At 41.2% G+C, this 1153433-nt stretch overlaps 5 protein-coding genes and 3 long non-coding RNA genes across 30 annotated transcripts; 6 read left to right on the forward strand and 2 right to left on the reverse strand.

The window, feature by feature from the left end:
- Positions 1 to 41529: 41529 nt before the first annotated feature.
- Positions 41530 to 81471, forward strand: LOC134349047 (uncharacterized). 3 transcript variants are annotated; one of them, XR_010018569.1, is made up of 5 exons: positions 41530 to 41641; positions 41936 to 41972; positions 52835 to 52948; positions 53622 to 53738; positions 81003 to 81471. It is a non-coding gene; the product is annotated as an uncharacterized LOC134349047 (long non-coding RNA). The 3 variants fall into 3 exon arrangements; XR_010018571.1 differs by lacking the exon at positions 81003 to 81471 and adding an exon at positions 57573 to 57789; XR_010018570.1 differs by lacking the exon at positions 81003 to 81471 and adding an exon at positions 53877 to 54304.
- Positions 81472 to 119886: 38415 nt separating this feature from the next.
- kl (klotho) lies at positions 119887 to 230757 on the forward strand. Its single transcript, XM_063054309.1, has 5 exons — positions 119887 to 121537; positions 178048 to 178564; positions 184790 to 185058; positions 222300 to 223440; positions 228656 to 230757. The coding sequence occupies exons 1-5, from the start codon at positions 120818 to 120820 to the stop codon at positions 228979 to 228981; spliced, it is 2973 nt and encodes a 990-aa protein (XP_062910379.1). The 5' UTR covers positions 119887 to 120817; the 3' UTR covers positions 228982 to 230757.
- Positions 230758 to 232223: 1466 nt separating this feature from the next.
- On the reverse strand, positions 232224 to 690714 carry stard13b (StAR related lipid transfer domain containing 13b). Of its 11 annotated transcripts, XM_063054298.1 has the most exons (19): positions 690591 to 690714; positions 652242 to 653149; positions 551747 to 551845; positions 547613 to 547756; positions 477876 to 477909; positions 305611 to 305682; positions 283957 to 284038; positions 268721 to 268784; positions 262342 to 263714; positions 258255 to 258317; positions 256113 to 256292; positions 254042 to 254201; positions 249966 to 250164; positions 248069 to 248279; positions 246177 to 246291; positions 244676 to 244897; positions 241594 to 241811; positions 238888 to 239064; positions 232224 to 233870 (listed from the first exon to the last, which is right to left on the reverse strand). In XM_063054298.1, the coding sequence occupies exons 2-19, from the start codon at positions 652965 to 652967 to the stop codon at positions 233753 to 233755; spliced, it is 4257 nt and encodes a 1418-aa protein (XP_062910368.1). In that variant the 5' UTR covers positions 652968 to 653149; positions 690591 to 690714; the 3' UTR covers positions 232224 to 233752. The 11 variants fall into 11 exon arrangements, with proteins under 11 accessions (XP_062910368.1, XP_062910367.1, XP_062910370.1 ...); XM_063054297.1 differs by lacking the exon at positions 690591 to 690714 and having other exon boundaries at positions 652242 to 653273; XM_063054302.1 differs by lacking the exons at positions 652242 to 653149; positions 690591 to 690714 and adding an exon at positions 565999 to 566287 and having other exon boundaries at positions 232227 to 233870.
- On the forward strand, positions 597847 to 604443 carry LOC134349665 (uncharacterized). Its single transcript, XR_010018746.1, has 3 exons — positions 597847 to 598188; positions 600325 to 600502; positions 604116 to 604443. It is a non-coding gene; the product is annotated as an uncharacterized LOC134349665 (long non-coding RNA).
- LOC134349664 (uncharacterized) lies at positions 620515 to 689714 on the forward strand. The gene is made up of 4 exons (XR_010018745.1): positions 620515 to 621774; positions 630875 to 630962; positions 665608 to 665686; positions 686127 to 689714. It is a non-coding gene; the product is annotated as an uncharacterized LOC134349664 (long non-coding RNA).
- A 24668-nt stretch (positions 690715 to 715382) lies between the features above and the next one.
- LOC134349663 (uncharacterized) lies at positions 715383 to 744589 on the forward strand. 8 transcript variants are annotated; one of them, XM_063054311.1, is made up of 5 exons: positions 715427 to 715511; positions 717293 to 717442; positions 723084 to 723232; positions 725852 to 726011; positions 742845 to 744589. In XM_063054311.1, the coding sequence occupies exons 3-5, from the start codon at positions 723221 to 723223 to the stop codon at positions 743348 to 743350; spliced, it is 678 nt and encodes a 225-aa protein (XP_062910381.1). In that variant the 5' UTR covers positions 715427 to 715511; positions 717293 to 717442; positions 723084 to 723220; the 3' UTR covers positions 743351 to 744589. The 8 variants fall into 8 exon arrangements, 5 of the variants coding, with proteins under 5 accessions (XP_062910382.1, XP_062910381.1, XP_062910380.1 ...); XR_010018742.1 differs by lacking the exons at positions 717293 to 717442; positions 742845 to 744589 and adding an exon at positions 727371 to 729261 and having other exon boundaries at positions 715417 to 715511; XM_063054312.1 differs by lacking the exon at positions 717293 to 717442 and having other exon boundaries at positions 715417 to 715511.
- Positions 744590 to 942728: 198139 nt separating this feature from the next.
- rfc3 (replication factor C (activator 1) 3) lies at positions 942729 to 976019 on the forward strand. Its single transcript, XM_063054320.1, has 9 exons — positions 942729 to 942879; positions 948085 to 948222; positions 956905 to 956972; positions 958664 to 958761; positions 959606 to 959787; positions 965103 to 965239; positions 965640 to 965738; positions 968273 to 968342; positions 971346 to 976019. The coding sequence occupies exons 1-9, from the start codon at positions 942793 to 942795 to the stop codon at positions 971535 to 971537; spliced, it is 1071 nt and encodes a 356-aa protein (XP_062910390.1). The 5' UTR covers positions 942729 to 942792; the 3' UTR covers positions 971538 to 976019.
- An 8002-nt stretch (positions 976020 to 984021) lies between these two features.
- trmt9b (tRNA methyltransferase 9B) lies at positions 984022 to 1037448 on the reverse strand. 4 transcript variants are annotated; one of them, XM_063054316.1, is made up of 5 exons: positions 1037363 to 1037439; positions 1020452 to 1020551; positions 996065 to 996272; positions 994524 to 994697; positions 984022 to 987461 (listed from the first exon to the last, which is right to left on the reverse strand). In XM_063054316.1, the coding sequence occupies exons 3-5, from the start codon at positions 996216 to 996218 to the stop codon at positions 986437 to 986439; spliced, it is 1353 nt and encodes a 450-aa protein (XP_062910386.1). In that variant the 5' UTR covers positions 996219 to 996272; positions 1020452 to 1020551; positions 1037363 to 1037439; the 3' UTR covers positions 984022 to 986436. The 4 variants fall into 4 exon arrangements, with proteins under 4 accessions (XP_062910386.1, XP_062910387.1, XP_062910388.1 ...); XM_063054317.1 differs by lacking the exon at positions 1020452 to 1020551; XM_063054318.1 differs by lacking the exons at positions 1020452 to 1020551; positions 1037363 to 1037439 and adding an exon at positions 1017680 to 1017774.
- Positions 1037449 to 1153433: the final 115985 nt, after the last annotated feature.

Here is a 1153433-nt window from a genome sequence, read left to right on the forward strand (position 1 = left end):
ATTACACAGCAGCGTCAGAAGATTGGCTTATTATAAACAGGGAAAACTACATAATGAAGAAAAAAATTAGATATTGCAAATATTAAAACAAGACCAAAATTATACTTTTTAAATAGCTACAGCATTATATATTCCGCGAAATATCATTTTGTGGAATAAACGCACCAGTTACTTCATTTAAATCTGAATATTTTTGTTATGTTTCTTTACAGACTGTGTTGATATTAGAGATTTCATTGTCAGAGAGGTACAAGAGAAACCACTAAAGTGCATTCAATCTTTATATTGTTAATTAATTATTCAGATAGTCCTTATATTGAAAACTGTGATTTGAGAATAAATTCTTTTTAAAGTGATCGATTGGAATACTAAATAAGCTGATGACCCAAGTGATCAATTTTAAAGATTGAATTAAATTGTCATCTTTCTGGTACAATTGTCTACAACAATTCAGTTTGAAAACCTTTTAAGTTGGGGCATTAGAAATTCTATCCTATATTTAAAAAGAACATAGTCTGTTCTGATTCAGTGAAGCATTCACCTTCCAGCTCATCCAGAGGGCAAAGTGATAGCTACAGCCCTTGCAATTGCGGCATAAAGGAGTTCTGGTAAACTGAAGACAATGGATTTGAAGGGGAAATTGCTTCAATGGTTGCAATCAAACCTCACAAACAGGAAGGTGGCTGTGGTTTTGGAAATGAGTCACCCCACTCACAGAACATTGCTGCAGTATTTCCTTAAGTCATGGGATGATCAGTGGCAAGTAGCATCAGCACCAGGTAATGACGATCTCTGACAAAATAATAACACAAAAAGTAGGAGCAGGAGTAGGCCATCAGACCATTCAGGCCTACTTCACACCATTTAATGAGATCATGGCTAATTTGGGAATGGTCTCAGATCCACCACCCACCTTTTCCCCATGACTCTTGTCTTAAATGTATGTAATGAGGTATCTTCTACTGCTTCTCTGGGCAGAGAATTCCACAAATTCATTACACCCTGGGAAAAGGAGGTCCCTAAATTGCAGAGGGAGGTACAGAGGCCCAGGTTCTATAATTTCACATTCAGGATTGTGGGAATGATGGTATTAAATGATGAGCTATAGTCGATGAACAGCATCCTGACGTAGGTGTTTGTGTTGTCTTGATGGTCTAAAGCCGTGTGGAGAGTCATTGAGATTGTGTCTGCCGTTGACCTGTTGTGGCGATAGACAAATTCCTCATAGATTAATCGTCTCATCTCCAGAATCAACCTGGAGAAACTCCTCTGCACCACTTCCAATGTCAGAATGTCTTTTCTCAATTAGGAATGCCAGAACCACACACAGTACTCAGAGTACCCTGTACAGTACTGACGGGGATACTTCAGTTACATTATACCTTCTCTACCAATGAAGACCAACATTCCGATTCCGAATCGTATGCACATTCAGATGGATTTATCGCAAGGATGTGGAAACATACACAAATGTACTAACAACCAAAGGACCTGAAGATGTGCTGGGGGCAACCTGCAACTGCCAACATAGCATACCCAACAACCCAGAACACAGCACAACAAGCAACAAAACAAGTACCTTTCCTCCCAACTACAGACATTAACAATATCTGCAGATTCTCTTGTGCTTATGGCCTAAAGTTATTCGCCTTTTGCCTACATCTTTTTGTAAACAGCGGCGTGACTTTCACTGTCTTCCAATCTAACAGGACCTGGCCAGAGTCCAGAAAATGTTGGTAAATGATCACAAACGCATCCACTATAACCTCCACCCTGGGAAGTACCCCATCACCTTTAGGCCCAGTAGTTTGTTCATCACTATTTCTTCAGTGATAGTGACGGTGTTCTGGTCCTAACCTCCAGTTGTATCCATTACATCTCTCTATGTCATATTCCTAGTCATCATCTTAGATATGCCCTTTGTCCCTTTGTAACAAGTAGTCTAGTCAAATCTCTTTCCTCAGCTTCACCTGCTTCTACCTAACTAGTTCTGAGTGATTTTACCTTTAATTAAAATTTTAACTTGATTTGAACTTGGAGTACAAATTTCTTGGGAAGTGTTGCGCTATGGTAATTTTAATGACATGTTTCCTAAATCCAGTGCAGCATCATTAATATGTACAAAGTATATCGATCAGCTATCTTTTGTTTTCAGAATTGTACCCTCTTAATGGCAACATCCAGTGGACTGTTGATTAGACTACACATAAGCAGCCATTGACTGAAGTCACAGCAGCTTAACCTTCAGCCTAACATATTGGAGGGAGATTGAAAATCTGGCTGAGTGGTTCCACAACAACAACCTCTCACTCAACGTCGGTAAGACCGAGGAACGGATTATTGACTTCAGGAGGAAACTGGAGGTACATGAGCCCGTCTTCATCAGGGGATCAGAGGTGGAGAGGGCCAGCAAATCGACTTGGGTTACCCAGAGGAATCAGCAGTAGCAAAACACTGCATTCACAATGGCCATAGGATTGACTTCGACGACAAAAAACTACTGTGCTGTGCCAATGGCTTTTGGGACCGCCTGGTAAAGGAAACCATTGAAATAAAATCAGAGGAAAAGAATTTTAACAAAGACGGAGGTCTCACACTAAGTCAGAACTGGAATTCAATTGCAAACAAGGTGGTGGAGCAGAAACCTGATTGGATGAGGACTAACCAATCAGGAGGGACAGACTATGGGTGTATAAATACCACCTGACTAGACATGCCCAGACATCATCCCTGATGAAGGTGGCAGAGTTTGTCATCGAAACATTGGTTATAATTGATACCTGTACCTGGCTGGAAGTCTGACAAATGTTTATTCGTCATATACCCCAGGAAACCACTAGATCCTTTTTTAAAATTTCACTCACCCCATCACTGTACTGTTTCCTCAACCTATGGACTCAATTTCAAAGACACTTCATCTTATGTTCTTGATATCTTTTGGTTTTTTTTTCTTTTGTATTTGTTCAGTTTGTTGTCTTTTACACGTTTGCTATTTGTCCATCCTGTTGGGTACGGTCTTTCATTGATTCTATTATGTTTCTTGGATTTATTATGGTGGCAAGAAAACCATTCTCAGGGAATGTTGGACTTCTTAGCCAACAGACCTCAGATAGTCAGGATACACGACCACTCCTCCCTCCCCATCATCTTCAATGCAAGTGCCCCCCACTCCAGGGATGTGTGCTGAGCGCATTGCTGTACACTCTGGGTCAAATTTATTTTGATTTTGAATTTTTGCACATAAATACTCATGTTATTTTATGGTTGTATAGTAGTAAGCATTGAAACATGTTGCGTCACTGCTTGGTACCAAAACTGCACTGCGACGGACAAGAACGCTTTACAGCGGGTAGTCAAAACTGCCCAACGCGTCACGGGCACCAGCCTACCCACCTTCAAGGGCATAGATACAGAAAGGTGCCGGAAAAAGGCCAGCAGAATCATGGAAGATTGCGCCTACCCTGCTCATAGTCTGTTTGTTCCAATCTCATCAGGGAGGAGGCTACGCAGCATCCATGCCAGGACATTCAGACTCAGAAACAGTTACTTACCCCAAGCAGTAAGGCTGGTTTAATACCTCTGCCCACTAACTTCCCCCCCCCCGTCCACACCCTCCCACCACCACCAGTGTATCATTTTCTGTCAAAGTCACTTTACATACAGACACTCCTGTACCTGGCGTCACTTTATGTACAGATAATCAATTTGGATATATAAGCTATCTTATGTATTATATTTATTGTACTTCTTTAGTATTGTGTTCTATATCTTAGTGTGCTTTTTATATGCTGCATCAGATCTGGAGTAACAGTTACTTCCTTCTCCTTTACACTTCTGTGTTGGAAATGACATTAAACAGTCCTGAACCTTGACTCTTCAAACAGAACTCCTAGAGGGAGACCATGAAGTGCCAGGGAGAGCATGCAATCTCCACTTAGACATAAGACCATAAGACATAGGAGCAGAACTAGGCCATCCGACCTATCGAGTCTGCTCCGTCTTTCAATCATGGCTGGTTCTTTTTCCTTCTCCTCCTCAACCCCAGTTCCCGACCTTCTCCCCGTAACCTTTGATGCCATGTCCAATCAAGAACTTATCAATCTCTGCCTTAAATACACCCAATGACCTGGCCCACACAGCTGCATGTGGCAACAATTCCCACAAATTCATCACCCTTTGGCTAAAGAAATTTCTCCGCATCTCTGTTTTGAAAGGGTGCCCCTCTATCCTGAGGCTGTGCCCTCTTGTCCTAGACTCTCCCACCATGGGAAACATCCTTTCCACATCTATTCTGTCTAGGCCTTTCAACATTCAAAAGGTTTCAATGAGATCCCCCTCCTCCTTCTGAATTCCAGCGAGTACCAACCCAGAGCCATCAAACGTTCCTCATATGATAAACCTTTAATTACTGGAATCATCCTTGTGAATTTCCTCTGGATCTTCTCCAATGCCAGCACATCTTTTCTAAGATGAGGGGCCCAAAACTGTCCACAATACTCAAGGTGAGGCCTCACCGGTGCCTTATAAAGCCTCAGCATCACATCCTTGCTCTTGTATTCTAGACCTCTTGAAATGAATACTAATATGGCATTTGCCTTCCTCACCACTGACTCAACCTGCAAGTTAACCTTTAGGATGTTCTGCACAAGGACTCCCAAGTCCCTCTGCATCTCAGATTTTTGGATTTTCTCCCCGTTTAAAAAATAGTCCGCACATTTATTTCTACTACCAAAGTGCATGACCATGCATTTTCCAATATTGTATTTCATTTGCCACTTTCTTGCCCATTCTTCTAATCTGTCTAAGTCCTTCTGCATTCCACCTGTTTCCTCAACACTACCTGCCCCTCCACTAATCTTCATATCTGCAAACTTGGCAACAAAGCCATTTATTCTATCATCTAAGTCATTTATATACAGCATAAAAAGAAGTGGTCCCAAAACTGACTCCTGCAGAACATCACTAGTCACTGGCAGCTAGCCAGAAAAGGATCCTTTTATTCCCACTCGCTGCCTCCTACCAATCAGACAATGCTCTAGCCATGTTGGTAACTTTCCCATAATACCATGGGCTCTTAACTTGGTAAGCAGCCTCATGTATGGCACCTTGTCAAAGGCCTTCTGAAAGTCCAAATATACAACATCCACTGCATTCCCTTTATATATCCTACTTCTAATTTCCTCAAAGAATTCCAACAGACTCGTCAGGCAGGATTTTCCCTGAAGGAAACCATGCTGACTTTGTACTATCTTGTCCTGTGTCACCTCATCCTTAATAATTGACTCTAACATCTTCCCAACCACTGAGGTCAGGCTAACTGGTCTATAATTTCCGTTCTGCTGCCTTCCTCCTTTCTTAAAGAGTGGAGTGATATATGCAATTTTCCAGTCCTCTGGCATCATGCCAGAGTCCAATGATTTTTGAAAGATCATTTCTAATGCCACCATAATCTCTAATGCTACGTCTTTCAGAACCCTAGGGTGCAGTTCATCGGGCCCGGGCGATTTGCGTACTGTTAGAGCTTTCTGAGCACCTTCTCCCTTGTAGTAGTAACTGCACCCCCCTCTCTTCCCTCACACCCTACAACATCAGGCATACTGCTAGTGTCTTCCACAGTGAAGACTGATGCAAGATACTCATTTAGTTCATCAGCCATCTCCTTGTCCTCCGTTATTATTTCTCCTGCCTCATTTTCTAGTGGTCCTATATCCATTCTCATTTTTCTTTTATTTTTAACATACTTGAAAAAACTTTTACTATCCACTTTGATATTATTCACTAGCTTGCTTTCATATTTCATCATTTCCCTTCTATTGATTTTTCACTTGCTTTCTGTAGGTTTTTAAAAACTTCTCAATCCTCTATCTTCCCACTAATTTTTGCTTTGTTGTATGCCCTTTCTTTTGCTTTTACAATAATTTTGACAACCCTTGTCAGCCGCGGTTGTACTATTTTACCATTTGAGTATTTCTTCATTTCTGGAATACATATGTCCTGCACCATCCTCATTTTTCACAGAAATGCATGCCATTGCTGCTCTGCTGACATTATTGTCAGCAGCTCCTTCCAGTTTACTTTGGCCAACCTCTCTCATAGCACTGTAATTTCTCTTACTCCACTGAAATACTGCCACATCAGACTTTACTTTCTCCCTATCAAATTTCAAGCTGAGCTCAATCATATTGTGATCACTGGTTCCTAAGGGTTCTTTTACCTTAAGCTCCCTAATCACCTCTGGTTCATTACATAACACCCAATCCAGTATAGTTGATCCCCCATTTGGCTCAATGACAAACTGCTCTAAAAAGCCATTTCTTAGCCATTCAACAAACTCACTCCCTTGAGATCCATTACCAACCTGATTTTCCCAATCGACCTGCATGTTAAAATCTCCCATGGCTACCATAACATTGCCCTTTTGACACACCTTTTCTATTTCCTGTTGTAATCTGTGGTCCACATCCCAGCCACCGGTGGGAGGCCTGTATATAACTGCCATCAGGGTCCTTTTACCCTTGCAGTTCCTTAACTCAACCCACAAGGATTCAACAGCTTCTGATCCTATGTCACATATTTTCTACCGATTTGATGCCATTCTTTACCAGTAGAGCCACACCCCCCCTCCTCTTCCGGTCCCTTCGATATAACATGTACCCTTGGACATTCAGCTCCCAACTACAACCATCCTTCAGCCACGATTTAGTGATGGCCATCACTGGAAGCTGGGTCACTGAAGCCGTGATCTGCACTATATCTAGTGCCTTCCCGTAACCTGGCATAGCTGAACACATGCCCATCAGCAAGAACTACCTCCACCATGTACGAAAAGAGAAGGCACAAGGATAAATTGTAAATCTGAAGAGAGTGTGGGATGAGTGGAAGGTGGAATACTGCAAGGAAGGTTAAGATAACTCTCTGATAATTTCAGTGACCCAGCTGTGAGCAGAATAGTTATGACATGAAGGTGCTCCAACCTACTTAGTACTCAGTGTCCTTGTTTAAACACCACCTTGTCTCGCATGACAAAGTGAAGCATGAGTGCTACACATGCAGACTAGCCAGACTGGTTGAATTGTCGGTAGTGAATGTAGATGATGAGATATCAGTGAAAAACATACAGAGCTTCTAAGTGTGACAATGTGGTACAGCATCTGCTTTATAGATATGGGATGTGAGTGGTAGTTGAGTGATACGGGTGCGATAACTCAAGCAATATTTGAGGATAATATTTGATAGCATAGGAAATTTGCAGATTTAGTCACTGGCCCTGTCGAGTAAATACTCACTGACTGTTGTAGTGCCCAGCCATCTATAGTTAGTACAGTACTGCCTTGCTGCTGAAATCATTTAGGATATTGGCATGTTGTCAATATTGCAATCAGTAAATGGGGGTTTGCTTATTGTCATCCCATGCCTGTTAATGGGAGTATTGAATTCACACCCTCTCACCCCTTCCACTCCACTTTACTCAGTGGAAAATGTAAAATCCTGAATGTCAAACTGGAGGGTAAGATTCAAACACTTGCAAATATTTACCCAGAAATTCTGCTCCACTAGTAGTACCAAGTTATGCAGCCTTTATGAGCAGTCGTACTGTATAAATTACATTCTAACTTCCACATTTTCTGCATAGATACACACCTTGCTGTGCATCACTCCATATATCTCCATGTTTTATAGAAATGAGTTCATCCCACAGTCCTTAACATTTGGATCGTTAATCCTGAATCGTTCATTAAAATCAGTGAACTGAACTATAGTAGGTTACAGCTCCTCTTATGTATGCTACCATGTGTAAGAGGCCAAACATTTTGTATAATAATTGTGTTCTTGCAGTGTAAGCTTAGACATCTGAAAATCAAACCATAATTTAAAATTAACTGAGCATATTATTTTACATTTTGTGAAGGATTAGAGTGGCATGGTAAAGTGATATGCAATTCATCCTGACCACTCATCTGTTTTAATGATGCTAATTAAGCAAAATTAATAATTACAAAAAGAATCAATGAGCCCAAAATCTGGAGAAAACTAGTCTTTATTTCAGATTCACAGATTCTGATCAATATTTCAATAGCAAACGTCTCCTTGAAATTTGCAAGTAGGAAAAGATAGTGGGAAACAAATACTTTTATTAGATCACTTTCTAACAAAAAACTTTGGTGGCTTTAATGCCCCAAGTAATTCAACCTGGTGGTGTAGGTCAAAAAATGATATGAAGATAGAGCAAGTTTTTTCGTTGTAACAATACAATTTGATTTGAATCAAAATAGGTTGTCTAATGAAGCTTTCTTTCCTTAACAAGTAATGAGAGCAGTGTTGGTGGACATAAGATCATAAAGTGCCTAAAATGCATCACTGTTGTAGCGAAGGAAATGCTTATACCTCAGGCAGATATCCTTTTGGGAAACCAGGGTGACCTCAGGGCTTGAATTGTAAATACAGCACAAAGAGGGCAGAAATCTCACTTTGTAAGATTTTCAGTTCCTATTCACTTTGTGAGAAACACTTCACTTTTAGGAACTTCTGGAATTAAAAGAATTTGCACTAAGAATTCTGCTTCAATAAAAGTGCAGAAGTTCAAGGCATGTGTTCAAAACTGTTCTGCACACTTGAGTTGTGATAAATTAATCTGCGACTGAACAATTCTCAGATTCTCGGACTGAACATCCAAACAATTCCAGTTGTTTCTGTTTTACTTTTCAGATTTCCAACATCTATGGTGTATGTTTCCTCTGTAGAGCTCCTGCATCAGTATGTAGCCGATGTCAAAATATGTGAAATAAACAATGGGGATTTTCAAAGTGTTCCAGCGTAAATAAAACCACCAACATTTTTTGAAAACTACTTTAACAAACTTTACAAATTGGGGACACAAGAGACAACAGATGCTGAAATTTGAAACGAAAAATAAACTGTTGGATAAAAGCAATGGTTTGACCAGTATCTGTGGAGGTGAAGAGATGGTGGATGATTTATGTTGAGACCCTGCATCAGGAATAAGATTGTAGAATGAAGATAACCAGTGTAAGGATGTAAGGGGGAGTGGTGAGGCAGGGTCTGATAGGTGTTGGGTGGAACTAGGTGAGGTGGGGGACAAGAGGTAGATGTAGCTGGGGGGAAGGAGAGGAGAAAATAGGGAGGGGCTGAAAGGGTGATGTGCGACGAGATAAGGGAGAGATGATGAACAGATAGAACTAGTTGGTGTAGGCAAGTGGAAAGAGAGGATAAGGGAGAAGAAACCCAGGCAGATAGGAGTGTGAGTGATGGGGGGGGGGTACTGAATATATAGAAAAGTGGTGGGGAGGAGTGCAAAATGGTGGAGGTGAACAAAAGGTGAGATCATCTTAGTAGACCAGAAGAGTGGTAAAGGAACAGGGGGAGTGTAGGTTACCCGAAGTTTTTAAATTCTGATCTACTTATGGAGAATATGAAGTGTTATTTGCTTAGTTTGTGTTTGGCTTTTCTGTGGCAGTGGAGAAGGTCAAGTAACTTTACAAATCATTTTACTTTTGGACCGTATACACGATTAGAACAAATTTCAGTGAATTTCATGTTCCAAAGAAAATATATTGGGAATTTGGAAATTTATGTACCATTACTCATTCAATCTGTTCAATTGACAAAATGTTGGTCTTGGCAACATCCATATATTTTCATTTGTACAGCTCATTTAGCATGGCAAAAATGTTCCAAAGTGCTTCACAAGGGCAAAAAAAATCAACAGTAGCCATAAGGGCAGACTACTGAAGCTTGGCCAAAGAAGTAGCCTTACAGGAGAGTTTTAAAAGATGAAAGAGAGTTAGAGAGGCAGAGGGATTTGAAAGAAGAGTTCCAGAGCTTAGCATTAGGCTGCTGAGGATGTCACTAGTGAAGTGATAACATTCAGATGAGGCACAGTAATCCAAAATTGGAGGAGTCTAGATACATCTGAGGTTGAAGAAGATTTAACTATGGGTGTAAAATGAAACCTTAAAGTCAAGGTTTGGTTTAACTGAGAGCAGAGACAGTTCAGCAAGCTCAGTGATGATGGATTAAAAGGTTTCCTTAGATATTAAAAATATCAAAAATGTTATTAATTTATGTGTAAATTATTTTTTATGTTGTAACCCTATTTTCTAGTACAAAATGTTCACCCAAGCACACTATCCAACAGTCCATCCAAAACGATTGCAAAAAGATGTTTAAAGTAACTTGAGAGACAATATTTTCTTCAATGGTGTTATTTAGCCACATTTCATCGTGAGCGTGTGTGTGTGTCACTGATTCATTGTCTATCCCGAACTGCCTTTGAGAAGATGGTCATGAGTCACTCTCCTTAGTTACTGCAGTCCTTCTAGTAAAGGTCCTCCCACCGTGCAGTCGAAAAATTTCCAGGATTTATACCCTGTGACAATGAAGAAACTGTGATATCTCCAACTCAGGAAGGTGAAACTGCATGTAGTGGGATTCCCATGAGTGTGCTGCCTTTGTTCATCCAGCTGTAGAGAGGCCATAGGGTTGGGAGGTGCTGAAAGTGTTTACTATTATATTTGGTTAATGCTGTAAATGGGGAAATTCACATCCTGTCTTCACTCCCACAGAAACCGTCAGTTGTGAGTGAGGCTTCGGGATTGTCAGGCTCTGGGTTCTTCGACGTCTAATTCCACAAAAAGTAAGTTTTTAAAGGAATTCCATGGAGCAAGGAGGCTCAGACTGTTCTTTCACTGTTGCAACCAATGCACCCTCCACCACTGTCTTAGCTCCTCCTCAAACTCCCCAGTAAACCAAGTGAGCTGACACTTATCACCAAAAACATGAACCCTCTGTGCAGGTTTAATGAGCACTGAGAATTTGTGCAAATGTTAAATGAGCTCTATTATGGTGCAAGTCTTAGGCCTCCCTGTAACAACCTACAAACCTACCAGTGACTTGAATTTATCCCAGTCCTGCTGCACCAAAACAGTTCAAAAGTGTACTGGTAAGATAAGACAGACTCTTGACCTCCCAGTCTCCCTCATTATCCCAAGTGCAGAGTAGGCAGACAATAAGGTGCAATCGTTACAGACTTGGACTTCAGTGTTTGCCTGCACTGCACTTTCTCTGAAACTGTAACACTTTATTCTGCATTCTGTTATTGTTTCCCCTTGTACTAACTCAGTATGCACTAGTATATTGAAATGATCTGTATAGATGACATGCAAAACAAAGTTTTTCACCCTGCCTCAGTATGTTATAACAATAACATTATTGTTGTGAATCAGTATATAGGAGGGAAGACGAAAATCTGGCAGAGTGATGCCAGAACAGAAACCTCTCACTCAATGCCAGCAAAAAAGGAGATGATTATTGACTTCAGGAGGAGAAAATCAGAGGTCCATGAGCCAGTCCTCATCAGGGGATCAGAGGTGGAGAGGGTCAGCAACTTTTAATTCCTCAGTGTTATCATTTCAGAGAAACTATCTTGGCTCCAGCAAGTAAGTGCCATTATGAAGAAAGCACAACAGTACCTTTACTTCCTTAGAATAGATAGATAGATAGATATACTTTATTAATCCCGAGGGAAATTTGGTTTCGTTACAGCTGCACCAACCAAGAATAGAGCGTAAATATAGCAATACAAAACCCACAAACAACAAAATGCAAACTATACCAGATGGAAAATAAGTCCAGGACCAGTCTATTGGCTCAGGGTGTCTGACCCTCCACGGGAGGAGCTGCAAGTTTGATGGCCACAGGCAGGAACGACCTCCCGTGCCGCCAAGTGTTGTATCACGGTGGAATGTGGCCGAAGTCCAACAGTAAAAAGTTTAATATCCGGTCTACAAACACATTCCTCGATCGTAATATGGCCCAGATTGCACCATCTGTTGTTAACCAGATCAGTAAGCACCCAACTCCTTTACGCTTACCGCTCTCAGTGCACTTCCGGTCAGCCGGAACGGTATTACCCACCGAACTTCTCTTCTCCATAAGTCTCTGTTGTCTCAACCCAGTCCTCTTTCCTCGACTTTGTGATCCCCCTCTGCACCCTCTGTGTGTTTTCCTCCGGATTTCAGCAGGGGTGTCCGTCGCTCTGCTCGCTAAACCGGCTGGCATTAGCTGGTCCCTGGAATACACAATGCGACCTTGCTTCTGTCCCACGTGTCGGGATGTAACCATTTCCTGCGCTAAAAAAAACCCAAATAAAATTCTCTCTACCAGCATGTTAGAGAGGGTGCAGCTTCGACGTGTTACTGTGAGAAAAAAAATACAAAAAATGACATAAGTTATTTTCCAAGAAGTTTCCCAAGATACAGCATGTCATCTAAAACTTCGACAAACTTTGATAAATGAATGGTGGGGAGAATGGTGACTCGTTGTATCACAGCCTGGTATGGAAACACCAATGCCCTCATACAGAAAATCCTACAAAAAGTAGTGGATACAGCCCAGTCTATCACAGGTAAAGCCCTCCCCACCATTGAGCACATCTACAGGGAGCACTGTCACAGGAAAACAGTATTCAACATTCAGGACTCTAATGATCCAGGCCATGCTCTCTTCTCACTGCTGCTATCAGGAAGGACGTACAGGAGCTTCAGGACCCACACTACCGGGTCAAGAACTGTTATTATTCCTCAAACATTAGGCTCTTGAACCAGTGGCGATAACTTCACTCGCCCCATCACTGTACTGTTCCCACTGAACTGGACTCACTTTCAAAGTCTCTTCATTTCATGTTCTCCATATTTATTGCTTATTAATTTATTATTATTAATATTTCACTTTTTCTCTCTCATGTTGTATTTACGCAGTTTGTTGTTTTTTTGCACACTGCTTGTTGTCCGTTCTGTTGGCTACAGTCTTTCATTGATTCCATTGCATTTCTTGTATTTACTGTAATTGCCCGCTAGAAAATGAATCTCAGGGTTTGTATATAGTGACATATCTGGACTTTGATATTAGTTTTTTTTTAACTTTTTAAACCAATTTACAAGTTGATTGACCAATTTACCAAATCTCCACTTGATAGTTTTCAGATCAGGTCCTGGGGAATTTAAAAAGTTCCAAGATATCCATATGAACTTTATTGTTAATCTTTGCTTAGCTATACAGCATACATATGCAATCTACCAGTAGAAACAAACTACATACTTCAGAGCACAAGAGATTCTGCAGAAACGAAATCCAGTGTAACACTTTGGAGGAACTCAGCATGTCAGGCAGCATCAATGGAGAGGAATAAACAGTTGATGTTTTGGGAAGAGACTGTTCCTGATGAATAGATGCAGACTGACCTGCTGAGTTCCTCCACATTTTGTGTGTTTTCCATACTTAAGAATTTTTTTATTATTTATATGTCCGTATATGCTTTCATGTTTATGAGTGAAATGTTGAATCTTTCTTTACTTTTATGCATGGATTTTTATTATTATAGGTATATAAATGCAGAATCCTCATTTTGATTTATAGAACATTACAGATACTTTGACACATCTAAATATTTACATCATGTCACAGTGTATTTTACAGAATTGAGTTGCTATGGGAAATCACTGAGGATATGCCCTGATGACCTGTAGGCCTCTGGTTCAGAAAGGATGACAGTCAGCTGGTCAGAATGTGGGAGATACCACATGGCACTACGAAATTTACCAAGCCTGAGTGAGCTGAGCGCAACGTTCAGTGCGTGTTTTGATTGTATTTTCTCTGCTTTAAACTTCAAGCTCTTTGATCTCTATGATTATTGTATTTCTAGCAGTAATTCTCAGAAATGTCCTTGTTGTTTTATCTTCCATAACTCTGTCCTTTGGAAGGCATCCAAAGGTCAACTAGTTGTTTATGTGTTCTCCATATACAGCATATTTCCTACCAAAAATATAATTCAGTCTTTTAATGTTTGGATCTGAATGACACGGCAGAGAGTCTAATATATTGACTGATAATGAAAGATGGAGCAGAGGTTTAGCTGACAGTCCAGCCTACAGGGAAAATATACTGTGATCCTGTAAGTTGCATAAGGAGAGAAATCTGAGTTGGAACATCTTATCATTAGAATAATTATAGTGAGTCTATGTACTGTTTGCATTGTTTTTATTTAGATTTAGAAGGTAAGTTTCTTTTGAATACATAGCACATTGATGATAGTGATGGCCTGATCTGACAGATTGGCAAAGTGCAGAGGGTTCAATTATGTAGCATTAGACAATCAAGAAGAGTATATCTCATCATACACACTACAGCAGGCAAACTTATGTCCATATGGAGGCAGTACATCTCTTCTCACGGAATAGATCAATCTGCAATGCAGCAGGTGAGCCAGGCTAGTAACAACACAGGTGCCAGATGTCCCACACTCAGAATACATTTACTCTACAAGCTGTGCTCTGAGTAATATGAATCTGTACCATCCTGCTGGCATTCAACCTAATGCACCAAATTGGCTCTATAATGTGATGCCTGCTATTCACCTTTCATCTTTCTCTCATGTTCACTGCATCTTTAATTTTCCCAATTCATGCTGATGACTTCAATTATTTTCCTTTCTCCTTTAAGCTTCTCAACTCACCACATGGGATTAATTTATGATATTATCTTCCTACTCCTGGAACATGTAAAATTGTCTGGAACATAAACACTGGCATTGCCACAGGAGATCTGAAACCTATCTCCACTTGTCCTAAACACTGCAGACAACTCTGTGTGAACTTGTTGGAAAAGTTTTGCAAACCAGGAGACATTATAAGGCCATAAGACCATAAGACCATAAGTCGGCCATTCGGCCCATCGAGTCTGCTCCGCCATTTTATCATGAGCTGATCCATTCTTCCATTTAGTCCCACTCCCCCGCCTTCTCACCAAAACCTTTGATGCCCTGGCTACTCAGATACCTATCAATCTCTGCCTTAAATACACCCAATGACTTGGCCTCCACTGCTGCCTGTGACAACAAATTCCATAGATTCACCACCCTCTGACTAAAAAAATTTCTTCGCATTTCTGATCTGAATGGGCGCCCTTCAATCCTTAAGTCATGCCCTCTTGTACTAGACTCTCCCATCATGGGAAACAACTTTGCCACATCTACCCTGTCCATGTCTTTCAACATTCGAAATGTTTCTATGAGGTCTCCCCTCATTCTTCTAAACTCCAAGGAATACAGTCCAAGAGCGGACAAACATTCCTCATACGTTAACCCTCTCATTCCCGGAATCATTCTAGTGCATCTTCTCTGTACCCTCTCCAACGTTAGCACATCCTTTCTTAAATAAGGAGACCAAAACTGCCCACGGTACTCCAAGTGAGGTCTCACTTGTAGAGCCTAGTACGATGATGATGCTAGTACTCAAATCTTCTCATCTATAATTCTGTTAGCAGCTCAGGTTAGCTACAAGAATAAAACAATCCTTTCCAAATATCATTTGAACATGCTATACCAGAAAGAACCATGAATTATTTTATTCAATATGCCTCCAACTCCAACGTCTTGAGACTTATTACAATATTACCACTTCTATAAATCTTAACAATGTCCTAAAATCAGATTTGTTAAAGATTTTTGATTGCCTATTTCACAGAACAAGGATTGGAAATATTGGTCAGTTTGGTGTTTATCAAGAATTTATCAATCTTTTGTGGAAAATGGAGCAGAAAATATTTACTAAGTTTCTATTTGATTCATTTTTCAATCCTTACTGGATTTTAAAGGAGAAATTACTTTTCAAAGTTGTTATTAGATTACAAAAATATTCTTTGGGTTGAATTAAAAAATACAGCTGCTAGAGAACTAAAATAAAATGCAAAATACTAGAACTACATAACATCTGTCAGAATTTTTGAAGAGGAAAACCAAGTTATGACATTCTGGCTGTATTCAATAGTGGCAAACAGATTTTCATGGAATCTGCAGCCTAGAATCAAACAATCTGGTCTTATTTACCAGTGTTTATACTGTAGAAAAGCCTCTATAACCTGCTTCCTCTAACACTGTTAGACAGGGGCATCCTGGGAAATAATGGCAATGCTGAATAATCCAAGAATCCTTTAAGGTCTTGGATCCTTAGCACAATTTTATTCGCAGTGTTATTGAAATCTGGAAGGAATCTTTATACAAATACGAGAAGCAATGGCAATGGATGATTTGTTGCACTAAGACAATCTTTATGGCTGCTGTGGGAATGGTTGCTGGATTGATGTACTCAATGAATCTGCTACCATTGGGATGTTCAAGATGTACCCGGACAGATGTAGTCTGAATTGTCAAGTAATAAATCAGATGAAACCGAACATATGAGATGATGCCATAGCAACCTTACATTGTTAACAATTGATGCAACTAACAACTCATGCAGGTAAACTGCATAATAAATACGCAATTTAAAAGTACAAACTGATGCATTCTTGTTGAGTTGTTTATCAAAGCGGCACATTACTTTATGGGCAATCAAATTATTGTCAGCAGTGGGCTCTCTTTGTAATCACTCCTGAAGTTTTGATTTAATTCTGGATACTCAATTAAACATGTTGCACTGACAATAGAAAGGTACATATAAATTCTAATTATGCCTGCAATTTGACTGTGATTGATGAGCCTTTGCGAATTAGCAACAACATCCTGGAGATAACAGAAAGGCGATTTTCAAGAATATACAATGTAGTTTGATATGTGATGATATTAAAAGATATGCTGCTTGCCACCAGTTTACCAATGACAATAAGGACCCCAGTGAGCCTCAAATGCACCTGATCTGTGTGCAGGCCTAGACCAATTTGATTGGTGCACCACTGTAGGTTTACGCAATTACATTTCTCCCAATTATGTTGCCCTACAGCACCATTTAAAAACTTTAGATAGCTGGTTTGAACAAGAATGATTAATGAATTAAGAGAAATCAAGAAGGCATGTGAGACTGGGAAGAGGGAGGAGGACTGTTTCAATTCTGTACTTTCAAAGCAGAACACACTAAAAAGAATAAAGTTCCATGACAAACAAACAAACATGCAGGTCTGAAAATTTAGTACTGCTTTTGAAATGCTTTACAGTATGTCAGGTATGTTATTAAAATGCAATTCTTATAGATTGTAGATAGGATGATATGTTTGGGGTCAGAAACCTAATCAGATGTACACCCAGTGACACACTTGCTCACCTGCTCATTAGAAGCCCAAGAGGTCCAGCTGTTGTTCAGACCATACATCAGATTGTGTAAAAAATGTGACCTAATTGACTTTGACCATGAAATTATTGTTGGCGCCAGTTGGGGTGGCTTGAGAACCTCAGAAACGGCTGATCTCCTGGGATTTACATGCCCAACAAACTACAGAGAATGTGCAAGAAACAAACAAAAAAAAAAATCCAGTGAGCGGCAGTTCTGTGGGTGAAAATGACTTGTTTGTGAAAGAAGTCAGAGGAGAATGGCTAGACTGGTTCAAGCTGACAGGAAGGCAACAATAACTCAAGTAACCTCACGTTACAGCAGAGGTGTGCAGATGGGCATGTCTGAACACACAGTAGGTTGATCCTTGACGTGGATGGGCTACAGAAGACCAAGAACATACACTCAGTGGCCACTTTATTAGGTACCTAATAAAGTGGCCAGTGTGTGTACTATTCAACAATAACTTGATTCTATGTAGCATCTTCATAATGGAGAAAATGTCCCAAGATGTTCAAAGAATTCAGGCATTCATGGCACAAAATGTAAGAAGGTAGTTTGCATGTATTTGTTGGGCCTGTATCCATGCTGATTTGCTCTACGACTCTATGATTCTAAATGATGACAAGATGTCACTCTAGTATTGGAGCAATTTGTAAGGTACCGGAAAGATACATCCCAAAGATGAAGGGATATTCTGACAGGAGGATGAGACAACTGTGGCTGACAAGGGAAGTCAAAGACAACATAAAAACAAAAGAGAGGGCATATAATACAGGAAAAAATAGAGAGAAAGTAGAGGATTGGGATGCTTTTAAAAACCAAAAGGAGGAATCTAAAAAAGCCAGTAAGAAAGAAAAAAATGAAATATGAGGTAAGCGAGCTAATAATATAAACGAGGATATCAAAAGTTTTTTTCAGATATATAAAGAGTAAAAGGGAGGCAAAAGTGGATATTGGATCACTGGAAAATGATGCTCGAGAAGTAGCAATGGGGGACAAAGAAATGGCAGACGAACTTAATAAGTATTTTGTGTTAGTCTTCACTGCGGAAGACACTAACAGTATGCCATAAATTTGAGTGTTTGTCAGGGGGCAGAAATGAGTATAGTTGCTATTTCTAAGGAGAAGGTGCTTGGGAAGCTGAAAGATATGAAGGTAGATAAGTCACCTGGACCAGATGGACTGTGTATCCAGGGTTTGAAAGAGGTAACGGAAGAGATTGTGGAGGCATTAGTAATGATCTTTCAAGAATCACTACATTTCTGTAATAGTTCTGGAGGATTGGAAAATTGCAGATGTCACTCCACTCTTTAAGAAGGGAGGGAGGCAACAGAAAGGAAATTATAGGCCAGTTAGCCTGACTTCGGTGGTTGGGAAGATGTTGGAGCCCATTATTAACGGGAAGATGTTGGTGTCCAAGTACTTGGAGGTGAGTGATAAAGTAGGCCAAAGTCAGCATGGTTTCCTTAAGGGGAAATCTTGCCTGACAAATCTGTTGGAAATCTTTGAGGAAATAACAGGTAGGATAGATAAAACAGAGTTAGTGGATGCTGTTTACTTCAGTAGGCCTTCGAGAAGGTGCCGCACATGAGGATACTAGTATTGACAGAAGATTGGATGACTGGCAGGAGGTAAAGAATGGGAATAAAGGGGGTCTATTCTGGTTGGCTGCTGATGACTAGCGGTGTTCTGCAGGGGTTGGTATTGGGACAGCTACTTTTCACAATATATGTCAATGATTTGGATGATGGAATTGATGGTTTTGTGGCCAAGTTTGCAGATGATACAAAGATAAGTGTAGGGGCAGTTAGTATTGAGAAAGCAGGGAAAATTGGTCAGATTGGGCGAATAGGCAAAGAAGTGACAGATGGAATATAGTGTAGGGAATTGTATAGTCAGGCACTATGGTAGAAGGAATAAAAGCATAGACTATGTTCTAAACAGAGAGAAAATTCAAAATCCACTGGTTTAAAGGGACAGGAGTCCTTGTGTAGGATTCTCTAAAGGTTAACTTGCTGGTTGGTAAGGAAGGCAAATGCAATGTTAGCATTAATTTCGAGAGGACTAGAACATAACAGCAAGGATGTGATGCTGAGGCTTTATAAGGCATTGGTCAGACCACACATGGAATATTGTCAGCAGTTGGGGGCCTCTTATCTAAGAAATGATGAGTTGACTTTGGAGAGATTCTGGAGGGGGTTGACAAGGATGATTCAGAATAGAGGGACGTCCATTTAGAATAGAGATGAGGAAGTATTTCTTTAGCTGTGAATCTGTGGAATTCATTGCCAAGATGGCCGTGGTGTATATTTAAAGTGGAGGGTGATAGGTTCTTAACTAGTCAGGGCAGAGTTGAGAGCGATAATAAATCAACCATGATGGAATGATGGAGCAGACTCGATGAGCTGAGTGGCCTAATTCTGCTCCGATGTCTTTATGGTCTTATAGTATAATATGACAAGCTAATGTTTAATATGGGTAAATTTAATTAACGATCTGTTACTGACATATCATGTTTTACAACTTCCAAACTAAATTTAAATAGCTTAAAACATTCATCCTTTCCTTAACCTGCTGTTTCCTTTTCTATGTGAGCGTACTTTAGTTACACAGTTTGAGTGCCCTTTATCCAAAGTTCCAGAATCCGAAATCTGAATTTTTCTGATATCACAAATGGAAAATTCCGCTTGGCTCTGGGAAGGTTCCCAAGTGATGCATATGGCCCTGAGACCACAGACAGTTCTGAAAAGTGACCTCACATATGTATTGGACAGAAGTTAATGAAAAATAGAAAAACACTGCATAAAGCAAAAATGAAGATCTCGACCGTGTATTGAAGGAGTAGGTTCATCAACATCAGAATGAACCTATGCGGCTTAATGGTATGCTGATCATGAAACAAGCAAAGATCTATTATGATGAACTGAAAATTGAAGATAATTGTTTCATGCACAAAATTATAAAAAACATCATATAAAACTATCCACTCCCATTATAGTTGTTGCGGAATGGGAGGCTGTTTATAATTGACGGTGGACATGAGGTCAGTCGTAGCGCTGGAACCTGGTTATAGACTCGGTCGAGGGCGGTCGTTCAACTCCGACAGTCTGTGGTGGACCCAGCTCCATCATGTTAGCCTGTTCACTCTGTGAGCTTCATACCAACTGTACACAATCTGTATATGTGACGTAAATCAAATTTGGGTTTAAATGCAAATATTCAAAATCTCTAAAACCAAAACCCTTCCCGTCCCAAGCATTTCAGATAAGAGATGCTCAACCTGTAATAGCAAAGGCTTAATGGTAATGAGTTCAACTTGATGTTTTCAGGAAAGGGAAAGATCTTTCTTTAACTCTATAAGATATGAACAATATGGAAGTAGACACTGTATCTGAAGGACAGAAGAGCATAAGACCGTAAGATGTAGGAGCAGAATTAGGTCATATGGCTCATTGAGTCTGTCCGCCATTTCATCATAGTTGATCCAATTTTCCTCTCAGCCCCAATCTCCTGCCTTCTCACCCACCCCCGGATCCCTTCATGCCCTGAGCAATCAAGAGTCTATCAATCTCTGCCTTAAATATACATATAGTCTTGTTTTCTGCAGCTGCCTGTGACAAAGAAATCCACAGATTCACCACTCTCTGGCGAAAGATATTCTGCCTCATCTCCATTCTAAAAGGACGCCCCTCTGTTTTGGGACTGTCTCCTCCGGTCCTAGACCCTCCCACGATAGGAATCATCCTTTCTACATCCACTTTATCAAGGCCTTTCACCATTTGGTAGGTTTCAATAAGGTCTCCCCTCATTCTTTGGAATACCAGTGAATACAGGCCCAGAGCCATCAAATGCTCTTCATATGACAAGCCATTCAATCCTGGAATAATTTTCGTAAACCTCCTTTGAACCCTCTCCAGTTTCAGCACATATTTTCTAAGATAAGGGGAAAAATCTGTTCAAAATTCTCCGTGAGGCCTCATCAGTGCTTTATAAAGTTTCATCATTACATCCTTGCTTTTATATTCTGGTCCTCTTGAAATGAATGCTAACATTGCATTTGCCTTCCTCACCACTGATTCAACCTGCAAATTAACTCTTAGGGAATCCTGCATGAGAACTCCCAACTCCCTTTATGCTTCAGTTTTTTGTACTTTCTCTCCATTTAGAAAATATTCAACCGTTTCATTTCTTCTACCAAGTGCATGACAATATATTTCCCAACATTGTATTCCATCTGCCATTTCTTTGCCCATTCTCCTAATCTCTCTATGTCCTTTTGTAGCCTTTCTACTTCCTTAAAGCTACCTGCCCCTCCACCTATCTTCATATCATCTGCAAACTTTGCAACAAAGTCATCAATTCCATCATCCAAATCACTGACATATAATGTAAAAAGAATTGGTCCCAACACAGACTCCTGTGGAACACCAGTAGTCACTGGCTGCCAGTCAGAAAAGGCTCCATTTATTCCTACTGTTTCCCTTCTGCCAATCAGCCACTGCTTTATCCGTGCTAGAATATTCCCTGTAATACCATGGGCTCATAGCTGGTTAAGGAGCTTCAGGTGTGGAACCTTGTCAAATGCCTTCTGAAAATCCAAGTACATAACATCAACTGATTCTCCTTTGTCCCTCCTGCTTGTTACACCTTCAAAGAATTCCAACAGATTTGTCAGGCAAGATTTTCATGCTGACTATGGCCTGTTTTATCATGTGCCTCCAAATATCCGGAGACCTCACCCTTAATAATCAACTCCAACTTCTTCCCAACCACTGAGGTCAGATTAACTAGCCTAGAATTTCCTTTATTCTGCCTCTCTCCCTTCTTGAAGAGTGGAGTGACATTTGCAATTTTCTAGTCTTCTAAAACCATTCCAGAATCTAGTGATTTGTGAAAGATCATTACTAATGCTTTTCACAAATCTCTTCTGACACCTTTTTCAGAACTCTGGGGTGTACACCATCTGGTCCAGATGACTTATCTATCTTCAGACCTTTCCGTTTCCCAAGAATTTCTCTCTAACCCTAAGCTAAGATTCAATCAGAATGCTTTTCGGCAGAAGTGCACAACAGTAATGCAAATACTTGCTCTCCGTAGGATCATCGAGGAAGTCAGAAAGAACAACCTACCAGCCGTGCTTATTTACATCGATTTTTGCAAAGCATTTGACTCCATTCACCGAGGTAAAATGCTGAAGATCCTGAAATCTTACGGAGTAAGACCGTAAAGAATGATACCATTAAGAAAGTCTTTGACTATAAGTACCTTGGGTCAAGAATGATGAGTTTGGAGAAGGACATAAAGATTCGGAAGGCGCTGGCGTGGAGTGCTATGAACGACATGAAGGAAATCTGGAAGTCGAACCTGACCAGAGGGCTTAAAAAGAGGATCTTCATAGCAGTCATAGAGTCCATTCTCACGTATGGATGCGAGACGTGGACACTCACCAAGACAATGCGAAAGTCTCTAGATGGTTGCTATACATGAATGCTCTGGATGGCTCTTGACGTGAGTTGGCAACAGCACATGACGAACGTCGAGCGCTATAACGGCCTACCGATGTTCACCACTAAAATCAAGGTGAGAAGACTGCAAATAGCGGGACACTGTCTATGCCACCCCGAGCTACCTGCCAGCCTAGTCATCATATGGGACCCCAAACATGGGAAGATGAACCCTGGGCTATGGTCAACACGCTCCTAGAAGACAGCAGCACGGCTAATGTAGATGAACTGAACACACTGATGAGGGAGAGGGAGAAGTGGAGAGTCCATCATCGTGACCGACGCCGGCCCCCTAGGCCTGAGTCGACGTAGTAGTAGTTCTTTCTAGTTATGGCAACTTCACACACTTCATGCCCCCGACACCTGAAACTTCCACCATCCTGCTAATGTCTTCCACAGTGAAGATTGATGCAAAATACTTGTTCAGTTCATCAGCTATTTCATTGTCCCCCATTACTACCTCTCCAGCATTATTTTCCAGCAGTCTGATATCCACTCTTGACTCTCTTTTACACTTTATGGATCTGAAGAAACTTTTGGTATCCTCTTTGCTATTATTGGCTAGCTTACTTTTGTATTCCATCCTTACCTTCTTAATAACTTTTCTAGTTCCCTTCTGTTGGTTTTTAAAAGCTTCCCAATCCTCTAACTTCCCACTAATTTTTGCTCTATTATATGCCCTCTCTTTGGCTTTTACATTGGGTTTGACCTCTTGTTAGCCATGGTTGTGTCATCTTTTTTTAGAATACTTTTTCCTCTTTGGGATGTATATATCCTGTGTCTTCTGAATTGCTTCCAGAAATTCCAGCCATTGCTGCTCTGCCATCATCCCTGCCAGTGTTCTTTTCCAATCAATTTTGGCCAACTCTCTCCCATGGCTCTGTAATTCCATTTACTCCACTGTAATACTGATATATCTGACTTCATTTTCTCCTCAGATTTTAGGGTGAATTCGATCATATTGTGATCACTTTCCCCTAAAGGGTCTTTTACATTAACGTCTCTAATTCTGGTTCATTGCACCACCCCTAATCCAGAATAGTTAATCCTCTAGTGGGCTCAACAACTAGCAGCTCTACTGAGCCACCTGGTAGGCACTCTAGAAATTCCCCCTCCTGGAATCCAGCGCCAACCTGATTTTCCCAGTTTACCTTCATATTGAAGTCGTCCATGACTATTGTAACATTGCCCTTTTGGCATACATTTTCTACCTGCCATTGTAATTTGTAGGCCACATCTTTACTTCTGTTTAGGGGTGTATGTACAACTCTCATCAGGGTCTTTTTACCCTTGCAATTCCTTAGCTCTATCCACAATGATTCAACACTTTCCACCCTATGTCACCTCTTTCTATACAACGTATATTCTTGGACATTAAGCTCCCAGCTATAATCTTTCAGCCATGATTCAGTGATGCTGACAACATCATACCTGCCAATCTGTAAACTGTGCTGCAAGTTCATCTCCTTATTCCGTATACTGTGTGAATTCAGGTTCAGCTCCTTCAGTTCTGTATTCACCCTTTTTGATCGTGCCCCCCTTTTAAGTTGCAACTCTTCCTGTTGACTGCAATTTTGCGCTGTCAACTGCAATTTTGCCCTGTCAACAGCCTCCCTTCGCTACACATTGCCTCTGTTTGGAAACCAGCTACCTCAAGGTCATACTGTTTCCACAATTAATACTGTTGAGCGCTCTCCCACTCTTACTCTACCGTCTTGTTTGACATAGTTCTCAAAACTGTTCTCTCTTATGATCTTGTGTTTATCTGCCTTCTTGCTGTATGCTTCTATAATACTTGCCTCTATTATTCCATGTGAAAGGAAGTCCCACATTCTAACTACTCCCTGGACAAACAACATTTTCATGTATTCCAATTCAGCATTCTAACTATTTTATATTGATTACCCCTTGTTCTAGTAACACCTGTAATGAACACACTTACTCTAACTTAAGCTATCTGGAGCGGCACAGTAGCATAGTGGTTAGCACAGTGCTTTATGGTACAGCCAACCTGGGTTCAATTCCTGTTACTGCCTGTAAAAAGTTTTACGTTCTCCCTGTGACCGCATGGGTTTCCTCCAGGTGCTCTGGTTTCCTCCCACAGTCCAAAGACATACCAGTTGGCAAGTTAATTGGTCATTGTAAATTGTCCTGTGATTAGGCTAGGGTTAGATCAGGAGATTACTGGGCAGCGTGGCTTGAAGGCCTGGGAGGGCCTGTTCTGTGCTGTATCTCAATAAATAAACAAATAGAAAAAAATAAACAGATCATTACCAGTCTGCTCAACCCTTCTTGAGAGCTGCAAAGTCTCACATAACGGGCGAACTTTTTAAAACTTGTCTAATCCTCTATAGCAGCCTTTGAAGTGGCTGCTGGAGATATCACAGGTTCAGGAGTTGTATTTTGAGTCAAAAATGGGTGACGCTTTTCTCAAATGTTACTGGTGTGAATTGGATCATTAGGTGTTCAACCAGGACATTGAACTAGGGTAGTCAAATACAATCCAAATTACACCTGTGAGCCAGGGATGTTTCACTTTGCTCTACCTGTCTGTCTCTTCCTTCAGTTAGTCCTGACGAAGGGTCTCGGCCTGAAACGTCGACTGCACCTCTTCCTACGGATGCTGCCTGGCCTGCTGCGTTCACCAGCAACTTTGATGTGTGTTGTCTACCTGTCTGTGCTTGGCCGCTCAACCAGAAATCCTTTGAATGGCTTAGTCCTCAGAGTCCATATCATTTTCACTTCTGAATCCCTGATAAAAATCACAGCTTTGGAACTTCTTCTTTAACCCTTTACCTTTCCATCTATCACCTCCCAGCACTTCAACCCCCTCCCTCACCCATCTACCTTCTTGTTTTGCTTATCACCTGCCAGCATGTACTACTTTCCCTCCCCCCTCCTTATTCTGGATTCTTCCCCCTTCCTTTCCAATCCCGATGAAGGGTCCCAGTTTGAAACACTGACTGTTTAATCTGCTCCATCATTGCTGCCTGACCTGCTGAGTTCCTTCAGCATTTTGTGTGGCTTGCTCAAGATTTCCAGCATCTGCAGAATCTCTTGTGTGTATAGTTTTGAAGCTTCTCCTTCTGCTGGCTTCCATAGTATTTTGGGAAACAAGATGCCCTGGGAACCACGTTCATTGTAAGCCAATCCTGTTATACAGGACAGAAGGGCAGAGTGATTATCTTCCTCTCTAATTTGGAACTTCGTTGTTGTTGTAAAGTCATGGTCAACATCCAACACTGAATCAGACCCTTTGGCCAGCCAACCTGTACATACACCCAGAGGCCATTTTATTAGGCAAACCCTTACACCTGCTTGTTAATGTAAATATTTATTCAGCCAATCATATGGAGGCAATTCAATACATAAAAGCATGCAGACATGGTCAAGAGGTTCTGTTGTTGTCCATACCGTACATTGGAATGGTGAAGAAATGACTTTGGTTGTGGTGAAGAAATAAGTGACTTTGGCTGTGGAATGATCTTTGGTGCCATACAGGGTGATTTGAGTATCTCAGAAACTGCTGATCTCCTGGGATTTTTATGTACAACATACTCTGGAGTTTACAAAGAATAGTGCCAAAAACAAAAAAAAATCCAGCGAGTGGCTGTTCTGTGGGTGAAAGCACCTTGTTAATGAGAGAGGTCGGAGATGAATGGCCAGAGTGGTTCAAGCTGACAGGAAGGGGACAGCAACTTAAATAACCACATCTTACAACAGTGGTGTGCAGAAGGGCACCTCTGAATGCACAACACATTGATCCTTGAAGTGGATGGGCTACAGCAGCAGAAGACCACAAACATACACTCACTGGCCACTTTATTAGATACTTCCTGTACCTAATAAAGTGGCCAGTAAATGTACATATTCTAATTCCATTTACCAAATGCTTCTTAAATGTCCTGAGAGTACTTGCTTCCACCTCATTCTCAGGTAGTTAATTTCAGACTGCAGCATTCATTTGGTGATAAAATTTTTCTTTGTATCCACTTAAAAACTCTTAATCCTTGCCTTAAATGTTTTTATTTACTTATTTAGAGAGACTGCATGGAACAGGCACTTCCAGTCCTTTGAGCCATGCCACTAGCAATCCACCGAATTGTCCCTAGCCTAATCACGGCACAACTTACAATGAACGACCAGTTGACCTACAAACCCAGCTGTCCTTCCACTCTGGAAAGACTGGAGCACCCAGAGTAAACCCATGGAGGACATACAAATTCATTACTGAGGACACCCGGACTGATCTCTGAACTCCAACGTCCTGAGCATCGTGCTAACCTCTAGTCTCGGACACCCCTGACAGTGGAGCTTTTTAAAACTATCTACCCTAATTATGCTTCTCATAATTTTGTACACTTCTATATGATGCTCCCACAACCTCCTCCACTGCAAGGAAAACATCCTATCCAGTCTTTCACCATTACTGAATCATTCCATCCCAGGGAACACCGTCGTGAATCTCATCTGCTCCTGCACCGTTTCAATCATATTCTATCCTGTGGGATGGCAATCAGTACTGTGCACAATGTTCCAGCCATGGCTTAACCAACGTTTTATGAAGTTGAGCAAGGATCTTGCTACTGCTCTTCTGTATATGCTGGCTAATAAATGTAAGCATCCCCTTTGGATATATTCTTCAAGATTGCTTTGTTCTTTGATATTCCTTAGGGCCCTATGATTCATGACCCATCTTTACTTGACCTCCCAAATGTATCACCTCACAAATATGAGGATTAAATTTAATTTGCCATTGTCCTGCCCAGTTTACCAGCCAAACTATATCCTCTGTAGTCTAAAACTAGTCTCATCACCGTGAGCAACTAATGCAATGTGTGTTCTCTTGTAACAGGGAAATAAAGAGCTAAAAAGAATACGATTAGTTTTATTTGTCACATGTACATTGAAACAAACAGTGAAATGTGTCATTTTGTATCAAATCAAATTAGAAGGTTTGTACTGGGCAGCCTGCGAGTGTCACCATGCTTCCGGCACCAATATAACATGCCCACAACTCACTAACCCCAACAATACATGTTTGAAAGGAAGAAGGAAACTAGAGTACCTGCAGGAACCATCAGTCACAGGGAGAATGTACAAATTCCGTCCAGGTAGTGGCGTAAATCAAACCCCAGTCCTATGCCTCCCCCCACCCACTGAGCTATTAGTGGTTAATAAGAAGGCTGGAGGCAATATCTGGTCCTTAAACAAAATAAGGAGAAGAGATGGTGGGAGAATATTTTGATGAGAGTCCCTCGAATGTGAATTGCAGGAGTGTTGGCAAGAGGTGCAGGTTGTGCACTTGAGAACAAGTGAGTGGAGCCAGCTGTTTGTGAAGGCAACAAGCAAAAAAAGGAATATGTACAAGAGATGATTTTGCAGCCAGAAGAAATGGAGGTGATGGTGCACAGAATGGTTGTTTGTTGACTAGAGTAGAATAGATGTGATGGAGTGAGTGAGGGGAGTGTGAGAATTGCTGTATCCTGCAGCATTCAGCCAAGGTCCTCGGAGAGAACATTTTGATGCCAACCTTTTCTACTGCTTTGACTCAGTGGTTTCTGCTGATGTTGTGTGTGTCATCTTGCTACTTTGTGATACTGGTTGCTTCCCTCCTGGGCTGTAGCGTGTACTTTTAGAGAGGTACCAGAAACCATAAAGTATTTTTTCTTCTCTTTGCAGCAGAATTAGGGAGGTCAAAGGTGCATCTCCAATTCAGAGACACATCCGTACCATGGATGGGCTCAGGATTCCCACCTGGATTTGTACAACGTTAACAGAGATTTGATAGGCAGATGTCCCAGCCAGATCCCCAGTCCCACTATAATGAGATCTGATTAATGTTTTCAAGGAAGACATTGTTGCTCTTTGCACAGATGTAGCCTGTTCCCATTTTTAAAATTTTATTTCATATTTCCAATATCTGCAGTATTCTACTAAAGAAGCGCAGTTGTTAAAATTCACTGTATTTCAGGCCCATGAGTCTATTAACATTTGAAACTTCACACTCCCTCAGCTAACTACCCATCTTGCACCATTCTTGTGCTATGTTGAGTTTAACTTGCATCATTTGTAGAAATGCCCTTCTTTTGTCCAGATATACAAGGGATAAGGCCTGCCTTCTAACACCATTGTATGGTTTCTATATGTTGGACTTTAGCAATCCCTTTGACAAAATTCCACTTGGTCTGCTGGTCTGGAAACCTAGAAACATAGAAAACCTACAGCACAATGCTGTGCTGAACATGTACTTAGTTTAGAAATTACCTAGGGTTACCTATAGCCCTCTATTTTTCTAAGCTCCATGCATCTGTCCAGGGGTCTCTTAAAAAACCCTATCGTATCCGCCACCACCACTGTCACCGGCAGCCCATTCCACGCACTCATCACTCTCTGCACAAAAAACTTACCCCTGACATCTCCTTTGTACCTACTTCCAAGCTTCTTAAAACTGTGCCCTCTTGTGTTAGCCATTAGGTTCCAATAATTCCAGGGAGAGCTTGTTAGGGAGATTCAAAATTGGCTTAGAGGTAGGAAGTAGAGGGTGGCGTTTGAAAGTTGTTTCTTGAAGGGGAGACTAGTGACATACGGTATACCACAGGAGTTGGTGTTGAAGCCCTTGTTATTCTTATAAATGATTTGGATACAAATGCACAAGGCTTGATTAATAAATTTGCAGATGACACAAAATTAAGAAGTGTTGTTGACAGCGAAGAAAATTATTGTAGATTACAGGGGGGATCTTGATCAGTTAAGGAAGTGGGCCAAGGAGTAACAAATCGAGTTCAATGCAGCTAGGTGTGAGGTGATGCATTTTGGAAAGTCAAAACACTGCAGGACTTATTCTATGAGTGGTAAGGCACCGGGGAGTGTAATGGAACAGAAGAACCTAGGATTACAAGTATATAGCTCTTTGAAAGTGGCGTCACAGATAGACAGGTGGTGAAAATGGGCTATTAATACACTGGCCTTCAGGAGACCGAGTATACAGTAGGAGTTGGGATGTTACGTTGCAGATGTTGGTGAGGCTGCACTTGATGTACTGTGTACAGTTCTGGTCACCCTGTTATAGGAAAGATGTAATTAAACTGGAAAGAGTGTAGAAAAGTTCTACAAAGTATTTGCCAGGACTAGAAGGCCTGAATTATAGGGAGAGGCTAGACATGCTAGGTCAAGATTTAAGCTGGCAGGGGGAGAATTTGAAAGGAACCCAGGGGGCAACTTTTTCATGCAGAGGGCAATAGAGATATGAAATAAGTTGCCAGAGTTGTCAGTGGAATTATTTAAGAAGCCCTTGGATACAAGAAGCTCTTTTGAATTTGGCGGATGCACATGAAAAAATATTAATTGGAGGAGACTTTAATTTTTGCTTAGACCCAGTCTTAGATAGATCAACCAAGGCTGTTATAAAATCGAAGGTAGTAAATTTAACTTTATCATTGATGAAAGATTTAAATTTGATTGATATATGGAGAAGAATCAATCCTAAAGAAAGAGACTATTCGTTCTATTCCCATAGACATAAAACTTACTCAAGGATAGATTTTTTTCTATTATCAATGCATATTCAACACAGAGTGAAAAATATGGAATATAAAGCAAGAATATTATCAGATCATTCTCCTTTATTAATGACAATAATAATGGCTGATAAGGAAGAAGTGGCTTATAGATGGAGATTTAATTCAACATTATTAAAACGTCAAGATTTTTGTGATTTTATGAAAAAGCAGATTCAATTTTTTTTGGATACAAATTTTCATTCAGTGGATGATAAATTTATATTATGGGATGCGATGAAAGCATATCTTAGGGGCCAGATAATAAGTTATACGTCTAAAATTAAGAAAATATATATGGCAGAACTAGATCAATTGGAAAAAGAGATTACAAAAATAGAAAAAGAATCTCAAAGATATATGTCAGAAGAAAAACGAAGGCAACTTGTCAATAAGAAGTTACAATATAATACGCTTCAGACATATAGAATGGAAAAAGCAATTATAAGAACTAAACAAAGGTATTATGAGTTAGGTGAGAGAGCACATAAAATTCTTGCCTGGCAGTTGAAAACAGAACAAGCTTCCAAAACAATAAATGCAATTAGAACAAGGGCAAATAAAATATCTTATAAACCTCTTGAAGTAAATGAAACCTTTAAAAATTTCTATTCTGAATTATATCAATCAGAATCTCAAAATGATGTTAATGAGATAGAAAGGTTTTTATCACAAATATCTCTTCCAAAATTGAATTTGGAAGAACAGAAGGGATTAGATATGCCTTTTACATTAAAAGAAGTTGAAGAAGCTTTAGGATCACTCCAAAGTAATAAATCTCCAGGAGAAGATGGTTTTCCACCTGAATTTTATAAAAAATTTAAAGATTTATTATTTCCTCTCTTTATGGAACTAATACATCAAGCAGAAAAAATACATAAACTTCCAGAATCTTTTTCAACAGCGATTGTAATAGTATTGCCAAAAAAAGACAGAGATCCTATGAAACCAACATCATACAGGCCTATTTCTTTATTGAATACGGATTATAAAATAATAGCAAAAATTTTATCGAATAGATTATCTAAATATTTACCAAAATTAATACATATGGATCAAACAGGATTTATTAAAAATAGACAATTGGCAGATAATGTAACCCGGCTACTCAGTATAATTCATTTGGCACAAAAAAGGGACGAGAAGAGTATAGTAGTAGCCTTGGATGCAGAAAAAGCACTTGATAGATTAGAATGGGATTTTTTATTTAAAGTATTAGAAAAAAATGGGTTAGGAGCATCTTTTATAAATTGGATTAAAACTTTAAATTCTAACCCTAAGGCTAAAGTAGTGACAAACTCTCAAATTTCAACATCATTCCAGTTAAAAAGGTCAACTAGACAAGGTTGTCCATTATCACCTGCTTTATTTGTACTGGCGATAGAGCCATTAGCAGAACTAATCAGAATTGATCCAGATATTATGGGTTTTAGAGTTAATCAGGAGGAATATAAAATTAATCTTTTTGCCGATGATGTTTTGATCTACTTAACAAACCCACAACATTCGTTACATAAATTATCTTCTAGATTGGATGAATATGGGAAGGTATCAGGTTACAAAATAAATTGGGATAAAAGTGAAATTTTACCTCTTACTAAAGGAGACTATAGTCAATGTCGATTAGTAACCCAATTTAGATGGCCGGTAAATGGTATAAAGTATTTAGGTATAAGACTTGATAATGATGTAAGGAATTTATATAAATTTAATTATTTACCACTATTGAAAAAAATTCAAGAAGATCTTGACAAATGGATGATACTACCAATAACATTAGTAGGTAGAGTCAATGTTGTAAAAAGGAATATATTTCCTAGATTGCAGTATTTGTTTCAAACATTACCAATACAATTGCCACAGAAATTTTTTCAAGAGTTAAATAACTGTGTGAGAAAATTTCTTTGGAAAGGTAAAATGTCAAGAATATCATTGGAAAAATTGACATGTAAATTTGGGTTAGGAGGGTTACAACTTCCAAACTTTAAAAGCTATTATAAAGCAAATCAACTTAGATTTATTGCATCTTTCTTCGATGATCGAAAACCAGCATGGATTAAAATAGAATTAGATAAGATAGGAGAAAATAGACCTGAAGATTTTATATATAACTGGGAATCTAAATAGATACGGGAAAAGAAAGAATCTCCTATATTAACACATTTGATTGATCTATGGAATAAGATAAATGTTGATAATGAAACACAGAAATCTCTATTAGCAAGGAGACCTTTGTTCCAAAACAGACTTATTCCTTTTACAATGGACAATCAACTTTTATATAATTGGTACCAAAAAGGGATTAAATTTATAGGAGATTGTTTTGAACGAGGTATATTGATGTCATTTGAACAATTAAAGGATAAATATAAAATATCAAATAATACTTTCTTTTGTTACCTTCAATTAAGGGCTTACTTAAAAGGTAAGCTGGGTCAAACAATGTTTTTGCCAAAACCTAATGAAATTGAAATTTTAATTCAAAAAGGGAAAATTAAAAAATTTATTTCTTGTATGTATAATTTGATTCAAGAACAGACAATTAAACAAGGAACCCATAAGTCAAAGCAAAAATGGGAAACAGATCTGAATGTTAATATTGATGAAACAAATTGGTCAAGACTCTGTCTTGACAGTATGACAAATACAATAAATGTTCAACTTAGATTAGTACAATATAATTTTTTACACCAATTATATATTACACCACAAAAAATAAATAGATTAAATTCAAATCTATCAGATAAATGCTTTTGGTGTAATCAAGAAATTGGTACTTTTTTACATTCTACTTGGTCTTGTTTTAAAATTCAACCCTTTTGGATAAATTTAAGAGTCTTATTGGAACAAATTACTGGAACTCAACTTCCACATAACCCTGTATTATTTCTATTAGGTGATATTGAAGGGATTAAGCTGAAACTTAAATTGAATAAATATCAGAAAGAATTTATAAAAATTGCATTGGCGGTAGCTAAGAAGACTAGAGCAGTTACTTGGAAATCTGATTCGTATTTAAGTATGGATCGTTGGAATAATGAAATGGCTAGTTCTATTCCACTCGAAAAAATTACTTATAATTTAAGAGATAAATATGTAACATTTTTGAATATTTGGCGCCCTTATTTACAAAAGATAGGATGGCATATTTAAGTGCTCCGATAAAGATCTTGGTCCCTTGGGGGAAAGTAACGAATAATTATACCAAATTTATTTTGAATCCCATAGAGCATGTGGAAACCTTCCAATATCCAGGCGGCTCTTTTTTTTTCTTTTCTTTCTTTTTAGGTAGGACTATATATGGGGGGGGAGGGTTAAGGGGAGGGGGGAGGGTAGATTTTATCTTTTCATGTATTCTTTTTGAAAACTCAATAAAAATTATATTACAAAGAAAAAGAAGCCCTTGGAGAGGTACAATAGGAAACGGGGCTACAGATATGGGCTGAATGCTAGAAATTAGGACCAGCTGAGTAGGTGCCATGGTCAGTATGGAGTTGTCGGCCCAAATTCATACTGTATTGCTCTATGACTCAATGATTCTATAATTGCATGAACCCAGTAGATTGTATGTAGTCAACACCAACTTGCATTCAAACAAAAAGGGCAGAAAACAGTAAATCTTGGTGAATGATTGTTTTTTCAGACTGGAGATTGGTAGGCAGTTCTGTTCCCCAAGTGTTAGTACTAGGAAAACTTTGATTTTGATATTTATAAAAGAAACTGCATACTGGAGTACAAACTAAAATCCTATGCAATTATTGTGGTACCAAAACATAGATGTGTGACAGACAGTGATGATAATTTCAATCAATTGTAATTGAGCAAAGGTAGCCCAGCAAATAAGGGTGAGTGGAATTTAATTGCAATGTGTGAGATGATGTACGTCAGCAGAGGGGATGGAGAAAAATCAATATATCAGACCTTGGGCTTTGTTAATAGAACAACTGAGTAGAAAAACAGGAAAGTTATATTTATAAAGGTCCAATTGGACAACTGTTAGAGTATCGTATCTGGATCTGACCACTACATTTAAAGAAAAGGTGAAAGTCCTTAAGAGGGTCCAAATAGACTGACTAGAATGATTCTAGGGATGAGGGATTCTGGCTAGATGGTCTAGGCTGGAAAAGCTGGGATTTGCAAGGAAATCTGGAAAATAAGATACACTTGGACAGTGTAGATAAAAGCTGTTGCAATGAGGTGATGGTCCTTAAGATGCAGAATTAAGACTTTGGCCGGGCGACATAGAGTTTACGTAGAGGTCTTTACTATGCAGTGAATGGTAGTGACCTGGAACTCACTGCCTATAGGGTGGAAAAAGCAGAGATGATCAATAAATTCAGACAAAATTAGACCTTAAATTCACAGGGTTATAAGATCGAAAGAATGAATGCATCTGATGAGATAGATCTACAGAGTGCCATCATTGAATTGATGGGGCAAATTGCCTCATTCTGTATCATAATGGCTCAATTATCTGGGCAGTGGGTGTGACAGCTTTGTTTAAAAGGGCTTGGGCAGATTATGTGTCACAAACATATGGATTACTTTGTAAATACTTATCAGTCAACTTAAATGAAGCACCGTTTCAGGCTGACAAATAGATGAATTCAAATGACGCTCTCAAGGCACGATCTGTAAGTGTGCATGTTATCATACCATAATAAAATAAAACTCACCCTTTGTTCCATTCATGTTGATTACCAATGACGTCTAATCCCCAGCAGATAACCAAAAGAAAGACAGCTGAGGAGTGAAAGGAGCATTCAGTGTGTGGGGGCAGTAGATGCAATAGGCCTTTGGAAATTGGAAATTAATTTTCTATTTTTCATTTCAGCCTCAGTTATCAGCACTTCATGTAGCTATCAAAACTTAAATTTTCCAGAATATTACTCAAATATAGTATTTATGCCTTTTGATATTATATTGCTCAAGCTCTGACTGGCTATATATTCATTAAAGGTTAGTTCATTTTTTAAAACTGCTTTTGAAAATACTTAACAGGATAGTGGAATATTACTAAGCTGAAAGGTAAAATTTTAAGTGCATAGCACTTAGGTGAATTTATAGCCTCTCGTTACAGAAGCAATGAAACACAGACATGTAACATACTAGCTCTGCTGCAAGCCCAGTTCAATTCCCCTGCATTAACTTCAAATAGTCAAGCTGAGCAATGTTACGCAATTTTATCTTTTTATTGGTAACAATCAAATCAAATATTTGCTTTTCTTATGAAATAATAAGGTTGGAAAAACATTAAATGGGAATAAATTGCTTTGTTCGTATTTTTATTCCAGATGCCATAGTTTAGTGTAAAATTAAGTGTCAATAGCATTTTATGCAGATGATCTCATTAATTTTTTTGATGTATCGTCATTGTGAGGAACTGAGCTTGTTTCAAGTGATTGATACTGAAAAAGGTTAGCACAAAATGGTGTGATAGAAAAGACTCCTCCCTCATCATGATTCACATTAATCGCTCCTTGTTAAACGATCTATTGTGGTCTTAATCTCTTTTGACAATGATTCTGCATCAGAAGTTATCCTAATTTCCCTCTCATACGTATACTCAGACAAAAAGTTGATGTGACACATTAGTACTGACAGGGACTTCTGTTTGATGGTTTCCTGTATTCCATGCGCTTAATTCACTTGGTGCAAGAATTTGATGAAGTTATGGAACATGGTGAAATGTAAAGCAGTAGACATTAGAATAAAAATATTACAACTAGAAAATCTATTTACTTACCTGTCTATCTACCTAGCTATTCACTTATTGAGATATTGCGTGGAATGGTTCCTTCCGGTGATTTGAGCCACTCTGTTCAGCAAGGTCTGATTTAACCCTAGCCTAATTATGCGTCAATTTACAATGACCAACTAACCTACCAACCGGTATGTCCTTGGTCTGTGGGAAGGAACTGAAGCACTCTGAGGCAGTCCACGTGTTCAGGGAGAGAATGTCCAAACTCCTTATGGCCAGTGGCACGAAATGAACCCGGGTCGCTTGTGGTGATCGTGCTACCCCAAATTTTTCAACCAAAGGGGATACTTCACATTTTTCTGCATTCTTGCTCGCTCACTTAACCATCTATATTCTTGAAGAATACAATTGGCTTGAGTCAAAGTTAGATATAAAGTGGATTCCGATTAATTGGGACACATTGGGACCAGTATATTTTGGTTGGAGGAATAACACCTTATATTCTGTCTGGGTAGCCTCCAACCTGATGGCATGAATATTGATTTCTCAAATTTTTCAGTAATGCCCACCTCTTCCCCCCGACTTCTTGCTCATTTCCCATCCCCTTTTCCATCTCTCCTTATCTCCTTGCCCGGCCATCACCTCCCTCTGGTGCTCCTCCCCCCTCTTCTTTCTCCCATGGCCTTCTGTCCTCTTCTATCAGACTCCCCCTTCTCCAGCCCTGTATCTTTTACACCAATCAACTTCCCAGCTCTTTACTTCATCCCTTCAGGTTTTACCTATCACTCTCTCCTCCTCCACTTTTTAAATCTACTTCTCAGCTTCTTTTCTCCAGTCCTGCCAAAGGGTCTCAGCCCGAAACAGCGACTGTCCTCTTTTCCAAGAATGCTGCCTGGCCTGTTGAGTTCCTCCAGCATTTTGCATGTTATTAATTTCAAACTTTCTGCATAATCACTCAAAGAGTTGAACTGCACGTGCATGTAACGAGAGCTGTATAACTCATCTCCTTCTACCTTAGGCCAAGAACTTATCAATCACCCCTGCTGTGGACCACTTTCTGGAGGTCCAAGACGCCGACTTCTACAAAGAAGGGATCTGTACGCTCCACGACCGCTGGACTGTGTGTGTAAACGTAGGAAAAATAAATGTGCTAGGTTTTCTAAAACTGACTCCTTCTACCGTAGGCCACAAGCTTATCTATCACCCCTTGTACTATAACAGTGCAGCATCATGGTAACTATTCCTGAACCCTGGTTTTTTTTACTTCACATGTAATCAGTAATTTTATTTTAAATTCCCCCAACTATCAAGGTGGAAGATCTAACTACTGGTGCAAACCTGGTAAAAGGGGTATTTGTTCTTCTGAGTTTGACCATGTCAATGAAATTTGATGGCTGTGAGGAGGAAAGAAAAAATTAAGTTCCATTTTAACAATTATTTGTATTTGTATTAATGTTTGCAAATATTTAAGATTTTTCATTATTTTTGCTGGTATTATTTCTTTGAGACGTTATATTTTTAAATTTATTTATTGACATACAGCTCAGAGTAGGCTCTTCACGTCGCACCGCCCAGTAATCCCCTGATTTAATCCTGGCCTAGTCACGGGACAATTTCATAATTGCCTAATTAACCTACCAGCCTGTAGGTCTTTAGAATGTGGGAGGAAACTGGAGCACCCGGAGGAAACCATGCAGTCACAGGGAGAATGTACAAATTCTTTACAGGCAGCTATGGGAATTGAAGCCGGGTCGCTGGTACTGTAAAGCATAGCGTTAACCACTTCACTACCATGCCGCTCTGATTTATAATTAAAAGTATTCTATTTTCAATAGTTCTATAAAGTTTTTGACTATCAAAAGCATCAAAACTGAAAAACTTTGTTCTTGGCTGGCAGGTTTATACTCTAGGTAAGTGTGCAACGTTGATGTAGTTCAGCGGTGATCTGGGCCATATGATATACAGACAGCAAGCGAAGTAATAATGCACAAATTCAGTCCTTTTTTCAAGAGTGAAATTAGAAATGAATGCAACTCTTTAGGGTTGCACTCTTTCCGAAGTGCTTCAATACTGGCTCATCAAGGAAGCAAAAGTAGGTAGTCATCAGGTTATAGTGGCAATTGTATAGGATGAGAGGGCTTCTAGGACAATCAGTAAAATCTTAACTGGGCCTGTATCCCATTCCTTGTGAAACCAGAACTCCAGTCAGTTCCTATCTCAAATGGTCATCAAATCATATTTATGTCACTATGTCCTGATTGCTATATTGAAGAAGATCAAGTACCTTAATTAGACAAGTGTATTGGTCATCTGGTGGTAAACTCCTCCAAAATGGTGTTACCTGCACTATCTGAACTGATGGGGCAATAAGTTCTCACTTTCCTTCCAAGCCAGGTGAGGTGAATCAAAACTGACACCAATGACGTTCAATCAATCAAATATCCTGAATTGCAGATCTCGCTTTCTGGGAAAAGCAAGGGGTGGTTGTTGTGAGCATCGACAATTCCTTTCTCTGGCAAACAACACAGCAACCACCTCGTTACCATATTCGAGGGTGGTAATTTGATTGTTGTCAGCAACATTTTCTGTGCTAATCTGCATTGAGTGAAACAAGGGAAACTGAACTAGCTGGCAGTCATTAACAGTAGTGTTCCTGATGGATTGCAATCGCCAGCCACACTGTTCTTCAGATCTTCAGCCAAAATTATTGTGGTTTTGGTTGGCTGGAATTACAGAGGATGTGTAATATCTTCTAGAGCACAGGTAGTGGGGAATCCTCACTGGAGCCCACATTTTCCTGTTATGCAACAATTATTATAAAATGGATACCTTAAAAGCTATGCTGAGAATATGCTTCAAATACAGTGTTGGAGAGCATCATAAAGCACTGAGATCACACATGAAATTTGAAGGCTGGTGCTTTAAATGATTCTGCACACAAGGATATAACACAGCAATGCTATTTATATGGAAACATTAAGAGGGAATTCTTGTCTTGAAGATCAGAACATCGCATCATCTTCTAAACCATTTCTACTAAATTATTAAACTCCACTTTATTTTCTGAAGTTACTTCCTCATATCTTTACATTGCCCAGGAATTTGTTAGGGATTACCACTACCTGTCTTCTCTGCAATAATCTGTGTGACCAATTCTATCTAAGTTTCATCCAGTCGCACACATTTATTAGGCAGTGAAAGAACTAAATCCAAAATGGCAAAATCAAAACATTTACTGTGATGTGTTTTATTAATGTCTGCCAGTAAAAGAAATCTGTAGGAAAGCTTTCAATATTTTCTCTTATTATAAAAGAGGCACTAATAATTGACTTACTTATTCTTATCAAAGTACTAAGCAGAGGAAAATATGAGGGGTAAAATAATTTCAGCCTGTTTTGGGTCTGAAATGCGTGACAAACATGGAGTGTGCTCTCCAGTCCTGACGACTGAATTTGAATTAGGGTTAGTGTTATTCAAGTGAACTGCTTGTGAGCTTCAAGCCTCCACCAGCAGCTCCACTTGCTTTACCAGTAGATGGCTGTATATGATTCACTGGGATGGTAGTGGGTGGGCAGAACAGGGTGGAAGTAGTGTTGTCCAGGTTGGGCTGAGGGATCCAAAAAAGTGGTCAACTGAAGAGGATGCTAAATGATCAGGAGAAGCAACCTTGCGTCTCTGTTACCTTCATACGAATAGTTTTAAATTGTTTTAAAATGTATTTGTTGTACACTAACCTTGAGATAACAGCTGAGGAAGTTTGTGTAGATTGAGTCAATGCTCATTTTGCCCTGTGCAGTAAGCTGGACAGTAAGGTTCCTGAAATAAGTGTGTGTATCATTTGGATAGTGATCTATCACCTTGCTGGGTTGGTCTCAAGGGCAGCTGAAAAATCACTTAACCAACTTTATGTCAAATGTCTCTTAGCCATTCTTAGGAAGTTGTCCTTTTCATATTCAAAGATTGCTGGCAGACAACCAGTGCAAAAAGCTCCAATTTCTGCTATATTTCTGGACTGTGTTCGTTGCCAGATTTTACAGACTGAACCAACTTGAGTCATGATTAATTCTTAAAACTTAATTCCTTCAGTCATCAAAAGGTTGTGACAAGAGATGAGAACTTACCTGGTGCAGTAAGCAAAAGGAGTAGAAGACAAAATCTCAGTATCAACAATTATGTTCGGTGGCTGGGGTTTTAGTCCTGTCTGATGTGACGAATTCTTGTCAAATCTCAGCAATTTTACCTCAGGGGACAGAATGCACTCTACCTTCATTAGTTTTGTCAAGGAGATGAATGATGAAACTATATTAACCACACACGTAAAAATGATTTAAATCTTCCTTCTGTGGCAGGGACAAAATCAAATGGCAAGAGATCCAATAATGGAAGCAATGCAGTGTTGTAAGGTTGCATTTGATAAAGGTAGCTCAGCATTTGTCTGTCAGGGCAATAAAAATATTGTTTGAGGGAATTTTGTTCACTAAGTTGTCCGTAGTTCCACACTAGTCAAATAAATTAAGATATTTGATACTAAAATGAACTTGTTTGTAGGTAGTTTGCTGAGTCTGGAGGTTAGGTCGCAAACGTTTCATCACCTGTTGAGGTGACACCATCAGTGAGCAATTGAGTGTTATTTCTGCAGAAATCACTAAGCTATCTGGTTGGCTGGGACCCAGCAAAGACTAGTGGCCAGTGCATCAGCCAAACGATCAGAACAATAAGTCAGACCAATATAAACATGAGCATGCCACAGAAACAACACTCAATTGCGCACTGATGATGTCACCTCGACTGGTGATGAAACGTTTGCGACCTAACTTCCAGGCTTGGTGAACAACCCTACAAACAGGTTTATTTTAATGTCAAATATCTTAATTTACTTGCTAAGTTGCTTAACACCTCATTTAGTCCCAATAACTACAATGGTACTGAATCTGGTAGAATTCAGGACTTGTCACAAATGTGATGCTTTTTCCATCGCTTGTGCTTCTCATCGGTACCACCTGAATCAAATTGCTGCCAGATCTTACAGGGCTGCAGTGAATTCTCTTCACTAATATAAAACTAATTGTGATCATTGTGATGACTGGCTTGTTCTCTTGTTCCTGTGCAGCTGAGGACTTCCTAGCTGATGGTCTGCACTATGCATTCGACAATGTTACTCCGAAAGGAACATCAGAATTAAGGAAATGATGTGTACCATTCATTTTTTGCTTAACAAACAAAAAAAGCAAGTTGGGAAATGGAAATGCTCACTGCAGTATTCTTAAGATTTATTTTTCAATCAGAAGTACACTCCTCGGGGATTAGGGCACAACAGGTAACTTCTGCTGACTGTTCAAACAGTTACTGTCTTTGGAGATTTAAACATATGCTATGCAAGTGGTCTGTGTTCCTCAATTGGATTCTGAATGCCACAGTTAGAAGTGCCAGTGAAAAGTATTATTGCATTTATCTTCTAGATTTCCAACAATGTTAAGAATCCAGATGGAGCAGCTGTGAGCATCAATCAGACTGAAATGTGCAGTTATTTCTCAAGTTGCCATTACATTGCTGTGGAGGATTCACTCCCTGGATTGGATTTCGAATTTTCATTGAGCTATAAATAACAGCCGCACACTCTTCCATTTGCCAACAAATTTCCTCTGTACAGACCCTAATAACATTATTTCATAACTGTTTCATATAATCTTTAGTGTCTGATCGCTTTCTTCAAGATTTGTACACTTGATTTCACTGATGTACTAGCTACTAGTCAAGGTAAGAATTTTTATCTGACAGGCACATTTCCCAAGTCAACAAAGAAAATTTTAGAATATAATTTTGGATTGCCTAAGATAAAGCCACCAGCAGCAATATTAGTACCATTTTCATAATGCATGTATAACCTGACTTGTCATTATTTCTTCAAATAATGTCTGGAAGCTAGCAAAAACTGACCGGCTGTGTTAGTTGCTCAAAAGTTGGCCCAAACCCACAAAGAACTGATAAAGTAGTAGGGCTCAAGTAGGTGTCTGTATGCTTTCCTCATGACTGTGTATGTTGTTCCTCCAGGTGCTCCAGTTTCCTCCCATGTTCCCAAGACATACAGGTTAGTTGGTTAATTGGTCATTATAAGTTCTCTTGTGATTAAGCTAGGGTTAATTAAGTGGGCAGCTCATTGGTGTATCTTTAAATAGCTAAATAAATAGATATATCAGTCATCATTCTCATCGCACTCACTGTGATTGCCAACAAAAACTTTCAGCATTAGTCCAAATAGAAAATGCAGAGTTCTGGAATGTTCCATTTTCAAACATTCCAGGTAGGCTCACACCACTGAGAACATTTAGGTGAGCTTTCATCCCAGAAAATGGGGGACAGGAATTACGATTGATTGCCATAACTGGGTGAGTCCAGAACCAGAGGCCACAGTTTAAGAATAAGGGGTAGGCCATTTAGAACGGAGTTGAGGAAAAGCTTTTTCACCCGGAGAGTGGTGGATATGTGGAATGCTCTGCCCCAGAAGGCAGTGGAGGCCAAGTCTCTGGATGCTTTCAAGAAAGAGATGGATAGAGCTCTTAAAGATACTGGAATCAAAGGTTATGGGGATAAGGCAGGAACTGAATACTGATTGTGGATGATCAGCCATGATCACAGTGAATGGCGGTGCTGGCTTGAAGGGCCAAATGGCCTACTCCTGCACCTATTGTCTATTGTCTATTGTCTAACTGGAAAAAGGTGACAACAGCCATTGTTCTGACTGCTATCAACTGGCTTGTAAAAACTGGCTACTCCAGAATATAAGGTGTTGCTCCTCCACCCTGAGAGTGGCCTTATAGTGGCAAAAGTGAGGGCCATGGATGGACATGTCAGAACAGGACTGAGGGTAGGAATTAAAATGGTTGGCCGCAGGAAATTCTGCTTTTGGCAGATAAAGTGGAGGTGTAGCTTGCAGGGATATGTGCCAGGAGGGAGATTAATGGGGAGGGTCGAATAAACAAGGGAATTACGATCCCTGCAGAAAGAGGAGGTAAAGATGCGTTTGGTGGTAGGATCCTGCTGAAGATGGCAGCAGTTGCGGAGAATGATGAGTTGGATGCAGAGGCTCATAGGGAGGTAGGTGAGGACAGGAGGAACTCTGTCCCTGTTATGGCAGAAGGAAGATGGGGAGAGTGCTGATGTCCTGGAAGGGAAAGCATCAACCTAGGAACAGATGTAGTGTAGACAAAGGAACTGAGAAAAGGGGACATTTTTACACGGGACAGGGTGGGAGAAGGTATAGCTAAGATAGCTGTGGTAATCAGTATATTCATAAAGGATGTCGGTAGATAGTTTGTCTTCAAATATAGAGGCAGGGAGTTTAAGAAAGCAGAGAGAGGTGTCAGAATTGGACCAAGTGAATTTAAGGACAGGGTGGAAGTTAGAGATAAATTGAGTTTGGAGAAGTGGGATGAGCCGAAGGAGACTGTTGAGTGTGAAGACCAGTACTGCCGGATGGTGGAGGGGAACTGGTTGAGTCTGTTGTCCAGAAAGAAGCGGAGAGCTTTAAGGACTTCATGATGGGGGATAGTGTATAGGGACAGGATATGCATGGTGAAAATGAGGCGGTCAGAGCCAGGGAATTGAAAATAGTTGTGAGATTGAGGGCATGTGAAGTGTCGCAGTTGTAGGTGGGGAGGGATTGAATTATGGGGGATAGAATGGAGTCCACTTAGGCAGACAAGAGTTCAGTGGGGAGAGACAGTGGACCTGCCTAGATAGTCAGGTTTGTGGATCTTGGATAGGAGACAAACTGTGTGGGATTAGGGAACTATGAGTTTGGTAGCATTGGATGGGAATTCTCCAGAGTTGAAGAGGTTAGTGATGGTGTCAGAGACAATTTTCTGATGGTGCTGAGTGGGGTCCTTTTCAAGGGGTAAGTAAGAGGAGGTGTCTGAGAGTTACCACATGGCCACAGCAAGGTAGAGGTGAGCACACCACATTACAATGGCACCCCTTTTGTCTGTGGGTTTAATGGTGACTTTTTTCCAGAGGACTTAGCTCCTGATGGACATAAGGCAAGAATGAGGAAATTCTTGAGACCTCTATCTCATCACATGAGACAGAGTTTGTGAAGACCCTGTTTAGGATGAGCCTTCCATTCTCTTTTCCATCCACTGCTGTTCATTTTGTTACTGTTTTATTGCTTCCTTGTCAATTCAGATATAAATTTCTTTCATTTAATCCATTCTATTTGGTTCTCTTCTTCCACCTCTCCAATGCATATAGTACCCTTGTCTGCCCCTACTTTCCAGAGTTCAAATTTGTACTCAGTTCTTGATCTCTACTTTATTCTGGTACTCTGCCTCCCATCTCTCTCTCACTTTGTGCGCATATTTTCCCCCATCTTTACATCATCTGCTGTTCTGACTTTTTAAAAGATTGGCATTATTTTCACATGTACATCAAAATATCGAAACCTACAGTGAAATGTGTTGTTTTGCATTATTGACCAACACAGTCCGAGATGTGTTGGGGGCAGCCCACAAGCATCACCGTGCTTCTGGCACCAACATAACATGCCCACAACTGAGTAACTCTTTCTGCCGCCTTTCCTGAAAGAAGAGCCCTTGACTTTGGCCCCATCCCCTCTTTATTTTCTTTCATCTGTCACTGTCCATTTTCTCTTCTCTTCCCATTAATTTCCCCTTTCCTATGATTTGCTTCCTTTGTCATCCACTCTCTTTCTGTTCTTCATCAGATTATGTTCTTAGCAGTAAAATGAATATGAAAAGATTAAGTGAGTAGAACTTACATTTAAATAAAGTTCTAACATAGCCAATGAAAGGGCAGTTATATTTGAACATATTTTTTGCTAATTTTGAAACTTTATAACAAAACTGTTGAATCCTGTTTGTGCTGGGCACTGTCAGCTGGGATAGTGCATCACAACTATCAGCTGTAACTAATGTATAGTGGAAAACAGCGTAGGATTATTTACTAAATGTTAGCTCTTATCCTTGTGCCAAGGTTCTTCCAATTTTCCTGGAGCAATTAAATATTAATACTGCGCAATAATCAGTGCTGTTATCTTGGAGTCTCTCCAGACTCATAGAATGTGATACCTCAAAACACTAATATAAAAATAAGCCTGATTTGTAAGGTAAAGAGATAGGTTAATTGAATTAACATGCAGCAGTGTTGAGATAATGAAAAATTGACCTCATAGTGAGATCACAACACTAAAGTTCATGAGTTCCTGACTCCAGTGAGATAAAAGTTGACGGATTCGGTTATGGCAAAGCAATGGCTGTGAACATTGGCCTGGTTTCTGCATGAATTTGCAAATACATTTAAGCTGCCGAGAAGCTCCTGCTCAGTCTCCTTTTCCTTCCTGATGTAACATTTTTGTAAAATTGTTATTTGGTCTTTTTCCCAAAAAAAGAATATCAGGTCAATGTATAACTTGTAATATCATCAAAATTACAGAAAAAAAATGTTCAAAGAATTTATGAATACAATTGTATTTTTTCTTATTAATGTGATGTATCAAATTGATTCAATCATGTTAGATTTTGTACATATATGTATGAAATGGTTCAAAATTCAATAAGCTATTTTATGGATCTTGCCTCTGTCTTTGTTACACTAGCAAACTGTAATGAGAATTGAATATGTTTTCATCTACTTGAAAGCTGCTAGCTTCAGCTAAAAGGCTGAATGTTTCCTTGCAATTAATTTAATGTTCTGCTCTGAGGAAATCAAGCACAGGCATCTGCTGTGGAGAGAAAATTAAAATTAAATCTAGATGTGGAGGGCAGAAGTACTTACTTGCAAAGGAAACAAAATGAATTCTGCTGAGGAAGTTATTTAATCCAGGTGCTTCATGCAGTCTTTGACTGATGTATACTTGCACTGAGTTTTATAATCCAACCCCTTGCTTTCATCTAGCCAATAAGTCATGGGAAATTTGACTTTATCTGTTTTGAATCTCATAATGCATTTTTAATGAATCTTGTAGAGTTTTTAATATCGTGTTTAACGAATCTTGTAGAGTTTTTCGAGGAGGTTACCAAGAAAGTAGATGAAGGAAAGGCTGTGGATGTTGTCTACATGGACTTCAGTAAGGCCTTTGACAAGGTCTCACATGGGAGGTTAGTTCAGAAGGTTCAGACACTAGGTATCCACGGAGAGGTTGTAAACTGGATTTGAAATTGGCTGTGTGGTAGAAGACAGAGAGTGGTAGTGGATGATTGCTTCTCAGACTGGAAGCCTGTGACTAGTGGTGTGCCTCAGGGATCTGTGCAGGGACCATTGTTGTTTGTTGTCTATATCAATGATCTAGATGATAATGTGGTAAATTGGATCAGCAAATTTGCTGATGACACTAAGATTAGAGGCGTTGTGGACAGTGAGGGAGGCTTTCAAAGCTTGCAGAGGGATCTGGAGCAACTGGAAAAATGGGCCAGAAAATGGCAGATGGAATTTAATGCAGACAAGTGTGAGGTGTTGCATTTTGGAAGGACAAATCAAGGTAGGACATACACAGTAAATGGTAAGGCACTAAGGAGTGCGGAGGAACAAAGGGATGTGGGAGTTCAGATACATAATTCTGTGAATACGCTGTAAAAGTGGTGTCACAGGTAGACAGGGTTGTAAAGAAGGCTTTTGGCATCCTGGCATTCATAAATGAAATTATTGAGTATAGGAGTTGGGATGTTATGGTGAGGTTGTATAAGACATTGGTGAGGCCAAATTTGGAGTATTGTGTGCAGTTCTGGTCACCTAACTATAGGAAGGATATCAGTAAGATTGAAAGAGTGCAGAGAAGATTTACTAAGATGTTGCTGGATCTTCAGGAGTTGAGTTACAAAGAAAGATTGAACAGGTTAGGACTTTATTCCTTGGAGCGTAGAAGAATGAGGGGGGATTTGATTGAAGTTTACAAAATTATGAGGGGTATAGACAGAGTAAATGGAGTAGGCTCTTTCCACTTAGATTAGGAGAGATAAATACGAGAGGACATGGCTTTAGGGTGAAAGAGGAAGGGTGTAGGGGGAACATTAGGCGGAACTTCTTCACTCAGAGAGTGGTGGGAGTGTGGAATGATCTGCCATCTGATGTGGTAAATGTGGGCTCACTCAAGTTTTAAGAATAAATTGGATAGGTACGTGGATGGGAGAGGTCTGGAGGGTTATGGACTGGGTGCAGGTCAATGGGACTAGCGGAATAAAGTTTTGGCACAGACTAGAAGGGCTGAATGGCCTGTTTTCTGTGCTGTAGTGTTCTATGGTTCTTTAATCATTGTTGAAAGTACTAATTCTGTTTTAGGTAAGCAACACTTTGTTTATTTCATGGGGGCAAGAGTCTGCAGGTGTATATTAAAATATAAGAACTAGGAGCAGCAGTCAGGCCATTTGGCATCTTGATCCTGCTCTGACATTCAGTAAGATTATGGCTAATACACATCCATGTCACTTTTCTGCTCTAGACCTATTTTCTCAATTCATTTTGTAACCAGTCGCAAGTGTGGATCATGTATTTGCATCTTTCACCTGACATTTCAGCCTTGCATTCAGACAGGATTCTGTCATAGCATTCAGTCAAATTCCCGTGGATGGTAGCTTCACTCTTCAGCCAGCATATGCACCAAGTGTCTGAACTATCATTCTTGCACTGACCAGGATTAGTACTACAACAACACATTATCACCATTAGAGTAAAATTAGCTTATCTCACAAGCAACTCTTGTGATATTTTAGGGATTGTACTGTGACATCTAAGGTAGCCAGGAAGTTTAGTGTACTGTATATGGTGATTTATACTATCTGTGGATAATCAGAACTTTTTGTTCAAAATTCAAAGTAAATTTAACATCAAATTACATATATGTCACCATATACAAACCTGAGAGTTATTTTCTTGCACAGTGAATGCAAGAAACACAATAGAATCAATAAAAGACTGCACCCAACAGGACAGGCAATCAGTGTGCAAAAGACAATAAACTCTGCAAATGCAAAAGATAAAAAAGAAATAATAATAATAAATAGATAAGCAATAAGTATCAAGAACATGCGATGAAGAGTCTTTGAATGTGAGTCCATAAGTTGTGGGAACAGTTCAGTGATAGAGCAAGTAAAGTTGAGTGAGGTTATCCTCTCTGGTTGAGAGGGAATAACTGTTCCTGAACCTGGTGGTCTGGGATCTGGGGCTCCTGTACCACCTTCTTGTTCAGTTTGTTTTCACTACCAAAGGAAACATGGCAGAAACATCCTTTACTAATGGCAAACTACACTCAACTAACAGCAGAGGCTCTCCATAACAATGCATTAGAGCTACATTGTAAAGTGCATGAAATACATTCACTTCATGATGTTGGTAGTGGCAGGACACTTATCGATAGAACCAAAAGCAGAGGTTGCTGGAAGCACCTAATGGGTATATTGTGCCAGAGAGAAGAGAAACTGAACTGAAGTGTGTGTTCAAGCACTCTTCTACAAAAAGGGGAAATTAGAAAGCTAATTTGCATAAAATGGTCAGGGGTGGGGGGAATGACAGGGCAATAGGGTGCAGTCCAAAGATGTTCAACTAACGATTACTCTAAAACCAGCAGCTGAAACAAACCAGTACTGGGACAAATATTGGCTCCAACAGCTTCACCTTCTCCCATGAGGAATTTGTTCCATTCCTAACCTAATTTCTCTGTCTCTGTCACCTGTTCTAATGCTGAGGCTTTCCACATTATTCCTGTAAGAGGTCTTCCTTTATCCTTAACTGTGGTTTCAGCTCAGCCCACCTATCTTCTCTTGCTCCTCTCCTCCCAGCCAGAACGATTGGGATCTCTTTATCCTCATTTTCCGTTCCACTAGCCTCAAAGGATTATCCACACATTTCCCCATCACTTCCTGTTTCAATTTTCCCAAAGGGACCTTTCCCTCTTTACTGGTCCACTCTTCAATTACTGGTACGCACTCTCCTTCTCAAAGCATTCTTTCACAAAACTGTGTGAGATGCAGCACCCATTCATTTACCTCTTTCCTGTTCCGCTACCATAGCTCAGGAATTCAGATGTTTTGACATCACCATATCCACACTGAGTGTGACATGATGAGCAGGACACCCATTCATCTATCTATCCTATCCATTCATCTAGAGGTGCAATGGAGATGATCTTCACCTCGCAATAAGTTCAAGAAAATTCCAGAATGTGACAACAGCTACTATACAAGGCTTTCCTGGATTACATCAAAGCCTTTGACTGCATTATCCTGGAGAACACTGTCCTCAATTTCATCTGTCTAAATTTGTCCCCATTTTGCACATGCTCCATGGCACAATAGAGCCAACCTTGGTGCAGACAGTTGTCAAACAAAGCATTACCCCAAAACCTCTCTCAGTCATGTTTGTGACAATATTGTACCTCATCTTCAAGAAATTCTAGAGCAGAGCTAACCAACAGAAATAGTGAGAAACTATTCAAACAGTAGGGACTACATCAAAGTCACCCAATCCTCAGACTCCCAAAGCAGACACTCCATTTCTACCCACCAATACAGTTCATCGGGCACCTCCTGCTCCATTTGTGGAAGATTTGATAATTCCCATCCCACTGGAGAGTTCCGACCCAAAATATTGACTGTCCATTTCCCTCCACCGATACTACTTGACCCACGGAGTTCCTCCAGCAGCTTGTTGTTTAGTTAATGAATCCCACACTGGCCTCATCAGCCAATTTGAATGTGCACAGCTGGAATGGAAGCAAGTCATCCTTGATCAGATGGGAATGCCTTCGAAGAAGAAGAAGATGGAGTCGATCAGCATTTTATTTGGTCTGGCAGATTATTCACTTCATTAATACACATCGTTACTCTGCCAGTTGTGATGTAGTGAACTGTTTTATTTCCAAGTACAATAGCTTCTTTATCACTGAATAAAACTTGACAGTATCAGCTTAATTATGTGCTTTGTTAAATTTCCTATGCAAATTTCTCATCACTGTATTGTATCATAAAGATCCAAATACGTACCACATTTGAGTTGAACAGCAAAAGGATGGGCTGAGTTTCATTTTATTAGGGATGGTAAAGGATTCTTTTGCTTTATTTACTGCCAGGATTTAATCCAGAAAAGATATGAGAATTTTTTTTCATATCCATTACACAGATGTTGTTCACAGCTAGAAGATGGTCACTTAACCCATTAGATTCATGTTGGCTCCTAGTAGAGCAATTCCATCAGTCCCATTCCCTTTCCTTTCAACCCTGTAGACCTTGCCAAAAGATCCTAACTTCTTATCTCAGAGGGTGGGGCAAGTATAGAGTGAGCTGCCAGCAAAAGTGGTAGATGCGGGTTCAAATGGAACATTTGAGAAAAGTTTGAATAGGTACGTGGATGAGAGGGGTTTGGAGGGATTTGGTGAAGGTGAAGGTAGGTGGGACCAGTTGGAAGGTCGCATCATCATGGTCTGGATGGGTCAAAGGGCTTGTTGTTGTGCTGTAGTACCCTATGAGTCTATGACTCAAAGGGTATCTTTGGGATGTGGCAGGAAACTGGAGCACCCAACAGACACTCACATGCTCACAGGAAGATCCTGCAAACTCCACAGGGAGAGCACCCAAGCTCAGGATTAAATCTGAGTCCCTGGAGTACTGAGTTACTAGTACTAACTGCTGCTGCACTGTGCTCCACACAGTGGTGTCGAACAGAAGGAAGAAAAAGAAAATGACTGATGAGAAGGCAGCAACTTCTTGAAATATGTTTTCTTTAATCCATGGTTCTTCTTGGGCTTTTTGACTTGATTTGATTTACTTCAAATATTCATCAATATATGTTTGAATTCACCAGATACAGGAAAACTATAACCTCAGACAATATCATTCCACAATGTTGATGCATGCTATGGAATTAGCTGTGGTAATAGTCAATACTGACATCTACCTAACAACATGAAAATTTGCCCAGGAATGTCTGTTCAGAGAAAAGCAGGACTAATTCAAACCAGGCAGTGACTGTCTATCAGTCTACTCTCAATCACTAGCAAAGATATAGATGCTGCCACTGACAACGATATCCAGTGTGCCTTGCTCACCAGTAGCCTGCTTGCCAGTGCTGAATCTGGGTTCACTGGAAACACAAAATTCCAGAGGCAAGGTGAGAATTATTGCAGTTTTGAACTGACTGTGGCATGAAGGAGCCCTGGTGAAATTAAAATCATGAGTAATTAAAGGGAAATGTTTTTATAGGAGTTAAGCCAAGGAAAAGCCTGGCGCTAGCCAGGAGTCAGAGAACATTTTGGGAGAGCAATGTTATGTATTTTACTGAAACGTGGCTGCACGAGGACATACCCGACCAAAACCTTTCCATGGAGGGCTTCCAGACCGTTCGGACTGACTGGAAGTGCACTGAGAGCGGTAAGCGTAAAAGAGGGGGCTTGCTGTTTTGGTTAACAATGGATGGTGCAATCCTGGTCATATTACGATCGAGGAACGTGTTTGTAGCCCGGATATTGAACTTTTTGCTGTTGCACTCTGGCCATATTCCACCAAGATGCAACACTGGGCGTCACGGGAGGTTGTTCCTGCCTGTGGCCATCGAACTTTGCAGCTCCTCCTGTGGAGGGTTGGACACCCTGAGCCAATAGGCTGGTCCTGGACTTATTTCCATCTGGCATAGTTTGCATATTGTTATTTGATTGTTTGTGGTTTTTGTATTGCTATATTTATGCTCTATTCTTGGTTGGTGCAGCTGTAATGAAACCCAATTTCTCTCGGGATCAATAAAGTATGTCTATGTCTAAAAAGGAAGAGGGTTATGATCAATGAAAACTGTTATCTCAGTTAGTGGTATTCTAGACTTAACTGTCTCAGCATCTTCATTGTCATAATGTGAGAAATGGGATTCTATGGCTTCATTTGCAGTTTTACGTTTAATGTTAATATGAAGCAAGATCTAGACAGCAGTCAGAGATGAGCCAATATGGTAAGTGACATCCCTGTCTGAAAGCTACTCGCGAGAGAGAGTAAAACCACAACGCTTGGCATTCAGTGACATTACCAACCCCAGGCTCACTATTATCCAAAAAGTTAACACAGCCAGCCTCATAAACACCATGAGCAACAGATCACACCTGATGCTTGATATTCTGCAGTAACCCATCTCATTTTTTCGGAGCTTCACCACCATCAAGACACAGGTCAGCACTCCAGTGCAATACAGTGATCTCCACTTACATGGGTGAGTGCAACTCCAACTTACTGAAAGGACTCAACTCCATCCAGGACAAAGTAATCTTATCCAGCATCCTAATTATTAACCTACTCAACTATTAGCTCATGATATTAGTAGAACAAGAGATGAGGTCCTCAGAATGAATGTGAGGAGTTAGGTAAGAAATTAAAATGCAGAACCTCAAGGATAGTGATCTCAGAATTACACCCAGTGCCATGTGTTCATGAATGCTGGAAGAGAAAGGTAGGCCAGATGAATTCATAGTTCTACAGATAGTGCAGGGGGCAGGGTTCCAGGTTCTTGGATCATTGGGAGCTTTTCTGCATTAGAGGTGACCTGTAAAGGAGGGAGTGGTTGCACTTGAATCAGAGGGGGACTAATATCTTAGTGGGAAATTTGCTTTACCATCAGGGAGCATGAAAACTAGATTGGCAGGTGCATGGGACTCGAGAGAGCAAAAACAGTGAGAAAACAGGCACATGTGTAAGCTTAGCAATTAAGATAACCATGTTTACAGTAAAAGGACAGATAGGACCACTGCTTTAAATTGCATCTATTTAAATATAATTTAACAGGTAATGTGGATGAACCAAGGGCACGAATTACCCCTAGGGACTGTGATATTGTGGCCGTAACAGAAATGTGGCTGAGCCAAAAGCTCAACATTCTGGCAAACCGAAGATTTATGACAAAGATTCAATGGTTCCATTTAATATCAGAGAATGTATACAATATACAACCTGAAATTCTTACTCTTCACAGACATCCACAAAACAGAAAAAAATACCCCAAAGAATGAATGACAGAAACATCAGAACCCAAAGCCCTTCCCACTCCCACATACAAGCAACAGCAAGATCATCACAAAAGGATCAGGTAAGAATGGAGGGGGTATTGCCTTTGTGATGAGGAAGGACATCTGCAATGCTTAGGGAGGGTTTCTTGAGGGACCATCTAACCAGGTCATTTGGGTAGAACTCACAAAATAAGAAGGGGATGGCCATATTGGTAAGGCTATATGATAGGCCCCCAGTAGACAGAGGGAATTTGAAGAACAGATGTGTGGAGAAAGTGCATGCAGTTTTGAGAATAGTAGGGTACATCTTGTGGGAGATTTCAATTTTCCCACCATCGACTTGGCCACCTACACTGCAAAGGGCTTGGATGGGGCAGAATTGTGCAGAATGACCAAGGCAGGTTCTTTTCCACTGTATAGAGGAACCTACTCGGGAAGGAGGAAGAATGGTAAAATAGAATGTAGAACTGTACAGGACAGTATACATCCTTCAGCCCATGATGTTGTACTGACATTTTAACCTACTTCAAGATCAATCTAATGCTTTCCTCCAACATAGCCCTCCATTTTTCTTTCATCCATCTGCCTACCTGAGTGTCTCTTAAATAGCCCTAATGTACCTAACGTTGGCCAGATCAAAGATGGTGATGAATCAACATATAGGAGCAAGATTAAAAATCTGGCTGAGTGCTGCCATAACCACAACCTCTCACTTATTGTCGGCAAGTCCAAGGAGCTGATTATTAATTACAGGAGGAGGAAACCGAGGTCCATGAGCCAGTCCTCATCGCAGGAGCAGAGGTGGAGAGGGTCAGCAATGTTAAATTCCTCAGAGTTATCACTTCAGAGGACCTGTCCTGGGTCCAGCAGGTAAGTGTCATTACAAAAAAAGCGCGGTAACACTTCCACTTTTCCTTAGAAGTTTGTGAAGATTTGGCATGTCATCTAAAACTTTGACAAACTTCTATAGATGTGTGGTTGAGAGCATAATGATGGGTTGTATTACAGCCTGTTATGGAAACACCGAACAGAGAAGTCTACAAAAAGTAGTGGATATGGCCCAGTCCATCACAGGTAAAGTCCTCCCCACTACAGAGCACATCTACACAGAGTACTGATCCAGGAAAGCAGCATTCATCATTTAGGACTCCCACCACCCAGTTCATGCTCTCTTCTCACTGTTGCCATAAGGAAGGTGGTACAGGAGCCTCAGGAGCCTCAGGACCCACATCACCAAGTTCAGGAACGGTTATTACCCCTCAACCAGCATGCTCTTAAACCAGAGGTGATAACTTCACTCAACTTCACTCACCCCAACACCAAAATGAGTCCCACAATCTATTGACTCACTTTCAAGGACTCTTCATCTCATGTTCTTGATTGTCATTGCTATTTTTTGTCTATATGTATTTATTTATTTATTATGTTTCTTTGTATTTACTGTGAGTGCCTGCAAGATAATTAATTGCCGGGTTGTTTATGGTGACATGTATGTACTTTGATAATAAATTTACTTTAAACTTTTGAACTTTGAGATCTTCAGGGCCACCAATGTGCAGAGCCACAGGAGATGGGTTAGATTTTTAATGTTTGATTCCCTTTGGTTGTTTATTAAGGAGAATATCATGGATACCAAGGTAGAGAGATCTTGGATCATATGCATTGGCTTGAGTGCATTAAGGTAGGCAAATCCCCAGGGCTTGACCTAATGAACTGACCCTGAAACTTATGGGAGACCAGGGAAGAAATCATAAAAGTCAGAAGTCCTTTAGCGATATTTGCTTCACTACTCATAAAGTTTCTGAAGGACAGTGGGTGGTTAATGTTGTTCCATTGTTTAAGAGGGCAGCAAGGACAGGCCAGTGAGACTGACATCAGTTGCAGGGAACTTACTGGAGAGTATTATGAGGAACAAGATCTACTATCGCAAGGATAATCAAAGCCTGATCAGGGATAGTCAGTGTGGTTTGCAAGGGGGAGATCATATCTGACAAATGTTTAGGAGTGTTTCAAAGAGGTAAGTAAAGGGATAGATGAAGACAGGGCAGTGAATGTTACTTGTATTAACCTTAGTAAGGCCTTTGGCAGGCTGAACTGGAAGGTCAGATCACAAGGGATTCCAGGGATGCTTGCTGATGATACTAAATTAGGGCTCTTGTAGATAGTGAAGCAGGTTACAATGAACTGCAAAGAGATTCTGATCAATTATGGTGATGGGCTGAGGAATGCAAATGGATTTCAACTTGGGTAAGTATGAAGTGATGCACTTTGGGTAGAACCAATACAGTGAATGACAGGGCACTAACGAGTGTTTTGGAACTGAGGAACCTGGAGGTGCAAATACATGGCTCGCTGAACGTGGTCAAGCAATTAAACAAGGTGCTGAAGAAGGTGTTTAGCTTGCTGGTGTTCATCAGTCAATTCAGGAGTAGGGACATTACGTTGCAGTTATTTAAGTCATTGTTGAGACCATACTTGGAATACTGTGTACAGTTTTGAGCACTCTATTAGAGGAAAGACAGTATCAAGCTGGAGAGGGTGCTAAAGAGATTTATGTTATAGGGATAGGTTGACCATGCAGGATCTTTATTCCCTGAAGCACAGAGGTAACTTCATAGAAGTTAATAAAATCATGAGGGGTATGTATAAGGTGGAAGGTGGTAGTCTTATCCCCAGGGTTAGGGAGTCCAAAACTAGAGGGTACAGACATAAGATAAGAGGGAAAAGATTTAAAAGAGACCTGAGAGGTAACTTCTTTACACAGAGAATAGTGAGATACTGGAACGAGATGCCAGAAGAAGTGGTTGAGGTGGTTTTGGTGGCAACATTTAAGGATGGGAACATGGAGGGGAGGGCTTTGGAGAGTTATGGGAAAATCCAGACAACTGGGAGTAGAAGGAAAGATGCTGTGATTGCCCTGGACAAATTGGCCAAAGAGCCTGTTTCCATGTTATATTGTTCTGTGATTCTGTAACTCTGTGACCATCAGTAAAATACACTGTTAACAACTTGCCAAGGCTTTCTCGACAGCACCGGCTGCACTAGCAGAGCAGCAAGCTTTCCCACTTCACTCATGCCTCTTATCATCTTGTACACCTCTATCAAGTTGTTCCTCAGCATCCTTTGCTCCAAAGGGAAAAGTCCTGGCTGGCTCAACTTCTTATAAGACATGATCGCAATCCCAGACAGCATCCTGGTAAATCTCCACTGTGCCCTCCCAAAAGCTTTCACATCCTTCCTATTATGAGGTGACCAAAACTGAACACCTTACTCCAAGTCTGGTGTAACCAGAGTTTTATAGAGCTGCAACATTACTTTGAGGCTCTTGAACTCAATCCTCCAACTAATGAAGGCCAACACACTATATGCCTTCTTAACCACCCACTCAACTTGGGATCTGTGGAGTTCAGAATCAGAATCAGGTTTAATATCACTGGCATTTGTCCTAAAATGTGTTGTTTTACAGAAGCAGTACATTGCAATACATAATAATAAAAAACTATAAATTACAATAACTATATATATACAAACGTTTGTATAAAATTAAATTAAGCAGGTAGTGCAAAAAGAGAGCAAAGAAAAAATAATGAGGTAGTGTTCATGGGTTCATCGTCCATTCTGAAAACTGATGATGGAGGGGAAGAAGCTGTCCCTGAAGTATTGAGCAGGCCTTTCTTGTGTGCAGATACTGCTGCTGCCCAGGTTGGGACCCAGCTGGGCTTGAACTCAGGACCATGTGCCTTGAGGTCCAGTGTTGATGCCATTACACCACCGGCCAGCCTGAGTGATAGGAGTCCTTAATGATAGGTGCTGCCTACTAGAGACATCACCTTTTGGAAATGTGCTCGATGCTCGGGAGGCTAGTGTCTATGATGGAGTTTACAACTTTCTGCAGCTTTTTCCAATCCTGCACAGTGGCTCCTCCATACCAGACAGTGATGCAACCAGTTAAAATACCCCCCACAGTATAGAAATTTGTGAGAGTCTTTGGTGACATACCGGGTCTCCTCAAACTCCTCATGAAATATAGCCACTCTGGTGCCTACTTTGTAATTGCATCAATATGTTGGGCCCGGGATAGACCTTCAGAGAAGTTGACGGCCAGGAACTTGAAACTGCTGATCCCTCGATGGCTGGCACGTGTTCCCTTGACTTCTCCTTCCTGAAGTCCACAATCAGTTCCGTGGTCTTACTGACGCTGAGTTCAAGGTCATACCTTACAAGCTTGATTGACTTTTTCAAGGAGGTGATAAAACAAACTGATGAAGTTGATCACGCTGTTCCTGATACAATCTTCACTATCAACACCATTTATTTTAGTGTCATTGCATTTATTCCATTCATAAAATGCTTCCAATTTACAGAATACTAATATTAGAGCAGAACGAAACTATTGCGTAAAGAGAAGCTAAGGTTGGTGGCATTTGAACGGCAGTATGTCAAACATAAATATATATTTTTAATGAATGAGTTAAAAATAACTTAGGCTGACTCAGATGGCCAAAGAGGAAAATTCATGGTGGAATTTTTTTTAAAATTGTAACAAGCAGAGAGACAAACTCTGTCACCTAGTCAGTAAAAGCAGAGTGTCCTTATCCAGAGAGCACTGACACTACTTATCACAAGCCATCAGCACATAGTGTACTTTCTGTGACCTTGTACGTTTTGTGCTCAGTGTGGAATATAATTTGATTTGTTTTTCAGGTGAAACTCTGGCTGTGCTATGGCATTATTTTCACAGTGAGCAATACGCTCTTGTGGTGCTTGGGTGGAAAATGACACACAACTACGTCATGTTAATAATTGTCACATTTACAAATATCCTTTACTTCCGCCTGCTGTACTTTTTAACTCTGGTAACAAATGATCTCTGATTGCTTAGTGAATTTATCCAATAAGTTCCTGGAACATGCACTTTAAAAGATTCGGGCTCTATCATAATTTAAACCATTAACTAACATCTAACAGAGAATGTGGAGATGCTGTAGTTGGTCCCAGTTTTGGACCCTTCACAAAGCATCTTCTCTTTATCTACCCCTTTAAAACCACTTCGTAATTTTAAAAGTTCTGTCAAGGTTATGCTGAGTTCTCCTCAATGACATTGCTTTGTCAAACGTTATTAGGAAAGGAAGATTGTGAAGGAAGTTCTAAATTGGTCTAAGTTGGGTTCTATAGCAACTGTTCATTGGGTAATGCTTAAGAGGCCAAAACAGATTTTCATTGTGTGCACATAGATCCAATGGGAAATGTTTTGAAAGCTACATTTGTAAAAAGCTGTTTATAGTGAAGATGAAACATCCACTAGACAAATAATTAAAAAGATCATAAGCATTTTCATTCATGCTTTGAGCTAAAAATCCACATTGTTTAGTCTCAGGAATACCCCACAAAATGAAAAGAGAAGTCAAAATACATATTTGACATTGTGGTAGTGATAGGGGACTCGATAGTTAGAGGTGCAGATAGGAGGTTCTGTGGTCGTGACAGAAAATCCAGGATGGTTTGTTGCCTCCCGGGTGCCAGGGTCAAGGATGTCCCTGATCGCTTGCATGACATTCTGAAGTGGGAAGGTGATCAGCCAGATGTCGTGGTGCACATCGGTACCAATGACATAGCAAGGAAGAGTGAGGAGGTCCTGGAGAGTGAGTATAGAGAGCTTGGTGGGAAGTTGAAAAGCAGGACCTCAAGGGTGGTAATCTCAGGATTGCTACCTGTGCTACGTGCCAGTGAGGGTAAGAATAGGATGCTCTGGAGGATGAACAAATGGCTGAGGAACTGGTGTAGCAGGCAGGGTTTCAGATTCCAGGATCATTGGGACCTCTTCTGGGGCAGGTGGGACCTGTACAAGAGAGACGGGTTACACTTGAACTACAAGGGGACCAATATCCTTTCAGGGAGGTTTGTTAGTGCTATTGGAGAGGCTTTAAACTAGATTTGCAGGGGGATGGGAACCAGAGAGCCAGAGCTGACAGTGGGGGTGGGGTGAAAATAAATGATGTTAAAAGTTCAAGCAAAGCCGCAAATAGAAAGGTCATGAGTGGTGGTAAAAATCTTCTGAGGTGTATATATTTCAATGCTAGTAGTATTGCAGGGAAGGCGGATGAGTTGAGGGTGTGGATTGACACGTGAAATTATGACGTTATAGCAATTAGTGAAACTTGGCTACAGGAGGGGCAGGGCTGGCAGCTTAATATTCCAGGGTTCCGATGTTTCAGATGTGATAGAGGCAGAGGAATGAAAAGTGGGTGGGGGGGGGTAGCATTGCTTGTCAGGGAAAATGTTACAGCAGTGCTCAGGCAGGACAGATTAGAGGGCTTGTCTACTGAGTCCTTATGGGTGGAGCTGAGAAACAAGAAAGGTATGGCCACATTAGTGGGGTTATATTATAGACCACCCAATAGTCAGCGAGAATTGGAGGAGCAAATCTGCAGAGAGATAGCAGGCAACTGCAGGAAACATAAAGTTGTGATGGTAGGGGATTTTAATTTTCCACATATTGATTGGGACTCCCATACTGTTAGGGGTCTAGATGGGTTAAAGTTTGTAAAATGTGTTCAGGAAAGTTTTCTAAAACAATATATAGAGATACCAACTAGAGGGGATGCAATATTAGATCTTCTATTAGGAAACGAGTTAGGACGAGTGACGGAAGTGTGTGTAGGGGAGCACTTTGGTTCCGGTGAGCATAACACCATTAGTTTCAACTTGATCATGGATAAAGATAGATCTGGCCCTAGGGTTGAGGTTCTAAACTCGAAGAAGGCCAAATTTGAAGAAATGAAAAAGGATCTAAAAAGTGTAGATTGGGACAGGTTGTTCTCTGGTAAGGATGTGATCGGTAAGTGGGAAGCCTTCAAAGGAGAAATTTTGAGAGTGCAGAGCTTGTATGTTCCTGTCAGGATTAAAGGCAAAGTGAATAGGAATAAGGAACCTTGGTTCTCAAGGGATATTGCAACTCTGATAAAGAAGAAGAGAGAGTTGTATGACATGTATAGGAAACAGGGAGCAAATAAGGTACTGAGGAGTATAAAAAGTGCAAGAAAATACTTAAGAAAGTAATCAGGAGGGCTAAAAGAAGACATGAGGTTGCCTTGGCAGTCAAAGTGAGGGATAATCCAAAGAGCTTTTACAGGTTTCTTAAGAATAAAAAGATTGTCAGCGATAAAATTGGTCCTCTTGAAGATCAGAGTGGTCAGAGCCAAAAGAAATGGGGGAGATCTTAAATGGGTTTTTTGCGTCTGTATTTACTAAGGAAACTGGCATGAAGTCTATGAAATTAAGGGAAACAAATAGTGAGATCATGGAAACTGTACAGATTGAAAAGGAGGAAGTGTTTGCTATCTTGAGGCAAATTAAAGTGGATAAATCCTCAGGACCTGACAGGGTATTCCCTTGGTCCTTGAAGGAGACTAGTGTTGAAATTGCAGGGGCCCTGGCAGATATATTTAAAATGTTGGTGTCTATGGGTGAGGTGCCAGAGGATTGGAGAATGGCTCATGTTGTTCCGTTGTTTAAAAAAGGATCGAAAAGTAATCTGGGAAATTATAGGCCGGTAAGTTTGACGTCGGTAGTGGGTAAGTTATTGCAGGGAGTACTAAAAGACAGAATCTACAAGCACTTGGATAGACAGGGACTCATTAGGGAGAGTCAACATGGCTTTGTGTGTGGTAGGTCACGTTTGACCAATCTATTGGAGTTTTTCGAGGAGGTTACCAGGAAAGTGGATGAAGGGAAGGCAGTGGATGTTGTCTACGTGGACTTCAGTAAGGCCTTTGACAAGGTCCAGCATGAGAGGTTAGTTAGGAAAATTCAATCACTAGGTATACACGGAGAGGTGGTAAATTGGATTAGACATTGGCTCAATGGAAGAAGCTAAAGAGTGGTAGTAGAGAGAGCTTTTGGTACATTGGCCTTTATTAATCAAAGTATTGAGTATAAGAGCTAGAATGCTATGATGAGGTTGTATAAGGCATTGGTGAGGCTGAATCTGGAGTATTGTGTTCAGTTTTGGTCACCAAATTACAGGAAGGGTATTAATAAGGTTGAAAGAGTGCAGAGAAGGTTTACAAGGATGTTGCCGGGACTTGACAAACTCAGTTACAGAGAAAGGTTGAATAGGTTAGGACTTTATTCCCTGGAACGTAGAAGAATGAGGGGAGATTTGATAGAGGTATATAAAATTATGATGGGTATAGATAGAGTGAATGCAAGCAGGCTTTTTCCACTGAGGCAAGGGGAGAAAAAAACCAGAGGACATGGGTTAAGGGTGAAGGGGGAAAAGTTTAAAGAGAACATTAGGGGGGGCTTCTTCACACAGAGAGTGGTGGGAGTGTGGAATGAGCTGCCAGACGAGGTGGTAAACGCGGGTTCTTTTTTAACATTTAAGAATAAATTGGACAGATACATGGATGGGAGGTGTATGGAGGGATATAGTCCGTGTGCATGTCAGTGGGACTAGGCAGAAAATGGTTCAGCACAGCCAAGAAGAGCCAAAAGGCCTGTTTCTGTGCTGTAGTTTTTCTATGGTTTCTATGGATTCTAATATACAGTTGAAATTGAAGAGTGCAGTGTCAGTGTTTTCCTAGGCAAACTGCACACGTTTTATCGTGATAGCGACCATTTCTGGAGAAAGTCCCACCCATTGGGAAATTGGATGATCACTTGTGCACAATTCACCACAGCGCAGCTGACCTTTTCCAATAGGAAACCCATATAGAATATCAGTAAAGATACGACAATGCAGAATATTCGTGTGTGTGTGTGTATAAATATATATATTTATCTATCTATCTAGATAGCATCCGTCAAGTGGCCCCTGACACCCGCTAGCTGACACTGTGGCTTTGAGGCCTAGTCCTCACATATACAAGCACTTATACAATATTAATAAAAACACAACCAGACAAATATATGTGTATATAATGTATACCTCTCAGTCCATTTTAAATGTTTAGTCGCACTACTGTGCTACATGGGCCCCCGGTAGCACGCAATGGCTCAGGTGCTTCTCCTCTGGTGGCTGTAAAGCAACTGACCCCGCAGCTTGAGGCCCAAGTCCGTCGAGTGCTGCTAAAAAACCTGCAGTTGGCCACAACAGATCTTGTCCTCTGCTGAGAGAAACTCTGGAAGGGCAGCTCCGACTCCATTGGGAATACATGGCGCCACACCGCCCCTGGTAAAGTGCAATGGCTTCATCCCCTCCCTCCAAGCGACTGCAAACAGGTGTCACCGTGGCTTCAGGCCTAGTCCTCGCTACGACTGTGGACTAGGCCCCCTCCATCCGCCCCCGATTGCATCCAATATATCCGTGAATCGAATCTGCAGCGTACCAGATTAACCATGTCTAAAGGGGTCTTGTAATCACAAGAAAAGTGACCATGACAAGCCACTTGCCTCCATTGTAAGTAATGGAGTAAGCCAACAGTAAGCCTCCATTGACCCAGGCAGCAGCATGTTGTGCAGCTCCTTCAATATCTCCGCCAGCGAGCAACTCCCTGATGGTGTAGACCTGTAGTACTTTGAGTTCTTAACATGTAGCAGGATCTAGTGATCATTAGATGTACATTTAAGTAGAACGGTAGCACCTTTTGTCGACCCCAAAGAAGCCACTGCGATCTGTCACACCGCCATCTTGCTATCTCGCATTTTAATACAGCAGTCAACATATAAACCATCTTAATAATGCTTTTGAAAGTAATTATTCCCAATTCCATAATTCATTGGGATCCTGCAAATGAGCATTAAGTGTCAAACCCAGAACCCACACTCAGTGGCCACTTTGTTAGGTACCTCCTGTGCCTAATACAGCCTATCCACTTCAAGGCTCAGTGTGTTATGCTTTCAGAGATGCTCTTCTGCACATCACTCTTGCAATGCTTGGTTACTTGAGTCACTGTCACCTTCCTGTCAGCTTGAACCAGTCTGACTGTTCTCCGTGTTTTTGCCCACAAAACTTCTGCTCACTGGATGTTTTTTTGTTTATCACACCATTCTCTGTAAACTGTAGAGTCTTGCAGTGCAAATCCCAGGAGATCAGCTGCTTCTGAGATACTCAAACCACCCCGACTGGAACCAACAAACACTCCCCAGTCAAAGTCACTTATACACACATTTCTTCCCCATTCTGATGTTTGGTCTGAACAACAAATGAACTGCTTGACCATGTCTGACTGCTCTTATGAATTGAGTTGTTGCCACATGATTGGCTGATTAGATATTTGTGTTAATAAACAGGTGAACAGGTATAGCTAATAAAGTGGCTACTGAGTGTATTTAATGTCCTAAGTAAGGACAAATCTAGAAATCCCATGTCTCGGAATGTGCTCTGAAGTAACAGTGTGGTGGCTGGCACCAGTGTTTTACACCCACTACCGACCTGCCACTTCATCACAACTTAGACCAAAGATTCATACATGATAGACGGATCTTGGACATGTAAACCCAGACCATGACCCCCAAAACTTGCATTGCAAGCCATCTAGTGTTAATGCAAACACTGACAACCTCTGGTTTTGTTTACATTAAATCTGTGGACCGGCCAGAACAAATTTGGAAGGTGTGTTATCTTTGCATCAAGTCCAAACAAAATGTCAATGTAAGAACGTCATTTTAGAGATAGAGGACTTTGAAGTAATTTTGGTTTTGACAATAGTATAAAACAGGCAAAAACAAATCAACAGCTCTTTTCTCTTCATAGATAATGTATGCAGGGAAAAGTAATTGTGATTGAAAGATATAAAAATCTCCTGTTTACACTGTTTTGGTTTTGTGCTCAACCTTGACAGATCAAGGCCACAAAATAACAGGCATATAGCTGATCTACAAGAGTTCTCCACAAATGCAATTATCATGGTAAGGTATGAAAGTCAATTTGTAACCTTAATACTCAAATATCAAAAAATATATTGATAAACATGGCCAGTCTTTCATTGGCAAAAATCTAAAATGGGACCACCTGAATTTGTAGGCAATTAAACCATTCTGTTGTCAAGGATTCATTTGCAAATGTACTTGATAAGAATCTTGGCAACAGGCAGGACTCCATTCCTCAGACATCATTCATTTCATAAACGATAACAAACAGCAGCTGGGAACCTTGGAAAAACAGACATCGTTCTTGGACTGAACTACATGCACAGACCCTTATTTCAGAAGAAGGCAAACATAACCTTTATAGTTTAAATTGCTGAGTCTTTCATATGTATCTAAGGTGCAATCAGTGGACTGTAGTTAACATATCATTGTTAAAAACTAAGGTAATAAACGACTTCTTATTTTGAACTTCAATGTGTTTTCATTTCCTGATCTGCTTCATTTCGCATGGATGTGCGATTAAATTTCCAGATGAATCAGCCTTGAAGACTTTGACACCTGACACCCATGTTTAGTTAAACCTCCAGTTTAATTGGACTGAGTATCAAATGATTCTGCTTTAGGCTTAGTACCATCAACTCCTATTTGTACATAAGAAGGCATCTGGGGAATTATAAGATCTTTGCATCTAAGCAGCCTTAATCAATAAGATATTTGATTTAAGGCTGCTTAGACACAAAAATAAAATCAGTTTATAATATTAATAACACAATAATATAATACTAATAATTTCACAATAAAAGCTTCCATTTAAATGTGAAAATTTATGTTAAAATGCAAGTTCTCACCAATACCTCTATTCTTCATGACAAATCCAGAAAAGAAGTAATTTGCTCTATGAAAGCTCCATCACATCATCTGGATGTGAACTTTTACAAACAATAGATTATTTACAAAATGTAGTCAATAAATAGAGTAGTCATCATCTGCAGAGAAAGAAGACAAGTAAATGAAAGATAAGACCTTGGAAATTAATTTAGATAATCCCCAATAATAGACTCACAAAGCATGTTGTGTTATTGAGCTCAGTTTGCTAACTGAAATGTAAACAGTACTGCAGCCTTTTATTGATTTTTTTCTGCTCTATCCTGGTGCAGCATTGCAAATGTCTAGGACTAATCGAAGTTCAGCAGTGCCTCTTTCAAAGGATGGTGTTGGTGTTGGTGGATGTTGTGGTTGCTGAAATAATTGGGAATATTATGCTGTGCAATTGTCAGCAATGATTGACTATGAGGAAAAGCAATTACCAAGGTTTTCAGATAATGCACAGCAGATCTTAGATTAGATCTCAAGAAATATTTCTTCCCTCAGGAAGACAGGAACACCTCTGGACATCTACTCTTGCAACAGTGCTAATTGATTGGTACAGAGGTCAAAACCAGTTCCGAGAACACGATTGTGTTTCCTAACCTCATATGAGTGACCAAGACCAAGAGGTTTGAATGCATCTCTAAATGCCATATCCTGCTGACTGCACCATTTACTTCAGACACGACTTTCAGTTGCTGAACTTGTATCTGTCCTTTAGATGCACCAAATCAGAGGCTGAAAGCATTATCATGATTTTGAAAGATGACCATATATGCCACCTGTTCAGAATGCAAATACGTTGTCTATGCTATTTTTAAAAGCTCACAATTGTACTTCAAATTTGCTGAATTCTCAATAATTCCTGGGACATGATGTCATCTCTGCAATTACATCCCTATCCATGCACATTTATGCATAAGATGCACGGGGCAAATTATATTTCAGTCAAATATTCCAACAAATTCTTCCTTTCACTTGGCCTTCTCATGCTCCAAATAATCTTCCAGCTAGGTGGGGAAATGGACAACAAACTGACAATGCTTCTATGTCTGATTTATCTGGTAGTTTGAAGGCTGTATATAGAGAATTTCTCCACCTGACTACATGGAAGAGCATTAGAGAGTTAAGTGAAATTCTGCCTAGACATTAACAGCAAATCAATCTCGAGAATTGACTTCAAATTTGATGTGATGTTAATTTCCCTACAAAGGAACTAGATCTCAAGAAGAATGGTGCAAAGTACTAATGGGAAAGCAAATGCAGCCATATTGCATAGGTTACCAATTCGCAATTGACTACCTAGCTTTCACCAATTTACACGCCCACTGGACTTACTCCAGGTAACAATCTGTGTTCAGAGTTGTCTCAGATACAGCAACATTAAGCAGAGAGAAATGGATAACTCTTCTGACATTCACATTTCCCAAGTCAATACAGTTTTATACAGAAAAAAGTACTCACATGCACGCTTTATTTTGCTTAGGTTTTGTTCTCACAGGCAAAGTCGAACATTGAGGAAAAGTACAACATAAAGGCAGTAAATAATGTCATAAAACTGTGAAAATATTAGACAAATACAAAGAGAGAGGTTTGGATGAGACAGTCGGCTGGAGTTCATGCTCTTCCTACATTTGCACTTTGTAAAACATAACCTGTGTTTCAACCCAGGAGACTGTTTCTAAAGTACAAGTCAATGCTTGGAATTCTGAGCTGTTCATGGCAGGAACATGGAATGTCAGTGCACAATCTTCAACCATAATTGAATTTTCTGATATTCATGGCAAATTCACCATATTCCCTCATAACTCTGAAGGTTCTGAATTAGGTTAGATATGAGGACACTCAGTCCTCGTTTATTGTCATTTAGAAATGCATGCCTTAAAAAATGATACAACGTTCCTCCAGAATGATATCACAAGAAAACACAGGACAAACCAAGACTAAAACTGACAAAACCACATAATTATAACATATAGTTACAACAGTGCAAAGCAATACCGTAGTTTGATAAAGAGCAGACCATGGGTACAGTAAAAAAAAGTCTCTAAGTCCCGATAGACTCATCATCTCACGCAGGCAGCAGAAGGGAGGAACTCTCCCTGCCATGAACCTCCAAGCACCGCCAACTCACTGATGCAGCACCATTGGAAGCACCCGACTGCAGTGGACTCTGAGTCCGTCCGAAAACTTCGAGCCTCCGACCAGCCCCTCCGACGCAGCCTCTTCGAGCACCATCCTCTGCCGAGCGCTTCGATCCCGCCCCAGCTGCCGAGCAACAAGCAAAGCCGATAACTCGGGGCCTTCTCCTCCGGAGACTCTGGACCACACAGTAATAGCAGCAGCGAAGCAGGCATTTCAGAAGTTTCACCAGATGTTCCTCTGTGCTCTCACGTCTGTCTCCATCAAATCAGGATTGTGCACAGTACCCTACTTGACAAATAACAGACATCACCATTGGAGAGGCAGCTGTGCGCTGAGTCACACCGCCATCTTCCCTTCCCTGATTCTGATTGTTAGTTCAAAAAATCTACCCGGTGACCTCCACTAAAATAATTGATCAATGAAATGTTTGAAGTCTCTTTCATACTGATGCATTCAGTGATATCAGATATTAATCATTGGAAACCATTTTCTTTTTGTGATGATTCAGATTCAGATGTAGATTTAGGTTCATTTATGCATCACGTGTCCATTGAAACATATCGTAAAATTAATAACCAACATACCCAAGGATATTCTGGGAGCAGCCTACAAGTGTCGCCATAAATTCCATTCAGATCTAGGTTTAGGTTCATTTATGCATCACGTGTCCATTGAAACATATCGTAAAATTAATAACCAATATACCCAAGGATATTCTGGGAGCAGCCTACAAGTGTCGCCATAAATTCCATTGTAAACAAAACATGCCTGTAATGTTCAACACAATAACAATACACACAATGCAGAGCAGCGGAAACATCAGCAGCAACAGAATAAAGCAAGGCTCCTTCCTATCCTACCACCCACATCGGCCTCCGACCCCAAGATAGGCTTTCTCCGGATCTCCAGTCCTTGGTCCTGGACTGTCAAACTTGCAGATACCTATCCTCTAACACTTGCAGATTCAATCTTCAAGCCTTTATCTCAGGATTTGCTGACTTCAGTTGTTGACCTTTCAGGTTCCTGCCTCTGGAATTGGGTCTTCATCTATGCCCTTAGGACTTCGCTGCCCTCTGGGTATTGATCAGCTATCCAAACTCATTGATCACGGGTTTGACCTTCGGGCCTCGACCGACCCAGCCTCTGGGATTATTGACCTTTGACGTGTGGCACCTCAGGCCTGGACTTCCAGACTCACATTCATCACCAATCCTAGCCATTAACATCACAGGCAGTTAACCCACCCAATGAAATAATCTAAAATAAGTAAATGGTTGTGATTGCATAATAATGAACCTGGTCAGGTGACAGATCTCTCAGTAGCTGAACATTTTGGAGATAGGGACCACAACTCCCTGATTTTATCATAGCCTCAAACAGGGATAGGAGCAGATGGTATGGAAAATTATTTAATTAGGGGATGATGTTATTAGGCAGGAACTTGGGAGAATAAATTGGGAATAGATGTACTTATGGAAATGCATAACAGAAAGTGGAGATTGTTTAGGGAGCTCTTGTATGTGGTTCTGGAGAGGTTTGTCCCATTGAAGCAGGAAAAGGATGGTAGGATGAGGGAACCATGGCTGTCAAGAGATGTGGAACATCTAGCCAAGAGAAAGAAGGAAGCATATTGAAAGTTTAGAAGGTAAGGATCAGGCAAGACTCTCAAGGGTTATATGGTAGCCAGGAAGGAACTTAAGAAGAACTAGAAGGGGAAATGAGAAGGGCTTGGTGAGTAGGAATCCCCAAGGCAGCCTATACGAACATGAAGAACAGGAGGATAACTAGAGTGAGGATATGACTGATCATGAATAAAAGAGAAAAGATGTGCCTGGAGGTCCTTAATGAATACTTTCTTTCAGTATTACCAGTGAGAGGGAACGTGATGAATGTGAGGAGAGTGTAAAACAGACAAATATGCTGGAACATGAAAGAGGATGTGATACAATTTTTGAAACACATTAGGATAGATAAGTCCCCAGGGGCTGGATGGGATATACCCCAGGTTATTATGGGAAGCAAGGAAAGAGATTGCTGTGCCTTAGGCAATGATCTTCGTGTTCTCTTTGTGCTGTACTCTTCAATGCTCTAATTTAATGATGTGTCTGAGGACTTAGTTAGAACTTGTACTCCTACCCACAGGTAAAATAAGTGATAATAGCAAGAGAGGTCAATGTAGAAATTTAATGCAAGTCTTTTCATTTGATGAATAATTTATGGCCAAAAGTGCTGGGAGGAGAATATTATTAAAATGGATGTAGTGGAAGAGCTGAAAGGAACGAACCGAAAGATTTAAAAAGACCTAGAGAACAACACAACATCTACAATACCAATTTACACTTATAAACGACTTTTAATATAGTGACGTGTTGAAGGTCAGCTCACAGGACATTTGCCAGAGTTATGGAGCCATAAGAAAAAATGAAGGATGAGGTAGACTATAAGAAGTAACTTCAAGGGGGAAAGAGCAGTAGCGATGTGAAAATGGGCAGGGAAGAAATTTTGAGTTTAGTGTCTTCTTACAGGATAAAGTTTGTTCCTATTCATGATGGTTTGCAACAATTTCAGATTTGAAATCCACGCCTCCCCCAACTTCTATTTAAGTTTCTCTACTTCTTTGTAGCATCCAATTTTCCATGTTATACATAAACTTTTCAATGACTTAGTTCTTACAAGCCTCTATATCTTCACTCTTTTGGCTCTAAAACTTGGTTTTGTTGTCACTGGTGGCCTTGTTTTCAACAGTTTAGGCTCATTCTCTAGATTTCCCATCCTCAATTCCTCCCACACAAAACCTGCTTCTGTATTTTTAAACGTTCTTGAAATCTGTTCTCCTATTATTTCTTTTAAAATTTTCATTCAATTTTGCTTATGTCTCTGTCTGTATTAGAAACATCATTTAAATGCAAGTTACCCTTAACATATGTTTGGAGCAATATTAATTTCCCACCACATCAACACTTCACTCACTGTCCAGCCACCTTGCTCCCCATTTCCACTTTATAATTCCAAATGGAAAGTTAAGCACCTTCACTTCAGGGATTTATCTTCTTTTTGAAAATTTAGGGCCACAGTTCCTACATACCAGGAAAATTCCAGTGAATCAGAAAGGAGATGATGGCACAAATTTGGAACTTTAGAAGTTATGAATTATAGATGCAGAAGAGGTTTTGTAGTAAGCTATATAATTTTCAAGTTTGGAGATCATTAGGAAAATACAGAGAAGAATAGAATTATTTATTCAACAACACAAAATTCTTTATTTCTAGAAAATTAAAGTCCATTAAGTACAGTCCCAGTGATATTAAATTCCACTAATATAGAAAGAGGTACCTTTTCCAAGAAAATTCCAGACAGTCTTTTCAGCTGAAAATTCTGTAAGAAGATTTAGGTCTTTGAATAAATTTTGTGAGAGAAATTAGAATACATACAAGACGTTCATGATTTCTATACTTATATACTTCTCACAATTTTTATTCAGTAGCCGCAATTTTATTAGCATTTTTGTACTGATGTTAGTCCGTTGATTAATAAATTTCATAAGTTCAAAATATTATCAAAGTATATACAATCTTGAGAGTTATTTCCTTTCAGGCAGCCGAAAAAAAAGAAGCCCAACAGAATCCATTAAAAAAAAGACTGACAACACCCAATGTGTAGAAAAAAAAACAAATTGTGCAAACAACAGAAGTAAGTAAACAACTGAATTTCATGAAAGAGAGTCCACAGCTGTAAAGCTGGTCATCCAGCAGCTGATCCAGTCGCTCCTTTAGTTGCAGGCCACAACATCAGTTCAGCGCAGAGACAAGTAAACCTTGCAGGCAGTGAGCAGTAAACACAAAATACTCTGCAGATGCTGGGGTCAAAGCAACACTCACAACACGCTGGAGGAACTCAGCAGGTTGGGCAGCATCCGTGGAAATGATGAGTTAATATTTCGGGCCGGAAACCTTCATCAGGACTGAAGAGGGAAGGGGCAGAGGCCCTATAAAGAAGGTGGGGGCAGGGTGGGAAGGAGAAGGCTGGTAGGTTCCAGGTGAAAAACCAGTAAGGGGAAAGATAAAGGGGTGGGGGAGGGGAGGCAGGGAGGTGATAGGCAGGGAAGGTGAAGAAGGAATAGGGGAAAACACAATTGGTAGTAGAAGGAGGCGGAACCATGAGGGAGGTGAACCTGAGCTGGAATTCCTGCGGTAGCAGATGGCGGCAGAGACACGTTCCCAGGAAGGAGACATGGCTGTGGTTGCGGGTCTGGGTCAGGATCTGGTCGAAGAGTCGGGGAGAGGCGGAGATCACAGAGGGGGAGCAGTCAGAGAGAGTCTCACTGAACTCCCGTCGAAGGGAAGATTTAAACTTCAGGGTAGGCATACCTCCCTCATGGTTCCGCCTCCTTCTACTACCCATTGTGTTTTCCTCTATTCCTTCTTCACCTTACCTGCCTCCCCTCCCCCACCCCTTTATCTTTCCCCTTACTGGTTTTTCACCTGGAACCTACCAGCCTTCTCCTTCCCACCCTCCCCCCCACCTTCTTTATAGGGCCTCTGCCCCTTCCCTCTACAGTCCTGTCAAAGGGTTCCGGCCCGAAACATCGACTCGTCGTTTCCATGGATGCTGCCCGACCTGCTGAGTTCCTCCAGTGTGTTGTGAGTGTTGCTTTGACCCCAGCATCTGCAGAGTATTTTGTGTTTACGATTCGCTACTCCGCTGCGAAGTCTCTTCGAGGTATGCTTACCCTGAAGAAATTTAAATCTTCCCTTCGACAGGAGTTCAGTGAGACCCTCTCTCACTGTTTCCCCTCTGTGATCTTCGCCTCTCTCCAAATCTTCGACCAGATCCTGACCCAGACCCGCTACCACAGCCACGTCTCCTTCCTGGGAACGTGTCTCCGCCGCCATCTGTTACCGCAGGGATTCCAGCTACGGTTCGCCTCCCTCATGGTTTCGCCTCTTCTACTACCCATTGTGTTTTCCCGTATTTCTTCTTCACCTTCCTGCCTCTCCCCCCACCCCTTTATCTTTCCCCTTACTGTCACAGTATGTGAACAAGCCGACGAGGGGGAATGCCATACCAGATCTAGTACTAGGTAATGAACTGGGTCAGATCACAGATCTGTCAGTGGATGAGCATCTGGGGGACAGTGACCACCGCTCCCTGGCCTTCAGCATTATCATGGAAAAGGATAGAATCAGAGAGGACAGGAAAATTTTTAATTGGGGAAGGGCAAATTATGAGGCTATAAGGCTAGAACTTGCGGGTGTGAATTGGTATGATGTTTTTGCAGGGAAATATACTATGGACATGTGGTCAATGTTTAGAGATCTGTTGAAGGATGTTAGGGATAAATTTGTCCTAGTGAGGAAGATAAAGAATGGTAGGGTGAAGGAACCATGGGTGACAGGTGAGGTGGAAAATCTAGTCAGGTGGAAGAAGGCAGCATACACGACGTTTAGGAAGCAAGGATCAGATGGGTCTATTGAGGAAAATAGGGAAGCAAGAAAGGAGCTTAAGAAGGGGCTGAGAAGAGCAAGAAGGGGGCATGAGAAGGCCTTGGTGAGTAGGGTAAAGGAAAACCCCAAGGCATTCTTCAATTATGTGAAGAAAAAAAGGATGACAGGAGTGAAGGTAGGACCGATTAGAGATAAAGGTGGGAAGATGTGCCTGGAGACTGTGGAAGTGAGCGAGGTCCTCAATGAATACTTCTCTTCGGTATTCACCAATGAGAGGGAACTTGTTGATGGTGAGGACAATAGGAGTGAGGTTGATGTTCTGGAGCATGTTGATATTAAGGGAGAGGAGGTGTTGGAGTTGTTAAAATACATTAGGACGGTAAGTCCCCAGGGCCTAACGGAATATTCCCCAGGCTGCTCCACGAGGTGAGGGGAGAGATTGCTGAGCCTCTGGCTAGGATCTTTATGTCCTCGTTGTCCACGGGAATGGTACCGGAGGATTGGAGGGAGGCGAATGTTGTCCCCTTGTTCAAAAAAGCTAGTAGGGATAGTCCTGGTAATTATAGACCAGTGAGCCTTACATCTGTGGTGGGAAAGCTGTTGGAAAAGATTCTTAGAGATAGGACCTATAGGCATTTAGAGAATCATGGTCTAATCAGGGACAGTCAGCATGACTTTGTGAAGGGCAGGTCATGTCTAACAAGCCTGATAGAGTTCTTTGAGGAGGTGACCAGGCATATAGATGAGGGTAGTGCAGTGGATGTGATCTATATGGATTTTAGTAAGGCATTTGACAAGGTTCCACACGGTAGGCTTATTCAGAAAGTCAGAAGGCATGGGATCCAGGGAAGTTTGGCCAGGTGGATTCAGAGTTGGCTTGCCTGCAGAAGGCAGAGGGTGGTGGTGGAAAGAGTACATTCAGATTGGAGGATTGTGACTAGTGGTGTCCCACAAGGATCTGTTCTGGGACCTCTACTTTTCGTGATTTTTATTAACGACCTGGATGTGGGGGTAGAAGGCTGGGTTGGCAAGTTTGCAGATGACACAAAGGTTGGTAGTGTTGCAGATAGTGTAGGGGATTGTCGAAGATTGCAGAGAAACATTGATAGGATGCAGAAGTGGGCTGAGAAGTGGCAGATGGAGTTCAACCCGGAGAAGTGTGAGGTGGTACACTTTGGAAGGACAAACTCCAAGGCAGAGTACGAAGTAAATGGCAGGATACTTGGTAGTGTGGAGGAGCAGAGGGATCTGGGGGTACATGTCCACAGATCCCTGAAAGTTGCCTCCCAGGTGGATAGGGTGGTTAAGAAAGCTTGTGGTATGTTAGCTTTCATAAGTCGAGGGATAGAGTTTAAGAGTAATGATGCAGCTCTATAAAACTCTGGTTAGGCTACACTTGGTGTACTGTGTCCAGTTCTGGTCGCCTCACTATAGGAAGGATGTGGAAGCATTGGAAAGGGTACAGAGGAGATTTACCAGGATGCTGCCTGGTTTAGAAAGTATGCATTATGATCAGAGATTAAGGGAGCTAGGGCTTTACTCTCTGGAGAGAAGGAGGATGAGAGGAGACATGATAGAGGTGTACAAGATAATAATAAGAATAGATAGAGTGGATAGCCAGCGCCTCTTCCCCAGGGCACCACTGCTCAATACAAGAGGACATGGCTTTAAGGTAAGGGGTGGGAAGTTCAAGGGGGATATTAGAGGAAGGTTTTTTACTCAGAGAGTGGTTGGTTCGTGGAATGCACTGCCTGAGTCAGTGGTGGAGGCAGATACACTAATGAAGTTTAAGAGACTACTAGACTGTTATATGCAGTAATTTTAGCTGGGGGCTTATATGGGAGGCAGGGTTTGAGGGTTGGCACAACATTGTGGGCCGAAAGGCCTGTACTGTGCTGTACTATTGTATTACTGGTTTTTCACCTGGTACCTACCAGCCTTCTCCTTCCCACCCTCCCCCCATCTTCTTTGTCGGGCCTCTGCCCCTTCCCTCTACAGTCCTGATGAAGGGTTCTGGCCCGAAATGTCGAATCATCGTTTCCACGGATGCTGCCCGACCTGCTGATTTCCTCCAGCGTGTTGTGAGACAGTGAGCAGAACTAGCCCATCCCTTGCCACGCGCCGCGACACCTGGACCTCTTCGATCTGGCCCAGCACTTAAATCATCTAAACTTGTGTTGTTCCGTGCTCTTGGACTGGGGCTCGTCCACTTCGCTATGCCCTTGTACCCTGGCCCCACCCCCTCAATTCTGATCTTTCCATTGCGGCCTGGCACTTAAATCGATCAAATATGGGTTGTTCCTTGCTCTCGCACCTGGGCCCTACTGCTTCGATATGGTCCTGGGCCCAGACCCTGCTGTGTTGACTTTGCTCACCTTGCCAAGGTTCTGCCACATTGAATCGCCTCCAAGTCTACTCCAGCAATAGCCAAACACCGGCTCGTTTCCTGCTCTTGGGACTGGGCCTCGCCACTTCAATTCGGCCCGTACATGCCACACTGCAACCATCCTGCACCTTCGAGACTTCAGTTCACACTGCAAAAATGCCAGGTCATGCAGGTGGTTTAAAAACTCAGCTCCAATAGGGAAATGACAGGCTATTGATTGCAGTGATCAATATAGAGCTTGATGCACACTGGACGATACAGACAGCTACAATAACAGTTGGTAATTCAAAGTCAAAGTAAATTTATTATTAAAGTACATACATGTCACGATGTACTGTCTGAGTTTCAGTTCCTAGTAGGTTTGTGAGCTGCTCACAAAACGTCGCTGTATGTTGGCAGCACCATCTTAAAAAGTTCTCAACAAAACAGAGAGAAGTGTCCTCTTGTCTGACATGTATGAAAATATTAGAACACAAGACCACAAGAAAATAGGAGTAGGAGTAGGTCATTGTGTCCTCAGGTTTGTTCTGTCATTCAGTACGATCATGAGTGATCCATCCCAGCCCTCATCTCCATCTCTGTGCCAGAGTGTCATGGACCTCAACCTCCTGATCCTTCAAACATTTATCTACCTTCACTTCAAATTCTTCAAGTGATTTATCGTCTACAACTTCATGGGGTAAAAAAATCTCCAAAGATTAGGGGCTATTTCTTACTCTAAGAAATCTCTTTGCCTTTCACAGTGTATATCAAAAATTCAGTCCTTGACTTTACACAGATTAATAAACTAGTGCCAGCATTAATTAATTACTAATCACTGGCCTGAGGCATCTCAGTTTATCAACTGTCTTTAAGAACACAAAGATCAGATTCTTCTTTGGAATAAGCATTTTAATTTTGAAGACTTGGGAGACTGCCAAGCAACATCAGTGGGAGGAAAGGTATCGTCTATTGTTGGAAAACTATCCTGACGCAGGGTTTGAACCCAAAATGCTGATAACTCCCTTCCTCCCACAGATGCTACTTGATCTGCTAAATTCTTTGGCAGATTGTTTGTTGTAACATCTTAATTTTGTTTGCTTGCTTAGTGCAATTGTTCAGCAAATTCAATGTATTAACTAGTTGTATTCCACAGGATGGATTTGGGCCAAATTAAAACCACAACCTGTCATCACTTAGCTGTAGAGATGCAGTTGTAGAGAGGCCCAGCAAGTCCCTGGGAGATTTCTGACCTTGGCAATGAGCAAGCCTTATCAGGAGTACTGCTGTGGTCCCATCTCTGAACTACCTTGTCTACATGTGTGTATACATGTAGTGGAGTGTGTATTGACTTGCTGAATCACAGCATGGCATGAAAACACTAATACCCTTGAACAGAAAATCCTACAGTAAAGTAGTGGAAACTCCCCACCACTGAACACATCTGCACAAAACTTTATCACCGGAAAGCATCCATCATTAGGGACCCCTGCCTCCCAGGCCATGCTCTCCTCTCACTACTGCCATCAGGAAGAAGATACAAGAGCTTCAGGACTCACATCACCAGGGCTCAGGAACAATTACTACCCCTCAAACATTAGGCTCTTGAACCAGAGGGGATAACTTCACTCTGCTTCACCTACCCCATCACTGAACTGTTCTCACAACCTATGGACTCACTTTCAAGGACTCTTCATCTCATGCTCTTGATATTTATTGCTTATTTATTTATTATTATTATTTCTTTCTTTTTGTATTTGCCCAGCTTGTTGTTTTTTGCTCTCTAGTTGAACGCCCCAGTTGGGTGGTCTTTCATTGATTCTGTTGTGGCTATTATTCTATTCCGGATTTATTGAGTATGCCTGCAAGAAAATGAATCTCAGGGTTGTATATGGTGACATAATATGTACTTTGATAATAAACTTACTTTGAACTCTGATCAACAAAAATAGTTAACACATCTTAAATCACCATGAAATAATAAATAACCTATATAATAAAGGAAGTATGAAATAAATACAGACTTGTTCCTCATAATGTCCAGGCTCGGAATCCGAATGCATATGAATGTAGACTGCGATTGTGTACCAGACAGTGGCAGAATATCACTCAGCACATCCCAGACACATAACAGCTCCACATAAGTCTGCCACTTCTATGTTGAGGACTACCAGGCATATCTGGCACTATTTAGCCCTTCGTAATTTTATTGCTTAAGGGAAACATCAGCATAAAAGCGGAAAATCAAGTCCCTAATACTGCAGAAGTTAGAGGTTGGGATTGGTGGTGTCCATTTTTTGGATCCTGTGAGTACCTTTAGAGACCTTAAATGGTATCTGTGGAAAGTGCAAACATTTGTGAGATGTATTGATGACACACCAGTAAAGCCAGAGAAATACACACCATGATATCAGTCAGTGTGCGACACTGAGTTATTGCAAAGTGTGCATCTTGGAGCTTGATATATCCACTGAAGTTCTTCTTGAACAAATGTGTTTGAACATGCATTCAAAACTAGGAAAGATTCTCAGACTAGTATTTCTTAACCAATTATAAATCACTTACAGGTAATTAGAGGTTGATCTACTCTGTCGGCTGTTACAATTCCATAAACATTTGGTGCTAACTGTAGTTATTTCAATTTGGGAGTTCTGAAAAAATACATTTACAGACCAAGACTTCCACAGAAAACAGTTGCATCCACTCAGGTAAATTATCAGATATTCCCTTGAAATACAATGTGAGTGGCAGAGAGGAAAAGTAGGAAAAGTTTGTTGAAGAAAACACGAGATATCTTAACTTTAACTGCTTGCTTAACACTTTTATCTAGTATTTCACAGAAAGAACTTGGGCCAAATTTGAGCTGTATTTGGCTTCCTGCCCAGACTAAGCTGGAGGCTGAGCAAGGGGTCAAGGGACAATTTCCTCAATGTACATCAGAAAGAGACAACATATGAGATGTTGGCTCACAATAAGAGCATCCTCACTGAAATCTGCCACCTGCTTTAAGCATGAGCACCGCTTCAAGGCAGAAGATTGACATCAGTAGCAGGGCTGCCAAGCTGACTCCAACAATGAATGCTCATGTGTCTGGCTCCTTCTAAGTTGCAGTTGCAGATAATTGCAGCATTTCACAGCTTCCCATCTGCTGCTGTGCAAAGAGGTACATGAGTGAGAGAACAGCAGACAGAGCGAGCATGCAACTTTGCTGAAACTTGAAATGGTGCAGAATGTTATTGACTGCACCAATATTGTGAGCACCTTGCATTGCCTTCTCTCAGTACTGAAACAAAAAGAGATTCCACTCTCTCAGTGTCTGATTAGTGTATGACTGGAGGAAGTTATTCATGCAGTTTGATGCCAACTTACTTAGTTACTGCTGGTATTAGGGCAGCAATGAAAATCCTCCATCTCTGGCGGTGTTCAAGGCTTCCCTGTGTCAGTAGCTTCCTCTCGGTTTTCACTACAGTCTGTCACGCAAGTCCTGGAATACTGTTGCACTCAGGTTTAGGAGGGTTCTTCATTGCTGTTTCTGTAACAATTTTGTTTTACCGGTCAGGGTTGTTAGCCCTGAGTTGAAACCCCAAACCTGGAAGACCAGTGGACCACTCAGTCTGGCCTCTACCCTTTGACCTGTTTGGCATGGGTGACCCTACCAACAGCCAAAGCATAAAGCCCTGACTCCAGTCAACTGATCGCTCCAGGTTATTGGGGCACGCAAACCTTTAAGCCCAGCAACAAGATTGTGGTCCTCTTGGAGGAGGTTGTGCAAACCGATGATATAGTTATGCATCAATTCTCTGTGTCTGTTACATTTGAACCAATATGGCATAAGAAAATCTATTGGAAGAGAGGGGTCTCTGCTTAGGGTTGTTGTGTAGGTTGCAAGCATGGTGAAAGCCATGCCAAAACACAAAATCCTAAGGTACCTGGCATATTGAGACTTCGGGTTGGAGATCTTCTTAGCTTTTGTATTTGGTTGAAGGTTAAGTTTCCTACAATCCTGGGCTTATTTGCAAGGAGAATGTAGGATTCATAGACACCTCCACAGAAAGTGCCAGGATGGGCTGTATGTTAATTGTGAACAGAAATCTCATGGACAACATTTGGGCATCACAGACTTTATCTGAGTTCATTAGGCAAAGCCACGAGGCATTATTGAAGTAATCACTTCTTGTATGGTCAATGTTTACCTATAAATATTCAGAAATTATTTTTGAAATCTACAATACTTTCTATTAGCTACAGAATATTTAGCAAAAAGATAGGTGATATTGACAAATATATTAGATCTTATTTTCCAAATGGAGCATTTATTAAAGACATCTTTCTTTCAACACGATTCTGAATTTCAGACCTTGGGCTCATTGCTCATGTCGTTGCTCATATATAAAATTTATGTCTGACATATACGCAGTGGCCATTTTATTAGGTGCCTCTTATACCTAATAAAGTGGCCACTGAGTGTATGTTCATGCTTTTCTGCTACTGTAGCCCATCCACTTCAGGGTTCGATATATTACGCGTTCGGAGATGCTCTTCTGCACGCCACTGTTGTAACGTGTGGTTATTTGAGTTACCGTCACCTTCCTGTCAGCTTGAACCATTCTGGCCATTCCCCTCTGACCTCTCTTGTTAAGAAAGTGTTTTCACCAACGAAACTATTGCTTACTAGATTTTTTTTTTGTTTTTCTCGCCATTCTCTGTAACCTCTAGAGAACGTTGTGAGTGAAAACCCCAGGAGATCAACAGCTTCTGAGATACTCAAATCATCCCGTCTGGTACCAACAATCATTCCATGGTCAAAATCAGACCACATACTTTCTCCGTTCTGATGTTTGATCTGAACAACTGAACTGCTTACTATCTTTCAATCTTTTTATTAATTTCATAGAATGAAAACATAACATAGCAATAATACAAATAGTAGGAGGTAGATTGTTACAGTTCAAATAAATAATTGAAAGACCAAATAGTGTAAATTGACAAAACTCCCAATCGTGTAGAATAAGAATGAATAATACAAAGCAAAAAAAAACATGAAAAAGAAAAAAAACCCTATCCCAAAAAAAAACTAAACTAAACAGAATTAGTCAACTAAACTAAACTAAGGACTTGGGCAGTACTAACAACTTAAAAATGGGAAAATGGGAAAGAAGAAAACCTTAGTGTCGACAACTCCGCTCCTCTCAACTAGCAGTACGGAGAGATAAAACAAGTTTGGAAATGGTCAACTTACATCAAATGAAAATGCTGAATAGATGGCCTCCAAGTTTTTTCAAATTTATTGGAAGGGTCATAAACCGCACTTCTAGCTGCTTACTATCTAATGAGTTGCTGCTACGTGGTTGGCTGATTAGATGTTTGATTAAAGAGTAGATGTACCAGATAAAGGGGTATATATTCAATTGCCAGAAAGACTAGTAAATATCCTTAACATATATGTCTAAACACAAACACATCTTCAGTAATGTGATTTCTTTGTAAGACATAAGAAATAGAAGCTGAAGTAAACCCCCAAAACACTTACCAATCTCTCATTTCCTGCCTTCCACAATCACACTTAGGAAGAATGGAGAATTATTCAAGTTTGTCATCATGGGAACTATTTATTGACTTATTTAGAGATACAGTGCGGGTGAGGCCCTTCCGGCCCAATGCACCGCATGGGCAAGCAACCCACCTATTTAACACTTCCCTAGTCACAGGACAATTTACAATGACCAATAAACCTTCTTACCGGTATGCCTTTGGACTGTGGGAGGAGACTGAAGCACCTGGAGGAAGCCAGTGTGGTTCATGGGAAAGATGCACAAATTCTTACAGGCGGCACTGCAGTTGAACTCTGAACTCCGAACTTTGGAGCTCCCTGACCTGTAATATTGTCAGGCTAACTGCTGCATACCATGGTGCCCAGTATAGGCTATAATATTAATACTTGTACCAAGCCAAAAGCAAACCAATCTATTGCAATTGTAGCAGTAATTAAAGCAAAAAATGAACTGTTAGACTATATGATAATTAATTATTGATCTTGAACTAGGTAATTAATACTGAATAATATACTTTGTTTTCTTGCTAAGATTTATATGCAGAAATTTTGGCAGCCAAAGGTTATCATGTACATATCCTCAGAAGAATGTGGTAAAGGAGCGTCAGCAGTATTTATTAATCAATGCAGTTTTATTTTCAATGTAATAGTCTGTATGATGTGAAATCATCACCAACAATCTATCAGGTTGCGAAGGATAAGATTCTACAAGATATTGATTATTACCTTTGAGATTGGGTTAGTTCTGAAGAATAAAATCTACAAACAATAAAATATATAGAGACTGCTAGAGAAGAGAGATTTTGATCCGACTGAGAAAGCAACACTAGATTTTGTTTTAAGTGAACAAGTTTAATCATTTCCTTTAGGTAGAGATTTTACCATGGCGGGAGGATGAGATAGCAGTGTGCCGGCCGCCAGTGAAAAATGATATTGTATCCGTTATATAGGTGCCGTGGACAATTCTGATTTGATGGAGACAGACGTGAAAGCACAGAGGAACATCTGGAGAAATCTCTGAAATGTCAGTTTGCTGCCGTTGTTACTGCGCGATCGTGAAATCTTCCGGAGGGAAGCCCCCAAAATCCCTGGCTTTGCCTGCTGCTGGCGACCGAGATGGAGGTTGAATCGTTTGGATAGAGATGGTGCTCTGTACTCGGTGTCGGAGGGCTGATTGGAGGCTCAAAGTTTTCGGATGACTCAGAGTCAGACTGTGGTCGGGCATGGCAGGGAGAGTTTTCTTCCTTCTCCCGTCTGCGTGAGATGTAGGACATTTGAGAGACTTTGAACTTTTTACTGTGCCATGGACTGTTCTTCATCAAGTTAGGATATTGTTGCACTGTTGTAACTATATGTTATAATTATGTGGTTTTGTTAGTTTTTTCAGTCTTGGTTTGTCCTGTGTTTTGTGATATCACACCGGAGGAAATATTGTATCATTTCTTAATGTCTGCATTACTAAATGACAATAAAAGAGGACTGCGTGTCTTCATAATCTAATTTGGTCATAGACCATAAATCTTTGTGAGCAATTCTTGACTTTATGTCAGATATACTGACAATAGATGTTCAGGAAAGCAAAGATGGGTCATTCCCTCTTCTTGATATTATCCTAATTGAATGCAATTATTGAAAACAAAATGCTATTGCAGATGTGTTATTAAGATAACTATATGTGAATTCTGATTATATGAAAGTGAAGCCATGATCATAATAATGTTCTGGTTCAATCAGTGGAGTAGCTAAGATGAAGCTAGAGGTTAATTTTGTAAAATAAGGGGAAAAGGGAAACTTCACATGAATAGACTTAAGTTTGTCCAGGTAAAGCTATGAAATTAATCTATAAAGGATTGCATTAGTTGCTGATGGAACAAAGTTGATTTAATTGGGGAGGAATACTTGGTATAACAAGCTAAAATGTTTAATCAATTCCTATTTTGCAAAAATTTTATTTTGGTGTCTTCAAGCAAGGGTTCCCAACCATTTTTATGCCATGGACCCCTATCATTAACTGAGGGGTCCATGAAATCCAAATTGGGAACCACTTTTATAGTCATCGAACATTTCAGTATAGAAACAGGCCCTTCGGCCATCTAGTCCATGCTGAACTACTAATCTGCCTACTCACATTGACCTACACATGGGCCATTGCCCTATATACCCCTCACATCGATTTACCATTCCAAATTTCTCATAAATGTTGAAATCAAACCTGCAGCCACCACTTCTGTTGGTAGCTCAATCCACAGCTCTGAGTGAAGAAGTTCTCTTTCATGTTCCTCTTAAACATTTCCTCTTTCACCCTTAACCCATGACCTCTAGTTCTCATCTCACTCAACTTCAGTGGGAAAGTTCTGCTTGCATTTACCCTGTCTATACCCCTCAAAATTTTGTATAAATCAAATCTCTCCTCATTCTCCTATGCTCTAGGAAATAAAGTCCTAACTTATTCAAACTTTTCCTATCATTCAGGTCCTCAAGTGACGGCTACATCCTTGTAAATTTTCTCTGCACAATTTCAGTTTAATTTACATCTTTCCTGTAGGTAGGTGACCAAAGCTGCACCAGTGCTCCAAATTAGGCCTCACCAATGACTTACACAACTTCATCATAACATCCTAACTCCTGTACTCAATACATTGATTTATGAAGGCCAATGTACCAAAAGCCCTCTTAATGACCCTATCGACCTATGACACAATGTTCAAGGAATTATGGATCTACATCCCCAGATCCCTCTGTTCTACAGCACTCCCCAGCCTACCACTGACTGTGTAAGACCTATCCTGGCTTGCAATCCCAAAGTGCAACACCTCACACTTGACTGCATTAAATTCCATCTGCCATTTCTGCTGCCCATTTTTCCAGCTGGTCCAGATCCTGCTACAAGCTTTGATAGTGTTCTTCGCTGTCCACTACACCTGCATTCTTGGTGTCATTCACACATCTGCCGATCTAATTTACCACATCATCATCCAGTTCGTTGATATAGATGACAAACAACAACGGACCCAGCACTGATCCCTGCAACACACAACTAGTCAGAGAGAGAACCACCTACTACCACTCCCCGGCTGCTTCTGCAAAGCAAATGTCTAATCCAGTTTACTACCAATGAATGCCAAGAGACTGAACCTTCTTGACTAACCTCCCAAACGGGAACTTGTCAAAGACCTTGCTAGCATCCATGTAGACAACATCCACTGCCTTGCCTTCATCAGCTTTCCCAGTAATTTCCTTGAAAAAAATCTATAGGATTGGTAGACTTGACCGGTCATGCACAAAGTCTTTCTTAAACAATAGAACAATATTAGCTATCCTCCGACACCTCACCCGTGGTTAAGGATGTTTTAAATATCTCTGCTACAGCCTCTGCAATTTCTGTACTAGCCTCCCACAGGGTCCGAGGGAACACCTTGACAGGCGCTGGGGATTTATCCACTCTAATTTTTCTCAAGACAGGAAGCGTCTCCTCCTCCTCCTTCTCCTCCTCCCCTGTAATCTGAATATAGTCCATGGCCTAACTGCTGCTTTGCCCAACTTCTATAGACTCTGTGTCCATCCCTCGAGTAATTACAAATACAAAAAATCTATTGAAGATTTCTCTCATCTCTTTTGGCTTTATGCATCTATGAACACTCTGACTTCCCAGAGGACCAATTTTGTCCCTTGCTATCTTTTCTTCTTAATATACTATAGAAGCCCTTGGGATTCTGCTTCACCTTGTCTGCTAGAACAATCTCATGTCTTCTTTTAGCCTTCCTGCTTTCTTTCTCTAGTGTTTCCTTGCATTTCTTATACTCCAGGATGACCCTATTTGCTCCATTCTGTTTATACCTGCTATGCTCCGCCTCTTTTCCTTTACCAGGGCCTCAATATCTCTTGAAAACGAGGGTTCCCTAAACCTGTTATCCTTGCTTTTTATTCTGACAGGAATATAAAACCTCTTTACTTTCAAAATTTCACTTTTAAAGGCCTCCTATTTGCTAAGAACACCTTTGCCAGAAAACAACCTGTCTCACTCTACACTTTCAATATCCTTTCTGATACCATGAAGATTGGTCTATCTCCAATTTATAGTCTCAACCCGAAGACCAGGCTGTCACAGTCCCGTCCGTTGACTCCTCATTTCAGTTAACTTCCTTTGCCCCGTGTTCTACGGGGCTTCTTGATTAGGGCACCTGATCCTCATTTGAGCCAGCAACATAAAAACTCTGGCTTACATCTACTCATTGCTGGACCATCACCTCAGCCAGGGCGGCAATGCACGTTTCGGGCCGCCGAGAATATGGACTCTAAGTTGCTTCGGTGCCTGGGATTGCTTTGGGAATTCTGTCTCTTCGTGTTCAGCTAAGTGATTGCTGGCCGTTTGCCACTTCATGTGCTACCCCGTGTCAAGATACAAATTGTCTGTCATTGTTTGGTTATGTCGTCCCGTGTCCAGCTGAGGATTGCAGGTCATTTGCCACTACTCTGAGCCAAGATACGAATTGTATGTCTTTGTTTGGTTTTGTCGTCCCGTGTCCAAGTCCGAGTCCAGGCTCTGTGTTCAATTCAAATCCAAATCCAGGCTCCGAGTCCAAGTCAAGTCCAAGTCCATGCTCCATGTCCAAGTCAAATCCAAGTCCAAGCTCCGAGTCTGAGTCCAGGCTCCATGTCCAAGTCAAATCTGAGTCCAGGCTCCGCGTCCAAGTCCAGGCTCCGTGGCCAAGTCCAAGTCCAGGTTCCTCCGGTTTGTTGTCCAACGTCTACATCCATGTAAGCATCTAATCCTCTCTCTCAGGCTTCCCTGGCAACTATTAATAAACACACTTCTGTTAATGCTACCTACGTGTCAGTGTCCTGCACTTGAGTCCGCTCCCTATGCCTCATTGTAACACAGACATATCCTTTTCCATAATTACCTTGAAACTAATGGCTTTGTAAAACCATAAGACATTGGAGCAGAATTAGGCCATTCAGTCCATCAAGTCTGCTCTGCAATTCCATCATGGCTGATCCTGGATCCCATTCAACCCCATACACCTGTCTTCTCACCATAACTTTTGATGTCCTGACCAATCAGGAAACTATCAATTTTTGTTTTAAGTATACCCACGCTCTTGGCCTCTACAGCTGTCTGTGGCAGGGCATTCCACATATTCACTACTTCTTGGCTAAAAAAAAAATTCTCCTCACCTCTGTTCTAAATGTTTGCCCCTCAGTTTGAAGTCTGTGCCCTCTAGTTCTGGATACCCCTACCATAGGAAGCATCCTCTCCAAATTATCGAATCCTTTCAACATTCAGGTGGTTTCAATGAAATCCCCACGCATTTTTCTAACTTCCAGTGAGTATAGCTCCAAAGCTGCCAACTGCTCCTCATATGTTAACCCCTTCATTCCTGGAATCATCCTCATGAAGCTCCTCTGGACTCTCTCCAATGACAACACCTCCTTTCTGAGATATGGGGCTCAAAACTATTGGCAATACTCCAAGTACAGCCTGACTAGAGTCTAATAAAGCCTCAGCATTATTTCCTTGCTTTTCTATTCTATTCCCCTTGAAATAAATGCCAACATTGTATTTGCCTTCTTTACCACAGACTTAACTTATAAATTTACCTCTGGGAGTCTTGCGTGAGGACTCCTAAGACCCTTTGCACCTCTGATGTTTGAATCACTAGATGAAAAGTGTTCCCCTACACAAACTTCTGTCACCTGCCCTGCCTCATTCCCTAATAGGAGATCTAGTGTTGCACTCTCTCTAGTTGAGACTTCTATGAACTGATTAAGGAAACTTTCCTGAACACATTTGACAAACTCTACCTCATCCAGTCCTTTCACAGTATGGGAGTCCCAGTCAATATGTGGAAAGTTAGAACCATCTATTGTCACAATCTTATGTTTCTTGCAACAGTCTGTGACCCTGTGATCACTTGACAAATTTGCTCCTCTAAATCCCATAGGCAGTTAGGAGGTTTATATTATAATCCCATTACTATAGTCATCCCTTTCTTATTCATCAGTTCCATCCACATAGCCTTAGCAAATGAGTTCTCCAGTCTGTCCTGCCTGAGTACTGGTGTGGCATTTTTCCTGACTTGCAATGCCACCCCTCCCCTTTAATCCCTCCCGTTCTACCACATCAAAGGCAATGGAACCCAGGAACATTGTGCTGCCAGTCCTGCCTCTCCTGCAATGCAGTCTCACTAGTAACTACAATGCCATAATTCCATGTGATGATCCATACCCTAAACTCATTCACCTTTCCTGTAACACGACTTGTGTTGAAATATACCAACTCAGAACATTGGTCCCACTGTGCTCAGTATTTTGATTCCTCCCTTTGATGAGAAAATCTAGTTCAGGAGAGCTTCATGTTGAATATTCATGTATTGTAAACAGTGTGGCTATTCTTGAATGTATTGCCTATTGGCCTGGACGATATAAGGATCCTTAAGAGAGAGAAGACAAATGTACTACTACCTGCCAGGTTTGCAAAGACAGGCCAGCATGGACAACCCGAGGAACTTCAAAATGACAAGTGAGATCCTTCCAAAAGTCTATATTGATTATTTCAGTAACCTCTTTTTTGCTCACAAGTAGTCACTTGAAATGGATCAAAACAAAATATGTTGGGACAAAAAATAAACTGCTAGACTAATTCTGTGGGTCACATAGCATATGCAGGGACAAAGAGAAGTTCCACAGATGTTGCTTGATCTGCTGTGTTCTTCCAGTAGATTTTTTTTTGCTCAATTCTTGCTGTCTTTGTATCTTCAAAACATGTTGGATCCTGTTCTATTTCAAAACATAATACCAAAGAACTAAGATCTAGTTTTCTATATAACAGCTCAGCAGAACTGGTCTTGGATAATGGTCCACAGTTTTTTTCATCTCCTTTCCAGCACTTGATGAAACAAAATGGAATAAAGTTCATAACGGCAGGAGGAGAGAGAGCAGCGCGCCGCACGTGCGCAGTCCTCCGGTGAAAAATGATATCATATCCGTTTCTGATTTGATGGAGACGGACATGAAAGCACAGAGGAACATCTGGAGAAATTGCTGAAATTTCTGAAACGCTCATTCGCTGCTGTCGTTACTGCACGGTCGGGAGTCTTCCAGAGGGAAGGCCTCAAAATCCCTGGCTTTGCCTGCTGTTGGCAACCAAGATTGAGGTCGAATCGTTTGGACAGAGATGGCGCTCAGTACTCAGTGTCCGAGAGCTGATTCGGAGGCTTGAAGTTTTCGGATGACTGAGGGACGGATTGTGGTCGGGCATGGCAGGGAGAGTTTTTCTTCTTTCTCCCGTCTGCATGAGATGTGGGACATTTGAGAGACTTTGAACTTTTACTGTGCTCATGGACTTCTTCATCAAGTTATGGTATGGTTGCACTGTTGTAACTATATGTTATAATTATGTGGTTTTGTCAGTTTTTTCAGTCTTGGTCTGTCCTGTGTTTTGTGATATCACACTGGAGGAAATATTGTATCATTTCTTAATGCATGCAATACTAAATGACAATAAAAGAGGACTGCGTGTCTTCATAATCTATATATACAGTATAACCATATCATCCAATATCAAATGGTATGATTTTGAGATCAGCAAAAGCTATCAAAATAATGTTGAAGACACAAATTACAGGGTGGTCAAGTGTAACAAAGGGATAGTGGTTAGTAATTTTTTGATAAAACACAGAATGATGCCACATTCCAAGACAGTTACACTCTTGCCGAACTAATATGAAGATTCAGAGCAATACTGAGCTTAGTTCATCTGAAACTCAGAGGAATGGTAGAAGAGAGACAATTAAAACAGAAACCAAATCATAACTCAATTTATTTGGAGAAACAATTTAACAACATAAGTACTGTGGGCAGTTTTGGTCTCCTTATTTAAGAAAGGATGTGCTGACGTTGGAGAGGGTACAGAGAAGATTCACTAGAAAGATTCCGGGAATGAGAGGGTTGACATATGAGGAATGTTTGTCCGCTCTTGGACTGTATTCCTTGGAGTTTAGAAGAATGAGGGGAGACTTCATAGAAACATTTTGAATGTTAAAAGACATGGACAGAGTGGATGTGGCAAAGTTGTTTCCCATGATGGGGGAGTCTAGTATGAGAGGGCATGACTTAAGGATTGAAGGACGCCCTTTCAGAACAAAAATGCAAAGAAATTTTTTTAGTCAGAGGGTGGTGAATCTATGGGATTTGTTGCCACAGGCAGCAGTGGAGGCCAAGTCATTGGGTGTATTTAAGGCAGAGATTGATAGGTATCTGAGTAGCCAGGGCATCAAAGGTTATGGTAAGAAGGTGGGGGAGTGGGACTAAATAGGAGAATGGATCAGTTCATGATAAAATGGCCGAGCAGACTCTTTGGGCCGAATGGCCTACTTCTGCTCCTTTGTCTTATGGTCTTATGATAGAGTGTGTGTTAACACCAGCTGTCAAATCTGGCCTTTGGAAATGGGATGCTGGAGTGATATTCAAAGTATGCAATGTAAGGAGATATCTCGCAGAAGTAAAACATGAAATCAGATATGTGCACGTTTGTTTGTTATGTGTACCGTGTCATATGACATAGGTGATAATGGTCTTTCTATGACCATGATTGACCTTGGCAAATTTTTCTACAGAAGTGGTTTGCCATTGCCTTCTTCTGGGAAGTGTACATGTAAATGATTTAATTTTTGCATGAACCTTACAAGAGAATGATGAGAGGGCACAGTTTTAAGGTGCTAGGAAGTAGATACAGGGAAGGTGTCAGGGGTAAGTTTTTTACACAGAGTGTGGTGAGTGAGTGGAATGGGCTGCTGGTGATAATGGTGGAGGCAGATACGATAGGGTGTTTTAAGAGACTCCTGGATAGGCACATGGAGCTCAGAAAAATAGAGGGCTATGGGTAACCCTAGGTAATTTCTAAAGTAAGGACATGTTTGGCACAGCATTGTGGGCCGAGGGGTCTGTATTGTGCTGTAGATTTTCTATGTTTCTATGATTATGAATAAGCAGAAGAAAAGACTCGAGATTCTACTGAACTAAGTCCAGTGACATTTTCCAAAAGTTAAAAAGACCATAAGACATAGAAGCAGAATTAGTTTATTCATCCCATCACGTCTGCTCCACAATTCTATCACAGCTGATTTATTTTCCCTCTCAACCCCATTTTCCTGCCTTCTCCGCATAACTTTTGGTGCCTTTACAAATCAAGAACCTATCAACCTCTGCCTTAAATATACACAATGACTTGTTCTCCACAGCTGTCTGTGGCAATGAATTCCACAGATTCACTACTCCCAGCTAAATACATTCCTCTTCATCTCTGTTCTAATGGGACATCCTTCTATCCTATGGCTGTGCCCTCTAGTCCTAGTCTCCTCCACTATAGGAAACAACCACTATAAGAATTGGAAACAATGCCAACAAAACAAATCCATTTGAGAAGATCTTAGAGATTCAGAAGTTTTAAATAATCTGAGTCACTCTGTTGCTCTGAAAAAGAGGGAAATAAGGAAGACTATGTAAATCTATGACATGTACTGTATGCCTGATAAATATGCATGTGCTCAGTGTAAGTGCAGAATTAAATAATTCACTTTGACATGTTCTAATAGCTCCTTAGGTCATTTTGTGTTTCTCTATCTCCTCTGCATTGACTGAAGTAAAACAAACCACATATTAATGGCTGTCTATCTATTCCAAATGAGAATACTTTTCTGCTGGTTATCAAGGTACATTCCTGTAATTGTAATCTTGCGTTTGCCCAGGGTGAGTATGATGTTCTCCTATGTCTATTGGTGGGTCCTCAGGAGGCTATAGGGGCTGATCTGGGATCTTCCTATTCTGGTGTGGTGTGGTTGAGAGTAAATGGTCTTATGGTTCTTCAGTCTCTCCATTCACAGCTGCTGCTTGTTCTCTGCAGTAGAGTGGAGGTCAGTAGCCCAGGGTAGCCGGCTATTAATAACTGTGATAACATGCAGCCTGTACCATAGGCACACCCATGAAAAGTGAAGAAAGAAGTTCAAATATGGTTAATACTCGCATCAGGATATCAAATTTTACTGACTCACCAGCAGGGATTATTAGGACTGGCAAGTTTGTAACTCAGACCTACCGGGATATACATTGGAAATGCAGCATGATTTGCATTTATCCATTGATTAAGGAAAAAAAAACAGATGGAGTGGAATGAGCTGCTGATTTGCTTTCATTCAGATTTGCAGCAGAGAACTGGCCCAGCATGCCAATGTTGTATTAAAGCCTGCAGAGCAAGGAGAAGAAATGTAATATATTAGAAAGACGCTGAGGTAAATGATCACGGTGGAGGCAAAGTAGACATATGACACACAGTACCAGATTTTATTCAGACAAGAAGGTTATACCTGTCCTGTAACTATTATCGCAACTGACAAACTTAGAATGCCGTCACCCTTAAAATCTGGAAAAATGGGTTTAACATTTCAGAATGTAGAAGCATGGGAGATATCAATAAAACATTCTGGAAGTACATAGTTGGTTGTCTCTAAAGAAAAGAAGGCTACCAATGATGTTTCAAATGTGCACTTGACTGTGAGATGTTGCAACATGAAGCAGCTGTGTACCTGGTTTGCATGTAATGTAGACACAGGAGACTGCAAATGCTGGAGCAGAAAAAAACACTGGAAGAACTCAGTCCTGATGCAGCATCTCAGTCTAAAACATAGACTATCCCTTTACCTCCATCGATCCTGTTCCAACACTGAATTCCTCCAACAGCTCGTTTTTTGCCTTACAAAGCTGATGTAATAGTTAAGTTGCCTATAGTTAACATAGAACATAGAATAGTACGGCACAGTACAGGCCTTTCGGCCCACAATGTTGTGCCAACTCTCAAACCCTGCCTCCCATATAAGCCCCCACCTTAAATTCCTCCATATACCTGTCTAGTAGTCTCTTAAACTTCACTTGTGTATCTGCCTCCACCACTGACTCAGGCTGGGCATTCCATGCACCAACCACTCTCTGAGTAGAAAACCTTCCTCTAATATCCCCCTTGAACTTCTCACCCCTTACCTTAAAGCCATGTCCTCTTGTATTGAGCAGTGGTGCCCTGGGGAAGAGGTGCTGGCTGTCCACTCTATCTATTCCTCTTATTATCTTGTACACCTCTATCATGTCTCCTCTCATCCTCCTTTTCTCCAAAGAGTAAAGCCCTAGCTCCCTTAATCTCTGATCATAATGCGTACTTTCTAAACCAGGCAGCATCCTGGTAAATCTCTTCTGTACCATTTCCAATGCTTCCACATCCTTACTATAGTGAGGTGACCAGAACTGGACACAGTACTCCAAGTGTGGCCTAACCAGAATTTTATAGAGCTGCATCATTACATCGTAACTCTTAAACTCTATCCCTCGATTTATGAAAGCTAACACCCCATAAACTTTCTTAACTACCCTATCCACCTGTGAGGCAACTTTCAGGGATCTGTGGACATGTACCCCGAGATCCCTCTGATCCTCCACACTACCAAGTATCCTGCCATTTACTTTGTACTCTGCCTTGGAGTTTGTCCTTCCAAAGTGTACCACCTCACACTTCTCCAGGCTGAACTCCATCTGCCACTTCTCAGCCCACTTCTGCATCCTATCAATGTCTCTCTGCAATCTTCGACAATCCTCTATACCATCTACAACACCACCAACCTTTGTGTCATCTGCAAACTTGCCAACCCAGCCTTCTACCCCCACATCCAGGTCGTTAATAAAAATCACGAAAAGTAGAGGTCCCAGAACAGGTCCTTGTGGGACACCACTAGTCACAATCCTCCAATCTGAATGTACTCCCTCCACCACCACCCTCTGCCTTCTGCAGGCAAGCCAATTCTGAATCCACCTGGCCAACTTCTCTGGTTCCCATGCCTTCTAACTTTCTGAATAAGCCTACTGTGTGGAACCTTGTCAAATGCCTTACTAAAATCCATATAGATCACATCCACTGCACTACCTTCATCTATATGCCTGGTCACCTCCTCAAAGAACTCTATCAGGCTTGTTAGACACGATCTGCCCTTCACAAAGCAATGCTGACTGTCCCTGATCAGACCATGATTCTCTAAATGCCTGTAGATCCTATCTCTAAGAATCTTTTCCAACAGCTTTCCCACCACAGACATAAGGCTCACTGGTCTATAATTACCTGGACTATCCTTACTACCTTTTTTGAACAAGGGGACAACATTCGCCTCCCTCCAGTCCTCCGGTACCATTCCCATGGACAACGAGGACATAAAGATCCTAGCCAGAGGCTCAGCAATCTCTTCTCTCACCTCGTGGAGCAGCCTGGGGAATATTCCATCAGGCTCCGGGGACTTATCTGTCCTAATGTATTTTAACAACTCCAACACCTCCTCTCCCTTAATATCAACATTCTCCAGAACATCAACCTTACTCATATTGTCCTCACCATTATCAAGTTCCCTCCCATTGGTGAATACCGAAGAGAAGTATTCATTGAGGACCTCGCTCACTCCCACAGCCTCCAGGCACATCTTCCTACCTTTATCTCTAATTGGTCTTACCTTCACTCCTGTCATCCTTTTTTTCTTCACATAATTGAAGAATGCCTTGGGGTTTTCCTTTACCCTACTCGCCAAGACCTTCTCATGCCCCCTTCTTGCTCTTCTCAGCCCCTTCTTAAGCTCCTTTCTTGCTTCCCTATATTCCTCAATAGACCCAGCTGATCCTTGCTTCTTAAACCTCATGTATGCTGCCTTCTTCCACCTGACTAGATATTTCACCTCACTTGTCACCCATGGTTCCTTCACCCTACCATTCTTTATCTTCCTCACCGGGACATATTTATCCCTAACATCCCGCAAAAGATCTCTAAACATCGACCACATGTCCATAGTACATTTCCCTGCAAAAACATCATCCCAATTCACACTTGCAAGTTCTAGCCTTATAGCCTCATAATTTGCCTTTCCCCAATTAAAAATTTTCCTGTCCTCTCTGATTCTATCCTTTTCCATGATAATGCTAAAGGCCAGGGAGCGGTGGTCACTATCCCCCAGATGCTCACCCACTGAGAGATCTGTGACCTGACCTGGTTCATTACCTAGTACTCGATCTAGTATGGCATTCCCCCTGGTCGGCCTGTCCACATACTGTGACAAGAATCCGTCCTGGACACACTTAACAAACTCTGCCCCATCTAAACCCTTGGAACTCATCAGGTGCCAATCAATATTAGGGAAGTTAAAGTCACCCTTGATAACAACCCTGTTATTTTTGCACCTTTCCAAAATCTGCCTCCCAATCTGCTCCTCTGTATCTCTGCTGCTACCAGGGGGCCTATAGAATACTCCCAATAGAGTAACTGCTCCCTTCCTGTTCCTGACTTCCACCCATATTGACTCAAAAGAGGATCCTGCTACATTACCCACCCTTTCTGTAGCTGTAATAGTATCTGATTTGTTAATTCCCATATAGCAAATGAACTGTGTGAGCAAGTTCAGGATCATAACACACAAATGGCTAATTGTGTTAGAAGTGAAATCTGTGAGTCATATTATACTGCATACTAGTTTGTCCTTCGGCTTGTGGTAGTGAAAGTTACAAAAACATAATAATTCAAAGTAGTTAATTTGTCATGAGGCCCTCAAAGCTTATCTAACCATTTCAGTCACTGCTGTTGATCTATTAGTGTTAGAAATATCACTTTCACCTATAAAGATATCCATACTTGTATAACAAGCAAAGTTCATGGATTCACGAAGACAAGAAAATCTGCAGATGCTGGAAATCCAAAGCAACACACACACAATGCTGGAGGAACTCAGCAGGCCAGGCAGCATCTATGGAAAAAACATAAATAGTCAATGTTTTGGACTGAGCCCCTTCATCAGGACTGGAAGGGAGTGTTAGAATGCCATACCCCATGGATAGTTTTTTTTAAATTACACCTTTCAGAATGCTTTTATTTGCCTTGAATTACCGAAGCTACAAAAGATTAAAGTGATGATGCAGCATTGTTCCAGGACCTCAGGAACTCTCTGCTCAGCATCTCCCTGGTAAAAAAATTATGGTGAAAGAAACACAGCAAACTAGAGAAAGAAAATAGTAAAACAGAGATTAAAGTCATATGGTGTTAAGTATAAAAAGATAAATAAAGTGAACAAGAAAGGAAGGAAAAGAAAGGGAAAAACACAGAAAGGAAGATAATAATTTTCTTCAGAATAGCACATTCCTGACTTGCCAAATAGGTGCTATAAATGCTTTGGGAATCAGGAGACTAGCCATCCAGTGTCTGACATACTGTGATAAACACAGTATCTATGTTAATTGTGATGCTGACATGTTAGGATTCAAACAATTACAAAGTTAACATAGGATGCTCTTGGGTCCTATAGCTTTCTCTGTATCTTAAACACTCAGTCGTTTCTTGAAATCACATGGAGTCAACTGGTGAAGACTTTTTTTGTGATGATGGAGCCCTTGAGAGAAGGTCAATATGAATCTTTCTCTTGTAACTTTTGGCTGGAATCTGTAGTTAATGCCTGTCTCCTCTGGAATCTGCCACTGATGTTTGCAAAGTCTCCTATTCGTATTACTTGTTTAATTGTTTAACATTGTTCACAAATAGACTTTTAAAAATTCATTGAAGGGTTATGGGCTTGGTAGGCTGAGACAATATTTAATTGCCCCTGAGCAGATGGTAATGAGCTGCCTTCTTGCATATAGGAGGACAAGGGAAATCTGTTCCATTGCCTTGGATTATGATATCAATTATCTGTCCATAAACTGCTGCTCCACTACTTACAAAAAAATAGAAGGTTGTAACCCTGTAATATTGGTCCTTGAGCAACATTGTACGAATATATCACCAAATGAATGACAGTGAAGATCTATGAACTGTGCTAATGTACTTGATCCATGAAGGTCAAAAATGCTTCATTCTTCATGATCAGGAGCAGCAGAGCTGATTTGAAAGGTATGTAAAAATTTGTATGTTAATATAAAGTTCACTTTCTGCAATGAGAAGGACAAACAGCTTGTAGGTCACACCACTGCCTAACTGGTTCATGGTAGGTTTGGAGAACATTGCTCACACTGAAGGAGAACCAAGGTTCATTGCAGCCATGCATAATGTAGATCTACAGCCAGAGGCAATTGTGGAAGGTTAGCTGTTAAGATGAAAGACCAAGAGCCAATCAATGGTCTGCTTTGCTCGAGAAGGTGACATGCATTTTGAGCTGCTGAGGCTGTATGCTTTCGTTGAATTGAGTGTATACCGCAAAATTTCTGATTCTAGCCACTGAGTCAGAAGATTTTCAAGTAGCATTCCTGAGCCTTGAATTCAAACAACATGACCAATAATTCAGCTTGTTTTTGATGGTTGTTGCACCACTAGAAGTTATAATAAAAATTCTATTGTACCATGTCATATTACTGCACAGTATATGGTATACAGTGGATTCTAGTTAACTGGGGCATCGGTTAATCGGGGCAGCCGCTTATTTGAGGGAGCTCTTAAAGAACAAAAACTCATTGAGAAAATTGCTGGGATTCTCTTTGTTTCGGACACTGTGCAGCTTACTTGGGTCAGGAGACTGTTGCCGAACAGGTTCTAACTAGTTGTGCGCACTTGTGTGGCCGTTAGACCCTACTCTGTGCTTCGAGCAAAGAGTTCTTAAATAACATCATTTGTGCGTTTGTGTTCAAACAGCAGTGATTTTTGTCATTAATAGTTGAGGAGAAATAAGCAGTAGGAGAATTCAGAACTGTATTGCTCGCTGGGGTTTCAAGCATTCAGGCTTGGAGATGTCAGGAACGGCTGGGAGTGAAAATGAAATAATTTCACTACTTCAACAAATCAGGAACTATGAAGAATTTGACGGTATCAACAATTATCCTGAATGTTGCTATGAAAATGAACGTTTAGTAGATGCAATCATTGATAACATCGAAGGCAGTCCATTATCTCTTCTAGGTGTCTGCGCTGATTTTGTTCATTGCATATACTGGATTATACCTCCGTCGATTATTATTAGGAATTAATACATACTTTTATAGTATTGTATTACTATTGGTAGTGTTCTAATTTGTTCTGTATTTCATTTAAATATATAATTTGTTATTCAGTTTGTCTTTTTTATACCTTTTTAATTACTTCCATGAAACTTTGGCTAATTGGGGTAGCTGCTTAATTGGACCAAAATATACTGGCCCCAATTAACTGAAATCCACTGTATTTCAGTATGTCTTGTGACTTACCTTCTTGTATGCATAATGATGGAATCCCTGAAGAAAACGCTTTTTAGCACCCAAAGGGTGTGAGCTCTGAAATATAGCTTGATCCATTGAGTCATTTTAGGCCTCATCACAAGTCTAGGACCCACTGTTGTAGAACTGGGCCTCAGAAACAGATATTGGTTGACTGTGCACCACTGATTTAATGTTCTTTGCCAGGCAAATGGTAGTCATTTTACAAATACGATATTTCATTGAGGTTTTGCCTCATCTCTTGGATTGAATTAAAAGATCCCAGTGTTAGAAAATAATAATAGAGGACACATACTCCATTATCCTACTAATGATTACTGGATAATTTCACATTGGTATTTCAATGACGTGTAAAAAATGCCTGCTGCATTTCATATGGTTCATTGACTATGAAGCAGAACATCCTGAGGTGGTAAAAGATGCATTCCGTATTTTATTTTCAAAATTAATGGCTATCAAGTAGCTGGGCTTTGAGGAAACCTTCAAGAATCTGAAATAAATTTCCTGGGGACAATATCAATCAAATATTTGAGATATTAATGGGAATTGATAAATTAATTCAAAATTCTGGAGTTTCAGATAGTGACTCTAGATGTAAGAAAAAGGATTGTAGTGACTATTATGAAAAAAGGTACTCAGGGCAGCAATTGGAGAACAAAGTGCAAAACTATCTAAAAGGAAGAAGGACAGGTCTTTAAAGTAGACAATATAGGGAAAAATGCTCATGATTTCCTGAAGTGCCTTAAAAACAGAGCCAATAATCAGAAGAAAGGGTGAATGTGAATTAAGCTATTAAGTTGAATGAATATGAACAGAATAGAAGTAGGCAATAAATTAAACCAGAGTTCTGGAGGTGGCTTCTGTGCATAGTATAAAATGTTCTATGTTAGTAAAGAGAAAATTAGAGAGAATATGTCTCAATGTTGGTTTTTTATTCTTGCTGAATGCTGCTGAAGAGATGAGTATTGTGAGGTAGTCGACATTGGACTGTCTGAAATACTTTCATATTTGTCATTCAAGTTGGACAATGGCATTTTATACGTCTGTGTTTATACAAACAAATGTAATACTTACAAAGCTATCCCACCCTCTCATCTTGGCCTCCCTGTAATGTTAGCCCCAGCATACCGACTGCTGCAGAAAGAGGAGAAAGCAGTCAAGAGGACCATCGCTGTACGGCCTAATGAGGCAATCGCTATGCTTCAGGACTGTTTTGGATGGACCAACTGACAGTTGTTCAAGGAGGTTCCACAAATGGAGAAGACACAGACCTCAAGGAATATGCCTCATCTGTCACCGATTCCATCTGTAAGGGTGTAGGTGATGTTGGTACCTCAAGAACAGTCATCTCACAGTCCAACAGGAATCCCTGACTGAATGTTGAGGTGTGTTCCCTACTAAAAGCCCAGAATTCTGCCTTTAAGTCTGGTGACATAACAGTGCTCTCCGCAGCCAGGAGAAGCCTCCTCTTGGGCATCAGGAGGGCAAAGGCTGGCTACGCTCAAAAAATTCAGAAATACTTGTCTGATAAATGATCGCTGGCATATATTGGCTTGGCATCAAGAGCATTATGCGAGGACAAGCAGCATTGACGGTACCGGTGATGCCTCCATCCCTCATGCTCTAAACAACTTCTATGCGGCGCTTCGAGGCATGCAACACAAAGCCAGCCACGGAAGGTACCCCCTCCCAGGTGAGCAGCCACTCTCTGTAACAGCAGCAGACGTGAGAAGGATTCTGCAGAGAGTCAACCTGGGTAAGGTGGCTAGGTCAGACAACATCTTAGGCCAGGTACTCAGGGAGTGTGCACACCAGCTCACTGATGTCTTCACGGATATCGTCAGCATATCACTCATCCAGGCTGCAATCTCCACATGCTTCAAATCAACTACCATCATCTCTGTACCAAAGAACTCTACACGTTAAGATCCAAATGACTACCACCTGGTGGCACTGATGCCAATCATCATGAAGTGCTTTGAAGGGCTGATAATGGCATACATCAAAAACTCCATTCCTGTCGTATTGGACACTCACCAATATGCTTACCAACATATGTTCTCTGACAGATGCCACAGCAACAGTTATGCACCTGGCCCAGTACACCTAGAAAACAAGGACACTTACGTCAGAATGTTGTTTCTGCATTTCTGTTTGGCATTCCACACTACTGTCCCATAGACCTTGGTGAACAAGCTCCTACTCCTCTGTCTAAATATATAATTGTTCAACGGTATGTTGGACTTCCTAACCAACAGATCTCAGATACTGAAGATGCACAACCCCTCCTCCCTCCCCATCACCCTCAACACGAGTGCACCCCAGGGCTGTGTGCAGAGCCCATTACTGTGCATTCTGCTCACATGTGACTGCACAGCCAAACACCCGAGAAATCATATTGTCAAGTCACCGATGACATGGCAGTGACGGGGCTCGTCACCAACTACAATAAGACAGCCTACAGAGAGGAGGTGAAAGAGCTTGAGGCCAGATGCCATGCAAACAAACTTGGCCTCAATATCAACAAGACAAATGAGATGGTTATCAACTTCAGGACAACCTGCACCACCCACACCCCTCTTTACATCGGCAGCACAGCAGTGGAAACTGCACGCGGTTTCAGACTCCTGGGAGTGCACATCTCACACAGCCTCTCATGGTCTCAGAACACATTCCACTCAATCATGAAAGTTCACCAAGGCCCCTACTTCCTGGTGGACAAGAAGGCTCTACAAAGGGTAGTCAAAATTGCCCAACACATCGCTGGCACCAGTCTACCTGCCATCAAGGACATATGTACAGAAAGATGCTGGAAAGGGCCAGTAACATCATGAAGGATCCTGCCTTCCCTTCTCATGGATTGTTTGTCCCACTACCATCAAGAAGGAGGCTATGTGGTATCCATGCCAGGACCACTCGATTCAAAAGCAGTTACTTTCCCCAAGCAGTAAGGCTGATCAGCACCTCCACTCACTAACCCACCTCACCACACCCCCAATCACTCTACTTTATCATTTCCTTTCAATCACCTTATGTACATATGCTCCTGTGCCTAGAATCACTTTATGAACATACAATCAATCTATGTATATAAGCTATCTTAAGCATTTATAGTTATTGTATTTTTATATTATTGTGTTCTTATTGAGGTTTCTTTTTGTGCACCATTGGATCTGGAGTAACAATTATTTTGTCCTCCTTTACACTCGTGTACTGGAATGACATTAAACAATCTTGAAGAGAATTTGTTGCATTTTGGACGCAATATATTTGGTCCCTAGTTTGGTTCCTTGAGCAATTCTTATCTGTCATTGCAGTGGAATGGTTCTCTGATTGACAGGTGCCTCTATAAAACTAGAAACAGTAAATTTTGGCAGAGAGTGGAATAGTACAGATGTTATGATTGAATGGCTATAACTACTAGAAATGAAGAAATATAATTGTTTTTGATTGAATGCACTAGTTTTTCTGAAAGCTTAGGACCACTTGTAAGATGCAGTTTGTTAGGAGAGATCATTGCATAAAGAAGAAATCCATTCATATTGTAGAGAGTTGCATCTCCACATCCTACACCACACAACTTCCTGCTTCCAACTTCTACTCATCTCCATGACAGCCTTTATGTTAATGTACTGTGCTGCCATGGAGATAGAACTTGAAGGATCTGACCTCACTTCCCAGTGGTCAATGCAGGAACGATGCAGCAGAGCTGCATTTTAATCAGTAAAAGTAAATGAAGGTGAAACCCACCCTCATGATATTCCTACCGTGGGATATTCACCAAGTTAGCAATTTATTTTACTGTGTTAAGGTTAAATGGAATATCTATTTACTATGCTAACATGGATGAAATTCAATTTCTGGACATTTAATTCTAATGAGATCATGCTAATTTATATCAATCTCAGGTTCTGATCTCAACTAATTTATAGTCAGCAACCAATTAAAGCTAAATTACTGTGATGCAACTAACCTAGCTTTGTAATCATTCTTACTTAAATACATGGTCATTTGACTCAATCAACTATTTGCATTAGTAATGTGAATGCTTAAATGTTCCTAACCATTGTAAAGAAGTGATCCACAATCTCAATAGTCTACTGGAAATAAAAAGTGAAAGAAGAAACTAGTAGTCGGCTTTCTGAGTTACCTTAAATAATTAATAATAAGATATTAAGTTATTCATACTTAACTGGGTGTGGATCCTAATGGGTAGCTATTAATGAAAATGCTCATAAAACTCAAATATCTTATGAAGAAAGATTGAGAAAGGTAGGACTTTTCTCTTCAGAGTGAAGGAGAGTGAGAGGTGAATTGAAAGATGACAGTGCAGAGGTGTTGTGTAAGATGACAAAAGGCGTAGATAGAGTCGACAACCAATGCCTTTATCCTAGGGTGGTGATGGCTAATATGTGAGGATGTAAATATGTGAGGAAGTATAGAGGGATGTCAGGTACAGATTTTTTATACATAAAGTGGATGGAATACACTGCCAGGGGTGGTGATACAGACAGATACATTAAGGATATTTAAGAGACTCTCAGAGAAGCTCATGGATGAAAGAAAAGATGGAGGGCTATGTAGAAATGAAGGTTTAGATTGATCCAAATCCTCGGCTTTGCCTATTGCCTATTGCCTGTTGCCAGCGCTGGGGTCGAAGCGCTCGGCAGAGATGGTGCTCGGTGCTCAGTGTCGGAGAGCTGGTCGGAGGCTTGAAGTTTTTGGACTGACTCGGAGTTGGACTGTGGTTGGATGCTTCCAGGATGCTGCATCGGCAAGTTTGCGGCGCTGGAAGCTCATGACAGGAAGAATTTTCTTCCTTCAACCGTCTGCATGAGCTGGCGGACTTTCAAGAGACTTTTTTTTACCATGCCCATGGTCTGTTCTTTTATCAAATTACGGTATTGCTTGCACTGTTGTAACTATATGTTATAATTATGTGGTTTTTGTCAGGTTTTTTTAGTCTTGGTTTGTCTTGTGTTTCTGTGATATCATTCTGGAGGAACAAGTTGTATCATTTCTTAATGCATGCATTACTAAATGACAATAAAAGAGGACTGTGTGTCCTCCTAATCTAATCTTAGATTAGGTTAAAAGGTTGGTAGAGCATCGCGGGCGAATAGGTCTGTACTGTCTATATTGTTCCATGTTATATGTTCTATTCAAGTCAAAGCTTTGTTATCTCATGACATAGACAGGCTGATAAACATAGATGATGCCTCTTTGTGAAGCTTTGTTAGGCATTTTAGCTAATGCACATTTTGATGCAGTAATCCCAATATTATTGTAATATCTGGAAAAACTATAAGTGTTGGGACTATCATTTACAATCTTCTCTGGTCATGTCTTTTGTCTTGCCCAATGAAATATCATATGCATACACAGAGCACAGTGAAGTAGAAATAGATGGATGAGTGCCTGAGTTTCACAAAGCAATGGTATCGAGAACAGAGAAAGAAGAGGAATGCAACAAATAAATTTTTCAAAAGCTCAAAAAAGTTATGGGGAGCATGTAAAGAAAAAAAAATGCAACCGCACTAAATGCCATTGGTGCCTTTGACTGGGCAGCATATAAATCAGAATAAAGACTAATCAAATAATTAGTCTTACAATATGCTAATTGTTTTGACCAATTGCAATTATCATTGGAAGTAAAAAAAAAATAAAATCCTTATGTGGGGTTTTCAGCACAAACTGGGATTAGTTGAGAATTCGAATTTCAGAAGAACAAACTGCATGACTCATAGTTATGATTCATCTTATAATTCTGCTTTGCTGATCTTCATCAGCAGATACAATAGAACTTTTATACATTTAGTTATAAACACAATTAAAAACTTGCGTGATTCCAATGTATTCCGTGACTAATTAAATTCCCAAAACTCTCTCAACAAAAGTCATAGAAACATCTAATAACAATATATTAGTATAATACATTGGATTTTGAAAGCATCCCAAGGGGTTTTGGGAAATGTTTAAAGGAACTGATGCAGAACCAGCCATGAAAAATTAGAAAGATTACCTGGTTGATTACAATAAAAAGCTAATCAGGAAATGTAAAAGTTTGGTGAAGGGAACTTTAACTAAAGGATAATACATTCAGTGGCTAGGTTATTAGGTACACCCGTATACTTGCTTTACAATGTAAATATCAAACAGCCAATCACTTGGATAAAAGCATGTAGATGTGGTCAAGAGGTTCAGTTGTTCAGACCAAACATCAGAATGGAGAAGAAATATGATCAACGTGACTTTGACTGTAAAATGATTTTTGGTGCCAGACAAGGTGGTTTGAGTATCTCAGAAATTGCTAGTCTCATGGATTTTCATGCAGAACTATCGCTAGAGTTTATGGAGAGTAGTGCAAAAACACCAAAAAACACCCAGTGAATGGCAGTTCAATGCCTAGTTAATGAGAGAGGTCAGAGGAAAATGGCCAGACTGGTTCAAGCTGACAGGAAGGTAATAGTAACTCAAATAACCACATGTTACAACAGTGGTGTGCAGAAGAATGTCTCGATGCACAACATCAAACCTTGAACTGGATGGGCTACAGCAGCGGAAGACCGTGAACATACACTCACTGGACACTCTTAGTCACAGGAGGTAACTAATAAAGTGGCCACTGAGTATATATTGGTTTTGAAGGTGATGAGCCCTCTTCCTGATTCAGGTATTAGCCCTCAAGTGTAGACACTAATTTAATATTCAGCAAGGTTAATGTATCTCTGATGGCACTAAAACATTTGCACTGGGTAGCTGCTTGTCTGCCTACAGAAGGCAAGACCATAAACAGAAGCAGGAAAAAGCAGTCCGTTCTTTAAACCCTGTTCCATCCTGCATTAAGATCAGGTCTGATTTTCTGTCTCAGTGCCATTATGCCAGCACTATCCCAATAAACCCTGATACCCTTAATATCCAGAAATCTAATGATGCATTTGGAATGACTACATTGACTGGGCCTCCACAGCCCTCTCAGATATTTAATTCCAAAAGTTCACTACCCTCTGAGTGAAGACAATCTCTTCTCATCATGGTCCTAAACCGCCCACCCTTTATTCTGAAACTCTGCCTTTCAGTCCTGCACTCCTCAACAAGGGGAAACAACTTCCCTGTATCAATTCTGTCAAGTCTTAAAAAAACTTTGTTGTTTCGATGAGCTCTCCACTCATTACTTTAAACTCTTAGGATTACATTTTCAGTCTCCTCAATCTCTCCTTGAATGGCAAATGATCATCTTTGAAAATGCCTTGTAAATCAAAGGGCGGAGCTTAGGTTGATGGCACCTAACGGCAATTCCTTTGCTTGCATTTTCGGAAACAGCTCTATTTCTATCTTTAATATCTCTTTTTTTTTCTTTTTCAGGGTTCTTTTGGAGACCCTGACCTGAAGTTACACACTGACTTTCTTTCTTTGTGGGAATGAGATCCGCTATCAGGGCCTCACAACTGGCCGCTTTTTGATATGCTAAGGACATGGCCTGGAAAACTAGCGCGCCTTCAGGGTGCCAGAATTTCGTGGCTCTGGAGGCAAGTGGAATTGAGGTCGGTGCCGCCGCCTGATGTGTCATGGGAGTATGCAGAAGATCGAAAGCAGCGAGCTGACTGCTGGCTGTGTGCCCAGAGACCTGAGTTCTTTGGGCACAGAGCTCGGAAAAATCAATGCAACAGACTTTTAACACCATAAATTGGCGAGTTGTTTTGTTATGTCTCCCCTCGCGCTGTGAAATGGGGTCACCTCTTTTTCCCTTATTAGGGAGAGAGAGAGCCTGTGGTATGTCAATTTACCAGGAGAATGAGTAGTCTTTGAGGTACTGCAAGTCTGTGTCTTTATTGATGCTTTGCTGCACACTCGAGTGCTCGGTGGGGGGTGCAGATGCTTTTTTGATGGTGGGGGAGGGGTGTTCTCGCTTTTCTGCTTATGCGTTGGGGGGGAGCTGGGAGAGGCTTTGGGGTTCTAACTTTTAACTGTCATTCATTCTTTGGGATACTCCTCTGTTTTTGTGGATGGTGCAAAGAAAAATAATTTCAGGATGTATATTGTATACGTTACTCTGACATTAAATGTACCTATTGAATTCTTTACTGGATTCCCTCAATGGTAAGTACAGTATATCCTTTCTTTGGTAAGGAGATCAAAACTGTAGAGACTCCAAGTATCCCAAAGACCCTATACAAGTGCAACAACATTTTGTTATGGTTGTATTCAAATCACCTTGAAATAATGGCTAACAGATCACTCCGTTTCTTAATTGTTTTCTGGATTTCAGTGACTCGTGTAAAAGCACACCAAGGTACAAATTTCCATTGTGAAACCAAGAAGAACAGGCCCTCAACAACCATCACCTTGTGACTTACATCATACCAGCAATCGTTAAAGACTGTGGTCAAGGAGCTGGTTGGAGATATGTAGATGAAAACCGGCAGATAAAACCCAATGGGACTGAAATTGCTGAGAGTAGGTGATCAGCAGAGAGAGCCTTTCCGATAACTTGGAGGGAAATAATGTTATATGAAGTTGAATATGCCGCCATGATAATTTTGTTTGTCTACCCATGCAGTCTGACCAGCTAAGCATTTCCAGCATTTTCTGATTTTATTTTAGGTTTCCAGTATGTGTAGTTTTTTCCGTTCTTAATAAAATGAATTAATTGGTCAAGAATGGGAAAACCATCATTCCAATGCCCCCCCACCATGTACACACATATTACTCCTTGTGGTCTTCTTGTGTTTTACTCCTTGTGGTCTTCTTACTTAAAGTAGGAATACATCTCCCAGTGAGGTTAGAGCCAGACTCTAATTTCCATTGTAACATTTTGGACTCCTTTCTGGTAGAGCTAAAGGATTGAAGTGCTCTGCTATATTACTACTCCCTCCTTCAGGTAAGTCAAAAAGGTCAGAGAATTACCTAGAGTTTCTCATGTCCAAAACTGCAACCGGTTCCAAAGCTGACAGAAAGGGTGGTTTGAAAATTGGCTAAAAAAATGGACTTTCCGGCAAGGACTCAAGGTAACAGCCCAGGGGTTCCAATATAATGAGCTAAAAGAAGTGATGGCTGCTTTTAAGACTAAATGTTGGAGAATCAATCAAAGGATCAAAAGAGGCAGTTGCTATGTGAGCATGAAAGCTGAAATTGTTCTTGCATTTTTAAGAGTTTTTAAGAGGAACTCTTTTAATGGACAGGATAAGAATGCCAAGGAGAGAATTCATAAAATGACATTTTAGGCAGGGGGGGAAGTTTAGTCACTGCTGAACGCAGCAGGCCAGGCAGTATCTCGAGGAAGAGGTGAGTTGACGTTTCAGGCCGAGACCCTTCGAATTGATTCTTGTATTGGCCTCTCATGTGCTGAAGGAGGGTGTTGGTGGGGGTTATTATCCTCTCATGTGCTGTAGGAGGGTGTTGGTGGTGGGAGTTATGAGCCTCTCATGTGCTGTAGGAGAGTGGTGGGGGAATCACCAGCAATGAGCAAGTGAAAGGGGATAGGTTACAGAGAATGTAAGCTGGAGAATGGATTGATGGGAGCTGGCATTGACGTGCTTGCCTGAATGGTCTCTTTCTATGCAACATGAGAATACCTTTGAGACCTCTGTTGGTCAGGGTCAACCATGGATGTTGCACCCTGGCTATCTGGATATGCAATCCAGGCAAGTACAATATGGAGAGCAGGTTGTTGCCCATGTAGCAAGCTCCCCTTCTCTACGCAACTGACAAACCCAAAGGAACGGCAGAGACCAATACAGTTTGGCACCAGCAGCGTCGCAGGAGTTGCCAGTCAGAATTGAATTCAACATAGGTCGACCTTAGGGATTCCAGCTCCAGATTTTTCCTGCGGGGTTTATTCCCAAAGCCTTCCCTGTGATTGGGTATAGCTGGAAGGCAGCGGAGGTTTGAGATCAGAGTTTTCCTTCTCCTCGAGGAGTTGTCAACCACGGCTGATGAGCTCCATCTGCCTGAAGCGACTGGTTTTAAGGTGCCAGTAAGCTGCCTTTGCACCTTCTCCAATTAATAAGACCATAAGACCATTAGACAAAGGAGCAGAAGTAGGCCATTTGGCCCATCGAGTCTGCTCCGCTATTTTATCATGAGCTGATCCATTTTATCCTATTTAGTCCCACTCCCCCGCCTTCTCACCATAACCTTTGATGCCCTGGCTACTCAGATACCTATCAATCTCTGCCTTAAATACGCCCAATGACTTGGCCTCCACTGCTGCCCGTGGCAACAAATTCCATAGAATAGAAGTGGTTCAGCCATCTGAAGGCCAGAAACTGGACTTGGTTGTCAGAGATTATTTGAGGTACATGCCAAAGGGAGCATTTAATAAGAAGTGGGAGTTTCTGCCTTTAGACACGGTGAATACGTTCTAGATACAACAAAAGTGAGAAGGCATTTTCCAATTGTCTAACGTGTCTTCATGTGAAAAAATTATGATTTTCCGAGAGTGAATAAAACTTTTCATCTTTTCAGCTCTCTTTATAAGAACTGACCTTGTTCCATTCACATTCGTTCCACAATTTCCTTCCTTCTATCATATTCTTCGATGTTCAACCACATGGGCACACTGGCAAAGTCAAGATCCCTTCCTTCCATATCCATTCTTTTAAAACAAGCTCTCCTTTATCATTCTCTTCGCTTAAGCTCCATTTGTTCTACTACTTCCTTCAAACACTCTCCTCACTTCATATTCAACACTCTGATTACATCGAAAATCAAAAAAATTAAAGATGTTGGAATAGAAATTAGCTGAGTTAATGTAACACGTATAATGTTGTGTCAGAACTGGCCACTTCTGACAATATCCTTTACATGCCTAGAGATTTTGGCTATTTTGGCTATGCCTCCTCTAATCCTATTCCATTTTTCCCAATTTTTCTAGCTCCATGGTATCTACTCTGATAGTGAACTTCCTACTCCAGAGCTTAGACCATAGGACCATAGGGCATAGGAGCAGAATCAAGCCATTCAGCCCATTGAGTATGCTCCATTAATTCATCATGGTTGATCCCGGATCCCATTCAACCCGATACACCTGCCCCCTTAGCATATCCCTTGATGCCCTGACCAATCAGGAACCTATCAACTTCTGCTTTAAATGTACCTACAGACTTGGCCTCCACTGCAGTCTCGGCAGAGCATTCCACAGATTCACTACTCTTTGGCTAAAAGCATTCCTCCTTACTCCCATTCTAAAAGGCCAGGTCTGTGGCATTCAACTCTGGTGACCCAGGTCTGTACCAAAAAACCAGGTATGATTTGCGGAGGGCTATTTCAAGGGCAAAGAGACAATTTCGAATGAGGTTGGAGGCAACATCGGATGTACAACAACTCTGGCAGGGTTTGCAAGACATTACTTCCTACAAAGCGAAACCCAGTAGCATGAATGGCAGTGATACTTGACTATCAGATGAAGTCAATGACTTCTATGCCGCTTTGAAAGGGAGAATATAACTACAGCTGTGAAGATCCCTGCTGCATCTGGTGACCCTGTGATCTCTGTCTCAGAGGCTGATGTTAGGCTACCTTTAAAGAGGGTGAACCCTCGCAAGGTGGAAGGTCCTGATGGAGTACCTGGTAAGACTCTGAAAACTTGAGCCAAACAACTGGTGGCAGTATTCAAGGACATTTTCAACTTCCTATTGCTACGGGTGGAAGTTCCCACTTGCTTCCAAAAGGCAACAATTATATCAGTGCCTAAGAAGAATAATGTGAGCTGCCTTAATGACTATTACCCGGTAGCACTCACATCTACAGTGATGAAATGTTTTGAGAGGTTGGTCATGACTAGACTGAACTCCTGCCTCAGCAAGGACCTGGACCCATTGTAACTTGCCTATTGCCGCAATAGGTCAATGGCAGAGGCAATTTCAATAGTTCTTCACATGGCCTTAGCTCACCTGGACAATACAAAAGCCTACTGTATGTCAGGATGCTGTTCATCGACTATAGCGCAGCATTGAACACCATCATTCCCACAATCCTGATTAAGAAGTTAAAGAACCTGGGCCTCTGTTCCTCCCTCTGGAACTGGATCCTCGACTTACAAACTGGAAGACCACAATCTGTATGGATTGGAGATAATATCTCCTCCTTGCTGATGATCAACACTGGCACACCTCAGGGGTGTGTGCTTAGCCCACTGCTTAACTCTCTCTATACCCATGACTGTGTGGCCAGTCACAGCCCAAGCACCATCTATAAATTTGCTGATGATACAACCATTGTTGGTAGAATCTCAGGTGGTGACGAGAGTGCATACAGGAGTGAGATATGCCAACTAGTGGGGTGGTGCCACAGCAACAACCTGGCACTCAACGTCAGTAAAATGAAGAACTGATTGTGGACTTCAGGAAGGGTAAGATGAAGGAACACATACCAATCCTCATAGAGGGATCAGAAGTAGAGAGAGTGAGCAGTTTCAAGTTCCTGGGTGTCAAGATCTCTGGTCCCAACATATTGATGCAGTTATAAAGAAGGCAAGACGGCGACTATACTTTATTTGGAGTTTGAAGAGATTTGTTATGTCAACAAATACACTCAAAAACTTCTATAGATGTATCTTGGAGAGCATTCTGACAGGCTGCATCACTGTCTGGTATGGAGGGACTACTGCACAGGACCGAAAGAAGCTGCAGAAGGTTGTAAATCTAGTCAGCTCCATCTTGGGTACTAGCCTACAAAGTACCCAGGATATCTTCAAGGAGTGGTGTCTCAGAAAGGCAGCATCCATTATTAAGTACCTTCAGTACTCAAGGCATGCTGTTTTCTTACTGTTACCATCGTGTAGGAGGTACAGAAGCCTGAAGGCACACACTCAGCAATTCAGAAACAGCTTCTTCCTCTCTGCCATTCGAATCCTAAATGGACATTGAACCCATGAACACTATCTCCCTTTTTTAATATATATTATTTCTGTTTTTTGCACGATTTTTAATCTATTCAATATACACATACTGTAATTGATTTACTTATTATTATTGTTTTATTTATTTTTCTTCTTCTATATTATGTATTGTATTGAACTACTGCTGCTAAGTGAACAAATTTCACAACACATGCTGGTGATAATAAATCTGATTCTGATTCAGATTCGAAAAGGTTGCCTCTCAATTTTGAGGCTGTGCCCTCTAGTTATGAATACCCCCACCAGAGGAAACATCCTCTCCACATCCACCTTATCTAGCTCTTTCAACATTTAGTAGGTTTCAAAGAGATCCCCACACATTCTTTTAAATTCCATTGAGTCCAGGCCCAAAGCTGCCAAATGCGCTTCATATGTTAACCCCTTCATTCCCAGAATCATCCTCGTGATCCTCCTCTGCACTCTCTCCAATGACAATATATTTCTGAGCTAAGGGGCCAAAACCTGTTGTCAATACTCCGAGTGTATCCTGATTAGTGTCTTATAGAGCTTCAGCATAGTCTCCTTGTTTTTATATTCTTTTCCCCTTGAACTGAATGCCAACATTGCATTTACCTTCTTTACCACAGACTCAACCTGCAAATTAACCTTCCAAGTGTCTTGAATGAGGACTTCTAAGTTTCTCTGCACCTCTGATGTTTGAATTTTTTCCCCATTTAAGTAATAGTCTGCACTTTTATTCCTTTTACCAAAATGCATTATCATACATTCCCAACACTATACCATCTGCCACTTTTTTGCCCATTCTTCCAACTTGTCTAAGTCCTGCTGCAATCACATTGTTTTGTCAGCACTACCTACCTTCCACCTATCTTTGTATCATCTGCAAACTTTGTCACAAAGCCATCAATTCCACTATCTAAATCATTAACAAACACTGTGAAAAGTAGTGGTCCCGATACTGACCCCTGCGGAACACCACTGGTCACTAGCAGCCAACCAGCAAAGGACCCCTTTAATCCCACTTGCTGCCTCCTGCCTTTCAGCTATTCCACTATCCATGCCAGTATCTTTCCTCTAACTCCATGGGATTTTATCTTGTTAAGCAGCCTCATATGAAGCACCTTATCATATGCCTTCTGAAAATCTAAGAAAATGACATCCACTGCCTCTCCTTTGTCCACCCTGCTTGTTACTTTCCCAAAAAATTCTAACAGATTGTCAAGCATGATTCCCCTTCACAGAAACCATGCTGACTGTGACTTACTTTGTCATTAGTCTCCAAGTATCTGAAACTTCGTCCTTAACAACGGACTCCAACACTTTCCCAATCACTGAGGTTAGGCTAACTGGCCTATAATTTCCTCTCTTTGATCTTCCTAAACAGTGGAGTGACATTTGCAATTTTCCAGTCCTCTGGGACCATGCCAGAATCAAGTGATTCTTGAAAGATCATGACCATTGTCTCTTCAGCAACCTCTTCAGGACTCTGGGATGTACTACACCTGGTCCAGGTTACTTATCCACCTTAAGACCCTTCAGTTTGTCCAGTACTTTTTCCTTTGCAATAGCAATGGCACTCACTCTCCCTCTCTGACACTCACAGATCTCTGGCATACAGATAATGAATTCCGCAGTAAAGATTGAAGCAAAGTACTTATTAAATTCATCTGCCATTTCCTTGTCCCCCAGTACTACCTCACCAGCATTATTTTCCAGTGGTCCAATATCAACTCTTACCTCCCTTTTATTCTTTATATAACTGGAAAAACTTTCAGTATCTAGCTTTATATTATTAGTTCATCATATTTCATCTTTTCCCTTCTTATGACATTTTCAGTTGCCTTTTGTTGGATTTTAAAAGCTTCTCAATCATTCAACTTCCCACTCACTTTTGCTCCCTTATACGACCTTTCCTTAGCTTTTATGCAGTCCTTTATCCCCTTGTCAGCCATGGTTGCCTAGCCCTGCCGTTTGAGAACAACTTCTTCTGTAGGATGTATCTATCCTGTGCCTTGTGAACTATTTCCAGAAACTTCAACCACCTCTGCTCTGCTGTCACCCCCACCAGTATCCTCCTCCAATCGAACTGGGCAAGCTCCTCTTTCATGCCTCTCTCAGCTCTACATACTGGTTCCAAACCCCCTGCCATATTGGTTTCTTAACTATGGCGTTCCTTCACTCTGCTTAGGATGGTGAATGGGGAGCCAGTCAAGCAGGCTGCTTCATACAAGAAGATGTCATCAGAAATTTTGATAAGAAAGGGCCAATAAGTTAAATGCAAGAGATTCTGCAGATGCTGCAAATCTTGAGCAACACAAGAGTGCCCAATGCTTGTAGCTCTCAATCAAATACGATACAAAATTTTGGAGATTAGTGGCCCTGGCAAAGCCATAAGCATGTGAAAAGCAAGGCTGGAGGCTTATCCGAAGAGAGTCTGCATATTAATTTTGTACCTTTATTTATCACACAAAAACAGTAAGCAAGCGTCCAATTTCTACACCAAACACACGTAGGCAGCCCAGACCAGAAGTTGCTGGGGGCAGACATCTTTTTCCATTGCAGTTGTGATGTTGGTTTTCTCAAGATTCAAAGATGTGTGGTCATCATGTGCAAACTTTTGTGATCCTGATTCATTGATTGTGTACCACTGAGGAGATGTTCCTGTTCAGATTCTTCTGGATCATCATCTTTCTTTAAATGCTGTGGTGCAGTATAGAATTGGGGGACAAACATTTGCCATCTTCTGCATTGATTGTGACAGAAGAGGATGATATACTACTAGTTCTGCAAACAGAGGCATGCAAGGTCTACTGTTTGCAGTGGTGCTCTAATGATGGTGTGGCAGGGTGATGTACCTGTTCCAGACAGAATAGATGTACAATGGATCAACAAACAATCTGCTGGAGGAACACAGCAGGTTGAGCAGCATTTGTTGAAAGGAATTGTTAAAGCTTCTGAACCAATGCAAGCTTTTGACCTGAAACATCCTTTCCATCTTCAGCCAATCCTCAGTGCACTTTCCTAACCGATCAAGATCCCCTGTAATCTACGATAACCTTCTTTACGATCAACAATATCTCCTAGTTTCCTGCCAACTGCAGACTTACTCATCAGGCACTGTGCTTTCACATCCAAATCATTTATATAAATAATGACTAACAAGGGTCCCGACACTGACCCCTACGGCACATCACTGCTCACTGCTTCCATTTTGAGAAACAATATGCAACTAGCTTCCTAACTGTGCTGCTCAACCAGTTGAGTTCCTCCTGCAGATTGTTAGTTGTTCCATATTGTGGACTTTGTGACAAATCTTGACAAATCTTTTAGAATATTTTGAAGAAGTAATCAAAAAGGCAAAGGAGGGTAGGGCAGTGGATGTTGTCTGTTTGGACTGTAGCAAGGCCATTAACAAGATCCCACACAATAGACTGAGCTGGAAGGTTAGGTTCCAATAAACTCAGGGAGAGCTAGTTAGGTAGATTCAAAATTGACTCGGAGGTCCTGATGAAGGGTCTCAACCCAAAACGTTGGCTGTTTACTCTTCTCCATAGATGCTGCCTGGCCTGCTGAGTTCCTCCAGCATTTTGTCTGTGTTGTTTGGATTTGCAAAACCTGCAAATTTTCTCGTCTTTGATCAGTAACATAGAAACATAGAAAACCTGCAGTAAGTCTGCAGGTAACATGGAATTAGCAGATGTTGTTTATTGTAGATTACGGTGATTGGGCCAGTTAGGGAAGAGGGCTGAGGAATGGCAAATAGATTTCAATACAAGTGTGAGGTGATGCATTCTGGAAATTCAGACCAGCATACGACCTACACTAAGGAATGGTAGGGCACTAGGGATTATAACAAAACAGAGGAACCTCGCAGTACAAGCGCATAGTTCATTGAAAGTGGCATCCCAGGTAAATGGGATGCCGAAAGAGGAATTTGGCCTCCATCATTCAGAGCGCAGAGTATAGGAATAGGGGCATTATGATGCAGTTATGTAAGCTGCTGGTGAGGCTACACTTGGAGTACTGTGTATAGTTTTGGAAAAGATGTAGTTAAACTGGAAAAACTACAGAGGAGATTAATGAGGATGTCGCCAGGTCTAGAGGGCCTGGGTTATAGGGATAGGTTGGCTAGGCTAGGTCCTTACACATTGTAATGTAGGAGAAAGAGGGACACCCTTACAGAAATATTTAAAATTATGAGAGAGATAGGTGAATGGTAACAGTCTTTACCCCAGGGTAGGGGAGTCTAATACTAGGAGGCATAGATTTGGAGTGAGTGGGGAGAGGTTTAAAATGGAGAAGGTGGTGAGTACATGAAGCGAGCTGCCAGAGGAAGTGGTTGATACAGGTGCCCTTGGATAGGTACAAGGAGGACTGGGGCTTAGAGAGATATGGGCAGAAAGCAGAAATTGGGAATAACTAGGTGGGCATCACATTTGGCATTGACCTTTTTGTGCTGAAGAGCCATGCTGTGTTGCCCCGTGACTCTACGAGTTTCTGTGGGTATTGCTGGCAATGTCATTATGCATTGTTCATCCCTAATTGCAAACCAGAGTCGGCCACATAAAGTCATGTGAGCCAAACAAGCAAGAAAGGCAAATTTACTTCCCTGAAGGACACCAGTGAACAAGATTTTGTTTTACAATTTTGCTGTGGTTTCATTTTTTTTGTTTTAATGCATTAATTTAAAAAAATCCGGTTTTTTTTTTAACTTGCATTGAAATTCCTTAGCTACAATGACAGGATTTGTACTCGCTTCTCTGAATCAATGTTCCGGGTCTTTGGCCATCAGCCAGGTAACCTAGGTGCTATGGTGATGGTTTACAATAAAGCCAGTGTATGGAATGGCCCCTGTTCCAGCCAATTACAATGGTGTTTACGGACGAAAGGCAACATACCTCATGCGTCATAAATCTGAAAATAGAAACAGAAAATGCTAAAACGCTAAGCAGTTCAGGTAGCTTGGGTGGAAAGAGAACGTCATGAGCTTTCTTCAGAATGGGAGCACTTTAGAAAACAGCCATTATTTAAGTTGCAGAGAATGTGGCTGCTGGGAAGGGGTGTTAGGAGAAAAATGGTAATGCCTGTGTTGGGGTGGTGACCAAGAAGAAAATGGATGGCAGGTATCTGTCTCCACAGATGCTACTGACTTCAGTAATTTTAACATTTTCTATTTTGTTTCTAGAAGAAGGCTATAAAAGTCCACAACGTCAACCTGGTGAGTAGCCTCCAAAACAAAACAAATTAATACACTTGACAGATCTGCTCCTCTCTAAGTTTTATTTTCAATCCAAATAAAATAGAAACAATAATAGCCATTGTAAAAGACAGCTGGGGGAAATAAAATGTTAATTAGTGAAGGAAGATATACAGAAACAAAAATCTCTCTTCAGTACCTAGCTTTCATAGCTACTCACAAATCTGTGTTAGATATTACTTCACACTTACTAAGAGACCTACAAAATTGTGTAAATTATAGCAGAGATATGAGAGATACTCTGCAGTTCAGGCAATGTCTACATAGAACATAGAAGAACATAGTAGTCTCTTAAATTTCACTAGTGTAGCTGCCTCTACCACTGACTCAGGCAGTGCATTCCACGCACCAACCACTCTCTGAGTAAAAAAACCTTCCTCTAATATCCCCCTTGAACTTCCCACCCCTTACCTTAAAACCATGTCCTCTTGTATTGAGCAGTGGTGCCCTGGGGAAGAGGCACTGGCTATCCACTCTATCTATTCCTCTTAATATCTTGTACACCTCTATCATGTCTCCTCTCATCCTCCTTCTCTCCTCTCATCCTCCTTCTCTCCGGAGAGTAAAGCCCTAGCTCCCTTAATCTCTGATCTTAATCCATACTCTCTAAATCAGGCAGCATCCTGGTAAATCTCCTCTGTACCCTTTCCAATGCTTCCACATCCTTCCTATAGTAAAGCGACCAGAACTGGACACAGTACTCCAAGTGTGGCCTAACCAGAGTTTTATAGAACTGCATCATTACATCGCGACTCTTAAACTCTGTCCCTCGATTTATGAAAGCTAACACCCCATAAGCTTTCTTAACTACCCTATCCACCTGTGAGGTAACTTTCAGTGATCTGTGGACATATACCCCCAGATCCCTCTGATCCTCCATACTACCAAGTATCCTGCCATTTACTTTGTACTCTGCCTTGGAGTTTGTCCTTCCAAAGTGTACCACCTCATACTTCTCCAGGTTGAACTCCATCTGCCACTTCTCAGCCCACTTCTGCATCCTATCAATGTCTCTCTGCAATCTTCGACAATCCTCTACACTATCTACAACACCACCAACCTTTGTGTCATCTGCAAACTTGTCAACCCAGCCTTCTACCCCCACATCCAGGCCATTAATAAAAATCACGAAGAGTAGAGGTCCCAGAACAGATCCTTGTGGGACACCACTAGTCACAACCCTCCAGTCTTAATGTATTCCCTCCACCACCACCCTCTGCCTTCTGCAGGCAAGCCAATTCTGAATCCACCTGGCCAAACTTCCCTGGATCCCATGCCTTCTGACTTTCTGAATAAGCCTACCGTGTGGAACCTTGTCGAATGCCGTACTAAAATCCATATAGATCACATCCACTGCACTACCCTCATCTATATGCCTGGTAACCTCCTCAAAGAACTCTATCAGGCTTGTTAGACACGATCTGCCCTTCACAAAGCCATGCTGACTGTCCCTGATCAGACCATGATTCTCTAAATGCCCATAGATCCTATCTCTAAGAATCTTTTCCAACAGCTTTCCCACCACAGACGTAAGGCTCACTGGTCTATAATTACCCGAACTATCCATACTACCTTTTTTGAACAAGGGGACAACATTCGCCTCCCTCCAATCCTCCGGTACCATTCCTGTGGACAATGAGGACATAAAGATCCTAGCCAGAGGCTCAGCAATCTCTTCTCTCGCCTCGTGGAGCGGCCTGGGGAATATTCCGTCAGGCCCCGGGGACTTATCCGTCCTAATGTATTTTAACAACTCCAACACCTCCTCTCCCTTAATATCTACATGCTCCAGAACATCAACCTCACTCATGTTGTCCTCATCGTCATCAAGTTCCCTCTCATTGGTGAATACTGAAGAAAAGTATTCATTGAGGACCTCACTCACTTCCACAGCCTCCAGGCACATCTTCCCACCTTTACCTCTGATCGGTCCTACCTTCACTCCTGTCATCCTTTTGTTCTTCACATAATTGAAGAATGCCTTGGGGTTTTCCTTTACCCTACTCGCCAAGGCCTTCTCATGCCCCCTTCTTGCTCTTCTCAGCCCCTTCTTAAGCTCCTTTCTTGCTTCCCTATATTCCTCAATAGACCCATCTGATCCTTGCTTCCTAAACGTCATGTATGCTGCCTTCTTCCACCTGACTAGATTTTCCACCTCACTTGTCACCCATGGTTCCTTCACCCTACCATTCTTTATCTTCCTCACCGGGACAAATTTATCCCTAACATCCTGCAAGAGATCCCTAAACATCGACCACATTTCCCTGCAAAAACATCATCCCAATTCACACCCACAAGTTCTAGCCTTAGAGCCTCATAATTTGTCCTTCCCCAATTAAATATTTTCCTGTCCTCTCTGATTCTATCCTTTTCCATGATAATGCTAAAGGCCAGGGAGCAGTGGTCACTGTCCCTCAGATGCTCACCCACTGAGAGATCTGTGACCTGATCTGGTTCGTTACCTACTACTAGATCTAGTATGGCATTCCCCCAGTCGGCCTGTCAACCTACTGTGACAGGAATCCATCCTGGACACACTTAACAAACTCTGCCCCATCTAAACCCTTGGAACTAATCAGGTGCCAATCAATATTAGGGAAGTTAAAGTCACCCATGATAACAATCCTGTTATTTTTGCACCTTTCCAAAGTCTGCCTCCCAATCTGCTCCTCGGTATCTCTGCTGCTACCAGGGGGCCTATAGAATACTCCCAATAGAATAACTGCTCCCTTCCTGTTCCTGACTTCCACCCATACTGACTCAAAAGAGGATCCTGCTACATTACCCACCCTTTCTGCAGCTGTAATAGTATCTCTGACCAGTAATGCCACCCCTCCTCCCCTTCCCCCCCCCCCTATCCCTTTTAAAGCACTGAAATCCAGGAATATTGAGAATCCATTCCTGCCCTGGTGCCAGCCAAGTCTCTGTAATGGCCACTACATCATAATTCCATGTATGTATCCAAGCTGTCAGTTCATCACCTTTGTTCCTGATGCTTCATGCATTGAAGTACACACACTTTAGCCCTTCTATCTTCCTACCTTTACACCCTTTATTCTGCTTCTCTTTCCTCAAAGCCTCTCTATATGTTAGTTCTGGCTTTACTCCATGCACTTCTTTCACTGCTCTATCACTCCAGGTCCCATCCCCCTTGCAAATTAGTTTAAACCTTCCCGAACCATGCTAGCAAACCTACCTGCAAGGATATTGCTCCCCCTCGAGTTCAGGTGCAACCCATCCAATCTGTACAGGTCCCACCTTCCCCAGAAGAGATCCCAATGATCCAAAAATCTAAAACCCTGCCCCCTGCACCAACTCCTCAGCCATGCATTCAACTGCCATCTCCTCCAATTCTTACCATCGCTGTCACGTAGCACTGGCAGCAATCCTGAGAAAGCCACCCTTGAGTTCCTGTTCTTCAGCCTTCTGCCTAGTTCTGGAAACTCACACTTCAGGACCTCATTCCTCTTCCTGCCTATGTCGTTGGTACCAACATGTATCACGACTTCTGGTTGCTTTGCCTCTCGTACCAGGATGCCATGCACCCGGTCAGAGACATCCTGGACCTTGGCACCTGGGAGGCAGCAAACCATACGGCTGTCCTTCTCACGTCCACAAAATCTCCTGTCTGCTCCCCTGACCATAGAGTCTCCAATGACGACAGCTCTCCTCTTCTCCGTCCCACCCTTCTGCACCACAGGGTCAGACTCAGTACCAGAGGCCCTGCCACCGTGGCTCACACCTGGTCGGTCATCCCCGCCAACAGTATCCAGGACAGTATACTTTTTATTTAGGGGAACGGCTACAGGGGTGCTCTGCACTACCTGTCTACTCACCTTCGCTTTCCCCCCTCTGACTGTCACCCAACGACCTGCTTCCGACAGCCTACGTGTGACTACCTCCCTGTAGCTCTCATCTATGACTGCCTCATTCTCCCTTATGAGTCGAAGGTCATCCAGCTGCTGCTCCAGATTCCTTACACGGTCTTCCAGATCGCCCAGTCGTATGCTCTTCTGGCAGATGTGACTCTGTGGGAGAGGGGCGTTTCCCCAAGACTGCCACATCATTACCATCTCAGGAGGCATTGTAAAGACTAACTGGGAACAAGCTCGTCCTCCGCCTCTTCTTGTCAAAGCCTCAAAGCTCCACTCCTTCACTAGCCCACTCACTCACTGGCCTAGGAAGGGAAAGCATGATTAACATTTCAGGTTGAAGATCTGTCAGACAGATGCTGCCACACCTATTGAGTGCCCCCAGCATTTTCTCTTTTTATTTCAGATTCTTAGCAACTGCAGCATTTTACTTTTCTACTACTAACTTTCATGATGGTGGGAACTGGTGGGACTTCCAAAATAAAACAACTATGAATGTTAATTGCCTCATAGTTTCTCAATTTTCATATACTCGTAGCTTCTGCCTATTTTCGACAACTTAGCTGAGACTTGAAAGAATAATTGGTCCAATATTTCCAAAACAGTTAATTAGTCACCTCGTCCAATACAAAAAAGAGATCAAATGATCAGCATAACACTCCTTCACCTTTCACCTCTGGGACTTGTTTAACTTCAGGGATTGGGTCAAAGTTCGAAGGACAGAAATCTTATTTGCCATATAGGTTCAGATGATCCCAAGTAGCAGTTTGCGCGACGCTAATACAGCTCGGGGCGTTGGAGTTTAATGCTGGCGCTTTTCTATAAGGAGACGGTCCGTCCTCCCCATGGCATGCGTGGGTTTCCCCCGGTGCTGTAAATTGCAGGCGATTAGTACCATTTGTGAACCTTAAAGTTTAAATCTAGGGTTTTAATTAGTAGCTCTGAACGTTGGTGTACATTAAAATGAGGATCAGCAGGTAACAAAAGTAGAACAAAAAGAAACAGAATACTGAACAAACCCAGTTGGTCAAGGAGCATCTGTGGATGGAAAAGGTGTATCCCATATTTCCAGTGTGTTCCTCCCACACACTCACTGATCCACCTCGTTTCCTTCTCCCCCTGTTCACCTTTCACATCCCATACTTTCCCATCACCTGCTTTCATCTATCCATCAAGCCCTGCCCCCATCTGGTTTCACCTATAACCTACCAAACTCCACGCTGCCCCCTGCCACCATTCGTCCTGCTATTTCGTGCATTCCCCAACCCGCTCCGCCCCTGAGCTGGATCTGAGCTGGAAATGTCAACTTTTGCCTCTACAGTTGCTGCCTGACCTTCTGAGTTCTCCAAACTTGTGTTTTTTTAAAAATATGTGACAACTGACCAAAAGTTTTCAACTCGTTCTCCACACTTGTTGTGTTACCAGCACCTTCGGGTTTTATTTCCATGATGAACAGTTGTAGGGACAGTGGGACGCGCACTTCTATAGGTGTTGGGCATGACATTTGTATATCTTTCTTCTCAGTATTTTTTAAATTAAGGCTCATCTTTTCACTGACTGGACTTCTTCTGATCGTCCTGGTGGTAAACTGGGAAGAAAGAGTTTAATCTGAAGCTTGTAGATGATGAAAATGTTTAAATATCAGTCAGATATTTGTCAGTTCAACTTAAACTGATTATTAAAAAGCAACCGCGAAATTCGGGGCCAAGTGGCGCGCACTCTTGTAACCGAGTCTTTGCTGCGATGCGCGGCCCCTTCTCAAGTTACGGAGCTCAAAGGGCGATAAGTGATCGCACGGGAGGATGGAGCGGGGTCATTGGGCGGCGGGAAGCTGCAGAGTAAATCGTCGCTCGGGGGTGTGTGAGGGTGGGGGGAGGTGCGAACTCGTTCACTCTAATACTGTACTCAGGAGACACACGCTTTCTCCAACTTCCGGACGATTGCTTTGATCCGTCGCGGAATATTTGAATGTAAGGGCTGAGCAGCTCCCGGTTCAGCAGCCTGACGAGAGACAGTCACTTCAGGTTCAAAGCTGCAGCAAAACTTGCTCTCTTAACGATTCTCCGTTACTTTCTTCCAAAATGCCATGCCGTGGACAGTTCCAGTGACGCACGGAGGGAAGAAGATGACACTGTTCTGTGGCACCTCCTTCGCTTTCACACAATAAGAAATAATGATTGTACAATTTCTGATTGAGCATGAGGACAGAACGGGACAGAACATGTTCACCCGCGGCTGCTTCTCCTGAATTAGCAGAATTCTTCGGGCCATCCAATGACCGCGTATCACTTGGCTGCACTCTCTTTCTCCCTCCCTCGTTGTGTGCCTCAGGCTGTTGGTTAAGAGCACTCAGTGGGTAATTATTAATAGATGTCCCTGGATAGAAAGTGCCCGTGTTTTGATGAGCCTTATGATAAACCTATGCGTATGTGATGTGGGCATGTTGTGTGTGTCACTTCCCAGCCAGATCCCCTTCACTTCAACCACAGCAGGAGCCCAAGCCATGCCTGTCACGCACCGGCCAGCAGCATGAAGCCACCAACGTTTGCTCTTCTCCTCCTTTGCCCATGGTTGCTGACTGTGAGCGGGGACCCTGGGGCGGGAGCGGGAACTTGGGCCAGGTTTGCCAGCCTGCCCTATCCTGAGGACAAACTCTTCCTGCACGACACTTTCCCCGAGGGCTTCATTTGGTCGGTGGGGACATCAGCATACCAGACAGAAGGTGGCTGGCGACAGGATGGAAAAGGTCAGTCGGTCTGGGATACCTTCACTCGCAAGCAACTCCGTGGCAATGGAGATGAGGCCAGTGACAGTTACAATAATATAGAGGGGGATGTGTCAGCCATTCAGGCTTTGGGTGTCACACACTACCGATTCTCCATTGCCTGGTCCAGGATCTTTCCAGATGGTCTGGTGTCACATCACAATGAAGCTGGGCTGAGCTACTACATCCATCTGATCCAAAGACTCCGGGACATTGGTGTTGAGCCCATAGTGACTCTGTATCATTGGGATCTGCCCCAGGCTCTCCAGGATATGTACGGAGGTTGGATCAACGAAACCTTGGTGGATCGCTTTAGTGAATATGCGGAGTTCTGTTTCAAAGTTTTAGGAGACCGAGTGAAGTACTGGATCACCATAGACAATCCTTACGCTCTGGCTTGGCACGGGTACGGGACGGGGAAGCTCGCCCCTGGTATTCTGGGAGGTCCCAGTGCACCATACAGAGTGGCACATAATCTGATTAAGGTAAGATCCTCTTTTACAGTGAATGATGCCTACGGATCTGTATTATATTTAGCTCTGAGAACTTTTGACGGAGGGTATCAAATGAACGCGCATAGGATGCAATCTGCAGAAAGGTTGACCGTAAGAAAATAAACTTTTATCGGAGCTGAATCCATCTGTTAAGTGGATAGCTAAGGAAGCAGCGCATGTACCTCGGAACTGCATTTTGCTTTCACATACATATATATAGTTTGAATGTAAAACTTAAGGGACTTGACTTGACAGCGGAGCTCCATTCAGCTAAACTCTGGAAAAGAGATAAAGCACTATGAAGGAATTGACATGATCTATTTGATCGAGTTTAGCTTTTAAGAGATCTGTACGGGGATACTGTGTCTCTTGTTTCATAAAGTATATCAAAACGATGGTATGCGATGGTGGGTAGTCATTATTCGTATTGCTTCCCGTCATAAAAGTTGTGCAAAAGTTTCGCCTAAAGTAAGTACTGGACAAATTGAAAGAGCAATGCAATGATATTACATGGATGAGTGAACTGACAGAAGGGTGCATGCTCAATACACAACTATTTAACGGTCAGAAATATGTTAATTAAAATGCAATATTTTATCGGATTCAATAGATCATAATTGGAAAAACGAATATGTATTCCATCGCAAGGTAAAAGATAGAAGGATAGAAATATATTACAAAACCAACATTTAAATGTAAATGATGACCTAGAGAACAATATCATCCAGTAGAATGACTTTCACATGGATGCACGGATGGGCCAATGGAAATACAGTATATTATACACATCAGTGAACTTCTATGGGATTGTAGAAAATTTCAAGAAGAAAATAATACAACACGTTTGATTTAAACTATATAGATTCACTTCAATATTAATTATACGAATATGCGACTTATTAGGTGAGCTGAAGAGCAGTTTATTCACAAACTTGTGCCTTGCGTTACATCCATGAACGTGTATTGTTTATCCTTTCGGGAATCAAAGCTATCCCTCCAACATGTACTTAGTGTTTTTCAAGGGATTAATTACAGAATACGGAAATATATTTTAAGAATCTCTAACGCTGAACATTATGAAAGTACAATTCAGCGTTTTCATTTCTGTATGAGATCTTAGATGAGGCCAATTAACTCAGCATAGAAGGAAATTCAACCCTTGGGATTTTCCCTTCTTCATTGTTTGGCAATATAGTGGGAAACTCTGAACCACTGGTGAGCCTGGGTTGTGTAAAAAGGCTATGAATTTGTAGAAATGTATTTCTTAGCTGAATCGGGACTGCCTGAGAACAGCAGAAGATTTTATTAATATTTTACTTGGATGCTTATTATACTCAGACTTTAGATACTAATACATTAATCCAAATCACAAGTAAAAGTAGGGAATTACAAAAGGGAAAAAAAATTGATGACCAAACTGTTCCAAAGGCAGGTTAGAGTTAAAAATAAGTCTCAGATGACTCTTTAGTTAATTTTACACTAGTAATATGTATTTTATTAATTAGGCTTGTTTAGTTAAGATTCATTTTATTTTATGAAAGTATACGTTCTGCCAGAAAAATATCAACAGAGTCATGGATACTGATGTGATCAATCTATTTTCCATGAGTATATTACATGGTATGCTCTTACCTGAGGCAACTGCATATTTAGTTTATGATCCAAATTCAGTGGATCCTGTTTTATTGGACAACCAGTTAATCGGGTCGTCCGCTTATTTGGGACAACGCTTAAAGAACAAAAAGAAATTGAGAAAATAGCCAGGATTCTCGTCATTTATTTGGGATACTATGGTGCTTAACTGGGACAGGAGAGTGTCACCGAATAGGGTCAATCACATGTGCTTGTGTGGCCATTAGACATTACACTGTGCTTGGAGTGAACAGTTTTCAAATTGCAACAGTTGGGTGTGTTTCTCTTCAAAAAGCAGTGATTTTTGTCATTGATATTTGGCAAGAAGTAAGACAATTCAGAACTGTTTTGCTCACTGCAGTCTCAAGCATTCAGGCTGGAATTGCCAGAAACGGCTGGGAGTGAAAATGGAACTATTTCACTACTTCAACAAGTTAGGAACTATGAAAAAATTGAAGGTATCGACAATCATCTTGAATATTACCTATTTATTTATTTGTTTATCTATTTATTGACATACAGTGTAGAATAAACCCATCTGGCCCTTCGAGCCACATTGCCCAGCAATTCCCTGACTTAATCACAGGACAATTTACAATGGCCAATTAATCTACCAACTGGTACACTTTTGAACTGTGGGAGGAAACCGGAGCACCTGGAGGAAACCCACATGGTCACAGGGAGAAGGTACATACTCCTTACAGCCAGTAGCAGGAATTGAACCCAAGTTACCTGCACTGTAAAGCGTTGTGCTAACCACTGTTACCGTACCACCCCTCCGGACACTCAGCTCTCACCTGTGGCTCCAAGTAGCTGTTCGCATGCGACAGTGGCCACACCATGGTATACAGCTTCAACAGGCAGGCTAACCCAAGTGAGGGTAGCTGGCAGGTCTCATACCCCAGTGAGATACAGACATGCCTGTCCTAGCCTGTGATGTCAGCTCCAGTGGACTGGGCAGATGAGATCTATAGTGAGATCCAATGGCCAGGAAGGCAGTTCTACAAAGCTCTTGGAGAATGAAGGGCAAGACAAGGACAGAACAAGTCACGGTCATCCACTGCAATCAAGGAAGACCCCTATTGTGATGTCTATTTGTACCACTAGACCTGGACTTCTGAGGTGGAGAGTGTAACTGCCCCAGTGCAACAACTTTACCACTTTAAAAACTCTCCTGCACAGGTTTCCTCTCATCGTCAGATACGACAGATAACCACCTTGGTACTGGTAGAGTTCTAATTTGTTCTGAATTTAATTTAAATACATAATTTGTTACTCAGTTAAATGGTAGTTTGTTTTTTTTTAAATACAATTTTAACTATTTCCATGAAACATTGGCTAATTAGGGCAGCTGTTTAATTGGGCCAAAATATATGGCCCTGATGTGCCCCAAATCAGGCTGAGGAGGCCAATCTCTGGATGCTTTCAAGAAAGAGATGGATAGAGCTCTTAAAGATAGCGGAATCAAAGGTTATGAGGATAAGGCAGGAACTGGATACTGATTGTGGATGATCAGCCATGATCATAGTGAATGGCGTTGCTGGCTCGAAGGGCCGAATGGCCTACTCCTGCACCTATTGTCTATTGTCTATTAAATAACCAGAATCCACTGTATACAAAAATTGAACGGATGATTTTTCACCCTGTCTTTAAGCCAAGAATCATATGGTTATTTATACCAACATACAGTCTTCTCAAATAAATAAATAAACCTAATTATCAGTCACTAGCACCTCTAGCACTGCAGCACGGCATAGGCATACAATATCAAACCACTTGGTGGCCTAGAACTTAGGATAATTAGAAAATATTAATGTTCCCTCTTTAAATTGAGGAAATTCACAACAATTTTTACAGTGCATACTTGCATGGTTAGATTTCAAGGTTGCTTCCACAGTCTGTAGGCTTTAACTTCTGTGTTATTCTCACTGCTAAGAAATGACACTAAAAATAGTTAGCACTGTTGGTTGAGCTTTTAACTGCAGAATGAGCATTAATCACTTGTAAGTGATGTTGCTGGCCATGACAAATTAATTTTCCATGTAAGAAGCCTAACTCCCACAAAATAATTTTTTTACAAAATTAGGTATCACAGTAGCGCAGTTAGTAGTGCTGCTCCCTCACATCTCCAATGTCCTGGGGTCAACCCCGACTTCTATGCTGTTTAGAGTTTGCATGTTCTCCTTGTGACCCAGTGGGTTCCTTCAGGAGCTCTGGTTTCCTCCCATGTCCCAAATATATACTGGTCGACCAGATTAAATGGCCACAGTGTATGAGTGAATGCAAAGAAGGGGAAAATAAAAGAATTGAGATTACTCTAAATGGATACTTGGTGTTGGCATGCACCCGGTGGGCAGAAGGACCTTGATCAGGCTGTGAGACTGCAAACAATAAAAACTAACTGAACGTTAGAGCCATGTTTAACATTCATTTTAAATATTTCAACCTCTTTCTTAATCCTCATTAACTTATTTCACAAAATTATATAAAAAAGAGAGCATTTTACATTCTGACGTATCTTTCCAAATCATTGACTTGACTGACTGTTAAGCTGGTTGAAGTCATTACTGTTTCTCTATCCAATCACTCCCCTATAAGATGCTTGGCAAGGAGAAGTCCACACCATAACACTGTAGCTTTATGAACAATTTTCCTTGCCACTAATGCAGAGTGCTGTTCCTTTAGTAAGAATAAAATCTTGCTCCATAGGGGTTGTTTTTATAAAGTCCAGTTTATTGATTCTCTCATTCAATGAGCAAGAGATACTAATTCGGGTAAAGGTCGCAGACCACTGGAGGTGTGCAGAGGGAGTCAGGATCCTCCAAGAATATTGAGCAGTTTAGATTTATCTCTCTGCTCAGTCTGGAAGGGAAGATACTTTTCTGTATTGCCGTCACCTGTCTGAGTTTCTCCCCAAAAATGACTAGCTTGATATGTCTGTACTGAAAAGAGGGATTCCCAGGGTCCCTGGGACTCATGGGCATGGTTTCCCAGCTGCTGAGGGAAATGCATGAAGGCAAGGGAGACCTAGTCGTACTATGACTAGACCTTGCCAATGCTGGTGGAGATCGCGCTGAACCAACATCATGTTCTGAGGAAGATAAAAGACCTCATGTTGGACTACTGTCCTCAGGAAACACAATATCAGGCTGTCAGAGGCTTGAGAAGCATATTATAATGCATGTACAATCTTGGTGATCCTCTTCTGTCTGACAATGATCATGCTGGTTAAGGCAGCTGAAGTGGAGTGTAGAGGCCCTCTGACTAAGAGCGGCGTACGGCAGACCTCAATCAGAGCCTTCATGGATAATCTTATGGTGACAACTATATCAGTCCCAAGCAGTAGATGGATCCTTCAGGGGCTAGAGAGGCCCATCTCATGGGCAAGGATGAGCTTTAAGTCAGAGAAATCCGGTTTTCTGGTGTTAAAGAAAGGCAGACTCACTGACAAGTTCCATTTCTCCCTGAATGCTATTGCTATCTGCTATCCCATCCATCTCCGAGAAACTAGTCTAGAGCCTGGGGAACGTCCCTGGCTGCAGCCTAAGAGATGTGGCTGACATCTGGAAGACCACCAAGGGGTTAGAAGTCTGGCTCAGCAATCTGGACAAGTGAGGCCTACCTATCAAGTTCAAGGTCTGGATCTACCAAAAAGGTATCCTTCCCACAAATTCTCTGGCCCATGCTGATATGGGAGGTACCCATGTCAACAGCTGAACCTCTTGAAAGAAAGATAAATGGCTACCTTTCAAGATGGCTGGGCCTCACACGTAGCCTAAGCAGCATTGCTCTGCACATGGAGGAAAAAACTGCAGCTTCCGTTCAGCAGCCATAGTGAAGAGTTTATGGTTTCTTGTACAAGAGAATTGCTGTCGTATATAGGTTCCAGTGAGCCCAAAGTCTCATCAGCAGGCACTGAGGTCCAGGCAGGCAGGAAATGAAAGGCCAAGGTCACCGTGGAGATGGCTGACTCATATACAGGGCCTATCAGCAGTGTCAACAGAGCTCTACAAAGAGGTGTTTTCGCAGGTCGGCAGCAATTATTTAAAAGAGAGCTTCACGGGCGTTTGTCCATTGTACGGGGCCTATCAGCAGCATCAACAGAGCTCTGTGAACTAAATAAAAGTATAGAAGGGATAAGTGGAGTGGCCATTGTCGGGAGTCGGCCAGTGGTGAGAATAGAAGCTTTGGCTCAAGAGAGGCTTTGCTCGGAGGAGGCGTTGGCTCTGTGTAAAGCGTCCGTTAAGGTTTCCTTTCTGTTTTATTTTTTCTCTTTCTGTACCATTTAAATGTCTGTGGTGTGCTCTTCGTGCCGGATGTTGGTGAACTGGGAGACCCAGAGTCTCCCGGGGAACTACATCCGCGTGAAGTTCATCTGGCTACAGCTCCTTGAAGACCGTGTTAGGGATCTGGAGCAGCAACTGGATGATCTTTGGCTTGTGTGGGAGAGTGAGGAGATAAGTGATCAAAGTTGCAGGGAAATAGTCACCCTGAAGTTGCAGGAGGCGAGTAGCTGGGTGACCGTCAGGAGAAATGGAAATAGGCAGTTAGAGCAGAGCACTCCTGTGACAATTCCCTCAAAAACAAGAATACCACTTTGGATACTTTTGTGGGGGATGAACTTCTGGGAAAATGCCACGGGAACCAGGATACAGGCACTGAGTATGTGGTGCAGAAGGGAAAGAGAGAGAAGAAGGGAGTGATTCTGATAGGGGACAATAGTGAGGGGAACAGACAGAAGATTCTGTGGACGTGAATGGGACACTCGGATGGTGTGTTGCCTCACAAGTGCCAGAGTCAGGGACGTCTCAGATCGCGTCCAGAACATTTTGGAGAGGGAAGGAGAGCAGCCAGATGTCTTGGTACATATTGGTACCAATGACATAGGAAGGAAAAACTATAAGGTCCCTGAAAAGAGAATTTAGAGAGCTAGGTAGAAAGCTGAGAAGCGGGACCTCCAGGTAGTAATTTCTGGATTGCTGCCTGTGCCACTCGCCAGTGAGGCCAGGATGATCTGGCAGATAACTGCGTGGCTGAGAAGCTGGTGCGGTGTTTCAGGTCTTGGATCATTGGGAAGTCTTCTGGGGGAGGTATGACCTATTCAAAAGTGACAGGTTGCACCTGAACCTGAGGGGATCAATATTCTCGCGGGCAGGTTTGTTAGAACTGTTGGGGAGGACTAATGCTAATTTGGCAGTGGGGTAGGAACAGAAGTGAAGGGACTCAGGATAGGACGGATGGTAAAAAAGTAAAGATAGCGTGCAGTCAGACTGTCAGGGAGGGCAGGCAGGTGATGGGACTTAGATGCAGCCAAAAAGCTGAGTATCAAAACATTAGGGAGGCAGAATCAAAAAGGATAGCAAATACAGCCCTCAAGGTGTTGTATCTAAATGTGCGTAGTATAAGAAATAAATGATCTTGTTGCACTATTACAGATTGCCAGGTATGATATTGCAGCCATCATAGAATCGTGGCTGAAGGCTGGTTGTAATTGGGAGCTGAATGTCCAAGATTGCACGTTATATTGGAGGGAAAGGAAGGTAGGCAGAGGGGATGGTGTGGCTCTACTGGTAAAGAATGGCATGAAATCAGTAGAAAGATGTGACATAGGGTTGGAAGATTTTGAATCCTTGTGGGTTGAGTTAAGAAACTGCAAGGGTAAAAGGATGTTGATGGCAGTTATATACAGGCCTCTCAACAGTGACTAGGGGGTGGACCACAGATTACAACAGGAAATAGAAAAGGCATATCAAAGGGCAATGTTATGGTAGTCATGGGAGGTTTCAACATGCAGGTCGATTGGGAAAATCAGGTTGGAAATGGATCTCAAGAGAGTGAGTTTGTTGAATGCCTAAGAGGTAGCTTTTTAGAGCAGTTTGCCGTTGAGCCTACCAGGGGATCAGCTGGATTGGGTGTTATGTAATAAATGAGAAGTAATTAGGGAGCTTAAGGTAAAAGAACCCTTTGGAACCAGTGATCACAATATGATTGAGTTCAACTTGAAATTTGATAGGGAGAAAGTAAAGTCTGACATAGCAGTATTTCAGGGGAGTAAAGGAGATTACAGTGGTATGAGAGAGGAGTTGGCCAAAGTAAAATGGAAGGAGATGCTGGCAGGGATGACAGCAGAGCAACAATGGTGTGAGTTTCTGGAAAAAGTGAGGAAGGTGCAGGACATGTGTGTTCCAAAAATGAAGAAGTACTCAAATGGCAAGATAGTACAACTGTGGCTGACAAGGGAAGTCAAAGCTAATGTAAAAGCAAATGAGAGGGCATACAACAAAGCAAAAATTGGTGGAAAGACAGGGGATTGGGAATCTTGTAAAACCCTACAGGGAGCAAATAAAAGAATCATTAGAAGGGAAAAGATGAAATATGAAGGCAAGCTAGCAAACAATATCAAAGTGGATAGTAAAAGCTTTTTCAAGTATGTAAAAAATAAAAGAGAGATGAGAATGGACAAAGGACTGCAAGAAAATGAGGCCAGAGAAATAGTAACGGGTCCAAGGAGACAGCAGATGAACTAAGTGAGTATCTTGCATCAGTCTTCACTGTGGAAGACACTAGCAGTGTGCCAGAGATTGAAGAGTGTGAGGGAAGAGAGGGGGGTGCAGTTACTACTACAAGGGAGAAGGTGCTCAAAACGCTCTAACAGTACGCAAATCGCCCGGGCCCGATGAACTGCACCCTAGAGTTCTGAAAGAGGTAGCATTCGAGATTATGGTGGCATTAGAAATGATCTTTCAAAAATCATTGGACTCTGGCATGACGCCAGAGGACTGGAAAATTGCTTATGTCACTCCACTCTTTAAGAAAGGAGGAAGGCAACAGAAAGGAAATTATAGACCAGTTAGCCTGACCTCAGTGGTTGGGAAGATGTTAGTGTCAATTGTTAAGGACGAGGTGATGGAGTACTTGGTGACACAGGACAAGATAGTACAAAGCCAGCATGGTTTCCTTCAGTGAAAATCCTGCCTGATGAGCCTGCTGGAACTCTTTGAGAAGATTACAAGCAGGATAGATAAAGGGGATGTAGTAGATGTTGTATATTTGGACTTTCAGAAGGCCTTTGACAAGGTGCTACACATGGGGCTGCTTACCAAATTAAGAGCCCGAGGTATTACAGGAAAGTTACTAACATGGTTAGAGCATTAGCTGATTGGTAGAAGGCAGCAAGTGGGAATGAAAGGATCCTTTTCTGGTTGGCTGTCAGTGACTAGTGGTGTTCTGCAGGGGTCGGTGTTGGGACCACTTCTTTTTATGCTGTATATAAATGATTTAAATGATATAAATGGAATAGATAGATGGCTTTGTTGCCAAGTTTGCAGATGATACGAGGATTGGTAGAAGGGCAGGTGGTGTTCAGGAAACAGGTAAAGTGCATGGTCATTTACTTTGGTAGTAGAAATAAATGTGCGGACTATTTTCTAAACGGGGAGAAAATACAAAAATCTGAGATGCAAATGGACTTGGGAGTCCTTGTGCAGAACACCCTAAAGGCTGACCTGCAGGTTGAGTCAGTGATGAGGAAGGCAAATGTCATGTTAGCATTCATTTCAAGAGGTCTAGAATACAAGACCGAGCATGTGATGCTGAGGCCTTATAAGGCACTGGTGAGGCCTCACCTTGAGTATTGTGAACAGTTTTGGGCCTCTCATCTTAGAAAAGATGTACTGGCATTGGAGAGGGTCCAGAGGAGGTTCACAAGGATGATTCCAGGAATGAAAGGGTTATCATATGAGGAACGTTTGATGGAGGAAGAGGTGTGATAGCTGTTGAGGAACTGTGTACCACTAGGATGGTAGGAGTGGGGCAGCAGGGAGCTTGGACAAGATGGGTTGGTGCACTGAGGTGGAAGATCTGCTGGTTCAACATCTGACAGGCAGAAGCCCAGTGCATCAAGTTCATGATCCTGGTTGTGTATGATGTCCTGCCTGTCCAGTGAACCTTTGTGCTTGGGGCAAAATCAAAGCACTATCATGACCTCTCTGTACTGGCAGAGAGACCCTGGAACACATCCTCAGCTGATGCCCAAAAGCCCTGGGAGAAGGAAGCTACTGTTGGTGCCACAACCAGGGGCTGAAGGCTGTGGCAGAAAATTCTCCTCAGCCATTAACAAAAGCAAGCACCTCCACCAACTGAGAAAGCCCATAGCCTTTGTCAAAGCTGGAGACCAGCCACAGCCTTAGCCCAGACCACCAGCAGGCTTGCTTGCCACGGTGTCTGACTGGCATCTGAAAGTCAATCTTGGCAAGCAATTAAAGTTCCCTGACTTCATCGTATCATCATCACTGAGGCCTGACATGGTCATTCTGACAGAAACCTCAAAGCAGGTGGTCAGGGTTCAATTGACATTGCTTTGGGAAGACCAGATTGAGGAGGCATTTGAGTATAAGAAGGTCAGATGCCAGGAGCTGGAGGAGCAGTGCCGGAGACAGGTGGCGGGACGATGTGGGCCTGCAGAGGTGGGGTTTTGCTGGCTGCTCACTCTGCAGAACCTATTCTCTCCTTGGCATTATGGTGGCTGCAAAGAGAAGAGCCATCAGAACCGTCACAGAGGCTACTGAGCGAACCTCCAGATGGCTATGGATCAAGAGGTGTGACCCGTGAACCAAGTCAGGGCATGATCAACCCACAGGTGAGGGTGTCTGATGTTGAAAGACCTGAAGCACCTGTTGACTCCAGGTTACATCACCAATAATGTGTCCCAGTGCATCCTAGGATGTATCTCAGTATCGGCTTAGTGTTAATTTAATGTTGGTTACAATTTCCTTTTTCTGTGTACTCAGTCTAAAAAATAGTGTTTTCTGTTCAACAACTATTGATCGCTTTACATCTGACCATAACTAAATTCTTTCACAGAGAATTTTAGATTGGATTTGTCCATAAAATGTAGCAATTACCTGTAAATGATCTACAGTAATGATGCCTTTTACCCTGATTTGAATTTGTAATAGGGTAAAACATTTGTCTAAACTCCGTGCATTGTTACAAATTTCCCTAATTGATGCTCTGTACCAGTGATGTACAATATTTACACTGTGCAGCTAGATTAACAGTCAGATTTAATTTCAAGGTTACTCACTCAAATGTGGAAGTCCTCAGTTTCTGTAAGGTTTTCATAACTGACATTCCAACTACAGTTTGATACCGGTCTTCTCGTGGACACCAGAGCTGGAGCACCCTTTCTCCCAATAGCTAAACTAGACACTGAATCCACGTTAGGTTAGACTTGCCACAGATGCAGAAACTCCAGCCATTCAGTAGAAAAAATCTATAAGCTTTAAATAAGTTCCTTTGAATTAATTGATAAAATTCTTAACTTAAAAGTATTTAGAACACAGAGTATAGAACATAGATTAGTACAGCACAGGAACAGGCCAATTAAGCTAATTAAATTAATATTCAAAGGCCCAACTAAACTAATCCTTTCTGCCTATGGCCTACTAAATGTCTGTATCCTACCATTTCCTGCACATTCAAGAGCTTCTTGAACACCCCTATAAAATATGTCACCTTCATCCCCCAGAGAATGCATTCAAATCAAGCACTCACCACTCCGTGTGAAATATTTACCTCATAATTCTCCTTTGAACATAACTCCTTCTCACCTTAAATGCATAATCTTATAAACCTCCATCAGGTCTTCCCTCAACCTTCACTGTTCTAGAGAAAATAACACAAGATATATCACATACCCTCTAATCCAGGTAGCATCCTGGTATACCTCTTCTACACCCTCTCCAAAACCTCAACACCCTTCCTATAATGGGATAGCCGGAGTACAATACTCCAATGTTATGAATGTAATACTCCAAATGCTGCCTAATTAACATCTTATAAAGCTGGAAAAACTTTAATTCTTTAAACATTTAAACACTTAATTATTTTAGAAGTATCTTCTAGTGTTCGTATTTTAATTTTGTCAAATACTTTCAAAGCAATGGTCTTGTCTTTTTATATAGTTTTAAGAGGAAGGCAAATGCTTGATAGTTAGAATATTTTTCAGTGTTAATGTTGGTCAGATGCATAATTGTTGCAAGCTCTTTGTTAGCTTTCAAGGTGAGGCAGGCAAAAAACAAACTACTGGAGATTCCTGCATCTGTCTGTGGTCTCTTGTGTCTTCATGGTGAGCAAGCATAGGGGCAGGGCTGAGCCTGCTGTAAAACCACCTCACTACCACTTACAGCAGGGCATCACCGGTCAGGAACTAACTCTGACTCCAGGAAAACACAAGTGTGAATGTGTCAGGCACAAATGCTTCATTGCACACTGAGTTAGACTCAACAGGAACACCTCCTGGACCAGATATGGCCTGTAGGGCCAGTATGTTGTATACTGCTGGTACAATATAAAGTCTGCACCATGTACTGGGCAACACATTGTAAGGTTTTCATCAGTCCCAATCACAACTCATCACACTTAAATTTTGTGTTTTAAAAACATTTTGCTTATTAAGCCTAAAAAAAACTTCTGAAAATAATTATAAGTTTGCCAGTCAATTCTCTGTAAGGTTTCTGGATTTATTGTTCTGCTTTAACAGAGTACATTACTCAAAATGTTCTATGTGCTGTTTCTCAGTGTTTTTAGATTGCTACTCAAGACGAAGTAGGTGGTGGTAAATTGAACAGAGTGGCTTGGAGCAATCTTGCATTAATTGCAAACATAGATAATCTTGGAACAATAAACGACGATTATTTTATTGCCTCTGCTTACTTCACTCAGCTTTGGCTCAGTACCTTGCATCTCTGAGTCTGAAGGTTACCTCAGAGGACTGCTGTTATCTCTGATTAAGGAAGTTATAAATTGGAAACCTTTCCTATGGTTCAATGTTGTTATTGCATCTACACTGATATTTCAGTAGCAGTACTAAAGGGGTTTTGTCCTGGCAGAATTACTGCCATTTGGAGATCAGTTAAAATGATATTAAAAAGGAGCACAAGATGTTTGAAAAGAGTTCAACAACAACATGCATTTATATTGTGCCTTCTAGGAGTGTCATTGATCACCATTTGGTACCAAGTCCCTGCGTAAGAGAGACAAAGAGAATTAAAGAGGATATTCCTCAGCCATTTATTCATTTACAGTATGTGACATCTCTGCCATGGCCAATGGCCAATGCTTGTTGACCATTCCATTTTCCACCTGCGAAAGGGGGGCTGTATTCCTCAACTGCTGTGGTCCATGTGCTGAAAATACACTCAGTACCCACTTTATTAGATACACCTGTACACCTGCTTGTTAATGCAAATATCTAATCAGCCAATCGGGTGGCAGAAACTAAACGCATAAAAGCCTGCCGATATGGTCATGTGATTCAGTTGTTGTTCAGATCAAACATCAGAATGGAAAAGAATTGTGATCTAAGTGACTTTGGCTGTGGAATGATTGTTGGTGCCAGATGGGGTGATTTGAATATAGAAACATAGAAAATAGGTGCAGGAGTAGGCCATTCGGCCCTTCGAGCCTGCACCGCCATTTATTATGATCATGGCTGATCATCCAACTCAGAACCCAGCCTTCCCTCCATACCCCCTGACCCCTGTAGCCACAAGGGCCATATCTAACTTCCTTTTAAACATAGCTAATGAACTGGCCTCAACAGTTTGCTGTGGCAGAGAATTCCACAGATTCACCACTCTCTGTGTGAAGAAGTTTTTCCTAACCTCGGTCCTAAAAGGCTTCCCCTCTATCCTCAAACTGTGACCCCTCGTTCTAGACCTCCCCAACATCGGGAACAATCTTCCTGCATCTAGCCTGTCCAATCCCTTTAGGATCTTATACGTTTCAATCAGATCCCCCCTCAATCTTCTAAATTCCAACGAGTACAAGCCCAGTTCATCCAGTCTTTCTTCATATGAAAGACCTGCCATCCCAGGAATCAATCTGGTGAACCTTCTTTGTACTCCCTCTATGGCAAAGATGTCTTTCCTCAGATTAGGGGACCAAAACTGCACACAATACTCCAGGTGTGGTCTCACCAAGGCCTTGTACAACTGCAGTAGTACCTCCCTGCTCCTGTACTCGAATCCTCTCGCTATAAATGCCAGCATACCGTTCGCCTTTTTCACCGCCTGCTGTACCTGCATGCCCACTTTCAATGACTGGTGTATAATGACACCCAGGTCTCGTTGCACCTCCCCTTTTCCTAATCGGCCACCATTCAGATAATAATCTGTTTTCCTATTTTTGCCACCAAAGTGGATAACTTCACATTTATCCACATTAAATTGCATCTGCCATGAGTTTGCCCACTCACCCAACCTATCCAAGTCACCCTGCATCCTCTTAGCATCCTCCTCACTGCTAACACTGCCACCCAGCTTCGTGTCATCCGCAAACTTGGAGATGCTGCATTTAATTCCCTCATCCAAGTCATTAATATATATTGTAAACAACTGGGGTCCCAGCACTGAGCCTTGCGGTACCCCACTAGTCACCGCCTGCCATTCTGAAAAGGTCCCGTTTATTCCCACTCTTTGCTTCCTGTCTGCTAACCAATTCTCCACCCACACCAATACCTTACCCCCAATACCGTGTGCTTTAAGTTTGCACACTAATCTCCTATGTGGGACCTTGTCAAAAGCCTTTTGAAAATCCAAATATACCACATCCACTGGTTCTCCCCTATCCACTCTACTAGTTACATCCTCAAAAAATTCTATGAGATTCGTCAGACATGATTTTCCTTTCACAAATCCATGCTGACTTTGTCCGATCATTTCACCGCTTTCCAAATGTGCTGTTATCACATCCTTGATAACTGACTCCAGCAGTTTCCCCACCACCGACGTTAGGCTAACCGGCCTATAATTCCCCGGTTTCTCTCTCCCTCCTTTTTTAAAAAGTGGGGTTACATTAGCCACCCTCCAATCCTCAGGAACTAGTCCAGAATCTAACGAGTTTTGAAAAATTATCACTAATGCATCCACTATTTCTTGGGCCACTTCCTTAAGCACTCTGGGATGCAGACCATCTGGCCCTGGGGATTTATCTGCCTTCAATCCCTTCAATTTACCTAACACCACTTCCCTACTAACATGTATTTCGCTCAGTTCCTCCATCTCACTGGACCCTCTGTCCCTTACTATTTCTGGAAGATTATTTATGTCCTCCTTAGTGAAGACAGAACCAAAGTAATTATTCAATTGGTCTGCCATGTCCTTGCTCCCCATAATCAATTCACCTGTTTCTGTTTGCAGGGGACCTACATTTGTCTTTATCAGTCTTTTCCTTTTTACATATCTATAAAAGCTTTTACAGTCCGTTTTTATGTTCTCTGCCAGTTTTCTCTCATAATCTTTTTTCCCCTTCCTAATTAAGCCCTTTGTCCTCCTCTGCTGAACTCTGAATTTCTCCCAGTCCTCAGGTGAGCCACTTTCTCTGGCTAATTTGTATGCTACTTCTTTGGAATTGATACTATCCCTAATTTCTCTTGTCAGCCACGGGTGCACTACCTTCCTTGATTTATTCTTTTGCCAAACTGGGATGAACAATTGTTGTAGTTCATCCATGCAACCTTTAAATGCCTGCCATTGCATATCCACCGTCAATCCTTGAAGTGTCATTTGCCAGTCTATCTCAGAAACTGCTTACCTCCTGGGATTTTCACACACAACAGTGTCTAGAGCAAAAAAAAACAACAATGTGGCAGTTTTGTGGGAAAAGATGCCTTGCTAATGAGGGATATCAGTGGAGAATGGCCAACTGGTTCAAGCTGACTGGAAAGCAACAGTATCTCAAATAACCATGCATTACAACAGTGGTGTGCAGAAGAGCATCTCTGAATACACAGTGTGTCGAACCATGAAGTGGATGGGCTACAGCATCAGAAGACCATGAACATATCCTCAGTGGCCACTTTATTAAGTACAGGAGCCCGCTGAGTGCTTTTTCCAATGCTGTTTAGCAGAGAGTCCCGATATGTGGATACAGCAGTGAGGAAGGAACAGTGATATGATTCAACATCAGGACTTGGAGGATGTTGACAGGAGTTGGATATGAAGAAGGTAACTTCAAATAAATCTTGGTAAATTGCTTCAGATACCATACACTGCAGCCATGGAACACTAATAGTGAAGGGCATATTTTAGATAGAAATTGGGATGCCAAGAAAGCTAGGTAGTGCTTTTGGAGCTGCAGGCTTATCCCAGAAAATGGTGAGTATTTCATTATATAACTGATTTATATTTTATGGATGGTTAAAATCTTGGAAGCCCAAGGTAGTAGCATGGGAGGAGAACAGATATGTCAAGATGTGTGAGTCAGACTGGAGGTAACAGACCTGTGGGCAAGGATTTCAGCAGCAAGTAAACTGATATGGGGCCACTGAGATGGAAGTAGTAGCTTTAATAATGGTGCATTTTGTGATCAAAATCTCATCTTACAGTCAATACAACATCATGGCTTGAGTAGCCTAATTCAGCTTCAGACAGTCTTTAAGTTTAAGGATGAAATGAGTGGCTAGTAAATGGTTTGTGGTAGGAAGAAAGATAATGGCTTTGGTTTTCCCAATAAACAGAAGTTGCCTTCAATTAATCCAGTACTGTGTGTTTAAAAAAAGCAATAAGGAGAAAAATTAAGAAAGGTGTTGGTGAGATAGTTAGATGCCCTTAGTGTACATGTGAAAACTAATGTTTTATTTTTATCTGCAGTCACTAAGAAATGCAGGGATAAGGAAGAAGATAAAGGCCAAGACTGAGCAGAGTCCTATCTAGTATTCACTTCAACATGACAGACATATTTACAAGTTACTTATCTCATTGCTGTTCATCAGACTTGCTGTATAAAAAATTCTCTGAAAATTTAAAAGGTTCAATGGTAGCTTCCTGTGGCATATAAAGCTATAGGTATGAGGCCCATTGATGAGATTTAACAAGGCTGAAACTCCGTTGGAATATTTAAAGGTCACCAGACAGTTGGAAAGGCTTTCTATGAGGCGAGATACAAAATCAACCCTAATTGCCCCTTTCATGGACAAGAAGATTCTTGTAGCATAATTTTGGAGAAGCATTTACAGCAAGTAATATTTAGAAAAAGGAAGAAGGAAACACAAATAGATAGAATGCAGAGATATACTGTATATAGAATAGTTAGCATTTTACAAAATAATTCCAGTTATTTAGTATATAATAATTCTTCCAGCTACAAATAAATTTTACTACACACTTTGACTTAAAAACTTTTATCATGTCAGTTGAATTATAATTACTAGTTTATGATAAAATATTCATCAATATTGTTAAGATTTATAAATATTCACACAGAACTGTTTTGTTTTCATAGTCCATATAACATTTATAATGGGTTGAGAAATATTTAAATTGTTAAAAGCTAAAATACAGGGTTCCAAATTGCAAGGTAGCTGCTATTTGAAATGTATAATACTAAAGCTAACACTGCAAATCTAAATGAAAGTACAGGAACACACAAAGCCGTGGAAAACAAAGAGGAAAATAAAATGCAAAATACTCTGGATGATGGAAATCAGAAAAACTCAGCAGATCAGTTAGTATCTGTGGAGAGAGCAACAGAATTCATGTTTGTTCCTAACAACAAAACCTTGGAGTAAAAATTGATCTATTTTGCCACCATCCATCCTGAGGTCCAGATTAGCCCAAACTGCTGTGGTGTTGTTGTGTTCCTAGAAAGCAAGGCTGCATTGTAATTTTCTATAATGCAAAACTGCATCACCTCTGCATGTGTCAAGAAACATGACCTGAAAAAAGTGTTTGATTTGTTTCACATAAGTTCTGTGAGAATGAATTTCATTCCATATCTCAAATTTTGGTTTAATTTTACAACACAGCAGCCACAACACAGGGCTCTGCATATATATGTTTTGAGAAAGACAATTTAAACTGGTTAAGAGTTGTGAAAGTGAAATTTCTTCCATTTGTACAGCTTTCTGGATAACAAGTTATCCACAAACTAATCAGAAACCCTGGTTTTATATTTGCTTTGTGTTTGTTGAGCCAGTTTTTTTTTGAGTCATCTACTTTGTAAAATGTTTGCAGATTGTAGGATTGCATATTGTTTGCCAAACTCCATCTATCGTGCATGAGAGAGCTGACAACTGTATGTGTAATATTGCAAATCAGTTGAGCCAGTGATTATTTTGCTTCATCTACTTCATAAAACATTTGTATCTTATCGGGCAGTAAATTGTTTGTCAGACTCCATCTGTAACACACACAGAGAGCTAAAGATTGTATTTGTTAATACTGTAATATTAGTTAAAACAAAATATGAGCAGAGCTTAAATCATTCTTGAAAATCTATTGGGAGTAGCAAGGGCACAGAGAAGGACCAAAACCTGATTGGAAAGTACACAAGAACATGAGAAATAGGAGCAGGAGTAGGCCATTTGGCCCATCGAGCCTGCTCTGCCATTCAATAAGATCATGACTGATCTGGCCATGGACCAGACATCCCACCTCTCCCGGAAGTTCTGGGAGTCTCCCGCATATTAATAGTGGCTCCCTGATGCCCGCAAATTATATACAATGTCCCGGAAATTGAATTTTTTGAGAGCGAGCGTAAGAGAACGCGCGAGAAAGAGTGAGAGAGTGAGCCCAAGAGCAAGAAAGCAAGCGCGAGACGGCGAGCACGAGTGAGAGCGACCACGAGCGAGAGAGCATGCGCGACAGAGAGAGAGAGAGAGAGCAAGAGTGAGAGAGTTCCAAAAAAAGTCAGAGTGGCAGAGTGTTCCAAAAAAAGAAAATATAAAATGTGCGTCACCCCAGACTACACTAAAGTGTACCCCTGCCTAATAGGGGTCAAAATAATGACAGTGTTGCTCGCTGCACTGTTTGCAACAGTGACTTTTCTATTGCCCATGGTGGGTTAAGACTGTAAAGGACATGTTGAGGTGAGTTTAACAGGTGTCATTCGTTCATTAGCATAGCTAATGTTATTTAAACTAGCTGGTCAGCTGCTAAGGAGCTACTCTATTGCAGACATCCCACCTCTCCCGGAAGTTCCGGGAGTCCCCGCAAATGGATGGTGCTACCTCCCTGAAATGAGTTTTTGCAGGGTGGGATGTCTGCATGGACTCATCTCCACCTACCTGCCTTTTCCCCATAACCCTTATTTCCCCTACTATGCAAAAATCTGTCCATCCTAAATATATTTACTGAGGTAGCCTCCACTGCTTCATTGGGCAGAGAATTCCACAGATTCACCACTCCCTGGGATAAGCAGTTTCTCCTCATCTCCGTCCCTAATCTACTCCCCCAAATCTTGAGGCTATGTTCCCTAGTTCTAGTCTCAGCTACCAGTGGAAACGACTTTCCTGCCTCTGTCTTATCTATCCCTTTCATTTTTTTATGTGTTCCTATAAGATCTCCTTTCATTCTTCTGAATGTCAGTGAGTACAGTCCCAGGCAACTCAACCTGCTCTGCACTGCCTCCAAAACCAGTATATCCTTCCTCAAGTAAAGGGGATCAGAACTGCACACAGTAATCCAGGTGCGGCCTCACCAGTACCCTGAACATTTGCAGCATAACTTCCCTGCTCTTAAATTTAATCCCTTTAGCAATGAAGGCCAATATTCCATTTGCCTTCTTGATAGCCTGCTGCACCTGCAAACCAACCTTTTGTGATTCATGTACAAGCACTCCCAAGTCCATCTGCACGTGGCAATTTTTTACCATTTAAATAATAATCTGCTATTTCTCTTTTCCTTCCAATGTGGATGACCTCGCATTTACCAACATTGTACTCCATCTGCCAGACCTTTGCCCACTCACTTAACCTATCTATATCTCTTTGCAGACTCCCCATATCTTCTGTACAATTTGCTTTTCCACTCAATTTAGTATCATCAGCAAATCAGCATAATAAAAAAAATTAAAAATCTTGTGAAACCAGTGACTAAATTTGAATATTTAGGTACAGAAACTAGTATAAGAATGGGATCTAATGAAGTTGTTCTGATACCCTTATTATTATCATCATTATTATTATTACAACTTATTTCTCCTCAGCTCAAGCTGGTAAAACCTGAGATACGGGCATAGCCAAGTACACTTATTTCTCAATTGCTGGGAACTTTCACACTATTCTAGTGATGTTTAGTATTGTGGCTTTCTGAAGATTTTTATAAATATTGCTGTGCAGGCCCAGTCATTTAGGTGCAGTGAATTCGGGATGATACCAGTTATAGATATAGGCCCCCCTGTTCATGTACACTCTGTTCATGTTCCATAGTCTTTCAATTTCCTCTTTTAATTCAACAGATTTCTGGTGTTCTTCACTTATTGATTTCTGTAAGTTATGTGTGTTTGGAATGGCTATATCTATTAAGTAAGTTGTTCTTGCTTGTTTATCCTGTATTATTATATCCAGAGTTATTATGGATTGTCCTTTCTGTAATAACGGATGGATCATAATATAATTTGTAGAGCTCTGACTCTAAAACTGTTAGGCTTGTATTTATAGTAGGTATGGTTTCTTTTATGAGTTTGTATTTTAAAGCAAAATTTTGGTGAATGTTTGCTACTTGATTGTGCCTGTGTAACTAATCAGATTGAGTTAACTGCTGCAGTATCCTGTAAAGTGTTTGATTGTTTTTGTTTTTTCTTGGCATTTTCTACATTTATCATCTTGAATTTGTTGGGATTTTATTACGCATTTTTGATAATATTTTGTGTTACCATCCAGTCCTGTGTTGCAACAAGGAATCCCCCTGTTTCTGGGAAGATGTCTCCAGTTCTGAGCCAGATGTTTGATGCTTCCTTGGCGACATCTAGTCTGCTCAAATCGTGGGGATATCTTCCATGGAGGGTCACGTTCATCCATTGGTTAACTTTTTCTTCTGTAGTGATGATTTCTTCATTTTCTGGGTTGTGCATTCATTGAAGTTTGGTGGTCTGTACTTCTTATCAGAATTGCATATGCTCACATGGAATGCTGAATCCTATTTTTGTTGATGAAAATATATCCTTAGAAGTTTTATATGACTTTAGTGTAAATTTTTAAAGTCTGTTATTCCTCTTCATCCTTCTGGTCAGGTAGAGTTAATGAAAGTACATTTGAGTGTACATAGTATTTTCTAAAATTTGTCATTTCAGTTTTTTTTTGTAAATTTTCCAGATCGGTTTCAGACCAAGATATCATGCCAAAAGAATATGTTAACATGCAAATAGCGAAAATGTTTTTTCCTTCGTTATATTTTTAAAGTTGAGCTCTGTTTTGCAGATTTTCTTAAACCTTGAAGTAAATTCCCTTTTATCACACTATGATCTATTTTCTTTGATTGTTGATATCCAAGATGTACATTCATCCATCGGTTGTATTGTAACCTGCTGCTCTGTTTTATATTCAACTAGCTCTATTGCGCCTTTCTTTATGTTTAATGTTCTGCATTTATCCAGTCCAAATGTCATGTTTATACCCATAGAAAATAATTCTACTATTTTAATTAATTGCTTTAACTTTACTGATGGAGGAGCATATAATTTCGAAGAGTTCATGGGTAGAACTATTATTATTACTACTATCCAATTAGGACTGCATGCCTTTTTGAATTTAGGGAGGGAAATCTGACATGATTTAGAGATGGTCAAGTTATCCTCAGCTGGAGATTCACTGATGAGTACAAAGGTCAATGAAAGTGAAGTGGCCTCCTCACAAACCATTAACACTTAACAGTTCTTAAATGTCATTGCACATTTTATTGACAATAAATCTTTTCATTATGATTTGTTTCAATACTTTCTTCTAATAAGAGGGATACTGATGATGGAAACTGGTTACCAGCATCACAGCTGCTTATAATATTGTTTTCTTTCTGCTGCCCTTTCTTTTCTGCCTTCTCCATGATGGTGGTAAGGGCTGGTTACTCACTAAAGTAACATTTCCAGCATGAAGCACATCACCAGAAATTTGAACCGTCAGATTTGGAGGTAGTGAAGCCCATGGCCTGCTTTGAGGGTTCTTCTAAATTCTTGATTTGATTATTTATTTTAGCAACTATCTTGTAAGTGGAAACATTTGTGGAGAATGCCCACTTTATCAAAAACTTCCATGATTTTAGAGGGGTCATTTTGGTCATAGGAATGCTGTTCATTTCTTGTAATGATTTCCCAGAGTAGGATTTGATACCAAGCACTGAATCTCTTGCCTAGCCCTTGAGAAAATGGTGGTAAACTGCTCTCTTGAGCCCTTCAGTTCCTCTGGTAAATGCTATTAAGCGGAAAGTAACACACAAGATAAATTCCTTTGTTACCATTTGAGTAGAGCGCTCCAGGATTTAGATCCGGTGATGATATAGAACAGTAGGGTGGTAGAATGACTAAATAAGAATGGTACATGGCTGAAAGGGGGCTAGCATCCAAATACTAACCTTCGTGCTGGTAGAGGTTGTTAACTTGGGAGAGCACTTTGATGAGCAATATCAGTGCATTTTATTGACAGCACACACTGCAAGCATTGTGCACTAGTGGTGGAGGGAGTGAACCTTTGATGGGAAGCCAATCAAATAGTCCTAGAGAGAACTGAGCTTTTTTGAGTATTGATGCTTGGAGAGAATTCTATTAAACTGTTGTGTTGATATTTGTAGAGTATTCTATTAAACTGCTATAAATTCTGTCAAACATTGAGTGACAGGAGGAGAAGCCAATTTTGCATTATTTTCTGCAGCACTGTAATAGTGGCTGTATGCATTGATTCAGGTGTGCTCTGGCCAAGTTCAGCAGAAATTATGGAAATATCATCATTTTTGAATCCTTTCCCTCTGACAATACATGCTACTCCTTGCTTTTTAAATAAATTTACTATAAAATAACCAAAAGCATACTCAAAGAGCTACTATACCATAAACACTCTGGGTTTAGTGGGTTTCTCCGTTACAAACTTAATACCAGTAGCTGAGTCTGGTGACTTAAATTGACTGGCAACCAATATTAACTGGCTTTCCTTAAAAAGGGCACTCTCAGGGTTATTTGTTTACCACCTTTTCAGAAAACTCTACAGAATGAGGGTGTAACCTTAAAACTAAATTTACTAGATTTAGCTGATAAATTTGAAATAAAATAAACCTTTCCCATTTATTCAGCAAAGTTCATACTCTGAAAATCTTGTACTTAGAGAAATGCTGAGCTCAAAGTATAGGAATAAACAGACCTTTTTGAGATTGGCAGACTACAGAAAGTGGGATTTCATTAGTTGGGCTCCAAATGTTCAAAAAACACGAGAAAGTCTGCGGATGCTGGAAATCCGAAACAGCACACACAAGATGCTGGAGGAACTCAGCAGGTCAGACAGCATCCATGGAAATGAATAGATAGTTGCTGTTTCAGGCCAAGACCCTTCGTCAAGACTGAGAAGAAAGGGGGAAGATGCCAGAATAAAAAGATGGGGGAGGGGAATGCCAAAGGGACCAAATAAAACATTTCTAAGTTCGCTGATGAGATGAACCTGAGTGGGAATATGAGCTTTGCTGAGCATGTAGAATGGCTTTTGCGGTTATGGACGGATTATTATTATGGTGGGTACAGTGTGGCAATTGAAGTACAACAGTACAATGTGAAGAATAGGAGGTTTACACTTTGGTAGGAAAAATAGAAAGGTTGATATTGTTTAATTGGTGACTTACTGGGAGATGTCCAGGTTGTCCATGTGCACAAGGCATTGAGAGCTAATACTCAGGTGCACAGACAGTAAGGAAGCAAACGATTTGTTGGCCTTTATTGCAGTAGGATTGAATACAAAAGTTACAGTTATAAGGGCAGGGGTTTCCCAGCCTGGTGTTCATGGACCCCTTGCTTCATGGTTTTGGTCCATGGCATAAACAAGAGTTTGGGAAGCGCTGATTTAGAGCTTTGGTGGACTACCACTGGAATATTGTGTGCAGTTTGGCCTCCTTATCTAAAAATTGGAGACAGTACCTGCTAGGGAAGTGTTGTGGCAAAGATTCACCAGACAAGTTCCCAGGACGTTATTGAGGAGAGATTGAGTAAGCTAAGGTTCCATGCTATGAAGTCTAGGAAACTGAAAAAGCTCCTCTTTTAAACACGTAACACTCGCTTTGCCTAGTGGCATGATCTCAGGGGTGGTAACCACCCTGCCCAGCCAAACTTTAGAACTCCCCTTTGGGTGGATGCTGTGTGAAGTGTCCCCTGTGTTAAATCAGTACCCCGAAATAACAAACAGTACACAATATGCAGTTAAACAAGTAAGATTTTATCTCTTACTTGGACTATGAGACTAGTAGAGAACAAACTATAAAATAAAAGGCGCCAAGAATTTATTTAATCAGTTCGTGCACAATTCGTTGGAGCTTACGGTTTTCCTTCACTGATTCCTCTTCGATTGTCATCAACCCTTGGCTCCCGCCAGAGCCCGGAGGGTCGGGCAGCCCACCGACTCCTCAAGTCGTGTCTCCTCTCTTCATTCCCCTCGCGCCTTCTGCCCAAAGCCCGTGAAAACCAACAGCTTTCACGCAAACAAGAAAGAATAACATCTCGCCCATTGGTTAGCAACTGAATTCCAAAGTCCCGTTATCTCTGCCTATAACCCAAACATGCTGCTACAGAGAACCCATTACCTCAGCAGTTAATATTACAGAGAATTCATTTTATTAGCCTTAGCAGTTAACAAAAAAGAGAAACCCTTACAAACCAGGAGGAGGAGGAGAAGGAGAAGATGGCGGCATGACGGCAGCGCGCGCAGCCTCTCCGGTGAATGATATCTGTAATCTGTCAAGTAGGGGACCGTGCACAATTCTGATTTGATGGAGACGGATGTGAGAGTACGGAGGAGCATCTGGAAAACTTTTGAAATGCCTGCTTCGCTGCCACTGCTACTGTGTGGTAACTGGAATCTCCGGAGTAGAAGGCCCCGAATCCTCGGCTTTGCTTGTTTCAGCGGCTGGGGCTAGGTTGAAGGCGCTCGGCAGAGGATGGCACTCGGGAGACTGTATCGGAGGGCTGGTCGGAGGCTCGAAGTTTTCTGACGGACGGATTCAGAGTCGGCTGTGGTCAGCTGCTTCCAAGGCATCGGCAAGTTGATGGTGCCAGGAAGTTTATGGCAGGGAGTTTCTCCCTTTTGCCGCCTGCCTTCGAGGACTTGGGAGTCGATCGACTCAGGGACTTTGAGACTTTTTTTTACTGTGCCCACAGTTTGTTCTTCATCAAATTATGGTATTGCTTTGCACTCCTGTAACTATATGTTATAATTATGTGGTTCTGTCAGTGTTAGTCTTGGGTCTGTCCTGTTTTCTGTGACATCACTCCGTAGAGACATCGTATCATTTCTTAATGCAGCGGTCCCCAACCACTGGGCTGCGGACCAGTACTGGGCCGCAAAGCATGTGCTACTGGGCCACGAGGAAACGATAGGATTTGGTGATAAGAAACGATATGAGTCAGCTGCACCTTTCCTCATTCCCTATCACGCCCTGTTGAGCTTGAACACACGCGAGGTCATTACGCATGCGTCATCTATGTCAGCATGGGAAGGAGATCAACTCCTCAAACTTGCAAATGACGGCGGGCTGAAAAATATGTTTGACATAACATCTCTGCCAGCATTCTGGATCAAAGACAAGACTAAATATCCTGAGATAGCCACAAAAGCACTGAAAACGTTGCTTCCATTTCCAACATATCTCTGCAATGAATGCAACGAAAACTAAATCACGGAATAGACTGGACATAAGGAACCCCCTTCGAGTATCGCTGTCTCCCATCACCCCTCGATAGAACCGTCTTGTTGCAGGGAAACAAGCCCAGGGCTCCCACTGATACAGTGATATTGGTGTGTTGCAATGATTTTATATGTTCATATGGGGAAAATATGTGCTGTGTGTTTAATATCCAAACGTTACTTAAAATGTTATGATGCTGTTGACTTATAAGTGACTTATACAACCATATAACAATTACAGCACGGAAACAGGCCATCTCGGCCTTTCTAGTCGGTGCCGAATGCTTACTCTCAGCTAGTCCCACCGACCTGCACTCAGCCCATAACCCTCCATTCCTTTCCTGTCCATATATCTATCCAATTTTTCTTTAAATGATAATATCGAACCTGCCTCTACCACTTCTACTGGAAGTTCGTTCAATACTTACTTCAAGCTCCCCTGTCCTCCCCTGATAATTGACGTATCACTATATTCATGCGAGGAAAGTATGCGCTGTGTGTTTAATATTAAATTCATTAGATAGACCCTTTTAAAGATGAAATTGAGTGTATTAGCCACTTATCACCTACATTCCGGTCATGATTAACACCCCCCCCGAACAGAATCGCCAAAAACAATCTGTAGAAAAAAAATCGGCATGTGCATGCATGCGCACACAGGTGCCCATGCAAGGCTTCATGGTCATGGTAGTCTTTCTCGGGGTAAACACAACGTATTTGACTGCTACTCTTGTCCGTTGGCAACCCTACCCCCCCCCCCACCCCCGGTCGGCCGGTCCGCAAGAATATTGTCAATATTAAACCGGTCCGCAGTGCAAAAAAGTTTGGGGACCCCTGTATTAATGCATGTATGCCTTTCTAAATGACAATAAAAGAGGACTGAGTGTTCTCATAATCTAACATAAAGAATTCTTAGAAAGCTTGCCAAAGTGAATATAGGACTGTGGAGTATGGAACTAAAGGTCACAAAATCAAAATAAGGGTAGACCATATAAGAATGAAATAAGGAAAATGTTATTCTCTCAGAAGGTGGTTAGTCTTTGGAATTGACCATCCTAGAGGCAGTGGAATCTCAGTCAAAGATTGAAAGATTTCTAGATATCAGAGGAATCACATGATTTGAGAGTGGGACAGGAAATGATGTTTGGGGTGGGGGACCAATCATGATCATGTTGAAAGACGGAAAATGTTGTGGGGCTGAATGCCCTATTCCTGTTTCTATTTTGTATGTTCTATGTATTTGGTTTGCTTTTGTTACTATCTTACTGATCAACATCGCAATTGTTTGTGATTTATGTCTTTGGAATCATGGATTCCTTTGTTAAAACTTAAAAACAAACCTGCATTTTCTTATAAAATGTAAAATATTTTTTCATAGGAAGGAATTAACCAGCACATAAATTTAGGGATTTTCCCATCTATTTAACAGCATGGTTAGGTTTCTTCAGTCCAGGCAACATCCCTGGATCTGAAGTTACTTCTTAGATTATTGAATTTCATTCTGTAGTCTGTACTGTTGATTTCACATTTTGTTTAAATCTTTGGTTGGGAGATTGAAAAACAGCAACTCAAGTCTTATGTGCTTGGCAGAGTTTCATGCAAGTCTGTTATCATTCTTCATTAATGCTCAGGTATATATAAAAAGGTGCACCATTCTTTTTCCTGTGGACTTTGGGAACAGCAGTAGAGGCACAGGGGCTATTGTGATTATTTATGATGCTGTAGGGGTTGGACCCCATTCCACAATGATAAATTCCTTATAAACTGCACATCATCAAATCATCAGGTGTCTGTGCAGGACATTGTGTACTATTTAGCTGTGTCATGATCACTTCACCCGTGACTATTTGGCAGAAGCTACACGAATTAACCAATTAAAATCGAGCAAGCGTGCTTTATTCTGCCTGTTTCCCTCTGACCATAATTTGTTCATGGGCTTTTTGGTTTGTGGGCTAAGCCACCTACCCAAAGCTATAATTATCTTTTTTCAAATAAAGCTTTCATGGTATCACCTCTTTGACTTTCCTGTGAGAAGCCTGTTGGAGCAGCAGTGGTGATTCAGTGATGTCTTTTATAAGCCTAATTACAATAAAATGTTATTTATTTTCCTTGTTTATGTATGGTATTGGTTAGAACGAATGCTCTTTTTGTTCCTCCTCTGTAATTTTTATCTCATGTGCACAATTATTAATACAATTACACATCATTTGGGTGACAACTTGTTTAGTAGCAATAGTATAAATGATCTTTTTAAGATGTTTATTTATTTACAGGCTTTTTATTTTCCCTCACCTGTTCCACTTGACAGGGGTTTGCAGTAGTTAAAATAAAAGCATTTTGTGCTGCCTGACAGATCAAGATTTAACTTCTCTTGATTGAATTGTACTGATGTCACCTTCAGGGATGTTGCTACAAAGGTTCATTGATTCCTGATGGGGAATTAGATATTTAGTCAGCGCATACTGACTTAATCATAGTGACGCTAGAACTGACGTCATGATTGTATCACTCTCAACAAGGCATCACAATTTTTGAAGTGTTATAAATCCAACCTGATTTAATTTACAGTCAGCCAATGCAAAAACAACTTCCATTTTTAACATAGTACATGCCCAAGGTGCTTCAGAATAATATTATTGAAAGAAAAATGACACCAGTCACATAAGATGATAACAAATGTAGGTAGCCAAATCAAAGGAGCCTCCTCGAGGAGGGAAACAGATAGAGAGGTTTACAAAGTGTATTCCAAAACCTGCAATACTCATCAGATCATAACTTTGATCTGTTATTAAGATTTTAACCGTTTTATTTCTAATTGTATGTTTCCATTCCTTGTCAATTAATTTTTATTATAATTAACTAAATCAGTTTTAGCCTATATAAAAGGTCAAGCTTTCAATGTTCAGTTTGATCTTAAAAATAGACACTGCAAACAAATTAACTAAACACAAAATAATCTGCAGATGCTGTTGTCAAAGGAACACTCACAATCCACTGGAGGAACACAGCAGGTCAGTCAGCATCGGTTGAAAAGATTAGTCGACGTTTCAGGCCGAAACCCTTCGTCAGGACTGAAGGAAGAACTTTGGGGAGGGTTTGAAGAATGCTGGTAGTTTTAAAAAACAGTAATTTGAAAGACAAAGGGGTGGGGGAGGGGAAGCAGGGAGGTGATTGACAGGAGAACAATGCGCGGTAGTAGAAGGAGATGGAACTATGAGGGAGATGATGTGAAATAGGGATAAAGGAAGGGAGGGGGAGGGAATTACTGGAAGTTGAAGAATTCTATGTTCATACCAAGGGGCTGGAGACTACCTAGACGGTATATGAGGTGTTGCTCCTCCAACCTGAGTTTAGCCTCATCGTGGCAGTAGAGGAGGCCATGTATGGACATGTGGGAATGGGAAGCAGAGTTGAAGTGGGTGGGTACCAGGAGATCCTGTCTGTTGTGGCGGACGGAGTGGAGGTGCTCGACGAAGCGGTCCCCCAATCTGCGTTGGGTTTCACCGATGTAGAGGAGGCCGCACCGGGAGCACCGGATGCAATAGATGACCCCAACAGATTCGCAAGTGAAGTGTTGCCTCACCTGGAAGGACTGTTTGGGGCCCTGAATGGTGGCAAGAGAGGAGGTGTAGGGACAGGTGTAGCACTTGCGCTTACAGGGATAAGTGCTGGGTGGGAGATCCGTGGAGATGGACGTGCGGATACGTGAGTCGCGGAGGGACCAATTCTAAGTCTTGGTCCAATTCTAGCACTAAGAGGGATATGGGCTTCAGACACATTGTACATCACCAGCTGTAAGTATGCAAATCACTCAGCATCCTAATTTACCTGTAAAATGATGGGAATAAGTGCTGGGTTTGCCAGTGGTGCTCAACTCAAAATTTAAATTAAAACTAGTACAAGAAAACAATATTTTAATTACAATTAATGTGTTCCTTTGCAATGCTTCTACCCAGTCCTGAACAATGCTACACACATAAAAGTTGCTGGTGATTGCAGCAGGCCAGGCAGCATCTCTAGGAAGAGGTACAGTCGATGTTTCAGGCTGAGACCCTTCGTCAGGACTAACTGAAAGAAGAGCTAGTAAGAGATTTGAAAGTGGGAGGGGGAGGGGGAGATCCAAAATGATAGGAGAAGACAGGAGGGGGAGGGATGGAGCCAAGAGCTGGACAGTTGATTGGCAAAAGGGATACGAGAGGATCATGGGACAGGAGACCCAGGGAGAAAGAAAAGGGGGAAGGGGGGATAAAACCCAGAGGATGGGCGAGGGGTATAGTGAGAGGGACAGAGGGAGAAAAAGGAGAGAGAGAAAAAGAATGTGAGTATATAAATAAATAATGGATGGGGTACAAGGGGGAGGTGGGGCATTAGCGGAAGTTTGAGAAGTCAATGTTCATGCCATCAGGTTGGAGCACTTGTTCCACACACAAGGATAAGTGCCAGGAGGGAGATCGGTGGGGAGGGATGGGGGGGGGACGAATGGACAAGGGAGTCGCGTAGGGAGGGATCCCTATGGAAAGCAGGGGGGAGGGAGGGAAAGATGTGCTTAGTGGTGGGATCCCATTGGAGGTGGCGGAAGTTACGGAGAATAATATGTTGGACCCGGAGGCTGGTGGGGTGGTAGGTGAGGACCAGGGGAACCCTATTCCTAGTGGGGTGGTGGGAGAATGGAGTGAGAGCAGATGTGCGTGAAATGGGAGAGATGCATTTGAGAGCAGAGTTGATGGTGGAGGAAGGGAAGCCCCTTTCTTTAAAAAAGGAGGACATCTCCCTCGTCCTGGAATGAAAAGCCTCATCCTGAGAGCAGATGAACAATGCCTCCTGGTTCCATTGACTTGAGTCATAGTGACTTGATGTCACATCTTACGTCAGTCCACTGTGCCCTTTCAGAACTGATTAAATTCATGTTCAAGATTAAGAATGTAGGTTCATTTGAACAAAAGTTGAATACATACAACTGAGGGGAATCTCATCCAAATGTCTATTTATGAATTAAGTTATTTACAAGGGGTGATTGTTAAGTTCGTGGCCTACGGTAGAAGGAGTCCGTTTTAGAAAACCTAGCACATTTATTTTTGAACATAGTCCCCTCCTACAGTTACACACTTAGTCCAGCGGTCGTGGAGCATGTGGATCTTGGACCTCCAGAAAGTGACAACGTCAGGGGTGATTGATAGATTTGTGGCCTAAGGCAGAAGGAGATGAGTTATACAGCTCTCTTTACATGCACGTGCAGTTCAACTCTTTGAGTGATTATGCAGAAAGTTTGAAGTTAATAACTCATCGGTTAATAACTCATCTCCTTCTGCCTCAGGCCACAAACTTATCAATCACCCATCTGTGGACACTTTCTGGAGGTCCAAGATCCGTATGCTCCACGACTGCTGGACTAAGTGTGTAAACGTCAGAGGTGATTATGTTGAAAAATAAATGTGCTAGGTTTTCTAAAATTGACTCCTTCTACCTTAGGCCATGAACATATCAATCACCCCTCGTGTTATGAATGTAAATAGTACTAGCAACACAAGGAAGATTGCTAATAGTAATAGAAGAGGTAACATTGCAGAATAGGAAGAGAAGCTAATGTTGGCATTGTATTGGTAGGGTAGAAATACACAGAGGAATATAAACAAAATTGGATATTGGAGGAAACAAGATGGACTAGGATATCACAGCTGACAATATCTACAACTGCATTTCTGATCTTTCTATGAAAGAAGTCTCTTCCCACCACCACCCCCAAGCTAGCACACCTCCTACACCCTTCCTCTTACATACTTACTGTTTATTACACCACTGGTGTTTGTAGCAGCAATGAAGCTCCTCCATCTCCGGCAGTGTTCAGAACTCCCTTCATCATGTCAGTAGCTTCTTCTTGGTTTTCACTACTGTCAGTCGTACAAGTCTCAGGTGAGGGCTCAGGAATACTGTCGCACTCAGATGTAGAAGAATTCTTCATTGCTGTTTCTGTAACAGATTTGTTTTTATCATTCAGTGTTGTTAGTCCTGAGGTGAAACTCCAAACCTGGAGGGCCAGTGGACCACTCTTAGTCTGGCCTCTACCCTTTGACCTGTTTGGCATGGATGACCCTAACAAGAGCCAAAGCACAAGGCCCTGACTCCAGCCAACAAAGCTCTCTGGGTCATTGAGGCATGCAAACCTCCAAACCATGACGAGGTTGTGGTCCTCACTCCCCTCCTTGGTTTGGTTTATTTTCCTGTTATAAATAAATAAATGAACAAATATTCAGAGAATCATGGAAAACTTGCACACATAATTCCATCTTTATATTACAGTGGTGCGTGGTTCATAAAATATGTTCTTAATTTCTTTAGCTTTTAATTTATTAATGGTTTGGAAGAGAAATCAGAATGAAAGAATGAAACTTTGAATTTGTCAGTGTTTGCTTATTTTCATTTTGAAATTTGGTCTGTGGTGTTGTTAGAGATTGAATGACTTTCTATTCCATGGATCTGAACATGAACAGCATGAATGTTTGAAAAGAATAATCTTGGAGATGAAAATTCTTCAGAAGTTTGTTTTATTTTTTAAATAAAGAGAAGAACGTTTGAAGCTCATCATACTTTTGGCATAATGGCTAGTGTTCTACATTGTAGTTGCCTGGCTAAAATTTTCCATCCATTAAATAGAAAATGTGAGCACAGAAGTGGAAAATTCTGCTTGATGTTTAAATAAGAGATGGATGTTGCTCAGAATGTGTTCATTGAGTGCCCATGTTCTCAATTACTCCTAAAATATCTATCCCTGGTCGCTGTAAATACCTTGTGTAGATTGAAGGCCTGTGTGAAGTTTTTTGGAGCAGTCCCAAGATTAAGAATTACAGAAGCTCTGTAAATTCTGTCTTGCAGATTTTGGGATTTTGAGGCCTCTGGCCGCAGCTCTTCAACTGTCAGCAGACTGTCCCTTTTTTCTCCAGTTAAAGGTGCAGTGGATGTCTTCTCCCACAGTGAGGAGAATATCAGATATGAACAACATATAAAGCTGGTTTAAAAATTAAGGAAACCAAGCAGTAGTAAGCTGATAAAAAGTATAAGTGCAGTAAATCTACAAACAAACTAATTCCAAGTGGCAAAACAGAAATATCTTAGTATTACTGCACATTAGTGTATTTAGCTAAGTGTCAGGGCTGAGCAAAGGAGTATGTTTATTTATAGTGTGTTTATGGGCAGGAAGTATTATTGTATTGCCACCTATTTCCTCGTAAAGATCTGTTTGTTCTGGAAGCAGCCAATCATAAAATGTTTCAAATTATGTTTAATTAATTTTTTGTCATTGAATAGATATGAGTCAATAATGCTCTTTATTTTATGTAATCATAATAGAACTACCTTTCTACAGAAGGAAATGACGCAATAAGTTAAATATAAATAAACAATATTTCTATAATTTAATGAGACACAGAACATTAATGCTTTGGTCATGTGCTGTGATGCTGAAATTACTCAGGATATTTAGCTCAGGTGGATGAAGCTTTGTAAACAGCTTGATTATAGACTGAAGTAATATTGCATTTATAGTAAAGCGACTGTCTGCAGTGATTTAGCAATGTTGTGAAAAGTGCATGTACATTAATGTGGGCTAATATTTACATTGGCTAAATGTTAAAATTATCATCTGCGTCAGGAGATTGCGGCCTCGGTTTCTAAAACGGTCAGGAGTGACACCACATGAAATGCATTTGTCAAAGCTTGAATGTCTTTAATTTAATAAGCAGTTAAATAAGTAACTGTCAGAAATCATCAGGAGTTTTGTTGCTGATAAACTTACAACTTAATCCTCTTTTATTTACCAAGAGCTTAACCATAAATCAAAATAAAGTAGTTGAAAATAAATTGAAGACTTGCAGAAAAGGGAGACTGGAAAAAATGCAGATATTAACAAAGCTGATGAATGTACACTTGTGGAAATACATGGCAGCTGAAGAATCAGTAAGGACATGCTGAGTAAGACACCTCAAGGATCTGTGTTAGGATCCCAATGGTTTCAAGTTTACATTAGGCATCTTGACACCATTCGCATTTGCTTTAATTTTGTGCTGTTGTTTTCTGCCATTTGCTGGACCCTATTGACGACTCGGTAGTCTTAGCAAAACCACTTAGCTTCCAGTGGAAGGACTGCTCCGGAGGTGAGGAAGAGAAAAGCCAAGCTTGGTTAGATTAGCAAATGACATCAAACTAAAAGGTGCAATAGAATTTCAAGAGACTACTTAAAATTACAAAAAATGTTAGGTGAATGGAACATGAGAGATAGAGGTTAATATATATTCAGTTTATAATAGCTTGAATATAAGATTGAGAAACGAGGAGTCGAGTCTGTTGGAGGGCTGAGGGAAATCTCAAGGAACATTGTTGCATTCCAACACTGTACATTAACAAAATTAGTAGATGTGAATTGACATAAAATAAACTGACAGGAATTGTTACCTGTGTTCCCTCCCTCGTAGGCAGCCTTTTGGGGTTGGTGATGACTTGTTTCTAGTTGGGTGTGTGGATTCAGAGGCGGCTGATGAGGGCAATGTGGATTGAAAGGCTCTTCTGCAACTGGGCAAGAGGTGCCTGACAATGTGGGTAGTTTTGGAGGTGCTGCACCGCTTTTGCCATACATACAAGTTTCTGAGTTCTCAATGAATGGACGTGGCCTTTTCAGTGTATCCTGCATACTCCTTCATTCTGAGTGGTGACAGGTCGAGGATTTCTGTACGTCTGAGGGTTTTACACCGTTCCGAAAGGCCTTTGAGAAAATGTTTGAATTGTTTCCTCTGACAATTACTACCTCCAAGGTAGTAATTTCTGGATTGCTACCAGTGCCACGTGCCAGTGAGGATAGTAACGGGATTACTTAGCAGGTAAATGCGTGGCTGAGAAGCTGGTGCAGGAGGCAGGGCTTCAGGTTTTTGGATGATTGGGATCTCTTCTGGAGGAGATGTGACCTGTACAAAGGTACACACCTGAACCTGAGAGGGACCAATATTCTCGTGGGCAGGTTTGTAGAAGCTGCTGGGGAGGGTTTAAACTAATTTTGAGGGGGATGTGAACCGGAGTGAAGGGACTCAGGATAGGACAGATGGTAAAAAAGCAAAGATAATGTGCACAGACAGTCTGTCAAGAAGGGTAGCCAGCAGGGCGAGTGTCAGTGCATTAGGGATGCAGAATCAAAAAGGGTAGCAAATACAGTACTCAAAGTGTTATATCTCAGTGCATGAAGTATAGGAAATAAGGTGGATGATCTTGTTGCACTTTTACAGATTGTCGGGTTTGATGTAGTGGCCATCACTGAATCATGGCTGAAGAATGGTTGTAGTTGGGAGCTGAATGTCCAAGGTTACACGTTGTATCGAAGAGATAGGAAGGTAGGCAGAGGGGGTGGCGTGGCTCTGCTGGTAAAGAATGGTGTCAAATTTTTAGAAAGATGTGACATAGGATTGGAAGATGTTGAATCGTTGTGGGTTAAGTTAAGAAACTGAAAAGGTAAAGGACTCTGGCAGCTATATATAAGCCTTCAAACAGTAGCTGGGATGTGGACTACAGATTACAACAGGAAATAGAAAAAGTGCTTCAAAAGGGCCATGTTATGGTAGTCATGGGAGATGGTAACATTCAGGTAGATTGAGAAAATCAGGTTGATAATGGATCTCAAGAGAGTGAATTTGTTGATTGCCTATGAGATGGCCTTTTAGAGCAGTTTGTCATTGAGCCTACTGGGGAATCAGCTATACTGGATTGGATGTTTTGTAATGAACCGGAGATGAATAGGGAGCTTAAGGATGCAGTGATCACAATATGATTGAGTTCAATGAAATTTGATAGGGAGATAGTAAAGTCTGATGTAGTAGTATTTCAGTGGAGCAAAGGAAATTATAGTAGTATGAGAGAGGAGTTAGCCAAAGTAAATTGGAAGGAGCTGCTGGCAAGGTTGACAGCAGAACAGCAATGGCGTGAGTTTCTGGGATCACTAGAAAATGAGGCCTGAGAAATAATAACAGGGGACATGGAGATGGCAGATGAACTAAAAGAGTATTTTGCATCAGTCTCCACTGTGGAAAACAAACAGTGTGCCAGGTGTTGAAGGGTGTGAGGGAAGAGAAGTGAACATAGTTACTATTACAAGAGAGAAGGTGCACAAAAAAGCTGACCTAAGGGTACATAAGTCACCTGAACCAGATGAACTGCACCCTAGGGTTCTGAAAAAGGTGGTGGTAGAGATTGTGGAGGCATTAGTAACGATCTTTCAAGAATCATTGGACTCTGGCATGGTGCCAGAGGACTGGAAAATTGCAAATGTCACTCTACACTTTAAGAAAGGAGGGAAACAGCAGAAATGAAATTATAGACTAGTTAACCTAACCTCTGTGGTTGGGAAGATGTTTGAGTCAGCTGATAAGGATGAGGTGATGGAGTACTTGGTGACACAGGACAAGATAGGACAAAGTCAATACGGTTTTTTTAAGCGAAAATCTTGCCTGAAGAACCTATTGAATTCTTTGAGGAGATTACAAGTATATACAAGGTTATAAAGGAGATGCAGTGGATGTTATCTATTTGGATTTTCAGAAGGCCTTTAACAAAGTACCACACCTGAGGCTGCTTACCAAACCAAGAGCCCATGGTATTATTGGCAAGGTTAGAGCATTGGCTGATTGGTAGGAGGCAGCAAGTGGGAATGAAAGGATCCTTGTCTGGTTGGCTGCCAGTGACTAGTTGTGTTCCACAGGGGTCAGTGTTGGGACTACTTCTTTTTATGCTGTATATCAATGATTTAGATAATGGAATAGACAGCTTTGTTGCCAAGTTTGCAGATTAATACAAAGATTGGTGGAGGGGCAGGTAGTGTTGAGGAAACAATAGGCTGCAGAAGGAATTAGACAAATTAGAAGAATGGACAAGAAAGTGGCAATGAAATACAATGTTGGAAAGTGTATGGTCATGCACTTTGGGAGAAGAAATAAATATGCAAACTATTTTCTAAATCCAAATATCTGAGGACTTGGGAGTCCTTGTTGTCAGGGTGTTGGAGTAGGGATCCAGTCACAGACCCAGTACTGTGCACAGTGATATTAATTGAGTAACAAATCTCAAAGTGCAAACAAAGTCATCGTTAAAGTTCAGGCAGAGATCAAAACATCCAGAGAAATCCAAAAACCAGAATCAGGAAACAGGCAGAATCAATATTCAGATGGACAGAGTACAATCCTGAGGTGTAAGCAACATCAGCGTCAAAGTTCAGGCAGAGATTAAAACATCCAGAGAAATCCAAAAATCAGAATCAGGAAACAGCCAGAGTCAATATTCAGATGGACAGGGTACGGGTACGGGTACAGATACAAATGCAAATACTAGAAAGGCTCAGGAAAATTCACTGGCACAATCTGGCAACAAACAGATGAACACACAGGACTAAAATACACTGAGCAATAAACAGAGACGTAGATGATAGGTGGAGCACAATGAGACAGAAGTGGCAGCAAAACAGGTAATAATGAGAAACAGGTGAGAGGCAGAGAACTCAGTAATACAGGGGCCTGAGTAGAGCAGGAGTGGGGACAGGAACACATGGGGCATGAAAACAAATCCACAGACTGACAACTAGGGGGAAAACACACAAAAAGACAAGGTTCAACTGGAGGTACTGACATTTGTGTAGAACACCCTAAAGGTTAACTTGTAGGTAGAGTCGGTGGTGAGGAAGGCAAGTGCAATATTAGCATTCATTTCAAGAGGTCTAGATTAAAAGAGCAGGAAGCAAGGATGTGATGCTGAGGCTTTAAAAGGAACTGGTGAGGCCTCACCTTGAGAATTGTGAACAGTTCTGGGGTCTTCATCTAAGAGAAGATGTGCTGGCATTGGAGAGGTTTCAGAGGAGGTTCACAAGGATGATTCTGGGTATGAAAGGGTTATCATACGAGGAACATTTGTTAGCTCTGGGTCTGTACTCACTGGAATTTAAAAGGATGAGGGGGATCTCATTGAAACCTTTCAAATGTTGAAACGCCTAGACAGAGCAGATGTGGAAAGGATGTTTCCCATGGTGGGGCACCCAGGACAAAAGGACACAGCCTCAGAATATAGGGGAGTCTATTTAAAACAGAGATGCAGAGAAATATCTTTAGCCAGAAGGTGTTGAATTTGTTACCACAGGCAGCTGTGGAGGCCAGATCGTTGGGTGTATTTAAGGCGGAGATTGATAAGTTCCTGATTGGACACAGCATCAAAGGTTATGGGGAGAAGACCAGGGTGTGGGGCTGATGTGGGGAAAAAAAGAATTAAATGGTGGAGCAGACTTGATGGGCCAAATAGCATAGTTCTACTTCTATGTCTTATGGTCCTGGAGTCTTCAACAACTAAATATTAATCTCCTAAAAGCTGTTGTAAGACAGTCAGGGAAAAGATATTAGGGACACTCTGATTTTTTATGATTACTTTCTTTAATAACTTTGCTTCATGGAGTTTGAAGGACAGTACAATTGAACATCTGATATACGCTCTGTCTCAGAAACCCAGGAGTCTCATTTCAATGCCATCTTCTGTCAGTGTGGAGTTTGAGTGTTCTCCCTCTGATCCCATGTGCTTCCTGTGGTACCTGGTCTCCTCCCACGTCCCAAAGACATAAGACCACAGGACACAGCGTAGAATTAGGCCATTTGGCCCATTGAGTTGTCTCCTCCATCATGGGTAACTTATTATTCCTCACAACCTGTTCTCCTGCTTTCTTCCCGCTGAGGGGAGAATTGATTAAAGATTCTTAAATTCTGAGAAGCACAGATAGGAGCCAGAATCTTTTCCCCAGGATAGCAATGTTCAGTACCAGAGAACATACTTTTAATGATGGAAGGGGGAAGTTTAAAGGTGCAGAAGGAGCAAGTTTTTTTTAGCAGAAACCATAAGACATTGGAATGGATTTAGGCCGTTCAGTCCGTAAGACATTGGAGCAGAATCAGGCCATTTGGCCCATTGAGTCTGCTTTGCCATTCCATCATGGCTGATTTATTATCCCTCTCAACCCATTCTCCTGCCTTCTCACCATAACTTTTGATGCCCTGAATAATCGAGAACCTATCACCCTCCATTTTAAATATACACAATGGCTTGACCTCCGCAACCATCCATGGCAATGAATTTCACAGATTCACTGCTCTCTGGGTAGAGACCTTCCTCTTCATCTCTGTTCTAAATGGACGTCCCTCTATTGTGAGTCTGTAACCTCTGGTCCTAGACTCACCCACTGTAGGAAACACCCTCTCCACATCCACTCTATCTAGAGCTTACATTATTCATTAGTTTTCAATGACACCGCCCCACCATTTTTCTAAACTCCAGTGAGTACAGTCCCTGAGCTATCAACCATTTCTCATTTAGTCAGCCTTTCTTTCCTGGAATCATTCTTGTCAACCTCCTCTGGAGCCTCTCCAATGCCAGCACATCTTTTCTTAGATAAGGGGCCTATAACTGCTCATAATATTCCAAGTGCGGTCTGACTAATGCCTTATAAAGTATCAGTATTACATCTTTGCTCTTATATTCTAGTCCTCTTGAAATTAATGCTAATATTTATTTGCCTTCCTTAACATCAACTCAACCTGCAAGTTAACCTTTAAGGATTCCTGCTCAAGGACTCCCAAGTCCCTTTGCACTTCTGATTTTTGAATTTTCTCCCTGTTTAGAAACTAGTCTATGCCTTTATTCCTTCCACCAAGGTACATGACCACGTACTTTCCTACACTATAATCCATCTGCCACTTCTTTGCCCATTCTTCTAATCTAAGTTCTTCTGTAGACTTCCTTCTTCCTCAACGCTACCTACCTTTGTATTGTCTGCAAACATGGCCACAAAGCCATCAATTCCATCATCCAAATCATTGACATAAAATGTGAAAAGAAGCAGTCCCAACCGACCCCTGAGGAACAGCACTAGTAACTGGCAACCAACCAGAAAAGGCTCCCTTTTTCCCTACTCTGTGCCTCCAACCAGTCAGCATAGCTTCTATCCATGATAGTATCTTTTCTGAAATACCATGGGCTTTTATCTTGTTAAGCATCCTCATGTGTGGCACCTCATCATAGGTTTCAGAAAATCTAAGTCAACACGATCCACAGACTCTCCTTTGTCTATCCTACCTGTTATTTCCACAAAGAATTCCAACAGGTTTATCAAGCAAGATTTCCTTTTAAGGAAACCATGCTGACTTTGGCCTCTAAGTACCCCAAAACCTCATCCTTAATAATGCATTCCAATGACTTCCTTACCACTGAAGTCATGCTAACTGGTTTTTAATTTTCTTTCTTCCTGCCTCCCTCCCTTCCAGTCCTCCAGGTTCATTCCAGAATCTAGAGATTCTTGAATGATAATTACTAATGCCTCCACAATATTTCAGCTACTTCTTTCAGAACCCTGGGGTGTAGTCCATCTGGTTCAGGTGACTTATGTACCTTCAGACCTTTCAACCTCTCATGCACCCCTGAATTTTTGCCATGCCACTAGTGACTTCCACAGTGAAGATCAACACAAAATACTTATTAAGTTTGTCTGCCCTTTGCCCCCATTACTACCTCTCCAGCTTCATTTTCAAGTGGTCCAATATCTTCTCTCACCTCTCTTTTACTCTTTATATATCTGAAAAAACTTTTTGTATCCTCCTGATTTCTTTGGCTAGCTTACCTTCGTATTTCTTCTTTTCTCTCCTTATGGCTTTTTAAGTTACTTTCTGTTGGCTTTCCAATCCTCTAACTTCCCACTCATTTTTGCTATATTATATGCTCTCTCTTTTGCTTTTATGCTGCCTTTGACTTCCCTTGTCAGCTACAGACGCCTCATCCTCCCTTTAGAATACTTCTTCATCTTTGGGATGTATCTATCTGGCACCTTGCGAACTGTCTGCAGAAACTGCAGTCAATGCTGCTCTGCCATCATCCCTGCTAATGTCCCCTTTTAATCAACTTTGGCCAGCTCCTCTCTCATGCCTCTGTAATTTCCTTTACTCCACTGTGATACTGATACATCCAACTTTATCATCTCCCTCTCAAACTGCAGGGTAAAATGTATTATGATCACTGCCTCCCAAAGGTTCCTTTCTCTCAAGTCCACTAATCAAATCTGGTTCATTATACAACACCCAATCCAGAATTGCCTTTCCCCTTGTGGGCTCAAGTACAAGCTGCTCTAAAAAGCCATCTCGTAGGCATATTACAAATACCCTCTCTTGGGATCCAGCACCAAACTGTCTTTCCCAATCTACTTACATGTTGAAATTCCCTATCAGTATCATAACATTGTCCTTTTTCATACCCTTTCTATCTCCCATTGTAATTTATATACCACATATTGGCTACTGTTTGGAGGCCTGTATTTAATTCCCATCAGGATCTGTTTATTCTTGCAGTACCTTAACTCTGTCTACAATGATTCAACATCATTTGATCCTATATCACCTCTTTCTAAGGAGAAGATTTCATTTTTTTTTACCAATAGAGCCACTCCACCCTCTCTTCCTACCTGCCTGTTCTTCAGATACAATTTGCATCCTTGGACGTTGAGCTTCCAACTATGATCTTCTTTCAGCCACATCTCAGTGATGCCCACAACATCCTACCTGCCAATCTCTAACTGTGCTACAAAATCACCTACCTTATTCCGTATACTGTGTGCATTCAAATATAACATCTTCAGTCCTGTTTTCATCATGCTTTTTGATTTTCCCTGCATGTTCCACTTCAACTCATCCCACCGACTGCAATTGTACCCTATCCTACCTCCCTGTCTCAATACACACTGCATCTACTTGTATATCAACTGCCCCATCTTCCACCCTATCACTGCAGTTCCCTTACCCCGGCTAAATTAGTTTAATTCCTCCCTATCTGGGTTAGTAGATTAATTGGCCACTTTAAATTGCCCCTTGCAAGTGAGTGAGTGGTAGAATTCAGTGGGAGTTGATAAGAATATTATTAAAATTAAATGAGATTAGTGTAAATGTTGCTTAATAGTCAGTGATGAGGGAAAGGCTTGTTTCTGTGTGTATAGCTCTATTACTTTTTGATTGACATGATGTGAATCATCTCATCAAGTGAAAGTCAAAGTAAATTCATTATTGAAGCACGTCTATGTCATCTTATACTATCCTGAGATTAATTTCACTGAGATTCATCAAGGTTTTAATAAAAAATCTTTGTGTGGCAGGGGCCCCAAAACTATGGAAATGAGCAAATTTCAAACAGAAAATACAGACCTTTCAAATATGTTGCTGTATGGTATTGATTTATTGACAAATAAGGCATAAAATAAGAAAAACTTCAAGTGTTAAAATTGCGTAATTTGAAAATTAGGCTAGAATCACTTAAAGCATTCCATGGGAAGTAAGTCCTTCAATAAACAGGGATGGTAACCTCAAAGTCAATTTGCTACGGCTCTGCTGAAATGGGTTTGTAAACTAAAATACTTAGTGATCTCAGCAGTGAAGCATTAAGACTTAATGCATTACTAACTTCTGATTAACCAGAGTGTCACATTGCTAACAGCCAGTGTTAATCAGAATGAACAATGTCAAATATCCAGGTAAAAATAAAAAAAATTAAAATTCACACTAAATGCTGGAGTAGTTTGTATGCAGAATAAGAGCTGCAGTTCCCAGTCTGCAATGCGGGGGGTTCACCCGGAACCAGAAGTGACGTTGGTGAGCTGGCCACACACGATCCTTTGGAGCTACAGCCATTACTGTAATTAAATATGTGTTTAGAAGAGTATTTAGTGTAGTTTTTCCCAGCCATTTTTAGCCTAAACTGCCCCACCAAAGCACTTTTATACTTGCCAATGCCCCCTTAATCAGAATGTACTTTCCGACACCCCCATAGTGTAAAAACATGTCTACCATGTGCTAACATGAGAGAATTGATTCTGCTTTAAATTTTTATTTGTCTTTCTTTAAACCTAGCTTACACAGTAAGAGCGTTCTGGCTCCTCTCCAAAGACCAGGAAACTTTGTATGACAGTGAAGCAACATACCACAAAAGCTGACATTTTTGAAAAGCATTTTTGCTTCATCACTTCGAATTCTGATAATTTCTTCTTGCAAGCTCTCTTCCTGTTCTTCCACCTTGCAAAGAAATGGGTTAATTACCGAGTCTGGAATTTACAGATTGTTCAAATCCTTGAATTGACACTGAAAGTCCTTCTTCAGTAATCGCAGGTATAAGCAGTACTCTTGCAGATCACTGTCTGTGAAGGAGAGTGCCATACTTTCCATGCAGGGAAACTGTGAGATCATTCTTCTCCCAAAGTTTTGCTTATGTATTTCTAATTTTCTGATAAAAGCAGACCCTGCACTGTTTGCATGTATTAAATTGAAATTGTCACCCTGCAGTTTCATATTTAGAACATTTATTTAGTCATACAGATCGGCTAGGTATGCCACATCTCCAAGAAGATGTTCAATCTTGTTTCCCAAGACCTTGTTGACTTTGAGCAAAAATTCAACTACAGTGTCAAAAAGATCAAAGAAATGTTTTAAGCAGGAGCCTTTTGACAGCCAGTGCACCTCAGTGTGAAGAAGCAAGCGTTCAAACTCTTCATCATTATCTAGGCATAACTGGGAAAATATTCTGCTTTTTAATGGATGAGCTTTAATTTTGTTGATAGCAGATATTACAAGAGTCATGCTTGATAAAAGTCACTGGCTGAGGTTTTTGGCTGTGAGATGTTGATGATGAATTACACAATGGATTGAAAACAGACTTGAAATTTCTTTTTTCATAAGTGCCGCTAAACCAGCATGGGGACCTATCATCTATAGTGCTCTATCTGTTGCACAAGAAATCATGTTCCAAATCAGAATACTTCTATCTTCAATATACATTTTGAGCTTGTTGTAGATTGATTCTCTGTTAATACTTGTTTTAATTTATTACAAAAGAGAATCTCTGCATAAACTTTCCCATTTTTGATAAATCGTACAAATGCCATTAGCAATGCTTTGTTGTCTCACACAGTTGACTCATCCAGTTGTATCCCAAATTCTGCTTTTTGTAGCTCTGTGCATAGCTGTTACTCAATGTCTTCACTCATTTCATCAATATGATGAGCTACAGAGATATTACTCTTAAAATACCGGTATCCATTTCTGATACAGCAGGCATTATTAATCTTTTACCAGTTGTATGAGATTTTCCACATTTTGCTATCATTTTGGAAATGTTATCAGAAGCAATGAAACCAATATCAAGGTTATTTTAGCTTTCTTGGCAAATGACTCGAATGTGCACCACTTTTCGAGGTGAGGCAAAGATGAAGACAAACAACAGCGAAAATTATGCTGACAAGGATTCAGATTGGAATCTGAATGTTAGTTGGGATAGAGCTGGTTTTCAGCAAGCTACCTTTATACTATTCCAGTTAGTGCGAATGATCAATCACATAAGGTCTCATAATCCCCAAAGATGGTTCTTGACCGCACATATGAAGCCGAGGTTGCTTTGAACACTGAAGAGGAATCCTCGGGGTAGGTGGGCAGTTTCACTAATTGGCTCTATTTCACCGTTTAGTTCCAGCCAGCGCTGTATCATTGCACAACCTGTTTTCCGTAGATCTGTAAGATAAGTTGAGAGGGTGTACTTGACTTACCAACTGTTAAATTGCATGAACTCGTTCGATGCCGCAAGTCAAGGGGAACTGCAGGGCATCCTGGTTGCAAATTTATGCATCCCCAATAATATCTGTTTGGTTGGTAAGGTCGGATGAGATTGCCAAGTTTCAGACGCATTGTGACAACAAGTGCTCACCTGCTGCTTCCTGTGTTCCACTGACTTGCCCTTTTTTTTGGAGGTACCTGCTTTACTAACAGTCGGTCAGGTCTCGTGCCTCAGGTTAGGGTGCTGCTTACCAACCCCCACACAAAAATCTTGAATGTCCCCCAATGCCTCCTTAGATCACATAACCAGCCCTGTTGGGGGTCACTTATTGAGTGCTTACCCGGTGTATATGACAAATAAACTCTTCTTGGGCTTCCAGCCAGGTCCAGGTATCCATTATAATTGACATTTGAATGACAAACTGTCATCTTCATTGGGGATGATGCCTGGGCATGTCTAGTTTGGTGGTATTTTTGCCCTCATGGTCCATCCCTCCTCATTGGTTAGTCCTCATCCGAACGGGTTTCAACTCTCCCACCTTATTTACAATTGAATTCCAGTTCTTACTTAGAGTGAGACATTCATCTTTGTTAAAATTCTTTTCCACTATTTTTATTTCAATGTTTTCTGTTACCAGGCAGTCTGAAAAGGCATTGGTGCAGCATAGTAGTCTTGTGCCATCGAAGTCAATCCTATGGCCGTTGTTAATGCTATGTTCTGCCACCGCCAATTTCTCTAGGTAACCCAAATGGATGCTCCTGGTAAAGGAATCCATTGAAATAAAACGAGAGGAGAAGAACTTTAACAAAGACGAAGGTCTTGCTCTAATTAAGAACTGGAATTCGATTGTAAACAAGGTGGGGGAGTGGAAACCTGATTGGATGAGGACTAACCAATCAGGAAGGACTGGCTATGAGGGTATAAATACCACCTGAGTAGACAGACCCAGGCCTCATCCCTGATGAAAATGGCAGAGTTTGTCATCGAAATGTCAATTATAATCGATACTTGTAACCGGCTGGAAGCCCGAGAAGAGTTTGTTTGAAATACACATTAGTTTTCCCCATGCTAAGTTTGCCTTTTATCAAGAACAAACATAACATGGTGCCAGAAATCAGTGTGAGTCTAAGCACAGAGAATAATGAATACCGCGAACAACTAAAAAGAGGTGCAGGTTCCAACAGGGAAAAAAAAGACCACGCGAGTACAGTATTGAAAGTGCTAGCAGCAAGTGAGGTCGGCCAAAGAGGTGAGAGAACAAAAGAACTTAAGAAATAGAAGCAGGAGTAGGCCATCCGGCCTATCGAGCCTGCCCCACCATTCAATAAGATCATGGCTGATATGTCTGTAAAATCAGCTTCATCTACCTGCCTTTTCCTCATAACCCTTAATTCCCTTACTATGTAAAAACCTATCTAGCTGTTTCTTAAATATATTTAGTGAGGAAACCTCAACTGCTTCCCTGGGCAGAGAATACCACAGATTCACCACTCTCTGGGAAAAACAGTTTCTCTTCATCTCTGTCCTAAATCTTCTCCCCTGAATCTTGAGGCAACGTCCCCTAGTTCTAGTCTCACCTACGAATGGAAACAACTTTCCTACTTTTATCTATCCCTTTCAAAATTTTGTATGTTTCTATAAGATCCCCTCTCATTCTTCTGAACTTGAGAGAGTATAGTCCTAGGCGACTCAATCTTTCCTCATAGGTTAACCCCTTCATCCCTGGAATCAACCTGGTGAACCTCCTCTGCACATCCTCCAAAGTCAGTATATCCTTCCTCAAGTATGGAGACCAGAACTGCACACAGTACCCCAGGTGTGGCCTCACCAGTACCCTGTATAGTTGCAGCATGACCTCCCTGTTCTTGAATTCAATCCCTCTAGCAATGAAGGCCAACATTCCGTTTGCCTTCTTAATAACCTGTTGTACCTGCAGGCCAACTTTTTGCAATTCATGAACAAGCACTCCCAAGTCCCTCTGCACAACAGCATGCTGCAATCTTTCACCATTTAAATAATAATCTGCTCTTCTATTATTCCTTCCAAAGTGGATGATCTCGCATTTACCAACATTGTATTCCATCTGCCAGACTTTGTCCCACTCACTTAACCTATCTATATCCCTCTGCAGACTCTCCACATCCTCTATACAATTTGCTTTTCCACTCAGTTTATTGTCATCAGCTAATTTTGCTACGCTACACTCAGTCCCCTCTTCCAAATCATCAATGTAAATGGTAAACAGCTGCGGGCCCAGCACCGACCCCTGCGGCACCCCACTCACCGCTAATTGCCAACCGGAGAAACACCCATTTCTACCAACTCTCTGCCTTCTATCGGTTAACCAATCCACTATCCATGCCAATACACTTCCTCCAACTCCATGCATCCATATCTTATTTATAAGTCTCTTGTGCAGCACCTTATTGAACGCCTTCTGGAAATCCAAGTATACAACATCCACCTGTTCCCCTCTATCCACTGAGCTCATTATGTCCTCAAAGAACTCTGGTAAGTTTGTCAAACAGGACCTGCCCTTTCTGAATCCATGCTGCATCTGTCTAATGGAACCACTCCTTTCTAAATGTTTCGCTATTTCTTCCTTAATGACAGCTTCAAGCATTTTCCTGACTACAGATGTTAAGCTAACTGGCTTACAGTTGCCCATCTTTTGCCTGCATCCTTTTTTAAAAGGTAGCATGACATTTGCTGTCTTCCAATCTGCTGGGACCTGCACATAGTCTAGAGAGTTTTGATAAATGATTACCAATGCGTCTACTATAACCTCCGCCAATTCCTTCAGCACTCTGGGATGCATCCCACCTGGACCAGGGGACTTATCTACCTTCAGGCCCTCTAGTTTGCTCATCACTATCTCTTTAGTGACTGTGATTTTATTGAGGTCCTCACCTCCCATTTCGTCCATAACATCCTTCTTTGGTATACTAGACATGTCCTCCACTGTGAAGACCGACACAAAATAGTCATTCAATGCCTCAGCCATTTCCTTATCACCCAAAATCAATTTCCCCTTCTTGTCTTCAAAGGGGCCTACGTTGACTTTAGCCACCCTCTTCCGCTTCATATGTTTATCAAAACTTTTGCTATCTGTTTTTATATTTTGTGCTAATTTACTTTCATACTCTATCTTCCCTTTCCTTATTTCTTGAGCACACTATGTCCAGAAGTTCTCCAAGAGATTAAGGTGAGGGAAGCCGTAAATTCCGGTGATGTATAACCTGAGTCCTCCTGTACTACTGCAGTCTACGGGCAATCTAACTGATAACTGAAATCACTTCAAACAGTGATTCACTACATACTTATGAGCATGTAGAACCGGAGATGTGGGTGAAAATTTGAAAGCGTCTATCTTTCTACATGTAATTGATGAAGAAGCTTTCAAATTGAGGAGCATTTTGTCCCAAGTAAAAACATCACGTTTGAAAGATAGAAGTTCTTTTCCTGTGACCAGAAACAAAGTGTTAGCTTTGATCAATACTTAGCTAAGCTTCACACACTGAGTAAATCCTGTGAGTTTGGGGATTTGACGGACTCACTAGTTAGAGACAGAATAGTTTTGCAGAATCCCAGATAATGGACAGAGAAAGATTGCTCCATGATAAAGCTTTGACATTGGAAAAGGCTGGAAGTATGTGTAGGGCAGGGGAGACCACATGACCTCAAGCTAAGGAGCTGCACAGGGCAGGAATAACTGTTTTCACAGCATGCACTAAGGAATAGTGCACAAAGCATTTCCCAAAAGCAACAGCAAAGCAAAGAGGAAGGCTGAAACAGTAAATGTGGAGGTAGTCACATTCCAAAGACATTTCCTGCTTATGGAAAACCCGACAAAATTGTGGGAAGAAGAATCATTTTGCAAAGCGCTGCAAAGCTGGGGCTACCAAGAGAAAGGTACACATGGCTGCTGAGGAAATGGAGGAAGCCTTAGTAAAAATGAATGGATTGTTCCAGTGACTGTGAATGAGACAATAATTCCATTCAAGCTTGACAGTTGAGCCCAGGTAAATCTGCTATCTATGGATGATTACAAGACTCTCAAAGTGGAGAGCTAGATTTATCCAGTGACGTTAAAAGTGACAGGCTATATTGGAGAGATTGTACCTGTAAAAGGGGGCTCTTACACACAAGGGCAGCACCTACAGGCACAGCCACTGATTGTTGTAAATTGAGTACAGGTGTCCCCCACTTTTCGAACGTTCGCTTTACAAAACCTCACTGTTACGAAAGACATACATTAGTACCCTGTTTTCACTTTCAGAAGGTGTTTTCACTGTTACGGAAAAAAAATCAGTGCGCGATAAAAGGCAGCCGCTATCTCTCGGATTCCGTACGGCATTGTTTAAACACGAACCTCTGAGCAGCCGTTTGCAAGATGAGTTCTAAGGTATCGGAAAAGCCTAAAAGAGCTCGTAAGGGTGTTACACTTAACTTAAAACTAGGCATAATCAAGCATTTTGATCGTGGTGAACAAAGTAAGGACAAAGTGAGTTTGGCTTGTGGAAGCTGACGAACATGATGTTGAAGAGATTTTGGCATCCCATGACCAAGAACTGACAGATGAAGAGCTGATGCAATTGGAAGAAAAAAGGATAACAATCAAAACCGAATGAGTAATGATAAAGTACGACTTTAATTTTGAAAGTCAATTTAGGAGATACTTGCAGGATGATTTGAGTGCTTACAAACAACTGTGTGATAGAAAAATGCGCGAGGCTCAGCAGTCAAGCAAGCCTTCCACATCAGCCACAGCAGACGATGAACCTCGACCTTCGACATCAAGGCGGGCAGTCATAGGAGAAGATGAGCTGCCTGCCCTAATGGAGACAGACGACAAGATGACGCCCCAGTGTCCCACCACCCCAACACCCAGGACGCAAACAGATACCGACTCGCGGAGAATGCAACGGTAGCTGGGAGGCACACAGCACATCTTTAAGAAAAAAGCCGAAATAAACATGCTAATTAATTAGGTGCCACTGACACGTAATTGTCGGCCCAGATCAGAGACGACGCAATCGGAAATCGGCATTGATCTGGGCTGACAATTATGTGTTGGGCGGCACCTAATTAATTAGCTTGTTTATTTCAGCTTTTTCCTTAAGGATGTGCTGTGTACCTCCTGGCTACTGCTGGACGCCTGCATGCTTCACGACAATGTATTGCTCGGCGGCCCGGAGGGTGGGGGCCACTGCACCACCCAACCTGCGACGACTCAGTCTAACACACCATCATCAGTGTGCTCAGCAAGCTGTCTTCCCGATTCCCGTAAGTGATACTACACTGTACATACATTATTTCTGCTTTATATAGGCTGCGTATTTTTACGTGTTATTTGGTATGATTTGGCAGCGTCATAGCTTAAAGGTTACTGGAGAGAGTGTTTTTGCCAACAGCGCTTGCGTGAGATTTTCTGCCGATGGCGCTTGTGTGAGATTTTTGCTACGGAGAACAGTTCAGTAATGATTGTGGAGAAGTATTTCTACTTCATATAGGCTGTGTATTTATCATATCATTCCTGCTTTTACTATATGTTACTGTTATTTTAGGTTTTATTTGTTATTTGGCATGATTTGGTAGGTTATTTTTGGGTCTACGAACGCTCACAAAATTTTCCCAAATAAATAAATGGTAATTGCTTCTTCGCTTTACGACATTTTGGCTTACGAACCGTTTCATAGGAACGCTCTACCTTCGGATGGCGGGGGAAACTTGTACAGCCAATATTAGGTCTCAATTCATGTGAAAAGCTCAACCTGGTGAAAAGAGTTTTCCTAGTGGCTTCACAGGCCAAAGATGACCACAATTCACTCATGGAAGAGTAAGCAGATGTCTTCCAGGGACTTGGATGCTTATGTGATGTAACTCGAGAAAGACATGATAGCATCCATGAGAATTCCAGAGAATTATGCAAAAGAAGCACAATAACTCCACCTTCCACAGACATCCATACCAGTTACACCAGCATAACAGTCAGGATGCCATTATGGAACAGAGTGATGAAGAACATGATAAAAAAGTCATCAGTCTTGCTTCCACATCATGCAGCTTTGGTTCCATATCTGTCTCTCACCAATTTCCCATTGAAGACTGGAAATCAAAAATATCTCCACGATCCTCTCGGAAGTTGAAGATGAAAAATAAAAAGGAAGATGGTGAGACTACGCAATCCCAAGATCATAACAACAGCACAAGTTCAACATAAACCGACAGGAGGAGTTGCTATGTACGATACACAGCCAACAGAAGGAGCTCTGTGAATTGAGGCCAGATCAGTTAGAACTTGTACAAAGACTCACTGATCACATCGATGTAGTCCAGGGCTCCATTATGAGGCACATGGAGTGAATTATGGTCACACAGCAAGAACAAGAACAGAGATGAACAGATAGGATCTTGGCAGAAGGATGTGAAAAAAATGAACATGTTGATCAGAGACTGAACACAGCAGATGAAAGCAACACACCCTTGGAGACAAACAGATGACCAAAAAGGATAATCAAACCACCTTGGAGACTGATTGAGTGTCGATTAGTGAATAAGGAACTGTATTTGCTCATTACAATTGAAGTTAATGTAAACATCTTTATTGGAAAGCATAATTGTTTCTTGCAGGTTTATGAGGACAGAGTATTGTGTTTGTTTTTTCTTTAATGGAGAAAGATGTGTTATTATGTGCGTACATAATAAAGAACTGCAGTGTCCAGTTGCAGGTGGTTCACCCAGAAACGGAAGTGATGTTGGTGAGCTGGTCACGCATGATCATGTGGAGCTAGAGCCATTACTGTAAATAAATATGTGTTAGTTTTACCCATGCAACACGCATCAAAGTTGCTGGTGAACGCAGCAGGCCAGGCAGCATCTCTAGGAAGAGGTACAGTCGACGTTTCGGGCCAAGACCCTTCATCAGGACTAACTGAAAGAAGAGCTGGTAAAAGATTTGAAAGTGGGAGGGGGAGGGGGAGATCCAAAATGATAGGAGAAGACAGGAGGGGGAAGGATGCAGCCAAGAGCTGGACAGGTGATTGGCAAAAGGGATATGAGAGGATCATGGGACAGGAGGTCCAGGGAGAAAGACAAGGGGGGGGAACCAGAGGATGGGCAAGGGGTATAATGAGAGGGACAGAGGGAGAAAAAGGAGAGAGAGAGAGAAAGAATGTGTGTATATAAATAAATAACGGATGGGTTACGAGGGGGAGGTGGGGCATTAGCAGAAGTTAGAGAAGTCAATGTTCATGCCATCAGGTTGGAGGCTACCCAGACGGAATATAAGGTGTTGTTCCTCCAACCTGAGTGTGGTTTCGTCTTTACAGTAGAGGAGGCTGTGGATAGACATATCAGAATGGGAATGGGACGTGGAATTAAAATATGTGGCCACTGGGAGATCCTGCTTTCTCTGGCGGACAGAGCATAGGTGTTCAGTGAAATGATCTTCCAGTCTGCGTCGGGTCTCACCAATATATAGAAGGCCACATCGGGAACAACGGACGCAGTATATCACCCCAGCCGACTCACAGATGAAGTGTCGCCTCACCTGGAAAGACTGTCTGGGTCCCTGAATGGTAGTAAGGGAGGAAGTGTAAGGGCATGTGTAGCACTTGTTCCGCTTACAAGGATAAGTGCCAGGAGGGAGATCGGTGGGGAGGGATGGGGGCGACAGATGGACGAGGGAGTCGCGTAGGGAGCGATCCCTGCGGAAAGCGGGGGGGGGAGGGAAAAATGTGCTTAGTGGTGGGATCCCTTTGGAGGTGGCGGAAGTTACGGAGAATAATATGTTGGACCTGGAGGCTGGTGGGGTGGTAGGTGAGGACAAGGGGAACCCTATTCCTAGTGGGGTAGCAGGAGGATGGAGTGAGAGCGGATGTGCGTGAAATGGGGGAGATGTATTTGAGAGCAGAGTTGATGGTGGAGGAAGGGAAGCCCCTTTCTTTAAAAAAGGAGGACATCTCCCTCATCCTGGAATGAAAAGCCTCATCCTGAGAGCAGATGCAGCGGAGACAGAGGAATTGTGAGAAGGGGATGGCATTTTTGCAAGAGACAGGGTGAGAAGAGGAATAGTCCACATAGCTGTGAGAGTCAGTAGGCTTATAGTAGACATCACTCCATCCTCCTGCCACTCCACTAGGAATAGGGTTCCCCTTGTCCTCACCTACCACCCCACCAGCCTCCGGGTCCAACATATTATTCTCTGTAACTTCCGCCACCTCCAACTGGATCCCACCACTAAGCACATCTTTCCCTCCCCCCCCCCCGCTCTCTGCTTTCCGCAGGGATCGCTCCCTACGCGACTCCCTTGTCCATTCGTCGCCCCCATCCCTCCCCACCGATCTCTCCTGGCACTTATCCTTGTAAGCGGAACAAGTGCTACACATGCCCTTACACTTCCTCCCTCACCACCGACACTTCGCCTGTGAGTCGGCTGGGGTGATATACTGTGTCTGTTGCTCCCGATATGGCCTTCTATATATTGGCAAAACCTGACGCAGACTGGGAGATTGTTTCGCTGAACACCTACGCTCTGTCCGCCAGAGAATGCAGGATCTCCCAGTGCCCACGCATTTTAATTCTACGTCCCATTCCCATTCTGACATGTCTATCCACGGCCTCCTCTACTGTAAAGACGAAGCCACACTCAGGTTGGAGGAACAACACCTTATATTCCGTCTGGATAGCCTCCAACCTGATGGCATGAACATTGACTTCGCAAACTTCCACTAATGCCCCACCTCCTCCTCGTACCCCATCCGTTATTTATTTATATATACACATTATTTTTCTCTCTCTCCTTTTTCTTCCTCTGTCCCTCTCACTATACCCCTTGCCCATCCTCTGGGTTTTATCCCCCCTTCCCCCTTTTCTTTCTTCCTGGGCCTCCTGTCCCATGATCTTCTCATATCCCTTTTGCCAATCAACTGTCCATTTCTTGGCTCCATCCCTCCCCCTCCTGTCTTCTCCTATCATTTTGGATTTCCCCCTCCCCCTCCCACTTTCAAATCTCTTACTATCTCTTCTTTCAGTTAGTCCTGATGAAGGGTCTCGGCCCGAAACGTCGACTGTACCTCTTCCTATAGATGCTGCCTGGCCTGCTGTGTTCACCAGCAACTTTGATGTGTGTTGCTTGAATTTCCAGCATCTGCAGAATTCCTCGTGTTTAGTTTTACCCATGCTAAGTTTGTCTTTTATCAACACAAACATAACAGGCAGGTTGCAGAGTGTCTATGGAGAGGAATGGAGAGTCAACATTTCAGAAAAGAATGAAGGGTCTCGGCCTTAAGTGTTGACTCTTTGATCCTCTCCATAGGTGCAGCCTGATCTGTTGTCTTACTGTGTATTACTCTGGATTTCCAGCATCTGCAGAGTGTCTTATGTTTAAGACCTTAAAGCTACAGGGTAGAAAATGAATTAAGATTTTAGCACAGGAATATTGTAAGGGTTGTCCACTCTATGTCTGCCCTGTTATCCTCTTCAAGTAGCTGTGCTATGATGGAATGGTGGAGCAGACCTGATGGGCTGAATAGCCTAATTCTGCTCCTATGTCTTTTGGTCTTATGGTCAAAATGCTGGAGGAATTCAGCAGGTCGGGCAGCATCTATGGAGAGGAATAAGAAGTCTATGTTGGGTCCTGATAGAAGGTCGTGTAGCTCACCTGGCTTGCCACTCACGTTAGTCTAGGGGAATCAGCTTTTGGCCCCGCCAAACAGGGTATGCAAGTTTGGGTGGATGCTGTGTAATGTACCCCTGTACAAACCTGCAATGCAAAATATCAGACAGTACACAATATGCAATTAAATGACTACACCTTATAACTCTTACTTTAGCTATGTGGTTAGTAGAGAAACAAAATATCAAAGTAAAAGGCGCCACTTTTATTAAATAGTTCGTGCATAAAATCGTTGGAGCTCACGCCTCAGGTATTCCTCCATAAACGACCTCTGTCGAACTGTCGCCGACCCCCGGACCCTCGGATTCCAGTATACGCCGCCTGGTGATCACCCAGCGCTCTCGGCACTTGTTCTTTCTCTTCACTCTTCTCGACCGAAAACCCATGAAAAACCCCAGCTCCCAGACATACAAGAAAGAATAACATTCCTCCCATTGGCTAGCCACCCGTTATCTATGGTTATAACCCAAACATTGCTGCTACTGAAAAACAATTACCTCAGCAGTTAACACTACAGAGAAGCCATTACATTAGCCTTAGCAGTTAGCCTTACTGAGGGACCCTACAGTGGCATGCCAGAACACCAACTGCTCTCCTCTCCATAGATGCTGCCTGATCTGCTGAGTTGCTCTAGCGTTTTGTGTGTGTGTATTTAACCAGAGATTTAGAGTGAGAATCCGGCCCAGTACTGAAAGACTGCTACTCTATCAGAGATGCTGTCTTTCATTGAAAATGTTAAACTGAGGCTTTATCTACTATCTCGCATAGATATAAAATACCCAATGGCTTTAATTTCAATTTGCAACTGGGATCTGTTCTGGTTTTCTGTCCACTGTTCATGCATTCACGAACATCATGAAGTCAGATTGCTGACAATCACCAAGTTTTTGATTGTGGAAGTTTGCTTTTACAAATCTTATGTTGCTTTCCCTTCATGATAACAGAGAAGAAAGAGTATTTAATTGGCTCAAAAGTGCTTTTGGACATCCAGAGATTGTGAAAGGGACTAAACAAATGTATCTGATTAATAGTCAGTGTGGACACAGTGCACAGAAGTGCCTGTTTTGATGTTGTATCTCTACAGCTCTTCTAATGATCTTCATGTTCTATCAGCTGGGTCGAAGTCAAAATGTTGCTTTAAAGATGTACTAAGATAATCATCAGAAATGTATCTCCAGTAACTACATTATAATAAGCCCCTTCATTTATATCATACCTTTAATGTAATGAATAAAATCCTCCTGGGAGGGGGGAGAAGATGGCGGCACGACGGCAGCGCGCACGGCCACTTTGGTGATGATATCTGTTATCTGTCAAGTCGGGGATCGTGCACAATTCTGATTTGATGGAGACAGACGTGAGAACATGGAGGAACTTCTGGAAAACTTCTGAAATGCCCGCTTCGCTGCAGCTGCTACTGTGCGGTAACCGGAATCTCCAGAGTTGAAGGCCCCGAAATCCTCGGTTTTGCATGTTTCAGTGGCCGGGGAGAGGTCGAAGATGCTCGGCAGAGGATGGCGCTCGGGAGGCTGTATCGGAGAGGCTGGTCAGAAGCTCAAAGTTTTCGGACGGATGGACTTAGTGTCGGTTGTGGTCGGCTGCTTCCAAGGTATCGGCAAGTTGACGGTGCCTGGAGGTTTATGGCAGGGAGTTTCTCCCTTTTGCCGCCTGCTATTGGGGACTCGGGTGTCGATTGATTCGGGACTTTGAGACTTTGGTCTGTCCTGTTTTCTGTGATATCACTCTGGGGAAACATTGTATCATTTCTTAATGCATGTATGCATTTCTAAATGACAATAAAAGAGGACTGAGTGTTCTTATAATCTAAATTTAGATTATGAGGACACTCAGTCCTCGTTTATTGTCATTTAGAAATGCATGCATTAAAAAATGATACAATGTTCCTCCAGTATGATATCACACAAACACAAGACAGACCAAGACTAAAACTGACAAAAACCACATAATTATAACATATAGTTACAACAGTGCAAAGTAATACTGCAATTTGATAAGAGCAGACCACGGGCACAGTAAAAAAAAGTCTCAAAGTCCCGATAGCCCCAATATCTCACGCAGATGGTAGAAGGGAGAAACTCTCCCTGCCATGAGCTTCCAGCGCCGCAAACTTGCCGATGCAGCATCCTAGAAACACCAGACCACAGTTCGACTCCGAGTCCGTCCGAAAACTTCGAACCTCTGACCAGCCCTCCGACACTGAGCACTGAGCACCATCTCTGCCAAGCACTTCGACTCCGGCCCTGGCCGCCAAGCAACAGGCAAAGCCAAGGACTCGGGGCCTTCCCCTCCGGAGATTCTGGATCACACAGTATCAGCGGCAGCGAAACAGGCATTTCAGAAGTTTCACCAGATGTTCCTCCGTGCTCTCACATCTGCCTCCATCAAACCAGAATTGTGCACGGCAACCTACTTGACAAATAACAGATAGTCAATTTATAATTTCAATTTACTTGATGTTAAATACTGATCTATTCATGTGAAACTATTAACACCTTTGTTCCAATATTGAACAATCTGTATTTTCTGGAAGGTAACAAAATCTTTCAGTAAAAATTACTGGAGGGCATCAAGGGCTCTATATTTTACAGATATTAGATTTTAATTTTGATAAAAATTTACTGCTGGTGTTTATTAATGTATTTTGGCACCATCGATTGCAAGATGTATTCTTAATGAACTGCAAAAGAAGATTAAATGCCAGTAAGTTATATAAAATTGCAACATTACTTGGCAACCAATGTAGGCCAGTGTGAAAGTAACTTGTTTCTGAGCAACAGTAGTTTGGAACAGAGTTTGGCTTTAATGTGCAATGATATCAAGTAAATATCTCTATATCTATAAATGAATTGAATGTTATCTTATGTTTAATGTGTCTATTTTCAGGCACACTCCAGGACCTGGCATATCTACAATGACCACTTTCGCCAGTCTCAACAGGGCTATGTGTCAATCGCTTTGGCTTCCCACTGGGTTGGGCCAATAAATGGAGACATTAATCCAGAAACCGTGCAGCTATGCCAGTGCTCCATCAACTCTGTACTAGGGTGGTTCGCCAAGCCAATATTTGTAGATGGCGATTATCCAGCATGTATGAAAGATAAGCTTAAATCTCTACTGCCAGTTTTTGATGATGAAGAGAAAATGAAAATAACAAAAACGGCCGACTTCTTCGCTCTCTCATTTGGACCATTAAGTTTTCGACTTTTGGACACAAAACTACTATTTAACCAATCGAAAAAATATTTTCTGAGACAACTTCTCTCTTGGATTCAAACAGAGTACAACAATTCAAAAATACTAATTGTGGAGAATGGTTGGGATGACAGCAACAGCAACACAAGGACGGCAGATGTGTATAATATGTACCCATTAAAGAACTTCCTTATGGAAGTGCTGAAAGGTAATCTTTTTCTATTTTCTTTTTCCTAATGAAAATTTTTGAGACCATAAGACCATATGATATAGGAGCAGAATTAGGCCACTTGCCCTATCAAGTCTGCTTCACCATTTCATTATGGCTGATCCATTTTTCCTTTCAGCCCCAATGTCCTGCCTTCTTGCCATGTCCCTCTGTGCCCTGACCAATCAAGAATCTATCAACCTCTGCCTTAAAGATACATGCAACACACATCAAAGTTGCTGGTGAACGCAGCAGGCCAGGCAGCATCTCTAGGAAGAGGTACAGTCGACGTTTCGGGCCGGGACCCTTCGTCAGGATTAACTGAAAGAAGAGCTAGTAAGAGATTTGAAAGTGGGAGGGTCAGCCCTCCCCCTCCCACTTGGCCTCCACAGCTGCCTGTGGCAAGGAATTCCACAGATTCACCACTCTCTGGCTGAAGAAATACCTCCTCATTTCTGCTCTAAAAGGACACCTCATTCTTCTGAATTCTAGTGAATACAGGCCCAAAGCTATCAAACACTCTTCATATGACAATTTTGTAGAATTTACCTGAAAGTTAGAAATCTGCATAGAGACTTCTGATAAAGTCAATTTCCATGGATATTTAGCCTAAAAGTATCCTCAAATGGTTCATGTAGAAACAAATTCAAAAACGCAGATGTATAAAGAGTGAACTCCAGGAGAAATCTTAGATATTCAAGCTAAGCAGGAACAGCATCATCAGAAAAAAAAATAATATTTTTTGGAAGGATGATCAAGAATTTAATGCTGGACTGAAATAAAGGATATGCTGACACAGTTTATGGGAATAATTCAAAATTCTTTCTCGTTACACTGCACCATCTGAGCTTCTGTTACCTTTAACTAGTCACCTCTGGTAAATTCTGTGAGGCTGTAAAACAGATAATTATGTGTTGTATTTGAAAGAATCTCTTTAGAGAAAAAGGATAAGCCCAAAAGAAGCCAATGAAATAGAAGCAGGGTAAGGCTAACTCCCAGAATGCTCTTGGTTGAACCACCTCAGGCCTCAGCTTCTCAACTGTGCCAGATTCCCATAACCCTCAGTTTCCCAGTCTTTTAAAACCACCTATCTCCACATGAACAACCTCCCTGGGGCAGAGGATTCCAGAAGTTCGCCACTGTCTGCTAAAATAAATTACTGTGCATCTGGGTATTATATGATCAGCCCCAATCATTATGTTGACTTCTTCAGCCACACATTATTTTGTTTTGCATAGAAATAGGGATATTAAAAGATTTCAAGAATGATCAGGAAGATTGCGTTAGATAATTGACATTCGTGGAGGAGAAAACATTGTTGTGAGCTAATTAGGCCAAAAGGCCTGTTCCAATGAGGTACCATTCCTTGATCTAGTTCTTGCCCCATTCCCCTACCCTTACGATGATCTGCTTGCTTCTGGCAACTTTGCTTGGCTGAAAATGGTGGGATGACTCTTCAAGTGAGTCTCTAATCATATCCCATGTACAGTACCTTTAGCACTAGCCAGCAGGATGGTATGACATGAGATAAAGGCTCAGTCGTTAACTTGATGTTCAGTGTAAAATCATCCAGGTTAATTTTCATTGACCTCGGTGACGCCAGTTTCACATGCAGTATGATGAAAGATGACTCCAGAATAGTACATAGTTTTGTCTATTAATATTTCTCAGAAGTTCATCACAGACCTGTTTAAATAGCCCTTTTTGTGTTACTGTCTTGGTGACTAGACACATGTTAGAGAAAGGAGCAAGTAGAACCTAATTATCTGAGTACATTTAGTAATAGACTAATCATTATATTAAAAAAAAATCAAAGCCTCAAATAAGATTCCCTTGATCTTTGACAAGTGATGGCCAATTTGCATACAGTGAGTAATAAGAGTCGCCATGTTATTTTGTATAGTAAAGTTGATTCATGTATATAAGGTGGCCCAGAACTTCCTTTGTAATGTAATATTTAATGTTTATCCATGAGGTTAACTGGGAAAAGAAACTAATTTTTAAAAACTGCACATGCTGTAAATCTGAAATAAAAACAGAAATTGTTGAAAAAAGTTCAGCTGGTGAGACAGCATATGTGGTAGGAGAAATGTTCAACATTTCAGGTCCAGAATGCTTCATCAGGTTAACCCAAATTTTGATTCAACATCTCAGTTCACACCTCTAACAGTGAAGTACCTCCGCAATGCCTCATTTACTTTGTACCTTTGACTGATCCATCCTGAACCTAATGTAGGTGGGGAATGGGGAATCCCAATTAGAACTGGGATTTTACATGATAAAACATTTCTATTTATGTCAATCTTTATGCCAACTTCAGTTTCTCTGGCTCCCCCTATTGGACAGTAGGATGTTACTTCAACACAAAGATTAAAATTGCTTTCGTAGTGTTTCAGTTGTGTTGGACAGGCATGTATGCCTTCGTTATGTAAATGGCTTTGTTCCTGGTACTTTGATAAATTTCCACCTTGATGACAGTGGTTGGAGATTCCCTTCTTAGTGTAATTTGCATTGATGATTTAATAAGCTACAGCTGAATTTTCCCGAGGTTTAGATACACGGAGCAGAGAAATGATACCTTTGTTAGATTCAAAGTCACTGTGTCCACATACCACCTCAGAGAGCCAGACTGAAATGTAGAATTATTCAGAATTTGTAACACAAAAATTAGCCATTAGGCTATAACACTACTTATCAGATACCTCCTATAATTAATGATTTAGCAGCCTGATTATCTTTTTCATATACCTATCCAGCATCAACTTAAATACAGTCACTCCCTGCCTCAGATAGTTGGCAACATTTCAGGTCGAGACCACTCATCAGGACCAATGAAGGGTCTCAGCCTGAAATGTCGACTGTTTACTCTTTTCCATATATGCTATCTGACCTGCTGAGTTCATCCTGCATTTTGTGTGTGTAACTCAGTAATTCATCCTGATTATGAACATTCTATTCTTAATTATTAATCAGAATGAAGTTAAAAAGCCCAGCTGACCCCAGATCCAAAGAAAATTTTAACCTTAAACAGTTATTGCATGAACATGTACCAATGATGATAGTTATTACTATTTACAATTTGTGTTATACATTTCTATTGAGGAACACAAACATTACTTTTCTGGTTTTGTTTTCAGCCAGCCTTCTCTCTGTCTGTACACAGTTAGGCTATGGAGTAACTAGATCTGGAACATTCTATTCACATTGCACCCTGTAATGATGCCAGATGCTGCCCAAACTCCATTATGCAAAGACTTGAGTCTTCCAGCTGATAACTCTTTCTGCACCTGCAGTAGCTGTGCCATGAGAAGCATCTTGGATTTCCCATTGCAGAGAGGATCTGCATTCATTGTGACTGAAGAGCCAGCCATGCCTTTATACACCAGAATTAAAACTTAAATTCCAACCACTAGAGTGAAAGGAAGTGTGGTACATCTATTCTGCCCGTTTCCTACTGATAACTCTTTTGATTTTTATTCTACGTCCACCAAGGTTCCATCACCAGATATATTTTCGCTTTCTCTCTCCTTCTGGCATTTTGAAGGGACTCCTTGTCTGCTCTTTTGCTTTCACCAGCCACTCCTTTACTTACAGTGCTTATCTCAGTACCTGTCCTCTCTCTTCTCCCTTTCCCACGCGAAGCACCAGATCCCTTGCACTTCTTCCAATCTAGTGTACTATATCTGGTGTTTGTAATGTGGTCTCTACATCAAAGACACCATATACAGATTGGGTGATTGCTGTGTAGAGCACCGGGGTGACCCTGAGCTTCCTGCTACCTGCCTCTGCACTTCATCACCCCACTCCCACTCTTAATGATTTCTCTGCGGCCACCCATGCTGTCACAATGAGACCTAACACAAGTTTGGGGGCTATCTCCTCATTTCATGTCTAGCTAGTTTACAGGCTTCTGAACTCAATATTAAATTCCATAACTCGCTTTCTCTGTCTGTTGCAGAATGAGCCTCTTATCCATCTATAACATTACACTGCCCATAAACATACCCTGAGCTACTGGGCGGTTTCTGCATTTCTGAATCCTGCGGCTCTTACAATCCTTTGTCCATATTTGCCTGATTTAATAGCTTTTATGAATAATTGACTATGTTCTCCCTCCCTAATTGCCCCTTTTAATCCATTGACTATTCAAGATTCAAGATACAAGATTGTTTAATGTCATTTCCAGTACAAAATTGTGAGGGAGAATGAAATAATTGTTACTTTGGATCCAATGCCTCACAAAGAGCGCAATAAGAACACAATAATAAAAAAACACAATAAATATAAATATGTAAAATAGCTTATACACGTAGATTGTATGTAAATGAAGTAATGCTAGGTACACGGGTTTCTGTACATAAGGTGACTACAGGAAATGATAAAGTAGTGGTGGTGGGGTGGGTTAGCGGCTGGAGCTGTTAATTAGCCTGACTGCTTGGGGAACATTACTGTTTTTGAGTCTGGTGGTCCTAGTGTGGGTACTATGTAATCTCCTCCCTGATGGGAGTGGGACAAACAGTCCGTGAGCAGGGTTGGTGGGATCCTTCAGGATATTGCTATATCATGATATTATTTTGTTGAAGGTTTACCATTCTCTTTGCCCTACCCACCCCTTTCAACCATTCTCCCTGGAGCTTGATGCTATCTTGTTTCTCTCCTTCCCAATTTCAACAAAGGTGTCCTCAGCCTGAGTCCTTAACCCAGTTTCTCCTCCCACAGTTGCTGCTTGACCTGTCAAGTGCTTCCAGCATTTTACACTTTTATTACAGATTTCCAGTAAGTGGATTACTTTCAGTTACTATATAGTTGCCAGTTATAGCTGACTTCTAAATAACTGGCAACTACAAATGTCAGGTAATTTGTTTACCTTTGTCCAAAATTGTAAAGGATACTGCAAGTTAAACTTAAAATCGCATTAGTAAATTAAACTCTAAGTGCAAAATTAAATGAAATATCAGGTTTGCTCTCTCACCAATGTCCACAATGGATTAATTCTCCAGTTTTTCACTCTGTTCTAGCTGCAGTCTGTGTGGTACACTCCCAATATTAATGTATAATTATTGTTTCTAGATTTTGCAATTTTAAACTTGTATGTTTTGCCATCTTTGAGAATTTGTTCTCAATTAGGTATCTGTGGATGAAAGATTAAAGGAAGTTTTAAATTACTATTTTCTATCCAAACATTTTCTGCAGGGCTTACATAAATTCAGAATTCTGTATAATAGTCTCTTGAATATAGTACAATATTATCCTCTCTTGAAGTGCTACAGGAACTTTACTGAAAGGCGGTGTTGAAAAATGTTACTTGATGAACATTCTTTCATCAACAAGAGTATAAGCTGTAGGCTCTATAATTATGTCACAAAATAATGAGCTTTTTGCCTTGATAAACATCTATTCTTGATGTTTGAATGCTGACCTGCCAATTCACCATACTGGAAGTCATTTAGGTCTATGTTACCTTGGAATAGTTATCATTTGTGATGAAATTGTTATGATTTTCAAATTTAGCCTCTTTCATTTTCACAATATTAAGTACAGTTGTATATGTTGATTGAAAACCTATCATGAACTAGGAAATAATAACTTCTACTTAGAATTAAGAAATTATGGAACCTGCTTTACATTCTTACACCATCAAATTAAAATCACACCTCAAACTTTAGGCTTTGGTCTTTCAGCTAAAAGAATGTGAAACCCAACTATAACTGTACTTATGCTACCCAGTTCCTCATGGAGTACAATTTTGCTTATATTCACCAGCATCCCTTTTAAAAGCATCAAATATTGTGTTTATAGTGCATCTCTAGTTAATCAGCACATCAAGTTACTATATTTTAAGATAAGATAATTGGCAGGTCATCTACTACACTCCTAAAAGGTGAAATTCAATAGCTAAAACTTTAAGGGATGCAGATTCAGTTGACACTTTTTAACACCCGCTCATAAGCTATTTATTTAACTTTGCTTTTAACTACCATATTTTTGCCTTTTATTTTCATGTTCATTTTTATTTTTATTGTATTTTCATTTTTTTACTTTTATCCTATTGCAAAGTACTTTAAACTTCTGTATAAAAAGTGCTCTATAAACAAAGTTATTAATTTTGTAAAAAAAAATTAGTCAACTAAATTAGTCCCGGATGATGAATGTTTCTTGTAAGACAGATGCATTATACCCTTATAGAGTTTCAACATTAACATTTTGTTCCTTGTAATTTTACAGCAATTAAATATGATGGAGTTGATGTTATTGGATACACTGCATGGTCACTGGTAGATGGCTTTGAATGGGATGTTGGTTACAATTCCCGACGAGGATTATTTTACATTGACTTTCAAAGCCAGAAAAAGGAGAGAATACCAAAATCATCTGCTCTTTTCTATCGTCAAGTGATAGAAGACAAAGGATTCCCACCAGTGCCAGAAAACAAACCTATCACAGGAACCTTTCCCCGTAATTTTGTATGGGGTATTTCAGAAGATGTCATACAGGTATTTTATTTAAATTAAGGTCCTTATTTGATTAACAAGATAAATGAGTTGTAGTAATTAACAGTGATTATTACCTCAAAATCAGTTTCATCCATTTGCACTCAGTGTTTTTCTATTATTTATAAATTGTATCTTGCATTGTGATATTTACTGTGGCACTACAAAAGTCACGGCATTGTTTGATTCATCCTCTGTAAATTATATCACAACTCCTTTCTAGCCACAGATATCAGCTTACAAGTGTTACCTTACGTAGTGTTAATAATTCTGTTCAAGCATTCCATTGGATATCACACAAAACAAGTGAGAAATATTCTGAGTTGTGTGTTTTTATTTACTGGATGGTCCATTGTTCACAAAGAATTAGGACAAGTGGAAGTAAGTTACCATACATCCTATAAGGATTTGTGAGAGGACACATTCATTGTCCTATGTTAACATAGTCGGGGTGAATCTGTGAAATTTATTGCCACAGATGGCCGTGGAGGCCAAGTCATTAAGTATATTTAAAGCTAAGGTTGATAGGTTCTTGATTAGTCAGGGCACCATAGATTACAGGGAGAAGGCTGGAGAATGGGATTGAGAGAGATAATAAATCAGCCATGATGGAATGGTGGATCAGACTTAATGGGCTGGATGGCTTAATTCAGCTTTTATGTCTTATGCTCTTATGGTTAAGGGGGCTATAATATTCCACTGGAGTTTGGAGAATCAGACTCAAACCACTGTAGGATGCACTAAATGTCTTCCTGAAATGTACCCTTCTTTGCTACTCCAGTTCCTCTTGTCCTCCCAGGAAATGCTCTCTGCTGGATTGTGGAGATTTTGTAATCATAGTCTGTGCAATGAACTACCGTGATCAACATTTCAACACGAGAATGAAAATAATTCCCTGTATGAAGTAAGATCAATTTCAATGTGACCTAAATGGAATGCCTTTTAAGACACAGGAGAATGTTCAGTATTAAATTTGTCCCATATATAACTGCAAATTAAATGGTAACTGAACAAGCACACAGAATGGAAGCATTATCTTGTCTCCTTTTCAAGAGACTCCTTCATGTCCTCCATGTTTAATGTATCTTTCAGTTTCTTTATCATAGCCAAAACTGGCATGTAGTTGTACAGCTTATTTCAGGACACATTATTATACAACATGAATTTCATAGGAACAGAGTTGTTCATTTAGCTCCTCAACCCTGTTGAAGCAGATTAAGTAGTTCATACCTAATTTGACCACAAACTCTGTATCTTAACCCCCATCTATCCACTTCAGATTTTTGACCTTTAATATTTGTAGTATCAGTTTCAACATCAAAAGCTTTAATATTATCTCAATAACAGATTGCTAGAGAAAACCCCAAGGTTCCAGAGATTATGTACTAAGTATTATGTAATAATGTACTTCTCTGATACCGATACTCAGATCATTTTTTATCTTCCTTTCTAACATGTTGCCAATGATGTTGGACTAAGATCTTCCAGTAAATATGTATTGAAACTGAAATCCAAATGCAAGATTTCAGATTGGAGACTTTTTATTGTCATTGCTCAGTACACAAGTGTAAAGGAGAACAAGATGATTGTTACTCTGGATCCGATGCAGCATGTTCTATAAGTAATCCTATAAAACATAATGTACAAATAACTGCTGAGTGTGGCCGTATATACAAAAGATTTGTTTATACGTGGACTGACTGTACATGAGTGATGCTAGATCCTTGAGTATCTGAACACAAGGTGACTCTGGCAGGAAATGGTATAGTGACTGTTGGCAAGAGGAACTCTTCTAGGTAGCAGCAGGGCGTATGGCAACACAGTGGGACAGTGTCTATGTTAGTGTTGGTATGAGACGTGGAGTGTAAGGATAAAATGGCAGTGCATGGGAGGATGAAGGGTACTGAGGGGCTGTGGAGAGGAAGTAGTAGTGCAGATGTAGTGGTAGTGAGGGTGGTGGGCTGTGTTAATGAGTGCAGGTGTTGATCAGCCTGATGGCTTCGGGGGAAGTTCAAGAATTCAGGTATACGGTAAAATAAACACCTTTGGTCCCAAGTCCAATGAATACAGTAGAATCAGGTTCATTATCACTGATATATGTCATGAAATTTGATAATTTTGTGGCAACAGTACAGTGCAGGACATAAAAATTACTATAAGTTACAATTAGGAAATTGTGCAAAAGATAATGTTCATGGGTTCATGGACCATTCAGAAATCTGATGGCAGAGGAGAAGAAGCTGTTGTTAAAATATTGAGTGTGGGTTTTCATGTTCTTGTACCTCCTCCATGATGGTAATAATGAGATGAGGGCATTTTGTAGATGACGAAGATCCTTATTGATGGAGGCCACCTTCTTGAGGCACTGCCTATTGAAGACGCCCTCAATTGTGAGGAAGATGATGGAGCTACAACCCTCTGCAGCCTATTTGGATCCTGTGCATTGGAGCCTCCGTATCAGGTGGTGATGCAACCACTCAGAATGCTCGCCCTGGTACATCTGTAGCCGTTTGCTGGAGTATTTGGTGACATTCCAAATATCCTCAAACTTCTAATGAAGTAGAGCTACTGGCATTTCATTGTGACGTGAACAGACTTGAAGTAACCAGTGGATGCCATATATTAGAGAATCCAATTGAATAACTTCCCAAACATTCATGAAAGTGCACTTCCCAAAAATAAATAATCAAGACAAGCTTAACGATTTTATGTAAAGCAATATTATATAAACTGGAGATAAGTTAAAGGACTCAGTGCTATTCTGCCAGTGGCAATCAACCCGTTTGATGTTGGGGAATCTGACACAGTAGAATTGTTGCTCGAAGAAGTCCCTATCATACATAACAACTTGTCACATGGGAGGAAACCAGAACACCTGGAGGAAACCTACGCAGTCACAGGAAGAACTTGCAAATTCCTTCCGTGCCGCGGTCTGTAAGGAGTTTGTACGTTCTCCCTGCACAAATAGAAAAAAAAAGATAATAATAAATAAATAATATTGTGACAAATAAAACTAACCTTTCTCTTTTCTGATTGGCTGGCTGTATTTAGTTGGTTTCTGCAGGACTCAGCGTTAGGATGGTAACAGTTTGGAGCACAGACGATATTACAGCACAGGAATAACCCCTTCAGCCCATGATCTTGAGCTGAACTAATTAACCTAATGAGGCCTAATTAGATCAATCCATTTGCAACCTTTATTAATGACTCAGGTGAAGAGGGTAAGTGCAGCCAAACACGCTGATTATAGGCACTCGAGCATCGATGCATGTTGAATATAAAAACAAAATGCTGAGAAGATTCAGTAAGTCAGCTAGCATCTGTGGAGGGAAATGAACAGTTGCCGAGGGTCCGCAATAGACGCTGCCTGATCTGGTTCAGAACAAGAGATCATTCATTTAAAATAGAATGAAGAGGAATTTCCTCCTCTACTGCAATAGGAATATTGCAAACCAAATTCAAGTCACAGACAGATCATAGTGAAATCAATGCTCATTGAAGATTGTCAGTGGAGTGAGATTGAATTCAAGATCAGATCAGCCATGATTTGAATGAATAGCAGGGCAGGCTGAGGAGTTGTTTGACCCAAACCTGCATGTGTTTTTATATGTTCTATATTTTTAATGGAAGAAAGAATTGAGAAGGGAAGAACTAAAGATTATTAGATCAATGGATATTAAAACATATTTGGCCGTCAATTTGAAAAGGAGGACGATAAATGATTTGGCAGCCTCCTGTAACTTTTTCAGGGGTTGTAGGAAAGGGTCAGTCGAAGTCGAGTGGGCTCCTTCTTTCCTGTAATTACTACCACCATTCTTTGAATTTTCTGTGGTGAATGATTGGTGATGCTGGAGTCAAACTGAATTTATGGTGACATCTGCAATGACAAGTTTGCAAGCATTGAGCCTACTGTGCTTTATTTGGCTCAGGTCAAACTTAAATAGGTTTTTTGGAGATGTCAGGTCAAGCAGAGATCGATAGCCTCAGCTGTGAGCTGTCGTCTTCACGGAGATCTGAAAGGCAAGGAACTAGAGAAAAGACAGTGTCATAAAAAACTGGTGTCATGGGGGACCTGATTCTTACTGCATACAATGCACATTCCTTTGCAACAAGTATTTGTTATATTTTTGATAATTTCTGTTAGTTGCAGGTAAGATTGTGAAGCATCATACCCATTGACTCTCAGTGAGTTACTGTGTTATACTAAGTACTAATAATGTTCAAGAAGTCAGACCTTCTTTGTAAGATAGAAACATTGGAATGATATAGAAGGCTAGGAACAGAGTGGGAGTGATGCAGAGAATGAAGGTAAATAGAAGTTCAAGATTAAGCTTACTGAATGAACTGAGATGTTCTATTGAAGCTCAACAAACAGCGCTTCTTTCCAACTTTGTAAATATTGTAAATAGTGTACATACTGTAAATATTGTATATACTTATGTCAATAGGCCATGTGGCTAGATGATATTTAAATGATCTGTTTATTATCTGAGAATGTATACAGTATACAACCTGAAATGCTTAATCTTCACCGGCATCCACGAAAACAGAACCCCAAAAGAATGAATGACAAAAAACATTAGAAACCCAAAGCCCCTCTCCCCCTCCTCTGCGCAAGCAGCAGTAAACATCAATATATCAACCTCCCCCTTCCCCCACCACCAATGACCCTCTAATTTTTAGTAGTCAATGTGCGCAAAAATCTTATGTTGTGCAATTTTTTTTTTCCTGTGACTAAAGTATGTGCGCACTGAATGCACACATGGCACAGTTTATGTAGGTTTACAAAATATTTGACATAAAACTGCACAGAATAACAACAAAATAACATACATATTTCAGTCACACAGTTATTTTTTCTCTCTCCTACCTTTGGCATTTACCCATTCTTTGTGAACACTATCTAGACTAATAGAATTTCCATCCAATTGATAGTTTTTGATTCTCATTAACATATCGAAATGAAATTCACCTAACAGTGGTCTCCAACCTCCGGGCCGCGGACTGATACATTGCCGCGAAGAACCCGACATTTACATGCCAGGTGGCATCTAATTAATTAGCTTGTTTATTTCGGCTTTTTTCTTAAAGATGTGCTGGGTGCGTTCCGACTACCGCTGCACCACTGCATTCTTTGCGGCAATGTATTGGTTTCTCAGCTTGTTGTTGAGTTGATTCATTAGGCTAAAACCTTGCTCACAATCCACACTAGACACAAGAAAGGTTCCCCCAATGTCCATCAACTGTGCAAGGTCGCAAAACTGTTCATTTTGAAGTACAAATGCCACCATTTGAGCAAAGTTTGAAATTGGTTTGGATTTATTTTTTTCTTGCATAGAAAATTTGAAATCATTAAACTAACTATTACAATATTTTCAGCTAAAAAATCGTGATATTTCAGACATAAGGCATTAACTTGTTCATCGCCAAATGTGAAGTCACAATCTGCAATTGTGGAGAAATCAAAAACTGACCGTTCTTGTACCTCAACTTTGATCTCCTCTGGGTTTGGTCGTTTTCGCTCTCGCTCATCTGCATTCAACCGTAACATGCGTAGCACTCCTGTAACGGGTAATGACAGGTTCTGTTGCCTGAGCTTTTGTACACCATCCAAATGCAATTTACTTGCCAAATGATGCTTCAAAAAGTCAGGTTTCCAAATATCATCCCATCCTTTCCACTAGCAAATCCTCCAGCAACTTTCGCACCACGGCAATACAAACAGATAACTCCAGTTTCCGAATCATACATAAATATTTCTCGTAGCTGAACATTCATGACCTCATGAGCTTTCGGTGTAACAATTTCTACTACTTTGTGCCATTCAGCTTTAAACAAATTTGCAGTTCTTTTGCGCTTCACGCCCTTCACTTCTTTTGAATCCGACATAGTGAATCAATATTTTTTCCAATAAAAACTTAGTAAGCTATCTACAGAATTTGAAACAGATCTTTGTAAACTTTATGATATGAACAAACATGGCTGCCGCCGTGATGCAGCTGTACAAACAGGAACAGGAAAGGTGAGGTGATGTAAATTAGTGACGTGCATAGTGGTATTTGAAAAACTGACCGACTTGTTAACAGAAACAGCTAAAAGATTATTTTCAATAAATATAATTATTAATTACTACATTATTTTAGGTAACTAACCTTTTGTGCACACATTAATTTCCTTTGTGCGCTGGTTGAAAAATATGTGTGCGCGTGCACACGCACAGAGCTTAGAGGGAACTATGCCCACCACCTATTTCAGCGAGAAAGCATCAGCACCCACCACTCACCAACCAATAGCAAAGCACCCAAAGAGAGACCATGATCTGCTGTCAACAAAAACTATTGTTTACCCGACAGTTCGACATGCTACAGGCTCTCTCTCTCACCAACAAGAGACAGAGGGATGTCACCCATTTCACCGCAAAAGGAGAGATTAACAGTTGCTGTTAAGGGATCAGTCTACCGTTTCATTTTTTTTTTACAAATTATATTGTTATGTCTTTCCTGATGTGGTTGTTTATCTCTACTAGATCTCGCAACGTATAAGTTCATAGCTGTTATTGATTCCTAATTATCGCTTTGTTAAGCAATTGGCCTTCAACATAAGCGTGGCCATTATATAGTTGTTTGTGCATTTCATTTAGTAGTTAGAAAGACTTGTTAGAAGTCGAAGGAATTTCAATCAGTATTTCATCTGCCTTTCGTTAGAACACCGAGAATTACTATCTTTTTACACCAGTATATTGTAATACATTGATGAATATTAAAACCACCTTCGACTACAGCTAGGCCGGATAGGAGTTATCTACCTGTCTAGCTTGAGAAACGGGGAAAACTATTGAGTGAGGGCAGAATAGTAAAAAGACGCTCTCAATGGTGATTCCATCTGCAAAGATTCTGCAAGCTCCCACACAGCAGAAAGTTAAAGTGTCAGCAACGGAGAAAAGAAGGCTTGAAACCAGGTCAGTGTGTTCGATAAGTTCATCTAAATTATCTAGACATTCTAATGGATTGGCAGCAAGCATGGGGGCGCTGGAAACCCGTGCCACGACCAAAGCAGCTCTAGCCAAGGCATCATTTGCAGAAAGAGAAATTGCTGTTAAAGTGAGACAGGCTGAATTAAATGTGGATAAAATCCACCTGGAAGCCACGATATAGGCACTGAAGCATGAAAAGGCTTTAACCAAGGCCAAGGTCTTTGAGCCAGGCATTGAGGAGCTCGCTGACAATGACGATGTTAGATCAAACTCACCACATCATTCAGCCGAGAGGACTACAAGGTATGTTTGAGACCAGTCTGCTTCTTCCTATGCCCACCCACAAGCAGATCTGAAAACTAAGGCCACTGAAACAGGGGGCTCCTCTTCCACGGGCCAACTCGATACCTTTTACCCAAGTGGGACAGACATAGTCATAGTCATAGACATAGTCATACTTTATTGATCCCAGGGGGAAATTGGTTTTCGTTACAGTTGCACCATAAATAGTAAATAGTAATAGAACCATAAATAGTTAAATAGTAATATGTAAATTATGCCAGTAAATTATGAAATAAGTACAGGACCAGCCTATTGGCTCAGGGTGTCTGACCCTCCAAGGGAGGAGTTGTAAAGTTTGATGGCCACAGGCAGGAATGACCTCCTATGACGCTCTGTGCTGCATCTTGGAGGAATGAACTCCTGTGCCCACCCAGTACATTATGTAGTGGATGGGAGACATTGACCAAGATGGCATGCAACTTAGACAGCATCCTCTTTTCAGACACCGCCGTGAGAGAGTCCAGTTCCATCCCCACAACATCACTGGCCTTTCGAATAAATTTGTTGATTCTGTTGGCGTCTGCCACCCTTAGCCTGCTGCCCCAGCACACAACAGCAAACATGATAGCACTGGCCACCACAGACTCGTAGAACATCCTCAGCATCGTCCGGCAGATGTTACAGGACCTCAGTCTCCTCAGGAAATAGAGACGGCTCTGACCCTTCTTGTAGACAGCCTCAGTGTTCTTTGACCAGTCCAGTTTATTGTCAATACATATCCCCAGGTATTTGTAATCCTCCACCATGTCCACACTGACCCCCTGGATGAAAACAGGGGTCACCGGTACCTTAGCTCTCCTCAGGTCTACCACCAGCTCCTTAGTCTTTTTCACATTAAGCTGCAGATAATTCTGCTCACACCACGTGACAAAGTTTCCTACAGTAGCCCTGTACTCAGCCTCATCTCCCTTGCTGATGCATCCAACTATGGCAGAGTCATCAGAAAACTTCTGAAGATGACAAGACTCTGTGCAGTAGTTGAACAGAGACCATCTCCATCACGTGCTTAAAGCTCCAACGTACCATGGCGTAACACAGATGGTGACACTGCTCAGCCTCCTGGTAAGGTGCACCACACCCCAATGAGCCCCAGCCTAACCACGATGTGTCAGATCTTGCAAGGTTCCTAGCCTGCTGTGACCTGCTAATGGCTGGACTCACCAAATTCAATGATAAGCTAGGAAATTACAGGGCTTGGAAGTCCACATTCTCCAATGCCATTGAAGACCTCAAGCTCAAGCCTAGTGAAGAACTCGACCTGCTGGTGAAGTGCTTTGGACCAAGGTCTGCCAAGTATGCAAGCAGATTAAGGTCAGTTCACATCAAACACCCCAGTGCCGCTCTCACTTTAGTCTGGCAGAGACTGGAAGAGTGCTATGGACTCACAGAGGCAATGGAGGCTAGCAGGGAGCCCTAATATCTGCGAGAGCTAAGAGACCTACTATTGGAGTTGGAGGCAGCCAAAGCTGAAAGCTACTTATGTGGTTTATTTTAACCTTGGCTCTATATGAGGAATCCATCCTATCTTGGAGAAACTTCCCTTTAGTCTGCAGGAGAAATGGATGTTAGAGGAGACAAGACACAACTGGAAAAGGGAGTCAGCTTCCCACCCTCCTTCTTTTCTAGTTTCATCCAGACTGAAACAAAAATGAGGAACTGTCCTAGCTTCATTGTGAGCCTCTCTAGCTCGGCACCATTTAAATCAGAGAAACCTGTTAGAGAACCTGTCATGGTGCATAAAAGTGAGGTGGACAATGCTGTCCAAAAGGGTGATTCTAAAATTTCTGAAGATTCTAACAAACAGTGCCCTCGACATTGGAAACCACACCCTCTCCAGAAGTGTAGAGGCTTCAAAGAGAAACCTCTACAGGAGCGAAGAGCCTTCCTTAAAGAGCACTCCATATGCTTCTGCTGCTGTTCATCAACCAGACACCGGGTGAGGGACTGTAATACTGTCATCCAGCACTCAGAATGCAAACACATTGCAGCCCTTCATGTTGGCCCACCTCCCTGGTCTGTGAAGAACAACACCACTATCTCTATACAGCATGGCAGGGAGGGAGGTGAATCCCCCTCCTCTCTGGTTGCCACCCTGTACTGAGGTCTGTGGGGGAAAACTCCACCAGTAAGTCATGTTCAAAGGTCTGCCTTGTCAATGTTTACGCCAAGGCCACCATGAGAAGAGGATGAGGATGTACGTTGTCTTGGATGAGCAGAGCAGTAAGTCCCTAGCTAAATCATCTTTTTTCAATGTCTTCAACATAACCAATGGCTTCTCATCTTATACACTTAAGACATGTGCAAGTATGTCACAGATGGTTGGGCAAAGAGCAGGAGGCTTTATTGTTGAACCTGTTGATGGAAAGACTCGTTTAGCTCTTCCCGTGCTCATTGAGTGCAATGAACTTCCGGCCACAGGAAGGAAATCCCTACTCCAGAACAGTGACTCAACACACTCACCTCAAGTCCCTATCCAGCAGGACGCCATCACTCGACCCAAAGGCAGAGACCCTGCTATGAAGAGACATCATGCAAGGTATTCGAGCAATGTAATGGTCCTCCAAATGCTGAGTTCCTCCAGCATTCTGGGTGTGTTACTCCAAATGCTTCCTTTGCGCAGAGGTTGCCACATGAGTGGGTCATAGTCAGATATGTCTGACTAGGGAGTGCAGATAAACCCTCACCTGTGAACATCTTCAGAAATAGCATTCTACGAAACAGGCGCTCCAGCCTCATGACCACCTGCCATAGCAGCATCTACATCAAGGACAGCTTCAGCCAGTTCTGCCACCCTCCCGTTTCTCCCACCCTGATCTCGCAACAAAGAAGTTTGACAGTAAACATGGGTGAATCTGTCTTTGTCCATACAAAGGATGACTACAAACCAGCTTCTTCAATCGATGGCCTTACTTTCCTGAGGATGATGGATAACGGGTTCCATCAAGACAGCTCAAACAACTGGGTGACACTGCTACCCTTATGTAGCCCCCGACAAAGCCTCCCAAACAACGGTCAGCAAACAAGCAGCCACTTTCTTTCACTCACACTCATTCTCAAGAAATCTCCCAAAATTACTTAGGAAGAAAATAAACAGTAGAAATGGAAAAATTGGCTGTTGAAAATGATTGAAATGTGAATTCTGGTTACCAATCTGTAAGCATATGTTGGGTTTGTACAAATTCTAGACTTGTCTTGGATTTTCTGTTGTATATTTGATTCTATCTAATTGGCTTATTTTGAAGTTTGGGTGGTGATTCCTCTTGAAGGACAGAATCTTACTCCTGTATTTCGAATCCAGTTGATGGTCTTATTATTCTTTAGTATTTGACTGTGCTATTCAATTGATCAGGAGCATTGAGTCTAATATGGTTAATGTTTGTTTTGTGAAAGGCGTGAGTTCTGTTTGTGGTACCTTTTACAGATATCAGGCAGACAGTGCTATGTTGTTTCCTGATGTGGTTTATTTAACTCTACTAGATCTCACAGCATGTAAGTTCACAGCAATTGTTTATTACTTATTATCGCATTGTTAAACAATTGGCCTTTGACATTAGCGTGGCCATTATATAATCATTTAGTAGTTAGGAACACTTGATAGAAGTCGAAGGTAGATTTAAATATTGATTGAAATTCCTATCTTTAGGAAACTGAGAATTACTATCTTTTTACACCAGCATATTGTAATGCATTGGTGAGTTATAAAACCACCTTCAACTACAGCTAGGCCAGGGCTGGAGTTATCTATCTGTCTATCTTGAGAAACAGGGAAAACTATTGAGGAGGGCAGAATAAACATCACATCTAGGCAGTTCCTTGCTGTTTAACACCCTTCATCAAATCTCCAGTGTTCTTCCACTGTCATTGAAATTGAGACTTACCAGAATTCCAGTAGATTCTAATATCCGTCTTAGGAGACATTACTGCCACCTTTCACTGAGTAAAGAAACCAAAAAAATAGTCAAAATAAATTGTGAATGAGAGTGGCAGAGTCGTTATCTGGACTGTTGACCTTTATCATTTCATCATTTCCTGATAGGAGGTCATTGCCCTGCGATGTTAACTCTGTTTCTCTCTTCTGATCTGAGTGAGCATCTACTTTACAGCTTTAAGACAGGTTTCAATAATTTCTGATCATGATTCTGTGACAACATGGACATAAGACTAAGAAGCAAGGTGTGGGGTCAGAGGAGGTGTGATTACCAGTGGCAGAATCCAGAGGCCCTTCCTTTCCCTTTTTTTGCCCCATCACTTTTGTAGTTTAATCTCTCCACTACATTCTTCTGTCATAAATCTTTGCCATTGTAAAGTGGGTAGATGGTAGCTCTCGGACACCACTTTATATGTACCCCTGGATCATGACCACACTAACAAACATCAGGCCACCATCTCTCACGCTGTCACAGGTCTCATTACCTCAGCAGATCTCCCATCATCCACATCCTCTTGACCGTCTTCAACCTGATCGTGCTCCAGCCTCACACTTCCCACTTTTGTCTCTCACAGGTTCTGACTAGCTACAAACCACCCAACTGTACCTCTCCCCTTTCTGGTTTTGTCTGCCTGTCATCTTTTCCTGAATGTCCCATTATCATCCACTTTACTCATCAGATTTCAGCACTGGCTACATTTATGTTCCCACATAATAATCTTCACAGCTAACTCCTCTTCACCCTCCCCTCCCACTACTTTGCTCCATCTGTTCTCTTTCCCTCTTTTTTTCCTTGTCTATTTTTACCTATGAGCCAGCTGTCACAGTCTCTCAAATCCACCCTGACCTCTCCCCCATTTATCTCTGTCTATTTGTCCCTCCAGATTCCAACAACTGCAGTCTCTTGTTTTTTCAATTCTGTTCATTACTCCTTTCTTAACATCTTAGTATTTGGAGTTTGAATTGCATCCAATCAGTGAACAGGAGTGTGAGAAGAAGAGGCGACTTCACACAGGTCTGAGACTGAAGATTAAAAAAGCAGCCCTTCGTGGCAGTTTTCAGAGTTTGAACTGTGCCCAAGCAGTCAATGGGATTCGTTAGCAAAAGCAAATAAAAATAAGGCAGGAGCAAGCGGAGCGGCCATTGTGAGAGTGCGCCAGTTTTAGAACGGGGAGTCTTTGGCTTTGGTTCACCAGGCTTGGTGAGTTCAGCCTTGGGCAAGGTAAGTATCTGGAAAGTTTCTCCTCCTCCTCCTTTATTCTTCATCCTTCATCCGTTAGGGCACAATTAATGCAGTGAAAATGGCTCCAGGGGCTGTGTTGTGTTCTTTGTGTTAGATAATGGAATACTGGGAGACCTCCAACCTCCCCAATAACCACATCTGCACCAAGTGCACGGAGCTGCAGCTCCTCAGAGAACATGTTAAGTAACTGGAGCTGAAGTTTGATGGCCTTCGACTCACATGGGAGACTGAGAAAGTGAGGGAGGTGGTCACCCCTAGGTTGCAGCTGGCAGGTGAATGGATGACTGTCAGGAGAAGAAAGGAACATGGGCAGCCAGTACATCATAGTACCCATGTGGCCATTCCCCTCAAAAATAAGTAGACCATTTTGGATATGGTTGAGGGGGACAACCTACTGGGGTGGGGGGAGCTGGAGCAACTGGGTCTCTGGCACTGAGTCTGGCTCTATTGGCACAGAAGAGAAGAGGGGTGAAGAGGACTGCAGTAGTGATAGGAGATTCCATAGTCAGAGGAATAGAGATGAGATTCTGTGGATGCGATAGAGACAACTGAATGGTATGTTGCCTCTCAGGTGCCAGGATCAGAGATGTCTTGGATCGGGTCCACGTCATAGTAAAGGGGGAGGGTGAACAAACAGCAGTCTTAGTACGTATTGACATCAATGACATTGATAGGAAAGGTGAGGAGGTCCTGAAGAGAAGTTTTTAGGTAAAAAGCTAAAAAGCAGATCCTCTAGGGTAGTAATCTCCAAATTGCTGCCTGTGCCATGCACCAGTGAAGGTCAGATTAGGAGCATTTTGCAGATAAATGTGTGGCTGAGAACTGGTGCAGGGAGCAGGGGTTTATATTTCTGGATCATTGGGATCTCTCCTGGGGAAGGTACAACCTGTACAAAAGGGATAGGTTACACCTAAACCCGAGGGGGACCAATATTATTGCAGGCGGGTTTGCTAGAGCTGATCAGGAGGGTTTAAACTAATTGGCAGGGGTATGGGAATTGGAGAGATGGGGCTGAGAACGGGGTAGTTGGTTTACAAATGGAGACAGTGTGTAGTGAGACTGCTAGCATTGACAGGCTGATGGTAGGGCAAAATTGCAGTCAATGGGATAATTTGCAATGTAAAAGAGGTCGAATTAAAAAAGGATGATCAATACAGGACTGAACATGTTATATTTGATTGCACGCAGTATAACAGAATAATGTAGGTGAATTTATAGCACAGTTGCAGATTGGCATGTATGCTGTTGTGGGCATCATTGAATTGTGGCTGAAAGAAGGTTACTCTGGGAGCTTAACATCCAAAGATACACACTGTATAGTTGGGCTGGTAGGCAGAGGGGGTGGGGTGGCTCTATTGGTAAAAAGTGAAATCAAAAACTTAGTAAGAGGTTACATAGGTTCAAATGCTGGAGAATCCTTGTGGGTAGAGCTAAGAAACTGCAAGGATAAAAAGACCCTGATGGGAGTTATACACAGACCTCTGAATGGTAGCAAAGATGTGAGCTACATGTTACCATGAGATATAGAAAATGCATGACGAAAGGACAGTGTTACAACCATCACGGGTGATTTCAATATGGCAGTAGATTGGGAAAATTTGGTTGGTGCTGGATTCCAAGAGGGGGATTTTGTAGAATGCCTACAAGGTGGTTTTTTGGAGCACTAGGGGATCAGCTACTCTGGATTTGGCGTTGTGCAATGGGATTGATTAGACGCTTAAGGTAAAGGAACCTTTAGGGGCCAATGATCATAATATGATAGAATTCACCCTGAAGTTGGAGATGTAAACAAAAGAAGAAATATTCTAAAGGCAGGACGATGCAACCATGGCTGACAAGGGAAGTTAAAACCAACATAAAAGCCAAAGTGAGGGCATATGATAGAGCAAATATTAATGGAAAATTAGAAGGATTGGGAAGCTTTTAAAAAACAATAGAAGGCAACTAAAAAAGTCATAAAGAGGGAAAAGATGGAATACAAAGGTAAGCTAGCCAATAATATTAACGAAAATACCAAAAGTTTCTTCAGATATATAAAGGCTAAATGAGAGGCAAGAGTAGATATTGGACTGCTAGAAAATGAAGCTGGAGAGATAGTAGTAGGGGACAAGGAAATGGTTAATGAACTGAATAAGTATTTTGCATCTGTATTCACTATGGAAGACAATAACAGTGTGCTGGAAGTTCAAGAGTATCAGGGTGCAGAAATGAGTGAAGTTGACATTACTACGAAGAAGGTGCCTGGGAAGCTGAAAGATCTGAAGGTAAATAAATCTCTGGACCAGATCGTCTACACCCTAGGGTTCTGAAAATGGTGGCTGAAGAGATGGTGGAGGCATTAGTAATGATCTTTCAAGAATCAGTAGATTTGGGCATGGTTCCAGAGGGCTGGAAAATTGCAAATGCTACTCCACTCTTGAAGATGGGAGAGAGGCAGAAGAAAGGAAATTATAGGCCAAGTTAGTCTGACTTCAGTAGTTGAGAAGGTGTTGGAGCTGATTGTTAAGGATGTCGTTTTAGGGTACTTGGAAATGTATGATAAAATAGGTTGAAGTCATCATGATTTCCTTAAGAGAAAATCTTGCCTGATAAATCTGTTGGAAATCTTTGAAGAAATAACAAGCAGGATGGACAAAGGAGAATCAGTGCATGCTGTGTACTTGGGTTTTCAGAAGGCCTTTGACAAGGTACCACACATGATCTGCAGGAGGCAAAGCGTAGGAATAAAGGGAGCCTTTCCTGGTTGGCTGCTGGTGACTAATAGTGTTCCGCAGGTATCTGTGTTGGGACTGCTTTTTACGCTATATGTCAATGATTTTGATGATGGAATTGATGGCTTTGTGGCCAAGTTTGTGGATGATACGAAGGTAGGTGGAGAGGCAGGTAGTTTGAAGAAGCGGAGAGGCTGCAAAATGACTTAGACAGATTAGGAGGATGGGCAAGGAAGTGGCAGATGGGATATAGTGTCAGGAAGTGTATGGTCATATACTTTGGTAGAAGAAATAAAAGCGTAGAGACAATTTTCTAAATGGAGAGAAAGCCCAAAAATCCGGGGTGCAAAGGGATTTGGGAGTCCTCGTGCAGAATTCCCTAAAGGTTCATTTGCAGGTTGAGTCAGTGATGAGGAAGGCAAGTGCAATCTTAGCATTTATTTCGAGAGGATTAATATGTAAAAACAAGGATGTAATGTTAAGGCTTTATAAGGCACTGGTGAGGCCTCATTTGATTGTGAGCAAGTTTAAGCCCCTTATCAAAGAAAGGACATTCTGACATTGAAGAGGGTTCAAAGAAGGTTCATGAAAATTATTTCGGGATTGAAAGGCTTACTATATGAGGAGTATTTGATGGCTTTGGGCCCGTACTCACTGGTATTCTAAAGAATGAAGGAGTTATCCCTTTGAAACATATCAAATCTTTTAAGGCCTCGATAGAGTGGATGTGGAGAGGATGTTTCCTTGGGTGGGAGAGTCTAAGACCAGAGGACGCACCCTCAGAATAGAGGGACGTCCATTTAGAATGAAGACGAGGAGGTATTTCTTTAGCCAGAGAGTGGTGAATCTGTAGAACTCGTTGCCGCAGGCAGCTGTGGAGGACAAATCATTGGGTACATTTAAAGCAGAGATTGATAGATTCTTTACTAGATAGAGCAAGAGGGGTTATGTGGAGAAGGCTGGATCTGAGATGGTCATGGATTAGCCATGATAAAACGGTGGAGCAGACTCAATGGGCCAAATGGCCTAATTTTGCTCCTATATCTTATGGTCTTAAACACCTTCAATGCTGCCTTGTACAGCATTAGTTCTGTTTATCTCTGCATAGATGCTACATGATCTGCAAATCTGCAGAATATCTCCTGTATTTTCCATTTTATTTCTGATTTCCAGCACATGGCATTTAGTGCCTTGAATTATTGTGTTACTGTTCCTGATGAGAGCTGTCATTATTACAATTAATTTTCCCGGTTTCAATAAGTTGGCATTACTGGTAAAATCAAAGTTTAGATCTCCATCCCCTTTCTAATCCCTTCTGAGGGTCTTTGATTCTTCCTTCTCATAGATTCCGCTTTTTCATCTACTCTGTTTCCTTTGAGCAAGGCACTTATGGGTACTGGCAAATGCTGAGGGTTAACCTTGCTGGGGGTTAACTGGCATCCTATCCAGGGGGGAGTCTTGTACTCTCAGTCGCTTCACACCACAGAAACCAGCATAAGCACTGGCCTGATGAGCCGCAAGGCTCTGGACAGACTTTAACTTTAACTGTTTCCTTTGGGTTTCTTTTTTATTCATCCTTGGGTTCTCCCTCCCTCGAGTTCCCCTTCTTTCTCCTCCCTTACGTTCCTGCTCTTTCTTCTCTCACCCTTTCTCCACCGCCCCACCCCCCACCAACTTCCCCTGTCATTGGGTTCAACACTTCTACCTCCTCTTGTGGACTTTAGTTCCTGGAATGTCAATTAACAGCTACTGGCTGAATCCCACCAAAATATGCGGAAACACAAGGATTCAGATTTTTTTTGACAGTCCAACGGTATTTGTGGATCAAATGTCATAAGGTCAGAATATCACATGGTCAAGCCTGTAGCCATAACAACCAAGTTATAACACATGCTAAATTGTGGAAATGCAGAAGATTCCCAAGGTAACAAATGGTAGACTCATGTCAAGCAGCATCTGTGGAAGTAAATGACTGATGTTTGGAAAAGTACACTGCAGACGTACTAAAGACCTGAATCCACCCTTGTGAAGAGCACCCTGCGCTGCTGTTCAGCTCCCCCCAGTGGCCATATTCATTAACATGCCAGCAATTCACCATAACTTAATTATGAAGAGCAGATATTCTTGGTTAGTGATCCAAGTCAAAATCGAGTTAGTTGTGATATGCACAAATACATGTATGCACAGGAAAAGTGAAAAATTTACATACAGCAGTATCACAGGCACATAGCATCGGATAAGCAGCATTCACAATTAAAATATAAATTACGCTCAACTTTTACAAGAAAGAATACAATTAGGAAAAAAAAGGAACATTTTAGTACAAAGTGATCAAAATAGTTGCAGGGTTGCTGAATTATTGTGATTAGGGTTCTGCCAGTTGAGGAATGAAATGGTTGAAGGAAATTAGCTGTTTTTGAAATTGGTAATGTGGGATTTATGGCCACTGTACATCTTGCCTGATGGTGGCTGCAGGAGGGTGGTACAGCTCAGCTGGTGAGAGTCTTTGATGGTGGACGTTGCCTTCCTGATACAGCACTTCATACAAATACTACCAATGGTGGGAAGGGATGGACGGTGATGGATTGGGCTGAGTCCACAGCTTCTTGCATTCCTGCGTATTTGAATTGCTGTACCAGACCATGATGATTTCAACAAGACATCCATCGAAATTTGTTTGAGTGATCAGTGACAAGCCAAGCCAACTTAGCTTCTGAAGAAAATAAGGGGATGCTGGCATGCCTTCCCTGTGACTGTATCTCATGCTGGGCTGAGGGCAGGCCAGCAGATATGCTAACACCTAGAATTTAAGCTACTGGCGTTCTCCACCACCAATTCCCCCATTGTAGATTGTTGCATGTATAACTTCCTTCCCCTTCCTGAAGTCAACAATCAGCTCTTTAGCTTTACTAATGTTGAGCGAGAGGTTGTTGTTGTGGCTCCAGGCAACCAGGTGTCCTATCTCTCTCAGGTAAGCTGGCTCATGACCACCAGTAATTCATTAAGCAACAATAGTGTCACTGGCGAATTTATATATGTCTTTGAAGCTATACTTAGCCACACAGATATGTGTCTAGTGAGTAGCACAGTGCACTCAACATGCAGCTTTGACCTGTCCTGTGTTGATGGTTGGTGAGAAGAAGTAGTTGTTATCAATCCTCATTGACTAGAGTCAAAGAGTTGTAGAGCAATACAGCATGGATGCATGGTCTTTCGGCCAACAAGTTCATGAAAGCCATGGTGCCGTGGTGCCATCTCATCCCAATTTTTTGCATTGGGCTCATATCCCTCTGAGCCCTGTCCATGCTTGTACCTATCCTAGTGTTTCTTAAATAATTCTCCAGTACCTGCTTCAACCACTTCCTCTGGCAGCTCATTCCACATGACCATCACCATCTATATGAAGAAGTTGCCTCTCAGGTTCTCTTAAATTTTTTTCTCTCACCTTAAATTTTGGACTCCCGTACCTTCAGGAAAAAAAAACTGTTACCTTATACCTTATCTATGCTCCTCATGATTTTATATACCTTGAAAATGTCATCCCTCCTTCTTCTACGCGCCGGAGAATAAAGACCTAGCCTGATTAACCTCTCCCTATAACTCAGGCCCTCTAGACCTGGAACTTACCTTGTAAATCTTTTCTGCACTCTTTACAATTTAGCTGTACTCAGAACACGCTGAAGGAACTCAGCAGGTCGGGCAGCATCCGTGGAAACGATCAGTCGACATTTCAGGCCGGAACCCTTCATCAGGACTGTAGGGGGAAGGGGCAGAGGCCCTATAAAGAAGGTGGGGTGAGGGTGGGAAGGAGAAGGCTGGTAGGTTCCAGGTGGAAAACCAGTAAGGGGAAAGATAAAGGGGTGGGGGGGGGGAAGCAGGGAGGTGATAGGCAGGAAAGGTGAAGAAAGAATAGTGGGAAACACAATGGGTAGTAGAAGGAGGCGGAACCATGAGGGAGGTGGTAGGCAGCTGGGGGAGGGGGCAGAGTGACATAAGGATAGGGGAAGGGAGGGGGAGGGAATTACCGGAAGTTGGAGAATTCTATGTTCATACCAAGGGGCTGGAGACTACCTAGACGGTATATGAGGTGTTGCTCCTCCAACCTGAGTTTAGTCTCATCATGGCAGTAGAGTTTAGTCTCATCATGGCATGTATGGACATATCTGAGTGGGAGTGGGAAGCAGAGTTGAAGTGGGTGGCTACCGGGAGATCCTGTCTGTTTTGGCGGACGGAGTGGAGGTGCTCGTTGAAGCGGTCCCCAAATCTGCGTCGGGTTTCACCGATGTAGAGGAGGCCGCACCAGGAGCACCGGATGCAATAGATGACCGCAACAGACTCACAAGTGAAGTGTTGCCTCACTTGGAAGGACTGTTTGGGGCCATGAATGGTGTCAAGAGAGGAGTTGTAGGGACAGCTGTAGCACTTGCACTTACAGGGATAAGCGCCAGGTGGGAGATCCGTGGGGAGGGATGTGTGGACCAGGGAGTCGCGGAGGGACCGATCCCTGCGGAAGGCGGAGAGGGGTGGAGAGGGAAAGATGTGCTTAGTGGTGGGGTCCTGTTGAAGGTGGCGGAAGTTGCGGAGGATAATGTGCTGGATCCGGAGGCTAGTGGGGTGGTAGGTGAGGACAAGGTGAGGACAATTTAGCTGTGTCTTTCCAACAACAGGGTGACCAAAACAGTGCACATTATTCCAGGTGCGCTCTCACCAATGACTTATACAATAGCAACATAATTTTCCAACTCCTATACTCAGTATGGATGATGAAATGCCAACATACTTAAATGCCTTTTTCCCCACCCTGTCTACCTGTGAGCAACACACGCAAAGTGCTGGTGGAACACAGCAGGCCAGGCAGCATCTATAGGAAGAGGTACAGTCGACGTTTTGGGCCAAGACCCTTTGTCAGGACTAACTGAAAGAAGAGATAGGGTAGAAGATCATGGAAGAAAGTGAAGGGAGGGGAGATGATCAGGTAAGGAGATAAGGTGAGAGAGGGAAATGGGAATGGTGAAGGAGTGGAGAGGCTACCCAGCCGGAATTTAAGGTGTTGCTACTCCAAGTTGAGTGTGGTCTCATTATCGCAGTAGAGGAGGCCATGGACGGATGTGTCGGAATAGGAATGGGAAATGTAATTGAAGTGGGTGGCCACTGGGAGATCCTGCTTTTTCTGGTGGACAGAGAGTAGGGCTTGGCAAAGTGGTCTTCCAATCTACGTCAGGTCTCACCGATATGCAGGAGGCCACACTGGGAGCACCGGATACAGTAGATCGCCCCAACAGACTCACAGGTGAAGTGTCACCTCACCTGGAAGGACTGTTTGGGGCCCTGAATGGTAGTGAGGGAAGAGGTGTAGGGGCAGGTCTGGCACTTGTTCCACTTGCAAGGATAAATGCCAGGATGGAGCTCAGTGGGGAGGGATGAATGGGCAAGGAAGTTGCATAGGAAGGGATCCCTGCAGAAAGTGGAAAGTTGGGGGAGGGAAAGACATGCTTGGTGGTGGAATCCCACTGGCAATGTCAGAAGTTACAGAGAATTATGTGGTAGACGCAGAGGCTAGCTGGGTGATAGGTGAGGACAAGAGGAACCCTATTCCTGGTGGGGTGGTGGGAGGATGCGGGTGAGAGCAGCGTTCATGATGGAGTAAAGAAATCCCCTTTCTTTGAAGAAGGAGGACATCTCCTTAGCTCTAGAATGTAAAGCCACATCCTGAGAGTAGATGCAGCACAGACGGAGGAACTGAGAGAAGGGGATGGCATTTTTACAAGTGACAGCATGGGAGGAGGTATAGTCCAAGTAGCTGTGGAAGTCACTGGGTTTATAAAAGGTATCAGTAGTAGGCTATCTCCAGAGATCGAGAAACATAGAAACATAGAAACATAGAAAATAGGTGCAGGAGTAGGCCATTCGGCCCTTCGAGCCTGCACCGCCATTTATTATGATCATGGCTGATCATCCAACTCAGAACCCCGCCCCAGCCTTCCTTCCATACCCCCTGACCCCCGTAGCCACAAGGGCCATATCTAACTCCCTCTTAAATATAGCCAATGAACTGGCCTCAACAGTTTGCTGTGGCAGAGAATTCCACAGATTCACCACTCTCTGTGGGAAGAAGTTTTTCCTAATCTCGGTCCTAAAAGGCTTCCCCTCTATCCTCAAACTGTGACCCCTCGTTCTGGACTTCCCCAACATCGGGAACAATCTTCCTGCATCTAGCCTGTCCAATCCCTTTAGGACCTTATACGTTTCAATCAGATCCCCCCTCAATCTTCTAAATTCCAATGAGTACAAGCCCAATTCATCCAGTCTTTCTTCATATGAAAGTCCCGCCATCCCAGGAATCAATCTGGTGAACCTTCTTTGTACTCCCTCTATGGCAAAGATGTCTTTCCTCAGATTAGGGGACCAAAACTGCACACAATACTCCAGGTGTGGTCTCACCAAGGCCTTGTACAACTGCAGTAGTACATCCCTGCTCCTGTACTCGAATCCTCTCGCTATAAATGCCAGCATACCATTCGCCTTTTTCACCGCCTACTGTACCTGCATGCCCACTTTCAATGACTGGTGTATAATGACACCCAGGTCTCGTTGCACCTCCCCTTTTCCTAATCGGCCACCATTCAGATAATAATCTGTTTTCCTATTTTTGCCACCAAAGTGGATAACTTCACATTTATCCACATTAAATTGCATCTGCCATGAATTTGCCCACTCACCCAACCTATCCAAGTCACCCTGCATCCTCTTGGCATCCTCCTCACTGCTAACACTGCCACCCAGCTTCGTGTCATCCGCAAACTTGGAGATGCTGCATTTAATTCCCTCATCCAAGTCATTAATATATATTGTAAACAACTGGGGTCCCAGCACTGAGCCTTGCGGTACCCCACTAGTCACCGCCTGCCATTCTGAAAAGGTCCCGTTTATTCTTTGCTTCCTGTCTGCTAACCAATTCTCCACCCACACCAATACCTTACCCCCAATACCGTGTGCTTTAAGTTTGCACACTAATCTCCTGTGTGGGACCTTGTCAAAAGCCTTTTGAAAATCCAAATATACCACATCCACTGGTTCTCCCCTATCCACTCTACTAGTTACATCCTCAAAAAATTCTATGAGATTCGTCAGACATGATTTTCCTTTCACAAATCCATGCTGACTTTGTCCGATCATTTCACCGCTTTCCAAATGTGCTGTTATCACATCCTTGATAACTGACTCCAGCAGTTTCCCCACCACCGACGTTAGGCTAACCGGTCTATAATTCCCCGGTTTCTCTCTCCCTCCTTTTTTAAAAAGTGGGGTTACATTAGCCACCCTCCAATCCTCAGGAACTAGTCCAGAATCTAACGAGTTTTGAAAAATTATCACTAATGCATCCACTATTTCTTGGGCTACTTCTTTAAGCACTCTAGGATGCAGACCATCTGGCCCTGGGGATTTATCTGCCTTCAATCCCTTCAATTTACCTAACACCACTTCCCTACTAACATGTATTTCGCTCAGTTCCTCCATCCCACTGGACCCTCTGTCCCTTACTATTTCTGGAAGATTATTTATGTCCTCCTTAGTGAAGACAGAACCAAAGTAACTATTCAATTGGTCTTCCATGTCCTTGCTCCCCATAATCAATTCACCTGTTTCTGTCTGCAGGGGACCTACATTTGTCTTTACCAGTCTTTTCCTTTTTACATATCTATAAAAGCTTTTACAGTCCGTTTTTATGTTCCCTGCCGGTTTTCTCTCATAATCTTTTTTCCCCTTCCTAATTAAGCCCTTTGTCCTCCTCTGCTGAACTCTGAATTTCTCCCAGTCCTCAGGTGAGCCGCTTTCTCTGGCTAATTTGTATGCTTCTTCTTTGGAATTGATACTATCCCTAATTTCTCTTGTCAGCCACGGGTGCACTACCTTCCTTGATTTATTCTTTTGCCAAACTGGGATGAACAATTGTTGTAGTTCACCCATGCAACCTTTAAATGCTTGCCATTGCATATCCACCGTCAATCCTTTAAGTGTCATTTGCCAGTCTATCTTAGCTAATTCACGTCTCATACCTTCAAAGTTACCCCTCTTTAAGTTCAGAACCTTTGTTTCTGAATTAACTATCTCACTCTCCATCTTAATGAAGAATTCCACCATATTATGGTCACTCTTACCCAAGGGGCCTCTCACGACAAGATCGCTAATTAACCCTTCCTCATTGCTCAAAACCCAGTCCAGAATAGCCTGCTCTCTAGTTGGTTCCTCGACATGTTGGTTCAAAAAACCATCCCGTATACATTCCAAGAAATCCTCTTCCTCAGCACCTTTACCAATTTGGTTCACCCAGTCTACATGTAGATTGAAGTCACCCATTATAACTGCTGTTCCTTTATTGCACACATTTCTAATTTCCTGTTTAATACCATCTCCGACCTCACTACTACTGTTAGGTGGCCTGTACACAACTCCCACCAGCGTCTTCTGCCCCTTGGTGTTACGCAGCTCTACCCATATCGATTCCACATCTTCCCGGCTTATGTCCTTCCTTTCTATTGCGTTAATCTCTTCTTTAACCAGCAACGCCACCCCACCTCCCCTTCCTTCATGTCTATCCCTCCTGAATATTGAATATCCCTGAACGTTGTGCTCCCATCCCTGGTCACCCTGGAGCCATGTCTCTGTGATCCCAACTATATCATAATCATTAATAACAATCTACACTTTCAATTCATCCACCTTATTACGAATGCTCCTTGCATTGACACATAAAGCCTTCAGGCGCTCTTTTACAACTCTCTTAGCCCTTATACAATTATGTTGAAAAGTGGCCCTTTTTAATGCTTGCCCTGGATTTGTCGGCCTGCCACTTTTACTTTTCTCCTTAGTACTTTTTGCTTCTACCCTCACTTTACACGCCTCTGTCTCTCTGCACTGGTTCCCATCCCTCTGTTGTGAACTAACCTCCTCACGCCTAGTCTCTTTAATTTGATTCCCACCCCCCAACCATTCTAGTTTACAGTCACCTCAGTAGCCCCCGCTAATCTCCCTGCCAGGATATTGGTCCCCCTAGGATTCAAGTGTAACCCGTCCTTTTTGTACAGGTCACGCCTGCGCCAAAAGAGGTCCCAATGATCCAAAAACTTGAATCCCTGCCCCCTGCTCCAATCCCTCAGCCACGCATTTATCCTCCACCTCATCGCATTCCTACTCTCACTGTCGGAAAGGGAAGGGAGGTGTAGGAAATGGACTAGGTAAATTTGAGGGCAGGGCGGAAATTGGAGGCAAAGTTGATAAAGTTGACGAGCTCAGCATGGGTGCAGGAAGCAGTACCAACACAGTTGGGGATGTAGCGTAGGAGAAATTGAGGAGTGTAGGCTTGGAACATTAATGATTCCCACAGCTACCTGGACTTTGCTGAGCACCTTCACACCATCTGCCAGAAAAAGCTGGATCTCCCAGTGGTCACCCATTTCAATTATATTTCCCGTTCCCATTCCGACATGTCAGTTCATAGCCTCCTCTACTGTCGTGATGAGGCCACACTCAGGTTGGAGTAACAACACCTTATATTCCATCTGGGTAGCCCCCAACCTAATGGCATGAACTTCGATTTCTTGAACACTTTTCCGATGATGCTGCCTAGCCGGTTGCATTCCACCAGCATTTTGTGTGTGTTACCGAGGACCACTGGGGTTTGCCAGTGAGGAAGTCAAGTGTCCAGTTGCAGAAGGAAGTACATAGGCCCAGGTCTTGAAACTGATGATGCATTTGGATGGGCTGACTGAGCTACAGTCAGATGGCAGTCTGATGTCTGAAATTCCTATTGTCCAGTTGGCCCAGAGCAGAATGAAGAGACAGAGAAACCGCATCTGCCATTGACCTGCTGTGGCAGTAAGCAAATTGAAGTGGATCCGGATCATCACTGAGGCAGCAACACACAACTACAGTCCTTCCTGTGTCTCTATCACTTAGGCAGGAGGTGATTTGCACCGTAACCAACCTTTTGAAGCCCTACTTTAGTGCTACCAGACAGTAGTAATTGAGACTGGTCACCAGGCTCTTATTGGGCACTTTTTGAAGCAGTTGGGAATCTCTGACTACAGAAGCAAAGGGCTATGTGTCATCTGTAACTTTTTAAAATCTAGGTAGCACCAAAAGCTTAAAGATGATATTCCCTGCAGTGTTTGGCAAAACAACATACATAAATAATTGTCAATGCTTAACATTATTTAAATTTTGACAATTAAAAAAAATCTTCAGTCTAAAAGTAGTTAAAATTTCTATTCATTTTGTATTTTCACCTGGCATTTTGCTTTGCTTAACTTCTTGCATCAGCTTAAGAGAGAAGGATATTTTTCCAATGTGATTTGGCATGAAATTTCCAGGGTACTAATGAGAAGTTATTTAATAATTATGGGACTATCACTGAGTAGACTCCTGGTCCTAATACTTTGAGGTCAGGCATCACAGGGCAGACGGTATGGACATACTCCAAATCTGAAGATCCCATTACAGTCTGCCTGGTATGGAGACGTTAATGGTTTTGATGATGGTGGGAAATGAGGCAAGGGGTATAGATCTCTGCCAACTTAAATCCCACCATCATTAGTCATAGCTGACCTACCTCTGAGTGATGCATGTAAAAGAGGAACAGTATACCGTATTTTCTAAACCGCCTCCTAGACACCGCCTTAAAAGCAAATGTGGATTTAAAGGGATAAGCCAACACTTTAACATATGCCATTGAAATCCTTTTGGTATTGCATTTTACTCCAGTGTTTGATTGTCACACCTTCCATCAAAGTGTTTGCTGATTAGCTGTAATTTTCTGTCACTTTTTTGTCACAGTGTTTTTATTGAGGAATTACTTGTATCTTCTTGGAAGAAGTAGAAGACATAATAAGGAAGATGTGGGTTGTCAAGACCTCATTTCAGATGTAAGGCATTCACTCGCCCTTGCCTTCATAGGCAGGACTCCTCAGATCTGTATTTAACTGAGGAGCTGTGATCTTGCCTTTCGAAGGAAGCTATCCCATCGTGTCCTGTGCTTCTTCGTCAATACTGCTCTGCCCGTGGCTGCTCAGATTCCTTCAACCATATGAGAATTATCACACTGGACTAATAATACATGTCTTAAAATCATAGCATGGTGAATCCTGAGCACCTGAAGTGCCTCAACATAACAGGAACTGAATCAAGCACAGAAACAGGCCCTTTGGCCCATCGAAACCATGACAGCCATCATCTACCCTTTTACAGTAATCCCATATCGATTCAATTTTTAAAAAATGTTTCCTCATTCTGATCATTTCTGCCTGACCATGTCACTCACCTACACACCAGGGGCATTTTACATTGACCAACTAAACAACTGACCTACAAATCTTTGTGATGTTGGAGGAAACTGGAGCACCTGGGAAAAATCGCTGCAGTCACAGGGAGAACATGCAAACTTCACACTGACAGCACCCAAGGTCAGGGTTGAATCTGAGTCTCTGGCACTGTGAGGCAACGGTTCTACAAGTTCATTGCATGGCATGTACAACCTCGCTTCAGTATGATACACCTTTAAGATATTGCACAGTTGTTCAAGGCTCCTTCACCTTGTCTCTTAAAAACAACGTATCATTTACTGGGATTTATCAAATATCATTTATCAAAGGATCATTTACTGGGATCCAGCTAGACGACGGTCTGTGGATATGTCTTTCAGTAGGTTTACTTTTCACTTCTGCATACAGATGTCACCCAAGAGTCTAACAAAAATAAAATAAGGAGGCTCCTTGCTGTGATATGAACAAGAAGATCTAGTGGGACCAGAGCAATGATGGATCTGCACCAATTGCCTCACTTATGGACAGGTATTGATGAGTTCTCCAGAAGTTTATCTGGTCTTTCAGCTCCCAAAGTGTAAAAAGAGTTACAAAGAAATACTGCAAGTTCTGGTGTATATAAGAAAGACTGGCAGGGATCCTGAAAAGTGGATCAGTAACAAAAAGGCCAAATTTCAAAGCCAATAGATTGGGAGGAATCCACATTGTAGCAATTAAAGAAAGTTGCATCGGCTAGCTTGAAGGTATTAAGCTCTTGGATTTTCACAGAGGAACTTCATTCTGCCATGTGCCAGCTGGTTTCAAGTTTTCTCATTTAGCTGTCATTGGTTTAATAAGTGAAGCAAATCTATTTCCAGACAAGAGAAGCTCAACACTGAACTTGTACAGGACTTGTGTGAAACAGTATAATTATTTTTTATCCTCGTATGGACTCCTTCTGCAGAAAATGAGCCAACATCAGAGAGCAAAGTCTTGATTTTCTTGTAACTCTACCTTGTACAAAGGAAGTGCCTTTCAAGGCCAATAGGCCCTCAATCTCAGCCTATCTGTACTTTTAGATTGGTGCTGTACAAAGTATGTTCAGACTGTCTGAAGATTTTGATTGGCTCATTTGATATTCTTCACAACTTGAATCTTCAATATCTCTAGCTGAAGGAAACATTTGATAGCTTCCCCTTTTTAACGAAGACCAAGATGTAGTTCTTGGTTTCAGCACTTGTGTCAACACAATATTTTCTAACAATTAGGTTCTGCACCAAACTGGTAAAATTATTTCTCGGTTTGATTCACAGTATGTGTAAATGCTTCAATCACAAACCTGTCAGACTGCAACATACTGCATTCACCAACATGAGCGTTGCTAGTCGGTCAACTTCCACCAATTTTGTTGAAACCGTAGTGGCATAGAGAAAAGTTTTAAGCCAAAATGATGGTCAGATAAATAGAACATCAAAGAATTAACATTTTCATTGCAATATAAGGGAAACAGAGTTTTACAATAGATCACTTAATTGTAACTTTTTCTTTATTTTTCAATTAAAGTGGCCAATTACCATTCACTTGTCATTTCATGGTGCCTGGACAAGAAGCAGTGGAAGCCCTATTTTGTTTGGCTGGTCCTTTTCCTTTACTGACTTCGTCTTCTATTTTATGTCTCCTACCAGGAAGGAAGTCCAGTCCACACGAAAACCACTTCTTTGTAAAGAATATATCAGGTAGATCTGCCACCATTTATTAATGAAGGAACTCCTCTTGGCCTACTAGATTCCCATTGCTGAATGCTTTCTTCAAACACTTTGGCTTTAATTTTCCTTCCAGTAATTGTTAAACTTATAATTCATTTTATTTCATTCAGTCCAAAACATTTCTTTCTCTTTCATTAAATTCATTAATGGGATGAGGGCCTTGCTGGAAAGGTTGATGTTTAATGCCTTTCCTGAGTGCCCTGAGAATATGGACAGTGGAGGCAGCCTCGCAGTGGTACAGTCTATGTGGTATTCTTTGCAGTGGTTTGATACAGCTGGGTGTTTGATAGGCCACATCAGAGAAGAATTAAGTCAACCAGTTTGGTGTGGGATTGGAGTCCCAAGTAGTTCAGACCAGGTAAGGATGGAAGGTTTCTTCCCTCAATTATATTAAAAGGCTGAGTGGGTTTATTGTCACATTTACTAATGCCAGATTTTTTTAAACTTCAGAAATAAAATCAAAAATTGCTGGAAACGTTCAGCAGTTATGGAGTAAAAGCTTAAAACGTTAGCCATGTTTCTTTCTCCACAAATGTTGCCCAACCTGGCAAGTATCTCCAGCACTTTTTGATATTTTTTTTGTACCAGAACTTGCAATTTTTACTTTTGTTTTTCTAACTTCAGGTTTGTTGAACCATTCAAATTTTCAAAGCACTTTTGTGAGCTTTGATTCCATGGTCTCTGGACTATTAGTCCAGTAACCCCATCACTACACTAATAAGTCAAAGACTTAATTGCTTTCATTGTGATGATTATAGGAGCATTTTTGCTTCATGCACTCCTTGCCTCTCTTGGGTCTGTACAGATTTCCAGAAACCATCTGCTCCCATTATCAATAGGCCAGTATTAGGAAATTCTACTGCTTTCTTATATTTCCCAGAAGCTTTAATTATGATGACAAATAATGCAAATTTACTTTTTTCTCCTGATTATGGAAGTTTAAAGAGGAATCTGATCAAGACGTTGAAATAATTTAATTGAATAACTGGATATTCTTTTTGTGGGGGAAATCAAGAAATAAAGGGCCATCAGCTTAAAATTATCTTGCAACATTCAAGAGATAACTTATTCATATACAGAAGAAACCTAGCACTTCCTTCCTTTAAAAGGTGATCACTATTGCAACAAACAGAACCTTTGCAATAGGGAAAGAGACATTTCTATAAAACAGGATAATAGTGACATGTGGAAGATTAATGGAGTGAAGAAGGTCAGCCTCAATCCAATGAAGTGGCAAAATAGGCTTGAGTGTCAGAATCACTTATTCTTTTCATAATGTTCTATACTGTGGACATAAAGCATATTTAATAAATGAGAAATAAAGTCGTGAATATTCTGGGGGAGAAAAAACTCAGGCCTGCATTACTCATATTATAAGGAGGTCATGTTCAATGACGAAGTATTACCACTACTGTTCGAGATGTTTACTTTACTGGCACTCATTGATTGTTTATTTCTGTGAAAGATCCACTATATAAAGCCATTGATTTAAAACTTGTAGCAGGGTGAAACAAAACAGAGTGCTGGAATTGTTGAGAAAGTTAAGCAGCGTCACTCAGAGGAAAAACCGTTGCCTTTTTAAAAAATAATTGTTACCTTGGCAACTTGCTTCTGCAACTTCCTCCCTTCGTTCTCTGCGCTCTCTGCCTCTTTGCAACGTCACTTTTTCAGTTCTGACGAGGGATCCTTGATTACAAATATCACCTCTGCCTCTGCCCACTGGTATTGCCTGATGTGTCGTCCATTTCCAGTGATCCCTGCACTTCGTTTCAGATTTCCACCATATGCATTCCACTTTGCTCCAAATTCCTGTGATAGTAGTTACGTTAACAGGAGAAGAATCTTAAACCAAGATAAAAGTTAGGGCTCATTTATGTGATATGCCATCAACAACAGGAATTCTGCAGATGCTGGAAATTCAAGCAACACACATCAGAGTTACTGGTGAACGCAGCGGGCCAGGCAGCATCTCTAGGAAGAGGTACAGTCGACATTTCAGGCCAAGACCCTTCGTCAGGACTAACTGAAGGAAGAGTGAGTAAGGGATTTGAAAGTTGGAGGGGGAGGGGGAGATCCAAAATGATAGGAGATAACAGGAGGGGGAGGGATGGAGCCAAGAGCTGGACAGGTGATTGGCAAAGGGGATATGAGAGGATCATGGGACAGGAGGCCCGGGGAGAAAGACAATTCTCGCAATTCCTCTGTCTCCGCCGCATCTGCTCTCAGGATGAGGCTTTTCATTCCAGGACAAGGGAGATGTCCTCCTTTTTTAAAGAAGGGGGCTTCCCTTCCTCCACCATCAACTCTGCTCTCAAACGCATCTCCCCCACTTCACGCACATCTGCTCTCACTCCATCCTCCCGCCACCCCACTAGGAATAGGGTTCCCCTGGTCCTCACCTACCACCCCACCAGCCTCCGGGTCCAACATATTATTCTCTGTAACTTCCGCCACCTCCAACGGGATCCCACCACTAAGCACATCTTTCCCTCTCCCCCCCCCCCGCTTTCCGCAGGGATCGCTCCTTACGCGACTCCCTTGTCCATTCATTCCCCCCCCCATCCCTCCCCACTGATCTCCCTCCTGGCACTTATCCTTGTAAGCGGAACAAGTGCTACACATGCCCTTACACTTCCTCCCTTACCACCATTCAGGGTCCCAAACAGTCCTTCCAGGTGAGGCAACACTTCACCTGTGAGTCGGCTGGGGTGATGTACTGCGTCCGGTGCTCCCGATGTGGCCTTCTATATATTGGCGAGACCTGATGCAGACTGGGAGACTGCTTTGCTGAACACCTACACTCTGTCCACCAGAGAAACCAGGATCTCCCAGTGGCCACACATTTTAATTCCACATCCCATTCCAATTCTGACATGTCTATCCACGGCCTCTTCTACTGTAAAGATGAAGAGGCCACACTCAGGTTGGAGGAACAACACCTTATATTCCGTCTGGGTAGCCTCCAACCTGATGGCATGAACATTGACTTCTCTAACTTCCGCTAATGCCCCACCTCCCCCTCGTACCCCATCTGTTATTTATTTTTATACACACATTCTTTCTCCCACTCTCCTTTTTCTCCCTCTGTCCCTCTGACTATACCCCTTGCCCATCCTCTGGGTTCTTCCCCCCCCCTTGTCTTTCTCCCCGGGCCTCCTGTCCCATGATCCTCTCATATCCCCTTTTGCCAATCACCTGTCCAGCTCTTGGCTCCATCCCTCCCCCTCCTGTCTTCTCCTGTCATTTTGGATATCCTCCTCCCCCTCCCACTTTCAAATCTCTTACTAACTTCCTTCAGTTAGTCCTGATGAAGAGTCTCGGCCTGAAATGTCGACTGTACCTCTTCCTAGAGATGCTGCCTGGCCTGCTGCGTTCACCAGCAACTTTGATGTGGTATGCCATGTTCGTATTTGTTAATTGAATTGATCTTGAATAACAGTTGAGTGTCAATCTGACTCAATTTGTGGACCCCTTGCCTTAAGATCAAAAGCCCTACTATCAGAGAAGTAGAGTTAATAGATACAAGGGAAAGATAGATACCTGTAATCTGGTTTGAATTGGCTTGTAATGCTGTTTGGTGTTGAGCTTATGTTGCATTGTTTCTGGTGCTGCACTTTGTGCTAACTGTTAGACCACTGTTCTGAGTGCCTGTGTCAGGTGATATGGGAAACATTTCTTGGTTTTCTTTCTCCTTTCATATAATAACAATTATATCCAAAATATCTAATCGTTCATGTAAAGCTATTTTTAACATTCCCTTTAGAGCATACTTTGTGAAGAATTGAAAATGACAGGGTTGAAACTATCTTGTTTATTGCAGCTCTGGAGAAACCATTTCATAGCTTCTTACTCTTTATCATCTGTCTATTTAAGACTCCTTGCACAAACATCTACTCCAGTATTTACCATAATTTGGGCTCAATATCAATTTGTGAATGCATTGGTGTCGGAACTGGCAGGCTGGGTGTTTAAATTCATTGAACTGACAGTGTATTTGGAAGTCACCTTCAATTCAATGAGTTAAGCATTTAACCATACACACAGGGAAGTGTGCAAGCCATGCCCTGTGGGAGAAGCAAATTGCCATTTGAACTATGTTACTCCCTCAATTGGAGGGATAATACGAGGACTTTGAAAGTCTAACTGGGGTCATAAAGCTTTTTGCAACTTTCCAGTAAAACATGTCTGGTTCACAATGCCAAGGTTTAGGCCTCCTGAGTGACATTGTGAAGTACACAGCTAACCTTAAAAAGCTGAGAGGCAAAAGTGATAACTTTGCAGCTGAGATCCAAACCTTGGTGATGATGGTGCATGAACTGCACTCTCTGCTTCCCAACGATCACACTGAGTATAAGGGCTGCCCAAAATGGAAAAAAAGATCACAAGGAGCAATTGCAGGTGCACCAGAGTCAGAAGGAGGCTCATTGCATACCTGCAGCTACAATGGGAGCTGGGGTGAGCCACCGGAAATATACAGCTGGCAGATGGACATATCAACTCAACCAGGTGCTACCACAGAGAATAAACTTCCATGTTGTAATTAAGTATCAGAGCCTCAGAAGGTTGATAGTTTCATCTTCTAGTATAATGTTTGCTGTGAAGTCCTTATCATATCCAGTTTATTGATGGATGCCAACTGCTCTCATATTTCCCTTGGCATCTTCCATGCCTCAACAGAGACAATTGCAGCATCCCTTGGCCGTGAGCCCACATATGAGTAAAGCAGGTTATCAATGACTTGTTTTCCAGGGCTGGAGATCGAATGAGTCCAATTAAGCATCTGCTCTGGCTTACAACTCCAGGTGTGGGCAGTCACCATGTGTCACCTACAACCTTCTCATCCAAGCTACTCTGACACCATCTGTAATCCTCAAGTTTTCCACTATTTTTTGTTGTATTATATGCCCTTTCTTTTGCTTTTATGCTGTCCTTGATTTCCCTGGTCGATCATGGTTGCCTCATCCTTCCTTTAGAATACATCTTCTTCTTTGGGATGAATCTATCCTGCGCCTTCCAAATTGTTCACAGAAATTCCAGCCAATGCTGTTCTGCCATCATCTCTGTGAGGTCCACTCTCATGTCTCTGTAATTGCTTTACTATTTGAATTGATGGCTTTGTGGCCAAGTTTGTGAATAATACAAAGATAGGTGGAGAGGCAGGTAATGTTGAAGGAACAGGGAGTCTGCAGAAAGACGTGTTGGTTGAGTCAGCAGTAAGGAAGGTAAATGCAATGTTAATGTTCATTTCGAGAGGACTGGAACATAAAAGCAAGGATGTAATGCTAAGGCTTCAGCTTATACTTGGGGTATAGTGAGCAGTTTTGAGCACCTTATCTAAGAACAGATGTGCTGGCACTGGAGAGGGTCCAAAGAAGGTTCATGAGAATGATCTCCAGGATGAAAGGATCAATATATGAAGAGTGTTTAAGGTTCTGAGCCTGCATTCACTGGATTTGAGAAGGATATGGGAGGAACTTATTAAAACCTAATGAATATTGAAAGGACATGGAAAGGATGTTTCCAGCAACATTCACTAAATGCTGGAGGAACTCAACAAGTCAGGCAGCATCTATGGAAGGGAATAAACAGTTGACATTCTTTTAGCTGAGACCCTTCATTTGTCCGAAGTCTTGGCTAGCCCAACATCTCTGTATAACTCAGGCTTTTGAGTCCTGGCAGCATTCTTATAAAACCTCTCTGCTCTCTTTCCAAATTAATGATGTCTTTCCTATAACTGTACTCAAGTAAAACTGTACTCTGTACTCCAACTGTAACATAAAATATCAACTCCTATACTCAGTCCCCTGACTGATGAAAGCCAATGTGCCAAATGCTTTCTTTGTCACCTTGTCTACTTGTGCTGCTCTTGTTAGTGAACCATGTACTTGGTACTCAGGTCATTCTGTTCCACAACACTCCCCAGGGTCCACAGAATAAACAGCAGCCACAATGTAGGATATAATTACAATGGAAAATAGAAAAGGCATTTAATAAAGGCAACATTATGATAGTCATGGAGGATTTCAATATGCAGATAGATTGGGAAAGTCACATTGGTTCTGGATCCTAAGAGAGGGAATTTGTAGAATGCTTATGAGATTTTTGTTTTAGAACAGCTTGTGGTTGAACCCACTAGTGGAAAGGCAGTTATGGACTGGGTGTTCTGTAAAGAACCGCATTTGATTAGGGAGCTTAAGGTAAAGGAACCTTTAGGAAGCAGTGATCATACTTTGATAGAATTCACCCTGCAGTGTGAGATGGAAAACATAAAGTTAGATGTATCAGTATTACAGTGGAGTAGAAGGAATTACAGAGACATGAGAGAGGAACTGGCCAAAGTTGATTGGAAGGGGACACTATCAAGGATGACGGCAGAACGGCAATGGCTGGAGTTTCTGATAGCAATTCAAAAGGTTCAGAATAGACACATCCCAAAGATGAAGATGTATTTTAAGGCAAGGATGAGGCAACCTCAGCTGACAAGGGAAGTCAAAGATAGCATAAAAGTGACAGTGAGGGCATGTAATATAGCAAATGTTAGCGAGAAGTTAAAGGATTGGGAAGTTTTTTAAACAGAAGGTAACTAAAAAAACCATAAGGAGAGAAAAGACAAAATATAAAGGTAAGCTAGCTGATAATATAAGAGGGGATACCGAAACCATTTTCAGATATATAAAGAGCAAGAGAGAGGTGAGAGTGGATATTAGACCTCTGGAAAATGATAAAAGAGGGGTAGTAATGGGGAAGAAAGAAATGGCAGATGAACTCAATAAATATTTTGTGTCAATCTTCACTGAAGAAGACACCAACAGTATGTCAGAAATTTGAGAGTGTCAGGGGGCAGAAGTGTAGATGCTACTACAAGGAGTAGATGCTTGGGAAACTGAAAGGTCTGAAGATACAGTAGATATGTGACCTGGACCTGATTACTCAGTGTGTCAAAGGTTACAAGGAGAAGACAGGAGAAGAGAGTTGAGAGGGGTAATAATTCAGCCATGATGAAATGGCAGGGCAGACTTGATGGGCTGAGTGGCCTAATTCTGCTCCTATGTCTTATAGTCTTATGGTCTACCTTGGTTTGACTTCCCAAATTGCAACACTTTTCACTTATCCAAATTGGAAACCATTTGCCAGTCTTTGGTCCACTTACCTAGTAGGTCAAGATCCTTCTGTTATTTCTGATAACTTTTTCACTGTCTATGATGCTGCCTTTCTTAGTATCATCTGCAGATTTACTAACCACACCTTGTATATTCATATCCAAATCATTTATATAAATAATGAACAAAAGATGTCCCAGCACCAAACCCCTTGGCATACCATTAGACACCAGCCTTCACTCATAGAAACAATCTTTGACCTCTGTGCTTTATACTATCAAGTCAATTATGAATCCAATTTATGATCTCCCTATGGATCAAATGCAATCTAACCTTACAGATTAGCCTGCCCATTTGGGACCTTGTCAAAAGCTTTGCTAAATTCCATATAGGCAACGTCCACATGGCAAACACTTCTTAATAACTTTGGGTAACTTGTGTTCTTATGAGAACAGTCACTCGGAAGGGCGATTGGGTATCTGAGCAACATGCAATACACTGGAATGGTATTGCATGTTGCTCTGATACCTATGATTTTCTGATCATTCATTTTTATGGCAGAAAATTTGAGAAGTGTCCTCACACTTTGCTTGTACATGTTAACTGTGGGAGAAAGCTGTGGATATAGCTTCTTCTGTTAAGTTTTATCCATTGGAGAAATGTTCACTATTTTTTACCATTTACTGGTAACAAATATCTAGGGCAGATTTCATAAAATAGTTGTGTTTATGTAGCACTTTTGAGACCTTCAGGACATCCATAGACCTTCAAAGTCAGTGAATTGTTCTTTGTAGATAACTATTGCAGCTAGCTAGTTTTCAACAAGGTAGAATAAATAGGCTAAATAAATGATTGATCTGTTTTGGTGAGCATCTAACATCATCCATCACATCAGCAGAAATCCCCCACCTTCGATTATTATCATGGGATCATTTGCATTCCTCTGTTATTGTGTTTATTGTTCCATCCCACACTCAAGGATCACCATTCGGCATTGGACGGTCAGTGAGGGCTGTGTGGCCCTTAGTTCAACACTTTTGACAATATAAAGCATCTTCACTGCTGCACTGTCTACCAGAATCTTTGCTCAAGTCAGAACTCTAGAATGAACTTATGTCCAAGTGATTCTGAAGTAAATGCTGTGACTGGGTGTCAGTCTTGCACTTGGTTGAAAAAAAAATCATTTTGAGTTTAGTTCATGTTTCAACCAAGAAACTAATAAGAGTTTACATGATTCATAAGATTTGTAAACAAGACTGACTTAAGCTGATAACATTAAACAATTTATTCAGAAGCAAATGATCTCCTGAACTCTTTTAAACACCTTTGCTGATATTTTGGAATCAAAAGATATGTTTGCCCCCTTGACTTTTTCAGAGAAGGGGAAAGATATCTTTTGATGCCAAAATCCAACTTTGCACTATTCAATTTCTCTCCGGAAACAAATTTTCACTAATTCCGTTGTCCTGGCTAATCAGCAGTCTGCAATGAAAACAGATTTGCCTTGTAATGATTTTCAGGGTAGTGAATCTGTTCCCTGTTGAAAGGAAGGTACATATAACAGTAATTAATGACGAGTTGAAAGTAAGTTGGTACTGGCTGGTATGGTGCTAATTTGCTCAGTACTAATGGGCTATAACTGTAACATTATTGATATGACTCTGATGGTAAGTTGTATATTTTCATTGCTGAACTAATGGCATTTACAATCAGAGCTGAAGTCAGAGTAAGAAAACATTTTGTCACCGTTAGCTGATATAAAAGTCTCCTTCCACCTTACTGTTATTCTTTTAAATAATGATGAAGAAATATAGTTGTGACCAGTGACAAAATTACATTCTGCTTCCACATTGCTACACTCATTTCTTTGTCTTAAATTCTTAGGTTGAAACAACTCCTACAACTCCCCAGTTTGTTGATCGCAATATTTACCAATGGGATGTAAACGGTACGGGAAAGCTGGTGAGAATTAAAGGAATAATTGGCCAGTCTCGCACAGCTCAGTGTACTGACTACACCACCATCAGGCAAGAGATCCAATTATTGCAAAATACACACGCCACTCACTTCCAATTCTCCCTCAACTGGACACTGCTCCTTCCTAGTGGTGACTCGACGCAAGTCATCAGAGCAAACCTTCGCTATTACAAATGCTATGTCAGTGAGCTTCTGCGGGCAAATGTTACTCCAGTCATTGTGTTGTACCATCCCACCCTCGAGCATCAGACTCTCCCTTCAGTATTAAAGGCCAATGGAGGCTGGATGAATCCGGCAACTGTTAAGGCTTTTGTGGAATATGCCAGATTTTGTTTTAGGCAGCTGGGAGATAAGGTGAAATTCTGGATAACTATGTGTGAGCCAAATGGCATAAAGCACCTGGAAGGATATAAAACAAACTTCTCTATTATAGGCCACAACTTAATCAAAGCTCATGCTCTAGTCTGGCATCTCTACAACAAAGAGTTTCGCAAAGCACAAAATGGACAGGTCTCTGTTTCTCTTCATGCTGATTGGGTTGACCCTGCTGATCCTTTCTCCAGAGACGACATAGAAGCAGCTGCCAGGACTTTAGAGTTTGACATCGGCTGGTTTGCAGAACCCATTTTTGGTAATGGTGATTACCCTTTCATCATGCGTGACTGGCAGAGTCAAAGACAAAACATTGCATGGCGTAATTCTTATCTGCCCCACTTCACCAGTGAAGAGAAAGAACTGATACGAGGCTCCATTGATTTTGTGGCACTGAATCACTACACAACTCACATGGTGCATCTGGAAGGAAGCACTGAAGTTCTGGATGACACCGAGCTCAAAGTGCAATACTTGAAGGACACTACATGGCTGTCTTCACCAGACGGAAGAGCAGTTGTACCGTGGGGTTTACGTAAATTATTAAGATGGATAAAGTCAAAATATGGCAATATTCCCATCTATATCACATCCAATGGAATTGATGATGACTCACCCTCCAAGGACAAATTACGAGTTTACTACATTCAGAGTTACATTAATGAAGCTTTGAAAGGTAAGTCATTTTTAATCTGCCAGAGTGGAAAATGATTAAATTAAATGCCATCTTTATCCTTGTCCATGATAGAACTTTTATCTTACCACAGAACATAAGAAATAAAAGTAGGGTTACACCATTTGGACTTTAAACACAAGACATTCTGCAGAGGCTGGAACACCAAAGCAACGTACACAAAATACTGGGTGAACTCAGCAGTTCAGGCAACATCCATCAAAATGAACGAACAGTCAATGTTTCAGGCCAAGACCCTTTATTAGGACAACAAACAGATAACTTAAACTTTAAAGCTTGCACTGTCATCACAAGGCAATGGCTGATTGTCAAACTTAATTCCATTTTAAAGCCCAACAACATTACACTTTGACTCTTTAAAGCCAAAGTCTATTAATTTCTTTTTGAGTGGTTTCGGTAATTGATGCTCCTAACCCTTCAGTTTGGAGAATTCCTAAAGGTCCACCTTCCCCCACATGAAGAATGTTCAGTATGAAAAGGCCTACCCTTTATTCTGAGACTCTGACTCTTGCTTCAAAGCTCCTCAGCCTGGGGAAACATACACCCTGCATCTATCCTGTTGTGAAGACTTCTGAAAACTCCAATAAATTCAGATCTCATTCTTCTAAACTGTAGGGAGTACAGGCCTGGTGTTCTCAATCTCTCTTCATACAATGTGCCAGTCAGTTCTGGAAACAGTCTAAAGAATCTTCGCTGCCCACCTTCTATCGCATGTGTATCAATTTTTAGGTACAGTATCACCAAGGCCTTATTAACACTGCAATAAATTTTCTTACTGTTATAATAAAACCCCTTTATAATAAACACTAAAATATTTGTCTTTCTAAGGACACCCGTTCATTTGAACATAAATATTATCCTAACCCTCACTGTTTATAAGAAACCTTTGTTTTTTTGGTTTGTGTTTCAAAGTACAAAATATCTATGTTAACTTGCAAACACCATATTCTTGCCCACTCATTCAGTTTGTCTACATTTCCTTGAAGTCACTTTGTTTCTTCTTCTCCTCTTGCAAACACATCCAGTTTTATATCATCAGCAAACTTATAAAAATACTGTTTGGTCCTCTCTGCTAAATAATTGATTTGGATCCTGAAAAGCTGGGCCTAAGGGTTAACTGTGGTGTCCCATTAGGCACAATCTACATCTCTGAGAAGAATCCGTTTGCACCCATTTTATGCTTCCTGTCCAATAGTAGATTCTCAATTGATAGCAATACACTAACCATACATTCTGAATTTGTTTTCCGCGTGAGATCTTAAAAAAAGCCTCCTGATAATCCAAATTTATCACAACCACTGGTTTACCCATTGTTAATCTACTAGTCACATTCTCAAAGAAATCCAATAGCTTAAACATAACTTTTCCTTGAAGAAGGATCTAGTGCTTATTTTTCCTTCATAAACTCTATTGAATCCTATTAATCTTTTCAAGATTTCTTCTGTCTTTCATTGTAGATTGCACATTTACCACACTACTGATGTTAGACTGACAGGTCTGGAGTTCCCTGTTTCTTTTCTCCTTGTTTTTTTTTAAATGTTAATGACACATTTGTCCGAATCCAGATCACAGGAACAATACATAACCTATAGAATCTTGTAAAATGATAACCAGGGCTTTTACTGTATCTATGGCAACCATTTTCAAAACTCTGAGGTATCAATCAACCGGTCCATGGGACTTATAGTCATTTTTTGTCTGACCAACATCTCTAGTAATATTTAACAGTATTCATTTCCCTCAGCTCTTCATTTTTGCTTGATCCTTGATTTTCTGGTAATTCCTTCTATAAAGATAGATACAAAATAATTTCTCTGCATTTCTTTATCCTCATTATAAATTACCCCATTTCTATCAGTCTGATCTTATGTTTCTTATAAGTTTATGCTCATATTCTCTCTTATCTTCATTTATCAATTTCTTATTCATTCAAAGTTCAGTTATAAAATGCTCCTGATCCTCGGGTCTACTACTATTTGTCAACTTTATAAAACTTTTCCTTGGATCTTTATATCATCTTTAAGTTATCCTCTCAGCCACAATTGTGCCTTAAGTAAATATCTTTTTCCTGCAAATTGTGTATTGTTTCTTTAAATACCAGTGATTGCCTACCATTCTTTAGTTTCCCAATCTACAACATCATCACCGTCATCATCAGGTGCCATGCCCAGTTTGACCTTTGACTGCCATGGCCCACACACTCCTGTTTCGGGTCAAGTGGATCAACTCATTGGTATCCATTTCCAGTTCTCTGGCTGCTGTCTCCATCATCATTTGTCTTTGTCTTCTTCTTGCTTTCTTCCGTTCACTCTTTCCCATAATTACCGTGCATTCTAACTCCTCTTTCCTAATCACATGTCCAATGAAGTTACGTTGCCTTTTCATGATCTCATACATTATATCTCTTTTTGTGTTTCCTCCGTTCTTGACATCTTCATTAGATATTTGTTTCATCCATGATATTCTTTGCATCCTCCTCAAAAACCACATCTCTGATGCTTCAATTCATTTCCTCATGTTACTAGATATTGGCCAACATTCTGAGCCATATAACATAACTGGATAAACGTAACATTGCAGTACTCTGAGGCGGGTTGTCATGCCTAGTTTAGTGTTGGTCAGTATACCCTTCATTCTCGTAAAGCTGTAATTTGCCATCGCTATTCTTCTTCTGATGTCCATGTCGCACCTGCCATCTAATGTCACCCAACTACCTAAGTAGCAAAAGTTCTGTACTTGTTTTATGTCTTCCCTGTTTATTCTCAGCCTGCAGATAGGATTCTCCTTCTTTTTGGATATCACCATACATTCTGTCTTTTTGCAATTGATAGATAGACTCATTTTTGCACTTTCTTCAACTACTATATCAACTAAGTTTTGTAGCTTTTCCTCCGTACTTGCAACTAACACAGTGTCATCGGCATATCTGAAATTATTGATGTTTTCACTGCCAACTTTGATTCCCAAGATGTGTTTTATTTTTTGTAACATTGTGTCACTGTACACATTAAATAAATCAGGGGACAAAACACACCCTTGTCTAATGCCTCTCTTGATTTTCGTAAACTGACTCATTTCTCCATCTATTCTTACAGCGGCAGTTTGTTCCCAGTACAGATATCTGATTAGGCGGAGGTCTTTTGAATCTAGAGCTAGAGTTTTCTGTAATATTTCAAATAATTTATTGTGCTTCACTTTATCAAATCCTTTTGAGTAGTGGATAAAACAAAGAAATCTTTTTGCACTTGAATAGCTCATTCTGATAGTATCCTTAACATCAATATTGCGTTTCTTGTACCTTTGTCTTTCACAAAACCACATTGTTCTTTACCTATTTCAGCTTGTATCTTACTTTTAGCTCTTGTCATCAAAATTCTTATAAGTATCTTGGTGATATGACTCATTAAACCTATGGTCCTATGTAATTCACATTCTATTGCTCCAGGTTTCTTAGGAAGAGTGATAAATACTGATTTTTTCATCTCTTCTGGTATTATTCCAGTCTCATAAATGTCATTGATTAAATCAGTAAGTTTTTCAATTCCATAATCTTCAAGAGTGATAATTTGTTCCATTACTAATTCATCAGGACCTGCTGCATTTCCTTTCTTCATCTTATTTATTGCATTATGAACTTCATATTTTAAAATATTTGGACCTTCAATGTTTTTCTTAATTTCAGTTTTTTTGCCTCAATTGTCTTCAAACAATTCCTGAATATACTCAGTCCATCCATTCATAATCTCATCTTTTTCCACATTGATGGTACCGTCCTTTGCTTTCAAACATCCACCTGAAGAACAGAGGAGCTTGTTAAACAGTGATATTCTTGATTTGTTGATGTAACCTTTTTGGATCAGTAATAGGGATTCTTTCTATTTGCTCACATTCCTGGTTTAACCAGTCTTCTTTGACCTTTTAACATAAGCTTTTAACTTTTTTTTTATCTAAGGACTTATATTCTATAGGATTTGCTTTCTTCCTTCTCCTTTCTTCCATTAGATTCAATCTACAACAGCCAAGTCATAACCCTCAACGTTTATCGACCCAAATTTCAGATTAAACTGTACCTTCTTCAAGCTCAATGTAAAAGATCTACCATTTGTATGTGAAAATGAGCAGAATATACTTCTGGTATCCAACTTTTGCATTTTTTAACCAACTTCATGTCTGTCGTATCAATGACTGCAGGTCAATAGATTTTAGAGGACTTGAGGTGGGAGGATTGAAGTAAATGGGACTTAAGATGGGAGGATTGAAGTAAAATTTTGGCTTTGGTGTAGCTGAATTTGTTACCCATTATCCTCTCTGTCCAGTTAACGTTGACAGGTATGACAAGCTACTGTTTATTTTGTGCCCCTCACCAAAGTTGAAAAATTTCCCTCAAATGCTCTGTAGATCTAATGAGGAACATGTATCAAGTCAAAACAATTGTCTGGTTTGTTTTTTTCAGTCTGTTCCAGAACAATTGACTGGCTAGCTTTAGTGTGTAGCTTGGCACGTTCCTGACTTCCATTTGTCTGCAAAGCAGCCTGGAGGTCAGGAATGGGTTCAAGATGTGATGCTAGCTCCATTGCTCAATTCTGCATTGCACCCTTGGTTGGTTCTAGGCTGTACGGAGGGGGTGGATGTGCTTTTTATTGTATTTCTTAAGTTTAAACCAGGGTTGACAGGTACAATGAGTACAACCAAATTTATCTGGTGGATCATTGATTGAGATAGTAGGTGCATGTAAGAAATTAATTATTTTTAATTTATTTTACTCAATCGTATTGTTTTAATGATATGTATTTAAGTAATTTTAAACTTGCTTTAATTTTTACACTGTTCAAGTTATTGCAAAAACTTTTAAATGCTTAAATCTATTTCCTTTTTTCCTAACTACTGTATCAAAGATATTTTGTAAGTTTAAAAAAAACGTTGTTGGCTTAAGCTCTCCAAATGTCTTCAGTGTGGTCCAGAGCTTCCACTGACAGACTGTTACACTTTGTAGGACAGCATGGTAAGGAGCAGAGTTTGTTCCACAAGGCCACAATGGGGAGTGTGGCCATTGGAATAGTTATAGGTAGAGAAAATGAGATGGGGTCTGTGTCAAGCTTGATTCATATCAATGGCTATTAATACAAATACTCATATTCCATGTATTGTTATCGATCTCATTGGGTTAATTTTGTCTTTCGTTTAATTCCTTATGCAGCATTAAAACTGGATGGAGTAAATGTCCGTGGATATTTTGCTTGGGCTTTAAAAGATATTGACAAACCAGACTATGGCCTCTACAACTCCAATCAAGCAGCGAAACTCTCCGTTGAATACTACCGGCGAATTGTTGATAATGGTGGATTTCCTGCGTCAAAACCACCCAATACTAAATGCTATCAAGGCTTATATTCTTCAGAGGAATGTAATCCTTTCCAATTAAGGAAACAGTTACTAATATTCACATTCTGCACTTTAAGTGTTTTTACAGCAACTATGTTTTTGATTATTTATTATTCAAAAAGATGCAGAAAATATAAGTAATCAGATTTATATACAGAAATGTGGAGAAATGAGTCACTTATGTGGTAAGGAGAGTGATATTTAAAGTAATTCTCTGCTTAGTGAGCAGTTTGGCATTAATTTTGGATTGTAACTTTGATTTTCTAAAAAATATTCTCCTCTCCCAATTTGAAACGAGCGAGTGAAGGTTTTAGCCACAATATGACGGAGCCTATCCAATGAGCATCTACTAGACTGTGGACAAACATCACAGTTGAGGCTACTTCACAAAATAATTTCCCTAAACACAAACCACCAATTTTGAGGTAATGTCAGAATATAAACAGATGAAACTAACATATTTGACATGTCCAATTCTTGTTTTCAGTGAAGCTAATAAAGATCTTAGATGTAATGCTATTGTTGATTCAATGTCATTTGTGTTGTACCATAACATAAAATTAAAATTACTCCACTAACTGTACACAGTAGTTAGTACATGAAATCTTCTAACTCAGTCAGGACTGACTGTGGCTCCAAGTCTTCATATTAACTACCAGGTTAACATCAGTGAACTCAGGACCTGCTGAAGACAAAATGTGCATATCTCATATTCTGCAAGGCTTAGTACTGTAATAGGCAACAAATTAATGAGCAACTGATCACTCACCCATGCCCATTCCATTTGAATAATTTCTTACAATTATGAACTTAGCTTGAAACTACTTTAAGCACAGCAGAAGACCCAAAAGAGTGACAAAGAAAACCTTTCATGTTTGGAGCTCCTAACAGAGCAAATAGTGAGAGATATGCAGAGTCAACAGTCAAGAACCTTCCCAATTTCCAGTCAGCCTTTCCACATATTATAGCACAAGTTTCCTTCGTTTGTTCCAAAAAAAAAATGAAAGCAAGAAATTTTGGGACGTCCCATCAGAAAGTGGTGGAGCATGAGTGATGCTGCCACTATTCCTTCCACTTCCCTTCCTCCAAAAGCCCCAAATTGTGGAGAATGACTCCTAATTATACTTAGAATAGACAACACAATTGAGAGTATTTTTCAGTTCCCCTTTAATTTGGATAACCATGAGTATACTAGAAATCACTGATCCAAAGATGGTTGGATGTACATTTCATTTCAGTTTTTAATGCTTGGCTCTATTTATTAAACTCTCAAATATTTACAAAAAACTTTTTTCTCATGTTCTCAAAGTTTTATTTGTTTATAATTACATAGACAGTTATTTACAGATTTAGATCCAGAGCCAAAACTTGATTCCAAACCTAATGCCAAGATGCTGACTATTTTTACAAATGCAATAATCATTGCATTTTCACAATCCACTTCAGACTGGATAGAGAAAAATATTTTATGGTACTTAGGCAAATTGGCATTGATTTATCATTGAAGTGAAACAAAAAGCAGCCATTTGCAAACCAAATGGTATTTATCCTTCATCGTCCTTTTTCTTTTGACTTCTGCCAAGTACAAACGTTTGTATGTGTCTTGGAAAAGTGATACACAGTAAGAAGAAAGAGGAAGACCCCAGAAAAAGGCAGCTCTTTAAAAAAAAGTCTGGAAACCAGATGAAGGTTAAAAGGTTCTTAGACAGCAGGGTATTATTTAAAAATAAGTAATGAATGAATTTAAAGTTTATTTTTAGATGTGCATATTTGTGTCGCTGCTCAAGCAGTTGTTCACTGTGATAATGATTGTGTTGTTTGTACATAAAGGATGCAGATAATTTTGCTTTGTTAAGAGTTGCATGTGACACAATGACCGAGTGGTGCCCATAATTAAAAAGTGCAGTGGCTCATACTGCAAGTTCTTTCTTGGCTTAGTTCTTTGAAATCATTATTAAGTTACTGATTAGCATGACTTGTGACATTGGGATGCCACAAGCATCCACCTTAGCCGTGGGCATTGCAGGAGCCATTTTAAAACTTGATGGCCTAAATTAAAAACGATTTCCTGGCAGACTTCAGCCTCACAGGCAGTAGTATTACAAAATCAGGGATTTGTCATTACCAACATCCATTCTCGCCCACATCAGACAAACATCTCCAATGGCTTACAGTGTATCACATTACATACAGCTGATGCTGAAAAATGAGTCACAACTAAAGTGCCACTGGGTGTGGAAAGTGTGCCCATTCTGCTTGTTGATTAATACCACACTTGCAATGATTTAGATGAACAGTACAAGTAAACTAAAGTAGCTTAATTCTTGTAACAACAAGCAATGCTTAAGGTACCGCACATCAATCCATTAACAACAGGAGACTATTGCAGTTTTCCTCAATGAGCCAAATAGTTTCATTATAGCCTTCTGCTTGCTCATCATGCTTTACAACATTTTTAAGATTTTTGAAGCAACCATTACATTCATAGTTCAGTTTCAATGGTGTTTGTGGCTGGGAATTTAGTATTGCAACCATGTGTAGAGAAAAATTACTGGACATTGGGAACTTAGTCAAGTTTGATTTGGAGCCTTTTGAAGGGTTACTTAATCACTTTAAAAATTTGAGACTAGAATTTATGAATATTGAATGACTAACTTACTAATGATAGCAACTAATTAAAATGGGAGAATGGGTTCTGTAAATGTACATATTCAAATGGAAAGCTGGAAATTTGTTGTCCTGATTTAGTTTATGATTTGAGCCCCACGTTTGTGCACTAAATGGGGCAAGTGTTGGCTAGTGCTTCAGTGGATTTCTGAGAAAAAGTAAAGATAGTCTGTGTCATTGTCTGCTGGTTGAAATATTAAACTGTGGCCAGTTCTGCCAGCTCGTCACTCCAAGGTTCTATGTGATGAGTAACATCAGAATTGTCTGTGTTCTGACCAATATTTATTCCTCAACCAGCACTGCTAAGACTAGCAATTCCCTGTTATTTATGGTGCCTTCCTATGTGTAAACTGGCTGTGATATTTCCTATATTACAATGATGACCACACTTCAAGAGAACTTTAGAGTGGATTGAAAAGCCCCGAGATTGTTAAATGTCACACAAATTCCCCTCTATATTGCACCACTCATCACCTTACATCTCCTTCCACATGATTGACTTCTTTCTCCTCACTTCTGCCGTGATCCAGTTACCTACCTCATTCTTAATCTCCCATTCACTCTTTTTTTCCAGGTGCTTCCACCCCATTTTATACAGCTGAAGGTGCATTTATAATTATAATGAAAATAGCACAGGACAAGTCACAATTTTGCTGTAGGGCATCTGAAGAAATTACCATAAGGCATTTCAAAGCTAGAAGTACTTTGCGCAAAGCAGCTACTTACGATGTAATCTTTATTAGTGCATTTCATAATATGACAAAAGGAAAAATAAATTTTGTACAAGAAATAATGAAAACATTAACCACATATTTCTTTAAACTGCATCAGAATTTCTGACTCTAAATATTAGGTAATCATATTTACAATCAACAAAAGTCCAGCAAATGAGGTAAAAATATGAGGTATAAATAGCTACATCTTTAAATAAAATTCCTCGTCATTCTGAATCCCAATCAGTGATATAATACTATGCTGAAAATATGGTCCAAGTACAAATGGAAGTACAATCACTTGACACATGCACATATAAAGTGACTACATTCATGAAGGATATATTGCAATTGAGTACATGACACTTACGTGGCAACTTTTTTCACAATTGTTTAAGAGTAACCGCACCTTAAACATTGCATAGGAAATAGTGAAAATTATAATGTGCTTTAAAACATGCCGAGTATAACAGCAGAGTAAAATCACTATGATATTCTCCTCAGAAAAGTTCTTAAGCTTCCAGCACAGATTCTTGTTTTAGCTAATCCAGAGTGAACAATAAATTATTGAACTGCATAATTAGTTTTTAAATATATATTTGCATGTTGGCAGGAGGGAGGGACTTGGTGAAACATTCTACTCTATCTGTACATGCACGTTATTTTCAGCTCTGTTGGTATTTGGAACAACTTTCATTACAGGTAGTCAAGCTGCAGCTTTGTCAAAGCAAATCTGACCTTAACAAAGGTCACTATGAAAATTGCTTCACTGTGCAAACATCTGACATACACAGCAAATTCTGTGGCAAGATATTGGGATCCAAGTGACAGGAATATAAGCTCATTAGCCTGCATCATGACTGATTGTTTAAGGCTGAAAATCTGAATACAGTTTTATATATATTTATGCTTATTCTTCATAGATATCTTTATTATCTACATATTTATATATTTATATATACACACATATTTATACAAATCTAAATGCTTCTCAGAAGCATTTATTCCTCAAGCTGTGCAATGAACAGATTAAAACATTGTATAGCTTAATGGATGTGATTGTTTTAGAAGCCCCACTGTAATTTCCTGGACCATAAACTTGGAGTCCACTGAGCATACATGGATAAATTAAAATTTTTTTTAAAATGTTAAAACTATAACTTTCCAAACAGCTCCAGAGGCATGACTTTATAAAACTGATTGAGCAATGGGTCCATGAGTTTGGAAAGATTGAATCACATCACAAAGAGGCAGATTTCAATGTTAGAAAAGCTTGCCATGGACGCTGCAGGTGAACATCACTGTGCATCTGTAACCCAGAGGAATACCATGGCAACCATACAGCACAGTGAGAGCTCTGCTGGAGAATTACTTGATACAGGATAATTTTACAAATCTATTTACCAGCGAGCAGGCCATTAGTGTGAAGCACTTTATTGCTCCTTTATCCATTCTCATCTCTGTGGTTCCTGTAAAATGACATCCATTTTCCTTTGACAAATGCACCTTTTTCGATTCAAGGCATCTCCGTTTCAGATTTTGGTTTCTGGTCCCTCTGCATTTATAGGTTGAAATGAGTTTCTAATTCTTGCAACATCTGCAGCACAAAGATATCCAAAGGCTTTGTTGTACCATTCTGGAGTCCGACCTCTTTTAAAAAAAAACACATGGATATCAGTGAGATGGATTTCTGTAAACCAAGACAAACACGCATTAACATAGCATAAAACACACAGTCATTTTGTGCTGTTATTTTGTGAAATTACGACAGCCATGAGGATAGTTTACAAAATTCTATTTCCTGTCAATATACAATTTCTTTCGCACAGGATTAACCAAAAAGATTAACTATTGTAACGTTTGACTTTGGCTTATTAAAACCAGAAGAATATTTGTGCTTTTCTAAAATGTCCCTGAAGAGAATACAGTGGTACAGAGAAAATTATAGAAATATAAAGTATAGATTTCTCTATACATAGAAAAAAGATTTAAAGTTCACAGTTAATTCTGATGCAGTGTATGACCAGAGCTGCTGATCTACCAGACGCTGATTCATTATCTGTCTATATCCATTGGTTTCAGTCTGTGGTTCACTCAGGCAGTAACGCTGTGTTCAGGAGATGGCTGATGGTTACAAAGTAGTAATTCAATCCTGCGCTGTGATAACATCATTAACCAGAGGGGTGAAGGCTGTGCAGTTTATGACAATTTGCAGAATTGCACAACTGAAATGATGCCTTGAAACTTGTAGATTAACAGATTTTTCCTTGTGGTGCTTTGGGAGTTTCCTCTTGTTTACAAACTATGGGAGCTCAGTCTGAACTCCTCCAGCATCTTCTGTGCAGCTGCTCTGGATTTCCAGCATTTGCACAATCTCCTGTGTTATTAGTCTAAGACATATATGATGCTAAAAAGCTGATAATGTGAAAATGAAGTAGGATCTAAACACTACAATTATCAAGTTACATAATGCAAGATTTTTCTCTTTTGCTTTTTAAAAAAAAAAATACAGTTATTCATTTAAGGCAAGCGTGCTATATAAACATGTGCCAAGGTTACCATTTATTACCCTTCATTGGATTTGAGCTGTGGTTTAATAGACAACGGAAATAAGTAAAAGAAACATGACAACTGTGCAAAGTGATGGAACAGCGAAAGGCAGATTGAAAAGCAAGGTGCAACATAATAGTCAGAACTAGCAGCTAGTTAGATTGCTTTGCTGTTTTTCCATCAGCAAGGTGACAGGAAGTTATTTATCATAAGTCCAAAAGTAAAATAACAGCAATTGAAAAATATGAAATAATGCATTTTGAGTCATTGAGAACACAGAAACAGGCCACTAAGTACACACTGACCAACCACCACCTATTCACACTCATCCTATATTAATGCCGGTTTTTATTCTCCTCACATTCTCATCCACTTTCCTCGGATTCTATAATTCACCTCTATCCTTGGGATAATTTGTGGTGACAGAAACCAGAATGTCTGGAGGAAATCCACAATGTTATGAGGAAGAATGTGCAAATTCCACATAAACAACATCTGTTGAGTTCTCTTGTGCAGTGGGACAGCATCATATTAGTTATGACACCATTTCTTTCAACCTTGATACACGAGTTATCACCGAAGATATTGTCTCCTCTGTTTTTGGGTGGCTGGACTACTTTGTCCTGAACATGCTTGTCCTCTGCCACTTTAATTCCTGGTCAAAATTCACTCAGACATCCATCCCTTATTCGCAACTTAAAACATTTGATTTCTAACCTTTCCTACTTCTGATGAAAGTAACTGTTTCTCACTCATCGGATGCTGCCTGATCTATATTTCCAGCATTTTTAATAATTACATCCAAGTTCAAACACGGACTTTACTGGACTAATAGCCAGAGTTCTTGGACGATGATGCAGCGGCAGGTGTATACCAGTAATTGTCTCAATGAATGCAGGGAATTTCAATCCAATTAAATATGAAAAAATAAAAAAGCCTCAGTAACAACTGTAAGAGTACAAGAATGTTTCTAGCAATCTACTGGATTACTAATAGCTTCAGGAATGAAAATCTATTGCCCATACACTGTCTGGCTAGACTCATCATTATGGTTGACTCTGAAATGCCCTCTCAGTTCAGAGGCAATTATGGTCAGTAACTAGTCTGTGGGTTTGTCAGTGATGTCCACATCCTATTAGCAAACATGACAGTGACAGCGTCTATATCCACTACCTAAAATTATAGTGGAGGTAGAAGCCCTCACCATATTCAAAAAGTACAAGCACTTTTCATCTACAAAGCTACAAATAGTTAAGGAAGTGAAATTAATTAGAATAGCTCCTTTTGTCGAGTATAAATTGCAGCTGAAGGGCCATACAATAGGGACCCTTAAATGATTAAAGGAAGTATGGTTGCATCACGGCCTCGAATGGAAAAGCCAAAGCCCTTGGATGGAAAAACCTATTAAAAAGTAGTGGATACAGCCCAGTCTATCACAGGTAAAGCCCTCCCCACCATTGAGCACATCTACTGGGAGTCTTGTCGCAGGAAAACATCATCCATCATTAAGGTCTGCCACCACCCAGGCCTTGCTTTCTGCTCACTGCTACTACCAGGAGGGTGGTTCGGGAGCCTCTGGAACCACATCACCAGGTTCAGGAATAGTTAATACCCCTCACCCTTCAGGCTCTTGAACCAGTGGGGTTAACTTCACTTGCCCCAACACTGAACTGTTCCTACAACCTATGGACTCACTTTCAAGGACTTCTCATCTCATATTCTCTATATTTATTACTCATTTTTACTTTTTTCTCTTTTTCTATTTGCACAGTTCGTCACCCTTTGTACATTGATTATTTGTCCATCCTGTTGGGGGCATTCTTTCATTGATGTTATTATGTTTCCTGTATTTACTGTGAATGCCCACAAGGAAGTGAGTCTCAGTGTTGTGTAGGATGCTAGGGTGACGTGTCTATACTTTGACAATAAAATTACTTTGATTAGCAAGCTGAACATAAAGAACAATGGTGGTGTTGCAGAAAATTAGGAGGGCAGCTTCAGAATGATATTGATCAGCTGATACGTTAGGCAAAACAGTGGCAGAATTGATCCTCATAAGCTGGTGGTGAGGCATCTTGGGGATCTAACAAGGGTAGTACACATACCATAAAAGGTGGCACCTTAGGGAATATTGAGGAACACAGGGACTTTGGAGTATAAGTCCGAAGATTCCTGCAGATGGCAGCACAGGTAGGTAGGGTGGTGGACGTGGAATGTTTTGAGTACAAGTGTCAAGAAGCCATGTTGTAGCTAAATAACACTTTTGAGAGGCCTCAGCTGGAGTAGTGTGTGTAGTTCAAGTCTCCACACATTAGGAAAGATGTAACTGCTCTGGAGAGGGTGTGCAGAAGAGATTCTGCTTGGAATAGAAGTCTCAATGAAAAGCAGAGACTGGATCAGTTGATTTTCTTCCCCTCTCAGAGCAGGGGAAGCAAACAGGGCACCTGATAGAGGTATAATATTTAAGAGACGCATAGATAGGGTATACAACACAAAACCCCTCTCTATGTCAGAGATGTTCAAGACTACAGGGCAGAGATTTACGGTGAGGGGTAAGAAGTTTAGAGTGGGTCTGAAGATCTTTCTCCCCACCCAGCAGGTAGCTATATTCAAGAACACACTGCCTGAGGTGGTGGTGAAGGCAGACTGTCTCACAACATTAAAATATCTGGATAAGCATTTGAATTGCTGAAGCACAGTAGACTGTGGGCTAAATGGGATTCCTATAAATAGGTACTTGATGGTCATAGAGTCATAGAGCATTACAGCACAGAACTGGCCCTTCGACCATCAAGTCTATGCCAAGCCTTAATTCTGCCTAGTCCCATCAACCTGCACCCTGACTATATCCCTCCATATTGCTCCCATCCATGTACTTACCCAAATTTCTCTTAAATATTAAATTAAAACTGGATCCACCAGTTCTGCTGGCAGTTCGTTCCACACCTCTCACCACCCCACCACCCTCTGAGGGAAGAAGCTCCACCACAGGTTTCCCTTAAACATTTCACCTTTCAACCTTAACCCATGACCTCTAGTTTTAGTCTCACCTAACTCAGTGGAAAAAGCCTGCTTGCATTTACCCTATCTATACTCCTCGAATTTGTAAAACTCTATCAAAGCTCCTCCTCATTCTCCTTAACTCCAGGGAGTAAAGTCCTAACCGATTCAACCTTTCCTGTAACTCAGGTTCTCAAGCCCTGGAAACACGCTTTCAAATATTTTTCTGTCCTCTTAATTTTATTGGTCTCTTTCCTGTAGGTAGGTGACAAGTACTGCACACAATACTCCAAGTTAAGCCTCACCTACATCGTATACAGCTTCAACATAACATTCCAACTCCTGAAATCAATACTCAAGGCCAACGTACCAAAAGTCCTCTTTACAACCCATTCTACTTGTGATGCCACTTTTAAGGAATCATGGATCTGTATTCCCAGATCCCTCTGTTCTACCGCACCGCTCAATGCCTACTGATCACTGTGTAAATCCTACCCTGGTTTGTCCTCCCAAAGTGCAACACTTGTCTGCAATAAATTCTATCTGCCATTTTAAGGCATTTTTTCCAGCTGGTTCAGATCTCACTCCAAGCTTTGATAGCCTTCCACACTGACCACTACACCCTGAATCTTGGGGTCATCTGCAAATTTGCTGATCCAATTTACCACATTATCATCCAGATCATCGATCTAGATGACAAACTACAACGAACACAGCACCAATTGCTGCGGCACTTCACTAGCCATGGGCCTCCAGTCAGAGAATCAACCATCTGCAACCACTCTGGCTTCTCCCACAAAGCCAATGTTTAATTTACTACTTCATTCCTGTATGCAAAGCAAATGAACCTTCTTGACCAGCCTCCCGTGTGGGACCTTGTCAAATGAACACGGTGGGCCAAAAGGCCTGTTTATCTGGTGTGTTACTTAACAAACTCCTTTGCCGTTAGCATCTGAAACTATAATCAAGTCTTAACTTTTTCTGGAAAGAAACTGATAGGTTTTCAGGTCTAAAGGTCTTCCTGACATTTTTTCTGCCCATTTGTTGATATAGCAAAAGTAAATGTTTAAAACACAGATAAACAAAAAAGTTACCAGGAATACAAGATTTCATTTACCTTAGGTCAATTCTGCTGATTTGTGTCATTCTGGATTTCCCAGAGCCACATGGCTCGATCAGACACTGGCTATCCATGACCAAAGCACGGACTCCACCCACCAAAGTTGCCTCATCGTGTTCAATGGAGATAGCCACCAGTGCACATGTTCCTTTAGGTAAATCCATTCTCCAGGTTCTGAAAGAACCAGAGTAAAACAGGCAAAGGTTAATGTCAGTGGAAAGACAGGCCTAGGCGTTATGGTCTTGGCAACCACTGTAAAGGCAGCAAGCCAAACACTTATCAATTTCCACAGCTTGGATTTTCCCTCCGATTTTAACTAAATTATCCAAAGGACACAACAAAATCACAGATTAACTTTATAGTAAAGTATTAACCAAGTATTTTTAAAGTAAGCTATACAATTATTGGAATTATGGGCATTTCTATAAGTAACTATTTTTAAATGTTAATGTTAATATTCCTTATATGGTGGATTAACTGAGTGAATTACAATCCATATAGATAAAGTTAGTATTATTTAGGAACAGAACGCTAACTAAGCAGTAATAATGAGTTAATGAGCCATTTGAAAACAAACTTTATGCAAAAAACTAAACATTTCAGGAAATTTTTTTAGCAAGACCTGTGTAAAAAAAAATGTCAAGTTCAAGTCAGTTGAAGTCATCTTCTTTTAATTCCATAAACAACCTAGCTTGTGGAGAAATGCTGAACCACTAGCTGCAACTTTACAATTTCCACCTTAATCTACTGATGTGGAAGCCAAAGGATTGTGAGAGATTTTCCCCACTGATGTGGAAAACAAAAGTTTGTGAGAGTTTAATGGTGTGATAGTCATTAATGCAGTCATTACCAGCGGGGAAAATCCAAATCAGTATATTCCTAGCATAGTGTCAATTACGCAAAGACCTTCATTGCAATGATTAAATCCCATGATGGTCATAGAGAAACAAATCCTGTCCATTAAATTGAAAATAAATCTTATGCAATTTAAGGGCACCATCATATATAGTTAAGCTTAGTTTCAATAAATGCTCAGATGTGCAAAGTTAGTTAAAGTGTAAGATTTGGCTTGTAGCCTAGTTAAAATTATGACAGTGCTCTTAAATAATGTTTTATGCCTCAGTATTTTAGTGTTATGAACAACTCTTGTTGACTGCTGATGGCTTCTTACCGATGTGTGTGAAATTGACTTCAACCAAAGCTAATTAGTAATGGCGCACTTATTGTTTTTCCACAAGCAGTGTGCATCATTGGATTATTTGCATTTTTGTCACCAACTCAAACATTTTGCAACAAAACTTAGCTGAATCCAGTATCATTTTCCTAAAATTCTTGTCCCTTAACGCTGTCAAAAAGTAGATGGAAGTAGACATTCCATCACTTTAAGACACACATATTTTTATAGCTGAAGGCAGAAAATACAGTTGATTTGATCTACAACTGTGGCATTTTAATTATTGAAACTTTTAAAAAAAACATTTGGCTCCAGAGCCTGCTGTTGTCATGACACTTCTCCGGTGAAGATGTGAGTTGTTTTTTCTCCATTACTGGCTGAAGTTTGAAGTTGGAAGGCAGTGGAAATTTTAGTGATCCGTGTCTTTACTACTACTGCCATCCATACATGCATAAGCGAACACCAATATTGGAAATTGCTGCCCATTCCTCCACAGAATGCACCCACAAAGAATGCATTTGCACACTCAACAAAAAATATATAATTTTGGATGGCTCAAATGTTCACCCAAACATCTTTCTTTGTCTTCATTCAGTAAAGCCATTCAAATGCACAAGCTTGTTGAATGAAGAGTAACTGTGCTTGCTGCCATTCTGAGACATAATTACTGCTAAATAACCTTCTGGCCTTGAAAAAGTGAAGTGCCATTCCTCAGAATGACATCTGAAAAAATCTACATTTTTAAAACCAAATGGTAATTTTCATTGTTAAATTCACAAATGTTACTGTTAACAGTGTAATCTACGTCTAAGCCCTAATCTTCACTTCAGTTTTAGAAATCCCTTAAAAAGTGTTCTTTACTTCCTGTTTTTCAACTAATGTGAATGTTTCCATCTAATCAGCTGCTCAATAACCTCAGAGTTGCTTACTGGCATCACAGCTGTGGGATGTCACACAGGTAGAGCCAAGCAGCCAAGTCGCATTGACATAGGAAGCCTTTCCAAAGAATCTTTGTGGACAGCATTGGCCCCTTGCTCCAAAATGTCAGTAAATGCTTCAAATAAATCTACGCACACTTAATCATACCGACACACCCGTTAAAGAAATCCTTTCCAGGACCACTGAATCTTTTGGGTTATAACTTGGTGTATTGGAAAAATTCAACAACTAAATACTGCATCAATGTACATCTATAGAATGTATATCTACTTAAAGTAACTCTCCAAAGGAAAGCAAAGTACAGCTCCTAGAAATGTACTTCAGTTATTCATGGGGAGTCTCAACAGACACAAGTCAAAACTTTTGGAAGCCAAAACATTAGTTGACATCAAATATCAGTAATAGTTGTGGAATAGATAATAATGAGAATGCCACCGAAAAATGTCACATCAGTTCATAAATATTTGGAGTGAGGATAGATTGAGGAACCCAGTCTGAGGTACTTAAAACAATGGTGATAGATAAGTGATAAATAACCCATCTTCTGGAACCAACTTCTAGCATATGGTGCACTTAAATTAAAATATCACCTCAGAATGACAAAGTCCCTGCTAGGATGAGGAGCCATGCTGTTCAAGACATATTGGAAGACTTCTGTCTGCTTATCTAGAGCTTCTATGATTTTCCACTGGAGAAGATCATCATCCCACAGGTGTCGTTCTCGTAGTACCCGATTTAGCACTACAGCAGGTGGAGCCTCCACTTCAATGGACACCTTCCACAGGCGGAGTGGGTGACCATCACCAACCTACATCAAAAGGAAGAGCATCAAGCTTTACTATGATGCATACTGGGGCAGGGAAGAAACAACCTATTCCAATATATAATCTGAGTTGTCTTCTACTATTTTAGTTGTTAATACCCTCGATTCCAAGTCAGAGAACTTGTGCCAAGAAACACACCAGACTCTTTGGCTCAAAATTCAGGCCAACTCTTGGTTGTGCATTAAAGTAGTGATGCCCTATCTGGGCTAAGCATTGAATTGTCTCAAGAAAATCCGAACAATCTATGGCACTGTTCGGAGAAAAGCTGATGAGCTATCTAGAGTCAGAGCCAATATTTGGCTTCATCTGATATCTTAACTAACGTTTCTAAAGAAATAGCTTGATTAGAGATTTTCCACTTCCTTACAACTGTCTCTACAACGAACATTTAAATCCTTTGTATCTCAATATTACACAAATTCTAAAACAGTTTAGGCCTGACAGCAGAAATGCAAACGTTGTTGGAAATAAAAACATCAGTTAAGTTCTGCAAAGTGAAAGGGTCATAATACTTCCAGTGGTACTGGAGTCACTTGCAAAAGACTACAAATGATAATTGACCTGCATTTTCTGTTTCTCCTTTTCATAAAAACTGTTGTATTAATCAGCTTTTTACTATCATGAGGAAGCTTTTGCAACCAAATTTGTCAACTGTTATTTCGACATGTATACCACAAAGTAACAGCCTACTCATCATGTCACGTAAATGCATACTTCACCTTGGAGACACTAAATAGCAGCAGCACTGCATGCAAAATGAAAAAGTGTCTACACCTAAAATATTCTTCCTATCCTCTACTAAAATACTGATTTGTTGTGGATTTCCAGCACGTTCTGTAGGCCTTTATGAATTCAAAGGATATACTTAAGTGCTTGCTTATTTAGCATCTCCCTACTTTATAAGTTATTTTGTACCCATCTTCTTACCTTTCCTTTACCAATGATTGCCCATGACTAATGAAATTATATGTAAGCTAATCTCGTGGTTTTTTTCCCCAAACAGACTATTAGAAAATCCATGAGGTGCAAATTTATTTCAGTACTGTCTCCTTCTCACAGAGTTGGTTTCCCTTCTCCTCCATCATCAGTCCTCCTTGCAGAACATAGAACAGTACAGGAACAGGTGCTTCAGTTCACAATGTCTGTATCTTTCTATTACCTCTAAATGCCTCTTAAACCAACTACTATCTATGTAAGAAAACAAGCCTTGCACATCTCCTTTAAACTATTGCCTTGTTACGTTAATGCTGTGTACCCTAGCATTTGACACTTCCACCCTGGGAAAAGGTTAACCTGTCTATGCCCCTCTTAATTGTATATACTTCTATCAGTTTTCTCCAGTCTCCAACATTCTAGGCTAAACAACCTAAGTTTGTCTAATCTTTCCTTATAGCTAATACTCTAAACCAGGTTCACCAGAAAGCTGCCATTTCCACACCCTCTTCAAAGACCCCACATCTTTCCCGTAATGCAGTGGCCAGAATTACACATAACACTCTCAATGTAGCCTAACCAAAGTTTGATAAAGCTGCAATATGACTTACACACTTATATATTCAGGATCTTGACCAATGAAGGCAAGTATGCCATATGTCCTCTATATCACCTTATTTACTGGTGTTGCCACTTTTAGGGAGCCATGCACTTACACCCCAAAATCCCTCTGCACATCAATTCTCCTCAGGGTCCTACCAGTTACGTTTCTTTTACATCTGACCTTCCAATGTGGAATATTACACTGTTCTCCACATTAAATTCTACATGCCATTTCTCTGCCCTTATTTCCAACTGGTCTATATTCTTTGACAACCTTTCTCACTACCACAAATCTGTACATTTTATGTCATTTGCAAGCTCACTAATTAGCCACCCATATTTTATATCCAAATCATTGATATACAGTATACTAAAAATAACAGAAGCCCCAATTAAGCTTGTCAGATATGACCTCATCCACATAAAGCTATGCTGCCTATTCTAAATGAGTCTCTGCTTTTCCAGAAGCAGATAAAACCTTTCCCTAAGAATCCTCTTCAATAATTTCTGTGCCACCGATGTAAGGCTCACCAGCCTATAATTTCCTCATTTCTCTCTACTGTACCTCTTAAACAGAGGAACAGCAAAGGCTATTCTCCAATTGCCTGGGATTTCACCTGCGGCTAAAGAGGACACAAAGATATCTGTCAAGGCTCCAGCAATCATGTCCCTTCCTTCTCTCAATAACCCATGATTCTGTATACCTCTATCCAGTCACTTCTCATCCTCCTTCGATCTAAAGAGCTCACTCAACCTATCCTCATAGGACATGCTCTTTAATCCAGGCAGCATCCTGGTAAATCTCCTCTGCACCCTCTCTGATGCTTCTACATCCTTCCCATAATGAGATAACCACACTGCCCACAACATTCCAAGTGTGCTCTAACTAGGGTTTTATAGAGCTGCAACATTTCTTCATGGCTCTTGAACTTAATCCCCCGATTAATGAAGGTGAACACATCATAGATCTTCTTAACTACCCTGCCAATTTGCACGGAAACTTTGAGATATCTGTGGACGTGAACCCCAAGATCTCTCTGTTCCACTCCAAGAATCATGCCATTAACCCTGTATTCGACCTTCAAAAGTGATTCACTTCTATTGATAACAGTATTTTCACATTTCTAATTTTTTGAACTAATATAAAATATCACTTTTATCGGCAGTGAAAAAAAACAGATAGAAAAGATATAAATGAATATTTCAGTAACATGGTCCAAACTGAATTATACAAATCATTAAATGATATCTAAAAGCCTTTATTCAATAGCAAAAATACTTCAGTTCACTTGAAGTTTATGTACAAATATACCTTTTTATAAGCAAGTTCAATGTTATCAGGGCATGGACATGAAACCCAGCCCTTAAACTTCTCCCTGGCTTCTTTCTGAAGGTTCTGCATGAGATTCTCCAGGTACGTCTGATAGTTTGCTCCCTCATCTTCTAATTGCTTCCCAAGCTCCTCAAGTGTCAAAGGATGGGCGTCAGCTTCAATGTAGGAGTTTCGAGATTGTGTCATCATATCTTGAGGAATCTAATCCAAAAAAGATAGATAACTGGATAAAAATGATTTTCACCCACAGTAGATTCACTGTCAAAGGTTGTATAAATGAGATCAGCTCTCATTATTCTTAAACCAGAGGGTAAGGACATCCTTGTGATCACATCATCTTGCAATAGTTGCTTATTGAATCCAAGAAATAACATTCAATTATTTGTCTACTGGAAAATTGATTTATTGTTGTCACATGTACTGAAGTATAGTAAAAAAATTCTTGCATATCACACAGATCAATTCATTGCCAGTTTAGTACAATAACATTTAAAACAACAGCACTTTGCAGAATAGTGTAACGGCCACAGAGAAAGTGCAGCATAGGCAGACAATAAGGTGCAAGTTCATTAACAAGAGAAAATCTGCAGATGTTGGAAATCCAAGCAACACACAAAATGTTGGAGGATTTCAGCAGGTCAGGCAGCATCTGTGGAAATAATCTATAGTTGACGTTTCGGGAGGACACAGCCCTTAGACTTCAAAAAGTTCAGAACAAGATAGGTTGTGAGGTCAAGAGCACATCTTATCATAATAGGGAACAATTCAATAATCTTATAACAGAGGGATAGAAGCCGTCCCTGAGTCTGGTTTGTGCTTTCAGGCTTTTGTATCTTCTACCTGATAGAAGGGGAAAGAATGTCTGGGGTGGATGGGATGCTGGTTGCTTTACTGAGGCAGTACCACTGCAGAGCCCATGGAGGAGAGGATGGTTTGCAGGGTGTGTTGAACTGTATCCACAACTCTCTTCAGTTTCCCACCATCACAGGCAGAGTTGTTGCCTTACCAAGCTGAGATGCATCCTAATAGGATGCTTTTTATGGTGCATCAATTAAAATTGGTAAGGATCAATGGGGATACACGAATTTTTTCTAGCCTCCTGAGGAAGGAGAGGCCCTGATGAGCTTTGTGATAATGATACCCTAAGCCCCTCTGCTCTCTTTCAGATTACAAAAAAATCTACATTTCTATTTATTTCTAAAAATTCCTCTAATTCTATACACTATAATCTTTTCTAGCTTTCTTACTTACAAGATCTTGCCAATAGGCACTTAAAATCCATTGCATTGTCACCGGCTCAGAGAGCTCAAGCCCACTGGCTGAGATAAACCAATTAAAGTATTATGAATACTTGCGCTATGTTATACTTCATCACTTTTGTGTGAATCATGGTCATGCAATGATACAATTATCAAAATATATTCCCTAAACTGTCACACATCTAATAGTCCTCATTTTAGGTACACTAACTCTGACTCACCTGGAAAATTTTGTTGCAGTCTGTGATCATCTGTGCCAACCCCTGAGTCGCTGCCAAATTTTCATTCAAATCTTTCTGATCAGGTTTTCCTGTTGCATACTTACGATGCATTACCCTATTGCAATTAAAGAGAAAAAATTGCTAACAATCAATGATATACTGAAAAGATGAGACACAAAGAACACTTAAAATATTGTTTCCCATTATGAGGTTTCTGCTTTTCATTTGATAAGTAACCCAGACAGCCCCTACTAAGACATGCTCATTAGCTAATTGTGGAGAATGTGTTAGGTCTTCAATTTTGTTCAAGGCATGAAGATGACAATGCTATTTTATATCCCAGGCCATAAAATAAATTATCAAGATCCCAACTCAAGGCTATTAGCTCCATTAGATTATGTTAATTTACTCTGATAAGCATTTTCCTCTAACCTGCTTATTTGGATTGTCAAAGGAATAAAAAAAATGGGCAAAGCTTCCCAAGAAAATTAGTTTGGCATGAAATGTAGCTCTAATCTCCAAATGTTAATTGCATGAATTTCCAGAACATTTCCTTATAACAGCTTGATGCATGCCTCCATAGAAATTTGTAGTTTTACATTTGATATTTCCATATACATAGATATTGAACATGCAATCATTTTAATCAATGCAGAACATCAAGAAATAAAGCAACAGCTGTTTCAGGCTTTGTTTTTAATTAATTTTCTTTCATGTATTAATAACTTCTGGAAATTAAGAGATCCACAGTATACATTAATGATTCAATTGCTCAAGCCAATCATTTTACTAATGTTCACGATTTTAAACAGAAAATGAGTTGAGAGTTTGGATTTGGAGCTCTCAATTCATAAGTAGGGGGATACTGAGAAATAATAGGAGCTTCAGGCAATTCATTTCTGAAAAACGAATACTTTGCCACAGGTAACCATTAAGATTGAAATGATCATGCTTTTTGAAGAAAAATTATTGAAAATTTTAAAAACATGGAGAAATAACATTACAGAGAACACAGTTGTATAATTAGCTTGGTTTACTTTTAGCAGAATTATAGCCACAGATACATTACCTGTGCATTGTGCATCACAGATCCTAATTAGTTCAGGTTTTTTGTTTTCTTGTTTAAAAAGCAAGCACGTATACATGTAGCATAATCAAAATTGAGTCAGCACAGGGCACGGTACAAGCTTGTTTAAATTAAATAATTAACCACATGGCCTCAAAGTTCTTACAATCTCCAGCACATCACAGATGGGCACAAAGGCCTTTCCTTTACTAGCACTGTCAATACAGAGAGGTTCCTATCACAAGTCACGGAAGTACAAACATAGGTATTGAAGATTAATATACAATTGGTGGAGATCTATGAATGCGGGAAATAGGCAAAAGTTCAGAGAACATTGGGGGTGAGTGCAACTACTCTAGGTTTACCTGCCAGAAAATCTGTGTGTTAGATTTTGCTGCCAAACAATGCTGAAACAAGCTTCAGTTGTTGGCCTGCTTCTATGTGCATGACTCATACTGCTTGCAAGCAATGCGTGCGTAATGAATTATGTACAAGTGGCACCAAAACATCATTGCATCTTATTTTACATTATTGCACGGTGCCTGGTGACCTCCACGTCAAACTCATCATGCATATGAAAAACACAGGCCAGGGTTAGAGACCCTGTGATCCCTGAACAAAAGGACCTGGTCAGATTTTTGATCATTTCTATCTTAATAGCTACCTGTGGTAATTGCTCTGTGTAGTTCACAAAAAATATTGCACTGCATGAAAAAATACCCAGACCCTCTTTCAAATGCTGTATTTACCACAGCACACCAGAGGGGTCAGAATACCTAAATTCGATTTTGCTTGTTATATCTAATCTAGGATGCAAGAGACCTACCTTGGTGAGGAGGATCCTTTCTTAATCAAGTTCAGGTGGAAGAGGGAAGGTGCAAGGCAGACAGCAAGGTTCATGGCAGTCATTTGATTTTCTGTTACGGAAGTCACGTCACTAAGGAAACAAAGTAGTGTTTGCAGGACCTCACGATTTTCATCTGACATCAGCATGCTGGCTGCCTGCACTGCCTGCAAACGTTGCTCTTTGGGTACATCTGTAAATCAGAGGCCAAAAGTCATTGATAGAGAACACTTAAAATATGAAATTACCATCTACTTTACAGCACACTTATAAAAGCACAGAGATTAATGGATTGCCTCAATCTTGCTAAATCCGGAGTTAACCTTTTCATGAAACGATTACATTAAATTGATGGACAGGTTTTGTAGGCAGTGTTTGATTAGTTACAAATCCCCTGCTACCTCTACAATGGCTGCAGGTCTGTTATCTCCCTGATATTACACATGATAGTACATTCTTCACTTTTGGAGATCAGGATGAAGTGGGTACAGAGAGCTTTGTTGACTGGCATTCAGTGGCTGGAAGCAGAGATGGTGATGTAAAATTTCACCACACTGTTCCAGAGAAGTGACCACTTGACCAACTCTCAGTAAAAATTAGCACACTTCAGAGTCTGGGTAAAACGTATTCAAAAGGAATCAATAAGTTGCAATTTAATAAACACATCCTGATCTCCAAAAGGGTGAAAACTGTAATTCTGACAATTATTATTCCCATCACTTGTGCACTCACGATGGTTAACTTTGATTCTTGACTAGTTTATCATTTCACTGTCTGAATTCCTATTTCTGTGCAGGGCAATGGAGAGAGTTGGCTGGAAGGAAGAGTACATCAAAATGATTGCTAGGTCAACACCCCATCCCTTCACTTCTCCCTTCTTCTCTGAATTTTCTGCTTATATATTTTCTACTATTTCATCTCATCATCCCTGGTGAGAGCACATTTATCTAACCATCATTTTCTTTTCTTGGTTTCCAAGTATCCCCTTATTTTTTGCTTCACTGACACTAATAGCTAGTGATTACCGGCACTGTCTGTAGTCTTAACCATTAGGTGAAGATGAGGACCTTAGATAAGCACACCTCATCTTTTTTTCTCTTACAGCACAAAAAGAGGCCATTAGGCCCTTCAAGAGCCCCATTTTCTCACTTATACTGTCATTTATACTCATACTCTGTTGCTTATCCAACAACTCTCCCTTAATATTTTCCTGCCCCCAACCCTATCCTCTGCGAAAATTACAAAAGCCAGTTAATCTTTTAACACAATAGAAAGCACCCATGGAAAACCTATACAGTCACGGGGAGAACATGCATGCAGTCGGGATGAACCAGGCTACTGGTTCTATGCAGAAGGATCAGCAACTGCTCATATACAAGGAGTAGGCTATATGAATAGCGTTAGGTGGAGAGATAAGATGGATTCTCATGTGGAATATAAACACATGAATCAAACATGGCAAGTGACCTGTAAATGTCCAGTACATTCAGTGTAATTTCCATCAATTCTCAGATTGAAGTTAAAATCATCAACATTTAACATGTACAATGGGTACATCTCAACCCAGTCATTTGGAAGAAATCTTTAAGAAAGTCACTTTCATTTTTTTTTAATATTAGAATAGAAATAAAAACAGATTAATTCCAAATCCATTTGATTTAGTCTTTGTGAAAAGTTTTCAAATCAGCTAACACGTTCTATGCACAATTGGATGGTTTATTTATTTATCATTGTTAATTATTCTATTCCTCAACAAATACATTGGACTCATTACAAAAGATTAAACAATATTTAAGCTCCAGCCATTAGACGAAGGCGATAAATACTGTATTGATTATCTATCACAATCACAATGCATGATGGTTAATGGGGTGCTTACATTGATAGATATGAAGAAAGGTTTCTCCTAGCTTGCTGGTCAGGAGAGGATCAGGAAGATCCCGAAAGAACTGCTTCAGCATATCCGCTACATCATATGGGCACTGATCTTCATAACTAACATTATCTGGAGAAGCTTCATTCATCTGTCGAAGTGCCTGAATTCGAGATTTGGCTCCAGACTTCCTAAAGAGACCCACCTAGAAGGACATGAACACATGAGATTGCAGGTAATGAAAAATCCCTGCTGATCTTCTGTGAAACATTAAACTAATACAAAGTCATGTAATTAATTATGAAATCCATGTAGAAACTCCACATTCTCCATCTAATGGATCTGTTCTCTGGAAATTCAAACATACCTTCAAGTTAGAAAAATGTAACACGTTTGTGTAAATTGACAAGTTTGAAACAGCAACAATGGAATTATGTTAATACAAATAAATAAATTCTGATATGACAAAATACATAAATATTGCCAGTCTTCAAAATGAAAAATCCTCTTCATTTTAATGAAAGAACACTTTTCCTTCGGTGACCAACTACGTAGCCTCCCCCTGCTGAATGGAAGAAGGATAAAGTCTTCATTATGGGTGTGGACCAACATTGCTTTGAGCAATCCAGCTCGCCAACTAAAGCAAACTTTGGTTATTCAGTCATTTTAACGACTTGGGACGTGAAGAAGGCCAGCATTTGACACCCATCTGTAATTGTCCCTGAGAAAGTGGCAGTGAGCCAACTTCTTGAACTGTCACAGTCCTTCCAGTAAGGATGTTTCATGTTTCATTGGTGTTGTTGGATACAAATTCCAGGAATTAGATCCAATAATGATATGGTCACTGATGCCAAGAAAGTGCATGACATGGAAGGCAACCTGCAGTGGTGTTGTTCCCTTCAGCCTGTTGTCCTTGTCCACCTTGGCAAAGGTTATAGGTTTTGGAGGAGCAATCAGGAAGCTCAGAGACCTGGGCCTTGACTGTGCCTTGTGCAGCTGCATCCTGGACTTTGTCAGATCGCCAGCAGGTGGTAAGAGTGGGCTCCCTCACCTCCATCCCTCTGACTCTCAACATAGGAGACCCTCAGGACTGTGCTAAATCCCCTCCTTTACTCCCGATATACCCATGATTGTGTCGCCACCCACAGCTCTAATCTGCTAATTAAATTTGCTGACGACACTACATTGATTGGCCTACTCTCAAACAATAACGAGGTGGCCTACAGGGAAAATGTCATCTCTCTGACACAGCGGTGTCAAGAAAACAACCTCTCCATCAATGTTGCAAAAACAAAGGAGCTGGTTGTGGATTACAGGAGGAATGGAGATGGGATAACCCCTATTGACATCAATGGATCTGGGGTTGAGAGTAAACAGCTTCGAGTTCCTCGGCATCCACATCACTGAGGACCTCACATGGTCTGTACACACCAGCTGTGTGGCTTTCACCTCAGTTGGTTGAGAAAGTTTAGTATGGGCCTCCAAATCCTAAGAACTTTCTACGGGGGTACAATTGACAGCATCACTGCCTGGTATGGAAACTGTACCTCCCGCAATTGTAGGACCCGAGTCACCCCAACCACAATCTATTCCAGCTGCTAACATCTGGGAAACAGTACTGCAGCATAAAAGCCAGGACCAACAGGCTCTGGGACAGCTTCTTTCACCAGGCCAACAGACTGATTAACTCATGCTGATTTGAGTATAGTTCTATGTTACACTGACTGTTCTATTTACTATAAATTACTATGATTGCACATTTAGACGGAGACAAAACGTAATTGTTTTTACTCTTCATGTATGTGAAGGATGTATGAAATAAAGTCAATTCAATTTAGCTTAAGTGAGTAACTGCAGCATATATTGTACATGGTGCTTTTTGTACACCAGTGGTAGAATAATGAGAGTTCAGGATAGTGAACTGAGTGCCAGTTAAGCAGCTTGCTTTCTCTTGGATGGTGATGAAACTTCTTGGCATTTATTGGAGCAGCATTCTTCCAGGTGACTGAAGAACACTCCTACCTTGTGCCTTGAAAATACAAAAATGCCCTGAAGCGTCAGCTGGTGAGTCAGTCACTGCTATATACCCCGCCAACTCTTTCAGTCACAGATTATATGTGGCTGGTCCAGTTGAGTTTCTGGTCAGTGTTGAACCCCAAAATGTTGATGGTGATGGACATGGCTATGATAATGCTCCCGAGCATCAGGCCGGGCTGTCGGGCCAAATGATGCACTGGTGTCAGGGACAGTACTTAAGCCTTAACTCCAGAGTGCAGCTCTTTAGATAACATTTAAACCAAGGCAGATATGAATCTGCCATCGAGTGCAACCTAAAAAGTGTATAAGATGATGGGAGGTATTGATAGTCAGAGGCTTTTTCCCCAGGGCTAAAATGGCTAACACAAGAGGGCACAGTTTTAAGGTGCTTGGAAGTAGGTACAGAGGAGATGTCAGGGGTAATTTTTTTTTTACGCAGCAAGTGGTGAGTGCATGGAATGGGCTGCCGGCAACAGTGGGGGAGGCGGATACGATAGGGTCTCTTAAGAGACTCATGGATAGGTACATGGAGCTTAGAAAAACAAAAAGGGCAATGGGTAACTCTATGTAATTTCTAAAGTAAGTATATCTTCAGCACAGCATTGTGGGCTGAAGGGCCTGTATTGTGCTGTAGGTTTTCTATGCTTCTATGTTATAAACGGGGCATTGTTGAAAAGGTAACTGGTAAAGTAAGTGTCACTTGACAACAATATTGCCAATACCTTCCATCAGTAGCGTTACCAGTCTTCATAAAATATTGAATACTTCATCTGAAAATGACCATGAATATGAGACTTCCACAATGCACAATGTTCAAAGCAAACTGAATTTTTAAAAGTATCAGAATATTAAGTAGAGAAAAGAGTTATACAGCACTCAAATTATACAGAAAAAGATATACAGTCATCCATCTACACTAACATTTGCCCATATTAGGACAGTGATGAGAACAGCACACAATAGATCAGGTGTTGTCCAACCAATCCCACCTCTTATATTCTGTGCCCTAACCTATGAATGCAAACATGCCACACACCTTCTTCATCACTGTGTGAACACTTTCAGGAAACTACAAAGATGAACCCCAAAGTCAATCTGTTCTTCAACATTCCTTAGAATCCTTCCATTTATTATCTACATCCTACCACTATTTGATTTCCAAAATACATCAGCTCACACTTATCAAGTTTAGATTCTATCTTCTAAAGCTTCACTCAACTTTGCATCTGAATCATATTCTGTTGTAGCTTTAGGCAATCTTCCTCACTATCTACATAACCACCAATTTTCATGTCATCTGAAAATCAGCTGATCATCTCTCCTACAGTCACATTTATCTTTTTAATACATATCACAAACAATCTTGGTTGTAGCATCAATCCTTGCAACAGACTACTGGTTGCATATTTCCAATGAGAGAAACAACCTCTGCCTCCATCACCAAGCCAGTTTTGAATCCAATTAGCCAGCCAGCCTTTGGTCACATGTATCTTAATCCTCTGCACTAGCCCACCAAGCAGCACTTTATGAAAGTCAAGAAAGATACTGTGCTGCCTACATCAATCTTCTTAGCTAACTTTAAGTTCTTGTATCATGCATAAGTGGGCCACTGGGTCTGATTTATCTGACAATATTGGCTTTACAAAACATCCTCTGAGTCATCTAAAGAGAATATTACATTTAATGTTCAACATATTTAGCACAGATACTTCTAAAGGATATGTCTAAAAACTCAAATCTTTTGATCCTTAAACATTTTCTAATTACTCATTGCTAAATGCTCTTTTAGATAAACTAACATTCACATTTATGCATGCAAGTTTCACTGTTATTTTAATTCCAAACTGGAGGAAAAATTCAAGCTATCTTTGCAATTAGTAAAATATGTGAAAATTTATATTTGCATAAAAATCAACTCCTTTAAAGTCGGACAAGTTATAAATTACAATGTACAAACCAGTGAAATGTGACGATTAATTAAAATCACCCTTGTCATTGATAAAAGGACTATGATCTAATCTGTTTCATTGTACTAAGTCACATACCTGATCTAGACATTGGCTCCTGAGATAGCGCATAGCTTGCTGAATGCTCTGAGGCAGAGGTTGTCCTGTTCTCTGTACATGAACTATCAAAGGCACACCAAAGACGTTCTTGTCCTTGTAGTCCGGCACTTTCACCCTCTTCATAAATTTTGGCACAGACCTGCAAGAAATCATTGCATATTACTCGACAAGGAGAATGTGGCTGCCCTAAGTACTAACACAACATCTTTTACAGTGCAAGGTTCACACAAAAAAGACAATGTACAACTTTGAAGTTGTTTTTAAAACCAACGTCAAACTAAGCCATTTCCATTAAGTATAATGAACGCACAATTTCATTTTGTTTAACACATTTCCTAGCCAATTGTGGTTGTCAAGGATACCTAAAATACTTTGTAAGTGCTTAATTCAGAAGTGCACTGTGTGTAAAATTCCATTGCTAATTCAGCACCAGATTGTTATTACCAATCACAAAACATTTATCAGACTGCACATTCATGGAAACAAAAATGTTATTAAAAAATTCCAAAATAAAAAGAGTAACAAAACAGTTGATTGATAAATATGTGCCAGTCCATTATTGTGCTGGCACAAATCCATAGCATAAATGGTTGCTCACATAAAAACAGGAACAGGACTTCAGCCCTTCAGCCTGGTTGTTCCATTCAATTACATCATGCCTGATCTGCATCTTAATTGCATTTACGCTCCTTCCTTCTGTAACTTTAATTCCCTCACCTATATAAAAACCTCTAATTCCCAGTTTGCTGAGGAGGGAGTTGCAGATTTTCACAATGTGTGAAGAAATGCTTACTTCCTGACACTACATCTGAACTGCCTAGCTCTATGCCCTCACTGCTGTACATACATAAATACTCTATAACTCTTGAAATCTAGCAGTTACGTTCGATAGTCATTAACAAGTTGGGTCACTGTTACCTTAAAAAGCCTTGGCACATGGTTAATGTGGCAACAGTATGTTTAAAAAGCATGTTGGAAATCTTAGAAACATTGTGTGCACAATGGTTAGTTCAATTTAGGGAATCCACTGCAACACTAAGTATGTTCCAAGTCCAGGGTAAAGTAAAGGTATAGTTAGAATTCAACACAATCACCATCATTAGATTCCCCATGCCCTAATAAGCATAAAAGTTTCTTTATTGTTCTTAAGTGATTTTTTCCAAAATAAAAAGGGACACTTATTGATTGCTGCAATGATATCAACTTTGTTGTATGTGCCAGATGGTCAATATAGTGTTGAAATGCCATTTAATATCTCTTCAGTAATTACTACAATTTTGCATTAGAAATTAGACAGATGAATAGCTAATGCTTTTTAACTGGAATACACTCCAAATATCAAAGCTAGACCCAGATGCACATCAATCTATTCTTTCTGATACTGTCAGGTTTTGCACACACAAAGCAGACTTTCTGAAAATAGTGTCAGCAGGAAGAGAAAGTAATTGCTGCATGTTTCGTAGTTTCTGTGCATCACTTGCACAGAAGATTAAAATACAATTTCCCAAAGCAGCTGTATGGCACATGATGCTACTGATCACAACTAACAATCAGTTTTCAAATATAGATGATATTTGCCCAGGTTCCACTCCACAACCGAATCTTAAACACAACCCTCTTATTTCTAAGATCAGAGTTACTATCCCAGGTTTGACTAATAAATAGTTTCCAATTAGTTTAACTTTTATTACTGCTTTCTTTTCCTTTCATTTTATGAAGATCTTTCTGTAGGATAGGTGTACTGTGAAATTAATTTTGATTGCTTTAATTCCCTTCATTCAGGTACAAATATCCACCACCAAACTAGGCACTCAGACAAATGCAGACTAATCTCAGGAGCACACCCCTGTACTCCCCTGTGCACAATGTGGCACAGAATTTAGACCTTAGACCATACTACATTGAGGAGAGGCCAAGGCTGCAGCTAAAAACTTACTTCAGACAACGGATGAAAATCAAAAAACTGCAGATGCTTAAAGTCTGAATAAAATTTAATTTTTCTCTCCCCCCCAACCCCCTAGCCAAAATCACTTCCTCTGCTGTTTCTTACCAGGTCCAGCCATGTTTGTTAGACATGGAATATTTCTCCATTATGGCAGTGAGGCGAAGGAGAGAGAACTTCTGCAGTAGATTGAGCTGAGCTGCCGACTGGTTGCTGATCTGCAGTGAAGCTAAGCTGAAGCTAAGTCGATGTGAGATCTGAAAACTGTGCCATCGCAACTTTTGACGCCTGTGAAAAATATTAAACCAGACAATGTGTGAGATTTAGAAACTGGATTGAATTGAAAAGTCTAATTATTAACTATAAAAGCAGCAGCTTAGGAATGATTAAAGAAATATTACTTTGGCATGGCATCTGGAGTAGAACTCTTAATGTGGCATTGAAACATCTGGTTCTGCTAAGATAAACAAGTGGTAACACGTTCTGCAACATTGGAATGTCAATTACTTACAAGAAAAAATCTGCAGATGCTGGAAATCCAAGTAAAACATATACACACACACACAAACAAACAAAAAATGCTGGAGAAACTCAGCAGGCCAGGCAGCATCTATGGAAAAGAGTAAACAGCCGCCGTTTTGGGCCAAGACCCTTTAGCACGACTGGAAAAAAAAAGATGAGGAGTAGAGTTAAAAGGTGAGGGGGCAGGGGAGGGGAGGGAGAAGCACAAGGTGATAGGTGAAACCAGGAGGGATGAAGTAAATAACTAGGAGGTTGATTGGTGAATAGATACAGGGCTGGAGAAGGGCAAATCTAATAGGAGAGGACTGAAGGCCGTGGAGGAAAGAAAAGGGTGGAGCAGCACCAGAGGGAGGCGATGGGCAGGCAACGAGATAAGGTGACAGAGGGAAAAGGCCATGGAGAGACATATTAGAATGGGAATGGGAAGTGGAATTAAAATGGGTGACCACTGGAAGACCCCGCTTTTTTTAACGGACAGAGTGTAGTTGAACCAGCACATAATTCTCCAGAACTTCTGCCATCTCCAACAGGATCCCACCACCAGGCACTTCTTTCCCTCCCATCCACTTTCTGCTTTAGGCAGGGATTGCTCCCTAGGCAACTCCTTTGTCCATGCTTCCCTCCCCACTGATCTCCCTCCTGGCACATCTTTGCAAGCAGAATAAGTGCTACACCTGCCCCTACACCTCCTCCCTCACTACCATTCAGGGCCCCAAACAGTCCTTACAGGTGAGGTGACCCTTCACCTGAGAGTCTGTTGGGGGTCACCTACTGTATACGATGCTCCCAGTATGGCCTCCTGTATATCAGTCAGACCTGACGTAGATTGGGAGACTGCTTTGCTAAGCAACTACGCTCTGTCCGCCCGAAGAAGCGGGTTCTCCCAGTGGCAGCCCATTTTAATTCCATTTTAATGCCCTCCTCTACTGCCATGATGAGGCCACACTCAGGTTAGAGAACCAACACCTTGTATTTTGTCTGGGTATCGTCTAAACTGATGGCATGAACATTGTTTCTCGAGCTTCTGGTAATGGCCCCCTCCCCTCCCCTTGCATGCCCATCACCTCCCTCTGGTGCTTCTCCCGCCTTTTCTTTCCTCCATGGCCCTCTGTCCTCTCCTAATAAATGCCCCCTTCTCCAGCCCTATATCCCTTTCACCAATCAACTTCCCAGCTCCTTTCTTCAACCCTCCCCCTCCCGGTTTCATCCATCACCTTGTGTTTCTCCCTCTCCTCTCCACACCCCCCCCCCAACCTTTTAACTCTACTCCTCATCTTTTTTTCTCCAGTCCTGCTTAAGGGTGTTGGCCTGAAACATCAACTGTACTCTTTTCCATAGATGCTGCCTGGCCTGTTGAATTCTTCCAGCATTTTCTGAATGCCTATTACTTTTCTCTTTCTGTGTGTTCTTGGCCCTGATACAGTCCAACATTACTTCCAAAGTAATCAGGTACACTGACACAGAAATGAGGTGTTCACCTTGAATTCTGTCCCATAGCTTGAATTGGAAAGAAGAATAGATCTGCAACAACAGCCAAGCTGAGGGTGCAAGTTTAACAATGTCCAAAATTTAGACGACAACACTCTCCAATAAATCAATAAAAGAAATATGGTGATTTACTCCATTGTGAGGAATAAGCTGGTAAATCAGGAGCATGTATTAGTTTTTTACAAATTATTTCCCTTCAAATACAAAATATAGCATCTGCAGATAAATGTCTGCAGGTACCTTTCATTCACGCTGGTTGTGGATTTCTCCTCGACAGAAATTCTGCACTCTCCAAATATCAACCTGGCAAGAGAATAGTTTGTCAAAGTTAACACAAAGAAACTCAGCAAATCAGGCAGCATCTACCAAGGGGAATAAACAGTCAACGTTTTGGGTTGAAATTGTCATATACTCTTCACTAAGACTTATTTTTCACTTGTTCACTCTTTAGGCCAATCCTGAAGAAGGATCTCTGCCCAAAATGCTGACTGTTTATTTCCCTCCACAGATGCTGCCTGACTTGCTGACCTCCAACATTCTGTGCGTGTTGGTCAAGATTTCCAACATTAGCTGAATCTCTGTACATATTTGTCAACGCTTCTAGTCAAGGTTTCAGTTACCTACAAATTCTACTCCTTTCAATTTAACAGTTTCATTTCTGAACATATGTCGTGTTCCTCAGAAGTATAATAAAGGAACATAAAAATTGTGGAATACTAAACTTTAATTACCTGGGTATCTTAAGCAAACTAGTATGGAATTTTATTACTAATTTGATTTATTTTATTGAAATAAGTTTCATTGAATGTGAAGAGAATTGGATTTATTTTTGCCTACTTATATGTAAATCATTCATAAATAGAGTCTACTCCTGTTTAGAAGTGATTGTATCTACTTCCTGTTGAAATTCTACCTTTCAGCAAATTAGAAACTGGGCCAGATATTTTCTAGTATGATACACCCACCAGTTCACTTCTTCCTATTTTGTGCACGTGACAAAGTCATGAATAATTCACAAAGAAATCAGGAGTTCATAATGCTGAAAGTAGTGAACTATGCACGAATTAAAGTAACCATCCCTGGGGACATCATTTTACACACAAGAAAAGCATCCTCTGTCATTTCCATTTAAAAAAATGCTAGTTTGCTTCCCTGAACTGGTAACTTTACCCCACAGTATCTTTAATCTGTAGACTTGACACAGCAGCTACTAAGTTTGCAGGGACTTAGAACAATCTCTGATCACAGGACACTATTAGACCATCGTGGTCTATTTAATGGTGGATAGTTCTCTCTCAGGAAAATGATGCCATTTCAACCAACCAGAACCACCATTTTTAGATACCATGAGCCCCATTCTCCCCAGAGAGAGAGATCGTTTTAAGTGTGTTGACCCACTTTTCATGGATTAATGAGCAAATACTGCAACAGCTGCCCTATCTAGAAAGCAATTTTAATGTTTCTTAAAGGGGAGAAAGCGAAGTTAACAATTTCCCAAAGTAATAACGTTTCAACATTGCAATTTTTTAATGACTTGATTATGACATTAGCACCAAACCAGGAGCACCATCTACAACTACAATCCAATTTCTGAGCACTCGCGTTTTGTTATGCCAATTGCAGTGGATTTTGGTTAATTGGGACACATTAGGACCAGTACATTTTGACCCAATTAGCCAAAGTTTCATGGAAATAGTTAAAAAGATATTTTTTTAAAAAAGACAAACTTTTATTTCTGTTACTTGTCAAGTAGGGTGCCGTGCACAATCCTGATTTGATGGAGACGGACGTGAGAGTACTGAGGAACATCTGGTGAAACTTCGGAAATGCCTGCTCCACTGTCGCTGCTACTGTGTGGTCCAGAATCTCCAGAGGGGAAGGCCCCAAGTCCTCGGCTTTGCTTGTTGCTCGGCGGCCGGGGCGGGGTCGAAGCGCTCGGCAGGGGATGGTGCTCGGAGAGGCTGTGTCGGAGGGGCTGGTCGGAGGCTCTAAGTTTTCGGACGGACTCAGAGTCCAATGCTGCTGCATCAGCAAGTTTGTGGCGCTTGGAGGTTTATGGCAGGGAGAGTTTCTCCCTTCTAACGCCTGCATGAGATGATGAGGCTTTCGGGACCTTGAGACTTTTTTTTACTGTGCTCATGGTCTGCTCTTTATCAAATTATCATATTGCTTTGCACTGTTGTAACTATATGTTATAATTATGTGGTTTTGTCAGTTTTAGTCTTGGTTTGTCCTGTGTTTTCTTGTGGTATCATTCTGGAGGAACGTATCATTTTTTAATGCATGCAATTCTAAATGACAATAAACGAGGACTGAGTGTCCTCATAATCTAATCTAAACTGGGTAACAATTATGTACTTAAATGAAATACAGAACAAATTAGAACATTTTGACAAACTTTTATAGATGTATGGTGGAGAGTATATCGACTGGCTGCATCACACCCTGGTGTGGAAATACTAATGCCCTTGCATGGAAAATATTACAAAGAGTAGTGGATATGGCCCAATTCATCACAGGTGAAGACGTTGAGCATATCTACATGAAATGTTGATGCAGGAAAGCAGCATCCATCATCAGGAACCCCACCACACAGGACAAACACTCTTCTCGCTGCTGCCATCAGGAAGGTGATACAGAGGCTTCAGGATTCACCACCAGGTTCAGGAACAGCTATTACCACTCAACCATCAGGCTCTGAACCAGAGGGGATAAATTCACTCAACTTCACTTGCGCCATCATTGAACGGTTTCCACAACTTATGGACTCACTTTCAAGGACTCTTCATCTCACGTTCTCGATATTTATTGTTTATTTATTTATTATTATTATTATTTCTAGTTTTTCTGTGTTTGCAGTTTGTCGTCTTTTGCACACTGGTTGTCTGCCTCTTCATTACTATTATTACGATTATTGGACTTACTGAGCATGCCCGCAAGAAAATTAATCTCGGGGTTGTATATGGCAATACATTTACTTTGAACTACTACAGTACTATAAGGCTGCATTAGTTCACAATACTTATCCACAGAGGAATTCATCCAGTGTATACTGATATGTTCTTTTGTTTGATTGTACAAAGTACATAAATTTGCAAAATCAATGCAGACACCTAGTGCAGATAATCGACAGTTTTTATAAAACGCTTTCAACATTTGCACCCTCCAAATCTTCATTTTCATTGTAACATTGAAGATCATTGTCGATACCTTCAAATTCTGTATAGTTCCTAACTTGTTGAAGTAGTAAAAGAGTTTCATTTCCAATCTTAGCAGTTTCTGGCATCTCCAAGCCTGAACGCTTGAAAAGCAGTGAGCAACACAGTTCAGAATTGTCTTGCTGCTTATTTCTCACCAAATGTCTGTGACAAAAACACATGCAACTGATGCTCTAAGCATGGTTTCTAACGGCCACACATGCTTACGACTGACGCTAGTTAGAAATTGTTTGCCAACTATAACCTGCCCCAATTAAGCAGCATAGAGGCCCAAATAAACAAAGGGAATCCCAGCTACTGTCTCAATTAATTTTTATTCTTCAAGAGATGTCCAAAATAAGTGGTGCCTTGATTAACTGAAGGCCTAAGTAACCAGAATCAACTGTATAGACACCTTCAAGATACTACGAAATAAAACTATAACGCAATTAAACTCATTAAGTGCAACATAACTTTTACACCCCACACAATTTAATTCCCTATTGAAGTTTACTGTTTGAGGAAACACCAGCAATCCTGACTCCACGGATCTCTTCTCCCACTGAACTTGGTTCAAATGAAACCTAGTACTTTACCTCTTTGAGGGACTGAATTTGATTCTAATGTCACAAATGAAGCACTGTGGAGGTGAAGCGATCAATTATTACCTTCATTGATGTTTTAATAAAATGCTTAACTAAACCCATATGATTCTACCATCATTCTTGCAGGTCAAAATTATCCAAATGAAAATAGTGGTTCAGTCTTTTAAACTCCAATTCCCAAGAGACATACTCCAGCCCTCAGTCCCGATAAAGAAAGTCCATCAATACTAACTCAAATAGACGGAGAATCATTAGCTGCTTCACATTATACTCCCTGATCCACCCAGCAGTCTGAATCATTTTGATGAGCTGCAAGTGAAGTGCAACATGGTCCCAGTAACCATTTTGAAGCAGGGATTAAGTGAATATTTCAGGGAACAAAACAATGGAGACAGCCCCACTCTCGTTTCAGCCAGAGCTGCTTTCCTGTGGATGCCATGTCTAAAAAATCAATAAACTAACTGACACATACACTACACTGGGACTTATTTTCCATTTGTTCACTTTTTAGGCCAGTTTGGTTACCTGGTGGGTCTGGTTAAAGATGCACCTACTCCAGAATCTCTGCGATCTCTCATTCCCACTGCTTCAGACTCGTTGAGGGAATGCCCATCACGTTCAAGGTCACTGGGAGTAATCTGACCATCCGACATAGAGTGTCTTTCAAAGTCGTGCATCAAGTGATTGCATGGGTTGAACTGTCGCTCGCAGACCGAGAGTTCATCATCCTGTATTTCAGGCAAAACATTTCTTGACCAATGGTCCACAATCTGCTGTAGTCCATTCACATGCTGTAAAATATCATCCAAGTGGGGGAAAATATCTTCCTTTTCCAAATCCATTAAATCACCAGTACTGGCATATAAATGGGACCCAGGCACATTGTCATAAATACTGATTCTGCTTCCCCGAGGGTAACAATTCTTGGATTTGCTACACTTCTGTTTTCCTAGAGAGATGCTCCCAGTCCTCCAATTTACAGGACTGCATTTGTCAGAAGGAGAAAGGCTTTCAATGGAAAGCGCCTTTGGAAAGGTTCCTGGTTTGTGATCCTTTGGAATGTGAACAACAAGGTTTTCTTGGGAACAAAATTCATTCCTACGATTTTGGTCAGCCACTTGCTTCATTGTTGTCCCTGAGAGGATGTCGACATCCTCGAGGTACATGCCACTCCGCTTGCTGGCAAAGCGTCTCTTCCTTGATTTTAAGCATGGTGTACTTACTGTACTACCACTGTTTTCTGAGTGGCTATCACTACTAGACTGAGTAGATGAAGAAAATCCACTCTTGGTTGAATCCTTCGCTAGACTATTAAGATTTTCATTGACTATATCCACACAATGCATTGTCCTCAGTGACTCTGGCTCTTGTTGTAGTACCGGCGAACTAATAACCAAAGCACCAGATCGCATAGAACCCTTTAACTTATGAGAAGCTCTTGGTCTTAATGTTTCCATACGCTTAAAGAGATTCCTTGCCTTCACCCTTGCATTCTTCTCAGCTTTCACACTAAAGCTGCAGTTCGTGAGGTCTTTCGCGGTCTGTGGGAAAGAGATAGAGTCTGGCATTACTGTGGTTTCAACAGAGTTCCGTACAGAACTTTCCGGGTGTTCTACAGTTGCACTGTTTGTTTCGACAGTTCTACCAGCCAAGCTCCTGTTGTCACTTCCCCCACTACTTTCACTGTGAATGGAGGATACCTCTGGTTCACTAAGATCTGTAAGCACGCTCTCACTGCTAGTTGTATTTTTTAGTTTCATGCTTCCTGTAGATATCCGGCCATCTTGCCTAGGAAACAGTACATCGACATCACCTAGTCTTGACCATCTCTTGCTACTTCTCTGAAAGGTCCATTTGTCACTGATTGCACACAAGTCTTCTTCATCGGAGTCTTCACTCTGAAATATTAATGCAAATTATCAATTATGTTTTTCCATCAATTAAATGAATAAGATTTTGCAAGATAAGCATGTTCTCTGAGGTTTGTTCAGTTGTTGTGCATACAGGAAACCAAGATTAAAAAAGGTCTTATGAAACAAAAGAATGAACAAACTAATAACTATTAAAGACAGAATTTTTTTAACGTCCTTGCAACGTACTGCTGCCGCAAAACAAGTCGGTGATAGTAAACCTGATTCTGATTCAACTTGCATAAAGAAGCAGTATAAAGATTACATTACTCGACCTCATCAATAATGGCTCTCTCCTTTACAACAGATTTGACAGGCAAGATTTCCCCGTAAGGAAACCATGCTGACTTTCCTTATCGTATGACTCGAAGTACCCTGAAACCTCATCCTTTCCCAACCATTGAAGTCAGGCTAACTGGGCTATAATTTCCTTTCTTCTGCCTCTCTCCTTTCTTAAAGAGTGAAGAAATATTGCAATTTACCAGTCCCGCAGAACCATTCCAGAATCTGGTGATTCTTGAAAGATCGTTACTAAAGCCTCCACAATCTCTTCAGCCACCTTTTTCAGAAGTCTGGGGTGTGCTCCACCTGATCCAGGATGACTTATTTACATTCAAGATCTTCTAGCTTCTCAAGCACCTTCTCCTTAGTAATAACAATAACACTCACTTCTGCCCCCTGACACTCCCAGATTTTTGGTATTCTGCTCAGTGAAGACTGATGTGATATAATTATAGAGTTTGACACCATTTCTTTGGCCCCATTACTACATTTCCAGCATGATTTTCCAGCGTTCCAATAACCACTCTCACCTCTCTTTTATTCTTTATACATCTGAAAAAACTTCTGGCATCCTCTTGATATCTTTGATTAGCTTAACTTCATATTTCATCTTCTCTCTCCTTACAGTTTCTTTAGTTGCCTTCTGTTGGTTTTTAAAAGCTTCTCACTAAATTTTGCTCTATTATACGCCCTCCCTTTTGCTATTATGCCAGCTTTGACTTCCTTTACCTCATCTTCCCTTTAGAATGCTTCTTCATCTTTGGGACGTATCTATGCCATGTCTTCCAAATTGTCCTTAGAAACTCCTGCCACTGCTCTTCTGCCATCATCCTTGCCAGTGACCCTTTGCAATCAACTTTGGCCAGCTCCTCTCTCACACCTCATATATTACCCCACTGTAATACTGATATATCTGACTTTATCTCCTCCCTCTCAAACTGCAGGATGAATTCTATCATACTATGATCATTGCCTCCTAAGGGCTCCTTTACCTTAAGCTCCCTAATCAAATCTGATTCATTACACAACACTGAATCCATATTTACATTTCCTCCAGTGGGCTCAACCTCAAGCTGCTCTAAAAAGCCATCTTGCAGGCATTCTAGTTCCCTCTCTTGGGATCCAGAAACAATGTGATTTTCCCAATCAACTTGCTTATTGAAATCCTTGTGATTTTTGTAACGTTGCTCTTATTACAAGCCTTTCCTATTTCCTATTAAAATTTATATCCCACATCCTGGCTACTGTTGGAGGCATCAGTGATTTTTTACTCTTGCAGTTTCTTAACTTTAACAAGGATTCTGTACCTTCCAGTCCTATGTCCCCTTTTTCTAAGGAGCAGATTTCATTTTTTTACCAACAGAGCCACCCTACCTCCTCTACCTACATGCCCATCCTTTCAATAAAAGGTGCTCCTTGGGTGTTAAGCTCCCAACTATGATCTTCTTTCAGCCACATCTCAATGATACCCATAACGTCATACCTGCCAATCGCCATCTGTGCTATGAGATCATCTACCTTATTCCCTATACTATGTGCATTCTAATTTAACACCTTCATCACCCTTTTCGATTTTTTCCCCATTACACTTCACTTCATCTCACTGACTGCAATTTTGCCCTACCATCTGTCTGCCCATCCTTACAGTCTCATTGCATACTGCATCAACTTGTATATCAACTGCCTTATCATCAGTCCTATCACTCCAGTTCCCATCCTTCTGCCAACATAGTTTAAACCCTCCCCAATAGTTCCAGCAAACCTGTCCGCAAGGATATTGGTCCCCCTCGGGTTCACATATGACCTGCACAAAAAGGACGGGTTACGCCTCTCCCAGAAGAGATCCCAATAATCCAGAAATCTGAAACCCTGCCCCCTGCACAATGCCCTCAGCCACTCATTCATTTGTACCATCATCCCATTCCTACCCTGAATAGTATTGTTACTGGGAGTAATCCAGAGATTACTACCTTGGAGGTCTTGTTCTTCAGCCTTTTCCCTAACTCCCTAAACTCACTGCACTGGACCACTTCACCCTTTCTACCTATATCATTGGCGCCAATGTGCACTATGACCTCTGACTGCTCACCCTCCCTCTTGAGAATCTTCTGCAGCTGCTCGGAGACGTCCTGGACCCTAGTACCTGGGAGGCAACTATGAAGTTTTTCATCCCCTGAATGGTCCAGATCCAGTTACTGACCTTGTCCATCAGGGCTGAAAGTGGGTGTACTTCCTGCAAAAGTAGTCATCAGGGAGACTGTTAGGTATTCTGAAATCCCATATCTCATAGGAGGAACATTCCAGGCCTGAACTACCATTCTGCCCACACTTGTCAAACATAAGTACTAACCTGCGCCTGTTCTCACCCAAGTCTGTTGAGTCAAAGCCTGACCATTCTAACACTCTCTACTCATACAATGGCCAGTCTGCTCAAACCCTGCTTCATTTTATTGGCCTTCACTAATTAATCCTAATTGCTATTAACTCAAGCAATTTCCCGCTCCGCAGACAAGTTTCAACAAGACCCATTCGCCTTTTAAAACTGGCGCGCAAACTCCACAAGGAACTGTCTCCAACTCACTGCACGATCTCCCACTCCAAAGAGGATTATTTGGGATGCATTAGTATCCATCTTCAGATTTTATATTAATGTCTTCAGTTTTGTTTCCTTTTGAAATATAACTTTACTTCCTGGCAATACCATCACAATAGATCTATTTATGCCTCATCACTGGGAAGGTGCTACTGATTAGTTATTGGCAGAAGCAGACACCAGAGAGTATCAGCAACTACAAACATGATGCTCCTAGAACAGAATCACACTGTACTCTACAGGCCTTTTGGCTGACTACACGTTTTGACCTTTTAATCTACTCCACTTTCCTCCTGCGGAGCCCCCAATTTTTCTTTCATCCAATTGCCTACCTAAGAGTCTCTTAAATGCCTCTAACATAACTGCGTCTATGTCAACCCCTGTTCCATACACTCACCAAAAAACTACCTCTGACATTCCCTATACTTTCCTCCAATCACCTTAAAATTATGTCCTCTCATATTAGTCTTTGCCAGCCTATGAAATGGTTATGGCTGCCCACTCTACCTATGCCTCTTATCATGTTATACAGCTCAAGTCACCTTTCATCCTCCTTTGCTCCATCCTCATAAGACATGCACTCTAACCCAGGCAGCATCTGCTAAATCTCCTTTGAACTCTCAATGAAGCTTCCACATCCTTCCTACTCCTTTTCCCTCTCCTGGCTCCTGCAACTTAGAAGCAAATACCTCCCTGTAGCTCCTATCTATGAACTCCTTATTCTCCCAAATAATCTTTAGGCCACTCAACTCCAGCTCCCTAACATGGTCTATCAGAAGCTGCACCCAGATGCATTTCTCACAGATGTAGTGATCAGGGAGGCTGGAAACCTCCCAGATCTCCCACATCTTGCCAGAGGAGCACATCACTTTCCTGGATCCATTTTCACTATTCTAGCTGGGATCTAATAAAAATAAAAAAAGAAACTTGACAAAACCCTCAACCTAGCCCCCGCCTCTCTCACTGAAGTCACAGTTCTCCACTCTAACTCTGTCCACTCACACCATGGCTGTTCTGCTTAAATCCAACTTCTTTTTATTGTCCCTTGCCAAGTGCCTAATAGCCCAACCAATCTCAAGCTCTTCAGAAAAATGTCCTTACCTTCTTCTTGGGAAAGCCTATATCTATTTTCATAGAAGTGCACTTGTTAAATCTGACTTAGAATATTATGATAACGTGTTGCTCAGGCAAGTAAATAAAGATAACAGCAACTTGTCTGAAGAAATCCAATTGTGTAACAAACTTCAGGGGAACTTTCAGTAAGGCCTGAAAGTATATTCCTATCATTTATTCTGTGGTTCCTTATCCCATTAGCCACCTTTCACAGCTGTCAATAACATCGCTGTCAATTGTAGTATTTTAATTAAATCATATTAAATATCCTGACTATTCTGATCAGTCCAAGCATCTTTTTGCCTTTATTCTGTCCTATTCACAACATCCTCGAACATTCTGGTTCTGTTTTGAAAAAAATACTTCACAGACTTTTCTTTTACCAATGATGTAGGTGAAAGCACATTTCCACCTGGCAAACCGTGGCTCCCACAGACATCTCCTTCTACCATTAAAGTTCTACCTCTACGTCTCACATTCCAAAGCTTGCAATGAATATAGAGCCTAGCTTCACAAACTACCGTGTGGCTACGTTACTGCATTGATGATGAAGCATCTGACCTCTCAGTTGTTCATTTCCTTTGTTTGCCACATGACCACAGGATTTATTACAGGGTTTATTAGAGGAGGAGCACGCCAATTTTACATCCAGTCTGATGATGGGCACTGATAAAGTTAGGCAGGATGAAAAAGTGGTGTTGGATCTGACCCCACCCAATCCCCTGCTAACTTGAATTAAAGGATCATATTTATAATGCTGAACAGCAACTCTAAAAACAGTAGAATATGTCTTACAGACTCTTAAGAAATATAAAGTTTATATTGAAAATTACAAAGCTGCTTACCAATTACTGCAAAATTGTTGTGACCTTATTCATAAGCACCATAAGCTATTTCTAACACCATAGTACATGAATAGCTTATTTTAAGATTATTCTTTACAAAACCAAACGTTGCCTGAAGCTACGCATGCCAATAGGAAATTAAATAAGAAACATGTCCTTACTTTTTTCTTGGGAAGGCTTATATCTATTTTCATGGAAGTGCACTTGTTCAATGTATTCAGTCGCCTGGAAATCAACCAAAATTCAGTATATTAAAATTCCATGTTCACTGCAATTATCTTCACTCACTACGTCTAAAGCTGGGACTGAAAGGAAAACATCAAGGCAAATAATTGCTATATTAACTGCAAGACATACTGCTTCATTTCCAAAAAAACAGTGAATTACTAAGGAAAGATTTCAGCTCTACTGTACCATTTTATGCTGTAGATGGATTGAGCACAGATAACAGGACTGTGTACGTCAGTCAGTGGAGACGCTGATAAGGCATCCTACTTACCATTCTGTTCAGGTACTCTACGCACCAACACTGTGTGGGTGTGGATTGCTCTAGCCTATACTTTAGCAAATATTGATCAGCTGATACCTTCACTTCAACTGCAGCTGTTAATGTCAATTGTTCTTCCTACCAATTGCCTTTCAGAGTCTGTGGTTGCCATGTTCCTACCAAGGTCAGTCCAGTCGATTAACTGAGTGTTAACTAAGTGGCAATCGTCTTTACTGAGTGTGTGATGAACATCAGAAATAATGAACTGATGAGCACCTCCTTTCTAAGCTACTCAGACAGACCAATGTCATCATAAACACTTTTAGCGCCCTATAAAATGCTAATCCATAAAATCAGTATAAACTGGTTACTGGAACGGAATAAACATTATGATTATGTGTAAAACACGTCTCCTGAGAACCCAACACAAAGCCGTTCAGATGTGTTTAATAAAATTATTAGTCTGAGGTAATTCTCCCAAATATGATGTTTTGAGTCAATATCAGAATAAAAATAAAGCTTTATATGAAAGGATGGATAAAAAGACAGATGCTTTCTCTTTGTTATAGATGCCATTGTGACTGCTGTAATAATCCTCCTTGAAGTGCAGTTTGGCGGTGTGTTTGTGTGCCGTGAAATATTACAAATACAAAGAGCAGTGAGGACACACACACTAATGAAGGGGGAGCTCGCCTGCTGTGAGAACCAGTCCTCTGTGTAAGGAATCACTAAGTTCAGGGGGTGGGGTGGAGTGGCAGTGTGGCTATGGTTTTGCAGCAATCGATTTAAAATCAGAGCAAGAGAGAAATTTAAACCTGGCTTATTAAAAAAAATCACAAACATGAGAAACTCTGCTGATGCTGAAAATCCAAAGCAACACACAAGGAATGCTGGAGGAACTCAGCAGGTCAGGCAGCATCCAAACGGTCATTGCTTGAGCTGCGACCCTTCTTCAGGACTGGAAAGGAAGGAGGAAGGTGCTAGAATAAAAAGGTGGGATGTGGGAAAGGAGGGTAGCTAGAAGGTGATAGGTGATTCAAAGATTAAAAGTACATTTATTATCAAAGTACTGTATGTATGCAGTAAACAACCTGGAAATTAGTCTTCCCCATAGACACCAAGGAACCAACCTGCTCAAAGAAAAAACAAACCTCTTCACCCCACTCCCATGCTCAAAAAAACACGCAATCAGTAACAAAAAGAAAACGAGCGAAAACACAGAATACAAAACACAAAATCAACAGGCATGTTTCAGTACAGTTCTGCTCAGTGTTCCTTATCTGCAGGAGGGCAGGAAACATTCCTCCAGCAGATGTGCTTTTAATATAAGAGGGAAAAATCAGTATGTTACAGAAACATTTAATTGAAGATGGCAGTAGAAAAGTTATCAAGCCTCCTTCATCTGGACTGACATTCAGTCTTCATCTTAAATAAGTAATCTTTGTTGATGGGCTTTACTCTGGAATACAAGTTTGTTCAAATCTGGGGTAGAAATTGTTTTTCTATGTTCTGACCTGCCTTTCCCTTCCTGGGAAACCACTTTGTAAGGACATTAGAATTGATGACAAATATTAAGGCACAAGAGTAACTGTAGGTATTAATAATTCACATACCATTCATTCAGTGAAGACTACTGTATTCAGCAATGGAGTCACAGAGCTTTATAGCACAGAAACTCTTATTCTGCCATGGACCATAACTCTCTGATATATCTCCCATCCATGTACAGTGTATATCCAAAGTTCTCTTAAATGTTGCAATCGAACCCACATCCACCACTTCCACTGGCAGCTCATTCCACACTTGCACCACCCTGAGTGAAGAACATCCTCAAACACAAGGAAATCTACAGATGCTGGAAATTCTGATGAAGGGTCTTGGCCTGAAACGTAGCAGTACTTCTTCCTATAGATGCTGCCTGGCCTGCTGCGTTCACCAGCATTTTGTGTGTGTTGAAGAACATACTCCTCAGGTTTCCCTTCAATATCTCACCTTTCATCCTTAACTCTTAACTCTTCTCCCTCCTGCCACCTAGCAAAAGGTACCGAAGCATTCGGGCTCTCACGACCAGACTGTGTAACAGTTTCTTCCCCCAAGCCATTAGACTCCTCAATTCCCAGAGTCTAGTTTGACACCAACCTACACACGCACACGCACACACACACACACACTTAACTGACCACTCCACTCCCTTTGCGATTTTTTGCTCATTTCTTTCTCAATTCCTGCTAAAACACGGTTTACATTTACATTATTTATTATTATATTGTAACTTGTCCTTTACTGTGCCTATTATCTTGTTTATTAATTATTGTAATGTCTTGTACTGTTTTGTGCACTTTATGTAGTCCCGTGTAGGCCTGAAGTCTAACGTAGTTTTGTGCTGTTTCACGTAGTCTAGTGTAGTTTTGTGTTGGTTCAGGTAGTCTAGTGTAGTTTTGTTGTTTCATGTAGCACCATGATCCTGGAGGATTGTTGTTTCATTTTTACTGTGTACTGTACCAGCAGTTATGGTTGAAGTGACAATAAAAGCGACTTGACAACTTAATCTACAATCTCTAGTTATAGTCTCGCCCATCTTCAGTGGAAAAAGCCTGTTTGCATTTACTCTATCTACATCCCTCATAATTTAGCGATGCAATATGATTTATTTTGGTGCTACAGTGTTATAAACCTCGAAAGTCCTGACCAGGAATACCAATGAAGTTGCCCTGATTGAGACTATTGGTTCAGCACATTGGTACACTACATGCACCGTGGGGCCTCAGCTGGTGGTGGGCTGTGTGCACTTGCTGCTCTAACACATGCACTGACACAGCCACAATCTGGTCCCTGAAGCTGGCTCCCAATCACAGAGACCCTGTGGTGCAAAGGGCTTTCCTGCTAAAAATGAAGCACCATTCCCTAGAGTTGTTTTGAGAAGTGGCCAAGTCATGGCCTGTAAACCCATGGGTATCAAAACTGACAAGACCTTGAAATTAAATTTACATCCCAAATACTTAAAGGCATTCCAAGCCCATTTAATTTTTATTATGCAAAAATCCATCAATAATAATTAAAACTGGAAACAATTAAAACAAGTAAATATAACTTAAGTTAATTGAATTAGAATTAGACCATAGGACCACAAGATAAAAAATCAGAATTCGGCCATTTGGGCTATCACGTTGGATCTGCCATTCATTGATAATTTATTTTTCTCAATCCCATTCTCTCAGCTTCTCCCTGAAACTCCTAATCATTTTACCAATCAAGAACCTATCAGTCCCTGCCTTAAATACACCCAACGACTTGGCTTCCACAGCTTTCCATGGCAAATTCAACACCTTTTGGCTTCCTCTTGCTAAGAGCCCGATTTATAGAGAGTAGTTGGCCAAATTACATCTTTATTCCTTAAGTAATGTATGAGAATGTGGGGTGGCTTTACAGAAACGTTAAGAAGATGATGAGAGCCATTGATAAGACAGATGGTAACGATCTTTTCCCTTGGGTAAGGGAGACAAAAACTAGAGGGCACAGAATTAGGGTGAGAGAAGCGAGATTTAGAGGGGCTCTGAACAGCAATTGTTTTTAATGCAGAGGTATATAGAATGAGCTGCCAGAAGGTTCATATGGTTGAGGCAGGTATAGCAATATTGTTTAAAAAGCACTTAGATAGTTACGTGCAGGGATGGGGGCTGAAGGGATAGGAGTTAAATGCAGGAAGTTGGAACTTGCTTGGCACTATGGACATGGAGGCATTCGGCCAAAAGGCTTGTATCCATGCTGTATTGATCTATGACTCATCTCAATTCTAAAGCCCTATCTCTTTATTCTGAATTTCTACTTTCAGTTCCTACACATGGAAATACCTTCTTCAAGTCCAGTCTATTCAGGCTTTTTAAGTATTTGACGGGTTTCAAAAAGGTTATCCTGCATCCTTCTGAACTGCATTTTGTACAGACCTAAAGCCATCATACAATGCCTTCCATTCCCAGGATCATTCTTGTGAACTTTCTCTAGATCAGGGGTTCCCAACTTGGGGCTTTCTGGCATAAAACCGGTTGAGAACCCCTGCTCTGGATTCTCTCCAGCCCCAGCACGTTATCCCTGAGATACTGGGCCTAAAATTGCACATAATACTCCAAATGCAGTCTGACTATTGCCTTCTAAAGTCTCAACAGTATATTCTTTTAGTTTCCCAGTAACCTCTAATTACCAGATACTTCTGACTCTCACCAGTGCCGTTCCTCTCCATGGCATCAGCACCCAGACTTCCCACAAAAGCGGGAAAGCTGTGGGATATTGTTGTTCTGTTGCTGAACTCCAACATCAGCATGTGGTCAGAATAACAGAGGCAAAGAATCTGAGAGTGACCCTCAAAAGGAGAACCAATCTGACCCTCTCCACACGAAGTTCATGTACCCCTCACCCTGAAGGTGTGTACACTGCCCAGGTGGAGTTGTTCTGTGGCCTGGGTGACAAAGGATGTGCCAGATGAACTTTTCTTTAATAATTTCCCACTTTACAGCAATGCTGAATTATGCTCTGTGATGCATTGTCCATTGCCTTTGTCAGCAAAAAAAAAATCCTCACTCAGATCACTTTTGTAGAGAAAGACTGTAAAGCACACCGCAAACAACAATGGATATTAACGTATTGTAACGTGATGGGTATTTAGTCTGTGCTAACTCCCATCAGAATAACCCCAATTCCCTGCAACTCATTCTCTTACATGGTCACCAACTTCACTTTTTTGATTTCTTCTGTCATCTATCGGGGCAATTTACAACAGCAATTAACCTACCAGTGAGGCTTTGGGATGTGGGACCAAACTGCACACAGACAGCACCTGAAGTCAGTGAAGCTGTGAGTCAGCAGCGCTAACTCCCGTCCTATTGTGCCACCTCAGTCTAGTCCAGGAGTTCCCATCCGGGGGTCCACATAACCCTTGGTTAGTGGTAGGGTAGTCAGAATTTAACAATTTCATCCATCCTGTCAAGATATGGAACCTATCACTTCGGGATATCAGTGGGTTGGCCACTCTCTAGCCCTTTGTGACTGCATGACCAACAAAGTTGGTGATCGGAAAAGTGAAAGTTTCAACCAATGCAGATACACTGGCAAAACCAGCATCACTGACTACCCGATGGCAAACAAGTTCAGCCATGAGCAATCAGAAGCCCGTTCCTGGCTGCTTGCACTCTACTGGGTTATATACATGCACTGGGTGATATACAGACCCTGTTACAGACCCTATTAGAAAAAGCAAGTAGGTTCCTCCTGCAATCCATCTCTACGGGCAGATTAGAATCAGGTGTGGCTCAGTAAACACTCAGAGGTAGAGTGCTGCAAATTCAAGCCCTACCCCAGTAACTTGAGGCTGTATTTTGGACCGACACTCCTGTGGGACACTCTACCGGATGCTGTCTTTCAGATCAGATCTTGAACTTTTAATCTCTGATGCTACAAATACTTTTTCAGGTAGGCACAAAGTACTTGCAGTTTCACAGATTAAATATAGGAGTTCTTCATTTTGTTGTGTCTAATATTTTACCCTGCAATTATAAAAAAAGGTGACCTGATCATTTATCTCATCTGTGGAATCTTCCTGATTACAAATAAACTGCTGTGTTTATTGGCATTACAACACAGTGATTAAGTTCTCAATAAAGTTGCTGAAGATATCCCAACATACTGGAAGACATAATTTCAATGCTAATCTAGTTTTCTTTAAAATGAAAGAATGTCACATCAGTGCTTGTCATGGAAAGTTTAGTAACATCAGGGAAATTTTAGAAGAAACCAGAGATTTAACTGTGGATAACTTTGACAGGAACAGGCAGTGCTCCGCCTGAAACGTTTCTGGGGTCTAGCTAATTGCAGAGATAAATGATCACATCGCTGACGACAGTGTGTGCCTTCTTAGACATGCTGCTTCAGTGTAGTTTATACAGGATGTCCTCTTTCTCAAGACACTTCGTGTACTTCTCTCTGTATACTCTTGCAACCACTGCAGGTCTTTGGCTGGTTTCCTTCTCAATGTTGTGAGATTAACTCATTTAGCACTACACCTCAGAAACTTCATGTTCTTGTCTCTCCGAAAGTATTTTATAGTTGAAATCAATAACACATCCTGAATGCAGTCTCACAGGCTAAATATACTAATCACAAAACATATCTACTGGATGTACGTGTCATTTTCATTTGCCCTTGTGAAGGCTAGTTAACACTTCTGGGACCTGTGTGAACAGGCAGTGAACTGTGTATCTTCCCAAACAATCGAAATAAGGAACTGTTAACTGAATTGTATACAGAATCTGCACTATGAAATGCCAGCAAGATTTGATTCAACATTAACGACCAACCTGCTGGAGGAACTTGGCAGGTCAAGCAATATCTGCAGGAGGACAGGAAAGAACAGTCAATGCTTTGTGTCTTGCGCATTTCAATGATTTCTCCACCCCCCCCGCCCCACAGATACTGCTCGATCCACTTGAGTTCCTTCGGCAAATTGTATGATACTCCAAATTCCAGTATCTGCAGTTCTGTTTCTCTAATTCAGAGGCTCTCAACTTGTGGTCCACAGACTCCTCAGTTAATGGTAGGGGTTCATGGCATAAACCGGTTGGGAACCCCTGCTCTAATTCAGTGTAAGGAGAGAGAGTAAGTGAAAAGTTGGTTTAAGAGAAATAGAAGGGAAAATTAGAGACATGCATGATTAAAATCTCCAATAATTTGGAAGAATGAGATTCCACACTGCTTAAAGTTTTAGTGGTAGAGAGGCTGGCAGTCAAGAAATGAGTCTATTCACCATTCCAGCTTTGGGATGGACAAAGATAGATGGCTCATTTTCCTATGAGTTTTGTGTGTACATAGCTGGAAACCCTGCTGCTTAATGTCATTCCATATATTTTAATGACAAGATAACATTCCTGTGCAACCTGTGGGAAAATTAGGCATCCTTGTCAACAAATTCCTAATTTTTGCACTTCAACCATGTGCCTATGGTCACTAGACATTCCTTTCTATTTACAGATAAATAATAGTGAACACCTTCAGTCTCACAGAGACTCACAATATCCAGCTTATTCCATACAATTCCTCATCAACACTGTTAATAACCAGCACTGCTGATAAACAAACATTGGTGCTGTGGCACAATTGGTTTAATATTCTAGGCTAGTAAAGAAAAGCAGTACTGTAAGTAGCTCCTGTTTGTTGAGCTTTAAACCTGTAACCTGAATATTGACAATTCACTGCATATTTCACTATGTAACTTTGGATCACAGTGATCACAAACTAAGAACTACAAATTTCTGACTGTTAACTTGCACCACTACTGCCAAATTGAAAGAGGATATTTTTAAGAATCAGGATAAGATAGACAACTGTTCAAAGATGCTGACAGTTACTAAATAAATATTAATACACTTAACAAAAATGCTCTATATTTCAAGCATTTTCTGTTTTATATCAATATTATTATACTGGGTATAAAATATTGAAAGTAATCCTGAAAATAGACAACAAAAATATTTTGCACAAATTTGATTTTAATGGGTACTGTCTGGCTTTGTGGAAAGTACCGATTGTTTAAGCAATAAACTGTAATGCCTCAATGAAATATCAAGTCCAGGCTGACTAAAATAGTAAGCACAGTTCTTACACTGTACCAGAAGTGCATATTCAGGTCAAACCACATGAGTAAAATCAGGCTACCAAGGCTCTTAGCTCAATTCATCACTGGTGAATGTAGGATTGCTGTTAACAATGCTGGCGACGTAGTCCAGTCATCAAACCACCATGGTCTTACTGGGATCATCACCATTCAGAACTGCACAAATTAAGCCATTTCTGGATATATCAAGTTGAGGAGATATAATACCCAAGGAAAGCAGCTGTGTAGCAGAGCAGCCAGAAAGATTAACAAGGAACAATTAAATACTTTGCTACTGAAATCAAGCAAGTTCTTAAATGTTTACATGGCTCTTTTCTCTACCACTTTGAAGACTCCTTGCTGGCATAAGAATCAAATTTCAAAACCCTTTTTAAGAATCAGGTGGGCAAATTATGTTTCTGTCAATATCTTGCCAGATGCATCATTAGCCAGATGTACAGGATTGAAAACATTAGTTTCAGAAAATGAGAGACAATAACATCACTATAAAATCAACATGTCATCAAAGACCTAGGTGAACAATGAAAAGAACAACGTGTTCTGATAACCAATGTGAAAGACTGAAAAAAAACAGAGCAAGGACAAGGATTGCATATTGAAGGACAAATTTGATACATAAAACATGGAGAGAAGGAAGGAAAGATTGAGAGTAACAAAAATAGAGAATGGAGAAAGAGGTTTAATTTAAAAAAAAATAACTTGGTGACTGAAACCCCAGATGGAATTATTTACTTTCTAGGTGGGAGAAGAGACTGACTGGCAATTATTTAAGATATTGAATTTATTAATTATTAGATAGCTTTTGTAGCAAGTGTAATAAGCAATTAAGGTACAAATTCAACATTTTCATGAAAATTTTAGGAGTCAAAGATCAAGGTGTCATGTCCTGATGAAGAATCTTGCCACGAAATGGCGACTGTTTACTCTTTTCCATAGAAGCTGCCTGGCCTGCTGTGTTCCTCCAGCATTTTGTGTGTGCTGCCATTTTAATAAAGTCAGTGGAGCAGCAGGGTAAGCAGGCCTATAACACAGAGCTTCTTCATTCACAGGCTTCCTTATCCTCACCATCCTCATCATCCTCATGGTTGATCTGTGCCACAAGAGTGTCATTCAATTTTTGGATGCTGCTTTTTTTTTTAAACTCCAAAAAGGGTACAGAATAAGCTGAACAGGATATTGCATAGATTAGAGGGCATGCGATAGGAGAGGTTATACAAACGTGGCTTGCATTCTTTTAATAGAAGTTCATAAAATGATGAGAGGCATAGATAAGATTGATAGTCAGAATCTTCATTCAAGGGTAGAAATGTCAAAAACTAATGGATATGTATTTAAGATGAGAAAGGGAAAGCTTAGAGGAGATGCACAGGACAAGATTTCAAAAAAATTACAAGGTGATAGTTGCTTAGTATGGACTGCCCAGAGTAATGTTGGATGCAGATACAACAGATATAATAGTGGCCAAAGGACCTAGGGTAATGGATGAACTGAAGGAAATTTATACTAGGCAGGAAATGGTGTTGGATAGACTGTTGGGTCTGAAGGCTGTTAAGTCCCCAGAACCTGATGGTCTGCATCCCAGGGTACTTAAGGGGGCGGCTTTAGAAATCGTGGACACATTGGTGTCATTTTCCAATGTTCTATAGATTCAGGATCAGTTCCTGTGGATTGGAGGGTGGCTAATGTTGTCCCTCTCTTCAAGGGAGGAAGAGAGAAAACAAGGAATTATAGACTGGTTAGCCTGACGTCGGTGGTGGGAAAGATGCTGGAGTCAATTATAAAAGATGAAATTATGACACATCTGAATAGCAGTAACAGGATCGGTCCGAGTCAGCATGGATTTACGAAAGGGAAATCGTGCTGACTAATCTTCTGGAATTTTTTGAGGATGTAACTATGAAAATGGACAAGGGAGAGCCAGTGGATGTAGTGTACCTGGACTTTCAGAAAACCTTTGATAAAGTCCCACATAGGAGATTAGTGGGCAAAATTAGGGCACATGGTATTGGGGGCAGAGTACTGACATGGATTGAAAATTGGCTGGCTGACAGAAAACGAAGAGTAGCGATTAATGGGTCCCTTTCAGAATGGCAAGTGGTGACCAGTGGGGTACCGCAGGGTTCAGTGCTGGAACCGCAGCTGTTTACAATATATATTAATGATTTAGATGAGGGAATTAAAAGTAACATTAGCAAATTTGCCGATGACACAAAGCTGGGTGGCAGTGTGAAATGTGAGGAGGATGTTATGAGAATGCAGGGTGACTTGGACAGGCTGGGTGAGTGGGCAGATGCATGGCAGATGCAGTTTAATGTGGATAAATGTGAGGTTATCCACTTTGGTGGTAAGAACAGGAAGGCAGATTATTATCTAAATGGAGTCAAGTTAGGAAAAGGGGAAGTACAATGAGATCTAGGTGTTCTTGTACATCAGTCACTGAAAGCAAGCATGCAAGTACAGCAGGCAGTGAAGAAAGCTAATGGCATGCTGGCCTTCATAACAAGGGGAATTGAGTATAGGAGCAAAAAGGTCCTTCTGCAGCTGTGCAGGGCCCCGATGAGACCACACCTGGAGTACTGTGTGCAAGTTTGGTCTCCAAATTTGAGGAAGGACATTCTTGCTATTGAGGGAGTGCAGCGTAGGTTCACAAGGTTAATTCCCAGGATGGCGGGACTGTCATATGTTGAAAGATTGGAGTGACTGGGCTTGTATACTCTGGAATTTAGAAGGCTGAGAGGGGATCTTATTGAAACATATAAGATTATTAAGGGATTGGACACGCTGGAGGCAGGAAGCATGTTCCCGCTGATGGGTGAGTCCAGAACCCAAGGCCACAGTTTAAGAATAAGGGGTAGGCCATTTAGAACGGAGTTGAGGAAAAACTTTCACCCAGAGAGTGGTGGATATATGGAATGCTCTGCCCCAGAAGGCTGTGGAGGCCAAGTCTCTGGATGCTTTCAAGAAAGAGATGGATAGAGCTCTTAAAGATAGCGGAATCAAAGGTTATGGGGATAAGGCAGGAACTGGATACTGATTGTGGATGATCAGCCATGATCACAGTGAATGGCGGTGCTGGCTCGAAGGGCTGAATGGCCTACTCCTGCACTTATTGTCTATTGTCTATAATAGTGTTGTTTAAGAGGTTTTTAGATAAGAATATGTAGTGAATGGAACAATATGAATCACGTGTGTGCAGAAGAGATTTAGGTTAATTTAGTGTCATATTCAGCACAGATACTGTGGACTGAAGGGCCTGATCCCGAGTTCCAAGTTCAATGAATATAATTTACATTGTGTATTTTGCCCTTTTAAGATGTTCCAAAGAACTGCATTGCTCATGACTACTAATTGTGTTTTTGTTCTAACAGTCATAAATATAAAATCAAAATTCACAACCAAGTCAATAGAATTTACCAGTGCTGAAGAACAGAAGCAACTTCTTCTTTCAATGAGAGGAAAGCAAACTTTAACACCAAAGGACATGCAAAGTTCAAGCATCCAAGAAAACAAATATGAAATGTTTTTCCTGATTTAATGTAGAAAAGGCAGCAGCCAATTTGCACTAAAGTCTTGATTATGGCTCAATTCTTTATAAAAATTAATTCAGAGGAAGATATTGGCCATGATACATGGAAAAACATCCTAGTATTCTTCAAAATACAGCTTACTCCGGATTCTACATTGTGTTCTCACATCATCTTCCAGCAGTTGGATTGCTGAACTGTTAACATGATCTACCCATTTCCTTCACAACGGACACGCAATCACATGGCCAAGTGATTGAAGCGATTAAGCTGAAAATTACTTCCACAGGATGTTATCTATCTGTTCAGAGGGCGGGAAAAAACTGACACAATACAGCCATCAACTCCTGACTCTTTAATAGAACTAATTTTCATTTTTGTCCCTGTGCTTTTGGCAAAATAACCTTACAAGTTGTATTTTCCACTTCACTTCAAGTACAATATGATGCAGTTTAATGCCCACATTATACTTCAAACACACTGGAGCTCCCCTATTATCCTCAGAGCACCAATCATCCTTGTACCTTCTCCCTTTCACAGAGCAGCTCATAATTTCACACCATCCACATCCAAGACTTGCTCATTCACTAGCAAATCATCCCTAAATAAGACTTTCAGCTGACTAATGCCTCCAATTTCAAATGATTGTCCTGTGTCAAAATTCCTTTTCCCATCTCTGTAAAATCATTCATCTCAACAACCCTCTGTTACAAAATACAATTGCTTCAGCATCAGTTTCTTCCTTCTCTTTAGCCATGTTGCCAGTTGCTTTGAGATCCATTGCCTGATACTCAACTCACATATGCTACCTCCTCCTTTAAGCTCCTCTAAAACTCAAGTCTTTGATCAAGCAGTTCGCCAATCTCTTAGTGCATGCACTTGACTTGCCATCCATATTATAAAAATAATAAGACCATAAGATGTAGGAGTAGAATAAGGCCATTTGGCCCATCTAGTCTGCTCTGCCATTTCATCTTGGCTGATCCAATTTTATTCTGAGCCCCAGTCTCCTGCCTTCCCATATCTTTTCATGCCCTGACCAATCAAGCAACCTCTGCCTTAAATATACATAAAGACTTGGCCTCTATAGTGGCCTGTGGCAAACAATACCATAGATTCACCACTCTCTGGCTAAAGAAATTCTTCATCTCCATTCTATTGTGAGTCTGTGTCCTCTGGTCTTAGACTCTTCCACCATAGGAAACATCCTCTCCGCATCAACTCTATCAGGACCTTTCACCATTCCACAGGAATGAGGGGTGATCTCATTGAAACCTATGAATTCCAGCGAATACAGGCCTAGAGCCATCAAATATTCTTCATACCACAAGCCATTCAAATTTGCAATCATTTTCATGAACCTCCTTTGAACCCTCTCTAGTTTCAGCACATCCTTTCAAAGACAAGAGGCCCAAAACTGCTCACAATACTCCAAGTGACACTTCACCAGTGCTTTATAAAGTCTCATCCTTGCTTTTATATTCTCATCCTCTTGAAATGAATGCTGCCATTTCATTTTTCTTCCATACCACAGACTTAACTTGCAAATTAGCCTTTAGGGAATCCTGCATAAGGACACCTAAATCCCCTTGTATGTCACTTTTTTGTATTTTCTCTTCATTTCGAAAATAGTCAACCCTTTCATTTCTTCTACCAAAATGCAAGACCATACATTTCCCGACCCTGCATTCCATCTGCCATTTCTTTGCCCACTCTCCTAATCTGTCTAAATCCTCCTGTACTTCCTCTACTTCCTCAAAATCCCATGAAGGCTTTTATTTTATTTTACATTGTTGGTGCTCTCTTAATTCTTGTTAATGACATCAACTTTACATTGTTCGATTTAATAGCATGATGGTTTTCTCACTACACTGTCAAATTTCTGCCGCAGTCCTTAAAAGGAAAACCAAATTATCTAAGCTCTCAAATTCCTGTATCAGCAACAAATTTAGATATTTACAGCAATGCTTGGCAAACTAGCATTTTTAATCAGCAAATGTTGATTCACTTTAGACCTACAGACTGACAAAACAAATTTCTCTTGCTAATTATCGGAGCTCATTCATGAGTGCAAAGTGTAATGACGGAATTAGGTATTTATAACTCTGGCTGGAAAGCATGCTCTAGCGTGAAACAGTAAAAAAAATGTCTGCATATTACTCAAGGGCATAGTAGTTGTGGTCAAAGAGGAGGAAGATCATCTTGCTTGATTATATTGGTGATGGTCAGTTAAATTGCAATAATATTAGTTTTGGTTGTGTTGCAACAGCCAATTTTTGTACACTCAAATCAATAAAAACACATGGACAATGAATTGTGTCCCTGTCAAGTTATAGCTATTGATCTCCTCCTCATCTGACAATAAGCCTCGCTTGAGTTTCTGGGCTTCTTTGAAAAGCAAAATCTGTAACAAAGATAAAAGGCTAGAGTGGTAGTTCAATTCACATTAATTTGGATTTTCAGATTAATACTTTAAGTATACAGTGTCCCCTTTTGTCTCTTGGGATTTGCTGTACATGAATTAGAGAAGCCAGAATGGGTAGAGTCTTAGCATCAATAATCACCTCGAAACATTTCTTCTAGTCACAAGATGGTGCTGATAAAGCTGAATGTATTATGCATCCTAGTTGTCATGTCAACAGCAGCTGTTAAAGCAATTACCCTAGATTCAATGTTTGAAATCAAGTGCAGGAACATAGTGATTTGAGAGTTAATTATTATCTTATATTTCTCTGGGATAGAAAGTTCAGTATCTGCAACATAAAGGGTGGGGGGGGGGGGAATGTCAGAGCCTGACCTATGTGAGCCAGAGTGACTCATACCACCATGACAAATAAAGATCTAATACAAGTCTTCTCACAGAGGGCATGAATGATGTTAATTACAGTGCCCTTATCTTTTCTGAGAATAATTACCAATCTGCCCTTCAGGGTTTTTTTTATATAATTACAGAAATTGATTGAACCATTTGGTGCATATGGACTTGTGCTCAAAATGTAATCTGTCGAGCCTAGCAAACAGTCAAATCTTTGTTATCTGAGTTCTTAATGTAGACACAAAAACACGGCTGGGGGAAAAAAATCAGACTTCCATCCATTTGCATTGCTGCTCGCTGCACTTGTGCATCAACTAATTATACTCCCTTAAAAGAAAAACACAGCATATTAATAACGAGCAACACACAAAAATGCTGGAGGAACTCAGCAAACCAAGCAGCATCTATGGAGAAGAGTCTAAATGACATTTCAGGCTGAGACCCTTCATCAGGACTGGAGAAAAAAAAGATGAGGAGTTAGAAGGTGGGGGAGGGGAGGAAGAAACACAAGGTGATAGGTGAAACCGGAAGGTGTGATGTAAAGAGCTGGAAAGTTGGTTACAGGGCTGAAAAAGGGGGAATTTAATAGAGGACAGAAGAAACAAAAGGTGGAGGAGCACCAGAGGGAGGTGATGGCAGGCATAAGAAGATAAGGTGATGGAGAGAAGGAAGAGGGAATGGGAAATGGTGGAGGAGTGGGCAATAACCAGAAGTTCAAGAAATTAAGAAATAGTACATCCACACTATGATTTTGTGGAAAGAGATTTCAGTCCGACTAGCTTTCCAGAAAATTATGTGTATTGGCATAACAACATCTGAAATAATGAGCACATAATTGGTATTTGATTCAAATTGAAGCACTCTCATCTTAGTTATATTGAATAAATGGACATCCGTTTTTTATTCCTTACCTACAAAGCGGTTCTATGAAATCTTTGTCAAGAAAATCATGATCTTTCTTCACAGAAGCAATGTCAATTGGAAACTGGGAATCTACAATAAACCAGAAAATTGATTATTTTTCTGAGCTGTATTGCGAGAATTATACTTTTAAAAAATAGTATCTTGGCTGTTAAATTGCATGATTTTTACATAAAGCTAACAAAATATCAGAAGTACTCAGCAGGTTCAACATGGTTTGACGAGACTGAGGAAAGATTAGGGGATAAGACTCGCATGACAGAACTGGTATGGAATAGGTGAGGCGAACGGCTGTCTTCTTTGCTGTAATCACTGTGATTCTGTGAAGAGGAGCATTTGCAGCTAAGCAATAACCTGCTCTTTTTACAATATGATAACCTGCTGTTTATTTCCAGTGTTCTCAGTTTATTTTTCAGACCTCCATTAACACAGTTTGATGTTTATGCAGAATTTAGCTTACATGGCACTTAAAGGCGCTTGAATATAATTTTCCAGTGTGTTATTGGAAGACAAGGGAATACACAAGTGTAACTTAGTGCATAACTTGATTTGTGAATGTAAGTAGCTCCTACCCAAGGAAAAATTCTAGCATGTGGTCATGGAGTACTACAACACAGAAACAGTCCGTTGCCACATCTAGTCCATGCCAAACTATTATTATGCCTAGTCCCATCAGACTGCATCTGGACCAGAGGCCACCATAAACTGTCCTTATTATATAAAATAATTTTTGCAACTGTTTGCAAGTAAATTTTAGTTTATTTAATCAATGTTCTTTAATCATCGTGTGACCCCCAGATCTGGTACTCAGAGACAAAAGCTCTCCTCCTACATTTAAATTAACATAACATCTGTATTGACAGCAGTAGTTTCCTTTGTCACACTTCTCAACAGTATTGGTAATGATCTCTACACCATCACAGTATTAAGATAATTAGTGAAACAATGAACTCAAGATAATATAGAAAAGAATATAGTGTCAGCCAGCTGGTAGTGTAGTGGCATCCGCACCGGACTGTCAGGCAAGTGGTTCCAGATTTGAATCTGGCCAGCTCCTTGGACACTTCTCACCTGTGCTGGGTTGAGCACTGAGCCTCAGAAAAAAGAAATCAGACAAAAATGCTAAAGGAATGGCAAGTTTGCCACCCGATGTGCCACAAGGTACAGAAAGGAAAAACAGATGTGGTGTCAGAAGATTTATAATATGCAAATAGTCTACATTTGCTTAAGATAAGAATGCACTGTGCTTGGGTTAATGTCATTTTAAACCTTTAGGGTGGATCTGCAGAAGGCAAGTTGACTTGTACGATTTCAATGTTAGCAAATCAAAAGAACAATGTACAGTGGTGATTTTATGTATTGCACTGTACTTCTACTGCAAAAGCAAACAAATTTCATGAGATATGTGAGTGATGATTACCCTGATTCTGATATGATGCTCCTTCCACTATGCTTCACAGTTGGGAATGAGGATTTGGTGTTGGTGTTCAGTGCCCTTTTTCCTCCAAACATAGCAGTATGCACTTCTGACAAAAAGTTCAACTTTTGTCTCATCTGTCCACAGAACATTACCCCAGAAGCACTGTAGAACATCCAGGTGGTCTTTTGCAAACTTGAGATGTGCAGCAATGTTTTTTTTTGGGAGAGCAGTCAGAGTAGCGACAGTACTGAGTTTCCTCCATTTGTAGACAATTTCTCTTGCTGTTGACTGATGAACACTCAGGTCTTTAGAAATGCTTTTGTAGCCTTTTCCACCTTTATGCTTCTCTACAATTCTTCTTCTAACACCTTCTGGAAGTTGTTTAGATTGGCATGGTGCATATAAATAGATCTTTCTTGAGAAGAGCAGGCTCTGTTAGTAACCTGACTTTGTGTCTTTTTTTTAATAGGACAGGGCACCTCTACAACCCACACCTCCAATCTCATCTCATTGATTCGAACATTTGACTTCAAATAACTTTTGTAAAAGGCATTACCCCAGAGGTTCACATACTTTTTCCAACAAATACATGTAATATTGGATTATATCTCTCAATAAATAAATCAAGTATAACTTTTTGTATTATTTATTTAATTGGGTTCTCTTTATCTAGTTTTAGGACTTGCATGAAGATCTGATCACATTTTAGGTCATATTTATGCAGAAATAGAGAAAATTCTACAGGGTCCACAAACTTTCTAGAACCACTGTAAATCTCAAGAAGAGACAGCAAGTTCACTGATTTCAATGGGACTGCAGAGCTATGAGAAAGAAAGGGAAAACAGTTTCATTGTTTTAATTCTTTGTTTCATTTAATGCTTTTAATTAATGTTAAACATTTTGGTCATTTTTTAAATTTTAAAATGCTAAAAATTATTTAACAAGTTTCAGAGTTGTTTCATGCTATAATTTTTAAATATTTCTCATATCTCACAGGCATTCATTTGGGTCAGTAATCAAATTCAGAGGAACTGTGGAAGGTGAGGGAATAAACACAGGCATCTGGGGTCGAATGGTGAAGGAGGAGATGGAAACATTGGAGGAGTAGGTTTGCTCTGCAGTTCAAAGGATAGACAGCATGTCAAAGGACATAAACTGGCAAAATACACACAAAAGGCTGGAGGAATGCAGCAGGCCAGGCAATAAAACAATAAACAATCAACTTTATGGCCGAGACCCTTCTTCAGGACTTATAGTGAAGGGTCTCTGTTGACTGTTTACCATTTCCCATAGATGTTGCTGGCCTGCTGAGCTCCTGCAGCATTTATGTGTATTACTTTGATTTCCAGCGTCTGCAGATTTTCTCTTGTTTGTGACACAAATTGGGACCCAATGCCCATTGATAGTCACTCCCAACACAATGTGGCTTAATTGAATCATCAACATTACAATAGGAGCACTGAATGGAGTGCAACTTCTCCCTTTGATCGTCTGATACTGAAAATACATCAGACATGAAAATAAAATTCATGCTGTTAAGTAATAATCAAAACTACAGACGAGGGAAATCTGAAACAAAACCTGAAAATGCAGGAATCATTCCGCAGATCACTTCCGGAAATTTGTTTTATTTCATGTTGAAGAGATGCAAATCATCTGGGAATTGTGGTTTTACTCAATCCAAAGTTTATTTCAGGAATACACAATCAAATATGTGATCTAATTTCCAGGCCTCTTAATTTTTTTTGGCACAAGCAGCTGCTGGTACCCAAGTATTGATAAAAAAATAATTTCAGAACTTAGTCAATGTAAGAGAGTTTGGAATATTTGACCCCTTTTAATTGTTTGGGCAGCTTTAAAAAAAACTAAAAGTGATTGTATTCAAGAGGAAAAACAAAATGTCATTGGATTGCATCTTTTAAAGATATATACATCAACATTATGATCAGAGATTAAGGGAGCTAGGGCTTTACTCTTTGGAGAGAAGGAGGATGAGAGGAGACAAGATAGAGGTGTACAAGATATTAAGAGGAATAGATAGTGTGGATAGCCAGCACCTCTTCCCCAGGGCACCACTGCTCAATACAAGAAGACATGGCTTTAAGGTAAGGGGTGGGAAGTTCAAGGGGGATATTAGAGGAAGGTTTTTTACTCAGAGAGTGGTTGGTGCATGGAATGCACTGCCTGAGTCAGTGGTGGAGGCAGATACACTCATGAAGTTTAAGAGACTACTAGACAGGTATATGGAGGAATTTAAGGTGGGGGTGGGTTATATGGGAGGCAGGGTTTGAGGGTCGGCACAACATTGTGGGCCGAAGGGCCTGTATGTGCTGTACTATTCTATGTTCTATTAAGTATGATTAAACTATTTATTGTGGATGTAATTTAGATGGTTGAATTGATAGTTCATTAATAGACAAAGATCTACTAGAGGGACTCTGACACACCTATAACTTTCATTCAGAGCTTGTCACTGAGTTGCCTCCTGCCACCAGTCTTGTTGCCCCCAAAATATTTTGTCAGATCATAAATCAGATTTACAGTACAATGGGACCCGATTCTGTAAATCCTAGTGCAAATCACAGGACTCTCCAAGTGGTTAAGAGCAGAACAGGGTAAGATACAGTGATAGAAGTGATGATAATGTGAGACAAATGGAGATGCAATAAGAAAATTAAAATGTAATCACCACATCATGTTGCAAAGGGTTAAAGAAATCATTAGCCACATGTGCAATTTCTGATGTCAGCCAATGCTCTCATTTTCTCTCCTCCGGTACATACTATGATGAGGGAGGTACAGTGTCTCTACGATCCAAAGATGTTCTGATGGTGGGGATGGTCTTTATCCCTGGTATTGATTCAGCTTTTTCCTACTCCACCTGACCAGCTTTTTCTGGAATTCTTTTCCGTGCAATTATAAATGATGCTTTTAATTTTCCTACCACTCTTTCTCTTGCCTTTTCCTCCTTCCAACCCAGTTATCCATGACATATCTCTGAGAACGGGCACACCTTGAAATGTTAACTCTGTCCACCTGGCCTGCTGAAAATCCCTGCACTTTTGCTCTGGTTTTAGATTCTCAGCATCTGCAGTATTTTGCCTCACGTATGAGAGCACTTCCAGGAATTTGTTTTAACTAGCTGACTGAAGCCTAATGGGTTGGAATTAATAATTTATAAACCACAGCAGCAAGGACCAGAAACAGAGATGCATTATATACTTTTAAGCATCTGATTGATTTTTTGAATCAAAATGGAAAACAGAGCTACTAGAGAATATAGTCTCTTTCAAGTAAGAAAATCTGATACGTTCTTGAAGTGTAGTCACTCAAAATCTTACAGGATTTTGAAAATCCACTAAACACTCTAGAATTACACTGATGGACATTTAGTCTTCTTGAGGCCTCCTACTCAATTTTGAAATTTTAATCGCATCTTCAAAACAATTCAAAGGGAAATACAAAATTCAAAATTCAAAGGGAAACTGTGCAAATAAAATCGATTACTGGAGTCAGAATGATACAGCACAGAAATAGGCCCATTGGCCCAACTGGTCCATGCTGATCACAGCTTGCTCACACTGGTCCCATTGATTTTTATTTTTATTTAGAAATACAGTGCAGAAATGGTCCTTCCAACCCTCTGAGCTGCAGTGCCAGCAACCTCGGTTTAACCCTAGCCTAATCACGGGACAATTTGCAATAAACAATTAACCGGTACGTCGTTGGACTGTGGATAGATTCCAGGGAGAGGATGTACAAACCCCTTACAGGGTTTGTTGGTTCTGAACTCCGAATTGTGCTGCCCCGAGCTGCAATACCATTGCACTAGACATTCTACTACCATGGTGTCCCCATTTGGATGATAACCCTCCAAGCACCTTCCCTTCACGTACCTATCCAAATACATCTTAAAATGTTGCAATTGTACCCACCTCACCTACTTCCTCTAGCCGCTCATTCCTTCTGTGTAAAGAAGTTACATCTCGGGTTTCTTTTAAATCTCTCTCCTTTTATCTTATATCTGTGTCCTCTAGTTTTGGACTCCTCAACCCTGGGGAAAAGATTATGACCTTCCACCTTATACATACCCCTCATAATTTGATATGAGCTCACTCCCTCATACTGCAATGCTCCAGGGAACAAGATCTCTTTGCAGTTCATTGTAATCTGCTTCACTATCAACAAGACTCCCTAATTTAGTATCATCAGCAAACTAGCTAATCATGCCATGTGTATTCACGTCCAAATTATTTACATAAATAATGAATTACAGAAGTCTCCTCACTGAACCCTGGTGAACCCCACTAGTCACAGGCCTCCAGTCAGAAAACTGACCTTCAGCTCTCACCCTCTGCTTCCCATCAAGACAATTCTGAATCCATCTTGCTAGTTCTCCTTGAAACTCACTCGAGCTAACCTGGTCAGCCTGCCATGCAGGACCTTGTCAAAGGCCTTACTTAAATCCATAACGTGCACTGTTGTCTTCATCTATCCCCTTAGTTACCTCTTCAAAAAACTCAGAAAGACTTGTTAGTGTTACTTCTCACATACAAAACCATGCTGGTTATTCCTGATCAAGCTTTGAGACATAGGGATGTTACTGGATGGAATTACTTGCCCCTCAGAATTCCCTGCAATTGAAGTTAGCGTTACTGGCAGGCCCTTGCTACCCCTTTGAACAATGGAACAACGTTAGTCACTCTAGTCTTCTGGAACTTCACCAGTGGCAAACAAAAAAGCAAATATCTCTACAAGGGCCCCCATAATTTATTGGTCAGACCTTTGGGATTTGCCCACCTTAACGTGCTTCAAGGCTGAAAGTACCTCGATGTGATGATCCAAGTACTCTCTACTTATTACCCTCACTTATATTCCATCCCGTCCATGATATTCTCCTTAGCAAACACAAAGGAGAAATAGTCATTAAAAATTTCAACCATCACTTGCAGCTCTGCAATTAGGTGGTCCTGATAGTGGTCCTGCTGTTGTTCCTTTCTGCGTTTTGTGGCACAACAGGCAGTACCCTTGCCATTTCTTTAGCATTTTTGTCTGTTTTTACGAGGCTGAATTGCTGGTTCAACATACAACCCGGCATGGATGGAAAGCGTGCAAGGAGCCAGCCAAATTCAAATACGGATCCACTTGCCTTGAAGTCCGATGAAGATGCTACTATTCCACTGGCCACCTTTAGGAGGATTTAGTCTCTACCTAATCACCATTTACCTGTTAGTACAACAAAGAACCTCTTGGGATTATCTTCAGCCTTGCCTGCCAAATCCATCTCACACCCTCATTCTGTCCAACTGATTGCTCTCTTAAGACTGGATATAAAGCATTTTATAGTCAAAGAATTCATTCATATGCAGCTGCCTAAACACAATGTATGCTTCCTTCTTTTTTTCCCCTTACAAAATCCTCGATATCTCTCGTCTGCCAGAGTACCCTGAACTTGGTATGTCTACTTCACGCTAACCGGAGCATGCTGCCTTGGGCCCTTTTAAATGCTTCCCACTTGACAACAATTCCTTTGCCTTTAAGTAGGTCAATTCTAACTAGGTCCTCCCTAAAGTCCTCAAAGTTGGCCCTGCTCCAGTTCAGGACTTCAACCTCTGGACCTGTTCTATCTTTTTCCATAACTATTTTAAAATTAATAGAATAGTGGTCACTGGACCCAAAGTATTCCCCAACTGCCACTTCACCCACTTGGCCCACCTGATTCCCTAGGAGAAGATCCAGTATTGCTCCCTCCTGAGTGGATTCTTATATGTAGTGCTTGAGGTAACTGTCTTGGATGCACCATTCCATCCTCTCCGGGCTCTTTGCACTCTGGGTGGTCCAGTCAATACTGGGAAAATTAAAATGTCCCAATAGCATTTTCCAACTATTCACACTACAGGCAATTTGTTGACACATTTACTTCTTAAATTCCTGCTGACTATTGGCGAGGTGGGGGGGGGGTGCTGTTAATAAGGCGACCTTCCTCTTACTTCCAATTTCTACCTAAATGGCCTTGTGTACTGTATCCTCAATAATATCCTCTCCAAGCACTGCAATATCCTCCCTCATCAAGAGGGCAACACCTCATCTAGTTTTGACAGATCCTCTGATTTGCCTAAAGCATCAGTATCCCAGAAAATTCAGCTGCCAGTTCTACCCTGCTCTTGCCATGATTCTGCTATGGACACAATATTCCAATTTCTTAATCAACTCGCTGTTGATTATCTATTGTTATTGTCCATACCAATGTCATTTGTACCAATTTTTAGAGCGACCTCTGGTGTTCACCCTTTCCTTTGAAGCTGGGAGGCCTGGTGTCTCTTCTGTGGCAACAGAATCTCCTGGCTGTCCCCTCACTACCAAATCTACTATCCCTGTTATCTGTACTGTACCCTTTCCCTGAGACTCACAGCCAGTTACATTGCCAGAGACCCGACTGCTGATGCCAGCCCGAGAGAACATACCTTTCAATAGTCTCCAAAGAGATATACCTGTTAGTGGGGGGGGGGGGCAATGCTCACAAGAGTACCCTGCACTGAATGCCTACTCCTCTTACTTCTCCTGGTTGTCATCCATCTGCCTGAAGCCCGTACCTTGGGTTTGACCACCTCAGTAAAAGTCTCATCTGTGAAGCTCTCAGCTTACCAGATGATCTTTAGTTCCTCCAGTTCCTCGACCTGATCGGTCAGGAGCTGCAGCGAGAGATACAGTACAGAGATAGATGCTTTGGCCTATCAAGTATGCACTGGCCATCAACCAGTTATTTCCACTCATCCTACATTTATCACACGTTTAAAATACTCTCTATATTGTGTAAACAGGAGGAAACCAGAACAAGCAAAGGAAACCCACACAATCACAGGGTGACTGTGAAAACTCCACACAGATAGCACCGGAGGTCAGGACTGAATCTGGGTTGGTAGCACTGAGAAGCATTACCTGTTAGGTGCACCATGGTACCAGCCTTACTCCTGAAATGACTTTCTTGCTGGATGATGCTTACACAAAAAAAACATTTATTTAGTGGCATCTGTTCTTATGATAATTATTTGAAACAAATAGGATTTGTTTGACAAAGCTTGCTTTCCTCACCCACTCAACATTGACAGAAGGTTCCTGTTGCCAGAGTCTATTCCATTATCTTACATGCATTATTGTCCATTTGAACCAGTCCTGAAAGCTCATGAATATGGATACAACTACAGGAACAGGATTCTTTGGAATGTCTCCATCCAATAGTGCAATTTAGGCTCATGATAAATTTCTTGGATGAAGTACCGGTTGACTGCTGCGTCTGTGAATCCAAAATGTCACCAAAGGACAAGAACGAAAGCAAGGACTAATCTGGCAATTTGCTGGAAAAATATTACAGATGGGGGTGTGGACCAGACCCATTCTCTCTTGATCATAGACCGTCTGGCAAAAACTCTACCATTTGATATACTGAGGAGAAGCAATTATGACATGGTTCAGAGATCAGGACAAAAGTAACTGTGTGGAAAATAACATTATTATTCATGACACTGGACCACAAAGATTTGGTTCCCTGAATACTTTTGGATGTATCTTAAGAATTTTGGGCTGCTGATCATGAACATCACCATGAATTTCCATATTATGAATTTCTCTATTATGCATTGTATTTTTTAAAATAACTAGTATTTGTTATTTCATTATTCAAGTCAAATTAAAATGTTGGCTACAATACAAGCTGAGAAGTTTTCTATCTTGTCTAGGCAAGCTTGGGAATGCTTAGGTAGGGCAGATGCTGCATGGCAGTGCAGGTCTTAGAAAGGCTATAAAAGTGTCATGCACACACCGTTCTATGCACTGTGTTTACATGTACAGTCGGCCCTCCCTATCCGTGAGGGATTGGTTCCGGGACCCCTCGCGGGTACCAAAAAACGCAGATGCTCAAGTCCCTTATTCAACCTGTCTCAATGCGGTGGACCTTAGGACCCAGCGGAACCCCGGACCTTATTTAACCTGTCTCAGTGCGGTGGGCATTAGGACCCGGCGGCGGAGCTCTGAATCCGCAGTGTTTCTGTTCACGAAAATAATCACGATCATGACTGAAAATAAAGTGGAAATAATAAACAATCGGAAAGAGGTGAAAAGCCATTGGTCATTGGAAAAGTGTTAGGCTACAGACGGTCAATGATCAGAACAATTTTAAAGGATAAAGTGAGAAAGGCCCTGCCCAATTAAAGCTACAATTATTACGCAGCAACGCAGTGGTTTAATTATTGGGTTTTGGGGTTTTGGGTTTTTGATCCTCCACATCAACCCGGCACAGATGGAGAGCGCGCTCGGGAGCGGTCTGTCACTGGATCGCACTTCAGTTCCCGAGCCCGGCGCTGAAATATACGTTTCTTAAGTAGTTTATATGCGTAGAAAGGTAAAATATATACTGTATACTAAGACAAATGTTTGACTAACTGACGATAAATAATACCGGATGTACCTGTTCCGATTTGCTTAGTAAGAGAACTTCAGTTTTTTTTCGATCCTGATCCATGATAACCTACATACATCCTCCCGTATACTTTAAATCATCTCTAGATTACTTATAATACTTAATACAATGTAAATGCTATGTAAAATAGTTGTTATACTGCATTGTTTAGGGAATAATGCCAAGAAAAAAAGTCAGTACATGTTCGAACAAGTGCTGGAAGAGCATTTCCGGGTTTTCTTGATTTGCGGTTGGTTGAATTCGTGCGTGCGGAACTCGCGGATAAGGAGGGCCGACTATATACCAGTTTGAGATCATGTTGATATGCATGCCCTATGCACATAGCATATTGTGTGTACTCATTATAATAAGGTTAATTGCATTTTCAGGAGTATTTGTGACAGCAAAATGTCTTGCCAATGTAGCATCAGCTGCAATACTTCCTGTTACATTTGTGGCGAGTATACACTTAAATCTCACAGATGCAGCATTATTCCTCTTATTAAGAAATCCCATAAGCTCTACTATAGATGTAAAATTAGCAACCATGGCAAAGCCTGGGCTCCTCACAATTGCTGTGCAACATGCGCTGTTGATCTTAGAGCCTGGCTCAGACATACTCGGAAGTCAATGTCATTTGCTGTCCCAATGATATGGCAAGAGCAGAAGGATCATGTGACAAACTGCTACTTCTGTCTGACCAGTATGTCTGGTTTCTCTGCTGAAGACAAGAAATCCATTGACTATCCCAATCTCCCTTCAGCTATGAGATTTGTGCCACATGATGATAGTCCTCCAGTACGAAAGTCACCAGAGAGATGGTGTCTACAGGAGGCAGACAAATATACCATGATGCATGAGTCAGGAATGGAAAATGACACACTTACTTATACAGATTTTGAACTCTTTTATGCCGAGTGAGCCTCATCTGATAACTTAATCTTATTTAAATGACCTGGTTAGAGACTTAGGTTTGTCAAAGGCAAAAGTAGAATTACAGGGTTCAAACTTCAAAAGATGGAATCTGCTGTCACCAGGCACAAAAATTTCCATCAAGGATTGGTATTTGAGATAGATGTTTCCCGGAATAACTGATGCCAGGATTAAGGAAGGGATTTTGTTGGTCCACAAAATCAAGCAGGTCATTAATGACAGACAAATTGAAGAACTTCTACTGGGACCATACCATGAAGTCCAACATGTCATTAAAGATTCATTTTCTGCACTCCCATTTAGACTTCTTCCTTGCAAATCTTGGCATTGTCAGCAATAAGCACGGTGAAGGGTTTCACCAGGACATTGCAGTCGTAGAGAAAGGGCAACTGGAATCCAATGCTGGCTACATATTGTTGGACATACAAGTGAGAAGCCTCAGACACTAAGTACAAACAGAAATCATCAACAGAACATTTTTAGCTTACTTGAACTATTGCAAAGCGTCAGCACCATTATGTAATTAAATACAGAGTCATAGAGAAGTACAGCACAGAAGCAGGCCTTTCGGCTCATTTAGTCCCTGCCGAAATCATTTAAACTGCCTGCTCCCATCGATCTGCACTGGGACCATAGCCCTACATGATCCTACCATCCATGTACCTATCCAAACCACTCTTAAACGTTGAAATCCAGCTCACATGTACCACTTGCATTGGCAGCTCATTCCACACTCTCATGACCTTTCCCTTCATGTTCCCGTTACACTTCTCACCTTTCGCTCTTAACTCATGACCTCTGGTTGTAGTCCCACCCAACCTCAGTGGAAAAAGCCTGCTTGCATTAACCCTAGTTATACCCCTGATTTTGTATACCTCTATGAATTATCCTCTCAATCTTGCCTTCTTTTAGCCCTCCAGATTTCTTATCCTCCATATGCACCTCATTTGCTCCCACCTGCCTATGTCTACTATGTACCTTCTTTTTCTCTTACCCAGGTCCTCAATACCTCTTGAAAACCCAAGGTTCACTGCACTTGCTCTCTTTACCTTTTATTCTGACAGGCACATACAAGCTTTGTACTCTCAAAATTTCACTTTTGAAGGCCTCCCACTTACCAAGCACACCTTTGCCAGAAAACAGCATGTCCCAACCCTCACTTAACAGATCATTTCTGATACCATTAAAGTTGGCCTTACTCCAATTTAGAATCTCAACCTGCAGACCAGGCCTCTCTTTTTGCATATCTACTTTGAACATAATGGCATTGTGGTCACTAGATGCAAAGATCCCCTACACAAACTTCTGTCACCTGCCCTGTCTTGTTTCCAAATTGCAGGTCCAATGTTGCGAGTTCTCTCATTGGGACTTCTACATATCGATGAAGGAAACTTCCTTAAACTCATCTGACAATCTCATCTAGTTCTTTTATGGTATAGGATTCCCCAGTACAATAATTTCCTAGTTTCTGCAAATTCCTATCTGATACAGGTAGCCTGAAATTATATTTTTGTTCAGCTCCAAGTGATCCATCATTAACAAAAAAAAACATTTCTGAGGAAGTAACATTAGAAAAATTTGCTGTACAAGAATTGCTGGCAATATCTGAAAAGGAAGAAAACGGTGTTACAGGTCCTGGAAACAGTTCAGTGTTTTTTTGGTGTTGAAACACAGTTGGGAATAAGTTTGAGAAACTCACTGAACAGTGTTGACAGTTTTCCTGTGTAACATCACAATGAAACTGACATTGATGGTTTCAGCAAAACATCCCTGTCAGGGTGTTGCATTTTCTTGTAGCTGTCAGCGATCAACACTGGTGCACCTCAGGGGTGTGTGCTTTACCCACTGCTCTAATCTACTCTCTCTATATTCATGACTGTGTGGCTAGGCATAGCTCAAACACCATCTATAAATTTGCTGATGATACAACCATTGTTGGTAGAAACTCAGATGGTGACCAGAGGGTGCACAGGAGCAAGGAATACCAATCAGTGGAGTGGTGTCACTGCAACAACCTGGCACTCAACGTCAGTAAGATGAAAGGGCTGATTGTGGACTGCAGGAAGGGTAAGACGAAGGAGCACATACCAATCCTCATAGAGGGATCAGAAGTGGAGAGAGTGAGCAGTTTCAAGTTCCTGGGTGTCAAGATGTCTGATGACCCAACATGTTGATGCAGTTATAAAGAAGGCAAGACAGCGGCTATACTTCATTAGGAGTTTGAAGAGATTTGGTATGTCAACAAATACACTCAAAAACATCTATAGATGTACCGTGGAGAGTATTCTGACAGGCTGCATCACTGTCTGGTATGGGGGGCGGGGGGGGGGGGGGAAGAGTGCTACTGCGCAGGACCGAAAGAAGCTGCAAAGGGTTGTAAATTTAGTTGGCTCCATCTTGGGCACTAGTCTACAAAGTACCCAGGTCATCTTCAGGGAGCGGTGTCTCAGAAAGGCAGCGTCCATTATTAAGGACCTCCAGCACCCAGGATATGCCCTTTTCTCACTGTTACCATCAGATAGGAGGTACAGAAGCCTGAAGGCGCACACTCAGCGATTCAGGAACAGCTTCTTTCCCTCTGCCATCCGATTCCTAAATGGACATTGAACCAGTGAACACTACCTCACTTTTTAAAATACATACTATTTCTGTTTTTGCATGATTTTTAATCTATTCAACATATGTATACTGTAATTGATTTACTTATTATTTAATTTTTTTCCCTCCTTCTATATTATGCATTGCATTGAACTGCTGCTGCTAAGTTAACAAGTTTCATAGCACATGCCAGTGATAATAAACCTGATTCTGGTCAACCCAGCAGTTGTGACCTTGGCAGCCAGCTCTTACAACTGTCAAAGAAACATCTTTCTAGCTGCAGAGAACTATTGCTACTAAATGAAAGGATGATGCATTATTGGAAGTGTATTGGAAAACTGTAGCTAAGAGATAACAGGGACCAGGACAGGCTAGTGTGTAGGACATGCTTTCTGCAGGAACTTTTCAAAATGCAAGGGAGACAAGGACACTCTCTCAGATTACAAACAGGCATTCCTGGGAGGTGGTTTCTGGAGAGGTACTAGAACGTACTTCGATCCTATGACTTTGTAGAAGGCTGAATGGCAATGCACAAACTCACTCTGCCTGCGCCTTTTAGTCCAAGAAGTGGGTAAGGCCTCCTCTGCCTGCGTATGGAAACCAATGTAGCAGAGAATTACAGTGATGACACATACAACCTCTTACACCCGAGGGTGGAAGATGTCCCATATTTCAGTGGTGTCAAAGGATGTAGTTTCAGTGATGGCTCTTTATGTAGCATGGTTTCAGGATAAATACTTAGCAGAATGGGACTATTATGAAAATAGAGAATTGAAAATCTTGCAGAAATGAAATATTGCATTTTGCAATTCTGTTAATATCATTTGGGAAAGATTTGCTGCTAGACAGAATATCCCTCTAAAATATTGAGAAGATGAATTTCCCAGTGGGTGTTAAGGTACCCAGAAATAGGTTGAAAATCTCTCCAAGGTTTAAGCCAATTATCAACTGTAAAACCACATGCATTTTAGAACCATGTGACTTAATTAATTGCCCATAGTTTCTGAAATGCATAAAAGCACAGATAATCTCAGTAACTACAACAAAAATTGTACTGTGATAATTTTCTTTAGGGGAGGAATTATAGATGTTGCCTGACCTGCCACATACTCAACATTTTCAGCTTTTATTATAAACCTTCAGAGAGCCATGGTACACCATGCCTGGAAAACAACTGTACCAAGCATGATTCAAAAGAATTTTGAATTGGTTCTATGATAAAATACCAGATGGATTGCAGAAATGTTTATTTACCTGATGTAATGAGATGTGAGAAAATTAAACAGGGATTTTAAAGGAAAACAGTCTTCTGTAGACTTTTACTATTAACCTCACAAGTCTGAGATTCAGGTGGAATGGCAGTTTAGTTTTATTAAATAGAGGCTACTGGAACAAAAACAAGTTTAGTTTAATTCTATAACGTTGACAAACTTCTATAGGTATGCTGTGGAGAGTATATTGACAAGCTGCATGTGGAGAGTATACTGACAAGCTGCATCACAGCCTGGTGTGGAAACACCAATGAAACAATGGAAAATCCTATATAAATGATGGATACAGCCCAACCCATCATGGGTGAAGCCTTCCCCACCATTAGGCACATCTACACGGAGGGCTGTTGCAAGAAAGCAGCAACCATCTTTAAGGACGTCCATCACCCGAGTCATGCTCTCTTCTCACTGCTGCCATCAGGAAGAAGGTACAAGAGCCTCAGGACCTGGACCATCAGGTTCAGGAACAGTTATTACCCCTCAAACATCAGGCTCTTTAACTGGTGGGAATAACTTCACTTGCCCCATCACTGAACTGTTCGCACAACCTATGGCCTCACTTTCAATGACTGATCTCATTTTTTCAATATTTGATTTTTTTTCTTTTGCATTGCAGTTTATTGTCTTTTGCACATTGATTGTTTGCCTGCCCTGTTGGGTGTGGCTTTCACTGATTCTGTTATGTTTCTTGGATTTACTGAGTACACCCATAAGACAACAAATGTCAGGGTTGTATATATTGTTGGTGACATATATTTGCTTTGATTACAAATTTACTTTGAACTTTGGAATCTATTTCTCAACTGGAGGAAAGAAAGCAATTAAAGGAGTCAGCACAGCAACATTTTTCATTTTAAAATGCCAGTGAATAACCAAGACCAAGCAAAAATAAACTGAAGGGAAATAAGGAAATATCTTCATAGGGGAAATAAAGAAAGTCTTTCCATTAATCTACTTCACATGTCATAAGAATGGCCTGTGGGGGCAGGGTATAACATCTTAAAATGTTATCCCTAGAGTAACAGATTTCCTATTTGATGTTGAGATTCAGTTTGTGCTGTGACTTCTTAAAAAAACAAAATCAGATTGGCCTGCTTTACGAAAGGACATCCATTTAAGGCCAGTGGACAGAGTAGTGGGTGCCTGGAGTACACTGCTATATGTGGTGGTAGAGGGTGACAGACAGGCACATAGACGTAAGAAAAGTGCTGGGTTATGGGCTGTGTAGGACAGAAGGGTTAGATCGATTGTGGAGTAGGTTTATGCAAGTCAGCACAACATTGTGGGCCAAAGCGCCTCTACTGTTCGATGTTATTACTAAAACATTTGAAAGCTACAGCAAGTCTTCCAGCAGATTTAATATAAAAAACACACAGGCTATTCTTAAAAAAAAGACAAAGTTTAATGTCTTAAAGAAACTACACGACAGCAATGATAGACTTTATTACGCAATTTGAATGTCATTAAGTGTGGGATAAATATTGGCTAGGTGTTAACGTCCCTGCTCCTCTTTAGACTAGAGGCAAAGCGCTCTTAATACCCACTGGAAAGCAGACTTTAATGATTTAATGGCTTCCTTAAAAAGTTTCACCACTCAAGGTTGAGAACTCCCTCAAAATTGTCCTGGAGTCTCACTTTAGATGTCCATACCAAAATTCTCTAGAGTAGGACTTGAACCCATAACCTTCTAACTCAAAAGGCAATAGTTCCACCAACTGAATCACATGTGTCATACTAGCTGAACAGCTGTTTTTCAGTTTCTGATTATCAGTACTGGCAACTTTCTTCAGAGTAATAATACAACATAGAAGGAAGCCCTTCAGATCAACTTATCCTCACTGTCCAAGTTACCGATCGAAGCTAGTCCCATTTGCCAGTGTTTGGTTCATATCCCTCTGAATCTTGCTCATCCATGTACCTGGCCAACTTTGCAACTGTCCCCTCCAGCAGCCCTCCCCATACACCCAGCACCCTTTGTGTGGCAAATCTGTGCCTCACAGGTCCCTTCCAAATCTGTCCTCTTTCTTTACTCATGTAACCATATCAACATTATATTTTTTTAATATCCATAGTGAAAAGAATAGAATTACTTCTAATTGCACTACTGCCATCTCAGAAAAACCCAAATCTTTCTTGATGAATGGATTATTTTTTAAAACTAAATCTGAAATAATAACAGAAAACACTGAAAATATTCAGGAGATCAAACAACAGTTGACAAGAAATAAAACAATAGTCTCAATAGTTCAAGGAGTAAGATGACTGATCCAACATAAGCTGATGGTATTGGCACTGATGAAATTCCAGTATTTTCTGTTTTCATTTCTCTACTAGTATTCAACATAAACAATTGACATTAATAACATCATCAGTTAACTGGAATGAAAGAACTCTATATTAAAAGTATTGCAAATAACCATAATCACCATATTTAAGCATGATATTAAGAACTCAAATTACAGGGCACAGATCAATGGCATGCACTTCTTACAGAACGTAAATCTAACAGCTTTATATAATTAGTATGCAAGATCCCTTATAATCCAGTATGGAAGTTAGTCAAGAGAGACACTAAATAAGTTTCTTTAGTCTGATGGATTTATTTTCAAGAGGTCTTAGTTTAACAGGTAACATACAGAAATATATAAAAGTGGCAGTAGCTAATGGAATTGCTGTGCCACAATTTCAATAACCTGGGTTCAATCCTGACCTTTGGTGTCCTTTGTGTGGAGTGTACACATTCACTCCATGACCCCACGGATTCCCCCCCGATGCACCTTTTTCCTCCAAGATCCCAAAGATCTGTGGGTTGATAGGTTACTTGGCCACTATAGATGTGATAGAATCCGAAGGGAGTTGGAACATGTGCATAAAATGGGATTTGTGTCAGATTAGCACAATGGTTGCCTAATGGTTGGTGTGCATGATGTGGATTCAGTGAAACAAAAGGCCCATTTCCTTGTGCTGTATCTTTCAATGACAATCCTGTTGCCTGGATCCCTGGGCCTGGCTCTTACCTCAAAAACTAGTGAGCCATCATACTTGTGCTGACAGCTCTGTGAAAGCTACATTCATTAAATAAAACACAAACAGAAAATGCTGGAAATTATCTGCAGGGCAGATAGCAGCTACGGAGAAACAGAGCTGCTTCCGATTGACTTGAACTTTTAAATCTGTTTTTCTCTCCACAGATGCTACCTGATCTACTGAGTACTTCTGGAATTTTCGGCCTCATTTCATATTTAAAGTAGCTGCAGTCCTTTGCTTTTGGACATATCTATTGGCAACTCTGGAAATCAATAGTGCTCAACAGGCTGAAGTTAATATGCTTACACTAAAATGTCTAGTTTGATCCCCTTTCCTCCTGCATTTTAGGTGGAAAAGGCCATAGAAGCTTCTCAATACAGATTCAACTTAAAATTGCAGGCAGGTTGTAATGATATTGTGGCGACCCACTTTCTAGCACACACGAACCGGCGTGCACCGGCAGAGAGGCCGGCCCCAAAAAGGGCGCCAGGCCATCTTCATCAGCAGGGGGAAAATCCCGCGCGCGGAAAGGGTCTGCGATTATGCATTCCCCACAGCGGTCCCGCTCAAGGAGGACGGGAACGGGAAGGCTTTAAAAGCAGGCCGCGAAGTTTGAATAAATCTCTTTTATTGCAACTCCAACTCACCGACTCCGTGTGGTTATTCTAGCGCTGTGTGTAGCACACTGCTACAATATCAGTAAAACTAGTCATGTAAATACAAAAAAGGACATCAGTGGCTGCACCAGTCCACAGAATAAAACTACAGACAGCACAATTCTATGGCTCCGGGACATATAAGCAACTTGAAGGGAAAAATAGGTAACCCGAGGAGTCTAACCTCCTCACTCTTCAACTGGATTTCCGTTACAAATACGACAGTACGCATGTAATTTAATACAACTTCTTGCCAGAGCCATACAAGATATTGCTAGACTGAAGAATAGATTTCCATTGTTAAGTTTGTCAGAAGTGATTTTGTGGATTTGGAAGATATGCAGTTTAAATTGCATTGTGGTTAGCACAAACAGCTTGTTCCTGTGCTGTACTGTTCCATGTCCAATGTTCAAAGTAACAACTGACTTTTCTGTCCGTCCATTGTAGTAATACAGGTTGCTCAACAGTGAGCAAGTGTTAAATCTTGTGCTGGCAACCAGAGCAATTCATCATCAAATCCCAACTAAATTTTGTTCCTTGTCCTCCTTCCAAACCCTCTTTCTCCCTTGAATAAAGTAAATTTATTCAGAATTTTAATGTCACCAACAATCTATAATTGTGGTCCCATTTTTCACATGTACTAGATATCGGATGAGAACTGACTTTAAAGTGCAAAAATGAATGGGGAATACAAAACCAAGTCAATAGTGATTCAACAGTGGCAGATCTTTAGATAACGCTTAGACAGGTGTATAACGTAAAAAACCAAACATGTCAAAAACTACATCTTTTCTTGCAACACACGCAAAATGCATGAGGAACTCAATAAGGAAGGTACCATCTGTGGAAAAGAGCAAACAACCGACATTTTGGACCAAGACCCTTCAATAACTGGATAAAAAGATGGGATGTCAGTAAGGTGGGGGGAGGGGAGGAAGAAATACAAGGTAGTAGATGATAGGGGAAACCATGGGGGTGGGTAAAGAGCTGGGAAGTCGATTGGTGAAAGAGATAAAGGGCTGGAGAAGGGGAATCTGATAGGAGAGGATAGAAGGCCATGGAATAAAAGGGAAGGGAGAAGGAGCACCAGAGGGAGGTGATGGGCAGGTAAGGAGATAAGTTGAGAGGGAAATGGGAGTGGGGAATGGTGAAGGGAGGGGGGCATTACCGGAAGTTCAGGAAATCGATGTTTATGCCATCAGGTTGGAGGCTGCCCAGAAGGAATACAAAGTGTTGCTCCTCCAACCTGAATGTGGTCTCATCATGGCAGTAGAAGAGGCCATGGACTGACATGTTGGAATGGGAATGGGAAGCAGAATTAAAATGGGTGGCCTCCAGAAGATCCTGCTTTTTCTGGTGGAAGAAGCATAGGTGCTCAGCGAAGCAGTCTCTCAATCTACGTCAGGTCTCACCGATATTCAGGAGGCCACACCAGAGCACCAGATACAGTAGATAACCCCAAGAGACTCACAGCTGAAGTGTCACCTCACCTGGAAGGACTGCTTGGGGCCCTGAATGGTAGTGAGGGAGGTGTGGGGGCAGATGTAGCACTTGTTCCGTTTGCAAGGATAAATGGGCAGACTATTTTCTAAATGGGGAGAAAATCCAGGAATCCAAGATGCAGAGGGACTTGGGAGTCCTTGTGCAGAACACCCTAAAGGTTAACTTGCAGGTTGACAGTGGTGAGGAAGGCAAATGCCATGTTAGCATTCATTTCAAGAGGTCTAGAATACAAGAGCAAGGATGTGATGTTGGGGCTTTATAAAGCACCGGTGAGGCCTCGCCTTGAGTATTGTGAACAATTTTGGGCCCCTCATCTTAGAAAAGATGTGCTGGCACAGGAGAGGGTCCAGAGGACGTTCACAAGGATGATTCCAGGGATGAAAAGGGTTATCATACAAGGAACGTTTGATGGCTCTGGGTCTGTACTCGCTGGTATTCAAAAGGATGAGGGGGGATCTCATTGAAACCTTTTGAATGCTGAAAGGCCTAGACAGAATAGATGTGGAAAGGAGGTTTCCCATGGTGGGAGAGTCTAGGACCAGAGGGCACAGCCTCAGGAAATAGGCTCTTTCAAAACAGAGATACAAAAAAATTTCTTTAGCCTAAGGGTGGCGAATTTGTGGAATTTGTTGCCACATGCAGCTGTGGAGGCTAAGTTGTTGGGTGTATTTAAGGCAGAGTTTGATAGGTTCTTGATTGGACATGGCATCAAAGGTTACTGGAAGAAGGCCAGGAACTGGGATTGAGGAGGAAATAAAAACAAAAACAAAAAAAAAAGGATCAGCCATGATTGAATGGCGGTGCAGACTCGATGCACCAGATGGCCTGATTCTGCTTCTATGTCTTATGGTCTTATAAGCTCCAGGAGGGAGATCAGTAAGGTGGGTAAATGGACAAGGGAGTTGTGTAGGGAGTGATTCCAATGAAAAGCAGAAAATGGGGGTTTGGGTGGAGGAAAAGATGTGCATGGCGGTGGGATCCTGTTGAAAATGGTGGAAGTTATGGAGAATTATGTGCTGGATGCGGAGGTTGGTGGGGTGGTAGGTGAGGGCAAGAGGAACCCCGTCCCTGGTGGGGCTGTGGTCGGATGGGGTGAGGGCAGACGTGGGCGAAATGCAAGAGATGCAGATGAGGGCAGCCTTAATGGTGGAGGAAGAGAAGCCCCTTTCTTTGAAGGAGAATATCTCCTTAGTTCTGGAACGAAAAGCCTCATTCTGAGAGCAGATGTACTGGAGATGAAGGAATTGAAAGAAGAGATGGCATCTCCATTTCTTGTGTAAATTGCAGGTCCTCAGCTCATTTCCACAATTTAAGCAGGAATGAAGGCTGATGATTCTTTTTACATTTGCACTTTCTTACATCTGTAGTGGAAGTGACCAGGAGAAGGACTTGATAACTCAAAATTCTGTGGCCTACCATGTGAACTCAGATTGGTTGAGATTAACAATATAACCTAGATCTCCTTTTCCCTTTCTACTCCATTGTATATCACCGTTTATTTCTTTCTTTATATGACTAGGAAGCCAATAATCTATTTGTAAAAAAAATCTTACCTTTTTCAGATATATTATTCTACTAGAATGATTAGATATGTAGATAAATTGGAGAATTTATTGTCAATAAAACATTCCATATTCAATTTACTGAGGAAATCATAAATTTGTGTAGGCTTGTTGCATGCATTAAGGTCTCTTCTTCTTGCTAGTATTTTTTTTTAGCCAATTTCAAATATATCGCATAGGGGGAAGAAGTATGTTGAATATAACAAAATCCAAACATACCTTCATACAATTGTGCATACTGAGGGAACCCAGCAGCTCGCAACCAGTCACATGCTTCTTTGGCTTCAATCTCTGAAGAGAGGAAAGAAAGGCACATTAAAAACTATTCAACATTCAGCCATGAGCACTACGCTGAATTGTAGCTTCCCTCATTGAGCTCCTCTGGCAGCTGAACAAGGGCGGCTTACAATGAATAAAATCCCTTTAGCTGGTTAGGTACACAACGTCAATGAAATACAGTGACAGAAACTCTTCAATGGTTTGGCTTAGAACACTGGCACACAAGTGTACAGATAAATTTATGAAAAGATGAACAGGAGATGAAGGACAGAAGTGTACTTTCTTCGCCAATTTCCCTTTTCTTGGTTTTAACTTCGTAAGTATTTCATGAACTCAGATGAACTCTGCAATGTAGTGCAGCATTGTGGAAACAGATGGTTATAGCACTGTTCTCTAGAGTAAAGGCTCAAGGTATTTCTAAGAGGTGCATCAACTGAACCCATTCCTTTCAGTGGCTTCTAGTGCACGTAATTAAGGCAACACCATAAGGATCAATTAGAGCTAATGCAGTGAGCATGGTTTCAACTGCTGACTAATTTCTCCTGAGGGAAATATTGACAATTTGTCTAGTGTCGTATCATCCGCTGTTATAAATGAACTAAATGACTGCACTTTAAAGTTAAGTTATTGCTATCTCAGCTTTATGATGTATTTCTTAGCTTTTGGAAAGACATAGGCCCTATCATTACTGCACGAAAAATATTGGCGTTTAAGTGGTATTTTGGTTTGACCTAGTGCTGCTTGTGAAAAGAACAGAGAAAATCACTTGCAAGCTTTAAATAACTTGAATTATTATGTTCAGTTTTGGTTGCCTCATTGGAAGGATGTGGAAGCTTTAAAGAGGGGGCAAGGAGACTTACCATGATATTGCCTCGATTAGAGAGCATGCTGTACGAGAGAAGGTTGAGCTAGCTAGGACGTCTGGCTTTGGAGCAAAGGAGGATGAGAGTTGACGTGATAGAGGTGTACAAGATGATAAGAGGCAAAGATTGAGTGGACAGCCAGCAACTTGTTCCCAGGGTAGAGATGGCTCATACAAGAGGGCATAAATTTAAGGTGATTGGAGAGCAGTATGGTGGTGGTGGTGGGGGGGGGGGGGGGAATGGAGGATGTCAGAGGCACAGTGGAACTCTTTTTTACCTCCAGAGTGGTGGGTGCATTGAACATGCTGCCAGGGGTGGTAGTAGAGGTAGATATATTAAGGAAGTTTAAGAGACCCTTAAGTAAGCACATGGATGAAAGAAATAGAGTACGGCTATGTGGGAGTGAAGGATTAGGTTGATCTTGCAGTAGGTTAAAAGGTTGGCACAACACGGTGGGCTAAAGGGCTTGTACTATGTTATAGTTATTTTTTGGTTTAACACAACACTGAAACTGACATTATTATCATGGAAGGCTCACATTATTTTTTCCTATACAAAGTACATGTTCCTTTGTATACAAAGTACATGTTCTTTAAGAGCTTGTCCCAATTCTTTCAATCTCCTTGATAGCACTCCCCAAATCCCTCCCATCATTGCAGTTTCATTCAGTCTGAGAGTTGGTTCTTTAAATAGCCTGGGTGTAGAGTCAGTAAAACCTGGCTGTGCTGTTAATAAATAAGGTTTATTTGTCTCATCAGCATGATCAAAAACCACACTGATGACTAACAGTTTTAAATCACTGTTGATACAAGTTTTGGGAAAGTTTTGCGCTGCAAGGAAAGGCACTAGGAAAATGAAAAATCCCTCTGAAAGATAGAGACAAACTTGACAGACACCCCGAAATGGATGCAAAATTGGTCTATTCCAGACAAAACATTTTTTAAAAAAAAACAACCACAGCACCATGTGAATAACTTCTTAATGTTTTTTTGCAACTCAGCTCCTTATCAAGCCAGTTCTGGCCTCCAAATCTCCACTCAATCTACATTACTACATTCTTTTAATTCTGTTTACTGGACATTGCAGGAGAGTTACGGGAGTCCCCATGAGTACCCTGACCTCTGGTTAACACGAGTGAGGTAAGGATCTTTGTCATGCGTATTCCCAGCAGTTTACTTGAGTAATTACAATATATTGGCCTGCCTTACACGTACTCACACCACTGTTCTATCTTGACGCCTGCTATAGAAGCTTCATTGCAGACAACAAATGATCATCAGTTCTGTCACAATTAATAAATACAATGCACAAGGCAGATGCACAATTGTATCGAATAAGTTCTGCAGAATCAAAAGTTGGCAAATATCTGCACTGACTATCAATGGCAGAGTCAAAGCTAAGAGGATGTGGCTACCACTTGCCTAAATATGCTTTCAGAAGGTTAGATAGACACAAGTCGGTAAATAAAAAACACAAATAGACTTTCCATTGAACTGGCAAGAGATTGGATCTTGCCTCTCATTAGTGCACTGAATGTTGGTTGTGGATTATGCTGATGGCCAGTCTGATTACATGTAAAAAGAAGTCTTGAATTGGCCATAAAAAGTACTAGGAATAGTGTTACAGTGATTTACTCCCAAAGTTGAGTTATAATAAGTCCTGGAAAATTCCTGACAACACCACATCCAATTTAGTGCAGCTAGAACTATTTTTCTCCTCAGCAATCAGAGAAGGGCATCAGCCCTTAAAGACACACTCTCAATAGCTGCCTGACAGCAGGAACATACATGAAGGATGCCAAGAAGGAAAACGGACTGCAGAGCAGAGGAGGAGAGCTGTAGATTTACTAAGTTGGATACTGAAGTCCGATCGTACAAGATGCACATCAGGAGAGACATTCAGTGTGCCAGGAACTTCCTAGATCCACCAATGGAGAAATATGGCAGGAGGTGGCCGACTTTACAGGGTGATATCATTCAACCATACATGAATATAGCCAAATGAAACAGCATTCCTCTGGGGCCAAGATGTAAAACACATTACCAATAGCACACTGCACAAAGCACGAATAGCACATATGGTTACAGCTGCAGATAAACATAGTCACAAAGAAAAAAAAATATATAATATAGCCCAGGTTCTTGAGTGGCATGACTGTGTGTTAAGCTGTCCTGGTCCAGCTTGTTTTTCCACTGAGCAAACACTGGAGAGCAGCACCACTGGGAGAGGCCAGCTCACAACTTAGTATGGATTCTAGTGTGCCCATAGAGGCTCCTGCTCTCTTTCACACCACCTCCAGCATCTCCTCACCTGGGTGACTGTAACACGTGACCCCGCAGTAAGGGCCTAGTCCTCACCACTACCGAGCCAATGCAGCTCCCCTACCGAGGGGCTCGCCAATGAACCAGTGAAACGGACTTGTAGTGTTCTATGTTACCAATGTCCAACACAATCTTGCAATACAATAAAAACGTCCAAGACAATCACATGCACCGTTTCAGTACAACAGTATGCAACAAACTCAGCCATCACCATAACAATGGTACACAACGAGTTCCGTACCATCGCTATCAAGCAACTCACTGTTGGGGTAAGTCCTGCATTACTTGATGTTCTTAGCCTTCAGTGTCTTGTGAACATTAAAAATAGAACATAAAGGATGAACAAATACACCTTTGATTGGACCTGGAGAGGCCACTGGGTCTGAGCATGCCATCATCTAACTGGAAGTAAGATGAAGCAACGGAAATACTGCTCTTTCTTTCTCATTCTCTCTGTAGTAGATGGCTAGAATAGACACTTTCTGGATGAAGAATTCCTATCTACTGAACAATGCTAGAAGAATTTTTAATTAATTTAAACTGTACGTCAAGGTGACTTCTAGATCAACAGACTTTGCTTTTCTAAACGCACACACGATGACATAATGATTCTCACAGTCATATCTATAGATCCTCATCCGTGCACCCTTGTCCATCTAAAATTGATATTATAACATAACCTCCACTCCTTTCCCTCTATGCTGTCCCTCAAGCAAAGGTCGAACAATTTAATGGTCAACAATGAAGAGATTATTCAATGCCTTTCACCTCCTCTACAGCTATTCAGGAGGGTATGCCATCTAACCCATGCAATGGAGACCATTTTGCACTCATGGATAGAAGAGTCACTGAGCCCCCAATTACCCCAGGAAGCAGAGAGATAGGTGCCTGGAACATGCTGCAGGGGAGGTGGTAGAAGTATTTAGCAATGTTTTAACAGGTATTTAGAGACACGCGAATAGGCAGAGAAAAGAGGGATATCACCATGTGCAAGTAGATGGGATTAATTATAAGGTATTATTGTCAGTGCAGACATAGTAGGCTGAAGGGCTCGAACCTCTATTGTACGAATCTTTGATCTAACTTGTGCAATACATAATCTGCCCACTGTGCTCAAAGCAATGATTCATTACTGTTATTACAGACATTCCACCCTGCAAAAACTCATTTCAGGGAGGTAGCACCATCAATTTGCGGGAGACTCCCGGAACTTCTGGGAGAGGTGGGATGTCTGCAATAGAGTAGCTCCTTAGCAGCTGGCCAGCTAGTTTAAATAACGTTAGCTATGCTAATGAACAAATGACACCTGTTAAACTCACCTCAACATGTCTTGTACAGTCTTAACCCACCATGGGCAATAGAAGAGTCACTGTTACAAACAGCACAGCGAGCAACACTGTCATTATTTTTGACCCCTATTAGGCAGGGATACACCTTAGTATAGTCTGGCATGACGTACGTTTTATATTTTCTTTTTTTGGAACACTCTGCCATGGCGCGCTCATTCTCATTCATTCTCCCTCTCTCTAAAAAATTGATTTCCGGGATATTGTATATAATTTGTGGGCATCAGGGAGCCACTATTAATATGCGGGAGACTCCCGGAACTTCCAGGAGAGGTGGGATGTCTGTTATTACAATCTCTCTATTGAATCATCAACACACCACTTGTTAGCATGTGAAAGAAAGGTTTTTTAAAAAGTCCTAGATGCTGAAAATCTGAAATAAAAAGAGAAAATGGTGAACAATCTCTGCAGGATAGGGAGCACTTGTGGAAAGAAAATAGAAAAATTTCAGTTCCAACGCTGTCAGAACTAGGAAAGAGAAAAATACAACTTAGTTTTCAGGAGGACAGAAGAATTGAGAAGAAAAAGGACAAAAAGATCTCTGACGAGGTCAATACAAACCATTTAATGGTTACAGTTGCCAGCAGAAACTTTTGATTTATATATATGCTGATTTGCATAAGGGATGGCTACTAGTGACCTGCGCTACACTTCAGTTACCCAATCGCTGTACACAACTGATTAGGCAAGATATCCTGGATGTTGCATTAAAAACCCTTAACATGTTTTTTTTTTAAAAAGACAAAACTGCACTGACGACAGATGATTGAATTAATCCTTGCTCCAAATACCTGACCTGTCACAATGCTGCATTTCTTGACTGTATCCTTGCTTAAAGAATTAATACCTCTTCATAAAAGGCAGCTTTCCTGTGAGGATCCATTATCTCCATTAAAATTAGTATGTAGAGCACCCTGATGCAGAGGACATGATATTTCTTTCCATGCTGCACCACTGTATGAAAAGTCCCATCCTCAAGACAGACCACATAGCAAATCCCTGCCAAACTCTCCTTGTGGAAAGTTTCCTGGCTGCTTTTGGTGTGCAGGTCCTTTGACTCACCGTATTTCTATTGAGTACATCTAGTTATCCCTCTCCCCTGCAGCGATAGTATGTAACACATACAAAGCCATGAGCTGTTTCTGTCTAAACAAAAAGCTGCAAATCTGAAAGAAAATGCTGGAAAAGAATCAGCAGATCAGGCAGTATCTCTGAGCAAAGAGTGAATGGAGTCAAGGTTTGTAGTTTCAATTCTTCTGTGCCTTTAAAGGTCTGACATGTTTCGCTAATTATCATGTAGCACTGAGTCTTAAGGTTTCTCTGGGTTCGTGTGGGAATTACACAAGTCTCATTTTGTTCTTGGGTTTAAACTACCCTAATTCTGGTTCACACTAGCTTTTGACTAATTTCAGAATTCTGTTTTCCAGGAGAGACTATTTGGCATTGATGCTAAATAAAACAAAATGTTACATTACTTGAAATAAAATGGAGCATTCCCATTTCTGGTCGAGAGTAAAGGAGACCATAGTTCTAACAGTTGAGCTTGAGTTCAAAACTCTGATTCTGTGCTCTTCTAAATTTGATGGGTGGCATGACCTCTCCCATCTGAACTGACTTTTCTTATCAAAGCTTGCTTTCTAAAGCACCAGGTGCACACAGTGATTTAGACACTGATCTCATCAATGGTGTCTATCTTCACACAATTTAATTAATCTTATTTATATCCTAAGGGTAAAGAAAACCGTCAAGTACCACCTTGTTGAAAGATTTCCAGTAGCTGGTAACATGGCAGACACTGAGAGTTATTTCTAGATTTTAATTGGTCTGAAATATTAATTAGATCAACAGTGACTTTTAACAATACTCATCTCATGGCTACTTGAAAGGATTGCTCAGTAAGCAATTCTGCACAGCATACTTTAACCTAAAGCATATCAAAACACCTTTGATTATCTTTTTCAGCAAACACCTCAGTATTCTATGAAGTAGATTTCACTAAGTTAACTGGAAGGCAAACTTTGCACTTGCTGTTTTTGTATAAAATCATATTTCAAAAGCCATTTAGCTTGAATATATTAACTGATGCAAACCAAATACACAACAAGAGAATTCTACAGCTGTTTCTGAATTGGTGAAGGAATTTTTTCTGCAGTTTCAGATAGAATGTATACGAGTAACTTCATTGTTAGTGAGCTATAAAATAATGATTTTATTTAATAAAACTCAGCTAGTATCCTCATAATAATAATGCAACATAAGGAATAATAATTTCCTGCCTTTCTGACAGCAATTGGAGCTTTTGCATGCAGTATATAAATTTATTGATCACTCAATTTTTCTAGGAGTATGTCATATTACTCTGCATTTCTTCACCATAAGATACACTAATTAGGTAGCTTTAGGATTTTTTGCAAGCTGCTCAAAACCCATCCAAATTTTACAAAATATGCTTATACAGATGATTTATGCTTGTTACAGTACTTAGCTACCAAAATATTCATTCAAAGGGTAAAACATACTCATACAAAAGGTATTGCTGCTGGTGATGAGCTCACCTTGCCATACAATTAGATATTATGAAGTTCTTCCAGGAATGGTCTATCAGTGGTATTCTCCCCCCAGGATGTGACTACTGTAGCCACATCCGATCACATTTTTTCCAATGGGAGATTTGTTGGGTCTCCTTTCTTCCTGACAGAGAAGAACCCCTTCTTGGACTCCATCTTGATTACCAGGACTTTGTTGCCTCTTTGACTGATCTTTCTCCCTATTCCTAAGCAGTGTTTCTCCTTCATGGTAGCCATAAACATTGTTGCTGGCTTGTTGCCATGGGAATATGCCTAAAATGAGTTGTGCCCTTCTATAACTGCTTCAGCTTGGGCGAGGTCTTGTCAGGAACTGTGTGGGTCCCATTTCCATGGGTCAGTAAATCAATTTTTGGCGACTTCATATTTGTCAAGCACATCAAAAATGTGCAAAATCCATTTTCTGAGCACTCCAATACAGTCAATGTGATCTCTGACATCACGCACACTTAACTGCATGCAGCACTGGAGATGCTGCATCTTCAGAAGAAGCCTATTCACAGTCTTGCCATCATAATGACGGAATAATTTTATAAGCATTTTGACTAGTGGAAAATTATCAAAACTAGAATTACACTGAAATATGAAAAAATATCACGAATATCTCGCATGGGAGATAAAGACTGAAAGATGGTATTGTCCTGAAATTATATTGCTCCACTACAAAACTCTCAACCTGGTAAGCCATCTTTCCTCATGTGTGCCTGGGAAGTCGGACAGGGATAAGAAAGGCTGTATCTACATCCAGTATTCAAGGAATAAGGCCCATCAGAACTTTTTGACTCAAAGATGCAAGGAGTATACATTTTTTTAGTTTACCACTCAATTTGTGATCGAAGAAGTCAGAGTTAGCTGATAATCTTACCAAAGGTGAATAATTGTTACACAATGTAACAGATTAAAAGCAAGTCCATAAACCAACCTAAGTCAGGAACACATGTTACTACAAATGATAGAATCATTAAATTATGTCAAAAGATAAAGAGGGTAGATTTTAGATTTACAGAAATTTAAAATCATAATAAACAGATTCATAATACTAAAACACAAATGATTGTAATATGCTCGTTAAGTAAGTGAGTTGTTCTCAAAATCATCTGAAGTTTCAAACTGATAGACATGCATTCACACTCACGGAGGAATTTGCCACAGAGTTTAACTGTTGGTTGTGGAGGCAGACACATCCTCTGGGTTAAATGTACAGGTAGGGCCCCACATAATCACACAATTGTTCAATGAGAACTTCACAGAGATGGGCTGTTGCTATTTGTGTTAATACTGAAGAACAAAAATAACTAAAAGACAGACTAAATTTATTCTGAATAAACTGGTTCTGTTCCAAAGCCTGTGCACTGCATTTATGAATGCTGGATTCCATTCTATGAATGAAGAATGCATCAGGTACAGTATTTAGACAGGTTGCTGCCCCGACTACTCTGCATTTTGCCTTCAATATGTCAGCACTTCTGCAGTAATACTTTAGGATGGTATGAGGGTGCGTTCCAGGCCTCCCACCTTGTTGTCCTCAACGTGTGTCTGCTGGCCTGCTTTTACACAGCGGTGCCTGAAGAAACTAGCATTACCCCAAGTAGAGGCAGATACACGTTGTGGTGCTAGTATAGAATGAATAGGGAATACAGACAATTGAAAATATAGCGTTATTACTTATGATATTTATTAACAGCACAAACTTTCCTGGTATCCAGTCTCACAATTCTAAAATGCCATACTGAAGTACTTCGTGAACATTTGCCCCAGCGCTTTTTAAAATTCACAACAATAGTCATTTGGAAATTGTGTTGTGCCACTGAACCATAACTTCAGATGTTGTCTATGCCATCTGGTGTCTGATCTCCTTTACTGTGGTCTCAGTTTTAAGAGGAAGTGGCAAAAAAATTTCTGGATTTCAGACATTACTTTATAAAACTCCAGTGATGGATAGTCTCCTTGAAGTGATGATTAATACAGTGCACCATCCGTCTGGTATTTAAACAGCTCCTGAAGTCCATTAATCATGATTCCCAGTAGAAGTTAACCTCAGCACACACATCTTAAGGGATTTTAGGAGCTGATAAAAGCCACAAGGTATGAATACTCCTACAGTTGAAATTGCTCAGCTCGGAGGCTTAGATAGTGACATTTTAATTAAATTCAGATTTATTCACTTCTTAAAAATAAGCAAGTTTTTGCAATAAGAATTAATTTGGATAAGCAAAGTTTATTAGCTCACATTGCGCATCCCATCAGGCTCATATTTGGAGTGGAAGGGATTAATAGCAGTTCAGTTGTGGGTTTATCTTACAGAAGGAGGAAGAGAGGGAGAGGGAGAAAGAAACAGACAGAGAGACGTGCCAGTTGTCAGTACTCAGAAGCTCAAATGGGTTTGCAGTAATTGGAGTCTGGCAAGGTGGTCTAAAAGAAACAATTGCCATGGCTGATCAAATATAGAGCATTAGTGTTCTCTCTGGATGTGCAATGAATGGAAATACTGGCTGCAAGAAGCTTTTCATCTTGTTGATTCTTTACCTTTTAAGTCACTGTAGAGCGGGAGGTATGCCAGATAACATCTCACCTCCCTGCAAGAGTAAAACTGTAGCATCTGGCACGTGGCTCACAAAGAGAATAAAAAAATACACAATGGCACAGACATCTGTTTCTATACTTTTGCATTCCTGAATTTACTCTTATTTTTCTAAACACTGAATGGCTGCTAAGAGCCAGTAGGAAGAGTGCCAAATAGAAGTTAAAAGATGGCAAAAACAGAGAAGCTTAAAAAATAAAGGTGTCACATTTGCTTACTCACAAATTCACAGAGTTAAGAAATCATAGCAAAATCAAAATGATAATTTTGAGAATATAATTTACAGTGTTATCTACCTTCCCATCTTTTCCCTCTCGCAGTCATTCATATGCAGAATATATACATCATAGCTCGAGTCGGTCATTTATCAATTACAGAGAATGTGCCAAGAGTTTGAATGCCACATTTACAGGGCTAACTGAAAAAGCTGTGCTTTCTGTAACTGTATCTAAAAGCTACAGACTTGGCAGGAGAATTTACCATCTTTCTTCGGCATTAAACAAGTTTCTCTCAAAAACAGACCTTTGTTAAAACAATAAAACGCTTGTTGCAATTAGAAAAGTACAATTACTTACTTGGAAGAATCATTATGGAGCGGAATCCTTAGGCATTCAATAATACCAGATAAACTTCATAATTTGGCTATATATTTCCGTGCTTATCTAACCTAGAAATCATTAAAAAGACAGCGTTGGTCCTATCTAGTCATCTGTCAGTGCTATCTGAAATCTAGTCAGATGCAGACAATTTGGATAAAGGTGCTCTTTTAAGAAAGGAAGCCTCGTAACCCATTGAGCAGTAAATTCTCTAAAAAGCAGGAAAACACAGCTTTTCACTACATCCTTATCCAAGCAGATTTAAAGCACTTACATACCAAGAAATCCAACCACTCAGTTAAACTGGCCTAATCCTTGGAATCAGTTTGAATGGGGTGGGGCTTCACAGACATTACTCTTACATGTCAGTACAATGAAAAATGCTGAAGGCAGGGTAGCGCTTATCTAATTATTGCTAACTTTGTGCTGTCACAGCCACTTGGCTGGTTTTGCATAAGGTGACTATTGCTGCTTCGTGTTTATGAAAGGCAAGTTGGTTAGTCACAGAATAAAAAGACTGACAGAATTGTCAACATCAGGCCTTCTGACTAGTCCTTGTACTGCTTCCTTTTGCATTTCATATTAATTATTGAATGAGGAATAAGTTTAAAAACCTTTTTTTAAAAAGAAGTTTTACAAATAGACTCACTATGTAAAATGAGCGTCATAAAAGTTATAAACAAGTTTGTGTTTCTCAACTCTCTGAATCTTATGACATCAAGCAACACAGTAAAAACTATTTTAGTTAGAGGGAAAAAAAGGGCTTGACTCAACTCAACTCAATTCATAATACTCAAAATTCTGACTTAAAAACCATTGAATGGTCCAAATAGTACCAGATAAACAAATCATGAATTCTAATAAACTTTGATAAGTGAGTAGCATTAAAGTGCAATATTGCAGTTTACATAAAACAGTTTACTATAAAACAGGACACTAGCAGTACATTTAAATGGCACCCTAGTTGCACCCATCCAGTTACATTAACAAACAACTGAAACAATTTCTCAAAGGTGTCAGTATAACTTCAACAACAGAACCATGTGAGCACACGGCATTCAAATTTTAAATTTTTAGTTCAGATTAATTTTAAGAGTAGATATTTTTTTTAAAAATTCTTTATTTAATACTCCAACAGACCAGAAGGTCACCTTTGATGCTAGACTTGCCTATGGAACTGCATGTTATTTATTTAGGCAAGACAGAAGTCTATCTGGAGAAGAGATTCCATTTCATTTCCACTACAGTTGCTGACTCATTCTTGACTTTTAACTTAGCACAGCCTTGGAGGGAAGCTGCAGATAACATTCAAACTAGCAGAGAAAGAAAGAGCAGCTGCTGACTAATTAAGGGGCTGTGTACAGCCAGGTGATTTTCCACTTTAGCCTCTTGTCACATATCGGTGTAGCAACTGCAATTCAATTTGACCAACAGAGACACGTAGCGCTTTCACAGGAAAATTGCATATAAAAGTTTAACCTATCAAACAACTTTAAAAAAAGTAACTCTGTACCTCGAAGCCTTAAAGTTGATTGAAGTATGACAAAACAATTCTAAAGGACACAAGGGATTCTGTACATGCTGGAAAACCTGAGCAACACACACTGAAAATGCTGGAGGAACTCAGCTGAATTCCAAAGGAATGCTTGATTAGTTGTTATTTCACTTGGTGTCAGAAGAAAACTTAAGAACATTAAAGGATGAAGTGGCTATGATGTTCTCCTGAGGGAAGGGTAGGCGCTAATCTACAAAGTGAATGTCCATGTCTGTAAGGCAGGATGACAGGTGTGGTGATGAGGATTCCCTGGTGGGGTGGAGTAGAAAGAACACTACTGTGCAGATTGGTAGATGTAGCGGATTATTGGGAGATATATCCACATGTACCTGGCTGATTTTGCAATGAAGTATTTCTTCCCTTTTCATGTCTTAAATTAGCTTCTAAGAGGGGTACATGAACGTTTTTAGGAAAGGAAACCAGACTGGTCAGGTAATAAATGGTGCCCACACTCAGCCAATAACCAGGCAATGATTGCTCAACACTTTGCTAATAACTGGGCAGTAATCAGCACAGAGTTTGTCAGTGAAAAGGCAACAATCAGTTTTTGTTTAAGAATGAAGTAGAATGGTCTTTGGGCAAAATATTTTTATTGCACAATTAAGCTTTCTTTATTTAATGAGACTTGGTACTATGATTTTATACAAAATACTGGAGTAATATTTTGAGTGAAAAACAGGAGATCAATTTCCCATTCACCTGGGTATGTTAATGCCAATTTGATACAGTTTTAATTGTTTGAAAGTTGTTGCTGGATTAAGAGCTGTCAGCAAGCAGGTTTCAAAACCCTGTTGATAAGCAATATACATGTAATGTCATTATAGTGTAAAATGATACATTTTTGGTCAGATGAATGAGGAGAGAATGTAAAACAAAAGATACATTCTGAAGGGCCTGCAGAAGTAGAGAGCAGAGGATGAATCTTTTTAAAGATTTTAGAAATCGTTACAAGTAGCTGGACATTTTAAAAATCAGATTAAATGCCTGTGATTTGTGAATGAAGCGCAAAAACAAGGGTATTATAACTATAAAGCAATGGTTTGGCCACAATTGGTGTATTGTAGCTATTTACATTAGAAATATGTGAACACCTAATGAACATCTATAGCAACGATTTCTAGACGTGTCAGTAATGACAGGTTTAAATTGCATAGCTAGACCAGAAAAACTGGGATTATATGGAGTCCTCTAGTCCTTACCTGCCACCCCATCAGCCTCCAGGTTCAATTCAGGGACAAAACAGAAAGCCAACTGTTAACCTAGTTGAACCTGCTGGGGTTGTCTATTGTGTCCGATGCTCCCAATGCAACCTCTCCTATATTGGGGAGACCCGTAGCAAATTGGGAGACCACTTCATCGAGGACCTCCACACAATCTGCCACAACTGGGTCTTTCCGGTGGCCAAACATTTTAATTCTGATTCCCATTTCCATTCCCATTCCAACGTGTCAATCAATGGCCTCCCCTGTCTCAGGGTAGAAGAGCAAAACCTTATGTTCTGTCTAGGTGCCCTCCAATGATGGCATGAACATCAATCTCTCCTTCTGGTGAACAAACTGCCCCCCCCCCGCCATTCCTCCCCACTTCCTCTATTCCCCATTCTGACGTTCCACTTCTCACTTGCTCCTCCTTCCCTTTCTCCTATTGTTCACTTTCCTCTCCTATCAGATTCTTGCTTCTCCAGCCCTTAACCTTTCCCATCCACCTGTCTCCCCTGATCACCTTCTTGCTGCCCTCTTTTTCCCTCTCACCTTCAACCTTCCTTTCCAGTTCTGATGAAGGGTCTGCCCGAAAAGTCAACTGTTTACTTTCCCCCACCCCGTATATGCTGCCTGATCTGCTGAGTTCCTCCAGCATTTTGTATGTGTAACTGGGGTTATTCCCTTTGACAGTAGGGAAAGTGGAAAGGAAATTTGACAGACATGTTTGTTATCAGGACTGTAAATCAAGAGGAACTGTTCCCAATGGTGAAAGAGTTAACAACCAAAAAAAGTACTGATTTAGGATGAATGGAACTGAAGAAAATACACAGAAAATCTCTTCAGCAAGTAGTCATAATCTGTGATTTACCACTTGAAAGGCTGCAAACATTGGAAGCTCTCAAAAACAACTGTTAAGTATTAGTAAATGAAACTTCACATCCATGGGGGAAAAGCCAATGGAAATAACAGGGTTTCCTCCCGCAAAAGGTCAGTACAGCTGTATCATCCCCTCGTCCTGGAACAATTCAATGGCTTTATGTAACAAAGCAGATAGTTAAATGAATCTTCACAGTGCACAGCATCACAATAGGGCCCAAACCTATTTGCAGCTTTTTCTTGTTTTTGATTTCCATGTCTTAAGATCATTGAAAACTTTGCTTAATAATTCCATGGATTTATAAACTCAACTTTAAAAATTGTTAAGTAGCTTGATTAGTTGAGTCTTAAGTGTAATTTGACCTGCAATTTTAGTGAATGGCATGATAGTGTAGCAGCTAGTATAACACTATTATAGTGCCCACGGGTTCAATCGTGCCACTGTCTATAAGGAGTTTGTATGTTCTTCCCAGTGCGCGTTTTCTCTGGGTGTTCCAGTTTCTTCCCACATTCCAAAGATGTATAGGTTAGTACGTTAATTGTTCACATGGGTGGCATAGGCTCATTGGGCCTGTTAATGTGTTGCATCTCTAAAATTTAAAAACAATCATCCTGGACTAGTATTTGTCAGATGAAGTAGATATTAATATGCTCAAAACAATTGGCCCTTCTGTTGTTAAATCTTCTATTGGCAAAAGTAAGATTGCACAGAAGAAACTGACATTGCACCAAAAATTTTAGAAAAGGGTCTATTCCAGATATCCCACCTCTCCCGGAAGTTCCAGGAGTCTCCCGCATATGAATAGTGGCTCCCTGATGCCCGCAAATTATATACAATTTCACGGAAATCAATTTTTTTGAGAGCGAGCGAGAGAACGCAAGAGAGAGCGCGAGACTGACCACGAGAGAGAGCGTGCGCGCGAGAGAGCGAGAGCAAGTGAGCGCGACCGAGAAAGCAAGCGAGAACACGCGAGTGAGAGAGAAAGTGAGAGCACGCGAACGACCATGAGAGAGAGCGAGAGGGAGAGGGAGAGGGAGAGGGAGAGGGCGCGCGCGCGCCATGGCAGAGTGTTCCAAAAAAAAATATAAAACGTACGTCACCCCAGACTACACTAAAGTGTATCCCTGCCTAATAGGGGTCAAAATAATGAGTGTTGCTCACTGCATTGTTTGCAACAGTGACTTTTCTATTGCCCATGGTGGGTTAAGACTGTAAAAGACATGTTGAGGTGAGTTTAACAGGTGTCATTCATTCATTAGCATAGCTAACGTTATTTAAACTAGCTGGCTGGCTGCTAAGGAGCTACTCTGTTGCAGACATCCCATTTCTCCCGGGAGTGTCCCACAAATTGATGGCGCTACCTCCCTGAAATGAGTTTTTGCAGGGTGGGATGTCTGCTATTCATCCTCGCAGAAATTTTTAAAATGAACATGCTGATTTCTTAAAATGGAGAATAGACACGTGAAAGGTCATTTGTAGTTCATTGCACTGAATCAGGCATGTCTCAAACTCCTAACCAACTTCAGCACAGCACTTACATCAAGGCGGAGGTTTAAAATTGACGCATCTGTATTCTCTGCAGTGAATCTCAGCTCAAAGGAATGCAAGTATGAGAAAGATGCGACTAATACCCTAAGCTTTTGTGCATAAATTTGCTGCCATGGCAGCCTTAATAACAATAACACTGACTACAATGCGAAAGTATTTTCTTGTAAGTGCTTAGAGAGGGTTCTCACAGGCATAACAAGGTTGCAAAGGAAAATAATATGAAGTACTTACAGCACAGAAAGGGTCAATTCTGGTCAGTAAACCCATGTGGAATTTCACTATCAAAATGAATTTACTTCTACCCTTGTCTAAGTGGCTGTATCAAATAATTTATCCTTCTCATCTTTACCCTTGCTTATCCTTCTATTGTTTGAATGCTTGTTGACTACTGCAAACGGTAGCAAGTTCCACACTCTCAATGAACTCTATTCAAAGCAGTATCTCACAGGAACTACATCTACTTCATTAAACCCTTTCTTAGAGTTTTACAGACTGGAACCAGGGCCCTAGGCCCAACATTGCCAATGCTGAACAGTAGGCACTCATTAGTATTAATCCCAACTTCCAGCACTTGGCTCATAGCCTTCTACATCTAGGGGATTCACATACTTGTCTAGACACCACTTCCACCACACACTCGGGCTGTGCAATCTTAAAGATCCCTGTCCAGTCACTTTTCTTTTTTCTTCAGAATGAATGTTTGCCTATTTAATTTTGTCGAATGGATGTAAAGGCTCAGTTCAACTATCATTCTAATTTACTTATTTAAAAACACTGAGCATCACAATGTCCCTTTTATAAACTGGAGACTCAAAGAGTTCATAGTAATCCAAGGAGGTTAAACAAGATTCCTGTTAGTTAAGACAACTTCCTTGCTTTTCAGATTCATTCCTTTCCCAAAAATATTGATGCCAAAAATTGCATTGACAGATCTGTCTTTCTGGGCGTGTTGAATCACAAATGATTGATCTGTTGATTAAGAAGTGCATTTCAGTGTATAGGTACTGTATATTCAGTAGCATTAAACACAAATCACCAAATTTCAGTGTCATGTATTGTACACCAGAACAGGGTGAGTGGTAGGGCACTGAGGACTGTGGTAGATGTTCAAATTCAAGCTCACTGTCATTCAACCATATGCATATATATTGCCAAATGAAACAATAATCCTATGGATCAAGATATGCAACATAGTACATACAACTTACATAACACAAAGTAATGTGACCACTAACATGTTAATAATAAAATATATTCCAGAAGATTGACATTTTGTGCAAGGTGCATTTACAATACAAATTAAGAAGTAACTAGTGTAACAGTAATGGCACTTCATATGTGATGAGACCTGGGTGGTGGCACCCGGAATAACAGAGATCTGGGAATATTCATTCCTTGAAAGTGGCATCACAGCTAGATAGGGTTGTAAAGAAAGCTTTTGGCACATTGGCCTTCATAAATCAGTGTATTGAGTACAGGAAATGGGATGTTATATTGAAGTTATATAAAACATTGGCAAGCCCATTTTTTTTTAAAGAATTGTGTGGAAATTTGGTCACCTACCAATGGAAAAGATGTAAACAAGGTTGAAAGAGTGCAGAGAAAATTTACATGGATGTTAATAGAACTTGAGGACTGAGTCATAGGGAAAAGTTAAATAGATTATGACTTTATTCCCTAAAGCACAGAAGATTGAGAAGAGATTGGATAGAGGTATACAAAATTATGAGTGGTATAGATAGGGTAAATGTAAGCAGGCTTTTTGCAGTGATGTCGGGTGAGACTAGAACTAGAGGTCATGGGTTAAAGGTGAAAGGTGAAATGTTTAAGGGGATCATGAGGAGCAACTTCATCACATACAGGGTGGTGCAAGTGTGGAATGAGCTGCTGGTGAATGTGGGTTGGATTTCAAAAGCTCAAAGTAAATTTTATTATCAAAATACATATCTGTCACTATATATAACCACGAGAAACACACATCAAAGTTGCTGGTGAACGCAGCAGGCCAGGCAGCATCTCTAGGAAGAGGTACAGTTGACGTTTCGGGCCGAGACCCTTTGTCAGGACTTTAGGCCCGTTTTTTTGACATATAACTACAAGATTCATTTTCCTATGGGCATACTCAATAAATCTATAGAATAATAACCACAACAGAATCAATGGAAGACCTCCCAACTAGGGTGTTCAACCAGAGTGTAGAAGATAACAAACTGTGCAAATACAAAAAGCAGAAATAATAGTAATAATAATAATAATAATAATAATAAATAAGTCGGCAATAAATATCAAGAACATGAGATGAAGAGTCCTTGAAAGTCAGCCTATTATTTGTGGAACATTTCAGTAATGGGGCAAGTGAAGTTCTCCCCTCTGGTTCAAGAGCCTGATTCCTGAACCTGATGGTGTGAGTCCTGAGGACTTTTTTTTAAATCTTCTTCCTGATGTCAGCAGCAAGAAGAGAGCATGTCCTGGGTGGTGGGAGCCCCTAATGATGGATACTGCTTTCCTGCAACAGTTTCATATATGGTGGGGAGGGCTTTACCTATAATGGACTGGGCCATATTCACTACTTTTTGGAGGATTTTCCGTTCAAAGGCGTTCGTGCTTCCATACCAGATTGTAATGCAGTCAGTCAATATACTCTCCACTACACATCTACAGAATTTGACGAAGTTTTAGACGTCATGCTGAATTTCTGCAAACTCCTAAGGAAGTAGATGTGCTGCCATGCTTTCTTCATAACTGCATTTACGTGCTGGGCCCAGGACAGGTCCTCCAAAACAATATCACCTAGGAAATTATAGTTGCTGACCCTCTCCACCTCTGATCTTCCAATGAGGACTGGCTCATGGACCTTTAATTTCCTTTTCCTGAAATCCATAATCAACTCCTTGATTTTGCTGACATTGAGTAAGAGGTGTTATGACACCACTCAGCCGGATTTCCAATCTTCCTCCTCTAGGCTGATTTATCACCACCTTTGATTTGGCCTACAACATTGGTGTCATCAGCAAACTTGAATATGCTATTGGAACTATGTTTAGCCACAATCACAAGTATAAAATGTGCAGAGGAGGGGATTTCAACATTGGAGCAAAATTTGGGTAAGTATATCAATGGGAATGGTATGGAGGTTGCAGTCTGGGTGTAGGTCGATGGGACTAGGCAAATTAATAGTTTGGTATGGACAAGATGAGCCACAGAGCCTATTTCTATGCTGTAGTGCTCTATGACTTCTATAAGCAGCTCCAGAGAGAGTCAACCAATACTTCTGCTCTTCTGTGAATTTCCTGTCTTCCTAAGTGCAGTAAATCTGTATAACAGTGGATGAAGTACAAAACACAATGGCTGCATCAAAGAACTTCCAAATAGGACTTCAACTGAAGTATAAAGCTTCAGCATTTATTTAAAATGTGCCTATAGTAGACCCAGGCCTGAAACTTTCTTGAACAGGAAAATTTTGCAACTTATGCTAGTGTCAAATCAATTACTGATAGAAGATGAATCTTCAAATTGAGGAAAAATAGATCTCATCTTAATTGCGCAAACATGAGGAAATCTGCAGATGCTGGAATTTCAAGCAACACACATAAAATTTGCAGGCCAGGCAGCATCTCTAGGAAGAGGTGGCCACACATTTTAATTCCACGTCCCATTCCCATTCTGATATGTATATCCACGGCCTCCTCTACTGTCAAGATGAAGCCACACTCAGGTTGGAGGAACAACACCCTATATTCCTTCTGGGTAGCCTCCAACCTGATGGCATGAACACTGACCTCAAACTTCCGCTAATGCCCCACCTCCCCCTCATACCCCATCTGTTATTTATTTATATACACACATTCTTTTTCTCTCTCTCCTTTTTCTCCCTCTGTCCCCCTCACTATACCCCTTGCCCATCCTCTGGGTTTTCCCCCTTCCCCCTTTTCTTTCTCCCTAGGCCTCCTGTCCCATGATCCTCTCATATCCCTTTTGCCAATCAACTGTCCAGCTCTTGGCTCCATCCCTCCCCCTCCTGTCTTCTCCTATCATTTTGGCTCTCCCCCTCTCCCTCTCAAATCTCTTACTAACTCTTCCTTCAGTTAGTCCTGATGAAGGGTCTCGGCCCAAAACGTCGACTGTACCTCTTCCTAGAGATGCTGCCTGGCCTCCTGCATTCACCAGCAACTTTTATGTGTGTTGCTCATCTTAACGGGGCTACTTCTCATCTAGAGTCTAGTCCATGTCTGTATTTCTGGCCTATACCCTTGCAAAATTAGTTACATCTATACCTTGGACTTAGCACTGAAAGGAACATTTTGATCATCGCTCCATTCTTCATAGTTGTTTACGTCAGTTAAATATTGTAAATGATCTTGATGCTATAGGCAAAGAAAAAAGTAGTCTAAAAGATTAAAAAATAGGGTAACCTCGTGACCACCCGAAAGTGAAAGAACTTTTACACGTTTGCAGTCCTTATAGGTGGAAAATGTGAAACTAACTTCAAATAGCTGCCAAGACAAAGATCCGTTCCTGACCAAACTGGATCTTTGTTACCTTATTTATTTTGGCAAGAAATTGTAACTGTTCCAAGCAGCTAACTAAGTTGGAATTTTCCAACTGAATTAACTGTAACTCCTCTATGCTTAACAGAACAGTAACATCAACTCATGCAGTAATCTCTTGTTAGATCCATTGAATCACTAGTGTGTCATTAGGATTATTTCACTGAAATCAATGACAAATTGTTTTTTCTTGCTATGATTAAATGACACCATTTGCTAATCTGTGAATTAATGTTAGATCTGAATAAAGCTGACTTACAATGTTCAATTCTAGCATTGAATAATAAAAGACCAATCAGTGCTGCCATTATGACAATTTACAATTAACATTAATGATATAAACTTGGCATTATAAAGAGAATTTCTAATTTACCAAACAATACCAAATTGAGGAACGGGGATGACGTTTAAAGGATGAAGAGTGTTCAATTCTAAGCAGAAATACATCAGATTACAGGATGATATTGAATTAACTCAAGGTATAGAATAAAATCAAAAACAAGATTTCATTCCGATATCTGTTGAAGCAGCAGATCTGTGGAGCTAATGGAGTTGCTGTTTCACAACTCCAGTAGCCTGGGCTCAATTGTGATCTCTGGTGCTGTCTGCGTGGAGTTTGCACGTTTTCCCTTTAGCCTCATTTCTACTGACTGCTCTGGTTTCCTCAATCATCATAAAGAACAGGAATGTGAGATGAATGAAATAGGATTAGAGTAAGTGTTTTATGGTCATTGGGGACTTATTACATGCCTTAACATTGGAATGGGAACATTTATATTTTCCAGCAGCATTTTCAAAACCCCAATTATCATGCTCTCAACAGCAAGGTGCAGTGTGACAATTTGTCTTGTACATATTCATCACTTAACCCTCTCCCCTCTGCTTATCAAATGGTTCTCAGTGTCCAGAAACATTCCAAAATTATGTCTTACAGCTGACAAAATATATCCCTTTGCCACTCAGCATCTAACTACACATTGCAAATGTGCAACTCAACAAATATTGAATAGTGCTAGGTTAATGTATACTTTCAACATCATAACAATTCCATCATCTGGTTGTTCCTCGTGATGTCGATAAGCCTAGAATGCTGTACAAGTGTTAGAACCCACCAGTATTAATAACATTGACTCCTTTTAGTCATGGATTGCTGCAATTTGTTCTTTAGCTTTCTAGAGTCTGCAGGTGACAATAAACCCCATTAACATTTCAACATGACAGTACATGACCTCTTCTTCTGCCATGAGGAGGCCACTCTCAGGTTGGAGGAACAAAACCTCATATTCTATGTAGCCTCCAAAGTGATTGGTATAAACATCAATTTCTCTGGTAATTATTTTTTCTTTCTCCCCTCCCCCCTCTCTCTTTTTCTATTTCCCACTCTGGCCTCTTACCACTTCTCCTCACCTGCCTATCACCTCCCCCTTGTGCATCACCTCCTTCCCTTTCTCCCATGATCCACTCTGCTCTCAGATGTCTTCTTTTCCAGCACGTTATCTTTTCCACCCATCACCTCTCTGCTTCTTACTTCATCCCCTCCCCCACCCCCAACCCACCTGGCTTCACACATCACCGTCTAGCTTGTCACAAGATCACAAGACAAAGGAGCAGAAGTAGGTCATTCGGCCCATCGAGTCTGCTCTGCCACTCTATCATGAGCTAAACTATTCTCCCATCTAATTCCAATTTCCAGCTTTTTCCCCATATCCCTTGATACCCTGACTAATTACATACCTATTAATCTCCTCCTTAAACACCCTCAATGATCGGGCCTCCACAGCTGTATGTGGCAACGAATTCCACAAATCCACGACCCTCTGGCTAAAAAAATTTCTCCTCATCTCTGTTTTAAATGGGTACCCTTTAATTCTAAGACTATGGCCTCATGTCCTGGACTCACCCACCAAGGGAAACAGCCTTTCCACATTTACTCTGTCCAACCCTTTCAACATCCAAAATGTTTCTATGAGATCCCCTCTCATTCTTCTATACTGAGAATATGTATACAGTCCAAGAGCCGACAAACGCTCCTCATATGTTAGCCCCTGCATTCCAGGAATCATCCTCGTAAATCTTCTCTGAACTCTCTCCAACATCAGTACATCCCTTCTCAGATAGGGGGCTGCAAAACCGCACACAGTATTCCAAATGAGGTCTCACCAGTGCCCCATAGAGCCTCATCGACACCTCCTTACTTTTATACACTATTCCTCTTGAAATGAATGCCAACATAGCATTCGCTTTCCTTATTGCCGATCCAACCTGGTGGTTAACCTTTAGGGTATCCTGCACGAGGACCCCCAAGTCCAGACATCCCACCTCTCCCAGAAGTTCCGGGAGTCTCCCGCATATTGATAGTAGCTCCCTGACGCCCGGAAATTATGTACAATATCCCAGAAATAGATTTGTTTGAGAGGGAGAGGGAGAGTGAGCACCCTGATTGCTCTCTCTTCGTGCTAAGAGTGGTTCCCAACCACTGGGCCGCGAGGAAACGATACGAGTCAGCTGCACCTTTCCTCATTCCCTGTCACGCCGCTGTTAAATTTTAACGCATGCAAGGTCATCAGTGACCCGAGATGTGCAAAGGAATGGGTCCGTGACCCATTTGTGAATGTCCCCGGTGAATCATCCATGTCAGCGCGGGAAGGAGATCAACTTCTCGAGCTTGCAAATGACGGTGGGCTGAAAAGTATGTTTGACATAACATCTCTGCCGGCATTCTGGATCAAAGACAAGGCTGAATATCCAGAGATAGCCACAGAAGCACTGAAAACGTTGCTTCCATTTCCAACATATCTCTGTGAAGTGGAGTTTTCTGCAATGAATGTAACGAAACCTAAATTGCAGAATAGACTGGACATAAAGAACCCCCTTCGAGTATCGCTGTCTCCCATCACCCCTCGATAGGACTGTGTTGTTGCAGGAAAACAGGCCCAGGGCTCCCACTGATTCAGCGATATTGGTGTGCTGCAATGATTTTATATATTCATACGAGGAAAATATGCGCTGTGTTTAATATCCAACCGTTACTTAAAATGTTACAATGCGATTGACTTATCACCTATATTCCGGTTGTGATTAACACCCCCACCCCCAGTTGGCAAGAATATTGTCAATATTAAACCGGTCTGCGGTGCAAAAACGATTGCGGACTCCTGCTAAGTAGACCTATCAGTTTTCTCTGTGGGCAGGCTTTAGAGACGACTTCAAAAATAATGACAGTGTTGCTCACTGCACTGTTTGCAACAGTGACTTTTCTATTGCCCATGGTGTGTTAAAATGTAAAAGACATGTGGAGGCGAATTTAACAGGTGTCATTCGTTCATTAGCATAGCTAACGTTATTTATACTAGCTGGCTGGCTGCTAAGGAGCTATGCTATTGATGTCCTAAGTGATGAGGCCAAACTCCCCGTAGATTTGCTTAAAGTTGTAATAGAATAAACATGATAATATAAGTACAAATTTTATTGTCACATATTCTGCATATACCCAACTTGGTTTACAGATTAGACAAACATCACTAAACAAAGTATTACATACACCCTTGGAGGTCGACCGTGAGGGGGGGTGTGGGGATATGGGGTTGTGGGGGGCGGGGGTGCTACCTCCCTGAAATGGTGGTGCTACCTCCCTGAAATGAGTTTTTGCAGGGTGGGATGTCTGCAAGTCCCTTTGCACTTCTGATTTTTGAATTTTCTCCCCATCCAAATAATAATCTGCCTGATTATTTCTTCTTCCAAAATGTACAACTGTACATTTTTCAACATTGTATCTCATCTGCCACCTCCCCTTCCTCCCCATTTCTTCTTCTGGCTTCTTCCACTTTCCTTTCCAGTCCTGACAAAGGACCCAGAATGGCACCTGTTTACTCATTTCCATAGATGCCGCCTGATCTGCTGAATTCCGCCAGTATTTTGTTGCTCTGGATTTCCAACATCTGCAGGATCTCATGTTAATGACGTGATCCTTACAGAATGTTTCCAAATATTCCAAGTAAACACTAAGTATCTTCTGTGTTTCAAAGCACTCATTTTTACCATCTGGTCTTAAGTTCCCTTTGTGCTTTTATTATCTAATTTAGCTTTCAATAAATACCTCCTTTATTACTGCACTTTTGCAGATTTGAAAACATATCAAGTCTTACTTTCTTCGATTAGGACTAATGCACAACTGAACCTTGTCAGCATATTGTGGGTTCTTCTGGAGTGGTCCAGAGGTTCAAGCATCAACCTTCACTCATTTACTCACTCAGACAGTGAGTGGCAAGTAAACACAACCCCTTTTCTCTTGCAGTCAGATCTGAACTGAGGCTGTAGGCAGTGCGAAACAATATTATAATAGCCAAGCATACCACTTAATTTCTTAAATCCAGCCTTAATATGGCATTTTTCTCAAAAACTAATAAACATACAAAACAGTTTTGGTTTCTGATTATCATCAGTAACTCTAGGGATATGCACATACAAGGATACTGACTGCCAGGAAGCATCTGACTTGACTTTATTTGGTGTAATGAACTATTCATATTCATTGCACAGAAACAGCTGGTGAATAATTTTCAATCTGTTCCCAAAATATAAATTTGAAAAAATGTTTTGGTTTTATTTTATAGTTTGAAGTTTGAAAATATCTTGAAGTGGGTTTTCTAGGACTCTCACATTTAAATATTCAGAAATAATAAAATAACACTTAAAAGGACAAGAATTCACTTCAACTCCCATCAACTTTTCCAAAGGCTTGACTATTAGAGTCCAAAAGTATTAATTTTAGCTTTAATCTTCTGATCTCTTTTTCAAATCACATCTCCCTGTTAAAATAAATATCAGCAATTTAATTTGATGTAACAACCATGCTGAGGAGATACAATTTAGGACTGATGATTAAAACAATGCACCAGGTCTAAGCAATCACAATTAACCTTGCGTGACTTAGGTAACTGGGGTGTAGGAAAGCTGTCCTTATAGTGTGAAGGAATTTCAAGAAAGCCCTGCCTGTTACAAAGTATTATGGCTTTAGTTCAAAAGTTTCCTTGGCTACTTCCTGGAACTGAATCGCAAGCATAACTGAACAATAAACAGGAAACAATGGTATTGTCTCTTGCCACTGATAAAGCTTGTACTAAAATTTAAATGAGAACTCCATCAGGTTTTAAGTACGTAACTGTGGAAAACATTTTTGATAAAGGACAGCTTTACTGTTAATTTTTTTAGGGCAGTGGTTCCCAAAGTGGTCAATATCACCTCCTGCGGAAGATGGGAATTTCAAAGGGGGTGGGTGGCAAAGGGGGGCAGTTTAGGGATTACAGGCTTAATTTAAGAAGTGAATTACTTATAATAAGCATTTGATCCTCAGTGCCTCAAAGTTGATTACAATGATCACAATCACCTCATCTCTTGTGAACCCACTGTTCTTTTAGACATTGCTTGGAGTGCATTATAGTTGCTGAAAAGCAATACAACACTTCTGGATATCAAAGATTCAAAGTACATTTGTCATCAAAGAATGTACAAATTACACACCTTTTGATTTGTTTGCTTACAGGCAGCCAACAAAGCAAGAAACCCAAAGAACCCAATTAAAAAAAAGACTGACCATAACTACTGTGAAGAGAAAAAGGAACACGCACACGCATGAAGCAAACAACAGCATTCCGAACCAGATGGAGTCCTTGGTTCTGCTCCCTAGAACAGCCAGAGTAGGCCCAAACCTCAATCTCAGTTCATCATATTAGCAGGGCAAAAATGCTGCAAAACTTGCAGAGATGACAGCCTCCGGATCGGTTCCCAGCCTCATCATCGCAGAGAGGAATGAACATCACAGGAGAGCGAGCAAAAACTGCCCGACCTTTGGGCTTTCCAGTCTATCTGAGCCGGCATTTAAATTGTCTAAGTACTGTACCAGGTAGTGCCTCATTCTAGGACCTGATCCTGGAGCAGTGACATGTTTGGGCTGCACAGCCTGTAACTCTTCTCGATCTCACCAAACTGGCTTGGTGCTTGCAGCGATCCAAACTTGCACCCAGGTTAGGTGGAAAGGCATTGAAATTCTCCTACCTTGACTTCTCTCCAGATCATTCACTCCAACAGTGACACGAACTCCATTTGCACCCCTTCTTGAACACGTTGAGTTTCAGCTTTGCAATGCACCCGCACAACCCCATCTTGAATCAGCTTTGTCTCAGCTTGCTTCTTCATTGTTTGCAGTGATAGTTTACCACAATTTACTTCAGAAAAGGTGTTATCAATAGTGTTTTCAGTCGAATTTCTTGCTTTTCGAACTACCAGTGAACTGTTGCACGTGTTCGATAGCACCATCTTAAAACAGAAGTTTGGCATATTATGAGCAATCTGGACTAAAGAAAGAGTGTTATTTCTGGATCTGGCCTATGCATTACTACTGTTCACTACTGTAGTATCATGTTAGCTAGTACAATTCCCATACTACAATCGTACAGTGACGCAATTCCTGTGAATTAGGGCATGGCATTCAATAAGGTAAAGATCAGAATCTGCCTTTTTGCATGGTAGTGACTGCATTTCATAGTCATACTTTACTGATCCCGGGAGAAATTGGTTTTCGTTACAGTTGCACCATAAATAATAAATAGTAATAAAACCAAAAATAGTTAAATCATAATATGTAAATTATGCCAGGAAATAAGTCCAGGACCAGCCTATTGGCTCAGGGTGTCTGACCCTCCAAGGGAGGAGTTGTAAAGTTTGATGGCCACAGGCAGGAATGACTTCCTATGACGCTCTGTGCTGCATCTCGGTGGAATGAGTCTCTGGCTGTTTGTACTCCTGTGCCCACCCAGTACAATATGTAGTGGATGGGAGACATTGACCAAGATGGCATGCAACTTCGACAGCATCCTCTTTTCAGACACCACCATCAGAGAGTCCAGTTCTATCCCCACATCATCACTGGCCTTACAAATGAGTTTGTTGATTCTGTTGGTGTCTGCTACCCTCAGCCTGCTGCCCCAGCACACAACAGCAAACATGATAGCACTGGCCACCACAGACTCGTAGAACATCCTCAGCATCGTCCAGCAGATGTTAAAGGACCTCAGTCTCCTCAGGAAGTAGAGACGGCTCTGACCCTTCTTGTAGACAGCCTCAGTGTTCTTTGACCAGTCCAGTTTATTGTCAATTCGTATCCCCAGGGATTTGTAATCCTCCACCATGTCCACACTGACCCCCTGGATGGAAATAGGGGTCACCGGTACCTTAGCTCTCCTCAGGTCCACCACCAGCTCCTTAGTCTTTTTCACATTAAGCTGCAGATAATTCTGCTCACACCATGTGACAAAGTTTCCTACCGTAGCCCTGTACTCAGCCTCATCTCCCTTGCTGATGCATCCAACTATGGCAGAGTCATCAGAAAACTTCTGAAGATGACAAGACTCTGTGCAGTAGTTGAAGTCCAAGGTGTAAATGGACTGCTTAGATATCTCTAGCCTACTTAGATATCATTGCCCCACTTTATGTACCTTCAGGCAGAGTCAGGTTTTGCCTGAACTATGGTGACATTATAACCTTCCCCTTTATTGATGGCAGCCCTTGAAGTTGGACTTAAATGATCGACCTTGGTCATTAATCCATAATAAATGCAGCAGAAGCCCACCAAATGAGAAAGGAACATAGGCAATATACTGTGGGCTATCTGAGTATGGATTTATACCAGCACCAAGCAACCAACAGCAGTCAATGTGTCTGTTGTGTGAAAAAAAAATTTCAAATGAGGCAATGAAACGGTCCAGGCTTCTTGAACATTTGAAAGAGAATACACTCTGATAAAGCAAACAAGAATTTGGCTTATTTTCATTTACTTTGTGAAAACTTTCAGAAATGGAAACCTTTCAAAGCATGCTTGCCAGAACTTAACAAAACAGTGATGGATTGCATTCTTCATACAACATTTCATTGCTAAATCTGGAAAGCCCCAGACAATTGGAGAAGAACTGGTTATGCCAGCAGCAAGGGAGATTCTGAACATGGTTTTGCATAAATCACTAGACCAAATAATTATCGCGATTCAGCTCGGCAACAACTCTGTTCAAAGTCAATTAGATGAAATGTCTGAGAATGTGGAAGACACATTGTACTACATACTTAGGATAACAGTATTTGTTCTGCAGTTGGATGAGTCAACTTTGCCAAGGAACAAATCTTTGCTTCTTGTTTATGTTTGTTCATAAAAGATGAAAGCACCAGCTGGGGTACCATCAATGACAGGATGCCACCGTGGGGTTATAATTTCTTGAAAAAGCTGTACCTCACACATTTGCCATTCACACACAACAGCTTGCCACAAAAACCCTCAGTAACTGGCTGCACAAAAATCATTAAATACTGTATTAGAGCAGTAAATAAAATCAGGTTCCATGCTCTCCGTTCTCAACTATTTCAAGAGCTTTGTGTTGAGAATGATGAACAATCTGAAAATTTGCTGTTGCACACAGAAGTCAGATGGCTCTCAAAATGAAACTGCCTGAGATGCTTTATGTACCTTTTGAAACTGTGATAAAATTCTTTGTAGATTCAAATGCTCCATTCAATAATCAACTCAAGCAAAGTCATGCCTAATATTCTTATTTGTCAGAATCATTTGCAAAATTTAATGAAATCTTCAATTGCAAGGAACTCAATCATCTCCATGGCTGTGCAAATAACCCTATGCAAGTGCAACATTGGCCATTGCGACCTTTTCCGATTTCCAAGCCTCTTTGAACTGGAAGAGAAAGAAAGAATACCAGATGATGATCTTCAAGTATGCTGTAGCCACTTGGGTGAGCTGCATAAAGACATCAGAGAGATTTCAGGATCTTCTCTGGATCCCAATTCCAGACTGGGTAAGAAATCCATTCCTGAACACTCGGAATAAGGAATTAACAGGAAGGATGGAAGATGGACTGATCTTGCTACAAAATGGCTTTGAACTGAAGTCAAAGTTTAAAAAAAATCATATCAAGAGAAAGTTAAAGATGTTACTTATTGCCTTTCTAACATCATATTTAGTGGAGGGTGGTTTCAGTGCAGTCACAACTTTTTTCCAAAGCAATGAAACAGGCTGCAAATTACTGGATGTGGGAACCTGAGACTCCTTCTGATGCTGAAAAGCTGATATCACTGAACTTTCTCTATGGTCCAGGAACACTATTTCATCCACTTACTTTGTAATTTATAGTAATTTTATCTCTGCACTGTACTGCTGTTGCACAACAAATTTCATGTCATAACTGAGTAGTAATAAACCTGATTCTAATTTGCTTTAAAAATTTTTAACTGAATTTTGTTAAGTGAAAACAATACAAAATATCCTAACTCACCTGTTTTTGATTGATAGCTTTTCCTTTAATTTAACTTCTCAGCATTTTAAGACATATGGGTAAAAGCCCAGATGTAGAATTGTGGCATCTGAAAATTATGCCTACCAACCAATCACAGTAAGCCACATCAGAATGAGTATATAAGGAAGAGGCACGTTGGAGATGGCCCTCCCCAACAACCAACTACAAATTATGGCTTGTGAGCATCTGTCACTTCATTGCACTGAAATGTGCATACACTCCCTCTAAAACATGGTAAACTTATATTCTGACAAAGTACAACACGCAGGGGTAGACTTTGTTGCTAGTGGTGAACAGATGGTATTGCCTGTTTACTGAAGCCAAACTTGCCCTTAAATTTTCAAAGGGATTTGGCACTGCATGTTAACATTTCCAGAAACTCAGCCTCCTCTTTCATGGACATTAGCCTCCCAAGCATCGAGGACACGTTCAAAAGGTGACGCCTCAAAAAGGCAGCATCAATCATTAAGGACCCCCCTCACGCAGGACCCGTCCCCCCTCCCATTGCTATCATCAGGGTGGTGGTATAGGAGCCTGAAGACACACTCAACATTTTAGGAACAGCTTCATCCCTTCCATCATCAGATTTCTGAAAGGAAAATGAACCAATTCATGAACACTACTTCACAATCTTTGTCCTCTTTTTCATGCTACTTATTTAATTTATATAATTGTAAAATTGTCAATTTTTTGTATTGTACTGTACTGCTGCTATAAAACAAATTTTACAATATATGTCAGTGGTATTAAACCTGATTCTGAAATTTAAAAAAGAAAGAGGGACAGCATCCTAGGCGCATGGGGAAGTTGCAGTCAGTCTCAAGAAATGGAATTTACTTTTTTGTCTGTGTGATGTGGAGGTTGTAGTGAGGTCTGGAGTCAATGATGCTGGAAAAAAACAAAGCTACAGTATGAATCATCAAATATTATGTTTATAAATGGAAATGCAATTTATAGGCACTGTTGATGGCTCTTTCCATCATTTTGCTGATCATTGAGTGTGATATTTTCCTGCATTTTTTGGTCAGAGAACACCTGAGCAAGTTTCCAAATTGTAGGGTAGTGTAGCTGCACTGGGAGAAGTTGATCAGAAATCACATTGTTCCGCAGCATGTCTACAGTTCTATTACGAAGATGAGGTCAATGCTCTTAGTTATTTTTCACCATCAAATTTGATGAAATTTGGTTTTATTGATTGGCTTTAGGAGGAGGCTGTGATGGAGCATTCTATTGGCATTTTTGGCTGAAGACAATACGAATTGATACCCACTTGTTGGCATTCAGGATAATCTTTCTCCCTGGTGCTGATTGGGAACAGCAAAATCACTCTGGAACTCAAGTAAAGTCAAGTAAAATTTGCCATGACTGGTGACCACCTGAAGAGGTGAAAAGCAAAAAGCTTTCCAACTAATGGAAGAAAACCACTTTTAAGGCATGGATGTTAGCTACGCCTTCAGAAGCCGGAAAGCTGCAGTGAATTCCAAAACTCAAATGTCTGCAAACTTGGAAACCTAATTGACTAATTAATAGATGTCATCTTGCACAATATCATTTGGAGCCTGTTCTTCTCTTGTCTACAGTGCACTGCAAACATTTTCTGACACACATCACCACAATTAGATGATTAGAATTAGCAGCACATCCAAGTCTGGTTGCTTTTGCTTTGGAAAAGACTGAAAATAATTGCATTCCTTGCCCATCCTTGTAGTTGAGGTATTCGAATCAGCAAAACAAAATATATTTAACATAATCTCAGCGAAGGGTGACGAGTAAAAGTGTAATACACATACAGAAACATTCCCCCAAAAAATAACATTGCATATTTGCTATATAGAAACTAATTTCTATCAAATGAATAATAAATAGAAACCACAGCTCAGCTGAAAGCCTTTATTTGTTGATTTGATTATTTCAGTTGTTCATGCATCAACTTCATGCATGATTCCAATTTTAAACATAAAATAGAAATTACAAGCTGTCTTCAGGTTATAAACACCTGACCTAGGGACACCCACACATACAACTGAGCTCCCATAACTGAATTCAAAAGTCCAACATACAAAATATACTTGTTCCAATGAATAACCTCCTCTCTCTTCCAACTTTCAGTAATAATTTTTTCTTATCAGTGTTGTGTTTTTGGTATCATTTATTACATCACTGCGGAAATACGGTTATTCAATCTTGAGGACAAAATCGAATCATAGACATCTGTAATAACAACTCGTTTATTACTTGGGAACAGCCTGTTCTGTGAAACTGATAGTACAACAGGGACAACTAATTCCTTCAAATTCACTTGTTACACATTATGCGCTTCTCATCAAGTTTAATGCCACTTAAGTAACTATGTAAAAGCTGAGGGCATTCATACTTTAACTGCACCTTCATACAAATACTGAATTATAACCCATAAATAGAGTAGTTTTTATAACGTTTGTCCCAGTGAATGAAAATAATTCAGAGTTGAAAAGCATTCAGTAACAAGACTTTCCTTTCGTACATTATAAACTCCACTAAAGATTTTCTCAGCAGGGAATCAAAAGAGTTTCTGCATATTTTTCTTAAATATTAATGACTTCAGGCAGAATAAATGCATGGGTTACAGCAGAATTCCTTTCCATTGCCATGGGATTTGGTTATGCTCATGTAATTCCCATAACTCAATCTTTTATTTGCTGTTACCATGAAGTTGTACTCTGATGTGCCTGAAAGCTTAAAGTGCTAAGATACTTCAAAAGAATATCCTAGCAACCAAATGCTAGAGATGAGAAGGGCGAGGACACTGTTACGAAACTGGGTTACTTTTGGTTTCTATTATTTGAGGTGAGTACTGTAAAATTCTTTACATGTTTTCTAAAGAGGGGCTGAGTCAGAAGAGAAAGAGGGTCTATGTAAGGGGATGGATTGTGGATTGTGCCATTAAGTGGAGGTATGAGGGTTGGCTGCGAAAGATTGTGAATGATGGGGGCTGTTTGCAGTAAGTAATCATCAAATGACTGGGAAGGTTGGCAGTCAGGGATGGGGCTAGCAGGTTGGGATGAAAGGTCTGTAGGTGTGAATGAATAGGTCCCCAAGTGTAGTAGAGTAAATTACTTGCTTAGAGGGGCCAATTATCGGCATCTCAAGGCTATGCTAGCAACCAATGAGGGAGACTCCTTTTAAATCATCAAGAAGTAGATATTACAGGTATGTTACAAACACATGTTGGCCTGTGGACCACTCATACATGAATGAAGGTCTACAGGATGTCATCTGTCAATGTACAACACATCAATGGATGTAATTGCACATATGGGATCTACTGAGATACAGTGAGGATTCTGGTATGAAAATAAAATCTGCATAGTAAACTTGCAATGTTTTGTTTATGCTTGACTTTGGATACAGTAGATAAATAAGAAAGCTGTGGTACTATGTGGTATATATCCCTTTACATGCATCAAGCAGCGGCAAAAATAAAAGCAAGAATGCATCGTAAATTTACTGACCTTCAATTATCTTTAGGCACAGCTTTTAATTATGTAAACACATTAAAAACTTCAATTCTCTATCTTGCCTCAACTTTGACCTGTTTGGCTATGAGCCCCTGCACTGTTAAAACAAGACCTAAACATAAGCTTGAGAAACAACACGTCTTCTGTCGGGTACATTGTAGCCTTTTGAACTCAATACTGAATTCTCTAACTTTAGGAAGCAATTTATTTATGTCTGTATCAAAACTAGTCTTTTCCGCCTTTTGAGTCAGATTTTTCTTTCTATTAGTTTAGATTATTGTGTGAGGCATGTCCCTTTATTAACACCACATAACTTGGACAAAAGCTTACCTCACACATTTCAATTCCACATCCCATTCCCATTCTGACATGTCTATCCACGGCCTCCTCTACTGTGAAGACGAAGCCACACTCAGGTTGGAGGAACAACACCTTATATTCCTTCTGGGTAGCCTCCAATCTGATGGCATGAACATTGACTTCTCTAACTTCCGCTAACGCCCCACCTCCCCCTCGTACCCCATCCGTTATTTATTTATATACACACATTCTTTCTCTCTCTCTCTCTCTCCTTTTTCTCCCCCTGTCCCTCTCACTATACCCCTTGCCCACCCTCTGGGTTTCCCCCCCTCCCCCTTTTCCTTCTCCCTGGGCCTCCTGTCCCATGATCTTCTCATATCCCTTTTGCCAATCACCTGTCCAGCTCTTGGCTCCATCTCTCCCCCTCCTGTCTTCTCCTATCATTTTGGATCTCCTCCTCCCCCTCCCGCTTTCAAATCTCTTACTAGATCTTCCTTCAGTTAGTCCTGACGAAGGGTCTCGGCCTGAAACGTCGACTGTACCTCTTCCTAGAGATGCTGCCTGGCCACCAGCAACTTTGATGTGTGTTGCTTGAATTTCCAGCATCTGCAGAATTCCTCATGTTTACTCCCACAAAATTATTTGTTCTCACCCAAAAATGTTCACTTGCTTTATCCATATTCCCCCACATTCTCTGCTATTGAAAATTAACTTTTCTCCCAGCTCTGATGAAATCTGAAACATTAGCAGTCTTTCTTTCCACAGTTACTGCCTGATCTGCTGCACCCTTCTAGCATTTTCTGCTTCTATGTCATATTTGCACAGAGTCAGCAGTTTTTTGGATATCTAATTAAATAGCTTGTTTAGAATAGATAAATTGACAAAGTTTTACATGGTTACATGATCAGGAATATATCAACACTGACCCAAAGTGCAACTAAAGGCATGGATAAAGGGGTTAAGATTGAGGGAATGCTGAGAGGACAGCAAGGGACAAAGGTCAAAAGGAGAGAACTGCAGTGTACAGGCAGCTAAAAGTATGTAATATGCACAAAATGGAGAACTCAGCAGGGCATTCAGCATGTGTGGAGAGGAATAAATAGTTGACATTTTGGGCTGAGACCCTTCATCAGGACTGAAAATACGTTCACCAATGTTGGCACAAAAGGGAATGGAAGGGATCTCAATGGACAGAGTTGGACAGACATAATCTTCAGATCTTGGGGCAGAAACTTTCAGTAACCCATTTGTTCATGAATATACAGTATTTGTAAAATCTAAGCAAGAATTTTTAATTTGACATTTTGGTTAGGTGGCCAGGACCTTGTGTTAGCAGTGAGCTGATAGTTGTTGTTTAAACTCCCCACAGAAGAATGAAGGGAACACTCAGGTGCTGTTTGCGCTAGATGAACATTCTAGAAAGGTGCAATAATAACAGGGTTGTTGTGGTGGGAGATTTTAATTTCCCAAATATTGATTGGCATCTCCCTAGAGCAAGAGGTTTAGATGGGGTGGAGTTTGTTAGGTGCATTCAGGAATGTTTCCTGACACAGTATCTAGATAAGTCTGCAAGAGGAGAGGCTGTACTTGATCTGGTATTGGGAAATGAACCTGGTCAGGTGTCAGGTCTCTCAGTGGGAGAGCATTTTGGAGATAGTGATCACAATTCTACTTCCTTTACAATAGCATTGGAGAGGGATAGGAACAGACGTTAGGAAAGCGTTTAATTGGAGTAAGGGGAAATATGAAGCTATCAGGTAGGAACTTGGAAGCATAAATTGGGAACAGATGTTGTCAGGGAAATGTACAGCAGAAATGTGGCAAATGTTCAGGGGATATTTGCGTGGTGTTCTGCATAGGTATGTTCTAATAAGACAGGGAAAGGATGGTAGGGTATAGGAACTGTGGTGTACAAAGGCTGTAATAAATCTAGTCAAGAAGAAAAGAAGAGCTTATGAAAGGTTCAAAAAGCTGGGTAATGATAGAGAGCTAGAAGATTATAAGGCTAGCAGGAAGGAGCTGAAGAAAGAAATTAGGAGAGCTAGAAGGAGCCATGAGAAGGCCTTGGTAGATAGGATTAAGGAAGACCCTAAGATATTCTATAAGTATGTGAAGAGCAAGAGGATAAGGCATGAGAGAATAGCAACAATCAAGTGTGACAGTGGAAAAGTGTGTATGGAACCGGAGGAAACAGCAGAGGTACTTAATGAATACTTTGCTTCAGTATTCACCACGGTAAAGGAGCTTGGTGATTGTAGGGTTGACTTACAGCGGATTGAAAAGCTTGAGCATACAGACGTTAAGAAATAGGATGTGCTGGAACATTTGGAAATCATGAAGTTGGATAAGTCTCTGGGACCGGATGAGATGTACCCCAGGCTACTGTGGGAGGTGAGGGAGAAGATTGCTGAGCCTCTGGCAATGATCTTGGCATCATCAATGGGGACGGAAGAGATTCCAGAGGATTGGAGGGTTGCAGATGTTGCTCCATTATTCAAGAAAGGGAGTAGAGATAGTCCAGGAAATTATAGACCAGTGAGTCTTACCTCAGTCGTTGGTAAGTTGATGGAAAAGATCCTGAGAGGCAGGATTTATGAACATTTGGAGAGGCATAACATGATTAGGAATAGTCAGTATGGCTTTGTCAAAGGCAGGTCATGCCTTATGAGCCTGCTTGAGTTTTTTTGAGGATGTGACGAAACACGTTGATGAAGGTAGAGCAGTTGATGTAGTGTAGATGGATTTCAGCAAGGCATTTGATAAGGTACCCCATGCAAGGCTTATTGAGAAAGTAAGGAGGCATGGGATCCAAGTGGACTTTGCTTTGTGGATCCAGAATTGGCTTGCCCACAGAAGGCAAAGCATGGTTGTAGACGGCTCATATTCTGCATGGAGGTCGGTGACCAGTGGTATGCCTCAGGGATCAGTTCTGGGACCCCCTCTCTTTGTGATTTTTATAAGTGACCTGGATGAGGAAGTGGAGGGATGGGTTGGTAAATTTGCTGATGACACAAAGGTTGGGGGTGTTCTGGATAGTGTGGAGGGCTGCCAGAAGTTACAGTGGGACACTGATAGGATGCAAAACTGGGCTAAGAAGTGACAGATGGAGTTCAATCCAGAGAAGTGAGGTGGTTAATTTTGGAAGGTCAAATATGATGGCAGAATATAGTATTAATGGTAAGACTCTTGGCAGTGTGAAGGATCAGAAGGATCTTGGGGTCTGACTCCATAGGATACGCAAAACTGCTATGCAGGTTAACTCTGTGGTTAAGAAGGCCTTCATCAACAGTGGGATTGAGTTTAAGAGCTGAGAGGTAATGTTACACCTATACTGGACCCCACTTGGAGTACTCTGCTCAGTTCTGGTCACCTCGCTACAGAAAGGATGTGGAAACTATAGAAAGGGTGCAGAGGAGATTTACAAGGATGTTGCCTGGTTTGGGGAGCATGCCTTATGAGAATAGGTTGTGTGAATTCGGCCTTTTTCCTTGGAGCGACGGAGGATGAGAGGTGACCTGATAGAAGTGTATAAGATGATGAGAATCGTGTGGATAGTCAGAGGCTTTTTCCCAGGGCTGAAATGGCTAACACGAGAGGGCACAGTTTTCAGGTGCTTGGAAGAAGCTACAAAGGAGATGTCAGGGGCAAGTTTGTTTGTGTTTTTTTTTTAAACACGCAGAGAGTGGTGAGTGCCTGTAATAGGGTGCTGGCGATGGTGGTGGAGGCGGGTACGATGAGGTCTTTTAAGAGGCTCCTGGATAGGTACGTGGAGAAAAAGGCAGCTATGGGTAATTTCTATCGTAAGTACATGTTTGGCACGGCACTGTGGGCCGAAGGGCCTGTACTGTACTGTAGGCTCCCTATGTACTGTACTGTAGGCTCCCTATGTTTCTAACATTGCTCATCTTCACAGTTGAAGATCATCTGGCATCATCTGCTATTAGATGAGCTAATACCCTCTAGTGCAGCACTATGGCACAGAAAACGCCGCTTCACAGCTCATATGAACACGATTTAATTCTAACCTCTGGTGTTGTCTGTGTAGAGTTGTGCACCATCTTCCTGTGACCAACTGGTTTTTCCCCTAGATGTTCTGGTTGCCTCCTACATTCCAAACACATTCAGGTCAGTTAGGTTAATTTGCCACCATGTTTGTACATGTGTGGAAGAATCTGGAGGAGTTGGAAATGTGGGGAGAATAAGTTACAGGGAAAGATCAGTGGGACTGGGATCGCGTGCCAACATTGACTGGATAGGTAAATTCCTATATGCTGTAAAGAAATATGGAAAGGTATTTAGTCCATGATAGCCTTTTTGACAGAGGATCTTCAACAGAATGAAATAGTTATTTCTAGGATTTCCCACTTCAGAGGCCTTTAACTGCATCTCAGCATTGATAATATATGCAAGGTTTTCAATGCTGATTTGGGGAAATGTGTTAAGTCACAGTGTAATGGGGTTTTTGTGGGAGAGAAGCAATCTTCTCATCGACTCCTTGTAAATGTTTCAGGCTGGTCTAAAATGCCAGTGTTGTCGACCACTCACTGGATATCTGTGCCCAAGTAATTTGCTACATGTATATTCGAGATTGTTACTTGAACCTATCTCCGAAGTCAATAAATGTTAGCAAACATGGCTTAAATTTTATAATTTGCTTTGAGAAGGATGTTACAAACTAGATAAACAGTTGAAAACCCCAGACAACTATGTATAACTATTTTGACTTAATTTCATCTTAATTCCTTATTTCATTTCCTGTGGTTAGACCCAAGATGATTCATCTCTCTCTCGGGGAGGTAGACTCAGTGATGTGGAAATTGCTCTGTTCCAGTTGTGTATACAGCAAACTGAATGTTTAATGAGTCTGGATATTTTTGGGAAACTGTCTAAAGGACATTCTCTTTGAAAGGCTGCTTTCCCAGTCCATATTTGGCCTCTTAACAAGGAAACAGGCCATTAATATCAATGTAATACACATCTTCTAGACTTATCACCTTACATTCTTGAGACTGGCAATTCCTACAATTGCCCTAATGAAGATGTGCTAATCAAAATATAATCCTTTGTTTTATGATTAACCACTGTTTATGAAAACACGCTGAATTCAGGTCTTCAGAAAAGTTGTATTTGGTTTCTAATTAATTCAGAAACCAAACCTGGGCTATGTCTGTAGGAGTAACCTAGTGTTGTAAACTTGTAAGCACACAAAAAAAAGTAATAGCTTTTTCCTGTGAATCAGTTTAATCAAGTTAAGGTAGCTTAATAGATTCTGGCAGGTAAATAAACCAATTACCATAGGTGGTTTTTTTTTAAAAATGCATAAGGCAAAGTCAAATAATCATTTATAGAAATAACAACTGAAGTCAAAGTTTAAAATGCAGTCAAAATTTTTATTGTGACCCCAGGTCAAAATAGATTGAAATAGTGATGTACCATGCCACAAGAGCAGTTGAATGCAGCCAGGTATCCCCCAGTATTTTCTTAGCCATTTCATGGCAAAATGCATATCGGAGAAAAGCCTTCGTAGCTGGAGAAATGAACCCTCTCAAGGTTATGCAAGTTGCTCCTATAGACTAACAAGAACAGCAATTGCCCGCATATACAGTACTTTATCAGGTAAACCGTGTGAAAGTTTTTTTTAAATTTTGGTACAGAATAACAACTACAAGACTCATCACTTAAAATCTGCATGAATCCTAGACTTGTAAATTAATAACTTGGGGAAGTTACTGCATAACATTACTACTTCTGTACATCAGGTATTTTTTACTCCTCAAATTCAGTTATTTTGTAGCGATTATTATTGTAACCTTGACCAGACGCACTGTGCCAGCGGCAGAAACCCTCACTGGTAGTAGTTGTTGACTAGATCACAAGAAAGTGAGTATTAAGCAACTCCGTAGTTGTCCAGTTTTCCAAAGGATGATTTTTAAATGAAAAACTGAAAGCCCCTGGCGAGTAATCCTGTCAAATTTCTTTGCTTTTCAGCAATCTTTCAGAATGCATGACACAACATGCAATAAAAGTTGAATGCAGAGATTTTCTGGGCCTGGGACACCCCAAAAGAACGTCTTGCAAGAGCTGCTTCCAGGAAATTGTGTTTTTTTAAAAATGCTCCTACATGCAATTTCCTTATTAGTCTCATATCTTTTGATTTTTGATATGTTGCCATCAATTCCTTCCCCTATTTTCTTGGTACACAAGTTTAGAAAATTCCCTCAAGAGAACGAATATGAGGAGGACTGAGATGTTGGCAGGCTTCCTTCCCATTTCCAAACAGTAGTTTTGAAGGAGTAAATTGTCTGGATTGCTTAGATTAGTGTAGCACATCCCCCTCCACCCCCAAATTGACAGCATTTTCCTTTAGTCAATCTCTCCTTGAGCAACACCTCAATGCAAGGCATCAGAATAAATGCACATAGCTTCTTGTATCCCAGAACAAACAGTCCAATTTTTGCTATTGCCATTGTGTCCTCTTTTCCTCTACAGTTAATGGCTTACTGAGATCCAGATTACCATAGGAAAATTCAGAGTAGCTTGGCCTACTTTCTCCAATGGCTTTATTAGTAAAAAATGAAAGAAAATCCTTAGAAAGAGGCTACATGTTACAATCCTATGTCAAATCCTTGTGGGTGGAGTTAAAATTTGCAAGGGTAAAAAGATCCTGATGGGAGTTATGTACAGGCCTCCTAATGGTAGTCAGGATGTGGGCTCCAAATTACAATTGGAGATAGAAAAGACAAGTAAAAGTGGCAATGTTGTGATAATCATGGGGGATTTTAATACGCAAGTAGTTTGGGAAAATCAGGTTGGTGCTGGATCTCATGACAGGGAATTTGTAGAATGGCTATGAGATGGCTTTTCACAGCAACGTGGTTGAGTCTATTAGGGGAATGGCAATTCTGCATTGGGTGTTATGTAATGACCCAGATTTGATTAGACAGCTTGAGGTAAAGGAAATCTTAGAAGGCAGTAATCATAATATGATAGAAATCAGCCTGCATTTTGAGAAGCTAAAATTGGACGTATCAATATTACAGTGGAGTAAAGGGAATTAAGAGGCATGATGGAGGAGCTGGCCAAGGTTGTTTGGAAGGGGACACTAGTAAGGATGACAGCAGAACAGCAATGTCTGGAGTTTCTGTTAGCAATTCGGAAGGCACAGGATAGATACATCCAAAAAATTAAGTAGTATAGTAAAGGGAAGTGGAAGTAACCGTGGCTGACAAGGGAAGTCAAAGACAGCATAAAGGCAAAAGAGAGGGCATAAAATATAGGAAAAATTAGTGGGAAGGTAGAGAATTGAAAATCTCTAAAACAAAAACAGAAGACAACTGAAAAGCCATGAAGAGAGAAAAGATGAAATATGAAGCTAAACTGGCCAAAACTATCAAAGAGGATACCAATTTTTTTTTAGATATATAAAGAGCAAAAGAGAGGCAAGAGTTGGTATCGAAGCAATGATTAATGATGCTGAAGAAGTAGAAATGGGGAACAGAGAAATGGTGGATGAACTTAAGTAGTTGGCGTCAGTCTTCACTGAGGATGACACTAGCCGAATGCCAGAATGTCAGGGGGCAGAAGTGAGTGTTGCTGCTATTACTAAAGACAAGATGCTGGGGAAGCTGAAAATTCTGAAGGTAGACAAGTCACTGTGCCAGATATAATACACATCAGAATAGGGGGGCATCCATTTATAACAGATGAGGAGCAATTTCTTTAACCAGACTGTGGTGAATCTGAAATTCATTGCCACAGACTGTTGTGCATGCCAAGTAATTGAACATATTTGAGGTGGAGGCTGATCGGTTCTTGATTAGTCAGGACATCAAAAGGTTATGGGGAGAAAGCAGGAGAATGGGGTTGAGAGGGATATAAATCAGCCATAAAGGCAGGGCAGAGCAGACTTGATGGGCTGAATGCCCTAATTTACTTCTGTCTCTTATGGCCTAACTTTTGCAAGACCAGCCCAATTTTAAGAAAAAAAAACTACTGGCCCATTAAATTAACTGAACCAAATATTGGATTTTCATTTTCTTACAGTACAAAGACTAAAGTACTTACTCAGATACATTGAAGTGCAACTTTTATTTAGTGAAACATTTACCCATGTTCTCAAAGACAACAAAAGTTAATTAGTCCAAAACACCCAAGGTCAGACGAGGGGATTTACCAGGATGGAGGCACTCCAAGGTAATCCAGTAACTGACCCAGACAGGTCACAGTAGTTCTGAGCAATGCTGATGCTTAACCAAATAACCTAGTTATTTTGTGATTGCTGAAGGTTTTACTTCCTCTACACAAGATAAAATGCATCACAATTTTAACTGGCTGAGCTTCACCATCCATTTGAAGTTGTTTAAAACCTGTAAACCTGCTCTCTCATATTTGGTACATGTTGGATTTGTTTCCAGCACGTAAGACAATGAACACCATCAGATAAAACTGCAAAGATCAATAAACACACACAAAATAACTCAGGAGGTCAGGCAGCATCTATGGAAAGAAGTAACAAGTCAACATTTCAGGCCAAGACCCTTCATCAGGACTGTACAGGAAGGGGGAAGAAGCCAGAATATGGTGGTGAACTGGGGGTGGGGGAGGGAAGGAGGGAAAGGAATACAATTTAGAAGCTGATAGGTGAACACTTTTGAGAAGGAAGGCATGTTAGTGGGGGCTGGGGGTAAATGAGAAGCTGGAAGGTTATGGGTGTAAAAGGTAAAGAGATAAAGGAAGAGGTATCTGATAGGAGAGGAGAGAGGCCAACAGAGAAAGGGAAGAGGAGGGCACCAGAGGGAGGTGATCAGCAGGTGAGAAGAGAATGGTTAAGAGGAGATTCAGAATGGGGAATAGAAAAAGAAATAGTTGAGGTGGGGAGAGAAATTACCACAACTTAGAGAAATCAATGTTCATGCTATCAGGTTGGAGGTCACCCAAACGAATTCTGAGGTCTTGCTCCTCCAACCTGAAAATGGCCACATTGTGACAATAAAGGAGACCATGGACTGACATGTCAGAATGGGAATGAGGATTAGAATTAAAATGGTGGGCCTCCAAGAAATCTTGCCCTTCACAGACAGAGCAAAGGTGCTTGAGAAAGCAGTTTCCCAATCTGTATCAGGTCTCACTGATGTAAAGGAGGCTGCATCAGGTGCACCAGATACATTAGATGACCTAAAAAACTCACAGGTGAAGTGCTGCCTTACCGGGAAGTATTGTTTGGGGCCCTGAATGGTGATGAGGGAGGAGGTGAATGGTTAGGTGTAGCACCCCTTCCATTTTAAGGGACAAATACCAGGAGGGACATCAGTGAGGACAAGAAAATCATGAAGAGAGTGATTCCTGTGGAAAGTAGAGAGTTGGGAGGGGAGGTGGTAAAGATGTGTTTAGTGATAGAATCGCATTGAAGATGGAAGCTGCAGAGAATGATGTGCTAGATACTAACGCTCATGGGTAGTAGGTAATTAACATGACCAATTGTAACACACACAAAATGCTGGAGGAACTCAGCAGGCCAGGCAGCATCATTGGAAAAGAGTAACAGTCAATGAGACCCTTCTTCAGGACCTGGAAAACATTGAATGTTTACTCTTTTCCAGAGACGCTACCTGGCCTGCTGAGTTCCGACAGCATTTTGCTTGTTGCTTCGGATCTCCAGCATCTGCAGATTTTCTTGTATTCTTAACTTGATCGATTAGCTTCTTCAGCATTAACCAACAGCGACATATAAAAAACAACACCTGGCCTTTACCAAGATACAGTGAAACAAAACTTGCTCCACAAACATCACAGCGATTTCCCTAGCCAGTGATAAATGTCAAACGTGTTGAGGCAGTTTTCTCCCCAAATGTCCTCTGCTATGGTGTCTTTTCCCAATGACAACAGAATTCCAGATCTGCAATTGCCTGTTATGGCTCCAAATATGGACCAGCTATCCTTTCTGAATTAAGATCTACTTCCACAACCGCTAGCGTTGCTATAAAAAAAAACAGCAGTGGGTGTTAAACAACGTCATCCAGTGCCTTTGACTGCCAGGGTGAGGAGAACAAAATTCTAATTGCCACCAACGCAGCCCACCCATAAAGTAATAACAGATAACCTGACTCAAGAAGTTTTCCTCCTTCCACAAACCATGCAGGGATTGGACCCCACTCATTTAATAGATACTTCGATAGTCTTTTTTGATATCCCACAGCAGAGTAGTTAATTACTGATAAGGGTTCATTCTTCTGCATTCAAAGCTGCACAGAAAGCTTGAGAATCACCACTTATAAAATCAGTCACATTGAAAATTTATATATTTGTTATAAAAACAACTGTGCTAAGTACAAGAAACAGAATTTCAATACTAGAATTTTACATCACACGAACAAACTCGGGACCTGATGAGGATTAGCAGCCAAATATTATATAATGAGTGCTGGGGCGGAGGAAGCTATAAATTTCTGTACCACCTAGGCCAAACAAAGCTTTTGAAAATATTTACTCACACTTCTCCCACCTTTTGGCATGATGTAGTTTTTAATTAGTGTCTTCGAGATTGAACACAGTTTAATCATTTACCAAATTAAATATTTAGGATTGGACATGATCCACAATACTGAAGTTCCTACTTGCCTTCACCGTTTGTCTTCTGCCTGAGAAAACGTAGGAAGTCAAGAAACACAGTGAGATTTATTCCACCACTATTTTAACCCATGCTATTCTGTACTCACTGGATGGAAGGGTGAAAATCAGGCTAATTACAATTACAGACTTTGAAAAATTACAAATATACACTAACATGCCAGTTTTCAGCCAATTTTTGATATAAAGCAATTATGAACACTGGCATATTATAGAGAGAACTACAATCTGCATGCTCCAAAGACTGAAAGGGTCAACTGAGATGAAAGGGGTATGTACTTTCATTGATAATTCAGCCCATATGTCTGTGCAACTCTTTGAGAAAGCCATCCAATTAGTCCCAAAAGCCAAAAAGAGCAGATGCTGCATCTATTCAAATGCATATAATTGTGAAAGCTGTGGCCCAAGATAGCACATCAGCAAATTGCAAATTAATGAGACACAGCAAACAGTGAACTCTATAAAGCAACCAGGGCAACTTAGATGGATGATAGGCCAGCAAGCTCTACAGATGCCCAAAGGTGAGTGGCAAAGCTACCGCAGTCACGTAAACTAATTGATCAATATACAGTACATTACCCACTTTAGTAAGTAAACTGGTTTTTAAATTCCGCAATAACTGTAATAATGTGCTTCTAAACAAAAACACTTTTCAAAAAATAAACTTAAAACAAAGACAACATAACAAATGAAAACATTTTCATAATAATACTTTTGTGAAGATATAATTATTCTCTTTCATTTGATTGGAGAGACTCCATTTTCCAATTTTAACCCACATAACTGTTGTTGCTTTGTACTTAAAATCTACCAGAGGATCCCCGTTTGGCAAATTTCTGATCCTGGCAGAAACCAGGCACATTGTTGTTCCTAGGAAACATTTTGTTCTTTTCACAACTGGCTTACTCTATTGCACTTCACATACTGGTCCACTGAGGGAGGCCAGTTACCTTCACTTGTGAAAATGGCAAAGACCTTCTTTTGAAAACCCATCTATGCTGACATGAATGGATTGTTGATGTGCACGCAAATAGTTCATTTGTACAGGCAGAATCTATGAGTGAAAATTTTAAGTGTTTGAGTAAAAATTTAAATGAAGTCACAAAAGATGTACAGCAGACACAATCTCAATGACTCTTCACACAGCCTTAGACCACCTGGACAATACAAACACCAAGGTCAGGACGCTGTTCATTGACTATAGCGCAGCATTTAACACCATCATTCCTACAATGCTGATTGACAAGTTACAGAACCTGGGCCTCTGTACCTCCCTCTGAAATTGGATCCTTGACTTCCTAACCGAAGACCACAGTCTGTGCGGATTGATGTTAACATCTCTTCCTTGCCGACGATCAACACTGGCGCACCTCAGGGGTGTGTGCTTAGCTCACTGCTCTGCTCTCTCTATACCTATGACTGTGTGGCTAGGTATAGCTCAAATACCATCTATAAATTTGCTGATGATAGAATTCTACCATTGTTGGTAGAATCTCAGTTGGAGACAAGAGGGAGTACAGGAGCAAGAGAGAGATATACCAGCTGGTGGAGTGGTGCCACAGCAACAACTTTGCACTCAGTGTCAGTAAGACCAAGAGCTGATTGTGGACTTCAGGAAGGGCAAGAGAGAAAACATGAACCAATCCTCAGAGGGATTAGAAGTGGAGAGAGTGAGCAATTTTAAGTTCCTGTGTGTCAAGATCTCTGAGGATCTAACCTAGTCCCAACATACTGATGCAGTTATAAAGAAGGCAAGATCATGGCTATAATACATTAGGAGTTTGAAGAGTTTTGGTTTGTCACCTACAACATTCAAAAACTTCTACCGATATACCATGGAGAGCATTCTGGCAGGCTGCATCACTGTCTGGAATGGGGGTCTACTGCACAGAACTGAAAGCAGCTACAGGAAGTCGAAAATTAGTCAGCTACATCTTGGGTACTAGTTCCATGGTACCAAAGATGTCTTCAAGGAATAGTGCCTCAGAAAGGCAACGCCCATTATTAAGGACCCCTATCACCCAGGGCATGCCCTTTTCTGATTGTTACTCTCAGGAAGGAGGTACACACTCAGCAATTCAGGAACAGCTTCATCCCCTCTGCTATACAATTGCTAAATGGACATTGACCCATAAAATATATTATTTCTGTTTTTGCACTATTTTAAACTATTCCATATACATATATACACTCAACTGTAATTGATTTACTTTGTTTTCTTTCTATATTATCATGTATTGCACTGAACTGCTGCTAAGTTAACAAATTTCACAACACATGCCAGTGATAATAAACCTGATTCTGAAATTCTCAGAACTGATTCTACATTATGGACTTTATTGCCATTTTGTTTTGTTTTCCCACCTTCATCTATTTTTTCCCCCAAGTTATTGATGAACACAAGGTTCTCAAGGTTGTTATAGCCAGGGTGGTAATGGGGATAAGCTCCCATTACCTTTTAAATGCTTCTAATGGTGTGTGCCTCAAATAGCTTCAAACAATCAAGTTCAGTTCCCGGTTCTTCACATGTGGCTTAGCTACTAAGCCTGACAGAACCGTCCCTACTAACACGAGAAGGGGCAGAGGTGGGTTACTGGCACCTTGAAACCAGTCGCTTCAGGCAGATGAGGCTCATTAGCTGTGGTTGCAGCTCAGCTTATGAGAAAGAAACTCTGACCTCAAACTTCAAGTGCCTTGCAACTATCCCTCTCATGGGAAAGGCTTCAGCAGTAAACCCCAAGGGAACTGGAATCCCAAAAGGCATTCCACGTTGAGTTTGAGTCAGAATCAGAATCAGGTTTATTATCACCAACATGTGACGTGAAATTTGTTAACTTAGCAGCAGCAGTTCAATGCAATAATCTAGCAGAGAGAAAATAAATAAAAAAATTAAATAAAGTAAATTACATATATTGAATAGATTTTTAAAAGTGCAAAAACAGAAATAATGTATATTAAAAAAAAGTGAAGTAATGTCCAAAGATTCAATGTCCATTTAAGAATCAGATGGCAGAGGGGAAGAAGCTGTTCCTGAATCGCTGAGTGTGTGCCTTCAGGCTTCTGTATCTCCTACCTGATGGTAACAGTAAGAAAAGGGCATGCCCTGGGTGCTGGAGGTCCTTAATAATGGACGCTGCCTTTCTGAGACACCGCTCCCTGAAGATGTCCAGGGTACTTTGTAGGCTAGTACCCAAGATGGAGTTGACAAGATTTACAACCTTCTGCAGCTCCTTTCAGTCCTGCGCAGTAGCCCCTCCATACCAGACCCTGATGCAGCCTATCAGAATGCTCTCCATGGTACAACTATAGAAGTTTTGGATATGCCAAATCTCTTCAAACTCCTAATAAAGTATAGCCGCTGTTTGCCTTCTTTATAACTACATTGATATGTTGGGTCCAGGTTAGATCCTCAGAGATCTTGACACCCAGGAACTTGAAGCTGCTTAGTCTCTCCACTTCTGATCCCTCTCTGCTCACTCTCTCCACTTCTGATCCCTCTATGAGGATTGGTATGTGTTCCTTCGTCTTAACCTTCCTGAAGTCCACAATCAGCTCTCTCATCTTACTGATATTGAGTGCCAGGTTGTTGCTGTGGCACCACTCCACTAGTTGGCATATCTCATTCCTGCACACCCTCTTGCACACCACCTGAGATTCTACCAACAATGGTTCAACATTGACTGGTAACTCTTACAATGCTGCTGGTGCCAAATGTATCAGTCTCTGCCATTCTTTTGGGTTCATCAGATGCATGCAAGTTTGCTACATGGGCAACAGCTTGCTCTCTGTGTTGTACTGCCCTGGCCTGCACATCTAGAGTGCTAGATTGCCTCATCCATGGCCTACCCTGATCAGCTGAGGCCTCAGATGAACTAAACAGTGTCACAGATTTTTTCCTGCACACTAATTAAACCTTTGAAATACAAAGAACTGCACAGGTTGGTGAATGAAAATAAAAGTTAAATTGCTTGAGATACTCAGCAGGGCAGGGAGCAACTATGAAAAAAAAAAGTAGATTTAGCATTTTTGGGTGAAAGTCTTCATATTGAAATATTAATAGTCAAACTTTCACTTTTTACAGTAGTATATATTCAAAGTAATTTCCATGGGTGTATTTGTGCTGAGGAATCCTAAATTCAACATCATTTTCATTGGAGGCTAAATGGCTAAGGAATGGCCTAAACTTTCTGTTCCACCATCACAGTGATTGCCAATATAGTAACAATCTAATGACATTTACATAATGTTTTCGCAGTCTCAGTGAAGAATGTTCCAGTCTCTTGGCAAGTTGCAGAAACTTTTCTGAAGTATGGAGCCTACAATGTATTAATAAAAATATTTAAATTAAAAAATTAACACATTGAATTCATCTTCTAAGCTTTTTTAAACAGTCAAGCCAAACTTGAAGTCTTAACCAAGGAGGAATCAAGAGGTCAGCAGTTGATAGTGTGTGAACTATTGGGTTTTTACAGATTTGTAATTCCTGTTGCATTTTTTTCTGGTTGCTTGGGAATAGCTCTAATGAAATTCTTTTTAGTGTTTCTGTGGAATATTGTACCTTGCTGGAACATCAGAAGCAAGGCAGTAATGCTAAAACAAAGTTTAGTTGGAATGCTTCAACTTACTCTTAATATTTAAGACAGCATACAAAAATAGTCTGGAAAACTAAGCAGCTTCCAATCTAATTTCATTCTGATAAGCCCTTTTCATTAATGAAGTTGGTCCTACAAGGCCACTCCATTTATTGAGATTGTGGGCTATCTGCTACCTCCACTTCATTTTCCAGTACTATGCTAATACTCACTGAATCCCTTAATATCCAAAAACTAATCTCTGCATTGTTTGAATTCAATGACCAAGTCACCAAAGCCCACTGGGATGGAGAATTCATATACATCCGCACCCTTTGAATAAAGAAATTCTTTTCTCACTTTTGAGCTCTGTAATAATTTTATGTTTCAATGAGATTACACCACCACTACTATTACATTATCATGTCCTGTCAGTCACCTTGTGTATAGATCACTCCTGTACCTAGCATCCCTTTATGGACATACAGTCAATGTACAGTATATAAACTATCTTGTATATTTTACTATTTTTTAAAATTATTGCATTTTGCTCATGCTGCATCGGATCTGGAGTAACAATTATTTCATTCTCCTTTACACTCGTGTACTGGAAATGACATTAAACAATCTTGAAATTAATGCTTTCTATGTTTATGATTTATTTCTGTTTTGCATTCCTATAGTCTTGATATCAGACATTCATAAATGGTATCTGGTTTCCAAGTCAACACCTGTTTTCCAGGACCTAATGTTCCTGTTGTTCCGCCTGTGGAATTGATGCCAAGAGTTTAACCACAGGAAGTCTCTCAAGTGAGTTTGCTGCTGTCCTCAGCCAACCTCTGCTTGCACTTTCCAAGAGGAATACACATTTTCCTAATTTTTTCTCTTTTGGGAATCTGAAGCTCAATTGGTACTCCAGCTGAGAGGGAGCTAAATCATTTCCAATTAGGTCTTTGCTACAGCATCATCTGTCCGGGGGCAATAGTGCCCTTTTAATTTTATTTAGAGATACAGCACAGTGACAGGCCCTTGCTGTCAAATGAGCCCATACCATACAATTACAGCTATGTGATCTACCAACTCGTACATCTTTGGAATGTGGGAGGAAACCGGAACACCCGGAAGGAACTCATGGGGAGAACATACAAACTCGTTCCAGACAGAGACAGGAATTGAACTTGGTCATTGGCACAGTCACAAATTTACACTAACTACTATGCCACCATATTTTATGAAATGTTATGATGGTGGTTGGAAAAAAAAATCAAAATTCTAGTTCAATAATATAATGTTTGTAGTTTCCCTTCACTAAATGTATAAATATAATAATGTTTGTTCAAGAATGGTTCTTTTCAGAATGCCACATTCTTCATTGAAAAGGGATTCAAGAGGCTGAAGGTGCTAGAATTTGGAGCAAAAAGAAAACTGCTGGAGGAATTTAGTGGATCAGTAGGCATCCTATAAATGAAAATAGTTAACTGCTGCCTGACCTGCAGAGTTCCTCCAGCAGTTTTGTTTTTGCACTAAAAAGGGGCCTCCTGACCTATCAGTCCTTTCAGCATAATCAGGGCTTCAACATTAGCTAGCAACCTCAAGTGAGGGTCTTTATCAGTAATATTTAAATCATATTGTAAATCTATTGTTTGATTAAGCATTCTTTATTTACATAATTCATTACAGGCTATAAATGAAAGTATGTGAATGTCCTACGTTATTACGCCACCACATCATGTGTGTGCTTCACTAAAGTAAGACGAAGTAGAATCATTTACTTCAGGCTCGCATGATTTTCTTTCGATTAAATTTTTGGAGTTACAAAACATTAAGCAATGCCTTCCAGAAATACTCTATTAATAGCGGGCTAGGAATTAGCCAGCGCATTTCATTGTTCAGCTCTTAATGAAATTCAGCCGGTCTTGACAAGTTTCAAGTACCATCAAGAAATCCCTTCTGGCTCTGTTGTTGAACTGAAAACTTAAGGTAGTTCAGTTACTTAATTATACAGACTATTCACTTTCCAAAACAGATGTTAGGCTAACTGGTCTATAATCTCTTGTTTTCCCCCTTTCACTTTTCTGAATGGCAGTTTTGTGCACAATTTTCCAGCCTAAAGGAATGGTTCCTAAATCAAGGAAAATTTTGATGCATCACATTGTTATCAACTATTTTCATTAAAGCTTGGAATGGAAACCTTCAAATTGAGATATTTCATTACTTCCCTGCTCTACTACCAGTGTTAATTAGTTTCTATACTCAAGGTGACTGACAGGACATGATAAAGTACTAGTAGTGGTGGTGGTGGTGGTGGTGTTTGGGGGGGTGGGGAAAGAGGTGTGGAGGGGTGGATTACTCGGTGAAGGTTGATCAGCCTTATTGCTTGTGGAAAGTACTGTAACTGTTTGAGTGTAATGGTCCTAAGCTTGGCGCTACATAACCTCCTCCCTGATGGGAGAGGGACAAACAGTCCATAAGTATGGTAGGTGGGATCGTCCATGATATTACTGGGCCTTTTCCAGCACCCTTCTGTATACATCTCCTCAATGGTGACTAGCCTGGTGCCGGTGATGCTTTGGGCAGTTATGACAACCCATTCCAGAGCTTTCCTGTCCACTGCAGTGCAGTTTCCTTACCGTACAATGATACAGTATGTTAGGATGCACTCTGTATATCTGTACACATAGTCCAGCTATTGCACCATTATCCCAGAGTGTTTTGGAGTCTAGCTCCTTAGAAGTATTTAAAGTGGACTGGGGGATTGAGGTCTAGGGAATCCAGTATAGTGGAAGAGTAGAGGCTTGTGGTAGTTCAGCCTTGGCCATAAGGAATGGCAGAGAGACTATAATGGTCGGGTGGCTCGTGTTTTCATGTTACTTCTCCCAGTGCACAGCTTGCATTGGACACTACACAATATTCAGCATGCTGTAGTCGTCAGTAACTGAATGAAGAATTAAGACTCATTTTGAGAATGCAGTACAGAAAGCTTACTTTGAGATCACTGTGTTATCCCTGTTCCCCCAATCATCTTTTAAATCTTTCTCCAGCAGCAATGACCTGGAACAGGTTTATCCTCTATTCTTTTCCCTTCCACAGTAAACAACTCCTGATCCACAGTCTCACCAAATTCTTGATTTATAAATCCTGTCCCTTGGAGTGAGGTTGAGGCACGTTTGAGATGGAGCTGGGCCCGGAGTGTGGGAGTGGAGAAAAGCTGGAGCATAGGAGAGGCAGTTTCAGGGCCTGTCCACTTAAACTGAGAGCGAGGTCTGATCAATCTAAGCACTAGGCTGGTTTGGAAGGTTTGGGTACAAGCCAAAACGTGATGACAGGGTCCAGGCCTGGAGTGTCATGATGCAAAAGGAATTCCTTGAGCAAGGAATGACCTGATGTTGAGATGATTTGAATGCCGGGCCAGAGAGATTGAAAACGCAGGGTATTGGGACCAGTGGCGAGGGTCAGGCCAGTACTGCTCACTGCTCTGTGACACTTACCCTGCTCTTTACTGCACTGAAGCAAAAGCTGTAGGCCTGCTCCAGTAGCTCTAGGCTTCGTGTCTAAGGGCTCACTTTCGTTGTATGCCATTTGCTTACTTTTACTGTTTACACAATTCGTTCGTTCTCTCTCTCTCCTCCCCTCCCCCCCTCCCTCCTCTCCCCCCCCCACCCACATTGGGTGTTTGTCAGTCTTGTTTTTAAAATGGGTTCTTTTGGGTTTCTTGTTTTTAAAATGGGTTCTTTTGGGTTTCTTGTTTCATGGCTGCTTGTAAGGAGAAAAATCTCAAGGTTGTATAATGTATACATATTTTGAAGAGTAATGTACTTTGAACCTTTTAGGCTTCTTCTTCTTTTTCTTCTAAGCCGAACACTATCCAGCACCTTTCTGCTTTCAAATTGCCAAGAATTTACAGCAAGTCAACAGGAGGCTGATGAGCAAGAGACAAGAGATGACCAGAGGAACAGGTGCTTTTATTCCAGAGACCTCTGATAAACACTTTAGTGAATCAGGGAACAAAAACACTGCTGGGCATGAACACTTGTAGGTCTGCCTCAAAGCACGTGTGGGTGAGACCTGTTACAGCCTTGTATGTGTGGAGTTTGGAGCCCTTTTTCTGAGCACATGTGGCAAAACTAGCTGAGAGCATGTTTAATCAGATTAGTGTACAATGCCACACTTAGCTCTGTAAAGTTACAACTGTTCACACTCATATGCACTAATATGGTATTCTTATGCAGTTAAATATTGCAAAAAACTTCAGGCATTTCTCAAACAGAATTTGGCACTGATCTCCAAAAAAAAAAAGAGAGAAAGAGATATTACAACTGATTACAAAAGCTATGTCAAAGTAGGTCATAAAGGAGGAAAGATGTTAAGAAACAGAATCGTTTAGGGAAGGAATTCCAAACTGTGGGGTTGAGGAGCTAGCGTACTACAAAGTGTAGAGAAAATTGCAGATCAATAGAAGCCAGAAATGGATGAGCATAAAAACCTCAAGAGAACTGGAGGAGGCTACAAATAAAGGCAGAGGCATAAAGTAAACATTTGACATGTCTTGGACAGAGCATGTTTCTACAGACTCTTCTTCCTTCCAATAGTTGGTTTGGAAAGACAAATTAGAACAATATGAAACAAATCTGTGTTTCAGTAGATAAAACATCTGGCACACAGCATAATCCAGTCTTTCCAACAACACGTTCAAACTCTCCCCTAGCAGTAACAAAATTCAGATGTTAATATCACAAAATGATACTTTAATAAAACGACGCATAGAAATAGTATCTACAGTGAGCAGAAATAATTTAAGGAATAGACAGCCATGGTACTTCAATGCGACTTCTACGAATACATTGTAATATAGGGCACACTATCATATTAAATATAGCACCACTCTGCTTTAAAAATAATAATCAATAAATATACCCATGAACATAGGTTCTCTTTAGATATTACTGACTTTCATCCTTATGTTTCTGCTCTTTGACCAATAATTACACAGCTCTGGGATAATATGTTTGCAAATATTTTCAGTTGTTAGGAAAGCATTTCATGATTTATTAAGCGTGCTATTCTTTTAAAAAAAAGCTGCAGGTAACAAGCATGAATGCAGCCTCACAACAAGCTGGTTACAATAGAAGAATAAATATATGGACAGTAGCACCAAAGGTGAAAAGGGAAGAATGGAGAATCTAATTAAAACAAAGCATCCTGATGGCCAATGAACTAAATAAATTGAGAAACTTAAGTTCTAATTCCGTTATACAATATCATGTAGGTTGCAGATCTGCTCCACTTCTGTTCCTATTACAATGTTGCAGAAAGGCAATAACTAGTGAGCCTAAATAGAGAATGTAAAGGATAATCATCAAACAAAAACATCTTGATTTGTGGTTAGCAAACTTTGTTTTTGCATTAAGCAGTTATGCAATTAATAGTTCTTCCAGTGCAATGAAAATCAGACAAGACACCAACAGATGGAGACACTAATACAGCTTTCATCTGCCAAGAGAAATACATACACCAGTAACACCATGTGACCATGTGAGGGAACAATTTCTGAAGGAATACCATATATACATACTATTCCAAAATCATACTTCTGTATTTTACTGGGATAGCCATTGCAATAGTTATGCTTGCATTCCTTTCATTATATTGTATTGTATTTAATATTTCTGTAATATTTGAGTACATTGTTTGATTAAGCATTCTTTGTTTACATTATTCATTATGGGTTACATGTAACTATTAAGTGAATAGCATACGTCATTTTGCCATCAGATCATATGTTAGCACCTTACTAAAAGTAAAGGATAAGAAAAACTACACAGAAAAGTTTTCTGGGCTCCTGTGAATTTTTTCAATTAGTTTCTGGAGTTAGAAAACATAACAGTGGCAGCGATAAAGTTTTAAATTGAACCTAAGACAGCAACCTATCTGTTGAAGCACAGCATGCTTTTCTTCAGAAGGGGAGTAAGAGAGATTTTACGAGTTTTTTTTAACACCCAGAAAACAGATGAAATTAACAAGCCACAGGTTTGTAAGCGGTGAGCAGCAGTGATAATAATGAATAAAAATCAGAAATGGCTGGCAACATCAGAAAGGTAGACGTGCTCAATTGCACAACAGATAATTGGATGATGTATACTGAACAAATTGAGCAGTATTCTGAAGCAAATGAAACAGCCAACGAAAAGTGAATGCTTATATTGTTGAATGCAATGAATGGAAGAGCATACAGTTTGCTTAGAAGTTTAACTGCTCCACCCAAACCAGCCGAAATGAGTTTTGCTGATATCAAAGTAATGCAGGAACATATAGAACCCAAACCATTGTTGACTGCAGAACACTTCAGGTTTCATAAGTGGAATCAAAAGGAAGGAGAGTCCATTTCAGCCTATGTGGCTGAATGGAAGAAATTACCTGAGACCACTTGAGGTTAAACATTAAGGTATTGACAAATATATGATGTATTACAAGATAGTAAAGCAAGGAAAAAATTATTGCAAGTAAAAGATTATTTGGAATGTGGCTCTACATAATTTGCATTAAGTGTACAGTGAAATTTTCAAAAGAAAATAGGCTCCTTGTTGCAATGCAGGATACAAAATGTGAATCCAGTTGCAAAAATTTTGTTCATGTTTGAAGCAAAAATTACCCAGTCTCTGGAGAAACCCTGCCAGATGCTACAGAGTATGATGTTGATAAGAGGCTTTAGATGTGGTCATATCTTCATCCACTTTGATGGAGTTGGTACAATAGCCAAAGGAAAATAATTCATGATCTCAAGTACATTTATTTAATTAACCTATCTTGACTTCTTTCCTGCCCCAACACAAATAACAAAATACATTTCCCTCTCTGTCTAGTTTGTTCCACTGTGTTTTGCAACCTGAGTAGATTACTTAAGAATTCAGTACCAATTGGCAGAAACTTGCACTTAATGTGAATGAGAACAGTACAAGTTTGAACGGAGCCAAGTACTCTCTTCAATCATACAGCTTAGTTCTTAGATAATGGCCAATTTGATGCCACAATACACAATTAGCAAAATGCAGTTGCTTGGCTACACTGTACTTGTTGAAAGCAACTTAGCATCCCAATGAAATTATATACTCTCTCAAATTAGAGAATCCACAGAGAAAGAAAATCTTCATTATATGGTCCTTTAACACAATACAACACAGCCACCCAAAATCAGTATGAAACTCAAAAGTAATAAAAGCAAACTGGCTTTATTGGAGAAATGGCTCCTGAAGAAGATCAAACATTAATACTTCTTAACTTAATTTGATTAATCATTGTATCATGTAGAGTGCAGGTGTGAAATCACAAACCAGAAATTTTAATGTTGAACCTATTCTACTGGTATTGACAAAATTAATTCTCATCCATTCTTTAGATCTGAATTTTTTCCCCCCAGAAGCACAAATTCCAGGTTTATGCGGCATAAAATATTGATTGATTTGTAAGCCCTGGAAGATTCCACATTTTTAAAGGTTGCTTAATGTTCAACTCACATTAAACAGCTCAAAAAGTGTGGCTTCAGCATTTGGCACTCACAGTCACACTGCACAGAAGCAGATCTTTCAGTCCACCCCATCTCTAGCCTGAGCAGCAAATACTTATTAATCCTACTTACTGGCATTTGTCTCATAGCCTTCTGTGGCTTGCCAATTCAGATGCCTGTCTAGATGCTTCTCAAAGTTTTGATGGTACTTGCATCTACCAGCATCTCAGACAATAAGCTCCAGACTGAAAAAAACTCTCCCTGCTGAATAAACCTCTTTAGATCCCTGCTAAAACTTAAATATGTGCTCTCTGGATTTAGGCATCTCTGCATGGGATACCTACCTACACGATCTATGCCTCTTGTAATTTTGTATACCCCATCGGTCAACCTATCATTCACAGGTCCCATCCCCAGATTCTTCGGGTCAAAGGAAAACAAGCCCATCCAACGGGTCTCAAAGCTCTCTGCTTCTTTTTGGATTCCAGACCTAACCAGTTCTCCTCTACCACCACTCTGCTCCAACTAGCGGAATTAGTCCTTACTCTTAATAATTTCTCCTTGAGCTCCCCCCACTTCCTCCAAACTAAAGGTGTAGCCATGGGAACCCATACGGGTCCTAGCTATGACGGGTCCTAGCTATGCCTACCTTTTTGTTGGCTTTGTGGAACAATCTATGTTCCAAACCTATTCTGATATCTGTCCCCCACTTCCCCTTCGCTACATCGATGACTGCATTGGCGCTGCTTCCTGCGCGCATGCTGAGCTCGTTGACTTCATTAACTTTGCCTCCAACTTTCACCCTGCCCTCAAGTTTACCTGGTCCATTTCTGACACCTCCCTCCCCTTTCTAGATCTTTCTGTCTCTATCTCTGGAGACAGCTTATCTACTGATGTCTACTATAAGCCTACTGACTCTCAGAGCTATCTGGACTATTCATCTTCTCACCCAGTCTCTTGCAAAAATGCCATCCCCTTCTCGCAATTCCTCCGTCTCTGCTGCATCTGCTCTCAGGATGAGGCTTTTCATTCCAGGACGAAGATGTCGTCCTCCATTTTTAAAGAAAGGGGCTTCCCTTCCTCCACCATCAACTCTGCTCTCAAACACATCTCCCCCATTTCACGCACATCTGCTCTCACTCCATCCTCACAGCACCCCACTAGGAATAGGGTTCCCCTGGTCCTCACCTACCACCTCACCAACCTCCGGGTCCAACATATAATTCTCCGAAACTTCCGCCACCTCCAACGGGATCCCACCACTAAGCACATCTTTCCATCCCCCCACCTCTCCGCTTTCCACAGCGATCGCTCCCTATGCGACTCCCTTGTCCATTAGTCCCCCCAATCCCTCCCCACCAATCTCCCTTCTGGCACTTATCCTTGTAAGCGGAACAAGTGCTACACATGCCCTTACACTTCCTCCCTCACCACCATTCAGGGCCCCAGACAGTCCTTCCTGGTGAGGTGACACTTCACCTGTGAGTCGGCTGGAGCGATATACTGTGTCCAGTGCTCCCGATGTGGCCTTCTATATATTGGCGAGACCCGATGCAGACTGGGAGATCGTTTCGCTGAACACCTATGCTCTGTCCACCAGAGAAAGCAGGATCTCCCAGTGGCCACACATTTTAATTCCACGTCCCATTCTCATTCTGATATGTCTATCCACGGCCTCCTCTACTGTCAAGCTGAAGCCACGCTCAGGTTGGAGGAACAACACCTTATATTCCATCTGGGTAGCCTCCTACCTGATGGCATGAACATTGATTCTCAAACTTCCGCTAATGCCCCACCTCCCCCTTGTACCCCATCCGCTATTTATTTATATGCACACATTCTTTTTTTTCTCTCTCTCCTTTTTCTCCCTCTGTCCCCCTCACTATATCCCTTGCCCATCCTCTGGGCTTTCACCCCCACTCCCCCTTTTCCTTCTCCCTGGGCCTTCTGTCCCATGATCCTCTCATATCCCTTTTGCCAATCAACTGTCCAGCTCTTGGCTCCATCCCTCCCCCTCCTTGTCTTCTCCTATCAGTTCAGACCTCCCCCTCCCCCTCTCAAATCTCTTACTAACTCTTCTTTCAGTTAGTCCTGACGAAGGGTCTCGGCCCGAAACGTCGACTGTACCTCTTCCTAGAGATGCTGCCTGGCCTGCTGTGTTCACCAGCAACTTTTATGTGTGTTGCTTGAATTTCCAGCATCTGCAGATTTCCTCGTGTTTGCGTGTTCAGCTAAGTTTCTCATTTTGTCACTGCAGAATTACATCCATTAATTCCATGAGTGCCCTTTGAAAAGTTCACTTCCCTTTGCAAAGCTCCACGAGAAGTGTGGCATTGGAATGCAGCATCCCTAGAATGGAAGCTGGTCTTGTAAAGATGTCCATGACTGGAAGCACTCAGATGAATATCACAAATGCCATGATTTGAGCCGGAAAAGGGATAAATGCAGTTTACTTCAGGTTGTACACAAGATTCTGCAGACGATGGAAATCAAGAGCAACACACAGAAAATGCCGGACGAACTTAACAAGTCAGGCAGAGTCTATGGAGGGAAATAAATAGTTGACTTTCGGGCAGAGCTCCTTCATCAGGACTGGAAAAGAAGGGAGGATTGGATTAAATTCTGATTGAGGCAACAACACACAAAATGCTGGACAACACACAGAGTTGTTTCTACAACTCCAGGATTCTCTCTGCCACCTGCATCCAGCACTCTGCACGTTGCTTGGGCTTCCAGCATTCGCAGATTTTCTCATCTTAATTCAGATTGAATTTATTTTCAATCATCAGATTGAAAAAGGGCAATGGAGTATAATCAACATTTCTCGACAACAGAACCTTACTCCACAACAAAAGTATTCTATAAAGCCTGTCTGAATTCCACATGTTTGAGTGAAGTAACAAGCTTGTCACCCTGGCAAAATAAAAAGTGACTGCTAATACGTAACATGTACCTTTCGGGAATAAGCAATATCTAGTTGATGTTTACCTCTGTATTGACAAATTGTCAATCTGTTAACACAAAAATCTACTATTCTTGGGATTACTATTAAAACACCTTCTACAAAATGCTTTAGCCTATTGAACATTCCATCTTAATCTAAACCAGTTGGAATCTCTACAATGAACTAGAAGCGCATGCAATGATTGTGTTAAATTGCCTTTCTAACATAATGAAGATTTCTCTGCTTTGTCTGCCGGAGAAAGCAGGATCTCCCAGTGGACACACATTTTAATTCCATGTCCCATTTCCATTCTGATATGTCTATCCACGGCCTCCTGTACAGTAAAGATGAAGCCACACTCAGGTTGGAGGAACAAGACCTTATATTCCATCTGGGTAGCATCCAACCTGATGGCATGAACATTGACTTCTCTAACTTCCGCTAATGCCCCACCTCCCCCTCGTACCCCATCTGTTATTTATTTATATACACACATTCTTTTTCTCTCTCTCCTTTTTCTCCCTCTGTCCCTCTCACTATTCCCCTTGCCCATCCTCTGGGCTCCCCTTCCCCCTTTCTTTCTCCCTCAGCCTCCTGTCCCATGATCCTCTCATATCCCTTTTGCCAATCACCTGTCCAGCTCTTGGCTCCATCCCTCCCCCTCCTGTCTTCTCCTATCATTTTGGATCTCCCCCTCCCCCTCCCACTTTCAAATCTCTTACTAGCTCTTCTTTCAGTTAGTCCTGACGAAGGGTCTCGGCCCGAAACGTCAACTGTACCTCTTCCTAGAGATGCTGCCTGGCCTGCTGCATTCACCAGCAACTTTGATGTGTATTGGTTGTAATGAAGATTAGCATTCATTTTGAGAGGACTAGAATACAAAAGCAAGGATGTAATGCTGAGGCTTTATAAAATATTGGTCAGACTGCACTTGAAGTATTGTGAGCGGTTTTGGACCCCTTATCTAAGAAAAAAAAATGTCCTGGCATTGAGAGAGCCCAGAGGAGTTTTATGAGAATGATTTTGAGAATGAAAGGGTTAATGTATGAGGAGCTTGGGCCTGTACTCACTGGAGATTAGAAGGGGGAATCTCATTGAAACCTAGCAAATACTGAAAGTCCTAGACAGAGCAGTTGTGGAGAGGATGTTTTCTATGGAGGTGGGGGGGAACCCAAGGCTAGAGGGCACAATCAAGGGATAGAGGGGCACCTATTTAGAACAGAGATATGGAGGTGGAGATGATGAATCAAAAAAACCATTTCTTTATTCAGTGGGTATTTTTTTCAAAAAACAAAATAACCTGTTACAAAAATAAACTCAAAATAGGTCAGATGTGACATCTGGATACTACTGCTTTATTGCCTGTTTTCTCAGTCAGGATGAGATTTTACAAACCATTGCTGACACTCCTGCCCCCCCATCCCATTATACTTCAGCTCTTTACCACTAAAATTATTCCTTCAGTGCTGTAGAGTACAGCAGCTCATTAATACTTGTTTTAGTCACATGATATCATTGCATTCCTTTGCAAAAAGTAGCATAAAAACATTTACAGGAGAATGCAAATTGCTTTAAAAACAAGAAGCTAATGCATCCGTGAATTTTTTTTACTGGAATCTGTAGCTTAAGTTTGGGCAAAGTCAAGTTTTACCTACAGGTTAGACACTAGATTACATGAAATTAAAAAAAATGGGATATAGTAAGAGGATAGACACAGGAGAATGTGGCCACCATGTTGTTCAAAGGTGCCATTTTCTAATTGCAACTCCTCTCTTATTTTCCCATGTTTCCAGTTGTGATTTGTCTCGAGAATAAAATAAGTTGTGTTCAGTGCTCCATGGTGTTAGGGCAGCACGGTAGTGTAGCGGTTAGCGCAATGCTTAATAGCGTCAGTGATTAGGGTTTAATTCCAACCACCGTAAAGAGTTAGTACATTCTCCCCATGACCATGTGGGTTTCCTCTGGTGCACTACCTTCCTCCCAAATTCCAAAGGCATACAGGTTAGGGTTAGTTGTGGGCATGCTATGTTGCCAAGAAGCATGGCGACACTTGTGGGCTGCCCCAGAGCATCCTCATACTGTGTTGTTCGTTGACGCAAATAACAAATTTCATTGTATGCTTTGATGTACATATGACAAATGGAGGCTCTCTCACCCCCACATTCTAACCTTTTGAAAACTAGGATAACCATTGAGAGTGCCCTGACTAGCTGCATTCAGAGTCTGGTACGAGAATTGCAGAGCATCTGACCACAAGACCCTACAAAGGATTGTGAGGACTTTGAGAGATCATCAGGTTCTCTCTTTCGTCCAAAGATATTTATCAGGAGCATTGCATACGCAGTGCACTTAGCATTGTCAATGATCCCTCCCACCCATCCAACAATCTCTTTGACCCCTACCATCAGACAGGAGGTACCATAGCATTAGAACAAGGACTGTTAGGATGGAAAATATCTTCTTCTCCCAGGCTACGAGACTGCTAAACACCCTGCACCACCCAGGTCTCATCACATATGAAGTGCCAGTCGCATTATATTGTTTACTTTTTTTTAAAGCTTGTGTTGTAACTGCACCTCATTACTTGCTATTTATGGTAATCGTTTATGTGTTTTGTGTAAGTTATACTGTACTGTGTTTCACATCTTGGTCTGGAGCAAAATTGTTTCGTTTGGCTGGATACATTTTCATAATATGGTTGAATGACTATAAACTTGAAATAAAGCTAATCTTTAGATTGTTATTTTTGAATCTTTAAAATCTAAAGCTGGCAGTGTGCTTTGGGTCATTAAACTAGGAAGGAAGTTAGTCTTTCAGCAGGACAATGGCCTAAAGCACACTGCCAGAGCAATGATGGAGTGGCTTCATATGAAGAAAATTGAGGTCCTTGAGTGGCCCAGAGTCCTGACCTTAACCTGATCTAACATCTTTGGCAAGATCTCAAGATTGCTGTCCACGGCCGCTCCCAAACTAACTTGGCACAACTTGAGCAATTTTGCAAGAGGAATGGGCAAATCTTGCTCCATCACATTGTGCAAAGCTTAGAGAGACTTATACTAAAAGACTACTGGCTGTAATAGCAGTGAGAGCTGGTTCATCCAAGTACTGATCAAAAGGGGGAATGAATACTTCTGAACTGCTGACATTTCAATTTTCATATTTTTAGTTTTTCATGCTTTACAATTTCCCCCTTTTCAGCGTGTGATTCACAAGTAAAAGTTCTCAGTTAAATTGATCAGAATCCCTGGTTTCAATACTCACTTAATAACAAAAGTTTGGGGACTGAATTTATTTTTTTTTTAAAAAAGGCGCTGTAAATGCCCCTAATCTATCTTCCTCTACCACCACCCCTGGCAGGGCATTCCATATACCTACTATTGTGTAAAGAATTTACCTCTGACATTTTCCCTGTACCTTCCTCCAACTACCTTAAAATTATACCTCCATGTATTAGCCATTACTGCCCTGGCAAAAAAGTCTCTGGCTATGCACTCTACTTATGCCTCTTATCTTCTACATCACCTCTCACCCTCCCTTGCTCCAGCAAAAAGCCCTAGCATGCACAACTTATCTTTGTAAGACATACCTTCTCATCTAGGCAGCATCCTGGCAAATCTAAAATCAGGGAGTTACAACAAAATAGTCATGTTAAACCCAGCACCATATCCGAGCACTTTGACTCCCCCCCGCCCCCACTACCAATTCTTTTCACTTATTTTCTCATTCAGTTCTGCAAAATGCCTTCAAAAAATTAAAAGTTAAATAACAGTCAATGATAGTTGCAGAACAGGAAAATTGAATATGGATCCAGACTTCTAGTTTTTTTTTGCACAAGTCAAATATGACCCCAACCAAATGTTAAACGTTCCTGTGGTAAAATGGGTTTAAAAACTTCACCCACAGTATGACTGAAATTTGATGCTTGTGACAAGAGATTCATTCAGAGTGGTCCCCACAGACTCAGCTTCCTTCCTTAGTTTCCATAAAACTTCTCCCATCCTGTGAATTAATTCATTTACACTTCCATCTAAACAAATGCAAATCAAATTTATGTTATAAACTTTTATCACAACAAGTCAATCCATGTAATTAACATCTACTTATTTTAGATTCAGAAGTGGTTCAGTTGCCGTGCGTGTCTGCATGAGCCCATAGGATACGCTGGTTTCATGCAACACGTCATAGTACAGGGAGTCAAACCAGTGTCAGTGCTCCCAACCCTTGATCTGATTAAATCTGAAAGTCAGTTTTTGAGGAATGATGGATTCAAACAAAGAATCCTTGTTTAGATATGTCTTTTTGTACCACAAATCTATTCATAATGGTATCACTATGTCTTTCAAGCCTGGAATTCAGGATTAATTTAACAGAATGCAAGCTTACTCAGTTAACCAATAGACATCACATCCTTCAACATTACTGGATAATCTTGAATACAAACAGAACAAAAGCTGAAGGATAGGGTAGAAATTACAGACTTGATTCAGAAATATCACAGGAAATTACCAAGGAAAAGCATTAAAAAGCCTGTGAATAGCACATTCATTTTTGAACATAGGCGGCAGTGTTTTCAAGCAACTGCCCAAAGCAGCTGCTCAGTTTATGCTGGGCCTGTTAGTTCATCACTGGAACTCTTTTCCCAATGAAGTCGATAAAGTGAGCTGTTCAAACAGCTGGGGGCAGGGCTGTGTGTGTTAGCAAATCTGGCTCACACATGTAACTTCAAAAGCAGGCGATAGGAACTGCACCATAACTCAGAGGTGAATAACTACATTCAGACATTCCACCATTCAAGAGGTAATTACTTTCACGTGACAATTTCAATGCCCCCAACAGATCAATATATCACCTGTCTCTCTTGCAATGAATTATCAACACTCAATGAGGAAAAATCACATTCTGGTTAGAAAAATATATAGTAGTAAATGGTAATCTCATAGTGTAGTCAAATGTAAATTGATTTAAAATCCATCAAGCTTATTTTTTATGTCCTTCTCAGCACAGAGATACTGATTTTCCTTGGTGGCATAATCGCCAAGGGGAAAGTGCAGTAGAGTATCTTCTGCAATCATGCACAAGATCCAAGGCAACAAGCCCTGCCTGATTTTCCTAGTTGTAAGAAAATTTATACATTTTTGGCAGTAGCATTTCTGGCCATGTCTCACAACTTGTCAATGATTAAAATATTTTGAAAAGGCCAGACAGCACTGTGAGTGGCCTATTCAGCCCTTCAACCTTGTTTTATGATTCCACCAGATCATTCACAGCATTGGCAATCCTGTAGCCAATGACTATCTGAGAAACCTCATGCACTATTAGCATTTAAGTTGAGCGCTCACTTTATTCTGTCTGCTGTGGGCATTTAAGCATTTACCACGTCTTGGATTGTGTTAGCCATGCTGGGCACCAGCTAACAGTTACTGAGGCAACAACCTGGGGAAACATGGGGTGTAACCTCACTACTCTGGTACAATCCAGCATGGACAAAAAGTATTACAGGTATAAAAGCAAAACTAGTAGGTTCCTTCAATTTAGGTTTATGATCATAGTGTGTTGAATCCAAAAAAGGAGAAACAAAATTTTAAAAAAAACCACAGTGAATCGGTGCTCTAGTCAAAAAAGATAAAAAAGGAGGGAGCACGACCAATTTTGCAGAGCAATTCTCCGCATCACAAAGATGCTTTGTCTCCCTTTATCTCTATAGTCTCTTTCATCTACACCCATTCACTCAGATCTCCAGCCCTCATCTTCTGTACATCTACCCTTCTGTTAACCCAGGTGTTCCCAACCTTTTTTTAATGGTATGGACCAATGCCATTGGTGTAAGCAAGGGGCCTGTGAACCTCAGGCTGGGAACCCATGTTAACCCAACATTGATAGCCAAGTACTCGGTCATCTAGGTTCCATACTTGAAATTCTCTAAATCTACATGCGTTTCCTCTTGGCTGAAAATAAATCATCAAAATAATTCGAATGCATTCACAGTAGAAACAAAGAAACACAATATAATCAATGAAAAAAAATCACACACTAGAGGTTGACGAACAACCAATGTGCAAACAACAATCCATGCAAATACAACAAAAAAGAAAACTTAATAAATAAGCAAAAACATCAAGAATTTGATTTGAGTCCTTGAAAGTGAGGCAATAAGTTGTGGACTCAGTTCAGCATTGGGATGAGTGAAGTGATTCCCCTTGGTTTGAAAGTTTGAGAGTTGAGGGTTAATAACTGATTAAAACAACCTGGGGCTCCCATACTTCCTTCTTGATGGCAGCAGTGAGAAGAGAAGATGGTGAGAGTCCGCGGTGATAGCTGCTGCTTTGCTGTGACAGCACTCTGTGTAGATGTGCTCAATGGTTGGGAGGGCTGTACCCCTAATGGACTAGGCTGTACCCACTAGTTTTTGTAGGCTTTTCCATTCAAGGGTATTGGTGTTTCCATACCGGGCCACAATGAAACCAGTCAGTATGCTCTCAAATATACTTCTAAAGATGTGTGGTGAAGTTTTCGATGAGATTCTGAATCTTTGCAACATCTAAGTAGAGGCGCTCTTGTACCTTCTTTCTAACGGTACTTGTATGCAGGACAATACCCCTGAAAAGATAACACCAAGGAATTAAGTTGATGACCCCCTCCAACTCTCATCCCCTGATCAGGAGTGGCTGATGGACCTCCAATTGCCTCCTGTTATAGGGATAATCAGCTCTTTAGTTATCCTGACATTGAATGAGGCTGTTGTGGTACCACTTAGCCAGATTTTCAATCTCCCTCCTAAATGCTGATTTGTCACCACCTTTGATTCTTTGGGGTTGGCACAGTAGCCTAGTGGTTAGCACAACGCTTTACAGTACCAGCAACCCGAGTTCAATTGCCATTGCTGTCTGTAAGGAGTTTGTACATTCTCCCTGTGACAGTGTGGGTTTCCTCGGTGCTTTCATTTCCTTCCACAGTCCAAAGACATACCAGTTAGGAGATTAATGGTCATTGTAAGTTGTCCCATGATTAGGCTAAGGTTAAACTAGGAGTTGCTGGGCGGCACGGCTTGAAGGGCCCCAAAGAGCCTATTCCTTGCTGCATCTCAGTAAATATATTCAGCTAATGACAGTGGTGTCATCAACAAACTAAAATATGCCAATGGAACTGTACTTGGCCTCACAGTCATCAGTGTAATACGAGTAGAACAGTGGGCTAAGCACACAGCCTTGTAGTGTATTTGTGGTCATGGTGATTGTGGAGGAGATGTTATTGCCAATCCAAGTGAGGAAATCGAGGATGCAGTTGTATAAGAGGTATTGAGGCCCAAGCCTTTGCTCTTTAAAACATAAAACTATTAAAACCCTCTTTATATCACTTCTATCAGTTCAGGTTTTTAGCTTGGCATAATTTTTCCTCAATTTATATCGATGAAGTATCTGGAGACATATTGAGGTCAATATGCTTGAGTTATTCCAGCTGTTGCACAACAACCTCTTTATTGTTTAAATTTAGGAAGTCCCCCAGGATTGACATCAACTTGCTTCTACTCCATTTCTGTGAAATCTGAAGTAGCTGTCGAGGCCGTCGTGTAACTCAGCCACGGTTGGAGCAAGGAGCATTGAGCGGAGCAGGTGAGTGAACCTCTGTGCACACCCATGGAAAAGATCACAAGACAAAGGAGCAGAAGTAGGCCATTCGGCCCATCGAGTCTGCTCCGCAGCTCCCGCATGAGCTAAATTATTCACCCATCTAGTTCCAATTCCGGCTTTTTCCCCATATCCCTTGATACCTTGACCAATTAGATACCTGTTAATCTCCTCCTTAAATACCCTCAATGATCGGGCCTCCACAGCCATATGTGGCAATGAATTCCACAAATCCACGACCCTCTGGCTAAAAAAATTTCTCCTCAGCTCTGTTTTAACTGGGTACCCTTTAATTCTAAGACTATGGCCTCTTGTCCTGGACTCACCCACCAAGGGAAACAACCTTTCCACATCTACTCTGTCCAACCCTTTCAACATTCGAAATGTTTCAATGAGATCCCCTCTCATTCTTCTATACTCTAATGAATACAGTCCACGAGCTGACAAACACTCCTCATATGTTAGCCCCTGCATTCCAGGAATCTTCCTCGTAAATCTTCTCTGAACTCTCTCCAACATCAGTACATCCTTTCTAAGATAGGGGGCCCAAAATTGCACACAGTATTCCAAATGAGGTCTCACTAATGCCTCATAGAGCCTCATCAACACCTCTTTACTCTTATACACTATTCCTCTTGAAATGAATGCCAACATAGCATTCGCTTTCCTTACCGCCGATCCAACTTGGTGGTTAACCTTTAGGGTATCCTGCACGAGGACCCCCAAGTCCCTTTGCACTTCCGATTTTTGAATTTTCTCCCCATATAAATAATAATCTGCCCGATTATTTCTTCTTCCGAAATGTACAACCGTACATTTGTCAACGTTGTATCTCATCTGCCATTTCTTTGCCCACTCTTCTAAACTGACTAAGTCTCTCTGCAACCTTTCCGTTTCTTCAACATTTCCTGCTCCTCCACCTATCTTGGTGTCATTTGCAAACTTAGCCACAAAACCATTTAATCCATAATCCAAATCATTGATAGACATCGTAAAAAGAAGCGGCCCCAACACCGACCCCTGCGGAACACCACTAGTAACCAGCAACCAATCAGAATAGGATCCCTTTATTCCCACCCTTTGCTTTCTGCCTAGCGGCCAATGCTTCACCCATTTCTATATCTTTCCTATAATTCCATGGGCTCTCATCTTATTAAGCAGCCTCATATGTGGCACCTTATCGAAGGCCTTTTGAAAATCCAAATACACAACATCCACAGCCTCTCCCTTGTCAATCTTATTCGAGATTACCTCAAAAAATTCCAATAGGTTGGTGAGGCAGGATCTTTCCCTCATGAAACCATGCTGGCTTCAGCCCATCTTGTCATGCACCTCGAGGTATTTCATAACCTTGTCCTTGAGGATTGACTCCAATATCTTCCCAACTACCAATGTCAGACTAATAGGTCTGTAATTTTCTTTTTGCTGCCTCCTTCCTTTCTTAAATAGCGGAATTACATTTGCGACCTTCCAGTCCTCCGGAAGATCATTGATTCCTGGAAGATCACTTCCAATGCTTCCACAATCTCCAAAGCCACCTCCTTCAGAACCCTTGGGTGCACCTCATCCGGACCAGGAGACTTATCTATTCTTAGTCCACTTAGCTTCCCAAGCACTTTCTCTCTAGTAATCTTGACTGTACCTAATTCTATTCCCTGATACCTCTGGATATCAGGTATATTGCTCATGTCTTCCACTGTGAAGACTGATGCAAAATACTCATTCAGTTCCTCCGCCATCTCTGTTATCCATTATAATTTCTCCAGCATCATTTTCAATTGGTCCCGTATCTATCCTTGTCACTCTTTTACTCTTCATATATTTAAAAAAAACTTAGTATCCTTTATGTTATTTGCCAACTTCCTTTCATAATTCATCTTTTCTTTCCTAATGACTTTCTTAGTTTCCTTCTGTAAGTTTTTAAAAGTCTTCCAGTCCTCATTTTTCCCACTAATTTTTGCTTCCTTGTACGCCACTTCTTTTGCTTTTATTTTTGCCTTAACCTCTCTCGTTAGCCACATTTGTGCCATTTTTCCATTCATGATTTTCTTTTTTCTTGGAATATATTTTTCCTGCATTTTCCTTATTTCTTGTAGGAATTTCATCCAATTCTGCTCTGCCGTCCCTCCATTCAGCTTACTTTTCCATCGACTTGGGCCAGTTCTTCTCTCGTACCACTGTAATTTCCCCTGTTGCACTGAAATATCGATACACCTGATACCAGTTTCTCCTTTTCAAAATTGAAACTGAACTCAATCGTATTATGATCACTACTTCCAAGGGGTTCCTTTACCTCCAGCTCCCTAATCGCCTCAGGTTCGTTACACAGCACCCAATCCAAAACAGCCGGTCCCCTGGTGGGCTTCTGGACAAGCTGCTCCAAAAAGTCATCCTGTAGGCATTCTAAAATGAGGTGTTCGCCGTCCTCTTGCATACTTGTTCTCCATTTTGCTCCGACACAGGCTGAAGGTAAACCAGAGAATACTACACTTATCACAGACTTTAGAGAATGTTCCAGAAGTCTTTTACCATCCTCCTGAAAGTCTTTGCTGTGATAAAGCTTCGATTAGTAGGTTTGCTGAGTAGCTTTGAGAGTCTGCTGTTTATTAATGGAACAATGTGGGCTGCTTATTATAAGCATCCAACTTTAAAAAGGCCTGATGCTGGAGATATGGCACTGGGAGAACTCTTTCATTGGTTAGCATTTCATTGCCAATGGACTTGGAGAATTTTGTGGAAACTGTGAGGATTATACCTAACAAGTGCTTTGGAGAAATCTGCTGTAGGCTGTTCATATTCATGAGACACATAGGAGGATTGGGATTACTGCCAACCAGTAGAGCATGGGTTGTCTGCCAGGTTTGAGATCTCAGAAGTTCAGGTACTCTTTTCCTAAATCAGTGAAAGACTGTACTGGCAGAATGGGGGCAGTGATAAATTTCATCGTCATCTGTTTTCACTGCGACATAGCTCCGAGGATACAGAGAATCATCATACTTTGAAAGGTCTTGTTATTATTGGCGGGGCAGTGCTGTGGAGAAGGCACCAGATTAGCAGAGAATCTGTAATACGAATACCTAGCGCCAGGCCCATTCTCTTGCATGATGACTTGGAACTTGGTACTGTATCCGAATGTGCATATACACAAGCATTGCCTGCATTTGACAGCACAATAATTGATGTCAGAATGACCTTGGTTCTGAAGTGAAGACAAAGATGAAACAGTCTCATTTGTCCTATAGGTTAGCTTCTCTCATCACGAGCTTCTTGAAGGGAAATAATACTGCAGCAAGGAAAATTGAGAAGTGAATAATCTAATCCACAGATGATTAGAATAATGGTATAACCTTATTTGAGAATACTTATGTCTGATTTTATATTTATGAAGCATGTTAAGATACATTTCCATACTAAAGTTACAATACACATACAAATTGTTGTATCAAGATTGAAGAACAGTCAATTCCTTTAATATTCTTGTGTGCACACAAAATTAATCATGCCAGAGTTTTTGGATTCCTCTAAAGTAGTTTTTGCTGGGTCCAGCTTCCAATGTGAAACTGAACACATTCAGCTCCAATTTTCACCACAGCAGCAACTGTACTCTGAAGAGCCACTAGAATCTTTCCTGAGGGCAATATGAATAATTAAAGCTATACAGAGTACTCTTCTGTACTGTGTTAGAGGTACAGCATTAATGTGTGTTTCTGTCTCATTATCTGGGAGAGCTTGTTACTGATGCTAAAGGCAGGAACCATTACATTGTATTATTTGATGCTTTACTATAGTCATTGCAGAATGCACTCCACATTTTTTTTTAATTTAACAAAAAGCAAATCAGGATGTTAGACTGTTAACAGTCTGAAGACAGTGGTGAATGTACTAAAAGGATTGGACACAAAAATCAGATGTCAGGAGGTCATGTTGGTGCTGCATAAAACACTGGTAAGGCCATCACTAGGGTATGAGTGGAGTTCTGGTTAGCATAGATGGTATTATACTGCACAGGAGTATATTGCCAGGACTGGATATTTCCAGTAAGATGGCGACACATGCAAACTCAGCAGACTCTCCGGAGCCAAAGCTGTTTTTGTCTGTTTTAAACATTGTTTTTATGATTGCAGGACAATGCTGGACATTAAGACTTCAAATACTGCATGTCTGCCCCATCAGCGAGTTGCTCATCGATGGAGGAGCTGGACTTGGTGCAGACCATGTTACTGCCTGTTACAGGAAGGTATCAGAGTCAGTGTGCAAAGGTGGTGTGCAGTCTAACTGAGTGATTGTCTTGGATGGTTCTCTTGTGATCGCAATACCCTGTTGGACATTGATAATGTAGAATGATGCAAGTCCATTTCCCTTGTTTATCAGAAAGACAGATGGTGGGGAGGCTGCGTGGCCTTTGTCGTAGCGAGTACAGGAGTTGAGAGGCTGGATGCCATGTAAGATGGTTCCATGCTGGAATAGGGGCTGGATCCGCCTGTTGGTGCTGCCCTCCAGTGTTCGATTGGTGGAACGATAAGCTGAATAGCATGCGTGCATGTGCACAATCGCCTGTGGACTGCTGAGAACAGTTTGTTTTTGCCATTAACATCCATGTACCATAGATTTACAGGACATGACACTCAGGAACTAGGACTATAATATATTTTTAGGGTGACTATCTTTTATTGCTATTTTATATGTGCTATATTTGCCTTGTGCTGTGTATGACTGTTGATACTGTACTTTGTACCTTGGCCCCGGAGGAATGTTGTTTTCTTTGGCTGTACTTATGGGTTTTCATGTATGACTGAGTGATATTTAAACATGAACTTGTAGTGTAGTAGGAAGACCATCTAGACTAGGCTTGTTTTATTTGGAATGAAAGAAATCAAGGGGAAATTTTACTGAGGTATATAACTTATGATAGTATTTACCCCAAGGACCCATTTTTTTTAAATAAGTGGCTAAAGAGCACAGATTTAAGTTCATTGGCAGGACAAGAGGGGAGTTGCAAATAATTTCTGCATTCTGGGGGTATGGAACCAACAGACTCCGATTGTATATGTAGCTCCCCCACAACCCTGCCTCCACCACCTGCAGTCTATTGACTTGATCCCAAACCCCAAGTGGGCCAATGTCCATTGATTTTCCGTACCCACACCTTAATCCCCAGATTACTTAACAGGTATTACTGGTCAGCATTTGTGGAACAGCTGGTTTGACAGTGAAGCTAATCACCATCGAATACCTTCTGTGCTAACCAGAACTGCACTCAGTACCCTTGTGATGGCCTTACCAGTGTTTTATACTAATACTCAACTGTTAGTAAAATAATTGTTGTACTCCTCATCATTCACTTAGAAAGGGACAAAAAGATATACAAGATTACTTGTTGCTTTGGAATGGTAGGCTTTCTTTCAAACTGACCAAATAATAGTATTTATGATGTGCTATACTCACACAAATTAGCAGGCTAACAGAAAAACTGAAATCTTACCAAATCCAATATCTGATTCATCTCATACAATCAAAATGAAAAATTGTTAAAAACTGACACTAAAGTCATTCCTTCCTATATTAAAAGTACACAAAATGTACCAAGTTCAACACAATATTTCATCATAGCTTGTTCTTTTATTAAACAACACAGCATAAAGCACTATTGCAGTAGTAAATCAAACTAGCATTTTCTTCTGTTTTTGATCTCTGGTGATGGCCCAATGGAATGCTGTACTGCACCCACACACAGGTCTTGTCTCAACTAGTTGAGACAAGGTGAAAAAGCAAATTATTTTGCTGTGTGTCATGTGAAAAATACAGCACAATTCAACAAGCTCAACTTTACTTACCAGTTGTTTCAAAACTAAGGCAATAGCAATTTCAGCAATTCTCACCCATCTAGAGACACACGTTCTTTTTAAAAAATTTGAGTAGTAGTTAAGACTAACTTGGATATTTCTATCTAATTTGAGAGTTACATTTCTGAACACAAATACTAATAGGTCATTTCTAAAAATGTCAATCTAAATAAAATTACATCTTTATTTTGGCCTAACCAAAGAGTTAAATTACAAAAATGTAACTGCTACTATTACAGTTGTGAAATCACACAAAAATGTTGGAACAGAGCATGATTCCTCCTATGACTCATTGACATGGGAAGCAACAAATATGCTGAAGGCAATTCACTCAGCACTAGAGTCAGGAATCTAAACCTAAATTGGTTCCACAGTCTCATAACAGACCATGGTTGTGGAGAGAGTGGATCTAGGCCAAGAGCATTCCTGTTATCCAAGGCAGGTTTTCCATTTATACCATTTAAAAAGTTCTAATGCTGGAGGGTCATTGGATTTTTAGAATGCCACTAATGTCCCAATTATCAGGCACAAATGAATGAATGGTTTGAAATATTGTTAAATATACTACTTGAAGCTAATGAATCTAAGGAAACTTAAAATGAAATGCTGCTAAATACTCAATAAATTATTCTTCAAAATTGAAAAATCAAACAAACTGAAAATAATGAAGTTCTGATATTAATTAAAAAAATAGAAAATGCTGGAAACACACAAGTCAGGCAGGTTCTGGGAAAAAGAGCAAAAGGACTTAATGTTTCAGGTCAAAGATCTTTCATTGGAACACTTCACTTTATGCTTCAGTTAGTTTGCATTAACAGGTCCAATGACCTTGGAAGTTTGAATGAAGATTGAATGCATTTGCCTAGGATTCATTTACGTGCTCTAAAAAATTGCAAATTAGTTCCAAAGCCCATAGAAATTGTACTGTCATTGTTTTAAGTACTGAGTTACAAACTTACTGCCAGGAACCGCAGAGAATCAGCAAAGACATGATTGTCATGACATGTTGTGTGCATGGAAGGTTGAAAGCCTTAAAGACCATTTCTCTATGACAACCACAGGCCAACTGCATGAAAGCCTACTAAAGTTGTGAAGAAAAAAGGCAGGGAGAGGATAATGCAATTTACAATCTATGTGTCTATTCTTTTCCCTCACCACTGTCCTGATGAAGTTTGGTGGTAGTACTGGTCCAACAACAGTGCCAGAGGACCAGAGAGGTGATTACAAAAACAGCACGTAGGATTATCTTGATATATTCAGAATCTCTTGATTAATGAAGATTTATTAATGTGTGACAAAGGCATCAAATAATGCATGTAAATAATAAGACAATACCAAATATAGGTTTTCACAATACAAATACTGTATGACAGTAACCACTTTCGGATTAATGCAACACATTGACAATCTCTTGAAGGAAGACACGAGGTGAAATTTTTTCACTCAGATGGTTATGCATCTCTAGAATGCTAATCAAAGTGCAATAGAATCGGATTATTGCCACACACACCAAGATGCAGTGAAAAACTTGGCTTGTATACTGTTAATTACAAAGTGTATTGAGGTAGTACAAGGCAAAACAATAACAGAATGCAGAATGAAGAGCAACAGCTGCAGAGAAAGTGCAGAGGAAGTCAACACTGATATAGATTTTGAGGTCAAGAGTTTATCTTATGGTACTATGGAATCATTTAATAGTCTGATAACAGTGGGATAGAAGCTGTCCTTGAGCCTGGTGGTGCATGCTTTTCTATCTTCTGCCTGATGAGAGAAAAGAGAAGAGACAATGTCTGGGATGGGTGAGGTCTTGATTATGCTAAACTCTGCTTTCACAGAATGCCATGCCAGGGATGGCGGTGGAGGCTCTTAGAAAGGCAAATGAATATGCAGAAAATGGAGGTATAGGGACCATGAGCGGGTTGAAGGGATTAAATGACGTTACTTAATTAGTTCAGCATAAAGTAAGCCAGAGGGTGTATTCCTATGCTATACTGTTCTATGTTCCTATCTTCCTGGGGTAATCTTTCACTGCCTGGTTTATCAAGAAGCCACTTGTCTTGAAAATATTCACTTTGCTTCTCTCAGACCACCTCAACCCATTGCAAATTGCCTACATCCTCCTAGCACGACACACACCTCTGGAGTATCTGGACAGTCAAGATAATTGTGCGAGGCTATTGTTTTAATCGACTACAGCTCCGACTTCAATACTACAATTCCAAACAAACATCACCAAACTATGAGACCTAGGACTCAAAAATCTCACTCTGCATATGGATCCTTGACTTCCTGACCAATAAACTGCAATCAGTAAGGAAAGCCATAAACACCAGTGCAATGATAATGCTTAACAATGGTGCTCCATAGGTTACATTCTCAGCACCCCTACGCTACTCCCTGTACACTGAGAGGCCAGATTCTGTTCTAGCTTCATCCATGTTTGCAGATGATTCCATCATAGTAACCTAAATAACAATGAGTCACAGTATTGCAAGAAGCTGGAGCTTAGTAACATGGTGTCATGGCAACAACTTTTCCCTGAATGTCAGCAAAACAAAAGAGCTGTCATTGACTAGGAAGGGGAGCAGTGCACATGCTCCGGTCTTCATCAACAATGCTGAGATGGAGAGAGCTGAGAGCTACAAGTTCCTAAAAGTGACCATCACCAACAGCCTGTCCTGGTCCAAGCACAAAGATGCCATGGCCAAGAAAAATCACCGATGTTCCTTCTTCCTCAGAAGGCTAAAGAAATTTAGAATGACCCCCATCAACCCGAGCCAATTCTTATCAATGCACCTATCCAGATGTATCATGGCTTGCTATGGTAGCTGCTTTGCCCATGACCACAAGAAATTGCAGAGAGTTGTGGACATGGTTCCCCTCCTTGGACTGTATTTTTTGCTGCTTCTGTAAAGCAGCCAGCAAGGGTTTTGTGGGAATGGGGTAAATATGCTGGCTGGCAAGAAGTAGATGTCGCAAGCAGTTTGTCCTGGGAAAGGGAATTCCAAGTTCCCCCACAGAACTCTATTATAAACTCTGCCAGTGGGTAGATGTTACTTAAAGTGAACTACATGTTTGATTGGCTGTTAACTCTGTAATGAACTGAAAACAAATATTTGGATTGATTTCATTGGTGATCTCTTTTGTATGTTTACTTATTCCATTGCTAACCCTGCTACCTTGCACTGTATGTACAGACATTTTCGCAATTGATTTTTCAGGGTCACACAACCAAATTTTATTGTCCATTCTAAACTGCTCTTGAAAAAGTGACAGTGAACTATCTTCCTGAGTTCACACAAGGAAACAGGAGCCAGAATAAGCTCACTGGTTTCTTAAAACCTGCCTCTCCATTCATTATGATCATTGCCTTTCTACCCCAGGCCTCAACTCTTCCTGTGTCAGGTTGCCATAGCCCTTAATCCTGGAATCTTCCAAAAATTTATCTACCCGAAATCAGAAGCAGGCCATTCTGTCTGTTGTGTCTGCTATGCCATTCAAAAAGATCATGACAATCCATTGACCTTTTATATCGTGACTCCTGTAATGTCTAAAATCCCACCAACTTCCGCTGAGAATACTCAATGACTGGAATTTTCTACCGAGGGAAATGTTGGTTCAAAGATATCCTTCCCTGTCAGTGAAGAAACATATGTACACTTTGAAAATGAGAATAAGACTTAAACTTGTGAGAATTCATGCAGCATCAGGTGATACTGTGATACCTGTCCCAGAGGCTGACGCCAGCACATCTTTCAAGAGGGTGAACCCCCTCACAAGATGTCAGACCTCAATGGTGTACCTGGTAGGGCACTGAAAACCTGTGCCAACCAAATGGCTGGAGTGTTCAAGGTCATGTTCAATCTCTCGCTGCTGCAGCTGGAGGTTCCCACCAGCTTTAAAAAAAAGCAACTTGCAGTGACCTAGAAGAGCAGATGAGGTGCCTCAATGATGATCACCCAGTGGCACTCACAGCCACTATGCTTTGAGAGGTTGGTCATGCCTGGAATTAATTCCTGCCTCAGAAAAGACCTGGACTTGCTGCAATTTGCCTATCACCTCAGTAGGTCTATAGCAGATGCAATCTCACTGGCTCTCCACTTAGCCTTGAGCTACCCGGATGACAGCAATACCCATGTCTGACTGTTTGTTAATTACAGTTCAGTGTTTATCACCATCATCCTCTCAGTACTAACAGGCCCAGGTTTTGAAGCTTCTGCATCTCCCTCTGCTGCTGAATCCTCAACTTCACCAGGAGGCCACAGTCAGTGCAGATTGGAAGTAACATTTCCTTCTGAATGACAATCAACAATAGTGCACCTCAAGAATGCATGCTTAACCCACTGCTCTACTCTCTCTACACACACACAGCTCAAATGTCATCTATAAATTCAATGATGGCACATCTGTTGTTGGTAGAATCTCAGATGGTGATGAAATGAGATAGATTGGCTAGTTGAGTGGTATCATAGAAAAACCTTGCATTCAACATCAGTAAGGCCAAGGAACTGATTGTGGATTTCAGGAAGGGGAAGTCAAGGAGCAACCAGTGCTTATTAAGAGGTCAGCAGTGGAAAGGGTGAACAGATTCAAGTTCCTGAAGATCTATCCTGGGCCCAACATATTGATGCAATTACACCAGTGGCTACAGTTCATTAGGAGTTTCAGGAGATTTGGTATGTCACCCCAGAATCTAGCAAATTTCTACAGATGGACTGTGGAGAGCATTTTAACTGGTTGCATCACCATCTGGTATGAAGGGGCCAACATACAGGATCAGAAAAAAGCTGCAGAAACTTGTAAACTCAGCTGGCTCCATCATGGACACCAGCCTCCCCACCATCCAGGACACTTTTATCGGCAATGCCTTCAAGAAGGCATCATCCATCATTAAGGACCTAGGATATGGCCACTTCTCATTACTACCAGCAGGGAGGCTGTACAGGAGCCTGAAGACAGACACTCAATGTATCAGAAACTGCTTCTTCTCCTCTGCCATCAGATTTCTGAACAGGCCATTAACCCACGAACGTTACCTCACCATCTGCACTAATTTTAATATACAGTTATCATTGAAACTTATACTATATCTTACATATTGCAATGTATTGCTGCCGTAAAACAACCAGTTTCATGACAACGTTAGAGATAATAAACCCGGTTCAGATTCCCAATCCTGCTGCTATTTATAGGAAATTTTAGGCTTCAGTCCTTAGTGACATAAACTGAATTTAAAAAACTTAACCTGACTAATAAATACACTCATTTTCTCTTCTACCTCTTCCTGCTTTACACTTCTTTCTATTTCATCTGCCTGTTTCTTGCTCTCTCTACTTTGCTCCTATCTTGTTCTTCCATTCCATTTTAGCATTGGTGACAAAAAACTTGCACATTTACTGGTGTAGGTGGCAGTGTGTTAGTTGAGACAGCTGCTTTCTTAAATTTAACAGCAATTCATGAACATAATTAAAATGCCATTCAGCTTCTTGGGACAATTTGACCACTAGTATTGCCTCTGTAAAGCTAGAACTGCAGGTTGGAGTTGTCTTTCCAATGGGCTTGGAATTTTTCCGGACTAACCACCTACTTCCTGGACACGAAGGCTTTGGGGGAATTTTAACGAGTTCAATCCTACATGGAATATACGTACACAATTCTTGCTACTATATTACAGTGAGAAGAATCTGACCTTGCGGATTGTACAGCTGAGATAAAATTGATACTAATGATTAGAAGCTTAAACTACAAAGTGACCCTAAGGCAGCTGATTACATTTGCATCAGGGGAGAAAAGAACGAGGGCATGCAAAGTTCCCAAGATTCTGTAACATTGTAATAGAATGGCTATGACCATGTTGTTCCAATGTAATCACAATAAAATAAACATTTTTGGAGTCCAGAGGCTCTTTCTGATCCAATAATCCCTCGATTCAGATTCCCAATTGTAGTCTTATATAAGATTTCCTATTACAACAAAGTCTTACTGACATCTCAGTGACCACTTTATTAGGTACACCAGCTTGTTGATGCAAATATCTAATCAACCACAACTCAATACATTAAAGCATGCAGACATGGACAAGAGGTTCAGCTGTTGTTCAAATCAAATGTCAGAATGGGGAAGAAATATGATCCAACTAACATTCACTGTGGAATGATTGTTGGTGCCAGACAGGGTGGTTTCAATATCTAGAAACTGCTGATCTCCTAGGATATTCATGCACACCAGTCTCTAGAATTTCAAAGTTCAAAGTAAGTTTATGATCAAAGTACATATGTATCACCATATACAATCCTGAGATTCATCTTCTCGTGTGCGTACTCAACAAAAATATAAAATAGCTATAACAGAATCAATGGAAGACTGCTTGACTAGGGTGTGCAACCAGACTGCAAATTGTGTAAACAAAATTTTGAAAAAACAAGAACATGAAGAGTCCTTGAAGGTGTGTCCATTGGTTGTAGGAATGTTTCAATAATGAGTCAGGTTGAGAGCCGTTATCCTCTTTGGTTCAAGAGCCTGATGGTTGAGGGGTACTAACTGTTCCTGAATCTGGTGGTGCAAGTCCTGAGGCTCTTATACCTTCTTCCTGATGGCAGCAGTGAGAAGAGAACATGTCCTGGGTGGTGGGGGTCCCTGATGATGGATGCTGCTTTCCTGCGATAATGCTCCAAAAAGATGTGCTCAATGGTTGGGAGGGTTTTACGCGTGATGGATGAGGCTGTATCCACTCCTTTTTATAGGACTTTTCATTCAAGGGCATTGGTATTTCCATACCAGGCTATGATGCAGCTCATCAATACTGTATACTCCCCACTACACATTGATAGAAGTTTGTCAAAGCTTTAAATATCATGCCAAATCTTTCTTCAAAGGTTCAAAGGTCCAACTTAATGTCAGAGAAATGTACACAATATACATCCTGAAATGCTCTTTCTTGGCAAACATCCACGAAAACAGAGAAGTGCCCCAAAGAATGAACGCTAGATAAACGTAAGGAAGTCCACCCCAGCTCCCATCCCTCCCGCGTGGAAGCGGCAGTGAGCAACAATCCCCTCCCCCCAACAGCAACAAAAAGCACGCATTGGCACCATCACCACACACTCAAGCGTGAGCAAAGCAATAGCAAAGATTCAGACTTCGCGTTACACCCAGCATTCGACATACCGCAGATTCTCTTTCTCTCTAATAAGGGAGAAAAAGGTGTCTCCATTTTCCCAGCAAGCAGGGAGACATAACAAACAACTCGCTGGTTTAAGATGTTAAAAAGTCCGTTACGTCACTTTTTTTTCGAGCTCTGTGCCCGAAGATCGCAAAGATCCCGGGTCTTCAGGCCCACAGCAGATATCCTGACTCCTCTGATGACACACGGGTCTCCTGTTGTGACACCGACCCTCCATCCGCCTACCTCCAGAGCCTAGAGATCTTGGGCTTCTGAATTCAAGCCGGACTCTTAGGCCAAACAACAGCCAGTCCTGAAACCCTGAGAAGGGGTCCCATTCCCGCAAAGAACCGAAACTAATGTGTAACTCCAGGTCAGGGTCTTCAAAAGAACCCTGAAAGGGAAAGATAAAGATATAAAGATGGAAATAGAGCTGTTTCTGAAGATGCAAGCAAGGGAGTCGCCATTTAGCGCTCTCTCAACCTCGCTCTGCCTCCTCCTCACGTGCTGGGTCGAGGAGAGTCATCCAAAATAATAACACCTAGGAACTTAAAGCTGCTAACCCTCTCTACCCGTGATCCGAGGACTGGCTCAAGGATCTCTGGTTTCCTTCTTCTGAAGTCTATAATCAGATCCTCGGTCACGCTGACATTCAGTGAGAGGTTGTGATTATGACACCTCTCAGCCAGCTTTTCAATCTCCCTCCTATATGCTGATTCATCGTCATCTTTGATTCAGCCTATGACAGTGGTGTCATCAGCCAACTCGAATATGGTATTGGTGCTATGCTTAGCCACACAGTTGTAAGCATAAAGTGAGAAGGACAGGAGACTAAGCAAACAGCCTTGTGAATTTACAGAAAGGTGCAAAAAACAAAAAAAAATCCAGTGAGTGGCAGTTCTGTGGCCGAAAACTCCTTTTTAAATGAGAAAAATCAGAGGAGAATGACTATTCCAATTCCAGCTGACAGGAAGGTGACAGCAACTCAAATAACCACGTGTTACAACAATGTGCAAAAAAAAACCCATCTCTGAATGCACAACATGTTGAGCTTTCAAGTGGATGGGCTTCAACAGCAGTAAACCATGAACGTACACTCAGTGGCCACTTTATTAGGTACAGGAGGTAGCTCTTAACGGTGAACAACAAAATATTGTCTCAATTTTTACACAAGTTCAAGAAATTAAAAGGGAATGAAAATAAATTCAAAGTCTTTTAGTTCATAATTTTTCTATATTCTTTCTTACTATCATCCTGCTTTATTTGTTATATTCAGATGAACATTCATTGATTGATTTGGCTGGCCTTGGGGAGTGGTACTATTTGTCTGTCCTGTTACTGACACACTCAAGGACACACACTGAAAATACAAACACTTCCCCTAGCATTCTATAGCACACCTACCAGTATTCTAATCAACAACCCCAATCAAGCTTATTCCCAATAACCAATTTTCCAAACTGTCAGAATAATTTCAATTTATATTTTTACAGCTTGTATCAATGAGTGAAGAATAAGAAAACTCATGACATCTTGTTTTTAACCGTTACAGATTTACCTAAATTCATGTGATAACTTGTAATATTGCAAAAAAAAACATTGTTTTTCCAGATTCAAGTTATTGAATGAACAGGTGTTTGTTTCCATAAGCAATTGGAAACAATGTCCAGGATATTTTAAGAATTATTCCTTGAAGAATTTGGGAATAAACTCTACCACAACAATACTTGCCATGATGGTGCATCATAATCTGTAAATGGCCTGAAACAACTACAAATAACTCGAGCTGTAAATGACATTCTGTGCAATGCACAGAAATAATTTAAGTCACAAGCATTAGCCTTCAGAACTAGATATCATAGCACACTGTAAATGGCATTTGGCAGATATTAACCCAACTGTAAACAACAGACACCACCCTTACCAAATCAGGAATATCATGAGCACTAAATGCCATTCCCGTATCAAAATCACAATGGCCAACAGGTCATGTGCGAGAATACATGTTACATTGCCAGTAAATGAAAGTGGAAGATTTGCTAACTTATTTCAAGTTAAAGCAAAATAGTTTCAAATGGATTCCAAAAGAAATATTGCTGCACTATGACATCGCTTCACAGAGCACTAAATTTTGCACACCTTTACAGAGTAATCAGATTACATTCTCATCTGTGAGTTTTAAAGTTAACTTGGAAAACAAAAGCTAGGACACTGGCCTCATTGGTGTTGCTGTAACCCTTATAACTGCTCATGAATCCTGGTCCTTTTGAATCCTTTTTCATTTAGGAGTGGTACTGGGCCTTCTTTTCCTGCATACTGAAAATTGAGAAGCAGTGCTCACATGACTGGCTTGGATCACAGTGCACCATCTGGAAATGTACTTAATAACTGGAAAGGCCTGATTTTATGCCTTTTGCTACAGCAATAAAGCCGAAGCATATCTGCTTTTCTTTCACAGTAGCCAGTACCGATTTTTTTCCTCTAATGAACTGGCATTCTAGCATATTTCATTGGAAATGAGTAGTAAAACAATATATTGGCAATTTTGCATTGGTTCACTTGACTACTGAAGATTAATCTATGTTTTTTTTACTGAAAGTGCACATATGATTCATTGTACTTTGCTTAAATTGATTTAATACTTTAATTTTTAATAATCTACTATAGAGATCTTATGTTTCAAGTATAATGGGAAAAGGCAAATACAGACGATTCTGCACTTGATTTTAGGCACTGAGAATCATAACTAAAATCTTTGTAAAATGAAAAGCCACAAGGCGTTTCGTGAGTAATGACAGTCTTCGAATTGTTAGCATACAGAAAAACAGCTGGCCCATTGAATCTGTCTTCCTCTTCATCTTAGGAAGATCTGCAAAAATGAAGAGGAATTACTTCACCATAGCCTTGTAGGTTCTAAGGTGGTCAATGAGGCCACTATAAGAACCACAGACTCTTACACAAATACAGCAGGTGATGGCTGACGGGGAAAGTAGGTGGATAGTTTTTGTGGTGGCCTCTATATATTCCCATAAGTGATTTTGATCTTCCCTATTGCATCTTCATGCTCTTTCTCCAAATTGAAGAGTCAGAGGCTGGATTTCTCCTCATCAATGACATACCTAAAAATTACTCTCCATGACAGAGCTCAGAACAGAGCAGCTGTTTCCATCTGTGCCCATCTTTAGCAAACTCATCCCACATTATCCTTTTTCCATAACTATTTTTCTTCAAGTGTATACAAGATATAATTTTCGTACTCTTTTTCTCTTCTGCCTAACACTTTAAATATGTGCCCTGGTCCTTGAACCATCCACTAATAGGAGAATACAGAGAACTAGTCATCGAAACTAGACAATCTATCAAATCTCTGTTGGTCCTTCTTTGTTCTGTCCCAGATGAACAGCAGCTGCTCCCAGTAAAATAGTTGCAAAAGAACCAGAGTCAACATTAAAATAATTATGCTTTGAGTTGTAATGAAAAGTAATACACTGCTTGGAAAAAATTGAACAAGGCACTTCAATAGTTCATTTCGAAAAGAAATTGGGTAAAATCTTGAAGGAGAAATATTCTATGCGTAAGAAATATACTGCATAGAAGATTCTGTATTCTTGAACACGATGTTCCTTCCCAGTCATAAATCTGTCTCAACAGTTAGGAAGAATGGATACATGGGGCAGATTAATTTTCCTTTAATTAATTAAAATAGTTGAAGGCCATACACAATGCTCCTACAAATTTGTTGAAAAATGCCAAATAAAAATAAACACCCCCATCATTACAGTGAAGAAAGAAAGACATGCAACTTTCAGAACAAAATAAGCTCTTTGTATTGTTTAGAGACTGACTAATCTCTTGAAAGAACTAAATCAGATAAATAGGACACGTTTTCCAGGTTCATAGTAAGGACATGTTTCAGATCTGAGATTGAGGAAGTATTTCAAAACATTCTTAGATATACCAGCACAAGGCAAATGCAAACCATTTGTTCTTCATTTGGTGGAACAAGTTTCATAGGCATACAGCACCTGGAATTGTTATTAACCCACTCATTACCTTGACTGTTTATAGAAATCCACACCTCAAGTTAATTTCTATTCAAAGTGAATAGGCCCTGAGGGTAAATCTCTAAGAATGTCTGTCTCCACTGAGAAGCAAGACACCCTTGATTCTTAGGGACCGTCTCAAGATCCCAATGGCAACAGCAGCAGAAAAACCTTGGATGTGCATATGACGTCTCCCTATTACTAAATCTGTACTGACTAATTCTGCATATACAATCAGTAAATTTCACTAATTACAAAAAGAACAAGAAACCCTACATGCTTACCAGCAAATTTAAAAAGTAATATTGGAATTGAAAGGCAAACATGGTTTAAAGACAGAACTGTTTTATAACAGTTAATCAAGACCGCCGTCCTTGGGTAATAAAAAGAGGCCAATTAAAATAAAACAGGCAGTTCTCAGATAGCTGTTACCACGTAAATGTACTTAATGAGATCAGACAGACAAGGCAACTTTTGTTTTAACTGGCCCTGAGCTTGAGTAGGGAAAGTGCAGCTAAGATTCTGATGGCAAAAAAGGAATTGAGGATCGGGGAGAAGATGAAAGCGTTTGGAATGGTCTGGAGCTTGTACTTCTGCTCCAAAACAAGTGCTGTTCCTGTTCCTGTCAAGATCAAATACAGCTCTAATAAATTGAGAGAGAATGATGTTGTGATACAGTATTTTAGATGAAGGTGAACATATCAACAAGCTCTTTGGCAGCCTTAATCCTAGATATAAGCTCGAATAATGATCAAACTTTCAAACTGATATACTCTTTGTAAATAACCTTGCTAATCAATAACTTTCCTCTTCTCTGGAGAGTGCAATTCCATCAAAATATTAGTTATTTTAAATAGCACTAAGCTTTTCGAAGAAACTAGTAGGAAAATGATTTTAATGAATATTTTGTATTCATTACAAGATTCAAAACAATTTGCTCTAACACACCCAGCTAAGAAATGATACTGCCTTTCATTTAAATAGTATTTTATTAAATGATTACTTTTGATAAAAAAGTAATGCTCTGCATAGATCACACAGCAGTAGATAATGCATCTGAATCTCTCCCAGGATAGGTACCAAATGAAAATATTCTTCAACTGCATAAAATGTTCCAAGAAAGTGATAAGGTCTTTTGAATAGATTGTTCCTTAATTGACACAAGTTGGCAAAATATTCACAGCCTGTGGCAAACAAAGTTTTGTCTTAAAAGTATAGAGCATGTAAAGTATAATGGACAAAATCCAGTGTACAATTACACAGATGAGGCTAGTTGAAATGATTACTAAGCAGTGAAATCTTGTAATCTAAATAAGGATGATTAAAGCTATTGGTATGAGACCGGCAGTAAAAGATTAAACTCTGTTGCTAAGCAATGCAAGCTAAAAGGTACACAGCTGATGATTCACAACTAGTTAATGTTCTATTTTAAAAGAACAACTTCCATTATTGAGAGATTCGGGTAATTTAAGCATTTTAATTAAAAGGAGCAGCCCCCTAATGAACTGTTTCAGCAAACTATTTTTGGTTGAACATGAAAAAAAACCACAGCTGTGCATTATTTCTGTAACAATGATGTTATGTTCAAGGCATAGATACCGTTTTTTTGTCAGAAGATTCCGATTGTTGATTTGTCAATGCCATGAAATGGAAATTACTAAATTTCCCATGTGAAAACAGATCAAAATACTAAATTTATTTTCATGAACATTTAACTATATTAGGGGAACACAGACAAGAAAAATAAGGCCATCTTTTGACAAGTAAACTTCCGTTTATTTATACCCATCATATTGTTAATACATTAATGCTTTCACTATTGAAATCATTTATGACTGGATCTTCACCATGCCATGGATATATTTCATTGCTTATAATTCACATTTGTTACAGCAAAAGACAATCTCCTCACTGAATTATATAAGCAGTATAGATGCATGTCAGGAAAAGGGAAGCAGCAAAGGTGGAAGACAATATTTCTGCCCTAGGCTTCAAACTAATTAAGATTAGTAAGATAAAACTTTTTCCAAATTAGTAAAATAAAGCAACACTAAATGCTACTGTGTTTAAACAAAATTCTCTTGAACAATGTTCACTAACTTTAGTTTTCTCTCACAGTAAATAGGATTCATCAGCATAAATATTTTCCAAGTACTGAAAGACATACCTTGCTGAATTATAGTCAGCAGTTGCTGCCTTGCAATAATCCTGCTCATCCTGTACGGGGATCGTCGTTGTGATCGATCCAGTCTCAGGTACATATCCTGGCCCTGAGGTGACAGAGAACTCAGATAGGCACAGCCTGAGTTTGGTGACAAAGGTACCTCCATGAGCATAACGTCAACAAAATTTGAGCACAAGCTGTCTTCACCTCGTGAGGGACAGGCTAACAGACCAAGCTGCTGGTGAGGCGAGGCAGTTAACACTGCTGAACTGTGAAAAGTTAAGCAGACTTCAGGAAAGGGGAGTAGCTGCTGTCAGAACTCCAGCTCACATGTCACATGACCAGGAAGAACCAGTGAACTCAGTGAATGAGAAAGCACCATTTGACAAATTAAAATCACTGTCCATGTGTTTGTGATCTTATACAATTGTGGAAATAAATAAAACAACCAATCACATAAGCTGAATAAGTACTTTGAAACAGTGTGAAGGAATTCGAAAAGACTTGAACAGAGTTAGACCACTCTGGGAAAAACTTTTATACTGAAAATAATGTTTCAGCAAGCATGACACAGTGATACTAAATGGAGGAATTTGCTTCAATCTGAAGGAGAAACATCACCACATTCATCTATTATACATTTATCATTTGTTAGGTTTCTCAATGTCCACTGGGATCAATCCATTTTGTTGATTCTTTAAAATATCTGCATACTTCTACAGCCCTGTGTTTTTTGAAGGAGTATTATTTTCAAATAAAGCTTTATTTGATACTGTCACAACATGATCACAGTGAAGGGTATAAACAAACAGAGTATCATAATTGGTGTTATTTACATATAATTAAAACTGGAATAATTTGGTGAGCATGCCAACTGATGAATATTGCATGTTGGAATTCATTTCATAATGACATTGTTTTAGCAAACTTTCTGCCTAACCATGGAGCCTCACCCCTCACCTGCCAGAGGCTGTGTGAGTGTACTTAATTAATCACAATTGGCCTGGTGCTGGAGGGTAGTGCTCTGATAGGCAGCAACATGCCTGCAAAAGAATTTAGGCAGGCACATTTTATTTTCCCTCTTTGATAATTCCACAATCAACTATTTTGATAAAAACAAGGTCTAAGAGTGACTGGCTGCAGGGAAAAAACAATTGATATTTTACATGGAGAAAACATGATAGAGCTCCAACTGTAGGAGAAATAATTTAAGCAAATTTCATAACTTGGTTTTCAACTTTCTTCCCTCTTTAATTAGATTAGTGGGACAGATGAGATATTAGTGCATGAACTATCTTTGAGGCACAGAACTTTGAGAGCAAAATGGAGACACAACAGAGACTGCAAATGCTGGAAATCTGGAGCAACACATAAAATGATGGAGGAATTCAACAGATCAGGCAGCATCTATAAAGGGGAATGGACAGTTGATATTTACGGTTGAAACACTTGAACACTGGGAGGTCCTGAGGAAGAGTTTCAAGCCTAAATGTTGACTGTCCATTTCTCTCCATAGGTACTGCTTAACCTGCTGAGTTCTACCAGCATTTTGTGTGTTGCTCCAACTTATAGAGCAATGCCCATTCTTCCAAAGGCCCGAACTGAAAGAATACCTAAAATTATATTCTGTTGCTACATTAAAAAAAATACTGTAATGTCAGGGATTCTGTCTTTCAGATAAAATGTTAAACTGGGGCCACGTCTCTCACTCAGACGATGAAGAAAACCTCATGGAACTACCTGAAGAATAGCTTCAGAAATGTCCTCAGTGCCATTTTTATGTCTACTACTCAACTGGCATCGTTACAATACGTTGGGAGTGAATGTTAAGCTTGGTATCCAGTATGACACCAAAGAAGCTCGGCCCCAGTTGTACTGCCTCCCACACATTGATGAATGCAGAGATGCCTGAAACAACTTGTTGTCAATGCTCATACTCACATTCAGCACTCGTTACTTTGCCCATTGAAAGCATGCTGTATGGAAATTAACAATTGTATTTACACAGTAAGGTATTTTGAAATATTCTGTGATTGTGAAAGGCACAGGGTAAATGTTTGCCTTTCTTTTATCTACAAAATGGATATTGAATCTCCACACACAAACATCCCCGTATCTTATGACTTGCTTCTAACTTTAAAATAAAACATTTCTGAAGGATTCTGTGTCGTCTTTGAATGTCTTCCTGTATGCATTTCTGTAGAACATTAAACAGGGAATAAAAAGAATTAATGGAGATGTTTTAATATTAGTATTTTTCTTCTTATAATAACCTTGATATGCATGGAACAGCATAATTTATACTAATCATTCAGATGCTTTATTCTAACTAATGGTGCCTGGTTTTACAGCATATGATATTCAACATCAGCCTGACTGCAAAAATAAAATCCTCTGGACTTGTTGCTCGTAAGTTTGTATGTTTGCATTTACTGATACAACAGAAAGAAGGGCCACGTCGAAGGCAGCAGCTCAAATGTTAAGTGTAGGATTGGTAGTAGATAAAATAAGCCATGTTTACACTGTCACATAACCAACACTCTTGAGTTCTGTATTACTAATCTGTCAATTGGACCAATATGTGTTGTTCATCTGGGCAATCAACATCATGGGCTGAAGGGCCTATACTTTACTGTACCATTCAATGCTCTATGTTCATTTCCACAGACGGCTGAGGAGGCCATGTTATTGAGAGTATTTAAAGTGGAGGTTGATAGTTTCTTGATTAGTAAGGGCATCAAAGACTGTAGAATGGGGTTGAGATGGAAAATACGATTGAATGGGCCAAATGGCCTAATTCTGTCCTATATCTTATGCTCTTATAAGGTTAGATGCATGCCTGTGTCAGGATAGCCTGAATACAAATGTAGCTGAGAAAGTTTGTTGTAGTTTTCCTTCCTGTCTTTGCCATTCATGATAATTCTCCCAATAACTATGCAAGGTAAAAGGTGAGCAGGAGCACAAGGTAAAGTGGTTTCTCATTTCAGCATCATTTGAATGTGAGGGAAAGTGTATGTGGCTGAAGTGGCTCCCAATTGATTTATCACAGTATTTGTAAACAAAACCTCATCAGGCAGTCAGCTACCATTACAGTATGCTGCAACACAAGTGATAAACACAACAGATAACTGCAATCTAATCTCCTTTCAGAGAACAGGACAGGATCAGGCTAGAGGACTGGATTACACTCTGTAAATTTTACTTTCCACTGGAGTCAGTACGGCCAGTAGCCAGGGTAAAGGTTTGTGTTTCACTTTGAATGGTTTAGTCCAAAATTGCCCCATGACCACAAGATATAGGGGCAGAATTAGGCCATTTGGCCCATCAAGCCTGCTCTTTCATTTCATCATGATTGATTCATTTCCCTCTCAGTCCTAATCTCCTGCCTTCTTCTCTGAAGCACCTTCAATAACTCCAAAAGGCTGAAGTTGGGTAAAATACTGAAAGGCTTTTATTCGCTGTACAATACGACCTCCATGGTGAGTGTCTGCCCCCGGACTGAGGGGGAGGGGCAAGGCAAAACACCTTTATACAGGAATCTGTGGGAGGAGCCACAGGGGCAGTCAGCAGAGGGGCATGTCCAGACAGTTAACCCAGTTACAACATATACAGGGTTTACCACATTCTCGTATCCCTTTATGTCCTGAATCTGTCAACCTCTGCCTTAAATATAGCAATGACTTGGTCTCCACAGCTGCCTGTGGTAACGAATTCCACAGATTCACCACAAATTCTTCCACATCTCTGTTCTAAATGGACATCCCTCAATTCTGAGGCTGTGTTCCCTGGTGTTAGGACTCCTCCTCCTTCGGAAACATCCTCTCCACATCCACTCTATCAAGGCTTTTCAACATTCAATACGTTTCAATGAGAACCCACTCATTCTTCTGAATTCCAGTGAGTACAGACCCAGAGCCATCAAATGCTCCTCATATGATAAATATTTCAATCCCAGAATTATTTTTGTGAACCTCCTTTCAACCCTCTCCAGTGTCAGCACATCCTTTCTTTGATAAGGGGCCCAAAACTGCTCACAATACTCCAAGTGTGACTTCATCATTGCCTTATAGAGCGTCAGCATTACATCTTTGCCTTTATATTCTAGTCCTCTCAAAATGAATCGTTTCCTTAAGGGAAAATCTTGCTTTACAAATCTATGGGAATTCTTTCCTCACCACCAACTCAATCTGTAAATTAACCTTAAGGGACTCCTGTACAAGGATTCCCAAGTTTCTTTGCACCTCACATTTTTGTATTTTCTCTCCATTTAGAAAATAGTCTACACTTTTAGTTCTTCTACCAAAGTGCATAACCATCCACTTCCTGACACTGTATTCCTTCAGCACATCATTGCCATTTCTCCTAATCTGTCTACGTTGTTCTGTATCCTCTCTGCTTCAACTACCTGCCCCTCCAACTACCTTTGTATTGTTTGCAAACTTGGCCACAAAGCAATCAATTCCATCATCCAAATCATTGACATATAACTTAAAAAGAAGTGGTCCCGATACAGACCCCTTTGGAATCACTAGTTACCGGTAGCCAACCAGGAAAGGCTCCCTTTATTTCCAGTCTTTGCCTCTTGCCAATCAGCCAATGATCTATCCATGCTAGCATCTTTCCTGTCATGCCAAGAGCTCTTAACTTGTTAAGCAGCCTCATGTATGACACCTTGTCAAATACTTTCTGAAAATTCATGTACACAATATCCACCAATTCTCCTTTGTCCATCCTGCTGGTTATTTTTTTAAAGAATTGCCATTGATTTGTTAGGCGAAGATTCTCCCTTAAGGAAACCATGCTGACTTCAGCCTATTTCATCATGTGCCTCCAAGTACCCCGGAACCATATCCTTAACAATCGACTCCAACATCTTCCCAACCACTGAGGTCAGAATAACTGACCATAATTTCACTTCATCTGCCTCTCTCCCCTCTTGATGAGTGGTGTGACATTTGCAATTTCCCATTCCTCTGGTACCATGCTGGAATCTATTGACTCTTGAAAGATCATTACTAATGCCTTCACAATCTCTTCAGGCACCTCATTCAGAAACCTGGCATGTAGACCATCCAGTCCAGGTGTTTTGTCTACCTTCAGACCTTTCAGTTTCCTAAGCAGCTTCTCCTTCGTAATGGCAGCTTCACTTACTTCTGCCCCGTGACACTCTTGAACTTACGGCATACTGCTAGTGTCTTCCACAGTGAAGACTGATTCAAAATACTTCAGATCACCCGCCATTTCCTTTCCCCCATTACTACCCTTCCAGCATCATTTTCCAGCAGTCCGATCTCTACTCTTACTGTACACTGCCTCTGCTTGTAAACCAACTACACCATCCTCAGCCCTATTACTCCAGTTCCCATCCCTCTGCCAAATTAGTTTAAACCCCTCCAAACAGCTCTAGCAAACCTACCTGCAAGGATATTCCTCCCCCTCAGGTTCAGGTGTAACCCATCCCTTTTGTACAGGTTATACCTTCCCCAGAAGAGATCCCAATGATTCAGAAATGTGAACCCCAGCCCCCTGCACTAGTTCCTCAGCCACATATTCATCTGCCTAATCATCTTGCTCTTACACTAACTGGCACATGGCACAGTCACTAATCTGGAGAGTACTACCTTGGAGGTCCTGTTTTTCAGCTTTCTACATAGCTCCCTAAAATCTCTCTTTAGGACCTTGCTGAAAGCACTCCATTTTTCATTCATCCATGTGCCTGTCTACGGCTACGTCCACACTACGCCGGATAATTTTGAAAATGCCAGTTTCGAGTAAAAACGACAGGCATACACACGAAGTGTTTTTCACAATATCTCTGTCCACACTAACACGGATATTTGGGCGAACCTCCTCTGCTGGGCACTTGCAGGACACACAGAAAACAAGTGAAGAGGAAACAGTATACTTAGTGCGCGTTTGTCCAGTTACAGAGTAGAAAAACTTAAAAGGAATTGCTCTTGGCTCTCACGCAGGAGGACTTAAAACTAAAAAAAACAAATACTGGAGCGTATGGAGGCAACCGACAGGGAGTTCACGGACAGTATGACCCGGCTGACGACAAACATTGAAAAACTGACTAACTCTGTTGCATTAATAAAGCATCTTGTTAAATGTATAAAACATGTCTGCATCAGTGTTATCTTGTATTTCCATACAATGTTACATTAGGCTGTTACACATCTATTGTCAGAGAAGTACTTGCATAAGCAGGTAAATCACTTTCATACAAGCAAGGACAGAAAACAGGGCAAAGTGAGTATACTTATTTATTCAGTAAGCTGTGGGTCAAAGTATTTGGTGAGTACATTTCTAACTCTTCTGGCTTCAGTCTCATTGCCGTCTGTTCTGAAATTGTTAGGTTCTGCGAGGCGCAGAATCAGATATCGCTGTGATGATTGTACACTGTAGTATCAATTGTTTGGCAACAATAAAGTAGTAATAATAATAAGACGAAGTAAACAATGAAATGCCGGGCTGCCACCATCTGTTCCGGGACGTCATGGCAGCGGTTTTATAAAGCTCCGGTTACCCTGTACACACTGCAATGGATATTAGGCGTTTTCAGATGTATTCACTCTGGAGACCGTTTCTGAAAATCTCCGTTTTCGGGGGAAGAAAACGCCGTTTTAGTGTGGACAGAGAGTCCAAACGAAGAGAAAAAGCTTCGTTTTCAAAATTATCCAGTGTAGTGTGGACGTAGGCTAAATTATCCGGCGTAGTAGACTACATCCACACTACGCCGGATAATTTTGAAAACAAAGCTTCTTCTCTTCGTTTTGACTCCCAAACTAAAATGGCGTTTTCATCCTCCGAAAACGGAGATTTTCAGAAACGGTCTCCAGAGTGAATACATCTGAAAACGCCTAATATCCGTTGCAGTGTGTACAGGGTAACCGGAGCTTTTTAAAACCGCTGTCATGACGTCCCGGAACAGATGGTGGCAGCCCGGCATTTCATTGTTTACTTCTTCTTATTATTATTACTACTTTATTGTTGCCAAACAATTGATACTACAGCGTACAATCATCACAGCAATATCTGATTCTATGCTTCGCAGATCCTAACAATTTCAGAACAGAGAGCAACGAGACTGAAGCCAGAAGAGTTAGAAATGTACTCACCAAATACTTTGACCCATAGCTTACTGAATAAATAGGTATACTCACTTTGCCCTGTTTTCTGTCCTTGCTTGTATGAAAGTGGTTTACCTATTTATGCAACACACATCAAAGTTGCTGATGAACGCAGCAGGCCAGGCAGCATCACTAGGAGGAGGTACAGTCGATGTTTTGGGCCGAGACCCTTCGTCAGGACTAACTGAAAGAAGAGGAAGGGTCTCGGCCCGAAACGTCGACTGTACCTCTTCAGCATCTGCAGAATTCCTCGTGTTTACCTATTTATGCAAGTACTTCTCTGACAATAGATGTGTAACAGCCTAATGTAACATTGTATGGAAATACAACATAACACTGATGCAGACATGTTTTATACATTTAACAAGGTACTTCAGTACTTGTTTTTTTCTGTTTTAAGTCCTCCTGTGCGACAGCCAAGAGCAATTCTGTTTAAGTTTTTCTACTCTGTAACTGAACAAACGCACACTAAGTATACCGTTTCCTCTTCGCTTGTTTTCTGTGGTCCTGCGAGTGCCCAGTAGAGGAGATTAGCCCAAATATCCGTGTTGGTGTGGACAGAGATATTTTGAAAAATGCTTAGTGTGTACGCCTGTCGTTTTTACTCGAAACCGGCGTTTTCAAAATTATCCGTCGTAGTGTAGATGTAGCCGTAGCATAAGACTCTCTTAAATGTCCCTAATTCATTCTCTGGGTAAAAATAAACCTACCTCTGACATCCCTTCTATAGTTTCCTCCAATCACCTTAAAAGTTTGTCCTCCCATATTAGCCAATGGACACTCTGGGATAACTGTTCTGGCCGACCACTTTATTTATGCCTTTTATCATCTCATATACCCCTGTAAAGTCTCATCCTGCTTCACCCCAAAAAGAAAAGCCCTATCTTGCACAATCCATGGAACATTCTAGTAAATCTTCACATTCTCTCTAGAGCTTACACATTCTTCCTATTATGAGGAGACCAGAACATAACACAATACTCCGTGTAGTCTAATCTGTGTTTTACAGAGATGTAAAATTACCTCACAGCACTTGAATTCAATCCCCTGATTAACAGAGGATAACACACCATATGGATTCTTAAACACTCTATCAATTTATGGGGCAGATTTAAGGGATCTATGGTCTTGGACCCCAAGATCCCACAATTCCTTCACACTGCTCAGAATACTGCCATTAATTTTGTACTCTGTTATCAAATTCGACCATCAAAAGTATATCACTTCACACTTTTCCAGCTTGAATTCCATCTGTCAGTTGTCAGACGTGCTCTCCATCCTGTCAGTGTCCCATTGTAACCTACAACAACCTTCTGTGCTATCCACAACACCACCAACCTTCGTGTCATCTGCAAACTTACCGAGCACCCTTACACTTCCTCATATAAGTCATTCATAAAAATCACTACCAGCAGGGGTCCGAGAACAGACTGCTGCAGAACATCGCTAGTCATGGACCTCCAGGCGTAATACACTACTACCACACTGCACTCTGTGGGCAAGCCAATTCTGAATCTATGTAGTCAGGTTTCATTGGATACCATGCCCCCTGACTTTCTGAATGAGACTACGTGGCGAATACCTTACTAAAATCCCAAAACACCACATTCATCACTCTACCTTCAACAATTTGTTTTGTAACTTCCTTGAAAAACTTACCTCAGCTAACTTTGTACTAGCTGAATGCACTGATCTGCATGAATAATCTACAAGACAAGTACTTCACTGTACTCTAGTAAATGCTTACTAACTGTATGCGCATACTTCACCTGCATATCATTGGTGTCAAAAACTAGTGTTTGGGACTTGCAAGACGTAGTTTCTTAAAACTTAGATGTTTTAATAATCAAAAAGAAAACGAATAAAGAAAGTTGAGTTGATGCTGATAGCCTGATTAAAGTTGCTCCTATCGACCAAGTCCGAGAAACAAGTGCCTGGAATTGTCAAAACAGAACTGAGCTCACAGTCTAGGTTTAGCTAGGATGGCAACAATGATCTTCTGTCAAAAGAAGCCAGTAAACATGCACCATAAGTCTGGCACACCCTAAAGCCACAAACATACACAAATTCCAAAACTCCAGAATCTTCCAGACTACCACAGGGAAGATCTGTAACATTATCATGTCACGGTCCTGATCGGTTATTCCCTGGGTCCCTATAAATTTACTTTGTGTCACAATCAGGACCGTTGACTCCTTGTTTTCCTTAATTCGTTGTTTCCCCGTGTTTCTTGGGCTCTATAATTAAAGGCACTTGAGTCTCAGCTGAACAAGCAGAATTTAGTGTCGGGCTTACAGCTGCCTGGCGCTAGATCGTCATCGGAGGTCACCGAAGCAAGTGCGAGCAGGTCATCCTGCCGGAACGAGCCAAGTTACATCGCCGGAGCTACTCAAGTCTTCTCCCTGAAGCGAGCGCCAGTAAGTCGCCTCTCTTCACTGGAGCCAGCCTGTTAAATTACCTTGCCTGATCGAGCCGCTAAGCTACCTCGCTGGAGCGGGTCCATCAAGTTAACCCGCTGGAGTGAGACTAGAGCTGCTGTCTGTAGTTCCTGGGCCGCGTCAAGGGCTTGTCACTACTTGGAGCCATTTCGTGTCAAGGTATGAACTGTCTATCGTTGTGTGGTACTGTCTCTTTGTGTCCTCGTCTCCGCTGAGTAGGTCCAGCCATTTTGCCGCTACTCTGAGTTAGGAATTGTCTCCTCGTGTCTTTGTCTCAGCTGGGTAGGTCTGGCTGTTTGCTGCTACTCTGAGTTGGGGAATCCTGTCTCTCAGTGTTCTGCATCCTGTGTCTAAAAGAAGAGTCCCAGTTCTATGTCCTGTGTCCAAGGAGGAGTCCCGGCCCAGTGTTCTGTGTCCTGTGTCTGAGAAGAGCCCCAGTTCTATGTCCTGTACCCAAGGAGGAGCCCCGGCCCAGTGTTCTGCGTTCTGTGTCTAAAAGAAGAGTCCCAGTTCTATGTCCTGTACCCAAGGAGGAGCCCCGGCTCAGTGTTCCATGTCCTGTGTCTAAGAGAAGTCCAGGCTCTGATGTTCCGAGTTGCAAGTCCAGGTGCCGAGTTCCATGTTCCGCGTTCCTAGTCCAGGTCCCGAGTTCCATGTTCCGAGTTCCAAGTCCAACTCTAGCCATGCTTATTCCCGCTTCTGCTTTGCTCACTCCTTGATCTCCCTCTGAACAATCCTTGCTTCCCTGCTTTCCTAGTCACGATTAATAAACTCTATTCTTGTTAACACTACAAAACGTGTTTGTGTCCTGCTTTTGGGTCCACCTGTGCTCCGCATTTGTGACATATCTAGTCCACAATGGCTCAAGTAGATCATTATTGCTTAGTTCGCCAGAAAGAATAATGTAACCACCATCTGCAGGGAACAGTAGAATGAAAGACCAAAGTTCTGAGGCCTTTTAGGATGAATTATCCAAGAATTTAAAGATTTCACTATTGCCTCTGTAATCTGCGGAGTATTAAATGATCAAAGTCCCCACTTTCCATCACTGGACTCCACATGGACTTTTCAAAGCTTTTATACTACAATCCAATTTTTGTTCAGAAACAAAATTCAGCTCACCTCTTGTAAAAACGCTGTCATAGTTTTCTGGGGATCGGGCCTCAGCAATATAGTACCAGAGGCTTCATCCCGATTGAGAGCTCAGTGTACCTTTTTTTTTTGTTTTATTCTTTTTTTAGGCATCACTGACAAGGCTACTATTTATTGAGAAATGCCCTTGAGGAAGTGAAAATTAGCTGAACCTCTGCAATCTTTACAGTGCTATTGATGAGGGAGTTTCAGGGTTTCTAGCAATGATGGAAGACCAGCAATATATGAAGATATTGTGACCTGGAGGGAAATCCATACACAATGATGCTCCCATACCTCTTTTTCTTTTGTCTTTCTTGGTGACTGAGGTCATAGTTTAGGAGTTATTATTGGAAGAGCATGATCAAGTAAAATCTAGTGTATGGTACACACTGCAACCGCAGTAGACCTGCGTTGATGGGAACAAATGTTTTGGATGGTTGATGAGTAGCCAGACATATAGGTGCTTTGTCCTGGATGGCATTAAGGTTCTCGAGTTTTGTTGGAGTTGCACTCATCCAGGCAAAAGGAGAGTATTCCATCATATTACAGATTTGTGTCCTGTAGATATTAGAAAAGTTTTGGGGTGTTATGAGATGAGCCACTCACTTCAGGATACCTAGCAACTGACCTGTTCATGTAGGCACAGTATTGATACCACTGGTCTAGTTGAATTTCTGGTCTCTGGATGTTGATGAGGGTAAAGCCATTAATTATCAAGAGTAGGTAGTTAGATTCTTATTGGAAATGGTCATTGCCTGGACCTGAACTACTAACTCTATTCCACTTTCCATAGATGTTCGCTGACCTGCAGAGTGCTCCCAGTATTTTCTGTTTTTATGCTGTGGATGACCAATCTTAATCTCCTCCTAATACACGCAAAGTGCTGGGGAAGTTTTGAACTTCTTCAGGACAGGCATTCCTAGAAGAGACTTTGCAGTGTAGTAGTCGAATCACAAACGAAAGAAAGTCTGCAGATGCTGGAAATCAAAGTATTACACCCAAAATCTAGGGATGCTTATTCTGATAAATTCAAATCTTCCCCAGCATTTACTTTGATTTCCAGCACCTCCAGACTTGCTCTTGTTTGTGACTTAACCTTCTTATAATTTATCTAATCTTCCTTCATAATTCAACATTTTAAAATCTACGTACCATTCTAGTAAATTGCAAGGGAAACATACCCTTCCTAAAGATTTGTTCCTTTTACTTCAACAGACACTAAGGATAATTTCATATGAATAACCCCATAGGTTACCTTGATAAACACCATTTAGCATGTTGAGAGAAGACCCTGCTGAACAATCTAGAAGTGGCCTGGAATTATGAGCACTAACTAGGAGCTTAGTACTAACTGTTGTGTGCTTGTGACAAGATGCAGACAGTGTTGGATATTGCCAAGGATTGTCCTCTCATTAAATTCAGTGCTGGTCGGAAACACTAACCTCAACAATGGCGAAATTTGATTTCCAACAAAACCCAACAATTTTTATTCTGCTCCATGAGCTTTAAGATCTGTAAATCTTATGTTTTCTCTAATTCACAATATGTTTATAATAAAAGCTTACACATCTAACACCTATTACACTAGTATGATTTTCTTCTATTTCTAACACTAGCAACCCTTCTCAACGTAGAGTGGTTTCTGCCAATTTTAAAATGATTTTCTGCAATGGTTTCTGGGATTAGATTTAAGTATTAAAGCTCTGTGAAGTCAGAATTCTTCTTGGTACAGTCACGTCCATCCTAAGCAATTACGTTAGCATGACCTGTGTCCATTGCCCAAATCAACAACACTTCATAAATTCCCCTTGTGTGTTTAGGAAGCACCCAGTATATTGGAGATCTGCTCCATTCTTGAATGAGATGAGAATCAGGGCACTTTTTAGTGCTCAAGTGAGATGTACACCCAACCCTCCTGCCCTCCCTTCCCCTTATCTTTCAGAGTTGTGTTTTTCTATACTTTTATTATTAAGTTTGCGACTGTAGAGAAAGAGAAGTATGCACTGAATCCATGGTAAAGGAAACATTCCCTGAGTACTCAGACTGAGAAAGCAGCCAAACACAAGTCAGACCAGACAGGGAAATAGTTTAAATACTTAGAACAAGGTCTTTGTCCATTTCATCTCTACAGTTTAGACACAGAGTGTGCATCTGTATATGCACAGTAAAATGTAGTAAAATCAGGCAATTTGGTCATTTTGAAGATACCATTTAAGAATTTTCACCGAAGAAAGCAAAGCCAAACTGCTACAGATGCTGCAAATGTGAAAGAAAGAATATTACAAAAATATACATTAGGTTTGAAAGCATCCATAGATGCCAAAATAGAGTTCCTTTCAGATTGAGACCTTTTATCAGAAAGGTTTGATGAAATATTTTGACTTGAAATCTTTCTCTTTCCACATGAGCAATATGACCTGGCTAATGTTCCTAGAATTTTCTCAAATTATTCCTTTGGAAGAAACCCACTCAATGACTTTTTCAAGAAAATTAACTACTGATACATCTTGCAATCACTTCTGCAGCAGTAAGATAAACCACTTTTCATATTAATTGTCCCAATCACCTTTAGAATAGATATTGATATGTTTTTATTATATAAAGACCAGTGGTCTTTAAAGAGACTGTCTGGCACTTTAATGGCCAACATTTCAATGAGCACATTCTCCTAGCCACAACCAGCTGCTTGAAAGTGAACATGTTCATGGTGTTTTCAAACACTACCAAAAAAAGGTAAACTCTCCTCTTAAGGGGATGCTCAAAATTTTGTGCAGCTGTGAAAAGGACCTCCAAAACTCATTGGGAGGCTTTCTTGGATGTTTTGTTAAGACTTTACTGACACCTGAGAGATATTTGTTCTGGGAATTCCCTAAGGCATTCCCATTTAAAAAGTACTGTGCTACTTAATCTTATGCTGCACTATTTCTGAGCAATCAGAGGAGTATTTGCAAGAGCAATGGAAGGAGGATACGAAGCGACAGAAAAGACAGACCAAAAAGACTGATATTGCATTATCTCCTTGAGGAACAGTATGTTTCCTTGCACTAACTCCTTCAGTGTCATAACTAAGAAACTGTGTATCATTTTCCTTGTACTCTCTGGCTTTCTGCAATTTGTTAGAGATTTCCATTGAGTTGTAATAAAAGTTCACCAAAATTGGAAATAATCTACAGTTGAATGCCGACGGTGCATGTTTCTGATTTTGCATTTCTTTGCAGTACAGAGAATGGTTAATCGGCAATTAAATCAAAGCTGAATGCTAAATCCAGATTTTCAACTAGGCCTGCCTTGTTAGTACTCAATCTCTTGCGCAGCATTTCCAATCTTTGGTCAAAATAACTCCTATTGTTGCAAAACACAAAACGACTGATCCAACAACAATCTGCAATTGTATGTCACACTGGATAGAGCAAAATTCTCAAATTACTTCACAGGCCAGTCATCAGACAAAAAATTAATAACGAGCCACATTAAATTTTGTAAAAGCAAGTGACCAAAAGCTTGATCAAAGAGATAAGTTTAGGTGCCATCTCAAAAGAGAAAGAGATAAAGACAGAGAAGAGTAGTAAGAAGAAATACCAGAGGACAGAGCAGTAACTATTGGTGACACCGGTGAAATAATCTCTATCAGATCTGCACAAGAGGCAGAAACAGAATCCACCAACAGAGAGAGTGATGGGCACCAAACATCTTCTTTTCTTGTATTCTTTAAACCAGCTGGATTGATCTTCAGCTGTCACAGTGGCCTGACAGCTGGACTATCAGGCCACTGTGACAGCTGAGGATCAATGGTAAAATAGTGAACCATTCAGCGCCTCAACAGTTTTGCAATATTCAATAATACTATATTTCAATTCCATTTAGCCACCTGTGTTCTATATCTTTTAATACCCTAATCAAACAAATATCTGCATCAGTCCTGATACTTTCAAATGACCCAGCATTAATAATTGTTAAGAAACCAGCCAAACAAAGAATGCTTCTTTATTTCCTCCCTATTTTCTAAACTTATATCCCTGCCATCGGAAATCTTTTGAAGATCCCCACCTCAGCCATATAAACTCAGGCACTATAAACCTGTTTTTGTTTCATTAACCAATCCTTAGAAACCTTTCAGCTAGACACATTGTGAAAGAGGATTGAATATTAATTCATTTTATGGTGACAATGACTGGACTGTAATTAACCTTATCTGTCAAGTCAGAAGATTTGGGGAACGTAGATATTTCAATCCAATCAGCCATTGAGTGCCTATTTTTTCCTTTTGCTTGAGCAAATAAACCTTTGGTAAGGATTTGAAAAGTTCATCACTGTGGAAACCAGTGACAAAAACCGTGTCAATGTCTCTGATTAGATCAATCTTTAGCAGTTCCATTAGGAGCTTATATCTTATGCAATTATTCACTTTTATTTGGGCTTTTCAGTTTGTTGTTTAAGAGGTGAAATGGTACTGTTAATGAAACAGGAGAATATTTGGTCTGATGTCCCCCTACTGGCCTTGGAAAACATTGCAACAAAATCTTGCATTCAAGCACAAAGTCCTCAACATCGCCAAACATTTTAATTCTGATTATATTCAGGGCCCCAAACAGTCCTTCCAGGTGAGGCAGCATTTCACCTGCAAATCTGTTGGGGCTGTCTACTGTGTCCAGTATTCATGATGCAGCCTTCTCTACATTGGAAAGACCTGTTGTAAATTTGGGGACCACTTCATCAAGCATCTCTGCACCATTGGCCCACAAGCGGGACTTCCATGTGACTAAATATCTTAATTCCGATTCCCGTTTTGACATGTCGATCTCTGGCCTCCTCTTGTGCTAAGATGGGGCTACCCTCAGGTGGAGGAGCAACACCTTATATTCTGTCTGGTTACCCTCCAACCTGATGGCATGAATATTGATTTCTCTTTCTGGTAAACAAATTCTCCCCCACTCCTCTCCTCTATTCCCCTCTCTGACCTTTCACTTCTCACATGCCTATTACTTCCACCAGGGTCCCCTCCTCCTTCCCTTTCTCCTATGGTCCACTCTCCTCTCCTATCAGCTTCTTTCTTCTCCAGCCCTTGATTTTCCCCACCCATCTGGTTTCACCTACGACCTTCCAGTTAGCCTCTTTCCCCTCCTTTTTATTCAGGCATCTTTCCCTTTCCTTCTCAGCTCTGAAGAAGGGTCTCGGCCTGAAACATCGACTATCTATTCTTTTCTAAAGACGCTGCCTGACCTACTGAGTTCCTGCAGATTTTAGTGTGTGTTGCTTAAGAAGCCCTCAAGACCACTTTCACAGAGTATTTAATATACTGTACACTCAGTGGCGGTTTCATTAGGTACAGGAGTGATATAATCTTTTGCTGCTGTAGCTCATGCACTTCAAGGTTCTAAGTGTTATATGTTCAAAGATGCTCTTCTGCACACCACTAACAACAGATGCATGGTTGTTTGAGTTACTGTCGCCTTCCTGTCAGCTCGAACCAGTCTGGCCATTTTCCTCTGACCTCTCTCATTCACAAGGCATATTTGTCTACAGAACTGCCACTCAATGGATTAGTTTTGCTTTTGCACCATTCTTGGAAACTCTAGACACAGTTGTGCATGAAAATCTCAGGATATTAGCAGTTACTGAGGTACTCCAACTACCCTTTCTGGCACCACCAATCAATCCACAGTCAAAATCACTTGGATCACATTTCTTCTCCATTCTGATATTTGGTCTGAACAACAACTGAACCTCTTGACCATGTCTTCATACATTTATGCATTGAGTTGCTGCCAAATGATTGACTGATTAGTTATTTGGATTGATAAGCAGTGTATAGGTGTATCTAATAAAATGGCCACTGTGTATATTTCCCGACCAAATTTTTATTGGATTCTGAAAGTTGGGATTGATTAACATGACTCCAACTTCTTCACTTACACTAGCCATATCACAAACCATGGGAATACAACACCAGCGGCTTGCGGACCTTATCTGAACTTCTTAATCTACACCCTTTTCCCTCAATGCAATTTTTCTCTGACATAATATAAAGAAAGGCAATAGAATAGAAAATGAGTTTATTACAGTCCTTGCTTCAAATACTTCCCATTCCTCAGGCAGTTGTGAGGTAATGACACATCAGAGTAATTTTAATTGAGAGAACTCATTCAAAATTACCTTTCAAAGTTCAAAGTAAAATTTATTATCAGAGTACATTCATGTCACCACATACAACTCTGAGATTCTTTTTCTGAGAGCATACTTAGCAAATCTATAGAACAGAAACTGTAAACAGGATCAATGGACAACAACTGATAACAAGATATAGAGTTCTTAAAGTGAGACCATAGGTTGTGGGAACACCAGAAGTAGAATGAGTGTAGTTATCCCCTTTTTGTTCAAGAACCTGATGGTTGAGTGGTAGTAACTGTTCTTGAACCTGGTGTTGAGAGTCCTGAGGCACTTGTACATTTGACCTGATGGCAGCAGCGAGAAAAGAGCACGGCCTGGATGGTGAGGATCTTTGATGATGGATGTTGCTATTCTGCAGCAATGTTTCATGTAGATGTGCTCAATGGTTAGGGGTTTAACCTGTGATGTCCTAGGCCAGATCCAGTACCTTTTACAGGATTTTCCACTCAAAGGCATTGGTGTTCCCATACCAGGTTTAATGCAGCCAGTCAGCACTTTTCATCATACTTCTATAGAAGTTTGCTAAGGTTTTTGATGACATGCCAAACCTCCGCATTCTCCTGAGGAAGTAGAGGCGCTGTCGTGCTTTCTTTGCAATTATATTTATATGATGGGTCTAGGACAGGACCTCTGAGATAGTGACACCCAGGAATTTAAAATTACTGACCCTCTCCACCTCTGATCCTTTGATGAGTACTGGCTCATGGACTTCTGGTTTCCCCTCTCCTGAAGTCTACAATCAGTTCCTTTGAGTGAAAGGTTGTTGTTATTGCACCACTCAGCTAAATCTTTAACCTCCCTCTTGTATGCTGATTCATCACCACCTTTGATACAGCCCACGTTAGTGGTGTGATCAGCAAACTTGTACATGATGTTGGAGCTGTGCTTAGCCACACAGCCATACGTGTAAAGTGAGTAGAACCGGGGATAAGCACCCTGCTTCCATTGCAGAGGAACAATGAAAATCAGCTAGCATCCCTTGTTGCACCTTATGGTAACCTACTTTTTTCGCATTAATCTGAGAGGTATGCTGTGAATAATAGTTACTGATAAGGAATTCGTGGTTTATTATATTAAAAGTCTGACACCTAACAACAATAAACTGAAGTAATTAAACTGTTATAGTACTGAAAGGTCAGCAGGATATAAGGAAGTATAAATATTCTGAGTACAATAGTTACAACTAGAATCTGTTGTGCAACTTTTGGGGTACAAGGCATTTCAGTGATCTTTACAGAAGCTATATAGTAAATATAGTACAGGAAGTTGGTTTCAATTAACATTACAAAAGAGATGAAGGAAGTTAAAGAGGAAATTGTAAATTTTGGGAGCTTAGCAACCAAAGGCACGGAGGCCATATTGTGTCAGTCATAGCGAATAGTAAAAGGCCCTTCAGCCAATTGTGTCAGTGCCAACCATTACTCCTAATTTACTAATTGCATATGCCTGCATTAATTTCATAGCCCTTTGTGCCTTGCTCATTCAATTACCTGTCCAGATGACTCTTAAATGTTGTTACTGTCTGTGCCTCCACCACCACCTCTAGCAATTCTTTCCAGATGCCAACTACTACTTTTGTGAAAGATTTACCTTTCGGATCTTCTTTAAATCATATCCCTCTCACCTTAAACCTCTAGTTTTAGACACATCTGCCATGGCAATTAGATGCTAGTTGTCTACCGTATCTATGCTTCTCATAATTTTATATCACTCTCTCATGTCACCTCTTAACCTCTTTTGTTCCAGGAAAAACAGGCCCATCCCAGCCAATCTCTCCTTAAAACTCAAGTCTTTCAATCTAGGCCATTTTTTGTGTACCCTTTCTAACTTATTCACAGCTCATCAGTAGCATGCTGACCAGAACTACACTCTATACTCCAAATGCAGCTTAGCCAAAGTTTTCTACAAATGTAACATAAAATGTAAACATGTTACTAGAACTAGAGGACATAGATTCAAGATTCGGGGGAGTAGATTTAGGACGGAGATGAGGAGGAACTGCTTTTCCCAGAGAGTGGTGAATCTGTGAAATTTTCTGCCCAATTAAGCAGTGGAGGCTACCTCAGCAAATATATTTAAGACAAGGTTGGATAGATTTTTGCACAGTAGGGGATAAAGTGTTATGGGGAAAAGGCAGGTAGGTGGAGATGAATCTATGGCCAGATCAGCCGTGATCTTATTGAATGGCGGAGCAGGCTCGATGGGCCAGATGGCCTACTCCTGCTCCTATTTCTTATGTTCTTATGTGAGGGCTTTACATAACACTTGTACTGAATGCCTCAGCCAATAAAGTCAAGTATGCCACACACTATCTTCACCACCCTATCTACCCGTGTGCTATTTTCTGGAAGCCATGTACTTGTACCCCAAAGTCTCTGTTCAACAACACTCCATGTACTCTGCCATTCACTGTCCTGGTTAAAATTCCCAAACTGCATCACTTTGCATTTGAATCAGGAAGGGATGCCTGTGATTTACTTGATTAGGACCAAGGGAGCATGATGCTGGTCCCATGATAAGAAAAACACAGAGAGGGCAGAGGAGGAGGCAGTCAATTGCCTCTCTTCTGTGTTTTAATAATTTTATGAATCGACTGCATAAGTCAGAAACCAGAGAAAGACAGGCTGAAATTGTTATCATGATAGCGATACTACAGAACGAAGGTTGTCCCAACATGAGTCAACAACCTGCAGTGCACAGTTAATTTGCATATTGTATATTTAAGGATCAAGCTCCAAATCAATACAACTCATGCACAAAGCAGATGAGAGAATAGGGAGTAAACTTAATATCCACAAAGCAAAGCTCCTCTGCTGTCCTGCTTCCCATTATACAACACCATCATCTGACATTAATGATCCATGATGAGTTGTCAAAACATGGACACTTCTTAAGAGACACCCTTCAAAGAAGGCAGACATCAATGTCAAAATTCACCATCACTGTAGTTACTTATTACTATGACACAGAAGGAAGTCATTTGATTCACTGAGTTCCTGCTGGTTACCAACAGAGCAATCCCATTAGTCTAATTTTCTCTCTCCTTATTTCCTTGTATCTTGCAGCTTATTCTCTCTCACATGTCCATCAACTTCCCCTTGATTCTTTACTCATTTACCTATATGAGGGAGTAATTCACAGTGGCCAATTAACCTAGCTGTAATTCTCTGTGACGGGGAAGAAACCAGTGCATTCACGGAAGAACATGCAAACTCCTTGTGGACTGCATCCGTTAGGACTGTGCCTGACTCCCTGGAGCTGCAGAGCCACTGAAAGTACCTTTGAAGATCAAGACCTCAAAACCAGCAAAAAAATAGCTTACAGTAAACTGGTTACCGCCCTGTTGCGCTCTTCTTGTGTTAAATGCAGGAAGAAATATGTAACTTCACAACCAGTGCATCCACTGTCCCAGCTGCCCCCTAAATCAGCCAGCTGAAGACCTACAGAGGTAGATCTTGAGGGTGGGTCTGAACAAGAAGATACATCAGCAGTGGCCCTGCCCTGTCCCTACCTGGAGTTTGCCTTGTACTTGCTTAACGTTCTTAATCTGCAGTGGGTAAACATTAGACTGAGCTATATCTTGAAACATTGTAGATTTTCAGTCTATTACAGTAGTTCAAAGTCAAAGTCAAAGTCAAGATTATTGTCATATGTACAAGTATATGTATGCACAGGTGCAGTGAGGCACTTTCCAACAGCATAACAGCATCATATAAGCTGCATTCACAAGAAAAACATAACCTAAGCATAAAACAAAACAAAGTCCATTTTAGTGCAAAGTGATCAAAGCAGTTACGGTGTTGATAAGCTACAGTAATTAGGGTTGTATTGGTTAGTTCATGGACCGAATGGTGATAGGGAAGTAGCTGTTTTCGAGAGTAACCCACACAAAATGCTGGAGGAAATCAGCAGAGTCAACATTTCGGGCAAAGGCCCTGCATCAGGACTGGAAAGTCAGCATTTATAGCTCATTCCTACTCTTTAGGACGAAGGGTCTCGGCCTGAAACGTCGACTGTACCTCTTCCTAGAGATGCTGCCTGGCCTGCTGTGTTCACCAGCAACTTTGATGTGTGTTGCTTGAATTTCCAGCATCTGCAGGATTCCTGTTGTTTGCATCAAATCAGTTAAGATTGGCACAAATAGGTTTCAAATCTGTGGGGGTTGGCTTCATGGTCAACATTATAGATTCATATAGTCACAGAGTACCACAGCACTGAAACAGGCCTTTCGGCCCATTCAGTCCATGCCGGCCTGCCTTTCTGCCCAATTCCATCTACCCGCACCCAAAGATATCCCTCGAAACTGCCCCCAATCCATGCACCTTTCCACATTTCTCTTAAATATTGAAATCGAAACTGCACCCACCACTTCTAATAGCAGATCGTTCCACACTTATAAGACCATAAGATCATAAGATACAGGAGCAGAATTAGGCTATTTGGCCCATCGAGTCTGCTCCACTCAATAGCTGATCCATTTTCCCTCTGACACCCAATCTCCTGCCTTCTCCTCGTATCCCTTCATCCCCTGACTATTCAAGAATTTATCAACCTCTGCCTTTGATATACCCAATGATTTGGCCTCCATAGCTGCCTGTGGCAATGAATTCCACAGATTCACCACATTCTGGCTAAAGAAATTCCTCCTCATCTCTTTCTAAAAGGATGCCCCTCTATTCTGAAGTTGTGTTCTCTGGTCTTAGACTCTACCCCCTTAGGAAACATCCTCTCCACATCCACTCTTTTGAAGCCTTTCACCATTTGATTGGTTTCAATGAGGTTACCTCTCATTCTTCTGAATCCCAGTGATTACAGGCCCAGAGCTATCAAATGCTTTTCATATGACAAGTCTTTCAATCCCAGAATCAGTTTCATGAACTTCCTTTGAACTGTCTCCAATGTTAGCACATCCATTCTTAGCTAAGGGGTGCAAAACTGCTCACAGTACTCCAAATGAGGCCTCACCATTGCTTTATAAAGCATCAACATTACATCCTTGCTTTTATATTCTAGTCCTCTTGAAATAAGTGCTAACTTCGCATTTGCCTTCCTCAGCACTGACTCAACCTACAAATTAACCTTTCGGGAATCCTGCACAAGGACTCTCAATTCTATTTGCACCTCAGATTTTTGAATTTTTTCTCCATTTAGAAATTATTTTCTACCCTTTTATTTCTTCAACTTAAGTGCATGACTATACCCTTCCCGACACTTTATTCCATCTGCCACTTCTTTGTCCATTCTCCTATTCTGTCCAAGTCCTTCTGTAACCCCTCTACTTCCTCAAAAATACCTGCCCCTCCACCTACCTTCGTATCATCTGCAAATTTTGTCACAAAGCTATCAATTCGGTCATCTAAGTCATTGACATGTAACATAAACAGAAGCAGCACCAACAGAGACCCCAATGGAACACCATTAGTCACTGGCAGCCAACTAGAAAAGGCTCGCTTTATTCCCACTCTTTGCCTTCTGCCAATCGGACACTGTATTATCCATGCTAGAATCTTTTCTGTAATACCATAGGCTCTTAACTTGTTAAGCAGCCTCATGTGTGGCACCTTGTCAAAGGCCTTCTGAAAATCCAGGTACACAACATCCACTAATTCTCTTTTACTCTTGAGGAAACCATGCTGACTATGGCCTATTTTATCATATGCCTCCAAGTACCCTAATACCACATCCTTAACATTCACCTCTTTCTAATAATTTGATTTCATTTTTTGCCAACAGAGCCCCCCTAACCCACCTGCTCTGCCTACCTGCCTGTCCTTTCAATACAATGTGTATCCTTGGACGTTAAGCTCCCAGCTATGATTCACTGATGCCCACAACCATAGAAACCATAGAAACTACAGCACACAAACAGGCCTTTTGGCCCTTCTTGGCTGTGTCGAACCATTTTCTGCCTAGTCCCACTGACCTGCACACGGACCATATCCCTCCATACACCTCCCATCCATGTATCTGTCCAATTTATTCTTAAATGTTAAAAAAGAACCCGCATTTACCACCTTGTCTGGCAGCTCATTCCATACTCCCACCACTCTCTGTGTGAAGAAGCCCCCCACCTAATGTTCCCTTTAAACTTTTTCCCCCTCACCCTTAACCCATGTCCTCTGGTTTTTTTCTCCCCTTGCCTCAGTGGAAAAAGCCTGCTTGCATTCACTCTATCTATACCCATCATAATTCTATATACCTCTATCAAATCTCCCCTCATTCTTCTACGCTCCAGGGAATAAAGTCCTAACCTATTCAACCTTTCTCTGTAACTGAGTTTCTCAAGTCCCGGCAACATCCTTGTAAACCTTCTCTGCACTCTTTCAACCTTATTTATATCCTTCCTGTAATTTGGTGACCAAAACTGAACACAATACTCCAGATTCGGCCTCACCAATGCCTTATACAACCTCATCATAACATTCCAGCTCTTATACTCAATACTTTGATTAATAAAGGCCAATGTACCAAAAGCTCTCTTTACAACCCTATCTACCCGTGATGCTACTTTTAGGGAATTTTGTATCTGTATACCCAGATCCCTCTGTTCCACTGCACTCCTCAGTGCCTTACCATTAACCCTGTATGTTCTACCTTGGTTTGTCCTTCCAACGTGCAATACCTCTCACTTGTCTGTATTAAACTCCATCTGCCATTTTTCAGCCCATTTTTCCAGCTGGTCCAAGTCCCTCTGCAGGCTCTGAAAACCTTCCTCACTGTCTACTACACCTAAAATCTTTGTATCATCAGCAAATTTGCTGATCCAATTTACCACATTATCATCCAGATCATTGATATAGATGACAAATAACAATGGACCCAGCACTGATCCCTGTGGCACACCACTAGTCACAGGCCCCCACTCGGAGAAGCAATTCTCTACTACCACTCTTTGGCTTCTTCCATCGAGCCAATGTCTAATCCAATTTACCACCTCTCCATGTATACCTAGCGACTGAATTTTCCTAACTAACCTCCCAAGCGGGACTTTGTCAAAGGCCTTACTGTAGTCCGTGTAGACAATATCCACTGCCTTCCCATCATCCACTTTCCTGGTAACCTCCTCGAAAAACTCCAATAGGTTGGTCAAACATGACCTACGACACACAAAGCCATGTTGACTCTCCCTAATAAGTCCCTGTCTATGCAAATGCTTGTAGATTCTGTCTCTTAGTACTCCCTCCAATAACTTACCTACTATCGACATTAAACTTACTGGCCTATAATTTCCCGGATTACTTTTCGATCATTTTTTAAACAACGGAACAACATGAGCCACTCTCCAATCCTCCGGCACCTCACCTGTAGACAGCAACATTTTAAATATTTCTGCCAGAGCCCCTGCAATTTCAACACCAGTCTCCTTCAAGGTCCGAGTGAACACCCTGTCAGGTCCCGGGGATTTATCCACTTTAATTTTCCTCAAGACAGCAAGGACCTCCTCCTTTTCGATCTGTACAGGTTCCATGATCTCACTACTTGTTTCCCTTAATTCCATAGACTTCATGCCAATTTCCTTAGTAAATACAGACGCAAAAAACCTAATTAAGATCTCCTCCATTTCCTTTGGTTCCACTCTGATCTTCAAGAGGACCAATTTTATCCCTTACAATTACTTCTGCACTCTCAAAACTTCTCCTTTGAGGGCTTCCCACCTACCGATCACATCCTTGCCAGAGAACAACCTGTCTCAATCCACGCTTTTTAGATCCTTTCTTATTTCTTCAAATTTGGCCTTCTTCCAGTTAAGAACCTCAGCCCTAGGACCAGATCTATCCTTGTCCATGATCAAGTTGAAACTAATGGTGTTATGATCACTGGAACCAAAGTGCTCCCCATACACAGACTTCCATCACCTGTCCTAACTCGTTTCTTAACAGGAGATCCAATATTGCATCCCCTCTAGTTGGTCCCTCTATATATTGATTTAGAAAACTTTCCTGAACACATTTTACAAACTCTAAACCATCTAGACCCCTAACAGTATGGGAGTCCCAATCAATATATGGAAAATTAAAATCCCTTACCACCACGATTTTATGTTTCCTGCAGTTGCTTGCTATCTCTCTGCAGATTTGCTCTTCCAATTCTCGTTGACTATTGGGTGGTCTGTAATACAATCCCACTAATGTGGCCATACCTTTCCTGTTTCTCAGCTCCACCCATAAGGACTCAGTAGACAAGCCCTCTAACCTGTCCTGCCTGAGCACTGCTGTAATATTTTCCCTAACAAGCAATGCTACTCCCCCACCTTTCATTCCTCTGCCTCGATCACATCTGAAACATCGGAACCCTGGAATATTAAGCTGCCAGTCCTGCCCCTCCTGTAGCCAAGTTTCACTAAGTGCTATAACGTCATAATTCCACGTGTCAATCCACGCCCTCAACACATCCGCCTTCCCCGCAATACTCCTAGCATTGAAATATATACACCTCAGAAGATTTTTACCACCACTCACAACCTTTCTATTAGCGGATTTGCTTGAACTTTTAACATCATTTATTTTCACCCCAGCCACACTGTCAGCTCTGGCACTCTGGTTCCCATCCCCCTGCAAATCTAGTTTAAAGCCTCCCCAATAGCACTAACAAACCTCCCTGAAAGGATATTGGTCCCCCTGTAGTTCAAGTGTAACCCGTCTCTCTTGTACAGGTCCCACCTGCCCCAGAAGAGGTCCCAATTATCCTGAAATCTGAAAACCTGCCCCCTACACCAGTTCCTCAGCCACTTGTTCATCCCCCAGAGCATTCTGTTCCTACCCTCACTGGCACGTAGCACAGGTAGCAATCCTGAGATTACCACCCTCGAGGTCCTGCTTTTCAACTTCCTACCAAGCTCCCTATACTCACTCTCCAGGACCTCCTCACTCTTCCTTGCTATATCATTTGTACCGATGTGCACCACGACATCTGGCTGATCACCCTCCCACTTCAGAATGTCATGCAATCGATCAGAGACATTCTTGACCCTGGCACCCGGGAGGCAACAAACCATCCTGGATTCTCTGTCACGACCACAGAACCTCCTATCTGTACCTCTAACTATCGAGTCCCCTATCACTATCACTCTCCTCTTTTTCCACCCTCCCTTCTGCACTGTCATACATGCCAATCTATAATTGTGCTACAAGTTCATCTACCTTATTCCGTATACTGCACACATTCAAATATAAGACCTTCAGTCCTGTATTCACCCTTTTTGATTTTGTCTGCCTTTTACATTGCAACTCATCCTGTTGACTGCGATGTTGCCCTATCATCAGCCTCTCCTGGCTAGCAGTCTCACTACACACTGACTCTGTTTGTAAACCAACAACTACTCACGCTCAGCACTGTCTCTCCAGTTCCCGTCCCCCTGATTATTTAGTTTCAACCCTCCTGAATAACTCAGTTATATAATAATACTTATACAATTTATCAATTCACATTTATTTACCTGGATGAGTGAAACCCCATTAATAAGGATAAGGAAAGAATATTTTTTTGTCTTTTTGTCATAAATACATCAAAACATAGAATGTAATGCATTGTTCGCATCAAATCAATCAGGGTGGATTATGTTGGGCAGCTCACAGGTGTCACCACACTTCCAGCACCACCATAGCATGCTACTAACTCGCACTGTACATGTTTAGAACTTAGAGGAAACCAGAATACCTGGAGGAAACCCATGCAGTCACAGGGATAACATACAAATGCCTTTAAGGCTTTGGCAGGAACTGAACCTCGATCAGATATTGCTGGCACTGTAAAGTGAAGAACTATGCTACCATCAAATATCAAAACACTTGACATGTTCTGGGTCAAAGCAGCCCTGTGTACTGGAATCCTTATTCACCACTCCACATGCTACCTCCTTCTACCAGACATGCAACAACGCTGTAGTACTTATCATCTAATAACTTCTTGTCCCCAAGTCACAAAGCTTCTTCAATCACACTGGCCAAACTCACAATTTCTAATGCTGGAAACCCAGGGGCAGTAAACACATACAAATTCATCCTTGCATCACACACCATCCCAATTTGGAATGAAACCTACACTTCTCCCTCCATTGATTTTGCCACCATCCACCTAGATATAAAAGTCAAATAATTATGCTTTATTTTATGCTTTTTAAAAAATCTGATACTTCTGTCAATCTGCATGGCATCATTAGGGAGCTAAGTATATGAATTCAGAAAATCTCTTCTTCAAAATATGTTTTCTTTTTACTTTGCTCCATATCATTTTACTTTTTACATACAAAATGGATTGTACTTGATATCTCAATGCTCATAATACCAACCTAAAAAAGCCATTCCAAAGTCTCTTCAAACCTCTTCACAATTTGCTAACCCTCTACTTTTCTGTCTCTAGCTCTGTTCAAAATTTCACTTAAAGCACATAGCTCAAAATAGTCAGTTAAAATCGAAATGAGCTTAGAAATAACTTCTCAAATTTACCATACTGACTCTTCTCAATTCCACCAAGATGCTTTACCTGAAGTTTTTGACAACAAAATTCAGCTTCATATTCTGTTTGTGACATTTGCCAAACTGTTTCTAATAAGAAGTCATATTGTGGACATACACATCTCTGCTAAGGATTGTACAGGATACCTTACTGGTGATGGCATTAACATTAACCATCAAAATATCTACTTGGTTGCAGTACAAATATATAAACACACTCAAAAAAACCATTCGAAATTAAAAATAAAAGTGATATTACCTAGAAATCCACTTATCAGTCATATGCTTTCCCTTTGAGTCTTTTATCAGGGTATGCCTGCCCAGATGATCTCTAGCAGTATCACCCAGTGACTGCCAGTGGAAGTCGCTTGACTTTCAGTGGAGAAGGCTAGAGATAACTGGAGGATAACTTGGAGCAGGACTGGTTAAAGAAGGGTCAACTTCAGATAGTATCACTTTGGCAGCACAATCATCAAGGAAGGTCTACATAAGATGGCAATGGCAGCATCATCTTCCTGAGAGATGACACCAGGTTCAGGATCACTCAAGGCAGTGCCATACTAATTCTTTATCCCCCTGCCTAGGCTGCAGTCTTCTTGCTTTGCTGCCTCATATCCTTTCCCAGACTAACTTCCATATGGTACACTTCTATATGGTAACTTCTATATGGTAACTTCTATATGGAGTCAGTATCTGAGCTGAATGACAGAGCATTAATCTTCTTCTTTATTATATTTCTACTGTCTCCTAATTAAGCATCACTTCAATTTTCAAATAGATACCCTTGTTTTAAAGCACCTCCATTTCCTCCTTCCTCCTTATTCATTTCTCCCACTCCACAACCCTCCAGAACACTTTTGCTGCTGCATGCTCTGGATCATCCCAATTTAAATGGTCCATAACCTGCAACTATGGCTTCAGCAGCCAAAGCATTAAGAACTTTGTCCTTTAACTGCTATCCCTTGCTAATTTTTTCCCCCTTAATATGCTCTCTAAAACCTCTTGGCCTCTTTTGGCAAAGATATGACCTGTTTTTAACATAAGTGGCTTGGTATCAAATTCTGAAAATCAAGGAAACTTAAGATGTTGGAAATCTAAAATAAAAACAGAAAATTCTGGAAACATTCAGCGGGTCAGGTCGACGTGAAATGTTGACACTAGACATCTTACCACACCTTTTCATTGTTTGCAAAGACAGTAAGTAGATTATGCTTTTAATCATCTGTTGAAGACCTAGGTGTAGAGCCACAAACAAATCGATCACCTCACAAACTGCAGAGTTCGTTTCTGATTGCCAACAGAGAGATTACCTCTCTGCTTTTTTCCATCTCCTCCAACAAGATCATTCCTGCAAATTTAAGAATTTGAGTCAAAGAATTAAACAACAGAGAAACATGGAATTTGGCACATTGTGTTTTGCTGGCCATTAAGCTCCTATCCTACTTTTAAGCACTTGCCCTTAGTCCTGTATGTTATGTCATTTCAAAAAGCCTTCAAAAAACTTCTAATGCTTTGATAGAATCTATCTGTATCATCCTCTCAGTGCATTCTTGATCTCAACAATGTCTGAGTGAAAATTTCTTTATTAAGTCCCCTCTAAGTGCATTCCACTCACCTCAGAACAATGCTCTCTGGTTACAGACACCTCTGCTCACCACCTACCATAACTAGGCCCCTCATAGTTTTGTATTCTTCAGTCATGTCACACCACACTATAGGAGATTTACTTGAATATTGTCTGGGATGGACAGGCTGGGTTATCCTTCTTTGGAACAGGGAAGGTTGAAGGGTGTCATAAGATGATAAAACCATAAAGCACAGGAGCAGAATGAGGCCATTCAGCCCTTTTAGTCTGCTCTGCCATTCCATTATGGTTGATCCCAGATCCCACTCGACCCCATACACCTGCCTTTTCGCCACAACCTTTGATGCCCTGACCAATCAGGAAACGATCAATTTTCACTTTAAATATACCCACGGTCTTGGCCTCCACCTTATCTAATCCTTTTAATATTCTGTAGGTTTCAATGAGATCCCTCACCACCCCGCCCCCCTGCATCCTTCTAAATTCCAGTGAGTGCAGGCCCAAAGCTGTCAAACACTCCTTATATGTTAACCCCTTCATTCCTGGAATCATCCTTGTGAATGTCCTCTGGACTCTCTCCAATGACAATGTAACATGGTCATCAGACCAAAGAGTCATTCAGCATGGAAAAAAGGCCCTAACTCTCTTGTCCCTTATTCAATGCAATGCCCTCTAGTTTTATATTTGTCTGCTAAGGATAATTCCTAGTGCCCACCCTTTCTATGGCCCTTATAATTTTGTATATCTCTCTCAGTCCCTCAGAGCCTTCATTTCTCCAAGCTAACAAGAAGTGCACACAGTACTCCAGCTATGATACAACTATTAACTTATATAATTGTACCATAACCTCCAAGCTTCTATATACTATGCCCCAACTACTGAAGATAAGTATCTTGTACACCTTCTTAAACACATAGCTATCTATGCTGCCATCTTCACGGATCCTTAGATTTTGTAGAAAAAGGTCTTTAGTTTCCTCAAATTTTCTGAGTCTTAGTAGCCTAATTAGTCTTCATTTTTCTGGATTTAATTCCACTTGCCTTTTCCCTTCCCATCTCACCAATAGATCAATATTGTTCCATAGCTGAACACACCTGTCACAATGTTTCTTTCTCTGAGTGTTATACTTCAACACCAAGGTCAGACTGTACACAACAGCTGTCCTCCCTGCTGCAGTCATAACGTACTATTTTTCTGAGAAATTAATGCTGCCATTAATTAACCAAAGTTATCTTGAAGAAACTTAAACTATTCATGGCATTGGCGCTTGCTGAGAATTGCAACTAATGGTTTGCATTGGCTGCATGTAGCAATTATGTAAATGCACAGGTAATACAAAATTTGAGGAGTAACGAACAGTCTGGTGGAGGAACTCAGTGGGTTGAGCTGCACCTGTTGGAGGAATGGAACTGCAACATTTCAGGTCAAAACCCGACATGAGGACTCAGAATAAAGTCTGTGTGCTGCTCATGTTGGCAGCAATAAGTGTGGGATGGCTGCATATACACAAACCCATACTTGCTTTCTGGGGCTTTTGTTTCTTATCTTTCTTGAATCTTACTTTGTATCCATGCCTGCACATTTCCTATTATATTGGAGCAGACTTGATGGGCTGAATGGCCTAACTTGTCCCTATGTTTTATGGTCTTCTATGGCATGCATGAAATTTCCTGGCAAAACTTTTACGATGGCATACCTTATCAAAGATCTGCTGATGACCAAAAGAAACTTTACCACTGCATTCCCTATAACTTTCCACTTCTTGAAAAGCATTTATTCAATTATTTAATATGTAGCCTTCCTTTAATTAATCCACTATTTACTTAAGAACCTACTACTGTGACACAGAAGGAAGACACTTGACCCAAAAGATCCATGCCAGTAACCATTAGAGCCAATCCCATCAATCTAATTCTTTCTCTCTATTACCCTTCTTCTGTGAGAATAAATTCCATCACATCTCAGTTTTAAATGGCAGCCCCATTATTTTGTAGCTATGTCAGTTCATTCACTAGTAGAAGGATCCCAACATCAATCCAGTCTTTCCTGCCTCAGGACTTTTCAAGTTTCAATAACATCACTTCTCATTCTTCTGAACTCCAAAGGGCACCAACCAATTGTTTTAAACCACTCATGGTAAGGTAACCCTCTCATCCCAGGAAATAGCTTAATGAATCTTTTCTGGTTTGTCTACAATGCTAGTACATAATTTTTTAAAGAGACTAAAACTATACTCAGTATGTGTGGCCTCACAAACACCCTGTACAATTGTAACAGTACTCTATTTTTAACCTCTAAACTTCCAATAAAGGCCAATATGCTAATTCCTTGCTGCACCTGCATGCTAACTTTCTATGTTTCATGCAGAGGAACACTTAGATCCCCATGTATACCACTCATTTCCATCTCTCTATATTTAGATATGTATCTGCCTTTTGATTTCTCCTACTGGAGACGATAACCTCACACTTCCTTACATTAAATTCCAACTGACAAACTTCTGCCCACTCACTCAACCAATCTACATCCTGTTACAGAATCCAAACATCCTCACTGCAGCATGCCATTTCATCTCAGCAAACTTGGTTACCCAGTCCCCTCTTCCAAATTATTTCTTCCTTATTTTTAAAATGTAGAATTCTTCAAATGTGTCATAGCTATACTTTAGATGCTATTTGAAATAAGCCATTCTGATCCCTGTTGCTTTTTCTGCTGATGAAATGGCTTAAAACAAACCTGTTAGCTATTTAAAAGATTTGCATCATAATTGTGGCCCTTAATCGTTCCCTTAAGATGTGCACACAGTATTGGAAGAAAGACAAAACATGGCAATTTTTAAAAAATAAATTTTACACAAGTAGTTCCAATTTCTTTATACACAGATACAGACACACATACACATACACACCACATGCAAAAGGAAACCATATTGTTTTGCTCTTTGCAGTGCAGGCCTGGGTTTCCAGTTGTAACGTGCTCCAAAGTACAGTAATTAAATCTGAATGATCACAGTAATAGTGTTGTTTTAAACCTAGGTCACTAATCATAACAGTATTCAATGACCAACATTACCTTGCAATTCTGAAATGTCTCTGATTCAACACTCTCATCTTTGTGTACAAATCCCAGTGTGTCCTTGTTCCTCCAGTCCTCTGTAACTTCCTTCAGGTCCCTGCATTTCTCCAATTCTGGCCAATAGATTATCAGTGACTTTCTTTGCTTCACAATTACTAGCTCTGCCCTTAATTGTCTAGGATCAAAACTCTCTACATCTCATCTCCCTCTACTCCTTTCGAATGCTTTCAAAAATCTATCAATTTGATCAACCATTTATCCAAGTATCCCCTCATGTTGCTCATTGGCTGCAAATGATCCTTTGATAATTTACAGCATTAATATTGATATACAAGTGTCAATTATTTTGTTACTTCATTTCTAACACTGGTAGAGTTCTACACATTCAGTGTGTAAGCATAACTGTGTACACTAATGCTGTAATACCACTGGAGTGTAGTATTATTTTACTTCCTTGTTTATTGCAACCAGTTAATTCAGGGATCACATCACCTTGGTCTCTGTGGCTCAGATGTTTCAGTAAGGAATTGAGAAACCTTGGTATCTTACAAAAAAAAATAACTAATACAGTTGGTTCTTTTTGCAAATAGAAGAAGAAGGTTAAAAGTTGTAATCTATCTATAAATAATTAAGCCAGAGAAGTGTAAAAACTGCAGTCTTTCATTGATTCTATTATGGTTATTAGATTGTATGCCCGCAAGAAAATGAATCATATATACAATGTGATAATAAATTTATTTTGAACTTTGAACTTTAAATAAATAAATAGTCAGGTGCCTTTTTCATATTAGCTGAATGCGGGCCTCTTTGACCAGGGCTTTCTTCTTAAGTATAAAAGAGCAAATTGCAGTTACTGGTCCGATCACTTTTTGGTTGTACAACGTGACGACATTTTATAGTTACATGACAAGACACTACCGGCAAGCAGCCAAGTAAGGCACTGAAACCCTCGAAAACACAATTTTCCTCGGCTTAGTTGACAGCTGGCTGCTAAAATCTTTGCATTTACATTGGATGTCATCCTCGCGTTTGCTCTGCACACAGCAACAGTGGACGGATAATGAAAGAAGCATCTGGCCTCAACCTGCAGTATGCAGAGGCAGTTCCAAGAGGAGACAACAGCTGAGTCACCATCACATTCATTAACTTCGCTAATTGTTTCACGCTGTGCTAAAGTCTGAATGGATCTGTTAGGGAGCAAAATCTTCCAAGTTTGCGATCGAACAAAAATACTCTTAGTAAACACGGTAACACATTGCGTCCCAATGCCCGCGAATATCGACTGACAGCGGGAAACCGGTTTACCAAAGAATTGCGTCTCGAACAACCATTCAAGTAGAAATCCATCGTTAAGAAAGGAAATAGTGGGTCAGCATCTCCCCATTTACCCCCTCTCCCCCCCCCCACTAGCCGGGCATTTTACGTTCCATTCCTAGCATCTTATTTTCTATATCAGCAAAACTTGCTGCATATAAGAATCGATTGAATTCTGGTTTCTGGGAAACAGGAGCCCCGTATCCTCTCCAGGTGGGCTCCCGCTCAAACCCGCTGAGGTGATAGGAGATCGGCCCATCCGCAGCCCGGACCCACCTGCAGGCGGATATGAGTTTACCTCGCTGCAGGGCATTAATAATAATTATAATCTCCTCCCCCCTCCCTGTAAAGTTTACGGGAGCGAGTGCACCGTCCAGCTCCGGGAACTGACCTGCTAGTCTTCGCTCCCTGACATTTTTCCACAATAAATCCCAAGCTTTGGCGGTGGAATCCTTCAGATGCTCGCTAAAAGACCTCCTCAGCGGGTGCCTTGCAGATTTCCGATGGGCCATGTCTTAATCAAAGATTTAACGCCCTTGCTACCAAGATGACAGCAACTCCATGAGATTTCCTGCGCTCCTTCTAAACTTTGCAACTCTTCGGCTCCTTAATTCACTGTCCGCCAGTGAGACGACAGACCCTCTGACAGCTGCCTGCGGTCCGTACACTTACACAGCTGCCAGTGACTCCAGGCATGACTTGGCGCTGCTGGGGCAATATGCTGCGCTGCCTGCCTGCCTTTCGGACGGCAAGGAGAGCCGGCCAGTGAGCCCCCAGCTGGACTCCGCGCTCCTTCTTCCCAGGCAGCACCGTGCCAGATGTGCTGACTTTCCCACTGACGCGAGCGATTACAGTCGCCGCTGGGAGAGGGCTGTGTCCTCTGCTGCAGCGCTCGCATGTCCCAGCAACAGATACACTCACTGACTCTGCATCTGCGGCTCAGCTCAACTCCATCTCCACAAACTTGCACTTCCTTCCAGTATTTTAATCTTGTCCTACAAAGCCCAAATCACGATTACTTACAATATAACAGATCAATGATTTAAAATTAATCTAGCAAAATATTTTTCAAGACGTAAAACCATCTTCTGTATCTGATGAAAAACAAAGGCATGATTGTTATTATTTCCCGCAGGATCTTAACTGATTTTATCTTTACCTGATAATAGATCCGATTTTAAATACATCGTAAGAAATTATGGAATAATTTGAAAATGACTTGGAGCTCATTTTTACATTAGCTGCATTTGTTGATCAATCAGCAATTTTCTTCTAAATAATGCAATTAGTAAATCAAATCTCTTATAAGACCAACACTATTTTGCTACTTAACTAAAAACGAGATACCTTATAAATGAAAAAGGAACATTTCAAAATTCACAATATGGCCACATTGTTGTTCAGTTTTTGGGGCTGGATGTTCTAACTTTGTGAAGATTTGAGTAATTATTTCCAAAAGAAGATATATCCCACAAAATGAAAATACCGCAGATACTGAAAGCATGCAATAAAAACTGAAAGTGCTGGAAATACTCAGCAGGTCTCACAGCCTCTGTGCAAAAATACATTCACCTCTGAAATGCAAAAGAGTAAATATTTCAGGTCAATGATCTTTGCCTCAGTGACTTTACAGGCCATTGATCTGTCTGATCTGTTGAGTCTGACCAGCATTTTCTCTTTTTTTTATTACAAAGGTAGATACCACTCCTTTTCAAGGTAGTGAAATGGTCAATAATCAAGTTCCAAGTCAACTAGACTTCACTTTTAAATAGAAACATAGCTGTGAGATCTTCCTTCAGTTATTCTTGCTCAAATAAGTACCAGTCTTAACAGGCAAGAGAAAATAAATCAAATTGGAAATCTCTAAACTTCGCACAATTCAGTTTTGCAGTTACATGTTGAAAAAAACTAATCGAAGAAATCACATGGAAATAGTAGCAATACACGTGACGCAGGAAAGTAGAAATTGGGAACTGACATACAACTTGAGGGAACTGTGCTGAAATTCCGGATTTATTCCTTCTGTTACTTTGCTGGGATTGAATCTTTGCCAGCATGATCAGTTACATTGCGGGCTGCTGCTTATCTCCACTTTGTACTTATCACAGCAGCAGAGTGCAGCAAGTGCAAATTCATTTAATCTTTCTCAGGGATTGTTTACCTTTCTCACCATAATAATTTTCATTTGGCACAGTGCAATGAAAATCCTATGTAAATTAGACTCAAAAGCCTTTTACAATGTCACAGGACTGCTCAATGCAATGTTAGATGTGCAAAGAAATAACAGGGATTCAGGCCTGCAGGAAAGGAGCAGGGAGAAAAAAAATGTTTGCAGCATTTATAGATCCATAAAAATCATCTAGATACACCTAGATACAAACAGCTGCAATATTATAAAAATCAACAACATTTGTAAGATATGTTATTACACCTACATAGAAAACAAGTCTCTAGTACTCAGTCTCTCCTCAAAGAACTTTAAAGATGAAAAAGCAAGATAAGAGGAAATAGTAAAAAAATTAGTTTGGTTAACATAAGAATATAAGTAACAGGAGCAGAGGTCAGTCAATCCTGTTCTGGTATTCAATTCCCACTATTACGTAATAACATTTCCCTTAATTCCTCTGGTGCACAGATGTTTATCAATGCCCACCATAAATATATGTGATCGCTGATATATATTGGTTGCAGAATTTCAAAGAAAGAAGTAATATCTCCTCTACCTTTAAATAGCTACTCCCTTAACTTGAGATTATGCCTCTCAATTTTAGACTCTCCAGCTAGAGACAAGGGACTCTTAGCTTTTATGTGAAAAGCCGTTTCAAAATCTCATATACTGTATTTTAATGTGATGACCTTTTATTTTTCTAAATTTCAACTTATACTAACTTATCTCTCCTCTATGGCCAAAATAGTTCTAGCTTATTTACACTACACTATCTTCAAGACACATATAGAAACTGAAGCTATTATACAGTACCCCAGGTGTGGTTTCATCAAAACCCCATGCAGATACAATTGCACTTTGTTATCCTTGCACCAAAGGCCAATATATGCCATTTAATTTTTAAGTAAGCACTTCTCCTACCTGCCTAATAACTGTGTTTCACACATATCACAACCTATATATTTTTAAAAATGTATTACTTTTCTGCTCTTAAATACATTTTTTTTCAATGTTCTTCCCATTAAGGTAAATAATCCTACATTTTCCACATTTTACATTTATTTCCCACTCCCATAAACTGTCCCCATTTCCTTCCAAATTCTTTGAAATCTCCTTGTAGATTAAGGGACTCCTGGATAGGTACATGGAGCTTAGAAAAATAGAGGGCTATGGGTAACCCTAGGTAATTTCTAAAGTACGTACATGCTCGGCACAGCATTGTGGGTCAAAGGGCCTATATTGTGCTGTAGGTTTTCTATGTTTTATTTTCTCACCAGTTTAGTATCATTAAAATATGGATACATCATACCTTTGTCATTAAACATATTGCTTGTCTGTAGCACCAAACAGTGGTTGTCTTACACTGAGTTCTGCTTCCACAATTCAGTCTGCTGAATTCAATGGATAAATTACATAGGCAGAATGCAAAGTGTTAATTTTACTATAAGGTGGGTTAAATGCTGCCAACTAGGAAGAATTTCCAGGTTCCCTTTTCACTTGATCTTTTAAAAATATTTTAAACACCTGAAACCCCAGTACTCAAAAAATTGTGAATGCTGGAAATATAAAATAAAAATGGAAAAACTGTAAATACTCAGCAGGTCAGGCAGCATTTTTGGAAAAAGAAATCGAGTTAAAATTTTAGGCCTGAAATATTGACACTATTTGTCTTTCCATAGATACTGACTATTTCCAGTGTATCCTATTTTTATTTTGAAAGCCCAAGCTCTGGGCATTCTGGTACCATAATATCAGTTTTCCCAAAATTAATCCATTTATTCCCACACTTTGTTTTCTGCCCTTTAAACGATTCTTCAGCTATTCAAAGGTATTAAACTCAGTCCAAAAGAGTCTCAACGATGCTGATTTTATGAATGGAGAAGTCAGTTGGTGAAGTTTTATGATGTTTCTCAGAATATGGATCCTAAATAACCAAAGGCAGGCTGAAGGAAGTACAGCTACTGAAGGAGCCAGAGCTGGAAGGTTTCAGAGATCTGTGAGAGATAGGGGATGGGAATTGATTGACAGAAGGACCACGGAGGGACAAAACCTTGTCGAGATGAAACACATGACAAACAGATCTTTCTTGAACAGATTGGAAGTTAAATTACGTCAGTACAAACAGACATACCTATGTATCTTCAACAGATACTACTGCCATGATGGCAATTTTTATGATGTAGTTTCCTTGGCTTCAGAAATAGCTGACCTAATAAATACTATTTAAATATATAGAACAGGACTCTTTATAAATCTTGACTAACTACTTATTGTGTATCATTCTCAAATCTGTTTTCTATTGAGGTCTAGACTTTATTTGATTCAATACTGTAGCGAAAAGCAAAAATAATTTTCTCTAACCACTTGTGTATTCAAGAAACACATTGACAAGCAGAAGAAAAAGAGAAAATTGGGGATTTGACTACATTCTTCATGGTGCCCCAAGGTTCAGAGATCAGGGTTACAGCTTTCAGCAATACTCATTGGGGACAACACAGACTTGAGAAGCAAGATTTTGTGTTTTCCCCCTAATATTTGCTTAATAAACCACAGAAAATTCTTTCTGCCCCTGCTACATAACAGACAATCATCACATTGAAAAAGGTCAAAAGTCAAACCAAGTCCCTGTCAAGGGACTATAACCATACTGAGAATTAGTATGAGTAATTAATCATACACATGCTGGCTATAGAACAACCCAATAATTGATCAATTATTATTTTTGCCAAACCCATTGGAAATGCCAGTTCTTAGATCCTGTGATCATTGGCCAGTATCATCCACATGGTTGAAATGCTGTCAGAACTTCTCAATTAAATAAACCCAAAGTAAATACATCTATTATTGTCCACAAATAGCATGTGGTAGGGAAATGCTTGACCTTATAATCTAGCAGATATAGTGGCCATTCTCCCAATGAAATTATTCTGTGATTATCTGGGAGTAAAATTTCAAGACATTTCCTGGCATCTCTGGCTGTCCTGTCATTCCTTTGATTGCTACATTTCCTGTAAATCTTTAACAAGGCTTATATCCTGACTGCCCCCACTTCTCCCAATGGGACCAAACAGATCTTTGCTCTTTTAAATTAGTTTGACCTGATTATCTAATTCCATTTTAAATTCATTTAATTTCCATACAATTGGGAAATATGTCAATGTTTTAAATTTATTTTTCCATTTACTTCCATCTACTCTGCTTCATCTCAGTGGATGGATGATCTGCGTAGAACTCTCCCTGGCAATCATGTACCAATGGGACTTCATGACTAGGTAGCTGAATATGTGATTTAAATGTGTAATCTTAGGAACCTTGGCCTTCAGCAGCAATGTACTGTTTCACTCTTCAGCCAAAATCATTGGTAGTATTTTTACTTTGGAGTAAACAAGTTGTAAACTCAACATCCCCTCTGGTTTATTGATCAAAGTTCTCATCCTAGTTGTTCAGTACAGTATTGTGGATGTGCAGCACTGTCAGGATTAATCTTTTGAATTTGTGTTATAATCAGGTTCTTCCTACCTGTTCATAACTACAGTATTTATGGAACCTTTATAATTCTATCTCACTCTCTACCATTCTGATGCACACTCTATCAATGCTCTTTTCCACCTCTGCTTCCTTTAGAGATTCATTCGAGCAATAATTTATTACTGGTAATATTATTCTGGGGCATGTAAAGTGCATGCGTGAAGATTGGGTGCACCATCCATGAGTAAAACACAGAGGAACAGATTCAATGATACCTTCAACATGGTTTACAAAATTATTTCCTGACAAAGAAACCTGCTAAAATACAGGTTTTATAGTGAATTAATCCCAATTATACACAAAAGTATATAAATTAAAGGGAATCAAAATAAAATTTAATAAGACTTAAAGAATAAGATGCAGCTAAAGCAGTCTCCATAAAGAATGCAATCTCCTTACTAGATAAACAAGAAACACAATCCTAAACATAAAATTCAGACGTAACATAACACTGCACACAGAGCTTGCCAGAGGTATCCATCCATAAGATTGTTTCTTGGTTCCATTTTCCGATGACAGTGTTTGTCTAAAGTAGCATTTAATTTGCAATGAATGTCCTCTACAGGGGCAGAAAATTGTTTAGATTCCACCTCTGACCACCCATCTCATCACTATTATATTCTGTGTGGTCTGCAGCCGTATCTTGCTTGGCATTTTAATGCTAATTGTCCAGTCTTTATCTAATAAAAGGACATATTTTAGGTCTTACTTGTGCTTAGAACTAACAAAACACAGTCTTACAGATTTTACTTCAAGGAAGAGAACCATATTTGTAAAATATCTCAGTGGAATTGTTCAATGTTCATTGCTTTAAAAAAAATCCCTCTCTTAGGAACGTACAATATGTACTTTTGTGAATTTTACTGGGATGCTCTAAAATATTAAAAGTGTTTTACTTTCAAGATTCAAAAAACTTTGGAATGTAATGCAATTTTAATTTGGAATGTTTAAATATTACAGCAGGTACTGTATGGGTAACAATACACTAAGAGGTGGCAGTGTTTTATAAGATGCCTGAAAATACCTGAATCAGGTTTATTATCACATGACATACAGGATGTCATGAAATTTGTTGCTTTGTGGCAGTAGAAGGCCATATAAAATGAGGATCGTTGCAGTAATTTAAGATAGATAGATATTTTATTTATCCCAAAGGAAATTACAGTGTCACAGTAGCATTACAAGTGCACAGATTATGCAAACATACAGATATTAGAAGAGAAGTAAGAAAGAATTAAAAAAAAGTTACCTCAAACAGTCTAACAGGAGGGGGTCATCGGTTCCCTGGCTGTAAGTTGACTCATTACAGAGACTAATGGCCGAGGGTAAGAATGACCTTGTATGGTGCTCTTTGGAGCAGCCCTGTTGTCTTAGTTTATTACTAAAAGTGCTCCTGTATTCAGCCAAGGTGGCATGCAGAGGGTGAGAAACTTTATCCAGAAAGAGTTAAAGAGTTTTTAAGAGATAAAATCCAAAGAACTCTATTAATGCTTTATGAATAAGTCGAACTGATGTGTAAGTTAGTCATCATGGTCAACACATAATGAAGGTAAAGCACAATAGGCTGCATTCCTAAGTAGCACATAAAACTGTCACTCTTGCAATCAATTAAATATAGATTCAGAAATAAATATTATAACCTAGGATCTATTATTTTGCCTGCTTCACTGACAAAGAATTTTCTGCTTGATTACGCTTCAGAATAATTCTCCTGTTCCTTGACATTTTGCATTATTTTGGGAAAGGGAGTCAAGAAATAGTTGGAAACATCCTTGCTCTCAGCTAACTTTGAAAAGGCACATTTCATTCAGACATTTGGTAATGCTTGGATAGGGTTTGCTGTATATACTGTGTAATATCAGTATGTAACTATTAGCAGCTAGCGGTTATTGAGCCCTTATCATTAAGGCCAATAGCAAAAAACTTCGATAATTATTGTTCTTGTAAAACACTTCAAGGCCGACCAAAATACATTCTAAGAAGAATATTTATGTATTAGAAAGAAATTGCTTCCTTGCAAAGACCCAAAATAGACTTTTGTTTCACATTCTGAATCTTACACTCAATACAATATATTGTTATTTCTAATATTTCTAATTGGAGTTCATGTTTTATATTGACAGCACTTTCCGCATATCTATGAATTATACAAGAACTTTTCTTGCACAATTCAGTTATTTGTAGGAAAGACCTCTGCTGCAATAAGCAAAATATAAAATGCAAACAGTCCTGCTTTTGCCGATTTATATACAATAAATCTAGTAGAATGAAAATAATAACATGCCAATGTTCGTCCATGTGGTTTTCTGGTGGACACTGGATGCGTTCCAAATGTGGTGCATAATAAATTAATGAAATATTTGGCTACTTCAATTATTCAGCACTATGTTTTGAGTGCAGAATGGAATATTAGACATGATGCAGCATTTGGAAGGCAGATTCACAGAAATCCTTGGAGTTCCAATGTTCTCTAAACATTTAAAGACCAATTCTAGCCAATTAAGCCTAGGCTGGTTTACTCATTATCTAACAGAGAAATACATTGCCTGTTTTATATCACAATCAATATCAATTAGTTATTTGAAAACAAGATAAATAAGACAATTTATAAATCCAACTGAATTAAAGGAAGTTAATAATTGTTGGCTTATTGTGCCCTTTCTAGTCAGAGTCCATTCTCAACTTCAGAATGTGTCACATTCTGTAAATCAATACTTTTACCCCTCTGCTTCAGGTGAATTGATACAGGAAAACAGCAGTGTGCTCAGAAGTTAGGTAAATATATCTTGTAATTGTTCTAATAATGGATGTGTTTTAGCTTTAACTACACAATTTCTGAGTTGCCAAGCCAATTTGATAATCACAAGTCAAATAGTAGAAAAGAGCAAGCTGGAGTAAGAATGTTAAGAGGATGGAAAATGTTTAGACATAGCAAGGAACACCCTAGGAAAATGCATTTAAATCATTTTTAAAAAAGTTTTGTTTGATATTGTTCCTGTGAAGTGCCTTGCGATATTTTTGCATGTCAAGGTTACTGCTATTAGTTTTGGGCTGCCGGATTATGAGGTAAAAGTATATTCTTTTCCTGTCAGGCTCAGGTACATTTTTAAAGCACATTTCCAACATAGGATTGCATTTAGCATTACAATGGCATTGAAACTGTCAATGTTTGCTGTCATTACTTTGTGAAGCTGTCAGCAACTTCCAAATCTTATACATCTGCAGCAAAGTGTGGAAATTCAGTAGTTGCTGTAGATTTTTATTTGCTTTTTAGCAAGATGTGGTGTTTTTCAGTTTCCTCCAGACACAAGTAGATTGAGAGGATGTTTGAAAGTTAAAATTCTCTTAAAATGCTATGTGTTATTGCATGTGTTTTAAAATATTTTATTTCTAATGGGGTAAAATTCCTCAGGTCTTCTTCATTTTTATTTTGTAAAGGGCTTCCTGAAAATTTCAGCAGCTACAATGTAGAACAAATCATAGTAGGAAATAACAATAGGAAGAACATCAAACATCAGTCACATAGACCCAGTATTCAAAAATCCCCTCCTGAAAAACTTTTGTATCTTTACTTTGATCCCTCCTCACTTTTAGACTCTCCTTATAAAACACCAAAGATGAAGCATAAATATTAATATACACTGTATCTTTGTATTCCACTGACTTACTGCCCATGGATCTGCAGACTCATGATGCTGGCCATTATTACTTGGAGTGTTGGTAAACATCACAAGTCCCTCCAGTTCTATGAGTCCTGCTTGCCTTGAAAGGGATTACTTTTGATGTTTTGCGCCGGCAAGTAATAAAATATTGCCAGAGCTGAGGTCAGGGAAGGGAACATCATGCTCAGGAAGGTGGGTAGATTAATGATTGAAACTGGAGTTCAGAGAGCTTACTTGTGTCAAGCTGCAGCATACAATATCAGCTGAAACCTACATTGAAGAAGTAATATCCTTGGAGGAATATCCAGCACTACAGCCTTAGAGTAATCGTCACTGATGCTAGTGGTAGCCACATTTTACTGTTACCTGTGAGAAGCCCTTGCTCGTACTGCAAATAGCAAGATGTTAATGTACTCCAAAGAAGTTAAATTCATTAAAGACTTACTGAAGAAAAAAGAGAGCAACACGGTGTAATAAAAAATGGAAAGCAGTTCTTCCTCCTTTTTCGTAAGAATTCTTACGGAAATGTTAAGAAATTTCACCCAGTACTTATCACCTGCGTCCTCATTTGATTTGAATATTTATTCAGTTAATTTCCTTGTCACCTGCAATTATTTCTTTATATATTCTCTTTTTTTTCTGAAGGGGGAGAATATGATTTTTGCCTCAGAGTAAGTGTAACAATACTTTGTGCACTTAGGAGAATTATGAGCATCTTTTGTTTTCTTTTGTGTATATCAGACTATATATTCACTACAAATGTATACGAGTGATACTTTAATAATTTGTTCTAAACAAGTTAACAATCTAGTTAAATCAGTATATTATTGGAAATCAAAGCACGTGAGAGGTTGACAATAATTCTGAGAACAATTTCTGTAGAACTGTAATTTGAAATTTAAAAACGCAAACACGAGGAAATCTGCAGATGCTGGAATTTCAAGCAACACACATAAAAGTTGCTGGTGAACGCAGCAAGCCAGGCAGCATCTCCAGGAAGAGGTACAGTCGACGTTTCGGGCCAAGACCCATAAATTTGGATTTCAATGATGTGATATTATAGTATTCAAAACTGAAATGCAGGAGGATGCTCTTTAAATTGGTGCAAGTATATTTACCCACCACTTTTCTCCACACCATTCCTCTATGCCTCAATGACTACCAACCAGTAGCACTCACATCTACGGTGTTGAAATGCTTTGAGAGGTTGGTCATGGCGAGAATCAACACCTGTCTCGGGAGAACCTGCAACCACTGCAGTCTGCCTACTGCCACAATAGGTCTACGGCAGACGTGATCTCAATGGCTCTCCACGCAGCCTTGGATCACCTTTGTCAGGATGCTGTTTGTTGACTTTTGCTCAGCATTTAACACCATCACTCCTACAGTCCTGATCGAACCTCTGCAACTGGATCCTCAACTTCCTAAGCAGAAGACCACAATCTGTGCGGATTGGAAAGAACATCGTCACCTTGCTGACAACTAACGCTGCCACTCCACAGGGATGTATGCTTAGCCTACTGCTCCACTCTCTCTGCACCCATGACTGTGTGGCCAGGTATGCTTATACATCATGTATAAATCTGCTGATGATACAACCATTGTAGGCAGAATTTCAGATGGTGATAAAAGGGCGTACAGGAGTGAAATATACCAGTTAGTTGAGTGTGTCACTGCAACAACCTTGCACTCAATGTCAGCAAGACCAAAGAGCTGATTGTAGGCTTCAGGAACGTTAAGATCAATCACAAACAAGAGAAAATCTGCAGATGCTCCAAATCCAAGAAACACACAGAAAATGCTGGAGGAACTCAGCAGGCCGGGCAGCATCTATGGAAAAGAGTACAGTTGACATTTTGAGCTGAGGCCCTTCATCAGGACTGAAAAGATGAGGAGTCGGAGTAAGAAAGTGGGGGGAGGGGAGGAAGAACCACAAGGTGATAGGTGAAACCAGAAGTGGGAAGGAAAGGGGTGAAGTAAAGAGCTGGGAAGTTGATTGGTGAAAGAAATAAAGTGCTGGAGAATTGGGAATCTGATAGGAATCTGAAGGCCATGGAAGAAAGAAAAGGGGGAGGAGCACCAGAAAGAGGTGATAGGCAGGTAAGGAGATAAGGTGAGAGAGGAAAATGGGTATGGGGAATGCTAAGGGGTGGGTGGCATAATGGAAGTTTGAGAAATCGATGTTTATGCCATCAGTTTGGAGGCTACTCAGATGGGATATAAGGTGTTGCTCCTCCAACCTGAGTATGGCTTCTTTGCGACAGTAGAGGAGGCTGTGGATTGACATGTGGGAATGGGAGTGGGAAGTGGAATTAAAATTCGTGGCCACTGGGAGATCCTGGTTTTTCTGGGGTAGGTGCTCGGCGAAGTGGTATCCCAATCTGTGTCAGGTCTCACCGACACTGGGAGACCACGCTGGCAGCACTGTATACAGTAGGTGACCCTAACAGACTCACAAGTGAAATGCTGCTTCACCTAGAAGGACTGTTTGGGGCCCTGAATGGTAGTGAAGGAGAAGGTATAGGGACAGGTGTACACTTGTTCTGCTTGCAAGGAAACAAACCAATCCTCATGGAGGGATCAGAAGTAGAGAAAGTGAGCAATTTGAAGTTCCTGGGTGTCAGTATCTCTGAGGGCCTAACCCGGTTGCAACATACTGATGCAGCTATAAAGAAGGCAAGACAGTGGCTATATTTCATTTGGAGTTTGAGGAGGTTGGTTTGTCAACTAAAAGATTTGAAAACTTCTACAAATGAACCATGGAGAGCATTCTGACTGGCTGCATTACTGTCTGGTATGAGGGGGCTACTGCACAAGATCGAAATAAGTTGTAGAAACTTGTAAAATTAGTCAGCTCTATCACGTGTACCAGCCTCTGAGTATCCAAGACATCTTCAAAGAGTGGCGCTTTAGGAAGGTGGCGTCCTTCATTCAGCATTCCCACCGCCCAGGACATACTCTCTTCACACTGTTACCGTTGGGAAGGCTCACACTCAGTGATTCAGGAACAGGTTTTCCCCTTCTGCTATCCGATTTCTAAATGAGCATTGAACCAATGGACACGACCTCACTACTCTTTTATTTCTGTTATTTTGCATTACTTATTTTAACTTAATGATTTAATAGACATATATACTTAACACAGTTTTTTTGTTTTCTCTATTTTTATTTATCATGTATTTGATTGTACTGCTGCAGTAAAGTTAGCAAATTTCACAACATATTTGGTGATATTAAATCTGATTCTGATTCTGATTTCTGACATAGGGATGGAGACAGTACTCGGTAAGTTACCACGGAGTCTGATGTATACTAGTATCCTTGTGGGAACATCAGTACATCATCCTTCCCCACTAAATCACAAGCTGAAACAAGTCCCTTCCCTAAACAATCTGTAAAAAATGTTTTCAGAGTTACCAGTTGCTGTCTCCTGTATCCTAGCATTTCTAATTGCGAATTCCTTTTTCGCCCTTTTAAAGCTCATCTCCATGGCCGAAGCAATAGAAAGATAGAGCAGAAATATTTCTAATAGAATTTTAAATACATAATTCCTCACATAGTATTTTGAGAAGGTCTTTGAAATATGAGTGCAGAAAGAGAAGTTACTGGCAGGGAATGCTGTACTACTGGGAACAGCAATACTATATGCTTTGAAAGTGCAATCCATTTCCCTGCAGAGGGTAAAATCATTGTTAGTCAGTGGAAACCAATGACCTCTTTAAAGTGATGTTAAGGACTATTCAGCTAATCATAGATTTGAGAATTCTAATATATTTTACATCCTATTTTTAGATTGCATTACAAAACCTAATTACCTGAGAGGAATCCTTAACCACACTGAATAAGTGAACAAATATCAGGTAATCTACAAACTAAAATGAAACTCACCCATTCATGCAATACTAAAAAGTGGTTCTGCAATTTTTGGAGCAAATCAGGATTAATTCAAACCAAGCAATCAATATGGGTAGTTGCCAAGTTATCATAGAAAAGTTGTAACTTCAGTGAATACTAAAAAAGTTGATTGGAGAGAATTAATAGCTGAATAGAATGGAGATAACAATGGACTGTTCAATGTCAATATTAAATTTCATCATAACCATTTTCTTTAGTCTTTAAATTCAGATCATGGAGCTATGTTTCTATATGCTAGAATAGTTTTACACAAATGACGAAAGACCATAAGTCGTAGGAACAGAATTAGACCATTTGGTCCGTCAAGTCTGCTTTGCTATTCCATCATGGCTGATCTCTCTCAACCCCATTATTCTACCTTCTCCCCATAACCTTTGACAACCTTACTAATCAACAAATCTATCAACCTCTGCTTTAAATATACCAAATGACTTGACCTCCACAGCCATCTGTAGTAATGAATTCTATAGACTCACCACCCTCTGGCTAAAGAAATTCCTCCCTCATCTCTGTTCTAAAGGGATGTCCTTCTATTCTAAGGCTGTGTCCTCCGGTCCTAGACTTCCCCACTATAGCAAACATCCTCCTTATATCCACACTACATAGGCTTTTCAAAATTCAATAGGTTTCGATAAGATCTCCCTCATTCTTTTAAAATCCAGCTAGCACAGGCCCAGGACCATTAAATACTCGTCATACATTAACCCTTTCATTCCCAGGATCATTCTCGTGAACCTCCTCTGGACCTTCTCCAATGCCAGCACATCCTTTCTTAGATAAGGTCCCCAAAACTGCTCTCCAATACTCCAAGTGTGGTCTAATCAATGCCTTATAAAACCTCAGCATTACATCCTTGCTTTTATATTCTCATCCTCTCGAAATGAATGATAGCATTGCATTCCCTTCCTTACTACCATCTCAACCTGCAAGATAACATAGGGAATCCTGTATGAGGAATCCTAAATCCCTCTCCACCTCTAATTTCTGAATTTTCTCCCCGTTTAGAACCTAATCTACACCCTTGTTCCTTCCACCAAAGTGAATGACCGTACACTTCCCTATAGTGTATTCCATCTGGAACTTCTTTGCCCATTCTCCTAATCTGTCCAAGTCCTTCTGCAGACTCCCTGCTTTTTCAACAGCACCTGCCTCTCCACCTATTTTTGTATTGTCCACAAATGTGGCCATCATTCTGTAATCTAGATCATTGACACAGAAAATTGTGAAAATCTGAGGATCAGAATCAAAATTATATCATTGGTATGTCATGAAATTTGCAGCAGCAGTACACTGCAATACTTAAGAATAAAAAAGCTATAAATTACAATAAGAAATATTTTTTAAAAATTAAATTAGGTAAGTAGTGCAAAAAGAGAGAAAAACGTTATTGAGGTAGTGTACGTAGGTTCACTTTCCATTCAGAAATCTGATGGTGGTGAGGAAGAAGCTACTCCTAATGCAGTGAGTGTATATCTTCAAGCTCTTGTACTTCCTCCTTGATGGTAACAATGAGAAACGGGCATGATGGTGTTGAACGTTGAGCTGAAAACAACAAACAGCAGCTTGACATAGGTATTGCTATTATCCAGGTAATCCAAGGCCAAGTGGAGGGTCAGTGAGACTACATCTGCTGTAGTCCTATTGTGGGAATAGGCAAATTGCAATGGATCCAGGTCCATGTGTCGGCAAGAGTTGATTATGGCCATGACCAACCTCTCAAAGCACTTTATCACAAAAGATGTGAGTGCAACACCATGTAATTTTATACTGATTTGGCCATTTCGCATTAATCTCTTACAATCGTTTAAAATGGATATGAGACATCTGATAAATGTACATGAAGCAATCAATAGTTCTTCTGGGCTTCCTCAGCTAAATTCAATACTATTCAGCTAATCAGATGTGGCCTTGATCTATTTAGGATTCACCAATGCTTAATACAGCTTGCACAGCTCCCAAGGACAAATATATCTCCCAGTTCCAGCCTGTAATGTTTTGTAAAGTCTCTTATTTTGTGTTCCAAGATACTAAATTTAAAAATCATTAAAGTGCAAGTGGTATCCAAACTCCCAAGGAACTGAGTCTGTTTCCCACCATTCCTACACTGAAACATATTATATGGCACCAATGTGACAAGTGTTCTGAAATTCAAGTATTTCAAGTTGGTAAACTTTCTGTGAAGCTAAGATGGATGCTGTTGATCATCTAAGTACTAAAACTAAAACCTAAGAGCCATTTACAGGTGTATTGTTTAAGCACATAGTCACGTAATTGTCCAGTTAAACATAGAAATCCCACACAAAACCCTTGCTATAAGAAAGGGGTTCCCAACCTTTTTATGCCACAGAGCCTTACCATTAACTGAGGGGGTCCATGGACCCCTTGTTGGGAACTTTTGCTTTAAGTTAACTATCAGTTCCAGGAAATCCTGCATAAATTATTGATAATCTGATGTTCAGCAGATGATTTCACTACAAGGCCATGGATCAACTTGTGAGAAAGTGAAAATGACTTACCATGTGGAACTTGGGTAATTATCAGATGGCACATTGTTTGTGGATCTGCATAACATTCGTACACTCAGTTCAGCCTAATAGCACAGGCTGTTAAGATAAAGATCTAGCATGGAGATCCCTGGTATCGTATACATGATTGATTGTCTATCGTATCTGGCAATTGTTTACACAATGTACCGCTGAAGTGGTAAATCTATATTCTGGTGAGCAGATATAAACATAAAGCAAGTAAAATGTGCTGCCGCACTGCAAAACAATATACATTGTGCTTCTAACTTTTATGTAAAACTTTAAGAAATGATGGAGATCACATTATGACCATGTATATTCTATATAGGCTTTCAGGTGAATGTGGCTAAACCTTGACATGCATTAGCTTTGATGGAATGAAACAGTTAGGTTATGATGTGCGTTTGATTAACATTACTGGATTGAGAAGTACAATATCATCCTCAAAGCCATAGAAACTAAATTTTGGCCAGGTTTAATTTGTTACTTTGAATTAGAAGAGTTGGGTAAAAAAGAGAGAAATTAAGCCTAATTAACAACATTTACCTCTAGTGACAAGTAACCTAGTGAAGAGCACAGAACAGAAAAAAAATAAGTTCCAGAAAATCTAAATGTTCTTCACTGGTTGGAAAACAATCAACAGTAAGAGACCTGGATGATTTTCCACTTCAGTCAGAGCATGACAAGCTGAGATCAGTCGTAGCCCAAACTGGATATGGATATTTACGGCTCACCTTCTAACTCAGAAATCAAGTACATGAATTTCCTTTTAAAATCTTTGCAGTTTCACCTCCTGTATATTTGAACTCCTAAATTATTATATGATGAAAATGTTTCATTTGGTCCCCTAAGCCATGACTTACAGATTCTAGTTGTGGCATGGAGTCTCAGTCTGCATGTTTTTCATGCTTTAATTTGCTTTAATAAGTTGTATGCAGTACTCAGATTTCTTTTTGCAGAGTTCAAGATTGTTATCTTGTTTTTTCCTTAACTGACTTAACCTTTTGTAGCCTCAATTAGTTGCCATCTTAGAGCTTGACATTTGATGGTCAGACCAACAAGCTTGCCTTTGTTGTACTTGATGGGCCAACAAAGCAATGACTTCATAATTAGCTTTACCATTAACTCAGGGGTTTGAAGAAGTTTAGCTGGCACTGTCCCTTTGACCTAAGCCTTTTTCACTTATAGCTGAGTTGGATAAGTACATGTAGAACAATAAGAGGACAAGTACCTGTAGTCTAAGCAGTGCATTCTTCACAGTTTCAAACAATATGTCCATTGCACAATTTGGGCCTTACTAAACATTTGATATTATAAAACAATCGTATGAAATGTCCACAAATTAAGTCAGGAATGAGTCCAGAAAGGTGGACAATAACAATAAATATTGTTCCAAATGTAGCAATGTTTCTAAAGAGAGTGGTGTTTAAATCAAACTCAGTACAGTTTAAATAACCCAGCACTTTACTCAGTAGCTCAGTCTAATACCTGTTGTTAGCAAAAGTCATTGCAACTTGCTTTTGAGTGTATTGAAGCAGTGGAATTGAATTTGGGAATTAAAGTAGAACAAAGAGCTACTACTTTGCCATCTTTAATGTGATTGAAGGCAACATAGTAGTTACATATGTTTCATATTATTGTAATTTAGGAACAATGCCTATCATCTCTCATGTTTGGATAGATGATTATATTGAGATTTGAATTGTCCCTTTAACGTTTCTCCAAATGTGATTGCGTAGAATATTTTACTCCTTCCTTCAAGAAAAATCCCGAATCCCTTAATATGTTTGATACATTGGCAATATGGCTGGGATGTTTTTGAAAGGGGTTCTACCACCAAATTGTCTATTTCAGTCAATTGGCACCTTTGGTCTATGAAACAAATAGCATCGGATGGCTATTTCTACTAGAAGCTGCACTGAACCGGACAGTGAATGGTGTGCTGAAATAATGGTCCATGGACTTTGTTTACATTATCCAGATGTATCCAGATGTGCATTTAAAGTTATTTGTCAGTGGGTTTTGTCCAGGCTGCAGAATCCTAACATGACAGGCCTGGCACCTGGCCCATTCATCAACTTGGCTTGAAACTACTAATTTGAATATGAATCTGAAATATCAGTCCTATCCACACCGAAGACATGTATTTGACACACAAAATGCTAGAAGAACTCAGCAGATCAGATAGCATCTATGGAAAGGAATAAAAGTCCATGTTTTGGCCCAAGACCCTTCATCAGGACTGATTTCCAGCAGCTGTTGAATCTCTTATGTTTATGAATTTGTTACAGTTTCAATACAGCTTTCCACTGCTCATTTTTATATTAGTAATCCTCAGATTTAGTCTTTTGTCTGTATGGATATTTCAAAATACACTGGGCCTTCTATGAAAATCTGAAAAATACTTATCCAAGACAAAATACATTCATGTAAAATCAAACAGGGGTGGGACATGAACACATAAATGGCAGGACACCAAGGAATGTTGATGAACAAAGACATCTTTATGTTCAAATCCATAGTTTCCTGAAAGTAGAAGCCTGAGGTGTTAAGGTGGTGAAGAAGGTCTATGACATACTTGTCTTCAAAGGTCAGGTCATGGAATGTATAAGTTGGGAGGTTATAATGCAACCTTACAAAACGCTGGTTAGACTGCACCTTAATTATTGTACACAGCTCTTGTTAAACGAAGGATGTTGTTATGTTGAAGTGAATGCAAAGGAGGTTCGCCAGGATGTTGCCTGGATTGGGAGACTTTAGAAATGTAGAGTTTTAGGAACAGATTCTAGACCACTGCCATCAGATTTTAGAATGAAAATGAACTCATGAACACTACAACGCTACTTCTCTTTTGCACTATTTATTTTTTCTATTGTATCTTATAACAATGCACTGCGACCACAACAATAAATTTCATGATTAATGTTAGTGATGACAAACCTGATTCTGACTCTGAGAAAGAGTTGATAGGATCTTTTAGGTGCATCAAAAACAAGATAGTATTTTTTAAGGTGAGAGGAAGGTGTATTAAAGTAGATATGAGGGGAAAGGTTATTTTACACAGAGTGGTTAATATCTGGAATGTGCTGCCAAGGAAAGTGGTACAATCACCATCTTTGAGTCATTTAGATAAACAGTTGAATGAACAAGGCATAGAAGGATATGGATCTATTGCAGGCAAATGATTAGTGTAGATGGGCATAAAGGTCAGCATGAGCATGATGTGCTGAAAGACCCATTTCTATACCAGACATTCCTATCATGCTATCAAACTAAGGAATATTTCTGTATTCCACACAATTTGTAAACTGCTGTGCATTCTATATCCAGGATAATCCTTTCCCATGTTTGTCCGACATAACCTCATACTTAAGAATTTGGCCATGCAGACCTGTAGCCATTGGCATATTGTATATCAAGATCCAACTTCTGGGATTTTCAATGATGTATGATAGGTAATTGGATGCAATTTATGGTACTGCAGAGGGAGGCCTTCATGACCTGCCATTACTTTTGCAGGCCAGGTCTGAGCAGGTTTCAGGTCATTAAGTCTAAAAGAGGAAGCTAATAATAATTATATGCCTACTCAGCTCTCTTCTGGACTCTTCACACTATCAGCTCACGTCACCTGACCCACCACCCCATCCAGTGCCCACTCATCCTTCATATCTCCATGATCTACCTCTGAGCTTGACCATCCACCCAGGCAGGATCCCTGCCAGATGAACCTCATTCTAACTGCAGTTCTCCATCTCTCCCCAACAACCGATCCTCAGGCTACCGCACCATTGTTTTAAACCTCTGCTGATCTCCCAATAAGCCCCTATCAATCTCCTCCAGCTGGACCTCCACACAATTCTAGGGCCTCATTTCTACAAGACTCTCAGCCTTCTACCAACAAGCTTCAGACCCAGCCTGTTGTGTATTTAATATTTCAGTGATATATGACTAATATTATAAATGTATTATTTGATTAAGCATTATTGTTCCTTTAAATAATTCATTACAGGCTATATGTAAAAATAAGTGAATTGTATATGTCATAATACTACTATGTGATACGTATGCATCTTGCATACATGAACTACAACTTACATGTCTTGGGCTCCCATCTGTTTCTCAAATTAGATTTATGTTTTAGAGTTACAAAACACAACAGTAGTGATGAGCTATTTTTAAAATGAACCTGAGATGACTACCTACTAGTTGAAGCACAGCAAGACGTTTGAGTTTTTAAAAAAAGTGTAGTGAGAAACGGTAGAGTAAAAAAAGAGAAGCACATTTATTTTTCTTCAGAGCAGCATGTCTTCTTTGAAAAAGGAAAGCCAAGTTATAAAAAAGGCAGAAAGTAGAAGAATTCACATGTTCATAAATAGTAAGTAGTGGGTGATCATAATCATAAAAAAGAGCAGAAACGGCTAGCTACATCAAATAGATTGCCACGTTTGATTACACAACAGATAACTGAATTTTGTATACTGAATGGATTGAGCAGTATTTTGAAGCAAATTAAATAGCCAATGAAAGGTCAGTATCAGTCTTGCTGAGTGCTTTGAATTTAAAGGCATACAGTCTGCTTAAATGTTTAACTGCTCCAACCGAACCGGCCGAATGAGCTTTACATATTTTGTGAAAAAAAAAGCAGGAACATTTAGAACCAAAACCATTGTTTGTTGCAGAACAATTTAGGTGAAATAAGTGAAGGGAACATCATCAGTTTGGTAATGGCTTAATGATTCACTGAGAGATTGTTTAGTTTGTGGCATTATACAAGAAAACCTTTTAAACAGCTTCTAACTGAAGCACAACTTACATTTAAAAGAGCACTTGAAATTGCTGTACCAATGGAAACAACAGAGACATAGTTGATTGCAGTCAGGAATGAAAGTGAGCATGAAAATAATTGCAATGTCTAAATAGAAGCGTGCCTAGACAAACAAATTGTGTTACCATTTAGCAGGGGCTCACATAGACCAGACAAATGAAAGTTTAAAGGTGAAACCTGTAGAAAATGTAACAAAATAGGACACATACAAAGAGCATGTCAGGCAGATGAACATAAGTGGATTGCACAAGGAAGAGAAAAAGCTGAACAGTCAAGTTGCAGTTTCAAAAAGAGCACTAATCTGCATGTTGTTGATGAAAAATCTGATAATGGTGAGAGTGACACAGGACTGAGTAGCTTTGAGATTTACATTGTGAAGACAATAGAAAAGCAATATGTCTTACACCAGAAGTGAAGGCAAATTAATTAAAATGGAATTGGACACTGGCCTGGCTGTTTCAGTCATTCCACAGAATGAGTTTGAAAGGTATTTCAAAGGTACTGAACTGAAGCTTACAAATATCCAAATAAGAACTTGTACTGAAGAAAAGATAACCCTGTGGGAATGACATTTGTAACAGTGAAATACAACAAACAACAAGCCACATTGGGTTTGTTAGTAGTGAAAACAGGAGGGCCAGCATTGTGGGGTAGTAATTGGCTGAGACAACTGCAACTTGATTGGAGATGAATCCACTATTTGCATGTCACATCCCCTTTGAAAGAATCAATTGAAAGCGAATTAAGAAAGGTATTGGATGATGCCACAACTGTCTCCATGTTGTACAGCATGAACCGTTGCCCAACAGAGAGCAAACAGGTGCTGGTACCAAACTCTGTGCCTCTGGTTGAAAAGCATATTAGACACAGGAAGAACCATACTGCTCAAAGGAATCTTGAAAGTGACAAAAGCAGTGGTTCGACTACAGCAGTTTTTGTAGGCAGCAGTTCCGAGAAAGCTTCTGATATGTTAATCAGGCAGTTACTTATGAAATGTGGCTTGGCTTTAACTGAAAGGAAGTTCGAGGAGCTTCAGGAAAGTTGCAAGCACTCGGTTTTTGTGAGTAAAAATAATCAGAATCTACTCTGCTTGCATTAAGGTTATTGCAAGAACTTCAAGTGAGAGCCAAAAAGCTGGTTATAAAAGTAGTTGTAAAGACCAAAGCCCAGCTAGATGAATGGAAGTTCACAAAGAATAGGGTTAATGGAGATACACAAACAGAGGATTTGTCAGATCAATTTGTATATGAGGTAACCAAATGGAGAGATCAGATCATAAGGGGTTATGATCTAATTAATAAGAGAATACTCCAGTGAACTGAATGTACCTTCCCAAGATCAAGATGCATATCCTACAAAGAAGAAAAAGAAAGACAAGAAATTCAGGAGAGAAGAGATAGAGTGAAAGAATATGAGTGAAAAAGAGAAAGGTGAGAAAGATAGACGAATGTGGAAAAAAAGAAAGAAAAAGAGTAGGATAAGAGAGAGAAGTCGGGACCGGTAGAGAAGCAAGGATCAAAGGAGATCCGGAGAGAACGGCTGAGAAAAAGAGAAGAAAGGTGTCCAGTGTTGTCAGAACCACTTCCTGCAGTCCCAGAGTCATCTCCTACTATCACCCCTGATAAGGTCCCAGAATCTGAAATTGCTTCACAGCTACAAGTCTCACCTGCCAAGAAGAGTGATCCCCCTTGTCAGGAAAGACAATACCACACAAGAGTAAGAAATCCTTCACTGTGATTAAATCATTAGGCCTGAATGGGCCATTTAAAAATTTATGCTGTGGATGTCCATACATAGTAGTTGTACTACATAATATACTGTGTATATAGTTAAGATGCATTCTATATTGAATTGGAGTTTATAGCTAAGCGAGAGGAGTGTTGTGTATTTAATATTTCAGTAGAATTTGAGTAATATTATAAATATATTGTTTGACTGAACATTCTTTTTTGTTTAAATAATTCATTACGGGTTATAATAAGTGAATTGCATATGCATACCTCACTTAAAGTAAATACGAACTAAGACTCACGTCTCTTGGGCTCCCATCTTTTTCTTACAATTAGATTTATGTTTTAGAGTTACAAAACAAAATACAGCCTATCATAATTTCCTATGAGTATTCCCAAACAGTAAAATGGATGATGGAAAAAGTTTGGTCGTGCCTCATGCACCAATGAATACTACTGAAGTGGGCCCATCATCAAACTGTTTATTGGCTTGCTCTGCAGGGGACCATTAATGTGAACAAATAAGAATTACTTGACTATTTGGCAAATGTTCCTGAAATGTGAAAGAATTTACTTTTTCTACCATTTTAGCAGAAATAGTGATTTTCTATAAAATAGTAGAGTGAAGAACTTTAGGGCAAATATTTACACATTTACATCCTGAGGCATAATCCCAGATTCAATGGATAAAAGTAAAATTTAGAGACAAAGCTGTTACAAAGTGATTGTCACAATATCAACTCACCAGTAATTGGTAACCAAAGATCCAAAACATCAAGGGAAGTAATTTCACACTACAGGAAATCATTCAGATCTATTAGAGTCAAGCGTTGGTCAGTTAAAGAATGTTAATACTCTTCTACCCATACTGAAAAGAGAGTTTTTTTTCATTTCTGCAACAAAAAGCAAGCAAACCTAATTACACTTGTAAGAACTCAGCCTTTATTGCATTTTACAAACTATTCACCATGAAATCCTCAGAATCAGGATATCTTGGCATCTTGGACCCAGACATTATGTACTCAAACTTCAAAAGAACAAGTCAAAGTAGTAATGCAATTTGATTGAAGTATTAAGCATAATATTGCCAGAAGAAACATAGTTTCTACAGTCCCTACTTTGAATAAGAGGTTGCAGTTGTGCCCAGGGCCATTGCCAGGAGGATGATCATGGACAGGTTGGGAGTGACAGTCAGTCTTAGAAAATATTTTAATTTCCTGAGCCTTATTTAAACCAGATAGGGAAGTTTAACTTCCGGTTTGAGGTTCAGTGGGAAAATGATCACCTTTGTTTAAATGATACACACAAAATACTAGAGGAACTCAGCAGGCTAGGCAGTAACTATGGAAGAATACAGTCGACGTTTTGGGCTGAGACCCTTCAGCAGGACTGAAGATGCTGCCTGGCCTGCTGAGTTCCTCCTTCATTTTGTGTATGTTGTTAGGATTTCCAACATCTGCAGATTTTCTCATTTCAGCTTTGTTTAAAGGTAGTTACCAGTAAGACACTCAGCCCTGAAATTTTTCCCTTTTATCCATCACTATACTCACCATCCAGCAAGGTCACACTAGACTACATCTCACTCTCATTACCTGCATTTCCACACACTTGTTAACCCTTGCAGAGTCAGAAATTTCTCTTGTAGGATTCTTCCTACATCGCATCCATTTGCTTCCATTCCACATCACTTCGTCTTAATTGCCCTTTCTCTTCCTCTCAAAATGTTCATAAGCCCTGCACATATGCATTCCTCCATTTCAGAAGTCACTCACTAATTCGGCATTGAATGCCCATTGAAATTGTTTGTTCATTATGTGCCATGTTGTATGACGTGGGCGATCATGATCTTTCCATGACCGTGATAGTTCTTGACAAAGCCTATTGACATATTCAAGGTATATGACACCAGAGCCTAATTGTAGTTTTGCAGGATCAATGACAATGATGGCCCTCTACCCTTAACAATATTTTTGGACCAAAAGCCTAGAAAAATCAGACTCATCAGGTACAATTTTCTTCTATATTATACACACAAATACTTTAATGAAGAAGGAAATGACAAACTTTGCAGCTACTTCATGAAGCTTTTTAAATATCTATCAATTGGTTGCATTTTGAATTAACTTTAACTCTGCTAAATATGACTATTACAGTTCTTCATATGATAGTTAGCAATGAGCTTGCTTACTAGTTAGTTTGGAGATGAGAAACAACATATTTCAGATTTATTGGTATAAAATTTACTTCTCTCGGTTAATTACAGGAAAGACATGACAAATGTGTTTCATATGCCTTTGAAATTGAAGATGATGAAATGAGACCGCATAGGAACCTGCAAATACCACCAGGTTTCTCCAGATAGTTAGATTTAACTCAGCAGATGCTACTGAGGTAATCAGGAGAACCCCTACAAATGAGGCAAACATAACTTGTGCTGCATTCTTCAATTTGTTAGAAATAATTAAAATTGAGCATTTATGTCGATATTTTTGTTCGTACATAATAATTAGCAGAGATTTACGCAAATAATTCTATTGATTTAATACTAAATAAACAAATGCTCTCTCTTCTGCACATCAGATGAATTTACCAGTTAAATTTACCTCTTTGCTTATGAGACTTTATTGAATATTTTCTAGAGAGTGAAAGTAAATATCAAGCAGGCACTAATCCGTATTAATCCTGAGTTTATGTTGACCCAACACGACTAAAAAAAAATACACAGCATCTAAAATTGCTCTTTTTGCACTACATCATCTCCATCTCCTCTCTCAAACATCACAGAACCCACTAAATTCATCATTAAATATGGTCTGCAAGCCCACTACTGTTTTCCAGTTTGAAGAAGCACAGCTCTGTTTTTTTTTCTAAAAATCAAGCTGGATATATATCTTCAACACAAGAGTTTTTGCAATTCTTGAAATCCAGAGCACCACACGAAGTGCTGGAAGAACTCAGCAAGTCAGGCAGCATAGATAGAGGGGAATAAACAGTTAATATTCTGGATTGAGACCATCAGGACAGGAAAGGAAAGGGGGAAGAAACCAGAATAAGATATACATCTTTGAATTCTCTACCTCCAAATTACAATTCTGTAACTCCATGTCTCCGTTTTTTAACTTTAACTATTATTCTGCAATTCTAGCTTCTTCCACCATGATCAGAAACTCAAAATGTCCTCCTGTAATCCATAAGGATTCAGAAAATTGCTTTGGCATAGAAGGCCCCTTGTTGTGTCGATTTTGCACAAAATATTCGCTTGGTGACAATGATCACCACAAATAGTCATCACAATATTTCTGGTTACCACAACTTTGTCTATTGTAGAACCTAGGTATGGTAAGGTAAGAGTAGATAAGTAGCTTGTTGTTTTTCACTCTTTCTACTTAATATGAATGTTTTTAATTAATCACTAGTACTTAAAAAGGTTTGAAGTAAATTCAGAATCTGAATCGGAATCAGAATAATATCAGTGGTGTATGTCGTGAAATTTGTTGTTTTGAGACATCAGTGCATTGCAATACATTATGAAAATAAATTACAATAAGAAATATATTTTAACATATTAAATTAAGTAAGTAGAGCAAAAGGAGGGAAAATATTGAGGCAATGTACACGGGTTTATTGTCCATTCCGAATTCTGATAGTGTTGGTAAGAAACTGTTCCTAAAACATTGAGTGTGTGTCTTCAGGCTCCTTTTCCTCCTCCTTGTATTCATAGGTAGCAACGAGAAGAGAGCATATCATGGGTGATTGAGGTCCTTAAGGAGGGATTCCGCCTTTCTGAGGCATCACTTTCTGAATGTGACCTCGATGCTGGAGAGGCTAGTGCCCATGATGGAGTTGGCTAAGTTTTCAACTTCCTGCAGCTTTTTCTGATCCTTTTTACAGTATCCCCTACATACTAGACAGTAATGCAACCAGTTAGAATGCTATCCGTGGTATATCTAGAAAACTTCCAAGTGTTTTTGGTGACATACCAAGTCTGCCCAAACTTTTAATGAAATATAGACACTGGTGTGCCTTCTTTGTAATTGCAACAATATGATGGGCCCAGGATAGATCTTCAGAGATGTTGACACACTGATCCCTTGATGAGGACTGGTGTGTGTTCCCCTGACTTTCCCTTCCTGAAGTCCACAACTAATTCCTTGTGGAGCAGTGGGTTAAGCTTGCATCCTTGAGGTGCATCAGTGTCGGTTGTCAGCAAGGAGGAGATGTTATTTCTGAACTGCAGAGATCGTGGTCTCCCAGTGAGGAAGTCAAGTATCAGGTTGCAGAGGCCCATGTTTCGGATTCATGTATGATTGTGCTGCATGTTGAGCTGTAATCAATGAACATCACCCTGACATAGGTATTACTATTGTCCAGGTAATCCAAGGCTGAATGGAGAGCCAGCGAGACTGCATCTGCTGTACACAAATTGTGGCGATAGGCAAATTGCAGCAGATCCAGATTCTTGCTTAGGCAGGAGTTGATTCTGGCCATGACTAACCTCTCAAAACATTTCATCTCAGTACTTTTTAAAATATTACTTTTAAATCAATTCTAAACATCATTAAAGGCTATGAAAAACAGTTCAACATTGGCTGCAGGGAACTACAGTATAGACCATTAGACCATAAGACAAAGGAGCAGAAGTCAGCCATTCGGCCCATCGAGTCTGCTCCACCTTTTTATCATGAGCTGATCCATTCTCCCATTTAGTCCCACTCCCCTGCCTTCTCACCATAACCTTTGATGCTCTGGCTACTCAGATACCTATCAATCTCTGCCTTAAATACACCCAATGACTTGACCTCCACTGCCGCCCATGGCAATAAATTCCATTTCATCACCCTCTGGCTAAATCACCACCCTCTGGCTAAAGAAAGGTATAGAAGGCTATTAAGTTTCCAGGAGCTGGGTCTCTGGATTCATATATGTTGCTCACAGCCTGGTGACCACTCCAGCTTTTGGGATTTCTGCCAGCAAGGCCTCAGGTCTACAGGGCCACATGGCTACAAAGGATATGTTCAGCCTAAGGCTGAACATGGGTATGGGCAGGGGGCTTGATTGTATTGTTTACTAGTGAATGGTGGTAGGGTGTTATAAAAGTCAAATGATTAGAACCTTAATTTTATTTTGCAGCTTTTATTGCATATTTAATTGAAAGTACTTTAAAGCCTTTGGGACATTTAAACAGTAGCATGATCTAAATTATACGGGACTAATTAAATTCTAAGAAAAATGAGCAACATTCCAAAAACCTCATTATTGCAAATGGTCACATATTGTATGTAAAAATGCCCAAGCATTAAAGACTACTAACAAAATTCAGTTTTGAAATTTTAAAGCAGTATGTCTTTTTTAAAATAAACATTTTTAATTAATATGAGAAATCATTGAAAAAATAATTATAAGATACTACATATTCCATTACAAAAATACCAATTTGTGTGATGCTCTGATATCTTAAACAAAAGCAAGATTTACTATCTTGTAAATACCAAATTCTATGAGAGGCAGCTGCACAGCCATCTGTCTGAGATTTTGGTGCAGGTTTTCAGTGCAGAATTCAAATGAAAGTGTGTCAGCATTAAAAACAATCTGTCAAAAGTTTTTTCATCAGAGTTAGAAAAGAAAATGTTAATATTTACAGATAAATGCAGTAAAACATTCCCTAAAAAGAAACAAAAAGATTCTGTTTCAAACATCTCATGATGCAAGTAAATAAATGATTATGGAAACATTTATGGCAGAGGAATTTAATATAATAACACTGTCAGGAAAACAACGCTCGGCGTGGAACTAGCTCTCAGACCTTTTCCGGCAATATTTGCAGTAATTTTCCTCCTTCAAGCCAGGCTGCTGTGAGATGGCGCTGTGCCTGAGTGACACCATATTGAGTCTGTCAGTGATTCTACGCCGGAGATAGGTGCCAAATATTTAAAATAAGAACCAGTCCGTCAGGGACAATATCAGGGAGCACTTCTGCACACAAAGGATGGTGGGAATCTGGAGCTTGCTTCCTCAAAGCTGCTGAGGTTAGGTCAAAGGAAATTTTAAAACTCAGATTGATGAGATGTTTGGCAAGGACTAAACTGAGGAGACTGTATTAAAATGTATATCAGCTGCAATCTGATTAAATTTTTGTAAGGAGCTCCAGAGATTGATTTGTCTATCCTGCTTAATGTCCTTTTTGCATCAGGCAAATTACTAGACACATACAGGTACATTTATTGTCTGCTGGCCCTCTGGGTCCTAAGGAATTTTGCCTTGATCCCTAACTTCCACTCATGCAATTACATCATTTGTGAGCGCCTTCTGTGCATTCACAAGTTATGCTGCAGCAATCGAACCAGTGGATCTTATCTCAAACATTAGTGAATATTTTTCAACATCCCTCAATTGTGCCGATGAGACCATATTGGTTGCGTTTACTGGAATACAAATATAATGGCTGCACTTGTTCCCGTAAGTATAAAGCAGACACAGTTGTGAGACAGCCTGAACCCAGTTGGTCCACACAGATGTGGCATTGACAACTAATCAGGTGCACTTCAAGGAATTTTACTGTAGGTGTTTGCTTAAAACAAGTATTAAACTTGTCAGTAGTGTTAAGCTACCAATCTTCTCTTTCAGAACTAAGCTTCTTATGTAAGTAAATCAGGGGCTTCATCTTTCTGAACTTTATAAAATGTTGGTTAGGTCACAATTGGAGCATTGTGTTTAGTTCTGGTCACCTCATTATTTTGAAGCTTTAGAGAATGCAGAGGAGATTTAACAGGATGCTGTCTGGATTAGAGACCATGTCTTATGAAGCAAGGTTGAGTGAGCTAGGGCATTTCTCTTGGAGTGAAGAAGGATGAGAAGAGACAACAGAGGTGTATAAGATGATAAGAGTCATAAATAGAGTGGACAGCCAGCACCTTTTTCCCAGGGTGGATTGGCAGATACAAGAGGATATTTAGGGTGATTGGGAGGGACATTAGAGGTAGGTTTTTACACAGAGAGTGGTATGTGCATGGAATGCATTGCCAGAATGATGATAGTGGCAGATACATTAGGGACATTGAAGAGACTCTTAGATAGACATATGGATAAAAGACAAATGGATGTCTATGTGGGAGGGAAGGGTTAGATTGATCTTGGAGTAGCTTAAAAGGTCAGCACAACATCATGGGCTGAATGGCCCATAATATGCTGTACTGTTCTATGTTCTACGCTTTCTTTCAACAACTTGCCTCATCTCACGCCAAGTAGACAGGTGAAGCCTGAGAGACAAATTGTAGCTACTCTGAGGGCTCAGTCACCAAGCCCATATTGACTCCATAGTCCTATCAGACGAGTTAAAGATGTGGTTAACCAGTACATAAGGCAGAGTCAGCTCTCAGAGAGCAAGTAACACCCAGTAGAGTCTGCACCTGGTGATTAGTTGCACTTCAGACAAAAATATTCAGTGTGCAGCAGGCCATTTTTTGCCCAATAGATGCAAGGATCATCTTCTAACACATTCTACATCCACTCATAATAGGTAGGAAAGTTCAACTGACAACACTTAAAAACTGGATCACATCATTTTGTTTTAATCAATGCCATATAATTGAAAGAAATTCTTTTTCTGGAGCAGAATGCAATATTGATTATTTTCAGCTTCTCTTGCATCACTCTGGAAACTTTCCTGTTGTCTCCTGGAGCCCTTGCACCATGACGTGATTTCTACCCCCACAGCACGTGGCATGATGTTGTTCCTCATGCAGCCCTCTTGCTAGGACATCATGAGAGAAGACAGAATCTGCCGAACTTCAGTTCCCATCGCTTACCTTTAATCATTCTGGCCAGCACCCCCACAACCAATCCACAACTTCCTTCCCTCATCCCATGATCTCCTTGGACCACCTTCCAGTTATCCCAGGCCCAGGCCCAATTCTTTGACCTTCAATTTATCCAAAACTCTGGCCTCAATACCCCAAACCCCCTCTGAAACCCCTCTCAAGTACCAGGGTGCACCTCCTCTCTCAAAAGACTACCAGTGTGATACCTAAGTCATAATACTCTGAAGTCCAGGCCTCAACATACTTCTCCTTCTGACACATCGATCTCCAAAGGCCCAAGCCCTGATTCTTCAACAGTCAAACTCCCTGAACCTCTGATTACCTTAGATCAGTTCCTTACCCAACCCCCAATATTCTCCAAAGTTCAAGCCACAGCAGAACTTTGGTCGGTCAAATTTGAAGACAGAATATAGTATTAATGGTAAGACTCTTGGCAGTGTGGCGGAGAAGAGAGATCTTGAGGTCCATGTCCATAGGACACTCAAAGCTACTGCACAGGTTGACTGTGTGGTTAAGAAGGCATACAGTGCATTGGCCTTCATTAATCGTAGGATTGAGTTCAAGAACGTGAGGTAATGTTACAGCTACATAAGACCTTGGTCATGCCCCACTTGGAGCACTGTCATCATTTCTGGTCACCTCACTACAGAAAGGATGTGGATGTTATAGAAAGAGTGCTGAGGAGAGTTACAAGGATGTTTCCTAGATTGGAGAGCATGCCTTATGAGAACAGGTGAAGAGAACTTGGACTTTTCTCCTTGGCTCGATGAAGAATGAGAGGTGAACTGAAGGAGGTGAACTGTATACGATGGTGAGAAGCATTGATCATGTGGATAGCCAGAGGCTTTTTCCCAAGGCTGGAATGGCTAACATGAGGGGGCATAGTTTTAAAGTGCTTGGAAGTAGGTACAGAGGGAATGTCAGGGTTAATTTTATCACACAGTGGTGGGTGCGTGGAATGCACTGCTGGTGATGGTGGTGGAGGCAGATACAATAGGGTCTTTTAAGAGACTCTTAGATAGGTACATGGAGCTTAGAAAAATAGAGGGCTATGGAGTAGGGTAATTCTAGGCAGTGCCTAAAGTAGGTTACATAATCGGCACAACATTGTGTGCCGAAGGGCCTGAATGTGCTGTAGATTTCTATGTTCTAGAACTGCTAGGCCTCTGGACATTATTAACCAAGCCTTAAACCCACTAGTACAAAATCACAATCAATTGTAGTCTCTCTCTTAAAGTGCATCAAGTTGCAGGACTTGGACTGCCATGCATCAATAGCAACAGTCTGATTTTTAAACGTGGGCATACTTACCTTTGGAATCAGCCTGGTGCCTACAAAGAATCCACCCACATAGTTGAAAGCTCTTTACAGAAAGTTGGCAATTCTTTTTTCATAGAAAGGCACCTCTCAGTTGAAACAACGGGCATTCCCTTTGTTGAAATCAATACCAATCAGGTGTTTCTAATTTGTAGTGGGATCCATAGCTTAGGTCCACTTTGTTCTCTTAGACTCAGACCTTGAGGCAGTCTTCAAAGAAATACATTTGGCAACAACTGAATCTCTTAAACTTAAGTTTCTATATGCAGCTAGATTAACAGATCCCGCAGTCACTTGTAAAAATACTACTGTGCTGCATCAGACGTAACCGCTGGCAAAATTATTGGACTAACATATGACCTCACTTTGCCTGTTATTTTAATGGAGGCAATAATTTCTACAGCAGTCTATGCTGGCTTACATTAAAATGGATGTGTTTAAAAACTAGCCTTGATAATTGAATTAATTCGCCATCTCTGCCTCCATATAAAATAGTTTTACATAAAGTTAATAAAATGAAATAATCACATAATGCTACATTTATCCATCTAATCTGCATAAGGAATGAAAGATTCTTTACAATGTACCAATTGCATTGTTTCTGTAGTGAATAAAGAAATGGCAATATGCACCATCTCTAAAAAAGAATGACTAGTTTAAAAGTTAACAATAGAATGAATAATAATAAGTCATTTCCATGGAATTAGTTCAGATTTTTTACTGTGAAATGGCACAATCATATTCTACCCTTTGCTTTGGCAGAGAATTCCAATAACCTGCCTCAGTCACAGGTTTTCAACTAACATGTCAGCAAGGAGTCTACATTTTACTAATTTAGGCTCAAGTGACTGTGGATAACTAACAGTTAGCAAAAATAAACTGTTGACAGGAATGTATCACAGAACTATCACTGGAAATATGTCAGTGACGCCACACCCAGATAACAACACCACCATTCAACTAATAGCTGTGGGAAAAGCTGACAATTATACTGGGCAGCCTGATTACTGACTATCTATTGGTGAACTCAAGGGTTTGGTGTTTGATACCAAGATAACAGAATTGTTTGTTGTCAACTGAGTTCTGGAAATGATGAAAAAGAACTCACAGTTTTTGATCTGGATTAAAGTGTGTGGTTTAAACTTAGGAAATGATGACAGGAATCTCACACCCATGAACAGGATAGTCATATTAACACAGACAAATAATGAACATCACATCACACCCAGGAATTAGTATTGCCCGCTAACTATTTGTGGTGAAACTAAATGAAGTTATTCTAACACTACTGAATAATTCTATTGAGTGAAAGGATCCTTATGCAAGGACTGTTGGCCTAGAAATTCACTGAAGCCCACAACATTTATTAAACTGTCATCATGGGATGTGCTAATGACTCCTTTGGTTGTGGGCCTGCTGCTTAAAAATTCAGCAGCAGCAGAGGCCCAAGGCTGGAGTTCTGCAACATGGGCTTTACAGAGCATAAGGGCTGTCCTTGCCTGCTGGTACAGAGCACACCGAGAAAAGCCAGACAATCCATGGTTTAGGATCATGAGGGAGGGAAGTCAAAGGACGGGAAAGAGGGTTGGAGAATGAAAAGCAGATTGGGGCAGGGATTATTTGCTGGTGACTAATAGTGCCAGAAGTTTGATAACTGGTTGAGAGAAGGAGAGTTGATAAATTGGATGTTGGCTGCTAGAAAATTGGAATTGGGATTGGTAGGGTGGGTTGGGGGTGCCAGTGTGATAGGTATTTCCTCCTCTCTCATGTTTTCTATCTTAAATTTGTACATCCAAAATACAATACCTTACATGTGCCCAGATTAATTACCATCTGCCTTTTCTCAGCCCAAATTTCCAACTGATCTATATCCCACTGAGCTGTTTGACAACGTTCCTCTCTTTCTCCTTTTTTTGTGTGATCTGCAGACTTGCTAATCAGTCACTTATATTTTCATTCAAATCATTTATCTACATGATAAACAACAGAAGTCCCAGCACAGATCCTTGCGGAACCCCACTGGTCACTAACAGCCAATCAGAGTGCATTCCAAACAGAGTAACATTCCTCCAACACTACCCACTGTCTTCAATGATCAAGTCAATTTTGAATCCATCCACCAACTCACTCTGGATGCCATGTGAATCAGTCTTCTAGATCAGCCTACCATGAGGGACTTTGTTAAATGTTTTACTAAGGTCCATGTAGAAAACATCTACTGCCTTACTTTCATCAATCACCTTCAGTACCTCTTCAAAAAACTCAATCAATCTTGTGAGACAGGACATCTTTTGTACAAAGCTTTTTAACTGTCCATGTCTTTCCAATTGTGAATAAATCTTTTTTTATATAATTTTTATTGAGTTTTCAAACTTGATTATATGAAATACTAATATCTACCCTCCCCCCTCCTCTTAACCCTCCCCCCCCGATATATACCCCTACCTAAAAGAAAGAGAAGAAAAAAAAAAGAAAGAAAGAAAGACTGCCTGGATATTGGAAGGTCTCCACATGCTCCATGGGATTCGAAATAAATTTAATATACTTATTTGTTACTTTCGCCAAAGGACCAACATCTTTATCATCAGAGCACTTAGATATGCCAACCTATCTTTTGTAAATAAGGGCGCCAAATATTCAAAAATGTATCATATTTATCTCTTAAATTATAAGTAATTTTTTCAAGCGGAATACAGTTAAAAATTTCATTATTCTAACAATCCATACTTAAATATGAATCCGATTTCCAAGTAACTGCTATAGCCTTCTTGGCTACTGCCAATGCGATTCTTATAAATTCTTTCTGGTATAAGTTTCGGTTTTATCCCTTCAATGTCACCTAATAAAAATAATATAGGGTTATGTGGAAGTTGAGTTCCAATAAATGTGAATAAATCTTGTCCTTCTAAATATTAACATTCCAGAACATTAACATACCCCTCGCTGACCCTACCATCATCGATTGCCTTTTTCCTAAATAACAAACCAAAGTACTCATTCAACATGTTGTCCACTTCCTGTGGATCCAGGGATAAATTCTCTTCTTCGCCCTTGAGCAGAGCTAGCTTTTCCCATGCTGTCCTCCTGATATTAAATATATGTGTGATATACCTTGGGAAGGAAAACATTCCACATGCCTTCTTCATTGCCATTTCTACCTGTTCTGCCACCTTCAAGTACTTCTAGACATTCACCAAGGTCTTTCTGTTCTTCACACTCTCTGAGGCTCAATTAATCATTGAATATGCCACATGCTGTTTAGCCTTCTCATGATTAAATTCTATCTGTCATGCCTGTGCCCATCTTATCAACTGATCAATATCATCCAATTTGTGTCAGAATCTTTTGGTTTCTTTGTTGTATAGGACATTGGTTCCTGAAACTGAGCCTCATTTTTCCCATTCTGCATCATCACAATGGACATAAAATAGTCCAATCTTTAACCTAATTTCTGGATCTGGAATCGTAGAAGATGACAGTCCTACTCAACTGAGTTCACAGGACTAGGAAGCATAAAACGGCACATGCAGTAAGTCTAAAAAAAAACAGAACATGTTGAAATTCTGAGCAGCAACTGTGAAGAGACCCACAGTGCTACCTTTTCAAGTTGGTATGTTTCCTCAGAAATCGGAAAAGTTAAAGTGGGGGGGGGAAGATTTATGGAGGGGGTCTAGCAGCAACAAAAGGAATGCTTATGAAGGGTGTAGACCAATAAGAACGGATAATAAGAACTAGTCTCATTTTAGACATGATCGTATTAATGACAGTTCTGTAAACAGAGAGAGAGGGAAATAAAGAGACAAACAGGGAAAGTTAATTTGGTTCTCTCTCTTGAGAAGCTGCCTGACCTGTTGAGTATCTACAGAACTTATTGATTTTATTACAAAATTTCAAAGACCGTGAAATCACCTCTTGGTTAAAAGGAACATGAAAAACAACTCTGGATCTAAAGTGTGTTATATTGTCAGAAACATATGTTGAGCACCTACTGAAATAAGCACATTAGCCTGAAAACAATTTATTGTTAATACATATATAACTTTACTTCAGAGCTAGACAAATAACAGATGTGAATGCAACAGGATCTCAAAAAGATAGTGCATTGTTTTGAATGCACAGTATTCACTGATGTAATTTACTCACCGCAAAAAATAACTTATGGCTGTAGTACAAGTTATGTGTTACTATCAAGGTAAAATATGTCCTGCTTAAATGATTAAAAATATGGGAAAGGTTTTTATGATAACATATCAATAAATTTTTGGTCCAACCTCTGTCAGATGGGCATGTGGTGTAGGACCCAGCATCATGGCTACATAATGTACCTTACCATTCATGCCCAACCTCAAGAAAATCTTCTGTCTTTCTGTTTTCCTAAAACATGATTCACATGGTTCTTTTCTCTGTTGGGGGAGGGGAGGTGTTGGTCGATGATGAAGTGGGGGCTGGGGGTTATAAATCCCAAACCAAAATTTCTTTAACCCAGAACTATAGTTTGGCAGTCATTACATTGAGTGAAAGAAGATGTTCTAGCCTTGCTGAGATCTACTATGAAACCTGCATCTAGAAACTTTCATTATGTGTGGAAGGCTCACATCCATACCCAGTGCTGCTAGCATGTTGCCTGGGATAAATGCAATTTTCCTTCAAATCATTAGCAACTACTCAGAAGTGTGCAAAACAGCACAACATTGTGAGAATGTGAACTCGGGAATCTCCCAGGACCCTGAGGTAGTGCATCCCGGCAATTAAAGCAAATCATAAACTCAAGGGATTCTGCAAATACAGGAAATCCAAACACAGGAAGTTAGGCAACATCTGTGGAGAGGAATAAAGAGATGATGCTTTGGGCCGAGACCCTTCATCAGGGCAATTAAGGCATATAGTAGGTTCATGTGTTCACAGTCTTCCCAAGTCTTATTCTCACTTCTCTGAAATTAAGGTTACTTCCTTATTAATGACTATACTTCTGCTAACTGTCCTGTGCCTCCTAATTATGTTAGTCTATGATCAATCAATAGGAGCTGCAATTGGACTAAGAAGAATTGCCTGACAGCATGCTTTCTCTTCTTTTCAGCACCTTGTCCTTTCAGGTTTCCTTTCCCTCTGCCCCCACATCTTAAGGTGAATGATAGATTTCAGTCAAACTATCAGATATGGAAGTAATGCAGCTTTTCTGCAGTTTTATTCCTAGAACTGTGATAATTCTGTAAGTGAACTGATTTGAAATGCTGTGGTGACTACGTTGCCAAGGCTACCAAATAATTACTAGATTGTGATAAGAAATTTGTTCCAGACACATTTAATTATAAACATTGATCCATCAAAGAAAATTCCAGAACTTCCTGTTCTGTCTCTCACTAGCTTAACAGAATCTGTGCATTTCTGTTACGTTGCATACATTTATGTCAGTAGCTTTGTACTGCATGTCTGAATGTGCTCTAAAATTATTTATCATTCCCGCACTTGCCTATGTATTTGAGGGAGCAAATTAAACCAGTTGTAACAATGCACAGGAGAGGCTTTATTCCAAATTAATGGCAATGCAGTAAAACTGCTGAACTGTGTGCAGACTGGGTGACCTTCAGCAGTATTTCACTGGAAGTTTCTCCTTGTAACCAGTCCCTTGGGATTATGAAATCACCAGTGAACTACAGAACGTCAGTTACATTCATTTGTCCCTTTAGACAGGAGGACCTCAACCTTAAACTGCTCTCCACCAGAATCTGACTACATAGCTTTGTTCTCACTCATTCATAAAGGGAAACATTGGATTACAATCTTGACTAAATAATGTTGAACCTTCTGAACGTTTGATTATATTGGCAACGTTAAACATTACACTGTACACACTTCTACATTTTCATTTCTTATTCAGTCTTTTGAAGAGAAGCATATTAAACTCTGGTTATCAACATAATGACCTACAGTATTTAACCATGTACAGTACTTAATCTGATCATTGAGAGAACAAAAAGAAAATAATTTTTATATAGCATGTTACACAATTTTCAGATAGATGATGAGCAAAATTTTTTAAACAGTCCACAACAACAAAAGCATTTTTATATTGCTACATAATGATTTAATTGCTAATTTTCTGATGGCTGAGCTGAAGGTCAGTTCCATAAGAACATGATAATTTAGAGGTGTGGGAAATGTTCATAAGGCAAATCAAGCCTGCCATTCAATATCATAGTAGATCTTCTACCTCTTTCATTTCTGGCTTAATCTCTTTTCACTCCCTTTGTGTCCAGTAATCTATTTATATTAAACATACGAAACATCAAACATTTAAGATCTACTTTGGCATTCAAGGCCCTTGCAAGCCTTATTTGCATGGCAGGAGTTTGCATACGTGCCTGCTGCCAAATTGGACACTACATGCTGTTGACATAACACTGTCCAGCAGCTCCATGTACTTGCATGCCACTGTCATAGGCACAGAGATTCAAATCGTGGGAATAATCTGTTGGTACATGAAATACCCTTATTGATCAGGTTTATTCTCATTCTCAAAGAACATAAATATACAGAGCTATGCAATAAATATTTCATTTTCTGTAAAATGTCAATGCAGCTTAAAATTACTTATTTTAACGCAGCTAATTTTCTATGCTGATATCTATTTTCTTATTTATTGTAACAACACACATCAAAGTTGCTGGTGAACGCAGCAGGCCAGGCAGCATCTCTAGGAAGAGGTGGAGTCGACGTTTCAGGCCGAGACCCTTCGTCAGGACTAACTGAAGGAAGAGCTAGTAAGAGATTTGAAAGTGGGAGGGGGAGGGGGAGATCCAAAATAATAGGAGAAGACAGGAGGGGGAGGGATGGAGCCAAGAGCTGGACAGGTGATTGGCAAAGGGGATATGAGAGGATCACAGGACAGGAGGCCCGGGGAGAAAGACAAGAGGGGGAGGAAACAGAGGATGGGCAAGGGGTATATTCAGAGGGACAGAGAGAGAAAAAGGAGAGTGAGAGGAAGAATGTGTGTATAAAAATAAAAAACAGATGGGGTACGAGGGGGAGGTGGGGCATTAGCGGAAGTTAGAGAAGTCAATGTTCATGCCATTAGGTTGGAGGCTACCCAGACGGAATATAAGGTGTTGTTCCTCCAACCTGAGTGTGGCTTCATCTTTACAGTAGAGGAGGCCGTGGATAGACATGTCAGAATGGGAATGGGATGTGGAATTAAAATGTGTGGCCACTGGGAGATCCTGCTTTCTCTGGCGGACAGAGCGTAGGTGTTCAGCAAAGCAGTCTCCCAGTCTGCGTCGGGTCTCGCCAATATATAGAAGGCCACATCGGGAGCACTGGACGCAGTATATCACCCCAGCCGACTCACAGGTGAAGTGTCACCTCACCTGGAAGGACTGTCTGGGGCCCTGAATGGTGGTGAGGGAGGAAGTGTAAGGGCATGTGTAGCACTTGTTCCGCTTACAAGGATAAGTGCCAGGAGGGAGATCAGTGGGGAGGGATGGGGGGGGACGAATGGACAAGCGAGTCGCGTCGGGAGTGATCCCTGCGGAAAGCGGGGGGGAGGGAAAGATGTGCTTAGTGGTGGGATCCCGTTGGAGGTGGCGGAAGTTACGGAGAATAATATGTTGGACCTGGAGGCTGGTGGGGTGGTAGGTGAGGACCAGGGTAACCCTATTCCTGGTGGGGTGGCGGGAGGATGGAGTGAGAGCAGATGTGCGTGAAAGCAGAGTTGATGGTGGAGGAAGGGAACCCCCTTTCTTTAAAAAAGGAGGACATCTCCCTCATCCTGGAATGAAAAGCCTCATCCTGAGAGCAGATGCGGCGGAGATGGAGGAATTGCAAGAAGTGGATGGCATTTTTGCAAGAGACAGGGTGAGAAGAGGAATAGTCCAGATAGCTGTGAGAATCAGTAGGCTTATAGTAGACATCAGCGGATAAGCTGTCTCCAGAGACAGAGACAGAAAGATCTAGAAAGGGGAGGGAGGTGTCGGAAATGGACCAGGTAAACTTGAGGGCAGGGTGAAAGTTGGAGGCAAAGTTAATAAAGTCAACGAGCTCAGCATGCGTGCAGGAAGAAGCGCCAATGCAGTCGTCGATGTAGTGAAGGAAAAGTGGGGGACAGATACCAGAATAGGTTTGGAACATAGATTGTTCCACAAAGCCAACAAAAAGGCAGGCATAGCTAGGACCCATACGGGTGCCTATAGTTACACCTTTAGTTTGGAGGAAGTGGCAGGAGCCAAAGGAGAAACTATTAGGAGTAAGGACTAATTCCGCTAGACGGAGCAGAGTGGTGGTAGAGGGGAACTGATTAGGTCTGGAATCCAAAAAGAAGTGGAAAGCTTTGAGACCTTCCTGAATCATCGAAATCATCGAAAAGTTTAAGAGCGTGAGAAGTGTCACGAACATAGGTAGGAAGGGATTGAACAAGGGGGGGTAAAATCATGTCGAGGTATGCAGAAATGAGTTTGGTGGGGCAGTAGCAAGCTGAGACAATAGGTCTGCCAGGACAGGCAGGTTTGTGGATCTTGGATAGGAGGTAGAAACGAGAAGTGCGAGGTGTGAGAACTATAAGGTTGGTAGCAGTGGATGGGAGATCCCCTGAGTGGATAAAGTCAGTGATGGTGTGGGAGACAATGGCCTGGTGCTCCTTAGTGTGGTCATGATCGAGGGGTAAATAACAGGAGGTATCCGTGAGTTGTCACTGTGCCTTGGCAAGGTAGAGGTTGGTACGCCAGACTACAATAGCACCCCCCTTATCGGCGGGTTTAATGGTAAGGTTAGGATTAGTGCGGAGGGAGTGGAGGGCAGAGCATTTGGAAGGAGTGAGGTTGGAATGGGAACAAGATGCAGTGAAGTCGAGACGGTTGATGTCCCATCGGCAGTTAGCAATAAAGAGATCCAGAGCAGGCAGAAACAATAAAGATCCCACCACTAAGCACATCTTTCCCTCCCCCCCCCCCGTTTTCCGCAGGGATCGTTCCCTACGCGACTCCCTTGTCCATTCGTCCCCCCCCCCAGCCCTCCCCACTGATCTCCCTCCTGGCACTTATCCTTGTAAGCAGAACAAGTGCTGCACATGCCTTTACACTTCCTCCCTTACCAGCATTCAGGGCCCCAGACAGTCCTTCCAGGTGAGGTGACACTTCACCTGTGAGTCGGCTGGTGTGATATACTGCGTCCGGTGCTCCCGATGTGGCCTTCTATATATTGGCGAGACACGACACAGACTGGGAGACCGCTTTGCTGAATACCTATGCTCTGTCAACCAGAGAAAGCAGGATCTCCCAGTGGCCACACATTTTAATTCCACATCCCATTCCCATTCTGACATGTCTATCCATGGCCTCCTCTACTGTAAAGATGAAGCCACACTCAGGTTGGAGGAACAACACCTTATATTCCGTCTCGGTAGCCTCCAACCTGATGGCATGAACATTGACTTCTCTAACTTCTGCTAATGCCCCACCTCCCCCTCGTACCCCATCTGTTTTTTTATTTTTATACACACATTCTTCCTCTCACTCTCCTTTTTCTCTCTCTGTCCCTCTGGCTATACCCCTTGCCCATCCTCTGTTTCCTCCCCCCCCTTGCCTTTTTCCCTGGGCCTCCTGTCCCATGATCCTCTCATATCCCTTTTGCCTATCACCTGTCCAGCTCTTGGCTCCATCCCTCCCCCTCCTGTCTTCTCCTATCATTTTGGATCTCCCCCTCCCCCTCCCACTTTCAAATCTCTTACTAACTCTTCCTTCAGTTAGTCCTGACGAAGGGTCTCAGCCTGAAACGTCGACTGTACCTCTTCCTAGAGATGCTGCCTGGCCTGCTGTGTTCACCAGCAACTTTGATGTGTGTTGCTTGAATTTCCAGCATCTGCAGAATTCCTGTTGTTTGTGTTCTTATTTATTGTTATAGGTCACATTTCACCCTTTGAAGTACGCTGCCTAAAAAAGTCCTATGTACATTGAGGCATTGTTCCTTTTTGAATTGTGTTCTGGGATGTCCAATGTTCACGAGAGGAAGATTTCAGTTGTGTCATCTTGTGAAAATTTTCTTTGACATTGCTTGTCTTTACAAGCTGAATACCTTCCTCTATTTTATGTTTGGAAACCATTTCCACATAACTCTGCAGTCTTTGGAACTACTGCTGTCCTACAGAGCAATAACTGGGTAATTCCACCAATATGAAAAGTTGGTGGCAGTTGGGGGTGGGAAATGCGGTTAGTGTGGATTCTGGAAATGGTCTGTAAGAGTAATTTGACAGTGTGGAAGTACGCATCTAAACAATGTGTGAATCATGGAGAGATTCTGACAGCAGTTAAGCTGTATAGAAATGAGGCAGGGGTAAACAGCTAGTTGAAAGTAGACAAATGTAAGTGGCAAACATGGGTATTTTGAGTGACTAACTATAGTAGCCCTCACTGTTATACAAACATTCAACATGAACTAGAAGTAACAGCATACAAAACAGGGTAAGTATATCCACACGGCCAATTGTTCTGGGTTGAATGCTGTTGGTTACAATTCCAAGTATTGTCAGAATGCCACAGGCAAGCATTCCGGAGCTTATCCAATTCCAGCTCCAACTCCTTAATGCGGATTGTTAGAAGCTGCAGCTCGCTGCACTTCATGCAGTTGTAGCCGTCAGGGACACTGGAGTTCTTCCTGCCTTCCTGCATCCAGCAGGAGGAGCATTCAACTATCCTGCCTGGCATCCTAAATGAGTAGATAGAAAGAGAAGGGGGAAAAAGAACTTAACTAGAGCTTTTCTTTTCTTTGCTTTCTCTGACCAAACCCTCTCTTTGCTGAAGAGCTAAGGACTCAAAATTACCTCTCTGACTCTTTCCACTCAGATGACGGCCACTATGCTTGCCCCTGCCTTCCTCTAATTTGCTCTTGCTAATCACACCCAAATGCAGGTTGGTGGCTGTTCAAAGCTCAATTGTGCTGCCGTGATCCGCTGCTGCCTTTTTCTACTGAGGCAGTAGACTTGGGTGAAATCCACTCCTCCCTAATTTCCGATGTCCATATTGGTCAATAGTCAAAGCTCAATTTATCAGATCAATCACTAATTATGATCAATTTCTAAACATATAAGCATTCTTATTTTAGAAACCATTCACAGACCAGCTGTCCAACATAGATTTCCTTAAAATTCACAGAAAAGCTGAAATCAAAGCAAGAACAATATACATCTTGTCTACTGATGACCAAAACAAGCAGGGAAGTGAAGAAATGACTGATGCCTACATGAGATATGACTGCAGTCAGTTTTAGAATTCACCTGTTCTACAAATAATCAGAAGTAGAATTGCAACTGTGCATAACTGGTTAAGCTAACATTTAATTTTTACACTGAAATAACAGTTACATTATCAGGAATTTACAATCTATTCATATATTTGTTTCAATAGAGCAGAAGGAATTTGATTCTCTATTGAGGGTTATGTTATGATTTACATTTTCTACTTATTGTTTTTAGTTCCAAATGGAAATTATTTCACGACATTACAATTTCTTGTCTCAAGTTTTCATCACCTTGTACATGTGTCACGTTTTTAGGCTAGCAGATAAATCTCCCACTATCTACTGGTAACAAAGAGAGCTTCCTGATTGCTGGTGTCCAACTTTTTTTTATCCACCATCAATACTTATTACGCTTGCTTGCTAATAAAATTAAGTAAAATGTGTAACATTTGTAATCTCTTACACCTATTGGTATTAATTGAAACCTGACCTTGGACAATAGCTCCTTATTGCCTTTTCTTTTTAGCTTCTTTTCATCTACTTAATACATTGTTTTTTAAGGAGCAAAATGATCTCATGATATCTTAAGATGCCATGTATTGCTGTATTCCAGAACTATTGACAATCACAGCAGTTAGTCTTTCACCACATTCACAAAGATTGGCAAGGACGTCCAAGGACTGCTCTCCACTGCAATGCAGCATGATTTAGCAGCCTCTTGCAGCTTCATCAGCTGAACTCCAGTACATCAGCATTCCAACACCTTCTTTGATTAGCATTCAGTTCTAGTCACCATTGTCATCTCTAGCAATCATTCAGATTAAGGTAAAATAATGAACGTACCAACTGCTTGTTTAAAATTCTAGGAAGCTTATTCATTTTGGTTATATTTCTTGGTTTTAATATGCAGTCGTGAGGTAAGTTTTTAGGATGCAAAGAGAGCTTGTGCAGTTTCTGCAATTTTCACATTCTGATTGTGAGCAAATATCCATTAGGCACTAGGGAGATTACATAAATGTAATTATGTAGCGTGAATTCCATTAATTCTGTTTCCTTTCAGTAGCAGCATGGGTGATTTATACTATTAGGAGGAATGAAGTCATTCACATTTTTACATAATGCCATACACTCTCAGCTACACACTGTGTAATCAATGATCCCATTGTGCATAGACCGCAATGATATTATTTTCCATTTTCTGAATTTTCCCTTCTATACAATTAGCCCGTAATGATATTTCAAACACCTGCGTGGTATAAGTATTACTTTGTATTTTAGGAAATGTTCTATTCTATAATTATCAATAAGTTTCTTTCCCTTGCTAAACTGGCAAGCCAAACATCAGGATCTAAATCAAAATCAGGTTGATTATTACCACCTCATATGATGCTAAATTGGATGCTTTAGGCCACAGTACAGTGCAACAACATTAAAATCACCATCAAAAGAAATAAATTGTTCAAAAAAAGAATAATGAGATGGTGTTCATGGGTTCATTGACCATTCAGAAATTTGGTAAGAGAGGGGAAGAAGCTGTCCTTGAATCGCTGAGTCTGGGTCTTCAAGCTTCTGTACCTTGTATCTAACAGCAGTAGCAAGAAGAAGACATGTCTCGGATGAAGAGGGTCCTTAATGATGGGTGCCATCTTCCTGAGGCACTGATGCCCTCAATAGCAGGGAAGGTGGAGTCCATGAGGGAGCTGGTTGAGTCTGCAACCCTCCTCAGCCTCTTGCGACCCTGTGCATTGGAGCCTCCATACCAGGCTGTGACATCACCAGTCACATTTCAGAAGTTTGCAAGTATCTTTGGTGATACACCAAAACTGACCAAACTCCAAATGAAGAAGAGCCACTAGCGTGCCTTCTTGGTGATTACAACAATGTATTGTGCCCCGGAAAGGTCAAAGTCAAAGTCATAAGAACAGTTATTATTAAAGTACATATATGTCACAATGTACAACCCCAAGGTTCATTTTCTTGTGGCCATACACAGTAAAACCAAGAAACAAAATAGAATCAGTGAAAGACTGCACCCAACAGGATGGACAAACACCAATGTGCAACAGACAACAAACTGTACAAAACACAAAAGCAAAAAAATTAATAATAATAATAAAACATAAATAAACAATAAATATTGAGAACATGAGATAAAAAGTCCTTGAAAGTGAGTCTATAGGTTGTGGGAACAATTCAGTGATGGAGCAAGTGAAGCTGAATAAAGTTATGCCCTCTGGCTCAACAGCCTAATGGTTGAAGGGAAATAATTGTTCCTGAACCTGGTTGTGTGGGGCCTGAGGCTCCCATATCTTTGTGAGAATATCCTTCCAGAGGGTGAACCCACGAAAAGGATCCGGCCCAGATAGGGTACCTGGCCAAGTGCTAAGGACCTGTGGTGATCAACAGGTTGGATTGTTCACTGATATCATTTACCTCTGAGGTATTCCCACCTGCTTCAAGCAGGCTTAAATTATACCAGTGCCTAAGGAGATTGAGGTAGCCTGCCTCAATGACTATCATCCAGTAGCACTTAGATCCACCGTGATCAAGTACTTTGAGAGGGATAAACAACTTGGATCCACTCCAATTTGCCTACCAGCACAACAATTCCACAGTTGAAGCCACTTCATTAGTGCCTCACTCAACCTGCAAATTTCCAGATAGCAAAGATGCATAAATCAGGATGCTCTTTGTTGACTAAAGCTCAGCTTTCAAGACTATCATCCCCTCAAAACTAATCAATAAGCTTCAAGGCCTTGGCCTCAATACTTCCTTGTCTAAATGGACTCTCGATTTCCTCACTTTGCAAACCCCGGTCAGTTTGTATCGGTAATAACATTTCCTACACAATCTCCATCAGCACAGGTGCATAACAAAGTTATGTTCTTAGCCCCTGCTCTATACACTTTACACTTATGACTGTGAGGCTAAGCACAGCCACAATGCCATATATACGTTTGCTGATGACCTCACTGTTTGGCCAAATCAAAGATGGTGATGAATAGCATATAGGAGGAAGATTAGAAATCTGGCTGAGTGGCACTACAACAACAACATCTTACTCAATGTCAGCAAGACCAAGGAGATAATAATTGACTTCAGGAGAAGGAAAGCTGAGATTTGAGCCATTTCTCATTGGGGGATTGGAGGTGGAGAGGGCCAGTAACGTTACTAGAGGGCCTGGTATGGAAACACCAATGCTTTTGGAGAGAAAATCCTACCAAAATCAATGGATGTGGCCCTATCCCACACAGATAACGCCCTCCCACTATTGAGCATATTTACATAGAATGTTGTCTCAGGAAAGCAACATGCATCATCAGAGACCCCCACCACCCCATTCTTGCTGATGCCGTCAGGAAGAAGGTACAGTAGCCTCAGGACTCACATCACCAGGTTCAGGAACAGTTATTACCCCTCAATCATCAAGGTCTTGACCCAGAGGGAATAACTTCACTCAACTTCACTCCCCCATCACTGAATTGTTGCCATAACCTATGGACTCACTTTCAAGGACTCTTCATCTCATATTCTTGATATTTACTGCTTATTTATTTATTATTATTATTTTTGTATTTGTTCAGTTTGTTGTCTTTTACAGGCTGCTTGTCCACCCTGTTGTGCAGACTTTCACTGACTCTATAATGGCTATTGGATTCATTGAATATGCCCAGAAGAAAATGAATCTCAGGGTTGTATATGCTGACATACAGTATATCAACATTGATAATAAATTTATTTTGATCTTTGAACATCCCTGATGGCAGCAGCATGAAGAGAGCAAGACCTGGACAGTGGATGCCCTTGATGATGGATGCTGCTTTCCTGCGACAGCATTCCGAGTAGAAGAGGGCTTTACCCATGATGGACTGGGCCATATCCACTACTATTTGTAGGATTTTCCATTCAAACTGACCCTCCTGTTTTTACCATATACAAGCCCAATGTGGTTTTTTGGTTGTTGCATTTCACTGTTATAAATGTCATTCCCACTGAAGTTATCTTTTCTCCAGTATAAGTTCTTATTTGGATATCTGCAGAATTCAGATCAGTATCTTTGAAAATTTGTTCAAACTCATTTTGTGGAATGACTGAAACAGCCAAGCCAGTGTCCAATTCCATTTTATTTAATATGACATTCACTTCTGGTGTAAGCCATATTGCTTGTCTATTGTTGCTTTTCACATTTTAAATATCAAGGCTACCCAGTCCTGTATCACTCTCATCATTATCAGATTTTTCATCAATAGCATGCAGACTAATGCTCTTTATGAAACTGCAGCTTGACTTTCCAGCTTTTTCTCTTCCCTGTGCAATGAATTTATTTTTGTCTGCCTGACATGCTCTTTGTATCTGTCTTACTTTGCTGCATTTTTTGCAAATTTTGCCTTAAAATCTGCTGTGGTCTAGTGTATGTGAACCTCTGCCACAATAATGGCACAATTTGTTCAGCCAGACAGGTTTCTGTTTAGACTTGTAATTTTGTTCACACTCACTTTTATTCCTGACTACAAATCAATTGTGTCTTTGTCTGCTGTTTCCATTGATACAGTGATTTCAATTGCTCTATTAAATGTGAGTTGTGCTTCAGTTAGGAACCATTTTCAAATGCTTTCCTGTAAGATTCCACAAAATAAATTATTTCTCAGATAATCAAATAAAATGAAGCTGATGTATTTTGGAGTCAACAACGGTTTCAGCTTGAAATGTTCCCGCATTCCATTCACAACATCAGCAAAGCTCATTTCAGCTGGTTTGGTTCGAGCAGTCAAACTTCTAAGCCAACTGTATGATCTTCCATCTATTGCACTTAGCAAAACTGGCACTTGTTTCTCATTGGCTATTTCACTTGCTTCAAAATACTGTTCAATATGCTCAGTATATAAAATTCAGTTATTTCTTGTGTAATTGAAGACATCTATATTTCTGATGTAGCCAGCCATTTCTGCTTTTTACTTTATTATTATAATGCGGTACTCACTGTTTATGAACCCATGAAATTTGTCCAGTTTCTGACTTCTTTTTTAACTTGACCATTTTTCGCTCCTTGCGAAGAAAAAAAAAGTGCTGCACCCTTTCCCAACACGGATGTCTCGCTGCTCTTCAACAGATAGGTAGTTGTCTCAGGTTCATTTAAAAACTTAGTCATTGCCACTGTTATGTTTTGAAACTCCAAAACTAATTGAAAGAAAAACACGGAAGACCAGGAAAAAAGCGTATTATTTGTTTTTACTGTAGTGAGTTGCACACATATGACGTGGTGGTGTGATGATATATGCCATTCATGTACCTTTACATATAACCTAGAATGAATTATGTAAACAACAAAGAATGCTTAATCAAACAATATATTTACAATATTACTCAAAAGACTGAAATATTAGATGCACAACAGTCCACCTGGATACCAATGTAGTTGACTGGTTCCTGAATTCATGCCATAGTCTGCTGAAGGTTTATCCTTGACACCCTCCTTTCCCTCCACCACAAGCTGTCTCTGTGTAACATTATCCTAAAATGTAGCTTTGGTTTGTACACAAGTATCCCCACTTATCCCATCACAGTCATAAAACTTTCTGCTAGGTTCCCCAGCATCACTATTGGATAAGCAAAGCATTCACTCAGTTAAACATTTGGACTGAACTTCTACAACCCTCTGGCTAGAAAATTCAAAAAATTCTCTACCCTTTGAGTGAAGAAATTTATCCTTAGTCCTAAATAAGTCCTAAATTTCCTCCTGCCTATATTAAGATTTTAAAAAATGTATTCTTTTTTAGTCAGGAAGACCAACATAGTGTTCCAGGATCAATTTGATCAGCCTTCCACATCTCGCCCAAGTATGTGCAAGCAGACAGCAACTGCAGTGGGGATCCACCCAATGTCTACTGCATATGTATACGCATTTCAACCAATACATCAATGGTTTATAAAACATTTTTACAAATTTACTTTACTTTTAGAGAAAGAAAGTTTGAATACAAATTACAAAAAAAAAATCAAAAATCTAATCACAACACTAAAACTTACCTAATTCCAAGAGAAGTGAACATCTCTGGCAGTGCTGATACTGAAACAGAGCCACCTTGGAGAGGCAGTAAGCACTAAGTTCTAAAGTTACCAGGCTACCGTCTCTCAACTATCACTTGTCAATGTTTCTAACCAACTTAATGATTACGGTTAGTTAATCGTAAACCTTTATTCAGAGCTGGAGTGACAGTTGAGTAACCTGAACTGTTTGGGAAGGTTTGCACGGGAGGGCGTTCGGACTGAGTGGGAAGTTAGCTGTTGAAGTGTTGACATTCTTCTGAATGTTTGCCATCCACAATGGGATAAATTAAAATAATCTGTGGCGATTTGCTTCACTCATCACTTGGTACATTAGATTCAAATTGTAGATTCTGCCATGTGAGATGCTGAGCTGAGAAGCAGCAGGAGGTCGCTGTGACTAATAACCCTATTGGTCTATGGCGGATTGTAGTTGAATTGTAACTCAGCACTGTGGCTCTGTGAATTGTATAGTTATTTTGGTTGCAAGCAATTTATTAGAAACTGTAAATAGGCAATGAATTCAGAATTAGATTTATTTATTTATCTAGATTACTTAGAGGTACAACACGGTAACAGGCCCTTCTGGCCCAATGAGCCCAGGTTGCCGAAGTACACCCATGTGACCAATTAACCTACTAACCTATGTGTCTTTGGAACGTGGGAAGAAACTGAGCATCTGGGGGAAACCCCACACAGTCATGGGTTGAATGGACGGACGCACTCCTTACAGACAGCGGTGGAATTGAACCTGGGGCACTGGCACTGTAATAATGTGACACTAACCACTATGCTACCGTGCCACCCCATATTATCACTGACATATGTTGTGAAATTTGTTGTTTTGAAGCAGCAGTACAGTATATAAAAGTTTACTATAATTTACAATATAAAATATTTAAAATAGATAAATGATGCAAAAAGTGACATTCAGTTATCTGATAGTTTTCCTAAAACAATGGGTGTGTGTCTTCAGAATCAGAATCACTGGCATTTGCCACGGAAGCTCCTGTACCTCCTTGCTGATGGTAGTAATGAGAATAAGGTAATATACAAAGCTGTGTCTTTCACTTAATTGTGATAGAGCAGATGGAACAAAGAGCAGAATATTGTCTATTACAACAGTAAGTTTCTTCAATTTTGTTGTGAGTTGTTTAAAACTTGAGAGCATTGGAGATGTTATAAAATGCTTAGTTGTTTAAACAAGCTACAAAGTATACTGCACTTGCTTGTTGAAAGTTTAAAATTTAAAAAATTAATTGTGAAAAGTACCTAAAGGATCTTTTTCCTCACAAATTCCAGTCTATCTGATCATCTGACATCATGTTTTTGTGTGTCCCATATTCAAACTTCAAAGAAAAACTGACTAATCAAATACAAATACAAGATATTCTGCAGATACTAGACATTTTGAGCAATATACAGAAAATTATGGAGGAGCTCAACAAGTCAGGCAGAATCCATGAGTCCTGATGAAGAGTCTCAGCCCAAAACATTGACTGTTTATTCCCTCCATAAATGCTGCCTAACTTGCAGAGTTCCTCCAGAACATATTCAAATACTGGGGAGGAACCATGTGAGTTCAATGTATTCTGTTATTTTCATTCCCCATCTTCTGTGTCTGAGCCTTAACACATAGAGAACATCCAGAGTTGTCCAAAGGCATCCAACCCATGAATAAATCTACCTGCGGTGTGTGCAATCCACAAAAAGCACTAACAATATTTGCCCAAACTGCTCCAGTAGTGCCTCCCACTCCCATGTCCTGAATGCCAAGAATATCAAGGGTAGCAGGTGCACAGGAACACTTGCAGGTTTCCCTCTAAGTTTCACACCAACCTGATCTGGAAATGTAATATTGGTTTTCATTTATGCTGGATCTAAATTGTGGAACTTTTTGCCTGTGTGCCTTCTTGGAGGGAATTAGGCCTTGAATGCAGGCCTTTCCAGAAGTACTAAAACGAACTAAAATGAAACTACTACTATTAAACCACTAACCATTATTGAGGAGAAAACTGGATTTGATTCTAATGTCAAATTTCCATAGGTATGCACACTGTGAGGCCCACTACTCCCCATAACAATACTGAATGCTGAAAGCGTAACTGAGTTGCCAGTGCCCAGCATTGCTCTGGTGTTAATTAAGAGATATGCATTAAAAGTGATTTTCCATTTGTATCTCATTTGACTATTTCCAGCATTCATGCAGACACAATGCCCATGAAAAATCTTGGAGAAATTCGCCAGGACAACTGCCAGCAGCCAGTAGTGGGACTAGAGAAGCAGCCTGATAAAAGCAGTTAAAGAAGTTCCTGAAGTGTACAATGCAATATGAAGACTGAGACAGGAGATAACTTCATCTGTACTAGGCATAAGGATACTTTGCTTTGAACATGCACAAGATCCCTTTATGTTTATGGTATTTAGGTTTTGTGTTAATTTTGGGCAGGTGGGGCTCATTAGCTGTGGTTGGCAGCTCATCTAGAAGAAGGAAAACTCTGATCTCAAACCTCCGCTGCCTTACAGCTATACCTACTCATGGGGAAGGCTTCAGGAGTAAACTCCAAGGAAAAAATCCAGAGCTGGAGTCCCTAAGGTAGTCCTACATTAAGTTCAATGTTGACTGGCAACTCTTACGATGCTGCTGGTTCCAAACTGTATCAGTCTCTGCTGTTCCTTTGGGTTCATCAGATGTGTGGAGAGGAGGAGCTTGCTACACAGGCAACAGCTTGTTCTCCATATCGCACTGCCCAGGATTGAGTATCTAGGACGCAGTATCCATGGTGAACTCTAACTGACGGTGGCCTTATTAAAGTGAGATTGAGTAAATTAAACTCCAACCCTCCAGGGCATTGACTGTGAGTATTGCACATTCCCAGGAATGGCGTAGCCCAGTGAGTATAGAAATGCCTCTACTCCAATCAACCTCTGAAAATCAAACTCTTCTGTGTTAGTATGAAACTTCTATTTTCAATCCTTTACAGTATTCCTATGGCCTTTCTGAATGAAATTGTCAATTAACTTATCACCATGGGTCCAAAACACAGTGCAATAACTGAGTTGGTCTGAAAGGGAAGAAGTAGTTTGAGATAGCCCAAATTCCTTTTATATAACATTGTTTTGCAAGCAGATAGGAAATCCAATCTACTTAGTTAGTCTAAACTGGATTTTAAATCTGAACCTTAAAGTGTTCGTTCACTCTTGTGCAGAATCGATCATAATCTGTTTCTCATGATCGGATCATGATGTCCACAACAACCTCTTTAATGAAACATGACTTATTAATTCCCATAATAGAAATGAATCACACAGTATAATTTACTGCTGAATTTCTTCGAGTGGAAATAGGGTGTCACTGCTCAAACTTGAAAGTTAGAGCATCAATAATCACACAGAATATATTGCAATTGCCGGAGGTTGAACTTGTGTAGAGCTCATAATGGTTAAGAGATTGTCTACATTGGGCAATTAAATAAAATAAGACTGCTTGCCTGCATAGGTCAATCTATCCAAAGCCAGAAATACTGTAGATGGAATTACCAGCAGCACATGTCATCACCTCTGGCACTTTGCTCCTTCAGCTAGGGAAGAAATTTACCTCTAAGTGTGTTGCTCAGTTCCTTTGGCAGCAATGCCATTGTTATGTTTCAACCCTGCCTCTGAAGGCAGTGATTTTAGATAAATGGAGTGCAAATAAGTGTAAAGCAACTAAGATTTGTGCAGTCAATAATGTTACTACATACGACAGGAAAGTTAAACTACTGGATGTACTTTGTTCTCTTTCTATTAATTAATTTGCTATGTGATATCATAAGGTAAACATACAACACAGAATCTGTGCAAAAGGTCCCTGAAAGCTATTCGGCATATGTTGTATCAGGATATACATACTGAAGGAGTACAGGAAACACTGAAATAATTTTTGTCTTCCAAAAGCGAATGAAAAAAAGCATCCACCAGTTTAACTCAGTTAAAATGGCACAAGAGAAATCCTGTCCTGAATCTGTTAGGCTGGAAATTATTCTAGACTTTGGATCATTTAAAACACAGAAGTATTTTCTATAAATTGCAGTATTAATTCTCTAAATTAGGACCATGCCAGTACCTTCTTTTATGAACAACAAGGTGTCAAATCAAGACTTTTCTATCTCATAAATAAACAAATAAATTCAATGTGCTTCAATTCAATAATTAATTACAATCATTTCCACCAAAATGGCAATTTAGGTAAACATGAAAAAGAAAGGCAAATCTAGAATTGTCTAGAGCCTTCTAGTCTCAAAATACTTTCCAACCCATAATCTAACAGAAAAGAATATTTCTGCTTTTGAAGTCTTTACAACTGAGTAGAAAATTGGTACAATGAATTGTCTCAATACCACCCGCACAAACCTGCAGTGAAATGGCTGCACTTTTATTGTCACATGCAAAACCCATTAGATGTTATTGTATCTAAGGGAATGTGCTCAGACTGTGAGGCTCTAAAGAAATCAAACTCACCAGCTGTCTCCTGGCTCAACTTCAGTGGCAGCGCCTAAGAAAAGAGAGAGAAAAAAATAGAACTTTCAATTTAACCCAACGATGACCCAGATGAGCTTGAAAGCTAACGCAGCTGAGGACAGCCCTGACGTCTAGAACAGTCCAGGCAAAGAATGAAACCATGAGACTAACACTGGATAAAAATCAGTGATAAACTTGCTACTAATCAAATCCAAGATGGGTGAGACAGAAAGTTAAATGTTAGCTGATCCATTCTCAAATTATTAAATATGGATAGGGCTAGAAAGAAAATATTAAACACAGAATATATTTGAGAAATTGATCCAGAATGAGGATGCTCCAATGTTAAACAGCAGTTCATACTTCTATTTGTTTCTTTAATTTGTCAATTAACACTGTTTATTTGAGTCAGTCTAATACCTGGTTAGCCCATTCAGAATATCAATTAAGATGGAAAAAGCAGCTTAGTTCATGAATTTCAGAGACTGGCCCTTGTTTTCTTTCTTACAACAAATCACAAACATTATTTTTTTTTAGCCACTTTACAGCAAAAACAGTTGAGATGGTTTGCAGTCAATTTCTGATGTCTTTCAAGTCTTTGGAGTACTTTTCCAAGAGAGGTCCACAACCAGTGCTAAAGAGCTTCACCTACTCTTTACAATGGGTCAGATCAGCTTTAACAAGAATTGATCTCCATTATTAAAAATTACAGGGGCATCTTGATCAGCCAGTGATTGCCATATGGCTATCAATTTGGGTAAGTGCAAAGAGGTGCATTTTGGGCAGTCAAACCAGGTTAAGAATTATACAGTGAACGGTTGCAGCCTGGGGGTTACTGGGAAACAGAGGGACCTAAGAGTACAAATTCACTGAAAGCAGTGTTACTGGTGGTCATAATGGTGAAAACTGCATGTGGCATGCTGGCCCTCATCAGTCAGGGCACTGAGTATAGGAGTTGGAATGTGATGCTACAACTGTATGGCTGTACAAGACATTAGTGGAATTACACTTGGTGTATTTTGAATAGTTCTGGTTTCCCTATTATAGAAGATTATAGTTGGGAACTTGATTTCCAAGGATATTCAGTGTATCGAAAGGATAGGCAGGTAGGCAGAGAGGGTGTTGTGGCTATATCGGAATAAAAATGAAATCGAATCCTTAGAAAGAGGTGACATAGGTTTGAAGATGTAGAATCCTTGTGGGTAGAATTAAGAAACTGCAATGGTAAAAAGACCCTGACGGGAGTAGCCAGGATTTTGGCTATAAATTACAGACAGAAAAGGCATGTCAAAAGGACAATGTTATGATAGTCATGGGGGAATTCAATATGCAAGTAGATTCAGAAAATCAGGTTGGTGCTGGATCCCAAGAGAAGTAATTTGTAGAATGCCTACAAGATGGCTTTTTAGAGCAGCTTGTGGCTGAGCCCATGAGGGGATTAGCTATTCTGCACTGGGTGTTGTGTAATGGACCAGATTTGATTTGACAGCTTAAGATAAAGGACCCTTAGAATACAGTGGTCCTAATATGATAGAATTCACCCTGCAATTTGAAAGGGAGGTAAAGTCAGATATAACAGTATTATTATGGAATAGAGGGAATTACAGAGGCATGAGAGAGGAGTTGGCCAAAGTTGATTGGAAGGGGATGCTAGTAGAGATGATGGCAGAACAGCATTGGCTGGAGTTTCTGTGAGCAAGCTGGAACGTGCAGGATAGATACATCCCAAAGAAGTATTCTAAAGGCAGGTTGATGCAACCGTGGCTAACAAGAGAAGTCAAAACCAACATAAAAGCAAAAGAGGGAGCATGTAATGGAGCAAAAATCAGAGGATGTTAGAGGATTGCAAAAAAAAACTCAAAAACCAACAGAAGGCAACCAAGAAGTCACAAGAGGGGAAAAGATAGAACCTTAGAGAAGTACAGCACAGAAACAAACCTGTCAGATCATCCAGTCCATGCTGAAACCATTTAAACTGCCTACTCCCATTGACTTGCACCGGGACCATAGCCCTCCATATCCCTTCTACCTATGTGCCTGTCTGAACTTCTCTTAAGCATTGAAATTGAGCTTGCATGAACTGCTTCTGCAGGCAGCCCATTCCACACTCTCATGACCCTCAGAGTGAAGAAGTCTCCCCTCATGTTACCCTTAAACTTCCCACCTTTCACTCTTAATCCACAACCTCTGGTTGTAGTCCCACCCAACCTCAGTGGAAAAAGCCTGCTTGCATTTACCTTATCTATACCTCTCATAATTTTGTATATCTCTATCAATCTCCACCATTCTAAGGAATACAGTCCTAACCTTTTCAATCTTTCCTTATAACTCAAATCCTCCAGCCCTGGCAACATCCTTGTAAATTTTCTCTGCACTCTTTCTATCTTGTTTACATCTTTCCTGTAGGTAGGTGACCAAAACTGCACACAATACTCCAAATTAGGCCTCACCAATCCCTTATACAACTTCAACATAACATTCCATCTTCTGTACCAATACATTGATTTATAAAAGCCAATATGCCAAAAGCTTTCTTCACAACCCTATCTACTAGTGATGCCACTTTCAATGAATTATGTACCTGTATTCCTGGATCCCTTTGTTCTACCACAGTCTTCAGTGCCCTGCTGTTCATTGTGTAAGACCTACACTGGTTGGTCCTACCAAGTGCAAAACCTCACACTTGTCTGCATTAAATTCCATCTGCCATTTTTCCATCTGATGCAGGTCCCTCTGCAAGCCACAATAGCTTTATTCACTGTCCACTACACCTCAAATCTTGGTGTCATCTGCAAATTTGCTGATCTAGTTAATGACATTATCATCCAGATCACTAATTTAGATGACAAACAGCAAAGGACCCAGCACTGATCCATGTGGCACACCACTCATCACAGACCTTCAGTCAGAGAAGCAACCCTTTATTACAACTTTCTGGCTTCTCCCACAAAACCAAAGTCTAATCTAACTTGCTATTTCATTCTGAATGCTGAGTGACTGAACCTTCTTGATCAGCTTCCCATATGGGACCTTGTCAAATGCCTTACTAAAATCCATATAGACCACATCCACTGCCTTGTCTTCATCTACTTTCACAGCAACTTCCTCAAAAAAACTCTATAAGATTGGTTAGGCATGAACTTACCACACACAAAGGCATGCTGACTATCCTTAATCAACCCATGTCTATCAAAATACTTACATATCCAGTCCCTTAGAATACCTTCCAATAACTTCCTCACAATGATGAAATATGAAGGTCAGCTAGCCAACAATATCAAAGAGGATACTAAAAGTTGGTTCAGATGTGTAAAGAATAAAAGAGAGGTTTGAGTAGATTTTGGACCACTGGAAAGTTGCGCTGGAGAGCTGATAATGGAGGACAAAGAAATGGTGGACGAACTGAATAAGTATTTTGCATCAGTCTTCACTGTGGAAAATAAGAAGTGGTATTTCAGAGTTTGAGAGTGTCAGGGGACAGAAGTGAATGTAGTTGCTATTAATAGGGAAAAGGTGCTTGGGAACCTGAAAGGTCTGAGGATAAAGAGATTACCTGGTCCAGTTGGACAACACCCCTGAGTTCTGAAAGAGGTAGCTAAAGAGATTGTGGAGGCATTAATATGATCTTTCAAGAAGCACTAGATTCTTAAATGGTTCTGTATGACCGGAAAATTGCAAATGTCACTCCATTCTTCAAGAAGGGAGGGAGGCAGAATGAAAATAAATTACAGGCTAGTTTTCCTGACCTCAGTGGTTGGGAAGGTGTTGGAGTTGAATGTTAAGTATGTGGTTTCGGGGTACTTGGAGGCGCATGATAAAATAGGCCAAAGTCAACACGGTTTCCGTAAGGAAAAATCTTGCCTGACAAATCTGTTAGAATTCTTTGAGGGAAAAACAGGCAGGATAGACAAAGGAGAATTGGTAGATGTTGTGTAAAAAGAGAGGGATGCATGATAAAGGAAATTACAGGCCAATTAGCCTGACTTCAGTGGTTGGAAAGATGTTGGAACCCATTGTTAGGGAAGAGGTTTCAGGGTACGTGTGGCACATGTTAAAATAGGCCAAAGTCTTGCCTGACAAATCTTTGGAATTCTTTGAGGAAATAACAGGCAGGGTAGACAAAGGAGAGCCAGTCAATGTTGCTACTCGGATTTTCAGAAGGCCTTTGACAAGGTGTCACTCGTGAGGCTGCTTAACAAAATAAGAGCCAATGGTATTACAGAAATGATACTAGCATGGATATTGATGGGCAGGAGGCAGAGAGTAAAAATAAAGGGAGCTTTTTCTAATTGGCTGTTGGTAACTGGTGGTGTTCTGCAGGGGTCAGTGTTGGGACCACTTCTTTTTACATTGTATACCAATAATTTGGATGATGGAATTGATAGCTTTGTGGCCAAGTTTGCAAACAATACAAAGATAGGTGGAGGGGCAGATAGTGTTGAGGAAGCAGGGAGGCTGTAGAAAGATGTGGACAGGTTAATAAATGGGCAAAGAAGTGGCAAATGGAATAGAGTATCAGGTACAGTATGGTTATGCACTTCAGTAGAAGAAATAAAAGCATAGACTATTTTCTAAACAGGGCAAAAATTCAAAGGGATTTGGGAGTCCTCGTGCATGATTCCCTTAAGATAAATTTGCAGGTTGAGTCTGTGTTGGGGAAGGCAAATGTAATGTTTGCATTCATCTCGAGAGGACTAGAATATAAAAACAAGGATGTAATGCTGAGGCTTTATAAGGAACTGGTGAGGCATCACTTTGGAGTATTCTGAGTATTCATTTAAGAAAGGATGAGCTGACATTGGAGAGAGTTCATGGGAGGTTCACAAGAATGCTTCTGGGAATGAAAGACTTATTGTATGAGGAACGATTGACGGCTCTGAGCATTTAGTCACTGGAATTTAGAAGAATGGGGGGGGGGATCTCATTGAAACCTATTCAATGTTGAAAGGTCTACATAGAGTGAATGTGGAGAGGATGTTTCCTGTGGTGGGGGTGTCTAGGGCCATATGACACAGACTTGGAATAGAGGGACGTGTATTTAGAACAGAGATGGGGAGTTACTTCTTCAGCCAGAGGGTGATGAATCTTTGAAATTCATTGCTACAGGCAGCTGTGAAGATCAGGTCATTGGATGTTTTTAAGGTGGAAATTGATAGGTTCTTGATTATTCGGGATGTGAAAGATTACAGGGAGAAGGTAGGAGAATGGGGTTGAGAAGGAAATGGATAAGCCATGATAAAATGGTGGAGAAAACTTGATGGGCTCTTGGAAGAGTCTTGCACAACTCATGCTACATATTAGATGAGGAATAACTACAAAAGAATGATTAAATTTAAACCAGGTGAAAGGTACAGAAAACACTGGACAATGCATCATATTTACACATAAAAATACTAATGCAGTGGATTCTAGTTAATTGGGCCATTGGTTAATCAGGGCAGTCACTTATTTGGGAAAACTCTTCCAGAACAAAAACTAATCGAGAAAATAGCCAGGATTCTCTTCATTTATTTGGGACCCTATACCACTTAATAGGGATAGGAGACTGTTGCCGAAGTTTCTAACTGGCGTCAGTCACTTGCACTTGTGTGGCTGTTGACTACTGCATCATGCTTAGAGTGAACAGTTTTGAAATAGCATCAGTTGTGTGTGCTTATGTTTATGAAGCAGTGACTTTTGTCTCTGATAGTTGGTGAGAAATAAGCAGTAAGACCTTTCAAAACCGTTTTGCTCACTGTAGTTTCAAGCTTTCAGGCTTGGAGATGCCAGAAACAGCCGGGAGTGAAAATGAATCGATTTCACTACTTCAACAAGTTAACAACTACAAGGAATTTAAAAGTACTGCAATTAGCACTGATATTATTTATTTACAGTCCAACAATCAAAAAAAAATGTACACTAGATGAATTCTGCCATTGATAACTATTAGGAACTACAGTTTTATAGTACTGTAATAGCATTGAAAGTGTTCTAATTTGTTCTGTATTTCTTTTAAGTAGGAAATTTGTTACTCAGTAAAGTGATATTTAGTCTTTTATACACATTCTTAACTATTTCCATGAAAGTTTGGCATATTGGGACAACCATTTAATTGGGCCAAAATGTACAGGTCCTGATATGTCCCAATTAACTGGAAACTATTGCACTAATAAATCAAATTAATGTAATCACTTCACAATTATGTTGTATTTTTATTAATTTATACACAGTAACTCAGACAAAGATGAGCTAATTTGAAGTAGTTCAAACTGTATTTGTTTTTCTTCCTGTCTCCTGCAACATCTTTTTGCTGAAAGCTTTCCCAATTCAGGCATTCAGGTCACAGTCAGTACGTAGGATTCCCAAGCACAAGAAACTCACACAGGAAAAATTAGTCATAGAAGCTTCAGAGTCCAGTTTTGTCAGTCTGCCTTTAATGTGTTTAGTCTGTACATATCCTAATTGTCTTTGTTGAGACCACTGCTTCTTTATTTTCCTCCACACCATAAAGCTGGATAAAAATGTATTGGTTAGCACGAGAAGAGAGGTCCACTGCAAAATATGTTTTATCGTTGTTATATCAGAGTTACCAGAAACATACTGTATGTAAACTTTCCACATAGTGCAAGCCTTAACCTTTGATGCTTGCAAAACTAGGATTGTTAGTGATGATTTCAGTGTAAATGATAAACACCTTATGATTGAAAGTAGTAAGGTAATACAAACTAAAACTGGAAATTCTAGAAATTCTCAGGCAGTCAGGTAGCATCTGTGAAGCGGAAAACAGAATAAATGTTTCAGGTCAGTGAATTGATGGGATACATCTGTTTTAAGACTCCTGGAATGAAAATGATTGAGTCAAGCAATTGGAGTTAAAGATCAAAGAAACTGATAAAATAGCATGTATTTTGTAGTGAGAAAATGTCCAGTAATTCTAGGTGGAGGGAATGTTGTTTAAGGTTAGATTACCATCCTAAGCAGTGCACTCATTCGTATTTTGGTTGCCCCATATAGTTCACAATCTAACCTCCTCGTGTGACTTGCATAATTTACAAATTAAAATGAACAGAAATCAGAATAACTCAATTCTCTTCCTGAGGATAACAGTTTCGTTATTGCTGTTACTTCACAACAATTAACATTCATAAAGCTACAATTTACTGTTTTTACTGGTAATCTCAATGATTTCAACTTTAAATAAAATGTATTATTAGGATATCAGAATGAATTATTAAGTAAACATTAAAAAGTTAATATTCTTTATTGATACAATAGATTTTCTTATATTCTCAAACATAAAAAGAGAGTATTTTCATAGAATACAGTGGAAGTACATTAAAAGGGCCCATGATGCTACCAACACACTGGAACAGAAAGGAATTTTTTCCAATACTGAAGGAAATATTAAGTTTGCTATTAACTATTTACATATGATGGAAACTTGCTCAGATCGCCTCTTTTCTTGGTTGACTGGATAGAGGAGGAAAAATGCCTGTGCCATCAGCACTTAATTCCATTTTGTCAATAAAGGATAATTTAGGCAACTGGTTTTATATGGAGACTGAGGTTGATTCAGCCACCTCATGGCTGTGAGGAGTTAAAATATAGGTTTCAGCTTCTCTAGAAGGCAATATAAAAGGAAAACTGCTGGACACGCTGCAATTTGCCAATCAGCACAATGGGCCTACAGCAGATGCAATCTCAATGGCTCTTCGCACGGCCTTAGATCACCTAGACAATACAAACACCTATGTCAGGATGCTGTTTGTTGACTATAGCTCAGTGTTTAACACCATCATTCCTCCAATCCTGATTGATAAACTATGGAACCTGGGCCTCTGTACCTCCCTCTGCAATTGGATCCTTGACTTCTTAACCAGAAGTCAACAATCCGTGCAGATAGGTGATAACTTATCCTCCTCACTGATGATCAACAATGGTGCACCTCAGGGATGTGTGCTCAGCTCACTGGTCTACAGTCTCTCTACCCATGACTGTATGGTTAGGTATAGCTCAAATGCCATCTATAAATGTGCTGATGATACAACCATTGTTGGGAGAATCTCAGATGGAGGTGAGAGGACATACAGGAGCAAGATATACCAACTAGTTGAGTGGTGTGGTAGTAACAACCTTGATCTTAACGTCAGTAAGACCAAAGAGGTGATGGTGGACTTAGAAAGGGTAGGACGAGGGATCACAAACCAATCCCCATAGAGGGATCAGAAGTGGAGAGAGTGAGCAGTTTCAAGTTCCTGGGTGGCAAGATCTCTGAAGACCCCTGGTCCCAACATATTGATATAGTTATAAAGGAGGCAAGACAGTGGTTATATTTCATTGGGAGTTTGAGGAGATTTGATTTGTTACCTAAGAAACTCAAAAACTTATACAGATGTACCATGGAGAAGATGCGGACAGGCTGCATCACTGTCTGGTATGGGGGAGGGTGCCACTGCACAGGATCGAAAGCTACAGAAAATTGTAAAATTAGTCAGCTCCATCTTGGGTACGGGCCTCCGTAATATCCAAGACATTTTCAAGGAGCAGTGTCTCAGAAAGGTGGTGTCCATCATTAAGGACCCCCATCACCCAGACATGCCCTCTTCTCATTATTACCGTCAGGAAGGAGGTACAGAAGCCCAAAGGCACACACTTGGCGATTCAGGAACAGCTTCTTCCCCTCTACCATCCGATTCCTAAATGGACAGTAAACTGATGAATTCTACCTCACTTCTATTATTTCTGTTTTGCACTATTTTAATTTATCTATATATATACTGTTATTTATTTATCTTCCCTTCCCACCCCACCATTTTATCATGTATTACATTGTACTGCTGCTGCTAAGTTAACAAATTTCACGACACAAGCCGATGATATTAAACCTGATTCAGATTCTGAAAAGAAGTGACTTGAAAAAGAATATAGGCAACGAAATAAATTTAGGGATAGGAAAGAGACAGGAAAGAAATATGGAGAACAAACTATTGATTTCCACCTCAATTATCAGCACCGCATCAATAATGCAGAAAACATCTGGAGTTTACTACTTACCACCCTATCCTCATTGTTGCTGTTTGTTTTTTTTCCTCAAGGCCTGTAATTAGTGGTCAGGACACTTAGCTCTTTAAGCTTTACAGGTTGGAGTCCTATTGCTTATGCAAGACTATGATGTAATTTTCAAATGTCATGGGCAAGGCAAAGACCATCCATTGGAATTCCGCTTAGGGTGTCTAACCTGCAGTCATTAAGAGGATTGCTTCTGTTATTGAAAACAAACAGTTTGGTTTAAGTTATCTCCCCCAGCCTTCTGTGATCTCTCCATACTCCTTTATAGAACTCCATACACCTCCTACACCTCTCCTGCTTTGGCTCTGTGGAGGAGATCTCAAATCTCCTACCTTCAAACCACAGACAGTTTGTAATACTGGTTCAGTTCTGTCAAAAAGCAAGAGGTTTTCAGATGAAGGCTAACAAGAAGTTTGTAACATCCACCTCCTGTCTGACATACCAGATAGATGCATATTTGTTTTAGAGTGTGTCTGTGGCAAGTTTGAATCCTATAAAATTACCTCTCCTTAGTAATTTATCTCAACATACTGTAGCTTACATACTGAAGCCATAGTAATTCTTGACTTCCTATTAAGTTTTTGCATTGTGAGTTCTCCTTTAAATCCAAATTTTGTTTAATCACTTCTTTTTAACTAGACGTTTTGTAGATATTTTTGATTTTATTTAGGTTTCTGGTTAATGTATGAATTTTTTGTCTCTAGCTTTCTATGTATGGCCTAACTCATCGAACTGAATCTCTGCCCCCAAAACCTTTGTTCTTAGTACCAGGCTCCAACACTGAATCTTCATTGTCCCCTAAATCCCTGACCAGCCCCATTCATAATCGCATCCTAGTACCCATCACTCCTCAGCCCTGATACCCGATCACACACACCCACTGGACACAATCAGAAACTTTCCATGCTTGAACATAAACCTCAAAATCCTAACCACCTTTCAGACCTACATTCTATCCTTGAGATCCCAACATGATCCCAATCAAGCACTCTCCACCCTCAGAGGACACTGGTGCTATTAAGGCCCAGTCACTCAACTGATGTTAATCCAGCTATGATAGCCATAAAGCTACCTTCCCATCTTTTTAACCTCTCTTGAGTTTTGATAAGACCCCTATTTAACCTACCCCTTAGCCATTGCCACTTCTCTTCTACCTAGGCCATTTTTTCTTAATGCTATGGAGTGCATATTAAAATAGTACACTTAAAAAATTCTCTTGAATACTTGCTGCTTTTTTTGTTATAGTTAACATCTAGATTGAGAGCAGTGAGAGTTTTCCACCATACTCTATTCTTCAGTGAAGTCATGCTAGATTATTGTATATTTTGTTCATTGACCAAATGCTCCCTGGAAAAGGGTACCCTGTGGCCTTTTATTTAGCCATTCCTCCATTGAATGCACAGTGTTTCATTCGCTTAAGTAATTAATGAATGTGACTACAAATGTTATTCCCTAATCATGCTGTTTTCCTTTTCATTAATTTTGCAAACTCATTTGCTTAGATGTTAGAATAGTTTCTGTTGCAATATTAGTTGACCGACTGTTGTTTCAATAACCATCATAATTTGGGAGACAGGGAAATTGAGGAGCAATAGTTTTTATTTGCTTTTAGAAGTACCAAAGTCACTGGTGAAAATCTAGTCATGCATTGTTTGAGTTAATTAATAACAAAATGAGAGAAAAAGCAGATAAAACCTGCAGCTGGATTGTGGTTATTTAGCATGGGCTCAGGAAAAAACCAAGGTCTAGAGATCAGATGGCAGGATCCAAAACTTATACCACTTCAGAATTCAATTTAAAAAAACAATTCCAAAGAGAAATTAGGCAACTACGAATTTCCCAAAGGCTTGTATTGTAACCGTTCCAAAAACCGTACTGGTCCCCAAGCAATAATTAAGCCTCAGATTGCGGTTTCTGAGGCCCCACTCAGACTGCTTTGATGACCTTCTGATACTTTGCTGCTTCCGAAGACTTTTTCAACTTTCTAATGGCTCTCAGATCCATAAGCAGTATAAGAATTGAAATATAATTAAATAATTAAGTTCTATAAAATTAATCAAATTAAAGCACACTTACCTGGCATAAATGAACTGAAAATATTAAATTCAAATAAAATACAAAAATCATACTTACTTCCTATTTTTACCCATCTAGGTAAGCGACCTCTATTGAAATTGAACGGGTCCATATCTGACACACCAATATGTCTGGTGTAAAACTGAGGGGCCAAGTTTGAAATATATCCTGCTGGTTAGCCTTGAGATATCTAGAATGATTAATTAACTTAGTGATTCTCTTCTGGACTGGCAGCAAATGGTGAGTGCATTTCAGGTCAGTACCTGAACTATTGCATAATCTACAAAAAGTTATGTTTCTAGGCAAATAAAGGATGGACAGATAGGATGTATATGGAATGCAATCTGCGATGAGTAAGTAGTGAGTATTATGTAAACATAAGTACTAGCTTGCCAAGATTTTGACAAGCATAGTAACTGAGCCATAGAGTAATGCAGTATAACCCTTCAGCCCAACTAACCCATGCTGTCCAAGGTGCTTAGTCCCACTTGCCTGTATTTGACTCCTATCCTTCTATAGTATCATATTCATATACCTATTTAAATATCTTTTCAATATTTCATATACCCACTACTCTCTTTGTGAAAAACTTATTCCCCAAATCCCCTTTAAATCTTTCACTCTCATCTTAAATCTGTGCCCTTTAGTTTTTGACTCTCCCAGTCTATGACCATTCTCCTTATTTATGCCCCTCATGGCTTTATAAACCTCTACAAGGTTACAGACATCCCACCTCTCCTGGAAGTTCCAGGAGTCTCCCACATGTTGATAGTGGCTCCCTGAGACCCAGAAATTATATACAATATCCCGGAAATCGATTTTTTTTGAGAGGAAGAGGGAGAGCGAGCATCCTGATTGGTCTCTCTTCGTGCTAAAGTGGTCCCCAACCACTGGAAACGATATGATTTGGTGATATGAAACGATATGAGTCAGCTGCACCTTTCCTCATTCCCCGTCACGCACTGTTGAACTTGAATGCACGTGAGGTCATTACGCACGCGGCATCCATGTCAGTGCAGGAAGATCAACTCCCCGAGCTTGCAAATGACGGTGGGCTGAAAAGTATGTTTGACATAACATCTCTGCTGGCATTCCGGATCAAAGTCAAGGCTTAATATCCTGAGATAGCCACGAAAGCACTGAAAACGTTGCTGCCATTCCAACATATCTCTGTGAAGCGGGGTTTTCTGCAATGAATGCAATGAAAACTAAATTGCTGAATAGACTGGACATAAGGAACCCCCTTTGAGTATCGCTGTCTCCCATCACCCCTCAATGGCACCGTCTTGTTGCAGGAAAACAAGCCCAGGGCTCCCACTGATTCAGTGATGTTGCTGTGTTGCAATGATTTTATATGTTCATACGAGGAAAATATGCGCTGTGTGTTCAATATCCAAACGTTACTTAAAATGTTATGATGCTATTGACTTATCACTACATTCATGCGAGGAAAATATGCGCGGTGTGTTTAATATTAAATTCGTTAAATAAACCCTTTTAGAAACGAAATTGAGTGCATTAGCCACTTATAAGTGACTTATCACCTATATTCCGGTCGTGATTAACACCCCACCCCCCCACCGGTCGGCCAGTCCGCAAGAATATTGTCAATATTAAACCGGTCCGCGGTGCAAAAAAGATTGGGGACCCCGGCTAAGTAGACCTATCAGTTTTCTCTGTGGGCAGGCTTGACAGTCGACCACAAAAATAATGGCCGTGTTGCTCGCTGCACTGTTTGCAACGGTGACTTTTCTATTGCCCATGGTGGGTTAAGACTGTAAAAGACATGTGGAGGTGAGTTTAACAGGTGTCATTCATTCATTAGCATAGCTAACGTTATTTAAACTAGCTGGCTGGCTGCTAAGGAGCTATGCTATTGATGTCCTACGTGATGAGGCCAAACTCCCTGTAGACTTGCTTAAGGTTATGACAATAGACAATAGGTGCAGGAGTAGGCTATTCGGCCCTTCGAGCCAGCACCGCCATTCACTGTGATTATGGCTGATCATCCACAATCAGTATCCAGTTCCTGCCTTATCCCCATAACCTTTGATTCCGCTATCTTTCAGAGCTCTATCCATTTCTTTCTTGAAAGCATCCAGAGACTTGGCCTCCACAGCCTTCTGGGGCAGAGCATTCCATATATCCACCACTTTCTGGGTGAAAAAGTTTTTCCTCAACTCCATTCTAAATGGCCTACCCCTTATTCTGAAACTGTGGCCTCTGGTTCTGGACTCATCCATCAGCAGGAACATGCTTCCTGCCTCCAGCGTGTCCAATCCCTTAATAATCTTATATGTTTCAATAAGATCTCCTCTCAGCCTTCTAAATTCCAGAGTATACAAGCCCAGTCGCTCCAATCTTTCAACATATGACAGTCCCGCCATCCCGGGAATTAACCTTGTGAACCTACGCTGCACTCCCTCAATAGCAAGAATGTCCTTCCTCAAATTTGGAGACCAAAACTGCACACAGTTCTCCAGGTGTGGTCTCACCAGGGCCCTGTACAGCTGCAGAAGGACCTCTTTGCTCTTATACTCAATTCCCCTTGTTATGAAGGCCAGCATGCCATTAGCTTTCTTCACTGCCTGCTGTACTTGCATGCTTGCTTTCAGTGACTGATGTACAAGAACACCTAGATCTCGTTGTGCTTCCCCTTTTCCTAACTTGACTCCATTTAGATAATAATCTGCCTTCCTGTTCTTACCACCAAAGTGGATAACCTCACATTTATCCACATTAAACTGCATCTGCCATGCATCTGCCCACTCACCCAACCTGTCCAAGTCACCCTGCATTCTCATAACATCCTCCTCACATTTCACACTGCCACCCAGCTTTGTGTCATCGGCAAATTTGTGAATGTTACTTTTAATTCCCTCATCTAAATCATTAATATATATTGTAAACAGCTGCGGTCCCAGCCCCGAACCATGCGGTACCCCACTGGTCACCGCCTGCCATTCTGAAAGGGACCCATTAATCGCTACTCTTTGTTTTCTGTCAGCCAGCCAATTTTCAATCCATGTCAGTACTCTGCTCCCAATACCATGTGCCCTAATTTTGCCCACTAATCTCCTCTGTGGGACTTTATCAAAGGCTTTCTGAAAGTCCAGGTACACTACATCCACTGGCCCTCCCTTTTCCCTCTCCATTTTCATAGCTACATCCTCAAAAAATTCCAGAAGATTAGTCAAGCATGATTTTCCCTTCATAAATCCATGCTGACTCAGACCGATCCTGTTATTGCTATCCAGATGTGTTGTAATTTCATCTTTTATAATTGACTCCAGCATCTTTCCCACCACCAACGGCAGGCTAACCGGTCTATAATTCCCTTTTTTCTCTCTTCCTCCCTTCTTGAAGAGAGGGACAACATTAGCCACCCTCCAATCCACAGGAACTGATCCTGAATCTATAGAACATTGGAAAATGATTACCAATGTGTCCACGATTTCTAAAGCCACCTCCTTAAGTACCCTGGGATGTAGACCATCAGGTCCCGGGGCCTCTTGCTATTGTTTCTGACATCTCTTTAATGTTCATCAGGAACATTAACATAATATCCTCTCTAATGTTTCTGATGTCATTTGCTGCTTCCAAATCATTCTTGGCTTTTGCAATCTTCCAATTCCTGTGATCTCTCTGATTTCATCCATAAGGCTCCTGATTTCTCCCATGAAGCCTCTAATCAGTTTCATTAAGTCTCAGATCTTTGTTGAACTCTAAGTTACAAATGTCGTTTGTACATCCTAAAGCTTTAAATTGCTTCTTGCTTCCTCTCTAGTCCCCAAATGCAGGTTGGAATCTGACAGGCTGCAGCCAGGAGACAGTGTCATAGGGCACAGCCCAACACCATCCATGTTGATTTTTTTTTTTGCTCATTTACACTTATCCCGTTTACATACATTAGAATCATCGTGTCCAGCACGGAGCTGCCCACACCGGTAAAATGACTATCTAGGATAGTCCAATTTGTTTGCATTTGGCTACATACCACTATAAATCTTTCCTATCCATATACCTGGATGAGTATTTTGTAAATGTTGTTATTGTACGGTAGGTCCTAATGACTGTGTCCTAACAAATACAGAAGATAATAGATAGAGACAGAAAACGCTGAACAGGAAATGTTAAATTTGTAAAAGAAAACTGTTCTTCAGGGTTTTTGCATCTCAAATCAGTTTCCAGAGTCCCTCATTATCTCTGAGATAATTCTTCACGTACCACTCACTCTCTTTTGCAAATCTCATTCAACTTCTTACCAACCTATCCAAAGGCTGGAGCATTATATTTTCTCTCTTCTGTCTCAAGGTTCCAAATGTATTAATTTACTACCATCATCTTTACTTTAAAAAAAAGGAGAGAAAGGAATCTCTATTATTGAGTCCCCAGCAAAAACCATACTGTGCATCCTTATCCTGGCTTCAAGGGAGTCATTTTTACTGTCTGGCCGTCATGATTTGATAAAGCTGTCAAGATTAGAGGATTGGGAGCTGATAGAAATCTCTGTCTATTTTTGGACTTCTGTTCGCGACCACATTTCCTGTCATTTGTAGTAGAATGCTCTAGGGCAATAAGTTGCTGGTTCATCATAAAATCTCAGTTCATACGGTCTATTTTACTCTCTCAGGGGACCCACAGGAGAAGGAACTGAACACAAAAGAAATTTCATAAAACAAGACATATACAGTTTGTCCCATTAGAATACAAATTCAGTAATTGAATAAGATCTTTCACCCGATGAAAAGTCTTAACTAAACTCCAAACTTACTTTGATGTTTCAGATTCCAAGTAATCTGCACATAGTTTCAGCATTGAATTTTGATTTCAGTTTCTAGCACTGACACATTTTCTTTTTATGTTTCTTAATATTTTCTCTGTAATGTTTCAGCCTCAAGATATCACACATGAAACTGTCTCCAATGCGAGTAATAAATTATATTCTATATAGATACAGTGGACGTGGAGAAAATGTTTCCTGTAGTGGGGGAGTTTAGAACCAGAGGGCACAGCTTCAGAATATAAGAATGTCCCTTTAGAACAGAGATGAAGAGGACTTTCTTTTGATAGAGGGTGGTGAATCTGTGGAATTCATTGCCATAGATGGCCTTAGAGACCAAGTCATCGGGAATACTTAAAGCAGAAATTGATAGGTCAAAGGTTATGGGGGAAGGAAGGAGAATAGGGTTGAGAGGGTTAATAAATCAGACTTGATGGAATGGTGGAGTGAACTGAACGGGCCAAATAGACTAATTCTGCTCCTATGTCTTACGATCTTATAGGCTGTAGAATGCCAATTTGATTGTAAATAAATGCAGATGTAAATAAATAAATAAATACTATTATGTGCTTCTTAATTTCATTTGTAAAGTAGTCACTGATTTAATAGTTGAAAAGTGCTAGAAGAAACGGGAAGTGCAGGTTCTCATCAGTTAATGTGTAGGCACTCCATATGATTTCTGGAATGTAACATACACAGCACTTATGATTTTTGCCCTTGGCCTTTATACATGTAATATTTTGCTGTAATATAGGACTGGATTTTATCCCTGAGAATTGTTCTGGCAGTTGTTTTCAAACACCCACTCACTGTGTTTTTTATATGTCTGGAATGAACATTCCAATGGCAGATTGCTGACCCTCAGTCTCCCTTTGCCTTCACCACAGCCTCCTGAAAGAGACTGGGAAAAATGAAAACGCTTTTACCCACACACAGCCTCTCCTCAGTTAGGATAAAATCCAACATCAACATTGTTGTGAGGGAAAAACACAATCAGCTGAAATTGTTTTTCATTTAGATACTTCTACCTAATTGGTTTAACAACATATACTTTAAATCACACTGAGAAGAATCTAGCAACAGTAGATGTTAACATGTCTCCAGCCAGCCTGCCTCATTGAAACAGACCTAAATTGCTTCCAACAATTCCATAAATTTTCTTTTATGCTGACATTTATTCAGACGTGCACCTTGGTATTAGTTTTAAAAGCAGACATTTAATGTGTATTGGCTTCGCTATGGAGCAATTCATTTATATTTCTGTTCCCACACCACTTTATGCTGGAGAAGGCAGAATTCAGTTCCTGAATGCTATAACAAATGTGCTCTGCTCCATTTGCCTGATTGCTCATCCATATGTTTCTGAATACACTGCTCTATCCTGCAAGCTCTTATATAATAGTATCAAGATAGTTGGCATGGTCAGTAAGTTTTATCCATATTGGAGGTAGGGGGAGGGAGGGAACATCGACTCAGATCATGAGAGGCCTGCGTCAGACATTTTCATGCCGTACAAGGCGCAGATTGGAAGGACACTTCCTGAAATATTCACTTAATTGAACCAGCTGAATGAATGCTTGGAAAGCACCGACAGTATGATCCACAAAGACAAATGCACTTCCAGTGCAGAAAATTACCAAGCAAATTTTGCAGAACTCATGCTAAGTGTAGATTTCCATTGATTGAGAATACGATTTAGAGATATGGAAGCAGTACCATGGGGCAATTCTGCTATGAGCAGTTCCAAAGAAAAAGCCCTGCTTTACAACATATCAGTATGTTAAGTTAGAATAAGTGATCTTGAAAATGGCTTCTACCATGAAAGCATCTGATCAGTTTGGAACTGACAACAAACTCAGTGTTTGACTGTAAAAGCTATTTGGGCTATTTGCATGGTCCACTGGGAATATATCAAACTAGAAACCAAGCACCATTAACCAAGTAAGCTCTAAATTCAAATTTAGGTCTCTGCTGTACTAGTTGAGTTTAAATAGAGTCATATTAACTCTGGGACTTAGAGCCAAAAAACCTTCTGTCTTTCTTGGTCATACAAGTTATTGAGTAATCCCTGTTGTAAGTGCAACTCTGCAGACTAAAGTTGAAAATAGTTTGCACGGTGGTACATACCAAGACTAAATATCTTTCTGAATTCATTTTTAAATGGAATGAATAGTGTTTGTGGCTTTAAAATAAGTATATCAGCTTATTTTAAGTACAACCTCAAAATTAATATTGTAATATATTGCCTTTAATATAGTGAAATATTCCAAGATTCTTCACAGGTTTGACTCTAATTTGACTCTAAGCCAGACAAGAATATAATAGGGATAAAGAAGAAAAGCTTGGTCAAAGACTAACTTATAAGAATTATCTTAAGTGAATAAAGTCAGGCAGTGATATAGAGAGGTTTAGAGAGGAATTTTGGATTGCTGGGTTTGACCATCAACAGTGAAGTAATTAAGTTCATTTCCAAAATTGGAGAAACATGTCTGTCACAGAAGGTTATGGTGCTGCATGGGATAACAATGATAGGAATGGGTGAGGCAGGTCAGCAAGTGCAGAAGTGGCAGTTGAAGGGGTCTTGTTGTGAATAAGGAAACAGCAGATTCGGAATAGCTTAGGTTTACAAAGAATAGAATGTAGATGACTCCTGAGGATTGTGGTGAAATTTCAGAGACAATACTTATTTGTTTACTTGTTATGATGCAGAAGGAGGACATATGACCCAACAGGTCTTTACTAGCTCTCAACAGACTTCCCCCTCACCCACCGCCTTTGTATTTTTGTAGCCCTGCAACTTATTCTCTTTGACATGCCCATCAACTTCTTCCTATTAACCTACACCATGAAGCAGACAATAAATCTACTGGCATGTCTTTGTCAGAAGCATCTAGTGTAAACTCAAGTACAAGGTTCAAAGCAAATTTTATTATCAAAGTACATATATGTCACAATATACAACCCTAAGATTTGTTTTCTTGTGGGCATATTCAATAAATCTATAGAATACTAACCATAACAAAATCAACGAAAGACCGCTCAACAAGGGCATTCAACCAGAGTGCAGAAGACAAAAAACTGTGCAATCACTGAAACATAGAAACATAGAAAATAGGTGCAGGAGTAGGCCATTCGGCCCTTCGAGCCTGCACCGCCATTCAGTATGATCATGGCTGATCATCCAACTCAGAACCCTGTACCAGCCTTCTCTGCATACCCTCGATCCCTTTAGCCACAAGGGCCATATCTAACTCCCTCTTAAATATAGCCAATGAACCGGCCTCAACTGTTCCCTGTGGCAGAGAATTCCACAGATTCACCACTGTCTGTGTGAAGAAGTTTTTCCTAATCTCGGTCCTAAAAGGCTTCCCCTCTATCCTCAAACTGTGTTCCCTCGTTCTGGACTTCCCCAACATCGGGAACAATCTTCCTGCATCTAGCCTGTCCAATCCCTTCAGGATTTTATACGTTTCAATAAGAACCCCCCTCAATCTTATAAATTCCAACGAGTATAAGCCTAGTCGATCCAGTCTTTCAAAAGTCCTGCCATCCCAGGAATCAATCTGGTGAACCTTCTTTGTACTTCCTCTATGGCAAGAATGTCTTTCCTCAGATTAGGGGACCAAAACGGCACACAATACTCCAGGTGTGGTCTCACCAAGGCCTTGTACAACTGCAAAAGAAATAATAAATAAATAAACAAACAAATAAATAAATAAATAGTATTGAACATGCGTTGAAGAGTACTTTAGAGTGAGTCTATTAGTTGTGGGAATATTTTAATGATGGAGTGAGTGAAGTCATTCCTTTTGGCTCATGAGCCTGATAGTTGAGGGGTAGTAACTGTTCCTGAACCTGGTGGTGTGAGTCCTGGGGCTTGTGTACCTTCTTCCTGATGGCAGCAGTGAGAAGAGAGCATGTCCTGTGTGGTAAGGGGCCCTGATGATAGATGCTGCTTTTCTGCCACAGTATTTCATGCAGATGTGCTCAATGGTAAGGAGGGCTTTAGCCATGATGGACTAGGCCAAATCCACTCCCTTTTGTCAGATTATTTTGTTCAAGGGCATTGATGTTTGCATTTCGGCCTGTAATACAGCCAGTCAATATACTCTCCACCACACATCTATAGAAGTTTGACAACATCTTAAATGTCATGCTGAATCTGGGTAAACTTCGAAGGAAGCAGAGGCACTGCTGTGCTTTCTTCATAATTGCACTTATATGTTGGAGCCAGGGCTGGTCCTCTCAAATAGCAATACTTGGGAATTTAAAGTTGCTGGCCCTCTCAACCTCTGATCCTCTGATGAGGACTGGCTCATAGACTTCTGGTTTCCTTCTCCTGAAGTCTATAATTAGCTCCTTGGTCTTGCTAACATTCAGTAACAGGTTGTTGTTATGACACCACTCAGCCAGATTTTCAATCTCTGTCCTACATGCTGATTCATCACCACCTTTGATTCAGCCAGTGATAGTGGTGACATCAGCAAACTTGAATGTGGCACCAGGGTAATGCTTAGCCAAGTGTAAAGTGAGTAGAGCAGGGGGCTAAGCACACAGCCTTGTGATGCACCTGTGCTGATGGAGATCATGGAGAAGATGTTGTTTCCGATTTGAACTGACTGGGGTCTGCAAGTGAGGAAAACCAGAAACCAATTGCACACAGAGGTATTGAGGCTTAGTTTTGAAGGGATTATGGTAGTGAATGCTGAGCTGTAGTCAATAAAAAGCATCTGATGTATGCATCTTTGCTGCCCAGATGTTCCAGGGTTGAGTAAAGAATCAATGAGATGGCATCTGTTGTGGACCTGTTGCCCTGGTAAGCAAATTGGAGCAGATCTAAGTCACTTCTTAGGCAGAAGTTGATATGTTTCATCACCAACCTTTCAAAACATTTCATCACCGTGGATGTAAGTGCTACTGGGTGATAGTTATTGAGGCAGATCAACATACTCCTCTTGAGCACTGGCATAATTGAAGCCTGCTTGAAGTAGGTAGGTACCACACACTGCCAAAGTGAGAGGTTAAAGATCTCAGTGAACACACTAGACAGTTGATCAGCACAGGTCCTTAGTACTTGGTCAGGTACCCCTTCTGGGCTGGATATTTTTTGTGGGTTCATCCTCCTGAAGGCTGCTTGTATGTCTCAGCAAGTGGTCACAGGAAAGATGTATAAATTCCAGAAAGCACCCAACTTCACAAACAGACCCATGCTCCTGAGCTGGGAGACAGCAATGAGAGTTACTGGACCATCAAGCTACCCTTAGATAGCAGATGAAGCAAAGTAGAGCAAAAGAGGATCCAGTGATTTCCCGGTATATATGACGAATAAACTCTTCTCAGGCTTCCAGCCGAGTACAGATATAGATTATAACTGATGTTTTTATGACAAACTCTGCTATCTTCTTCAGGGATGATGCCTGGGCATATCAAGTCTGGTGGTATTTAAATAATGGTATCACAAATACCACCGGACTGGACATGCCAAGGCATCATCCCTGATGAAGGTGGCAGAGTCTGTCATCAAAATGTTGGTTAAAATTGATACCTGTACCCGGCTGGAAGCCCGGGAAGAGTTTACTCGCCAAACTAGAGCAAGTTTGCTGAGGTTTTTGGTCACAGCATATATACTTAGTCTAAAGCTAATTCCAGGTACAAATAAGACATCAACTATTTAGTTTAGCCTCATTCAGTTTCCAAAGGGATGGACAGACATGGTAATCATGAAGTGGTGTTTGGGAACAAAGACAAAAAAAAGGCTTTGATTTTCCCAATATTTAGTTTTGGGGAAACTTCTACACATCCGGTAACGAATGTTGGACAAGTAATTTAAAGGGTTGTGAGAGTTGATGTTGGGATAGAGCAGAGTCCATGTAGAAACAGACATTGTATATCCAATAGAGGGGCAACAGATAGATGAGAAGTAGGAGGGCCAGGTTTGAAACCTGGTTGACTGGTCACCGGAGAAGCAGCACGGGAGCAGGAAGCAAGACCTTTGCAAGTGCTTCTCTGGCTACAGCAGGACAGTTAATAATAGAATCAAACAATTATATAAACACCCAGCTGGGTGGAAAGGCCAACCAGGTCAGAGAATTCAGACAGATTAAAGAAGACAAGTGTGTATAGTTTATTAATATCATGGTAACACTGTTTGTCATTTGCGGGATAGAGTGAGTTATTGTCCTTAGGAACTAAGGGAATATTGAGCTGATGTTTGCTATGGAGATGCATGTAGTTTTGAATATAAACATCATTGCTGATAGACTTCTGTGACAACACGACCATGCCTTGCAGTCACCAAACCATTTTCTGGAAAAACTCCTTCTTTTGGATATCAAAAAGAAAACAATTAAAAGCTCTCATGCAAGCGACCCATCACTTAACAGATGTCTATGGCTTAAGTTCTCCTCAAGTAGAACAAATCCTCTTTCCTTCAGCTCATCTTTAAATTGTAATCTGTCTTGATCCAGTTGAGCCTCTTTCTTCCTTTGATTTCCATTCCTATTAACAAAGCTACCTATGGGGGCAACAGACTAGAAGGATGCACAAAATTATAAACTGGCTTCTCAATGCCTCATGGCCTTTTCTCGGCATTGTTCATGGTTCTTTTCTCGAAAAACTAAAATTCAGGACAAAAGAGTCAGAAATAAAAAGCAAAGATTTAGATTGTGTTGTGACTGCTTTTAGGGACTAATTGTGCAAAATTAAATTTTACCCGGAACAGATCAAGCTAGCAATGATTTCTAGGTGAAATTGTGCCAATTGTGAAACTGGAAAAGGCAGCTTCCTCGCAATCAACATTATTGTACCTGAACTTTTCTAGCATGTATCCAATGACATTATTATTAACATTACACCTATTTCTATCTGTACCAACATAAATTGCAGTTCAAAGCTCCAAACTACAACTGTGCGGTAGACTTCTTTGAACTGGAACACAGTTCCAGTTTATTATTTTTCAGCTTTATACAAATCTGGAGATATCATATCCTATCTGGAGCTTTCTGATGAATTATGCATTCACAGACTTAGGTTTTCCAACCTCAATGAAGAAGGTAAATAAGACATGGGAGCCTTACCTGTTAAATGCTGTAAATCTCAAAGTAACATTGACTGTTAGCTTCCTAACCACAAGATCCTTCGAAGATGTCGACTGTACCTCTTCCTAGAGATGCTGTCTGGCCTGCTGTGTTCACCAGCAACTTTGATGTGTGTTGCTCTGCTGTATTTCCCAATTTACAGCTTCAGAGAGCTCACCCTGGAACTGCATTCACCAAGAAATTATTTTACCTACTTTGATTTATTTGAGGCTAAGGCAGCATCTCAGGTATTGTGATGTGCTAATATTGCTGGATCTTCCAGATAGTCACTGGTTACACAGATGTATTTTTTAGAGCTCTTTTTTTTAAGAATTCTGATGTTTTCATGTACAGGTATGGCTTTCGCTCGCTTGTTCTTCTGCTTGTTGTGGATCGTGAGTAGAACTTCCACATTTTTAGTAAGCAAACATGACTCATTCATCCTTGGAGATCCTGCATTGCCAGATATTTTCATCAGCCAGCATTGTTTAGAGCAATGCATTCTGATGGAAAAGGCTACTCTCTGTATCTGTGGCTTCTCACACCAATATGTTCTCCTGCAACAGTATCCAAGTACAGATATGTGATATATGCTGGTACCAGGATTGTATTAAAATGCATAATTGGTCTTGAGAAGCTGAGATTTCATTTGCTACATCAGACTGTGGGTACAAGCAGCTGCAAAGATTTCCTTGTTACATTCTACAAGCTTGCAAACTGAAGATAGTTGTTAGAGCCGGGGGAAGAGCAGCCTATGAGTCAGAGTTCATGGAGCAGCAGGAGCAAGAGTATCAAAAGGAAGAATATGGTTACTGAGGAGATGTTAATGTACAAAATCCTCAGCTTTATCACTCAGCTGGGTGGAGGCAGGAGCACTGTCTGCGGGGATATAGAGGGATTTCTTGATACAAACCTTCACAAATAAACCTTTACAATTATAGAACTCATTATGACCAATCATCAACTCCACACTGCAAATGTTATCATCAACAAAATAATGCAGGTAACACAGAAATATTGCTCACTTGCGGCAACAATAACCGATAATTGAATGAATGCCTGGTCCACTTTCTTAAATGGTTAGCACAAAATCTCTGCTTTTCCCCATGAATGGCACCTTAAAGTACTTAGACTTCCACATAATCTGCACTTTCTGCACATGTAAACTCGCCTTAATATAAGTAACGAGGACATGAAATTTACTTCTGCATTGTACAGGAACTTTCAGTTGTGAAGAAGAGGACTGCAGTGAGCTCCTGTCAGGATTTAATACTGAGCTTAGTAAATCTCCTGACTCCAAACCATCACAAAGAACCTCCCTTCTGATGTTTGGTTATCTCTTTCCAGTGAAAGTGGGAATTGGTCCTCTGCAGCCTCTGTCTGTTTAAGGGAGCCATTTCGTGTGTTGCTGCCTCAGCACACAGAATGTGTTAAAAGTGACTTCAGAGATAAAAGATTTTCCCCCACCTCTGAATGCTCTGTAGGAACATGTCAAGTGTTGTGCTAAACTGAATGAATCCACACCAACAATTGCACACTGTTTTTTTTTGTGTTTGTGTTATCCACCCAGACACTGTTCACAAAGGATTTTTATGGGAAAGCAGATTTGCTGTTGGCACTAACTGCAAAGGATTTTTAGCATACTAAAAATAAATGCACCAAATTGTGCTGGAATGCTTAATATCAAAATCTGAATCTTTGAATCTTCAAAGGTAAAAAAGGAGGCATTGATTACAGACGCCATAATACTTGCTTTTATTTGGGTCTTCATTGCAAAATGCAGTCATCTTGACAGGTTCACTTTGTTTTCTGAAACTCTACTGCAGTTCTGAGGGGGAGCTGCACTGAAATGTGCACTATCTTTTAGATGAGATATTAAACCAAAGCCCTAGTTATCTGTTTGTCCTCTCAAGTATTCAAAAAATGTCCCATATTACTTTTAAGAAAGGCAGTAGAGATCTCTCGATATCTGACAAAGGGTCTTCCTCTTGAAATGTTAACTCTGTAGCTCTTTCCACACGCGATGCCTGATCTGCCAAGTGCTTCTCGTGTTTACTTCTTTTATTTGTGATTCCTCCATTGTTTTCAACCACCACTTATCTCTAAATCAACATCATTAAAACCAATTATCTGATAATTGTTTCATTACAGCCTGCTTGATTCTGCTGCAGTTAAACTGGTTGCCAAGTTTCCTACATTGCAACAAGGACTAAACTTCAAAAGATCTAAAGTAAAAGCAGGAAATACTCAGAAGGCCTGACAGCAGCTCTGGAAAAAGAACCAGATACATGAATTTCATTAGACAGCGTACTGATATGAAACACTGACTCTTTTTCTTCCTCCATGTATGTTGCCTGACCTGTTGTGTACTTACATTTCCTTCATCACCGCTGCATCTGTTCTCAGGATGCGGATTTCCTTACCAAGACATCAAGGATGTCCTCCTCCTTCAAAGAAAGGTGCCTCCCTTCCTCCATCACCTCCATTTCCCAAGCATCAGCGCTCACCTCAACAGAGATAGAGTTCCTCTTGTCCTTACGTACCGACCCCAGCCTCCAAACCCAAAGCATCATCCTCTGCAACTTGTGCCATCTCCAAAGAGATCCGACCACCAAACATATCTTTACTTCCACCCCTCTGCCTGCTTTCCACAGGAAACACTCCCTCCGTGATTCCTTTGTGCATTCATCCCTTTGGAGTGTATGGGGTGTCATGGAGGGGTAGCACCTCTGGTGGGGGAAACATGTTGCATCCTTTTCAAGGCGGTTAGTCCACCTTTAGTCCCCACTTGGCACTCAGCTCTCACCTGTGGCTCCCTGTAGCTGTTTGCATGTGACAGCGGCCACACCCCAGGCAACGGCTTTGACAAGCCGGCTAAACCAGGTGAGGGTAGCCGACGGGTCTCAAACCCTCGATGAGATAGTGAGTTGTCTTTCCCAGCATGTGAAGACAGACTCCGGCGGATTGAGCGGATGAGACCAATGGAAGGTCCAATGGTCAAGAAGGCGGTCTCTGCAAGCATCGTGGAACGTGTAGAGCACAACAAGACACAGAAGACGTCCTGGTCATCCACTGCGCCTAGTCCCATCTCCAGCCGTCTAGACTCTGTCTTGCCACTGGATCCAGATGGGAATTGGGAAGAGAGAGTGAGGCTGACGCTGCGCAACTCTCCCTCACTTAAATCCAAATCAAGCGCTAGTCTCGACCATGAATGATGTCAAGGTCTTCATCGACGACGATGAAGGACGAACCACATGCCTCCCCACTAATCTCCCTCCTGGGACTTATCCCTGAAAGCAGCCAAAGTGCTACATCTGCCCATTTACCTCCCCCCTCACCTCCATTCAGGGCCCTAAACAGTCCTTCCAGGTGAGGCATCACTTCACCTGTAAATCTGCAGAGGTTGTCTATTGTGTCCGGTGTTCCCAATATGGCTTCCTCTACATTAGTGAGACCCATTGTAAATTGGGGAAACCGTTTCATTGAGCAGCTACACTCCATCTGCCGAAAGTGGAACTTCCCAGTTGACATAGACATTTGAATTCTGATTCTCATTCCTGTTCCCACATGTTAGTCCCCTCCTCCTTTCTTTTCTCTTATGGTTTACTCTCCTCTCATATCAGATTCCTTCTTCTGCAGCTCTTTATCTTTCCAACCCATCTGGCTTCACCTATCTCCTGACTATCCTCCTTCCCCTTTTTATTCTGCCGTCTTCCCCTTTCCTTTTCAGTCCTGACGAAGGTCTTGACCCAAAACGTTGACTGTTTATTATTTTCATAGATGCTGCCTGACGGGCAGAGTTCCTCCAGCACTTTTTGTGTGTTGCTTTTCTTATATTATATCACAAGAGTCATTTTTAGCTCAAAATAATCAATGATAACTTGAATTTGTGCAAGGCACTGTATAAATGCAGGTACATTTCCTCTTTTATTAAGATCTTTATCTTCTTTTACAGAATGAATAGAATTTGATTGGAATATCTCTTCAATAAGATAATTATATAATAATAAAATTTAGGTACTCTGTAGCAGAGGATCTATAACAATCCTCTTGATGTAACAGATTCAATTTGATGGTAGTCCAAGAAAAAATGCTTAAATAATCCCTTATACCTTTTTAGATAAAGTTGCTTAAATTATGGAGGCAGATCAGAAAGATCCAAGCTTCTAATGTTACACATCAGTCTATTCTATTCTTAGTACAGCACAGGAACAGGCTCTTTGGCCCATAATGTTGTGCTGAACCAAAAAGATTAGTAATCAAACGGCCAACTAAGCCAATCCCTTATTAAATTAGATTAGATTCAACTTTATTGTCATTGTGCCGAGTACAGATACAAAGCCAATGAAATGCATTTAGCATCTGACCAGAAATGCAAAGAACAGAGTTATTTACAAAATAACTGCGAATAAATAAGTGCTACAGCACACAAATATAAAAGTACTAAGACAGTACAATATGGGTGCAATACTGCTTAGCGCTGTGATGAAAGGTTCAGCAGGGTCACAGTCTCAGGGAAGAAGCTCTTCCTGTGCCTGCCGGTGCGGGAGTGGAGGCTCCTGTAGCGCCTACTGGGTGGGAGGAGAGTAAAAAGTCCATCCCTGATAATGCTTTTCGCCCTGCCCAGGCAGCGGTTATGGTAGATGTTCTCAATGGTGGGCAATTGGGTGCCGATAATCCGCTGGGCAGTTTTCACCACACGCTGGAGCGCTTTGCGGTCCAATACGGGACAATTGCCATACCACACTGAGATGCAGTTGGTGAGTATGCTCTCAATGGTACAGCGGTAAAAGTCCGTCAGTATCCTGAGACAGAGGTGAGATTTCTTGATGCTCCGCAGGAAATAAACGCGCTGTTGCGCCTTTTTGATCTGGATGGAGGAGTTCAGGGACCAGGTGAGATCCTCGGAAATGTGGACACCAAGGAATTTGAAGCTTGATACACGCTCCACTACAGTTCTGTTGATGTAGATGGGGACATGAGTGTGACTCCTGGCATGCCTGAAGTCCTACACAATGCCCAGATCCTTCCATTTCCCTCGCATCCATGTGCCTATCTATATATTTGTTAAAGGCCCTGAATGTATCCTCATCTACCACCACCCCAGGCAGTGCAAAGCAGGCCCTCAGCACTCTCAATGTAAAAAATCTTGGCCCTCACATCTATTTTATTTAGCGATACAGTGGCCCATTTAACCACGCCGCCCCAGCAACCCATGGCAAACCCAATTAACCTAATTGGGACAATTTGCAATGACCAATTAACCTGCCCGGTATGTCTGTGGACTTTAGGAGGAAACCAGAGGACCCAGAAAAGCCCCATGCATTCCATGGGGAGGATATACAGATATTCTTACAGAAAGGCACTGGAATTGAACTCTGGTCTCTGGAACGCCCCAAGTTGTAATAGCGTAGCACTAACCGCTACCTCAACTTAAATTAACCCTCTCACCTTCAACGCATGTCCTCTGTTATTAGACAGTTCAACCCTAGGAAAAAGATACTGCCTGTCTACTCTATCTACACCTCTCATAATCTTATAAACCTCTGTCAGATCTCCCCTCAGCCTCCACCAGTCCAGAGAAAACAGCACAAGTTTGTCCAACTCTCGTGAAAGCACTTGCTCTCAGATCCAGGCAGCATCATGGTAAACCTCATCTGCACCCTCTCCAAAGCCCTGACATCTTTCCTATAATGAACTGCATGCAGTACTCCAGATGCAGCCTAACTCAAATTATTGATAAATGCTTCTACTGGCTACTTCCTTCATTTAAGTCAACCCTATAGTGAGTAATAAGCAGAACCTTTGACTACTTGTGGGGTCTGTAAAGAGGCAAAATCCTCTTCTGACTTGCGTCATCTCTGCTGCAAAGTCACTTTGCTTCCACTATTGGGACCAGGTTCATGTGTCATGTGGTTCTACAGACTTCATTGGATCTGGATTAGCATACAGTCTTTAAGGAAGGGCTGTGCTAGCTTCAAACAGATACCAACGTTGCTTGAAGACCAGTTTAAAACTGAACATAGCAGGATTCAGATGGCTTTCTAGCAACTGATTAACCTGTGGCATTGAAACTCTTTACTTACTCAACTTTTACTTGGCAGAATAAACATCCGCCACTCTCCCTCATCAGAAAATGCCAGTTGAAATTCCATGCATGGCTCTTAGTCGGAACTGTGTCAAGTGATTGAAATGGCAGCAACAATGAGAGGAGCCACTAGAGAGAAGAAGTGACACTATCTGATGATAGCAGAGGTTGTGATGAATAGTTATTTTCTGTTCCCTTTAGGTCTGTGCTGTAAAGGAATACAAAGGCTTTCTAGAAACATTGCCTGAGGTTGAAGTCTGGCAGGGTGGTTCATTTGCTTGTCATAGATGCTACTGCTTTTGATATCTATTGATTTCTCTCCTTTCATGCTGATATTTTGTTGATTTTCCTCTCTTTACTAAAAAATCTGCTGCAGAGAATGCTGCAAGGAAAACATTATTCTCAACTCTTGGGGGGAAAGTTGTTATTGTGGCAGTTATTGGCATAAATAGGACAACATATATTGAGGTGTTCATCCTGTCTGAGTGTTATTAATGATCCCATGGTGCCTTTACTTGCTGCAAAATCAATGACTTCAGTATGACAACATTGCCTTACTTTTTAAAAAATTCGTTTTTGGCAAAGCTTGTTTTTATTTTAAAGATATGAGGAAGCTTCAAAGCAGTAGCAAATGAGACAGAGAAATCCAATTTACAGTTGAAGACACTAAATATGGAAGTGAATATTGTCCATGCTGCACTTCTCTCATACATTAGGATCCATTGGTTAAATATTCTCTCTTACTTAAAGTTCAACTTCAAGTTTATTGGTATTCAACTGTATACATGTATACCGCCAAATAAGACATTGTTCCTCTAGACCAAAGTTCAAAGTCCGAAGCAAATTTATTATCAGAGTACATATATGCCACCATATACAACTCTGAGATTCATTTTCTTGTGGGCATTCCCAATAAATACAAGAAACACCATAGAATCAATGAAAGACTGCACCCTAAAGGACGGACAAATAATCAATGTGCAAAAGACAACAAACTTTGCAAATACAAAAGAAAGAAAGAATAAATAAATAATTAAGCAATAAATATCGAGAACGTGAGATGAAGAGTCCTTGAAAGTACGTCCATATATTATGGGAACACATGTGCAATGGGGTGAGTGAAGTTACACTCTCTAATTCAAGAGCCTGATGTTTGAAGGGTTTGAATATAGACATATTCCTTGTTGAGTATTTTGTTGGCAGTCTCAATGCTAATAGCTATGTGCTAATGCAAATAGTTTTTCTATTTCATTTGCAAACTTTCCTTGTACTGTGATGTGGCTTGCTTGGCAGATTTGAGCATTTTGCTGGAAGTCTCAACCTCATAGCAGTCTGTGTCAATGAATTTGTTAATTTTGCAAGACATCAAATTCACAAGATTCACAATTATATTATATTATATTTTCATGGAGTTGTTTTTTTTAAAAATTCTATTACAACTTTAAGCAAGTCTACAGGGAGTTTAGCCTCATCACGTAGGACATCAATAGAGTAGCTCCTTAGCAGCTAGCCAGCTAGTTTAAATAACGTTAGCTATGCTAATGAATGAATGACACCTGTTAAACTCACCACAACATGTCTTTTACAGTCTTAACCCACCATGGGCAATAGAAAAGTCACTGTTGCAAAAAGTGCAGTGAGCAACATTGTCATTATTTTTGACCCCTATTAGGCAGGGGTACACTTCAGTGTAGTCTGCGGTGAAGTAGGTCTTATATTTTCTTTTTTTGGAACACTCTGCCATGGCACTGCAGGACACTAAACTGAACTGATGGACAATGAAAGAGAGAGAGAGGTCGACTGTAAAGCCCGCCCACAGAGAAAACTGATAGGTCTACTTAGCACAAAGAGAGACCAATCAGGGTGCTCTCTCTGTCACTCTCTTGGTACATCTGTCACTCGCTCTCTCTGTCTGTCTCTCTCTCTCTCCCCCTCTCGCTTGCTTGCTCTCAAAAAAAATCGATTTCCGGGATATTGTATATTATTTGAGGGCGTCAGGGAGCTGTTATCAATATGTGGGGAGACTCCCGGAACTTCCAGGAGAGGTGGGATGTCTGCATCACCCCCCCTGCCTACCTGCCTATCCTCTTAATACAGTGTGTATACTTGGATGTGATAGTGGGAACTTTAATATAAATAAGGACAGATAAATCCAATTAGCAAGAGCAGCGATGGATGAATATAGAGGGGTTGTATTTTAGGTCTGTACGTTAAGGAATCAACAAAGGGACACACTATTTTAGATTTAGTACAGTTTAATAAGGAACTACTAATAGATAATCTGCCAGATAAGGAATCTAGGAAACATAGATCATAATATAACAGGTTTGCATTAACTTTGATTTAGTTCATTCTGAAACTGTAGTCTTAATCTGAAGAAACTAATCTATGAATTTCAGAGGCATAATTTAGAAGGTATAATAGAATTAAAAGGTATAATAGTAAACCAGCAATAGTTAATATTGAAATAATTAACCCAAGGCTTAGAAGCAATATACATCAATTTAAGCTAAATGTGATATTATCAAAGTGTGTATACTATATACAACCCTAAATTTAATCTCCTCACAGGCAGCAACAAAACAAAGAAATCCAAAAGAACCCATTCAAAAAAAAAAGACCGTCATATGCCCAATGTGCATGAAATAAAAACAAATTGTGCAAACAATAAAAGTAAGCAAATAACAGTCAGGAATGAAATTCATGAAAGTGAGTCCTTAGCCACAAAGCCAGTCACAGTCTACCTAGGAGCCTGTTAGATTCAGGCCACAGCCTCAGTTCAGTGAGTAAACAGTTCAGTGAGCAGTGAGCTGAACTCTGGCCCCAACACCCTGGCCATTTCAATCTGGCCTGGCACCTAAGTCGGCCAAACTGCAGGCTGTTCCTTGCTCTCAAACCTGGGTCCTATACGTACGAAGCCAGTGAGTGTTGGCGAGCTCTTCCAGGAATACTTCTTATTTTTGTTCACCAAAGAGATGGACAAGGCAGATAGTAAGTTCAGGGAAGGGTAATCCACAGCACATCCAGACATGCTGGATTTCATGTGATGCCTAAGGTTGATAAATCTCTCAGACTGGGTGAGATCAATCTCAGGTTGTTATGGGAAGCAAGGAAGAGATAGCTGTGGCACTGACAGAGAGATTTTTACATCTTTGTTAATCACAGGTGAGGTGGCAGAAGGCAGGAAGATAGTGAATATAATTCCCATTTTAGAAAAACAGCAAGATTTAGCCAGTGAGCCTTTTGGCAGTGGTAGGGGAGTTAGTGGAGAAAGTCATGAAAGATAGGATTTATGTGCATTTGGAAAGGCAGGCAATGATCAAGGGTAGTCATCATGACTTTGTAAAGAAGTAATTCTGCCTCACTAATTTGAATGAATTTTTTTGAGGAGATAGGGTAGTAGACATCTATAAACAAAAGAAAATCCAAAGATGCTGGAAATCAAAGTAATACACACACAGTGCTGGAGGAACTCAGCAGGCCAGGCAGCATCTATGGAAAAGAATAAACAGTTGACGTTTTGGGCCGAGACCCTTCATCAGGATTGGAAAAAAGAGATTAGAAGTCAGAATAAGAAGGTGGGGCGAGGACAGGAGGAAATACAAGGAACGTGATAGGTGAAACTGGGAGATGGAGAGGCGTATAGTAAAGAGCTGGAAGTTAATTGGTGAAAGAGATAAAGGGCTGGAGAAGGGGGAATCTGATAGGAGAGGACAGAAGGCCATGGAAGAAGGGGAAGGGAGAGGAGCACCAGAGGGAGATGATGGGCAGTTAAGGAGTTAAGGTGAAAGAGTGAAATAGGAATGAGGAATGGTGAAAGATTTTAGTAAGACATTTTACATGGTATGCTAGTCTAAACGGTTAAGGCACATAGGATTCAAGGTAAGCTGACTAAATGTATTCAAATTTGGTTTAGTGATACATAGCCAATACAATGGTGGAAGGATGATTTTTTGATTGGAAGTTTATGATCAATGGTGTACCACTGGGATTGGTGCTGGGACCCTTGTTGTCTGTGGTATATATTATTGAATTTGATGTGAAGGTAGAAGGTATAATTAGTAAGTCTGCCTTTTTCAGAGGGAGAGCAGAGTACAAGAGTGAAGACATTATATTACAGTTGTTAGGCCATCCTTGAGGTAGTGCATGCACTTCTATCAACCACAACACAGGAAAGATATGATTAAGCTAGGGAGAGTGCAGAAAAGATTCACTAAGGTGTTGCTTGGATTAGAGGGCTTGCGTTATTAGGAAAGGTTGGACAGGCTGAACAACATATGCAAAATGTTGAAGGAACTCCACATGTCAGGCAGCATCTATGGAGGAGAATAAACAGTTGACATTTCGGTTGAGACCCTTCATCAGGAGCTGTTAAAGGATCATGATGAAGGCTTCCACTCGACGTTGACTGTTCATTCTCCTCCATAGATGCTGCCTGACTTGCTGTGTTCCTCTAGCATTTTGAGTGTGATTTCAAGATTTTCTTGGTTTTGGATAGGTTGAATCTATTTTCCTTGGGGTAAAGGAAGTTGAAGATACACAACAGAAGTATATAAATTTATGCGAAGCACAAATGTGGTAGATAAAGAGTTTGCTTGCCATGGGAAGGATGTCTGAATCTAGGGGACAGGTTTAAGGTGAGAAGGAAGAGGATTAAAGGGGATCTTAGGTGTAATATTTTCAGACCAAGTGTAGCTGGTATACAGAATGAACTACCACTGGAGGTGGTGGAGGCAGGAAAGGTAACAACATTTAAGAGACATCCAGACGGGTATTTGAATGAGTAGAACACAGATGGATACGGAATTAAAGCAGGCAAATATGATTTAATAGAAAGGCATGCTAGTCAGCATGAATGTGGAGGGCAGAGGGGCCTGTTTCTGTGCTGTACAACTCTATAACTCTATGAGATTGAAAGGTGTTCTGGTAAAGAAGGACAAGGGTGACCTTGCTCACAAATGACTAAAATTATATGAAGTTTCAGCAAACAATTAAGATGTTAAATGGCATGGTAGACTTCATTGTAGGAGGATTTGAGTATAACGTTAGAAGCATTTAGTTACAAGTATTTGCAGCCCTTATGAAAATGTGCCTGAACATTGTGACAAGGTCAAGTTGCTCCAACTAAAGATGCAAACAAGGGAGAGCAGATGCTGTAATATGGAGCAAAATCAAACTGCTGCAGAAACTCAGCAGGTTAGGCTGTATTTGTGGAGGCAGGGAGATGATCAATGTTTTGGGTCAAGACCTTGTTCAGGACAATGTACTTGTGATAGAAAAAGTGCAGTGAGAGTTCATTATATTGATTGCTGGAATCGCAGATTTATCACGAGGAAAGATAAGGGGACTAAACTGATGCTTTATAGAATTTAGAGGACTGAGAAATGATTTCATTAAGATGTATGATATGGTCAAGGGGTTTGACTGGGTATATGGTGTTTCTGGATCTCAAAAAACGGTTATGCCACCTAGGACAGTGATGCAAATAAATTACTTCACAAAATGGCGGTAAAACTTTGTAATTCTCCATTCAAAGAAGCTGACGAAGCTCAGTTGTTGAGATTATTCAATAGTAAGTCTCCACCAGGGTTGTTTATATAGGTAGGCTGCATGTCAAAATGCCAGGCATTGTGCGACCAGTCTAAAAACTGGGACCTGCTAAAATGAGTCTGGATTCTAATCTTCATGAGGGATTTATGAACATAATGTCTCTCTGGCAAATTAGTAAAATTGTTCAGCCAGTGCCCCAGATCTGTAGAAATGCTCCATGGCACTGCTTTTGTCATTCCAACTGTGATCACAATGTTACCCATTAGGCACTTAATCCAGAATACTCCCATTCCAGGTGAGAGGATGTGGTGTGAAGCCTGGTCCTGAGGTGTTCTGTAGCCTGTTCAACAACAAAGGAATGTCTTCTACCCACTAGGCTACTGCTACAGGGAAGCACTAGAAATAATGGGTAAAACAAAGTCATAGTAATGGCGAAGGTATTGTCCCAACTTGTTTAATTTCTGGGACTATGTCTGGATTCTGGGACTAATACTGGATTAGCAAAGGTTTATGTATTACACTTGAACTGAAGATGCCTAAGTAAACTTTGTATTTTCTATTGTTACTATTCTTACTATTTTTCTGTATTGCTTTCCAAAACCTACCTTTTTGTTTATAGCTTAAGTTCTTCCTCTTTGGATTTTTGTATCGAGTTTCTGGGTGTAGGATTTCACGAGACAATTGTGTTGTATTCATTACACTAAATACAGTAATAGTGGTTTCTGTTCAACCGATGGACTACATGCAAAATCCGATACAATGCATGTAAGGTCATAGCAACACACATCAAAGTGGCTGGTGAATGCAGCAGGCCAGGCAGCATCTCTAGGAAGAGGTACAGTCGATGTTTCGGGCCGAGACCCTTCGTCAGGACTAACTGAAAGAAGAGCTAGTAAGAGATTTGAAAGTGGGAGGGGGAGGGGGAGATCCAAAATGATAGGAGAAGACAAGAGGGGGTGGGATAGAGCCAAGAGCTGGACAGTTGATTGGCAAAAGGGACATGAGAGGATCATGGGACAGGAGGCCCAGGGAGAAAGAAAAGGGTGAGGTGGGGAAAAAACCCAGAGGATGGGCAAGGGGTATAGTGAGAGGGCCAGAGGGAGAAAAAGGAGAGAGAGAAAAAGAATGTGTGTATATAAATGGGATGAGGGGGAGGTGGGGCATTACTGGAAGTTTGAGAAGTCAATGGTCATGCCATCAGGTTGGAGGCTACCCAGACGGAATATAAGGTGTTGTTCCTCCAACCTGAGTGTGGCTTCATCTTTACAGTAGAGGAGGCCGTGGATAGACATATCAGAATGGGAATGGGACGTGGAATTAAAATATGTGGCCACTGGGAGATCCTGCTTTCTCTGGCGGACAGAGTGTAGGTGTTCAGCAAAACGATCTCCCAGTCTGCGTCAGGTCTCGCCAATGTATAGAAGGCCACATCAGGAGCACTGGACGCAGTATATCACCCCAGCCGACTCACAGGTGAAGTGTCGCCTCACCTGGAAGGACTGTCTGGGGCCCTGAATGGTAGTAAGGGAGGAAGTGTAAGGGCATGTGTAGCACTTGTTCCATTTACAAGGATAAGTGCCGGGAGGGAGATCAGTGGGGAGGGATGGGGGAGAAGAATGGACAAGGGGGTCGAGTCAGGAGCGATCCCTGCAGAAAGCAGGGGCAGGGGGAAAGATGTGCTTAGTGGTGGGATCCCGTTGGAGGTGGCGGAAGTTACGGAGAATTATATGTTGGACCCAGAGGCTGGTGGGGTGGTAGATGAAGACGAGGGGAACCCTATTCCTAGTGGGGTGGCGGGAGGATGGAGTGAGAGCAGATGTGCGTGAAATGGGGGAGATGTGTTTGAGAGTAGAGTTGATGGTGGAGGAAGGGAAGCCCCTTTCTTTAAAAAAGGAGGACACCTCCTTCGTCCTGGAATGAAAAGCGTCATCCTGAGAGCAGATGCAGCGAAGATGGAGGAATTGCGAGAAGGGGATGGCATTTTTGCAAGAGACAGGGTGAGAAGAGGAATAGTCCAGATAGCTGTGAGAGTCAGTAGGCTTAAAGTAGACATCAGTAGATAAGCTGTCTCCAGAGATAGAGACAGAAAGATCTACAAAGGGGAGGGAGGTATCGGAAATGGACCAGATAAACTTGAGGGCAGGGTGAAAGTTGGAGACAAAGTTAATGAAGTTAATGAGCTCAGCATGCGTGCAGGAAGCAGCGCCAATGCAGTCATCGATGTAGCAAAGGAAAAGTGGGGGGCAGATACCAGAATAGGTTTGGAACACGGATTGTTCCACAAAACCAACAAAAAAGCAGACATAGCTAGTCCCCTTATGGGTGCCCATGGTGCACCTTTAGTTTGGAGGAAGTGGGAGGAGCCAAAGGAGAAATTATTAAGAGTAAGGACTAATTCCGCTAGATGGAGCAGAGTGGTGGTAGAGGGGAACTGGTTAGGTCTGGAATCCAAAAAGAAGCAGCGAGCTTTGAGACCTTCCTGATGGGGGATGGAAGTATATAAGGACTGGACATCCATGGTGAAAATAAAGCGGTGGGGGCCAGGGAACTTAAAATCATTGAAAAGTTTCAGAGCATGAGAAGTGTCACGAACATAAGTAGGAAGGGATTGAACAAGGGGGGATAAAACCGTGTTGAGGTATGCAGAAATGAGTTCAGTGAGGCAGGAGATTCTTCAGTTTGCAGGAGTTCACTTATAGGAGTTACCTTTGACATGATGCATGTGAAAAATATCTCTGTACATCCAAAAATGTAAGAGAATTGTGTTTCAAATGTGTCTCTGTGCTTGAAGACAACAGATTCCATAGCATTCCTCAATGAAAGGAGATAATGGATGTTGTGGGCATGACAAAGTGAAGTTCAATGGGTGGAAATTTAGGCTCAGTTGCAATGCACAGTATCATTTTAACAACTGTTCATATGGATGGTTGAAATGGTTCAAGCAACATAAGGGCAATAATCCTGATGCCATATAATTTTCACCTGTACTTTAGCTCATTCCAACTCAACATATGGGTAAATATCTTTTAAGAAGAAAGGATAAAAAGGCTAACATGGACAATGTATAAGGCACATGGTGCGCTGTCTCAGGAAGCACAGAAAATGTCCATTTGGCCCAAACAGTCTATATGATGTTCATGGCCATCACAATTCCAGACTCACTTTATTCCATTTAAAACCATGTCATTGAAGCAGAATTAGGCCATTCAGCCCACCCAGTCTGTTCTGCAATTCAATCATGGTTGATTTATTTTCCCTCTCAACCCCATTCTCCTGCCTTCTCCTCATAATTTTTGACACCCTTATTAAGTACCTATCAAATTCTGCTTTAGTTATACCGAATGACTTGGCCTCCACAGTCATCTGTGGCAATGAATTCCACAGATTCACCACCCACTGGCTAAAAAAATTCTCCTCATTTCTTTACTAAAGGGACATCTTTCTATTCTGAGGCTATGTCATCTAGTCCTGGACCATCCCACTATTGGAAACATCCTCTCCACATCCATCTTCTCTAGGCCTGTCAATATTCAGTAGGTTTCCATGAGATCCCCCTCATTCTCCTTAACTCCAGTGAGTACAGGCCCAGAGCTATCAAATATTCCTCACCCGCGAGTCCTTTCATTTCCAGGATCATTCTCGGAAACCTCCTCTGGACTGTCTCCAATGCCAGCGCATCACTTCTTAGATACTTTGGCACAATACTCCAAATATGGTCTGACCAATGCCTTATAAATCCTCAGCAATACAGTACATCTTTTATATATTACTTCTCTTGAAATGAATGCTAAAGTAGCATTTGCTTTTCTTACTACTGTCTCAACCTGTAAGTCAACCTTTAGGGAGTCATGCATTAGGACTCCCAAGTCCCTTTGCACCTCAGATTTCTAAGTTCTCTCCCTTTTTATAGAATAATCTACACCTTTATTCCGCCTACCAAAGTGCATGAGCACACACTTCCTTATACTGTATTTGATCTGCCACTTCATCAACATATCTTTCTACTCTTTCATCCCTCATGTGCCCTTCAATACTTTTTTGTTCAACCACACTGAAAATTTATAGTCCCCAGTTCTGGACACCTCTACAAGTGGAGGCCTTTACCCAGCAACTAGAAAGGCTATGAACAAGGTTGTAAGTATTTTGTTAATTAGGCATCTATCTGATTATAACACATGCTTGTTTTAAGCCCCAAAGATAAGGCATCCAGTTAAAAGTCACAGCCATTTAACTGTTAATACCCAAAATTTTAGCCATTTCTTTGCACTATCATTATTATGGACCTTTGAGGCTCTATAAAAAAGGTGTAAAACATATGTTCTTTAATCTGTTACGTACCCCGTAACTGGGTTGCCAAACCAGCAGAAATGGATCACTCAGTTGGAGTCTGGAGTACTAAAACTAAGAAAGTTTTATTAAAGAAACGAGCAACACAGTAATCGAAAGGATAATAAATGCAACAGTTCAGCGATGATAAACGCACATGTGCACAGAATTAAGATAACAGCATCAATCAAGCTCTATCGTTGTCTAGGGGTAAATGACCAAATTTCAAAATGACTCAAAGTTCAGTCCAGTTCAGTTCGCAGTAATCGTTGCCATGGCGATGGACAACGTGGGGGAAGAGAGAGATAGAATAGGAACAACTGATCATTCAGAACCCTGCTTCACTCACAGACCAGCGAGATGGCTCACAGACCAGCGAGATGGCTCACAAACAGCTTTTTGGGCGGGTCCTTGGTGATGTCACCTGAGGTCACCGACTGTGACCCCTCCTCCAGATGCGGTCGATCCTCTGCAGTGAACCCGGCACCCAGGCAAGGGCGGACACACACCGGGTTCCCGCTGATCGTACCTTTCCACCCTTGTCGTTGTCTGATACTTCTCACCCACTCGTGAGAGGCGCACTGCTTCCAGGGTCTCGTTACCTCGGGTGGCGTGTGTTCTGCCTTAGCGAACCGGTCCCTTTTTATCCCCCTGCTGGGGTATCGCCTGTCCATCACTTCAAACAGTTCAGGGTTCAAAGGGGGGGAGCCGCTCCAGACAGCTCTCTCTCCCACATCCCTTCATTACACATCTCCAGACGCTGCTCCATTGTTCCTTATCTCTCCTTCCCCTGAGGGCAGGTGGCAGACCAACTGCTGATGCCACTGATGCTAGCCCAGGCCAGCAAACATCTTAATTTTATGTGTATTCTCGTAACAAATCATAAAACTCTCTGAAGTGACAGAAGTAAAGCAAACTCAAGCAGTTGGTCTCCCACTGCTGCTCAGCAATAACTAACTACTGATGCTAAAACAGAATCTAATCCAGATTGGTATTAGTTAGATTTAGGCCAAAATTAGCACCACAGAAACAAAGTTATTTTACTTTGCCAAATTAACGTATTGCACAGGGGGCTAAGAAGCAGTTGGCAATTAAATTAAGTTATTCTGTTGGAGCTTCCAGCTATAAGTATTTCAACTTATAAATTATTAATGTCAAGGAGACCCTATCCATTGAAGTTGGCAGGAATTATGTGATGTTTGTCAAAAATCCTTTTACTTTGGAAATAATATTTCTAAGTAGCTTATGAATGTGATAGAGTACCAGAGAGAACATATTCAATATCTTACTCTGCATGCTGATTCTGATGATTTCCAAGTCGTATATCTTATTAGGTATCTTGCTTGCAAGATAAAGCCCCTTACAGCATAAAGGGGACAATTCATTTCTGCCACACTGTGCTAACATCAAAGGTGATTACTTGAATCTTATCACACTATCATAGTAGACAAAGTTCCCATTGCAAAGTACCTACATATTTTACAAAAACAAATAGAGGCTAACTTCATATAGGCATAATATCCTCTTCATCGATCAGAATAATTGTACATTTTTGTGATCCCCCCCCCATTTTGAATTAAACAAAGCTGGCTCTTGCGGAAACAACACACATCAAAGTTGCTGGTGAACGCAGCAGGCCAGGCAGCACCTCTAGGAAGAGGTACAGTCGACGTTTTGGGCCGAGACCCCTCGTCAGGACTAACTGAAAGAAGAGCTAGTAAGAGATTTGGAAGTGGGAGGGGGAGGGGGAGATCCAAAATGATAGGAGAAGACAGGAGGGGGAGGGATGGAGTCGGAGCTGGACGGTTGCAACTGTCCAGTTCTTGGCTCCATCCCTCCCCCTCCTGTCTTCTCCTATCATTTTGGATCTCCCCCTCCCCCTCCCACTTTCAAATCTCTTACTAGCTCTTTCTTCAGTTAGTCGTGATGAAGGGTCTTGGCCTGAAATGTCGACTGTACCTCTTCCTAGAGATGCTGCCTGGCCTGCTGCGTTCACCAGCAACTTTGATGTGCGTTGCTTGAATTTCCAGCATCTGCAGATTTCCTCGTGTCTTGCAGAAGTATATTTTCAGTTGCTATCAACACCGGTACTTCATCTCAGTGGCAAGTCATTGTGTAGATGCCAATTCCAACGCAATATTAACTGTTCTTTAACTATCTCCAATCTTGCTGTTAGCTGACATTCACACACAAGCACATTTAATCTGGTGTTTTGAGACCTGGTAAATGAAACCTAGAAAGTTTTGTTCTTGTTGACACATAACACATGATCGATAGTATTTTATTAGACTACTGAAGAAGTTTTGTTAGTACTTTTCAGATCTGATCTCGACTAATGTAAATTGAACTCTGTATAGAAAACTGAAGATTTTACAAGTTATTCTCATGAAAACACTTGATGATATCTACAAACCTTTTGGTTGCAATTTCATCCCATTTCCTATGTTTATATTAGTTACAGCATAAATATTTCACTGGGGGAAGTCACAGAGATTTGATTTATTTTTTATTTTCTTTATCAACAAAGGGTAATACAAGTTGTTCAACTGGAGCAATCATTATAGATTCTAATGAAGTTTTCAACAAAGTCCTTGGTTTCCCACATTACAAGTTCAAATTACTCCACTTAATCACATCATATCAGGAGGTAAGCTATAGATATAGAACAATCTTTCATAAACTGATTATATATCATTGTTCAGAATTCCCAGCTAGTCTGTTTGTTACTAGCATAATGAATATAATGAAATGAGTGTTTCTGATTTGCTACTTACACAGATCAAATCACATAAACCAACTACAAATAGTATACAGATTAAAACTGTATTGTAATGTATTGGGACTCTGAGGCTGCCCTAGTTACTGTTAGTTTAAAAAATATATTTTCTGGTTACTTAAACCACCAGTAGTTTCCCCCATTTCTGTGATTTATTAAGTAGATACTTGAAGAATATGTTCATGTAAATCAGATTGCTTTCAGCTTGGTAAGTTTTACAACTATTTCCACTGTACCTTATGATTTCCTTCCTAGTAATGTCAGAGTAGGATGCTTTGTCTATTCTACTGAAGTGTAGATATTTAGAGGACATTGAAAAGAGATTAAATACACACTTCACTTATAAATAAATGAAGCTGAATATAACTTATAACCCTTCACTATCATTTTACTGTTAAAGTTAAATAAAATATCACCAAGCATCAATTTAAAATATAGGCTTGTGTTTAATCCCACTCAGCTAATTGGAATGTCATCATCATTATGTGCCAGATGAGCAATCATAGTTTATGACCATGATCGTTCTTGGCAAAATTTCTACAGAAGTGGTTTGCCATTTCCTCCTTCTTGGTAGTATCTTTACAAGACTGGTGACCCCAGCCATTATCAATTACTCTTCAAAGATTGTCTGCATGGTGTCAGTGTTCGCATAACCAGAACTTGTGATATACACCAGCTGTTCATACGACCGTCCACCAACTGCTCCCATGGCTTCACATGACCCTGATCTGGCGGGGTGGGTGTGGGGGGCTGAGCAAGTACCACACTTTGGCCAAGGGTGACCTGCAGGCGAGTTGAGGGAAGGAGCATCTTACACTTCCTTTGGTTCTTTGATATCTCACCCTGTCATCCTTCTTATAACAGGAATATAGGAGATGAATTGAGTCACTGTGGTGCTTACACTTCATTTTCTGTACGTTCCATATAGCTCTTAGCTTAACAATAGTTTGCAGAATTAACCAAAGAGTTTTATAAAATGTTAGAAGCAGAGGTAGGATATACCTGCATCAAATCCCATCTCTCTATATTGCACAGTAAGTGTTACACACTGCTCCATGGCATACATTTCCATCACTCAGCTAATAGTATAATGTTTATTGAACAGAATTTTTACCTAACATTCATACACCTCAATCACACTTCAGACACCAAGCCTTATGAACCACACACTGTTTTCGACCAGACATATCATCCAAGCAGAATGAATGATGCCAAGGAATTGTGCTTGAGACCCTTTTATTGAAACTGATTCAAATCTGAATGCTATCCTTGTTTTACCCCATGTGGGCACAGATTGCTTCATTACCTGAATCATGGGGATTCAGCTCTGTGTAATTTAATGGTCTTCAAGTCTCAAAATGAATAAATCAGATCAGTTAACTGTTCCACCAAATTTATTTAGGTGATATTTGGTCTTATATGTTAATACAAAACACTGCACTGACATATTTAGTCTCAAGGGACAGTAAAAGAACAGTTACTGAAAAGAACTTGCAGATGATGCTTCAAATGCCACATTCATGCATTTTCAAATGCTTTCTTGGCATGAATGAAATGTGCCTTGGCAAATACAAGACTTGTATTGCAAAGTACAGTGTCACAAAGGAAATAAAATATTTATTTAATGAAAACCTATAGCTGTTTGGAGAATAAAATACTTCTTGTCCTAATCCAATTCTTTTGCACAGATAAACAGCACTTATATATTGGACAAAATGTTGCATGCGATGCAAGATAGAGATGAACAGCTAGCTGTCACCATCTTGGTTCTGTCTTCACTAAGGAGGACATAAGTAATCTTCCAGAAATAGTAGGGGACAGAGGGTCCAGTGAGATGGAGGAACTGAGGGAAATACATGTTAGTAGGGAAGTGGTGTTAGGTAAATTGAAGGGATTAAAGGCAGATAAATCCCCAGGACCAGATGGTCTGCATCCCAGAGTGCTTAAGGAAGTAGCCCAAGAAATAGTGGATGCATTAGTGATAATTTTTCAAAACTCTTTAGATTCTGGACTAATTCCTGAGGATTGGACGGTGGCTAATGTAACCCCACTTTTTAAAAAAGGAGGGAGAGAGAAACCGGGGAATTATAGTCCGGTTAGTCTAACATCGGTGGTGGGGAAAATGCTAGAGTCAGTTATCAAAGATGTGATAACAGCACATTTGGAAAGTGGTGAAATTATCGGACAAAGGCAGCATGGATTTGTGAAAGGAAAATCATGTCTGACGAATCTCACAGAATTTTTTGAGGATGTAACTAGTAGAGTAGATAGGGGAGAACCAGTGGATGTGGTATATTTGGATTTTCAAAAGGCTTTTGACAAGGTCCCACACAGGAGATTAGTGTGCAAACTTAAAGCACATGGTATTGGGGGTAAGGTATTGATGTGGATAGAGAATTGGTTGGCAGACAGGAAACAAAGAGTGGGAATAAACAGGACATTTTCAGAATGGCAGGCAGTGACTAGTGAGGTACCACAATGCTCAGTGCTGGGACCCCAGTTGTTTACAATATATATTAATGACTTAGATGAGGGAATTAAATGCAGTATCTCCAAGTTTGTGGATGACACGAAGCTGGACGGCAGTGTTAGCTGTGAGGAGGATGCTAAGAGGATGCAGGGTGACTTGGATAGGTTAGGGGAGTGGGCAAATTCATGGCAGATGCAATTTAATGTGGATAAATGTGAGGTTATCCATTTTGGTGGCAAGAACAGGAAAACAGATTATTATCTGAATGGTGGCCAATTAGGAAAAGGGGAGGTGCAATGAGACCTGGGTGTCATTATACACCAGTCATATAAAGTGGGCATGTAGGTACAGCAGGTGGTGAAAAAGGCGAATGGTATGCTGGCATTCATAGCAAGAGGATTCGAGTACAGGAGCAGGGAGGTACTACTGCAGTTGTACAGGGCCTTGGTGAGACCACACCTGGAGTATTGTGTGTAGTTTTGGTCCCCTAATCTGAGGAAAGACATCCTTGCCATAGAGGGAGTACAAAGAAGGTTCACCAGATTGATTCCTGGGATGATAGGACTTTCATATGATGAAAGACTGGATCGACGAGGTTTATACTCATTGGAATTTAGAAGATTGAGGGGGGGGATCTTATTGAAACGTATAAAATCCTAAAGGGATTGGACAGGCTAGATGCAGGAAGATTGTTCCTGATGTTGGGGAAGTCCAGAACGAGGGGTCACAGTTTAAGGATAAAGGGGAAGCCTTTTAGGACCGAGATGAGGAAAAACTCCTTCACACAGAGAGTGGTGAATCTGTGGAATTCTCTGCCACAGGAAACAGTTGAGGCCAGTTCATTGGCTATGCTGAAGAGGGAGTTAGATATGGCCCTTGTGGCTAAAGGGATCAGGGGGTATGGAGGGAAGGCTGGTACAGGGTTCTGAGTTGGATGATCAGCCATGATCATACTGAATGGCGGTGCAGGCTTGAAGGGCCGAATGGCCTACTCACGCACCTATTTTCTATGTTTCTATGTTTCTATGTTTATTATTTTAATAAATTAGTGTGCGCTTGCCATGTGGAATATCTGTTAAAACTCACAGTTTGTTTTTTTTTGATAGAATCAATTACATAAATTATTCAAACAATCCATTTTCAAAGCTTTTAACAACAAATTTGTTTTTTTTACTTTAATTGAAAACAATAAAGTTTATAGTTTTAACCTTTGTTATTTGCTTGGTGCTTGTGCATTAGCTGATTACTGAATGATTCTTGCCATTCGTTCCAGCACTGCTTGGGTTACCACCCTCCTCCCAGATTAGGGAATGTGGAGGATCTGTTATCAGATTTCTGCATCTTTTTATTGCTGCAGGGTTACCAACATCTTACAAAGGCAGAATTAATAATAAAGTGTGAGGAAGGATTACTAACATTTCATCTTCTTTCCACTAAAGGGGCATTCACACGGTGGGAATCAGCAGATCAGTGGGTCACCAGTGGTCTGCTGAGTATTCTGTGGTTGCGTGTCTATATACACGTATGTAATCTACTTTAAATAAACATTTCTGTGATTACCCTGACAGGCATCCACTCCCGTACCGTCTCATGAAACTAACACTGGGCATTACGTTAGCACTTTGCAAGAAAAGTCCGAAGGGGATCCAAAGAGGAAGAAGATCATCAACATCATTTAATTCATTTTGTTCCTGGAGCAAGAGGAAATTCAGGCTGTGCTGCCTTCTGGAGTGCCTCCAATATTCTTCGGTGTCACTAGAGCAATCCAGGATATACCAATGGCCTGGCACATGGTAAAGGTTAATCTGCACAGGGAAGCACAAGCACAGAAAATGCTTTCTTCATTTCTTGAATATGAATCTGAGCCTCAGGGCCTTAAGACAAAGTCCATTTCCGAGAAACAATTCCCAGTATTGTGAAGTTAGCTTGTTGATTACATCCATAAATCTGATCTGACAGAAAGGGTCAGATTGGTTTGAGTGGTAAAACAGAACTGCTGCCACCACTGCAGAACGGGAGAGCTTTAGTTCAGCGAAACCCATCTGCTGAACAGGAGTGAGTAGTGCTGAGCTTTTTATTAATCTATTTATTTATTAGCTGACAAGATATGCACACTACTGGCAGCATTTATTGTCCATCACAATGAGCACTTGAACTGAGAAGGCAGTTAAATGCCAACCACATTAGTGAGCCTGGAGACATATATAAGCCAAACAGGGTAGGTGCAGATTTTCTTCACTGAAGAGCATTAGTGAATCAAATAACGTTTTCAGGGAAATCCACTGATTCAATTTTTACCAGCATAAACACTAGCTTTTCATTCCAGGCATTTAATGACCTGAATGTAAATTCCATACTGAGATGCAATATTTGCTTTGTGGAGTACCTGAGTTCAATCTGTAAGAATGACCCTGAGCTTCCCGTTGACTGGCATCCCTCTCCAACCCTGGGCTATCTGTCTTTGACCTCCAGCACTGTTATCATGTGGCTCAAGATGAGCTTGATGAACCACATCTCTTCTTCCAGACTAAATGCTGAATTGTACAACTAAATCACTTTCTCTGTTTGTATCAGAACTGGCATGTTTTGCTGCAATATCCATTGTAATATTAGGTCGTGCACTAGCATGACCTGACCTTCTGGGCTCTTTCTATAGCTCTGCATTTCACAGCTTTTACATTCCTCTATTTGTGTTCTTTCTCTCTAACTACACTCATTTCACACCCTTTAATTCCTTCATACACATTCTCTCTCTAAATGCATCATTAATTTATTAAGCAGGCGATGTTATCCACAATTTATATGATGTCATCCATGGGCGTGCCTTGTCAGGATTATTTGCTCTATTCTATCAATCACTCCTCCAACCTCTCTTCAAATTAAAACCAATTGGTTTCCTCTCTGTCCCATTTCTGACTTGAAATATTAATTCTGTCTCTCTTTCCAAAGAGGCTGCCTTATCTGCTGAGTGATACTAGTATTTTTTATTTTAATTCAAATTCATGACTTTGGATTATTGATGCTATTCTTGTATCATAGTCCAGTAACTTAATAGTACCATGGACTATATCCACATATGATCAATACTTACTCATTTGGAATTTATTAGAAACACTCCATTTTATTGGAAATATTTTTCCCCCTAAATTTTCCATTGCCAGCTGATAGAGTAATAGAGCCATTGAACACGACTGCAGAGAAACAGGCCTTTCAGTCCATCCATCTCATCCATGCCGAGCTGTTGTTCTCCCTAGTCCCATCGACCTGCATCTGGACCATAGCCCTCCATACCTGCATCTGAAAAATATCCCTCTATACCCTTCCTTTCCATGCACCTATCCAAATTTCTCTTAAATAATGTAATGTAATAATGACATAACGTATTAAGTTTAATGTACAGTTTTCAGATGCTCTGGCCATGAACATCATGTGTGCCACAGGTCCTGAGGAGACATTGGATTGTGGGGAGAGTGAGAGAGAGCGAATAAGAGGGAGCAAGAGGGAGAGAGAGAGGTCATTGAGTGAGTGGGTCAGTGACAGAGTACGTAGTTGAGGCTTTGACTCATCGAGGCTTCAGTGAGGAGAGGCATAGGTATATTTTTTCCTTTTTTTTGTACATTTAGAGCTGTAGGGATGCCAGGTAGAATAGTGGAATGCTCCTCTTGTGGGATGTGGAAAGGCAGGCAGACCTCCATTGTCCCTGATGACTACACCTGCAAGAAGTGCATCCAGCTGCACTTCTAACAGACCGTGTTAAGGAGCTGGAGCTGGATGAACTCCATATTATTCAGGAGACTGAGGGGTTGAGAGACAGGACATACAGGGAGGTAGTTACACCCAAAGTGCTGGACGTAGGTAACTGGGTGACTGCCAGGATGGGGGAATGGGATAGCCAGCCAGTGCAGACTACCCCTGTGGCTGTTCCCCTCAACAACAAGTATCCCACTTTGGATATCGTTAGTGGTGGGTTGTGGGTTGCCCTAGCATAGAAAAGCAACAGCAGTCAGGTCTCTGGTTTTGAAGCTCAGAAGGGAAGTGGAGTGCAGAGGCGAGTTGTAGTGAGAGGGGATTCATTGGATGGGGGAACAGACAGGAGGTTCTGTGGACAAGAAAGAGATTCCCAGATGGTATGTTGCTTCCCAGGTGCCAGGCTCAGGGGCATCTCAGATCAAGTTCACAGCATTCTTAAATGGGAGGGTGAGCAGCAGCCAAAGGTTGTGGTACCGTTGACCTAGGTAGGAGGGGGGCAGAGGTGCTGGAAAATGAGTTTGGGGAGTTAAGTGCTAAGTTAAAGGACTGGACCTTCAAGGTTGTGATCCCAGGATTACTACCCATGTCACGTGCTAGTGAGGCCAGAAATAAGAATATCATATGTGGCTGAGGAGATGTTGCAGGAGGAGATCTTCAGATTTTTGGATCATTGGGCTCTCTTCCAGGGAAGATAGGACCTGTACAGAAGAGATAGTTTGCACTTCAACTGGAAGGGGACTAATATCCTAGTGGGAAAGTTTGCTTGTGCTGAATGGAGGGCGGGTCTTTAAACTAGAGTCGTAGGCAGATGAGAACCAGAGAACCAGAATAGATAGTGGAGTGGTTGTGGAGAAAGATTTGTTAAGCCTACATACAAAGTCAGGAATTAAAAGGTTGCACATGGAGGGACTAATGTTCTAAGCTGTGTAATGTTCTAAGCAAGGAGTATTTTAGGGAAGGCAATTGAGCTTAGGGCATGGATCAGCAAGTGAAATTATGCCATTGAAGCCAAAAGTGAGACTCGGTTGCATAAGCATAGTTCAATGTTCCAGGGTTCTGTTGTTTCAAAAGTGTTAGAGCGCGAGGGCAGTCAGGGAAAATATCACAGCAGTGTTCAGACAGGACAGACTGAAGAACTTGTCTAATCAGTCTTTATGGGTAGGACAGAGGAATAAGAAAGGTATGATCATGTTATTGGGATTAAATTATAGACCAGCCAGTAGTCCACGAGATTTAGAGGAACAAATTTGTAGAGTGATCACAGACTGTTGTAAGAAACATGTGGTGATTTTAACTTTTCACATATTGACTGGGACACCCATACTGTGAAAGGACTGGATGGGAAAGACTTTGTCAAACATATTCAGGAAAGTTTCTTTAATCAGTACACAGAAGTCTTAACTAGAGACAGTGTGACACTAGATCTCCTATTAGTGAATGAAACAGGGCAGGTGACAGAAGTTTGTGTAGGGGAACACTTTGTATCGAGTGATCATAATATCATTAGTTTCAAGGTAATTATGGAAAAAGATATGTCTTATCCTCGGGCTGAGATTCTAAATTGGAGAAAGGCCAATTTTGTTGGTATCAGAAAGGATCTGGCGAATGTGGATTGGGATAAGTTGTTTTCTGGCAAAGGTGTACTTAGTAAGTGGGAGGCCTTCAAAGGTGAAATGCTGAGAGTACAGAGTTTATATTTTCCTCTCTGAATAAAAGCCAAGGATAACAGGTTAATGGAATCTTGTTTTTTAAGAGATATTGAGGCCCTGGTTAAGAAAAAGAAGGAGGTGCATAGTAGCTATAGGCAGGTAGGAACAAATAAGGTAATTGAGGAGTATAAGAAATCGAAGAGAACACTTAAGAAGTATATCAGGAGGGTAAAAGGGGGCATGAGGTTGCCTTAGCAGACAAGGTGAAAGTGAATCCCAAGGGCTTCTACAGGTACAGTAAGAGCAAAAGGATAGCAAGGGACAAAACTGGTCCTCTGGAAAGCAGAGTGGTAGTCTATGCATGGAGCTGAAAGAGATGGGGGAGATCTTAAGTGGATTGTTTGCATCTGTATTTACTAGGGAGACGGACCCAGAGTCTATAGAAGTGACGTAAAGCAGCAGCGAGGTGTTGGACTTTATACAGATTACAGACGGGGAGGTGTTTGCTGTCTTGAGGCAAGTTAGGATGGGTTGTTGGTCAGAAGAAACTGTAGTCTAATCAAGGACAAGGAAAGCAACAAGCCAGTTGTCTTTGTTTCTCCCTTTTTGTGGACTCTGAACAGTTTCTTGCTCTTGGATAACCTAATCAGAGCAACTGAATGTGGACACACGAAGCTTCAGGTAATGATCTGCTAAACCAGAGACCATTCTCAGACAAGTAGTCATTTGTTATGTAAAGGATGTGGACTCTGATCTGATTCTTGACTCTGGGACAATCTAATCAGAGCAATAAACCTGAGACCATTCTCAGAGGAGTAGCTACTTGTTATGTAAAATGGCAGAGCTACCAAAGAAGCAATCTGTAACCTCGTTAGAAACTGTCTGGGTTGCCTCATTTAACTGGTTTGGACCAGTCAGAGTGTAAAGGCACAAATACACAAGGCTAGGGTGGGCAGAGTCATGAAACAATGTTGGCTGTAGCCCTGTACTATGACCAGTAAGAAGGTGACCCAGGTAGGTCAGGTGACCTTGAGCCAATGGGATGTAGATTCAATGGTTCAATTGACGAGGAACAGTATAAGACTCAGGAGCTCCAAATACGCAGGGGGGTGATAACTCTCCAGCAGCCAGAGACCAACCATGATGGATAAGGAGAACACCACAGACACATGGAGATCGGGACCATGAGGAACACCTGGCCAACGTAGACTCCTTTCCCGGTTAATATCCTTTTTCTTCATTGACTGTTCATGGAGTGTCAGGGGTTCTAGTAAAAAACATAGAAACACAGAAAATAGGTGCAGGAGTAGGCCATTTGGCCCTTCGAGCCTGCACTGCCATTCAGTATGATCATGGCTGATCATCCAACTCAGAACCCTGTACCTGCCTTCTCTCCATACCCACTGATCCCTTTAGCCACAAGGGCCATATCTAACTCCCTTTTCAATATAGCCAATGAACTGGCCTCAACTGTTTCCTGTGGCAGAGAATTCCACAGATTCACCACTCTCTGTGTGAAGAAGTTTTTCCTCATCTCTGTCCTAAAAGGCTTCCCCTTTATCCTCAAACTGTGACCCCTCGTTCTGGACTTCCCCAACATCGGGAACAATCTTCCTGCATCTAGCCTGTCCAATCCCTTTAGGATTTTATACGTTTCAATAAGATCCCCCTTCAATCTTCTAAATTCCAGCGAGTATAAGCCTAGTCGATCCAGTCTTTAATCATATGAAAGTCCTGCCATCCCAGGAATCAATCTGACGAACCTTCTTTGTACTCCCTCTATGGCAAGAATGTCTTTCCTCAGATTAGGGGACCAAAAATGCACACAATACTCCAGGTGTGGTCTCACCAAGGCCTTGTACAGCTGCAGTAGTACCTCCCTGCTCCTGTACTCGAATCCTCTTGCTATGAATGCCAGCATACCATTCGCCTTTTTCACCACCTGCTGTACCTACATGCCCACTTTATATGACTAGTGTACAATGACACCCAGGCCTTGTTGCACCTCCCCTTTTCCTAATCGACCACCATTCAGATAATAATCTGTTTTCCTGTTCTTGCCACCAAAGTGGATAACCTCACAATTATCCACATTAAATTGCATCTGCCATGAATTTGCCCACTCACCTAACCTATCCAAGTCACCCTGCATCCTCCTCACAGCTAACACTGCCGCCCAGCTTCGTGTCATCCACAAACTTGGAGATGCTGCATTTAATTCCCTCGTCTAAGTCATTAATATATATTGTAAACAACTGGGGTCCCAGCACTGAGCCTTGTGGTACCCCACTGGTCACTGCCTGCCATTCTGAAAAGGTCCCGTTTATTCCCACTCTTTGCTTCCTGTCTGCCAACCAATTCTTTATCCACATCAATACCTTACCCCCAATACAGCGTGCTTTAAGTTTGCACACTAATCTCCTGTGTGGGACCTTGTCAAAAGCCTTTTGAAAATCGAAATATACCACATCCACTAGTTCTCCCCTATCCACTCTACTAGTTACATCCTCAAAAAATTCTATGAGATTTGTCAGACATGATTTTCCTTTCACAAATCCATGCTGACTTTGTCCGATCATTTCACCGCTTTCCAAATGTGCTGTTATCACATCTTTGATAACTGACTCTAGCATTTTCCCCACCACCGATGTCAGGCTAACCGGTCTATAATTCCCTGGTTTCTCTCTCCCTCCTTTTTTAAAAAGTGGGGTTACATTAGCCATCCTTCAATCCTCAGGAACTAAGTAGGGAGCACACAGGTAGATAAGAGTGTGAACCCACATGATTTTTAGTATAAATAATAAGTTACTTGACAGTAAATACAGATTCTCTGTGCCTCACTGAGCATTATTATAAGGGGTGATTCTTGTAAAAGGGTAAATCCCCAGGACCCTCTCTCAAACCCTGTGGAGGGTAGTGCAGAAATTGCAGGGGTCCTAGCAGAGATATTAAAAATATACTTAGCCTCGGGTGAATTGCCAGGGGATCAGAGAACAGCTAACTTTTTCTGTTGTTTAATAAAGGCTCTAAGAATAAGATCGGAAATTATAGGCTGGTGAGCCTAACATCAGTAGTAGGAAAGATATTGGAAGACATTCTAAGGGACTGGATATCTAAGTATTGAGATAGACAGGAACTGATTAGGGATAGTCAACTTTGCTTTGTATGTGGTAAGTTGTGTCTAACCAATCATAGAGCTTTTAGAGGAAGTCAGGAAAGATGATGAAGGCAAGGCAGTTGACGTTGTCTACATGGACTTTAGCAAGGCCTTTGACAAGATCCTGCATCGGAGTTTGGTCAAGAATGTACAGCCACATGGCATTCAAGATGAGGTAGTAAATTGGATTAGGCATTTGCTTCATGGGAGAAGCCAGAGAGTGGTAGTAGATGGTTGCTTCTCTGACTGGAGGCCTGTGGCTAGTGGTGTGCTGCAGGGATCAGTGCTGTTGTTTGTTATCAGTGATCTGGAAGATAATGTGGTAAACGGGATCAGCAGATTTGTGGGTGACACCAAGATTTGGGATGTAGTGGACAGCGAGAAAGGCTATCAAAGCTTGTAGTGGGATCTGGACCAGCTGGAAAAATGGGCTGAACAATGGCAGATGGAACTTAATGCAGACAAGTGTGAGGTGTTGCACGTTGGGAGGACCAGCCAGGGTAGGTCTTACACAGTGAGTGCTAGGACATTATAAAAAGCCTATCTCTGACATCTTCCCTAAAGTTTCTGCCAGCCAAGCAAGTGGATGTTCTTTGGTATTGGCCATTGTCGACTCAACCTACTTTATAATCTTATACACCTCTGTCAAGCCGCTTCCCATAGACCTTTGCTCCAAAGTAAAAAGCCCTAGCTTGCAACTGATAAGAAAGCAAATTGATGATGGCAACAATTAAGGGAGAGGTGAAGGACACATGGAACTGGATAGGAGAGAGGATATGAAAGATGAAACATATTGGTAGAAGGTGGATGGAACTAGGGAAGGGCGGGAGGAGGCAACATTTGAGGGCACCAAATGCAGAAACCAAGGTTGGAGGAGGTGCACATGAATCTTTGCTTCAACTAGAAGGCCTACTTAGGTCCCAGGATGGCAGTGAGGGAGGAGGTGTAAGAATAAGTGCTGCAATTCTTGCAGTTACAGGAAATTGTGCCAATGGTCATGGAGAAGAAGGTGGGGATGGACGAGTAGATCAGGGTGTCACAGAGAGACTGATCTCTTGGAAGATGAAGGGAAGTGGAAGGGAAGATGTAGCTAGTGGTGGGAAATATTTGCAGTGGCAGAAATTATGAAGGATGGTGTGCTGGATGCAGAAGCTGATAGAGTGAAAGGTGAGGATGAGGAGAACTCCTCTGTCCTGTTTCAAGGGAATAGATACGAGAGCCTAAGTCTGAGAAATGGAGGAAATTTGAGAGAAGGCTCCATCGACCACAGCAGAAGGGAAGTCATGTGTCCTTAAAAAGAAGAATTTTTCAGATGTTTAAGATGAAAGCCTCATCTTAAGACCAGATGTGGAGACAGAAATTGGGCGTCAAGGATGACATCCTTTCAAGACAAAGGGTGGGTAGATGGGTAGTCTAGATAGCTGTGGGAGTCAGTAAGATGGAGATGGAGTCAGAAAGATCCAGCAAAGGGAGAGAAATGTCAGAAAACATCCAAATGAGTTTGACAGCAGTATGGAAATTAGTAGCAAAGCTGACAAAATTGATGAGTTCTACATGGGCACAGTCATTGAGGTAATGGAGAAAATGCTGGGGAGTAGTACTGCAGAAGCTTTGGAAGAAGGATTGTTAAATATAGCCAACAAAATGACAGGCATACTTAGGACCCATGTGAGTGCCCATGGCTACACCTTTGATTTGTAGGAAGTGAGAGGTGTCAAATGAGAAATTGTTAAGGGTTAAGAATGGGTTTTACTAGGTGGGTAAGGGTATTGGTGGAAGGGAACTGGTTGAATCTTTTTTGCTAAAAGAAGCATCAAGGGCATTACAACCTTCCTTATGGGGGATGGCGGTTTGTAAAGACTAGATATCTAACGTGAAAGTGAGGTGTTGGAGGCCAGAACTTGTCAAAATGGTAAAAGGCATTTGAGGTGTTTGCATGTAGGTGGGAAGGGACTGGACAAGGGGAGATATGATAGACTTGAGGTATGAAGAGATCAATTCAGTATGAACATTGAATTATCTGAATTCAGTTAACCCTGACCTCTTGTGATCTCCTAGCTCTCTGTCCTTCCAATCCATCTTCGTTCTTACCATTTTTGTTCCATTTCCCATACACATATCGCCCACTTTCATTCCTCCTCCCCCGCTGAATTCCTCCAGCAGTTTGTTTTTGGCTCCACTCAATTCATTTAATTTTGTCCAGATCAGCTGAATTCAACCTATGGCAGAAATACAGAATATCTTGATATTATATAGATAAGATTATCTTCAATCAAGACATTCTGTACATTCTTATAGACAATTTATAATTGGGCATTCATCATATTGTGCAGGAGCTCCTTACAACGTATTTCCATATAGAAAGAACATCAAGGACAAAACGGATAGGGTGGATTAGAGCAGTCTTCTCATTTAACCACATGCACTCCACCCATATAAACTTTACACCCAAAGGAAAATCCTTCTTATTTTTATAATACAGAAAATATTTAGCAGCCTAATGATAGATCCAAGCCAAATTACAACATGATTTGGGATGGCCAAATGCTGTAAACACTGAGATGAGCTGGCAGCATTGGACTGACTATTCAGAAATCTTGACTGCAGTAAATTTAAATTGAAGGAACACACAGAAAATGCTGGTGGAACGCAGAAGGCCAGGCAGCATCTATAGGAAGAAGTACAGTCGATGTTTCGGGCTGAAACCCTTCGTCAGGACTAACTGAAAGAAGAGATAGTAAGAGATTTGAAAGGGGGAGGGGGAGATCTGAAATGATAGGAGAAGACAGGAGGGGGAGGGATGGAGCCAAGAGCTGGACAGGTGATTGGCAAAAGGGATACAAGGCTGGAGAAGGGAGAGGATCATGGGACGGGGGGAACAGGAGGCCTAGGGAGAAAGAATGGGGGAGGGGAGTACCAGAGGAAGATGGAGAGCAGGCAAGGAGTGAGAGGGACGGAGAGAGAAAAGAAAGAAAAAAAGGAAAAAACAATAAATAAATAATAAATAAGGGATGGGTTAAGAAGGGGAGGAGGGGCATTAACTGAAGTTAAAGAAATCAATGTTCATGCCATCAGATTGGAGGCTACCCAGACGGAATATAAGGTGTTGTTCCTCCAACCTGAGTGTGGCTTCATCTTGACAGTAGAGGAGGCCGTGGATAGACATGTCAGAATGGGAATGGGACGTGGAATTAAAATATGTGGCCACTGGGAGATCCTGCTTTCTCTGGCGGACAGAGTGTAGGTGTTCAGCGAAATGGTCTCCCAGTCTGTGTCGGGTCTTACCAATATACAGAAGGCCGCACCGGGAGCACTGGATACAGTATATCACACCAGCCAACTCACAGGTGAAGTGTTGCCTCACCTGGAAGGACTGTCTGGGGCCCTGAATGGTGGTAAGGGAGGAAGTGTAAGGGCATGTGTAGCACTTGTTCCGCTTACACGGATAAGTGCCAGGAGGGAGATCGGTGGGAAGGGATGAGGGAACGAATGGACAAGGAAGTCGCGTAGGGAGCGATCCCTGCGGAAAGCAGAGAAGTGGGGGAGGAAAAGATGTGCTTAGTGGTGGGATCCCGTTGGAGGTGGTGGAAGTTACGGAGAATTATATGTTGGACTTCGTGGTGGGATCAAATTTATATAATCTGAACTTCTTTTCTATTGGTTTTGTTTCTGCAATGGTCATATTTGTCTACGTGGCTCTAAAATGCTATTGTAACTTTCCTTTGATAGGAATTTGGCCAAATGATTGAGGATTCCAAAGTTCAAAGTAAATTTATTATCGAAGTACATATATGTCACCGTATACAACCCTGAGATTCATTTTCTTGTGGGCATACTCAGTACATCCAATAATCCTAATAGAATCAATGAAAGACTACACCCAACAGGGCAGAAAACCAGTATGAAAGAGACTACAAATTGCGCAAATACAAAAGAAAATAAATAATAATAATAATAATAAATAAATAAACAATAAATAAATATCAAGAACATGAGACAAAGAGTTCTTGAAAGTGAGTCCATAGGTTGTGGAAACAGTTCAGTGATGTGGTGTGCCATAGGGATCAGTGCTGGGTCCATTGTTATTTGTCATCTATATCAATGATCTGGATGATAATGTGGTAAATTGGATCAGCAAATTTGCTGATGATACAAAGATTGGAGGTGTAGTAGACAGTGAGGAAGGTTTTCAGAGCCTGCAGAGGGACTTGGACCAGCTGGAAAAATGGGCTGAAAAATGGCAGATGGAGTTTAATACAGACAAGTGTGAGGTATTGCATGTTGGAAGGACAAACCAAGGTAGAACATACAGGGTAAATGGGAAGGCACTGAGGAGTGCAGTGGAACAGAGGGATCTGGGAATACAGATACAAAATTCCCTAAAAGTGGCATCACAGGTAGGTAGGGTCATAAAGAGAGCTTTTGGTATATTGGCCTTTATTAATCAAAGTATTGAGCATAAGAGCTGGAATGTTATGATGAGGTTGTATAAGGCATTGGTGAGGCCGAATCTGGAGTATTGTGTTCAGTTTTGGTCACCAAATTACAGGAAGGATATTAATAAAGTTGAAAGAGTGCAGAGAAGGTTTACAAGGATGTTGCCAGGACTTGAGAAACTCAGTTACAGAGAAAGGTTGAATAGGTTAGGACTTCATTCCCTGGAGCGTAGAAGAATGAGGGGAGATTTGATAGAGGTATATAAAATTATGATGGGTATAGATAGAGTGAATGCAAGCAGGCTTTTTCCACTGAGGCAAGGGGAGAAAAAAACCAGAGGACATGGGTTAAGGGTGAGGGGGGAAATGTTTAAAGGGAACATTAGGGGGTGCTTCTTCACACAGAGAGTGGTGGGAGTATGGAATGAGCTGCCAGATGAGGTGGTAAATGCGGGTTCTTTTTTAACATTTAAGAATAAATTGGACAGATACATGGATGGGAGGTGTATGGAGGGATATGGTCTGTGTGCAGGTCAGTGGGACTAGGCAGAAAATGGTTCGGCACAGCCAAGAAGGGCCAAAAGGCCTGTTTGTGTGCTGTAGTTTCTATGGTTCTATGGTTCTATGTGGCAAGTGAAGTTATGCCTCTGGTTCAACAGCCTGATGGCTGAGGGATAATAACTGTTCCTGAACCTGGTGTTGTGAGCCCTGAGGATGCTGTACCCTTCTTCATGATGGCAGAGGTGAGAAGAGAGCGTGGCCTGGATGACAAATGCTGCCTTCCCGTGATAATGCTCCATGTAGATGTGCTATACCAGTGTATAGGATTTGAAATGCATTGTCAGATATATTCAAGAGGTACAGTAATTGGATTTGTATCAGATTTGTAATAATTTGGATATTGGATTGGATATAGGCTATGGAGAGAGAAAAGTCTAATAGCAGGCTGTACACAGTGGGCTGATATAGAGTTGATGGGAGAAATGGCCTCCTTTCAAATAGTCATCATTCAGTGAATGCTGTTTAAGGCAGCAGCACCTTGGGTTTTTCCTTCTGGATGTCAGGAAACGTTGAGGAGGCGTGACCCAAAAACAAAGCAGCAGAGACAATTTTGGCAGGAACCAATGCTTTACTAATAAACTGCAAAATGACAAGTCATGAGGTGCCGTAAAACAAGAGAGAACAGATACTTAACACAAGGCAATAAGGTAACTGAAAGCAGAGAGCATCTGGTTGAATTGGTGAACAAAGGATTGTGGCTAAGAGCTGGGTTTAAATAGGCTGCAGATGATGAGTTGGAAACAAGTGGCGGGTGACTCCAGATAGCTGGGTGGAGATTGGGAGGTGCTTACCTGTGCAGATCTGAAAGGAAAACCCCTCTTATGACTGCACCCAACTGTTCAGAAGGCTCCAGTGGAACTCTTCAATGGGTGATGGATCCAGGATGAAACCATACCCTTCCCAGTCGAGCAGGTACTGCACACATAATCCACGATGATGCCAATCCATCAACTGATGAACTGTGTACATTGGACCACCTTCCACCATCCTTCATTCCAGAGGTGCAGGCTTAGGTGGATGGACCATGGTGAGGCAGGACATGTGGAAAGTAGGTGAGATCCCAAGGGATGCTGACATCTGGAGATGGTGAATGACTGGGTTGATGCAATGTGACAAGAGCTTGTGGGAATCAGTGTGCAGAGGCAGATCCCCAGTGGACCACCAGACACAGTCACCAGGCCAGAGTAGTCTGACTGGGTGACATACCTGTGGCAGAGGAAGTGTGTAGATTGTGGGAAAGTTTGGCCCAGAGCAGATGCTTCTTCCATGTGGAAGGGTTAAGGATGGCAAAGCATCGCAGAAACTTCTCCACTTGCTGATTTGCTCTTTACGATTGAGTGTTGGTCCACAGATGACAGCTAGAGGACAAACTCACTGAGGTGCGGTGGAGGGAGCAGAAGGCTCGCTAGAAGCAGGAGACAAATTGTGGGCCCTGGTCCACCGGAATGGCCTGTGGGAAACTGTGGATGTGAACTACATGTTGGAGAAGCAGGTCAGCCATCTCAGAGGCTGCAGGGCAATGATGTGGGCTGCCTTGGAGAACCAGTCCACCACTGTCATGATCACCATGGCCTCATCAGAAGGTAGCAAACCCATGATGAAGTTCATTGCTATGTTGGACCATGGGTATCAGGGTACGTCTGGGGCAGCAGGATCCTGAGGGCCACTGGTTGGAGGAATTGCACTGGGCACATTGAGGGCAGGCAGCAAAGAACTGATGTACATTTGCGATCATGAAGAGCCACCAGGACCAGAGTGGCAGAAAATCCGGAGTCCATCATGTGCCTAGATGGCTAGAGAGGGATGATGAGTGGGCCCACTGGAGTGCCTCAGATCGCATGGCTGCCAGCGCATACGTGTGTTTGTCAAGTGTGTTGGCCAGAGCAGCCTCGTGCTGTGGGGCCTGGTGGATCTGGTTCTCAAGAACCCAGTCAATTGGGGCAAGGATCTACAGGGATGGACTGATGTATCAGGGTCAAGCTCCATTTCAGCTCAATTGAACTTTTGTGATAGGGCATCTGCCTTGGTGTTCTTACAGCCAGATCGGTAGGAGATAGTGAAGTTGAATTTCTCGAAGAAGAGGACCCAGCAAGCCTCAGGCGGGTTCAGTTGGTGGGTCTGTTGAATGGATATGAGTTTCTGGTGGTCAGTCCAGATCAGGAAGAGCTCGATGTTCTCATCAGCCAATGACTCCATTCCTCCACGGCCTATTTAAAGGTGACTAGCTTGCTGTCTTCTACTCCATAATGGCATTGTATAGAGTTTAACTTGTGTAAAAAGACACAAGCTTGTGTCTTCCCTTCAGGTTCTCACTGGGTGGGTATGTCTCCAGCATCCACGTCAGATGCATCCACCTCTAACACAAAAGATCTGGAGTGGTTCAGATCGTGGAGAATGGGAGTAGCAGTGAAGCTCCTTGAAAGCATGGTCTGTGGCAACAGACCAGGTGAGTTAGGTGATTTGGTGAGGGAGGTGAGAGGAGCAGTGATTTGGCTGTAGTTCCTGATGAAAGAGTGGTAGAAGTTGGAGAAGCCCAAGATGCACCGTAGCAATTTAAGGGAGCTCAGCCAGGGCCATTCAACAACAGTGCACAATTCCTCTGGGTCCACAGTTATGCCTTGGGGTGAAAAGACATAATCCAGGAATTAAATGTCTGGGTATAGAACTGTCATTTTTCTCCATAGATCCAGTTTGCTGAAAACCTGGACCCTGGCAAAGCTTTAGAACACACTATCCATCAAGAGTGGTAATTAATGGTAATTTTGTTGACTCCACGATCGCTGATGCAGGGACGAAGACCTCCAACTTTCTTCTTTTTATAAAGAAGAATCCTGCATTGGCTGGAGACTGAGATGGTCAAATGAGTATCTCAGAGACAGCTGATTTCCTAGGATTTTCATGCATAACAGTCTCTGGAGATTACAAAGAATGGTGCAAAAACACAAAAACCTCCAGTGAGCAGCAGTTCTGTGGGCAAAAACATCTTGTTAATGACAGAAGTCAGTGGAGAATGGCCACAGTGGTTCAAGCTGACAGGGAGGCGACAGTAACTCAAATAGGCACATGTTACAACAGTGGTGTTGTATGCACAACACGTTGAACCCTGATGTAGATGGACTACAGCAGCTGAAGATCATGAACATACACTTTATTATGCACGGGAGGTACTAATAAAATGCCCATTGAGTGTACCTGCAAACCAAGAAGGAAAGAAGTGCTTACTTATGAGCACAAGAGGTTAAGTCTTTGAAGGAATGACAAAATCAAACCCTAAAGTATGACACGCATAAAACTCAGATCAGATAGCAGCTATGGAAAGGAGTAAAGAGTTGACATTTTGGGCCAAGACCCTTCATCAGGATTTACAATCTAAATTAGGACTTCATCTCATACTAGATTTATGCATTATCATTTAATGAAATACTTGTTACTTCTGATCATGAATAAATTCAATAAAAAGCAATACTCAATAGGTACACCCTTATCTGCTTACACAATACTGTATACATCATTTACTTAGAACTGGTCGCATGCCTCTGCCTAATTCTCTTGTATGTTGGAGAAAATATAATTCCCTGGCATCAGATGATTGCACTCAATTAAATGAGTACCACAAAGAATATAGTTCACTTTCTTGTCTTATACAGAACCACAAAGACAGTTAAGTATTTTCCGTTTACTGTGCAAGATGGGAACCAATTCTCTGTAATCAAAACATTCAATCAAAATCTATAATCTTCAGTAATACAATGAACATACGATGCTGAAATCATTGCAGAGGATTCTAAATTACTAACTATTCTGGAAAATTGATAGTGCCCATCAAGGGCAGCTGACCTATTTTTGTTGCCATTCTATTCTACTGAGCTTCTTCTTATTAGATTAATGAAAATAAAAGCATTTGCAAAATGAAATAAGAGTTCAACTTCTTTCTAAATTTTAAATATAGGAGGATTTGTTGAGATAACCAAGAAGTCATATCGTGGCCTCCAGAACTGAATACTTGTCTCTCTGAAAACTTCACTTATTAAACTAGTTACTTTACATGTAATTCACTTTCCAATAGTTTGGTATTTGTCTGCAATTTCAGGAGCTATTAGGGCCATTGATCATTGCTTTTCTTTGGCTCCTACCTTAGAGCCATTACAAGGTCAGCAGTGCAAATTTACAATGCGTGACATTTTCAGTTAGTTGCGAGAATACATGTTGAAACACCTGCAAGGTTAATGACATTTAAGATATTTGTTTTATAAGCTGATGCCCAATAAAAGCTAACATAAACTGCTTTGAGATATTGTGCCTTTAACAAATTATGCACACAGGTGTTAGCATTAGATGTCAGTTCAAAGAGTTTAGAAAATATATTCAAAGCTCTGGACACTTTTTAAGCAAATCTAAACTAAAATAATTATTTTGAGGATGGGTATTTTCTCTTTCTTGCTTACTAATTTACTTTTTAACTGTTGCAATACAGCTTTGTCCATGTTTGTATCTAGATAAGACAATTGTGTTCTATCCAGGCAGAAACCTGGACAATGCAAGCAGCGTCCATTAATAGGGACGTCCAGCACCCAGGGCATGCCCTTTTCTCACTGTTACCATCAGGTAGGAGGTACAGAAGCCTGAAGGCACACACTCAGCAATTCAGGAACAGCTTCTTCCCCTCTGCCATCCGATTCCTAAATGAACATTGAACCCTTGGACACTACCTCACTTTTCTAATGTATATTATTTCTGTTTTTTGTGTGATTTTTAATCTATTCAATATATGTATACTGTAATTGATTTACTTATTTATGTATTATTTATTTTTTTTCTTCTATATTATGCATTGCTTTGAACTACTGCTGCTAAATTAACAAATTTCACGTCACATGCCGGTGATCATAAACCTGATTCTGATTCCGATGACTCTGCCTTGGTGGAACCAATTGATCTTGCTACATATTCCCTTACATTTTTTTATAACTTTTGAGATTTTCTCCAGGTACCATTTTTGGATATCTAGGCATGTTTTCTTTCAAGTCAGAGTTTAGCACACAAAAGACATGCACATCAGACCAAGAGTATAAGAAGACAATGAACAGAGCTTGTGAGTAAGACTCAGTTTCTTCAGTTGATATGTAGTGAGATACACACACAGACACACACACACACACACACACACAGTGATTGATAAGTTCATGGCCTAAGGTAGAAGGCGATGAGTTATACAGCTCTCGTTACATGCACGTGCAGTTCAACTCTTTGATTATGCAGAAAGTTTGAAGTTAATAACTCATTTCCTTCTACCTTAGGCCACAAACTTATCAATCACCCCTCATATATACAAAACCAAAAATATTTAGAAGTAACGTAAGTTAGATTTTCCCAAATTCAGGATGCTTTTATTTTATTTAGTTGCCTTTTTTACGCACTTATCTAACCCCAGGTTCTTCACTGTTACTGGCTACTTGCCATTATCTTTTCTCTGTGGTGCTGACAGTACACTAATATTCTGAAGAAACCCCAAGTCTGCTCCTAACTTCCTGTAAGAATGACTGCAGGAAAAGCACCAATCCATTGCTTTACATCCCAAGAAAACAGTGGTAGAAGGGTCAGATACCCAGACACATTTTACCGTTAGGTTGAATTTAAGGTATTCAACAATTGTACATAAAGCTAATCTATTACAATAACACTTATTGATGGTGATAATAATATTTCAGTATTGGAAATCACAGCTCTAAAAATACAATAAAATTAAAGGATGCCTCACACAAATTTAAAAAAGTAGTAAACATAGGATTGAATCATTCAGGATAACTATTTTATAAATTGAGCCTATGTTATTGGGAAAATCAGGTTGGTAATGGATCTCAAGAGAATGAATTTGTTAAATGCCTATGGGATTGCTTTTTAGAGCACGTTGTTGAGCTTACTAGGAGATCAGCTATACTCGATTGGGTGTAATGTAATGAACTCGAGGCGATTAGTGAGCTTGAGGTAAAAGAGCCCTTAGGAGCCAGTGATCACAATACGATTGCATTCAACTTGAAATCTGATAGGGAGAAAGTAAAGTCTGATGTAGCAGTATTTCAATGGAGTAAAGGAAATCACAGTGGTATGGTAGAGGATTTGGCCAAAGTAAATTGGAAGGAGCTGCTGGCAGGTATGACAGAAGAGCAGCAATGGCTTGAGTTTCTGGGAAAAATGAGGAAGGTGCAGGACGGATGTATTCAAAAATGAAAGGAAACACAGGTTTCCCCCACTATCCAAAAGTACAGCATTCCTATGAAACCTTTTGTAAGCCGAAATGGCATAAAGCGAAGAAGCAATTACCATTAATTTATATGGGAAAAGTTTCTGAGCATTCCCAGACCCAGAAAATAACCTACCAAATCATACCAAATAGCACACAAAACCTAAAATAACACTAACATATAGTAAAAGCAGGAATGATATGATAAATACACAGCCTATATAAAGTAAAAATAATGTATGTACAGTGTAGTTTCACTTAGCAGAATCGTGAAGATTTGGCCAAAACCGATTTGTAGAAAAAAATCAGCATGTACAGGCATGTGCACACACCTGCCCGCGCAAGGCTTCACGGTCATGGTAGTCTTTCTCGGGGTAAACACAAGTTTAAAGCAGGCACCTTTTTTCGTAAAAGCGAAAATCCTCTTTGGATTTCTTTCGGTTAGCAAAAACAGGCACTAATGTAGGTCATTCGTAAAAGCGAAGTGGTGTAAAGCGAACTTTCATAAAGCAGGGGACACCTGTACACAAATGGCAAAATAGTACAACCATGGCTGACAAGTTACATCAAAAGAGAGGGCATACAACAAAGCAAAAAAATTAGCAGGAAGGCAGAGGATAATAATGAGGATTGGTGATCTTTTAAAAACCTACGGAGAGCAACTTCAAGACTTCAAGAGCTACTCACTATAGTGGCAGCAGAAAGTAATCGCAGAGGCCTCTCAATCAACACCAAGAAGACAGAAAGCATGGTCACCTCCAGGAAGACAAACATCCCACAATGTGTGATCAAGATCGGAAATACAAACATCAAACAAGTCAAAAAATTCAGATATCTTGGCAGCCTAATAACAAGTAATGGCAGGTGTGACACAGATATCAAATACAGAATAGCAATGGCGAAAGAAGCTTTCCAAAAAATGAAGACCATATTAACAGACAGAAAGATGAGCATGTACACTAAAAACAGAATACTGCAGTGCTACATTTATTCTATCCTGACTTATGGAAGTGAATGCTAGACCATTTTCCCAGCAATGGAAAAGAGACTAGAAGCAGCTGAATTATGGTTCTACAGGAGAATGTTAAAAATATCATGGACCACACATACATCAAATGAAGAAGTTCTCAGAAGAGCCCAAGCAGTTTGATCACTCATACCGACAATAAGAGAAAGACAACTCAGATTCCTAGGACAAATCATGCGGAAAGATCAACGAGAAAAGCTCATCCTCTCTGGAAAGATTGAGGGGAGTAAACCTAGAGGAAGACCTCGGCTTATGTACTTCAAAAGCATAGCCAGGTGGCTACACATCGAGGAAACGGAAGTCATCCAAAAAACGATAGATCTATACGGAAAACCATGGTCACCAAAGTCCGCATCGGATATGTGCCTAGACAGACAGACAGACAGAGAGCAACTAAAAGAATTATTAGAAGGGAAATGATGAAAATGAAAGCAAGCTAGCAAACAATATCAAAATGGATAATTAAAGCTTTTACAAGTACATAAAAAATAAAAGAGAGATGAGAGTGGATATTGGACCACTAGAAAATGAGGCTGGAGCAATAATAATGGGGGACAAGGAGATGACAGGTGAACTAGATGCGTATTTTGCATCAGTCTTCACTGCGAAAGACACCAGCAGTGTGCCAGATATTGAAGGGTGCAAGGAAAGAGGAGTAAAGTTACTATTACAAGGGAGAAAGTGCTCAAAAAGCTGAAAGATCTAAAGGTACATAAGTTACCCGGACCAGATGAACTGCACCCTAGGATTCTGAAAGAGGTAGCATTAGAGATTGTGGATGCAATAGCAATCAAAGTTCAAAAAATCATTGGATTCTGGCATGGTGTCAGAGGCCTGGAAAATTGCCAATGTCACTCCATACTTTAAGAAAGGAGGAGGACAGCAGAAAGGAAATTACAGACCAGTTAGCCTGACCTCAGTGGTTGGGAAGATGTTAAAATCAATTGTTAAGGATGAGGTTATGGAGTACTTGGTGACACAGGACAAGATAGGACAAACTCAGCATAGTTTCCTTAAGGGAAAATCTTGCCTGACTAACCTATTGGAATTATTTGAGGAGATTACAAGTAGAATAGATAAACGGGATGCAGTGGATGTTGTATATTTGGACTTTCAGATTGCCTTTGACAAGGTGCCACACATGAGTCTGCTTATGAAGTTAAGGGCCCATGGTATTACAGGAAAGTTATTAACATCGTTAGAGCACTGGCTGATTCGTAGGAGGCAGTGAGTGAGCATAAAAGGATCCTTGTCTGGTTGGCTGCCAGTAACTAGTGGTGTTCTGCAGGGGTCAATGTTGGGATCGCTTCATTTTTTGCTGTATATTGAAGATTTAGACGATGAAATAGATGGCTTTGTTGCCAAGTTTGCAGATGGTACGAAGACTGGTGGAGGGGCAGGTAGTGTTGAGGAAACAGATAGGCTGCAAAAGGACTTGGACAGATGAGGAGAATGGGCAAGAGAATGGCAAATGAAATACAATGTTGGAAAATGCAGAGTCATGCACTTTGGTAGTGGGGATAAATATGTAGACTGATTTCTAAATGGGGGAAAATCCAGAAACCTGAGATGCAAAGGGACTTGAGTCCTTGTACAGAATACCCTAAAGGTTAACTTGCAGGTTGAGTCGGTGGTGAGGAAGGCAAATGCAAAATTCAATTTCATTTCAAGAGGTCTAGAATACAAGAGCAGAGATATGATGCTAAGCCTTTTAGGGCACTGGTGAGGCCTCAGCTTGAGTATTGTGAAAAGTCTGGATTCCTCATCTAAGAAAAGATGTAGTAGCATTGGAGAGGGTCCAGAGGTGGTTCACAAGGATAATTCTAGGAATAAAAGGGTTATCATACGAGGAACATTTGATGGCTCTGGGTCTGTATTCGCTGGAATTCAGAAGGACTATGGGGGATATCATTGAAACCTTTCAAATGTTGGAAGGCCTCGACAGAGTAGATGTGGAAAGGATGTTGCCAATGGTAGGGGAGCCTAGGACAAGAGGACACAGCCTCAGGATAGAGGGGCATCCATTTAAAACAGAGACGTAGAGAAATTTCTTTAGCCAGAGGGTGGTGAATTTGTGGAATTTGTTACTACAGGCAGCTGTGGAGGTCAGGTCATTGGGTGTACTTAAGGCAGAGATTGATAGGTTCCTGACTGGACATGGCATCGAAGGTTATGGGGAGAAAGCCGGGAAATTACATTGAGTAGGGGTAAAAAGGATCCAGCATGATTGAATGGCAGAGCAGACTCAATAGGCCAAATAACCTAATTCTGCTCTTGTACCTTATGGTCTTATCAAATTGAGGCTAAAGTAACAATTCAGTGAGCTTAAAAACGCAAACTTGAGGAATTCTGCAGATGCTGGAATTTCAAGCAACGCACATCAAAATTGCTGGTGAACGCAGCAGGCCAGGCAGCAACTTTGGTGTGTGTTAATTCAATGAGCTTGATGTTTAATCTCACTTGTACTTGGTCTGGCTGCTTCCTGCTTGGTATAATGCAAATTTTGTTTACCGCTATGCAAAGTAAAAACAATGCTTGGCTGAAGAGCAAGACCAATAGTACATACGTGTAATTTATTACACGTGGAGTTAATAAACTGATGCACTTTCACTCATTTTCACTCATAGCTGTGTTAAACTTTACATGACTTAAAAAGATGTTTTCAACATTGATGATGGATTAACTCATCAGATCATTAACCTTTATCGTGCGATGAAATTGTATTTGTTTAAAAGTAGCCATGTGTGGTCAGCTTTTGCAACAAACCAGCAGCTGAGAGCAATATAGCAACAGGCAAAATCACTGCTGCTGTGAGCAAGCTCAATGATTCTCAGTGCAACTTATTTATGGCACTGAACAACTGCTATATATCCTTAATGCTGATCAATGTGAGTACTTCAGCATGTAGCATCAGACAATATGTCACAAACTTGCATGTTCTGAGTCCACTTATATTAAAAAAAAGGTCAATAAGGGAAAAAAAAAGTATGAAAGGAAAATGCAATTGAGCCAATGAAGAGATTACACTTGGATTACACAAGGCCACACTTGGATCCCCTCCAGTTCGCCTACCAGCCCCGACTAGAAGTTGAGGATGCCATCGTCTACCTGCTGAACTGTGTCTACGCCCACCTGGACAAGCCAGCGAGCACTGTGAGGGTCATGTTTTTTTGACTTCTCCAGTGCGTTCAACACCATCCGCCCTGCTCTGCTGGGGGAGAAGCTGACAGCGATGCAGGTGGATGCTTACCTGGCATCATGGATTCTTGATTACCTGACTGGCAGACCACAGTACTTGTGCTTGCAACACTGTGTGTCTGACAGAGCAATCAGCAGCACCGGGACTCCACAGAGGACTGTCTTTTCTCCCTTTCTCTTCACCATTTACACCTCGGACTTCAACTACTGCACAGAGTCTTGTCATCTTCAGAAGTTTTCGGATGACTCTGCCATAGTTGGATGCATCAGCAAGGGAGATGAGGCTGAGTACAGTGCTACAGTAGGAAACTTTGTCACATGGTGTGAGCAGAATTATCTGCAGCTTAATGTGAAAAAGACTAAGGAGCTGGTGGTAGACCTGAGGAAAGCTAAGATACCGGTGACCCCTGTTTCCATCCAGGGGGTCAGTGTGGACATGGTGGAGGATTACAAATACCTGGGGATACGAATTGACAATAGACTGGACTGGTCAAAGAACACTGAGGCTGTCTACAAGAAGGGTCAGAGCCGTCTCTATTTCCTGAGGAGACTGAGGTCCTTTAACATCTGCCGAACGATGCTGAGGATGTTCTATGAGTCTGTGGTGGCCAGTGCTATCATGTTTGCTGTTGTGTGCTGGGGCAGCAGGCTGAGGGTAGCAGACACCAACAGAATCAACAAACTCATTCGTAAGGCCAGTGATGTTGTGGGGATGGAACTGGACTCTTTCACGGTGGTGTCTGAAAAGAGGACGCTGTCTAAGTTGCATGCCACCTTGGACAATGTCTCCCATCCACTACATAATGTACTGGGTGGGCACAGGAGTACATTCAGCCAGAGACTCATTCCACCGAGATCAACACAGAGCGTCATAGGAAGTCATTTCTGCCTGTGGCCATCAAACTTTACAACTCCTTCCTTGGAGGGTCAGACACCCTGAGCCAATATGCTGTTCCTGGACTTATTTCATAATTTACTGGCGTAATTTACATATTACTGTTTAACTATTTATGGTTTTATTACTATTTATTATTTATGGTGCAACTGTAACGAAAACCAATTTCCCCCGGGATCAAGAAAGTATGACTATGACTATGACTATGACTATGACTATTATGAAGTACACCTTTAACTCACCCTTTACCCATCTAATCCAAACCTGTCCTGAGTTAAAATGAGTCAAAGCACTATCAACTCGGCAGTGATTAAGTGAGTTAGAGAGTTTTGCTGTATGTAGTATGATACTAATTAGGCTTACTGAACAGATTTATCATTATTATGGAATATATTGATGCTGCTCATTAAAATATGCACATTATTTATGATCAATAAGCTGTATGGATAAAGTCGGGAAGGGAGAGAAGTGGCACGTTAATGTTGCAGGCAGTGTTGTTTTTTCAAAATTTACCATTTTGTTTTTAAAGTAATTCTGCCTGGTATTTTTCATTGTTATACTTTTATTCATCTGATTTATACTTGAAGTCAGTTGAGTAGGAGAGGCAGGAAGAGTGTAATCATTACTCACTGGCTGCTGCCGGTGGCGTCTCTTGCTGGCAGGGGAGGAACCGACAGTAAGTGCATCCTCAATGTCCAGGTTCAGTTGATCAAGCTTCTTCATCAGCCAAGTCATGGAGTCTCTCCAATGGAAGACATCTTCATTAGATTCTGCCTGAAACAAGCATCAATTGCAGAATCATAAAATTAGTGCCTCTGTAGCCACACGAGTAAAATAGACAAAATGTCTTGTTTTTCTGCTGGAAACAGAAGGGTGCTTCCAAGTCTATACTATTTTATTCACTGTATTTGAACTGTTGAATGGTTAACCTTACACTCATCCTTGACGTATCGCTAGCACGTATATCCGTATCCCTAATGTCCTTGAAATGCTAGTGGTGAGCGTGCACTTTGGCTGCCGCAGTCCTGCGCTAAATGATCTCAGGATTCTGACCGAGTCATGGTGAGGAGTGCATGATATGCAATTATATTGAAAGCATGGGTTTGAAATAACTGTGGGGAGATGAGAGGTTACATACAGTAATAATATTTTGTCTGGCCAACAGTAACATGAGTCTACGTGAACCAAAGAATAAGTCAGCTGCCACATGTACGGTGATAATACATGGTGTACGTGTCCACCTCTTTTCCTTTCCCATCTGCTAGCTGCATGCTATCAGCTGCTTAAGTGAGATCCAGTCTCAGATAAATCCCAGTTTTCTCCAGTTGAATTCCATCATTCCATCTTCCATCACGACAAGGAAGAAAGACTTTTGGCCCATCAACTTCATGCCAGCTCTCAGCAAAACAAACCAGTTAATCCCTTTCCTCCTCAACTTATTTCCCTGCAGCCTGCAACTTACTCTCTCGCACATGAACACCAACTCCCCCTTTTAATACTTCATAATATTTGGACTTACACAATTATCAGGACCTGTTCTGAAAAGTCAACTGCTTATTCCCCTCCATAGATGGTGCCTGACTTGCTGAGTTCCTCCAGCATTTTATGTGAGTTGCTCATGATTTAGAGCATCTGCAGAATCTCTTGTGTTTATAGTCTAGCAACCTGCCTTGTCTATATGTGAGTCCAGTCCCAAGCAAAAGGTTTAATCTTGATTGTCTCTGAAATGACCCAAATATAGTAGCAGAATTAGGCTATTTGGCCCATAGGGTCTGCTCGCTACTTCATCATGGCTATTCAAATTTTTCTCTTAGCCCTAATCTCCTGCCTTCTCCCCATTTCTATCAGCCTCTGCCTTAAATATAGCTAAAGACTTGGCCTCCACAGCTGCTTGTGGCAAAGAATTCCACAGATTCACCACTCTCTGGCTAAAGAAATTCCTCCTCATCTCCATTCTAAAAGGCTACCCCTCTAATCTGAGGCTGTGTCCTCTGGTCTTAAACACTCCCACCACAGGAAACATCCTCTCCACACTTACTCCATCAAGGCCTTTCACCATTTGATAGGTTTCAACCTGGTCACCACTCATTCTTCTGAAATGTAGTGAATACAGGCCAGAGCCATCAAACGCTCTTCATATGACAAGCCATTCAATCCTGGAATCATTTTCATGAACCTTCTTTGAATCCTCTCCAGTTTCAGCACATTCTTTCAAAGATAAGGGGTCCAAAACTGGTGGGGTGGTAGGTAAGGACCCTATCCCTGGCAGAGAGGTGGGAGGATGGGGTGAAAGCTGACGTGTGTGAAATGGAAGAGCTGGGGTTGAGGGCAGCATTGATGGTGAAGGAAGGGAAGCCCTTTTCTCTGAAGAAGGAGGACATCTTCTTTGTTCTGGAATGAAAAGCCTCATCCTGAGAGCAGATGCAGCAGGGACAGAGGAATTGAGAGAAGGGGATGGCGTTTTTACAAGTAAAAGAGCTATTGTCCAGGTAGCTGTGAGAGTCAATGAGTTTATAATAGACATCAGTAAATAAGCTGTCTCCAGAGATAGAGACAGAGAGATCGAAAAAGGAGAGGGAGGTGTCAGAAATGGACCAGGTAAATTTGAGGGCAGTGCGGAAGTTGGAGGCAAAGCGCATGAAGTTGATGGGTTCCGCATGGGTGCAGGAAGCAGCACCAAAGGAGTCATCAATGTAACGTAGGAAACGTGGGGGACAGCCACGAGTGTAGGCTTGGAACATAAACTGTTCCATGTAGCCGACAAAAGGGCAGGCTTAGCTGGGACCCATGATAGTGCCCATGGCTACACCTTTTGTTTGAAGGAAGTGGGAGGAGCCAAAGGAGAAATTACTAAGAGTGAGGACAATTTCCACTAGATGAAGGAGAGTGGTGGTGAAGGAGAACTGGTTAGGTCTGGTGCCCAGAAAGAAACTGAGACGTCTGAGGCCTTCCTGGTGAGGGTTGGAGGTGTATAGGGACTGGACATCCATAATGAAAATAAGATGATCGGGACCAGGTAACTTGAAGTCATTGAAAAGATCCAGAGCTTGTGAAATGTCACAGATATAGGTAGGAAAGGACTGAACTATGGGGGATAAAACAGAGTCGAGGTATGCAGATATGAGTTCAGTAGGGCAAGAACAAGCTGAAACAATGGGTCTACTTGGACAAGCGGATTTGTGGGTCTTGGGTAGGAAATCATTGATATTTAACATCATCCAAATCATTGACATATAACATAAAAAGAATTGGTCCCATCACAAACCCCTGTGGAATACCACAACCTCCATACTTCAAGGGCCATTAGGGACAGACTTTGCCCCTTGCCAGCAATCCCTACATACCATGAAGTCAATCAGAAGAGAACGTCTTCATTTGACTTGTTCTAGATTTTGTCTGATATTGTATTGTGCATTACATTGAAATTACTCTATTTCCAGATGAGATGGCTACAAGGAACAGTGCTCGTTTAGGAACAGTATCAAAATTTAATTATCTGTGCAGTAGACTACAAAAAGACACAAAAACTAACTACTCACATGGACCAACAGTTGTCCAATGAAATTTAGTACACAAAAGGTGAAGTGATAGTCGGCAAATACTGTACGTAAAGGCTGGAGGACCTGCTTCTGTGCTGTATGACTCATTTATTTTATAAGAAGATTAATGAGAAGCATATAATGATATTTTGCAATTTCAGAAGGGGTACAGTGGCAAATTCAGGTGCACAGTGAAATAAAACCATTTATAAGTATGCTTTAGAGATAAAGAAAGCATATAAAATACTACTACTACTATTACATCAACTCAGGCCTAGGTACCAACAAAATATAGAAAACAAAAGTAAGGCTAAAAATCATCAAGTGGCCACATTTAAAATGCTGTACATTAGGCACCTTACTTTAGAAAGGCTGTCTAGATCATGTTCAAGATGAACTTAAACGATACACAGAAAGTACTAAAAACATTCAACAGCTCAAGCAACATCTGTGAACTGAGGAAGAGTATTTCAGGTTGGGCATTTGGGGCAGCACAGTGGCCTAGCTGGTAGAGGTGCTGCTTCACAGGTTCAATCCTGCCCTGCGCCACTGTCTGTGTAAACGCTTCACATTCTCTCTGTGACCACATGAGTCTTCTCTTCGGTATTTGGCTTCCTCTCCCATTCCAAAAGTATAAGAACTTATTGGTTAATTGACCACTGTAAATTGCCCCTGGTATGCAGATGAGTGGTAAAATCCAGATGTTTGGTTGTGGGAAAGAACACATGATGGGAATATAGAGAGAATAAAACGGAAAAGAATACGATTAGTGTAAAAATGGCTGCTTAATTGTCTGTGCTTTCTCAATGGGACACTTCCCTATGACTTCATGAAAAGGGGACTTCAACATGAATTACTATGTCTATTTCCCTTTCTGTTGCCTGACCTGTTGACCATTTCCAGCATTTTCTGATTAATTTCAGATATCCAGCAGCTACGTTGTTAAAATTGTTATAAAGATAAACTTTCAGCTGTTTTTGTACATTTATAGCTGAGATTAAATGCCATGAGAATGGCCAGCCAACTTGAAGTCCCAGAAATGGCAGCACCAGTTTGTTACCGTGTGTTGTTATGATAAAGCACATCTCATTTGTCTTTACTCTTCTCTCTACACATACATACACACACACACACACACACACACACACACACACACACACACACACACACACATCTTCCCTCCTAATATCCCACATAGACATACATTGTAAACAACTATGCTTACTCTGTTTTCATGAGAAATTTCAATTTCCAACTCCATCCACCTGCCACTCCCAACTTGTAGGGTTGTCTTCTTGTCTGTCTCAGCAGGGATGTTTACAATCTCATAAAACAAGAGATAATTAGTGGTATAGTTTTGTTTCAAAATTCAGTTCATTTTTAACTACATTCTAGATTAGTATGCTTTCTGAAGTTTATAGAGATCAATTTAAGCACAATAAAATGTATTTTAGGGCAAAATAAAATGCCGGCTACATCTCTTACATATGACCAAAGATGAAATGTATCCTTTGATTTTGCTGCAAATAATTTTGATATAACCATATAACAATTACAGCACAGAAACAGGTAATTAAATATATTTTGCTGTATCCTCAGAGGATGCATTTATCACTCTGCTTTATCGTTACCATGGCACTTTGGAAACTATGGACACTGCATGTCACAAACTTTAGGGTCTACCTTTAACTAGACTGAGTCAGTGGCCAAGGTAGAACAATAAATTATAAACACTGTCATTTGGTAAAGCTTGAAGTTTCCCAGCTGAAAACTGAGTACCCTAGACAGAATAACTGATACAATCAAAAGTTCTTGTGAAAACAGGAGTATGCATTGTTGTTTGCAATGTATATATATGTGAGATATTAAATATGCCAAAAAATGAAGTCATTGTTTAGTTTGATCATTAGAATTTTCAATTATTGAAAACAAGATGTTGTTCAAATTTCTTTGTGAGGTTATTCGACTGATTGGATTGGTTCATCCTCAAAATGTGAAAGTGACAATGATGACATCATTTACAGAGGCACAGGAATAAGCAAGTGCAATATATATAATTAAAAATATATACAACATACTTTTGGCACCTGTACTGTACATTACTATCCAACTTCAAATGTTGCTTTATATATGCATGAAAATCTTTCCATTTATGGTAATGACCAGTAAAATTTAATATTATTTTCTATTACTAAACAGGAGACCCATTGTCTCATATTACAGTAGAAGTTTCAGTGCTTCATTTCACTAGTGATCAGTTTAAGGCTGCAGATTGCATCAAAAATCTTGTTGGGATCATATCCTATTCTTGTTTGTGGAGTTTGTATTGGAGTTATGATGCAAGTGGTATGAAGATAGGCCTTATCTTCAATTAGCTAGATTGTGTGGCTCGTAGATGGAAAGATGCAGATTCTCTCAAAATAAAAACAACATTGCTACCACCCTGGATTATCTTGGCACTTATCATCCTGATTCCGAAAATGTCGATAAAGACCAGCTACAAATTCAGGGAATAACTTCACTTGTTCAACCATGGTAATGGAATCCAGTGTTACGAGAATACACATAAAATTAAGATGTTTGCTGGCCTGGGCTAGCATCAGTGGCATCAGCAGTTGGTCTGCCACCTGCCCTCAGGGGAAGGAGAGATAAGGAACAATGGAGCAGCGTCTGGAGATGTGTAATGAAGGAACGGGGGAGAGAGAGCTGTCTGGAGCGGCTCCCCTCTTTGAACCTTGAACTGTTTGAAGTGATGGACAGGCGATACCCCAGCAGGGGGATAAAAAGGGACCGGTTCGCAAAGGCAGGTCACACACGCCACCCGAGGTAACGAGACCCTGGAAACGGTGCGCCTCTCACGAGTGGGTGAGAAGTATCAGACAACGACCAGGGTGGAAAGGTACGATCAGCGGGAACCCGGTGTGTGTCCGCCCTTGCCTGGGTGCCGGGTTCACTGCAGAGGATCGACCGCATCTGGAGGAGGGGTCACAGTCGGTGACCTCAGGTGACATCACCAAGGACCCGCCCAAAAGTTGCTTGTGAGCCATCTCCCCAGTCTGTGAGTGAAGCCGTTCTGAATGATCAATTGTTCCTGTTCTATCTCTCTCTTCCCCCACGTTGTCCATCGCCATGGCAACGATTACTGAGAACTGAACTGGACTGAACTTTGAGTCATTTTGAAATTTGGTCATTTACCCCTAGACAACGATAGAGCTTGATTGATGCTGTTATCTTAATTCTGTGCACATGTGTGGTTATCATTGTTGAACTGTTGCATTTATTATCCTTTCGATTACTGTGTTGCTTGTTTCTTTAATAAAACTTTCTTAGTTCTAGTACTCCAGACTCCAACTGAGTGATCCATTTCTGCTGGTTTGGCAACCCAGTTACGGGGTACGTAACACCAGCCAAAGGCAGGTATATTTGGAAGTTCACAATCTTAGCAACTCAATGTTCTTTCAGCTTAACGCTCTCCACCAAGGGAGAAAGGAATGGATTCCACTGTCTTCAATTAGTGAGTTTGTTTGACTTCGCTACAAGTAGTATATATGTCTGTTAGTCTAGAGAAATGGAGCCTCCAACGTCATTTAATGAGACATGCTCTGCTGGAGAGGATCTTCTGCAGAGGCTCATTCCCTCCCAACTCTCTCCTCCTCCTTTTGAAAGATTGCTTTTTATTTGACATGCTTCTTACTCCCTCAAGTAACACTAACAAATATGTCAAATGCAACTTCTTTTCATAAAGCAATAATGACTCCAGCTGCTAGTCTAAATATCCTGTTGTTATCTCCCGAGTAAAGGATTCCAGCATTTTCCCAATGACAGATGTTAGGCCTACTGAACTATAGTCACCGAGCAATGAAGGCAAAAGGTCTGCAGACTGCAGATGCTGGATTTCACAATCTACCTCATCAAGGCCCTCTACCTGAAATGCACTTTCTCTGCAACTGCAACACAATATATTGCATTCTTTTTTTTTCTTTTCACTCGATCACATTCACTTTATGGCATGATCTGCCTGTGAGGCACACATACAAGATGTTTTTCCACTATATCTCAGTGCACAATACAATAATAAACCAATATCATGCCAATACCCCAGAATCTGGAGCAACAGTCTGCCGGGAAAATCCAGCAGGTTGACCTGACATATCAATAATTCCATTATCCCCTGCCCATGGAAGCTACTCACCCCACTGAGTTCCTCCAGCAGATTGCTTATTAGTTACCTATGTTGGAACTGCAGCAGTTAACTTATACATAGTAAGCCCACCAAACAGCAATATGATAATAACTGCAGAGTTCAAATTTATTGTGTTAACTGAGGAATAAGTATTAGACAAAACATTAGGGGAAATTTCCCTGCTCTTCCTCAAACCAAAGTACTGACTGAAAACTTCTTTCTGGATACTTGTCCTCATTCATCTGGAGTGTGTCCTGAAACCCCAACCTGTGAATTCGAGACATGAGAGCAATGTACCGAGCTGGAACTGACACAAGGGTGACATTTTAAGTACAGGGTCAAATCAGTTTCCTTTGTCCCAACGTCATATACATCTCATACAAGACAGCATTTGAGAACATTATTATTCTTGACTGACAGTGATTGCTAAAATTACCATTTCCATCTGTTAAATAGCTCATTGTCTTTTTCATTGCTCTAATGGAAGCACTTTTCTACAAACCATCTTCCTGCAGATGGCCAACTGGATAAAGCCCAGCTGCTGGTTCTGAATGCACCAAGATTATAAGATAGCTTTGAACTCCCTAAACGTCAGATTAGTTCTGGAGGTTAGTTCCGCAGTTGGTCTAATTAGTTTTGTGATAAACGTATTCCATCTACAGTTCCAAAACAACAATAAGCCAGAACAATTACAGACAAGTTATTCAATGAAAACGTTAGGAATGAAAAAGTACAATGCCTATTTAATACAGCCTGAAAAGAATTGGAATTTTCAAGGTGTGACTCAGAATCAGAATTGCGTTTTAATTGGTCTGATATGATATGAAATTTGTTGTTGTGTGGCAACAGTAGTGTGGAGACTTGCAATTGTTATAAATTACAAAAAAAGTGAAAAAAGGAATAATGAGACAGAGTTCATGGGTTTACAGAACAATCAAAAATTTGATGGCAGAGGATAAGAAGCTGTTCCTAAATTGTTGAGTGTGGGTCATCAGGCTCCTGAACCTTGCCCCTTACAGTAGTAACGAGGAGAGGGTATGTCACAAATAATGAGGGTCTTTAATGAAGTAAACTGGTTTTACTGATTCATTTACCCTGTACACACCCATTGCTGTGATTTATTTTATTCTTCCCTCTCTGAAGTCTCTGTGGGTCACACATCACTGAGCAGACTGTCCCTAAGCTCCTAAACTCTGCCAGTGCTGTTCTACAAGAGTGATTTTGGCTCCTCCTTTTTGGCAGAAACCCAGGTTACTTACTACTGTAACCTTGAAAATGATGGAAGGCAGACTGTCCTTTGCTGATTTCAAGCTACTTCTCTAAGTAGCGAACAAGGACCTCCCTTTAAAGAGTGCTTCATTACATCTGCAAATCAGTCAGACAATTTTAACTTGGCAGTCTGAGCAGGAAGATTTTCAAGACAGAGGAAGACATGGGAGAGGAAGATCCCAATCCTGATGAGGCACAGGAGCATTAGGGATGATTTCAGACTCTCAACGGGAGCATGCATCCCTGGTTTGGACAGAATCCTTGCTCAACTGAAAAATCTCTGGATCCCAGCAGCTTGTCCCTACATTTAACACCAATCCTCAAGCAGGATCGAAGTGAAGCCTGGGAGCTCAGAACATAAAACACAGAACACTACAGCACAGTACAGGCCCTTTGGCCCATGTTGTTTACCTCTTCCAAGATCAACCTAACCCTTCCACTTTTTCTATCTTCCATATTTTAGATTCTAACTCACTTTGTTCCCCAACCATCCTAAATGACCCAGGAGCTATAGACTGACATACATTTCCATGCCTTCTGTTCATCTTTAAGTACAATTATTGTTGTCAGTATCTTGGTAGTCAGTTTGTATGTATAAAATACCCCACAATGACACAATGGGCTACAGACATTATTTGTAATACTGGCATATATTATCAATCTCTAACAGAGGAGACAGTTACAATTAAATACATTGATGGGTCTGGATCTCCAAACTGGCAATAATTGGGTGAGGACAGCAGATTTTCTTTCTTGAGGACATTTGTATGCAGATGGATTTTTATGACAAAATGGTTACTTCATAGCAACGTGCACCAAATGCTGTAGGAACTCAGCAGACCAGGCAGCAGATATGGAGAGGAGTAGAACATAGAACACAACAGCACAGTACAGGCCCTTTGGCCCATGGTATTCTGCTGACAGATTAACCTGCTTTACAATTAATCTAACCCCTCTTACATAGCACTCCATTTTTTGATCACACATGCACCTATCTAAGAGCAAAGACATCATTGACAATATCTTGGGGAAAGTATCCTATATTATGAAGTAGAAACCTGCTGGTATTACAAATGTGGTTTGACTAATGTAATTCTATAGAAAAGGAATATATCTGAGGCATAAAAACTCAAAACATGATTACCAATGGTTTGCCTTTTATGTTTGTAGTAGATGAGATGGTTTACAAGCCAAATTTTAGCAGATAGTACTCAACTATCAATTTTTCTATGACTGCTTTTGAAACTTGTTAGAGTTTATGGGAAATTGGGAGAATATAAAGGATAAAAGTGGGATTACTTTAAAATATGGTTCCTTGATGTTCAGCAATACACACAAAATGCTGAAGGAACTCAGCAGGTCAGGAGGCATCTTTAGTCAACTCTTTAGCCTGAGACCCTTCATCAGGATTGGAAAAGAAGGGGCAGAAGACAGAATAAGAAGGTGGGAGATGAGAAAACGTACAATTTGGCAATGGACAGGTGAAACCAGGTGAGGGGGGAAGGTGGATAGGTGGCGGAGGAAAGATGCTGGGAGGTGACAGGTGGAAGAGGTGAAGGGCTGAAGAAGGAATCTGATAGGAGAGGACAGCAAACATGGGAGAAAGGAAGGGAGGAAGGGCGCAAGAGGGAGGTGATGGGTAAGTGAGGAGAAGAGAATATGTAATAAAGGAGGTAGAATGGGAATTTGAGAAAGATAGAAGGCTGATAGAGAATAACTGCCAGAAGTTAGAGAAATCAATGTTCATGCCATCAGGTTGGCAGTTACCCAGATGGCATATGAGGTGTAGCTTCTCCAACCAGAGGGTGGCCTCATCATGACCATGGAGGCCATGGACTGAAATGTCAGAATGGCAATGGGAAGTAGAATTAAAATGGGTGGCCCGACTTGCTGAGTTCCTTCAGCACTTTGTGTGTGTGGCTCAAAAACTAGAGCATCTGCAGAGTTCCTTGTGTTTGTTCCTAAGTAGGCACTTGGTGGAGCAAAGGGCCTGTTTGTATACTGCAACTCTTAGACCATTTATGACTGAGATCATGCACAAGACATTACTGACAGAATTATAGCAGAAGGGTCATGGGTCCAATTTGCTTGACTACAAATGGCCATTACATTTCAGCACCACCATCCAAGGAAACCAGCAGATAGGCAGATAGCTGTAAAGAGCAAATCTTATCAGTGGTGGTGAATGTCCACTCAGATGTTGACACCTGGAGTGTAGAGGGCTCTTCATGACTGAGTAAATGAAACTGATCTCTGCATGGTAGAAGCTTCTGAAAATCCACTTACCTGACTATCTGGGTAAGCCCATTGCCTGCTCCTACCCCACTGAACTTGTGCCCTCAAACCTCAACTCTGTTCTATCCCCCCTGGTTCAGTCCCTTTCCACCTACATCCATGACACTTCTCATGCTCTTGATCTCCTCGGTAACTTTCAATTCCCCGGCCCTGACCACCTAATTTTCACCAGGATGTCCAGTATCTATACACTTCTATCTCCCATCAAGCTCTCTGCTTCTTTCTCAATAAAAGAACCAACCAGTACTCCTCCATTACCATTCTCCTTCGTCTGGCAGAACTGGTCCTTACCCTCAACAACTCTCCCTTCAGTTCCTCCCACTTTCTGCAGACTTGAGACGTAGCCAGAGGCCCTGCTATGCCTGCCTTTTCATTGGCTACGTAGAACAGTTCCTATTCCAAGCCTTCCCTGGTAATGTTCCCCAATTCTTCCTCCACTATATTGATGACTGTATTGACATTGCATCATGCACCCATGCTGAGCTCAACAATTTCATCAACTTTACTTCCACCCTGCCCCTAAATTCACTTGGTCCATTTCTGACACCTCCTTCTCCTTTTTCAATCTCCGACTCCATTTGGAGACAAATTGCCAACCGACGTCTTTTATAAACTTAGTGATTCCCACAGCTATCTTGACTATGCCTCTTCCCACTGCTTCCTGTCAAAATGCTATTCCCTTTTCCCAGTTCCTTCGTCTCTGCCACATCTGTTCCCAGGATGCGGTGTTCCTTTTCAGGGCATCAGAGATGTCCTCCTTCTTCAAAGAACAGGGTTTCCTTTTCTCCGCCATTGATGCTGTCATCATCTATATCTCTTCCATTTCATGAACATCCGCGCTCACCCCACCTTTCCGCCCACTGTCTTAGCACCCTGTGAGCCCCACGTCCAACACAAGATTCTCCACAACTTCTGCAATCTCCAAACATATCTCTCTCTCTCTCTTTCCCTCCTCCCCCCCCTTTTTTGCAGGGATCACACCCTCTATGATTCCCTTGTCAATTCACCTCTCCCCACTCATCTCCCTCCCAGCACTTGTCCCTGCAAGCAGCCTAAGTGCTACACTTGCTCATTCACCTCCTCCCTCACCCCCATTCAGGGCCTCAAACAGTCCTTCCAGGTGAGGCAACACTTTTACTTGTGAATCTTCTGGGTCATCCATTGTGTCTGCTGCTCCCGATGCAGCCACTTTTAATTTGGTCAGATCTGTCGTAACTTGGGGGACCAATTCCTTCAGCAACTCTGCTCCATCCGCCAAAAGCGGAGCTTCCTGGTGGCCAAACATTTTAATTCAGATTCCCATTCCTGTTCTGACATGTTGATCCATGGCTTCCTCTTGTGCCAAGATGAGGCCACCCTCAGGGTGGAGGAGCAACATCTTATATTCCGTCTGAGTAGCCTCCAACCTAATGGCATGAATATCGATTTTTCCTTCTGGTTAAAAATAAAATTTACCTCCCCCTCCCCTCTTCTTCTATTCCTCACTCTGGTCCTTAACTCTCCTCATCTGCCTAACACCACCCTCTGTGTCCCCTCCTCATTCCCTTTCTCCTATGGTCCATTCTACCCTCCTACCAGATTCCTTTCTCTCCAGCCCTTTACCTTTCCTAACCACCTGGCTTCACCTAACACCTCCCGGCTATCCTCCTTTCCCTGTCCCACGTTTTTAATCTGGCATCTTCCCACTTCCTTTACAGCCCTGAAGAAGGGTCTCGGCCTGAAATATTGAGCATTTATTTATTTTCATAGATGCTGTCTGACCTGCTGTGTTCCTCCAGCATTTTGTATGTGTTGATCTGTAAATTATGCCTTCATCTGGAATTATTATTAGGTGCTTTACAGCAAAAGCACAAATTGCACTCAGGATTATATAAACTGAACTACTTTTTTTTAAAATAAATTAGCAGGCTAGGTGAAAAAAGAGGTTAAAGATAATAAAAAAAAATCCAAATTGAATGCTGGTCCTGTCCATACTCAGAGGAAGAGCTTGGGATTTTATTTTACTTTCCTTGATTCTCTGTAAGAATTTTGGGGTACCTGGGGTACTCACAAAGTGTCAGCACAAAAATCAGGTTATTTTGCAAGTTTATTATGTTGTCAAGCTTCCATCAGTTGAGTTATTACCAATTGTTTTACGTTCATTTTTAATAAATAACCCAGTCATCAGAGATACAATAAAAACAGAACAGTGCTCAATAAACAGTAATTTGTAGTAAAAGAACAGAAAGTAAATGAGATTTGAACCTGTCCTGAAACTGAATATATTGAGGATCAACCTTGGGTCTTGCACCAGAAACCAAATGGAAATAGGACATTTCCACTTGCCCTGCTGAAAAGAGGTAGTCTGCTATGGTTTGTTTTCTTACAGACTCCTCTCTAACCCAACTTTATCTTTTCCTTCCTTTCCTCCACCTTTCTATCTCTATTTCTGGGATAGGCTAGTGACCAATATCCACTGAAAGGCAGCAGATTCTCTTGACTAACATTGCCCTTAACTGCAGTCTTCCATGTCTTTGTTTTCAATAGGCCTCCTTATTCCTCAGCCTCTCCACCATAGTTAACAGGGCCTTGACCATTTCTGCTCTCCCCTACAGCATCCTCCTTGTCCTCACTTTTCAACTTCCCAGCCTTCACATTAAATTAAACTTCAGAAGATGTCACGACTGTCTGCATCTTTACCTGTCCAGTTCCTTCAACAGCCTGAAAGGGTAGTTCCCTCACAGATTCCCGAGTTTACTTTTCCCTCACCATAACCAATCATTCCTCTTTCCACAGTGCTGTGACGGATATTCACTGTCTTTGGGTCAGAGGTCTTGTTTTTTGCCAAGCTCAGCTTTCTAAACACAGCAGCAATGAGCTTCTAAGATCAACCAATTGTTTTGGAATAAGTTGAACTCCCAATTCACCTTTGTATAGCTTCTGATCATAAACAGGAGTCTGTCTTCAGTTCTCAATGTAACTGGCAAACAGTAATCAATCTGAAGTTGAAATAACAGCTTTGCAAACAAACACACTGTCAATAGAGCAGACTGCTAGCTCACAGCACCTGGTCTAATTGCTGAAGAGGTGCAGTATTACACCATGGGTATGCTAATTTGGCTTGTTTCAAACTAGACAATGCTAGCTAAATTGTTTAGTTCAAGGAAGCCTGCAGATCAGATGGAAGTGATCGTTTAGCACAAAAATAGATGATCTATTAATAAGTTGGAAGGTTTGTGTACTCATGGAATCAGCTTCACAGCATTAATTGTGGGTACCTGAGATCTCTGACTGCAGAAGCCTTGTGTAACAAGGGATATGAAAAAAATATCACAAGTCACGTAAGTGGCAGAGAAATAGTATAAATGCAGTTCAGACTACTTAGAGATGGTCATAGAACATCAAGAAGCATGACAGAAACATGGGGTGAATTTGAATCCATTCCTTCGCTTTTGATTCCTGCGTTAGATGACTGACCTGTCTGTGGCTCATGGGTATGTCTTCTTAGTTTGTAAGAATTGTATCTGTGTTTTGGAAATCGGTTGAGTTTTAGAAATGGCTTGTACTTTGGAAGTTTTTAATAAGATGGAAATCCTCTGTGAGTTTTAAATGTGTTTTAAGAATGTTGTTTGAATATAACATGTATCACTGAAAATAAATGAACAGTGTTTAAGCTACTTTGTTAGCTGAAAGAATATTCTCCTTGGCAGGGAAGTCTACCCACCACCCAAATAGTGGATATTGGCGGCTAAGCTCTCCGTGGAGAATAAACAGGGAAATGAACTAGTCTTTGAAGTTTGGGTAGTTACAGTATAACCTCCCTTTAGTGAGGGTGCCTGTGGCTATTTTTATTTGATGGGGCTGAAGTTCTTTGATTTGAGTTTAGAACTTTGTGATCAGCAAACCCAATACCTACACAGTACCTTTTCCTCCAATAACAAGAGGTGCAATATCTTCCTCTTTACCTCCTTCCTTCATGTCACCCAAAGCACTGGATACTCCGGTGCGAGGAATACTGTATTTCTGCTTATGATGTGGGCTCCTTTAAAATGGAGAGAGCTAATATTCTTTGTGTGATTCATTTATAAAATACTCCTGCATATGTGACTTCAAGTCTCCCTGCTCTCCTCAGCCTCCTCCACCATGCCAAGGAAGATTTAAGTTCAAGAACACTACTCCATCTTCTGGTTTAGAGCATTATAATCTCCAGACTCAAAACTCAATTAACAACGTAAGGTAATCAGCAAATCAGGCAATTTTATTTAAGATATACAGCAATCATTCTACTTTTCCTTTGCACGTGGAGCACTTACCTTACTGATCTTCCTCACTCCAAAGTCCACCAGCAATGGATAAGGTGGCCACAGATATTTGCAAGCATTAGAGTGATAGAGTTACATATTAGGGAAGCAGACTCTTCAGCCCAACTCGTCCATGCTAACCAAGCTACCTATCCAAGCTAGTCTGTGTTTTGCATGTCCCTCTAAACCAGGGGTTCTGAACCTGGGGTCCATGAACCCCTTGGTTAATGGTAAGAGTCCATGGTACCAAAAAGAATGGGAATCCCTGTGCTCGAAATCTTTTCTATCCATGTACCTGTCTAAATGACTCACACATTGTAAATGCACCAGCTCTACAGCTTCCTTTGCTGTATGTACCTGACTGTATGAACAAATTACCTGCTCTCACCTTAAACCCATGGTCTCTACCTATGATTGTCCACCTTATCTACATCCCTTATGATTTATATACCTCTGTAAGGTCATTCCTCAGCCTCTTTTACTCCAGGGAAAAATGTCCAAGTCTATCCAGCTTTTCCTTTTACCTGAGGCCCTCCAGTCCTGCTAACATCCTTATGAATCTTTTCTTCACCGAATTTTTTTTCGGTTGATGACAGTGAAGAGGTCCTGCCCTTGAAACACCCTCAAAGAAAGCTAAAAGAAGGGCTTTGCCAGTGGTGAAAGTTATCACTACTGAGAGTAGGGCAGTGGATGCTCTATACATAAACTTTAGTAAAGCTTTCAACAACCTCCCTCGTGGTTGGCTGATCCAAATTAAGGGACATATTGCAGCTATATAAAACTTTGGTTAGGCTGCATTCAGAATAGAGTGTGCAATTCTGGTCACTGCACTATGGAAAGGATGTAGATGCTTTAGGGGAGGGTACAGGTGAGGTTCACCAAATTTTGCCTGGATTAGATGGTATTAGTTCTAGTTAGAGTTTCAGCAGAGCTGTTTTTTTTTCCTTTTGAGTGTCAGTGGCTGAGGGGTGACCTGATAGAAGAACATAACATCTTGATAGGCATAGACAGGGTAGACAGACACTTTTCCCCAGGATGGAAATATCAAATACTAGAGGACATAGCTTTAAGGTGAAGGGGTAAGTTAAAGAAAAATCAGCTGGCAAGTTTTTTTTTACACACAGAGTGGTAGGTCCTGGAATATGCTGCCATGGGAAGTGGTGGAAGCAGATATTTTAGCAACATTTAAGAGACATTTAGTCAGGCATGCAAAAGGAAATTGAAGGTTATAAACCAGGTGCAAGGAAATGTGCAGTTTAAATTGGCATCATGGTTGGCATAGACATTGTGGGCCAAAGAGCCTATTTCTGTACTGTACTGTTCTATATGTTCAGATGTATTGAAGGAAATTATTGAATAAAAATAAAAACTATTACAAAATAATAGATACATTAATGAGAAACACATAAAAAATAGCTGATTCCCCCCTTGGTTCCTAAATCATTCTTGTATAATATGACCTAGCAGTATATTTATGAGGTGATTCTCCAGTGTAACTCACCGAGTAGTGACAGATGGATGGCAGAATGAACTGACAAAATCGTCCCTTCCAATCCGACAGTAATTCTCAGACTTTTGTCCTTGACAGAACATATGCAACAGTGTGGGAATTTAGTTTCTATGATTAAGTACTTGTTGTTTCAGTCAGAAGTACCAGGAAACATTAGTACAGTGGATTCCAGTAAATTGGGACACATTAGGACCAGCAACATTTCAGATCTCCCCCTCCCCCTCCCACTTTTAAATCTCTTACCATCTCTTCTTTCAGTTAGTCCTGACGAAGGGTCTCAGCCCGAAACGTCGACTGTACCTCTTCCTATAGATGCTGCCTGGCCTGCTGTGTTCACCAGCAATTTTTTTGTGTGTGTTGCTTGAATTTCCAGCATCACATTAGGACCAATACATTTTGGCCCACTTATGTAACTGCCCCAATTAGCCAAAGTTAGAAACATAACGTAGAAAACATACAGCACAATACAGGCCCTTCGGCCCACAAAGCTGTGCCGAACATGTCCCCACCTTAGAACTACCTAGGCTTTACCCATAGCCCTCTATTTTTCTAAGCTCCAAAGACCCTATAGTTTCCAACTCCACCACCGTCGCTGGCAGCCCATCCCACACATTCACCACTCTGCATAAAATACTTACCCCTGACATCTCCTCTGTACCTACTTCCAAGCACCTTAAAACTACGCCCGCTCGTGCTAGCCATTTCAGCCCTGGGGAAAAGCCTCTGACTATCCACATGATAAAAAGGTATGAAAAAGACAAACTGAGTAACAAATTATGTATTTAAATGAAATACAGAACAAATTAGAATACTACCAACACTACTGCAGAGCTATAAAACTGTGTATTTGTTCCTAATACTTTTTGATGGAGGAATTCATCTGTATGGAGTTCTTTTCACTGTAAATGAACAAAATTAGTGTAGACACCTAGAGCAAAGCCTTCATACAAAGCTGTCGACGATTGCATCCTCCAAATCATCATTTTCATTGTAACGTTAAAGGTGATTGTAGGTTCCTTAAAATTTTTCTGACTCGTTGAAGTAGTGAAATCCCACCCATTTCTGGCATCTCGAAGCCTGAATACTTGAAACAGCAGTGAGCAAAACATTTCTGAATTGTCTTACTATTTGTTTCTCGCCAACTACCACTGACAAAAATCACTAATTTTTGAACATGAATATGCTATTTTCAAACTGTTTGTTGTAAGAATGGTGTTATGTCTAATGCCCACAAAAGTGTACACGACTGTTGCTAATTAGAAACTGTTTGTCAACAATCCCCTGCCCCAATTACGCAGCTTAAGAGTCCCAAACAGACAAAGAGAATCCTGGCTATTTTCTCAACTAGTTTTTGTTCTTTAAGAGTTGCCCCAATTAACCGATGACCCAATTAACTGGAATCTACTGTACATTCCTGCTCATTACTTCACACCGAAGGGGAAAGGAGTTGGCTTGCAGGCATGTGCTTTTGAGGCAGGAAGGGGAGAAGTGTTGTTTGATTATCAGTGGGTTCCAACAAGGCAGTATTTTACGCATTCAGTACTCACAATGATACCCCTGGGTTGAGATCTTGACCAATGCATGAGTCTCCATCCCATATGGTTTTTGCAGTCAAACAAAAGCATACCACGATATTGCTGCAATATTGCCAATGTTAAGTTTTAGTTTAGAACCAGTGAGCCTCCCACCATGCAACCACCTGAGAATTCTGCTAAAGGCTGTACTTGAATTTCATTTAGACCCAAAAAGTATTAATAGCATGTGTGCTTGCTGAGTTTGCACACAAGTTCATATAAATATAAACACAAACTGATTTTTCTTACGCCCTTACTACAGTTTAATATTTGTGGAATGTTTATAGACGTAAACAGTGTAAAACACTAGTGTGCAGAAAGAATATCTCATTCTGATCAGGATTCATCAATTCCGCTGGGACTTACCTCTTCAATCCACCGACTGGGAAGTAGAAGAGTATCACTCTGGTCTGTTAGCTGAAGAGTTGTACGTTGCCAGTCCCAGCCTGACAGATGGTGAGCAACCCACCATCATGACAGATGGGGAGTATCTCAGGGCCAGTTCCGGTGTGACAGATTGGGGAGAGTGCCAGATTCTGCATTATTAATTGAGCTGATTGCAACACCCCTAAAGCATCGCTCGCCTCCACCGAATCCTTGGATCCCTAAAGCTCCACTATCCATCCACTGTACAATCTCCAGCGTAGTTAGCATTGACAAACTGTCCCTCAGATCATTACTAGACCTCCCAAGTACAGCAAAGTGACTCCATCCTGCTCCTAGCGAACTTCATCACTACAAGATCTGTGATTCTAACAATGGACTGTCTTACTTTGACTCTTCCATGTGCTGAATACACTTCAGCATATGTAAGCTGATCTTCAACCTATGTTCTGACCCATCTGTATGTATGTGGCATTTTTGGCTGCCGCTTCAGAACCAAGTTAACTACTTTCATCTTTTATATTTATTCTACCCATTTATTTGGGTCACAATGGTACCATGCAATGCCACCAAGAGGTATAAGAATCAGAATAAGATTTATTATCTCTGATTTATATGACATGAAATTTGTTGATTTGTGGTGACAGTACTGTGCAAAGACATGAAGTGAAGAATATGAAGCAATATTCTCCACTTGCTTGGATAGATGGGGTGCCAGCAACTCTCGGGCAACTTGATAGCATTCATGAAAAGGCAGCCCCATCAATCACCCTGAATATTCATTCCCTCTACCACTGATGCACAGTAACATAGCATGTGTCAACCAGAAGCTGATCCACCACTATGTACACAAACAGCACACCTCAAGCCCATGATCTGTACCTTGAAGAAGTTTGGTATGGGCCCCCAAATCCTTTCTACAGGGGCACAATTGAGAGCATCCTGACTGGCTGCATCACTGCCTGGTATGAGAACTGTACCCCTCTTAATCGCAAGACTCTGTAGAGAGTGGTGCGGACAGCCCAGCACATCTGTAGTTGTGAGCTTCCTACTATTCTGGACATTTACAAAGACAAGCGTGTAAAAAGGGCCTGAAGGATCATTGGAGACCAGTGTCACCCCAACCACAATCTATTCCAGCTGCTACCATCTGGAAAAAGGAACCATAGTATAAAAGCCAGTACCAACAGGCTCCAGGACAGCTTCTTCCACCAGGCCATCAGACTGCTTAATTCATGCTGACGCAACTGTAGTTCTATGTTATACTGACTATCCTGTTGTACATAATATTTACTATAAATTACTACAAGTGCACATTGCACATTCGAACGGAGACATAATGTAAAGATTTTTTACTCCTCATGTATATGAAGGATGTAAGTAATAAAGTCAATTCAATCCAATTCAATGCAATACAAGAAGGATAAGGGGAGCAATGCATAGGAACACCACTGACTCAAACTTTCCCTCAAAGTCACATGCCATGCCAGCTTGGAAATTTATAACACCTCCAGTAATAGAACACAGAACACTACAGCACAGTACGGGCCACTTGGCCCATAATGTTGTGCCAACCTTTTAACCTACTTTATGATTAATCTAACCCTTCCCTGCTATATAGCCCTCTATTTCTCTATCACACATGTGCCTAACAGTAATCAGGTTCTAGAAACCCCTCAGCTAGGGGTGCTGTTGGAACGCCTTCACTAGAGGGGCTGCAGAAGTTCAAGGAAACAGGTCACTGCCATCTTCACAAAAGCAAATATGAATGGGTAATAAATTCTGGCCTTGCTTGTAACACCCAAGTCCTGAAAGTGAATTGGAAAAAGATCTTTTGACACTTCTTCTATCATGCCTCCTCCATTGTTACCCGATCATGCTCTGTCACAAGTCCAAAGCTGCATTAACCTTGCACTGTTCTGCTGCTCTTCTATTTTCTTACCAGATTTGTTGAGTATCTCCAGCATATTATGATATTTTTCAGATTTGCAACATGTGCAGTATTTTTTGTAACTCATGTTAAACAACAGACAAAGGCTTATACTTAAATTACACCTTTTAGGGGTAAAATAAACAAGCAACTTCATATGATAATAATCCAATCCATATGCAGTATACAGCATGTAGAGAAAATGACCAAGACTTGCTTTGAGGCAAGGTTTAAGGAACAAGCTAATACACCAGAGAGAAATGGAGAAGCTGAAGCTTAAGGAAGTAATTCCTGGCCTTGGAACCTCACGACAGGAAGTTCTGCCAATGGGAAAGTAAACAAAATTTCCCTACTATGTTCTAAAGCAAGAAAAGCATTGAAACATGTGAAGTGGAAGGAAATTGTTGAAATGGAGCAGGAAAGTACCATAGAGTGATCATCAACAGAATTTTAGAATTGAGTCTTTGTCCTCAAGACAAATAAAAACACAAGATGAATTGGGCAATAGATAGTGGAGGTTCAGGTGAGTTCTCCTAAACGCTGATGACTTCAATCCACATCTCGACACTTCTCTCCCACTCTAATGTCACATTCAAGATTAAAGATTGTTTAATGTTATTTGCAATACACAAGTGCAAAGGAGAACAAAATAATCGTTGCTCCAGAACCAAGGCAGCACAAAAAATCACAATAAGATCAAGAACACAGTAATAAAAAAACCCCCAAATCATGTACATAAGATAACTTATATACATAGATCGATTATTTGAACATAAAGTGCTGCTAGGCACAGGAGTGTCTGTATGTAAGATGATTCCCACTGGGAAATGATAAAGTATCGGGATGATGGTGGCTGATTTGAAGCGTGTGAAGACAGCAGCTGAGTGAGTGGAGTGTTGGAGTTGCCCATAAAGGCATCAGTCAGCTGGTGCACACACTCCCTGAGTACTTGGCCTGAGATGTTGTCTGACCAGTAGCCTTACGGGGATCGCCCCTTGTCATGTCTGCTGTTGTCACCGACAGTGGCCGCTCACCTGGATGGTTGTAGCTTTCATGGACGGCGTTGTGAATCATGCATAAAATTTGTCCAGAGAATCAGGGAGGGAGGTGTCACTGGTACAGACAACACAATTTTTCCTTGTGTAGTTAGTAATGCCCTTGATGCTCAGCCAGATATACTGGGGATGGTTATTGGACAGGTGTTACTGATTTTTTTGTGCATAGGTGATCCTTGCCCTCTTGATGCCAAAGACGAGGTTTTGCCTGGCTGCTCTGAGAGGCATCCTGTCTCCAGACCTGAAGGCAGTGTTCCAGGATTTTAGTAGGGAACACACCTCTGTGTTCGGCCAGGGCTTCTGGTTGGGTTGTGAGATGACCATTCTTGAGGTACCAACATTGTCTACCATTATAGATGTAGCCAGGACAGAGGAGGCACATTCCTCAAGATCTGTGTCTTCTCTGTTTGTGCAGCCTTCTTGAGCATCTGCCTGTTAGTCCATTCAAAACAGTCCTGAACCATGGAGATTGCCTCGTTAGGCCATCCAGTGATGGTCCTCTGAACTGGTTCCTCCACCTTTAGGAGTAATCAATACGCTGGGATGAACATTATGCAGATGTGGTCAGAGAAGCCAAGGTGAGGGTGTGGGATGGCTTTGTAAGTACCGTGTCTGTATAACCGTGACCCAAGCTGCTGTTCCCCATGGTGACATGCTGGTGGAATGTGGGCAAAATGTCCAGCAGGTTAACATGATTGAGTCTCCTGCAGTTATGAGGCTGTCTCGGTGCTTGTTTTGTAAAAAGTTGATGGTACTGTAAAGCTCTCCCGGTGTGTCTTTGGCATTTGCGCTCGGGGGGGGGCGCAGGGGATGTCTGCAGTGATGACGAACACAAGAGTAAACTCCTTGAGCAGGTAATGTGGCTGGTATTTAATTGTAAGATGTTCAATTGTCCAAGAAGAGTGACTGCTAATTAGAGATGAGTTTGCACCAACCTTTGTTAAAGTACATAGAGATTGCACGTCCTTGGATTTCCCCAACAGGGAGTTTCGATCTGCATGGAGCAGTCATCCTGTTGAGATGAAGCGGTGGATCGGGCATGTTGTTGTTTAGCCACATTTCAGTGAAAACCAGAATGCAGCAGCATCTTATCTCTTTCTGTGCATTCATTCCCAATCTCAATGAGGCCATCTTAATTTCTAGCGATTGGACGTTGGCCAGGAAATGTGATGGTAGTGCTGGCCTGGTCAGGTTAGTCTCAGCCCAGCTGGTGCTCTGGCTCTCTTGCTTTCCCTCACACCACCTGCGTCTGCTGCTCCAGGCCACTGACACTGGGCCTGGTGTCCATAGAATCCCTAGTCCATTGAGCAACTCTATTAACTCTGCTACCAGCAGATTAAAAGTAATTTTGTCTAAGAGTTCAGTTGTGCTGTATTCACAGAACTTTGGCTGACTGAAATCCCTTTGAAGGACTATCTAAGAATTTGAAACTAGAACCATTACTGGGAGCCAGAGAAGTTGCTGTGTCTCTAATAAACTCTTCGCAGGCTTTGAGCCGGATACAAGTACTGATCTTAATAGAGACAAAGGTCTCGCTCTAAATAAGAACTGGAATTTAATTGTAAACAAAGTGGGACAGCGAAAACCAGTTTGGATGAGGACTAACCAATGAGGAGGGATGGGCAATGGGGGTGTAAATATCATAAACAAGAGAAAATCGGCAGATGCTGGAAATCTGAAGGGTTTCGGCCTGAAACGTCGACTGTACTTTATTCCATAGATGTTGCCTGGCCTGCTGAGTTCCTCAAGCATTTTGTGTATGTTGTTGGGGGTATAAATATCTCTGTACTACACATGCCCAGGCATCATCCCTGATGAAGATGGCAGTTCGCCATTGAAATGTCAGTTAAAATCAATACGTGTACCTGGCTGGAAGGCCGAGAAGAGTTCATTTGTCATATATGCTGGGAAAGCATTAGATCCTTTTTTTTGTTGTTGTGTCGTTATGCAGTCATTTTCAACTTAATTGATTCTCCTAACCTTTCCCACTTTTCCTTTCATATAATTCTCTGATTCTCTTTTCATGATTAGCCCTTGATCTTGTCACCTCAGGTGGCCACTCTATTCCTATTGTCTTAATGGGATATCTATCTCTGATTGCTTGATCTTTCCACTTTCACCTCCCACTTCTTTCTCATTCAGGTTCTTTTGTCATTCTAACTCCCCCGGTTCTTGTCCTGTCTGCCAATGGGAACAACTACCTTGGATTCAGTTTCAAAACTTTAGTGTTGTTATGTCTTTCCTAAAGTGTTGTGTCAGATGCAGAGTCATATAAATGCCCACCATGACCTCCTTGCTCTTCTGCCTTTATGTATCTACTTTTTAAAGCCCAGGATCCCTTTTAAACCACTTTCTGAACCAGCCCAGTTGTTTTAATGTTTTAATGCATATAAAGACCAATAATCTCTGTTCCTATACCCTTAGTACTTATATTGCCTTTTCTCATCATTCCTCACAAGTTGTAAAACTTCAAGATTTTCCAAGTAAAATTTCATCTGCCACACGTCCATCCATTCCACCTACGTGACTGTTTCCTCTTAAAATCTTTTATTCCCTTTTCACAGTTCTCCATTGTTTCTCTGCAGGTTCATTGTAAATCACTACTGAACAATTTCTGGACCTGTTTTTGGACATTGCTCCATTCTGTGACATTAAAATGTATGGGAAAATGTGTACTGCTGGTATGGGGGTCAGGGTGAATGGTAACACAATGGTTAGAACAACGCTATTACAGCGCCAGTGACCTGGGTTCAATTCTTGGTACTACCTGTGAGGAGCTTGTACGTTTGCCCCATCAGATTTCCTCCAGGTGCTCCGGTTTCTTCCCACATTCTAAAGACATATGGGTTAGCAGGCTACCTGGCCACATGTGGTGTAATTGAGTGGCACAGGTTTGTTTGGATGGAAGAGCCTGTTACAGTACTGTAAGTCTCTAAATCTAAAATCTAGATGGCCTGTCTAGTTTGCAAACATTTTTATCTAACTCATAAGTGGTTAATTAAGACATCTTTTGTTGCAGAAGGTGGAGGATCAGCACTAAGGTAGACAGATGTGAGCAGGGCAGCAGATAGAGGGAAGAAGAGGGGACTGAGTGTGCAGGAGTGTTTACTTAAAGCAACAAACAAAATGCTGGAAGAACTCAACAGGTCAGGCAGCATCTACGGAGGGTAATGGGCAATCAACATTTTAGCTGAGATGCATTACCAGGGCTGGAAAGAGGGCAGAAAACCAGTATAAAATGGTAAAGGCGAAGGATCGACCTGGATGTGGCAAGTTACAGGTGGACCTAGATGCGGAGGGGTGATAGGCAGATGGAGGAAGGGAGAGAGGAAATAGTGACAACAGCTGGGAGGTGATAGTGAAGGTGACAAAGTGTTGCAGATGATGGAATCTGACAGAAGGAGGTGGGACACGGAATCAAATAAGGGAGGTGGGGAGTGGCAGATAGGAACAGGGTATGGGTGATGGGCAGATGGAGGGAATGTGGGATGGGAAAGAAACAGATGTTGGATGCTGGGGATAGATCAGGAGGGGAGAAAGAAAGGTCAGAGGGGGAGTAGGTTACCTTTAATTGGAGAATTCAATGTTCATGCCATTGGAATGCAGACATTGCAGGCAGAATAGGAACTGCTGTCTTCTAGTTTGCATTAAGCCTCACCCTGGCAGTGGAGAGACACATGAGAGTGGGAATGGAGAGTGTAATTAAAATAGCTACCAACCATGATCTCCAGATAGCCAAAGCAAATAGTGTACAGCTGCTAGTCAATGTGGCCTTCTGGTCTGCACGTGGACTCACTGATGATAAGGAGGCCAGAGCAGGAGCATCAGATGTAACAAATAAGGCCAGAGGAGATGCACGTGAGTGTCTGCCCCATTTGGAAGGGCTGCTTGGAGCCCTGAGTGGTGGTTCAACAGGGAGCTCTTTTCAGGTTCCACTGTGTAAGCATTTCAACAATGTAATTCTCACTGAATTACATCACTTATTGCAACTGCAGTTGTTGGATCAAACTGGATGTAGACAGTATTGTCTATGGCTGTGACTTCCCTCCTTAGTCTGACTGCAGCCAGGTGAGTCAGGTCATTCTTACATATCGAATATTGAAAGCCCTAAACAGAGTCAGGGTAGATGTGAAGAGGATGTTTCCTACGGTGGAGCGGAATCTAGGACCAGAGGAAACAGCTTCAGAATACAAGAATTTCTTCAGGCAGAGGGTGATGAATCCGTGGAGTTCATTGTCACAGACAGCTGTGGAGGCCAAGTCATTGAGTACAATCAAAGCGGAGGTTGATAAGTTCTTGGTTAATAAGGGTGTCAAAGCACATGGGGAGAAGGCAGGAGAATGGATGAGGGGGATAATAAATCAGCCATGATGGCATGGTGGAGCAGAATTGATGGGCTGACAGGCCTAATTCTGCTCCTCTGTCTAATGGTCCTAAAGTCTTATTCTTCATGCTCACATTTGTAATTCTGTTATAAATGGGAAGTAGAGGAAATCATTTCCCAAGGTTATGGGCAAAATAAAGTTTACCAAAATTAAGTAACAACTGAATAGCATAATTTATATCTATGAACAGCTAGAATTTGAAGTCATACTCATCACAATTTTCTATAGTGTTGGAGATGCACTATACTGCTGCCGTGTCACACCAAATTTCAGATCATCCAAGACAGAGACGATAGACCTGATTCTGATAAGTGCAGAATATCAGAGACCAATATTATGGTGGTCCTGATGTACACACAGAAAACAAACTATACTAAAGCAGATGAATTCAAATAACAATTAACAATGGAACTTGAACTTATGATCCTTTGCTCTGATGATTAATGTTCTTCATTGATCAAAATAAGGGACTGGAGTTTGCTATTTTTTTCATAAGCAGAGAAGTAAATAAAAGAACCATAATTCAGTCTAAACAACCAAAAGATGTGTTCCAGCTGTAGCACACATGAACATTGACTGAGAGGTCACACACGAAAACAAATCTTTTCAAAGCAAAATTTCAACTAGCAGGTTTTGGATAGAAAATACACAGCTGTCAATACAACTTGAAGAAAGAGACTGAAAACAGAGAATTTCCTGGTGTTCATTTCCAGCAGAGGATTTAACAAATGCACTCCAGATATGCTGCATAATCAGTTTTGTCCATTGGCACAGGCATTTACTTTGTACCAAAGCTCTCCGACAATCCAAATGGAAAACGCCATCTGTAATAAAAGTTAGTTCTGCCAGAACTCACTTAGATATTCACTGAGGTGGTTGATGCTGAGCATTGCAGCAATTAGTAATGCTTCCGCAGAATTCTGCAATGTAATATAGATGAAAAGTTGCATGCTTCAGGTCAAGGCTGAGACTATATTGCCAGCTTTCACATGATCCAAATATAGAAAGTCTTGTGATTTGTGATTGCATATATAAGGGTTATGGGAAAAGTCAAAAGCATTAAAGCCTGGCCATTTTTGTTTAAACATACGGAAAAAAATTAAATACAAGATTACCAGGAAGTTTACATTTTGTACATTTGTACAAATAAAGTTTTTTTTTTCTCCTGAGATATTTTTCATTTACCAATTATAGGCAAAAGGTCAGAATTAGTACATAACACAGAATTAATTTTATTTGCTGATAAACAATTACTGAAAACAATTAAAAGAAATATATTCAAACATTTTACAAAATATAAAGAAAGAACTATGGGAATTTCATAAGCATAATAATATATCATCATCACAGAGAATTGCTTTATCTTTAATCAAGCCTGTTATTTGGGATACAGTAAATAAATTGTTACAGTTAGTGTTGAAATGCCTTAAAATCTTTGTTTTCTATCCACAACTTCAAACCCAGAACATGTGGAGAGCCAAGATGCATACATCATACTTCATTGACTACAGCTTGGCATTCAGTACTATCACCTCCTCAAAACTAATCAACAAGTTTCTCGTTCTAGGAACTCAGTACTTCCTTGTGCAAATGGATCTTGTTTTCCTCACTTGTAGATGCCAGTCAGTTTGGATTGACAACAACATCCCCTCCACGATTTCCCTCAGCACAGTTTATTTAGACCCTGCTCTACTCGCTTTATTCTTATGACTGTGAAGAAAAGTACAGCTCCAATGCCAATCTTAAGCTTGCCGATGACATTACTGTCATTGGCCAAATCAAGGGTGGTGATGAATTAGCATTTAGGAGGGAGATTGAAAATCTGGCTGAATGGTGCCTCAACGAAAACCTCTTACTCAACATCAGCAAGACCAAGGAGATGATTATTGACCTAAGAGGAAGAAACCGTAGGTTCATGAAGCAGCCCTCACTGGTGGATCAGAGGTAGAGCGTGTCATCAACTTTAAATTCCTTGGTGTTATCATTTCTGAAGATCTGTATGTAGGTGCCATTACAAAAAAAAAGCCCAACGGTGCCTCTACTTTCTTAGAAGTTTGCAAAAATGTGGCATGACATCCAAAACTTTGAGAAACTCCTGTTTGGAGAGTATACTGACTGGTTGCAAAATGGTCTGGTATGGAAACACCAATGCCCCTATATGGAAAAGCCTACAAAAAGTAGTGGATGTGCCCCAGTCCATCAAGGTAAAGCACTCCCCACTATTGAGTACATCTACATAAAGTGCCACTGCAGGAAAGCTGCATTCATCATCAAGGACCTCCACCAACCAGGACACGCTTTCTTCTCACTGCTGTCATCAAGAAGAAGCTACAGGAGCTTCAGGGCCCACACCACCAGATCACAAACAGTTATTACCCCTCAACCATCAGGCCCTTGAATCAGAGGGGATAACATCACTGACTGAGAAAATCAGGTTGGAAATGAATCTCAAGAGACTGACACGAGGAAATCTGCAGATGCTGGAATTTCAAACGACACACATAGAAGTTGCTGGTGAACGCAGCAGGCCAGGCAGCATCTCTAGGAAGAGGTACAGTTGACTGTCATTGAGCGTACTACAGGATCAGCTATACTGGATTGGGTGTTATGTAAGGAACTGGAGGTGATTAGGGAGCTTAAGGTAAAAGAACCCTTAGGAGGCAGTGATCACAATATGATTGAGTTAAGCTTGAAATTTGATAGGGAGAAAGTAAAGTCTGATGTGGCAGTATTTCAGTGGAGTAAGGGAAATTACAGTGATATGAGAGAGGAGCTGCCCAAAGTAAATTGGAAGGAGCTGCTGGCAGGGATGGCAGCAGAGCAGCAATGGCGTGAGTTTCTGGGGAAAATGAGGAAGGTGCAAGACAGATGTATTCCAAAAATGAAGAAATACTTAAATGGCAAAATGTGGCTGACAAGGGAAGTCAAAGCCAATGTAAAAGCAGAAGAGAGGGCATACAACAAAGCAAAAATTAGTGGGAAGACAGAGGATTGGGAAGCTTTTAAAGCCCTACAGAGAACAACTAAAAGCATCATTAGGAGGGAAAAGATGAAATATGAAAACAAGCTAGCAAACAATATCAAAGTGGATGGTAAAAGCTTTTACAAGTATGTAAAAAATAAAAGAGAGGTGAGTGTGGATATAGGAGCTCTAGAGAATGAAGCTGGTGAAATAATAACAGGGTCAAGGAGATGGCAGATGAGATAAATGAGTATTTCAAAGGTTTCAAAGGTGCGTTTAATGTCAGAGAAATGTATACAATATACATCCTGAAATGCTTTTTCTTTGCAACAATCCACGAAAACAGAAGAGTGCCCCCCAAAGAATGAATAACAGTTAAATGTTAGAACCCCAAAGTCCCCCCCCCCCGCACCCAGCTCCCATCAGTTTTCACTGTGGAAGACACTAGCAGATACTGAAGGGTGCATGGGAAGAGAAGTGAGTGCAGTTCCTATTATAAAGAAAAGGTGCTCCAAAAGCTGAAAGACCTAGTGGTACATAAGTCACCCAGTCCAGATGAACTGCACCCTAGGGTTCTGAAAGAGGTAGCGGGAGAGATTGTGGAAGCATTAGTAATGATCTTTCAAAAATCATTAGACTCTGGCATCGTGCCAGCAGACTGGAAAATTGCAAATGTCACTCTTCGCTTTAAGAAAGGAGGAAGGCAACAGAAAGGAAATTACTGACCAGTTAGCCTGACCTCAGTGGTTGGGAAGATGTTGGAGTCAATTGTTAAGGATGAGGTAATGGAGTACTTGGTGACACAGGACAAGATAGGACAAATTCAGCATGGTTTCCTTAAGGGAAAATTTTGCCTGACAAACTTGTTGGAATTCTTCATGACATTACAGGCAGGATAGATAAAGGGGATGCAGTGAATGTTGTATATTTGGACTTGCAGAAGGCCTTTGACAAAGTGCCACACATGAGGCTGCTTACCAAGTTAAGAGCCCACGGTATTACAGGAAAGTTACTAACATGGTTAGAGCATTAGCTGATTGGTAGGAGGCAGCAAGTGGGAATAAAAGGCTGCCAGTGACTAGTGGTGTTCCGCAGTGGTCAGTTTTGGGACCGCTTCTTTTTATGCTGTATATCAATGATGGAATAGATGGCTTTATTGCCAAGTCTGCAGACGATATGAAAATTGGTAGAAGGACAGCTACTTGAGAAAACAGGTAGGCTGCAGAAGGGCTTAGATAGATGAGGAGAATGGGCAAGACAGTGGCAAATGAAATACAATGTTGGAAAATGCATGGTCATGCACTTCGGTAGTAGAAATAAATGTGCAGGCTATTTTCTAAACAGGGAGAAAATCCAAAAATCTGAGATGCAAAGGGACTTGTGAGTCCTTGTGTAGAACATCCTAAAGGTTAACTTGCAGGTTGAGTCAGTGGTGAGGAAGGTAAATGCAATGTTGGTATTCATTTCAAGAGGTCTAGAATACAAGAGCAAGGATGTGATGCTGAGCCTTTATAAGGCACTGATGAGGCCTCACCTTGAGTATTGTGGACAGTTTATGGGCGCCTCATCTGAGAAAAGATGTTCTGGCATTCGAGAGGGTTCAGAGGAGGTTCACAAGGATGATTCTGGGAATGAAAGGGTTATCATACCTGAAACATTTGATAGCTCTGGGTCTGTACTTGCTGAAATTTAGAAGGATCAGAGGGGATCTCATTGAAACCTTTCGAATGTCAAAAGCCTGGACAGAATGGATGTGGAAAGGATGTTTACCATGATGGGGGAGTCTAGGACAAGAGGGCACAGTCTCAGGATAGAGGGACGTTCATTTAAAACAGAGATGCAGAGAAATTTCTTTAGCCAGAGGATGGTGAATTTGTGGAATTTATTACCACAGGCAGCTAAGGAAGCCAGGTTGTTGGGTGTATTTAAGGCAGAGCTTGATAAGTTCTTGATTGGACATGGCATCAAAGGTTCTGGGAACAGGCTGGGGAGTGGGGCTGAGGAAGAGAAAAAAGGATCAGCCATAATTGAATAGCGGAGCAGACTCGATGGGCCAAATGGCAAATTCTGCTCCTATATCTTGTGGTCTAACTTAATTCACCACATTATTGAACTGCTCCCACTGAACTGGACTTATTTTCAAGGTCTCTTCATCTCAAGTTTTCTCTTTCTCTCTCTCTCTCTCTCTCTCTCTCTCTCTCGCTCTCTCTCTCTCTATTTATTTATTTATTATTGTTGTTGTTGTTGTTATTATTATTTCCTTTTTTCTCTTACTTTTTTGTATTTGCAGTTTGTTTTTTTTTGCACATTGGTTGTTGTCCATTCATTTGGGGATGGTCTTTTATTGGTTCTATTGTGTTTCTTGTAGTTACTATGATTGCAAGAAAATGAATCTCAGGGTTGTATGTCATGATGTATACCTACTTCAATAATAAATTTAATTTCTCTAAGTCATGAAAACTGTTTGCGGTTTCTTTATGTTTTAGTTATATTTATCAACCTACATTACAAATTTTGGAACGCTAGTTGCTTTTTTGTTAATTCATTTACAGGATGTGGAAGTGTTCATGGCATGTTAACACTATAATTCCAGCACTTATTGCCATTGTTAATCGTCCCTGAGCTGAGGAGGCAATTAGCAAGCTACCATATTGATGAATCCAGCTACGTGTAAGTCAGACCAAGTAAGGAAAACACATTCCTTTCTCTGAAGAAGATTCTGGACCATGAAAAGCACATACGACTAGGTTTAAGGATAGCTTCTAACCCTCAATAAGACTATTGAATGGTCCCCTATTATGATACATAGACATCACAATCTATCTCATAATGGCCTTGCATTTTATTGTCTGCCTGCACTACACTTTCTCTGTAACTGTACCGATTTATCCTTTATTGTATTATTGTTATCCCGGATTGCATTCAACCTATACACCTGCCCTCTTGATGCCCCGACCAATCAGGAAACCATTAATTTCTGCTTTGAATATACCCATGGACTTGTCTTCACCGCAGACTGTGGCAGAGCATTCGACAGATTCACCACTCTGACTGAAAATAATCCTCCTTACTTCTGTTCTAAACAATTGCCCCTCAGTTTTGAGGTTGTGCCCGCTTGTTCTGGATACCTTCTGAGGATAGGCTGAGTGAGCTAGGGTTTTCTCTTTGTAACGTAGGAGGTTGACAAGTGACTTGATAGAGGAATACAAGATTATAAGAGGCATAGATCGATGGGAGAGCCAGAGACATTCTTTCCCAGGGTGGTAATGGCTAACAGGAGGGGGCATAATTTTAGGGTAATTTAAGGAAAGTATGGGGGAGGGAATGTCAGAGGTAAGTTTTTTTACACAGAATGGTGGGTGTGTGAAACACCCTGCCAGGGGTGGTGGTAGAGATAGATACATTAGGGGTATTTAAGAAACATGATTGATAGAACAATGGAGGGCTATGCAGGAAAGAAGGGTTTGATTATCTTTACAGCACGATATCATGTGCTGAAGGGCCTGTCCTGTGCTGTAATGTTCTGCTTTCTAAAACAAAGTGTTTCACTTTACCTCAGTACATGTGACAATAATAAACCAATTTACCAATTTAATTAGAATCCAGTGCTTTTATAATAAAAGCTACTGAGACTAATTTTAAATTTCAATCTATTTAATGACTCCAGTTGAAATTTCTCAGCGACCATGGTAGGATTTGTGCCTCTGGATCAATGGCCCAAGTTTCTGGCTGCAAGTGTAGTAACTTAACAATTAGATTATGAGAACATTCAGTCCTCTTTTATTTATTGTCATTTAGAAATGCATACATGCATTAAGAAATGATATAATGTTTCTCCGGAGTGATATCACGGAAAACAGGACAAACCAAAGACTAACACTGACAGATCCACATAATTATAACATATAGTTACAGCAGTGCAAAGCAATGCCATAATTTGATAAAGAACAGACCATAGGCACAGTAAAAAAAAGTTCTCAAAGTCCCGAGTCGTTCGACTCCCGAGTCCCCGATAGCAGGCAGCAAAAGGGAGAAACTCCCTGCCATAAACCTCCAGGTACCGACAACCGCTGATACCTTGGAAGCAGCCAACCCTGTGTCCATCCGTCCGAAAACTCCAAGCTTCTGAGCAGCCTCTCTGATACAGCCTCCCGAGCGCCTTCGACCTCTCCCCGGCTGCTGAAACACGCAAAGCTGAGGATTTCGGGGCCTTCAGCTCCAGAGATTCCGGTTACCACACAGTAGCAGCAGCAGCAAAGCAGTCATTTCAGAAGTTTTCCAGATGTTCCGCTGTGCTCTCACGTCTGTCTCCATCAAATCAGGATTGTGCACGATCCCCTACTTGACAAATAACAGATATTCATCACCGAAGTGGCCGCGCGCGCTGTCGTCGTGTCGCCATCTTCTCCCCCCTTACACCATGCTACCAAATAATTTCAGACTGCATTATCAAAATTAATACAGCCCCATCTCCACTATTGATCTATAAACTCCATTCTAGCTTTGTCTACGTTTAGGCAGGTAACCAGGCATATGACTGCAGTTCACCATTAGTCTCTGCTTGTTGAGTGAAGTACAGGCAGCGTGTCATCTCTGTGCTACCAGCTACTTTGTAGGATTCCTGCATTCAGTCAGCACTAACCATGCTGTTTGTTGGACACGCACATCTGCAGGAGGCCCTATATTATGACCAGTACCATACAAAGCCAACGTGGATTACTTAAAGCAAGCCAGCATATCAAAAAGGGGATATCATTTTGGCCACAGCAGGTGTTCAAGGATAGCACATTCAGGAGGGAGCAGCTTCACATCCTTCAGGTGATGAAGGAAGAGCTGAGTAGCAGCAAGATGCTGTGTGCACAGGAAATGATAGTTAGAGCTCCAAAGTCAGTAACAGGATGCCTGGACTCAATTCACCGTGCTGCATATTTAGTCTTCTCTAGACTAGGGCAAGCATATTGAAGATGGACAGGAATACAGATTGACAGAGTTTCTGTTTAACAAATTATGAGTGTATGGTGCATTGTGAATGTATGAGTTTAGTGGCACATTTAGTAGGAAAAAGAATGTAAAGACTTATTCTAATGAGTGGAAGGGATCACTTACTTCAAATGAGTACATTCAAAATATATTGGGTTTTATTTGTTTTAAAATGTATGCTACTTTTGCAGAAAGACATAGAATCTACATTTTGGAGCAAATTACACCTCCAGCAAAAAAATCGGCACAAAGAATAGCAGGTCAGAGGTGACACAATCCATATTGAATGTTTAATAAGAGGTCACATCATAGGTTATTGTAGAAGATAAAAGCTCAGAGCGTAAAGAAGTAATATATTGAAATGGCCACATTAGGTGGTTAATAGGAGAAAAGGTCTTTTGTGCCGGGGAAAGACGTATGAAAAGGTGTGCGGCAGCAATCAGCTTTTTATAATTTATATAATAATTTGCATGGAGGCATCAAAAGTATAGTTGCTAAATTTGCTGATTATACAAAGAGAGGTAGAGTGCATTATGAGATGACAAAGATATACAGGAGGGTTAAATGAGTGGGCAGAGATCAAGCAAAAGGAATAAAATGTATGAAAGTATGAAAGTGTTCACCTTGACAGGAGAAATAAAAAAAGAATATTACATTACTGGTGAAAGACTGAAGAAGGCTATGGGTTTTCAAGTGTATGGTTTGCAAAAGGCTAAATGCAGCTTGCGATTAGGAAAGCCAACCGAATGGAATTGTTTATTGCTAGGGGAATTGAGTACAAAAGCAGGGAGCTTATTCTACTCTTATATAGGGAAACTGAAACACTGAGTTCTGTCTTCTTATTTAATGACGCCTGTTATTGCATTAGAAGCAGCTCAGAAAAGGTTTACTAATCTAATTCTTATAATTTTATGAGGATAGTTTAGACAGATTAGGCTTATGTCTGCTGGGATTTACAAGAGTGAGGGGGCAATTAAAATATATATTGATCCGGACTATTTAAAAATAATTAGTCATCCATTAAAAAAATTCTTTCAGAGGGTCATGAGTCTTCAAGACATTCTTCCTCAAAGGGCATGAAGTAGGCAAGTACGCATTAAGCAACCACAAGAAAGGTCATTGGGGGATAAGTGGGAAAGCGGAGTTGAGGTTACCTTCTAAATTCCTGACACAATTTTTGGGCATCCTAGGCAATTATCCAAAACAAGTTTTAGATTCTTTGAATATACTAATACTGGGCAGACTACTGTTGAAGGACACTTTGGAGGGGACGACCAGGATAAGGGCTGTACCTTCCCTGTTCTGACTTCTTCAAGCAATAAGATGCATTGCTGAATTAAAAACAACCTCTTTAGACAGCTCCTTCCTTCAGCTGTAGAGGCTGACTGAGATCTGCCCAAGAGTATCCGTGTTGCCCTTGATAAGCTGTATACCCGCTTCACTTCTTTTTTTCTTGATCTTCACTTTGCACTCTGCTGGCCCTCCTTGATTCGAATTCACACCTCTGAGACTTAGCTGACAATCATGGACCATACCAATGAATCCCCAGAGCACAAATTCCCGCTTCTATCTACCAGCTGAGCAATCAATTCCACTGGAATTGGGCTGAAATCCAAATCAGGATATGGAAAAAAGTGCTATTTTTAAACATTAAGATAGATCTTCCATTCCCTTCATCAGATATTGAAGTGATTGCTAAGTAACTGTAAATACAATTAATGGTGTGATTCAATGGCACTAATGTGAGGTCCATACTTGCAGGATGCCAACAGTGTAGCAACATCTGACAGTGAGCTACAATATCATAAACCACACTGATCAATAACAATTATCAAATGTCCTTGGGATACAGGAGCTTTGATGTCACTGCAATAAACTAGATCACTTACGATTACCTCTTGTATAGTTGTGGAAAATTAAAATTAGTGAATTTGTTACAAGAGTTATCATATTTTCACATAAGAAGTTGAGGTTGAGGCCACTGTCGGTTAGAGTTGACAATGGATATTGTGTCCTAGCTCTTTAGATACACAAGCCTGGGCAGTGTGACATGGAGAGCAAGCTGTACTCCCCCTCTCCGTACATCTGATAAGTCCAAAGGAACGGCAGAGACCGATACAGTTTGGCCCCAGTAGTGTCGCAGGAGTTGCTAGTCAACATTGAATTCAATGTGAGATGCCTTAGAGACTCCAGCTCCGGATTTTTCCCTTGGGGTTTACTCCCGAAGCCTTCCCCATGAGTGAGTATAGCCAGAAGGTAGCGGAGGTTTGAGATCAGAGTTTTCCTTCTCCTTGATGACTTGTCAGCCACAGCTGACGAACCCCATCTGCCCAAAGCGACTGGTTTTAAGGCACCAGTAACCTGCCTTTGCCGCTTCTCCTGTCAGTAGAAACAGTTCTGCCGGGCTACACATGAAGGCCAGGAGCAAGACTTGGTTTTCAGGGACGATTTGAGGTGAACACCACTGGGGAGCATTTAATAGGTAGCGGGAGCTTGTCCCCATTACCACCCCCAGCTATAACAACCCTAAGGAACATTAAACAAATATGTCCTGATGTAGGGTCTCAGCCCAAACTATGAACCATTTTTTCCTCTCCACAGGTGCTGCCTGGCTTTCTGAGTTCCTCCAGTATTTTGTGTATGTTAAACAAATATGTTTGTCAATGTTTTGCTGTGAAAAAGCCTTTTGTAAGAATTTCTCTGTGTCTTTTCCCATTCTTGGGTATCATAAGCTGTGATATTTGCAGACTGCTACTTCATTATCCTATAAAAGGTAGCAGTTGTGTGAGAGCAGCAAACTTCCTTTATATTTCTAGCATTTCATTAATTTTTCAAGATTAATTACTTAAGCAGCATTTACACACTGCAAATATGTAGAATTATTTCAGTAATCTTACTGAATTAGAGGAGAATTCTTACTGAAATTCATGACGGTGGGAACATTAACCTTTTTCTTTTTCTTACTTCTTCAGAAGATCCAAACAAAAAGGGATATTGTTTCATAATTTGCAGATGGTGGTTATTACTGAAAAAAAATCACTACTGTTAAAAGTTAAAAGGAAGATGTTGTCTAATCTCTGCCAAATTCTCAGAAGAAAATAGCAGTGACCAAAAACTGCTCTTAGTATCTCACGAGATATAGTACAAAGGAATAGTTATTCCTTCATTTGTCATCTGGAGGACCAATGCCAACAGCTGGGTTTGTGTGGGTTCAAAAGTGTACAGGCGCTTTGAAATATTCACCGAGGGGTCAGCTTCAAATATTTTATGTATTGGACTACAACTTGCTGACCATTCATTATTCTTGCAGAAAAGACAAATGTTGTCACTTATTAGAATGAATGACAAGCAAATACCAGAGGTTTATCGATTTAAGTTTGAGGAACACAGCTAAACATTGAATGCGGGACAGGCAATGATAATGTCTATCTTCAAAGAAAAGTTGGAGTCCAAATGATTTACAAAGAATACATGAACAATATTTTCCTGTTTTTCACTCTTCATCCATTGCTTTATCTCACAGTAATAATAGTTAAGCATAGATGTAGGTGAAGGGCTATTACTACTGGCGCTTCTGGGAACAGTGAAGAAAACAAGAAGGAAGTAAAGGCGAAGATCAGATCAGAGGTTTTCTGCAAAGACCCCTGACCAATTTTCCTCTCCGACACACCTTTTTAACTTGTATTCCACTTTTTAAATCATGCTTCAGTGCAGAAGTTCACACTGGGCCAATTAAGAAATGTTATTGACCAGGTGATATCTGAGAGAAATAAAAAAAAATGGTTGAGAATAGGTAATCTTCCCAACAGAAGCATAAGACAGGTCTCCTTGAGTCATATTGTTCAAACCTTACGGAAACTTCCCAGGAGTGAGGGATGTTGAGAAAGAGTTTCTTTGATTAGCAGGACAAAACCAAAAATCACCTGCCGTATACAGGCTGCAGCTGAGAAAGTGGCATTTAGCATCATTGCCAATTACATGTTCCATGGGTGTTCTGTTGATTGAGAGTACAGTATCTACGCAGCAATGAGCTGGATTGGATTTGTCCTGCTACTTGAGAACAGGTCATTCCTGGCAATTTTCCTGATGGAATGAAAGGATAATCAAGAAGCATCGACGTAGCGAGTAAGAAGAGTTAATATTTCATGTTGATGCCTTTTATCAGAACATTGATCTGAAAAATGCTATCTGTTATTCTCTTCAAATTGCTGCCCAAGCTGCTAAGTATTTCCAACATTTGTCATTTTATTTCCTATATCCAGCATGTATACATATATATATATATATATATATATATATATATGCAGAATACTGCAGTGCTACATTTATTCTATCCTGACGTATGGAAGTGAATGCTGGACCATTTCTCCAGCAATGGAAAAGAGACTAGAAGCAGCTGAATTATGGTTTGTTAAAAATATCATGGACCACACGCACATCAAATGAAGAAGTTCTCAGAAGAGCCCAAGCAGTTCGATCACTCATACCAACAATAAGAGAAAGACAACTCAGGACAACTAGGACACATCATGCGGAAAGATGAACGAGAAAAACTCATACTCTGGAAAGATTGAGGGGAGTAAACCTAGAGGAAGATCTCGGCTTACGTACATCAAAAGCATAGCCAGGTGGCTACACATCGAGGAAATGGAAGTCATCAAAAAAACGAAGGATATATCTATATGGAAAACCATGGTCACCAAAGTCCGCATCGGATATGGTGCCTTTTCAGACAGACATCCAGCATGTACAGCTCTTTTTTTCTGTGATGTAGGCAACTGTTGGCAATTGCCAGTGTTATAGGTGTATGGAAATAGCTTTTCTGGAGTTGCAGTATGTTTTCAAGGAAAAGTCTTCAGGAGCACAGCCGAGAGATTTTGTAGGTCCCATCTCCTTTGCTGTATCCAATGCTCCAAGGCATTTCCATGTCGAGTTTATTGGGAATCTCCTTTAAGCTTCATTTCCAGTGAAGTTATGACCCTAAGTAGGAGCAGCTTCATAAAATTCCTGACCATAGTCTTTGCGACAACCACTACAACTCAAAGTGAACCACATGTCCTGATATTGTGAAGTTTCTGGTCCCCTGTTCTAAACTGCTTGGGTTTAACCTTGTACCCTTCATTTTTAACAATCCGCTTCTCTCCATCCATCTTGTGACAAACATGGACAATTTTTTAAACTTCTGTTAACTGTCTGGCATAGGTATACAAGGATGAGGCTCTACTGCCTACTAGCTCAGGTGGACAAAAGAAGTTTTGAAGATACGATTTTCTGGGGGCCCTGGTCCTTATCTCCCAGGCAACAATATATAAATAACGATTAAGATACAAAAAGAAAGCACGGAATTTGTGAATTTGAAATAAAAACAGAAAAAACTGGAAACACACAAGGCAGGCAGCATCTGTGGAGTTTTCTCATGAAATGTTAATGACCTGAAACATTAGCATTGATTCTCAGATGCTGCTTGACCTGCCGAATGTTTCCAGCATTTCCTGTTTTATAACACAATGGTCACATTGCTACTCATGGGTGACTGCTGATTGTAAATTTCTGTTCCTACATTGTAATCGTATCTGTAAAGCTGTTTCATTGACTGTAAACCCCTGAGTTCATGAAATACAGGTCTTTCTTAAGTCACTTTTATATTTATGTGGCTTGTTAAAATGAATTGGAGATCTTTTATGCTTGTTCCTTTAGTCAGTGGGTTTTTGCAACGTCTAGATGTGGTAATATCAAGGACACTCTGCGTCATTTGTACCTTTATTTTGAAATCCATATGTAAATCATTATTTTTTCCCCCAGCGGAAAGTAAGATTTCTGGAGAATCTGGCTAGACAGGAAATATTGTGATTACTCCATTGCCAACCTCAGGACTGAGCTGGTACTGGGTTAACTTACATGCTGTTTTGATAGGGTGATGGAAACATAAACAGGTGTGAGGCATGCATTAAAGGAAAGCAGATCGCAGAACTGAGAAAAGCAGCATTAAAATACAAGTCAGGACAAAATCCCCTAAAACAAATGCACATCTCAGGTCAGCAGCAGAAAATATGCGACACAGTCACGTCAGCACACAGCGATCGGACTCTGAATTCCATCCCATTGCTGTCAGACATTCTAATTCTGAAGCCAATCCTTTAATTCACTGGGATGGTAACATAGAGAATTAATTCTTCTTTGCAGATTATTTGATAAACTGAACATAAATTCTCAGCTACGTTGGAGGAAGTCAGCGGGTCAGATTGCTCTGTGGGAGGAAAGGAATCGCCGGTGTTTCACTTGAGAGCCTGCATCAGGACTGAGAGTGGAGAGGGAAGACAGCTGTGCAGAGTGGAGGGGTGGGGTGAGTCTGGGACCAGTAGGTGATAGGTGCGCTGAGGAGGAGTCAAGCATGATGGGCAGACGTAGGTAGTTGGGTAATAGGTGAAAACAGGCAAAAAAGGTGGAAAAAAGGGTCAGATGAAGGCAGGGGAGAGAAAGGAGAAGGTGGAAACAGCTAAGAAAGTATGAGCAGGAACAGAAAAGCTATTGGTGTTGTAATCCAACAAATAAAGATAGGTGTTAATGCAGACCATTGGTGGAGGGGTGAACAATTAAACAAATGACTGTATTTATACGACCACTGGAGGCATTCCAGTAAGGATTCACTAGGCTAGTTCCTGAGCTGAGTGGGTTGTCCTTTTACAAATACCCAAAGAAATTATATCTACATTATTTGGCCTTTAGATACTATTGAAACATATAAGATCACATCAGGACTTGACAGGGCACATGGCACCAGTGTACAATGCTCCCTTGGTTGACATCTTCCAGATAGCTCACGAAAGTATCTTTTTTACTTCTCTTATGTCTGTTTTCCACCTTAAATGTGTTTCTGGGACTGTTAGAGCCGGGGATTTATAGCTTGGAGATCGCTTGAGTGATCTAGCACCTTGCTGCCTCTGGGATGATCCTAGGAAGCGAGTGCATGCTCAGACTACCTCGATGTGAAGAAACCGAGATGGGGCACGAACCATTGTTCGACTCCATTTCACCAGTTAAAACGTCCATTAAACGCTGATTAAAGCATCAAGGAAGATTGAGACATCGAGGCGAATGCAGAAGGTGAGCATGAGTTCGGTTCCGACTGTCTTCCTTTCGATCGTTGCCAGAGAAGGAATCTATGAGTGGCCTATCGCTGTGGCAGGTGTAAGGCCTCTCTGTTTCGCAGTACCTCTCTTTTGCTGAATGCCGTAGGAATCGGAGGGTGGTATCGTGATTCTGCATTAATGGATTGGACTTTTGCGTTTGTGGATTGTGATCTTTTTCAGACTTGTGGTTTTTATATTCTGTGTTTATTATCGGCCAGTCCTTTTAATTTTATTGTGCGAGGAGAGGGTGTTTGGGGGTTGATGTTCTGTTCTGTTAGTTTTTTTGTGAGGGGGAGTGTTATTTTTTGGGGGGGCATCAATGTTGCTGTTCCACGTTGTGTGGAGGGAGGGGGTCTGGGTGTTTGATGATCAAGATACCATTCTTTTTTACGTGATGGCGACGTGGGTTTGATATTTCTCGCCAAACGACTTTTATGTTCTTTCTTTGTTTCGTGTGTATCTGGAGAAGACAAATTTCAGAGTTGTATATGGATACGTGCTTTGATAATAAATTAACCTTTGAAGATCTCTCTTGTCTCTCTCAAAATGCCACAATTAAGTGGCAACTGTTTACATGCAGCTCCAATTGGAATCATCAAATATTCCCATTTAGGGCTACTATGGCTGAAATTCACAGTCACAGCCATGGATAAATTAGTAAGCAACATAGTTTTAAGACGTATAAAATAATTTATCGATACACAAGATCGAAGGGTCAGGATTGCAGTTCCCTTTTGAGAAAGCAGAAGCATGGACACCTTGCTGGTGTGCAAGTTTGAATGAGACGCAGAGGCTTCAGACTTCCCCTCCTGACTATTCTGCTGGCGAATGTATAGTCTCTACAAAATAAAATTGATGACCTCAGAGCAAGATCGCAGTACCAGAGTGACATCAGGGACTGCTGTGTAGATTGCTTCATGGAAACATGGCTCACCTCCACCATTTCAGATTCAGTGCTGCTGTCATAGTCCGGTCCGTGAAGTCCATATTCCGGTTCACGGTCCGGTCCATTGACCCTTGATCCAGATTTTCCTTTCTACCCTATTTCGGTCGTTGTTGAGCTAATTGAGCTAGCTGATGCTAATTGGGGCTGGCTGCATAAATATCTCCAGAGACCAGGGCATGGTTGCTGGATTGTTCTTGTCCTTACTCCTTGGATCCCTTCCTCTGCTTTCTGTTTCCTCGCCTGAAGCCCTGCCTTGTCTTGCTGGTGACTCTCGCCTCGCCTGAAGTTCTGTCTCGCCTTGCTTTGCCTGAAGCCCTGCCTTGTGTTGCCAGTAACTCTCGCCTCATCTGAAGTTCTCGTCTTGCCTTGCTTTGCCAGTAGCCTTGCCTTGTCTTGCTGTCTGGTCCTGGAGCCACCCTGTACCTAGCTCCTTTCCTGTCCCTTGCCTCCACCCAGGTAAGTCACGCCGTCTTGCCATTACCTGGGGTTGGTTCTGTCCCTTCCTGTCCCTTGCCTCCGCCCAGGTAAGCCAGGCCGTCTTGCCGTTACCTGGGGATGGTTCTGTCCCTTCCTGTCCCTTGCCTCCGCCCAGGTAAGCCAGGTAGTCTTGCCGTTACCTGGGGTTGGTTCTGTCCCTTCCTGTCCCTTGCCTCTGTCGGGTGGTGATCCGTGCCCTGCCCAGGAGGAGCCTGCCAAGCCTCGCCTCAAGTCTCAAGTCTCCATCCTCCAGCCTCGCCTCAAGTCTCCAGCCTCCAGCCTCGCCTTGCCTCAAGTCTCCAGCCTCCAGCCTCGCCTTGCCTCAAGTTTCCAGCCTCCTGCCAAGCGTCGCCTCGTCTCTTGCCTAGCCTCGAGCCTGAAGACTCCAGCCTCTAGCCAAGACAAGCCAAGCCAAGTCTCTAGCCTCTAGCCCCTTGCCAAGCCAAGTCTCTAGTCTCTAGTCTCTAACCTCTAGCCTCTTGCCAAGCCAAGCCTCTAGCCTCTAACCTCTAGCCTCTTGCCAAGCCAAGTCTCTAGCCTCTAGCCAAGCCAAGCCAAGTCTCTAGCCTTTAGTCTCTTGCCAAGCCAAGCCATGTCTCTAGCCTCTAACCTCTAGCATCTTGCCAAGCCAAGTCTCTAGTCTCTTGCCAAGCCAAGCCTCTAGCCTCTAACCTCTAGCCTCTTGCCAAGCCAAGCCTCTAGCCTCTAGCCTCTTGCCAAGCCAAGCCAAGTCTCTAGCCTCTAGCCAAGCCAAGCCAAGTCTCTAGCCTCTAGCCTCTTGCCAAGCCGTCTCTAGTCTCTAGTCTCTAGCCTTTAGTCTCTTGCCAAGCCAAGCCGTCTCTAGCCTCTAACCTCTAGCCTCTAGTCTCTTGCCAAGCCAAGTCTCTAGCCTCTTGCCAAGCATCTAGCCTCTAGCCTCTAGCCAAGCCAAGCCTCTAGCCTCTAGCCAAGCCAAGCCAAGTCTCTAGCCTCTAGCCTCTTGCCAAGCCAACTCTCTAGTCTCTAGTCTCTAGCCTTTAGTCTCTTGCCAAGCCAAGCCATCTCTAGCCTCTATTCTCTTGCCAAGCCAAGCCAAGTCTCTAGCCTCTTGCCAAGTCTCTAGCCTCTAGCCTCTTGCCAAGCATCTAGCCTCTAGCCTCTAGCCAAGCCGAGCCTCTAGCCTCTAGCCAAGCCAAGTCTCTAGCCTCTAGCCTCTAGCCAAGCCAAGCCAAGTCTCTAGCCTCTAGCCTCTTGCCAAGCCAAGTCTCTAGTCTCTAGTCTCTAGTCTCTAGCCCTTAGTCTCTTGCCAAGCCAAGCCGTCTCTAGCCTCTAGTCTCTTGCCAAGCCAAGCCAAGTCTCTAGCCTCTAGCCTCTTGCCAAGCATCTAGCCTCTAGCCTCTAGCCAAGCCAAGCCTCTAGCCTCTAGCCAAGCCAAGCCAAGTCTCTAGCCTCTAGCCAAGCCAAGTCTCTAGCCTCTAGCCTCTAGCCAAGCCAAGTCTCTAGCCTCTAGCCTCTTGCCAAGCCAAGTCTCTAGTCTCTTGCCAAGCCAAGTCTCTAGTCTCTTGCCAAGCCAAGTGTCTAGCCTCTAGCCTCTTGCCAATCCAAGCCAAGTCTCTAGCCTCTAGCCTCTTGCCAAGCATCTAACCTCTAGCCTCTAGCCAAGCCAAGCCTCTAGCCTCTAGCATCTTGCCAAGCCAAGCCAATTCTCTAGCCTCTAGCCTCTAGCCAAGCCAAGCCGTCTCTAGCCTCTAGCCAAGCCAAGTCTCTAGTCTCTAGTCTCTAGCCTTTAGTCTCTTGCCAAGCCAAGCCGTCTAGCCTCTAACCTCTAGCCTCTAGTCTCTTGCCAAGCCAAGCCAAGTCTCTAGCCTCTAACCTCTTGCCAAGCCAAGTCTCTAGCCTCTTGCCAAGCCAAGTCTCTCGTCTCTAGCCTCTAGCCTCTTGCCAAGCCTCTAGTCTCTAGCCAAGCCAAGACTCTAGCCTCTAGCCTCTTGCCAAGCCAAGCCAAGTCTCTAGCCTCTAACCTCTTGCCAAGCCGTCTCTAGCCTCTAGCCTCTTGCCAAGCCAAGCCTCTAGCCTCTAACCTCTAGCCTCTTGCCAAGCCAAGTCTCTAGTCTCTAGCCTCTTGCCAAGCCAAGTCTCTAGCCTTGAGCCTCTTGCCAAGCCAAGTCTCTAGCCTCTAGCCTCAAGCTTCAAGCCTGTAGATTTCTGCCTCATCCTGCCTGCCTGCCAAGCCTCGTCCTTGCCTGTTTCTGGGCTCCGAGCCAGAGGCAAGACCCAGCTACTGGGTCCTTGTCCAGTCTCTGGCTCGGAGTCCAAGCCCGTGCTCCTAGCTCTCTTGTTCAGTCCTGTTCCAGGTTCCTGGTTTTCCTGTCCATGTCCTTGCCATCGCCCTGTATCCTAGTCCTGTCCCTAGTACTTCAGTGTCTGTGTCTTGCACTTGGGTCCGTTCCCAGCCACCGCCCTTATGACAGCTGCAGCTTGTTGGCTTAAGCTTTTTCCGCAAATCCAGGACAACTCAGTGTTTTAAAGGCACAGAAGGAGGATTATGCTTTATGATTAACTCTTCGTGGTGCACAGACATGGCAGTTCTGTCCCAGTTCTGCTCACCTTACTTGGAACATCTAGCAATTAAATGTTGTCTATTTTATCTATCGAGGGAGTTTTCCACCATCACCCTGGTAATTGTATACATTCCACCCCAGGCCAACGTCAGGCTGGCTCTGGAGAAACATGGCAATGTAATCAGCAGACATGAAACTGTGCACCCAGGTGCCTTCCCTATCACTGTGGGAGATTTCAACCAGGCCATCTTGGAGAAATCTCTGAACAACTACCACCAACATATCACCTGTGGAACCAGAGGAGCCCACACACCTGACCACAGTTATACCACCATCAAGAACGCTTACTATGTCATCTAACGCACACACTGTGGGAAGTCCAGTCACCTGGCTGTACATCTACTTCCACCGTATAGGCAGAGACTACAGATTTCAGCACCAGTGGTGAGACTAAGAAGGTACCGTCAAGGGAGGCAGAGGAGTGCTTACAGGATTGCTTTGAGTCTGTGCACTGGTGAATATTCAGGGATCTATCCTCCAGTCTAAATGAATACACCACAGTTGTTACTGACTTCATCAAAAGTGGTGTGGATGAGTGTGTGTCTTCAACAACAAACTGGACATACCCAAATCAAAAGCTGTGGATGAACCAGGAGATCAGTAGTTTGCTGAGTGATAGATCTGTGGCATTCAAGATCAGTGATCCAGAACTATACAAAAAGCCCAGGTATAAGAGCATAAGACCATACAAAGTCGGCCATCTGGCCCGTCAAGCCTGCTCCACCATTCAATAAGATCATGGCTGATCTGGCCATGGACTCATCTCTACCTACCTGCCTTTTCCCCATAACCTTTAATTCCCCTATCTATCCAACCTTATCTTAAATATATTTACTGAGGTAGCTTCATTGGGTAGAGGATTCCACAGATTCACCACTCCCGGGGAAAAGCAGTTCCTCCTCATCCTAAACCTACTCCCCCGAAACTTGAGGCTATGTCCCTTAGTTCTAGTCTGACCTACCAGTGGAAGCAACATTCCTGCCACTATATTATCTATCCCTTTCATAATTTTATATGTTTCTATAGGATCTCCTCTCATTCTTCTGAATTCCAGCGAGCTACGTTGTATGACCTACCGAAGGTTATCTTAAGGTGACAAAACAATTCTGATTGAGATTAGAAGCAGAATTGGATGCACATCAACTCCTGTAGAGTTTGTAGGCCATTACTTCCAATAAAGCAAAACCTAACATCATGAATGGCAAAGATGCTTCACTCTCAGACAAGCTCAATGCCTTTTTGCGTGCTTTTAAAGGGAGAATAAAACTACCAGTATCACCAAATCACCAGTATCTGGTGACACCGCGACCTCTGAAGAACAGGGTGAGCTGCCTCAATGACTATCATCCAATGGCCCTCACATCTACTCAGATGAAGCACTGTGAGAGGTTGGTCACAGCTCCTGCCTAAGCAAGAACGTGGAGCCACTGCAATTCGCTTACCGCCACAATAGGTCTACAGAGAATCCAATCTCACCTGCTCTCCACTTAGCTTTGGATCACCTGCACAATAGTAATACTTATGTCAGGCTGCTGTTTATTGATTACAGCTCAGTGTTCAACACAATCAAACCCTCAGTTCTAATGAAAAAGCTCGAAAACCTGGGCCTACGTACCTCCCTTTGCAACTGGATCCTTGACTTCCTCACCGAGATATCACAGTCAGTGCAGATTGGCAATAACATCTGCTCCTTGCTGACAATCAACATTTGCGCACCTCAAGAATGTGTGCTTAGCCCCCTGGTCTTCTCTCTCTACACCTACGACCGTATGGCTAGGCACAGTTCAGATGCCTTCTATAAATTTGTCAGCAACACAACTATTAGTGGCAGAAACACAAAATAATCTGCAGATGCTGGGATCAAAGCAACACTCACAACACGCTGGAGGAACTCAGCAGGTCGGGCAGCACCCGTGGAAACGATGAGTCGACGTTTCGGGCCAGAACCCTTCGTCAGGACTGTAGAAGGAAGGGGCAGAGGCCCCATAGAGAAGGCGGGGGTGTCATGGTCCGGATCGGGGTCCCTTTAAATTTACCTTGCTATGTTACGATCCGGACCACTGATTCCCTGTTTTCCCGTGTCCCTCGGCTTTGGTGATTAGAGGCAATTAACGCTCAGCTGAACCGGTAGTTTATAGTCTCCAGCTTTCAGCCGTTCAGCGCGGGAACGTCTGCAAGTCACCAAAGGTACGGTGTGTCAATGTCATCTGGCCAGAGCAAGCCTAGTCTCCGCCCGAAGAAAATGCCGGTAATTCACCTTTCCTCACCGGAGCAACCGTCAAGTTACCTCGCCAAAGTGAGCCTGCAAAGTTTCCTCACCGAGGTGGGTCTGTCAGTTAACCCGCCGGAGGGAATCAAGAACCGCTGCCTACTGTTCCCGGGTCGAGTCGAGAGCTCGCCACTACCCGGAGGCTCCAAGTCAAGTCCTGGCCCTGGAGGCCTCCAAGTACCAAGTCAAGTCCTGGACCTGGTGGCTTCCCAGTTCCGAGTCAAGTTCTGGCCCTGGCAGTCTGTGATTCCTGTACTACCCCCCTGTCTGCATCCCTTCTCTGCTCCTCTCGCCTCTAGCCCTCGTCTGCAGCCCCCACCTGCACTTCGGTCTAGTTCTATTGCCGGAGCTAGATAGGTACTGTCTGATGTTCTTTCCTGTTGGTCTTGTCTTGTCCTCGCCTCCGTGGGGTAAGTCAGGCCGTCTTGCCGTTGCTCCGCGGGGGGGTTCATGTCTTGTCTTGTCTTGTCCTCGCCTCCGTGGGGTAAGTCAGGCCGTCTTGCCGTTGCCCCGTGGGGGGGGGGGTCATGAGTCCCGGCCCTATGTCCTGTACGCAAGGAGGGGTCCCGGCTCTCTGTTCTGTGTATGTGTCCATGGTTCCATGTACCTGCTCTCCCGAGACTGAGGCTCTGTGTTCCCATGTTCCTCCTCTCCCTAGCCCATGTCATGTCCATGCCTGGTTCTGGGGTCTGAGCCCGAGGCAAGATCCAGGTACTGGGTCCTTGCCCAATCTCTGGCTTGGAGTCCATACCCTAGCCTCTTCATGTCTCCTCTAGTTCTGGGAGCCAATTCCGAGTCCAAGCCCAGACCCTTGTCCCAGCCTAGTCGTAATCCTGAGTCCTTGTCCAGTTTGCTATTTCCTGCTCCTGCCTTGCTCTCCTGGTATTGAACAATAAACTAAATCTAAGTAACCTCACAAGATGTGTCTTGCATTTGGGTCCACCCTTGCTCCCAATGCCCCCGCCATTGTGACAGGGGGAGGGTGGGAAGGAGAAGGCTGGTAGGTGCCAGGTGAAGAACCAGTAATTTGAAAGACAAAGGGGTGGGGGAGGACAAGCCGGGAGGTGACAGGCAGGAAAGGTGAAGAAGGAATAGGGAAAACACAACGGGTAGTAGAAGGAGGCAGAACCATGAGTTCCTCCAGCGTGTTGTGAGTATTGGTGGCAGAATACAGGAGCAAGGTAGATCAGCTGGTTGAGTGGTGTTGTAACAACAACCTTGCACTCAACAACAATTATAACCAAGGAAGTGATTGTGGACTTAAGGAAGGGGGAGCTGAAGGATCAGAAGTAGAGAGGGCCAGGCTCAAGTTCCTGGGTTTTAACAGCTCAGGGGATCTATCCTGTGCCCAACATATTGATGCACTTACAAGCGAGACATGACAGCAGCTATCTTTTACTAGAAGTATGGGGAGAATTGGTACGTCACCAAAAACATTCCCAAATTTTTACAGATGTACTGTGGAGATCATTCTAACTGGTTGCATCACTGTCTGGTATGGAGGATTGGAAAAAGCTGCAGAAAATTGTAAACTTAGCCAGCTCTGTCACCAGGACACACCCTCTTCTCATTGCTACCATCAAGGAAGAGGTACAGAAGCCTGAAGACATACACTCAACATTTCAGGGACAGCTTCTTCCCCACTGCCATCAGGCTTCTGAATGGACAGTGTCCATGAACTCTCCCTCAGGGTTATTTTCTTCTCTTTTTGCTCCAATTATTAAATTTATATATACAGTATTTCATGGTAATTCATAATTTTTATACCAGTACACATGTACTGCAATGTCCTGCTGCTACAAAACAACAAGCTTCACACCGCTGATAATTAACCTGATTCAGAGGTGTTTCCACAAGTGGTAGTATTGTCACCAGGGGAATATGGTTACAAGATTGGGAGCAGTCATTTAAAACTGAGATGCACAGGAACTTTCCAAGCACTTCTCTACACCTGAGAGTTGTAGGTATTTAAAGAGAAAGTAAATACATTTTTTGAAAGATCAAGGAATTGAGACCAATGGAAACTGGTCCTTTAGAGGAGATGAGGCCTGGGTCTGATCAACCACAATTATCTCGAACAGTGGGGCAGCCTTGAGGAGTGAAGTAGCCTGCTCCAATTTTCTTGTATTTTTGTGTTCTTGCCTGTACTCTATTGTTTAATAAACATTTTATCTTTTCTTTAATGTCAACTTAAATATTGTTTTTCTCTCCTGATTTGCTGAGTCTCTAACATGTTCTGTTTTTATTTCCAGATCTATTGTTTGTATCTTGTTTCTTTAACTGTGTTTGCAATTAGTCTTTAACTCCTTACTAGAAAACTTCCTCACTAGTTCACTTCTCCCTGCATGGCACCAGCGCTTTTCGCTGTTCTGTTACTTGTTCAATTTAAACACTGAAATTACGGGGTGTCGAGATCTGAGGCGAGAGCCGATTTCTCTCACTCTCCACTAGTCACTCCTCTCTCCATGGCACTGAGGCTATGAAGACTACTCCAGCTCCTGTGCTCTGTGCCTGCTAATATGATGAACTGATCAGTGAGGATCAGCGGCAATGGATCTGTGTACTCAGTTTTGGTTTGCAATGTTGTTGTTTGCTTCAATTGTTTGCATGATTTGTCTTTTTTTTGGGTGTTGGTCTTTTATTTATTTTTACTTGGGTTCTTTCGGGTTTCTTGCTTTGTAGCTACCTGTCAGCGTACAAATCTCAAGGTTGTGTAATTGATACATTCTTTGATAATAAGTGTACTTCGAATCTTTGAAATAAAGAACTTCTGAATTGAATGGGTTTATATCAAACGTTCAAAGCAGCAAAGAGCTTAATTTGAGTTCCTAATTTCACCCCAGTAACACGTGACTGAATAAAAGTCAGGTTTACTTGCTTCTCTGACCTTCCAGCTCGATTCCGAAGCAAGGTACTGAGGAGAATGCATCAGAACAGAAGCCATGACCAAATAAATTATATATGTGTATATATATATGTATTTTATGAATTATCTTGTACAGAGGCGACGATACTTTTTTATTGTTTACTTTTCTTTCTCCCTGATTCTTAAGATTGGACCGGAATAGATCGGCGCTTGAACAATAAAATTGCTGCGCCTTGCAACAGAAGATGGAAGCTTTCGCGAGCACAGAAATATGACCTCATTCTGTATATTTAGCCGAGCTTTTTTATGGCCAAGCAGCAGATTCGGTCCAGAAAACAAATGCTTCTTCCAGCCACAGCGTAGCTGCAGCGCCACTGTGTGGCGAAAAGTGGCAATGCAAGTCGCGTCTCCCCACATACCGGTTCAAACTGAATTCATTTGGTATGGAAAGACGAAATTTAAGAAAAGCGTTTTCAGTTCGAAAAGTTACCAGCAAGAATCAATAAAAGAGGAGCAAGTGGAAGAAGCAGCGATATTGTAATGATTTGCATTACAATTACACCTAAACACTGGTCAGTTTCGACTTATTCTTAATTCAAAACATGACACATTAGAGCAAGTTCTTTGTCTTATTATAGTTAAGAATAAGATAATTTATAAAATAATTAATAAAGCATTAAGGCACAATTGCTTACTTGCAATTTTACAATGATTTTTCAACAGCATCCTATTGGGTAGTATATGTATCAAAATGGTGACTATGATTACAGTACTGGTATCAGTTCTATACCGACAACTGTAATTGTGATCTTTTCCACACACGTTGTACCTGAATGTCTGGCTATAACCTCTCTCCCCCTCCACCCCCACTGCCCCCACCACCACCCACAACCATATCCTGGAGAGGAGTTCTCTCTCTGAACTTCCTGATACTCTGCCTCAGCAGAAATTGTCACTTTTGTGGTTACCAGCAAATAAAACAAGGGTCCACACTGTGCTTTCAGGAATGCCCAAGTTCGTAATTACTGCAAACATACAGAAATTTCAGTATTTTTATTACCAAAATGCTCAGAACAGGAAAGTAAAATATCTGTCATGATTTGAGGAAAATACTAGAGATACTTAGTAGGCAGCATCAGAATGGTAAAGACCCTGACTTGGACCACTAGGTAGGTGAGGTGTGCTACAGCTAGGAGCTATTAAATATTACACAAATCAAACATTGTTAAATCTAGGAAGCTTTCTGTGTTTGAAAACTCTCCAACACTTGCAGAGGAGAATTTCTGGAACCATGCCAATGTATCCATTTGAAAAAATAAAAACAATCCCAAACACCATCATGTGACTTCTATTTTAAGCAGAGGAGGCCAATGGCTCATCTTTAGTAACACGGTGCCTGACCATTGAAGCATTTGTGTGCAACAGCTAAAGGAAGGCATAATCATTGCTTTGGCAATCTTTTTTCAGGTTCCTGTCACATATATCCTTGTATCCATCTCGCCTCAGTGTTCTTACCCGTCATTTTCAGATATGGGACTGTGGTCTTGTATGAAATTTAGATGGTCATAAAGCTAAATTTGATACCGCTACAAACTAGAGAGTGGCCACTGAGTATATGTCCATGATCTTCTGCTGCTGTAGCCCATCCCCTTCAAAGTTTGACATATTGTGCATTCAGAGATCTTCTTATGCACGCCACATTTGTAACATGTAGTTATTTGAATTACTGTTGCCTTCCTGTCAGCTTGAACCAATGATCGGTGGCCCATGGTTGTATAATTAACCCATGTCCATTGTTGTAACGTCGGCAGCACGCCATCTTCATACTGCCAACTCACTGGAATCATTCTGGTGCCCATACCAATCCCATCATTCCCTGGCATCAATGTCATGAGTGGCCAATGTCAGTTGAAACCAAAATAAGAATAGAAAATGCTAGATACACTCACAAGGCCAGGCAGCATCTGAGGGGAGAGAAAGTGCATTACTTTTTTAAGAATCAGTATCAGGTTTATTATCACTGGCATGTGTTGTGAAATTTGTTAACTTAGCAACAGCAGTTTAATGCAATACATAATATAGAAGAAAAAATAAATAAGTAAATAAATTACATTATATGTATATTGAATAGATTAAAAGTCATGCAAAAACAGAAATAATATATATTAAAAAAGTGAGGTAGTGTTCATGGGTTCAATGTCCATTTAGAAATTGGATGACAGAGGGGAAGAAACTGTTCCTGAATCGCTGAGTGTGTGCCTTCAGGCTTCTGTATCTCCCACCTGATGGTAACACTGAGAAAAGGGCATGCCCTGGGTACTGGAGGTCCTTAATAATGGACGCTGCCTTTCTGAGACACTGCTCCTTGAAGATGTCCTGGGTACTTTGTAGGCTAGTACCCAAGGTGGAGCTGACTAAATTTATGACCCTCTGCAGCTTCTTTCGGTCCTGTACGGTAGCCACCATTCCCCCCCGCATATCAGGCAGTGATGCAGTCTGAAAGAATGCCCTCCATGCTACATGTATAGAAGTTTTGAGTAGATATCTTTTCATCAGAACAGATGACGGGATATGTGTGATAGCACACAGAGACTTGATTTTCCACTTTTTCTGTTATTACGATGACTTCTTTATCTATAACATTGACTCCTTCTCTCCACAGTGATGCTACATGCCCTGATGATTTGTTTCCTGTTTTTTTTGTTCAGGATTTCCAGCATTTGCAGGTTTTTGGTGCATTGGGCAGAGTGGTAGAGAGCTGAAGTTCAACGCAAAGCAGCACAAAGGAGCTCCACACCTACCACAAAGCTTTGTGCAGTCTTCCACCCTGGAAGTGCTGACTCATTTCAGTTGAACACTTCTGGAGAAGGTGGCAGCCCCCACCCGGTGAGTAAAAATTATAACAGGAACTCAGATCAATGTCTTTAAGACACCTCTCAGTGGCAGAAATGTCATTGTGGGGTTGTTACAGTGGCTGCATGAAGCACAAGCATGGTACATTAGGGATGTTTAATAAACTCTTAGATAGGCACATGGCTGATAGAAAAAAATGGAGGGCTATGTGAAAGACAACCTCGGATATGCAGACGATACTTCTCTAATGGCTGAAAGTGAGGAGCATCTGAGGAAGCTTCTAAGCAAAGTGAAAGAAGAAAGTGCAAAAGCTGGCTTGTTGCTCAATGTTAAGAAAACTGAGATTATGTCAACCAGCCCTGTTAACTCTGTGACAATAAATGGAAAGGAAGTGGAAACAGTGACGGATTTTGTCTTCCTCGGTTCAAAGATTGCTATATCAGGTAACTGCAGCCACAAAATTAAACAGTGTTTGCTTCTGAGGAGAGCAGCAGTGGCAAATTTGGACAAAATACTGACGAGCAGAGACATAACATTGTCTACAACGGTCCATATAGTCCAGTCTACGGTATTTCCAGTTGTGGTGTATGTCTGTGAGAGCTGGACTATCAGTAAGACTGAATACAAAAGAATTCAGAATACAGAAGATGCTGCAGGGAAGCATTAAAAGAGTTCATTGGACAGCAAGAAGATCCAACAGGTCAATACTTGAAGAAATACAGCCAGACTGCTTGACTCACTTGGAGGCTTGATTATGAGACAAAAGTTCAAATATTTTGGCCACATCATGAGAAGACAGGATTCCTTGGAGAAGATTCTCATGATGGGTAAAACAGAAGGTAAGAGAGGACGACAGAGGCTACGATAGATATTACTAAGACAATGCGCATGACCTTGGGGGATCTTAGAGAGGCAGCTCCCAGACAGCCTGGTGTGCGGGAGTCCGTGAGGTCATGAAGAATCAGACTGGACTTAATGACCGAACAACAACAAATGTGAAAGAGAAGAGTCAGATTGATGTTAGAGTTAAGGTCACGGGCCAAAGGGCCTGTACTGTGCTGTAATGTTCAACATCCTGTGTTCAAGCCTACAGTTCTCTCTCAGGAAGACAGCATCTGATCTTGCACCCTGGCCCCAATGCCAGTTTTCTCACAGGAAAGTGAAAACAAAACCAAAACTGGAGGAAATCTGAAATAAAAACTCAGCCTATCCACTCTCTCTCTTTATGATGGAAACATTCCATCCACCCAGTTTATAAAATAAAAGCAGAAAATTCTCATTCACTGGGCCACCAAAAGAGGTCTGCCTCCTCACACTGCTTGCTGCATGGCCGGTGACAAGAGTGAACCCCAAAAGATGGTGATGTTGTGCTTCTTCTCCTTCTGGTGGACCCACTGAATTGGTTTTGTGGGGTCCTTGGTGGGTGGCTGACTGAACCAATTTGCGATTTCCATATCATTCAGAGCTGGGCAGGTGATGGCTGATAGCGAAGGATGGTGGGTAGTCTGTGAACTGAAAAATGGCGTCACCGATAGACAAGGTGGCGAAGAAGGCATGTGTGGCACGTTGGCCTTCATCAGTCAGGGCAATGAGTGTGGAAGTTGGGATACTGTGTTGCAGCTGTACAGGACGTTGGTGAGGCCACATTTGGAATATTGTGCTTAGTTTTGCTCACCCCGCTGTGGGGAAGATGCCATTAATCTGGGACTAGGGCTGAAAAGATTCACAAGGATTTTTTGGGACTCGAGGAACTGAGTTATAAAGAGATGTTGAGCAGTCTGGGACTTTATTCATCGGAGCGTGAAAGAATGTGAGGTGGTCTTACAGAGGTGTATAAAACCATGAAGAAGATAGAAATGTACATAGTCTTTTTCCCAGGGTTGGCGAATCAAGAACTAGAAGGCAGAAGGCGAGAAGGGAGAATCTGATAAGCAACTTCAGGGCAATCTTCTCACCCAGAGGGTGGTCTGCCTATTGAATAAGTAATTGAGACAGATACATTAACAACATTTAAAATACACTTGAACAGGTATATGGATGAGAAAGGTTAAGAAGGATAAAGCCAAACAAGGACATATAGGACTAGCTTAGATGGACGTCTTGGTCATTGTGAATCAGTTGGACTGAAGAGCCGGTTTCTGTGTTGTATGACTCCACGAATCTACAGAATAAGTGGTGTCCTCCTTTCACTGTTTACACACAGCTGCCGAATGTTCCAGACACACGGCCACAAGACTCTCAATACCATCTCAAATGCTCCTTTTCCGCTTTGGGTGTCACGGCCCAGGGATTCCCAAGGGCCTTTGGGGATGCAATATTTCTTGAAAAAGGCTTGGAGTACATGCCTGTATCATTTCCTTTACCACCTAGTAATCTCATTACAGAGCTAGGAGCTGATTGTTTGTTTCTGGAGGATGGGATCAGGCATATGAGTGATATGTCCTGCCCCACCTAGCCAAATGAGTGTGATTCATTTCTCAGTAATAGGTCACGCATTGTTTCTTGCCGAGTTTCCTTGCTATTCCCTGACAGATGTAGCCGTCTCTCAACCCTTCATATTCTCCTCCCTATTCCAGTAACTTGTCCTACCCTGCTCATAATTTGCTTATTCTAGCATTCTGCAAATGCACCCATGTCTGAAGAGATGGCTGATATACTTCTTAAAGTCATCATAAAGTTCTTCAGCACCATTCAAACCACTCCCTAAAGACTATTGCAAACTAAACTAAATAAAGAAAACAGCACTAACCTCTTGTTAAATCAGAGCAAGAGCCAGAACAAATCATCCAGCAGCTATCTGTCATCAGCCAATATTTCCTTTGGTGAGAGGTTCTTCCTGCTACAAAACATACGCTCAACCATGCAAGGGTATTGGTGGGAGTGGGAGCTCTAAAGTGACAGCTCTGTTGCCAAAACATTGCAGTATGATTGATGCATGTACTGCATATTCTGCATTTTTCTGACAGATGTTCACTGATCACAACATAACACCCTTTTGCCAACAAACCATTGAGTGTAGTTTGCCTCTAAAGGGTGCAGGGGACTCTGGATACCTCTTTGGAGCAATACTGCACTCAGATATTTCACTGGAGTTAGTGCAGGAAAGTGGAACGGAGGCAGAGTGGGCATAGGGTCTGATTGGGGTAATATTAATTGTACTTCTTTTGTTCTCATGATGTCACAAATAATCAGGCACAGCCTCAGAATGGTTTGTCCCTCAGAACAGAAATGAGGAGGGATTTCTTTAGCTAGAGGGTGGTGAATCCATGGAATTCTTTGCTACAGACATCTGTGGGGGCCAAGTCATTGGGTATACAGTATTTAAAGCCTAGGTTGATAGGTTCTTGATTTGTAAGCGTGCCGAAGATTACGGGGAGATTGCAGGAGGATGGGGTTGAAAGGGAAAATAAATCAGCCATGATGAGATGATGGAGCGAACCTGATGGGACAATTGGCCTACTTCTGCTCTATGTCTTATGGTCTTATAACTAATGTGAATAATGTCAGACTTTTCTTATCATATCAGAATTAATTATACAAAACCAGGTCACAATACATCAGTCTTCCTGTACGTAAAATTTTCACATAATAACTTGAGGTTATCAGTTGAATAGTTAATTCATTGTATTTTTTTCTTTGTTTTCAGAACAAGACTTAATGCACAACCTGTACAAATCAGAAAAATCTGATAACCTGTCTCTAATACGTCTCTCCTCATACACGTATCTCCACCACAATTTTTCTACTTGATAGCAAGATACAATGCCTTAAAGTTTTTTGTTTTAGGTTTTATTGCTTGTGATGGCAACTTCCACAACATTTCAGCTCTGGACACGACCAGCAAAATTGTACATGCTTTGCCACATGATAAATAAAATAAATCAAACCGATTCTGAACAAAGCCAGTTGGTAATAAATTGTAGATAATTGAAATAAAGCAGCTAAAAATAGATGATTGTATGTGATCCGGAAGAAAACCTTCAGCATGCTTAAATTTTAATATTATTTTCTAATTGCCTGAAAAAGGCAATCTTATGGTCTCCCTTTTTTAGGTAGCAAAGAGGAAACACGCATTCCATCATTGTCATGTTTGTGGTTATACGTGAGCTGTATGAGTGAATGCTTCCAATTGTTTCTATATCTCCAAAACATAACTACCATAAAATCCTTCATGTAGCCATCAGACCAAAGCTTTCAGGTTTACAGAATAAACATAAGGAACATAAGAAATAGGAGCAGGAGTAGGCCATCCGGTCCTTTGAACCTGCTCCGCCAATAGTAAGATCATGGCTGATCTGGCCATGGACTCATCTCCACCTACCTGCCTTTTCCCCTTAATTCTTAATTCCCCTACTAATCATATCTGATGTTTCTTCAGCAGAATTCATCTTGAACTATTGACACGACAGCATGTTTGATTAGCAAAGTGCTTCATATCACAGGGAAAATCAGACATGAAGTATCAAGTCTGGAAAAAGGATAGAGAAATTGGACAAAGGCCTGCTTGAAGGTAGGGATGGTAAATAAATGAATACTTCCCCATTCGGGTAAGTGTGAGGCATTGCACTTTGTGAAGGGAAAGTACACATTTATTGTGAGGAGCCTTAACAGTAATGATGTACAGAGGGATCCTGGGGTTCAAGACCATAGCTCTATAAAAGTGGCCATACAAGACGATAGGGTGGTAAAAATGTTGTATGGCATGCTTGCTTCACTAGTAGAGGCATTGTGTCCAAAAGTCAGGAAGTTATGTTGCAGCTTTATCAACCTCTGGTTAGGCTGCATCTGGAATTTTGCATTCAACTCTGGTTGGCCAGTGTAGGAAGGAAGTGGAAGCTCTGGAGAAGGCGCAGAAGTGATTTACCAGGATGTTGTCCTACAGGGAGGGCATGTCCTATAAGGAGAGGTTGGACAAATTAGGGTTGTTTTCTCTGGAGTGGAGGAGGTTAAGAGGGCAGGCATTTAAGGTGAGTGAGGGGAAAATTCAAAAGAGATGTGGGGGGGAAAGTTTTGTTTAAAGAGAGTGGGCACTGACTGAAATGTGCTGCCAGGTGTAGCGGTGGAGGCAGATACGATGGAGTCATTTAAGAGGATCTTAGAAAGGGACACGAATATGCACAGAGTGGGTAGAAGGATATGGACCATGTACAGGCAGAGACAATAATTTTAATTAGGTATCATTAGCCTAATTAGTTTGACTTAACTGAAGGCTCTGCTCCTGTGCGGTACTGGTCTCCGTTCTGTGGAGAAGCTCATGGATGCTAGGGAGTTCAGGGAAGAGAACAGTGATGTCTTGAAACATATCCATATGACAACAAAAAGAGTTTTGGCAGTCTTGAGGTGCCTAAAGCTGGATAATCAGAGGACCTGACCAAGTGTTCCCTGGGATATTAAGGAAGCAAGGGGAGAAATTGTTGTATTCCTGGCAGTGCTTTTTGTACCCTCCTTGACCATGGGGGGGGGGTACTGGAAGACTGGAAAGAAGATAAACGTTGCCTTTATTTAAGGACAAGCTAGGAAATGAACCTGAAATCAGCAGTGGGTAAGCTACTAAAGGGGATTCTGAGAGACAGGGTCTATATGTATTGGAAAGATGAAACCAATCAGGGTAATCAGCATAGCAATGGGTGGGAAATCAAGTCTCATGCATTTACTTATTGAAGAGGTGATCAAGTGTATTCCAAAGAGTAGGGGCGGTCATTGTCTAAGAAGATTTTAAGAAAGCCCTTGACAAGGTTTTGTATTGGAGACTGGTCCGGAAGTTGAGGTCATATGGGATCCAAGGTGTACCAGCCAACTGGATACAAAACTGGCAAGGTGAAAGATGTTAGTGGAGGGTTGTTTATCAGATTGCAGGCTTCTGTCCAGCGGTGTGCTACAGGGATTAGTGCTTCGTGCTGAGGCCCCTGCTGCTTGTTTTATACATTAACCATTTGGATGAGAATGTAGGCAGCAGGATTAGTAAACTGCAGATGACACCAAAGTTGGTAGTGTGGTAGACAAGAAGAGGGCTGTATAATGTTACCACAGGATCTAGATCAACAGAAAAACTGAGCAAAAGAACAGCAGATGGAATTTAATTTAGAGGACTGTGAAGTGGTGCACCTTGGCAGCACTTATACTGAACATGAAACTGCCTTGGGGAACAGAGAGGCCTAGGAGAAAATGGAGAAAAGATTTCAATCTACATGTCAGCTACAGCTACAGTACAATCTTGTAAATATTACTATGGTAACAAGGAATAGTGCTAGACGGACCCGAGTCTGGGAAGGCCACATGGCTTAGGTAGTTGGAGGATGGGGTGGAAAGGTTGAGGGGGGTGTTGTGAAGGGGCTTAGAACTATTATTATAGTTTGTTTGGAAGCAGTGGGTTAGCTTTTTTTCTAAAAGAATGAAATCAGTCTGGGTTGCATCTAAATCAAAAACTGCTGTGGTAATTTAAGATTATCTCTTGAGATAGTGAGGCTTACCATAAAACTAATGTGACCAGCAAGTCAAGCACTCATTTTTTTCTTAGAGGTAATAGGTCAAGGAGCTTAATCCAAATAACAATTACAGGGATGACAAGAGAGAATTAACTTAGGTTTTCACTGAACTCTAGAATTCCCAGGTAAAAATTTAATCATTACAGTAATGAGATTCTTACTACTAAATAAGCACATACTGTATGTCCTAATATAAGTAGATTGAGACACTTCAAAAATAAAATAAAGTGCACATAAACCAGTTTTCAATTAAACTGGCCCCAATATTGGGGAACTGTCAGAGGATCTGTCATTGTGACACATACCTCTCTCTAAGAAGGAGGGGGAAAAGGGCAGGAAATTATAGATCAGTTAGCCTGATTTCACTTGTTGGAAAGATGTTAGAGTCCTTATTAAAGTGTTGGGGTACTTGGAGGTACACAGCAAAATCAGCCAAAGTCAACATTGTTTCCTTATGGGGAAATCTTGCCTGACAAATCTGTTGGAATTCTTTGACGAAATAACAGGCAGGATAGACAAAGGTGAGTCAATGCGTGTTTTTTACATGGGTTTTAAGAAGGCCTTTTGAAGGCCATCAGTCCTACCAGTGCATGTGAGGCTGTAAACAAGGTAAGAGTCCATGATATTACAGGAAATATACCAGCATGGACAGAAGACTGGCTGACGGACAGAAGGCAGAGCGGAAAAATTGGATGTTCTTTTTGGTTGGCTGCTGGTGTTCTGCAGGGATTGTTGTTGGATCCACCACTTTTCATATTAAATATTAATGATCTAGATGATGGAATTGATGGTTTTGTGGCCAGGTTTGTTGATGATACGTAGACAGGTGGAGGCGCAAATAGAGTTGTGAATGTACAGAGTCTGCAGAAGAAATGAGACGAATGGGTAAAGTGGCAGATGGAATACAGCATCGGGAAGTGTGTGGTCATGCATTTTGGTAGAAGGTTTATTTTCTAAATGGGAGAAATTTCAAGAATCGGAGGTGCAAAGGGTCTTGGGGGTGTTAGTGCAGGACTCTCTAAAGATTCATTTGTGGGTTAAGGATAGCAAATGCAATGTTAGCATTCACTTCAAGATGACTAGAATATAAAAGCAAGATTATAATGCTGAGACTTTATAAGGCATTGGTCAGACCATGTTTGGAGTATTGTGAGCAGTCTGGGGCTCCATGTCTAATAAAGAATATGCAGACATGAGAGTGGGTCCAGAGGAGGTTTACAAGAATGATCTGGGAATGAAAGGGTTAACATATGAGGAGCATTTGATGGCTCTGGGGCTGTACTTACTGGAGCTAAGAAGAATGAGGAAAAATCTCATTGAAACCTGCAGAATATTGAAAGGCCTAGACAGAGTAGATGTGGAGACGATGTTTCCAATGGTGGGAGAGTAGACGACTATAAGACACAGCCTCAAAATTGAAGGCCATCCTCTTAGAATAGGACGAGGAGGAATTTCTTTAGCCAGAGGTGGCAAATCTGTGGAATTCATCACCACAAATGGCTGTGGAGGCAGGTCACTGGGTATATTTAAAATGGCAAAGGCAGAGAATGGGATTGTGAGGGAAAATAAATCAGCCATGATAGAATGGAGGAGCAGACTTGATGTGCCAAATAGCCTAATTCTGTTTTTATATCTTATGGTTTTATAGTTTTATGGTTAACTAACATTATACTATGTAAAATACATCAACTTCCTATTCTGTAACTTTGAGAGTCTTAATGTCAATACATCCCAGACGCTATATGTTGCAATCCATGAAGTGAGACCATTACCAATGTTTTACAACAGTCTAGAATTCCCAGATCAAAATCTACTCATTTTATTAATCGGAATTTGACCATCAAATAAACACATCAACTACAGTTTTAAAAGGTTGAAAACTTTTTAGGCTAAAAGGATGTGTTCATGTCCTGCATTTGGCTTTACACTGGCTGGAACTTTCTTGAGAAAAGTCAGTAGTTACTGCTTGTTATGTAGAGTAATGTTGGAGGCACTATAGACTACAGATATCATTACCTGCACAGAAAAGTCACTCCCACTCTATCACTGGGCAACAGGCAACATTTCAGTACAGGCTCATGGAGTTCATTGTGGGAGTCTAAGTTTGCATTTCATCCTGAAATTATGCATGACTCCCACACCCATGCTGGGTAAGAGAAGACACAATTAACATTTTCCTCAGCTAACAATTTATTCATGTGAAAAGTAACACATTTAGAAAATACCTTTTAAATCATTTTACAATTTTTAAACTTCTAATCTCAGAGACTTTATAAACATTCCAAATATTTTAATGGATAGGCAGACTTTGACAGAACCAGATAAAGACAGGTGATCTGGAAAAGCCAGCTCTCACTGTTTCTCTTTCATTAGGTATTCGTGTTTGGCCACTGCAAGAAATTCCATCGTAAAGCTGGCTGTCCTTTTACTGCACTCTCCTTCCCACCATAGGGTCCTCTAAGCAACTTCTGCAGTATCCTGCTGGGAGGAAAGCTGAAAGTAAATCTGATTTGAAAGTGGGAGGGCGAGGGGGGAGATCCAAAATGATAGGAGAAGACGGGAGGGGGAGGGATGGAGCCAAGAGCTGGACAGGTGATTGGCAAAAGGGATATGAGAGGATCATGGCAGAGGAGGCCTAGGGAGAAAGAAAGGTGGGGGTGAAGCCCAGAGGATGGGCAAGGAGTATAGTGAGAGGGACAGAGGGAGAAAAAGGAGAGAGAGAAAAAGAATATATATATAATAAATGAATAAAGGAGGAAGTGTAAGGGCATGTGTAGCACTTTTTCCGCTTACAAGGATAAGTGCCAGGAGGGAGATTGGTGGGGCCTCACTACCTCCCTTTCCACCATTCAGGGCCCCAGACAGTCCTTCCGGGTGAGGCGACACTTCACCTGTGAGTCGGCTGGGGTGATATACTCCGTCCGGTGCTCCCGATGCGACCTTCTATATGTTGGCGAGACCCGACGCAGACTGGGAGACCATTTCGCTGAACACCTACGCTCTGTCCGCCAGAGAAAGCTGGATCTCCCAGCAGCCACACATTTTAATTCCACGTCCCATCCCCATTCTGATATGTCTATCCATGGCCTCTTCTACTGTCAAGATGAAGCCACACTCAGTTTGGAGGAACAACACCTTATATTCCATCTGGGTAGCCTCCAACCTGATGGCATGAACATTGACTTCTCTAACTTCCGTTAGTGCCCCTCCTCTCCCTCGTACCCAATCTGTTATTTATTTATTATTATTTTATATATATATATATTCTTTTTCTCTCTCTCCTTTTTCTTCCTCTGTCCCTCTCACTATACTCCTTGCCCATCCTCTGGGCTTCACCCCCCCCCCCACTTTCTTTCTCCCTAGGCCTCCTGTCCCATGATCCTCTCATATCCCTTTTGCCAATCACCTGTCCAGCTCTTAGCTCCATCCCTCCCCCCTCCTGTCTTCTCCTATCACTTTGGATCTCCCCCTCCCCCTCCCACTTTCAAATCTCTTACTAGCTCTTCTTTCAGTTAGTCCTGACAAAGGGTCTCGGCCTGAAACGTTGACTGCACCTCTTCCTAGAGATGCTGCTTGGCCTGCTGTGTTCACCAGCAACTTTTATGTGTGTTGCTTGAAATTCCAGCATCTGCAGATTTCCTCGTGTTTGCGTAAGTAAATCTGATCGATTTTTTTTTGAAGATCAGTTCAATTACCTCCAGGAGACTGATCTACTAATCCAGTTGATAAAAGCTTAAAAGCACCTACCAACCTTGCTTCAATAACTTTTAACTCTATTAGCTAACTAGAATCACTTCTGTAATTGTCATGTTTCCTTTCCTCAGTATTTTGGGAAACACTCTTACACATTTCTAGTATATTTTATTTCAAAAGCATGCTGTATGAAATCCTCCTGACTGAATAAGTTGAAAAGTAATGAATCGTAATTGAAATAATTAATCGTAATTAAAAAAAATTAACTTCTCATTTGGGCTCTTTATTCATCTTGACCAATACAACAAAATCACCCTTTAATCTTCTACATTGTAGGGTTTATACAGCTAGTCTAGGTAACCCGTATTTAACTCTTTTAGACCCAGTTGCATTCTGCTGAAACACACTTGCTAAGATACTGTGACCAGAATTGAAACTACAATATTAACAGAGTCTGTGCAACTGCAAGGCAAATTCTACCATTTTGCAGTCCAGACAAAAACACACATTCTATTAGCCTTTTTAATTATACCTTAGACCTGTCTACTAATTCAAAGTAATGTTTCTCCCTGGTCTATTAAACTTCTCTGTTCATCCCAGCTTGCAGCCACTTAAAAATCACTTGGACCTCTTTTCCCAAAACGAATGACCTCTTAGTTTCCCCCAATGAATTCCATTTTGAATGAATGACATTCAAAACAAAGAAAAATCTGAGGGATTTCAGATAATTGAATATTTATGTAGGCTGGCGTAGGATTGGGAATTAGAAACAATATGAATATATCCTGGGAAATATTTGACATTTACGATGGAAAAAAATTGTTTTCAAAGCGCAGTTAAACATCCCTTGTAGCATGGCTTTCTGAAGGGCAGGACATGTCTTTCAAACTTAATTGAGTTTTTGCGAAAGTGAGGAAATTGATTAAGACTATAAGACCAATAGTAGAATTTGGCCATTCGACCCATTGAGTCTGCTCCGCCATTTCACCATGGCTGATCCATTTCCCTCTCAAGCCTATTCTCCTGCCTTATCCCATAACCTTTCACACCCTGACTTATCAAGAACCTATCAATTTCCAACTTAAATGCACCCACTGACCTGGCCTCTACAGCTGCCTGTAGCAATGAATTCCACAAATTCATCACCCTCCAGCTAAACAAATTTCTGCTCACCTGTGTTCTAACTGGACATCCGTCTATCTTGAAGCTGCGCACTCTGGTCTGGACTCCCCTACCAAAAGAAACATCCTCTTCACATCCACTGTATCTAGGCTTTTCAACATTTGATAAGTTACAATGAGGTCCATCTTCATTCTTCTAAATTCCAGTGCGTACCAGCTTAGAGCCTTCAATTGCTGTTCATATGATAACCCTTTCACTCCCAGAAATGAAGGTAGAGCCGTGAGTGTTGTCTACATGGACTTTAGTAAGGCATTTGACAAGGTCCCTCATGGAAGGCTGAACCAGACGATTAAGATGCACAGAACCCATAAGTAATTTTATTTACAATTGGACATATAAGACATTAGACAGCACTGGAGGGCATTCTGATTAGGGGTCTGTGACTAGTAGTGTTCTACAGGGACTGGTGTTGGGATCTCTGTTGTTTGTGATATACTTAAATAACTTGGATGAAAATGCAGATGAGTGGGTTAGTAAACTTGCAGACAACATAAAGATTGGTAGAGTCATTGACAGGGCTGTCACAGAATAAAGCAAAATATGGATCTGGTAGACATGACAATTAACACCAACCTGTAGAGTCAGAGGAGCCAACACACTTGACCACTGTTATACCATTGCTTACTGTGCCATCCCACGCCCACAGTTTTGAAAGTCCAAACAGCTAGCTGAACTTCTATTTCCAGCGTATAGGCAGAGACGGAAGGCCACAGGGACCAGTGGTGAAGATCAAGAACGTATGGTCAAGGGAGGTGGAGGAGAGCCTACAGGACTGCATTGAATCCGTGGACTGGACAATATTCAGGAATTCATTTTTGAATCTGAACGAATACGTCAAGTTGTCACCGACTTCATCAAAACCTGTGAGTATGAGTGTGTGCTTTCGGGAATGTACCAGACATATGCAAATTAAAAGCCACAGATGAACCAGGTGATTTGTAGTCTACTGAAGGCTAGATTTGTGGCATTCAAGATTGGTGATCCAGAACTATACAAGAGGTCCAGGTATGACTTACAGAAGGCTATTTTAAGGGTAAGAGAACTATTCTGATTGAGGTTAGTGATGAAATCAAATGCACATTATCTCTGGCGGGGTTTGCAGGCCATTACGTCCTACAAGGAGAAATGTAACATCATTAATAGCTGTGCTGCTGTTCTCCAGGTGAGCTCAACACCTTTTATGCATGTTTTGAAAGCAAGAATAAAACTACACCTGTACAAATCCCTGCAGCATCTGACGGCCTAGTGATCTCTGTCTTGGAGGCCAATGTTGGAACATCCTTCAACAGGATGAACCCGTACAAGGCGTCTGGCTCTGATGGTGTACCTGATAGGGTTCTGAAAACCTGTGCCAACCAACTGGCTAGAATCTTCAAAGACATCTTCAGTCTCTCACTGCTGCAGTCGGGGGTTCCCACCTGCTTCAAAAGGGCAACACTCAAGAAGAGAAGGGTGAACTGCCTTAGTATTTTTCCTCCTCTCTTTCTGCACTACTTATGACAGTCCAGAAGACAATAACATATAGGAGCAGAAATGAGGCCATTTGGCCAATCAGATCTGCTCTGCCATTTCACCATGGCTGATCCATTTTTCCTCTCAGCCCCAATCTCCTGCTTTCCCCCCTGTATCCCTTCATGTCCTGAACAATCAATAATCTATCAACTTCTGCCTTAGATATACATAAAGACTTGGCCTCCATAGCTGCCTGTGGCAATGAATTCCACAGATTCGCCACTCTCTGGCTAAAGAAATTCCTCAATATCTTTGTTCTAAAAGGACGCACTGCTATTTTGAGACTGTGTCCTCTGGTCTTTGTCCCGCTTGGTGGTGCAATAATGTCAGCGCCAGACTCCGGAACAAAGGTTCCTGAGTTCAAATCCAAGTTGGGTTGAGCGTCGAGCTAGCAACTTGGCCTCGTAAAAACAAGAATAGCTTGATACGGAAACACCGTCAGACAGTGTCCCGATAACTCCACTGTCGAGTTAAGGGCTATTCTTCTCTTCTTCCTCTGGTCTTAGACACTCCCAACACAGGAAAGAACCTCTCTGCATCCACTCCTTCAACACCTTTCACCATTCCATAGGTTTCAATTAGGTCATCCCTCATTCTTCTAAATTCCAGCGAACACGGGCCTAGAGTCATCAAACACTCTTCATACGACAAGCTGTTTAATCCTGGAATCATTTTTGTGAACCTCCTTTGAACCCTCTCCATTTTCAGCAAATCCTTCTAAGATAAGGGCCCCAAAACTGCTCACAATACTCCATGAGGCCCCAGCAGTGCTTTACAAGGTCTCAAGGTGCAGTTTAATCTGGAATAAGTATGAGGTGTGGTAATGCAAGGGGGAAGTAGACACACATCTTCAGGACCTGCAACGGCACTGATGTACGGAAGGATCTTGGATTCCAAGTCCATGTTCCCTGGAAGTGGTCACACAAGTAGACAGGGTGGTTAACACAGAGTATGGCATGCTCCTCTTCATTGGTTGGGTTATTGAGAACAAGGTCAGGAAGTCATGTTGCAGCTAAACTTTGGTTAGACTACATTTGGAATATTGTGTGCAATTTAGATCTCCAGTTGCAGGGAAGAATGTGCAGAGGAGGTTCATCAGGATGCTTCCTGGATTAGCATGTATCATTTATAACAAGAGATTGGATGAGTGTGTTGTCACACTTGAGGACTGGTTGTTAACAGGGATGATGCATTTCACGGTATGTTTTGATGTAAATATGATAAATAAATTAATATGAATTTGAATCAGAATCTGGACAAAATTGGAGCATTGCATGCTGAAGGGAGACCTGATAGAGGTTTATAAGATTATGAGAGGCATAGACAGGAAAGACAATCAGAACCTAATTCCCGGGGTCAAGTACCAGAGGGCAAACATTTAGGTTGGGGAAGGGGGAGATTACAGTTGATAGGCAAGGCAAGTTCTGATTTTTTTTAAACATGGGGTGGTAGGTGCCTTGAATGGGCTGCCAGGGAGGTGCTGGAAGAAAATATGATAGTGGCATTTAAGAGGTTGTTAAATAATCTCATGCATATGCTAGGAATGGAGGGATATGGATCATGTACAAGCAGAAGAGAATTAGTTTAAGTCAGCATTGTGTTTGCCATAGATATTGTGGTCCAAAAGACTGGTTTCTGTGCTGTACAGTTTTCTTTAATATTAATTTTACATAATGTAAACATACATTAATTAAGACAAAGTACACGCACCGGCTGGTGGTGTAGTGGCATCAGCACTGGACTTCAAGGCAGATGGTCCTGATTTCAAGCCCAGCCGGGTCCCAATCTGGGCAGCAGCAGTATCTGCTCGGAAGAAAGGCCTGGCAATCTACTACCATCTCTTGCCACGAAAACGCTATGGATCCTGTGGTCCACAAGCTCACGAAGAGTTGGACCTGACCTAACAACTGAACAACAACAGCATGCACCTGCAAATTCTATGAAGCAAGCTGGCCACAGTATTGGATACCACCCTGAAACAATGCTTTGCTCATTTTAACCCCAAAATTAACTAATAGCAGAAGATTAACACATAATAACGTCCTGCTACTTTATCATGGTAAACTAGATTCATAGACCGAAATGCACAATTACACTGGACAGGTCCTCAAGGAATTCTATTTTTCCAATTTAGTCAGCAATGTTACAAAACAAGCTGCCATCTAATGTTGAAATACCTGAAAAACACTTCTTATTTCTTTTCAATTTAGGTAAATCATGTTCTCATCAAATAGGAATTAGAACATACTGAGTACTTAAAAGTTGCTGGTGAACGCAGCAGGCCAGGCAGCATCTCTAGGAAGAGGTGCAGTCAACGTTTCAGGCCGAGACCCTTCGTCAGGACTAACTGTTAGTCCTTCAGTTAGTCCTGACGAAGGGTCTCGGCCTGAAATGTCAACTGCACCTCTTCCTAGAGATGCTGCCTGGCCTGCTGCGTTCACCAGCAACTTTTATGTGTGATACTGAGTACTTAAATTACTTTTTAAAGATAACTAATTTAATTTGCACAATTAAATGCTATTTTCACAGAATTATATTTCAACATCAGCACCCCTCTACGTTATTGGTCATACACTCAGTGGCCACTTTATTAAGTACAACTGCACATCTGCTCGTTAGTGCAATTATCTAATCAGCCAATCATGTGACAGCAACTCAATGCAACATGCAGACACGGTCAAAAGGTTCAGTTGTTGTTCAGACCAAACATCAGAATGGTGAAGAAATATGATCTAAGTGACTTTGACCGTGGAATGATTGATGGTGCCAGATGTGGTGGCTTGAGTATCTGAGAAACTGCCGATCTCTTGGGAATTTTTACGCACAATAGTCTCCAGAGTTTACAGATAATGATGTGAAAAACAAAATAAAAATCTAGTGAGTGGCAGTTCTGTGGGATAAAAACGCCTTGTTAATTATAGAGATCAGAGGAGAACGACTGGGACTGGTTCAAGCTGACAGGAAGGTGACAGTAACTCAAATAACCATAAGTTACAACAGTGGTTTGCAGAAGAGCATGTCTGAATGCACAACATATTGAACCTTTGAAGTGAATGGGCTACAGCAGCAGAAGAGCACAAGCATACACTCAGTCGTCGCTATATTAGGTTCAGGAGGTACCTAATAAAATGGCCACTGAGTGTATTCTAATTTTACACTGTTGCAAAAATGATCTATTGAGTATAAATGATTGAAATATATTTGACAAGGCAGACTTAATTCCTCATTTCCAACAGATGACCTAACAACAGCTTGTTATGCATTAGAGTTCTTAGCATGCAATCTGTATGTGTGATATAATATCAGGAGGACAGCTGCAGTGATTTGACAGCATGATTTTACAGACAAGGCAATTTAAATATGCCACCATTGCTCTTTTGAAAGAGCAGACAAAAAATGCAGTTAAGCTTGAGCAAACATGCAAGATTCCAGTGTCTGAAAAATTCTACTTTTCTCCAGTCTTAGGACTCATTGACATTTAGCTGAACATATTTTTACAGTAAGATAGTGTTTATTATGTTGCAACTTCTATGTCAAATCATCTGCCATCTGCACATCCTCAGTATTAAAAAAAATCTTATAAATGCCATGCTTTATGTACATCACATCACACCCAAGCACATACATTCAGTGGCCTCTTTAGGTTCACCTGTACATCTGCTCGTTAATGCAAATATCTAATCACCCAATCACGTGACAGCAACTCAATGCATAAAAGAATGCAGACATGGACAAGAGGTTCAGTTGTTCATCCCAAACATCAGAATGGGGACGAAATGTGATTCAAGTGATTAAGACCGTGGGATGATTGTGGCGCCAGATGGGGTGGTTTGAGTACCTCAGAAACAGCTCACCTGGGATTTTCATGCACAAAAGTCTCTAGAGTAGTGAATGGACTGAGAAACAAAAAACATCCTGTAAGCATCAGTTCAGCGGCTGTATACGGCTCGTTAATGAGAGAGATCAGAGGAGAACGGCCAGACTGGTTCAGCTGGTAGTAACGCAAATAACCATGCATTCTGGTGTGCAGAAGGATATTTCTGAATATATAACACTTTGAAACGAAGTAGATGGAGAGACGAAGACCACAAATATATGCTTAGTGGCCACTTTATTAGGTACAGGAGGTAGCTAATAAAGTGGCCACTAAGCATATATTCTTTAAGCCTTTGAATTACAGAGGAAGAACTAATTCCCTGTTATCCTGTGTATGTTTCTTGTGTGAACTGATTGCTATACAGTAATGATAGCGAGACCTGATTTTATTAGATTTTTTTGCAATATTTGACTAATAGCTCGGGTGAAGAAACGACCAGGAATATATTTCTTTGCAAAGTTGCTGTCATCTTTCCTGCAGAACAGATCACGCTGCAGCAGGTGTTCCAGAGAGATTTCTTCCCTAGAGCTTTGAACAACATTATGAAAAACAGCTGCAGTTCAATTTTGTTAAAACCTTCATTCTTAACTTTTTAACAGTATTCGCCTAGTGCCAAGGAACCAACTTTCTGCTCAATGCATGAGAATGATGAAAGGTTTCAAACAAGCTTTTGTTATTTTAGTTTGTCCAGAGTTTGAAAGAAATTGATAATTTCTATTGTTTAAGTCTTGTACGACTGAATCTCAGTTCAGATTGTAATTTACTTGTGGTTTACATATTCATTTTCAGCCTGCATTCTGAGTATGTTGCCTCAGATTGCATTTTGCTGATCACATACTCACACAATCCTGTTGGACTCCCTCCTGAATAAAGCTGGATGTTTTAATAGGGAACAGGAATTAAAGTAAAAATGTCATCCTTATACTTTCACAGCCTCTGGCAATTTCTAGGATCACAATTGAGACTAGATCAGGCAAATTTAACAAGGCAAGAATGACGTGAGGTATTTAACCATATTAGATGAATTAGCCATATTAGATTAAATATCTTTTCGTATGATGTCTATAGAAAATGATGGTCCTTGTTTAAACTCTTAAAAAAAAACACTGCAGTTATTTATGCATTTACAAGCAATAAGCTGACAAGCAACAGAGAGATGGTGAAATTCTTTTTGAATGCCAGAAAAACACAAGTGGACAGGTTACTTGGTTTCTTTTCCACTGAAGTCCTAGTGCTTGTGTTTTCTGATGGTGTCAATGGAATGACAGATCAACATTCAGTAATGCTCTATTCTTGTGGATAATCTGTGTTGTACATGGATTTCAAAATCCTCTCTTGCTACTTCCAATTATTCAAGAGATCATTGATTAAGGCTTTTATTCTGACGATTGCCTGCTTATTGGAAATCAGTGGCATAGATTAAAATGTTACCGTTTCTCCTAGATCACCCTGAAATGAGCTAGCAGCAAGGATTTTAGAACCACAGGTGATGTTGAATATAGCTGGTGGTCACTACGGGTCACACTATGAGAGGTGAGTTCCTCCAGCATTTTTTGTGTGTTGCTTGGATTTCCAGCATCTGCAGATTTTCTCTTATATGAGAGGTGATTCAATTCTCTCACAGCGTCCTTAGTGAAGCATAGTCCTTAGGATGCCACTCTAAAGACTTTAAAATCTGGGAGAACAAGGAATCCTGCATTCTTTTCTACAGCAGTGCTTTGCCTTAAGTCCATTAACAGTTTGTGATATTGAACAGACACCACAAGCAGTTAGTTATTGGTCTAAACAGCCAAAAATTGTCTGAAGCTAGCTCAGTGACTCCAAATATTTCTGTTAGAAATTCCCTTTCACTTTGGCTGTCTGAGGAAAATAATTGCATGAAAATTGAAAACATTTTGAAATATTCTATTTTGATATTAATTTGAATAAAATTCAAACACATTGTGCAAATACCAAGATAATTCAATTAAGCCATGGTTTTTCCATTATTTAATTCACTGTTGTGTGTCCAGTCATGCAGGACTCTAACTCCCATGCTCTGGACCCTTGACTCCATCCAATTTGGCCCGAAACACTCAGGTCTAGCCATTCTGATGTCAGGTGTTTTGCCAATGCAATTGTGTAATAGAGACTAGCAGACATATCCGTGTATAGTACAGCTAAAGGGAAGCATAATACATTGTCAGATTGTGTACTAACTAAAGTGCTAGCTGTTTACCTTATTTCAGAACTTTATCTTATACAAAAAACAGGAAAATTAAAATCCTGCACAGTCTCAATCATGAGGATACTGGAGTTTGGACACTGGCTCTATTTTGTTGAGATTGCAAAGCAGATTGTAACTAAAATACCGTTCTGAAAACAGGATGCAAACCTCAGCCTGGATACTGTTACTAAACTTATTATAGGCAAACACACTAATTATCTAAAATTGTATCAGAAACAAAATCAGAAAAATCATAATAAAACTAATTGTAACATCAACAGGATGGTAAATACTGTGCATATAGAAATAAATATCTTGATTGATTTTGGGATCCCACTGCCTGGGTGTAACTGTTCAATCACATGTAAATGCCATATGTCGCATTGGACATACAAAATGATTTTGTCAGTATTCTAACCTGTCACAGGTTTTGCCGAATTGTGAGACGGTGGCTCTACTAGCTGAATCTTGATACCACACAGTATCATGTGCCAGTGCCTCATGCTAATGTCCACATCACGTGCTGTCAGTCTCCATACTGGGTGCTATGTTTGTTGGATTAAGTGGTAGAAGACTTCATCTTTCCTCTCCTGCTATTTAAGCTCTGCCTCATCAAACTGGGCTTCTTGGCTATCCAGAAGGCGAAAGGCACAGGTATAGGATTCAGGTGAGATGACGTGAGTAGTACATGCTCAACCAACTGGCAAATGAGTGAAAAAAAAAGGATAAGTGAATGTAAGGAGGAGGATTAAGTATATTCACACCACCTCTTCATTTGCTTTAGCTTTCCTTAGACCTGGTGATGGCTATTCCAATTATGCCTAGCAGTCCCTGCACCCACACCACTGCCCTATGGTGTAGTTACTGGTGTTGATTCCGCATTTTTTCCAACAACTGAAGCATATTAATCGTGTGTCATATGAATGATACGATATAGTTGCAGAGCTGGCAGTCTGAACAAGTTGGGAGATTTGGTTGTCAAAGTTGGGCTGGACTATCGTTGGATAAGGATTTCTAGTGGATGAGGGATGTTGGTTTAATGCACTGAGCGATATGTAAAGTTAATGGTGCAGGTTGTTAAGGCTGGCTTCTGAAAATATATCATTGACTTTAGCTATCACATGGGCCATTGATTTTTGACGGCACTGCATTCAGACTTGGAACTGACTCTATTCACTAATGTGTCTTATCTCACCATTGTTTTAGATGTGCTTGGACAGGTTCTTGGCATGTGAATATAACAGGACTCTCTCCTCTCCCCTTCAGCAATCAAGATAATGTGTTACAACAGAAAATATGATTGCTGCATTCTTCCATCACTTGCCACAAGCTGTAAAAGCCCGTGGAATAACATCCATCACCTGTTCCAACCCTAATACACCTTCCCTATTAAGGAATGGTTTGGTTTTAATGACTGCATTTAGCCGGAATTGCTGACAAAACAAGCCCAATTAAAGTATGTAAAGGAACTCAACAGCACAGTTAATGCTGCTGGGGTTGGAAGCATGAACTTTGTGTGCAGCCTGCAGTGGATTGAATAATCAAGGATCAGCTCACCTTTTCCACCATTATCCAATTTAGTAATTTTTTTTAAAATTAAGCATCTGGCATGGGAATATTTACCGGAGAAACTTTCCTTTTCTTACAATATGGAGAAGCCATTGAGCCCAGCAAGCCCATGCAGTTGATAGAACAATCTCAATCCTCCTCTAATTTTCCATAGGACTGATTCTTTCTGTATTTCCATCAAACTTTCTCTCGGTTCTACCACTCACCTACACACAAGAGGCAATTTACAGTGGCTAATTTATTTACCAACCCAGATAAATTGGATATAGGAAATCAACTGAACTGCACAGCGAAAACGCATGATGTCACAAGGAAGTGCAGACTCCAGAGGTAAGGATTAAACCTGGATCGCTGGAGGTGTGAGGCAGAACCTCTGATAGCTCAGCCCCTGTGTTGCCTTCAGGACACATGTGTCATTCTTAAAACTTCAGAAATCTCAAAAAATGCTACAGATTAATTCAACCTGACTACAAGACGGACTCCTTTGAGTTAGTGGTAGAGAGGAGGTCATTGAACAAACTGTTATCCAGTATGGACAATCTGGCATATCCTCTCCATGATGTACTGAATAAACAGTGGAGCACCCTTTCAAACAGACTCGTTCAGCTCCACAGTCACAAGGATCGTTATAGGAAATCTTTCCTGCCAAATGCAATAAGCATATACAACAGTTCATCTCTGTGTGACAGGAGAACACACATCAAAGTACAATAATATCTGTACACTGCAGGCTGCATGCAAAGTTATTTTGTACCTTATTATTGCAAATTATTGCACATCGGTAAGTTATTATTGTGTATATTATTATTCTGTACTTTATTATTAGTTAAGTCTGCACGCTGCTAAGTGTGTTTTTAAATGTTGCTGCTGTAACGAAAAGAATTTCCCACTCAGGATCAATGGAGTATTTGTTATTATTATTATAATTATTATTGCATAAGTTCAAATTTGGCTTCTGTAGCATCTTTGGAACCAGTTCCAAACTGAAAACAAAGGACAGTTTATATATGGTAACATACTTGTGTCTGCTGTCTAGTCGAGAATAATTATTATAATACATTTTTCTTGGATGTACTCATAAACCAAATACTCTACTATAGCTTTAATAAAATCTATCAAGCCCTGTAATATATGTACAAAATAACCATCTGCACTGCTGTCAAAGCAGCTTCACTTTCTCATTCCTGCCATTGTAACCAGTGCAGCTGCTGTTAACTGCATAACTGAAATGTTAATCAGTAACGAGTCAATTGTTGAGCAGTTCTCCAATTCCCACCTTCCTCGATATTCTCTTCTCAAGAAAACTAAAACTGCACCAGAAGATCGGGCGAGAAAACAAAGGTTTTAGTTTAGATTTATAAAGTACACACAGACCTCACATCTCATTAAGGGTGGAGTTTGTACCATACACCATCTGTGCTATTGCTCAATCTGCTTTCTGGTCTTCTCGAGTGCAAGACTTTGCCCAGAGCTATAAAGCAGCAGATTTGCTGAAGGACCATTATTAAATGATTGACAGGAGGTCACATTGGTTGAGGCAGGCAGTTTACTGTACTCTGGCGCATTGTTGATGATTCACCAGATAGCTTGTCTCATTAGTGGAACCTGAGGAATAGATATGTCAATGCCATGCAACAGTGACGAAGGGGGGAGGGTGGTAGCAGGGTTGTGGGCCTTTCCTCCCATTGAGTCCCAAATAATTTCACCGGCATGAGACATGCAAGTCACACTCCAATGACTAGGATGGGCCGCAAACTGACAAGCACCAGCAAGCTTACCATTCATCCTACTTTTTAAGTAACATACTTTTAACAAATTAAACAGTCACAGTTCCCGTGCTTTCCCAAGGGCGAACTACAGTTAAGACCTTTGAGCAAAATAAGTTTAATGCAAAAAGAATGTGGATTGCATGTTAGGCAAACAGAAACATTACTCTTTAACAAGTTCACAGTAGCTTGCTTTGAAGAATTTCATGTTATGCTTTCCATATGTGAGGGAAGGCTGGCTTATTAGTTTTGTGCTCAATATGGTGTATTATACTACAATACAATAATGTTGTAGATGGAACATACTGTATATTATTACTGCAGATTTAAATTCCAACTGAGGTGGTTAAGGAAGGTACCTGCAGCATGGTGTGAACGTCATAAGATGATGGAAAGATGAGTGGTACACCAAAATGTGCAGTGTGTTTTAGAAACTAGCCAAGTATGACTAAATAAAAGAGGAAGAGAGGAGTCCAACATATAATTCTCTGTAACTTCCGCCACCTCCAACGGTATCCCACCACTAAGTACATCTTTCCCTCCTCCCTTCTCTGCTTTCCGGAGGGATCGCTCCCTACGCGACTCCCTTGTCCATTCGTCCCCCCCATCCCTCCCCACTGATCTCCCTCCTGGCACTTATCCTTGTAAGTGGAACAAGTGCTACACATCCCCTTACACTTCTTCCCTTACCACCATTCAGGGCCCCAAACAGTCCTTCCAGGTGAGGCGACACTTCACCTGTGAGTTGGCTGGGGTGATATACTGCGTCCGGTGCTCCCGATGTGGCCTTCTATATATTGGCGAGACCCGACGCAGACTGGGAGACCGCTTTGCTGAACACCTACGCTCTGTCTGCCAGAGAAAGCAGGATCTCCCAGTAGCCACACATTTTAATTCCACATCCCATTCCCATTCTGACATGTCTATCCACGGTCTCCTCTACTGTAAAGATGAAGCCACACTCAGGTTGGATGAACAACACCTTATATTCCGTCTGGGTAGCCACCAACCTGATGGCATGAACGTTGACTTCTCCAACTTCTGCTAATGCCCCACTTCCCCCTCGTACCCCATCCGTTATTTATTTTTATACACACATTCTTTCTCTCACTCTCCTTTTTCTCCCTCTGTCCCTCTGACTATACCCCTTGCCCATCCTCTGGGTTCCCCCCCCCGCCTGTCTTTCTCCCTGGGCCTCCTGTCCCATGATCCTCTCATATCCCCTTTGCCAATCACCTGTCCAGCTCTTGGCTCCATCCCTCCCCTCCTGTCTTCTCCTATCATTTTGGATCTCCCCCTCCCCCTCCCACTTTCAAATCTCTTACTAGCTCTTCCTTCAGTTAGTCCTGACGAAGGGTCTCGGCCTGAAACATCGACCGTACCTCTTCCTAGAGATGCTGCCTGGCCTCTGCGTTCACCAGCAACTTTGATGTGTGTAGTAATAAAGAGGAAGCTTTACATTCAATAGCAGCATTAAAGAAGTTATGGTAAGGGACAGCCACCTCCAGGAGAGAGCCGAAACACCCCCTCTTGACATTCAAGAGCTTGCTCCTGCCAAAACCCAGCCATTAATATTTTGGAAGTCAACACTGATCAGAAATTTGACCCAGTTTCCCTCACTGCAAAGAGTAAGTTATACAATTTGCCTTTTCTTGCTGGGGGTTTTCCAAGCCAGTTAACAAAAGGACTGAAATTCACATAAAGTTAGTGTATGTACAGGACATAGGGTTAGAGATTGGAATTCGTAATATCTGCTTCAGATCACATCTGATTCCCCTTCCCCAAAACTAGCAACATACACAAAGTGCTTGTGAAACTCAAGGAGTAAGGCAGGTGAATAAACTGTCAATGTTTCAGACCGAGACCCTGGAAAGGAAGAGAGAAGCCAGAACAAGAAGGTAGGGGACAAGAAGGAGTACGTGCTCACAGGCAATAGGTGACACCTGGTGAGGGGGAAGGTGGATGGATGGGGGGGGGGTGAAACGAAGTAAGAAGCTGGGAGGTGACAAGTGGAAGAGGAGAAGGGCTGAAGAGAAGGAATTTGATAGGAGAGGAAAGTGGACTATGGAAGAAAAGAGAAGGAAGAGGGGCAACAGTGGGGAGTGATGGGCAGGTGGGGGGGGAAACAAAATGTGAGATGGAAAAAGAGTGCGGGAGGTGATGTAGAGAGCAATGGCTAGAAGTTAGAGAAATCAATATTCATGCCATCAGGCTAGCGGTTACCCAGATGATATATGAGGTGTTGCGCCTTCAACCAGAGTGGGGCCTCATTATCACCATGATGGCCAGCGACCGACATGTCAGAGTGGAGAAACTAGCAGGTTAGAGAAATCAATATTCATAGCAACAGGTTGAAGACTGCCCAGACAGAGTGTGAGATGTTGCTCTCCAACCTAGCCTCATTCCCCCCCACAGATGCTGCCTGACTGGCTGAGTTCCTCCAGCAATTTGTCTGTGTTGCTCAAGATTTCCAGATTGCAGAAACTCTTGTGTTCATAATAATTCAGCAATGGGATATCCACCCCTTAATCTGTAGAAACACTGGTCCACTGTTGAACTAATGGACCCTGTATTTTATACAACCTAAAACATACCTGAATATATCTGTAAATGATTGACTGCCTGGTAGAGCCAAGTTCTAAAAACAAACTCCTATGGTTACTCAGTAAACAACAGCTCTTAATTAAAGGTTAATAATGAACACATTCCCAAGTACGATGCCCAGCCTTTTGCAGCATTCTCCAACACAACCATATTCAAGGCTGACCTGAACCCACTGACAGCTTCATTATCAGTTTGACATTGTCCACAACAGATGCAAGTTCATGTTAATCAGCTACATACCTATGCGGAATGTTTTCTTATCTTTAGCCACTCCTCTCTTGGAAACCTTTTGTTTATGACAAGATACACCCTTTGTAGAAACTCTGCAGCCCTTTGACTGCTGTCATTTCTCACATTCCTATTTAGTTCTGATAAGGCATTATTTATTACTGTTACTTAGCAAACCAAAATATGGTATTATAGAGGTAGAAGCTAACAGCTAAGATGAAGATATTTATCTGATAGTGGTAGAGCTAAGTATGTACATGATTGTACATGTTGATAGTACACAATGCATCAATTTCAGTGGAACTGAATGTGCAGAGGTGAGTGGAAGCATCTCCCAATACTAGGAATAGAACAAAAACAGAGAATGCTAGAAATATCTAGCAGCTGTGGAAAAATCATTGAAACAACAGCTACGATGATTCAGATGAAGGAAAATTTAGGAAGTTAAAAGAAAGGGCAAGGCAACAGTGGAGGGTGGAGATAAGGATAATGATCTACACCAGGCCCACCAGACTTTAAAACAGTTACTTCACTCAAGTTGTTAGGCTGATCAACACTTTCACCCATTAACCCATCCCACCACCACAGATTTTTCATTTCTTGTCAGAGTCAAGTACACACATGTGCATTGTGTCACTTTGTGTACATACAGTAAATCTACGTACTAAGTACAAGCTAATATCTGTATTTATATTTATTCTGTTCTTCATGCTTACTGTGTTTTCTTTTAATATGCTGCATCGGACCCATAGTAACAATCATTGCATTCTCCTTTACACTTGTGTACTGACAAAGGACAATAAACAGTCTTGAATCTTGAATAATCAGTGTTGAACAGGAAGGAAGAGAGATACAAATACGAAGATTCATGGACAGGGTGGGAAAAATGCTGAAGTGGCAGAATTAAGTACTATTTATCAGAATACACACAACGTTTATAGCAAGATGGATAACTGATAACACTGTATAATAAATGATGATAATGTAACAACCATTATATGCCATGTTTGTAAGGTGACCAAGGCTAGGAATTGAATATTCCAAGATGTGTGATATGTCGGAAGGATAGGCAGGAACGAAAAGGAGGTGGGTGGGATGACTCTTAAAAAAAATTAGGTTAGTACGGTAATGAGACGTGATCTTAGCTGAAATACTCAAAACTTAAAGTCAGGCTGGGTACAGATAAGAAATAGTAAGGGAAGAAAATCAATGGTTAGTTTATAGCTCCCTAACAATAGCTCTACTGCGGGACAGATTACAATTCTAAAAATAGTGAAGGATTGTAGGGGCGATACTGTAATAACCATGGGTAACTTTAATCTTTATATCCATTGGGAAAATCAAATTGGGAAAAGTAAGATGAATTCACAGAATGTGTGTTTAAAGTTACATTGTGATACCAACCAGGGAATAGTTTATCTGGTCGTCTGTAAAGAGACACAAAGTCAATTAATAATTCCACATTAACGAATCCTCTGAGAAAAATGTTCATAATATAATCATTTTGAGAGTGAGAAACTTCAGTCTGAAACCAGCCTTAAATTTAAATAAATTAATTAAACAACTGGGAAATGAATTACAAGGTAAAAGGGCAGACAAGCAGTGACAGGCATTCAAAGTGGCATTTCATAATTCGCAACAAAGACGCATTTTATTGTGAAATAAAGGCACTCTAAGATTTGTGACTAATTGAGGTGGTTAAGGAAGGTACCAGCAGCACAGTGTGAAAGTCATAGAATAATGCAAAGATGAGTGGTAGATTAACATGTGCAATGTGTCTTAGAAACCAGCCAATTATGACTATGTAAGAGGAAGAAAACAGATTAAGAGAGGAAACCAGTAATAAATATTAAAAACAGTCATCAAGAATCCTTAGAAAGCATCTTCCAAACCCACAACATTTACCACTTGAAAGGGCAAGTGCAGCAAAATCATAGGAATAACATCATCTGGGAGTTGCTCTCCAAGGCACACTCTTTGGAGAGCAACTGGCTTTGAAATATATTGCTGTTCTTTCGCCATCACCGAGTTAAAATCCAGGAACTCCCTCCCTGACAGCATTGTGTATGTACCCACACATAAAGGACTTCAGCACTTCAAGAAGGTAGCTCATCAGGGCAATTAGGGAAGGGCAATTAAATGCTGGCTCAGCCAGTAAAACCCACATCCCCTGAATAAGTTTTAAAAAAGTAAGAGCTTTTGCAAGTATATTACTTAGAATCAAAATCACTTTATTGCCAGTATATGAAACACACCAGAACTGATGGTGGTTTGATGCCAAGCATAAAACACAGGACAAGACCATAACGGACCATAACAATAGCAACCAACAATTCACAAGACAATAATGCAAACAGTCATGAGCAATCAGTAATTAGCTGAGTGGTCACATGTGCAAATGTCAACAATTAAACTTAAATAAATGTGAACATATATAAACATTCTCTATAATTATCAACAGAACAAGGAAAGCAGGAATGACCATTTAATGGACGATGTGCAGGGACAGTTAGGATATTACACCTGAGTGAGATTTGTTGAGAAGCTGGATAGCTACAGGAAAGAAGCTTCAGAGATGACGTGTAGTCCTGGTGGTGTTGGACTTGTAGCTTCTCCCTGATGGCAATTTGTTGAATAGGTGACTGATAGGGTTGGTGGACTCAGCAGTAATTTTTTTAACCCTTTTCTTCGCTGTGGTGATGAACAGGTCTTTAAATGTCGGTAGCTGACAGCCAATGATCTTCTCCGCTGAGTGAACCACTCACTGCAACCTGGACTTGGAAAGGAGGGAGGCAGTGGGAAACCAAATGGTGTTAGAGGTGGTAACAACACTCTCAATGATGACTGAGTAAAAATTCATATAGATATGCCTTGAGATGTTAAGTTTCCAAAGTTGGCGTAGAAAGAACTATCTTTACTGGGCTTTCCTAGTGATGAGCGTACGTGCTTGTCCCACATCTATGTATTGATAATGGTAGTCCCCAGGAATCTGAGTGGAAGAGATGAGCAAAAAACGGGAAACCAGAGAACTCGTAATGGAAATAAAGCGGCAAAATCTTTGAATAGGTCTTTTTTCAGCCTTCAAATTGTAAGATGCTAAAAACTTCAATCGAATGGTAGAAAATCAAGGGGAAAAGGAGGAACTTACAACAATCCCTAACACAAAATACTCTGCAGATGCTGGGGTCAAAGCAACACTCACTTCACGCTGGAGGAACTCAGCAGGTCGGGCAGCATCCGTGGAAATGATCAGTCAACGAAACATTGACTGATCATTTCCACGGATGCTGCCCGACCTGCTGAGTTCCTCCAGCATGTTGTGAGTGTTTACAACAATCCCTATCACTGAAGAGGAAGTCTAAGACAAACCAAGGACTGTGGCCAAATCTGCAGCATGTACATTTATTTACAGTTACATTAAAGGAGGCAATTGGCTGTATAGCACTGACAGGTCTGCCATTATCATACACTAATTACCTGAAATGAACATCCCCGCATGCAGCATGCTCCAAGATTAACATCTAAAGAATAGACACCGAGCTTGCAGAAAGGTAGGAGGAAAAGACTTGTACTTTCTTACATCTATCCATCAAATTTTCATTGACCTTGTCTTGGATGTCGACAAGGCTCTGGAATTCAAATAAAAGTAACAGCCTTGGTTCCAACAAATCTGGATTCTTCCCAGAAAGGCTTTGGAAATGTAAATACCTATCTTGATGTTGGGATACAACCCATTAATCAGCTTTTCAAATTTTTCATAAAATTCATCAAAAACATTTCCATCCGATAACGGCTACCTTAAAAAAGAATGGCATTCCTTAATGACAGAGGACTGGTTAAGTGATGAATTTACAACATATATAAACGATAAAGATAGCACAATCAAATAAGTGGGGTGTGTGCAGGCAAGCAGTGAGGCAGATGCACAAAGATAGAATCACCTGATGTATGATTTAAATATAGATCTGTGAGCTGCTGACATTTTTTGAGACAACTGTATGGTAAACGCAAGGTACCAGTGAAACAAAGATGAGACAGTCTGAGCTTATCTCTTCCATACTCCAAGCTAATTGGTAAACTGATGAGATTACAGGGAGAGCTAGGGATAACAATCAGCAGAGTCAGAGAAGTTTGATCTGGTTACACCTGAAGATGTCAACCAGATGACTACTATGATAGAGACTGCAGAAAGGAAAGAGGTGAGCTGGTCAATCACCAGAAGCTGAACACCATCAGACCATCAGTGGATTGACCACTAAAGCAGCTGTGAGAACGCTAGTTACGTAAGATTAGCATGAGCCATTATGTTAGGTGGAGACACAAGAGACTGCAGATGCTGGAAATCTTGAGGAACACATAAAGGAGCTGGAGGAACTCAGAGAGTCAGGCAATGTCTGTGGAGGGAAATGAACAGTCACATTTTGGGTTGAGACCCTTCATCACAACTCCTGTGTTATGTGATTGCATTATTTCAATTTGGATAAAGGTGAAATATCACAGATTGTGAAATTCTAGTCTGTTACCATTTGCTAAATTTTTGGGTTGGATCCTTGTATAGTTAGCAGCAGTTCAAACCCAGCCTTTTGTCAACATGGGTAGATGCAAAGGAAGTAAAGTTTGCTAATGTCGCTGAACACATTGACCTGAATCCCAGACCCTTAAAAATAGCAGAGATCTCACGTCATTCTACAGGTGTGCATAGGAATCATCCTAACAAGCTGCATCACTCCGTGGTATGGAAACTGCACTGTGGCAGGCAGGAAGCCTACACCATGGGCAGTCAAAACTGCCCAATACATCACCGGTGCCAGCTTCCCCACCATCAAGAACCTACATACAGAAATGTGCCAGAAAAAGGCCAATAACACCATGAAGGATCTCACCCATCCTGTTCATGGACTGTTTGTCCCACTTCCATCAGGGAGCAAGTTAGTAATATTCATCCCACCAAACTCATAAAATTATTTTCCCCAAACAGTAAGGCTGATCAACACCTCCACCAACTAACTCACCCCTCCTCACCCCCAATCAATGCTACTTAATCTTTTCCTGTCAGTCACCTTACCTACTGACACTCCTATCCCTAGCATCATTTTAAAGTCATACAATCAATCTATAAGCTACCTTACTATTTATATTTTTGCATTTAAAAAAATTATTATTATGTTCTTTATCTTACTATGTTTTTTTTAGCTGCATCAGATCCAGAGAAACAATTATTTTTTCCCCTTTACACTCATGTATTGCAAATGACGAACAATCTTGAACCTGTTATCTTCCAAGGTTCTCCAGATTCTGGAAAATTTTCAATGGACTGGAAAATTGAAAAGATAAAACCCTTATTCAAGAATTTGGGGAGAAAAATCAGCAGGTAAATATAGTCCAGTACTCTAACACCTGTTCTTGGAAAATTGCTGATAACCATTAATAAGTAAGCTATTTATAAACGGAAAACTGTATTTGACAAGTTTATTAGAGCTCTTTGAAGATATAATTTTTACAGTGTGGATAAATCAGAACCTGTAAATGTGTGTATTTGGATTTCAAAGGGCATTTAATAAAGAGCCACATGAAAGGTAAGTCTTCATAGCAGTAGAGGGTCACACGTTTCTATGTATAGTGGACCAGCTGAGCAACAGAATAGAAACAAATGCAACAATTTAGACTGGCAGGGTAGGGGGTGTCATGGTAGCGAAGGTAGTGGCAAGGTAGCACGTTGGTTAATGTAACATAATGTTAACAGAACCAGCGACCCAGGTTTAGGTCTGCCATTGTCTGTAAGGAGTTTGTACATTCCACTGCATGGGTTTCCTTGGGGTACTCTGGTTTCCTCCCATATTCCAAAAACGAATGGGTTACAGCTAGTAAATTGTGGGCATGCTATGCCAGTCCCAGAACATGCTGACAATTTTGGGCTGCAGCCAGCACATCCTTGGGCGTTTAGCATTCATGCAAATCATGTGTTTTACTGTACTGTACATTTCAATGTATATGTGACAAATAAACAAAGCTAATATAACTAGCCAAGTTTGTCTACCAGGAGCACATTGGAGTTAATGATACTGTCATCTACCTACTGAAAAGAACCTATTCCCATTTGGTTGAGTAGGGCAGCACCATGTGAGAACCATGTTTTTTGCTTTTTTTTTAAAGTGTCTTCAATACCATACAGCCCTTATTGCTCAGGGAAAATCTCCATTCAATGAAGGTTGGCATGTCCATTGTATCCTGTATAATGGACTGACTGGCAGACCACAGTTTGTGTGGCTTCACAGCGGTGTGACAGACATGGCTATGATACTGGGGTCCCACAGGCTCTTTTCCTGTTTACCCTGTATACCTCAGACTTAGATACAACACGGAGTCATGTCATCTGGAGAAATTCTCTGATGACTCAGCAATAGTTGGGTGTATAAAAGGAGGATGGGAGGATGAATACAGGACCCTGGTGGAGGACTTTGTTGAATGGTGCAAGCTGAATCATCTGCAGCTCAACATCAGTAAGACAAAGGAGATGATGATGGACTTTAGGTAGACTAAACCTGCACTGCTCCCTGTAGCTATTGATGGTGAGGACGTGGATGTGATGAGGACCTACAAGTACTTGCAGGTGCACCTGGATGACGGACCTGCATGGAGCACCAACATAGAGGCTGTGGACAAGAAGGGCTAGAGCCACCTCTACTTCCTGAGGAGACTGAGGTCCTTTGGAGTACGCAGGCCTCTCCTTCACATGTTCTACCGGCCTGTTGTTGCCAGTCCAATGGTGTGCTGGGGCAATGGCATCAACATGGGTGATGCAACAGGCTCAATAAACTGATTAGAAAGGCTGGTTTGGTTATAGGAGTCAAACTGGACACACTGGAGGCTGTGATAGAACACAGGACCCTACGGAAAATTCTGGCAATTCTGGACAACGTTTCTCACCCTCTGCATGCCATGCTGGCTGAACAGAGGAGCACTTTTATTAATAGACTAAGACAACTGCGCTACTCCAAAGAGCGCTACAGAAAGCCATTCTTACTCTCGGCTATTAGGCTCTATAATGAGTCAACCTACAGCAGGGAAAGTGATGACTCCCTCCTGTTAGACTGTTTGAGGTAACTTATTTTTTATTCTTTCTTACTTCTCTCCTAATACTGTATTTGTACAGTTTTAATGCTGCTCTGACACTGTAATTTCCTTTGGGATCAATAAGGTATCCATCTGTCTACTACAGGGAGCAGTGCTAGGCCTCAGTTATTATAAAGGATATTAATAAAATTGAGTGCATTCTGGAAAATGAACAGTTAACATGGGGAGTCAACATCTTAACTCCAGAGTTCAGCCAGAGCTTTTGCAATGCCCCTCCTGATCACCCCACAGTACAGGACTTCAGCGTGAAAGGAGGAATTATGTCATGCATCACTCCTTTAAGGGATTGTTAGCCACATCTCTTGATCTCTGGTTTTATCTTTGATAAAGGTGTTCCATATCAGAATCTATATAGTGCAGGTAATTTTCCTTTTGGAAACAGGAATGGGAATGATAATAACTGTAATTGCCATTGAATAACTCTCAGGGTTGTATATGATGACACATATATATTTTGATAATAAACTTATCTTGAGCTTTGATCCTAAAGGAAGAGTCTGCTAAGATCCAACAATTTCTGTCAGAAGGGCTTCTTTCTTGACAATGTTACCTGCAACCACGAGAATCGCTTATCACCGGCACCTGGGATGTCATCAAATTTACTGAGCAGCCAATTACATTAAAGAATTACCTAAGACAGCAAAGCAGTAAGGTTAAAAAAGAATTATCATCATCCTTACATGCCATGTTGTATGGAGTAGGCAATTATAGTCTCACGGCCATTATTGTTCCTAAAAAACTTTTCTACAGAAGTTGTTTGCCATTACCTTCTTTTGGGTAGTGTCTTTACAAGATATGTGACCCCAACCATTATCAATATTCCATAGAACCATAGAACATTACAGCACAGAAACAGGCCTTTTGGCCCTTCTCGGCTGTGCCGAACCATTTTTCTGCCTAGTCCCCCTGACCTGCACCTGGACCATATCCTTCCATACACCTCTCATCCATGTACCTGTCCAAGTTTTTCTTAAATATTAAAAATGATCCCCCATTTACCACTTCATCTGGCAGCTCATTCCACACTCCTATCACTCGATGTGTGAAGAAGCCCCCCCTAATGTTCCCTTTAAACTTTACCCCCTTCACCCTTAACCCATGTCCTCTGGTTTTTTTTCTCCCCTAGCCTCAGTGGAAAAATCCTGCTTGCATTCACTCTATCTATACCCATCATAATTTTATATACCTCTGTCAAATCTCCCCTCATTCTTCTACACTCCAGGGAATAAAGTCCTAACCTATTCAATCTTCCTCTGTAACTCAGTTTCTCAAGTCCTGGCAACATCCTTGTAAACCTTCTCTGCACTCTTTCAACCTTATTAATATCCTTCCTGTAATTTGGTGACCAAAACTGCACACAATACTCCAAATTCAGCCTCACCAATGCCTTATACAAACTCACCATAACATTCCAACTCTTATATTCAATACTTTGATTTATAAAGGCCAATGTACCAAAACTCTCTTTATGACCCTATCTACCTGTGACGCCACTTTTAGGGAATTTTGTATCTGTATTCCCAGATCCCTCTGTTCTACTGCACTCCTCAGTGCCTTACCATTTACCTCGTATATTCTACCTTGGCTTGTCCTTCCAAAGTGCAATACCTCACACTTGTTTGTATTAAACTCCATCTGCCATTTTTCAGCCCATTTTTCCAGCTGGTCCAAATCCCTCTGCAAGCTTTGAAAACCTTCCTCACTGTCCGCTACACCTCCAATCTTTGTATCATCAGCAAATTTGCTGATCCAATTTACCACATTATCATCCAGATCATTGATATAGATGACAAATAACAATGGACCCAGCACCGATCCCTGTGGCACACCACTAGTCACAGGCCTCCACTCAGAGAAGCAATCCTCCACTACCACTCTCTGGCTTCTTCCATTGAGCCAATGTCTAATCCAATTTACTACCTCTCCATGTATACCTAGCGACTGAATCTTCCTAACTAACCTCCCATGCAGGACCTGGTCAAAGGCCTTACTGAAGTCCAACATCCACTGCCTTCCCTTCATCCACTTTCTTGGTAACCTCCTTGAAAAACTCCAATAGATTGGTTAAACATGACCTACCACGCACAAAGCCATGTTGACTCTCCCTAATAAGTCCCTGTCTATCCAAATACTTGTAGATCCCATCTCTTAGTACTCCTTCCAATAATTTACCTACTACCGACATCAAACTTACCAGCCTATAATTTCCCAGATTACTTTTAGAACCTTTTTTTAAACAATGGAACAACATGAGCTATCCTCCAATCCTCCGGCACCTCACCCGTAGATACCAACATTTTAAATATATCTGCCAGGGTCCCTGCAATTTCAACACTAGTCTCCTTCAAGGTCTGAGGGAATACCCTGTCAGATCCTGGGGATTTATCTACTCTGATATGCCTCAAGATAGCAAGCACCTCCTCCTCTTCAATCTGTATAGGTTCCATGACCTCACTACTTGTTTGCCTTATTTCCATAGACTTCATGCCAGTTTCCTTAGTAAATACAGATGCAAAAAAAACATTTAAGATCTCCCCCATTTCTTTTGCTTCCATACATAGCCAACCACTCTGATCTTCAAGAGAACCAATTTTATCCCTTACTATCCTTTTGCTCTTAATATACCTGTAGAAGCTCTTTGGATTATCCTTCACTTTGACTGCCAAAGCAACCTCATGCTCTTTTTTTAGCCCTCCTGATTTCTTTCTTAAGTTTTTTTTTGCACTTTTTATACTCCTCAAGCACTTATTTGCTCCCTGTTTCCTATACATGTCATACATCTCTCTCTTCTTCTTTATCAGAGTTCCAATATCCCTTGAGAACCAAGGTTCCTTATTCTTATTCACTTTGCCTTTAATCCTGACAGGAACATACAAACTCTGCACTCTCAAAATTTCTCCTTTGAAGGTCTCCCACTTACTAATCACATCCTTGCCAGAGAACAACCTGTCCCCATCCACGCATTTTAGATCCTTTCTCATTTCTTCAAATTTGGCCTTTTTCCAGTTTAGAACCTCAACCCAAGGACCAGGTCTATCTTTATCCATGATCAAGTTGAAACTAATGGTGTTATGATCACTGGAACCAAAGTGTTCCCCTACACACACTTCCATCACCTGTCCTAACTCGTTTCCTAATAGGAGATCTAATATTGCATCCTCTCTAGTTGGTACCTCTATATATTGATTTAGAAAACTTTCCTGAATACATTTTACAAACTCTAACCCATCTAGACCTTTAACAGTATGGGAGTCCGAATCAAAATGTGGAAAATTAAAATCGCCTACTATCACAACTTCATGTTTCCTGTAGTTGTCTGCAATCTCTCTGCAAATTTTCTCCTCCTATTCTTGCTGACTATTGGATGGTCTATAATACAACCCCATTAATGTGGTCATACCTTTCCTGTTTCTCAGCTCCACCCATATGGCCTCAGTAGACAAGCCCTCTAATCTGTCCTGCCTGAGCACTGCTGTAACATTTTCCCTGACTAGCAATGCCACCCCCCCCCCCCACCCTTCATTCCTCTGCCTCTATCACATCTGAAACATCAGAACCCTGGAACATTAAGCTGCCAGCCCTGCCCCTCCTGCAGCCAGGTTTCAGTAATGGCTATAATGCCGTAATTCCATGTGTCAATCCATGCCCTCAGCTCATCAGCCTTCCCCACAATACTCCTTGCATTGAAATAGACACACCTCAGAAGATTGTTACCACTACACACAACCCTTCTATTTGTGACTTTGCATGAACTTTTAACATTCAGCTCCACTATCTGCTCTGGCACTCTGGTACCCATCCCCCTGCAAATCTAGTTTAAACCCTCCCCAACAGCACTAACAAACCTCCCTGCAAGGATATTGGTCCCCTTGTAGTTCAGGTGTAATCCGTCTCTCTTGTACAGGTCCCACCTGCCCCAGAACAGGTCCCAATGATCCTGAAATCTGAAACCTTGCCCCCTACACCAGTTTCTCAGCCGCAGGTTCATCTGCCAGAGCATCCTATTCTTACTCTCACTGGCACGTGGCACAGGTAGCAATCCTGAGATTACCACCTTCGAGGTCCTGCTTTTTAACTTCCTACCAAGCTCCCTATACTCACTCTTCAGGACCTCCTCACTCTTTCTTCCTACATCATTGGTACCGATGTGTACCATAACATCTGGCTGATCACCCTCCCACTTCAGAATGCTATGCGCGCGATTAGAGACATCCCTGACCCTGGCACCTGGGAGGCAACAAACCATCCGGGAGTCTCTGTCATGACCACAGAACCTCCTGTCTGTACCTCTAACTATCGAGTCCTCTATCACAATCACTCTCCTCTTCTTCCATCCTCCCTTCTGCACTGCAGAACCAGGCTCAGTGCCAGAGATCTGGCTGCCGCCTGGTGTCAGTGATTGCATAACCAGCTCTTGGGATGTGCACCAGCTGCTCAAATGACCATCCACCACCTGCTCCCAGGGCTTTACATGACCTGATCGGAGGGATAAGCAGGTGGTACACCTTGCCCAAGGGTGACCAGGAAACTGGTGAAAGGAAAGAGCGCCCAATACCTCCATTGGCAGAGACATATCTCCACCCTGCCATCCAAAAAATAATCACAATATTTACACAAACACGAGGAATGCTGCAGATGCTGGAAGTTCAAGCAACTGTAATTTCTTCTGCTCTTCAACTTTTCAACCACATTTTGACTCAGACTTGCTATCACAGCCACATATCCTTTCTTGGAATGTGCCTCCGCCGCCAACTTACTCCAGTTGGCTTCAGGGTTCGTTTTCGAGCCTCTTAATTTGGACTCCGCTTATTTTTGGATTCCAGACCTAACCAGTTCCCCTCTACCACCACTCTGCTCCGTCTAGCGGAATTAGTCCTTACTCTTAATAATTTCTCCTTTGGCTCCTCCCACTTCCTCCAAACTAAAGGTGTAGCTACGGGCATCCGTATGGGTCCTAGCTATGCCTGCCTTTTTGCTGGCTTTGTGGAACAATCCATGTTCCAAACCTATACTGGTATCTGTCCCCGACTTTTCCTTCGCTACATTGATGACTACATTGGCGCTGCTTCCTGTACGCATGCTGAGCTCATTGACTTCATTAACTTTGCCTCCAACTTTCACCCTGCCCTCAAGTTTCCCTGGTCCATTTCCGACACCTCCCTCCCCTTTCTAGATCTTTCTGTCTCTATCTCTGGAGACAGCTTATCTTCTGATGTCTACTATAAGCCTACTGACTCTCACAGCTATCTGGACTATTCCTCTTCTCACCCTGTCTCTTGCTAAAATGCCATCCACTTCTCGCAATTCCTCTGTCTCTGCCGCATCTGCTCTCAGGATGAGGCTTTTCATTCCAGGACGAGGGAGATGTCCTCCTTTTTTAAAGAAAGGGGCTTCCCTTCCTCCACCATCAACTCTGCTCTCAAACGCATTTCCCCCGTTTCACGCACATCTGCTCTCACTCCATCCTCCCGCCACCCCACTAGGAATAGGGTTCCCCTTGTCCTCACCTACCACCCCACCAGCCTCCGGGTCCAACATATTATTCTCTGTAACTTCCGCCACCTCCAACGGGATCCCACCACTCAGCACATCTTTCACTCCCCCTCCCCCTCCCCCCTGCTTTCCGCAGGGATCGCTCCCTACTCGAATCCCTTGACCATTTGACCCCCCCATCCCAGCCCAATGATCTCCCTCCTGGCACCTATCCTTGTAAGCAGAACAAGTGTTACACATGCCCTTATACTTCCTCCCTCACCACCATTCAGAGCCCCAGACAGTCCTTCCAGGTGAGGCGACACTTCACCTGTGAGTCGGCTGGGGTGATATACTGCATCCAGTGCTTCCGATGTGGCCTTCTATATATTGGCGAGACCCGACGCAGACTGGGAGATCGTTTCGCTGAACACCTATGCTCTGTCCGCCAGAGAAAGCAGGATCTCCCAGTGGCCACATATTTTAATTCCACGTCCCATTCCCATACTGATATGTCTATCCATTGCCTCCTGTACTGTAAAGATGAAGCCACACTCAGGTTGGAGGAACAACACCTTATATTCCGTCTGGGTAGCTTCCAACCTGATGGCATGAACATTGACTTCTCAAGCTTCCGATAATGCCCCACCTCCCACTCGTAAAACCAACTTCCCCCAGATCAATAAAGTATGACTATGACTATGTACCCCATCCATTATTTATTTATATACACACATTCTTTCTCTCTTTCTCCTTTTTCTTCCTCTGTTCCTCTCACTATACCCCTTGCCCATCCTCTGGGTTTTTCCCCCCTCCTCCTTTTCTTTCTCCCTGAGCCTCCTGTCCCATGATCCTCTCATATCCCTTTTGCCAATCAACTGTCCAGCTCTTGGCTCCATCCCTTCCCCTCCTGTCTTCTCCTATCATTTCGGATCTTCCTCTCCCCCTCCCACTTCCAAATCTCTTACTAGCTCTTCTTTCAATTAGTCCTGACGAAGGGTCTCTGCCTGAAACGTCGACGGTAGCTCTTCCTAGAGCTGCTGCCTGGCCTGCTGCGTTCACCAGCAACTTTGATGTGCGTTGCTATCACAATATTTAATTAACTTTGAAGTACCAGATAAAGAATGAAACAGATAAAGGTAGATGTTTAACACAGATAAACATTAAAAAGATGAAAAAAAATCTATTGGGTTGGAAATATATATGTCAAGGAGAATTTATACAGCTATTTAAGAGCAAGAGAATTTGCTATGCAGTTATTATGGTTGAGTATAATATTAAAAAATCATATAAGATTTTCAAGTCATTGTGACAGCAATAACTTGAATTCACGTCAGTTCAAGTAATCTCCATAAAGCATATGTAAACATGTAGTCTATGGGGTAGGAATTAATTAACAGCAGGATTATTGTAACTTTCATTAAAATGACGGATGTGACAAAATCATTAATGTGTTGAGTCATCGTGTATCGGCAGCAGCCACCATTTCAAGGTGGTTACTAAATCATAGCTTGCAGATACAATCAGAATAAATGTCCCAATTTGCTTATAGCCCGTAACTAAGACCATTGCAATAGCCCAGCGGCAGGTGAACTTGAAGCTACATTGTGTTGTCAGTACACCATCAAACTGCATTGCTGCAGACAAAAGGGCCAGTAGGTTCCAGGGAGCTGCTGACGGTCTAGAGACTCACTCAAGCAAAATTGCAAAGACCCCCATCTAATGACGCATTTAAAATGCTTGCTGCACTTGGATGAAAGTAACTTAAACTTCTTATTGGGACCATTGCATGGTTAAGATCACAAATTTAACACTAGAGATTTCAAGCTCGAAGTCGAGTTTATTGTCATGTGCACAAAATACAGCTGATGTCTGCACAGGGTGCAATGAAAAACTTATCTGCAGTAGTATTGGAGGCACAGAGCATCAGATAAGTAGCAGATAACATCAGATAAATAGCATCAAATCAAACATAATCAAACATAAACACTTTTTTAAACAAGAAAGGATACAATAAGAATTTTTTAAAAAGTCCAATTTAGTGCAAAGTGGTCGTAGTGTTGTTATCCTGAGGTATTAATTGGGGCAGTGCAGGTTGGTTCAAGAACCGCATGGTTAAAGGGAAGTAGCTGTTTTTGAACAGGGTGGAATGGGACTTCAGGCCTCTGTACCTCCAGCCCAGTGGTAGCTGTGAGAAGATGACATAGTCCAGATGGTGGGACCCTTTGATGACTGACATTGCCTTCTTGAAGCAGCTCCTCATGTAGGTACTACAGATGGTGGGAAGGGATGTGCCTGTGATGTACTGGGCTAAGTCCACTATTCTCTACAGCCTCTTATGTTATAGCACATTTGAATTGCTCTACTAGACCATTATGCAACCAGTCATTTGACCTGATTACAGCAGCAGTGTTCCAACTGTACCACCCTGTAACCGTTCACTCCCTTTTTTGATTTCTAGTGGTACAACCCAGCCAAAGTTCAGGTACTACAAAGGGATTTCCAGAAAATACCCTATCCAACTTTGCAATAGTTAAGTGCTCAGGTGTTTTTTCCCAATGCTAACCAGACCAAATAAGCACTTCTTGGTGACAGAATAAACACTGATAATGCTGACGGATAAAACAATGTAACCTAACTTATAGAAAAACTCTGGGGCATTTACAGCATGAACTGGATGCTTTAATGGTGTATGCTTTGTCTCCATGATGATATAATGCAAGTGCATAACCTATAATGTATTACAATATGGTAAAGCATGCCCTTCAGCACCACAGATCAAATATCAGCACTTTTGTAATTAACCAAAGAACTCAATCCATAGAACTTTATCAGACAGTGCACAGCTTCACAATTGTTCGGGGGTCAACCTTACTTCTTGACATGTGGTGGTTTAACATTTCTGCTCTGCAACCAGCCATTTCGAGCATTTGCCTTCATTTACATCAGTCAAGTGAACTATAAGCAGTCAAACATGGCTCAAACGATGCAGTAAAAATGAACCTAGAACCTAAGCCATAAATCTTATATGTGAAGATTTGAAGGAATCGAAAAGGTGGTAGGACAGTAATTAGAAAATGTTCAGCAACAGTTGCCTGCCCTAGTCAAGCAGCATCATGTCCTAAACAAACTAAGGGAAAAGGCATCCGTTAGTCTCATGAGACCATGGATTTGTGCCTTGATAGGTTTCCAGGGCGCAGGCCTGGGCAAGGTCGTATGGAAGACCAGCAGTTGCCCATGCTGCAAGTCTCCCCTCTCCACGCCACCGATGTTGTCCAAGGGAAGGGCATTAGGACCCGTACAGCTTGGCACCAGTGTCGTCGCAGAGTGGTTAAGTGACTTGCTCAAGGACACACACGCTGCCTCAGCCAGGGCTCGAACTAGCGACCTTCAAATCACTAGACGAACGCCTTAACCACTTGGCCACGCACCAACAAACTAAGGGAATCCCAGCTATTTTCTCAATTCCTTCTTGTTCGTTAAGAGGTGTCCCAAATAAGCGGCTTCCTTGATAAACCAATGGCCCAATTAACTGGAATCCACTGTATTTCCAAATGAGGAAAGTGTGCAACTCAGAGAGAAACCTGTAGATAGTGGTGTGCCTGCCGCCTCTACCCTTTTTGGTTGTGGAGGTAATGGTTTGGGACATGCTGTCGGAGTATCTTAGGTGAGTGACTGCAAACAATGTTGTTGATGACAGGCTCTGCAGCCAGTTTGCACCAGTACTGGAGGGAATTAAGACTTAGTTAGGCTGTTTTATCCTTTAAGGCGTTGAGCTACTCACTGTAGCTGCACATAAGAAGAGCATTCCATTGGATTTATGACTTGCAGATGATAGAAAGGCTTTAGGGAGTCTCTCATTTCAAGATATCGACTCTTGTAGCCACAGTATTCATGCGGCTAGTCCAGGTGAGTTTCTGGTCAAGAGTAACCCCCAGGTTATTGATTATGGGATTTTTGCAAGGGTAATGCCTGAATAGGTGATTAGATTCTCTCTTATTAACCTTTCGTCTTTAAATGACTCAGACAAACTAATTGCTCAGTAGGCTTGTAGATGAGAGATAAAGGAGGATATTAACAACAGAGTAATTAACTAAAGCCACCAAGTTACAAGTAATTAAATAAAGTAGGGTTACAGCATCAGGTGAGGTGCTGCAGTTGGATAATGTGGGAGCTGGTGGACGATTGTGTTTCCTGGTGACCACATATGCAGCAAGTGTTGGTTGCTTGGGGAACTTAGGCTCAAAGATGATGACATGGAATCTGAACTTCACACACTGCGATGTATCAGGGAGGGGGAAAGTTACCTGATTGTTATGTTTTAGGTTGCAAACACATCCATTAGGTTAGTAAGGCATTTGACAATATCCCGCATGGGAGGCTGGTCAAGTTGCTTGGCTTTCAAGATGAGGTAATAAATTGGATTAGAAATTGGCTTTGTGGGAGAAGCCAGAGAGTGGTAGTAGAGGGTTGCCTCACTGTCTGGTCTGTGACTACTGCTGTGCCACAGGGATCAATGCTGGGTCCTTCTTTGTTGTTTGTCATCTATCTCAATAGTCTGGGTGATAATGTGGTTAACTGGATCAGCAAATTTGTGCCTGACACCAAGATTGTGGGTGTAGTGGACAGTGAGGAAGGCTCTTATGACTTGTAGAGGGATCTACATCAGCGGGAAAATATGCTGAAAATGACAGATAGAATTTAATGCAGACAAGTGCAAGGTTTTGCCCTACGGTAGGATCAACCAGGGGCACTGAGGAGTGTGGTAGAACAAAGGGATCTGGGAATACAGGTACAGAACTCAATGAAAGTGACGTCACAGATAGATAGGGTCATAAAGAAAGCCTTTGGCACATTGGCCCTCATAAATCAATATACTGAGTACAGGAAATGGGATGTTATGTTGAAGTTGTACAAGACGTAGGTGGGGCCTCATTTGGAGTATTATGTGCAGTTTTGGTCACCTGCCTACAAGAAAGATGTAGACAAAGAAAATTTACAAGGATGTTGCTGGATCTGGAGGACTTGAGTTACAAGTAAAGACCGAATAGGTTAGGACAGTATTCCTTAGAATGTAGAAGATTGACAGGAGATTTGATAGAGATATACAACATTATGAGGGGTATAGATAGAGTAAATGCAAGCAGGCTTTTTCTGAGTTTGGGTGGGACTACAACCAATGGTCATGGGTTAAATGTGAAAGGTTAAAAGTTTAAGGGGAACACGCTGGGAAACTTCTTCACTCAAAAGGTCATGAGAGTGTGGAACGATCTGCCAGCACAAGTGGTGCATGCAAGCTCGATTTTAACACTTAAGAGATGTTTGGATAGGTACATGGATGGTAGGGGTACAGAGGGCTATAATCTCAGTGCAGGTCGACGGGAATAGGCAGTCTAAATGGTTTCGACATGAACTAGATGGACTGAAGATCCTGTTTCTGTGCTGTACTTCTCTATGACCCTGCGCTTCTAATTCAGTCTATGGTAAGACACTGGTGAGTGAGCAAGTAGGGCAATCCCAGAGGTAGTGTTGGAGGAGCCTCATTACCAAGCTTGTCCCACAGAACAGAGATTCTTGCTCTCTGTGTAGATGAGAGTGGGGCTGTAGGAAGGATGAGCAACTTAACTGTGCTCTGTGGTTCAGGGAGGTATGGGGGGTAGTTGTAGTTGGGTATAGTACAGCCACAATTAAAACAGACACAATTTTCTGTCTCAAGGATTGCAAGTACTGAAGGCTGTGTTGCCTCCTGGTGCCCAGGTTCAGCTTTTTACATCTGATATACAGGGGAATTTAGAGAGGGAGGAAGAAGTGAGTATAGTTGCTATTTGCTAAGGAAAAGTTGTGTGGGAAGTTGAAAGGTCTGTAAGTCCCTGAACCGGATGGTCTATACCCCAGGGTTCTGAAAGGGGTAGCTGAAGTGATTGTGGAGGGATTTGTAGCGATCTTCCAAGAATCACAAGATTCTGGAAAGATTCCAGAAGATTGGAAAATCACAAATGTCACTCCACTCTTTAAGAAGGGAGGAAGACAAACGATAGGAAACTATAGGCCAGTTAGCCTGACATCAGTGGTTAGAGGATTAAGGACGAGGTTTTAGAGTACTTTTACGATCTCAATAAAATAGGCTGAAGTCGGCATGATTTCCTTAAGGGAAAATCTTGCTTGACAAATCTCTTGGGATTCTTTGAGGAAACAATGGGCAGGATAAACAAAGGAGAGTCAGTGGATGTTGTTTACTTGTATTTTCTGAAGACCTTTGGCAAAATGCAAAACAATATAAGAGCCCACGGTATTGTAGATAAGGTACTAGCAGGGACAGAAGATTGGCTGACTGGGAGAAAGAAAAGAGTGGAAATAAAGAGGGCCTTTCCTGATTGGCTACCAGTGACTAGTGGTGTTTCTCAGGGGTAGGCGTTGGGTTCACTATTCTTTATATTATATTAATGATGTGAATGATGGAATTGATGACATTGTAGCCAAGGCTGCAGACGATATAAAGATTGATAGAGGAAGCATGAAGTCTGCAGAAGGACTTGCATAAATTGGAAGATTCAGCAAAGAAGTTCAGAGGGAATACAGTATAGGGAAGTGTATGGCCATGCATTTCAGTAGAAGGAATAAGACCATAAGACGTAGGAGCAGAATTACACCATTCAGCCCATTGAATTTTCCGCACATGGTCCCCTCAACCCCGTTCTCCTGCCTTCGTCCCGTAACCTTTGAAAGCATAACTAATCAAAAACCTAAAGATTTCTGCTTTAAATATACCCATTTATTTGGCTCCATAGCTGTCTGTGGCAATGAAATCCACAGATTCACCACCCTCAGGCTAAAGAAATTCATCCTTTTCTCTATTCTAAAGGGGTGACCTTCTATTCTGAGGCTGTAACCTCTGGTCCCAGACATACCACTATAGGAAACATTCTCTCCTCATCCCCTCTATCTAGGCCTTTCAATATTCAAAGGGTTTCAATGAGATGCCTACTCTTTCTTCTAAACTTCAGTAAGTACAAGCCTAGAGCCATCAAATGCTCCTCATACGAGGGGTGATTGATAAGTTTGTGGCCTAAGGTAGAAGGAGTCAATTTTAGAAAACCTAACACATTTATTTATCAACACAGTGCCCTACTACATTTACAAATTTAGTCGAGCGGTCGTGAAGCATACAGATCTTGGACCTCCAGAAAGTGTCCACAGCAAGGGTGATTGATAGGTTGGTGGCCTAAGGTAGAAGGAGATGAGTTATACAGCTCTCGTTACATGCACATGCAGGTCAACTCTGAGTGATCATGCAGAAAGTTTGAAGTTAATAACTCATCTCCTTCTACCTTAGGCCACGAACTTATCAATCACCCATCTCTGGAAACTTTCTGGAGGTCCAAGATCTGTATGCTTCACAACTGCTGGACTAAGTGTGTAAATATAGGAGGGGACTATATTGAAAAATAAATGTGCTAGGTTTTCTAAAATTGACTCCTTCTACCTTAGGCCACGAACTTATCAATCACCCTCATATGTTAACTCTTTCATTCCCGGAATCATTCTCATGCATTTCCTCTGAAACTTTTCTAATGTCAACACATACTGTATTTCCTTAGATAAGTGACTCAGAACTGCTCACAATATTCCAAGTGTGGTCTGGTGAATACCTTATAAAACTTCAGCATTGCATCCTTGCAATATTACATTTGCCTTCCTTACCACCATCTCAACTTGCAAGTTAACCTTCAAGGAATCCTGCATGAGAACTCCCAAGCCCCTTTGCACCTCTGATTTCAGAATTTTCTCCCCTTTAGATAATATTCTATGCCCTTATTCCTTCTACCAAAGTGAATGACCATACACTTTCTTTGCCCATTCTCCTAACCTGTCTAAATCCTTTTGTAGACTCCCTGCACGAAGGATTGTTGAGATTTTGCTGTGTTCAGGCAAAGGCTTCTTCATTTGCATTTGTTGTCAACCATTTCTGAAAAATGCTAAGTATTTCATCTTCTGCATTCCTTTTAGCTCTTTGCTTGGCCAAACTATTGTATTAAATTAGCCAACTAGGCCTTGTCTTTCACATTGCATGATTCCCTAACTCTGTTAAACCATTTGCTCACAAGTGTTCATTGAAATATTACTTCATCAATTCCCACACTTTCCACTAACTGGACTCAATTGATCCTTTAACTTTAGCTACAAAGCCCATGCAACTATTGACTTTTACATTTCAGTACCTCAGCTGATAAACCACTATTTTATACCTTTTGCTGGTTTACAGGACTAGCATCTCTGTAAGTCTATGGAGCAGGGACAGAGATTGGAGCTGCCAAGTTGCTCAGTTAGAGAGCTCACATGGATGCAATGGAGTCAATACACTCTATGTTACAATCCAACCCCATGATTCTATGAAAATATTCACTGTTTATCAAGATTTGCAGAGAATTACATAGAGTTTATAATTTCCTGTCTTTTTACATTCAGTAGCATTTCAATTGCTTTTCCATCTTTGATAAAATATTGAAACTATTTGTTCAATATGTATCGTGATTTGAGTTTTTTTTAAAAGATAAATATGTTTCCTTGGAAGTCATGGAATTAAAGAAGCATCCCTGAAGTAGTGTAAATATATCTTGAGCAATGAGCTGTAAATATCATACTGCCAAATGTACTCCAACTGAGCAAATACCAACTAATGCTAGCATACACATCCACTGATTCAACCGGCATCCAGAACAAGTTATTTTGCTTATATTCCAAATAGGCGATGATAACAAAGACATTTTGAAAATGCCGTGAAATACATTACCTTAACTCATTATGTCAATGTAAAGAAGGGGAAAAGAATTCGTTATTGACCAGCTATGAACAGATTCAATTAGCATTACAATTCTGCAGTAATGCAGCTGGATGAAAGGTGACACAAGTGTTTGGATAATGATACCCAATCAAGTCATCAACTTTGGAACCTTTGGCTATTGCCAGAGTTAAGGATGAACTTGAGATGTTCACACAACATTCCATGAGCAGCGGTCACAGAGTTCTCTTTTTGCTCCAGTAACATCATATCTCAATAGGTCAGTGTTTTTATTGGCTTCTCTTACACAGCATTTCCATTCATCCTTCAGAAAAAAAATTCTTCAGTACTCACAGAATATATAATCCCAGGTGCACACACTTGATTCAGATTAGAGAATTAACATTTTTTAAACAAGGGAAATGACACCTCACTCATAGAAAATAGAACATAGACCAGTCCAGCACAGGAACAGGCCCTTCGGCCCACAATGCTGTGCCAAACCAATTAAATTAGTCATCAAGTGGCCAACTAAACAAATCTCTTCTGCCTACACAATGTTCATGTCCCTCCATTTTCTTCATTTTCATGTGCCTATCTAAATGTCTCTGTGGTAAACTATATATATGTTGTAACTGGGTTACCTGTCTGGACACGCCCCTCTGCTGACTGCCCCTGTGGCTCCTCCCACAGATTCCTGTATAAAGGTGTTCGCCTTGCCCCTCTCCCTCAGTCCGGGGGCAGACACTCACCATGGAGATCGTATTGTACAGCGAATAAAAGCCTTTCAGTATTTTACCCAACCTCAGTCGTTTGGAGTTATTGAAGGTGCTTCAGTCTCTTAAACATCCCCAATGTTTCTGCCTCTACCACCACCTCAGGTAGGGCATTCCAGGCACCCACCACTCTCTGGGTGAAAAAAAAGCTGCCCTCACATCTGCTTTGAAAGTACCAACTCCTCTGAAACTACACTTTAAATGCATTCCTTCTGGTTTTAGATATTTCAACCCTGGGAAAAATACTGTCTGGGTACTCTATCTATGCCTTTCATAATCTTATAAACCTCTATCAGATACCTCCTCAGCTTCCACCACACCAGAGAAAACAACCTAAGTTTGTCCAACTTCTCATTATAGCACATGCCCTGTAACCCAGACAACATTCTGCACCCTCTCCAAAGCCTCGACATCCTTCCTATAATGAGGTGACCAGAACTGTATGCAATACTCCAGATGCGGCCTAATTGGAGTTTTATAAAGCTGCAACATTAACTTCCTGACTTTTGAAGTCAATGCTTCGACTAATAGTGGCAAGCATGCCATATGCTCTATCTACATTTGTAGCTACTTTCAGCCAGCTGTGAACCTGAAGCCCAAGATCCCTCTGCTCATCAATACTGTTAGGGGTCTTACCCTTAGCAGTGTACTGTCTCTTTACATTTGACCTACCACATTCAGCTGCATTAAACTCTATCTGCCTTATCTCTGCCCATATCTGCAACTGATCTATATCACTTTATATTTTTTGCCGGTCTTCTATGCTATCCACAACACAACCAATCTTTGTATCATCTGCAAACTTACGAACCCACCAATTGACATTTTCATCATGGTCATTTATATACATCACAAACAGCAAAGATCCCAGTACAGTTCCGTGCAGAACAACACTAATCACAGACTTCCAGCTGGAATAAGGCCAATACCCTCCATCTTCTGTTTGTAAGCCAGTTCTGGACCCTGTGCATCTTAATCTTCTGAATGAGCCTCCCATGAGGGACCTTGTCAAACGCCTTACTAAAATTCATGTAGACAACATCCGCAGCTCTACCTTCATCAATCATTCTCGTCACCTTGTCAAAAAACTCAATCAAGTTAGTAAGTCACAACTTGCCCAGTGCAAAGCCATGCTGGCTTTCCCTAATTGGGCTATGGTTTTCTAAATGCACACAAATCCTATCCCTAAGAATTCTCTCCAGTAGCTTCCTTACCACTGACGTGAGGCTCACCTGTCTACAATAACACCAGAAAATTATCTGAATTTGACCTAGAACACTGGACTTTATGTTTACAATGACATTATTTGTGAAAATTGGAGTTACTTTGCTCAGTTGCTCATAACTTTGAATATTTCTTTCTATCATTATAAAACCACTCACAGACTAAAGCTACACTGAAAAATTTCCAGTGGTAAGTGTTAATACTTTGCAGTAAAAATAAAAGCAGTTATCCAAAAATGCATTTCATTGCTAAAATGATTTAATGGCTATTTAAAAAAATGTAAGTTTGAAGTAACCTTTTTAAAGTAGCACTTATGAGGAAAAACTCATCAGATTAAAACATTGTGTTTGATGGATTGCTACTTGACAACACTTTGGAAGCAAGTGCACACACAAGGTGCTTTCATTGTAGTATACCATGAATCTGTGCTGTGGGATTCATTAAACCCTATCCTGTCTGCTAATTAAGTCCCTGGAGCTAGAGTGCCTCCACAGTTAGCTAAAGATGTGACCAAAATCTGACACACAGTGATATGTGCTATTTTTGGTTCATGAATGTTCACTGGTTCTGAGAGCCATGTACAAACTATGGGCAATTCTTACTTACATATAGGGTTTAACTCTTAGCTGGCCAGACACCAAAGAAAGGAAGAAAATGACTGACTGACTACGTTCAGCTGTGCTGGGGGGGGGGGGGGGCCCAAGGGCAACATAAAGTCAAAGCTTCACAGCAATGAATTTCCTCCCTTTGCCTAATACCTAAAAACAAAAATGAAGGAAGAGAGGATGGTGACACAATATTCCACATTTCCTCGCCATTATTTAATGCCTGCACACACAGACTTGGCTATTTAGTGAAGTGGTGCAACAGGGGTTATTTCAGGTCCTCATGCTCATTACCAGCTGATAGCAGAATTTGGGAAGACAAGCCAGGAGGTAGATCAGTGGACCCCAAGAAGGCCCGGCAGCAAGCTGAGAGGATTCATCAGGTATAGGATTTGGGGTTCTGTCTGCTTTCTCAAATAGGCACAACAGGACTACTGGGTGAGTAGGGGTGTTCTGCTAACCTTTATCCCTCCAACTCGCATCAATTACCTGCCTTTTGGATCTTGCTGAGTGCAATGTGGCTGCTTCAATTAATCAGAATGGGTACTAAAGTCCTTTTAAATAAGATGTTATGTAAATGCAAGTTATTTATTTTCTCTTCGATAAATGAATTTTGGGGCTTCTGAAACAAAAGCTCCAAATCACCACTGCTAGAAGCATTGACTTGTGCATGATTTTGCTTTAACTGGGCTGTTCAATGGACTATATCAATAACTGGTGCAGGTTCTTAATGATACTTGAGTCGCTGTGTGTTATCCTGTAAACTTCACAAACTTTCATTAAATAAATCCGTTTGATCATCCACTACACAGCACTGCTGTAATGTAGACCCAAGAGACTGCAGATGCTGGAATTTGGAGCCACACCCAAAACACTGGAGAAACGCAAAGGGTCAAGCAGCATCTATGGAGGGAAATAAGAAATTGACATTTCAGGTGGAGACCTTCCAACTGAACTGGGTCTCTCACAAAAGTTCTCATTATACTTAATTGTTGTTTGGATGATTAAACCCAAAAGACAGGAAGTGGGTTCAGGCTGAATGTGTCCATATCAACTGTCAGAGAACCAAGGTCCAAATAGCCTCTGTTTGAGTTGTAAAATACCTTAATTCCAAAACTTTTATTTGGTCAGATCTAAGGAGGCACAGAAATTAGAACGCTCCTCCTTGCCCCTGACATTTTTTGCTTCATGCTAGTAGTCCTTTCATTCTACTCCTCCCTTCACCTAATCCTAGAATCTGTCTCAACACGAGCTCTCCGTACATAGTTTGGGCCATCTATTTCTCTCTGTAATTAGAGTGACAGTAGAGTTACTGTTTGGTACTTTTAGATCGTTTTTTTTGTCCAGTTGCAGCAACCAGAACAACCAGATAGAGTGGACATGGAGAGGATGTTTTCAATAGTACCAGAATCTAGGATAGTCTCAGAATAGAAGGGTATCCCTTTAAAACAGAGAAGAGGAGGAACTTCTTCAGCCAGAGGGTGGTGAAGCAGCGTAATTTATTGCTGAAGATGGCAATGGAGGCCAAATCTCTCGGTATATTTAAAGCAGAGGTTGATAGGTTCTTGAGTCGTTAAGGGGAGAAGGCAGGAGAATGAGATTATGAGGGAAAATAAATCAATCATATCAAATGACGGAGCACACTCAATTGGCCAAATGGCCTAATTCTGCTCCTACACCTTATGATCTATGACTAGATTTCATCTCTCCTTATGAATAAATCATAAGATTCCAAGACAGACTCTTTCTTTTTTACTTCATGTTATGCTCTGTAGTTTATTATTCCAGATATTTTACTTGCATTCCGGCTCTCAAGGTGGCCCTTAAGGCAAACACTCGTTCCTCACTAATGGAGTCAGTCACGACACTGGCTGAAACCACAGCATCATTCTCATTGTAATGGAGATCAACGACAATATTTCACCATTTATTTACCTATATTAACCTTGCACAGTGATTCCCTAAATCTAATCCCTAGCAAGTTCAATTATAAAAACCTTACTTTCGGTTTGCATTATTGGGATGTGCATTCTTAAATCGTCTGGAATAATGAAGCTGCTGATCAGATCTTTATCCAAGAGATGCCTCTGTAAAGAATGACTTAATTCTTTCCTTATTAATCTCTAGCAGAAGTAACAGAAATGAAGCTACTTTATATTGAAAAAATATAACACTTATTGCCTATTTGTACACTGTGAAAATCACAGTTCTAACTTTGTCTTGCTTTGTCCCAGCTAAACCAAACCATATTCACAGAGATCACTTATCTCTGTGTTTTGCTGTTCTCTTCTCATTTTATATCAAAGATTGCTCAACTGTGCATGTGACATAATTTAATAAAAAATAATTTAGCTTGTAATAAGCCAAAATTCAAACTAGGCTTTTCTGCTTGTTAAAGAATAATCCATATTAATGTGAACATACTGTGCTGCAGTTCTTAGGATATTTTTCCCTCTCCATGGATGCTGCCAGACATGTGGACTATTTCTAACTGCATTTTTCTAAGTGGAGTAACATAAAGTGAAACAGAAAGCACTTCTAGTTGCATTTTATGTTTGTACATTTAGAAAAATGCTATATTTGGCATAATATATACATATTTGCTGAACCATCCATTGCAAAGATCTATTTCGTAATTTAAAACTTTTTGACATTCTTACCTCTTCTCTCATTTCTTTATTCTCCCCTGGATTGTCTTTATCAGGGACCTCTAGTTCCTCAGCGTATTTCCTAAACTGGCAGAGTCTTGCACTCACATTGGTAGCATTGCATCTCTGCTCCCCACTGACACCTTGCCTTCTCTTTCTCATAAAATATCCCGCATCGTGTGACATCTCTGTGGAATTATCTTCAGACGAAGAAGGTTCACAAAACACATCTGATGCTTCGTAGATGTAGAGTTCGGTGTTTTTATGGGGTGTGGATTCAGCTTGATGTACATAGTCAGAAAATACAATAACACTTGATCCAAGATTCTTGACTTTTAGCTCAGATGGTGAATTTGCTGAACTGCATGTATTTTTATACATGGAGGAAACAGAAGGCATCTTCCAAACTGAAGCAGAATCTGGTTCCACGATATTACTTTTTGAAGTCCATTCTGTGGGATACAGCAATATTTCTTGCTGCCGACGTCCATTGGGTTCAATGTTCTGACTGGCACGTTCAGACTCCCTGTACAATTCCGATGGCCTCTTGATACAGCAGAGTGGTGATGAAGTGTTGTCCTGATCTCCCTTAGTATCAATGATCTGAGTTTTGTTAATGTTATCTTGCTTGCACCCAATGAAAAACTCTTCTCCTGAGGTATATGTTGCTGACTCCAAACACATGACCACTACAGAAATGGGAACTTTCTGATGATCTGAACTGTGTATTGATTCCATTCCAGTTTCTTTAGTAGAAGTGTCCTCCAGTGTGCAGGAACCAGGAGCAGTGCTGCATTTTATATCAAACCAAATCTTTGATACCCGAGTTTTCCGATATATTGCAGATCTTGTTGACGTACAAACCTTTAAAAGTCAAAGGTCTTAACTTTTGCCCAGATGCCACTACATCAGCGACATACCTACATAAGAAGAGTTTTTAAAATAAAAGATTAATTTCACTTCAGCACTCAGAACTGAGTTCACTTCTAATCTCTGGCGAAAGTCAATCACTTACTCATTATAAAGCTAAACTAAAACAGAATTACTTAGAATTGGCGTGACTGCTGGGAAGACTTTTATGTCATGTGTTGAGTAATCAATGGCATTAGATTAAGTTTACACAACTGGGCGAAGAGCACTTATCAAAGGCTTGCTAAAACAGAAGATTGTAATTTAAAATTTGAAAGAATTCTTCTACACCTCATAAAAATATTTGCATTATGAATGAACTCAAATTTTATGGTATGTATCTGACCAATCAACCAGTAATCAACTAAACAAACCGATGCTCCAAAATGTTACCAACCACTGATTATTATTGCAGGATACTCCCCGAGGTCAGGTGATCCACCACCATGGATTATTTCAATAATTTACATATACTGTATTCTGTTCCTTTAGACTGATTTTCACTAAAAATACAAGACCAAATTCCTTTTTACCAAAATAGACCAGATGCATATTATATAACCCCACCAATTTTCATTTCCAAATTCTGGATAAGTGTTTACCTTCTCAGCCGATTTTGGATGAAATACCAGGATCCCAGTATGGAGCAGCTCATGGCAGAAGTCTTGCCCACAGTGACAGTGGTGGCTTTGTACCTGACTGTATTCTCCTGCTGAGTCACCATCAGTGATCACCTTCAGAACCACCACATAGAAATCCCAAAGAAATTTCATGCATTCTATTGTATTTTAATAGAACATGCCCTTGTGAGAGATTAATTATGATTCACACTGACAGCTAAAGGGCTGGATAAATGATCTACGAGGATCAGACAAGAATAGTTCAGACAACCAACTTTTGTATTACACTTACATATTTTTTATAAGGACACTTTTGTTGTTTTTCCTGACATATTGTGACTCAACGTGAATGGGAAACCATATTAAATGGAACACAGAACATAGGATAGTTCAGCACTGGACAGGCTATTCAGCTCACGATGCCAATTTACACTAAATGACCTCCTCCTGTGTATCATCCATATCCTTCTATTCTCTATGTATTCATGTGTCTTTCGCAACTCCACAAAACTGCCTGATGCCGCTCCTACGTTGGTGACCTATTCTAGGCACCTACCACTTTTGGCATAAAAACTTAGACCCTCATGTCACCTTTAAGCCACCCCCCTCTGCTCTGAAAAGCATGTCCTGGGAGAACAACCCAAGTTTATCCAACCTTTCCTTGTTGCCCATACTCTCTGACTCAGGCAGCATATTGGTAAACCTCTTCTGCAACCTTGCACAGTCTCCATTTCATTCCTATACTGGGACAACCAGAACTGCACACAGTAGAATAAAGTTGTATGCAACTGGTTCAAGACTTCCTTACACTTATACTCAACACTCCTCAATGAAGGTAAGCATGCCATACACATTCATCCACATGCTATTTATCCACTTGCAATGCCAATTTCAGTCTATAATGGGCCTCAAAGTCCTTCTTCACCACAATGCATTACCTTTAACTGTATACATGCTCCTTTCATTAGGCCAATATTACAGAGAGGAGTTCAGGCTTTGGCTCATAGAGGCTTCGGGGAGGAGAGGCAGAGGCTGTAGGTGGATTTTTCATTTTTTTTCCCTTCTTTCTTTCTTATTGCACAGTTAGAGCAGTGGGAATGCCAAGCAGCATAGTGGAATGCTCCTCTTGTGGGTTGTGGGAAACCTCCAGTTTCCCTGAGGACTGCAACTGCAAGAAGTGCATCCAGCTGCAGCTTCTTACAGACCGTGTTAATGAGTTGCAGTTGGAGTTGGATGAGCTCCAGATCATTCAGGAGGCTGAAGGGTTGATTGACAGGACATACACAAAGGTAGTTACAGTCAAGCAAGGTAAATGGGTGACCATCAGAGGTGGGGGGTGGATAGGTGAGTATCCTTGTGACTGTTACCCTCAGTTACAGGTATACCACTTTGGACACTTTTGGAGGGGATGATCTAACAGAGGAAAGCCACAGCTGTCAGGTGTCTGACACAGAGTCTGGCTCTGTGGCTCAAAAGAGAAGCGGGAAGAAGAGACGAGCTGTAGTGATAGGGGATTCCATAGTTTGGGGAACACACAGGATGTTTTGTGGATGAGAACAAGATTCCCAAATGGGATGTTGCCTCCTGGGTGCTAGGGTCAGGCACCTCAAATCGAACCACCTGGTACCAATGACGTGAGTAGGAAGGGTGACAAGATTCTGCAATATGAGGTCAGTGAGCTAGGTGCTGCGTTAAAGGACAGGGTCTCTCAGGTTGTAATCTCAGGATTAATTCCTGTGCCATGTGGTAGTGGGGCCAGAAATTGGAAGATAATACAATTTTACACATGGCTAAGGAGATGAGAGGGCTTCCGATATCCTAGCATTGAAATAAGCACAGTTCAGCCCATCAGTCCCATCATGTTTATTAGCTTGTCCTTCCTTTCAGTCTTACTTGTTTTACCATCTTTCTTGATCTCATCGTACCATCAGCTGCCCTACTGCTGTAGTTCCTTTCTCAGCCATTTTAGTTTAAACCATCCTGAGTCGTAGACATAGTAGCAAACCTCCTGGCAAGGGTATTGGCTCCCCTTCAGTTTAGATACCAAACAAACCGTCTTGTTTGTACTGATTCCACCCACCCTGGAAGAGAGTCCAATGATCTGTAAATCTGAAGCCCTCCTTCATGCAGCAACTCTTTAACTACATAGGTATACACAGAGCGTTGTCACAGGAAAGCTGCATCCATCATCAAGGACCCCCAACTCTCAGGCCATGCCTGTTTCTCACTGCTGCCATCAGGAAGAAGCTACAGGACCCTCAGAACCCACACCTCCAGGTTCAGGAACAGTTATTACCCCTCAACTATTGTCTTTGAACCACTGGGGATAACTTCACTTGCCTCACCACTGGACTGTTCTCACAAACTTCACACTTTTCAGGACTCTTCATCTCATGTTGGTGATATTTATTGCTTGCTTGCTTGCTTGCTTATTTATTTATTTATTTATTTATTTATTGTATTTACACAGTTTGTTGCCCTTTTCATGCTGGTTGTTCGCCCTGTTGGGTGTGGTCTTTCATTGATTTGGTTATGGTTATTGGATTTATTGAGTATGCCTACATGAATACAAGTATCAGAGTTGTATATGGTGATCTATGTGTACTTTGATAATAAATTTACTTTGAACTTTGAAATTTAAACATATTGAACTGCTCTATGTATCTATTTCTTAAGTCATAAGCACCATTAATAAAAATATATCCTCCCTAATACTCATTTCCTATTATTGGGAAAGAATGCATTACAAGAGGTGATTTGAAAGGGATACTGTATGTCTCATAAATGTATAACATAAGGTATAATGGAAACTCTTCATCTGGAGTGTACTGTACTTATGTTGAGCTAAAGAGTTCAAACTTCATATTCATGAATTTGGCTCGAAGGGCCAAATGGCCTACTCCTGCACCTATTATGTATGTTTCTATGTTTCTGGGCCTGATGAGCAAGGTTCGATATAATTATATTTCAGAATCACAACTGAATAAGGGGAATCTGTGTGAGCAGGCCAGGTTTGGAAACAGCAGAAAAATAAATCTGCAAAATTAGATATGCACTGGGAATGGGCCAGCTGCAGGAATTGAGCTGAGTGGGTCAGGCTGCAATCAAGATGTCCTTAGGGAAGGTAGGCTCTCAATTTAAATATTTCTAATCTTTCGGTAAAAAGAGTGATCTAGATAGTGGTTTTGGAATTCAATTCTAGGTTCATAGGTTTCTTAACCTTTCTGGAATTCACCCATAAAGCTTGGTGGGAGCATAGAGGCAGTTCTTGTTGAAACAATGGGCATTGTTCATGCAGTAATATTGAGATGTTTGGAGTGGAAATATAGTTGTGCCCCATCAGCTAGTTAAAACAGCCCAGGGGTACTATAGCCAAAGTCAACTTTCCTCAAGAAAGGCCGTCAAGGAAGCCCGTCAAGGAAGCCAATGATACCAGAAAATGTGTTTCGGGAGGCTTTCCTCTGCCAGCTAAAAAAAACCAGAAACCACATAGGATGGAGGTGAATGTACCAGATGGCGTACACCCCTGGGTTCCGAAAGAGGTGGCTGAAGAAATTGTGGAGGGATTAGTAATGATCTTTTAAGAATCACTAGATCCTGGAAGACTGGAAAATTGCACTCTACAGGAAGGGAGAGAGGCAGAAGAAAGGAAATTATGGGCCAGTTAGTCTGACCTCAGTGGTTGGGAAGATGTTGCAGTTGATTGTTGAAGATGTGGTTTCAGAGTACTTGGAGGCACATGATAAAATCGGGCAGAGTCAGCATGGTTTCCTCAAGGGAAAATCTTGCTTCACAAATCTGTTGGAATTCTTTGAGGAAATAACAAGCAGGATAGACAAAGGAGAATTGATTGATGTTGTGTACTTGGATTTTCAGAAGGCTTTTGACAAGATGCCACACATGAGGCTGCTTAACCTCATGAGGAAGATAAAGAATGGTAGGGTGAAGGAACTATGGGTGACAAGTGAGGTGGAGAATCTAGTCAGGTGGAAGAAAGCAGCATATGTGAGGTTTAAGGACCAAGGATCAGATGCGTCTATTGAGGAATATAGGGAAGTAAGAAAGGAGCTTAAGAAGGGGCTTAGGAGAGCAAGAAGGGGGCATGAAAAGGCCTTGGCAAGTAGGGTAAAGGAAAACCCCAAGGCATTCTTCAATTATGTGAAGAAAAAAAGGATGACAGGAGTGAAGATAGGACCGATTAGAGATGAAGATGGGAAGATGTGCCTGGAGGCTGTGGAAATGAGCGAGGTCCTCAATGAATACTTCTCTTCGGTATTCACCAATGAGAGGGAACTTGATGACGATGAGGACAATATGAGTGAGGTTGATGTTCTGGAGCATGTTGATATTAAGGGAGAGGAGGTGTTGGAGTTGTTATGGATAAGTCCTCGGGGCCTGACCGGAGTATTCCCCAGGTTGCTCCATGAGACAAGGGAAGAGATTGCTGAGCCTCTGGCTAGGATCTTTATATCCTTGTTGTCCATGGGAATGGTACTGGAGGATTGGAGGGAGGCAAATGTTGCCCCCTTGTTCAGAAAAGGTAGTAGGGATAGTCCGGGTAATTATAGATCAGTGAGCCTTACGTCTGTGGTGGGAAAGCTGTTGGAAAAGACTCTTAGAGATAGGATCTATGGGCTTTTAGAGAATCATGGTCTGATCAGGGACAGTCAGCATGGCTTTGTGAAGGGCAGATCATGTCTAACAAGCCTGATAGAGTTCTTTGAGGCATGTTGATGAGGGTAGTGCAGTGGATATGATCTACATGGATTTCAGTAAGGCATTTGACAAGGTTCCACATGGTAGGCTTATTCAGAAAGTCAGAAGGCATGGGATCCAGGGAAGTTTGGCCAGGTGGATTCGGAATTGGCTTGCCTGCAGAAGGCAGAGGATGGTGGTGGAGGGAATACGTTGAGATTGGAGGATTGTGACTAGTGGTGTCCCACAAGGATCTGTTCTGGGACCTCTACTTTTCGTGATTTTTATTAATGACCTGGATGTGGGGGTAGAAGGGTGGGTTGGCAAGTTTGCAGACCACACAAAGGTTGGTGGTGTTGTGGATCGTGTAGAGGATTGTTGAAGATTGCAGAGAGACATTGATAAGATGTAGAAGTGGATTGAGAAGTGGCAGATGGAGTTCAACCCGGGGAAGTGTGAGGTGGTACACTTTGGAAGGAGAAACTCCAAGGCAGAGTACAAAGTAAACGACAGGATACTTGGTAGTGTGGAGGAGCAGAGGGATCTGGGGGTACATGTCCACAGATCACTGAAAGTTGCCTCACAGGTAGATAGGGTAGTTAAGAATGCTTATGGAGTGTTAGCTTTCATAAGTCGAAGGACAGAGTTTAAGAGTCACAGGGTAATGATGCAGCTCTATAAAACTCTGATTAGGCCACTCTTGGAGTACTGTGTCCAGTTCTAGTCGCCTCACTATAGGAAGGATGTGGAAGCATTGGAAAGGGTACAGAGGAGATTTACCAGGATGCTGCCTGCTTTAGAGACTGTGCATTATGATCAGAGATTAAGGGAGCTAGGGCTTTACTCTTTGGAGAAAAGGAGGATGAGAGGAGACATGATAGAGGTATACAAGATATTAAGAGGAATAGATAGAGTGGACAGCCAGTGCCTCTTCCCCAGGGCACCACTGCTCAGTACAAGAGGATATGGCTTTAAGGTAAGGGGTGGGAAGTTCAAGGGGGATATCAGCGGAAGGTTTTTTACTCAGCGAGTGGTTGGTGCGTGGAATGCACTGCCTGAGTCAGTGGTGGAGGCAGATACACTAGTGAAGTTTAAGAGACTACTAGACAGGTATATGGAGGAATTTAAGGTGGGGGGTTATATGGGAGGCAGGGTTTAAGGGTCGGCACAACATTGTGGGCTGAAGGGCCTGTACTGTGCTGTACTATTCTATGTTCTATGTTTAACAAGCTATGGACCCATGGTGTTACAGGAAAGATTCCAGCATAGAGAAAGCAGTGGTTGAATGGCAGAAGCAACAAGTGGGAATAAAGGGAGCCTTTTCTGGCTGGCTGCCAGTGACTGGCAGTGTTCCACAAGGGTCTGTGTTGGGACCGATTCTTTTTACGTTATATGTCAATGATTTGGATGATGGAATTAATGGCTTTGTTGCAAAGTTTGCAGATGATATGAAGATAGGTGGAGGGGCAGGTAGTTTTGAGGAAATAAAGCAGCCACAGAAGGACTTAGACAGATGAGAAGAATGGGCAAAGAAATGGAAGGTGGAAGACAGTATAAGGAAGTGTATGGTCATGTACTTTGGTAGAAGAAAGGAAAGGGTTGACTGTTCTCTAACTGGAGAAAAAAATACAAAAAACTGAGGTGCAAAGGACTTGGGAGTCCTTGTGTAGGATTCCCTGAAGGTTAATTTGTAGGTTGAATCAGTGCTGAGAAAGACAAATGCGATGTTGACATTTATTTCAAGAGGACTAGAATATAAAAGCAAGGATGTAATGATGAGACTTTATAAAGCACTGGTAAAGCCTCATTTAGAGTATTATGAGCAGTTTTGGGCCCCTTATCTTAGAAAGGATGTGCTGAATCTGGAGAGGGTTCAAAGAAGTTTCACAAAAATGATACCAGGATTAAATGGCTTGTCATATAAAGACCATTTGATGGCTCTGGACCTGTATTCACTGGAATTCAGAAAATAAGGGGTAACCTAATGGAAACCTATCGAGTGGGGTTCCAGTGATGTCATCGTCCAGAATGACAGCTTAAATCAACAGCTCGTCCAGAAAAACACATATATTGCCCCGTTAATCCATCAAACATAAGACCTTTCAAAGATATCTGAATTGATAAGGGCGGCAAGAATGGGGAAAAAGAATGGAGATAAAAAAAAGCATCACTGCGGAGCCTATGGATGAGAGAGGTGCAATGCCTGGCTCTCCTACCCGAACGCGTGGTGGCAAGGCTGACGATGGGCCTCGTTCAGGTGAAGCAGCAAATACGATAAAAATTCTGGAAGAGATACGGGGATTCCAAAAAAATATAAAACAGCAACTCAATGATATCAAATCAGAGCTCGCCAACGTCAATCAAAAAATAGCGGTGGCAGAGATGCGAATTGAGAAGGTAGAAAATCGTGTGCAAAATGTGGAATGGATACTAAGTAAAACGATAAAAATATTAAATCAACAGGAAAGTAAACTGATTGACCAGGAGGGAAGATCACGATGGAAAAATATCAGGATAGACAATGTTCCCGAAGGAGCAGAGGGTTTGTCTATGATGGAGTTTGTAGGAAAGTTGCTGCAGGATACGCTAGAGATTCCCTAGCTTGAAATTGAGAGGCCGCATCGTGCACTCGTTCCGAGGCCTAGTGGAGACAGAGAAGATAAGCCACGCTCAATAGTAATTGGATTCCTTCGATACAATACCAAGGTGGAGATTCTACGAAGGGCCTGGAGTAAGAAGAGTGTGTTTTTGGATGGGAAGTTAATATATTTCGATCAAGATCACCCCCCCGGTGGTCCTGCAGAAACGTAAGGAATACCATGCAGTAACGCAAATATTAAAGCAGGGAAAAATTAGATTCCAAACTCCATACCCTGCTAAACTGCGGGTGTTTTATGAAGATGGTGTACAACTGTATCAGACAGTGGAAGAGGCGACTACAGACATGAGGAACAGAGGGCTGCCCGTCAGCGTGATCAAACCGAGGGAAAGCCTGGCTGGGCAGTTATCCCGATCTGCTTGGGAAATAGTAAGAGAACCGAGAAAGCAGGGGATGGGAGGAGGGCGAGGAAATATCAGGAAGAGACTGTGAGTTTTCTGAAGACAGCCCTCACCCCCTCCAGAAGAGCCATAAGGTTTGGCTAACTTTAAAAGTGTTGATTAGATAAACAGAAGCAAAAATAGATGGTGCTATACCTATTTCAAGAAAACTTATTATAATGTGGATTTTATATTACTCAATATTTTAAATTCATTCATTCACTCCTTTTCCCCCACCTAAATGAGAATATATATATGGGAGTACACAAGGAAATCTTTTCTGTGTAATGGACATGTTCACTTACTTTTATGGGTACTGTCATGGGGGCCCCCGACTCACAGGGAGGAGGGGCTATCCTCCACGGCTGGACATTTCCTCTAGCTCAACCCAGGGTCATCTACTAGAGACCTCAGCCTTGCAATCACACCTTCGTTGCCTTTTTAAAAATTATTCACATTTCTTGGTACTTATTTGCTCAGGGAGTAGATCGATTAAATTTAATTCTGCTAATTTCAATGATATATTGACAGATAAATACACATGGCTAAGGACAAAGTAAAACTCATTTCTTTTAATGTCAATGGGCTGTTAAATCCAATCAAATGCAGTAAAATTCTATCCAAAATGAAAAAAAAGAACAAGCCCATGTAGAGTATTTACAGGAAACTCACTTAAGTGATAATGAGCATGGAAAACTAAAGAGAATGGGCTTCATTAATTTGTTTTTCTCCTCATATAAAATCAGGACATAGGAGAGGAGTTGCTATTCTTACCTTAAGCAAGGTAAATTTTGAAAAAGTATTCAAAATGGGAGAGAAGGTGGGCAGATATATGCTGGTAACGGGGAATATAGATGGAGATTCGGTTACTCTATTGAATATATACGCACCCCCAGCAAGTGATATTAGTTTCTTTCAGAAAATTACTAATATTATGGTAACAGAAACAGAAGGTCTCCTGATATGTGGGGGAGACTTAAATTTAAAATTACAACTAAAGTTAGACTCTTCCAATAGAAAAACCTATGAAACAAAATCCTTACATAAGAGAGTTAATACACTTTTTGAGGATGTCCATTTAATTGATATATGGAGGGACCTTTTCCCCAACAGAAGGGATTACACTCATTATTCTGCCCCCCCCATTCTATAGATACAAGAATAGACTATTTCATAACATTTGGAAGAGACAAAGACAAAATAGTCACCTGTGGAATTGGGACATAACATGTAAGTGACCATGCACCTATATATTTATCTGTTGATTTTGACCTACAACCAAAGAATACTATTTGGAAGCTAAATTCAAGTCTACTCAATGATCCCTACTTTAAGGAACAAATCAAAAAAGAAATTGGTCTTTACTTAGAATTCAATGATAATGGAGAGGTTTCACCTCCCATTCTATGGGATACTCTGAAGGCTGTCTTAAGAGGGAACATCATAGCGATATCTTCATATAAGAAAAAAATAAGGAATAAAGCATTAGAGGAATTACAAAATAGGCTGAAGGAACTAGAAAAAAAAACACAAATTGAATTTGGCACGGGATGCATTAGAGGAAATTTTAAAAATTAGCAATGAAATTAATAGTTTGGCTATGCAAGAAATAAGGAAAAATTTAATGCTTCTGAAACAGAGACATTATGAAAGTGGATCTAAGTCTATGAAAATACTGGCGTGGAAACTGAAGGAAAAGATAGCAAAAAATACAATTCATAGAATTAGGGATCCAAGAACAAAAATGATAAAAAAAATAAGCTAAATGAAATTCAAGAAGCTTTAAAAGTGTTTTACAAAACTCTATATTCCAAAGTTCCAGGGGGAAGCATAACCCAAATTGATACTTTCTTAGAGTTATCCACTTTAAGTGAAGAACAAAATAGAACGATGACTGCTGAAGTTGAACTGCAATTAAATTTAGCAAGTCACCAGATTCAGATGGGTATACGGCAGAGTGGTGTAAAGAATTTAAAAATGAGTTAATTCCTGTCTTACTCCCCACACTGAACTGGGCTCTAAAAAAGGCACAAATGCCACCCAGCTGGAAGGAAGCGATAATCTCAACTATACTGAAAGAAGGCAAGGATAAAATGGAATGTGGGTCATTTAGACCAATATCTGTTCTTAATGTAGATTATAGATTAGAAGAGTTTCTACCCATACTGATACATAAGGATCAGACAGGTTTTATACAACAATGCCAAACACAAGGCAATATATGAAGGACACTTCACATTATGGATCATATACAAAAAATAAAATCGAAGCAATAATGATAAGCATGGACACTGAAAAGGCATTTGATTCGGTTAATTGGAATTTTCTTCAGAGTTTTACATAGATTTGGTTTCTATGACACAATTATTAAAACTATACAGGCACTATATGACAACCCTACTGCTAGGATTAAAATCAATGGATATTTACCAAATAGCTTTACCCTAGAAAGAGGCACAGGACAGGGTTGTGCATGGTCACCGCTACTCTTCGCATTATATCTGGAACCATTAGCTCAATACATCAGACAAAATGAAGATATCAGGGGACTTACTATTAAAGGGACAGAGCATAAATTGACCTGTTATGCAGACGACATTTTGATCTATCTAGGGCAACCAACATACTCTTTACCTAAATTGATGCAATCCTTTGAACAATATGGTCAATTATCAGGATACAAGATCAACATAGATAAAACCCAATCACTTTCATATAACTATAGCCCACCAAGAGAAATTGGAAGTAGATATCCTTGGGCATGGCAAAGACAGTCTTTCAAATATTTGGGCATCATTATGTCAAAAGATTTGGCAAAATTATCAGAATTCAATTATCAGCCCATATATAAAAAATTAAAGAAGATATAACAAGATGGAACCCAATTCCTTTTTTTAGTCTCAGTTCAAGGATTGAATCTATTAAAATGAATATATTGCCCAGACTATTATATCTCTTTCGGACCCTACCAGTAGACATTAATCAGAATCAATTCAATGAATGGAACAAAATGTTATCAAGATATATATGGCAAGGTAAAAGGCCTAGAGTTCATCCCAAAACTTTGCAATTAGCCAAGGAAAAGGGGGATGGGGCCTACCTTCTCTTAGAGATTATTATTTTGCAGCACAGTTGAGAGCTGTGATATGTTGGTGCAACCCATCATATGACGCTTAATGGAAAAACATGGAGGAGGGGATACATCCCCATACAGGCAATTTTGGCTGATAACAACCTACAAAGGTACATAAATACTTTTGATAATCCATGAGTGAAATGGACTCTTAAAATATGGAAAACTATTATAAAAAGAATATAAACTAGAGGGAGATATTGCAATTCTTAAATGGTATGCATATGACTTGGATTTTATGCCGAATATACTGGATGCTAGATTTAAGGACTGGACAGCTAAAGGAATAACAGTTCTTTGTAATATAATGAAAGAAGGAACACTGTTCAGTTTTGAAATGCTTAAAGAGAAACACTTATTTGTAAAACAAGATTTTATTCAGTATCTACAGATGCGACAGTATGTTAATAGGAGGGTTAAAAATATAACCAAGGCAAGTACATGTTTGATAGAGCTATTTAGAAAAGCATATATTTCAGATAATGGTAGTAGAATCATTTCAAGCGTGTGTAAGGGTTTGTCAAATCTTAAAACACATTCAACTTCATACATTAAAACAAAATGGGAGAAGGAAGGAGGGATAATTATATCTGAAGAAGAATGGACAATAATATGGAGGTATCAGTGGAAGTGTACCAGTTCACAGAAATGGAGGGAGTTTGGATGGAAAAACTTGATAAGATATTTTATTACACCCTCTCAGAAATCCCATTATGATAGTAACCTCCCTGTTTGCTGGAAAAATTGTGGAAATCAAAATACAAACCATTATCATATTTTCTGGGATCGCCCCGTTATCAAAGACTGTTGGTGTGGGATACACAATGCCCTACAAGACATTTTTAAATGGGAAATACCCTTAGGAGGTAAGACCATATATTTTGGGTATGTACCTCAAGAATGGTTGAAAAGAGATAAATATTTAATGAATGTACTGCTGGCAGCTGGTAAAAAGACTCTTATCAGGAAATGTTTATCACAGGAGAGCCCAACTTTAAACGCGTGGAAGGAAATTACAAAGGACATTTACAAAATGGAGAAGATAACAGCATCTGTTAATCGTAAGTTGGAACAATTCGATTCATACTGGGAAAATGGTTCAACTACATAACACCTCATAGGCCTGATTTTATTCTCATAAATCAATGAATATGTTGTAAAAAAAAGATCACTCCCTACGTACACAGTTTTCTCCTTTTGCTTGTTCTTTCTTTCCTCCCTTTTCTATAGGTATATACCTCAGATAAATATTATGTGGAGATTCGCGGCAAATATGATTATATGATATATATATTATCTTCAGGGCCTTCCTGAAGATAAATCCAAGGAAGGCTACGGGCCCAGATGGCATCCCGGGATGGGTTCTCCGGGCCTGTGCAAGCGAGCTAGCTGGAGTGTTTGCTGACATCTTCAACTGCTCCTCGTTTCAGTCTAAGATCACCTTGTGTTTTAAGAAGGCAACGATAATCCCGGTGCTGAAGAAGAGCAAGGCGGCATGCCTGAATGACTATCGACCTGTGGCTCTGACATCAATTGCTATGAAGTGCTTCGAGCGATTGCTTATGGCACACATCAGCCACAGCCTACCAGTCAACCGCGACGCTTTGCAATTCGCCTACTGGAGCAACAGGTCAACAGCAGATGCCATCCCTCTGGCCCTACATTCCTCCTTAGAACACCTGGAGAATAAAGACACATATGTAAGGCTCCTTTTCATCGACTACAGCTCTGCCCTTAATACCATCATTCCAAATAAACTGATTCCTAAGCTCCAGGACCTGGACCTTAGCACTCAGATCTGCAGCTGGATCTTCAACTTACTCACAGACAGGACCCAGGCTGTAAAAGTAGGGGACAAGCTCTCCTCTACAATCACTCTGAGCACCGGTGCCCCACAAGGCTGTGTACTCAGCCCCCTGCTGTAATTGCTGTACACCCATGATTGTGTAGCAAGTTTCCATCGAACTCAATATGTAAGTTTGCTGATGACACAACAATTGTAGGCCGTATCTCGGGTAATGATGAGTTTGAGTACAGAGAGGAAATTAAGAACCTGGTGGCATGGTGCGAAGACAATAACCTATTCCTCAACGTCAGCAAGACGAAGGAATTGGTTGTTGACTTCCGAAGGAGTAGCGGACCGCACGACCCCACTTACGTCAGTGGTGCACAAGTGGAACAGGTCAAAAGCTTTAAGTTCCTTGGGGTCAATATAACAAATGACCTGACTTGATCCAACCAAGCAGAGTCCACTGCCAAGAAGGCCCACCAGCACCTTTACTTCCTGAGAAAACTAAAGAAATTTGGCCTATCCCTAAAACCCTCATTAATTTTTATAGCTATACCATAGAAAGCATTCTTCTAGGGTGCATCACAACCTGGTATGGAAGTTGTCCTGTCCAAGACCGGAAGAAGCTGTAGAAGATCGTGAACAGAGCGCAGCACATCACACAAACCAATCTTCCGTCCTTGGACTCACTTTACACTGCACGCTGTCGGAGCAGTGCTGCCAGGATAATCAAGGACACGACCCACCCAGCCAACACACTTTTCGTCTCTCTTCCCTCTGGGAGAAGGTTCAGGAGCTTGAAGACTTGTACGGCCAGATTTGGGAACAGATTCTTTCCAACTGTGATAAGACTGCTGAACGGATCCTGACCCGGATCTGGGCCGTACCCTCCAAATATCTGGACCTGCCTCTCATTTTTTTTTGCACTACCTTACTTTCCCTTTTCTATTTTCTATTTATGATATATAATTTAAATTTTTAATATTTACTATTGATTTGTACTCCAGGCAACGCGAAGTGCAGAATCAAATATCGCTGTGATGATTGTACATTCTAGTATCAATTGTTTGGCGACAATAAAGTATAAAGTATATGTACAATGTCTGAAATACGTCTTATGGAAAAGTTTGTTTGATGATGAACTTCAGTAAAAAATAAATAACAAAAAATAAGAAACCTATCGAGTGGTGAAAGGCCTTGAGAGCTTGAATGTGGAAAGGATGTCTCTTATGATGTGACAGCCTAAGACCAGAGGACATAGCCTCAGGATAGTAGGGTGTCCTTTTAGAACAGAGTTGAGGAGGAATTCTTCAGCCCGTGTGGTGAATCTGTGGAATTCGTTGCCAAAGGCAGTTGTGGAGGCCAAGTCTTTATGTATATTTAAGGCAGAGGTTGATAGATCCCTTCAGGGTATGAAGGGATACAGGGAGAAACAGAACATTGAGGCTGAGAGGATAAATGGATCAGCCATGATGAAATGGTGGAGTAGACTCGATGGGCCAAATGGCCTAATTCAGCTCCTGTATTTTCTGGTCTTATGGTCTCAAATTTAAGTCCCTCTTACAAACACAGTGCAGAACATTATGCTCTCCTGTGCCCAGCATATCAGGAAGTTAAAATTTAGCCTTTTGTCTCAAGGACGATGAGCTGTAGAAATAATCTCCTACCTGTAGTTAGTGATTCACTGCGAACTATTTTCAGTCAAACGTCAGTACAAATGCCTTACATACCCATGTTTAACAGTCAACAAAGCAAAGGGCATTCCTAGCTTTACAAAATGGCTTGGTATTTAAATTCATTTACATATTCATAAATATTATATTCTCAAAGAATAAGCTGAACAAAGACAATTCTGAACCACTGTAAAAACAATGGAACCAGAAGAAAAGCCACCAAAGCCTGTTCATACAAGATAGCTCTGTTAATTCATCATGGAGCCAATGCCCATTGGCTGTGTAAAATTCTATTCATAATTACAAAGATGCACAATGATTTTTCTTCAATGGAACATTGCAACAAATTGCAAAGGATGACATATTATATTTGGAAAATAATTTTAAAATGTCATGTTGAATAATCAAAGGATAGGTGGTGTCAATCAAAGTTTAATTCACAGTGGTTCTTTATAAATAGTACAGAAAGAAATAAAAAGGTTTTGCAGCACAGCAATTTTAGAAATGTAGGTAATTGATATCAGGCCAAGGATTCAGTAACTGGGCAATGCAACCTCCACCCTTCTCTGTATTCTGAAGAGATTAGATAGAACATTTCACTGTTTACTTTAGGTAATTCACTGAACATTTAAACAACAATCCTGTATAGTGTCTATAAAAAGTATTCACCCCCTTTGAAATTTTCATGTTTTTTTTGTTTTGCAACATTGAATCACAGTGCATTAATTAGGCTTTTTTGACACTGATCAACAGAAAACGATTATTTCGTATCGAAGTGAAAGGAGATCTCTACAAAGTGATCTAAATTAATTTCAAAACACAAAATAATAGATTGTGTAAATATTCACCCCCTTTAATATGACACACCAAATCATCATTGGTGCAGCCAAGTGGTTTTAGAAGTCACATAATTAGTTAAATGGAGATATGTCATTCGACTTCCCATTCCCGTTCCGATATGTCTATTCATGTTCGCCTCCACTGTCATGATGAGGCTACACTTAGGTTGGAGGAACAACACTTTATATTCTGTCTGGGTTGCTTCCAACCTGATGGCATGAACATCGATTTCCCGAACTTCTGGTAATGCCCTCTCCCCCCACTTCACCATTCCCCACCCCCTTTTCCCTCTCTCACCTTATCTCCGTGCCTGCTCATCACCTCCCTCTGGTTCCCTCACCTCTTTTCCTTCTTCCATGGCCTTCTGTCCTCTTCTATCAGACTCCCCCTTCTCCAGCCCTGTATTTCTTTCATCAGTCAACTTCCCAGCTCTTTACTTCATCCCTCCCCCTTCAGGTTTCACCTATCACCCTGTGTTTCTCTCTCCCCTTTCTCCACATTTTAAATCTACTCCTCAGCTTTTGTTCTCCAGTCCTGCCACAGGTTCTTGGCATGAAACATCAACTGTACTCTTTTCCATAGATGCTGCCTGGCATGCTGAGTTCCTCCAGCATTTTACGTGTGTTGCTTGGATTTTCAGCATTTGCAGATTTCCTCTTGTTTGTAGTTAAATGGAGCCCTAGTTTCAGAGAACTGCGTGCTGTCAAAGTGTTTCAATCGACCATAGTAAAAATACTCCCGTATCTGGAAGGTCCAACTGCTGGTGAGTCAGTATCTCGGCAAAAACTGCACCATGAAGACAAAAGGATACTCCTAGCAACTCTGCAAAAAGGTTATTGAAAAGCACAAGTCAGGAGATGGATATAAGAAAATTTCCAAGTCACTGAATATCCCTTGGAGTACAGTTAAGTCAATCATCAAGAAATGGGAAGAATATGGCACAGCTGTTGTCCTCAAAAACTAAGTGACCATGCAAGAAGGGGACTTGTGAGGGAGGCAACCAAGAGACCTATGACAACTCTGGAGGAGTTACAAGCTTCAGAGGCTGAGATGAGAGAGACTGCACATACTACAACTGTTGCCTGAGTGCTTCACCAGTTACTGATTTATGTCAGAGTGGCAAAGAGAAATCCACTGTTGAAAAAACCCATATGACACCTTGACTAGAGTTTTCCAGAAGGCATGGGAGACTGAACTCAGCTGGAAGAAGGTTCTGCGTTCTGATGAAACCAAAATTGAGTTTTTTTGGCCATCAGACTAAATGCTATGTTTGGCATGAGCCAAGCACCGCATATCATCAAAAATACACCATCCCTACCATGAAGCATAGTGGTGGCTGCATCATGCTTTGGGGATGCTTCACTGCAGCAGGCCCTGGAAGGCTTGTGAAAGTAGAGGGTAAATGAATGCAGTAAAATACAGGGAAATCCTGGAGGAAAAGCTGATGCAGTCTGCAAGAGAACTGCGATGTGTGAGAAGATCTGCTTTCCAGCATTATAATGACCCCAAGTCTAAAGCCAGAGCTACATAGCATTGGTTTAAAAGCAACAAAGCTGAAGTTCTGGAGCGGCCAAGTCAGAGTCCAGACCTCAATCCAATTGAGAATTTGTGGCTGGACTTGAAAAGGGCTGTTAACTCATACTCCTCATGAAACCTAACAGAGCTTGAGCAGTTTTGTAAAGAAGAATGGGGGAAAATTGCAGGGTCCAGATGTGCAAAGCTGACAGAGACCTATCCACACAGACTCAAGGCTGTAATTGCTGTCAAAGGTGCATCTACTAAATACCGAATTGTGGGGGTGATTGTTCATGCAATCAATTACTTTGTGTTTTATATTTGTAATTAATTTAGCAGATCAATTTGTAGAGATCAGTTTTCAATTTGACACGAAAGAGTCTTTTTCTGTTGATCAGTGTCAAAAAGAGCCAACTTAAATCCACTGTTCAGCCTATTTTTGTTGGACTAGATAAATTATTGGAGTGTGGTTAAAGTTCTAAGACATATCTTAGTCAAATATTAGGCTACCATGGAATGGTGTAACTGGGCTGAAGTACAGGTAAAGAAATAAAAATAAGGCAGTAGTTACAGCTTAGCAAACAAGGTTATGATGACATTTGTAGTTTGTGTTTCTTGCTGGTTTGCCTGATTAACTTGAGTTCAATTGGCTTGGGCTATAAAACAAAATGTATATCATTTTGTCCTCATCATGGCAATATTCCCACATTATTATATTCTTCTCTTACCATGTTCCTTCTAACTTTTTAGGAGACATAGGTTTCTAGGATTAATGTTATTGAATCATATGAAAAATCCCAAGAGATTGTCCATGCTCGAATGATCCTCCAGGATATGTTATGGTTGAAGAGTTGTCCCAAATACTGAATAAAATAGAAAATGAATGTTTGATTGGTGAATGCCTTAGACAAAGGATATGTATAGAAATTTGTTTTTCACATTAAAGGTGTCTAAAATATGATGCATCTCAATATATAGGGCCCATTATTAAAAAAAATTATTTCATGGATGCGTTCCAGGTTGTTTTTGTAATACAAATGACCAGGCCTTTTATCAATATTCTTCCAAGCACTGTGTGTACTTTTCAGTTTCATGAACAACCTCACTGATTTCATCTAGATCTTATGATCAGGCCACAGAAGCAAGAGGATCTTCCAACAAGTGCAATCTTGAACATGATGACCTATTCACATTCACATTAAAAGTCACGTTGACACATTAGTGTGTCTCAGTTCCTGGAACTGCTGCTTCAATAAATGATTTGGAAGACTGCAGTATTTTACTATATTGTAAAACTTCGACAATGGAAATTTCAGAATTGTATCTGAATGCAACCAAAATATTAAAGCCAATTCATTTCCTTAGTGAAGACAATTACTGATACGAAACTGCTCTACTTCTATTATTCCACCAGTATTCATTGTAAACATTACTAGCATGTTGAAAAAAACATAAAGGACAACATATAATTCTAAAATATTAAGGACAGGAGGAAATGGATATCTTTTATTCCCTTGCCCACCATTGCTCTGCTGGTGTGTGTAGCTGTGGCAAAGCATTTAAATATCCTAGGTTGCAATGTGTTAACATCAATTGCACTTGATGCTCAGATTTCCAATGCCCAAATTTACTAGATTGGCTAAATTGTTGGCCCTCTATTTTATCACCTGTCAAGGCTCCTAAGCTTTTTGAAAGATTTCATAATTACACATTTTAGGAAATAACATAGCATTACTGTCTTCAAAGGTATTTTAAATAAATAAATTTATTATCTTTTCCACATAGTTCTGAGGCTTCCATTGAAATAAGTGAGCAGAGTCCCCAGTGGGAAGTTTTGGGGCTTTGCACCAAGTTTGTTACACCACTGAACTCCAAGTTGCATTCAGTGGTACAGCAAACCGACCGATTTTACCAAGTGGAGTCTGAGGTAGTCGGGGACTTACATATTATGAATGTGTCTGCGCTGGAGTTTGAATTTGCCAGCATTTATAGGGATGAGTGATGGCGGATCACCACTATAATTGGCAGTATTTACCAGCAAGCTTTGGTTCAGTTTAGATCAATCAAGTCACTGCAATGAAAAAAAGTCAAGGGTACGGTGTAATGTGATGGCTCCATTACGGGAAAGGCAGTTCGGGGAGCTGGGTTACGCATGATAGGCAGTGATTTAAACAGAGAGAGGAGAAATGGGTTAAAAATTCTATATCTGAATGCACAAGTGTCAGAAATAAGGCGGATGAGCTTGAAGCTCAGGTGCGAATGGGTAACTATGATGTTGTTGGGATAACGGAGACATGGCTGCAGGGGGATCCGACCTGGGAATTGAATGTACAAGGGTATATGTGCTATTGAAGGGACAGAAAAGTTGGCAGAGGGGGTGGGGTGGCCCTGTTGGTGAGGAATAAGATTCAGTCCCTTGCAAGGGGGGACATAGAATCAGGTGAAATAGAGTCAGTGTGGATAGAACTGAGGAACAGTAAGGGCAAAAAGACCCTAGTAGGTGTTATCTACAGGCCCCCAAACAGTAGCATGGATATTGGGTGCAAGTTGAATAGGGAGTTAACAATGGCATGTGGCAAAGGAAATGTCGCAGTAGTTATGGGGGATTTCAACATGCAGGTGAACTGGGAAAATCAGGTTGGTACTGGACCCCAGGATAGGGAGTTGTAGAGTGCCTACGGGATGCATTTTTGGAGCAGCTTGTACGAGAGCCGACCAGGGATGAGGCTATTCTGGATTTAGTGTTGTGCAATGAACAGGATTTGATAAGTGATCTTGAAGTAAAGGAGCCATTAGGAGGTAGTGACCACAATATGATAAGTTTTTATCTGCAAGTTGAGAGGGATAAGGGCAGATCAGAAGTGTCAATATTGCAGTTGAACAAAGGAGACTATGGAGCCATGAGGGAGGAGCTGGCCAAAGTTGACTGGTCGGATATCCTAGCAGAAAAGACAGTGGAACAGCAATGGCAGGTATTCTTGGGAATAATGCACAAGGTGCAAAATCAGTTCATCCTCCGGAGAAGGAAGGATTCAAAGGGGGGAAAGTGGCCACAGTGGTTGACAAAGGAAGTCAGAGATAGCATAGCATTAAAAAAGAAGTATAACAGAGCTAAGGTGAGTGGGAAGACGGATGACTGGGAAATTTTTAAGGAGCAACAGAACTTAACTAAAAAGGCAATACGGGGAGAAAAAATGAAGTATGAACGCAAGCTAGCTAGGAATATAAAGGAGGATAGCAAAAGTTTTTTTTAGGTATGTGAAGAGAAGGAAGATCGTTAAGAACAATGTTGGGCCCTTGAAGAATGAATTGGGAGAAATTGTTGTGGGAAACAGAGAAATGGCAGACGAATTTAATAAGTACTTTGGATCTGTCTTCACTAGGGAAGACACAAGCAATCTCCCAGATGTATGGATGGGCCAAGGACATAGGGTAACAGAGGAACTGAAACAGATTGACATTAGGAAGGAAACGGTGATGAGTAGACTGATGGGACTGAAGGCTAACAAATCCCCAGGTCCAGATGGTCTGCATCCTAGGGTACTAAAGGAGGTGGCTCTGGAAATTGCGGATGCATTGGTGATCATTTTCCAATGTTCCTTAGATTCAGGATCAGTTCCTGAGGATTGGCGAATGGCTAATGTTATCCCACTTTTTAAGAAAGGACGGAGGGAGAAAACAGAGAACCATCGCCCTGTTAGCCTAACATCAGTAGTGGGGAAGATGCTAGAGTCCATTATTAAAGATGAAATAGTGGCATATCTTGATAGCAGTGATAGGATTGGGCCGAGCCAGCATGGATTTACCAAGGGAAAATCATGCTTGACTAATCTACTGGAGTTTTTCGAGGATGTAACCAGGAAGATAGACACGGGAGATCCAGTGGATGTGGTGTACCTTGACTTTCAGAAGGCATTTGATAAGGTACCACATAGGAGATTGGTGGGTAAAATCAGAGCTCATGGCATTGGGGGGAGGATATTGACATGGATAGAAAACTGGTTGGCAGATAGAAAGCAAAGGGTAGCAGTGAATGGGTGTTTCTCGGAATGGCAGATGGTGACTAGTGGGGTGCCACAGGGCTCGGTATTGGGACCACAGTTGTTTACGATTTACGTCAATGATTTAGAGAAAGGCATTGTGAATAACATCAGCAAGTTTGCTGATGATACTAAGCTGGGTGGTAGTGTGACATGTGATGAGGATGTTAGGAGAATTCAAGGTGACTTGGATAGGCTGGGTGAGTGGGCAGAAACTTGGCAGATGGCGTTTAATGTGAATAAATGTGAGGTTATTCACTTTGGGAGCAAGAACTGGAAGGCAGATTATTATCTGAACGGTGTGGAGTTAGGTAAGGGAGAAATACAAAGAGATCTAGGAGTACTTGTTCATCAGTCTCTGAAGGTGAATGAGCAAGTGCAGCAGGCAGTGAAGAAGGCTAATGGAATGTTGGCCTTTATTACAAAGGGAATTGAGTACAAGAGCAAGGAAATCCTTTTGCATTTGTACAGGGCCCTGGTGAGACCACACCTGGAGTATTGTGTGCAGTTTTGGTCTCCAGGGTTAAGGAAGGACATCCTTGCTGTGGAGGAGGTGCAGCGTAGGTTCACTAGGTTAATTCCTGAGATGTCCAGACTGTCTGACACAGAGAGGTTGGAGAGACTGGGCTTGTGCACGCTGGAATTAAGGAGATTGAGGGGGGATCTGATTGAGGCATATAAGATTATTAAGGGATTGGACAAGATAGAGGCAGGAAATATGTTCCAGATGCTGAGAGAGTCCAGTACCAGAGGGCATGGTTTAAGAATAAGGGGTAGGTCATTTAGGACAGAGTTGAGGAGGAACTTCTTCTCCCAGAGAGTTGTGGAAGTGTGGAACGCGCTGCCTCAGAAGGCAGTGGAGGCCAATTCTCTGGATGCTATCAAGAAGGAGCTAGATAGGTATCTTATGGATAGGGGAATCAAGGGTTATGGGGACAAGGCAGGAACCGGGTATTGATAGTAGATGATCAGCCATGATCTCAGAATGGCGGTGCAGGCTCGAAGGGTCGAATGGTCTATTTCTGCACCTATTGTCTATTGTCTATTGAATACTTAACCGAAGGCCAGCAGAATTACCCAGAAAATATGAGTTGAAGTCATGCCATGGGGACATTGAGAAATTTAATGTGGTTTTAGAGCTTACACAATGGCTGCAGTCAAAGTGAGTGCAAAACTGGTGAGTAATTGCAAAACTGTCCCAACATAATTGCTCTGTGATGTGCACATAGTCCATAAGTTGCAACAAAGCATCATGAAGAATGTGGCATGAAGTGCAGCTGTAACTACCACATTTTTAAAGCTATCTGGGATTACCAATAAATCCCAATTTTGCTCACAATAATTCCAGAAAACGTGTTATAAAATCCTAGTTTGGAGGCCAAGTGACCCACAGTAGCACTGCTGATCCTTTGACAGAGATATCCAATAAATCCCACTCTGCGGCTCAAAACTGGCAACAAAATAAAAATTGTGCCAGAGTGTGTCTGGCACAGAGTGGATGAGTAATCATGATTAGAAGACTTGCAGTTTAGTGCTATGCATTTAGAAAACCTTCTTTATTAAATTTACATGGACTTTTAGTGCTTTGTTCTCCTTCAACTCTAGCAGCAGCCTGAAGGTATGTTTCCTGTCACACATTTATGCAGAGAATATATCACCCAGAGGAGAGAAAGAGAAAAATATAATTAACAAACATGTCACCTACCATGTTGTTTGATAAGATATATTTTAGATTTCCTTAAATAATTTACCTGTCTCATTACGTGGATGCATAAGCAATAGTAAACATGAAACCTATTCAAATTCAAAGCACATTGAATACACGGAAGAGTATAATTTATAGTAAAACTGGCTGGTGTTGTGGATTGGTTTTCTCTTATAGAACTGCTTTGTTTTTATGTCTTTTAGCTTCCATTCTTCTCCAGATGACAGGGTATGTCCACAGCAATAAAATATAAAGTATTGATTTATGATTGCATCCACATAACGATTGTCAAAACAGAGCACAAGTTTGAACTTGAATACCAATGCTAATGCTGTTAAATCTGCCCCTAAGTGCAACACTGGCAACTGCTATTTTGAGCAAAAAATAAAAGTATAAATGCCAAAAATACACAAAGTCATCGAACACAACAGCATCGAAATGGGCCCTTTGCCCACCTAGTCCATTCCAATTATTAATCTGCGTAGTCCCAACAACCTGCAGCTGGACCATACCCATCCTATCCATATACCTATCTAAATTTCTCTTAAATGTTGCAATCGAACCCATATCCACCACTTCCACTGGCAGCTTGTTCCACACTCTGAGTGAAGAAGTTTCCCCGCATGTTTCCCTTAAATATGTCACCTTTCTTCTTAGCCCATGATTTCCAGTTCTAATCTCACCCAACCTCCATAGAAAAAGCCTGCTTACATTTACATTATCTATACCCTTCATAATTTTGTATACCTCTATCAAATCTCCCCTCACTCTTCTACACTGAAGAGAATAAATTCTTAACCCATTCAACCTTTCCCTACAACTTAGGTCCCCAAGTCCCGGCAACATCATTATAAATGTTCTCCACACTTGTGTTCTGGAGCACTTGTGGATAGGTGGACAGAGTTAAAGGTTTAAACACTTAGCTGACTAATATCCACTCTTTGGGCATATTTTTGGCAGAATTCTTAATTTGAATGAGGGACGTGTCTCTGGAGGAAATAGTGGCTATTATCCTAATCTTCAGTCACAGTCTCACAATATTGGTTATCAGCTTGAGTTGTAAAAGTACAGCTTTTGAACACATCCCAGATCCAGTTAGAATTAGATTGATGAATTGGTCCAAAATAATTTGAAGAAATCTAATCATTTTATTAAAAGTTAATCGAGGAAACATAAACATTAGGTTTTTCCAAAATCTTTATTGAATTTCCTTTGCAAGCTGACTAGATCACAGATAACATTGGTTTTTATTTGATATTGGCATAATATTTAATGAGGATTCATTTTCGGGTATTGCAGTTCTTCACTGCTGTGTAATTTCAACATCATTCTTGGAAAGTGGTTAATGTAAAGAAAATACATTCTGATCATTACTTTTCTGCTATTTCTTAGAGCAGGGGTCCCCAACCTTTTTTGCAGTGCGGACCGGTTTCATGTTGACAATATTCTTGCGGACCGGCGGACCGGGGGGCAGGATGGTTGCCAACGGACAAGAGTAGCAGTCAAATACGTTGCATTTACCCAGAGAAAGACTACAATGACCATGAAGCCTTGCGCGGGAAGCAGTGCACATCCGTTATTTGCGCATGCGCGCTCGTGTCGATTGTTTTTCTACAAGTCTTTTTTGGCGATTCTGTTCGGGGGGGGGGGATGTTAATCACGACCGGAATATCGGTGATAAGCGGCTAATACACTCAATTTCGTTTCTAAAAGGGTTTATCTAACGAATTTAATATTAAACACACAGCGCATTTTCCTTGCATGAATAGCTTGAAGTAAGTGTTGAACAAACTTCCAGTAGAAGAAGCAGGTTCGATATTATCATTTAAAGTTAAATTGAACAGGTATATGGACAGGAAAGTAATGGAGGGTTATTGGCTGAGTGCAGGTCGGTGGGACAAGATGAGAGTTGCGTTCGGCACGGACTAGAAGGGCAGAGATGGCCTGTTTCCGTGCTGTAATTGTTATATGGTTATATAAGTCAATAGCATCATAACATCTTAAGTAACGTTTGGATATTAAACACACAGCACATATTTTCCCCGTATGAACATATAAAATCATTGCAAAACACCAATATCGCTGAATCAGTGGGAGCCCTGGGCTTGCTTTCCTACAACAAGACGGTCCTACTGAGGGGTGATGGGGGACAGCGGTACTTGAACGGGGTTCCTTATGTCCAGTCTAATCCGCAATTTAGTTTTTGTTACATTCATCGCAGAGATATGTTGGAAATGGAAGCAACGTTTTCAGTGCTTCCGTGGCTATCTCAGGATATTGAGCCTTGACTTTTATCCAGAATGCCGGCAGAGATGTCATGTCAAACAGACTTTTCAGCCCGCCGTCATTTGCAAGCTCGAGGAGTTGATCTCCTTCCCGCGCTGAAATGGATGATGCGCGGGTAATGGCTCAACAGTGGGCGTGACAGGGAATGAGGAAAGGTGCAGCTGACTCATATCGCCAAATCATATCGTTTCCTCGCGGCCCGGTAGCGCATGCTCTGCGGCCCGGTGGTTGGGGACCGCTGGCTTAGAGACTATTGTACTTTGTAAAAGAGGCTTATAGCCATTTTGGCAAATATCTGCTTTGATTGAAGAAAAGACTTGAAATGGAAGTGTTTTAAGTTTTCTAAATTTTGTAATAGGATTAGATAATAAAATAGGCTACATCTAATAATGAAACAGCCCAAAAGACTGAAAGTTGTAAAGTAGCAATGCAATCAATCTACCTTTGTTTCTTATGCATCTTGGTTGTTTCATTTGAAAACAGATTAAAGATAAATCTCTTTCAAATTGTGGACAATGGTACCTTGTTTGAAATTATATGCATCAGAGTCACCTAAAATGAGGTTTGAATATACAGTGCCTATAAAAAGTATTCACCCACTTGGAAATTTTCATGTTTTATTGTCTTACAACATTGAAACAATTCATGCTAGGAATGTAAAATGTAAAAAATCATTTAACTTCTCAGAAACAGGCCCGTCAGGCCACTAAATCCATGTTGATCCAGATGTCTATCTAACTAATCATATCTGTCAGCACACAGAATGAACCTATCAATTCCCTGCTTTTTCATGTGCCTATCTATATGCCTCTTAAACATTACTATTTTATCTGTTTCTATTACCTCCCCTGGCGGTGCATTCTAGGCACTTACTTTTCTCAGTGTAAAAACTTGCCTCCCATGTCTAGGAGCTATGGATTTGCACCCCAAGTCCCTCTGTAATCAACGCTCCAATGGGTTACTTGTTGTGTAGCTTCCTCTTCCTTTTGCCCTCCCAAAATGCCCCAATGCACTGGCCTCCATAAGCTATTTCTCTGTCCAGCTTCCAGTCTGATCTATATCTTACTATATCCTTTGACAATCTTCTTAAAGCTCTACAATTCCACCAATTTTCTGTCACCTGTCAACTTCCTAAACAGAAAACTTACATTTTCAAACAAAACATTCATGCATTTGTCTTACAAACAATGACAGATGGGATTCTCAGCAGGCCAGGCAGCATCTATGTAAGGGTAAAGTCGATGGAATGAAGGGTCCTGCTGAAGGACCTCACCCAGAAATGTCGACTGTACTCTTTTACATAGATGCTGCCAGGCCTCCTGAGTTCCTCCAGCATTTTGGGTATCTAGCATCTGCAGATCTTGTCTTGTTTGCAGATGGGATTCTGCAAGGAACAGCACCGTTCCTTGCAGAACCCCACTGGCCACAAACCTCCAATCAATAGAACACCCTTCCAACACCACCTTCTGTCTGCTATGACAAAGCTAACTTTGTATCCAATTTACCAACTCATCATCAATACTATGTAATTTAACCTTCTTCACATCTACCATGATGGACCTAGTCAAATGCTTTATTAATGTCCATGTAAACAACGTATACAGTCCTATCAATCATTTTTGTTACCTTTCAAAAAAAACTCAGTCGCATAAAACCATGCTATCCCTAATAAGTCAATGTCACCTGAAAATGCGAGTAAATATTGTTCTTAAGAATCTTCCCAATAATTTCAAAGGGATAAAAATTACATGACATCTTAACAGCAAAATCTGTTCACTGAACTAAGTGTAAATGAATGGCTTCACAATCTCTATTATTGTAGACAGTTCATTTTTCATCCTGGTGTTGAGGTCAGCAGCGAGATTTCTCATATTCACTCCCCAAAATGTCCTAATTATGAATAGTTCATCTGAATAGTACTGCTCAATGTAATTTGGTTCACTATATTCAGATTTCTAAGCAGTAATATTAATTTTTGATATTAAAATGCTCAAAAATGATTGCCAAAATAATAAACAAGATAATAAAAAGAGAAAATCATTTCTACAAATTATGTTTCTTATGTTTTTCAATATTCACCTTTTAATTTAGCAAGAATCATCTTTTATCCTCTATGTAAAACACACTTTGCATCCTCCAATGTTTCCTACAAAAAGCCAGACAACCATACATTTTACTTTAATTTGAGTCACAGGGAAAATAGCACAAAATCTGAAAAACTTTTTTTACCGAGGCATATGCTGTTGTTTGAATTAAATGTTAAACTAATACAATGTAGCACTCTCAGGAGAGGTTTAAAGACTTTATCACAGCAACACTACAACCTCAGCAATATTTTGCAGGTTGTAAATAATCTTTGTGATGGGCAGTATATTAATCTGAGTTTTCCTTTCTTAAGATTATATTAACCAATATATCTTTAATCATACTTTTTCATCTGAAAAGCAACCCTTTTACTCCTCAAACACAACCTCAAAGCTCTATTTCAGCCTTCTTTATCTCATTTCAGTTTATTATTGTTTATTTTCATTGTTGCTTTGAATCTTGCTCTGCCATTGCTCTAAGCTTCTAAATTGTAGCTACTGTCCCACGGTATTTCTTCTTATTCCATTTTCACTCAAAACCTCATTCTTCATTTCTTTGTATAATGTCCAGAGAACCCAAATTTCAAGTCTGACATTGTTTTATAAGTTTCTGAATAAGCTTCTCTTATATCTTATTATTTTCAACTCAGGTTGCATAAGCCTCAGAGTCCTGATCATTATCTTATTTTCTCAAGAGTGAAAACCTGGACAGAAACAAATAAATAGGCATTTTTCTGAGCAGTAATAGGCCTTGTGATATGAATTACATACACTGCATGCTTGAGCTGCACTCACAGGATTTATGTCACCTGAACTTCTTAATATATCAGTGCTTGCCATCCATCCAAGATACCTATTATCCTATAATGTGTACTGTAGAGTAAATAACCCAATGGATTACTGAAATAATAAAGCTTCTCTACTTGATATGCAATGCTTTAATCCAGCTAACATTACTTTACATATACTAAAGATCTCAGCCAGCCAGCTGTGAAGCTAAAGGTAATGCAACACCTTTCAACTGAGTGCTCCCCTCGCCAAAACACAGAAAGCAGTAGGTATTATGACAATAACAGATATTCATAAGGAAGCCGTAGGGTGTAACTCAATCTTGGGGTTCATTTTATGTTGTGGAACCACTTGAGCTTCATTCTCATAGTTTGTGACATCATCTGAACTCCTTGATTGGGCAATGCTTCTTAACTCCTTCCCAAGGACATGTAACAGGATAATGTTACCTTTTTTCACCAAAATACTTCTCAGAAAAATTCTCCTTATTTTCTAATATTTCACTCCTGGAAAGAAATGTACAATTCTTCACTTGTCTCTATAATCACCTTTATTGTATTGAACTGAGATATAACACCCCACCTCCCTGGGAGATTTGCCACACCCGGTAATTCAGGTGCAAGTGTTGCTTTGCTATAGCTTACAATAATGTTTAAGTCTATTTTCTGATAAAATAATAACAATATTAACTTGAAAAAAAAACAATTTATTGGTTGCGAATTCATTCCACTAGACTGTTGCATTTGAATTTTACATTTAAGGAAATTTGAGTGATTTTTACCATTGTCCTAAATTGCATAAGATTTTGAAACCATGCAGTAAAAAAGGTGCAGTTCCCTTGACCTGGGTGTAAAATCACGGGGAATAGTTTTAACACAATTGACTAGAGAAAGGAAGAACAAATAAGGTAAGGTAATGGGGTAAAGTCACCTCAGCTTCAGCAACAATTGGACAACAATGAAATTAATGCATGTATGTTACCACTGCAAGTATACTCCAAAAGGTACCTAAATTTCCATGTAAAGTATTTGCATATTTTAAAGTCAGAAAAAAATGTATTTGTATGCAAGTGTAATTATTTATTGTAATTCTATGAAGAAATATATTAAGCATCTTCTTCAGCCCTTTACCTTCTCCACCTATCATCTGCCTGCTTCTCACTTCATCCCTCCTCCCCCACCCACCTGGTTTCATGTATCACTTCCCAGCTTGTACTCCTTCTCCTCCCCCCGCCTTCTTATTCTGTCTTCTTCCCCCTTCCCTCCCAGTCCTGATGAAAGGGCTTGGTCTGAAACATCAAATGTTTATTCCTCTGCGTTGACGCGATTTGATCTGCTGAGGTCATCCAGCATTTATTTCCCCCAGCATCGGCAGAATCTCATGTGTGTATTAGGCATGAGTCGGATAGGTTGGTTATCAAACAATTTCAAAGGGATGAGAGTAGAATCAAATTGATGAAAAAAGTGGGAACAATAAATGGGAAACATAAAAGAGTGCCCTCCGAGGGAAGGTAGGGCTGGAATAGCAGGATGAGCTGTCTCAATGACTATCGCCCAGTTGCACTCACATCTACTGTGATGAAGTGCTTTGAGGGGTTGATCATCGCCCAGATCAACTCCTGCCTATGCAATGACCTGGACCCACTGCAACTTGCCTATCGCCACAATAGGTTAAAGTGGATTCAGTCTTGCTGGCTCTGCATTCTGCCTTGGATCACCAGGACAAATGAAATACCTACATCAGACTGCTGTTTATTGATTACAGCTCATCGTACAATGCCTCCACACCCTCAGTACTAGTCAACAAACTCCAAAAGCTGAGCCTGTGTACCTCCCTCTGAAGCTGGACCCTCGCCTTCCTTATTGGGAGATTACAGTCAGTACAGATTGGAAATAACATCTCCTAATTGACAACCAGCAGATAGAATTTAATGCAGACATATTGAGATGCACTTTGTCAGGACAAACCAGGGTAGGACTTACAGAGTGAATGGTAGGACACTGAGGCATCTGGTAGAACAAAGGGAATAAAGATCTATAATCTGCATTCTGTAGTGTCTATCTGTAGTGTCAGAGGTAGATGGGGTCATAAAGAAAGTTTTTGCCACATTGTCCTGCATATATCAGAGCACTTAATACAGAAGTTGACATAATATAAAACACTGATGAGGCTGAATTTAGAGTATTCTATGCAGTTTTGGTCACCTACCTATAAGGTAGATATCAATAAGTTTAAAAGAGAAGAGAAAATCTCCAAGGCTGTTGCTGGGACTTGAAGACAAAGTTTTGGGGATAGGTTAAATGGTGTAGAACTTTATTCCCTCGAGCAGAGATGAATGAGGGGAGATTTTATAGAGGTATACAAAATTATGAGGGGTATATTTGGAGTGAATGCTTGCAGGCTTCTTACCCTGAGATTGGGTGAGACTAGAACTAGAGGAGATAGGTTTAAGCTGAAGTGTGAAATATTTTAGGGGTTTCCGAGGGAACTTCACTCAGGAGGTATTGCGTTTGTGGAATGAGCAGCCAGCGGAAGTGTTTGATGCGGGTTCAATTGCAACACTTGAGAGAAGTTTGGAATGGTACATGGATGAGAGGGGTATAGGGGACTATGTTCTGGATGTCGGTGGACAGGACTGAGAAAAAAAAGGTCAGCACAGATTAGATGGGCGAGGGGCCTGTTTCTGTGCTGCCTTGCTCTATGACTTTCTTAATGGAAAATAGCATTAATTTTGCAATAATTTGAATTGGTATATACTCCAATCATATTACTAAATTCATTTTAATATAAATATTATAGTTATTCCCAAAATTATGTCAATATAGTTATCTTTGCCACACCCATTTCTTTCTAGACCTATAAAGAATTTGCTGGAGGAGGCCAGTGGGTCAAGGAAAGGCGTTGTTAACCTTTGGGTTGAATCTCTCCATTGAGACTGAGAGTGGAGAGGGAAACTAGCTAGAATGAAGAAGAGAGGGTCATAATGTGAAAGAGCCCAGAGGGAGTACTTCGGGAGGTGGTGTTGAAGAACGACAGGAAGATGGATCCAGGTAGGGAAGGGGGAGGATTGGGGAGAAGAGGCAAACCGAAAAGTAAGATGTGACCAGGAGGATTGTGAGGAACAACTGCTAGAGATTATTAAGTGGGAACACAAGAGATAGCTGTGTCTTCAGTTCTTTCTGCTGGTGTCTCAGATTTTCATTGTTGTGATCTAGTTTGCTTTCTGTAGTGTACAATCTTGACTTGACTGTACTGGTCATGTTTTAAAATACTGTCCAGTTCCAATAGTTTATGGTAGATGAACTACCTTAGTGAAACTTTCCAAACTGTGCATCACTTTGGTACTACGGTAAAACACCGCTTCTTAAATTATAACCAAATGATTTTTGGCATTATAGACATTTGGGTCAATCACAGTTGGTGAATCTAGGAGCACCAGGCTCCCCCTCCATTTTTCTCACATGCAGCTATGGTTAAAAGGGCATTACCAAACCAGAGACTGGGAAACCGTTTATTTAATTGATCAAAAATGTTAGCAATGTCTTAGACTGCAGATGTTGTATCCATGAACGGAAATCAACCTGCAATTGTGACACACAACTCTTTTATTCATACCAAGAGTTATTTTGGAGGCAAGGCAGACAATCCTTGACAACATTGCATCAATATTATCTCCTTCAATGGATTTTATTACTACAAAGTTGTTCTCTTAGTGCTTCAAATCCTTAGTTAGTCGATTCACGTAGACAAAAGAAGCAAATGTAGCAGATGTTTTAAGCAGCGGTTTGCACTTGGCAAATTCCCAAGGTATATTCTTTTAGTTGAATGATGAATGCTGGCCAGGGCAACTAGAAAAAATGCATGAGAAGTTATCATCCCTCTGAACAGAAATAACTAACCCTAATACAATTATTCTAAAGGATGACATATTTAATAACAAGACCTCTCCCAGTATTGCCCTAGAATACTAGGCACTGCAATGTGGTGAGTCTAATTGAAAGGAATCCCCATAGAATTATTGTGATAGCTCTGAGGACATTTAGATCTTTAACTGTAAATAGCACATGGAGCATACATTTTTAATTATCTTTGCCACACCCATTTATTTCTAGACCAACAAAGAATCTGCTGGAGAAGCCCAGTAGGTCAAAGAAAGGCCTTGCTAACTTGTTGGGTTGAATTTCTGCATTGGGGGAGGGAAAATTGAAAAAAAAATACTGCTCATTGATGATGTACACATAGAAGGCACAAATATTTTCACATGAATGAAATGCAATGATGACTCTTAACCCAGTCAGCTTGCCTAAACAGTTTGCATGAATTCAGATGTGTGGATTGTCATGTGTGATCCATTGTCTGCAATGAACTAGTGATGATAGAAGTACTTCTCAGATAAGTAAGACCTGTCTAAATAAAATCTGCCATACGTTTACAAATATATTAACTGTGGAGCTTGATAGATGCTATTGTAAGAGGGTTTGTATCCTGTTCTTTGAGGGAAATAAAACCAGATTGTTAAGTTACCAACTAAGCTAGATTGCTGGGAAATGAGCCAAACCAAATGAGACTGAGATGGCCCAAACATTTGGGATAAAGATAAATGAGTTCTGGACATGGCAATAGCCAAGTGCAGTTAATGAAATCTTACAGCATTTGTGTACCGTGAGTCTCCTTAAAACTTGCCTTTTCCTTCCTTTGCTAAATGATTGTTTATTACAAGAACACTCAACTTGTTGAAAATTTTGCTTTCCACTGACTCTGCATTTGTTTATACTTTCAGAATGAAACTCGGAGCCATTCTCAGGTACCTCAACATGGTTGATCACATGGCCGCACCATCACTGTGGCGGCACCCTGTTTATTCTGTCTTCACAATATGAGCCACTGGCACCATTAAAGTTCTCTGTTGTGGCAGTTATTGAAGTAACTCTGACAAATTAGACTTTACATCAATGTTGTAACCCTTACAGTGATAACAACTGCTTCAAATCTCTAACTAATCACAAATTAAACCACAAGAAATCAATGTAAGAACACGTTTAAATAACAAGGGAGATGGCAGAACAAACAGAAATATTGAAAAAAATGCTTTTTGCTTTTATTCTTAAGCTACTGTCAGTGGCCTCGTTATTAGCTACATCAGTACACTTGCTCGTTTATGCAAATATCCAATCAACCAATTACAGTGCAGCAACTCAATGCATAGAAGTATGCAGACATGGTTAAGAGGTTCAGTTGTTGTTCAGACCAAACATCAGAATGGGAAGAAATGTGATCTAGGTGGTTCTGACTGTAGAATGATTGTTGGTGCCAGACAATGCGGTTTGAGTATCTCAGAAACTGCTGATCTCCTGAGAGTTTTACAAACAACAGTCTCTAGAGGTTACAGAAATTGGTGTGATAAACAAAAAAAACACCCAGAGAGTGGCAGTTCTGTGGGCAAAAACACCTTGTTAATGACAGAGGTCAGAGGAGAATACTTTTATACTTTATACTTTACTTTATACTTTATTGGCTGGACTGGTTCAAGCTGACAGGAAGGCAATAGTAACTCAAATAACTACATGTTAGCACAGCAGTGTGCAGAAGAGCATCTCTCAAATGCACAACACATGGAACATTGAAATGGATGGGCTACAGCAGCAGAAGCCCATACTGAGTTCCAAGGTGTACCAATTAAGTGGCCATTGAATGTATTTAGCTCATATATTTTATTTCAGATTGTTATACTGTAACTAGGTTGAACATATGCTATTTATTAAGTAGTATAGTTTACAGTATTTATGCAGTTATTAAAGAAAGCACATTAAGTGGACCAACATAAAATTCTAAGTCTATTCCATTAGTGAGAAAGTTCATGTTCATTGGCTATACCACTTTACAAGTGAAGTAATGCACAGCTTCTCATGAATAATTTTTAGACACAAATAAACATTAGAAATAACGGCTTTAAAACAGAATTATAAACAGATGCTTTTGGTGCTGAAGTACTCTCTTGGCAGAAGTTGGTGAGTTCAGAACATAGTGTTACAGAGTAAAACAGCACAAAATATAACCTCAATCCACCACAACCTATGCTAACTGTTACACAAGTCTATAAAGTATAATATCATTTGTCTACATTAGTAACTCTGTCCCTTGGCTATTCCAAAGGAGATGGAGGATGCCTCTTAAGTGCTGTGATTTTATCTGCCTTCACCATCTCCTCTGGCAGTGCTTTCCAGATATCAATCACTGTCTTTGTGAAAACCATTCCTCTCTTTATACTCTCATGTTAAACCCATGCCATCTTGTGTTAGACGTGCCCGACATGGGAGAAAGATTTTTACTATTTACCTGATCTATGCCTCTCATGATTTTATATACCTCTATCGGGTCCTTCAGCTTTCTACGCCCCAGACTATCCAATCTGTCTTTCTAACCAAAGCCCTCCAATCCAGGCAACATCGTAGTGAATCTCCTCTGCACCCTCTCTACACAGTCATATCTTTCTTATAGTGTGATGACCAGAACTACTCATGATACTGCATGTGATAAAGGTAAGCATGCCTTATGCCTTCTTCACCTCCTCATCCACCAGTGCTATCACTTACATAGTACTATGTATCCAAGGTCTTTCTGTTCATCAACAGTCCTTAACACTCTACTACTTTCTCTATATGCCCTAGTTTTGGTCAATTTCCCACAATTTGATAGATTTTATTAGTTCATGTAAATCCAATATCTGGCAACCTCTCACTGGGGTTGAGGGGGAATAATAAACCAGCGGTGCTGGAACGGTGGAGCAGACTCGATGGAATGAATGGTCTAATTCTGGTCTTCTGTCTGATGGTCCTATTATTTTTAAAAAATCCTCATTGATAAATTTAGTAATCCAAAGATCAGAGTAGAAATTAAGGGCAGAAGAATGGACAACAAGAAAGACTAATTCAAAAAATTGAAAAAAGCAATTTGGTAGAAGAGAGGAAAACATGAATCACATTATTTTGGAGGAGACTCTTTGCTGAGCACTGGGACAACAGAATCTGTCTCCCTCACTATTGAGCTTAGAGGCCTTAAAAATAGTGATATACCTACTGACATCACTTGAGCCCTCTTTTCCATCGCCACACTAAAATAATTCCTGCTTTCCATGTGGCCTTTGAATCCTCTTTCTATACTCCCCTACCTAACTACCTCTTTGCAGCAGGTCCTGGTTCACTCCCACAACCTTCAGTATCTTGCAACCTTTTTCTTAAGCATTCTTTTGTTCTCCAATTTCCCGGCGATTCATGACCTCAATTACATCTCCATTTCAAACTCCTGGCTTTTCTGCTCAATCACAGATTCATCCCACCCTGCCACAAACCTCTGTTCCAAAAGCTGGTTTTGGATGCCTCATCCCTTGCTACAGGCCCAACCACCTTTGTGGCCAAGACCCTGTGGCCAGCCCCGGGACAGAAGAATTAGATGGCTCATTTCCTCTGTGAAAATATATACCTCATGCTCTACTCTGTCCAAGACCCTGAGTTTCAATTACAATTGAGATCTGATGGTGCACACCTCGCAGATGCACTAGAATTTCTAAACTGCAATTTTACATGGCTCACTATCGTGAATCAATGAACTGGGACTATGGTTTTATACACCTGTCTCTGGGATGTGCTGTCTAACAAATCACCCACCAAAAACTCGGAAATGTATCCTCTTAATCTTATGATGGAAGTAAAAGTAAAGCATACACATTGATAAAAGAGTTCCTGATTTCTGCCTGATTCAAAAATGTAAATAAGCAAAGAGTACAAGATGTCAGTCCCACATAACCATCTGCATTATGCATTGATGACCAAATACAATGTCCTGATGGCATTTCAATTATCTCTGAGATTGAGTGGACAAAGATTATTGGTCACCTATCTATACTTACCCGCACAAATTTCATCATCCTTAATCTTATATACATCCAGATTGTTTTTTTTAATTCAAGTTATTTAAGAGAATAGCATGTTTTTTTTGGGTAGTTTCCAGGATGAATGTCAATGTACTTGGATTTGTGTTACTGACCAGTTAATTGTTTTAAAATGATAGAACAGAATACTTAGAATCAGCTTTATGGACAATTACAAAGGCAGTTCAAATCTTACATTTTAAGGGACTGTCTGCTAGAAAAAGTGCATCGGGTATCTGCTTTAGCTGAATGTATGTAACATATTAGTAAAAATAAGGCCTTGACTGATGATTTTGTTCATATTTAACAATGTGTATTACAATTAAATTTTAAATGAAGTAACATGAATTGTATATTTTAAGATAAATACTAACTTATTACTGTAGACAAGTGCTCCTTATGGAGTCTTTGTAAGCTCTGGTAATTGACTGCATTTGGACTCCCAGAATATACTTTATAAAACTAAAGTCGTCCTGGCTTTTCTCAATCAGTGCATGTGTGACATGTGCCATTTGGAACACTATTTGCCAAGTATGCATTCAAAACTATTTATCTGCTATTTTAACTTGTGATTGAAGTAAAGATTGAGTCAATAAAACAATAGAATAAATAAATGATTGAAGGGATTGCATACGGATAGAGTACAGATACATAATGTGAGAAGGGACTATCTTGAAGGGGATAAACACAATTACAAACTCTCTGAGCCAAATATTCTGCTTCTGTCATTACATCTACGTAATTATATATCATCAAGGAATTTAAAATTAGCAACTAATGACAATGATCCTCCTTTGCTCAATATATTTTAGAAAACAAAATGATGAGTTTTGTAGTGCTGCAAAGCATATACATCGCTAACTTAGATTGTGACCAATATGCAAGTTAAAGTGTTAGTACAGTATTAAAGTCCTAGGGAACATTCTGAACTGAAACTTTAAGATATGGTACTTTAAAATACAAAGTGTATATTCACCATCTTTCAAAACAGTCATGCTATACAGTACATATAAATGGGGCAAACATAAGCATTAGTCATTCTGGATTTGTTTTTGACACATTGGGTTATTTTGTATTCAGTCAATGTTGGTACTCGCACTGCCGCTCATAAACCACCTTCAGCACTGCTACCGTTGTTAGAAAAAAAAACCTTAAGTTTCCTCAACAGTCCATGTTTAAATAATCAAAACAGTTTTATGGAGTCTGCCAAAATGTTACATTGATGGTGCTTTCACATTGACAACAAAAATATGGACTTTTCAAACGCTTCAGACAGTTAGAGTAGTAACAGAAGGAAATATCGTAGAAGCCACTCACAGTTAAATGGTCGATAAAAGACCACGCTTCCCGTTAGTCCATCCTCTCAGTCAGAGACTAATTGTATCCCATGCTTCTCTATGAACGAACAGTATCTGCTTGTGAGTGCAGTATGCAGCAAGAAGCATGCAGAACAAGTTAAAGCTGCTGACTGTGATTGAACAGGATATTTTGTGTGTATTTGCATAGTTGTGATTAATGATTTCCCGCCCCCTTTTTCATTTCAGAGAAAAATAGCTATTCTCTAAACTTCAGAAGGGTTACAATTAATCCAGACACGATAAATTGCTTTTGGGGAATAAACCTTAATTGTGTTAAGTACCATATGAAGTTACAATTGTGTTGCTCACCCATGTTATAGTACTTTGTCCATGTTCTTTGAAAAATTCTGTGTACTGAAACCTTTGTTCCAGGAAAGACTATTTTCATTGTTGTGTATTTAATACCCAATCCAAATAGTTAATGCATACAGGGCATTAAAAACAATTTTAATGGCAGGATATTATAGTACATTTGACAGATTCATGAAAATTCTATTAACTTTATTTTGCATAAGCATTCTGACCATAGAAGAGTACAGCACAGGAACAGGGACCCTCAGCCTAGCATATCTGTGCTGACCATAAATACACTGAAATGAACATGAGGAGATAGTTGTAAAAAGGAAACTCTTGTTAATAAAGAAGTAACCTGTGTCTGCCATTGTTTAGTTGCATGCTGATATGCAACAGAGTGTAAGCCTTCCAGTATAACAGTAAAGTAGTAGAGTGTACAGGAGATGCAAGGGGTTAGTGAGAGTGTGGGTGCCTGGAATGCATTGCCTGGAGTGGTGTTAGAGACAGATACATTGGAGACTTTTAAGAGATGTTTAGATAGGCAAATGAATGTGAGGACATGGAAATATGTAGGCATAAAGGATCAGTTAAGTTGGCCATTTGATTACTAATTTCTTTGGTTGAGCACAAATTATGGGCCGAAGGGCCTGCACCTGTGCTGTCCTGGTCTTTCTTTGTTCACGTGTCGAGTGACCTCCAGCATCGATGTTGCTGGCAAGGCAAACATGGTACAGAGGCCATAATGGGAGAAAAGAAAAACCTGAGCGTACTTAAGTTGTCCCTGAAACTTCTGCTCACTCAGCAACCGTCGGAGAAAGGGAGTAGATAATGTACTAATGTTTGATACAACAGTTGGATATCCTCCCAGTACCCAGGCAGGCACACTGTCTGAGCCCGAGGACCTATTGCTGCTCCTGAAACTTCCTCCAAAAAACCTTGTAAAACTTTCCAGCCACCCGTGCAGTATCTATGAGCCATGTCATCTTGGTGGGCTGTGGGTGGGTGATGTACCTGTATGGGTTTTAATGATGAATGCCATCTGTGGATGTTGCACTGTGGCTTTGTTCTCCTCACTGCACCACTGAAATCCAGCATGTGATACACTGCAATCTTTGTCAACTCTGCTGTCACTCCTCTGCCATTAAGACCTCTGGCCCCATGCTTAGATTCTCCGTTTCAGTTTACTGGCTATCGGAAAGTATCAGGTGTCAAATTGTTCATGAGGTTGCATACAAGATGCCCAACTTCACAACTCTTGTACTTTGGATGTAACGTGTGATGTTGAGGGGAGAAGTCTTTTGGGATCCAGTGACTGAAGTTTGCTCCAAATTCACAAGATTTTCATAAATGACCAGAGATTCTAATCATATTGAGAAAATTCCCAGGTATGGATTAATTGATGTTTCTCCTGGCCAAAATATATATACAGTTGTAGATGAAGTGAAACATTTCTTCTTCGACTTGCGATTCCCACTTTACACAACTGACCATTCATTCATACACTGAAACACGACATCGCTTTCCTGCATTGGCACACGTTCTGTTCACAGAACTAAATAGTAAAATATTGACAATACTATATTTAAGTTTTGTATTTGATTACTCTACAAGTATGCTTTCTGTATTTTGCGAAAACTATTTTCGAAATATCTCATATCTCCGCGCTTACCAATCATTGCTGATATCAACCTTTGCCCTTCAGTAGACTGTCCCATAGCCACTGATAATATTGGGATATATGCAAAGCTATATGGGACTTGTAGTCACATCAAGTAGACTTCCCCATTTAAGCAAGAACCAGCTAGAAGAAAATCTGCAACATTCCTTCTGTTAAAAAAAAACAATTACATTACAGTGCTGTTTGGTTCAGACATATACAGTAGGTCTAGGGGAGCGAGTCTCGACCTGCAGTGACATGGAATACATTCCAAGGTCCCTTGAGTCCCAGTATTTTCAGTAAGAAATAAACAAAATTTATGAACAAATCATGTAGCAATATTGAGATACGAGTACAACCAACACTGCACCCTGAGGCTTGATTATACAACTTGCAATGAATAATCCCTCTTATCCAAACTACTTTCAAACATTGTTTGCTATCTACATGGTTGTATATTATGTGACACATTCTCAACTTCCCCGAATTGACATGTATCACTTTACACAATTGACCTTCACTCATTCATGTAACTGAAATGCAGCATTGATATCTTCTGCTCGCCCTGGTCAATCTGTTGACTGGAATATCTAATAATATACAGACAGTACTGCACTTCAACGCCAAGATAGTTTGTAAAATCTAGTGAATTCACAGCTTATTTTAACCCTATTTGTTCATGCCTGAGCAGTTAAAAATCAAAGACGAGAAACTCCCCGGCATCACGTTGCAATTAGGAGATGTTGCTTCTCTCCCATGTTTCATAGCTGCTGCTGTGTGTCTCTTTCCCCCTACTTTTACCTTGCTGCTCTGTATACTTTTCACCCTCTCTGTTTCAGCTGCACCCCATCAGCACACAAACATCAGCAGAAGCACTCTTCCAGTTACTGGAGAATGTTGAGTTCTTGGATAGGTCCAGATTTACTGGATGATTTAAGTGGTGGATTAAATCACCCAAAGTAGAGATTCATCCTTCCTCTCTTCCCCCACTTATTACATCTAAAGAGATATAAGTCATGCAGCACAAAACAGCCCCTTAATCTCCAGTATCTATGCCCACTCAGTGTATTTATCTACACTGATCCCATTTATCTGGTGAGGACAATATGAGTGAGGTTGATGTTCTGGAGCATGTTGATATTAAGGGAGAGGAGGTGTTGGAGTTGTTAAAATACATAAAGACAGATAAGTCCCCGGGGCCTGACGGAATATTCCCCAGGCTGCTCCACGAGGCGAGAGAAGAGATTGCTGAGCCTCTGGCTAGGATCTTTATGTCCTTGTTGTCCACGGGAATGGTACCGGAGGATTGGAGGGAGGCGAATGTTGTCCCCTTGTTCAAAAAAGGTAGCAGGGATAGTCCGGGTAATTATAGACCAGTGAGCCTTACGTCTGTGGTGGGAAAGCTGTTGGAAAAGATTCTTAGAGATAGGATCTATAGACATTTATAGTCTGATCATATGGTCTGATCAGGGACAGTCAGCATGGCTTTGTGAAGGGCAGATCGTGTCTAACAAGCCTGATAGAGTTCTTTGAGGAGGTGACCAAGCATATAGATGAGGGCAGTGCAGTGGATGTGATCTATATGGATTTTAGTAAGTCATTTGACAAGGTTCCACACGGTAGGCTTATTCAGAAAGTTAGAAGGCATGGGATCCAGGGAAGTTTGGCCAGGTGCATTCAGAATTGACTTGCCTGCAGAAGGCAGAGGGTGGTGGTGGAGGGAGTACATTCAGATTGGAGGATTGTGACTAGTGGTGTCCCACAAGGATCTGTTCTGAGACCTCTACTTTTCGTGATTTTTATTAACGACCTGGATGTGGGGGTAGAAGGGTGGGTTGGCAAGTTTGCAGACGACACAAAGGTTGGTGGTGTTGTAGATAGTGTAGAGGATTGTCAAAGATTGCAGAGAGACATCGATAGGATGCAGAAGTGGGCTGAGAAGTGGCAGATGGAGTTCAACCCGGAGAAGTGTGAGGTGGTACACTTTGGAAGGAGAAACTTCAAGGCAGAGTACAAAGTAAATGGCAGGATACTTGGTAGTGTGGAGGAGCAGAGGGATCTCGGGGTACATGTCCACAGATCCCTTAAAGTTGCCTCACAGGTGGATAGGGTAGTTAAGAAAGCTTATGGGGTGTTAGCTTTCATAAATTGAGGGATAGAGTTTAAGAGTCGTGATGTAATGATGCAGCTCTATAAAATACTAGTTAGGCCACACTTGGAGTACTGTGTCCAGTTCTGGTCACCTCACTATAGGAAGGATGTGGAAGCATTGGAAAGGGTACAGAGGAGATTTACCAGGATGCTGCCTGGTTTAGAAAGTATGCATTATGATCAGAGATTAAGGGAGCTAGGGCTTTACTCTTTGGAGAGAAGGAGGATGAGAGGAGACATGATAGAGGTGTACAAGATATTAAGAGGAATAGATAGAGTGGATAGCCAGCGCCTCTTCCCCAGGGCACTACTGCTCAATACAAGAGGATATGGCTTTAAGGTCAAGGGTGGGAAGTTCAAGGGGGATATTAGAGGAAGGTTTTTTACTCAGAGAGTGGTTGGTACATGGAATGCACTTTCTGAGTCAGTGGTGGAGGCAGATACACTAGTGAAGTTTAAAGACTACTAGACAGGTATATGGAGGAATTTAAGGTGGGGGCTTATATAGGAGGCAGGATTTGAGGGTCGGCACAACATTGTGGGCCGAAGGACCTGTACTGTGCTGTACTATTCTATGTTTTATGTTCTATCTACCTTAGGTCTTCCATGCCCTGGCAATTAAAGTACTTGTCTAGATGCCTCCACATCTCTTCAGGCAGAAAACTGCAGACTCCAACCACCCTCTTTGTGAATGAAACCCTCTCAGATCCCTCCTAAACCTCCTACCTCGTACTTTAAACCTTGTTTGTTCCAACTCTGTTTTCTGCCAGAAATGAATTGATTAAATAGAGTGGCGAGGAAGGTTTGCAGAATGCCTGCTTTCACTAGCCAGGGCTAATAAGAGTATAATAAAAGCAGGGAGGTTTTGGTTCCACTTTATTGGTTGGAAAGAATGTTTCAGTTCTCAAGAGAGAATGGATAGGCTAGGTTTGCTTTCCTTGAAGCAGAGGAGACTAAGAGGGACCAGATGGAGGTGGACAAATTATGAGAGACACAAATAGAAGACAAGAAGAATCTTTTCCCCCAAGGAAGAGGTTTTCAAGACTAGATGGCAGAGATTTAAGGAGAGGAGTAAGAGTCTTAGAGACGGAATATCCTTTTCTCACAGAGGATGAATTACCTGAGAAGGTGGCAGAAGCAGGCACTCACAACATTTTATGAATACTTGATTTGCCAAGGCACAGTAGACCATGGGCAAGTGCTGATAAATGGAATAACTGTAGATGTGTACCCCATGGTCGGAACAGGTAGAGCGGATTATAGTAACTACATGACAATCTTTAATCCATGCTAGTAAATTACTCCCAATACTGTGTATCTATGTGTCTCTACTCTGTACACTTCTTTATTTAGTAATATCTTGCAAGCACCATGTTCAAATACGAATACACCACATCAAACGATTCACCTTTGTTTATTCTGCTAGTTACGAGCTCAAAATTTTCCACAGGTTTCTTAGAAATTATTTTTTCATATTCTCATGCTGACTCTGCCCAAACCTGTTATCATTTTCCAAGTGAAAAATAACAAATAAACTCTGCTATGTTAGTGCAATGACAGAAACAAATTTTCCTCAATATAGTTTCTTCTGTCTCAGTTTGTAAGGGATCTTATTTTTATATTTTTCACTAGTCTACTGTCATACATTATTTTTCTTTCCTTTTCAACACCTTGCTGGATTTGCTCAATTCGGGAAAGTTTGCTTTTGTTGGCAATGTTATAAGCCTTTGATCAAATACAACTTCTCTTGAAAGTTACAACTGGATCACTTTCTCTCTTTTTTGCCTTAAAGGTACATATATTACTAGTAAACTATGCATTCATTCTTTACATTTTAATCAGCTCAGCCCAGACCTTGTAGATTCATTGCTTGCTTTATTTAGATTTAAGACCCTGGTTTCAGGTTGAGTTAAATCACTTTCAGTTTTATATCAAATTAAGGACAGTTGCTAAAAGCCTTTTGGCAACAATACAAGATCTATAAAAACCTGTACGCTCTTTTGTTCTTCAGAATACTGTTCCAGAAAATTATCTTTTATACACTCTATAAATTCAGCTTCCACCTTACCAGAGCTAACTACATTGAGGCTACTTTATTAGGTACCTCCTGTACCTAACACAATGAACAAACAGCATCTTCAAAAATCTCCAGGTCAATATTTGCATAAGGATGCAGGCTGCACACACAGCCAGCATTCTGTAGGCAGTTACAAGGCATGTGTGGTGCAGTAGTAACATTTCCAGGTGAACACTGTTGCAGGAAGATTTAACGTGCATCCTTCCTGAGATCTTCCACAGAGAGACAGGGCAGAGAGCTTCAAGCTGCAGCCCGATGCCTCGTGGCAACCAAAGGTACCTTTTACAGAGTGGGTGTAGATGATTGATGCAAAAGACGAGTACCCAATTTGCAAGGGTACTTATCTCCATACAGCACCAACTCAGATAGTAGTAAGTGGTTAGATTAGAGCAGGGGTTCCCAGCCAGGGGTACATAGACTGCTCAGTTAATGGTAAGGCTCCATGGCATAAAAAAAGGTTGTGATGTTTGGCAGAAGAGGAAGGGAAATTACTGTCTTGGCTCCACAGTGATGAACTCCAGTCAGTAGAGTTTAATAACTAAACTTTTTGTGTTACCATCCCCTTAGCTCCCAGACGAGATTCCCAGCACCCCTCTCACCCATTACATAAAAACTAAAAAAATTTTGATTAATGATGCACAGTGGAAGAAAATAGGAAATGCACATAATTATTGCAAATATTATTTAAATCTATTTATAGCAAAAAATAAAATTATTTCTTTATTTAATTACAGTAAAAGCAATTTTTATCAACAATTTTAGAGTGTACATTAGTAGCCCAGCTATTCACTCCTTCATTGCTTTTTCACCTTTCAATGAGATGGATGGGTCTGGCGCAGCAATATCAACATCAGGCTGAACGTCACTCAGAAGGAATCTCAGATCCCCATGTCTGGTAAATTGCAGTCTGTTTTGTTGCTTTGAAAGAAATTGGGTGACTGCACTGAAACTGTGCTCCACTAAATATGAAGTTGGAATGGCAATAAAGAACATCTTGACTTTTTTCCACAGTGCAGGATAGCATTCAGAGATGTCCTCCTACAACCAATCATCTTGATATGATTTTTTGAATCTCAGCTTCAAAAGGTATTTTGTAGTGAGATCCCTCCTTTCTATTATTTCCTTATTACAAGTGTTCAGGAATGGATTTATTACCCAATCTGGAATTTGGATCCAGAGAAGATCCTGGAATCTCTCTGACATGTCTTTATGCCGATCACCCCAGTGGGTAAAGAATACTTGAAGATCATCATCTGGTATTCTTTCTTTCTCTTCCAACTCAGAGGCTTAGAAACTCAGAAAGGTCATGATGGTCAATGTTGCTTTTAAACCATAAGACCATAAGATATCAGAGCAGAATTAGGCTATTTGGCCCATCGAGTCTGCTCCACCATTTCATCATGGCCAATCCGTTTCCCTCTCAGCTCCAATCTCCTGCCTTTCCCTCCATAACCCTTTATGCTCTGACTAATCAAGAACCTATCAACCTCTGTTTTAAATATGCCCAATGACTTGACCTTTACAGCCACTTGTCGCAACAAATTCCACAGATTCACCACTCTCTAGCTATGGAAATTTCTTCTCATCTCCATTCTAAATGGATGTCCCTCTATTTTGAGGCTGTTTCCTCTGGTTTTGGACTCTCCCACCATCGGAAACATCCTCTCCACATCCACTCTATCAAGGACTTTCAACATTTGATAGGTTTCAATGAGATACCCCCCACCCTCTCTTCTGAATTCCAGTGAGTACAGGCCCAAAGCCATCAAACTCCCCTCATATGATAACCATTTCAATCCTGGAATCATTTCCGTGAACCTTGTCTGAACCCTCTTCAATGTCAGCACATCCTTTCTTAGATTAGGGCCCAATACTGCTCACAATACTCCAAGTGAGGCCTCACCAGTGCCTTATAAAGCCTCAACATTACATCCTTGCTTTTATATTCTAGTACTCTCAAAATGAATGTTAACATTACATTTGCCTTCCTCACCACCAACTCAATCTGCAAATTAACCTTTAGGGTTAAATAGGGTTTTTATTTTATTGAGATACAGTGCAGAATAGGCCCTTCCAGCCTGTCAAGCCACGCCGTCCAGCAATCCCCCAATTTTACTCTAGCCTAATCATGAGACAACGTACAACAACCAATTAACCTACCAATCAGTATAGTTTAGCCTGTGGGAGGAAACCGGAGCACCCAGAGGACACCGATGTGGTCACGGGGAGAATGTACAAACTCCTTACAGGTAGTGGCAGGAACTGAACCTGAGTTGCCTATGCTGTAAAGTGTCGTGCTAACCACACTACAGAAATGTAGAGAGAACTCTAACTTGCCTTTGATAAGATGCATGTAATTGGAGATTGATTTCATTAAACTTTGAGAATAATTCTGACAAATAAGCAATATCATGCCTAATATTTTTGACTTCATTACTGAGTGAAGTATTCATCTTCACAAAATTTTACCACAGATTCAAATAGTGCAACAAAGTGTCTCAGGCAGTTTCCATTTGAGGGCTTTCTGACTTCTGTGTGCAACAGAAAATATTCAAACTGGTCCTCATTCTCAATATGAAGCTCTCAAAATAATCTTTGCCACGGTCCATCGACGTGGCCATGAGCTGGAGGAGTGGCTTGACAAGAAACAATTAGAAGTGTGAAGAGAAAAACACCTGCCAAACAAAACAACAATTGCCTCATTTAAAAATATTTCACACAACACATTGGCTGCTGTTGGTTGCTTGTTGCTGGTATAAATCTCTATTTCAGATACTCCACACTGTAATGTCTACACTCCTTTTTCATTTGGTCTGCTTCTGCAATTTTCGTTATGGATTAATAACCACAGTCAATCACCTATTGTTTAAGCCCAACCTCAAGGGCTGAGATCAATAAAGGGGAAAGTTATGACATCATCATTGCTCTGGCAAAACCAGTCTTTCGGTCTGAAGGCACATAAAGAGGGGTACCAGTATCTCAGATGGGTCGTGGGCTAGAAAAGATGCGGTCAACACCACTCAAAAGGGCATACTCTGAAATTTACCCCAGTGAAAACCATACCCTAATTCACAGGAATTGTGTCACTGCATGATTAGAGTATGGGAATCGTACTAGCTAACACTATACTACAGTAGTGAATGGCAACAATGCGCAGGTTGAGCCCAGAAGTAACAAGAATTCTTCAGTCCAGATTTCCTATTATTTGCTAAATACAGAAGTGCCACATTGCTCTTCAACAAATATAATGTGCAAAGCCTAAGCGAGAATGTGCAACGTTTGCAAAATCTAAGCTAATGGTGGGTTAACAAGAGAGGAGATGATTATGTGATCATTGTAATCAATTATGAAGCATGGACGATCGATCAAGTGCTTATAATAAGTAATTCATTTCTTAAATTAAGCCTGTAATCCCTCAGCAACCCTCCTTGCTTCTGAGCACCCTGTACCACCCAGTTTATCTTTATCACCTCCTTAGAATTTCCCACCAGCACCCAGAGAGGCAATATCGCCCACTTTGGGGACCACTGGCTTAATTGAAATAGTTGGAAGGATTTCAAATAGGGAGCAATTTAAAAGGCAGAATCAGAATCAGGTTTATTATCACCGGCATGTGACATGAAATTTGTTAACTTAGCAGCAGCTGTTCATAATTGAGCAGAGAGAGAAAAAAATAATAAATAAAACAAAAAATAATAAATAAACAAGTAAATCAATTACATATATTGAATAGATTATTAAAATGTGCATAAAACAGAAATACTGTATATTAAAAAAAGTGAGGTAGTGTCCAAAGCTTCAAAGTCCATTTAGGAATCGGATGGCAGAGGGGAAGAAGCTGTTCCTGAATCACTGAGTGTGTGCCTTCAGGCTTCTGTATCTCCTACCTGATGGTAACAGTGAGAAAAGGGCATGTCCTGGGTGCTGGACGTTTTTAATAATGGACGCTGCCTTTCTGAGACCCTGATCCCTAAAGCTGTCCTGGGTACTTTGTAGGCTAGTGCCCAAGATGGAGCTGACTAGATTTACAACCTTCTGTAGCTTCTTTTGGTCCTGTGCAGTAGCCCCTCCATACCAGACAGTGATGCAGCCTGTCAGAATGCTCTCCACGGTACAACTATAGAAGCTTTTGAGTGTATTTGTTGACATGCCAAATCTCTTCAAACTCCTAATAAAATATAGCTGCAGTTGGGTAAGCGCTCTAAACTACTTGGAGCATTGTCCAGCCTGCCAAAGAGCTTCATGAGACGACTAGGAAAGACAGAATCCATTTTCTTGGGAGTTTGTGACAGACTAAGGGACACTCAGAAGTAATTCATTTTTCTATTCCAGACAAGCTGAGGAAATATGATGCTTGAGGGTGCAGGTTTCCACAGCCCTCTGGAATTCAGTTAACCTTGAACTAACAGCAGGCTGATTCCTGGGAACATCAGCTCCCTGTTCTGCAAGATACTGGTGCTGTGGTCAAAGGACAGAGTGGCCTACTCCTAACATCTATTTGTTGGATTAATGGTGTCTGGTGACTATTTTTTCAGTAGTGCATTCTAGGCAACACTAGCTTACCCTGTACTATGAGGATCCTGTTGGAAATGTGAGAGCTGAGATTCCCTCAGGATGTTAAGGTCTGTCCTATAATCACTGGCTCCCAGACAATGACCTCAGTAGCATAATCAAGCATGTTCATCAAGACTTCAAGCACACGGCCTGTGACCTTACAGTCAATAGCCAGCCCATCAAGGACACAAGCTTATTTTAAGCATTTAGTGTCTCATTCAAGGAGAGGACCAACTTCCAGCAGCAAGGGCAGCTGAAGACATGCATCACTGTTGAGTTTTCAAGCCTACATGGAAGATCAATAAAACTTAAAAACTTCTGTGTGAGTAGATTCTGATTCATCGTACCAGAAAGCTCCTTTTGCAACCGAAGGTTTTGTTCTGTCTGATGTGTTGATCTATTTGTGCAGGTTATTTGAGGTGAAGCCATTTCATTAAGGTGATCGAAGATTCTGCTCATGCTTTTCATTCCTTAGTTAATTATCCTTACTTCACAAAGGTGAGTCAATCATAGCTTTTGGGATGTATACTCGTGCTCTGCTGTCACAACATTTAAATGGTGTAGGTTACACCCGTACTGTCATGTGCTGCAATATCCCACTCTAGTCCATGTTTTGGTCAAGTTTCACTGGATCTTTCAGACAATAAAACAGCCAGATGAGACAAAATTTGGCTGCCATTGTCAAGGCTACTTTATGGAGTCTGGCATCAGAGAGCAGGAAAAGCTGACAGGAAGTCTGTTGTTGTCAGGCTCACTTCCTTCACTCTCAGAACCGACAGTGTAGAGGGGAGATAGCTCAAACAAGGAGGTGAGAGGAAGGGATGAGGCAGGGGCTGGCAGGCAATAGGTAGGATAGGGTGAGGAGGGAGATAATGGTCAAAGGAAGCCAGGTGGGGGAAGGGCCGGTGGTGGTAGAGGTGATGTGGAAATTCAAAAGGTGCAGACACTGAAATCTGATAAATAAGGGATGTAATAAGTAAAACCAGGTTAGGGAGGGATAAGGTGCAAATGGAACCAAATGGAGAAAGGGATAGTGGAACCAGTACATAGAATGTGTGCGTGATAGGCAGATGGAACCATGTGGGGCAGGGCAATTGCATTGGGTGATTTGGGTGGAGAGGAAGAGGATAACCTAAAAATAAAGGGAAAGGAGCACAGGGAGCATGGGCTACCTGAAATTGTAAATGTTAAGTACTGTAGCACTCCACTATTTTTCAGTCCAGGCCTCACCTGTTTCTCCCAGGTATATTGCTCAGCCTGATTGACAATCCCAATAGTTTCCTTGGACTCTACTACACACAACCTGACAATTCACCTACTTTTTGAGGCAGACTTCTAGAATATTAGATAATCTAGTACTATTGATATTGCAACCAAGTAATAGTAATATTTCCTTATTTAAAATGCATGGGAAATGAGTTATTGATTTACATTTGAAAGTAATCTTTGATGCCAAGGCCCCAACAGCCACTGCAGATTATATCAAAACAACATCCCATCTTTGATGTTGTATACCTCACTGGTTTCAACAATAATACAAAATCTCTACTTCGACCATGACCAACCACATGTTTTACTTCAAATTGTTTCTGCTGGGCAGTCAATGGGAAATACCTTTGTTTCTAGTTCAAGCTGCTGAAAGTCCCAGAATTTCTGTTTGGTGAACATCCAGTTCATGTCATCCATCTTTTTTCCATTGCCATCGCCCTCTTCCAATACACGCATGCAGCTCTATATAACTCGGGTTATCGACAACTTCCAGGCTTTCTGACTGTGGTCCTCCGAGCTTGGGTTGAAAGAAGACTTGGGCTGCGGCTGGAATTTAACTAAAACTCTAGCGCCAGCACATGACCGAGCACAAGTCAACTTGTCAGTGCAAAGAACAGGACAGGACATTTACTTTTGGAATTTGCTAAGTCGCCTCCCTGGACACACCACATCTGAAAGGCAAGTCTTTGGTGATGGGGAGGGTTTGGAATGGGCATGATGTCTGTGGTAGCATATGGGACAACACGGAAATTCTGGGTGTTCAGCATTTCATTAATTTGGAAACTCAAGGTGTTTTTTAATGGTCAGATGCTCAAGTGACCATTAGAATAAAGCTGTTTCAGGTCAATAACTATCATCAGTTCTGATCAAAAGTCATCAACCTAAACTATTAAGTCTGTTCCAGTCTCCACGCATGCTGCTTAATGTGATGAGTATTTCCAACATTCTGTTTTTATTTCAGGTAGCTAGCATCTGCAGTATTTTATCTTTGCAAAACATATTAACATTGATATGACAGAGGACAAATGAACGACCCTCTGGATCCGTAGCACCAAACCACAGAGCAAAACAAGTGGACAACAAATAATTTTCCAGTTATGAGAATATGGGATAGAAAGGTACAGGATTTCTTTTTTTAATCTTGCAAATTTACAACAGTCAGTGCACCTGTAGAAGATCTAACCACCGATGGTATTCACGTATCTTTTGTACCTGGACAAATATACTATATATCTTTCCCAAACCACCACCAAGTTGCTCTAGAAACAGCATTGGTGGGATGCGTGTAGACTAAACCTACTGATGTTGACTTTCTGCTGATGCAGAGTACTGGACCTCTGCTAGACATGGAACTTAAGCTATAAACTTATTGCTGCTGGGTTTGACCATTATTTGGAGATCATGTGCAGTCATGAGGAAGATAATAGAACAGCACAGCACAGGAACAGGCCCTTCAGCCCATGATGCTCTGCTCAACTAACTAATCTTTCAACTAAATGCCTATCTAAACAAAACGATTTTACCTGCATAGTGTCATTATCCCTGCATATTTATGTGCATATCTAAGATCCTCTTAAATGCCTTTCATATTTGCCTCCATTACCAACCCTTGCAGTGCATTCCATGCACCCACTACACTCCATGTAAAAACAATTGCTCCACACATCTCCTTTGAACTTATCCTCTCTCACTTTAAATGCACGCCCTCATGTACTAGATATATTTATCCTAGGGAAATATAATATATCAGTGATAAAACTGAATGGTTTGGAATAGATTACATTCTCCCACAGTGCTGATCATATGGTGTTTCCTAACCAACTGTTAGATTTGCAAGGTTTGTTGTAAGTTTCTGTTGTAGAAGGCTACAACAGGTAGTAAGCTGAAGTGTTAGAATTCAAGGCTGGATGGAAAGAAGCTGAGCTGATCAGTACCCAACCCAATGTTGTCATGTCAGAGGCTCCTAAAAAGAACGAAAGATAGGAATTCATGGACTAGATTTGGCCCACAGAAAAAACATGTGCACCAATGGTGTTAGAGATTGGCCATCACTATTCAGAAGAAAAGTAGGGGAATTATTTTGGATATCTTGATTAACATCCTGTTCATTATTACCAAAACAGATTATCCTCTTACTTAATAATCATTGCTACTTGTGTACTCTTTTTGTGTAAAACCAACAATTGCATTTTCTGCATTACAACCATGAATGCATTTCAAACAAACATCACTGGATGTCCCGAAATGGATGTAAAAGACAGTAGGCAAATGGAAATCTTCCTTGGGACTTTGGGTCAGTTCTATAGGAATATCTATATTAATGTCTCCCACATCATAAATATTGAAACTGTAGCATTAATAGCAGAAGCAATTTGAAAATAAATCAAAAGAAAAATGCAGATGCTGGAAATCTGACATAAAAACAGAAAATGCTGGGAACATTTGACAGATCATACATCACTTGAGGAAAGAGAAACAGTTTACATTTCCAGTCCAGGATCCTTCTTCAGAACTGGGAGAGAAACAAGTTAGCGTAGATAACAAAGAAGATGGAGGAGGAGGGTGGTGATGGGTGGAACAAAAGGAATTTCTCCAGTGATATTGAGATAATGTGAACTAATGTGATAGGTGGATTCAAAATTGGCTTGCCTGCAGAAGGCAGAGGGTGGTGGTGGAGGGAGTACATTCAGATTGGAGGATTGTGACTAGTGGTGTCCCACAAGGATCGGATCTGGGACCTCTACTTTTCGTGATTTTTATTAACGACCTGGATGTGGTGGGTTGGCAAGTTTGCAGATGACACAAAGGTTGGTGGTGTTGTAGATAGTGTAGAGGATTGTCAAAGATTGCAGAGAGACATTGATAGGATGCAGGAGTGGGCTGAGAAGTGGCAGATGGGGTTCAACCCAGAGAAGTGTGAGGTGGTACACTTTGGAAGGACAAACTCCAAGGCAGAGTACAAAGTAAATGGCAGGATACTTGGTAGTGTGGAGGAGCAGAGGGATCTCGGGGTACATGTCCACAGATGCCTGAAAGTTGCCTCACAGGTGGATAGGGTAGTTAAGAAAGCTTATGGGGTGTTAGCTTTCATAAGTCAAGGGACAGAGTTTAAGAGTCGTGATGTAATGATGCAGCTCTATAAAATACTAGTTAGGCCACACTTGGAGTACTGTGTCCAGTTCTGGTCACCTCACTATAGGAAGGATGTGGAAGCATTGGAAAGGGTACAGAGGAGATTTACCAGGATGCTGCCTGGTTTAGGAAGTATGCATTATGATCAGAGATTAAGGGAGCTAGGGCTTTACTCTTTGAAGAGAAGGAGGATGAGAGGAGACATGATAGAGGTGTACAAGATAATAAGAGGAATAGATAGAGTGGATAGCCAGCGCCTCTTCCCCAGAGCGCCATTGCTCAATACAAGAGGACATGGCTTTAAGGTAAGGGGTGGGAAGTTCAAGGGGGATATTAGGGGAAGATTTTTTACTCAGAGAGTGGTTCGTGCGTGGAATGCACTGCCTGAGTCAGTGGTGGAGGCAGATACACTAGTGAAGTTTAAGAGACTACTAGACAGGTATATGGAGGAATTTAAGGTGGGGGCTTATATGGGAGGCAGGGTTTGAGGGTCGGCACAACATTGTGGGCCAAAGGGCCTGTACTGTGCTGTACTATTCTATGTTCTATGTTCTCTAATGGGTAATTAAGATCTAATTAGCAACGCAAAAATTCTGAAGAAACTCACCAGATAGTATCAGTATAGGGAAATGATGCATCTGGACTGATACATTACCACATTGTTGCTTCTAGAAGAAGGGTCTTGGCACAAAATGTCCACCATTCATTTATTAGAAAAGCACAGCAGTACCTCTACTTCCTTAAGAGTCTGCAAAATTTCAGCATGACATCTAAAATTTTGAGACTTCTATAGATGTGTAGTGGATAGTATATTGACTGCCTGCATTGCAGCCTGGTATGGAAACACCAATGCCCTTGAATGGAAAATACTGCAAAAAGTAGTGGATACGGATAAAGCCCTCCCCACCATAGACCACATGTACATGAAATGCTGTCACAGGAAAGCAAAATCCATCATCAGGGACCCCCACCACCCAGAATATGCTTTCTTCTCACTGCTGCCATCAGGAAGAAGGTACAGGAGCCTCAGGACTCTTACTACCAGGTTCATGGACAGTTATTACCTCTCAACCATCAGGCTCTTGAAACAAAGGGGGTAACTTCATTCAACCTCACTTGTCCCTTCATTGTAATATTCCCACAACCAATGGACTCACTTTCAAGGACTCTTCATCTCAGGTTCTCAAAATTTATTCCTTATTTATTTTTTATTATTATTTCTTTCTTTTTGCATTTTCAATTTTTTGTCTTTTGCACACTGGTTGAACACCCAAGTTGGTGCGGTCTTCCACTGATTCTGTTGTGATTATTATTCCACAGATTTATTGAATATGCCTTCAAGAAAATGAATCCCATGATTGTATATGTTGACATATATGTACTTTGATAATAAATTTACTTTGAACTCTGATCTTTCCTTTCATCAATGCTGCTTGACACATTGAGTTCATTTGTGTGTTTCTCTAGATTTCAGCATCTGTAGTCTCTCAGGTCTCTTGAAGACCTAATTATGCTCTTTTGCATGTGTCATGGGTTGAGAAACAACTTACTGAAGCTGACTGGGAGTTGGTGTGAGGGATGTAAAGAGAAAGAAAATGTGGGGGCATGAATGGAATGTGGCTGCCACCTTTTCTCTCTGCTGTGTAATTCTCTCGACCCCTGAAAGGCAACTGCTATTACTGACTCTCCAATGCCGAAGGAGCTGGGTTAGCATCATTTAAATAAGGCACTGAACCACAGCTTAGGCAGTGTGTTTCTCACCCTACCCATCCAGATCACATCTTGAATTAAAGTCAGCTGTCCTGACTCGAATTATATCTAAAATTTATATTTAACAATGAAACACTTTGATAAAGCACTAAGACTATCTGACTTAATATAATCCACTACTTGCTGAATACAGAAGAATGTTGTCTCAGATTCAAATAACTTAACAGATGATATCCTTTTAAAATTCCAAGAGTTTACAAGAATAGCAGTCCATTATAGACACAAGATTTAGCCTTTATCCTTCCCAGAGAAATGCCTCATCTATCAAATTTCTTTGCTCAAAGCAAAAGAGGTTGACAACTCAGTCATGTGACAAGATCAGTCTTGCCCCAGCCCACGTTACAGTGCCACATACTGTATTGATATTCCAGTGCGGTATGTCGTGACCTCCACTACTACACACACTCCCATCAAACTGATTGCCACATTCCTTTTAGTTGCATCACTGTAAGAAAGCAAGCAATATTACAAAACACACCACCACATTCCTTGCACCTAGCTGTTCACAAAACAAGCCTCTAGATCTGTCTCTTCCATGAAAATATTACTTTCATCTTGGTTCTGATTATCCTATCAGGCAGAATATCCTAACAGTAATATTGTTGAATGAAGTGACCCCTAAAGTGTATATTCCCTAGATATTAGGTGGAACCTGAAATATTGTGTAGAATTTTTGTCTCCTTATCTAAAAAAGTATGCATTTTCCACAGAGCAACAATGATTCATCAGACTGATCCCTGAGATGGCAGATTTGCCAGTTGAGGAGAGATCTGTGTTCTCTAAAGGTGAGAAGAATGAAAGGTTCAGTGGAATTTGGACTGATAGGGTGGATGGAGAGAGGATTCCCTACCTGAGGACTCAAACCAGTGGTCCTGATCTCAAAATAAGGGCTAAGCCATTTAGGACTGGGATGAAGAGAAAACTCTTCATGCAGAGAGTAGTAAATCTTTGGTATACCTCAGAGACCTGTGGAAGCTCAGTCGTTGAATTCATTCTAAACATGAACACTGGATATTTGGACCTTACAGGACTTAAGGAATAAAGAGATAATGCTGGAAAATTGGAAGGAAAACAATAGAAGATAATTCACCGTCCTGATGAATGGTGGAATAGGCTTAAAAGCCAGATGGTTTATTCTACTGTAAATCCTGTTCCAAATTCTTACATTTGCAAACATTCTTCCAACTTCTCTGATAAGTTCACTATTGTTACCTTCCTCTTCTAATTAGAGAGCTTCAATGTATATGTTTTCCAAGATCTTGCTTAAGCTGAAGTGCTAAGAAAGCTGACGTCTCTTGTTTGTTCTTTGTATGTTCAGCTCATACTTGGAAAACAACTGCATTATCTTGTAGAATTAAGAATGTATTAATATATGGAGATATTGTGATATCTGGACCTTGGGAGTCAATGCCTCCTCTGCATCTTGATCCTTGACTTCCTGAAAAACAGACCGCAATCCTTATGGATACACAGAAACACCTCTGGCATGATTATTCTAAATACTGTGGCTCCACAAGGTTGCACCCTCAGCCCCCCACTGTACTCCGTGTATTCCTATGTCTGCGTGGCCAGATTCTGCTCCAAATCCATCTACAAATTTGTAGATGATACCACCGTAGTGGGCCTTATCTCAAATAATGATGAGTCAGAGTACAGGAAGGAGATAGAGAGCTTCATAACATGGTGTCATGACAACAACCTTTCCCTTAAGGTCAGTAAAACAAACAAGCTGGTTGAGTTCGGGAAGGGGGGCCAGTACACATACTCCAGTTAACAGCAATAGTGTTGAAGTTGAGAGAGTTGAAAGCTTTTGGTTCCTAGGACTGAACATCTCCAATATTCTGTCCTGGTCCAACTATATAGATGGCAGTGTCCAGGGCTTCCTTCATCATGCCAGTAACTTCCTCTTGGTTTTCACTACTGTCAGCCATGTAGTCCTGTGTAAAAACTCAGGAATACTGTTGCACACAGGTGTAGAAGAATACTTCATTGCTGTTTCCGTAACAGATTTGTTTGACCAGTCAGAGTCATTAGCCCTCATCTGAACCCCCAAACCCGGAGGACCGCTGGACCACTCTTAGTCTGGACTCTACCCTTTGATCTGTTTGGCATGGGTGACTCTACCCAGAGCCAAAGCATAAAGCCCTGTCTCCAGCCAGCATAGCTCTCCAGGTCACTGAGGCAAGCTTCCAAACCATGACAATTTTGTGGTCCTCTTGGAGGTGATGTACCATAGAAAGCACGCTTTCTGGATGCATAACAACTTGGTATGGCAACTGCTCTGCACGTGATTTCAAGAAATTGCAGTCGAAGTTCAAAGTAAATTTATTACCAAGGTACATACATGTCACCAGATATTGCCTTGAGATTCATTTTCCTGCAGGTATTCACCACAGAACACAGAACCCACTTCTCATTATTTCCCAGTAGCTTCAGTGAGAGGAGTATGCTTGGATGGTGGGAATGTTTGTTGATGATGCTGCTTTCCTGCAACAGTGCTCCTTGTAGATGTGCTTAGTGGTGTGGAGAGCTTTTCCTGTGACGGACTGGGCTGTGTCCATCATTTTTCTAGGCTTTCCTGTTCATGGGCATTGTGTTTCCATACCAGGTCATGATGCAACCAGTCAAGATACTCTCTGCTGTACATCTATAGAAGTTTGTCAAAGTTTTGCATGCCAAATCTACACAAACCTCTAATATGGTAGAAACATTGCCGTGCCTTCTTTTGATGGCACTTACTTGCTGGTCCCAGGCAGTGCTCTGATATGGTAATGCCAAAGGATTTATAGTTACTGACCCTCTCCACCTCTGATCACCAATTGAGGATTGGCTTATGGACTCTGGATTCTTCCTCCTGTAGTCAATAATCAGCTCTTTGGTTTTGCTGATGTTGAGCGAGAGATTGTTGTGGCACCATTCAAACAGGTCACTGCTCAGTACATAATGGAAACCAGCCTTCCAGCCATGGACTCTGTCTGCATTCCTCGCTGCTTCAGTAAAACAGCCAGCACAAACAAAGACCCCATCCACCCCAGGCATTCTCTCTTCCCATCTCTTCCAGCAGGCTGAAGATACAAAAGACTGAAAGCACATATCACCAGGCTCGAGGATAGCTTCTATCTTGCTATTAAAAGACTAGTGCATGGTTCTCTAGTACAAGATAGACTCCTGACTTCACAATCTACCTCATTATGATCTTACACCTTTTTATTTACCTATACTGCATTTTCTCTACACTTTATTTTGCATTTTGTTACTATTTTACCTACTTCTGTCTCAATGCACTTTGTAATGATTTGATTGGTATGAACAGCAGCAAGTCAAACTTTTCACTGTCTCTTTGTAAATGTGACTACAGTATAATAAATCCCTAAGGAGTTTCTGCAGAGATTCTACAGAAAGTCATGTAGGTTTTTGATTTTGATACAGAAAAATCAAGAACTGATTTTGTCATATATTATCTTTTAATCCACCAGGAGTCCCAATTTGCTCTATTTCATTGCCAATGCCACGGTGTAAATGCTTTATTTTAATATAAAGACAAAAATCAGCCCAAGTAGCCAGTTTGCTTTAATTTTCCAGATTATTTAATTTGTGATGCTTCCTGGATTTTCTAAGTCACTTTCCGCTTCTCAACATTGGACTTAATCTGACATCTGTTTCTCTAATTTCTATTTAATGCATCTACTTTGATAAATGTGCCTTTCCTGCATCTTCAATAAGATAATTTTCTTTCATCAATTCACATTTTATATTTGCAGAATTCATGTAGTTGCTGCACAATATATTTTCTATCACTATATCATTACTCCTTACACAAGAATATCTGCAGATGCTGGAAATCCAATTCAACACACACAAAATGCTGGAGGAACTCAGTAGGCCAGGCGGCTTCTATGGAAAAGAGTAAACAGTCGATGTTTCGGACCGTCACCGAGACTGTTGAGTTCCTCCAGCATTTTGTGTATGTTGTTTTGCATCATTACCCTCTGCTGTCTGTTATTTATATTTGTAAAGTACTCTTCATTATAGTCATCTGTTAGCCCACTCTGAGATATTGGAGAATATTAAAGCCTCACAGGAGGAGACCATTATCTTCAGTTGCTGCACCATCTGTTCACCAGCTCCAATCAGGCTCCAGGGCTCTTCATATTAGACCCCAGACATAGACATCATTTGTCAGTGTATCTTTGGCCATAATGGCAAAAATGAATGGCAACATGCTTAACCCTACAGCTGTTGTTATGATACGCACCCGAACATGCCAGCTTCTGGGGTCCAGCCTCTGGAATACGGATAGCTGATGCATCCCCTTTAAAGATTCAGGCCCACCCCACTAATTGGAGGCCCTGTTTTGGCGCCAGGATTTTAATATTTAAAGAACACCTGAACTGAGGGTCAGAGCTGAATTGTCAGCTTTACTTTGGATTCTCATCTAGCGTCTAGTTTATGAGCCTGTCTTCGACTTAATCTCATACCACGTCCTGATTCTCGTCTTGGATGCTCCAGCACGTGGCTCCTTACCATCCTTGCCTCGGTGTCTCATCACAGCTGTAGCCAAATAGAACACTGCTGCAGAACGGCGTTGCTAAGAAACAGACACACCCAAAGTTGTTGTTTCTGCACAGATGCCGCCTGCCCTGCTGAGTCTCTCCCACATTTTCTGTTTCAGATTTCCAGCATCTGCAGTTAATTTGAATTTTCAATGCAAAGGACAGTCTTGGCTGGATTTGCAACAGCACAAGAAATACAAAGGCGGAGAAGGAATTGTGTTAATTACGGAAAGAAAAGTGAGATGTTATGATCCCATGGTTGATATTTTACCCTTCCTGCAGTGTCCTCTGTAGCATTAAGATCCCATGAACACAATGAATGACACCTCAGAACAAACTAGATTTGCAGTGGAAATCCTAAACCGTTGTTATGTCCTCCATTACCATTTACAAAAGGGCTAGTGCTTCTTTCAGGCATGGGTAAACGTTGCTTCTTGTTTTTCTTAGGAAAGTATATGGTGCTCAAGTATGCCTGAGCAGATATGTGCTTGTCTTCTGTCTCACCCTCTCAGTCCAGTACAACTGGTCATCAATATTTTCACTTGTGTTAAGCTTCACTGACTGGAGACAAATTTTCAAAGGTTCAAAGGTTCATTTATTCTCAAAGCATGTATCCATATACAATTCTGAAATTTGTCTTCTCCAGGTAGCCACGAAACAAAGAAAGAACATAAAAGTTGTTTGGAGAGAAACATCAAACCCACATCCCCCCCATGCAAAAAAAAAAAACGGCATCCTGACCATCAACCCCAAAAACCCCTCACTTTGCACAAAATAGAACAGAAACATCGAACCCCCAATAAAAACAGCCCCTTCCTTACACAAAAATCTAACAGAAGACTAACCCTCAAATACCCTCCACTCGCACAACAAAACAGAAAAGGACTGGGTGATAAAAAACACAGAATATAAAAACCATAAGACTGAAAAAGTCCACAGTCCACAAACGCAATAGTCCAATCTATTGACGCAGAATCACGATACCACCCTCCGATTTCACCGGCAGCCATCGAAAGACAGGTACTCTGAAACAGAGAGGCCTACCCAGCTGCCACAGCAATAGACCTCTCACAGGTTCCTTCTCCAGCAGATATCAAAAGGAAGGTTGTCGGTGCTGAACTCTCGGTTGCCTTCCACATTCGCCTCGATGTCTCAATCTTCCTTGACACTTTAATCGGTTATTCACGGTCATGGACGCTTTAAATGGCAAAACGGAGTCAAATATCGGCCCGGGCCCCATCTCGAAGTTCCTTCTCATCAAGGCCGTCTGAGTACACACTCGCTTCCCAGAATCTTTTCAGAGACAGTGAAGCACTGGATCACTCAAATGATCTTCAAACTGTAAATCACAGGCTCTAGCAGTCCCAGAAACACATTTAAGGTGAAAAACAGATGTAAAAGAAGTAAAAAAGACATTTTTGTGAGCTATCTGGAAGATATTGACAGAGCAAGTGTTGTATACTGTTGTCACCTTGACCGGAAGTCCTCTTCCATAACTATAATGTTTGTTGGAACGATGGCCTGCCTGCGGGTTTCTGTGCAGGCAGCCAGCCCAGTGGTGAAGGGCAGTTTGTTGGGTAGCAGGGTCTGAGCAACGCCCTCAAGCCCAAGTACGAGAGAGATGAGGCAGCAGACCCCCACCCCTCCTAAGACCATCAGTGCCATACTCACCACTGCACATTTTCTTGCCTTTGCTGAAGAATGGTGGTTGATGAATTACAGCAGATGTTTCTCAACAAGAGCCAGGCAGCACCATCATCAGCAGGAAGAAAATGCTTTGATGAGCAATGTGTACTTTACATAGTTTAAGAAATTGCACTTATGAAACAGGAGCAGAAGTAGGGAATTTTGCCCTTATGCATACTATGAGATTTAATAAGACAATGGCTGATCTTTTCCTTTGGTGCTATTTTCCTTAAATAACCCCATTTCCTTAATATCCAATACCGGTATCAATATCTGCTTTGAACATACTTACCATCCTTGCCTCCAAGGCCTTTTTGGATAGAGCATTCCAAAAATTTTCTATCCTGTTTTTAGATACCTCTTTTGCAACTGAGTCCTGAGATGAACACTCATTCTGAACATGGTTTTGGACAGACCAGACATGAGGGAAATATCAGACTCATGTCCGCTCTATCAAGTCCCTCAAGTTTGTAAAATAGAAGTTATACAAGGGGTGATTGATAACTTTGTGGCCTAACATAGAAGGAGTCAATTTTAGAAAACCAAGCACATTTATTTTTCAACATAGTCCCCTCCTACATGTACACACTTCAAATTTTCTGCATTTTCACTCAAAGAGTTAAACTGCACGTGCATGTAACGAGAGCGTCTTGGACCTCCAGGTGGTCCATAGCAGGGATGATTGATAAGTTCGTGGCCTAAGGTAGAATGAGATGAGTTATATTAATCGCGTTACATGCACATGCAGTTCAACTCTTTGAGTGAAAATGAAGAAAATTTGAAGTTAATAACTCATCTCCTTCCACCTTAGGCCATGAACTTATCAATCACCCCTGCTGTGGACCACTTTCTGGAGGTCCAAGACGCTGACTTCTACAAAGAAGGGATCCATATACTCCACGACTGCTAGACTACGTGTGAAAATGTAGGAAAAATAAATGTGCTAGGTTTTCTAAAATTGACTCCTTCCACCCTAGGCCACGAACTTATCAATCATCCCTTGTAGAACAAATCTGCTTCATCTCTGTCATAAGCAAATGCCACACTTCAGGAATCAACACAGTGAATCTGTTGCATTCCCTCCTTTGCAAGAATATCCTTCTTCAGGTAGGGAGGCTGGACCCATACACAATATCCTACACCAATATGCAGTATCACAATATCCCAGATGCACTAATAGCAGGGACCTGTATAATTTCAGTCAGAACTTTTTACACTTGTATTTAAATCCTTTTATAATAGAGGCAAAAATACCATGTTTTTCTGATCACATCCACTACCTGCATGTTAAATTCCTGTGATTGAGGACGCCCAGTTCCTTTCAAATACCAACATCATTCAATCTCTCATTATTTGAAACTGCTCCAGTTTTCAATCTTTTTCTATGGAGGTAGGTAGAAAGGGGCAGCATGGTAGTGTAGCAGTAGCATAATGCTGTTACAATGCCAGCAACTCAGGTTCAATTCCATCTCCGCCTGTAAAGAGTTTTACATTCTCCCCGTGACTGTGTGGGTTTCCTACCACGTTCCAAAGACATACAGGTTAGTAAGTCAGTTGATCACACGTATGCAATTGGGCGGGGCAAGCTCTTTGGGCCGGAAGGGCCTGTTACTGTGCTTTATCTCTAGAAAAATCAAAAATAAAATGAAGTAGGTGAACTCACGTATGAAATGAAGAAGACTCCAAGAAGGCTTAGGGTACCTTTTACAACCTCACAACTGCACAAGGTGTTGCAAGGTTAGTTAAATATTTTTGAAGCTTAGTTATAATTGGGATTAATGCTGGAACCAATTTTATGCATGACATGTCCATACAGACGGCAGTGCAATCACAGCCATATACAGCCCTCTGTTGTACAAGCTTAAATACTTACATACATGATTATCCCCAGCAACAGAACAAGTATAATTAGGGCTTTCTGTGGATGTTAGCATGTGGAGGATTCCGACTTTGGTTTATCTTGCGAGTGGATATGGAAAATTTTCTAAAGTCCCTTCACCGCAGTGAACTGCCTGTTAATTTCAAAAGCCACAGGAGGGCAGGTATCACTGTTGCCTGGTAACCAGGAACTTTGTGCCCAGTTTAAGGTTTTGATCTACAAGCATTCTTGTCTTCAGACTGCCAAAAGCTATGTTGGCACATTAAATGATGTGATGAATTTTATAATGTCACTGCCTACCTTTGTTGAGATACAGGAAAGCAACCCATATTTTGCAGGAGCAAAACAAAAAACAAATTGCTGGAAGAATTCAATAGATCAGGCAGCATTTGTGGACAGAGATGGATAGTTGATATTAAGGGCTGAGAGATTTAATCTGGACTCAAAGACAGAGCTGGGATGGCCAGTATAAAAAGGTAAGGAGAAGGGCTAGGGCAAGAGATAGTAAGCAATAGGTTGATCCAGGTGAGCAGAAGGGCTCAAGCTTTTATCATAGAATAGTACCGCACAGTACAGGCCCATTGGCCCACAATGTTGTACCGACCCTCAAACCCTGCCTCCCATATAACCTCCCACCTTAAATTCCTCCATATACCTGTCTAGTAGTCTCTTAAACTTCACCAGTGTATCTGCCTCCACCACTGACTCAGGCAGTGCATTCCACACACCAACCACTCTCGGAGTAAAAAACCTTCCTCTAATATCCCCCTTGAACTTCCCACCCCTTACCTTAGAGCCATGTCCTCTTGTATTGAGCAGTGGTGCCCTGGGGAAGAGGCACTGGCTATGCACTTTATCTATTCCTCTTAATATCTTGTACACCTCTATCATGTCTCCTCTCATCCTCCTTCTCTCCAAAGAGTAAAGCCCTAGCTCCCTTAATCTCTGATCATAATGCATACTCTCTAAACCAGGCAGCATCCTGGTAAATCTCCCCTGTACTCTTTCCAACGCTTCCACATCCTTCCTATAGTGAGGCGACCAGAACTGGACACAGTACTCCAAGTGTGGCCTAACTAGTGTTCTATAGAGCTGCATCATTACATCGCAACTCTTAAACTCTATCCCTCAACTTATGAAAGCAAAAACCCCATAAGCTTTCTTAACTACCCTATCTACCTGTGAGGCAACTTTCAGTGATCTGTGGACATGTACCCCAGATCCCTCTGCTCCTCCACACTACCAAGTATCCTGCCATTTACTTTGTACTCTGCCTTGAAGTTTGTCCTTCCAAAGTGTACCACCTCACACTTCTCCGGGTTGAACTCCATCTGCCATTTCTCAGCCCACTTCTGCAACCTATCACTGTCTCTCTGCAATCTTCGACAATCCTCTACACTATCTATAACACCACCAACCCTTGTGTCGTCTGCAAAAGAGGATCCTGCTACATTACCCACCCTTTCTGTAGTTGTAATAGTATCCCTGACCAGTAATGCCACCCCTCCTCCCCTTCCCCCCCATCCCTTTTAAAGCACTGAAATCCAGGAATATTGAGAATCCATTCCTGCCCTGGTGCCAGCCAAGTCTCCGTAATGGTCTCTGTTATGTCTCCTTATTTGCCCATTTCCCACAACAGATGCTGCCTGACCTGCTGAGTTCCCCCAGGAGTTTGCTTTTGTTGACCCAGATTCCAGCATTTGCTGTGTTTTTGTCATGCATCTTTACCATCTAAGGCTGGTGTTGAACAACAGGGAAGATTGGTGAAGGTCATTTGCTTTGTAAAAAGGTAAGGCTCATTCTCTTAAAACAATTCAGTTTTAAGGTCACACATATGCTTTAATATCCCTTAATTTCCCTTCATTTATTTTGAAAATTTTAGACAACAGAATGGGGGAAGGGTTCAGATCACTCATTAATTCTGGGCATGTTGACTAGATCTTCCCATTCCAATGCAACTATATGTCGACACATATCCCTTGAATGCCTTCTGATTACACAAACTGTAATGGCAAAGCATTCAAGAAATATTTATTGACAAGATTAACCTTGGTCATTATTCTAGGAATAGTTTGAGAAATAAATAAAAAGATAATTAATGGATTAACCAAATCATAAATGGATCTTATATTGAAAAAAGAACTGGTGGAACTCACCAAGTCAGGATAGACAACACTTCAGGTTGGGATCCTGCATCAAGACAGATGTGTAGAGGAGAGATAGCCAACATAAAGAGGTGAGGGAGAGGGATAGGTCAGGAGACATCAACCAATAGGTGGAACCAGGTGAGGAGGGGTTAATGGTCAGATGGAGGCAAGCGGGGGAAAGGAGGCTGGAAGTAGAGTCAGAGGCAAGTTGGTGAGAAATGGAGACAACAAGGGGTTGCATATTCTGGAATCAAAAAGGTAAGTGGAATCAGATAAGGGAAGGATGAAGGGAAGATGAGCCAAAATTTATCACTAATCAAATTTGCCGATACTTTACGGAACTTCTAAAGTTTCAACAAGATATTTTGGAGTTGGGGGAGCAGTTGCAAGAAGATAATTTCCTGTTATTTATGGCTATTTTACACATTACTTGCTTCTGGAACTATGCATGCATACTTCCTTTTTTATCTTTGTGATCTAGTGACTCAAAGAATTCTCTCAGAATACCATTTTGAAATTCCATTTAGGATTTCATGATTTACATAAAGATCAGAGCTGACTTTCCTAACAAACTATTGTAATGGCCATTCTGTAATGTCCACTGCTAAGGTAATGGTTTCTCTGCAGCAGCAATGTTTGGGTTATGACTAGAGATAACGGGGCCTTTGGAATGTATGTTAGCCAATGAGCAGGATGTTGTTCTTTCTTGTGGGTTTGGGAGCAAGGATTTCATGGTCTTTTGTCGGCACGAGATGAAGAGGGAAGACACATGTGGAGAGAGCTGGTAGACCACCGGATGGAGTGGACGGGGAGCGAGGGTCCAAAGGTCAGCGATGTTTGGAGGAGGTCGATGGTGGACAAATGGCCTTATCAGTGAGCTCCAACGTGCACATTTGGATTTTTACTTAAAATGGCCCCTTTTTCATTTTATTTTCTTTACTAACCCTATATTCAGATTAAGATTTATAAAGTTCAATCATTTAATTGCATATGGTGTACTGTCTGATATTTTACGGTTCCAATTTGTAACCGGGCAACACATCATGCAGCATCCACACAAACGAGATTTCTCAGTTTGGTGGGGCCAGAGGCTGTCTTCCCCTAAACTTTATAAATCTTAATCTGAAGCTAGAGTTCACGGAGGCCAATGTGGAACTCTTGGAGGTCCTTGATACATTAGTGCTGGTTTGTACGAACGCAGCTGAGAAGGGCGGCATTTGAATTCTAGTGGGGTCCAATGCGCCTCTTGTGAGGAGGTTCATGGGGGCTTGCAAGGAGAAGGCTGGCAAGAACTTTCTGGGAACATTGTCCATGCACCCGGTGTTTCGAGCTGTTTTTGAGGAAGTGCATGGCTGCACTGGGCCAGATACTGAATTCAAAGGAGGGACCGTGTGGTTTACCCGGTCGAAGCCAATGGTGGTACGGCCCGGGGAAGTAGCAAGAGTGATGGGGACCCCCAGATTTCCTGGAGTGCCTGAGGGCAAGGCCCTCTTAGTGGATGCTCTGGAATACCACTAGGGGGAGTCCTGCTGGAGTACTGGTGAGGCCCGAGCTGCAGAAGCCCTCAGTTGTACAGGCGAGCAGGATGGCAGTGATTGTCAGGAACACTACGAAGAGGGAGGTCTCCTTCAAGCGGAGGGTGCCCCGTCACACCTGTTCCCGGTGATGGTAATGTCTAGTGTCCCTGTGAGACAGGAGGGGAGAAACTATTGGAAAAGGAGGTGAAGTTGACAGTGACAGCTGAGTCATTCAACTTTGGGGACTCCCCAGTGTCTGCGGTTTGGAAGAGGAGGCAGGTAGAGAAGATGTTGAAACTGGACGGTGTCTTTTCCACTGACAAATTTGATGTGGGTTGTTCTAAGAGCACTCATCACACTATCCAGGTAACTGAGGACATCCCATTTAGAGAGAGGTTGCGGCGACTGGCCCCTGCAGAGGTGGAGGACGTGCGGCAGCATTTATGTTAGTTGAAGGATGCTGTGATCATCAGTGAGTCCCGAAGCCCCTATGCATCCCCAGTAGTGGTGGCCCGGAAGAAGAATGGGAGGGTATGCATCTGTGTGGACAAAGAGAAGATGGCCTTTATATGTCCCCTGAGATTCTTCCAGTTCGAAAGGATGCCCCAGGGCATATTGGGAGCCCCTGCGACCTTCCAGCAGGTCATGGAGAAGATGGTGGGGGATATGAACCTGCTTGATGAGGTGTTGGTGTATCTGGATGACCTTATAGTGTTTGGATCCACCTTGGAGGTACATGAAATGAGGCTACTGAAAGTGCTCGACCGCCTGAAAGCTGAAGGGTTAAAACTTTCCGTAGACAAGTGCCAGTTCTGCAAAACGTCTGTTAGCTACGTTGGTACATATATCATGGGATGGAATAGCTACAGACCTGGCTAAGATCGAGGCAGTGATCACTTGGCCAAGACCCCAGACTGTGAGCACTCTGCGCTCACTCCTTGGGTTCTGTGGTTACTATTGGAGGTTCGTGAAGGGCTATGCAAAAATGAGTCACCCATTGAATCAGCCTCTATGCAGTTACCCTCTCTTAGGGAAGAAAGAGAGGGGGAGAAAAGGACAGGAGGGTGGAGAGTATCTTAGCCTATCGGAGCCCTTTGGACCGAGATAGGATGTAAAATGTGAGGAGGCCTTTCGGTTGCTGAAGGAGCTGCTGACCCAGACGCCGGTGCTGGCTTTTGCGGACCCCCGATTGCCATACGTACTGCGCATGGATGCCAGCCGAGAGGGTTTAGGGGGCATCCTGTATCAGGATCAGGGCACCGGGTTGAGACCCATTGCGTTTGTCAGCCAGAGTCTGTCGCCCTCCGAGAAAAACTATCCCACGCACAAGTTGGAATTTCTGGCATTGAAGTGGTGGTTCTGAATAAGCTGATTAACTACCTCTACGGGGCCAAGTTGGAGGTGAGGACGGACACAACCCACTAACTTATATTCTGACCACAGGCTATTGGTGATTGGCGGCGTTGTCTGTCTATGATTTCAGCCTGAAGTACCGGCTGAGAAGCAGGTACATTGATGCTGATGCTTTGTCCCAACGGGTGCTTGAGGGACTGGACAGGGATGAGGAGTGAGAGAGCATTCCTGCCCCTGGGGTGAAGGCCATGTATCAGTTTGCTATCACCATGAAGGAGAGGGAAAGGAGGGGCAGGATCAAGCGGTGGATCAATTGGGAGCTTCTGAATACGCCATTCCCCAAATTTACCATGACCTGACTGCTCTGAAGACAAATCAGCTGCCGGAATTGAGTTCTGGGAAAGTGGCAGCTGCTCAGCGAGATGATCTGGGCATTGGTACCATTTGGTCAGCGGTCGAAGAGGGAGACATGGCTCAGGCAGAGAAGACAAAACATGCGGAGGTGCCTGCATTACTGAGAGAATGGCCTCGGTTGGAGTTGCGGAACCAGATCCTATACCAGGTCACGTCACCCCCGGACCAACCTCGGCATTGCCAGCTGGTTCTGTCGGAGAAGTATTGCGTTGAAGTCTCTTCATAATGATTCTGGACATTTGGGGGTGGAAAAGACCTATGGATTGCTCAGAGACCGGTTTTAGTGGCCCCAAATGAAGTCAGAGGTCGAAGAATACTGCAAGTCATGCATTCAATGCATACAGCGGAAGACACTGCCTACACAGGCAGCTCCCTTGTCCCACTTGCAGAGTGCAGGGCCCCTGGACCTGGTGTGTATGGATTTCCTGTCCATAGAACCCGATGCCAGCAACACGATGAATGTCTTAGTCATCACGGACCACTACACCAGATATGCTCAGGCTTTTCCTACCAAGGACCAGAGGGTGTCTACGGAAGCTAAAGTGTTATGGGAGAAGTTTTTCATTTATTATTGCTTTCCCAGATGGTGGTTACGTAGTGATCAGGGACAGGATGTCGAGAGCACACTCATTCTTGAGTTACTGGGCATGCTTGGAGTCGAGAAGTCGAAGATCATGCCTATCACCCATAGGGTGATCCCCAGCAAGAGAGGTTTAATTGGACCTTGTTAGACATGCTTGGGACCCTGGAGATCAGCAAGAAGAGCAGGTGGAGTCAACGTATTGGACATCTGGTTCACAGTTACAACTGTACTTGAAATGAAGCTACTGGGTATTTGTCATATTGTCTGATGTTTGGGCACGAGGCGAGGTTGCCCATTGACCTTTGTTTTGGGACTGACAAAGGTGACTTACCACTGAAGACTTATCTGAAGTATGTGTCTGATATGAGGTGAGAGCTAAAAAGGGCTTATGAATTAGTGGGGGTCACGGCTGCCAAGCAGAATGAAGGAAATAAGAGGAGGTATGATCAAAAGATGAGGGTCTCCGAATTCCTGCTGAGAGACCGGGTCCTCATAAGGAATTTGGGGCTACCTGGGAAGCATAAACTGGCAGACCATTGGGTGGCTAAGCCCTATGTGGTGGAGAGTCAAAAGCCAAACCTATCAGTTTTCCGGGTGAAACCAGAGGATGGGAATGGGCCTGTCAAGATTCTCCATCGGAACCACCTGCTGCCCCTGGGACAAGAGGTGCAGGTGGACCCAGATCCTGACTTGGAGCCTACACCTAGTAAGAAGACTTTGCAGAAATGCAGGGCGACTCCAGTGCCCACAGCAGGCGAGGTTAGGCTGGCTCCCACCCCTGAGAGGGATACTGATTCGGAGGATGAGGACCTGGATGTGTGGTATATGCTGCCTTTTGCTAACTCCCCATTGGTTGAGGAAGAGTCTTCCACCTTTCTCCGCATGCGGGGGCGGGGCGAGAGGTGGGGTATGTTTGTTGCAGGACCACGCAAGGGATGAAGCGGGGCTTGGCCATAAGACAGAGGGTTCCAGTTTGCAGCTGGGCACGAGTGTTAGGTCGGGGGAGTCCTCACCAGGTAGACCGGAAGTATCCCCAGTAGTGACTGAACCTGAAGAGTCAGGAGTGGATGTATGGAGGTCTCAGAGAATTAGGAGACCACCACATAGACTGGCCTACATAGCACCAGAGGAACAGAGTGTGAGCCCTACCATTTTGGGGAGCTGTGTCACTGCCTTGTGCACCTGGATTGGACTTTGTGTTTTGCAGGAAGGGTTGACAAATTATCTCAACATCATGAGGACATGACTAAGTTCGGCGGGGGGAGAGTGTAATGGCCGTTCTGTAATGTTCCACTGCTAAGGTAATAGTTTCTCTGTCGCGGCAATGTTTGGGTTATGACTAGAGATAATGGGGTCTATGGAATGTATGTTAGCCAATGAGCGGGATGTTGTTCTTTCTTGTGGGTCCGGAAGCAGAGATTTCGTTGTCTTTTGTCGGTGAGAGATGAAGAGGGAAGACGCATGTGGAGAGAGCTGGTAGACCACCAGACAGAGTGGACGAGGATCGAGGACCTGAAGGTCAGCGACGCTCGGAGGAGGTCGATGGTGGATGAATGGCCTTATCAGTGAGCTCCAACAGGCACATTTGACTTTTTCCTTAAAATGGGCCCTTTTTCTTTTTATTTTCTTTGCTAACCCTATATTTAGATTAAAATTATAAAGTTCAATCATTTGATTGCATATGGTGTACTGGATGATATTTTGAAGTTCGGATTTGTAACCGGGCAATACATCACGCAACATCCACACAAACGAGATTTCTCATTTTAGTAGGGCCAGAGGCTGTCTTCCCCTAGACAAACATGTGCTGGCCGAACCTGAGGGTTAGACTAAATTAAAAACACCTTATATTCTATCTGGGTAGCATCCAACCTGATAGCATGAACATCAATTTATCAAACCTCTGGTAATTCTTCTCTCTTCCCTTTTCATCAGTTCCCTACTCTGACTCCCCTCTTACTTCTCTTCTCCTCACCTGCCTATCACCCACCCCTGGAGTCCCTCCTCCTTCCCTTTCTCCCAAAGCTAACTCTCGTATCAGACTCCTCCAGCCTTTTACCTTTTTCACCTATCACCACCCAGCTTCTTATTTCATCCCCCTTCCCCAACCACCCGGCTTCACCCATCATCTTCTAGCTTGTACTCCTCCCCCTCTCCCCCACCTTCTTATTCTGGCATCTTCCCTCTTCCTTTCCAGTCCTAATAAAGGCTCTTGGCTCAAAGCGTCAACTGTTTAATCATTTCCATAGATGCTGCCTAACCTGCAGAATTCCTCCAGCATCTGCAGAATCCCTTGTACTTAAAAGCACTATTACTTTCAAAACTGATAATCAGTCACGTATACACACAACCATATAAACTCCCAAGTTTGCTTTGTTCTGAATTAATAAAGATTTTCATTTTTGAAGATTTCACAAGGTACTTTCAGACAGTGGCTTTTATGAAAGGCTGAAAAAGAACTGTAAATACAATGGAGAATTAAATCAGATAGAAACTGTTTCTCCCAAGTGTAGAAATCCGTGTAGAAGTGCCTTTGGCCCCAGCAAGCCTTGAATTCTTTGGCATTTGTCCCATCTATTAATCATTGTAAGCTTTAGAATCATAGCCAAGGAAAATAGAATAGAAAATAGTTTAGAGGCTACAAAGGTTCATAAGTAGGAAGCTTATTTGACTACCGAGCCTTTAGTATCAATACTTTCACTCTCATGCAAATGCGAAGAATTAAGGATGCTGAAAATTCAAGACTGAAATAGATAATCTTGGAAATACTCTGCATTCAATGCAGAATCTATGGAGAGAGAAAGAGAGGTAATATTTCTGATTGATGCCCTTTCAGCAAAACTAGAAGTAATTAGAGGTAAGTTTAAAGTAGAGAAAAGGAGCAAAAACAACAGAGAACAGAAGGCAAGACTGGTGATGGATAGAAAGCAGAAAGGAGTGAATGGTAAAATGGGTGACAGTGAATTGATGACATTCCAGAATGACAAGCTCAGAATAATTAACAGAGGTACCAAACAAATGTGGCACGGATGCTAGAAATCTGAAATAGTGCACAGGAAATACTAATTATCTGATGTTGTTGAACTCAGAATGCTTTAATGCTCTTAGTTGAAAGATAGGGTATTGTTTGGGGTCCAGTTAAGGGAAAAGAGGAGAAGCCATATTTAAGTTGCTGGTGAACGCAGCAGGCCAGGCAGCGTCTCTAGGAAGAGGTACAGTCGACGTTTCGGGCCGAGACCCTTCGTCAGGACTAACTGAAAGAAGAGCTAGTAAGAGATTTGAAAGTGGGAGGGAGAGGGGGAGATCCAAAATGATAGGAGAAGACAGGAGGGGAGGGATGGAGCCAAGAGCTGGACAGGTGATTGGTAAAAGGGATCCCTCCCCCTCCTGTCCACCTGCCCAGCTCTTTGCCAATCACCTGTCCAGCTCTTGGCTCCATCCCTCCCCCTCCTGTCTTCTCCTAACATTTTTGATCTCCCCCTCCCCCTCCCACTTTCAAATCTCTTACTAACTCTTCCTTCAGTTAGTTCTGACGAAGGGTCTCGGCCCGAAACATCCGACTGTACCTCTTCCTAGAGACGCTGCCTGGCCTGCTGCGTTCACCAGCAACTTTGATGTGTGTTGCTTGAATTTCCAGCATCTGCAGAATTCCTCGTGTTTACGTTTTTAGAAGCCATATTTCCTTTGTTTGCTTGCAGGTGTCCCAGGGGAATAAGCATTAGTGGGGAAAGAAACTGAAGAATCCCAGAGCGAACAGTCCCCTAAGAATGTTGAAAAGGGGAAAGGCCCTCATCAATCTTTACTCCTGGCTGATAAGAACACCTGAAAATTTGCCTACTTCTCTCAAAGCTTTAGGAATCACTGAACAAACACTTCAGAATGTTCTCATTGGAATTGCCTCAATTCCGTCATTCATTCAAAGCCACCTTTTTCTAAGCATTATATCTTTTACAAATATTTATTACGATTGCATAAGGTAACAAACTCCCTGTTCATGTCTGTAAGACTGAGAATGTAATGTACACCTGCTCATTAACGCAAATATCTAATTAGCACATCATGCAGCAGCAACACAATGCAGGGTTGGAGCTTAGGAGACGATGGCGCCTAATGGTGACCCCTTTGCTTGCATCTTCAGAAACAGCTCCATTTCTATCTTTAATATCTCTATTTTTCCCTTTCAGGGTTTTTTTGAAGACCTTTACCCACTCTCAGGGTCTCACAGTTGGCCGCTATTCAATATACCAAGGGCGCGGCCTGGAAGACTAGCACACCTTCAAGGTTCTGGGATTTCATGGCTCTCAAGGCGGGCGACCTTGAGGTCAGTGCCTCCGCAGGAAATTGGTATGTTGTAGGAGACAGAAAATTGAAAGCAGCAAGCTGGCTGATGGCTGTGTGACTAGAGACCCGAGTTCTTTGCGCACAGAGATCAGAAAAAGTGACGTAACAGGCTTTTAACATTGTAAATCAGAGAGTTGTTTGTTATGTCTCCCCTCTCACTGTGAAACGCAGACATCTCTTTTTCCCTTATTAGGGAGAGAGAGAGCCTGTGGTATGTCAAATTACCAGGTGAATGAGTAGGCTTTGGGGTACTGCAAATCTGTGTGTTTATTGATGCTTTGCTGCACGCTTGAGTGCTCAGAGGGGGGTGATGATGCTTTTTTTGCTGCCGGGGGAGGTGGGATTGTTGCTTGCTTCCGCTTCTGCATGGGAGGAGGAGCTGGAGGGGCTTTGGGTTCTAACATTTAACTGTCATTCATTCTTTGGGGCATTCCTCTGTTTTCGTGGATGCTTGCAAAGAAAAAGTATTTCAGTATGTACTTTATATATTGTACACATTTCTCTGACATTAAATGTACCTTTGAACCCTTTGAAAAAGCATGCAGACATGGTCAGGAGGTTTAGTTGTTGTTCAGACCAAACATCGGAGCGGAGAAGAAATGGGAACTAAGTGACTTTGACTGTGGGCTGATCGTTGGTGCCAGATAGGGTGTTTTCTCAGAAGCAGCTGATTTCCTGGGATTTTCATGCACAACGGTTTCTAGAATTTAGAGAATCGTGCAAACAAACACAACATCCAGTAGGCAGCAGTTCTGTGGGTAAAAATGCCTTGTTAATGACAGAAATCAGAGGAGAATGGCTACACTTGTTCAAGCTGACAGAAGAGCATTTCTGAAGACACAATACATTGAACCCTGAATCTGATGGGCTATAGCAGCAGAAGACTACACTAGGTTCCACTCATGTACCTAATAAAGTGGCCACTAAGTGTATGTTTAAGCAGGGCCACTTAAGAATTCAAAGAACTGAGACTGAAGCCCATTTTAATCCAGGCCTCTCACTGACAAACAGAAGCCAGCTTTCTGACATATTTGCTCCATTGAAAGCACACAGAAAAGCATCAGGTTAGACTGTGCACATCAGTCACACACTGTCAGCCAAGGGAAATCAGTAATGCTCCATTTATACAGAACAATGCTTTTACAATAATAACATTTAGTTGCACCAGTGTTGTGCTGTGTGCGGAAAGTAATCTTGTTATGAGGTTAGATAATACATCATCAAGTGCCTGAATTGAAGTCTTTGACAGGTAGGAGAATGATGAGTAATGCTGCTGGAATACTCAGAAGCAGATTCCCTCCCTGATATCCTAACAAATGGCTCTAATAGTCTATTATGTTTTCTTTGCAATTGCACTTTCAGCTTCCTCCTCCTCAACAGTTCCATCATGTTGATTACTCCCATGCTCTTTGGAAGGCAAGTAGAGGAAACATGGAGAAATTTGCAACGCTGTGTGAAACTGTGTGAGTCCGTGACTGAGGTCACAAAAGGAAATACATCTCATAAACCAGTACGTCGTTCCAAAGATGTACCAGGTAGTACATCAATTGGTCATTGTAAATTGCCCTGTGATTAGGCTCGGGTTAAATAGGTGGGATGTGGGATGGTGTGGAACATTGGGCTGGGCTCTACGCTGTATCTCGAAAGAAATAAAATAAATGACAAAAAGTGCTGCTTGAGTCCAGCTTCATTAAGTAAAATGGGGTCTTGAGAAATAGTGAGTAAAACCTGAGAAAAATTAAAAGAGCTGCAGATGCTGGAAATCTAATATAAAACAGAAAAAGTTGGAAATAGTAAGTCAGGCAATAGCTGTGGAAAGAGAATCAGAGTAAATTCTCAATCAGTACCTCTCATCGATAAACCTGCTCTTTCTGATAGTAGATAAGGACTATTATTTTCTAAACCGTTGAGACCCAAAGCTCTGTTGGCCAATTTTGTACATTGTATAACTATTGCCATTATTGGGGGCAAAAGTACACGAGGGAAAAATTGCTCAGGTAAATAAAATCTGCCAGAGTGTCAAGGAACAAATTCCCTCATGCAAATGTCTGCAAAAATGCTCTGCTCCAAGTTTTGTCTGTTTTCAACGTCACATCTATTTTGTTTTAAGAGTTCTGTTTTAAGAATTTTTGAGCTCCTTTGTTATCAATTTTATGGACCAAAGTAAAGCAGCGGATGTTCATCCAAGGCTCAAAAAATGGCAAAGGCCAATTAAAAGCACAACACTCCACAGAACACATTTTCACAATCCCACTGATATCCTTGCCTCCATATCTCAACTGCCATTCAATCAAGTGTGCAATCTGGAGGAAATCCTACTTCTCTACAATTGTGACCTACTTGTTTTGCACCTACACTCAGTAGCTGCTTTATTAGGTACAGGAGGTAACCCAGGAGTATGTTCCTGGTCTTCTGCCGCTGTAGCTCATCCACATCAAGGTTCAATGTGTTGTGCGTTGAGCGATGCTCTTCTGCACACCATTGTTGTAACGCATAGTTATTTGAGTCATTGTCGCCTTCCCATCTACTTGAACCAGTACCAGCATTCTCCTCTGACCTCTCTCATTAACAGGGCTTATTTGCCCACTGAACTGTTGCTCACTGGATTTTTTATTTTGTTTTTTTTTTCCTCACCACTCTCTGTAAACTTTAGTAACTGTTGTACACGAAAATCTCAGGAGATCAGCAGCTTCTGAGATACTCAAACCACCATATCTGGCACCAACAATCATTCCACTTAGATCACATCTCTTCCCCATTCTGATGTCTGGTCTGATCAACAAATGAACCTTTTTCTTCTTCTTGTAAAGTTTAATGGCAGTTGGCAGACCAACATAAGGTGCATTACCACCACCTGTTGTGTTGGAGTGTGGAGCAATGACACAGAAAGTACTTCCACTAAATTCCTCTCCGCCAAAAAAAAACTGGACAATATCAAAGTCTAACACTTTACAGAAAGTCAAATACGCACTTATATATTACATTAAAATGACAGTCATATCCTAATGCTTTTCATGTTAAGCTGTGTCTGTCCCAAAGATCTCAATTTAGCAATTAGTTGTTTCTTTTGCACCTCAAAGGAACTGTATTCTAACAATATTTGCTGCACCATTTCACAACAAGTACACTCCCAAGAGATGCCCATATTATGCATCTTAATTCTGAATAGGGAATTATTCAATCTAGTACGTCCAATACACAAACATGTAAGTCTAATTTCTTCAACACACATCAAAGTTGCTGGTGAACGCAGCAGGCCAGGCAGCATCTGTAGGAAGAGGTGCAGTCGACGTTTCAGGCCGAGACCCTTCGTCAGGACTAACTGAAGGAAGAGTGAGTAAGGGATTTGAAAGTTGGAGGGGGAGGGGGAGATCCAAAATGATAGGAGAAGACAGGAGGGGGAGGGATAGAGCCAAGAGCTGGACAGGTGATAGGCAAAAGGGGATACGAGAGTATCATGGGACAGGAGGTCCGGGAAGAAAGACAAGGGGGGGGAGGGGACCCAGAGGATGGGAAAGAGGTATATTCAGAGGGACAGAGGGAGAAAAAGGAGAGTGAGAGAAAGAATGTGTGCATAAGAATGCCTCCCCCTCGTACCCCATCTGTTACTTATTTTTATGCACACATTCTTTCTCTCACTCTCCTTTTTCTCCCTCTGTCCCTCTGAATATACCTCTTGCCCATCCTCTGGGTCCCCCCCCCCCCTTGTCTTTCTTCCCGGACCTCCTGTCCCATGATCCTCTCGTAACCCCTTTTGCCTATCACCTGTCCAGCTCTTGGCTCTATCCCTCCCCCTCCTGTCTTCTCCTACCATTTTGGATCTCCCCCTCCCCCTCCAACTTTCAAATCCCTTACTCACTCTTCCTTCAGTTAGTCCTGACGAAGGGTCTTGGCCTGAAACGTCGACTGCATCTCTTCCTACAGATGCTGCCTGGCCTGCTGCGTTCACCAGCAACTTTGATGTGTGTTGCTTGAATCTCCAGCATCTGCAGAATTCCTGCTGTTTGAGTCTAATTTCTTCTATTCTTTTATACCCATCTCCCAGTTGAGTTGCCACCAGTTGTGTATTTAATATTTCAGTAGTATTTGGGTAATATTGTAAATATTTTGTTTGATTAGGCATTCTTCTTTAAATAATTCATTATGGGTTTTATGTAAAAATAAATGAATTGCACTCATCATGACACTACCATGTGATATGTGCATGTGTCGTTTAAAGTAAAAAATGAACTATGACTCACATTCCTGGCTCTCTTGTTTTCCTTGCAATTAGTTTAATGTTTTGGAGTTACAAAGTATAGCAGTGGTGATAAGGCATTTTAAAAATAAACCAAAATGACTACCTACCATTTGAAGCGCAGCAAGAGATTCGAGTTAAAAAAGCGCAGCAAGAAATGGAGTTAAAAAAAAACACAACGCATATTTTTCCTTCAGAGCAGCTGCTTTATTTACAAAAGGAAAGATGATCGAGTTAAAAACAGGAAGAAAATGGAAGAATTCACAGGATCATAAACAGTGAATACCTTGTGATAATAATCATAAAAAAATATGAAATGACTGGCTACATGGAACGATAGGTGCTTTCCATTACACAACAGATAACTGGTTTTGTGTACTGAATGGATTGAGCAGTATTTTAAAGCAAATGGAATGGCCAACGAGAAGTGAGTGTCAATTTTGCTGGGTGCATTGGGTTTAAAGACATAAAGTTTGCTTTGAAGTTTAACTGCTCCAAGCAAACCAGCTGGATTGAGCTTTGCTGATTTTCATGAAAGTAATGCAGGAACATTTAGAAATTAAACCATTGTTGATTTCAAAACACTTCAGGTTTCATAATCAGAATCAAAAGTAAGGGGAGTGCATTTCAGTGTATGTGGGTGAACTGAAGAGATTGAGCATTGTCAGTTCAGTAACGGACTTAACGATGCACTGAGAGATCGCTTAGTTTGTGGAATCTTATAAGAAAGCATTCAAAAATGGTTCCTAACTGAAGCAGAACTTGCATTTTAAAGTGCAGTTGAAATAGCTGTATCAATGGAAACAACAGACAGATGTAATTGAGTTGCAGTTAGGGATGAAGGTGAGCGTGAACAAAATTGCACCATCTAGACAGAAACTGGCCTGCCTGAACAAACTGTGTTACTGTTGTTGCAGGGACTCACATACACCAGATCAATGCAGGTTTAAAGGTGAAACTTGCAGAAAATACAACAAAGCAGGGCACATACATAGGGCATGGATCTGCACATTGCAGCCACTAAAATAACTTAGTTGCAGGAGGGGCAGGTCTGGCAGCTCAATGTTCCGGAGTTTCCATTGTTTTAGACGTGATAGAACATGCAGAACTAAAACGGAAGGGATGGCAATACTCGTCAGGGAAAATGTCACAGCAGTGTTCAGTCAAGACAGACTGAAGAGCTCATCTAGTGAGGCTTTATGGGTAAAACTGAGGAATAAGCTGGGTATGATCACATTAAAGGAATATTACAGACCACCCAACAATCCATGGGATTTAGAGGAGTAAATTTGTAGAGAGATCATAGACTATTGCAAGAAACATAAGATTGTGATAGTAGGTAATTTTAACTTTCCTCATATTGACTGGGACTCACATACTGTAAAAGGGCTGAACAGGAAAAGGTTTATCAACTGTTTCAGGAAAGATTTCTTAGTCATTACATAGAAGTCCCTTCTAGAGGGATTGTGTCACTATATCTTCTATTAGGGAAAGAGACAGGGCAGGTGATAGAAGTTTGCGTAGCGGAAAATTTTGCATCTGGTGATTTTAATGTCATTACTTTCAAGGTAATTATGGAAGAGGATAGGTCCGATCCTCTGGCTGAGATCCTGAAATGGAAAAAAGCCAATTCATTTATTTATTGAGATACAGCACAGAATAAGCCCTTCTGATTCTTCAAGCTGCACTGTCCAGTGAGCAGCTTCAAGTTCCTGGGTGTCAGGATCTCCGAGGATCTAACCTGGTCTCAACATATTGATATAGTCATAACGAAGGCAAGACAGCAGCTATGCTTTATTAGGAGTTCGAAGCGATTTGGCATGTCAACAAACAAACTCAAAAACTTCTATAGTTGTACTGTGGAGAGCATTCTGACAGGCTGCATCACTGTCTGGTATGGAGGGGCTACTGCACAGGACCAAAGGAAACTGCAGAAGGGTGTAAATCTAGTCAGCTCCATCTTGGGCACTAGCCTACAAAGTACCCAGGACATCTTTAGGAAGCGATGTCTCAGAAAGGCAGCACCCATTATTAAGGATGTCCAGCACCCAGGGCATGCCCTTTTCTCACTGTTACCATCAGGTAGGAGATACAGAAGCCTGAAGGCACACAATCAGCAATTCAGGAACAGCTTCTTCCCCTCTGCCATCCAATTCCTAAATGGACTTTAAAGCTTTACACACCACCTCACTTTTTTAATATACAGTATTTCTGTTTTTGCACATATTTTTAAATAATCTATTCAACATATGTAATTAATTTACTTGTTTATTATGTCTTATTTTATTATTTTTTCTCTCTCTGCTAGATTATGTAATGTATTAAACTGCTGCTAAGTTAACAAATTTCACGTCACATGCCAGTGATGATAAACCTGATTCTGATATATCCTCAGCCTAATCACATAACAATTTCCAATGACCAATTAATCCATCAACTGGTATGTCTTTGGATTGTTAGAGGAAACCAGAGCAACTGGAGGAAACGCATGCAATCATGGGGAGAACATCATTTATGTCATTTATTATATTGTAATTTGTCCTTTACTGTGCCTATTGTTTTGTTTATTAATTATTATACTGTCTTGCACTGTTTTGTGCACTTTATGTAGCCCGTGTAGGTCTGAAGTCTAATGTAGTTTTGTGTTGTTTCATGTAGCACCATGGTCCTGGAGGAACATTATTTCATTTTTACTGTGTACTGTACCAGCAGTTATGGTTGAAATGACAATAAAAGCGACTTGACTTGACTTGAACACATAAACTCCTTACAGACAGCAGTGGGAATTTTGATGCTATCAGAAAGGATTTGGCAATTGTGGATTGGGACAGGTTGTTTTCTGGAAAAGGTGTACTTGGTAAGTGTAAGGCCTTCAAAAGTGAAATGTTGAGAGAACAGAGTTTGTATGCTCCTGCAAAGTAAAAGGCAAGGGTAACAAGTTCAGGGAACCTTAGTTTTCAAGAGATATTGAGGCCCTGACTAAGAAAACGAAGGAGGTGCATAGCAGGTATAGGCTGGTAGGAACAAATGAGGTACTTGAGGAATATAAGAAATGCACAAGAACACTTAAGGAGGAATTTGAAGGGTCTGTTGTACTTTGGTTGAATAATTCTTGAAATAATAAAATTTGTACTTATGTTTAACTTTGTTAACCGTTGAAGAAAATACACCACTACATTCCTGGGCAGTTCCTAACCTGTGTGTATTTAAGGGAATAAATATTTCACTGCAAAGTAATTGAAAAGCATTGGTAAAAACACACACACACACACGTCTGAAATAATCTGAAAATGCCTAGCAAATCAAACAGCATCTGTGCAAAGAGAAACAGGGATAACATTTCAGTCTGATGACCTTTCATCTGATGAAATGGTTTCAATTTGAAACATGATTTCTCTTTTTATTTTCCCACAGAAGCTGTCCGAACTGCTGAGTATCTCTAGCATTTTCTGTATTCATTATGCAAAAAATGCACGAGGATTGATATATATTTACTTACTGGTTTCTCCCAGTTCCTTTGATTTTTTCTGTTGCATGTTATAGAATTAATGGAGATAGTGACCCTCAGGCAAAGAGTTTGTCATGACCATTTGTATCAAACTGAATTTGGCTATAGAGCCCTCACTGCCTAATCAATAGAGACCTTCCAAGCTGAGGCAAATCATTGAATGATAATGAGGTTGAAAAATCTACAACCTGCTTGTCTATTTGGAACAGCTGATCCATTAGAGGTGGTTGAAAACTCCATCAGTCCAATCATGGAGTCCAGCTGTCCAGATACAGTCAAAACAAAGATGTTGTTTTGTTTTTAAAAAATAGTGAGGTAGTGTTCATTGTCCATTCGGAAATCTGATGGTGGAGGGGAAGAAGATGCTCGTGAAACGCTTTGTGTGTGTGTTCAGGCTCCTGTACCTCCTCCTTGATGGAACAATGAGAAGGGGTATATGGTGGGTGATGGGGGTCGTAATGATGGGTGTCGCCTTTTGAAGGTGTCCTCAATGCTGGGGAGGCTGGTGTCCACGGTGGAACTGGCTGCGTTTATAATTTTCTGCATCCTCTTTTGACGACTAATTCCATAATCATCGCCTGGTAGATCCTTCCAACATAAAAAAACAGTGAACACTGCATATTCTTCAGTGTAAAATTGCTCCTACTCACATCAAAGGATTGTGCTTAGTTTGTGATTGAGGCTCTGACTCATTTGCAACAGGAACCTGGGCAACTTATTACAAAGATAGGAGAGCAAATAATCATTGGGAATAGGATGATAAATGCTGTAACAACACATACATACTCAGCAGGCCAGGCAGCATCTATAGAAAAAATTGAATAGTCGATTTTTCGGGTGAGGCTCTTCACCAGGATTGGAAAGGAAGAGGGATGGAATCAGAAATAAGAAAGTGGGGGGGGGGGGGAGGGAGGAAGAAGTACAAGGTGGCAGGTGATAGGTGAAACCGGGAGAGGGTGAAGGGGTGAAGTAAAGAGCTGGAAGTTGATTGTTGAAAGGGCTGGAGAAGGGAGAATCTGATAGGAGAGTGTAGAAGATCATGGAAGAAAGGGAAGGTGGAGAAGCATCAGAGGGAGGTGATGGGCAGATAAGAAGAGAAGGTGAGAGAGGGAAACAAGGATGGGGAATGGTGAAGGGGAGGCAATTACTGGAAGTCTGAGAAATCGATGTTCATGCCATCAGGTTGGAGGCTATCCAAACGGAATAAAAAGTGTTGTTCCTCCAACCTGAGTGTGGCCTTATCCTGGCAGTAGAGGAGACCAAGTTCTAACATGTCAGAATAGGAATGGGAAATAGAAATGAAATGGGTGGCCACTGGGAAATCCTGGCGGATGAAATGAATGTGCTCAACAAAGCAGTCTCTCAATCAATGTCAGGTCTTGCCGATGTAGAGAAGGCCACACCAGGAGCACCAGGCACAGTAGGTGACCCCAGCAGTGTAGCAGGTGAAGTGTCGCCTTACCTAGAAGGACAGTTTGGGGTCCTGAGTGGTAATGAGGGAGGAGGAGGTGGAGGGGCAAATATGGCACTTGTTACACCTGCAAGGGTAAGTGCCAGGAGTGAGATTAGTGAGGAGGGACAAGTGGAGAAGGGAGTCACATAGGGAGTGATCGCTGCAGAAAACGGAAAGTAAAGGGGAAGGGAAAGATGTGCTTGGTGGTGGTATCCTGTTGAAGATGGTGGAAGTCCCAGAGAATTATGCCCGGATGTGAAGACTTGTGGGGTGGTAGGTGAGGTCAAGAGGAACCCTATCCCTGGTGTGACAGTGGGAGGATGGGGTGAGGGCAGAAGGAGGAGGACATCTCAGTTGTTCTGGAATGAAAAACCTTACACTGAGAACAGATGTGGTGGAGACGGAGGAACTGAGAAAAGGGAATGGCATTTTTTTACAGCAGTGGGAAGAGGTATAGTCTAGATAGCTGTGAGAATCAGTGGGTTTATAAAAGATATCAGCAGATAGATGATGGAATAGTAGAGATGGAGGCAGAGAGATCGAGAAAGGGAGTGGGGTGTCAGAAATGGACCAAGTAAATTTGAGGGCAGGGTGGAAGTTGGAAACCAAGTTGATGAAACTGACGAGCTCAGTATAGATGCAGGAAGCAGCACCAATGCAGTCATCAATGTAGCGTAGGGGGAGTTGGAGAGTGATGCTCGTGTAAACTTGGAACACAGGTTGTTCCATGTAGCTGACAAAGAAGCAGGCATAGCTGAGACCTATGCGAGTACCCATGGCTACACCTTGAGTTTGAAAGAAGTGGGAGGCACCAAAGGAGAAATTGTTGAGGGCGAGGACTCTCATGTTTGTGCTAAATGCTGTACTTTTCTTCAATGTGAGCTACCGCCCCAACTCCTCTCTATGACAGGATAAAAATTGTCCTTTTTAAATGTGCAAATCCCACAAGTGCTATCCTGAGTGCCATGGCTACCTACTTAGATACTGTAATCAATCAGGAATCACTGAGCTTTAGAATATAGTTAAAGGAAATTGACTGAAGCATATCAATAATTGGATAGACATCTTCCATAACAGTTTCAATGATTACATTACAGTGGCGTATACTTCCCCTTTAAGTATTCAATTGCCATAACTGCATTAACGATGGAATGTAAAAGAAGCCCAGAGCAAGATCCATTTTGGTGATGACAATCATCTACAGTGAAACCAAAATCAGTTCAAAGAATGTTTCTATAAAATAAACAAATTACAAAACTGCGTATTATCCTAGCCAGCGTTCAAACACCCTAATCAAATAATTTCAGCTCTTTGCAGTAATTAAGTAAATCCTTCTGTACCTGAATTACTATATTTTACAGCAAAAATTATATGATTACCTCTATTATTTCCACAGTCCACAAGTTGCAACAAGTAATGATATAACAGAATGAGATTTCAAATGTAAGATCAACCCAGGTAGTGCATACACACAAAAAAAATATATGATACTGTGTTAATCTTCTTGTAAATGAGTAAATCAATGTGGTTGAAGTTAACATTCAGCATGAGTTAAGTGTGTTAGAAACAAACATATGCAACTGATTGTACACTGAATGGTCTGCCAGATTACTTTTAAGACTGTAAATAATGCATTCTTCTTACAGATCCTGTGTTTGGTATCAAATACCACCAGCAGCTTGCTTCAGCTTTTGCATGAAGTTATGGTACTGAAAAATAACATCTGGTGTCTCTGGGTTCAACACAGTAGCACAGCTGAGTTCTCAGCTGCTGTCACTGCAGCTTCAGCACTCACATGAACTGGAACACTAACTTGGAATTGCTCTCTGCTACACCTCATAAGTAGAAATCCAGTGATTAAAAAGAAAACAAACTTAAGACCATGCAAGGAGTTCGTGGAATGACCTACAATGGATACTTTTTAATTCCAAAATTGTCCACTAACAATTCGAGATAATTGAAGACTCAGAAGGTGAAGGTCAACTCAGTTTGAGGTTCCACGCTGGTGCAGCAGTGAACAAATAAGATACGTTAACCCTTCCTCTGCTGTATTTCTTCTGCATGTTTGAAAAGTACAGTTCCTTTTCTGCCCTCTTTTAACTTTTCCATGGTACTAATTGGCACTAAGTCATCATCATATGATATGGTATGTGGTGATGCCATCACAGAGACAGTGCTGTCATCACATAGCTCTTACGACTCAATTTGATCCTGCCCTGAGTGAAGTTTGCAGGTTCTCCCAGTGACTGCATGAGATTCCCTTGAGATTGTTTTATCTCACACCACAATGGGCTGGTAGGTTAACTACACACAGAGTACCCCACTGTAGCAAAGAACATTTTACATTTTAGAACTAAACAACTACTGCCAATCATCACAAAGGGCTTTGAATGTCTGGTAATGGCACATATCAAAAACTCCTTTCCTGCCACATTAGACATTCAATAATACGCTTTCTAGCAGAACCACTCTATGACATCTGGCCATGCCACACCTAGAAAACAAGGACACTTATGTCAGAATGCTGTTGCTGGATATCAGTTCGACATTCAACACTATTTTCCCACAGACTTTGGTGAACAAGACGTCAGAAGAACTCGTACCACTCACACGCCTCTTCACAGCAGTGGAAACATGAGCAGTTTCAAACTTGTGGGAGTGCACATCTCACACAACCTCTGATGGTCCCAGAACACATTCTACACAATTAGGAGAGCTCACCAATGTCTTTACTCTCTGAGGAGGCTGTAGAGAGCTGGACGGTACACATTAATATTCATGACCTTCTACAGATGCACAGTGCAGAGCATCCTAACATGCTACATCACTGCATGCTCTGTGGCAGACAGGAAGGCCTACAACAGGCAGTCAAAACTGCCCAACGCATCACTTGCACCAGCCTACCTGCCATCAAGGTGCTGGAAAAGGGCCAGTAACATCATGAAGGATTTCCCCCACACTACCTATAGATTGTATGCCCTTCTCTCATCAGGGAGGAGGCTACGCAGCATCCACACCAGGACCACCAGAAAAAAAAACGTACTTTCCCCAAGCAGTAAGGCAGATCAACACCTCCACCCACTAACCCACCCCTCCACAACCCCAACCACCACTATTTTATCACTTCCTGTCAGTCACCTTATGTAAAGACATTCCTGTGCCTAGCATCACTTCATGGACATACAATCAATTTATATATATAAACTATCTTATGTATTTATTAGTATGTTCCTTTTCTTATCGTGTTGTTTTTGTGCTACATTGCATCCGGGGTAACAATTATTTCATTCTCCTTTATACTTGTGTACTGGAAGTGACATTAGGCAATCTTGAATCTTCAGTCTAAGCCCATCATCCCTACTGGGGAGCCAGTATTGACTTGATAGACTGAATTGCTTCCTTGCACATGAAGTCAAGTTTATAGTCATGTACAGTGAGATACAGAAACAAAGACAATCTTGTTTCCATCACAGGATTCAGACAACACACAGAATATAAATTATACAAGACAGTGAATGAAATGTTTCTGCCAGCTATAAATAAATGAGATTGAGAGAAACCTTGAAATGATTTTTTTTTCTATTTGTGAAGCATGATTAAGTATGGCATTTACCACTGTGCAGCAGCGATTTTCCCCCATAGGTCAAATCTTTCCCTTTTATTCTCTGCCTCTTTCCAAGTTTCAGAGCTAAATTGGTAAATTGATTTATTATTTTCACATTTACCAACATAGAGTGAAAATCTTTGCTTTGCATGCCATCCATTCAGATAATTTCATCACATCAGTTAATTGAGTAGCACAGAATGCAGAAGCAGGTGTTAGAGAAAAAATGCAATGCAGACAGGCAATGAGGTGCAAGGCCAGGACAAGATTGACTGTGAAGGCAAGTCCACCTTATCATACGAAGAGATCATTCAATAGTCTTATAATCGTGAGATAGATGCTGTCCATGAACCTGGTAGTGCAGGCTTTCAGGCTTTTGTATCTTCTTTTCCAAGGTAGTGAGAAGTATGTACCATGAAGAGATGGCTCATTGTAGAGATTGTGGATCAGATGATCATCTGCATCCTCTTGTTGGTGATCTGGGTTTAACTGACAAGGCCAGCAATTATTGTGCATTGCTATCTCTTCCTGAAAAGATAATGATGAACTGCTACAATCTCTTAGTGAAATCTCTTAGGCGGGAGGAGAAGTTGGCAGCGTGGCGCCATTTCTCTGGTGAAGTGATATCGTATCTGTTAAATAGGGGCCGTGGACAATTCTGATTTGATGGAGACAGACATGAAAGCACAGAGGAACATCTGGAGAAATTTCTGAAATGCCGGTTCACTGCCGCTGCTACTGTGCGATCAAGAATCTCCGGAGGGAAGGCCTTAAAATCCCTGGCTTTGCCTACTGCTGGTGACCGAGGCTGAGGTCGAAGCGTTCGGATAGAGATGGTGCTCGGTGCTCTGTGTCGGAGGGCTGATCAGAGCTCGAAGTTTTCGGACGACTCAGAGTCGGACTGTGGTTGGGCATGGCAGGTAGAGTTTTCTTCCTTCTCCCGTCTGCGTGAGATGTGGGACTTGCGAGAGACTTTGAACTTTTTTACTGTGCCATGGCCTGTTCTTCATCAAGTTATGGTATTGTTGCACTGTTGTAACTATATGTTATAATTATGTGGTTTTTGTTAGTTTTCCAGTCTTGGTCTGTCCTGTGTTTCTGTGATATCACACTGGAGGAATATTGTATCATTTCTTAGTGCATACATTACTAAATGACAATAAAAGAGGCCTGCGTGTCCTCGTAATCTAGTCTAATCTAAATGCTTCCACAGTTTTTTTTCGGATAGAGAGTTCTTTTCTCCTTTTCAGTGTATCATGTGCATAATAATGCAACTGTGTGGCTTATTAAGCCATTTCAGAAGGGCTTTAAGAGCCAACCACATCATCCTATCCATACCAAATGGTCAATATTATTGTTTAAACATCTGAAGTGTGTCCAGATGTCTCTCACCGAAAGGATAGATGAGGGTAGGGATAATGCATATTATCAATTTGGGGTTTAACAAGGCTTTTGACAGTGTCCCTTGTAAAAGATTAGTCTGGAATTAGAGTTAGGTAGATTCAAAATTGACTTGGAGGAGGGAGGCAAAGGGTGGTGGTTGAAGGCTTGTTTTTGGAAAGAAGGCCAGTAATTAATGGTGTGCTTCAGGCATGAATGTTGGGATCTTTGTTATTTGTTATTTATATAAATGATTTGGATGAGAATGCACAAGGATTGATCAGTAAGTTTGCAGAAGACATGAAATTTGGAGCTATTGTTGATGGTGAAGAGGTTATCTAGATTACAGAAGGAGCATAATCATTTAGTGATGTGGCTGAGGAGTGGCAAGTGGATTTCAATACAGGTAAGTGTGAGTTAATGCATTTGGAAATTCATACCAACATAGGACGTACTTTTTGAACGGTAGGGCCTAAAGAATGTAATGGAGCAGTAGTACTTAAGAATGCAAGTGTATAATTTGTTAAAAACGATATCATAGGTAGACAGGGTGGTGAATATTGTGTTTGTCACACTGGCCTTTATCAGTCAGGACATTGATTATAGGAGTTGGGACATTACACTGACACTCTGTTTAATGAAAGATGTGATTAACCTAGAAAGTGTATTGAAAACAGATATCCCACCTCTCCCGGAAGTTCCGGGAGTCTCCCGCATATTGATAGTCACTCCCTGATGCCCAAAAATTATATACAACATCTTGGAAATCGAATTTTTTGAGAGCGAGACAGCGACAGAGTGAGTGCGAGAGAGAGAGAGAGAGAGAGAGAGCGCATGCCATGGCAGAGTGTTCCAAAAAAAGAAAATATAAAATGTACGACACTAAAGTGTACCCCTGCCTAATAGGGATCAAAAATAATGACAGTGTTACTTGCTGCACTGTTTGCAACAGTGACTTTTCTATTGCCCATGGTGGGTTAAGACTGTACAAGACATGTTGAGGTGAGTTTAACAGGTGTCATTCGTTCATTAGCATAGCTAGCGTTATTTAAACTAGCTGGCTAGCTGCTAAGGAGCTACTCTATTGCAGACATCCCACTTCTCCCGGAAGTTCCGGGAGTCTCCCGCAAATTGTTGGTGCTACCTCCCTGAAATGAGTTTTTGCAGGGTGGGATGTCTGTGAAAAGATATATGAGGATGTTGAGAGGACTAGAGGGCCTGAGTTAAAGGGAGAGCTGGGCCAGGCTAGGTCTTTATTCCTTGAAATGCAGGAGAACGAGGGGCAACCTAACAGAAATGCTTAATATTATGAGAGGCATAGATAAGATGGACAGTATCAGTTCACTTTTCCCCAGGTTAGGGGAGTTCCAAAGGTTAAGTTGCTTGGCATTCAGGATGAATGGATTCTATATGAGCTTAGAGGGAGATACCACAGAGCAGTAGTAGATGTTATCTCTCTGATAGGAGGCCTATGACTAGTGCCATGTCACAAGGATCAATGCTCGATCTGTTGCTGTTTATCATCTATATTAGATCATAGTTGTTTCCACTGGTAGCTGAGACTAGAACTAGAGGACATAGCCTCAAGATTTGAGGGAGTGGATTTAGGATGGAGGTGAGGAGGAACTGCTTTTCCCAGAGAGTGGTGAATCTGTGGAATTCTCTGCCCAATGAAGCAGTGGAGGCTACCTTAGTAAATATATTTAAGACAAGGTTGGATAGATTTTTGCATAGGAGGGAATTAAGGATATGGGGAAAAGCCAGGTGAGTCCATAGTCAGATCAGCCATGATCTCATTGATTGGCGGAGCAGGCTCCATGGGCCAAATGGCCTACTCCTGCTCCTGTTTCTTACGTTCTTATAACTGGTAAACTGGATCAGCAAGTTTGTGGATGACACCAAGATTAGGGGCATAGTGAACAGTGAGGAAGGCTATCATGACTTGCAAAATAATCTGAACCAGATGGGAAACTGGACTGAAAAGTGGCAAATGGAATTTAATGTAGACTAATGTGAGGCGCTGCACTTTGTGAGTAAATGGCAGGCTAAATCACACAATGAATGGAAGAGCACTGAAGTGTGCAGTGGGAAAGAAAGGGACATAGAAAGACAGATCCAGAGTTCCTTAAAAGTGGCATCAAAGGTACACAGAGTCATAAAGAAAGGATTTGCCACATTGGCCTACATCAATTAGGACATTGCCTGCAGGAATTGGAATATTGTGTTGATGTTTTGTAAGGTGTTATGAGACCAAATTTAGAATACTGTATGCAGTTCTGATCACTTACCTACAGGAAAGGTAACAATAAGAGTGCAGAGAAGATTTACAGGGATGTTCTGGGACCTGAGCACCTGAGTTATAGAGATAGGTTGAATAGGTTAGGACTTTATACTCTGGAGTGTAAGAGAATGAGGGGAGATCTTATACTAGTACACAAATTTATGAGGGGTACAATGGTGTGAATACATGCAGACTTTTTCCCATCAGGGTGGGTGAAACTAAAACTAGAGATGACAGGTTTAAAGTGAAATGTGAAATATCTAGTGCACATGCGCTGGTCGTGCATGCAGCCTGTTACAGCCGTTCCGATCAGTATTCTTATTTTTTCTTCTTACTTTTTAACTTATGTTATTTTTTATATTTTTTTTCACAGTAACACGTCGAAGCTGCACCCTCTCTAACATGCTGGTAGAGAGAGATTTATTTGGGATTTTAGCGCTGGAAATAGTTACATTCCGACACGTCTCATTAGCGGGACAGAAGCATGGTCGCACTATTTATTCCAGGGACCAGCTGCTTGCGCTTATGCCGGCCAGTTTAGCGAGCAGAGTGGCGGACACCCCTGCTGAAATCCGGAGGAAAACACACAGAGGATGCAGAGGGGGATCACAAAGTCGAGGAAAGAGGACCGGGTCGAGACAACAGAGACTTATGGAGAAGAGGAGTTCGGTGGGTAATAAAATGGACGAGTTCACAGCACTAGCCAGGTGTCAGAGAACATTTCGGGAGTGGAGTGTATGTGTTTCACTGGAAAGGGGCTGCACGAGGACATACCTGATCAAAACTTCTCCATGGACGGCTTCCAAACCATTCGGGCTGACCGGAAGTGCACTGAGAGCGGTAAGCGTAAAGGAGTTGGGTGCTTACTGTTCTGGTTAACAACAGATGGTGCAATCCAGGTCATATTACGATCAAGGAACGTGTTTGTAGACTGGATATTGAACTTTTTACTGTTGGACTTCGGCCATATTCCACCGAGATACAACACTGGGCGGCACAAGAGGTCGTTCCTGCCTGTGGCCATCGAACGTGCAGCTCCTCCCGTGGAGGGTCAGACACCCTGAGCCAATAGACTGGTCCTGGACTTATTTTCCATCTGGCATAGTTTGCATTTTGTTGTTTGATTGTTTGTGGTTTTTGCATTGCTATATTTATGCTCTATTCTTGGTTGATGCGGCTGTAACGAAACCCAATTTCCCTCGGGATCAATAAAGTATATCTATCTATGTATCTGAGGGGAATATGAGGGGAAACCCCACTTCGTTCAGAGGGTAGTGCGAGAATGGAATGGGCTGACATTGGATGTGGTAGATGCAGGTTCAACTGTAAGATTTAAGAGAGGTTTGGATAGATACATGAATGGGAGTGGTATGGAGGGTTATGGTTCTGGTAGGAGTAGATGGGACTAAGCAGAAAGCCACGTCAGCATGGATTAGATGGGCCAAAGGGCCTGTTTCTGTGCTCTAGTGCTTGATGACTCTATAACAGCAAAAGACAAATTTCAAACATTAAGCACCAAAAGTATCCACAATTAGAACAATTAGAATATAGTAATGTTAGTGAAATACCTGTGACAGATTATAGATTTATAGGCTGAAGAGAGAAAGTGAGTAGTTTCATTTTGTTCAATTCTCTCATCTCCCTCTCCCACCTGATTCCATCTGCCCATCATCGCCTCCACACCTGGTTCTATCCATCACCTACCACCCTCTATCCCGCCTGGCAATCTTTTCTCTTCCTTCTCAATCCTGACGAGTAGCCTCAATCCAAAATATTGATTTACACCTTTTGTCTCCATGTATATTGTTGGACCCATTGAGTTCCAGATTCCAGCATCTGTAGTCACCTTCGTCATCAACAGGTGGAGATACTTTCCATATCAGATAATCCGACCAAGGAGGGAAAAAGGAGTGCGAGGGGAAGAGGAAATGGCTATTGTGGGTTGGCTGTCTTATCTACATATCTAGAAGAGATTTTACAATTAACTTCTTCATGCTGTAATAGTCCATCTAAAGTTTATTGAGTGCTTGTAGCCAATTCTGTACTATAGGGGATGGTGTGAGATGCAGGAATTATGTTTCAATGAATCCTCTGATACCTATTTTCAATTACTTTTCTATTGGCCCTATCAACAATGATTGCCAAAATATAAACTTTTGCAACTGATATCATGATAATTGTGTGTGTTATAATATATGGTGCCAAACCATTATTCTCAATTACTTTAAGTATGTGCTTTAGTGCCAACAATAACCAAGGATATGGTGGAATGACTTTAAAACCAATTTTCATCAAATCTTAAACATGAGAAAGTCTGCAGATGCTGGCAATACAAAACAAGACACACAAAATGCTGGAAGAACTCAGCAGGTCAGGCAACATCTATGGAAATTAATAGACAGTCGACGTTTCAGACTGACACCCTTCTTCAAGACTGAGAAGGTAGGGGAAAGATGCCAGAATAAAAAGATGGAGGGAGGGGAAGTAGGCTAGCTGGAAGGTGATAGGTGAAGCCAGGTTGGTGGTTAAAGTCAAGAGGGGGAAAAGAAGGAATCTGATAGGAGAGGACAGTGGACCGTTGGAGAAAGGGAAGGAGGAGGGGACCTAGGAGGAGATAATAGGCAGGTGAAAAGAGGTAAAAGTTAGAGTGGGGAATAGATGAGTGGGAGGGGGTAATTAGTTCACCGGAAGAAGAAATCAAACTTCTTGCTATCAGATTGGAGACTACCCAGACGGAATATAAGGAGTTTCATTTCCCTAATGTGAGTGAAGTGGCAGAAGTTCCTGCATGCAAGCTTTCACTGATGATCCTCATTCTCGACAAGGGAGCTTTGTAAACAGGGTTCATTATAAGGAGAAACAAAACAGTAAAAAAAACTGCTGAACGTGTAACTTCTCTCACTGCAGAATTCCCCGAAGATTCCTTGAGATTATTTTTCCTCATTCACATACTTAAATTCAACAACATAATTTGAAAACATATCATTATCTTCCACTTGTACATGGATAATATTAGCTTTGCTTTCCACCGCTTCCCTTGAGGATGCCACTGTTCCTCTACTATCAAACTATTTTCTTTTTTAACTTCTAGTTTTAAGTAAATCATAATTTCATCTAGCTAAACACAGGTAAGCCTGAAGCCATCATCTTTAATACTATTGTATAGTTTTTTTTCCTTTCATCACCAACTTTCATCCTTGATCTCTGTTTGTTGTCTTAAGATGAACCAGATCATACATAACCTCAATGCCCGATGGCTGCAGGGCAATAACTGCTCTCAAACGTGGTGGCGTGGGACCCAAGACTCCTGCACCTCCTGCCCGACAGCAGTAGTGAGAAGAGAAGGAGGTGCAGGAAAGCAGGTGGACAGCACTGAACATTTTCTGTAAATACAAAGGGTGATTGATAAGTTTGTGGCCTAAGGTAGAAGGAGTCAATTTTAGAAAACCTAGCGCGCTTATTTTTCAACATAGTCCCCTCCTACATGTACACACTTAGTCCAGTGGTCGTGCAGCATTCGGATCCCTTCTTTGTAGAAGTCAGTGTCTTGGACCACCAGCAGCAGGGATGATTGATAAATTTGTGGCCTAAGGTAGAAGGAGATGAGTTATACAGCTCTCGTTACATGCACGTGCAGTTCAACTCTTTGAGTGAAAATGAAGAAAATTTGAAGTTAATAACTCATCTCCTTCTACCCTAGGCCATGAACTTATCAATCACCCCTCGTATGTGGACTTGGGCTGTCGAGCCTTGTAGGGTCAAGAATGAAAGGTGATCTTAGTCATAGAGTATTGAGTCATAGCATACAGTGGGAAACAGATCATTTCACCTATCCAAATCCACATCAACCTTTCCACTAATCCTACATTAATCTTCTGTTTTATTATTCCCATATTCCCATCATCTCCTCCTAGATTCTATCACTCCTTTCTACCCAATAGGGACAATGTACAGCAGCCAATTAGCTTACCAACCTGCAAATATTTGGAATGTGGAAAGAAACCAGGGCGCACAATGAAAGGAAGAAAAAAAGAACAAATTCCACGCGGACAACATCCAAAGGTTTAGAGAGAACCAGGGTCTCTGGTGCTGTCAGGTAGTGTCTCCACTTGCTGCACCAGCGTGACACCTGAAGATGTATAGGTGTGTCTAAAACTAAAGGGTTGGTCATTCAGGATAGATATGAGAAAAAAACCTATTCACTCAGTAGGGGTTGAATTTTTGTGATTAACTACCCAAGAAGACTGTGGAGATGCAGTCACTGAGTATATTTAGGGGTGTATGGGGAGTCAGGGAGGGGTAGCACCTCTGGTAGGGGAACATGTTACGTCCTGTTCAAGGCAGTTAGTCCACCTTTGGTCCCCACCCGGCATTCAGCTCCCACCTGTGGCTCCTCATAGTTGTTTGCATGAGACAGCGGCCGCACCCCAGGCAAAGGCTTCGACAAGCCGGCTAAACCAGGTGAGGGTGGCCGATGGGTCTCAAACCCTCTGTGAGATAGGGAGATGTCTGTCCCAGCATGTGAAGACAGACTCTGGCAGATTGCGTGGACGAGACCAATAGAAGGTCCAATGGTCAAGAAGGCGGTCTTTGCAAGCGTTGTGGAACGTGTAGAGTACGACAAGACACAGAAGATGTCCTGGTCATCCACTGTGTCTAGTCCTATCTCCAGCTATCTTGACTCTGTCTTGCCACTGGATCCAGATGGGAATTGGGAAGAAAGAGTGAGGCTGACGCTGCGCAACTCTCCCTCACTTAAATCCAAATCAAGCGCTAGTCTCGACACCATAAATAATGTCGAGGTCTTCATCGATGGACTGATGGATGAACCTAAATATTTAGAAAAGAAATTGGAATTTTTTAGATATTGAAATTAAGGGATGTAACATTAGAACAGGTAAGGAGCGGGCAGGGTAAATGATCAGCCATGATCTAATAGAATGCTGAAGCAGGTACAAAGGGCTGAATGTTCTGCTCTTGCTTCTATTTCTTAGGTGATTACTTTCTTATGGAGAAAGCAAAGAGAGTAGAAAATGGAAGGAAACTGAGGCAAAGCGAAACCAACCAAGCCAGAAATTAAGTAAATAAATAAAAAAGTCAATGATGTTTGTTTTCCTCAGGGCTAAAATTTTGATGAACAATCTGTCTACTGCCACAGCGGGTCTACAAGGGTGGAGCTTAGAAGGACGGCGGCACCTAGAGGCAACTTCTTTGCTTGCATCTAGGAAACAGCTCTATTTCTATCTTTAATATCTCTATTCTACCCTTTCAGGGTTCTTTTAAGACCCTGACCTGGAGTTATCTGGAGCTGACTTCGATTCTTTGTGGGAATGGGACCTGCTCTCGGGGTCTCACGACTGGCTGCTATTTAACATACCAAGGACACGACCTAGAAGACCAGCGTGCCTTCAGGGTTCCAGGATTTCGTGGCTCTGGAGGAGGGCAGACTCGAGGTCGGTGCTGCCGTCTGGTGTGTTGTGGGAGACGGAAGATGGAAAGCAGTGAGCTGGCTGCTGGCTGTGTACCCAGAGACCCGAGTTCTTTGGGCACAGATCTCGGAAAAAGCGACGCAACTGACTTTTAACACCATAAATCGGCGAGTTGTTTTGTTATGTCTCCCCTCGCGCTGTGAAATGGGGTCACCTCTTTTTCCATTATTAGGGAGAGAGAGAACCTGTGGTATGTCAAATTATTGGGTGAACGAGTAGTCTTTGGGGTACTCCAAGTCTGTGTCTTTACTGATGCCTTGCTGCACACTTGAATGTTCGGTCGGTGGGGGGTGCTGATGCTTTTTTTGCTGGTGAGGGGGGTCATTGCTGTGCTGCTGCTTATGTATGGGGGGGTATTTGGGGTTCTAACATTTAACTGTCATTCATTCTTTGGGGCATTCCTCTGTTTTTGTGGATGGTTGCGAAGAAAGAGAATTTCAGGATGTATATTGCATACATTTCTTTCACATTAAATGTACATTTGAAACCTTTGAAACCAGTGAATGCAATCTCACTGGCTTTCTACTGGGCTTTGGAGCACTGGGACAATAGCAATACGGCCAAGAAAGCTCAACCACACCTCTATTTCCTCAGGCAAGTCCCCGTTGACTCTCACCAATCTTAAGAGTTACAGAATACACGTGGACTAAGAGGTTAACTGCCCTATGCTATCACCAGTGGGATCATCAGTTGATCTGCCACCTGTCTTCAGGAGTTTCGGCCCGCTTATGATCAAGACTCCCTTAAGGTGGTGGGCCAGCAGTGCTAAAGCACCACCTCCCACTGGTGAGCTTAAAAACTTGGCAACTGCCTCTATCAGAGTTGTTGGTCGCTTCCATCCAACAGATAGTCTGCTCTTCAATTGCTCTACATGTGACCTCAAGAAACTGCAGAAAGCTGTGCATACAGCTCAGCACATCACGGAAACCAACCTCCCCTCTAAGGACTCTGTCTATCCTTCTTGCTGCCTTGGTAAGGCAGCCAGCATAACCAAAGACCTACCCACCCCGGATATTCCTGCTTCCCTCCTCTCCCATCAAGTAGAAAATACAAACACCTGAAGCATGTACCACCAGGCTCAAGAACAACTTCTGTTCCACTGTTATCAGACTCTTGATTGGACCTCTTGTACAACAAGATGGACTCTTGGCCTCACAATCCACCTCATTATGATCTTGCACTTTAAAGTTTATCTGCATTGCACTTTTTCATTAGCTTTACACGTTATTCTGCATGATTATTGTTTTACCTTATTCTAACTTACTTGACTGTATTATAGTTTGATTTGTATGAACAGTATACAAAGCAAGCTTTTCACTGCATCTTAGTACATGCAACAAAAATAAACCAATGCCAATACCAATACACACAGTTAGTCCTGCCGAAGGGTTTCAGCCTGAAACGTTGACTGTATTTTTTTTCGTATTCGTACATCAAAGTTGCTGGTGAACACAGCAGGCCAGGCAGCATCTCTAGGAAGAGGTGCAGTCGACGTTTCAGGCCGAGACCATTCTGGCGTGTCTGTCCACGGCCTCCTCTACTGTGGGGATGGGGCCGTGCTCAGGTTGGAGGAACGGTGCCTTGTATTCCGTCTGGGTAGCCTCCAACCTGATGGCATGAACATCGACTTCTCTGGCTTCCGCTGGTGCCCCGCCTCCCCCTCGTGCCCCATCTGTTACTTATTTTTATACACGCATTCTTTCTCTCACTCTCCTTTTTCTCCCTCTGTCCCTCTGAATATACCCCTTGCCCATCCTCTGGGTTCCCCCCTCCCTTGTCTTTCTTCCCGGACCTCCTGTCCCATGATCCTCTCGTATCCCTTTTGCCTATCACCTGTCCAGCTCTTGGCTCCATCCCTCCGCCTCCTGTCTTCTCCTATCATTTTGGATCTCCCCTCGCCCTCCAACTTTCAAATCCCTTACTCACTCTTCCTTCAGTTAGTCCTGACGAAGGGTCTCAGCCTGAAACGTCGACTGCACCTCTTCCTACAGATGCTGCCTGGCCTGCTGCGTTCACCAGCAACTTTGATGTGTGTTGCTTGAATTTCCAGCATCTGCAGAATTCCTCTTATTTTGTGAGTGACATTTAGTTAGTGGCCATCTATTAGGTACAGCAATGGTCTAATAAATGACCTTCTGTTTTATGTGCTTTCACCTGCTGTAGCCCATCCATTTCAAAGTTCAGAACCTTGGATATACATCAGTTAAAATCTGAGTACTGCTAAACTTGAAGTACCACCTCTTTGTCTCTTCTTATCCTACCCCCTTCATGCCTCACCACCTCTATAACCAAGATTTTGACAATATCCTAATTTTTCCAAAGGCAGAAACAAGGTCACTTTTTGCCATCCCCTCAGTTTCCACAATTCCTATTAATATTGTGTACAGCCTGTGATTAAAGCTGAAATTTATTGCTGGGGAAGAAACACACTAAAAGTTGCTGGTGAACGCAGCAGGCCAGGCAGCATCTCTAGGAAGAGGTACAGTCGATGTTTTGGGCCGAGATCCTTCGTCAGGACTAACTGAAAGAAGAGCTGGTAAGAGATCTGAAAGTGGGAGGGGGAGGGGAGATCTGAAATGAAAGGAGAAGACAGGAGGGGGAGGGATGGAGCCAAGAGCTGGACAGTTGATTGGCAAAAGGGATATGAGAGGATCGTGGGACAGGGGGCCTAGGGAGAAAGAAAAGGGGGAGGGGGAAGCCCAGAGGATGGGCAAGGGGTATAGTGAGAGGGACAGAGGGAGAAAAAGGGGAAAGAGAAAAAGAATGTGTATATAAATAAATAACAGATGGGGTACAAGGGGGAGGTGGGGTATTAGCGGAAGTTTGAGAAGTCAATGTTCATGCCATCAGGTTGGAGGCTACCCAGACAGCAAATAAGGTGTTGTTCCTCCAACCTGAGTGTGGCTTCATCTTTACAGTAGAGGAGACCGTGGATAGACATAGCAGAATGTTAATGGGATGTGGAATTAAAATGTGTGGTCACTGGGAGATCCTGCTTTCTCTGGTGGACAGAGTGTAGGTGTTCAGCAAAACGATCTCCCAGTCTGCGTCCAGTCTCGCCAATATATAGAAGGCCGCATCGGGAGCACCGGACGCAGTATATCAGCGGTCCCCAACCACTGGGCCGCAAAGCATGAGCTACCGGGCCGCGAGGAAACGATATGAGTCAGCTGCACCTTTCCTCATTCTCTGTCAAGTACTGTTGAACTTGAACATAGGACTGCCAACTGTCCCGTATTTGCCAGGACATCCTGTATATCGGGCTAAATTGGTTTGGCCCATACGGGACTGCCCTTGTTCCATATTTCCTCCACTAAAGTAGAGCGTTCCTATGAAACCTTTCATGCCGAAATGGCGTAAAGCAAAGAAGCAATTACCATTAATTTATATGGGAAAAATTTTTGAGCGTTACCAGACCCAAAAAATAACCTACCAAATCATACTAAATAACACATAACACTGAAAAATAACACGAATATATAGTAAAAACAGGAATGATATGATAAATACACAGCCTATATAAAGTAGAAATAATGTTATGTACAGTGTAGTTGGGAAGATTAAGCCAAAACAGATTTGTGGGGCAAAAAAATCGGCACGTATGCACATGCATGCACAGGTGCTCGCGCAAGGCTTCATGGTCATGGTAGTCTTTCCTGGGGTAAACACAAGTGTCCCGGGATTTGACTGCTACTTTTGTCCCCTATTTGGGAGTGAAAAAGTTGGCAACCCTAACTGTAAAAGACATGTTGAGGTGAGTTTAACCCTACTTGAACAACCACCGTCCCCCCCTCCCCGCCGGTCGGCCGGTCCGCAAGAATGTTGTCAATATTAAACTGGTACGCGATGTGAAAAAGGTTGGGGAACCCTGCAGTATATCACCCCAGCCGACTCACAGGTGAAGTGTCGCCTCACCTGGAAGGACTGTTTGGGGCCCTGAATGGTGGTAAGGGAGGAAGTGTAAGGGCTTGTGTAGCACTTGTTCCGCTTACAAGGATAAGTGCCAGGAGAGATCGGTGGGGAGGGATGGGGGAGACGAATGGACAAGGGAGTTGTGTAGGGAGCAATCCCTGCGGAAAGCAGAGAGAAGGGTGAGGGAAAGATGTGCTTAGTGGTGGGATCCCATTGGAGGTGGCAGAGGTTATGGAGAATTATATGTTGGACCCGGAGGCTGGTGAGGTGGTAGGTGAGGACAAGGGGAACTCTATTCCTAGTGGGGTGGCGGGAGGATGGGGTGAGAGCAGATGTGCGTGAAGTGGGGGAGATGCGTTTGAGAGCAGAGTTGATGGTGGAGGAAGGGAAGCTGAACACCTACACTCTGTCTGCCAGAGAAAGCAGGATCTCCCAGTGGCCACACATTTTAATTCCACGTCCCATTCCCATTCTGATATGTCTATCCACGGCCTCCTCTACTGTAAAGATGAAGCCACACTCAGGTTGGAGGAATAACACCTTATATTCTGTCTGTGTAGCCTCCAACCTGATGGCATGAACATTGACTTCACAAACTTCTGCTAATGCCCCACCTCCCCCTCGTACCCCAGCCGTTTATTTATTTATTTATATACACACATTCTTTTTCTCTCTCTCCTTTTTCTCCCTCTGTCCCTCTCACTATACCCCTTGCCCATCCTCTGGCCTTCCCCCTTCCCCCTTATCTTTCTCCCTAGGCCTCCTGTCCCATGATCCTCTCATATCCCTTTTGCCAATCAACTTTCCAGCTCTTGGCTCCATCCCTCCCCCTCCTGTCTTCTCTTATCATTTCAGACCTCCCCCTTCCCCTCCCACTTTCAAATTTCTTACTAGCTCTTCTCTCAGTTAGTCCTGACAAAGGGTCTCAGCCCAAAATGTCGACTGTACCTCTTCCTAGAGACGCCACCTGGCCTGCTGCGTTCACCAGCAACTTTTATGTGTGTTGTTTGAAATTCTAGCATCTGCAGATTTCCTCATTTTTGCTGGGGAAGAAAACAAGTTCTATTTGAATCTGATTTTTCTAGGATAGAGTCATAGAACACTACAGCTCAGAAAAAGGCTCTTCAACCTATCTAGTCTCTGCCAGCTGGGTCTTCTGCCTAGTCCCATCTATCTGCCCCAGACCATAGCTGTCTATATCTCTCTCATCCATGTACCTACCCAAACTTCTGTTAAATGTTATACAGTAATTGAAGCCATGACCCTTCCTTCAGCATAACAAGCTTCTTTTGTCTCCATCCCAGTTCCGATGAAGGGTATTTCATCTGAAACATTAATTCTGTTGCCCTTCCCATATACAGTATGTGGCCGGATCTGCTGAGTATTTCTGTTATAACTTAGGATAAATGAAAATTGGACCATTTTCAATGGATGGCCAGCAGAGATGCTGTGGGCCAAGGGTGCAAATTTCTATCAATTATCACTGCTACCTGACATCAACCACGCCACAAAATGAAAGCAAGCTTACTGGTAAGGCCAGTAAAAAACACTAGCTAACTTTGGCTAGTCTTTCCAATGACATAATGAGGTTTGAGCACTAACATTCCATGTCAGCCACAATATGCATATGTCTACACTCTACTGAATATGCACTGCAAGTCCGATGTCCTTTCCAGTGCCTTTGAATTCATAGCATGTGTGCAAAATGTTGCAACTAATAAAATAGCATAATCTGCCTCTTATGTCAATCCACTCCTATGAATTCTAAGAAACTACTACCTTTTTATCAATAATTAAATGTGTTCTAACAATATTATAAATCCTAATCATGAAACTACTATATGTAGGAAAACAGATTTCACTTTGATCACCAGAGCTTGATTCTTTACAGCCTAGAATTGTTCAACACAGAAACAGGTGGAAGTGGAAGTGTCAATTAGAAAGTCTGCAGTGGGGTTGTGGATAATGTCAAAGGCCATCATAGGTTGCAATGGGACATTGATAGAATGTAGATCTGGGCTGACAAGTGGCAGATAGAGTTGAATCCGGAGATGTGTGAAGAGATTCACTTTGAAAGGTTTAATTTTAGGCAGTATAATTAATGGCAGGATTCAGCATTTTGGAGGAATAGAGGCACCTTGGGGTTCCCGTCCATAGATCACTCAGAGTTGCTGCACAAGTTGATAGGATTGTTAAGAAGCTCTATGGTGTGTTGGCCTTCATTAGTTCAGTGATTCAAGAGCCCTGAGGTAATGTTGAAGTTCGATAAAGCCCTGGTTAGACCACACTTGGAATATTGTGTTCATTTCTGGTCAGCTCTTTATTGGAAGGATGTAGCAGCTTCATAGAGAGTGCAGAGGAGATTTACCAGAATGCGGCCTGAACTAGAGATCATGTCTTATGAGGATAGGCTGAAAAAACTAGGGTTTTTCTCTTTGAAAGAAAGGAGGATGAGAGGTAACTTGATAGAGGTGTATAGGATGATAAGAGGCATAGACTGAGTGGAAGGCCAGAGATGTTGTCCAAGCATGGAAATGGCTAATATAAGCAGGCATAATTGTAAGGTGATTGGAGAAGAGTACTGTATAAGGGGGATGTCAGAGATTTTTTTTTTACACAGAGAGTGGTGGGAGTGAGAAACACCTGCCAGGGCTGGTGGTAGAGGCAGATACAGTATATTAATGGCATATAAAAAGCTCTTTGATGGGTACATGCATGATAGAAAAATGGAGGGCTATGCAGGAGGGAAGGGTTTGATTGATCTTCGAGCAGGTTAAAAGGTTGGCACATGGGCCAAGGGGCCTGTACTATGCAGTAACGTTCTATGTTCTTTGTGACCTGTTGGACAGTTATCCCATTTCCATACCTGCTGAGAGAATAGATTCTTGACAACTCTATCCATATCGATACATGTTAACATTTATCTAAGTAATCACATTTCTTATATTTTAAACTTAACCATGAAAAATATAGCAATATTTTTCTTGGAAGTAAAGTGTGTGGATTATACAAAGATGGATTCTACATTAAGTTTCACTTAAGATTTTTTATTAGTGGCAACATAAAAAGCAAAGATTTGTAATAATTTTACTATTCTCTGACCAATTTCAGCAGAAAAAGTAAAACAAGTTGAATAATTCTGGCACTGCCTTTTATGGCTGAGAACTAAACTGCTGATATATCCATGAAGTAAATAATTAGAAAATGTCATCACAAAACAGCTTTATTTTGAATGATAAACTTTAAATAGAGAGGCTCTATATTTTTAAAACTGTTACCTGCAGATACATCTCAGAGTAATTTACACAAAATAACACTCATGGTTGGCCGGCAGTACAGTGAGTGATGAAGTCATACCCTCCAATTTACTAAAGATAGTGAAATCACAGTAAGCTGTGCAAGAAAAAAAAATCTAACACAGCTTAATTAGAACTGCACGTAATATGCTTTTTTTTATGCACTGCTCTTATATTCAAGGTCTGTCCAATGCAGGTCCTGATCTACTACACTGATTTCAGGACACTAATCATGGCAATTTAAAGTTCTCATGCTCATGTTTAAATACATTCACGACTTTGTTTTTGGTTTTAACCCTACTTTTGACTTATATCATGATCGAGTATTTTCTTCTTTGCTTGAACTTCCAATTAACTCTTATCAGACCACTGAAAAAGATTGAATACTTTTGTTACATTCAATATGCTACACTAAAGCAAGATATTTTTCCAGTGAATACCCATCATGGCAACAAAGGAAGCTTTACAGCTGGCCACTGCAATGCTGAAATATTATAGCACAGTAGAACAGGGAGGGGTGAGGGTCAGTACGGTAGCATAGCGGTTAGTGTAATGCTATTACAGTGCCAGTGACCCAGATTCAATTCCTGCCACTGTTTGTACCTGCTCCCCATGACTGCACAGCCATACTCAGGGTGCTCAGGTTTCCTCACAAATTTCGAAGAGTTAATGGGTTAGCAGGTTAATTGGTCACATGGGTGTAGCTTGGGCTGGTTGGGCTGATTGGGGCTGATTCTGTGCTATATCGATCGCCAGGCAGACAGACAGAATATCAGGAATCTGTACTAAAGAAGGCAGAAGTATGCTGAGATTTTATTCAGAAATTTAATACTATGTTGCCTCACAGTCAATCTTGCTGTCCATCACAGTTAATAGTGGATTTAATGCCACTATTGCATTATATATCACATTTCTTATATCAGCTGCTGTGTATAGATGTTTATCAGGTCGGAGGCTTTGTCTGTCTGGAGTAACTGCAACTGAATGGTCACAGAGTTGACGGCAGTTTAAAACTGAAAGACACAGAGTTGGGTTCCTCTGCTTTGTGAGGGGTCGGGACAAGAGTAGGAGATGAAGGCTTCTGACAGATGAAGATTGAGCATCTAGTTACAGGACAGGTCTTTTTTATTCTCTTGTATTTTCTTATTTCTTCTGCTGTCATACCACTTAGAGGCAACATTACAAAAAATTGAAGGTGTGATAAGAGCTTTATCGACTGACAACTAGGACCTTACATCATACTGTCTCTATATATTTTTTTGTAGTTAACACAGAAGCTGGCAGTTAAGTAGATATGTAACACTGGTGACAGTCTTAAGAAAAGTCTCAAACAGCTCCTATACTTACTAAAAGCATGTATCAGCAATTCACTTTGTGTGTCCTTTTCCTCACTGGCCAATCCTTTTCAAACAAATAATTGGGCAGAACACATGATACAAACACATTGCATTCCTTCAATGACCGGGGCAGTGAGCATGTGCAGCTATAAAAATTCCAATTAGTCTGGTATATTATGCACCATGGCAGACATTCCAGTCTTTCAGTTTACAGCTGTGTGCTTACTGGGGAATAATAAAGGTATGACCAGGTTAGTAGGACTATGTTATAGACCACCCAACAGTCTGCAGGATTAAGAAAAGCAAATTTGTAGAGAAATCACAGACTGTTGCAAGAAACATAAGGTTGTTATTGAAGGTGATTTTTAACTTTCCACATATTGACTGGGCCTCCCATACTGTAAAAAGAATAGATGGGATCAAATTTGTCAAATACGTTCAGGAAAGTTTCCTTAATCAGTACTTAGAAGGCCCTGTGAGAGAGTGTCTGATACTTGATCTGCTATTGGGAATGAGTCAGGGCAGGTGACAGAAGTTTTCTTAGAGGAACACATTGCATCCAGTGATCTAGTGCTATTAGTTTCAAAGAAAATATGCAAACAGATAGGTCAGGTCTGCAAGATGAGAGTCTAAATGGAGAAGGGTGAATTTTGATGGCATCAGAAAAGATCTGGCAAGTGTGGATTGGCACAAGCTGTTTACTGGTAAAGGTGTACTTGGTAAGTGGGAGGCCTTCAAAAGTGAAATTTTGAGAGTACAAAGCTTGTATATACCTGTCAGAATAAAAGGTAAAGATAACAGATTTGGGGAAACTTGGTTTTCAAGAGATATTGAAGTCCTGGTTAAGAAAAAAAAAGAGGTGCATTGCAGGAATGACAGGTAGAAACAAATGAGGACCAGATATATGAGTATTTGGATAGACATGGACTGATTAGGGATAGTCAACATGACTTTGTGTGTGGCTTGTCATGTTTAATCAATCTTATAGAGTTTTCGAGGAAGTTATCAGGAAAATTGATGAAGTGGATGGTGTCTACATGGATATTACCAAGGCATGTGACAAGATCCTGGATTGGAGGTTGATCAAGAAGGTTCATTCGCTTAGCTTTAAGATGAGGTAGTAAATTGGATTAGCGTCCTGCTGAAGTGTCCCGGCCCAAAACGCCGACTGTACTCTTTTCCATAGATACTACCAGGTCTGCTGAGTTCCTCCAGCATTTTGTATGTGTTACTTGGATTCTAGCATCTGCAGATTTTCTCTTCTTTGAAATTGGATTAGACATTGGCTTTGTGGCAAAAGCCAGACAAAGATAGTAGATGGTTACCGCTCTGACTGGAGGCCTGTGACTAGTGGAGTGTTGCAGGAATCGGTGCTGGGTCTATTCTTTTTTGTCATCTATATCAATTATTAGATGACAATGTGGTTAACTGGATCAGCAAATTTGCAGATCACACCAAGATTGGGGTGCAGTGGGCAATGAGGAGGACTATCAGAGCTTGCAGAGGAAGCTGGACCAGCTGGAAAAATAGGATGAAAAATGCCAGATGGAATTTAATGCAACCAAGTGCAAAGTGTTGAACTTCGGTAGGACGAACCAGGGTAGGTCTTACGCAGTGAACAACAGGTACTGAGGAGTGGGGTAGAACAAAGGGGTCTGGGAGTACAGGTCCATAATTCATTGTAAGTGGCATCACAGGTTGATAAGGTCATAAAGAAAGCTTTAGGGACATTGGCTTTCATAAATCAAAGTATCGAGTACAGGAGATGGGATGTTATGTGAAGTTCTAAATAATGTTGGTGAGGCCTAATTTGGAATATTGTGTGCAGTTTTGATCTTTTGATCACCTACCCAAAGGAAAGGTGTAAATAAAGTTGAAAGCATACAGAGAAAATTTACAAGGCTGTTGCCGGGTTTGGAGGACCTGAGTTATAGGTATAGATTGAAGGGGTTAGTACTTTATTCCTTGGAACATAGAAGACTGAGGGGAGATTTGATAGAGGTATACACAATTATGGGGGTATAGAGAGGGTAAATACAAGCAGGCTTTTTCCACTGAGGTTGGGCAAGACTACAACAAGAGGTCATGGATAAGGGTAAAAGGTGAAAATTTTAAAGGGAACATGAGGGTAAATTTCTTCACTCAGAGAGTCATGAGAGTGTAGAACGAGGTGCTAGCGCAAGTGGTGTACGCAAGCTCAATTTCAACTTTTAATTGGAGTTTGGATAGGTACATGAATGGTAGGGTATGGGGGGGCTATAATCTCGGTGCAGGTCGATGGGAGTAGGCAGTTTAAATGGTTCTGGCATGGACTAGATGGGCCGAAGGGCCTGTTTCCGTGCTGTACTTTTCTAAAACTTCATGACTCTCTGACTCGTGTTATTAAATACAAAACTGCTAACAATCATATTTGCCGACTGTACACGAAAGCAGATAACAAGTAGTACAGTAATGATACAAAATCAATGATGGCTAACAAAAGAATAAAAAATGTAGTTTTTCACAAAAAATATAATTTCATGATAATTTAAAGCCAGGCAGAAATTATTACCTATCCTTGTTCAATAAACTTTACAACTAAGCCACATCTTTTAGCATAACCACCTCAAAATGATCAAACATTAGAAAAGTTATGCATTACGCATTAACATAAAGAATAATCCACAACAATGAAAAACTTACTGTGATACATAAGATTTAGGATCTTGCTAATGTATTTATATCACTATGTATTTTTCTTTAATCTTGACTTAAGGAAATACAAGAATTTCAGAATTAGTGGTAAATATTGGCAGAGAATCTCACCTGGTCCCTCAACACCAGCTCCATAGCCAAGAAAACCCAGCAGTGTCTCTACTTTCTGCAAAGGCTGAGAAAAGACCATCTCCCACACCCCCCTCCCCCGCCCCCACCACATTCTACAGAGAATATATCGAGAGCATCCTGAGCAGCTGCATCACTGTCTGGTTCGGGAATTGCACCGTCTCTGATCGCAAGACCCTGCAGCGGATAGTGAGGTCAGCTGAGAAGATCATCGGGGTCTCTCTTCCCGCCATTACAGACATTTACACCACACGCTGCACCCATAAAACCAACAGCATTGTGAAGCACCCCACACACCCCTCATACAAACTCTTCTCCCTCCTGCCAACTGGCAAAAGGTACCGAAGCATTCGGGCTCTCATGATGAGACTGTGCAACAGTTTCTTCTCCCAAGCCATCAGACTCCTTAATACCCAGAGTCGAGAGTGACATCTACATCATTTATTATTATATTGTAATTTGTCCTCTACTGTGCCTACTGTCTTGTTTATTTTTTATTGTACTGCCGTGCACTGTTTTGTGCACTTTATGTAGTCCTGTATAGCTCTGTAGTCTAGTGTAGTTTTTGTGTTGTTTTACGTAGACTAGTGTAGCCTTGTGTTGTCTCACTTAGTCTAGTGTAGTTTTGTGTTGTTTCATGTGGCACCATGGTCCTGGAGGAACGTTGTTTCATTTTTACTGTGTACTGTACCAGCAGTTTATCGTCAAAATGACAATAAAAAGTGACTTGACTTGACTTGATATTCACAAACACTTGCAAATATTCTTATTGTTTATATCTCTGGTTACTGGGAATTATGTCAATTAGAGCTGTGACAGGAGGCTAAAGGAATTTAGCAAGTCCCTTTAACTCTGACTTATTTTTATTGATGTGCCATAGAAAGCATCCTCTCTGTGTGTATGTCGGCTTGGTATGGAAAATGTTCTGCAAGAAACAGCAGAGAGTGTGGAATCACCTCAGCAGATCATGGAAACCAGCCTCTCCTCCTTGAACTCTGACTACACTTCTCCATGCCTCTATAAAGCAGCTAACATAATCAAAGTCCCCACCACCCAGGACATTTAGTCTTCTCCCCATTCCAATTGAGCAGAAGATATAAAAGACTTGAAATCATGTATAATCAGACAAAAGGGCAGCTGCTATCTTGTTGTTATCATACTAGTCCCCTAGCATGATAAAGATGGACTCTTGACTTTACAATCTACCTTGCTATGGCCTGGTAGACCAGTTTGTCATTGAGCCTACTAGGAGATCAGCTATACTGGATTGGGTGTTATATAATGAATCAGAGGTGATTAGGGAGATTAAGGTAAAAGAACCCTTAGGAACCAGTGATCACAATATGATAGAGTTCGACTTGAATTAAGAAAAAAGTAAAGTCTGACGTCGCAGTATTTCAGTGGAGTAGAGGAAATTACAGTGGTATGAGAGAGGGGCTGGCCAAAGTATATTGGCAGCAGATGCTGGCAGGGATGATAGCAGAGCAGCAATAGCTTGAGTTTCTGGGAAAAATGAGGAAGGTGCAGGATAGATGTATTCCAAAAACAAAGAAATACTCAAATGGCAAAATAGTATAACGTGGCTGACAAGGGAAGTCAAAGCTAATGTAAAAGCAAAAGAGAGGGCATACAACAAAGCAAAAATTAGTGGGAATTTAGAGGATTGGGAAGCTTTTAAAAACCCACAGAAAACATGTAAAATAATCGTTAGGAGGGAGAAGACAAAATATGAAAGCAAGCTAGCAAACAATATCAAGGAGGACAGAAAAAGCTTTTCCAAGTATATAAAAAATAAAAGACAGAGGAGAGTGGATGTAAGACCACCAGAAAATGAGACTAGAGAAATAATAACAGGGGACAAGGAGATGGCAGATGAACTAAATGAGTATTTTGCATCAGACTTCACTGTGGAAGACACTAGCAGTGTGCCAAGTGTTGAAGGGTGTGAGGGAAGAGAAGTGAGTGCAGTTACTATTACAAGGGAGAACGTGTTCAAGAAGGTGAAAGACCTAAAGATGCATGAGTTACCTGGACCAGACGAACTGCACCTGAGGGTTCTGAAAGAGGTAGCGGTAGAGATTGTGGAGGCGTTAGTAATGCTCTTTCAAAAATCATTGGACTCTGGCATGGTTCCGGAGGACCGGAAATTTGCAAATGTCACTCCACTCTTTAAGAAATGAGGAAGGCAGCAGAAAGGACAGTATAGACCAGTAATCCTGACCTCAGTGGTTGGGAGATGTTGGAGTCAATTGATAAAGATGAGGTTATGGAGTACTTGGTGACACAGGACAAGATAGGACAAAGTCAGCATGTTTTCCTTTGGGGAAAATCTTGCCTGACGAACCTGCTGGAATTCTTTAAGGAGACTACAAGTAGAATAGACAAAGGGGATGCAGCGGATGTTATATATTTGGATTTTCAGAAGTTCTTTGACAAGGTGCCACACATGAGGCGACTTACCAAGTTAAGAACCCGTGGTAGTACAGGAAAGTTACTGACATGGTTAGAGCATTGGCTGATTGGTAGGAGGCAGCAAATGGGAATAAGAGGATCCTTTTCTGGCTGGCTGACACTGACTAGTGGTGTTCCGCAGGTGTCGGTGTTGGGACTACTACTTTTTATGCTGTATATCAATGATTTAGATGATGGAATAGATGGCTTTGTTGCCAAGTTTGCAGATGATATGAAGACTGGATTAGTGGAGGGGCAGGTAGTGTTGAGGAAACAGGAAGGCTGTAGAAAGACTTGCAATAGATTAGGAGAAAGGGCAAGAAAATCATAAATGAAATACAATGTGGAATAATGCATGGTCATGCACTTTGCTACTAGAAATAAATGTGTGGACTATTTTCTAAACGGGGAGATAATGCAAAAATCTGAGATGAAAAGGGACTTGAGAGTACTTGTGCAGAACACCCTGAAGGTTAACTTGCAGGTGGTGTTGAGGAAGGCAAATGCAATGTTAGCATTCATTTCAAGATGTGTAGAATATAAGAGCAGGGATGTGATGCTGAGGCTTTATAAGGCACTGGTGAGGCCTCACCTTGAGTATTGTGAACAGTTTTGGGCTTCTTATCTAAGAAAAGATATGCTGGCATTGAATAGGGTTCAGAGGAGGTTCAAAAGGATGATTCTGCAAATGAAAGGGTTATCATATGAGGAACGTTTGATAGCCCTGAGCCTGTACTCACTGGAATTTAGAAGGATGAGGGGGGATCGCATTGAAATCTTTGAAAGCCCTCGACAAAGTAGATGTGGAAAGGATGTTTCCCATGGTGAGGGAGTCTAGGACAAGAGGGCACAGCCTCAGGATGGAGGGGCATCCATTTAAAACAAAGATGCAGAGAAACTTATTTAGCCAGAGGGTGGTGAATTTGTGGTATTGTTACCACAGGCAACTGTGAAGGCCAGGTAAAAGGGTGTATTTAAGACAGAGATCGATATGTTCTTGATTGACCAAGACATTGAAGGTTACAGGGAGAAGGACGGGGAGTGTGTTGAGGAGGGGAAAAAGAATCAGCATGCTTGAAATGGCAGAGCAGACTTGATGGGCCAAATGGCCAAATTCTGCTCCTGTGCCTTTTGGTCTTACTGTATTGTACTTTATTGCCTACCTGCACTGCATTTTCTCTGTAAATGTAATACTTCATTCCACATTGAGTTATTGTTTTCTCTTGTACTACCTCAAAGCACTGTTGTAATGAAATAATTTGTATGAATGGTACGCAAGACAAATATTTCACTTTCCCCCAGTACATATGATAATAATAAAACAATTGACCAATTTCTTCAATTGCCATGACCAGTTGTACAAAAATACAAAGATTAATCAACCTCCAAATGACAGTAAGATATCAATAAAGGCATTGTGAATAATAAAGCAATATTTGCGAACATAATCCATTGATTATGCTCATCTCATTGTCAAATATATAGATTCTAAATTGCATTAACAAGTATTACTCATTTTTCTTGATATTCACGGAGTACTTAAGATCAGAAAGATGTTATACTGGGATAATACAGGAATATTAGTAATTGAATACTGCATTCCCTATTTTTCATAGCATGAAAACATTGCAACCAGGTGGTCTCTGCTTCCATCTGTATCTGTACACTTGTCCTACTTTATGAATTGAACAACATGGAAAAGATCATAATGGTGTTATTTTGTTCTGTTCAGAGCTGGAAGAACATATGACAAGATATTTTTAGATACTATTGGGATAATTCCTATTAAATGAAATCATAATTGCTTTTAGAATAACTGATTAAATCATTATTGTTCATGACAACCATATCTAGCTAATAGCTTTTTGCATTGAGAAAATATAGAAGTTAGCAATCACATTATCCAAAACAACACACAAGGAGTTTCATATTCTAAAGCATCTTCTATATTGACAATAATTTTCATTTCACCAAAAATAAACGACAAACAGAGGACCAGAGACCTAACTGTGGTCAGAATAAAACTGAAGAGCTTCAGATGAGTCTATTTATTTCACATTTCTAAGAAAAAAGATGTTCTTAAGCAAACAAAAACAGCAATAAATAAAGGAGTAAAAAGAAATAAAATACAAAAGCAAAAAGGAAAATGGAAGCTTTTTGCAGGTACATTGGTAGTAAGAGGACAAGCCAGACAAAAAGCAGGCAAGTTTGTATTGGAACGGTTAAACTAAAAAGATACTCAGTAATTTGTCTTTATAGAGGGAGTAGATTTGGGCTTATGGAATTACCAGAGTGGAATGTAATTTAAGTTTCAGAGAGAAATTGTACTTAAAATATGAATCAAAATTAGATACATCCAAGTCATTAATAAGTGCTAATCCCAAGAAAACAAGTACCAAAACAGCATAATGTCCAAACAAAATGGTATATTGGAAAGTAACTATTTCCCAATGGTAGTCAGTTGGCAACTTAACATATTACTCAAAAAAAAGAGAAGATTGAACTGGGAAATTATAACGAATTAGACTTACCTTAGCTGTCAATTTTCCATAATTGATACATTGTTTTCAGGGCAATATAAGCTTATGGACAGAGTTATTTGCCATCACCACTAGATTTAGGAGAAGTTTCAACCTTTCAACCATATGGTTCTTCAACCAATCAGCACAACCTTAATGACTGATGCCTAGCAACAGTATGACTACTTTGATCTCTTTGGACTGAAACGGATTTACATTTTGTAAACATCAGAATCAGGTTTATTATCACTGGCATGTGTCGTGAAATTTGTTAACTAAGTTCAATGCAATACATAATATAGAAGAGAAAAAAAACACCCAAATAATAAATAAATAAATCACAGTATATGTATATTGAATAGATTAAAAATTGTGCAAAAACAGAAATAATCTAGATTTAAAAAGTGAGTAATATTCACAGGTTCAATGTCCATTTAGGAATTGGATGACACAGGGGAAGAAGCTGTTCCTGAATCGCTGAGTGAGTGTCTTCGGGCTTCCGTACCTCCTACCTGATGATAACAATGAAAAAGGGCATGCCCTGGGTGCTGGAGGTCCTTAGTAATGGACGCTGCCTTTCTGGGATGCTGCCTTTCTGAGACACCGCTCCTTGAAGATGTGCTGAATACTTTGTAGGCTGGGACCCAAGATGGAGCTGATTAAATTGGGTATAATTTGTTTATGTTTTTCTTCTGATTGCTGCTTACATGATGCTATGTTCATGTGATGTTACTGGAAGAGAGATTTTCATTCCTCATGTGCATATGGAATATTACTTAGGTATAATGTATAAAGTAAAAGTATAAATGAAGCTCAAATACCATCTATAAATTTGCTGACAATACAAAATTGTTGGTAGAATCTCAGGTAGTGATGCGAGGGCGTACAGGAGTGAGATATGCCAACTAGTGGAGTGGTGCCGCAGCAACAACCTGGCATTCAGTGTCAGTAAGGCGAAAGAGCTGATTGTGGACTTCAGGAAGGGTAAGACGAAGGAACACGTACCAATCCTCATAGAGGGACCAGAAGTAGAGAGAGTGAGCAGTTTCAGGTTCCTGGGTGTCAAGATCTCTGAGGATCTAACCTGGTCCCAACATATCAATGTAGTTATAAAGAAGGCAAGACAGCGGCTATACTTCATTAGGAGTTTGAAGAGATTTGGTGTGTCAACAAATACACTCAAAAATTTCTATAAATGTACCGTGGAGAACATTCTGACAGACTGCATCACTGTCTGGTATGGGGGGCTACTGCATAGGACCAAAAGAAGTTGCAGAGGGTTGTAAATCTAGTCAGCTCCATCTTGGATGCTAGTCTACAAAGTACCCAGGACATCTTCAGGGAGTGGTGTCTCAGAAAGGCAGTGTCTATTATAAAGGACCTCCAGCACCCAGGGCATGCCCTTTTCTCACTGTTTCCATCAGGTAGGAGGTACAGAAGTCTGAAGGCATACTCAGCAATTCAGAAACAGCTTCTTCCCCTCTGCCATCTGATTCCTAAATGGACATTGAACCCTTGGACGCTACCTCACTTTTTTTGAAATATACAGTATTTCTGTTTTTTGCACATTTTTGTAGTCCATTCAATATATGTATACTGTAATTGATTTACTTATTTATTACTATTATTTTTTATTTTATTATTATTTTTTTCTTTTCTATATTATGTATTGCATTGAACTGCTGCTACTAAGTTAGCAAATTTCACATCACATGCTGGTGATAATAAACCTGATTCTGATTCTGATAACAAACTAGACTTTGACTTCATTTAGACAGCAAGAAGCACAGGATGAAGATATAATGGAACTCCCTAGTACTAGAAAAAATAGGATATATCAGAAGGTTCAGTTTTAAGGCAACTTACACACAAATGTTGATAATCTGAGGAACTTCAGAAACAATTTCAAAATTTGTTGTTAAGAAAAGGAAATTGATGGACAAGTAAGTTAGTTACATTTTGTAAATAGGAATTGGGTGTGAAAGCATATTTTAAACAGTCATATAATAATTTAAGAAGCAAAGGTTCCCAACTATATACAGGAGGTAAACACAAGAGATTCGTCGTCGTCGTTGTCGTGGCTATCCCTCGAGGTTGAGGATGATGGTCTTCGTTCTGTTGATCTACTTATGGACTCTCTCAAGTGGCTTATGAGTCCAATCTTAAAGAAGAAGTGGCCCACACAGCGAAGACACCTGTGCGTGTATTTGTTTAATGTGTACTTGATGTTGCACTCCAAGAAGCACACGATACTTCACAAATCAACCAACTGATTCCAATGGCATGGAAACCATGACAATTGGAGCTGATGGATTTGTTGCAACCTTCATCCGCCTTCACAGCCGTTGAGTTCGAAGTAACTTCGTCCACCTGTTCCACCCTTGAGGTCTTGGTTGGATTGTTCTTTGTCAGGGACCTCACCCTCGACCTTACCGCCATGGGTAACCCTACCAGGAGCATTGCTTCAGATGGCATTGCTCTCGGGATCACAGGACCACACAAGCTTCTCCACCACAACAAGGTGACAATCCACGGAGAAGAGACAAGAGATTATGCAAATGCTATAAATCCAGAGTAACACACATAAAATGCTGGAGGAACTCAGCAGGTCTGGTAGCAGCCTGGAAAGCTGACTCTTTATTCCTCTCCATAGATGCTACCTGATCTGCTGATTTCCTCAAGGAATGTGTCCTCAGCAAGGAATAAATATCATACTGGGGTGAAAAGTAAAAGAATTTGGTGTACAAAGAGAAAACATTCTATTCAACTAAAAACCAGAAGTCTAGTAATTTAGTCAAAAAGAGTTTCTTTGTCTATAAACTGCACTTAAAGGGTATTAAACGGTTGAGTTGTTCATCAGACATTAGGGTTAGAGACATAAAAACCTTCAAAACCTTAAGTACCTCAGGAGGCAATAAATGAAACTTTTCTCTGCATTGAAGCAAAAAATAACTACAATCTTGAAAGAAGTCAGTAGGTTTATAATTAATATCAAAGTCCAAATTTGGCACAGTTTGTAGTCAAAGCTATTCTGTCATGTCAAACATCCACATTATAAGAAGTCAAATTTGCAGTAAATCTGATAGAGTTCCCTTTTTACATTTGATCTGATGGCTTGAATTCCCAAGATATAGTTAATATTGGTCATACTTTATTTCTTAATGCCAGAGGGATGAATATAAACTTTGAATGGGCAAAGTGGCTGCCAGGTTAGTTTAATAAAGGGTCTGATGATCACAATGTAATCTTCCAACTGTGACATTACGGGGCTTTTGTTGTGAAAGTTGCAACTTGGACCCAGAAGATAACTTCAGAAGAAAGGATCTGAAAACATATGAAAGGTTTTATGCCTTAAAAAGTTAACAATACTCAATGTGACACTTGCCAAATAAATACCCTCTGATATGCTTATTATGATCCATTAATGATTAACACAAAACTCCTGAATTTGTCTAAAAAAAAGTACAATCTAAGATAGATACAGGTCCTTCCCCTTGTTACAAACACCTGACCTATGAACACTGTGTGTAAAACCAAGCATGTGGGAGACAGGATGGATGGGGATAGACTTGCCTGCTGTTGCAGTGCGGCAGGCATCTTTTGCCAGGTGGGATTGGGGTACAGTACTTGCTTGTACCTCTTCCCCTCGATGTAGGGGGCTGAGTTGAGCCAAGGACCAGGGGAGCTGTGCAGCCTTATTTATTCATTTACTGAGTCAGTGAGGTTGGCTGATAGGCACTTCTCCCACGTCTGCTTGCTCCCCCATCACAGCAGTAATTATTCTCAGGAATAGAACTCTATGTCGAAACCTGGAACTACCTGTCAATGTGAAGTGAACTACTTTGGTAGGAAAAAACAGTAAACTGGAATATTATTTAAATGGTATTAGAAATGTTGATGTATGAACAGCTTTGATTATCTTTCCACACCAGGAAACAGGTATTACAACAAAAAGGAAGATGACTGCTTGCCTTTATTGCAAGAGAATTTGAGTATCGGAACAGGGTGCCTTGCTACAATTATACAGGTCCTTGGTGAGTCTGCATTTGGACTACTAGGTGAAGATTAGTCTCCTTACCTCAGATATGCCGTCAAGGGACCGTTGTTAAGGTTCACCAATTCCTGAAATGGTAGGACCGATTCCTGGAATGGTAGGACATTCCTGTGAGTAAAGATGGTATCAATTAGGACTACATTCACTAGAGCTGAGAAGAAAGTGAAGGGAGAGATTTCATTGAAATTTATAAAATTCTAAAAGGGTTTGACAATTGGATGCAGGAGCAGTTGTCCAAGTGGAAAATGAGCTCTCAGGGTACAAATGAAACATTCAGAATGAAGTGTGAGAAAATAGCTTCACCTACAGTATATGGTGAAGAAACCGTTGATTGCTCTGCCAGAGGCTAATGGAGGCTCAGTAAATCAATATTTAAGAAGGAGCTTAATTCAGCACCATGCTTGGCACAAACATTGTGGGACTAAGTGCCCATACCTGTGCCGTATTATTCTAACAATGTAGGGATATAGATAGATTTGTAGACAGGCATCAAGGGGTAGGGGAAGAGAGTAAGAACATGGTATTGAAATAAAGGATTAGCCTGAATGTTGGAACTGGCTTTAAGGGGGTAAGTGACCTGCTTTTGTTCCTATTTTCTATACATTTATAATAGGTCCGTTAAATTGCCACTATTGATGTGCAGGTTCCATTGTTTATTTAAAAGGAAAATAATAAACTTAATATTGTCTTAAGAGAAAGAGATCTGAAGGCACCTATATATCTCAAAGTGAGTAAGTGACCTGTAAGCCCTCCTCTTGAGATGTTCCTCCACTCTGAGGGTGGCCTCATCAGGTCATAAGAGGAGTCCTTAGACCGTCATTTCAGACCGGAAATAGGAATCGGAATTAAAATGTTTGACCACTGAGAAGCTCTGCTTTTGATGGCTGGAACAGAGGTACTCAACAAAGTAGTTCCCCAATCAACCCTGTTCAGGTTCGTATTTAAATTTTAGCCATTACAACCGGAATATATTTAGAAAGCAGAATCACTTCAAGGAGAAGGCTTGGAATGCGGTCAACGGCATCCAACAAGTAATGATTACTTTAAATGCCTACTCTCCTGATAGAAAACTTAGGCTTCTATCTTCTTTGAGTGTACAACACTCTCATTACTGCCCCAGCAGCAAGCAAGACCCGAAACCATAACCCCTGAACAGCACCAAGTTGTTCCAAATGGAAGCACAAAAATATAGAATTACCTTTCCCATAAAGGCAAGATTCCAAAAGAGGACTTAAGTAGCACTGAGAGTGTGCCAATGTTAAACTTAACTGGAATAAAGGAAGCTTTTATTGCTCATTTCATGTTATTTTATATTTCAGGAATTTGCAACATTGCCATGCAACTATCAACACCAGTAAGTTAAAATCTGCACTGTAATTCCTTCTTCCACCAAATGTATAAGATCTGCTGTCTACTGTAGATCCACAGACTGTATACAGAAAGTCCCAAAATTAAGACAGGGTCCCATTCCTGAGAATTGTTTGTTATCTGGACTGTTTGTAAGTCAAAAATGAACAAACAGTGTAGGGAGAGAATTGCAGAGACAGTTGTAACACTAGCAAGTCCATCCTCATGCATCACAATGGTCTCCCAAGTGTTCATTCATATGCACAGAGTGTTCATAAAATGGGTGCTCAAAACCCAAGGAAAACTTGTATTTGCAGCTGCAAATACGATAAGTTCTATCCTGCTTAGAATCATTGTCTTAGAATTCCTTTAATCTCAATTAAACCACATAATTGCTCAACCAAAGAAAGTCATAACAATTGTTCCAAAAATTATTTACCTGTGCAAGAATGTAAAAACTAGCATAAATTCAGCATCATCAATGGTTAATGTAGAGTGTTGTATGATGTCTTTATAGGCAAGGAATGGGAGGAGAACAGAGTTTTAAAAATCAGCCATGATTAATTGACAGAGCAGACTCAATGGGCCAAATAGCCTAATTCTGCTCCTATATTTTATAATCTTATACTGAAACACATCACTCTGACAGCCTTTCACCTTTGCTGATTCCCTTGTCAGAGGAATTCAAAAGACCACATCCAACAAATCTGTCATCAATGTGCTGCCTTGCCTATATGATACTACCTATTTTCTGACCTCTGTAATCTTCTCTATCCCTATGAAGTGAGGAAACCCCTCCCACTTCGATTCCTACACTGACTCTATCCTCTCTAATACACCCCACATTTTGCACCAATTTTGAAAGAGGACCTCCTAGCCTCAAGTGACAAAAACTTCCTCAAGGCTTATCTCTTCAATTTCGCATTTCTTCGTTACCACAATTTTTTCAAAATATCTGAATATCAATGGAAGTTGTTTGTGAAAGCCGGTAAACACCAGCCAAATTCTTCAGTGATTACAGCAGGGGACAAATATTGGTTATCATGTTACCAGGCATAGTTTTAGTTCAAGAATGCCATAACCATGGAATTTGACTGTACATGCAAAGAATTAAAAACAACATTGTATCAGCTCTACTGACAAGAAGTAATTTCATAACAAAGTTTCAAATAAGCCTTCTACAGGCAGAAACTTTTCTCTAAATATTGAAAATAGATCAGCTGTTAAACATCCAATAAACTTTGCCTGGAAAACGCAGAACTTTTGCTTTAATTTGAGACAATAAAAAAGCTAGACACCGACAACACAAAATGCTGGAGGAACTCCACAGACGGAGCAGCATCTATGGAAAAGAGTAAACAGTCAGCATTTCAGGCCAAGGCCCTTAATCAGGACTTGGAAAAAAAAAGATGAGAAGTCAAAACAAGAGAGTGGAGGGAAACATCGACTGTTTACTTTTTTCCATAGATGCTGCCTGGCCTGCTGAATTCCTCCAACATTTTGTGTGTTGTTGTGTATGTGGCCTGGTTATAAAAATGCTGGAGACAGGAGCTAAGGTTCATGATCCTTTACTGGCAGAAACCGAACTCGGCACACACATACAGATCAATGCGCGCCTAATAGTGCATAGAACATAGAACATAGAATAGTACAGCACAGTACAGGCCCTTCGGCCCACAATGTTGTGCGGACCCTCAAACCCTGCCTCCCATATAAGCCCCCACCTTAAATTCCTCCATATACCTGTCTAGTAGTCTCTTAAACTTCACGAGTGTATTTGCCTCCACCACTGACTCAGGCAGTGCATTCCACGCACCAACCACTCTCTGAGTAAAAAACCTTCCTCTAATATCCCCCTTGAACTTCCCACCCCTTACCTTAAAGCCACGTCCTCTTGTATTGAGCAGTGGTGCCCTGGGGAAAAGGCGCTGGCTATCCACTCTATCTATTCCTCTTATTATCTTGTACACCTCTATCACGTCTCCTCTCATCCTCCTTCTCTCCAAAGAGTAAAGCCCTAGCTCCCTTAATCACTGATCATAATGCATACTCTCTAAACCAGGCAGCATCCTGGTAAATCTCCTCTGTACCCTTTCCAATGCTTCCACATCCTTCCTATAGTGAGGTGACCAGAACTGGACACAGTACTCCAAGTGTGGCCTAACCAGACTTTTATAGAGCTGCATCATTACATCGCGACTCTTAAACTCTATCCCTTGACTTATGAAAGCTAACACCCCATAAGCTTTCTTAACTACCTTATCCACCTTTGAGGCAACTTTCAGGGATCTGTGGACATGTACCCCCAGATCCCTCTGCTCCTTCACCCTACCAAGTATCCTGCCATTTACTTTGTACTCTGCCTAGGAGTTTGTCCTTCCAAAGTGTACCACCTCACACTTCTCCGGGCTGAACTCCATCTGCCACTTCTCAGCCCACTTCTGCATCCTATCAATGTCTCTCTGCAATCTTTGACAATCCTCTACACTATCTCCAACACCACCAACCTTTGTGTCATCTGCAAACTTGCCAACCCATCCTTCTACCCCCACATCCAGGTCATTAATAAAAATCATGAAAAGTAGAGGTCCCAGAACAGATCCTTGTGGGACACCACTAGTCACAATCCTCCACTCTCAACATACTCCCTCCACCACGACCCTCTGCCTTCTTCAGGCAAGCCAATTCTGAATGCACCTGGCCAAACTTCCCTGGATCCCATGCCTTTTGACTTTCTGAATAAGCCTACCATGTGGAACCTTGTCAAATGCCTTACTAAGATCCATATAGATCACATCCACTGCACTACCCTCATCTATATGCCTGGTCACCTCCTCAAAGAACTCTATCAGGCTTGTTAGACACCATCTGCCCTTCACAAAGCCATGCTGACTGTCCCTGATCAGACCATGATTCTCTAAATGCCCAGAGATCCTATCTCTAAGAATCTTTTCCAACAGTTTTCCCAACACAGATGTAAGGCTCACTGGTCTGTAATTACCCGGATGATCCCTACTACCTTTTTTGAACAAGGGGACAACATTTGCCTACCTCCAATCCTCCGGTACCATTCCCGTGGACAACGAGGACATAAAGATCCTAGTCAGAGGCTCAGCAATCTCTTCCCTCAGCTCGTGGAGCAGCCTGGGGAATATTCCGTCAGGCCCCGGGGACTTATCCGTCCTAATGTATTTTAACAACTCCAACACCTCCTCTCCCTTAATATCAACATGCTCCAGAACATCAATCTCACTCATATTGTCCTCACCATCATCAAGTTCCCTCTCATTGGTGAATACCAAAGAGAAGTATTCATTGAGGACCTTGCTCACTTCCACAGCCTCCAGGTACATCTTCCCACCTTCATCTCTAATCGGTCCTATCTTCACTCCTGTCATCCTTTTTTTCTTTACATAATTGAAGAATGCCTTGGGGTTTTCCTTTACCCTACTCGCCAAGGCCTTCTCATGCCCCCTTCTTGCTCTTCTCAGCCCCTTCTTAAGCTCCTTTCTTGCTTCCCTATATTCCTCGATAGACCCATCTGATCCTTGCTTCCTAAACCTCATGTATGCTGCCTTCTTCCACCTGACTAGATTTTCCACCTCACTTGTCACCCATGGTTCCTTCACCCTACCATTCTTTATCTTCCTCACCGGGACAAATTTATCCCTAACATCCTGCAAGAGATCTCTAAACATCGACCACATGTCTATAGTAAATTTCCCTGCAAAAACATCATCCCAATTCACACCCGCAAGTTCTAGCCTTATAGCCTCATAATTTGCCCTTCCCCAGTTAAAAATTTTCCTGTCCTCTCTGATTCTATCCTTTTTCATGATAATGCTAAAGGCCAGGGAGTGGTGGTCACTGTCCCCCAGATGCTCACCCACTGAGAGATCTGTGGCCTGACCCGGTTTATTACCTAGTACTAGATCTAGTATGCATTCCCCCTAGTCGGCCTGTCCACATACTGTGACAGGAATCCGTCCTGGACACACTTAACAAACTCTGCCCCAGCTAAACCCTTAATGCAATGACGTATTACTAAAACATATAGTAGTCCCTTATTCTAATGTAGGCTATATGGTACATTCCTCCCCTTTTATTTTAATAGTGTATGAACTGTTTTATTTTACTGGGGCACTATGCTGAACAAATATGTTTACCCTTAAGAAACAAACACCTATCATTTGTTCACTTAGTAACTTAATAATATCAAATTATAACAAGCCTTTTTTTTATTTTTGATCTAAAACCCATTTATAACTCAAGTCTCTGTGGTGGGGGGTGGGGGGGGGTCTTCTCTAGATTGACCGGCACTGAAGCAAATAGATCTTCACTCTATTGTCTGGAATAAATTAAACAATCCACAAATTGGCAGGTTCCAGCCATAAAGAGTAGTCACCTCCATCTTGCAAAGATGACGAAAGCAAGGTGAAATCCGTGAAAAGGTGCATGTTATTCTTAAAAATATGTACAATCATCAAAACTGAGATGGCATTGGAAAGTGTCTTCAAATAGTGTGTTCTTCAGTCTGTCAATAAACTTGTTTGTTTTAATACAGACTTCCATATAAAAGTCATGAAGAGTTTACCTCTGAGCATAGGGAGTTAAGAAGATGTGCGCCTCCAATTTGCTATGAGTTCTAGGCAGCAGATTGCCTCTGTATAATGAAGACTCCTCTGTGCAGCTGTTCTAGATACATACGCATCTTTGTGTTATCACTTGTCTTCCTTACCCATATCTCATTTGTTCCATCTGAGCTAATTACACAGCCAATCTTCGTATTCTCCTCAGATTAGAAAATAGATAGCATGACCTTTATGATATCATTTCTTATCGTAATCTAGTTTCATCTTTTTCTGATACTCCTGCAAAGTGCCTTCCTGTAATGGCTGTAGCTGTCTTTTGAGGGATGTCAATTTCTCCATATAACCATATAACCATATAACAATTACAGCATGGAAACAGGCCACCTCGGCCCTCCTAGTCCGTGCCGAACTCTTACTCTTACCTAGTCCCACCGACCTGCACTCAGCCCATAACCCTCCACTCCTTTCCTTTCCATGTAGCTATCCAATTTAACTTTAAATGACAACATCGAACCTGCCTCAACCACTTCTGCTGGAAGCTCGTTCCACACAGCTACCACTCTCTGAGTAAAGAAGCTCCCCCTCATGTTACCCCTAAACTTTTGCCCTTTTACTCTCAACTCATGTCCTCTTGTTTGAATCACCCCACTCTCAATGGAAAAAGCCTATCCACATCAACTCTATCTATCCCCCTCATAATTTTAAATACCCCTATCAAGTCCCCCCTCAACCTTCTACGCTCCCAAGAATAAAGACCCAAATTGTTCAACCTTTCTCTGTAACTTAGGAGATGAAACCCAGGTAACATTCTAGTAAATCTTCTCTGTACTCTCAATTTTGTTGACATCTTTCCCATAATTCAGTGACCAGAACTGTACAAAATACTCCAAATTTGGCCTCACCAATGCCTTGTACAATTTCAACATTACATCCCAACTCCTATACTCAATGCTCTGATTTATAAAGGCCAGCATACCAAAAGCTTTCTTCACCACCCTATCCACATGAGATTCCACCTTCAGGGAACTATGCACCATTATTCCTAGATCCCTCTGTTCTACTGCATTCTTCAATGCCCTACCATTTACCATGTAAGTCCTATTTTGATTAGTCCTACCAAAATGTAACACCTCACATTTTTCAGCATTAAACTCCATCTGCCATCTTTCAGCCCACTCTTCTAACCGGCCTAAATCTCTCTGCAAGCTTTGAAAACCTACTTCATTATCCACAACTCCACCTATCTTAGTATCATCTGCATACTTACTAATCCAATTTATCACCCCATCATCCAGATCATTAATATATATGACAAACAACACTGGATCCAGTACAGATCTCTGAGGCACACCACTAGTCACCAGCCTTCAATCTGACAAACAGTTATCCACCACTACTCTCTGCCGTCTCCCATCCAGCCACTGCTGAATCCATTTTACTACTTGAATATTAATAACTAACGATTGAAGTTCCTAACTAACCTTCCACGTGGAACCTTGTCAAAGGCCTTACTGAAGTCCATATAGATAACATCCACCACTTTACCCTCGTCAACTTTCCTAGTAACCTCTTCAAAAAATTCAATAAGATTTGTCAAACATGAATTTCCACGCACAAATCCATGTTGACTGTTCCTCATCAGACCCTGTCTATTCAGATAATTATATATACCATCTCTAAGAATACTTTCCATCAATTTACCCACCACTGACGTCAAACTCACAGGCCGATAATTGCTAGGTTTACTCTTAGAACCCTTTTTAAACAATGGAACAACATGAGCAATACGCCAATCCTCCGGCACCATCACCATTTCTAGTGACATTTGAAATATTTCTGTCAGAGCCCCTGCTATTTCCACACAAACTTCCCTCAAGGTCCTATGGAATATCCTGTCAGGACCCGGAGACTTATCCACTTTCATATTCCTTTAAAGTGCCAGTACTTCCTCTTCTTTAATCATCATAGTTTCCATAACTACCCTACTTGTTTCCCTTACCTTACACAATTCAATATCCTTCTCCTTAGTGAATACAGAAGAAAAGAAATTGTTCAAAATCTCCCCCATCTCTTTTGGCTCCACACATAGCCATCCACTCTGATTCTTTGGGACAATTTTATCCCTCACTATCCTTTTGCTATTAATATAACTGTAGAAACCCTTTGGATTTATTTTCACCTTACTTGCCAAAGCAACCTCATATCTTCTTTTAGCTTTTCTAATTTCTTTCTTAAGATTCTTTTTACATTCTTTATATTCCTCAAGCACCTCATTTACTCCAAGCTGCCTATATTTATTGTAGATCTCTCTCTTGTTCCGAACTAAGTTTCTAATATCCCTCGAAAACCATGGCTCTTTCAAACTTTTAACCTATCCTTTCAACCTAACAGGAACATAAAGATTCTGTACCCTCAAAATTTCACCTTTAAATGACCTCCATTTCTCTATTACATCCTTCCCATAAAATAAATTGCCCCAATCCACTCCTTCTAAATCCTTTCGCATCTCCTCAAAGTTAACCTTTCTCCAATCAAAAATCTCAACCCTGGTCCAGTCCTATCCTTCTCCATAATTATATTGAACCTAATGGCATTGTGATCACTGGACCCGAAGTGCTCCCCAACACACACCTCTGTCACCTGACCTATCTCATTCTCTAACAGGAGATCCAACACTGCCCCTTCTCTAGTTGGTACCTCTATGTATTGCTGCAAAAAACTATCTTGCACACATTTTAGAAACTCCAAACCATCCAGCCCTTTTACAGAATGGGTTTCCCAGTCTATGTGTGGAAAACTAAAATCTCCCACAATCACAACCTTGAGCTTACTACAAATATCTGCTATCTCCTTACAAATTTGCTCCTCCAATTCTCACTCCTCATTAGGTGGTCTATAATACACCCTTATAATCGTTACAACACCTTTCTCACTCCTCAATTCCACCCAAATAGCCTCCCTAGACGAGTCCTCTAATCTATCTTTCCAAAGCACTGCTGTAATATTTTCTCTGACAAGCAATGTAACACCTTCTCCTCTTGCCCCTCTGATTCTATCACACCTGAAGCAATGAAATCCAGGAATATTTAGTTGCCATTCACACCCCTCCTGCAACCATGTTTCACTAATAGCTACAACATCATATTTCCAGGTATCAATCCATGCTCTAAGCTCATCCACCTTTCTTACAATGCTCCTAGCATTACAATAGATGCATTTAAGAAACTCCCCAACTCTTATTCTCTGTTTACCCTTAATGGTGCAAACAACTTTGTTATCTTTTTCTTCCTTCTCCCCTACATCTTTGGTCTGAGTGTCCCAGTTCCCTGTCCCCTGCCTATCCTCCCTCACACACTGTCTACTAGCTTTCTCTATTTGTGAACTAACCTCCTCTCTCCTAGTCTCTTCAATTTGATTCCCACTCCCCAACCATTCTAGTTTAAAGTCTCCCCAGTAGCCTTCGTAAATCTCCCCGCCAGGATATTGGTCCCCCTAGGATTCAAGTGCAACCCATCCTTTTTGTACAGGTCACACCTGCGCCAAAGGAGGTCCCAATGATCCAGAAACTTGAATCCCTGCTCCCTGCTCCAATCCACCTCATTCCATTCCTACTCTCACTGTCGCGTGGCATAGGCAGTAGTCCCCAGATTACTAAATTTGCTGTCCTTTTTCTCAACTCCCTTCCTAACTCCCTATATTCTCCTTTCAGAACCTCTTCCCTTTTCCTACCTATGTCATTGGTACCTATATGTACCATGACCTCTGGCTCCTCACCCTCCCACTTCAGAATATCTTGGATGCGATCAGAAACATCCTGGACCCTGGCACCAGGGAGGCAAACTACCATCCAGGTCTCCTGACTGCATCCACAGAATTGCCTATCTGACCCCCTATCGAGTCCCCTGTTACTACTGCCCTCCTTTTCCTTTCCCTACCCTTCTGAGCTACCGGGCCGGACTCCGTGCCGGAGGCACGGCCACTGTTATTTCCCCCAGGTAAGCTGTCCCCCGCAACAGTACTCAAATAGGAGTACTTATTGTCAAGGGGCACAGCCACTGGGGTACCCTCTATTACCTGACTCTTCCCCTTCCCCCTCCTAACCGTGACTCACTTGTCTGCCTCCGTGGCCCCAGTGTGACCACCTAACTCCTCTCTATCAACTCCTCACTCTCCCTGACCAGACGAAGGTCATCGAGCTGCAGCTCCAGTTCCTTAATATAGTCCCTTAGGAGCTGCATCTCGGCGCACCTGGCACAGATGTGGACAAACGGGAGGCTAGATTCTCCTGGTAGATCTGCTCTTTTACTTCCAGGTAGTCTTCATCATCCTGCTTATTGGCAATATCTGTCTCCCTTGCAACCTCTGTATCTTTATCTGAGTCACGGCCACGGATACTGCATTCATCCTCATCGTTGACATTGTCTAGCTCCTTCTCGTCGTCGTAATAGTCAACAATGGGTGAGAGGAGAGCTGTGAACATCTTCCCTGCCGAGCTGCCCTCCTTTGTTGACATATCTTATGCCTTGATGGTGTGCAAATCCAGTTGGATTTTCCTGAGCTATTCACGTCCCAGCAATGGTAGTCCTCCATTTTTCAGTACATAGAGGTTCAGTTGCTGTGTTTTGTCTCCGTAGGTCACTGTCACTTTAATTTTACCTTTGGGACGCACTTTCTGTCCTGTGTAAGTCTTTAGCAGTAGTTTAGTTTGTTTCAGAGGTATGTGAGAAAACAGACATTTGTAGTCGTGTACAGAGATCACTGTTAAAGATGAGCTTGTATCCAACTCCATTTTCAGTCTCACGCCTGCCACTTGTGGAGTGATTCTTATTACTCTTCGATCATCTGTCTCTTCCACACTGTGAAGCTACAGACAAGACAATTCACTTTCGTCTGAGTCCTTTTCATCAGAACTGCTTTTTTCCATTTTGTGTACATTGTTGTGTTTTCCTTTCTGGGGTTTCTTGTTTCTCTGTATTTTGTCCTTTTTCTGCTGTTTACTAGCTTTGCATACTCTGCTAGTGTGGCCCTGTTTGCCACAGTTTCTGCATTCTTTGTCTTTAAACCAACAGTCATCAGGGTCATGTGACATGTTCTCACAACGGTAACATTTCTTTCCTTCATTTCTGTTCAGTGACATTTTATTTGTAGCATATTCCAGAGATTTTTGTTGTATCTTGGAAGCTCCCCGTGCTACTGTCCGTTGATATTGAATGTTCAGTGCCTTCTCTAATGCAAGATCTTTTTCACCCAGGAGCTTCTTCTGTGTGGTTTCACAGTGCATGTCACACACCAACCTGTCCCTCAATGTGTCCAATAGACCAGCTCCAAATTGACAATATTCTGATAATTTGCGCAATTCAGCACAATATTCAGAAATGTTTTCACTTTTGCTGATTCTGTTGGTGAAATTTAAATCTTTCAGCAATGACCAGTGGTTTGGGAATTAAGTGCTGTTGGAGAGTGTCTACTATTTGCTTGAACGTTTTGTCAGCTGGCTTTTCAGGAGTTAACAAGCTCCACAGCAGGGTGTATGTTTTTGCTCCAATAATACTGAGTAAGATGCTGGCTTTCTTTTCATCCTTAACACCGTTAGCCTCACAATATAACTCCACTCTTTCAGTGTAAGTTGCCCAGTCTTCAATGCTACTATCAAATCCATCGCCATCTTTGTTATGTTAATTAAGCCCCGTTCTCCCCTTATTTTTCTTTTTGACTCACGTGTCCTTTTTGCTAGTGCCATGAGCGCACTCCCTCTAGATGTGTGTGTGTCACTCCTTTTTATCTCCCTTCTGGGGCAGTCCCTGGGGGTCAGCGCCGGCTGTGGTCTCGGCTGGACGTGCTGTGGCTCCAACTGTGTCTCTTGGTCTCCCAACTTTCCCGACCCTGGCTGTGCTCCCACTTCCTTTCAGACTTGCGGCCTCGCTCTGCCTCCTTCTCCCGCTCCTTGGCTCGTTCCTTGCGCTCTTCTTCCAAGTACCATTATCAATTAAAACATGGCGTTCCGATACGATGTAGGTTCATTAACTTTGTTGCCAATTTGTCGTGTACGTGGCCTGGTTACACAACAATGCTATTAATAAAAACGCTGAACACGGGAGCTAAGGTTCGTGATTCTTTACTGGCAGAAACCGAACTCGGCACACACGTACAGATCAATACACGCCTAATAATGTATGCAACGATGTATTACTAAAACATAAAGTAGTCCCTTATTACAATGTAGGCTATACGGTACATGTGTGTTGCTTGGATTTCTAGCAAATGCAGGTTTTCTCATGTTTGAAAAGCCAGACATGCTTTTATCAGTTTGAATCGACTTAAAGAGGAAGTTTTACCTCAGCACATTGTGGAATACTTATCAAATACTAATTTGCAAAACTTGTATTTCGTACTGAAGGAACATATAGAGAAATAGCAGTGATTAAACATAATGGCCTAGAAAGGATATTCGTTCATGCCTAGTTTGATGCACAGTTTGCACATAATGGCTCTTCCCTGAATGATTATACCAGCAATCATATGCTATATGACTGCTAGTATAATCCACTGAATATTGACCATCAAGAAATTAGTTTGGCAGGTCCAAGAGTGATTACCCTTAGTACTACTGAATTTGCCCAGCATGAGATACTGTATATATCTAATGATGCCACTTGGCATGCAGAAATCATTTCTACATGTATTGACAGAATTTAGTTGTTGAAGATGCAACCTGCCACCTGTGTTTCTCATTCACTATAAATGAGAACAAGCTCCACAGCAAGTCAGCAATGCAAAGTAAATTGAAGGACTCACGTTGGGACTTTGATGCCTTGTCAACAGCCTGTGTCTGACTCATATTTCTGTTCTCACCTTTCTTCATACGCCTTACTGACAGAGATAAAGCATATCAACATCATCCACCTCAGTGCAAGATGCTGCAGTCACCAACTCTTTGGTTTGGGTCTCAGGCAGAGGGTGATACATTGAGACAGGAGGAGGTAGGGCATGGAGTAGAGGGTGTGCTTACATTCAATAGAGTGCACAATGTTCTTCCTCACCCACCACCCCCTTCTCCACCTGGATTATTCCCTGTGTCTAAGGTAATGCTGCTGTTTTCTGGATGACATGGAGAAGGTTCTTTAAGGTCTTCCCTACAGTTGGCATAGAAATGAGGTATCAGATGCAAACTACATAGGCATTTGCTATTTTAAAAGGCACTGGTAGAGTTTTTGCCCATGATTCAGTAAAAAGAACCTACTCGTTTCCATAGGTGCTGCCTGGCCTGCTGAGTTCCTCCAGCATTTTGTGTGGTTGCTTGGCTTTCCAGCATCCTTTAGGGGATTTAAATCACTTTCTCTATATTTTGTGGATTATCTAATCAGGCACCAGGTCCACGTGCAGTACCTAAAAATATTTTGTGGGTTACCACATGCAGTACCTAAAAAGGGTAAGATCCAGTTCCTGGGCAATTTTGTTTAATCTGCTTATTTTGATTAGTAGAAAAAATAAAAATGTTGTGCCTCCCAATCTAACTGTATGATGTTAGTTTGTGCTGCCAGTTAAAAAAGGAGAAAATGAATCCATTGTATAAGAAATGCTGTAAGATATGCTATCAATAAAAGCCAAAATTACACTAATATCTTCCAAATATTCACTTGCAATAAACCCTTCTGACAATGTCAACAACTTGCCCTAGCAGCCTAAGTTTAAAATCTACAAGTATGCTTTCATTTTTTTTTCTGTTTACAGCCAGACCTGAAGTCCATTAATTAATCAGCTCTTACTAGGCTCCCAGGAACAGAGGAAGTTGGTGCCATCTTGATTCCTTGCTAATATAAAAAATGCTTATTGTTTACAGTCTTTAGAGACACAGCTACAAAAACATGTACTTAGCTGTTGCATTTAACGAAGTTTGGCACTGAGCCAAAGAGGGTGATATTAGGTTAGGGGACCAAAAGCTAGATTGAAGATGTAGTTTTTATAGGAGAAAAAACCAGTATAGAGGATGTACATTTAGGAAATGTTTACCAGAGCTTCAAGGCTTCAGCTCAGAGTATCAGAGCTCCAGATACAGTTGATAAGGAAGAATTGGGGAAACTCAGATAACTTAGGAAGAGTAATAAAATATAAACAGAAACAGCTAGAAACATACTACAAGTAGTTAATGTTTTACATTGAAGACCCTATATTATTTCCACTAAATTAGAAAGAGGTTAAAAACTAAGGGAAGAACATTTTGGGTTTTTTTAACCATGTGGAGTCAATTAACAGGAGGATTATTTTAATCTCAATGCATTTTTAAAATGTTTTAAATTGAGCTACTGTACAAATTTTAAAGTTAAATGTAAGTGGTTTGAAAATCTGTATCAATAGGTAAATAGTCAAAATTCCCAAAACATGATATGCTTTTCTTAATGACCCTATCATTGTTTCTGAACAGATGGTTTGTAAATTCCAAATTACTCTCATAGGTAACATGCATCCTTTCTTGGCTTCATCAGTCTTAAACAAAAACAGGGAATCTCAGTGGATCAGACAGCATCTGTGGACAGGAACCCAGTGTTGACAATTCATGTCAAAAACCTTTTATTAGAAATGAGAAATGGTCATCCATATAAAACTTTAAACGTTTCTCTGCCTTTATGTAAGGGGGTTTCGACTTTTATGTTACTGCAGAGGCTAATTAAAATGGCGTCTTTGTTATGTTAATCTGGGGAATGCGGCTTTGTTGTGTTAAACGCTGAGAAAGTTTGTGCTAGCAGCTTGTTTTTTCTTTAGAGTGTGATAAGAGAGTGCTATTAACCAATTGGGATAGTTGTTACGGTTTTGGTGTATTTGTAGATGCTGTATGCACGGGGTTTTGGAGCAGAAGGCGGGAGAGCGAGACAGAGGATGGGCGATGTGCTGTGATGTCCGCTAACGGGGTTGGACCCCGAGGAGGGCGTTCGGCGAGGAGACAGAGATGGACTCGTGTGGAGCGTCTGGTCGACCACCGCTGTTGGTCCCAGGCGGCCGGTCGAGGTGGTCCGAGGGGGTCGCAGGGTGAAGAAGGTGGTCCTTGTGCTCCAACGGTTTTTGTGCATGAAGAGATTGAACTTTGATAAGTGTGGCGCCTTTTATTTTCCTTTTATATTTTATTCTCTTTTAATTATATAGTTCCAGTAATATCTATAAACTGTATATCATTTAATTGCATCTGGTGTATTGTCTGTTATTTGGGCGGGGTGGAGTACCTCACACAGCATCCACACAAACGAATTACCCAGTTTGCCGGGGCCAAGGCTGTTTCCCTAGACGACACGAGCCGAGCGACCCTGAGGGTGGCCAGGGGGGGCTACATTGTGGGGGCTCGTCCGGGATTGAGTTTGCTGGTATGCTGTGTGGGTGCCCTGTTTAAATCTGTAATGTGTGTTTTTGTGGGTTATTTGCTGATGATTGCTGTATGCGTGGTGGGTGAGGTCTTTGTTCGAGTTCGGGTTGGCATTGACGAGTTGGAGGTGGTACCCGGGGCTGCCCATGCGGTTGGGAGAGAGAGGGAAGAGTGGTCTGATTTGGAGGTAGGGTCTGCGAATAAATATTCTAGCTCTGGCAGGCTCCGCCTGGCACTTGGGATAGTGTCCACCCCAAGAGGGGCGGAGACATGCGAGACGTGGGTGGAGCGGATCTCTCAGTTGTTAGATGAGTGGCAGGCTCGGTTCAGGGAGAGCGACAGGGATTGGTTGAAAGTTTGAGTAGGCGGGCTGGTGACAGTGTTAGAGCTGTCAGGTTCACTTACACCGTAGTGACAGCTGTCAGTTATTTGAAGTGGGAGGAAAGTTTTCAGTGTGTCTTCTCTGGCTAGGAAGGCGGCTAAGTTGCTTGCAGTGCCAGGGAGATCATTTCAGGGGATCAGCCCCTTCTTCAGTTGTTCAGCTGATCAGAGAAGGATCAAGAAACTTAGTGGAGGCCCAGTGGGGGAACGGCTTAGGGTCTCTGGGGAAGCACGTTCCCAGCAATGTACCAACGTACTTCCCAAAGGAGAAGACCCTATTCCTGAAGGCTTAGAGGGACGACGCTCCAGGGTGTCGTTATGGATAGATGGAAGCGATGCTAAAGCTATCCTCGACCCTGGGGCACAGATCAAGTTGTTGTACAGTTCGTTTCACAACCGGTGTCTGAAGCATTTATCCTTGACAACCGCAAGGGCACCGGAGACTTTGGGTACTAGTGGCAGTATTTATCCAGAAGACGATGATTGGTTAATGACCCTGGAGGTCATGGAGGCATTTTCTGGGCACCCAGCATGTCGAGTTGCTTCTGAGGACGTGTGTAGCAGCCTTGAGCCAGTACCGAATTTAAACGAGACCCAGCGGTGGTACGGCCTGGGGAAAGTAGCTGAGGGTGAGACGCTCTTAGTAGACGCTCCGAACTACCACGAGGGAGGGGAGTTGACCGCTGAAGACACCTCAGTGAGAGAGGGGTCGTGGCAACTGGACCCTGGCGGCGTGGAAGATGAAGGCAGCGTGTGTGTGGATTATTCAGTGTGGTTTAATGTGCTGCATCTGAGGGGTGGATGTTGCCAGATCCTGACGAGTGCGGCTGTTGAGCTGAAGATGGCCTTTACTAGTTCCCTAAGATTCTTCCGATCCGAAAAGATGCCCAAGGGCATATCCAGAGCCCTTGCATCCTTCCCGCGGGGCATGAGGAAGACCATGGGGGAAGTGAAGGTGTGTGGAGTTTTGACGTATGTGGATGACCGCCTAGAGCTTGGATTCACCTGGGGGGACTATGAGGCGAGGCGAGTGGCTGAGCCCGGGCGACCGAAGCGAAGTGTCAAATGTGGAGGAGTTTTTGGCTGGAGGAGTTTGGTGCAATGTGAGGAAAATGACCCGACATACCAGTTGAACTTCCTGGTGTTGAGACAGACGGTGGTGGACCGGGGGATGGAAACCCAGGTCATCAATCTGAATGAGACACAGGGAAGACAGGGGATTTGCACCGCACTGCGATCATGTACTGATGAATTAATCCAGCGAGAAGAAACAATGACCCACCTTCGAAGGGATCAGCAGAAACTCAAGATGTCGATTCAGAACAGATTGGAAGACTTGCAAGTTGGGGAAGATCAAGGAAGTGTTCTGACTAAGGTCAACAGAAAACTGAGAGCCCAGGGAAGGGAGTTTGACTACATTCCCGAGGAGGTAAAGAAATGGAAGACAGATCTCGGAAAAGGGAGGCGGACGCTTGAAAGGAACCTGAAGGTGACTATCGCGAGTTTAAATGAAGTGGAAAAACTGAAAGTTGACCTGGAAGACGTCCTCAGGAAGAAACAACCGGAGGCTGAACATTCTTTAACTGCTGCTTTTCAGGTCAGTGTGGAAGAAGCCGGTGAGGTAACTGCGATGATTGAGATGGCCAAGAACCCTGAGTCGGAACTGCTGAGGCTGTGGCGAGAGTTGAAGGAGTCCCCGAAGAAGCTGGCGTCTCGACTGCAGGAGGCTGAAGGGGTAGCCCCGGCTAAATGTTTCAGTTTGGAGAAACTTAAACAGCAGCTACCGATCGAGGGAATGAGGAAGGATACGGATTCGAAGGATGATGTGCCGCACATGTGGTACATGCTGCCTTTCGCTAACTTCCCCATGATTGAGGAAGAGACCTTTGGCCCTTCTCCCACTGAGTCAGGTGTAGTGGGGAGGGCTAACTGTGGGCAGTCTGAGTTACGGCAGGATCAGGAAGGAGGACAGGCAGGGCCCCGGACACGGGACAGGGGGCTCTGAGCTGTAGTGGTGGCCTGAGTGAGAGAGGAGTTGGCAAGCAGGCCCGAGGTATCCCTAGTAGTGTCTGAGCCTTTTGGGTTTAGGTGAGGGGGTACGGAGGTCTCGGAGGGTGAAGAAGCTCCCAGATAGGTTGGCCTATGTAGCGCCCGTGGGACGGGAGTAAGGTCCACTGTTTGGGGAGCACTGTCACTGTGGGTATCTGTGTATGTGTGTGTTGTGTGTCTGCAGGACTGGTTGGCGAGTTATTTAGAAGTCATGTGGACATTTGGTGGGGGGAGAGTGTAAGGGGGTTTCGACTTTTATGTTACTGCGGAGGCTAATTAAAATGGCGTCTTTGTTATGTTAATCTGGGGAATGCGGCTTTGTTGTGTTAAACGCTGAGAAAGTTTGCGCTAGCAGCTTGTTTTTTCTTTAGTGTGATAAGAGAGTGCTATTAACCAATTGGGATAGTTGTTATGGTTTTGGTGTATTTGAAGATACTGTATGCACGGGGTTTTGGGGCAGAAGGCGGGAGAGCGAGACAGATGATGGACGATGTGCTGTGATGTCTGCTAACGGGGTCGGACCCCGAGGAGGGCGTTCAGCGAGGAGACAAAGACGGACTCGTATGGAGCGTCTGGTCGACCACCGTTGTTGGTCCCAGGTGGCCGGTCGAGGTGGTCCGAGGGGGTCGACCAGACGCTCCCTGTCTGTTATTTGGGAGGGGTGGGGTACCTCACACAGCATCCACACAAACGAATTACCCAGTTTGCCTAGACAACAGCGAGCCGAGCGAACCTGAGGGTGGCCGGGGTGGGGGGGGGGGCTACATTTATATTTGATTTTTTGTTTTTTATCAGGTGTGCTCTTCAGGTATAATTCCAAACAATACCCAGGGAGAAGCAAACACTCAGATGGCGATTTCAGCTGCCAAAAATAAAACTGCTGGATTATTCTAAAATACTAATGGTTTCTTGATGCCGTTTGGAAAGCAAACAATATATAGCTTTTACATAAACTCAGTGCCCACTTTATTAGGTACACCTGCTTGTTAACGTAAATATCTAATCAGCTAAACATGTGGCAGCAACTCAATGCATAAAAGCATGCAGGCATGGTCTAGAGGTTCAGTTGTTGTTCAGACCAAACATCAGAATGGGTTAGAAATGTGATGTAAGTGACTTTGACATTGGCAGCAGGTTGACAGTAGATGCCATTTGAACCCTGGAATATCCGGATTGTGAAGATGCAAGTATCAGGCCTACATTCAATATTATCTTTTTATTGACTACATTCAATATTATTATCCCCTCAAAACTAACCAATAAGCTCCAAGACCTTGGCCTCAATGCCTCCTTGTGCAAATGGATCCTCGATTTCCTCACTAGCAGACTACAGTCAGTTTAGATTGGCAACAACATCTCCTCCACAGTCAGCAGCAGCAGCACGGGTGCACCACAAGGCAGTGTGCTTTGCCCCCTGCTCTACTTGCTTTATACTTATGATTGCGTCCCTAAGTACAGTTCCAATGCCATGTTCAAATCTGCTGCCAATGCCGCTGTTGTTGGCCAAATCAAAGGTGGTGACAAATCAGCATATAGGAGGGAGACTGAAAATCAGGCTGAAAGGTGCTACATCAACAACCTCTCACTCAATGTCAACAAAAAAAGCAAAGAGCCGATTATTGAAAACAGGAGGAGGAAACCAGAGGTCTATGAGCTACTTTTTAACAGGGGATCAGAGGTGGAGGGGATCAGGAGTTTTAAATTCCTCTGCATTATTTTATTTCAGAGTATCTGTCTGGATCCAGCATGTAAGTTTCATTACAATGAAAGCACGACAGCACCTCTATTTTCTTAGAAGTTTGCGAAGATTTGGCATGTCATCTGAAACTTTGGGAAACTTCTATAGATGTCTGGTGGAGAGTATACTGACTGATTGCATCATGGCCCTGTATGGTAACACCAATGCCCATGAATGGAACAGCCTATAAAAGTTAGGGAATGCATTTGAGTCCATCATGGGTACAGCTGTCCTCACCATTCAGCACATATACAAGAAGCATTGTCACAGGAAAGCAGAATTCATTGTCAAGGACCCCCACCATCGAGGCCATGCTCTTTTCTCACCGTTGCCATCAGGAGGGAGGTACGGGAGCCTCAGGACCCACACCACCAGATTCAGGACTGGTTATTACCCAACAACCATCAGGCTCTTGAACCAGGGGGGATAACTGCTCAACTTCAGTCACCCCAACACTGAACTCTGCCCACAACCTATGGAGTTTCAAAGATTCTTCATCTCATGTTCTTTATATTTATGCTTTTTATTTATTATTATTATTATTGGGTGTGACGGTAGCATAGTGGTTAGCGCAATGCAATTAAAGCTTGGGGCATCGGATTTCGGATTTTACTTCTGGCATTCTCTACAAGGAGTATCTGTACATCCTCCCCATGGAATACATGGGTTTTCCCTGGGTGCTCCAGTTTCCTCCCACAATCTAAAGACAGACCAGGTAGGTTAATTGGTCATTGTAAACTGTCCCATGATTGGGATAGGGTTAAATTGGGGTTATTGGGGTTGCTGGGAGCGGCGTAGCTTGAAAGGCAGATCTCCTTGGATTTCCATGCAAGTGTTCCATCTCTAGTGTTTACAGAGAGTGGTGTGAAAAAACAAAAAAAAATCTAGTGAGTAGCAGTTCTGTGGGTGAAAATGCTTTGTTAATGAGAGAGATCAGAGGAGAATGGCCAGACTGATTCAAGCTGACAGGAAGGTAATAGTAACTCAGATAACCACATGTTACAACAGTGGTGCAGAGAAGAGCACCTCTGAATGCACAACACATTGAACGTTGAAGTGGATGGGCTGCAGCAGCAGAAGACCATGAACATGTACTCACTAGCCACTTTATTAGGTACACCCATGTTGTAATGAGTGTATGTAGATCCAATCCAACAATGATGTGATTTACTACTGGCATCAAAAAAATTTAAGCCATTTGGAAAGAAAAACACAATTGATGTTTTAGGTTAAAGAAACTTTAAACTAGAGCGGGGTTAATTTTGAGGGAACTAGGCAGTTTCTAGTAGAGGTTGATTGGGTGAACCTGTTCAAAGGGAAAGAAATGAACTGCAAGTGGGAAGATTTTTTAAGAGTATGATATCAGGAGTCCAGTTACTGTTAGGATGAAGGATAAACCTGGCAGGTTTATGGGACCTTGACTGCTAAGAGATATTGAGGCTCTGCATCAGAAGAAGGAGAACGGGGATAAATTGCTTTTAGAAGGTCGTGGATGAGGTCAAAGAGAGCTTATGAGATGGATCTTGCAGGTAAGGTTCTATAGAGATCAGCAGGGCAGTCTACATCTTGAACCACACAAAACTGGTGAAATTTTTAACAAAAATTTCTTCGTGTTTAATGGGGAGAAAATCACGGTTGCTCAAAAGATAAGGGATGCAATTGGAGAAGGATTGGAGAACATTTCCATTATCAGGATGCAGGTATTTGTAATCTTACACCACATGAAGGTAAATAAATTCCCAGTGCATCCATGGACTTTGTGGAGGCTAGAGAAGAAACTGAAAGCCCCTTAAGAAGGTATTTGCTTTATTGTAAACCACCACTGAAGTTCACAAAGACAGGAAGGTGGCTAATATTGTTTTGTTGTTTAAGGAGGATAGCAAAGACAAGCCAAGAAATTACAAGCCAGTCAGTATGACATCAGTAGCAGATAAATTATTAGAAGGAATTCTGAGTGACAGGATCTACCAGCACTTTAGAGTTTGATTAGTAGGAGTCAGCATGACTTTGAGCATGGAAAGTCGTGCTTGACAAAGCTTTAGAGTTTTTTGAAGAAGTCACCAAAAAGGTAGATGAGGACAATGATAGTAGTGTATGTTATTTCTCTGGGCTTTAAACAAGGTCCTACATGGTAGGCTTGTATAGAAGGTTAGGACCAATGGGATCCTGAGTGAGTTAGTTCAGAAGATTCAAAATTGTCATGAAAGAAGGAAGCTTGTTGAAGGTTCTTTCTCGGAACGGAAGCCATTGACTAGTGGTGTGTTGCAGGGCTGTGTTCGGACCCTTCTTATTTGTTATTTAAATAAATAATTTGTATATGAATGCACAAGGCTTAATCAGTACAGTAAATTTGCAGATGACACAAAATTAGGAAGTGTTGGTGATAGTGAAGAGGTCATGCCAATTACAGGGACCATGATCATTTAGGGAAGTAGGCTGAGGAGTGGCAGATCATTGCAGATAAGGGTGAGGTGATGTATTTCGGAAAGTCAAACCAGCACAGGACTTACACTATGAATGGCAGGGCACCAGGGAGTATAATGGAACAGAGGGACCTAGGAGCAGATAGCGGTATCACAGGTAGGCAGGGTGCGAAGAAAGCATTCAACAGGTTGCCTTTCTTCAGTCAGGACGGTGAGTGTAGGAGTTGGGACATTATGTTGTGGTTGTATAAGTCACTGATGAAGGTGCACTTTGAAGACAGTGTAGTTTTTGTCACTCTGCTATATGAAAAACTTGGTTAAACTAGAGAGAGTGCAGAAAAGATTTATGTGGATGTTTCCAAGGCCTGGGTATCGGGAGAGGTTAGCCAGAGTAGGATTTTATTTCTTGGAGCGTTACAGAATGAGGTGTAATGCTCTAGGAAAGGTTTCATTGCTAATGTAATGGTCTTTCTGTAGAAGCTGTATTTGGGTTATGGTTAGAGATAACGGGTGCTTTGGAATGTGAGCCATCCAATGAAGGGAGTGCATTTTTGTGTTGTGTGCCTCACACCCGTGTGAGCGGGGTCTTTTGTTCGGCGGGAGATGAAAGGAGAAGACGCTGGAGAGAAGAGGTCATAGGACTCGACCTGGAGCGGGGCCATGATTCGACAAAGCCTGGGGAGGTCAAAGGAGGATCGGTGAAAGGGAAACCATGAGCTCCAAATTGTGCACATTAGACTGTTACATTAAAATGGGCCTTTTTCTTTTTTTTTGCTTTTTCTTCACTAACTCTTTAGTCAAATTAATAATTATAAAGCTAAATCATTTGGTGTACTGTCTGTTATTTTGAGGTACTTATTTGTAACAGGGTAACGAATCATGCAGCATCCACACAAACGGGGGTTTCAGGGTGGGCTTGCACCTCAATCTCACACGTTTGGCGGGGCCGGAGATTGTCTTCCTTAGACTTATGCAGCCGATGGAAGAAGAATGATTCAATTCTGGGGATTCGTCTGGGATCGAATTTGTTGGATGCTGTGTCATTGCCCTGACTGTCGATCCAGTGGGTTATGTGTTTAAGTCTGTGCTGAACTATTGTCCAGTAAAGTGATTATGGTACATGCTTATGGATGCTACCAGGGTTGAGCGGTGGTTTGAATCAACGGGGTTACTGGTAACAAATGCATGCGTGTTGAGTGGGGTAGACATTTGTATCCCTGATAAATTGTTAATTCAAATTTTAAGTACTGTTAAAGCTGTAGGAAAAGTTACATTTGTGGGATGGGGGTTTGATAAAATGGCGGGCAAAGACTTTGTTTTAGTCCAGACTAGTGCTGACATATTGGCAGTGGAACTGCCTGGTTCTATTGGAGCCCTGAGAGAAGGGGGGCCATGGGCTGTTCATACTTTTCGGGAGGAGGAGATTGTAGGGGAGCGGACCGAATTGCAAATCAAGCCTCCCATAGCTGGGGGCAGAGACTTCAAAGAAGGGGTGCTCTCGTTTCTGCAGAGAGACGGGAAGGAGTGGTCTGATTTGGAATGTTTAATGGGTCTCCCAGCGAGCACCATTTGGTCAGTGATCGAAAAAGGGAGACATGGCCCAAGCGGAGACAAGCTGCGGTGCCTCCATAAATGAGAGAATGGCCCATATTGGAGTTGAAGAACCAGATCCTATACAAGGTCACATTGCTTCCAAACTAGCCTCGGCGTTCCCAGCTGGTTCTGCCTGAGGAATATCTGAAAATTGTGTTGAAGTCACTTCATGATGATTCTGGACATTTGGGGGTTGAAAAGACCTATGGATTGCTCAGAGATCAGTTCTACTGGCCTCGAATGAAGCCAGAGGTCGAAGAGTCCTGCAAGTTGTGCATTCGATGCATACAGAGGAAGACGCTGCCTACAAGGACCACTCTGTTGTCCCACTTGATGAGCCCTTGACCTGGTGTGTATGGATTTTCTGTCAATAGCACCAGATACCAGCAACATGGTGAATGTCTTAATCATCACTGATCACTACACCAGATATGCACAATCTTTCCCTACCAAGGATCAGAGGGCATCCACGGTGGCCAAAGTGTTATGGGAGAAGTATTTCATTAATTATGTCCTCCCCAGGCAGATCCACAGAGATCAGGGACGGGATTTCGAGAGTAGGCTCATATACGTTACTGAGCATGCTTGGAGTCGAGAAGTCGAGGACTACGCTTTATCACCTGCAGGGTGATCACCAGCCTGAGAAGTTTAATCAAATCTTGCTAGACATGCTTGGAAACTTGGAAATCAGCAAGAAAAACAAGTGGAGTCAATATATTGGACAACTGGTCCACTGCTACAACTGTACACCAAATGAAGCTACTGGGTAGTGGCCATATTATCTGATGTTTGGGCATGAGGCGAGGTTGCCCATAAACCTTTGTTTTGGGACTGGTGAGGAAGACCTACCACCGAAGACTTATCTGAAGTATGTGTCTGATATGAGAAGGGTGCTGAAAAAGGCTTATGAACTAACTGAGGTTGTGGCTGCCAAGCAGAATCAGGGAAATAAGAGGAGGTATGATCAAAAGATTAGGTTCTTCCAACTTATGCCGGGAGACCGAGTTCTCATAAGGAATTTGGGGCTACCTGGGAATTAGTTGGCTGACCGCTGGGCGGCTATGCCCTATATAGTGGAGAGTCAGATGCCAAACATACCAGTTTTTCCAGGTGAAACCAGAGGATGGGAATGGGTCTGTCAATATTTTCCATCGGAACCACCTTCTCCTCTGGGACAAGTGGTGCAGGTTGACCCAGAGGCTGACCTGGAGCCTAAATATAGTCAGAGGACTCTGCAGTGATGTGGAGTGACTGAAGAACCTGCAGCAGGAGAGATTAGATTAGCCCCCGCCCCAAATGGGATATAGACTCGGAGGATGAGGAAATGGTGGTGTGGTATATGCTGCTTTCTGCTAACTCCCCACTGATTGAGGAAGAGATACCCAAACCTTCTCACACTGAGTCAGGTGAAATGGGGGGGGACTATCTGTGGACAGCCTGGGTTTCAGTGGGACCATGAAAGGAATGAAGCAGAGCTCAGCCAAGTGGCAGAGGGGTCCGAGTTGCAGGAGGGCACGAGTGATAGACCGGGGGGAGGCCTCACCATGTAGACCATAAGTATCCCAAGGAGTCTCTGAATCTGAAGATGTAGATGATGGGGTAAGGAGGTCTCAAAGAATCAGGAGACCACCAGATGGGATGGCTTACGTAGCACCGGGAGAACAGAGTGTGACACCTATCACTGTGTACGTAGGGCAGAAATGTCATGAGGACATGACGAATTTTGGTGAGAGTGTAACACCCTGGGAAAGGTTTCACTGCTTTCTGTAGAAGCAGTGTTTGGGTTATGGTTAGCGATAACGGAATGCTTTGGAATCTGAGCTGTCCCATAAAGGGAGTGTGTTTTACGTATTGTGTGCCTAACACCGGCGTGAGCGGGGTCTTTTGTTCGGCGGGAGATGAAGGGAGAAGATGCGGGAGAGAAGAGGTCATAGGACTCGACCTGGAGCGGGCCGTGATTCAACAAAGCCCGGGGAGATCGAAGGAGGATCAGCAAAGGGAACTGTGAGTTCCAACTTGTGTACGTTAGACTGTTTCATTAAAATGGGCCCTTTTCTTTTATTTTGCTTTTTCTTTACTAACCCTTTAGTCAAATTAAGAATTACAAAGCTAACTTGTTTTATTGTATATGGTGTATGTCTGCTATTTTGTGGCACTTATTTGTAACTGGGTAAGGAGTCACGTAAACAGGGGGTTTCGGGTAGGCTTTCAACTCAATCTCACACGTTGGTGGGGCCGGAGATTGTCTTCCCTAGACTTACGCAGCCGACTGAACCAGAGTGTTTCAGAAGGGTAACATGGAGGATTAGAAGATCATAATGGGCATAAATAAACTGGATGGCAACAGTTTTTCCATTGTGGAAAGAGGAGTCCATAAGCAGGAGGCATAGATATCAGGTGAGAGGGGAAAGGTTTAAAAGGAACCTGAGAGGTACTTTTTTTCATGCACATGGTGGTGGGTATATCAGTTGAGCTCCCAGAGGAAGATATAACAATTTAAGAAGCGCTTGGATAGGTGCATACATAGCAGGCCTGAGATGGATATAAGCCAAACGCCGGAAAATGGGTCGAGCCAAGTGGACAACATGGTTCGCATGGATTTATTGAGCTGAAGGGCTTGTATCCAAAACGCAAAATACTCTGCAGATGCTGGGGTCAAAGCAACACTCACAACACGCTGGAGGAACTCAGCAGGTCGGGCAGCATCCGTGGAAACCGTTAGTCCCATTTGGATATGTCCATACGTGGCCTCCTGTACTGCCATGATGAGGCTAAACTCAGGTTGGAGCAGCAACACCTCATATACCGTCTAGGTAGTCTCCAGCACCTTGTTATGTACAAAGAACTCTCCAACTTCTGGTAATTCCCTCCCCTTCCCTTCCCCTATCACCATTTCATTCTGCCCCCTCCCCCAGTTGCCTATCACCTCCCCTATGGTTCCGCCTCCTTCTCCTACCCATTGCGTTTTCCCCTATTCCTTCTTCACCTTTCCTGCCTATCACCTCCCTGCTTCCCCTCCCCCACCCATTTATCTTTCCCTTTATTGGTTTTTCACCTGGAACCTACCAGCCTTCTCCTTCCCACCCTCCCCCCACCTTCTTTATAGGACCTCTGCCCCTTCCCTCTTCAGTCCTGACGAAGGGTTCCGGCCCGAAATGTTGACTGATTGTTTCCACGGATGCTGCCCGACCTGCTGAGTTCCTCCAGCGTGTTGTGAGGGCTTGTATCCATACAGTTTTACTCTATGACTTTGTCTCACTGAATAACTAACAACTCATTTGGCAACACAACAACAAGACTGCAAAGCTATTTGACCCTAATGCCATTGCAGAATGTGGAAAGTTATGAGTTTGGAACCTGCTACCAGAGTTTAGCATAGATAACTAGCAATTATATGGCAATTCTAAATTCACTACAGCATCTGCAACTTCGGTGGGTTCTTGAGTCACATGTTGGAAGAAAGAATTAACTGATAATGGTGGATCTAATGGACGCACATGATAATATCAATGAAAAGGGCCTCTAAAATACGAAGGACTGTCAGCTGGCACAGAACCTACAATTAATGTAATGGTAGTACAGGGTCCAATGGCATGAACAGTGTCAGGAGTCTGACATTGAGTTCAAATGTCTATGTCTAATTAGGTCTGGCGGGAAACCCTGCTCATATTGCAGTGGAATTGATTGAGCACAGGTGGGTCATTTTAGTTTGGAACAACAAACTTTAACTAAAGAAAGCTGGGGCACCAAGTGATAGCATGCAGGGCTAAACAAATGAAAGCAAATCAAAGAAATGACAGTCTATATACATCCCAAAGAAAGGAAGCAATATCATTAAAAAAACAACAAAGGGTGGTTTACATAACTTTTAGATGCATGAACAACTGAAGTACATTTTTAAACAGCTTACATGTTACCAAGAGTGACATCTAAATCATGATTTCTGTTGATATGGACATTGACACAGTTGCTGACTGCTCTTGACCTCGGTAAGATGGCATGATCAGGAAGGAGTGAGATCTTACAAATGTTAAGGAAAATGCAATAACTGCTGCATAATGGGAAGAATGTGAGAGACTGATTATGTAAATAGAGCTGCTGGGGGAAAAAACAGCAGAGGCTGGAGTTTTAAAACTGTATGAGTACACCACAAGTATGTATGCTTAAAGGAAGATTTTGGAACAATATGAATATATTTTAAGGACTTATCTATGGGCAATAAAGGACATAAGAACATAAAAAGATAAGAAATAGGAGCAGGAATAGGTCACTGGCCCGTTGAGCCTGCTCTGTCATTTAATATGATCATGATTGATCTGACCATGGACTCATCTCCACCAATCTACCTTTCCCCCATAACCCTTAATTCCTCTACTGTGCAAAAACCTATCCAACCTTGTCTTAAATATATTTACTGAGGTAGCCTTAACTGCTCCATTGGGTATAGAATTCCACAGATTCCTCTCTCCGCGCAGTTCCTCCTAATCTCCATCCTAAATCTACTCCCTCGAATCTTGAGGCTATGTCCCCTAGTTCTAGTCTCACCTACCAGTGGAAACAACTTTCCTGCCTCTATCTTATCTATCCCTTCCATAATTTTATATGTTTCTATAAGATCTCATCTCATCTTTCTGATTTACATGAAATTCACATTTATAAGATTGCCAAAATGATCCATTGTAAATCTATCCTGATACTTTAAGTATTGAAAGCTCAGCTGGAAAAGAAGCTGAACTTTATTGAAATCATCAAAATGGTGCAAAGCAATTGGATGACATCCATCATGCCAGTATCTAAGGCAGACAAGACTTTCAAACTCTGTTCAGGATATGAAGCAATCCTTAACAGAGAGATGGATGATGAACAATACAATCTGGCATGTGTCAGGATTTGCATGTCAAATTTTTAGAGTCTAAAATCTTTCTCAGGAGGTTAAGATGAGGGGGGGGGTTGAGGGAAAGAAAGTGGAGAAGGAGTGGGATAGGGATTTGGGATCAGAGGTAGGCAGCTGGGGAGAGATGGATTATTGTGAAGGGAGAAATAAAGGGAATGAGGAGATAGTGAGGGGACGGATAAATGAAAACCGAGACAAAGGGAATAAAAGAATAAGAAATGATAATGGAGAAAGCTCTGAAAGTGAGGAAGATGAACAAGCTCAGAGAGGAGGTGTTGTCATAATTAGGTTTAATGAGAAGGCTCAGGGACATATGAAGAAAATTAACCCATTTGTGCTAACAACAACTCTGGCAAATAAGATAGGGGAAATAGTATTTGCAAAAGTCCTTAATGACGGCAACTTATTGGTAAGATGTGAGAATGAGGAACAACCTGAGAAAGCACTCAAGCTAAAAGAGATAGGAAAATGCAAGGTGGAATACACAGGGAGGGTGGGAGCACAAAATAGTGGTTGTGAAGGAGTGATCACGGGGGTACCAATGAGTATAAATATGGAGGAGTTAAAGAGGAATATCAAAGGAGGGAAAGTAATGAATGTTCAAAGACTGAAAACAACAAAGGAGGGAGTGAAAAAGGAAAGTGAGTCAGTATTGATTGAATTTGAAGAAGAAAGAGTGCCAAGGAAGGTGTTCCTGGGTTTCATGAGTTACCCAGTAAGGGTGTACGTGCCAAAGCCATTGAGGTGCTATAATTGTCAAAGGTTTGGACACGTGGCTAAAAACTGTAAAAGGCAGAGATGTGCTGGATGTGGGGGTGATCATGAATATGGAAAGTGCGGAACAGGAGTGCAACCAAAATGCTGCAATTGTGGAGGAGCTCATAATGTGGCATATAGTGGGTGTGAGGTTATAAGACAGGAGAATAAAATTCAAGAAATAAGAGTGAAAAGAAAGATCACGTATGCAGAAGCTGTAAGAATGTCAAGAGAACAGAATAATGCTCCTAATGAGCAGGGAGCAATAGGGATACGAGAGATGCAACAAAGAACAAATGACAGGATTTATGTAGACAAAAAGGCTCTAGTAACATTCATTGCAGGAGTGATTAATAGTACGGCTGAGGTAAAGTCAAAAAGTGACAAAATTCAGCTGGTGGTAAAAGCAGCAGTAAACCATTTAGAGTTAGTAGGACTGACATGGGAGGAAGTGAGGGAGAACCTCACTAATCAGTCAAGCCAGGAAGTGTCATGAGTTGGTTAATACTAGTTATGGTGATTCTTTTACAATGGAATGCAAGGAGCTTACTGGCCAATAGCCAGGAATTCAAGCACTTTATTAAAGAAATGGTTGTAAAACCGGATGTAGTGTGTGTTCAGGAAACTTGGTTGAAACCAACTTTAGACTTTGTGGTATATGGGTATACAATGATAAGGAAAGATAGAAATCTAGGGGGAGGAGGGGGTTGTGCTATGTTAATCAAGCAAGGTATACCATATAGGGTACTGGACAAAGGAGATGATCAGGAATACATAGTGGTGGAACTGTGGGAGAGAGGGGAGGGAGTGGTTATAATTAACTACTACAATCCATGTAAAAGGTTGGATTTGGACAGCCTATTAAGGATACAAGGACAAAACAGACATAAAGTAGTGTGGTGTGCAGATTTCAATGCTCATAGCACAGTATGGAGGGATCAGATTACAGATCCAAATGGAAAGGTAATTGAAGATTTGATGGAAGAAACTGATTTGGTGTGTATGAATGATGGTAGAGGCACAAGGGTAGACATAACAAAAGGAACTGAGTCAGTGTTAGATATTACGTTAGTGTCTAATACCTTGGCTGGCATTAGTAACTGGGGAGTTTGGACTGCTTCAACAGTAGGCAGTGATCACTACCCAGTTTTATGTTCAGTGGGTGAAAGAGTTGAAGTAAGACCAGGTGGCGGAATCCCAAAGTGGGTGTTTGGAAAAGCAGATTGGGGTAAGTTCCAGAAGTTGAGTGAAGAAGCATTGACAAAGATTGATATTTCTGGAAATATAAATGAATTAAACAGTCAGGTGACTTCAGCAATTATTATGGCAGCAGAAGGATCTATACCCAGGAGTAAAAATAGGATGAATAGGAAACTGGTATCATGGTGGACAGAGGAATGTTGTCAGGCTATTAAAAACAGAAATAGAGCATTCAGGCTAGTTAAAAGAACCCATAATATGCAGCATTTGGTTCAATATAAGAAAGCACAGGCAATGGTGAGAAGAACTATACGTTAAGCTAAAAAGGTAAGTTGGAGGAGTTTTTGCAACAAAATAGGAAGAACAACACCTGTGGGAGAGGTATGGGGAATGATTAAGAGGAGGGGAGGAGATAGAAGGGAATGGGAATATCCAGTAATGATATCTGAGGAGGAAATGGCAGTCTCCAGTAGGGATAAGGCTGAGGTCATGGTCAAATCATTTGTACAGATACACAGTTCAGAAAATTTGTCTGAAGAAGGGAGAAGGAGAAGGAGAAGGGAAAGAACAACGAGTCAACACCCAGGTGTGTTAAACAGGAGGGAAGGAACAGATGATATAATTGATGATCCATTTATGTTAGCAGAAATGGTGAGAGCAATAAAGAGATCGAGACCAACCTCCCCAGGGAAAGATCTGATATGCTCTGTGATGCTAAAAAATCTAGAAGAAGGAGCGCTCTTGAAGTTGCTGCATTTTTATACCAGAGTGTGGGAGGAGGGAAGATTACCAAGTGCATGGAAAGAAGCAGTAGTAATTCCAATAAGGAAGCCTGGCAAGGATCTATCAAAACCCACTAGCTACAGACCAATAGCATTAACATCAAATATATGTAAGATAATGGAAAGGATGATAACAGAAAGGTTGTCATATGAGCTTGAGAAGAGGGGAATGCTGGCAAGTTATCAGAGTGGTTTTAGAAAGGGAAGGAATTCCATGGACTCAGTGATAAGGTTAGAGACTGAAATAAGAAAGGCCCAGGCAAATAAAGAATCAGTAGTTGCAGTGTTTTTTGACATTGAAAAAGCTTATGATGTGATGTGGAAGGAAGGATTATTAATTAAACAGCACAAGATGGGGGTTGGTGGGAGAGTTTTTAATTGGATCAAAGATTTTTTGTTTGGCAGAAAAATTCAAGTTCGGATTGGATCAGAATTATCAAAACAGTACATAGTGGGATATGGCACACCTCAAGGTAGTGTGATTAGCCCGTTACTTTTCATCATTATGATCAATGATGTCTTCACAAAGGTACCAGTGGATATAGGTAGGTCACTGTTTGCGGATGATGGGGCCATGTGGAAAAGAGGCAGGAACATGGAGCATATAATCAGGAAACTACAAGAAGCAATTGATGAAGTGGTGGAACATACATCAAAGTTGCTGGTGAACGCAGCAGGCCAAGCAGCATCTATAGGAAGAGGCGCAGTCGACGTTTCAGGCCGAGACCCTTCGTCAGGACTAACTGAAGGAAGAGTGAGTAAGGGATTTGAAAGCTGGAGGGGGAGGGGGAGATGCAAAATGATAGGAGAAGACAGGAGGGGGAGGGATAGAGCCGAGAGCTGGACAGGTGATAGGCAAAAGGGGATACGAGAGGATCATGGGACAGGAGGTCCGGGAAGAAAGACGGGGGGGGGGTGACCCAGAGGATGGGCAAGAGATATATTCAGAGGGACAGAGGGAGAAAAAGGAGAGTGAGAGAAAGAATGTGTGCATAAAAATGAGTAACAGATGGGGTACGAGGGGGAGGTGGGGCCTTAGCGGAAGTTAGAGAAGTCGATGCTCATGCCATCAGGTTGCATCTGGGTAGCCTCCAACCTGATGGCATGAACATCGACTTCTCTAACTTCCGCTAAGGCCCCACCTCCCCCTCGTACCCCATCTGTTACTCATTTTTATGCACATTCTTTCTCTCACTCTCCTTTTTCTCCCTCTGTCCCTCTGAATATACCTCTTGCCCATCCTCTGGGTCACCCCCCCCGTCTTTCTTCCCGGACCTCCTGTCCCATGATCCTCTCGTATCCCCTTTTGCCTATCACCTGTCCAGCTCTCGGCTCTATCCCTCCCCCTCCTGTCTTCTCCTATCATTTTGCATCTCCCCCTCCCCCTCCAGCTTTCAAATCCCTTACTCACTCTTCCTTCAGTTAGTCCTGACGAAGGGTCTCGGCCTGAAACGTCGACTGCGCCTCTTCCTATAGATGCTGCTTGGCCTGCTGCGTTCACCAGCAACTTTGATGTATGTTGCTTGAATTTCCAGCATCTGCAGAATTCCTGTTGTTTGATGAAGTGGTGGAGTGGATTATGATTGGGGATGTAGATTTTCAGTAGAAAAAACTCAAGCTGTATTTTTTACCAGGAAAAGAATTGAGGTAGGGAAGAAGTTAAGGATGTATGGGATTGAATTAGAAAGGGTTGGATCATTTAAATTTCTGGGAGATATATTTGATTCACGATTAACATGGGCAGATCATATCAGGAAAGTTGAGGAGAAATGTAAAAAAGTAATAAATGTGATGAGATGTTTGATTGGTAGGGAATGGGGAGCAAGTTGTTCAGCATTGAAGAGAATGTATGTGGCTTTAGTGAGATCTGTGTTGGACTATGGAAATATAGCATATGGATCAGCAGCTAGGTCTCTTATAAGGAAACTGGATGTGATTCAGGCTCAGGCTTTGAGAGTGTGCAGTGGGGCTTTTAAAACGTCACCCGTGTCAGCCCTACAGGTAGAAATGGGAGTAATGCCTTTGGAACTAAGAAGGATGCAACTGATGGCAAACTACTGGGTGAATTTGCAGGGGCACAATGATTCTCACCCTACTAAAGGAGTGTTGCAGGAGTGCTGGGAAAATGGGAGGTTTCAGAGGGATACCTTTAGTCGGGTAGGGAATGATATCGTGAAAGAATGTGGAGTGTTTGATCTAAGGATAAGTCCTTCAGTGGGTTATCCGGTTGTAGCTCCATGGAAGCTTGTATGGCCTGACATAGACTGGCATTTGTTAGAGGAAAAAAGGAAAGGAAGATATAAAACTGATTTGGTAAATGCATTTAACTGTCATGTGATGGAAAAGTATAGTGATTATACTCACATTTATACGGATGGTGCGAAGGAACCTGAAACAGGAGTGACAAGGTTTGGGGTGGTTATACCAGCAAAAGAAATTGGAATCAGCAGAAGAACATCTAATAAGTTAGGGGTGTTTACAGTGGAGATGCTGGCAGTGTTGGTTGCGTTGCAATGGGTGCAGAAAGCCAGACAAATCAAAGCATTGATATGCTCAGATTCATCCTCAGTTCTAGCAAGTTTAAGGTCTTTTCACACAAACAGTCGGCAAGATGTACTTTATGAAGTCCTTCAGTTAGTTGCAAGAATTGCAAATCAGGGAGGTCAGGTAAAATTTCTATGGGTTCCAGCACATGTAGGGGTGAAGGGGAATGAGAGGGTGGATGAGTTGGCAAAGAGGGCTTTAAAGAAAGAAAACAGAAATGCACATTAGTATCAGTAAAGCAGAGGTTAAGTGTGTAATCTGGGAAAAAGTCAACCAAATGTGGCAAGAAAGACGGGACAGGGAGGGGAAAGGGAGGCATTTATATCAAATACAAAAAAGTGTTGCAGGTACTAGGGTAGGTAGTGGAAACAGAAGAGAGGAGACTGTGTGGACTAGGTTAAGGCTGGGACACTGTGCATTAAACAAAACATTGAAAATGATAGGGAAACGCCAGACAGGATTGTGTGAGGAATGTCAGGAAGAGGAGTCAGTAGAATATGTAGTTCTGAGTTGCAGGAAGTATGGGATACACAGAGAGACGATGAGAATTAAACTAAGGGAATCGGGGGGTGCAGGAATTCACATTAAAAGGGTTGCTGGGCGTGGGTGAGAGAGCACAGGTTAGGGTATTTTTAGCTTTCTTAAGGGGTACAGGGTTTTTTTTTTATAGAATATAACGGATAAACAGGAATAGGGTACTAGGATGGCCAAAGATGGGAGAATAAAGTGTAGGTTAGGGTATGCATGTGTGCGTGTGTGTGATTGGGTGAAGGGGTTTAGAATGTATGTCTATTGCACATTCTGGAGCAGAAGGTGGTGGTAATGCACCATTAAGCTGGATGCCAACTGCCGTAAAACAAAACACAGACAGACAGACAGTGCCTGAATGGGGACATTGTGTCAGAGAGAATGAATTGTCTTGTAATGTCACTCAGTTACTCATTTGAGATGGTTGGTATTCTGATGTCTAACCTTTTGTCCTGCTGTACCTCTGCTCCAGATTGAGTTGTGAGCCTGATGTCCACAGTTCCTGGGTTGAGTAGGTGCCAGTGATCTCTGACAGAGAAAGCCTGCAATTCCTCTACACCTTGGTCCAGTCCTGCAAGAGTGCACCATGACAGAATGGTCCCCATCCCCCAGTGGACTCTGGGAAGGTTCTGAGCTTCACCAGTCCATTTTTCAAGATTTTTTCCAAGGTTCTCTGGGTCAACAAGGTTTATAAGGTCTCCCATGTTATGCAATGTTTGAGCTATATGATCTGTTCTGGATTTTCCTTGAGCTCTAGGTCTGCCTTGTGTTTTTCAGACTTGCCTTGAGAGCTCCCTGGGCTGTCAGGTGCTGGCCTTAGGTGATGAGGTACTGTAATGAGCCATGTTGCTTGCCATAGAGAGTTGAGCTAAGGTCTCTTGAGCACCTGCAATTACTAATCAATATCTTAACCAGAGTTAAGTCCTCATGTTTTTGGTTTAATCTTGTTAAGTTAGTTGTGACTGGTACATGTTTCCTGCATTCTATGATTATATAGAGGTTTTCCATTTGGTGCCTGAATGGGTTCATTGCATTGGAGAGAATGAATTATCTTGTGGTGCTAACTAATTGCTCCTCTGAGACTCTGTTGGTATTTGAATGTCTAACCTCATTTCTGTCTCTTCCTGGGGATCCTGTCGTTCCTCTGCTCCTGGTTTGAGTTGTGAGCCAGTCTTTCATCTTCACATGGGTCTAATTCTTCAAAAACACACTATGACACCACCTTCCTCTTGACTAGATGTTCCACATCTCTTGCCCTTCACCCCAACAGGAACATGCTGTCCTAAAGTTCTCAATATAACATTTCTAAAATCCTTCCACCTGTCAGATATCCCTTTAGCTTTAACAGTCTCACCAAATTGAACTCTTCAAGTTCCCTCTGAGTAGCTTCAAGACTGACCTAACCCAATTTAACACCTTAACTTATGGGCCAGGCCTATCTTTCTACATAACAATTTTAAAGCTAATAGCCAACAGTTTTAAAGCTAAGAATTTTTTCAAAGGATAAATGAAAGAATCAGGAAAAAAAAATCACATGGCCTACTTCATCCTAGAGCACCATATGGTCAAGAAGTGCCATAAAGAATGTGACATCAAAGATTTTCTTTTATTAATCAGTTATTCAAGAGCCAATATGTAATTTTTCTGATACATCATTGAGTACAGTGGAGGATTACACTTTAATAACATCTGAATCTGCAAGTTTGACACAAGTATTATCAGTAATATTGTAAAAATCATGTTCACTATGAAAGCTTGTGACCAGATAAATTGTCAATAGTTTTAGTTGTTTTAGTTTTAGATGAATCAGTACAGTTTATCTAAATTTACTATGTGCATAATTTAATTTGGGAATATTTGACTCCCAAAAGTATGTTAATATATTTCTCTAATTTTCTAAGTAGTCCAACTTTCCACACTCTGATGCTTTTATTCTTACTGAATTGAAAATTTATTTGTAGTTAAAGATTTCAATGAAGGTGATGCAGTGATGAAGAAAAAGACATTGAGGATTTTAGTTGTATTCTGACTCAGCCTACGGAAATCCATCATAACTCATTTATGCATCACAGTCCATAGCTAGTAAAGAAATATGCTAGAACTTGCTCTAGTATCACAGTACTCTGTGACATCACTTGTGACATTTTATCTCACTTGTGTATTAATGTGCACCGGGGCAGGAATTTTGCATAAACTAGACACAGCTTGTTTGAGCTTTTTGTGGCTCACGTGTAGTAGTCTGTATGTTCTGCTGTGGAATTCATTCGAAATTAAGAACTTGCTGAGTACACATGCTTTGCTGTTTTGATGACAGATGGTATTTGCCTTGAAGAAACCATGACTGCCACTTACTTCATACAAAAAAAACCAAAGGCCATTTTAAACCAGTTAGAAATTAGAAAATTTCAAATCTCCACTTGTCAATGGTGGAAATGATATGTACTACAGTTGGAAATGTGCTAAAAATGAAAGATTAACCAGTGTCACAATGCTAACTATTGTTTTTGTGGAGGAAAAAAAATAAAGAGCTTATGTTTATGAGGTACTTTTCCTAATCTAAACAAATTTATAATATATAGTAATCAATTAAGCTCCACAGTTGCAGTGGCCACTGTTGATAATAAAGGAAGTATACCAGCCAGTAATAGCATGGCAAATCTCACATGCAGAAATATAAAACTGGCTTCAGGTTTGCAACTCAAAGTACATCAGTATTTACTGGAGGTTCAATATGAATTAAAATCAAATTTGGAATCCTACAAAATCAAGCTTGAAGCACCTTGGGCATACTGACCACTGTAGCCAGCTCTCTCAAGTATGGACCTGTTCGGCTACGCTCCACAATGGCAGCAAAATTTGAAAAATACATTTAAGGAGAATACTGATTGGTTAGTTTAAGCTTGTGAAATAATCTCTAAATTGGCATGAACTCAAGTTTTTTGGCTAAAGGATACTTCTGTTTTAAAAGCTTGGCTGGGCATAATTCTCAAAGTATAAAAACAATCAAGACAGCACATGCAACACACATAAATTCTAAGGTAAGCCTTTGAGGCAGGTGACATCAATGAAATAGGTCAGTCAGAGTGCTTTGACTCAAACATGTACTAGAAATTAATGCCCAAGGGGTTTTACAGTTTTGTCCATTGTATAACCACAGAATTTCTAGGAAAATTGTAGGCTTACTAAATAATCAGATTTAGAAATAATTATATTCTCTACTCTGCAAATAGATTTAGAACAGCCTCAAGGTTTTAGTGGGAAATTTTCAGAGAATGTGATAGAATTATTTTTGTAACTCAGATTTATCTCTAAGGTTGAGTAATAAGTAGTGTAACTGAAGATTAGCATGTTATGCTTCTCTTAGTAACTGGAACTCACTGTTTCATGAACTTTAGAATCCCATTGTGTCAAGTGATCCAAGTCTCCAAGAGGTGTGTTTCACTGTTTGATTTGTGTACTTACCACTACTCATAATAATCAGTAGAAAGAGTACTTTTTAGTGGTATTTATTGAAGGCTCCTTTACTTTTATCCCCAGCCTCCAAGCATGCTGCATCCCAGTGCCTGCTATGTCAGTAACAAGTAAAATTGTACATGGGGAGTATCTTCACTATGTTACCATAAAAAATAGAATTGGTAAACTTACATGCCCTTGTTTTACTTGTGGAATATTCTTCAAGAACAACCCAAATGCAGTAATGTAAATGTCTTCAACATAATAACAATGACAACTGGGAAAAAATCTTTGCCATGCTCTATGTAGCAACTACTGTGGAGTATTGATAAAACCAGTTCTGATATAAGGTCAATAACTTGAAATATTGGTAAATTAGTAAATTGGTTTATTGTAGATTTTCGCAAATAAAATGTGAGGTATTTTGTGTAAGCAAAACCTTAACAATCCATTTATTGAACTCCAAACACTGAATACAATACGAGGTCACAGAAACTCACATAATTACATCGTATAATGAATCCCAACTTAATATCAGTGGTTGTGAGGTTTCTGAAGACAGTATTCAGTTATCTAATGTAATTATTGTAGAAATCATTTCCAAAACTGGATTAATCTTCCAATAACTAACTAGCTATACCCTAATTTGAGAAATTAACCTTATGAGTGAATGTCAGTAAGTTATCTAAACTTGGCCATATCCTATGGCATCTGTAAATTTGAGCTTTTAGTAAGGATTAATTCAGAACTTACTGAATTTAACCCTGCTATATAGGACTATAATATTAACTGCTCTGTTTCATTAAATTAAATTTTACCCATAACAACCCTTGCAGCATAGATAAGAGGAAAGGGGTGAGAACTGTGATAGTGGTGACAAGTTGGAACACATGGTGCTGGGGAGAAGAAAGAAGAAAATACACATAAACTAGAGGTTAAAAGTTGTTGCTTGTGAATTGGAATGGCTATGATATTACAAAGAGCAGGAATCTATTTGTACCATGATTGCTTATGTGTGAAAACCATTGCAATTTCTAAGACACCCTACAGACGTGCAAGTCTTTAACTATTTACTGAACCATGTAAATAGTCATTAAATACAACTAAGACTGTTTTGCTTTGTAATAAAATGCAATTTATAATTCCAATGACATTTTAGTATTATTTTTAATCTGTAAATTGAATAGTGACAACAACGAATTAAGTTATGATATCGCTGCATAGCAAAGTGAATGAAAATCATGAAAACACTATAGAGATATTACCAGGGCCAAGCAAGAAATGAACTTTAAACATGCATAACAGACCAGGACTGTACTCTTTTGATCAATGTTTCAAACACAAGATCAGTCAGATAAAAATACTTTTAGGATTAGGTTGCCCACTTAAAATTATTACAGCACACCACAATGGACAAAGTCTTACACAAAAATGTCCTAAATGACAAAACTGCCTTCAGATATTTAATGGTTTCAAACTAGAATAAGAAATTGTTATTTCTTGATGTACGGCAGTTGACCAGATTCCTTGGAAATCATGCATTTGAAAGTATGATTTTTAGGCTGTGGTCACATACCATTTCACTACTTACTGAACAGTATTCTTTTCTATTGATGAACATTGTGGGACACTGCAAAGAGTTTTGAATAACCAAATAGATACAGTCGATGATCCCCTGCATCCTGGGAATGCCACATCTTTCATGACCCTCTTTGCTGATTAGTTAAGCTGTCACTATACTAAGATAAATTGCAATACATCAAAACAGGTTTTTGGTATAGAATGAACCAATCTTGCTGATTCCTCTCTAAGAAATATAATAAATAGGAGTACGATTACACTATGTGGCTCCCATGCAAGCCTTACCATTCAGGAAAACTGTGACTTATATGATCCAGGCCTCAGTGCTGTTTTTTGTTTGGTTTCCCATCAGCGTTCATTATACTACAGTTCAAAAACCTATCTGAGCTGTGAAGATATTCATTGACTCACTCTACAGCTTTTTCAGAGAAGAATTCTGAAATTTTCCTCCGAGGAAAGAAATTCCCTCTCACCTCAATGCTAAATGGTTTAGGCTGTGGTCACATACTTTCTCTGAAGCTTTCTCTCGCTTTCTCTGAAGCCAAATCCTATAGTTCTAGATGAGCCCAAGAGGGGAAGTACCTACTGAGTACATATCACGTCAAGATCCTTCACCACCCTGCATGCTTCAATTGCTTGCATGGAATCTAAGTGCTTTGGCAGAAAAGATATCCTTATGTTTCCTTGTTTATAAAAAGGGGTAGTATAGAGGGATTAGTTTTGAATTTCTCGAGCAAAATGCTGGTATTGACTCAGTGGTTCAGATGGTGTGCTCAGTGCATATATACATTGCTCGTCAGGGGAGATGTGAGGTGTCATCTGATGTAGAACCACCTGCTCTGGTCCCATAGTTCTTCAGTCACCTACTGCTGCTCTTTTAAAACTTGCTAAATTCTCTTTGTTCAAAGAAGTACTGAAACACCTTGGCTTTGTGTTCAACCTCGGCTGACTCTCTTTGATTAGAGGGAACATTAACTATTGTGAGCTCTCAGGCAATTTCAATTCTGTATTAGAACTCTTTCAGATTTATTGTTCCCCTTCTTTTATTAACTGGACCCACAACTTTAATGTTGAAAAGTTTACTTTTATTATTTAATATATGGTTATATATTAGCACAACCTGCAGGCAACAAAGGTTTCCTATCTTTGTGTTATTTTAATGAATCTATTCTGCACTCATCTCGATTTTCATGAAATCTCTTTGATAGAAATGTATGCCAATCACCTGAGATAGTGTTACAATTCCTGCCATAGATTGTCTGGTAATCATTAGTTCTGGGTCCTTCAGGTGGTTTCCAACAATGTGCAGTCTACACCTCAGAGCTAATTCTGAGATTCTATCTATTTCTGCAGGTTTCATGCAGATGCTCATGACATTTGTAAGGGCACCTCTGTATTATGAAAAGAGCATCAGATCACAGCCCAGGGAGTTCAGCGCTAGAGGTTCAGCCTTAACAGGTCCCTTTTAACTAAAATACTGTCCTGGTTCTCTCAAACGTATGAACAATCCAACACCATACTAAGCTTCCAATTATCATTCTACCTCCTACTGACTGCTGATTGACCCCTATCATTTCACAGCCAGAAGCAATGAATTGCAGTTTTCATCACTGTCCCATAGAAGGGAGTGTCAGCTGCCTGCCTTTTGATCGCTGGTGGGATTGCTCTGCTACAGAGAAGGGAGACTGCCTTTTGATTGCTGGGAGGATTTGCCCTGCTATGGAGGGAGGAGACTGCCTTCTGATTGCTGGTATGATCACTCTGCTACATACAGGGAAGAACTGCCGCTGCGCCCAGAGAACATTACCCAGATTTCCTGCATTTTGGCTATGGACTTGACAAGAGACTTTTTTTTCAGTCTTACAGTTTTTTATATTTGGTGTTTCTCACCTGCTCTTTCTTGTTTGGTGCCTGTTCCGATTTTGTTTGTTTTTCATGTGAGGAGGAGGGATTTGGGGGATGATGATCACGCTGCTGTTCTTTTCTTTCTTGGTATCATGGTTATCTGGAGACGAAGAATTTCAGAGTTGTATACTTTGGTAATAAATGAACGTTTGAACCAGTCTCAATCATCAACTGTCCTTCTGATCGTGATCATTGAACCTTCTTTCAGTCTGTGGCTGCCAACAACTCTTCCAACACTGGATACTATCACCATTTTTTTCCTTCCTGATTAGCAATACCACTTCTCCTTGCTAACTGAAAGCCTCACATTATGAAAGGGCTTTAAGGGAGATCCCGCTGACATTTAAGAAACTCTTACATAGGTACAAGGATGATAGGAAAATGGAGGGCTATGTGGGAGAGCAGGGCTGGAGTAGGTTAAAAGTTGGCACAACATGTGGGCTGAAGAGTCTGTACTGCCCTCTAATATTCTATATTCCAGATTATCATGCTAAGCCTTGAAAGGAAATGTTCTCTGAGCTCCTGTGAACCATCTATTTATGATGTTTTTATAGGTAGCACTCAGTTTCTAGGCTACAGAGCTGCCTAACTCTTTAAGATAATAGACAAATAGCTTCGATAAGCTGAGCATAGATAATCACCAAAAAACAGCAATTGCAGCTAAAGGAAGAAGTAACTGTGGTACCTATAGTTTTAAAAAACCTACAGACTTTTTCACAATGGGCAGGGAATTTTATTTCTATCATTTGGCTATGCTTTGCACAGCACATGAAACTGGGAGAGTCAAATACAGATGTAGATATAACCACTTAATTGAGGCAATGAAAAATGTAGTGGAAATAAAGGCATTTTTGGCATTCATTAGCAGAATGTAATTTTGAATCACTTTGCCAAGTTCCCAGTTTCATATTGCTGAGGAATGAGTTAAAGAAAAGTCAGGTGCTTGGATTGGTTGGACATTGAGGGAGTCCAGCAAGGGTGTACACCATATGATAATTTCATCCATGTTGTAGTTTGCAGCAGCATATGGAGATCCTGGGAGTCCTTAAACAGCCACTTACTTTTGGATAGATGACAAGAATAGAATGAATTAATTAAAGCTAATGCCTCCTCCAGAAAACTGCAACAACTGTGCCACCTCAAATCATACAGTTGGACATTACCTCCTACGTCCCTGAGTGAAAATTACACATCTAATCATGATTCTTTTGAAGATTGAGACGTTTACATCCCAAATGCGATACAGTTCAGCAGGAGCTCCAACCTTCCAAAAGAACATTTAATTCCTTTCCTTCTACTTCTGGCTCCTTACACTCACTGTTTTTCAATACTTCAGCCATTAGCAACTCATCTGCTACACCAAGTACTGACTATGAATGACTGTGAATTTAATATTCAAGTTTTTAAAGGCCACAAAAGAGGTGTTGAAGAATTGTCAGGAATTGCAGCTCCAAGTGCAGCATACAGTAAAGACAGGCAGAACTACTATCACGATTTATACTAAACAGGCAATCAGCCAGCCGATCTATCTCACTCCTGCACATCTCCTCATTACCATCTGAGTTTTTACCAACGATGGTGCCATCTGCAAATTTATAGGTGGTGTTTGAGCTGTGCTTAGCCGAACAGTCATGGATGTAGAGAAAGTAGAGCAGTAGAGAAAGACATGCATCCTTGAGTTGCAACTGTATCGATCAACAGCAGGGTGTTAATGGACATCTGTGAGGGAAAGAAGTTGTGAAATGGGATTGCACAGAGTCAGCATGGATTGAAGGGCTAATTGTCCCTTGTGGCAGTATTGATCTTTTAATGTCACTAATAAGCACAAGGTCCCATATTGGGCTGTAGCCTCAGATAAGAGATTCCTTTTGACTCGGTGCTGCATCCTGATACTGTTCAAAAAGCATGTCAGCACAGCTGTAGAGTCTGATGTGATTTAGCCATGAATTATAGCTTTAGGTCCTTCAAACTTCACTCCTATTGTAGCTGTTATTTGAAGGTGGTCTCCTTCAGTGTTGCAAGGAAGACTCCTCCTGTGTTGTAATGAATTGATTCTGATTAATTGGAATACATTGGGACCAGTACATTTTGGCACAAAAGCGGCTGCTCCAATTATCCTAAGTTTCATGGAGATTGTTAAAAAGGTATAAAAAAGACAAACTACCATTTAACTGAGAACCAAATTATACATTTAAATTAAATACAGAACAAATTAGAACACTACCATTACTACTACTGGTGGTTGTCCATCGTATCCAGTGATGACAGGAAACCTCTATGGGAGAGTTTTTAAATCGGAAAGGCCATTGCACTGGGGCAGTTCCACTCTCTCGATCTCTGAAGGCTGGGACCAGTGGTACAACTAGACGTCACAACTGGGGTCCTCCTTCTCATGAAATCTGGTTATCTGGGCCATCGGATAATTGGAGCAGCCATCTATTTGGGACCACTATTAAAGAGCAAAAGCTAATCGAGAAAGTAGCCAGGAGTCCCTTTGTTTATTTGGGACACTAACCTGTTTAATTGGGGCAGGAGACTGTTGTCAAACAGTTTCGAACTAGCATTAGTTGTGTGCTATTAGACAAAACATGGTGCTTTGAGCGAGAAGTTTTTATATAGCGCCAGTTGCGTGTGTTTGTGTTCAAAAAGAATCAGAATCAGAATCAGGTTTATTATCACCGGCATGTGACGTGAAATTTGTTAACGTAGTAGCAACAGTTCAATGCAATACATAATATAGAAGAAAAAACTAAAATAATAGTAATAAATAAATAAATAAATCTTATTCGGCATACTTTATACAGTATACATATATTGAATAGATTAAAAATCATGCAAAATGAAATATTATATATTTTTTTAAAAAGTGAGATAGTGTCCAAGGGTTCAATGTCCATTTAGGAATTGGATGGCAGAGGGGAAGAGGCTGTTCCTGAATCGCTGAGTGTGTGCCTTCAGGCTTCTGTACCTCCTAACTGATGGTAACAGTGAGAAAAGGGCATGCCCTGGGTGCTGGAGGTCCTAATAATGGACGCTGCCTTTCCAAGACACCGCTCCTTGAAGATATTGCTGGTACTTAGTAGGCTATTATCCAAGATGGAGCTGACTAAATTTACAACTGTCTGCAGCTTCTTTCGGCCCTATGCAGTAACGCACCACCACCCCCATACCAGACAGTGATGCAGCCTGTCAGAATACTCTCCACGGTACAACTATATAAGTTTTTGAGTGTATTTGTTGACATACCAAATCTCTTCAAACTCCTAATAAAGTATAGCCTCTGTCTTGTCTTCTTTATAACTGCGTCAAAATGTTGGGAGCAGGTTAGATCCTCAGCGATCTTGACAGCCAGGCACTTGAAACTGCCCACTCTCTCCACTTCTGATCCCTCTGAGGATTGGTATGTGTTCCTTCATCTTACCCTTCCGGAAGTCCACAATCAGCTCTTTCGTCTTACTGATGTTGAATGCCAGGTTGTTGCTGCGGCACCATTCCACTAGTTGGCATATCTCACTCCTGTACGCCCTCTCGTCACCACCTGAGATTCTACCAACAATGGTTGTATCGTCAGCAAATTTATAGATGTTACTTGAGCTATGCTTAGCTACACAGTCATGGGTATAAAGAGAGTAGAGCAGCGGACTATGCACACACACCCCTGGAGGAGGTGTTATCACCAATCCACACAGATTGTGGTCTTCCGGTTAGGAAGTCGAGGATCCAATTGCAGAGGAAGGTACAGAGGTCCGGTTCTGCAACTTCGCAATCAGGATTGTGGGAATAATGGTATTAAATGCTGAGCTATAGTCGATGAACAGCGTCCTGACATAGGTGTTTGTGTTGTCCAGGTGGTCTAAAGCCGCATGGAGAGCCATTGAGATTGCATCTGCCGTTGACCTATTGTGGTGATAGGCAAATTGCAACGGGTGCAGGTCCTTGCTGAGGCAGGAGATCAGTCTAGTTATGACCAACCTCTCAAAGCATTTCATCACTGTCGATGTGAGTGCTACTGGGCGATAGTCATTAAGGCAGCTCATGTTATTCTTCTTAGGCACTGGTATAATTATTGCCTTTTTGAAGCAAGGGGGAACTTCTGCCCACAGCGTGAAAGGTTGAAAATGTCCTTGAATACAGTTGGTTGGCAAAGCTTTTTAAAGCCTTACCAGGTACTCCATCAGGACCTTCTGCCTTGCAAGGGTTCACTCTCTTTAAAGACAGCCTAACATTGGCCTCTGAGACAGAGATCACAGGGCCATCAGGTGCAGCAGGGATCTTCACAGCTGTAGCTATATTCTCCCTTTCAAAGTGGGCATAGAAGGTGCTGAGTTCATCTGGTAGTGAAGCATCGCTGCCATTCATGCTATTGGGTTTCGCTTTGTCAGAAGTAATGTCTTGCAAGCACTGCCAGAGTTGTTGTGCATCCAATGTTGCCTCCAACTTCATTTGAAATTGTTTCTTCACCCTTGAAATAGTCTTCCGCAGATCATAACTGGTTTTCTGGTACAGACCTGGGTCGTCAGACTTGAATGCCACAGATCTAGCCTTCAGCAGACAACGTACCTCCTGTTTCATCCACGGCTTTTGGTTTGGGAATGTGCTGTAAGTCTTTGTAGGCACACACTCTTCCACACAGGTCTTAATGAAGTTGGTAATGACTGCAGCATACTCATCCAGGTTCGAAGATGAATCCCTGAATACAGTCCAGTTCACCAATTCAAAGTAGTTCTATAGGTGCTCCTGTGCTTCACTTGTCCATACCTTCTTGGTCCTCACTGCTGATGCTGTAGTCTTCAGTCTCTGCCTATACTCAGGGAGTAGAAGTACAGCCAGGTGATCAGACTTCTCGAAATAAGATAGCACGGTAGGCAGTTTTGATGGGGGTGTAGCAATGGTCCACTGTGTTGTTTCCTTTTGTATTGCAAGTGATTTGTTGATGGTAATTGCTTAGTGATTTTTTCAGACTGGCCTGGTTAAAATCTCCCAAAACAATGGTGTAGTGGTCGCCAACCAGTCAATCGCAATCGACTGGTCGATCTTTGAGACTTTCCCAGTAGATCCCGAAAAAAAAGAAAAATAAGTACAGAAATACATTATGCCTGATAAACCTTTTAATGCAAAAGCAAATTTTACCCCTAGAGCACATATGTGAGTCATATGTAGTAACTTCTACTTTGAAAAAGGACCACTTGACAACTTCACGTCCAAAGGAACAACTTTATCTAGGACAGCAAAACCAATGCTTCGGAGGAGCTTATACACACATGCGCAGAAAAGACCGGAAGTAAAACCCCGCAACCCCAGAAACAACCTCTGTTTACAAACAGCTTTCCGTAGCGGGAGTATTGCTGTATTACCATTATCCTGGTTGTCAAGTGGTCGAGTGGTCCTTTTTCAAAGTAGAAGTTACTACAAAAGGTATGAAGTATTGTAATATTCTTAAAATAAGGTAGCTATGGCCTGTTTGATATGCTAGTTACAGTGTTTTCTTGGTTGAACTCACTTGAAAATTTGACAAAAGCATTTTATGTAATTCAAATACAATCAGCTCAAATAAAAGGCCTCAAGTTGGAAGTACAATCTGATCTGTTTTTTCTCTAAATGATTCAGTAGGTCGATCTTGCCTTTCACTGAGGCCGAGGTAGGGGATCTTGGGCTTAAAAAGGTTAGCGACCACTAGTGTAGGCGTTAGGATGTGCTGTTTCATGCATATTGATCCCATTGCTCAGATCATCTAAAGCCTGACTGACATTGGCCTGAGGTGGAATGTATACTGCTACCAAAATGACCCCAGAGAACTCCCGTGGTAGGTAAAAAGGACGGCACTTAACTGTGAGATATTCCAGATCTGGTGGGCAGAATTGGGAGAGCACCGAGAAGACTTGATCATGAGGCTTTTGAGAGACCTATAGATCTATCCTGAGGGTGTATAGTAAACCTGTCAAACTGAATCACTGCATCCAGTACGGAAGGGGTTAACCAGGATTCCGTGAAACAAAGGACACACGCAGTCCAAATGTCCCTCTGATTCAGCACCCTAGCTCTGAGATTATTGATCTTATTCACCAGAGACTGCATGTTTGCCAGCAAGATTAGTAGGTATTGGGAGTTTAAAATCTCGTTTCCTTAAACGCACTTGTAACCCCGATCTATGGCTATGCTTCTTCCATGGGTGCTTCCGTCCACAGTCAGAGTCGTCTTTGTCAGTTTTAAGCAGCAATAGTTTGTTTAAACGTATTAAGAAATCTTTGTTGACTATACTGACTTTGGAAGCAATTGTGCTTTTTAGCTGTATCAGGCTGAAACAAGAATATTTAATTGCATCCATTGAGAGTACTGCTGCAACTCGAGACAGCCCTAGGCACCCCGGAAATAAAAGCAGTGCTGTTTGTCGCTGACAGTGGTTGAGAAGGAAGCTGTAAAACAATTCAGAAATGTTTTGCTCACTGCGGTTTCAAGCATTCAGGCTTGGAGATGCCAGAAATGGCCGGGAGTGTAAGTGAAACAATTTCACTAATTCAACAAGTTAGAAACTATGAAGAATTTGTAAGCATCGACGGTCATATTGAATGTTAAAATTAAAATGAAGATTTGAATGCAATCGTCAACAGCGTTGTATGAAGGCAGTCCATTATCTGCACTAGCTGTCTGCATTGATTTTGTTCATTTATAGTCAAAGGAATGTGATGTGGATGAATTCCTCTGTTGATAACAATTAGGATTTAATACACAGTTCGATTCTACTGCAGTAGTATTGGTAGTGTTCTAATTTGTTCCGTATTTCATTTAAATACATAATTTATTACTCAGTTTACAATGCAGGAGGACAATCTGCCTGTCCAGTCTGTGCTGACTCTAAGTGAAATCCCATTTCACCTCTTCTTTCTCTGAAACTTATTCTCTCATACCACGGACTCTACGCACAATGGATTCTCTTTACTTTCCACCTTAGCCATGGGCAATTTAGGGCAGTGAATTAGCCTAATAATCTGTACACCTGTGGGTATTGGAGGAAACTAGTGAACCCAAGGAAAGCCAACACATCACAGAAAGTACAAACTTCACTCCAGATGTTAGAACTGATTCCGGGTCCATGAAACTATGAAACAGCTATGCTACCTGCCACCCAGAAACTGAATCACATGGCGCTACCCAACTACAAATGTTTATTCAAGGAAAATGTGAGAACACTTAGACAGAGAAATTTGACCACATACTTCTGGTCACATCCCTGATGTTATGAACACAGCAGGTGCACAGAGCAATATGTTTTTTGAGAGTTATCAGTTGAAATTGGGACATGTTTTCACTATAACTGCACATATTAAAACGCCATTTACATAGATATTTTACATTTCTCCTATTTCTTTTAGGTATAAATGGCAGCAATTGGGCCCATCAAGTCAACGCTAACTTTCAAGGCACTCCCATTCCTGCACTTACTTCCCTGTAACCTTCTTTTTCACATACTCCATTTGTGAGGATTGAGAGAATGGGGTGTGCTGGATTGCATTTCAGTGCTTTCTTAAAAGGCCAGAGCACGATATGAATTCCAATGGTTAGCACAACGTCAACAACTGCTAGTATACAGCAATAGAGCACTGTACAGGCCCTTCTGCCCATGATGTTGTGGCAACCTTTTAACCTGCTCCAAGATCATTCTGACCCTTCCCTCCTATATACCCCTCCGTTTGTTTCGAATGACAGTTTTATTCTTACACTGTTCATATTATCCAGCATATTTCAAGTGTTGCTTTGTACAGATGGTTGAGATCGTTGACTTTTTTGGCTTTTGATTGCTTGTGGCCCAGAGAATTCAGCTGAGCGTCACTATAGCCATTGTCACAGGACCACCAGAAGCCCGGTGTACGATACCTTCAAAGTCGTCATGATGCAATTCTGGTGTTTGTGCCACTCAGGAGACACACTAGGTTCGCCTTTCATTTGCAATTACCAAGGTCCCAACTTCTGTAAACTCTTAACCCTTAACACATGTCCATACCTGTCATCATGTGCACTGGCAATGTCAAAACCCAACTGCAGAGGAAAGACAGATTCCCATGTAGAGACAGCGACCAAAGTTTATTCATAAGAATTCTAACAGAACATCGGAGGCTTAGCCAAGCAAAACTATGAAACATAACATTTTCAAAACTAGGACCCAGCGATAAATGCTAATCAGTAGTCCACTTAAATAATACAAGTAACCGGGAATATCTGAGCCTATCAAAATAAACTTAACAAGTTTAAACAGAAAGTGCCGGGAGACCGCATTACAAAGAGTGAATCACTCAGGGCGGGGGGGGGGGGGAACGGGGACACAAGGAACCCTAAACGATTAACAACAGGTTAAACAGCAATTAACCAATTCACACACACAAAATGCTGAAGGAACTCAGCAGGCCAGGCAGCATCTATGGAAAAGAGTACACAGTTGATGTTTTGGGCTGAGACCCTTCATCAGGACAAGGGAAATAAAAGATGAGAAGTTAGAGCAAAAGGTGGGAGGAGGGGAGGAAGAAGTACAAGGTGCTAGGTGATAGGTGAAACCTGGAGAGGGGGAGGGGTGAAGTTAAGTGCTGAGAAGCTAATAGGTGAAAGAGATAAAGGGCTGGAGAAGGGGAAATCTGATAGGAGAGAGTAGAAGATCATGGAAGAAAAGGGAAGAGGGTAGGAGCACCAAGGGAGGTGATGGGCAGGTAAGAAGATAAGGTGAGGGAGGGAAACAGGAATGGTGAAGGGGGCAGGGCAATTACCAGAAATTCAAGAAATCGATGTTTATGCCATCAGGTTGGAGGCTACCCAGATGGAATATAAGGTCCAGCAACGACCATGGACACATTCAAAGTGATTGCGCAACCACCAACTGCGACTCCAGCCTTGAACTCCAGGCCGGGTCCACCCCCACCGATGACCCCTTCTCCCGTCTCCAACCCTCCTCTTCTTCATGGACACCCCGCTCTGGTCTTCTGCCTGCTCTGGATCTCTTTATCGCTAACTGCCGACGGGACATCAACCGTCTCGACTTCACCACACCTTGTCCCCATTCCAACCTCACTCCTTCGGAACGCTCTGCTCTCCACTCCCTCCGCACTAATCCTAACCTTATTATTAAACCCGCCGATAAGGGAGGTGCTGTTGTAGTCCGGCGTACTGACCTCTACCTTGCCAAGGCATAGCGACAACTCGCGGATACCTCCTCTTATTTACCCCTCGATCGTGACTCCACTAAGGAGCACCAGGCCATTGTCTCCCACACTATCACCGACTTTATCCGCTCAGGGGATCTCCCATCCACTGCTACCAACCTTATAGTTCCCACAACCCACACTTCCCTTTTCTACCTCCTACCCAAGATCCACAAACCTGCCTGTCCTGGCCGACCTATTGTCTCAGCTTGCTCCTGCCCCACCGAACTCATTTCTGCATACCTCGACATGGTTTTATCCCCCCTTGTTCAATCCCTTCCGACCTATGTTCATGACACTTCTCACGCCCTTAAACTTTTCGATGATTTTAAGTTCCCTGGCCCCCACCGCTTTATTTTCACCATGGATGTCCAGTCCCTATATACTTCCATCCCCCATCAGGAAGGTCTCAAAGCTCCACGCTTCTTTTTGGATTCCAGACCTAATCAGTTCCCCTCTACCACCACTCTGCTCCGTCTAGCGGAATTAGTCCTTACTCTTAATAATTTCTCCTTTGGCTCCTCCCATTTCCTCCAAACTAAAGGTGTAGCTATGGGCACCCGTATGGGTCCTAGCTATGCCTGCCTTTTTGTTGGCTTTGTGGAACAATCTGTGTTCCGTGCCTATTCTGGTATCTGTCCCCCACTTTTCCTTCGCTACATCGACGACTGCATTGGCGCTGCTTCCTGCACGCATGCAGAGCTCGTTGACTTTATTAACTTTGCCTCCAACTTTCACCCTGCCCTCAAGTTTACCTGGTCCATTTCTGACACCTCCCTCCCCTTTCTAGATCTTTCTGTCTCTGTCTCTGGAGACAGCTTATCCACTGATGTCTACTATAAGCCTACTGACTCTCACAGCTATCTGGACTATTCCTCTTCTCACTCTGTCTCTTGCAAAAACGCCATCCCCTTCTCGCAATTCCTCCGTTTCTGCCGCATCTGCTCTCAGGATGAGGCTTCTCATTCTAGGACGAGGGAGATGTCTTCCTTTTTTAAAGAAAGGGGCTTCCCTTCCTCCACTATCAACTCTGCTCTTAAACGTATCTCCCCCATTTCATGTACATCTGCTCTCACTCCATCCTCCCACCACCCCACTAGGAATAGGGTTCCCCTGGTCCTCACCTACCACCCCACCAGCCTCCGGGTCCAACATATTATTCTCCGTAACTTCCGCCACCTCCAACGGGATCCCACCACCAAGCACATCTTTCCCTCCCCCCCCCGCATTCCACAGGGATCGCTCCCTACGCAACTCCCTTGTCCATTCGTCCCCCCCATCCCTCCCCACTGATCTCCCTCCTGGCACTTATCCGTGTAAGCGGAACAAGTGCTACACATGCCCTTACACTTCCTCCCTTACCACCATTCAGGGCCCCAAAGAGTCCTTCCAGGTGAGGCAACACTTCACCTGTGAGTCGGCTGGGGTGATATACTGCGTCCGGTGCTCCCGATGTGGCCTTTTATATATTGGCAAGACCCGACGCAGACTGGGAGACCGCTTTGCTGAACACCTACGCTCTGTCCGCCAGAGAAAGCAGGATCTCCCAGTGGCCACAAATTTTAATTCCACATCCCATTCCCATTCTGACATGTCTATCCACGGCCTCCTCTACTGTAAAGATGAAGCCACACTCAGGTTGGAGGAACAACACCTTATATTCCGTCTGGGTAGCCTCCAACCTGATGGCATGAACATCGACTTCTCTAACTTCCGCTAATGCCCCACCTCCCCCTTGTACCCCATCTGTTACTTATTTTTATACACACATTCTTTCTCTCACTCTCCTCTTTCTCCCTCTGTCCCTCTGAATATACCCCTTGCCCATCCTCTGGATCCCCCTGCCCCCCGTCTTTCTTCCCGGACCTCCTGTCCCATGATCCTCTCATATCCCTTTTGCCTATCACCTGTCCAGCTCTTGGCTCTATCCCTCCCCCTCCTGTCTTCTCCTATCATTTTGGATCTCCCCCTCCCCCTCCAACTTTCAAATCCCTTACTCACTCTTCCTTCAGTTAGTCTTGACGAAGGGTCTCGGCCTGAAACGTCGACTGTACCTCTTCCTAGAGATGCTGCCTGGCCTGCTGCGTTCACCAGCAACTTTGATGTGTGTTGCTTGAATTTCCAGCATCTGCAGAATTCCTGTTGTTTGGAATATAAGGTGTTGCTCCTCCAACCTGAGCATGGTCTCATTGCAGCAGTACAGGAGGCCACGGACTGACATGTTGGAATGGGAACGGGAAGTGGAATTAAAATGGGTGGCCACTGGGAGATCCCACTTTTTCAGGCAGAAGGAGTGTGGGTGCATGACAAAGCGGCCTCCCAATCTGTGTCAAGTCTCACAGGTAAAAAGGAGGCCACACTGGGAGCACCATATACAGTAGATGGCCCCAACAGACTCACAGCGAAGTGTCACATCATCTGGAAGTACTGTTTGGGGCCCTGAATGGTAGTGAGGGAGGAGGTGTAGGGGCAGGTACGGCACTTGTATAGTAGATGACCCCAACAGACTCACAGGTGAAGTGTTGCCTCACCTGGAAGAACTATTTGGGGTCCTAGACTCACCCACTATAGGAAACATCCTCCCTCATCCACTCCAACCAGACATTTTAATATTCGATAGCTTTCAATGAGATCACCCCCCCTTCCCCATTCTTTTAAACTCCAGCAAGTATAGGCTGGGAACCACCAATTGGTCCTTCAAGATTAACTCTTTACTTCCCAGAATCTTTCTCATTAACCTCCTCTGGACCCTCTCCAAAGCCAGCACACATTCTCTTTGCTAAGGGGCCCAAATCTGCTCACAATATTTCAAGTTGGGTCTGACCAAAGCCTTATAAAGCCTTAGCTTTACATTCTTGCTCTTGTATTCTAGTCCTCTTGAAATGAATACTAACGTTGCAGTTGCCTTCCTTACCACCATCTCAACTTGCAAGGTAACCTTTAGGGAATCCTCCATAAGGACTCCCAAGTACTTTAGCATCTCTGATTTTTGAATTTTCTCCCTGTTTAGAAAATAGTCTTCTCCTTTATTCCTTCTACCAAAGTGCATAGCCGTGCATGGCCATACATTTCCCTACACTGTATTCCATCTGCCAGTTCTTTGCCCCATTCTTCCAATCTGTCTCAATCCTTCTGCAGACTCCCTGCTTCCTCAACACTACCTGCCCCTCCATCTATCTCCGTATTATCTACAAATTTGGCCACAAAGCCATCAATTCCATCATTCAAATCATTGACATAGTGGGAAAAGAAACAGTCCCAACACTGACCCCTGCAGGACACCACTTGTCACTGGCAGCCCACTAGAAAGGGATCATACTTTCCCTCCTGCCAGTCAGCCAATCTTCTATCCATGCTTGTATCTTTCCTGTAATACAGTGGGCTTTTATCCTATTAGGCAGCCCATGTGTGGCACCTTCACAAAGACCTTCTAAAAATCCAAGCAAACAACATCCACTGATGCTTCTTTTTCTATTTTGCCTGTTATTTTTTCAAAGAATTCCAACAGATTTGTCAGGCAAGGTTTCCCCTTGAAGGAACCATGTTGACGCTATCCTATTTTATTCCGTGCCTCCAAGTACACTGAAATCTCATCCTATATAATGGACTCCCAATCACTAAAGTCAGGCTAACTGGCCTATAATTTCCTTTCTTCTGCCTCCTCCCTTCTTAAAGATTGGAATGGCATTTGGAATTTTCTAGTCATCTGGAACCATTCCAGAATCTAGGGATTCTTGAAAGATTATTACTAATGCCTCCACAACCTCTTCAGCTACCTCTTTCAGAACACTAGGGCGCAGTCCATCTGGTCCAGGTGATTTATCTACCTTCAGACCTTTCATCTTCCCTAGCACCTTCTCCTTAGTTATAGCAGCAGCATTCACTTCTGCCTCCTGACACTCCTGAATTTCTGGCATTCCATAGTGCAGACTGATGAAAATACTTATTAAGTTTCTCCACCATTTCTTTGTTCCCCTCCCCCTCCCTTACTAACTTTCCAGCAGTCTGATATCCACTCTCACTTCTCTTTTACTCTTTATATATTTGAAAACAAACCTTTGGTATCCTCTTTTATGTTACTGGCTAGCTTACCTTCATATTTCATCTTCTCTCTCCCTATGGCTTTCTTAGTCGACTTCCATTGTTTTTTAAAGCTTCCCAATTCTATAACCCCACTAAATTTTGCTATATTGTTTGCCCTGTCCTTTGCTTTTATGCTGTCTTTGACATCCCTTGTCAGCTACAGTTGCCACATCCTCCTTTTAGAACACTACTCCATTTTTGGGATGAATCTATACTTGTGACTTACAAATTGTCCCCAAGAACTCCAGCCATTGTTGTTCGGCCGCCATTCCTGCCAGTGTCCTGTTCCAAACAATTTTGGCCAGCTTGTCTCTCATGCCTCTATAATCCCCTTTGCTCCACTCTAATACTAACTTTATCTTCTTCCTCTCAGTGGCAGAGTGAATTATTTCATATTATGATCACTGGCTCCTGGGGCACCTTTACCTTAAGCTCTCTAATCAACTTTAGTTCATTATACAACAACCAATCCAGAATTGCCTTTTCCTTAGTGGGCTCAACCACAAGCTGCTCTAAAAAGCCACCTTGTATGCATTCAACAAATTCCCTCTCTTGGATCTAGCACCAACCTGATTTTCCCAATCTAGCAACATATTGAAATCCCCCATAACTATTATAACGTTGCCCTTTTTACGTGCCTTTTCTATCTCCCAACTTGTATCCAACTCCCATCAGTCTTTTACCCTTGCAGTTTCTTAACGCTATCCACAAGGATTCTACATCTTCCAATCCTATGTCACCTCTTTCTAAATATTTGATTTAATTTTTACCAACAGAACCACCCCACCCCTCTGGCCTCCTGTCTGTCCTTTTGATACAAGGTGTACCCTTGGATGTAATGCTCCCAACTATGATCTTCTTTCAGCCATGATTCAGTGATGCCCACAATGTTGTACCTGATTATCTCTAACTGCGCTAAAAGATCCTCTACGTTATTCCATATACCACATGCATTCAAATATAACACCTTCAGTCCTGTATTCATCACCTTTTTTGATTTTGTCCCCATATTACACTTCAACTCACCCCACTGACTGGAATTTTGCCTATCATCTTCCTCTCCTTCTTCACAGTCTCACTACACACTTCATCTATTTGTATACCATCTGCCCAATCCTCAGCCTATCATCCTGGTTCACATTCCCCTGCAAAATTAGTTTAAATCCTCCCCAACAGCTCTAGAAAACCTGCCCACAAGAATATTGGACCTCTTTAGGTTAAGGTGTAACCCATCCTTTTTATACAGGACATACCTTCTCCAGAAGAGATCCCAATGATCCAGTAATCTGAAACCCTGCCCCCTGCACCAATTGCTCAGCTACACTTTCATCTGACAAATCATCATATCCCTACTCTCACTGGAACATGGCACAGGCAGCAATCCAGCGTTTACTATCCTTCCGGACCTTCTCCCATTTCATACCTACGTCATTGGTGCCAATATGCACCACGACTTCTGACTGTTCACCCTCCCCCTTTCAAATGTAGTTGGCCCGAATCGAGACATCCCTGACCCCGGCACCTGGGAGGTGAAATACCATCAGGGTGTCTTTTATCACATCCACAGAATCTCATATCTATGGTATCCCCTTTAACTACTGAAATCCTCTTCTCCTTCCTTCCCTTCTGAGCCACAGAGCCAGATTCAGTGCCAGAGACCTGGTCGCTACAGCTTCCCCCCGTAGGTCGTTTCCCCTCTCCCCTCCCTCCCCCCTACAGTGTCCAAAGTGCTCTATTTATAATTGAGGGGAACAGCCACAGGGGTACTCTTCAGTGGCTGCTTATTCCATTTCCCTCTTCTGACAGCCGCCCAGGCACCTGCCTCCTGCAATGACCACCTCAATGTAGCCTCTGTCTATCACCTCATCATTTTCCTGCTTGATCCGAAGATCATCAAACTGCTTCATCAGTTCCTGAACACTGACTCTGAGGAGATGCAGCTCAGTACACTTTGAGTGGATGTAGTTATCAGGGAGGCTGGAGGTCTCCCAAAGTTCCCACATCTCACAAATGAACATAACACTAACTCTGGATGAATTTTCAGTGCACGGGCTATGTACTAACAGAAAAAATGCGTACTAGAAACTTACTTAGAACCTCTGCCTGTCCTCACCCAACCCTGTTAAGCCAAAGCTGGACCACTTTAACACTGCTCCCACTCCAACAATGGCCACTCTGCTTAAACCTTCTTTCTTTTTATTGGCTCAAGTACGACTCACTCCTGATAAGACTTGCAGTTTTCAAATGGCTCCCGCCTTACAAGATGTCACTACATCATTCATATTCCAGTTAACACCTATCATGCACGTATTAATTCTGTATAGCTACTGAAGGAGATTGACAATGTACTTCAGGAATTTGCACATAGTCAAACAATGAACTAGCCCCTTATTTCCCTATTCACTTCTTTTAAGTACATCCAAAACACAAACGAATGACAAAGATCACACAAGAATATTTGCATAAAATTTTACCATCTTTTGGAAGTCCGGTGATTACATTTGGCCTTTTAATTGAAGTCATTGCACTTGAGTAATTAAAAGGCAAAATGTTAATAAAATTTTAGGAAACCTATCTCTTGACCATCAAACAACCAACCTGGTGCTTTCCTTGACAATTATCTTCCTCTTTCCTATGACTTTAGCAGCAGAAACTGTTAAGTTGAAGTTTACCTAATAACCTGCCAAGGAATAAATGTAACACTGAAATGATTTGGAACAGAATGTCTCCATGTGTCAAAACAGTGTTTTCACAGTTGGGAGTAGATAAAGTTTCAAGGTACCTCTTGTGCAGGTCATGACCAAGCCTTGTCCTGTCTAGGTCTGTCAATATGCTGGTGGCAGGTTGAAGCCTGCTTGTTGTTTAGATTTTTGGATATGATGATATTGCTTCTAAATATGCTTTGAATCTAAAATTTCCTTGAGGATTCATTAATGGTGAGGAATAGGAAGTGCAGCATTAATCTCCAAAGGTTTCCAAGAACAAATGCTGAGTTAAAAGGTCTTTAAGGTTCCTGGGACTAGGAAGATACAAGTTGCTGTTTAAATGTAAATTATCTGTATGTTGCTGCTTTGTATATGCAACCCTCAGGTTTGGCTAGCAGCTCAATCTAAGGGAGGACAGCCTCCGGCCCGGCCAAACTTGAGAAATCTTGTCTGGGCGGATGCTGCACGATGTTTTCCCCTGTTACAAATCAGTACCACAAAATAAAAAACAGTACACAATATACAATTAAGTAACTGAGCTTTATAATTCTTAATTTGACTATAGATTAGTAAAGAAACAAAAAAGAAAAAATCCCATTCTCATGATGCAGTCTAATACACAATGTTGGAGCTCACAGTTTTCCCATCTGTTCGTTCTCTATCGATTTTCCCTTCAGGCATCGACTCCCAACCCCATTCCAAGTCCACTCCGTCCAGCAGACTATGACTTCCCCGTTCTGGGATCTTCTCTCTCCATCTTCCGCTGAACAAAAGACCACAAAACCTTCGCTTGTGCACACAAGAAAGAAAAACATCTCCACTCACTGGCCAGCACACATTCCAAAGTCTCCGTTATCTCTAGTCATAACCCAAACACTGCTGCTACAGAGAAACCATTACATTAGCATGAAACATTACGGCATGTTACATATACAATGGAAGGAAGGGCAATACTTGAAAAAAACTGGCACCCATTCAAATAGAGTTGATTTAAAGTTCCAGAGATTATGCTCATTGATATCGTAATGTCATTAATGTTATAAAGTTATATGTCAATGGGTTTGACGTAATGAACTAGACAGGAGAATAAGACTCAGCTGTTGTGAATATATGCAGAATTTATAGGGAGACAGCTTTGCAGTATTATCTCTGCTAAAGAGCTTGCAGAATATCATTTTCAAGTTGTACTCCAAACTAGGCTTTCTAGTTCTTATATATGTAGGCATTGCACAATCCCCTCCTTGCAATCTTCTTCTACCCACTCCATCTGACCTGCACTACCTCACATCCTTTTCTTAGAACTAAGAACTCTAATTCTGTGAAATAATCCTTTATGTACACTTTATCTAATGTCTTTTGGAAACCAAAGAACACTGGCTAATCATAGCACTTACATCTGTAGGGCTCTCAGTATACTAGGAGGACTGTTAACTGTTGATCGCTTATTACCAAAATGGCTTCTCTGAAGTGTTATATTAAAATGGCTTCTCGTATGTTAACTGCTGAGCAGGGGGTTCTCTGTAACTGCAATGTTTGGGTTATGCAGTGAGATAATGGAAATTGTATTCATTTGTTAGCCAATGGAAGTCATGTTCTGTTATCTTGTAAATGTGTGCTGAGTTGAGGAGCGCGGGCTTTTCGGGAGGTGAACGGAGAGGACCGACCTGTGAAGAACGGACAGTGGTTCCAGGGCGGCGGATACCGGACCTTGGGGGTTCGGATGGTGGACTGAGTCTCGGAAGGACATTGTGGGTAGAATTGGAGGCGTGAGCTCCAACATATTAAAATATTATGTGTACAAGACTGATAAGTTACTTAAGTGGCGCCTAGTTTTTGTTATTTCTACTATCCCATCACCAAAAATTTGCTATAAAGTGTAATTCTTTACGCACTTGGTATATTGTTTTCATATTTGTGTTGTGGCTGTTCATTGGGCTGTTCATTATCCGCACCAAAGTGACTGCACTGTTTGGCAGGGTCGACAGCTATTTACCCTAGGCAACGGGGGGTCAGTAGGGCAAAAACCCTTACATTTGGGGGCTCATCCGATATTTGAATTCTGTCAGGATAAGGGGTAAGTTGCCCGGGTTTAAATTAGAAGGGATGGACGCGGATAAGATTGAACTTTGGTGTGAGATCGAGGATGTCCCAGTTAATCATGCCTGCGTATTAAGTGGGGTGGATGGTACCCCACTTAATACCCCAGATGATGTGTTAATTCGACGTTTGAATACGGTCAGAGCTATCGGTAAGGTTGAGATTGTAAGCAGAAAGATTGGTAAAACGGGAGACTCAGCCTTTGTGCTGGTACAGACGGGTGCTGACGTTAAGAACTTGGACTACCGCCGTGTATTGGTGAAGTAGGTGAGGCGGGGCCATGGGGCGTGCACACTGTCACGGAGGAAAGATTTGAAGAGACACCAGAGGGGTTGCCCGAAGCTAGGGACAGAGATTTCAGCGAGCAGGTCCAATCGTTTTTGAGGGATGAAGGAAGGGAGTGGTCAGATTTGGAGAATGTAATTGGTTCTCGTGCCCCACGGAAGGGGGAGGGCTCTGAGTTGGCCTCTGCCATTAACTCTTTGGTGAACCGGGCGGTGGGTCCGCGACAGAAGTTAAGAATTTTCTCAGGTAAAACTTCAATCCCCGAGGGGGAAGAGGATTACGAATCCTGGTTAGAACATACCTCTCAGCTGCTAGGTGAGTGGCAGTGTTCTGAGGAGGAGAAGTGGCAAAGATTGGGGGACAGTTTGAGAGGGGAGGCAGCTGAGGTGGTAAAAGGGGTGAAAGTTAACCAGCCCCTGGTTTTTTGGAAGGAGTGTCTAGTTGCCCTAGAGGAGGTGCTTGGGCTGACGGGAAGCACGGTGGAGCTTCTAGGGGGGGGATTCAAAATCTGCGTCAGGAGAAAGGGGAGAAGCTTTCTGAGTATTTTCTCTGATTTGAGCGTAGGCCGGCGAGGTGGATCGGATAAGGATTGACCAGGTAGTCAAGGGCGCACAGAGACATGATGCGATCGCTAAGAGCCTCCAGCAGTCTCGCAGAGCGCATCCCCCCCCCCCCATCTGAGGAGGAGGATGAATTGGAAGTGGAAGAAGGCTCTGGTAACAAGGTGCAGTCCTCAGTAGTAGCCTCTTGTGGTGAAATGACCGAGGTCGGTTCCACGCGGGAGGCACATAAAGGGGTCGCGGCAGGTGGGGTCCCTCTGCGGAAGGGGAATAGCGGGGAAGGCCCCTCCCAGAAGGGACGGACGGCAATGAGGCCAGGCGGAGGCTGGGGTCCGGCGAAACTGCAGGGAAGAGGGGCACTTCAGGCGGGAATGTGAACGGCAGGGAGCCCCTCGGAGGTAGAGTCCCCGGGCGTCCCAGCGGGAAGGGGGGTCGGGAAACTTAGAGGGGACTCAGTGAGGGAACGGACTGGAGTTGCTGGGAAAATACATTCTCAACAATGAGCCGCGGGACCCTTGAGAGATAAAGACCCTATCCCCGAAGGATTGGTGGGACCCCGATCCAGCGTGTCGATACGATCGAGGGGATAGATGCAAAAGCCATACTCGACACAGGGTTGCAGGTTACATTACTGTACCGGTCATTTTACAATCAGTATCTGGCGCATCTACCCCTGACACCTTTCAGTGCACTGGAGATTTGGGGCATCAGTGATGGTGATTACCCGTACGATGGTTATTTGTCTGTGAAATTGGAGTTCCTGGAAGCTGAGGTGGGGGTGTCTGAGGCTCATGAGGCCCTGGTACTGGTGTGCCCTGACCCCGGTGAGACTGGGGGTGTGTCAATTGTGGTGGGGACCAACACTCCCATTGTGCGGGGACTCCTGGGAGCCTGTAAGGAGAAGGCGGGTGAGGACTTTTTGGAGACCCTGTCAATGCACCTAGTGTTCCGAGCTGCTTTTGAGGAAGCGTGGGGTCGCTCTGGTCTGGACGTGGTGTGTGAACGAGGCACTATGTGGTGTGCCCAGTCGAAGCCCAGGGTGGTGCGGCTGGGTGAAGTAGCGAGAGTGATGGGGATCTCTAGATTCCCGGCGGTGCCTGAGGGTGAAGCCCTTTTAGTGGACACCCCGGAAGATCTCGAAGGGGAGTCGAGATTCCCTGCTGGGGCGCTGGTGAGACACGAGTTGCAGAAGCCCTCGGTGGTGCAGGCACACGACTGCACGGGAGGTCACCTTCCAGCGAGGAATGCCTCTGGTGCACTTGTTCCCAGTGACGGTGATGCATAGCGCCCCCGTGAGGCCAGTTGGGGAAGAGCTGTCGGGAAAAAGGCCTAAATTGACTGCTAACACGAGGAATTCTGCAGATGCTGGAAATTCAAGCAACACACATCAAAGTTGCTGGTGAACGCAGCAGGCTAGGCAGCATCTCTAGGAAGAGGTACGGTCGACGTTTCAGGCTGAGACCCTTCGTCAGGACTAACTGAAGGAAGAGCTAGTAAGAGATTTGAAAGTGGGAGGGGGAGGGGGAGATCCAAAATGATAGGAGAAGACAGGAGGGGGAGGGATGGAGCCAAGAGCTGGACAGGTGATTGGCAAAAGGGATACGAGAGGATCATGGGACAGGAGGTTCAGGGAGAAAGACGGGGGGGGGGAACCCAGAGGATGGGCAAGGGGTATAGTCAGAGGGACAGAGGGAGAAAAAGGAGAGTGAGAGAAAGAATGTGTGTATATAATTAAATAACGGATGGGGTACGAGGGGGAGGTGGGGCATTAGCGGAAGTTAGAGAAGTCAATGTTCATGCCATCAGGTTGGAGGCTACCCAGACGGAATATAAGGTGTTGTTCCTCTAACCTGAGTGTGGCTTCATCTTTACAGTAGAGGAGGCCGTGGATAGACATATCAGAATGGGAATGGGACGTGGAATTAAAATGTGTGGCCACTGGGAGATCCTGCTTTCTCTGGCGGACAGAGCGTAGGTGTTCAGCAAAACGATCTCCCAGTCTGCGTCGGGTCTCGCCAATATATAAAAGGCCACATCGGGAGCACCGGATGCAGTATATCACCCCAGCCGACTCATAGGGAAAGTGTCGCCTCACCTGGAAGGACTGTCTGGGGCCCTGAATGGTGGTAAGGGAGGAAGTGTAAGGGCATGTGTAGCACTTGTTCCGCTTACACGGTTAAGTGCCAGGAGGGAGATCAGTGGGGAGGGATGGGGGGCACGAATGGACAAGGGAGTTGTGTAGGGAGCGATCCCTGTGGATAGCAGAAAGAGGGGGGCAGGGAAAGATGTGCTTAGTGGTGGAATCCCTTTGGAGCTGACTGCTGAAGCTTTTAACTTTGGGGCATCATCTGTACCGGAGGGCTGGAAGCAGAGATTGGTGGAGAAGATGTTGAGGATGACAAATGTTTTTTCCCTTGATGAATTTGATGTGGGTTGTTCCAGAAGCAGTTGCCACACCATACGGGTGACTGAGGATAGGCCATTTAGGGAACGATCACGGCGACTGGCCCTGGCAGATGTAGAAGACGTGCGGCAGCATTTGGGCAAGTTGAAGGAGGCTAGGATCATCACGGAGTCCCAGAGCCCGTATGCGGCTCCTATCGTAGTGGCCCGGAAGAAGAATGGGAAGGTTCATATGTGTGTGGACTATAGAACACTGAACAGGCACACGGTCCCAGATCAGTACACGGTCCCAGATCCATCCACGGTCCCCTGGGTGGAGGATACATTGGCCTGTCTGATTGGGGTGAAGTGGTTTAGCGTGCTGGATTTGAGGAGTGGGTATTACCAGATCCTGATGAGTGAGGCCGATAAGGAGAAGACAGCCTTCAATTGCCCTCTGGGATTTTACCAGTTCGAACGGATGCCCCAGGGCATATCGGGGGCCCCTGCCACCTTCCAGAGGGTCATGGAGAAGACGGTGGGGGATATGAACCTGCTCGAAGTGCTGGTATATTTGGACGACCTTATAGTATTTGGATCCACCTTGGAAGAACACGAAGCGAGGCTAATGAAGGTGCTGAACCGGCTGAAGCAGGAAGGGTTGAAGCTTTCCCTGGACAAGTGCCAGTTCTGTCAGACATCTGTTAGCTATGTTGGACACATTGTCTCGCGGAATGGTGTAGCGACCGAACCGGCTAAGATCGAAGCGGTGACCACCTGGTCAAGGCCCCAGACCGTGAGTGCTCTGCGCTCGTTCCTGGGGTTCTGTGGGTACTATCAGAAATTCGTGAAGGGCTACGCCCGGGTGAGTCATCGCTTGAACCAGCTTCTGCGTGGCTACCCTCCCCTGGGACAGAGGGGGAAGGGGAGGAAAGGATGGGAGGTGGGAGAATATTTGAACCCGTCAGAGCTCTTCAGACAGAGATGGGATGACAAATGTGAAGCGGCTTTCCAGTCACTGAAGGAGATGTTGACTCAGGTGCCGGTACTGGCTTTTGCGGACTCCCGGTTGCCCTGCGTACTACACACTGACGCCAGTCATGAGGGGTTAGGGGCCGTTCTATATCAGGATCAGGGCGCTGGCCTGAGGCCTGTGGCGTTTGTCAACCGGAGTTTGTCACCTTCAGAGAGGAACTATCCCACTCACAAGTTGGAGTTCCTGGCGTTGAAATGGGCGGTGGTGGATAAGCTGAGTGACTATCTCTATGGGGCCAAATTTGAGGTGCAGACAGACAACAACCCGCTCACTTACATACTGACCTCGGCGAAACTGGATGCCACAGGCCATCGGTGGCTGGAAGCTTTGTCTTCATATGACTTCAGCCTGAAGTACCAGCTGGGGAGCCAGAATGTCGACCGGATGTGCTGTCCTGACGGGGCCATGAGGAGCCGGGGAAGGACAAGAAATGGGAGAGTGTTCCTGCATCCGGGGTGAAAGCCATGTGCCAGTTTGCTATCACCATGCAGGCTGAGCAGAAGGAGAGGCCGGATCGAGCAGTGGACTCATTGGGGGCATCCGATGATGCCCTGCCCCTAGTGTACTGTGACATGACTGCTCTGAAGACCACGCAGTTACCGGGGTTAAGCCCTGGGGAAGTGGCCACTGCTCAGCGAGATGACCCAGACACAGGCCCGGTCTGGCATGCCGTGGAAGAGGGGGATGTGACATGGGCGGAGAAGGCCAAGCACGGTCCCGCATCACTGTTACTGAAGGAATGGCTTTGGTTGGGGTTGAAGAACAAAATTTTATACCAGGTAACGTCATCCCCGGACTGACCTCAGTGTTGGCAGCTGGTCCTGCCAGAGAAGTATCGGAAGGTTGTGTTGAAGTCTCTCCATGATGACTCTGGGCATTTGGGGGTGGAAAAGACCTATGGATTGCTCAAGGATCAGTTTTACTGCCTCCGGATGAGGACGGAGGTTGAAGAGTACTGCAAGTCCTGCATTCGTTGCATACGGCGGAAGACGCTGCCCGGGCAGGCTGCCCCTATGCCCCACTTGCAGAGTGCGGGGCCTTTGGACCTGGTGTGTATGGATTTCCTGTTCATAGGACCCGATGCCAGCAACACGGCAAATGTCCTGGTCGTCACAGACCATTACACCAGGTATGCGCAAGCCTTTCCTACTAAGGATCAGAGGGCGACCACAGAGGTGAAAGTGCTATGGGAGAAGTATTTTGTGCATTGTGGCAGATACATAGTGACCAGGGATGAGACTTTGAGAGCAAACTCATCTATGAGTTGCTGGGCATGCTGGGGGTTGAGAAATCGAGGACCACGCCCTATCATCCGCAGGGAGATCCCCAGCCGGAAAGGTTCAATCGGACGCTACTTGAAATGCTCGGGGCTCTGGAGATTAGCAAAGAGAACCGTTGGAGTCGACATATTGGGCGTCTGGTTCACAGTTACAACTGCACACGCAATGAAGCTACTGGTTACTCGCCCTATTATCTCATGTTTGGGCACAAGGCAAAGTTGCCCATTGACCTTTGTTTCGAGGCTGATGCAGGTGAGGTGTCGCCGAAGCCTTACTTGAAGTATGTGTCTGATATGAGGCAAGAACTGAAAAGAGCATACGAGTTGGCCTGGGAGGCTGCCTCCCGGCAGAATCAGGGAAATAAGAGGAGGTACGACCAGAAAGTAAAGTTCTCTCAACTCCTGCCGGGAGACCGAGTTCTCATCAGGAATCTGGGTTACCGGGAAAGCACAAGCTGGTTGATCGCTGGGCAGCCACACCCTATGTGGTGGAGAGTCAGATGCCAAACCTGCCGGTTTTCCGGGTACGGCCTGAGGATGGAAAGGGGCCTGTTAAGATTCTCCATCGGAATCACCTGTTGTTCCTGGGGCAAGATGTACAGGTAGAGCGGAAGCCTGACGAGGCGGCTGCACCCACTACCAGGACTCTGCGTCCCCGCAGGGTGGAGGACATGCCTACCCCAGGAGAAACGGGCCCGGGCCCAGCCCCTGTGAGGGATACTGACTCGGAAGATGATGACTGGGATGGTTGGTACATTCTGCCGTTCGCTGATGCTCCCGGGACGGAGGAAGAGATTCCTGGCCTTTCCCCCACTGGGTTAGACGGGGCTACTGAGGGGCAGTCTGTGGCACCACAGGGCTCTGGAGGAGAGAATGTAGGGCCTGGACGAGAGATGGAGGGTTCCGGGGTGCAGAGGGGCTTGGGTGACTGCTTGAGGGAGGATTTGCCTTGTAGTTTCAAAGGGTCCTCTGTACTGTCCGAGGCAGAAGGGGTAGACGAAGGGGTGCGTAGGCCTCAGATAAGTCAGAAACCCCCAGAGAGGTTGGTCTACATAGCACCCAGGGAACAAGGTGTGATCTCCACTGTGTTGGGGAGTCAGATCACTGCTTTCTTCACGTAGATTGGGCTGTGTGTTCTGCAGGAAGGGATGGCGAATTATCTGAATGTCATGAGGGCATGACTTATTTTGGTGGGGGGAAAATGTAGGGCTCTCAGTATACTAGGTGAACTGTTAACTGTTGATTCCTTATTACCAAAATGGCTTCTCTGAAGTGCTATATTAAAATGGCTTCTCGTAATGTTAACTGCTGAGCAAGGGGTTCTCTGTAACTGCAATGTTTGGGTTATACAGTGAGATAATGGAAATTGGATTCATTTGTTAGCCAATGGAAGTCATGTTCTGTTATCTTGTATATGTGTGCTGAATTGAGGAGCGTGGGCTTTTCGGGAGGCGAGCGGAGAGGACGGGCATGTGAAGGACGGACAGAGGTTCCAGGGCGGTGGATACTGGACCTCAGGGGTTCAGATGGTGGACTGAGTCTCGGAAGGACGTTGTGGATGGAATCGGAGGCGTAAGCTCCAACGTTTTAAAATATTATGCGCACAAGACTGATAAGTTACTTAAGTGGCGCCTAGTTTTTTGTAATTATTTCTACTAACCCATCACCAAAAATTTGCTATAAAGTATAATTTGTTACTCGCACTTGGTATATTGTTTTCATATTTGTGTTGTGGCTGTTCACTGGGCGACTCGCACCTCATCCGTACCAAAGTGATTGCACTGTTTGGTGGGGTCAACGGCTATTTACCCTAGGCAACGGGGGGTCAGTAGGGCAAAAACCCTTACACATCTTTATCCAATCATTTGTATATATTACGAACAACAGAGGTCCCACTACTGGATCTCCTCAGACCTCCAGTCAGAATAATACCCTTGCACAACTGTGATCTCTCTTCTATGACCAAACCAATACTGAACTGAATCTACCAAACCACTGTGCATTTCATGACTTAATCTTATGGATCCCGCCCCCTCCATGAAATACCTTGAACAATGCTTAACTAAAGTCCATACAGAAACACCACTGTCCAACCCACATCAATCACTTTCCTTATCTTTTCAAAACACCAATCAAATTTGTCAGACATTCCCCTACAAAGCCACATTGACTATCCCTAATCAGTCCATGTCTTTTCAAATGCAAGAAAATCTGTCCCTCAGAATCCTCTCCAATAATTTCCCTACCACTGATGTAAGGCTCACTGGTTTATAATTTCCTGGATTATCCTTATTTCCCTTCCCAAGTAAACAAAGTAACTGTCTATTTCAGTCTTCTTGGACCTTGCCTGCCGCTAAAGAAAGATCTCTGTAAGAACTTCAGCAGTCTCCTCCCTTGCCTCCATCAGTATCCTTGGATAGATCTCAGCAGGCCCTGGCAATTTATCCACCTTAATATTCTTCAAGAGACCCAACACCTCTTCCATCTTTATATCAACATGCCCTAGAATATCAACATGACACTCCCTGATCTCACTGCTCTTCACATCCTTCGACTTGGTAAATACTGATGCAATGAAGTAATTTAGTACCTCACACACTTCCTGATCCATAAAATCAATCCTTTGTCCTTGAGTGGACCTACTCTTTCCTTAACTACTTCTCGTTTTTATATATGTATATATGCCTTGGGATTTTTCGTAATCCTAATTTCCAAGGAAATTTCATTGTTCCCTCTCGCTCTGCCGATATCTTGTTTATGCCCTTACTGCTGATTTCAACCTCCATAACCCTGTATATCTTTCTCTTTTCTTTCTGACTAAACTTACATTTCTCATCCTCCAAGGTGCCCATCTTTTGCCATCCTTTCTCACAGACACATGCCGGTTGTGAAATCTAACCAGTTGGTATTTAAAATGTTCCCACCTGTCAAATGCGGATTTATCCATTAATAAACAAGAGAACATCTGCAGATGCTGGAAATTAAAGTAATGCACACAAAATGCTGAGGATCAGGGTCCTGATGAAAGGTCTCAGCCTGATATGTCAACTGCTTACTTTTCCATAGAAGCTGCCTGGCCTCCTGGTTCCTCCAACATTTTGTGTGTATTACTTATCCATTAACAGATCTTATCACCTTAATTCCTGTTTAATACTATTGTAATTACACATGTCCTAATTTAACACTTTCTCCTAAGTCTGGTCTTATTCCTATGTACAACCATCTTGAAACCTACAGAGTCATGATAAATGTTGTGAAAACACTCTCCCACTGATATTCTTATCACTTATTAGGCTTATTTCTTAATGTGTGTTATAGTATGGCCCCATTCTTTGCTGGGAGTCAAATGGGAGTTGAATGTGTCAGGTACCCTCCTGGATATTTTTGACAATTTCTGTCCATCCAAGTTGTCAGCACCAAGGCAGTCCCAGTCAGTATTAGGAAAATTAAAATCCTTCAATACAACAGCTCTGTTGATTTTTATATCTTTCCATGTTGTGTTTGTACATCTGTTCCTCTGTTTCCCACTTGCTATTGGGAGGCTTGAGATAAAACCCCATAGCAGTGACTGCACCTTTCTGATTCCCGAGCTCTATCCATATAGTGTCACTGGATGAGTCGTCTAGGCTGTCTTCTCAAGTCCAGCTGTGAGATTCTCCCTGATCAATTGTGCAACTCCCCCACTGCTTTTTCATCCATCTCAATCATGTCTGAAACATTTAAATTCCTTTTGGAAATCCTAATATATTAAATCTACAGGCTTCCCTTCATTTACACTGCCTTCTACACCTCAAAGAGTTCTGATAAATCTGTCTAATATGATTTCCCCCTCAAACTATTATGGGTCAAAATTATTGTGGTTTTCTAAATGTCTTGCTGTTTATTAATGGACTCCAGCATTTGCTCAATAACAGATATTAGGTTGATGCTAAGTAAACGGCCATGGATTCCTGTTTTCTCACTCCTTTCTCATTCAACTAGTCCAATCTGCTGGGACATTTCCATAATCAAAGGCATTTTGGAAGATAAATGTCAGCTCACAAATGCTAATGACCAGCCACCAGATGTCAAGCAGCTTACTACCACCTCGCTGAACAAAATCATCTTCAAACCTAAAGACATCAGGAAAATTATGCAACAGCTTCAGCCTGATAAAGCATCTGGCTCTGACCAGAATCCTACTAGGGTCTTAAAGGAATGCAGTGCAGAATTTGCAGGTCCTCTCTGCTGCCTCTTCCAGCTATGCTTCTCGAGTGGTGTATTTCCAGAACAATGGAAAATAGCATCAGTAACACCAGTACACAAGCGGGATTCCAGAGCTGATCCTACAAATTACTGCCCCATATCCTTACTCAGTGTCATCAGCAAGGTAATGGAAGCAACAGTCCACAAACAAGTTCAGAATTACCTACCCCATAACAACTTAATTTCAAGTGGGCAGTATGGATTTAGACCTGATCACAGTACAGCCGATCTCCTCACCACCTTATCTCAAACGTGGAACACCTTCTTAGACAAAGGTGGAGAAGTGTGTATCATAGCCCTGGATATCAAAGGAGCATTTGACAAGTTCTGGCATAATGGATTCTGTGTTAAGCTGAGATCCAAAGGAATATCTGGAGAGCTGCTTAGATGGCTGCAGATCTACCTTCATTGACGGACCATCAAAGTTGTTATCTCTGGTCAGGCTTCTGATTCTTAAACCATCAATGTATCTGTACCACAGGCTTCAATACTTGGGCCACTTCTGTTTTCCATCTTTATTGACAACTTGGTTGATGCATGCAGTAATGAGCTATAGCTGCACGCTGACGACTCCACACTATTTGCACCAATTAGAGCAGGAGAGAGTAAGACAGTGGCAGCAGGCCTGAATAGGGATCTTGACAGGATGAAAGCCTGGGCAGATGACTGGAATGTCACGTTTGAGCCTAATAAGTGCAAGGCGATGGTGATGTCTAGGAAGAGGAATCCATCTAACCCCGATCTGTATTTTAGGAACTGCAAGCTGGATTTAAAGAAGGAGCTAGTAATCCTTGGTGTTAATATTGACAGCAAGTTAGCGTGGGATAAACACCTTTCCACTATTTCAAACACGGCTAGACAAAGGCTTGGAGCTCTGCGGAAAGTAGCATCCAAGTTAGACAAAGAGGGCAGAACTATGGTTTACGAAGCCCAGGTATAAAGTATCATGGAGTATGCCTGCTTATCATGGATGAATGCCTCACAGAGTGTCCTCAGGCAGCTTGATTCCATTCAAAGAAAGGCTCTCAGGATTATAGGTGTAGATGAAGCCACAGTCCGTAAGAAACTAGCTATCAGTAGCTTACACGACAGACGACAGGTTCCTGCGGCTACTGCTCTATACAAAATGCACACCAGCCACAGCCCTGCAGACCTTCGCACCATGCTGCCTTCATCTTATGAGAGACGATGCACCACACGATCAAGTTCATCTATGCCTGCTCATGCTGCTTCTATGCCTGATGCAAGAACTGTAAAGATGAAGCCACACTCAAGTTGGAGGAACAACACCTTATATTCCGTCTGGGTAGCCTCCAACCTGATGGCATGAACATTGACTTCTCAAACTTCCGCTAATGCACCACCTCCCCCTCGTACCCCTTCTGTTATTTATTTATATACACACATTCTTTTTCTCTCTCCCCTTTTTCTCCCTCTGTCCCCCTCACTATACCCCTTGCCCATCCTCTGGGTTTCCCCCCTCCCCCCTTCTTTCTCCCTAGGCCTCCTGTCCCATGATCCTCTCATATCCTTTTTACCAATCAACTGTTCAGCTCTTGGCTCCATCCCTCCACCTCCTGTCTTCTCCTATCATTTTGGATCTCCCCTCCCCCTCCCACTTTCAAATCTCTTACTAGCTCTTCTTTCAGTTAGTCCTTTCGAAGGGTCTCGGCCCAAAACGTCGACTGTACCTCTTCCTAGCGATGCTGCGTTCACCAGCAACTTTTATGTGTGTTGCGAGAACCTACACACTGGATAGAAGCTCCCTTCACTGTGCTATCAGAAATTGGAACAGTCTTCCAGATGCTGTGGTTGGAAACATCTGCGATAATGGGGTCCAAGCCTTCAAGAGTCAAGTGCACAAACACCTATCATCTCTGGGAGGGAAGTCACATGCTTCTTCATAAGCTATCATGAAGGGGACCAGGATGGCAATGCTTGGTTGTTGGTAGGTAGGGTTAATACCTGACTTTCAAGAGCACTTGTGAGTTATGTTCTGGCTGGACTTAGTCCTTAAACTGCTGAAGAACAGTGCAGAAAGAACAGGTATTGTTTTCTCCCGGTAGGGATTAGAGTTTAGTTCCAAGTGCTCCTGCCACTTTTTGTCACCCTGCAACCTTATCCTTCAATCTCTTTGAATTATGGAGGACAGCATGTGTATAAATGTCTCTCTCCAGCAGACTTCATCATGATCATCATGACTCCAGTATTTCTACTATTTTTTAATGTTTCTTAATTGTATGTATGATTTTTTTTGTGTTCTATCGCTGAGCAGCAGTGAACCATCTGATTGGCCTATCAGAGTTCTCTTTGGGAACTAGTTGACTTGATCAGCATTTCTGATCTGGCTATTGTTCACAATTGCACTTAATAAAAAAAAGATCACAATCAATGCAGCATTACCTCTTTTAAAAGGAAGCTCCAGCCCATCAGGCCTAGGAGATTTGACAGTCTTCAGTGTGATTGATATACCTTGTACTTTTCCTTTGATGGTAACGTTTCGTTTTCACTCTCATTGCCACCCATTTTTTTTTACTATCATTGGGATGCTTTTTGCTTTTTCTACCATTAAGAAAGATCTTAAATAGTTATTGAAGTTTCTGATCAAAAGCTTTGCCAAAGGGCTTGGTCTTAAGGAATGCCTTAAAGGAGGAAAGGTGAGCTTGGGAATGAATTTCTAAGTATTGCCATGGTAGCTGAAGGTACAGCTGTCACTTGTGAATGATTATATACTGTATATGAATGACCACAAAACCAGTATTGGAACAGTCCAGGTTATCTCAGCTAGGGGTTTGCAGAACAGTAAGATTAAATCTACAGTAAACAGAATACACTATATATGGGCATCTTTAAACTGAAAGGATTGCAGTTACTGAAATTAGACAGTGGAGTTTAACAAAAGTTCACACCATGAATTTGCACAGACAATAGCTTTAGGATTGTTTGATTCTCATTTCTTTTGGTGCATATTGGAAAAGTGAATGATTGAAATGTCAGTTATGAGATTCCCTTTGAAATAGCACCTGCAACCATTTAACCGTTAGAGCACTGACAACATTGAAATTAATGAAAATACAAAGCACACCATTTTCCACAATCTGTAAAACGGTTTTTATGCCCTATACAGGTATCAGGACTAGTAAGATCTATGGCATTTTAACTTCAGTTTTGATCAAATTTGCAGTCAAGGCAAAAGAGGAATACTTGCTTGCTTGCAGCCCAGTAAGTGCACAGAACTTTATTAAGGCTTTGGGGTTGCCAAAGACTTTGTGTATGCCAAGGTAAATCTGTAGAATGGTCACCTTCATACCTGTGTTATAACAAAAAGAACTCAAAACAATTTGCAAGAAGTCCTATTAAGAAAATGATTGTGAGGAATGTAAGTATTGAGAAAAGTACCTAACTATATAACAATACAGTATAATGTTACGGCCAAGATACTAAATAAAGATAGCAATAAAAGGACAACATTTAAATTATTCACTTCCTCAAACACCATTTTCCTCTTCTACCTTCATCTGCCTTGATTCCTCTAATATACAGAAATCAGATGATCTCAGTTTTGAGTACAATCAGTGCGTGAACCTTCACAGCCATCCAGGGTGAATAATTACAATGATTAACCACTTTTTTGCAGGTTGAGTCAGTGGTAAGGAAGGCAAATGCAATGTTAACATTCACTTTGAGGGGACTAGAATACAAAAGTAAGGATGTAATGCTGAGGCTTTATAAGGCATTGGTCAGACCACACTTGGAGTATTATGAGCATTTTTGGGCCCTTTATCTAAGAAAAGATGTGCTAGCATTGGAGGGGGTCCAAAGGAGATTCACGAGAATGATCCTAGGAATGAAAGGGTTAATATATGAGGAGAAGTTGATGGCTCGAGGACTACTCTCACTCTAGTTTAGAAGAACAAGGAGAGGATCCTATTGAAACCTATCAAATATTGAAAGGCCTAAACAGAATAAATGTGGAAAGGATGTTTCCTATAGGGGGAGGAGTCTAGAACCAGAGGGCACAATCTCGGATTGGAGTAATGTCAATTTAGAACAGAAATTAGGAAAAAAATCTTTAGCCAGAGGGTCAAGCAACATACATCAAAGTTGCTGGTGAACGCAGCAGGCCAGGCAGCATCTATAGGAAGAGGCGCAGTCGACGTTTCAGGCCGAGACCCTTCGTCAGGACTAACTGAAGGAAGAGTGAGTAAGGGATTTAGCCAGAGGGTGTTGAATCTGTGGCATTCATTGCCACAGACAGCTGTGCAGGCCAAATAATTGGGTATATTTAAGGTGGGGGTAATAGTTTCTTGATTAATGAGGACATCAAAGGTTACGGGAAGGAGGCAGGAGGATGGGGTTGAGAGGGGTAATAAATCAGTAATGATGGAATGGCAGAGCAGACTCAATGGGCCAAATGATCTAGTTCTACTCCCATGTCTAATGGTCTTATATTTGAATAAAGACACTTCTCCTTATTCCAGTTATAAATGGCTTATTCTTTATTTTGTTTTAGATGCCTAATTAAAGCAATTCACATACCTTTAATACAAAGCAGAATTGCAAGACTAGGTGAATAGAAAAGCTGGAGGGACAAGTATTGGCTGGGTGATATTATAAAACAGTAGGAGCCAGAGTAATATTGTAGGCATGAGCATACTTAATCTTGTAGAGTCCTGTAGAATTGCAAATTCACTGAACTGTAAGTATAGGAAACGTGGAGATCCATAATCATTATTTCAGCATCTGCCAGGAAATATCAATAAAGCTTTGTGCACTGCAATTATGAATCTGCAGGTAAACAACAAATTATATCTCTAAAATTACTGAGATAGTCAAATCTCTACAGCCACTAGAAAATCCCTAATATATGTTTATGTTGTAACGCCTTTAGGCAATGCAAAGTATAGCCACATATGAACAAGAAAACCGAAACAAACCCCTTTTCAGCCAGCAATTTAGAGAAATTCATTTCGCTTTGAAATACGCATCATTTAAATAATTAAGAAATGTAAAAGTTAATTTGGAGAAATTACCTCAATTTGTACATTCCAGAATGTTCAATTATCACAATTACAGTGCCTATAAAAAGTATTCCCCACCCTTGGAAGTTTTCATTTTTTATTGTTTTACAACATTGAATCACATTGCATTTAATTTGGCTTTTTTGACACTGATCAACAGAAAAAGACTCTTTCATCTCAGAGTGAAAACGGATCTCTACAAAGTGATCTAAATTAATTACAAATATAAAACAGAAAATAATTGATTACATAAATATTCACGCCCTTCAAGTCAGTATTTAGTAAATGCACCTTTAGTTGCAATTACAGTCTTGAGTCTATCAGCTTTGCACATCTGGACACTGAAATTTTCCCCATTTTTCTATACAAAACTGCTCGAACTCTGTCAGATTGCATGGGGATCGTGAGTGAACAGCCCTTTTAAAATCCTGCCACAAATTCTCAATTGGATTGAAGTCTGGACTCTGACTTGGCCATTCCAGGACATTAATTTTGTTGTTTTTAAGCCATTTGTGTGGGTCATTGTCCTGCTGGAAAACAAATCTCCCATGTCGCAGTTCTCTTGCAGACTGCTTCAGGTTTTCCCTGTATTTTGCTGCATTCATTCACGGAAGGAATGGTGTGTTTTTGATTATGTGCAGCGTTTGGATTATGCCAAACATAGCGTTTAGTCTGATGACAAAAAAGCTCAATTTTGGTTTCATCAGACCATAAAACCTTCTTACAGCTGACTTTAGAGTCATGCCTTCTGGCAAATTCCAATTGAGATTTCATGTGAGTTTTTTTCAATGGTGGCTTTCTCTTTGCCACTCTCCCATAAAGCTGTGAATGGTGAAGCATTCAGGCAACAGTTGTTGTACAGTATATGCAGTCTCTCCCATCTCAGCTACTGAAGCTTGAAACTCCTCCAGAGTTGTCACAGGTCTCTTGATAAGTCTTCCTCACTAGTCCCCTTCTTGCATGGTCACTCAGTTTTTTAGGACGGCCTGCTCTAGGCAGATTTACAGCTGTGTCATATTTTTTCCATTTCTTGTTGATTGACTTAACTGTACTCCAAGATATATTCAGTGACTTGGAATTTTTCTTGTATCCATCACCTGACTTGTGCTTTTCAAAAATCTTTTTGTGGAGTTGCTTGGAGTGTTCTTTTGTCTTCACGGTATAGTTTTTGCCAGGATACTAACTCACCAGCTTCCTTCCAGATACAGGTATACTTTTATTACAGTCAATTGAAACACCTTGACTGCACACAGATTCTCCAAAAACAGATCTCCATTTAACTAATTATGTGACTTCTAAAACCAATTGGCTGCACCAGTGATGATTTGGTGTGTCATATTAAAGGGGGTGAATATGTATGCAATCGATTATCTTGTGTTTTATATTTGTGATTAATTTAGATCACTGTAGAGAACTGTTTCACTTTGACATAAAGTAATCTTTTTCTATTGATCAGTGTCAAAAAAGCCAAATTAAATCCACCATGATTCAATGTTGTAAAACAATAAAACATGAAAATGTCCAGGAGGGGGGTGGGGGTGGAGAATACTTTTTATAGGGAGTGAATATTTGGTTCCACTATAGAATCTATATGAAACAATGTAAACGTGTGGTTTTAGGCCAAGTGACTACACATGTCATTTCTGAAAAAAGATTACAAGGAAAATGTTAAGGATGGAACATGGACTTGTATTCAGTCCTCAGTAGCATGGAAAAAAAACAAGGAAAGTTGAACATGTGAGTTACCCATGTAAATTCATACAATCTATTGTCTGATTCATCACTATATTATTGGTAGATACTCTCCAATGGTGATTCCTGAAGAATTTATAATCAAAATGGAAGTGAATCAAGGCTAAATACTTTTCAGCACTATTCTATTTGTTCTTTACCTGAGTTTTTAATCATGCCACAAGAGATTTAAAATTAGGTGTAATATGTCCCTATCAACTCAATGGCTCCCCTTGATCTTTAAAGAATTGAAACTAAGATCAGAATGCTGTAGAGATAGGTACTCACTGCAGATGACTGCAACCCGCTGGCCCATTGATGTAACAGTCTTCAGACTATGGTTGACAGGTTTTCTGAATTATCCTGGTCCTTAGGTCTCATCACAAAGCTCAATAAGAGAGTGCCCTTGTTCCAACTTAGAAAGATCTAGGATATAATTTAAGTTTTAAGCAGACACTTTAATGTGGTATTGCGGATGACTCTCACTGTTGAAGATGTGGTGTTTTAGACAGGATGATAGACCAAATATAGTTGCAGTGGACAGAATTTGGGGTAATATACTAGCATGCATTGAGAGTTGGTTAATAGACAGAAAATTAAGAATAGGAATAAATCGGTCCTTCTCAGGTTGTTAGTCTATGACCAATGCATGTGCTACAAATATTCATAATTTACATTAACTTTTGGCTGAGGGGATTAAGTGGAATTTTTTCCACATTTGATAATGACACAAAACTTTGTGGAACATGAGTAAAGGTGAAAAGGCAAAAGCTTCAAGGCTTCAGAAACAAGATAAGTGAGTATTTATTTTTACTTGTTCAATGTATGTGGCCTTTGCAAGCTGAACCAGCATTTATGAAATTGCCCATCCCTAATTGCCCTTGAGAATGTGATGCTACTTCCATCATACTTTACAGTAGGGATGGTGTTACCCGGCTGATGGGCAATATTAGATTTACGCCACTTATACCACTTTAAAAAAGCACTTTCTTACTCGTAAAGACTTTGCAAAGCATCATTTAAAAGATACAGTAAAGATGTGGAAGAAGGTCTTGTGGTCAGATGAGACTAAAGTGGAAAATCTCGGCCTCAACACTAAGCAGTATGAGTTGCAAAAATCTATTACTGCACTTCAGCCAGGTTACACCATTCCTTCTGTAAAGTACAGCGGAGGTAGCATCATCTGTGGGGATGCTTTTCAGCAGCAGGGACTGGAAATCTGGTCAGGAATGATAGAAAGATGAATGCTGCTAAATACAGAGATCCTAGATAAAAATCTGCTGGCCTCCACCAGAAAGCATAAGCTGGGGAGGAAGTTCATCTTTCAGCAGGACAACGACCCAAATCACACTGCCAGAGCAACCATGGATTGGCTTCAAATGAAGAAAGTTGATGTCCTTGAGTGAGCCAGCTGGAGTCCCCACCACTGCTCCCCAGCTAACCTGGCACAGCTTGAGCAATTCTGCAAGGAGGAATCGGTAAGTCTTGCTCCGTCATGTTGTGCAAAGCTAAAAGAGATTTATTCAAGAAGACTACTGCCTGTAATAGCTGCAAGAGGTGGTTCAACTAAATATTGAACAAAGGGAGATGAATACTCTTGAACAGCTGACATCTCAGGTTTTGAATTTTTGTTTCTCATGCTTTATAATTTTCTGTTCTTTTGGGCTCAATGTAAAAAAAGGAACATGTAATTCACAAATACAAATTCTCAGTTAACTTGATTGAAATCCCTGGTTGCAATCAATACTCATTTATGTGAACAAAGGGTTGGGGTTGAATCCTTTTCAAGGCACTGTACTACCCATGACATTCAATTGCCTGACACCTGTGTGGTGAAAGTTTTACTTCCCACCTATCAGTTCAGGCCTGGAAATTGTCCAGGTCTTGCTATATTTGGATGTGGACTGCTTCATTGTCTGAGCAGTGGTGATGAACTTTATGCAATCATCAGTGAACAGGGCTTGATTTCCACTGCTACCTGTAAGGAGTTTGTACATTCTCCTTGTGACAGTGTGGGATTCTTCTGGGTGCTCCGATTTCCTCCCTATTCCAGACATATGCAGTTAGGGTTGGTGAATGTGGGCATGTTATGTTGGTGCTGGATGCATGGCAACACTTGAGGGCTGTCCCCCGCACAATCTTTGGACTGTGTTGGTCGTTGACACAAATGGTGGATTTCACTGAATGATTCAATATACTGTACCTGTGACAGATAAAGTTAATCTCCAAACTTTTGACCTTATAACTGAAGGAAGCTTTTTGATGAAGTAGCTAATGGTAGCCTGGGTAGCCCAGGACAGTGTCCTGTGAAAACTCCTGTAGTGATGTCCTGTGGTTGAGATGATTTACCTCAAACCATCACAACTACAGTTGAAGTCAGAAGTTTACATATACCTTAGCCAAATACATTTAAACTCAGTTTTTCACAATTTCTGACATTTAATCCTAGAAAACATTCCCTGTCTTAGGTCAGTAAGGATCACTACTTTATTTTAAGAATGTGAAATGTCAGATTAATAGAGAGAATGATTTATTTCAGCTTTTATTTCTTTCACCACTTTCCCAGTGGGTCGGAAGTTTACATACGCTTTGTTAGTATTTTGTAGCATTGCCTTCAAATTGTTTAACTTGGGTAAAATGTTTTGGGTGGCCTTCCACAAGCTTCTCACAGTAAGCTGCTTGAATTTTGTTTTCATTCCTCCAGACAGAACTGGTGTAAATGAGTCAGGTTTGTAGACCTCCTTGCTCACACATGCTTTTTCAGTTCTGCCCACAAATTTTCTATCGGATTAGGGTCAGGGCTTTGTGATGGCCACTCCAATACCTTGACTTTGTTGTCCTTAAGTAATTTTGCCACAACTTTGGAGGTATGCTTGGGGTCATTGTCCATTTGGAAGACCCATTTGCGACCGAGCTTTAACTTCTTGGCTGATGTCTTGAGATATTGCTTCAATCTATCCACATAATTTTCCTTCCTCATGATGCCATCTATTTTGTGAAGTGTATCAGTCCCTCCTGCAGCAAAGCACCCCCACAACATGATGCTGCCACCCCCATGCTTCACGGATGGGATGGTGTTCTTCAGCTTGCAAGCCTCACCCTTTTCCCTCCAAACATAACGATGATCATTATGGCCAAACAGTTCAATTTTTGTTTCATCAGACCAGAGGACATTTCTCCAAAAAGTAAGATCTTTGTCCCCATGTGCACTTGCAAACTGTAGTCTGGCTTTTTTACGGCGGTTTTGGAGCAGTGGCTTCTTTCTTGCTGAGCAGCCTTTCAGGTTATGTCGATATAGGACTCGTTTTACTGTGGGTATAGATACTTGTCTACCTGTTTCCTCCAGCATCTTCACAAGGTCCTTTGCTGTTGTTCTGGGATTGATTTGCACTTTTCGAGCCAAAGTACGTTCATCTCTAGGAGACAGAATGCATCTCCTTCCTGAGCGGTATGATGGCTGCGTGGTCCCATGGTGTTTATACTTGCGTACTATTGTTTGTGCAGATGAAGGTGGTACCTTCAGGTGTTTGGAGATTGCTCCCAAGGATGAACCAGACTTGACATCATTTTCTGGCCTCAATCCGATAGAAAATTTGTGGGCAGAACTGAAAAAGCGTGTGCGAGCAAGGAGGCCTACAAACCTGACTCAGTTACATCAGTTCTGTCTGGAGCAATGGAACAAAATTCCAGCAACTTACTGTGAGAAGCTTGTGAAAGGCTACCCAAAATGTTTGACCCAAGTTAAACAATTTAAAGGCAATGCTACCAAATACTAACAAAGTGTATGTAAATTTCTGACCCACTGGGAAAGTGATGAAAGAAATAAAAGCTGAAATAAATCATTCTCTCTACTATTATACTGACATTTCACATTCTTAAAATAAAGTAGTGATCCTAACCTACCTAAGACAGGGAATGTTTTCCAGGATTAAATGTCAGGAATTGTGAAAAACTGAGTTTAAATGTATTTGGCTAAGGTGTATGTAAACTTCTGACTTTAACTGTATCTACTTTTGTGCTAGGTATGAATCCAGCCCATGCAGGGATTTCTCCCTGCAGTCCATTGACTCCATTTTAGTCAGGGCTCCTTGATGCCATATTCAGTTAAAATGCAGCCTTGATATCAAGGACAGTTACTCTTCACTTCTGGAGTTCAACTCTTTTATTTATGTTTAGACCAAGGCTGCAAAGAGGTCAGAAGCTGAATAACCTTGGCTAAATCCTAACTAAGCTCTGTGAGCATTCAAAAAATATCTTATCATCCTTACTTATTTGCAATCTATCGTGAAAGATAGTTTTCAGGACATAAGCTCTCTGAACTTGATAATTATTACAAGCTTTCAGAAATGCTAAAGCTCAGACCCAAGTTACTGTTGTGTTGAGCTTCCAGAATGTTTATATGTGACAGAATGTGCCTAAATTGCCATTATGGAATTATATTTGTTAGGTTTGATTCAGTATGCCATTGAATGTATTGTTTTAAGTTATGTACTATGTTTTTTTTGTTGACAATTTTTACAATAAGCCTCAGTTAATAGTTTAGTGTCAGCTGACTTGATTCAAATCAATTGGTCTGATAATTATCTTAGTTCAAAAATACCTGATAATGTGATATTATCTTTTAATACAGCCAGCCTATAGAGCAGTTGAAGGATCTGGTATTCAGTTTTCATTCTGCGGTCCCATATATTTTATACATAAGCAAAAGCTAGTTATAGGAAACTTATTGATCTTTACAGTAAGCAATGGTAGTGTTAAGAAGAAATCCATACTCTAAAATTGTCCAGCCAACCTTTATAATCCAATAAGGAATATGTTACAAGCTTATCTTACATTTAAACCGGCTGGTGCTCAGATGTTGCGATCTTGTCTATTTCTTGCTCCCCCAACCTGGAACATCTAATGATTACAGGCCAAACGATCTACTTGCTGGGAGAGTTCTCCACTGTGATCCTGACCACAATTTTCATACTGCCAAAGGCAGACGTTAAGCAAGCACTTGACGTATTGACTGCCATGATTAGCAAACAAGAAACACCTACCCAACCTCCATCACTTTTAACATCCTTGCCAGTGACTTCAATCAGGTTAGTTTCAAGAAATTTCTGCCCAATTATCATCTGTATATCACCTGCCGCAACAGGGATCCCAACACACTCGACCAATGCTACACCACCATCTGGAATGCCTACCGTTCTATCCCTAGACTGCACTTCAGGAAATTTGATCATCTGGCTGTCCTCTTCCTACCTGCATATGACAGGGGCTAAAGAGTGAGGCGGTTGTGGAAAGCAGGGGAGCGGCTATGGGTTTGCTTTGAGTCTGTGGCCTAGGCCATCTTCAAGGACTCAGCAGAGGACCTGAATGATAAACACCACAGATGTCAAACTTCATAAAATCATTTGTGGACAAAGGTGTCCCCACAAAATCCTTCAGAGTCTTCCCTAACCAGAAGCCCTGGATGAACCAAAAGATCGCAATCTGCTGAGGGACATATTGGTGGTGTTCAGGTCTGGTGACCAGGTAAAGTACAAAAGGTCCAGGTGTGACTTCTGGAAAGCCAGCTCATAATGGAGGTACCAATTCTGGACCAAACTTTAATCACCTGTGGAGAGCTTGAAAGCTGTCAACTCCTACAAAGTAAAACCAAATGACATACACTCAGTAGCCACTTTATTTAGTACAGGAGTGGAACACAGTGTGTTCTGCCTCTATAGCCCATCCACTTCAAGGCTTGATGTGCTGTGTATGAACCAGTCCAGACATTCTCCTCTTACAGAGGAGATTTACCAGGATGCTGCCTGGTGTAGAAAATATGCATTATGATCAGAGATTAAGGGAGCTAGGGCTTTACTCTTTGGAGAGAAGGAGGATGAGAGGAGACATGATAGAGGTGTACAAGATAATAAGAGGAATAGTTAGAGTGGATAGCCAGCGCCTCTTCCCCAGGGCACCACTGCTCAATACAAGAGGACATGGCTTTAAGGTAGGGGGTGGGAAGTTCAAGGGGGATATTAGAGGAAGGTTTTTCACTCAGAGAGTGGTTGGTGCGTGCAATGTACTGCCTGAGTCAGTGGTGGAGGCAGATACACTAGTGAAGTTTAAGAGACTACTAGACAGGTATATGGAGGAGTGTAAGGTGGGGACTTATATGGGAGGCAGGGTTTGAGGGTCAGCACAACATTGGGGGTCGAAGGGCCTGTATTGTGCTGTACTATTCTATGTTCTATGTTCTATGTAACTACTGCTCACTGGATGTTTTTTTGTTTTTTTCCACCATTCTCTGAAAACTAAAGACTGGTGTGTGTGAAAATCCAAAGAGATCAGCAGTTACTGAGATACTCCAACCACCCCATCTGGCACCAACAATTATTCCATGCTCAAAGTCACTTAGATCACATTTTCTCCCATTCTGATATTTGTTCTAAACAATAACTAAACCTCTTGACCATGTCTGCATGCTTTTATGCATTCATTTTGTACCACATAACTGGCTGATTAGACATTTGCATTAACGAGCACGTGCTCATTGTACCTAATAAAGTGGCCACTGATTGTATGTGACAACAAGGTTTTGCTTCCAGATGAGCTCAATGCCTTTCATGCTTGTATTGACCATAAAAACATGGAGGTGCCTTCACGAACTACCACAGCCCTCAAAAAGCCTGTGATTTCAGTCTCTGAGGCTGATGTGACAACATCCTTCTGGAAGGTGAATCTATGAATCCATCTGACCTAGACTGTTTTCCTGGCCGAGTGCTGAAGACCTGAGCTAATCAACTGGTGGGGTGTTTACTGACACCTTTAACCTTTCACTTTGGCACACTATGGTATCCACCTGCTTCAAGCAGGTTTCAATCATACTGGTGCCCAAGAAGAATGAGGTAACTTGCCTCAATGACTATCATCCAGTAGCACTTACATCCACTCTGATGAAGCGCTTTGAGAAGTTGGTTATGAAAAATATCAACTCTTGCCTGAGGAGTGATTTGATTTTGCTCCTATTTGGCTAATGACACAATAGGTCTACAGCAGATGCCATTGGCTCTTCACTCAGCACTGAAACATCTGGACAGTGAAAATGCATGCATCAGAATGCTCTTTAATGACTATAGTTCTGCGTTCACCATTCCCTCAAAACTGATCAATAAGTTCTAAGACCTAGCCCTGGACACCTCCTTGTACAACTGGATCCCGATTTCCTCACTTGCAGACCCCAGTCAGTTTGAATTGGCAACAACAGCTCCTCCACAATCACCATCAGCACAGGTGTAGCACAAGATTGTATACTTAGCTTCCCGCTCTACTTACTTTATACTTTTGACTGTGAGGCCAAGTATAGCTCCAATGCCATATTCAAGTTTGCTGACGATATGCTGTTGTTGGCCAAATCAAAGCTGGTGATGAATCAGCATATATGTGGGAGATTAGAAATCTGGTAAAATGGTGCCACAACAACAAACTCTCACTCAACATCATCAAAACCAAAGAGCTGGTTATTGACTTCAGGAGGTGGAAACCAGAGGTCCATGAGCCAGCCCTCATTGGGGGAATCGCAGGTGGAGAGGATCAATAACTTTAAATTCCTTTGTGTTATCATTTCAGAGTATCTGTCTTGGGTCCAGCACATAAGTGCCATTAAGCAAAAAGCACGACAGCACCTCTACTTCTTTAGAAGTTTGTGCAGATTCCGTATGTCATCTAAAATGTTGACAAACATCACTAGATACACAGCGGAGGAGTATCCTGACTGGTTGCATCAGGCCTGGTATGGAAACACCAATGCTCATGAACAGAAAAGCCTACAGAAGGTAGTGGAATCAGGCCAGTCTATCACAGAAAAAGCCCTCCCCACCCTTGAGCACATCTAGAAGGAGCGAAGCCACTAGAAAGTAGCATTCATCATTGGAGATTGCCACGATCCAGGCCATGCTCTCTTCTTTCTGCTGCCATCAGGATGAAGGTACAGGAACTTTCAGTCCCACACCACCAGGATCAAGAACCAGTGTAGATAACTTCGCTCACCTCAACAATGAACTGATTCCACATCCACTGGACTCACTTTCAGGAACTCTGCGACTCGTATTCTCAAATTATATATATTACTTATTTAATTATCATTAATTTTTTTTGTATTTACATAGCTTGTCTTCTTTTACACATTGATTGTAATTCTACCTTAGTTTGTGTGTAGTTTTCATTCTTTCTATTGTGTTTCTTTGTATCTACCTTAAATGCCCGTAAGAAAATGAATCTTAGGGTATATATGGTAACATATATGTACTTGATAATAAAAATAATGGAGGGCTTGGAAGCACTCAATTCCTGGATGATGCAGGTGTACTTAAGAATCACAAGATTGCCCCCACTGAAATTTTGACTGAAATTTGGCTGAGTAATAATTAGCTTAGGTACAGTGAAAGATATATTGGATATTAGAAGAGTAGGCAGACGATGGTAGTCAATGTTTAATACTCGTTTACTGGCAGCACAGTCATTTTGAACTTTCCAATCTTGCTGAAGCGAAGATAAGGATATTTACCATGAAATTTTCAGAGAACTCTAAGAAATTGGAAACTTTGCTGTGTGAATTAAATGAAATACTTTTGAGAATACTGTACAATACAGATATGGCTTTGGCTGTAAATGCACTTTATCGGTTCTGGTTCATTCTGGTAAAGCGAACACCAATTTGAGTGTACCAATCTTTCTTTGTAATGTGTGGGATGTTTGGACGCTGTGGATAATATTAGGATTTCCAGCAGATTGGCACATTTATGGCTACACAGTCTGATTTTACAACATTGCTGTTTTGGAACATTGGCTCTCTGAGGTTCAGTCAAAAACTCCCACAGGTAAATATGCGTTTAGCAGGGCAAGTTAAAGGGATCATGAACTGCTGTACTGGTTGCTGATTTTAGTGCTGATTGCTCTGGCAACACGTACATAATGCTCTCTGGTGTCTTTAAAGCTACTAAATCTACAAGGAATGGACTGCTAGGAGCTGTGTTTAAAACAGAAATAGTTGGACCTCTCAGCAGATTATGCAGAATCTGTAGGAAGAGAAATAAAGTTAATGTTTCAGGTTGAAGACTGTCAGAAATAGGAAGGGGAAAATGTTAGTTTTGAGTTGCAGTGTGTGAGGGAAAGAAGGACTGGACTAAGGGTGGAATGGCTGGACTATGGTGATAAACTGCTGAAGCTATCTAGTTGATAAATCAATGAGGAAAATTAAAGAAAAAAAACAAATAAAGGAACGTATAAAAGCTACAAAATGCAGTTGAGACATGTAGAAAATGCCCAGCAGATTAGCAATGTCAGTGTAGAGAGAGAAACTAATTTAAGTAACCTACAGCAAAATTGGCCATTTCAGGTACAAACAGAGGAAGGGAGTCGCCTAAAATAGCTGTATTTGATATATAATCCAGAAACCTGAACAAGTTAGGATGGAAGACATTCCTTAAACTTACATTGGGCCTCGTTAACACTGTGAAAGGGACCAAGAACAGAAAGATCAGAGTGGAAGAGGGATGGAGAGTTAAAGTATCAGACAACTGGAAGTTTAGGGTCATCCTTGGAGACTGAGTGCTCTACAAAGTGATCATTCAATTAGAGTTTGATGTACTTTGCTCTGACTTCACAGATTCCGTAGGAACCTTTGGTTTTCAGTAATGAAGACATTAGTGAATATGTCCTGGAGTACAGAATAACTGGGGGAATAAACAGAGGGTTCAAGGAGCATACCAAGTTGATGTAAGAAATGGAGGAAAGCAGTGGCTCAGCAGGAGGCTCTAGGAATTAAGGTATAATTTTCTTACATGAACCTGAGTAAGGAAGGATTTGTGAAGCATTTGTGCTTTTACAAAGGCATCCTCACTGAAATCCATAACATGCCAATCAGCCACAATCATTGTACAATAGATCAGGAAAAGGATTACTTTGGCAGGAGTTCTCAATGCCACTAGCACCAGGAATTAGAAACTTTCGAGACTTTATCTAATCATACATGGTGTTAAAGAGTTAAATGGCAAAAATTTTAAGGCATCCTGCAAGGTGATGCAGAAATCTGAAACACTGAGTAATGAATGCACATCTTGCCAATCTGGCTCATAAGTTGGTACTAAACATATTCTACCATACACTGTGTTTTTCCTTTGAATGGCAAATCCCCAGAACACTTTGATAAGACTGTTAAAGGTGATGGGAAAGCAAAGTATAATGAAGTATATGATTTAAAATTACATCTTCAAGAAGCGATGTACTATTTTAATCTCTAACATGCAATAGGGTATTTCAATAATTAACTGAATTCTAAATAATGAAGTTTACCCTAACCTGTATTTTTAGAAGCACTGTTATGAATCTTGGTAGTAAAATCCCATGATTGAAATCTGCCAGAATTGCAGAAACAAGAAACTATATGGTTATGTCACTGCAGCCAACTCTGTTACTGTGCCATGGAACAAAATGATTTATGGCATTATTACTTTGTGATTTGCTTTTTACTTTAAATAATTTTGCGATAAGATTCTCCTGCATCAGGAAGAAGGCACAGGAGCCTCAGGACTTACACCACCAGATTCAGGAACAATTATTACCCCCTCAACCATCAGGCTCTTGAACTAAAGGGGATAATTTCACTCAACTTCACAGTCTCCAACACTGACTGTTCCCACAGACTATGGACTCACTTTCAAAGACTCTCGATTTGTATTGTTTATCTATCCATCTGCCTATTGTCTTTTGCATTCTGGTTGTCCGCCCTTTTGGATGCAGTCTTTCATTGATTCTATTATGGTTATTGGATTTATTGAGTAGGTCTGTGAGAAAACGAATCTCAGGGTTGTACATAGTGACATATATGTTCTTCGATTTTCAATTTACTTTACCTTATCTTGGCAAATTTGATTTTGCTCAGACTTACGTATTTGAGTATTATCCACAACATACCAATCAAGGAAATCAAATATAAAACAAGGAGATGCATGGGATTTTGAATTGATTACATCTTCAGTAGCTCTCATTTAAATGAAAATTTATCTAATGCAAGCTAATAAAAGTAAACTGTTCACTATTTCATATCAAAATCTGAATTAACTGAAGCCATGCGTTTGCAAAAAGCAAATCTGGCTGTCTTCCAGATTATTCTTCCTCCCTAGCTCATCTGTGAAAACAGGTTGAGTGAACTCGGCCTTTTTTCCTTGGAGCAATGGAGGATGAGAGGTGACCTGATAGAGGTTTATAAGATGATAAGAGGCATTGATCGTGTGGATAGTCAGAGGCTTTTTCCCAGGGCTGAAATGGTTGCTACAAGAGGACACAGGTGCTGGGGAGTAGGTAGAGAGGAGATGTCAGGGGTAAGTTTTTTACTCAGAGAGTGGTGAGTGTGTGGAATGGGCTGCCGGCAATGGTGGTGGAGGCAGACACGATAGGGTTTTTTAAGAGACTTTTGGATAGGTACATGAAGCTTAGTAAAATAGAGGGCTATGGGTAAGCCTAGTAACTTCAAAGGTAGGGACATGTTCGGCACAACTTTGTGGGCCGAAGGGCCAGTACTGTGCTGTAGGTTTGTTATGTTTCTATCTGCTGTTTTGACATGGAACAGGTTTGCATGGATACTAATTCATCATTAATAAATCAAGTATCCTATTTAACATGCTGAGTGGTACAGATATGAGTCAAGCAACCACACCTCTCAATAACATTTGGTTGTTTTGCATACACATAAAACTAATCTTTTGGGAATCTACACCCACAGAACAGGAACAAATGCTGCATTATTGAAAACTAATTCAAGATTGCAGAAAGAACTAATGGATGGAACTTAATTCGTTCTCAATATAATTATCTCCACTTTCAGCTTCCATAGCAACCTCAAGTAGTTCACTTCACCTGCAAGAAAACTTACCCAATCTCTACTAGAACATTTTTCTACCTATCATGAGAAACCAAATATTTAAGGCCTGACTGTAATTCGTAATGATAGATAGGGAGATAGCAACCAAGGCAATAGGCAGAAATTTCTTTGTCTCCGTGAAGCCCAGAAAATGCTAATTCCAAAGCCACACCTGAAAAACCTCAGTCAAAATTCTACCTGAACTCAAAGCAGTGAAAGGTTACTGTCAGTTGGAAGGCAATTTCATACAGCAAGAGGTCATATAAGATGATCTTTAAGTCATTCAGGGACTGGATTTATTCAGTATGTGGTATTGAATGAGGTGCCAAATTACAAAATCAGAAAACCCCACTCTGAGGTCACAATGTACACTTAACCCAAACTGTGCAACTTCTGCACAAAATTCGTTCAGCCTGTTCATGATCATAACTTAAATATGCAAGTAATGCTGGCCACATTTTACTACATTAGCACTTTAAATGGGCCCAATTTTGTGAGATGTGGTATGACATCAATTAGGTCAGATTATAGTCTTCTTATACCGCATAAAGTTGAGGCATACTGTGACGGGAACAGATGTGAAAGTCACTCCAAAGTTCTTTGCAATTTGTTGGAAGTCATAATGGGGTCCTCTCTGAAATGACAGGACGTGTGTTTTCATCAATACTATTCCTCATATATCCTTGCTGCCAGCTGTCTGCCAGTCAGCCCAAACCACAAACAGTTATACTGAGAGGCTGCAGTGCTAATCTCTATCTTCAAGACTCATAGCTCCACAGGATTATGTTGCAAGGATCATGTTGCACCTGCATTTTCCTCCATTCAAAGTCTGTAGTCATCCATCAGCCATTTTGCAACCACTGGGAAAGAGCCAAGACAGGCAAAGACACATGAAAGTAAAGCACTGCCTAAGAATAATTAGTTAACATTTGAATTGTTGTTGTCAAGGTAATAAATATAATCTAGATTATTGATGCTGGCTTTTGTTGAGTCATTGTGTCAAGAAGACACGGAAATGATCATCAACTGAGATAAGGTAGGATGGGAACTGTGAAATGCTTGAAGTGCAAATGTGATCACATACACAAGGTTACAAAGCTATTAGATTTATTTATGGATTTATGAAGGATCAATTTCAAAATGTCTCCCATAATGTCATTGACTCTTTGAAGGTATGCATCTTCAATGTGCAAATCTATCTTTCACTTCAACAAATAGCCCATCACTTTCTGCCCACTGCAAAGTAGCCCTGTGGCCATCCACCTCAACAACAGGTATACTGTACTACTTTGGATACTGTTGGGACTGATGACCTAGTAGACGAAAGTCTTAGTGCTTAAATCTCTGGCACCGAGTCTGGCTCCGTGGGTCAGAAGGGAAGCAGAGAGAAGAGGTAAGCTGTAGTGATAGGGGGTTCGTTAGTTAGGGGAACAGAAAGGAGGTTCTGTGGATGAGAACGAGATTCCCAGATGGTATGTTGCTTCCTGTGAGTCATGGTCTGGAACATCTCAAGTCCTCAGCATTCTTAAGTAGGAGGGTGAGCAGTCAGAGGTCGTGGTCCACATTGGTACTACCTCACTACATTTTTATTTCTATTTTTGCACTACTTATTTAATTTAACTATTTTATTTATATACATATATAACATACATACTGTAATTCACTGTTTTTTCCTGCTGCTGCTGCTGCAAAGTCCTCAAACTTCACAACATATGCTGGTGATATTAAAGCTTATTCTGATTCTGAATGACTTTTACACAAAAATTAGTTAATTTGGGGGGAATTGTTAGAAACCATTTTGTGAAACAAACTTTGGATCTCAATGTCTGTGAAGTGCATTTTGTGTATTTTATACAGTGTAAAGAGTCACAGAAAACTGCAGTACAGAAACAGACCCTTCGGCCCATCCAGTTCATGCTGAATCATTTAAACTGCCCTATCCCATTGACCTGCACCCAGACCATAACCCTCCATACCCCTCCCATCCATATACCTAACCAAACTTCTCTTAAACGTTGAAATCAATATTGCATCCAAAACGTGTGCTGGCAGCTCATTCCACACTCTCACCACTTTCTGAGTGCAGAATTTTCCCCTCATGTTCCCCTTAAAAATTTCAATAGACAGTAGACAATAGGTGCAGAAGTAGACCATTCGGCCCTTCGAGCCTGCACTGCCATTCTGAGATCATGGCTGATCATCTACTATCAATACCCGGTTCCTGCCTTGTCCCCATAACCCTTGATTCCCCTATCCATAAGATACCTATCTAGCTCCTTCTTGAAAGCATTCAGAGAGTTGGCCTCCACTGCCTTCTGAGACAGCGCGTTCCACACTTCCACAACTCTCTGGGAGAAGAAGTTCCTCCTCAACTCTGTACTAAATGACTTACCCCTTATTCTTAAACCATGCCCTCTGGAACTGGACTCTCCCAGCATCTGGAACATATTTCCTGCCTCTATCTTGTCCAATCCCTTAATAATCTTATATGTCTCAATCAGATCCCCCCTGAATCTCCTTAATTCCAGCGTGTACAAGCCCAGTCTCTCTAACCTCTCTGCGTAAGACAGTCCGGACATTCCAGAAATTAACCTAGTGAACCTACGCTGCACCTCCTCCACAGCCAGGATGTCCTTCCTTAACCCTGGAGACCAAAACTGCACATAATACTCCAGGTGTGGTCTCACCAGGGCCCTGTACAAATGCAAAAGGATTTCCTTGCTCTTGTACTCAGTTCCCTTTGTAATAAAGGCTAACATTCCATTAGCCTTCTTCACTGCCTGCTGCACTTGCTCATTCACCTTCAGAGACTGATGAACAAGTACTCCTAGATCTCTTTGTATTTCTCCGTTACCTAACTCCACACCATTCAGATAATAATCTGCCTTCCTGTTCTTGCTCCCAAAGTGAATAACCTCACACTTATTCACATTAAACGCCATTTGCCAAGTTTCTGCCCACTCACCCAGCCTATCCAAGTCACCTTGAATTCTCCTAACATCCTCATCACATGTCACACTGCCACCCAGCTTAGTATCATCAGCAAACTTGCTGATGTTATTCACAATACCTTCCTCTAAATCATTGATGTAAATCATAAACAGCTGTGGTCCCAATACCAAGCCCTGTGGCACCCCAATAGTCACCACCTGCCATTCCGAGAAACACCCAGTCACTGCTACCCTTTGCTTTCTATCTGCCAACCAGTTTTCTATCCATTTCACCTTTCACCCTTCACCCATGGCCTCTAGTTGTAGTTTCACCCAACCTCAGTAGAAAAAGCCTGCTTGCATTTACACCATCTATACTGCTCATAATTTTGTATACCTCTACCAAATCTTCCCTCAGTCTTCTATGTTCTAGGGAATTAAGTTCTAACCTGTTCAATCTTTCTTTATAATTCAGGTCCTCCAGACCTGGCAACATCTTTGTAAATTTTCTCCATACTACTTCAATCATAATTACATCTTTCCTGTAGGTAGGTGGCCAAAACTGCACACAATACTCTAAATTAGACCTCGTCAATGTCTTGTACAACTTCAATATAACATCCCAACTCCTGTACTCAGTACTTCAATCCACAAAGACCAATATGCCAAAAGCTTTCTTAACAATTCTGTCTATCTGTGACCCCACTTTCAATGAATTATGGATCTCTATTCCCAGACCTCTGTTCTACCACTGTCCTCAGTGTTCTACCGCTCACTGTGTAAGAATTATCCTGGTTGGTCCTACCAAAGTGCAACACCTCACACTTGTCTGCCTTTAAATTCCATTTGCCATTTTTCCTGCTGCAAGCTTTGATAGTCTTTCTCGTTGTCCACTCAGTCTTGGTGTCATCTGCAAATTTGCTGATCATTATCATTCAGATGGTTGATATACATCAAGAACAACAACGAACCCAGCACCAACTCCACTAGTCACTGACCTCCAGTCAGAGAGGTAACTATGTACCACCACTCTCTGGCTTCATCCACAAAGCCAATGTCTGATACAATTTACGACTTTATCTTGAATGCCAAATGACCAAATCTTCTTGACCAACCTCCCATGTGCATCCTTGTCAATTGCCTTGCCAAAGTCTATGGATAACATCCAGTGCCTTACTTTCAAGGTAACACCCTTGAAAAACTCTAAGATTGGTTAGACATGACCTACAATGCACAAAGCCCTGTTGACTATCCCTATTCAATCCCTGTCTATCGAAATACTCATATATCGAGTCTCTTAGAATACTTTCCCATAACTTTTCAACTACTGATGTCAGGCTCCCTGGCCTATCATTTTGTAGTTTATTCTTAGTGGCTTTATTAAACAGTGGAACAACATTAGCTATCTTCCAATTCTCTGGTATCTCATCTGTCGCTAAGAATGATATAAATATCTCTGCCATGGTCCCTACAAATTCTGCATTTGCCTCCCACGGGGTCCGAGGGAAAATGTGTCAGGCCATGGCGATTTGTCAACCCTGACTTGCCTCACTTCTATAGACTCTGTGTCCGTCTCTTCAGTAAATACAGACTTACAAAATCCATTTAAGATCTCCCACATCCCTTTTGGCTCCATGCATAGATTACCATTCTGATCTTCCAGAGGAGCAATTTTGTTCCGTGCAATCCTTTTGCTTTTAATATGTCTGTAGAAGTTCTTAAGATTCTCCTTCACCTCGCGTGCTATGGAAACCTCATGCTTTCTTTTGGCCCTCCTGATTTCATTCTTGAGTTCTCTTGCATTTCTTATAATCCTCAAGGACCTCATTTGTTCCTACCTGCCTATACCTGCTGTGTACGTCCTTTTTTTTCTTAACCAGGGCCTCAATATCTCTTCAACACCAAGGTTCCCTAAATCTGTTATCCCTGCCTTTTGTTCTGACAAGCATACACAAGCTTTGTGCTCTCAAAACTTCACTTTTGAAGGTCTCCCACTTACCAAGTACACTTTGCTCGAAAACTACCTGTCCCAGTCCACACTTGCAGATCCTTTCTGATACCACCAAAAGTGGTCTTTCTCCAATTTAGAATCTCAACCCAAGGACCAAACCTATCCTTTTCCATAATGGAATTAATGCTCACTGAATGCAAAGTGTCCCCCTACACAAATTTCTGTCACCTGCTCTATCTCATTCCCTAATAGGAGATCAAGTCTTGTGCACTCTCTCCTTGGGATTTCTATGTACTGATTACGGAAACTTTCCTGAACACATTTGACAAATTCTATCCCATCTAGTCCTTTACAGTATGGGAGACCCAGTCAACATGTGGAAACTTAAAATCACCTTCTATAACAACCTACACACATAAAAATTGCTGGTGAACGCAGCAGGCCAGGCAGCATCTCTAGGAAGAGGTACAGTCAACATTTCGGGCTGAGATCCTTCCTCAGGACTAACTGAAAGAAGAGCTAGTAAGAGATTAGAAAGTGGGAGGGGGAGGGGAGATCCAAAATGATAGGAGAAGACAGGAGGGGGAGGGATGGAGCCAAGAGCTGGACCAGTGATTGGCAAAGGGGATATGAGAGGATCATGGGACAGGAGGCCTAGGGAGAAAGAAAAGGGGGAGGGAGGGGTATAGTGAGGGGGACAGAGGGAGAAAAAGGAGAGAGAGAGAAAGAATGTGTGTATATAAATAAATAACGGATGGGGTATGAGGGGGAGGTGGGGCATTAGCGGAAGTTTGAGAAGTCAGTGTTCATGCCATCAGGTTGGAGGCTACCCAGATGGAAAATAAGGTGGTGTTCCTCCAACCTGAGTGTGGCTTCATCTTTACAGTAGAGGAGGCCGTGGATAGACATATCAGAATGGGAATGGGATGTGGAATTAAAATGTGTGGCCACTGGGAGATCCTGCTTTCTCTGGCGGACAGGGCATAGGTGTTCAGCGAAACGATCTCCCAGTCTGCGTCGGGTCTCGCCAATATATAGAAGCCCACATCGGGAGCACCGGATGCAGTATATCACCCCAGCCAACACACAGGTGAAACGTCGCCTCACCTGGAAGGACTGTCTGGGGCCCTGAATGGTAGTGAGGGAGGAAATGTAAGGGCATGTGTAGCACTTGTTCCGCTTACAAGGATAAGAGCCAGGAGGGAGAATGGTGGGGAGGGATGGGGGGGAAAAATGGACAAGCAAGTCGCATAGGGAGTGATCCCTGCGGAAAGCGGTGGGGGGGGGGGAAGGAAAGATGTGCTTAGTGGTGGGATCCCGTTGGAGGTGGCGGAAGTTACGGAGAATTATATGTTGGACCCGGAGGCTGGTGGCGTGGTATATGTTGGACCCGGAGTCTGGTGGGGTGGTACCACCCCACCAGCCCTCTACTACCACTCTGCTCCGGCTAGAGGAATTAGTCCTTACTCTTAATAATTTCTCCCTTGGCCCCTCGCACTTCCTCCAAACTAAAGATGTAGCCATGGGCACCCGTATGGGTCCTAGCTATGCCTGCCTTTTTGTTTGCTTTGTGGAACAATCTATGTCCCAAACCTATTCTGGTATCTGTCCCCCACTTTTCCTTCACTACATCGACGACTGAATTGGTGCTGCTTCCTGCACGCATGCTGAGCTCGTTGACTTCATTAACTTTGCCTCCAACTTTCACCCTGCCCTCAAGTTTACCTAGTCCATTTCCGATACCTCCCTCCCCTTTCTAGAACTTTCTGTCTCTATCTCTGGAGACTGCTTATCTACTGATGTCTACTATAAGCCTACTAACTCTCACAGCTATCCGGACTATTCCTCTTCTCACCCTGTCCCTTGCAAAAATGCCATCCCCTTCTCGCAATTCGTCCATCTTCTCAAACTTCTGCTAATGCCCCACCTCCCCCTCGTACCCCATCCATTATTTATTTATATACATACATTCTTTTTCATTCTCTCCTTTTTCTCCCTCTGTCCCCCTCACTATACCCCTTGCCCATCGTCTGGGCTTTTGACCCCCCTCCCCCTTTTCTTTCTCCCTAGGTCTCCTGTCCCATGATCCTCTCATATCCCTTGTGCCAATCAACTGTCCAGCTCTTGGCTCCATCCCTTCCCCTCCTGTCTTCTCCTATCATTTCAGATCTACCCCTCCCACTTTCAAATCTCTTACTAGCTCTTCTTTCAGTTAGTCCTGATGAAGGGACTGGGCCCGAAACGTCGACTGTACCTCTTCCTAGAGATGCTGCCTGGCCTGCTGCGTTCACAAGCAACTTTGATGTGTAACACACTGGGGGCCACACATTTTAATTCCACGTCCCATTCCCATTCTGATATGTCTATCCATGGCCTCCTCTATTGTAAAGATGAAGCCACACTCAAGTTGGAGGAACAACACCTTATATTCCGTCTTGGTAGCCTCCAACCCGATGGCATGAACACTGACATCTCAAACTTCCACTAATGCCCCATCTCCCCCTCGTACCCCATCCGTTATTTATTGATATACACACATTCTTTTTCTCTCTCCTTTTTCTCCCTCTGTCCCCCTCACTATACCCCACCCTCCCCCTTTTCTTTCTCCCTAGGTCTCCTGTCCCATGATCCTCTCATATCCCTTTTGCCAATCAACTGTCTAGCTCTTGGCTCCACCCCTCTCCCTCCTGTCTTCTCCTACCATTTTGGATCTCCCCTCCCCCTTCCGCTTTCAAATCTCTTACCAGCTCTTCTTTCAGTTAGTCCTGACAAAGGGTCTCGGCCCAAAACGTCGACTGTACCTCTTCCTAGAGATGCTGCCTGGCCTGCTGCATTCACCAGCAACTTTGATGTGTGTTGCTTGAAATTCCAGCATCTGCAGATTCCCTCGTGTTTGTGTTCTATAACAACCTTATTTTTCTTGCAACAGTCTTTGGTCTTTACAAATTTGTTCGTCTAAATACCACAGACGGTTGGGTGGTTTATAATATAGCCCCATTAATGTGGTCATACTTTTCTTATTCCTCAGTTCCGCCAACAAAGCCTCAGTACATGAGTTCTCCAATCTGTCCTGACAGAGTCCTACTGTGACATTTTTCCTGACTAGTAATGCCACCCCACCACTTTAATCCCTCTCGCTCTATTATGTCTAAAACAACCAAACCCTGGAATATTGAGCTGCTAGTCTTGCCCCTCCTGCAACCAAGTCTCACAAATGGCTACAATATCATAATTCCTTGTGTTGATCCTTGCCCTGAGTTCATCTGCCTCTCCTACAATACTTCTTGCATTGAAGTATACACATTTCTGAACATTAGTCCTAACATGTTCAACCTTTTGATTCCTGACTTTGTTTGAGGATTTAACAACAGGTGCAAACTGTCTCTTCAGTAGAGGTCCTAGCTTCCCTAGAAGAGAGCTCAATGGTCCAACAATCTGCAACTTTCCTTCTACACCAACTCCCTAGGCATGTGTTAAACTGTATGACATTTCTATTTCTGTCCTTACAAGCACATGGGACGGGTAGTAATCCCAAGATTACAACCCTGGAGCTCCTGTCCTTTAACTTAGCACCTAACTCCCTGAAGTCACTTTGTAGAACCTCATCCCTCTTCCTACCTATGCTCCTCAAAGATGTCCCAGATACTCTGGAGGCTGGTGCTCATGATGGAGCTGACTAAGTTTACAACTCTCTGCAGCTTTCTATGATCCTGTGAAGTAACAACACCACACACACCTCCACCCCCCCCCCCGCAATATCAGACGGTGATGCAGCCAGTTAGAACGCTCTCTACAGTATATCTGCAGAAATTATCAAGTGTTTTTGGAGACATACCAAATCTTCTCCAACTCCTAATGAAATTTAGCTACGGTTGTGCCTTCTTTGTAGCTGCATCGATACGTTGGGTCCGGGTTTGATCCTCTGAGATATTGACACCCAGGAGTTTGAAATTCCTCACTGTCTCCACTTCTGATCCCTCTGAGGACTGGTGTGTGTCCCTTGTCTTACCCTTACCCCAGACAGAACATGAATATAGACTTTATCCACAAAGCAGCTACGATAACTTGGAAAAACAATTAGCCTGCCATACATCTATTAACATATTTTTTATCATCAAAACAAGCTAATAATTCATAAATAAATAGTTTTATCCTGTTATTTTAAGATAATTACTTGATTGGTCTATACATTGGCGAGTAGAATTTGCTTTATTTTTCCTACTAATAACACAACAGAGAAAAAGAAAATGTAATGAAAATTTCATTTACTTGGTTGAATCAAAGTGTCTGTAAGCGTTTCTCCTCCGTTCTTTACTGATTTTTACAATTCTGACAGCAGGTTTGATTTAATCACTTCATCCATACACAAGTGCTCAGCACCAGTTCAGACAAAACAATGCACCATCCTGGATTGATCTTCCCCCTTGAATGTCCCCATGGTTTGGCACCTTGCTGAACAGCCTTGCAGATGTCTAGTAGATCCATGCAGTAATTAACTAACAGCAGGATTGGTTTTGCTGAATACCACTTACATTTGTCTCAAATACAAGTCATAACATTTTAGGACTTCATATTAATAGTAGTAATTTAATTGTGAATTTAATTTGAACTTAATTGTGGATTACAAAGCATAACAAGGCTAGTGAAAAATGCATCTACCTAATTCCATTTCAGAGATTTTTATAAATACATGTATCAATATACAGTAAATTCCCTATAATGTCAGGCACCAACAAATATGTTTCTGTCTAAAGTGTTATGAGCATATGATACCAAGGTCAGACTATAAAGCATGTTTAAACAATATTTCTAGCAAATTTTACTCACTTGTTGATTCTGACAAGGCTTGTAAAAATAATTTTCCACTGCTTTTGTACTGCAATTAAATTTTCCAGGGAAATTAAGACATTGGTATAAGTTGCAGACTGAGAACTCCTGACTTGTAAAGAACCATGTGGGAGTCTGGACTAGGATGTGTGGTAGGTGTTCCTCAAAACCACAGGAAAACATTTGTCTGACTGTCACAAATATGCCAGTTCAACCATAGTAGTATATATTCAAATGGATTTCAAATACCGCAGAAAATCACTGCGAACAATATATGGTCTTTACTCCAGAGAACATCCATTATTGCTAATAACAGTATCATTTGAGTCAATGAAGCGGAACAGTGATTAATTAGAGCAAAATGCAGTGAACATAAAGAACAAACACATCTAACTGAATCAGAGTGAAACAAAACATCTACACTGCCAGTTTAATAAATTTCTAATAAAGTCAATATAAACAGATAATAGCAAAAACAGAAAGTGTTACATTAAGTTGGTGTACCAATGCTCTGGATTACAATGATATCGGACATAGATTTAAATTAGTTGTTCTTTTTCTATAAACTGGATACTGCTCTCAGTGGTTACTTTATTAGGTACCTCATGTCCCTGATAAAGTGGCCACTGAGTGTATGTTTGTGGTATTCTGCTGCTGTAGCCCATCCGCATCAGTGTTCATGTTGTGCATTCAGAGATGCTCTTTTGTAAACCACTGTTGTAATGCAAGATTATTTCAGTTCCTGTCAGCTTGAACCAGTCTGGCTATTCTCTTCTAACCTCTTTCATTAACAAGACATTTTTGCCTATGGAGCTGCAGTTCACTGTATATTTTTTTTTCTGTTTTTCACATCATTCTCTGTAATCTCTAGAGAGTGTTATGTGTGAAAGTCACAGCAGAATAGCAGTTTCTGAGATACTCAAACTACCCCATTTGGCACCAGCAATCATTCCATGGTCAAAATCACTGAGATCACCTTTTTTTCCCCATTCTGATATTTCATCTGAACAACAACTGAACCTTTGTTAATGCCTGTATGCTTTTATGTATTCATTTGCTGCCACTTGATTAACTGATTAGATATTTGCATTAATGAGCAGTTATGCAGGTGTACCTCATAAAGTGGCCACTGAATGCATCTGAAAATAGATGAAATAAAATTGTGGGGCGGTATCCAAATTTGTTATCTGAAACCTTTTGCAGATTGTTACAGTGCTGTACAGTATAGCTGGGGAATTACACTTAACATGGTGACCTCAGTATGTAAGGATAACACTTAACAAAGATATATATAAGTAAATTAGAAGCAAGCTTTTGGAAATCAGTGCTGAGTTCCAGAATTTTTAATTGGCATAATATCAGTAAAAATTGCATGGACTGCTTTTAAGCTGTTGAGAAGGGAGAGAGGGGATGTAGTTATACAATTAACTGTACATGAGGAGCTATTCAAATGGTAACGAAAAGTTCCTTTGGCAGAGTGAAGGGCCCAGTTGTACCAATAGTGATGAGATAGATCTAGTTAAAGACTGGCATTCTGATTGCAGGGGATGGAGTGCACATGATTGAAGAGAATCAGTTTGAAAGAGCAGATAGTTGGAAGAGAGCAGCAGATTGTGAGGGCAGTGATTCACAACTTTAGAGCAAAGGTTCCCATTCTCCTTGCCAGGCAAACTGTGCTATAAAGGTACATGGATTCAATCTTTCCTATTTGTATACAGCTGTTTCTTTGTAAAGCCCCACATTAAAATTAGACTGCAGCTTTCTTAATATAGCTAAATGATCAAACAATTTTCCAGAAGCAGATTGATCACCCATCACTATCCTGCTGCTTTGAAAATAACATTGAATAACATTGGATGGATTAGATCCTTTTCAATTGCAAAATATTTTTTTCACTTCAGCCAATGCCAGAATCCAACTTATCTGTTTTTGAGAGTTAGGATTCAGACTATTGCGTTTCATATTCTCCGATGTTGCCCACTGTGTTCCACAGTCCCAGTCCTGGATAATTGCCAAGGGATGGGCATGCATCATTCTTCTTTCATTGTGAACAGAGAAGGAAAACAAAACTGGAACATACACCAACAATTATCTACTGGGACAGGCTTTGCCCTGAGACCGAAGGTTAAGATTCAAAGATAGGCATGAGCTATTTGTTTAAACCCAGAAAAGTGACCCACACAAATGCAAAAATGCAGCATGTTTAAGTTGTATTGATATACAAAATTGAGCTATATTGACATACTTAAGCCCAACATAACTGTTGCTGTCAATAAAACAAAATAGTGTAATGATTAATGCCCATTTCATTTCACTGGATTGTAAGATCAGATAAGAGAGTCACATTTTAGAATCAACATAATGAGGGGAATGTGTTTTCACATCTGCTATATTGCACTTTCATTTAACCAGGATTTAGGCTGAGTCACTGAAATGTAGGGAGACAAAGGGTAGGAGGCAGTGATCATGATATGATCAAATCGCCCTGCAGCTTGAGAGGGATAAGATGAAGTCAGATGTAACAGTATTACAGTGGAGTAAAGGGAATTATAGAGGCAAGAGAGAGAAGCTGGCCAAAATTGATTGGAAGGGGACTCTAGCAGAGATGATGACAGGACAGAAATGGCTGGAGTTTCTAGGGGCAATTTGGAAAGCACAGGCTAGATACATATCAAAGAAGATGAAGTGTTCTAAAGGGAAAATGAGGCAACTCTGGCTGACAAGGGAAGTTAAAGACAGCATAAAAGCAAAAGAGAGGGCATATAATCTCAGAGAAATTATGGGAAGTTAGAGAATTGGGAAGCTTTTAAAAACAAACAGAATCAGAATCAGGCATATGTCACGAAATTTGTTAACAAAAGGCAAAATGCCATTAGGAGAGAAAAGATGAAATATGAGGGTAAGCTTATCATTATTATGAGCCATGTCATACGATGTGAGTGATCATCATCTTTGACCATGGCAAATTTTTCTACTGAAGTGGTTTGCCATTGCCTTCTTCTGGGCAGTGTCTTTACAAGACGGGTGACTCTAGCCATTATCAACACTCTTCAAAGATTGTCTGCCTAGTGCCAGCGATTGCATAACCAGGACTTGTACTATATACCAGTTGCTCATATGACCATCCACCATTTGCTCCCATGGCTTCATGTGACCAGGAGGGCTAAGCAGGTGCTACACCTTGTCCAAAGTGCAAGCGCGGGAAAGAAGCGCTTTACCTGTCCTTTGATAGGGATGGATCTCCACCCTGCCACCCAGGAAGAGAAGCCAGCAATAATAAAAAGGAGGATACTGAAAATTTTTTCAGCTAAATGAAGAGTAAGAGAGTAGTGAGAGGATATCGAACCACTGGAAAATGACACCGGAGAGGTAGTTAAGAGGACAAAGAAATAACAGACAAACTTAGCAACTATTTTGTGTCAGTCTTCACTGTGGAAAACACAAGCGGTATGGCAGAAATTTGAGAGTATCAGAGGGTAGAAGTGAGTGTAGTTGCTATTAATAAGTAGAAAGTGCTTGGGAAGCTGAAATGTCTGAAGGTAAATGAGGCACCTGGAGCAGATGGACTAAACCCCAGGGTTCTGAAAGAGGGAGTTGAAGAGATTGTGGAGGCATTAGTAATGATCTTTCAAGAATCACTAGATTCTGGAATGGTTCCAGAGGACTGGAAAATTGCAAATATCACTCCGCTCTTTAAGGACAGAGGGAGGCAGAAGAAAGGAAATTATAGGCCAATAAGCCTGTCTCCAGTGGTTGGGAAGGTGTTGGAGTCCATTATTAAGGATGGGGTTTCAGGGTACTTGGAGACACATGGTAATAAAGGCCAAAGTCAGCATGGTTTCAATCTGTTGGAATTCTTTGAGGAAATAACAGGCAGAATAGACAAAGGAGAGGCAGTGGATGTTGTTTATTTGGATTTTCAGTAGGCCTTTGACAAGGTGTTGAAACCACGGAGTCAGTTTTGAAACCATTTCTTTTCACATTGTATGTCAATAACTTGGATGACGGATTTGATAGTCCTATGGTCAGGTCTGTGGATGATATGAAGATAAGAGGAGGAGCAGGCAGTGTTGAGGAAGCAGGGAATCTGCAGAAGTAGTTAGACAGATTGAGAAAATGGGCAAAGAAGTGGCAGATGGAATATAGTGCAGGGAAGTGTATGATCATGCACACTGGTAGAAGGAATAAAAGTGCATACCATTTTCTAAGCAGGGAAACAATTCAAAGATCTGGTGCAAAAGGACTTGCGAGCCCTTGCTCAGGACCTGCAGGTTAAATTGGTAGTAAGGGAGGCAAATATAATGTTAGCATTCATTTCTAGAAGTCTAGAATATAAGAGCAAGGCTGTAATAGTAGGTAGTCGTTGATCCCAATGATCTGGGAATTAAAAGGTTAACAAATCAGGAGCGTTTGATGCCTCTAGGCCTGTACTCGTTGGAATTTAGAAGAATGACAAGGGGATCTCATTGAAACCTATCAAATATAGAAATGCCTAGATAGAGGTGATGTGGAGAAGATGTTTCCTATGGTGGATGAGTCTTGGACCGAAGGGTACAGCCTCAGAATAGGATGTCCATTTAGCAAAGAGATTATGAGGAAGTTCTTTCACCAGAAAGTAATGAATCTGTGGAATTCATCATCATAGATGGCTGTAGAGGTCAGTCATTAAGTATATTTAAAGCAGAGGCTGACAGTTTCTTGATTGATCAGGACGTCAAAGTCATGAGGGGAAGGCAGGAGACGGGGGATGAGAGGGATAATAGATTGGCCATGAAAGAATAGCACAGCAGACTTCATTGGCTGAATAGCCTAATTCTTATCAGCTTATGGTTTTCTTATGGAAGTGCAAGCTTACCCTGGGTTAAGAACATCCAACTTATAACCCAACTTATAGACATCCCTGCATATGAAAGAGCTCCCATAATATTATTAAATTCAGAAGTCTGACATACTGTCAGCTTTGATGTAGGATTTCAAGCTGAAATGTCAGCATTTCCTTTCCACACACAGATGTTGCTCGACCAAGGAGTGCCTCCAGCAGATTGTTTGCTGCTTTGAAAGCAGGTGAGACAGGTAGCCAGCAGTCTGTGTCAGCAGAAGATCTATCTCACAAATTTTTATTTATAAAAATAATTAAGCAAAATTTGTGACTAAGTAGGAAGCTTCCCTTTCCAGTGGTAGATATCTGGTATATGGACAGTTCACCTCATGGTTTTCATTATTTTACACCCCAATTTCCTCATACACAAAATGCTGCCTTGGAATAATTTACATATGCACAGATTTTGATCATTTGCTTCTGAAGTGAATGGTACGTCACTGCAGAACTGCAAATACTCGCCTATCTTATTGATCCCTTTCATAATTTTATGTTTCTATAAAATTCCCTCTCATTCTTCTGAATTTCAGTAAATTTTATCCAGGCGACCCAATCTCTCATCTTACGCTAATTCCATCATTCTCCAGAATCGAGCTGGTGAACCTTCTCTGCACCACCTCTTCAGAGAGAATGGTGTGAAAAACACAAAACACCCAGTGAGCAGCAGTTGCGTGGGCAAAAACACCTCGTTAATGAGAGAGGTCAGAGAATGACTGGACTGGTTCAAGCTGGCAGGAAGGCAACAGTAACTCAAATAACCACATGTTACACTAATGGTGTGCAGAAGAGCATCTCTGAATGCAGAGCATGTAGAACCCTGAAGTGGATGGGCTGCAGCAGCAGAAGAACATACACTCAGTGGCCACTTTATTAGGTAAGAAAACTAGAACAGTATGTAGTACTCAATGTATGGCCTCACTAGTATTCTGTACAATTGCAGCATAACTCCCCCCCCCCCCACCACTGCTCTTAAGTTCAATCCATCTAGCAATGAAGGCCAACATTTCATTTGCCTTCTTGATAACCTTTGCAGCTGCAAAGCAACCTTTTGCAATTCATTTACAAGCATTCCCAAGTCCTTCTGCATAACAGCATGCTACAAGACTTCACCATTTAGATAATCTGGTTTTCTATTTTTCCTTCCAAAGTGGATGACTCACATTCACCAATGTTTTACTCCATATGGCAGGCCCATGGCTACTCACTTAATCTAACTGTTCTGTGCAGACTCTTTGCATATTCTGCATAATTTGCTTTTCCACTTAATTTAATGTCACCAGCAAACTTAGATACACGATACACGGTCTCCTCTTCTAAATCCTTAATGTACATTGTAAAAAGTTGTGCGGCCAGCATTGACCCTTGGAACACTCTGCTCACCATTGATTGCCAGTACAGCATCTTCCAAGAGCAAAACTACATCATTTTGAGGGTCCAGTCATATCCAATCAGAGGAATATTTGATTCAGCATTTCTGTAGTGTAATCTATTTATTTTGTCATGGAGAGACTGCTCAAGAGTGTATACCTGTCTCCATTTATCAATCTGTTCCAGAAAAACACATTACAACTTCTGAGGAAACCTGGCATATGAGCATATGATGCTGATTGATGATCACATATACTCCATACAGCTGTTCAGTGAATCCTCCTTACCCATCCAATTTATAGATTTGGTATATAAAATTGCATGAGTTCCAAAAATGACTCCCTACATTCCTCAAAATGTCGGAAAGCATCTTCTTGTGCTATAAATTTTCTGGTAGAAAAATGATAAAGTCACTAGCTTTAAAAACTAGCTGCAGACTGGCTGATCTAGCTGATATTCCCCTCCTAAAGCAATTTGAAGGAGCTGATCATTTTAAGGCTCCAGTGAATTTAACAGCTACAGAAAGCATTGCTTCCATTCTTGATAAAGTTTCTGGAATGCTAAACAGCTGATAGCAAATTCTAGGAATGCTTACTTAATGGAAATTAGGCAAAAGAAGCAGATCTCCTCAGATGTATCCAAGAAAAGGTCTAATGGTATGTAGGCATGCTGCCTCAAGTAATATTAGGTTGGAACAATTTCCCTGAACATATTCTTCAGACAATGCTTCGTTGTCCAGCTGCTTGAGGAGAAGAAAGATTTTTGGAATTCTACTGATTTAGGCCATAAAGTTAATCTTTCCATTGTGATAGCATAAAAAAGTGAAAGTAACAAAATAATTAAAAACTTTAATTCTCAAAACAACACAACACCTATTTAAGGAATCCTATTAGCAAAGTCAAGGCAATGAGTTTCAAAATGCAGGGTTTTGGGTGTAGCCTAGTAGCAAAGTTCACGTGCAAATAATCCAACAAACATGAGCTTTCCCGTTAAAGCAAGTTTAGAATGTGAAGTTTAAATTTTTAGAAAATATATACCTCATACACATAAAGGTAGCCAAAAGAGAAAACAAACTGGTTTACTAATTACCATTACAGATTTCAAAAAAATAAACCGTCAATCCATTCTCAGTCTTGCTAATGCATTAATCCAGTACCACATAAGTATTTTAAATTCTTAAAAATCACCTGTGCCAAAGGTTAACAAGAATATCCCATCAGTGATACAAAAGAAATCTTTACAAGCATTTTGGTTCAGTGACAATGTTGATATTTTTACATTTTATTCTCACAAACTCTGTGCCACAGTGTCCCCCAAGGGGTTTCCACTGAGATATGTTGATACTTCAGGCAAGAGAAGTACACTTCACTTAAAGCCCATGTCCGAGACTTTTCCCACCTCCATTCCAGTGCGTGCATTAACTCACTAGCCAATCAAATCCAGCAGAGATCGGGATACTGAGTCAGTTTGAAATATTGTGGACTATTGGTAGCTTGGGTTAGTTATTTGGAAGTTTGGTTGATCACTGAGCTTGGCAAAATGTTTGCAGACCTTTTGGCTCCAATCAAGAACCATCAGCAGTGTGCACTGATGATGGCTTCTTGATTGGAGCCAAAATGCATGCAAGCATTTTGCCAAGCTTGGCGATCAACCAAACTTCCACTGAGTCAGCATTTGGTCTCACTGCTGCACTGAGGTCTCTGGATGTTGTAAAATCATTAGGTCAAACACAGGATAAAAGAGACCCCTGCTTCTTACCTTGTATTATTTTCCCACAGCTTAAGAATCAATTCTCCTATGTGTTGAACACCACTTGGAGGAAAGACTGAAAAATCACTTCTCATTAGAAGACATCAATGTTCACCATTAAGAGTGGTTCAATAACACAAGCACTGAATGAGTACCGACGGACACAATGGGCAAACAGGGGTTGTACAAAAGAAAGTTGAAAGGTACAAGCAACTTGAAAAAAAAACCCAATCAACAAGTCCTATCTAATATGTATCTCTTATAATTGTATTTGTATCTAATAGAATAAATAGCAATGACCACCAAAAAATTGTGTGAAACTCTGTCAAGCTCTAGCATTCAGCACAAAGCCATGCTTCATCATGTTGTGTGGCACTAATACCATTTTAAGTAGGATTGATTAAAAAGGAATCTGGTAGCTGAAAGTTGAGGATTCCTGAAATGCAGAACCATACACGGATGAAGCAGCTGTGTTACCACTGGGAAAAGTTTACTGCTGTCTAGCTGACCTAGAGTGCCAGGGATCAGTTTTCCCAACAGATGTGTTAAGCCTATTTGCTATGGCAGTATCATTTTTTTCTAGAGCTGTGAGAAAAGCCTTTACAGGCTCTTATGTACACCATCAAATAGTGCCCCATTGTTAGTAATGAAACTGTGCCTGCAACAGTTAATAAATTTTATTTTATGTACAGCAAATGCAAGGTGTTTAAAGTTATCTGCATATTCATTTTAATGAAACATTTTTGCTTTCCCAAGAGTGCTGATTCAACCAAAACATTACTTTCCCACCACTGATTCACTTTAGATTAAGACAATTCAGAAATAAGAACCCTACCACATCTGTTCGCAGTAATGAGACTTCATAGTAGCAATTATTCCCATTTTGTTTAAAAAATTACAAATTCTTGGCAAATGCAAAAAATATTTTCAAAACAAGAACTAAACGTTAAGTTTATACTCCATGAAATAGCTCTTAACCAGACAAATGCAATTATACCTAGCAGCATAGTCAACTTTGGCTGTATGAAGACAAAATTAACATTACAAGATCCTACTGGTTATGAAGTAACAAACAATATTTACAAAGAAGAAAGCAAATAAACCTTTAATTTTGAGCAGTAATAATTTTCTATAGAACAGAATTGCTAAGTAGTAATTCTGGGAAAGAAATCCAGAAATGTACTATTTGAATTACTAACTCTGGAACGGAACTCCATCATAACGTGGTGACTGCCTATACGGTCAAAGTACCATGCTCCTTCAGCGTGTATGCTTTGGGAGGTCAGACCCATGAAAGCATCCATACTGAACAAGCTCAATGAGTTCTGAAGAACAAAGCTGCCACAACTGGTATGTAGTGAACCATGTTAGGCAGTTAGTGTCCCTACCAATCTATCTATGAGAGAGAATGCAATTCGCATCATTGTTGGTAAGAATCCACTCAGCAAGTCTTATTTAGAAGAAGTTCCATTTTCATATTGAGGAAACCTCCATCTTATGTGGCATTATAGTCACATTCAGTCTTGTAGTCTTCGAAAGATATGGCAGCTCAAAAACCAGCCATCCATCAGGTTTCATGGACTATCTGAACTATTATGCATTATTTTACGGAGGTTGCATCATCAGCCCTCTACCCTACTCCCTGTACACTCATAACTGCTTGGCCAGATTCTGTTCTAATGCCATCTACAGCGATGATACTACCATTGAGGGCTGCATCTCAAATAATGATGTGTCACCGAGTATAGGAAGGAGGTAGGGAGCTTAGAGGCAAGGTCATGACAACAACCTTTCCTTCAACTTCAACAAAACAAAAGAGCAGGTCATTGACTTCAGAAAGGGAATGTTGCATGTGCTCCTACCTACGTCAACGTTGTTGAGGTTGACAGTGTTGAGAGCTTCAGGTTCCTTAACAAGTTTTATTGAAACACCATAGAAAGCATTCTGTCTGGCTGCATTATGGCTTGATATGACAACTGCTCTGTACTGACTGCAAGAAACTGCAGACAATTGTGGACACAACTCAGCACATCACAGGGACCAGCCTCCTCTACAAGGACTCTGTCTAGAATTCTTGCTGCATCAGCAAACCAGTCAGCATAGTCAAAGACCTCACCCACCTGAAAAGTCTACCTTCTCCCTCTTCTATCAGGCAAAAGATACAAAAAGCCTGAAAGGACATATCACCAGAGTCAGGGATAGCTCCTACCCCACTGTTATTGGACTTTTGAATGGACCTCTTTTACAATACGTTGGAATCTTGCATTCATAATCAGCTCCATCATGGACACTAGACTCTATAGCATCCAGGACACCTTCAAGGAGTGATGCCTCGAAAAGGCAGCGTCCATCATCAAGGACCCCCACCCCAAAGGACATTCCCTGTTCTCATTGCTACCATTAGGAAGGAGATACAGGAGCCTGAAGCCACACACCCAATGATTCAGGAACAGTTTCTTCCCTTCTCCAATCCAATTTCTGAATGGATATTGAGCCTATGAATATTACCCCACTACTTCTTCATTTTTATTTTTGCACCACTTATTTAATTTATATATATATATACACTTTTTTCTTTGATTATGTATTGCATTGTACTGCTGCTGCAAAGACAGCAAATTTCATGACATATGCCAGTGATATTAAACCTGTCTGACTATCTACTTCATTATAATTTTGCACTTTATTGTTTACCTGCACTGCTCTTACACTTTATTCTGCATTGTTATTGTTTAAACTTATTCTAACTCATTGTACTGTGTAATGGTCTGATCTCTACAAACCGTATGCAAGACAAGCTTTTCACTGGATCTTGGCGCATTTGACAATAATAAACCTAAACCAATTAGATCAGAATTGGGGATATTTACTGGTAATTGTACTATATTCAGTTGCATTCATAACTTTGCATTAAATGAAGCAGTCCAGGCCTGCTTACAGCAAGACCTAAATAATATACAGGTATGATTAATAGGTGGCAATTAATTATCATGCCACAAAGCAAGAGCTACTTACTACTTCCAGCAAAAGAGAGTACAATCACAAAGCCATTGCATTCAAAGGCATTACCATCACAAACCCTCACCTACCACCACCCCGCCACCCCACCAACCCCCCCCACCCGCCCCGCCACCATCAGCATCCATCATTTTTCGGGAGTTGTTACTGGACAGGACAATTAAATACAGTAGCTACGAGGGCAGGTCAGAAGCTTTGTATCTAGTTGTGAGTAACTCATCCTCTGAAATTATAAATTCATACCTGCATCTGGATGGTATAATTTAAAACGGTGATGGAGTGTGCTCTGCTTGCCTGAATGAGTGTGGCTCCAAAAATAAACAGCTTGACAACAACCAGGACAAACCAACCTGCTTGATTGGTAACTTGTTCTCCACCCTAAACATTAATTCCCTCCATCAATGCAGCAGTGCAACTGCATTGCAGTTACTAACCTAGTCTAGTCTAACAGTACTGTTCAAAGGCAGGATCTCTGACATCAAGGATAAGGTCATCAGAAGCATGGGTATACAACCATCTATAGGCTCCTCTCCATGTCACACATACTATCCTGGCTTTGCTCTTTCATTGTCAATGGATCCAAACACTGGAAACACCAACTGAACAACACTGTGGAAATATCACACACAAAATGCTGGAGGAACTCAGCAGGTCAGGCAGCATCTATGGAAATGAATAAACAGTCGATATTTCGGGCCAAGACCCTTCATTAGGACTGGAAAGGATGGGGGAAGATGGCAGCATATAAAGGAGGGAGGAGGGGAAGGAGGACAAGCTAGAAGGTGAAAGGTCAAGCCAGGTGGTTGGGGTGGCAGTTTGCAGCAATTCAAATACAAACTTCATCACAACTTTTGTGAGGGAAACTATGTACTTGCTCAAATGTTAAACATCTCTCATATCTTGTAAAGCCACAAATTATATAATAATAATGGAAATGTAAATCATTAACAAAATTGTGAGCACTCTATGTTGAAACTGCTGTTTCAAAGAATCTCAACTAAAGTATTATACTTTTATTTCATAATTTTTGCAAAGTTAATATCAAATTTAATAAGATATTAACAACAGCAGGGACATGTGATCATTTTGGAAATAGCTAAGAGAGCTTCTATTTGGGAGACTGGATAAATCAAAATAGTGTCCAAATTAGTGCACAGGCATGGACTGAGCAGTTGTGTGAAGTTTGAACTAAATGATCAGAAATTGGTGTTCATTTGAATCAGTAATGTTTCACAGCTATAATTAGTCGACCTTTGTGGTTAGCAGCTGAATCATTGTTAAACTCCTTTGAACAAAATAATTATTCAAAAAATGTTCAAGGGGAAATAATGGTGGCAGTTGAGGAATCTATAAAGAAAAGCACTTTGTTTAATATTTCAGCAGGCATAACACATGGATTCAGGCTACATGATGTAGTATAAGAACTATGTCTGGAATGCTGAGAAGATCTACATTACCAACCAAATGTTAGTAATAAAGAACTTGTTTTTAGGGAACGGAAAAATGACCCCAGTCAGAGCAAATAGCAAGTATAAACTGCGATCCACAAATACTTCACATAAACCCTTCATTCAGAGCTCCCATAGTACAGCTTTATTTTTTCCAGATGAATGCCACTGGAGAGAAAAAAGGCTTTGCACAAAGGTCACTGAATACAGTAATCTTATAAAACATTTTCTGTCATCAGATTATAAAATGAATGCCCCATATTTTAAAGTAATAATGAAGAAATGCCCCACATCTACTTAATTAATCAACAATTTCTGATTGTTGAATGAAAAGACATCTATCCATTGAGTCCATGCTGGCTTTATGTTAGAGAAATCCAACGTTCCTTTGCCAGAATTTTTCCTTGTAGTCCTGCAACTTATTTCTTCACTTTTTTATCCAAAGCCTTTTTGAAATCCATGAATGAATTAGCTTCTCCTAACTTTTTGACCTAGACCTCAGCTAAAAAATAAAATCACATGTTGCCTTTCATTCCTATGCCAATAATCTCAAAATAAATATCCTCATGGTCAGCCCTTCCCGTTTGGAAAACCACTTCTCACGATTTATCTATTCCAGTCTTTTACTTTAAAAATTAGCTTTATTTCTCACATGTACACTGAAACATGCAGTGAAATACACCAGTTGAGTTGAGGATCTGCTGGCCAGCCGTGCTTCCAGCACCCCCACAGCATGCCCAAAACTTACTAACCCTAACTTACTTGCTTTTGGAATGTGAGAGAAAACCGGTGAACCCAGAGCAAACTCTTATGGTCACGCGGAGAACGTACAAACTCCTATAGACAGTGGCGAGAATTGAACCCCGATCTTACAGCTGGTGCTGTAAAGTATTGCGTTAACAGCTATGCTACTACGCTGCCCCTCATCTTTCAACCTCATCTAAGAGTAATCTGATCATCAGTCTTTTCAGGTGACTCCTTGATGTTGGGGTTCTGAAAAATTTCTTCTGTACACCATCTAAGGCTTTAACCCAGGGGTTCCCAACCTAGGGTCCATGGAGACCTTTGTTAATGGTAAGGTTCCATGGCTTAAAAAAAGTTGGGAGCCCTTGCTTTAACATGTTTCTTGAATAGGTTTACTCTGTGGTGACATGCTCTGAATGAAATTCTCCACTAATGGCTGAATAAATGTTTTATAGATGTAGCTTCCTTACCTTTGTCATTATCACAGAATTCTTATCTTTTCAATGTTTACAGTCCTCCCCACCACTGAGCACATCTACACGGAGCATCGTCACAGGAAAGCAGCATCCATTATCAGGTCATGTTCCCTTCTCACTGCTACCTTCAGGAAGAAGGTACAGGAGCCCCAGGACTCACACCACCAGGTTCAGGAACAATTATAACTCCTCAACCATCAGGCTCTTGAACCAAAGGGATAGCTTCATTCAATTTCACATGCCTCATCACTGAAATGTTCCCACAACCTATGGACTCACTTTCAAGGACTCTTCATCTCATGTCCTCAATATTTATTGCTTGCTTGCTTATTTATTTATTTATTTATTTATTTATTTCTAATTTTGTATATGCAGTTTGTTGTCTTTTACACACTGGGTGAATGCCAATTTGGTACGGGCTTTAATTGATTCTATTATGGTATTTATTGAGTATGCCCAGAAGAAAATAATCTCAGTGTGTATATGGTGACATATATGTACGTTGATAATAAACTTACTTTGAACTTTGAAACTTTCTCAATCTATCCTGCCAGCCTTATTTGCATATATAAGCATATTTGTTATGGTTGTCGTTTGTCGTCACTTTAGAATTGTATCCTCTATAGTATACTGCATTTCACTGTTATTAGCAACCTGACTGATGTTCTGATTATCATTTCTGTATATGTTGATAACCTCTTTTTGAACTTTCAGCACTTATGGTCCAATTTGTAACTAAATAAGCAGTTATGAAATTTAGCTAATCAATTGTTGCTGGAGCAATTAAATGAGGCTGGAAGTCTTTTAATACCCAATTTCATTTAAATTCCACTCAATTCAATAGAGACTTGACTGGAAAAATCAAAATACTCTATTTGCTTACAGCAGGAAACTTACAGGATGTGGATGTGTTGGACTTGGTTTTGAGGTACAAATCAATGACAGAGTAGGCCGAGATTCTTTTAAAAAGTAGGTCAAAAAGGCTTCCTGTTTTGACCTTTTATGTCCACATATCTGTTACATAGCCTCTTACTGAGGCAGATCAATTTTATGTGATCACCTGCCCTATTTATTTGAGTGGATATGCTTAAAATTCCAGTCCAGTCTTAAAAAATGTAGTAAATCATATATTAAGTTATATTAATAATTATTTTTGTCTGCATCATTAAATTTTTCATAAAAATAAGACATAAAAGATGAAAACAAAGGGAACCATTTTCTTTTATTTCTTATTACTGCAAAGTGATTGTAGGATTAGTTTGAAGTGTATTGTAAAATCAAACCAATATTTCTGAATATAGAAAGCATAACATCAAAGAAGCAACTCTGCAACGTATGTTAAATTTAATTCAATACAATAACTTGGCATTATCTTGAGTTTTTTTGCTTTGAGCTGTTATTGCCTAAGTCCCAGCTGTAATATGTGAAAAGCCTTACTGGGCACAGTTATGATTTTCATTGTTAACAACTGAATACTCATCAGTTCAAATGAAAGTCAACCATGTAATCAACAAACAAACTGGGCTAGTGCCGAATCTCAGAACAATGGTGAAAGATATCTGCTCTTTTGACAGGTCAATAGCAATAACTGTCTTGCGCATTTACCTTTAATGTTGCGTAAATAACTTCAAAGGGGCTTAGCAAACCTCACATGATGAGTCATGTATTAATAACTTTAAAAGAAAAGTGTCTATAAATTCTTGGAGCCATTTACATCAGCAATGCCTGGATGTCACCCTTACTACGCTTTCTGGCTGCCAGAGGACAATGAATTAGGATATTTGAATATCCATTGATATGCTGGGGAAATAATTTCTGTGTAATTATATTGAGAAAAAGAGAATTTGTGGAGTTTGGAGTTTCCTGTCAAACATATAAAGGAGACGGCCGGAAGTAGTTCAATTACATTTTGGGACTCCAAATTAATATTATCTTTTAGGTTTTTCCTCTTAGGCCTCAGTTAGTCATTTGGTCCACTCTCTTATAAGCATTCCTGCAGAACAATACTTTGCAAACTATCCTCAAAAAATGAAAGAAGCAGGTGCATGAGTTGGCCAAAAGACCCTCAATTCTGCTCAATAGTTCAATTAGACCATGGCTGATTCAATTCTGACCTTAATCCTACTTCCCTACTCTTTCCCCACACAACTTGTAGTTTAAATGTCTCTCAGTTTTTGCCTTGAATATATTCAATGACTCTGCCCCCACAGTTCTCTAAAGGTACAGAATTCTCAAGTTTTATCACACTCTGAAAGAAGGAATTCCTCATTTTCTCTAAACTAAATGGGCAATCCCTTATTCGGAAACTATGCCCCTTAGTTCTAGACTACCCCATTAGGGAAAACCTCCTTGTAGCACTTACCTTGTCAATTCACCTACAATCTTAGTATGTTTAAAAATGATCACCTTCATTCTTCTGAGCTTCAATGTATTAAGGCCCAACAAGCACACCCTCTCCTCTTCCCAGGAATCATTTTCGTGAATCTTCTCTGAGCTATATCAAAAATAATTATATTTTCCTTAAATATGGAGGTCAAAATTGAATGCAGTTCTTCATATGAAGTCTTAACAGCACACTGTAAAGCTGCATCAAGACTATTTTTATAGCCTATATTCCTTGTAACATTCCATTAGTCTTGCTACAGAAATATGTCAAATCAAGGCTAAAAGTAATGTATGATAGAAACCACATAATTGCAAAAGAAATTAGTATCAGACATTTTGCAAAACAAGCAATTGATCTGTAATATTCATTTTACATCTGTACGATTACTAGAAATCTACCCAAGCAGAACGCATCATGATTCATGAGAATTCCTGTCAACAACTGACTTGCCACCTGTTGGCTGTAATGCAGGTAGCCAAGGCAACATCATGTTCACTAGACATTATAACAATTTTGAAGTTCAATCAATGCTAACCGTATTATCTGTTGGTGGGATGCACTGACAAAGAACTCAATAGAAGTGACAAACACCAATTTAAGCAAGACTAAATTTGTTAAATAGGAGGTGGAGTAGATGCAGGCAGTGATGAAGGTAAGTAATAAACAATATTCCATTCTAGCATAGAGAACAAATGGTAGTGGGTGCAGTCGACCTTGGAGCCTTATTTCTTACAATATGGTGCCACAAGAAGTTTAATGACTTAACAATTGATAATGCCCAATAATCTTTGCATCTTTCAGTGTTAAGACGTACCAAATGTATCACAAGTTTTATGCATCACTCACCTACTAACCATCAATCAGACGGACCTGTATTCCATGGGCAAATCGACATATTCAGACCCAGAAAAGATGCAGTTGGCAAACTGAAACAGCCACTACAGATGCTTGGCCCAAGACCGAGGCACAAACTATCAGATTTGATAGATTCCATGTACCAACTGTTCCTTCTTGTACGACTTTCTTCTTGTTCCATAATCTTTTCTGACTTATAAACAACACTAGGCACTAACTTTTAACTTTGCCTTTATTCTTACCATTCTTGTGTCATAGTCAGGTCTGTGAAGTCCACGTTCCAGTTCACGGTCCAGTCCATCGTTCCTTATTCCAGGTTTTCCAGTTTTCTCTTGTCCTGTTGTGTGATTTAATTGAGGCACATGATTCCCATTTTGAGCTGGCTACATAAACAGCTCCTGGATTCAGCTTCAGTTGCTAGATTGTTCCCTCCCCTTCCCCTTCCTTCTGAAGCCTCACCTGCTACCTTCGCTTGTAACACTGTCAGGTTCAACCGTCAGGGCAAGATTGGGGCCTTGCTGTGTCTAGATAAGGAACTGTCTTTCATTGTTTGGAACTGTCTCTTTGTGTCCTTACCTTCGCTAGGTAGGTCCAGCCATTTGCCACTACCTTGAGTTGAGAACTGTCTCTGTGTCCACACCTTTGCTTGGTAGGTCCGGCCGTTTACCGCTACCTTGAGTTGGGATCTGTCTCTGTCCACGCCTTCGCTAGGTAGGTCCTGCCATTTGCTGCTACCTTGTGTTAGGAACTGTCTTTTTGTGCCCTCGCCTCCACTGGGTAGGTCTGGCCACTTGCCGCTACCTTGAGTGGAGATCTGTCTCTCAGTGTTCTGTGTATGAGTCCCGGCCCTATGTCCTGCTCCCTAGGAGGGGTCTTGACTCTGTTTTGAGCCCTGGCCCCAAGTCCTGTTCCCAAGGAGGGGACCCAGCTCTGTGTTCCATGTTCCTGTTCTCCCTCGACCAAGGCCCTGCGTTCCTGTTCTCCATCAACCAAGTCAAGGCTTCATGTTCTCGTACTGTCCATGTGCCTCGCCCAGCCCAGTGCTGGGGTTCCCTCATCCTGTCCAGGAAAGCCTCGAAAAATCCAAGCCTCATCCAGTCCTGTAGCCACATCACGTCTTCGCCTAGTTCTGGAGTCCGAGCCTGAGTCAAGACCCAGGTTCTGGGTCCTAGCCCAGTCTCTGGCTCAGAGTCCATACCCAAGCCTTGAAGGACCCAAGCCATGTCCAGTCCTATTGCCACGTCATGTCCTCGCCTAGTTCTGGGGTCCGAGTCCGAGTCAAGACCCAGGTTCTGGGTCCTAGCCCAGTCTCTGGCTCAGAGTCCATACCCAAGCCTTGAAGGACCCAAGCCATGTCCAGTCCTGTTGCCACGTCATGTCCTCGCCTAGTTCTGGGGTCCGAGTCCGAGTCAAGACCCAGGTTCTGGGTCCTTGTCCAGTCTCTGGCTCAGAGTCTTAGCCCAGGCTCCTACTTCCTAGTTCTTTGTCCTGGTTCCACTTTCCTAGCTAAAGTCCTAGCCCAAGTCCGTGTTCTTGTTCCAGCTCCTAGTCTGCATCCAGTCACGTCCTAGTCCTGTTCCTAGTATTTCAGTGTCTGTGTCTTGCATTTGGGTCCGCCATCAATGCCCCCCCATTATGAAATCTTGTGCTTTTCTCCTTTCACATCTACAATGGGGCAGCACTGTAGCATAGCAGATAGTGTAACACTAATACTACATCTGGTGTAAGATTGGGGTTCGATTCCCACCATTGTCTGTAAGAAGTTTGTATGTTCTTCCCATGGCTGAGTATATTTCGTCCGGGTGCTCTAGTTTCCTCCAACATTCCATGTATGGTTAGGGTTAGTGAATTGTGAGCATGCTGATTTGATTTGATGCAAGTAACGCATCAATGCATTTCACTGCATGTTTCGATGTACATGTGACAAATAAAGCTAATCTTTCTTTATCTCTATCTTTAATGCCACTAAGCAGCTAAGAATTAGAAAGACAGCACCTCCTTCAATTTCACCATCAGACCTACCAACTCAGCTACTGATAATAAATGCAATTTTTAGAAGCATTCAAAGTAGGCCCAAGACATGATGAAGATTGTTCCTACAAGCAGCCTACAATCAAGACACAAAGGTGTCTTTTTATATATTTTACATAATGTTAAGCCTACAGAAAACCTGCTTTTAATCATTTGGTCAAAGTACATGAAATCCAACATCAATTTGACACATCCTCTATGATATGAAAGTCGTGGCTGGCTTAGCTTACAAAGGTGTGAACCCTGCAACAACGTAGGATCTAATGATTGATATCACAGCTTCTATTGTAGTACAAGAAATAACTAGCTATGTCAGTGTTGCAATGGAGTTCAGTCTCCTTCATGCAAGCATAGCCAAAATATCAGACAATGTTATCGCCATGGCCTTTGATTATGGTGTGCAAATTGGCTTGCAGCATATCACAATAGTCCAGCATTTTATTCCTCATAGATTACTATCCTCCATAGGTCACTAGAAATTCTGAGATTCTGCCCTAGGAGAGGTATGGAGAATTTACTGGGCACATTGCAATTAGTCATGTTTGTCATAGGTAGTGCCGATGTAAAGGAGCTATCTATTTTCTCTCCTTTCTTCTTTGGCTCTTCATTCTATTCTTCGTTCTTCTCAGTTGTTTATCATATAGCACATGCAAAGGTCTATTCTTGCATGCTATTTTGCTGAATGAAGCAGACTATTACAGCTCTTGGCACATAACTGTCAAGTCTTTCAGGTTACCCCCCAACATGCCCAGTCAGTGGAAGCATTATTTCAGCACATCGGAGCTCCATTTTATCATATTTCCTGTGAATTATGTACATTCTATCGCAAACAACAGGAATTCTGCAGATGCTGGAAATTCAAGCAACATACATCAAAGTTGCTGGTGAACGCAGCAGGCCAAGCAGCATCTATAGGAAGAGGCGCAGTCGACGTTTCAGGCCGAGACCCTTCGTCAGGACTAACTGAAGGAAGAGTGAGTAAGGGATTTGAAAGCTGGAGGGGGAGGGGGAGATGCAAAATGATAGGAGAAGACAGGAGGGGGAGGGATAGAGCCGAGAGCTGGACAGGTGATAGGCAAAAGGGGATACGAGAGGATCATGGGACAGGAGGTCCGGGAAGAAAGACAAGGGGGGGGTGACCCAGAGGATGGGCAAGAGGTATATTCAGAGGGACAGAGGGAGAAAAAGGAGAGTGAGAGAAAGAATGTGTGCATAAAAATGAGTAACAGATGAAGATGAAGCCACACTCAGGTTGGAGGAACAACACCTTATATTCCGTCTGGGTAGCCTCCAACCTGATGGCATGAACATCGACTTCTCTAACTTCCGCTAAGGCCCCACCTCCCCCTCGTACCCCATCTGTTACTCATTTTTATGCACACATTCTTTCTCTCACTCTCCTTTTTCTCCCTCTGTCCCTCTGAATATACCTCTTGCCCATCCTCTGGGTCAGCCCCCCCTCCTTGTCTTTCTTCCCGGACCTCGTGTCCCATGATCCTCTCGTATCCCCTTTTGCCTATCACCTGTCCAGCTCTCGGCTCTATCCCTCCCCCTCCTGTCTTCTCCTATCATTTTGCATCTCCCCCTCCCCCTCCAGCTTTCAAATCCCTTACTCACTCTTCCTTCAGTTAGTCCTGACGAAGGGTCTCGGCCTGAAACGTCGACTGCGCCTCTTCCTATAGATGCTGCTTGGCCTGCTGCGTTCACCAGCAACTTTGATGTATGTTGTATGTACATTCTATGCATGTTGTCAGCAGATAATTCACCCCATCCTGTGGGACAATCTGTACAAAAGGGACAGGTTGCCTTGACCCAGAGTGGGACCAGTATCCTTGCAGAGAAATTTGCTAGTGCTGCACAGGAGGACTTAATCTCAATTGGCAGGGTTGTGGGACTCCAAGTTAGCAAGTCATCAGATAAAGCAGTAGCTTGCAAGAGCAAGTTTGCTAATCAGAATAGCCAAAGACACAGTAAAGGTAGGTAAAGGAATACTCAGTTAAACAGCATTTAATTCAATGCACAAGAAATAACGGGTAAGGCTGAAGAGCTCAAAGCATGGATTGGTTCTTAGGACTGGGATGTTACAGCCATAACAAAAACATGGCTGAGGAAGGTCAGGACTGGCAACTGGCAACTCAATGTTCCCGCTCAACACCACCGACTTGACAGAGGTACAGCAGTTGAGGAGTGGATGGTGCCTTTTAGATAAGGGAGGATGTACAAACCCCATTTCCTTTTGAACTGACTAACAATTCTCTCACGAATTTTGGCACAAAGGGGTGAGCCACGACCCATCCTTGCTCGCAAAGACTGAGCCTTTGATGGACGCTACTTTTATACCCAGTCATGATACCTCACCTGCTACCAATTAGCCTGCTTAGTGTGGAGTACTCTAAACCGGTGTTACTTGAATATTCTGTGCACTTTTCAATCTTATTTTAACTCTGTCCCAACTTTTGTTGAGTGTGTTGCAGCCATCAAATTCTAAATTTGTGTATGTTTACAAAACACAATTAAGTTGGTCAGTAAAACTATTGAAATTCTTTTCTTTGTACTTTTGTCAGTTAAATAAAGGTTCACGTGAATTAACATATCACAGATTTTTGTTTTTATTGCATTTTGGAGAATATCCCAACTTTTCTGGAAATGGGGTTTGTAATAACCATGCTTTGAGATAACATCCTGGAGGAGAATCATCTAGTGAAACCATATGGGTAGAACCAATGTACAAAAATGGTGGAAAGTCACTAATGGGGTGGGATTATAGACCCCAAGTAGTCAGAAGGAACATAAGGAGTACATGTGTAGAGAAATTGTTCATAGTTGTAAGAATAACAAAGGTGTATTAATGGGAGATTTTAATTTCCCCACTATTGACTGGGCTGCACAGAGTGTTAAGGCCTGCATAAAGTGGAATTTGTGAAATAAGCCCATGAAAGTTTTATGAGTCAGTCTATAGAGGTATTCGCTTGGGGGAGGGGGGGGGTGCAAAACTAGTCCTCCTCTTGGGAAATGAGGGAGGGAAAGTCACAGAAGTGGCAGTCAGGAAGCACTTTGGCTCAAGTAACCATAATTCTCTTAGTTTTAAGACAGTGATGGAAAAATACAGGACAGGTCCATAGACTGGGGTCCTAAACTGGAGCAGGTCTAATTTTGAGGGAACTAGGTGGGAGGTAGCAGCGGCTGAATGGGTGAGCCTGTTTGAAAAGAAGGAAAGAATGGCAGGTGGGACGCTTTTAGAAATGAGATATCAAAAGTCTGGGGGCAGAATGTGAAGAGTAAACTTGTCAAGTTTAGCAAACCTGAGCTAATGAGAGATAGTGAGGCTCCGGTCCAAGAAAAAGAAGGAAGCATAGGTTTAGGAGATTGGGGATGAATAAATCTCTCAATGACTATAAAAAGATTAAGAATACATTTAAGCGGGAAATCAGAAGGCAAAGACAGGGTATGAGATGGATCTGGCAGTAATCTCAAAAGATTCTGTAGGTATATCAAGAGTAAAAGCTGGCTAGAGAGATAGTAGATGTCCTCAGAGATCAGCAGGGCTGCCTATATCTTTAGCTGCCTGAGATGGATGGAATTTTTAATGAATATTTATCTTCAGTGTATAGAGTACTGAGAAGAAAATTATGGTTGCTCAAGTGATGAGAAATAACTGGAGATGTTTTGAAGGACATTCATATTATCAGGGAGGAGGTATTTTCAGCCTTAAGGTGCATTAAGGTGGACAAATCTCCATGGCCTGACCGAGTACAGACTCAGACTTAGTGGGAGGCTAGAGAATAAAAAAAATGCCAAGGCCCTTGTGGAGATATTTGCTACATTATTAGCCACTTTTGAGTTTCCTCATGGCTGGAAGGTGGTTAATATAGTTCTTGAATGTAGAAAACTACCAACGAGAAGCCAAGAAACTATAGGCCTATCAGCCCAAGAACTGTAGAGGGGAAATTACCAGAGGGAACTCTGAGGAATGGGGTCTACCAGCATTTGGATGGACGGAGTCTGGTTAGGAGTCAGCATGATTATATGCATGAAAAGTCATGTTTGACAAACCATTTAGAGTTTTTGAAGGGGTAAGCAAAAGGTAGACAAGGGTAGGGCAGTGGATGCTGTGTACTTGGATTTTAGTAAGGCCTTTGACAAGGTCCTGCATAGTCAGCTGGTCTGGAAGTTTAGGTCTCATGGAATTCAGAGAGAGCCAGTTAGGTGGATTCACAATAGGTCTGGAGGGAGGAAGCAGAGGGTGGTGGGTGAAGGTTGTTTATCAGAATTAAGACCAGTGACCAGTGGTATACCACAAGCGTTGGTTTTGGGACCTTTGTTATTTATGTAAATGAATTGACTGTGAATGCAAAAGGTTTGATCAGCAAGTTTGCTGATGGCATAAAATTAGGTGGTGCTGTTGATAATGAAGAAAGTTATCAAAGATTACAAGAGAACAGTTAGGTTAAGTGGGCCAATGAGTGGCAAATGGATTTCAATACAGATAAGCGTGAGGTGATACAGTTTGGAAAGTCAAACCAGCATAGTACTTGCGCCATGAATGGAAAGGTCCTAGAGAGTATAATGGAACAGAGGAACATTGGTGTACAAGTACATGGTTCCCTGAACTTAGAGTCACAGACTGGGTGGTGAAGAAGTCTTTTGATATGTGCCCTTCATAAGTCAAGGCATTAAATATAAACGTTAAAAGGTCATGGTACAGTTGTACAGGATGCCAGTGAGGCCACACTTGGAGAATCGTACTATGTTCTGGTCACCCTGCTGAAGGAAAGGCATTACTAAACAGGAAAGACTTACAAGGATGCTGCCAGGACTTGAGGGACTAGGTTACAGGAAGAGGTTGGTCCGGCTAGAATTTAGAGCATATGAGACTATATGTTATCATATAGTGGTGTATAAAATCAATGAGGGGCATAGATAGGGTGAATGCACTCTGTCTTCTTCTGAGGTTGGGGTATCAAGCACTAGAGGATGGCAAGGTATATGGGAAAAGATCATGAGGGGCAACTTTTTTTTACACAAGGGTGGTATCGAGGTGGAATCACCTGCCAGAGGAAGTGGTTAAGGCAGGTTCAGTAACAACTAATAAAAAGCAGTTGGATGGGAACATGGATTGCAAAGGCTTAAAAGACCAAATATTGTCAAATGGGACCAGTTTGGACGGGGCAGCTTGGTCAGCATAGATCAGTAGGACTGAAGGGCCTGTTTCCATGCTGTATGACTCTTTGACCCAAATGCATATTCAGAGAGTGAAATCTGTGTTTGCATACGGTACATAACAGTACGTAATAGAATGGATGTGCAATGCTATATAGCATACATGTGCATACAAAAGCAATCTGCACCATATACCATGAGAAGCCTTCGTCTTTGAGAACTGCAACTCCTCATGTCTCTTGAAAAGAAATAATGTAATGCAGTAAGATGTCTTTGAATAAAAAAGATTCAGCGATTGTCAATGGATGTTGAAATACTTGAAGATTATGTCATTCCAATTTAAGATGGTGCTACTGAAGTTGAACAACAGCTTATTAGTGGTTAATAAGGCAAGAAATATGACTAAATATTTTATTAATAACACTTTTTCTGTGGTATACTGTGGTAAAATATCACTGCGAACAATGAAGATGCAAGCAAAGGAAAGGCTGACTTAAGGGTTGAGCTGGGCAGATGCGATCCAAAGTCACAGCATGGCAAGGAGAAGTGGTCAGAATGAGGTCAAGGCATGGTCAAGACAGTGTCGGAGTCGGAGATGGAGTTGGAGTGAGTGAATCGGAGTGGAGTCAGTGCAGAGAAGTTTCGGAGCCAGTCCACCTAAACCAGGAGCAAGGTTGGATCAAGCTAAGTGCCGAGCTGATTTGGAAAGGTCAAGAATGGTCTCAGGCTGTGTGGCAGAGTACAGGTCCACAGCGTATCACTGCAGTCAGGCCCAGGTCCTAATGCAGGGGATGACTTGGTGTTTGGATGATTTAAATGCTGGCCCAGATTGACTGCAATGGCAGGGTGACGGGACTGGAGGCGAAGGTCGGGCCAATTCCGCTCACTCTTCCGTGACATTTACTCCCCTCTCCACAGCACTGAGGCTATGAGACTGCTTCAGCTGCTAGCACTTCGTGTTTGCAAGCTTCGCAGTGATTTGCCCACTGTGTGATGAACTGTGACTGAGGCAATGGGCCTACCCCGGCTGCTGTGGGCCCCGGGTCTATGGATTCAACTTGGTTCAGAATGCTGTTGCTTGCTTTTATCCTTGGCATGATTTTTGTTTTTTTTTCTCTCTTCCGCTGCGCTTTGGATATTCAGTCTTTTTTAGAATTGGTTCTTTTGGGGTTCTTGCTTTGTGGCTGCCTGTAAGCAGACAGATTTTAAGTTTGTATAACTTATACATTCTTTGATTATATGTACTTTAAATCCTTTGATGTCCGGTGTAGCCTGGATAGATCCAGTGCAGCTAATGGCAATGTAATCCTTCCCCTGATCAGAGGTTGCATTAGGAGCATCAAGTGTTAGATTTTAGTATTAATATCATTAGTTAAACACAGAAACTTCACAATTAGCATATAGAAAGTGCTGGAGATTTACGTTAATGACATTTCAGTAAATCAGAATCAGAATCAGGTTTATTATCACCGGCATGTGTCGTGAAATTTGTTAACTTAGCAGCAGCAGCAGTTCAATGCAATACAAAATATAGAAGAGAAAAAATAAATAAGTAAATCAATTACAGTATACATAAAATCGCCAGTATTTTCCATATAGCTGTATGTAGTCATTCATTAACTAACCAGTATGTAGTTTATGATCTGGTTAATGGCAGAGGTTAAATCACAAAAATCATATACAGTTTTATGTTAACATATAAGTAAGGTCATACTGAACTTCAGCCAGTAGAACTATCAGCAGAATGCAGATTAGCTCTAATTACATGTGACTGTGTATTTAAAAACAGAAGTCAGAGATGAGTGGAAGACCAGATGCTGACCTTTTCCTCTCCTGCTGCATTCACCTCTGAATCCAATGGTGAAATACAAATGTCCGGAGCTGAAGGGCCAGATATACATTGCATTCATTCCCTCAGTTTTATAGCGGAGATAGCTAGCCTACATAGCATGACCTATTCATTCAAAGGAGATCACTAAATCTGATTAAAATCATAAGTGCAACTCAGTGTTTTGTTTATTTTTCTTAATTTTTCTTTATCTCCATGCATTTATTTAGTTTCTGTAGTTGTAGGTAACTTCACAAAATAGATATTTTATAAATTAATTATTTTAAATATATGTATTTAATCATCTATATCTACAATACTGTGCAAAATTCTTAGACACATGTATCTATATAGCTAGGGTGCCTAAGGCTTTGGCACAGTACTGTATTTGTCAACGTGGAGCAGAGTGAGTTTGTAAACCTGGCGGGGGCAGAGGATGTTGGGAATGGCAAGGGTGGAGTGCCATGGGAGGGGTGTGGGACAGGGGACAGAGAAGGAGTGCCGGGGAAGGGATGGCACAGGTGTAGGCACAGGTACACCCAACCTTGAGACACTAGGCAAGGTCATTTGATTCCAAACAATTGGTTTAATGTCTCACCGGTGCTTCCCATTTCCTTCCCCTTTTCGCAACCATGATTTCCCTCTCCTTGCCCCCTTCCCAGTTTCAGTACAAAATAGGGACCCATATCAGATGTGCAGCAGTACAGGGCAATACATAAAATTACTACAGTACTGTGCAAAAGGCTTAGGCACCCTAGCTATACATATGTGCCTCAATCATCTGCACAGCACAGTATTTAAAATGCTTTTTAAACATCTTAGGTTGTCTGAGAGCTTAATACTAGTTTAAAAAAAAACAAAACAGCTTTGACAGAAGCTGTTGGAAGGCCATGAGCTCCAGGACAGGGTCTCAGGATTTGCTGCCTGAGGATAAGGTCTGTTCCACTTGGCTGCAGCATCCAAACAGTCAGGTGAAATGACCCCTACAGAGCAGCAAACTGTGGATACAGGAAAAGATAAAGGTCAGACATTGACCCAGATTAAGCATAATCCAACTCAACGTGATATCTGAAGTATACAGCTCTAACATTGCAAAACTGAGATCAAAACTAGACTGTAGAGATTGGCTTCATAACATACTTGTTTAGCTCACTTCTAGTACACAAGCACTGTATATGTATGCTAAAGCTTTCAACAACGTGACATTTGATGTAATTCACACCAGAAGTGTTTACATTCAAGATTGTTTATTGTTATTCTTCAGTACTGTCAGGAAATGTCAAGGCGGCTTGACCCAAATGCAGAGCAACAGAAGTGATTTAGCAGTGACTACTAACTTGATAATAAACTACAAAATAATAAGCCACAAAGGGCCACAAAACAAGAAAGAATGGGTACTAAACACAGTCAACAAGGAAACATAAGGCTAGAAGCAACTGGTTGAGGCTGGCTGGCTCAATCACAGATTCACTCTTCCTGTCAGGAACTGTAGAGAAGGCTTGATCCAAAATGCAGAGCAGTGGAGATCACTTAGTGGTGAGCAATAACTTTAATAATAATCTGCAAAAGAACAGGGCATGAGGAGCAATAAGACAGATCTGATATGCAACATGACAGATCTGATACTCAACATGACAAGGCCACAAGGTAACTAGAAGCACCTGGTTGACACTAGCTGGTTCAATGAGTGAACAGGGGCTGTAGATGACAGCTGGGTTTAAATCGGCTGCAGGAGTTGAGTTGGAAATGAGTAGCAGATGTTGCCTGTTAACTGGGTGGATATTGCGAGGTGCCTGCCTGTACAAGCCTGACAAGCACATGAGTGTAAATGAGAACTCAACGATTTTTACTCCAAATCCTTGCAGAATAAGGACACAACAAAGAAACAAACACAATAAACATTTTTTGTTATTAGATTGCTACAATAAATATAAATACAAAGTGACACCTAGTGATGTATATGTAGTGGTAGTGGTGGTGATGGTGGTGTGGGTTAATGGGTAGAGGTGTTGATCAGCCTGACAGCTGAAAGGAAGTAACTGCTTAGTGGTCCTGACGTGGATTCTGCATAGCTTCTTCTCCAATGTGATTGAGACCAAAAGTCCATAAGCAGGATAAGTGGTATCCTACATGATATTGTTGGCTTTTTTCCTGCACCTTTCTATATATACATCTTTAATAGTGAGTAGATTGATGCCGGTGATACATTGGACGGTTCTAACTTCTGACTGAAGAGCCCTCCTATCTGCCGCAGTGCAGTTTCCATACCGCACAGTTATGATGCTGTACAGTATACTTGTTCTCAAGCAGCAGCTCTAATGCCCAAGCAATGAACACTACCAATAACAGTTTTTCTTTAAGATTTGGACCAAGGAATTTGCCTTTAATTTCTAAATAGATAAGTAAAACTGTAAGAGTCCTCCAACATCCAAATGGGACTGAATGCAATTTCACTTGTATGCAGCACATACTGTTTTGTAGGAAGGATCCAAATTTTCCACTAAATGCCATCAATAGTGAGGAAATAACTTCTCAGAAATGTTGCCTTTTGTGACCTTTGTGGCATTAATGTCGCAAATGTGGATAGGTCATGGAACACAAAAAGAAATTCTAAAAGTGAGCACAGCTTGGCAGAGTAATAGAAAGTTACTGTAAGTTTTAAAATGACTGGTGTGCTCTTAACTTTCGATCTGAATAGTGGAGTTGTGTATTCATAAAATCTTATGAATTAAGCTTTTGTTCTTCAGTTGAACTTCCCAAATTAAACTTCCAATATTGCAGTGCTATTTTAGGAACCCCAAATCCAAACTGGATTAGGTAACACAAAATGTATTTCTAGATAATGCTACTCCCCATCATCTGATATGTACTAAAATTACATCAAAATCTATTTGGAAATCTAAAAATATTTGGTTTAAATACTTTGATTAATTACAGTGATCCCATTTCAACAAAAGCTAAGTTCATTTTCTCTATTCTTTATGTCCTCTTCATCAATGTTCCACTTCATAATTGGTGGTTAGGGCAGACAACCTAATACCTGACATGCCTAACTTACTCTTGAGTCAAATATGGGGGATGATTGGTGAATTTTTTTATACAGAAGGGAAACATAAATAATTATTAAATATCATTTGGTCTATAATCTTAAGGAGAAAGTATTTCAATTCTGTTACACTTGGGGAGAAACCAATCACTAGTATTGGGCACAGCCAGTATTGACAACACAAAATTTCTTAAGACTAGTACTGAAGACCAGCTCTCACACATTAGTCATGCTTCAGGTCAAGCTGCACGTGTACAGTTACAACAGCAAGATAAACATTGTCCAAGTATGTCCTGTTCGGTGAAAACAGGACAAATCCAGTGCAGTTAATTATCATCTAATCAGTCCACACTTAATTATCAGCAAACTGACGGAAGATGATACTAACAGTACTGTTGGGCAGTACTTACTCACCAGTAACCTGCTTACTGGTGCTCAGTTTGAGTTTTGCCAGGATCACCAGCTTCAGACCTCTGACCTTAGTCTAAACTTGGACCAGAGATGAATATTAAAGGTGAGTTGAGAATGATGGACCTTGGCATCATGGCAGTATTTGGTATTAAACAGCTGGAGTCACATGTTGGAAGTCAATCATCTTCATCCCAAAGAAGTAATTGCAAGGCTTCCTCAGGGTTGTGTCCGAGGCCGAGATCTCTTCATCTTCTTCATCAATGACCTTCCTTCCCCATTCAGTCAGAGGGGGAAGATAATTGATGATGACTCAACATAAAATTGAACAATTTCAGTTAATCAGTCTTGTAACTCACATTACCAACATTCTTTTCTTTGTCTTCTAACCTGAAAATTTAAATTTCATTGTTTCTCATCCTTTTTCCCTTCTTTTTGGTCGGCATCACCTCCACTAATTGAGTCATTTAACGTCTCCTGGGTTCAAACCCAATTGAGATATTTCCTTGTCTCTGCATGTTTACCTTTTCTCTGGCAGTTTTACTTTCCATGGATACTGTCTAACCTGCTGAGTACTTACATCCAAGATGAAATTAAGTGTTTGCAACAATTCAACATTCACTTTCCACCTTGATGTATTGAAGATTTACTGAAACTCTCTCATCAATAAAAGCTAATTAAATCTCACTTTTTTGCATCAAAAACAACAAGACAGAATAAACACATAGTTTGATAATCAACCCCATGATTTTCATTGTCACCATGTTTCCAAGTCAAAATAATTTCCTGCAAAATTACTAGCACCTGTTCCTTTCTCTGGTGCTGCAAGCAGCTTTTAACAGTCCTGAAAGATCCCTTGCACCACTCATAATATTGTTCCCCTAAGGATGCATCTAGCCAATGAAAAATGTGGTTGTTACTGATGGGCACAGGAGTCACTCAAATGAGCAGGGGCCATGAATTTGTTGTGCATGTTTATCACACTGTCATAATTCTCAGAGCCTGTTTTTGTATGATCTTCATATCTTCATGTCAAGCCTTCATGTCTTTGGCATGGTATTATACTGTTCACCCTCAAAAAGCTTTTGTATGGAAGGAATTGGAGGTTTACTGGGTTAACATGTTTCACAGACCTTTGTCAATAATATTAAACTGCTATGAATATGGGCAACCCAGCATGCTTTGCAAAGTTATGCACCTTTATCCAAATCACTTAACAATACTATCAAGGCTATTAATGACGAATGATATGGTGGTAAAAGTAGGTGACCTTTCCACACCTCTACTAGGCTATTTGATTGGAAAATTTACTGCCTAAAGACAAGTGAAATCATTATAGATTGAAAAAAACACCTGGTAGAGGTATTGTCAAAGATAAAATCTTAGGTCACTGAATATTAATTCCACAGGCTGATCACTTAAAGTGACATGTACCTTTCCAGCATAAGTGAATGTTGAGGGAGCTCAATTGAAAAACAGTCAATCAATTTCAGTTCTCTACCTACTGGCAACTGTTTGCAGCAGCATTTTAACTGGGTTTTGTTTAAACCTGCATATTGTTAAATTTGCAAAATGCTGAAGACTCTATCAATCAAACAGCCATGTGAACCAAAGTTTCCCTGAAGCGCAGCTGGGAGTACAAATACTTGTAAGATGACTTAAGTTCTTTCACAAGAAAAAAATACACTTGTTTCACAAAATTCCCACGTGCTGTGCTTGTTTTGTCAAACAGATTGAAGCAATAATCTCATTTTTCACAGCAAACATTTTCACTATTTGAAGCAGCTGTGGGTACAGGGCCAATTTTTTAATCAGAGGTATCTATATGCAAATTATTAACTAATCTGTAATTGCCAGCAATGCTGTAAACTGAAAAGATTTTAATCACAACTTCTCAGCTATGTACATTAATAATAAACAATAATTAATCAATGACTAAAAATATCTACAGATGTTTGCAAAACATTTGATAAATAATCTCAGTATACTTTAATTATAGTTAAAAGCTAAATAATCTTGGTCATTTACTTCTTTAAAAGAGTAAAATACTAAACATAGGAATTACATCACTAAAATGCAACATCCCCTCCTAAAAATAGAGGTTGTTTCATTGTTTACACCTTGCAAAAGCAAGAGATTTTGCTATTTTATGGTGATTTATAAATGATACTGAAGTGTTGGGACCTTTTCCAAATGTGAATGATCAAAGCAACGCAATTTGCTTCATAGATAATTTGAAAATTATCAGATTAGGCAAAATTCTCAGATTAAGCCTTTGTACTAAAGTTAGACTTAATGTTTAGATACAATACAGTTAATCAGTGAACTCCCTGTAACAATGTTCAAAACAATCCCTTAATGAATATGTTTTTCTCAGAACTTTTCACCTTGCTTCCGTCATTCTGCTCGTTGGATATATTGAACAAACAGATAATTCTCCTATGGCAGTGTTCCACAGTGAACATTATCCTATGATAAATTATTTAACCATATTGGGAAACAATATAGAGATGACATCTGAGTCCACTGTAGACTGGAGGCTGAAGAAGATCATGAACTTTGTATGTGCATGGGTAGGAGTGAGAAATAGGACTTGTTTTGTTGTTTGTTGTGTTCTGGGTTGTTCTGCTGAGAATTTTGGCATGTTATGTTGGTGCCACAATATGTGGTGACACTTGCGAGCTGCCCCTAGCAAACTCTCGCATATGTTGTTTGTTAACGCAATCACGTTTTACTGTATATTTTGTTGTGCACATAAAAAATAAACTTGAATCTTGATCATCATCCTGACACCAAATATTGTCTATGGATAACTATCAAGCTTGGAACCTTCAGATTTTCCTTTCACATAGCTGAAGGAACACAAGCACATCTACGAAGTGAGTACAGATTAAACCACCAGCGTCAGGGAATGCACCTTGTAAAAGATACAGCCAGTCAGGTTGCATTGTAATGCCTGAAAAATCGTAGCCAGTGTTCCCATTACTTCCTAAATTGCATCATTTGTCTGCAATGTTCCCAACTGGGACACATAGACAGTAAAATTATCTTTCCTGTTTCCTACCACTAACTTAGGGAGATTATTTTGGGAAAGTTCTGCATTAGCTTTGCAATTTCAAAACTGCCATTCATTGGCTATCTTAGATTTGCGAACTAAAATAGATCCCACTATTCAAAGAGTATAAACTTAAAATTAAACCTATAACCTTGCAGGCTGTTAGGTAACAACAAATTACTTGATATGTTCCTTTGCACTGGGGGAGCTCTAAATCGAAATTCTGCAATATTTTCTTTAAAACCAAAGATTTCTAACAAATATCTCCTAAACATAAAAATTATAATCAGGAGTAGGCAAAATTCATCCTTTGAACTTGTTCTGCCATTCATTAAGATTATGGTCATCCAATTGTAGTCTTAACATCACTTTCCTGCTTATTTCTTATATTCCTTATCTCCCTTATTATTCATATCTGTCAGTACCTGTCTGTAGGCTTCTCTGGGTAGGGAATTCTATAGAAACATAACCTTCCAAAAGAAAAATAGTTCCTCTTCTCTTGAATAAGCAATCACTTCTCTGAAACAATGCTGCCCTAGTTTTAGATTACTCTCTCAGGGGGAAAAAATCTCTCAACATCCACTCTGTCAAAATCACACTCAGAATTTTACTTGCTGCAATAAAATCATCTCTCATGGAGTCATAGAATCATAGACTACTATAGCACAGAAACAAGCCATTTCACCCATGCCGAACTATTAACCTGCTTTAGTCCCATAGACCTGTACCTGGCCTATAACCCTCCAGGCCCTCTAATCCATGCACCTATCCAATTTTTAAAAAAATAAGACCAGAAGAGATAGGAGCAGAATTAGGCCATTCTGCCCATTTCATCATGGTCGATCCATTTTCCCTCTCAACCCCATTCTCCTGCCTTCCCCCTGTAACATTTCATGCCCTAACTAATCAAGAACCTATCAATCTCTGCCTTAAATACACCCAGTAACCTGGCCTCCACAGCCACCTGTGGCAACAAACTCCACACATTCACCACCCTCTAGCTAAAGAAACCCCTCCCAATTTCCATTCTAAATGGATGTCTCTCTACTCTGAGGCTGTGGTCCTAAGCTCTCCCACTATAGGAAATATCCTTTCCAAATCCACTCTATCCATTCCTTTCAATATTCAAAAGGTTTCAATGAGATTACCCATCATTCCTCTAAATTCCAGCGAGTAAAAGGTCGGAGCCATCAAATGCTTCTAATACAATAACCCTTTCATTCCTGGAATCATTCTTGTGAACTTCTCCAGAACATCCTTTCTTAGATCAGGGTCCCAAATCTGCTCACAATACTCCAAGTGAGGCCTCATCAGTGCCTTATAAAGCTTCTGCATTACATGCTTGCTTTTATATCCTAGTTCTCTCGAAATGAATACTAACATTGCATTTGCTTTCCTCAACACCAACTCAACCTGCAAGTTAACCTTTTGGGATTCCTGCACGAGGGCTCCCAAGTCCCTTTGCACCTCAGAATTTTGAATTTTCTGCCTGTTTAGGAAATAGTCTACACTTTTGTTCCCTTCCAATTAACTTTGGCCAGCTCCTCTCTCATGCCTTGGCAATCCCCTTTATACCACTATAATACTGCTACATCTAACTTTATCCTCTTCCTCTCAAACTGTAGGTCAATACTATCACATTATGATCATTGCTTCCAAAAGGTCCTTTACCTTAAGCTCCTTAATCAAATTTGGCTCATTACACAAAACCTAATCCAGTACTGCCTTTTTCCCAATGGGCTCAATCACAAGCTGCTCTAAAAAGCCATCTCATAGGCTTTCTACAAATTCCCTCTCTTGAGATCCAGCACCAACCTGATTTTCTCAATCTACCTGCATATTGAAATCTCCCATGAGTATCATAACATTCCCCTTTGATGGTGGCAGTGAACAACACAACCAATAGCAATGTCCTGCAGTTCACAATACTACAATAGAATGGTTGGGGGGTGGGAATCAAATTAAAGAGGCTAGGCGTGAGGAGGTTAGTTCACAACAGAGGGATGGGAACCAGTGCAGAGAGACAGAGGGGTGTAAAGTGAGGGTAGAAGCAAAAAGTACAAAGGAGAAAAGTAAAAGTGGCAGGCCGACAAATCCAGGGCAAGCATTAAAAAGGGCCACTTTTCAACATAATTGTATAAGGGCAAAGAGAGTTGTAAAAGAGCGCCTGAAGGCTTTATGTGTCAATGCAAGGAGCATTCGTAATAAGGTGGATGAATTGAAAGTGCAGATTGTTATTAATGATTATGATATAGTTGGGATCACAGAGACATGGCTCCAGGGTGACCAGGGATGGGAGCTCAACGTTCAGGGATATTCAATATTCAGGAGGGATAGACATGAAGGAAGGGGAGGTGGGGTGGCGTTGCTGGTTAAAGAAGAGATTAACGCAATAGAAAGGAACGACATAAGCCGGGAAGATGTGGAGTCGATATGGGTAGAGCTGCGTAACACCAAGGGGCAGAAGACACTGGTGGGAGTTGTGTACAGGCCACCTAACAGTAGTAGTGAGGTCGGAGATGGTATTAAACAGGAAATTAGAAATGTGTGCAATAAAGGAACAGCAGTTATAATGGGTGCCTTCAATCTACATGTAGACTGGGTGAACCAAATTGGTAAAGGTGCTGAGGAAGAGGATTTCTTGGAATGTATGCGGGATGGTTTTTTGAACCAACATGTCGAGGAACCAACTAGAGAGCAGGCTATTCTGGACTGGGTTTTGAGCAATGAGGAAGGGTTAATTAGCGATCTTGTCGTGAGAGGCCCCTTGGGTAAGAGTGACCATAATATGGTGGAATTCTTCATTAAGATGGAGAGTGACATAGTTAATTCAGAAACAAAGGTTCTGAACTTAAAGAGGGGTGACTTTGAAGGTATGAGACATGAATTAGCTAAGATAGACTGGCAAATGACACTTAAAGGATTGACGGTGGATATGCAATGGCAAGCATTTAAAGGTTGCATGGATGAACTACAACAATTGTTCATCCCAGTTTGGCAAAAGAATAAATCAAGGAAGGTAGTGCACCCGTGGCTGACAAGAGAAATTAGGGATAGTATCAATTCCAAAGAAGAAGCATACAAATTAGCCAGAGAAAGTGGCTCACCTGAGGACTGGGAGAAATTCAGAGTTCAGCAGAGGAGGACAAAGGGCTTAATTAGGAAGGGGAAAAAAGATTATGAGAGAAAACTGGCAGGGAACATAAAAACAGACTGTAAAAGCTTTTATAGATATGTAAAAAGGAAAAGACTGGTAAAGACAAATGTAGGTCCCCTGCAGACAGAAACAGGTGAATTGATTATGGGGAGCAAGGACATGGCAGACCAATTGAATAATTACTTTGGTTCTGTCTTCACTAAGGAGGACATAAATAATCTTCCAGAAATAGTAAGGGACAGAGGGTCCAGTGAGATGGAGGAACTGAGCGAAATACATGTTAGTAGGGAAGTGGTGTTAGGTAAATTGAAGGGATTGAAGGCAGATAAATCCCCAGGGCCAGATGGTCTGCATCCTAGAGCGCTTAAAGAAGTAGCCCAAGAAATAGTGGATGCATTAGTGATAATTTTTCAAAACTCGTTAGATTCTGGACTAGTTCCTGAGGATTGGAGGGTGGCTAATGTAACCCCACTTTTTAAAAAAGGAGGGAGAGAGAAACCGGGGAATTATAGACCGGTTAGCCTAACGTCGGTGGTGGGGAAACTGCTGGAGTCAGTTATCAAGGATGTGATAACAGCACATTTGGAAAGCGGTGAAATGATCGGACAAAGTCAGCATGGATTTGTGAAAGGAAAATCATGTCTGACGAATCTCATAGAATTTTTTGAGGATGTAACTAGTAGAGTGGATAGGGGAGAACCAGTGGATGTGGTATATTTGGATTTTCAAAAGGCTTTTGACAAGGTCCCACACAGGAGATTAGTGTGCAAACTTAAAGCACACGGTATTGGGGGTAAGGTATTGGTGTGGGTGGAGAATTGGTTAGCAGACAGGAAGCAAAGAGTGGGAATAAACGGGACCTTTTCAGAATGGCAGGCGGTGACTAGTGGGGTACCACAAGGCTCAGTGCTGGGTCCCCAGTTGTTTACAATATATATTAATGACTTGGATGAGGGAATTAAATGCAGCATCTCCAAGTTTGTGGATGACACGAAGCTGGGTGGCAGTGTTAGGAGTGAGGAGGATGCTAAGAGGATGCAGGGTGACTTGGATAGGTTGGGTGAGTGGGTAAATTCATGGCAGATGCAATTTAATGTGGATAGATGTGAAGTTATCCATTTTGGTGGCAAAAATAGGAAAACAGATTATTATCTGAATGGTGGCCGATTAGGAAAAGGGGAGGTGCAACGAGACCTGGGTGTCATTGTACACCAGTCATTGAAAGTGGGCATGCAGGTACAGCAGGCGGTGAAAAAGGCGAATGGTATGCTGGCATTTATAGCGAGAGGATTCGAGTACAGGAGCAGGGAGGTACTACTGCAGTTGTACAAGGCCTTGGTGAGACCACACCTGGAGTATTGTGTGCAGTTTTGGTCCCCTAATCTGAGGAAAGACATCTTTGCCATAAAGGGAGTACAAAGAAGGTTCACCAGATTGATTCCTGGGATGGCAGGACTTTCATATGAAGAAAGACTGGATGAATTGGGCTTGTACTTGTTGGAATTTAGAAGATTGAGGGGGGATCTGATTGAAACGTATAAGATCCTAAAGGGATTGGACAGGCTAGATGCAGGAAGATTGTTCCCGATGTTGGGGAAGTCCAGAACGAGGGGTCACAGTTTGAGGATAGAGGGGAAGCCTTTTAGGACCAAGATTAGGAAAAACTTCTTCACACAGAGAGTGGTGAATCTGTGGAATCCTCTGCCACAGGAAACTGTTGAGGCCAGTTCATTGGCTATATTTAAGAGGGAGTTAGATATGGCCCTTGTGGCTACGGGGGTCAGGGGGTATGGAGGGAAGGCTGGGGCGGGGTTCTGAGTTGGATGATCGGCCATGATCATAATAAATGGCGGTGCAGGCTCGAAGGGCCGAATGGCCTACTCCTGCACCTATTTTCTATGTTTCTATGTTTCTACTTCTTCTTTCAAATATGATTCTACTACTTATTTGCATGTGATTGGAACCTGGGATTTGCATTTTGACAGTGCATCTTTAGGCTGATTGAGTGATCTGGCACTTTACTGTCTTCGAGGGAGTTTGGTGAAGTTTGGAGGGGAGTGTACAAATTGGAGTTTTGGAAGCCTGGAGACAGGACAAAAGCCCATAATAATCTCATTTCTTCTCTCCAATTGAGGCGTCCAGCAAGATTGAAGTCAACAAGGACTAGAGCGGAGAACAGATAAGTGATCTACACCATTTGCCTATATTTAACTGGTCTTCCTCTCCCTCTTGCTAGCTGCTGTTGAAGGAAAGTGCAGGAGTGTTGGGATCCACGTTGCAAGAATTGATCGGTGAGACGATGGACTCATTTTGGGGGACTTTGACATTCATGTTGCATGTGTTTCTGGATTATGGTTACCGCTTTTTTTGCTGTTTCTGAGCAGTTTCATCGGGGTGATCGATGCGGACTGGAGTGCTTTGGTGAAGGATGGCCCTGTGTCCAGCAGTGGGCTAGCAGCATGGTGCAACACTGAACTACACTGAATACTACTGGACTCCTGGTTTGATGTTTGATTTCTCTGTGTTGTTTGGTCACATTTTGCCATTTGCACAATTCATTCTTTTTTCACACCTTGGGTATTTGATACTTTCTTAAATGGGTTCCACAGTGTTTCTTTGTATTGTGGCTGTATGCGCGAGGAGGAATCTCAGAGTTGTATTCTGTATACATACTTTAATAATACACATACAGTACTTTGAATCTTTGAAATGTTTTTTCTGTCTCCCGTGTTAACTCATAACCCACATCTTGGCTACTGTTCGGAACCCTGTAGGGTCTTTTTACCTTTGCAGTTTTTTAACTCTACCCACAAGGAATCTATACTATCAGGCCCTATGTCACCTCTTTATAGGATTTGATCTCATTTTTTACCAACAGAGCCACCCCACACCCTCTGGCTACCTGCTTGTCCTTTCGATACAATGTGTATCCTTGGATTTTAAGTTCCCAACTATAATCTCCTTTCAACCACAACTCAATGATGCCCACAGTGTCATACCTACCAATACCTAATTGCACTACAAAATCATCTGCCTTATTCCTGAATAGTGTGTGCATTCAAATATAACACCTTCAGTCTTGTACTTGTCACCCTTTCTGATTTTGTCCCCATGTTACACTGCAACTTATCCCACTGACTGCAATTTTGTCCTATCATTTGCCTGTCCTTCCTGACAGTCTCATTGAATACTGCATCCAGTTGTACAGCAACTGCCCCTTCCTCAGTCCTATCACTCTGGTTCCCAAGCCCCTGCCAAATTAGTTTAAACCATCCCCCAACACCTCTAGCAAAACTGCCCAGAAGGATATTGGTCCCCCTCGGGTTCAGGTGTAACCTGTCCTTTTTGTACAGGTGATACCTTCCTCAGAAGAGATTCCAATAATCCAGAAATCTGAAGCCCTGCCCCCTGTACCAATTCCTCAGCCACATATCTGCAAATCATCCTATTCTTACCCTCACTGGCGTGTGACTTAGGCAGTAATCTAGAGATTACTACCATGGAGGTCCTACTTTTGAACTTTCTACTTAACTCCCTAAAGTCTCACTGCACTAACTGATGAAGAAAGCAACAGAAAAAACTTACCAGAACTTTACTTCACCCAAGCCTGTTGAGCCAAAGTCTCCCCACACTATCACTGGTCCGCTCACACAATGGTGGCTCAGCTTGTCCCTACCTTATTTTTATTTGCCCTTGCTAATGAATCATGACTCGATTTGGCCGCTGAATAAAGCCAAAATTCCGTGAATGTTTCTTTTTAAAGCTCTCACCCTGACTGAGTGTAGCTTCCTCTTTAGCTTCAATTGGATGAAAAAAAACATTGAAGTCAAACCCAAACCCACCACTTTAACTGGCTGTTCATTCCACACTCTTACCATCCTCTGGGAAAAGATGTTCTCCTTATATTCCTCTTTTAACATTTCATCTTTCACCATTAACCCAAGATCTCTAGTTCTAGTCTTACCCAACCTCAGTGGAAAAAGCCTGCTTGCATTTACCCTATATAGTATACCATACATAGTGTCTGTCAAATCTCCCCTCAATCTTCTAAGTTCAGGGGAATTCAACCTTTTCCTATAACTCAGGTCCTCAAGTACTGGCAATATCCTTGTAAATGTTCTCTGCCACCTTTTTAAACTTATTGATATCTTTCCTCTAGGTAGGTGACCAAAATTGCACATAATACTCCAAATAAGGCCTCATTAACTGTTTTATATATATATAGCATAGCAGTTGTATATTACGTTATCCAACTTCAACATAATATCCCAACTCCTGTACTCAGTACTTTGATTTATGAAGGTCAATGTGCCAAAAGCTCTCTTTACAATCCTAGCTACATGTGACATCACTTTCAAGGAATTATGGATCTGTATTGCCAGATCCCTCTGTTCTACCACATTTCTCAGTGCCCTACTGTGTAAGCGGTAGGGCATTTACCGCTGTCCTCCCAAAGTGCAACACCTCATACTTGTCTGCATTAAGTTCCATCTGTCATTTTTCGCCTATTTTTCCAACTGGTCCAGATCCTGCTGTGAGCTTTGATAGCCTTCCTTGACATCCACTACGCCCCCAATCTTGGTGACATCCGCAAATATGCATATCCAGTTTACCACATTATCATCCATATTGTTGATATGGATGACAAACAACAACAAACCTAGCACCGACCCCTGCGGCACACCCCTAGACACAGGCCTCCAGACGGTGAGAAAACCATCTACTACTGTTATCTGGGTTCTCCCACAAAGCCAATGTCTAACCCAGTTTACTACCTCATCCTGAATGCCAAGTGAATGACGTTCTTGACCAATTACCTATGCAGGACCTTGTTAAAGGCCTTGCTAAAGTCCATGTAGACAACATCCACTGCCTTGCCTTTATCAACATTTCTGGTAACTTCCTTGAAAAACCCATACTTCCAAATTCCAGTGAGTATGGGCCTAACCATTTCAGACTCTCCATGTGTCACCCTGTTTAAATCAGTTATCAAACTGATGAATATTTACTACAGAGCTTAAAACTTGTATATCACCCTTAAATACAAGACAAAATTTATCAAATTACTCGATTTCTTAGAGATGTTGACAAGTGAATTATTGTGGTGACTGTATGTAAACAAATATAGCAACCTTCTTTGCAATAATTCTCAAGCAGCAATGTAATGAATAATGACAGCTTTTGGTGGAGTTGGGGAAGTTGGAAAGTGGCCGGCTTTTCTCTTAATAGTTCATGGACTTTTTAGCATCCTCCTGAAACACAAAAAAAGCAATATCTTGATTTTAATTGATCATTTTAAAAGCTTTCATTAGTCTGGATTATACATTCCAGCATTGAAATTGGGTTTAAATAAGCAAATTCTTAACATGATATATGATATATTACCAATTGATAATAGTAATTGCAATGTTGTGCACGGATAATTTTACCCTGGTGATCTTTTGTCTGTTTCCTGGCTGGGTAATTTGGTTGCACAGTTGGTCCATCTCATTTCTGTGGAATCTTGGCAGCAAATGTCATATAAACCTGTTTTCCAGGCAAGCTGGGGGTAATTTCTCCAATTGTGTTCAACTACTGATATTGAAACAGAAAATTCCAGATACACAGTTCTGGAAGTTTAAAGTTAATGACAAAGGAAATTGCTATCAAAGGTTCTATCCATGGGGATAAAATTCATCTAAGGATTAATTCATCATGAAATAGCTTACTGATTTTAAAATTAAACATGAAGTGTTCAAGAATATACTGTATAAGAAAAATTTCAAAATTACCTATGAAGTGTTTAGATGGTTTACATTACACATTTCTTTCTAAGAAACCACAGGCCATGTATACATCCGTATATTTGAATAGCCTTCTGAACAGTTCATACATTACATGTGGTCTTGAATAAAACAGCACTTGGTGCACTGAAAATGAAAATTCAATACAACCAAAATGGGTTTAAAGTTAAAAACAACAAATTGTATTATAAAGTTCCTCTAATATAATAAAATATCCAAGGCATTCTCAGACAAAATTTGACATGGGGTAGGAGATCAAAAGCTCAAAGGGGTAGCACCCCAAAGATAAACAAAAAGGAGATAGAGAAATGGTTCTAGTTTCATAAAATGTAAATCATATTTGCTTCTCTCTTCATATAAATTGCCACCAGTGGAGCTAACCTTTAAGTTCACTGCATCACCTAGTGGCCAATTAAATGAGTGCTGCATTTTGCATTTGATATATGCAAGTAGATTTTTCAGTGAGACTTTTTCCATTTGCACAGAACAAGTGAACAATAGTTGGGAAATTAAACTGATATCTTGGGGAAAGGACCACACTACCAGCTCTTTCTGCTACCAGACATGGATGGACAGAATTGGGTGGGAGAAGCCCCTCGATCAAAGAATAGATCACCTCAGGAAGGTCATGTGAATGGCAATGGTGTTATTTTTGTTTATATTTATTTTCCTTTTCAATGTGTACACTATTGAAGGTACCCACCATGAATCTAAAGGGTTTTTTTTTGTTTCTACATTGTATATATCTTTTTATCATGAACAATCAATTTTAAAATAAAAAAATAAAGGTACTGTTTACTGTCCTGTTCTTCACATTATCTAGCACTACACAGTATGGAAAAGAAATCATTTTGGGTAAGGCAGAGCAAGGGGTTTTTATTAAGGACAGAAGTCCAAGTTCCAATCAAGAACCAGAAGGATTGTCATTAAATGCAAATTGTGTTGGGATAGGATGAGTTTAAGTCTGAAGACCCAGAGTCATATGAGAAGTCCAGGTATGACTTCCAGCAGAAGACTGTGAGCACAAGGAGGCAACTTCAGATGAAACTGGAATCATAGATGGACATTGACAAGTATAGCAGAGCTTGCTTAATACTACTTCCTATAAAGTGAGATTAGTTAGCATAACACATCAACACGATTTCAAAGTGATCCTGTATTCTTAATCTCTGAGGTCGATGCTGGGACATCCTTCAAGAGTGTGAACCCACAAAAAGTATCTGGTCCAATTGGTGTACAGGTTTCCCCCGCCATCCGAAGGTAGAACGTTCCTATGAAACGGTTCGTAAGCCGAAATGTTGTAAAGCGTAGAAGTAATTACTATTTACTTATATGGGCAAATTTTGTGAGCGTTTGCAGACCCAAAAATAATCTACCAAATCATGACAAATAACACATAAAACCTAAAATAACAGTAACATATAGTAAAAGCAGGAATGATATGATAAATACACAGCCTATATAAAGTAGAAATACTTCTCTACAACGATTGCCTGCACAGATCCCCGTAGCAAAAATCTCACGCAAGCGCTCTCGTCAGAAAATCTCACACAAGCGCTGTTGGCATAAATGCACTCTCCAGTAACCTTTAAGCTATGAGGCTGCCAAATCTACCAAATAACACGTAAAAATACACAGCCTATATAAAGTAGAAATAATGTATGTACAGTGTAGTATCACTTACCGGTATCGGGAAGACAGCTTGCCAAGCAAACTGATAATGGTGTGTTAGGCTGAGTCGTCGCAGGTTGGGTGGTGCAGTGGCCCCCACCCTCTGGGCCGCCGACCCGATACATTGCCGTGAAGAACGCAGGGGTAGCCGGGAGGCACACAGCACATCTTTAAGAAAAAAGCCGAAATAAACATGCTAATTAGGTGCCGCCGACACGTAATTGTCGGCCCAGATCAGAGGCGATGCAATCGGAAATCAGCACTGGTCTGGGCCAACAATTACGTGTCGGTGGCACCTAATTAATTAGCATGTTTATTTCGGCTTTTCTCTTAAAGATGTGCTGTGTGCCTCCCGGCTACTGCTGCATTCTCCGCAAATCTGTACAGTATCTGTCCAGGGCCCGGGTATTGGGGTGGTGTGACACGGGGGTGTCATCTCATCGTCGATCAGGGCAGGCAGCTCATCTTCTCCTATGACTGCCCGCCTTGATGTCAAAGATCGAGGTTCGTAGTCTGCTGTGGCTGATGTGGAAGACTTGCTTGACTGCTGAGCCTCACGCATTTTTCTATCATACAGTTGTTTGTAAGGACTCAAACCATCCTGCAAATATCCCCTAAACCTACGTACCCTTTCAAAATTGAAGTCCTACTTTGTCATTGCAGCGAAAATCTCACGCAGTTGCTTCACGTTCAGTTCGCTACTGCATTCGGTTTCAATTGTTATCCTTTCCTCTTCCAATTGCATCAGCTCTTCATCTATCAGTTCTTGGTCATGGGATGCCAAAACCTCTTCAACATCATCTTCGTCAGCTTCCACAAGCCAAATTCACTTTGTCCTTGCTTCGTTCACCAGGATCGAAACGCTTAATTATGTCTAGTTTTATGCTGTGTAACACCCTTAAGAGCTCTTTTAGGCTTTTCCAATACCTCAGAACTCATCTTGCTAACAGCTGCTCACAGGCATGTGTTTAAGCAAAGCCGTTCCGAATCCGGGGAGAGCGGCTGCTCAGGACGCGCACTGCCTTTTATCGCCCGCTGATTTTTTCGCGCGCTGATTTTTTTATCGCGCGCTGCCTTTCTTCATAACAGTGAAAACACCTTCTGAAAGCAAAAACAGGGTACTAATGTAGGTCTTTCGTAACAGTGAGGTTTCCTAAAGCGAACGTTCGAAAAGTGGGGGACACCTGTATTTGGCTAAGTACTCTAAAGATTTGTGCACAACAACTGAAGTATTTACGAACATAATCAACCTTGTTTCTGTGGTCTGAGGTTCCCACCTGATTCAAAATAGCATCTACTGAACTGGTGCTGAAGAAGAGCACAGTGACTTGCTTCAATGACTACCATCCAGTTGCACTTCCATCATTGCATTAGCTTTGATTAACTGCTTTGAAAGGTTGGTTATGGCACTAATCAACTTCCGCCTCAGAAATTACATGAATCTGCTTCAATTTGCCAACTGCCAAAAACAGCACATGAGATTTCTTTGGCTCTTCACTCTGCCTTGAACCATCAGGACAAGGATTCATATGTGAGGCTGCTGTTCATTGACTACGCTTTGGCATCCAACACAATTATCCCATCCATGCTTCAAAGCCCAGGCCTCAGTACCTTTTTCTGCAACTGGATACTTGACATCCTGATCAGCAGATCTCAATTGGTGAGGTCTCAATTCATCTGAATTCTAATGAATACAAGCTCAGAGCCATCAAGCACTTTTCATATGACAAGCCATTCAATCCTGGAATCATTTTCGTGAAACTCTTTTGAACCCTCTCCAATTTTAGCACATCCCTTCTAAGATAAAGAGCTCAAACCTGCTCACAATACTCCAAGTGAGGCCTCACCAGTGCTTTATGAAGTTCCAACATTACATCCTTGCTTTTATGTTCTAGTCCTCTTGAAATGACTACTAACATTGCATTTGACTTTCTCACCACAGACTCAACCTGTAAATTAACCTTTGGGGAATCCTGCACAAGAGCTCCCAAAGGTCTTTGCACTTTAGTTTTCTTGTATTTTCTCTCCATTTAGAAAATAGTCAACACTTTCATTTCTTCTACCAAAGTGCATGACCATACATTTCCATCTGCCACTTTTTTGCCCATTCTCCGAATCTTTCTGTAGCCTCTCTACTTTCTCAAAACTACCTGCCCCTCTACCTATCTTCATATCATCTGCAATCTTTGCAACAAAGCCATGAATTGCATCATCCAAATCATTGACATATAACATAAAAAGAATTGGTCTCAGCACAGACCCCTGTGGAACACCACTAGTCACTGGCAGCCAGCCAAAAAAGGCTCCCTTCATCCCCACTCTTTGCCTCCTGCCTATCAGCCACTGTTTTATTCATGCTAGAATCTTTCCTGTAATACCATGGGTGCACAGCTTGTTAAGTAGCCTCAGTGTGGCACCTTGTCAAAGGCCTTCTGAAAATCCAAGTACACAACATCAACCAACTCCCATTTGTCTATCCTGCTTGTTATTTCTTCAAAGAATTCCAACAGATTTGTCAGGCAAGATTTTCCCTTGAAGAAACCAAGCTTACTGCAGCCTATTTTATCATGTGCCTCCAAGTACTCTGAGACCTCATCTTTAACAATCAATTCCAACATCTTCCCAACTACTGAGTTCAGACTAATTGGCTTATAATTTCCTTTCTTCTGCCTCTCTCCCTTCTTGAAAAGTGGAGTGATATTTGCAATTTTTCAGTCTTCCTGTACCTTTTCAGAATCTAGTGACTCTTGAAAGATCATTACTAATGCCTCTCTTCAGCCACCTCTTTCAGAACTCTGGGGTGTACACCATCTGGTCCAGGTGACTTATCCGCCTTCAGACCTTTCAGTTTCCCAAGAACCTTTTCTCTAATTATGGTAACTTCACACACTTCATGCCCCCGACACCTAAAACTTCCACCATACTGCTAGTGTCATCCACAGTGAAGAAAGATGCAAAATACTTATTCAATTCATCCACCATTTTCTTGTTCTCTATTACTACCTCTCCAGCATCGTTTTCCAACAGTCTGATATCCACTCTCCCATCTCTCTTACACTTTATGTATCTGAAGAAACTTTTGGTGTCCTCTTTAATATTATTGGCTAGCTTACTTTCGTATTCCATCTTAAATTCTTACCTTCTTAATGACTTTTCTGGTTATCTTCAGTTGGTTTTTAAAAACATCCCAATCCTCTAACTTGCCACTAATTTTTGCTCTATTAAATGCCCTCTCTTTGACTTTTATGTTGGCTTTGACTTCTCTTGTTAGCCATGGTTGCATCACCTTTCCTTTAGAGTATTTCTTCCTCTTTGGTATGTATATATCCTGTGCCTTCTGAGTTACTTCCAGAGATTTCAGCCATTGCTGCTCTGCTGTCATCCCTGCCAGTGTTCTTTTCTAATCACCTCTAACCAACTCCTCTCTCTTGCATCTGTAAATCCCTTTACTCCACTGTAATACTGATACATCTGACTTCAGCTTCTTATTCTCAAAATTCAGGGTGAATTCAATCATATTATGATCACTTTCACCGAAGGGTTTTTACCATAAGCTTTCTAATCAATTCTGGTTCATTGCATACCATCCAATTAGAATAGCTGATCCTCTAATGGGCCCCACCATGAGCTGCTCTAAAAAGGAATCTCGAATGCACTTTAAAAATCTCCCCTCCTGTAATCGGGCACCAACCTGATTTTCCCAATCTGCCTGCGTATTGAAGTCCCCTGACTATTGTAACATTGCCCTTTAACATGCATTTTCTATCTCCCATTGTAATTTGTGGGTCACATCCTTACTACTGTTTGGGGGTCTGTATACAACTTCCTTCAGGGTCTTTTTACCCTTGCAATTCCTTAGCTCTATCCACAATGATTCAACACCTTCTGACCCTATGTCACCTCCTTCTAATAATTTGATTTCATTTTTTACCAACAGAGCAACACCTCCCCCTCCATCTTCCTGCCTATCCTTGCGATACAATGTGTATCCTTGGACATTAAGCTCCCAGCTATAATCTTTCAGCCATGATTCAGTGATGCCTACAATATCATACCTGCCAATCTGTAAACTGTGCTGCAAGTTCATCGACCTTATTCCATATACTGCATGCATTTAAATAGAACACCTTCAATCCATTATTCACCCTTTTTGATTTTGTCTGCCCTTCATGTTGTAACTCATCCTGTTGACAGCCATTTTGCCTATCAACAGCCTCTCCTCACTACATATTGCCTCTGTTTGTAAACCAGCTACCTCATCTTCAGCACAATTATCCACCTGTTCATCTGTATAATGAAGGATGTGGAAACTATAAAAAGAGTGCAGAGGAGATTTACAAGGACGTTGCCTGGATTGGGGAGCATGCCTTATGAGAATAGGTTGAGTGAACTTGGTCTTTTCTCCAAGGAGCGACGAAGGATGAGAGGTGACCTGATAGAGGTGTGTAAGATGATGAGAGGCATTGATTGTGTGGATAGTCAGAGGCTTTTTCCCAGGGCTGAAATGGCTAACACGAGAGGGCACAGTTTTAAGGTGCTTGGAAGTAGGTACAGAGGAGATGTCGGGGTAAGTTTTTTACACAGAGAGTAGTGAGTGCATGGAATGGGCTGCCGGCGACTGTGGTGGAGGTGGATACAATAGGGACTTTTAAGAGACTCTTGGATAGGTACATGGAACTTAGAAAAATAGAGGGCTATGGGTAACCCTAGGTAATTTCTAAAGTAAGTACATGTTCGGCACAGCATTGTGGGCCAAAGGGCCTGTATTGTGCTGTAGGTTTTCTATGTTTCTCGACTTCTCAAAGTTGATGCCTAAGTTAATAGGGTGCTTAAGAAGACCTATGGTACATTGGTCTTCATTAGTTGGGGGTTGAGTTCAAGAGCTGCGAGATAATGATGTAGCACTATAAAACTCTGGTTAGACCGCACTTAGACTACTGTGTTCTTCAATGGCCAATACTAGAGGATATCCATTTAAGGTGAGCGGAGAAAAGTTTAGGGAAGATGTTAGATTTTTTACACAGAGTGTATTAGGTGCCTGGAATGCATTGTTGTGGTAGAGGCTGATACAATAGGGGCATTTAAGAGACACTTAGATAGATACATGGATATAAGAAAAATGAAGGGTTATGGACTATTCGGGAAGGAAAGATTAGATTGATTGTGGAGTAGGTTTATATAGGTTGGCACAACATTATGGACTGAAGGGCCCATATTGTGCTGTATTGTTCTAGGTACAATGGACTAGGTTATTTTTCTTCTAATTATGTTTTTTCTTGTAAAAATTGTATGTAATTTATGTTTAATTTATGTTTTTGTTATGACTACTGTTTATCTAATGCTATGTGCCTGTGATACTGCTGTAAGTAAGTTTTTCATTACAGCAAGGCATACATATATTTGTGCATACGGCAAAAACACAATTTTGAATTTATGGTCAGTTGTGGAGGTTGGAAGAGGGGTCAGATTGAGGATGAGTTGCCAAGATCATCAGCAGAAGGAGGAGGAGAGATAATGTTGGCAGTCAGATGGAAACGTTGTCAAAAAATAGCTGCTCGGCGGTTTGGAGGAGTGGGAGTCATAATTGGAGGTGGGGGACTGCATACTGTTGGATGCCACTGCATTGCAGCTGAGAGTAACTCCCTAAGCTTCTTTTTATTTTACTACTTAAACTGAATCATACACTGAAATAAAAAGGCTTTATATAATCCTATTTCTGAGCAGAATTGTTTAATTTTTCAGCTTATTTCATATTAGAGTTCACCTGTGCATGATTTTCATGTACTGCTTTCTGATATGGAAAGCTATGTGTAAGATTTTTCTTCCCTATCGTGCAGTTTCTTAATTTTCCCATAAAGAAATAGCTGATCTATGGTGGTCTAGTCAAGCTTTTGCTTTTATTGTTAAAATCTGAACATCCGGATTTCTGTTTCTCGGGATTTCTGGTTGTATTTTATTTGAAGGTTTTTTGACCACTGAAATTTAAAATCAAAAAATGGCAGTTGCTATAGGGTTAACTTCACCCCTTTGGTGAGAAAAAAGAATCAAAGGAATTTTGGCAGCCAGATTTTACTGCAGCAATGTAGCCATATGTACACACCCAGACACATCTAACTGTGTGTCATAAAAATAAAAGACTTTACATTTCACTAGGAAGGGAGCATGGAATTGTGTCACCAATTTGAATCTTACCTGAAGAGCCATAAATATGGGAAAAACATGGCTAGTGGCATTCGGGTCACTGCTGCCTTGAATTTCAATGTCTCAGTTTTATTAGTAACATCAGTCACTCCACACTGCATGAATGCTTCAGGCAGATCACTGGTGTTTTTTTTTATCAAGGAAAGAGTCTTCATTGTTTTCTCCATGGAAACCCAGTAGGAGAATGAGAAATCACTTTAATTTTTCCACAACACAAAATTCTTCAAATCCCAGAGTGTTAATGGCAACACTACATTCAAATCCCAATAAACAATGCTTTACACAGTGCAAGTATATTACTCAATTATATTTTTGAAGCATTGCTACCACACACAGGCTGAGTTATTGAATTCAATATTGTTAAACAGGAGTAATGATGCCTATGGAATCCTTGCCATATTTAATGTAGGAAAATAATACAAAAACATCGTTATGCCATATGTTTATAAAACAAATTTTAGGCTTCTGCTAGAATATTATGTTCAATTCTGGTACTCTAGAAACATTATCAAGAGATTGGAAATTATGCTAAAGTGATGATTTACTTGGTGAGCAGAATCTGGGAAGTCAGAGTAGTACCTGCAGAACAGAAAAGGATAAAAGTTGATTTGGTAGTGGTCATAAAGTCACAGAAACATGCAAACAGGCCCTTCAGCCACTGAGTCAGTGTCAACCATCAAACAGCAAAATGCACTACTGCTGCTATCCCAATTTCATCTAAGGTGGCCAATTACTTTACCAACCCATCACTAGGATATGGAAAAAAAACCGGGAGTAATCAGAGGAAACTCATGTGGTAACAGACAGAACATGCAAACTTCACATAGACAGTACCTAAGATGGATCTCTGGTACCATGAGGCAGTGGCTTTGAACTGAAGGGGAATTCATATCCTAGCAGAAATGTTTCCTTGCACTGCATGGGGGAGGGGGAGTTAAACGGAAGTTGCAGGGGGCTGGAAACCAAAGTGCCAGAACAGATAATGGAGTGGTTGTGGAGAAAGCTGTTATAAAGGTCAGAAGGTCGAACATGGTGGGACTAATGTTCTGAGTATATTTCAATGAAAGGAGTATTGTGGAAAGGATGCATGAGCTTAGGACATGGATCAGCACATGGAACTATGACATTGAAACCACTACTGAGACTTGGTTGCAGGAAGGGCAGGACTGGCAGCTCAGTGTTCTGGGTTCAGTTTGAGATGTGATAGAGCAAGAGGAATGAAAAGGAGAGGGGTGGCATTACTAGTCAGGGAAAATGTCATGATAGTGCTCAGTCAGGACAGACTAGAGAGGTTGTCTAATGAGACTTTATGGATAGATCTGAGGAATAAGAAAGGTATGACCACATTAAGGGGCTATATTTTAGACCACCCAGCAGTACGTGAGATGTAGAGAGATCGTAGACAGTTGCAAAAACTACAAGGTTGTGATGTTAGGTGATTTTAACTTTCTACATTTGACTGGGACTCCCGTATTGTAAAGAGCTTGGATGGGAAACAGTTTGTCAAATGTGTTTAGGTAAGTTTCCTCAATCAGTACATGAAAGCCCCAATGAGAGAATGAGTTACTAGATCTCCTGTTAGTGAATGAAACATGGAAGATGACAGAAGTTTGTGTAGGGGAACACTTTGCATCTAGTGATCATAATGCCATTAGTTTCCAGTAAATATAGAAAAAGATAGGACTGGTCCTTGGGCTGAGATTCTAAATTGGAGGAAGGCCAATTTTGATGGTAACGGAAAGGATCTGGCAAGATGTATTTGGTAAGTTTAAGGCCTTCAAAAGTTTGTATGTTCCTGTCACAATAAAAGGCAAGGATAACAGGTTTAGGGAACCTTTGTTTTCAAGAGATATTGAGGCCCTGGTTAAGAAAATGAAGGAGGTGCATAGCAGGTACAGGCAGGTGGGAACAAATGAGGTACTTGAAGAGTACATGAAATGCAAGAGAATACTTAAGAAGGAAATCAAGAGGGCTAAAAGAAGGCATGAAGTTGCTCTTGCAAACAAAGCGAAGGAAAATCCTAAGAGCTTCTACAGATATATTAAGGGCAAAAAGATAGCAAGGGTGAAAATCGGTCCCCTGAAAGATCAGAGTGGTAATCTATGAGTGGAACAAAAGATATTGGTGAGATCTTAAATGGGAATTTTTGCATCTATATTTACATGGGAGATGGACATGGAGTCTAAAGAAGTGAGTCAAAGCAGCAGTGAGGTCAAGGAGCTCATATGAAATACAGAGGAGGAGGTGTTTGCTATCTTGAGGCAAATTAGGGTGTATAAATCCCCAGTGTCTGACAATGTATTCCCTCAGACCCTGTGGAGGCTACTGCAAAAATTGCAGTGATCCAAGCAGTTATTTAAGACATTCTTAGTCATGGATAGGTGCAGGAGGATTGGAGGATAGCTAATGTTGTTCTTTTGTTTAAGAAGGGCTCTAAGAATATGCCAGGAAACTGTAGGCTGGTGAGTCTGACTTCAGTTGGAAGGTATTCTAAGGCACCATATATATAAGTATTTGGATAGACATGGGCTGAATAAGAATACTCAACATGGTTTTGTGCATGGTAGTTTGTGTCTAACCAATCTAATAAAGGTTTTCAAGGAAGTTACCAGGAAAGTTGATGAAGGCAAGGCAGTGGACGTTGCCTACATGGAAACAACAGGAATTCTGCAGATGCTGGAAATTCAAGCAACATACATCAAAGTTGCTGGTGAACGCAGCATGCCTACATGGACTTCTACAAGGCCTTTGATAAGGTTCTGCATGGGACGTTGATCAAGAAGGTTTAGTTTGAGACAGTAAATTAGATCAGATATTGGCTTCACAGGAAAGTGGTAGTAGATGGATGCCCTTCTGACTGGAAGCCTGTGACTAGTGCTGTGCCACAGGAATTGGTGCTGGGTCCATTGTTGATTGTCATCTATATCAACCATCTGGATGATAATGTGGTAAACTGAATCAGCAAATTTACAGATGACATCAGGATTGGGGGTGTAGTGGACAATGAGGAAGACTATCAAACCTTACAGTAGGATCTGGCCCAGCTGGTAAAATGAGTTGAAAAATGGCAGATGAGGTGAGGTGGGTTGAAAAATGGCAGATGTCAAGTGTGAGGTGTTGTACTTTGGGAGGACCGATCAAGGTAGGTCTTACATGGTGATCAGTAAGGTACTGAGGAGTGCAGTAGATCAGAGGGATCTGGGAATTCCTTGAAAGTAGCATTAAAGGTAGATAGATCCATAATTCCTTGAAAGTGGCATCACAAGTAGATAGTGTCATAAAGAAAGCTTTTGGCACATTGGCCTTCGTAAAGCAATGTACTGAGTACAGGAGTTAGGATATAATGCTGAAGTTGTATAAGACATTGGTGAGGCCCAATTTGGAGTATTATGTGTAGTTTTAGTCACCTACCTACAGGAAAGATATAGATAAAATTGAAAGAGTGCAGAGAAAATTTACAAGGATGTTGCCAGGACTTGAGGACCTGAGTTATAGGGAAAGGTTGAATAGGTTAGAATTTTATTCCCTAGAATTTAGAAGATTGAAGGAAGATCTAATGGAGGTATACAAATTTATGAAGGGTATAGATAGGATGAATGCAAGCAGGTTGGGCAAGGCTACAACTAGAGGCCATGGGTTAAGGAAAAAAGGTGAAAAGCTTAAGGGAAACATGAGGGGAAACTTTTTCACCCAGAGGGTAGTGAGTGTGGAATGAGCTGCCATTGTAAGTGGTGCATGCAGGTTCGGTTTAAAAGAAATTTGGATAGGTACATGGATAGGAGGGGTATAGAAGGCTATGATCCCAGTGCAGGTCAATGGGACTAGGCAAATTAATGGGCTGGCATTGTCTAGATGGGCCAATCGGCCTGTTTCCGTGCTGTAGTGTTCTACGACTCTATTACCCTATTAACTGTATCATTATGGTGAGAAGGCGGGGCAGTGGGACTAAATAGGATAAAATGGATCAGCTCATGATAAAATGGCGGAGCAGACTCGATGGGCCGAATGGCCTACTTCTGCTCCTTTGTCTTATGGTCTTATGGTCTTATTATGCAAGCTATAAAATACTCATTTCAATTTGTGAAGTATTTGACAGAATGAATTAGAAAGCTTTTTTTTGTGGTTAAAGAAATGAAAATCAGCAGAGACAGATTTAAAATAATTTGGGGAAAGAAAATCAAATTGGGCACAATGAAACTTTTTACACATGGTGAGTTTTTCCAATCTGTACTGTACTACCTGAAAGTGCAGTGAATTTAAGAATAAATTTTAAAAATGAATTATGAAAATACCTCAAGGCGAAACAAAAATATCAAACTATAAGGAAAGAACAGGAAATAGGGATTGGATATCTATTGCACAGTATATAATGTTGTTATTAATACCAACTCCATTGTTAGTATGTGTGAAAACTTAAAATATTGAGAAGTTACTTACAACGATGGAACAAATCCCTTGGCACACAATGTTATGCTGAACTAATTATACCAATAATTAAATGCCTATCTAAACTAATCTCTTCTGCCCACACAATATCCTTATCTGTATATTCTTTCACCTTTGTGTTCGATATTCCTCTATAAGGTCTCTCTGTAGCCTCCATTACTCGAGAGAAAACAACACATGTTTGTTTCACCTCTCTTTGTAGCACATATGCTCTAATCCAGGTAGCATTCTGTTAAATCACCTCTATGCCCTCTCCAAAGCTTCCAAATACTTCCTATAATGGGATAACCAGAACTAATTGTAACATTCCAGATGAAGCCTAACTAAAGTTTTATAAAGCTGCAACATAACTTCCTGACTCTTGAATTCAATGTCTCAACAAAAATGCAACCTTGCATAAGCCTTCTTTTCTACCCTAGCAACTTGTGCAACCACTTTCAGTGAGTTATGAATTTGGATCACAAGATGCTGCTATACATCAACATTGTAAAGGGTTTTAATTCTAGTTTGATGAGAATTCTCCCAAGTAAATCTTCAGAAAGTGTTAAGTCAATCTACTACTGCAGAAATATTTAGTAAAATATATTAAACCTTTCTAGGATAAAGGTATCCTAGAATCTGATTGTGGTGTGGACTTAAGTAAGGATGAGCCAGGCAGCACTGTGAGAATCATGTTCTTTGATTTCTCCAGTGCTTTTAACACCATACAACCTGCTTTGCTAGGAAGTAAGCTCATATGGAGATGAAGGTGATGCTCCACTAGTGTCCTGGACCACCTGTCCAGCTGGATTGCAGAGCTGTATATTAGACACTATAATTAGCGGCACGGGGCACCTCAAGGGGCTGTCCTGTCCCCCTTTATGTTCACCGTCTACACCTTGGACTTCAGATACAACTCAGAGTCCTGCCACCTGCATAAGTTTTCCGATGATTCAGCAGCTGTGGGCTGTATTAGCTGTGGTCAAGAGGCTGAGTACAGAAGAGTGGTGGACAACTTTTTTGAGTGGTGTTGTCTGAGTCACTTGCAGCTCAACATCACTAAGACAAATGAATTGGTGGTGGACTTCAGGAAGATGAAAACACCCTGTATTCCCATCTCCATCAAGAGAACGGATGTGGAAATCGTCATGTACTACAAATACCTGAGAACTCACCCGGTCAATAAACTGGACTAAAAGTTCAGGGGTTCTGTACAAGAAGGGACAGACCTGACTGTACTTCCTGAGGAGACTCCAGTCATTCAACATCTGCAGTACTATGCGGTACTACATTCAGTGGTGGCTAGTATTCTACTTTATACTGTAGTCTGCTGGGACAACAGGGTGAGAGCAACTGACGCAAAGAACATCAATGAGCTTGTCAGGAAGGCTGATTCTGTTCTGGGGTGGAACTGGATTACCTGCTGGTTGTGTCTGAGAGGAGGATGCTGCAGAAGCTACGGAGCATTATGGACAATCCCTCTCACCCCCTCCATGACATACTGGACAAACAGAGGGACACGTTTAGTAAAAGACTGATTCCACTGAGGTGCACCACTGAACAGGTGATCCCTTCTCCCTGTGGCTATAAGACTCTACAACTCCTCCTCAAGTATATAAGAATATGGTTTCATTGTACAACTGTGCTATTATTTTTTAATCCACATTGTGTATTTTTTTTCGTACCTCAATGCTTACATTTTGTATTTAAAGTATATATTTATGATTGATTAACCTTGCAACAATAATTTCCTTTGGGATAAATAAAGTTTTATCATCTTATCTTATCTCATTTTGAGAACCAATCCTCATAGAGGAATCAGAAGTGGAGGGAGTGAGCAATTTTAAGTTCCTGGGTGTCAAAATCTCTGAGGACCTAACCTGGTCCCAACATTTGGATGCAGCTATATAGAAGGCATGACAGCGGCTATATTTCAGTAGGAGTTTGAAAACACACAAAAACTTCTATAGATGTACCGTGGAGAGCCTTCTGACAGGCTGCATCACTGGGTGGTATGGGGGGTGGGGGTGAGCTACTGCACAGGACGGAAAGAAACTACAGAAAGTTGTAAAATTAGTCAGCTCCATTTTGGGTATTATCCTCCGTAGTATCCAAGACATCTTCAAGGAGTGGTGCCTCAAAGACACAGCATCCATTATTAAGGACCCCCATCACCCATTGCATGCCACCTTCTCATTATTGCCATCAGGAAAGAGGTACAGAAGCCTGAAGGGACAGCTTCTTCCCCTCTGCCATACGATTCCTAAATGGACATTGAACCCATGAACATGACCTCACTTTTTTTTAATATATATTATTTAATCAGGCAGAGACAACAATGATAATCTGGAATGGAGCATTAATTGTAAAAGATATAAAATAACATAAAGTTTGTTTGGTGTTTGAATAATTCAACGAATTGAGCACAGTTCTCGAAATTTGGTCACACTGTTCTATTTATTTTTGTGCTGTATCATTAAAAATAAACATTAGGTGAATGGAAAGTTGCACATCTTCAATTAGGCATTTCTTGGCATGAGGCATACTTGCATGCCGAAGGTGATTTCAGCATCTGATACACAGCCAGCAATATTATTCCCCTTCCAATAGTCATTTTGGAGCTATGTGAGGAAATTATACTGCCCCGGGAACAATCACTGTTGATTACTGGCAAAGCAACCATGATTCCATTGCACAATGCCAGACCAAGGCCCCACTAACTTAATATTTATTATATTTTATTCTTGGATTTCCAGCAATCTTTCCAACCACCCCAAACCTCAAACCCTCCAATCAACCCAGGCGCTAATCCCTCAAATCCCAAGAGGCTCTTGACCCATTCAATCCTTTCCTAACGCTAACAGGCACATGACATATTGATACCCAGGATCCCTGAACCCTGTTCCTCTGAGGCTTCCCCCAATATCCCATCAGCAAAGTGTACCAATCAACCAAGGTCCCAAACAAAATAGACTCATAAAGGTCCCTGGTCCTATGATTTCCGGAATGCTAGACCCACCAGTCTCCTTCTCCATACAATACCTATCAACCCAGGTACCTGACATACTGATCCCACAGAGGCTCTAAACCACAGATTGCCTGAAGGCCTTTGAAGAATCATTAAACTACTGTAGAATGAAGCGCAGCCAATAAAATAACTAAAATGGTCAGTACTATGTTGCACATTCACACACAGTCACTTATTCCAAGTTAGGGATATAAATTTCCATTAACTTTTAAATAGCCCAAAATAAATGGAACTTGGTCCCCAAAATAAGGCACATATAATAGAGAAAAGAAAAATCTTGGCAAAACTTCAGCAAAGTTTTTAATTTCCGTATATCTTGAGGCTCAGAACCAGTCTGGGTATATTTTGTATAATTATGTAGGAATGACTTTGAGAGAAATGTAACATTGGCTGTTTGCAAGTAACAGGGTGGGAAGAAGTATAGCCCAGGTACCTGTGAGAGTCTTCCTACCCGGTTACTTGTAAAAACGCATCCCCTTCTCTCATTTACTGTCTCTCAGGATGAGGGCTTTCATTCCAGAGCGAAAGAGATATCTTCTTTTTGTAAAGAAAGGTGCTTCCCTTTCTCCACCATCAATGCTGCCCTCAAACGCATCTCTTCCATTTCACAAACGTGTGCTCTTACCCCATCCTCCCGCCACCCTACCAGGGATATCTAGCACCCCATTAGCCTCCACATCCAACACATAATTCTCTAGAACCTCTGCCATCTCCATTGGTATCCTACCCCCAAGCATATCTCCCCCCACCCCCCGCCACTTTCTGCTTTCCACTGTGTTTGCTCCTACTTGACCCCTTGTCCATTCTTGCCTCCTCACTGATCTCCCTCCTGGCACTAATCCTTGCAAGCAGAACAAGTGCTACACCTGCCCCTACACCTCCTCCCTCAAAATCATTCAGGACCCCAAACAGCCCTTCCAACTGAGGTGACACTTCACCTGTGAGTCTGTTGGGGTCATATACTGTGTCTGGTGCTCCCAGACTGGTCTCCTGTTATCTGTGAGAAACCAACTTAGATTGGGAGACCGCTACGCCAAACACCTATGCTCCATCCACCAGAAGAAGTGGGATCTCCCAGTGGCCACCCATTTTAATTCCATTTCCCATTCCCTTTCCAATATGTTAATCCATGGCCTCCTCTACTGTCGCGAAGAGGGCACACTCAAGTTGGAGGAACAACCTTATATTCCATCTGGGTAGCCTCAAACCTGATGGCATGAACATTGATTTCTTGAATTTCCGGTAATGCACCCACCCTCACCTTCACATTCCCCATCCCCTTTTCCCTCACTCACCTTATCCCCTTGCCTACCCATTGCCTCCCTCTGGTACTCTATCCCCTTTTTCTTTCTTCCATGGCTTTCTGTCTTCTATTGGATTCACTCTTCTCCAGCCCTGTATCTCTTTGATCAAACAACTTTCCCGCTCTTCACTTCATTTTTTTCGCTCTTTACTTCATCCCTCCCCCTCCCGATATCAACTGTCACCTTGTGTTTCTCTCTCCCCTCCCCTCACAGTTTAAATCAACTCCTCATCTTTTTTTCTCCAGTCCTGCCGAAGGGTCTCAGTCTGAAATGTTGGCTATACTCTTTTCTATAGTTGCTGCCTGGCCTGCTGAGTTCCTCCAGCATTTTGTGTGTGTTGCTTGGATTTCTAGCATCTGCAGACTTTCACTCTATTGATGTTTTAATATTTATGTGACACATAAAGCTAATCTCATCCAAAGCTAGCCTAAATATCATCTAAAGAAATGCAATAGGGAAAATGTGATAAGAGAAGGGTAATGCAACAAGTGGAAGGAAAGTGAGAGGTGAGAAAGAACAGAGAGTCCTTGCTCAATTCTTTAAAAACGGCAAAACAGAGGAGTTACTAGAAAGGTATATGAGGTTTATTTTTCTTTATTAGTCAAGCACAGAATATAAGGGTAAAGAAGATATACCTGAATTCAGTATCTCACTTGTTAACTCACAGCTTGACCACTCTCTTCTGTTTTAGTCACACATTACATGAAAGATGTGATTGTATTAGTGGAGATGCAAAGAAGATTTACATGGAAGATGTCAGGACTGAAACAATTTTAGTTGTGAGGAAAGTCTAAATAGGCTAGTTTCATTGTTATCTTTTGCACATTGGTTGTTTGTTCACCTTTGTTGTTAGCAGTTCTTCATTGAGTCTATTGTGTTTCTTTGTACTTACTGTGAATGCCCACGAGAAAACGAATCTCAGGCTAGGTAGTATATGGTGATATATATGTACTTCTGATAATAAATTTACTTTAAAGTTTTTAACATTTCCTTCTCTTTTAAGGGTGAGGGGAAATTGAATTAAAATGTTCAAGTTCAAGTTCATTGTCATTCAACCAAATAAAACAACATTCCTCTAGACCAAGGTCCGCAACACAGTACATATAACTCACAAGCAACACATAAAGTAATAATACCACAAATAAATTAACAAGTAATAAAATATATTCCGGAAGATTGATTTTTTATACAAGGTGCATTTACGACACAAGTCAAAAATTAAACAGTATAACATGACTGGTGCTTCACGAATGATAAGACCTGGGTGGTGGCAGGGAGTTAAGTAATTTCATGACCTGGGGAAAGAAGCTGTTTCCCAAACTAACCGTCCTATGCTAATACTACAGTATCTCCTGCCTGATGGCAGGGGGTCAAAGAGATTGGGGCGGATGAGAGGGACCTTTGGCAGTGCTAAGTACCCTGCTTATGCAACGCTCTTGATAATTATCTTGGATGGGTGAAAGAGAGACCCCAATGATCCTCTAAGGAATCCTTGCAATACTTCAATTGACTTTATTTCCTACATCCTTCACATACATGAGGAGTAAAAATCTTTATGTTGATCTCCATCTAAATGTGCCATGTGCAATCATAGTGATTTATAATAAGTAGAACAGTCAATGTAATATAGAGTACATTCAAATCATTGTCAGTTCATCAGTCCGATGGCCTGGTGGAAGACGCCGTCTCGGAGCCTGTTGGTCCTGGCTTTTACGCTGCGGTAATGCTTCCGAGATGGTAGCAGCTGGAATAGATTGTGGTTGGGATGACTTGGGTCCCCAATGATCCTACGAGCCCTTGTTACACACCTGTTCTTGTAAATGTCCTGAATCATGGGAAGCTCACAACTACAGATGTACTGGACTGTCTGCACCACTTTCTGCAGAGTCCTACGAATAAGGGAGGTACAGTTCTTGTACCAGCCAGTGATGCAGCCAGTCACCAAACTTCCTCAATCGTCTGAGGTGAAAGAGGCGCTGTCGTGCCTTTTTCACCACACAGCTGGTGTGTACAGATCATGTGAGGTCCTCGGTGATGTGGATGCCGAGGAACTTGAAGCTGTTTACCTTCTCAACTCCAGATCCAATGATGTCAATAGGGGTTAGCCTGTCTCTATTCCTCCTGTAATCCACAACCAGCTCCTTTGTTTTTGCGACATTGAGGGAGAGGTTGTTTTCTTGACACCACTGTGTCGGAGAGATGACTTCTTCCCCGTAGGCCACCTTGTTATTGTTTGAGATAAGGCCAATCAATGTAGTGTTGTCGGCAAATTTAATTAGCGGATTAGAGCTGTGGGTGGCGACACAGTCATGGGTATACAGGGAGTAAAGGAGGGGACTCAGTACGCAGCCCTGAAGGGCTCCTACATTGAGAGTCAGAGGGGTGGAGATGAGGGAGCCCACTCTTACAACCTGCTGGTGATCTGACAGGAAGTCCAAGATCCAGCTGCATAAGGCAGGGTCAAGGCCAAGGTCTCTGAGCTTCTTGTCGAGCCTGGATGGAACTATGATGTTGAATGCTAGACTGTAGTCCAAGAACAGCATTCTCACATAAGCATCCGTCTTCCCCAGATGTGTAAGGACGGTATGTAGAGCAGTGGCTATTGCATGATCTGTCAATCGGTTGCATCAGTAGGCGAATTGTAGGGGGTCCATTTTGGGTGATAGCAAGCTACAGATGTAATCCTTGATCAGCTTCTCAAAGCATTTACTTATTATTGAGGTGAGTGCGACAGGATGCCAGTCATTCAAGCACGTTACCTTGGTCTTTTTTGGTACAAGGACAATGGTGCATAATTTGAAACAAGAAGGCACTCTACACTGGGAGAAGAAGAGATTAAAAATATCAGTAAACACACCTGCTGTGGCTTTTCTCGGAGGCTCAGAGTTACTGACATCGAACCAAGCATAAAAGCGATTGAGCTCATCTGGGAGCGAGGCCGTGATGTTGGCGACACCACAACGTTTGGCTTTGAAGTCTGCGATGGTATGCAGCCCTCGCCACAAGTCACGTGTGCTATTCAATGTGAATCTTGACTCAATCTTCTTCCTATATTGTTGTTTCACCACCTTAATGGCTTTGCGCAGATCATAGCAGCTTTTTTTGAGCTCTAGTTGATTGCCAGTGATGTAAGCTCAATGTCGCGCTGTAAGTGCTGCTCACACGGAACTACTGATCCAGGGTTTCTGGTTCAGGAAGAACCTGACCAACTTCTGGGGGACAACACTGACAATACACTTCTGGATGAAGCAAATGACTCCATCGGTGAACTTGAAGACATCCTCATCATGGAAGACATTCCAGTCGACGTCATCGAGGCAGTCTTGCAGCATGAAGGCCAATTGGTCGGACCGACAGTGGACGGTTTTAGCTATGGCCGCCTCTTATTTCAGCTTCTGCCTGTACGTCGGCAAAACAGGATCGAAGAGTGATCTGATTTTCCAAAAGCTGGGCAAAGGAGAGCTTAGTAAGCGTTGCGGAAGGGAGTGTAGCAGTGGTCAAGTGTGCTATCTCCACGAGTGCTCACCTGGATGTGCGGACAAAACTTCAGGGAGATTTTCATCAGCAACGCTCGATTAAAGTCACCGGCAATGATGAAGGCAGCCTCTGGGTGTGCAGTCTCCAGCATGTTGATGTTCTCAAACACTTTGAGAGTCAGGTCAGTATCAGCCTGCAGCAGAATGTACACCACTGTGATGATAACAGCCATGAACTCCCTAGGCAGCCAGTAGGGTCTGCACAGCAGCACCAGATATTCCAGGACTGGGAACAAAAGGATTTGAGTGCATGCACATTCTGGGGGTCGCACCAAGCATTGTTGACCATGAAGCATACCCCTTCTCCTTTACTCTTCATAGTGAGGTTTTTCGACCTGTTTGCCTGGAACAGGGAGAACCCAGAGGGCTCGATGGCATGATCCAGCATCTCCTCCGTCAGCCACGTCTCCACAAAGCACAAAACGCTGCATTCCTTTGATTCCTGCTGATAGAAGATTCTGACTCTCAGCTCACAAAGCTTGTTATCCAGGGACTGAACGTTAGCCAGGAGTATGCTAGAGAGCGGTGGTTGATTTGCACGCCGTCTCAGCCTCACTAGGACACTGGCCTGTAGGATTTTTTGGTCAGCTGCCTTGCAATTCCCGTACCAGATGGTGATGTAGCTGGTCAGGACACCCTCAATGTTGCTCCTGTAAAAACTGGTTAGAATAGGGAAGGGAAGAGCTTCACTTGCATCAATCTCCTCAGGAAGCAGAGACGCTGCTCTATTTTCTTGACCAAAAAGGTGGTGTTGAAGGACCAGGTGAGATCATCCATTATATGCACCACAGACACTTAGTGCTCCTAACTCTCTCCTTAGAGGAGCCATGTACAAATGTTTGTATGTTCAGTGAGAAGTGGTCAGCCTGCATCTTCCTAAAATCCACAATCACTTCTTTATTCTCATCTACATTGAGAGTCAAGTTGTACTCGCACCATTTTTCATGTCGCTCTACCTCCTCTCTGTACGCTGTCTCATTGTTGTTGATGAGGTCAACCACTGTTCTGTCATCAGCGAACTCAATGGTTCGATTTGAACTGAGTCTAGCAGTACAGCACATGTCAAAAATTATGAGGGATCTATAAGGATAAAATATGAAGGACCTATCACCCTTAGCTGAAAGATGAGAACAAGTTAACAAAGTAAAATTGCATGTTGATGCCATCAATCTAAGTATTAGTTTTGTTTCTTTTGCTTGCTTCCTGTCTTTTGGCTAACTTTCTATGTTTGTTTCTTCAATTTGCCTCAGAATTCTGCAGCAACACTTTTTTCTGCAGCATATAGAAGCTCTTATAATAAAGTAACTCTAATATTAAGCCAGAAAATTGCTTCCTCAGGAAAAGATACAATCCAACATTCTCGTAGCTCTATTCTTTTAACATTATTACTCAACTGTTTCACTGTTTTATTTATCCAACCATGATTTTTCCCCTTTGGGCTTATGTAAAATAGTAGCTCCGAGTAGTGTATTGACTTCTGATTAGTCATTGTTCATATTGCTCAATATTGATATGAGCACTAACAAACTTTTTGGGCCTGTGTTTATGTGATGCAGAGATATTGAGAAGAACCATCATTCCATATTTAAATTAGGTGTCTCTCAAGTATTGTTATTGACCTTGAAAGTCAGCAAAACTCTATTTCTTGTATCTACTCACTTGTATATCTTTGGTAGCCGAACAAGTATTCTCTGAAGCCAAATAACTGTCATTGAAATTTATGAACGAGTACCATCTCACTTACAAAGATGTATATTGCCAGATTCTGAACCAACATAATCCTTTGACATGTTGAGATGGTAATATTCTATTTTGCTCTAAAGAAATTCTGTCTATATTATTATCATTTTTCTCCACAGGATTTTGACATCATATTATTTTGCACTGATGGCAAGGAAAAGCAAGCACTAGCACCAGATTAAATTGAAAACCCTTTTGTTATACACCATCCTTACCACTGTCTTTTAGCTGGCACTATCACCACTTGTGTTACTTATTCTCTCCCAGACTCCACAGAATTCTCCTTGGGTTTTCAAACATTACCTCTTTCTTTGCGATTTAAAACTTGTTTAATTTCTAACTTTTCCTGGTTTTTGATGAAGGCCATCAACCAGAATCATTGATCCCGTTCCTCTCTACAAAGATGAGACCTGAACAGTTGAGTACTTCCACCACTTTCATTTTTGTATTTCAGATTTCCAGCTTCAGACTCACTTTTCCCCTTGAAACTGGCATTCATTTTTTTATTGATAGACTAAAGATATTATGTATATGGCAATAACATGCCCCCCTCTCTACTCCTATGGAAGCCATTACAGAATAGGCAGCCAAAGAGGAGAAGGGAAACACAATGCTCTTCAGTTTCTGGGCATCCCAACTGTGATAGAGTGGTCACACTACTCTCCCAGGCCAGTGCAAGTTGCAGGTCGATCATTAGGCCATTGATTGCTAAATGCTGGTCGCAAGTATGCTTAGACAAAAGACTGTAATTGGTAAAGGGGGTTCCAGTGATTTATTTAACACAATATTGGCCACTGAGGCTACGTCCACACTAGACCGGATAAATCCGTAACTGAAGCTTTTTCTCTTCATTTTGACCCTCCATCCACATTAAAACGGGATTTTCCTCCCCCAAAAATGGAGCTTTTCAGAAACGCTCTCCAGAGTGAATAAATCTGAAAACGACTAATATCCGGTGTAGTGTGTACGGGGTAACCGGCTATTTGTAAAACCGCTGTCATGACGTGCCGGAACAAACGGTGGTGGCAGCGCGGCATTTCATTGTTTTGTTGAACGCAACCTCCAACACCACAACAATATCTGACAATAGATGTGTAACAGCCTCATGTAACATAGTATAGAAATACAAGATAACACTGATGCAGACATGTTTTATATATTTTACAAAGTGCTTCATTAATGTATTACTTGCGCAAGCATTCAATAGATGCAATTGTCACTTTTGCCCAGTAACTCGTTTTATTGCATATGTTAAATACAGCAAAATAATACACAAAGACATGGCAAAAGTAAAGGCAAAAAAAATGAGATAACAGCAAATTCCATTTTTGCCCAGTAACAAGCCTTATTGCATTTAGTTGTAGCTGTCGTCCTCTTCATCAGTGAAGAGACTAGGGCTGTAGGAAATGTTTCTGGACAAACACGCACCAAGTCTTTCGTTTGGCAATTTTCTTTTAAGATTTTCTAGTCTGTAACTGGACAAACGTGCACCAAGTATACCGTTTCCTCCTCGCTTGTTTTCTGTGTGTCCTGCACATGCCCAGTAGGAGGAGATTCACCCAAATATCCGTTTTAATGTAGACAGAGAATTTTCAAAAATGCCTAGTGTGGACGCCTGTCATTTTTACGTGAAACCGGCGTTTTCAAAATTATCCGGTCTAGTGTGGACGTAGCCTGAATCATGAGAATGAGTAACAGTGCAGATCCTTTAATTGCTATCTCATTCTCAGAACTGTGAAAGATAACAAAAGCACTAATCACTGCACACAGTGGGGGAAACAGGAGCTGAACAACCTATGATATCACTAGCTAATTAACTTATGTGAGGTAAACTTCATCCACACTGGGGTGAATCATCTTTAGCAATACTCAGGCCAATCTTCTTTAGATATTTAGAGAATCAAGGACTGTAGGGTAAGGGCAGATAAGTGACATAAAGGTAAAATGTTCATCCACGATCTTCCTGGATGGCATGCAAGCTCTAGAGATTGAATAACCTAATCTTTGTGTTTATTTCTGATCTTCTTTTCAGTAAAAATGAGCATATTTCATTCTCCAAAAGTAATTTTCTTGCTGGCTATCAATATGTTGCCATTTTCAGTCTCCAGCTTGAGCAAACCAGTCATGGAAAAAATATATATCTGTATTGTCAGTTTAACGTTGATTGAACTATCAAATGTGGTCCAGGCACTTCTCACTAAAGCACATAGACTTCACTGAATATTACAGCAATTAATCAAATTTGACAATATGATGAAATAATATTACAACATGTGCTCAAAAACTTGAAATTTTTGACCAGTCACCTCTTAATCTTCTGAATACCAAAATTTAAAGTACCATCCCCCAGTTTTGTTATTCAAAGAATTTAAAATGTAATAAAATGAAAGTAAGTACAGTGGATTCCAGTTAACCCACTGGTTAATTGGGACAACCACTTGTTTCGGATAACTCCTATAGAATAAAAACTAATAGAGAAAATAGCCAGGATTCCCTCTGTTTATTTAAGGCACTACGCCACTTAATTGGGACAGGAGACTGCTGCCGAATAGTTTCAAACTAGCATCAGTCACGTGTACTTTTGTGGTCATTAGACACCACACTGTGCTTAGAGCAAACAGTTTTTAAATAGCACCAGGTGTGTAGGTGTTCAAAATTACAGTGATATTTGTCACTGATAGTTGGTGAGAAATAGCACTAAGACAATTTGGAACTGTTTTGCTCACAGTGGTTTCAAGCATTCAGGCTTGGAGATGCAAGAAATAGTGGGGAGTGAAATTGAAACATTTTCACTACTTCAGCAAGCTAGGAACTATGAAGAATTTAAAGGTATAAAACAACCATCTTAAATATTGCAATGAAAATGAAGATTTGAAGGATGCTAACATTGAAAGCATTGGATGAAGGCAGTCCATTATCTGGGTTTGGTAATCTGTGCTGATTTTGTTTATTTACAGTCAATCAAAAGAACATGGTAGCATACAATTCCCCTGTCGATAACTATTAGGAACTAATACACAGTTTTATAGCGCTCTCTAATTTGTTCCGTATTTCATTTAAATGTATAATTTGATACTCGGTTAAAATTAATTTGTTATTATATATTTTTTAACTATTTTTATAAATCTTCAGTTAATTGGGGTAGCCGCTTAATTGGGCCAGAATGTACTAGTCCCAATGTGTCCCAATTAACCAGATTCCACTGTAATAAAACAAAGTTGTTTTATTTTAAAAGTAAAAACATTACTAAAATATATGGATATAGATGAAATGATCAAACACATTAAACCAAATAGAAATAATTCCTTTATAAGGTAGCCAATTTGCATTTAAATCAATAGGTTCTTGAATAATATGCCAGATTTGGTAATAAAGTCGGAATCACAGCAGAGTGAAATTCAATGTTGAGCCAAGCAGCAGAGTAAGCTGACAGATTCAATATTTGAAAACTATTCATAAGTTCCAAACTTCCACATTTGACATTTCGTGAGCACAAGTCTGGGACTTAATTGCAAGATATAAAGGTATTTTAACTTCAACTAGAGATGACATATATATTTATTCTGTATATTACAACTTGCAACTTATTTATAATTCTTAGCTTTTTGTGTTACATCTGTTGAAAGTATGAGATTGCCTACAACTGCTGTCAAAATATTCTCTGACATTAATGACTATATTTCCATCTATGGTAAATACATTTAGAAGCCATCACACTGACTTGTGTTTCATATAGTGGCACATCTTGTTTGATCTCTACAGATCTAAGTCGATCAAGTCAAAAAACATCAAACTGAATTGCTAAGTAGAAAATTGAAAATCGAAATTGATTGCCCAGTGAGAAAATGGGTTTGCTTTTGAAGTTTCCCATAAAAATTGTCATATCTGTCATTCTGAGCAGTAATTGGGAGCAATAAAAAGAGCTCAGTTTGGAAAATTTGCATCAAATCAACTGGTTAGGAAACAGGCTTAGTAGAATAACAATAACATTCAAAATTATATCTGGGACCAGTCAGATATCTCAGCACACTTTTGTAGTTTGCTACTGTATATTGTAACACAGCAGTCCGGATTTTTCATGTGTTCTAATCCTAACTGGTGCAAAAACTACGTTCATGTCCACTATACATAAACAACATTGGCCTAAATAAACCTATGGGCAAACTCTAAAAATCAGAAATACCTGACTAACAACATATCATTTGCAGTATGACTAGTAATCACTTTAACTGACTTACTATGACAGTCTCCAAAATCCACTTTATATTGCCGGATAAAGGATGTGAAATGAGTGCAATGAGTCATATTAGAGTTGGAGTACACTATTGAGCAATTTAATATGTTAAAAAGAGTGGGAAGAATTGGAAGGAAATGTCAATTCAATTGTAAACAAGCAGCACATAAATGAAACAGAATCATTAATTAGATTCCAAAGAGATTCTGTTCATCAAAATGATGGACCATCTGTGTCCCACTGCCTGCGATTCCTGTGTAATGTAATAAATCCAAAGCGCCTCATGTGTACTGTTAGCCAGGTTTGTGAAAACTATTGTGTGGCTGAGAAGCTGGTGTAGGGGGCAGGGCTTCAGGTTCTTGGATTATTGGCATCTCTTCTGGAGAGGTATGACCTGTTCAAAAGTGATGGGTTGCACCTAAACCTGAGGGACACCAATATTCTTGTGGGTAGGTTTGTTAGAGTTGTTGGAGAGGGTTAAAACTAATTGGGCAGGGGGGTGGGAACTGGAGTGAAGGGACTCAGGATAGGACGGATGGACAAAATTGTAGCCAACAGGGTGGGTATCAGTGCAATCAAAAAGGGTAGCAAATGCGGCACTCAAAGTGTTATATCTCAGTTCATGAAGTATAAGAAATAAGGTGAATGATCCTGTTGCACTTTTACAGATTGTTGGGTATGATGTCGTGGCCATCACTGAATCATGGCTGAAGGATGGTCATAGTTGGGAGCTGAATGTCCAAGGCTACATGCTGTATCAGAGGGATGGGAAGGTCAGCAGAGGGGGTGGCATGGCTCTGCTGATAAAGAATGGCATCAAATCAGTAGAAAGATGTTACATAGGATTGGAAGAGTCCTGACAAAGGGTCTCAGCCTGAAACGTCGACTGTACCTCTTCCTAGAGATGCTGCCTGGCCTGCTGCGTTCACCAGCAACTTTGACGTGTGTTGCTTGAATTTCCAGCATCTGCAGAATTCCTCATGTTTACGTTGAATCCTTGTTCGTTGAGTTAAGAAATGGCAAGGTTAAAAGGAGCCTGATGGCAGTTATATACAGGCCTCCCAAAAGTAGCTGGGATGTGGACCACAGATTACAATGGGAAATACAAAAGGCATGTCAAAAGGGCAATGTTATGATAGTCATGGGAGATTTCAACATGCAGGTCGATTGGGAAAATCAGGTTGGTAATGATAGAGAGTGAGTTTATTGAATGCCTACAAAAAGGCTTTTTAGAGCAGTTTGTTGTTGAGCCTACTAGGGGGTCAGCTATATTGGGTTGGGTGTTATGTAATAAACCAGAGGCAATAGGGGAGCTTAAGGGAAAGGAATCCATAGAAGGTAGTGATCACAATATGACTGAGTTTAACTTGAAATTTGATAGGGAGAGAGTAAAGTCTGACATAGCAGTATTTCAGTGGCGTAAAGGAGATTACAGTGGTATGAGAGAGGAGTTGGCCAAAGTAAAATGGAAGGAGATGCTGGCAGGGATGACAGCAGAGCAACAATGGTGCAAGTTTCTGGGAAAAATGAGAAAGGTGCAGGACATGTGTATTCCAAAAATGAAGAAATACACAAATGGCAAGCTAGTACAACTGTGGCTGACAAGGGAAGTCAAAGCTAATGTAAAAGCAAAAGAGAGGGCATACAACAAATCAAAAATTATTGGAAAAACAGAGGATTGGGAATCTTTTAAAACCCTACAGAGGGCAACAAAAAGAATCTTTGGAAGGGAAAAGAAGAAATATGAAGGAAAGCTAGCAAACAATATCAAAGTGGAAGTAAAAGCTTGTTCAAGTATGTGAAAAATAAAAAAGAGATGAGAGTGGACAAAGGACTGCAGGAAAATGAGGCCGAAGAAATAGTAACGGGGCCCAAGGAGGCGGCAGATGAATCAAGTGAGTATCTTGCATCAGTCTTCACTGAGGAAGACACTAGCAGTGTGCCAGAGGTTGAAGGGTGTGAGGGAAGAAAAGTGGGTACAGTTACTATTATAAGGGAGAAGGTGATCAAAAAGCTCTGAGACCTAACAGTACGTAAGTCACCTGGGCCAGATGAACTGTATCTACGATTCTGAAAGATGTAGTTGTAGAGATTGTGGAGGCATTAGTAATGATCTGTCAAAAAACATTGGACACTGGCATGGTGCCAGAGGACTAGAAAATTGCAAATGTCGTTCCACGCTTTAAGAAAAGAGGAAGGCAGCAGAAAGGAAATTATAGACCAGTTAGCCTGACGTCAGTGGTTGGGAAGATGTTGGAATCAATTGTTAAGGATGAGGTTACAGAGTACTCGGTGACACAGGACAAGATAGGACAAAGTCAGCATGGTTTCCCTAAGGGAAAATCTTGCCTGACAAACCTACTGGAATTTTTTGAGATTACATGTAGGATAGATGCAGGGGATGCAGTGGATGTTGTATAATTTGACTTTCAGAAGGCCTTTGACAAGGTGCCACACATGAGGCTGCTTACCAAGTTCAGAGCCCTTGGCATTACAGGAAAGTTACTGGCATGGTTAGAGTATTGGCTAATTGGTAGGAGGCAGCGAGTGGGCATAACAGGATCCTTTTTTGGTTGGCAGCCAGGGACTAGTCACATTCTGCAGGGGTTAGTGTTGGGACTGCTTCTTCGTTATGCTGTATATTACTGATTTAGATGATGGTCCTGTCGAAGGGTTTTGGCCTGAAACGTCGACTGTACTTTTTCCATAGATGCTGCCTGGTCTGCTGAGTTCCTCCAGCATTTTGTGTGTGCTGCAGAATTTCTCTTGTTTGTTAGATAATGGAATAGATGGCTTTGTTGCCAAGTCTGCAGATGATATGAATATTAGGAGCAAGTGGTGTTGAGAAAACAGGTAGGCTGCAGGACTTAGACAGATTAGGAGACTGGGCAAGAGAGTGTCAAATGAAATACAATGTTGGAAAATGCATGGTCATGCACCTTGGTAGTAGAAATAAATGTGCAGACTATTTTCTAAATGGGGAGATAATCCAAAAATCTGAGATGCAAAGGGACTTGAGAGTCCTTGTGTCGAACACCCTAAAGGTAAACTTGCAGATTGAGTTGGTGGTGAGGAGGCAAATGCCATGTTAGCATTCATTTCAAGAGGTCTAGAATACAAGAGCAGGGATATGATGCTGAGGCTTTATAAGGCACTGGTGAGGCCTCACCTAGAGTATTGTGAACAGTGTTGGACTCCTATCTAAGAAAAGACATGCTGGCATTGGAGAGAGTTCAGAGGAGGTTCATAAGGATGATTCTGAGAATGAAGGGGTTATCGTACAAGGAACATTTGATGGCTCTGGGTCTGTACTTGCTAAAATTCAGAAGGATGAGGGGGGAATCTCATTGAAACCTTTCGAATGTTGAAAGGCCTAGACAGAGTAGATGTGGAAAGGATGTTTCCCGTGGTGGGGGAGTCTAAGACAAGACGGGACAGCCTCAGGATAGAGGGACGTCCATCTTCACCAGAGATGCACAGACATTTCTTTAGCCAGCGTGTGGCGAATTTGTGTAATTTATTATCACAGGCAGCTATGGAGGCCAGGTCATTGGGTGTATTTAAGGCAGAGCTTGATTGGTACTTGATTGGTTCAAAGATTATGGGGAGAAGGCTGGGGAGTGGGGTTGAGGAGGGGTAAAAAGGATCAGCCATGATTGAATGGCAGAGCTGACTCAATGGGCCAAATGGTCTCATTCTGCTCCATTGTCTTATGGTCCTCCAGTCGCTCAAACTCCAATTCAGAGCTTTGAGCTTGAGGAGGGGCAGCAGTAATTGCAGCTACAAGGCTCACAGGAGGCTAAACATTTCAAAGGGAGTGCAATGCTGGAGTTAGTATTACTGCGGCTACAGTTATCAGGAGAAAGTGAGTGGTTATGCAGCACATTAGGAACACAGAGTACAGGCAATGTAGAATGTTCATATTAATCTGCTGCAGATCTTCACATAGATCTCAAATGCAAACAGTGATGAATCACTGCAACTTCACACTCTCAAAATGAATCGTGAACAACTTAGTGAGCTGGAGAGCTTTAAACACCTTTCAATTATTCTATCTCCACTTCTCTAATTGTAAATGTTTATGGCAATCACAGCAACGTATTAATTGACAAAAGAAGCCAACAGTTTAACTCTACCACCGAACTGCTCACAAACATTTGTTGTTACTTCTACTTCTGATCATAGGTAAGTAATACTGCTTTAGTGTTTGCATTATACTTTTCACAAAAGCATTACTATACCAAATTTAACTTTGAGCATATAAAGAAGTATTAGGATGGGTAATTGAAATTTGCTTTAAAAACTATCATAAATGAGAAAGAAAGATTGAGATTCAAAGAGTTTTAGGGTAAGAATTTAAATATTTAGGAATCTGGTTGCTAAATACACAGTGACCATAGAGAGAACATGGAAAGTTGGTGTTGTCCACCACCAGAATTGGAGGCTTAGAAATAGGAAGATGCAAAATTGCATGGTACTTGGATAAAAGGAAAAGAATTTTAAAATAATGGCATAACTTGACTAAGCTCTGCTACAATTCTTTAAGGCATGTTGGAGGCCTGTAATATGAGCTATGTCACAGGGACTTGAGTTTGTCATCTAATGATCTGGGTGAGAATATAGTTGGCATGGTCATCATGAGCACTAAGCAAGGTGTCAATAAAATTATAGCAGCTGAAGGTGAAATCAAAAACTGGAAGGTAAAATGGTAACAGAATAGAAGTCTTCAGAGAGAAATTGATTTGGGTAAGAGTAAAAAAATAAGCTGATGATAATATAATAGACAACCAAGGAAGAAAATGATACTAAGACTTCAAAAGAGACAGCAGAGCTTGCTCCAAATTGTCTCTGTACCCTCCCACTACCACACCACACTCCTCCCACCCCTCTGGCCAGTGAATCAAAACATTGCTCTGTGAAGCCTGTGTGGGTAGCTGATATGTAATGGTAATTCCATAGTGGATTTTGATTCAGATTAGTTTATTGTCAAGTACTCCAGGATGCAATTAATTTCCTTGTTTGTATAAAGGTCATAGTGTAGCCAGTGTACCTGGTAATAATAAATACAACAATAAATACGGAGATGACCATCAAAACAATGTTATGGTGCAAATTGAAATATGAGGTTTGTGAAGGTTATGAAGTAAAATAAACCATGAAGTTTGGGATCTGGAATGCCAGGACCTCAAAGACAGTTCAGGCAGTAATAAATCTGACAGTTGCTCTGTTACTGCATCTGAGGAATTCTGGTGTTTTCACATCAACATTGCCACAATGACTGTAGCATGACTGGAAATACAAGGCCAACTTAGTTAAATATACCTTCTTCTGGAGTTTCAAACAGGAAGAGAAGGGCCATCTTTATAGAGTGAGTATATCAGAAATGAGTTACTCCAGCATCTCAGCAACTCCCCTTATGTGCATGCTTCTCAACCCTGTGGAAGCTTCAGGGGAAGTCAAGGAGGACCTCTACCCTTCAGAATCAGAATTATTATCAATGACATATGTCATGATTTTTTTTTTGTTTTGCGGTAGGAGTACAGTGCATGACATAAAAATTACAAGTTACAGAAATAAATAAATAGTGCAAAAGACAAATAACAAGTTAGTGAGCATGGGTTCATGGACCATTCAGAAATCTGATGGCAGAGATTCTTAAAATGATGAGTGTGGTTCCTCAGGTTCTTGTACCTTCTCCAATGGTAGTAATACAAAGAGGGCAAGTCCCAGATGGTGAAGTTCTTCGATGATGGATGCCACCTTCTCAAGGCACTGCCTATTGAAAATGTCCTTGATGGTGGGGAGGAACTGCCCATGATAGAACTGACTGAGTCTACAACCCTCTGCATCCTCTTGCGATCCCCTGCATTGTAGCCTCCATAGCAGACTGTGGTGCAACCAGTCACAATGTTCTCCACCATATATCTATAGAAATATGCAACAGTCTTTGGTGTCATACCAAATCTTCTCAAACACCTAATGAAGTAGAGCCACTGGCCTGCCTTCTTCACGATTGCATCAATATGTTGGGCCTAGGATGGATCCTCACAGATGTTGATACCCATAAACTTGAAGCTGCTCACCCTTTCTACTTCTGACTGCTCAATGAGGACTGGTGTGCTTTCTCCCTACGTTCCTTTCCTGAAGTCGACAATCAATTTCTTGGTCTTTCTAATGTTGAATGCAAAGTTGCTGTTGTAAGATGTTCTACCATAAATTTGAAAAAATTCTCTCCCACATTTCATATGGTGGCAAACTGCTGGGCAGCTTTATTGCCATGGTAGGCAGGGAAGCAACCATCTGGTTTGATATGATCAGCAAGGAAGTTGCAGGGATTGCTAACTCCAGTGGGGTCCTTTCCTGACAGAATGCTAGGAGCAGCACCTTATCAAACTGAATATCTTTTCATGGCAGAGGATCAAGCATGAAACATCAAGCCAGCTCCCCATATTCAAGTCCTGTTATATTAAGTCATCATCCAAGCAAATTACTGTAAAAATGCCTAGTAATTCACCCCATGGACTGACCGTTGTCCAATCTGCTCTGTTATCTCCATCAATCTGTCTCAAAACATTTGACCACCGCACAAAGTAGTTTTGCTCAGAAATTATAGGCTGGTGAGCCTTTAATCAGTGGTAGGGATAGGATCGATCTGCATCTGGAAAGCATAATCTTATTATGGATAGTCAGCATGAATTTGTGCAGAGGGATTCACATTATATAAAATTAATTGATTTATTTGAGGAGAGTATGAAAATGATTGATGAGGGTGGGGCAGTAAATGTTTACTGGTAATGGAAATGGACTGGTAATGCTTTTAACGAGGTCCTTCATGGTCGGATGAGCCAGATTGGATTCAAAATTGACTTGGCCAAGGAAGATTTGGAGAGGATAGTGCTGGTGGTGAGGAGGGAGGTGTTTTTCTGACTGGAGATCTCTGACCAGTATGTATGATTTTTAGTCAGAGGGACAAACATGAAACATCAGTGCTGAGACTCCTCTGTATTTTGTGGTATTTATAAATGATTTGGACAAAAATTTGGACTGATTAATAATCCATAAACTTTAGTGGAGTTGTGGATAGTGAGGAAGGTTGTCAAATTATTCAGCCAGTTATACAGCAGAGCAGTTGGAAATCTGAGCTGAAAATGGTTAAGTGGAATATAATCTAGACAATTGCGAGATGTCAAAGTCAAAGTCAAAATTGAGTTTATTGTCATATGCATAAGTACATATACAGTATATGCAGGTGCAATAAAAAGCTTACTTGTAGCAGTATCACAGGCACATTACAGCATATCAGCAACACTTACAAGAAAAACATCAATCATACATAATTTTTATTACTGTACAAGAAAGAACACAGATTGAACAAAAGAAAGTATATTTTAGTGCAAAGTGTTTAAAGTGGTCATAGTGTTGCTAAACTATAGTGATTTAGGGTTTTGTCAGTTGGTTCCAGTACTGAATGGTTGAGGGAAAATAGCTATTCGCTTATTTGATGATGTGGGACTTCAGGCCTCTTTACCTCTTGCCCTATGGCAGCTGTAAAATGATGGCATGAGCCAGATAATGGAGATTTTTGATGACAGATGTTACTTTTTTTGAGACAGTGCCCGCCGTAAATACTACCAAAGGTGGGGAAAGATGTGCCTGTGAGGCATTGGGTAGAAACCACTACTCTCTGCAGCTATTTACATTCCTTTGCATTCCAATTACCGCACCAGATCAGGATGCAATCTGTTGGGATACTTTCAATAGTACATTGTTAGAGTGTTCAGTGTTAAGCTGAACCTCCTTACCCCCAGGAAAGTAAAGATGCTGTCACACTGTCTTTATGATTGTACCTATGTGCTGAAAATGACATTTTGCTTGTGCACATTCAAAGGCCAAGCTCCAAACCACTAGCTATTGATTCATTGAAGTACACAAGAGGATGGGTCTTACACTCAACACTGCTAGAAAAAGGTCCTCTACCAAATGGTCCCCAGTATATCACACTGTCTTCCAAAAGAACTGGCTTATGACAAGACCCTGGAAAATGTGGACTTCTTCCCATTTCACAGTGGTGTCCTTCCAACAAAGTTAGTTATCACTGATTAAATTCATTAACATTTTCATTGTGCCAATTGAGAAAAAGAGTATTTCAAGATGAAGACATCAGATCTGAGATAAAAATCACAGCCTACTGAGCAGCAGTGATCCTTGCACACCTAAGTGTTTCTCAGACCTAGACCACACGAAGCAAGTATCTCAAGGCACTGGAAAAATAATGTGAATGCTGTCTCTGCAAAACCCTCCATAGCTATGGGACAGATAAGCAAATTCAATGGAAGGAACACCAAACTTAAAGTGTAAGTATGCAACTTTTTTAAAGTGACAGTGTGAGTTAAGAAAGACTATAAAAGAAAGCATAGATATTTATCTTGAAAATACAATAAAAACAATGATAAAATGGTCCCACATTAATCTGACTGGAACTAGCAATTTAATAAATGGGATTATCCATGTTCTGCTGACAAAAATAATTAGAAGATTAAGAGAAAAGACAAAGTCATAGTGCAGAGTACTGAAATGGTAAATAACTAATATTTCCGTAAGTGACAGAGCACAAAAAATAAAAGGTTACTTCTAATTAGAGTCAGAGTGGGGAAAATGGTAAAAATATACAACTTAGTGAAGATTGAAAACCTAACCTAACAGGAAATTTGGCCAAATTGCAGCTAACAAGAGGGAAGCTGAGATCAAAGGAATAAATTAGTGAACCTGACGATTAGGAAATTTTCAGAAAAAGAAGTCCAAGACATTGTTAAGAAAAAGGAATAAATTACTGATGGTGAGGAATCACTACATAGATAAATAGATGAGAACTGATGACAGTGGTATAGATACAGGCTGGAACAAACAATTGAAAGGGTTAGACCTGAAAAATTATGAATTGCTTTGATACTGCATCCAGTGGCACAGGTGCTAACCAGGAAACTCAGATTTAAACGTTAGGCACACGTGAGAGATTTTTTTTGTCAACGAGGTGAAAGCACAGCAATTTGGTAAATCATGACAGAAATCAGAATTTTATTTCAAATAAATAGGAACATTATAAATTAGCGTTTAAATAGGGCTAATTGATCCATTCCGCCACTTATTTCTAACCTTTGTCCATAACTGTGTTTTATTTAACTTTATATTGTCATACTACTACCCACTGATCGTTTACTGAATCTGCTTGTCGTTCAGAAAGATGGTTAAGTGGGTTTGCAAATGAAGTCAGTATTTTGGATTACTATATATAGATTCGTACGAATAAAGTGATGCTCTACCTCAACGTTAAACGACGGTACACCAAAGACGATAGTTCACAACATCAGTATTGCTCATTCTGTAAACCACTGTGAGAGGTCTAACCGGGCAAGGATCGTCCTGCTCTAGCAGCCATACGTTCTGACGTCGTGTGGAGCGTTGACCCTGACGTCAGATCACGTGCTCAGCACGGTGACCTTTGACGTGACGTCGGGTTGAACGGAGAGCGCGGGGAAGGTTTGGCGGTTCGGCTTTGGAAACGCGGGTTAAGTTATCGACATGAGTCTCTGGGTGGACAAGTACCGGCCGACGTCCCTCAGCAAACTGGACTACCACAGGGAGCAAGCCAGTCAGCTCCGTAATCTTGTGAGTGGTCAGCGCGGGCTGTGGTTTGGTCGGGCAACCAGTTTTAAAATTTGCTGTATTAAAAAGGAAGAAATTCCGCGCCGGTATTTTATTGTAACGCTCCCCGTTAAACTTTTATTTATCGCTAAGTGTAAAATAAAATCGTGGAGACACAAGAGGCTTCAGTTGCTGAAATCAGGAGCAGAAAACAAACTGCTGGAAGAACACGGGTCTGGCAACATTTCTCAGGGGAAAATGGACAGTCAAGGCCCTTCATCTGGACTGATACAGGGAAGATGATCAGTACAACGAGCTAAGGGGAAGGGCTGGAGCAAGAGCTGGCAAGCCATAGGTACTGTAGATCCAAGTGAGGAGAGGTGATAGGCAGATTGAGCAGGGAAGAGTGGAAATAGTGATAAAGACTGGAAGATGATAGGTGGTGGTGACAGAGGGTTGCAGCTGATGGAATATGATGGGAAAGGGAGGTGGGAGAATAGAATCAAATAAGGGAGGTGGGGAGGGCAGATGGGAACAGTAGGGGAGGGGAACTGTTGGAAATGTGCGTGATGAGCAGATGGAGTGGGTGGAGAAAGGGAAAGAAACAAGATTGGGGCATTTGGGTTAGGTGTAAGAGGAACCTGGTAGATCAGAAGAGGGAAAAGGGAGACGGGGTTACCTGAAATTGAAGAATTAAGTGTTAATACTGTAAGGTTATAGCCTTGCCAGGCAGAATGTGCTCCATTTTAAATTTAGCCTCCCCCTTGACCTAAGGACTGACATGTTGATCAGGAAATGGGGAAGGGAATTAAAAAAGCTACCAACTGGAAGTTCCAGATGGCCTTGGCAGATGGAGTGCAGGTGTTCATCAAAGCAGTTGTCTAGTCTGTGCTTGGTTTCACCAATGTAGAGGAGGTCACATCAAGAGCACAAGGTTGGATGTGCATGGGTGTATGTAAATTTCTGCTTCACCTGGAAGGACTGTATATAAAATCTTCGTTTCTTAATGATTTGGTGATATGTTTTGGTCATGAACATCTATAGCATTTTAAAATTAAATAGCAAGTTGAATATCAGATTTAAAAAAAAATACAGTCTGATTTAATGCACCATTAGGCAATGACCTCTGATTTCCCTTTTTTCAGTTTTACCCACAGTTGTATTTGTTGAGCTTCACAGGCATGGACACCAGATAGAACAGACGTTTGAAACTTACATTGGCCTGGATGTTGACACCCACTCTCAGTAAGGCCAAGGGCAAAACCTACACCTTATATACAGTATGATAATGGTAATCGAGATCTAGAAACATCCTGCTGATATTAGAGACGGGCAAAGTTCAATAATGTTCCTTTGGTGTCCCAGAAGCTGAGAAACTAACATCTGGAATTGGAATTATCAGCTTCATTAAGCAAGTGTTTTTTCAATCCATGCATTTTTTAAAAATCCCAGTGAGCGAGGCCTCCGGAGATGACCGTGGATATTGCGTCCTAGCTGTCTAGAGACGCAAGCCTGGGCAGCAGGATATGGAGAGCAAGCTGTTGCTTATGTAGCAAGCTCCTCCTCTCCACGCATCTGATGAACCCAAAGGAATGGTGGAGATTGATACTGTTGATACCAGCAGCATCGCACGAGTTGCCAGTCAACATTGAATTCAATGTAGGACTGTCTTAGGGACTCCAGCTCTGGAGTTTTCTCTGAGGGTTTACTCCCAAAGTCTTCCCTGTGAATGGGTATAGCTGCAACATCCCAGTGGGCTGCAGAAATATGCAACACCGAACTGTGCAGTGGTTCACTGTGATTAGATTGAATAGTAGGGAAGTCAGTACTGAAGGAGTTCTCTGGTGTCGGATGTATATTCTTTCATATACATACGTGACTTGTTTCCCTCATGATATGGAGGGTTATGTAGGAAGGAAGGGTTAAATTGATTTTAAACTAAGTTAAAAGTTTGGCACATTATGGGCTGAAGGGACTGTACTATGCTCTAATGTTCTGTTCTAATGGGCTCATTTGCTTGACTGAACTTGTAGCCACATTGAAAACTTTTTCTTCAACTCCACTAGTGTCCTAGCTACATGTGTCATTTTAAGGGATACTTTGAAAACAGTTGTCTCAATCCTGTTGAAACTCACTCCCTTAACACTCCAGTACATTGGCAACCTTATTAATGTTGCTTCCTACACTTGTAGAGAGCTCCAAAATGTCATTACAGTCGGCCCTCCTTATCTGCGAGTTCCACATGCGCAAATTCAACCAACCGCGAATCGAGAAAACCCGCAAGAGCTCTTCCAGCACTTGTTGTTCAGGCATGTACAGACTTTTTTTCTTGTCATTATTCCCTAACCAATGCAGCATAACAACTACTTTACATAGCATTTACATTATATTAGGTATTATAAGTAATCTAGAGATGATTTAAAGTGTACAGGAGGATGTGGGTAGGTTATCGTGGATCGGGATATAAAAAAACCGGAAGTTCTCACTAAGTAAGTTGGAACAGGTACATCCGGTATTATTTAGCGTCGGTTAGTCAAACGTTTGTCTTAGTATATAATATATATTTCACCTTTCTATGCATATAAAACACTTAAGAAACGTATGTTTCAGTGCTGGGCTGGGGAACAGAAGTTCCCGAGTTTGATCCAGTGACAGACCGCTCCCGAGCACGCTCTCCATCCGTGCCGGGTTGATGTGGAGGATCAAAAATCCAAAACCCAATAATTAAACCACTGCGTTGCTTAGTAATAATTGTAGCTTGCATCGGGGCAGGGCCTTTCTCACTTTATCTTTTAAAATTGTTCTGATCGTTGACCAACTGTAGCCTAACACTTTTCCAATGACCGACGGCGTTTCACCTCTTTCCGATCGCTTTATTATTTCCACTTTATTTTCAATCGTGATCGTGATTATTTTCGTGAACAGAAACACTGCGGATTCAGAGCTCCGCCGCCGGGTTCTAATATCCACCGCACTGAGACAGGTTAAATAAGGTCCAGGGTTCCGCTGGGTCCTAAGGTCCAATGTATTTAGACAGGTCGAATAAGGGACTTGAGCATCCGCGGGGGGTCCCAGAACCAATCCCTCATGGATAAGGAGGGCCGACTGTACTTTTATCATGAATCCCACTGTGCATCCAGTTTCAAATTGCTATCCTGAGTGGCATAGATAGTCAGAATATTTCCCCAGGACAGAAATGTTAAGCAGGAAATGCGTTTAATGTCGTGGGAGTGGGGTTAAAAGGCAATGTGGAAGGCAAGTTTTTTTACACAGTGTGTGGTAGGTGCCTAGATTGGGTTACCAGGTGTAGTTGTGGAATCAGCCAGTTAGATGGAGTTTAAAAGGCTTTTAAATATTTATGGGAATATGGAAGGATATGGATGATGTTTAGTGTAAGTCGCCATCAACATTAGCACAACATAGTGGGCCAAATGGCCTGTTCAGTGTTGTAGTCTCCAATGTATTAGAGAAGCCAAATACAATTTGGATGACTGCTTTGCAGAGCAGTTCTATACAGTCTGCTGCTTAATCTTGAGCTGTCTGATTGCTTGTTTTGTTCACTTTCATCATTAATGAACTAGGCAGTTCGATAAACAGAAATCTCCTTGGCAACCCTACCCTATCAAAGATATTCTCTTTTCATATCATCCTTTTCCCCATACTTTTCAACTTAAAACTAACCAGTTTCTTACTTTCCCAGTTCTAATGAAGGAACTATGACCTGAACCATTAATTTTATGGATGCTGAATGACCTTTTGGGAGTTTCCAGACTTTTCTGAGAGATGGACAATCTCCAGTATTTTTTTTCCAACCACAGTGGTCTTTGGGTTTTCATGTGTTTGTTCACTCTCTGATTTACAGATAGCCAATACTACAGCCTCATTATTTTTCTTCAGGTTTTTTTTGTCTTAGCTGCTTCTCTGATTCCTGTATCTGTATGTTCTCTTTTGCTTTGTGCCCCCAAACTCTTGGGAAATACCATCTGAATAGAAGCTTTTCATCACATTCACATTCCTGAAATGGCTATTTTCTCCTCACACTACATCTGTACATTACTTATTCTTTTTCTTCTTTTACTCTCTTCACCTATATTTCATTCCCAGAACAAGTGTTGAGACACTATTAGAAAGAACCCTTATTCTGAATTAGTTTTCAGTCAGCTGCTGTTTTCTGGAGACAGTGTTTACAACTTTTTTTTAATGAGGAAAGAATTTGTCTCTTTTTCTTTTACAGCCAATATTATATAAATATTTTAGAAGTCTGTCAAATAGCTGTAAGCCTATGTTTTAATCAATTATATCAAAAAAAGTTAATTGATTTCAAAATGCAACATTAGGTTGCATTTTAATACTTGCCCGAATGGTCTCAATTTCTTGTGAAACTCGTCTCTTTTCTATTATTCTTGCAATTTTGACATCATCCTCAAGCTCATAAGAAGCATTTCATCACCAGAGAAGTACTTTTGAAATACAGTGGAAACAAAATTACCTTCTTTTGAAAGTAAAGGATTAAAAAATGGAAAAGATATTTTAACAAGCTTAGGGGACAAGACGGAGATGGCACTAAATTTATAATGGATGTCACCTGTATAGTAAAGGGTTAATTTTCATTCTTGTTGAATGTCTCATCACCACTGTGGCCTTGAAAGGAACATAACTTTGATTACTACTGTGGGAACAACCATGGGAATGTGAAAGTTAGCTGAATGCAGGGATGGGACTCATGAAAAATGGTGACAAGTGATAATTGGTCTGATTCGATCGCTTGAGATGGTGTTCTGTATTGGCCCACATATGTTTTACATCAATGGAAAGGGTATAAAATAGAGCACTTGGGGGGAATTTGGGGTTGTTCTTTAAGGCCTCGCTGACAAGCTGGTCATGAACAGCGTTGCAGATTGAGTGTGCTGCAGCAAGAGAGGCCCACACCCAAATAAGTATGTTCTATACTAATCAAGGTAGTTTTGTAGTTCTGAGGAGGTAATTGGTGTTTACGTCATCGAGTTGGATCTGAAACTATTGTTTTAACGAAACACCATCTTTGTGTAAATGACCTTACAATTGCTGTAAAACTAAGATTTTTTTTGAATAACCTTCACTTCTACCAGCAAAGCAGAGTAATAGTGATATGTAGTGTTTGATGTGTAGCAACTAGGTGTCGCTTATACCTTATAAGAGTTCGATCATGTTCAAGTGGAACTTAATGACTTTTGGTTTGTTTTTAACTAGGTGCAGTGTGGCGACTTCCCTCATTTACTGGTGTATGGACCTTCAGGCTCAGGAAAGAAGACCAGGATAATGTGTTTGCTTCGTGAGCTTTATGGCGCAGGAATAGAGAAGCTAAGAATTGAACATCAAACAATTACAGTAAGAAAATGGTTTGCAGTTCAAATTAAAGATATTTAAAATGCTTGCATCATTATAAGGAATATAAAAATCATTTCAGAGTGGTTAATTTTGTATTCTCTTGTAACTTTTTATGGGTGTACAGAAATAGTTACATTCATGGAATTTGATTTTTAAGTTCAAGATTATGTATGTAACGCTCAGGGCTATCTGCTCGTGATTATCTAGGGGAACCTCATCTGCCCACCAAGCCATGTTTCACGTTTGTGTAGTTGCTGTGTAATGCCACCTGGTACAAACTCACACATGAAATATCAGACAGCACACAATGTACGATTTACAGATTACACTTTATAAATCTTACTGGAACTATGTAATTAATAGAGATACAATATAAAATGAAAATAAAAGGCGCCAAACTTAATCAGAGTTCAACCACTTTGTGCACAACCATTGGAGCTCAATTAACAGGGTCTTTGTTCCACCATTCAATCTCCTCGACCCGCCGCCTGGGACCAACCACGGTGGTTGACCAGCGTGCGTCCAGCACGTCCTTCCCCTTCTGTTCTCCTCCTGAAAAACCCTGCACACTCACCCAGGTTCCCACACATACAGATAGAATAACATGGACACTCATTGGTTCATTCCCTCCCCTTATCAATAATATAACCCAAACAAGCAGGGAGTAAGAGAACTCCTTACATCACAGTTACTATTACAGAAAAGTCATTTTATATAAGATACAAAGAAGCCATTTTAGACACCTCAGCAGCCAGTGTAACCAAGACCCAGCTACACTCTCCCCCTACCAAATAAAGTCATGTCCTCATGACACTAAAGGAGTTCACCATTCCTCCTTGCAAAACACAAAACCCAACCCAGGTGCATAAAGCAGTGACATAACTTTCCAGGGTGGTCGAGATCACACCCTGTTCTCCCAGCGCTACATAGGTCAACCTCTCCAGGGGGGGGTTCCTACTTCTCTGAGACCTCCGTACCTCCTCTGGCGACCCTTCTGGCTCAGACACCACTGGAGACGACCCGGGTCTACCTGTCAAACCCTCGCCCGCTCCCTCACTGGGACCTCTCAGCAACTTGGAGTCCTCTATCTCGGGTTCTGGTTCCACCCTCTCTCCTTCCAAGGCCGGCTGTATCCCAGGCTGCCCCCCCAACACCCTCCCTCCTCTCACCTAACTCAGTGGGGGGAAGGGTCAGGAGCCTGTTCTTCCGGTACCGGGGAATTACGAATGGAAGCAGGTACCACACATCTGAATCATCATCTTCCAAATCAGTACCCCTTCCAGAGCTGGGCCTGGCCCCGTCTCGTTCGCGGTGGGCTCTTCCCCCATCCCGCGTCTCCGCAGAGTCGTCGTACTAGGTGTAAACTCCAATTCGGGCTGTTGGCCTACCTGCACCTCTTGACCTAGGAGCAATAGGTGGTTCCGATGGAGTACCTTGACAGGCCCCCTCCCATCCTCTGGTCTCACCCGGTAAACAGGTAGTTTGGGCTTCTGGCTCTCTACCACATAGGGGGTGGTGGCCCAGCGATCTGCCAATTTGTGCTTACCAGGTATTTGTAAATTCCGTATGAGGACCCGGTCTCCCGGCATAAGTTGGACGAACTTCACTTTCTGATCATACCTCCTCTTATTCCCTTAATTCTGCTTGGTGACCGCCGCCTCAGCCCTTTTCAACTCCCTCCTCATATCGCACACATACTTCAGATAGGGCTTCGAAGGTAATTCACCTGCTTCAGTCCCAAAACACAGGTCAATGGGCAACCTTGCTTCCCACCCAAACATCAGATAATAAGGCGAGTACCCCGTAGCATCATTGCAGGTACAACTGTAACAGTGAACCAAATGTCCGATGTGCTGACTCAGGCGTTTCCCACTAAGGACCAGAAAGCGACTACAGTGGCAAAGGTGTTATGGGAGAGGTAATTTGTTCATTATGGCCTCCCCATAACACCTTTGCCACTGTAGTCGCTTTCTGGTCCTTAGTGGGAAACGCCTGAGCATACCTAGTGTAGTGATCCGTGATGACTAAGACATTCGCGGTGTTGCTGGTGTCTGGCTCAATAGACCGGAAGTCCATACCTATTGTCCCGCACTCTGCAAATGGAACAAAGGAGCCGCCTGCGCAGGCAAGGTCTTCCTCCGGATGCAGCGACTGCATGTCTTGCAGTATTCCTCAACCTCCCTCCTCATCCAGGGCCAGTAAAACCAGTCCTTGAGTAATCCATAGGTCTTTTCCACCCCCAAATACCTAGAATCATCATGTAGTGACTGGAGCGCAGTCTTCGGATACTTCCCAGGCAGGACCAGCTGGCAACGCCGGGGGCGACGTGATCCGGTATAAGATTTTTTTCTTCAGTTTCAACCAAGGCCACTCCTTCAGTAGTAAGGGCACTGAGGTGTGTTTCGGCTTCTCCGCCTGAGCCATATCCCCCTTTTTAGCCGCGTACCAGGTAGTGCCAATGCCTGGGTCATCTCATTGAGCTGCCCCCACTTCCTCGGGGTTGAACTCCGGCAACTGCTTGTTCTTTAGAGCAGTCAAATTACAGTAAACAGTGCCTAGCGCGTCATCATCATCCCCCAATTGATCCACTGCCTGATCCGGCCCCATCGGGTCCCTGGCTTTAGCGTCGCTCGCAAATTGACACATGGCCTTCACTCCCAGCACAGGGACGCTCTCCCACTCCTCATCTGTGCCCGATTCCTCATGCGCCCGACGAGATAAAGCATCTGCATCGATGTTCCGGCTCTCTGGCCGGTACTTCAGGCTGAACTCATAGGCAGACAAGGCCGCCAACTACCGATGCCCTGTAGTGTCCAGTTTCGCCGAGGTCAGGATATAAGTGAGAGGATTGTTGTCCGTCCTCACCTCAAACTTGGCCCCGTATAGATAGTCGCTCAATTTGTCCACCACCACCCATTTCAGCACCAGAAACTCCAACTTGTGAGTGGGATAGTTTCTCTCAGAAGGTGACAAACTTCAGCTGACAAACGCCACCGGCCTCAGGACAGCCCCCAGCCACTCTCGGCTGGCATCAGTGTGCAGCATATACAGCTTCTGGGGTTCGGCAAAAGCCAACACCGGGGCCTGTGTCAGCGCCCTTTTCAGAGATTGGAATGCCTCCTCGCATTGGGCATCCCACCTCGGTCCAAAGGGCTCCGATGGGTTCAGATATCCTCCTGCCTCCTGCCCTCGGTCTCCCTTTTCTTTACCACGGGGGGGGGTGGGGGGGGATAGCCGCACAAAGCTGGTTCAAGGGGTGACTCAGTTTAGCGTATCCTTTCATGAATCGCCGATAATACCCACAGAACCCCAAAAACGAGTGCAGGGCGCTCACAGCCTGGGGTCTCGGCCGTGTGGTCACTGCATCTATCTTAGCCGGATCAGTAGCCACTCCATCTCACGAGATTATGTGTCCGACATAGCCAACAGACGTCTTGCAGAACTGGCATTTGTCCATGGAAAGTTTCAACCCTTCCTCCTTTAGATGGCTTAACACTTTCAGCAGCCACTCCTCATGTTCTTCCAAAGTAGATCCAAACACTGTCAAGTCATCCGGATACACCAACACCTCGAGCAAGTTCATATCCCCCACTGTCCTCTCCATGACCCACTGAAAGGTGGCTGGGGCCCCCGATATGCCTTGGGGCATTCATTCGAACTGAAAGAATCCCAGGGGACAGATGAAGGTCGCCTTCTCTTTGTCGGCCATACTCATCAGAATCTGGTAATACCCATCCTGAAATCTCCTTACAGGCTCCCAGGAGCCTTTGCACAAGAGGGGTGTTAGTCCCCACCAAAAGGGCAGTACCAGATCCGGACAAACTAATACCAGCGTCTCAAGGGCTTCAGACACTCCCACATCACCCTCCGAGAATTCCAATCTCACTGACAGGTACCCATCATACGGGTAATCACCATCACTTATACCCCAAATCTCCAAGGCATTAAACAGGGTTACGGGCAAATGCTTTAGATATCCTGGGACACCCTTCACTCCCAGCCCTCTACGCGGCCCACCCTCTGAAGGGGGTGCTCTTCTTGTCAACCCACTCATGGGAGGGGTCCCTACCCACCTGGGGCCCCTTGGGTCGCTCGGTTCTCAACCCTGCCACCACCTCCCGTACTGCTGAGGATCGTCCCTGGTGGCCAGAGTCCTCTTTCTTGCCCAACGTGCTCTCATCCTCCCGCTCTTCTCTAGTCAGCTGAATGAACGATGGAGGGGGGCTCCTTTTATAGGACTGCCGGAGACTCCAAGCCAGCTTGTCCTCCCCCAGGGAACCCCTAGATATCTGATTCATCCTCAACTTCGCCACCTCTTCTACCTTCACTACCCCTCAGCACAGCAACCCATTAAGCATTATCTCCAGCTGAAAAATGTATTCTGAGAGCTTTTCCCCTTTTCTCTGCCGCATGTTTTGAAACTCCCCTAAGAGCTCCCAGGAACCTCCCGTCAATCCAAGTGCGCCCTCCAAAGCTTCCAGATACTCCGCCAGGGAAGCCGAGGGCTGTTCAGCTTTCAGCCCCCGGACGACACCAGCCGCCACTCCCCGCAAACTTTCCGCCAATCGCTGTCTCTTTTCCTCATCTGATCCTGGCCACTCCCCTAACAACTGGGACGTGTTTTCGATCCATGTCTCATAATCGTCCTCCCCTTCCGGGGTGGACATGGCTCCTGAGAATATTCTCAGCTTCGGGCAGGGCCCCTCAGCCCTTGTCACCAGGGAGATAATGGCGACTGCCAACTCGGAGGTCTCACCTCTAGCTGGGGGGCGGGGCCTGACCAATCCTTCCCACTCTGACCCCTCTTGCCCCTCCTCCCTCATTATTCCAAGAACTAGTTCCCTCACAAATTCCTTCAACCCTCCACCACTGGCTACTGGCACCTCCCCTAGTGTCTCCTCAAACTCTTCCTCCGGTGTCTCCTCACATTCGTCCTCCGGGAGAATGTGAAGGCCCCATGGCCCCTCCTCGCCCGGGACGCTGATCGTGGCTAGCAGTTCCAGTGTCATGATGTCGGCACTCGTATGAATCAACACCAAGCTGGATTCCACTACCTTACCGCACCTTCCAGCTATGAGTTCTACCTTGCCGATAGCTTTAATCAGACTCAACCCTCGCACTAGCACTACTTCCGAAGTGTGAAAATCCCCCCCACTTAACACGCACGCATGATTAACCGGTACATCCGTGGACTCACACCAGCTTGCAGTCTTATCCAGGTCCATCTCCGCACTAACTTACGTGGCGATTTACCCAGCTTTCACAGAACTCAATCCCGGATGATGGCCTCCACCAAATATAATGCTCAGGGCTATTGGGTCGTGTTTATCTAGGGGGAACCCCGTCTGCCCGCCAAACCGTGTCTCACATTTGTGTAGTTGCTGTGTAATGCCACCTGGTACAAACTCACACATCAAATATCAGACAGCACACAATGTACGATTTACAGATTACACTTTATAAAGCTTACTGGAACTATATAATTAATAGAGATAAAATATAAAATGAAAATAAAAGGCGCCAAACTCATCAGAGTTCAACCACTTCGTGCACAACCATTGGAGCTCAATTAATGGGGTCTTCATTCCACTATTTGATCTCCGTCGACCTCCTCGACCCGCCGCCTGGGACCAACCACGGTGGTCGACCGGCACGCGTCCAGCACGTCCTTCCTCTTCTGTTCTCCTCCCGAAAAACCCCACGCACTCACCCAGGTTCCCACACATACAGATAGAATAACATGGACACTCATTGGTTCATTCCCTCCCTCATCAATAATATAACCCAAACAAGCAGGGAGAGAGAGAACTCCTTACATTGCAGTTATTATTACAAAAAAGCCATTTTATATAACATACAAAGAAGCTATTTTAGACACCTCAGCAGCCAGTGTAACCAAGACCCAGTTACATGTAAATGAGATGTTATGTGCAAAATAAACTATTCTAAATGGAGCAATCTGGTCGATTTAAGTGGAATGAAAATTTTAACTATATACTATAAGAAACCTATAACAAAACAGGAACAGTAATATATTTCTAACTCAGAATGGCATGCAGCATGGGGTTGGGGTGGGGAGGGGGAATGCTAGTGAACATTTCTCACCTGATTTTATGATGGAGGGAAGGTCAATGATGAAGAGCTGAAGACATTGCTGCATAGGATACTACCATGGGAAACACTCGTGATCGTGTTCTAGAACCGGAATGCTTGACTTCTCAAGACTTCATGAAATAGCTTCTTTTACATGACTTCAGTCATTGAATTGTTGTCTCCTTAACAGCTGTGGATTTCAGTTTTACAAGAGGTTCTCGATCATACTCAGTCAGGACTGAAAGTGAAGAGGGAAAGTAACTTGTACAAAGAAGGAAGGGCGAGACAGACTGGTAAATGAGATGCAAGATGATGGGCAGATGGAGCTGCTTTCTTTCTCTTTTCACCTTTCACAATCCTGGTTTCATCTGCCCATCATCACCCACCTCGCCTCATTCTACCTGTCAAATATGAGACCCTCTCTCATCCCTCTTACTTTATAATTAACTATTTTCCCTTCACGTTCTCTGTCTTGATACAGGGTCTCAAACTGAAACATTGAGCATTTCTTTGGCTCCACAGCTGCTGCTTGATTTGTAGAGTTTCTCCAACACTTTTTTTCCCTCTCCAGATTCCAGCATCTGCAGTCTGTTGTATCTCCATTATGTTGCCACTCAAGGACAGTCATTCATTCTGCACTGAGATTCAGCTCTCGATTCATATTTGCCCTAAGGATGTGATTGGATCTTTGAGGATCATTAGTGAGGAGGTTATAGCATGGTTTTCAGCTTTTTCTTTAGCATTCACAAGCTAGAGTTGTTGAAGGTGGAGGTGTTCTTGAGCCAACTCCTATTAACTCTTTAGCTGCCTACTACCGTTCACAATGTTTTTAATTTCTTCGTGGTCTGATATAATTTACTTATGTTCTGTATGTTTTCTGAATTTATGTACCTATGGTATTGCTGCAAGCAAGTTATTGCACCTGTACCTCATTGTATTTGTCATATGACAACAAACTCAGCTCGTCTTAACAATGCAATATGGGTTGAACAGCAGATTTCAATCTTATCTGTTCAGTTTGAGATTGCTTAGCTCCATCTATTGCTTTCTGTTTATCATGTTCATAGTCCTATTTTGCTGCTTCACTAATTTGGCAGCCCATGTTTGGATATCCTTGGAGGTGATTGCAGCACCATTTTCTGCACTTATTGAACTACAAATGACCTCCTGACTTGAATCTGAACTGACTGAGTTCAGATTTTTCAAGTGTCCACTTTTGCTGCACTGATAAGACTATTGTGCTGCATGGCACAATTGTCCTAAATGAGATAGATTCAGAATATTTTCTGGCAACTCAAAACAGGGCTGCCAGAAGTCTACAGTATCTTCTGGCAGCCCTGTTTTGAGCTGCCAAAAAATATTTTGAATCTATCCCATTTAGGACAATTGTGTCATGCAGCATAATAGAGTGAGTTTTTAATGTGAAGACAGACTTCTTTTTCACAAGGACTCAGCGATGGTCACCTCTATCAGTCATGTTGTTTACAGATGTGTCTGCCACAGGTAGATTGCTAAAGTGGAGTGCAAGTGGATTTATGACTCCCTGCCGCAGATTCATTCTGACCACATACTATTGACGACTTGGTCATTGAGTTGTACAGAGCAGAACTGGGTTCTCCTGCCCACCAGACCCATGCATTTTTGCCCATCTACACGAATCTCATTTGCCTGTTGGATCTGTATCCTTTTGTGCCTCATCTATTCAGGTCTGTAGTGGTAATATCTAACCATCTTGACGATCAATGTTGCAGGCCCCTTTTTCAGTGTATGTCTGGACCCTTGCTAGCTATGATTCTTCCACGTCCTGTTCAACGTAGGGAAGCATTGCTTCATTAGAGGAAGACAATAAGGAATCAGGAGGAGTTTACTTTGCACCATGTTTGACTTGATGCCAAAATACTATGGGAACTGGAGTTGAATGTGGAGGATGCCTCTGGCAATATCCTCCACAGATGCTACTGTGCTACCTCCTCTAGAGGGTTGGTTCTGCCGTTTTGACAGGACATGTCTTGAAAATGTGATGGATGAGTGTGACATGTTGTCTGTAAAGTGTGATCCCTGTGTAGAACTGCCAGGCTGTGTTTTGACTAGCCTGATGGACACAATTCCAAATTTGGGCAATCCCAAAATCTCATCTCAGGGCAGTATATGTATTTTCATTGTAAGCTTACTTTGAACTTTGAATTTACATTTGCAAGATTTGGTATGGTGGCAACATCTTTTCCACTGTGTGAATTTGGTGTCCAGGTTGATGCTGGGTATATTTTTATTTCTGTTTCAGCAAAGGGGTAATGGTAAAATTGGGTGGCTTGCTAGGCCATTTGAGAGCACATTTAATAGTTAATTATATTGGTGGATCTAGGCAGAATGTGAAAGAATGGCAAATCAGTTCTAAAAGACATTAGTGTCAGTAATGTATAGGACATGGTGCTACTTATGAATTGAACTTTTATCTTTTAATGAAGCGATTATGTTTTAGCAATGAATGGTTAAGTTAGCCTTTGTAGAAATTAGGATGTGATGAAACAAATTAGTAAAAGGACTATTAATGTTGTAAAATTCTCATAAGTTTATTGTGCATCCTTGCAGACACCATCTAAAAAGAAGCTGGAAATAAGCACAATAGCAAGCAATTATCACCTTGAAGTGAATGCAAGGTAAGCATTCTTGAACAGAGAGAACTTTACTGAATCTTTACTTTTCGTAATCTTAAAAAATTGGAGCAGTATTAATAATCTGAATTTTGTTTTACTCGAAATGGCAATTAAATAGCTGATGGTCTTCAATCCGGAATATTGGGAAGTAATATACTTTGGAGGGTCGAACTTGAAGGTAGAGTACAAGGTTAATTGCAGGATTCTTAGCAATTTGGAGGAACAGGGATCTTGGGGTCCACATCTGTAAATCCCTCAGTTGTGCAAGTTGGTAGATGTGTTTAAGAAGCATATGCATCTGGGCCTTCATTAGTCAGGGGATTGAGTTCAAGAGCTGCAAGGTAATGTCGGCAGTTCATTAAAACTGTTAAGACCGCACTTGCAGTATTGTGTTCAGTTCTGGTTGCATCATTATAGGAAGCATGTGGAAGCTTTAGAGAGAATGCAGCAGAGATGTATCATGATGCTGCCTGGACTAGAGAGTAAGTCTTATGAGAAAAGGTTGAGCATGCTGGGGTTTTCCTCTGGAGTGAAGCAGGATGAGAGGAGACATGGTAGAAGTGCATAAGATGACAAGAGGTGTCGATAGAGAGGACTGCATTGCTTTTATGCCAATGCAGCAATGGCTAAAATGAGAGGGGATACTCTTAAGGCAGTTGGAGTATACGGTAATGTCAGAGGTGTGTATTTTTACACAAGAGTGGTAAGTACATGGAATGCATAGCCAGAGGTAGTGGTAGAGGCAGATACATTAGGAACATTTAAGAACATCCTAGATAGACACATGGATAAAAGAAAAATGGAGGGCCATGTGGGTTATATTGATCTTGGAGTAGATTGAAAGGTCAGCACTGCATCCTGGGTCACAGGGCCTGTACTGTTCTATGTTTTATTAAATGAAGATGAATCCACGCATCATGCATCAGCACCTCATCCTTTTGAAGAGATTCCTAAGGCAGTGTTCCAGCCAGTCATTGAAATGTCGGCCCATAATGGATGTAGATGAATGCAAGATAATTTTCCTGCCTTCAAAGAGCTTCCGTTGCTCATTTTGAAAGCTTAATCAGGATTATGGTAACTTGTACAGGACTTTGGAAAACAGCAATGAGACTACAACTCAGCAGAGTGAAAAGAGGGTGATACATATATATATTTAGAATAAGTTTTTCTCAATTTCATGTCCAGTAATTGTGTATTATTTCCAACTTAAAATATCTCAAATTGTAGAATACCAAGCTGAACCTGAACTACCACATAGCTAAGATGGAAGTTGAGGAGCCAAAGGTATCTGGAAATAAATCCATCTATTAATGGATTTAACCATGGAATTTTAAAGGGAAAATGTCAATAAGTTTTCAATAAATTGGTTGGGATGTTAAATATTATTCTCAGACTGGCTGTCTTCATTTTAGGGATTCTAATTTTAATCACTATCAGCCAGATTCTGAGTAAGGCCTAAGCCAAACACCAACTGAAAGCAGGCAAAAGTGAATGCATTGGTGAAGTTATTTTAATAATTCTACTTTATGAAGCTGATTCCTTGCATGAAGTCTTCAGCTGTCTATCAGCCTGCATGTGGTAGGAGCCCTACTTAAATGATCCTTGTAGTTACATTTTGCATGACCTTCTTCTGGATTTCCCTAGTACAGAATTGACTTCCAGGCTAAAATGAGGGCAATTTTTTTTTGTTCCAGTGATGCTGGGAACAGTGACCGAGTGGTTATTCAAGAACTAATTAAAACAGTGGCACAGTCTCAACAACTTGAGACAAGTACACAGAGAGACTTCAAAGGTAAGAAGCTATACAATTTTAAAAACTTTATTTCAAATAAATTATTTTCTAAAGAAAAACAAAATCTCTTTTATTTATCCAGATTGATAACTAGTTTGGGTTTTTTCAACATCTGGCTTGTATCACAATGAATTGGTTTTCAATAAGAAAAACCAAAAGAGCTGTTTAAATACTTTCACATAATATCCCATTGGTGATAATGATATACTTAGCTCAATAGATACCATTGTAGTTTGAATTCTTTTGCAGCTCAAAAGTTGACCAAACATTTTCAGAACAACATAGCACATTCAGAATCAGGTTTAATATCACTGGCATATGTTGTGAAATTTGTTAGCAGCAGGAGTACAATGTAATACTGATAAATATAGAAAAATAATTACAGTAAGAATATATGTATATTAAATAGTTAAATTAAAAATAGTAGTTTAAAAAATGAGGTAGTGTTCATGGGTTCAATGCCCATTTAGAAACTGGACAGCAAAGAGGAAAAGCCATTCCTGAATTGCTGAGAGTGTGCCTTCCAGCTTCTGTACTTCCTTCCTGATGGTAACAATGAGAAGCGGACATGTCCTGAATGATGGGGGTCCTTAATAATGGGTACCGCCTTTTTGATCACCACTCCTTGAAGAAGAATACTGTTCTGTTGAAAGGTCATTTACCTGGACCTCTGTTTTACTCTCTACTGGTGCTATTTGATTTAACATTCCATACATTTTTGTTTTGCATTTTATTGATAATAGTGGTAACTCTAGACTTTGCTTCTTAAATGCATTTACTGTATGGAGTGAAGCTGAACAGCCAGTGAAATGTTTAAGTGCTTTCATTTTGCTGTTTCTGCCAGTTGTATTACTAACAGAAGTTGACAGACTAACAAAGGATGCCCAGCATGCATTGAGGAGGACAATGGAAAAGTACATGTCCACATGCAGATTAATTCTTTGCTGTAACTCAACATCAAAAGTTATTCCTCCTATTCGTAGCCGATGTCTTGCAGTCCGTGTCTCTGCACCTAGCAGTGAGGAAGTAAGTGTCTTTTTGTCTTTATTAAATACTTACTTTTAGTTTTTGATTTATTCTTAATGTAAGTAGTTTAATGAAATTATCTTTATTTTTCAGGCCTATGAGTCAATCAGTTTATACAGTGATTTACAAAATTTGGACTAAGTTTATATAGGGTCATAGGATTAGTCAGCATGGAAACAGGCCCTTTGACCCAACTTGTCCAAACCAGCCATAATGCCTTACTGAGCTAGTCCAAAGTGTCTGCATTTGGCCCGTTGTTCCTCTAAACCTGTTCTATCCAATGTTCCTACCTCTATCATTTTGTCTGGCAGCTTATTCGATATATCCATCACCCTTGTTTTGGAAAAAGTGGCCCCTCAGATCCTCTTTAAATCGTAACCCGCTCGCTTTGTGCTAATACCCTTGAGATTTAGACTCCACTACCCTAGGAAAAAGGACTATGACCATTCCCCTTAGCTGTGCCTCTCGTGTTTTATGTATCTCTAATGCTACCCCTTATGCTCCTATACTTCAGTCTCTTATAACTCAAGCCCTCCAGTCCCAGTAGTCTTCTTGTTAACCTTTTTCTGAATCCTTTCCAGCTTAATGACATCCTTTCTAAAGCCTATCAACCAGTACTGTTGATAATATTTCAGGTGCATCTCACCAGCAACCTGAAGTTCCAGCTCTTGTACTCAATGCTGTGATGAATGAAGGAAAGCATGCACATTCCACTTTAAGTCAACTTTATGTTTGTATCCCTAGGTCTCTCTGTTATACAATAATCTCCACAGCCCTGTTGTTTACTGTACAAGTATTGCCCTGGTTTAAATACCTAAACTGCAAACCTTCGTACTTGTCTGAGTTAAATTGGGCCGTTCTGTGGCCTAGTTTTCCAGTTGATCTTAATTCTGTCATAATCTTAGATAACCTTCACTGTCTATTTTACCACTAATTTTGACATAGTTTGCAAACTTCTTAACTATGCCAGCTACATTCTTAATCAAATTGTTAATATATTTGACAAACAACAATCACTCCAGCACTAATCAATGCAGTCCACCACTGGTCACAGGCTTCCAATGTGGAAAACAGACCTCCACTACCAACATCTGACTCCTACTAAAAAGCTGGAGAGTGAGTCTGGGGCAGAGACTGAAAGTTGGAGATCTGATGTGTATGTTTGAGGCGCCAGGTCCAAAGACTGAAAACCCAAAATTGGCCCATCCTGGGGTTGGAGGCCTGTGTGTATGGGAGGGTGGGAAAAGGAGCTTGTTATGTTGCTGTTGCCTTGTTCTGCTCTGTTGTTGTTGCTGCTGCTACTACTTGTTATTCTGTGTTGTGTTGCTTTGTTTTGGTGTTGAACATTGTGGGCATGCTATGTTTGTGCCAGAATGTATAGTGGCATTTTGTGACTGCCCCCATCACATCTTTGGGTGTGGTTTTTTGATCGTTAAGGCAAATGATACATTTCACTTTGTTTCGGTGCACATGTGATAAATATTAATCTGCATCTGAATGTGAAATAATGTTAATGGCTTTGGACACAACATTTGATATCTCATTGGATAGACTAGAGAATCTTTCAGAGCAGAGAATATTCACATGATTTTGAGCTGCATGCATCTGCTTGCCAGAAAGTCATTAAGTGAATAAAAAGGAAATGTACAAACAAGAGAAAATCTGCAGATGCTGGAAGTACAAGCAACATGTACAAAATGCTGATGGAATGCAGCAGACCAGGCAGCGTCTATGGAAAAGAGTAAACAGTTGACTTTTCAGGCCGAGACCCTTCATCAGGACTGGGGAAAGATTTTGAGGATTCAGAGCAAGAAGGTGGGGGGAGGGGAGGAAAAAGTACAAGGTGGGAGGTGATAGATGAAACCAGAATGAGAGTGGTGAAGTAGAGCTGGAAGGTTGATTAGTGAAGGAGATAAAGGGCTGAAGAAGGGGGAATCTGATAGGAGAGAGCAGAAGACCATGGGAGAAAGGGAAGGGGGAGGAGCACCAGAAGGAGTTGATGAGCAGGTAAGGGGGAAATGGGAATAGGGGAATGTTGAAGGGGGGCAGTTATTGGAAATTCAAGAAATCAACGTTCATGCCATCAGCTTGGAGGTTATCCAGACAGAATATAAGGTGTTGCTCCTTCCAGTCTGAGTGTGGCCTTTTTGCAGCAGTAGAGGTGACCATGGACTGACATGTTGGAATGGGAATGGGAAGTAGAATTGAAATGGGTAGCCACTGAGAGATCCCACTTTTTCTGGTGGGTGGAGCTCGGCAAAGCGGCCTCTCTATCTCCCAATATACAGGCCAAGTAAGATCCTCAGTGATACGTTTACCGAGATTGTTATTATTGGTAGCAATCCCTGCGAAAAGTGAGGGGGCAGGGAAAGATGTACTTGACGGTGGGTTCCCGTTGGAGATAGCAGAAGTTATGGAGAATTATGTGTTGGACGCAGAGGCTTGTGGGATGGTAGGTGAGGACAGGAGGAACTGTCACTAGAGATGGAGACAAAGAGATCAAGAAAGGGGCGGGAGGTGTTGCAAATGGACCAGGTAAATTTGATGGCAGGGTGGAAGTTGATGAAATTGACGAGCTCTGCATGGGTACGGGAATCAGCACCAATGCAGTCATCAGTATAGATTAGGAAATGTTGGGGAATGATACTGGTGTAGACTAGGAATATAGACTCTTCCATATATAACCATGTAACAATTACAGCATGGAAACAGGCCATCTCGACCCTTCTAATCCATGCCGAACGCCTACTGTCACCGAGTCCCACCGACCTGCACTCAGCCCATAACCCTCCATTCCTTTCCTGTCCATATAGCTATTCAATTTTACTTTAAACGACAATATCGAACCTGCCTCTACCACTTCTGCTGGAAGCTCGTTCCATATATGATGGACAGTTGATGTTTACAGATGTGACAAAAAGGCAGGCATAGCTGAGAACCATCTGAATGTCCCTGGCTACATCTTTGGTTTGAAGGAAGTGGGAGGAGCCGAAGGAGAAATTATTGAGAGTGAGGGCAAGTTCCGCTAGACCAGCGGTCCCCAACCACTGGGCCGCGGACTGGTACCGGGCCGCAAAGCATGTGCTACCGGGCCACGAGGAAACGATATGATTTGGCGATATGAGCCAGCTGCACCTTTCCTCATTCCCCGTCACGGCCACTGTTGAATTTGAACACACGCAAGGTCATTACCCGCGCGTCATCCCTGTCAGCGCAGGAAGGAGATCAACTCCTCGAGCTAGCAAGTGACAGCGGGCTGAAAAGTATGTTTGACATAACATCTCTGCCGGCATTCCGGATTAAAGTCAAGGCTAAATATCCTGAGATAGCCACGAAAGCACTGAAAACGTTGCTTCAATTTCCAACATATCTCTGCAATGAATGCAACGAAAACTAAATTGCGGAATAGACTGGACATAAGGAACCCCATTGGAGTATTGCTGTCTCCCATCACCCCTCGATAGGACTGTCTTGTTGCAGGGAAACAAGCCCAGGGCTCCCACTGATTCAGCAATATTGGTGTGTTGCAATGACTTTATATGTTCATGTGGGGAAAATGTGCTGTGTGTTTAATATCCAAATGTTACTTAAAATGTTATGATGCTGTTGACTTACTTATATAACCATATAACAATTACAGCACGGAAACAGGCCATCTCTGCCCTTCTAGCCCGTGTGGAACATTACTCTCACCTAGTCCCACCGACCTGCACTCAGCCCACAACCCTCCATTCCTTTCCTGTCCATATACCTATCCAATATTTCTTTAAATGATAATATCGAACCTGCCTCTACCACTTCTGCTGGAAGTTTGTTCAACACTTACTTCAAGCTCCCCTGTCTTCCCCTGATAATTAACTTATCACTATATCCATGCGAGGAAAATATGCGCTGTGTGTTTAATATTAAATTCATTAGATAAACCCTTTTAGAAATGAAATTGAGTGTATAAGCCACTTATCACCTATATTCCGGTCGTGATTAACACCCCCCCCCCCACCCCTGCCTGAACAGAATCGCCAAAAACGATTTGCAGGAAAAAAAATCGGCAGGTACACGCATGCGCACTAGTGCCCGCGCAAGGCTTCATGGTCATTGTAGTCTTCCTCGGGGTAAAATCAACGTGTTTGACTGCTACTCTTGTCCGTTGGCAACCCTACCCCCACCCCGGTCGGCCGGTCCACAAGAATATTGTCAATATTAAACTGGTCCGCAGTGCCAAGAAGGTTGCGGACCACTGCGCTAGACGGAGGAGAGTGGTAGTGGAGGGGAACCGGCTGGGTCTAAAATCCAGAAAGAAGCAGAGAACTTTAAGGCCCTCTTGATGAGGGTTGGAGGTACATAGGGTCTGGACATCCATCGTGAAAGTGAGACAATTGGGGTCAGGGAACTTGAAGTAATTGAAAAGATCCAGAGCGTGTGAAGTGTCACGGATGTAGGTAAGAAGGGACTGAACCGGGCGGATAAAACTAAGTTGGGGTGCGCTGTTATAGATTCGGTGGGGCAGGAACAAGCAGAAACAGTGGGTTACCTGGACAGGCTGATTTGTGGATCTTGGGTAGAAGGTAGTAACAGGAAGTGCAGGATAAGGAAACTGACATTGGTGGCAGTGCATGGGAGATCCCCAGTTAATAAGGTCAGTGAAGGTGTGGATGACAATGGCCTGGTGTTCCTTGGTGAGGTCCTGTTTAAGGGGAAAGTAAGAGGAGGTGTCTGAGAATTGTCGCCTGGCCTCAGCAAGATAGAGGTCAATCCACCTGACTACTGCAGCAATTGCCACCCACCCCCCTCATCTGCGGGTTTGATGGTGGGGTTAGGATTAGTGCAGAGAAAGAGGATGGCAGTGTGTTCGAGAGGAGTGAGGTTAGAATTGGAGAGAGAAGTGATGAAGTTGAGACGGTTGATGTCTCATCGACAGTTAGCAATGAAAAGATCCAGAGCGGGATGTTCAGGAAGAGGAGGAGGCCTGAAGATGGGAGAAACAATCATTGGTGTGACTGGAGAGACATTGCCAAAGAAGTAGGCACGGAGACAGGCAGCGAAAGCAGAACTCACCATCATGGCGGGCGCAGAGTCACTGAGGTGTGGGCCCAGAGGAACAAACATTCTGCCTCAGAGACAGGAAGGTCAGAGGGAATTGTGAAGACTTGGCATGGATGAGAGCTGGGATTAGAAGGGAAAGAGGGCTGGTAGCATCTGAGAAAAGGGCAGGGTCGAGGTTTTCAGAGAAGTTGGAGTGGGAGGAAGATGGAGTCTCTGAGGACCCAAGAGCTGATGGTGGGACCTGAGGAGATGTATATTTGTGTGCTTCCTAGATTTGTCATGTGCTAAGTGGAGTTTGCAAGAAAGAAGGCCTCATACTTCCTCAGGAATTGGCTCGGAATATTGCTGAAAAGTCTGATCGGAACCTGAGGAAAGCATTGCTTATGTGTGAAGCTTGCAGGGTCCAACAGTAAGTAATAAACAAGATTGATTACTTTCATTTTGGTGATATAGCTTTCACTGGCAGCACCAGTATTCAATTTCTCATTTGTAATTGTTTTTTGGGTCATGGTGAAGTTCTTAACTAAATTTAGATGTTCAGTCTGCCATGATAAGGATTAATGTCCTATTTTCTCAATTATCCTAGTCCTTTGATTGCTAATCTGTACCTAACTGCCATATCCTCAGTGTTATACTTAAAGAATTTGAGTTTAAATATTTTCTCAATTCTCTTCACACAGAGTATGTTTATTAATTTTTTTTTATAAAGCACCTCATTGTTCTATACCATACACTGAAATAGAAGAGAAGATGTGACAATAGCTAAATTTCCTTAGTTATTCAACTGTAAACATTCTTTTGTACTTCAGATATCCATTTTCAGCAGAACAGGACATTCCTGAGACAGACTGGGAAATATATCTCAGAGAAACTGCTAATGCCATTGTCAGCCAGCAAACACCACAAAGGTAATCCTTGAAGTTACTGTTTTTACTTCTAATATATCCATCACTTGCTTTATCCCATCTTTGATTGCAGAAGCCAGAAGTGAGTAAATGCAGCGTTCTCGGTTTAAGGTTTGAAGAATGTTTCAGTGATGGAGGAATGTTATCACAAAAAAAATTCAACATCATATTTGGAATTTTAAGCTAAAACTGAGAGATAATACAGATCATAATTAAAGGGTCTTGGGTGAACAGGACTTGGAGCACAAACGTGTGACTAATGTGCAGTCTTGCCATCAAACATAGGTGTGCTAGCACGTAATTACCATTAAAATATTTATGTTGTCTAATAAAGACAAGGGTTTTTTATTATTAAATTCTGCTAGTTAATCACACTTGACTTGTGTAATTATTGCAAAAAGAATTAACACTTTCTAACACGTTCGTTGCATAATTCAAAGATTGGTATTATCACATGTAAAGAGTAAAGTTTATCTCGCATACTGTTCATACATTTCAAAATCATTACACAGTGCATTGAGTAGAACAAGGTAATACAATAACAATACAGAATAAAGTGTAAAAGCTCTAGAGAAAGTACTGCACTCGTAAACAATAAAGTGCAATGACATAATGAAGTCAATTGAGGCCAAGAGTCCATCTTATCATCAGAGGTCTGTTCAAGAATGATAACAGGAGGTTTGAAGCTGTCCTTGAGCCTAGTGGTATGTACATTGGATGACTGTGAATGTTATTTGACCTGGAATTCTGAGCTTTAACAGACACTTCCCACCAGTATCACCTGGAGATAAATTGAACTCTTGCACCAAGCTGCTTTGTTTTGACAGGATTTCTCAAGTATTAAAATTGTCACACGAGAATATGATGAACAAACATGGATTTCACTTCCCTCATTTACTGATCTCTGATTAGTGGTACTGGCATTCTACAGTTCTCGTGAACTGAAGTGATTTAAATATCGGGGGGGGAAAAAATAGCAGCGCAAAGCAGCAGATGTTCAGTTTTTTGAGAAACATAACCATCAGAAGGTTTATAAAAAAATATGTTGAATTAAAGTGGCCATCATAATCACATTAGCTTTTTGTAGAGAACAGATTCAAGATGCAAGAATTATCATTCACTCCCGTAAATTTATGACTGAATTTGTTTGGGGGTGAAGGGATCTTGCATGTCTTCCACTCTGTTTAATTGGCAGTTAGCCATGTTTGCCTTATGGCAGTCATGGATATGATCAGGTAATATGTGCTTAATTCTTCAAATATTAGTGGCTTCTTCAAGCAACATTTTTTTCCCTGTAAGGCTATATTGTTTACTACCTATTTAATTATTGTTGTTGGACAGCTGCTGAGTTTGGTCTACTGATAATTATCCAGTCTTGCATTTTGGGAGATCTAATGTAAAGTCAATTGTAGAACTCCCTGAAAATTATCTCACAAGTTGATAGGGTGGTGAAGAGGCATATGACATGCTTGACTTTATCAGTCAAGGAACTGAGTTCAAGAGTCAGCAAGTTATGTTGCAACTTTGTAAAGCTCTGGTAGGTCACATCTGGACTATTGCATTCATTTCTGGTCACCCACTATAGGATGGATCTGGAGGCTTTGGAGAGGATAGAAAAAGATGCTGCCTCAGTTAGAGGGTATCTGCTATAAGGAGAGATTCGACAAACTAGGATTGTTTTCCCTCATGTGGCAGAAGTTGAGGGGAGACCTGATGGACGTTTACAAAATCATGAGAGGCATAGATGTGTTGATTGGTAGTACCTCTTTCCCAGTTTGAAATGTCTAATAATAGAGGGCAGGTATTTACGTAAGAAGGGATAAGTTCAGAGCAGATCTGCAGGTAAATTGTTTTTACACAGAGTGGTGATTCCTGTCTAGTTTATAATCTCTTGGCTTTGACTTGTTATTAAGATGTGTGTAATGTTGTTTATCTGCAGATGAATGGACAAGTCTTTTTTTAGTACCCAGTCCAGCATCAAATCATGTGGCAAGATGTATGTAGTAAAGGAGAAGATAAGTTTCATGATTGTAATGCATGAGGTGGGAGTATGAAGCCAATTTCATTATTGTCTTCTACAGCACAATTATAGACCAGATTGGTGTCTGGTTTACTCCATATGTCAATAGTCTCTCTGCTATCCCTACTGTGAAATCTAGGCTATTAACTAGAAATGTTCTGTAGATCTTTGCAGAGCAGATTGATAGGAAGTTTGTGTTATTAGTGACAATCTCCAAAAGAAGTCTGCTGGTTATAAACAAATTAATAAGGAAACATCATTAGCAAGATATGTAATTACAGTATTAAGTTTGGTTAAGTGTGATACATTGCATATAGGCAATGCTTTTTGGTTATAGCCTTAGTGGTTTTAAGGACGTTTAGTCAGGAAGCAAGAAAGTATTCGGCAATTAAAGTTATTTGAAGGTAATCGTCTAGTCTAGCTGAACATACATAATGTTGAAAATTTCTCTCAAGCACTTGATGTTTCACATAATTTATTATGCAAATTTTTTGAGATGCCTCTTTTCTTTACTCAGGCTGCTGGAAGTCCGTGGACGTTTGTATGAGCTACTGACCCACTGCATACCTCCTGAGATAATAATGAAGGTTTGTTTTAGGACACCATTTAACCCCATCATTAGATTAGATTATTCTAGAAAAATGTGCCCAAACCTATTCAGTCCTGTTGCAGGGTCTCAATCCAAAACATTGACTTTATATGCTTTGTCTCCATTGATTTTTGATTTGCCAAATTCTTTCAGTGCCCTGATTTTATTCTAGATTGCAACATCAGTTTCTTTTGCCATCTCCCCAAACATGATTTCCATTGTTGATTGAAAAAATTATTGAGAAGAATTGAACTGTTTGGCTCTTCTAAATTTTTTAAATTGCAGAGCAATGATAATGTAATTCAGAAGGAAGAAGAAATTTTCTTGCACATTTATTGTTTCTTAAATTTCTCTAAGCAATTCATATACAAGTTATATGAATTTGTGACTTTTATTTTAAAAATACTTCACACTGTCAAATTCCATAAACTAAAACCATCTTTTAACAAGTGGGCACCATGGTAGTGTTGTTCTTAGCACAATGCTATTACAATTTGGGGCATCAGTTTGGAGTTTGGTTGTCTGTAAAAAGTTTGTGCATTCTTCCACCAAGCGTTTGGATTTCCTCAAGTTTCCTCCCACAGTCCAAAGATTACAAGTTAGCAGCTGTTAGATATAGGTTAAGTACACAGGGGAGGGAACGTCAATCAGGTCCACTGACCGAGGATAAAAGGCAGGAGCGGGTCATGGCAGCGTTAATAGAGCTTTGAGTAACAGTCAGTTGGCTTTTGGGATTGATTAGGTGGGGGCAAGTGCTGCAGCTGTCGTCGAGTGCACATAGAGTGGTGATCTTAAGGTTTTAGCTCTTCGAGGCTTCAGCAAAGAGGCTTCGCTCAGTAAGCAAAGGAAAGAAAAGCTCAAGTTTTTCCTTCTCTTCTTTATATCTGCTCAACTAGGACAGTGGGGATGACAGGTGGAATAGTGAAATGTGGGATGTGGGAAGGCAGGGAGACCTCCAGTGCCCCTGATGACTACAACTGTGAGAAGTGTTAAGGAGTTGGAGCTGGAACTGGATGAACTCCAGATTATTCAGAGGCTGAAAGGGTGATAGATAGGACATATGGAGAAGTAGTTACACCCAAGGTGCAGGACATAGGAAATTGGGTGACAGTCGGGAAGGGGGTTAAGGAGTTCTGTGGGCCATTCCCCTCAACAACAGGTATCACTTTGGATACTGTCGGGGGTGGGGGGGGGTGACCTAACAAAGGGAAGTCCCAGTGGTCGGGTGTTTGGCACCAAGTATACCTCTGTTGCTCAGAAGGTGGGGGGGTGGGTGGGAAGAAGAGGCAACTGTGGTGATAAAGGATTTGTTAGTTAGGGAAATGGACAGGAGGTTCTGTGGGTGAGAATGAGATTCCCGTATGGTATGTTGCCTCCCATGTGCCAGGGTCTGGGATATCTCAGATCGAGTCCTCGGCATTCTTGAGTGGGTGGGTGAACAGCCAGAAGTCGGGTCCATGTAGGTACTAATGACATGGGTAGGATGAGTGACGAGGTTCTGCATAGGGAGTTCAGGGAGTTAGGTGCTAAGTTAAAGGGCAGGACCTCCCTTTGCACCTTTAATTCTTGAATTTTCTCCCTGTCTGGAAAATAGATTATGCTTTTATTCCTTCTACCGAAGTGCATGACTGTACACTTCCTTGCACTATATTCCATCTGCCACTTCTTTGTTCATTCTCCCAATCTGTCCAAGTCCTTCTACAGCCTCCCTGTTTCCTCAACACTACCTTTTCCTCCACCTATCTTCAAATCAGCTGTAAACTTTGCCACAAAGTTATCAGTTCCGTCATCCAGATCATTAACATACAATATGAAAAGTATGGACCCAACACTGATCCCTGCGGAACACCGCTAGTTACTGTCAACCAACATGAAGGCCTTTATTCCCACTCTTTGCCTTCTACGAGTCAGCCAATTTTCTGTCCATGCTTGTATTTTTCCTGTAATACCATGAGCTCCCTGCCCTTCGGTCTATCCCATCATATGGGGGGAGGGGGGGAACTTTATCATGCCTATTACTATCTAATTACTTTAACTTGAGGCCTTCTGGTTTTTGATTCCCTCTGTGATGGAAAATGGGTCCTTCCTATTTATTATTTCCTATCCAGGCTTCACTTGATTTTATGTACCTCAGTTAAATTTCCTTTTAGTTTACTCTATTCCAAATAAAATATCTCTAGCTTCTCCACTATATCCTAGTATGCTCTCTTCAGTATAATCACAGTTCCCTACATTTGTTGGTAACCTCCCATATATCATGTATTCCAGTGTTACATCTCCCCAGCAGGTTATCTCATAATTCTGTGAATTAAATTTAATTTGCTATTTCTATGCCCTACTGATCAGACCATCAGTATCTTTCTACAGCCTGAAGCTATCCTCCTCACTGTCAGCCACACAGCCAATTTTAGAATCATCTACAAACTTCTTTATCATGGTCCCTAATTTAGTTATAAAACATTAATGTGCATTATTTAAAGCAAGGGACTGAATACTGAGGCCTGTGATAATCCCAATGGAGCTGCCTTTCAGATGCAAACAAAAACTATGATTGACAGCAAAAAATTCAAAGATTTCATTACAGTGCTCTTTGCCATTGTGACCTAGTACGTATAGAAATACTCCTGCATTTTGAATTATTGTAGAATATGCTGCAAAATGCTAGTTTGCAAATAGTGGCAGAAGATTGGAGTAGTTGAAAGAACTGTGTGAATAAAGCCAATTAACGTCAAATTTAAATGTCCAGATAGAATTTGTGTCCAACTAACAAGAACAGATAATCAAATGAGTAAAGAGGAAAAGTGATTGAAATTACATGTTCGACATTGGTTAAATTGCATTTTCGACCAAGTTAGAAGTATGATTGCTTATCACAGTCTGCTTGCACAATCACTGATGTGTTTTGGAATAATTCATAAATTGCACTGATCTATTTGAACTGCTCTTTGCAAGTGTAATTGAGCTGTAACATTTTGGACTTTGTATTTTTTTCCTGTTTTAGGGGCTCTTATTAGAGTTGTTAAACAACTGTGATGGTTTACTTAAAGGGGAGGTTGCACAGATGGCTGCTTATTATGAACATCGTCTACAACTTGGCAACAAGGCCATCTATCACCTGGAAGCATTTGTGGCTAAATTTATGGCCATTTATAAACAATTCATGGAAGATGGTATGGAAGCCATGATATTCTAATAAATATTCTGTTTAAAGATGTTCTTCAGCTTTGAAAGAATGTGAATATAACTGGATGAGTCTTTACATGCTTTAGAATCTAATCTGATACTTGTGGTACACTTCAGATTTACTCTGAATAAACCTCGCCCAGTTTTGCACAAACCCCTTTTGTCCCAAAACAGCAATACGCAACCTGATAGGCTGTAAACAATTGCCTGAATCCATAATAAACAGGATTAATATTAATGAAAATCCATTTGTGTTAACTTTGAGCTCATTATTTTCAGCTGAATGTAATTCCTTTGCTTTTGGAATTAGTTTGTAAGATAATGGAGGAAAAGAGAACAGAAGCAGATTGGAAGAGGAAAAGCTGCTGTATTGTGTTCTGTCTAACTTGGAAAAGTTTATACTTCAAAATACACAAAGCATATTTCTGAAATTAAGTATAACCATGATTTTTAATGGATAATTAATGTATTTGTATTCTGTATGTTATTGATGAATAGAGAATTGGATATTCTTAGTCAAATTATTCCAAAGTATTTTTTAAAAATCTCAAAAATAATTTGCATCGAGTCACTAGAAAAAAGTTGGTACCAAAGGAATGGGAATTTTTTATTTAATATGAATGGTGATCTTTTTGCAAATCCTTATTTGTTTATTGGATTTCAAAATTCTTCACAAAAGTGAAGAAAAAAATTGTTGTTCTTTGGATTGAACACAACTTTAAATTGGATTAGTTTGCACTTGGATTAAACGCTACACTGTTGTACTTCTTTTCCCCTCACCTATCCTTAACCTTGTCAAGGAAGAATATTTTTGATTATTATTAAGAATACTTTCATACCTTAATGTTGCTTTTGGACTGTCTTCAATCATATCTATATTAATGCAAGTTGATTTTTTTTGTTCCTTGAATTACCTTGCTGTAGATGGTGTCTGTGCTTCAGGCCTTTATTTACCTCAAGGGGCTGACAGAATCTAATATCCAAACTAAGCATTTTCATTTGTTTAATAGCTCTCTGCAATTAAGAGACTAATATAATCCTGCAGAATTATTTGTTTTTCACCAGTAGCATATTTAGCTCCAATCCCAAACTGGCTAATTGGATGAGCAGTTGGAACAGTATTGGTAGCAGCTGGTCTATATAGACTTTACTCCTGACAATCCGTTGTCTGCTGTTCAGCAGCTAATATTAGTTTGACATTAAAATAACTGTTATCACTGTGTCACTGAAGGCCATTTCACATTCTTTCTGGATCAGTTCTAATTTTGCAGTTACCCTGCAATAATAGTTTTGGATACCTGCCTATTCTCATAAAATCCATATTTGAAATTAAGTTCACCCCATAGTTTCTGAAGTATTGTTTAATTAGACATTCTCAGTGTGAATATTTATAGATGCTGTTATTAAAATCATTTGTTTTGATGATCTTGTGTACGTTCCCACAAGCTTGTCCCTGACAGTTCTCATTAGTGTACTTTCATTTATCTTGATCTATTAGTGAATTCCAAGCACTCTACCGCTAGCAGAACCTTGCAAAATATCATTATTTATTATTCGTATATGTTCATAAGGCTTCCTTAAGGCTGAATTTCCATCACTTTCTCATCTGCTAACACAGTGGAAACTTATTATTTCTAAATCCAATTTGCTGCCAACATGAAAGATTTCTAATACTAGTGAGCTGACATCTAATGAGCTTAGAAAATGAATGAGGACAAGAATAATTAGAAATAGAATGTCTACCAAAGATCGTGTTTTTTTAAAAAAGAAACAAATTTTGAAATGGAAGCTTATAATGTACAAAGCTTTAAAGTATAACAGCTACTCAAGTTTGAATGCATAGCATAAGAATGATATGAATAGGGAAGGCTTTTTCTTCTGACCTAAATCTACAACATATAATTTTACTCAATAGAAAGTGGAGTTTCATTTAATTTGTTATCATAATGCTATTTGCATTTCAATCTCCTGTATAAACTATTCAAATTAGCATCTGAGAAATAAAAGTAGAAGACAACATTCTGGATAGTGCTGGAAGAAGTAGGACATAGAGGGCTATGGTAACCCTAGGTAATTTCTAAGGCAAGGACATGTTCGGCACAGCTTTGTGGGCCGAAGGGCCTGTATTGTGCTATAGGTTTTCTAGGTTTCTATGTTATGAGATCAAACAGCAAAGCAACTAGTTTCTGAAGCTTCGTAGATGGGGTTAATGGATACAAAAGTAGGGAAGTTGCGCTGAATAAAGCCATGGTTTAGCCAAGATTGAAGTATTGTATCCAGTTCTGGTACCTATAATTTAAGGATGTGAAGGTCTGTGGAACAATGGACATTTACCAAAATAGTTCAAGGAATGAGGGAATAAAGATACAAGTTAAGTTTGAGAAGTTGGATTTGTTCTCCTTACAGCAATGCAGGTTGAGGGGTGATTTTACAGAGAAGTACAAAATTTAGGAAGTTTAGATACAGCAATCATAATGATATACAGCATGGAAGATAGGCCTCTTGTCCCACCAAATCAATGCAAACCATCAACCATCCACTTACACTACATTCGCTTAACATTTCTAACTTAAATTTGTATCTTAAATTCCTCATTCCTGGAATCATTCGTGTAATTATCCTCTGAAGTGTAATAACCAGAACTAAATGCAAAATTCTGGTTTTGGCCTAACCATAGTTTTAGTTCTTTCCCACAGATCTTCCCAATGATCACTGTTTACAAATGTAAGTTGGACTGAAATGAATTTGCAGGGCGAAGGTAATGGCAACAGAGAAAATGACTGACTCATTTGGTCTAGAAAAAGTTGGCTTAGACTCAAAGGACCAAATGGTATTTTATGATGCTGTGATTATGAGAAGGTGAGGAGATATAAGAACGTAAGAAATATGACCAGGAGTAGGCCATCTTGTCCATCAGGCCCTCTCCACCATTCAAGAAGATCATGTCTGATCTGCCCATGGACTCAGTTCCACCTTCTTGCTTTTTCCCCATAATCCTGAATTCCCCTTGCATGCACTGAGAAGTAGAAATTCATTTGAGGTCAATGTGATGGCAAGACAAGTTTGTAAAACTTATTTGCACACAGCATGTAGACATTTGTATGAATGAAGCATTTATTATCCATCCCTAATTGTTCCTTGCTTGCTAAATTATTTCAAAGGGAAGTTAACAGCACTGCCAACGAGAGTTACATTTACACTGGTCTTGATAAAGATGGCAGGTTTTCTACAACTAGATGATCCAAAATTAAGGAGGTCTGAATGAAAAGAGAAAATGTTGAGAATATCCAACAGGTGTGATTTTTTTTTTAATTAGAACTGGGAGAAGTTAGGAATGACATAAGTTTTGTGCTCAAAGAATATAGCAGCAATGACAATAAAAGGGAAGGTCTGTAAAAGGGTGTAAAGTAAGACTGATTGAATGACAGCTGAAAAATAGTGGTGATGCTGTGACAGGAGAGCATCACGATAGCATAGTGGTTAGTGTGACGCTATTGCAGCTCTGGGCGTCCTCTGTAAGGAGGCCTTGTACGTCCTCCCCATGGAATGCGTGGGTTTCCTCCTACAGTCCAAAGATGTACTGGGTAGGTTAATTGGTCATTATAAATGGTCCTATGATTAGGTTAGGAAGTGATGAATTAAATTGAAACTCGCAGGAGGTTGGGGTAGGAAAGAGAATTCTGGAAATGTGAAACACAAGGTGGAATGGGTGGTTATCTTAAGTTGATATAAATTTTGAAGGTTGTAATTACAAAGTCTGTGTAAACTTCACCCATTTCAAAAGGTTTTTACTCTATTTTCCCCTCAAATATATTAACACCAAATGCAACATCTACTGTAAACTAGCAAAATTGAGCATAATTTTAATTTAATTTGTAAAAGCAACTTTGTTTTTAAATATATTCCATTGTATATTTGAGAACAATATTTTGTTTTAGTTGATTAAAGTAGCAGAATGAGTTGCCCAGAGAAACTGTCTCTGTACCTAAAAGTCACTGAAACTAATACCACTTGCATTAGACCCAGTTTAAAATGACTGAAGATAACTATTAACAGACTGAAAATTGACTTACAATTAATAACCTCAAGGAAATTTAATACAAAATTCACTCAAAACATTGCAAATGTTATTCTTTAAAATTGAAATATTGTAGGAGTTTATACTTGTAAGATAATTAAATTGCACTTTTTATTCCAAGATGTCAGGAAACTGGAAATACCAGGCAACAATTTGAATTTGAAGTGCACTTAGATTTCAGTTTTACTGGTTCATTTTCCTACAAATACAATGTATATTCTCTGCATTTGAAATGTCAGATATTGTACATTGGTGTACCAGAATCCAAAAATAATTCGAGTCTGGGGGTATTTTGTGAATACTACCTGGCCTATTTACTTTAATTTATTGTCGCCAAACTATTGATACTAGAGTGTACAATCATCAGAGCGATATTTGATTCTGTGCTTCGTGCTCCCTGGAGTACAAATCGATAGTAAATATTAAAAATTTAAATTATAAATATAAAATAGAGAAGGGAAAGTAAGGTAGTGCCAAAAAACTGAGAGGCAGGTCCGGATATTTGGAGGGTACGGCCCAGATCCGGGTCAGGATCCGTTCAGCAGTCTTATCACAGTTGGAAAGAAGCTGTTCGCAAATCTGGCCGTACGAGTCTCCAAGCTCCTGAGCCTTCTCCCGGAGGGAAGAGGGATGAAAAGTATGTTGGCTGGGTGGGTCGTGTCCTTGATTATCCTGGCAGCACTGCTTCGACAGCGTGCGGTGTAAAGTGAGTCCACGGACGGAAGATTGGTTTGTGTGATGTGCTGGGCTGTGTTCACGATCTTCTGCAGCTTCTTCCAGTCTTGGACAGGACAACTTCCATACCAGGTTGTGATGCACCCCAAAAGAATGCTTTCTGCGGTGCATCTATAAAAATTAGTGAGTGTTTTAGAGGACAGGCCAAATTTCTTTGGCTTTCTCAGGAAGTACAGGTGCTTTACTTCCTGACAGAATAGTATTTTGTGTGTATACCAGGGGTGGTAGTCTAAATAGGATTAGATCAACCAACAAAAGATTTTTTTTCAACTGTAGATGAAGAAAAGATTTCAATCTAAATTCAAAACAATTTAAAATGATTTTTAAAAAATGTCAGACCGCCTTCAGAGATGTCTTCTGATTCACAAAACAGTAGATGGCAGCATTCTCTGTTCAGATTTCATGCTTATCTTCAAAACAATGATATGCATTAGATCATTGTTATCTTGGTAAACCCATTTAAAACAAGAAAAAGAACAAACTGGAGTATTGTATCCAATTCTGGTTATTAATTAGATTAGATCTGGGCCTTAGCACTCAGATCTGCAGCTGGATCTTCAACTTCCTCACAGACAGGACCCAGGCTGTAAAAATAGGGGACAAGCTCTCCTCTACAATCACTCTGAGCACCGGTGCCCCACAAGGCTGTGTACTCAGCCCTCTGCTGTACTCACTATCCATCCATGATTGTATAGCCAAGTTTCCATCAAACTCAATAGATAAGTTTGCTGATGACACAACAATTGTAGGCTGTATCTCGGGTAATGATGAGTTTGAGTACAGAGAGGAAATTAAGAAACCTGGTGGCATGGTGCGAAGACGATAACCTATCCCTCAATGTCAGCAAGACGAAGGAATTGATTGTTGACTTCAAAAGGAGTAGCGGACCGCACGACCCAATTTACATCGGTGGTGCGCAAGTGGAACAGGTCAAAAGCTTTTAAGTTCCTCGGGGTCAATATCACAAATGACCTGATTTGGTCCAACCAAGCAGAGTTCACTGCCAAGAAGGCCCACCAGCGCCTTTACTTACTGAGAAAACTAAAGAAATTTGGCCTGTCCCCTAAAACCCTCACTAATTTTTATAGATGCACCATAGAAAGCATTCTTCTAGGGTGCTTCACAACCTGGTATGGGAATTGTCCAGTCCAAGATCGAAAGAAGCTGCAGAAGATCGTGAACACGGCGCAGCACATCATACAAACCAATCTTCTGTCCGTGGACTTACTTTACACCGCACGCTGTTGGAGCAGTGCTGCCAGGATAATCAAGGACACGACCCACCCAGCCAACACACTTTTCGTCCCTCTTCCCTCTGGGAGAAGGCTCAGGAGCTTGAAGACTCATACGGCCAGATTTGGGAACAGCTTCTTTCCAACTGTGATAAGACTGCTGAACGGATCCTGACCTGGATCTGGGCCGCACCCTCCAAATATCCAGACCTGCCTCTCGGGTTTTTTTGCACTACCTTAGTTTCCTTTTTTCTATTTTCTATTTATGATTTATAATTTAAATTTTTAATATTTAGTATTTGTAATCAAGGGACTGGGAAGCGCAGAATCAAATATCGCTGTGATGATTGTACGTTCTAGTACCAATTGTTTGGCGACAATAATGTATTAAGTAATCTTTAGGGAAATGCTAAAGCACTAGAGCGGGTGCTGAACAGATTTACTAAAATTATTCCAGAGATGAGGGACTTCAGTTATAAGGATAATGTGAAGGATCATGGTTATTCTACTTGGAACAGAGGAGGATGTAAGGGAATCTGATAGCAGTATTTATTAACAGAACAGGCAGAAAAAAAACTTCCCTCAGGTAGCCAGGAATATTCAGAATCTGTAATGTCCTGTAGGGCTTCGTTCCAATGGGGGAAAAAATCTGTGATTTCTCCCCCTAGTTATTGTTTGTCACAGATTCCTTCATTCATTTCCTCTCATTTCTGTGAGGTCTTTGTCTATGTCTCATTTTTATTGATGTATTTAATTTGTATATTGTAATTTTTAACACTATCAATTCCACAAAAGAAAAGAGAGAAACTATCATACTCCTGTGCGAGAGAGAACAAAGCCAAGGTTGCCTGGTGCTGACTAAATTTATGAATGATGGACAAGTCAATAGATAGAGAGACTTGAGGAATACAGGATCCAGAAATAGTCTGGAGATATAAACACGCTGAAGGATGTACTTGCGTTGGAGGCAGTACTGGAGAAAGTTAACTTGATTGACACAAGGTTTGAATGGAATCTGTTACGGGAATATTCAGCAGATTGAGCAGGTACGCTGGAGTTTAGAGAAATGAGAGGTGATCTTATTGAAACATAGAACCTGAAGGGACTTAGCAGAGAAGTTTACTGTAATGGCAGAATCTATCGCTGGAGGAAATACCTTAGAATAAAGGGTGGCACAGTAATTACAAAGGCAAAATTCTCCCACAGGATTGAGTCTTTAGAATTCTCTACCCTGGAAGGCTCTAATTCTTTAGGGAAGAGATATACGCAGTGCCCGCTTTATTAGGTACAATACTGGAACCCGGTGTGGTCTCCTGCTGCTGTAGCCCATCCATTTCAAGGTTCAAAGTTTTGAGAGTTCAGTGATGCTCTTCTACACACCACTGTTCTAACACATAGTTATTTGAATTACTGTCACCTTCCTATCAGCTTGAACCAGTCTGGCCATTCTTCTCCAACCTCCCTCATTACAAGGCATTCTCACCCCTAGAACTGTTGCTGACTGGATGTCTTTTTTTTGTTTGTTGCACTATTCTCTTATGAAATCAAGAGACTATAGTGTGTTTAAATTCCAGAAGATCTGGCACCAACAATCATTCCAAGGTCAAAGTCATGGAGATCACATTTCTTCCTCATTCTGATGTTTGGTCCAAACAACAAATGAACCTCTTGACCATATTCATCAAAGTTGCTGCCTGGCCTGCTGCGTTCACCAGCAACTTTGATGTGTGTGTGTTGCTTGAATTTCCAGCATCTGCAGAATTCCTCGTGTTTACTCTTGACCATATTCTCTGTTTTTATACATTTGAGTTGCTGCCACAATTGGATATTTGCATTAAAAATCGGGTGTACCTAATAAATTGGCCACTGAGTGTTGATTTTGTTGTAGACTTAAAGTGAATCAAGGGCTAAGGACACCATGTGGGAAAGTAGTGTTGAGCTCAAGATCTTAATGTCTTTTCCAAATATTCTTTTGGGCACGAGAAAATAAGTGTAAATGGACAGATCGGGTCACTAGGTATGTAGGAAGCTTGGAGGCCTTGGATTTACAGTTGAGAGAGAGAAATTAAGTATTTAGGGACATGATTATGATATTGAATTTGGAGCATATGATGAGACATGGAACTCCTCAAGGTAACTCCCACTTTGCCAATATTAGAATATTAGCAGGATTTCTTCAACTCCTATCAAACAAAGTAACAAAAGCATTATATCAGTTCCTCAGGACTGTTTTCCAATACTCACTAATGGTGGAGTGCTGTCAGCAGTAATGAGGAAGAATAACCCAAAAACATTAATTGGGCTAGGTGGTGTGGGTGTGCCTTACACAAAGGATATTTAAGCTCACACCTCCATTAATTTTGCTGTTCATTTAGTTCATGTACTAAAGCTCTACCAACCTAAAATAGGTTGTCCAATAGGCATGCTGTACTGATATTAATCACATAACATTAATGATATTCCATTGCAGTTAAACTGCCTTTCAACCTATCAGGTGGGCAGATAACGTAAGAATGCATTACTGTAAACAATAATAAACTCTCAATCTTATAAACTGAAATTAACCATATGAAGTGTAGATTTAATATTAGACACCAGCCACCTGCTTATGGAACTCTCATTTTGTGAATAGCAGATCACTCACCTTACAAGTAAATAATGAATATATTGAGTACAGGTATATTGTGTTGCCATCATGTTGGGAGAAAGGAGGTGATCCATAAACTTGATGTAAAATCTTTCACGTCTAAGCAAATGTCCCTGGCTCTGCTGCTGTTAAAAATGTATATTGCTGTGGATTGCTTCTGAGTCTTAGTGACATTAACAATAAAATGACTTCAATGTTTAAAAATAAGTAAATTTTTAAATATTAATGAGTTTTCTTGGTTTGTTAGCTTAGTAGTGGATATAGTTATATTTCCATTGTGCATTTCCCTGAGTACATCTGTTGTCAATTTATACTCCCAAGTTCTTGCCTAATAGTATCATAATTCTCCCTCAATTAAATACCTTACCATACCATCTGCTCCTATCCCTGTCCAAGAAAATGATGACGGTCAGGGAGTTATGGTCACTGTCTCTGAAATGCTCATCCACCGAGTTATGTCACCTGACCAGGTTTATTGCCGAGTACTAGATCCAATATAGCCTCTCTTCTAGTCAGCTGTCAACATATTGCAACAGGATTTCTTCCTGGACACACCTTTTTGCAGTAAGGAGGTACAGAACAACATCAGGGAAATTGAAGTCACCCATGATAGCATCTTTGTTATTTTTAGCACCTTTCCAAAATCTGCCTCATGATCTGCTCTTCAGTGTCTTTTATTGGGGGCCTACAGTATAATCCCAATAGTGATTGTTCCCTTCCTGTTACTGACTTCCTCCCACACTCACTCAGTAGACGATCCCTCTATGATGCCTTCCCTTCTCTAGCTGTGATATTAACCCTGATTGGTGATACCACTCCCCCACTTCTTTTACCTCCCTCCCTTCCCTTTTGAAACATCTAAACACTGAGATATTCAGCAGCCATTCCTGCCCTTGTGACATCAAATCTCTGCAATGGCCACAACATTGTGGTTCCAGTCCTTGAGTCATCCTCTAAATTCATCACCCTTGTTCCTGATATTTCTCAGTAAAATAGGTCCATTTCAACCCATTCATCTGACTGCAATTATGCTGTCTATCCTTCTTCACAATCACTTTATACCAACTACCCCATCCTCTGGTTCCCACCCTCCTGCAAAACTAGTTTAAACCCTCCCCAACAGTTCTAGCAAATAAGCCCACAAGGATATCAGCCCCCTTTGAGTTCAGGTATAACCTATACTGTTTGTACAGTTCTTAACTTCCCCAGAAGAGATTCCAATGATCTAAAAATCTGAGACCTTGTTCCTGCACCAATTCTTCAGCCACACATTCAAATGCCAAATCATGCTATTCTTACCCTCATTGGCAGAGGTAGCAATCCACAAATTACTTCCCTTGAGGTCCTGCTTTTCAGCTTCTTAAGTAGCATTGCCTTTAAATTACTAATAGCTCAAATGTTTAACAAGACCACTGAAGAAGATCGCTATTGTATAGTAATGCAATCAAAAGTTGTTTGCCAGACCTGGAGATAGTAAAATAATAAGAGTTTACCATATTGTCATGATGAAATTGAGAGCAACTTCAAGTGCAAGATTAACATGGAAATCCAAAAATTGTATTCAATATTTCCCTATTCTGTAGAAGGCACAGTTTTGCAGTCTTCAGTTATGTAATCTGTAGAAATTCTAATCTAATAAGAACATTGTATATCTACAAACTAAAGGACATATATCCTTGCAGATGAAGCCTCTGTACCTGAAAAATATAGCACATTTTGACACACAAATGTTTCAAATTCAATGAAAAGAACTAATGCTAATATTTTTTAACCTGTTGCTTGTTCAAATATTTTTCTTATGCACTGTTAAGCAAATTGAAGGTTAAAAATTGCACACAACAGGAATTCTGCAGATGCTGGAAATTCAAGCAACACACATCAAAGTTGCTGGTGAATGCAGCAGGCCAAGCAGCATCTATAGGAAGAGACGCAGTCGACGTTTCAGGCCGAGACCCTTCGTCAGGACTAACTGAAGGAAGAGTGAGTAAGGGATTTGAAAGCTGGAGGGGGAGGGGGAGATGCAAAATGATAGGAGAAGACAGGAAGGGGAGGGATGGAGCCGAGAGCTGGACAGGTGATAGGCAGAAGGGGATACGAGAGGATCATGGGACAGGAGGTCCGGGAAGAAAGACGGGGGGGGTGGGGGGTGACCCAGAGGATGGGCAAGAGGTATATTCAGAGGGAGAAAAAGGAGAGTGAGAGAAAGAATGTGTGCAAAAAAATGAGTAACAGATGGAGTACGAGGGGGAGGTGGGGCCTAGCGGAAGTTAGAGAAGTCAATGTTCATGCCATCAGGTTGGAGGCTACCCAGACGGAATATAAGGTGTTGTTCCTCCAACCTGAGTGTGGCTTCATCTTTACAGTAGAGGAGGCCGTGGATAGACATGTCAGAATGGGAATGGGATGTGGAATTAAAATGTGTGGCCACTGGGAGATCCTGCTTTCTCTGGCGGACAGAGCGTAGATGTTCAGCAAAGCGGTCTCCCAGTCTGCGTCGGGTCTCACCAATATATAAAAGGCCACATCGGGAGCACCGGACGCAATATATCACCCCAGTCGACTCACAGGTGAAGTGATGCCTCACCTGGAAGGACTGTTTGGGGCCCTGAATGGTGGTAAGGGAGGAAGTGTAAGGGCATGTGTAGCACTTGTTCCGCTTACACGGATAAGTGCCAGGAGGGAGATCAGTGGGGAGGGATGGGGGGGATGAATGGACAACGGAGTTGTGTAGGGAGCGATCCCTGCGGAATGCAGAGAGAGGGGGGGAGGGAAAGATGTGCTTAGTGGTGGGATCCCGTTGGAGGTGGCGGAAGTTACGGAGAATAATATGTTGGACCCGGAGGCTGGTGGGGTGGTAGGTGAGGACCAGGGGAACCCTATTCCTAGTGGGGTGGAGTGAGAGCAGATGTACGTGAAATGGGGGAGATGCGTTTAAGAGCAGAGTTGATAGTGGAGGAAGGGAAGCCCCTTTCTTTAAAAAATGAAGACATCTCCCTCGTCCTAGAACATAAAAATGAGTAACAGATGGGGTACGAGGGGGAGGTGGGGCCTAGCGGAAGTAACTTCCGCCACCTCCAACGGGATCCCACCACTAAACACATCTTTCCCTCCCCCCCTCTCTCTGCATTCTGCAGGGATCGCTCCCTACACAACTCCCTTGTCCATTCGTCCCCCCCATCCCTCCCCACTGATCTCCCTCCTGGCACTTATCTGTGTAAGCGGAACAAGTGCTACACATGTCTATCCACGGCCTCCTCTACTGTAAAGATGAAGCCACACTCAGGTTGGAGGAACAACACCTTATATTCCGTCTGGGTAGCCTCCAACCTGATGGCATGAACATTGACTTCTCTAACTTCCGCTAGGCCCCACCTCCCCCTCGTACCCCATCTGTTACTCATTTTTTTGCACACATTCTTTCTCTCACTCTCCTTTTTCTCCCTCTGTCCCTCTGAATATACCTCTTGCCCATCCTCTGGGTCACCCCCCCCCCGTCTTTCTTCCCGGACCTCCTGTCCCATGATCCTCTCATATCCCCTTTTGCCTATCACCTGTCCAGCTCTCGGCTCTATCCCTCCCCCTCCTGTCTTCTCCTATCATTTTGCATCTCCCCCTCCCCCTCCAGCTTTCAAATCCCTTACTCACTCTTCCTTCAGTTAGTCCTGACGAAGGGTCTCGGCCTGAAATGTCGACTGCGCCTCTTCCTATAGATGCTGCTTGGCCTGCTGCGTTCACCAGCAACTTTGATGTGTGTTGTTAAAAATTGCACCACTGCTTCCTGGTTTATCATATGAGAGAATTATTGAAAATATTTGGACATACAATCTACATGGTGACTTAATTGCTGCATGACAAAAAACAATTGAGAAAACAAGGGCAAAACATACCAGAAAAAGTTTTGAGTTTTTGTGGGCAACTTTCTTCAACATCAATGCTAGAGTTATTTTACTGCTAACTGCATAATCTGCATTATTTGACCAATACTTTGCTATGATTTAACAACTTAAATAACAAAGGGCTATCAGATAGGGCTTAGTTCAAGTGTGGTTATTTGTTGCAAAGGTTACGGCAAGTCATAGCATCACAGAGTTGCATGGCACTGAAACATACCTTCCAGCCAACCACGTCAATGCTGATCATTTTGCCAACCTACACCAATCCCATTTGCCTGCATTAGGTCTGTACCTTCTAATCCTTGTCTATTTGAATAACTGTCTAAGATCACTTGAAAGTAGCAATTGTATCAGATTCCACCATCCACTTTGGCAGCAAACTCCAGATATTAACCACTGTATAAAAAACATTCCTCTCAGATACCCTTTAAAACTCCTTCCTTTGACCTTAAACCTTTATTGATTTTGATACCCCTTCCACATAAAATGATTCTGACTATCCCATCTCTTATAATTTTAAATTTATGACCATTAATTGATTTGAGAAAGATCATTTTCCAAGTAGCAGCATTTGTGACTGTCATTGCATAAAATCTCTTTAATATAAATATAAAGAAAAGCAACCACACTGATCAAATAACTTGATTAGTTTGATTAAATAAGCCAATTATCAAACCTGAGAGAAATAATTGGTAAATTGGTTTATTATTGTCACATGTTTTATAAGTCACCTTGAGTATTGTGAATAATTTTGGGCTCCTCACTAAGATGTACTGGCATTGGAGAAGGTCCAGAGGAGGTTTACAAGGATGATTCTGGGAATGAAAGGGTTATGCGAGGATCATTTGATAGCTCTGGGTGGATGGGGGGGCGTGGTGGAATCTCATTGAAATCTTGCGAATATTGAAAAGCCTAGACAGAGCATATGTGGAAAGGAGTCTAGGATGAGAGGGCTCTGCGTTAGGATAGAGAGGCATCCATTTAAAACAGATGTGAAGAAATTTCTTTAGCCAGAGGGTGGTGAATTTGTGACCACAGGTAGCTGCGCAGGGTAGGTGTATTTAAGGCAGAGCTTGATAGATTCTCGATTTGGACATGGCATTAAAGGTTGAAAGGAGAAGGTTGGGGAGTGGGGCTAAGGAGGGGGAAAAATGGATCAGCCTTGATTAATTAGCAGAGTAGACTTGGGCCAAATAGCCCAGTTCTGCTCCTACGTCCAATGGTCCTATGCTCTATATTCTGAGGTACAATGAAAAACTTTATTCTGCATTCTGTTAGTTTTCATCTTGTACTACCTCCGTGCAAGGGAATAAAGTGTTACAGTGAAGATGCAGTACAGGCAGAAAATAAAGTACAATGAGGTAGATTGAGATGAAAAATCCATCTTTCCCTACTAGAGGACAGTTCAATGGACTTCCAAGAGTGGGATAGAAGCTATCCTTGAGCCTGGTGGTACATGCTTTCAAGGCTTGTATCTTCCACCCAACAGGAGAGGGGAAGAGACAGACACTTTGGGGGGGGGGGGGCTCTGTGATGTGCCCAGCTGTGTCCTATCTTTTACAGTCTCATTAAGAACAATTGTCATACCAAGCCATCATGTATCTATGATGCATTTGTCAAAATTAGTGTAGAGCAAAGGGGTCCAGTGCCTCCACCTGAGTGGGTACACGCACTCTTATTGCAACTTAATATAGTACTTTTATGTTGCAATGTACTGCTGCCACACAAAACAACACATTTCACGACATTTGCCAGTGATGTTAAATCTGATTTTATTTCTGATCTGGCTATGCTATCGTAAACGTATAGGCACTAAAGCTGGCGGGGTGGGGGGGGGGGCGTGGAGGTGGTTGCTGAGGTGCTTGCACTTCAGACATTAGCTAATCAGAACTTGAAGCATGGTGACACTGGAGAAGGGTTACTGGCCTGGGCAGTAATTTTAAACATTTCAGCCAAACAGATTTTAATCATGTTAACCACATTCCCCCCCCCCCTGCCCCCACTACACAAAGCAGCATTGTACTTAATAGAATACTTTATTATAATGTACAATAAGTTAGTTTTTGTTAATTCCTGGCATGTTAGTAATCCAAGCACATGGAAGTACTGAATTAAAGTACAACCATTACTATACTAACATTTGTCAGTGCACTTTGTTCAAGTACTATGTTATCACTAACTTCAATATTAAAGTAATACACAAATTAAATCAACCCAAATGAAAATAATGTGTATAAATATTTAACAGTAGTAACAACTGATATCAAGTTTATTGCTTTTCTCTGGCACGGATATGGCTATCGTTTAATTTACAGAAGGCAAACTCATACTTTTTCTGCAATTACACACCAGTTGGCATGATCATAATATGTCTCAATTATCTTTAAATCTTCAGTGTACTTTTCTATGAGCTCAATAAGCTCCCCTTCTTTAAAAACATGATAGTATCTGAGACAGGCACTATTGAAATTAATCTGATCCTTGTCCTTTGACAATACTTGTGCCTCCAAAGGCCAGTTCTTGGATTCAGTGATTAAACTTCTCTGCATTGGTGGACCCAAAATATGTCTGTTTTTCTCATGAGTAGAGCAGCTAGCTGATTTATTTTTCTTGGGGCGACTGTGGAGCTTACTTTGGAACAGAAGCTGTGAACCAAGATCTGGTGAAGAAACTGCAATGCAGCTGGATAATAAGCCAGAAGAATCTGGGATTCCAGACGATCCTGCACATGGATATTCAAAAAATTGTGCAACAGACTCTGAACCACTAAGAAAGCTAGAAGGTTGGGATTCAGACAGAACATCTTCACAACTCTGTCCATAAGAGAACTCATCAGAAACAAAACTGGTCAGGTGGTCAAATGATTTTATCACATTATTTGTTTTAAATGTCGTAGAATAATCTTGATACAGCCATAGTTCATTGGGAGTCTTTGTTCTATTATTGCTACTAAATTTTAGCACAGAATTCAGTGACTGAGAAAACAACCATAATTTAAAACATTTTTCAACCAGCAATATATTCTCCCTTCCCAAAATGGAATTCCGACTTGTCTTCACATGTTTTTCATAGATGTTGTCTTCACGGTTACAAATAAATGGTTTGTCTTTATGAATAACATTATTATTATGCTGGAAAGATTTATCTTCATTCATTACTTTGTTCTCCGAAGACTGTGCAGGTGGAGGTGCAGGGTTCAATGGAATAAAAATATCTTGCTTTTCAAACTTCCGCCTCTTTTGCTCCATTGCCCATACATAAATCATCATCTTTCCTCTCACTCTCAGAATCCTTGCCATTTCCTTTATTGCTTGAATACGGCGTTCTTTTGTCGAAAAATGGTGTATCACTAAGCCAAAAAAGATTATTATAAACACTTACAGCAGTACTGTAATACACAAGTGCACACATTCTCATGTAGGTAGGCAAATATTGGCTCCAACATAAAATCTGCTGGCCATTTGGCTTAAACTAGCTTTTATGATTTTTGCTACTTAGCACTAATATATTTTCCTACCATCAGTAATGAATTAGCAATTGATATCTTACCATAACAAATTTATTCCCTCAATGCATCCTGAGTGGATAATCTGATGGCAAGCAAACCCTACAATTACATAAGTTACAAGAATAATGTGAATGTATTGTTTAAATATATACATTGTTCAGACATACTTTTCATAAATTCTCTCTTCATTGCTGTTTACCTCTTCATCTGAAACCTCGATTTGTTCTCTTCTTCCAACCTACTCTCTTGCCTGTATTTGTGATTTTTAATGCACATGGCTTTACCTGTCAATGTCCTCATTAGTTCTGAATATATATAGTAACTTTTTAAATTTCTTCCACTCCCAGCACCCAATTCCCATATACCCATTTCCTCTCAATTAGCTGCAGGTCCTGCCATTTCCTTCAAAGTAAAATTTATCAGGATACACACATGTTACCACATACAACCCTGAGATTCTTTTTCTGTGGACATACTTAGCAAATCTATAGAACAATAACTAAACTGTAAACATCAGGAACTTAACTGTAAACAAACTGCAAATCCAGATACAAATAGCAATAAATAACCAGCATGAAATAACAATATAACAGAGTTCTTAAATGAGTGTAGCTATCCCCTTTTGTTCAAGAGCCTGATGGTTGAGGGGTAGTAACTTTTCTTGACCTTGTTGTGAGTCCTGAGGCAGCTGTACTTTCTACTTGATGGCAACAGTGAGCATAGCCTGGGTGGTGAGGCTCTTTGTTGATGGATACGGCAGCATTTCATGTAGATGTGCTGAATAATTGGGAGGGTTTTACCTGTGATGTATTGGGCCAAATCCAAAAGCTTCTGTAGAATTTTCCACTCAAAGACATTGGTGTTTCCATACCAGGCTGTAATGAAGCCAGTCAGCACACTTTCCACCACACACCTATAGAGGTTTTCCAAGATTTTCAATGACATGCTGAACCTCTGCAAATTCCTGAGGAAGTAGAAGCGCTGTCATGCTTTCTTAGCAATAATATTTATATGATGGGTCCAGGACAGGTCCTCTGAGATAGTGACACCCAGGAATTTAAAGTTATTGACACTCTTCACCTCTGATCCTCCGATGATTACTGGCTCATGGACCTCTGGTTTCCCTCTTCTGAAGTCTACAATCAGTTCCTTGGTCTTATCGACACTGAGTGAGAGGTTGTTGTTATTACACCAATAGCCAAGTTTTCAACCTCCTTCCTGTTTGCTGATTCATCACCCTCCCTTTGATGCATCAAAAGCTAATAGAGAATATGCCAAAACCATACAAAAACTTGAGAAATCGTGAGAAAGTATGTGAAAAATTACAGGAAGATTTGTAAAGTGTGAGGAGCCAAGAGTGAAAATATGACCATGAATAGAAAAGCAAGGCAGAAGCAGAAAGGTAATTGAAGTGACACAAAGGGTTAAATTGGGATATCAGAAAAATATTTAAAATGTAACTAGGATTTACGTGAACATTTGAAATGCTAAATACATTGTACTCAAATTACTGCAACATTCCTCGTCCTCTGAACACTCACAGACGCTCAGTTAACAGATAATCACTGGATTTGTAGTACACTTGGACACTGCACACTGCTCTGTCTGGGATCCTGTTCAAAATCCAGTCCTCTACAGGCACCATCCTGACTTTGAATCACCCCACAGCTCAGAGAGGCTGCTGGAGACAGGAGGTATTGGGCAGGCTAGGTGATTGTTGGTACAGGAGCCTCAGGTCGGTCCCACAATGCAATCTTCAGAAACAGTTATTACCCGTCAACCAACAGGCTTTGAAACCAGCGGGGTTAACTTCACTCAGCTTCACACACCGCAACACTGATCCCTCAACCTGTGGACTCACTTCAAGGATTAACCTCATGTTCAATATTTATTGCTTACGTGTTCATTATTATTTTGCTTTTTATCTTTTTGTTGTCTTTTGCACATCAGTCTTGTCCATCTTTATTGTGCATGTATTTCATTGATTCTATTCTGTTTCTTTATATTTACTGTGAGTGACCGTGAGAAAATGTATCTCAGGGTAGTATATACAAACTTTGTAGATATGACCATAAGATCTAAGAGCAAAATTAGACCATTTGGCCCATCGAGTCTGCTCCACCATTTCATCATGGCTGATCCATTTTCCTTCTCAGCCCCAATCTTCTGCATTCTCCCCATTTGCCTTCATGCCCTAACTAATCAAGAGTCTATGAAACTCTGCCTTAAATATACCCAGTGATGTGGCCTCCATAGCTGCCTGTGGCAACAAATTTCACAGATTCACCACTCTCTGGCTAAGGAAATTCCTCATCTCCATTCTAAAGGGATGCCTCTCTATTCTGAGGCTGTGTCCTCTGGTCTTACACTCTTCCAACCACAGGAAGCATCCTCTCCACAAGTACAGAGTACATCCTCTGTACTTTGATAATAAGTTCACTTTGAACTTTATTGGCACTGAGATGTGGGGCTCAGTACTGCTCTGACTGGTGACTGCTGGCAGCTGAGATCATATCCACAGTTTGCAACCATTAGATCCAGGTGGTACAGCCTGTTATAGTTTGCTAGACGAGAAATGTTGGAAATATTTAACCAGCTTGGCTAGTAAGTCCAATATTTTTTCTTAAAATTTCAGAACTCAAGCACACCATTATTTTACCTTCATACTACAGAAACTGCTTTCCATTATCCGCAATTATTTTGATCTTCCATGATCAAGAGTTGTATTTTCAGCTATTCTCAACACCAAGGAGGTACAAACTTGAAATATTAAGGACAGCAATCCATCCCAGTTTTATGTCTGCGTCTGCCAGCTTTCACCTTTACTGAGATATTGTGCAGACACAACCAGGTACCTGGCTTGGAGATTCCCCCCACCCCATGCCTCGCTTCCAGCCATAGCAATAAACCTTGGTCGGGGAGGACAAAGCATTGGAAATTGTTAATGTCTGGCTGATAAACATCAGCCAAGTATGGTCAAGAAAAAATTCCAAAATAAACTTTTAAATATTAACTGTGAAATTATCTTTTATTTTCTATTAAACAATCCCTTGAGATCTAATAGATAATAGCAGATGGAATGCACAAGGGGTTGGGTTGAACAATCCACTCCTGTTCTCATGTTCTGCTAGTGCCCACCAGAAACTCATTGATAACGATCCCAAATGGAGTCACAATTTAAACACTTGAAAATGTGATGACTTCAGATTTCACACGACTGATAGATATGCTCTCTTTTCTACAGTAACCTTGGTTCCACAGTAGCTGAACACTGTTCTTTTATGGCTGTGACTTACTGCAAACTGCTATCCTAAAATCAAAGCTATGGTTTAATCCAAGTACTTTAAAGGTAAGCTGCTCTTTCAGCAGTTCTGTAGTTTACTCATTTTAGACTGAATGAGAAACAGAATGATGTCCAAAATTAGGAAAGCATTAAGAATACTTCAGCTAACTTTTAATTTAGAAGTCTGAAATATATATTAATTTGAAAGACTGAAGTGCTTGCTTTCAAATGTGACTCTAAGTTAATGCTTTAATCATATTACACCTGGTCAATCAGTAGAAGTGGATGGAATAAGATGGCATCTGTCAAGTGCCAGCTCTGCAGCACCTCCCACTTGGACCTCAGTTCATTCGGACACCTCCAGACCTGGATTCTGCCATCTCCAACACTGGTTCTGACAGCCCTGGATACCTTCAGACCACGAATACTACCGTCTTCAACTCTGGCACCAACAACCCCAGGCGGCTCCCGACCGCGGATACCACCACGGTCTGGAACCACTGGTTTCAACAACTCCAGGCACCATCACACCACGAGTTATGCGGCCTCTAGCTCTGGCTCCTGCCCGGACCTCAGCCACCACCACATCCACGCTGAGACCTTCTTTGCTGCCGCTGGGCCCCCGGGCTCCCCCTCCCCACCACCACTCTCCAAACTCAGGGTCTCTCAGGCTCTCCCGTCACCTCTTGGGTCCTTACAGCCTCCATCTTCCTCCCAGCATACCTTCCCTGAACACCCCAACCCTTCCCTCTCCTCTGACATCACCAACTCTTCCCCCCTCTTCAATCCCAGCTCTAACCCCTGCTGTGTCTTCACCATTCCCTCCAACCTTCCCTTCTCTGAGCCGGAACATTCTATCCTCAGCAAAGATCATATTCTTTTCCCCCTTCGCCCGCACTTCAGTGAGTTCTGTGCCCGCCAAATTGCCAAGATCTTTTTCCCTCACCGTTTCCGAACCCACTTCTTTGGTAAGAATTCCCCACCCAGCACTGATGACCCCTTCTGCCATCTCCAACTCTTCTTGGACACCACACTTTGGTTTTCTGCCTGCTCTAGATCTTTTCTTTTTGAATTGTCAACGAGATTTCAACCAGCTTGACTTCAGCACTCCCCTGTCCTCTTCGAACCAACTTCCAATTCCTCTGCACCAATTACAACCTCACCATCGGACCCAAAACAAAGCAGGTGCTGTTGTAGTGTGGCGGACTGACCTCTACCTTGCTGAGGCCAGACAGCAACTTTAAGATACCTCCTCATACATACTCCTTGAAGAGGACCATCAAGTCACTGTCTCCTGTCCATCACTAACCTCATTAACACCCATCCACTGCCACCAAACTCAAGGTTTCCTTAACCCTGTATGCTTGTTTCTTCCTCCTAACCAAGATTCACAGAGCTGACTGACAGGGTAGGCCCACTGTCTCTGCCTTCTCCTGCCCCACTGAACTCATATCTGTATACATCAACCCTCTTGATTCAGTCCCTTCCCACCTACATCCGCGACCCTTCACATGCCCTTGACCTCAACAATCTTTAATTCCCTGACTGTTTTATTTTCACTTGTCCCTATATACTTCCACCCCCCCCAATCAAGAATGACTTAATGGCTCCCCCCTTCTTTCTTGACACAAGACCCAACCAGTTTCCCCCCACCACTATCCTCCTCCATCTGACAGATCCGGTCCTCGCCCTCAACAATTTCTCCTTTGGTTCTCTCACTTTCTCCAAAAATCAAGGGGTAGCCATTGGCACCCACATGGGCCCCAGCTATGCCTGCCTTTTCATTGGCTACTTAGAACAATCCATATTCCAAACCTTCACTGGTAATGTTCCCCAATTCTTCCTGAACTACATTCGTGCTGCTTCATGCACCCATGCTGAGCTTGTCAATTTCATCAACTTTGCCTCCTACTTCCACCCCACCCTTAAGTTCACTTGATCCTTTTCTAACACCTCCCTCCTCTCTCAATTTGTCTCCATCCCTGGAAATAAACCGTCTGCCAACATCTTTTATAAACCTCTCATGGCTATCTCTTCCCATCCTATGCTCTGTAAAAATGCTATTCCCTTTTCGTCATTCCTTTGTCTCCGCCACATTAATTCCCAGGATGAGGCTTTCCATTCCAGGACATCAGAGATGTCCTCCTCCTTCAAAGAACAGGGTTTCCCTATCTCCACCATTGATGCTGCCCTCACCCGCATCTCCTCCATTTCTGACATCTGTGCTCACCAGAGCTTCCCGCCGTCTTAACAGGGATAGAGTTCCTTTTGTCCTCACCCACCTCCCCATAAGCCTCTGCATCCAACACATCATTCCCCATAACTTACACCACTTTCAACAGGATCGTACCACCAAACACACTTTTACTTGCTCCCCCACTCTCTGCTTTCTGCAGGGGTTGCTTCCTCCAAGTTTCCCTTGTCCATTCGTCCCTCCTCACTAATCTTCCTCCTGGCATTATCCCTGCAAGCAACAGAGATACTACACCTGGCTATTCACCTCCTCCCTCACCTCCATTCAGGGCCCCAAACAGTCCTTCCAGGTGAGGCAACACTTCATCTGCTGATCTGTTATGGTCATCTATTGTATCCGGTGTTCCCAATGTGGCCTCCTCTAGATTAGTGAGACCCAATGTAGATTGGGGGATGGCTTTGCCAAGCACCTCAGCTCCATTCACCAAAAGGGGAATTTCCCAGTGCCCAAACATCTTTATTCTTATCCCCATTCCCATTCTGACTTGTCAGTCCATGGCATCCTCTTTTGCCACAATGAGGGATCTCAGTTTGTAGGATTAACATCTCATACCATGTCTAGGTATCCTCCAAACTGATAGCATGAACATCAATTTCTCCTTCCAGTAATTTTGTTTCTTTCTTTTCCTTTCCCCTCTCCCTTCCCTCATCTATTTTCCCCATTGGCTTCTTACCTCTTCTCCTCATTTGCCTCTCACCTCTCCCTGGTCCCCTTCCTCCCTCCTGTTCTCCTATGGTCCACTCTCTTCTATCAGATTCCTGCTTCTCCAGCCCTTTACCTTTCCCACCCACCTGACTTCACACATCACCTTCTAGCTTGTCCTTCTTCCCCTTCCCCCATTATGGGATCTTCCCTCTTCCTTTGCAGTCCTGATGAAGGGTCTCGGCATAAGAAGTCTATTACTTCTTCATTTCCATAGATGCTGCCTGACCTGCTTAGTTCCTCCAGCATTTTGTGGATGTCCTTCATCTGCAGGATCTCTCGTGTTTATGATTTGCCAAATCAGATCACTATTCCAGCTCAGCAGAAGAGTCATATTTTCTCACTTACTGAAGAGCAACTTTTGCAAAGCTTGCTGGGGAATTCCTACCAGTACAGGCATCACTGACAAAATTTGAAAAAGACTTTCTATAAACTTAAGCCATTAACTTATTTTTCAGGGGCATAATATAATTTTAGACCCCATTGCACAAACCCATAAGTTTGGTCCGATACAGGCTATCTCCTTGCTATTTTTGAATACAATATATCCATTTTTACACCAAAAAGGATGCAATGCCCTTGATTTTAGCCCCATGAATTTTGATGATTCATTATAAAATATATTTTGATCATTGCTGAAGAATCAAGGGAATAAACTCCTCACCTGCTATGGAGAGAATGGCATCAAAACATTGATTGCGATATGGGAGATGCAGGCTGTCGCATACCATGGCTTCATAGCTCTGTTCCCTTGCAGATTCTACCAAAGGCAGGCAATAGTCACAGCCTACTTTGTAGGCTTGATTGTTGATACAAAGGTACTTCCCATTTCCACATCCTAATTCAAGAAAGAATTGTAATAGAAATGAAATTTAAAGCAGAATTCACACTCCTTAATTATAACAAGTTAAACAAGGCTAGAAAAAATTACAACATACTTAGAAGATGAGTTCTCAGAATGCAGAAATCCCAAAAAGAAGGCAAGGTCACTCAAGATGTTCAATCTGCACAAAACTCATGGTCTACAGAGCAGCAGTGATCCCTGCCCAACTCTGTACTTTTGAGGCCTGGATTATCTACAACAAGTATCTCAAAGCATTGGAGATACCACCAATGATGTCTCCACAAAGTTCTCCAAAATCACAAGAAAGATAAGTAAGCCATTGTTAGTGTGCTCTCCTAAGCCAAAATCCTCTACTTGCAGACCCTAATTCCACTGGGGAGGTCACACTTGGTGCTTGCCTGACAACAAACTTCTGAAACAAACTGTTCTATCACAGCGAGACAGAACCTGAAAGACAGAGAAAAACCATATGCTCAAAAGGCCTCTGAAAAACTGCAACACCGCCTCTGCCTCTTGCGAATGCCTGGCCCGTGGCTGCTTGAAATAGAGAAGGAGCATTTAGGATTGTATTGAAAACGTCATGTCCATGTATGGAGTACACATAGAAACATGGTGTAATTGTTCAGAGGAGTGGACTACCTCATAATCCACCCACCAATGTGATCCTGCTCCATCTGCAGAAGAGCTTGTGGTTCTCACATCAGCCTCATCAGTCGCCTCAGGACTGAGAGGGGTAAAATGGGAGCAAGACATCCTCAGTCCCAAAGGACCTGCTTCTCAGGTGCCCTTCAATAAATGCAGATCCCTCCAGGAATATTTTCCATTTTCAATCCCTGGATAACAAGCAGGAGGTAGGTTCGTTCGTACCTGAACCTAAGAGCACTGAGTACCCAAAATACTAGAAACACAAGAGCTGCTGATTCTGGAATCTATAGCAACAAGCAAGATGCTGGAGGAACTCAGAAAATCAGGCAGCATCTGTGGAGGGCAATGCACAGATGACATTTCTGATCAAGACCATTCATCTGGACTGCAAAATATTAACTTTCAGAGATCTGTCATCAAACAGGAAATTCTGCTTTGTATGACAGTGTATCATGGGATACATGGCCATGAAAGGAAGCACCTGAAAGACTTCTGCAAGAAAAAAAAACTTAACTTCAATATCATTACGCCATGTTTACATGGTCATGTTGTATTCTAATTACCTGTGGGAGTGAACTGTTAATGAAGACGATTTTTTTCTAAAAAAAATTATTCTGCAAGTTAGAAATGGATAAAATTTAAACTTCAGTATTTAAAATAAAATCAAGAGAACATTTTGCTTAAAACAATTCAGGAAATGGACTACATTCACGAACCAATATCAGCAATAAGGCTGCCAGATTCTTGTTCTAGAAGAAACTGCCGTACTCTGGGCCAGGCCTTGTAGCGAGTGTCATTGAAATGTGGGGCAATCTTCTCATACACACTGTGAACATAGTCCTTCTCCAAGCGGCTTGCTTCTTTGTCCATGAAATTTTGTCCTCCGTCATGCAACTCTCCAAATCTTCCAGTTCAAAGAAGAAGCTGTAGACAAGATGTTTTTAAAAAATCTTTTAATAAAGTCAACATTACAGTTGGTAATGCTACTAGTGCAGAAAATTACAGAATACTTATTATTTATTCATATTCTCATGACAGTTATCTAAACGGTTTCAGAAGTCTTATTCGACCTGATGAAGGGTCTGGGGTTTTGGCCCGAAACATCAACTGCTTAGTTATTGCTATAGCTGCTGCCTGACCTGATGATTTCCTCCAGCATTTTCTGTGTTATAAACACAAGTTTCAAGTTCCTGGGTGTTAATATCGGAGGGCTTAACCTGGTCCCAACATATCCATGCAACTATAAAGAAGGCATGATAGTGGCTATATTTCATTAGGAGTTTGAGGAGATTTGGTATGATGACTAAAACACTAGAAAATTTCTACAGGTGTATCATGGAGAGCATTCTGACTGGCTGCATCACCGTCTACTGTGGGTTGGGGGGGTGGACACTACTACACAGGATGGAAGTAAGCTGCAGAGAGCTGTGAAATCAGTCAGCTCCATAGTTCCATCATGGGTACTAGCCTCCGCTGTATCCAAGACTTCTCCAAGCAGCTTCAAAAAGGTGGTGTCCATCATGAAGGACCCCACCACCCTGAACACGCCCTCTTCTCATTATTACTGTCAGGAAGAAGGTACAGAAGCCTGAAGGCACACACTCAGCAATACAACAACAGCTTCTTCCCCTCTGCCATCTGATTTCTGAATGGTCATTGAAACCATGAACAGTACCTCGCTACTTTTTATTTCTGTTTTTGCACCATTTATTTAACTATTTGATAGATATCGCTCTTTCTCTTTCCATAAATATAGCAGCATGGAGACTGCACACCCAGAGGCTGCCTTCATCGCTGCCGGTGACTTTAATAGAGTCATTGTATAACGTCTTTCTCTTTAGTTTTGTCAGCACATCCAGGTGAGCAACGGGGAGATAGCATACTCGATCACAGCTACTCTCCCCTCCACAATGCTCCTCCGTCCGCTGTTTGGGAATTCAGATCACTCCTCCATCTTGCTTCTGCCAATGTACAGGCAGAAGCTGAAACAAGAGGCAGCCATAGTTAAAACCGTCCATCTAATCAGTCTCCATGCTACAGGACTGCTTTGGTGATGTCAACTGGAATGACTTTCATGATCAGGATGTCTCCAAGTTCATGGAAGGGGTCATGAGCTTCATCCAGAAATGCATTGAGGATGTTGTCCCCCCCAGAAATCGGTCAGGGTCTACCCAAACCAGAAACCCTGGATCAACAGTCCCGTGCAAGCAGCACCTATCGTGCAACACAGAGCTTACGTAATCAGCAGAAGCTCAAGAAATGCAGCCACGATCTGTGCAAATTTATCAAGGCAGCTAAACGACAATACAGGGACAGGATCCAGACACAACTCTCCACCAACTACATGAGCAGTTTAGGGCAAGGTCTGTACACCATCGCAGACTTCAAAATAAACGCAGTGGTGTTTCCAACATCGCTGCCTCTCTCCCACTTGAGCTAAATAATTTTCTTTTTTTTCCACACTCGGTTCGATGTCACCAACCCCAAGCCCCTGTGGAGAGCCACTGAAGCAATCTGCACCCTGGTCATCTCTGAGGCTGAAGTATGCAGGTGATTCCAACGAGTGGACAGTCACAAGGCTGCAGGACCGAACGGCATCCCAGGGCATGTACTCAGGATGTGCACAGCACGACTGGCAGGTGTGTTTACAGACATTTTTTAATCGCTCCCTCTCCCAGTGTAGAGTGCCCTCCTGCTTCAAAACATCCACCATTGTCCCTGTACCTGAAACAAGGTAACATTTCTGAACAATTGACGTCTTGTCGCACTCACCTCAATAATAAGCAAATATTTAGAGAAGCTGGTCAGGGACTACATCTGCAGCATGCTACCACCCAAACTAGACCCCTACAATTCGCCTACCGACACAACCAGTCAAAAGATGATGTGTAAGGATAGTGTGTAGAACCACTGCTCTACACACTATCCTTACACATCTGGAGAAGGAGGATGCTTATGTGAAAATGCTGTTCTTGGACTATAGTTCAGCAATCAACACCCTAATTCCCCCCCCCCAAGCTTCACAAGAAGCTCAGAGACATCTGCCTTCACCCTGCCTTGTGCAGCTGGATCCTGGACTTCCCGTCAGATTGCCAGCAGGTGGTAAGAGTGGGCTCCCTCACCTCTGCCCCTCTGACTCTCAGCACAGGTGCCCCTCATGGCTGTGTCATAAGCCCCCTCCTTTACTCTCTGTATACCCATGACTGTGTCACCACCCACACAAATTAAATTTGCTGAAGACACTACATCGACTGGCCTAATCTCAAACAATAACCAGGTGGCCTACAGAGAAGAAGTCATCACCCTGACACAGTGGTGTCAAGAAAACGACCTCTCCTTCAATGTTGCAAAAACAAAGGAGCTGGTTGTGGACTACAGGAGGAATGGAGACAGGCTAACCCCTATTGACGTCAATGGATCTGGGGTTGAGAGGGTGAACAGCTTTAAGTTCCTCAGCATACACATCACGAAGGATCTCATGTGGTCTGTACATATTGGCTGTGTGGTGAAAACAGCACAACAGCGGCCATTTCACCTCAGACAGTTGAAGAAGTTTGGTATGGCTCCCCAAATTCTAAGAACTTTCTACAGGGGCACAATTGAGAGCATCCTGACTGGCTGCATCACTGCCTGGTATGGGAACTGTACTCCCCTCAATCGCAGGACTCTGCAGAGAGTGGTACGGACAGCCCAGCGCATCTGTAGATGTGAACTTCCCACTATTCAGGACATTTACACAGACAGGTATGTAAAAAGGGCCCAAAGGATTATTGGAGACCCAAGTCACCCCAACCACAAACTGTTCCAGCTGCTACCATCTGCGAAACGATATTGCAGCATAAAAGCCAGGACCAACAGGCTCCGGGACAGCTTCTTCCACCAGGCCATCAGAGTGATTAATTCATGCTGATACAATTGTACTTCAATGTTATATTGTCTGTCCTGTTGCACATACTATCTATTACAAATTACTGTAAATTGCACCTTGCACATTTAGACAGAGACATAACATGAAGATTTTTACTCCTCATGTATGTGAGGGATGCAAGTAATAGAGTCAATTCAATTCAAATAAAAACCAGTCTCAGGAAGTAAAATCTGTAAACAATTTAACTCCCAACTGACACTTTGTGGGTGATAGAAACAATCACTGGGTGTGGGACATTCTCAGTCCCATTGAAACTACACGGGGAGAAATTGATGAATATTCCTGCTGTTAGCACATTGTTGAAGGCTTGTCCCTACACAACGTACGGTTCAGAGCAGATAAGCTTCAACACTCAACCTTCTGGTTACTTGTATATTCAAGGAGCCATCCTTCAATGCTGGAAGAGCTATATTTTGGGTGTCTGGAGTTTGTACTGATGCTTTTTCTTGGAGCAGATTAAATAGTCACAGGGATTCTGTTAAATGGGATCTGTTATAGTAATAGTCATACTTTATTAATCCTGGAGGAAAATTGGTTTTTGTTAGAGTTGCTCCATAAATAATAGTAATAGAACCATAAATAGTTAAATAGTAATATGTAAATTATGCCCGTAAATTATGAAATAAGTCCAGGACCAGCCTATTGGCTGAGGATGTCTGACCCTCCAAGGGAGGAGTTGTAAAGTTTGACGGCCACAGGCAGGAATGACTTCCTATGACGCTCTGTGCTGCACCTCGGAGGAATGAGTCTCTGGCTGAATGTACTCCTATGCCCACCCAGTACATTATGTAGTGGATGGGAGACATTGACCAAGATGGCATGCAACTTAGACAGCATCCTCTTTTCAGACACCACCGTAAGAGAGTCCAGTTCCATCCCCACAACATCACTGGCCTTACGAATGAGTTTGTTGATTGTTGGTGTCTGCTACCCTCAGCCTGCTGCTCCAGCACACAACAGCAAACATGATAGCACTGGCCACCACAGACTCGTAGAACATCCTCAGCATCGTCCGGCAGATGTTAAAGGACCTCAGTCTTCTCAGGAAATAGAGACGGCTCTGACCCGTCTTGTAGACAGCCTCAGTGTTCTTTGACCAGTCCAGTTTATTGTCAATTCGTATCCCCAAGTATTTGTAATCCTCCACCATGTCTACACTGACCCCTGGATGGAAACAGGGGTCACCGGTACCTTAGCTCTCCTCAGGTCTACCACCAGCTCCTTGGTCTTTTTCACATTAAGCTGCAGATAATTCTGCTCACACCATGTGACAAAGTTTCCTACCGTAGCCCTGTACTCAGCCTCATCTCCCTTGCTGATGCATCCAACTATGGCAGAGTCATCCGAAAACTTCTGAAGATGACAAGACTCTGTGCAGTAGTTGAAGTCTGAGATGTAAATGGTGAAGAGAAAGGGAGACAGGACAGTCCCCTGTGGAGCCCCAGTGCTGCTGATCACTCTGTCGGACACACAGTGTTGCAAGCACACGTACTGTGGTCTGCCAGTCGGGTAATCAAGAATCCATGATACCAAGGAAGCATCCACCTGCATCGCTATCAGCTTCTCCCCCAGCAGAGCAGGGCGGATGGTGTTGAACGCACTAGAGAAGTCAAAAAACATGACCCTCACAGTGCTCGCTGGCTTGTCCAGGTGGGCGTAGACACGGTTCAGCAGGAAGATGATGGCATCCTCAACTCCTAGTCGGGGCTGGTAGGCGAACTGGAGGGGATCTAAGTGTTGCCTGACCATAGGCCGGAGCAGCTCCAGAACAAGTCTCTCCAGGGTCTTCATGATGTGGGAGGTCAATGCCACCGGTCTGTAGTCATTGAGGCCGCTGGGACGCGGCGTCTTCGGCACAGGGACGAGGCAGGACGACTTCCACAATACAGGAACCCTCCGGAGCCTCCGGCTCAGGTTGAATACATGGTGAAGTACTCCACATAGCTGAGGGGCACAGGCTTTGAGCACCCTGGTACTGACACCATCCGGTCCTGCAGCCTTGCTTGGGTTATAATTGCAAATATGTAATTCTGTAAATTTACCTGACTATATTCAAATGTTAAAGTTAAGCAAGTGATCATGGCAATTAGAGATACAAGATTGCTCAATTTCAAATCCAGTATACAAATGTAGAGAAGAATAAAATAATTGTTACTCTGGATCCAATGCAGTACAAACAAACAAAAAGATAAAGAACACAATAATAAAACACAATAAATATAAATACATAGTCTGTATGTCCACAAAGGTGACTCTAGGCACAGGTGTGTCTGTACATAAGGTGACTGACAGGGAATGATAAAGTAGTGATGTTGGGGGTGTGGAGAAGTGGGTTGGTGGGTACCAAATTGCTTGGGGAAAATAACTGATCGAGTCTGGTGGTCCCAGTGAAGCCTCCTCCCTATTGGTCCATGAGTATGGTGGATGGGATTCTTCACCATGTTACTGGCCCTTTTCTGGCACCTTTCTGAATACATGTCCTTGATGGTGGATAGGCAGGTACCAGAGATGCATTGGGGAGTTTTGACTACCCGTTGTAGAACTTTCCTGACCACCGCAGTGCAGTTTCTGTACCATGCAGTGATGCAACTTGTTAGGATGTGCACATGTAGAATGATGTGAGTATAGATGTGCACAGCCCTGCTCCCTTCAGCCTCCTTAGAAAGTGGAGGTGCTAGTGAGCTTTCCTGATTGTGTAGGACATGAGAGGCTCTGCGAGATGTACACCCCCAAGAGTTTGAAACGGCTCGCAATTTCCACTGCCGTGCCGCTGATGAAAAGAGGAGTGTGAGTTCTCCTGAAGTTAATAACCATCTCCTTTGTCTTGCTAACATTGAATAACAGGTTATTTGCTTGGCATAGGACCTTGAGGGCTTTCACCTCCTCTCCAGAGGCTGCCTCAGCATTATTGTTAATAAGCCCCACCACTACCATGTCATCGGCAAACTTGACAATGTGATTACTCTGATGTTTGGCCATGTAATCATGTGCGAGCAAAGCGCACAGCAATGAGCTCAGCCCACAGCACTGGCGGGGGGCAAGGAGGGGCACCCACGTTCACGATGATGGGAAAGGATGCGCGGTTGTACATCCTGACTATCCGCGGTCTGTTGGTTAGGAAGCAACACCCAGTTGCACAATGGTGTATTTAGAATGAGGAGGAGTTTGTTCACCAGCTTCCGTGGGACAATAGTGTTGAATGCTGAAATGAAATTTAGAAACATCATTCTGACATACGTGTTCTTGTTTTCAAGCTGCATCAGAGGCAGGTGCATGGCAGATGCTATGGCACCTGTCGTACAGCGGCTGGGCTCCGTTGGTAAACAACTGTAGTTAATTGTTTATTATTACCTTTGTGCTGAAGTATAAAACACCGGTGTTAGGAAAGTCAGATTCTCTTGGATTTTCCTTGACATTGTCTCCTAGAGCAGGGGTTCCCAACCTTTTTTTATGCCATGGACCAATACCATTAAACAAGGGGTCCGTGGTCCACAGGATGGGAACCCCTATCCTAGAGGCTTGCTGTGTGAATAAAGACTTTTATATTTCCCAGTTACAGCTTCTGTGTGGCTCAGGTTTAGACAGTCACAATGGATGGCATCCTGTAAACTGTACTAACATGCAGGGATGGGGAGAGTGAATTTGAGTGAAGTTATCCCCTCTGGTGTGGGCACGTGGCCAAGTGCTTAAGGCATTGGACTAGCGATCTGAAGGTCATGAGTTCAAGCCTCAGCCGAGGCAGCATGTTGTGTCCTTGAGCAAGGCACTTAACCACACAGTGCTCTGCGACGACACTGGTGCCAAGCTGTATCGGCCCTTGCCCTTCCCTTGAACAAGACCAGTGTCATGGAGAGGGGAGACTTGCAGCATGGGCAGCTGCCGGTCTTCCATACAACCTTGCCCAAGCCTGCACCCTGGAGAGTGAAGACTTTCCAGGCGCAGATCCATTGTCTCGCAAGACTAACAGATGTCTTAATATCCCCTCTGGTTCAAGAACAAAATAGTTGAGGGATAATAACTGTTCTTAAACCTGGTCATGAGAGTCCCGAGGCTCCTGTACCTCCTTCTGGATGGCAGCAGTGAGAAGAGAACATGGCCCGGATGATGGGGGTCTCTGATGTTGAATGCTGCTTTCCTGTGACAGTGCTTCACGTAGATATGCTCGGTATCTGGGAGGGCTTTACCTGTGATGAACTAGGCTGTATCTATGACTTTTCATCAGCTAGTCTGTTCAAGGGCATTGGTGTTACCACACCAGGCCATAATGCAACCAGTATATCTATTGAGGTTTGTCTAAATTTTCGATGACATGCTGCATCTAAAACCAGCACCTAAAATGTTACAGTTCTGCAAGTCACTCATTGGTACTTGTACTGTTTTGTATATAGATTATTGCAGTATGTATAGTTTTGGTCACTTTGTTATAAGAAATACATGGTCAAGCTGGAGAGGCTGTAGAAGAGATTTATGAGGATGCTATCTGGACTAGAGGGTCAAGCTATTGGGAGAGGTTAGCTATGCTGGATCTTGGAGCATAGGAAAATGAGGAGACAGCATAGAGGTCTATAAAATCATGAGGGGCATGGATAAGACAGATAGTCATAGTCTTTTCCCCAGTGTTAGTGAATCTAAAAATAGAGGGTACAGACATAAGAAGAGGGGAGATTTTGTAAAGAAACCCAGGAGTAAACTTTGTGAAATTGTGTGTGAGGTTCAAGACAGAATCAGATGCACGACAACTGTGGCAGGGTTTGCATGACATTACTTTCTATAATTTATTTTATTATTTAGCGACAGTGTGGAGTAGGCTCTTCCGGTCCTTCGAGCCACACTGCCCCAGCAACCCCAATTAACCCTAACCTAATCAAAGGACAAGCTACAATAACTAATTAACTATCCTGGTACATCTTTGGACTTGGATGGAAACTAGAGCGCCTGGGGAAAACCCACACATTCCATGGGGAGGACGTACAGAGACTCATTACAGAACGGTGCTGGAATTGAGCTTCAAACTCCAGGACATCCCATCTCTTTCTGGCTATTCACATTGCCATATTCTAGCTACCATCAACATGCAACCTCATAATTATCTTTAATACTCTCCCTCCATCTTCTTGATACATTCTATGACTGTCACTCCTTATAGGAGGGTGTAGAATACTAAAGGCAGAAATACCAGTTCTCACACCTGCAGAACAGAAGAAATAGCAATAAGAGAGATCTTAAAGCTGTCAACTCTCCCATGCCATTCAAGGAAACCATGACTGATCTTATCTTTGGCTTTAACCTATAGTATGAAAATCTACCTCAGCCTTGAATATCCTTAGTGACTAAGTAAACATAGCTCACAGGTTCACAATCTGCCAAGAGAATAAATTCCTCATCTTTAGCGACCATTCCTTTTCCTTGAAACTTTCTTCATTTGTTCACGATACCAATAAAGAAGAGATATAAACAGAGGGAAGTTGCTCCCATTAGTAGACAAGTCAAGGACTAGGGAATATGTAGATTTAGTTTTTTTGCAAAACATAAAAGGAATGCTGTGTAGAAATTCTTTGTACACTCCATCACGGAAGTGTTGGAGTCAATCAGGGCCTTCAAAGGGGAACTGGATGGGCTGTTGAGGAGTAATTTGCTATGCTGTGAAGGAGGAGCAAAGGTGTGAGACTGACATGATAGCACTACTGAGAGCTGGCATCAGCTCAACAGATTGAATAGCCTCTTTCTGAACTGTTACAATTCAAGGAAACAATATTTTGTTTTTTCAGGCTAATGATTAATGTAAATTATGACTAATTTGGAACTCTATTAATTACAATTTGCAAACTTTAAAACCATCAATCCCTACTCATTCTTCTGTAACCATGCTAATATATTGCTCTTAACCACAAATGCTTATCTAATGCAGTGACTATAAACTTAGTATCTTATCGTATGCCTTTTGCAAATCGAAATAGTGACTTTTCCTTATCTACTTTGTTACATATGCAATCAATAATCACCAATACATTTGTCAAACACTATTTCCTTTCATTTAAACTATCTTAACTTTGCTTCAACAAGTTATGCTATTCTGTAACCATTTAATTAATAATGAACTCTTCCTGAAGGACATCCCAGAGAGAACCAGGATGTCCTGACATGGGCTACCAGAACTATCACAGCTTTCAGGTGACAGATTTTAACATCCAGCCACAGTGCAAACAAAAATCACTTTTGCAGAATTGAAGTCCTGAGAAAGTGGAAAATGCACATAATAATGACTTACAACATTTTTATCTTGATAATTTTAATTCATATTTTCATCTTTCATGGGTTTTAAACCATCACATAAGGTGCAATAGAAAGAGGCCCAAGACTGGTCATCAAGGTCATTCAGTCTGAAATGCACCATCACAGGGCACATTGACCAAGGATGCAGACACAGATTATCCATTCCACTCTTAGATATTTGCAAATGTTTCATTCTTGGCTTTTGCATTCAACCACCATAAATGATTATGTTCATGAAATCTAATTTTATTTAATTCCTAAATGTCTACTTACTACTGCTTGCGGCAGGAGCTTCAAACTGATTGTGGCAGTACCCGGCTATGCCAATAGTTTTAACTGCAAAGAAAGCATGTAACCCCACCTTGAGTTATGCCCAAGGCCATTCCTAGCACATTCTTCTACAATCCTTAATCCACTTTCTTGTAACCTGAAGGAGGCACTCTACTCTCCACGCTGTACGTCCTGCTGCAGTGCAATGTTGTGCAGAACACATTAGTATGCAGGCAATGAGAAATTTATCCCTCTTGTGTTTGTTGATCTCGTTACTGGAGATTCAGAGATATTGCACCCTGCCACTTTTGATCCAGCCAATGTCTTTATTAGATTAGATTAGATTCAACTTTATTGCCATTGTGCCAAGTACAGATACATCAAACGCTACTTGCCTTAAATCGAGAACTACTTTGATGTATCATCCATCCTATCTTTGAAGTTTGGTCGTATCAAGGGTTAGAGAGGGGTGCCAGGTATTGTAGAATGTTTGTGTGAGCAAGGGGAGGGGGTAGGTAGACAGCCATAGGGTTTGGGGTAGGGACACTCCTCATTCTGAAGTTGCTGGCTGATGTGTCTGTTCAGATGTGCAAGGATGGAGTGTAGCTGCTGACCAAAGATATCATGGAAACTGCCTTGGATTCTTGAATTTGAACCAACAAGTTTTATGATTGTTCATCAGCAACATTCTGACGATGTGGCAGCAGTTGATAGACACTACGGGTGATCACTGGTGGGGGGAGATGGAGTTTTACTACATGTTCACTAATTTGGCAACAAACAGAGCTACAATTTGACAGCCTGATCATTCAGAGACTTTACTACATTTAATCCACATGATCACAAACTCTAGCAGTCAGATTTCTGAGTAGCTGATGGATTTATGGGATGCTTCTTTTCAAAAAACTTGACTATATACCACAATTTTTCTTAGCATAGGTAAGTATAGTTAAGTATATAAGAACCCTGAACACCAGAGTTGCTGAAGTCATGACCTGGAAATCCAGGCCTTGAATTCCAGACTCATCCACTACCGTACCTAGGAGGTCAATGGCCACCATGGACCCTACCCGCACAGACAGGTAGTTAAGCACTAAGGCACAGCAATATTACCCACTTCAAAATAAGTTCAAGCAATTTATCAACAATCAGTAAAACAAACTGTCTCAGTTAGGCTTTAAAATGTTCATGAGACATAAAAGGAGAGGATTTTACTACTGCAAACACCAGGAAATCTGCAGATGCTGGAAATTCAAGCAACACACACAAAATGCAGGTGGAACGCAGCAGGCCACCACTCTGCTCCGTCTAGCGGAATTGGTCCTTACTCTTAATAATTTCTCCTTTGGCTCCTCCCACTTACTCTAAACTAAAGGTGTAGCCATGGGCACCCGTATGGGTCCCAGTTATGCCTGCCTTTTTGTTGACTTGGTGGAACAATCCATGTTCCAAGCCTATACCGGTACCTTTCCCCCGCTTTTCCTTTGCTACATCGATAACTGCATTGGCGCTGCTTCCTGCACGCATGCTGAGCTCGCTGACTTCATTAACTTTGCCTCCAACTTTCACCCTGCCCTCAAGTTTACCTGGTCCATTTCTAACACCTTCCTCCCTTTTCTTGATCTTTCTGTCTCTATCTCTAGAGACAGCTTACCTACTGATGTCTACCAGAAGCCTACGGATCTCACAGCTACCTGGACTATTCCTCTTCCCACCCTGTCTCTTCCAAAAACGCCATCCCCTTCTTGCAATTCCTCTGCCTCCGCCACATCTGCTCTCAGGATGAGGCTTTTCATTCCAGGACGAAGGAGACGTCTTCCTTTTTTTTTAAATAGAAAAGGGCTTCCCTTCCTCCATCATCAACTCTGCCCTCAAACGCATCTCTCCCACTTCACACATCTGCTCTCACCCCATCCTCCCACCAACCCACTAGGGATAGGGTTCACCTTGTCCTCATCTACCACCCCACCAACCTCTGGGTCCAACACATAAATCTCCCTAACTTCTGCCACCTCCAACTGGATCCCACCACCAAACACATCTTTCCCTTAACCCCTCTTTCTGCTTTCCACAGGGATCGCTCCCTACGCGACTCCCTTGTCCATTCATCCCCCCATCCCTTCCCACCGATCTCCCTCCTGGCACTTATCCTCGTCAGCGGAACAAGTGCTACATATGCCCTTTCACTTCCTCCCTCACCCCATTCAGGGCCCCAGACAGCCCTTCCAGGTGAGGCGACACTTCACCTGTGAGTCGGCTGGGGTGATATACTGCGTCCGGTGCTCCTGATGCGGCCTTCTATATATTGGCGAGACCCGACGCAGACTGGGACGCAGACGTTTTGCTGAACACCTATACTCTGTCCGCCAGAGGAAGCAGGATCTCCCAGTGGCCACACATTTTAATTCCACATCCCATTCCCATTCTGATATGTCAATCCATGGCCTCCTCTAGATGTCAAGATGAAGCCACACTCAGATTGAAGGAACAACACCTTATATTCCGTCTGGGTAGCCTCCAACCTGATGGCATGAACATTGACTTCTCTAACTTCCATTAATGCCCCTCCTCCCCTTCTTACCCCATCCCTAATTTATTTATTCCTTTTTTTCCTCTCTTTTCTCTCTGTCCCTCTCACAATAACTCCTTGCCTGCTCTCCATCTTCCTCTGGTGCTTCCCTCCCCCTTTCTTTCTCCCTAGGCCTCCCGTCCCATGACCCTCTCCCTTCTCCAGCCTTGTATCTCTTTTGCCTATCAACTTTCCAGCTCTTGGCTCCATCCCTCCCCCTCCTGTCTTCTCCTATCATTTCGAATCTCTCCCTCCCCTCCCACTTTCAAATCTCTTACTATCTCTTCTTTCAGCTAGTCCTGATGAAGGGTCTCGGCCTGAAACGTCAACTGTACCTCTTCCTAGACATGCTGCCTGGCCTGCTGCGTTCACCAGCATTTTGTGTGTGTTGCTTGGGCTACCTTGGTGCCATCTCCTGGGCACTGCACGTGTTTCAACGGTAACTTCTACTAAATGACCAATGTGCTGTTTCTGGTGGCAAATCCCTTAAAAATAAATGTTACGGTTTTAATAAATAATTGGGTGAATAGCAATGATGATGCTCCACCTCTACCCTCAATCAGATTCACAAAGTGGTCCAGAAGTAACAGTAGGGTGTAGAGGCACTGTATGGGCTCTAGATCTCTTGGGGAAAAAAAGGCTCCGCTGCAATAGCAGGTGCGGCTGTTTAATTAAGTGCTCCAAATTCTTCACACAAAGTCCCAAAATGTTAAAATATGTATACGAACAGTGAGAAAAGACCAACACACTACATACAATGTACAATATTTACACAGATCGACTGATTGTCACTCCTTCCTCAACTTTATTCACAAGCACCTACCACATAAAGGGCCCATCTCCAACCACATTGGGGGATACACTGAATCTATTTTGTACTTTTACTCCACCCCTCAGTTGTCCATGGCATGTCCCTCCTGCAAACAGCACATATGCAGTTTCTCACGAATAACACCAACCCTGAAGCAGTGCCTCGGTTTTCTCGAGACGTAACCACAAATAAACAAACAAACCAGTGGAGCCCTCGACAAACAAATATAAAACAAATAAATACTGATGTATTAATAGGTTTAAATGTTATTGCCTGTATGTGTTTGTGCATGTTACTTCAAGGTTGTAAAATTATTGCAGTGCTACTCAAGGCTAACGACAGAGTCATCTGTCGCAGGCAGCCTCAACAATTACCTCCCTTTGAAAAGGACCAGCAGAGCAGCGTGTTCTCCAGATCCCACATTAATAAGATGGTTGTTGTGTCCCCTCTACCACTCCCCATGATAGCAAATGCCAATGATGCCCTTGTAAGACAGCCAATCTCTCCAAGTGATCAGGCTTCCAGCTGGCAGTACCGAACAGCTCATTGGCACACTTTGCTGGTTATATTGACTTCTTTTTGAAGTTGGGCTCTATTCAAAGTTAAATGGAATTACAATTCATAATTTTCAAATTGGTTGCAGAATTTGCCTATATTGGTTACATTTTGAAATTGGTTCATGAGATTGTGGAGAATGTAGGAATTCCACAAAATGGAATAAAAGCAACTAAATATTTCTTATAAACAAGAGATTCCTCAGATCTTGGAAATCCAAAGCAACCCACACAAGATGCTGGAGGAACTCAACAGGTCAGGTAGAATCTATGGAAATGAATAAACAGTCAGCATTTTGGGCAAAGACCCTTCAGCGAGATTGGAACAGAAGGGGGGAGATGTCAAAATTAGAAGGTGGGGGGAGGGGAAGGGGAGGTGAGAGGTGAAGCCAGGTGGGTGGGGGAGGGGGGATGAAGTAAGAAGGAAGGTGATAGGTGGAAAAGTTAAAGGGCTGGAGAAGAAGGAATCTGATAGGAGAGGAGAGTGGACCATGGGAGAAAGGGAAAAGGGAGACAACAGGGGAGGTAATAGACAGATGAGGAGAAGAGGTAAGGGGGGGGCAGAGTGGGGAAAAGAAGAAAAGGAAAGGGGGGAGTGGAAAATTATCAGAAGTAGAAATCGATGTTCAAGCCATCAGGTTGGAAGATACACAGACAGAATATGAGGTGTTGTTCCTCCGACCTTAGAGAGGCCTTGGCGTAGCGGTAGAGGAGGCCATGGATAAACATGTCCGAATGGGAATGGGGATTGGATTTAAAATGGTTGGCCACTGGGAAATCCTGCATTTTGCAGCTGGAGCAAAGTTGCTCAAAAAAGCGGTTCACCAAACTATATCAGGTTTCACCAATTTAGAGAAGGCCACGCTGGAAGCACTAAATACAGTAGACAACTCCAACAGATTCGCAGGTAAAGTATTGCCTCACCTAGAAATAATATTTGGGCCCACAATGGTGTAGTATTTAGCATGATGCTATTGCAACTCAGGCTGGAGGGGTTCAGAGTTCAATTCCATTGCCCTCTGCTCTTCTGTACTTCCTTCTCGTGAGTGCGTGGGTTTCCTACAGCTGCTCTGGTATCCTCCCAGAATCCAAAGTGGGTTAATTGATCATTGTAAATTGCTCTGTGATTAGGCTAGGATTAAATAGGGGGTTCTTATTTCTCCATTTCTTATTCCTCAATTCCACCTGCACAGCCTCAGCAGACAAGCTTTCCAGTCTGTCCTGCCTGAGCACTACCATGACACAGAATGCCACCCCCCCCCCACTCTATCACATCTAAAACAACAGAACCCTGGAACAGTATAGCTGCCAGTCCTGTCCCTCCTGCAACTAAGTCTCACTAATGGGTACAATGTCATAACTCGACGTGCTAATCCATGCTCGTCCGCCTTTCCTACAATACTCCTTGCACTGAAATACACACACCACAAAACAGTAGTTCCACAATGTTCAACCTTCTGATTCCCAACTTTGTATGTAGGTTTAACAAGAACTTTCCCCACAACCACTCCACTACCAGCTCTGGCACTTTGGTTCCCATCCCTACACAAATTCTAAACCCAAGCAACCTGTCCACTTTCCTACTGTGAATTCTGCTTCCATTTTCCCCAAAATATACTGTTGCAATTATACACTGCAATCATAGAGAGCATCCTCCCATCAGACACCACTGTCTGGTGTGGTGCAGTATCCACTCACGATATATGAAAACTACATCGAACTGTCAGGTCAGCAGAAAAAGTCATTGGCTGCACTATCAGCTCTGCACGACTTGTATGTGTCCAGGATAAAGAAGGTGGCAGAAAAATAAATAATTGCAGACATTACCCACCCTACAGACTGCCCTTTCCAAAAGCTCCCTTTTGAAAAGCATGATAGGACTATCAGACCTAAACCTTCAGGTCATCTTAAACGTTTCTCGCCCAGGAAGATAATCTGATCCCCCATTCTAGGTAATCCACATGCACCGCCCCCCCCCCATCCCAACTATTACCCATCACTGCACTTTGATAATAAGTTTACTTGAAACTTTATAGACAATTTAAACAACTTTTTATAACGCAGTTTACATTGAAAATACATAACGCTATTTATGCACATTTTATTCTATATCCTCCTTTTTTCCTGAGTTTTTTTATATAATTCTTTATTTTTGTATTATTCTTTGTTCTCTAAAACTGTTGAATGTTATTGTTTTGTTGCATGTCGTGTCCAGACCAACACCACTGCAAATTCCTAATACATGTAAGTGTATACCGCAAGTAAAGTTCATCCTTGATCCTTCACTGAGAATTAATGACTCTAAACCCATCTATTCTACCCCTCCCCAAACTCTTAAAAAAAAAGTGAATACTGACCAAAGAAAATGTTAATCAATCTTAGCACATCTCATACTCAAAACAAGACAGTAAGGTCTCCTCCTCTACTTCAAAGCAGCTGAAGAGCAGATTGGCTTCTAGTATATTGCCAATCCCAGTTTGTTAGAGCTGGTTTAGAGCTGCATAACTGTGGTCTGGAGCTCCTGTATTCAGAAAGAGTCTTATCCTGCTGTGTCAGTAACAGGTGCTATAAAATTTATTAGTATGCATTAGATCATACTTAGCACTGATTTTCCAGCATCAGAAAAAACATTCACTGCTTAGATTTGTGCAGAGAAATTAAACTGGTAGAAAACAAGTTAGAATTACAGATAACAACAGGAATTCTGCAGATGCTGGAAATTCAAGCAACTTTTATATAGAATTACAGATTTCAGTTTACCTCACCTGCTCTTAAGGTAGCACTTGCAAACAGTTTGCATTACGAGCATTTGATTCACTGTAACCTATTGATTCATTCTAACTTTGTCCAACAGAAACAAATTTCTTTTAGCTTATCAGTAAGTACAGATTTGATAAAAGCAATTAGACACATAAAATGTCCACCATTTCCTATCAAGAGAAAGTCTGGTAGAAGAAATACTTACATATTCAAATTTGCATTGAGAAACATCTCCAAATACTTTAAAACTAATTGCTTTAAAATGTTGTGAGTTATGGAGAGATATACATATATTTCTCATATATATTAGGAGCATATTACATTAATACAATAAATATCCATATCATTGAGACAGTTTTGGTTTAATATTTTATCCAGGAGATAAAGAAGACATTGCTACAGACAGAATGTGATATGGAGAGGAACAAGGGTGGTGGAGACGCTCACTTGTACCCACAAATGTCTCCTGCTTGGTAACTAGCAAACCATGTCAATGTTCACTTTTATTCCCAATCCCTAAAGAGCCTAAAACAGGGATGGCATGCCCAGGATGTCTCCGTAAAAATGTTATTGGCACCTGGTATGCAGTGCCATCCCTTGATTCTTTAAACCCCATGCACATTAAAAAGATATATAATAAAATAGGCTCTAGTGCTTTCCTTGTGTATATGATGCACAAACTCTTCTGGGGCTTTCAGTCAGGTCCAGGTATTGATTTTAACCGATGTTTTAATGACAAACTCCACTATCTTCATCAGAGATGATGCCAGGGCATGTCTAGACTGTTGGTATATATACTCAGCTCCTGTCGTCCATCCCTCCTGATTGGTCAATCCTCAACCAATCTGGTTTCCGCTCTACCACCTACTTTAAAATCATAGTCCAGCTCCATGTGAATACCGAGCAGCATGTACTGGTGTATCTAGAATCATAGGAGGTGTATCTGAATGGGTTACCCAGAGAATTCTGCAGTAGCAGAACATTGCAGATGCAATGACACAGCATTGACCTTGACAGCACAAATCTACTGAGCCGTGCCAATGGCTTTCGGGACCACCTGGTGAAGGAAGCCATTGAACTAAGACTAGAGAACAAGAATTTCAACAAAAATGAAGGTCTCACTCTAGCTAAGAACTGGAATAAGATTTTAAACAAAGTGGGGCAGCAGAAACCTGAATGGTCGGTTAAAATCAACACCTGGACGCAGTTGGAAGCCCGAGAAGAGTTTACGCCCAAGATACATGATGATCGTATTTACTGCAAATGAGAGATCTAGGATATTGACTCAGTGTCAATAAATGAAAAGATGAATAGTGCCACACTACAAGAACATGGCTCACTTCCAACACCCTAGGCTGTTTATAGATGGAGAAAAACTGACAGTGGTATGCTTGTTGAAAGATCCTAAAAATATACATCATGCCTTTATTATTCTTATCTGAAGAGCTCATTATCAGGTCAGGGTGGTGTGTGGCATTCTAACGGAGGGTCACAAACCAAAATATTTTCTCTTTCCAACAATGTTGTTGGCGAGAGGGCGAGACATTTGTAAACACAATTGTAACTCACCTGTTTCTCTCAAATATATAAAGCAATATTATATATCCTCAAGAGTAATTTCATTTTGACATCTCATTTGAAAGATGGCACTGCTAAGAAAGACAGAAATTCCTCACAACTGCACTAAATATCAATCTTGATTTGTTAAAAGTCTCGGACTGAAACCTGATGTTATTATATCGGTGTTGATCCATTGAAATTACTGATGCAACCACTAGTAGGTCTGGACCAAGGTCATTTAAGTCATAAGCATCAATTTACAGAAATGAAAATTTATTTACATAGTTATCACTATTTAGTATGAATCATTCATCTTTCTCCTTCACCATCTCAGATTTGGCTACAACTTTAGAAAGGGTATCATTTAAAACTTTGAGGTTTTTGTCCAGCATTTGTGAACAGAAATTGCAACTTCCAAAAAGAAATATAGATGTAGAGTCCAGATAGAATAGCTTCCATTACCCTGGTAGTCAAGTTACAAGAATAATGGAGAAATTAATCTCCATTAATCCATCTATCACTGACAAGGAGAAACAACTCAGCCCCGTCTACATTATGTAGTCCCGTTAGAATCTTAATAACAATCAAATCATCTCTCATCCATCATTTTTATAATGAGAATATCTCTTCACATATTTGCTCTTCATGATTCACCCCCTTCATTATTATGGATGCATCCTTCTGTATTCTTTCAATTGCTAAAAACAGGCGTTGTATTTATGGTGACCAGAAATGTGTGATTGATAAAGTGACAGGATTAATTTACTGTTTTATCTTAATAGCAATCCCAAAATGCATCCAAAAAACATCTTGTTCACTTTATTTATTGCCACAAGCATTGTTGCAAAAGCATCTATTTTATTTCAGTCAGGATCCCCACACTATGCTCAGAATAATTTCAATTTCATCCACAATATTTGCTATCCATTTAAGTAAGTGCCTTTGCTGGAACCTTTATGAAAGAGTTTATCCACATTGAAATTCATCTGCCATCCATCTGCCCGACTCTCAAGTAAATTTAAATCGTCCTGTAGCTAATCCTATTCATCTTGACTAGTTGTTTCATTTATGATTATTGAGGCCTGGTATTATTTTATTAAAGAGTAGGGACCAAAATTCTATTAGACTGTGTGACATTTTTGTACAATACACAGTGGAATTTCATCTTAAAACTTCCAAATCACAGTACGTATATTTCAAGCTTCCAGATTTTTTTTCCGGTAGTCTACCCGGCAGAAAGGGCACTTCACCAGTCTGAATCAGGCACACTGCATGAATGGTTCTAGTTTCATGAATAACAACAGAACAAACTCAAAATGGACAACTTATTGAACAACATTTTACTCGCTTGTCTGTTTGAAGTCTATCCTATTTATCACAAACGTGTCATTGAATACAAGGTGGATATCCTTGGTGCGAAGACGGGACTTTGCTTCCACAAGGATAATGCAGTAGTCACTTCTATTAATGCTATCATTGACAGATGCACTGATCATCGACTGATCAGAAAGGATGAGGTCAACTGATTAGGGGATCGGAGGTAGAGAGGGGGAGTAATTTTAAACTCCTTGGCATCAAAATATCAGAGAGCATGCCCTGGAACCAGCAATTAATTGCCATTACAAAGAAACTATGGCAGCGCCTCTAGTTCCTTAGAAGTTTGTGCAGATTTAGTATGTCATCTAAAATTTTGACAAAGTACTTTAGATGCAAGTCGCTGGGAGTAGGCAGTTTAGATGGTTTCAGCATAGAACAGATGGGCCGAAGAGCCTGTTTCTCTGCTGTACTTCTCCGTGTACAAACGTATGTAGACGTACAGTGGAAAGTATCTGGACTGGATGCATCACAGCCCGGTGTAGAAACACTAATGTTCAAAAACAGAAAAGCTTACAAAAAGTGCTGAACTAGCGTGGACAAGTTCTCACCTCAATGCAGAACTGATTCTACAATCTAAAGACTTAATTTCAAAGACTTCATGACTCATACAACTTGGCATTGTTTATTTACTTGCACAGTTTGTCTTCTTTTGCACATTCATTGATTGATTACTTACCAACCTGTGTGTGCAGTTTTTCATTGATTCTACTGTATTTCTATTGTTCTACCATGAATACCAGCAAGAAAATGAATCTCAGAATAGTTAGTATATGGTGACATATATGTAACTATGATAATAAATTTACTTTGAACTCAGTTCACTCAGTGTCTGCTTTCAGATGCAGTCTGGCAGTTATCTCCATCAGGACTTGCCTACCTTGGTCAGTTGTGGCACCTTCACGCCACTCTTGGTGCTGGACATTCTGTGCTCTTACTAGAACATAGAAATCTATAGCACATTACAAGCCCTTCGGCCCACAATGTTGTGCTGACCGTGTAACCTACTCTAGAAACTGCCTACAATTACACTACTGCATGGCTCTCTATTTTTCGAAACTCCATGTACCTATCTACGAGGCTCTTCAAAGACCCTATTGTATCGCCCCCATCACCAATGCCAGTAGAGCATTCCACGCACCCAGCACTGTGCGAAAAACTTAACCAGACATCCACTCGGTACCTACTTCCAAACACCTTAAAAATATGCCCCCCTGTATTAGCCATTTCAACCCTGGAAAAAAGCCTCTGGCCATCAACACAATCAATGCCTCTCATCATCTTATACACCTCTATCAGGTCACCTCTCATCCTCCGTCACTCCAAGAAGAAAAGGCCAAGTTCACTCAACCTATTCTCATAAGGCATGTTCTCCAATCCAGACAACATCCTTGTAAATCTCCTTGCAATATTTTTTTTTCCCCAAATATTCAACAGAGTTCACTCGTCAAGGGAGGATGAGCGGCAGTCATGAAGTGGTTTTCTTGTCCATGTTTGATCTGATACCATGAGATTTCATCGGGTTGAGATCGGGTTTGAGGACTCTAGGCCTACTGCCTCACACCTGTACATCCATGTACCATCACCTCACTTGGTTTGTCCTGATGGTGGGACAGAAACGTCCACAGCAGCCAGGTACATTATCTATAAGCTGTGATTCTATGAATACGACAATACATTGTTCTTGCTTGCTTGTGCGACAGCTCTTCCAGTTTAGACACCAAGACTTCACAATTTTGATTGGAAATAAAGTGACTTTTCCCTGTCGGCATTCAATACCAAATGGCCTATATGGTTTTATTTTCTCTCTGTTTGAGTATAGTGGGAGCAGCTGATTAGATCAGAGGGTATTTAAAAGTCAACCAGAGGGGGTGAATCTGGAGTCACATGTCAACCAGATGGTATGAGAAGAGAATTTCCTCCTCTGATGCACATTAGTGAACTAAATGTGAATTTTATTACAACCCCATCATTATTTAGTCCTATTGTTTTCTTCCAAATTTTTAGATCAGCAACTGAATTTAAATTTTGCATATGCTATGTTCAGCAGATTAGTCTTACCACACAGATCCATTATCATTTACCCAGAATCATTTATCATAGTTTTTTCCATTCCCTATTAACTATCATTATATTTTGATTCAATAGAACAAAAATGTTGGACAAATTGTGATAATTATGCCAAGCAGCTATTAATAAAATAGCAAGTATACGGTCTTTACAAAAACGTACCTCTTTTTGACCTGCTGTTTTTAAGTTAGAGGTTGTCCTTCAGTTAGAAGATACGCTATTTAAAATTTAGGTTCTGCTTGTAACCAGGGATATATTCTCAGACCAACCTTAAAATGGGCAAACAGCTGAAATTCATATCGTAAAGTATTTGGCACTAATATTTGATACATTAAGTGAAAATTATAAGCAATCTTGTCACTTATTCTAAATCGTATGTTCCTTTTAAAAAAAGCTTAACCAAAAGAAAATGGTAAATAAATGCTTGCTATTCACATTTAATGTGGATAAATGTGAGGTTATCCACTTTGGTGGCAAGAACAGGAAAACAGATTATTATCTGAATGGTGGCCAATTAGGAAAAGGGGAGGTGCAACGAGACCTGGGTGTCATTGTACACTAGTCATTGAAAGTGGACATGCAGGCAGTGAAAAAGGCGAATGGTATGCTGGCATTCATAGCAAGAGGATTCCAGTACAGGAGCAGGGAGGTACTACTGCAGTTCTACAAGGCCTTGGTGAGACCACACCTGGAGTATTGTGTGCAGTTTTGGTCCGCTAATCTGAGGAAAGACATTCTTGCCATAGAGGGAGTACAAAGAAGGTTCACCAGATTGGTTCCTGGGATGGCAGGACTTTCATATGATGAAAGACTGGATCGACTAGGCTTGTACTCTCTGGAATTTAGAAGATTGAGGGGGGATCTGATTGAAACGTATAAAATTCTAAAGGGATTGGACAGGCTAGATGCAGGAAGATTGTTCCCGATGTTGGGGAAGTCCAGAATGAGGGGTCACAGTTTGAGGATAAAGGGGAAGCCTTTTAGGACCAAGATGAGGAAAAACTTCTTCACACAGAGAGTGGTGAATCTGTGGAATTCTCTGCTACAGGAAACAGTTGAGGCCAGTTCATTGGCTATATTTAATAGAGAGTTAGATATGGCCCTGGTGGCAAAAGGGATCAGGGGGTATGGAGAGAAGGCAGGTACAGGGTTCTGAGTTGGATGATCAGCCATGATCGTACTGAATGGCGGTGCAGGCTCGAACGGTGGAAGGGCCTACTCCTGCACCTATTTTCTATGTTTCTGTTCTACATACATATCAAATAGTTATTAATGGGAATAAGAGAAGAATTCATATGTCAAGCTTAGTGATTCTAGAAAGTGTGACTTGGTTTGGATGAGTCGAGCATTGGTACTTCAGGCACAAGCAACACTGAAATAATACAAAGGGTCACTGATGATTCAAAGTACATTGATTATTAAAGTATATATAAATTATACAACCTTGAAATTTGTCTGTTTACAGGCAGCCACAAAGCAAGAAACTCGAAAGAACCCAATTAAAGAAAAGACCAACACCCAATGGACTGAGAGAGAGAGAGAGAGAGAGAGAGAGAGGGGGAAAAAAAAACAAATCATGCAAACAATAAAAGTGAGCACAGCATTCCGAACCAAATTGCATCCATAGATTCGAATCCCTGGAGTAGCCTGGTGTAGGCCCAACGCCCCAGTGTCAGTTCATCATATTAGAGGGGCAAATCTCTGCGAAGCTCGCGGACATGAAGCACAGCAGCGGGGCAATCTCACAGCCTCACCGTCCCATCACAGGACAGTGAGCGAAATCAGCCCGACTCTTGTCTCCTGTCCTGACATCCTGCCTTTCTAGTCTATCTGGGCCAGCATTTAAATTGTCCAATTAGCGGATCGAACCTCGCATTAGGACCAAGGTTCTGCCACAGCGAAGCACCCCAGGCTCAGACCATGTCGCCCAGTGATTCGCTTTGGGTCTAGACTTCACCGCCCAGCCTGAAGCCGTTCTCAACCTCTCCAAATCAGCTTGGCGCTTAGAGCATTCCAACCTCACATCTGAGATAGTTGGACGGGCATGGAAACTCCTCTGCCTTGACTCCTCCTCTCCAAATCACTCATTTCAAACTCCAACTGCATTGAATTTGCAACACACCAGCACGGCTCATCCCTCAAATTTGCTTCATCTATGATAAAAACTGCTGGAACACCAGGGAATTTTTCACTCCTCATCTTCATCAGAAAGGCATCAAGATCTTTTACATCCATTTGGAAGCACTGAAGGAGCTGGTACAGAGCAAGATCCCCTAAATGGCCTCCCATGGAATTTGGGAAGGCCCTTCTCACTTGAACTGGAAATGTTATGTTAAAGCAGATAGTTTATCCAAAGTTTTAAAGGAGATGGGTGGATGGTTTGGGGGAGGGGGGGAGCCTTAAGGATTTTTATTCCTGGATTCCAAGCACAGGCCATGCCTGGGTAAAAAAAAAGTTCAAATTATGTAAATGAGTTCCCCCAGTGCTGTTAAATTTAAAATTATATATTATAAAATTATTGTATGCATTTATAAAATTGACTTATGGATATAAAAACAGAACATGCTCATTACCCAGGGGCAGCCCGCAATGGTACTGAGACAACATTACAAAGCAAAGGTCTTATTAACTGTGCCATTTGGCTACAAGGACACTCAGAGTCCAGGAAAGTTGTGAATAGCTGGCTTCTTAGGGCAAATAGAATATTGGGGAGGAGGATCCACACCTAACAATGAGGTCAATTATAGAAATGATCAGGGTTGTAAATTTAAACAAGCAAGGATAGGATAGTCAATTTTACCAAGCACTTAACGCAGAGAAACAAAATCAAAAATAGCTTCAAATTACAGGTTTCCATGGGCAAAACCAGGAATAATGAAAAGCCGCAACAGGGCATATATCAAAGCAACACCAAAAAGTGGTGTATTCTCTTACCAGCTCTTCCTTCAGTTAGTCCTGACGAAGGGTCTCGGCCCGAAACGTCGACTGCACCTCTTTCTAGAGATGCTGCCTGGCCTGCTGCGTTCACCAGCAACTTTGATGTGCGTTACCAAGTGGGTTTTGGGAATAATTTACAATCAAAAAACAAGCACAGTTACAAAAAGTTTTGCATTAGCATTTTCAATTAAGTGTAGAACTGAGAGCTGGCAAGTGGAGGGTTTCACAATTGAGCATCTGATCACCATTTACAAGACTAAAGCCAATATTCACTTTCAAGAAAGCAAATCAGCATTATTGACTATTAAAAATTAACACTAGCATGAATAATGTAGGAGTCATGCATCTGTTCTCTACCTGCATTGTATTCTGTGTTGCGTGTTTATTATGGTAGTTAGCATGTGAATGAGGGTGTGGTAAAAGCATACGGTTTAGTTACCTATTCCGGCTTTGTTCTCAGCAGTTTAATTTAGTGTGGGGACTGACAGATGTCATATGTTTTGTCAACTGCTTAATTACACTTAATTTCATTTAATTATATTTGAAATCACTTAACTCAACTTCGATTAGGCCCACTTAAGTATGTTTAATATCACTAGTCTTAGTTTTATAAATTGCATTGCTTCAAAATTGTCTGTTTTGCAATTTGCTAATAAAGGATCGAATACATTTCTTTGACTTTGTGGATCATTACTAGATTGATTGAAGAGCACGTCATTCAGGGATAACAACCTACGTTAGGTCGCCAGCAGCAGCAATTGGTTTGTTAGAATTGGCTGTTACATTCTGTCAACAAAAGATTTTGATAGTTAAACCAGACAAACATCAGCATTCAGATGTGTCTGCAAAATTAGAAGCACTGCAGCCAAGAACAGCTTGTGGCAAGTAACGACCTTTAGTTGATTCATACTGAGTTTGGGGCTGGAACACAGTTTGGAATGATCATTGCTGCCTGTGAGCTCCATAGTGTGGTTTGTGCCCTTAGAAAACAACATGAATCAAGCTGGAAGTGGTGACATTGAAGTCAGGACTAAAAGAGAAATTAAACGTACTGGGAAAGCTTTGGTGACTAGAATTGGCAGTGTTCAGAAGGACTATAATAAAACTGTTAAGAAGATTAATGATGTAATACCATTAATTAGAAGTTTCCTGGTACCAGAGGAGCAACAAGATGTTTCGCAAGTGCAGTCTCATTTGGACGATTTAGTAAAATCTTTGTGAAGATGCTGCTAGGGAACATAACTTGCTGTTATCTTTAAAGCCCATCTTTGAGCAAGATAAACAAACTAAAATCTTTGTGAGTATTCAGATACTTATTAATACAGTCCCAGCAGAGCAATGGTTGAAACAAACATGCAATGTTGAAGGTCAAATTCAGCTTTTCTCATCTTTTTTGCCTTGAAGGAACCCTTGAAATAATTTTCAGATGTCAGGGAACCCCTCCATAAAAATTATATCTACAGATCATAGTATGTTAGTGTGATCATTAAGTTGTAGATACAATAATCAGAAAATAATCGCCAATGCTCTTTTGAGTAGAGAATGAATTTTTAGCCAATCTTTCTCAAAGGTAGTTAAGCTTAGCTTCTTCCTTTAAATTAATCTTTCTTTCCCTTTCAAAAATTTTTAAAAATTCATAAAGAAAACATAATAAATTTCTGTCCAGGAATTGGCTCAAGTCAAAATGGGATTTAATTTTTTTTATATATAAAGGTAGGCTCAGTAGATTTAATTTAAATAAAGGTTGTAAATTGATTTTAATTCATGCTATTTAAACATGAAAATTTATTGACAATGTCAAACAGTAAAATTACTAAAAACCATAAACCAAAGCAAAATGAATAAAAATATAGCCCAAGACACAATTTTATACAAGGCTTTGAAAAAACATTTTCTTACTAAGGCTCAAATGTCGGCCTAGCATATGAAACCTGTGCTGTCAATTCTGAGTCAAAAATGAGATAAGCACACATGAATTTCACCTTCAACTGAAGTGAGAATTTCTATTCTTGCCTTTATGCTTGTTAAACAAGAAAAAGCTTGCTCAAGCATGCAAGTTGAAAACCGCAGCAAAATATTCTTTGTTTTCTTATGAATGGCAGGATACTGTCCTTTCACAGAAATCCAGAACTTGTCCATGGACAGGTCAGTAAATATCATCTTAAGTGCATGATCAGACTGTACCTCACAAAGTTCTTCCTTTTTTCTCAAAGAGACGTTCTCCAGGTGAGCAGAAGATTCAAAAAAAGGGTTTAATCACCCAGTCATACACTGCTGAAAAGGAGGGAAAATACTGTTCTGTTTTGTTCTGCAGTTCTTCCAAGTGGTTTTCACTACGACTCAAGAAAGACTTTCTGATTCTTCCTCACTCTCAAGCCCAAGCAGCAGTGGAAACATTCCAAGATTTTCTTTTGCAACATAATTTTTTTTCCAAAGATTCTGTTTCCTTTTAAATCCAAGAATTTTGTCACTTGAAATCAAAACATTATCTCCAGGGCCTTGTAGAAACATCAACTGGTTCACATGATGCAACGTGTCTGCTAAGTAGGTGAGTTTCTGCAGTCATTCTTCGTCTTCAAAGCACTCAGCAAAATTTGACCTACTATTGTCTTGAAAGTATTCCTGCAATTCAACTTTCAGCTTAAACACCCTGTTGACAACTCCTCCTCTGTTAAGGCACTGGATTTCTGTATGTAGCAGAAGACTGGTGTGCTCTTTGTCCAGGCTTTCACACAGTTTTTTTTAAAACATTCTTGAGTGAACTGGTCTTTGTTTAATAAAGTTAATCATTTTTGTAGTATTATCCAGGACTACTTTCATTTCATCTCCTTGAGTTTTTAACATCAGCACCTGAAGATAAAACAAAACCTCTCATGGAGCCAACCATTAATGGGGCACCATCAAAAGGGATGCCAACACAGTTCCTCAAAGACGGACCTTTTGTTTCCAGACATGAAGACAAAACACTAAATATTATCTTGCCCTTTGCTTGTTTCAGGCAGCTCTTTGCAACAAAAAGTTTCTTGAATTTCTGTCACTTATGACATTTATTGGTGAAATCTGTTGACTCATTAACCTGAATAGAGAAGCAGTTGTTTTTCAGTTTATTTCACAAAACCTCTTCAGCATCCTGTGACATGTCATCAATATGTCGAATTATCATACTATTTGAGAGTGGCAGCCTTCTCACCCGAACAAAAACAATGCAAGAGCCCATTTTCAAGTTACTAAATGCAGATGACTGTGCTCCTGGCCGGCTGGTGGCACAATGGCATCAGTGCCGGACTCCAGAGGGAAGGCTCCCGAGTTCGAATCCAAGTTGGGCCACCCCCCCGAGCACGCTTTCCATCCGTGCTGGGTTGAGTGTCGAGCTAGTCACTCGGCCTCATAAAGAAACAAGGGTCGAGTCAGGAACGTTCATATTGTGACCTGGTTAATCCAAAAGGAGACTAATCCTGACACCACTCGCCAAACAAGAATGGCTGACTGTCTGGTGCGACACGCTAAAAAAACTGTGCTCCTCTCATGCACACAGGACGCACTGCAGGCTGCGGTCACAGTTTTCCAAGGCTGAAAGGGCTTTCGGGTTAACAGTCAGTCTGAAGAAAACAATGAGCCTCCATCAGAAGCCCCCCTCGTGGCATTTATTAACCACCCTCGATCACCACTAGTGACCACCCTCTCACCACAGTTGAGCAGTTCACCTGTCCAGGCATCTTCATCCCTAATGACACTGTGGTAGTAAGGGACGTTGACAATTGACTCGCCAGTGCCTCAGGCATCTCCAGAAACATGTGTGGAAGAACCAGCAGCTGCATCTGTCCACAACAATCCAGGTGTACAGGGCTGCCGTCATCATGCCACTGCTGTACGGCTCCGAAGTCTAGGTCTTATACTGCAAGCAAATCTGATTGCTCAAGTGCTTCCATCAGCGCTGCCTCCGCACCATCATGGGTATCAGCTGGCAGGATTGTGTCTCCAACAATGAAGTCCTAGAGAAAGCTCAACTTCCAAGTTTTGAACACACTTTGCTGCTGACACCAGGCCACGTGTCTCGCATGGACAGCTCCAGGTTACCGAAAGCAGTACTCTATGGAGAACTCTCAAGGCAAGGGAGATCATGGTACCCCACGCAAGAGGTACAAAGACCAGCTTAAGCAAATATTGAGGTCAAGAATGCCAGCAGCTGGCTTGTGACAGAGACTGCTGAAGAACACTGATCCACATGCAGCCAAGAATTTTGAAGAATCCAGAAGAACAACTACTGGAGAGAAAAGAAGACGCAGGAAGGGTCCTACTACCCAAGCGCTCACATCCCAGCTGTTCCCATGTCCCCACTGCTCCAGAGTCTGCAGATCCAGAATTGGAATTGGACTCTACAGTCACCAACAATCGTGCCATTGCCCGAGGACTCGACTTCCCCTCCGTTCTTTGCAAGTGAAGAACCAGCCATCGTCATCAAAAGTGAAACCTTTTCAACTTCTCATACTGAATCTTGTCCTAGTATTTTACCCACTATATTTTTACATGCTGGCATTATTAGGTTCTCACCAACTCTATGACTTTATCTTTTCTGGGTAATAAGTTCTACTACTAAATAACTTGCTTCCTGGACCTTTTTACTGTCTGTGACTATATTAACAAAAGCTTTCCTCTGTTTTGAGATTCCAATAATCAGCACTTTTATGCGTCCTTTGGCTGTGATTTGTAGTTAAGTGTCTTTTCAATTTTGCTGGAGCTATTGCTGCATTTTTAAGTTGTTTGCTACAGACCAGGCACAATGGAATAGAACAACTTGGGTCACCAGTCCATGTAAAGTTCATTGATAAATGAACTTTTTTTTTTTTGAGTCCATTGTTGAACTAGTGCAGTGAAATGACTCAGAAGATGATAAATCAAAAATTGCCACATCCGACTGTCAGACATGTCTGTAACACACAGACAGGGGTTAATAAAAATGGGCAAATCCATTCAATCCTCTGAAAACACACTTCACACTCATCAGACTACCACCCTCCCCTCCATGCAATACAGCAATCACCAATTATCAACGGCCTTCCTATCTGTGTCAAAAACTGAGAATGGACTCAACCGAATAATTATGGTCCTATAGCGCACTGCTACACTGGTCAGAGAGACCTCTAACAAGACTGCAAACTGATCTGCTCGGTCACTGCCCAACACTGCAGGCACTAGCATCGTGTGTCCAAAAATCTTTTCTTTTTTATATTAATCCCGATCTCTCGCGGAACCCCAGATTGAGAAACCCTGGTCAAATTGCTGGAGGATATGAAAATAGTTATAAAACTACGGGGCATGCTTTAACTACATATAAGGCTGCTGATTTTCAGAATGATGTACACCCTTAAGACTGCGTCTAACATGTGTGCAGCAGGTTCTATTGTTAGCAGAGCGTCCTACGTGACATCTCCCAGGCATGCATTAGAATGGAGGCTAATTCAGCTGAGTTATGCGCAAGGCAACAAATATTGAGGGATAAATATGCATTGAAAGAACAGCTTCAGAGAATCTTCAAATATTACTGGGATAACTCGGGGATTAAAGTCCCATAAATTATCACTCTATGCTGATGATTTACTTTTATATATTTCTAATCCTGAGAAATCCATTCCTGCTGTTTTAGAGTTATTAGCACAATTTGGTTTTTTTTCAGGTTATAAATTAAATCTTAGTAAGAGTGAACTCTTTCCGATTAATAAACATCTTCCCTTATATTATAAATTTCCATTTAAATTGATTGATAATTATTTTTCTTATCTTGGGATTAAAATTACTTGTAAATATAAAGATTTATTTAAGATTAACTTTTTACCATTAATAGACCATATTACTCAACTTTCATCTAAATGGTTTCCCTTATATTTAACTTTGATTGGTCGTATTAATGCAGTTAAGATTTTTTTTTGCCAAAATTTTTATATGTGTTTCAGGCATTACCAATTTTTGTTCCAAAATCTTTCTTTGATAAAGTTGACTCTAAAATTTCTTCATTTATTTGGCAGAATAAGAATCTGAGACTGGGTAAAATACATTTACAGAAAGCTAAGAGAGATGGAGGTTTAGCATTACCTAACTTTAGATTCTATTATTGGGCTATTAATATTCGACATATGATATTCTGGTTACTGGACCAGGATATACTATCTATTCCTAAATGGGTAGCATTGGAACTACAATCTGTTCAGGGTTATACACTTGGCTCTATTTTAGGCTCCTCTCTCCCTTTTGATTCGAAACGCCTTAAGCAGGTCTCTAACCCGATAGTTAAATATGCTTTGCGCATTTGGTTTCAATTCAGAAAATTTTTTGATCTTAATCAATTCGGGTTAGCGATTCCTATTTTAGGTAACATATTTTTTCCTCCCTCTTTTACGGATCGCGCTTTTCAAACTTGGAAGACTAAGGGTATTTTACGGTTTTTGGATTTATTTTTAGATGGTTCCCTTATGTCTTTTGAACAATTATCTAATAAATATAATTTATCAAGAATACATTTTTTTAGATATTTACAAGTTAGAAATTTCCTAAGTACTATACTTTCTTCCTTTCCAATGCTTCCTCCTACATATATTTTAGATTCGATAATTAACCTCAATCCATGTCAGAAAGGTGCATCGGCTATGATTTATAATATTATTATGAAACTTAGGAAAGCTCCATTTGATAAGATTAGGGTAGATTGGGAACAGGAATTGGGGCTTACCATTTCTGTGGATGATTGGGGGCAGATTTTACAATTAGTTAATACTTCCTCTATTTGTGCTAAACATTCCCTAATTCAATTTAAAGTGGTTCATAGAGCACATATGTCCAAAGATAAGTTAGCGCGTTTTTACTCGCATATTAATCCTTTTTGTGATAGATGTTCGGGGCAGATAGCCTCTTTAACTCATATGTTTTGGTCTTGTCCTACTTTGGAAACTTTTTGGAGAGATATTTTTAATATTATTTCTAAGGTATTAAATATAGATATCTCTCCTCACCCTATTACTGCTATCTTTGGACTACCTAAAATTTCTAGTAATCTTTCCCCTTCAGCCCGTAGAATGATCGCATTTCTTACTTTAATGGCGAAAAGATGTATTTTACAACATTGGAAAGAGCTTAATGCTCCAACTACCTTTTTTTGGTTCTCTCAGACGATTTTATGTTTGAATCTGGAGAAAATTAGAAGTAACCTTTATGATTCTTCATTTAAATTTGAACAGATTTGGGGACCTTTTATTCGATATTTTCATTTAATGTAATATATACCCTTCTTGTTTTTTTTTTCCACTGTTTTTAATGGAGGTCGGGATTGAGGACGTGATTTTAAGTTTAACTCTGTTTGGTTTCAAGTTAGCCCATTGCTTTGCTTTGCTTTTAGTTAGTTGCACGGTGGGGTTTTTTTTTTCTTTTTTTCTATTGATATATATAAAATTTAGTATACTATTATGTTATCTTGGTTTCTTATGTTTAAATTACATTGTTTGTAGTATTTTTTTTGGTATTGATACCTTCTGGAATTTTATTATATTTTAACATTGTATTAATGTTTATATGGCTTACCTTTTTGTATACTTATTCAATAAAAAGATTTAAAAAGAAAGAAAGACCAGCTTCAGAGAAATGAAGAGCAACTTCAGAGAGGGGAAGAAGCAGATAGGGAGAAAAAAAAAACCAGCTTAATTTGAGGGAAGAAATTGCAGCCAAGATCAGCAAAGCGAAAGCGCTAAAGGCTTCAAGAGCTGTAGGTGCTAAAGGTGCTCCAGCAGGACATTTTTATGGTGTGAGTTCCTAAATTGATATGGCACATAAAAAAAATCCAACATACTCATTATCAATTGTTCCTTAAATGTCTATGAGCTATGAGTTTAGAAGCCAAGGGGTAGTCAGGATGTTCTATCCCAGCCTACACCAAGGAGGCACTCTGAACCCATGCCATATCCAATAGCACCAGGTGCTTTTGAGGATATTAACTTACAATACGGTGAAACTCATGTTTCAGATGATAAGTCTAAATAGTGCACTGGAGGCCATAAAGACGTGAAAGGAAAAAGGAAATAGCCAGCCTCGTCATGCAAAAATACATGGTATTTCTGCCTAAAAGAGATCCAAATCTTCGATGGCAATCCGTTGCATTATCATGAATTTATGAGGGCTTTCAAGTATAGTGTTGAAGGCAGGACTGGCAATTATGGCAAACATCTCTATTTCCTCAAGCAGTTCACTGGAGGTGCCCTAGAAAGCTTATCAATAGTTGTCAGCAAGCCAACCCAGAGGAAGGATACCTAAAGGCCAAAGCTTTACTACAGGAACATTTTGATAATGAGCAGCATATTTCATTAGCTACATGCAAAAGGCTCTTTCTTGGCTGCCTATCAAATCTGAAGATGAAAGGGCTCTTCAAGACTACGGTCTTTTTCTTAGAGACCGTTGTAATATAATGGGAGATGTTTGGTGTATTTGAGACCTGGATATGCCTATTAATGCATCAATTGTTGTAAAGAAGTTGTCTTATATGGGGATGTTTAGCCTGTGAGCCACTAAATAATTTCAACAGTGAGGCTGCTTTCACCATCCTTCTCAAGTTTATTGAAAAGCAAGTGAAGATTTCTGCATACCCAATGTATGGAAATATATGGAATACTACACCATCTGCAGTGAGCAAAGGTGTGAACAAAACTAAGTCACAAATTCGTTCCAATGCTAAAGGAAGCAGTTTTGCCACTACTGTGGCTACTGAGAAAAGTAAAGCTAAACTGAGCCCGGAACTAATGAAACAGTTTGTCTGTTCTGCCAGGGTGAACATACTTTGGATTCATCCTCTCTGCTGGAGAAAAAAGGTTCATAACGAGAAGATTGCCTTCCTAAAACAAAAAGGTGTCTTCTTTGGTTGTTTGTGTATGGGACACGTTAGCAAGGATTGCAGACAGCGTCTTTCATACAAGGTATGCAGTGGAAAGCATCCCAGCATTCTTCATATTCACTCTGATGAAAATGGTACAGAATCGTAACAAGCCACGAAAGAATCAAACACAGCAGTGAGTAACATCCTGGTATCTAATGGCCTTAAGGGGGCTGGTGATTGTGATTGTAAACGTCCTGTAATTCCAGTTCAGGTGAAGTTCAAGAAGGGAAACAAGTCAGTCATTACTTATGCTTTCCCAAATCAAGTATGTACAGCAGCGTTCTGGTCAGTGAGCCTCATGAAAAAGCTTAACCTAACAGGAAAAAGAACACATATTCTCTTACGCACCATGGGTCAACAGAAGACTGTGAGTAGTTATGTTGTTTCAGGATTGGAAGTGGCTGGCCTAGATAGTGAAAACTATTGTGAACTGCCTAACATCTATATGTAGGAAAGTATGCCTGTCCACAAAGGAAATATTTTTCATCAGAGGGATCTCCAGGAATGGTCTTACCTGAAGCATATTCATTTACAAGAATTTGAGTCAGAAATTCAGCTGCTGATAGGGGCAAATGCTCTTAAGGCATTGAATTTGTTGCAAGTGATTCGCAGTGTTAATGATGGACCCTATGCCAATCAGAACAGTGTTGCGTTGGACTGCTAATGGACTACTGAAAGTAGACCATTGTGGTGGAAGAGACTATGCTCGGTCAGAGATGACGGTTAACAGGATTTCAGTTTTGAACTTGGATGAGATTTGGCAGCAGCAAATCAAGACGGATTTCCCTAAATGCAGTCAAAAGTTCACAAGTTCATGGAGCTGGTGAAAAGCCTTGCAAAACTGGTGAATAGTCACTATCAGATTAATTTACTTCTGAGAAAGAAGGATGTTAACATGCCTAATAACAGAATGACTGCTGGGCAGTTTGCTCTGAATCCAAGGAAAAGGTTCAAGGAGGATTTGTCATTTCAGGCTAACTACACAGCTTTCATGAAGGATGCCATCTGAAAAGGTTTTGCAGAAAGAATGCCAGCAAAGGATCTGGAATATAGTGATAGGAAAGTCTGGTATATTCCACATCACAGTGTTTATCACCCCAAGAAAGGGAAACTTCATGCTGTGTTTGACTGTGGAAGGACTTTTCAGGGAATATCACTTAATGCTCAGTTGTTAAAGGGACCTAATCTTACTAGTTCTTTGACTGGAGTCATAACCAGATTCAGAAAAAAACCAGCGGTGAACATGGTAGATATTGAATCAATGTTTCATCAGTTAAGGTGCCAGTGGAAGATGCAGACCTACTCACATTTCTCTGGTGGCCTGATGATAACCTCACCAAGATATGGTGGATTATCTCTATGAAGCAACTTCATAACCCGTTTGAGCCAATTTCAGTCTTAGGAAGTGCTCAGAAGAAAACGAGGAACAGTTCAGCCACAAGACAGTGGAAAAGCTTTTGCATTGATTCGATGTTGATTTCTGTCTGGTATCAGCATCCTTTAAGGAAAAGACGGTGTCTTCTCTATCATGACCTTGCATCCATTTGTGCTGAAGGCTGTTTTTGACTCACAAAGTGGATAAGCAACAGACATAGCGTACTATCTGTTATACCAGAAGAGCAAAGATTGAAAGGCATGAAGAATTTGCATTTGGATCAAGATATTCCTTCAGTGGAAAGAGTACTGTATGCAATGGTGTATTCAGTCTGATAATTTCAAGTTTAAGATCACAATCCAAGATAGACCGTCACCAGGAAGGGCGGGGGCGTCCTCTCTGTGTTTAGTTCTATCTATGACCCTTTAGAAATCTTGTTATCTGCTAAGAAGATCCTACAATAGCTGTGCAAGAGAGGGTTTGGTTGCAATGACGCTATACCAATGTCAATTGCTCTCGAGTGGACAAGTTAGCTGAAGAACTTTGCCAAATAGAAGACTTCAAGATAATTAGACGTTTTGGATCCTTTGGATTTTGGTGAAGTTACACCATTTTACAGGCACAAGTGAAGCTGGCTATGGAGTAGTTACTTATCTGTTGTTGCATGACACATGTTCTCAGATGCACAGTACTTTTAATATGGGAAATTCTTGGGTAGCTCGGTTGAAGTCAGTTTCCATCCCTTGTATGGAGCTCATTGCAAGCCATTACAATGGCAAGTCACAGGGACACATTATGGAAGGAGTCGTCAAATATGCAGCCTCAGGACTCACTATGCTGAAGATAATAAGAATGAAGTTTCCAGGTTTTGAATCTTTGTTGCTAACCGAGTTTCAAACATTATTAAGGTCTCACGGGTATCTCAATGAAGGTATGTGAATACTTCAATCAACCCTGCAGATATGGCCTCCAGAGGATTGAAGGCTTTTCTGAAGAATAAGACTTGGGTGTCAGGACTCCGATCTTCTTCAGCCTGAAAGTTAATGGCCTGTGAATCCAGAATGTTCTGAAGAACTTCCGCTAGATGATCCAGAAGACAAGGAAATTGTTACAATGAATGTCATGCAGATTGAAGGGGAGTTAGATGCAGTATCACGGATTATCCATCACTTCCCATCTTGAACCTGTTTGAGGAAGACATTGGCCTAGATTCTTAGGTTTAAGAACTTGCTCTCATTTCTTAATCAGAAAGGGATGCAATTGAATACTGTTTACTCTCAGTCTGACTTGAATGAAGCTCAACAAGGGTATTCTTTGGAGAGAAAGATGGAGGAGGCCAAAGGTCAAATTGGCCGAGATTGTCTCTCAGTAGAACAGCTCAGAAAGGCTGAATTGGAGATTGTTGGGTTCTGTCAAAGAAAGATTTCCCAATGAATTCTTGCGTTTACAAAAGGGAGAAAGTATGAAAAGAAACAGTCAGATTTTCAAGCTTAATCTGGTACCTGTTTTGAGAGTCAGCAACCATGCCTGAAGAGCCAATCCTGTTATACTGGTGAAGGATCTTCATATCTCAGATCTCTTTCGGAGGCATGTACATCAAGAAGTGGAACATGGTGGTCGTAACCACATGTTATCTAAGTTGCACCAAAAATATTGGATTCCCAGTGTTATATGGCAACAACAGGAATCCCCTTTTTTTATTTATTCATTTACAGGATGTGGGCATCACCAGCTAAGCCAGTGTTTATTGCCCATTCTAAATTGCCCTTGAGAAGGTGGTGATGAGCTGCCTTCTTGAACCGCTGTAGTCCCTGAGGTGTAGGTACACCCACAGTGCTGTTAGGGAGGGAATTCCATGATTTTGACCCAGTGATAATGAAGGAACTGCGATATGTCTCCGAGTCAGGATGGTAAGTGACTTGGAAGGGGATTTCCAATTAGTAGTGTTCCCAGGTATCTGCTGTTTTTATCCTTCTAGATGGTAGAGGTCATGGGTCTGGAAGGTGCTGCCTTAGGAACTTTGGTGTATTGTTGCAGTGCATCTTGTAAATAGTACTCACTGCTGCAACTATTCGTCGATGGTGGAGGGATGGGATACTTGTGGAAGGGTACCAATCATGTGGGCTGCCTTGTACTGGATGGTGTCAGGCTTCTTGAGTGTTGATGGAGCTGCGTTCATCCAGGCGAGTGGCAAGTATTCCATTATGCTGCTGATGATGGTTGGTTCTAGGACAGTTCCCGGAGGATGAGATGATTGACCTCCAGCCACCACAACTATCTTCTTTTGTATTAGCTATGATTCCAACCAGCGAAGGGTTCCCCCCCCCCCCCAGTTCCCATTGACTCCATTTTAGCTAGGGCACCTTGATGCCATACTTGGTCAAATGCTGCCTTGATATCGAAGGATATCTCTCTCACCTCACTAACTGTGTCATCAGTTGATGGTTACATGCAGTTCCAGGATGTCAGCGCATGGCGGATCTACCTCCAGACAGGGTCTCTCCAGATGAACCTCCATTCACCCCTGCAGGAGTACTTCATTTTTGACCATTTGAGGTGAAAGGCACAAGGAGTACAGTGAAGAGGTATGGGGTTATGTTTACCTGTCTAGCTATTTGAGCTATTCTTATCAAAGTGCCATCTTCTTCGGACACGGATTCCTTTATTAATGCACTTCAATGCTTTATAACAAGGCAAGGACAAGTTCATGAACTGCAATCTGATAATGAAACAATCTTTGTTGGAACTGAACGCAAGTTGAGAGAAGCCATTTACAGATCAATGATGTACTTCTTCAGAAAGAAATTAAATGGATTTTTAGCACCCATCTCCCTCGGCTGCCTCATCATGGAAGAACATGGGAGAGATTGATCAGATTGATAAGGAAGGTTCTCAGTTCCACCATGGAGCTTAGGAGGATTAGCGGCACCTTACGGCGACTCCTTTGCTTGCATCTTTGGAAACACCCCTATTTCCATCTTTAATATCTCTATTTTTCCTTTTCAGGGTTCTTTTGATGACCCTGACCTGGAGTTACACACTGACTACGGTTCTTTGTGGGAATGGGACCCACTCTCGGGGTTTCACGACTGGCCATTATTCAGCACGCCAAGGGCTCAGCCTAAGAGTTCAGCTCGCCTTCGGAGGGCCGAGATCTCATGGCTCTGGAGACAGATGGATCAAAGGTCAGTGTCCAGGCAGATTGGTGTGTCATGGGAGATGGAAGATCCAAGGCTGTGTGCCCGGAGACCCAAAATCTTTGGGCACAGAGTTCAGAAAAAGCAACGCAACAGACTTTTAACATCATAAATCAGCAGATTGTTTATGTCTCTCCTCTCGCTGTGAAATGGAGACATCCCCTTCTCCCTTATTAGGGAGAGAGAGTGCCTGTGGTATGTCAAATACCAGGTAAACAAGTAGTATTTGGAGTACTGCAAGTCTGTGTCTTTGCTATTGCTTTGCTCACACTTGAGTGCTCGGTGGCAGGTGCCGATGCTTTTTTTTGCCAGTGGGGGGGAAAATCGTTGCTTGCTGCCGCTTACGTGCGGGAGGGAGTGGAGCTGGAGGGGACTTTGGGGTTCTAACATTTAACTGTCATCCATTCTTTGGGAGTACTCCTCTGTTTTCATGGATGGCTGTGAAGAAAAAGCATTTCAGGATGTATATTGTATACAATTCTCTGACATTAAATGTACCTTTGAAATCTTTGAAACTTTGAAGGTGCAATAGCTTGACAAACAGGGTTTCCACGCAATTCTCTGTGAAGTAGAGCCTATTATTAATGGTCATCCAATTAGTCAAGTACCACCGATTCCAATAATTTGGAAATGCTAACACCCAATCATCTGTTGCTTCTGAAGACCTCACTATCCTTACCATGAGGAGAGTTTCAAAAGGAAGATGTTTATGCTCATCATAGATGGAAGCTGGCCCAATGCATGTTAAACTTGTTTTGGAAATAGGGGGTGAAGGAATATTTACCCCTGTTACAGGAAGGTCAGAAATGGTCAAGTATAAGATGCAATTTTCTCCCAGTAGATATTCGGCACAGATATTATGGACTGAAGACTTGTCCTATGCTGTACCATATAAAGTCCACTCGTTGGTATTGTAGATAGTTGCCATTAAAATGTCCTGCAGTAAAGGTCCATTATGTGAAAAGCTGGAAGGGCATATGGCAACACTCAACAGTTACTTGTACCTGTATATTATAGGATTGAATATATTATTTGTGTGTGCCATACTCTGCCAGAGCCTCGGCGACCACTTTTTTTTCCCCAAGTGGTTGTCTTCGAAGAAAGATTCTGTGAGTGCCCCCCCCCCATGTCCTTCTCACAGCGCAGTTTTGTTTTACGGGGCTGAGTTGCAAGCTCGACACTCAACCTGGCATGGATGTTCCTTCTTCGCTCTGAGTGGTCATGGACCAGGAGTTCTCAGTAGTCAGTAGGGATACTTCATTTCTTCAAGGAGGTTCTATGCGCATCAATGATTTTTTTTTTTAAACTGCTTGTGAATCTCTCTCAAGAGAGTCAGGACAGGTTGTTTGAGGGGCCTGGCACAGGGCATATAAACCATGTGGCCTTGCTAATGTAACTATGATCCCAGTGCAGTACTGGGGATGCCAGTCTTTGAAAGAACAAATTTTAGTTTGTTTAACCGGCAATGAATTTCCTGGGTGTCTCTGATAGGTTTCCAGTACCTTGATATACATGCTGCGTTTACTCTTGGTTTCAGAGGGGCAGGGGGATCACAATTGCCCATAGATACCAGTTTCCTTCAGGATCTGAATCTTGATCTCCAAATACCTTTTCCCCTTTGATCTAAAGCGGTGGTGGTGCACTGAAGAAATTCACCAATTCCTTCACTGGTCTGATTTTGCCGTGAGGTGGCTCACCAGTTGTCTATGTTTTTCAGGATCTTGCTGTGAACCATTCCCCAAGGGCAGTGTGGGGCAAGTAGGACCCAGGTTTGGTAGAGAAGCTTTTCTTGTAGATATTTAGCAGACAGGAAGCAAAGAGTGGGAATAAACGGGACCTTTTCAGAATGGCAGGCGGTGACTAGTGGGGTACCGCAAGGCTCAGTGCTGGGACCCCAGTTGTTTACAATATATATTAATGACTTGGATGAGGGAATTAAATGCAGCATCTCCAAGTTTGCGGATGACACGAAGCTGGGTGGCAGTGTTAGCAGTGAGGAGGATGCTAAGAGGATGCAGGGTGACTTGGATAGGTTGGGTGAGTGGGCAAACTCATGGCAGATGCAATTTAATGTGGATAAATGTGAAGTTATCCACTTTGGTGGCAAAAATAGGAAAACAGATTATTATCTGAATGGTGGCCGATTAGGAAAAGGGGAGGTGCAACGAGACCTGGGTGTCATTATACACCAGTCATTGAAAGTGGGCATGCAGGTACAGCAGGCGGTGAAAAAGGCGAACAGTATGCTGGCATTTATAGCGAGAGGATTCGAGTACAGGAGCAGGGAGGTACTACTGCAGTTGTACAAGGCCTTGGTGAGACCACACCTGGAGTATTGTGTGCAGTTTTGGTCCCCTAATCTGAGGAAAGACATCTTTGCCATAGAGGGAGTACAAAGAAGGTTCACCAGATTGATTCCTGGGATGGCAGGTCTTTCATATGAAGAAAGACTGGATGAACTGGGCTTGTACTCGTTGGAATTTAGAAGATTGAGGGGGGATCTGATTGAAACGTATAAGATCCTAAAGGGATTTGACAGGCTAGATGCAGGAAGATTGTTCCCGATGTTGGGGAGTTCCAGAACGAGGGGTCACAGTTTGAGGATAGAGGGGAAGCCTTTTAGGACCGAGATTAGGAAAAACTTCTTCACACAGAGAGTGGTGAATCTGTGGAATTCTCTGCCACAGCAAACTGTTGAGGCCAGTTCATTGGCTATGTTTAAGAGGGAGTTAGATATGGCCCTTGTGGCTACAGGGGTCGGGGGTATGGAGGGAAGGCTGGGTTCTGAGTTGGATGATCAGCCATGATCATAATAAATGGCGGTGCAGGCTCAAAGGGCCGAATGGCCTACTCCTGCACCTATTTTCTATGTTTTCTATGTTTCTATATTGCAAATATAAGTTTTGCTCCTGTACTCACATCTCCACAATAAGCTTCAGGATGACCAGATGGTTAAAGAAAAAAATGTACAAATGACTTTCTACAGGTAAAAATACATTCCTTTGTGTGCATGGAAACTATCACTTATCATTAATGAAACACGAACATAGGAACATAATTTAGCCAAGTGTTTAATATATGAAACCCACAGCCTCAGATACGTCGTAACAATGAACAAAGTAAAATAAAAGCATCAAACAGAAAGTTCAATGGCTTTTGTCATAGTGTAGAACAAAGAATAAGATAAAGTCTTTTGTAATTTTCATCATGAGCTCAGCAAGTTGCCTTTCATTCGAAGCCAGACTCAGTCCCCGAACCTGTCCTCCCCTCCCTGCACTGGGGCTCCGAACAGCAACAAGTTGACCTAACAGGTTATATAATGGAACAGTGTTTCCAATTTGATTTCTCTACTCAAGTTTGAACACCTCAGTTTCCCCGAGTGCTCGGGGCGTGACCGAAGTTTAGAAGTATAAAAATCCACATACCTGGCGAAGAGGTAGCTACGGGCAGCTGGGCAAGGTCGAGCGGAACTCAAAAGCGTCGAGATACCGCACTAGGAGACGCTGCCGCAAGCTGAGGCACGTCAATCATCAGACAGCACCGCCCGCCCCCGCCTCACCAGCGACGCTCATTGGACCGCCCGGTCACCTGACTCCAGCTGCCCTGCAACCAACTTGTTTTCAAACTCACCCTTTCCCTTCTAAAATGCAAGTATTTCATAATGCTCACTGTGAATCCTCGTTGTGTCGTCAGAGCACTCAGAATAACTTAGTAGTGTTTATATACAAAAAGAAAATAATTTGCCTAATATATTAGTGGCTGGTTAACAAAAGCACGGACAGCTAGCCTCAAAGAGGAAGTAGAATTGGTGGATGAATGAGGTAATGTCAATACTAACTTTAGTCCTTACTCTAGTTACTAATTTTCTGGTTCATAACTATAAGTCGCCTACACTGATTTCAAAGGTTAAAAAATATTACACGAGGCAAAGAAAATCCCCATTTTGGAATATATAATTAGTGAAAGTGTGCAGATATGTTTTATGTTTTGTTTACAAATTTAAGCGATGATTCATTTCATATCAAAGTGTTATCTCGTGTTAGTTGTGCTGAACTAATTAAACAAATAACACCTAATTAAATTAACCCCTCTGCACATGGTCCATATCCCTCTCTCTCTCCATATTCAATTCATGTGCCTATCCAAGAGCCTCTTAAACACCTTTATTGTATTTGCTTCAACTACCACCCCAGTAGCACATTCCAGGCACCTATCACTCTGTAAAAACAAACTTGCCCTACACATTTCCTTTGAATTTGCTCCCCCCTCACCTTAAATACATATCTTCTAGTACTAGTATTAGATATTTCAACCATGTGGAAAAAATAGATACTGGCTGTCTACTTTCTGTATGCCCCTCGTGATTTTATAAACTATCAGGTCTTCTGTCGCTCTAGAGAAAGCAATCCTCACTTGTCCAACCTCTCCTTACAGCACATGCCCTCGAATCCAAGCAGCATCCTGGTAACCTACTTCAGCACACCCTCCAAAGCCTCCATGTCCTTCCTAAAATGGGGCAGCAGAGGATGCGGATAGCCTGCAGAGAAATATAGAAAAGTGAGTGGGCTGGGGTCTGGCAGATGGACTACAATGCTAGTAAATGTGAGGCCTTCCACTTTGGAAGGATAGGTAGAATATCAGATTATTATTTAAATAGTGAAAGATTGCAGCATGTCGTTGTGCAGAGAGACTTGGGAGTACTTATGCAGGAGTCACAAAGTTTGGTTTGCAGGTGCAACAGGTTATCTAGAAGGCATATAACCATATAACAATTACAGCACAGAAACAGGCCATCTTGGCCCTTCTCAGCCGAATGCTTACTCTCACCTAGTCCCACTGACCTGCACTCAGCCCATAACCCTCCATTCCTTTCCTGTCCATATAGCTATCCAATGTTACTTTAAATGACAATATTGAGCCTGTCTCTACCACTTCTGCTGGAAGCTCATTCCACACAGCTTCCACTCTCTGAGTAAAGAAGTTCCCCCTCGTGTTACCCCTAAACTTTTGCCCCCAAGTCTCAACTCATGTCCTCTTAGTTGAATCTCCCCTACTCTCAATGGAAAAAGCCTATCCATGTCAACTCTATCTATTCCCCTCATAATTTTAAATACCTCAATCAAGCCCCCCCTCAACCTTCTACGCTCCAAAGAATAAAGACCCAGCTTGTTCAGCCTTTCTCTGTAACTTAGGTGCTGAAACTCAGGTAACATTCTAGTAAATCTTCTCTGTACTCTCTCTATTTTGTTGACATCTTTCCTATAATTCAGTGTCCAGAACTGTACACAATACTCCAAATTTTGCCTTACCAATGCCTTGTACAATTTTAACATTACATCCCAACTCCTATACTCAATGCTCTGATTTATAAAGGCCAGCATACCAAAAGCTTTCTTCACCACCCTATCCACATGAGATTCCATCTTCAGGGAACTATGCACCATTATTCCTAGATCCCTCTGTTCTACTGCATTCTTCAATGCCCTACCATTTACCATGTATGTCCTATTTTGATTAGTCCTACCAAAATGTAGTACCTCACACTTTACTAATGGAATGTTGCCATCATTGGTAGAGTAACTGAATTCAGGAGCAGGGGATTAAGTTGCAAATGTATAGGGTACTGATGAGACAGCACCTGGAGTCTTGCATGCGGTTCTGATCTCCTTACTTGGCTTTGAAGGTGGTGCAGAGGAGGGTCACCAGGTTGATCTGGAGGTGAGGAGGTAAGCCCATGAGGAGAGATTGAGTTCCCTGGGACTATACTTCCTAGAATTCAGAAGAATGAGAGGAGATCTTTTAGAAACATGTGCAATTATGAAAGGGATAGATGAGAAAGAGGCAGGAAAGTTGTTTCCACTGGTAAATTAAACTAGAACTAGGGGACTTAGCTTCAAGATTCAGGAGAATAGATCTAGTATGGAAATGAAGAGAAACTTTTTCCCAGAGAGTAGTGAATCTGTGGAATACCCTCCCCAGGGAAGCAATAGAAGCTACTTTATTAGATATACAGTGGATTCCAGTTAACTGAGACACATTGGGACCTGTATATTTTGGCCCAATTAAGCGGCTGCCTCAACTAACCAAAGTTTCATGGAAATAGTTGAAAGATATAAAAAAGACAAACTGAATAACAAGTTATGTATTTAAATAAAATAGAGAACAAATTAGAACACTACCGATACCTCTACAGTACTATAAAACTGTGTATTAGTTCCTAATAGTCAATGACAGAAGAATTCATCTGCTGTGTTCTTTTGATTGACTGACTGTAAATGAACAAAATCAGTGCAGGCACCTATGTTATGTTTTGCAATTCCAGAAGTTAATTGAAAGAAAAACACGGGAGCTGGGAGGAGCATTTCTATTTAGTTTTTTTACTTTAGCGAGGTGGTTACTTATGGTATACATATGGCACTCATGTACTTTTACATGGAACCAGTAATGACTCCCGGGAGATCCTGCTTTTTCTGATGGACGGAGTGTAGTAGCACACATTTTAATTCCACTTCCCACTCCCGTTCCGACATGTTTATCCATGGCCTCCCTCTACTGTCGCGGTGAGGCCACACTCAGATTGGAGGGGCAACACCTTATATTCCAACGGTAGCCTCCAACATGATGCCATGAACATTGATTTATTGAACTTCTGGTAATTGCCCCTCCCCCTTTCAACATTCCCTATTCTTGTTTCCCTCTCTCACCTTATGCTTGCCTGACAATCACCTCCCTCTGGTGCTCCTTCCACTTTTTCTTTATTCCGTGGTCTTCTATCCCTCGTATTAGATTTCCGATTCTCCAGCCTTGTATCTCTTTCACCAATCAACTTCCCAGCTTTTTACTTCATCCTTCCTCCTCCTGGTTTCACCAATCACCTGTTATTTCTCCCTCCCCTCCCCCACCTTTTAAATCTACTCCTCATCTTTTTTTCTCCAGTCCCAATGAAGGGTCTCGGCCCGAAACGTCGACTGCACTCTTTTCCGTAGATGCTGCCTGGCCTGCTGAGTTCCTCCAGCATTTTGTGTGTGTTGCTTGGATTTCCAGCATCTGCAGATTTTCTTTTGTTTGGTTCTATTAACTGATGGGCCAATTAGCTGGAATTCACTGTGCCCAGGTGGGGGTGGGGACGGTGCCTCACACGCTCCTTCTATATCAATAGTGTTGAGGTTGAGAGCTTCAAGCTCCTGGCTATGAACATCACCAATCGCCTGTCCTGATCCAACAATGCTGATGTCACAGCTAAATAAGCTCAGATACACATCTACTTCCTCAGGAGGCGAAAGAAATTAAGCATGTCGCTGTTGACTCTTACCAATTATTATCAGTGCACCATAGAAAGTATTCTGTCTGGATGCATAAAGGCATGGTATGGCAGCTGCTCTGCACGTGACCACAATAAACTGTCGGAGCTTGTGGACACAGTTCAGAAAATCACAGGAACCAGTCTCCCTGCTATTCTTTATTCTACACTGTTATTGTTTTATTTTATTCTAGCTCAATGCACTGTGTAATCATTTGATCTGTATAAACAGTATGTAAGATAAGCTTTTCACTGTTTCATGCTACATATGACAATAATAAACCAATACTAATTAGATAGTGTTTTGCATTGCAGGGGAATTAAGGTTAATGTTGAAAAGGCAGGTACGTCAGAGCTGAGTCTATGGTCAGAATAGACAATAGGTGCAGGAGTAGGCCATTCAGCCCTTTGAGACTGCACCACCATTCACTGTGATCATGGCTAATCATCCACAATCAGTACCCTTTTCTTGCCTTCTCCCCATATCCCTTCACTCCGCTATCTTTAAGAGCTCTATCTCTTTCTTGAAAGATTCTGAGAATTGGCCTCCACTGCCTTCCGAGGCAGAGCATTCCACAGAACCACAACCCTCTGTGTGAAAAAGTCTTTCCTCAACTCTGTTCTAAATTGCCTACCCCTTATTCTTAAACTGTGGCCTCTGGTTCTGGACTCCCCCAACATCGGGAACATGTTTCCTGCCTCTAGCGTGTCCAATCCCTTAATAATCTTATATGTTTCAATCAGATCCCCTCTCATCCTTCTAAATTCCAGTGTATACAAGCCCAGTTGCTCCAATCTTTCAACATATGTCAGAGCAGTGTTGCCAGGATAATCAAGGACACGATCCACCCAGCCAACACACTTTTCGTCCCTCTTCCCTCCGGGAGAAGGCTCAGGAGCTTGAAGACTCATACGGTCAGATTTGGGAACAGCTTCTTTCCAATTGTGATAAGACTGCTGAACGGATCCTGAACTGGATCTGGGCCATACCCTCCAAATATCTGGACCTGCCTCTCATTTTTTTTGCACTACCTTACTTTCCATTTTTCTATTTTCTATTTATGATATATAATTTAAATTTTTAACATTTACTAATTTTTACTATTTTTAATATTTAATATTTGTAAGCCAGGAAGCAGGAAGCGCAGAATCAAATATCTCTGTGATGATTGTACATTCTAGTATAAATTGCTTGGCAACAATAAAGTATAAAGTAAAAGTATAAAGTATATGACAGTCCCGCCATCCCAGGAATTGGCCTCATGAACCTACGCTGCACTCCCTCAATAGCTAGAATGTCCTTCCTCAAATTTGGAGACCAAAACTGTACACAATACTCCAGGTGTGGTCTCACCAGGACCCTGTACAACTGCAGAAGGACCTCTTTGCTCCTATACTCAACGCTCCTTGTTATGAAGGCCAACATGTCATGAGCTTTCTTCACTGCCTGCTGTACCTGCATGCTTACTTTCAGTGACCGATGAACAAGGACACCTGGATCTCATTGTACTTCCCCCTTTTCCTAACTTGACACCATTCAGATAGTAATCTGCCTTCCTGTTCTTGCCACCAAAGTGGATAACCTCACACTTAACCACGTTAAACTGCATCTGCCATGCATCTTCCCACTCACCCAACCTGACCAAGTCACCCTGCATTCTCATGACATCCTCCTCACATTTCACACTGCCGCCCAGCTTTGTGTCATCTGCAAATTTGCTAATGTTACTTTTAATCCCTTCATTCAAATCATTAATGTATGTTGTAAATAGCTGCGGTCCCAGCACCGAGCCTTGCGGTACCCCACTAGTCACTGCCTGCCATTCTGAAAGGGACCCGTTAATCCCTACTCTTTGTTTCATGTCTGCCAACCAATTTTCTATCCATGTCAGTACCCTACCCCCAAAACCATTTGCTCTAATTTTGCCCACTAATCTCCTATGTGGGACCTTATCAAAGGCTTTCTGAAAGTCCAGGTACACTACCTCCACTGGTTTTCCCATGTCCATTTTCATAGTTACATTCTCAAAAAATTCCAGAAGATTAGTCAAGCACGATTTCCCCTTCGTAAATCCATGCTGACTGGGACCTATCCTGCCACTGCTATCCAAATATTCCACTATTTCATCTTTTATAATTGATTCCAGCTTCTTCCTCACCACTGATGTCAGACTAACTGGTCTATAATTGCCTGTTTTCTCTCTCCCTCCTTTCTTAAAAAGTGGGATAACATTAGCTACCCTCCAATCCGCTGGAACTGATCCTGAATCTATAGAACATTGGAAAATGATTACCAATGATTATCAACAGCCATGATCTTATTAAATAGCAGAGCAGGCTTGACCAGCTAGGTGACCTACTCCTGCTCCTACTTTTTGTGTCCTTATGTCCTAGTTGTGAACATCACCAATTCTTATTGCAGACCAGTTTTATAAATAAGTAATATAACTTCTTGACTCTGAAACTCAATGCCTCAACTATTAAAGGCAAGCATGCTAAATGTTTTTCTTACCTCCTATAAACTTTGTTACCTCCTATCAATTCTTGTGTTCAATAGTGTATGTCCACGGATTCTTTTTGTATTGTTGTTTGATAAGGGTAATTGGTAAATTAATCATTTACTGTAAGTTACTCCTTATGTAAATGAAGCTGATGCAAAAAAGAAATCCTTCAAGATTTCCTTTATTGAAGGAGCTAATAGTCAACAAACAGCGTTGGAAGATAGCACCGTCTATTAAAAGTACATGGTTTCTTAGAGGTACATTCATACCACAGGTATGATTAGTACTCTTGAATTTTCTGTAACATCAATTAAATTTAATTAGATTATGAAGACACGCAGTCCTCTTTTATTGTCATTTAGTAATGCATGCATTAAGAAATGATACAATATTTCCTCCGGTGTGATATCACAAAACACAGGACAAACCAAGACTGAAAAACCTAACAAAACCACATAATTATAACATATAGTTACAACAGTGCAACAATACCATAACTTGATGAAGAAGTCCATGAGCACAGTAAAAAGTTCAAAGTCTCTCAAATGTCCCACATCTCACGCAGATGGGAGAAGGAAGAAAAACTCTCCCTGCCATGCCCGACCACAGTCCAACACTGAGTCATCCGAAACTTTGAGCCTCCAACCTGCTCTCCGACACCGAGTACTGAGCGCCATCTCTATCCGAACGATTCGACCTCAATCTCAGTCACCAACAGCAGGCAAAGCCGGGGATTTTGAGGCCTTCCCTCTGGAAGATTCCCGACCACGCAGTAACAACAGCAGCGAACTGGCGTTTCAGAAATTTCTCCAGATGTTCCTCTGTGCTTTCACGTCTGTCTCCATCAAATCAGAATTGTCCACGGCCCCTATTTAACGGATACAATATCATTTTTCACCGGAGGGCTGCAAATGCGCAGCGTGCTGCTCTCTCTCCTCCCGCCGTTTGGCTCCTTCATCACAAATTATTTGGGGTGTGCAAGTTTTGTGTTTCGATTGCATTTTCAGGCAAGAGAAAAGACTACAGTTGCAATTGTTGCCTTTATTGGATACTAGGGTTGTGTGTCTGCATTAAATGAACTTCAAAACTTGATTGACATAACTTGTCCAAAGTTCTTTCATGCATTAGATGCCTGCAAAAATATCGATGTAGGTCTCAATTCTTACTAACCAGGTCTGCCTCAGTGTTAGTTAAACAGCACACTCCACTGGGAATTCAAAGCGTACATTTTTCAAAGATAACTTTTAAACTTTCCAGCTTGCCAACTACTTAAAAAATCATACACGATATATATTATACTGTTTCCTCTTTAAAGAAAAATTAACAAACCCACACAAGCAACTGTCAACAAACAGAATTCAATTTCTGTATCTGGACATCAATGCTGAGGTCCCAATCATAGCCTCCAAAAAGTAGTCAAATAAGCAGATAGAGTGGTGGGTGGTAAAGATTAACAGAATGCTTGCCTTCATTGGTTGAAACGTTGAATATAAGAATAAGGAAATCATATTGCAGTTACATGAAATGTTGGTTCGGCCACACGTGGAGTATTGTGCAGCCTATGACAAGAAGGATTTGGAAGCTTTGGAAAGGTTACAGAAGAGGTTTACCAGGTGATTGTCTGGATTAAAGGCTATGAACTGTAAGGAGACATTAGATAAACTTGGGTTATTTTCTCTGGAGCACTGGAGGCTGATAAAAGTTTGTAAAACAATGAGAGTCATAGATAGGGAAGGCAGTCAGAATTTTTTCCTTAGGGCAGCAATGTAGAATACTGAAGGGTGTGCTTTTAAAATGTGTTACGTAACCGGCAGCAATGAATATCAATTGAGTCAGGTTATATAAAAACAACCAAACATTTATTAAACATGGATAAACAATAAAACACAAACGAAAACCTTAACCAGAAGTTAACCGCTATGCAGACATTCAACAAAGCATCATTCGGCACTGGTTCTTAGAGGGATAAATGCCAAAACAGTTCTTAAAGTGGTAAAGTCAAACAGTTCTTAAAATGGTAAATTCGAAAGTCCTACAGATTTATACATTCATTTGGGAGATATTTCTCTGGAGAAGAATTTCTTCATAGATGCGACTTTCCTGTTGGTTCTATCCAAAGGATTCACGATGAAGGAAATAAACGGCTTAAAACAACTGACCTTAATTTCTAGAGAGCACCTTGCATGAACTACCTTGCTCTTTCGGCAGGAGTTATCTTTGATGCAGGTCACTACTTCTTCAACGAAGACTCAATAAGGTTGATCCTTTATTAAACTGCCAAACATTCCCGACTTCTGTTAATCCTTCATATTCTGTACTTCAATAAAGTCTTCACTCTCCAATACTACAGAAAAAAGGTACTTCAACAAATCTAGCAAAAATTGCCAGTCCAGCACTACTGTACCTTGCAACAGAATGTAACACTCTGCTTTTAAAATGAAACTGCGTCATAAAATAAATATGCAACAGAAACGGAGACACAGACTAACATTCTAGCTGGAAAACTAAAAATTAAAACTAACTGCGTCATCTGAGGTCTTCCCTTATATACCCGTGGTGAACATGACATCACGCGACCTCACATCAGCGGGAAAATTACATCAGGTGCCCTCCAAAAGACCATTACATCATTCTCACAAGAAAGTCATAAGATCTTCTTGAGGTACGTAACACCTCCTTCCAAAAAAATTTGGTCTCTTAAGGAACAAAATTTTAACAATTAACAATTTACAAAAAAAAACAAAGGTATAAAATTTACAACATACACAATATATACAGTCTTATCTTTCAGCACTTTACAAACTAATATATAGTAGGAGTGTTACAAATGTTAAAATACCACTCCAAAAAAAAAACAATTTACATTGTACATTTAACATCTAGATAGACAATCAGCGATCACATAATCTTTACCCTTAATCTGAGTGATCAAAATATTGTACTCCTGTAACATTAAACTGTGTTATTAAATTGGAGTTTGATTTCCTTAACAGTCACAGTGGCATGACCAAATTCACTTTTAGCTAAGTTAATAGTTAAGTTAGCTTTTGAAAGTCTCTCAAATAGTTTCTCTACGGCAGTAATATGGGCTTTCCATGTATTATTTCCTGTAACTAAATCATCAATATAGGCATCTGTATCCCTTAATCCATGAATCACACTATTAATCATCCTCTGAAAAGTACCTGCTGCATTCTTCATCCCAAATGTAAGAACATTATATTCATATAACCCAGATGGGGTTACAAAGGCTGTAATCTCTCTACCTCTATCTGTCAATGGAACACACCAATACTTTTTAACAAATCGATCTTTGTAAGGAATTTGGCTTGTCCAACTTTATACACACAATCATCTACCCTAGGGATTGGATATGCATCAGTTTTTGTCACAGCATTCACCTTCCTGTAATCTGTACAAAACCTAATACTATTGTCTGGCTTAGGCACCATAACACACGTGAACTCCAATTTGAATTAGAATGTCTAATAATATCATTCTCTAACATATACTTAATTTCTTGTTCAGCAAGTTCACATTTTTCCCTGTTCATTCGATACAGATGTTGTTTAATGGGTTTTGCATCTCCAACATCTACATTATGTGAAGCTATGGTGGTTCTTCTAGGAACGTCTGGAAATAAATCCAAATATTTAAAAATTAACTGTTTCATTTGCTCTCTCTGCTCTGACTGTAATTGAGCTAATTTTTCATCAATATTTTCTAGAATTTTTGAATTTGGTAACCTGGCTGAAATAATGTTGGGTTTAAAATGAGTTTCAGATGAATCATCTATTAAGTTTTTATCAAGATCAGACTCATTATTGATCACAACAGTCATAGTAGCAGCTTCTCTCTCATAATACGGTTTTATCATATTTGTATGACACAGCTGTGTTGTCTTTCTTTGATCTGGGGTTTTTAATCACGTAATCCACATCATTTACCTTAGGTTTAATCTCATAAAGACCATGAAATCTAGCTTGTAATGGGTTCATTTGCATCGGGAAAAGAACCAACACCATATCCCCAGGCTTAAATGACCTCATTCTAGCTTCCTTATCATACCCCAAGTCTTCATCTTCTCTTGAGCTAATTTTAAATTTCCCTTGGCCAAGCTACAAGCTTTATCTACTCTTTCTCTAAATTTTAAAACATAATCTAGCAAATTAGTGTGCACCTATTTATTAATCCACTGTTCCTTCAACAAGGCCAAAGGTCCTCAAACTCTATGCCCGAACACAAGTTCAAAATGGACTAAAACCTAATGATTCTTGTACTGCCTCTTGTACTGCAAAAAGTAGTAAATGTACACCTTCATCCCAGTCCTTTTCATTTTCCACACAATATGTCCTAATCATAGTTTTTAATGTAGAATGGAATCTCTCCAAGGCTCCTTGTGACTCTGGATGATAGGCTGATGAAATAATCTGTTTTGCTCCCAGTTTATAAACTATCTGCTGAAACAATCCTGACATAAAATTACTGCCTTGATCCGATTGTATTTCCTTAGGCAACCCAAAATAAGTAAAGAATTTTATAAGAGCCTTTGTCACAGTTTTGGCTGTTATATTCCTAAGAGGTATTGCCTCTGGAAACCTAGGCGCTGTGCACATAATAGTTAACAAATATTGATGTCCAGTTTTAGTTTTTGGCAAAGGACCTACACAGTCTACAATGATTTTTGAGAATGGCTCACCAAATACTGGGATTGGTTGCAGTGGGGCCACTGGAGTAACCTGATTAAGTTTACCCACAATTTGACATATATGATGCGTTCTACAAAATGTCGCCATATCTTTTCTTAAACTGGGCCAAAAAAAATGTTTAGAAACCTTGTTCATAGTTTTCTTTACACCTAAATGACCATCCAAAGGAATACTATGAGCCATAGTTAAAATCTCATTTCGATAAACTTCAGGAACTACTACCTGATGATTAACTTCCCATTCCTCACTAGCAGGAATTGTAGACAATCTCCACTTTCTCATTAATACTCCCTTTTCAAAATAATATCCTACTGGCCTTTTTCAATTTCACTATCTGGAAGAGCTTGTTCTTTTAATTTAACTATCTCAGGATCTCTACCCTGCTCTGCTATCATCTCCTTCCGAGATAAAGACAAATCTTTCTGGTCAGGCTTACTACCAAAATCCTGATCAAATAATGTAGGTAAGAAAGTTTCTGATACGTCCTCAAAATTCAAATCTTGAATTGAACAATCATAGGTAACAACCTCACCCTTTACATCAGTCTTTTTAGCCATAACTCTTGTTACAACACAGGAAGAATCTGTGTTAGAATCCCTCAGTGGTTCCTCAGAATTAGGATTTATTGTTAAATGCACTTCAGGAAACACTTGTCCGCCTGCTTAGTCACTCCCTAACAAAAGAGAAACGTCATTCACAGGTAAACTGGATTGTAATCCAACTTTAACAACTCCTGTAACTAATCCTGATCTTAAATTTACTCTATGTAAATATACTGGCATAAGGGCACTCCCAACTCCTCATATAATTTACCTCACCAATGTCAGACTCATCACTAAACTTTAGCACACTGTCTAATATTAGTGATTGAGAAGCTCCAGTATCTCTAAGTATTCTTGTTGGTACTGAATTGGATCCTTCTTTCAAGGATACAAATCCTTCTGTTATAGAAGTTTCATACTTGGTCAGACTCTGACAAATCTTCATTAGTATTTATCAAACTCTGTAAATTTACAGGTGTTTCAATATGCTGCACACAAGCATCTGGGACGGCTACTTTCTCTTTTTTTTCAATCGAAAGCAGTTAGCTACTACATGTCCAGGTTTCTTACAATAATTGCAAATAATACCAAAATATCTTTCCTTCACATGTCTCCCTTCATCCTTACTTTTCTCACTAACTTCAGATTTAATTTCTGGTTTACCTTGACTCTCTGTGCTATATTTCCTTTTAAAAGTTCTACCTGGAGAAAATGTATTCTTATGAATTAAAACATACTCATCAGCTAATTTAGCAGTCTCCTGCAGTGTAGCAGTGTCCCATTCATTTAAGTATGTTCTCACTTCAACAGGAATGCTTCTTTTAAATTCCTCCAGTAAAATCAACTCTTTTAATTTATTATACTCCCCATTCAGAAACCCATCTCTCAAAACACACAGATTTCTCATAAGCAAATTCGACATAAGTTTTTTCCACAGATTTCTCCACATTTCTGAATCTTTCTCTATACACTTCCGGAACCAACTCATATGCCTTTAATATATGCTGTTTAACAACATCATAATCCAGTGCCTGATCAGCAATTAAAGCTGTATAAACTTGTTGTGCCTTGCCTTTAATTACACTTTGTAACATCACGGGCCATCGTTTTTTTGGCCACCCTAAACTCAGAGCAACAATTTTGAAATGCTGGAAATATTTGTCCACCTCAGTTTCATTAAATGGAGGAGCCAAAATAACCTCACGACTAGCAATAAACTGTTTCTTAGAACCAGAAGACTGATTTCCATCCTTAATTTCTCCATCTCTAACTCAAATTTCCTCTGGTTTTCAGCTTCTCTTTCTTTAAATTCCCTTAGTTTACTTTCCTCTTTCTTTAAATTCCTTAATTTATTTGCCTCTCTTTCATCAAATTCCCCCTTTTTATTAGCCTCTCTTTCGGCCGTTCCCGCTTTAAATCTTTCAAACTTTATCTGTTCAAGATGGAACAGCATTTCCAGATTACTCATTGGAAACCTATCTAACACCTCATCATCAAACGTTTTCAAACTGATATAATGCTCGGCGATTTTTCTTTGAATTAATGCCTTTGTGGTATTCTTCGTAATTCCCTTAATATCTAACTTCCTAGCAATCTCCAATACAACAGGTTTTCTCGCATTCTCTGAAAACTCCGGGTCAGACGTCTCCATAAAGACGTCAATATTTATTGCTGCCGAATACCACTCACACAGCAATCAAACAAAAAAAAGGGTATTTCCCTTTTCCAAATCAGAATGGCAATTACCAGCACTTAAACTCAAAAATGTTGGAACAAAATCTGGATGAGCCCCCACAAATTATGTTACGTAACTGGCAACAATGAATATCAATCGAGTCAGGTTATATAAAAACAACTAAATATTTATTAAACATGGATGAACAATAAAACACAAACGAAAACCTTAACCGGAAGTTAACCGCCATGCGGACATTCAACAAGTCGTCACTCGGCACTGGTTCTTAGAGCAATAAATGCAAAAACAGTTCTTAAAGCGGTAAAGTCAAACTCAGTTCTTAAAATGGTAAATTTGAAAGTCCAACAGATTTATACATTCATTTGGGAGAGACTTCTCTGGAGAAGAATTTCTTCAGACGCGATTTTCCTGTTGGTTCTGTCCAAAGGATTCACAATGAAGGAAATAAACAGCTTAAAACAACTGACCTTAATTTCTAGAGAGCACCTTGCATGAACTACCTTGCTCTTTCGGCAGGAGTTATCTTCGATGCAGGTCACTACTTCTTCAACGAAGACTCAATAAGGTCGATCCTTTATTAAACTGCCGAACATTCCCGACCTCTCTTAATCCCTCATGTCCTGTACTTCAATAAAGTCTTCACTCTCCAATACTACAGAAAAAAGGTACTTCAACAAATCTAGCAAAAATTGCCAGTCCAGCACTATTGTACACTCTGTTTTAAAAACGAAACTACGTTATAAAATAAATGCGTAACAGAAACGGAGACACAGACTAACGTTCTAGCTGGAAAACTAAAAACTAAAACTAACTGCGTCATCTGAGGTCTTCCCTTATATACCCGTGGTGAACATGTCATCACGTGACCTCACATCGGCAGGAAAATTACATCAGGTTCCCTCCAAAAGACCATTACATCATTCTCACAAGAAAGTCACAAGATCTCCTTGAGGTATGTAACAGATGAGAGGGGAAATGTTTATGGGAGATGTGTGGGGTGAGTTATTTTGTTTATATGGGGACATGTAGGTTACCAGGGGTAGTGGTGGAAGCAGATAAAATGATGGATTTTAAGAAGCTTTTAGACAGACACACATGGGGAATGGAGAGGTAGGGATCATGTGCCTACATCAGAGATTTAATTTAATTTGGCATCATGTTCGGTACAAAAATAGTGGGCTGAAGGGTTTGGTACCATGTTGTACTGATCTATGTTCTAAAACAAGGTGGGGCATTTTATGCTTAATGAAACTTGTAACACATTTTTATCGTACTCCAAAACCGAAGTACAAAAGTACACTAAGAATCTTTACGTAATAATGTCATCACGTCAGACCAACTTCTCAAAGTGAAACCCCAACTCAATTTTCATAGTTGTGAATTATGTGCATTTCTCCCAATTACGTTACCCTGCAGGAGAATGGGATGTGCAACCCAGGTATGTGAGAAGGAAGCGCAGGAAAAATTATCTAGTGAGCCAGACACTAAACTATAAGGATTTCTGAATAACCAGGTAACAGATTATCAGCTTCATATATTCCATCACAGTCCTGATTTTTGTCCTGTGGATGATGGGAAGAACTGAGAATCTCGAGTAGTGAATTTTTTGCCACTGGTCAAGCCTCTGATGTGCTCTTGCATCTAATATGCGCAGCTACATGATCCCAGGATATTATTAGTAGGGACCTAATGATAGTAATGCCATTGAATGGCAAGGATAGGTAGTTAATCTCTCCCTTGGTGGAAGTGGTCAATATATGGCAATTATGTAAGGTGAATGCTAATTATTGCCCACGCCTGAATGTTAGCTAGGCCCTGCTGCATAGAGGAATGAGCTGCTTCTTTATCTGAAAAATCAAAAATGGAACTGTGCTATCATCTTCATTTCTGACCTTTTGATAAAACAGTTGAAGATGGGTGGGTCTAAGATACTGCCCCGAGGTATGCGTGCAATATTCTCTTAGGAGTGGAAAAAATTACCTCGAACAACCACACCTATTTTCTTTCATTCCAGCCATTAGAGTTTTTTTTTCCTTTTGATGCCCAGTACTACAGTACTTATCAGGGAACTTGATGCCACACTCAGACAAATACATCTTTCATAACAATATCAGTCATTCACACTTCATCCCTCAAATTAATCTCTTTGATTCTTGTTTGAACAAGGCTGTGATGAGGTCTGGAGCCAGATGATCCTGCCAAAACCTAACCTAGGCATTAGTAATTGGGCGACTGGCAAGGAAACACCACTTAATGTCACTTTGCTAATGACTAAGGGTAGGCTTGTTGGGCAGTGATTAAATGGATTGGCTTTGTCCTGTTTTTTTATTGTTAATGGCATCATAAGCAATTTTCACTTTGTCAGATAGATGCAGTTTTATAACTGTACTAGATCATCTCGGGTTGAGGTGCAGCTAGTTCTGGAGCTTCTGACAGTAATGTTACCAGTACAATAAACCACAAATACCTCAATCTCCACACCTACTTCCATACTTATTCTTATCCCAAACTATGTCTTATCTCACCATCTCAGGTAGCACAACAGTAGGTATCAGTTTCCCATTCACCACTGGCACCCTGTTTGAGCAGTGACCTGTGATTCAAATCTTGTAATAGCTACAAGCTCTAAATTATTGATGCTTGTCAAGCTTATCTGACAAATGGTCTGTTTTGGATGGGTCAATACATCTCACAGCGTAAACTACATATGGCTCCTGGATCTGTTTACCTGAAGTGCTGCAAATCTCCTCAATGCAAATGATTCAATCCATGTCTATGATAGTCTATAAACACAGTACATAAGTAGACCTCACTGTCTAATAATAACCCAAAATTACATTGATGCCCAATGTCATTTGCTCTACCTCAAAGGAAAACATCCCTTTGTATATCTGTCCTCAAATAAAACAACATGTGTTCTCTCAGGACTATCTATTCTTGTTCCATGTATAGACAAAATGGCCGAAGGTCTCCCATTCTCCTCATTCTCCATTGGCTTCCATCAATCACTGTGGCAGAGGATCCCATTCTCCTTTACCTCACCCTCAAATTACTATTGTTTGTGGCAGTGACAAGACAATATCTTTACCAACACAGTGTTTGCGTAGCTCGTGTTGCTGATTTGTAGGACAAGTAACATTAACAGACCTATAAAACACACACCTTTATACTGACAGGAAACACCCAGCTAACAGAGTCTGGTATAACTATATACTGTACTCAAAGTCATAACACATGGCATGCTGTATATACCACAAATATGACCTTTGTTCATGAATTTTCTGCAAAATCAGAAATTAAACTTACCCCTTCATCACAAAAAAAGTTGTCATATTTATTTATTTTTGTACAGTCTTGGGAGTGTGCAAAATTTTGTGCTTGGAGATCTTTTATCAGATCAGAGAAAAAGATAACAGCTCAAAATGTTGACCTCAACTGATACTGTCATTTGCCCAAGTTGTTTCATTCAATGGAGGCTTACGAGAATACTGTTGTAGGTCTTAGATTATATGAACTGTAGGCCTGAGTCCATAAAACCATAGAACTATCAGACAAAGCAGCAGAATTAGGCCATTAAATGCTTGCTTTTATGTTTTAGTCCTCTCAAACTGAATGCTAACATTGCATTTACCTTCTTTACTACTGGCTCAACCTACAAGTTAACTTTTAAGAAATCCTGCAAAAGGACTCCGAAGTCCCTTTGCATCTCAGATTTCTGAACTTTCTCTCCAGTTAGAAAATAGTCTATGCCTTTATTCCTTCTACCAAAGTGCCTGAGCATACACTTTCCAACATTATATTACATCTGCCACTTCTTTGCCCATTGTCCCAATCTTTCTAAGCACTTCTGCAGACTCTCTGTTTCCTCAACACTACTTGCCCTTCCAACTATCTTCATATCATTGCAAACTTGACCACAAAACCATTAATTTTGTCATCTAAATCATTGACATATGACATGAAAAGAAGCAGTCCCAACACCTGTGGAACGCCACTAGAAACAGGCAGCCAACCAAGAAAGGCCCCTTTATTCACACTCTTTGCCTCCTGCCGGTTAGCCAATCTTCTGTGTATGCTAGTATCTTACCCATAATATAATGGGCTCTTGTGCAGCACCTTATCAAAGGCCTTCTGATAATCCAAGTAAACAACATCCACTGACTCCCCCTTGTCTTTCATGCTTGTTATTTCCTTAAAGATTTCCAACAGATTAGTCTGGTAAGACAAGATTTCTACTTAAGGAAACCATGCTGATTTTGGCCTATTTTATCATGTGCCTCCAAGCACCCTGAAACCACATTCTTAATAATAATGGACTTCAACATCTTCCCAATCACTGAAGTTGGGCTAATTGGCATATAATTTCCTTTCTTCTGCCTCCCTCCCTTAAGAGCGGAGTGAAATTCGCAATTTTCCAGTCCTCCAGAACCATTCCAGAATCTAATGATTCTTGAAAGATCTTTACTACTGCCTCCACAAACTCTTCAGGCACCTCTTTCAGAACCCTGGTCTGGAGTCCATCTGCTCCAGGTGACTTATCTACCTCCAGATCTTTCAGCTTCTCAGGCACCTTCTCCTTAGTAATAGCAATTATGCTCACTTCCTGCTTCAGTATTAAAGTTTATAACCCTGCTTGGGGCATGCTGTTGAGACACCAAGGCAGGTTTAATAAAAAATAATGCCCATTTTCTGATTCTTAATGTTATGGATAATCCAATCAGATTTGTTGTAAATAAAAACATTTGCAGAAGCTCTTCCTCCTTTATCTGAAACATAAACTCTGTTTCTTTTTCCGCAATATTCCTTTATTTCAGTTTTAACTCTGTTTAGTTGAAAGATATAGTTAGAAAATATATGAACTAAACAGTTGTTGGAAAACAGGATGTAACTGATTCCAATTGCATTTTGAGAAACTCTCTGATGTGAACTTCTTAATTACTCTTATGCAAACAAAATAGTAGAGGCAGGAAATCCAAAACAAAACGAGGAAATGCTGGAGGCACTCAGCAATTCAATTCAATTACCATCTGTGGGGAAGTAAACGGATTTGACACTTCAGGTCATGGACTCATCATCAGATCCAAAAAAGAGAAAACAAGCACGTTTTAAGTTGCTGGTAATGACAGAATTGAGGGAATATCTAATTATAGAGTGCAAACCAAAATTGGAAGTTGTGGGGCAGAAGGCGAAAATAAGTGCAACTTCAACCTCCTCCTGGTTAAAAGGAGAGGATATGAGAACTAAATTGTGGAAAATAGAGGAGTCATATTTGAGACCCGTGTCAGCTAAGGTAGATGAAAAGCCACAGCTAAGGAAGAAGAAGGACATCTTTAAAAGCATTGGTATAGAAATCAGAACCAATGCAATGGTGGCAAAGGAGATGCTAGTTAGAGTCAGTAAGTTTATAATGGATGTTGATCACTAACTCCCCTAGCCATCTCCAAGATGGAGGTAGAAATCAATAAGTGAGGGGGAGTTGAGTCAAAAATGGACTATGTGTAAGGTGTAAGTACAAACAGGGTGAACATTGGGAGCACAATAAAAAAACAATTTGAGCTTTGTGCAAGTGCTAGCACTAACCCCAATACAGTCATCACCATAACTGAAAATCAGATTTGAAAGAGGGAGCCTGAAGAGGACCCAAACAAGAACTAGAAGTGAACACGCAGAGGCAGAAAGTAGGAAACTATCAAAGCGGCTGATGATTATGAGATGTCGCAGATTTGGGTGGAGAGGAAATAAGTCAAGGCAGTTCTTAATATTTGAGCCAAGGATCTGAAACAAAATAGAGATCTATTTTGCTCCATAGACTGCAGTGATAACTAGTACTAATTATTAAAATGAATTTGATTATTTACATGGATGTTGGAATATTAACTGATATGTAGCTGTAATATCACTTGTTTTATAATTTAAAATCAGACATTCTCTTTTTTCGCATCTGGTGCCATTCCATTTACGACAGGGTTCCCATCCTGGGGGTCCATGGGACTCCTTAGCTGTTGGTAGGGGTCCATGGCATAAAACAGGTTGGGAACCCAGGATTTATGGATCATTCTAAAATTCATCTACCTTGAATTGAATTGACTTTATTTCTTACATCCTTCATAGACATAAAATCTTTACAATACATATCTGTCTAAATGTGCAATTGATAGTAATTTACAGTAAATAGTATGTGCAACAGGACAGTCAATATAACATAAAAATCCAATTGTATCAGCGTGAGTTAATCAGTCTGATGGCCTGGTGGAAGAAGCTGTCCCAGAGCCTGCTGGTCCTGGCTTTTATGCTGTGATATCATTTCCTGGATGGTAGCAGCTGGAACAGTTTGTGGTTGGGGTGACTCGGGTCCCCAGTGATCCTTTGGGCCCCCTTTACACACCTGTCTCTGTAAGCCTGCCCATCCCGATGCCACTGAGCCTACCAGCACGCTGTGGCGCAGCTATGCTCCAGCTTGCTCAACTGCATCCTGTGCCCTTCCCCTCCTGAGGTTATTGTGACCTCCCACGTTTTCTCCATGATTCGTTTGTCGATTAACTTAGCTCCATCTTCCCTGGTTATTTTCTCTGCAGAAGAAAATTGGTCCTTCTTATTGGGATTTTAATAACTTAGTTAAACATCTCCTAAATTTCTATTTTCCTAAGAAAGAAACCCTGGTCAGGTTGTCTCCACAAATTATTTTTCTATTCCTCGCAACTTTTTTACATCCACTGTGGCCAAATGGGGTACAGTACGAGCAAGATCTCTCTGGTGTTTATCTACTTGAATTACTCATCTCACTAACTTCAGGGATCTATGAACATTTAACCCAAGATGGCATTGTTCCTTTGTCCTCAGATTCCTTGTTTAATGTTGTATTTGTTTGCCTTGTTTGCTCCTCAAGTACAATAATTCTCCACACTGATAATGATTTTCAACTTTTATAGCTATTATATTGACACCTTCCTGCAGTATTGAACTTGTGTTTTCATCAATCACCCTACCAATTTTTGATATAATTGGAAGCTTCATAATCATGTACCTTTTGCTCAAGTCAAAGCCTTTAACATATCACAGGAAACAGTCAATATAACGCTTAATTCTGTGGAATCCCATTGCACTCAGCTCTCCCACTTCTGAATATTTAATCCAATTTGCCATTTTCACTTGGATTTTGTGAGCAGTTCCTCATCAATCCACATCATGGAAATTAGTCAAACTCTTGCTAAAATCCATGCCAATTTCATTAAATGTGTTATGCTCATCAACCACCATGTTACTCCTGTAAAGTTTGAATCAAGTGACCTAAACGTGGCTTTCCCATAAAAATGAAAACCACACTGGCTGTTAGCAAATAGCCTGTGCTATTCTAGATACTGATATACTGTAAGCTGCCCCTTAAACTTTTTCTGCCAGTGAGGCTGACTCTCTTGTAGGAATCTGATCACTTTATTGTATCATTAACAATGGTACTGCAATGAGCCTATAGCCAAAAAACATTGGATAATAATCGTCAGAATCTGTGCCATTTCGTCTCTTGCTTCCTCACCCCTTCTCTTCTCTTTGGCTGCCCATTACCTCCATTTAGTGGCCCTCCTCCTTCCTTTTCTCCCATAGTCTAGTCTCATCTCCTGTCAGATTCCTTCTTCCTCAACCCATTACCTTCTCCACCTATTGCCTCCCAGGTTCAATCCCTTCCCCCACCCACCTATCTTCCCCCTCACCTGGTTTCACCTATCATCTGCCAGCTTGTACTCCTTCTTCAGAGCTCTGTCCCATTCCTATCCAGTCCTGGTAAAGGGTCTCAGCTGAAACGTTGACTGTTTATTCTTCTCTATAGATGCTGCCTAATCCACTGAGCTCCTCCAGCATTTTGTGTTTGTTGCTCTGAATTTCCAGCACCTGCAGAATCTCTTGTGTTTATGATGTGCCTATTCATTTTATCCTGATTTGGTGACTTACAAAAGTATGACATAAAATGAGATAAGCCACTCAACACCAAAAGTCTGCCGTGTAACTTAATTTGATCACAGTAAATCTATTACAGGCGTCCCCTGCTTTTCGAACGTTTGCTTTACGAAACCTCACTGTTACAAAAGACCTACCCTGTTTTCACTTTCAGAAGGTGTTTACGACACTGTTACGAAAAAAAACTCAGCGCGTGATAAAAAATCAATGCGCGATAAAAGGCAGAGTGCCCCGAGCAGCCGCTCTCCCCCGGATTGGGAACTGCTTTGCTTTAACACGTGCCTGTGAGCAGCCGTTTGCAAGATGAGTTCTATGGTATCGGAAAAGCCTGAAAGAGCTCGTAAGGGTGTTACACTTACGGTAAAACTAGACATAATTAAGCATTTTGATCGTGGTGAATGAAGTAAGGACAACATGAGTTTGGCTTGTGGAAGCTGACGAACATGATGTTGAAGAGGTTTTGGCATCCCATGACCAAGAACTGACAGAGGAAGAGCTGATGCAATTGGAAGAAAAAAGGATAACAATCCAAACCGAATGAGTAATGATAAAGTACGACTTTAATTTTGAAAGGGTACGTCGGTTTACGATATATTTGCAGGATGGTTTGAGTCCTTATTAAAGAACTGTGTGATAGAAAAATGCGCAAGGCTCAGCAGTCAAGCAAGCCTTCCACATCAGCCACAGCAGACGACGAACCTCGACCTTCGACATCAAGGCGGGCAGTCATAGGAGAAGATGAGCTGCCTGCCCTAATCGATGATGAGATGACACCCCAGTGTCCCACCATCCCAACCCCCAGGCCACGGACAGATACCGATTCACAGAAAATGCAACAGTAGCCGGGACGCACACAGCACATCTTTAAGAAAAAAGCCAAAATAAACATGCTAATTAATTAGGTGCCGCCTAGCACATAATTGTCCGCCCAGATCAGTGCCGATGCAATCGGCAATCGCCTCTGATCTGCGCCGACATTTACGTGCCAGGCAGCGCCTAATTAATTAGCATGTTTATTTCAGCTTTTATCTTAAAGATGTGCTGTGTGCCTCCCAGCTATCCCTGCGTGCTTCGCGGCAATGTATCAGTCGGCGGCCCGGAGGGTGGGGGCCACTGCACCACCCCAGCCTGCGAAGACTCAGTCTAACACACCATCATCAGTGTGCTCGATGTCTTCCCAATTCCAGTAAGTGATACTACGCTGTACATACATTATTTCTACTTCATATAGGCTGTGTATTTTTACGTGTTATTTGGTAGATTTGGTAGCTTCATAGTTTAAAGGTTACTGGAGAGTGCGTTTATGCCAACAGCGCTTGCATGAGATTTTCTGCCGAGAGCGCTTGCGTGAGATTTTCGCTACGGAGATCTGTGCAGGCAAACGTTGTAGAGAAGTATTTCTACTTTATATAAGCTGCGTATTTATCATACCATTCCTGCTTTTACTATATGTTACTGTTATTTTAGGTTTTATGTGTTATTTGCCATGATTTGGTAGGTTATTTTGGGGTCTGTGAATGCTCACAAAATTTTCCCATATAAATAAATGGTAATTGCTTCTTCGCTTTACGACATTTCGGCTTACGAACCGTTTCATAGAAACGCTCTACCTTCGGATGGCGGGGGAAACCTGTGATTTGTTTTCATCAAAATTATTTACATTGTTTCTTTCTTAATGTCTATATTTGTATCATCCTCCTGTGATGCTGCACTCAAAGTTTAGATACATCTTCTACTTCTAGACATCAATGATTTTGATCTCTTATAATTCTTATTCTTTCAACTGTTTTTCACTTTGCTTATTTTTTAAAGTATATTTTCTTTGACTTTACCTGTCAATATACACTCAGTGGCTACTTCATGAGGTACTCTCATCACCTGTTTGACAATGTAAATATCTAAATGCCATACACAGAAGCATGAAGACATGGTCAAAGGGTTCAGTTGTTGTTCAGACCAAACATCAGAATGGGAAACAAATGTGATCTAAGTATCTTTGACCATGGAATTATTATTGGTGCAAGACGGGATGGTTTAAGAATCTCAGAAACTGCTGATCTGCTGGGATTTTCATGCACAACAGTCTCAAGAGAATGGTGCGAAAAACAAAAAAAAATCTAGTGAGCAGCAGTTCTGTGGGTGAAAATGCCGTGAGAGAGGTCAGAAGATAATGACCAGACTGGTTTAAGCTGACAGGAAGACAAAAGTAACTCAAATAACTAACTACACATTACAAAAATGGTGTGCAGAAGAGAATCTATGAATGTACAACACGCTGAACCTCAAAATGGATGGGCCGCAGCAGCAGAAGATCACAAACATACATTCAGTGGCCAAGTTATTAAGTATAGGAGGTACCTAATAAAGTGGCCACTGAGTGTATGTTCATCCATCCAAAGGACTTTATTATTTCTAATTAGTACGGGATACAGTATCTCCAGTATTTTCTATTTTTATCATATTATCAAACTGAATCAACAAAATGTGCTGCAATAAAGTTGGGACTAAGTCATAATTTAACTTTATCTATCGCAGGTTAATCACAAACTCAATCTTCACAATAACTCTTGAGTATATGCTAATCACAAACTCAATCTTCACAATGACTTTGAGTATACAGTGAAAATAAATCTAATGAATAAATGCTGACATTTTTCTCTCATTCCTGGATTTTAGATTTTAGTATCAGATTCAATAAATGGCTTCATCACTGCAGATCCTAGTCACAATGATAAATAGATATGATGCAAGAAGATTTGATGTGACATTCATCAATTTGATACATAAATCTGTTCAATAAATACATTCCCTGGATGACTATTTTAAAATTTGGGCACCCTTCCAAAACTTTGAACTTGAATTCACAGTCAAAGGGCAGTTCTCATAAGCAGACCACATCTCCAGTGAGATGAAGCATGTCCGTACTCTTGATCTGAATGGAATAGTGTGTCACATAACTATTAGTTACCATTTTAGCACGAGATTAAAGACCATATGACCTGCTCACTGAATTTTCATCTCTATTTTCAGAAATGGTATATCACTGTGTCAGACAAATATATTCAGGCTAAAACCACAGTAAAATCATTTAAAAATAACTACCCAAAGTCATAAATGTATAATAAGGAAGTAAATAGAAACATAGAAATCTACAGCACATTACAGGCCGTTAGGCCCACAATGTTGTGCTGACCATTTAACCTACTCTAGAAACTGCCTAGAATTACCTTACCGCCTAGCCCTCTATTTTTCTAAGCTCCATGTACCTATCTAAGAGTCTCTTAAAAGACCCTATTATACTCACCTCTACCACTGTCACTGTCATTCCACGCACCCCCCACTCTCTGTGTGAAAAACTTACCTCTGACATCCCCCTTGTACCCACTTCCAAGCACCTTAAAACTCTGCCCCATCATGTTAGCTATTTCAGCCTTGGGGAAAAAAATCCTCTGGCTATCCACACAATCAATGCCTCTCATCATCTTATACACCTCTTTCAGGTCACCTCTCATTCTTCGTTGCTCCATGGAGAAAAGACCAAGTTCACTCAACATATTCTCATAAGGCATGCTCTCCAATCCAGACAACATCCTTGTAAATCTCCTCTGCACTCTTTCAATTGTATCCACATCATTCCTGTAGTGAGGTGGCCAGAACTGAACATAGCACTCCAAGTGGCGTCTAACTCAGGCCTTATATAGCTGTAACGTTACCTCACGACTCTTGAACTCAATCCCATGATTGATGAAGGCCAACACAAGATATGCCTTCTTAGCAACACTGTCAACCTTTCCAGCAGCCTTGCGTGTCCTATGGACACAGACTCCAAGGTTTTGCTGATCTTCCAGACTGCAAAGAGTCTTACCATTAATACTATATTCTGTCTTCAAATTTAACCAACCAAAATGAACCACTTCACACTTATTTGGGTTGAACTCCATCTGCCAATTCTCAGCCCAGGTCTGCATCCTATCAGTGTCACACTGTAACCTCTGACAACCCTCCAGACTATCCACAACACCCCCAACTTTTGTGTCATCAGCAAACTTACTAATCCACCCTTCTAGTTCCTCATCTGGGTCATTGATAAAACTCATAAAGAGGAGGGGTCCCAGAACAGATCTGTGCAGAACACCACTGATCTCTGCACAGGGGAGAAGGTGGCAGCCAAAGGGCCTGTATTGTGCTGTAGGTTTTCTATGTTTCTAATATCTGCCCAAAGCACTAGTGTTCTTTCCTGGAGTGCAGGCAAAGGTAATCAGGGAGTATCGTCATCTCTGCACTTCAGTCTAGACTTGGCAAGACTGCAATGAAAGAAAGAGAGTTAAACATAACTAGAAAGAAACCATAATTATTGGAATGTGGATTCTCACTTGTGTCATTGTATCTTTTTCCAGCTGCTCGCCTTACAATGGTGTCCTGACCCTGTGGCAGAATCCATGGTTGTGACATGGCCACTCTCCCTAGGTGCATCTCCCGAGATGTAAGAGACCTATGCCCACTGGAGGTCCCAAATGGGAGATTTGCCCAGGATGTCATGAGCCGGAACCGAAGAACGTTCCTCAGGGCCGCACCCTTCCCAATCCACAAGATACTGGACCCTGCCCTGCACTCAGTGAGATGCCAGCAGGACCACACAGAATAGATCGAGGACCCATCTACCAAGCGGGAAGAAAGGGGAGGTGATGTGACTTGACAAGGTGGGGGGGGGGTGTGGGATAACATCACTGGCTTGAGCTGGGAAACATGAAACACCAGGTGAGTCTTCATTGATGATTGTAGGCCTTTTCCACTATGAATAGTCCTACGTAGCATGGGGCCAACTTGCAGCTTTCAACGTTCAAAGGAAGATCTCAAGCCACTAGCCAGACTTTTTCCCCTGGCCTGAGACGCCCCACCTGTTGCCAGAGCTGACCAACCTACAGGACACCCTATTTCCAGGTGCGTAGCAGAGAAGCCCAGTACCGTTTCCACATGTGCTTGTAGCACTGGACGAACTATTCAGCTGCAGGAACACCCACGTCAATATCTTGGTCGGGGAAGAGTGGTGGCTAGAATCCCTCCTGGCATTCAAAGGGGGACATGCCAGTGGAGGATGATTGGAGACATTGTGGGTGATCTCTGCCCAAACTAGTTGGGAGCTCGAGATTGTAGGATTAGAAGAGACAAGGCAGCACAGGTTGTCTCCAGCTCCTGATTCACTCTCTCAGTCTGGCTGCTGGGCTGGGGGTGGATACCTGATGAGAGGCTGGCTGTGGTTCCCAAAAGAGAATAGAAAGCCTTCCAGAAATGGGATGTGAACTGTGGCCCTCGTTCAGACACTATGTCCTGAGGGAAGCTATGCAGCCTGAACATGTGCTGGGCACGAGGGTATCAGTCTCACGAGGTGACGGGAGAAATGAAGTGGGGTGCTATAGACAACCACCAGAATGCTAGTGTTCCCATCTGACGGAGGCAGATTAGGGGTGAAATTCACCGCAAGGTGCGACCAGGGGTAGTGGGACAGAAGCAGTGGCGATGCAGACCAGTAAGGTGCTGACTTCTTGTTCAGGACACTAGTGGGGCAGGCAGAGATGAAGTTGTGGACATTTTTCGGACATAGACACTCACCAAAATTGTCTTTTTGTAAATTCCAGAGTCCGTTGAATCCCCGTGTGGCCAACCAGATGAGAGGAGTAACCCCTGTGGTAGGGACAAACAGCCAGTGGGGAGGTGCTCCACCTGGGCCTGGATCTGACTGTTATGCAGCCTTCACCTCTGTTTCTCTTCCCCAAATCACTGGAGCAACAGCGCATGTGTGGGGAAGGATGGGCTGTGGATTGGCGTTGTCCTCAGAGATGTCAAACTGGCAGGAGAGATCATCAGCCTTAGTATTCTTGCTGCTAGGACAGTAGGTGAAGGTGAAGTGAAACCTGGTGAAGAAGAGAGCCCAACAAGCTTAATGGAAATTGAGTCTCTTGGCATGACAAATGTAGGAGAGGTTTTGGTGATCTGTCCATACCAGAAAGGGGTGCCCTGCTCCCTCCAGCCAGCCTTGCAATGCCTTCAGTGCCTCCTTGACAGTTCAAAGTTCTCGGTTCTCAATATCATTGTTGCACTCTGCAGGAGTCAAACGACAGGAGAGAACAGCACTGCAGCAGAGCCTACTGTTGACTGAAGGTCACTGGGAGAGTACAGATTGAATACTGACATAAGCTCCATCAATCTCGATGATGAATGGACAGGATGTGTCTGGATGCTGCAGCACTGGGGCAGTGATGAAGCATCGCTTTAGCTCTGACAATGTTTGGTCTGCTTCACTGTCCATTGGAATCATGCTGAGGTCTTGGTGAGTGCATCTATGGGGCTCATGGCAGAACTGAAGTTTCCGATGAAGTGGTAATAAAAGTTTGCCAACTGCATGAAGCAACACACCTGTTGGACCGTAGATGGGTTGGACCACACAGTATCTGCCTGTACTTCACAGGGGTTCATTTGAACACTGAAGGAGTGAGGATGTAGCCCAAAAGTGACACCTGCTTTTTGTGGAATTCACACTTCTCTGGCTTGGTCCCAGCCTCACCAGTGCCTTATAAAGCCTCAGCATCACATCCTTGCTCTTGTATTCTAGACCTCTTGAAATGAATGCGAACATGGCATTTGCCTTCCTCACCACCGACTCAACCTGCATGTTAACCTTCAGGGTGTTCTGCACAAGAACTCCCAAGTCCCTCTGCATCTCAGATTCCTGAATTTTCTCCTCATTTAGAAAATAGTCTGCATGTTTATTCTTACTACCAAAGTGCATGACCATGCATTTTCCAACATTGCATTTCATTTGCCACTTTCTTGCCCGTTCTCCTAATCTGTTTAAGTCCTTCTGTATCCTACCTATTTCCTCAACACCACCTGCCCCTCCACCAGTCTTCATATCATCTGCAAACTTGTCAACAAAGCCGTCTATTCCATCATCTAAATCATTTATATACAGCATAAAAAGAAGTGGTCCCAACACCGACCCCTGCGGAACACCACTAGTCGCTGGCTGCCAACCAGAAAAGGATCCTTTTATTCCCACTCGCTGCCTCCTACCAATCAGCCAATGCTCTAACCATGTTATTCACCTTCCTGTAATACCATTGGCTCTTAAGTGGGTAAGCAGCCTTGTGTGTGGCACCTTGTCAAAGGCCTTCTGAAAGTCCAAATATACAACATCTACTGCATCCCCTTTATCTATCCTACTTGTAATCTCCTCAAAGAATTCCAACAGGTTCGTCAGGCAGGATTTTCTGTGAAGCAAACCATGCTGACTTTGTCCTATCTTATCCTGTGTCACCAAGTACTTCATCACTTCATCCTTAACAATTGACTCTAACATCTTCCCACCCACTGAGGTCAGGCTAACTGGTAAACAATTTCCTTTCTGCTGCCTTCCTCCTTTCTTAAAGAATGGAGTAATGTTTACAATTTTCCAGTCCTCTGGCACCATGCCAGAGTCCAATGATTTTTGAAAGATCATTTCTAATGGCACCACAATCTATAACGCTACCTCTCTCAGAACCCTACGGTGCAGTTCATCTGGTATGAGTGACTTATGTACCTTTAGGTCTTTCAGCTTTTTGAGCACCTTCTCTCTTGTAACAGTAACTGAACCCCTTCTCTTCCTTCACACACTACAACATCAGGCATATTGCTAGTGTCTTCCACAGTGAAGACTGATGCAAAATACTCATTTAGTTCAGCAGCCATCTCCTTGTCCCCCTGTTATTATTTCTGCTGCCTCATTTTCTAGCGGTCCTATATCCACTCTCATTTCTCTTTATTTTTAACATACTTGGAAAAAATTTTACTATCCACTCTGATATTATTTGCTAGCTTGCTTTCATACTTCATCTTTTCCTTTCTAATGATTTTTTTAGTTGCTCTCTGTAGGTTTCTAAAAACTTCCCAATCCTCTATCTTCCCACTAGTTTTTGCTTTGTTGTATGCCCTTTCTTTTGCTTTTACAGTAGCTTTGACTTTCCTTGTTTCCATGGTTGTACTATTTTACCATTTGAGTATTTCTTCATTTTTGGAATACACATGTCCTGCACCTTCCTCATTTTTCCCAGAAAGGCACGCCATTGCTACTCTGCTGACATCCCTGCCAACAGCTCCTTCCAATTTATTTTGACTAAATTCTCTGTCATACCACTATAATTTCCCTTACTGCATTGAAATACTGCTATATCAGATTTTACTTTCTCCCTATCGAATTCCAAGTTGGACACAATCATATTGTGATCACTGGTTTCTAAGGGTTCTTTTACCTTATGCATCCCTAATGTTTTGATACTCAGCCTATTGGTTGCAGCTAAATCCAATCACCTGCCTGCCTTTCCTGACAGTCTGACTGCACGCTATCTTTACTTTTTCACAATCTGTCCCATCCTGAGTCACTTCACTTTGGTTCTCACACCCCTGCCATTAGTTTAAACCCTCCCCAACAGCTCTAGCAAACCTGCCCACGAGAATATTGGACCCCTTGGGTTCAGGTGCAACCCATCACCTTTGGACAGGTCATACCTCCCCCAGAAGAGATCCCAATTATCCTAGGACCTAAAGCTCTGCCCCCTGCCCCAGCTTCTCAGCGACGCATTTATCTGCCAAATCATTCTGTTTCTACCCTCACTGGTGAGTGGCACAGGCAGCAATCCAGAAATTACTACCTAGGAGGTTCTGCTGCTCAGCTTTCTACCTAGCTCTCTAAATTCACTTTTCAGGACCTCATTACTTTTCCTTCCTATGTCATTGGTACCAATATGTATCAAGACATCTGGCTGCTCCTACTTCCTCTCCAAAATATTGTGGAAGCGATCTGAAACGTCCCTGACTCTGGGACCTGGGAGGTAACATACCATCCAGTATACTTGTTTTTGAGGAGAATGGCCACAGGTGTGCTCTGCTCTAACTGGCTGTTTCTATTTCTCCTGACAGTCACCCAGCTACTTGCCTCCTGCAACTTCGGGTGACTAACTTCCCTGTAACTTTGATCAATTATTTCCTCACTCTCCCATACAAGCCAAAGGTCCTTCCAGGTGAGGCGACACTTCACCTGTGAGTCGGCTGGGGTGATATACTGCGTCCAGTGCTCCCAATGTGGCCTTCTATATATTGACGAGACCCGACGCAGACTTGGAGATCATTTTGCTGAACACCTACGCTCTGTCTGCCAGAGAAAGCAGGATCTCCCAGTGGCCGCACATTTTAATTTCACATCCCATTCCCATTCTGATATGTCTATCCACGGCCTCCTCTACTGTAAAGATGAAGCCACACTCAGGTTGGAGGAACAACACCTTATATTCCGTCTGGGTAGCCTCCAACCTGATGGCATGAATACTGACTTCTCTAACTTCCGCTAATGCCTCACCTCTCCCTCGTACCCCATCCGTTATTTATTTATACACACACATTCTTTCTCTCTCTCTCTCCTTTTTCTCCCTCTGTCCCTCTGACTATACCCCTTGCCCATCCTCTGGGTTTTTCCCCCCTCCCGCTTTTTCTTCTCCCTGGGCCTCCTGTCCCATGATCCTCTCGTATTCCCTTTGCCAATCACCCGTCCAGCTCTTGGCTCCATCCCTCCCCCTCCTGTCTTCTCCTATTATTTTGGATCTCCCCCTCCCCCTCCCACTTTCAAATCTTTTACTAGCTCTTCCTTCCGTTAGTCCTGAGGAAGTGTCTCAGCCCGAAACGTCGACTGTACCTCTTCCTAGAGATGCTGCCTGGCCTGCTGCGTTCACCAGCAACTTTGATGTGTGTTGCGTAAGCCAAAGGTCATCCAGTTGCTGATCCAGATCCCTAACACAGTGTTCAAGGAGCTGCAGCCAGATGTAGTTCACACAGATGTAGTTCCCCAGGAGACTCTGGGTCTCCCAGTTCTCCAACATACGGCATGAAGAGCACACCACAGCCATTTAAATGGTACAGAAAAAGAGGGAGCAAAAAAAAACAAAAAGGAAACCTTAACGGACGCTTTACAAAGAGCCAACGCCTCCTCCGAGCCGAAGCTTGGTTTGAGCCAAAGCCTGTCACTTCTACTCTCGCCACTGGCCTACTCCCGATAATGGCCGCCACAACAGTGGCCACTCCGCTGATCCCTTTTGAGCGAGTAGAGAGGTACAGAACAACTTGGACAGATTAGGAGAATGTGAAAAGAAGTGGCAAATGGAATACAGTGTGGGGAATTGTATGGTCAAGCACTTTCTAAACTGAGCGAAAATACAAAAACTGTGGTGCAAAGGGACTTGGAGTGCTTATGGAAGATTCCCTAGAGGTTAATTTGCAGGTTGAGTCTGTGGTGAGGAAGGCAATTGCGATGTTAACATTCATTTCAGGAGCACTAGACTATAAAAGCAAAGATGAAATGGTGAGATTTGACAAAGCACTGGTGGGGCATCACTTGGAGTATTGTGAGCAGTTTTGGGCCCCTGATTTTCAAAAGGATGTGCTGAAACTGGAGAGGTTCAAAGGAGGTTTACAACTATGATTGCAGGTTTGAACAGCTTGTCTTATGAAGAGCGTTTGATGGCTCTGGGCCTGTATTCACTAGAATTCAGAAGAATGAAGGGTGACTTCGTTGAAATCTATCAAATGGTGAAAGGCCTTGGTAGAGTGTATGTGGAGAGGATATTTCCTATGGTGGGAGAGTCTAAGGCCAATAGAGGGTCATCTTTTTAGAATGGAGATGAGGAGGAATTTCTTTAGCCAGAGAGTGGTGAATCGGTGGAATTCGTTGCCACAGGCAGCTGTGGAGGCCAAGTCTGTATATTTAAGGCAGGGTTTGATAGCTTCTTGATTGGTCAGGGCATGAAGGGATATGGGGAGAAGGCAGGAGATTGGGGCTGAGAGGGAAAATGGATCAGCCATGATGAAATGGCAGAGCAGACTCAATGGGCCAAATTGCTTAATTCTTCTCCTATGTCTTATGGGCTTAATGGAGAACAGCTGATGAGGCCGGAGAATTGGAAGGAAACTTATTTCAATTTATGACTCAAGTTTTGTTCCAAATTTCAACCAATAGGATTTTCATAAACCCTGGGAGGAGAGGACTCCCAAATAGGAAGAAAAAGTATGTGTCTTTTCCAGACTACATTTAAGCCAGGCAAAACAAGAGAGCTTAAATGAACATGCTTACCTTCTCTACAATCAGACCTAACTCCATGATCTAAGAAATATCCCAAACTCAAACTCCCTTACTCCGGTCACATTATTCTGCAATTAGTACTCTCTATCCTCAAACAAACTGCACTGTGCAGTCACATGCCCACAGTCAGTCACCTCCAAGACTGGGCAAGTTATTGAGATGAGATATCCAACCACGTGGTCAAATGCCTAACTATTTGAAACTTCCTGTCTTGGATCCGTTAGCCTCTGTGGTCACTGGGGACACTGGGATATTTCCAGGGGATTTAGTCTCTATGTTATTTGATTTCCTCTTGACTGAACCCATCAAAATTCCCATCAGCCCTCCTGAGGTTACAGAAAACTCTTCTCCCAGACTCTGTCCATTCTTCCACAAACACCCTTAATATCCTTACAACTCCCCGAAAATATGATCTTTACCCACAAAGGCAGGAAATCCCTCCCAAGTTGCAGCTTTCTCTGGACAGTTCCACAGATGAGAAGGATCCAAACAAATAGCTTGTTTTCTCCAGGGTATCTCTATAAATAAAATCTCAACATTGCTCAGGGAAACTTATTTCCAGGATGGCTACCTTCACATTGACACTGCCTCACAGAAATCCCTGGAGTTAGAGTGGCACTATATTGTAATATTTCTCTCCCAAACCAAAACATTAAAAAAACACAAAATAAAATCAGTTTCTTAGAGCAGTGGTCCCCAACCTCCGGGCCGTGGACCAATCCCGGGCTGCAAAGCCCGCAGGGGTACAGTGGTAGCCGGAGTGCACACAGCACATCTTTAAGAAAAAAGCCGAAATAAACAAGCTAATTAATTAGGTGCCGCCGAGAAGCCAGTCTTCATTAGAGGAACTAAGGTGGAGAGGGTCAATAACTTTAAATTCTTCAGCATTAAGGATCGACATTTCTCTCTCTGAGAAGTGTCAGAGGATCTGTCCTGGGACCAGATAACTGTCATTACAAAGAAAGCACAGCAGCGCCTATACTTTATTCGAAGTTTGTGTAGACACAACATCTCACCTCAATCCTGACAGCCCTGTCTTTTCAGCCTGTTTGGTCTGGCGTTTAAATTGACCAAACAATGGAACAGCTAAAGGCTCCAGCGCCCTGGAAAGAGGAGTGAACATCGCGTGGAGCAAGTGAAATCAGCAATCGCCTCTGATCTGGACCAACATTTACGTGCCGGGTGGCACCTAATTAATTAGCTTGTTTATTTTGGCTTTTATCTTAAAGATGTGCTAGGTGCGCTCCGGCTACCACTGCACCCCTACATGCTTTGCGGCCAGTATCGGTCCGCGGCCCGGAGGTTGGAGACCACTGTGTTAGAGTATGCTAACGTAGAAACATAGAAATCTACAGCACATTACAGGTCCTTTGGCCCACAATGTTGTGCCAACCATGTAACCCATTCTAGAAACTGCTTAGAATTGCCCTACCGCATAGCCCTCTATTTTTCTAAGCTCCACGTACCTATCTAAGAGTCTCTTAAAAGAACCTCTTAAATTTTCCATTTTTTGGGGGAACACAAATGTACAAGTAGAATTTGGAGTTGTTCTTTGTACATGTGTATGTTGATATTACTTTGATAGTACCTAATATTATAAGAAAAGCTATTGGAAATAATCTGGAAAATGCTCAGGTGATTGACGATTGGGTTGAGTTGTTCTCTAACCTTGGCGAATGACTTGTAGAGGTTAATTAACAGCACACTGATGGTGTCTTCTCGTATGGTGACAATACATTTGCACGTAAATTGCCAAGAATGGAGAACAGCTCAACCCAACCAAGGAAAACTATATTCAAACATGTAATTGAACAACAACAGACAAATTATGCCATTCCTGTTCTGCAACAGGTTAATGAATTGTTTTTTTTTATATTGACATAGGCATAAAGGGTGGGATCATTATATAAACTGGCCACAGCATGAAGTAATTTGAAAGCAATCTTTCTAAAGAGCTTCTGGTTAAATAGGATAATACAGTACATTACAAAACGGTGAATTGTTTGAAATTAAGAACAAGTGGGAGGAAATTGGCTGAGATGACAACAAAGATTCTTGGCAGAAATTATTCATGCATAATAGAAGGTGAGCATTATTGCTCATAGAAAGTAATTGCATCTTGAAAACATTAAACAATAGAAAAATAATAAGTACAAGGACATGGAGGATGGTGAAACATAAAACAAGAGGAATTAGTAGAAAGAAGGGGTATTGAATAAAAGTAATTCTTAAAAACACTTAGACTGCAGGTTGTTCAGAAGATGTGCATTACCTACATTGATATTAAGAAACTACGTTTCCTATGTTTTGGCATTGCTACCAGTAAGTTTTTTTAAAGACATTGACATTAATGTGATTTCATAATGCCTTAGAATAAAGAAATCTAAGGGAAAAAGTAAGAAAGTGAAGATGAAACTATTAAACAGGCATTTAAGCGCAAGGCGTGTGTTGTAAAAATGGCCGGAACTGGACTGAATCTTACTTTTGGCAAGATATAAAAGCAGGAAATATGTTTGAGGCCATAACGAAAGTGATCATGAAGAAGTATGGGAATGAAGCAAAAGAGCTTAAAAGTATGTTTTTCTTTAAGTTGTAGACCATCTTGATTTAGCAATATATTTCAGCACCTCCATTATCATTCAGTTAAAATCCTGAGGAGTACTACCTCAGGAGACACAGACTGTGGTGCTCCAGGGAGAAAGCTCACCGTGAACTTCACTACATCAGTGACAGGCTGCATTAAATATTGGCCTTACTAATAACACCACATGAATAAGTTTCTTTTTTCATTTGTTAATCGTTATTCAACTGGTAGTTGGTTACATTCTGCTTTCCTGGCATGGACTCTCTCCTTCATCCATAGGAAGGATCCCATCCTATGGTTCCCATTCATCATTGTCGTGTTCAGTGCAATGTTTTGCCTCGTATATTTCATCTGGCTCAGGATGTTAGCCACCGTTGGAGAAGGAACCAGAAATTCCCATGTTGGGGTTGGGTGGCTTCACCATCTCCTTCTAACTGGCTTGTTTGGATTGTATGGAGGACATGCCCTCTGAGTAAGGCAGTCTGCAGTTTCTGGGTGTTGGTGTTTTGCCTTCAGGCATTTTGCTTGACTGACCAGAATTCTAGCAGGTTTCACATGAACAAACTAATGAATCCCGCCCTATACTTTACCGTCGAGAAGGAAGGCAGCTAGTTGTGCTTCATCAGTGCACGCAATATATCAAATCTTATAGATGAAATTCCCATACCTTGCAAGTTAACCAATATTTTATTTTTTATTTAACAATGCAGTGCAGAGTATGGCTTTCCATCCCAGCAACCCTTGTCAACCCTGGTCAACCCTGATTTAACCCTGACCTAATCAGGGAACAATTTCCAAAGACCAGTACATCTTTGGACTGTGGGAGGAAACCAGAGCACTGGGGGGTAACCCACACAATCTACCAGGAGATCGTACGGAGACGCCTTACAGATGACATCGGAATTGAACTGCAAACTCCGATGCTCTGAGCTGTAATAGCATTGTACTAACTGCTACGCTGCTGTGATGCCCAGTCATAATGTATGAACCTATGCCAGTGTTTCACGCAGATGGGGCTTGTCAGCCATGGCTGGGAGCTCATCTAGGAGAAGGGAAACTCTGATCTCAAACCTCCACTGTCTTGCAGTTATACCGACTCATGGGGAAGGCTTTGGGAGTAAACCCCAATGGAAATATCTGGGGCTGGAGTCCTTAAGGCAGTCCTATGTTGAGTTCAACACTGACTGGCAGCTCCTGCAATTCTGCTGGTGCCAAACTCTATCAGTCTCTGCTGTTCCTTTGGCTTCATCAGATGCATGGAGGAGGGGAGTTTGCTACATGGACAACAGCTTGCTCTCTATATTGTACTGCTCAGGCTTTGCGTACCTAGACAACTATGACACAACGTCCATGGTCGACCCTGAACAAAGGAGGCCTCAATTATGCCAGTGTTATGTAAATTTAAAGCAGAAACAAGAAATCATCACTTTACTCTAAAGGAGAAAATTTGGAACAATTTCTATTAGTTAATTGAAATAAAGAAGTTCAAGATATTGAAAACTAGTTGCACTGAAGCATTTGAGATGAATACTTATGTGTTCAATGATCATTTTTCTTCTTCAGCAGGAAGCTCACAAAAATGTTCCAGATGAAGGTGGGATATGATTGATTTAGATATTTTGATCTTCAACAGTACAAGGTAAAAGCTATGCTGGTGGTAATAACCAGCCTTGATTAATTAAGTATAATGACTCCAGAGGTTTACAGTTCATAAACAGAACTTATTTAGTGATTGGAAAGTATTGAATGTCCCAAAACTATTTCCAGAACGGTAAGCCTGGATGTGAGTGACATGGTGGAATGAAAGCATCAGTCTTCATAATGAAAAGGAATCAAGATTGCTCACAATTTGGTTTTCTTCAAGAGAAATCCAAGGAGCTTAAGGATCCAGAGTTCTGACATGATAGTTTCCAGTGAGAATCTATTAACATCTTAATGTCATACAAGCATATAAAGATTCAATGGTACATATTTCTGTTGTATCAAATGCCAAATCCAATGTCATCAAAGAAGTCATGACATTGGGATATTCTTCTGTTAAGAAAGTATTAACATACTTAGTGTGCTGAAAGAAATGTGAAAACATTACCTTCATATATTACGCAGAAGTAGAGTAATATATGGAGCTAATGTTTTCACATGATACTTGCAGCTGCAATAACTACACACACTGACCAAAAGGAAGTGTGTCAGTCCCATCAAGAAGGTTATTACGTGACAACCACGTATTTGTCCATGGAGTTGAGAGCACGGGAAAGATTCATCTCTGGAGTTGACTGTAAGGGAAAAGTGAAAGACAGAGAATGAACCACAGATTCATCCCTGGAATTGAGAGCAAAGGAAAGGTGAAAATCAGAGAATGAACCACAGATTCATCCCTGGAATTGAGTGAAAGGGAAAGGTGAAAATCAGAGGCTGGGAAATTGAGGTATGGAGAAGAGAGGGGGTAGAACTAGGAGGTGTGAGGAGGCAAACTAGGAAGTAGGGCTGAAGGTTTAATAGTGAATTTCTTCAGATGTGGAGCATCCACAATCGGACAAAAGGCCTTGGGTGCCATAATCAGCCCAAGGAATAATTCTGCAGGGCCAATATCGGCCATGGTATGTCTAGAGGTGAGTTGAGGCAGGAATCCCACCCCATGCTGCATGTAGCTGATATTTTAATTACAGTAAATTGAGTTGAAATTGCGACTGTGCCAGCAGTCTGATATTTTTCTGTACCTTTACAATCTGAGTCTGAGTCAGGAAAAGGTACCAGTTCTATGGAAGACTTCCTGCTTGGTTCCTGTAGCCAAGAAGGCGACTCCATCTGAACTTAATGACTACAGACCAATTGCCCTCACATCTCCTGTGATGAAGGTGCTGGAGAGGCTGGTCCTGACTTACCTTGGATCGCAGGTGAGATCTGGATTGGACCCTCTACAGTTTGCCTACCAACCTCATGTGGGAGTGGATGATGCCATCATCTACCATTGCAGAGAGCTCTGTCCCATCTGGATGATGCTGGTGGCATTGTGAGAATTACATTTTTTTGATTTCTGTAGTGCCTTCAATACAATCCAGCCACTTCCTCTGACCGAGGAGCTGCAAAAGATGGGCATAGACAAATCCACTATCTCCTGGAATACTGACTATGTGAGAGATAGACGCAAGTTTGTACGGCTGTCTCAGCCCAAATGTCGGCAGCCTATTCCCTACGTCAATGCTGTCTGACCTGCTGAGTTCCTCCAGCATTTTGTATGTGTTGCTTAAGATTTCCAGCATCTGCAGTGTAACTCCAATGAAAGCTTGTCTTCATTGCTTAAAGTTAGTCTGCAGCTTTTAAAGGGAGGTATGTTCTGTGGCATCTTGTTCTATTTATTCAACACTCTCTGTGTGGAAAAAACTTGCCTCATGGTGCATTTAGACTACCCTAGTTTCAGAAGGAGACTGTGATTATCCACCTTATCTACGCCCCTCATGATTTTATATACCAATAGACAATAGGTGCAGGAGTAGGCCATTCCGCCCTTCAATCCAGCACCACCGTTTACTGTGATCATGGCTGATCATCCACAATCAGTACCCTGTTCCTGCCTTCTCCCCATATCCCTTGACTCCCCTATCTTTAAGAGCTCTATCTAACTCTTTCTTGAAAGCATTCAGAGAATTGGCCTCCACTACCTTCTGAGGCAGAGCATTCCACAGATCCACAACACTCTGTGTGAAAAAGTTTTTCCTCAACTCCGTTCCAAATGGCCTACCCCTTATTCTTAAACTGTGGCCTCTGGTTCTGGACTCCCCCAACATCGGGAAAATGTTTCTTACCTCTAGCGTGTCCAATCCCTTAATAATTTTATATGTTTCAATCAGATCCCCTCTCATCCTTCTAAATTCCAGAGTATACAAGCCCAGTCGCTCCAATCTTTCAACATATAACAGTCCCGCCATCCCGGGAATTAACCTCGTGAACCTACGCTGCACTCCCTCAATAGAAAGAATGTCCTTCCTCAAATTTGGAGACCAAAACTGCACAGAATACTCCAGGTGTGGTCTCACGCGTACAACTGCAGGAGGACCTCTTTGTTCCTCTTCTCAACTCCCCTTGTTATGAAGGCCAAAATGCCATTAGCTTTCTTCACTGCCTGCTGTACCTGTGTGCTTACTTTCAGTGACTGATGAACAAGGACACCTGGATCTCGTTGTACTTCCCCCTTTTCCTAACTTGACACCATTCAGATAGTAATCTGCGTTCCTGTTCTTGCCACCAAAGTGGATAACCTCACATTTATCCACATTAAACTGCATCTGCCATGCATCTTCCCACTCACCCAACCTGTCCAAGTCACCCTGCATTCTCATAACATCCTCCTCACATTTCACACTGCCACCCAGCTTTGTGTCATCTGCAATATGCTAACGCTACTTTTAATCCCTTCATCTAAATCATTAATGTATACTGTAAATAGCTGCGGTCCCAGCACCGAGCCTTGCGGTACCCCACTAGTCACTGCCTGCCATTCTGAAAGGGACCCGTTAATCCCTACTCTTTGTTTCCTGTGTGCAAACAATTTTCTATCCATGTCAGTACCCTGCCCCCAATACCATGTGCTCTAATTTTGCCCACTAATCTCCTATGTGGGACCTTATAAAAGGCTTTCTGAAAGTCCAGGTACACTACATCCACTGGCTCTCCCTTGTCAATTTTCATAGTTACAGCCTCAAAAAATTCCAGAAGATTAGTCAAGCACGATTTCCCCTTCGTACATCCACGCTGACTCGGACCGATCCTGTTACTGCTATCCAGATGTGTCATAATTTCATCTTTTATAATTCACTCCAGCATCTTTCCCACCACCGATGTCAGGCTAACTGGTCTATAATTGCCTGTTTTCTCTCTCCCTCCTTTCTTAAAAAGTGGGATAACATTAGCTACCCTCCAATCCACAGGAACTGATCCTGAATCTATAGAACATTGGAAAATGATTACCAATGTGTCCACGATTTCTAGAGCCACCTCCTTAAATACCCTGGGATGCAGACCATCAGGCCCTGGGGATTTATCAGCCTTCAGTCCCATCAGTCTATCCAATACCATTTTCTGTCTAATGTGAATTTCCTTCAGTTCCTCCGTTATCTTAGGTCCTTTGGCCAATATTACATCTGGGAGATTGTTTGTGCCTTCCCTAGTGAAGACAGATCCAAAGTACCTGTTCAATTCGTCTGCCATTTCTTTGTTCCCCATAATAAATTCACCCATTTCTGTCTTCAAGGGCCTAACTTTGGTGTTAACTAATTTTTTCCTCTTCACATACCTAAAGAAGCTTTTACTATCCTCCTTTATATTCTTGGCTAGCTTACCTTCGTATCTCATCTTTTCTCCCCGTATTGCCTTTTTAGTTATCCTCTGTTGCTCTTTAAAAGTTTCCCAATCCTCTGGCTTCCTGCTCATCTTTGCTATGCTATACTTCTTCTCTTTTATTTTTATACTGTCCTTGACTTCCCTTGTCAGCCACGGTCGCCCCTTACTCCCCTTAGAATCTTTCTTCCTCTTTGGAAGAAACTGATCCTGCACCTTTTGTATTATTCCCAGAAATTCCTGCCATTGTTGTTCCACTGTCATCCCTGCTAGGGTATCTTTCCAGTCAACTTTGGCCAGCTCCTCCCTCATGGCTCCATAGTCCCCTTTGTTCAACTGTAATACTGACACTTCCGATTTTCCCTTCTCCTTCTCAAATTGTAGGTTAAAATTTATCATATTATGGTCACTATCTCCTAATGGCTCCTTTGCCTCAAGTTCCCTTATCAAATCTGGTTCATTACACAACACTAGATCCAGAATTGTCTTGTCCCTGGTAGGCTCCAGTACAAGCTGCTCTAATAATCCATCTCAGAGGCACTCCACAAACTCCCTCTCTTGGGGTCCATTACCAACCTGATTCTTCCAGTCTACCTGCATGTTGAAATCCCCCATAATAACCGTAGCATTACCTTTGCGACATGCCAATTTTAACTCTTGATTCAACTTGCACCCTATATCCAGGCTACTGTTTGGGGGCCTGTAGATAACTCCCATTAGGGTCTTTTTGCCCTTACAATTTCTCAGTTCTATCCATACTGACTCTACACCTCCTGATTCTATGTCACTCCTCGCAAGTGACTGAATTTCATTCCTCACCAACAGAGCCACCCCACTCCCTCTGGCCACCTGTCTGTCCTTTCGATAGGATGTATATCCCTGAATATTCATTTCCCAGCCCTGGTCCTCTTGCAGCCATGTCTCTGTTATTCCCACAACATCATACTTGCCAATTTCCAACTGAGCCTCCAGCTCATCCACTTTATTTCTTATACTTCGTGCATTCATATATAATACTTATAATCCATTACTCCCCTCACCTTTCACATCAATTCCTATTGCACTTGGCCATACTCTCCGATCCCTTCCTGAGCTTTCTGCCCCGTTAATTCTGTTGTCTTTCTTAACTTTTCTTTTTCTCTTTCCCTTTAACTCCATCCTTATATTTCCAGTTCGTATCCTCCCCCCCCCCACTACTTAGTTTAAACACACTTGTGTAGCAGTGGCAAATCTGCCTGCCAGAATGCTGGTCCCCCACCTGTAAAGGTGCAACCCATCCCTTTTGTACAATTCATCCTTGCCCCAAAACAGATCCTAGTGGTCTAAGAATCTAAATCCCTGCTCCCCGCACCAGCTCCTGAGCCACACATTCAGATCCCCTATCTCCCTGTTCCTGCCCTCTCCAGCACAAGGAACTGGAAGCAAACCGGAGATAACTACCCTGGAGGTCCTGCCTTTCAGCCTTCTTCCAAGTTCTCTGAAGTCACACTGCAGAATTTCTTTCCTCTTTTTTCCTGACATCATTTGTGCCGACATGCACCGCCACTTCCAGCTGTTCACTTTCACCCTTGAGGATGCCCTGCAATCGGTCTGTGACGCCCTGGATCCTGGCACCAGGGAGGCAACACACCATCCTTAAATCCTGCCTGTTGCTGCAGAAACCCCTTTCTGTACCTCTCACTATGGAGTCCCCTACTACCACGGCTCTGCCTGACGTCTGTCTCCTCGGCTTTGCTTCGGCGCCAACTTTCAGACTGGCAGTGTCTTCTGTCCCGACAGCTTCCAAGAGGGTGAACCTGTTTACAAGAGGTACGTCAGCCCTCAGTCTCCTATGATTCAGGAAAACAGACCCAGCCTTTCTAGTCTCTCCTTCTAACCAGTCCCAGCAGAAACCTTGTGAATTTTTTTTCACATTCTCTCTCATAATCATATTCTTCCTCAGGCATGATGATTAGAAACGCACATAATACACCAGGTGTGGTCTCAGCTGAGACATGACATCCCAATTTCTGTACCTGATGCTCTGACTGATGTAGGCAAGCCTGCCATACGTCTTCTCTAACACCCTGTCTAACAATGCTGGCTTTGTCAGGGGACTATGTAGTCGTCTCTCTCTGTCCTACATTTGTGAGGACATGTGTCATGTCAGCTAAACAAAAGAGATAGGTGGCCATTGACTTCAGCAATTGGGGGATATGTTGCACATGTTTCTGTCTATAACAATGGTGGTGATGTCAAGGGTTGAAAGCTTCAAACTCCTGGAAGAGAACATTACCAATAAGATACCCTAGTCTAGCCACATAGACACTAGAGCCAAGAAAGCTCACTGGCACCTCTATTTCCTCGGGAGACTAAAGAAATTTGACATGTCCCTTATGAATCTCACTAACTTTCTGCACCACAGAAAGCAGCGTGAATGGACCCATTGAGGCTTGGTCTGCCCATGACCACAAAAAACTGCAGAGTTGTGGGCACAGAAACCAGCCTCCCATCTATGGGCTCTGCCTACACTTTTCACTGTCTCAGTAAAGCAGACAGCACAGACATTCTCTGATCTCCTCCCTCCCACTGGGCAGAAGCCATGTACCATCAGGCTCGAGGACAGCTCCTATCCTACTGCTACAAGATTATTTAATGTTCATCTGGTATGATAAGATGGATCTTGACCTCACAATCTACCTCATTTTAGCGTTGCAACTTATTGTCTACCTGCACTGCACTTTCAAAGTAAATGTATTATTGAAGTACATGTATATCACCATATATAATTCTGACATTGATTCATTTCCTTGCAGGTGTACACAGTAAGTCCAAGAAAAACAATAAAATCAATGAAAAAACACACCCAGTAGAATTGGCAAACAACCAATCTGCAAAAGAGAGTAAGCTGTGCAAATACCAAAGAGAAAACAATACAATAATAATAAATAAATAAACAATAAATACCGAGAACATGAGATGAAGAACCTTGAAAGTAAGTCCATCGGTGGCGGGTATATTTCAGTGATGGGGCGAGTGAAATTATCTCCTCTGGTTCAGGAGCCTGATGGTTGAGGGGTTATAACTGTTCCTGAACCTGGTGGTGTGGATCTCCATCACTGTAACTTCCTCTTCATCATTATTTTATTGTTTATCCTTTTTCTACCTCAATGCACTATCTAATAAAATGGTCTGTATGGGTGGTATGCAAAACAAAGCTTTTCACGGCACCTTGGTACATTTGACAACAATAATCCAATTTACCAATTTAGCAGATGTGGGAAGGTAATGCAGAGGCAACAAAGGAAAGATTATGGAATCTTATAAGAAAAGAAGGTGAGTGGAACCAGATGAAGGAGAGCTTCATGAATCCCCTGCATCCCCATAATCTTAACAGTGATTGGTTGAGATAGATAGACAGATATAATGTTATAGACACACACACACACACATTTGAAGTCTATGTATGTGTGTGAGAGAGAGCGAGAGAGATTGCATATGTATTCATGTATTCGTCCCTTTCAAGTCAGTACCTATTAGGTGAGTCTGTGTGGATAGGTCTCTATCAGCTTTGCACAACAGGACACTGCAATTTTTCCCTGTTCTTCTTTACAAAACTGCTCAAGCTCTGTCAGATTGCATGGTGATCATGAGTGACCAGCCCTTTTCAAGTCCAGTCACAAATCCTCAATTGAATTGAGGACTGGACTCTCACTTGGCCACTCCTGGACATTAACTTTGTTGTTTTTAAGCCATTCCTATGTAGCTTTGGCTTTATGCCTGGGGCCATTGTCTTGCTGGAAAACAAATCTTCTCCCAAGTCGCAGTTCTTCTGGAGACTGCATCAGGTTTTCCTCCAGGATTTCCCAGTACTTTGCTACTTTTATTTTACCCTCTACCTTCACAAGCCTTCCAGGGCCTGCTGCAGTGAAGCATCCCTAAGCAAGATGCAGACATCACCATGCTTCAGAGTAAGTATTTTTGATGGTGTTTGGTCTGATGGGCAAAAAGCCCAAATTGGTTTCATCAGACCTTGGAACCTTCTTCCAGCTGACTTCAGAGTCTCCCACATGCCTTCTGGCAAACTGTAGCTGAGATTTCATGGAGTTTTTTTCAGCAGAGGCTTTCCCTTTGCCACTCTCTCATAAAGCTGCGGCTGGTGAAGCACCTGGGCAACAGTTGTTGTATGTGCAGTCTCTCCCATCTCAGCCACTGAAGCTTGTCACTCCCCCAGAGTGCCTCCCTCCCTAGTCCCCTTCTTGCACGGTCACTCAGTTTTTGAGAATGACCTGCTCTAGGCAGATTTACAGCTGTGCCATATTCTTTACAGTTCTTGATGATTGACTTAACTGTACTCCAAGGGGTATTCAGTGACTTGGAAATTTTCTTGTATCCATCTCCTGACTTGTGATTTTCAATAACCTTTTTGCGGAGTTGCTTGGAGTGTTCTTTTGTCTTCATGCTGTAGTTTTTGCCAGGATACTGACTCACCAGCAGTTGGACCTTCCAGATACCGATGTATTTTTACTACAATCAATTGACGCACATTGACTGTACATTAGTCATCTCCACTTAATTATATGACTTCTAAATCCAATTGACTGCACCAATGACATCAAAGTTGCTGGTGAACGCAGCAGGCCAAGCAGCATCTATAGGAAGAGGCGCAGTCGACGTTTCAGGCCGAGACCCTTCGTCAGGACTAACTTTTTCTCTCTCTCTCCTTTTTCTCCCTCTGTCCTTCTCACTATACCCTTTGCCCATCCTCTGGGCTTCCCCCCCTCCCCCTTTCTTTCTCCCTGGATGGGGTACAAGGGGGAGGTGGGGCATTAGCGGAAGTTAGAAGAAGACTTCTCTAACTTCCGCTAATGCCCCACCTCCCCCTCGTACCCTGGTACCCCATCTGTTATTTATTTTTATATATATACATACACACACACACACACACACACATGCATACATACATATATACATTCTTTCTCTCTCTCTCCTTTTTCTCCCTCTGTCCCTCTGACTATACCCCTTGCCCATCCTCTGGGTTTCTCCCCCTCCCCCTTTTCCTTCTCCCTGGGCCTCCTGTCCCATGATCCTCTCGTATCCCTTTTGCCAAACAACTGTCTGGTTCTTGGCTCCATCCCTCCCCCTCCTGTCTTCTCCTACCATTTCGGATCTCCCCCTCCCCCTCCCACTTTCTAATCTCTTACTAACTCCTCTTTCAGTTAGTCCTGACGAAGGGTCTCGGCCCGAAACGTCGACTGCACCTCTTCCTATAGATGCTGCTTGGCCTGCTGCGTTCACCAGCAACTTTGATGTGTGTTGTTTGAATTTCCAGCATCTGCAGAATTCCTGTTGACTGCACCAATGATGATTTGGTGTGTCATATTAAAGGGATTGAATACTTATGTAATCAATTATTTTGTGTTTTGCATTTTGTGATCACTTTGTAGAGATCTGTTTTCACTGACAGGAAAGAGTCTTTTTTTCTGTTTATCAGTGTAAAAAAAGCCAAATTAAATCCACTGTGATTCAAAATTGTAAAACAATAAAACATGAAAACTTCCAAGGGTGAGGGATGAATACTTTTTATAGGCAGTGTATGTTCCTTTGTTCAGATAATTAACATTTGCACTTTCTTTAGACTGCTGTTATTCTAAGTTCAAAGTTCAAAGTACATTTATTATCGAAGTATGTATACCCTGAGATTTGTCTTCTTGCAGGCAGCTGCAAAACAAAGTAACACAATCGAATCCGCAAAAAACTCACGACAAAGGCTCTCAAACACCCAATGTGTGGCAAAAAGAACAAAATATGTAAACAATAAAAAAGTAAACAAATAACAGACAAAACATTAACTGTAGAGTCCCTGAAAGTGAGTCCACAGCCAAGGAGCCAGTTCAGCATAGCAGCCAGTCCAGGAGCCCGATGGCTGCAGGCCACAGCTGCAGAGTCAGTTGAGTGCTTAGGTCAGTAAAGCCTTACAGAGCAGTGTCCTTTGCCCTCAGCCATGACACCTTGATCTTTTCCATCTGGCTCGGCACTTAAATCACCTAAGTATTGGTTCATTTTCTGCTCTTGGACCTGCATCAATCTGGACTGAAGTTCCAGTCCAGCCCCATGTTCACTTCTGCAGTGACCATTGTGGCTGCACTTGCATTCTCGAGAGTCTAGTTTGCTGAATCCTTCTGGAAACCGCAAAAATGCCAGGTCATACAGACGGTTCGGAAGCACAGCCCCCAAAGGGAAATTACAGGCTGTGGATTGCAGTGATCATAGTCCAGAAAAAGTATATTTAATAGAATAATTAGTAGTTTTGTCTCGCAAACAATAGGAATTCTGCAGATGCTGGAAATTCAAGCAACACACATAAAAGTTGCTGGTGAACACAGCAGGCCAGGCAGCATCTCTAGGAAGAGGTGCAGTTGACGTTTCAGGCCGAGACCCTTCGTCAGGACTAGTTTTGTCTGCTGCCTGCCAAATGCTGCTGTGTCTCACCAACACTATCTTGGCATCACCAATGAGAAATATACTCTATAATGCTGTTATTGACCTCTGTTTACCAGAGCTCTGTTTAAGCTCTATTTAGCTCTGTTTACCACACTCTGCAATCGCAGACACCCTGTGGCAATATTACCATCACTTCTTATCTGAACGGTGTGAATCTGCACCCATTACTGTTTAATATTACAGTAATTCTTGCACTGCCATTTTATCAGTATAAACTTGGAAGTCTTGTAATCTTTGGCTTGTAAGTCTTGTACATATTATTTTTAAGGTAAATTATTTTTTTGTTCTTTCTTCTCTTCTAATATTTGTATATCTGTGCACTTGTAATACTACAGTGACACAGTAATTTCCTTTGGAATCATTAAAGTATTTATCTATCTATCATTCCTATTGTCATTTCAGCACTTACGTTTTCCATCCAACTCAGACCTTTCCTTTTGTTGTCTACCTGTTCCCTTCTTTCTCTGTACCAGCCTGAAATGTTAACTATTATTTCTTTTTTCTTGCATGCTGCCTGGGCTATCTGGTTTCTGTGGTATTTTTTCATTTTTATCATAAATTACAGAGCTCTTCCAAAGAAGTCCAGGTAGTGGCAGTGTTGTTTCAGTGGACAATAGTCCTTTGTAACTGATTTCTGCCTGCATGACTTTCATTACCCGCAAGTTATCCACTGAATCATCAGCCATTTTGTTTATGGATAAACACTTGTTGATATGTAGTCATCCTTCATTTTGCTATGGTAATACTACTGTAACTGTTGTAGAGTGAAAGCATTGTGATTCCTTCCTTAGGCAGTGAATTGTGAAGATCAATTTTTTATGCTATGTTCAGTACTAGTTCAATACTGATGGAATGAAATACCTTTTAGATCTAATATGCTGATTGTAGATGCGAGATGTTGCAGAGAATTGTGCAGAAATTTAATACTCTGTACCAAAAATAAACAGCACTCCCAAAAAGGCGACATGCTCCCTCTGTTATTGATTTCTAGCTAGAGAGAAAAAATGTAGTTAATTCCTTTAGAATAGAGGATCTCAGAAATCTCCCCGAAGTATTAGGAGATGGGAAATGGGAAACCCATAAAATGTTACAAATATCTTCAGACACCCATATGGAAATAGCAAAAAGTAATTGTCATGGTCACCTTGACAGTGAATTGTATGCTATCCTTGCCTTGCTGTAAGATTATAATGTATCTGCAGAAATTGGCTTACTTTAGTGAGGAAAACTAAAAACAAAATACTGCCGATGCTGGTAAACTGAAGTAAAACCGGAAAATGCCAGAGGTGGTCAGCAGTCTGGAATCATCTGATGGCAGAGAAAAAAAAATGTTTTTGCTTATTTTGATTATCTTGTGGAAGTTAGAAATGATGACAGATTTAAATCACAGAGAAGTAAGGGGGGAGCAGAAAGAACAAAGAGGGAAGGTCTGATAAAATGGAGATCAGGGAAATTTGAATGGCAGATGGTGGTGGTGGTGCTAGCTGGAAAAGGATTATAAAAAATAGATATGTTTTAGTGAGAAGGCTTTATGGAACATAAACTTAACATGTTAAGGCTGAGGCAAATGCGGCTAGCTTGGAAAATCATTTTTGCCATGATTGAGATGGACTGAAAACTCTGTTTCACTGCTATTCAACTCCATAAATCTATACTCAGTGGCCACACCTATACACCTGTTTGTTAATGCAAGTATCTAATCAGCCAATCATGTGTAGCAATTCAATGCGTAAAAGCATGCAGGCATGGTCAAATGGTTCAGTTGTTGTTCAGACCAAATCAGAAAAGGGAGGAAATGTGATCTAAGTGACTTTGATCGTGGAATTATTGTTGGTGACAGATGGGGTGGTATGAGTATCTCAGAAACTGCTAATCTCCTGGGATTTTCACACACAACAGTCTCTAGAGTTTACAGAGAATGGTGCAAAATAAAACCCAAAAAGAATCCAGTGAGTGGCAGATCTGTGGGTGAAAACGCCTTGTTAATGAGAGAGATTGGAGTAGAATGGCCAGACTGGTTCAAGCTGACAGGAAAATGACAGTAACTTAAATAACCACGTGTTTCAACAGTGGTGTGTAGAAGAGCATCTCTGAACATCCAACACATTAAACCATGAAGTGGATGGGCTTCAGCAGCAGAAGATCACAATGCGTTCCACTCCTGTACCTAAAAATGTGGCCACTGAGTGTATACCTTATTCTTTGCTGATACATTGCTAGGAGAATAGCTCCCATGACATATTTCACAGAACCCTTCTCTGCTTTCCACTCTTACTTTTTCTCCCATTTCAGCTCTGTGAGAGCCTTGTGCATTCTCCAAGTCCTACTGTTTTCCATTAATTACTTGTGTTCCAGAGCAATGCCTTGGTGTGGAAACATTAAAGATAAGTCAGAGTTCTTTGGCATCTGATACACTATTCTTTCTACGCTTTAGGATCTATAAAGAACATTGGAAAGTGTGGAACCTTTGTAACATATTATAGCAAATTCATTCAAGAGCCACTAACTTGAGTCCCCTCAAACAGCAATGGCTGAAAGCCTTTCCTTGCTGCTGCTGAAGACATGTTCAGGCATATGAGGCCGTGAGAGAGCATTGTTTGAAAAACTGAGCTGCGATCTGGCAGCATTGCTGCCAAATCTGCATTGCACACTGATTGATAACACTATCTGCCTTCTCTGCATAAATTTGCCAGGCATGTTTTAATGCACTCATCAATATTGTGGTCTGTGCAGGTTGCACGACAAACCAAGTTGGTTTGCTGGGCACTCAGTTATGTATGCTACTATTCTCTGCAGGTTTTTAGTTCCATTTTTTCTCTCAATAAAATCCATTCAAAATTTTGGAAAGAGGAGATCTGGCCTTGTTTTTTTAATGTATATCAGTTTGGGGATGTAGTGGAGAATTTGAAAATAGTCTATTCATCTCTAACTATTCAAACTCATAACCATCATCCAGAGACCACTCTCTATAAAATTAGTAAATAATTGGCAAATCTTTGAATTTTGCAAGAGATTTTCATAGAATATCACAGTTCCCATCCTTCCCAAGTCAGAACTGTCATCTCTGATGTACAGTTTTTACTCCAAGCTTTTTAAAATTATTTTTTCAGAAAATGGCACTTATGGCATTTATCGTCTATCCCTGTTGCATTTGAAATGGTGGTGATGACCCAGCTTCTTGAGCCACTTCAGTCCTTGTGAAGGCTCTCACAGAGTGTTATTGTGTTCATGACTTAGACCAAGTGATAATGAAAGACTGGTGATAGGTTTCTATGTCAGGGTAGAGTATTAGAATCATACGTCACAGAAAAACACCCTTCAGCCCAACTCATCTCTGCCAACCAAGATGCCTTTCTGAGCTGTTCCATTTGCCTACATTTGAGCCGTGTCACTCAAAAGCTTTCCTATCCACGAACCGGACCAAGTGCCTTTTAAACATATTTGTACCTGCCTCTACCATTTCATCTGGCAGCTCATTCCATGTAGTATACCAACCAAGCCCTGTGTGAAAAACTTCCCTTTAAGTCTTTTCTTTCTCATGTTAAATCTATGCCCTCTAGTTTTACACTTCCCCTAATCTGACCATGCACAGTTTGGAAGGGATTATGCAGATTCTACTTTTCCATGTACCTGATGTCTTTGTCCTTCTTGGCATTAAAGGTCATGGGTTAGGGAGTTGCAGTTGGAGAATGGCCTGCTAAATAGTTGCAGTACATTTGTCATTGATCCATATTGCAGCCACTTTATGCCCATGATGGAGGGGACGTATGTTCCGGGAAGTTGATCTTAAGCCTGTCAAGCTGACTGCTTTGACCTGTGTCGGGTTTCTTGAAGACTGTGGCACTATAATCATAAGAACTGTATATTCAATCTTATTCTTGCACCTTGTAGATATTGGTAATGCTTTAGGATGTCTGGTGATGAGTCACTTGCCACTGGATACCCTCACAATTGCCCTTGTAGCTGCATGATTTGTGTGGTTAGTTTTGTCTGGGAAATGATTGCCTGTGTCATCTCCAATCAGCTGTCTTCTAATGTACAGGAACAGACTACAACAAACTCAGAATGGATCAAAATATATGCATGTTTATTATTTGCAAGGGAAAGACTACCTCCATACGTTAGGTCATTAGTAGATAGTTTCAATCTTACAGCTCAAAACAGAACATTTTTATACGTTTACAGAGTCCAGTCTTCAACTTCATGTCTTTGAGGTTGTTCCATCCCATAATTGCATTCATTTCTTATCTGCATCCGCCTTCCATTTGTTTTTAATTAGTCCATTTGTCTTTTGAGAACCCCACCCCTACAACTGCTATGTCCTGGTTTTCTCTATTATCAAAACACTCCCTGCCATAAACATAACCTGCTATAAATAACATTCACACTGCTGTAAATCACACCCACTTCTTGCAAGCCTTCCAACCAAACAAACCAACAAACCAGCAAAGCAATCTGGGATTAAACAAATTCCATTTTGTCACATTACCGTTTACACAAGTTATAAATTCATAAAGTCTTCAGGATTTCAGATATATTTCTATAGCTAGCACTTATGTGGCACAGGTATTAATTGCCAGTTATTGATAAATGGCTAAACGTTATCTAGCTCTTCCATAATGCAGGCATCTGCTATACATTTACTGAGCAATCGTGAATCAATCAAACGGTGTCCAACCATTAATGGATTTCCCCTTCTTCTGGCCCCAAAAAAAAGTACAAAAGAAGAAAGGCCATTAATGAAGCAGTCAAAGATGGTTGGGCATGGAACTTTCCCTGAGCAGCTCCCTAGTGATGTCCCAGCCAGAATGATTGACTTCCAACAACCATAACCACCTTCCTTCATGTGAGGCATGACCCCAGTGACCAGGGCATTTTTGATGCCTATTTCCTCCAGCTTTGCCTGGGCTCCTGATGCTATATTCAGTCAAACGATGCCATGATACTAAGGGCAGTCACTGTCCCCTTACCTCTAGAATGTATCCCTTTGATCTATGCTTGGACGAAGGCTGTGATGAGGTCTGCAGTCATGTTGTCATGGTCAAATGCAAATCATGCATTTTATTGATGAGCAAGTGCCTGTTGCTGGCACTATCATTGACAGTTTCTATTGACTTTGCTGACAATTGAGAGTGGACTGTTGGACACATTGGATTGGTCCTCATTTTTGTGAATTTTCCATGTTGATGCTATTGTTGCACTGAAACATTTTGTATGGTTGCACAGCTAACTAGCATGGTATGGTAGGTGATATGGTAGCGTGATGTTTTACAGTGCCAGTTATCAGTGACTGATGTTCAATTCCCACCACTGTCTGGAAAGAGTTGTACATTCTCCCAATGACAGCAGGGGTTTCCTCCAGATGCTCTGGTTTCCTCCCACATACATTCCAAAGCTGTATGGGTATTAAGTCGTGGGCACTCTAGGGCTGGCGCTGGAAGCAAGGTGACACTTTCGGGCTGCTCCCAGCACATCCTCAGATTGTGTTGTTTATTGACAGAAGTGATATATTTCTCTGTATGTTTTGATGTACAGTACATATGAAAAATGAAGTTTCTTTTTAGCTCTGGAGAACAGGTCTACTGTACCATAGCTTGGATAGTCCTTTAGCCATTGCTCTATCCAATGCTTAACCATTTCATGTGAATAAATCAGAACAAGTGAAGACTGACTTGTGTGTTGTTGGGGATCTTAAGAGGAAGTTTGGATGGACATCTATTTGGTACATTGAGACAAACATGACCTTCAGCAATCACATATTAGGTCTCACTATTGTGGAGGATGGTGTTGTTCTGGGATTGCTTCTCTTCCTTTTAGATGTTTAAATGTCTATTGTTAATCACTTCTAGTTGTGGTAAGACTGGAGAGATTTGCACTTGTCTGTTGGTCGTGCTATTTCTCAGCTTTGTCGATTGCATGCTTTTTTTTTGCTGTTTAGCAAGTACTTATCTTGTATTTCAGCTACATGACGCTGACACCTCATCATTTTTAGCTATGTTTGGTGATGCTGCCAGTATGTCCATCTGCACTTCTTATTGATCTAAGGTTTATCCTCTGGTTTGGGATGAGAGATATTCTGTGCTATGAGGTTACATACAGAACGTGTCAGTATACCTTTCTGCAACTGCTGATGGTTCACAGAACTTCATGGAGGTTGTTTCAAGTGGCAAACCTCACTGAGTCTATCCAAATGAGCTCATTTGTAGCAGCACACAACATGATGGCGGATGTCCTCTGTTTAAAGATAAGATTTTTCCTAAAGATCTCAGCCATTTTTTGTAATTCTGAGGGGGTTGATCTAATTCAATCAGACGGATATTATTGTTAAATCATGAAGCCATATGTTCAACGTATGTCCTTTCACATGATTTTGGGCTTTAAAATAGCTTCAGTAGTATTGTGGAAAAGATGATTAAGTGGAATGCAAAAAGGCACTGTCACACTGCTATTGTATGATTTTGGAATTAAATTATTACTATATGAATGCCTCAGTACTGAAATAGGCTATTGATCTTGAATATATTCAGAAAATTTATAGGTATTGTATCAACACACATCAAAGTTGCTGGTGAATGCAGCAGGCCAGGCAGCATCTCTAGGAAGAGGTACAGTCGACATTTCGGGCCAAGACCCTTCGTCAGGACTAACTGAAGGAAGAGCTGGTAAGAGGTTTGAAAGTGGGAGGGGGAGGGGGAGATCCAAAATGATAGGAGAAGACAGGAAGGGGAGGGATGGAGCCAAGAGCTGGACAGGTGGACAGGTGATTGGCAAAAGGGATACGAGAGGATCATGGGACAGGAGGTCCGGGAAGAAAGACAAGGGGGGGGAACCCAGAGGATGGGCAAGGGGTATAGTCAGAGGGACAGAGGGAGAAAAAGGAGAGTGAGAGAAAGAATATGTGTATTAAAATAAATAACAGATGGGGTACGAGGGGGAGGTGGGGAATTAGCGGAACTTAGAGAAGTCGATGTTCATGCCATCAGGTTGGAGGCTACCCAGACGGAATATAAGGTGTTGTTCCTCCAACCTGAGTGTGGCTTCATCTTTACAGTAGAGGAGGCCGTGGATAGACATGTCAGAATGGGAATGGGATGTGGAATTAAAATGTGTGGCCACTGGGAGATCCTGCTTTCTCTGGCGGACAGAGCATAGGTGTTCAGAAAAGCGGTCTCCCAGTCTGTGTTGGGTCTGGCCAATATATAGAAGGCCATATCGGGAGCACCGGACACAGTATATCACCCCAGCCGACTCACAGGTGAAGTGTCGCCTCACCTGGAAGGACTGTTTGGGGCCCTGAATGGTGGTAAGGGAGGAAGTGTAAGGGCATGTGTAGCACTTGTTCCACTTACAAGGATAAGTAGGTATTGTATTGTATCAGATTTTCACATTGAAGATGACAATTTATCATCAAACTCACTTACCAGTTGAGACTCAATTCAAAGGATTGTGAGGGCTGCTGAGATCATTAGGGTCTCTCTTCCACCCATCAGAGATATTTATCAGGTGTGCTTATGTACACAGGGCCCTTTGCATCATCAATGATCCCTCCCATATGTCCAACAATCTCTTTGACGCCCTACCATCAGGTAGGAGATACCAAAGCATTAGGACAAAAATCGTTATTATGGAAGACAGCTACTTCCCCCAGGCCGTAAGACTGTGAACTCTCTGCCATCACCCAGGTCTCAACACGTATGATGCGTCAGTAGCATTATACTATTTACTTTTTAACTCGTGTCATAAATCCACCTTATTATTTGTTAGTTTATTAGTGATAATATTACATTATATGTTGTATTTGTGAATTATATGTACTGCGTTGTGCGCCTTGAGGGAACATTTTTTGGTTTGGCAGTATGGATATAAATAACAATAAACTGAAATTCAACTTGAACTTAATTTTTGGACCCATCATATTAATCTTTGGTGTAGAAAATAAAATGGAGAAATATAAATTTAAATGTGCAAAACCCTTTTTCCCCCATTTCAAAAGCATTCAGTAGCTAGTTGGAGTATAAATGTATTATGCATTTGCATGGCTGAGATGCCTACCCATAATGAAAGGTATGCATTATACTTCTTAATGTGACATATAACACTCTGGTACTGAATGCTAATGCATAGATCCATTAGATCAGTGGTTCCAAACATTTTTGTGTTACTGCCTCCTTGGCTCACAGACCACAATCATTACATAAAAACTATAAAGAATTTTGATTTACAATGCACAATGGAAGAAAATAGGAACTGCAAATACAAAGAAGTGACAAATAATTGGAAAATTATTCAAATCTATTTAAAGCTACAAATGAAATTGCTTCTTTATTTAATTACAGTAAAAACAATCTTCAATAATTTTAGAGCATACATTACTAGTCCAACTATTCACTACTTCATTGCTTTTTCACCTTTCAGTCAGATAGATGAGTTATCCATCAATCAGCAAGCTTCAAAACCTTGACCTCAATACCTCCTTATGCAATTGGATGCTCGATTTTCTCACTTTCACACCCTAGTCAGTTTGGATTGGCAACAGCATCTCCTCCACGAGCTCCATCTGCACAAGAGCACTACAAGGCTGTGTGCTTAGTCCCCTGCTCTACTTGCTTTACACCTATGACATGGTTAAGCACAGCTTCAAGACCATGTTCATGTTTGATGATGACACTACCATCACTACCACTAAGGTGGATGAATTAAAAGTGTAGATTGTTATTAATGAATATGATATAGTTGGGATCACAGAGACACGGCTCCAGGGTGACCTAGGATGGGAGCTCAACATTCAGGGATATTCAATATTCAGGAGGGATAGAGATGAAAGAAAAGGAGGTGGGGTAGCATTGCTGGTTAGAGAAGAGATTAATGCAATAGAAAGGAAGGACATAAGCCAGGAAGATGTGGAATCGATATGGGTGGAGTTGCATAACACTAAGGAGCAGAAAACGCTGGTGGGAGTTGTGTACAGGCCACCTAACAGTAGTAGTGAGGTTGGGGATGGTATTAAACAGGAAATTAGAAATGTGTGCAATAAAGGAACAGCAGTTATAATGGGCGACTTCAATCTATATATGGATTGGGTGAACCAAATTGGTAAGGGTGCTGAGGAAGAGGATTTCTTGGAATGTATGCGGGATGGTTTTTTGATCCAACATGTCGAGGAACCAACTAGAGAGCAGGCTATTCTGGACTGGGTATTGAGCACTGAGGAAGGGTTAATTAGCAATCTTGTCATGAGAGGCCCCTTGGGTAAAAGTGACCATAATATGGTGGAATTCTTCATTAAGATGGAGAGTGACATAGTTAATTCAGAAACAAAGGTTCTGAACTTAAAGAAGGGTGACTTTGAAGGTATGAGACGTGAATTAGCTAAGATAGACTGGCAAATGACACTTAAAGGGTTGACGGTGGATATGCAATGGCAAGCATTTAAAGATCGCATGGATGAACTACAACAATTGTTTATCCCAGTTTGGCAAAAGAATCAATCAAGGAAGGTAGTGCACCCATGGCTAATAAGGGAAATTAGGGATAGTATCAATTCCAAAGAAGAAGCATACAAATTAGCCGGAAAAAGTAGCTCACCTGAGGACTGGGAGAAATTCAGAGTCCAGCAGAGGAGGACAATGGGCTTAATTAGGAAAGGGAAAAAAGATATTGAGAGAAAACTGGCAGGGAACATAAAAACTGACTGTAAAAGATTTTATACATATGTGAAAAGAAAAAGATTGGTTAAGACAAATGTAGGTCCCCTACAGACAGAAACAGGTGAATTGATTATGGGGAGCAAGGACATGGCAGACCAATTGAATAACTACTTTGGTTCTGTCTTCACTAAGGAGGACATAAATAATCTTTCGGAAATAGTAGGAGATAGAGGGTCCAGTGAGATGGAAGAACTGAGGGAAATACATGTTAGTAGGGAAGTGGTGTTAGGTAAATTGAAGGGATTAAAGGGAAATAAATCCCCAGGGCCAGATGGTCTGCATCCCAGAGTGCTTAAGGAAGTAGCCCAAGAAATAGTGGATGCATTAGTGATAATTTTTCAAGACTCTTTAGATTCTGGACTAGTTCCTGAGGATTGGAGGGTGGCTAATGTAACCCCACTTTTTAAAAAAGGAGGGAGAGAGAAACCAGAGAATTATAGACTGGTTAGCCTAAAATCGGTGGAGGGGAAAATGCTAGAGTCAGTTATCAAAGATGTGATAACAGCACATTTGGAAAATGGTGAAATCATCGGACAAAGTCAGCATGAATTTGTGAAAGGAAAATCATGTCTGAGGAATCTCATAGAATTTTTTGAGGATGTAACTAGTAGAGTGGATAGGGGAGAACCAGTGGATGTGGTATATTTGGATTTTCAAAAGGCTTTTGACAAGGTCCCACACAGGAGATTAGTGTGCAAACTTAAAGCACACGGTATTGGGGGTAAGGTATTGATGTGGATAGAGAATTGGTTGGCAGACAGGAAGCAAAGAGTGGGAATAAACAGGACCTTTTCAGAATATCAGGCAGTGTCTAGTGGGGTACCGCAAGACTCAGTGCTGGGACCCCAGTTGTTCACAATATATATTAATAACTTAGATGAGGGAATTAAATGCAGCATCTCCAAGTTTGCGGATGACATGAAGCTGGGCGGCAGTGTTAGCTGTGAGGAGGATGCTAAGAGGATGCAGGGTGACTTGGATAGGTTGGGTGAGTGGGCAAATTCATGGCAGATGCAATTTAATGTGGATAAATGTGAGGTTATCCACTTTGGTGGCAAAAACAGGAAAACAGATTATTATCTGAATGGTGGCCGATTAGGAAAAGGGGAGGTGCAACGAGACCTGGGTGTCATTATACACCAGTCATTGAAAGTGGGCATGCAGGTACAGCAGGTGGTGAAAAAGGCGAATGGTATGCTGGCATTCATAGCAAGAGGATTCGAGTACAGGAGCAGGGAGGTACTACTGCAGCTGTACAAGGCCTTGGTGAGACCACACCTGGAGTATTGTGTGCAGTTTTGGTGTCCTAATCTGAGGAAAGACATCCTTGCCATAGAAGGAGTACAAAGAAGGTTCACCAGATTGATTCCTGAGATGGCAGGACTTTCATATGATGAAAGACTGGATCGACTAGGCTTATACTCATTGGAATTTAGAAGATTGAGGAGGGATCTTATTGAAACGTATAAAATCCTAAAGGGATTGGACAGGCTAGATGCAGGAAGATTGTTCCCAATGTTGGGGAAGTCCAGAACGAGGGGTCACAGTTTGAGGATAAAGGGGAAGCCTTTTAGGACCGAGATTAGGAAAAACTTCTTCACACAGAGAGTAACAGGAAACAGTTGAGGCCAGTTCAATGGCTATATTTAAGAGGGAGTTAGATATGGCCCTTGTGGCTAAAGGGGACAGGAGGTATGGAGGGAAGGCTGGTACAGGGTTCTGAGTTGGATGATCAGCCATGATCTTACTGAATGGCGGTGCAGGCTTGAAGGGCCGAATGGCCTACTCCTGCACCTATTTTCTATGTTTTCTGTGTTTTTCTATTAGCCGAATCAAAGGTGGTAATGAATCAGCATATAGGAGCGAGACCGAAAATCTGGCAGAGTAGTGCCACAATGACAATCTCTTACTCAACGTCAGCAAGACCAAGAAGATGAATATTGACTTCAGGAGGAATAAACCAGTGGTCCTTGAGACAGTCCTCATTGGGTTATTTAGCGGTGCAGAGTGTCAGCAACTTTAGATTCCTCGGTGTTATCATTTCAGAGGATCTGCCCTAGGCCTAGCACATCAGTGCAACTACAAAGAAAACATGGTGGTGCCTCTATTTCCTTACAAGTCTGCAAAGATTCACATGACATCTAAAACTTTGACAAACTGCTATAGATGTGTGGTGGGGAATTTATTGACTGGTATGGAAACAACAATGCCCTTGAATGGAAAATCCTACAAAATCCCACTCCATCACATGTAAAGCCCTCCCCACCGTTGAGCATGGTAATACGGAGTGTTGTCGCAGGAAAGCAGCATCCATCATCAGGAACCTCCACCAACCAGGTCATGCTCTCGTTTCACTGCTGACATTAGGAAGAAGGTACAGGTCCCTCAAGACTCAAACCACCAGGTTCAGGAACAGTTATTACCGCTCAATCATTCGGCTCTTGAACAAAAAGGGATAACTTCACTCAACTTCACTTACCCCATCAACGAAATGTTCCCACAACCTATGGTCTCACTTTCAAGGACTCTTCATGTCATCTTCTCAATATTTATTGCTTATCTATTATTATCATTATTTATTTATTTATTTTTGTATAAGCACTGTTTGTTGTCTTTTGCACAATGGTTGTACATCCAGTTGGTGCGGTCTTTCACTATTCTGTTATGGTTTTTGGATTTAATGAGTATGCCCACAAGAAAATGAATCTCAGGGTTGTATATAGTGGCATAAATGTACTTTGATAATAAGTTTACTTTGAAATTTAATTGGTGGGTTTGCAAGAGATGAGGTGATTATATGACCATTGTAATCAATTATGAGGCACTGAGGATCAAATGCTTATAATAAGTAACTCATTTCTTAAATTAAGCATGTCATCCATCAGCTTCCCCCTTCCTACTGAGTGCCCCCACTACCCGTTTTATTTTTATCACCCTCTTAGAAACTTCCATCACCCCCAGTGGTCAAGAACACCCACTTCCGGGAAGCACTGTGGTAAAGGATGGATGTTTGTCTCCCAATCTACCTTGTCATGGCTTATCACCCTGCGGTGCACTGCACTTTGTTGTCTTTGTTTTTGCTGCCAAGGTGTACTTATGCATTGAATGATCTATCTGGATGGCACACAAATTAAATGCTTTTTGTTGTATCTCAGTAAAGATGACAATGACAAAACAACACTAATCAACATCTATCAGTTCATCCCTTCACCAAGAGGAAAATTACTTCATTTATGTTTTATAATGAAATGATTTAGTACAGTGATACATTAATAAGTGATTATTTACAGTAAGTTATCTCTACTGAGCTTGAAGCCTCAAAAATCTTTAGGTCTTTTGTCAGCTGTCGCTGGAGTAGGTTTCGATGCCTGCCTCCCATGTTTTAAAATGGACTAAGTGCTTTGAAAGAAAGCCACAATGGCTGGAGGATCTTGTCTTGCACATTGCCCCCTCCCTCGATTGATGGAAAGGTTTGATTACTGATCACAGAGGGTGTCAGGGGAGACAGTTAATCGAAAACAGGTGGTAGTCACTTTTTGATAAGTTTTCCTGCCCCAGCAGGGGGTGGAGGCAGGAATGTCCTCACCCTCTGTATTTGGAAGGCACTTGAGATCAGTAACAATCCACTACTCTTCCGGGACTAGCTCAGGATGTCCACTAGGTAAAGCAGCACCCAGCAGGTGCTAGATACTGGGTCAGTGGTGGGCTGCTGCCCTCATTGTTGTCCATCAACTGCAGTGCGAGCAATGAGAAATTACTTTCCACCTGGTTGTTGGGAAGCTCCATCTTCCTGATTCCAAGTGTCACTTTGCTGGAAACCTCAGACTCCAACTGAGTCTCATGTATCTCATCTTCAGGAGATCTGGGCTTTTTAAATTTGTAATCCACCAATTTAAATGTCCTGTAATACATTGATCGAATAAATTTCTTAGCTTGCAATAAATATATAAGTGGCTGACTGACAGGAGGCAAAGAAGGGCAATAAAATGGGCCTTTTCTGGTTGGCTTTTGGAGACTAGTGGTGTTCCATAGGGTTTGGTATTAGGACTGCTTCTTTCCATGTTATATGCCAACGATTTGAATGATGGAATCGATGGCTATGTGGCCAAGTTTGCGGATGATACAAAGGTAGGTTGAATGGCCAAAGGGTTGAGGAAGCTGGGAATCTGCAGAAGGATTTAGACAGATTGGGCAAAGAAGTTGCATATGGAATATAGTGTAGGGAAGTGCATGGCCATGCACATTGATTGCAGTAATAAAGGCATAGACCAGGGGGTTCCAAACTTTTTTGTGTTTTCACCCCCTTGGCTCCCAGGTCACACCCCCATCATCACCCTCTCTATTTCCAGCCACTATAAAGAATTTTGATTTAGGATGCACAGTAAAAAAAAGAAATAATTGCAAGTTCAATGCAGTGACAAATACAGTGGATTCTAGTTTAATTGGGCCATCAGTTAATCAAGGCAGTTGCTTACTTGGGACAACTTTTAAATACAAATCTAATCTAACTGAGAATTTAGCCATGATTCCCCTCATTTACTTTGGACAACATGCCACTTTATTAGGGTAGAAGACTGTTGATGAACAGTTTCTTACAAGCATAAATCGTGTGCAATTGTGTGGCCATTAGCCACTACACTGTGCTTAGAGCGAATCATTTTTAAATAGTCCCAATTGTGTGTGTTTGTGTTCAAAAATAAGTGATTTTTGTCAATGATTGTTGGTGAGAAATAAGCAGTAGGACAATTTAGAGCAGTTTTCCTCACTGTGGTTTCAAGCATTCAGGCTTGGAGATACCAGAACAGTCTGGGAGTGAAAATGAAATGACTTCATTACTTCAACAAGTGAGGAATTACAAAGAATTTGAAGGTATTGACAATCTTGAAAGTTACAATGAATATTAAGATTTGGAGGATGCAATTATTGAAAACATTGTATGAAGGCAGTCCATTATCTGCACTAGGTGTCTATGCTGAATTTGTTCATTTACGGTCAAAAGAGCACAGCAGAGTACACTGGATGGAGTTCTCCAAAGATAAGTATTAGGAACTAAAACACAGTTTTATAGTACGATTCCCAGGATGCGCTGGAGGCAGCTTATGTGGAAGCGCACCAAGGACTTGATGTGATGGCTGTAGGTTACCCAAGCTTCACAGCTATAAAGGAGGGTGGTGACACAGACTGTTTGGTATACGGCGACCTTTGTGGAGGGACGAAGGCTCCTGTTCTGAAAGACTCTCTCACTACCATAGTAGTGAAAGGCAATAATGCGTGGGCTGGACCAGGAAGTAACATGATTTATCCAGTCCGATTTCTCATGATATACCTAGTACAGAAGTGTCACATTGCTTTTCAGCGATTATAATGTGCTTCAAACAAGTCTAAGGGAATGGTGGGTTAGTAATAGACGAGAACAGGACATGTCCTGTTCTCATTGCTACCAAGAAGGAAGTACAGGAGCCTGAAGACACACACGCAATAGTTAAGGAACAACTTCTTTCCATCTGCAATCTGATTTCTGAATGGATATTGAACATACTCACTACTTTTTTTTTTCTATTTTTGCATACTTATTTAATTTAACTATTTAATATATATATTTACCGTAATGCATGTTTTTTCCATATTACTATGTATTCCATTGTACTGCTGTTGCAAAGTCAGCAAATTTCATGATATATGCTGGTGATGTTAAACCTGATTCTGATTTGTTATGTGGAACTCAAAGTTCAAAGTAAGATTCATTACCAGAGTACATACATACCACCACATACAACCCTGAGATTCTTTTCAGCATCAAGTGCTTACAAGAAGTAATTCATTTCTTATATTAATCCTGCAATCCCTCAGCTAACCCCTCTTGCTACCGAGTGCTCCCCACCACCCCCTTTATCTTTGTCATCCGCTTATAAACTCCCACCAGCCCCCGAGGTTGATATCATCCACTTCGGGCTCTTGCACTTGGATTCTCGACCTGCAGCCCACTGCACTTTCTCACCATCATGAAACAACAGCTAACCATTTCAGGTGCTCTTAAAAACCTCAGAGCCCAATGCACTCTGGCTTCCTGCACAAGCCTGAGGAGTTTATTACAGTGCTCCTCTCCCTAAAACTCGAGATCCAGAGACAACTCGAGAAGGACCTGGATGAGGAAGCGGAGGGATGGGTTAGTAAATTTGCTGATGACACAGAAGTTATGGGTGTTGTGGATAGTGTGGAGGGCTATCAGACATTACAATGGGACATTGATAGGATGCAAAACTGGGCTGAGAAGTGGCAGATGGAGTTCAACCCAGATAAGTGTGAAGTGGTTCAGTTTGGTCGGTCAAATATAATGGCAGAATATAGTATTAATGGTAAGACTCTTGGCGGTGTGGAGGATCAGAGGGATCTTGTGGTCCGAGTCCATAGGACACTCAAGGCTGCTGTGCAGGTTGACTCTGTGGTTAAGAAAGCGTACGGTGCATTGGCCTTCATCAACCGTAGGATTGAGTTTAGGAGCTGAGAGGTAATGTTGCAGCTATATAGGACCCTGGTCAGACCCCACTTGGAGTACTGTGCTCAGTTCTGGTCGCCTCACTACAGGAAGGATGTGGAAACCATAGAAAGGGTGTAAAGGAGATTTACAAGGATGTTGCCTGGATTGGGGAGCATGCCTTATGAGAGTAGGCTGAGTGAACTCGACCTTTTCTCCTTGGAGCGACCAAGGATGAGAGGTGATCTGATATCTGATAAAGGTGTACAAGATAATGAGAGACATTGATCATGTGGATAGTCAGAGACTTTTTTCCAAGGACTGAAATGGCTAGCACGAGAGGGCACAGTTTTAAAGTGCTTGGAAGTAGGTACAGAGGAGATGTCAGGGGTAAGTTTTTTACGCAGAGATTGATGAGTGCGTGGAATGGGCTGCCAGCGATGGTGGTGGAGACGGATACGATAGGGTCTTTTAAGGGACTCCTGGACAGGTACATGGAGTTTAGAAAAATAGAGTGCTATGGGTAACCCTAGGTAATTTCTAAGGTAAGGACATGCTCTGCACAGATTTTAGGCTGAAAGGCCTGTATTGTCCTGTAGGTTTTCTATGTTTCTATATTTGTAAGACTTGAGGAGCTCAAGATGGACCTGGTGGACTTGAGGGGAACTTAGGGAACCTCGAGAGAAGGAGAGAATTGAGTAACTTTGGGAAACCCTGGGGGGCCACGGGAAACCCTAGAGGGCCACGGGAATTCCTGGAGGGCCACGGGAATTCCTGGAGGGCCATGAGCCATGGGAGATCTAGACGGTCATGGAAGACTTGGAGGTCTATGGGAGACCTGGAGGACCATGGAAAACCTAGAGGACCTCAAGAAATGAGGACCGGAGCATTTAGACCTGGAAAAAAATCCTTAAAACCCAGAAAAAGCATTGAGATGAAGAGCAGACCTTGAACATAGACTAGAGACACTTGGAACATGGATTTAAGAAACTCAGAACGTAGACTAGAGACACTCAGAACGTAGAATCAGCACATGGACTTGAGAAACTTGAAATGTAGACTTGAGACACTCAAACATAAACTTGAGAAACTCAGAATGTGGTCTTGAGAATAGATGGCATTCTCACCTAAAGCGGAGCAATTGCCAGAACTCCGCTGTTCAACCTCCGCCGGATCCATCACTAGGCGGGGCCCTTCTGTGATGATGGGCGCTGGCAATGGCAGAACCCCAGTGCACAGAAAGACAGACTCTGATGTAGAGACCGTGACCACAGTTTATTCATAAAAAGTCCAACAGAATATAGGTGGCTCGGCCGAGCAACAGCATGAGATGTAATATGGAATCCCTGAGCCATCAAAATAAACTTAACAAGTTTAAGCAGAAAGCACTGGGACACCCATAGCAACACACACAAAATGCTGGAGGAACTCAGCAGGCCAGGTGGCTTCTATGGAAAAGAGTACAGTCGACATTTTGGGCTGAGACCCTTCATCTCCACTTCTGATCCCTCTATGAGGATTGGTGTGAGTTCCCACACCTTACAATCAGTCCACAATCAGCTCTTCCATCTTACTGATGTTGAGTGCAAGGTTGTTGCTGTGACACCACTCAGCTAACTGGTATATCTCGCTCCTGTATGTGGTCTTGTCCCCATTTGAGATTCTGCCAACAATGGCTGTATCATCTGCATACTTACAGATGGCATTTGAGCTGTGTCTAGCCACACAGTGATGTGTGTAGAGAGTAGAGCAGTGCGCTAAACACACATCCCTGAGGTGTATCAGTGTAGAGTGTCCGCTAGATGGAGATGTTATTACCAACCTGCATCGATTGTAGCCTTCCACTTAGGAAGTCGATTTATCTATCTGCACCTATCTATCTGAATGGCAAACAAAAGCTTTTTGTTGTATCTCAGTAAACATGATGACAATAAAACAACACTAACAAATACCTATCAGTTTATCCCTTTGACAAAGGGCTATTACTTGAGCTATGCTTTATAATGAAGTTATTTAGTATAGTGATACATTAATAAGAAATTATTTACATTATTTACAGCAAGGCATCTCTACTAGGCTTGAAGAGTCAGAAAGCTTTAGGTCCTTTGTCAGCTGTTGCTGCAGTTGGTTTTGATGCCTGCCTTCCATGTTTTAAAATGGACTGAAGTGCTTTGAAAAAAAGCCACAATGGCTGAAGGATCTGTCTTGGAAGCTAACCCCTTCCTCGATTGCTGGGAAAGTATGATTACTGATTGCAGTGTCTGTTGGGGGAGGGAGAATCAAAAGCAGTCTCCTGTGCAAGGCAGTAGCCACTGTTCGATACGTTTTCTTGGCTCAGCGGGGAACAAAAGTAGGAACGTCCACACCCTCTACATTTGGAAGGGATTCGAGATCTATATCAAACCAGTACTCTTCTAGGACTGGCTCTAATTCTCCTTTAGGTAACGCAGCACTGAACAGAAATGCCCGTGATTTGGCCGATGGTGGGCTACCATCCTCCCTTTTGTCCACCAACTGCATTGCAAGCAACAAGACATTGCCTTCTAGCACTTCACTGGAAACCACAGCCTCCGCCTGAATCGAATGCTGGTCCTGACTTTCATGCATCTCACTCTCAGGAGATCTGGGCTTTTGTAGGTGGTAATCCACCAATTTAATGGACTGTAATACATTGGTCGAAAACATTTCTCATGCTACAATAACTATATAAGTGATGCTGATACATTCATCTCACAATGAAAGGGCAAAGGGACAGATTCAGGGCAGATTGAGGGGTAACTAAAACAAAACACAGACACGCTGGCTGGCCTCCCAGTAGAGACTAACAGGGGCAACAAGAAACAATGAGTCTGGTAGATCAGATTAACCATGAACATACAAAAAGACAACAACTGATACCTTGACAAAATTCAGCAATGTTTCAATGGCTTGACACCTAGTGGTGTGACCTCATCAAGACCTAAGAGGGAAGGGGACAGCCTCAAAGTGGAAAATCACTTCTGAAGGTAGGGAGAGAGAGGGAGAAATTGTGTGTGTGTGTGTGTGTGTGTGTGTGTGTGTGTGTGTGTGTGTGTGTGTGTTTGTAAGAGAGAGAGAGGGAGAGAGAGAGAGAGAGAGAGAGAGAGGAAAAACACTTTCTGACCGAAATTTCAAGTTATAATAAACAAATTCCTCATACTAAACTCCGTCTCTTACACAAGTCTCAACTTATAACCATCAACCCAATTCCTAAGCACTAACCCTGTCTCTGACCAGGGCTGAAACTCATTAAATTAATTGTAATCTAACTCTCAATATCATTAAAACTCTAAATACCTAGTCCTTAGCTCACCCGTGGAGCTAACTCAACCCTAACACTAATCTGCATCATTAGAGAAAGAAAATAGGTACTGCAAATTCCAAGCAGTGAAGAATAGCTAATTGGCCCATTCACTAATCGACAGAGCTGCTCTTTTGGGACAACTCTTAAGCAATAAAAGCTATTCAAGTAAATAACCAGGATTCCCTTCATTTATTTGGGGCACTATAATGCCTAACTAGGACAGAAGACTGTTTTGACGTGTTATCCATATGTAAAAGTTTTCACAAAGTGATGGAAAATAAGCCAAGTACATGTTTGTACTATTAGAATGTATTCTCTTCAAATGTTCAAGAAGCCGGGACAGTTTCATTGCCTCATTTGATAATTTTTTTAATACAACAGACACATTGACTGCTTTTTGGTTGCTTTCTTCAGATACTCAACACTGTAATGTCTACACTTTTTGCTTGGACTGCTTTTACCATTTTCGTTATGGATTAATGAACACGTTTAATCGCCTATTGTTTAAGTTGAACCTTAAGCGCTATTAATACAATTAATAAAGGAGAAGGTTATGACATCGTCATTGCTCAGGCAGAATAAGACTCTCTGCCTGAAGGTACATAAAGTGGGTAGCACTATCTCAGTTGGGCCATGAGCTAGACAAGTGAAGTCAAGACCATTTGGAAGGGCAGATTCTGAAATTTACCCCAATGAATGTCATATCCTGATTCGCAGGAATTACATCACTACATGATTAGAGTATGGGAATTGTACTAGATAACAACGTACTACAGCAGTCAACAGCAGTAATGCACAGGCCAGACCTGGAAATAACACGATTTCTTCAGGCCAGATTTCTAATGATATGTCAAGTACCGAAGTGTCACATTGGGAACCAGAGTGCCAGAGCTGACAGTGTGGCTGGGGTGAAAATAAATGATATTGAAAGTTTAAGCAAATCCGCTGATAGAAAGGTTGTGAGTGGTGGTAAAAATCTTCTGAGGTGTATATATTTCAAAGCTAGGAGTATTGCGGGGAAGGCGGATGAGTTGAGGGCGTGGATTGACACGTGGAATTATGATGTTGTAGCAATTAGTGAAACTTGGCTACAGGAGGGGCAGGACTGGCAGCTTATTATTCCAGGGTTCCGATGTTTCAGATGTGATCGAGGCAGAGGAATGAAAGGTGGGGGAGTAGCATTGCTTGTTAGGGAAAATATTACAGCAGTGCTCAGGCAGGACAGATTAGAGGGCTTGTCTACTGAGTCCTTATGGGTGGAGCTGAGAAACAGGAAAAGTATGGCCACATTAGTGGGATTGTATTACAGACCACCCAATAGTCAACGAGACTTGGAAGAGCAAATCTGCAGAGAGATAGCAGGCAACTGCAGGAAACATAAAGTTGTGGTGGTAGGGGATTTTAATTTTCCATACATTGATTGGGACTCCCATACTGTTAGGGGTCTAGATGGTTTAGAGTTTGTAAAATGTGTTCAGGAAAGTTTTCTAAATCAGTATATAGAGGGACCAATTAGAGGGGATGCAATATTGGATCTCCTGTTAGGAAACGAATTAGGGCAAGTGACAGAAGTCTGTGTAGGGGAGCACTTTGGTTCCAGTGATCATAACACCATTAGTTTCAATTTGATCATGGACAAGGATAAATCTGGTCCTAGGGTTGAGGTTCTGAACTGGAAGAAGGCCAAATTTGACGAAATGAGAAAGGATCTAAAAAGCGTGGATTGGGACAGGTTGTTCTCTGACAAAGATGTGATTGGTAGGTGGGAAGCCTTCAAAGGGGAGATTCTGAGAGTGCAGAGTTTGTATGTTCCTGTCAGGATTAAAGGCAAATTGAATAGGAATAAGGAACCTTGGTTCTCAAGGGATATTGCAACTCTGTTAAAGAAGAAGAGGGAGTTGTATGAAATGTATAGGAAACAGGGGGTAAATCAGGTGCTTGAGGAGTATAAGAAGTGCAAGAAAATACTTAAGAAAGAAATCAGGAGGGCAAAAAGAAGACATGAGGTTGCCTTGGCAGTCAAAGTGAAGGATAATCCAAAGAGCTTTTACAAGTATATTAAGAGCAAAAGGATTGTAAGGGATAAAATTGGTCCTCTTGAAGATCAGAGTGGTCGGCTTTGTGTGGAACCAAAGGAAATGGGGGAGATCTTAAATAGGTTTTTTGCGTCTGTATTTACTAAGGAAGCTGGCATGAAATCTATGGAATTGAGGGAATCAAGTAGTGAGACCATGGAAACTGTACAGATTGAAAAGGAGGAGGTGCTTGCTGTCTTGAGGAATGTTAAAGTGGATAAATCCCTGGGACATGACAGAGTGTTCCCTCGGACCTTGAAGGAGACTAGTGTTGAAATTGCGGGGGCCCTGGCAGAAATATTTAAAATGTCGCTGTCTACGGGTGAAGTGCCGGAGGATTGGAGAGTGGCTCATGTTGTTCTGTTGTTTAAAAAAGGATCAAAAAGTAATCCGGGAAATTATAGGCTGGTGAGTTTAATGTCAGTAGTAGGTAAGTTATTGGAGGGAGTACTAAGAGACAGAATCTACAAGCATTTGGATAGACAGGGGCTTATTAGGAAGAGTCAACATGGCTTTGTGCGTGGTAGGTCATGTTTGACCAATCTGTTGGAGTTTTTCGAGGAGGTTACCAGGAAAGTGGATGAAGGGAAGGCAGTGGATATTGTCTACATGGACTTCAGTAAGGCCTTTGACAAGGTCCCGCATGGGAGGTTAGTTAGGAAAAGTCAGTCGCTAGGTATACATGGAGAGGTGGTAAACTGGATTAGACATTGGCTCGATGGAAGAAGCCAGAGAGTGGTGGTAGAGAATTGCTTCTCTGAGTGGAGGCCTGTGGCTAGTGGTGTGCCACAGGGATCAGTGCTGGGTCCATTGTTATTTGTCATCTATATCAATGATCTGGATGATAATGTGGTAAATTGGATCAGCAAGTTTGCTGATGATACAAAGATTGGAGGTGTAGCAGACAGTGAGGAAGGTTTTCAGAGCCTGCAGAGGGACTTGGACCAGCTGGAAAAATGGGCTGAAAACTGGCAGATAGAGTTTAATACTGACAAGTGTGAGGTATTGCACATTGGAAGGACAAACCAACGTAGAACATACAGGGTTAATGGTAAGGCACTGAGGAGTGCAGTGGAACAGAGGGATCTGGGAATACAGTTACAAAATTCCCTAAAAGTGTCATCACAGGTAGATAGGGTCGTAAAGAGAGCTTTTGGTACATTGGCCTTTATTAATCAAAGTATTGAGTATAAGAGCTGGAATATTATGATGAGGTTGTATAAGGCATTGGTGAGGCCGAATCTGGAGTATTGTGTTCAGTTTTGGTCACCAAATTACAGGAAGGATATAAATAAGGTTGAAAGAGTGCAGAGAAGGTTTACAAGGATGTTGCCTGGACTTGAGAAACTCAGTTACAGAGAAAGGTTGAATAGGTTAGGACTTTATTCCCTGGACTGTAGAAGAATGAGGGGAGATTTGATAGAGGTATATAAAATTATGATGGGTACAGATAAGAGTGAATGCAAGCAGGCTTTTTCCACTGAGGCAAGGGGAGAAATAAACCAGGGAACATGGGTTAAGGGTGAGGGGGGAAAAGTTTAAAGGGAACATTAGGGGGGGCTTCTTCACACAGAGAGTGGTGGGAGTATGGAATGAGCTGCCAGACGAGGTGGTAAATGCGGGTTCTTTTTTAACATTTAAGAATAAATTGGACAGATACATGAATGGGAGGTGTATGGAGGGATATGGTCTGTGTGCAGGTCAGTGGGACTAGGCAGAAAATGGTTCGGCACAGCCAAGAAGGGCCAAAGGGCCTGTTTCTGTGCTGTAGTTTCTATGGTTTCTATGGTTCTATGGTTTCTATTGCTTTTAAACAACTATAACTCACTTCAACCAAAGTCTAAGAGAATGATGGTTTAGGAAGAGATGAGGTGATTACTTGATCATTGTCATCAATTATGAGGCACTGAGGATCAAGTGATAATAATAAGTAATTCATTTCTTAAATGAAACCTCCTTGCTACTGAGCACCCACACCATTATCTTTATTGCCCACTTAGAAACTCCCACTGTCCCCAGGGGTTGATTTCGCCCATTTTGGGAACCACTGGATGAGATATTGGCTGCCAATTTCTCTACCGTATAAAAATAGACCATATTTTAAAATTTGATTTGAGTAGTGTATGCAACAATGAATTTTAAACTGAATTAAGATCAATGTGACAGTTAAAAGATTGATTGCTTGTTAACTGAGCAGTAGTCTCATATTATGGAGTTATAACACTATAATTCTCACAAACATATATTCCCAACCGACTGGTTAGTTTAGATCGAGAAACATAATACTATAAATAATGCAATCACACACTATTTGTATTATTGGTTAATTTAGAATTTAATTCTCTGTTTTGACATCATTAGAAAGTTCTTTCTACCTTCTAATGGCCGATTTCCATGGCTTTGCATACAAACTCTTTCTAAATTTTGGTAGACTTTTATAATCTACTGCTTATTTCTATATTCTGGCAGAGAAATTTGTTAAGTTTCCACATGTCTTGGTTTCAGTGATGTTATCATTTAGTATACATTTTGGTGGAGTACAGGTAAATGTTTTTGATGTTAAAACACAGCTGACTCAATTAAGCTATAAGAAAACAATAACTATTTGGCTGTGACTAAGGCAGAAATCCATTTGAAAGGTTTCATTCTCAATCAATAAAATTGTCTGGAATCCTCAAGTGAATTACCGCCTTGAATATCACTGTCTATAATTTATTATTTTATATTTATGACTATGTTAATGAAGCATTTAATGTACAGGTTGTAATGTTACCATCAGAGGACGCAATGACTAAGCACAGATACTCCTGGAAATGCTTATTGGGTGATGTTTATTTTTATTCAGATTGTAGAGTTGCTTTAAGAGAGGTTCAATGTAAAACTCAATTTAAATATATTTCCTTGGGATCTTGCTTCAATGTGATTGTGAACTAAAAACCAGTTTTCATGCAAATCTATTGAATTCATGAATTTGTGATAAGTTGATTTGGTGAAAACAATTCGGTGCACTTAACAATCCTAATATAACGAACCATCCTAAAAGGCCTTACAAGGAAAAAGTGAGATAAGCAAAATAAAAGTTTATGTAGTGATGCCAAAGGAAAGTCTATAGTCCCATCACATTGAATTCTGAGCAGTAGTTATCAACCAAAGAGCTTGAGGGATGAGACGGCTTCAAGAACGCTTCAACCTCAGCAATCACAGGGCTCGGCACGCGATTAAAGATGAGGCTGAAGCTCTGAGAACCATATCTTCAGCAAAATTATGAAGTGAATAATACATCTGGTCTTCCTCGTGAGATTCCCTTCAACAGAGAAGCCAGTCTTCGGCAACTTCAGTTCACTCGTTCACTCCATGTGGTATCACAAACTGGCTGAGAGCACTGGTAATGGTAAAGGATCTGGGAACAGGCACCAACCCTGCCATTGAGATGCAGATCTGAACATTAGAACTAGTAAGTTGTTGTAACACAGTTGCAAGATGGAAAATTGCCCAGCTGTCTTCTATTCACAAAGGGAAAACCAGAACAAGTTCATCAGAGTTCATGTTGCCTGGAATGGAGGGCTGTAGTTACAAGGAGTAATAGGATGATCTGGATTTTTTTCTCACTGGAATGTAAGAGGCTGAGGAGTTATCGTATTGGGATTTATAAAATTATGACGAGCTAGATAGAATACAAAGTCACAACCCTTTTTTTCCTGCAGGGCAGTGGTATCTAGAAGTAGATGTCACAGGTTTAAGGTGAGATGGGAGAAATTTAAGGGATGCCTTAGGGGCAAGTGCTTTTGTTCAGAGGGTGGAAAATGAGCTGGCAGAGGATGTAGTGGAGACAGAAACAACTGTAGTGTTTAAAAGGCTTTTGGACAAGTATTTTGATAAAAGGGTCCGAGAGCAGGGGTTCCCAACTCGGGGTCTACAGACCTCTCGGTTAATAGTAGGGGTCCATGGTATAAAAAAGGTTGGGTATCTAGAGGAATCTGGACCTAATATGGATAAATGGAGCGATCATAGTTAAAAATCAAAGTCAGCATGCATGAGATGGACTGAAAGGCCCCATTCTGTACTATATGATTCTATGAAATCCAATTTGCCCAATTGATGTCCAATCTGTTTACTCTCATTCATTGGCAAAGTGGTGATCATAGTTTGGGTTTGGGTTGCAGCACAACCACAGCACTCTAGACCACATTGCAGACTTGGCCCAAACTCAGACCAAAGAACAGATTTCTTACGTGAGTGGAGAATGATTGCTCTTGACATCAACAAGGAAAAATTTTGAAGTCCAAGCAGCACACACAGAATGCTGGAGAAACTCAGCAGGCCAGACAGCATCTATGGAAAAAAAAATCAGTTGATGTTTCAGGCCAAGACCCTCCAGCATTTTGTGTGTGCTGTTCTTGACATCAAGGCAACATTTAACCAAATATTGCATCAAGGATCCTTTTAAAACTGAAGTATCCAAAGGTAAATGGTAGTAACTGATGACAGAACAAAGTGATAGCGATTGTTAGAAGTCATTATGGCTCTCTCAAGGATATTATTTCAGTAATTCCTCAGACCAGTGTCTTAGGCCCAACCATCTTCAGCTACTTCATCAATGACATTCCCTCTTTCATTGGCTCAAAGGTGGGGCTGTATACTGCTAATTGAGCAACATTCAATTACATTTGTAACTCCTTAGCAAATGATGCAATCCATTCTTACATGCAACAAGACCTGGACAACATTTGTTCATATTCTGATAAGTGGCATGTTACAGATGTGCTATAGTGGAGCAAGATAACAATCATACCCAACAAGCAAGAATGCTGCCACCTCCCCTGGACATTCAAAGGTATTGCTATTGTCACCAATATCTGGGAAATTACCTTTGACTTTACTATTTACTGGACCAATGATATACACACCATATTCAGAAAGACAAATCAGAGGTTGCATTCCTGAGGTAAATGTTCATTAACTCAAAAATAGATTAACCAAGTACTGCCCCACTATTTGGTTTATAAGCATATAAAATTATATCAGTTTCACTTATATTTGGCAGGATATTTCCAATCCATGCATAAGCAAATAATTGTATGTCAAACCCTAGTTAAAGTCAAAGTCTACAAGATTTAAAAGAGAGGTATATAGATACATACCTATATATAGACTAGAAAGTTTATAGATTAGAAAGGTATATAGATTAGGAAGTTTTACAGTTGAGTTTATTGTCTTATGCAGAAGTACATGATGCAGAGGTGCAATGAAGAACTTACAGCAGAATCATAGGTACATAGCATCAGATATACAACGTTCACAAAAAACCATAAATTATAAATAAATCATACACAAATTGTCGAAGAAAGAACACAATTATAACAAAAAAAGAACAAAAGTCTTTGTAGTGCAATGGTTCTTGAAGGCTGTTCTTGAACCTGGTGGTGGGACGTCAGGTTTGTGTACTTCCTACCCAATGAGAAGATGGTATGGTGCAGACAGTCGGGATCTTCGATGACAGTTGTTGCCTTCTTGAGGCAGGGCCTTATATAGATACTTGTGCTGGTGGAGAAGAATGTTCCTATGATGTTTTGGGCTTCGAGTCCACCACTGTCTGCAGTTTCTTATGTTCCTGATATCCGTGCCATGCCATCTTTGAAAGTTATAGTTTAAAAAACGGTCACAAGATGAGAAAAGAAAACCTTTCATTTTGTTGTTCCATTGTTTGATTAATATAAAGAGCTTTTACAGATATCAGTTTGTTAAATGCTGTGTAGCAAGTATAAATTTCCAATCTGTGATTTTAATATGGAACTAAATACCAGGCAAAGTGTGAAATCAACAGTTATCTGTTCTCCAGGCTAGGCAATTGGTATGTGGCCTGAAGGAAACTGAACGGCAGACCTTCAGGACAAAAAAATCTTTTCTAATGTAATTACCAAAGTTCAAAGTTGACTTATTACCGAAGTACTTTTATGTCACCATATGCAACTCTGAAAATAATTTGCTTGTGGGCAAGCTCAATAAATCCGTAATAGATTAATAACCATAATAGAATCAACAAAAGCACTGCACCAACAGTGCATTCAACCTATGTGCAAAAGACAAGAAATTGTGCAAATACAAAATGAAAGAAATAATAATAGTAAATAAATTAGCTAAAATATTGAGAATATGAAATGAAGAGTCCTTGAAAGTGAGTCCATAGGTTGTGGAAACATATCAGTGATGGGGCAAGTGAAGTTGAGTTATTCCCTTTGGGTCAAGAGCCTGATGGTTGAGGGGTAATAATTGTTCATGAACCTGGTGATGTGAGTCCTGAGGCTCCTGTACCTTCTGATGGCAGCAGTGAGAAGAGAGCATGATCTGGGAGGTGGCAGGCCCTGATGATTTTCAGCAACAACACTCTGTATAGAGGAGCAAATGGGTTTCTGCAAAATCAGTATTGGAATGGAAGAAGAATTTTGATGAGGAATGCAGATTAGTAATGGAGTTATCATAACAATGAAACAGTAGTGGTTCAAAATAGAAACATTACTATTTCTTATTAAGATAGGGAAAACAGAGTAAGTTTTTAAAATATCATTTTAATGAATTACGAATGAAAACAGGAAATGAAGCCTATTTCAGTAACTTTGGAAAACATATTAAACACATTCAGATTAACACACACAAAGTTCTGGAGAAATTCAGCAGGTCAGTCAGCACCAATGAAGAATAAAGAGTTGATGTTTTGGGCTGAGGCCCTTCACCAGGACTGGAAAGGGAGGGGGAAGCTAGAAGGCGATAGGGAAAGCCATGTGAGGGGTAAATGGGTGGGGAAAGGGTGATGAAGTGAAAAGCTGGGAGGTGATTGGTGGAAAAGGTAAAGGGCTAAAGAAGAAGGAATCTGATAGGAGAGCTGAGTGGATCATGGCAGAAAGGGAAGGAGGAGGGGCACTAGAGAGGGCTGACAGGCAGATAAAGAGAAGAGATGTGGTAAGGGCAATGGTTCCGCTAAGGTGTGCGGGCACACACACATCTTTTGCTACTAGCGCACAAAAGGATTTGAACTGCGCACAAAAGATGATCTCCCTCTAACTCGTCGGCATGTTAAGTATATTTCATGATCGTACACAATCACATTTCCATTTCCGGTTTCTGATGCGGACCATGTTGACAACATGAAGTTTGCGATGATTTGATTGCAGGTTTTAGAACTGGCTTATTTATACTGTTCTTATTGAAGAAATTATTGAGTCACTACATCAAATTTCAAAAAAGCAAAGGGCATAAGGCGCAAAAGAATTACAAATTAATTTAAAGTGGAATGGCTAGTGAAACAGTAAAACCTGCTGCACTGAAAACTCATGAGGTCAGGAACGTGCAGCTACGAGAAATATTTATGTGCAGTACAGAAACTGGTGTTACCTGCTTATTTTGTCATGATGCAAATTTTGCTGGAGAATTTGCAAGTGGGAAGAAGTGAAGTGATATTTGGAAACTTGACTTTTTAAAGCACCATTTCGCAAGTAAATCAGATATCTTCCAGTCTCCCAGAAAGGGACACTAGTAGGAAGGACAGCAGAGCAGCAATGGCTAGAGTTCCTACAAAAAATGAGGAAAGGCAAGACAGATATAATCCAAATAAGAAGAAATTTCCTTGCCAAATTAGTTTAAACCGTGACTGACAAGTGAAGTCAGAACCAAAGTAAAAGCAAATGAGAGGGCATACAAGGAAGCCAAAGCTAGTGGGAAGGTAGAGGATTGGGAGGCTTTTAAAACCTAAGAAGGTCATTAGGAAGGAAAAGTTGAATTAGGAAGCTGGCGACTAATATCAAAGAAGATACTAAAAGCTGTTTTAAGTATATAAAGGGTAAAAAGGAGTCGAGGGTAGATGTAGGACCAATAGAAAATGATGTTGGAGATATTGTAATGAGAGTCACAGAGATGACTGAGGAACTGAATGCGTATTTTACATCAGTTTTCACAGTGGAAGACATCTGCAGTATATCGGATATCTATGACTGTCAGGGAAGTGAAGTATCTGCAGTGAAAATTACGACTAAGAAGGTGCTCAGGAAGTTTAATGGTCTGAGGGTGGATAAATCTCCTGGAACTTTGAATGCACCCTTGGGTTCTGATGGAAGTAGCTGGAGAGATTATGGAGGCATTAATAATGACATTTCAAGAATCAATAGATTCTGGCATTGTACCAGATGACTGGAAAATTGTAAATGCTACTCTCCACTATTTAAGGAGGGGGGAGGCAGCAGAAAGGAAACTATACACCTGTTAGCCTGACATCAGTGGTCAGGAAGTTGTTGGAATCAATTGTTAGGGATGAGATTATAGAGTACCCGGAGGCACATGACAAGATAGGCCAAAGTCAGCATGGTTTCCCGAAAGGAAAATTCTGCCTGACAAACCTACTGCAATTTTTTAATGAAATTACAAGGAGGGTAGACAAAGGAGATGTAGTAGATGTGCTGTACTTGGATTTTCAGAAGGTTTTTGACAAGGTGCTGCACATGAGGCTGCTTAGCAAGATAAGAGCACGTGGAATTACAGGAAAGTTACCAACATGGGTGGAGCATTGGCTGATCGGCAGAAAATAGAGAGTGGGAATAATAGGATCCTATTTTGGCTGGCTGCCAGTTACCAGTGGAGTTCCACAGGGGTCAGTGTTGGGACCACTGCTTTTTATGATGTATGTCAATGATTTGGACTTTGGGATTAATAAATTTGTGGTTAAATTTGTCAATGATACAAAGATAGGTGGAGGAGCGGGTAGTGATGAGGAAACAGAGAGCCTGCAGAGAGACTTAAATAGTTTAGGGCAGTGGTCCCCAACCACCGGGCCGCAAAGCCAGGGCTACCAGGCCGTGAGGAAACGATATGAGTCAGCTGCACCTTTCCTCATTCCCTGTCACGCAACGTTGAACTTGAACGTAGGGTTACCAACTGTCCTGTATTTGCCGGGACATCCCGTATATTGGGCTGAATTGGTTTGTCCCATACCAGACCGCCCTTGTCCCGTATTTCCCCCGCTAAGGTACAGCATTCCTATGAAACCTTTTGTGCCGAAATGGCGTAAAGTGAAAAAGCAATTACCATTAATTTATATGGGAAAATTTTTTGAGCGTTCCCAGACCCAAAAAACAACCTACCAAATCATACCAAATAATACATAACACCTAAAATAACTCCAACATATAGTAAAAGCAGGAATGATATGATAAATACAGAGCCTACATAAAGTAGAAATTATGTATGTACGGTGTAGTTTCACTGAACAGAATCGCCAAAAACGATTTGTAGAAAAAAATCGGCACGTACACATCACGCATGCGCACACAGGTGCTTGCGCAAGGCTTCATGGTCAAGGTAGTCTTTCTCAGGGTAAACACAACGTATTTGACTGCTACTGTTGTCCGTTGGCAACCCTACCCGCCCCCCGCCCCACCACCACCGGTCGGCCGGTCTGCAAGAATATTGTCAATAATAAACCGGTCCGCAGTGCTAAAAAGGTTGGGGACCCCTGGTTTAGGGGAATGGGCAAAGAACTGGCAAATGAAATACAATGTTGGAAAGTGTATGGTCATGCACTTTGGTGGAAGAAATAAATGGGTAGACTATTATTTAGATGGGGAGAGAATTCGAAAAGCAGAAATGCAAAGAAACTTGGGAGCCCTTGTGCAGGATGTCCAAAAGGTTAACCTCCAGGTTGAGTTGGTGGTGAAGAAGGTGAATGCAATGTTGGCATTCATTTCTAAAGGTATAGAATATAAGAGCAGGGATGTGATGTTGAGGCTCTATGAGGCACTCGAGAGACCACACTTGGAGTATTGTGCGCAGTTTTGGGCTCCTTATTTTAGAAAGGATATACTGACATTGGAGAGGGTTCAAAGAAGATTCATGAGAATGATTCCAGGAATGAAAGGGTTACTGTATGAGGAACATCTGGCAGCTCTTGGGCTGTATTCCCTGGAGTTCAGGAGAATGGGGTGGATTTCATAGAAGCATTCCAAATGTTAAAAGGCCTGAACAGATTAGATATAGCAAAGTTATTTCCAATGGTAGGGGAGTCTAGGACAAGAGGGCATGACTTCAGAATTAAAGGACGTTCATTTAGAACAGAGATGCGGAGAAATTACTTTAGTCAGAGGGTGGTAAATCTGTGGAATTTGTTGCCATGAACGACTGTGTATGCCAAGTCATTGGATGTATTTAAGGCAAAGATAGATAGGTTCTTGATTAGCCAGCGCATCAAAGGGAATGAGGAGAAGGCAGGGGAGTGGGAATGACTGGAAGAATTGGATCAGCCCATGATTGGATGGTGGAACAGACTCAATGGGCCAAATGGCCTACTTCTGCTGCTATATTTTATGGTCTTATGGTCCTATATGGATAGTGTGCAAAACCGCCGGTATGAAAATCCTTCATTATCCGTTACAGGCCTGCTACGTAGGTCTTGTGAGAGTGCAGATGAACGAGAGCAAAAGCGATCATATCCAGAGGAGGTCGAAGTCCTTATTGACAGTGTTTTGCTAGCTGTTAAAATGAATACCTCTACATATAAAATTCAGTGCACACATGTTGTTGTCACTGGGCAAAAAATTGCACAGCACAAGATTCTTGAGCACACTGGTCATTCCAAATTAGAATGGGGTGTGGAAAAGGAGAGGAGGGGGAAGGGAGAAATTACTGGAAGTTAGAGAAATCAATGTTCATGCCATCAGGTCAGAGGCTACCCAGATGGAATATCAGTATCAGATGCAGCCTTTTTGAGGCATCACACTTTGAAGGTGTTCATTATGCTTGGGAGGCTACTGCCCATGATAGAGTTAGTTGAGTTTGAAGCCTTCTGCAGCTTTTTCTGATTCTGTGCAGTGGTCCCTCCATATCAGTTAGCATGCTCTCCATGGTGCATCTGTAGAAATTTGCAAAACTCTGTGGTGACATACCAAATATCCTCAAAATATAGTCACTATTGTGCCTTCTTTATAATTACATCAATATGTTGTGCCCAGAATAGATCTTCAGAGAAAGTCCAGGAGCTTGAAATTGGTCACCCTTTCCACTGCTGGTCCCTTGATGAGGACTGGTGTGTGTTCCCTCGACTTCCCCTTCCTGAAGTCCACAATCAGTCCCTAAGTTGATGTTGACTGATGTTGAGTGCAAGATGGTTATTTCAACACCACTCAACCAGCTGATCAAGCTCCCTCCTGTATGCCTTCTCACCAGCATCTGAAAATCTGCCAACAATAGTTGTGCCATCGGCAAATTTACAGATGATGTTTGAGCTATGCCTAGCCACACAGTTATGGTTGTGGAGAGAATAGATCAGTGGGCTAAGCTGGCATCCTTGAGGTGTACCAATGTTAACTGTCAATGAGGAGGAGATGTTATTTACGATCTGCGCTGACTGCGTTCTCCCGAAGAGGAAGTCAAGGATCCAGTTGCAGAGGGAGGTACATATGAAGTGTTCCTGAGATTGGCATCATTATGTCAGTAGAGAAGGCCATAGACCAACATGTCAGAGTGGGAATGGGGACTGGAATTAAAATGGTTGACAAAAGAACAGTCAGATGCTTCCTTAATTGGTTAGAAAAGCAGCTTTAATATTTGTAATTCAGTGCAGCCATAATGTTCTGAATTTTTCTTTCTGTGAACCATAATGTTGAATGATTCTATTAAGGTCATGACTAGAGTAAGACACAATGTTGAATTTGTAGGAATATTTATGGATTTGCATCACATGTTGTAGCTACTCCTGGATGGTAAATATTTATGGATATGCATCACATACTTTAGCTGCTCCCAGATGGTGTCAGTGTTTCTGTAATGCAACCTTGTTTCGAGAAAGATGAGTTGTTAATTGCCTTAACACGATGATAATTAAGACTAGAAAACAGCATATTGAGCTGGTTGCTAGAGCTGTATTAATAAGCAGTTATCAAATATCTTGTTCTATGTCTATTTTACAACTGTTAAATTCAGCACAGCAGACTCTTCCTTCCCAATGCCGGAGTACAGAATAGAGCAAGGTTTTTGCACAATGCCGAAGCAAGTAGAATGCGGCCTCAATCTCCAGCGCCAACAGCCAATCCTGACGTCCGGTACTGTTTGTACGTTCTGCCTGTGATGGCATAGCTTTCCTCCATATACAGTGGTGTCCTCTACGTGCCAATGATAAGTAAGTTCATTGGCTACTGTGAATTGCACCTAATGTTGAGTGGTGGAACCGTAGGAGTTGATGGACATATGGGGACATTGGATTACTGGGAAAGTTAGGTAGGAGATGGGATTGGCAGAAACTCAGTGGGATGAAATGGCCTCCTATACCATAAGGAAATATGGAAAATAATAATATTCGTGATTGGCAAGTCCTAAGGTCAAGGCCCAAAGGTTAAACCTGTGATTCGTGAGTCTTGGAGTCGATACCCAGAAGTTGGTGAAGTGCAGACAGCAAAGCTGAAGGTCAAAGTTCAGAGCTCGGCCAGTCTGAAGGTTGAAGACCAAAGTCTCAAGTCTGGAGGTAGAAGCCCAAAGAACAAGTCTGTGTGTCTGGGCCAGACACTGGAGCTTCGAGGCCTGATGTCTATATGTTTGGGGCCAAGGACTGGAGGCCCGAAGGTGGCCTGTTCTGGGTTTGGTGGCCTGTGTGTGTGAGGATGGGAAAAAGGCTTGTTTTGCTGTTGTTGTGTTGAACATTGTGGGTATGCTATACTATTGTAGAGTAATGTAATAGGTGGAAACATATGCATAATTCACAACCACTGATGTTGAGTTGGGGGTTCACTTTAAGAGGCTGGTCTGAAGTGACGACACAATTACGTGTTTTTTTTTAACCATGGTTTATACTCTGTGTTTGGAGGACAATTAAGGAGTTGCTACAGTTTCCCTGAAACTTAAAATACCTCTGCCATTTTATTAGCAAAAACCTACACAATGATGATGCCAAAATGTGTAGCTACACTTGTGGGCTGTTCCCAGCACATCCTTGGGTGTATTGGTTGTTAATGCAAATGATGTATTTTACTGTATGTTTTGATGTGTGTGTAATAAATGAATCTGAATCTGAATAAGTGTGGACTTTGAGACATAAAGTAAAACAAATATTTCTTTGCATGCTGTAGAAGGAAAGTCTGAAATAAAAATGGGAAGAAGCTGGAAATGTGTGAATGGAGAAGCAAAGCGAGGGTTCCAGATTGATGATTTATTTTTTGTTCAAAGTGAATGTAACAGATGTTAAAGAAGAACAAGCTAAGAGAGGAAGAAATAAAAGAACCAAAAGGAAGTTCAAAGACAGGAGCAGAAGAAAATAATTAACAAACTGGATGATGGGTCAAGGTGAAAAGGGTGACAAAGGAAAATATAAAAAAGCAAAGGGTGGGTCTAGAACAGGGACAAGTCATTAACAAATGCTGCTTTTTAAGAAATAGACAGAGCAGTTATGATCTGAAATGATAGAAATTAATAGCTCTGACTGTCCTGGATATGGCATGCTCACCACTCCTTTTGCTACCCGGTCCACAGAGGCATGCACGAGGAGAGCTGCTGCCTGTCTGCACCAGAGACTGGGTTTGACCCTGTCCTTGGCTGCTTTCTGTTTGGAGTCTGCAAGTTCATCTTGTGACTGCATGAGTTTTCCCCAAGTCCTCCAACTTACTCCTGAGAATGATCCATATTTCTCAGGGCCTTGCTCTGGACTTCGATTGTCAGGGGCACATGCTCTGTGGTGGGGTAAGTTGAAGCATCTCTGCCTTCTGGATACTCAGCATGTGGACCATCCTTTCATATGCTTCAGTAAAAGAGGCAACAAAAACAGGAACTTAGGCACTGAATGTCCACAAACCCTGCACTAGTTTTGTATTATAAGTTGACATCTGAATTTCAGACAATTGAAGTATTTTCTGCTTGCCCAGTGTTTCCGCTCTCTTGGAAGCTTTTGGAGATGGGGGTATAGTGTTGTAGGGAGGAATATTGAGGACGGGGTTTGAGTGATCACATAGTCTTGCTGAACTCCAGTTTGCATTGGGACTGCATCTGTTGTGGACCTGTTTGTTTGGAGTACGGCTTATCGCACACCTAGACTGGAAATGAATTTCTCAGAACAAGTAAATTTGACAAATATTGTCCATAATCCTTCTCAATTGATGTAGTTGAACTTTTTTTGTGTGTTGAAAAAAATCACATAATAAAATTATGTCTTTGGTGATGCTCATTATATCTCACTTAAATCGATTATGTGCTACAGATCTGATTTAACACCTGATGTCTGGATGTATTGCAATCCTGAGAAAAGTTCTCTACAAGGTAATATTCTTTGCCCTGAACTTCAGCTCCTGACTTGGGTCTCTTTTTCCTGTATCAGAAATGTTTCTCAGCTACATCTGAACCATTCCTCCAGGTTCCCATCCGGCTCTGACTTCTGTTCCAGTGCTGACAAATAATCTTCGTGTTGTTGCTTTCTGCAGGCTGCTGACTCAGCTCATCTCAGAACTCCACAATTATCCTCCATGGGATTAGACTGGGCAAGCTCCTACTGCTGCCCCAGACCTTGCTCACTCAACAACCATCACCAACAACTTTTGGACCAATTACTTCAAGTAACTGGTCTTGTGCCTTTATCTTAGAATATTTGTGGCATATTGGGTTGACTGCAATCCCTGGGAGCTCTAAGCAGTAGAGGATGAATAGCTAGTTACTTAGTTTGAGTATCAGTTTCTTTGAAGACTGCCTTGTGGACAATACAAAGATAGGTGGAAGGGCAGGTAATACTGAGGAAGCAAGGTGTCTGCAGAAGGACTTAGACAGATTGGGATATTGGGAAAAGAAATGGCAGATGGACAATAGTGTAGGGAGGAATATTGAGGGCAGGGTCATGCACTCTGGTAAAAGGAATAAAGATGTGGACTATTTTCTAAATGGGGAAAAATTCAAAAATCAGATGTGCAAAAGGAATTGAGAGTCCTCATGCAGGATTCCCTAGGTTAACTTGTTGGTTGAATCAACAAATACAATGTTAGCACTTATTTTGAGAGGACTAGTGTATAAAAGCAAGGATGTAATGCTGTGGCTTTATAAGGCATTGGTCAGAAAGCACTTGGGTAATGGTGAGCAGTTTTGGACCCCTTATTTGAGAAAAGGTATGGTGGCATTGGAGAGTGTCCAGAAGATGTTCCATGAGAATGTTCCCAGCAATGAAAGAGTTAATGTATGTGGAGTGTTTGATGGTGTTATGTTTTGTAACTCCAAAACATAAAACTAATTGAAAGAAAACCGTGAAGAAGGGAAAACTCGTGTACATTCTAGTTTTGTTTTACAATTAGTGAGGCACGCACTTATGACGTGGTGGCGTAATGTTGAATACCGTTCACATATTTTACATATAACCCATAAAGAATTATTTAAACAAAGAATGTATAATCAAACAATATATTTATTCCCCCCTGCTTAGCTATATACCACCCTGGTTAAGCTTTTACTGCTAATGTAGAAGCAGTATGTTCTGCTGGTAGTGTTTGGAGTACTGTTAAAGAGAGGGGCTGTAATGTTCAACTTAGGAATGTCGGGTCATCTATTCAGGATGGTGGAACAGGGAGACAGTTCCAGAGAAAGCTGGCTGGAAAGATTTTGTGATGGACACTAAAGGGGTCGAGGTTTTTTCTCGGCAGGAGATGGAGACAGAAGAAGATTGAGAGAAATGGCATTTGGATTCAATCCAACTGGAATGCGCGATTTGATGGAGTCCAAGATGGAAAGTTCTATTGATAATTGGTAAATAGGAGTTGGCGTCTTGAGTACAAGGACACCTTCAGCTTTTGGAAGATCTGAGCTCCAACTTTGTACACATTTGACTGTTTTAATTATAATGGGCCCTTTTATTTATCTTTCTTTTCTCTTTAACTACTGTTTGATGAAGTTAATATTCATAAATACGCCTTTCTTATAACTGGATGCAATGTACGATCTGTTATTTCTTGCTGATGGGTAATCGTAAGTGGGGTGTGGGTGGTCAAAACAACCCGGCTCTCCTGGCCTGGTGGGACCCAAGTCATATCAACCCTAGACGTGCGGAGTTCGAGAAAGGTGGTTTTCTCACTGCTGAGGGGTTAATGAGGTGTTGGGAACAGAGGAAAGGAAGTGGCCAAATTGAGCGTAGAAGTTCACCTTTACTTCATCTTCAGCTTCCAGAGTTGTAGCATAGGCGCTGATGATGGTGGCGTGTTGGTCCTTGACAAGCTGGATTCGTAGAGTCATGAGACGTTTGCTGATTCCCGGTGGTTGCTCTGTCAGCTTCTGAAGTAGGCTTTTTCGGTGGCAAAGCCTACTCCATGGATCCTCGGTTGTTCAGGATCAAGTCCTTTCCAGAAAAAGGTGTATTGACCTTGCTCTTCCTTTAATTGCCCTTCTCCAGCTCTGCAGGTCTCACTCAGAGCAACAATGTCAAAGTTGAATTTTTGGAGTTCCCGGGCAACAAAGGCAGTTCTCTTGTCTGGTCAGTCTGAGTTTGGGTTATCCATCAGAGTTCGTATATTCCAGGTTCCAAATTTCATAGTTTCACTTCTCGATGTTTTCCGACCGCATATTGGTGATCCCTCTGGACGCAGCTTTCCAGACAAGATGGGGTGAAGCAGACTATTTTTAGGGCACCTTTTCTAGCCCCTTCCCAGTTCAGGGGGAGCAGAGTGGATCCTAAATAGGGCTGCTCAGATGTGAATACTGCTGCCGAACAATTTTCCTGCTTCTGTCCCTTCATTGCAACAATCATCCATATTACCAAGGATGAGCTACCCCAGGAATCGAAATTGTCTACAGAACAGATGGCCAACTTTTCAGTCTTGCCTGTCTCAAGTCCAAAACAAAGACATTCACGAGTTCCCTCATTCAGTTCCAATACGCAGATGACAACAGTGTTGCAGCTCTTTCAGAAAACCACCTACAACAGATTCTGACTGCCTTCATCCGTGCATACATGAAACTTAGACTTACCATCAATTCCAAGAAGACTCAGATCATCTATCGACCGTCACCAATTGAGACAAATCAGATAGAACCATCAATTCAACTTGGCGCAACAACTCTGGAAAACGTGGACCACTTTCCGTATCTTGGAAGTCACCTCTCCTCCAATGTCGACCTTAATAACGAGATCCAACATCGTCTTAAATGCGCTGGAACAGCTTTTGGATGTCTCCGAACAAGAGGCTTTCATGATCCTGACATCCGAACAGACACCAAAATGTTAGTGTACAAAGCAGTGGTAATCCCAACGCTCCCGTATGCATCAGAAACCTGGACAACATACCGACGACATCTGAAGCCACTTGAAAAGTTCCATCAATGCTGTCTTCGAAACATCTTAAGTATCAGCTGGGAAGATAGAAGAACCAACGTCAGCATGCCAAATGAAGCAAAAACAACAAGCATTGAAGCCTACGTCATCAAGAACCAACTAAGATGGAGTGGTCATGTTGTTCGGATGAAAGACAAATGCCTGCCGAAACAAATCTTCTACTCCCAGCTTAAAGAAGGCAAACGTAAAAGAGGCGGACAACAGAAGAGATTCAAAGACATCTTAAAAGCCAACATGAAGAAATGTAACATCGACATCAACAATTGGGAAACCAATGCCAAGGACAGGAAACTCTGGCAAGCCATCATCCGAGAAGGAACAGCAACTTTCGAAGCCAACCGATGTGCAGAATTAGAAGAAAAGAGAAGAAAATGGAAAGAGAGGCAGCAACAACCAAAGCCCGATTTGCTCTCTGGAGCTACTTGTCCTGAATGCGGAAGAACTTTTAAAGTTAAGATTGGACTCATAAGCCACTTGAGAGCCCATAAGTAGATCAACAGAATGAAGACCATCACCCTCGACCTCGAGGGATAGCCACAACGAATGAGGTGTGTCTCTAGAGATGCCCGGTAAAAAGGGATTTCAGCTATAAACTACACTCAAGATTGAATGCATCTCAACCTATATACAGTGGTGCTACAAAGTTTGTGAACCCTGTAGAATTTTCTCTATTTCTACATAAAAATGACCTAAACTCTGATCAGGTTTTCATGCAAGTCCTAAAACTAGATCGAGAGAACCCAATTAAATAAATAACACAAAAAAATAATATTTGTTCATTTATTTATTGAGAAAAATGATCAAATATTACATGTATTTGTTGGAAAAAGTATTTGAACCTCTGGGGTAATGCCTTCTACAAAAGCTATTTGGAGTTAGACATTCCAATCAATGAGATGAGATTGGAAGCGTGAATTGTAGAGGTGCCCTGCCCTCTAAAAAAGACACACAATCTCAGGTTACTGAGTGCAAGCAAGCATGCAAGTGAGTTTATTTGTATAGCACTTTTCAAACACAAGGCAGTTCAAAGTGCTTTACATAGAACAAGATATAAAAATCAAACATCAAATTTCAGACAATAAATAAGAGCATAAAATCACACAAAAATAGCTATGATTAACAGAAGTTACTGTGCAGGAGTTTCTAATTAAAAGCCTCAATGAAAAAAAAATTGAGGCCTCGATTTAAAAGAGCTTAAAGTTGGGGCAGACTTCGATTCCTCTGGAAGGTTATTCCAGATATGTGGAGCATAGTAACTAAAAGCTGCTTCACCATACTTAGTTTTGACCCTGGGGACGGTAAGATGACCCGTCCCAGACAACCTGAGAGCGCAGGAATGTCCATAATGCAGTAAGAGATCGGAGATTGGCCCGAGACCATTCAGTGCTTTATAAACCAGTAGTAATAATTTAAAGTCAATCCTCTGATGGACAGGAAGCCAGTGTAATGATCTGAAAACTGGAGTGATATGGTCTACCTCTTGGTTTTAGTGAGGAGTCTAGCAGCAGCATTCTGAATGAGCCGCAGCTGTCTGGGAGATTTTTTACAGAGACCTGTGAAAACACCATTACAGTAGTCAAGCGTACTAAAAATAAACGCATCGATGAGTTTTGCCAAGACAATGCAGGCCTTTCCCGAGGATGGAGAGGTGCTGCTGGCACCTTCTGGGTGTATTGGCATCCCAAGCAGTGCATAGCAAGCTGATCGATATGCGGATCTATCCCATGCCACCAGACAAAGCATCTAGCCAATGTTTTCATTTTGACCATGCCTAGATGACCTGCATGTAGTCTCTCCAATACTTAAGCTCTCAGCTTGGATGGTGTAGCAACTCTTAATCCCCACATAAGGCAACTCCCGTCAAGGGCAAGTTCATCCCAGAACTGGTAAAAAATGGGGAACTGGGATTACTGTTGTATTTCTGGGTGGCCATGTAGACCTGAGAGTGTGGTGTCTTTTCTGGTTTTCCTTTGGATAATCTCTGCCATAATAGGGAGACTTTCAATTTGTGTTAGGGAGAAAACGTCAAGAGGAGTGTCCTCTTTTGGTAAATTTTTCAGGTAGTTCCTTTTCCAAGGGTAAGTGGGACAATCTATCAGCATTTCCATGATTAGTCTTCCTCTTGAATTTGGTCTTGTGATTGTGTCCTCTGAGAAACAGAGATCATCTCTGCATTTGTGCTGCTGCTGTTAATGGAACAGCCTTTTGTGGATTGAAAATAGACACTAGTGGTTGAAGTCCTGATGAAGAGTCTTGGCCTCGCGACTGTACTCTTTTCCATAGATGCTGCCTGGCCTGCTGAGTTCCTCCAGCATTTTGTGTGTGTTGCTTGGATTTCCAGCATCCGCAGATTTTCTTTTGTTTAGCACTAGTGGATGATGATTTGCAATGAGGGTAAACTCTCTCCAGTACAAGTACTGATTGAAATATTTTACACTACAAACTAGACTAAAGGTCTCTCTGACAATCTGTGCATTATTTTTCTCTATAGCAGTCAGGGAATATAATGTAAAGACTATGGGGTGTTCACTTCCATCACTTGTAACATGTCAGATGATTGCACTTGGGCCATATCTGAACCGGGTAACAGGTTATGGTTCTAAATGTTCCTACATTACTTTCACGATATCAGCAAAGCTCATTTCATTTGGTTTGGTTGGAGCAGTTAAACTTCTAAGCAAGCTGTATGCTCTTCCACCAATAGCACTCAGCAAAACTGGTACTCATTTCTCGTTGGCTATTCCATTTGCTTTAAAATACTGCTCAATTCACTCAGTATACATCAGCCAGTTATCTGTTATGTAATCAAACACATCTATCTTTTCAATGTAACTAGTCATTTCTGCTCTTTTTTATTATTTATGATTATCACTCATTTCTCTTTGTTTATAAATCTGTGAATTTGTCCACCTTCTGCCTCTTTTTAAACTCGAACATCTCATTGCACTTTTTTTCTTCAGTCAAACATCTCACTGTGCTTCAACAAGTAGGTAGCCAATTTGGGCTCGTTTAAAAATTACTCATTATTACTGTTATGTTTTGTAACTCCAAAACGTAAAACTAATTGAAAGAAAAACATTGAGAGACCTGGAATAACGCATGTATGTTCTAGTTTAGTTTTACTTTTAGCAAGGCATGCACTAATGACGTAGTAGTGCATTGACGTATGCCATTCATATAACCCATAATGTATTATTTAAGCAAACAAGGAATGCTTCATCAAATAATATATTTACAATAGTACTCAAATATTACTGAAATATTAAATGCACAAAAGATGGATCTGGGCCTGTACTCGCTGAAGTTTAGAAGAATGAGGCGGGATCTCATTGAAACCTATCGAATATTGAAAGACCTAGATGGAGTGGATGCAGAAACAATGTTTCCTAAGGTGGGGGAATCTAAGGCCAGAGAGCACAGCAACAGAATGGAGGGACACCTATTTAGAACAGAGATGAGGAAAAATTTCTTTACCCAGAGAGTAGTGAATCTGTGGAATTCATTGCCACGGGCAGTTGTGCAGGCCAAGTATATTTAAGGCAGAGATGAATAAATTCTTGATTAATCAGGGTGTCAAAGGCTATGAGGGGAGGCTGGAAATGGGGTTCAGAGGGATAATAAATCATGTATGATGGAATGGCAGAGCAGACTCAATGCTCTTTTGTCTTGTGGTCTTATGGTCCCTGTTGAGATCACTGTGGTGAGGAACTATCTGGAAAGTCACTATTAATTTTTGGTGAGGGTTTTCACATAGGATCTGCTGGGATTTGGCCCAGTGCCACTTAACCCATGAATATATACTTCAAAGTATAAATGAAGCATGTGCATATTTTAAGTGACTTGTACTGCATGCCCCACCACCCTCCTCTCCCCAGAGTAATCAAATGTTAAATTTGATTTGATACAAGAGATTCATATCATTCCTATGTTGATTGAGTGACATGCAGGGCTGGTAGGAAACAAGATTATTGAAGTCAGGGCTGAATACCCTGTTTCTGATTTTATGTGATTCTGAGAATTAGACTTGTGGTTTCAGGTTATATTCAAAGTCTCTTGTACCCCATCAAAAGAGGTGTTTTGCAACCAGACTAGATAAAGTTAATAGAATGTACCAGATGAAATAGATTGTTGTAATCAGAAGATATTCTGGTCATTTTATATCATGTCCATATTTAGAAAATAGAATTAATTATTGCTGACAACATCAATGGACACATACATGACTGGGGAAAAGCCAGGAATAGCATAAAAATTCTGTTATGCAGCAATCTGCTTCTATACATTTTTAGAGAAATTAATCATTTTAATTGATGTCCCTCTCATACCTGATTCAAGGTGTCTCTGACGTACTGACTAATGGGGGGAAAAATCACCTCCCACTAGCCTGAAACAGAACCCATGTTTAAAAATAAAGATGAAACGATTCAGAGGTAACAGTTACCAGGGACCTAAAAAAAATCATATCTTGTGACTTTGCATTTCAGAAAGCTTTTTTTTCACACTAGCTCTGCCTTAACATGATGCAGTTAGCACTTAAATCAAATTTCATTTGATGTGAATACATTGTACTGAGCCTCTTCACAGAAGGTTTTGTAATAAACATCTTTCAGCAAAGAAAGGCAAGTTAACGTATTTTCCTGGAAATAATTTTTTTCCTGGAAATAATTATTTTTTCATCCCATTTATTCATTTGTATTCCTGAACTGTAGTATCAAAATGTATTAGAATTAAAACTAAAAATAGAAAGTCATACAAGTTTGGTTCTCTAACTAGCTGCCTTCCCACTTGAAAATACAAACACTAGGTTCTTATCAAGAAGATTGCTACCTCTATTGTTAACTCAATAGAAAACAGCAGGCACACGGCAGCTTTTATTATGCTAACACCCTATCTATTACATATGGTTGTTTCTATTATGTTGATATCTTAGTAGTGGCATTGATTAGTATTTATTGATTAAATTAGCATCATTGTACAAGCCAAAAACCCAGAACAAAGCATATTTACAAAATTTCAAACGGCAAAAAATTAGATATTTTCCACTTTTTATTATTTTTTATATTGTGGGATCACTAGCACATGAAAGAACCAATTATACTAGAGGGTACAGTATATATTTTTGAAATTCAACATATAGCATCCTTAATGTTGTGGACTAAAAATAGTAGTTTCCTGCCTCTAAATCCAAAGGACTTTGATTCAAATCCCATTTCAAAGGGCATTGAACTGATACTATTCTTGCCTTTGAATCCAAATAATGTGAATGGAGTCCTTTTATTTGAGGGTGGGGGGGGGTCAGGGATTGTAATTGTCGCTGTTTTTTTCTGCAGGGGAGGGGGGATTTGGGGGTCTGTGAGTTTACTTCTTTTCTACTTTTGTGCCGGGGGAGTTGATGTATCTTCTTCCATTAACACCCATGGTCCTTCTGTATTTAATGGTTATCTGGAGAAGACAAATATCTGAGTTGTATTGCACATGCATACGTTGACAATAAAAATGAACCTTTGAGCCTTTGAATCTTCAGTTCAAAGATTTGATGGGTTATAAATGAATACTATTGAATTGGATTTGCAGGTATTTGGATGCAATCCAATGCCTCATTGGCCAGGGTCTGATTAGGAACAGTCAAAATGGATTTGTGCGTGGAAGGTTATGTTTGACAAATCTTATTGAATTTTTTGATGAGGTTACTAGGAAAGTTGACGAGGGTAAAGTGGCGGATGGTGTCTATATGGACTTCAGTGAAGCCTTTGACAAGGTTCCACACGGAAAGTTAGTTAGAAAGGTTCAATTGTTAGGTATTAATATCGAAGTAGTCAAATGGATTCAGCAGTGGCTGGATGGGAGACGCCGGAGAGTAGTGGTGGGTAACTGTGTGTCAGAATGGAGGACGGTGTCTAGTGGTGTGCTTCAGGGATCTGTACTGGGTCCAATGTTGTTTGTCATATATATTAATGATCTGGATGATGGGGTGGTAAATTGGATGAGTAAGTACGCAAATGATACTAAGATAGGTGGAGTTGTGGATAATGAAGTAGGTTTTCAAAGCTTGCAGAGAGATTTAGACCACTTAGAAGAATGGGCTGAAAGATGGCAGATTGAGTTTAATGCTGATAAATGTGAGGTGCTACATTTTGGTAGGACTAATCAAACTAGGACTTACATGGTAAATGGTAGGGCATTGAAGAATGCAATAGAACAGAGGGTTCTAGGAATAATGGTGCATAGTTCCCTGAAGGTGGAAGCTCATGTGGATAGGGTGGTGAAGAAAGCTTCTGGTATGCTGGCCTTTATAAATCAGAGCATTGAGTGTAGGAGTTGGGATGTAATGTTGAAATTGTATAAGGCATTGGTAAGGCCAAATTTGGAGCATTGTGAATTAAAGGAAAGATGTCAATAAAATTGAGAGAGTACAGAAGAGTTTTACTAGAATGTTGCCTGGGTTTCATCTCCTAAGTTACAGAGAAAGGTTGACAAGTTGGGTCTTTATTCGCGGGAGCGTAGAAGGTTGAGGGGGGACTTGATAGAGGTATTTAAAATTATGAGGCGGATAGATAGAGTTGACATGGACAGGCTTTTTCCATTGAGAGTGGGGGAGATTCAAACAAGCGGACATGAGTTGAGAGTTAAAGGGCAAAAGTTCATTGGTAACATGAGGGAGAACTTCTTTACTCAGAGAGTGGTAGCTGTGTGGAATGAGCTTCCAGCAGAAGTGGTTGAGACAGGTTCGAAGTTGTCGGTTAAAGTTAAATTGGATAGATATATGGACAGGAAAGGAATAGAGGGTTATGGGCTGAGTGCAGGTCGGTGTGACTAGGTGAGAGTAAGAGTTCGGCACGGACTAGAAGGGCCGAGATGGCCTGTTTCCGTGCTGTAATTGTTATATGGTTATATGGTCTTCTGAATGGACATCCAGAGTAATATTTTGAAGATGAGCATGTGAGTTATATCTAGAGTCCAGGTCAATACTTATCATTAAATAAACATCACCAAGGTAAGCTACCTGTCTGTTTCTTGGCAGCATTGTCATACGGAGAGTGATACAATTAGGGACAGGAACAACTGCGAAATTTAAAGACCTATCAACAGGTACATGGATAGGAAAGGTTTAAAGTTGAATTTATTACCATATGCACAAGTCAACAGAAAAACAGCTGCAATGAGAAATTTAGTTGGTGCAACATCACAGGCACCTAACATCATATAAGCAGCATTCATAAGAAAAACAGTGATCATAACACCATTAGTTTCAACTTGATCATGGATAAAGATAGATCTGGTCCTAGGGTTGAGGTTCTAAACTGGACCCTAGGGTTGAGGTTCTAAACTGGAAGAAGGCCAAATTTGAAGAAATGAGAAAGGATCTAAAAAGTGTGGATTGGGACAGGTTGTTCTCTGGCAAGGATGTGATCGGTAAGTGGGAAGCCTTCAAAGGAGAAATTTTGAGAGTGCAGAGTTTGCATGTTGCTGTCAGGATTAAAGGCATAAGGTACCTTGGTTCTCAAGGGATATTGGAACTCTGATAAAGAAAAAGAGAGAGTTGTATGACATGTATAGGAAACAGGGAGTAAATAAGGTGCTTGAGGAGTATAAAAAGTGCAAAAAAATACTTAAGAAGGAAATCAGGAGGGCTAAAAGAAGACATGTCAAAGTGAAGGATAATCCAAAGAGCTTTTACAGGTATATTAAGAGTAAAAGGATTGTAAGGGATAAAATTGGTCCTCTTGAAGATCAGAGTGGTCGGCTATGTGCGGAACCAGAAGAAATGGGGGAGATCTTAAATGGGTTTTTTGCATCTATATTTACTAAGGAAACTGGCATGAAGTCTATGGAATTAAGGGAAACAAGTAGTGAGATCATGGAAACTGTACAGATTGAAAAGGAGGAGGTGCTTGCTACCTTGAGGCAAATTAAAGTGGATAAATCCCCAGGACCTGACAGGGTATTCCCTCGGACCTTGAAGGAGACTAGTGTTGAAATTGCAGGGGCCCTGGCAGATATATTTAAAATGTCGGTGTCTACGGGTGAGGTGCTGGAGATTGGAGAATGGCTCATGTTGTTCCGTTGTTTAAAAAAGGATCGAGAAGTAATCTGGGAAATTATAGGCCTGTAAGTTTGACGTCAGTAGTGGGTAAGTTATTGGAGGGAGTACTAAGAGACAGAATCTACAAGCATTTGGATAGACAGGGACTTATTAGGGAGAGTCAACATGGCTTTGTGCATGGTAGGTCATGTTTGACCAATCTATTGGAGTTTTTCGAGGAGGTTACCAGGAAAGTGGATGAAGGGAAGGCAGTGGATGTTGTCTACATGGACTTCAGTAAGGCCTTTGACAAGGTCCCGCATGGGAGGTTAGTTAGGAAAATTCAGTTGCTAGGTATACATGGAGAGGTGGTAAATTGGATTAGACATTGGCTCAATGGAAGAAGCCAAAGAGTGGTAGTAGAGGATTGCTTCTCAGAGTGAAGGCCTGTGACTAGTGGTGTGCCACAGGGATCAGTGCTGGGTCCATTGTTATTTTTCATCTATATCAATGATCTGGATGATAATGTGGTAAATTGGATCAGCAAATTTGCTGATGATACAAAGATTGGAGGTGTAGTGGACAGTGAGGAAGGCTTTCAAAGCTTGCAGAGGGATTTGGACCAGCTGGAAAAATGGGCTGAAAAATGGCAGATGGAGTTTAATGCAGACAAGTGTGAGGTATTGCACTTTGGAGGGACAAACCAACGTAGAACATACAGGGTAAATGGGAAGGCACTGAGGAGTGCAGTGGAACAGAGGGATCTGGGAATACAGATACAAAATTCCCTAAAAGTGGCATCACAGGTAGGTAGGGTCATAAAGAGAGCTTTTGGTATATTGGCCTTTATTAATCAAAGTATTGAGCATAAGAGCTGGAATGTTATGATGAGGTTGTATAAGGCATTGGTGAGGTTGAATCTGGAGTATTGTGATCAGTTTTGGTCACCAAATTACAGGAAGGATATTAATAAGGTTGAAAGAGTACAGAGAAGGTTTACAAGGATGTTGCCGGGCCTTGAGAAACTCAGTTACAGAGAAAGGTTGAATAGGTTAGGACTTTATTCCCTGGAGCGTAGAAGAATGAGGGGAGATTTGATAGAGGTATATAAAATTATGATGGGTATAGATAGAGTGAATGCAAGCAGGCTTTCTCCACTGAGGCAAGGGGAGAAAAAAACTAGAGGACATGGGTTAAGGATGAAGGGGGAAAAGTTTAAAGGGAATATTGGGGGGGGGGCTTCTTCACACAGAGAGTGGCGGGAGTGTGGAATGAGATGCCAGACGAGGTGGTAAATGCGGGTTCTTTTTTAACATTTAAGAATAAATTGGACAGATACATGGATGGGAGGTGTATAGAGGGATACGGTCCGTGTGCAGGTCAGTGGGACTAGGCAGAAAATGGTTCGGCACAGCCAAGAAGGGCCAAAGGGCCTGTTTCTGTGCTGTAGTTTTTCTATGGTTTCTATGAACTAAGTATATGTTAGATACGTTTTTTTACAAGGAAGAAAACCAGTTTTAATGCAAGGTGATCAAAGTTTTGCTATACTGAGATAGTGACTGGGGTTGTGCAGGTTGGTTCAAGAACTGAATGTTTGAAAGGAAGTAGCTGTTTTGAATCTGGTGGTGTGGAACCTCAGGCTTTTGTACCTCCTGCCCGATGGTAGCCGCTAGAAGATGGCATGGCCCGGATGGTGGGGGTCTTTGGTGATGGATGTTGACTTCTTGCAGCAGTACCTCCTGTGAATACTACCAATGGTGGGGAGGAATGTGCTGATATGTTGGGCTGAGGCTACGAATCTCTGCTACTCCTTACATTTCTGTGCGCTGGTATTGCCATACCAGGCCATGATGCAACCAGCCAGGTTACCTTCAACAGGGATATTGGCCAAATGCAGGCATTTGGCATTAGCTTGGATAGGCATCGTGGTCGTCATGGTCTTTGTACTGATGGGCTAGTTTTTAAGTTCTATAACTTTTTGACTCTGTGACACAGTATCATTATTGGGGACCTTGGTGTGCACAAATTGCCAACTGTTTGTTTCATATATTGCCTTAATCATATATTGCACTTCAAATGTACATTAACGGCTGCAAGTTACCAAATCTGAAGAGATCCTGAGGTTGTGGGAGGTGTTACATAAGTGCAAGTTTTAACTCTGTGCACGATCTTCCTTAGTTCTTTTCTACAGCACCAAACGATAATTCACGTCGTTTTTTTTTACACTCAGTCACCACAAATCACGATTTGTCCTTTGCATGAGAATTTGATGGTTTTCTTTTCCTCAATTATTCTTCAGTCCATTCTTCCATTTTCAAGTTCAAATTCATGTTATTGTCAACTGACTGTACAACTATGCAACCAAACAAAAGAACATTCCTCTGGACCAAGGTGCACCCACAAAACATATATCACACACTGCACATAAAGCAAAATATTACCACAAATAGGTTAAAATATAATTCAAAGTGCATGTAGTGCACAGCACAAGTAGACAGTAAACAGTAAGTAGCTCGCTGTCTAAGTGATGAGACCTCCATGGTGGTCTCATAGCCCTGGAGAAGAAGTGTTTCCTAGTCTGGCAGTCCTGGTCCTGATGCTCCTGAACCTCCTTCCTGACATTAGTGCACCAAAGAGATTATGGGATGGGTGGTAGGGATCCTCAGCAATGCTTTGGGACTTTATACTCCTGGTAAATAACACAAATAGAGGAGAAGAGAGAACTCTGATGACTCGACATAAAGGTGCCTGTTACTCAGAGGGAGAGGGGGCTTTTCTTGATGTCACATAATTCATTGTGTCAAATCACGCATAGTAGGCATTGAGCCTATCAGGAAGGGAGGCATTGCGGTCGTTGATACGCAGGGTGGACTTGTAACCTGTTATGGTTTGTATACCTTGCCACATGCGGCATGTGTCCCTGGCGTCACAAAGGTGTCTGTGAATTTTCTGTGAGGACTACCACTTTGCCTTCCTGATGGCATGTGAGAACATGGCCTTGTTGACCTTAGGATTGTCCTATCCCCCATTTGAAGGCAGATCTTTGTTGATAATGGTTCCTGATTTGCATACAACACTTCCAAAGATATATGTGATTGATCTTCTGTCACATCAGTGGCTAGATTGGTGTTATTGATTGATGATCAGAGGTATGTTTTCCAAAGTAACTTCAGACACAAATTCCCAGCAACTGCACACTTATAATTCATAGTTTGTGTAGAACTGTTTCAACAGCATTATAATTCCCTTCAAAGCATTGCCTCAAAAAGATATTTATGCATGAACAACAAATCCAGCGATGAGGCAATAATTGGGTTCCTTCCCCTGATGAAATATCCTGGAGAAAATGTGAGTTGTGTCTCATGAGGAGAGTTGGACCTTTATTCTCCCTCATTCAGAAAATATGTGACATCCTCACAGGGCTTGAGAAAACAATTATTGAGGGGCTTGTTCTTCTGGCTTGGGAGCCTTTGTTTCAGAGTAAGTCGCCAGTCATTTAGGATTGGAGTGAAAAAGAATTTCTTTATTAATGCTCAGATAATTAATATATATGTAAAGCCCAGATTAAGATTTTTACTGCTATGTTGTAAGTATTTCATTAGGAGTTCTGTAACAGCAGACTGTTCTGCTTTCTGCTTGTTTGGGTTTGAGCTGAGATAAGAAGCTTTGTTGTTCAGTTTAGGAATCTGGTGTAGCCAATCAGGTGGATAGTAGAATTGGGGGAAGGTTCTATAGTACTCTGGATGGAGTGGTCTTTGTTGGTGGAAGCTGGGAGAAGACAGAATGGAAGATGGCTGAGAATTCTGTCCCTGTTGCACAAGGTGCTTTGTGCAAATGAATGGCTTCAAGGAGGAAGGACCAATACTACTGTGAGAGAGCCTGTTTGTTTGAGATTGCTTTCAAGCAACCTTCAGAAGATGGTGTGCTTTCACGCAGACCAAGGGTCCTGCACATGAGTTACAGACAAGTTCAAGATTTGAGCTCCAACTTACACATGTGACTGTTTAAGTATAATGGGCCCTTTTTGTTTTATTTTCTTTCCTTTAATAACTGTTCGCTTACGTTTACATTCTTAAATATACTTATTAATTGTTTGCAATGTACAATCTGTTATTTCTTGCAACGGACGATTGCCACAGGCAATAAACCACACAGCATTCACACGAACCGGGGTTTGGGTGGACGAGACAACCCAACCTCACGGATCCGGCAGGACCAGAGTCTTATACACCCTATACATACGAAGCTTGAGAAAGGTGGATTTCTCGCCGTGGAATCCAGTGGCTGTTAGTGAGGGGCTAACAAGCTGCGTTTCTAGACACAGCCAGTAAGAGGGGGTTTCATATACAAGACTGAGATCAATAGGTTCTTGTATTCAAGGAATATACTGAGAATATGCATTTGATGTAAAACATCAGACAGGATCATTTTTAATGGTTTGATGGGGCTTATGTCCTATTCCTACTCTGGTACACTGACATTGGAACAAAGAACATTTGGACCTGAGATGGATCTTCGAAGTCATTAAATGGTTTACAAGGATAAATTCCCACTGTTGATGAATCAGTAATTTGCAAGCATAAATAAGTGAATTGAGAGGCTAGGAATATTTAATTTACTTAAAGGGCTGTTAAACGACAAAGGTAGCTTGCCTGTGCTGTAAGATTCTAGGACAGACAATCACAGTGCTAAGAATGAGAGTTAAATAAGCAGTAAAAAACTTGATTAATATTAAACAGGAAACATTAAAAACAAAGAGATCCGGGAGAGGAAAAAAACCAGGATCAGCTGATAGGTTAAACATGGAAAATAGTGTGGCACAATATTCCCAATGAAAACTGAATTTTATGGCAGTAATGTTGCCATGGCTCCCTATTCTCACTGCAGCTGCAGTGTAAACCACAGCAAAATCCATTTTCCTGATATATTTGTATTCTTCAAGTTCGTGCCCACTATTATGTCATTTTACAGCGTATCTCTACATTTCTCATTTTTCTTCATCCTCATTGTGTCTTTCTTGTTTCTTCTATTCACTGCTACCCCGCATGACTGGAGCAGTACCTGCATACCCTGGAGACTGCAGATTCAAGTCATTTATTTTATCTGTTCTATTTCCATTGCTTACTCTAAAAGTCAAACTAACCTTGAGCAGCAAAAGAATATTACTGTTTAAGCCATCGCCAACACTAGACTGACTCAATTAACTGCACAGCTGATCCAATGTAGAGGTGCAACATACCAGATGCATTTCTTTGGTCTTCACTCAAAATACTGTTCATCCAAGCGTTATATTAAAACCCAAACATATAATTCAATTTCTAAAAAGAATTTCCTTTAAAAGATCGAAGTACTATTTAAGAAGAACAGGATCTTTTGACAGTCTAATTGTTAATGCAAGTGCTGACACGTAGGAGCTCCCCTTAATTCTATTATGATTAAATTACTGATTAAACCACAACAGGAAAGACGTTTGACATTGATCATTTATTTTCTGGAGTACCATAGCAAACCCCTGTGAAAAGCTATCAATTCTGAACTCAGTCTTGGGGAGAGATCACCAGGCGATAAGGAGAACATGTTCAAAGATCTGCTCAAGATCTTGTTGAAGAAGACACACAAAACACTGGAGCACCTTAGCAGGTTGGACAGGGTCTATGGAAAGTCATAATGAGTGATGTTTTCGACCCCATCACAGAACTGTTCCGACAACATTGATTGATTGTTTGTTTATCTTTTTGTATTTGTGCAGTTTGTCTTTTGCACATTGATAATTTGTCCATCCTGTAGGGGGCAGTCTTTCATTGATTCTGTAGTGTTTCTTGTATTTACTGTGAATGCCCACAAAAAAATGAATCTCAGGGTTGCATTTGGTGACATACAGTATATGTACTTGGTGATAAAAAATTTACTTTGGACTTTGAAACCTTTCATCTTGTCTCTCTTCATTCCTTTCCATAGATGCTGCCTGACCTGTTGAGTTCCTCCAGTATTTTGCGTGTGTGTGTGTGTGTGTGTGTTTGTTCCTCTGGATTTCCAGCATCTGCAGAATCCCGTTTGTTTATGATTTACTGCACCACTCTGAAGTCTCTTTGAGGTATGCCTGCCCTGAAGAACTTAAATCTGCTCCTTGATATATGAGTTCAATGAGATCTCCTCTCACTATTCCCCCTCTTGGGAGCTCGTTGAAAGTCTGTGTAAGTGATTGACGGAGTGCAACACCTCAGATACATCCTACCAGAACACCCATCACTTACCATCTTGCCCCATCTATGAAATAGTCTGCAGTTCCCACACTTAGAACCTAGAAAACACTGTAGAAGCAAACAATCCTCAGCCCCAAGGGACTGCCAAAAAGATTTCTTGAGTATTGGCTGCAGCTGTACCTCCCAATTTCGTTTGGACCAAATATCAGATGAGTACAACTAGCAGCCAGTATATTTTCTGACATTTAGCTCATGCAGTCAAAAATAAATTTCTCTCTCTTCATTCGTGGTGCTGTTAGTTGCTTTCCGCACATATTATAAATATACTTATGTTGACACACCTTGGCAGCAGATGTGTGGTTTAATGAGGTTTAGTTGACTCAGCACTAAAGTTAAACCGTTAGCCCAGAAGTCACCAATACAGGGTGCAGGTCAATAAGAATTCTGCAAAACATAGGAAACAGAAAATTAACTATTCTTCTAGCAAATGGAGTTGGTTGTGTTAGGTTTTGCTCTAACTTGGCCAAGTGTTTATTATTCTTATAGAACACAGAGCTGAGTTTGAGAACAAAACCGTTGATAAAATTCAGCACTAAAGAAATCAAATGTTACACAGCATAATTCAATGTAGTTTTGATTTAGATCAAATAATATTATATTTAAAAGTACTTTGTGAATGATTGGTTGAATCAAACCAAGAACAAAATGCTAGCAGGCAGAGTTTAAGATTAAGATATGTTCTAGTTATATCTCATAGAGTTCTAGAGTCTGCAGCTCCATGATTCTAGAAAATGTAGCTAAACGATTGATTAATCCTAAACCCTGTTATGTACTGTCTGCTGAGGTGATTCTTCACTTAGAATCTGTTTATTGTGGGAGCCGCTTGGATTGGCCATTGTTATGTCCATCACTTGGCTTGTTCTCCACAGGCTATACTGGCTAAGATATTCATATGAATTCTCCCTGCCTGAGAGAAACTGTGCTTTTAGAGAACTGCTTAAAATAGTGCTACCCTTTTGATACCAAAGTAGATCCTGACAAAACTGATAAGACCAGATGACTGCTTTGCCGAGCACCTGCATTCTGTCTGCCATGGTTGTTTGGTGCTCCCTGTTGCTAGCCATTTTGGTGTCCCTCCTCATTCCACATTAACCTGTCTGACCTCAACCTCCTCCACTGCCAGGGTGAGGCCAATTGCAAATTAGAAGATCAATACCTCATATTGCATCTCTAGATAGTCTTCACCCAATGTGATGGACATTGAACTCTTGAATTTCATGTAGCATGCTCCTCCTCTGCCCCCTTCCTCTCCTTTGATCTATTTAACTCCTTCTACACATGCCTAGTTTTCACCTTTCCCCCACTCAGTTTTGCCCCTTACCACCCAGCTGTCTATCACCCACACACTCCTCCCACTGGGCCCCTTATCCAACTGCTACCCCACCCCCTAACTTGGTTCCATATTCCATATTCTTTTCCAATCAATTTCATTTATCTGCTTCCCTTTGCCTCCATTTACCACTTCCCAGTGTCTGTCGCCATTTCTATCCTTTCCTCCCCCAGCTGACTCCATCCGCTATCTTCTGCCATTCTACCACCTACATCGGACAGAAGATACAGAGGTATGACTGCACATACCACCAGGATCAAGGACTGTTCCTATCCGGCTATTATAAGACTACTGACTGGCCAATAGAGGACATTTGACCTCATATTGACCTTGCACCTTATTGTTTGCGTACACTTTCTGTGTAACTGTAATGATTAATTCTGCATTCTGCTGTTGTTCTTAGAAAAATAGAAGGCTAAGGGTAAGCCTAGGTAGTTCTAAGGTAAGGACATGTTCAGCACAGCTTTGAGGGCCGAAGGGCCTGTATTGTGCTGTAGGTTTTCTATGTTTCTATGTTTCTTTCCTTGTTATACCTTAGCACACTGATGTGGTGAAATGATATGTGGAGGAAATAACATTTTTATATGCTAAAGTCAAAGGTAACAGCAGGACAATGTATCTACACTGCTTCCTTTGAATTGCATATAGTTTTCAAACACCTCCTTCGCACCCACACTCCAGACACCCAAAATAAATGTTAATCCTCACAGAGTCTAAGCCAGATTCATGCACATGCATGCATCCGAAGTCTAATTGTTCTGAGCTGTGTTTTAAATTCAGTCTGCAATCCACATTCAAACCTGAAGATTGTTTGCTGGTGAAATTAATATTTGCTATGTGCTGTAACTCCAGAACATGCCCTAACAATATATCAGTACATGTGACAATAATAAACCAATTTACCTTTCCTCACCTGGAACCACTGATTGCTTATGAGCTCATGCCCCACCCTTCCCCCTCACCTCTTTATGCAGGTCATCTCCCCTCTTCTCATTCAGTTCAGATGAAGGGTCTTGAACCAAAAGGTTGGTAGTCCACTATCCTTCACAATAGCTGCTGAACCCCCATCCCCTACTTACCCCAACAGTGTATTGTTTGATTTTACTCTGCAGTTGCCATACAGTTTGTGTTTAATTTCAATTTTGTCTTCATTGAGGGGAACCAGAGGTATAAATTTAAATTGAATGCTTAACAGTGTTTGTCCTGTTGTAGATCCAGTAAGCACATCATTATTGAGATAAGCAATAAACAAATGATCTTCACTTAAGCAATTAGAGATTCAGCCTCTGCCTAAGCCATTAAGTAATTTGATTGTAAAACTATTAAAAGCCCAATTTAAAGTCTTAAAGTTGAGCTATACTATATGTCAATTGTTACTTATTGCAGAGTAGCTTCAATTAAAGAGATGATATTTTTATCGCAAAAAATTAATAGGTGTCCTTTAATTAATATTCTCAAGTTAACTGGGAAGCTGGCATTTTGAGCTGTGTAGGCAGAGTAAAGGGGATTGGCAAAAGAAACTGAAGCAACACGAGAAAGGGAAAAATAATGAGCAATTTATTATGAACTTGAGTATTCTGCCCCATAATGATGCAATGAGATTCACTGGTACCACATAGGAGAAGTAGTGGAAGGGGAGGAAAATTACTCAGCATGGGAAGAAGACATTTGAGTGATTGTCCTTTTAAAGAGCCAGAGCAGACAGGGTGGGTTAAATGGCCCATAACATGTTGGATCAAACAGCAAGTTAGGATGCAGAGAAAGGCAGGTCACCAATTTTATTTTAATGACTTCAAACAGGCATACGTTAATGTGCCTTTTTCAGTTTATTCAGTTCAATGAGTTCCCTGACATTTACCAGTAAAATCAAGACAAGAATACAAAAGCCCTGGAGGAAATAGGAAGAACTCAGTCAAAAGTCCTGGAACCTCCTCTCTTGGCTGCTCCGTGAAAGGTTTGATTTACAGAACTTGTGGTGAGAGGTAAATTTCATAAACTCTGATATTTAATTTAAACACTTTGGAAGGTTTTCTTATCAAATCAGAAAGGGTACCACTTAGGCTTTGTTATATTGGAACTCAAATGAGGATCAAGCTGCAGGACGAGCATTGACAGGGGACCTGCTGGAGCAGCAAACTGTCGCAGACTATTCCTCAGCAGAGAGGGATCCACAGAGGTCAGCTTACATGGTAAACAGGATGTGAAGGTAGCAGATTATACACCTTCAACATGGCTCAGGACACTCACGGGTTTGTCAGGTGATGAGACGATTATATCTGCTCCAAAGACCTTCTGGCCGCACTAAATCAGCAGATGTATTATCATGACATCTCAAACATCTATCTTTAGGATTTTTGCAGTACTTTACCAAAGGCATTTACAACTAGTCGCCAATGCATAAAGCTTTTGAGTGATATCTCGTTCTCTGGTTAAGTCAGTTCAGTGTAAAAATAAATGATTTCTCAGGTCTGCAGACCAGACTGGCTTCCTACTGGTGCATACTGATATTATCCAGCATGTGTGGTAGTTAAGACAGTTCCAGAAAATCCACAAGTTTTAATCAACTACGTTACTTTGTTAATATGCATTTCATTTGTAAGCACAAAAGGATCTTAGTGTAGATGTGCAAAAGATTTCTACCAGCTATCATCTTCCTGCATCCAACCATAATTCATCACATTGTACCTAGAAGTAGATTTCTGAGTTACCTCTTCAGATATGAGTCCATAACCACTTAAAAAGCATTCAGTAAAATTTGTGAGTAATCTTCAATGATTGAAACATAGAAGTTTACAATGAAACCCGTACGACAACCAGCAAGTCAACAAAACAAGCTGGAGATGCACAAGTTGACTGGATAACCTGAGGTAGTCTTCAGTACATTTCAGACAATGTCTCTAGAATTCTGCTGCCCTGTGTACAACATGATGCTGTAGTCCAGGGGTCCCCAACCTTCTGCGCACCGCGGACCGGTTTAATATTGATGATATTCTTGCGGACCGGCTGCCGGGGGAGGGGGGTGTTCAAGTTCAACAGTGCGTGACGGGGAATAAGGAAAGGTGCGGCTGACTCATATCGTTTCAAATCATTTCCGCGCAGCCCGATAGCACATGCTCGCGGCCCGGTGGCTGGGGTCCACTGCTGTAGTGGGATTAGGATTCATGGAGGTGAAAGATTGGTCTTTGCAAGATTTTGAGGAGCAAAAGGGGAAAGGAGAGGAGGAGGAGAGATTGTAAGAACAGATGAATTAGGAGTAGGAGCAGACTACTCAGTCCCTCAAGCTTCCCTCCTCCACTTTATGAGATCATGTCTGATCTGATTTTAACCTCAACTCTGCATTCCAGTCTACATGCAGGTAATGAGATTCTGCCTGTGCATCAGTGGCAGTGTAAATTGTGGTGTTATCCTCATGACTGCAAGGCTCAGTTAAACTCCAACAATCTCATCCAATATCTCGATGCTTCCATCCATCCCCCCACCTCCAGCACCACTCCTACATTATTGCCACATAAACTAAGCAGGTCAACAGCCCTTTCACAGTTCCCTCCCTATCCATGTCATTCACTGGTAGTTATTGTCAAATGTGTTGCAAGTAAGAGGTCCCCTGCCAGGAATGAGCAAAAGAAACTAAGTCAGGATTATAGTGAAAACAGATAATAGTTTTGTCAGTTTGCATGTAATAATAGTTTAATATTGGGTAAGGAGTATATACTTTTGAGTTTACCAACTGATATTCTTCTTCTTCCTGACAATCCCACATGGTGATTGCCTCATGGCCAGCAAATGTAGATTCAGGCTTCTCTGATTCCTACTGTACTAAAGAGATGCTTTTGGAAGATGACCTTTGGATTTTGGAGGCTGACCGACGCCCTTTTTGCTTCTGTACTTATTCAGGTTGCCAGGGAACAGGGCAGCTTAGAGCGGTGGAGGGAGAACAGGAAGGAGGACAACAGGAGAGGCGTGGAAATTCCCATGAACCCCTCACAATATTCCATAAGCAGGGAGCTACTTCTGCATCAAGTAACTACAAAGAACCGAGTGTTTGCTTCTGTCTCAAACTTGTCAAATCTTCAATTCAGACATAAATGCCAATCCGCCACATTATTTGAAAGATAACTTAAAGTAAGATGTTTATCCAAACCAGATTGCATGATCTGTGATTGCCCTAAATTTACATGTGGCCCAGCCAGCCATTAGACTTGCTAACAGACAGAATGACACTAATGTGTCTGCATGCAAGCAGACATCATCAACAACACCTTAAATGTACACCATATGGTATATTAATATGAGCATATTAAATTCTCCTTTGTTCGATGGGAGTTAATTGCATTCATATTTTAATACCTCTTGTATAATATGTATATTCCCACAGCTTGAAAATAATCACTGGCAATAGCTAATTTTAACTCTGTGTTCTGAGTTCTACTAATTCAGCTCTGACTGTGGGTATGTGCAGAGATGAACTGATGAAATCCTACAACTGTGACAAACCCCAGAATTCTCATTAAACTGCATGAAGGGAGGAATAAAATTGTTGGAGATTTGCTTAGCTTTGTGATTATCATGTAAAATGCACTGGCAGAATTGCTCAGGGAGGAAAATTAGTTCTGAAGTTCTATCCATTCTTGCTGTATGAGATGGTGAAACAATTTACATTTGAGGTCAAGCCTTATGAAGGTAATGGAGTATGCAGGAGAGCTTCATGAAAGAAGTGACGGATAGAGCCTGCCTGAATATTCCTGACCAAACCCAATTTTTACTGAATCTGCAGGGTATACAACAATGTACTGTACATATTGTTATTGTTCCAGCTTTGTGTGCAGACAGTTACGAACAAGGTTACTTTCGTTCATTTGATTCTCAGTATTTTATAAAGAAGGTGATCTACTAATTTTGGTTTGGAGAGGTTAGGCTTTTGTTATAAAGACACTGAAAGCAGGTACAGGAAAACCTGAATCCTCAATTTCCCATCCTTTATGGTGGAGGGAGGTAACATATTGATCAGAGTTTTAGTAAGTGACTTAAAAGAAACTAAATGGCAGGATATTTCTTTTGCTATTGATGTATATTTTTAACATTTTACGAATTAAAGAACACTAACATTGTATTTTAAAATTCACATTTTCTAAACAATTATCAGATTGAACCTAAGTATAAAATTGGTTTGTAATGCTTGTCACTTTTGTTTTTTCCACCTTATTCTTTTGATATCCTACATTGTACATTTTGCACCAAATTAGGATGCAAGTGCAGCCTATATTGGAGCTGCTGCTAATTCACTTTTCATGGTTTAGCATCTTGTCTCCACTTTGAGCTGACAGAAAGATTTGCTCAACCTTTGTATGTGTTCGTATCTCAGTCATAACCAGGTGCACACAACTGATATTCTTGAATAACGTTACTATGGCAGCATTGACAGCAATTCAACAAAAGCAGGACAAATTGGCAGATAATTCTGAATAAAGGAAATGGTTGCGTACTTAGAAAAGACACAAGTTTAAATGATTAACATTTTCTGTATTACAGAAACAAATTTCCTGTAATGATGCTCTGCTGTCATTGTGACCTCTGACCCAGATATCCTGATTCCAAATTACCCTCGAGAGCCTAAGCACAAAATCTGGCTGTTATATTTAGTACAGTAATGCAGAGGTACTGCATTGTTGAAGCAGCATTCAAGAGGTGTGAAACCTTGTAAATTAATGTGGAACACAGCGAGATGGATAAGGAAATGATTGTGGCACACAAAAAGGGGAGTTAGTGCAGGTAGATAGGCTGTGATGTGGGTATTGACGGCTACTGAACATGCTGGGACTCTTATCATCGAAAGAGTGATGTGTTAACATCATGAACATAATATAAGACTCTAGGTTCATTCAGCATAGAAACAGGCCAACCAACCATTTACTTAACCATACTAATGTCACTTACCATCTTGGTCTGTCATCTTCTATGCCTATATGCAATTCAAATACTCATTCAGATGCTTCTTAACTGTTGTGAGAGTGCTTCCCTCTACCACCCACTCAAGCAGCATGCACCATATTCCAACCATCCTTGGGTAACAAAAAACCTTAGATTTCCTCTACATTTCTTACGACATCTCTCGTATGTTTTGTACAATGAATGAAGACAATGCAAGGTTCCTTATTTTGTAACTGTATATTTTATGACAAATGCATATTTATGGAAAAAGATGCTGGGACTTACTCTGTTTTCCATTATACCAGAAGATATTTCATGGCATTGCAAGGCCCAGATTAAGCAGTATTGGGGTGACGTAAAATTAGGGGCAAGAAGAGGAGGTAAAGGAAAAGAAAGGAGAGGAGGTGAACAGGGAAGGTTAGGGCAAAACAAACCCTTGGAGTACCAAGGAAAAGAGAGAAAGAATGGAACTGGAGGAAGCAAGCAAAAGTCATGATGAGAAGAGGATGACGATGGTAGGGACATTGAAATGGCAAGAGAGAAAGGAGGAGGGAGAGAGGAGATCGTGGGGGAGAAGGCAGGGGGAAAGAAAGACAGAGGACACAAGAAGGAGGAAAGATCAAAGAGGTTGGGAAGGAGTGACAATCGTTGAACAAAAGGTTAGCATGTGGCCTTCTTCAGTTGGAGCTAATTTTACCTAACTGTACCATGGAAAGGGGTGAGGTAATGGCCATAATCTGTCGTCAGTCAAGCAACTCAGTTTTTTTGCTAGAACTGACAATATGGCATGTTGATTAGCTGCATGTATATGTGAAGCAAAATGAATTAACATTCAACATAAACTGCCTCAAGAAGCCCACTATTTTATTAAACAAAATATAAAGAGGAAGAACAGTGTTATTCGCAATTCTGAATCACCGGTCTATAAAGGTGTGCTGATTATGAGAAGTGTGTCTTGGCAAATTGAATTAAACTTATAGAATGAAGAAAAGAGGCAATTACACTATCCCATGGTTTACTTCATATGACATAAAGCAAAGCCACTGAGAGCCTCTGCATCACACATTTGCTTTTTATGAAGCACAGGTGTGTCAAGCGATTGGTCATAATCACAAGTGAACCAGATGTTAGTGGTTATAGCCTTAACATTTTTGATTATGATTTTGCAGTAAATATTTCCTCAGTCATTCATACATTCTTAGGATTTGACATACCATCTGATCCACTAAGGGTTTTGCTAAAAGGTAGCTTAATGTGAAGTTTAAAGGATTGGCAGCATCTTACATTATACTGACATATTGTCTTATCATTCCTGTCGTATACAATGCCAGAGAATCAAGCTGTTCCAATGTGCAGTGATACCTGTGTGAAAACCAAACTTAACACACCCAAGCATGAACTTAACATAGTGACATGTGGCAGTTCCTTCACTGACATAGCAACAAATTTGATGCTACATTGTTTTGTCTTTGAGGTTCAAGTGCTAATTTGGAAATTTAGTTGAAAAACTAATTTGAGTACATGGAAACTTATACTTTTAACTTGTTTACTGGAAACATTTTAAGAGGTTAATTACTGCTCTTTTGGGTTTACTGTTTTTAAGTAATTTCATAAATTAAACTTATGATGTTTCTATTTCTAGTAAAAGATAGTGAAATTGTAAATATAATCACATAAAGAAAAGGATTAAGTTCATTATGTTGCAGTTATATACGGTAAGTTGTTAGTGAGACTGCACATGGGGTATTGTGTACTGTCTTGACTCAAGCAGTGTGCCTGATGCCAGTTTCCTGATAACTTTCCTGTTATTGGAAAGATATTGTCAAGCTAGAGAGGGTGCAAAAGCGATTATCGAGGATGCTACTTGAGTTATAGGGAGTTGTGGGAGTGGTTGGCCACGCTGGATCTTTATTCCCTAGAGCACAGGAGCATGGGATATGATGTTATTTAAATTCATAAAATTATGGGAGATATGGACAATCATAGTCTTTTCCCCGGGGTTGGAGAGTACAAAACTAGAGAGCAAGATACAAGATAAGAGGGGAGAAGTTTAAAAGAGACTTGAGAGGTAATTTCTTTACACAGAATAAGTGGGTACCGGTCATGGTCTGTCAGAGAAAATGGTCAAGGTGGGTTGAGCTGCAATGCTTGAGGTATTCAGATAGGTAAATGTAGTGGAAAGGATTAGAAGGTTATGGGCTGAACACAGGCAACTGGGAATAGCAGGGAGGACACCGGATATTGTGATCAGTTGGGCCTAAGGGCCTGTGTCTGTGATGAAAATCATTTTGTGTGTGTATGTGGTGCCCATAAGCCATGTCAATGTTTTTCCTAAGGGAGGTTTAAGAACATCGTTGAATCTTTCCCCTTGCCAACTGGTAGTGTCTCTTAGCATGACAGAAGTCTGAACGCTTATTTCGGCAGTCTGGCATCAGGCACACAATCAATTTGGCCTGAACGTTGGAGTTGACTGTGTGTGATTACAGCCTCAGTGCTGTGTATGTTGACTTGGCAGTGATTGTGGAGACAGCAATATCTGTGTCTCTCCAGTGCTTCGACATACTTACTATCTACTGTTAGCATCTTGAAGGCGTTCCAGAGGCCAGTAATCACAGTTGCACAGTAGACCATAAATCTTGTGCTGGGTTTGAGGTCTTGAATTTCAAGTACTCTTTGCTTCAGTCAATGAAAGACTGAAGTGATGCATTAAAGGCAGAGTTGAATTTCATCATCAATTTCCCCTTCCTCAAGAGCTGACTCCAGAGATGTGGGAAGCAGTCCATGCTTTCTAGGATTTGTGCCTTGATTGTTGGAGATCAGTGTCGTTTAGATAGGTAGGGTCTAGTTGATAGAGGGCTTTGTTTTGCAGATATTAATTGTAGGACCCATTTACTTGGATGTTTCAGAGAACAAGTTGAAATATGATGGAGAAGGAAGTATCTTCACACATTGATGACTGAAGAAGGAGCAATCTTGTCTATGAAGTGGAAGAAATGTAAATTGTACAATTTTCTACTTGTGCTGCAGATTAGTTCCACTCCAGCTACAAGATTTTTGTAAGTGAGTACAGCAAGAATGATTGAGGGAAATGATGAGGGGATGATATAGCCTGGTCTAACATGTTACCACCAAGGTTGGGCCCATCATGGACTTATTGGCCAAGACCACAACATGCCTGGCATCATGTAGCAGACACGGGATGGAATAAATAAAAAAAAAATCATGCAAGAACTTAGCTGGTCAGGTAGTATTTGTGGAAAGTGAAACAGTTAAAATGTAAAGTTAAAAGCCCTTCTCACAGATGCAGTTTGTCTTGCTGAGTGTTTCTAGCATTTTCTGTTTTTGTTTCAGATTTCCAGCAATATTTTGATTTTCAGATATAATGTGTGCGTGCACTTCCATGGGCAGCCAAATTTGAGAAAAGATTTGCCTGCTCATGGGCAGCGAGATGTCCATGATTGATAAATTCATATTTCTTTTTGTGAAACCACATTTCTCTACATTTCTTACAGTGTATTTCACATCGTCAACATGAATCTGTCCATGACATGAACGTCCTTTAGCAAACTATCTGGACCAGCATTGCTGTCACCTCTGACTAACCAGACAACAAAAAGACAGGAGTACACAGTGCTCATGATGAATTCATGAAACTTGACAGAGATAAAGGTCAGTCACATATACGTAATCTCATACCCTGCGTACGATGGGTAGGAGACGTGGCAGCAGATGTCAGAGATGTTGTGATCATGACCATCTTCAAGAGAGCAGACGTATCTGGTTGCCATACCGACTGAGTTATGGTTGCTCTATGTGGAAGTCACCAACAGGATTAGCATCATTTCAGTGGTATCTCCCTGTGACCGAAGAGCTCTATTATAATGCGAATTCTGTTCACCCAGAGTCATTGGGGCTCTGATCTCTACTGTGCAAATTCCCCAAGAGGGATCTGTGCGTGTGTGTGTGTAGTGTGTATGTGTGTGGTGTGTGTATGTGAGTGTGTGTGGTGTGTGTGTATGTGTGTGGAGTGTGTATGTGAGTGTGTGTGGTGTGTGTTTAGTGTGTATGTGTGTGGAGTGTGTGGTGTGTGTGTTTATGTGAGTGTGTGTGGTGTGCGTGTATGTGTGTGGTGTGTAGTGTGTGTGTATATGTGTGTGGTGTGTAGTGTGTGTGTATATGTGTGTGGTGTGTACTGTGTGTGGTGTATGTAGGGAAGGAAGGAAGATGGTGTGAGCCATTTTTGCAGAACAAGGCGACTTCTTCCACTTTGTTCATGAAACATCTTCTTTTTCTCTTATCTCATTTTTTTTCTTTTCAAGGTGGTTGGGGTTTTGTTGGAGTCCATGATCTACAGTTCTATCTACGGAGTCCGTGTTCTACAGTTTTAACTACGGAGTCCATGTTCGACAGTTTTAACTACGGAGTCCGTGTTCGACAGTTTTAACTACGGAGTCCGTGATCTACAGTTCTAACTATGGCTCTCTGCAAGTGCTGGGTTTTTGAAACAGCCCGGAAGACGTGCGCCCTTGGAGTGTTGTCTTGGGGGTGTCCTGGTTCTTTACCAATTCGCCGACTGAAGCATCATGGGAGACTGAAACATCGAGGTAGCAGGTGGTGTGTTTGCTAATCACCAGCTACTGTTGGAAGAAGGTCCCTGTACTTGTGATATCTCCATCTCCATCCCCCTCCCCTCCCCCCTCTCCCTCCCCTTCCCCTTCCCTCTCCCTGTCCATCTCCCTCCCCCCCTCCCTCTCCCTCTCCCTCTTGATGATGAGTGAGAACCTGCCAGTCCTCGAGAAGTGACGGGGAAGATTGTAACATCAGAAAGGTGAGCCGCTGGTCTCTGCTCTTGTTGTTGCCGGGGCGACCGCTCTCTCCATCACTGGAGAGAGAGGGCCTGTCTGAGATACTGAAGAGCGGGGTTATGGACCGTAATTTTGATGGACTCTGGATAAGGGTCTCTTTGAGGGCTTTTGCTGTTGCTTGCAAGCTGGGGGCGAGGGGAAGTGGGGGGGTGGTTAGTGCTTTTGCTGATGCAGGTGTGGGGGTGAGGGGAAGTGGGAGAGGGGGGTTTCTATGTGGTCATTTTTGTGGATGTCTGTGAAGAGTACAAATTTCAGGTTGTATACTGTGTACATTCTCTGATATTAAAGGAACCTAGATCTCAATCTGAATCTATGTACATTTGTGTCACAGAGAGAAACATGGTGGAAACATGCTTTTTGCCCTGCCCTTTGGCACGCTGAGCCTGCACTGAATATCAACCACCCATTTCCACTAATCCTACATTAGTTCCATTTTTTATTCTCTCCACATTCTACCACTCAACTTTACACTTGGGGCATTTACAGAGGCCAGTTAACCTACCAACCATGCATCTTGAAGGTGGGAGGAAACCAGAACACTTGGAGGAAGAACACGTGGTCACAGCAGAACTTACAAACCCCACACAGTCAGCTCCTAAAGTGAAGATTAAACCTGAGTACCTGGTGCTGTAAGACAGCAGATATACAGTACTGTGCTACTCCAATAGAGAGCAAAATCTATTACATTTACAATTGCCTTCTCGGGTGTGTACATATGGGTAAGATTTTCCATAATAAACTTGTTCTTTTATCCTATGACATGGATAGTCAAAAGTTGAGATTGCTCACAATATATACTAATTTGCCTTCTAATTGTATAAAACCCCTAGCAGTCGTCCATCCGTTGCCTTATAAATTGTGGCCTTTTACAGAGCACCTAACTTGTGCTTCCATTTGTTACATACAACACTGCATGCATAATTACCATTTTAATTAACACATTTCAGCTGCTGCTAAAAACAGAGATCCTGTGTTTGAGAGGTGTTAAGTCGGTATGGGGCTACCAGGTGTAGCATCAAGGGATGGAGCCCAGTACTTGGCAACCTCGAACTCTGCTGAATGAGCTGCTTCGTAGCTGGGTAGCAGGAGAAGTGTATAGTTGCCCCCAGTATCGATAGGACAAAGGCAACAATAATCAGCGAAGCACCTTGAGCTGGCTGCCGCGCTAGAACTTTCTGGAAAGTGCGAACAGGATCATCTTCAACTGTGACTCCCCCACAGTTAAGATATTTACTGTGAAGGTTCACGCATGAAGCTTGGCCAGTTTGGCAAGAAGCTGCTACTGTGATATCATATGAGCCCACATCTAAAAAGGTAGGGGTGTTAAAATATATTTTAATTCTCATTTTTATTTAGACTAGACCTTGCAAATGACACAACTTATAATAAATCTGCTTTTATCACCCTTTAAACAAAAAACAATAAGCAAAATTTAAATAGTCAAGAAATATAAATTATATATGTTAATAGAATAAAATTACATACAAATAAGCATGAACTTATTTGTACTTGGACTGTACTTATGTTTGTGAAATACAATGAACTAAAATTGAGACCGGGGTGGTGGCAGTGTGTTCAGTAGTCTTACAGCCTCGGGGAAGAAGCCATTTCCCATCCTAACAGCTCTCATGCTATGGCACCTCCTGCCTGGTGGTATGAGGTCAAGGAGATTGTTGGATGGATGGGAGGGGTCATTGACAATGCATATGCAATGCTCCTGATAAATATCTCTGATGGGTGGAAGAGAGACCCTGATGATCCTCTCAGCTGTCCTCACAATCATTTGTAGGGTCTTGCGCTCGGATGATGTGCAATTCCAGTACCAGGTGATGATTCAGCAGGTCACGGCACTCTTGAGGGAGCTCCTGGTTTACACTCCAGTTTTATTAACGCAGATACATACACCTCCACAACAGATTTTGCCAGAGATCATGGCATTCTGTCGGCCCAAAAAGAGATGAAACCCTCTGGTTGGATGGCCACTTTGGGGTGGTATCCTGGGGTCACATTTCCATCAGGATGAGCATGCGCCTATCCTTCATCTCACGCTGATTCAGTCTCAGATGCAGCTAATCTGGTTTATTATCACACGTTTGAAAGCAGAATGGAAGGGAAAGCTGCCCTGCAGGGTGTTACCTTTAGTCTCACACGAATACCAATGTGCTTTCTTTGTGCACCGCTGCCAACAGCGCCTCCCCTGGGTGGCTCCCAGGTGACAACACACTAAACTCATGCCGCGGAGCTCCTCTGCCTTCCGATGACTCCCTACTGAGGTAGACTTGCAGTGTTTGCTGTTCTTAATATTCAGCAGTGTCTTACTGATGTAAAGGGCAAACAATTACACGATAAGCTGGAGCCAGAGTGGCTGGTGAAGCTGGGTATGCTGCCATCTCTCAGTAGCTCTACCAACCATGCGTTACAACAGTGGTGTGCAGAAGAGAATTTCTGAACTTGATGTGGTTGGGCTACAGCAGCAGAAGACTTCAATCATACACTCAGTGGCCACCATATAGGTACCTAATAAAGTGGCCACTGAGTGTATGTCATGAAACTTGTTTTGTGTCAGCAGAACAGTGCAATACTTCTGTCACCAAAAACTTACACATTTCTGTAGATGTGCAATGGAGAGGATTCCGACTGGTTGCGTAATAGCCCTTTTGAGCGTCCACTGCACAGAGTCACAAGATACTGCAGAGGGTTGGAGACAGAGCCAGTTCCATCATGGGGACAAGCCTCTCCATCATCAATGGCATCTTCAAGAAGCAGTGCCTCAAGAGGGCAGCACCCACTAGTAAGACCCCTCACCATTCAGAATGGATCCTCACCACTCAGAACAGACCTTCACCACTCAGAACGGACCCTCACCATTCAGAACGGACCCTCACCATTCAGAACGGACCCTCACCACTCAGAACAGACCCTCACCACTCAAAACGGACCCTCACCACTCAGAACGGACCCTCACCACTCAGAACGGACCCTCATCATTCAGAACAGACCCTCACCATTCAGAACATACCCTCACCATTCAGAACACAACCTCACCATTCAGAACAGACCCTCACCATTCAGAACGGACCCTCATCATTCAGAACATACCCTCACCATTCAGAACACAACCTCACCATTCAGAACATACCCTCACCATTCAGAACATACCCTCACCATTCAGAACGGACCCTCATCATTCAGAACACAACCTCACCATTCAGAACGGACCCTCACCATTCAGAACACAACCTCACCATTCAGAACAGACCCTCACCATTCAGAACACAACCTCACCATTCAGAACGGACCCTCATCATTCAGAACATACCCTCACCATTCAGAACGGACCCTCACCACTCAGAACGGACCCTCACCATTCAGAACGGACCCTCATCATTCAGAACACAACCTCGCCATTCAGAATGGACCCTCACCATTCAGAACGGACCCTCATCATTCAGAACATACCCTCGCCATTCAGAACACAACCCCGCCATTCAGAATGGACCGTCACCATTCAGAACAGACCCTCACCACTCAGAACAGACCCTCACCATTCAGAACGGACCCTCACCACTCAGAACGGACCCTCACCACTCAGAACACAACCTCGCCATTCAGAACGGACCCTCACCACTCAGAACAGACCCTCACCATTCAGAACAGACCCTCACCATTCAGAACACACCCTCACCACTCAGAACAGACCCTCACCATTCAGAACAGACCCTCACCATTCAGAACAGACCCTCACCATTCAGAACAGACCCTCACCATTCAGAACGGACCCTCATCATTCAGAACATACCCTCACCATTCAAAACACAACCTCACCATTCAGAACAGACCCTCACCACTCAGAACACAACCTCGCCATTCAGAATGGACCCTCATCATTCAGAATGGACCCTCACCACTCAGAACAGAC

Source organism: Mobula hypostoma, chromosome 7, assembly GCF_963921235.1.
Source record: "Mobula hypostoma chromosome 7, sMobHyp1.1, whole genome shotgun sequence".
In the NCBI taxonomy this organism is placed as follows: Eukaryota; Metazoa; Chordata; class Chondrichthyes; order Myliobatiformes; family Myliobatidae; genus Mobula; species Mobula hypostoma.

What these genes read in the sequence shown, in the direction of transcription:
- kl (XM_063054309.1), top strand. Translation starts at nt 120,818, where the DNA reads ATGAAGCCACCAACGTTTGCTCTTCTCCTCCTTTGCCCATGGTTGCTG. An exon ending in CCTTATGGAAGTGCTGAAAG is followed by an intron (nt 178,565 to 184,789) that starts GTAATCTTTTTC and finishes GTAATTTTACAG; the next exon opens with CAATTAAATATGATGGAGTT. An exon ending in CATTAATGAAGCTTTGAAAG is followed by an intron (nt 223,441 to 228,655) that starts GTAAGTCATTTT and finishes TTCCTTATGCAG; the next exon opens with CATTAAAACTGGATGGAGTA.
- LOC134349663 (XM_063054310.1), top strand. An exon ending in AGTGCCTCCGCAGGAAATTG is followed by an intron (nt 726,012 to 742,844) that starts GTATGTTGTAGG and finishes TTTTTTTCACAG; the next exon opens with TAACACGTCGAAGCTGCACC.
- trmt9b (XM_063054317.1), bottom strand. Translation starts at nt 996,218, where the DNA reads ATGGACAAAGAAGCAAGCCGCTTGGAGAAGGACTATGTTCACAGTGTG. An exon ending in CAGCCTTATTGCTGATATTG is followed by an intron (nt 994,698 to 996,064) that starts GTTCGTGAATGT and finishes TTCTTGAATTAG; the next exon opens with GATGTGGAAATGGGAAGTAC. An exon ending in TGCCATTCTCTCCATAGCAG is followed by an intron (nt 987,462 to 994,523) that starts GTGAGGAGTTTA and finishes TTTTTGGCTTAG; the next exon opens with TGATACACCATTTTTCGACA.
- stard13b (XM_063054298.1), bottom strand. Translation starts at nt 652,967, where the DNA reads ATGGAATCAATACACAGTTCAGATCATCAGAAAGTTCCCATTTCTGTA. An exon ending in TAAGCCTTCCCAAGAAAAAA is followed by an intron (nt 263,715 to 268,720) that starts GTAAGGACATGT and finishes TTAATATTTCAG; the next exon opens with AGTGAAGACTCCGATGAAGA. An exon ending in TTGAACTTGCTTATAAAAAG is followed by an intron (nt 241,812 to 244,675) that starts GTATATTTGTAC and finishes CTTTTGATGTAG; the next exon opens with GTTGGTGATGGTCACCCACT.
- rfc3 (XM_063054320.1), top strand. Translation starts at nt 942,793, where the DNA reads ATGAGTCTCTGGGTGGACAAGTACCGGCCGACGTCCCTCAGCAAACTG. An exon ending in CCAGTCAGCTCCGTAATCTT is followed by an intron (nt 942,880 to 948,084) that starts GTGAGTGGTCAG and finishes GTTTTTAACTAG; the next exon opens with GTGCAGTGTGGCGACTTCCC. An exon ending in GAAGCTTGCAGGGTCCAACA is followed by an intron (nt 965,240 to 965,639) that starts GTAAGTAATAAA and finishes TTTGTACTTCAG; the next exon opens with ATATCCATTTTCAGCAGAAC.